The 1,144,263-nt window shown below is 38.3% G+C and overlaps 60 protein-coding genes and 3 long non-coding RNA genes across 100 annotated transcripts; 30 read left to right on the top strand and 33 right to left on the bottom strand.

Moving 5' to 3' along the window:
• The first annotated feature begins 683 nt into the window (after positions 1–683).
• On the top strand, positions 684–4,033 carry tsen15 (TSEN15 tRNA splicing endonuclease subunit). The gene is made up of 4 exons (XM_022677800.2): positions 684–1,129; positions 1,788–1,869; positions 1,969–2,104; positions 2,497–4,033. The coding sequence occupies exons 1-4, from the start codon at positions 1,076–1,078 to the stop codon at positions 2,663–2,665; spliced, it is 441 nt and encodes a 146-aa protein (XP_022533521.1). The 5' UTR covers positions 684–1,075; the 3' UTR covers positions 2,666–4,033.
• Positions 4,034–5,395: 1,362 nt separating this feature from the next.
• On the bottom strand, positions 5,396–13,692 carry zgc:55943 (DUF4612 domain-containing protein). Its single transcript, XM_007250626.4, has 6 exons — positions 13,431–13,692; positions 9,023–9,161; positions 8,570–8,655; positions 8,144–8,208; positions 8,000–8,060; positions 5,396–7,340 (listed from the first exon to the last, which is right to left on the bottom strand). Exons 2-6 carry the CDS (start codon positions 9,111–9,113, stop codon positions 7,302–7,304), a joined length of 342 nt encoding a protein of 113 aa, XP_007250688.1. The 5' UTR covers positions 9,114–9,161; positions 13,431–13,692; the 3' UTR covers positions 5,396–7,301.
• A 1,061-nt stretch (positions 13,693–14,753) lies between these two features.
• On the bottom strand, positions 14,754–17,848 carry imp3 (IMP U3 small nucleolar ribonucleoprotein 3). The gene is made up of 7 exons (XM_007250627.4): positions 17,580–17,848; positions 16,855–16,962; positions 16,666–16,740; positions 16,391–16,470; positions 15,963–16,014; positions 15,665–15,737; positions 14,754–15,181 (listed from the first exon to the last, which is right to left on the bottom strand). Exons 1-7 carry the CDS (start codon positions 17,714–17,716, stop codon positions 15,155–15,157), a joined length of 552 nt encoding a protein of 183 aa, XP_007250689.1. The 5' UTR covers positions 17,717–17,848; the 3' UTR covers positions 14,754–15,154.
• Positions 17,849–20,350: 2,502 nt separating this feature from the next.
• slc35a3b (solute carrier family 35 member A3b) lies at positions 20,351–34,661 on the top strand. 3 transcript variants are annotated; one of them, XM_049482492.1, is made up of 9 exons: positions 20,353–20,821; positions 24,274–24,382; positions 28,362–28,587; positions 29,680–29,834; positions 30,065–30,187; positions 30,924–31,110; positions 31,296–31,414; positions 31,515–31,648; positions 32,557–34,661. In XM_049482492.1, exons 2-9 carry the CDS (start codon positions 24,362–24,364, stop codon positions 32,645–32,647), a joined length of 1,056 nt encoding a protein of 351 aa, XP_049338449.1. In that variant the 5' UTR covers positions 20,353–20,821; positions 24,274–24,361; the 3' UTR covers positions 32,648–34,661. The 3 variants fall into 3 exon arrangements, with proteins under 3 accessions (XP_049338448.1, XP_049338449.1, XP_007250690.3); XM_007250628.4 differs by having other exon boundaries at positions 24,269–24,382; XM_049482491.1 differs by lacking the exon at positions 24,274–24,382 and having other exon boundaries at positions 20,351–20,821.
• Positions 34,536–46,094, bottom strand: fam78ba (family with sequence similarity 78 member Ba). The gene is made up of 2 exons (XM_007250629.4): positions 44,416–46,094; positions 34,536–41,879 (listed from the first exon to the last, which is right to left on the bottom strand). Exons 1-2 carry the CDS (start codon positions 44,751–44,753, stop codon positions 41,357–41,359), a joined length of 861 nt encoding a protein of 286 aa, XP_007250691.3. The 5' UTR covers positions 44,754–46,094; the 3' UTR covers positions 34,536–41,356.
• A 1,464-nt stretch (positions 46,095–47,558) lies between these two features.
• On the top strand, positions 47,559–55,728 carry cmpk (cytidylate kinase). Its single transcript, XM_007250631.4, has 6 exons — positions 47,559–47,841; positions 50,430–50,576; positions 51,183–51,335; positions 51,867–51,943; positions 52,844–52,940; positions 53,809–55,728. The coding sequence occupies exons 1-6, from the start codon at positions 47,698–47,700 to the stop codon at positions 53,848–53,850; spliced, it is 660 nt and encodes a 219-aa protein (XP_007250693.2). The 5' UTR covers positions 47,559–47,697; the 3' UTR covers positions 53,851–55,728.
• Positions 55,729–57,795: 2,067 nt separating this feature from the next.
• Positions 57,796–68,312, bottom strand: bcl6ab (BCL6A transcription repressor b). The gene is made up of 9 exons (XM_007250630.4): positions 68,207–68,312; positions 64,817–64,988; positions 63,782–64,003; positions 62,225–62,917; positions 61,389–61,495; positions 61,149–61,286; positions 60,855–60,985; positions 60,045–60,182; positions 57,796–58,310 (listed from the first exon to the last, which is right to left on the bottom strand). The coding sequence occupies exons 2-9, from the start codon at positions 64,975–64,977 to the stop codon at positions 58,212–58,214; spliced, it is 1,689 nt and encodes a 562-aa protein (XP_007250692.3). The 5' UTR covers positions 64,978–64,988; positions 68,207–68,312; the 3' UTR covers positions 57,796–58,211.
• Positions 68,313–87,565: 19,253 nt separating this feature from the next.
• Positions 87,566–89,643, top strand: insl5b (insulin-like 5b). Its single transcript, XM_022677802.2, has 2 exons — positions 87,566–87,994; positions 89,175–89,643. Exons 1-2 carry the CDS (start codon positions 87,829–87,831, stop codon positions 89,312–89,314), a joined length of 306 nt encoding a protein of 101 aa, XP_022533523.2. The 5' UTR covers positions 87,566–87,828; the 3' UTR covers positions 89,315–89,643.
• A 346-nt stretch (positions 89,644–89,989) lies between these two features.
• dynlt5 (dynein light chain Tctex-type family member 5) lies at positions 89,990–93,084 on the bottom strand. Of its 2 annotated transcripts, XM_049482920.1 has the most exons (5): positions 93,014–93,084; positions 92,650–92,786; positions 91,728–91,819; positions 91,320–91,444; positions 89,990–90,487 (listed from the first exon to the last, which is right to left on the bottom strand). In XM_049482920.1, the coding sequence occupies exons 2-5, from the start codon at positions 92,760–92,762 to the stop codon at positions 90,284–90,286; spliced, it is 534 nt and encodes a 177-aa protein (XP_049338877.1). In that variant the 5' UTR covers positions 92,763–92,786; positions 93,014–93,084; the 3' UTR covers positions 89,990–90,283. The 2 variants fall into 2 exon arrangements, with proteins under 2 accessions (XP_049338877.1, XP_007250694.1); XM_007250632.4 differs by having other exon boundaries at positions 92,650–93,049.
• Positions 93,085–93,549: 465 nt separating this feature from the next.
• sgip1b (SH3GL interacting endocytic adaptor 1b) lies at positions 93,550–113,392 on the bottom strand. Its single transcript, XM_022677805.2, has 21 exons — positions 113,059–113,392; positions 110,520–110,583; positions 109,525–109,549; positions 109,340–109,396; positions 108,842–108,899; positions 107,728–107,900; positions 105,663–105,687; positions 105,482–105,557; positions 105,255–105,331; positions 104,397–104,477; positions 104,243–104,317; positions 102,622–103,335; positions 101,490–101,611; positions 101,181–101,334; positions 100,535–100,646; positions 100,274–100,429; positions 99,569–99,701; positions 98,973–99,175; positions 98,516–98,580; positions 97,666–97,830; positions 93,550–97,249 (listed from the first exon to the last, which is right to left on the bottom strand). The coding sequence occupies exons 1-21, from the start codon at positions 113,066–113,068 to the stop codon at positions 97,227–97,229; spliced, it is 2,568 nt and encodes an 855-aa protein (XP_022533526.2). The 5' UTR covers positions 113,069–113,392; the 3' UTR covers positions 93,550–97,226.
• A 1,213-nt stretch (positions 113,393–114,605) lies between these two features.
• Positions 114,606–118,689, top strand: si:ch211-107p11.3 (GT1 domain-containing protein). The gene is made up of 8 exons (XM_007250633.4): positions 114,606–114,873; positions 115,672–115,867; positions 116,666–116,736; positions 116,829–117,005; positions 117,405–117,475; positions 117,573–117,629; positions 118,341–118,409; positions 118,505–118,689. Exons 2-8 carry the CDS (start codon positions 115,707–115,709, stop codon positions 118,628–118,630), a joined length of 732 nt encoding a protein of 243 aa, XP_007250695.2. The 5' UTR covers positions 114,606–114,873; positions 115,672–115,706; the 3' UTR covers positions 118,631–118,689.
• A 13,695-nt stretch (positions 118,690–132,384) lies between these two features.
• Positions 132,385–202,525, bottom strand: pde4bb (phosphodiesterase 4B, cAMP-specific b). 6 transcript variants are annotated; one of them, XM_022677808.2, is made up of 17 exons: positions 202,384–202,525; positions 192,144–192,299; positions 182,269–182,489; positions 175,922–176,110; positions 175,062–175,098; positions 174,652–174,722; positions 173,594–173,643; positions 151,212–151,324; positions 140,438–140,531; positions 137,980–138,215; positions 137,724–137,825; positions 137,418–137,582; positions 136,930–137,029; positions 136,596–136,750; positions 136,017–136,139; positions 135,715–135,897; positions 132,385–135,369 (listed from the first exon to the last, which is right to left on the bottom strand). In XM_022677808.2, exons 2-17 carry the CDS (start codon positions 192,183–192,185, stop codon positions 135,049–135,051), a joined length of 2,202 nt encoding a protein of 733 aa, XP_022533529.2. In that variant the 5' UTR covers positions 192,186–192,299; positions 202,384–202,525; the 3' UTR covers positions 132,385–135,048. The 6 variants fall into 6 exon arrangements, with proteins under 6 accessions (XP_022533529.2, XP_049338438.1, XP_022533530.2 ...); XM_049482481.1 differs by having other exon boundaries at positions 137,724–137,822; XM_022677809.2 differs by lacking the exon at positions 202,384–202,525 and adding an exon at positions 200,514–200,996.
• Positions 202,526–210,041: 7,516 nt separating this feature from the next.
• On the bottom strand, positions 210,042–217,525 carry LOC103045751 (leptin receptor gene-related protein). The gene is made up of 4 exons (XM_007250639.4): positions 217,403–217,525; positions 215,843–215,918; positions 215,571–215,757; positions 210,042–214,521 (listed from the first exon to the last, which is right to left on the bottom strand). The coding sequence occupies exons 1-4, from the start codon at positions 217,416–217,418 to the stop codon at positions 214,405–214,407; spliced, it is 396 nt and encodes a 131-aa protein (XP_007250701.3). The 5' UTR covers positions 217,419–217,525; the 3' UTR covers positions 210,042–214,404.
• A 1,638-nt stretch (positions 217,526–219,163) lies between these two features.
• LOC103044144 (tyrosine-protein kinase JAK1) lies at positions 219,164–242,770 on the top strand. The gene is made up of 24 exons (XM_022677810.2): positions 219,164–219,340; positions 221,233–221,445; positions 222,417–222,540; positions 223,312–223,441; positions 223,665–223,828; positions 225,060–225,396; positions 227,821–228,018; positions 228,461–228,618; positions 228,731–228,845; positions 229,470–229,665; positions 230,471–230,577; positions 231,727–231,879; positions 231,974–232,061; positions 233,740–233,867; positions 234,572–234,707; positions 235,192–235,343; positions 236,566–236,716; positions 236,834–236,928; positions 237,694–237,886; positions 237,981–238,105; positions 238,941–239,113; positions 239,752–239,869; positions 240,347–240,457; positions 240,691–242,770. The coding sequence occupies exons 2-24, from the start codon at positions 221,265–221,267 to the stop codon at positions 240,814–240,816; spliced, it is 3,459 nt and encodes a 1,152-aa protein (XP_022533531.2). The 5' UTR covers positions 219,164–219,340; positions 221,233–221,264; the 3' UTR covers positions 240,817–242,770.
• On the bottom strand, positions 242,606–261,982 carry LOC103046368 (phosphoglucomutase-1). Its single transcript, XM_007250640.3, has 15 exons — positions 259,302–261,982; positions 254,456–254,618; positions 253,998–254,144; positions 253,771–253,896; positions 251,373–251,563; positions 250,309–250,463; positions 249,140–249,255; positions 248,643–248,778; positions 248,321–248,504; positions 247,040–247,174; positions 246,009–246,897; positions 245,348–245,440; positions 245,073–245,240; positions 243,888–244,000; positions 242,606–243,745 (listed from the first exon to the last, which is right to left on the bottom strand). The coding sequence occupies exons 1-11, from the start codon at positions 259,782–259,784 to the stop codon at positions 246,808–246,810; spliced, it is 1,926 nt and encodes a 641-aa protein (XP_007250702.3). The 5' UTR covers positions 259,785–261,982; the 3' UTR covers positions 242,606–243,745; positions 243,888–244,000; positions 245,073–245,240; positions 245,348–245,440; positions 246,009–246,807.
• A 546-nt stretch (positions 261,983–262,528) lies between these two features.
• Positions 262,529–269,827, bottom strand: LOC103044426 (angiopoietin-related protein 3). The gene is made up of 7 exons (XM_022677812.2): positions 269,262–269,827; positions 267,710–267,820; positions 266,492–266,603; positions 266,276–266,389; positions 265,231–265,326; positions 263,886–264,149; positions 262,529–262,895 (listed from the first exon to the last, which is right to left on the bottom strand). Exons 1-7 carry the CDS (start codon positions 269,787–269,789, stop codon positions 262,756–262,758), a joined length of 1,365 nt encoding a protein of 454 aa, XP_022533533.1. The 5' UTR covers positions 269,790–269,827; the 3' UTR covers positions 262,529–262,755.
• Positions 269,828–276,394: 6,567 nt separating this feature from the next.
• Positions 276,395–292,231, top strand: LOC103044744 (KN motif and ankyrin repeat domain-containing protein 2). 2 transcript variants are annotated; one of them, XM_022677813.2, is made up of 10 exons: positions 276,395–276,518; positions 283,106–283,185; positions 283,265–284,869; positions 286,315–286,399; positions 286,531–286,848; positions 287,004–287,091; positions 288,034–288,253; positions 288,852–288,994; positions 289,979–290,179; positions 291,737–292,231. In XM_022677813.2, exons 2-10 carry the CDS (start codon positions 283,170–283,172, stop codon positions 291,845–291,847), a joined length of 2,787 nt encoding a protein of 928 aa, XP_022533534.2. In that variant the 5' UTR covers positions 276,395–276,518; positions 283,106–283,169; the 3' UTR covers positions 291,848–292,231. The 2 variants fall into 2 exon arrangements, with proteins under 2 accessions (XP_022533534.2, XP_022533535.2); XM_022677814.2 differs by lacking the exon at positions 276,395–276,518 and adding an exon at positions 276,555–276,675.
• Positions 292,232–293,866: 1,635 nt separating this feature from the next.
• LOC103046677 (low-density lipoprotein receptor-related protein 8) lies at positions 293,867–408,331 on the bottom strand. Of its 3 annotated transcripts, none has more exons than XM_022677815.2 (18): positions 408,189–408,331; positions 407,498–407,617; positions 369,886–370,008; positions 351,140–351,262; positions 338,878–339,270; positions 330,122–330,244; positions 328,783–328,905; positions 324,985–325,104; positions 323,963–324,088; positions 322,126–322,297; positions 318,878–319,105; positions 317,294–317,412; positions 317,064–317,203; positions 308,706–308,847; positions 306,538–306,690; positions 303,870–304,145; positions 301,112–301,180; positions 293,867–298,139 (listed from the first exon to the last, which is right to left on the bottom strand). In XM_022677815.2, exons 1-18 carry the CDS (start codon positions 408,253–408,255, stop codon positions 297,784–297,786), a joined length of 2,973 nt encoding a protein of 990 aa, XP_022533536.2. In that variant the 5' UTR covers positions 408,256–408,331; the 3' UTR covers positions 293,867–297,783. The 3 variants fall into 3 exon arrangements, with proteins under 3 accessions (XP_022533536.2, XP_022533537.2, XP_022533538.1); XM_022677816.2 differs by having other exon boundaries at positions 293,867–298,121; XM_022677817.2 differs by lacking the exon at positions 293,867–298,139 and adding an exon at positions 299,753–300,889.
• Positions 310,937–314,576, top strand: LOC111194892 (uncharacterized). Of its 3 annotated transcripts, XR_007440192.1 has the most exons (6): positions 310,937–311,126; positions 312,211–312,367; positions 312,839–312,905; positions 313,403–313,523; positions 313,634–313,744; positions 313,875–314,576. It is a non-coding gene; the product is annotated as an uncharacterized LOC111194892 (long non-coding RNA). The 3 variants fall into 3 exon arrangements; XR_007440193.1 differs by having other exon boundaries at positions 310,942–312,367; positions 313,384–313,523; XR_007440191.1 differs by having other exon boundaries at positions 310,945–312,367; positions 313,875–314,575.
• Positions 364,721–366,303, bottom strand: LOC125803852 (trichohyalin-like). Its single transcript, XM_049482196.1, has 2 exons — positions 365,909–366,303; positions 364,721–365,690 (listed from the first exon to the last, which is right to left on the bottom strand). Exon 2 carries the CDS (start codon positions 365,662–365,664, stop codon positions 364,807–364,809), a length of 858 nt encoding a protein of 285 aa, XP_049338153.1. The 5' UTR covers positions 365,665–365,690; positions 365,909–366,303; the 3' UTR covers positions 364,721–364,806.
• A 5,611-nt stretch (positions 408,332–413,942) lies between the features above and the next one.
• Positions 413,943–417,880, top strand: LOC111190870 (doublesex- and mab-3-related transcription factor B1-like). Its single transcript, XM_022664557.2, has 3 exons — positions 413,943–414,446; positions 416,137–416,330; positions 416,834–417,880. Exons 1-3 carry the CDS (start codon positions 414,110–414,112, stop codon positions 416,933–416,935), a joined length of 633 nt encoding a protein of 210 aa, XP_022520278.2. The 5' UTR covers positions 413,943–414,109; the 3' UTR covers positions 416,936–417,880.
• A 1,193-nt stretch (positions 417,881–419,073) lies between these two features.
• ebna1bp2 (EBNA1 binding protein 2) lies at positions 419,074–424,573 on the bottom strand. Its single transcript, XM_007250642.4, has 9 exons — positions 424,360–424,573; positions 423,354–423,437; positions 423,103–423,266; positions 422,595–422,718; positions 421,789–421,878; positions 421,636–421,711; positions 420,850–420,940; positions 420,426–420,588; positions 419,074–419,686 (listed from the first exon to the last, which is right to left on the bottom strand). The coding sequence occupies exons 1-9, from the start codon at positions 424,432–424,434 to the stop codon at positions 419,639–419,641; spliced, it is 915 nt and encodes a 304-aa protein (XP_007250704.3). The 5' UTR covers positions 424,435–424,573; the 3' UTR covers positions 419,074–419,638.
• Positions 424,574–425,536: 963 nt separating this feature from the next.
• cfap57 (cilia and flagella associated protein 57) lies at positions 425,537–443,877 on the top strand. Its single transcript, XM_049482933.1, has 23 exons — positions 425,537–425,692; positions 426,265–426,435; positions 427,219–427,529; positions 427,863–428,122; positions 428,730–428,904; positions 429,339–429,491; positions 429,988–430,127; positions 431,985–432,150; positions 432,245–432,358; positions 433,555–433,767; positions 434,629–434,802; positions 434,886–435,047; positions 436,063–436,218; positions 436,319–436,412; positions 436,661–436,851; positions 437,901–438,074; positions 438,165–438,323; positions 439,933–440,076; positions 440,841–440,957; positions 441,796–441,930; positions 442,029–442,172; positions 443,395–443,530; positions 443,624–443,877. Exons 2-23 carry the CDS (start codon positions 426,279–426,281, stop codon positions 443,785–443,787), a joined length of 3,639 nt encoding a protein of 1,212 aa, XP_049338890.1. The 5' UTR covers positions 425,537–425,692; positions 426,265–426,278; the 3' UTR covers positions 443,788–443,877.
• A 1,370-nt stretch (positions 443,878–445,247) lies between these two features.
• tmem125b (transmembrane protein 125b) lies at positions 445,248–447,631 on the top strand. Its single transcript, XM_007250643.3, has 2 exons — positions 445,248–445,936; positions 446,523–447,631. Exon 2 carries the CDS (start codon positions 446,539–446,541, stop codon positions 447,196–447,198), a length of 660 nt encoding a protein of 219 aa, XP_007250705.3. The 5' UTR covers positions 445,248–445,936; positions 446,523–446,538; the 3' UTR covers positions 447,199–447,631.
• A 255-nt stretch (positions 447,632–447,886) lies between these two features.
• LOC103047584 (type III endosome membrane protein TEMP) lies at positions 447,887–452,539 on the bottom strand. Of its 2 annotated transcripts, none has more exons than XM_007250645.4 (3): positions 452,157–452,539; positions 450,449–450,532; positions 447,887–449,287 (listed from the first exon to the last, which is right to left on the bottom strand). In XM_007250645.4, exons 2-3 carry the CDS (start codon positions 450,528–450,530, stop codon positions 448,893–448,895), a joined length of 477 nt encoding a protein of 158 aa, XP_007250707.2. In that variant the 5' UTR covers positions 450,531–450,532; positions 452,157–452,539; the 3' UTR covers positions 447,887–448,892. The 2 variants fall into 2 exon arrangements, with proteins under 2 accessions (XP_007250707.2, XP_007250706.2); XM_007250644.4 differs by having other exon boundaries at positions 450,449–450,535; positions 452,157–452,531.
• A 4,606-nt stretch (positions 452,540–457,145) lies between these two features.
• On the bottom strand, positions 457,146–462,389 carry shisal2a (shisa like 2A). The gene is made up of 3 exons (XM_007250646.3): positions 462,045–462,389; positions 460,974–461,110; positions 457,146–458,455 (listed from the first exon to the last, which is right to left on the bottom strand). The coding sequence occupies exons 1-3, from the start codon at positions 462,224–462,226 to the stop codon at positions 458,286–458,288; spliced, it is 489 nt and encodes a 162-aa protein (XP_007250708.3). The 5' UTR covers positions 462,227–462,389; the 3' UTR covers positions 457,146–458,285.
• Positions 462,390–468,698: 6,309 nt separating this feature from the next.
• Positions 468,699–500,747, top strand: slc1a7a (solute carrier family 1 member 7a). 2 transcript variants are annotated; one of them, XM_049482805.1, is made up of 11 exons: positions 468,699–469,122; positions 475,729–475,808; positions 486,969–487,184; positions 491,172–491,214; positions 492,586–492,817; positions 495,502–495,601; positions 496,763–496,996; positions 497,113–497,307; positions 498,343–498,477; positions 498,719–498,818; positions 499,865–500,747. In XM_049482805.1, exons 1-11 carry the CDS (start codon positions 468,988–468,990, stop codon positions 500,096–500,098), a joined length of 1,704 nt encoding a protein of 567 aa, XP_049338762.1. In that variant the 5' UTR covers positions 468,699–468,987; the 3' UTR covers positions 500,099–500,747. The 2 variants fall into 2 exon arrangements, with proteins under 2 accessions (XP_049338762.1, XP_022533540.1); XM_022677819.2 differs by having other exon boundaries at positions 499,841–500,747.
• A 4,346-nt stretch (positions 500,748–505,093) lies between these two features.
• On the bottom strand, positions 505,094–519,102 carry scp2a (sterol carrier protein 2a). The gene is made up of 16 exons (XM_007250647.4): positions 518,973–519,102; positions 517,260–517,314; positions 517,105–517,176; positions 516,609–516,740; positions 516,093–516,157; positions 515,886–516,012; positions 515,642–515,705; positions 514,850–514,936; positions 514,312–514,462; positions 513,826–513,973; positions 513,395–513,502; positions 512,218–512,371; positions 511,290–511,386; positions 510,102–510,231; positions 508,346–508,425; positions 505,094–506,787 (listed from the first exon to the last, which is right to left on the bottom strand). The coding sequence occupies exons 1-16, from the start codon at positions 519,021–519,023 to the stop codon at positions 506,692–506,694; spliced, it is 1,617 nt and encodes a 538-aa protein (XP_007250709.2). The 5' UTR covers positions 519,024–519,102; the 3' UTR covers positions 505,094–506,691.
• Positions 519,103–519,325: 223 nt separating this feature from the next.
• On the bottom strand, positions 519,326–522,813 carry czib (CXXC motif containing zinc binding protein). Its single transcript, XM_007250648.4, has 8 exons — positions 522,712–522,813; positions 522,541–522,624; positions 522,088–522,144; positions 521,683–521,764; positions 521,032–521,063; positions 520,545–520,622; positions 519,711–519,776; positions 519,326–519,621 (listed from the first exon to the last, which is right to left on the bottom strand). The coding sequence occupies exons 1-8, from the start codon at positions 522,715–522,717 to the stop codon at positions 519,544–519,546; spliced, it is 483 nt and encodes a 160-aa protein (XP_007250710.2). The 5' UTR covers positions 522,718–522,813; the 3' UTR covers positions 519,326–519,543.
• An 81-nt stretch (positions 522,814–522,894) lies between these two features.
• uck2b (uridine-cytidine kinase 2b) lies at positions 522,895–528,462 on the bottom strand. Its single transcript, XM_007250649.4, has 7 exons — positions 528,293–528,462; positions 526,214–526,373; positions 525,588–525,684; positions 524,943–525,085; positions 524,742–524,839; positions 524,391–524,439; positions 522,895–524,184 (listed from the first exon to the last, which is right to left on the bottom strand). The coding sequence occupies exons 1-7, from the start codon at positions 528,395–528,397 to the stop codon at positions 524,051–524,053; spliced, it is 786 nt and encodes a 261-aa protein (XP_007250711.3). The 5' UTR covers positions 528,398–528,462; the 3' UTR covers positions 522,895–524,050.
• A 2,328-nt stretch (positions 528,463–530,790) lies between these two features.
• On the top strand, positions 530,791–538,742 carry aldh9a1b (aldehyde dehydrogenase 9 family, member A1b). The gene is made up of 12 exons (XM_007250650.4): positions 530,791–530,916; positions 531,136–531,347; positions 531,556–531,701; positions 532,659–532,788; positions 533,231–533,365; positions 533,985–534,181; positions 534,701–534,841; positions 535,016–535,204; positions 535,315–535,402; positions 535,927–536,068; positions 536,495–536,607; positions 537,024–538,742. The coding sequence occupies exons 2-12, from the start codon at positions 531,167–531,169 to the stop codon at positions 537,116–537,118; spliced, it is 1,557 nt and encodes a 518-aa protein (XP_007250712.3). The 5' UTR covers positions 530,791–530,916; positions 531,136–531,166; the 3' UTR covers positions 537,119–538,742.
• zte38 (zebrafish testis-expressed 38) lies at positions 538,465–542,645 on the bottom strand. The gene is made up of 12 exons (XM_007250651.4): positions 542,154–542,645; positions 541,276–541,420; positions 541,122–541,185; positions 540,980–541,016; positions 540,843–540,863; positions 540,734–540,760; positions 540,378–540,445; positions 540,138–540,286; positions 539,420–539,658; positions 539,026–539,068; positions 538,884–538,927; positions 538,465–538,798 (listed from the first exon to the last, which is right to left on the bottom strand). Exons 1-12 carry the CDS (start codon positions 542,217–542,219, stop codon positions 538,754–538,756), a joined length of 948 nt encoding a protein of 315 aa, XP_007250713.3. The 5' UTR covers positions 542,220–542,645; the 3' UTR covers positions 538,465–538,753.
• Positions 542,646–542,984: 339 nt separating this feature from the next.
• Positions 542,985–547,277, bottom strand: prdx1 (peroxiredoxin 1). Its single transcript, XM_007250652.3, has 6 exons — positions 547,171–547,277; positions 545,691–545,809; positions 545,355–545,508; positions 545,145–545,267; positions 544,247–544,377; positions 542,985–543,428 (listed from the first exon to the last, which is right to left on the bottom strand). Exons 2-6 carry the CDS (start codon positions 545,794–545,796, stop codon positions 543,343–543,345), a joined length of 600 nt encoding a protein of 199 aa, XP_007250714.1. The 5' UTR covers positions 545,797–545,809; positions 547,171–547,277; the 3' UTR covers positions 542,985–543,342.
• Positions 547,278–551,714: 4,437 nt separating this feature from the next.
• fzr1b (fizzy/cell division cycle 20 related 1b) lies at positions 551,715–563,245 on the top strand. The gene is made up of 15 exons (XM_007250655.4): positions 551,715–551,964; positions 554,174–554,323; positions 555,342–555,434; positions 555,545–555,608; positions 556,435–556,562; positions 557,042–557,124; positions 557,462–557,567; positions 558,592–558,669; positions 559,074–559,139; positions 559,699–559,801; positions 560,285–560,466; positions 560,998–561,231; positions 561,779–561,883; positions 561,984–562,076; positions 562,766–563,245. The coding sequence occupies exons 2-15, from the start codon at positions 554,249–554,251 to the stop codon at positions 562,805–562,807; spliced, it is 1,452 nt and encodes a 483-aa protein (XP_007250717.3). The 5' UTR covers positions 551,715–551,964; positions 554,174–554,248; the 3' UTR covers positions 562,808–563,245.
• A 496-nt stretch (positions 563,246–563,741) lies between these two features.
• Positions 563,742–576,299, bottom strand: ipo13a (importin 13a). Its single transcript, XM_022677821.2, has 22 exons — positions 576,088–576,299; positions 574,790–574,915; positions 573,726–574,166; positions 573,458–573,627; positions 572,370–572,510; positions 572,124–572,265; positions 571,092–571,258; positions 570,758–570,878; positions 569,952–570,099; positions 569,218–569,399; positions 569,094–569,120; positions 568,084–568,218; positions 567,702–567,839; positions 567,469–567,549; positions 567,184–567,321; positions 566,326–566,422; positions 566,057–566,109; positions 565,903–565,969; positions 565,755–565,813; positions 565,500–565,589; positions 564,710–564,888; positions 563,742–564,267 (listed from the first exon to the last, which is right to left on the bottom strand). The coding sequence occupies exons 1-22, from the start codon at positions 576,151–576,153 to the stop codon at positions 564,171–564,173; spliced, it is 2,865 nt and encodes a 954-aa protein (XP_022533542.2). The 5' UTR covers positions 576,154–576,299; the 3' UTR covers positions 563,742–564,170.
• Positions 576,300–577,448: 1,149 nt separating this feature from the next.
• Positions 577,449–672,779, top strand: si:ch73-344o19.1 (platelet glycoprotein Ib alpha chain). Of its 3 annotated transcripts, none has more exons than XR_007440431.1 (6): positions 577,449–577,753; positions 578,988–579,239; positions 580,636–580,896; positions 581,766–581,926; positions 582,793–583,519; positions 672,751–672,779. XR_007440431.1 is itself a non-coding variant. In XM_007250654.4 (5 exons), the coding sequence occupies exons 1-5, from the start codon at positions 577,681–577,683 to the stop codon at positions 582,835–582,837; spliced, it is 792 nt and encodes a 263-aa protein (XP_007250716.3). In that variant the 5' UTR covers positions 577,449–577,680; the 3' UTR covers positions 582,838–583,793. The 3 variants fall into 3 exon arrangements, 1 of the variants encoding a protein (XP_007250716.3); XR_007440430.1 differs by lacking the exon at positions 672,751–672,779 and adding an exon at positions 649,429–652,280; XM_007250654.4 differs by lacking the exon at positions 672,751–672,779 and having other exon boundaries at positions 582,793–583,793.
• On the bottom strand, positions 584,646–595,605 carry LOC103045647 (meiotic recombination protein REC8 homolog). The gene is made up of 19 exons (XM_049483143.1): positions 595,598–595,605; positions 595,532–595,537; positions 592,976–593,044; positions 592,725–592,867; positions 591,934–592,012; positions 590,917–591,031; positions 590,285–590,357; positions 589,970–590,037; positions 589,803–589,875; positions 589,495–589,711; positions 588,927–589,116; positions 588,312–588,458; positions 587,773–587,842; positions 587,016–587,167; positions 586,730–586,778; positions 586,579–586,648; positions 586,161–586,259; positions 585,963–586,042; positions 584,646–584,979 (listed from the first exon to the last, which is right to left on the bottom strand). The coding sequence occupies exons 1-19, from the start codon at positions 595,603–595,605 to the stop codon at positions 584,891–584,893; spliced, it is 1,797 nt and encodes a 598-aa protein (XP_049339100.1). The 3' UTR covers positions 584,646–584,890.
• Positions 595,610–598,357, top strand: gng5 (guanine nucleotide binding protein (G protein), gamma 5). The gene is made up of 3 exons (XM_007250656.4): positions 595,610–595,798; positions 596,744–596,895; positions 597,852–598,357. Exons 1-2 carry the CDS (start codon positions 595,718–595,720, stop codon positions 596,867–596,869), a joined length of 207 nt encoding a protein of 68 aa, XP_007250718.1. The 5' UTR covers positions 595,610–595,717; the 3' UTR covers positions 596,870–596,895; positions 597,852–598,357.
• arl14 (ADP-ribosylation factor-like 14) lies at positions 598,362–602,247 on the bottom strand. Its single transcript, XM_015606201.3, has one exon. The coding sequence runs from the start codon at positions 599,677–599,679 to the stop codon at positions 599,077–599,079; it is 603 nt and encodes a 200-aa protein (XP_015461687.3). The 5' UTR covers positions 599,680–602,247; the 3' UTR covers positions 598,362–599,076.
• ppm1la (protein phosphatase, Mg2+/Mn2+ dependent, 1La) lies at positions 603,222–613,388 on the bottom strand. 2 transcript variants are annotated; one of them, XM_007250657.4, is made up of 4 exons: positions 612,462–613,388; positions 606,301–606,475; positions 605,620–605,781; positions 603,222–605,239 (listed from the first exon to the last, which is right to left on the bottom strand). In XM_007250657.4, the coding sequence occupies exons 1-4, from the start codon at positions 612,861–612,863 to the stop codon at positions 604,890–604,892; spliced, it is 1,089 nt and encodes a 362-aa protein (XP_007250719.3). In that variant the 5' UTR covers positions 612,864–613,388; the 3' UTR covers positions 603,222–604,889. The 2 variants fall into 2 exon arrangements, with proteins under 2 accessions (XP_007250719.3, XP_049338764.1); XM_049482807.1 differs by having other exon boundaries at positions 612,457–612,669.
• otol1a (otolin 1a) lies at positions 618,887–621,871 on the top strand. Its single transcript, XM_007250726.3, has 4 exons — positions 618,887–619,361; positions 619,464–619,553; positions 620,453–620,524; positions 620,665–621,871. The coding sequence occupies exons 1-4, from the start codon at positions 618,926–618,928 to the stop codon at positions 621,555–621,557; spliced, it is 1,491 nt and encodes a 496-aa protein (XP_007250788.1). The 5' UTR covers positions 618,887–618,925; the 3' UTR covers positions 621,558–621,871.
• Positions 623,737–627,838, bottom strand: LOC103025790 (stress-associated endoplasmic reticulum protein 1). The gene is made up of 3 exons (XM_007250659.4): positions 627,626–627,838; positions 627,156–627,231; positions 623,737–624,577 (listed from the first exon to the last, which is right to left on the bottom strand). The coding sequence occupies exons 1-3, from the start codon at positions 627,704–627,706 to the stop codon at positions 624,537–624,539; spliced, it is 198 nt and encodes a 65-aa protein (XP_007250721.1). The 5' UTR covers positions 627,707–627,838; the 3' UTR covers positions 623,737–624,536.
• On the top strand, positions 628,642–632,764 carry selenot1a (selenoprotein T, 1a). The gene is made up of 6 exons (XM_007250660.4): positions 628,642–628,843; positions 630,080–630,190; positions 630,423–630,549; positions 630,865–630,952; positions 631,090–631,255; positions 632,218–632,764. The coding sequence occupies exons 1-5, from the start codon at positions 628,713–628,715 to the stop codon at positions 631,212–631,214; spliced, it is 582 nt and encodes a 193-aa protein (XP_007250722.3). The 5' UTR covers positions 628,642–628,712; the 3' UTR covers positions 631,215–631,255; positions 632,218–632,764.
• Positions 632,650–664,673, bottom strand: LOC107197653 (glutamate-rich protein 6). 6 transcript variants are annotated; one of them, XM_022677826.2, is made up of 12 exons: positions 664,546–664,673; positions 638,993–639,093; positions 638,260–638,318; positions 637,610–637,723; positions 637,410–637,502; positions 636,629–636,804; positions 636,454–636,524; positions 636,080–636,252; positions 635,893–635,975; positions 635,058–635,210; positions 634,237–634,459; positions 632,650–633,825 (listed from the first exon to the last, which is right to left on the bottom strand). In XM_022677826.2, the coding sequence occupies exons 2-12, from the start codon at positions 639,000–639,002 to the stop codon at positions 633,562–633,564; spliced, it is 1,419 nt and encodes a 472-aa protein (XP_022533547.1). In that variant the 5' UTR covers positions 639,003–639,093; positions 664,546–664,673; the 3' UTR covers positions 632,650–633,561. The 6 variants fall into 6 exon arrangements, with proteins under 6 accessions (XP_022533547.1, XP_022533548.1, XP_022533551.1 ...); XM_022677827.2 differs by lacking the exon at positions 664,546–664,673 and adding an exon at positions 639,164–639,265; XM_022677830.2 differs by lacking the exon at positions 664,546–664,673 and having other exon boundaries at positions 637,610–637,720; positions 638,260–638,306; positions 638,993–639,239.
• On the top strand, positions 641,119–656,356 carry zgc:153615 (SCHIP-1 domain-containing protein). Its single transcript, XM_007250661.4, has 7 exons — positions 641,119–641,304; positions 644,258–644,376; positions 646,973–647,090; positions 648,572–648,772; positions 653,206–653,329; positions 653,664–653,757; positions 654,777–656,356. Exons 1-7 carry the CDS (start codon positions 641,275–641,277, stop codon positions 654,847–654,849), a joined length of 759 nt encoding a protein of 252 aa, XP_007250723.1. The 5' UTR covers positions 641,119–641,274; the 3' UTR covers positions 654,850–656,356.
• Positions 660,934–663,280, top strand: zmp:0000001127 (interleukin-12 subunit alpha). The gene is made up of 5 exons (XM_049483142.1): positions 660,934–661,146; positions 661,260–661,346; positions 661,957–662,079; positions 662,879–662,920; positions 663,023–663,280. Exons 1-5 carry the CDS (start codon positions 660,934–660,936, stop codon positions 663,155–663,157), a joined length of 600 nt encoding a protein of 199 aa, XP_049339099.1. The 3' UTR covers positions 663,158–663,280.
• txndc12 (thioredoxin domain containing 12 (endoplasmic reticulum)) lies at positions 664,705–669,797 on the top strand. Its single transcript, XM_007250662.4, has 7 exons — positions 664,705–664,843; positions 665,947–666,007; positions 666,449–666,501; positions 666,774–666,847; positions 666,973–667,042; positions 667,725–667,808; positions 668,796–669,797. The coding sequence occupies exons 1-7, from the start codon at positions 664,747–664,749 to the stop codon at positions 668,873–668,875; spliced, it is 519 nt and encodes a 172-aa protein (XP_007250724.3). The 5' UTR covers positions 664,705–664,746; the 3' UTR covers positions 668,876–669,797.
• gipc2 (GIPC PDZ domain containing family, member 2) lies at positions 670,491–688,411 on the bottom strand. The gene is made up of 6 exons (XM_007250663.4): positions 687,905–688,411; positions 675,340–675,525; positions 674,752–674,932; positions 673,740–673,852; positions 673,555–673,636; positions 670,491–672,377 (listed from the first exon to the last, which is right to left on the bottom strand). Exons 1-6 carry the CDS (start codon positions 688,166–688,168, stop codon positions 672,226–672,228), a joined length of 978 nt encoding a protein of 325 aa, XP_007250725.3. The 5' UTR covers positions 688,169–688,411; the 3' UTR covers positions 670,491–672,225.
• A 2,565-nt stretch (positions 688,412–690,976) lies between these two features.
• dnajb4 (DnaJ heat shock protein family (Hsp40) member B4) lies at positions 690,977–697,252 on the bottom strand. The gene is made up of 3 exons (XM_007250664.4): positions 696,779–697,252; positions 693,944–694,527; positions 690,977–691,458 (listed from the first exon to the last, which is right to left on the bottom strand). Exons 1-3 carry the CDS (start codon positions 696,987–696,989, stop codon positions 691,225–691,227), a joined length of 1,029 nt encoding a protein of 342 aa, XP_007250726.1. The 5' UTR covers positions 696,990–697,252; the 3' UTR covers positions 690,977–691,224.
• A 63-nt stretch (positions 697,253–697,315) lies between these two features.
• On the top strand, positions 697,316–706,741 carry slc25a24l (solute carrier family 25 member 24, like). The gene is made up of 10 exons (XM_007250727.3): positions 697,316–701,450; positions 702,255–702,381; positions 702,708–702,795; positions 703,572–703,683; positions 703,894–704,052; positions 704,472–704,609; positions 704,953–705,060; positions 705,695–705,862; positions 706,081–706,219; positions 706,527–706,741. Exons 1-10 carry the CDS (start codon positions 701,214–701,216, stop codon positions 706,709–706,711), a joined length of 1,461 nt encoding a protein of 486 aa, XP_007250789.3. The 5' UTR covers positions 697,316–701,213; the 3' UTR covers positions 706,712–706,741.
• A 1,013-nt stretch (positions 706,742–707,754) lies between these two features.
• Positions 707,755–713,517, top strand: cope (COPI coat complex subunit epsilon). Its single transcript, XM_007250665.4, has 10 exons — positions 707,755–707,896; positions 708,352–708,414; positions 709,580–709,680; positions 709,798–709,950; positions 710,036–710,089; positions 710,790–710,871; positions 711,058–711,213; positions 711,707–711,775; positions 712,981–713,055; positions 713,313–713,517. The coding sequence occupies exons 1-10, from the start codon at positions 707,795–707,797 to the stop codon at positions 713,358–713,360; spliced, it is 903 nt and encodes a 300-aa protein (XP_007250727.3). The 5' UTR covers positions 707,755–707,794; the 3' UTR covers positions 713,361–713,517.
• A 10,687-nt stretch (positions 713,518–724,204) lies between these two features.
• On the top strand, positions 724,205–809,693 carry st6galnac3 (ST6 (alpha-N-acetyl-neuraminyl-2,3-beta-galactosyl-1,3)-N-acetylgalactosaminide alpha-2,6-sialyltransferase 3). The gene is made up of 5 exons (XM_022677831.2): positions 724,205–724,387; positions 751,147–751,341; positions 770,294–770,703; positions 798,008–798,115; positions 802,168–809,693. Exons 1-5 carry the CDS (start codon positions 724,370–724,372, stop codon positions 802,355–802,357), a joined length of 921 nt encoding a protein of 306 aa, XP_022533552.1. The 5' UTR covers positions 724,205–724,369; the 3' UTR covers positions 802,358–809,693.
• A 12,652-nt stretch (positions 809,694–822,345) lies between these two features.
• Positions 822,346–875,884, top strand: st6galnac5a (ST6 (alpha-N-acetyl-neuraminyl-2,3-beta-galactosyl-1,3)-N-acetylgalactosaminide alpha-2,6-sialyltransferase 5a). The gene is made up of 5 exons (XM_022677832.2): positions 822,346–822,608; positions 824,273–824,464; positions 860,287–860,699; positions 872,337–872,444; positions 874,038–875,884. The coding sequence occupies exons 1-5, from the start codon at positions 822,594–822,596 to the stop codon at positions 874,276–874,278; spliced, it is 969 nt and encodes a 322-aa protein (XP_022533553.2). The 5' UTR covers positions 822,346–822,593; the 3' UTR covers positions 874,279–875,884.
• A 19,184-nt stretch (positions 875,885–895,068) lies between these two features.
• On the bottom strand, positions 895,069–930,645 carry pigk (phosphatidylinositol glycan anchor biosynthesis, class K). 2 transcript variants are annotated; one of them, XM_007250667.3, is made up of 11 exons: positions 930,484–930,645; positions 929,458–929,511; positions 929,280–929,371; positions 926,309–926,444; positions 925,080–925,191; positions 924,138–924,234; positions 921,415–921,532; positions 920,989–921,099; positions 915,467–915,642; positions 905,794–905,869; positions 895,069–896,447 (listed from the first exon to the last, which is right to left on the bottom strand). In XM_007250667.3, the coding sequence occupies exons 1-11, from the start codon at positions 930,568–930,570 to the stop codon at positions 896,331–896,333; spliced, it is 1,176 nt and encodes a 391-aa protein (XP_007250729.2). In that variant the 5' UTR covers positions 930,571–930,645; the 3' UTR covers positions 895,069–896,330. The 2 variants fall into 2 exon arrangements, with proteins under 2 accessions (XP_007250729.2, XP_049338857.1); XM_049482900.1 differs by lacking the exons at positions 895,069–896,447; positions 905,794–905,869 and adding an exon at positions 905,899–906,229.
• Positions 930,646–931,860: 1,215 nt separating this feature from the next.
• On the top strand, positions 931,861–996,916 carry ak5 (adenylate kinase 5). Its single transcript, XM_022677833.2, has 15 exons — positions 931,861–931,994; positions 932,184–932,249; positions 934,168–934,354; positions 936,680–936,847; positions 939,536–939,708; positions 943,039–943,152; positions 954,602–954,793; positions 968,320–968,410; positions 976,011–976,087; positions 982,502–982,541; positions 983,797–983,841; positions 987,670–987,833; positions 990,830–990,946; positions 993,418–993,612; positions 994,876–996,916. The coding sequence occupies exons 2-15, from the start codon at positions 932,190–932,192 to the stop codon at positions 994,939–994,941; spliced, it is 1,689 nt and encodes a 562-aa protein (XP_022533554.2). The 5' UTR covers positions 931,861–931,994; positions 932,184–932,189; the 3' UTR covers positions 994,942–996,916.
• A 692-nt stretch (positions 996,917–997,608) lies between these two features.
• zzz3 (zinc finger, ZZ-type containing 3) lies at positions 997,609–1,021,518 on the bottom strand. Of its 2 annotated transcripts, none has more exons than XM_007250669.4 (12): positions 1,021,414–1,021,518; positions 1,013,486–1,015,005; positions 1,009,093–1,009,231; positions 1,008,294–1,008,441; positions 1,008,003–1,008,127; positions 1,005,275–1,005,346; positions 1,004,133–1,004,234; positions 1,003,788–1,003,883; positions 1,002,758–1,002,907; positions 1,000,613–1,000,747; positions 999,941–1,000,041; positions 997,609–999,208 (listed from the first exon to the last, which is right to left on the bottom strand). In XM_007250669.4, exons 2-12 carry the CDS (start codon positions 1,014,937–1,014,939, stop codon positions 999,064–999,066), a joined length of 2,667 nt encoding a protein of 888 aa, XP_007250731.3. In that variant the 5' UTR covers positions 1,014,940–1,015,005; positions 1,021,414–1,021,518; the 3' UTR covers positions 997,609–999,063. The 2 variants fall into 2 exon arrangements, with proteins under 2 accessions (XP_007250731.3, XP_049339110.1); XM_049483153.1 differs by lacking the exon at positions 1,021,414–1,021,518 and adding an exon at positions 1,019,734–1,020,049.
• A 755-nt stretch (positions 1,021,519–1,022,273) lies between these two features.
• On the bottom strand, positions 1,022,274–1,050,872 carry usp33 (ubiquitin specific peptidase 33). Of its 4 annotated transcripts, none has more exons than XM_022677835.2 (25): positions 1,050,683–1,050,872; positions 1,047,208–1,047,441; positions 1,046,197–1,046,299; positions 1,045,275–1,045,328; positions 1,045,097–1,045,159; positions 1,041,376–1,041,528; positions 1,041,018–1,041,123; positions 1,040,481–1,040,550; positions 1,038,650–1,038,763; positions 1,038,442–1,038,520; positions 1,035,830–1,036,220; positions 1,034,398–1,034,538; positions 1,033,625–1,033,737; positions 1,033,261–1,033,433; positions 1,032,982–1,033,052; positions 1,032,821–1,032,854; positions 1,032,217–1,032,262; positions 1,031,385–1,031,565; positions 1,030,530–1,030,656; positions 1,028,337–1,028,506; positions 1,027,179–1,027,260; positions 1,026,994–1,027,102; positions 1,025,753–1,025,855; positions 1,025,410–1,025,478; positions 1,022,274–1,024,631 (listed from the first exon to the last, which is right to left on the bottom strand). In XM_022677835.2, exons 3-25 carry the CDS (start codon positions 1,046,278–1,046,280, stop codon positions 1,024,474–1,024,476), a joined length of 2,691 nt encoding a protein of 896 aa, XP_022533556.2. In that variant the 5' UTR covers positions 1,046,281–1,046,299; positions 1,047,208–1,047,441; positions 1,050,683–1,050,872; the 3' UTR covers positions 1,022,274–1,024,473. The 4 variants fall into 4 exon arrangements, with proteins under 4 accessions (XP_022533556.2, XP_022533557.2, XP_022533555.2 ...); XM_022677836.2 differs by lacking the exon at positions 1,050,683–1,050,872 and adding an exon at positions 1,050,230–1,050,402; XM_022677834.2 differs by lacking the exon at positions 1,047,208–1,047,441.
• A 1,072-nt stretch (positions 1,050,873–1,051,944) lies between these two features.
• miga1 (mitoguardin 1) lies at positions 1,051,945–1,068,133 on the top strand. The gene is made up of 16 exons (XM_022677837.2): positions 1,051,945–1,052,035; positions 1,053,647–1,053,793; positions 1,056,650–1,056,818; positions 1,057,570–1,057,694; positions 1,058,041–1,058,167; positions 1,058,843–1,058,979; positions 1,060,357–1,060,477; positions 1,061,010–1,061,110; positions 1,062,162–1,062,280; positions 1,062,652–1,062,724; positions 1,062,904–1,062,990; positions 1,063,658–1,063,756; positions 1,064,134–1,064,268; positions 1,064,361–1,064,414; positions 1,065,091–1,065,207; positions 1,066,059–1,068,133. Exons 2-16 carry the CDS (start codon positions 1,053,695–1,053,697, stop codon positions 1,066,275–1,066,277), a joined length of 1,782 nt encoding a protein of 593 aa, XP_022533558.2. The 5' UTR covers positions 1,051,945–1,052,035; positions 1,053,647–1,053,694; the 3' UTR covers positions 1,066,278–1,068,133.
• Positions 1,068,062–1,074,726, bottom strand: LOC125803901 (uncharacterized). The gene is made up of 2 exons (XR_007440322.1): positions 1,074,627–1,074,726; positions 1,068,062–1,068,724 (listed from the first exon to the last, which is right to left on the bottom strand). It is a non-coding gene; the product is annotated as an uncharacterized LOC125803901 (long non-coding RNA).
• Positions 1,070,131–1,083,864, top strand: fubp1 (far upstream element (FUSE) binding protein 1). 8 transcript variants are annotated; one of them, XM_007243175.4, is made up of 21 exons: positions 1,070,131–1,070,303; positions 1,071,490–1,071,583; positions 1,073,312–1,073,374; positions 1,074,074–1,074,109; positions 1,074,199–1,074,238; positions 1,074,347–1,074,393; positions 1,074,478–1,074,549; positions 1,074,661–1,074,718; positions 1,074,833–1,074,995; positions 1,075,629–1,075,727; positions 1,075,833–1,075,973; positions 1,076,079–1,076,181; positions 1,076,285–1,076,521; positions 1,077,102–1,077,262; positions 1,077,415–1,077,563; positions 1,077,819–1,077,895; positions 1,077,983–1,078,108; positions 1,078,397–1,078,471; positions 1,078,925–1,078,987; positions 1,079,912–1,080,066; positions 1,080,414–1,083,864. In XM_007243175.4, exons 1-21 carry the CDS (start codon positions 1,070,211–1,070,213, stop codon positions 1,080,420–1,080,422), a joined length of 2,061 nt encoding a protein of 686 aa, XP_007243237.3. In that variant the 5' UTR covers positions 1,070,131–1,070,210; the 3' UTR covers positions 1,080,423–1,083,864. The 8 variants fall into 8 exon arrangements, with proteins under 8 accessions (XP_007243237.3, XP_007243236.3, XP_049338470.1 ...); XM_007243174.4 differs by having other exon boundaries at positions 1,079,903–1,080,066; XM_049482514.1 differs by lacking the exon at positions 1,073,312–1,073,374 and having other exon boundaries at positions 1,070,132–1,070,303.
• A 2,140-nt stretch (positions 1,083,865–1,086,004) lies between these two features.
• On the top strand, positions 1,086,005–1,097,804 carry LOC103030036 (phospholipid scramblase 1). Of its 2 annotated transcripts, XM_007250672.3 has the most exons (10): positions 1,086,005–1,086,868; positions 1,090,064–1,090,121; positions 1,091,302–1,091,376; positions 1,091,467–1,091,514; positions 1,091,727–1,091,812; positions 1,094,711–1,094,753; positions 1,094,862–1,095,082; positions 1,096,269–1,096,430; positions 1,097,455–1,097,616; positions 1,097,725–1,097,804. In XM_007250672.3, the coding sequence occupies exons 2-10, from the start codon at positions 1,090,112–1,090,114 to the stop codon at positions 1,097,773–1,097,775; spliced, it is 858 nt and encodes a 285-aa protein (XP_007250734.1). In that variant the 5' UTR covers positions 1,086,005–1,086,868; positions 1,090,064–1,090,111; the 3' UTR covers positions 1,097,776–1,097,804. The 2 variants fall into 2 exon arrangements, with proteins under 2 accessions (XP_007250734.1, XP_049338478.1); XM_049482521.1 differs by lacking the exons at positions 1,086,005–1,086,868; positions 1,090,064–1,090,121; positions 1,091,302–1,091,376; positions 1,091,467–1,091,514 and having other exon boundaries at positions 1,091,767–1,091,812; positions 1,094,828–1,095,082.
• Positions 1,095,094–1,102,493, bottom strand: LOC125803900 (uncharacterized). The gene is made up of 3 exons (XR_007440321.1): positions 1,102,411–1,102,493; positions 1,099,535–1,099,647; positions 1,095,094–1,095,262 (listed from the first exon to the last, which is right to left on the bottom strand). It is a non-coding gene; the product is annotated as an uncharacterized LOC125803900 (long non-coding RNA).
• Positions 1,102,494–1,102,696: 203 nt separating this feature from the next.
• Positions 1,102,697–1,116,128, top strand: si:ch211-71m22.1 (Scramblase domain-containing protein). Of its 2 annotated transcripts, none has more exons than XM_049482522.1 (10): positions 1,102,697–1,102,763; positions 1,108,726–1,108,761; positions 1,108,873–1,108,944; positions 1,109,666–1,109,751; positions 1,110,079–1,110,121; positions 1,111,378–1,111,598; positions 1,112,144–1,112,305; positions 1,114,366–1,114,527; positions 1,115,499–1,115,556; positions 1,115,645–1,116,128. In XM_049482522.1, exons 2-9 carry the CDS (start codon positions 1,108,749–1,108,751, stop codon positions 1,115,535–1,115,537), a joined length of 798 nt encoding a protein of 265 aa, XP_049338479.1. In that variant the 5' UTR covers positions 1,102,697–1,102,763; positions 1,108,726–1,108,748; the 3' UTR covers positions 1,115,538–1,115,556; positions 1,115,645–1,116,128. The 2 variants fall into 2 exon arrangements, with proteins under 2 accessions (XP_049338479.1, XP_007250736.1); XM_007250674.4 differs by lacking the exon at positions 1,102,697–1,102,763 and adding an exon at positions 1,103,054–1,103,351.
• The last annotated feature ends 28,135 nt before the right edge of the window (positions 1,116,129–1,144,263 follow it).

Raw genomic sequence — 1,144,263 nt, 5'->3', positions numbered from 1 at the left:
GCTAAATGTCATATTTAGTTAATGTTATTCTGTGAATTGCCGCCTACTAAATATGACATTTAGCTACGGAACGTTAGACAAACACCTGAAAGATCCTGCCGATTTTTTCTGTTGTCATATCGTCTTCTTTCACTGCAACGCGTTTAGTTCCTCTGAACAAGATAAAACTCTCCATCCTCAACGGCCCTCTCCAATTCTGTGTTCGATACATGTCTTTTTCGCTTAAGGTCGTGTTGAACACAGAACCTTCTAACACTCATTGCAGAACATCGCTGGATCCCCATTTGCTGCAACGTGCACGAAATCTCTTCATGCGTCTTACCACCTTCAAAAAGATCTTTAATTAGGCCAGAATGTGGTTCCAGTCCGGCCATGCTGCCTACAGCAATACAGACTGTGTAGATAACACTGCAGTGAACTCCCGCGCAACAGAAACCCACCAAGAATAAACAAATCAGTAACTTCCGGGGCACACAAATGGGTCAAGTTCAAAATCAAAATCAAATTCGGCTCCTGGTCCGTTTTTTAAATTTCCAATTTTTGTTTGGATAACCAAATAAAAATACAAAATACAAGCCGTTATTCGTTTTTTGGTATTATATTCAAAAACGAAAAAACGAAAAAACGAATTGGTTTTTTAATTTTCCGATTTTGATTCTCAATTGAATATCAAATGAACGAATGATACACGGATTAATATACATTGTTTGAGCGATTGATTTCCTTTAATGCGGAACCTCTTGTTCAACAGCGTGTTTTTTTTTCCGGTAGGGTTTGGGAGAAGCGCAACAACAGCACGTTGGGGCGCGTTCCATATGTGGTTTAAAGAGTCTAGATAGTGCGCACTTAACATTTTAGAAGCCCGTGTTTTCCAGTGGCGAAGTGGCAAGTGTTACATGTTGGCGTTACCGGGTGCACTCCAGTCTGCTTTCAAGTAGCTAGATAACTTTAGTTTATCGTTTAGATATTCAGCTTTATGTATTAATTACCGGTTCGGTAATTAATACACAACAGTAGTTAGTCTACTTAAACGCAGGTACGCGATTTGGGACGCGCCCTCGTTCTGAATGGGAGCATGGAGGAAGAAAGCAGAGCGGCTGATTCGAGCTGGATTAAACAGCACCCAGCAGTGAGTTTCGGTGTTTTTAACCTAGTTAAGTATCTTTTCTAGCTATATTATATTGTTTCTGTATTTTTAGAGACGTTTAGTTACTTTAAGCTGCCTGTTCTTCATTCCAACCAATATACAGTAGTATAAAAAGGTTTGGGCACCCCTGATAATTTTCATGATTTTTCTTTATAAATCTTTGTTTTTTGGATCAGCAACAAAATTATGAGTTTTTTGATTTTATCAAATTGAAAACCTCTGGAATATAATCAAGAGGAAGATGGATGCTCACAAGCCATCAAACCACCAAACTGAACTGCTTGAATTTTTGCACCAGGAGTAAAGCAGCATAAAGTTATCCAAAAGCAGTGTGTAAGACTGGTGGAGGAGAACACGATGCCAAGATGCATGAAAATATGAAAACTGTGATTAAAAAACAGGGTTATTCCACCAAATATTGATTTCTGAACTCTTAACCTTTATAAATATGAACTTGTTTCCTTTGCATTATTTCAGCCATTTCTCATTTTCTGCAAATAAATGTTCTAAATGACATTTTTTTTTTCATGCAGTTTACATTACACTGATTAAATTGTAGGACCTCCAAAAACATCTTTGAGTCTTTATTCAATGACATGATTTGAGTATCTATGGTCTAAAATGTGCTTATTCTCTTTAGTACCAAGACCTGATGAATCTGGATGTTGGTGACAGCGCTCAGGTCTATGCAGCATTCCTGGTTTATCTGGACTTAACAGAAGGTAAGAGAAAACTCTAGTGTTCTCCAGTACTGTGACGATATGTTCAGTGCATGTTGGATGTTAATCAGGATGTCTTGTCATGGCTGAACTCTGTTGCAGTTCGTCGCTGGAAGGACGTGGTGGGAGTCGCGAGCTCTGAGCTGCAGGCGGTTCTGCTGGAAGGCCGTGAGAAGGAAGGTGAACCGGTACAGGTGGTTTATCCACTTCCCTCACACAGAACCGTCAGCCACAAAGAGTAAGTGGACAAGGTTTGCGTCACTACTGTAATACTTTTCAAGGGTCTAAAGCAAGAGATTGCTGGGTTGAATCTTGGTCATGCAGCTTACGGCCATCAGCTGCTGGAGCCCTGAGAGAGCACAGTTGGTCTTGCTCTGGGTGGGAACAGTAGATGGCGCTCTCTCCTCTAATCACGCTGAGGGTGATGTGGATTAGCACAATGCTGCGTCTGTGAGCTGATGTATCAGAACCGATTCGCTTTCCAGGGATTCTGGTTTCCTATCCAGAGTTTGTTTGTCTGTATCTATTTTTTTCATGTGAGCAGACATTATTATCAAGGCATTTCTCTGCCTACACCATGTATGACTCTATATATTGTATGTGGCACATTTTGATTAAATCTGTTCTCAGTTTGAGGTGTATCCTGGACCGAGGAAGCCCAATGCTGTTGTGTGCAGTGGCCTCAGACTCCACCCTGGTGTACCAGCGGCTGTGTGACGGCCTGCTAACCCCGGACCCTCCGGTGGACATTCAGGACCAGGGCCGGAGACAGCACCGCAAGAGAAGACTCCAAACATGACCATTACATGACCATGTAATGGACATAACATTGTGGAAGATTCTGACTGAAGTTGAGGGGCAGTGTTCAGCCCACTGTCTCAGATTTAGCTTTTTATAATTTATCTGATGGCTGTATTTGAAGGCAGCTTTTCATTGGTGGGCAATAAGGCTGCATGATGGGGTCAGAATATACTCACCTTTCTGTAATGACAGTATTATAAAAAAGATCAAAAGTGCTTGCACGGTTAAGAAGTGTGCAGTTCTCTTTGACCTTTATTATTTTTCATAATATTAATGGCTCCTATCCAGATGGGGTGTGGCACAGGTACCTTCAGTGGCTTGTGGTTGTAAATACAATCCTCACTCTAGTCTCTGAAGGAGTTTAGTGTTTCTTTGTGTGTGTCCTCCTAGGTTAGGTGAACTGGGCGTGCTATAGCCTGTGTAATGGGATAACATTTGACAGACATTTCCTTTGGACAGTCCTACATTTTGGACTCAAAATAAACAATAAATTATATATACACTAGTGCATCTCAAAAAAATTAAATATAATTGAAAAGTTACTTTGTTTCAGTAATTCAGTTCAAAATGTGAAACTCATATAGCGTTATAATTGTTTGTTTATTTTATTGTTGATGATTATGGCTTAGAACCAATGAAAACCCCAAAAATCAGTGTTTTAGAAAAGTAGAATATTCTATTAGACCAATTGGTACTTTTAGCAGTGTGGGCAGTGTGCCAAATCCTGCTGGAAAATGAAATCTGCATCTTCATAAAAGTTGTCAGCTCTGATTTTGAACTTGATATAACACAGTGGATCAACACCAGCAGATGACATGTCTTTTTAAACCAAAATTGATTACTCTTTGTGTAATACATCTATATAATATTTCAAATTACGTTTCACATTTTGAACTGAATTGCTAAAATAAAGTAAATATAAACTTTTCAATGATAGTCTTAATTTTTTAGATGCACTAGTATATATCATATATAAAAGACATAAGGCTCCATTCATCAATATCTTCCCAAGACAAATTTTAATCAGATTACTGATTAAATTAATAAATGCTCTTATAGTGATGGATCACTTTTGTCCTCATAAATTAAACAAATCCCGATTAAGAAAATTTAAATCTTTGCAAAAAAACTGCAAGTGGGAAAAAAAAAAGATTTTTCTTCTTAAATACAGTTGGTGAATAAAGGCCTTTGTCAGTGATTACCCAGTGAGATCAGCGCAGAGTGGAAGGAATACGCAAAACTCTTTGATATTGAATATTTCTTCATTTTGGCAATAGTTTTGAACAGACAGTATTGGGCACTTGTATCATACACATATGTATGAATTCATAAAAGGAAAGCAAATAAAGTAAAGCAGATTCTCTTGTCCAGTCATTGTTTTCTTTTGTGGTACTGGTACTTTGCCTAGAGCCTGACTGAAGTATTAAAAAACTTTAAATCTCTTAAAGTTTAACTATCCATGTTCTTTCATTTAAATGGAAATCTGTGGAACATGATTTTGGGGAAGTTTGATCAGACAAGGATTGAGCCATGTTGTAGACTAAAGCTTCAGTGTTTGGATTGGCTCACTCGTTAACTACTTTACGATTCATATACAGCTTTGGAAAAATTACGAGAAAGTTTTAAGAGTTCAGAAATCAATATTCGGTGGAATATCCCTGGTTTTTAATCTCAGTTTTTTTCATGAATCTTGGCATTATGTTCTCCTCCACCAGTCTTACACACTGCTTTTGGATAACTTTATGCTGCTTTACTCCTGGTGCATCTTCCTCTTCATTATATTCCAGAGTTTTTTAATTTGCTAAAATCAAAGACACTCTTAATTTTTAGGTGCTCTCATTTTTCAGAGCTGTAGATCACATTTGCTATATAGTGAACTGACACTGGATCAACCTAACAACAAACTTTCTTAAAATCTTTGTTTGTGCAGCTTTGAGAACATCTAATATAACACCACTTTCACTGCATTATGGTATACACTGGAAATTCTAGTGTACATCATCTATACACTACATTTTGTGATGCATTATGGGTGTTTGGTAGTGAACTATATAGGGAATAGTGCACTACTTCTTCGATGAGGAGTAAATTCTGAACACAGCTTATATTTTCCTTATGCTGGAACATCTCCATTCAAAATGCTTTAGTTTAGTCCAAGACTAGGCTCAATCCTTGTCTGAAAAACTCCCCATTTAATTTGTTATTTTGAGTAATTTTGGCGTAACATCATCTAGCAAATAAGCCCCATTCATTTATCAGCTTTAAAAAATCAGCCAGGCTCTAGGTTGGGCTAAACTAAAAGACATGAATAAATAGCTGCACGGAATAGGGGCATGTGGGTGCGTTTCTTTTTAGCCTAAAAGTCAGTTTTTTTTTATTATTATTAAATCAGATTAAAGACTGGTTTGCAAGTTAACCGACAGAAATTGTGTTCAGCAGAAGGACCTTAAAGTCAATATATATATATATATATATTTTACTAATTTATTTTAACCTCTTGAGACCCTGCATCCTTATATGGGAATATAAGGATATTTATATTATATTTCCGCTACTTTGCACTATAATCCTAATTTTTGTAAAATGTTAAATATCATTGGCCTCATTTTGAGACACTGCCTATATCATCTATTGGTCACATGACAACATTAATGTCATTTGATTGGAAATTGTTGAAAGATGTTGTGAATCACAGTCAAAAGTTTCTACAGCCAGTCCAGATAGAAATAGTTAATTTTGTGTTTAAAACTAATTTATTCACTTACTGTAGAAAGCTAACATTCTGTTTTTGGACTAATTGAGTCATTCTGATCCCAAATGTCAAGAATCATTTTTAAATGTACAAAAAAAAACAAAACTAATGTCCCCCGTATGAGGACTGTGTTCTTTTTTTTAGGTATCAGGAGGTAAAAAATTACTGTTAGATGTTTTTCCAAGCCCTGCAGACCCAGCAAGCCACAAATGGGTTGAACAAAAAGCCTCACCCTGGGTTATTGTTAGCTAATTGTTAGCTATCTAAAGCAGCTAGCAGCTAGCACTGTTGGCTCATCCAAAGAGGCAGCCGGTTAGCTATCCAGCATGAAAACCTAATAATAAATCATCTGTGTGCTGCTAAGTTGTTGTGCTACTGACTGTACTACTTTCTTCTTATCATCAGTGCTTTTTTTTTTTCTAAAAAATTGAATTAACATATTTCCCCATGTACTACAATCTAGCTATTTTCCCATAAATTAACCCAATAAATTAATTAATGTTGCTTTTACAGGTTCTCAAATCTCAAAACTAGTCAAAATACATGACCTCATTACCTCTCAATTCTACCTTTTCAACATTTTGCACATTTCACACAGTTTGTTTGCACTAACAAACGTTTGCCTACTAGAAAAATAACCCTCCTGGCCCGTATCTTATCTACCTAGGCTTGGTCTTTAGGGCTGCAGTTTAATTTTACTCAATCTGTTCGTACTTTTATGTACTTAGTGTCCTCACAGTCCTTTCTCTCTTCTGCTGGACAACAATTCTGCCAGAAAACCTGCGTTTCACCCTCTTCGATGGTGAAGCTTACATCTGTAATCCAGTCTTATTATACCAAACTGTTGGTGCACTACAGAAACACAAACATATGTATTTGAAACTACATGACGTCATAATGATGCTTTTATAACTGGTCCCACTAAACACAGTTATCCTAAATACTATTATCCATCTGTCAGTCGTTCAACTGTGTCTACAGTCCATGAGTCCATGTGTCCACGTGTCCCCTCCAATCCTGAAGAAGCTAACCAAAAGCGTCAACCCCTAACAGTCAGAAATAACAGCACTACAGTCCTGAGCAGTGTTACACTTCAAAATAAAAAAGAGAAATACCTGGAAAAAGTAATAAAGAAATGGTGTAGCACTTGTGTAACAAAATCAAAAATGAACAAAAGAAAAAATACTTTGCCAACATATAAAAAAACAAGATAAAGAGACAAGACTCCTGGAATGTTAGGAATAGTCCGTAGGTTTTGTGTCCATTCGCTCTTCGAGGTTCAGTGTCAAACCATCTGAATGGGGCTAGCACGTCACGTGACCTTTTATTAGACACACATTAGTCACCAATCTCACTAAAATCTCCATCAAATCTCCCTTAAATCTCTCTCAAATTTCTCTCTCTTTCTTATCATTCTCAAAAGACGTGATCATCTAAGATCTAAGATACGCAGCATCGGTCCCTGTGTCCTCTTTACAGAAAAAGCAGGCCGAAATGATTCCAGGCGAGTCTGTGCAATGGCTCTCTCTCCGATTCCGTTCGAGTCTGTGAGCTGGAGAAGGCTTATTTATGGGCTGGGGCAGCTGTAAGGCAGGGGCGATAAAGGACAGTCCATCAGAAATCCGCTCCGTGTCCCGGGTTCGTCCGTCCGACACGCCGAGCGTTCGCTCCTTTCCTTGCCAGACATCTTCAAAAGACTCAAACGCCAAACTGTGAACCCCAGCGGCCGAGCCGTGCTCAATGTAAACAGGGGCGAGTACGGGGTTGAATCGTGTTGAAAACGCGTGGTGCTCTGAGGGCCAGGAAGACAAGGAAAGGGGCGGCGTGAGGAACTCCGGGGTAGGACGGGTTTCTCCTCTGGGCCGAGCTGAGACGAGCCGCGCTATGTGACGTCCTCCTCTTCAGAGCAGTAGTCCCGACCCTGGAGAAGATGGAGAGATAAGACAGCTTTTAATAAATGTTTTTCCTCAATATATATTATAAATATTTTGCTCAGATGTGATGGTTTAGCTTTGACAGATTTTATTATATATAAATACTGTACTTTTTGCACTGTAAGGATGATAAGGGGCACTATTAATAAACGTCTATTTTCTGGTCTATTTTCAAACATAAGGCACATTTTTCATACACAAGGCGCATAATTTCAGCTTCCCATTACAGACGAATTAAGGAATGTTAAATAATAATTAATATCTGCACCCTCTCTAAAATCTCCCCATTTCTAAAAGCCCTAAAAGTTAAGCAACTATTTAGCCAGCAGCTAGGCTACAGAACTTCAGCTCTCCTGATGACACATCGGATGCTTGAAGGGTTGTCCCAATACTTAGGGGGTGAATTTAACCCCTTCCTCTTGTAATTCTGTTCCAAGGGGAAGGGTTACACTTGAAAAGAAGGGGTAGAGTTAAGTGGTAGGGCCAAGGGGTGATATGGGATTAGGCCTTTTATATCCATAAAACAAAGCCACTGAAAAGCACAGCTTGTGTTTACTTGTAGTTACTGTGTAAAAAAAGAAAGTGCGTAAAATTGCCAAATTTCAGATCTATTCCATGTGATCTGTGCAAACAGACATGACCTTACCTTCTCAATTTTCTCATCCAGCATCCTGAAGAACTCCTGCTGGCTCTCTGAGGAATGGATGCTGAAAGAGAAGAAAAGAAACTTAGCACTAACAGTAACAGTAACAGTGCTGTAGAGAGTAATGTGGAGCACAGCTACACCCACCTTATCTTATTAGTGTTTCCACTGACATCTTTGTGTTTGCCTTTGTGCAAAAGTGTGCTCTTCTCCTGAAACACAAAAGCGCAGTGAGTCACCAGCAGGGGGGCAAATCTCTCAATCGGAATCCAATTTATTCAGGAAAGCTTTCAACAATGTGCATAAAATCTAAAGCACTGAACCTCTGAGTTCAGTGTAATTAGATTGCACTCATTTTGATTCTTCTGATACGATTCTGTATTATTTTTGATAAGATACACTAAATTAGGAAATGTGACAGTGGGTATATGAGGCAATATAGGAGGCGCTATGCTAACATTAATAATATTAATACAATAAAAAAAATAAATAAAAAAAAATCACCCTACAGACTGATGCATTTGTAAATTAATACAGATTTATGAAAGTGTGGAGTGTGAGTGTACACATTACCAGGTTTTCCTGGTTGCGTGTGTTCATTCGCTCCTCCTCTCCATGCGCATACTTCACCTTCTCAACGCCTTTCATTTTGTACTCATCTGAATAGAAAACAGAATTTCCTCCATTTATTCACATTCATAAATCAGTAACACAGTGCTAACATTGCTAAATCACGCTTCAGGGGCTTTCAACATAGCTTTGATCTTCCATTAAGGTTAATTAGTCTTTTGTTGGCTTTTTAAAAAAATAAAACAATAAAAGTGGGGTCAAATTTATTTCTCCCGTTATATAAAACAGGAATAAACAGGATAAAATTAACCTGTAATAAACATATGAAGCCAAATCACAAAATGTGAAATTAGTTTAATTTTAGTGCAATTTTAGAGTTTTCATAAGACCTTCAGTTGAGTGGAGCTCCCGACCCGAACCCAAATCCTAATTCTAACGCTAACCCTCAGGACTGACCAGAGAAGGCATCTCCATTGCTGTATGCTTTGCTCCGCCCCTCTTCTTCTCCAGGTACAGCTGATAGCGGCTTGGCCGAGGTGCAGCCCATCGCCTCACTGCCTCGCCACCACCGCCGGCATCGTACTGCGAACAGCACCTGAGACAGAGAGAGAGAAAATTCAGTTCAAGATACTTCATAAAAAGGAACATTTCTAGGCCTTAAAAGGACCAATAAGAACTATATTTTCAGTAGTAATGATAAAATGATCTAGAGTTATTATCTGATATTAAGGAAACCTGCCGAGATAAAGCACTGGCAGCTCTTGTCAGCAGCTAATACAGCCAGTACGTTCCTATTTGGACTGTTCAGTGCATCACAGTTTCTCTGTTTTGGCCTCTGACTCCACCCCAGAGGTTGCCAATAGAGTACATAACAGCAAGCGAGCGGTGCTGCAGCATGGAAGCTAGCAAGCGGGCTGGTTCAGCTACAAAGCCTCGGCATGGCTCAAAAAAACACATTGACCAAAGAAGAAATAGTATGAGTTTCGATGGGCGGGTAAACAACTCTCTGTGATGTTGCTCTTTGCTCTCATTTTCTACTGAATGCTCCTTTAAACTAGAAAATATGATTGTTAAGGCTTCTGCATACCACTAAAAGATAAGAGTATGGAATCTATGTTTTTACATCACATCTCTAAACTACTCAAAAAATGTACTCCGTTGTTCATAGATAGAACAATGACAGATCACAGAACCGTTTGACTGCTTAAAAAAAGTGATTTACCTAGTTAAACATTTCTTCTTTTCTGCTTATGTTACAGAAAAAGATTAAGATTTTTGTATTTTTTTTTGATTTTAGGTATTTTAACAGTAGCAGAGCTGTTCTAATTTGTGTCAGTTTATGGCTGTAGTATTTTACAACATTGGAATAATGCCACACTTGGAAGAGTTGGAGTCAAAGTGTGTTAAAGAGACCAAGTACTATCTTGTATATCAATTAATAATTGTTGTTAAATTCTGTTAAACTGAAAATAAATCAATAATTCCTGGTATTTGATTATTTAGGAATATTTAATCCTCTTCAATTGCACAGATGCTGTGAAGTATCATAGAGAAATGATCTTGCAATATATGAGATTTTGCAGAATCACAGTATTATTGTTTTGGATTTCCCATTTCATATACTTTGGTCATATGGTTCTGTATGAATCTGTTCGAGGGTGTGTACCACCTAAAAATGTCTCCTGACTGAGCTGTGAAAAGATTTAGTGAGGTCATCACCTCTGCTATTGTCTAAGTGCTGGAGTCTAAATACGAGGCAGGATGTTACACAGATTTTTCTGAGCACCACTGCAAAGGACAATACGCAGCACGTCACTAAACTTCGGCCTATTTTTGGAAAAGAAGCGGCTCAGGTCTCAGAGTATTCGCTGACACACGAGGCTGATAACTGAAATCCTGCAGATGTACACAAAACTGCAGCCTAGGACTTTAGTTTCTGCTCCAATTTCACACCCTGTGCAGAAGAGTCTAGTGCTAAAAGAGGGGTTCAGCAGAAGAAAAAAAAATACAAAGCAAAACAAACCAAAAAAAACAACTTTCACACACTGGCTCCTTTAGCTAACAAGAGCTAAAAGGTAACCAATTAGCGTGGTGCTAATGGCTAACTTATCACACGCACACTCCTTAAACTGTGTAGAGGTCTATATATCTATGATAGCATAGCTTTACATTATATGCCTACTAATGTTTAGTCATCGCTGGGATTCATTTTGTATGGTTTTCTCTCACAGTTAAGTGCATGCCTGGTGTTTTATTCTGATTAAACATTTATTATACTGTGTGCTCATTTTCTTGGCCCTGAGTGACACTGGTAGATAATATTTTCATTTTTCCTTTGTACAGGATACGCTCTGCTCTGGAACCTCGTCTCCTGACCTTGGAGATAAAAGTCTCCAGGATACAACACAGATTCTTTGCAACACATCCCTACATACTCACACTCACTCACCCGAAAACACACACACACACACACACACACATTCTCTTTCTATTAGATAACGTTTTGATTCTTCCTTCATACAGGATATGTCAGGCTTCGCAACACATCCCAGATGACTTAGGCACTTGCACTTTCTGGATTTCATCCTTTCTATACTTGTATAGAAAATGTATATTTTATTCAAATTTTATTTTTCTCATAATAATAATTATAATTGCTATTTGGGTGGAACTGGGCCGTGAGATTACAATTTTGTTTCCCCTCATGTACCACATGTGATGCGAATGAAAATAAAGTCTACTTGAATCCTTAAACAGGTGCATGAATTTGGGAATCATTTTCGTTTTATTGATTTGAATACCTTTAGCACGAATTACTGGAATACAAAATTTGTTGGTATTCTCATTGACCCTTGATCTACACACACCAATCCAATTATGAGAAAGGGTTAAGGCACCAATTTTTCTCCTTTTTTCTCATCTTGTCTAAAGAGCGGCAACATGGGACCCTCAAAACAAAACTGACCAAATGACCAGAAAACAAAGATTGTTCAACATCATGGTTTAGAAGATGGTTACAAAAAGCTCAATAATCTCAGAGATTTCAGCTGCAGTTTCCTGTGTGAGGAACAGAGTGAGGAAATTGAAGAACCACAGACACAATTCTAGTTAAGGTCTGAAGTGGCAGAACAGAGAAAAAAAAATCACAGATAAGCAGAGGAGAAGGGTGATGAGAACAGTCATATTCAACCCACAGACCTCCAGAGCTCCAAACACCTACATCATCATCTTGCTGCAGATAATAGTGTCACTGTGCATTGGTCAACTATTTAGCACATACTTCAAAAGGAGAGGCTGCATGAGAGAGAAATGCAGAAGAGGCCTTTTGTGAGCACATGCCACAAACAGAGTCGCTTGAGGTACGCTAAAGCACATTTGTTTAAGCCAGCTTAATTTTGGAATAAGGTTCTGTGGACTGATGAAGCTAAAACTGAGTTATTTGGAGGGTGGTTATTAATGCATGGCTGAAAAAGAAGACAGCATATCAAGACAAACATTTTACTGATCCCCACAGTAAAACCTGGTGGTGGCTCCAATATGCTGTGGGGCTGTGGGACCAGTGCAGGAACTGTGAATCTTGTTTTTAAAATAAAATAAAAAAAAAAGTTGAGTTTCACATGTAATCCAGTCAATATCAGCGGATTCTTGAGAACAATGTTGAAGAATCAGTGAGAAAGTTTAGGTTTAAGCTCCGGGGCTGGATACTACAACAAGACAATGACCCCAAACACTAAACACTGCTCAAAATCTACTAAAGCATTTACGCAGAAGAAGTACAACGTTCTGGAATGGTCATTTCCTGAATTCCCTGAATATTATTGAAAATCTGTGGTGTGATTTAAAGCGGGGTAAACCATTAAACCTGACTAAACTGGAGATGTTTTCTGAAGAAGAATGATCCAAAATAACTTCAACCAGAACCCAGACTCTCACTGGAAGCTATAGGAAGCGTTTAGAGGCTGTTATTTCTGCAAAAGAGAAGCTACTAAATGTTGATTTTTCAATATTTTTTTCTGTTGGGGCCCAAATTTATGCATCTGCTTGCAATTATTTATAAGAAATTATTGCACACTTTCTGTAAATCCTATAAACTTCATTTCACTTCTCAAATATCACTATGTTCATCTGCTATATGATATATTTAACTAAAATTGCTGATCTGAACAACCAATGATTTACAAAGGAAAATAGTACAAATTATCATTGGTGCCCAAACTTTTCCATTCCACTGTAAGTTATATTACACCAACCATCTAGCAAGCTAAGCTTAACATTAACCTAGCTACACAGTTATTTTAACCACTACTAAATTAGCCAATAAAGGTGGCAGTGCTGGCTCATTTATCATCGTCATCACCCTGTGCTGGACCATAAAAAGCAAAAAGAAGCAGCACATGCACAGCAATGTTATTTATATGTAAGCAATTCACACATAGCTTAGCTAATTAATTATGAACACGAAACCCATTTCATATTGCTCTGTTTGTGTTTACATTGCCTCTAATACGAATCCAAGGCCTACTTCTGAAACCTAGCAAGCCAGGGGAATAGAAAACGAAAGAAAAAGACAAACGTGTACGTTTATAACCAAAAAACACTATTAAATCTTCTTTTATACACCATTAAACAACCATTTCTAGCATGCTAACCTAGCTAAGCTAAGCTAAGTGTATGATACGGATACAGCAGCAGTCTCTGCAGTGTAACAACTAGGAAAGGCGGTGCTAACCCGGACAAACAACAATGGAAACGGTTAAAAAAACAGCTAATTAAGATAATTGCGTTTATTATACTGCAGCAAGGGCACGTCTAGGATTAAACAACATGTAAAACAACCAACACACACAGCTAACTCGTCTCTTACCTTTAGTAAAAACGGGATTTTGTGGCGTGTTTGCTGGTCAGCGGTCAGCTATGGGAAGCGGGAGCTTCGTGTCCTGCATGGGAATCGCAGCCAGACATTAGCAATCGAGCGGGAGAACAAAGACCCGGGCGGTGGGTTATTTCACCCCCCGAAGCTTTGCTTAGGCTTTAAAAGCAGAGTTAGGCTTTTAGGAGTATTATAGATAATAACACATTAATTCGCGAAATAAAATGGAAAGCTTTGACCAGTTTTAACCAGTCTGAATCGGCTTCTTTTAGGTAATTACCCGTTCCACCTTAAATGGCGCAGCATGTAGCAGCATGTACGTTCTGTGTGCTGCCGTAAATGTACTGTAATTGCAGTAGGATTTAAGGTGGAACAGGATGGATGGATGGATAGGTTTTTAGACAGAAATAGACAGACAGACAGATCGATAGATATGTAGACAGACAGACATAGGGATATATAGACATGCTTATAGATATTGTTGTGTCTTCTTGTCTCTTGTGGACTCCTCTTTGGGTGTTCTTGGAAGGCTGTAGAAGTGATAAACATCCATAGTACAGAATACACCTCAATATATAGGCAGGTAGATAGATAGGTAGACAGACAGACATATAGACAGATCAATTGATAGATAGACAGCATGTACTGTGTGTGTGCTGCTGTACATGTACTGTAATTGATTTAAGACTTAAGGTGGAACAGGGATAGATAGATAGATAGATAGATAGATAGATAGATAGATAGATAGATAGATAGATAGATAGATAGATAGATTTAAAATGCTGGAGTCTGCGATGCTTAAACTTTTGCTATTGTTCTGTATTGAGAAAATTAGTACTTTTATAAACATGATTTTGTTCAATTGCTCTATAGGAATCCATTCATTTTGGTATCACCCAGGTGCTCCCTCTTGTGGTGGCACAAACCCACAAGAGATTATGAACGATAATAAAATTTGATCATTTCATTTTTTAATGATTAAACTTATCAACATGTAAAACAGCGCAAATTAATTTTTGGGAACTATATGATAATTTTATAAAGAAATTGTGGTTTAGTTGGACTATCAGCATGACTAGGGCAGCCATTCTGTTATTCAGCTAAACCATCAAACTCAACATAAACTTTCAGCTGGTCATAAACTAAGCTGACCTAGCTGTTTTCTTTTTTTTTTTAGATTCACACGTTATACCAAACTATATCATGCCAAACTTTTGCTTTTTTTCTTCACATTTATCTAGGTATGTATGTTTGCTGTAAATCTATATGATGAGACGGGGTCATACTGGTATGCAATCCATACTGAAATAAGACAGATTTTCTTTCCAGATTTATTATTTTAGCAGCCATACCTGGCTACAAGAACATTAAAGGAAAACAAAAAAATCCAACATAAAATGAAAGCTTTTTCTTCACACACTGTACAATTTTTGTTACAAAAAAATATGTTTTTGCAATTCTTAATGTACTAAAATGTCCCTCGCAGTGTATAATAAATATACAAATATTTTTATAACACATCACCAATGTGCTAATAGCCTCTCTTTGCAATCACAGGGGTTGCAATGTTTAAGCGAAATCCTTTCAGTAATAAAGTCTTCATTCAGTCCATGGTGTATCGGCCTTGACTTCACATTGCTCTGCTGACTGCGGATCCAGAGTGGCTTCTGAGGTTTCCTTTGGCTCTCATGTTCAACAACCTCTGTCCAACCTCGGCCTCAAACCACAAGATCAAAGTCATCACGCTGGAGGAAGAAAGAAAAAAAGACAAGACATTATTTATTTGCTTTTAAGAAGTAAATGCGAGGTAGTGACATTAGCACACTAGCAAGTAACATTAGATTGCAAGCTGGAAACCTTATCATACTAGGTAGCAACGTTAGTGTATTGTGTATTGTTTATTGTACACAACAGCACCCAAAAATATTGCATGTTTAACTTCATTTTCCAGCAGGACTTGTCACACTGCCCACACTGACAAAAGTACTAATCTGATTAATCCCCTGAGAGCGGAAATGGATCTTAAAATCTAATTCAGAACCAATTGACAGAAATCCAGAGTAGGTGACATGAGGCCAGACATTCAAACTATTATAAAAACAGGCAACTTTCAATTGGGAACCGTTTATATTAATTCCAGACTGTTGTGAGAACAGAAACAAGACACACAAACATTTTTCCAGCACAATAACTAGGATAAAGGACAGACATTAGCATAGCATTCATACCTCCTCATTGTAATTCATGACATGCTGTTTGATCTTGGAGGAGTCCACCCAGGTCACAAAATCCTCCATGTTCCTGTGGAGGTAATAAATAAATAATGCAAATAAACCTATGGATAAACAAGATATGTAACAGTTGGGATGCACCAACTTGGGAACTGTAAGGTTTCTGTAGATATACTATACTGACAAAAGTATTCACTGGCCTGCATTGCGTTTGATGATATCACGTGAAAGCTGGAGTTGAATATGACTAAATTAAAAAGAAAAAAAAGAGAAAAAGAATAAAAACAGAACTGACCTTGTAACAAGAAAAGCAGGGTCTGTGACGACCTCTGGCCCAACACGAATATCTGCCATTCAGTGAAGGAACTGTAATAATCATATATATATATATATATATATATATATAAGAATACTAATTAATGATCAGAATTATGTAACCTAGTTGGATTTTATAAGTTAAATATTGATATTTTTAGATTCTAAAAAGCAGAAATCAGGTTCAAATGATATAGATTCAAATTCACGCTTCTAATAACATGATTCTAATTTCATATGACAGGTAAGCCTGTGTTTTGTCCACACTGTGTTCATCCTTAAATCAAAACAAACTGAATTATTAAGAACTGGTGAAAGCGCTTTTTTGGTGCTTCATGGTTTCAATAGGACCATTTCTTCTGGTTCTAACAAACTGAACCAGCTCTTTAAAACAGTAAGTAAGGATACGTCCTTGTTCGATGAACGTGACGGCAGCTTTCAGGTTCTGAGCCATGCGCAGCTTCAGCATAATTGTTGGCAGCCGTCTCCTGCAGGTCAGACATAATAGAGAGAAATCAATCATTACTTTTACACTATTTTCAAGCACAATTCTCTATTATACTTAGAATTAATCTGTAGCATGACACTGAAATGACTTTTGCACCATAAGTAAACCTACTTATACATCATGATCTGTTTTCTCACACACAAACAAACTCATTCACTCTCTCTCACTCACTCACCTACAAAAGCAGGAAGCACTGACAGCATCTGCAAGAGCCAGGTTCTGTTTGGTGGGGATCAATCCGATACAGTAGCTGCAAAGAGAAAAAACTGAATCAGACAACACATCCTTACACATTATTTTACACTATTCCACTGTTCAGAATATCAGCTACAGATGAGGAGGTGAGGAAAGTTCCTAAACGTACAGTTTCTCCAGGAACTGTGAGGTGCTCTGAGCTCGGAAACCGTCCTTTTCATCCAAGTCGCGGATTTTCTGGGCCAGTTCTCTGATGTTGCGACTCAGTTTGTTGTACCTAAAAAAAATAATACATTAACATTATAACATTAATATTTTCTTACCCTTATTCTAGTGTATCTAAAAAAAAATAAATATTATTGTAAAGTTAGTGTAATACACTATTTTAAGAATTTATTTCTTCTTTTTTGTTGATGATTATGGCTTACAGCCAATAAAAAACTCAACAATCAGTGTCTCAGAAAATTATAATAATATTACATAAACGCAATTGGTACTTGTGGTAGTGTCGGCAGTGTGCCAAGTACTGCTGGAAAATGAAATCCGCATCTCCATACTTTGGACCAACACCAGCAGATGACATGTCTCTCCAAATCATCACTGATTGGTGGAAACTTCACACTAGACCTCAAGCAGTCTGGACTGTGTGTCTCTCCATCCACTCTTCCTCCAGACTCTGATCCCTTGATTTACTTTAAATGAAATGTAAAATTTACTGATGAACAGTGATGGTTTGGAGAGACATGTCTGTCATCTGCTGGATCTTGTTTGTTATTTTTCTTTTGGTTCAGTTTTCAGAGAACAGTTAGACAAGGTAAAACAGGCAAACTGAGATTTTAAAAAGATTTTAAAAGAGGAAAAGGCTGAATCTGTATATTCAGTATAAACACTCACTTGGTGTAGTCCTCTCTCTTCTCGATGTGGTATTTTCTCAGGATCTTCACCTCGTGCAGGTTATTATCCACCTCCCAGTTAATAAAGTCTACTTTCCTCAGGAGCTTCTGCTCGTGGAACTTCAGCTTTCGGACCATTTTACCGATTAAATCCGCTAAACTACAGAGAAACAGAGAGAGCTAATCTTAGCGGAGTCTGAGAAACACTACAGTGAGTGAGGAGAAACACATGGCCGCCTGCAGGAGAAACACAGCGGCTCTGAAACAGCGCCCCCTACAGACCGGGAGGAGCATTTAATTTCTTTATTATTCTCTCTCCATTTAGCCCCATTTCCACCTTCTACCGTCCAATTTACTCCTTTTTTAATCTTTCTATCTCCTTTTTCTCTTATTCTTTCTTTCTTTTTTAATTTTGTGTTGTTTCCTTTTTAGCTCACTTTCTTTCTTTCTTTCTTTCTTTGTTTTCCTCTTTAGTTGATCTTTCTGTCTTTTATTTTTTTCTGCATCTCTTCTTTCTTTCTTTCTTTCTTTCTTTCTTTTTTCTTCTTTATTCACATCATTCTCCCTTCTATTTGTCATTTTTAGTACTCTTTTGTCCCCCCAATTTTGTATTATTTTTATCCTCATTTGTTTTTCTATTTCTATGTCCTGTCCCTTTTCTTGTCCCCTTATTTTTTTCTTTCTTTCTTAATTTTTCTCTTATTTTTTTCTTTCTTTCTTAATTTTTCTCTTATTTTTTTCTTTCTTTCTTGTTTTCTTTCTTTATTTCTGTTGCTCTTTTCTTTCTTTCTTTCTTTCTCTTCAGTCCCATCCTTCTCCCTTCTGTCATTTTTCATACTCTTTTTTATTTTTATCTTAATTTTTTTTTTCAGTTTTACTTTTCTCTTTTTTCTTTACTATTTTTTTCTCCTATCCCCTTCCTCTGTTCCTGCTTTTTTATTTTGTATTTCTTTCTGTTTCATTTTTCTATTTTTCTGTTGTATATTTTGTTACTTTTGTACTTTTTCCTGTTTATTTTTCTCTCCTCTTGACTCGTGAGAATTGTGAATTTGCACAGTTGAGGTGTAAATATAATGTAATAACTCTCAGGTTGATACAGAATGGAGACGTTATGAATCATATGTTCAGTTTTGCATACCTGAGTAATTGCTGTAATTTATTGGTTGTTTTGTTGTTCTGAAATGAGCTTCTACTCTGTTCTTATGAAAAGAAAGAAACGTTCAGTCAAACCTGTTTCGTTTTATTTTTTTAAAGCCTCCATACCTTCACATCTGAGCTTTTCATCAAGGAGATTACCCTCACAATGGAGCTGAACTTTCTCCTCTATAGAAACTAGAAGAACTGGACCTGATGGTCCAACTGGCTTCCTGGACCTGCAGCATCCATTACAAAACTCAAAACTACACATTATCCTGTTCTATTTAACGGTTCTTCCAATCAAAGTTTAAGGACACAACATTTATACTCAACAGGGTGTAGCAAGTGTGGATTGACTGGGGACGATTCATTGCTTTCACGTGTAAAGCCAGTGTTCTGCCAGGAAACCCCCGCCAGAAAAAGCACCCCCTCTCGGCTGATTGGATTAGCTCCAATCAGTCTGGTAACTTTTAATATAGATTACTGAAACACAGACATGAAAAAATGAAAAGATGGCTTGTCTCACACTGCTGGCATCATGCATGGCTCAGGCATGTGGCTTTTTCTAATCCTGAACTGGGAAAGACCAGTGCCTTGTCCAGCGGCACCAGCCAAACCAGACCTCAGCCAGTCCACCCCACCCTCGGCTCCGTCTGACACATCTACTGTATCTGACATACAGAACTGCCCAGCACTGTGTAGACTCTGTGTGTGTGTGTGTGTGTGCATTGTTGGAATCCTAATTTTCCAGATACAGCTCTGGAAAAAAATAAGAGACCACTTAAAAAGACGAGTTTCCTTGATTCTGCAAAAATTAAAACCTCTGAAAAATAATTAAGAAGAAGATGGATGATCACAAGCCATCAAACCAAACTGAACTGCTTGAATTTTTGCACAGGGAGTGTAAATCATGAAGATATCCAAAAGCAGTGTGTAAGACTTGTTGAGGAGAACATGAAGTGAACATGAATAAAAACTGTGATTAAAAAACACCAGGGTTATTCCGCCAAATATTCTGAACTCTTAAAACTTTATGAATATGAACTTCAGAAGTTCAGAAATCAAGTTTCCATGCATCTTGGCGTGTTCTTCTCCTCCACCCCTCCTACACACTGCTTTTGGATAACTTTATGCTTTACACTCCTGGTGCAAAAATTCAAGCAGTTCAGTTTGGTTTGATGGCTTGTGATCATACATCTTCCTCTTGATCATATTCCAGAGGATTTTGGATGCATTAAAAACATTTATTTAGTGGTGTATCACCTTGATGTGCTTCATGTTCTACCAGTGGTACACGTTCCACAATTTGAGAACCACTAGTATATGTGATTAATATGAGAAGGTCCTCTTTTTTATGTGTAAACGGCAGTGTGATGAGGGCAGCTGCCCGGCATGATGTCCATGTGGCAGGATGAGAGAGGGTGGGGAAAGGGAACACCTCCTAAAGCTGGCTTGCCCCTGTAGGTCTGCACCCTCCACACAGAGAGAGGGATTGTTTGGCCTCTCGCTCCCCTTCTCCCAAATAAAAAAAGCGCTGTGTGTTGACCTTCCAGCATAAGGCAGTCAGTGTGTGCTGGGATTCTGCTGTTTCTGGAGCCCTTATAACCTCCACACAGCACCGCCACCACCACCACCATCTAACCTCTCTGACTGACGGACGGACGGACGTGTTTGATTATGGCAGTATGAACTGGGGCTATTGAACTATTGTACTATTATAAAGCACTATTTAATCACAGTGCAAACATCTTAACTGGGAGGTGTGTAAACAGCACGCTGGACTACACCAGCCTCACACCGGCTGGCTGATTGCAAAACTCCAGCATATCCTCCTCGGGGCATGTGGTGTGCTTTAGTGGGTGTGACTGGTGACAGATGATTGGGAGTTTTGCTGAATTGACAGCACATAACTGAGGGCAGGTTTTACGAACAGGTCCGCCAAGAGCTCCTACTCTTAGTTACATGAGTAGAAAGAAACTGTCTGAGGAGGTGAAGTCTGTATGAGGAGAAGAAGGAGAAGGTGTTGGGCTCTGCGGTGAAACTTCTTCTAAGACAATGATGATAACGATGATGATGATGAGGATGATGATGATGCCACTTGCAATGGTAAGTGTTTTTTACCTTTATTACATTTAGAGTCACTTACCTTTAGTGATGTGCAGATCGATACTGAAATATCGATACCTCTGATACCAGATCTTTATGCTCTAAAATTTTCTACGATTTTCAAATCAACATATCAATACATTTGATACTTCAGTCATTTGAGGCAATATATATCACTAACAGGAACACAGTGGAAAGTAAATAAACTATGGAGATCTTGCCTGGGTCAGTGCAAAATGCGTAAGCAATTAACAAATATGATAATGAAATAAGTAAATAAGGAAGTTTAGAGTAAGTTTAGAGTAAAAATATGTGTATCACTGAGATGATTTATTAAAGTAAAATGCCTTAATTCTTAAAGAATTGATTGTTTAATTGATATACTAGCTGCAATTAAATTATAGTAATTGTGATAAAACAGCCATGGTGAACTATTGTGGCATTTCTTTATTTATTTAACTAAAAATTGTACTAAAAATTTCAGTTCGATCTCCTAGTATTATAAGACAGCAAGTGTTTGTATTCCCTTATCGTAGGCTATTTGAAGAGACTACATGCATAGTTAAATCTAAATAGGATTTCATTCAATGCAATGCAATTTAAAATAAATTAATACATTATTTGGATATCTTGTATTTTTTCTGAAGCTATGATTTGAAATTCACTACATTTTAAGAATTACCAGACACATTAGGTGTATCTGCACACAGTATCGGTATCAGATTGGTATCGCCGATACCAGATTGAATTATACTCTGTATCGGATCGAAAAGGAAATCGGTGGTATCGAACATCACTGCTTACCTTTAGAGTAATTTATAATCATGCAGGATAATGGAGAGTTAGGAGTCTTGCCCAAGGGCTGTTATTTATTGCTTTTAATATCCACCTGGGGTATTGAACTCTCTAGTGGTGACCTTACTAGCCTCACTTCTCTTAATTGATAATGAGTAAATAACCCAGCTGGCATTTTAACATTAAATCATTGTTAATCAGCGTTGATGTGGTGTTGATTTTAAAAAGTATATCAACGTTAATAGGATATAGCAACGTTGATTCAACGTCATACATTCAACCTTTAATAAACCATAGCTCACTAAAATGAGAAAATCCTATGGTTAACAGAGTTTTTTTTTGTACTGTATCAAAATTTCATCATGAATGGGCCAATAGAAATGCTCCAAAACAACTTGGAATAACTTTATTTTTTTGCAACTGACATCCATTAAAAGCTAGGGTTTGTTCCTTCTGTTAAACGTATGCCGTTTTTTGCATATGCCGTGAATTTGCATAGTAGCTACAATATATTATGATATCTCTGATGCGTCATTTCCTTATTTCTACAAAACCTGTTATCCAGGATGAGAAGCAGGAGTTCAAATGTTGCCTTCCTCCACTAGCTAATCCCTGTGAGTAATGTTGGATTTTGACATTTGTACAGACTTTATCTCAGATACCTCAGACTTTTTTATGTCCTAATTTAATCGTGTTGTTGCTCATCCTCTTCCTCTTCCTCTTTTTACATCTAGCTGTTCCATGAGTAATTGTTCTTCTCATTATTTGTCCAAAACAAAAAAGAGCTTCAGTTTTGTTCTCTGGTCTTCCAGGGAGAGATGGTAATTATTTTTTTGCTACACTGTAAAAATGAAAAAGTTGAGAGAACTCAAAATGTCGAGACATTTTTACACATATGTATAAAACTTAAAACTGTTCTCCTTAATGTGATTTTTGAGTCAGCTGAACAATAACTATTGAACTGCACCCTAAAATAAAAGTTTCTAGTTAAAAGTAGGTTTAAATAAATAATCTGTGTTGGAAAAATTGTACAAATTGAAGGTAAACCCTAGTCGAGGCTAAGTCAACTACTCTGCACTAAAGGCTACTGCACATGCTCAGTTGGTGAGATTTAATATAAGCGACTCGGTTCTGATACATCAGCTGACAGATGCAGCCTTGTGCTGATCCACATCACCTTAGGAGTGATGAGGGGAAAGAGTGCCATGTACTGTACTCACCCAGAGAAAGAGCAAAGCCAATTGTGCTCTTTTAGGGCTCCGGCAGCTGATGGCAAGCTGCATAACCAGGATTCGAACTAGCGATCACCTGTTATTACAGTTAACAAAGGTCTTCACTGGCTAACATCGCCCACACTATGTTATGTTATAGAGAGAGAGGACTGTCCTAGACACTCAAAATAAAGACAGAGGACAGACAGACGGATATCTGTAGCATTACTGTGGATTGAATTCCTGATTTCAGGAGCTCAAAGGAGACGTAGTTTCTAACAGCTCGCTTCACAAGACCTGTCAACACTGAAATACGAAAGCGTGTAAAGAACACAAACACTGACTGTCTTTCTCTGTTGATTTCTGGATTGACAGGTCGGGTGCTCACCCTGTTAGTTAGCATTCCTGTAGCTGCTGCATTTTTTTAGGTATCTAAACCCCATTAACCCCTAAGGCACTATTTTTTTGTGGCCCTGCATGTATCCTTCCACTGTGAGTGAGTGAATGAATGAATTTTCTTCTGAAAACTCTGGTAAAACTGTGTCTCAAGCAACAGGCAGTGCATTCATAACCATCTGGTGTAGTTACTTTACGAAAAGGAGCTTTTAGAGGCTTTAAACTGGTACAGGTTTTCCCCACTGTGAACAATTTTGACTAGTTTAAATGGACAGTAAATGGACTGTAAATAGATGCAAATGATCATATAATTATACGTATTTTTTAATGTATGCAATTCTCAAAGATTAATATTTATCACCCAAATAAAACCATATTTCACAACATCAAACATGAGCAAGCCTTTATTATTAAATTGGAAATAGCTCATAGTTCATATGAATGTATACAATTCTAAAGAATTAATGTTTTTTTTCATGAGAAAAATTGCTGTTTTATTATATGTTTTATGGCATATGTTAATCAATTGTAAATTTGATTAATGCCCATTTCAAACATTTTAAACATGCCATGTTTTTGTTAGTCTCTATAATGACACTATATGTTTACTATATTATACTCTGTATGATATATAGATTAATTACATTAATGTTGGCTTTGTTAAAAAAAAGAATTATTTTTTTTATAACATTTAAATATTTTATATTCCATTTTTTGGCCATTATAATGCCACTGCATTATCAATAATTTAATTTAATTATTTAAAATGGTCTTAAAATGATAATAGTATCTTTGATTGCTGTTATTTCTGGAACAATGTATCTTCCAAAATTATCCTAAAAAGCCTGATTGATTCTCATTTTTATTTTATTAATATGTGTGATATACTATGTTACTTTAATAAAGTTTTAAAAAACATGCAGAGCACTTAACATTTCTAATGTTCCTCTAGGCCTAATAGAGAGCCTAGAGGAACGCCACAAATCCAATTTATAATAGAACTGACTGAACCTTTTTTTGTATTATATTTTGTTTTTATCTTCAGAGCAGATAGCCTCTGTGGAATGCTGTTATACGGGTTTTTGAGTGACACTATTTGAAGCACCCTGTAAAAAGAAAGAACAGCAGGATTTTGGAGATGTCGAACAGTCGAGAGCAGGTAGGCTTTTCACATTTCTTTTTATGGGTTATATATTATATATTATAGATATCAGATACCTGTTCTCATAATAAATTAGTAAAACAGGACCAGAAATGCAGCATAACTGTTTCTAGATTAAAATGCATTATACGTTAATTTACACCTCCAATTTGGACACATAATTTACACATTTAATCAAGTTTTGGTTAGTTTTTATTATGATTCTACATTGTAGATTAATTTTGACAACATCAAAACAAAATAAAAATAAGACAAGGACACACTAGCAGGGCTAGCAGGAAGTTCAAGCTACACCAGACTGCTCTTTTACTTTTTTACTTTACTTTCACTTCAGATACGCTGTAGCAGCAACAGCAAACGCGCTTTTCAGCGCGCTTTTTCGGACAAGGTTGGGCGATTCTCACTTGAGCGGGGCGTGGCAAACCCCCTCTTTCACACTTCTCTGTGTGCGGACCTCGGGGGCGTTATCACGGCTTTAAAAGACAGTCTGGTGGCGCTGATTTCCTATATCGCCCGCAGCTGTGCGCAATCTAGAATCCTATTTCGTCACTCACATCAGCCGAGGCGTCAGCTGTTGAGACCCTCTCGTGTGAAGACCAACGCGGGTAAAGACCTGCGAGTCTACGCGGGTAAAGACCTGCGAGTCTACCTGCGCCAGTCCACCGAGCAAGGACACCGACAAGGCAGCCCGTCCTACTGCCTCCTAAAATGTGCTCCCAACACATCTCAGTTATTTCCGGCACGCACAGAAGGCGTAAAAACACAAACAGGCGCCAGGATCATACTAACCTGCGTCCACTAAAACAAACCACGCCCACTACTACCTCATTCTCTGTTGGGCTATGGAACTGCCAGTCGGTTGTTAATAAAGCAGACTTTATCGCCTCTTATGCGAATCATCAGTCATTACAACTGCTGGCACTGACTGAAACTTGGATCAAACCTGAAAATACTGCTACTCCGGCGGCTCTTTCCAATTATTATTCCTTCTCCCACACTTCTCGTCTCTCTGGACGAGGAGGTGGAACGGGCCTATTAATCGCTAATGGCTTAAAACATACTCCACTATTACCGGCAAACACATTCAATACATTTGAGTATCATGCCACACTGGTTAATACTCCAGCAAAACTTGCCATTATTGTTCTCTACCGTCCTCCTGGACAAATGGGCGAATTCACGCATGAACTTGACATGCTACTGTCTTGTATCCCTGAGCAAGATTGTCCCATGCTCATTCTAGGGGATATGAACATCCACCATGACAGTACCAGCGTCACAGACTTCCTATCCCTCATGCAGTCTTTCGAACTGGAGCAGGTCCCCAGCCCTCCAACACATAAAGCTGGCAAACATCTAGACCTGATCTTCACTCGTAATTGTGACACCGACTCTCTAACTGTCACTCCTTTGCACGTCTCAGATCATTACTTTATGAAACTTAATGTTCATATTTCAAAAAAACCCACAGCTACTCCTACTATGGTCTTGTTCCGCCGAAATCTTCGAGATCTCTCAGCAGACCAGTACTCCTCGCTGGTGACTGACAATATGCCTCCACCAGGCTCATTTTCATCACTCAATGTAAATGATGCCACTGACACTCTCTGCTCCACACTAAGCTCCTGTTTGGACAACCTCTGTCCTCTTACATCTCGAGCCATTAGCTCAAACAAACCGCAGCCATGGCTTAAAAATGACACACTCAGGGAACTACGCTCCAAACTCCGAGCTGCCGAAAGAAAATGGCAAAAAACCCAAAAACAAGCAGACCTAAAAAATTACCAACTGCTCCTGGCTTCTTTTTCAGCCAACCTCACTACTGCTAAAGCTGAATTTTATCACAATAAATTTTGCTCTCTCCCAGACTCCCGGAAACTATTTGCTACATTTAAATCACTACTCAACCCTCCGCCTCCTCCTCCGGCTACATGCCTTACGGCTGAAACACTTGCCTCATTCTTTACTGGCAAAGTGGCGGCCATCAGCAACCAGTTTACTGATGCACAATGTAGCAGTCCTACTACATCCTCTACTGCCCGGTGTCCCTCCACCGAAGGCGTTGCTTTCTCCTCGTTCACTCCTCTCACTGAGAACGAGACACTGGCTCTCCTAACACGTAGCCGTCCTACTACGTGTCCGCTTGACCCAATTCCTTCAAACCTACTGCAAACTATCGCACCTGCAATCATTCCAGCTATCACTCACACGATCAATGCCTCTTTAACTTCTGGTGTATTCCCGACTGCTTTCAAACAAGCACATGTGACACCACTGCTTAAAAAGCCTTCTCTCAACCCCGCCCAGGTTGACAACTACAGACCGGTCTCACTGCTACCCTTTCTCTCTAAAACACTAGAAAGAGCTGTTTTAAATCAGGTCTCTGGCTTCCTCTCCCAGAATGACCTTCTGGACCAGAACCAATCTGGGTTCAAAAAAGGACACTCTACCGAGACGGCTCTGTTGTCTGTGACTGAAGTGTTGAAAACTGCCAGAGCCAGAGCTGTCCTCAGTGCTCATTCTGCTGGACCTCTCGGCCGCATTTGACACAGTCAACCATGACTTCCTCCTAACTATACTCTCAAACATGGGGATTGCAGACAATGTGCTGTCATGGTTCAGATCGTACCTCACTGGGCGCTCGTTCAAGGTGTCGTGGCAAGGACAGCTGTCCTCAGCCCGCTCCTTATCCACTGGGATTCCCCAAGGTTTGGTACTGGGACCCCTTCTCTTCTCCATATACACCACCTCTCTTGGTCAGGTTATCCGCTCACACGGATTTTCCTACCATTGCTTTGCTGATGACACCCAGCTATACCTGTCATTCTCACCTGAAGATCACTCAATCTCTGCACGGATATCGCAGTGTCTCTCTGACATCACCTTCAATTAAATCTCTCAAAGACTGAACTTCTGGTTATACCAGCAAAACCATCTTTTCAACACAACTTCTCTATAAGTATCGACTCTCTCTCTCTCTCACCGACAAAGGTTGCTAGGAACCTGGGTGTTCTGGTTGATGACCAACTCTCCTTCACGCACCATGTGGCCTTGGCCATGTTGCCCGGTCCTGCCGCTTTGCGCTCTATAACATCCGAAAAATTAGACCGTTCTTGACGCAACAGGCCACCCAACTCCTGGTGCAAGCGGTCATCATCTCACGCCTCGACTACTGCAATGCCCTGCTAACTGGCCTCCCGGCCTGTGTAGTAAAACCACTCCAGATGATCCAGAATGCAGCAGCACGTCTGGTCTTCAACCAGCCAAAACGGGCACATGTCACCCCGCTGCTCATTGAGCTCCACTGGCTACCAATTGATGCTCGCATCAAATTCAAAGCTCTTACAATCGCCTACAAGGTGATGACAGAACAGGCTCCTTCCTACCTGCACTCGCTCCTGAAGGCTTACGCTACCTCCCGGCCGCTGCGCTCCTCCAATGAACGTCGCCTCGCTTTGCCAAACATTCACACAAAGCAATCCAGACTGTTCTCATACAGAGTTCCCCAACGGTGGAACAAACTACCCTCCACTACCAGATCAGGAGAATCTCTCACTATCTTTAAAAAACTCCTGAAGACAGAGCTCTTCAAAGAGCACTTACTCTCTTAATACCTCTAACACACTAAGTACTTCTAACCTCATTTCCTTCTTCCCCTCCTTCACTCATCTATCCTATTACTCCCCTTTGACCTCCTTTTATCCCTATCCAAAGATGTTTTACCTTTAAACTTATTTTACATTGTACTTGACTATTGTAAGTCGCTTTGGACAAAAGCGTTTGCCAAATGTAATGTAATGTAAAAAAGTGCTAAGCAACCAGAATATGTTATATTCTTCAAAAGTGGCCAATTTGTTTTGATGAGTAAAAGATAAGATGGAAAAAAAGATAAAACAGTAAAAATAGTTTTTTTAAAAGATCTTAAAACAATAAATAAGTAGACAATGACTAATGATGTCCTCTCTCTGACCTCCAGATGAGTCCTGCTGAGGTGTCCAGCCAGTCCAAGGCGTCAGCAGCAGCTAAACTGAAGTATGTGTCTCTGGGGGTTCTGGTGCTCCAGACCACCTCTCTGGTGCTGACCATGCGCTACTCTCGGACGCTGCAGGAAGAGGGTCCGCGATACCTGGCCTCTACCGCTGTGGTGTTCACTGAGGTCATCAAAATCATTGCCTGTGTCATTCTGGTCTTCAGAGACCACAGTAAGTCAGGGGTTGTGTAACTGGGATATTATGGATATTGTTTGAGGCGGGTCTTCTGTGTGGGTTATAAGCGTCCAAAAGGAACATGGTGTTTCTTATACTCTAAGTCACATTAACTTACCTTAACATGCCTTTTACAATTATTTTGTCCCCCGTGGCCAATGCTAAAATCAATATTACAAACTGTACAGCGAGCAAAACTTTCACTGTGTTTTACTTTTACCAGGAAAGGATATACTTTAGAGTAGTGTGAGTTAAAATGAGTTTTAATGGGAGCCATGATGCTCCTGAATGCATCCCATCTAGGATTGGAAAGAACATTGCTCACCCACACTAAAAACTGATTGGCTGACTCATAGAATCTTTGTAGAGAACAGGCCAATCAGAACCCTTTCATATTTGCATGCACTTCATGAATATACACACGAGGGCAGTGCCTTTTTCTCCTTCTCCCTCTCTTCCCCACACTCCCTCTTTTTCCCACACTTGGGCCACTCGTTCTAGATACTTCCAAGAAACTTGGGAGGTCTGTAGACTAAACACAGATTTTTGAAGGTGATAAAACACATTTCAACGGCTTATTTAAGGTAATATAAATGTATATATTTATATGTTAGCTTGTCTGTAGCTTCTACAAACAGTAATGCTAAGATAAACATGCAGTGTAGAGGTTTAGATTGTTCATTTATTCACAAAATTGGTCTCATCCTATAGAAGTTAGCATGGTGCATTAGCATTGATTCTCTGGTTGGTTACTAATTACTGTATGATGGCAGTTGAATTGTTCCTATTCAATGAAAGAGTGACTCCACCAAAAGCTGAATCCTCACTGGACAATGTTCCATATCCTAGTTCAATAAAAGGGATTTTTTAGTAATTTTTAGTAATCAACCCAACAAAACATAAAACTATACCTTCAAAAAGAATTAAAAAACAACAAGCAGTAAACTACAGTAATGTATTGTTCATTGCCCAGAAACTATTAGAACTTTTCTGAAAACTAAGAAGGCCATGAGGGCTCTCCTCTGCTGTAAGCGTTTCCATAATTTCTGTAATTACAGTTTTTCCCATAATTTCCCATGTGCCCTTCAGACTGCAGCATGCGAGGCCTGAATCAGGTCCTGAAGGAGGAGATTGTGAACAAGCCCTTGGAGACCCTGAAGCTGGCCATCCCATCAGGCATCTACACTCTCCAGAACAATCTGCTGTATGTGGCTCTGTCCAACCTGGATGCTGCGACCTACCAGGTACATAATATTAACACTGAGTTACACTGAGTTCATGTACAAAGTAGGTGTTTTTAATAAAATGACTAGCTAATGGAATTACAAGTCACTAGGATCTAATAAAGTGTCAATTAAGTGGAAATAAAATGTAGGTGTTTCTAAAAAAGTGGCCAGTGATTATAAGCACAAGGTAGGTGTTTCTAATAAAGTGGATGGTCATTTTGATATTTTTATATATATTTTTTCTCTAGGTCACATATCAGTTGAAGATCCTGACCACAGCCCTGTTTTCCGTGTCTATGCTTGGAAAGAGACTTGGCGTTTACCAGTGGCTGTCTTTAGTCATTCTAATGATGGGCGTAGCTCTTGTGCAGGTATGAACAGTTGCTAATAATATGGTATATATGATTGCTACATACAGTTAAAGATGTCTGAGTATTATCTAATTATCTAATCACTAAGCAAACAATGCAATGTTTCTATACAGTATTGTTCTATACAACTACAGAACCCTTCATGGTGTAAAATAAAATAACCATATATATAAAAGTTTGTTCAAGCAAAAAACACTTTAAATATCCAAATGGCCAATTAAATGTTCACAGTTCTATTGCCTTTACTACAGAACCACTGCAAAACCCCAATTTTTTGAAGGTAGACTTTACTAGTGAATTTAAAAAAAAAATAGATTATCATTGAAAAGTTACTTTGGAGAGACATGTCATCTGCTGGTTTCCCACAAAATCTTACAGCATTTTATGCTTCCCTCTGCTGATAACAACTTTTATGGATATGGAGATTTCATTTTCCAGCAGGACTTGGCACACTGCCCACACTGCCAAAAGTACCATCTGGTCTCATATTATAATCTAATTTTCTGAGATACTGATTGTTGGGTTTTTACTGGCTGAAAGCCATGATAATCTTCAACAATAAAATAAAATTACCCTGTGTGTAATACATCTATATAATATATGAGTTTCACATTTTGAAATGATATTCTATTTTTTTGGGATGCACTAGTACCTACTGTACCCAGGCTTTGTTTTAAGACCTAGAACCATTAAGTTAACTCCCTATTTAAACTCTATTTCAACTCTAATTTAACAGTGGCCTTCAGATCCTCAGAAGAGTCCTGAGGAGAAGGGCATGGAGCAGGAGATGCCCACAGGCTCTCAGTTTGTAGGACTGCTGGCCGTGCTGGTGGCCTGCTTCTCCAGTGGCTTTGCCGGCGTCTACTTCGAGAAGATCCTTAAAGAGACCAAACAGAGCGTCTGGATCCGCAACATCCAGCTAGGTGAGCCTTCCTTGTGTTTGAGTTCATGTTTGTTTGTTCTTTGTTTCTTCTCACCGTTTGAGCTAATATTCACTCTAGGTGTGGAGCATGTTTGCGTTGCTCCTTCTGTGAAACAAAAGAAAGAAATAGTGCATAGTGCTTTGGTGAGGAGTTTGGCTCAGGTTTCTGTTTGGTTCTGAGTGCAGGTTTGTTTGGGCTGGTATTCGGAGTAATGGGAATGTTAGCGTACGATGGGAAGAGGATCAAGGAGAATGGAATTTTCCAAGGCTACAACAAAGTGACCTATGCTGTGGTGCTTCTACAGGTACAACCAATCACACATCTTATCAGCTTTAAATGTGATATAAAGATCATATTGATACAGTAACTCTGAGAACATTAATATACCTGTTTGTTTGGATTAGGCTTTGGGTGGGTTGGTGATTGCAGCAGTCATCAAGTACGCTGACAACATCCTGAAAGGATTCGCCACGTCTCTCTCCATCATTTTTTCCACCTTCATCTCCTACTTCTGGCTGGCAGACTTTGTCCCTACCAGGTACGTAATGCATTATTACTATCTTAAACTGGAAACTGATATAGAGACCAGCTTTACACTTTACACTACTGTTCACCACTTTTTTGAATCATAGAAAAATGGGTACCACTTTAAAATAAGAATACCTTTAGGCCATAAAGGGTTTATAAATGGCTTATAATTAGTTTATTAATGGTTACTAATTAGGTTGTAAATGCACCTGGGTTGCCAGATTTATGACACTGACTACATACAAACAAGATCAAGACAAGCTTAGGAACATTTATAATAAATAAATACATTTTACAAAATAAATACATTTCAATACATTTCTACTAAATATTCCACACAGAATTTGGATTCTTGTTAATTAGGCATGTCACAATAACCATTTATTGTTATTAATTATATTATTTTAGTTACATTTTGTGCAAATTATATACTGATAATATAGAAGCATAAAATTTGCAATTACATCCAATTAAAGAGCAATAAACCTTTAAATATTGAAAAATTTCATATGTCATAATTGGATTATGAACCTTTTTAAAAAAATGTCCTCTTCTTACTAAGTAAATACAATGGACAATATCCTGATCGGTAAAAATTATTATGTTCATGTTAATATTTTGTACGATGTAATTATCGTGACAGGCATACTATTGATTCATATTTATTAAATTGTAATTAATGATAGTACAGAATGAAGCTTTATTAAATTAATAAGATTATAGAAGTATTATATGAAGGAAGTATAGATTCTTTTTGTTGATTTAGTTGAAATATAAAATGAAACATCTAGGAATATATTTGGTGTTTAATCTTTATCCACATTTTGTATGTTAATAATTGTATATAAATTGTTTCTAGAATAAAAATGGTTGCATAAAAATGTTAATCCATATATTATTCATATATTTGTGTTGTAGCTTGTTCTTCTTGGGGGCAGTGCTGGTCATCACCGCCACTTTTCTTTACGGGTACGAAGGCAAACCGGTCACCAGCTCCAGTAAAGTATAGAGGACGGCATGAACATAAGAGCGCAGTCATGGACCTGCCTGCTGGGCCTCTGAGTCCCTGACCTTGCCCACGACCCCGGAATACACAGGACGGGCCACGGGCAGAACGTGAAGATATGACTGTCAGGAGCAGCTTGAGAAGAATGAAAGAGCAGAATGGAGGAGAGCGTGAAGAGGAGCTTACTCAGGCCTGTGTCAGCAAAGTCTCTCTGGATTTATTGCATGAATGAGCGAGACACTGGGGCGGTCATTTAGAGTGATGTGGGTTTTTTTTCTCTTTAAGTTATGGTTTTTAAGAAAGACTGAATGGGAATTACGGTTGCGGTTAAGTAAAAAGTTTTTTTTTAATTAAAGTTAAATTTTTTTTAAAAATAAATATATTTATAATTTTTTCAGCAACTCGGTTCCGATACAACAGCTCACAGACGCAGCCTTGTGCTGATCCACATCACCCTCGAAGTGATGAGGGGAAAGAGTGAGCGCCATCTGCTGTACCAACCGAGAGAGAGCAAGACCTATTGTGTGCTCTCAGGGCTCCGGCAGCTGATGGCAAGCTGCATGACTGGGATTCGAATCAGCGATCTCCCGATCATAGTGGCAGCCCAGGACGCTGATTTTCTAATGTGTGCTTCTTTAGTTTACCATAGAAGATGCTAGGCTAATGTTGCTAAAAACACTAAACTTGGATTTGTCACCGATGTCATCTTTTTAAGTACAAAAACATACAATTTTTATTTATTTACTTTCATGCTAACATGCTAACAAAAAGAGAAGTTTTGCTGTGTGGTAGCAATGCTAACAGTGTGATAGCAATAATAACATCTCATTAGCGGTGATAACAGTGTGTTAGCCACGCTAACAGTGTGATAACAGTGTGGTAGTGTTGCTAATGGTGTGCTAGCAATTATAATAGTGTGGTAGCAATGCTAGTGGTCTGATAGCAATAATTACATCTCATTAGTGAAGATATAAGTGTGGTAATGTTGCTAATGGTGTGCTAGCAACAATAACAGTGTGCTAGCAATAATTTCATCTCATTAGCGATGCTAACAGTGATGCTAAAGGTGTGGTAGCCATGCTTACAGTGTGGTAGTGATGCTAAAGGTGTGGTAGCCATGCTAAATGTGTGGTAGTGAGGCTAACATTGTGAGCACCTACACTAAATAAAAGATTAAAAAAGTCAAAAAGTGTTTTGTTGCAAACAAATAAAGATCTGAGGGTTTTAAGGAAATGCTATTAGCCTAGCTCCCCCTGTTGTGAACTAAAGAAGCACACATCAGATACCAAATATGTCTTAAGTGATTGATAGTATCTGGGGTCAATAATCAATTACGTTACTTTTATTTTTTTGCTAAAAATTCCTTAAAGGAACACTATCAGTGTTATCTATGTTTTGTATCATCTGTCTGGACAACTTTTATTTTTTACAGTTTACTGTTACAATATTTTACACTTGACAAATGCACTGGCCACTTTATCAGAAACCTTTACCCTGTGGATGTTTCTAATAAAGTGGCCAGTGAGCGGAGGTGCAAGGTAGTAGGTGTTTACAATAAAGTGGCCAGTGAGCGGAGGTGCAAGGTAGTAGGTGTTTACAATAAAGTGGCCATTGACTGAAAGCACAAAGTATGTGTTTCCAATAAAGTGGCCAGGAAGCATATATAGTAGGTTTTTACAATAAAATAAAGTGGCCAGTCAGTGGAAGAGCAAGGTACTGGGCGTTCTAATTAAGTGGGCAGTTGGTGGAAGTAAAAATGTAGGGTGTTTCCAATAAAGTGGCCAAAAAAAAAAGAATACTTTTTACAGCAAAGTACCAAAGCATTCACACTCCCTCTGGTGGTGCACACAAAAAACTGCTCAAGTCAAAAGCCAGAGATGCTCAGTGCTCTTTTTATTAGAAGCTCAGAGGGGGAAAAGTGAACAATCAGAGCTCACTGGTCTTAACTCGGGCATTCAAAAGAAAAAAAAACATATTTCACATCACAGTCTGTTTTAATTCATTTTTTTTTTTTTTTGCAAATGATCATTTGCATGCAAGAAAAAAGAAGGAAACATCTCTTCAAAGTCGCCGCTGCTCATACTGTACGTACTGTAGTGACATGCTCATTGGCCACAGCTCACTAATACTCTGCCGTTGCATAGACTTGTTTTTAATGGTAAATTAGATGGATATGAACAAGCTCTTTTATTGTTATTATTTTTATTTTTAGAATGAATCGATAGTTCATAGACAGTGGTGTCAGTGTTGGTTTTTATGCAAATCTTCATAATGTACTTTATCAAAAACTGGTAAAGTAACCATTTAAAAGTTCATTTTCTTTAATAAGAACAACAATGTCTAAATGTTACCTCATATGAGACTGAAATGCTGGAATAAAAGCCTCTCAGGTGTGTATCCAAACCACACGCTCTCTGCTGGTGTGTCTATGCCTTTGTTCTCCTGCTCAGTACGGTGCTACAGGTTCTTAACGTTCAGACATTCGTTTTTTTAAAGGCTGGTTGGGATTTGGGAAGAAAACTGAGAGATTTGTCTTTCTATTGAACTTTGGGAGTATTTTCTATATATATATACTATCTAAATCCACCTGTGAACCTAAAATAAGCCATATCTAGACGGGATTAGTTTCTCAGGGGTACGTCTGTGAAAAATAATAAAAAATATTTCAAACTTCTACTCTAGAGTGATAAAACTCCTGCTTCTGGACTGCAATCGAAAAAACTCTGTCACATGACATCGCGTTCAGTAGCTCCTCCATTTCCACTCGCTGTTGTGTTTTTACGTGGATCTCCGTGGAAATGTGGAGACGAAACTCAGAGATGTGCGTCCGGACGGGAGTTAAATTACCGGAGGAGCACGATTACAGGAGTTTAGCAAAAAACAGTAGATAATTCAGCCTGTAATTTTCTCAGAGGACGAACAAACACAGAGAAAAACACATTCTTGGTCAATCCAGACAGGAATAAAATCATAGAGGACCCCCCATAAAAAAGAAAATTACCCAAGAACCCCCTGAGAAACTAATCCTGTCCAGATAGGACTTTAGAGATATTGTACATGTACTGTGTCTCAGGCATTTATAGCCCTTTAATCACGCTGATGAGATTTGTTCATTTACGGACCTATACATTTTAATGTGAACCTCATGGAATAAATGAGAGATTTGTTATTATTTCAGACATTTATATTTCAGGTCTGAACCTTAGGGACATTTTATTATTTAATATCCAAACCCACAAAGGAACCAACTCATGTCTTCTGTGTTTTATATGGTGGCAAAATGTCAACACATTCTCTGAGGGACTATTTCTTGCCTCGCAATTCCCTGTATGTATGCCTTCACTAGTAAGTTAATAATGCGCCATTTCCAAAATCTATTTTTTAAACCCAAAATCTTTCTTATAAATATGATGCAACAGTATCTCTGGCATTTATAGCCCTTTAATCATGCTGATGAGGTTTGAGATTTTTGATATACCTCAGGGCCTTGGGTTGAGGCACATTAATTAGCTGGAGTTGGACGGGTCAGACAAAACATTCAGTGCAATCAGACACAGTTCAGTTCAGTTCAGTAGACACAACAAACTGTTGTAACATTTGTCAGTAGGCTACGTTCACATTACCAGGCTGAAACGACTCAAAGCTCCTTTTTTGCTCAATGTGGCTCAGATCTGATTTTTTCATGGCTGTGTGAACGTGCCAAATTAGATTTTTTAATATCACATTAAAGTCACTTTCATATGTGGTCCTAAATCGGATACATATATGATCCATGGACATGCGACATGAATGTGAACGGTCAAATCAAATCTGAATTCATGCGTCCTTTTGCTTTTAAGCATTAGCATTAGCATTAGCGCTACGTGCTTCTCTCTCGTACCCACAACACATCTCTTGGTGCAGCTGTGCAGCTATAGCTGCAAAAAAACAGCAAAAGCAAACCACCTGTCCTTTTTTCACCTCCTGGACCTGAGCATGAACTTCAGAGCAGCTGTTTACTCTCCACTCCAGCAAAAGATGCTCCACATATGAGCTGCTAACTCATTCATTTCCCTTTATAAAGCTACGAGTCTCTCCTCTCTCTAATATGAGGGGTTTTTTTGTTGTTGGTGAAGAAGGAGGCGTTTATGCAGGTGTCAATGTGCAGCATGTGAGATGCTTCAGGAACAGATTCGTTCACATTACACACAGATACAGATCACTTATATTTACAGTGAATGTGAACCATCAAGAGCAAAATCTGAGCAAAAAATCGGATTTGAGCAACGTGGCTTGTAATGTGAACGTAGCCGAAATGTTTGCATTTCAAATGAATCAAAGTTCAGCCCACTAGCCACTTATACAGCCATATACAGTAACTTACATTCATGACTTTGTATAAACATTACAGGCCGAAAGACTGAAAGCAACATTATCTTTGTAAAAATAGGCATAAATAAAATCACCTTGCATTCCATTAAAGGGTCAATATTCTACATTTTGAGCTCCTTTTATGAGGAATGTGTGAACCACAGCCTCTGTCTATCCACTAATTTCCCAAAAAGTCTGCAATAATTCAGTGTTTGAGATAAACACATTCAGTGTGGGTTTGGTGTGAAATTGTGATTCATTGTAGAGAAACTTCAGGGACCAGATTCACAAACGCATTGCTAAAAATGGAACTCAGGATAAAAAAAAAAACTAAGAAGGTCATAAAAATGTTCTTAAATTCTCTGAAAAAATGTGTAACAGTCTTTTGTGCTGCATTTCACCTATTCTATCACATATTTACAGCCTTTGAGTTAAATCAGAATTAAACTAAGCGCTTAAAATTAGTTTTTATTATTATTATTATTATTATTATTTAAGGTGGTGGAAATTGGCTTTCATACTGATGGGACGAAATATTGTAGAAAATGCTTTATATATATATGTATATATAAATATACAGCTCTGGAAAAAATAAGAGACCACCTAAAAGTTATGAGTTTATTTGATTTTACCAACTGAAGTAACTAAAAAAAAACCTGGAATATAATCAAGAGGAAGATGGATGATCACAAACCATTAAACCACCAAACTGAACTGCTTGAAATTTTGCACCAGGAGTAAAGCAGCATAAAGTTATCCAAAAGCAGTGTGTAAGACTGGTGGAGGAGAACATGATGCCAAGATGCATGAAAATAAATGTGATTATAAACCAGGGTTATTCCAACAAACTCTTAAAACTTTATAAATATTAACTTTAACGTTTTCTTTGCATTATTTGAGGTCTGAAAGTTCTGCATCTTTTTTGTTGTTTCAGCCATTTCTCATTTTCTGCAAATAAACACTCTAAATGACAATATTTGTATTTGGAATTTGGGAGAAATGTTGTCTGTAGTTTATAGAATAAAACAACAATGTTCATTTTACTCAAACATAAACCTATAAATAGCAAAATCTGAGAAATTGATTCAGAAACTGAAGTGCTCTCTTTATTTTTTTTCTAGAGCTGTATATGTTATTCAAATTATGGTTGTAATGGTTACAGAACTAAACCCCTCACCCCATGAAATGTAGTATATTACACCAGTAATGCAAGATGTAAAGTTCTGCCATCCTTCTGAGCTGCAGTGTAGATTTTGGTTTTGGTGAACAGTCTCATAATTAAACATATTGAACAGCACTCGGACGGAGGCAGGGCCGAAAGGATGGGACTGTTGGAACATTTGTCTCAGAAACGCAGTGAGCACCTACGGAGCCCCAGTGGGAGAGGAGAGGGCGAGACAGATTGGGAGGAGAGAGAAAGGCCGAACGGAGAGAGCGGCACAGATGGAGTTTCGTATGGCATGTGACTAATCTGGAAAATGCCTATGGTGCAGCACCCGCCGCGCGAGTGCACTCATTCAGACTTGTGTGCGAGGATAAACATACTCCTACCCGCCGTCCCCGTCAGCATGTGTGTGAGTCGAGGACGCTAACCTTCCAGACCCACAGCATCGCAACCTATGGAGCTCTCTAATTAAAGAAATCCAGAAATGTGCTCAGTCAGTCATGACAGGTTTAGTGTCAGAAGTTTGCTTTTTTATGCTGTTTGTGCTGGAATTAACACATTAGCCCAAGTTAGCATGATGCTAACAGCATGCCCAAATCATCAACCACTCACCTGAACCTACAGTAGTTCACAAATTGTGGTACGTGCACCACTGGTGGTTTGTAGGGTACACCAAGGTGGTACGCCACCAAATAAATGTTTTCAATGCAGCATCAAAAACAAATAATTACACAGGAAATGCATTTTGGTACGAGAGGATGTCCAAATCACTGGGTCTTAAGAATGTGCATGGTTTCATTTAATTGGAGACAATGTCAGTCTAATGTCATGAACTTCAAAATGAACTCCCCCTATCACTAGTGATGCTACAACACCAGGAGGGTGAAGATTAACTAGCACATGCCTCCTCCGACACATGTGAAGTCAGACTCCGCCTCTTTTTCTGAGTAGCATCACAGCGCTAACGCTTGGAGGAAAGCGCAGTGACTCGGTTCTGATACATCAGCTCACAGACGCAGCTTTGTTTTGATCCACATCACCCTAGGAGTGATGAGGGTAAAAAGAGCGCCATCTACTGTACCCACCGAGAGAGAGCGAGACCAATTGTGCTCTCTCAGGACTCTGGCAGCTGATAGCATATTGTTCACTTCTAGTCTGCTTACATATATCGTCGCTGTCCAATGAAAAACAAGTATCTCCAAAACAAGACATAATATTACTTTTAATATAGACAGTGTGAGTTAGTATTAACCTAATAGCTACAGTGCAGCACTAAAGAAGCAAACATTAAACCTGTCTTGGCTGACTGACTTGGCATCACAAACTTAGGAGCTCAGAAATAGTCTGAAAAGTCTGGCAAAAAGAATCTCAGTGTATCAGACATGTGGCTGACTGTCTGGGTAAATAGACAATTATGTATAAATGTGATTAGTTGATTAGTGCTGTTAACATTTTTAAATCTAGTTTGAGCTTTTTAATATATTTAAAAATACAAAACAGTTGTTTGTTCTTATACAATATGACTTAAGCTCCTCTCATTCAAACCCAGCTTTTAAAAAACAGATTATAAAGCAGTACCTTCAGCACGCTCAGCAAACCACTCCTGCCTGTGGGAAACCTGTGGATAAATCAACCGGCAGCAGCAGCAAATAAACAAAAGCAGCAGCAGCAGCAGTTGAGTGGAGCTATGGTTCCCCTTTAGAACCTCCACTGTAACAAGAACCCACAAACTGTATGAATGAGAGTGAGATATTGCAGTCAAGGAGGATCTAAACCAACAACTGTATATACAGCTCTAGAAAAAAAATAAGAGACCACTGAAAAATGATGAGTTTCTTTGATTTTACCAATCAAAGAATCCAAAAGCAGTGTGTAAGACTGGTGGAGGAGAACATGATGCCAAGATGCATGAAAACTGTGATTAAAAAAGGTTATTTCACCAAATATAATTTTCTGCTATAAAAAGCTAAATCAGAGAAACTGATTCAGAAACTGAAGTGGTCTCTTAATTTTTTCTAGAGCTGTATCATAGATATAATCTATACAGTCATGGAAAGAGGGGGGAAAACAAACTGCTGACTAAATATATGATGTTCTACATCATATACTGTATGATATCTACGATCTTTACAGCCACAGGGGGAGAACATGCAGCCTCTGCTTCTGCTTCACCTGCTTCGCTGGATGCTGAGGTTAAATTCTGGAACTGATCACTCTGTGGAGATCATGGGATTTTCTTTTTTTAAAGATAAGATTCTGGTAAATAAGGGTTTTAAATTGGTAAAAGTAATAAATACATTCTGATCTGCTTTTTACGTGGACAGCTGTACGCAAATAAGGGTTAAACGTGAAGAAATAACTCGACAGCCCTGGACTGTTTGCTGTTTGCTAAACCATGGATTTAGCACTCCCCTGTCCACATCACGTCAAATGAAACACCTCAACACCTTGATGAGAGTTTTCTTTGAGTGGTGCGTGAGCGTAAAAGCTTTTGTGCTGGTCATCCTAAAATGCTAAAGAGTGAATTTCCCAGATTGAGGTGATGACCATCGTTCTGATGCCACTTTAGCCCAGATTGTGTCAGAAGACAACAAAAGCAGCCTGATGTGATCCCTCTCGTGATCCCTCTCATGCAGTTTCTGGCGTTTTCCAGGAGATCCAGTTTAGATCCAGTTTAGATCCAGTTTAGATCCAGCACAAGGCTATCTTCTGAACTGGATGGACCAGATAGTGATTGTTTAGAAAAGGCAGTCAAGTGGTTTGGATCAGTTTATATCCAGGAGAAATTCTCTCCCTCTCAAGGCAGCAAAGAGGAAACCAGTAACCTGGTGGAGCCAGAAGGCCCTTGTCTCCATGCTTACAATCCAAAATGCTCCAATCCAATTGCTCCATTCCAATTGCTCCAACATAGAGGGCATACAGACAGACTTTCAATCGTGAGGGCTACCAGTATATATCACTGCTGAGTTCGAGAGCAGTCCTTATTTGGCACCACTTTTGGGTGCACCCAAAAGTTTCTCATGGTCCAGTGCTCCATCCAAGAGACCAAACAGATGTTATCTGTAAGGATCTTGCCATCTTTACGTGATTCATTTTTTGGGGCTATTGGGTGCCCTTTCCACTTTTCATTTTTCCCACTGATGAATGGGTTTTCCTTTACCATTGGTTTGTTGATCGGGAGGCACTGAGGACAGTCTTTATTTGGAGGGAATGACCACCAGAGGTGCCCCTCTCCGTGGCCTCCACATCAGCACCTGGGCATCATTGGCATTGGGCCGACCCAGAGCGTTGGGTGGGATGGGTTCATTGTTGGCCAGGATGTGTGGCTGTTCTTGGTGTGCTCGTCCAACCAGTGAAGCCCGCGAGCCCAAGGGCATGGAAGGGTCCACTGCAATGTCTACCCGCATGCGCCAGCGCACCGTCTGCAGAACGATCCGCTCCTTGGTGGCGTTGTTGAGCGCCACCAACCAAGTGATGAAGCTCTGGTCACGGGTGATCCGCGTCAGCATGGGCGCATTGCTGTTGCTGACGGGAACGGCCCACGTCACGCTGGGGTAGAAGTTGTCGTTCATGCTGACGGTCAGCCGTGACGGTTTGGACGTGGGGCCTGAGATGGTCACAGTCTCTGTAGTGTTTCCATACCATGGGTAGCTGACCCCATCCGAGTCACTGATGGCTTTTACACGGCCTTCTCTGAGCTCTGGAAGCTCCCAGCTCGACCTGCAAGGAGGGTGAGAAGGAGCGAAGCAGTGAGGAACAGGGGATTATGATACAAACAAAACCACAACATCTGATAAGATTTTATAGAATGAAATTTAATACGGAAACAAAGCAGGCATTTAGATTCTTGTGCCACTCTGTAACACAGCTCTTTGAATTTTTTGAGTTGTTGGATGTTCTAAAATCAGGCTGATCAATCAGAGCTGCAGCTATTTTACTCCTAAAAGCCTTGATCACTAAGAGATCAACAGTTATTGTTCTGTTACAATAACGATACAAAAATGTAGTAAAAATGAAATAGTGGAAATCTGAGAAGATGAGGGTCCTAGTTCATTCAACATATGATCAACAGGTTCATTATTCCAATTATTCCAACTTTTCCATGTGTGGTCTGTATGAGTAGCCCAAATGGAAACTAAAACATTTATTTGTACATGGGATCCATGTTGGCCCCAAATAATAATGAGAAATTAACACAGGCTATAATGATGGGGGCTGTTTTGGAAACCCAACTGGCACTCAATCAAATTTTAAAACCCATGACCACCTGGAACCCACCAAACCCATGTTTCACCAATGTAAGCCCCACATGACCATGTTGGTTGGGTTGTTGGTATTAAGCTATCTTTAATTTCTCTTTTCAGTCCTGATACTGTAGATGTCTGCAGTCCAGCACAGTTTGATAGTTGCTTTAACATACTGGTTCAGCTCGTCTCCTAATTGCCATTTTGCTGTGTTAAGCAGGGAGATCATCGATTGGTCCTCTAGTATCCTAAGATTCTCCTGATATTCTCCTGACTCAGCATTCTGAGCACAAACTGCACCTATTCCCTGTTAACCATGTCTAGTCCCTGATGAGGACAGAATAATGGTACATGCAGTCAGTTCTCAGCACTTGCAAACAAACACACTTGCACTCAGACGGCTATTAAAGTTAAAGGTACCAGTTTGTTCCCAGATGCAACCTCCCAGATTCAGCATGTGTCTATCCCAGTAGGCGATATATTTACCAGTGGCAACAACACACACCAAGATACAAACAACTGGAAGCTTTGATTTGCTGACCTGACAGTTTCCCCACCTTACGAGTTTGACGTCAACCATCCAAACAGACCACGATGAAGGTCCTGCAGTAATGAAGTGCTGCAGTGATGCAGCACACGGGAACGAAAACTGGACCAAATAAGGTGAGTAAATGGAGAAATTTGAGAAGGAGGAAAGTGTTTCATTCAACGTGCAAAAAAAAAAAACACTGAATGAAAAACAGCTAAGGCTGGAGCTGCTCTGTGAATAGAACGTGCCTGAAATGAGTCATATTGTCTTATTTCTTCTCTTTCATTCATTATTTCTCAGAGCTGACTCTTCTTTATCTATCTGCATCTCTCTCCAACCTTTCTTTTTTTCTCTCTCTTATCTAAACACTAACTGCATAATCAGTAACTACAGAAATCACCATTTCTGCATTTACTGAACTGAGAACAGCCCAAAAAACAAATTCTTAAATACAAATGGAAAAACAAATGGAGGTATAAAAAAAACAGTGTTGTGTGTTTATTAGACAGTGTTGGTGTTTTTATGAGAATGTTGATGAGTTTTGTGTTGGGCGGTATTTAATGTGTAACTTCTGTGTTTGGTGTAAAACGTTGATTTTTGATGTAGAATAATGGTGGTTGGTGGAGAACAACAGCGTTTGATTAAAGACAATGGTGTTTACTGGAGACTGATGGTGTTTGGTATAATGACATTTGGAGAAGAATGTTGGTGTTAGTTGAAAATGTTGATTCATGGCATACAATGTATGCATGTGGTCAAGAATGTTGGCTGTAGAATAACGATTTTTGGTGTTTAGTGGTCTAGATTGATGTTTGATGTAAAATGATGGTGTTAGGTGTAGAATGGTGGCATTTCCTGAAGAATGATGCCATTAGAAGTAGAAAGTTATTGTTAGTTTAGAATGTTGATTCTTGACCTAGCATCCGTAGCATGTTGCTTAAATGTTGATGTTAGGTGTAGAATTAGATTAAGGTGTTGGGTGAGGAATGGTTGAGTTTGGTGTAAAAGGATGATGTTCAGTGTATTTTTTGGTGTTAGGTGTAAAATGATGGTTTAGTTTGATGGTTTAGAATTAATGTGGGATAATGGTGTTTAGTGTGGATATTTGGTGTTAGGTGTAGATCGATGGTGCTTGGTGGAGAATAACAGTATTTCCTGGAGAATTATAACATTTGTTGGAGGATGAATGTTGTTGTTTGTTAAGAATATTGATGCCTGGATGAGTATGTAAGCTTTGTGGTGTAGTATCATGGTGTTTGGAGGAAATTATGTTGTTATGTGTAGAATGATGGTGCCTGAATGATGGCATTATGCATGGAATGCTGATGTTTTTGGTGTAGAATGATGGTGGTTGGTGTTTAATGGGGAAAGCTGTTTTTTTTAGTTTGGTAAACAATGCTGTTTTTAGATAAAGTGGAGAATGATGTTGTTCCTTAAGAAGGGCAACGTGTGGACACCTGTGACAATGTCCAGTTGTACTCACATGCCAATGTCCCCGTATGTGTTGTAGAACTCCATCTGTGTGCACGCCTGAATCCATCCCACCGTCCACGTCTCGTTCCTGGGTACCGGAGGCATGACGATTCCAGCCGAAGCCCTGAAGTAAGGGGTCTTGTACCTCAGCACGATGGGCGAATTTTCCTCGATGACAGTTGGGCACTGGTCGATGGAGGCGGAGACATCATAGACCACGATGTTCTCGCGCCTGACACGTGGCTTGCAAGCGATGCTCTGGATGCAACCCATGGCTCTGGCGATAAGGAGTGTCAGTAGGGTGACCAGCGATGGACAGATGAGGATGCACCTCACTAGTACGTTCATCGGAGCCTTGTGCACGCTATCAGAGGTCCAGAAGTGTCAGGCATCGCTTCCGAGGCATCGCTGAGGCCGGGCGAAAGGGTGAGGACCACTGATGGAGGTGTATGTCGATATCGAGGGGAGGGTATATCGTTGTACCGGCACTTTCCTTCGCTCTTCTGCAGAGAGCCCAGGTGCCGCACTGCCCTTGGCGCTCGTCCCCGGCTCCGAAGCGGCCTCCCTCAGCCCGGACGCCCAGGGGTCAGCCCGTGTCCCCCTGCTCCCGCTCTCCCACCGCCTCCCACGTCCCACTGCAGCTCTGAGCCCTCTGCTCCTCTTCGTCTTTGTGCTCATGTCAGTGGTGAGGGGGAGGCAGGCTCTGCGCTGGGGTTGCTGACATGCCCAACCCAACCCCGGTGGCGATGCAGCTCCAGCAGAAAACCTGGGAGACCTGGGAGGTTGAGGAGAGGCATGGGCTCCAGAGCAAAGATGCTAATGCAGAGCAGCTGGAATCAGACCAAAAAGCCAAAAAGCACCATCAGTTCAAACCACAGACAAATCAGAGGTGTTTTAAAGTGTTTTCTACCCGTTCACTCCTGTCTTTTGTGCGTTTCCATCCCTCTACACGTCCACGCCGAGGAGATCCTGCACGAAAGAAGGGTGAGACAAACAAGCACGACGGGTTATTGGACCGAGACCCTCCGAATGCTCCATACACATTCTCACCGCCTCTCTCGCGCCGCCGGCTTCTCCCGAGGAGCCGGATGAATCGGTCACGATGCGCTCGCTGACATAAACAGGAAAACGAGCGTGTTTTTTTTTATTTTTTTATCGAGGTGTGATCTCGAGCGGTGCCGTTTCCTCGCGGACGGTCGCTGTTCAGTTCCAGCAGTGCTGAAGCTGGAGAAGGAGGGGGGAGGGGCGTGCGCTGCTCCGAGCGGTGGGCGTGGCCTCCGGATGCAGAGACGCTCCCTTTGCTCACTCATTGGTCCAGCGGGCGTACAGGGGCGGGGTGACTGCGCCCAGGCAGCAGAGGCAGCGGGGATGCGCATGTCCGGTCCAAACGGCACCCGTTCGCCCTACCTAGGGCACTAGAAAGGGAGCGCCCTCGCGGCAGCCATTTTATAGTGTCGTTCCAAACCGATGCAGCTGATGGGGCAGTTCAGCCCCAACAAGGATTTCTTACAGGCTCTGCAAAAGTCTAACACACTCGGATAAGAGGGTGCACTAGCTTAGCACTAGCTAAGCAATTCTAAAACAGAACCCTGAAGAAAAAAAAACAATAAAAAAAACAGCAAAAGCAAAGTAACAAGCTAGCCTACTAGCATAGTGTATGTTTGTTTTTTTCTGAATGACCAGCTAGTCTTAAATTATTAAATTAAATTAAGTCTTAAATTTTTTTTGCAAAGAAGAATGCACTAGTTTAGCATTTTAGAACAAAAGTATAACCTATCTTAGCATACTAGAATACAAGTAGCATTCTAAAAAGCAAGTATAGCCTAGCTTAGCATCCTAGAACAAAAGTGAACCCTAGATTAGCATTCCAAAACACAAGTGTACCATATCTTAGCATTCTAGAAAGCATACACAAGTAGCATTGCAGAACACAAATGTACTCTAGCTTAGTATTTTAGAATATTAGTAGCATTCTAAAAAGCAAGAATAGAATAGCTTAGCATTTTAGAACAAAAGAGAACACTAGATTAGCATGCTATGCTATGCTTCCTAAATCAAAAGTAAAGAAAATGTTAGTAAACAACACCACAGTGATAATTTTATCATATCAATCAATATAATGTACATTAAAAAGTAATTAATTTTTTTTCTGCTTCTTTTTCTGAATCTGAGCGGTGGGCGTGGTAAGAGCAACAGAAAACACGCCCACTGATCGCTTATTGGTTGCAAACCTCACACACAGAGACTGGCTCCTTTATGAGGGGTTCTCTGTGTTCTACAGTTGCTACGGTGATGTGAACAACTCCTCAACCGTCCAATCAGAGACCTGCTTCTGAGTGTCAGCCACTAGCCAATCCTGATGCTTGGCACTGACGTCAGGATACTCTGTCCTGACGGCTTGTATGACTGAATGTATGTGATCAATAATAATCTATTTATATGTACCTTATTTATTTATTAATGATAATTTATTCTATTAATTTTACAATATGTGCTTATTTTAGTTTATAGTTTGCTTATTACTATACCGAATACTATGCCTTGGCGTTGCCTTGTGTTAAATGTTGTTGTTTTTTTTTTTTACTTTATTTATATATACTTTTAATATTTACAGGACATAAGTTAAGAAGGTTTTATCTCTCTCCAGCATTTTTTTATTAGTGTTAATACACTTAAAGGTTCTAGCGATTGTGGTCATTGTAAAGAGGGAAAACATATATCAGAGAGTAAAAGACAACAAAAAGCCCCAAAACAAGACAGAAAACTAAATGATTGTATTTAAAAATAATAATTGCTTTTTCTTTATATACATTTAATGGCCTTGCATATCCTTACATTTTTTTCTTCAAATTCCTAATAAGCATCAAAAATGTAGCCCTGAAAATTATTATTGTATATACATTTCATTCACTAAAATTTTAAGAAGATTTTAAGAGATCTTTTCCTGCTTCTTATTAATCAATACAATAATTATTTATGTATTTTTATATTTTGTCTAAGTTTTAAAATACATAAAAGACAACTAAAAAAAAAAAAAAAAAAAAATTTATTAAAATAAAAATAAAAAAATATATATTTTTTTTCCGAGGCAGCATCTTCGAGTCATGGGCGGGGCCTATCCACTCTGCGCTCGCTGATTGGCTGCGGGGCTGTGCAGCGGATGTGGAATCGTCTAGGCGGCACGTCTTCCTCGCCACGCAGCTCCCGGTGATTGAGGTGGAGGTTGCGGTTCCGGACTCCGGTATTGTCGGTATATCGCTCGCTCGCTCCCCCGCCCTCCCCGCGCCGGTGTATGATCGCCGGTCTGATCCGCAGCTCGCGTGAGAAAGTCTCGAGCGCTCTGCGTGGGATCGCGCTCGCCATGAAGCCGCAGGTCGTGTTCGTGCTGGGCGGTCCGGGCGCGGGCAAAGGGACACAGTGCGCCAGAATAGTGCAGGTAGGAGCCGGTTTACCCCCCTCTGTTTAACCGCTACTGTATCCATCCGAGCTCAGCACTAACCTTTATATTCATATTAAACTGTAATAAACACAGCACGAGCGGCTGCAGCGCGAGCTAGCATTGTTGTGTCGCGCGCACTTCCGCATACCCTATTATATGCATTCATAATTTGCATAAATATAATTTCATTCTTTTTATTTATTTGTAACCTTTAAATACAATGTTAAACCCCATATCCTTGCAGAACCTACTTACTGTATGCTAATTAGTGCCTAAAATGACCAATCACTGTTGCTGTTTCTTTGTATACAGTATATGGCCTTGATTATCCTTCAAATGATCCTTCCTAATAAGCTCAAAATTATGTTTGTATTTACTAGTGCGTCTGAGAAAAATAGAATATAATTGAAATTATGATTTCCAGTCAATGGAAACACTAAAATCAGTGTCTCTGAAAATTCTTATATTATATAAGACCAATTAATGCTTTTGGCCATGTAGGCAGTGTGGCAAGTCCTGCTGGAAAATAAATCCGCATTTCCATAGAGGGAAGCATGAATATGGTGCGCAACTTGTTACACTAGATAAGACAAGCAGAAAAACCTGTATAAGGCTGAACATAATGAAACTACAGCAACAAAGCAAGAAAGATTTAATCGACCAAGCAGTTTACTGTGATCACTTCATCTGAACACCTTTTGTTTACCTTCACACTTGTGTGCAGACGTGTACAGCTCAGCTGAACTGCATTCATAAAGCACTATTCATACATCCTGGTGATGCCTGTTTAAACAGTCCCCACCCTCAGTGAATTCACTTTTCCACTTCACCCTCCGCCTCGAGTTAAGCTCACTTATTATTAAGCAATAATAATGTGTGGGTGTGGGTGAAAGGTCCTTTTGGGTCAGAACACCCTGTACTCAGCTCATCATTCATTCCCATTCAGGAAAGCCATACATTTATTTATACTAGCTTTGTTTTCATTGACATCCATTGATTTTCTGTCCTCCAGAACATCAGTGAGGAAATTAATTTGCTGTTTATTTAGCTCACTATTAGTCGTGTCTATTCAGCTCCTGGGCTGTGTTACTGTAGATGTGGCACTGCTGTCACTGTCACAATGCTTCACTTTACACCAAAAGATCTGAACAGAAGAGGGCGTTAGTTTTGGTTTGCTCTGGTCCTAATCAGTTAACTATTTTGTAAACTTAAGAATTTACAAGTGTTTTCCCCTTTTTCCCCTTGGTTTGCTTGTTTTGTTGTTATTTACAAGAACACAAAGGGAAATCGGTGCACCAGAAATGCATTAAAATAAACTAGTAAAAATGTGCCCTCTGCTTATTGGTCAGATCTGTCTGGGGCAGAGCAGGAAAGTAAATACAGGAAGACGGTCCTGCATCGTGGACTACTGGAGTTTTCTGTACGATTTAACATGGAGCAGCTGCAGAGATGGCATTTGTTCATAGCTGCAGAAATTATCTGGGTAATATGAGGTTAAATGCTGTCCAACAGTGCTACATTGAGGAACCCTGAGTGTTCCGGTAAACCTGGGCACTGTCAGCCAGTGGTTACACGGTAAACACGCAGACTTCAGTCCGATATACTTGCCTCTGAGCGTCAAAAGAGGTAGCGCTGCTGATAGCGGCTAATGCTAATACTGCTCCAGCCTCAGTGCTGGAGAAACTTCTCTGAAACTCCTGTATAACTCTGTACTTCAGCAGAGTGCTTTTACTGCTCCTTAATACCTGTTTGGTAGTATTCATACACAAAAGCTCACTGACAATTTTTAGGAGAATTAAAAGATTTTAAGTGCTACCTTATAATCCAAAAAATAAGGTACAGATCACAACAAATATCCATTCATACTTTCATCCGTTCATGCTGGAAAGCCCTAGCACTTGATCCACGTTGGCGTCTGTCTTCTTTAGCAGCAGCATTCAGCCCACAGTGCACAGTGTTTACTTCATTTGTTCTTAACCAGTTTAACCAGTTTGACCAGTAACTGCTGTACCTGTATTGTCTCTTATTGGCCCGTGAAAGGTGTGAATTCTCCATGTAATTAAAGGGTGGGTTATACTTTAAAGCAGCACTGTCTGAGAATTGGTCATTTTTCCTCCTGCAGGTGGGGAGTGTCATTAACTTTTACACCTCTACTGTAAATACCAATCATGCTAAAGCTCTCACTTATGGACAGCTGTGCACGTGCATTTGCTGACAAGCTGAGCAATAGAAATGTGGCATCTGAAGAAAAAAAAAAAAGTCTCAAATGTAATTCATGTTACACAGTATATTTAGGGATGCATGGTTATTGGCACTCAGAGTATATTTGTTGCCAATAAATGAAAAATATAATAATATAATCAATAAGTTTTGTGTAATTTAATCTTATTGCATATTTATCAGCTTGTTTTATAAATGATTATAGACATGAATGTTTACCAAATAGTGTAAAATACATAATAATAATAATAAACCTTAATTCAGCAACTACTTTATTCAAACGATGGGTTTATGATTATGCTTTTGGCCACAAAATGTTTTTAATGTTAATTAAGTTTTTATATATTTGTCTCCATGTGTCTCAGAATTACAGCTACACTCACCTGTCTGCTGGAGATCTGCTGAGAGAGGAGCGCAGCCGCACGGGCTCCGAGTTCGGGAAGCTCATCGACAGCTACATCAAAGAGGGCAAGATCGTTCCTGTGGAGATCACCATCAACCTGCTGAGGAAGGTACGCCCCCTGCTGTACAGGAGAGCACACGTATTTAAATACACAGTACAGTATAGAATATCCTATTGACTTATTATGGTTGCAGCCACCTAGCAGCACCTTAGCAATCTCTTAGGAATAACATAGCAGCCAACAAGGACACCTTAGCAACCACTTAGCAAGCACCCTAGCAACACCTTTGTAACTATCTAACAACCACTTAAAAACAACAAAGCAATTAGCAGAGACACACCATAGCAACACCTTAGCAACCACCGGGCAACACCTTAGCAACCACTTAGCAACACCTTAGAAACAACATAGCAAGACCTTAGCAACTACCTAGCAACACCTTAGAAACAATATAGCAACCACCATGGATACCATAGCAATACCGCAGCAGCCACCTAGAAACAACATAGCAACCCCCACAGATACCATAGCTACCACTTAGCAACCGCCTAGCAACCACTAAGCAACACAATAACAACCATAGTGAACGGTGGGAGCCTTTTTAGCTGTGCAACCATCCTGCGTTTTCCTTATAGTTAAATAATATTGTTAGTAATGGGAGAATGTTCTGGTATTTTGATATTTTTATTTATTTATCAATATTTTTGTGTTCAGGCCATGGAGGAAACGATGAAGGCGGACGAGAACAAGTTCAGATTTCTTATTGACGGATTTCCTCGAAACCAAGACAACCTGCAGGGCTGGACCACAGTCATGGACGGCAAAGCCGACGTCAAATTTGTTCTCTTTTTTGACTGCAGTAATGAAGTGAGTCTCACTTTTTGGACTGTATGAAATTTTATTCTATTATAGAATTAAATTGTAACACCTTTTTAAAAAGGAATACGTTAATTAACAGTACTTATGAGCTTATAAACTTATATGTCTTATATGTCTCTGTTCATTATTATATACAACATTTTTAAGCGTTAACATTTAACCATGTTAAATAAGACATTACTTAACTATTTAACAATGTTCTGTTAATGTTAATGTCGTAAGTGCTTTTATTTGTCACTCTTACTGTAAAGTGTTACACTAATAAATAAATATTTGTAGTGTTTTGCCAAAATAGTTTAAATTATTGTACTTTTAAGGTTCTAAATATAGGAACTGTAAATATTTTGATCAATATTAAAACAATACGTAAATTAAAGAATATTAAAATTTAAATTATTTTGTAAATGTGTTAGGTAGATAATTTGGTTTAAGTATTTCCATATATTTTACAATATGAAAAATAATACATTGTAATAATAATGTGTATAATGTGTGTGTGTGTGTGTGTGTTTGCTGCAGGTGTGTATCGACAGGTGTCTGGAGAGAGGGAAGAGCAGTGGCCGCACAGACGATAACAGAGAGAGTCTGGAGAAAAGGTCAGTTCAGAGTTTGAGCAGCTGAATTATGACTGATCATAAATTTATAAGAATAGTTTAGTGAGCCGAGTCTCACCAGATTTAGTCAGACATGTTTTGTGCTGTAGTTTAGTTCTGGAGCTAAAGGCTACATGCAGTTATCTGTAGCAGATGTTTTGGCTGCTGATGAACTTTAGTCCTGGTTTATAGATTGCAGTGTGTCTTACAGTATCAGGAACCACATGTTCTGCTTTATTATGGATCACTTAACAGCTCTACACATCTCTTCATTATTTTATTATTGTATAAAGTCTGAGCACAGCTGAACAGTGTGAGTGTATTGACGCATATGCTAGAAATTTGGGAAAATTTCCACTCATACAGTGCCTTAAAAAGTATTAATACCCCTTGAACTTTTCCACATTTTTACATAAATATAAATGTATTTTACTGGGAAAAGTTCCATTATCAATACTTTATAGGATCAACTTTTACTGCAATTAAAGCTGCATTTCTCCGCAACTTAATTCCTGACCTGTCTGGTGTGTTTTATTATGGTGGTGTTTGGTCACTTATGTTTTTTAACATATCTCCAGTAAAAAATTAGCTAATAAGTGACTTCTGAAGGTGATCACACTGGATTTTATTTATATTTACTTTTGAAAAAAATTGAAAACTCATTTTCTTTTCAACACACAATTGCACATTATTTTGTGTTTGTTGATTTGATTCAATTTCCGATTCAATATTTAATAATATAGGAATGTTTAATTAACAATTACAGGTTTTGTTATATGATTTTTAGAGAATTAATGTTATACAGGAAACACTAAACAAATTGTGTTTACATGAAGACATGAAATGTAAGTTTTTTTAATTTGCATTGCAGCTGATGGTTCTGTTCTCTTGTTCTTTTCACAGGATCCAGACCTACCTGCAGTCCACTCGGCCAATCATAGAGCAGTACGAGCAGCAGGGTAAAGTGCGCTGCATCGATGCCTCGCGTGATGTGGACGAGGTGAGTTTGCTCTTTTTTTTATTGTCTGTGCTAAAAAAAATAAAAAAACACCACTGTGTTTTATTACAAAAAAACATATTAACCATATTTAGTTTAAATCTGATTTATGTGCCCTTTAAGATGTTAAAGGTTCAACTCTTGCTGCATTTGTATAATATAATATAATATAAAATAATATAATATAATATGAATCACTGTAGTAAATATAGAATAGTTTTTGTATATTTTCTTTTTTTTAATTAGTTGCTAATAGTGCATTTTATCTTTGCAATAATTATCATTTAAATATACTTCATCATATTTTTACTGAATCTCAGAACTTTTTTCTGTTTTTTCATTTTTTTTTTTCCTGTTTTGTACTTTTTTAATGTCTGTTTTGCTTTAACATTGAACAACATTGGGGAGTAGTGTAGATATTTTGCAGTAAGTTCTTTGTAACTTTCAATGCTATTTATTGTAAAAAAAAGAGTTAAATGTTCAATTTCTATTGGCCCAATTATCAAGAAATTTTGAGACAGTGTAAGGGAGTTTCTAGGTTTAAATTATGTAGTAAACAAAAAATCGACAAAAAAAGGAAATTCTTGTTTTTCATTGAACAGCGACAATATATATATACATTCAGTTCTTTTTATTTTTCAATGTATTTATTTCTAATTTATTTATTTATTATATAAATAGGCTTGAGCGCTCACACTTTCTTACTTTTTTCTGTTTTTATATATATTTTTAATTGAATTGAATTTTTTATAATATAATTTTTCTTCAGGTTTTTTTTTTTTTTACAATGTACATTTTTAGTATGCATTTTTTTTCTTAATTTTTTTAAAAATATGCACTTTGTCTAATTTTTTCTTTCTTTTCTCTGCAGGTGTTTGCTGACGTGAAGAAAGTCCTCGATAAGGAAGGCTAGAGCTCCAAAACTTCCATCTGCTGAAGTGCCATCAGCCCCAAATCTTCAAAATGTTCTTTTTATTGATGTCAGCAACACTATGCTTCATTTATTTACATGATTATCTTTTTATTCATTTAAATGTGTTTTTTGTTTTTTGTCATTGTTGTCGCGAGTGTGTGGGTATGAATGTGTGTGTATGTGTTGGGTGTGTGCATATGTATGTATGTATGTATGTATGTATGTGTGTGTGTGTGAGTGAGTGTGTGTGTGGACGGGGGCGGGGCTAGACGTTTGGTCGCCCTGCAGCCATACCTGCTTAATACAACGCTGGAGAGGAACAAAAATTAGAGCAGTAGAGTGAAAGTGTAAAGAGACTGTTTCCATTGGAATGGTGTGCGGTAGCTTCTGCGCCGTGTTTATGTGACCTAAAGTGTGTTTGAGAGTTTGATTCGTCTGTACGATGGAACCATATTATCTTTATCTACGTCTAACTAAGGCCAGAACAGCAATGAAAGGGGGCCAAGCACTGACTGCATAGAGCTGCTGCATCCAGATCACAGTAACTGTAAGCGGTATGAATTAACCAGTGTTTCTCCAGCTGCAGTCATATAGTTCATTTCTACTGTAAGGTTCTGTGTTTTTTTCCAGGTCTAGAACACCTTATCCAGTTCAAATAGGACTTCATTCCTACTAATATAAAGATTAAAGCACAACTGTGAAATGCATATTATCTGACTGGAGCTGAGGAAACACTGGCCTAGATCTTAACTTTGCAGCATTTTAGGCTGGATTTCTAGACCCAGGTTAAGCTCAAGTCTTGACTAAATGATGTTTTTAATGCAGTGACACTATTAAAGAAGAACTCTGGTGTAAAATTGACTTTTGTTGTAGTAAAACATGATAAAAAGGACTTCCCTTCAATGAATAGCACACCTCCGCTTTCCCACAGCTTTCTGAGATCTAGTAATTTTGTGCTTCTTCTTTAAGATTTACTTTAAGTTTACTCTTAGACTTCTAAGGCTGTACCTTCATCCCATTTTACCCATTTTGCCCTGATACTTACCTTACCTTTTCTTTTCGAGTGTAAAGAGGGGAAATCCTCCACCTTAAGCACCCGATAGATATGTCATCAGGAGCGCTAAAGTTTAGTTAGCTTAGCTGCTGCTGGTTAACTATTTCACTTTAGGGCTGTATTATTGTATGTCTTCATATAATAAAGGGGGTAGATGTGCAGAAATGAATTATTATAATTATTATTGTTCATTCCGCCTTAAATACTGCAGCCCCTGTGCCTTTTGTTGTACTATTTAAGGTAGAATGGGAAAGTTAGCTTTTTTTAGCTAGCCACTGAGATAAACTACTATATATATATATATATATATATATATATATATATATATATATATATATATATATGCTTGTTATGAAGAATTCAAAAACAAGTCATTAAACATTGAAACTACACATTAGACTATGGTAATATTAAAGTGCTAATCGTCAATTTTAAATAATGAAATTTGTGTTTTTTTGATGGGCAAACAAGCCCTATCCCTTCCCCTAACCTACCCCTCTAACCTAACAAGAATCGGGTAAGTGGTAAAATGGGATTTAAACAGTTAAAACAGGCTTTTCGTGTAGGATTTCTTGTTTTATTGTATCTGTAGGTACTTGTATGCATTTAGCTAAGGTCTGGGTTAGCAGTCAGTGTTAATACATCGGTGGGATCAGTCATGAATTGGTTGTCTTTGTCCTGTTGGGTCAGAAATCAGAAATACAATGTACTGTCTCCTCCTGCAGCTGCTGCAATATAAAACACTCTTAACAGACCCCACTTCAGAAAATAAACGTCCATTTAAACATAACACACACACAATAAAAACGCCGGCTGCTACCAAATCAATTTGTACTTTGTGTTACTCTTACTGTCTGTCCACTATATCAGTGAGACCTGGCATTTACTGCCTTTATCAGGTGCATAGATAGTGAATAATTCATAGTAGATAGTGAATTTATAATATTTTATCATTTATAATGGCTACCAAGTAATTTACTGAAGCAAATACTGAAAAATAAAGAAGTAAAATAAAATGTTTTGTTGCTGAAAAAATCATATTGAATACTGAATATTTTTTGAGAATTCTGAATAATAAAATAGACACTTTACTGTAGCTAATGAATAAGTAATCTACCTTAAATTCAACCATAAATGTATGTTTAAGGTTAGGTTTACAGTTACATTCAATAGATAATTATTTACTCTCATTCATACATTCAGCTGCATTAAAAAAAATATGTAGTTAAATGTTAGTTGAGAGCGTCTATGAGGCATCTATAATGGACCATACAAATAAAAAGTGATAATGAATAATTAATGGTAGATACTGGATAATTCATGGTAGATACAAAGCACATTAATCGTAAATTTGATAGAATATAGTAGATGAAAAGTTTATAGTTGATACTAAAGTAATAAAAGTGGATGCTAAACATGCCGTTATGTAGATAATGGATGATTCATGGTAGATACTTATAGAAGTTGCCAAATAATGTGCATGCAGTGAATATTAAATAATTTATAGTGCAAATGCTGGGGTTAGTAATATTCACACTGTGTGCAGGTGGCAGGTTTTTACTGTGTTTTAGGAGTTATTATGTCTGAACTGATATCGTCCCCGCTGGGCTGCAGTGTACAGGTATCAGTACCTGCATGATGTAATTATTTCATTTCTTAGTTTAGGTGTGTAATCATGTTTAGCTGGAGGAAAGTGAAGCATTGCTCAGTGATTACATCAGTACAGGTAAATCTCCTCCACAATACACAGCTGTACTGGTGGAACACAGGTCTTTGAGCTTCTCTCTCTGAAGAGGCTTCCTACTGCTGTATCTGTATCTCTGACATACAGAAGACATTTATTTTTGTATTTAAGGTCTTCAGCTCCAGTGAATAACCAAAAATTGTAAAAAAAAAAAAAAAAAAAAAAAAAAAAATTAGCTACCAAGACTTTTAAGGAAGTAAAAAACAAACCAAAAAATGGTATACTGTAATAAAAAAAATTTAATGAAAATATGTGTATTAAAGAAAACATGTACAGAAAACAAAAAAGGTATATTGTAAAAAAAACTGAAAAAAAATATATATAAAAACCTGAAAAATGTATATTGTGAACAAAACCCCACAAAATGTATATTGTAAAATAAATGGAAAAAATATATACTGTATAGATGTGTTGTAAAGTCACGAAGACCTGAAGAGGTCTGTAAATCTGAAAGTTTCTCTGCAGTGAACCACAACTTGAACTCTGAATAAGTGAGTGTTAACCTGGAATTCCCCATCACTAATCACTAAAACACTAAACACCACCACATGTGTGTCTGGTACCGGTGACCGCAGCTTTGTTGTTTAAAAGCCCTTTGCTGCAGTACCACACCCCAGCCTGAAGATGGCAGCACTTCCCTACCTTTCTCTACATTCTCTTTATAGCGTATCTACAAGTTGATAACCTTTTTCAGCCCTAAATTATGATACAGTGATGAGAAGTATAAGTATTCTTAAATTTGTAATTGTTTTTTACTAGGTATGTTATCACAGAGGATAAAAAAAAAACAGTAAAAGAGAAAATTACCCCAGAAACCCATGAGAAACTAATCCCATCTAGATAGGGCTTAAGCTATGATTCAATTGGCTTGTAAACTTTTTTATTGGCTGGTTCATGGTCTATTGTGATGGACAACAGGTCTCAATTATTGTTATGTGCAACTTAAAAAAAGAAAATACCTGATGTTCAAAGGTTCAAAGGATTAATATAAATGATTTTTTTAGCTACTCCAACTTAAAGCAACTTAAAGCAAAGTCGTCACAATGACATGAAACAATCATGAACAATCTTTGGTATCAAATATTTTATTACAAGTACCGTCGGCCCTCATTGGTATCAAAATACTGTACAGTGTTAATGAAGGACCTATAAATAAAGCTTTTTTTATTTAATTTTTTTAAAGAGTACCCTCTAACATGTACCATACTCAGCAAGTGCAAAAATAAACAGTATCTGATTTCACATTCACAAAATAATCATCTATAATATAAACATCACCACTTCCTATAATACACAGCTCTGTATTAATTGATGTTTATGGTCGGTTTTACATTATAAAAATGTACAGAAGCGCATTAAATCTGTAACAATCTAACACTGAAGGGAGGTCTGGTCCCGAGTCGTGCCTGACGTCCGCTGCCTCAGCGTACCACGTGTGGTAGTACCCAGTGATGGAGAGAGCAGCTTCAGTCCCGCACTGTGTCGGGGTACCTCTGCTATTATTGTGCATTTTGGTTCAGTCTCTGAGTTCATGTTTGTTTCAGCCGGCTGCTGCTGAGCTGGTCAGTGCTGGACCTTGCTGTTGGTCACGGCTCCGTGTTTCTGCCGAAGGTGCAGTCTTAACTGGCTTTTGTGGCGGAAGCGTAAGTCACATTTCTCACACTGAGGAGAGAGAAATTATAGAAAGATCAGTCAAAATGCAGTGTGTAAAAAACAAGCAGATTAAAACAACTGAAACAGCCTTGGCAAAAAAAAAATAATTGCTTGAATTGAAGCTAGAAGATTCAATAATTCAAGATATTTATTGTCAGATCACAGAGTAAATAAACGTTAATATGACTGGGTATAAAAATATACAATGCTATATATACATATGCTGGTTCTGAGTATGTATGTGGAAGTTTAATGCACAAAAAAGAACACTAATATTCTACTATAAAATCTACATAGCAAATAAGTCAAATTATTATTGCAAACCCTTTAATGTGTCTGAATTTTAAAAAATCTGTAAAAAAAGAGTTGTAAAAGACTCGTTGCCAGTTATCAGTAAAGCTTGATTGCATTTGTTGCCACCAATAGTCACAACCAGGTTAAGGGTTTAGGGGGCAAAACCTTTTACACACTTTTTCACACAGGGGTTTGGATAGTTATTTTTCCTTTAATAAATAAAAGTATTATTTAATTGAATTGAATTTATTAATTAAAGTGTTTTTTTTATTTATTCAGGTTATTTTTGTCTGATTTTAAAGTTTGTTTGATAATCTGAAAAATATCAGCATAACAAAAAATAAATCTGTAGGGGGCGAATACTTTTTTCTCGCCACTGTATAAAGAAAACATCAGTAAGACTTTACACACTTTAGAAAGAATCGCAGATTAAACGAGTAGTAGAAAAAAGAGGTTATCATTTGCATACAATGATTAAAAGAGTCGTTATCTTTAACACAGTCATGCATTAGATAGAAGTTCATGATTGTAATAGGGTGGCTAACAGATGTCTGATGCATATTATTGCACTATAAAATTACATTTTATTCACATTATCGTCTTCTATAAAATGCTGCATTTTTCATTCTGTGTATCATTTAGTGACTGATAAGTTAGACACAGTTCTTACCAAAAAGGACAGATCGGACAAACCTGAAGCTCTGGAATCTTAATATATATATTATAAATCATGTTTACTGGTATACTGACTAAGGCAGCTACCTGCTGTCAGGTATTTTGGTCCACTGCAGAGGAAATCTAACACTGAATCGCATTATTGCTGTGTGTAAATAAAAATATTTTTTGGTTTATATTGACCTTTCTATTTAATAAACCATTCCTAATCAGTACAAAAACATGATTTAAAATGTTCTAAATTACACTAAATTAGTAAAACATGAGCTGTTACTTTGCCTCAATGGCTCTAGCACTAATGTCTTTCCAGTGTTTTTGCAGTGGAGGGGACTTAGTTTATAAACTTCTTTTATTGGCTGGTTTGTGGTGTATTCTGATGGATAACAGCTCTCAAATAGTGTTATGTGCAACAAAATATTTAAAAATAAATAAAATACATGACGTCCATTGTAATGGATGCAAGTTCTGAAATGATTAAAGGGGCACTAAACTCCCTGAGTCCACCCTCAGCTCAAATTAAAATAAGGCTAAAAATGGGAAAATGAGAAAGGTAGTTTGGAAGGGGCACTGTGTGATGTATGGGTTTAGGGGCGGGGCAGGAGGGAGAGCTGATTGGCTGAGGACTGGAATGTTTCATTACTTCAAATAGGGAAACACACTTCAGCTATTAAAGGGAAAATATGGTTTAGGGTTTAATGTCTCTTTAAAAGTGTAAAATTAATGAAATTTGATTATAAGCCCTCAAAAGATTCACTTTTAAAGTGGAGCACTTACGTGATAGGGCTTCTCGCCGGTGTGTATGCGCAGGTGACTCTTTAGTGTCTGCAGGTGGCGGAAGCGGGTGCCGCAGACGTCACAGGAATATGGCTTCTCTCCGGTGTGAATTAGCACATGGGCCCTCAGGTGAGCCACCTGCATATAGATATGGGCAAACGGTTAGCTTCAGAGAAAATACAAAATACAGTAAAACACAGACAACCAACCACCTTTAAGGGATCTAAAGTCCTGCAGTGATTAAACTGTAAAAAAGTTGTAATTTCAGTACAGTAGGTGGCAGTATGCACTAAGAAACAGCTTCATTTTAGAAGCTGTAAGACTCTTAAACTCCAATTTAAAAGGACAATTACATATTAAACAACATTGAGACACTTTTACATGTTACTGCTATTTATTCACACTCATCTATGCTTCCCTATTATCTTAATTATGTTATATATACTATGTCTGTTTCCCCATTCTTATCTATTTTATTCTTTATTTTATATTTTATTTTTCCATCAACTTAATAATTGTTATTTGGGTGGAACTGGACTGTGAGATTTTTTCTTTTATTGAAAAAAGAAAGTCTTGAGTCTAGCCATTCACTCACTACAGAGCAGAGCAGTAAAACAGCAGCTCTGGAGCTCTGGAAATTAAATAGGGTCTTAAGTTTTGTAGGGAAATGTCTTATAAACAAGTGGAGATGGGTGGCAACAGGTCCATAGTTGTTGGTTAAAATATAGGAAAATTTAAATTGACATAATTCATACCCTCCACTATAACTGACCCTTCCTGCTAAACCTCAATTTTGACGTTTTTAACTACCTGGACGAAGCACGAGCTGCACGTTTCACACTTGTATGGCTTTTCCCCAGAGTGGATCCTCAGGTGAGTCTTTAGGTTCGCAGGTCTGTTGAACTGAGCTCCACAAACATTGCATCGGTACGGCTTTTCCACTGTTACACCAAACAATAAAACACATAAAACACACTGTCAGTGAGACTGTGCTGTTTTTTACTGCTATTAAATAGGTTTAGTATTTTTTTACTTCTTGATCTATCAAAAAAACAGTATTATTATTATTATTAACTGCAGACAGAAATGCAGTCGTTTATCTACCTGGATGGACAGCCTTGGGGCTATTTAAAGACTGGCAGCGGTCGCACTTGTATGGCTTGCCCTCCTGAAGGTGCCAATGATTCTCTGAGTTCATCTCAACTCTGGAATGACAGTCACTGCAGACCACACTGCTGTTCCCTGCAGAAAAACAAATAAAAAGTTTTTTATTTAGCGGATAATCTTTTAAAACAACCTAAAGTACATGCACATATGTTAGAGGTTTAGTACAGAAACACTAACCATGGCTCATCTCAGAGCTGTTCGAGTTGCTCTCATCCCTCTGAATGTGGGTAGATGTTGACAAAGGCATGGCATCACTTGCTCTTTGACCAAAATCCTCCACAGATCTAAAAACAAGACAAAAAACAACCATGAATTTCGGTTTCAATAATGCTCCGAGTGATTTTCTAAACAATCATAATTAATCATATTAATCATGGGTAATACTCGGTTTCAATAAAGCACTGAGTCCTTTCCTCAGAAATCATAATCAATTTGAGCTTGTTGATGAGAATCATGCTATATTTAAGCTATAATACACTCGAGGTTTGTGGTATAATGTGTAATACTGGCAACTTGGCTTAGTGCCTAAGACTGCAGCACAGCGGTGCCAATATTATAAGTTATAGCACAAACCTTGAGTGTATTATTGCGTTTATATCACACACAGTCCTATCCATTATCGCTGTTTATTAAAAGATTTAAAGAGTTCAAGAGGGGGAGAAAATAGTATCTGTTTGGTTTTAAGCACACGGCCAGTTAAAATAGTGTCTATAGTGCTCTGCTTCCTGTAGCTGTGCAGTTTGGCTTGTAAGCGCTGCATCGTTGCTAGGTTACCCGTATGTGGTGGTTACAGTGCATTACCAGCTGATAACAGCACTCTTAGAACGCCTCTCAGCCAATCACACTCACATTTCAGGTTTAGAACTAAATGTGGTATAATTTAGGCTTAATTAAGCATGTGTATGTATGATTAATGTACCAAATTACATAAGAATTTGAGATAATTACATTTTTAATGAACTGAACTGATTCATTAATCTAAACAGTAAGTCATTGTCAATTTTGCAACCCACCTGCTGTTACTATTCAAGTAGCTGATGCTTGTGTGTTCGGTACTCTTGGTCGTGGACTCTGTGCCGGTTTGAGAGAGATTCTCTGAGCCGTCGGCGGAGTTTAGCACGATGAACTTGTACTTCTTCCAGTTGTGGACCTTCGCCTCATTGGCTGAAGCTCTCTGGGAGGAAGCCGCCTCCCTGCTGCAGCCGCTGGACTCGGCTGGAGAATTGGGCTGGCAGTCCGACCTCAGTGGGCTGTGAGGTCCGATAATCTGAGAATGGCCAAAGTTCTCCATGTCTTCCGCCTCCACCTTCATACCGGCGGAGCTAGCGTTGTTGCCCTGATCCTGGCCCAGCTGGAGGACCACAGATGGACGGACGGGGTGGTAGATTTGAGAGATGCTGGAGCTGTTTACTTTATGGGAGGCTTCTCCTACTGGAGGAGAGCGCTGACCCTGGGTGATGACGCTGTTGCAGGGAACCTGCCAGGCCAGAGGTTTAACGCTGGAGGTGGCCGCCCCTGGAACAGGGAGGTGGCCGTAGAAACGCGTGGGGCTGCTGGTGGAGGTGCTGACTGCATAGTGAACGACTGGAGGCCCGAGGGACCTCCCACTGCTCCTTGTAACATTACTGAAGCTAAAGGAGACATCCTGAGGTAAACTTGTGTGGCTGGCTTGTACTTCCTCTCTAGGCTGCTTCACACTCAAACCCCTGTGAAAAGATAAACAGACCGGTTTAACTGATGACGCAAATAAAGAGATATGATCTATAACCATCTGTAAACATCACGGCTGAAAACGTAACAATGAAAACCAGCAACTTTTTTAAAAAGTTTGTGACGAGCTGGGTTGCACATGTACACACACATATATATATATATACACACAATAGTGCATTTGAAAAAAAACATTCTCAGTGAATATCATTGAAAAGTTACTTTATTTTATTAATTTAGTTGACGCAAAAGTGAAACTCATATATTATATAGATGTATTAAACACAGAGTGATCTATTTTAAGCCTTTATTTATTTTATTGTTGATGACCCTTTCCTTTTATGGCTTACAGACAATGAAAATCCAAAAATCAGTGTCTGCCCTCTGCTGATAATTTTTACATAGATGTGGCTTTTATTTTCCAGCAGGACTTGGCACACTGCCCACACTGTACCAAAAGTACCAGTTGGTCATATATAATATTCTAATTTTCTAAGACACCGATTTTTGGGTTTTCATTGGCTGTAAACCATAATCATCAACAATAAAATAAATAAACGCTTAAAATAGGTCACTCTGTGTGTAATACATCTATATAATTTAGAACTGAATTACTGAAATAAAGTTACTTTTCAATGATATTCATTATTTTGGAGATTCACTAGTACATTTACATATAGCTTCTAGCTTATATATATATAGCTTCACAGCTAAACATTGCCATTTTTGTGCCCCCAATACAGGGCAATCAATAAGATCATAGCTCATTTGTATACATAAATGCATGCAAATGTATATATACACTGTCGTATATATAAACCCATGTAAATATAACACAGAATATGGGCTTTTTTATCTACCTGGATTCCATGAACTTCTGGCAGGTTTCCACCATGTGCTCCATTTGTAGATATATGGCTGTGCTGAGGGTGGCCAGGATGTAGCGCTCTTTAAGGGTCAGGCAGGAGGTGTACATAAACTCCAGGAGTATAGCAAAGCCATTGGGGTCCACCGTTGTGTCCAAACTTATGACCATAGGGTCACTTTTTTGAGTGTTGACGAATAAGGTATAGAAGTATCCACTTTAAAAGAAAAGAAAGGGATATAAAATAAGTTACTACATGCACAAATCATTTTAACAATCTTTATAACACATATGTATAATATTTAATCTAGACATTAGTCACATTAAACTCATGAAACACATTAAGCTGACTTTCAGTTAATTTAATAACAATAATAATATTTATTATTTTTATAATAATACTACTAAAATGAGCTATTTTGTGCAGTTTTTGGTTTCCGGTCCTGTCTTTAATTTCTAGTAAAAGCAAAGGGTACTCGTGAAATTTATTTTTCAGAATAAGGGAAGTGAAATGAGAGAAGTGGTGGGTTGAGTGAAAGCAGGTCTTGTTTTAGTGATGGCAGAGAAAACCTCAGCAATCGTTTAGCTAATCTGAAAGCTATAGTTCCTCAAAAAAAAAAATCGAATGAGATGATTCATGAACGAACATGATCAGTGACATGACAGTAATGTGTACTTCTTCTTTTTAGAAGAAGAGATGATATGCTAACACCAAACTTAGACTATAACCATTCTTATCTAAGATAAATTAACTCTCAAAATATACAATTACTTGCTTAAAAAAAGTAAAAAAACACAATTAAGACATATTATTAGTATTACATTTGTGCTGCTTTCAATATTTAAGCTAAAACTGGAACATTCCTGTGGTGACACATTTCTTGTGTTAATAGGATAAACATAGCCCAGCATATTCCTCAAACATGGCTTGGCTATTCAACTGCATCTGCTGTCTCTGACCAATCATTGTTTTGGTTAACGTTTTCTTGAACATAAAAGTTTTATTGATGACTTGTTCAGCTCAGCTCACCTGCAGGCCATAAGCACTGTTTTGTGGGCGTGAAACTGCTGCCCTCCGACCACAATAGTGACGTCAGTGAGGATGTTGCGGCTCCGCAGGCGGTTGAAGTTGAAGAGCACGTCCCCCGCATGGCGAGTGAACTGGATGCAGCCGTCTGCTGCGCTATTCATGCTAGCAAACTCTGTGGGAAAGAAAAAAAAAAACAATAAAACATAATTTAACTTGTTTCCTTATGGATCTCAGTTTGTATCCATATGGATGATCACAAGCCATCAAACCAAGCTGAACTGCTTAAATTTTGTTATTTCAGCCATTTCTCATTTTCTGTAAATAAATGCTCTAAATGACAATATTTTTATTTGTAATTTGGGAGAAATGTTGTCTGTAGTTTATAGAATAAAACAACAATGTTCATTTTACTGAAATATAAACCTATAAATAGCAAAATCAGAGAAATTTATTCAGAAACTGAAGTGTTCTCCTAATTGTTTTTTTCAGAGCTGTAAATGGAAAGTAGGCCTGATTTACTAAAAAACTTTTAATTTTTGAGGGAATTATATTTTATTATTATTGTTATTATTCATGGTAAATAAACATGTTTAAACATCTTATAAAGACTACAAAAAGTTATAGAATATAGACATTTAAGCAGCGTGGACTCAATAAAATTGAGATACATTAGTAAATTAAATATTTTAATTGTATATATAACTCTACTGCATAAAATATGTCTGTAGTGAAAATTTATTTTTCTATTATTTCTGTATTAAAAGGTAAATACATTGCATATAAAATTTTAAAAAATAAATTAATTAATTAACAAGAAAAGCATGCTGTTCCATGTTGTAAATTTGTAATAAGCTTGTTTGACTTTCTAGGCCACGGGAGTTGAAGGTCTGCTGTGGCCTGTGTACACAGACTTTCTCCCACTGACCTGTTTGGGACAGCAGTGCCCACAGTGATTAACCACAGAGCATGTCTACACAGTTCCTAGGAATCGAGAGCCGTAGGGGAGGCCTGAGAGTCAGACCGAAACATCTTCTACAGCTGTCATATTCTAACAATGATTAAAACCTGTTTGGGTTGAGAACAATTACTGAAAGCTGTTCTCCAGCTGTTCCAGCTTTAAAAAAAAAAAAAAAAAAAAAAAAAAGAACTGAAATCTTTGACAGTACTGAAAGCTGTACTGTGGTACTAAGAAAGTACTGAAGTTTCCAAACTAGTCAACTGTATTGTGATACTTAACTGTATGAACACCACCCAGCACTGCATGTTATATCACATATACAGCTCTCATAAGAAATAAGAGAGCACTTTAAAATGTATGAGTTTCTTTTTCGATTTTACCAAATTGTAAACCTCTGGAATATAATCAAGAAGAAGATGGATGATCACAAGCCATCAAACCAAACTGAACTGCTTGAATTTTTGCACCAGGAGTGTAGAGCATAAGGTTATCCAAAAGCAGTGTGTAAGACTGGTGGAGGAATACATGCACAGGCCTCTGTTGTAACCTGAACAGTCCTACACAAAGACCAATATCCCAATATAAACTCTAGAGGGCGACATAAGGTACAGTGTGACAACTTAGAACAGTTCAGCAGATCACCTGTTTCATAGAGAGCAATGTGTTTCCATAAATCTGATTATTCATCGTTAACATAAATCAATCAACCAATCAATACTGTCACAAGTAGTCTAGTTTATAAATATTTAATAGGCAAAATTAATTAGCAATATTAATTTATCCAACAAGTCCACACAATGCCTCCATCTGTCCAGCCGTATTAAATAAAGATAAATCCACCTCTGAGCACCACAACAGGTGGCCATATGTCTGTTCACACCTGGCCAAGGTTAGAATTTACATTAACACTTTACTGCAGGGCTGCAGTTACACAAATAACCCTGACGTAAACCTACACAGACATTTTTAAAGGGTTTTTACAACCAGCATTTCTATTTACTAGTCATAGTAGTACTTTCTGCTGAGGTGAAATGACATCATCAGAACTGATGAAAGCAGAGCTTTACGAACATTCATGTAGGTTTGTGTCATGTGTCTTGAAAGGAATTTATTAAGATGTAGGTGTTGTGTAGCTTTTATGATCACTCCCTATTTTCGTCAATACATTAACCTAGCTGTCTTGATTTTCCATTCTGGCTAATATCATTTACATGTGCAAGTGCAAGACTTTTACAAACAACTTTTTACAACATTAAAACTATCAATCATACGTTTGGATGCATTTAGCATCTATATATATCCATTAACAGTACTCATTAACACCATTTACTCAAACAGCCAGTATCTCAATAAGTACTACATGTTTGAGCTTGCAATAATGTAATACAAGGTCCTGCTTAATAATAATAACACCACTATGACCATTATGATTAAATGTCTTATTACTTTCTAATTACATTGTCAGGTTGATTTTGGGTCTTATTACATAAATACAGTGCAGTTTTTTTTTTTTTTGCAGAAAATGTGAAATGGCTGAAATAATAAAAAAGACACAGAGCTTTCAGACCTCAAATAACGCAAAAAAAAATCAGAATTTAAAAAATCAATATTTGGTGGAATAACCCTGTTTTTTAATCACAGTTTTTTTATGCATCCATCTTCCTCTTAATTATATTTCAGAGCTTTTTTAATTTGGTAGAATAAAAAAAAACATCATTTATAAGTGGTTTGCATATATGCAGGTTATTTCCGTTCACAAATAAGCTATAATTCCCACTCCAGCCAAATAAGTGGGTCAAACCCAACCTAAACCAAGTCAGACCTATTAACTAACAGCCTGTCTAGACTATTTATATCCTAATGACAGATTTGCAGTGCACTTATACGAGAGGGATGAAGCCTTGAATGACACTTAAGCAGCGTTAAATCAAATAAAGCACGAGGAAAAAAACGTTCAATCTGATTCTGAATCAGTTTAACGCGTTTTTTAAACTTTAAATAAATACAAAAAACAGCGCAGCCTTTTTTTTTCCATCCATGTGAGAAAACAGGTCGACGCTTGTGCGCTTGTGCCGCGCATGCGCACAGCGAGTCTGACATTTCTGCTGAGTTAGGTTAACTAACGCTACATAAAAACTTACGGCGTTTTAAAACACAACAGGCAAGCGTTAAAACTGATTTAATGATTTTAGCCAAGCCATTAAAGCGTTAACAACCCAAACCAAGCGTTCAAAAGACCGTTATTAAGTTAAATAGTTTAGCTAGTTAGCTAACTAACTCCAACGGCCGCTGGCTTAGCTTAAAGGCTAACAAACAAACAAAATGTACAATAAAGTCGCCTGGAAATTATCCAAACATGTTAAAAGTGTAGTAGAAAAGGTAGAGCGCGTCTGAGCGCCGCGCTGAAGCTCTGACAGGTAGGAGAAAGTCACCTGGTGTGCGTTATTTTCCTGGAAGAGCCGTCTGGACTCGCTTCTTGGAAACAGACTTCTGCGAACATTCAGCTCTCAGTTCTCGGAATTCCACCAGCGGCGCAAACCACTCCCCGCCACAATAGGGGGAGCCTGAAATAACCCCTGTCGTTTGTAAGTGATTTTGGTCTTTTTTATCTCTTCTAAAACGTTTTAAACACGTTTAATTAATTATATAAATATTCTAAACGCTTTAAAAACTTTAATATGTTTTTTAACAGACTGACTATAACAGTGGTGAATCTGCTGTCCCTCCGCGATGGTCTGCTCCGGACTCGCTCTAGTCATGCACTACGTAGCTGAACTTGTGTGGTGTAGTTTTTTCTATTTTTTTTTTCACGGTTCAGATTCATAAAAACATGGTGGAGAATCTCTGAGGAGATTAGTTTTTTTCACTTTTTTCATTCAAGCTGAAGCTAAAAGCAGCCAGAAAGCTGAATGAAACGTGTTTAAGAAAGTCCTCCCCCCAAACGTGCTTTTTAATAGATAGATAGAAAAGTGATAGAGTAAGATTTATAAATATATATAGGAGGAAAGAAAGAAATATACAGATGTGTAGATAGATGTGGGAGAAATGTCCCTAGTTTATAGAATAAAACAACAATGTTCATTTTACTCAAACATAAACCTATAAATAGCAAAAGATAGATAGATAGATAGATAGATAGATAGATAGATAGATAGATAGATAGATAGATAGATAGATATGAAATGGAGTAAAGATATATATGGGTGGAAAAAGAGAAATATTCAGATGAGTGGACAGACAGATAGATTCATAGATACTTTATTGATCCCAGAAGGAAACTCTAATGAGCTATACTGTGCCTTATTTACACAGAAATGCAGCTTAAAAGTCACTGCTTTGCCACCCAAAGGCCTCCCTGAAGGCCAAGGGCAAAGCTAAAGTCCACATTCCCGAGCACATTCTTCACATTATCCTGCTCCTGCTTTGTTTACATGCCAGCGATTTCTCCTGTTTCTGTTTCTTGAAAGACCTTCACTTACAGTCATGGCCTAAAGTGTTAACACCCCTGATTTTTAATTTTTTTCCCAGAAAATTAAGTATGTCTCAGTGAAACTTTTGAAATAACACATTTTGTTATACACATGTTTATTACCTTGTGTGTATTGCAACACCACAAAAAAACCCAGAAAAAAATGTACACAAAACTTATTTGCATCCTCAACTTAATATTTAATTGCACACCCTGAATACTGAAATCAACAAGCTTCTAGTTCTTAGACCTCTCAACTGGAATTCTTTTGAAATTAAGTCAAAATAAGTCGACTAACGAGCACTAATGATACTACAGCTTAAAAGTCATGTAAATACTCGCATTAGTTTTGGACTCATGATGGAGTCCCTATATCCTACCTATTGTTTGTGCTCATCTGCTGTTGGAACAACCTATCACCTTTTACAAGGCTTGGATTAATGGTACGTTGACAGTATCAGTCATAACATTATAACTACCTGCCACATATTGTATAGGTCTCTTTTGTGCTGCCAAAACAGGGTTTACTCTGTAAGAGCATGGACTCTGCAGGTGGTACCATGATTTTAGCTGAAGCAGATTATTTAAGCCGTAATATGTAAGCCATAATCAACAATAAAATAAATAAAGGCTTAAGGTAGATCACTCTGTGTGTAATCCATCTATGTAATATATGACTTTCACAATTTGAACTGAATTAGTGAAATAAAGTAACTTTTCAATAATATTCTAATTTTCTGAGATGCATTAGTACATATTGCAATTATGTCAGACTGATTTATATGACTAGCATTTCTTCTGTGCTTAAGTTTGTTATAATTGGTTTAGACCAGAAAAGAGAAGGCCAACTCAGGACCTAGAGTTGGCCTCCTGAGTCCAACAGATTAGAGATTCTGCTCTCTCTCTCTTTCTCTCTCTCTCTCTCTTTCTCCCTCTCTCTCTGTCTTTCTCCCCCCCTCTCTCTCTCTCTCTCTCTCTCTCTCTCTCACACACACACACACACACACATACACACACCTGTTAAATCTGTTAATGACCTCATGAGGTGAGTCAAGCCTTGTTATAAACTGTTTCAAACATGTTAAGAAATTTCCTCGGCATTAACTGATAAATTATTTTAATTAGCATTCTATGAATAAAAGTTCTCCACCATGTTTAACACACGCTGGCTTGATCTAACAAATTACTGCATGATCACTTTTATACTCAATCTGTCCACCTCACCTCTATATTACCATCTTTAAGCTGTGAGAAAGCTTATACACAATGCTGGCCTTTAAGGTCAGTGTTGGGATCAGCTCATAGGTGGATTAACATGCTGGCTGACTTGACCTTTGTTGGAGCCAGTAAACACAAATGTGCAAAAATATGAATGAAAAGTAGATAAATGTGTTGATTTGCTTTAAAAAAAACACGCTAAACACTTCCTATAAATACACAGAACAACGGTCTATTTTGGTAGATTGTCAGATAAGCCAGCGCTCCATGTGTGAACATGTCTAATAAGATAGTATATCACCAGTAGTGAACCCTGTCTGTTAGATATGGGTCTTAACATGGTGCTATTTAAATTAATATGTCAATGACAATGGTTGTAACTTCTATTTTCTGGTCTATTTTCATGCAAGAGTAAAGCACTTCCGTTTATTTACAGTAAGCTCAGATTTCCAGATTCCGTGTAAGACTGGGCGCAGGAGCATTAGCATTAGCAGCTAAGAGCTAGCGCTACCAACGGCGCAACAGTGAGAGTAAAATATTTCACACTTCTACTCAGTGATAAAACTCCTGCATCCAGACTGTAATTAAAAAACGGTCACGTGACAACACGTTCAGTAGCTCCTCCATTTGTATCTCCACTCACTGTTGTGTTTTACATGGATCTCCGTGGAAACACCCAAGCGCTCAAAGTGTAATTACGGTGCGCGGCAGTGGACAAAATAGCTATTTTATTAAACGTGTGTGTCCGGATGGGACTAAAATTACCGGAGGAGCACGGAGTTCAGAAAAAAACTGTACATAATTCAGCCTGTAATTTTCTCAGAAGATGTCTGAAAAAAACACAGACATGGTCGTTCTGGACAGGAATAAAATCACAGAGGATAAAACCCCCCATAAAAGACAAAATTACTCCAAACAGGGCTTAGGATTGGTGCAGAGACACACACAGGGTGAGCTAACATAACCCTGACACAACACCAAGCTTCTGCTGCTTTCTCTCACTGTCTCTCTCTTTCTCTCTCTCTCTCTATGTATCTATCTCCCTCCATCTGTCTTCCCTTTAGTCTCTCTCTCAGACACATGACTGCTGAGGCTATGACCGAACGCTCGCAGTCAACAAAGCCACTATTCAGCCCCAAAATGCAGGGCACACAGGTTCGTTCCATTTACGTATCTGCAATAAGGCGGCACAGGACACTGCACACTTGAGCTCTTGTCCTTTTTGTTCAATTACTCCTTTTTGAGATCATGGGTGTGTCACGCTCTGCTTCGGAATAATTGCCTAATTTGTGTCACTAATGGTTTATGTAATCATAAACTTTGATCCATTTCAGAACCCCTTGGAAGGGCTCTGTGAGAAAGCCTGAGCCTAATGAGCGGGAGGTGGTGGGGGTGGAGGAGGTGGTGGTGGGGGTGGAGGAGGGGAGTTATCTTCAACACAAAGCTGAATGAAAACTCAAAATTAGCCGAGAATCAACTTAGATTGTTTATCATTTCTATATAAAAGCTCAAAAAATCAAAGAAGGTGAGTGTCCCTAAAAATCTTTAAAATAAGAAAAATTATCACAATGCCTACCATGTAACTTTCCATCATTTTAATGTCTAATTTTAAAAAACAGCGTCTCAGATAGTTGCAGAAAATGAGAAATGGCTGAAATAACAAAAAATATGCAGAGCTTTTCGACCTCAAATAATGCAAAGAAAACAAGTTCATATTCATAAAGTTTTATAAGTTTTTATGAAAGTTTTTTCATGCATCTTGGCATGTTCTCCTCCACCAGTCTTAAACACTGCTTTTGGATAACCTTATGCTTTACACTCCTGGTGCAAAAAATTAAAGCAGTTCAGTTTGGTGGTTTGATGGCTTGTGATCATCCATCTTCCTCTTGATTACATTCCAGAGGTTTTTGATTTGATAAAATCAAGAAAAAACATCATCATTAAGTGATCTCTTATTGTTTTCCAGAGCTGTATACTACATAAATACTCCACTCAAATCTGCAATCAGCATTTGTGTGTTGCACAGCAGTTTTGAGTTCCTTATGGCAGTATTGCCTGGACTTGTTGCACCACTCAGCTGTTAAATGCAAGAGTCACTGCGTTCTAGACAATCAGATAAGTGCTGGGGTGTGAGGAGGCTTCCTGTCGTCACTCACACGTTTTCCTGGTGCTGTGGTGTTGAGCAATTTATCACATATTTTCTGTTTAGTTTAAGAGTAAAACGAAAGGGAACAGAACAGTTAAAGCTAATTCCATCACAGCAGTCACACCTTTCACTGAAAATGAAATAGTAAACAGGTTTCTTCCCCTTTACTCCAAATGCATTCACTCTGACTTACACTGAAGTTCACTTCTTCAGTTTTAAACTGGAACTACGAGGCTAACACTGCTAGCTAACAATTAATAGAATGTAGCACACACACACACACACATGTTTACTCAGTAACAGGGTCGTAGTTGGACTGGTTCTCAGACCGGTTATGATGCATACTGCAAACCGCAAACACACACTCTAACAACAACTTCTAAAAATAAGGCAAAAAAGGAAACAGCTAATCAGCTAAACTACGCTAGTTTAGCCGTCAAGTTAACCACTATTCTCTGAGATCTGGGCAATTTTATCTTCTTAATTTCCTACATAGATAGCAACATTATTCTGACCAAAACTAGGCCCCAAATTGGGCCACATCTAGCATTTACTACTGGCCCAAAACATAATTTGTAATGATGGCCCAGATTCAAGAATATACGTCAAGAATATACAAAAAATTAATTTTAGAATTTTATTTAGTCGAAAAGTTTTAACAACACATTCAGTAGAAACAAAAAACTATGTAAAGTTAGTGTATTTTGTAAATAGTAACCTAGCAAGCATTTGATTACAGTAATAATAAGGTAATAATGTAACTATTTTGCGCATGCATGTAAATTGCACACATAAACAATTAAACAAATGCAAAATCATCCTTAAGGCTTTAGATATATAATTTATAAATATAAAAAAAACTAATACAAAAAGAATGATTTTAAGTCTGAATACATGTTAAGTCATACTGATGCAGCATTGCCGAGTAGCACCACAGCGCTAACGCTCCGAGGAAAGCGCAGCGACTTGGTTCTGATACATCAGCTCACAGACGCAGCCTTGTGCTGATCCACATCACCCTAGGAGTGATGATCCACTGTACCTGCCCAGAGAGAGCAATGCCAAGTGTGCTCTCTCGGGGCTTCGGCAGCTGATGACAAGCTGCATGACCGGGATTCAAACCAGCGATCTCCCGATCATAGTGGCAACATTAGTTACCATCCTCAGACACCAAACATGGGGGAGTTTCCTTACTGTAAAATGAAAAGTGCAGATTGTTTTTGATTTTGCTTTTATTTCTAGTATTTCCAGTTACTAAATGGCGTGCCCCGTTGAAAATGGTATTCCGGGAATTCCCTGAATGACTGTAATGCAGTCTAAAGATCAGAGAGCTACTGCAGCTTCCGAGTGCTTTTATACTCGGGCATTCCTGAGTGGCAGCTACGAACAGAGCGGCGTCGGTAAGCGAGTTAGCGCAATTATACAGTTTACAGGAAAAATCCTGCTGTGTGAAATTCACAGACGTTAGTATATAGGCCTTAATAGATTCCTTCATTCATAATCCATGCGGCCTACTACACTCCACTGAGCCCTCAGACCTTCAGAGCAGATGCACGGTGGTCTGGGAAGTTCACAGCTTACTCACAGGCTTGTGACACAGATCAACCCCCCTTCTCCCTTTAGTATCTAGGGAAGCTTTCTAAGTTATTTCTCTCTAAATTGGCAGGACGTCAATTTCTCATTTACTCTGTTGTGCAAGCTCCCCCCTCCTACACACTGTGACATACAGACACACACACACACACACACACACTTCCTCATTCTCTGGAAGCAGAAAGTATTTCACAGTCCAGTGCTGTCAGGCCTGCTGCACTCGAACGCCTCTTGGACACAAGCTGCCTGTTAGCTGGGTTGTTTGTTCTGCTCATTGGCCTGTTAGAACATCTACACTAATGACTGCAGTGCGTAGAAGTATAATTCTCAAACACACACATATACACACACACACACCATCCAGTGCTATACCATGACCTCAACTGCTGCAGTCATTTCAAAGAGCCACTAAACCATTAAAAGCTGAAATGTGTTCCTTTTAAGTAACAAAACATACCGTATTTTTAGCACTATAAGTCACTTTTTAAGACATATATACTATAAGGAACTTCTAATTCAGCAGGTCTCGCCGCTGGGTGGTTGTGGTGGGGGTAGTTGACAAAGTTAAGTAAAGCTAAGCTAAGTAAACAAAACTGTAATAATAAAAAAAAACTTTATTTTAAATTCAAACGAGATCATAAAAACTGTTTATTTAGAGTAAGTAAAGCCCTTCCATTTATTTACAGTAAGCTTAGATTCCCAAATTTCTCCAACATTAAGGCTAAAGCATTAGCGGCTAATCGCTATCCTGATAGCCCTACACTGAGGAACCCTGAGTCTTCCGTTAAGCCAGAGCGCTATCAGCTAGCGGTTTGTCACACATAGCTTGTTTTAACGCGATAAACGGGCAGACTACAGTCTAATATACTCTTCTCTGAATGCTGAAAGAGCTAGCGCTTAGTGTGGTTAGCAGCTAATGCTAATGCTGTTCCAGCAGTGCTAGTAGGGGTTAGCAGCAGGCTACAGGCCAAAAATACTCACCTCTGAATGGGAAAATAGCGGTTAGCAGCTAATGCTAATGCTGAACTAAACTGAAACTCCTGTATAACTTTGTACGTCAGCAGAGTGTCTTTACTGCTTCTTAATATCTGACTGGTAAAATTCATACATAAGGCGCACTGAAACTTTTAGGAAATATTAAAGGATTTTAATTGCATCATTTAAGGGTACCAGTCCTGCTTAAAATTTGTATCAGCATTTCTTAACCTCTCAAAAATTAATGTATTGACCTGTAATTGATAGTGTGGTAACTCTGGTAGTGGTGTTATCCACTGCACCACATCAACCAATACCATACTGATAACACTGTTTATCAATAATTTTTCTAAATGCAACTGCTAGAACTACTCACCACACACCAAGTACAGGGGGTCTCTCTCTCTCATCCTCTCTCTGTCTCTCTCTCTTTCTGTCTCTCTCTCTCTCTCTCTCTCTCTCTCTGGTCCTGATTTATGCTTTGCTAGCGGCTGCTCATTAGTAGCCTCAGTTCTGAATCCGTCGCTGCACCCATGTGCTTTGTGCTTTGACCAGTGGGATATGCAGTGTTTAGGGGGGAGTGGGGTCAGTTCAGGCTGTAATCCTTGAACCGAGTCCAAAAATGTACACGATCATGTTAAGCACCGCAGATCACAGGGTTTGTTCACCTCCTCTGCTTCAAACGACGTTACAGTAATGCTTTTTTCAACGCTGATATAGGCCGGCATAATCATTTATTAATTTACAACAGCCTACATCAGATGTCTATTGTTAGTTTAACATGAACCGTTCTGATTTAACATTGTTAAATTTGCTAACAAGGCCAAGTGGTGCAAAGTAAGCTTTATAAAGTTTTATAAATATTATTTAAAACTCCTTAAAGCTCATTCCAACAATCAGCAGGAATGAGCTCCTCTAAGCAGCTGCCTTGCACTATAAAGAACATTAAAATTATAATGTCAAATTATAAAATAAATACTGATGCCAACAAAGTAGTAAAATACTTTAGAAAGGCAGTGAAGCATTATCAGGTAGAAGTTTAATCAGTTCCTACTGTAATTACACTTAACAGGAAGTGTGGAGGTCAAGTTGAGGTCTGGAAATCCAAGAAACCTTTCAGAAGGAAGTAGCATAGCATGCTCATAGCATTGCTAAAAAGGCAAATCAATGACCCTCACAGAACAGAGTCCAGTGAATATTGTAGTTTAAAGTAAAAAAAAAAAGTATTAAGCCCATATTTAGACAGGTGTGCCTCTCAGGAGTCTCTTTTATAAGAATTTTATTTTATAGCAATATAGCCATATCTGAAACCTTTATGGTGTCTGGTGCAAGGGGTTAGTATGTCTGGAACACTGAACAACAACAGTAATCATAAAAAAGCTAAAACTGCCTCCACAAATAGGTTTATTCTTCGATAGTTTACCTTTGGCCATATAAACTGCCAAACTGCTGTGTCCTAAATGCAAGAAATGCTCACTTGATGCCTTGCTGCCCACACTATCTCACTGAGAAAAGATAGTGTTGTGACTTAGTGCCTTCCTGTCTATTGCTGCCTTCAAGTCTTGTCAGTAAAAATATCATATTTACGAGATAAGAGCACATAAACGCTACCACAAACTTATATTTTAATAACAAGAGGTCATGGTGGCTGCCAGTATAGATCCTGCTCCTATGTTAAACAGTAAAAACAGTTTTAAAACTAAAAAAAAGGATTAAACCTAAAAAAGCTGTCTGTAAAAATAATTCAAACTTCTACTCACTGATAAAACTCCTGCATGCGGACTGTAACTGAAAAAACAGGAGGACCAGTGAGTTTTTAGGCTTTCTCGGTCACATGACATCATCGAGTTCAGTAGCTCCTCCATTTCCACTGCTATTGTGTTTTTACATGGATCTCCGTGGAAACGCACGCCCAAAGTGTAAGTACGGTGTGCGGCAGTGGACAAATAGCTATTTTATTAAACACAAGGAGACGAAACTCAGAGATGTGCGTCCAGGCGGGACTAAAATTACCGGAGTACCACGAAGTTCACAGAAAAACAGTAGATAATTCAGCCTGTAATTTTCTCAGAGGACGACCGAGAAAAACAGGTACATGGTCGATCCGGACGTGAATATAATCACAGAAGATAAAAGAAAAAAATTACCCCAGAACCCCCTGAGAAATGCATGTCTTTTTTGCTTCTTTCTCTTGGAGAAGGGCAAAATTAACCTCCTATTTTTTATGATAATAGACCAAAATAGACACGGCCAAAACAGTCGAACACATGTGAAGTCATAATTACAACCTCCAATCTTGTAAGTAGGAATTTCCGAGGAAGACTTGATGGCAGCGTATGAATCCTGACTGAGTAGGCAACATTTCCTACTTTTCTGACGACATAGTCGTTAAAAACACCAAAAAGTGAAAAGTATCCTTATTGTCCACCTTTCTAGCTTTTTAGTCACACGCTTTACGCTGTAATAATGTTTTAAACTATCCAAAACTTACCCAAGTTTATTGTCAGCTGGACTTGCCCAGCACCAACCAAAAGTCAGCATTTCAGTGCCATGGTGTCTCCACAGCTTCATCCATTTGGTCTCAGAGAATTCCCAAGTCTCTTCCAAATGGAAACTGCAGTCCACTACTTGCAATTACTCAACAAAGTGAGTTACAGCTCAGGTGTGTCAAGACATGACCCTCCTCCCTTTGCTTCTCTTCTTTTATCACTACTTTTCAGGAACTGCCCTGTGCTACTGTGCCACTTACCCTTCAAGAAAAAAAAAACATACAAACACTGATTCAAGCAGGGAGTTAAAGGGGAACTGTTTCTATTGTTCAAACTGCAGCACAATTCAAAAAGTAAGTTAGGCATTGGTCACTACAACTACAACACAAATTCAATTGGCATTCTAAAGCCCTATCCGGACGGGATTAGTTTCTTAGGGGGACGTCAGTGAAAAAATATTTCACTCTTCTACTCAGTGATAAAACTCCTGCATCCAGACTGCAATTGTAAAAACAGGAGGACCAGTGAATGTTTTGTCTTTTCTTTTTACACCATTTCTGTCATTTTGATTGAGAACCTAGCTGACAGTACACAACAAGAATAGACAGCAGACTTTGTCTGAGGGAGGGATCTGTACCTACTGTCTGTTGGTCCACATGGGTCTTGACTATTCCTTTAAAAACTCCAAGCATTAAAACAGTCCATCCATCCGCTTGCTGTAAATCAGCTGAATTTTTTTGCTGTCACGTGTCATATGCTTTTATGACCTATCAACTCCCATCAGAGCCCCGCCCACTAGATCAATTGAAGAAATGCTATTTCTGTCATTTTGACTGAGAACCTAGCTGACAGTACACAGCAGGATTAGCCAGCAGACTTCGTCTGAGGGAGGGATCCATACCTACTGTTGTGGAAAATCGGCAGATGAGGGAGATGTAAGTACTTTCAAATAATGAGTTTTGGGTTTCTATCAGCGCAGTTAAGCACAAACTAGCTTGTTCATGTTGCCACTTAGCACAAGCTAACAACAACGTTAAGTGAATGTGCCAAAGATATGATGTTCTTGTTTTGAATGCTACACATTTACAGAAAATTATTACTTACAGAAAATATTTTTTTTCAGTGTAACATAATGTAAATTATTTTTCCATTACCCCTGCACAACAAAGAGGCAATGTGCAATGATTTGTAAATACAAACCTAAAATTTCCTGAGTTTTTTTATTATTTATATTGTACCTGATGCAGTTTTTACGTCCTATTTTGAAAAACACCATCTTTTTTTAATAACTGTGAAATGAAAAACAATGTAATTTCCCAGCAAGTGCAGCAAAGACAAGGGGCCTGTTATTCCAGTCCATTAGAGGGGTATTAGTGGTTAAACAACTTACACACACGATGGCAAATGACATTATGTCTGTGAAATGTATGAACACGTCCTCACATGTTCCCTGGATTGTATATCTCAAAGAAAGGTTGTAAAGCTCCAGAAGCCCCGACTGCATCTCTGATTAGTTAAGCCTCTTTTGAGAACGACCTCTGTTAGCTCTGTGTGGTTTCTCAGTTTAACATCTCAGCACATCAGTGGAGCCGCTAACCGGCCTGAGCTGAACCTGCCAGAGCTCCAGCCCTCCTCTATATATATATGAGTATAGAATATATATGTGCATAGAAGTTCAGTTAGAGCAGGATCAATTCTGCACACAGGCTCCAACATGATATAGGGACTTGCTCAACTCAATATGAGTGCATTGCTTCTGCATTGGTTCTCTCAGGTCAGGGTCAGTGCAGAGCCTCAGGCCTGTAGTGAGGTTGAGTTCATAGAGCCTGACTTGTTTGTCTGTACAGTAGAGGCGACTTTGAACTTGTCCTCAGGCAACCTGGTGTATGTGGGGTCTGCACAAACACACACACACACCTTCACTCCCAGAGAAAATTTTTTATAAAAAAAAAAAAATTATATATTGTTGTTTTATATATATGTATTGTTGTACATTTGTATCATGTTCTTCTCCACCAGTCTTACACACTGCTTTTGGATAACTTTATGCTGCTTTACTCCTGGTGCAAAAATTCAAGCAGTTCAGTTTGGTGGTTTGATGGTTTGTGATCATCCATCTTCCTCTTGATTATATTCCAGAGGTTTTTAATGTGGTAAAATCTAAGAAACTTTTAATTTTTCAGTTTTATTTTTTTCCCAGAGCTATATATATATATATATATATATATATATATATATATATATATGAAATATGCAGCAACAGTAGTGTTCGCCCTCCATTAAAGCTCTCATTTAAATCTGCCATGTCTAAACCACTCTACACTATTATGACTGTCTCCCTCCCAAATATACAGGGAAATACTAGTATTTAAAAAAAATAGTCATGATCTTAATTATGATTAATCACAGAATTGTTATAGTGTGACATGTTTTAGTTTATTTATTTATATGGTCATTTAAGATTTTAGTTTATTTTGTTCTAAAAAAATTGACTTTTTGATTCCACTGTTTCAATAATAATTAAAATGAATTGAAAAAAAAACTTAGGGGACAACATGGATGTGTTCCTTTTATTGTCTGCATCGCCAAAGTATTAGCTCGGCAATCAGAGAATCGACACATACTCAAAATCTAATGACTTGGAAGCAAAAAATGTGTTTAAAACGTAAAGGCTTTATGGGGTATTACATTTTTTTTAATGGCTCTATTCCTAGACAGGCCAGTTTCCTCCATTTCAGTGTTACACGTACTAGACTGCACTCAAAGGCAGTTAACATTTCCATTGAAAAGTTAACTTTGAAGAGTCAAAAAGTGGAAATATTTGCACAATTGAACTTTTGTGCACTTTATTCTAATTTTGTTTAAAACCCCAAAGGCAACAAACTCAAGAAGTGAGATGAAATGGATTCACTGGAATCTGCAGACCAAATCAATTCTGTGCTTTGTCAGTCAGAAGTGGGCCATGCAGTGTTATGCCTACAGGGACATCATGAGGACACACAATAGTGTTCTTACATGAAGCTGTTTGGTAATGGAGCCTTCCATGTTGCATAACAGCAGAGGCCATCTGTTATACAGCTCTGTAAAAAAATAAGAAACCACATAAATATGATGAATTTCTTTGATTTTACCAAAATTAAAATCTCTGGAATATAATCAAGAGGAAGATGGATGATCACAAACCATCAAACCACCAAACTGTACTGCTTGAATTTTTGCACCAGAAGTAAAGCAGCATAAAGTTATCCAAAAGCAGTGTGTAAGACTGGTGGAGGAGAACATGATGCCAAGATGCATAAAAAACCACCAGGGTTATTCCACCAAATATTGATTTCAGATTTTTAAAAACTTTATGAATATGAACTTGTTTTCTTTGCATTATTTAAGATATAGGTATACTCAAACATATATATATATAAATAGCACAATCAGAGAACCACTCCAGTTTACAGCTACGCTACTCGTTTGTTTCTGCATAGTTTAAAACCTCTGCCGCTGTTCACCATTGGTCAGTTTCTGACCGCAGGACTACTGTAACTCTGTACTCTCTAACACTGATCAGCCTGATCTGATGATCCACTTACCCAGACCAGTGGCCTGACTTACCGTCAAACCCCCACCACTGGCTTATTACCTGTGCCACCTTAAATGACCCTGTGGCCCACTGTGGTTAACCCAGGTCTCAATTCTTTGGTCTCAAAGCTTATCGTCAAAAAGGAAGTGTTGTTGGATTGCAGTGCTGTATGGAAGAGAAGATAAATGTTAACAGGAACAGTAAATTATAAAACATGTTGACTAATATGGGCAACACTACACTAATACAGAAGTAGTGTGTAGCAATGTGCCCAGCAATAATCCATCCCATCCAGCTTGAATTTTCACACAGCTATATAAATGCTAATAAAGCATGCCCAGTAGCATCTCAGTCTTTTTCTTCTTTTTTTTTTACCTTTTAATAGTAATAATAATAATAATACATATTTATTTATATAGAGCTTTTCAAAATTCTCAAAGACACCTTACATACAAGAGCACAAAGTAAAAAAAAGAGATAAAGTAAGTAAATTGAACGTAAAGGCAGAATATAGGCAGTTTTATCAATGACAATTTGTATAAAATGTTTTTTTTTCTTTTCCATTTTAGCTAAGCCAACTGTCCCACTCATTTAGCTGCTATTCAGCTGTATATCCCCCATAGTTGAAGACTAGCACATGCCTCCTCCGATACATGTGAAGTCAGCAACCGCCTCTTTTCGATTTTTGCTCTTTTACTGTATTTTTTGCACTATAGGGCGCACCTGATTATAATAAGCACTATCAATAAGCGTCATTTTTCTGGTTTGTTTTCATACATAAGACATACTGGATTATAAGGTGCATTTTATGCGACACCAGTAACTAGTAATGTACAACAGGGGTGGCTAAGTTAAGTAAACAAAACATTTTCGACGAGTCAGACAAGTCAAATGAGCACTGGATGTTAATCTACACAGATTTCTCTCCTGAAAATGTTTTATTAGGGTGACTAAAGTGCTTCTGTTTATTTACATTAAGCTCAGATTTCTAAAGCTGGAGCATTAGCAGTTAGCGGCTAATGCCATCAGACAGAGCTACACTGAGGAACCCTGAGTGTTCCGGTAAGCCAATGCGATATTAGCTAGTGGTTTGTCCCATGTAGCTTATTTTAACATGGTAAACGTGGAGCCTATAGTCCGATATACTCACCTTTAAACAGCAAAAGAGCTAGTGCTGTGGTTAGCGGCTAATGCTAATGCTGCTCAAGCAGTGCTATCCGGCATTAGCAGCAGGCTACAGGCTGATAATACTCACCTTTGGACGGCCAAAGAGCTAGCACTCAGCGGGTTAGCGGCTAATGCTAATACTGCTGGAGAACTAAACTGAAATGCCTGTATAAAGCTGTACTTTAGCAGAGTGTCTTTAATGCTCCTTTACTAAAACCTGAATGGTATAAATTATACATAAGAATCACTGGATTAAAAAAAGCACTGACAATGTTTGGGAAAATTAAAGGATTTTAAGTGCACCTTATAGTGCGAAAAATGCGGTAATTTAATAAAATTGTGTTTCTCACGATTGTGACTTAGAGAACAAATAAGAACACGTTTAAATAGTGATCAATACTGAAATCCCTTATTAGTTTATGTAACTCAGGATTAGCAGTCAGGATTTAATTCCACAACAACTAAAAGAATACAAAAAAAAATCTGTTTAACACAGAGATAAACTGTTGCATCCTCTGTTTGATCATCATGTTCTGGCATGTTTGACATGTCAAATGAAGACGAGCAAAGAAACATAGGAATAAATCAGCCTCTTTAAGTCTAAAGGATAAGGAGAGCTTTATGTGAAATCAGTTACGGCAGGGTCACTGGAGTTTGGGAGTTCATGAAAGTTTAAGGCATGTAATTGCGAATGGTGGCGCAATAACTCTATACATCGCAATCATGCAGACAAAACGCTGTGAACAGCATGTGAGTAGTCATTCAGGATTTCCCAGGTACTCCTGTTATTGTGCCTGAGTGCCTGAGCACAAAGCTGATGATGCACATTATTCACTGGATACGCTAAGAAACTAAGAAACCATCACACAAAGCTTATAAAGGACATTATGAAGTATGGTAATGCTGGAGAGATTACCATTACACAGTAGTGTATCTAATATGAAAAGTTTAGGCAAGGTATTGTTTAATACTTAATGCAAAAAGACAGTATTTAAGTAAATAAAATACATTAGTAATGTGCTAACATCCAGTTTATTTGTATTTTTTTATTTATTTCAAATTTTATCCTATTTTCTCTCCTATTTGGAAAGTCAATTACCCAACCCACATAATTAGGACTCCTCCTTTTAAAACCACCTCTGATGTAGCGTTCCTCGGTAGCCGGCACACCTTCAGAGGAAGCGTTGCTGTTGTAGTGTTCACTAGAGCAACAAAATATTTAAAAAAAAATAATATTTTTAAAGCTGAATAAGCAGCAAATTTTTTGGATGTGTTTCACAGCTGTCATCTTCATTTTTTCATTATTTGACCATGTTTTGATCAAAAATCGACCTAGTGGACAGCTGGTTTGAATCCCATTCATGCAGCTTGCCATCAGCTGCCGGAGCCCTGAGAGAGCACATTTGGTCTTGCTCTCTCTGGGTGGGTACAGTAGAGTAGATGGCGCTCTTTCTTTTTTTTCCCCTCATCAATCCTAGGGTGATGTTGGTCAGCACAAGGCTGCGTCTGTGAGCTGATGTATCTGAACCGAGTTGCTGTGATGCTACTCAACAATGCTGCATTAGCAGCAGTTCAAAAAGGGATATGGAAAGTCCTAATGATTGGGTTGGGTAATTGTCCTTATAAATTGGGGAGAAAATGGGATATAATTGGAAAATTAATTAATTATTCATTTAATACCGTATTTTAACATGTGTGCTTTATGAGTCTCTTGCCTTAGGCTGTGACCTCCATACAGCATTCATTCCACCCACAAGAATGTAATTACCTTCTCTTATGCGTTCCAAGGGGAAAGGTGAACTCCTGCCCTCCGGCAACTTTCTTTCTTCACAAAGTAGAACTGGAACGGTCACCTTAGCCTCAGTTGAGACTGAGCGCTCTCATGCATACATTAGCGCTGATCCCTCTCTTTGTGGACAGTTTCCATTGCCTTTTAATAACTGTAGTTCGATACTGCTACTCGCTCTATCACTAACCCAAAATACCAACCAAACCTTTCTAACCCCGGAAAGCAAAAACATTCATGTTAGATTATTATTTTTGTCAGTGAAGCTGCAGAACTTTAGAGCTAAGAATTACTTTTTCAAATGTCACAAATACTCACAAATAATGTTTATTTACTAGTTACTATTATAAAGTTTCAAAGCCTATTCAATCCACTTTCAATCCAATTTCAGTGCCATTATTTTCCGTAACTTGTAATTTATTACTTTAGAAAAAATATTAATTTCTCATCATTTTGAATTTGAAGCTTTTTAAGCTTTTTAAAATCAGATTTTTATTTCAAGGTTTTAATGCGATTCTTATAACAAACCACTAAATATATACAATCTTGCATGAGTTGGTATTTTCCAGTTCCTTGAATGCATTCCATTGAACAGCACTCTTTCCCAGTAACTCTAAAAACAGAACATGAATCTGTTCTTCTAAATCATGTAAAACATAACCCGTTCCATAACCAGTATATATATATATATATATATATATATATATATATATATATAGCTCTGTAAAAAAATAAGAGGCCAGCTCTGTAATAAGTTTCTGAATCAGTTTCTCTGATTTTGATATTTATAGGTTTATGTTTGACTAAAATGAACATTGTTGTTTTATTCTATAAACTATGGAGAACATTTCTCCCTAATAAATAAATGAAATGACAAGAAATTATAAAATAAAGGTACAAAAAACACAACTAAAACATACCAAAATTACAAAAGTTAACAAAAAATTTAACAAGACCAAAAACAACTAAAAAACATACCCGAATCATAAAAAAAAAAAAAAAAAAAAACTGTTAAAACAGTGGCAGACTGTATGGAGGTGGTTCAATCTTCCTCTAGTGAACTCCGGCTCACTGGTGCACTGTGATTTAACTTTCTCAGTTCAGTAAAAACTCTCAGTAGCTAAAGCATTAAAAAAAAACAGTGTTGAGAATGAATTATATTATATATTGTCTCTGATCAGGCCAGCTCTTACATTACAGCTTAAACTACAGTAACCCTGACTGACGGCCACACGGCCAAAGGCCACCAGTTTCCTCTTAAAGTGAATGGGATGAAAGTTCCCAGTGTTAAAAATGTCCCTAAGTTCTGGACATCCCCTCTGGATGTTTCTTACAATTTCTCCATATTTTTCTTTCATTTCTTTATTTACTGTAGAGCTTTTGGGCCATTCTGTTCCACATGAGCAGGTCAAAATCATGCCTTCTACCCCAGTAGTAGTGTTTTCTACTGCTTTATTGAATCAGAGGCTGAGCTGAACTCATATTAGCATACATGGAATAGCATCTTGCTAGTTAGGCGGTGTGGACTAGGGTGACTTTTACTGATAAAAAAAACAACACTCAAACAAGTTTTAAGAGACCAGAAATTAATATTTGGTGGAAAAACCCTGTTTTTAAATCAGTTTTTCTTCATGCATCTTGGCATCATGTTCTCCTCCACCAGTCTTACACACTGCTTTTGGATAACTTTATGCTTTACACTCCTGGTGCCAAAATTCTAGCAGTTCAGTTTGGTTTGATTATTTATCCATCTTCCTCTTGATTATATTGCAGAGGTTTTGAATTTGGTAAAATTCAAGAAACTCATCATTTTTAAGTGGCCTATTATTTTTTTCAGAGCTATACAGGCTAGTGCATTGTAGCACTGTCTATTTATGTTGAAGATATAAGATGTGTTTCAGCTAGGTACAGAGCAGCCAATCACAACAGAACTATGAGATTTTTAAGCGCAATAACTGGATAGTCATTAATAATTAAAAAAAAAAGATAAAATGGAAATAAATTAATTATGATCCAGATATCTAAATTATTTGGGTTGCTTCATTACAGAACACATGCAAAAGGAAACAGGCGTAAGGCCTTATCTCTGAACTCATCAGGATGATGATGATGATGATGAGGATGATGATGATGCAAGTGAAATGCCTTCAGTAACAGCAGCTGAAGTTTTTTGTTCCCTCTGGAGGAATTCCTTGGTGAATGAACTTTGATGAACCAGCTGTGGAGGAGGAGTGATAGGAGGAGGAGGAGTGATAGCAGGATAAGGAATGTGTGCAAAATGATGTTTCACTGTGATTTAAGGCCCTGTGCTGGAACCCTGCCTCTGAAGCCCCTCCTTATGGACAGTGAGAGGACTGCAGAAATTTCTATTAAACTCGGTTTCCAGATAAACTGGATGGGCAGCCCAATGGGAAAAAAAAACGTTTTCCTGAATTAACCTTAATTAGGCATCTGTAGCAGTCTCTGATATTGAGAGGGAGAAAGTATTTCCCACTCCTTCATGCAGAATTCTTTCAGCTGTGTAAATGTTTTGCAAGTTTCTTGCATGCACATCACACTTCAAATACCCCATAGCACCTTAATAAAGGATAATAGATCCAGGCCTTGACTTTGTGTCAGTTTGTGCTTGAACCCTATGCAAAATCCATTGTTTCAGAAGTCCTGTTCTTCATCTAGGTGTTCTCTAGCCAAATTGAGTCTTGCCCTAATGCAACTTACAAGACCTAAGGGATCTGATGGGTTTATTAAGAATATCTCCTTTTTAAGGTCTTATTGAGGGAGTTGTTTTTGTAGCGTTTGGGTTTAAAGCTATAATGTATGTTCTCTATCCATAGTAACCTCAGTAGAAGATGATGACCCAATTGTTCTGGTTTGCACCAATAGTTTCAGCAAACAGCAACCATTGCTTGTTTGTAGGTTTTCACCTGAGGAGCTTCTTCCGATATTGATTCTACTGATTTCTAGCTACGAAGAGCCACAAATAGACCTAAACAGATATAAAACTCTCTCTTGTTTATGAAGTGATGTTGGGTCATGAAACTATAGGCAACAGAGTGTTCCTGCCAAGCCTAAAGCCAATTTGTGAGAATTGGCCATCCCTTTAGGGGATATTGACAGGTTTCAGGGGAGGTAAGTGCCGCCATTATGCTAGATCGACAATAGCGCTTTCAAATGGGCTCTGATCACACACACCACACGTGTTTTTTTATTGCCTCGGACTGGAGGTCATCGTAAAAGCCTCATTACCACTCACTTTGACCATGCACGGTAATAAAATTCACCATCGTTAGAAAAATGTCACCCATCGAATTAAGGAAAATGGATCTTTCAAAGGGGCAAAAAGAGCCGCAATTTTTCAAAGAATAAACAAAGAAGGCATGGCGCTGTGGAGGAAATCCCACCCACTAGAAGTGGATCTTACACGCAGGTCGGTGGGTCATCTGTTATCAGTCTTGAGCAAAAACAGCCTCATTTAGAGAGTCATGGAAAACCATCCCGCACGTCAACAGCATGCGAATCACGCTGGATCCAGTATAAAAGAATGTATGGACGCTGTGGGTTCTAAAGACTCCCAGAAACCCCCGGACATCACAGGACAGGTGGGCAGCTCTCAGGTGCTTAAAGAAAGTCTCCAAATATGAAGACCCTGCTCTTGGCTTTGCTGTTGGTGTGTGCTCTGTGTCCAGACACCGCCCGCTCCCACAATGCCGTCCGGCTGTGTGGCCGTGAGTTTCTGCGGGCTGTGGTCTACACCTGCGGAGGGTCCAGGTGGAGGAGGGTCCTGTCCGAGTCTTCGGCAGAGGGTCAGTATACCTTACCTGAGTTATAACTACTGTATATACAGTTTCTTTGATTTTACCAAATTAAAAACCTCTGGAATATAATCAAGAGGAAGATGGATGATCACAAACCATCAAACCACCAAACTGAACTGCTTGAATTTTTGCACCAGGAGTAAAGCAGCATAAAGTTATCCAAAAGCAGTGTTTAAGACTGGTGGAGGAGCACATGCCAAAATGCATGAAAACTGATTAAAAACCAGGGTTATTCCACCAAATATTGATTTAATTTCTAAACTCTTTTTTGTTATTTCAGCCATTTCTCATTTTCTGCTAATGCAAATAAATGCTCTAAATGAAAATAATTTGATTTGGAATTTGGGAAAAATGTTCATAGTTTTAGAATAAAACAGAAACTAAAGTGGTCTCTTATTTTTTTCCAGAGCTGTATATAATAGATGCACATGGCCACTGCATGTAGAATTTTGTCATTTGTCAGCTAACCATTGCTAACATCTATTTAATCCTGAGATCAGTTAGCATCTGAAAAAGGCAAATCAGATGCTAACTGAAGTGTAATGGGCCTAAGCTAACTACCAGAAATGGTACAGACTGAAATACTACAAAATAAATCCATATTTGGACTTGATAATAAAACACAGTGGATCAACACCAGCAGATGACAGACATGTCTCTCCAAACCATCACTGATCATCAGTAAATTTTACATTTCATTTAAAGTAAATCAAGGGAGCAGAGTCTGGAGGAAGAGTGGAGAGACACACAGTCCAAACTGCTCGAGGTCTAGTGTGAAGTTTCCACCAATCAGTGATGGTTTGGAGAGACATGTCTGTCATCTGCTGGTGTTGATCCACTGTGTTTTTTATTATCAAGTCTAAAGTCAGTGCAGTTTTGTTTACCCACAAAATCTTACAGCACTTCATGCTTCCCTTTGCTGACTTTTAACTTTTATGTAGATGCGGATTTCATTTTCCAGCAGGACTTGGCACACTGCCCACACTGCCAAATTTACCAAATGGTCTTATATAATAATCAAATTTTCTGAGACACTGATATTTGGGGTTAAAGTTAAAGTCTAAAATCTACATGTAATGCTAGTTGTAGGCAATATAATACTGTAGTTAATGTGATACAACAAAAATCCAAATAAATGCATTATTCAGGTATTTTATTTTGTTCACAGACTCTGATGTGGATGGCGGACAGGATCTGGGGTTCACCACAGACACAATATCTAAGAGGCTAAGAAGGAGTCAGGACAAGCTGATACAGAAATGCTGTGATACGGGCTGCTTAAAACACGAACTGGCCCTCGTCTGCTGAGGAGGAAGATGAAGGAGATAAAGGAGGCTCATCATTTAATTGGAAAGAAGAAAAGCAGGACATTTCTCACAATGTTGCCTTTTAAAATGTATTAAAGACCTTATAACCTAAACTGCAGGTGACAGACATGTGATTAACCTCTAGAGGCCAAGACCTTTACTTGGTGTGCATTTTAAATTTTTCTGAGCTATTTGGGATTAGTTTGGAAGAGGGTTCGTCTTTTTACAGGATGTTGCTTTGCAGAAAACAAAGTCCTCATATCGAGACAGTAGTTTATTTTAACATTTAAAAATGATTCTTGCCATTTTGGATCCCAATTAGGACACAATTAGTACTAAAAGTACATGTTTCTGTCTGGACTGGCTGTAGAAACCTTTGACTGGGATTCCCATTGTCTTCTTCTCAATTTCAAGTCTAATATTGTCATTTAACTATCACTAGATGGTATGGTTATGATATGAGTGTCTACATAGAAAGCCTAAGTAAGGTAATGTTTTAATAAATAAGTATTAATTGTGCAGAGAAGCAGAAATGTAATGTCCCTGTATAAAAAAAGCAGAATCTCAAAAGGTTAAATTAATTAAAAGCTTTTTTTTTTCATCTTTAAAGTGATGTGAAACGGTGTTCCAGAGAACCTGCAGCAGCAATGAAAAAGCAAATCTTGTGAAACTGATAATTTCTCATAATTTATTTGGGAATAAATTGTTAATTGTTGCAGATTAAAACATCCAAAAGTTATGTTAAGTCCAAACTTAACAGTCTTAAAGGCACAGTTCTAAAAGCAGCTAAACTCTATGGCAATAATAAAAAGAGATTGTGATTGGGCATAAATAACAACTATTTTTATTGCTACATAAAACAGAACTTGTGGGACAATTGAAGATGGACAATTTAAAACGTTCCCTCCCCTTAAAGACGTTCTGTTCATACTGATACTCTGAATAAAAGAGAACACTCATTCATGCCCCCTCATTCGAAATAGACGGCGTAGACGTTAGCGATGGCGAACAGTGAGCTGTTTTTGAAGCTGTTGGAGCAAAAGGTGTCGCTGGTTGCGTCCCACAGACAGCGGCTCCCCACGTGCATGTTCTGTCCTGTCAGCTGGCCGATGCTGATCACCACTATGATCTTGTAGCGAGGGATCATCATGTCTTTCACGCGAGCTTTCACCACCTAAAACAACGTGAAAGAAACAAAAGATTAGCTGGAATCAAACAAAATTCACTGAATATCATTGAAAAGTTGCTTTATTTCAGTAATTCAGTTTAAAATGTAAAACTCATATATTATATAGATGTTTTAAAAACACAGAGTGATCTATTTTAAGGCTTTTCGCCTACAGCCAATAAAAAAAAAAAAAAAAATCAGTGTCTCAGAAAATTTGAATATTACATAAGACCTTATTGGTACTTTTTTCAGTGTGGGCAGTGTGCCAAATCCTGCTGGAAAATGAAAACACTGCACTGACTTTAGACTTGATAATAAAAAACAGTGGATCAACAGCAGCAGATGACAGACATGTCTCTCCAAACCATCACTGATTGGTGGAAACTTCACACTAGACCTCGAGCAGTTTGGACTGTGTGTCTCTCCACTCTTCCTCCAGACTCTGCTCCCTTGATTTACTTTAAATGAAACGTAAAATTTACTGATGATCAGTGATGGTTTAATGGAGAGACATGTCATCTGCTGGTGTTGATCCACTGTGTTTTATTATCAAGTCCACAATCAAAAGTCAGAGCAAAATCTTACTGCACTTCATATCTTACAGCTTCCCTCTGCTGATAACAACTTTTATGGAGGTGCGGATTTCATTTTCCAGCAGGACTTGGCACACTGCCCACACTGCATACAAAAAGTACCAATTGGTCTTAAATAAACGCTTAAAATAGATGAATCTGTGTGTAATACATCTATATAATATATGAGTTTCATATTTTACACATTTTGAACTGAATTACTGAAATAAAGTAACCAGACAGCCAGTGAACTTAAAGATCTGCACCTCTGATATGGTTTTGGTCATCTGTCTGCACAGCTCGGCCTCGTACTTCACCTCTAGCAGGTAGCTGGACAGCACGTCCTTCAGAATCTCCTTCACTGTTTGCACAGGAAAGCGCTTTTTAGGGCCTTCTCGAGCGTGCAGAGCGTGAAAAAGCACGAGGAGAATAAAAGAAAAAAAGATTAGTTCAATAATTCCTACATATTACAACATATAGCTTATGTCCAATATTAAACACTAAAGCGACATTGTTAGGTATTGCATCTGTTTTGAAGTAGATTAAAAAATGACAAAGAGAACTAGCCATGCTAAAATACAACTGTCAAACATGGTGGAGGTAGTTTCAAACAGGGAATTTTGAATCCCATAATTAAGAGATACACATTCCCCACTAAAAGGACAGGGTCTCACCAAGCTGATAGGTGTTCTCCATCTGCACTGCGGGTCGTGAGACATCGTCATGGTGACCAGGGTCGTCCATATAGGACACGGTACTGATTGAACTATGGAGAAAAACAAATGTTATTCTTATTATATCCTTTTTGCATTCTTTTGGATGCAGGACAAAAACAGCAAAGTAATGGCCTCTGTAGTTTAAAATGATCTTAGTAAGTATCACATATCAGTTATTATCAGTTAATAACATGTAACATTATCTAACACTCTAGATGTAATGTATATCAAATGATGATCTACATTATATCATTTACTCACATTAAAAGACAACTAAACAAACTAAACAACCAATCAGATGAAGCCTATATAAACAATTAGCTGATGAATAGCTGCACTGAGCCACTATCGGTATGGGTACCAAGTGTGTACTAATACTGAACTAGTCTTTATAAAGTACAAATATAAAGTATAAAGAGTATAAAGTACAGTACCAGTAAAATATTGTTAGATTTTTTTTTATTATTTTCTACATAGTATATTAACACTAAAAACATTAAAACTATAAAGGAATGCATATGCAATTACACTGCCTGGCCAAAAAAAAAAGTCACACACTCTAATATTTAGTTGAAATATATATATATATATATATATATATATATATATATATATATATATATATATATATATATATATATATATATATATATATCAATTTCTGGATATATATATATATATATATATATATATATATATATATATATATATATATATATATATTTATCCAGTAAGATAAGCAGATTGATCAAAAAACAAATATCTTTGTTGCAATCACTATAATAAAATAACAGATCAAACATATTTTTCAATTATACAGAATATATATATATATATATTTTTTTTTTGTGTTGAAATAATAGTTAAATTACTCACTCACTCCTTGTTTTTCAACAGCAGGTTCTTGTTCCTGACATCATGACTCCCCAGAGAGGATACACTCCCTCTCTTCTTCAGCAGCCGAGCAACTTTCTCTTTAGCCAGGTCCGACATGTTCCTCACAGTTAGATTAACTAACTAAAAAATAAAAATTAAATTAATAAAAAAAAACAATTATCAGCACTGGATGAGCTTCTACACTGAACTAAACCTTTTAGGAATTCACTGTAAAACTCGCTCCACACCTCAAACTACAACACAGCACAGAAAATCCACAATATTTCACTTTATAATGACTAATTTACTAATTTTAGCACCTAATTTTAATTATTTAGTTTAAGAGAACTGCAGCACACAAACACTACCAGCGGTCTGTGTTGTATCGTTGCGTTGCCTAGCAACTGTGGACGAGACTAGGCGGGGAGAGAACGGCAGCTATACGTCTCGCGATTGGCTACGGTGTCCGTCCCCCTGCACTGTGATTGGCTAGAAGTTAATTCAGTCCGTAATTCAAGAATGACTAAAAGCTCCGGACAGGATTTTATTTTTGTCTTAATTCTTAATCTTAAATATAATCAGGTTTACAATCATATTAACACATTAAGGTGTTCAGGTAAGCAAACAAAAAAAAAAAAAAAAAAAAAAAATATATATATATATATATATATATATATATAATCTAACGGAAAAGTTCCATTAAAAAAAAAAAAAACAGTACTTACAAAAATAAAACTATAGAATATAGGCACTTATTAACACACTACTGTATTTATATACTGTTTTTTACCGTGCATTAATAAATGTAATACTTTAATAATATATAATAATAATAATATATTAATATGCTGTGCAGGCAGATGACAAAAAATGGTGGCAAAACTCAAAAAACTCCAGGAAACTGTTTTAATTTTGGGGATTTTTTTTATTTTATTATTTTGATACATGACATTATTTTTCCACTTTTGATATACCTATCATCTTCAATCTTTATATTGTCTTAAAACCTGGGAAGGACATATCCTACACATGAAATATTTGCATATTCAGTTTTCTTGGTGATGAACACGATGCAGGTTAACCAGCTGACAAATACAAATATTAACTTTCCACACATGAAGAAAATCTCTGTGATGAAAACTTAAGTGACACAGGATGATTCAGTGAAATGGTACATACATGACTTCAGCAGCACAAATCCACCTTTCACAAGAAAAACTTGTAAAGTCCCTTTTTTTAAGATCAGATCAAGTATGGAAGTTTATTCCCGTCAGAAGGAAAAGACAGAGAAATAAAGATCTGATGTCAGTATATATAACTTTTAGCTCAGAAACATTGCTTTATTTTAATATAATTACTTATTTTTGCATTTTTAATTTATTCTTTTCAAAATTGTGATTTTCTCATCTTGTCTTGCTCTCAACATAAAGGCATTTCATCCAAAATAAATACTGGTGGTACTAGTGATCCTTACACTAGTGGCACTTACACTCAGTACAGTTACTGATGTACACGTGCGCCACTAGATGGCCACAGTGTGAAATATAAATATTATAATTCCGTAGTTGTGGAAGTGTTGTGGCTATTTTATTTTATGATAACTCAATTTTTAATACCTTAAAAAGTAAAAAAAAAAAAAAACAAACAAAAAAAAAACGTTTCAAACATATATCTTACTTTGGACACAGAACATAATATATATAATATAAAATATAAAATATATATAAACCATATAGATGGTTATATACAGCTCTGGAAAAATTAAGAGACCACTTGAGTTTCTGAATCAGTTTCTCTGATTTTGTTGTAAAATGACCATTGTTGTTTTATTCTATAAACTACAAAATAACAAAAAAGATGCAGAGCTTTCAAAGCATTTCAATTGATTGGTCAGAACGTAAAAAGAACGTCCTGCTCATACCGAAATAAACAGCATTCAGTGTTACAGCACTTATTTGAGGCCTTTCTTTTTCTTTTCCATTTCGAACTCATGCTGAAAACGTGAGAAATGAACACAGTGTCGGTGTTTTTTAACAAAATGCAGCGAATAAACAACAGCTAGCATTTAAAACGTAGTGATTCACGTAGTCTAAACAGCACTGCAACCACAAAGCAAGTTAAAGTTAAATAGAGACGACCAATTTCTTAATTTTCCAGACTAATCGAGAATCAACAGTGTCTAAAATATGCCATAGCGTTGTACAGTAATCTGTAGGAGTTCTGGGCTTTAGATATGAAAAGTGTTCAAGCAAATGAGTCATAAATAAAGTTACGTTAAAGGCGACAGGTGCGAATCACATAAAATATACAAATAAAGTGCAGTGATGAATGTTAAGAAGAAACATTTAAAAATAAAATAAAAAACATTATCTTAATAATGATAATAATACATAAAAGCTCTATACCCATTTGGATATACATATAACAATTCTTATCTTACATTTATACACATTATTCTTCAATATTGCTACAGGAAAATGTAAAAAAAATAAATTAAATTAAATAAAAAAAAAGAAAGAAATCCACATTGTGGAAAAAACAAAACGAACGCAAAAAACTCTTTTATACAGTTTGTATCTAACGATAAGGAATGCTGCATCTTTGACACGAAATCCGTCTCTCGTTTCATTTCAGAAGCGCGACAAGAAAAACGATCCAGAAGGCATTGCTTCTGGAATATTAACTCCACATCTGAACCAATGAGCATCTCTGGAGCAATATATAATACCATCATACCATCATACCATCTAACAGCTCACAGCTTTAACCACAAACACTCTAAACTCCTGTAAAATACAACAGCAAACGTCATCTGCAAAACCAACACAGGATTAAATCTCATACTTTATACAAATAAACGAGAAACGCAATACAACGCTCGAACAATCTGCAGCCATTATAATGCTTTTCTGGTTCATTTGCAGGTAATAATTCATATTTAATACATAATTTAAGTTCATGGGACCCATAACAGTGTCATAACAGAATAACTTATTATAATAATTAGTTGAAATAATTTTAAATAATTATAAAATAACATATAATGTCAGTGTAAATTTTAGCAGTTTCATTTTCTGACCAAATCAAAACTAAATTTGAAAATATATATATATTTTTTATTATTATTTAATTCTTACCATTTGGTGTAGTATAGAAGAAATGGGTTTACTAGTTTTTTTTTTTTTATGTCTGCACCTCACAATTAGAATTTCAGGAAAATAAATAAATAAATAAATAAATAAATTCAGTTTTCTGATTTTTAACAAAAGTAAACTAGTAAGTAAACATAATACCATAAGATTTGTGTTACAAGATGCAATAATGGAAAAAATGAAAAAAAAAAAAAAAAAAAAAACCTAAAAAAATAAAATAAAATAAATAAAAATAAATTTCTTCTTCATAGAAGTAAATGGGAGAAAAATGAAATAATTAAGTTTTATACCCATTTTTTATTTTCAAATTTAGCCTGAAACGGTCAGAAAACTGAACTGATGCAAATTTAAATTAAATTAAATTAAAATAAATCTCCATCTCAGAACTGAGAATCACCCAGTCAGCATTAATAGCCTCTGAATTAATAGAGAAATCACGTACATGACTGCAGTTTATACACTTAAATCAACATAAATCAGTACAAACAACTAACCATAAAGTGTGATCATAAAGACGTATTACCTGTTTAAAAGCTATTTATTTAACGGTCATCTAAACATGAGAAAATTACTGAATCGTTACTGAATCGTCATTGCTGCTTATTTATTGTATTTACCATGTTCTTTACATGTTTTAATCAAATTTGGCTTTTTAAAAAAAAAAAAAAAAAGGTTATTTTTCTATTTCCTATTTTTTTTACATTTCACTGTATTTTATAATTAACCAACTGTCAGTTAACCAACTGTATAATATAATTAACCAACAAACTTTATCATCTTTTATTTTTAACAATAATAAAGTGTATATAAAACAACAGTCATGTACAGTAATTCATCAGCTGCTGGACGTCGAATGAAAAAACTGAATCTGATCATAAAAAACCCTTAATTTCCATCCTTTTTATCATGATAAGTTTTAAAGCCTGCATGATGGGTATTGTGTGTGTTTTTATTCTGTGGAAAAATAAAAGGATTAAAATAGAACTGATAACAGAACAGAACAGAGATCTCACCATCACTTCTGCTGCTGCTGCTGCTGCTGCTGCTGCGATGCTAACCCTGGGTTTAACAGCAGCACGCCGAGCTTCACTGAGTGTGAACAGTCTGAACTCGTCTGATTCGCGGGCAGAGAGACGATGCGCACCCAACTCAGAAACAGGAGAGACTCTGCCTTCTTGCATATTGCGTTTGTCCTGAAATGTACTGTATACACATACAATATCTGCTACTACACACATACACACAAACACACGGATGATATTCTACACCAGAGAGAAACTAGTCTGGGGTTTTTCTGTCCTTCAAGGATTAAAAATGTGTTAAAAGTCTCTTTAGTGGTGAAGCGTCCTCACTTCTCCCCATCTCAGACCAATCCGCTCTGCAGACGCTTAGGTCATGTCCTTCATTTACAGCAGCAGCAGAAGCAGCGTCAGTTATCTGCTAAATATTTACCTGTGGGGAAGAAAAATAAGAGACAAAAGCATTAAAATCACAGAGCAGACGCAATACTGTTGCTTTAAACACAAAGGAGCTAATGGGCCCTATTGTACACTCTGCCTAAGATGTTTTGCGATGCTCATTGCTACCTTACACCCCAACAACAGTTTATTTTCACACCGTGACGTGTGTTCAGGTAAATTTCTGGTGTGTTTCTATATAAATATATTTTGGCAGTGGAAAACACAGGAGCTTCACTGACTGATTAAAACCCTGACAACAGTCAATCATCAGAGAACACACAGACGTGCTGCAGAGCACAAAACCAACTTTTCACTTTTAACTCAACAAAAAATAGAATAAAGAATAAAATAACATTAACATAACAACACAATTGCGGCCCCAATATGTGTTTTTTCTGAGAACCGAACCTGCAGAGAATCTTTTCTTGACCAGCGAGAGTCTATAACCCGATCCCATCAGCTGAAAATCACAGCCGGACAGAGTGCTCCCCTCACTGCTGAACTGCACGGCCAGCTGAGACGGCTTACTGGGACCTTCTGACAGCTGGAAGCGGCCCAGCAGCGCCCCCACTCCTGAAACACCGTCACAGAGAGGGAGAAATGTGATTTAAAGACTTTAAAAGAGAGTTACACTGAACTCAGCAAGTACCTTTTATACTACAGGCCCACCAGTACAGTACTAATAAAATAGTAATAAAAATAATAATTAATAAAACTACTACCACTAATATGAATACTAGACCTATTAAAACTCTTGATATCTATTTTCCTAATTTATTGTTGTGTGTTGTATTGTATTTTCTAAGAAATAAAAACAGACTGGTTATGTATCTGAGCCTTTACAATAAATTAACTGATAAAAAAAACTAACTGCTGTAGTTTAGTTCTGTTTCAGAAAATTATATCGTATATTAATGGTTCATTTTTAAACACATGAACAGTAAACTGAACATTTACAACATAAGTGCCCTCTGTGAAAAAGCAGCGCCATCTTTAGGATTAGAAGAGAAATACAAGTCTAATGTTTGATATAATTATTATTATAATACTGTACGTTAAAATATAAAGATATGAATACTTGGGCTACTATGTAGTGATACTATATTTAAAGCAACCCTAAAACCCTAAAAATATATATTTCTTAATAAGTCTCTTAATTGTTATTTACTACTTTAAGAGTTGAAGTTAAAGGCGATTAAAGATTTGGTGACGATGACCATACATCAAATATAAAAAATGCTTTTATTTGTTTCATTACCTCCGTTTTCTGATTTCTGAGACAGTTCTGATATCTTCCACAGTATCTTCTGTGTTTCCTGGTTCCTGAAGGAGTTAAAAAAAGAAAAAAAACGCTATAAAACAAGGTAGTAACATTGTTGTTACAATGGATTTACACTGTTGTTACACTTTGATTTGACAGAGCTTATTTAAAATAGCCATAAAATGATTTTAATAATGATTTTAATAAAGCACCATTATTGTAGAACGTTAAAAGGCAGAAGATCCATATTTCCATTATTTTCTGTATGTTTTCATGTTCACACAAAAGCAAAAGGAGGAATATTACTCGTGTAAAGGAGCTGTTGTACTGCCCCAGTGTTACATATGCTATCCTCTTTTAAACAGTAGAATATTTTATGAATCCTCTCTTTGGTTTTCCACCAGCGGCTCATTAAGAATAAATCAGCTCTTAATTATTGATGGCAGGTTCTCACCAGGTGGCTGGCGGCAGCATGGCCTGAACTTTCATCACGCCACCGTCGACGGGCACCATGAACTGGATGTTTGTGAGGGGCACGGGGCTCAGCATGGCCTCTGCGTTGTATTTATAGTCTATCCTGAGGTCTGTGCTGTTGGGGTCTCCTCTCCAGCTCACTGCCAGGTTTAGAGGAGTTGATTGGATGCCCTGCGTCGACACCTGGACAGAGAAGCACATGAAGCATCACACATTATGTGTAAAAGTTTTTGCTTGCTGCTATCTTACACCCCGTCAACACACCTTGCTCTATCTACATTGACGGATGCGGTGGTCTGGAAGTGAGATATGTTCAAGTAAATTTCTGGTGTGCTTCTATCCTAGCAACAGGAAATACATGTGCGCCACTGACCGATTAAAACCGATTAAAGCTGGTTGCTAAGGTGTTGCTAATTTGATCTTCGTATCTCAAAAATTATGACGTACACAGGTCTGCAAAATTCTCCCCATTCATTTTCAATGGGCAAAAAGGGGAAATTTATGAAGTTTTTACAAAAAACATATGTCCAATCAGAAAGCTGTATACACTGCGTCGCTATTCATTTAAGAGCTCACCTGGTATTTCAGCATGTCCACGTTGTAATAGGTGGCCTGAGGCCGCTGGTCAGCCACTTTCTTCAGGTGAGTCATCAGGTTGGGCATGTTTACCCAAAACTCCTTACAGTCAGAGACAGTTGGCATGGTGTCACTGCACACAAGAGGAAGTGCATTTCACTGTCGTCAGTGCACCTTATAATCCGGTGCTCCTTATGTATGAATTCTACCAGTCAGGTATTAAGGAGCAGTAAAGACACTCCGCTGAAGTACAACGTTATAGCGCTGTGGTTAGCGGCTAATGCTAATGCTGCTGCACCCAGCCTTAGTGCTGGAGAAACATCACTGAAAACTTACCCTTACACAAAATATTGGAAATCTAAGCTTACTGTAAATAAATGGAAGCGCTTTACTCACCCATATAAACAGTTTATAGGAAAAAAACAGTGTAGATTAACATCCAGCACTTGCTTAACTTTGAAGGAAAATGTTTATTTTTTTTTCAGTTTTGTTAACTTAGGCGCTTCTCCATTAGAAGGGAAACATAGTAACACCCTTGCTTACTTCGATGTAGGCATTCTTACTGGTGTAGCTTTGTGCTTATGTGCCTTATAATCCGGTGCACTTTATGTACGACAATATATACTGTATACATTTAACAATATATTTACACATCCAGGTTATTTTTGAGGTAAGAGGAGTTTAAAGTTGTGTGGTTGAATTTACCAGCAGAGCAGCTGAGGGTTGGGGAGGACCTGCTCCAGCCGGCTGTAGTGGCTGATGGTGAAGGTCAGGACTGGTGGGGTGGGATGGTTGGAGAAGTGTCTCGTTATGCCGGCTGGGAAGGACAGCACCATCTCTCCAGTTATCTTCACCACACATCTACAGCACACAGAGCAATAAGACGCTGTACCGAATGCAACATTGGTGCTTCACAATTTACAAAAAAAATTATATAGGCTTATCATTATGCAACGCTGTGCATACCTGCTGGGGTCAGCTCCTTTAAAGTAAGCGCTAATGGTCTCGGTGAAGGCGGCTGCAACAGGCAGAGTGTCCTGTGGACCCATGGTGAGAGGGCTTGGGCCTCTGGAACAAACTAAAACATAAAAACGCAGGAAAACATCAAAATCATAGACCATATTAAATGTAGAGAATTCTACGTGTCTGCTGCAGATCACAGCGCTCGGAGGAAAGCGCAGCGACTCGGTTCTGATACATCAGCTCACAGACGCAGCCTTGTGCTGATCCACATCACCCTAGGAGTGATGAGGGGAAAGAGAGAGCGCCATCTACTGTACCCACCCAGAGAGAGCAAGACCAGTCAATTGTGCTCTCTCAGGGCTCTGGCAGCTGATGGCAAGCTGCATAACCGGGATTCGATGCAGCGATCTCCTGATCATAGTGGCAGCGCTTTAGACCATTCAAAATACTGTGCACAATATGTTATATCTGCTGATGTTAAACATATTAAGTGCAAATTGCAAATACAAATAAATAAATAAAAAAACAACACTTTTTGTACCTGTTGATATCTTTTAATTATGTATTTAAAATTTTAAACAGATTTTAATTGATTGACCACCCATTCCTAGAAGTAGACAGATCCTAGATCAGATTTTGAGCAGCTCACCTGAGACGGACAGGTTGAGATCTCGGCCCAACGTGGGCGTAGAGGCGGCGCTGAGTGAGGTCACGGAGGAGATGGAGGAGGTGCTTTCTGCTCGAGCCAGAGGAGCGAAGGGTGGAGGACTCCAAGAGTGGACGGGAGGACTGAAGGACCGGGACTGTAAGAACATGCCACAAAAGATCCACAATTATATAGTTCAATTGTTGAGTAATGTACATGTAATAAACATATAATAATCCATCGCAACATGATTATTATCTATTAGTTTAATGCTGAGATGAATTAGGATCACAGAGGAGAAGGAGAACGTACCAGTTCTCCTACGTTTGGTTTGCCAGGTGGGAGTTTAGGTCGCGAGGACGGTCGTGGTGGTAGTGGTGGTATTGGACTGCCCGCTGATAGAGGTGTGCCAGGCCGAGCAGGAGAGGAAGTACCTGAGAATAACACAAAAACTGATATCATGCCGGAAATCAGCATGGAAGGATATTCTCTTTGCTAATCTGGGATGCTAAAAAGGGATGGTGACCTCTATTAGCATGAAAATAAATACTGAAGGGAACTCTGAAGGGAATTCTCCAAAAGTACAAAAAGGCAACATAAAAAGGGTTTTTTGAAACTCTAGCTATGTTCCAAAGCCTAGGCTGCAGTTAGGGTACACTGGGTGCTCTGTAGGACTGTCCTATGAAGACTCATTCTCAACATCCTATTGGTCAGACATATCGAACAGTCTAACAATGCTTTTATAAGACATCACCAGAATGATGTCATCGCATCTCTTGCAATAGAAACGCATAAATGGCTTCATTTTCCCCTATTTTTGCCTAGTTTTGTGGTGCTGTTTTCTTCCTTCACTTCACTACATGAACAGAGAATTGTGGGTAACTGAACGCTTTTTCAAATTTGATAATGCTGTGTATGTGATGAAAATGTCTTTAAATAGTGTGATATAATATTTGTACCGTATTAACCAGCAGCATGATTGCTTATATTAAGGGTGGTGACTAGATATACTATTTATGTTGAAATCGAAATTGTATTGTATTGACGGAAGTTAAGAAATATATCATCAATACATCACAGTATTGTCTTGATTACACTTTTACAATGTATCTCAATATATCAATTTATATTCCCTGTAAAGTGATACATACAGCTCTGGACAAAATAAAAGACCATTTAAAAAAAATAGTTTCTTTGATTTTACCAAATTGAAAACCTCTGGAATATAATCAAGAGGAAGATGGATGATCACAAACCATCAAACCACCAAACTGAACTGCTTGAATTTTTGCACCAGGAGTAAAGCAGCATAAAGTTATCCAAAAGCAGTGTGTAAGACTGGTGGAGAAGATGCCAAGATGCATGAAAAAACTTTATGAATGTAAACTTTTAGTTTTCTTTGCATTATTTGAGAAGCTCCAGTATGACAAATGGAAACACTCACCGCTGCCAGGTCCAGGGGAAGCTACTATACTCCTGTATGTGGGCGGGGGCAGCGGAGGGGGGGTTCCACGCAGTCCTCCTGGAGCGAGGTCTTTGGGTGAACAAGAATAAGAGAGAAGTTCTTCTCGAAGTCCTACAGAGTCCGGGGTTCTCCGGGCCTCGTCCCGCAGGAGCAGAGGGGGCGGGACCGTCCCGTACGCGGCGCGCTCGGCGGGTAGAGGGGGGAGGCTGGGGCTGGCGGGGGTGAGGGGGACGCTGGGGGAGAGGCATCTTGGGAAGGGTTCCTGGAGCTGGAAGGCGGAGGGTAGAGGAGGCGAGAGATCCTCGGGGGAGGAGTCTGGAGGACGAGAGATGGAAGGCGGAGGGGGTGGAGGAGAGTCCGGGGGTGGGATCGGGTGCAGCGGGGGCGGGGGCGAGTCTGGAGGGGGGAGGTTGATGGGTGATGCAGGGGGCGAGTCCGCGGGGGAGGAGGAGAGGGGCGGGGAGGGGGCGGGTTCGTCAGGGGGCGGGGGTCTGGAGGGGGAGCCGTCGCTGAAGCTGACCCAGCTGCACTGAACCGCCTCGGTCTCAGACCTGCAGCGCCGCGTCTCCGCCGGCCCGAACACGTTATCCAGATCCGGCATCACCGGTCCCGCGGTACTGTCCGACAACAGGACGTCCCGATACGCAGAGGTGGATCCCTCCCCTCCCACGCTGGGAACCACGCTGTAATAACCTGCAGAAAGAAATTAATGGCTTAATGATGGGACATTTTAGGACATTTTCACGACACAACACAACATTTTGAGTTCCTTCTCATACTTATATTTATATTTATTTTATTTATAATAACAAACTAAATACTGGAAACTGGAAATACTATAAAATAGTAAAAGAGCCCCTTTGACAAACATTAAAATCTGGCAGCGGTGGGTGTCACATTGTCATGATGAATTGACCAATAGAATTTTATTTTTATTTTTAGCTACTTAGTAGACTAAATTAAACAATGTAAAGCCAATAAATGAATAATTAAATAAACAAATAAATGAATAGATAAATAAAAACTGGTCTTTACAACTTTTTACAACAACTTGCAGGATTAGAACTGGACATCCTCAGAATAGATTACTGACCTTGCACTGGATGCTACTGATAAACTGTTAACAAAACAAACTTTGACTTCATACTCCCACTTACATTTTTAAAAATGTGTAAAAAACATTGAATCTTGGAAAAAATGTGAATCTGTCAATAGATGAAAAGGACAAGTGCATTTTTTTTTTACTTGTACACTAAAATGTATCACATCTACCTTTTTTTAAGATTTATTTCTTAAATTAGTTCCAATTTTTCTTAAAATTTAGCTTGGCTGATTGTCCAAGACCATCACTAGTGACGCCACAAGAAGGGTGAAGACTAGTACACGCCTCCTCCCGCCTCTTTTCGAACAGCTGCTGATCTAGACCAATTGTGCTCTCTCTGGGCTCCGGCAGCTAATGGCAAGCTGCATGACCGGGATTCGAACCAGCGGTCTTCCGATCGTAGTGGCTGCGTTTAGCCCGATGGACCACTCAGCTCCAGGTATTTCTCTGTGTAGCACACAGTGCTGTGGTGATGTATGAAATTTGATTGACTCTTACCAGAAGATTCTACAGAGCTGGAGCTGAAGACTGGTGGAGTGGGAGGAATGTTCTTGGGAGGAAGAGGAGGAGGAGCTGCAGGAACAGATCAGAGATCAGACGAAACGTCCTCAGCCCACAGCTCAGAGACAACGCTCAATCAGTGCTACTTTACCTCCTGTGGGGAAACTTCTGTTCAGTGGGGAGGCGGCCCGTGGAGTTGATTGACACCATAGCTCTGGTTCCACTATAAAAACTGAAACGTAGAAAAGGACTTTTGAGCGTGACTCAGGAGGGGGTTAATCATAAATATCATAAATATCATAAAGAGCAATCAAAGCTCAAGTGCTACAAGGAGCTCCATGTCGTGCAGCGAGTTTCTAATTCTACATATTCTAGTAATAATAATAATAATAATAATAATAATAATAATAATAATAATTTATACACGTTTTAATACTACACAATTACCGTATTTTTCACACTATAAGGCGCACTTAAAATCCTTTAATTTGCCTAAAAAAAAATCTACAGCACTGCTGGAGCAGCATTAGCTTTTTCGCCGTTCAGAGACAAGTATATACCAGACTGTAGTTCAATGTTTAATGTGTTAAAACAAGCTACATGGGACGAACCGCTAGCTAATATAGCCCTTGCTACCCGGAACACTCAGGGTTCCTCAGTGTAGCACTGTCAGTTTAGCCACTAATGCTAATGCTAATGCTGCTGCACCCAGCCTTAGTGGAAATCTAAAAATCTAAGCTTACTGCAAATAATCTAAAGCGCTTTACTGACCCAAATAAACAGCTTTTAGGAGAGAAATCTGATTTTTTTAAGCAGTAAATTAGAATTAGAAGGAAAACATGGGGCACCTATGTTCCTTACTAGTGTTTCATAATGCGCCCTATAATCGGATGTGACTTATAGTGCGAAAAATGCTATATTATATAATTAAACAGAAAACTTCCTTTAAGGAAACTGTCAGAGGTTTATGAGAAATAATAAATATTTATTTTATATGTATAAATCTTACCTTCTGCATTCTGTGCTTCAAAGTTTGTCTCAAAAGGAGGGCCGAAGAAAGACGAGGTGTTGTCCGATAACCTCTTACTACAGAAAAATAAGATTAGAATTAATTCTGGTTTGCACAACCTGCAAATTCTTGCAACAAACAAAAACTAATCACCACCTTTAATTCAGAAGTGAATAAATGATGAGATTAGCATGGTGCACATGTGGGTTAACCAGTGGTAGACTAACCTTGGCGTATCGGGACAAGGCCCTGGGGTTGGGGAGGGTGTAGGGGTTGAGCGTCTTGGCCTGGCTATCTCCTCACCTGGAATACAGGTACCAAACAGTGGCAAAGCGAAATATATTGTGAATATGGGTAAACATAGCTCTAACATGCCCTTACATACCCTCATATACAACACACACTTACTTGATATGTTCCGTTTGAGCTGGCACTGTAAAGAAGAGTAAAGAGGTGGGACATAAAACATTACATCTAATTAAATGCAGTAATTGCAATTATGATGTATGAATTATGAATTTAATGCCGGAAATAGGTCTGTGTATTGGCAAGGACCCGGTAAAACTTTATGTAATATAAGTAAGTAAGGGATATATATACTGATTTATACTGATTTGAAAATCGCAGCGACTCGGTTGTGATACATCAGCTCACAGACGCAGCCTTGAGCTGATCCACATCACCCTAGGAGTGATGAAAGAGCGCCATCTACTGTATTCACCCAGAGAGAGCAAGACTAACTGTGCTCTCTCGTGGCTCCAGTAGCCAAAGGCAAGCTGCATGACCGGGATTCAAACCAGCAATCTCCTAATCATAGTAGCAGCGCTTAGCCAGTAGGACGACACGAAGCCCCAAGAAAAGTTAATTTTTATCCACTGCTTTTCTTTAAAGATTATAGATGAAGCAATAGTGTCAATAAATGCACTTTACTGCAGGGTGTGGTTAATTCTGAACATGTAGACGAACTGGAAAGGCAAACTTACTGGACTGCGCCTCTGTGGTCAGCAAAAAGGAAGAGAGAAGAGACCTGGTCAGAGAGCGAGCGACAAATCAGTAAAACTATTGCATCCATTTCCAACCAAAAATGGATTTACCTTCAACTAAACCCCAGCTCCAAAACTATTAACTTTAAAGGCAAACAAAACCAAATGCAACAAAAAATGCATTGCGTCTCGTAGGACTTCATTCTTTTAAACAGGCGAGGCTGTGTTCTGTTACTACAATACCCAGCATGCATCATCCACACATTTCATGCATCCATAAGAAGTGTAAACAGTGTGACTACATTATTAATCAAACACAAACAACAAATCTAATCATTATCATCAGGATTGGAGGCAACATAACCTAATTGGGACGTCCCTAGCTAATACCCTAATTGTTTAAAATTGTAACCTCCTCTTTAACATTTATATTTTCCCCTTTAACACGAATGTGCAAATAAATTAACTGCAAAAAACAGTTGCAGCAAAGAGTCCAAGCAAATCGAAGAGACAAAAAATAACCACAACGAACTAAATTACAGTCCTGAAGTGCAACCTTGAAAATTTTGTACCATTAGAAGCACAGTTACCATATATTTTACAGACTATCAATATATATAAGGCACACTATCAATACACGTCTACTTTCTGATCTATTTTTTTTATACATAATGGCACCGGATTATGAAGCCTATTTTAAGAGACACTAGTAAGGAACAAGGGTGTTGCACAGTAATGCACAGATTTCTCTCCTGAAAACAGTAAGCTTACATTTCCAATATTTTCAATATGATCAGTAGAAGCATTAGACGCGGTAAGTAGCTAGTAAACGCCACCCGAAAGCGTTTGTTTTAACACAGTAAACACACAGACACACAAACTACAGTCTGTTATACTCACCTCAGTGAGTGAACAGTTAAAGAGCAAGTGCTGCGGTTAGGAGCTAATGCTACTGCTGCTGCACCTAGCCTTAGTGCTGGAGAAACTTCACTAAAACTCCTGTATATCTCCTGAATAACTTTAGCGGAGTGGCTTTACTGCTACTTAATACCTGACTGGTAAAATTCATACATAAGGAGCACCAGATTATAAGGCGCACTGTTGATTTTTAAAGAAATTTAAAGGATTTTAAGTGCTTTTAAAGCACTATAAAGGATTTTATAGTGTGAAAAATACGGTTATATCTTTCTTATTGAAAACAAACTAACGTGCACAAACACCACAACAAATTAAATGCTGAAACGACCACACTGAAAAACAAAAGCAACAAAAGCGGACGGCCAAAACCCAAAACTTTGCACTGCATGCTGCGATTCAGTGATGAAGAAGCGGAAGGCCGCCGCACTTACCGGACTTCTCCTCTGGTGTGAGTGAACATCAGAGAGAAAGCAAAAAGGGAGACTGTGAGCACACGGAAACACTAGCACGCAGACGTCCTCCTCACGGCTGTCTCGTAGCACATTTCACACATGTTAACGAGGAGTTCTTACCAGCGGTGAGGGAGAGATGGCCAGGGTGCCCACAGAGGCCTTCAGCTCATCCATGGTGGGCACAGTACCGTTGTCTGGTGCCAGGGGCTTGATCTTAATCTTAAACTTCTTTCCCTGCTCATCCTCACCCTCTGATTCGCTGGATGAGTAGAAGGTTTTGGTTTTGAGGGTCGGTGAAATTCTGTTAAGGAGCGTGCTTTCATTTCTGAAGCCTAAATTTGGATTTTTTTTTAGCTTTTTATTAAGATTAAAACAATAATCAGTCATAAAATTAGCACTAATGATAAATTAAGTGAAAAAGATTGATTAGCTCCATCTATAGTGGCATCTGCCAAAGGTGGGATGTATTAGATAGAGGTCAGAAAAGGGGTCACAAATCAGATTAATGAAAATGGCTCAGATATTATTTAAATATATGAAATGCTTCTATCGATGAAATTTGAATATCACTGAAAAGTTACTTTATTTCAGTAACTGGGTTTAAAATGTGAAAATGATGGCTTACAGCCAGTAAAAACCCAAAAATCAGTGTCTCAGAAAATTAGAATATTACATAAAACCAATTGTTACTTTTGGCAGTGTGCCAAGTCCTGCTGGAAAATGAAATCTGCATCTCCATAAAAGTTAAAAGTCAGCAGAGGGAAGCATGAGGTGCTGTGAGATTTTGCAGGAAAACAAAACTGCACTGACTTGATAGACTTGATATCTTGATAATAAAACACAGTGGATCAACACCAGCAGATGACAGACATGTCTCTCCAAACCATCACTGATCACCAGTAAATTTGACAGTTTTTTTATTTGTAAAAAGAGTCTGGAGGAAGAGTGGAGAGACACACAGTCCAAACTGCTCGAGGTCTAGTGTGAAGTATCCACCAATCAGTGATGGTTTGAAGAGACATGTCTCTCATCTGCTGGTGCAGATTTCATTTTCCAGCAGGACTTGGCAATTAGTCTTGAAAAATATTAAAATGTTCTAAGACACTGATTTTTGGGTTTTCATTGGCTGTGTGTAATACATCAACAGTTTCACATTTTGAACTGAATTACTCAAATAAAGTAGATTTCCAATGATATTCTAATTTTTTGAGACTCTCTTTATTGAAAAGGATATTCGCCCCCTGCTCTCCAGGTCTGATGCTGTATCCCTCATCATCCACATCTGGAGAGTTCTGGGATAAATAGAGAAATCACTGGGTTAAGATATATATATATATATATATATATATATATATATATATATATATACACAGATATACAGATACTTGAGCCCAGATACTGTTAATCAGCTAAGACATGTTCTGAGGGATCTGAGGAAAGCTTGTTTAGATATCAACAGGAGCTGCTAGGCTAAAGCTACAGACAAACACTGGGCTTATTGTCACTATTGTCTCTTGTTGTGCATCACAGGACTAGCTGTACATCAGAACATCACTTCAAACAAAAGCTTCCAGCTAAATCTTTTTTAGTGTGTTTATGGAGGTGGGATTAGTGACAGTCTACTGAGAGTCCAATGCTAATAATGTTAGCCTAGCATCTCCCATTATAAAATAAAGAAGCACAACTCAAACATCAAACATGTCTATTCATTTTTGAGAGAATATCTGCTTACATATCGATCCCAGTCGATCTCGCCATAGAAACCATTTGGGGCTCCATTGGCCTTTTTCTGGAAACGACAAACACAAACAAGAACACTAGATCAGTACTGACTGCTAAAGATGAAAATAAATCATTCAATACCATAAAAAAAAGCATTTATAAGCTAATAAGCTGATTGTACACTACTGCACTTACTGATTTTTCCTTGTCTGGTGATCCCCTATAAATGATAGAAGAAACACAGTTAGGACAGAATTAAGAACTTAATGCATTAATCAGGTATAAATATATAAGTAACCACTTAAAATTATGAATTTCTTTTATTTTACCAAATTGAAAACCTCTGGAATATAATCAAGAGGAAGATGGATGATCACAAACCATCAAACCACCAAACTGAACTGCTTGAATTTTTACACCAGGAGTAAAGCAGCATAAAGTTATCCAAAAGCAGTGTGTAAGACTGGTGGAGGAGAACATTTTTATTTGGAATTTGGGAGAAATGTTGTCTGTAGTTTATAGAATAAAACAACAATGTTCATTTTACTCAAACATAAACCTATAAATAGCAAAATCAGAGAAACTGATATTAATGATCCTAATTTTTTCCAGAGCTGTATTAAGTTATTAAGGAAATTATACATCCATAAACTATGAAAATATATGAACAAAGTTCTCTAAAATCTAAGGAAGATATGATAACAGTGCTTTTATATTGTACTTTGTATTCCAAATGCAATTACTGTGAATTTTAGCAAATAAATTTTAATTAACTTCTGAAACAGCTAAATCTGAATTTTTCACAGTGGTGGTGAATGGACCAAAATGCCTGAACTCCTCAAAGACTCCCTACATTAAGTTACAGCACAAAATTAACATTATTAACACACTGTTTGATGCTAGAGACACTGTTTAATCTGAGCTTTCAAAGATTTAAGATACGAAAATGTTGACTGGGAGGCTTTTGGATAGTAAATAGAATGACTGTATTTGATTACAGACAGACAGAGAGAGAGCTGTGGTCATGATGATACCTGATTCCATTCACCATCAGTGTAAAGAAATCTGAGTTGTCGCATTTATCTAAAATTTCACACCACAAAACCCCACTCTGAACGTGTTCCTCTTAAATACTAAACCGTGAGAAACTGCTGCTGCTGCTAAACTGAGAGATTACTGAAGTTACTCACGTGGAGTCAGTGTCCTTCTCTTTCTTGCGTAACCCGAACGCCTTTCGGGTACGCTTTTTCAGTCCTGTGGAAGACAGATGGAGACAGAAATGATGAAGACGCAGGGGATCAACAGAGCTGAACCATCACTACATCTCCTCTACAGAACATGATCACGTACAGGGGTTGGACAATGAAACTGAAACACCTGTCAGTATTTTAGTGTGGGATTTTAGGTTTCATGGCTAAATTGGAGCAGACTGGTGTTCAATCTTCATTAATTGCACATTGCACCAGTAAGAGCAGAGTGTGAAGGTTCAATTAGCAGGGTAAGAGCACAGTTCTGCTCTAAATATTGCAATGCACACAACATTATGGGTGACATACCAGAGTTCAAAAGAGGACAAATTGTTGGTGCACGTCTTGCTGGAGCATCTGTGACCAAGACAGCAAGTCTTTGTGATGAATCAAGAGCCACAGTATCCAGGGTAATGTCAGCATACCACCAAGAAGGACCAACCACATCCAACAGGATTAACTGTGGACGCTGTAAGAGGAAGCTGTCTGAAAGGGATGTTTAAAGGGGTGTTAACCCAGATTGTGTCCAAAAACTCCTCAACTCTCCTGTTTCCACCAGAACTGTCCGTCACCACAATACATTATTGTGCTCTAAAACCAGATGTTTCAGTTTCATTGTCCGACCCCTGTACATAAACCAACATAAAGCGACCCAAGGTGTCTCTTGTCTTGTCTTGTCTTCTGTTCTGTTTTTTTTTGCCCTGTAGACCAGAAGGTCCCAAAGGTCTACACAACCCTGCTTTCATGCTTCTTCTTCGCTCTAATCGTCTGTGCTGCTTCCCTGACAAGAAACATACCCTAAGGTCCTGGCACTGAGCAGGAACGTCCCTCAGAACGAGACACAAGAATCCACAGCCTGAAGGGTCTGGCTGGAGCTGTGGAGGAATGCAGTTTTCTACATGGCAAAACACACTAGGCCTGTGTGGGGAAAAATGTCCTGAAGATAAATATTTAGCACCTCATCAATCGATTAATCGCACCTAACTTAGTCGTTCTTAATTTGCTAAATATAAAAATCTCCGGAAGTGTTTGGAATTTCAGCATTTGAGCATTTAAATAGCCTGTAATGGCCAGTATTGCATAATATGCACACTGTCACCTTAAGTACACTGTCGCCTTATGCCGAACTTATATCTCACAACTTTCAAGCAATTTCTCTCTTGCAGACAAATTTCCAGAGTAAGGATAAAATCACAAGAGTCTTTGTTAGAGTCGAGTTGCGGTCTCGTCATCTCGATGGTTCAGTGTCAGGTGGTTTGGACTGAAGTTTTATTTAGTTCCTGGCATTTAGATAAAATTAACCGTGTTTAATACGGACAAGAGCTACGGGAAGCCGTGAGGCAAGAATATACTGTATTTTTGTTTTTACAAACCATTCGGAGAAAAAAAAAAACATTTTCCAGTTAATATGCCTTATATGGTTCTTACTTTATTATGTGCAGTATTTTAAACACAGGTAGCACTTTAAATCATTATATTTAAAGTTTATGCACTACTTTGTCTTATAGTGTTATTTTTGATAAAAGCAAGTTTAATAAATACACATTTTGCAAGAATGATTATGAATGTTTATTGCATTAATTCTATATAAAACAAGGCAAACCAAGGCAAATGTACTGCAATGAAACTGTGATTCTTTGCTATACAAAGTTGTAGCAAAACAAATGGGGGGGAAAAGAAGCTTATAGGTTTATAGAGTTGAACACAAAATGTATTCTATTTAAAGAAATATCAAGAAATAATTACAGTGTGGCAGACAAATCAGTTATATGTTAGCTGTATAACCTCTCTCCCTCTCTCTCTCTCTCTCTCTCTCTCTCTCTCTCTCTCTCTTTCTTTCTCCCTCATCTTGACATGTCTGTGTCATAAGGAAAGAATAAACTGATCCATTGATAGAAAAATAACCTGGTCTATATTCAATATATTCAGTGTATTCAGGTATATAGTCAGCTGACCTCATTATTTAAGCACACATACTGTTGCTGAACCTAAACCTGCAGACCAACTGCAGCACCATCAACTCCACATCATATATTTACTGTTTTTTATTGTATTTAATGTTTATAACTGTATAAATATTTATCTAGTTCTTCTTGTATCTGTGTTCTAACTAACTGGCCTCTGTTTCAGGGCCTGAATGATTCAGGGCCTGAAAGAGAGACTAGCAGAAACACACACACTCTCTGAGACACTGAGAGATGCTAGTTTAGCAGCACACAGACAGCATTAAATATGAATTATGGATAAAATAAGGATAATTAGGGGAAAATAACAGAGCTGAATAGCTTTCTGTCACAGAAAAGAAATAAAAAGAGAGATAGAAAGAGAGACAGACAGATGGACATAGAGACCTAGATACACACACATACACAGCAGGGCAGGCGTGCTATAAAGCTAGGTGATACTGGAACATTCAGTCAGCGTTTGGAAGGAATATTAATGGCAATTTAAGGCTGAAGCCTGAGTGTTCTGTGTGTTTTACCCTCCATCATGGTTGCAGCTTCTCATTCCGCTGTGTTCCGGCAGAGAGGAGGAGACGGGCGAAGGATACGGGGACAGAGGTCGGCGAAAGGACGGTACATAATCCTGAAATTCCGGTTCTCTTCTCCTCCTTCTTTCTCCTCGGGAAGATGCTGGAGATGCTGGAGATGCTGAGGACAGTGAGGGACACTGAGGGAGAGATAGAGCAGGTTTATCCCGCTGGAGGAAACAACACACACATACACACACTCACACACTCACACACTCCCACAAACACTCACACACACCCGGCTCCTAAAACAGAGGCATAATTGACAGCGCAGTCTAGCGGCCGGTGTTCTGTCAAGTTGCGCTACCCATCGATATGTGCTTTCTACAGGCACTGCGCATGCGCTGACTCACATTTTTATTTTACATTTTATGTTTTCACGCTTTTTGTTCATGATAATTCAGTTTATCTTCCTCTCGCGTGCTTTAAACAACCTAAAATCACCCAAGTCATTATTATTTTGCTGGGTGATACAACATTTAAAAGGAAATAAATAATAATAAAAAAATGAACAATTTAATAAAAATAATAATAATGAGCTATTATAAAAAAATAAAAATAAAATAAAAACATTGATCAGTCTGCTGCTACATCCCAGCCTTTATTTTACGTAATGACTTTTTGTGTTGTTTGTACTAAACTTTACCTACATTAAATATCTATATCCTATTTATTCTATTCTACATTCTTATAGCTTGTACAGTGGTCTTACAGTGTAGAAAGGGACATATCAATCAATAAATATTATTAATATTAATATTATTTGTTGGAAGCCCCTTTTCATCTAAAAATATTGTAGGTATAGATTCAGAGCCCAACTATTTAAAACCTTTAAACGAACGATAGATTGATTTAATGTCAACATTTCAGCAATGTAGGCAATGTTAAATAATAGTTGTTTTTTCCATCACCACCAACCTTAAAAGATGTAATGCAACCACAAAATAAAAATAAATAAATAGCGTTGGTACCACTAGTAAACACGGCCTTAGGGGGTTTATACAATAAAAAATAAACAAATTAACATTGGAAACAACTGCTCAGCTGCCTAAAACTGTGATTAAAATATACAGCAAGCAGCATTTTAATATGGTTCTTTTCAGTAAACCAAACTTTTGTTTTCAAATAATTGAATCGTTGAATAGGCGTTCTCTATAGACAATCAGTTTCATAAATTTAATTGGTAAAAGGAATAGAGCTTTCAGACCTCAAATAATTCAAAGAAAGTTTAGAAATCAATATTTGATGGAATGATCCTGTTTTTTAATCACATTTTTTATGCATGCACCTTGGCATGTTCCCCTCCCCCCCAGTCTTACACACTTCTTTTGGACAACTTTATGCCTTTTATTTCGTGTCATTTTCAAAAGTATAAAAAAATAATGAGCCAGATTTTCTAATCCAGTTAACGTGGTAGGCTTTCTGCTGACGTCACCCAAGCGCTAAACCAATGGGCGACGCGCTCTCAGGCTTTTCCATAGTCACGTGGTCCTCGCTCAGACACACTATAGACACCTTTTGGCCAGTTGGCTTTTGTGTGTTGGAACATAAATAGTATGATTTTTTGGGGATTTATACATCTAAAAACCTTCATTTAGTGCACACCAATAGACTGAAAGACTGTGGGTGGCGGGGGTGGCGCGTATTATTGGATTTAAATGAAATAAGCACGCTAAATGCACGTTAACGAGATAACAGTTAGCCTGATCTGTGAAGCTCGTCTTTTCTGAAGGATAACTCCGGTTTGGATTAGAGAGCGGCCGAGAGGTAACTGGCTTTTCTGCTCTTTCTGAAACCTAAAAATCTTTATTAACACGCTTGTTTTAGCAGTAAACGTGTATTTTGTATTACTTTAAAACAAATACTTAAAATAAGTAATATGAGTGATATTTTTTATATAAAAGTGGACTGTTAGGTTATTATACATGGTACACATGTTTTTTTTTGTTTTTGTTTTTTTAGAAACAATTCGGTAAAATAATGAAAAGACAAGAAACGACAAATAAAACCAGAACCAAACCAGATTTAACCAGATTTTTTAATCCCGTTAACACGCTTTTGCCTTTAGTGACTTCACTGCGGAGCTAAACCAATCAGCGCCGCGTTTTCAGTCACGTGGCTCTCTCAGGTTTTTTCTCCTTGTACCCCATAACCGTAATAATATAACGCTCAGATGTAAATTTATACTAAATAAACCAAACAAACGCGCTTTAAATAATTATATATGTATTATTTGTGCATCTAAAAAAATAGAATATCGTTGAGAAGTAACTTTATTATATATATATATAAAACTCAGATGTATTACACACAAAGTGATTTTATTTTTATTGTTAATGATTATGGCTTACAGCCAATGAAAACCCAAAAATCAGTCTCAGAAAATGAGAATATTACATGAGACCAAGTGCCAAGTCCTGCTGGAAAATGAAATCTGCATCTCGATAAAAGTTCTCCAAAAAGTCAGCAGAGGGAAGCATGAAGTGCTGCTAGATTTTGTGGGAAACCAAAACTGCACTGACTTTAGACTTGATATAACACTTCTCTTTTTATTTTTAAATGCAGGAGGAGGTCCGGTGAAGCGATGAGAAGCTCCAGAGATGGCGAGGGAAAGAGCAGCTTTCTTTAGCCAGTTTGAGCAGGAGATAATCCTGAAGACCTTTGAGGAGTACAAGAACATCATAACTGCTAAATGCAACACAGCAGCAGCTTCCAGGTCCAGGGTGGAAGCATGGCAGAAGATAGCAGAGAGGTTAAACGCGTAAGTTCAGTACGGATGTTCACAGGGTCATGGGCTGCAGCATGTGTACAGAGTACATGGATTTACCATATTCTGTTTTAGCTGATTCTGTGTTTAAAACACATTAAGAAGACAGATGTAGGGTTGCTTGAAGGATTGGATAGTAAATAAATGCATGATATGCATCACTGTAATAATTAAATAAATAAAATAAAACATACACAAGTTGTATATTAGTTGTGTGTTTGTCATCTTTTAAGGTCAAAAAGTAATTCAAGGTGTCAAGAAAAGTTTAATTTAAACTAAATGTATTTTATATTAAAGGTAGTTAACATAAAAATTAATCAGGAACATGTTTGTGAATACATTACAAGTTGTCTGGTGTAGGTATACAAAGTAGCCTCTAATAAAATGTAGTTTTAGATTTACTAATATTTGACTTTTTTAAAGTTATTCAAAAGCAGTGTGTAAGACTGGTGGAGGAGAACATGATGCCTAGATGCATGAAAACTGTGATTAAAACCCTAACAGGGTTATTCCACCAAATATTGATTTCTGAACTCTTAAAACTTTATAAATATGAACTTGTAAATATGTTTTCTTTGCATTATTTGAGGTCTGAAAGCTCATTTTTTGTTATTTCATCCGTTTCTCATTTTCTGTAAATAAATGCTCTAAATGAGAATATTTTTATTTGGAATTTGGGAGAAATGTTTTCTGTAGTTTATAGAATAAAACAACAATGTTCATTTTACTCAAATATAAACCTATAAATAGCTAAATCAGAGAAACTGCTTTTTACTGCTCTGTTCTTTTTAGATCCAACCCCAATAACGTGAAAAGAACCTGGCAGCAGGTCAAAGTCAAGTATAAGAACATCGTACAATGTGGTAAGTGATTTTATTTTCTTTAGCAGGATGCTGCAGATGATGCTACAGTCAATGAGAAACGTGTGCTCTAATTTATTTGTTTATATTTTTAGCGAACAGGAAAAGAGCGCAGAAGCAGATGCTTGGAGGGGGAGTATCTGCGTCCGGATTCACCCCCGCGGAGGAGCTGGCACTGTGGCAGATCAGAGGAAGACCCATGATGGATGGCATTGCCTGGGCCGGGCCTTCGGAACAGACTGGATCATGTGTTCGGAGCCCCAGTTCCACAGGTTGTATAAAGACTTTGCTTGGTAAAAGTTATTAAAGAAATTACTTTTGCAACTCTAGATCTCTGACTATTTTAAACCTTCTTAAAACAACAATATATTGTATTTTTTAACTCCAACATTACATTAGAAATAGTTTCATGTTCCCATTTTTGAGCCTACCTTGAAGGACACGCTTTATACATGCATTTCTGGACAAGCTGAGAGACTGGTATTGTGGTAGCTTTATTACATGATATTATACAAATTTGACTCTGGGTTTGCAGTGTTATGTAGTTTTTTTTTTTAACACCATAGCAACTAAACAGTGTTTTAAACAGTGTTGTAAACATGTAAATGTGATACAACAATTAAGATAATGCTGACAAAAAATGCTAAATGTTGCTTTTAAATATTCCACAGAGGCAGAAAGTTCAGGTCCGCTTTTACAGCATGGGCCCACCATTATTGACAGCGCAGAAGAACCTATCGATGTAAGGCATCGTTGCTGTTTTTGACCATACTAAGGCTTAAATTCTAAAGATATCAAAACTTCCTCCTCCTCATACCCAGTGGCAATTTTTTTAACAGCATTCTGATTCAGACCACGATGAGAAGAACATAGTAGTGTGTTCTCATTCTGACCAGGTAAGAATTTCTTAAATTACTAAACCTTGTTGAATAGCCCACCTCCACTCTCCTGCAGCTTTCTGAGATACAGCAATTTTGTGCAGTTTGTCCAAACAGGTTAGAATGGGTTTAAATGGGGCATATTTTGGCGCTACAGATAAATCACTTTTTTCTCTGTTATCCAGGCTCCAGTAGTTCCAAACCTTCTTGCTAGAATCCGGAGAGCCCTGGTATTTAAAACGAAGCATTTATAACTTTAAAAGTGCAGAAGAAGTCTATTAAAAACACTGTTTACAACCCGTAGCTTTAGCTGCATCTCCAGGCGCAGCCATCTTAAAGTAAATTCATGATTAGTAGAGTAGAGTAGAGCGTGTTATGTTGATTGAAATAAAGGCTATGCATATAAAGAAGGCGTGGCCGTCAGTTTTAAAGTTATTAATGCCTCGTTTTAATGTCAGAACTCTCCAAATTCTACCAATGAGGTGTGGAGCTGGATAACGGTGTAAAAAGCGATTTATCTGCAGGGCCAAAATATGCCCCATTAAAACCCATTCTCACCTGTTTATACAAACTGCACAACATAACTGGATATTGGAAAGCTGCAGGAGAGCGGTGGTGTGCTGTTCAACAAAGGATAGAACTCTATATCATGTTCTACTACAACAGAAGTCCATTTTACTCCAGACTTTAAAAAGCATTACAGTTAACTGAACCCATTCTCGTCCTCAGGTGAATGATACATTCATCAGCCCTGAAGAACCCGGTCCTTCTGGCCCATTTCGACATACTGATGAAGAGGTACCACCTTCATACCTGTGTGTATTTATTATTACTCCAACCTCCCATACTCCAACACTATACTAATGTGAGTAATACTGCTGTTTTCTTTCCAGAGTGACGAGGACGTGACCTCGCTCTACAAACGCTACCTCAAACAGGAGATCGCTTACCGACAGCTGAAGATGAAGAAGCTGGAGAAGGAGATCCAGTTGCTTGATAAAAAGCTGGATGTGAGTTAGAGCTCGTCAGGATGTCAGTAGCCCTATCTGGACGGGAATAAAAAATATATTATTTTTTTACACTTCTACTCCAAAAAAAAAAAACAGGAGGACCAGTGAAGTTTTTTTTTTTTTTTAGGTTTTCTCGGTCACATGACATTCAGGCGATCAGTAGCTCCTCCATTTCCACTCGCTGTTGTGTTTTTAACGTGGATCTCCATGGAAACGGAGCGCGCCCAAAGTGTAATTACGGTGTGTGGCAGTGGACAAATAGCTATTTTATTAAATGCCACTCTGAGACGAAACTCAGAGATGTGAGTCTGAATGGGACTAAAATTACCTGAGGACCACGAAGTTCAGAGAAAAACAGTAGATAATTCAGCCTGTATTTTTTTTTTTAATCTCAGAGGAGAAAAACACGTACATGATCGTTCCAGATGGGAATAAAATCACAGAGGATTAAACCCCCCATAAAAGAGAGAAAATTACACCAGAACTCCCTGAGTAACTAATCCCATCCGGATAGGGCTAGTGTCGTCTTCAAACATGTTACTACAATGCATCACCCAGTCATTTCTAGAATTTCCTCTGATGGAGAAAGCTATGCAGATGCCATATTATGTCCTGAAATGAAATGTTCTGTTAAAATAGCGCCAGAGTTGAGGAATATATCTACACTGATGGGCGTGGTGGTCTGGAAGTGGTATGTGTTCAGGTAAATTTCTGGCGTGTTTCTTTATATCTTGGTGGTGGAAAATACAGGTGCGCCACTGACCGATTAAAACCCTGACAACAGTCGACAGTCAGCAGTTACACCCAAAACACACCAATGATTAATTAAGAGAAGTAGTACTTCTTACTACTTAGTGCTTTTTATGACACACCGACACGCCCTAAATCTAGCTGCAGAATACGCATTTGACCGGTGCACTATAAATCACTAAAATAGGGCCCATAATGTTCATAATGGATGCTGCAAGCAGGTACCACACCTGTACGACCCACAATCCATAGACAGAAGAAAAGAAACCCAAATAAAATAATCATGTTCATTCATTTTTTTTATTATTATTGTTTTTAAGTTTTATTTCATTTGGAATATTAATCCATTTCACTTAAATAACTACATAATTAAGTCCCTGCAAAGTGAAAAGAATAAAGTGAAAGTGATCTGGAGAGCATTTTAGCAACTACGGAGTATTATATACACATGATGATTTATCAGTTATAGCCTGATGACTCTTCTTTCTGTACTGTATTCTCTATTATATAGACTTTGTTCATATTTTGTAAATAATGTTAAATAATTTGTAAATTTTTTGTTTTTTTTAAGAACAACATTTCAATAACTGTGCATTTGAGAGCATATAACACTAAACTAATAATGGATATGATTATAATCTGTGAATTCTTTATTCATGAACAATAAATGACTGGAATGATTCATAAATCAGTGCCAATGTAGACTTTTTCTGTGCTGGTAGTGCATTATAGGACTCTGTGGGCGTGGCCTAAGCTTCTGTTCTTTTCCCTTTGTTTTTTCCCTCCTTATGTTACTTTTATTTTTAGACTTTAAGTAAGTTTTAAGTTTTAACAGATTAATGTTGGTCTAATTTTTGTCAAAATTATAATTATTGTACTTGAATCTTTGTAACATCATGTTAAATATTATTTAGGATATTGAGAGGTGTGCAAAAGCAGAGCAGAGAAATTAAAATGTAAGATTAATCACCACCAAAACTCCAAAACTGTGGCTTATTCCTCACAGCCACAAGAGGGCCACAGCTGCCTTTATTCTACATCTCTGTGCTGCAGTTATAACTCTAAACAGAGCAGCAGTAATGTGCCCTTTACCTTTAAATTACTGTATGATGGTCTACTCTGAGACTTACAGTAAATAAATACAGTATATTTTACTGTAAATTACCACTAGAGTACAATAATTAATTCTTAATTAGGTTGAAATGTTGAATCATGGATTTTATCATGAGTGTAAGATGATACTATAAAATACTTCAACATAAATTCTGTCCAATTTCTGTTTTTTATTGTTATTACTGTTATACAGTAGCATGAATACATTTGAGAACCTCTGCTAAGGAAGTAAAAGCTTACTTAATACTTCCAGAAGTTCAAGATGAATCATTTCACTTTAATATTTTTAAGAAAATCACATATTTATTTAGTTTCAAAACAATAAAAAAGAAAAAGGCCCAAAATCAAAAGTTTGGGGATCTCTGACTAACCGTTACTGTTTCTTAATACAAGAAAATACGACCTGCTTCCCATCTGCCAGACGGTTTTCCAATCATCTCTCTCATGATCTACACAAGCCCAGAGCCTGATCCATCCGCCCCCAAGCTTAACAGTTAGAAATATGTTCTTTTCATATGTTTGTGTGTGTGTGTTGCTGCACAGTAGAACAGTGTGCCCACACTTCAGAGGAAGATATTTTACAGCCAAACTAATTTGACTTAAATTTTTGTAACTAGTAAAAGTAATTTAATTTACTTTTTTAAAAAGTTACATAATACATTGTACTTTAAGTGAACAACTGTAACAGTAAAACACTTTACTAAAAATTTACAGTTAGTTATATTTTTGGGAATAAGTATTTTAGAAGGATATTGAATTGCATTAAACTAAAAGTGTACCTCATAGTAGTCTGTTTTTTTGTACTTTTAAAAAGTATGATCAAAGTTTACTTTGACTTTTAATTTGATGAAAGCATAATAAAAATGTACTTTTAATATATTTTAAGGAAGTACATAAATCTGCATAAAGCTGTATATTTACAGCATACTTAGACTTTTTTCAATATATTTTAAGTAAAGTTAAGTATATATATTTTTTTCACCAGGGTTAGAGCTTGGTAGATTTTTTTTTTTTTTTTTTTTGCACAAGTGTTCTTTTTACTTAATTAAATTTTGCACAAAAACAAAAGTAAAGCACTTATCTTAATAAAAATGTAGAAAAGGAGTTTTTAACATTTTTAACGTTGTGCCTTTTGGAGATCAGCTGATGTTCTGATAGGTTTGTATATTTTGGACAGGAGCCCGGCGCTTATGTGTGGCTCTGGGTATTGTTTACAGTACCTGTGCGGGTCACAGAGAGATAAGAAAACAGATGAACTGATTAAGACGATGGGAAAAGGTGGACGTGAAGCCTGTCGCTGTTTTAGAAGTAAGCTACTGTCTGTACCACACGTAGGCCACCATCTGCAACACACACACACACACAGATACACACACAAATACACACACACAGATCTTTCTTTTGTCACCTTATCACTCTCTCTCTCTCTCTCAACCACCTGCAGCTATGAATGAAAAGCCACACATTCAGCCAGACTAACAATTCTCATTAACCTGCACCAGAACCTAAAACCAAGACCTGTATACCTGACTGGTTCTGCTAAATATGAAGCAACAGTCATCGAAAAGTTACTTTATTTCAGTGATTTAGTTCAAAATGTGAAACTCCTTGTTTTTTCTTTGATTTTACCTAATTAAAAACTTCTGGAATATAATCACTAGGAAGATGGATGATCACAAACCATCAAACCAAACTGTACTGCTTAAAACAAAGCAGTGTGTAAGACTGGTGGAGGAGAACATGATGCCAAGATGCATGAACAAAACTGGGATTAAAAACCAACCAGGGTTATTCCACCAAATATTGATTTTTTTTTTTTTTTGCATTATTTGAGGTCTGAAAGCTCTGCATCTTTTTTGTTATTTCAGTCATTTCTCATTTTCTGTAAATAAATGCTCTAAATGAGAATATTTTATTTGTAATTTGGGAGAAATGTTGTCTGTAGTTTATAGAATAAAACAACAATGTTCATTTTACTCAAACATAAACCTATAAATAGCAAAATCAGAGAAACTGATTCAGAAACTGAAGTGGTCTCTTATTTTTTTTCCAGAGCGATCCGAGTGATCAATTCTAAGCGTTTTTTTAAGTCGCTTGATCATTGATGATTATGAAGCTTACAGCCAATGACAACCCAAAAATCTGAAAATTAGAATATTATATAAGAACAATTGGTACTTTTGGTACAGTATGGGCAGTGTGCCAAGTCCTGCTGGAAAATAAAAGCCACATTTCCAAAAAAGTAGTTATCAGCAGAGGGAAGCATACAGTGATAGAACACAGTGGATCAACACCAGCAGATGACATGTCTCTCCAAACCATCACTGATCATCAGTACATTTTACATTTCATAGTCCAAACTGCTCAAGGTCTAGTGTGAAGTTTCCACCAATCAGTGATGATTATCATCACTATACATTGTTTTTTAAATTGCAACTGAGCTGAAAAGGTGAATCAACAGCAGGGAAACTGTGAAACTATTAAAAATCCCCTGATTCAAGTGTGACAAATGTTAGTAGTTATTATAAAACAAACATTTAGTTTATGTTCTAGATAACAGTGAGTCATACAGTGTCTGAAACCACATAATCAGGTCTACTAGAGATCCCTGAACACCTCCACACGGTTAGATGAGACTGTGTGGTGATTCAGGCCTGCAGTTAGCATGATGCTAATCACTGAGATGTAAACGTGCATTACTAGTGAACTGTATTAACCTCTGAGGAAGCAATCCCTCGCATGCTTATATGACTGTGTTTGGGGTAAGTTGGGGGAAGCTGGACTGTGTTAAAGAGACACTAAACCCTAAACCATATTTGTTTTTCATTAATAGCTGAAATGTGTTTATTATCTGCTTTTATTGTGGTAATTTCCGCCTCTGCAGCGCCCTCTCAGGTTTAACTGTGCTATAGGTGAGGATGATGTTTCCCAGTACTTTAGTATGCAGACACATCACAATATACAAATCAGTCAATCAATAATAATCAATAATACCGCCCCCCCTGCTGACATCCAAACAGCTAACATAAAAGATGGTTATCTGTGTCTCACCGTTATCAGAGGCACACTGCTGCTGCTGCAGCTCAGCCAATCAGCCCACCCTCCTGCCCCGCCCCGTCTAAACCCATACATCACCCAGTGCCCCTTCCAAACTACCCCTCCCATTTTTTTAAAAGCATTTTTTAAATCTGAGCTGAGGGTGGAGTCATCTATATATAAAAATGAAGAGAGCACTTCAGTTTCTGAATCAGTTTCTCTGATTTTGCTATTTATAGGTTTATGTTTGAGTAAAATGAACATTGTTGTTTTATTCTATAAACTACAGACAATATTTCTCCCAAATTCCAAATATTTTTTTTTTAATTTAGAGCATTTATTTATAGAAAATTGAAAAATTAGAGAAACGGCTGATATAACAAAAAAGAGAGCTTTCAGACCTCAAATAATGCAAAGAAAACAAGTTCATATTCATAAAGTTTTAAGAGTTCAGAAATAATCAATATTTGGTGGAATAATCCTGGTTGGTTTTTAATCACAGTTTTCATGCATCTTGGCATCATTTTCTCCTCCACCAGTCTTACACACTGCTTTTGGATAACTTTATGCTGCTTTACTCCTGGTGCAAAAATTCAAGCAGTTCAGTTTGGTGGTTTGATGGCTTGTGATCATCCATCTTCCTCTTGATTATATTCCAGAGGTTTTCAATTTGGTAAAATCAAAGAAACTCATCATTTTTAAGTGGCCCCTTATTTTTCTCCAGAGCTGTATATGTGTATATGTATATATATATATATATATATATATATATATATATATATATATATATATATATATATATATATATATGTGTGTGTGTGTCAGCCTGAGGGATTTCTGAGAAGTTAGCAGACTTGGCACGTCTCTCCTCTGTGCACAATACAGGACAGATTTGAATAGTAAACAGTAAAATCGGGTCAGACTTCTGCAGAAACGAGGGCGGGCGGCTTGTTAACACATTGAATATGTGGGCGTGTTTGATCTGAGTATTAGATAATGTGATTTTAATGCCACAGCATGTAAAACTGAGTCACACCACTGAGAATTAAGCATTTTACTGTTGCCATGGTAACGCCAAACCTTCTGTGAACCATATATTAAGGTACATGGAGGAAATAATCTTTTGCGTGTCTGTATTTATTATGATTAAATTAACATTTTTGGCCAAAACTGTACAAAATGAAACATTACGCAAAGAATGAATACTCAGTACCGGACACAGTTTTCGCCACTTTTTTCACAGTTGTATAAATTCAGGACTTGTATTCAAAGAAAAAGTGCTTTTAAAAATACATCAATCTCAACAATCTCAGCAGTACCATTCTAATCATGCATTTATCTCAGCAGTGCGATTCTAATCATGCATTTATCTTAGCAGTGCAATTCTAATCATACATTTATCTCAGCAGTACCATTCTAATCATGCATTTATCTCAGCAGTGCAATTCTAATCATGCATTTATCTTAGCAGTACCATTCTAATCATGCATTTATCTCAGCAGTGCGATTCTAATCATGCATTTATCTTAGCAGTACCATTCTAATCATACATTTATCTCAGCAGTGCAATTCTAATCATGCATTTATCTCAGCAGTGCAATTCTAATCATGCATTTATCTCAGCAGTGCCATTCTAATCATGCATTTATCTCAGCAGTGCAATTCTAATCATGCATTTATCTCAGCAGTGCCATTCTAATCATGCATTTATTTCAGCAGTGCTTCTCTAGCTTCTCTAGTCACACATTTATCTACCTCAGCAAAGGCAATTTTAGTCATAAATTTACCTCAGCAGGTAAATTTCCTACTTATGTCATTTGACTAATATTTACACAAATAAAATTAAAAAAATTAAACTCTCCCTCAGTCCCTCAGCTGCTGTGTAACTATATATAATTTTAAAATAAACTTAAATCAATGAAAAGTTATATGCCAATATAATAAATATAATATAATATAATATATTATATTATAAACAACATAATAAACCTAAATAAATATAAAGTCGGTGGTCAGTGAGTGTGTTTACCTGTAAAACTTGTTATAGCATTAGAATAAAGCCAAATAATCTGGTAGTTAAAGACATAGATAAGTTGGTTAGAAGAACACAGTTTGTTTTATTTTATTGTTGATTTAGAGGTAATTTACACACATTTAAAGTACTCTACCTGTTTACTGCACAGAGAAAAAGCTGTGTATGTCAGTAGGTGCCTATGACTTTTGCACAGTGTTGTTTTAATCAAATACGTAGAATTTGTGTGTAGTGTTACTTCCCGACAAAGTCTACACACATGCATAGCTGTGTGTGTGTGTGTGTGTGTGTGCATTTGTTTCCTGACTGCTTTCCTGCAGTGTCATGCATTCCAATACCCAGCACAGGTTTCCAGCTCTGCTCTGTCTGGACATGAATTTGGTGATCTCATTTTTTATTTGTTAGGCAAATTACGCCGGTATTAGAAGGCCGGGTTTCCTGCCCTGTTCCTCAGAAACAGCGTCAATTGCTCTTCTTCAGAGACGACGTCACGTCAATTACGATTCTTCAGAAACTTTAAAATGGTATCATGTTCTCCTCCACCAGTCTTACACACTGCTTTTGGATAACTTTATGCTGCTTTACTCCTGGTGCAAAAATTCAAGCAGTTCAGTTTGGTGGTTTGATGGCTTGTGATAAAATCAAAGAAACTCATCATTTTTAAGTGGTACATGTACATATGCACAGTATTCACATCACAAAACGTTTAATGTCAATAAATATAAATTAAATCAAACATGTCGGATGATTTAGAGAAAAAAACAAACAAAAAAAAAACATGTACATTCATTATGTACTTATTTTAAGTGGAATATTAAGCCAAATGCAGAAAAAAAATCTACCCTATATTATTTATATAACTCCAAAACTGCATACATAAAATATATTGTTAATAACATGAAATAGTAGGTAAATGACATTGCGCAATATGTGTTTTTAAAATCCTGCTTTTTTAAATTGCAGTTAAAAGTTAAAAATCTTTATTATTAATAAAAAAAAAACATTAAATCAAACAAACAAATAAATAATATGATAATTAATGCTGTAAAATTGTATGCATTCAACATAAAATTAATACATACAAATAAAAACAATAAAATAATAGACAACAAAGTGTTACATACACATACAATACACAGATTTAGCTTATATATTCTATGGGCCAGTTTGGGACAAAACAGCATTTTGAATGGAGATTGTCCAATAAAATATAGTCTTTGATTACATTTAATACCTCTCCAGGAAACTGCCATTTACAATTCTAATATTCTCTCTAAATTCTACTTTTGATTGTATTTCTTATTCTTCATGTGAAAAATAAACATGAAAAACTTAACCCAGATGCAGTAGGATTTTCTGAAGAGAAGTCGGTTGTGTGATCTTATCAGCAGACGCTGCAGAACAACAGATCAGACGTGTTGCAATACGACTCCATAATACCAGTTCTGAGTAACTTCTGTTAGGAGGAAAAGACGTCAGCACAGCGCTGAGAAGCAGTTATGGGTGTTTATTGTAAGCTGAGAGGGACAGGGCCTGTGTTTTTACATCAACCTTCCATCTGAGGAGTCTGAGAACTGAGTTAAAACTTGGTATACAGTGGTATGAGAAAGAAAAAGAGGAAATTAAAGGATTTCGGCTCATGCTCATGAATATTCTGATTGTCTAACAGCACTGCAAGACAGTGATAAAGATATTTTTACACTAATATCAGTCTTTACAATGTCATGTTACTTTTTACAACATGTGTAATTATGCCCTGCTAAGTGCAGTTCAGCCTATACTGACCTAGTCTTAGAGTCTCTGTAAAACACCAACTCCACCGGAGATCCTATTTAAACCTATAGTTACACACACACTTTTAACTAGTGTAAACAGAACTGTTCTAAACATCTAAACACCTACCTCAACTATCTCAATTGTACTTGGCTGGTGGTGTTGTTCCTCCATAGACTAATTCTAACCATTTGTTTCTTAGCTCTGAATTACTGGGTGAAGTATATAAACACTGATGTGTTATTCGCACAAATAACACAGGAATGAACTGCATGCTGTTAGCTTCTAGTGCTGTTAGTTATCTCCTATCTGGCGAGACGACGTCGCTGCTCGGCTTCAGCTCTGCTTGTGGGCGGACCCAAACCGAGGTGGGCGGGGCCATGAATACTAATATACTAATTCACGGGTTGATGTAGACACGGTGCTTTTTCTAATCGACTCCTGATCGTTTTTTCTGAATATTTTCTTTTACTAGCTTCTGCAGACAATGATAAAGAGGTTGAGGAAGAGTTTTATGTTCATGACCAGCATCATAAACAACTCAGAGAGACCTGCTGTATTTTACAAAGAACAAGAAAAAGAGGATTTTAATGGAAAAACACATTTAAAGCATTGTGTCCTTTTTATTGTGAGGAAGTTTCAGATGAATTTGAACGTGGGTTGAGTTGTGATTAGATTGGAACAGGTCACATTGACGTTAAAGAGGTGAATTAAAAAGTAAAATAAAGATATTATTATTATGTTTTTAAGGAACACCTGCAATTTGTGGCTTGGCCAAGCTCTCATTACTTATAACACTCATTACTTAAGACAGGTGGGAGACAGAAAAGCACATTAATAATCTGACTCAGTGTCGTGTCGATTCCAGAGCGGATCGTATTGGCCAGGCTGTGTTATAGAGAAATCAACATCAGATCCTCTGACGCAGCTTCACAGCATGCCTGGCCTGTTTCTGAGACAAATCACCACAGTTTTATGCTTCCCTTTTTTATTTTCAAGCCACAATGCGTAACTCAGGACTGCTGGCAGGAGTAAACCAAGTAAACTGAGTCCAAAAATCACCAGGGGGGCAGCATGTCCTCGTGAAAAACAGTGAGAACGGCAAAGAACCTTCGAAATGTCTTTTGGCGATGGTGCAAAGCCTTGTGTGCAAACAGAAACAGGCAACAGGGCAAATCTGTGCCAACAGGCAAGACTGGCAACAATCCGCTGGCACTGGAACGAACCAGTATTAATCATAGTGTCCATCATCGTGATACTATCAGTGGAATTTTAGTGGTATCTCTGCAGTGGTTGCATCTCTGCAGTTCCTGGTAGACAGGACCTAAAGAATCTGAACTGTTGTTGAACAAATAAAAGCGAACGAATCGTCTGCAGTAGGCAAAAGGTGTAGGAGTGGGTTTGAAATTGAGTGGGTTTGAAATTCATTTGCTAAAATGAATCAAAACCCATCCTTTAGAGACTCAAACTTGAAAAAGGCTGAAATAAAATGGGAGGGGGAGTTTCAAAGGGGCAGTGGGTGATGTATGGGTTTAGAGGAGGGGCAGAATAGAGAGCTGATTGGGAGGTCAGCAGGAGCGTGAAATGACCACAATAAAAGCATTTTTTAAAAGGTCACAAAATGTTTATATAAATTTTAAGCAGGACTGGTATGTTTTATTATTTCAAAGGAATACATTTCATCTATTAATGTAAAAAATATTGTTTATGGTTTAGTGGCTCTTCGAAGGTGGCAATTGTGTTTCATAGCCTAAAGTTTACACACTGTACACTGTACATGTTATAAAACCTGTTAAATAAATCCTGTTTGAAAACAGCTTTAGCCTGGGAAAAACAAGTGCAGTAAAAAATACTTTATTGCATTTTACTTTACTTGCATGTCATGCATGTTTTTTACATATTCAGCTCTGGAAAAAAACTTCAGTTTCTGAATCAGTTTCTCTGATTTTGTTATTTATAGGTTTATGTTTGAGTAAAATGAACATTGTTGTTTTATTCTATAAACTACAAACAAATTCCAAATCATTTAGAGCATTTATTTGCAGAAAATGAGAAATGACTGAAATAACCCTTAATCACAGTTTTCATGCAGCTTGGCATGTTCTCCTCCTCCACCAGTCTTACACACTGCTTTTGGATAACTTCATGCTGCTTTACTCCTGGTGCAAAAATTCAAGCAGTTCAGTTTGGTGGTTTGATGGCTTGTGATGAGGTTTTATATATTTTTTTTTATCAGAGCTTCGTTACGCTCTTATACAGAAGATATAAATGTAAAAAAGCAGTGTTGAGTTGGACAGGATGACAGATCTGACGGGGCATTGCACTTTGAATAAAAGTGACTTGCTGACGCTGGAGCTGAACTGGCTTCTGCTAAGCCGAGTGTCCCTCCTTGCCCTTTCAGGAATCAGGCTTTTCTTCTTGTCAGCAACCTCATTGTCTTTTTCCTCTTGAATAAATTCTGTGAACTGTCCATCTGATATGAGTCCTGGCCAGTGTCCCGCGTTCTGAGGAAGCGATAAAGAAGCTCGGCGCACAGGAAGCCTTTCTCTGAAAGTGCAGTAAACTCACTTGTTTTGGTCGGATCTTGTTTTGTTTCGTTCCCAGAGGGCTCCAGGCCCGGCTCCTCGCTCCTCCAGCATTTGGGCTTTCTGACAGGCCTATTCCCCGGACGGCCGGCGCTCTGACGTCAGCCGGCCCAGCACACCTCGGCCTCTGCTGCATTTTTCAAAAATAACTCCCCAGATTTCTTGGCACCCGCTGGAGCCCTGATGGAAAAACTTGGCCCTTGTGTCGCTGGATGTTTGGGTAAACAGTTCATTTTGCTTCTTGGGACTTAAATGACCACGGCAAAGAAAAAAGAAAAAGAAAAAAGGGCATCCCTCGAGAGGGATTTTCACTTTCACTGGAGTGAATACAGGTTCATTTAGATTACAGTTCACAGAACGCTTTTCTCTTTCACTTTACTTTCAATAATGGCATGAAAAACAGTATTTGCTCATAGTTAGTGTCTTTGAACATCTACTGAGAAATTACTGGTACTTCTTACACAAGGAAGTTTATATTTATTTGAAAGCGTTCTCTTTATGAACCTCATTAATTAATTAACCCTTGTGTGGTGTTCATATTTGTGTTACTCGTTTACTTTGTTTCTTGTATTTAATTCAGCAAAATTAAGCAATTCTACATTAAAATGCTTTACACATGCTCGCTTCACCTAAACTGCAAGCAATATAAACAGCTTACATGGTTAATATTTGCCCTTTACCTTTCTTATGTTACATTTCTTTTAAAAAGTGCTCCTCTTTTTTTTTATTCGTTTTTTTAATAAAATGGGAAAGAAAATGAATTAAACTCAAGATATGAGTAGAACATTTGTTTAGTTTCAAATTTACAAATGAAGCAATGTTTATTAACCCTTGACCAAACATACTGTATGTAATATAAATGTGTAGGGGGGGGGGGGGTGTACAGTGTGTGTTTATCAAAAATGTGTTTTGATATATGTTTTTCACAAAAAATGAGCCAATGCCAATGAGTTTGAGGTAGAAAAAATAATTTTTTTGTATCATTTGATGAAAAATGAAAACACCACACAAGGGTTAATTGGTCGTAACCTCTCGCAGGTTTGCGCTCTGTTCTGAAGGAAACCTTATCTAGAGCTGAGAGATTGTGTAGATGTTTGGCTTTGAAAGCAAACAGACGTAGAGTTTTCGTACAGAGATTTTGAAGTGGAATGACCTCATTGTTTGGTCTGACGTTCTTGTGTTTGATTTCTGCGTCTTGTGAAGCTCTGTAGGAACGTTACGTCCACGCTGTCCGGCCGCGGCCGTTGACCTGTCGCCGCGTACTTTCTGTACAGTACTTTCTTTTCATGTGTGTGTGTGTGTGTGTGTGTGTGTGTGTAATGTCACAATACTGAAAACACCCATGATTATCTGATGCTGCTCTGTGATAGTATTCTGCCATTACCAGCAACTGCTGCTTCAAATCCGGTTGAAGCCAGTCTGGCGGTGCACGGCACGCTCCACTGCCTCCCTGCCTCGGGGTGGTGGTGGGTGTCACGTCTACCTGATCTGTATCTTTTAGTGACGGCTGGCTGTGGGAGAGAGAGATCATATGGGTGGAGCCTGGCAGGGAAATCTGTGTGTGTGTGAAGATTTCAAATGTTAAGTAATACATGTTAAGTGATACTGTTCTAGTTATGCAACAGTGCTAAAACTCTAAAAGATTAAACCTAGGCCTACACTAAAATATAGTAGTGCATTCTTAAAAAAATTTAATTTTATCGAAAAGTAACTTTATTTCACTAATTCTAATTATATAGATGTATTATGGCTTACAGCCAATGAAAAAAAAAACAAGAATCAGTGTCTCAGACAATTATATATTAGAATATTATATAAGACCAATTGGCTACTTTTAGCAATGTGTGCCAACTCCTGCTGGAAAATGAAATACGCATCTCTTTATAAAAGATGACACTAGACCTCGAGCAGTTTGGACTGTGTGTCTCTCCACTCTTCCTCCAGACTCTGCTCCTTTGATTTACTTTAAATGAAATGTTTTAAAAATTTACTGATGATCAGTGATGATTTGTTTGGAGAGTCATGTCTGTCATCTGCTGGTGTTGATCCACTGTGTTTTATTATCAAGTATAAAGTCAGTGCAGTTTTGTTTTCCTGCAAAATCTTACAGCACTTCATATCTTACAGCTTCCCTCTGCTGCTGACAACTTTTTTATCTTTTATAGAGATGCAGATTTCATTTTCCAGCAGGATTTGGCACACTGCCCACACTGCCAAAAGTACCAATTTGTCTTATATAATAACTTTTTTTTTCTAATTTTCTGAGACACTGATTTTTGGGATTTCATTGTCTGTAAGCTTTATAATCATCAACAATAAAAAGTTGAGTTTCACATCACATTTTAAACTAACTTACTGGAATAAAGGAACTTTTTAATGATATTCTAATTTTAAAACCATTAGAGCTGCAGTTCCCCTTCCCCCAATATGTTACATGTACATATGCACACAAATAAATCAAATAATCAAGCAAATATTTCCAAAATGTACATATTTAATGAGTTCTTTGGGAAGTAACACACGTGTTCATCATGGCATCGCCGGCTACGACATGTAGTCAGTTTTTTTTTGTGCCATTAAAAAAATTAAAATAATAATAGCTTTAACAACTAACAAACAAACAAACAAACAAACAAACAATAATAACAGTAATGAATAAAAGACGTTATTCCACCAGGGAACTCACAGATACACACAGATACAGTGTGCGTAACCATCGCCGCTGCAATGAAAGAGTTAAAAAAAAAAAAAAAAAAAAAAAAGTTTCATGTAGTTTCACCAGTCGCTTCTTTTTCTTCTTCTTCTCACTGCAGACAAGTTGCGACGAGTTACAGAAAAAAAAAAACCCGTCGTCACTTTCAGAGAAGTGTGCTCACGGCTCCCTGCTTTCCATTTAGAATTATGTAAAAAAAAAAAAACAGACAACAGAAAACAAATTCACAAACTAAGCAGTTTTTTAAACATGTTTTTGGAAAAATTAAAAAAAAGATTTAAAGCATTATTACTGTATTTCTGTATTTAAAAATTCCTCATACAATTCCTTTTCTCACACTCGCAGAAAAAAGTAAAGCAAACTACATTTTTCAACAACAAGTTGAAGTGAGGAAGAAGTGAGCTTTAAGTGAGTTTTAAGTAAGTTTTAACTGAGCTTTAATTGAGTTTTAGGTGAGCTTTTAGTGAGCTAAGAGCGAATAAGAAGTGGCCGTACCGATAAGGCGCGAGAGCGACAGCAAACAGACAGCGCACACTAACACCAAGGCCTTAAAGGAACCTGAAAACCCTGCTGTCTTCTAACTCAGTGATTTAAGACTGAGTGTTGTGTAGGTTAGTCACCACATCCTGTGTTAGCGAGTCTGCGTTAACATACGAAGAAACAAAAGGCATTGACGTCAGTGATTGTTACACAGAGGCTCACTCATGGCATGACTCGGAAATCTACTTTTATTTTAAAAACCATTCGCACATACAGCCGTACAGCTCTGGAAAAAAATAAGAGAGCTCTTAAAAAATGATGAGTTTCTTTGATTTTATCGAATTGAAAACCTCTGGAATATAATCAAGAGGAAGATGGATGATCACAAGCCATCAAACCACCAAACTGAACTGCTTGAATTTTTGCACCAGGAGTAAAGCAGCATAAAGTTATCCAAAAGCAGTGTGTAAGACTGGTGGAGGAGGAGAACATGATGCCAAGATGCATGAAAAAAAAACTGTGATTAAAAACCAACCAGGATTATTCTACCAAATATTTCTGATTTCTGAACTCTGAACTTAAATCTTTATGAATATGAACTTGTTTATTTTATCCATTTCTCATTTTCTGCTAATAAAAATGACTTTAAATGACAATATGTTCAAAAATTTTCATTTTACTCAAACATATACATTTAGATAGCCAAATTGATTCAGATTTGTTTTTCCAGAGCTGTATTCTTTATTGGTTTGCTTGCTTTGATAAATCTGAAGCGTCTCAGCTTCTCAGGTTTATTTTAATTTTTATTTTACAGACGACACCAGAAAAAAGGGATTTTCTTTTTTCTTTCCTTCCTTTCTTTCTTTCAAGACGAGAGAGAACAGAGAACGAGAGAACTGGTTCCTACAGTCGAGAGAAAATTTTCCATTTTCCAGATCATGTTATGCTTATTTATTTATTTATTTATTTATTTTTTTTTTTTCGTTGTTGTTGAGTTTTTTTTGATTAGGGTACTCAGCCCTATTATAAAGTGGTTTCAGTGTTTCTATTAAAGTGCTTTCATCATCGGTTCTTTTTACAATCCTATTTACAATCTACAGTAGATTATGTACATGGTACCAGATTACAGTTACATATAAAATACTAAATACTGTCTCGTGTGAATCGTAGAAATATCGGAATATCTAAATAGCTGAATATTTGAATATTCGTTAATGTACAGGCTTAAAAAGAAGGGATAAACAATAAATGCTATTGCCTCAAATGGAGGAAGACCTTTGTAAAGACCTCATTTACACGTTTGTTGATGCTTTCAGCACAAAACTTCATTCCTTTTCAGTTCCTTCATGTTAAATATCTTTACACTAGAAGTGTTCGTGAGAAATCATTCAGAAGTCACAAAAAAACACATAAAAACCCCAAAATAATATATAAGCTGGTAGAAAAAAGTGTCTTTGAAGAAAAAAGAGTAATAAATCCATCCGGTTTATATTTATTCATAAGTCAGTAGTTGTCCTTCATAGCATCTCTTCGCAAGCACCGGACTCAAGCGTCAGAAAATGAGGATTTCTGCTCGGCTGTGTTTCTTTAAATCCAGTTATCACTGGATTAAAACATCATGGAACAGTCAAAACCAGTCCAAACCACCGTAAAGTGACCTTAACTCAAAACTGAATCGAGAAAACGGTCCATCTTTTGTAGGTTCTGAGTTTAGTAGAGTTCTGAATCCACACTCCAGCTCACTTTTCCTGAAGAATCCCAGCGCTACCTTCCGCTTTAGCTCTCAAAAACCAAAAAGCAGAACGCCTCACGCCACTTTTCTGGTTTTCTGGACCTCCACTTAAGCTCCTCAAACAGCTTCTCCAGCAGAAGGAGTTTCGTAGACCTCCATTCCACGGTATAAACCAATACGGCGGACCACACGCGCACACCATCCGAGCGTCTGCTACGTCTCCGCGGGTGAAGACGAAGAAGGATCTTGGCTCACTAGCTCCACACAAGCTGTCTCTGAGGGTCTTTTATGGTGAACCCTCTCGTGAAGCGTCGCGTCCTCCCCCTCATCACCATCCAGAGTCAATTCAAACTGGAACTTGTCTCCACCGTCGCCCTCGGTCTCGAAAAACGGAGGGGAGGGGCTCTGAGGGATCATGCTGTGGTACCAGTTCCTGTTTTCCTCCAGAGTGTCCAGAATGTCCTGGGCGTCAGGGTGCACCAGGTCCGCCCATGTCTCCCAGAGCGGGTGCACGATGTAGTCGATGAAGCCCACCTGGAAGGAGAATTAAGTATATATTGTTAATATGTTGTCAATTTGGCCAATATTACCAAATATCACATGCATATTTTTCATAAGTCCTGCTGGAAAAGGAAATTTCCAAACCATCACTGATCATTAGTACATTTTTAAAATAATTCATTTAAAGGAAATGAAGGGATTAGAATCTGGAGGAAGAGTGGAGAGAGAGAGACACAGAAGCTTCAACCAATCAGTGATGGTTTGGAGAGTCATGTCTCATCTGCTCTCATCTTTTATGGAGAAGCGGATTTCATTTTCCAGCAGGAGTTGGCACACTGCCCACACCAAGAAAACTGATTCCCAGTGTCTGATTCTCACCTGAGACTTCTCCACTGAGGCGGTGTGTTTGTCGCACATGGGGCTGATCTCCATGCCACGTTCTCGCTCCCGGTCACCCTGATGGAAGAACTCCTCCATGATGCGATCCGTCCACTGCCGGTACAGATCTAAGGGCTTGGTGGGGTTGCTGAGGTCGGCGCAGTGGACCATGTTGCGCAGAACCTGTGAACATCACAACGTGAGATTATGAGCTAGTGCACTCTACTAAAAATTTTAAATATTTTTTTCAATTATTTTTTTATATTTTGCAGAAATGAAGTTTAAAGCTGTTTGAGGCTCACCTGTATCCTGTCTGTGTAGTTGTCCAGCAACAACACTCCAGAACTGGTCACCTTCTTGGTCTCCACCATGGTCTTGAGGTCTGCCAGCAAGCTCATGTGCTTGGACATGTCTGTGGCTAGAACCTGTCAAAAAGAAAGTAAGGAGAACTTTAGTTAAGAGACGATAAAAAAAAAAAAATATATATATATATATATATATGCTTCTCTGGAGAGCTTTTGTTTACAATCCCCTCCCCTTTTTCTCTTTAGTTTTTCGCTCATTCTCGTTTTCCCGCCTGTTCTTGGGCTCCTATCTCTTTATAAGGGCGTTTTTTTTTTCACCAGTAGTGTAGTAGTGGACCATGACCCTGACGACATGGGTCATATTACTGCGTGAGGAGCAGTGCGTTTATATATATATATATATATTTTTTTTTATTATTTATTTCTTCTTGGGTTTACCTGCTTTGAGTTTAACTGTTCTGCAATTGGGTTCAACAACCCTCTGGGCTGGAGAGCTACTAGTCCGTAGCACTCCATCCCATTACACTTTATGCATTTTATTATAGAAAAAATGTTCTATACTGTATGCTGTCTCACCATATCAATCACCATACTCCTCAGGGTTCTCCGCTGCTTCTTCGAAAGGTTCTGGAAGATGTCGCAGTTCTCCCCTTGCAAAAGTTTGAAGCCCACAGCTAGATGATGGTTCTCGAGAACGGACTCGTCGTTGTACATGAGGGCCAGTTCTGAGTCTGTAATAAAGAGAGGCACAGAAAACACCCAGATCAGCAGAAGTACTAAAGAAGATACTAAAACACAAAAAGACAAGCAAGACAAGCAAAGACAAGCCGCTGATGGATCCCCATCTGGTACAAATGGAGCATAAATGTGAAGGGAGGGAGGGGTTGGAGGGAGGAGAAAGAGCACTCACTGGTATTAATTAGGAACTGGTTGGAAACCCCTGGGTGGTCCACATCGTGGATAGCTGCCGCAAAGATGGCTGCCAGGATCTCTAGGTCTGTGAAGACTGCCTGTGAATTCGAGAAAAAGAGGAGAAAGAAATGAGAGAGAGCTCTGAGAGCTGGAGAATTTTACTCAAAGTGACAAATCTCTAAAAATGCTAAGTAGTTGATTTAGACCAGCTTTAGATTTTCACATTTCCCGCTGAGACAAAAAAAAACACTGACAGTGAGAGGGAATGCCAGACAAACCGTGCACGGTTTATTGTCTGGGGATTAGCGGGTATTCAGTGCTGTTGGCTTGTGTACCATTAGACCAGTACGAAAGATTTAAAAACAAAAACACTATAAATAAAAAATCAACAAGCTTCATGTCTATAAAAGGAAGGGTTTCTATAATTTCTTTAGATGCTGGTCTAAAGAAAAAAGCTAAAATCATTATATGCACTGCCTCACTTACATCCAGAGCAGGGGTGGACAGCAGGCTGTGGGTGGACTGGGCGACGTCCGCAGCATGCAGGCTGTTGTGGTAGGCCACGTCCGAGTGGTAGTGGTCCTCGAGGGTCATCATGTACGTCACGAAAGTGTCCAGCGGGATTTTGAACGTCTTCATCAAGTCCCTTTCCTGCAGTTAGGATATTTATATACAGTTTTTTTTATTAAATTTAGTATATCAAGACTTGTTTAATGACTCAAATGTCTTTTTTTCAGAGTTTTTTTTAGATTTTAGTTAAAAAAACAAAAAAGAAAAGCAGAAGACACCGACCTGGAAGATGGCGTACATGACGCAGGTAAGCGGCCGTTGATGAGAATGGTCTGCGATCCTGAAGATGTTCAAACCCCACTTGTTAATGTCCTCTAAGTCCTGCTTGGAGTTGAGAAGATTAATTTATTAAGTTTCATTTAAAATAAATATATAATAAAAGCTCAAAGCAGACTTCTAAACTTCAAAACTTTAAAATGTGTAATGTACTAGTAGTTTTAGTATCGTTTGTATGAAAAGTATAGATTCAGGAACCCACCTTTGCGAGAAGGTCCTCCAGGTCCGTCTTGACGCCGAAGCGAGCCACGCTGCAGCTGCTGGAGATACCGGGTCCGTGCGTGACCTTCCGTACGCCGCTGATCTGAGTCATCAGCTGCTGCTGCTGCTGCTGCTGCTGTTGCTGATGATGCTGATGATGATGATGGCCTGGCTGCCTCCTCTTGCGTTCTCGAGACTTGTGAGTAGGCGACGGGATCTCTAGCTCGTTGTGTTTGTCTGTAGAGTGAAGAGGGGGAGGATTATATGAGGTTTCAGACTAATATGGTTTATGCTAATGTATCAACACCTTATGTCCTTCTTCCCATACTCAACCCATAACCGATACTGTGACCTGTGTGACCTTTTTTTTTTAAGTCACGGTTTTCTTTGTGTTACTTTATGTGGTTAAAAAGAGAGAGAGAGAGAAAGAGAAAGAGAGAGAATGGATAAAAAACACCTTTATCTTTTCTACTGAAGTAGCAGCAATAAAGGAATAATGAGTCACGTGACACAAAGCAAGTAAACAACACGGTTATGTGTAAAGTGCAGGATTAGTACGGGGGCTAGAAATCCTGGAAAATGCTTGAAATTCGAACTTTAATTCTTATTCTACTTTCTCGTTAAATAAAGTCGCTTAAAGAAAAAGTTGCTTTAATTTATTCTTACTTCAATTCTGTTTGTGTTTTTACATAAACATAATACCATCTTTTGCAGTGTGAAAAAAATATATATTTTATATGTATGTAAAAGTATATGTATGTATAAATGCTCTCAACAAATCCTGAATTTGACATACTACAGTAACTCAATCAGCTCAATCAAATGAATAGAGGAAACATGCGGCGAATAACATTTATATAGTATTTAATTTGTGTAAAACTATAAATATAGTTTTGCGATATATTGATTATCGCTTATTGAATCCCAGTTTTGAGATAACACTGTTATCATTCGTTTTCCACAGCCCAGAAAATGTGCTGGAAAAACGTGAAAATAAATGGTCCTTGAAAGTGCTTGAATTTTACATTGTAAAAGGTGTATGAACCCTGAACGTGTAAAGCATCTTTATGTCTCTGCTGTGAAAAAGTCATTGTCTGACGACACAGTTCAGGAAAAAACCCTTATTGCTGTGTTTCTACAAAACAAACAGCAAACAGAGAACCCAAAGCAAAACGGAGAAGCGCAGGTAATGAATTGTTTAGAGGGAATTCAGGGAACTGCTTCATTTACGTCAGTCGAGCGTAGAGAAATACAGGTGCTTACACCTTGACGGCTAGCGGCCCTCGTCGCTGTGCTAGCTGTGTTTGTGTGTGTGTTTTGCCAGCACAGGCAGAAACGTCGATTCTGGTTACCTATCGTATTTCATCTGTGATGATATAAGATATCATAAGATATTGAGTCTTTCCCTGTAATCCTTGTTTATATTGCATAAATTCCTAAAGCTCCTCCTCCATTTCTTTTCTTTGTTTTTCTCTCTGTTGGTGTGTTTTTCCAGGTAAACAGAGGGATGATTTTCCATCTGCCTGTAGACTGTGCAGACGGTGCATGCTCTGCTGCAGAAACTTCAGCCGTTAGCCTCTTTAGTGACTCAAGCAACAGTGGGCTGCAGGGCTTTGAACTAAAAGGTGAGGGGAGTACGGTGACCCCTCTGAATTAAACATGTACGACGCTGTTTCCCCCACTCCTTCCTTTTTTTTTTACTGTCTTTCTGGTCTACCCACCCCCCTTTTCTTAATCTTCTTATCCGGCTCTCCCCTCTCTCTCTCTCTTTCTTTCTCTTTCTTCCTCTCTTCCTTTTTTTCTCTCCCTCTCTCTCTCTTTCTCTCTGCGGTGCTGCAGACCAGATCAGACTGGTTTGAAAACAGCGGTGCAGGCAAACCACGAGGCACGAGGCATCCTACTGTACCCCTCCTTTCTTTCTCCTTTGCTTTGCTGTCTCCCTCTTTGTGTCTCTCTCTTTCTCTTTCTCTCTCGCTCTCTCTCTTTTTCTCGCATGCAGACACAAAGCAGGGTCACTTCTTTGTCTCCTTTTAGAGTCTTTGTCTTTGTTTCAACTTCCCTGAGCGATGCCTGAGTGAGCTGATGCACTGCATGCAAAAAACACTGCATTTTATCAGTTACAAAAGTTAGGACGACCACCACGCACTGGAGGTCCGGTCAGCTGTGTCCCAATTCAGTCGAGGCAGCGGTAGTAGTGTATTGGAGCACGACCCTGACATGACACATTAATTTTTAGTTCTTTCTTCTTGGGTTTACCTGCTTTGAGTTCTGCAATTGGGTTCAACAACTCTCTGGGCTGGAGAGCTACTAGTCTGAAGCACTCCTGTATCTCATTACACTTAATGGGTTTTTGTTCACCGAGGCTCAGATTAATCTGAGTTATGAAGCGCAGAGTGAAGTCGCAAGAAAAAAAAGAGGCTAGGAAGTACAAAATGAAATAAAAATAGAATTGGACTCACCTAAGAACGTGGTGGAGATGAACTCGGACACCTGGTTGCCGGAGCGGCTCATTTCCGACAGGTGTGTCAGCTCACGGTTCAACATCCTCTTGAACTGCAAGACACAAAGAAGGTAAATTACTGCCATTGCTCTTTTTTAATCTGTTTTACTGTTTTTTCTGTCTTTTCCTGGAAATTATAAAAATAAAATCATCTACTATGTAGTCCAGTTTAGTCGTTCTACTCAAGTAGTATGTGTTCCTTTCAGAAAGTCCAAAAACAAACCTTAATGTAGCCCCAGGAGACTGAGAGAAGGTAGTTGGCCTCAGGCATATTGGACACCCCAACAGTGGGACCCAAAACCAAAACCCGGTCAGCCCTGCTTGCTGCACTCCTCTCCTGCAGCTACTGGGCCAAACCGCTGCCCTTAAACTGATAAAATTCTCCAAAAATGCTCCAGATTTGCACGTATTCCTGCTGTATCCTGACGCAAATCCTAAAGCGTGAAGAAGAAACGAGGCGAACATATCCAGGCTGAATTCCAGGTCACGGAAGATGAAGAAGAAGAGATGCTGAGTATTGTCTCTTCGTCTCGCTCGATTCCTCTCTTCTCCTTTCCTCTTTCCTTCCTTCTGCAGTCTCTCTCTCTCGCTCTCTCTCTTTTTCTTGTTCTCACAAACTCCCTCTCTCTCGTCTCCCAGTTCTGTGCCCTACATCCATCTGCTGCAATTCGCATGACAGCGGAAAAACCCTTCACACACACACACACACACACACACACACCAAGTCCATTTCTGCTCTTTTCCCACCAAGCTAATCATTTCATACCAGATATAACCAGAGCCATGCTCAGCACACACACACACACACACACTCACTCAGGCACACACTCGTTCCTCCACACGTCAGACTGAGCACTACTCAAACTCAAACTCAAGCCATCCTTCCTTTGTCTGACACCAGAGGAAGCAGATAAGTGATTCATGGGTCGAGTCAGGAGGATCATCGCACAGCTCAGACAGCGTGTCTCTCGCTCGCTGTCTCTGTGGAAGCATGCACAACTCCACCTTTCCTCCCCATATCAATAATAACTCTCTTTTCCAGGAAAAGAATGAACTGAGGGAGGGATGGAGGGATATCACATGCAATTACAGCTCTGGAAAAAAGTGAGATACCACTTAAAAAAGCCATCAAAGCAAAAAGCTGAATGCTTGAATTTTTGCACCAGGAGTAAAGCAGCATAAAGTTATCCAAAAGCAGTGTGTAAGACTGGTGGAGGAGAACATGGAGAACGTGGTGCCAAGATGCATGAAAAAAACTGTCATTAAAAACCAACCAGGGTTATTCCAGCAAATATTGATTTCTGAACTCTTAAAACTCTCTATTTTCTGCAAATAAATGCTAGAAATGAATAATTTTTTATTTAGAATATGAGAGAAATGTTGTCCAGAGTAGCAAAATCAGAGAAACTGATTGTTTTTTCCAGAGCTGTATAAGTATAAGTAAAGTTCTATAGACGCCTGCTACTTCTAAGCACTGTAGCGCCACAATCCTTTTTTTAACCTTTAAAAAAAAGGAAGGAAAGCATTTTTTCTTTTTCACCAAGGAACACAATAAAAAGTTATTAAAAGTTAAATAAAAGAATAAATCAGAACATCAGATCTTCAACCACAGTTCCAGACAGTCAAACTCTCAAGACCAGACCTGTGACCAATTCACTTCAAACCAATGAACGACCCCCAAAAATGCAGCCAAATCTGCCAAAACTCAATATTACAAAATCACTCTGATAATAAAGTCTCTTCTGCAAAACCTTCCCAGCCGAAACTCACCTCAGCCCAGCCTTTCAGAACTCCAGACTTTCTCCTTTTCTCAGAGCAGCATAGTCCCATGGTTGCAGGCGCGATGAGAGCTCAGAGTGAGTGTCGGCCTCCTCGCCGCTTGCGCTCGCTTTGACGGGTGTCAGGAAGTGCTTTAGACAAAGACCTGGCTGATTCACTTCTTTCTCTCTCTCTCTCTAACAAGACTCGCCTCCCTCCTCCAGCTCCTCCCTCCTTTGCCCCACGGCCTCAGGTACATACACACACTCATTTCAGCCCCGGCCGCACACTCATTTCCTGCTTACACACCAGCACGCCCCACCGCCCCCCTGACTGCACCAGCGTCATTTCAGGTTTTCACTATTAAGCGCTTGTTGTTTTCAGCAGTCTTGAAAGTTTCGGCTTGACTGAAGGCTGAAATCACCAACCGCAAAGTTCACAGTTCACGCTCACATCTTGTTCTCGTCTTTTTGAGCTTTTTTTTTAGTAGAGAAAAAAGAGAAACCCTTTTTAAAGGCTGTTTGCACCCAATCACATTGCCCCAGCCCTGGCCCGGCCGTGGGGTAATGTGTGTCCAACATTACCCCATGCCAGTCTCGGATCAGTTCAGATTTCTTATCAGTGTAAACAGAGGAACGAGGTCAGGCGAAGTGAGATACACATCCCAGGCCCGGCTGTGCCTCTGCAAATCAATGGGAATGAAACTTTAAAGCGGAAGTCCGTATTTAATTTGTTTCTAAACTGAAATCAGAAGCATTTCTGAATGTTGAAGGGATAAAATATTGTGTTTTATTGGTAGCAGTGTGCTGGAACCATTAACAACCATCCCTGCTAAGCCTGGGGAGTTCTTCTTCTGGACACGCCACGCGTCTTTACGTACTTACGTCACAAGTACAGCCTCTAAAAGAGGATCTGGCTCAGTTTTAATGAACGCGAGCGGCTGGTGGAGCATTGGAGACTTCAGAAGAGGAAACTCAGAGCTCAGTAGCTCCTCCATTCACTCATAGTAAAACCAAAGAAACTTAGAAGTGAAGTTTCTGACTGAGCCCTCTAGTTGAGCCAATGTAGTGTAGTTAGGAGTCTAGCCCAAGGAATCTTACCATTGGTGTATTACAGCACTCAGATTGAACCCTAGTCTCCCTTATGATGTGCTAGCTCACTAGCAAGGGGTGGTGTTATCCACTGCGCCACACCAACCATGCATGCAATACATTGCAGCAGGTAAAACAAGTTCTTCCAGGGTATTTTGTTTAGGTAGAAAACAAGACATGGACACGTTTCTACAAATCCTCCTCTTCTGTGCTCACCTGCATTACCTGCATTACTATTATTAGAATTCAATGTGCACCTCAACTCTCCTGTTGCCACCAGAACTGTCCGTCACCACAATCAATTATTGTGCTCTAAAACCAGGTGTTTCAGTTTCAATGATTGCACTTCGGATGCTTTAAAACGTGTGTATTAAGCAGCATGAATCTGCAGTTTGTGTAAAGTGTGTAAAGCGCTGGTTTCTCTCCTACAATAGCCTGATCTTTCAATGTGAGCAAACATAACCCTGAAATCAGCAGCCTGATAACATCCTGCGGAACTCAGGAACTGCGACCACACACACACACACACCACATACACCACACACAGTCTGATAAAGACGACAGCTTCGCTCGTGAATCAGACACAATGCCACGGCTTACAGTCAGGCCGTTGAGGAAGTTATGCAGACAATATATATACAATATTTAATGCAGCAGGAATTCAGGTCATATTGTGTAATATATAATAATAATAATAAAGTGATATCACCTGTTATTCAGACTTATTCATTACCACAGAGCACCACAAGAGGGTATCGTAATAGCCTAACTCAGTGTTTCTCAAAGCAGTGTGAGCAGTTTGTGTGTCAATGGTGGTACACCACCAAATATATGTTTTTAATGCTTGAAAAAGTCAAATAAATATAAATAATAAATAGAAAAATGCATGTGGGATGTGTAGAAAATGTGTAGTCCAAATCACTGGGTCTTAAGAATTTGCCTGGTTCTATTAGAGACAATGACATATTGCCACTGTTGTATAAAAACAAAACAAAACAAAAAAAATAATAAAAAATATATATTTTCTCCAAATGCCATGAACTTCAAAACTTCAAAAGCCACCGAAGTTGATCTTCAAAAGCAACATTTATCAATCACATACAACAAACATGAATAAAACATAATAATGATATAGTGGGATGGTGTGCTAATAAGTACTTAATAAGTAAATAATAAGTGAATAAGTTTAAAGAAATAACTTATTTCTTACTATTAATTATCACTATATATAAATAATATTTTTTAATCAATTTTTATTTTTACAGTATTGTGCAAATGTTTTAGTTTTAGGCACCTTTGGGAATTTTCAGTAAAGAAAAAGCTTCTTATCTGTGCAGTAAATGTTTATTAGCTCAGTAAAACACATTAGCTCAGCATTACAATAAATACAAAATCAATAATAATTTTTACTGTTTTTCTTAAAACATCCTAATCTCTTCTCTTAATCTGAGTTTAATAGAGGTATTTATTTCTAGTTCTCATTGTCACATCTGGTGCTGTTAGCTCCTCTGTTTCTCACGCACCCAGCTCTGACAGAGGTTCTCAGTCTAACAACTACATTACCCAGAACGCACCACCCGCTGACACGCACACACCCAGTCACACGTCACCTCACCTGCTCCAACCAGGAAGCCCCGAATATTAGTCTGGCACTATTTAAGGACACCTCTCACACACTTCTGTGCCGGGTATTGTTGGATTTTCCTCATTACTAAGCGTTACTCTCTATTGTCTCTGTTATCTTCGTGTATGACCTTGTTTTGTTTTTTCTCGACGCCGATTTTTGGATTATCTCTGATTGTGGATATTTTTGTGTATGACCTGGACTGTTTCACGTTTTTTGATTTTGGATTACCTCTGATGTTGGCCTGCTTGTGTTTGAACTCTGGACTGTATCTCACTCATGGTATGGTTATCCCTACGTTGCTTCTGTTTACCGGTGCTCTAACTTTGTTTGTACGACTACCCTTTTTTCTACCTGCTATTTTAATAAACAACCCGTTTTACTGCATCTGCGAGTGTCTGTATTCTGTGCACACCATGACAGAATACCCGGCCTCTCTCGATCAGACAGCAGATGCGGATATGCTAAGATCAGGGTTGTTTAATCAAGGCAGATTGCTCGGTCAGCACCAGCAAACACTCGCCGGTGTGACCCACGCTGTTACTGAGTTAGCTAGCCAGCAAGCTAACCAGCAGCAGCAGCTCTCTAGCATTCTCGAGCACCTCAAGGGCTTAGCTGTAGCTAACGCTAGCCCTGTAGCTAACACTAGCACCATTAGCTCTCCTGTCTCCGGCTTTCAGGTGTGCAAGCCGGAGTATTTTGATGGTTCCCCGGAGAAATGCAGCGGATTTCTCTTACAATGCTCCGTATTTTTTAGTAACGCTTCTCCCGCCTCAGACAAAGCTAAGATCGGCTTTATTATTTCGAGGCTGTCTGGTAAAGCACTCGACTGGGCTACGGCGGTTTGGGACACCATTTCTGAAACCAGCTATTCGGAGTTTTTGACTTTGTTTCGAGCAGTTTTTGATCACTCACGCTACGGACAATCCTCTGGAGAGCTTCTACTGGCGTTAAAACAAGGTCAAAAAACTGTTGCTTCATATGCCATGGAGTTTCGCACTCTGGCAGCTGGCAGTGGCTGGAACAACGCTGCACTCATCTCTGTGTTCAAGAATGGACTTAACCCTGAAGTTTTGAAGGAGTTAGCATGCAAGGATGAATCCCTTACCTTGGATCAGCTGATTTCCCTCTCCATTCGGTTAGACCAGCTGCTCTCTCGCCAAACCAAGACCAACCTCCACGTACAACCCACTCCAGCAGAGCTACCTCACGCTTCATCAGACTCCACAGTGGAACCCATGGATGTTCAAAAGTCCAGATTATCTCCAGCGGAACGCCAACGCCGCATTCGGTTCCATCTTTGTCTCTACTGTGGAGAGGCTGGGCATCGCAAAGCTGCATGTGGTCTCCTGACCCGATCCGTGAAGGCTCCAGCCCTGGGAAAGCGCGTGGGGGGCTCTCCACGCGCTAACGTGGTACGTAATTCTATCTCTAATCACAAAGCTAAATGTTTTACGTTACCCGTTATTATCTCTTCACCCACTGGTATGTTCTGTGTCCCAGCGCTTGTAGATTCCGGGTCGGAGGGGAACTTCATCAGTTGGGACCTGGTCAAGGAACATGGCATCCCTACCCGTGACCTGCGCCGTCCCATTTCTATTCACGCGGTGGATGGGAAAACTGTACGCTCCAAGGCTATCACTCGTCAGACACTTCCCGTCGCTCTTCAAGCCAGCGCTCTGCATCACGAGGAACTGCCCCTGTTTGTGCTTCCCTGCTCTGAACACCCGGTGATTTTGGGCATGCCATGGCTCAAGTTTCATGATCCTGTGGTTTCCTGGACTGATGGTGATATTACGGTTTGGTCTCCCTCTTGTTATGAACATTGTTTAGCTCTTAATGAGTTAGCTTTACAGTCTACCTCGGTAGAAAGTCCTGACGCAGTAGATACTCCTGTTATCCCCTCTGAATACTCTGATTTTCTTGATGTCTTTAGCAAAGCCAATGCCACTAAATTGCCTCCACACCGTCCTTATGACTGTGCTATAGATCTAGTGGAGGGAGCTACGCTGCCCAAAGCTAGAGTCTATCCCCTCACCCTCGATGAAGAGAAGGCTATGGCAGACTATGTTGAGGAGGCACTCGCTCAGGGTTTCATCCGCCCGTCTAAATCTCCGGTTGGTTCAGGGTTCTTCTTTGTCAAGAAGAAAGACGGGGGGTTGAGACCCTGTATAGACTACCGTGGGCTTAATGACATAACTAAGAAATTTGCGTATCCGTTACCCCTCATACCCAGCGCTCTCGAGCAACTTCGTGAAGCTTCCTTTTTTACGAAATTAGACTTACGCAGCGCGTATAATTTAATTCGTATCCGTGAGGGTGACGAGTGGAAGACTGCCTTTACCACTACTAATGGGCACTACGAATATTTAGTGATGAGTTTCGGTCTCGCTAACGCCCCGGCAGTCTTCCAGTCATTCATGAATGACATATTTCGGGATATGATTGGGAAATACGTCGTCCTATTTATAGACGACATTCTGATTTATTCAGCTGATTTTGAGTCTCACGTGATCCACGTACGTTCCGTTCTCCAACGCTTACTGGAGAATAGCCTTTATGCCAAAGCAGAGAAATGCGAATTTCACCGTCAACAAGTCTCCTTTCTCGGCTATGTTATTAGCTCCCAAGGCGTCCTGATGGACGACACCAAAGTTTCAGCTGTCACTGACTGGCCCGTTCCGCAGTCTATTAAGGATCTCCAGCGCTTTTTAGGTTTCGCAAATTTCTATAGGCGATTTATCCGCAATTTCAGTGGTATAGCTGCCCCTCTTACTGCTCTGACCAAGAAAGCCACTAAGATCCTGAATTGGTCCCCCGAAGCTGAGCAAGCTTTTAATAAGCTTAAAGCTGCATTTGTGTCCGCGCCTATACTAGCTCACCCTAAGCCCGAACTCCCGTTCGTTGTCGAGGTCGACGCTTCTGATACTGGGGTAGGGGCTGTTTTGTCACAGCGTAGTGGGTTTCCGCCTAAAATGCATCCCATAGCCTTCTTTTCACGAAAAATGTCTCCTGCGGAGCGCAACTACGGCATAGGGGATAGAGAGCTTCTTGCTGTCAAACTGGCTCTCGAAGAATGGCGTCACTGGCTGGAGGGGGCCGCGCACCCATTTACTGTTATCACTGATCACAAGAATCTCGAGTATTTACGCTCTGCCAAACGTCTTAATCCTCGCCAAGCTCGTTGGTCATTATTTTTCTCTAGATTCGATTTCTCTATTTCGTTTCGCCCTGGCAACCGTAACACTAAGGCAGACGCGCTATCCCGAGTCTATACTGCTCCGGATAGCGCATCTCAGTCTTCCGAACCTGAACGCATTCTTCCTCCGGCCGTCAAAATTGCAGCTATTCGCTGGGAATTAGATGATCTCATTCAACAGAGTGTAGCGCACTCACCACCTCCTGAGGGGTGTCCCTCTCACAAAACTTTCGTTCCTGAACAATTCAGAGATCGTCTTATTAGCTGGGCTCACTCTGCTCTCACCTCGGGCCATCCCGGCGTTACGCGCACTCTGCAGCTAGTATCAGCTCGCTATTGGTGGGAAACCATGCGAGCTGACATACACGCTTTCGTCTCCTCCTGTTCCGTTTGTGCTCAATGCAAAACCCCAAAAACCCTTCCAGCCGGTAAGCTTGTTCCTCTACCTGTACCAGAAAGACCCTGGTCTCACATAGCTGTAGATTTCGTCACCGATTTACCTGTCTCCGAGGGTTACACCACAGTACTCACTGTTGTGGATAGATTTTCCAGGGGGGTTAAGTTTATTCCTTTCTCTGCCCTGCCCACTGCACTTCAAACTGCACAAGCCATTTACACACACGTGTTTAGACATTATGGTATTCCAGAGGATATTCTCTCTGATCGGGGCCCTCAGTTTACTTCCAGGGTTTGGAAAGCATTTTTTGAACATTTGGGTGTTCATGTTAGTTTAACCTCAGGGTTCCATCCCACTAGTAACGGTCAATGTGAACGTGTTAATCAAGAATTAGGCAAGTTTCTCCGTCTGTACTGTTATAAGCACCCCTCTGACTGGTCTCAGTTCCTTATATGGGCTGAGATTGCGCAGAATTCTCTCACTAACTCCACTTCTGGTCTCACACCGTTTCAGTGCGTTCTGGGTTACCAACCTCCGTTAGCTCCGTGGACAGCCGTGTCCTCTGAGGTTCCTGCGGTGGACGACTGGATGAAGCGGAGCGAGCAGGTGTGGGAGGAAACTCACCAGCAGGTTTCGGAGGCGTTACGCAAATACAAGGAGCAGTCCGACAGACACCGAGGCAGTACCCCCCAGTATCAACCCGGGGATCGAGTGTGGTTGTCCACCCGGGACTTGAGGTTTGAGGGGGAGTGCAGGAAACTTCTGCCTAAGTATATTGGGCCTTTCAAGGTTTTGTCTCAAATTAACGAAGTTACTTATAAGATTGAACTTCCAGCCCAGTATAGAGTCCATAATTCATTCCATGTATCTCTCCTGAAACCTCTTGTCCCAGGTCCACTCGCAGAGGGTCTTCCGGATGACGTACCGCCCGCGGCTGTGGAGGGGGAGGCTTCATCCACCTACGCGGTGAAAGAGGTGCTGGATTCTCGCAGGCGCGGCGGTGGGCTCCAGTATCTCATTGAGTGGGAGGGCTACGGCCCCGAGGAGCGCTCTTGGGTTGCTGCCAGTGATGTGCTGGATCCGGCTCTTTTGGCTGAATTTCATGCTAGTCATCCGGGCAAACCTGCTCCTAGACCCCGTGGGCGTCCCAAGCGCTCACTTTCCTCGTCGGTTCCGGTTCATCGGGGTTCCCAGCTCCGCAACCCCCGCCTGTCCGGCACCTCTGTGGCTACTCCTGTTCCTCCCGCCGGTACTCCCTGTCCGTCGGGTGGTCGTCGTCGTGGTCGTCCTCGTTCCGTTCCCGTTCCGACTCCCTCGGGGGGAGGTACTGTCACATCTGGTGCTGTTAGCTCCTCTGTTTCTCACGCACCCAGCTCTGACAGAGGTTCTCAGTCTAACAACTACATTACCCAGAACGCACCACCCGCTGACACGCACACACCCAGTCACACGTCACCTCACCTGCTCCAACCAGGAAGCCCCGAATATTAGTCTGGCACTATTTAAGGACACCTCTCACACACTTCTGTGCCGGGTATTGTTGGATTTTCCTCATTACTAAGCGTTACTCTCTATTGTCTCTGTTATCTTCGTGTATGACCTTGTTTTGTTTTTTCTCGACGCCGATTTTTGGATTATCTCTGATTGTGGATATTTTTGTGTATGACCTGGACTGTTTCACGTTTTTTGATTTTGGATTACCTCTGATGTTGGCCTGCTTGTGTTTGAACTCTGGACTGTATCTCACTCATGGTATGGTTATCCCTACGTTGCTTCTGTTTACCGGTGCTCTAACTTTGTTTGTACGACTACCCTTTTTTCTACCTGCTATTTTAATAAACAACCCGTTTTACTGCATCTGCGAGTGTCTGTATTCTGTGCACACCATGACACTCATCATATTAATCAACAGCTGGTTTGGTAAATTGGTTAATTGGTAAATGTGGTAAATCAGGTGAGCTGCTGACGGAACTGAACATATATATATATATACATGCTGGCTGAGGGAAATCATCCTGGAGAAATCTGGAATCTCTACACTTTGTTCTTCAGCTTGAGTCACAGGATATAACATATCTTACATATATTAGTTAAAAATGAGAATTCCTTGTGATGTTTTACTGTATTAATTAACTTTTTTTCACATCTGTTCAAAACATATGTGGTGCTTTTTTTTTTAGGTAAAAACTCTCATATTGCTTAAAAGTTGCATAAAAGTTTTGCACAGTATTTTATATATATATATATAGATATAGATTTTATACAGGATAAAAAACATTTAAACATGCGCATTGTTCATAGACTTGTCATGGTTCTATATATAGGACTCTCAATAAACCCTGTTTGTGGGCTGTGCGAAAATCTTCATACCCGTGTTACATTAATAGAAAGGCTGAGGAGGTCTGGGGCTCGACACACAAACAACCCTTAGAGCTCACCCGTATTATTCAGTCAAAATTGGATATAAATCTTCCTAAAAACAGGTGACAGGTGTATAATATTTAATTCTTGCCATCGAGAGCAAGTATTTGGGTATTTTGGTGCTTCTGAAGCCTTTTTTCCCCCCAAAAAAACGTTAACATACTCATACTCATCATGTAGACGTCATGACACTGATGTATCTGGTTAGTAGATGGATTATAAGCGTGCAGGTCGTTGCCTTACCTTGTTGGAGGCCATGTCGCTGACTGATCGGTACGTCTGGATGGTCTCCAGCTGGTCCAGGCACCAGTCCAGTTCCTCCATGGTCTCCACGGCCAGCTTCTGGTAGGACTCGTCTGGGTAAAGACACAGGGAAATGCAGTCAGGGGCCGGAGGAGGTGGTCTCGCACCACTGGGGCACCAGTGATCTTTCATGTTGGTGTAGATGAGGCTTCATTCTTCACTGGAGGAAGAGTTCAGACTACTGAGATTGAGTTGGAGATCTTCTGAATTCTGGTTAAACCATTCTTCTTCTCTTTCATTTCATTTCATTTCTTTGACTAGTCTTTGTCTTCTGCTACTGGGTGTCTGTTTATACCTGTTTATTCTTCGCCCCCATATCTCTCTCTCTCTCTCTCTATTCCCTCATTCTCTCTCTCTATTCCCTCATTCTATCTCTCTCTATTCCCTCACTCTCTCTCTCTCTATTCTCTCTATTCCCTCATACTCTCTCTCTATTCCATCTCTCTCTCTCTCTATTCCCTCTCTCTCTCGTTCTCTCTCTATTCCCTCGTTCTCTCTCTCTATTCCCTCATTCTCTCTCTCTATTCCCTCATTCTATCTCTCTCTATTTCCTCACTCTCTCTCTCTATTCTCTCTATTTCTTCATACTCTCTCTCTATTCCCTCTCTCTCTCTCTCTCTCTATTCCCTCGTTCTCTCTCTCTCTATTCCCTCGTTCTCTCTCTCTATTCCTTCATTCTCTCTCTCTCTATTCCCTCATTCTATCTCTCTCTATTCCCTCACTCTCTCTATTCTCTCTATATTCCCTCTCTCTCTCTCTCGTTCTCTCTCTATTCCCTCGTTCTCTCTCTCTATTCCCTCTCTCTCTCTCTATTCCCTCATTCTCTCTCTCTCTCTCTCTCTCTCTCTCTATTCCCTCATTCTCTCTCTCTATTCCTTCATTCTCTCTCTCTCTATTCCCTCATTCTATCTCTCTCTATTCCCTCACTCTCTCTATTCTCTCTATATTCCCTCTCTCTCTCTCTCTCGTTCTCTCTCTATTCCCTCGTTCTCTCTCTCTATTCCCTCTCTCTCTCTCTATTCCCTCATTCTCTCTCTCTCTCTCTCTATTCCCTCATTCTCTCTCTCTCTCTCTATTCCCTCGTTCTCTCTCTCTGACCAGCTTTTTTGACGGTAACGTGTGAATGATCCTCAGGCCTGGGGGAGTTTCTGAAGGGAGGTTCTCTAAAACTCCTTCATTCTCCTTCCTTCCTTTTCTCCCTCACTCACAACAACTGTGAATATGAACAATGTTACACTCAGGGGATCTGAAGGTCCTCTGGGTTTTCTCACCAAAATGAGAGGCCGTGAGAGCGAGGTCACACGAAACTGAACTGGGGAGACTTAATTAAATCTTGATATACAGTTTTATACACGATTTACAATACGATTTAAGACTGGGTCATTCATACACATGCATATCATTAGATCCAAACCATTTCACTGTAGCTCTGTAGTGCTTTTATGTTTAGGGTCATCGTCTTGCTGGAAGGTGAATCTCTTTTTCAGTCTTAAGTCTTTGTTGTTGCCTTCAACATGTTTTCTTTATCCATCTTTCTATCATTAACTCTGACCAGCTTCCTAAATCTGTCCCTGCTGAAAAAAAAGCATCTCTACAGCATGATGCTGCCACCACCATGTTTCACAGTGGGGTGTGATGGTGTGTTTAGGGTGATGAGCAGTGTTACGTTTCCTTCCCAAATAGTGCTTTGCATTTAAACCATGTATCATTTTCGTTCCACTTCACACTTATGTGCTACTTTGTGTTTTTTCTATGACTTAAAATCTTAATAAAATACATTTAAGTTTGTGGTTGTGAGATGACAAAATGTGGAAAAGCTCAAGCCACTGTATATGATTGGTTAACTTCGGTTGATCTCTCAAAACTTACTCAAAACTTACTTAAAGCTTACTCAAGCCACATCAGTGCCCCTTAGAGCAACTAAGGAGAATGTCTTAATCAATTTTAGTCAGGAAGACAAAGAAAAAAAATGAAACAAAGAAAGGAAAGTGGAAAAGAAAGATCTAGATGCCTCTAGTTCTGATTCGAGAGGTCGTACCACCCCTACGCCAGACTACACCAGACTTCTGCCGTTACTTTCGGTTGACACCACAGCTTGTGAGCCCCCCACTGTTCCCTTTGATCCGCCCCTAGAGAAATAAGGAGGTGGGGGGATGAAATCAAAGCCTGCGCTGTGTTTGCAGGAGCAACACGAGAAGCAAACTTTACCCCCCCCTCTGGCTGACGTCCAGACACAGCAGAACCAGAGCCAAGCAAATCAAACCACTTCCCCCCTGAAGGCCAGACGCTGTTAAACTGCGGAGCAGATTTCTGATTTCTGCCTGACACCAGCCGATCGAGCGGACGGCTAATCTACAGGAGCTCAGGAAAGGGAATACTATCGCACCATTACAAAATACTAAAGCAAACGCTGACGTACGCAGAGCTGAACTTCTGAAACTCCTACTGAGTCATTACTCCTGAGATGTGCCAACACAATGCTTGATGTCAAAAGGCGTGAGATAATTCCCTCCCCTGAGGGCACGCTGTGCTTCAGTGACCTTGGTGTAATGTTGCACTGACAGGTTGTCTCGGTCCACACACACACTAACACACACACACACACACACGCCATCTCACCATTTCATTGTGAAAAACAAAAATTTGCAGATATAATTGCGTACTATATGATATGGCCCACCCCTAGTGCACATATACAGGGGTTGGACAATGAAACTAAAACACCTGTCATCATTTTAGTGTGGGATTTTAGGTTTCATGGTTAAATTGGAGCAGCCTGGTGTTCAATCTTCATTAATTGCACATTATTGCACCAGTAAGAGCAGTAAGTGTGAGTGTGAAGGTTCAATTAGCAGGGTAAGAGCACAGTTCTGCTCTAACTATTGCAATGCACACTATAACATTATGGGGGACATACCAAAAGAGTTCAAAAGAGGACAAATTGTTGGTGCACGTCTTGCTGGAGCATCTGTGACCAAGACAGCAAGTCTTTGTGATGCATCAAGAGCCACGGCATCCAGGGTAATAAGTCAGCATACCACCAAGAAGCACCAACCACATCCAACAGGATTAACTGTGGATGCTGTAAGAGGAAGCTGTCTGAAAGGGATGTTCGTGTGCTAACCCGGATTGTATCCAAAAAACATAAAACCACGGCTGATCAAATCACGCAGAATTCAATGTGCACCTCAACTCTCCTGTTTCCAACAGAACTGTCCGTCGAGACAAGAAAATTATTGTGGTCTAAAACCAGGTGTTTCAGTTTCATTGTTCAACCCCTGTATGTTACAGTGTTGTTGTAATGGTAGTTGTAACAGGTAGTGGAGTTTTTCAGAAGTAATGCAGGTAATGCAGGTGAGCACAGAAGAGGAGGATTTGCAGAAACATGTAGAAACATTTCTTTTCTCCTTTTCCTTTTTTTCTACCTATACAAAATACACTGGAGGAACTTGTTTTACTTGCTGTCATGTATGTAGAGTAAACCTTTTCTAAACAGCACACTCTACTATGAACTGGATATAGCGTAATCCACATCATTATGTGATTATATAGCACTGCGAAAAAGCTTTAGTTTTAATAAAAAACGTATTATCTAAGGTAAAACACTAATATTGGAATAAATACACAATTACATAAAACATTCCAATAAAAAAGTGGTGATTTTACATCACTGTGTTCATTAAAACATCTCCAAAGCCAAAGCTCTCCTTATAGGAGTCTAGTATTATTTATATTATTTTCATCATTCATACATAACTCATACTGTTAAAGCTCGACTAAAGTTTAGAGTTTAGCGCTTAATCCAGCCAGAAGTGAAGGTAAACTGTATTAATGTTCTACAGCAGAATCAACCCAAGAGCCGTATGGAAGGTTGGAAGTATGGAAGTAGGTCTACCATGGAAGCCGATGACATATCGCCTAATTAATGACTTTAATCAACATAATCACAGACGACTAGAACCACTACACACATCTGTCTACCAACAACACATGCAGAAGATCCATAAAATCAAGGGGAAGGTTTAGATTAAGCTCACTGACGTCGGCGAGGGATATACAGAGCGTTACGACTGATGAATAACTCTCCTCTGGAGCGTCCGTTTACTCTCAGTATGCTCCACATATGGGGTCGATTTAAGCCATGTGTGTGGATCTGAGGCCTGGCGTGGATACACACGAATACTGCTGTCAATATGTCACCACCGCAGGAGTTTGAGAGGGGGCTAAGTGCGGCCACGCTCTGCCAGGGGCGTCACGCAACCCGTAAGTGTGCCGCCGAGCTGCCGACACCCAAATTACGGTTTTGAGGGATCATTCTGAATTAGAGGGCGAGCAGAACGAGCAGGATAAATGAACAAACACTGGACTACGATGAAGGATTTGAAACAGAAGGATTTGATCATTTTGAACTTTTTCTATTCGAAGTCAATTTGAAGGATTCGGTTCAGAAAAACAGAAATCGAAATGTAAAAAAGTTTCATCCTCAGACAGCAAAAATTACTTAGGGCATTTCCGCGACAAATATAGTGACAACATAGTGAGCCTGAGTTGCATCGGCCACACTCCGGTTTAAATCTATACCTGGCAACACCCCGGTTGCTGAGTATAATACAACAATCTGCACAAGACAACAATCGGTACCAACACCCTGGTTGCTGAGTATAGGACAACAATCTTCCCAAGCCACATGTATTATACTCAGCAAAAGGGGTGTTGGTACAACAATTGGCACAAGCCATTAATTGTCCTGAGCCATATGTGCCAACACCACAGTTGCTGAGTATTATACTACAATCTTCCCAAGCCACATGTATGACACTCAGCAAACTGGGTGTTGGTACAACAATTGGCACAAGCCACATGTACCAACACCCTTGTTGCTCAGTATAATACTACAATCATCCTAATACAACAATCGGCACAAGCCACATGTGTTATGCTCAGCAAACAGTGTGTTAGGGCAAACAATTGGCACAAGCCACATGTTCCAACACCCCGGTTGCTGATTATAATACAACAATCGGCACAAGCCAAATGTACCAACACCCTGTTACTGAGTATGATACAACAATCGGCACAAGCTACATGTGCCAGCACCCTAGTTGCTGACTATAACAAAACAATTGGCACAAGCCACATGAACCAACACTACGGTTGCTGAGTATAATACTACAATCTTCCTGAGCCAAATATACCAACACCCCTTTGCTGAGTATAATACAACAGCCAATGCCGCCATCCTGTCTTCTTCCATGTTGGGTTCATTTAGAAGTTGAACCCAACACATATGGGTTCACATATGGAAGATTTGTATGGAACTACAAGGAAACAGGACTCATGGAGGCCAGATAAATTTCAGAATCCCTGACGCACATCAGTCACTAGCAAGCTTTCAGGTTCCTCACCCTGTAGCAGGTTGTACTCTAAATTCTTTCTCTTTGAGGGCCAAAAAGTACATCCAGCTCTGGTGCTCTGTCTGATGGGTCCACCGTATGGGCCGACTCCACAAAAGCCCATAGTGTGGATTTACCCAGAATCCTCTTTGGGCCCACAAAACCGGCTCTGTCCGGGTGGCTGGCTGACTGGTCTGGTGTTCCAGCAGAAACCTCCCCCTCCCTCCTTCCCTCCCTCCACCGAACTCACACTACTCCTCTCTGTCTCCTCGTGTCCCCCAGACTCACTAGTGATATACGGGCCAGTAGGCTTTTCCCAGACCTGCTCATAAAGGACTAAAGAGACGGCAGCTTCTGCTGAATATGACTCACTAAGCTGTAAACACACTACAGCGGCGTGTCTCGCATCTGGTTGACGCTCAGCGCCAACTGGGTGTCCTGTTAGATTGGAGTTCGTCGGCTCACGCCTTTGAAATGGCTCAGCAGAAGCATGACTCTCAGACTGGGACCATATTACTGTTCAGAAGCTGAACAGACTGGAAAACAGTCATAGTGAATTTGTAATTCTAATTGGCCGGTCATACTGGAGAAATAACACCAGTGGGAGGTCATTCTTTGCTTGGGTTACGGTTCTCATTAGTGATTTTCCCTCATTTTGGGAAGTAAATGTTCTGACCCCTTACTGACCGCTTGATGCGGTTTCCGTAACTTTGCCCCACATTTTTCAAATCCCAGTTTAAAATTTAACAAACACTGATTCAGGAAAAAGCCATGATCTCACTAAAGGCAGAAGGAACTGGTTCTCTTCATACGGGCAGCAGGACAAACCTACATAAGCACTTCGGTCACAACCTCCTGGATTCATCCTTCAGGGCCTAGATGCCCCTTTCTAAGGACATGAATCAAATGTGGCAAAGGCATTGGAACCCTAGTGAGAAAAAAAATACTGTAGATTAAAGTATACTAAGCATTATTATGCTTTAAAGCACTAAAGTGTACTTACAGCCACATTATTAATCATTGTATCACAGTTGGTTCCGACCCTGCAATGTGATTGGCTGAGAGAGGCACCCTATGAGTGCCGTTATCAGTCGGTAATGCACTGTAACTAACCAAAGCTCTCCACGTATTACTCCGCCACATACAGGTAACATAGCAACGATGCAGCGCTTACAAACCAAATACAAACCAAATACAATGTCATTGTACACCACTGGGGGTATTGGATCCCATAGACATAGTGCAGAAATGCCATGTTTCCAATAGGCGCCGCAGGCAAAGACGTAGAGATTCAAAAATATGCATTATTACACACATTATCAGCCACCAATATCGGGTTAAGAGTTGTTATTATTAAAATAAAAGCTTAAGTGTACATATTTTTCAGTTAATATAGGGTATTTTAAGCTAAATGTAAGGTGTAAGGTCGTGTAAGCGCTTCCGTTTATTTACAGTAAGCTTAGAATTAGAGTGGGAGGTTTCATGGCTAAATTGGAGCAGCCTGGTGTTCAGTCTTCATTAATTGCACATTGCACCAGTAAGAGCAGTAAGAGTGTGAAGGTTCAATTATCAGGGTAAGATCACAGTTCTGCTCTAAATATTGCAATGCACACTATAACATTATGGGTGACATACCAGAGTTCAAAAGAGGACAAATTGTTGGTGCACGTCTTGCTGGAGCATCTGTGACCAAGACAGCAAGTCTTTGTGATGCATCAAGAGCCACGGTATCCAGGGTAATGTCAGCATACCACCAAGAAGGACCAACCACATCCAACAGGATTAACTGTGGACGCTGTAAGAGGAAGCTGTCTGAAAGGGATGTTCGGGTGCTAACCACCAGAACTGTTCGTCACCACAATAAATTATTGTCCAACGCCTGTCCTTTTTTTCATGTTTTACTACACCAAAAGTCCATTTTACACATGGGTTTCTAACAAACGTAGTGAGAAACAAACTGAAAGCTGAAAGAATTAGTCCCAATCAAGCAGAACCCCTCTTTGATGCCCTCAGTGCTCTCTCAGAGGAGGCAGCTCTATTCGTCTCGCTCGACTTAAAAAACCACTTGGCTGAAGAGCGGAAGAGGGTGAACCGGCGCGGTTTTGCCGGGGCCTCTGGGATACGTGTGGAAAAACGCCCAGGGCACACGCTTGACCCCGGCATGGCTGGCTGCCTCCCGCCCTCCCTCTTCTGTTATTGTTTGTCAGGGTTTGGCACGTGGCCGCCGGGGTAAAACCTGCCGCGGAAACTCGGCGCTGTTCTTTGACATTGTGGCATGAAAGTCACCTGCTTTCAGCTTCAGCAGCTGCTATGGTTATAACACACAGACATGACTTAACAAAATAAACCATGAGAATTTCTCCAAAATAACAATGTAATAAAAGAAAATGTTCCATAACAGTATCAGTAAAAGAGGCTTTAAAGGCTCGTGGTTTATGTACTGTACGTCTGTTTTATCGGTATAGTGGAATCTAGTATCGGATGTTAAATGACAAATTTCAGAAAAAACACTTCAGTTTCTGAATCAGTTTCTCTGATTTTGCTATTTATAGGTGTATATTTGAGTAAAATGAACATTGTTGTTTTATTATATAAACTACAGACAACATTTCTCCCAAATTCCAAATAAAAGTGATCTAAATTGTCATTTACAGCATTTATTTGCAGAAAATAAGAAACGGTTGAAATAACAACAAAAAAAAGATGCAGAGCTTCCAGACCTCAAATAATGCAAAGAAAACAACAAGTTCATATTTATAAAGTTATGAACTTTAAATCAAGTTCAGAAAACTAGGAATATTTGGTGGATTAACCCTGCTTGGTTTTTAATCACAATTTTTTTTCATGCATCTCGGCATCATGTTCTCCTCCACCAGTCTTACACACTGCTTTTGGATAACTTTATGCTGCTTTACTCCTGGTGCAAAAAATCATTCAAGCAGTTCAGTTTGGTGATTTGACGGCAAATGATAATCCATCTTCCTCATGATTATATTCTAGAGGTTTTTTAATTAGGTAAAATCAAGGAAACTCTTATTTTTTATATATTTATATAATATATATATATTTGGGGTGGGCAATATTATATTGTATACAATATATCGTGACACAGAAATATCATGATATTAAAAATCCATATTGTGGTAATAGAGATGTTCTGTCTTAAAAGTAGTCTATTATTCACTGTGAAGCTTTAGGTGTATTTATTGTATAATTGTTTTAGTTTGCAGTTTATATGCATGCACTAAATATTCTGCAATATTTTTTGCTGCATTATATTATTTTATGCTATATTATTTATTTTGCCACATTATGATTATACTGTTATACTATTATACTATATTCCTGAAATTAATTAATCTTCCATCTTCCTCTTGATTATATTCCAGAGTTTTTTTAATTTGGTCTCTTATTTTTTTACCGAGCTGTATGCTTAATTATTGCAGAAATAAGTGTTTTGCAATAATGTAATCAGTACAGTGTACAGTACAGTACTTATGTTTTTAAATGCTTTTTCATGCTTTTGTTTTGCAGCCTTAATGTTCTTGTTCACACACAACAGACTGACAGGTTTATCAGTGAAAGACAGGAGACGTCAAGACTAAAATCTAATGTACACTTCAAGTAGGGCAAAGGTTTCAGCACAGCTCACTGTAACTTAATGATGCCGAGCTGCTCGGAAGTGCACTCGCTTGTAAAATATTTCGCCACACCTTTCTGGAAATGGCCTGAGGGTTCACGCATGTCCGTGTGCACGAATTTAATCAGAGATACACGTGAAGGAAGTAAGTAAGTGAGAAGGAAGCTTCATGCAAGGTGACAAAATGCCACAAATGACAAAACGTAGCCTCACCTTTATGAAAAAGCTCACCTACTGTAGTATTTTTAATACTTTGTTTATTTATACTTATGTATTTTTACCTGCTTAATCTGTACTTCAGTATAGTACTTTGAAAGAGTATACTTTACTTGACTGTGTTTTATTGGAGATGTACTTAAAAAGGTAAAAAATGATGTAAATAATGTAAAAATAAAGGATGTAAATATGTTAAATAATATACTATTGTTTTATGAAAATGTTTTTTTTTTTTTACAAAACTATACTTTTACTAAATGTGTTCCAGAAGCCGATATTTCTGCCATAAAAATGTACTTTAGTGAAATTTGCTACCATTAATTCTGTGTTGACAAATTAAAACTGTGATGAATAAACCCTATGTTGTAAATTATGCTTAAAAAGTTTGAGTTAGTTTAGTGTAAAATAGGTTAAATAACTTTAACAGTTGATACCTAAATTAGAGAAATTAGATATCTTGTTTTTTTATTTACCAGTTTATATCTGTCCCTCCTCAAAATGTATGCAATGTTAAATATATATTTTAATCACATTTTTAATATGTTTTTTTAATGTTCAGTAAGACACAGCTTACATAAATATACTTAAATAGCATTAAATAGTGTTAAAAATAACTTGTGACTAGTATAGTCAATATACATTAAGTGAAATTTTTTTATTTTTCTATTTTTATTATTCTTCTTCCACTTTTTCTTCCAATTTATCAGGCCAATTATTTCACCTATTCAGCTGCTATTTAGCTGTACATTCCCTATCACAGGTGATGCCACAACACAATTGTGTGCTCTCTCAGGGCTCTGGCAGCTGATGATGGCAAGCTGCATAACTGGGATTCGAACCAACGATCTTGAGCGCTTAGCTCAATAGTTAGTTAGTTTAGTGCAAATTCATATAATTTAAATTGCAAACAAGTAGTAATTAAGTACAAATTAGTAGTTTTAACACAACATAACTATAAAGTACAGACCTATTTCACTGCATTTTTAATTTATTTTCTTTTGCTTTTTTTTTCAGCAACATTTTTTCTTGGAAGGTTTTTTACGCAACATTCTTAGCAGCATTTCTGATCAGACCTGAAATAAAAACCACATCCTTTACGCTCTGCGCTCCGAGCTGCTCTCATCTCACCTTACTGACATTTGTTGTCGTAACTCTTTTGACATTTCTACCAGGTTTTGTTTTGTAGTTTGCGCTCGGCGTTTTTTACGAGAACGCTTTTTTTTTTTTTTTTTAATCTGAACCCACATTAAATCAAGCGAGTCTGGTAAGCGAGCGGCATCCACACCCTCTCTCCTTTTCTTTCCTCCACTTCCTTTCTCTCGTTCGCTCCTGCCCCTCATCTCCAGCCTGTCTGACAGCCGACACAATGCAGCACAGAGCGCCGCTGGCCGGGGATTACTTTAGGGAAGGGCCGCCGGTCAGCTTTACAGCTCTGCTGACGTCAATGGCATAATTCAAATACTAACCAGCGTGCAGCTCTGAGACTCGCACTGCCGCTTTACAGCCCTGAAGATCCGGACCGGACTCTGGAGCTGAGAGGAGCGGAGCTGAAGCAGAAAGTCAAGCAAAAAATTTGAGCAAGAGAAGGCCTTGTTTTAAGAGAATTCTTATAAATAAAAAGTGCATTAAAGTATATTTATATATATTTAGAAGTGTACTTAACATGGAAAAGTACATATTTGTTAACCTTTAAATTAAATATGTACTTAAATCCATACCAAATGTACTATTTTGGAACAACTAATGCTAATTTATGTATATTTTTAATTTAAATTAATTGTAATTAAGCTATAGTTAAACACAACCTACTGTAAAAGCATTAAATTGTGTTTTTAAGTTTTTTTTCATATATAACTTCTGTGAACTCAGAAAAATAGATTCATGTGTGAACATAATTTTAATACACTTGTATGACGAATGTATGTAATATGAAATATGTATGACGTATATGTAGAAATACATTAATAATATATAGGTCCTATCTATCTTTATATATAAGTTTCTTTGATTTTACCTAATTAAAAACTCTGGAATATAATCAAAAGTAAGATAAATGCTTGACTTTTTGCACCAGGAGTGAAGCAGCATAAAGTTATCCAAAAGCAGTGTGTAAGACTGGTGGAGGAGAACATGATGCCAAGATGCATGAAAAAACTGTGATTAAAAACCAATCAGGGTTATTCCACCAAATATTGACTAATTTCTGAACTCTTAAAACTTTATGAATATGAACTTGTTTTCTTTTATTATTATTTAAGCTCTGCATCTTTTCTCATTTTTTTCAAATAAATGCTCTAAATAACAATATTTTAATTTGGAATTTGGGAAAAATGTTGTGCTTTTTCCTCTACTCTACTCAGAAACGTGCTGTCGTCCACTGATCCTTTAAACCCTGTTTATTTAAGCAGGAACACAATGCTAAAGTCATTTTAGCTGTTTAGCTTGGCTGAAGTCCGAGTGATTGTGGACAGACTGGGATCAGACTGAAATTAGCACATGATGATTTATGACAGAGTGTCCTTGAGAAAGCTGTTTTTGCTTTTTGGCCTTTTGTGCTTTTAGCTTTGGGCTGAGTTTGTACATGTAGTTTGGTTCTCTTGGTCCAGAACGAAGTGCACAATGATGTATTGTTGCGTTCAGTTCTGGTCCATTTAGCGTTCACACTGAGCATTATAAAGAACCATCTGCACTATTTGTGAAGCTTAAACTACTCCCATCATAATACTGAGCAGCACAGCAATATTTTAAGGGAGAACGAAGGTTTTAAAAAAGTGGATACCACCTTACCTTCCTTACCTCTTCCACCTACTAAATTATTTGGAACAGTGAATTTAATACCGTGTTTTTCGCACTATAAGGAGCACTTAAAATCCTTTAATTTTCCCAAAAATTATCAGAGCTCCTTATAATCCGGTGCTCTTTTTTCCTTATGTATGAATTCTACCAGTTAGGTTTTAAGGAGCAGTAAAGCCACTCCACTGAAGTACAGAGTTATACAGCAGTTTCAGTTTAGTTCTTTAGCACAGAGACTGGAGCAGTATTAGCATTAGCCGCTAACCGTGCTAAGCACTAGCTCTTTCACCATTCAGAGGTGAGTATTTTAGACTGTAGTTTGCGTGTTTACTGTGTTAAATAAAAACAAGCTATGTGGGACGAACCGCTAGCTAACAAATATCGCCCTGACTTACCGGAACACTTAGGGTTCCTCAGTGTATCACTGTCGGGCGGCATTAGCCGCTAACTGCGGCTAGCACTAGCGGTTAGCTGCTGAAGCTAATGTTGCTTCTGCACCCAGCCTTAGTGGAAATCTGGAAATCTAAGCTTACTGTAAATAAACAGAAGCATTTTACTCACCAAATAAACAGAAACATGCGTGGATTAATTAATGCGTGGATTAGCGCTGGTTAGATTTTAAAAGAAAATCATTTTTTAAGAATTACAGTTTTGTTTGCTTAGCGGCAAGACCTGCTGAATCAGAAGGAAAACATGGTGACACGCTTGTTCCTTACTAGTGTCGCATAATGCACCTTACGAATGAAAATTCAAAGTATATCTGAAGTTCAAAGTATACTTGGACTACAAAATTACATTTATATGTAAACTACTGGTGTACTAAAAGTTTACTAAATGTACAACTAAAGTAGTAAACTTAGAGTACATTACTAGTTTATTTTCCCCATGTTAGTAAAGTAAGTGTGTTTCCTTAAAGTGTACTATTGTACACCCAAAGCTTATACTTAAAAGTATACTTTTATATACTAAAATTGAGTCAATTTAATTTCAAGAAGTACATAATAATAATAATAATAATAATAATAATAATAATAATAATAGTACACTTACAATTCTACTACAAGTACATTGATCTTAGTATAATTACTGTAATATATATACTTTGGAAATACACTTCAACTTTACTTTACAGTTTACTTATTAAAGTAAACTGTAAATATATATTTCTAGTAATGGTAATACATGCTGAAAGCTCTGAAATTCCCATGAAGTTCAGAGGTTATGTTTCCTATAAATAGGCTTTAAGAGGCTGATCTGGGATCAGTGGAACGTTCTCTCTATCTCTGTTCTTCAAGGCTGCTGTTTGAGGTCAGGTCTCTGAAAGCATTGCTCATCTCTGAGATACAGCAGTGAGGTACTTACCCATCACTGAAAACAGGATCTGCACACAAAAGCCTCGTGGCCTTCTGAGCTGATACAAGTCATTACAGGCAGGATAGATCATGTTTTGCTTAAACTGAAGGTCGTCTACAATGATGGTGTATGAATGAAAACATTATGACTAATATACTTTGACTTGAAAAAGCTGATTCCGCTTTACATCAGAGCTACGTAGAAGTGATTCAGGTCAGTTTCATGTTCATACAACAAAAAGAAAAAAAATCCAGATCAGATCAAAACAACAACAACAAGAAAAAAAGTTAGAAATAGAAAAGGAATTTTCTAAATGTATTTTCTAAATATGAACAATTTTTTTTATTAGATAAAAAAAAAAATCCTTAAAAGTCTCATTCCATTGTTTTTTTTCATTCATTTTAAACAGTTTAGTTTTGCTCTCTAGTATAAATGAACAAATGCTATGTGAGCTGTTTTTGTAAAAGAAAAAAAAAATGAATTACTGGGTAAAGTATAGAATACTGCTGTGTTATTCGCACAAATAATACAGGAATGAACTGCATGCTGTTCCTAGCACTGTTAGCTCTTATCTGACGAGACGGCACCGCTGCTGCCTGGCTTAAACTCTGTCTGTAGGCGGTCCCGAGCCGAGCCGAGGTGGGCGGGCCATGAATACTAATATACTTATTCACGGGTTGATGTAGACACGGTGCTTTACCTGATCGACTCCTGATCGTTTTTCTGAATATTTTCTTTTACAAGCTGCTGCAGACAATGAAGGTTGAGGAATAGTTTCACGTGCAGCATCCATATACCTAACTACCTACTGTATTTTAGAGCTGTATATATGAAACTGTATGGCCTGTAGTTGCACTGTAGTTAGACTATTTTAATCACTATTTAACAGCTCTCACACCGTCAATAATAAAGCAGCTTTATTGCTTTTTATGTCAAAATCAGGAGCGTTCCTCGCTATCTTTAAGAAACTCCTGAAGACAGAGCTCTTCAAAGAGCACTTACTCTCCTAACACCTCTAACTAACTACCTTCTACTACCAGATCAGGAGAATCTCTCACTATCTTTAATAAACTCCTGAAGACTGAGCTCTTCAAAGAGCTCTTACTCTCCTAACACCTCTAACTAACCACCTTCTACTACCAGATCAGGAGAATCTCTCACTATCTTTAATAAACTCCTGAAGACAGAGCTCTTCAAAGAGCACTTACTCTCCTAACACCTCTAACTAACTACCTACTTCTAACCTTATTTTCTTTTTTTCCCCCGCCTTCACTCCTCTATCCTACTATTTCCCTTTGACCTCCTTTAGGCTCTATCTAAAATTTTTTTTTTGTTGAACTTTTATTACTCTATGCACATCATTATTATAAGTCACTTTAGACAAAAGCATCTGCCAAATGTAAGGTAATGTAATAAATAACAATCAATCAGGAAGTCCTGAGGTCGTGAATGCTGAGCCTCATAAGCCGCTGTCTGATTAAAGCTGCGTCTGCTGGTGGCTTTACTGAAAGCGTCTGGTTTGTTTTCAGAGGAAAAGGTCTGATTATGACCTTAATGACTCGCCGCGAGTTACCGGACCAGCCCTCCCCTGCTGTGAGCGGCTAATGCTGACGGCTAACGCTCACCACAGAGGTGCTACATTCCACAGCCAGCAAGCCGAGCCTGCACACCCAAACACATTCACAACACAAACACGCAAACACCAAAAAACACACACTCACAATATACACATACATATATACACACGCCTGTTCACCTGCATTCTTATATTCTTACATCAGCACACAGTAGAGCAGAGGTGTCCAAACTTTTTTTGTTGGGGGCCAGAAGGAGAAATATATTTGAAGTCACGGGCCACAGACTCAGTAATAAAACAAATAATAAAATATACCACTTTAAATACTTTTTCCTGATTATTTTTATTTACACACCATTTTACTTGACTTACTATATTTATCTATCTTTGAGTGTCTTTTCAGTGTTGTGTAAACTAAGATTTTTCAAATTGATGTTTCATTTTATGATGTCTCTTAATATTAAACTCCTTAATTACGGCAACTTTTAGACTCTTTTGCCCTTTTTCTGCGCTACAACTGCGCACTCTCTCCGCTTTTAGACTCTTTGGCCCATTTTCCTGCGCTAGAAATGCGCACCCTCTCCACTTTTAGACTCTTTGGCCCGTTTTTCTGCGCTAGAAATGCACACTCTCTCCGCTTTTAGACTCTTTGGCCCGCTTTTCTGCGCTAGAAATGCACACTCTCTCCGCTTTTAGACTCTTTGGCCTGTTTTTCTGCGCTAGAAATGCACACTCTCTCCACTTTTAGACTCTTTGGCCTGTTTTCCTGCGCTAGAAATGCACACTCTCTCCGCTTTTAGACTCTTTGGCCCGTTTTTCTGCGCTAGAAATGCACACCCTCTCCGCTTTTACACTCTTTGGCCCGTTTCTGACACCTAGCGTTCAAACTTTGAATCTCACATTATAAAAACCTGCTTAACAGCGGGCCAACTTTCATTCTATTTCTAAAATACCTCACGGGCCGCTCCAAAAAAGGAAATGGCCCGAGGGCCGTAGATTGGACACACCTGCATTAGTGCATTAGTGCACACTCTCAGAGAGACTAACAGAGCTGGACATACAAGGGCACAGAAAATCAAAGTCCTGACCTTCGTAATTAAACACACACACATGTTGTTTACACATGTAGCACCACCCCGCCCAAGGCTCAAACACGACTTACATATAAAAACTAACAGAAACTGCGCCAACATTCAAGCATGCAGTCATCTGTGTGTCTGACGTACACGCCGGCCTGTTTATCCACTTCACTATTCAGTGTACCAGATTCCTGCAGCCTGTAATCACCATCTCCGCTCGTCACTTACTGACACTGACGGATCTCGCTTCAACAACAACCACGATAACGCAGCAAAATGTGGCAGACCAGTCTCAGCCAGCCTTCTTTATCTCTCATATAGTATATACAGTGCTTCACAGAGGTTTAAGGCATCTAACCACGTTATGTAAAACCATTTATTTCAGTAATAAAAAAAGGTTTTACTGTGACCACTTCAGTTTCTGAACCAAGTTTCTCTGATTTTTGCTATTTATAGGTATATATTTGAGTAAAATTAACATTGTTGTTTTATTCTATCTATTTTATAAAAAATATTATCATTTAGAGCATTTATTTGCAGAAAATGAGAAATGGATGAAATCACAAAAATATGCAGAGCTTTCAGACCTCAAATAATGCAAAGAAAACAAGTTCATATTCATATTTTTAGAGATCATAGTTTTAAGAGATCAGAAATAAATATTTGGTGGAATAACCCTGGTTTTGAATCACAGTTTTCATGCATCTTGACATCATGTTTCTCCTCCACCAATCCTACACACTGCTTTTGGATACCTTTAACCATCTGTATCTGGCAGCGCTTAGAGCTGAAGCTAGTAGTGTTATAGGATGTAACCAGTGGTTTGTAAAAAGTTTATTGTGCACTTTTTTTAAGTTATTAATGCCTGGTTTTAAATGTCAGGGCTTTCTGGATTCTAGTAAGGAGGTGTGGAGCTACTTTGAGCTGGATAACGGTGTAAAAAGTGATTTATCAGGGTAAATTATGCCCCGTATCGCCCAGTCTGAAGGGTGTTTGTTGGACAAGCTGTTAAAATTTCTGGATCTCTGAACGCTGTGGGAGAACGGAGGTGTGCTATTCATCAAAGGTAGGAACTTTTTATCATGTTTTACTACACTCCTTTAAAGTGTGTTTGGGTCAATCACTCCATCAGTCTGTTAGTTTGGGGGTTATCTGCTGGTTATAAGCTGTTATATCTTGTTTACATCTTGTGTCGGCTGATTATTGGCCGCAGGGCGGCTGCAGCAGCAGTCAGATCTTCTGAGTTCTCCCGCATCGCCTCCTCCTTCTGATCTGACAGACTTCTGGCAAACGCAGGAGAACAATGTGTGTGTGTGTGTGTGTGTGTAAATGTGTGTGTGTGTGCGCACACTTTCCACACAATGGCCAGAGGACAAAAGATGAGCGTTCTCTTCTCCCCAGGAGAGTCTGGCTTCACTTTAAACCTCTCTCGCATTACTCTCGCGCTTTCCATCTCCCCACTTCTCCTCTCTCTCTGGAAGCGTTTGAAAGAAGTGTGGGTCAGGGTCAGGACGGCGGCTGCAGGCGTGATGACGCGAGCACGGTAATAAAAAGCGGCGAGTGTGAAACTAAATCTTTCTTTTCCTCCGCCGCTCGGCTTCTGCTGTTTTAAAGGCTCTAATTCAAACAACCTGCCCTGGGAGCCCAACCAAAGTGAAGCAACACACACACACACACACACATACTGTGTATATGCAGGTGTGAAAAGGCCCTGTAGGCCCAACCTGTGCAAATATTTAGAAAAACATTTATTTATATTTATGCGATTTCCGTAAACCAGTTGCATGTCATTACTGTAATTTCCCTCTAAACTCGATTTTAATATTTACTCCTCTAAACTTCAATTATCTCCTTTTACTGCATTCTTCCTCCGTCCCTATCAATACTCCAGACTGCATTGTCCACAGTATCATTCAATGTCTTTATCAGACAATCATGAACAGTACTCATGCTCACCAGAGTACTGATTTGGTTCATCTGTGTTCATTTTTTCTTTTTTTTCAAAAACAAAAAATATTTTGGCATAAATGGTGGTTTATCTGCCGACAATGCTTAAGTGAAAATCGTAATAAACTTTCGTAAAATTGCAATATCCGTACTATCCGTCACGTACAGATGACATCACATAAACTTACTCCACAGACTTACTTAGATTTTTCTCCATGACAACCATGTTTATATGATTACATAATATGATAATTTTCTAATAGTTTTTACACCAGCACTATTTGGTTCCATTAGAACAGATTCGTTTGTACACCTAGTGTGGTTCTATTTAGCAAGTGTGAAAACAATAATCGCACCTGATAGAGGAGGCAATCTCAATCCGGTTTCAAATGAACCCTGGACTGGTTCTCTTGTGGTGAAAACATGATTCGGTCTTGATCTGACTTAGCTATCAAATATACTTCTTTCTAATTAAGCTAAACTGCTTATAAAGGTGCAGTTTAATCTGATATATCAGCCAGATAACGCTAATTAATTACCACAGCTGTGAACAAACGCTGTCTCTGCTGCTCCATGCTGTTTACACACTGAGTATGCAGTATGTGCTGCATTCACTGCTTGCATTCTTTGTTAAAGCAGCTTCACACTGCACAGATATGCTCGCTTTTGTTGCGTTTAGGTTTACGCCTGTGTGAAACCAAACCAAACAGAGTGAGAAAACCAACTACAGGTGTGAAAACGCCTATAGACTCCTCCTCCTGACTGTGATTGGTCTGATTCACTACATTGTTGGGTTGGTTCTGTTTAGTTTGTTCATATTTAGTTTCTTTTACACTACTACTTTCCTTTACACTACCATCCTTTGAACTGCAGGTGGCATGATGCTAATTGCTAATTGAACATAGCTTGTTAGCAATTAGTCGCAGCTATAGAACTATAGAAGTGAAGTTTATGTACTAAACTTACTAATTTTGGTGCTTATTTTTGTTGTAATCTCTGGAAGATTGCAAATTAAACTCTAAAGCTACTAAAAAAACTCAGTGAAATAATCGTAGTGGGTGAGGAACAAGACCACGCTGCTTTCCACTGAAACATGTGAGGTGGGCTGACCCCAACATTTTAATGCGAGTGTGTGCGCAGTTATGCAGCTTTAAAAGGTGAGTGTGTGTGTGTGTGTGTGTGTTTTCCTCCCTGAGCCGTGAGGAGTGCCAATTGATGCCGACAGGAAGTGAGGGAGCTGGTGGGTGGGCGGCTGCTGACGTCAATCAGGCGTAAGAGACCACGAAACAGGAACCAAAACAACCCACAATCCCCTGCTTCCCCCCCCTCTACACACAATCCTGCCTTACTCACACACTCACACACTCCGTCACACCACCTCCACCTGGCCTGAACATCTGCATCTCACACACACACACTCTTATACACACTTATACACACACACACATGTTTGTTTGTTTTAAAACTTTGTCAGAAAAATGTGGGCACATAGAGTACCATTCACAAATGTGGACACGCTCTTCTTATTCAATTATTTTACATTGTAGATTAAATAATAAAGACTATATTAAAGCTCTACAGGAATACATGATGAATTATTCTATAAAGAAAAAGTGTTAAACAAACCAGAATCTGATTCATACCTTCAAAAAGCACCATCTACCACCCCCCCCCGAGAGAGAGAGAGAGAGAACAAGGACAATTGTGCTCTTTCAGGACTCTGGCTGCTCATGGCAAGCTGCATAAACGGGATTCGAACCAGTGACCTCATGATCTCCTGATCATAGTGGCAGTGCTTTAGACCACTTGAGCACTGGGAGCAAATTCTATTATTATTTTATACAAAAGCAGCTTCTTGGTAAAAGTTTGGAAAAAGACAAACTTTATAGATTTTTATTTTTTTTTATTGTCCGTTTATTTTCCTCAATAAATAAAATACAAGGTCTAGTACTTTTGCCCTGTTATTTAAATTGGTTCTCCTTATCTACTGTTAGGAAGTTGTGAAAGTCTGATGAAGTTTTAGGTTACATTTAAGCAGTAAAAAAATTAGAGACTGCCATCAAACCAAACTGAACTGCTTGAATTTTTGCACCAGGAGTAAAGCAGCATAAAGTTATCCAAAAGCAGTGTGTAAGACTGGAGGAGGAAGAGAACATGATGCCAAGATGCACGAACAAAAACTGTGATTAAAAACCACCAGGGTTATTCCTCCAAATATTGATTTCTGAACTCTCTCTTTGCATCATTATTTGAGGTCTGAAAGCTCTGCATCTTTTTTTTTGTTATTTCGGACATTTCTCATTTTCTGCAAATAAATGCTCTAAATGACTATATTTTTTGGAAAAATGTTGTCTGTATTTTACAGAATAAAACAACAATGTTCATTTTACTCAAACATAAACCTATAAATAGTAAAATCAGAGAAACTGATTCAGAAACTGAAGTGAACTCTCAATTTTTACAGCAATAAGTCTTTGGTTAAGACTTCAAACCTAAAACCTCACTCTAATAACTACATCAAACTTTAGAGTACGTCAAACACACACACACACACCTCATTCCACTCTCCCCCACACTCTCACAGACTAACACACACACTTAAACACACACACACTGCTTTTCTTTGTGGTTTTGCTGCGCAAATGGTCTGTCTCTGATGCATCATAATGTGGTTCACTCATACTTTCACATCCCTCCAACACACACACACACACACACACACACACACACACACACTAACACTCTCACTTCTCTCTTCTCGTAAGGTTTATGGTCTCTATTCTTTTTTAAAGTAAAATTTGGGTCAGTCTAAACTAAACCCGACAGTGAATCGAGCGGCTGAGGGAGGAAGTTCCTGTGTAAACTCTGGTGCAGAATGAGGTATTTAATAAAGCGAAAGCTTAATCCAGGCATTGTAGTGCAGACCACAAACCAGCAAACACAGAAATAACAAGCGTTTACGGTATTCATCACATGACCAGTGTATTACTGTTCACTTACAGAGGTGGAAGAAATAATGAAGCATACGTTTGTAGTTACTGTACTTGAGTAGATTATTGAAGTACTTTACTGTACTTTATTTTACTGGAATTGTAATATATATATAAAAAAAAAAAGCTCTGACAAAAATAAGATACCAACTAAAAATGATGAGTTTCTTTGATTTGACCAAATTCAAAAACTCTGGAATATAATCAAGAGCTGAACTGCTTGAATTTTTGCACCAGGAGTAAAGCAGCATAAAGTTATCCAAAAGCAGTGTGTAAGACTGGTGGAGAAAAGAGAACATGATGCCAAGATGCATGAAAAAAACTGTGATTATAAAACCAACCAGGATAATTCCACCAAATATTGATTATTTCTGAACTCTTAAAACTTTATGAATATGAACTTGTTTTCTTTGCATTATTTGAGGTCTGAAAGCTCTGCATCTTTTTTGTTATTTCAGTCATTTCTTATTTTCTGCAAATAAATGCTCTCCATTACTTCATACATAAGCAGGATTTTATTGATACATTATAACGACAGTAAAACTGTCAAAAAAAAAGAGGTGTGGTTTGAGAGGGGCACTGGGTGATGTATGGGTTTAGGGTTGGGCAAGAGTGAGAGCTGACTGGCTGAGCTGCAGCAGCAGCAGCGTGCCTCTGATAGTAAGATGTGATACCCATATGTTTGGACGTCAGCAGGGGGGAGGTATTATACGTATTACTGAATTATTGATTTGCATATTGTGAATATCCGCATACAAAATTCCACAGAAACATCATCCTTGCCTATAGCACGGTTGAACCTGAGAGGGCGCTGCAGAGGCAGAAATGACCACAATAAAAGTGTTTTTTAAAGGTTAGGAAATGCTTATATTTTTTAAAGCAGTACTGCTATGTTTTATTACTTAAAATTACTTAAAAACACATTTCAGTTATTAATGAAAAAAAAATATGGTTTAGGGTTTAGTGGCTCTTTAAATCAAGGCTAATTGTGCTCTCTCAGGGCTCCAGCAGCTGATTGAAAGCTGTATGACTGCTACTTTTATATTTTTACTGGAGGAAGAAATGACTAGGACAGGTTCACGCACTTCGCTGACACAGATAAACACTGACCTGCGTTACTTTTTAATCCTGAGCAGGATTATTTACACTCAGTGAATCACAAACGCCCACAAGCTTTCGTCTGGATCGTCGGAGGTTAGTCAGAATGTTCACGGATACGTTCACAAAAATCCCCCCCAAAAAACAAACAAACAGCACAGCAGTTCACAGACAGAAACTGCAGCTCTCAGATCAATACCCCCTCCTCCACTCTGCACACTGATACAACAGCCTTACCTGAGAGAGAAGCTCGAGTTACAGGCGGCTGAGTCGTCACCGGAGATCTCCTGAAGCAGAGCATGAAACAAAATCCAAGAATTTACATATAATTTCCATATAACTACAGTAAATAAGGCTATGTTCACATTACCAGGCTCAGATCTGATTTTTTCATGGCTGTGTGAACGTGCCAAATCTGATTTTTTCACATCAGATTTGAATCACTTTCATATGTGATCCTAAATCAGATACATGTCCGATTTATGGACATGCAACATGAATGTGAACGGTCAAATTTATGTGGAGTTCATGCATATTTTTGCTTTTACGCATTAGCATTAGCGCTACATGCTTCTCTCTCGTACACATCACACATTTCTTGGTGCAGCTGTTCAGCTATAAAAAAAACAGCAAAAGCAAACCGCCTGTCCTTTTTTCACAGATTTGTTCACATTACACACAGATACAGAACTCTTATATTTTGTGAATGTGAACTATCAAGATAGCGAACGTAGCCTATAATAATATGCAATTACATGAATATTCATATGTATTAAAATATTTTAATTATATATGATTTTTTGTGTCTGATTCCTGTTACAATTTTATAATACTGACATAATGATAAAATAAAATCATATTATAATGCAGTTATTTTCTTTTCAAGCCCTAATGAAGCTTTAATAAAGAAAATATTGATTAGTTACTGTAATTGCAATAAAATAAAATGATACACTTAAATATATAAATATCTAAAATAAATTAAACAAATATGACAAATCTACTGTTTTTAAATAAAAGCGGACATATCAAATTATTCAAGTTAATTATTCTGTTTTTTCTTGTAAATTAAACACAACAGGCAATATTGAGGTCGACATCCTATATGTCCATATGTTTTAGTATAAGTTGACTTTTGAGTGTAATTTTAAGTAGATCTCACAGTGATCCATTACAATAAAAGCAGTAAAACCTTAAAAACAAGTGCAAATTTACACCCTGATCAGCCGACAACACTGAAGTAAGTGTGCCCTCTAATGGCCGGCTGTTAAATAGAGAATAAAATCTGCACTCACTTGCTGGAGGGACACGGCACGTTGGTCAAAACGCTGAAGTTATTCCTGACTGTGCGCAGACTGGCGAGAACCTGCAGATCAGCAAGAAAAACATTAAACACAGAACTGATTCACTACAACAGTGAACTGGATAAATCGGATGCTCTCAGCAAGGGATCCACAGTTTCTCATGGTCATTATAGAATAGAAACCAAACAAATTATATATTTTTTGAATAATAGCCTTCAAAAACCCATTTAAACATACATATTTACATATTCATGCAAAGTGAATGTAAGAGCAATTGTATCTCTGCATTTAGAGCACATTATTAACTAACTCTCTCTGTCTCTTTTTTCCCCCAATATATAAAAGACGATTACAAATCAGATGAGCATGAATTATTTTTACATTTTTTATAATTCACTTACCTGAGCGAAAGGCGTGACTATCAGGTCTTCACCATGTCTGAGAAACAGAAAATGAAATAAACATCTGGAAAAACTACAAGTTACTTGATAAGTACAGGAGCATCTCATTAGGAATGGATATTAAATTATGTTTGAAATTAAAATGCAACCTGAAATACATTTAAGTATGAGTGAACTATAATTTAATACATTTAAGAACTATAACTATAAAACTAAAATGAAATGCAGAACCTGTATAATTATATACCTTTTATATAGTTTGATAACATTTAAATAATATATATTGAAATCCTCTGAAATAAATACAATATATATCCTGTCACATTGGGACAAAATAAAACATATATATTTATTTGTTCTTTTTTCCCAATGTATATAGTAGGTTGACATAATATTTTGATTAGAGAGCCAATATGTTTTGGGGTAGTTCTCATTTTGGTAAGCAGATTTCGAGTATAAACATGATAAATATGTGTGTAGTAAGTGACTCCTCAAAATTGTTTGCATGTAGGTGAAAATACAGTTGTTTTGAGTATAAAATTCCTAATATATATTGTTATATAAATAAAAGTTAATTGACATGATTTAAGAGGGATAATATAATTTTGCTTCATAACTTCAGGTATATGTGGACTGATCTGATTTTGTGTAACAGGCCTGTGATACATTTGAGTAAATGGGACAATACACATTTTTTTTAGGAAGAACTGGATTAACATAATTTTGCATCTGGCCTGAGATAAATTAGTGAAAATGGGCCATTACAATTCTGTGAAAATGTACCAATATAATTTTGCATAAATAAGCTATATATATCTAATATAAATAGGCAGATCTAAAGAAACCTGTATTTTACTCACAGTTCGCCCACGATGGAAGAGTTGCGGGAGGTAGATTTGGGCGACAGGTCGTAGTCGCTGTCGGATCGGTAGAGGAAGGACTCCCGGCGCTGGCCGGCCATGCTGGGGTGCAGCACCAGCCCCGAGCCGGGGGATAACTGCAGATCCAGCGGACTGCATCCCACCGACGGACCATTCTCCACCTCCAAACTGCAGCACAACACACACAACACAACCACAGTCTGTCTAAATACATCAGAATAACAAATTTACTGTAGAAACTCCACACTAGACCTCGAGCAGTTTGGACTGTGTGTCTCTCCACTCTTCCTCCAGACTCTGATCCCTTGATTTAAGTTTTCCCGCAAAATCTTACAGCACTTTATGCTTTAATCTGCTGACAAGTTTAACTTTTATGGAGATGTGGATTTTATTTTCCAGCAGGACTTGGCACACTGCACACACTGCCAAAAGCACCAATCGGTCTTATATCATATTCTAGTTTACTGAGACACTGATTTTTGGGTTTTCATTAGCTGTAAGTCATAAAGAAACGTTTCAATGATTTTTTTTTTTGAGATGCACTTGTTTACCATATTTTTCAGACTATAAGGTGCACTTAAAATCCTTTAATTTTCCCCAAAATCATCAGTGCTCCTTATGTATAAATTTAACCAGTCAGGTATTAAGGATTAGTAAAGCAACGCTGCTGTAGTACAGAGTTATACAGGAGATACAGTTTAGTTCTCCAGCACTGGGGCTGGAATAGCATTAGCATTAGGTGCTAACCGCACTCGCTATTTCCCTAGAGGTCAGAGGTCAGTATTATTGGCCTGTAGTCTTCTCATAACCCCAGCTAGCACTGCTCGAGTGGTTAGGTGCTAATGCTAAATCTGTGTAGAAATCGTTTGACTTTAAAAATGTTACAGTTTTGTTTACTTAGCTTAGCTTTACTTAACTTTTCCTTATTTTTATACCATTAGAAGTTCCTTATAGTGTCTCTTAAAACGTGCCTTATAATCCAGTGGCCATAAGTGCCGAAAATACGGTATTCAGTGTTCAGTGCTTATGCATGTGTTATGAAGTCTCTCTGAGTGTGGTCTACTGCTTATTTACAGTAATTCACCATCAGGTCATCTGTAACTGTAACTGCAGCCGAAATCCTGAAGGGTGATGTCCTAATACGTGTCTGAATGATTTAAAGCAGAAGCGTCCGCCCTCTCGGAGCGTCTGCGTCGGGGGGTAAAGAGGGACTGGGGCAAACGACAGTGAGCTCAGAGCCATGCAGCCCGCTGACCAATCACACCACAGCATTGAGCAAGAGCTGGAAACTGCTGCTCATCTTCAGAGCTTCACATTTCTGAAGCTACAGCCTGATATCGCTGCACCGAGAAAATGTAAGGATTTTAAGTGTTTCTTATACTGCAAAAATACGGTAAACTAGCTGAAGGTACTGTGTGTATAAACAGTGTTTTTAATAAATCTGTGGACCTTGAAAGCTATCAATGCCCAGTTTTAAATATCAGGTCTCTCTTAGGATTCTAACAATAAAGTGTGGAGATACTTTGAGCCTGTTATTTTTGGTGTAAAAATAGAGATTTCCTTTATTTTCCCCACATTATTAAACCCATGGAACAGTAAAATAAGACTCCTTTATGAAGGGGTTTAGAAATAGTCTATGATGAAGTTTATTAATGGTTAATAATTAGGTTGTAAATATTTTACAAACCATTACTAGTAGTTGCAACACATAAAACATATTCTTCTTTGTTTTTTTTTTTTTTTCAACCAGTCAGCATTAAAATATTATACAATAAAATAATACAAAATGTCAGTTTATTTAATGTTAATCTGGGTAGTTAAAAGTAATATCAGAAATTTTCATGCATATCTAACATACGTAATAATGAGTAAAATTGTATTGTATTATATTGCCATTCACAGATTTCCCTATGGGGTACGCTTCATGAAAAACAGCTAAAATCAATATTTTATAATAAATTAAATCCACAATAAGTGATATGGTATTTTAATTCAAACAGTTCTGAAATTGTGATCTTTAAAACTGAGTCTCTATCTCTCTACACTGTACATCCGTATGGAACTGTTCCATGTTTTAAAACTGATATACTGTTATTTAATGATCATTTCAGTTGACGGGTACATTGTTTAAAGGAATTCTGTGCTGGTCCACAACCTTTAGCCTCAATTGAGTTGAACAGGTTTTGCCTGGTGTTGATTAATGGTGGAATCTGACATGCCTGCTACGTCATAATTGTACCTTAGTACGAGGAAGCGGTCAGAAAAAAACATTTCCTGGAGCTCCTGCAGACTAAGAGCAATAAAACGCAAGCTGATTTCCCACAATGACACATTTAAAATATTCCTCTGAAAAAAAAATATATATATAGTAAAGTTCAAGTATATTTCTATGTATATAGTATATAGTAATAATATTAATATAAATATAGAAGAAGCATACTTGTACTGTTACAGTGCTTTCTGTGACTAATTGGCCCCAATTTTATTTATATATATATATATATATATATATATAGTTTATTTAGTACAAAAACATGGAGATCAGAAGAATTAAATACTCTACATTGATTTGTATATGTATGTATAGATATGTGTATTTTATAGTATTGTGTGTGTAAGTATAAAATGTATGTATGACTGTTCCCAGATATGGATTGGCACTCTGTCCTGGGTAAAATGCTGTAGTGCTGGATACAGTCCTCCAGGTGGACGGTTGTTGTTTCCGGTTGAGAGTACGCTGTACGCTATTGGCTGCCGCTTCTCACCAGTGTGTGGATAAGTACCAAGACTGCAAGTCTTTGTGATGCATCAAGAGCCACGGTATCCAGGGTAATATCAGCATACCACCAAGAAGAACCAACCACATCCAACAGGATTAACTGCTGTAAGAGTGTAAATGATTGTGTGCAAAAACGTGATTGTAAATTGTAAAGCGACTCAGGGTTTCTCGAAAGGCGCTTTATAAGAGTAACTTCATTTATTTATTTATGGAAAGTACACTTTGGGCGTAAGAATAATAAACTTTATAAAAAACACAATTAAACTAGTTTATAACCAATGAATTATTGTGTACTGCACCTACTATTATACTATTGGTGTAATTACAGGTGATAGGTAAATACTTTTTAATTTTCACTAAAAACGAATTCTTAAAAATATGTTATTGGTCATTACAATAAAACAAAAGTATGGAATGAGAAATAAATTAGTTTTAAATAAGTAAAGAAAATGACCACTAACTTTTAGTTAGCATAAAGCAGATCTAACAGGCTAACAGGTGAATTTAGACTAATTTTGAGCAAGAAAATCACAGAAATCCCTTCTTAACTTTTGACAGGTAGTGTATATCAAAGAAAAACAGTGTGTGTGTGTGTGTGTGTGTGTGTGTAACAATAAGTATTTCCAGGCTCTGGTTTCGGCTGAAAGTGCACGGTCATCGTAACTGGCAGGCTAAAGATATTAAGGGTCTCCCGGAGGACCAGCTGTCCGGGGAAACAGCAGCACCCACAGAATAACATTATTCTCCTCCACGTCTCCTGAATAACATCTAATGAGGTTTTACAACATCCTGACGGTCCTCCGACTTCACGACTCACAATTCTGTAAACCTCAGTCTCTCAAATCTAATGTTATTCCTCAAACACTGTAATACAAGCTTTTTATATACAGCTCTGCAGAATGAAACTGAAACACCTTGTTTTAGAGCACAGTAATTTATTGTGGTGACGGACAGTTCTGGTGGAAACAGGAGAGTTGAGGTGCACATTGAATTCTGCGTGATTTGATCAGCCGTGGTTTTATGTTTTTTTATTGGATACAATCCAGGTTAGCACCCGAACATCCCTTTCAGACAGCTTCTTCTTACAGTGTCCACAGTTAATCCTGTTGGATGTGATCGGTCCTTCTTGGTGGTATGCTGACTTATTACCCTGGATGCCGTGGCTCTTGATGCATCACAAAGATGTCTTGCTGTCTTGGTCACAGATGCTCCAGCAAGACGTGCACCAACAATCTGTCCTCTTTTGAACTCTTTTGGTATGTCCCCCATAATGTTATAGTGTGCATTGCAATATTTAGAGCAGAACTGTGCTCTTACCCTGCTAATTGAACTTTCACACTCACACTTACTGCTCTTACTGGTACAATAATATGCAATTAATGAAGAATGAACACCAGGCTGCTCCAATTTAGCCATTAAACCTAAAATCCCACACTAAAATGATAACAGGTGTTCCAGTTTCATTGTCCAACCCTTGTAGATACCAGTATTAAAAAATTATACACCTCCTTACCAAGAGTGAGAAACGGCCACAGTGAAGCGCCGTCTTTGCCGGAAGGTTTTCTTCACCAACAGCTTCCTGTACGAAGCTCCTTCCTGCTCCACCAGGTTGGACTGAGAGTCTGAATCCAGCTTCAGCTGGACTCTTTGTCTCCGGGAGCTCGGTTCTGAGTCCTGGTTTAAATCCATCCCGCTGGAACTCGGCTCCATTCGAGCTTCAGATCTCTATCCAGCAGTGGAGCTCCACACAGTGAGAAGTTCAACGCTCCTCTGCTGCCTCCAGAATGTCTTCGGCCTTCGGCTTCCTTGCCTTTGCTCTCTATCTTGCCCTCTTCCCTCGTTCCTCACTCCTCCACTCTCTACTCTCTCTTTTTCTTCTATTTCCCTGGTCTTGCCAAGTCTTCGCCCTTGTCCCTGATGACACGTGCATTTGTAGAAAGTTCAGCATCTGCCACGGAGACGACACATGAGCCCAGACGCTCTGGAAGTCCAGGCGTAAGCGATGCACGTCTCTGACGCAGAAGAACAGGTGTGCAGGAAAAACGACCCCGACTGCGCAGAAGTGGGTCACATTAATATTCCGCGCTGAGAAAGAGTGGGCTTAAACGGCCCGTTCTGAATTTGTGGGATTAAAAAAGGCTCAAAAATAGAAAAGAGGGTAATCTGAACACCGACCAGAAGCAGGAGACTTTACTGAGAACATCGCCATCGTGTGGACGCAGCTTCAGAGGTCAATCAAATCAACCTGATCTCAGTAATTACTCTAGTCCAGTTTATTAGAAATGCCTTTTCTAAAAAATGTTCTGTGTTTATAGTTATTTATTAAGGCTTATCTGTGTCTGCACATTTTTTAATCACCCTTTACAACACCCTTTTCTGACACAAATGACTATTACTGAAGTGGTGGTCCATTCCGAAGACAAGAGTAACTGGCATAATAGTGTTTTTGTTGTTTGAGAGTGGCTCCACCACCCAATATATATAATATATAGTGATTGACTGAATATTTGGCAACCAAGTTTCCTCTAAAATTAGGACTGTTTAAGCAGTAACTCTGAATACAATGACTACAATGGTATACAATACACACATTAAACAAAGTAGAGTGTTCAGCATCACTCATCATTACATAGCACTACTGAGGTAAACTTATGATTGGAATAACACTACCACAGAGAAATTTGACTAAAATACACTGCTGTGGTAAATCTATGATTGGAATAACACTACCAAAGAGAAATTTGACTAAAATAATACTGCTGAGGTAAATCTATGATTGGAAAAACACTACCAAAGAGAAATTTGACTAAAATAATACTGCTGTGGTAAATTCACAATTGGAATAACACTGCCAAAGTGATATTTGACTAAAACTACACCGCTGAGGTATATTTATGATTGGAGTAACACTATTAAAGTGCAATTTGACTAAAACTACACTGCTGGGGAAGATTTATGATTGGAATAACAGTACCAAAGGTAAATTTGACTAAAACTATACTGCTGAGGTAGATTTATGATTGGAGCAACACTATCAAAGTAAGAATTATACTGAAATTACACTGCTGAGGTAGATTTATGATTGGAATAACACTATTAAAGTTACATTTGACTAAAATGACACTAAATTATGACTAGAGGAACACGGCTAAAGTAAATATATAGTTAGAATAGCACTTTTGAGGTAAATGTTTTGCTCTTTTCTGGTTTGCTGCTGTAATTTTAAGACGGTTAGGTGCTCAATAAGTACTTAGTAAATTGTGGTTTTGTAACTGTTTTTTTCTTTTACAAGCAAGACAAATGTACATTTATTTAGTGGTAATAAGACTAAAAAAAAACAGCAAAAAAAAAACATTTTCAGTATTCAGTTTTCAGCCAAATGTTTAATTCTGCTCATTGTAGTGCATCTCTGTCCAAAATTATCCATCCAAGAGAGAATCTCTGGCCAGTCAAATTTTGTAGGAAGAGTTGGATGCCCCCATGTGGCTGAATGCAATTAAATTCTCACAGAAATGCATCCAACTCCAACACGTTAGCAGTAGCTCACCTGTCAGGAGCTACCGGGGTGATGTCGATGCGGGGAGTTGTGGTGAAGGCCAGTGAGGTGGGCCGGCTCATGCAGTCTTCATCAGGAGTCCGGCTCCTCTCGCCCTGACGCCAGGCGAGCGGCGGCAGCACCAGAGTACCGGAGTGCCGGCGGCAGCAGCGGCGGAGATCCGCGCCCAGAGTGGCCCCGGGGGACGGGCATGCCTGGAGCTCCTTACTGTCCTGAGGGATGGAGCACACGGGATAATTACAGAGCGGATAGGGAAATAAGAATGCAGCGAATTAGCAGTACGTTTCAGACTAACACATCACACCGTGCCAGGTAACTACATGCCGGTATTATCAAAATAAGAGCAATCTATACATAATACACATCTTATAGATGTGCCCCCAACCTGTCATCGACTATCAGCAAGTAATCCAGCTTGGAAAAACAGTCAGCATGGTGAATAAAAGGATGGTTAAAGAAATGGTTAAAGCTTAACCGCTCTAAAGTTTTTTTTTCACATCGCTACTGGTACACCATGCTACTTTTCGTTAATTTCTCTGATGCTGAGCATGCCTTTCTCTGTGTAAATCTCACTCACATGTGACTTGAGTAGAACTGCTGAGGTAAATATAGGATTGGAATAGCACTACCAAAGTGCAATTTGACTAAAATTACACTGCTGAGTTAAATTAATGATAGAAATAATACTACAAAAGTGAAATTTGACTAAAATAACACTGCTGAGGTAAATATATGATTGAAATAACAATATCAACATGAAATATGAGTATAATAACACTGTTGAGGTAAATTCATGATATGAATAATACTACCAAAGTGAAATATGACTATAATTACACTGCTGAGGTAAATATATGATTGCAATAACACTACCAAAGTGAAATTTGACTGAGTATTCTCTGCTGATAATAGATGGATTTTTTGAAAACAAAACAAGATAATGTAATTTATTCAAAGGTGAAAAAGTGCCAAAATGAATGCAAAAAACATGTCAAAACTTTTAAAATTTCCCCTTTTTCTAATGTTTTTTTGGTCATTTTGGTGCATCTATAACTAGAAACCCCTCCTCTCTGCTTTGTTTGACCTTGCTGGTATTCAGTGAGAGCCGGTATCTGCTGATGCACAGTTTAGAGTTACCCCAGACCTCCATTGGGGGTCAGTTTCTGACCACAGTGCCTCTCACAATATCAACTGGACATTACTGAGTGGTGGGATGAACATGAGCGTCAGTACTGACCTGAGAACAGTCCACCACCGCAATAATATCTGAACATCAGCAGCTCTGGGGTCAGTGAGTAACTCTACAGCTGCTGTATTCAGAAGATAAGATTTAAAGTAGGAGTTTCTAAGTGGACAGTGAGAGTCTGTACACTAGAGGGCGCTGTAATACTATAAAGGCAGATGAGCAGCTCTTTAGAGGAGCTCTGTTTAATGTCATGGAGAGTCAGGATGAGTGATAATAAACCAGATAGCTTGGATACTTAAGCCACTTCTGGCAAGGATATGGCACTGCTGGATTACAATCAGCACTGGAAAACCTTATATAAAACCTTATAGTGCCACAAAAAGACTTTTGCTATTTATAGGTGTATGTACATGTATAAACTACATTTCTCACAAATAAAAAGAAGGATTATCATTTAGAGCATTTATTTGCAGAAAATGAAAAATGGCTAAAATAACAAAACAGATGCAGAACTTTCAGACCTCAAGTTGTTTCAGAAAGCAAGTTCAAGTTTTTAATCAGTTTTCATGCATCTTAGCATATTCTCCTCCACCAGTCTTACACATTGCTTTTGGGTAACTTTATGCTGCTTTACTCCTGGTGTAAAAATTCAAGCAGTTCAGTTTGGTGGTTTGATGGTTTGTGATCATCCATCTTCCTCTTGATTATATTCCAGAGGTTTTCAATTTGGTAAAAACAAAGAAAATCATCATTTTTAAGTGCTCTCTTATTTTTTTATAGAGCTGTATATCATATAGTTTTGGTTGATATTAAAACAGTGATGCTCAAAACTCCCAAATTTGACAGCAGTAAACCTGCTGTAAATAATATTGGTTGTTAAATTCTGTGAAACTGACACCAATACATCCAGAATTCCTGGTATTTGATTATTAAGGGGTGTTTTATCCTCTTCAGAAACACAGAGGTATAAGCATTATTAAGCCACACTGTGAGGTAACAATTCATGATGAATTAACACACTGCTATCTCATGGCTTCAGTGAAAAGTGAACAGCGTTGTGGCGTGAGCCGTGGTATCACAGTGGTAGAGGGCTGAAGGTGTGTTTGGGCTGATGGAGCGCTCACGCCTCCACAGTGCTCTGACCCTGTGAGCTGACTGTTTTATGGACGCTGTGGTTTGCTGGGATGGCTTTCTGCTGGCTGGCTGTTGTGAATAACGCTCTACTTTAAATGCGTGACCACGTCCAGCGCACATCACCATCAACTCACTTTACTGCCCTGTCAAATTCACCCACAAAACAGACAGAGGAGGGAGCGGCGCAGTACCAGGAATCTCCCCCAACACCGCCTGAATACCAGCGCGAGAGAGAGAGAGAGAGAGAGAGAGACAAAGAGAGAGAGAGAGAGAGAGAGAAAGAGAGAGAGAGAGAGAGAGAGAGAGAGAAAGAAAGAGATAGAGAGGGAGAGAGAGAGTGTGTGTGTATGTAAATATATAGATAGCTACAAACACACAACCAGACCGACATTCAGACAGATACGAAGCATATGGATGGATAGATAGATAGATAGATAGATAGATAGATAGAACACAGACAGATCAATAAATGACAAGATAGATAGATAGATAGATAGATAGATAGATAGAGAGACAAAAAAGACAGCTAAACAAACAAACGAATTAAAACTAGAGAGAAAGATCAATAGATGAATGAGCAGACAGACAGACAGACAGACAGATAGAGAGACAGATAGATAGATAGACAAACAAATAAATGAAAAATATAAATATAAAGATAGATAGATAGATAGATAGATAGACAGATAGATAGATAGATAGATAGATAGATAGATAGATAGATAGATAGATAGATAGATAGATAGATAGATAGATAGATAGATAGAAAAAGACACCTAAATAAACAAATGAACTAAAACTAGACAGATTAATAGATGAATAGGCGGACAGACAGACAGACAGAAAGACAGACAAAGGATAGATAGATAGATAGATAGATAGATAGATAGATAGATAGATAAAGACAAATAAACAAATAAACTAAAACTAGACAGACAGATCAATAGATGAATAGGAGGACAGACAGACAGACAGACAGACAGACAGAGAACAGACAGACATAGAAAAAGACACAGATAAACAAACAAATGAATTCCAATACACAGACAGATCAATAGATGAATGGGCAGACAGACAGACAGACAGGCAGACAGACAGACAAACAGATATATAGATAGATTGGTAGATAGACAGACAGACAGTTAGATATGAAAGATATATCAGGTGTAAGCAGTAAGCTCTAACTCTCTCTCTGTGGCGCAGGACGGTCTGTTACAGAGTTCTGTCTGGATCTTTTTCCTGAATCCAGCTCAGCTCTGTTTTTTTATCCAGGCAGAGATTGATCCCACTGTGCTTTGTTTCATCTCAGACAGACAGACATATAAAACAGGCGTCTGTCTGATACAAACACCCCACAGCCTCCAGCTCTACTCCAGCTCTCGCTGCTGCTCTGTTGACTTTAAGCTGAAATAAACATGCATTAGTCCTGACAGCTCCACCAGTCCCAGATCTGAGAAAGAGCAAAGGGATTAGTACTGACCACCATCCCCCAAACCTCCCTCAAACCTCCCCCAACCCCCCTACTACCTCATTTATTAAAGGATGAAAGCTAACACTGGCCACTTTATTAGAAACCTCTACCATGTGCTTCTGTTCAATGGCCATTTTATTGGAAAAAAAACCCACCTACAACATAAGTGTACAGCTTTCCAATACCCAGTTAATCCAGGTATCCAGGGTAATGTCAGCATACGACCAATAAGAACCAACCACATCCAACAGGACTAACTGTGGACGCTGTAAGAGGAAGCTGTCTGAAAGGGATGTTCGGGTGCTAACCCGGATTGTATCCAAAAAACATAAAACCACGGCTGATCAAATCACGCAGAATTCAGTGTGCACATCAACTCTCCTGTTTCCACCAGAACTGTCCGTCACCACAATCAATTATTGTGCTCTAAAACCAGGTGTTTCAGTTTCATTGTCCAACCATTGTAGTTCTTGTATGTTGGGTTGGGTTGGGTTGGGTTGGGTAGTCGAGTTTAACGCCACATCAGCTCGTCGGCTATTTCGTGGCAGGAAAGGTACTGTCTAATCACAAGGTTCTACGATCTAAGCCATCGCAAGGCAGACAGACACAGACAGACACACAGACACATTCACTCACACACTCACACCTAAGGGGCAATTTCAATCAAGTTCCAATTAGCCTGAACGTGCCGTCTTTGGACTGTGGGAGGAAACCGGAGAACCCGGAGGAAACCCACGCAGACACGGGGAGAACGTAGTTCTTGTATGTAAAAGCAAACCAGCGCTAATGTGCCCTTTTCCCAAACATCAGTGTTAAAACACACTAAGATCCAAAAAGAATAAAATCAAGGATGATGTTGCAGCAGAAAGCCGTCTCAGCACAGCACAAACAAAACCATTTCCACAAACAAGACCATTACGCACAAACCCTAATGTCCCTTTATGTCCATCACTGAGGTGGACGTGGCAGCTTGAGTAAAATGTCAGGGTCGGGTATCGGCTAATCAGAAGGAAGTCTCGTTACCATGGCGACCACATTGGCTCCCTTTTTTTACCTTAACAAGACTTGATTGAAGGTTGAGTAATAGTGTTGGGAAGAATACACACACAAAGCCGGCGGAACCGAATCGGCGGCCTGAGAGCGCTCCGGTGACGTACCGGAGGCCGCTGACGCTTTCATCCCAACGCAATCAAATCAAAGCATGGCTTTAGAAAATTGCACATTCATCCACTTGTGTAGGTGAACAGGAAATGTGAACCGATGATTAAAAGGGAAGTTTGGCAATGAAACCCATCAGCCAATTATCTTTAGTATCTGAAGTTCAGGGCCCAGATACTCAAAAGCATCTCCGCACTAACAAAAACCTCTATACATGGAGAAAGACATGTCAGACATCAGACAAAGACGACGTTTCTACGCAAAACAACGTCTTTTACGCCAAAATGACGCAGTTTTTGACTTGTTTCTTCCAAGACTTAAACCTGACTATTTCTGGTCATACTGTAATCATCCCTAATTTGAGCTTGAAAACCACTGCCCTGTGTTTCAGTTCCTGGACACTTTATTGGAAACCTCTATCTACCTTGTGTTTCCAGTTGCTGGCAACTTTAGAAACTACTAGAAACACCTACTTTGTGATTCCACTTTCTATCCACAGTAAAAAAAAAATCTTTTTCTTCCACTTGTTTTGGACACTTTTTTAAAGAAACCTGTCTTGCTATTCCACTTTCTAGCCACAGTAGAAACAACTATTCTTGTGCAATTTCACTTTAATATACTTTCTGTGGCCACTGGTGCACCTAATCATGAAGACTGCTTCTACTGCTTCTACAAACACTATTAAAAGAATGGGTGGCTCTCAGAAGCTCGGTAAATCCGTGTTCTCTGGAGTGAAGAATCATGCTTTTCTGTATGGCAATCTGATGGTTTGGCAGTTGCCAGGATTGTGCATTGTTCTGAGTGTAAAGTTTGGAAGAGGTGGGATTATTAATTGTGGTGTGGGGTTGTTTTTCAGGAGTTGGGCTTGGCTTCTTAGTTTAAGTGAAAGGAACTGTTAATGCTTCAGCATATCAAGACATTTTGGACAATTTCATGCAACTAACTTTGTGGGAACAGTTTGGGGACGGCCCCTTCCTGTTCCAACATGATTGCTGCACCAGTGCACCAGTGCACTCAATGGATGAGTTGAGTCTGGTGTGGAAGAACTAGACTAGCCTATCTAGACTAGAGTCCTGACCTCAACCTGATAGAACACATTTTTGGGATGAATTAGAGTGGATACTTAAAGCCAGGCCTTCTTACCCAACAAATATACTTCTATAAGAATGGTCCAATATTTTTTTTTAGCTTTTTTTTTTGCTGTAAAGGGTGGGCCAACATCATATTAAACCCTATGCATTACGAATGGGAGGTCACTTAATTTCATATGCATGCCTACCTTTAGCCCTTTAGCTTAAAATCACTGTCCATTTTATTAAAAAGTGCTTTTACTAGATGTATAAGAGGATCTATGTATGTATGTATGTGTGTGTGAGAGAGAGAGAGAGAGAGAGAGAGAGAGTATGTGACCTGTTTACAGCTGAAACAACCTCCATATAATGTAAAGGTTCTATACCAAGTAAAGATTTTTCCTAGAACCTCATGCAGCCTAAGAACCGGAGTGGAGGCTCTGTAACTCAATGGTGAAAAATTGACTGTAGGACTTCAATGGTTTGAGCCTCAGGCCTCTGCTCCATATATCGCCTCGGCTAATCAATAAGATCCCCGGTGAGCAGGACGGTCTGGTATAAACACACTCACACACTCACTCACACACTCTCAGCCTCGTAGAGAGAGGAGAAACAGATGGACATAGTGCCCTCTCCAATACAACCCCCCCCCATCCAACCGCCCAGGTCCTGTGGGACGGCAGTCTGTTCTGCTGGTCATATGCTCTGACTCACTTCCGTCCACTCTACTCTCTACACTCTACACTCTACACACACTTAACACCTCAGTCCTCACACTCCTCTACCTCTCACTCCCTCAGATACAGCAGAGCAGCGACCGTACTGACCAATAAACACACAACCTCTCCAACAAACAGCTACAGCAGGACAGCACTGATAATACTGCTTCCCCTACTACTACTGCTCTTTCCCTGTGCAACTGCCACTACTTCTACTACTACTACTAGTATTGTCTCTATTACTATATCCCCTACTATTACTGTTACTTCTCCTTTTACTACTCCATCCCCTACTATAACTGTTACTACTACAATGCCCCCTGCTATTACTGGTATAACTACTCTGTCCCCTATTATTACTCCATCCCACCCATCACTGCTATTATAACTGCTATTACTACTCTGCTCCCTATTATAACTACTCTGCACCCTATTATAACTGCTATTACTACTCTGCTCCCTATTATAACTGCTATTACTACTCTGCTCCCTATTATAACTACTCTGCACCCTATTATAACTGCTATTACTACTCTGCTCCCTATTATAACTGCTATTACTACTCTGCTCCCTATTATAACTACTCTGCCCCCTATTATAACTGCTATTACTACTCTGCTCCCTATTATAACTACTCTGCCTCCTATTATAACTGCTATTACTACTCTGCTCCCTATTATAACTACTCTGCCCCCTATTATAACTGCTATTACTACTCTGCCCCCTATTATGACTGCTATTACTACTCTGCTCCCTATTATAACTACTCTGCACCCTATTAACTGCTATTACTACTCTGCCCCCTATTATAACTGCTATTACTACTCTGCTCCCTATTATAACTACTCTGCCCCCTATTATAACTGCTATTACTACTCTGCTCCCTATTATAACTACTCTGCCCCCTATTATAACTGCTATTACTACTCTGCTCCCTATTATAACTACTCTGCCTCCTATTATAACTGCTATTACTACTCTGCTCCCTATTATAACTACTCTGCCCCCTATTATAACTGCTATTACTACTCTGCCCCCTATTATGACTGCTATTACTACTCTGCTCCCTATTATAACTACTCTGCACCCTATTAACTGCTATTACTACTCTGCCCCCTATTATAACTGCTATTACTACTCTGCTCCCTATTATAACTACTCTGCCCCCTATTATAACTGCTATTACTACTCTGCTCCCTATTATAACTACTCTGCCTCCTATTATAACTGCTATTACTACTCTGCTCCCTATTATAACTACTCTGCCCCCTATTATAACTGCTATTACTACTCTGCCTCCTATTATAACTGCTATTACTACTCTGCTCCCTATTATAACTACTCTGCCCCTATTATAACTGCTATTACTACTCTGCCCCCTATTATAACTACTCTGCCCCCTATTATAACTGCTATTACTACTCTGCCCCCTATTATGACTGCTATTACTACTCTGCCCCCTATTATAACTGCTATTACTACTCTGCCCCCTATTATGACTGCTATTACTACTCTGCCCCCTATTATAACTGCTATTACTACTCTGCCCCCTATTATAACTGCTATTACTACTCTGCCCCTATTATAACTGCTATTACTACTCTGCCCCCTATTATAACTACTCTGCCCCTATTATAACTGCTATTACTACTCTGCCCCCTATTATAACTGCTATTACTGCTCTGACCCCTATTATAACTGCTATTACTACTCTGCCCCCTATTATAACTGCTATTACTACTCTGCCCCTATTATAACTGCTATTACTACTCTGCCCCCTATTATAACTACTCTGCCCCTATTATAACTGCTATTACTACTCTGCCCCCTATTATAACTGCTATTACTGCTCTGCCCCCTATTATAACTGCTATTACTACTCTGCCCCCTATTATTACTGCTATTACTACTCTGCCCCCTATTACAACTGCTCCTCCCCCTATTATAACTGCTATTACTACTCTGCCCCCTATTGTTACTGCTATTACTACTCTGCCCCCTATTACAACTACTCTGCCCCCTATTGTTACTGCTATTACTACTCTGCCCCCTATTATGACTGCTATTACTACTCTGCCCCCTATTATAACTGCTATTACTACTCTGCCCCCTATTATGACTGCTATTACTACTCTGCCCCCTATTATAACTGCTATTACTACTCTGCCCCCTATTATAACTACTCTGCCCCTATTATAACTGCTATTACTACTCTGCCCCCTATTGTTACTGCTATTACTACTCTGCCCCCTATTATTACTTCATCCACACCTATCACTGCTATTACTGCTCTGTCTACTACTATTACTGCTATTACTGCTCTGCCTCCTAGTCTTACTGTTACTACTACTATTCTGCTCCTTGCTATCATTGCTAATACTGCTCTGTCCCCTACTATTATTACTATTACTACTTTGCTCCCTATTATTACTACTACTACTACTTTGTCCTCTACTATTACTGCTGTCACTACAACTAGCATTGCTTTTTCTTCTCTGTCCCTTACTATTGCTGCTGTTATGACTCCGTCCCCACTATTATTGTTATTACTAGTCCATCTTATTTTACTACTGCTACTTCTACTACTTCATGCACTACACCTATTAATACTAATAATACTCCTTCCCTCCTACATTTACTCCTCCTCCTCCTTCTTCTACTGATACTGTTTCACTACTACTACTGCTACTCCTTCTCCTAATACTGCTGTTACTCAACTACTCACTAATACTGTTTCTTCTTCTCCTCTCATTAGAGGTACCATTAGTACTATTATTATTCTACTACTACTACTACTACTGCTTCTGTTGGTTTCTTTCCACTACTACTACAGTACTAGTAAATTACTCTTACCACTACTTCTTCTCATACTACTATTGCTATTACTTTTGTTCTGTTGTTTTTGTTATCTTTATAACAGATGCCTTCACTAAAGGAACAGTGATAAGATTGTTGAGAGCTGATTGGACGTCAGCAGCTGTTCCTGTCGGCGGCAGGACTGATGGTAAAGTACTCTGAGGTGTGTGAGGGACGGATATGTGCTGAGATCATCTGAACTATAGTTGGCTGCAGTCCCAGCGGCTCACGCCGAGATCTAAACGGGATTCGACAGCGTCAATCAAACTTACATCTTTGGGCGTCACTGTCAACACACTCCTGCTCTTCTTCATGCTCCTCCTGCAGGGGCGTCCAGCAGTGTCTCCGTCCCTGTCTCTCGCTCTCCGTCTCCGTCTCTGTCCTCGGGCGAGCGTCCTGAATGCAGATGGGGTTCTGCAAAACTACAGCTGTTTCAGGAAGAGAGCAAAGAATAGCGTCATCAGCAGAGTCGGACTCACCTTCCTCTTTCAGAAGAGCCACATCCTCAAAAACAGGGTTTCAGAAAAGGGGGAAAGGGGAAGGACGGGACTTTGTAATGAACACGGCATGTCCTCCCTGACCCCAACTTCAAAGCCTAAAAGGTTAAAGATAACAGACACCACTGGGATTCTGCTGAGCCATGTTTGTGACACCAGTTAAAAAAGGGGAATACAGAATGGAGGTCTGGCCAGAGATGGCCCGGGAGATGTCCTCTGAGAGGAAAGGTCAGGCTGACCTTTGGCGAAAAGCCACAGCGCAGGGAATCGGTCCAGACTGGTATTGAACGAATCTGGGCTCTTTTGTCATTCTTAAAAGCCATTAGTCTTCCCAAGCTCGAAGTACAACAAAGGAAGTGCGAGCAGACGCTGGAGCCCCAGGGGGAGTCCGGAAGACTCTTATTTAAGTGGTTCAAACTCTGCCTGGTGTCCTCCTGAACGTCTAAAAATGACATACTGTAATCGCTCAAGGTCCGACACATGCTGTTCATCACAATTTCACCTTTAAAACTATTCACTTCTAACTAGTGGTATCGATCGATTAAAAAAATGTATTCAATAATTTACAAAAGTATTCTGAAATTCTATGATTAACTTCAATTAATTGCACTTGTTCCTAGTTTTTATAGTGGATATTTATATATATATATATATATATATATATATATATATATATATAAATAAAAGAATCAATGTAAGAAATGTAAAATGCATGCAATTATATATTTATATTCATGGTGTCAATTAAAATACTAGTATAAACTTATACTACTTATATATGTTTGAGGGGAGGTAAAGCCGTAACATTTTGCGCTAGAATAAAGAATGAAGAATGCATGATGAATTGGATAGAGGCAACTTTTTTTACTTTATTTTAAACATCTCAGCTTGTCTGTAAGGATTTCTGATTTATAATTAAATTAGCTGAGTATAAAAGAGTGTTTTCACACCTGTAGTTGTGAAAGTTTCTATGATCCGGATCAGTTTAAGAGTTTGTTTATTTAGAGCGTTTCTCCCTCTGTTTGGTTTGGTTTCACACAGGCAAAAAGAAACCTAAACACACCAAAACGTGCACTGATAAACCACACAAGCACACTGTCTCCTCTGATTGGTCGGCAAGAAAGTAAATATAGTGAGAAGATTCTGTATTCCAGTGCGTTTCAATGGAGCGAGCAGCGAAGAGTTGCGTAGCTGTGAACAGTGAACGCTGCACGTACTGTTGTCTAAACAGCATGGAGCAGCAGAGACAGCGTTTGTTCATAGTGGCATATAATCTGGCTAATATATCAGATGAAACTATGCCTTATTAAAAAAGAAGTATATTTGATAGCTTGGTCAGATCAAGACCAGATCACGTTCTCACCACAAGTGAACCGCTCCAGAAAAAAATCTGATAATCTTTCTACTGCTAGTACTTCTATTACTACTACTGTAATAAAACATAAGCCACAGTACAGGAAATCCGTACACACTGTTTTCTACCTCAACACACCAGAAACCAGACGAAGTTCCTCCACTCACAACAGCCTAAAGGGTAACTCTTCATCGTAATTCAGTTATTCAGCGGCTGATGCAATTTCCCCCGACGTCTTTACTGCCAAAAAACGATTTATTAGGATCTCTCATTAGAGATTTCAGCAATCGGTGCCTAAAAACTCGGCAAACTCCCTGTGCCATCTTCACACTCCCAATTCCACGAACAGTGTGAAAAATGATTGCAGGGCCCCTTGAGCAGAGCCCTGATGAGGCAATTCACATTTCCAGTAATCTGGAACGCTAGTCTAGTGTTTTTCAGTTTTTTAAATGTGAATTTACATCTTCCTGGGATTCGTCTCAGACACCCGCCTCTCCGGTTCGTGTTTTAGACCAGGGAAGGAAACCAATCTGAGCCAATTAGGAACCAATCTATTTTCAATTTCCCTGTTTTTGTTTTAAATGTGGGCCAATTACATCTAGCTGAGGCAGACAGACAATCTGAAGAGGTAGTGCAGAATGACAATTTCAGGAAAAAAATTAAAACTAATCTGTTTAATCAATTTTGGCATCTTGTAACTAAAGTAAGCTTCATATTTGAGTTGCAAGATACAAAAGTGGGTTGATTTATTTTCATTTATTTAGCTGCTTCTGCTGCTCTTAGCTGTGAATGGAGGTGAGCTTTGCCCCAGAGACGCTTCAACGCCCCGCCCTTTGGCCGCACACGTAACACGTTCGCTGGTTCCAGACCAGCAAGATTGTGGGGCCAGAACAGAACCGGCTTTTCTGGCCGAGAACTTGAGATTTTGCAGTGGAAACACAAAGAACCGTTCGGAAGACTGGCACCAGCACTGGCACCATGCCGGTGGAAAAGTGCCTTCAGAGGAGATGCAAATTTGCTAACTGGGTTTATTGGTGCGCATTTTGGTGCGTTTAGGTTTTTATGCCTGTGTGAAAACAAACCAAACAGAGCGAAGGAGAAACGCTCCAAATAAACAAATTCATCAACTGATCCGGATCATAGAAACTTTCACAACTACAGGTGTGAAAACTCCCATAAATGGAAAGCAGATGTATTAGAGCAGGAATTGATTCCCAGGTCAGGAATGACCAATGCTGGATGAATCATCTCAAATATGAAACAGCTGCTGGTTCCTGATGATGATGAATCCCAGCTGGGAACTTTCTCTCTGGCTGATCTGAGCGTCTGCTCCTTATTGCAGCGCATCAGCCGGCCCTTTCAATAATTACTGCACATCCAGGAGACGAGTGTTAAAATCACCGCTGGATATCATTTTCACACTTCAATCAGTCCATCTTCCTCCCGGCGACTAAAGTGACAGCGTGAGAGACCCGAGACAGCGGCCGTTAGCTGTTCAGATGCAGAACCAGCCAAATAAAATTACAATTTTACTTTACGGCTGAAAAATAAAAAACCTAAACATCACCCTGGGGTCGATCTTAAGGGCTGCAACCATAGCAACCATGGCAACATATACTGCATCATGCATTAACCAATCTGACACGAGGAGGATTGCTTTAAGAGGATGATGTGGGTCAGTAAGCAGTGAGGTTTAGTGCAGATCTCCATTACGAATATAAAAGCTTCTTTGTCAGCGTGAAAAGCCCTAATACTTAATAAACAGAACCCGGAGTGAATCACTATTCATAAAGTCTAGACAGCAGAGGAGTCATTCACAGGAGTGACACAGAAAAGGTGTAAATAAGACTAGAAGACAAGCAACACATACTGTAATTAAGAAAAGGCAGGTAACAGGAAGAGAAAAGGTCAGTTTGAAGTCTGAAAGACCAAGTAAACTTTTCCTATAGATCTAATTGTAGGATTGCTAGAAAGTAATGCTTTCTAGTAATGATTCAATATGACCTTAATTGAACAGCATGATAAATTGAACATTTTATCACGAGGATAGGGGGATTTGTCCCTAAAATAATATCACAATGTTTCATAGTATTTTCGCGATAACTATACTCTTGGCGATATGAAAAAAAAGGCAGAATTAAAAAAAAAAAAAAAATATATATATATATATATATATATATATATATATATATATATATTTCAAGAATATACTACTGCAACAAAATGAAAATAAAAAATATTATGGAATATGGTATAATATGATATGGAACACCCCTAACTGAGATATTTAAAAAAATTACAAGAATTTTATCAGATTTGTAACAGAAGTCAATGATTCACAATGTAATAATACGACTAATAATAATGCACTCCAAATATCTCCATATATCCAGGATTAAAATTGAATAAATGATACTGGACAGATATAATCTATATAGGTCTCTAGTAGATATATAATGGGAAATGAGAACAGTGTGAATTTTACTTTTGCTAAAAACAGTAAAAGAAAAAGTAGTATCCTGGTGTGATAATTAGGGGTAGGTGATAACAGGGTATAACATCATTCACTATATTCAAAAATGTTGAAATTCAATTTAGACACAGGACAACAGTCTCAAATTTCAAATATATGTGTAGAAAAATCACTTGTGTAGTTTAGATTTTTAGTATTACAATATTAATCACAGAAAACTAAATAAATAATCATTATTTAGCTGAATGTACTGAACTGTTCATGTTCAACAATTTATTTTTTATTTATTTTTTTATCTTTTTAAGCTATCCTCAAGATACACAATGGGTTCCTACAAAAGGAGCAAACTGAAGGTTTAGCAATGGCTCTTGTGGATCGACCTCAAAAGGACAATGCAGCAAGACGCCCAAAGAGTCTCACAGAACAGGAGGCTTTTTACAGGAAGAACGAGTGAAAACCCATTAAACCAGAACTGAAAGACTCCTGTCTGCAACTAAAACTGTTTACAAGCTGTGAGACTCGCCAGAGTGCCGGTTGCTAAGTACTAAACATGCAGAGTTCCCACACTTTAGTTTCAGCCTCTTTTCCTTTTTTTTGTTTTATTGAAACTACAAAATAAATGATTAAAAGTTTCTTGCTGAAAATAATATATATTTTTTTAAATAGGTCAAATTTAAACCTATTTTGTGCCTACATTTTTGAATACCCCTGTACACTGCACAGCTGGAGAAATAATCTATGATATGTAGGAGATACTATACCAGGAAACTATATTATTTGTATTATTTTGATTTATCTGACCACAGTTTGTATTTTGTCCATCATTTTTAAATGAGCTTTGGCCCAGAAAAGACATATAGCTTCACCTAATCATGATTCAGGTTTTTAAATTATATTTGCGGTTGGCATGGTGAACTGTGATCACAGAAAGAATGGTTTCTGGAAGCATTCCTGAGGGCCTGAAGATCACCAGCATCCAATATTGATAGTCTGTCATGACGCTTGTGTACAGGTATTTCTGCAGATTCTCTAAATCTTTTGATGATATTAGTTACCGTATTTTTTACGCTATAAGGAGCACTTAAAATCCTTTAATCTTCCCAAAAAATCGTTAGTGCTCCTTATAATCCGGTGTATTTAGGGTTCTGCTCATTCCCTGCTTCTACACTGGCTGTGCCTGAAACTAAGAAAACTAAAAAATACTACATACAGCTCTGGAAAAAAACAAGAGAGCCCTTAAAAATTGAGTTTCTTTGATTTTACCAAATTGAAAACCTCTGGAATATAATCAAGAGGAAGATGGATGATCACAAACCATCAAACCACCAAACTGAACTGCTTGAATTATTTTTGCACCAGGAGTAAAGCAGCATAAAGTTATCCAAAAGCAGTGTGTAAGACTGGTGGAGGAAGAGATAATGATGCCAAGAAAAAAAACTGTGATAAAAAAAAAACAATCAGGGTTATTCCACTAAATATTATTTTTTTCTGAACTCTTAAAATTAACTCTTTATGAATATGAACTTGTTTTCTTTGCATTATTTGAGGTCTAAAAGCTCTGCATCTTTTTTTGTTATTTCAGTCATTTCTCATTTTCTGCAAATAAATGCTTTAAAATGACAATGTTTATATTTGGACTTTGGGAGAAATGTTGAAGTTAGAAGATCGTCTGACTGTAGATTAACAACTAAACGAATCTGAACCAAATCACATTGTGAACTTGACCCCCACACACATGTCTCATCGACTCAGATTCGCTCAATAATACTATATCATGCCTGGTCATGTGTCATTACTGTCCACACTGCAACGTTTCATGTACTGGAAACCCTGGAAAACTAATTACGCTACTAACCGGGTCACATGGTCCCTCTGGGCCAGGAAAAACTGTTCGGATTTTACATTTTGTTGCTTGTTTTAGCTGCTGTTGATTAGCTATTATGCAAGAGGTCAAATTCAAAAATCGATAAAAATCAATAAAGTTGAATGAGAGCTGCTTAGTTAGCGCGTTCCTCACTCAAACAAGGCAATTGAATGATAAAAGATCTTGTTAGAGTTCCTTTTTATACAGTATACAGTAATTATGTTGAGAAACCTTTAATAAATAAAATAGAACGGGGTTCCTGCACCCTTTTAAAAGTCAAATTTAATGCTTTTTAAGACCTTTTTGGTAGTAAATAATGTATTATTTTCCTATTTGTTATCTTTTTTTCAAATTTGTTCCATTGTGATGCAGAACAGAGCCAACATAACATATGTAAAGTTGCATTACGTTTTAAGACTTTTTAAGGACCTGCAGGAACCATGCAGAAAGGGAAGACATAGCCATGATATCATTGTTTTCATCTATATAAGAATAATATGAAGAATATTCAGTCAGAAAGGCATCTGAGCTGGTTGTTCTTGAAATTCTGAGATGAATGGAGCTCTCAATTTTCAATTATTTAAAATCATACTGCATTTCAGAATGTCTGCATGATATATGCAGCAGATAAATATATAAATAAACAGATAGTCCCTCCATTTTCACAGGCGTTTTTTGTTTTTTACAAGTAACAGGACACTTGACGGATAAGCAGTTTCTCAGCCAGGTAGAGCTTATTCCTTTAATATTTCATGACGAATTCAATAAATAAAAAGGTCTGGAGTTCATTCCAAGTGTTTAAGTAATAAGTAGGGTTGGGTGATACGATGGGTGAAATTGTATATCAGAACTTTTAAACAATATGCACTAAATATCTGGCAACCAAAGTGACAAAATGCCCGAAAATGGCAACCCCACATCATGTTTGTTCCGGTCTAACAGATACGAGCTGTACAGGGCTAGGATAGTAGCATTAGCTGCAGTCAATTAGCCTTAACATTTGTTTGCTTCTCTGTGTAAAATTTTACTCACAAGTGACATTGGTAGCACTGCTGAGGTGAATTTATGATGAGAATAGCACTACTGAGGTACATGTATCACTAAAATTACAGTGGTAGCACTGCTGCAGTAAATGCATGTTTAAAATTGCACTGCTAAAGTACATGATATACTGCGTGTTTATTGGTTTTATATGTATAATTTTTATATGTATAAAATCCATATTGGAATAGTTAGCAGTTTATTTATTATATGTTATTTTTTGCATATGTTTTAATGTTAACAGACATCAAGCACTGTAAAAAATATTCTGTATTGTGGTGGATTTTATTGCTAGATTGCGTTTATTTTATGTTAGATCATTTATTTTGTTAAATTTATACAAAATCAGAGTTTAGATAAGGTCTGTGATAGACGTTATAGACATAAAATTTGATTTGTGATATGTTTGTAACTGTTATACTACATAAACCTTTCACATTTTTTTAGTTGCATATTAATACAATATTTTTCAATGTTTTCTCACATCACCATGAATATCTTTATCACAAAAGTATTGAAATTATTGTGATATTATTTTAGAGTCACATATGAGGAAGATAGGAAGAGAATGGGAAGGAAAAAGCTATCGACTCTGTGAGCTGTAGAATAAAATCTATTTCATTCAGCCTGTTAGACGTCGGAATGATGTCAGTTATTGGAAATATAGATTTTTCCTGGAAAGCAAGAAATTCCCAAATTCAATTTAAAAACACTGTCCCAGCCATGTGAGCTATGGCCTTGCCCGTGACTTTATCCAGTAAATTAACCAGTCCGAGTCCGAGCAGCGGGCCAGCCTGTACAAATACTCCCAACTCTAACTCAAATCAATATCAATTTAAGTAACTAATAATGATGTTATCATAAATACTCTCCTACAGACACATTTTTTCTTGACATTGGCAACTTGTGATGAATTGACCAACATAAATGCTCTAAAATCAGCATCTATCATCTACTAAATGAGCAAAAAATCTATAAACTACGGACAACATTTCTTCCAATTTCCAATTAAAAATATTGTCATTAAGAGCATTTATTTGTAGAAAATGAGAAATGGCTGAACTAACAAAAAAGATGCAGAGCCTGTAGCCCTCAAATAATGCAAAGAAAACATGTTCTTTTAATCACAGTTTTCATGCATCTTGGCATCATGTTCTCCTCCACCAGTCTTACACACTGCTTTCAACTTGGTTTGGTGGTTTGTGATCATCCATCTCCTCTTGATTATATTCCAGAGGTTTTTACTTTTGAATTATTAACATTATTTACATATTTACATTTTAAATTATTGACTTCTGTTGTTCCCTATTGTGAACCAAAACATAAATGTAATAAATGTAAACATCACAGCAAGCAATGTATTGCTTATAGCGCTATAATGACATTTCTGAGGATAATCGTACCATATCTTACCGTATCATATCGTATCGTGGCGTAACCTAGCAACGCTCAAACCACGCCAAGAACCGAATCGCTTCGGTTTTAAGCTCCGAGTCGATTTAATGCTGCATTTGTGCGGAGAAAAAAACTGCATGGGACGGCAAATTAACCTTATCCGTGAGGTAAAGTGAGATTTATTAGCTGAGAATTATCTAGGGAACGCGATAAAACACGATAACTATCGTTAAAACACCACAGTTTAACAAAACACAAAGCGACTGCTGCTTCTTTCTCTGTGGGGCTAGACGTTACCTTCACTACTTCTTAACGTTACAGGACGACCTGTCCGCGAAATAAGTCCATAAACAGGGTTTCTGTCCTCTGCTGTGGACTTTTACACTCATTCACTCTTTATTTTAAACTCATTTAACAGCGTGAGCTTTAAACCAGCTTATATTTATTAGCGTTATTAAATGATACGCAGTGTTATCGCTACTGCTGACTGAACGGCTCCCTCTCTATTGTAGCTCTCGGTAGGTGTTCCGCCGAGTTTTGCTACCCGTCGATATGTGCTACTTCGCTGCTCTGCGCATGCGCCAAACTCTTTTTTGTACCGTTTTCATGTGTTTTTCCCTGATAATTTAGTTTTTCTTTTCCTCGGGTGCACTGTACAATCCCGGTCAGTGTAACGTCTAGCATTTTAACATTTTCTAAACGTTTCAAACTAAAGTCAAAAAATAAAAATATGGGTGTAAGACTTTTTTTTTTTTTTTAGTGCAAAAAAAGTGTATAGTGTAAAAAAAATCGTGATTTCATAGGTTTTCAAATTTATACTTTTTCATTTCAGGATTTTGCAAACAGAATTACAGAAAAAAATAAAAAAGTAAATGTTCTTTCGATTTTCTATTTTTCCCACTTTTGTATCTTGCAATTCAAATATGAAGCTTACTTTAGTTACAAGATGCCAAAATAGATTAAACAGATAAGCTTTTGATTTTTTCCTGAAATTGAAAAAATGGATGAAATGTAATTTATTCTGCACTACACTAAATTTGAAATAATGAAACATATAAAATTGTGTGTTTTCACATTCAATTTTCATTTTTTTTTCATATAACCTCAAACGGTAAGAAAACTGAACTGATAAACGTTACACTGACCAATCCCGACTCACTGTCATATTTTTTTTTGGTCCAGACCTGCATATATATATACATATATATACTACTATATTACTACATTACTATATTTTAAGGTATATGTTTTAGTAAAATTAACATTGTTGTTTTATTCTATAAACTACGTACAACAAATAAAAATATTGTCATTTAGAGCATTTATTTGCAGAAAATGAGAAATGGCTGAAATAACACAAAAAGATGCAGAGCTTTCAGACCTCAAATAATGCAAAGAAAACAACAAGTTCATATTCATAAAGTTTTAAGAGTTCAGAAATCAATATTTGGTGGAATAGCCCTGGTTGGTTTTTAATCACAGTTTTCATGCATCTTGGCATCATGTTCTCCTCCACCAGTCTTACACAATGCTTTTGGATAACTTTATGCTGCTCACTATTTTTAGTGGTCTCTTATTTTTTTTCCAGAGCTGTATATAATCAGCATGGTAGCATGTTTCGGCAGGGTAGCACAAATCGACAGAACACCGGCTACACTGGCTGAACTCCGCAGACAATGCAGTAGGAAAGTACGAAATTCAGGCTCTAATTTAGCAGAAAACTGCAGGAAACCGCCACAAAAAGTTAAACCTGAGCAGGTTAGAGCAGGACGCAGTTTGTGTTAAATCCGCAGAGCCCGTACTCCGCCTCGCGGGGATCAGAACAATGACCTCGTGCTTTTGGCTCGTGATGAAGCAGAGAGTCAGAGCTGGAGTTAAGAGGTCTTACCTCGTGTTGTTCAGCGTTCAGCCCTGTGTTCCTCAGGAGCTGCAGCAGATCCGGAGAGATGCAGCCTGAAGGAGAGATGAGAGAAAAGAGTGAGAGAGGATTTCTCTCCTCCTGTCCTCCCATCCCATTGGAAGAGGACTGACCAGCCCTTTTCTCCTCCTCTTATCTCCCTCTCTCTCTCTCTCTCTCTCTCTCTAAGCTTTGTCTCACTCCGGTAGAGTCTTTTTCTTTTCTTTTTTTGTGACACAAACATTACCATCAAACATAACCTTCATTACAAACATACAAAAGAAAAAACAGTTACATTCCTTAAATAAGAAAAATGAATATATATATATATATATATATATATATATATATATATATATATATATATATATATATATATGTAAAAAATAAATATATAATAAAAATGGTTTCTAATCACCTATATTGCCTTAACTATCATAGCAAGACTTCTACTGCCTTACAAGATTACAAGAATTAAGTCGCTATACTACAAAAATAAAGTTGTTATATTATGAGAACAAAGACGTAATAAAACAAGAAAAAGTCGTTATATTACGAGAAAAAAGACACAATATTACGAGAAAATGAAATCCGCATCTCCGTAAAAGTTGTCAGCAGAGGGAAGCATGAAGTGCTGTTAGATTTTAGACTGGGATCTCCAAACCATTACTTCATGCACTTCACGCTTCCCTCTGATGACAACTTTTATGGAGATGCGGATTTCATTTTCCAGCAGGACTTGGCACACTGCCCACACTGTACCAAAAGTACTAATTGGTCTTAATTAATAATATTCAAATTTGAGACACTTATTTTTGTGTCTTTATTTGCTGTAAGCTTCATAATCATCAACAATAAAAGATTTAAATAAATGCTTATAATAAATCACTCTGTGTGTAATACATTTACTATTTACATTATTCTTTTTCATTATATTTTATATTATAAAATGTTATAATAATAAATGTTTTGCATTGTAGATTGATACTAAAGTCATCCAAACTGTGAAGAAAACATTTTATTATTTAGTAAACAAAAAAGGGTTGAACAAACCAGAATATGTTGTACATTTTAGATTCTTCAAACTTTCTTCAAAATTCTATAGGCACCTCCTAACAGATAATGGTCATTCAGATTTACATTTATGTTTATTTTACAACTCTGAACTCTGATGTGGCTTAAGCCTTTAGTAAAGCCTACTTTAAAACTAAAAAAAAATAATAATTTCCTTCAAATGTACTTTGTAATTTGATTGTTAATTTAATTTATTTTAATTAAAACATAGAAGTACCATGTTATAACTTATAAAAACTGATTTTAGACAGATATATTAGTATATTCGAACCTGATGGAACCGTACTGCACTGGGTCTGAAATTCTCAGTGTAATTTTGCAGTAATAAATGGTGAGTAAGGTGTGAAAATCTGATTTTGGCTCGGGGCAGTATGTCACTAAAACTGTGGAGGACAAAAGAATGAGTTCCTGACATCATAAAATTTCAAATTAGCATGTCTATTTGGCGCTGGTGTCCAGAAATGAATCATCTGCTGTGACTGAGGCATTCATAACTCTCTCTCTCTTTCTCTCTCTCTCTCTCTCTCTCTCTCTCTCTCTCTCTCTCTCTCTCTCTCTCTGTCTCTCTCTCTGTCTCTCTCTCTCTGTAGCCTTGAGCTGGTTAGTATCTCTCTCCTCCCACTCCTCTCTTCAGTTAAAGTTCAGCTTCACTGAAAGCTCTAAGTTTAGTATTTAGTATAAACCTGCAGTCAGCAGGAGCAGGAGATGAATAGTGGAGCATTGTGGGATTTTTTGTGTATCTGTAAGGTTTAGTAAAAAGTACCGACCCCCTGCACGACCCACCGAGCTGTCTAACCTCCAGCACACGTCTTCTGTCCACCGTGTCCACCAGCTTCAGTCAGATATTCATAAACATTTCCTGCAGACAGACTGGTGTCTCCAAGATATGTCCTATATATGAATGATATCATTACCTGTGTAAACCTGCATACATATACTCTAAACTGCAGTGTGAACCCAGAACAGAGTTCCCTTGAGTCTTTGCTTATAGAGAGTTTCTCCTTGAGTCTTGAATCCTCTCAGTTCCTCATAATGAGTCTTGAGTCTTAGTTTTTCTTTGTTTCTTTTAGGGAGTTTCTCCTTTTGAGTCTTGAATCCTCTCAGTTCCTCATAATGAGTTTATTCTTCTGAGCCTTGGTTTCTCTCATTAGCTCATGGGGAGTTTATCTTTTTGAGTCTTGATTTAACAAAGAAAACAAAGAAAAAACAAGACTCAAGACTCATTATGAGGAACTGAGAGAAATCGAGACTCAAAAGAAGAAATTCTCTAAGAGAAACTGAAAGAATTTCTTCTTTTGAGTCTTGATTTCTCTCATTTCCTCATAATGAGTCTTGGTTTTCTTTGTTTATTTTAGGGAGTTTATCCTTTTGAGGCCTGGTTCCCTTTAGTATCTTTTAGAAAATGTATCCTTTTGAGTCTTGGTTTCTGTCAGTAGCTCATAGGGAGTTTCTCTTTTTGAGTCTTGATTTCTCTCAGTTTCTCTTAAAGAATGTCTTCTTTTGAGTCTTGATTTCTCTCAGTTTCTCACAATGAGTCTTGAGTCTTGTTTTTTCTTTGTTTCTTTTAGGTAGTTTCTCCTTTTGAGTCTTGCTTTCTCTCAATTTCTTTTAGGGAGTTTCTACTTTTGAGTCTTGCTTTCTCTCAGTTCCTCATAATCAGTTTCTCCTTTTGAGTCTTGCTTTTTCTCAGTTTCTTTTAGGGAGTTTCTCCTTTTGAGTCTTGCTTTCTCTCAGTTCTTCATAATAAGTTTATCCTTTTGAGTCTTGGTTTCTTTCAGTTCCTCTTAGGGAGTTTTTACTTTTGAGTCTTGATTTTCTCAGTTCCTCATGGGGAGTTTATTATTTGAGTCTTGGTTCCTCTCAATAGCTCATACAGATATTTCTGGGAGTCTGGGAGTCCTGGGAAAGAGGTTTTGGGATCATAAAGGTTAGAAATTGCCTAATGAAGCTGAATTTAGAAATATGTTTTTTATTTAAATAAAACCAGTGAAATTTCTTGTTCTTACAGAAGGTTTTTATGTTGAACTGACAAAACATTTTGTACAGTGTTGCTTTGAAGCAAGTTATTTTCAGATAATGAGCTCTTGTGAGAGCGGGGAAGAGCACGAGGACTAAGAACATAATCATCATTCAAGAACCATCATACTCTTCCTCCTTTGTCTCTCTCGTGTTTTTCCATCCTCTCAGGCTTGCATGAGGCCGGTATCAGTCTGAAGAGGATGCTGCGGTGCTTCTTTGAAAGCCACTGGTGAGCCAGTCAGAAGAAGCGTGAACATCATGCCTCGCGTCTCCATGGCCCATATTCAAGGCCAAATCAAAAACAAGAAAAGCCGATCGCAGGGCCGTTTCCAGGCAACGGTGGTCCTGATGCGCAGATCCATAACCACTGAAGGGTCCTTCCCTCTAACCCTCAACTTCATCTGACTCTTTCATTCACTCGCTCTGCCCTCTTCACTCCCCGGGAGCATGCTGAGTGCGCTGTATTTATCAATTGACTCTTCAATCAGTGTATCTCGACACCAATCATGAATTATACATTCACTTCATTCCCACTGAATTATGAATTACAGACTCACAGACTGGGGATCTTCTTCGAGTAGAGGTCTCAAACATGTCAATGTTCAGCGATACAGCCAAGACAAATAGATAATACAGATACAGAGTGAGGAAACTTAGAGTACGCACCATTAAGAAAAATATATCAATGATTTTCAAACATTAGAATTGCTAAAGTGCATCTCAAAAAATTGGAATATCATTGAAAAGTTACTTTATTTCAGTAACTTAGTTCAAAACTGTGTGTATTACACACAGATTGATCCATTTTAAGTGTTTGTCTTTTAATATTGTTGATTATGGCTTACAGCCAATGAAAACCCAAAAATCAGTGACTCATTTGGTACTTTTACTGTGTTGGCAGTGTTAAAGCAGATCCAAAAGCAGTGTGTAAGACTGGCGGAGGAGAGCATAGAACATGATGCCAAGATGCATGAAAACTGTGATTAAACACCAGGGTTAATTCACCAGATATTTCTGAACTCTTAAAACTTTATTAATATGATTTTTTTTTTAATTTGGAATTTGGGAGAAATGTTGGCCATAGTTTATAGAATAAAACAACAATGTTAATTCTACCATTTTACTCAAACATATACCTATAAATAGCAAAATCAGAGAAAGTGACTAAAAAACTGAAGTGGTCTCTTCATTTTTTTCTAGAGCTGTTTGAGCATCTGTCATAAAGACTTTCTTTGGGGGAGCTTTTAAATGCATTAAACTCTTATGGTAATACATCTATCTATAGATCTATATTTTAAGTACTGTAAGTAATAATGTACAGCACTGGACACACTGCAGCACATCCCAGTCAGCTTAAATATGAATCTCACAGCAGCCGAGACAGAACACATCTTTTCTACCTCTCCTATGAAAGTCTCGTCGCTGTGCTCGGAGTGAGTTGTCTTATAAATAGAGCGGTCCCCCGGGGAGGAGGTCATTACCGAGCCACACCGCCGGCTCTGCGGCCGCCGGCCGTCTGCAGGCCGCTCGTTTATTTAACTGGCGGGAGAAGAGCAGAGCAGCTCGGGCAGGAGCACAGACGCCTCTGGCCAGAAGACTGTGGGCCTCTCCTCGCCTCTTTCATTGCAGGTGCCGGTCTCCTTTTCCTCGGCAGGAGGACAGATCATTTCCAAACTTCAGATGTGTTGGGACTTTGATGTGGCACCACAGGCAGCCCAAATTAAAACACATCAGATCAAACGCCGGCGCTCCATTCGTCCAAAAGCTCAAACGCCGCGGCTGTGGAAAGCCACCAGTGATGAATACTGCTGTAAAATACTGTCATGTTCCCAGACTCACATCATTATAGCAGCCCTGTGCCTTTCCCCAGAGACGCACCAGGCCAAAGCAGCCACCACTTAGCAGTGCGGAGGTGTCTAGCCCTCTGAGAACCAGCTTCCAGTCCCAAGCGCTTTCTGTAATTTGGTGGAGTCCAAAACAGCCACCAGGTTCACTGGAAAAGCAGACCCTGTCTTCCATCTGATTGCCAGTTTTCATATAGTCTTCTCACAGTACACCAAGACACTTGAAGACACATGTGATGATAGGCTGTCGACGCATTGGAGAAAGGCCTGGATTGGCCAATGGATCTACAGTCTACATTGTGCTTCCTTATGTAAAACATCACCTTGTTCTTCCCTTGTTCACCAACAGTGTTAAAATAATGTAGATAATGTGTCCTAATAGAGGTGCATCTCATGAAATACATTATATATATTGTTTATTGTTGATGATTATGAAGCTTACAGTCAATGAAAACCCATGAATCAGTGTCTCAGAAATGGTGAATATTATATCAGATCAATTGGTACTTTTAGCAGTGTGAGCAGTGTGCCAAGTCCTGCTGGAAAATGAAATCCGCATCTCCATAAAAGTTGTTGTCAGCAGAGGGAAGAAGCATGAAGTGCAAACCATCGCTAAAAAATTAAAGTAAATTAAATGAAATACATTTCATTTATAAATCAAGGGATCAGAGTCTGGAGGAAGAGTGGAGAGACACACAGTCCAAACTGCTCGAGGTCTAGTGTGAAGTTTCCACCAATCAGTGATGGTTTGATGGAGAGACATGTCTGTCATCTGCTGGTGTTGATCCACTGTGTTTTATTATCAAGTCCTGATTTTTGGGTTTTCATTGGCTGTAAGCTAAAATAATCATCAACAATAAAATAAATAAACGCTTAAAATAGATCACTCTGTGTTATATATAAGTTTCAAATTTTGAAACTTTTCGATGATCCCTCATTGACCACCTTATTAGAAACACCAACCATATGTGCTTCCCTCATTGGTCGCTATTGTTTCTACAGGGTGGCCAGTAAAAATCGTATGCAGTATACTTTAAAAGCAGTAATTAGACATGGTCTGCTTGTTGCAGGAGTTTGTAACATGTGAAAAGCTGGAGAACGGCAAACAGCAGAAGAATCAGTCTGTGGGCGGCGGAGGAGTTTTGTATTTGGTGCCACCGTTTAGCTCGAAATAGAAGTCCTCTGCAGCGTGAGGCCAATAACAAGCACAAAAGTACACAGATGAAGAAGAGAAGGTTGGCACAACAGTGGAAGTCGACTTTTATTTATTTATTTATTTATTTTTTAAAGCTCCCTGAAGATTTGCTAAAGATGAATCTGCTGCTGCAATTACAGCGGGACACTACAGGGCAGATTTACTAAAGCTGAAGCTAATTACCCACAGTCTACCAACACAGTGCTGGCAGAGCCAATTTACTGAACTGTCTACTGAATACGTCCACACTAACTCTGTCACAATATACAACTATGCAATTAATGCTGCCTTCAAGTCGTACTTAAAAATTCCTACTTACGAGGTTGGAGGTCGTAATTACAACTTGACATTCAAGTGTTCGAGTGTTTTTAGGACGTCATTAGAAGAATTATTTTATTTATACTTTAAGTCTATTATCGTAAGAAACAGGAGTTTTTTTTTTGCCCTAATCCAACAGAACAAAAGCAAATAAGACATGCATTAGTTGAGTGATGCTTTATCCCTTCAGAATTGTGCTTTTTTCTAAATTTTTTCATGTATTGCTAGTGATTTTATTAGTTAGCTAATAACAAGTTTAATTTTCTCACGTTTAATAAAATAGCTTTTTGTCCACTGCAGCGCACCGCAATTGCACTTTGCCCACTTGGGCGTTTCTACGGAGATCCACGTTAAAAACACAACAGCGAGTGGAAATGGAGGAGCTACTGAACTCTGCAATGTCATGTGATAAAGAAAAAAAGCCTAAAAACTCACTGGTCCTCCTGTTTTTTCAGTTGCAGTCCTGATGCAGGACTTTTATCACTCTAGAGTAGAAGTGTGAAATATTATTTAACATTTTTCACAGACGTCCCCCTGAGAAACGAATCGTTTATTGTGCGAAAAATATTATTTTGAATATTACTTCTTTGCTGGTTAATGGCAATGACAAACATATTGAGGGCCAAACCAGCTCAACTGAAGCCAACTGTGGATGTGCTCCGATGCCCAGATCTGGATCTGGATAAGGTCACTGGCATCATTTCACAGCAACATGGGCTAAAACCGGGCCAGAACTAAGCCCTGACTCATTGGCTGTCTGAGTAATATTAGCCTGTGACTAATTTTAATGGTAATAAAGTCTGTTAAGGGCCAAAAGTGTTCCAACTAGAGCACTACAACTGTGATCTGGGAAATAATAATATAACATGACATGTTAAACTTAAGGTTAAACAACTTTAGTAAACCCAATGGATTCTCATTTTTTTAATATTAAAATAATAACTCCTACACATGTATTTTGCTCTTTCAGATGTCAGCTCATGTAAATGCAGATGCTATGAGTCAAAAGTGTAAATGCCGTGCCTTTCATTTTATTACGGGCACTAAAAAGGCGCTGCCGCCTACTTAATAAATCAAAACGCTCAAAAACAGGCAAGACTGTCCTTTAAATGTCACTTAATGTGTACTCACGACTGAATTTACAACCCAGAAGACCATGTGACACGACCAAGTTAATAAATGACAGCACCAAAAAGCAAAACATTTAAATACGACTGCTTTATTTTTATATTAGTATATACACACAATCAAATGAAAGCCATTTGCAAATGCTTGTACTGGATATGTGCAGGTCTGCTATGCAGTTAGTTCCAAAACTATTGTGGCGTACACAGTGGGTTAAAAAAACAAAACAAAAAGAAAACAACAACTATAGCCTCTTTTATATACCCCATATGTCAGACGGCATCAACTACTGGCGCCAACTACTACCAGTCGAATGAAGCAAATAATGTGAAATTGTAGCAGCAGCTACAAAAATATACAAGTATTTTCAGTTGCATAGACAATATACACATGAATTTCCCACAGAAAATATCTTAATATATATTCAGATAGAAAATTGTGTCAGTTTGGAAGAAAAGTGGTCAGATATGACAAATATTAAGAAGGGTTCTGTTCATAAAAACACAAAAAAATGTAGAAAAGACCATTTTGCAATGGAAACCAACACCCAATACATATTTAAAGGAGAACTCCGGTGTAAAATTTACTTTTGGTATAGTAAAACATGATGAAGTATACAAACCTAATCTTCCGTTTTCCAGCGGATTTCTACGATTTTTTACAGTTTGTCCAAACATGCAACATGTTTTAGAATGGATAATATGGGGCATATTTTGCCCCTGTAGATAAATCGCTTTTCACACCGTTATTCAGGCTCAAAGTAGCTCCACACTTCCTTGCTAGAATCCAGAGAGCTCTGACATTTAAAACGAGGCATTAAAAACTTAAAAACTGCACAAGAAGCTTTTTAAAAACACTGTTCATGGGTTGTAGCCTAATTTTCGGGTGCTGCCATCTTAAAGTAAAGGTAAAAAGAGTTTTTTAATAAGCTTTCCTGTGCTTGATTTAAATTATTTAAATGTCAGGGCTCTCCCAATGAGATAATTGATCCTACCAATGAGGTGTGGAGTTACTTTAAGCCTGGATAATAATGTAAAAAGCGATTTATCTGCAGGGGCAAAATATGCCCCATTAAAACCCATTCTTTTAAACAATCTGTAAAAAATATACTGCATTTTGAAAAGAGGTGGGCTATTCAACACAGGTTATCACACTTTACATTGTTTTACTACAAAAAAAGTCAATTTTACACCAGAGTTCTCCTTTAAGAAGGAAGGCATACCTCTGGTCTGATAAACTATGGCTTTTCACCAGCCCTGTTTGTCATTTACAGTCGAGTAAATCAGGGTTTAAAACAGCTTCACTCACAAACATTAAAGTTGGGAATGGTGGAAGAGGAAGGGCTGGAAGGGGTGTGCTTTGGTGATAAGTCATGTAAACACAGAATTAAGAATTAAGAATGTTAAGGCCTAAAATGGAGCGAGGGATCAGGTTGTTGAGATGTTGGATTTAAAAGAGGAGGGATGGAGGAGGAGGAGGGGGAGTATGGACACGGAATGAGTATATGAGTATATCTATCTTGGCTGCGTTTGTTGGCTCCGGCGTGAAAACTGTACAGATAGCTTTTATAAATGAAGATATTTCAGTTTATAGTGGCGATGCTCCAATTGGAAAGGAGGTATTGGAGGTAAGATAATAGGAACAGGGATACAGACTGAGCTGAGAGAAGAATACACAGTGTAACTTGTATTTAGGTGGAGATATAAGGTTTGGGGAATAGGCAATACAGCAGAAATATCATATCATATGATACTTGAAGACATTTGTACGTTTGTGATGATGTAATTTTTATAAACATACATAAACCAGAAGATGAGGATTGTTGCCTACTTATTTCCGACACCACTTTCTTGTTTTTAACCCTCTATGGCATGTTTTTGGATTATTACACTGTTAGTTAAATTTTTTAATCATTATTTTTCATATTTGTGACTAATTTGTTTTCATTTCCGTATTAAATTCAGTGTTTTTTTTTATGTGTTGCCTCAGGGCAACAATATGCAGCTCGACCACAAGGCAGTTACTCAGTCAGAATCAGTGCAGAGTAGCATCACAGCGCTAACGCTTGGAGGAAAGCGCAGCAACTCGGTTCTGATACAGCAGCTCACAGATGCAGCCTTGTGCTGATCCACATCACCTTAGGAGTGATGAGGGAAAAGAAGAGCACCATCTACTGTACTGTACCCACCCAGAGAGAACAAGAAGCAAGACCAATTGTGCTCTCTCAGGGCTCCAGCAGCTGATGCCAAGCTACATGATTAGATAACTGCTGTGATCCGATTATAAACAGATTTCTGAGTGTATAGTAACACACTTAATGTTGAGAATATGTCGTATCTTTAACGAAAGGATGGTGGGAAACAACTAAACACCAAAAGTTTTAATATCATTTTATTTAAAAAGGATTGACTGAAATGGCGAGTATGGAAAGAGAGGAGCGTACAAATGAATGAAACTGATTTAAACAGATGTCTGCTGAGAAGGGAAAAATTATAATATGAGAGATAAAGAACTACAAGAATTTAGGGACTTTTTTAAGGAGAACAACCAAATTAAAGCTCAAAATCTACAAAAAAAAAAAAAATTGTGGACCGAAACAAAGCTTGACCTTGAGGTCGCAAGTTTTATCAAGAGAGCCAACTTCAAGCCACACTATGGGCCCTAGTTTAAAATCACCAGAGGGCTGAAATGGAGTATTGTTGAGCGTAGAATAGGAATAATCTGCAGAAATAAGAAGGACTTTGTTATGCTAACATGTCTGATTAAAGGGCTAGAAAGAGTTCTTTATAGTGAAAGAGCGATGGTGAATCACACCAGGCAGTAGCATCATGCAGAACAAACCCATGCAGTCAGAATTCTTATTTCTGCTGACGTGTTGATATATAGCAGAAGCCTCGACTTGGCACAATGATCTCTTTTAATGCTTTTCGTCAGTAGTTAACCTTTACACTTGCAACGCTCTACACTTTCCCAGTTAAAAATCTTTGAATTTCTCTAGAACTAGGCCCAAACTCATTTCACCTCTTGGCCCAAGCCAATCCTTACTTACCCCTACTTACCCACATGCTTTTCTAGTGTAACCCTTCCTTTTGGAACAGAGTTATAAGGGGAAGGGGGGGAAGGGGTGGACATTAACATTAAATATTAATGTCCATTCCTTAATTCCTCTAAGATGGGGAACTAAAATTAGCTGTGATTAGATTTTGTTTTAATTAGTTCCACCTTAAATTTTGCAGCCCTTGCTGTTTGTTACACCTTTTAAAGGAGAACTCTGGTGTAAAATTGACTTTTGCTGTAGTAAAACATGATAAAGAGTACTTATCTTTGATGAATAGCACACCTCCGCTCTCCTGCAGCTTTCCAAGATCTAGTAATTTTGTGTGTTTTGCCCAGCACTTTTTTTTTGCAGATAAATCACTTTTTACACCGTAATCCAGCTCAAAGTAGCTCCACACCTCATTGTAAAAATCCCTGACATTTAAAATGATGCATTAAGAACTCAAAAGTTCAGAAGAAGCTTATTAAAACCACTGTTTACAACCTGTAGCATTAGCAGGTTGTAAACAGTGTTTTTTTTACAAAGAAGCACAAAATTACTGGATCTCAGAAAGCTGCAGGAGAGCGGAGGAGGGCTATTCAACAAAGGTTAGTACTCTTTATCATTAGGTTTTACTACACCAGAAGTTCATTTTATGGAGTTCTCTGTTAAGGTGGACCGGGAAAGTAAGTTAGCTGCTAGTGATCTTTATTCATATGCTTGTTATGAAGAATTCAGCCATAAAACATTGAAACTACACATTAAACGATGCTAATATAGTGCTAATCGTCACTTTTAACAAGGAAAATACTTTTTACATTTGTGGGTTTTTCTTTGGTCGCTTGTGCTGAACAATCCTACCAGTAATTCTTATACCCCTCTGTTTGAAGTGTGCATCTCTGTATGGAGGGCAAATGAGCCCTATCCCTTCCCCTAAACTACCCCTCCAGCCTAACAATAATCAGGACAAGGGGAGAAATGGGATTGGGACATACTGTAGGAGCATGACGGCATTTCTTACTATATTACTGCAAAAATCTGATTTTAGATATCTGGAATTACAGGTTACTGAAGGCAAACATATTAGTAATGCAGTGGGTTACTGTGGGAATAAATCAAGTGTAATAAACCCTGAGGAACGGGTTATGGGCTGAAAACATAGAATAAAAAGAGAAAGGAATGAACAGACGACTACTGATTTAAACTGAGGGTCCACACATCTCACTCCATGCCCATTCCCCCCTAAAGCCCAATATGTTTTATCTTATAGCAAGTAGTGAATTTTTTGGCCTTAGTGTTCCTCTATTGCACACACACCCCTCCCCCCCACCTACTTTAAACTCCAAACCAGAAGACATGAGCTTTTTTAGTCCAGTCCAGCATCACCTGCCCACAGGTCTCTACCACTGTTCCCAGCTGAAGTCGTCTCCGCCGCCGAACACCAGGAAGAAACCGAGAATAGTGAGGAAGATGACGCTGTTTCCTGCCATCACCAGCCCACAGGCTCCCCACTGGATCTATGAAGCATAGAATATTGGAATATTGGAGTCAGAGAAGGTGCATCATACTGTATCAAGCTTTCTTATAAAATCACTGCATCAAACCAGGACTGAACAGTATTGAAAAAAAATTGACATATAGACAGCAAAACAACAATAATCGAGCCTTTAAATGGCTTTTTAAAAGGTAAATAAAAGCGTTTGTTTTTCTGGGATTAAAAGCGTGAATTCAGCTGTAACTGGAAATATCTGCGCTGCAAAACTGTGCCGGACTGAGGAGCACAGCTTTTGACAGGCTGTCAGCTGCTGTGTTTACAAGCACGTGCCCAACCATGTGGATGGAGGCCATGCGGCAACCTCGTTTTTACTTTCTGGGGACATGATTAGTTTCAAAAAATGTTATTATTATTATTAGTTTTTTTTTTTATTCCATTCAACTTAACAAAATGTTGGGCAAATATCCTATCAAACAGAATCAAGCTTTTCTAGGGACGTGGATAAGAACCTGGATGGATGTTTTAGAAAAACAGAGAACGTAAAAACTGAATTTACATGTTTACTAGTAATGTGGCAGAAATTGGTCGCTAAAAATGATCAATTTTTTTTTTTTGGCCATACATTTTGACCAATCAGCCTAAAATGCAGGTTTAAATTAAGGGTTTTCACAACATTTCTGGTATTGTTTATCTTATTGCCAATTTCGACATTGGCAAAAAAGGTAGAAATGTTTGTTGTAAAAACACTTTGGATGGAAAGACAGCTGGCTAAAACTCGGCAAGGAATCATTTTAATATATAACCTTAATATATGACCTTTGGCCTACAAAACAAACGTACAAGCACTTAGCGTCACTATTTGGATGTAAAAGAAGCTGGTAAAAACTGTATATCTGTAATTTAGTCTGTAATTCTAATTAATCATTTCTTAAATTGTTTATATAAGGTTTAAAATCAAAATATCTGCCAAAAAACAAAGATCTGACTATTTTCCAGTGACTGAAATTACATATTACAATACACTGGGCACAACACAGTCATGTGACCCATCACAACAAAAGGTCCTCTCACCACCGACTTCCTGGCCAGTATGATGGGCAGCCCGAAGGCCGAGATGACGATGCCTGTGGTGAGGAAGTGTGCGAGCTCCCTGCAGGCGTTGCTGGAGGAACCGGTGTCCTCTCCACACCTAGTGGCTATGAAGTTCGGCAGCGGAGAGATGATGTAGAAGATCAGGACGAAGAGCGGCCAGTAGATCCTGTTGGAGGAGAGGAACAGGATGAATGACTGTAAATGAAACTGGGCTTAATGTTAAACAAGATGATGAAGAATGGGAAACGTACCCAAACTGCTCCAAGGCGCAGCCCAAAAGCAGAAACGTCAGTCCGAGAGCACCGGTGAACGACAAACCCACCAGAGCTGCAGGGGAGAGAGAGAAATAGGGTAACAGGTTAACCAAGGTTAACAGATAAAAAAAAAATCATTATAGTTTAATTTTATCTCGCTTTGACCTTTTCTTAAAAAAAAAAAACAGTGAGTTTTAATTAGTTTTTAGAGCATGTTAGCTAGTTTTTATTATTTTTTTAAACTAATGCTTAGTTTTAATTTAGTTATCAGTAGTTTTAGTATTAGTTTAATTTTTTTCCATACTTTGGGTTATTTGTGAGGTGCAGGATTCAAAAAGGCCTTGTGTAATAGGGGTGTGCATATCATATCCTTAAACCTGCATTTTAATCAAACTTTTAATATGTTTTAAAATTTATTTTTCATTTTGTTTAATTTTTCTTATCTTATTTTTAGATTATCTCAAACAAAGATGACTTACTATCAGAAAACAATGAGAGTATCCCAAAAATAATGACTTACTATCTCAAAATAATGAGACAGTATCCCAAAAAAATGCCTTATTATCTCAAAATTATGCGACAGTATCTTAAAAATGATATTTTTTTGAGATTGTATCTAAAATTTATGAATTAGTATTAAAAAATAATGGTTAAGTTTCAAAAAATAACAAATAACAGCTTACTATCTCAAAATAATGAGATAGTACCTAAAAATAACGACTTACTATCTCAAAATCTATATAATAATCACACTTTTAATATGGTTTTAATGTGCAGTAGTGTATTCTTAAATTATTGTTTTTAATTCAGTGTTTTTTATCATATTGCCAAAATAGCATGTAACTTTTAATTCCACCTTAAATGAGACAAATTTGCATTAAAAGATACTAAAATTACATTAAAAGATATGGAGCTGGACTTAGAGGTGGGTAACCCAGGTCCGGAAAGTAAAAATCCACCCCAGGCTTTTGTACCAACTGCCTGTTGCCTGTTGGTACAAAAGCCTGGGGTGGATTTTTACTTTCCGGACCTGGGTTACCCACTTCTAGAGCTGGTAAATAGCTCAGCACTGTTACTTTGCTGCCCTCTATAGGATATTTTAAGCTATAAATAAAAAATTAAGTTTGGAAAACTTTACAAAACATTTCTTACAACACAAAAAAACTAAAAACAAACAAACAAACAAACAAAAGAATCACCATTATTTCTCTAAAATAATATTAAAAGTAATAATCCCACTAACCCATATAATAACTTCGCTAACCTCAACAACATTTACGTTACACCACTTTATTCCACTGTGACACTTCTTTTAACACTCAAAGCTTTACAATATTACACTATAAAACATGTTAAAAACTGTATTTTATCCTAAAACATCTGTAAAAAGCTTAAAAACTAAATCTGTATCGATTTAAGCAGCGCTTGTTGTCTCCGCTACTAAACTAAACCAGCGTAACACTTCACAAATTAACTCTTAACCTCTTCCCGCGCTTTACTCACGCCTTATTCACGATAAAACCAGCAAAAAAGACAAGAATTCGCTCTTAAAATCACCTTTTATCCCCGCCATGTCTCACAAACTGCTTTCGGTTGTGTTTCTTTGTGTTAAAGTCTTCATTACAGACTTCCTATTTCCTCTCCAGTCCGCTCCACTCTCTCTTAAAGGAGCAGAAACTATAAACCCTCAAGCTGCGCAGTTTAGTTTTTTACCAGTCTGAGGTAAAAAGAGCAAAAAACAACTATATAATTTTAATTTACAAAGTACAGGACTGAGAAATGTATAAAACTGGCCTGTAAATCCTACTATTTTTCTGTTTTAGTGGAAAATAATGTTAAATAAAATGTTAAAGCTGAAGGATGGAGCTGTGATTAACAGTAAAATAATATTTAGCAACACAAAAAGTACATTTAAATGACTGTAATATGGTATGGAAGCTAATTCCAGCAGATTTTAAAAAATATTATTATGTAAACTGATATCCCATTCTTTTTGGATTATACTGTACTATACGTGACTTACTATATTAAAATAATGAGATAGTATCTCAAAGTAATGACTCACTATCTCAAAATAATGAGATAATATCTGAAAATTTAAAATTAGTATCCAAAAATGATGAGATAGTATTTTAAAATAACAACTTGCTATCTCAAAATATCAAGATATCAAGATAGTATCTGAAAATTATGAATTAGTATCTCAAAATAACATCTTACTATCTTAAAATAATGAGATTTTTAGTTTTTACCAGTTTATATACATTCCTCAAAATGTGATATTCAATCTATATTTTAATCACACTATTAATATGTTTTTATTGTTCAGTTGGGCCTAGCTCACACAAATATACTTAAATTCCATTAAATAGTGGAAAAATTACATATGACTAGAATATTCAGTCTAATTTTAGTGCAATTTTAATTACAAAAAACACATAACTGCAAAAAACATTATTAAATGGAACATATAACAAAATCATTAATAGTTGAATGAATTTGTTTTTTTGTTTATTGTCAATAATATATATATTTAAATAAATCATGAAATGCGTATTTGTTTAATTCACCCAAACACATGGTGAATTCATTGATTTATTTTGGATTTTTATAGATAAATAAACCTTTTTTATGAACTAAAGCTAACGTGTATTTTACCAATATTTGCACAGCATAGATTAAATGCTATATGTTAAAAGTACTAGTATTAAAAGAGATAGTATCTAAAAATATTATGGATTAGTATCTTACTGTACTTACTATATTAAAGTAATGACTTTCTATCACAAAATAACAACTTACTATCTCAATAATAATAATGACTCAACATAATTAAATAATATCTCAAAAAATGAGACATTTATTGCTTTTTAAAGCCTATTTTTTTAGGTTGGGAGTGATATATAACTAATATATAACTAAGGAGTATCAATATTTATACAGCATAGATTGAAATTTTAAATAGATTTTTTCCTGCTGCAAGGAGTCAATACTAAAGTAGAGTGTTTGCAGCTTCTTGCTGATCTTTTATAGTATTATAATAATATAATTATTTTGTACTTTTATAAGCAGCTTATTGGCCATGTATTGCTGTTGCAGAGCAGTTCTCTATATATATTGGTATCAGTAAAATGCGTCAGTGTTTCCCTGTAAAATGACGTTTGCAGGGAAATAAATGAGAAAAGCTCTTAAAGGCTCAGTGCTGAGTTTCAGCTGAGAGATCTGCTGGATGCTGTGGAGCAGGCGGGCAGTAAAGGGTTAAACTCAGCTCCTGACGTCACAACTCACAAAAAAAACCCTTCCAGCCGCGACCAATCAGCATCTCAGCCCTCGCACCATTTACGAGAAGAACTGCTGCCCTGAGTTAGGAGGAAGTCTAATATCTCACAGTGTTGTTATGGGTCCTGCAGTCAGAACAGCAGATACTAAAATCACTAAAATGAAGATTTAAATTTTAAGAAAGAAAAGCTCTTTGTGGAAAACAGATTCTCACTGGTAAGTTTGTTTTGAGATTTCATTACTGATACGTGTAGCATTTTACAGAATACCACCAGTATATAGAACTGCTCTATAATAGCAATACATATCCAAAATGCTGCTTATAAAAATAAAAATAATTATATTATAATGCTACAAAAGATCAGCAGGAAGCTGGAAACACTATCTATTGAATACAGTGGAATAAAGTCAAATGTTACTTTATATATAACGTATATATTTAAATGAAACTTTTAATCTATAGAATTTATATCTATGCTGTACAAATATTTGTAAAAATACTCTTTAGTTATATTTTTAAAAAATAAGCTTTAAAAAGCACTTTTTTTAGGAAAAAAACCCTGACACATGTTACATTTTACTGAATACCACCAACATATAGAAATGGTCTACAATAGCAATAAATGGCCAATAAGCTGTTTATACAAGTACATATATACTGAATATAACTTTTAATCTATAGAATTTTAATCTATGCTGTATAAATATTGGTAAAAATACTTTTTAGTTATATGTTAGTTATATATCACCGCCAAGTAAAAGAAAACAAGCTTTAAAAAGCAATACATTCATTTTTTAAGGTACTATAACATCATTTCAAGATAAGAGTTTATTATTTTGAGATATTAAGTTATTTTGAGATACTAGTTAGTTATTTTGAGATAGTAAGTTGTTACTTTGATATAGTAAATTGTTATTTTGAGATAGTAAGTTGTTACTATGAGATAGTAAGTTGTTATCTGAAGAGTAAATTGTTATTTTGAGATAGTTGTTAATTTGAGGTAGTAAGTTGTTAATTTGAGGTAGTAAGTTGTTACTTTGAGATAGTAAGTTGTTATTTTGAGATAGCAAGTTGTTACATTGAAATAGTAAGTTGTTACTTTGAGATAGTAAGTTGTTATTTTGAGGTAGTAAGTTGTTATTTTGAGATAGCAAGTAGTTACTTTAAAATAGTAAATTGTTACTTTGAAATAGTAAGTTGTTACTATGAGATAGTAAGTTGTTATCTGAAGAGTAAATTGTTATTTTGAGATAGTAAATTGTTACTTTGAGATAGTTGTTACTTTGAGGTAGTAAGTTGTTACTTTGAGATAGTAAGTTGTTATTTTGAGATAGCAAGTTGTTACATTGAAATAGTAAGTTGTTACTTTGAGATAGTAAGTTGTTATTTTGAGATAGTAAGTTGTTATTTTGAGATAGCAAGTAGTTACTTTAAAATAGTAAATTGTTTCTTTGAAATAGTAAGTTGTTACTATGAGATAGTAAGTTGTTATCTGAAGAGTAAATTGTTATTTTGAGATAGTAAATTGTTACTTTGAAATAGTAAGTTGTAATTTTGAGATAGTAAATTGTTATTTTGAGAGTAAGTTGTTACTTTGAGATAGTAATTAGTTATTTTGAGATAGTAAATTGTTACTTTGAAATAGTAAGTTGTAATTTTGAAATAGTAAGTTGTAGTTTTGAAATAGTAAGTTGTAATTTTGAGATAGTAAGTTGTTATTTTGAGATAGTAAGTTATAATTTTGAGATAGTAAGTTCAAGTTGTTTTTTGAGTTTGTTAATTGTTACTTTGAAATAGTAAGTTGTAATTTTGAGATAGTAAGTTGTTATTTTGAGATAGTAAGTTATAATTTTGAGATAGTAAGTTCAAGTTGTTTTTTTGAATTTGTTAATTGTTACTTTGAAATAGTAAGTTGTAATTTTGAGATAATAAGTCATTATTTTGTGATACTAATTCAAAATCACTTAAAACATAATATAAGAGCAAAACTGGGCTTCCAGTTTTCATTATTTGCTTTTCCTCAGAAATGAAAGTAACAATCACTGTATTATTTTAATCCCATGCTTGATATAAAAAACAGCGTCACATGTCTTTTTTTTCCTGACAGAGTGAGCAGAACTTTCCCGGTTATTTTTGGAGATGGAGTTTGGCAGGCAGGTCTTGGAGAAGCTGCAGAGAAAGAAGAAGATGTCCTCCACGATGCCGCTCACCCTGCAGGGTCTCGAGGTCCATTTTTACCTGCCAGACACGCATCAGATCATCCACCTCAAAGGCAGCTTTTCAGCAGAGGAGCTGTGCATCGATGCGGCCAAGAAGTTGGGTGAGCGCAGTGTTTCTGATCAGCTGATACCGGTTCATATGACTAATGCTGTAGTCAGATTCTCAAGAAAAGAGGAAATGATCAACAAGTCTGAGCATGGATGTTTAATTAGAGCAGATTAAAAAAAAAGTTAAACATCCTGTGAACACCTTAATAGAGTGTTTTAATACCTGTAGTTGTGAAAGTTTCTATGGTTCTATGGATCAGTTGATGAGTTTGTTTATTTGGAGCATTTCTCCCTCTGTTTGGTTTGTTTTCACACAGGCTAAATGCACCAAAATACTCACCAATAAATCACAAAAGCACATTGTCTCCTCTGATTGGTCAGAGCTGTCTGCAGAGTCACAGGGTTGTAAACTGCATGGAGCAGCAGAGACAGTGTTTGTTCTTAGCTATAGTGGTAATTAGCGTTATCTGGCTAATATATATTGGATTAAACTGCACCTTATCAGCAGTTTAGCTCAAATAAAAGGAGAATATATTTGATAGCTGGGTTTATAGCGTTTTAACCGGACCAAATAGTGCTGGTGTGAAAACACCCTTACTTATCACCACATGTACTGACCATTTTATCAGAAACAACTTTATTAACTTTATTATTCATTAACTTTATTCTCATAATATTATGACTTTAATCTCGGTTGTGGGCGGTTGTTTCCGGTTAAGAGTAGGCAGTGTGTGATTGGCTGCTGCTTCTTACCAGTGTGTGTTGAGTATGTGTAGAATGTAATTGTAAGCGTCCTTGAGTAGCAAAAATGTGCTATATAATTATTGTAAGTAAGTAACAGCCACCATTCACAAACTGGTCACATTATTGGAAACACCTACCTTGTGCTTCTCCTTGAAACTTCTAATTTTACTCACTGGACACTTTATTAGAAATAACTACCTTCTATAATATGCTCTTGCTGAGCACTTTCTTAGGGAAGTTTTTTTTCCAGTACAGATTTTCTATTTCTTATCTTTTACAGGTGTGTCTCCACTCTGCAGCACTCTGTTTGCTCTGTATAATGAAGTCAGCCTCACCTGGTTCCCTCCCAATTACTCCTTTGTGATAGACGAGTCTACGAGACTGAAGCTACATTATCGGATGAGGTACAGTGTCTGCATCTTCAGCTGGAGTGCTCTCCGTAATCCATAATCCATAATCCAGCACTTTGCAATAGACATTACACATTTTTCTTACATACAGACATTTGGCCTTTAGTTTAACAATTTTAAGAGATGGAGGCAATGCAATTAAACATATAAAACCTGCAAAATTGTCTTTTAAATGTAATACAGTTTTCTTGTTAGGAAAAGGTTCTCACACTCTCACATGTATTACTTTATTTTGTTTGCTTAATATTCTGTACATTCACGTAGAAGTATCCTAACTTTTCTATACAAGAAAATAACTTTTTTTTGGTAATAATATGCTACAAATGATGTTTAAAAGACATTTCCAGGACCTAGTTTTAGTTTTGAGTCATTCAGCATCAGTAAAAGGTTTATTTCCTTTATTCAAAATTGGAATTGACTGTATTTAAACCAAGCTAAAGGCAGCGGAACAGCTCGGTAAAGTAGGGTCTGCATAGAGGTTGCCTAGAACATCCAATAAAACTGGGTTCTCTAGAAATATGGTCCAATATTTTTTGGATGAGTGAGGGAGTTTTTTAAAAAGGCTCCAACATTCTGATCTCACTAACACTTTATTACTCTTTTACTGAATTAAATCAAATCCTCACAGAAAAGCTCCAAAATCTTGTATAAAGCATTCTTTTAACAGTAGTGAAGTTGGAAAATGACTGTTTATGCTCTGTAAATACATACAAATTTGATGAAAAATGGACAGTTAGACAGTATCATTGTTGCTGTCCTTCTCAGGTTCTACTTCAGTAACTGGCATGGCACTGATAAGGATTCTCCAGCTGTACTGAGACACGCTCTCAAACGCTCGAGCAGCCAAGAAACGGCTGTTCTGGACCTGCCCTCTCTGACCTACCTCTACGCACAGGTACACTGATAACACAGTTTTAAGGGGTTTTTGGTTTTACGTAAAAAAAATACCACCTGCCATTAAGACACCAAGATACCAATTATACCAAAGATAGCAATGAGCATGGCCTTCCGCAGGGTGTACAATAGGGCCCTAGTTCTTATCATTCTTTAGGGGATCACATGCTGCTGGAAAGTCATTCAATAAAATCTTTACACTGTATTATACGTGTTTTTTTCAGAGCCAGTACGACTTTCAGAGCGGCCTAGCTCCACTACGAAGCCCCCAGTCTGAGGAAGACACCCAGCAGATAGAGAACGAGTGTTTGGGAATGGCTGTAATGGCGATTTCCCATGATGCCATGGGCAGCCAAATGCCCACACGGGAACTTACCAGGATATTCAAGTAAACTTTCTGTTTTTTACCTGTTAGTTCTTCCAATTCGTGCATCTGAATTAACTCTATTATTACTTGTGCTTTTACTCACTGATGGCCACTTTATCCGAAACACCTACTACTACCACCTTGTGCTTTCACTCACAGATGGCCACTTTATTAGAAACATCATACAACCATGTGCTTTTACTCACTGATGGCCACTTTATTAGAAACACCTCCTCCTACCTTGTGCTTTCACTCACTGATGGCCACTTTATTAGAAACACCTACTACTACCACCTTGTACTTTCACTCACTGATGGCCACTTTATTGGAAACACCTCCTCCTACCTTGTACTTTCACTCACTGATGGCCACTTTATTGGAAACACCTCCTCCTACCTTGTACTTTCACTCACTGATGGCCACTTTATTGGAAACACCTCTTCCTACCTTGTACTTTCACTCACTGATGGCCACTTTATTGGAAACACCTCCTCCTACCTTGTACTTTCACTCACTGATGGCCACTTTATTGGAAACACCTCCTCCTACCTTGTACTTTCACTCACTGATGGCCACTTTATTGGAAACACCTCCTCCTACCTTGTACTTTCACTCACTGATGGCCACTTTATTTGAAACACCTCCTCCTACCTTGTGCTCTCATTCACTGATGGCCACTTTATTGGAAACACCTCCTCCTACCTTGTGCTCTCATTCACTGATGGCCACTTTATTGGAAACACCTCCTCCTACCTTGTACTTTCACTCACTGATGGCCACTTTATTGGAAACACCTCCTCCTACCTTGTGCTCTCATTCACTGATGGCCACTTTATTGGAAACACCTCCTCCTACCTTGTGCTCTCATTCACTGATGGCCACTTTATTGGAAACACCTCCTCCTACCTTGTACTTTCACTCACTGATGGCCACTTTATTGGAAACACCTCCTCCTACCTTGTGCTCTCATTCACTGATGGCCACTTTATTGGAAACACCTCCTCCTACCTTGTGCTCTCATTCACTGATGGCCACTTTATTGGAAACACCTCCTCCTACCTTGTGCTCTCATTCACTGATGGCCACTTTATTGGAAACACCTCCTCCTACCTTGTGCTCTCATTCACTGATGGCCACTTTATTAGGAATCCCATACACCATTGTGCTTCTATCCACTGGTTATTTTTTAGTGAAGGACAATTTTTTTAGAAAATGACCATTTCTTAACCTACGCTTTCTTCTGCCATGCCAGGTACAAGAACTACATCCCGCTCAGTTTCAGGCAGGACATCGCTCAGAGGAACATCTTTACCCGCATGCGCATCGCCAACGTCTTCAAGGCCTTCCTGGAGGAGTTTAACGACAGAACCATCCAGAACAGCAGTGTCAGCAAACACTACCTGAAGGTCAAGTACATTTCCACCCTGGAGAACCTCACCGAGCGCTTCGGATGCGAAGTGTTCGAGCCGTCCCTGCTGATCATTCACGAGAACGAGGACGGCGCCTCGGGGTTCGGGGATAAAGGTGCCAGGCATCGCGTGCTGGTGTCTGGAACGGGCGGCATTAAGTGGCAGAAAGTGCCGGTTGAGGTAAGCTAACGTTCTTCTGTGAGACATTTACTGTACGTCTAATTGATCAAACTTACAGCAATTGCTGATGTTAAGAGCAGCACTTAGACGGCTGCTCCACCCCACAGGAGCCTTATGTTCAGTTTAAATAAAAAACACTTTTGGGTGTGTTTATGGGATCTGTTCAATCAGCTCACCAAAAAACAAAGAATAAAAAACATATTTTACCTCAGAATTAAGGATTTTAGACCCTTGCTAATGAGCTACACTGTAATAGAATAGAATAATCAAAAACAAACCAAGATTCATTACAATTGTATAAAGCATACATTCAGTTAACCCTCCCGTTATATTATGAGTATTTTTCCAGTATAAAACTCCTGCTTGCTTTAATTAGTGTAATCAACATATAATCCCCTGCAATAAACAAAAACTAATACAAAATTCAATGTTATGATTTAATGTTATGTAAAGTTATTATGTGTAATGTTTTAGTCTTTCAGAAGTAGTAAATATTAAGTAGTGAAACATTAAAAAAGTTTGAACATGTATTTTTTTGGATAATTATTATTTTGGATATTAATTGAATAATTAAACATGCACCGGATCGAATTTACCAAATTAAAGACAGTGAACAGCTGGTGTGAATACTGGATACTGCTGAACATGTTCCAGTCTGGTTGTATTCCAGTGTCAGTATTATATAGTGAAAGGGGACCTCTTGAGGGGGATTCTGATAACAGTGTGGTTGTATTTTCCTGCTTTGACCGTTACAGAATATAAACCACCTCTATAAATCACAGTTTGTCGTTGCATTCATTTCATAACCAGTCATTGTCTTGGAGGCCCCAGGCAATTGCTTGGTTTGACTGTACTGTTGCAACAGGCCTGACCTGTTTAATTACTGATGCATTTAGTGAGTCATTATATTTGAACTATAATTAATGATAATAAAAAAAAAGAATATATATATATATATATATATATATATATATATATATATATATATAAATAAAATGCTTCTCTGGTGAGCTTTTGTTTACACACCTCCTCTGTCTCTCTTTCTGTTGCGCTTGGCGTGACTTTAGTTTCCGCTCGTTCTCGTTTTGTCGCCCGTTCTTGGGCTCCATATCCTGAGATCAGCTGTTCTGCTGTTGGGTTCAACAACCCTCTGAGCTGGGGAGCTACTAGTCTGTAGCAGGTGTCCCAATACTTTTGTCCATGTAGTGTTTGTTGGGTGCTAGTTATGTCCTGAATGTGTTTGTTGTAAATGGCGACTGGAGCAGGTGTTTTATTTCAGTGTGGTTTTATAGCAGGTTTTCAGTTATCTGGTGTTTCGTAATGATCTGATTACAGTTCTGCTTCAGAGCAAAAGCTAAACACCACTCTGTGGGGGAATTCCAGTTTATCTAGTTCCTTATATTACCTTTCAGTCAGTACAGCATTAGTTTTTCAATAGAAAGCAGAAATATGTCTTCCGGCCCTCAAGGTAATTGGAACTTGGCCAAAACTAATGTTTCCGTTACTCATTATCAGTGTTACTGTACTTTACTGCACATATTTTTTTTGCACTATAACTGAGGCACACTATCAATAAACGCCTATTTTCTGGTCTATTTTTATACATCACTTCACTGGATTATAAGGCGCATTATGCGACAATAGTAAGGAACAATGGTACCGTCGTTTTCCTTCTAATTTAGCAGGTCTTGCAGCTGGGAGCACCAAAGTAATCAAAATTGTAATTAAAAAACATTTATTTTTTAAGTCAAACAAGTGCTGAATGTTAATCTACACAGATTTCTCTCCTGAAAACTGTTTATTTGGGTGAGTAAAGAGCTTCTGTTTATATACAGTAAGCTTAGGTTTCCAAATTTCCACTAAGAATGGGTGGAGCAGCGTTAGCTTTAGCGTTAGCCAAAAGAGCTACACTGAGGAACCCTGAGTGTTCTGGTAAACCAGGGTGATATATATTAGCTAGTGGTTCATCCCACCTAGCTTAAACATGCAGACTACAGTCCCAATAAACTCACCTCTGAACAGCGAAAGAGGTAGCACTTAGCGTGGTTAGCAGCTAATGCTAATGCTTCTACAACAGTGCAAGCCAGGGTTAGCAGCAGGCTACAGGCCGATAATACTCAACTCTGAATGGGGAAATAGTGGTTAGCAGCTAATGCTAATACTGCTCCAGCCTTGGTGCTGGAGAAACTTCATTACGATTCCTGTATTATAATGCTGTAATTCAGTAAAGTGGCTTCACATCTACTTAATACCTGACTTGTAGAATTTATACATAAGGAACAACGGATTATAAGGTGCTCTGACAATTTTTAGGAAAATTAAATGATTTTAAGTGTGCCTTATAGTACGAAAAATACAGTTTTACTTTGACAAGTTTTATGATCTTTCATACAACTCTAGTCATGCTTTTAATTCTTTTCTCAGACCCTCCCAGATCCATGGAGCAACCCACAGAGGAGGATGTCTATGAGGAGTAGAAGACAGCAGAGTCAGCAGAGCTCCGGCCCGAAACATCCCACCAAACATGACGTCTGGACGACTTTCTCCAATTTTTCTGAGATTACGCACATCGTCATCAGAGACTCTACAGTCACAGTTTACAAACAAGACGACAAAAGAATGGTAAAAATTACTTTTACATGATTTTACTGTGCTATATTTAAACTGTAATCTACTAAGCAACCTTTGAAAAAGGTTTTTAAACTGAAAATTGTGCTAAAATATTGTATTTGAGTATTCTGTGGCTACGTTTACATTACAAGCCCCATTGCTCAATCCGATTTTTTGCTCAGATCTTGACGGTTCACATTTGCAAATGTAAAGTGACTGAAATCTGATTTGAAAAAATCTGATTTGGCACATTCACATCAAAAAATAAAAATCAGGTCTCAGCCACATTGAGCAAAAAATCAGATCTGAGTCACTTTAGCCTGGTAATGTGAACGTAGCCTAGGTTATCTTTTACAACAGTTTACCCTAAGTAATATTACCTATGAATATATATATATATATATATATATATATATATATATATATAACTGATTATTCCTCTTGTGTGGAACAGGAAGTGCACCTGGCTGCGCGTGAGGAGGCTCTCTCCTTCGCCAGTCTGATAGACGGGTACTTCAGGCTCACGGTAGATGCGCATCACTTCCTGTGCACAGATGTTGCACCAGTTTCTGTGCAGACAAATGTGAGCGAGGGATGTCACGGTCCAATCAGGTGATTGCATGCCTTCGTTAATGAACAGCGTGCGGATTTGAAGCGTGTTTATGAGAAATTAGATGAGCCTGAGGGTTTTTTGACATTTGTTTAACGTTTGTTTTATCTCCAGCACTGAATACGCCACTCACAAACTGAAGCAGGAGGGTTACGAGGAGGGCATGTACATCCTGCGCTGGAGCTGCGCCGACTTCGACCACGTCCTGCTTACGGTCATCTGCAAAGAGGTAGGTCTGCCGTGTTTCCTCCAACAAAAGTAGGTTCCTGAACTGGGAACCGAACACTCGGTTCTTTAGCTCAATATGATGAGTATGATGTGACGTTTTGACGGTTCCACTAAAACTGGTGAAAAAAATTAATAATATATATATATATATATATATATATATATATATAGTGGATTATATTATATAGTATTATATATTATATATTATTTAGGGGAAAAGTGCTTTCAGTGGCCACCCGTCACAGTGTGTATGTCTGGTTTATTAGATGATTTGGTCATCTGTTTAAATGGTTTAAATGTGTTTAAAGGTCTTTTGACTAATTTTGCTGAATACCACATTTTTTTTTACTTTTTTACTAATTTTGCCTTTTTTTTTTTTTTTGGCTAAATAATTTTGGTTGCCAAATACTTGCTGCACCTTATTGATAAGTCTATCAAGTCTATGGAAAAATGTTTACTAGTTTTTATTTAATAAATAAAGTTTCAACATGAAGCATTTTTTTTTTTAAGTAATTACTCAAAGCAAAAGGAGAAGAAGAGAATGAAAAACATTACAGCAGCTTGCGCTTTTAAAACCTGTAATCAAGATACTTCTATAGTGTAACTGTTCTTATTTAATTTCCAGAGGGACAACTCTGGAGGGATCCTGAAAACCTTTAAGAACCTACAGATCCAGAAGCTGGAGAGCGGCTATCGTCTGTGTGGGACGGATACAGAGAAGCCGACTCTCAGAGAGCTGACCGATCAGCTGTCTGGACAGCGTCTGAGTACAGAGAGCATCGTACTGACTCTAGACAGAGGCTGCCCACCTCAACCCAACGGTACTTTATTATATAAAACAGCCATAATAATAATAAATTATTATTTACATTAATTTAGCTTTACACACAAATAAAATAGTAATAGAAACACACACACCGCACGATACATAGTTTTAAGCTTTTGCACAACAATGCACATAGTTAAGTCAAAATATTCTGATCACCAGGAGAATATGCTGATAATAACCAAAATATCTCACTCTATGAGACCTACACCTTAGTTACTTAAAGAACCTAAAAAAAAAATTAAAATTAAAATTAAGTATTTAATCATTTGAGTTGAGATAAGGAATTTCATTTTAAAAAACAATGAAAATTAAATGGTAAAAGCATTAGAAAAACGAACAAACAATATAAGATTTAAATAGGAAGCAATAAATTAATTCAGAATAAAAGGATAAGTAAACAGTCTAAAATGTAAAGCAATAAAAAAAAGATATACATAAATAATAATAAATAAATATAGAACACAAATATAGAAATAGAGGACTAAAAAAGAAAGTAGCTAAAAATAACACCAAAATTATAAAGAAATAAAATGATAAAAAAAAATAATCAGGGGAAAAAAATAATAAAATGATAAAATGAATAAAATAAATAAATAAATAAATAAAATAAATAAATGGATGGATGAATCGATGGAATGGATGAATAAATAGTGATCTGAGTTTCTGAGTTTCCTGTAGTGAATTCCAGCTGGCTGGTGCTCTGTAGCTAAAAGCAGATCATGTATTTTAAAGCTATAAAACTTCACTGTTGCTACAGCAGGTCTGATGTAATCTTTAATGTTATATTTGTGCTCCAGAGGTATCTAACCTGCTGATGGTGACGCGCCCAGACACAGCTGCCCCGTCCTCTCTCAGCCAGGGGATCACAGTTTTCCACAGGATCAACAAGGAGGACATCATTCAGGTTGGTTTGATACACTAACATGTTACGTATCATTTAACAGGAGCTAGTATTGTGTCCCATGACTTTTGCCATTTCCAGTAGAAGCTAAAGGATGCTGAATTTTCCCTGTGGGATATGTGTGTGCGGCGTCCTAAGACTTCTAACAGAGTCTGTTTAACCAGAAGCTGCTGCTTACAATTATTACCACCCACTGCGCTGTCCACTTTAAAGGGTAATTCCCTTTATCATGTATTTCTGTTACACCCCTTAGACCCTGTAAAATGTATTTTCCCATATACAGGCTACAGGTTTAGGTGATACAAAACCCTTATTCTCTGCAATGAAATAACTTATTTACAAATCTTCTATAGGAAACGTCCTGTTTTCTCTCTTTACTCCAATTAATAATAATAATTCTACATCAGAAACAGAATCAACCCAAATTCTGCATGTTTAAAATTACAAATACATGTAAAAATAGGTTTGGAGGAAATTAAATGTTTGATTTGTATTCAAAAAAATATTTATTTTATTTTTGGTACCACTTTATAATAAATGGTTTAGTTTATTAATGGTTACTAATTAGGTTGTAAATGCCTTAAAAATCATTAATAATCAGTTATAACACATAGAAGAAATGTAGAAATGTACATAGACCTGTTGTTTGCCAAATAGTGAACCCACAGCCATCTATAACTGATTAGTAATGATTTTTAAGGCATTTACAACCTAATTATTAACCATTAATAAACTAATTGTAAACCATTTATTATGGTTATTATTATCTATTATTCTTTGTAAAGCTAGTCTTATTTTAAAGTGGTACCTTATTTTTTTGTACATTTTAAAAGTTCATGAAAGAGCCAATTTTATGATTATAATAAATATATATATATTTTTTTTTTTTCTATTACAATTACAATTATAATTTTTTTAATGTTCCTTATCAATCATGAAAGCCTTTTGTAATGTAATGCTTGAATAGAAATTCTTAAGATTTAGTGGTATAATATCAGGCAGACAATTGAGAAAAATCCTGATTAATAATTGCCCAATAGAACATCCCATCCGTCTGGCACTCACTTTTCCAGCCTCACTCACAAGATAACACCTCACCACCTATACAGGCCCCTCCTCTGAGGTATAGATGAGTATGTCTCTTCTCCACAGGATAAGCACCTGGGTAAAGGAACTCGCACCAACATCTACTCCGGCAGACTGAAGATCCGCAGCTACGATGACGACGGTCTCTCAGGACTCCAGAGGACTGAGGAGGTGAAGGTGGTCCTGAAGGTTCTGGGAGCAGGACACAGGGACATTTCAGTAAGAAAAACCCATTTAGATTCACAATCTTTAATATACAAGTTAGAACTTGGTTAAACTCTATATACAAATATATCTATATCCATTCCTTTAGGCCTTCCTCGAGACGGTCAGCCTGATGCGTCACATCACACACAAACACATGGCTCTGCTTTATGGCATCTGTATGCACAGCATGGACGGTAAGTGTGTCTTACATTCACTTATATACATATGTATATGTATTAAGGTTAAATAGTTTAATTCTATTTCGTTTTCACTTTTTCTCCTCCAATTCAGTTAGTTTTAATTCGTTTTTAGAGTGAGCTTGCTATTACTTTGAGTTTTTATTTAGCTATTAGACTGTGTATAGCTGGACAGAGCATCGTCTCTCAAAAGTGAAGCCACCACAGGTCGGGCGCCTCCTGCTGTTCGGTTGCAGAAAGCTGTGTAACTCCACCCATCCCCATAGGTTTCAATGGCAAAACAGAACAACTTTCAATCACATTTTTTTTTTAATATACTGTAATTCTACCTCCATTATTTAAATGTAACAGCTTGAGTAACCTTATATCCCCACAGAATTCATTTTTTAAAACGTTATTCAGCTCTATTAAAAAATGTGTGGTTATTGTAAAAGGGCTGGTTATGGGCGGGACCAATAAGCTCCACTCCGCTCGGCACCGCTCTGCAGCCTGTGACCTCGAGGCAACCCTCAGGGGCGGGGTTATTTAAATGAGAAGGCTGTCTCTCCACAGTCTTTCTCCCTCCTCTGGTCTCTACTGCGCTCTACAGACTCGGGTTTCAGGATCGCCAACATGGCAGAAGATTTTGGCTTCATTTACATTGAATGAATGGGAACGGAGACACGGCGTCCATCTTTTTTACAGTCTCTGGTTTTTATTAATTCTAGTACTAGTTTTAGTACTCGTTTTTTTCATACTTTGGATTATTTGTGAGGTGCAGGATTTAAAAAAAGGTGTTATGTAATGAAACAAAAGAACAAAAGAAACCTGAAAAGATATTCATTTTATCAGTTCATCCACCCACTTGGGGTATTCTGGTGTATAGGTTACTCTCACAGAGTCTGGCTGGTAAAGTTACTCACAGTTAGCGCTCTTATGCTGCTTCTCAAACTTATAGATGTATTGCTGTGTGGAGTTTATTTCATATACTGTATCTCCTGTTTCACTACAGGACACGTGCTTTCATCTCCCTCCCATATAGAATTTTTTACAGCTTTCTCAGGGTTTTCTGTTGTTATTTTGCGGTTAGCATGAGCACTGTAAACAGGAAGTAATGTCACTGAAGTTACCGTAAGGTGCCGCGCACTGTCGTGCCGAAATTTGACTCTCCGCAGAATCCAACTCCTCTTCACGAGCAGGATTTCGGCACAACACCCCCCGTTGTAAAACTGCTGGAGTGGAAACAGCGCTTGTAAATAAATTAACAAACACAAAAACAAAGGATATTCTGTAACTAACTTTTAATTCGTTTTAGTTAGTTTTATAAACTCTCAAATGAGTTTCTGTTAGGTACGGTTTTTATATTTATTTTAGTTAAGGAAATTTTTTTTTCATTTTCAGTTTTCGTTATTTCGTTCATTTTCATTCATTTTCTTTAACGATAATAACCTTGATATGTATGTGGATTCCACCTCAGATGATCACTCAAAGCAGTGCTAATCAGTGCACAGGCCTGTTTAAAGATAGCAGTTAGTGTTCTCCTCCAAGCGTGTTGAGCTGCATTGGTGTTTTAATAGGGGCAGTGTGAAAAGATGTGCAATTGTGTGATTGTGTGATTGAAGGAGCTCTATAGCTAAACAACAAATAGTGAGCAGTAAATGTGGATTCTTGAAGTGCTTCTCTCTGTTCCCAACAGTTATTATGGTGGAGGAGTTTGTGCAGCATGGTCCTCTGGATTTGTTCATGCGAGCTCATCGTGCTGATCTCACCCCATCCTGGAAGTTCCAAGTAGCAGAGCAGCTTGCAAGTGTCCTCAGTTACCTGGTGAGTTACCTGTAGCTTTACCTTGCTGGAGTCAGTTTGTTTTAGTTATCCTCAATTGATTAAAAATATGGAATCCAATTAATCATGACATTATTCTGTGATTAACTGTGATTAATCGCACTTGTTCTTTTGAAGACGCAAGTTTTTATAGTGGATATTTAATAAATATAAAAAAATAATTTAAGGGGAGATAAAGCTAATATGGGGCACTGGTATAAAGAATGCATGATAAATTGGATGGAGGTATTGTAAGGATTATAGGGATTTCTGAATTAGAACTAAATTAGCTGAGTATAAAAGAGCGTTTTCACACCTGTAGTTGTGAAAGTTTCTATGATCCGGATCAGTTGAAGAGTTTGTTTCATTGAGAGTGCGTTTCTCCCTCTGTTTGGTTTGGTTTCACACAGGCATAAAAACCTAAACCGTGCGCCAATAAACCAAGCGAGCACATCATTGTCTCCTCTGATTGGTCAGAGCTGTCTGGTGCAGGAGCAAGAAAGTAAATATAGCGAGAAAATGCTAAAAAAACGCTAAAAATTTGCAATGTGACATGCGAGCAGTGAACGCTGCACAGACTGCACTCAGTGTAAACAGCATGGAGCAGCAGAGACAGCGTTTGTTCATAGCATTATATGATCTGGCTACTACATCGGATGTAAAGTATAAATGGTACATAATATATTTTCTGTTGTTTTGCCCTTTAGGAGGATTCGAAGCTTGTGCATGGGTTTGTGTGCACTAAGAACATCCTGTTGGCTAAGGACGGTCTGGAAGGACAAGGAGCTCCTTTCATAAAGCTGAGTGACCCTGGCGTGCCCATCACTGTGCTCAGCAGAGAAGGTAACGCAAAACTGCTGTAAAAACAGCCTTTTTCATATAAAAACCTTGTGAGCTAGTTTTACAAACAGAGATTAATCCCTCATTGGAGAGCTGACCCTGTATGTGTCTAGAATTACTACAAAATCTGAATAATTTGGTACTGGGGTTAGTGGACTATCGGTGGCGCTGCCACTCTGATCAGGAGATCGCTTGTTTGAATCCTGGTCATGCAGCTTGCCATCAGCTGCCGGAGCCCTGAGAGAGCACAGTTGCAAGCATGTTAAGTTGCCGATTGCTGTCACATTGGCTGTAATTTAGCAGTAATTTGTCTTGCTAGAATCATTTGATTGGGGAAAGTCCAACAAGCAAGTGGGAATTGACCAAAGCTGGTCAAAATTGGGTAAAATAAAAATATACAAAGTAAGTAAATAAATTAACATTAATTTACATTGTTATATGTTCAACCATTCTGCATAGTAACACACTTTTTACTTTCTGTCATTAGAATGTATTGATAGGATTCCCTGGATTGCGCCAGAGTGTGTGAAGAACCCCAAAGCGCTCAGTGTTGCAGTGGATAAGTGGGGATTTGGAACTGCATTGTGGGAAATCTGCCACAATGGGGAGGCGCCACTCCGGGACAAGCAGCGCACTGAGGTACTGCACTGTTCTAAACTAAAACACTAGTTCTGTATGATTAATTAGAGGAATAAATATTCATTTGATGAGTCGTCATGAGAAGTCGTTGATCTTTTCAATGAAATTTGCAACGCCTAATTGTCGCAGATGTAAAACAGCCAAGTTGGGTTAACAAGCTAAGCTCAAAACCAGAGACTAACAACAACTAAAGGGAAATCCAAATGTGAAATGCCAGAAGACAACATAGAAATCATACATGAAGATGCAAGACTCAAAAAATGCTCAGCATGCAACAGAAGCAGTTGGCAATACTTTGCAAAGTAACAAACAAACAGAACAGGTGCATACAAACAGATCTAATGAGAAAACTGTGGTGTGAGTGTGATTAGTATTCAGGTGAGGAGGAATGAAAAAACAGGTCAGGATTAGTTGAGGTTGACTGTGTGACACTGACATCATTTAAAAAGTACCAATTGGTCTTATATAATATTCTAATTTTCTGAGACACTGATTTTTGGGTTTTCATTGGCTGTAAGCCATAATAATCATCAACAATAAAAGAAATAAACGCTTAAAATAGATCACTCTGTGTGTTTAATACATCTATATAATATATGGATTTCATATTTTGAACTGAATTACTAAAATAAAGTACTTTTTCAAAGATATTCAATTTTTTGAGGTCCACTAGTATGTCTGATTCCAATGTCCACCATTCTGTGAAAAATATTTTTATCAGCAATACAGATAATCCAAGTACTTCTCTTGAGTTGTAGACTAAAGCCATATCTGGACGGGATTAGTTCTACTCCTGAGAAGAAAACAAAACAGGAGGACCTGTGAGTTTTTAGGCTTTTTCTCAGTCACGTGACATCACGTTCATCGTTCAGTAGCTCCTCCATTTCCACTCGCTGTTGTGTTTACGTGGATCTCCGTGGAAACGGAGTGCGCCCAAAGTGTAATTACGGTGCACGGCAGTGGACAAATAGTTATTTTATTAAATGCAAGGAGACGAAACTCAGAGATGTGCGTCTGGACGGGACTAAAATTACCGGAGGAGCACGAAAAAGAGTTCAGAGAAAAACAGTAGATAATTCAACCTGTAATTTTTTTTTAGAGGACGTCTTGACGTACATGATCGTTCTGGACGGGAATAAAATCACAGAGGATAAAAACCCTGAGGGCTTTATCTTAACCCTATTTACCACATCTACCCCCTTGTGTGTTTTTGTGTGAGCAGAAAGAGCGCTTCTATGAAGCTGAAGGCGCGCTGGTGATTCCCAACAGTAGTGAGCTGGCCGACCTGATCACTCACTGCATGAACTATGACCCCAGGAAGAGACCTTTCTTCAGAGCTATTGTTCGAGAGCTGGACCGCATCAAAGAGCAGAGTAAGACTCTTTCAGTCCTTTAATTATTTTACAAATTAGGACAAAATGATCATTTTATTAGAAATTATTTTTGTTCCTCAACAAAAATTAAGGAATTTTCTTTATGTTGTGCCACAGACCCGTCCGTGGTGTCGGGGGTCATTCCCCTGCAGGAGACGGACCCCTCCGTGTTCGAGAGCAGATTTCTCCAGACAATACGCAAACTGGGAGAGGTACTGTGGTGAAAATTTCTATGTGTTTAATATGTTTCAGCTTACATGCTAAAACATGCTAAAAGTAATAAGAGAGCACTTAAAAACCTCTGGAATATAATCAAGAGGAAGATGAATGATTACAAGCCATCAAACCACCAAACTGAACTGAACTGCTTGAATTATTTTTTGCACCAGGAGTAAAGCAGCATAAAGTTATCCAAAAGCAGTGTGTAAGACTGGTGGAGGAGAAGAACATGATGCCAAGATGCATGAAAAGAAAACTTTGGTTTAAAACCAGGATTATTCCACCAAATATTGATTATTTCTGAACTCTTAAAACTTTATGAATATGAACTTTTTATTCTTGTTATTTCAGCTATTTCTCATTTTCTGCAAATACAAAAAATGCTCTAAATGAGAATATTTTTATTTGGAATTTGGGAGAAATGTTGTCTGTAGTTTATAGAATAAAACAACAATGTTCGTTTTACTCAAACATAAACCTATAAATAGCAAAATCAGAGAAACTGATTCAGAAACTGAAGGGGTCTCTTCATTTTTTCCACAGCTTTATGGTTGAACATCTCACAGCGAATGTAGATTATTTTTGTAGTTTTATTTCTGTAGTTTTCCACTGGAGCCAAAATCTGCCAAGTAGAATAATGCTATTTGCTCTCTTTCTGTGCTAACATATAAGTTACACAGTAGTTATTAAATCATTTTCAGACTGCTGGTAATGTTCCAGTGTTGTATGAAACTGATATATGTGGTGATGTGCTGCAGGGTCACTTCGGGAAGGTGGAGCTGTGCATGTATGATCCTCAGGGGGGTCACACAGGCCAGCTGGTGGCTGTGAAATCTCTGAAGTCAGAAAGAGACGGCCTGGAGAGCAGCAACCTCAGAAGAGAGGTCAACACCATGAGGGAGCTCTACCACCAGAACATCGTCAAATACAAAGGCATCTGTAATGAAGAAGGTCAGAGAAAACACGGGGACAGACTCAAAGTAGCAATAGTGAGTCGTGTTATATAATTACTAACGCACACACATGTGCTGATTGTCTCTTTCAGGTGGACGGACTATAAAGCTGATTATGGAATATCTACCTGCTGGAAGCCTGAAGGAATATCTGCCCAGGAACAGAGCAAATACCAGCGAGCACAGACTGCTCCTTTACGCTCTGCAGATATGTCAGGTACACCATAAAAAACACACACTCCAAAACAATATAAAGAAAGAGTTGCATCCATTTATGCTGATCATTAATTGCACATTACACCAGTAAGAGCAGTAAGTGTGAGTGTGAAGGTTCAATTAGCAGGGTAAGAGCACAGTTCTGCTCTAAATATCACAATGCACACTATAACATTATGGGTGACATACCAGAGTTTGTACCCAAAAGAGGACAAATTGTTTTTGCACGTCTTGCTGGAGCATCTGTGACCAAGACAGCAAGTCTTTGTGATGCATCAAGAGCCACGGTATCCAGGGTAACGTCAGCATACCACCAAGAAGGACCGACCACATCCAACAGGATTAACTGTGGACGCTGTAAGAGGAAGCTGTCTGAAACCTGGATTGTATCCAAAAAACATTAAACCACGGCTGATCAAAACACGTCAGAATTCAATGTGCACCTCAACTCTCCTGTTTCCACCAGAACTGTCCGTCACCACGATAAATTACTGTGCTCTAAAACCAGGTGCTTCAGTTTCATTGTCCAACCCCTGTATTTGTGCTAGAAGCAAGAATTGGCAATTTCACAATTCTGTTGAAACACACATATGCAAGAGCAACTTTCAGCCAATGGGAGAACATCTTTAGCTTAGTTTTCTCTTTTAATCACAGTTTTTTTTCATGCATCTTGTCATCATGTTCTCCTCCACCAGTCTTACACACTGCTTTTGGATACCTTTATGCCTTTAAGTGTTATAATGAAGTAGTGCAATATTTATCAAGCATCATAATAATAAAATAAAAATGAACTAAAATCAGAGATGTATTTTAAATGTAATCTGTGTATTCTACAGGGAATGGAGTACCTGGGTTCTCAGAACTACATCCACAGGGATCTGGCTGCACGGAACGTTTTGATGGAGAGCGAGACGCTGGTGAAGATTGGTGACTTTGGCCTAACCAAAAGCATCAAAGACAATGAGGAATATTACACCGTGCGGGAGGATCAGGACAGTCCTGTTTACTGGTGAGAAAATTAACTTTTACCTTGAATTTAACCCTGCCATCATTGTAGACACCGGTTAATTGCATCATACATCATACAACTTGATTTAGGGTGAGTGTCGGTGTGTCTTTGGTATCATGATGGCGCAAAAAAAGCACGCCAAATACTAATTTTATTAATTAATGATGGGTGTGGTTAATTTTGGGTGTAACATGCAATAAACCAATCAGTGTGCCAGTCATCATTTCCTTTAAGAGGCAGGTGAGCTCTGACTTTGGAACGTTCTTATCTTAACAGCGCAGCGCTTTGGTTTACCGGAACACTCAGTGTAGGTTTCTCAGTGTAGCAATGTCGAAATAGCATTAGCATTAGCGGTTAGCCACTAATGCTAATGCTCCAGCTTAAGTGGAAATCTGGAAACCTAAGCTTACTGTAAATAAACGGAAGCGCTTTACTCAATCTGTGTAGATTAACATCCAGCGCTCGTTTGACTTGTTTGACTTGTCTAAAAAAAAATTATTTTTAAGAATTACTTTTTTGTTTACCTAACTTAGCTTAGGTTTACAGGTCTCACCCCCCTCATAATTGCACCTTATAATCTGTTGTGCCTTATAATCTGAAAACTATGATATAAATACTGTATTTTATCACCTGTTCAGGTACGCCCCTGAGTGCCTGATCCACCGCAAGTTCTACAAGGCCTCAGACGTCTGGTCTTTCGGGGTCACGCTCTATGAGCTGATGACCTACTGTGAACGCAAGAGCTACCCTCCAGATGTAAGACCTGTTAGCAACACCTGTTACAAAAAAACTGCTTAGCAACACCATAGCAACCACCATGAATGCCATAGCAACGCCTTAACAGATACCATAGCAACACCTAAGCAACCACTTAGCAACACTTTAGCAACCACCATGGATACCATAGCAATGCCTTAGCAACAACCTAGCAACACTTTAGCAACAACCTAGCGACACATTAGCAACCACTTAGCCACACCATAGAAAAAACCATGGATACCACAGCAACGCCTTAGCAACCACCAAGCAACACCCTAGCAACCACTTAGCAGCTGCTAAGCAACACCGTAGCAACCACCATGGATACCACTTAGCAATGCCTTAGCAACCACCTAGGAACACCTTAGCAACCACATAGTCACACCATAGAAAAACACCACGGATACCACAGCAACGCCTTAGCAACCACTTCATCTTGTGTTAATAGCCACATTGTTGTCTCTTCTCTCCAAGATGTTCCAGAACATGATTGGTCGATCACACGGTCAGATGACCATGGCGAGGTTGGTGAAGGCTCTGGAGGAAGGCCGGAGGTTGCCATGTCCTCCATCCTGCCCGGATGTGGTAAGATAAATTCTTACTGTAATATTTCACAAACCTTTTAATACAGGCAGCAAAATAAACTGTTTTCACCTTTTTATCATTTTCTTTTAACTCAAACTGTCCTCAACCCTTATTTATAAGCAGCAGATCCTCAAAGAAACACACGTTTAGGATCATAGCCGACATGTTGAGTCACACAGGGTCACGCAGACCTGACCGCTCACGTGTGTTCTCCTCCTCTCTCTCGGGTGCAGGTGTACACGCAGATGCGGCGGTGCTGGGGCTACTCCCCCGAGGACAGGGTGGACTTCAAAAGCCTGATCGAGGTGTTCGAGCGTCTGCTGTCCACAGAGGAACTCAGCCTAGCTCGCAGCTGCTGAGGCTTTCAACCCGGAGCTGGAGAGTTTCACACTACAAAGTGAAATCTGCCCGGTCAGGAACATCTGGGTGCTCCTATTATACAGTACAGGCCAAAAGTTTGGACACACCTTCTTTTGTTTCAGTGCGTTTTCTATATTATTTTCATGACTATTTACATTGTAGATTCTCACTGAAGCATCAAAACTATGAATGAACACATGTGGAGTTTTATGTACTTAACAAAAAATGGTAAAATAACTGAAATATATATATATATTCTAGTTTCTTCAAAATAGCCCCCTTTGCTCTGATTACTGCTTTGCACACTCTTGGCATCATTCTCTCCATGAGCTTCTTTAAGAGGTGGCCACCTGAAATGAAACGTTTTTCAACAGTCTTGAAGGAAGGAAGGAGTTCCCAGAGGTGTTTATTAGCACTTGCTGCTCCTTTGTCTTCTTCACTCTGTGCTCCAGCTCACCCCAAACCTCAAATCTGGCTCATTTTTTACATAAAGTACATAAAACTCCACATGTGTTCATTCATAGTTTTGATGCTTCAGTGAGAATCTACAATGTAAATAGTCATGAAAATAAATAAAGAAAACACATTGAAAAAGAGAAGGTGTGTCCAAACCTTTGGCCTGTACTGTATCTGGTTTGAGCTTATCAAAAAATAAGTTTAATAGTTTTTATTAGTCAGTAAATGAAAGATTATGATGTGAATGGAGCTGCTGGTGATAGATATATAGATAAAAAAAATAGTTTAAAAATAATAAAGTAGCCTTTCTGAAAGTAGAAAGTAGAAACATGTAGAGAAGAGATCTAAGTCATTTTTTACACTTTACATTCGGGTTCTTTAATTCCTGATTAACAGTTTTTTAGCACAGTTTGGTGGTTTATGGTATCAGCTTTAAAACGCCTGATTTAAATCATCTGTAAATTTTCAGGTGTAAACACAAGCTATGCTATATACTGATGGTGCATCCCAACTGCTTACTAATTACTAATACTATTATACTATTATATTTTTGACTAAGAAATATGTTATAAATATGTAGATAAAAGTGTCAAACTTGAGTACTGTATTTTTTTTGCACTATAAGGTGCACTTAAAATGTTCCTTTAATTTTCCCAAAAATCGTCAGTGCACCTTAAAATAAAGCCAGTCTGCTGAAGTGCAGCGTTATACAGGGTGAGTTTCAGTTAAGTTTCTCCAGCACTAAGGCTGGGTGCAGTAGCATTAGCATTAGCCGCTAACCACAGCGCTATCTGGTGGCATTTACTAGCGCTAACCATGGCTAGCTAGCGCTGCTGGCTATCTAAGCTTACTGTAAATAAATGGAAGTGCTTTACTCACCCAAATAAACAGTTTTTAGGAGAGAAATCTGTGTAGATTAACATCCAGGTTTTTTTAATAACTACAGTTTTGTTCTCCCATTAGAAGGGAAACATGGCGACACCCCTGTTCCTTACTAGTGTCGCTTAATTCGCCTTATAATCAAGTGTGCACCTTATGTATAAAAATAGACCAGAAAATAGAGGATTATTGATTGTGTGCCTTATAATCCAGTCCTCCTTATAGTACGAAAAATACGGTACACTCAATTATCCAAGAGTGTGGTTATAATGGATACTTTTTACCCACAATGCAATGCATGTTCTCCTCCACCAGTCTTACACACTGCTTTTGGATAACTTTATGCAGTTGAGAGACAAACAGATTCTCCTGGGCTGGAATTGAAGGACTTTGCTTTTTACATGTCTTTTTGATGTAGTTTTATGTCTTATAAAAATGTCAGAATTTTGGCACTTTATACTCATAGATATATTTTCTTTATTGTTTTATATAGCCAGCCTTGATAATATATTTTAAATAAAATAAAAATATATTCATACATTTATTATCTGCACAGAAAATATGGTGAAAGGTTGTTTGAAATATAATAATAAATAATAAAAAAATAAAAAAATAAAATGCTTCTCTGGTGAGCTTTTGTTTACAGTCCTCCCCTGTCTGTCTTTGTCGCGCTCGGCGTGACTTTAGTTTCCGCCCGTTCTCGTTTTTTCGTCCGTTTTGTGTTTATTTTTTTTTTCCTTTCTTTTTGGGTTTACTTGCTTTGAGATTAACTGTTCTGTAATTGGGTTCAACAACCCTCTGGGCTGGAGAGTGTCTAGTCTGTAGCTCTCCATCCAATTACACTTCATTCTCCAAAACAGAATTTTTTTTGTGGCCGCCACATAATGGCTCGGAAAATATCCGCCTCACGGCCAAACTTAATTGTTGTAAATGCTTCCTATAGCTTCCAATGAGAGTCTGGCTTCTGGTTGAGGGTATTTTGGACCATTCTTCTTTGCAAAAACATCTCCAGTTCACAATGAAACACAAACACAGTGAAAAAAAAAAAAAACATTTTTTTCCAGAAAATGAGAAATGGCTGAAATAAAAAAAAAAAGATAAAAAGCTTTTAGACCTCAAATAATGCAAAACAAGAAAACAAGTTCATATTCATAAAGTGTTAAGAGTGTTGGTTTTTAATCACAGTTGTTTTTATTTCATGCATCTTGGCATCATGTTCTCCTCCACCAGTCTTACACACTGCTTTTGGATAACTTTATGCTGCTTTACTCCTGGTGTAAAAATTCAAGCAGTTCAGTTTGGTGGTTTGATGGCTTGTGATCATCCATCTTCCTCTTGATTATATTCCATTTGATGAAATCAAGAAAAGTATAAGTATTGGATGTTTATATTTGCATTTTGATGTGCTTTAGCTTTATCCAGAAATCCTGATACTTTAAGAAAAATGCTGACACAAAATGACCAGGTGTCAGCATCACTGTCTGTCCAGCTCTTCTAAAGACAGCGAGTGTGTCCATTCCACCAGTTTATCCACTTCACTCTCCCAGCATTCTTTCATCTCTGGGTCCCTGACTGAGTCCTTCTCTGCAGGAACTTGAGGAGACAGCGGGTTTCAAAAACGGCACAAAAAAACGGTGTGAAAATTAAAAACAGTTGTAACAGTATTAAATATGTCATAAAAGATTAGTTAATATTACCATCCAAAGTGAGCTGTAATGACTTTTCTCATTCTCACCTGGAGTTCTGCACAGCTGGTAGATCTTTCTCATCTGCTTCACTCGATCCTGTTTCCTCTCACTCTGTGTCTTCAGTCGCTTGTTTTCAGGACCAGATTTAATGCATTTAAAACTGTGATAAACAGATGAGAAACTCTATCAAACTGTGACATCAAAGAGCACGGGCTACCATTGCTATACCAGTTTTGAATAAGTAAATAAATTAATGAACAAGGTAGAAAATGAATTAATTTGGCTCATGCAGGTTATCCTCTTACTGCACAGATTATTTTACTTTCTGAGTGTAGATCTCTTTTTCAGGCTTTCAAAAATGACGAGTTTCTTTAATTTTACTAAATTGAAAACCTCTGGAATATAATCAAGAGGAAGATGGATGATCACAAACCATCAAACCACCAAACTGAACTGCTTGAATTTTTGCACCAGGAGTAAAGCAGCATAAAGTTATCCAAAAGCAGTGTGTAAGACTGGTGGAGGAGAACATGATGCCAAAATGCATGAAAAAAAAATAGGGTTATTTTACCAAATATTGATGATTTCTGATCTCTTAAAACTTTATGAATATGAACTTGTTTTCTTTGCATTATTTGAGGTCTGGAAGCTCTGCATCTTTTTTGTTATTTCAGCCATTTCTCATTTTCTGTAAATAAATGCTCTAAATGACTGATGAATAAAACAACAATGTTCATTTTACTCACACGTATACCTGTAAATAGTAAAATCAGAGAAACTGATTCAGAAACTGAAGTGTTCTCTTCATTTTTTTCCAGAGCTGTACCCACCCAGAGAGAGCAAGTCCAATTGTGCTCTCTCAGGGATCCGGCAGCTGATGGCAAGCTGCATTACTGGGATTTGAACCAGCGATATCTTGATCATAGTGGCAGCGCCTTAGAGCGCTGTACCATTCAATGTTTCGGGACCACTATGCTAGGTTTCAATAAAAATAATAAGATTTGACGCCACGTATCGATAAATGTATTGCAAATGAAAACAATATGATATATTGCAATATTGATATTTTGTACTAATTCTATTCACATTATTGTTTATTAGACAGTCTGAATATAGTTGTGAATGTTTCGGGTCATAATGAGCCAGGTCACTGATATCCTACATGGTACAGCAGTAGCTAAAAAAAACAAGATATCTGTGTTCTTTTGAAATTTTAGCTTTCTTTACCTCACCTTTGACATTTTTCTTGAATAAGGTCGTCTGGCTCACTGCTTGGGAAGCCATAATGGACAAGAACCCTCTCAGGAACTGTGATTCGCTCGTTCAGGGCTTTTGTGGAGGCTATCTTGAGCCAGGCGCTGAGATACTCCTCAAATGCAATCCTGTACACAGCTCTTCCCCTGTAGATATCAGATAAATAAATTAGTATGTGTATTATCATCTCAGGTGGCACAGATATGGATGGAGATGGTGCCATACTTAAGAGGAGGGTGAAGAGAATTTTTACCTGCTCTCTGACTCCAGTTCATCATCATCTTCATCTTCTTCGTCTACAGCTTCAATCACAGTCTCAAGGGCATCAGTGTCCTGCATACTGGAACTGTAGAGTTCTCAAGGATTGGTTAGAATTTTAGGTAAGTAATCCAATTAAAAGCTTAGTATACTAGAGCATCTCAAAAAATTAGAATAGCATTAAAAAGTTACTTTATTTTAGTATTTCAGTTGAAACTGTAAATTATATTATATTATATAGATGTATTACACAGAGAATTATCTATTTTAAGCCTTTATTTATTTTATTATTGATGATTTTGGCTTACAGCCAATGAAAAACCCCAAAAAACAGTGTCTCAGAAAATTTGAATATTATATAAGATCAATTGGTACTTTTGGCAGTGTGGGCAGTGTGCCAAATCCTGCTGGAAAATGAAATCCGCATCTCTATAAAAGTTGTCAGCAGATGGAAGCATGAAGCATGAAGAGGTGGCTTAATATTAAACAGTAATTTATTTATTTAGCATAGCAATTTCATTTAGACTAACTAACTGACATTAGTATTTAAAGTCTTTCCTTCTGTTAAATAATCATAAATATTTGTCTATAATAATATTTTACCCAAAACTGAAGGTTAAAAAACATCTAATTGATGTTCAGGTCTAAAAGCTTACCGTCAGCCAGCATGGCGTCTCAGTTCACAGCCGTTACCAGGCAACAGTAGGAAACAGACACGTCTCAAACGACTTACCTGCAGCCTGTGTAGGGAGGATGTAGTGCACACTAATTCCTACAGATACCTGAGATTTGTTTCAGGTAAACATTCACATAAACGTCCACTATTTCCAAACAGTTCAAACAGTAAGCTAAAGACTTTTTAGGCATTTTTACCTGTTTTTCAGTGAATCCAGCTAAACTAGTCTGATTTTTTAAACCTAGGACATTTGTCATTCGTTGTCATTTAGAGCATTCATTTGCAGAAAATGAGAAATTTCTGAAATAACAGAAAAGATGCAAAAAAGCTTTCAAACCTCAAATAATGCAAAGGAAACAAGTTCATATTTATAAAGTTTTAAGAGTTCAGAAATAATCAATATTTGGTGGAATAACCCTGGTTGGTTTTTAATCACAGTTTGTTTTCATGCATCTTGGCATCATGTTCTCCTCCACCAGTCTTACACACTGCTTTTGGATAACTTTATGCTGCTTTACTCCTGGTGCAAAAATAATTCAAGCAGTTCAGTTTGGTGGTTTGATGGTTTGTGATCATCCATCTTCCTCTTGATTATATTCCAGAGGTTTTTAATTTAGTAAAATCAGAGAAAGCCCTCATTTTTTGGCTGTTTTTCCTCTCTGAAATGAGTTGTTGCAGGGTGGGATGTCAAAGAAAGAATGGCAAATGATCAAGTGTCACACAGTTCTTCTAAAATCTATTTTATTACAAAGGTTGGGCACAAAAACAGTCAGGTAATATCATGTAATGACAGAAGGGCTGCTCCTCCCTGTTCTCTCCTGCAGCTGAGAGAGCTTCAGGGCGATGCTCACAAGCTCGGCCAGCTTGACCTGCGGTAATAATAAAAACATTTAAAAACATTTAAAAACATTTAAAAACATTTAAAAACATTTAAACACATTTAAACACATTTAAACACATTTAACATACACCTAGGATATTGACATCTACCAGCAGCTCCAATGAACTCACCTGAGGGTCCTGGAAGATCTGGTTTAGGTCTTTCTCATAGCTGTCGATGTAGAGCCGCACGGTGGCCCCGGAGCTTCCTGTTCCACTGAGACGGAAAACGATCCGAGATCCATCTTTAAACATGATCCTCAGACCCTGCAGAGAGCAGAGCTTATATTAGTGAACGTGTTACAGCACAGCTATTCACACTTGTGAGAGCACAGAGGGCCAGCGGGGCGCGACAGCAGGACGAGAGGGAAAGATACTGCCTTCATAATAAAAACAGCACCTGTGAAATTATTTAAATTAGTGTGGATTACATTATCTATGGCCACTTTATTAGAAACACATTAGAAATACATTTAGATGGAGACTCTTAGGTACTGTTACCAACTAGTGGCCAGAGAGTGGAAGTACAAGTTTGGTGTTTCTAATAAAGTGGCCAGTGTGTACAGTAGGTGTTTCTAATTAAGTGGCCAGAGATTGGAAGCTCGAGGAGGTTTGTGTTTCTAATAAAGTGGCCAGTACAGTAGGTGTTTCTAATAAAGTGGCCAGTACAGTGGGTGTTTCTAATAAAGTGGCCAGTACAGTGGGTGTTTCTAATAAAGTGGCCATCAGTAAGTGGGAGCACAAGGTAGAGTAGGTGTTTCTAATAAAGTGGCCATCAGTGAGTGAAAGCACAAGGAACAGTAGGTGTTTCTAATAAAGTGGCCATCAGTAAGTGGGAGCACAAGGTAGAGTAGATGTTTCTAATAAAGTGGCCAGTGTGTGGAAACACAAGGTACAATGGGTGTTTCTTATAAAGTGGCCAGTACAGTGGGTGTTTCTAATAAAGTGGCCATCAGTGAGTGTGAGCACAAGGTACAGTAGATGTTTCTAATAAAGTGGCCAGTACAGTAGATGTTTCTAATAAAGTGGCCAGTGTGTGGAAACACACGGTACAATAGGTGTTTCTTATAAAGTGGCCAGTACAGTGGGTGTTTCTAATAAAGTGGCCATCAGTGAGTGTGAGCACAAGGTACACTAGATGTTTCTTATAAAGTGGCCTGTACAGTGGGTGTTTCTAATAAAGTGGCCGTCAGTAAGTGGGAGTACAAGGTACAGTAGGTGTTTCTAATAAAGTGGCCAGTGTGTGAAAACACAAGGTACACTAGGTGTTTCTAATAAAGTGGCCTGTACAGTGGGTGTTTCTAATAAAGTGGCCATCAGTGAGTGAAAGCACAAGGTAGAGTAGGTGTTTCTAATAAAGTGGCCAGTACAGTGGATGTTTCTAATAAAGTGGCCAGTAGGTGGAAATAGTACCTGGTTTCTTGAGATACTTCCATCCACTGGGTCACTGTACTCGAAGTTGTCTGCTTTCTCCACCTCGTAGGTTTTTTCTCCTGCGTTAAACGTCTGACCAATAAACGCTTTATCTGTAATCATCACCTCCAGCTCCAGCATCATCTCCACCGCTGCATCAATGTCCACCTCCTCATAGTCATACCTGTTAAACAGTAGAAGGAATCAGACTGTACCTGATGATCATCATCATTATAATAAGGAAGAAACAAAGGAAATATTGAATGTTGGTTGCTTTAGTACATTAAATTAAATTAATGTTAAATGAATGTTAAATGCTTACCTGGTGTAGTAGTTCCTGCCGTAGGTTCTCCAGTGTTCTACCATGACCTCCTCAACACTCTGCTTTCTGGTGGCGAGAATAGAAAGCCATGCAAGCACAGCCCACAGACCGTCCTTTTCACGGATGTGATCCGAACCTAAGAAACAAAAAAGGAACACAGACTTCTTACAAGTGTGTGATCAGACAACATGGTTTATATTGAAATGCAGATACCCCCGGTTTCCAAAATAATATTTCAGGGAGGTACCACCTGGCCTGGACTTGAATTCGGACAATGTTTTTTACTTTAACCAGACATGGATATACTTTAGAGTAGTGTGAGGTGAAATGAGTTTTGATGGGAGCCATGATGCTCCTGAACGCGTCCCATCCAGGAAGGAAAAAAACCCCTCAAAACTCAAAAAAGTGAAGTATTTTAAAGCCCTATTATAACTAATAAAAAATTGAAATTACAGATCCATTAAATAATGTATAATAATAACTCACTCGTTAGCTACCTGTGCCGAAGCTCTCCTCTCCACACAGCGAAAGACGACCAGCGTCCATCAGGTTCCCAAAAAACTTCCATCCAGTCGGCGTCTCGTACAGTTGAATCTTTGTTGCTTTTGCCACACTATGAAATAATAAACACCACATTATCTTCATTATCTTACTGGGCTTATATATAATATTTCCCTCAATTGAGTTATCTCAGTCATACCTTCTACTAAGGACTCCTTCCTACCTGACATTGCTAACAGTTTTAAGAGGCTAAGAACTTGTATGTGCCTCCTCGAAGCTACACCACATCTACACCAACCATTCCATACTGGTGGAGTTCAACACGCTTGGAGGAGAGCACTGATTACCTGTTTTGCCATCAGCACAGTAAACGACACCCATTAAGAGCATGAGGCTCTGACTTTGACTGAGGCATCGTTAGGAACTGAAGTCGCAATCTCTCAAATTACAGCCTTAAGCCTCAGGGGGTTCTGGGTAATTTTCTCTTTTATGGGGGATTTTTTTCCTCTGTGATTTTATTCCTGTCCAGAACGATCATGTACGTGTTTGTTTTACTCAGACGTACTCTGATAAATAAATTACAGGCTGAATTATCTACTGTTTTTCTCTGAACTCTTTATCGTGGTCCTCCGGTAATTTTAGTCCTGTCCGGACGCACATCTCTGAGTTTCGTCTCCTCACGTTTAATAAAATAACTATTTGTCCACTGCCACGCACCATAAAGTAATTACACTTTGAGCACACACGCTTCCACGGAGATCAAAGCTGTAGTTTTGAATTGTTGCTGAAATTTGGCTTTGCCCCAAACCAAAATAGAAGTCAGTGTCTTGTCTCTTTGTGTCCTGTGTCTTTAAGAGCACTTAGATGCCGCCATCGTGCTCCATGTGCAAAACCTGATATCATGTGACAACGCCTAAAAAAAAAACTCACTGGTCCTCCTGTTTTTCCAATTGCAGTTCGGATGCAAGAGTTTTATCACTGAATAAAAGTGTGACTTTTTTTACACAGACACCCCCTGAGAAACAAATCCCATCCAGATAGGACTATATACTTTTTTTGGAAGCCAAAGTTGGGTTGCCAAACATTAATTATTTATTATTTATCCAAATTCTATACGAGACTGTTGGACGAACATTTTAAAGTAAATGATAATTCTCATGTTTACTTGTCCAGGGCTCCACTGGTGGGCATACTCCTGGCGAAGCCTCTCACCCCCATGTGCTGGAAGTAAGGGATGCAGAAGATGTTTGCTGCGATGACAGCAACCGAATCTGAGGGGCTAATGAAGAAGCCGTGTTTTCCCAGGATCATATTCCGGTCCTAGAGAGAGAGAGAGAGAGAGAGAGAGAGAGAGAGAAAGAGAGCTGGGGTCAGGTAGGGTCAATGGAGTTTTGAGAGACTGTCTGGGTCAATGAAACCTTAGAGAACTTGTAGTAATTATGAACCTAAAAGTTCTTCTCAGACAGCTACAGTTGCTTCCTCAAGCCAAGGAGTCTTAACCTGAGGGTCGCAACCCGCAACATAGTCCCAGGGGGGGTCGCGAGTGTGATGCTATACTGTGTATGTGACAGGAACTTCTTAAAACGTCCAGAATTTCTGAAGCTCGTCAGATTGCGATTTAAACTATGGTAAACAGCAAACTATAAACTTTTAACGTTACTAAACTTCACTTTTATATGATTTTTTTATATGAAAGGGTGGTGGTGGTGGTATGTGGTGTGGTCAATTTTGCTTGGGGTGCGTGGGCACAGGGATCGTACATAGCTACTGTTGTCAGGGTTTTAATCAGTCAGTGGAGCACCTGTGTTTCCCACCACCAAAATAGAAACAAGGCAGAAATTTACCTGAACACACCTCACTTCTAGATCACCACACCCATCAGTGTAGATATATTCATAAACTCCAATACTATGTTAATTTTAATGACGCGTACGCAAGGCGTAAAATGTCAAGGCGTTGAGTGATGATATATTATAAGATAGCAAAGAGCATCGCAACATGCCTTGCGCAGTTTGTACAATAGAGCCTGTAGTGTTAGGAGTCTTGCTCAAGGACTCCTTTATTGTAGCACAGCATTCAGTAGTCACCCACATGATGTGGTAGCTCTCTGGCAAGTAGTGGGGTTATCCACTGCGCTACACAGTACAAAGAAAAAGGTATGTAACAATAAAATCAGAATTCATGCTGTAGTGTAGATGTAGTGATGGTGTACTATCATAAAACACCCACACCGTCTCCATCGAAAGCAGCTCCAAAGTCATACTGGCCACTCTTCATGCTCTCCACCAGATCCACGGCGTAGGTCAGGTTGGGATCTGGATGCTGACCACCGAAGTCCTCCTGAGGGATGCAGTTAATGGCGGAGTTTGCAGGGGAGCCCAGCTCCTCACACAGGATCCTTTTCACATACGGACCGGTCACTTCAAAACCAGACACAGAGACAAAGAATATTAAAGAAGATACAGTATCCATTATGTAAAAAAGAACGTAAATGTTATCTTTTTATTGTGTTAGTAAACTAAAGCACAACAGTAAACTGGGTCATGCTTGAATTTTTGCACCAGGAGTAAAGCAGCGTAAAGTTATCCAAAAGCAGTGTGTAAGACTGGTGGAGGAGAACATGATGATGCCAAGATGCATTAAAACTGTGATTAAAAACCACCAGGGTTATTCCACCAAATATTGAAACATTGATTTCTGAACACTTATGAACTCTTTATGAATATAAACTTGATTTTTTTCTTTGCATTATTTGAATTTTCAGCTCTGCAACTTTTTTGTTATTTCAGCCATTTTTCTGCATTATTTTCTGTAAATAAATGCTCTAAATGAGAATATTTTTATTTGGAATTTGGGAGAAATGTTGTCTGTAGTTTATAGAATAAAACAACAATGTTCATTTTACTCAAACATAAACCTATAAATAGCAAAATCAGAGAAACTGATTCAGAAACTGAAGTGCTCTCTTAATTAAATTTGTTTGTTAAAATGATCAAGTTTTTTGTTGAACTGAGACAATACTTTACTAACTTAAAAAAACTGTTAAACTAATCTATTTTGTAAACTTGAATTAGGTTACCACTTTGTAAACTTTTGAAGTTCAGTAAACTGAATTATTGTATTATTTATAACATGTAATAGCATGTTATTTTATGTACAGTATGTTTAAATCTTTCAGTAGTTTTAATCTAATGATTAGAGAATGTGTCTCTGTTGGTATGCTGAGCACTCACACACTCGTACACTCATACAGTGAGCTATGTGAAGTTCTCTGCAGGGATTAAGGGCAGGATATTGGGTGTCTTGCCATGTTAAGATGCCTCTCATGCCAGGAGAGCATTCTGTGCTGCAGGACTTCCTTTCTGAAGGGGGAAATACGCTTTCAGTTTCAGGGTTATGTCAGACATCTCGACTTAATCCCTCAGAGAACAGCAGGGGGAAACTTTATCTGACCCGAACCCTGAGTTAGATTCCCGATACAGAGGATCTCAAGAAGTATTCAGCACATACAATCATTTGGAAACAATCATTGGATTTAGTTCAATAGGCTACAGTTTCACCACCACACGTTCTCTTACTGTAGAAAAGCTCTTAGAGGACACCATTACATCACCTCACTATCGCTCCGAGCTTTATTCAGTTTGTGTAGAGCTGTTTTCACATGTTATTAACAATCGGCCTTTAGAGTAATTTAACAAAACTTCTCTGGATTAAAGTTCTGGACATGTTTTGATATTAAATTCTCCTCGGTTTCTTAATAAATCGCTCTTAAATTTACTTTGCATGCATATTTATGTTTTGTTTTTTACAGGTTTTACTGCTGGCCTTTTGCTTTTTTATTTAATTATATATTTTTTAAATATATATTTTACTTATTATTAGTATTTATTTTAGTTTCATCAATTACTTTTTTTATAATTGTGGTGTTATTTTAGTCATCTTTAATTTTCTTCCCTTTATTTGTTTCTTTAATTGTGTTTTTATATATTTTTTTTATTGCTAACATTTTAGTCTCTCTGCATATCCTTTTATTCTGAATTATTTTATTTCTTCTTTAAACTTAAATTTTAGTCTCTTTAATTTTGTTTTGGCTGCAGTCCTAATGTGAATTGAATTAATTCAATTTAATTCTTAAAATGTACTCATGTTTTTATTTAGTATAATATAGAATATTATCAAGAGGAAGATGGATGATCACAAGCCATCAAATCAAACTAAACTGCTTGAATTTTTGTTTTGCACCAGGAGTAAAGCAGCATAAAGTTATCCAAAAGCAGTGTGTAAGACTGGTGGAGGAGAACATGATGCCAAACTAAGATGCATGAAAACTGTGATTAAAAACCAGGGTTATTCCACCAAATATTGATTATTTCTGAACTCTTAAAACTTTATGAATATGAACTTGTTTTCTTTGCATTATTTGAGGTCTGAAAGCTCTGCATCTTTTTTGGTTATTTCATTTCTCATTTTCTGTAAATAAATGCTCTAAATGAGAATATTTATATTTGGAATTTGGGAGAAATGTTGTCTGTAGTTTATAGAATAAAACAGCAATGTTCATTTTACTCAAACATAAACCTATAAATAGCAAAATCAGAGAAACTGATTCAGGAACTGAAGTTCTCACCTCCGTGCATGGCGTCTAAGCGTATACGTATGTGGTTCTCTCCGGACAGAAGCTCCTTCAGCAGGGCGAAGTCAAAGATGTTCCTCAGCATGTTCGCATAAGATTCCACTGAATCCATGATCTCGACTGCAGAGAAGATCAACAAACTGAGTAAACTGAGAGCATGCTGCTGATAATATAATAATATAATAATACTAGGATATTTATGGTTCTGTAAAAATCTTCACCTGTAAATGGTTTGAATTTGTTCTCCAGGTCGAAGCTCTGCTTCCCGATAGTGGTGAGATCCACCCTGAGTTCAGGGCAGATGGTGAACTCTTCGATGCTCCTGCTTATCCTGAAGATCTTCTCTGTGACCGCCTCTGGAGCAGGTCCTGTATTTGATACACGCAGGTTTACTTTACTTAGTAAATCGCAATTTGTATTTTGGAAGCTCCAATAAAAAGGACCACTGACACAAAGGAAGCCATGAAAAAGCCAACAATCACTCTGAAAGAGCTGCAGAGCTCAGCACAGCTGAGATAAGAGGGAAGATGCACCTTTTAACCATGTCAAGAGCTCATGTATAGGAAGTAACTTTTTTTAGTGATATTCAATTTTTTTGAGGTGCACATGTTAATGAGTGAATTATTGGAGTTACTGGAGTTACTGGAGTTGAATAATGAACAGCAGCAGGGTGTTTTACCTCCGTTGGCGATGTTGAACTTGATGCCGAAGTCTCCGTCTGGTCCTCCGGGGTTGTGACTGGCGGTGAGCATAATTCCACCGATGGCTTTAAACTTCCGGATCACACTGGACACGGCTGGAGTCGACATGATGCCATTCTGACCAATCACTAGATGACCTACCTGAGACAGGTGAGCACAGCTGCACAGGTGAGTTACAGAATGTGGTCGGACACAATAGTGCAGTATAATACTGAACAATACTATGAGTATTATTGGTAATGTAGTATAGTATTGCACCACTGTAATTACAGAGCCCCTAAGGTGACATCATGTTAAAGAACCTAATACTTGGCCACGCCTTAATAAGTTGTGGCCACACCTTAGAATCTTCATAAAAGCAGAGGGAAGTGCTGTAAGATTTTCATTTTGTTTCAGTGCACTTCATGCTTCCCTCTGCTGACAACTTTTATATAGATGCAGATTTCATTTTCCAGCAGGACTTTGCACACTGCCCACACTGCCAAAAGTACCAATTGGTCTGAGACACTGATTTCTGGGTTTTTATTGGCTGTAAACCATAATCATCAACAATAAAAGAAGTAAAGACTTAAAATAGATCCATCTGTGTTTAATACATCTATATAATATATAAGTTTCACATTTTCACATTTACTGAAATAAAGTAACTTTTTAATGATACCCGATTTTTTTCAAGGTGCACTAATATATGAGAAAATTTGACCTTTAGTGTTAAAAATAAATAGTCATGGCTGCATTTATACACTGATGGGAGGATTTTAAATATAGAGAGCAGTAATAATTGTGTGTCATCAGTACGACTATAGCAGCTCCACTCACTTCTCCAGCACGGCCTCTCCTCTCCACCTGTGCTGTGCCAAATTAGAATCATCATTTATAGTCGGTGTCATCGTGCATAATTTACATAATATCTCCCTTACATAAATAAACATGCTGGAGCTGACCACCTGGACCAGGAATAAATATCTTTGTGACCAGTTTAGCACTGGATCAGTGACAGCAGCACAGCAGCCTTACATCATTTACTTTATTTAAAGAGCCACTAAACCATAAATCATATCTATTTTTTTATTAATAGCTAACAGAAAACATACTAGTCCCATTTCCTAACCTTTAAAAACACTTTTATTGTGGTAATTTCTGTCTCTACAGCGCCCTCTCAGGTTCAACTGTGCTATAGACGTGGATGAGGTGTTTGTGTACTTTGGTATGTTGACACATCACAATATGCAAATCAGTCAATCAGTAATACCAATAAAACCAGCCCTTCTGCTGACATACAACCATATGTATCTCACTACCACTGTCAGAGGCACACAGCTGCTGCTGCTGCAGCTCAGCCAATCAGCTCTCCCTCCTGCCCCACCTCTAAACCCATACATCACTCAATGCCGCTCACAAACAACCCCTGCCATCGGTGCCAAAACATGCCAAAGAGAAAGAGACAAGAGAAAGAGAAAAAGAGTGAGAGAGAAGAAGAGAAAAGCACAAGAATGACTAGAGGAGGAATGCAAAAAGAGAGTGACCCTGCGTTACATACTGGAATGCGACGAGTCGTTCATGTTGCTTGTGGGCGTGTCTAAGCTCAATGCGTTCGTGTATCATGGTCCAGCTTCCGACATAATTAAAGTCACAAACATTTTTTTTTGCTTCAACTGCCCTAAGAAATGTATATTATATATTATTATATATTATTAATATTATAATTATTAATTGTGTGTTTGTTTTAAATGTGTATTTTATAACTAAATTAAGATCACTAAAATACTAATTCAATATTGTTTTTTTTTAATATAACACCCACCATCCAGTAATTTTTAGTCTCGCCTGAAAAATATACATTTTGGAGGGAAAATATAGTATAAATATAAGAAATTGCTTGGCCACTTTATTCTGCAGCTATGACCCTGAGCTTTCTAGACTCTTGGCCTTTTGTATGTGGTAGGAACGAAATTCGAAAGGAACCAAAAGTTTAGAGAGCAGAAGCTTGAGGACCTTAGACCACCTTGTATGGGATAGGTCCTAAGAAATGCTAATAGCCAATTGGGTTATGATGACGCATCAACACATTATAATTTATTTACATAAAGTTTATAATATTTCAACTTCGCTTGTTGCTCTGCCACTTTCTGCTTCTCGTGTGTCGCAACGACAAATTGCGCCCTTGCATAAGAAAACGAATGGTCGCCTGTTGCTTTGTCGCTTTCCAGTGTGAATGCAGGGTGAGAGTTAGTTATGAGATTTAATCTACCTTCTGAACTCAACAGCAGTGATGCCGTGTTTACTTAGTTAAATTTGCATTTTAAAACCTCTAATAAGTCACAAGACTCGATATAAATGATATACCACGTTAAAGTTTAAATGTATTGCATGCATTAATGCATTCATAAATGTGATTACGTTAAATCTGCACGTTTTTAAGTGTAGCAGGATAGTCATATCACTCAATCAACATTTTGAGGAATCCCAGGAACTCTTTTTTTAAGAGATTCTTCTAAGTACAGAAAAGTTTGTCCAGGGAAAGTGAACCTGATATGACGCACTAAGATAACACTGAGAGGAACTGCAAACACACTGCAGGCCTGACTGACAGGATGTTGAGTTGTGGCACCCTAACCCTAACCTCGACCACACAACATCAGAGCTGCATAGAAATGAAGCAAAACTACTTAACTACTGTACTTAAGTACTAAAATACTGTATCTGTATCTACTGGAGTATTATATTTACTTAATTACTATACTTAAGTACTAAAATACTGTATCTTTATCTACTGGAGTATTATATTTACTTAATTACTGTACTTAAGTACTAAAATACTGTATCTGTATCTACTGGAGTATTATTTTTATTAATTACTGTACTTAAGTACTAAAATACTGTATCTGTATCTACTGGAGTATTATTTTTATTAATTACTGTACTTAAATACTAAAATACTGTATCTGTATCTACTGGAGTATTATATTTACTTAATTACTGTACTTAAGTACTAAAATACTGTATCTGTATCTACTGAAGTATTATTTTTACTTAATTACTGTACTTAAGTACTAAAATACTGTATCTTTATCTACTGGAGTATTATATTTACTTAATTACTGTACTTAAGTACTAAAATGCTGTATCTGTATCTACTGGAGTATTATTTTTACTTAATTACTGTACTTAAGTACTAAAATGCTGTATCTGTATCTACTGGATTATTATTTTTACTTAACCACTGTACTTAAATACTAAAATACTGTATCTTTACTCTACTGGAGTATTATATTTACTTAACTACTGTACTTAAATACTAAAATACTGTATCTTTACTCTACTGGAGTATTATATTTACTTAACTACTGTACTTAAGTACTAAAATACTGTATGTTTACTCTACTGGAGTATTATATTTACTTAATTACTGTACTTAAGTATTAAAATACTGTATCTGTATCTACTGGAGTATTATATTTACTTAATTACTGTACTTAAGTATTAAAATACTGTATCTTTATCTACTGGAGTATTATATTTACTTAATTACTGTACTTAAGTACTAAAATACTGTATCTGTATCTACTGGAGTATTATATTTACTTAATTACTGTACTTAAGTACTAAAATGCTGTATCTGTATCTACTGGAGTATTATATTTACTTAACTACTGTACTTAAATACTAAAATACTGTATCTTTACTCTACTGGAGTATTATATTTACTTAACTACTGTACTTAAGTACTAAAATACTGTATCTGTATCTACTGGAGTATTATATTTACTTAATTACTGTACTTAAGTACTAAAATACTGTATCTGTATCTACTGGAGTATTATATTTACTTAATTACTGTACTTAAGTACTAAAATACTGTATCTGTATCTACTGGAGTATTATTTTTATTAATTACTGTACTTAAGTATTAAAATACTGTATCTGTATCTACTGGAGTATTATATTTACTTAATTACTGTACTTAAGTACTAAAATACTGTATCTGTATCTACTGGAGTATTATATTTACTTAATTACTGTACTTAAGTACTAAAATACTGTATCTGTATCTACTGGAGTATTATATTTACTTAATTACTGTACTTAAGTACTAAAATACTGTATCTACTTTTACTTCATTACATATTCTCTATGAGTTTAATACCTTTACTCATGTCAGTCAGTCAGTCATGGATATTGGGTGGTTTTTTCTAAATAAAGGTCCATATTCATGTTGCTCAGTAACTTTCCACTTCTACCTATTTAAAAAACGAAGCTTCAGGTTTTTTTTTTTTTTTCAAAATATTTTAAAATATTTTAAAATCTTTATAGCTGCTGATATTTAAAGATGTTTAAAACAATACCACACCTGTCCCCTGTACATAATAGTTTTTGTGTCTGATTTAAGTCTAAATTATTATATTTCTTCTGATATGACACACATCAAATTAATTTACAGTCCATTTTTTTATTAAAATCTTTATTTCTATCAACACAATATATAATTTAAAGGATACTGCTTAAAAATAAATGTTATTGAAATACAGAAAAAGTATACTTAATGTGTTTTTTCGTAAAGTGTTTTAAAAAGAAAATGTACGTTTAGTATTCTTTACCTAATTTGAACCGAATTTGTACTTTTAATGCTCTTTAGTATACTTCCTTTTTACAAGGGTAACTACAAAAAATGTTGAATACATTAGGACTTCTACTTAAGTATGATGCTTAAAGAACAAACACTTCAATTTTTACTCAAGTCATTTTTTGATAGTACATTTGAACTTTTACTCCAAGTACTTTATACATGTCTACAAAACTAATCATGGAAATCCAGCTACTGACCCCATTGGCTGCAGCCATCTGAACGATGACCTGGATGGCGGTGGTGTTGAAGTAACGCCCATCTCCTCCCACCACCATGGTGGATCCCTGTCGATCCCGCAGGTCGATGGAGGAGAAGATACTCTGTATGAAGTTCTGCAGGTAGTTCTGTTTAGTCTGGAAAACCAACACCTTCTTCCTCAGGCCGCTGGTGCCGGGCCTCTGGTCGGGGTACGGGGTGGTGGGGACGGTCAGAACCTGCAGGGGGCTGTCGTCCATATTGTGGAAGAAGAGAAAAGAAAAAGAAGAGAAAGAGGAAAGAAAGAAGGAGAGGAGACCTGTCACTGAACGCTCCCCTTCCCGGGGCGCTGAGAATGGGAAGGCGAGTGTAGAGGAGGGAAGCCTTATGGCAGCCCGGCACATTCCAGCGGCTGGCAGCGGAGTCGTTAAGCCTCCAAAAATAAAGAGGCGACGGAGGAGCGTAACCGAAGACGGGTTCCTCATCACACATGTGCAGGGGCATCACTGTCACACCACTTCCTGCTCACCAGCGAACCGCTGATGAGGATGCCGAAGATGTTCCACACGGCGAAGCCACATCGTCGCGCGCTAAACCGAGCCAGCGTTGAGTGATTAAGCTGAAGATGAGTCAGTGTGCCACCTTCAGATTCTGTCGTGACAAGTGGATGCTGGATGTGTCATTTAGTAGATACCTTATGTACCTTATTCTGAACATTATGAGTGACATACCAGAGTTCAAAAGAGGACAAATTGTTGGTGCACGTCTTGCTGGAGCATCTTTGACCAAGACAGCAAGTCTTTGTGATGCATCAAGAGCCACGGTATCCAGGGTAACGTCAGCATACCACCAAGAAGAACCAACCACATCCAACAGGATTAACTGTGGATGCTGTAAGAGGAAGCTGTCTGAAAGGGATGTTCGGGTGCTAACCCGGATTGTATCCAAAAAACAACAAAAGAAAACATGTAACAAAATAACATGTACATATGAATAAAGCATGATTATAATAAAACATGATTCAAACATGATTAAAACAATATATTTAAAAGAGGAAAAAATTAACAGAATGAGTTAGAATAAAAGTGCTGTTACAGAATAAAAGTGGGAGGAGCTGCAGTGTTTTTAAACTGAGCTGCTCAAGTCCTGCTCAAAAAGGAAGGTTTTCAGTCTGGATTTGAAAGTGTCTAGTGTTGGTTATAGTGAGAGAACACTCACAGACAACAACTATATAAAGAAATCACAAATTAGACCCATGTATTAGGCCAGAATTTCACTTTAGTGTTTTATTGGCTGTTTAATTTCCAGAATGTCTTAAATGCAGGCAATATATTAAAGTTTTCTCACTTTAAAGCTTTTGTATTAAGAATATTACAGCATTTAACCATGTTAAAACGCTTAAAATACTGCTTAAAACATGTAAAATGATCGTTCAACAAAGATAACAACATGCTGTACAATTACTTAAATAAAAAAAGAGATGAACAATCTCACAACCTTTTTATATAATAATGAAAAATAAGGCTTAAGATAATTTAATTATGCCAAGATAATGCTTCATATAATTTTATTTTTGACCACAGGGTGTCAGTAGAATTCCTGTAAATAAAGCAGTATGAGGACACGGTATGTAAAGCAGTATGTTTTTCTATTCTTTACTGCTATATGAAAATAATCATGTCTTTAGATTTAAGGACAGATCTGATGATTCATGCTGGATCAGTGATGACCCCTGAGCAGGATTCATGCTGGATCAGTGATGACCCCTGAGCAGGATTCATGCTGGATCAGTGATGACTCCTGATCAGGATTCATGCTGGATCAGTGATGACCCCTGATCAGGATTCATGCTGGATCAGTGATGACCCCTGAGCAGGATTCATGCTGGATCAGTGATGACCCCTGAGCAGGATTCATGCTGGATCAGTGATGACCCCTGAGCAGGATTCATGCTGGATCAGTGATGACCCCTGAGCAGGATTCATGCTGGATCAGTGATGCCCCCTGAGCTGGATTCATGCTGGATCAGTGATGACCCCTGAGCAGGATTCATGCTGGATCAGTGATGACTCCTGATCAGGATTCATGCTGGATCAGTGATGACCCCTGAGCAGGATTCATGCTGGATCAGTGATGACCCCTGAGCAGGATTCATGCTGGATCAGTGATGACCCCTGAGCAGGATTCATGCTGGATCAGTGATGACCCCTAAGCAGGATTCATGCTGGATCAGTGATGACCCCTGAGCAGGATTCATGCTGGATCAGTGATGACCCCTGAGCAGGATTCATGCTGGATCAGTGATGACCCCTGAGCAGGATTCATGCTGGATCAGTGATGACTCCTGAGCAGGATTCATGCTGGATCAGTGATGACCCCTGAGCAGGATTCATGCTGGTGGGGTGAGCAGGTTGCAGGTTATGTAAATTTGATGGATCAGGTTTAGAGCTTTGGGCCGCGTGGTGATGGTTCATACAGGTCACTCAGTTTTACACTGTTTCACCATCAACCTCCCAGACTGAGAGCTGTTGTGCAATTTTAGAGACCTGGACCGTGATTGGCTATTCATTTCTGATTGGTTGGATCTAATTCAACAGACCTGGGGCTTCAACTCATGCAGCTTTTAGACACTTTCTGAATGGAAAATTGTCTAAAATGGTCTAAACGCTTAAAATAGATCACACTAGATCACAATAGATTCACTTTTTGAACTGAATTACTGAAACAAAGTAAATTTTCAACAATATTCTATTTTTTTTTATGCACCTGTACAGTGTAAAAAAAAATTTTTTGACTTTATAAATATAATTAAGTTAATTTAAGTACTATCTACAAGAATAACCTAGTATAATTTAGTGATGTTAGAATTTTCCATAAAATGATAAGCACTACTTGGTGTTTCTTTGTAATTGTTTGTCGTCAAATACATTTGCAAATTTTAGTCTAAATTAACTCTTTGTTAATTTTTCCTTTTTGTGAGGCACAAAACTGCTTTATTAACACCTACAGAAATTGAGGCTACACTAAATAAAATATTTGGCTGGTAAGCATTACTAAATAAATCCAAAATTACTACTATTACTATTAAGTAAATTATAAAAGCCATGGGAGAAAGTGGCGCTACATGGTTGTAGTAAAATCTACTAAGATACAAGATAAGATAAAAATGTGTAGTTAAATACGCAAAGAAATATGAGTAATTATTACTAGAATATATGCTCTGTGGAAAAACTTTCCCAGTTTTTTTTTATGTATTTTTTTATTCTACTTCACATTTGTATTCAGTGTATTTCAGAACAATATATCTCAGTTCATTTCACATTTTTCTGCAGGCTGATGGGGTTTGTAGTCCGTTGTCTACTTAGGTCCAGTGCTAAAACTCTAAAACTGCCCCTATTGAATAACAGGAACTCAGATCCTGTATCATACCAGTGTCTTTTCACACTACAAGTGGAATTAAGTCTTTTTAGCATGAAATATAGAGATTTGAGAGGACTTGAATTGGACGTGTCCCTTATTGTGCTTCCTGCGGGGTCTGCTCTGGATGCATTTCCCATTCGGGTTGATGTCATCGCAAGTGCTGAACCACCAGCCTCCTAAAAAAGAGCGAGAAGAGACACAAACTGCAGTAAACTGTAGGAAATATAGGAAATTATAGGAAACATCGTTCTTATATTAAATGCAATTTTTAAATAGATTAATCATAGTCTTCTAGATTCTAGACATGTCTACTCATTGACAAAATTGACAAAAAACACTCAAAAGCTACAAAAGACCCCCTGATTTTAGCTGACTCCATCCTCAGCTAAAAATGCTAAAAAATGGGCGTTTTTTTTTAGGAGGGGCAGTAGTACTGTTTGATGGTGATGTATGGGTTTAGGGACCAGAGCAGAAAGGAGAGCTCATTGAGCAGAAATTACTGTAATAAAAGTGTTTTTAAAAACTATTATACTCTATAAAAGATATAGCAAATAAATAAAAATAACTAAAATATTTAATAGTTTTTTTTTATTTTCTATTGCATAGAAAACCTATGAAACTACCTATAAAAACCTACAAAACTATTAAAATATTTTATATTGACCTTTTCTATTTTTATTTAAACCATCCATAATCAGTAAAAACAAAACCCAATTAAAAGTTCTTATTCTAAAGCACATTAATTTATAAAAAAAAAATTGCTCTAGATCTACTATTTTTCCAGTGTTTTGCAGTGGAGGAGACCAAGTTACTGTTTCATTGGTTTATTAACTTGTTCATTGATTGGCTGATTAATGATCTGTTCTGATGGACTAGTGTCGAATAGTGTTTTGTGCAAATAAAAATAAAATAAAAATAAATAAAATATAAGATGTCCATAGTAATGAATGGAGGGTCTGAAAGGGTTAAGAGTATATATATATATATATATATATATATATATATATATATATATATATATATATATATATATATATATATATTATTTTGATTGCAGATTGAAACAAAATTATTCCAAAAAAGGTTTTTCAAGTTTGATGCACCACCATCTGTCTATTAATTATCATGCACATAGTGATGCAGATAGAGGTACAACAGTACAGTACCTGTGTAGTCGTGAGCACAGCTCCTGGAGTTATTTTCATCATGGTGGTCTTTAGTGGAGAACCTCATTCCTGTCTGGGTGTCGGTCTCAGTGCTCAGGTGGGCTGGTCGGAGGTGGATGGTGTAGTTGGAGGCAGGACCCTCCAGTCTGTACTGGAACTCCATCAGATGCTTCTCCTGCTTCCAGTCCTCCATCTGAACGTGCAGGAGAGAGCCACCATGCTGAGAGATGGAGAAGATCTTCCTCAAGCCGAGCCAGAACTCACCTACACAGTGTGACATACAGGTTTCAGTCTCCACATCCAGCACTCTCAGACACTCCAATAGCGTTATTCTGCTAATTATTAATTTTAGGCTATAAACAATAAAAAGTGGGTTTTAATCAGTCAGTGGCGCACCTGTAGTTCCCACCACCAAGATAGAAACAAGCTAGAAATTTACCTGAACACACCTCACTTCCAGACCACCACGCCCATCAGTACAAATAAGTTCATAAACTCTATAGATACTATTTTAATGACGTGGGGTCAAGGCATGAAAATAGACTCTTGCCGGGGTGTAAGATAGCAATGCACTTTGTGCAGGAAGTACGATTGGACCCATGATGTCTAATGATCTTTAAACCATTTTAGATTTAATTAAACAATCATGAGTACCACTTTAAAATTAGGCTCCTTTATAACGGGTTTAGAAATAGTCTATGAGGAAGTTTATTAATGGTTAATGAGGTTAATAATTAGGTTGCAAACACTTTATAAACCTTTAATAAATGTAGTAATTAATTGTTATTTAATGGTAACATATACATTATGATTATTGGATAAACGGTTATTAACAGATATGTAAATGCTGACTTCTGACTGATGAAACTGACAAAGTCAGATCTAAGGTTTAACAGTATAAATAAATGTGGAATCACTATTTGGCGAAAAACAGGCCACTGTTGTATTTCTTTGTACATGTTCTGACTGCTTATTAATGGGTTATAAAGTATTTACAACCTAATTAATAACATTATAAAGGAGCCTTATGCCTTATTTTAAAGTGGTACCGTGATATCATGATATATCGCCTTGTTTACAATATCACAAAACCCTGTATCATAATTCAGCCCTAATATGGAGTATTCCATTCAGTTTCTGGTGAAAAATAAAGTTGTGTCACAAGTTGTTTGAGCAGAAGAGGCCTGTGAGAGTGAAGATCAGTGAGAAGGTGCCGAAAGCTAAGCTGTCAGAAGCTCTAGGTTCTCAGAAATGTTGAGATGAAATCAGAAGGCTCTATTGTGCTCTGGCAGCTCGTGTCTCTGTGCTCAGGAGGTGGAGAGGAGATCTCATTCATGCTACTCACTCCTGAAGTCTCCGAATCCGTCCTCATAGCTCTGCCAGGGCAGGTTAAAATCCACAGAGCCGTCCTGCCTGCGCTGGATCACCGTGAACGCTCCGTCTGTGGAGAAAAGAAAGCCAATCGTCTCTGTGTAGATATTGAATTTCTTGGGTAACTCTTTATAATACAGCCCATGTTTTAGAGAATAAGTACTGTGTACTTAGAGAGTAATAACAGTAAAAATCAGGTGAGGTGTGGATGTATTAACTATTAATAAACAGGGGTTGGACAATGAAACTGAAACACCTGTCATCATTTTTGTGTGGGATTTTAGGTTTCATGGCTAAATTGGAGCAGCCTGGTGTCCAATCTTCATTAATTGCACATTATTGCACCAGTAAGAGCAGTAAGTGTGAGTGTGAAGGTTCAATTAGCAGGGTAAGAGCACAGTTCTGCTCTAAATATCACAATGCACACTATAACATTATGGGAGACATACCAGAGTTCAAAAGAGGACAAATTGTTGGTGCACGTCTTGCTGGAGCATCTGTGACCAAGACAGCAAGTCTTTGTGATGTATCAAGAGCCACGGTATCCAGGGTAATGTCAGCATACCACCAAGAAGGACCAACCACATCCAACAGGATTAACTGTGGACGCTCTAAGAGGAAGCTGTCTGAAAGGGATGTTCGGGTGCTTTCTTCCTGCTCCACCCTGACTGTTTTTAGCTGCTCCAACCTCGACAGTTTTAAACCATAAATCAAATTCTTGTCTTCCTTTTCAAACTCAGAAAATGATTAGAATAATAATTTCTCGAAGTGTGAGTGGAATAAAGCCATTATAACCGCCATATATAACCAAAGGGCAACATGGTTATATATTATTGTACCTACATTTAAGTACGAGTAGGACCCTATTAGTATTTTGAATGTACTGATTCATCCAGAGAAGTTACACCATAAGTGAAGGAAACTTACGCTCTAAAACTCCACCTGTATTATAAAGCTTTACCTTTTCTTGAACAAATGAGAAAACTACATCAGATTTGGAGAACTGTGTGAGTTCTAACCTTCAGTGAATTCACAGAGCACAAGAAAAGCTTCTGATTGGTTCGGTTTGATTGCATACAGCCCACTAGCGTTCTCCCCCATGCTGAAAGCCTCGCCGCAGTCCTTCGGGAAATCTACAATAAACACAACAATGATCAGTGATCAGTGATCCACAGTCTATCAGACTTATTTATGTGGTTTAAACCAAGAGAAGATCATCAGAGGAACTTTCTCACCACTGGAGAAACTTCCATCAGTGGAATAGTTGGTGAGATAATCCGACATGCTGTAGGTTTGTGAGTCCCATCGGAGTTTAGCTGTAGTTTCTTGATGGCTGGCAGAGTTGAGCTAGAAGATAACAAAAGAGTTTATAGTGATATGTGTCTATTTCCCTTATAGTATTCACAAGTATTTAACACAAGACCAAAGGACTCCCCCTATCACTAGTGATGCCCCAACACACCAGGACGGTGAAGACTAGCACACGCCTCCTCCGACACATGTAAAAGAAGACTCCGCCTCTTTTTGGGCTGCTGCTGATGCTGTAGCATTGTCGAACACTCAAAGGCAAGCACAGCACAGTATTCTGATACATCAGCTCACAGACGCAGCCTTGTGCTGATCCACATCACCCTAGCAGTGATGAGGGGAAAGAACGCCATCTACTGTACCCACCCAGAGAGAAAGCAAGGCCAGTCAATCATGCTCTCTCAGGGCTCCGACAGCTGATGGCAAACTACATGAACAGGATTCGAACTGGCAATCTCCTGATCATAGAAAGTCCCATAATTAAGTAAAAGTACAGTTACTCAAGTACAAAAAAAAAAAAAAAAAAAAAAAATTTTTTGATCCTCTAAAGACCCAGTGTCCTCATATTGGGACATTTGGGGACATTTCAATTTCTCTGCACCATGATAAAACGTTGACCCTTTGGCCTCATAGGAGACACTGCCCATACCATTGAATGGTCACATGAAAAAAATAGGGATTTAAAACAAAACAAGATGATGAGAATCCCAGTCAAAAGTTTCTACAGCCAGTCCAGAAAGAATAAAAGACAGAATAAAAACAGTTAAAATGTAAGATTAACACACTAAATTAAAGACTCTAAAGAGTGTTCTGAAAACGTTTGGTGTGGTGCAGTGGATAACACCACTACCTGCTAGTGAGCTACCACATCATGTGGGAGACTGGGGTTCAATTCCTGCTCTGGGTGACTACAGAATGCTGCTCTACACCAATAATAAGAGTCCCTGGGCAAGACTCCTAACACTACATTAATCCAACTCTATAACCTGGATAATAGAAACACTCTGGATAAGAGCATGAGCTAAATGCTGTAAATGTAATTGTAAATGTTAAATGTAAAAAAGTCCTTTATTTCTTGTTTGTTTTTTTTTCGCACAGGATGTTTAAATTCCAAAAAAATGAAAAAAAAAAAAACACAACTGTACCTTATTCTCCAGTCCCTTGATCTTGTTCTTCTGGAAGTTGAGATGCTCACTTTGCTCCTTCACAGCCTTCAGCAGCTCTGAGATGCTCCTCTCCTGGACCTGGATCACCTCCTGATTCAAACAGTTTAGAGACCATTTCAATTCTACGTGTTTTTTTCTCTTCATAAATAATCTAAAATATCTAAAGTTTGCCTGAGGCTGGGTTTGAAACGAATGGCAGCTGCTTTGATTCTCGCTGCTTTAGAAGTTTCTAAGCGCTCAGAGGCAGCAGAAGACCCCGATCCTACCAATACATCAACAGCTGATCACAGAAAACGTTATTTAAGAAGGTTACGATACTAAAATAAGTTCAGCAATGTTGAGTTTGAGTTAATTAATCAGTTAATCAGTCAGTAGAGCAGCTGTTTTACCGTCACCAAAATTTTAACACGTCAGACATTTACCTGAATCACATACCTCACTTCCAGACCACCACACCCATCAGTGTAGATTTATTACTAAACTCTATGGATGTTATTTTAATAGCGTTAAAGGAAAATAGAGAATTGACGGGGTGCAAGATAGCAAAGAGCATCACAACACACTTTGCACAGGGTGTACCAGTCAGTAGAATAAAAGTATATACTGTATATATATATGATTAAGAGAACACTTCAGTTTCTGAATCAGTTTCTCTGATTTTGCTATTTATAGGTTTATGTTTGAGTAAAATGAACATTGTTGTTTTATTCTATAAACTGCAGACAACATTTCTCCCAAATTCCAAATAAAAATATTCTCATTTAGAGCATTTATTTACAGAAAATGAAAAATGGCTGAAATTAATATTCATAAAGTTTTAAGAGTTCAGAAATCAATATTTGGTTTAATAACCCTGGTTGGTTTTTAATCACAGTTTTTATTTCATGCATCTTGGCATCATGTTCTCCTCCACCAGTCTTACACACTGCTTTTGGATAACTTTATGCTGCTTTACTCCTGGTGCAAATATTCAAGCAGTTCAGCTTGGTTCCAGATATAAAAAAAAAAATGATGAGTTTCTTTGATTTTATCAAGTTGAAAACCTCTGGAATATAATCAAGAGGAAGATGGATGATCACAAACCATCAAATCACCAAACTGAACTGCTTGAATTTTTGCAGCAGGAGTAAAGCAGCATAAAGTTATCCAAAAGCAGTGTGTAAGACTGGTGGAGGAGAACATGATGCCAAGATGCATGAAATAAAAACTGTGATTAAAAACCAACCAGGGTTATTCCACCAAATATTGATTATTTCTGAACTCTTAAAACTTTATGAATATGAACTTGTTTTCTTTGCATTATTTGAGGTCTGAAAGCTCTGCATCTTTTTTGTTAATTCAGCCGTTTCTCATTTGTTTGTAGTTTTTAGAATAAAACAACAATGTTCATTTTACTCAAACATAAACCTATAAATAGTAAAATCAGAAAAACTGATTCAGAAATTAAATTGGTCTATTATTTTTTTCCCAGAGCTGTATATAAAGGAGATGAATAGGAAAGTGCTTCAGGAAAATACCACAAAGTTCTTACCTTAAGTGCTGAAATTTCTGCTACCTGATCTGCTGAGAGCAGACCCTGAGAAATCCCACTCAACTTCTCCTCCAGACCCCCGACCTGGTTCCTCAGCTGGATCCTCTCCTTCATGATGTCCTCCACTTTCGAGTTTATCTCCAGCGACAGACTCTTGATCTCATCGTTACTGGCTTTGAGGACCACAGTGGTCTTCTTAAGCTCCTCCTCTTCCTCTTTGATCTCGCTGGCCAGAACCGACAGCTGGTAGAAGGACTTGTCGAATATGTTGAGTTTCTGCAGGATGTCGTTGATCTGTCCCTTTGTCTTCTGGACGAAGTCCCTCAGGTTCTTGCCGAGCTGCAGGAGACCGTTCGCTATGAGCCGAACATCGTCCAGAGCGGCGAAAGCTGAGCGATGTCCCACCTGAGAAAGACTTGTGTCCTCTGTGTCCGTGTCCTCTGTGGTTGGGAATGCATTGGTGAGAACCACAAGTACCACCAGAAGAGCCAGCTTCACCAGATTCACCGTTACCCTGTTGGCTGCCATTTGGCCCAAGATGATGTTCCTCCTCTTGATGATGAGATAATGATAGATAAAGATGAACCCAAGCCCTTTATACTCGTCCTGCTGCGGGCGGGTTGATCATTAAGCGAACGCTGGTGAACTGATGTGACTTTGTGAGCAAACAAATCACTCTATTTTAATCTACATGCTGCTTCAGATTCACTTGCCAATTTTTTTGTGATTAACTGCGATTAATCGCACTTGTTCTTCTTAATATGTTGTACGTTTTTTTATAGTGTATATTTAAATGTAAATAAAAGAATGAATGTGAGAAATCTAAAAAGCAATTATATTTATATTAGTGGTGTAAATTAAAATGCTGTTATATACTTATATATACCGTAAATAGTATAAATAATTTAATGTAGAATGCATGATAAATTATATATAGAGCAAACTTTTTTGTAAACTTTATGGTAAACTAGGTTGACCAGCAGAGTGGGGGCGGGGCATATTACAGTGGAAGTTAGGGTCAATCTTGGTGATGTAATTAATTTGCTTAAAATTTGTATTTTTTGCACTATAAGCGCTCCAGAATATGAAGCACCCTATCAATGAACGTCTGTTTTCTGGTCTATTTTCATGCATAAGGCGCATCATATTATAAGTCGCATTATGCAACACCAGTAAGGAACAGTGGTGTCGCCATGTTTCTTCTAATTCCTTCTAATTCAGCAGGTTTTGCTGCTGGGTGGCTAAGCTAAATGAATCTGTGTTGTTCTACACAGATTTCCCCTCATGAAATAGTTTATTTGGGTGAGTAGATTTGCAGATTTCCACTAAGGCTGGGTGCAGCAGCTTTAGCATTAGAATTAGCATTAGCGGCTAACTGCTAGCACTAGCTGTGGTTGGCAGCTAATGCTGCCTGATATGTTCCACGCAGCTTGTTTTAACATGGTAAACACGCAGACTACAGTCCGATATGCTCACAAGTGATCAGCGAAAGAGCTAGCGCTTAGCGTGGTTTTTAAGTGCTTTGTATAGTGCGAAAAAATGTGTAATTAGTTAATTAATGTTTGTTTCATTGATTAACGTACCCAAAACATCTGTTGAAGTTTCTGCTAATATGTTTTTAGGTTCTAAACCTGACCATAATGGTAAATTTGGATCTTTTAGGTCTTTATCTCTTTGGAGAAGACCCAATGACTTCTGGAAACTACATAGAGCTACACTGGTCCAGTGACTTTGGGTTTGTTTAGTTTTCTGAATGGTTTGGAGACAGCACAGCAGAGTGTTTTAAATGCTTCTTATGATTGAATATCTAAAAGCATCTGCAGTGAAGCTACATCACAGATTTCCTGCCCCTGCAGGCGTTTTTCATATCGTCAGACTTCTCCGCCAGGCCGGCTCTGACTTCAGAGCAGAATTATGACACATATCTGCAAAATAAGTCCAATATATATATATATATATATATATATATATATATATATATATATATATATATATATATATATATATATATATATATACTGTGCCTGAGGCAAAACACCAAGCATTAAAAAACTCACAATCATTCAGCGCTTCAGAAAATACCCTCAATTCTCCTCAACTCAAATGTATTTTCCATGAGATGATGCAACACGTCTGATTTTCTCTCTACCATGGTGACTGTGGCAGTTTGCCGTCCTAAATTGCAGGGTAGAGTGTTCTCACTCTGATGTTCTGTGGTCACTCTGACACTGTAACCCTCTGTTTGCCAGAGGTGATTCTGCTTTTATATTTTGTCAAATCTTAGTCATATTTAAGCTCTTGTGTGTCTTCTTTTCTTACTTTCTGCGTCGATCTTGATCCTGCATCCCTGGGTTTCTGTCTTCCACAGCCTTTTTGTTGTTTTCCCCAGGGTTGCCAGATCCAACAAAAATATCCAGCCTAAAATCAGTCTAAAACCCGCCTTCAGAAGCTTAAAATATCCCAAAATATACGGTATGTACAAGTTGTATGAGAGTATGACGTAGGATTTTGTTTATAAGGGATTTATTATCAGTATTGCTATTAACCTTAAAATGTCAGTCTGTAGTATTTTGTTTCTAAACTGAAAGCAGAAGCATTTCTGAGTGGAGAAGAATATGGATAAAATATTGTGTTTATTGGTACCAGTGTGCTGAAACCACCATCCCTGCTAATCCTAATACAGTATATTCATAAATATATTCTAAATACTGTTCTTCTGGCCACGTCACGTGTCTTTAGGTACTTACGTCACACGTACAGCCTCTAAAAGAGGATCTGGATCAGTTTTACTGAACGTGAGCGGCTGGTGGAGCATTGGAGACTTCAGAAGAGGAAACTCAGAGCTCATTAGCTCCTCCATTCACTCATAGTAAAACCAAAGAAATGAAGGAGTGAAGTTTCTGACTGAGCTCTCTCTCTCTCTCTCCTCTTTCTCTCTCTGACTGAACATAAGCTGGAATCGAATTCATCCGCTCTGAAAGGAGACCACATCACACCCGCCCAGTTTAAAATGATTCTTCTGCATGCTCTGTGCAATTACCCATTCTCACCAGAGAGGCACTAAATCCCCCAAAACCTATTATTTAAGAAAAAACGTACAGGCAATTACATCAATCTTCTCATCTCTTTATTCGTAACACATAATCAAATCATTTTGTTTTAACAAATTTTAATACAAGCCCAGCACACTCCCCTGTCTTGTACGCCTCCTTTCACATAAAATTAGGCTGATTAGGAATCTGTTCTGTATAATAGCCCTAAAATTACCATTGTACCAAGTAATGACCTTTAATTTGTTCAGTTGCATTACTTAAATGAGGTTTGGGTAGCTTTCCAGGGATTTATCCAATTCCTGATATTAAATTTACTATTATTTAAATGACACAAGACCATTTTATCATTTAAATGGAAGAATTATTATTGCTCATTGAAATAAAAACTTAAAAACTAAAATAAAAAATAAAAACTAAGTGCTAAGTGATTTAGCTGGCCTAAATTTAATTCTGTTTAAATCATCCCTACGAGCTTAACATACATGCTCTACAGAAAATCCCCCAGTTAAAGATTAACTCGCATTCGTTTAGATCTAACCTCATTTGGTGTACCTGGAGCTGAGCATCTGTTTGCACAAGGCCACTGGGGCATTTTCGTGGAATCTCGATTAAATCTCACTGGAAAAAAAAACACTGAAAGTTGTGAAATGCTTTTACATGTCTGCAGCAGCTGAACCTTTTGAAATTTCTCTTGCTCTTTATTTACAACACCAATTCTAAAGTAGTTGGGAATTCTACGTACAGCTCTAAAAAAATGAGAGAGCACTTAAAAATTATTTTTTTTATTTGATTTTATCAAATTGAAGACCTCTGGAATATAATCAAGAGGAAGATGGATGATCACAAACCATCAAACCAAACTGAACTGCTTGAATTTTTGCACCAGGAGTAAAGCAGCATAAAGTTATCCAAAAGCAGTGTGTAAGACTGGTGGAGGAGAACATGCCAAGAAGCATGAAAATGCAGAAGCATGGAGGAGTACATGATGCCAAGATGCATGAAAACATAACTTTTTGTTATATCAGCCATTTCTCATTTTTTGCAAATAAAGAGACACTGATTTAGAAACTTTTTTTTCCCAGAGCTGTATATAAATAAATAAATTAATTAATTAATTAAATGTAACCAGAGATTATTAACTCCTAATTGTAATATGCATAATTTGTTTTGTAACTTTATGCCATTTTCTCCCCAATTTGCAAGGCAAGTTCTGATACATCAGCACACAGATGCAGCCTTGTGCTGATCCACATCACCCTAGGAGTGCTGAGGGGAAAGAGTATCATCTACTGTACCCACCCAGAGAGAGCAAGAACAGGATTCGAACCGACAATCTCCTGATAATAGTGTCAGCTCTTAGCCTTAAATATGCATCATTTGATAGATGTAGAAATCTTACCATACATAATTTGGGTATAATCTGGCTGTAATTGGTAGATGTAAAATAATTGTAATTGGTAGATGGTAAATATTGAAAAGCGTTTGTGGTGAAGGTGGTTGGGGCTGACGATTAGAGCTCGGCTTCTCTGTTAAACGGCGTTGTGGTCGCTGCTCTCGCAGACGCTGCAGAAACGCTGTGGTCTGTTTTATTAGGATGACTTTACTGTTTTAAAGCTGTGATTGAATTTGAAGAGATGTGAACCTCTGAGAATCAACACTGATCTGAGAGGGCCTTTCTCTCAGGAGGTCTTAACACAGTAAATCTCTGTGTTTGGGTTCAGTTTAATTAGGGTATGGGTTAATAATCAACCCCTGGCGTCGGAGGCGATGGTGTTGTGACGGCTGTTGTGTTTTTCAGTGGTGAACTGTTCGTGTGGAAATGTGGGACAGGGATCCAGGGTTCAAAATCAAAACGGAACTTGAGTTTTGTTGACTGTATGATCAGTACGTGAGGGTAGCTTGTTCAGAGAAGACATACAGTATAGATACAACATTGTTTACATACCTCCTGATTGGCTCAAAACAACGTCCCTCAGGACTGACCCGAGCTGATAAACAACACATAAAGATTTCATGATTTCATCTTTTAGAGAGAAAAGGTAGCAAATTAAGCTCTATTCTTTCTTCATATCTAAAAAAAAAAACATCCACTATTGTTGTGTCAGTCCTTCTGTTTGAGAAACAACGCAATTCTGTGGGTCTGAAAAGATGTGGAGCCGATTGGAAAGCTCTTACTAAGAAAAAACTCAAAATAAATCAATTAACATAAAGCATAAATTGCCTTGAGCTTCTAAGACCAATTTTTTAGGTGTGTAAAAACCTTACTGCATATTTTAACAACACTCTCACCACCATGTTTAACAGGTATATACTAATACAGTATATTCATAAATATATTCTAAATACTGTTCTTCTGGCCACGTCACGTGTCTTTAGGTACTTACGTCACACGTACAGCCTCTAAAAGAGGATCTGGCTCAGTTTTAATGAACGCGAGCGGCTGGTGGAGCAATGGAGACTTCAGAAGGGGAAACTCAGAGCTCAGTAGCTCCTCCATTCACTCATAGTAAAACCAAAGAAATGAAGGAGTGAAGTTTCTGACTGAGCTCTCTCTCTCTCTCTCTCTCTCTCTCTCTCTCTGACTGAACATAAGCTGGAATCGAATTCATCCGCTCTGAAAGGAGACCACATCACACCCGCCCAGTTTAAAATGATTCTTCTGCATGCTCTGTGCAATTACCCATTCTCACCAGAGAGGCACTAAATCCCCCAAAACCTATTATTTAAGAAAAAACGTACAGGCAATTACATCAATAAGGTTCTATAGCAGAAACATGAAGAAGGAGAGTCTCCCAAAAAGAATTTAAGCTATAAGTTTCAAACACTGTTTGATGACAGATTTCATATTTCAAAGACAGAAAGGAAGTAGAGACGATCAAATAGATTTCATGAAGAAAGGCAAAAATATTTTTTTAAATACTCCCACCACCATGTTTAACAGATGAGGTGAGGAAAAACTTGCTTTGTTCTTCTGAAAAGAAAAGAGTGGATGCTCCAAACACCTAAACCTCAAATTTTTGGTTCAGATGTTAACTTAAGGAGGAAAATAATTGAGTGTGCAGAAAAAACAGATTATTATTTTATTAACTACAAATTATCCTGCATGATTAGCGAAGTTAAACATGATAATGACAATGAATGGAGACACAAGTAAGCAGTCATAATATTCTGATGCCTTGAGAGGAGAGTTTAACAGATACAGCTCTGGAAAAAAAAATAAGAGGCCACTTAAAATTTTTTATGAAAAGAGTTTATTTGATCTTTTGTCTTTTATCAAATTGAAAACCTCTGGAATATAATCAAGAGGAAGATGGATGATCACAAACCATCAAACCACCAAACTGAACTGCTTAAATTTTTGCACCAGGAGTAAAGCAGCATAAAGTTATCCAAAAGCAGTGTGTAAGACTGGTGGAGGAGAACATGATGCCAAGATGCATGAAAAAAACTGTGATTAAAAACCAATCAGGGTTATTCCACCAAATGTTGATTCCTGAACTCCTAAAACTTTATGAATATGAACTTGTTTTCTTTGCGTTATTTTGAATCTGAAAGAGAAGTCTGTGAGAATATTTTTATTTGGAATTTGGGAGAAATGTTGTCTGTAGTTTATAGAATAAAATAACAATGTTCATTTTACTCAAACATAAACCTATAAATAGCAAAATCAGAGAAACCTCTCGCCCCCATCTTTGGTATTTCCTGTTACGGTGTATAGGGAATCCTGCTGTGGTGTATTGAATTACACTCTTTCACACGAGTGTGTGCACACATGTGTGTGTGTGTGTGTGTGTGGTGTATGGAAGTGTAACTATAGTATCTGCGGGGCTCTTTGACCACCCTGTCAGCTGAGGGACCTCCAAAAGCTTTGCTGTGACCCCCCTCCCAACACATGGGGCTTGTTTTGAGAAATGCCTCTCCGGCCCTCCGGCACGAGACGGCCCTCCCACTCGATTCCTATTGGACCAGCAGCTACGGTTCTGCTCCTCCCTCCTGCTCTGATTGGCTGGGGTGGGCTGTGAGGGGCGAGAGAGGGCCCACGGCCGGCCTCCCTACTGTCAACCCACAATAACACTGCTTATGTTTTCAAAGAATTTTAATTCACGTCTGAAGCTCTTTCCCTCACGCTCGCTGAGATTCAGAGGTCCAGAGTCGGCCGGGGGAGGCAGGAGAAGGTCGATGCATGGTGGTGCTGCTGCTGGAGGTAATGGATAGTGATAGTGATAGTGATAATGATAGTGATAATGATAATAGTGATGATGTCTTGTTGGATTTTTTGGTTTTAGACTAGTTAAACTAAAGTAAACTGGATTAAAAAGTTTCTGCATGAAGATTCTGCAAACACTGAGCATCACATCAAGGTAGGCATTGGTTTCTATTCATGAAAAGAGGTCATTGTTCTCCACAGACAATGGAAAGATCCGCTCCAGGACAAGACAGGATGATGTCCAACGTAAATAACCTAATGTCATTTCAAGTCGTGGACTCGTGAGATGTTTATCTGGTCTTTTTTCAAGCTTTTCGAGCTCTCCTCTCTCTGTGGTTCACGATTACGATTACACGTGCCTGCACACATGTAACTGCTGTGTGTGTGTGTGTGTGTGTGTAAGTGTGTGTGTAAGTGTGTGTGTGTGTGTGTGTGTGTAAGTGTGTGTAAGTGTGTGTGCCCATAGTGCTCTTGGCAAGGAGCCTGGAAGATCTGCGTGGTCCAAGTCCTGTGGACATGGAAAAATGAGAAGGGAAGACATTGGAAAAGAATAAAAGAGAGAGAGAGAGAGAGAGAGAGAAAGTTAGGGGATAAAAGGAAAAGAAAAAAGCAGATCTAAACAAATGATGACTGTGTACAAGAATGAAAAAGAAAGAGCAAAGGGAAAAAAGTGCAAAATGTGCACTAAAAAGTTGAAACCAAGTGTAGAAACCAAATCCAGGGACTTCTCACTAGACGCCACTGGACAATATAGTAGAAAAATGGGACTACCTCAGATCCAGAGTGGTCAGAAAGAGAGACAGCAGGACCTGCCACACACTCAGGCCCCAGACTGGAGGCCTCCAGAGGATGTGAAAGTAGTTGTCAAAGTTTCTATGGTCTAAATCAGTTGATAAGTTTGTTTATTTGGAGCGTTTCTCCCTCTGCCTGGTTTGTTTCCACACAGGCACAAAAACCTAAACGAAACGCAACAACATTTGATCCCTAAACAGTAAAAAGCATGATTATAACATTAAAAGTGTTCAAAATCATGTTAAATTTGTAAAAAAAAAAAAAAGCTTTTACTTTGCCTCAATGGCTGCCTCTAGCACTACTGTTTTTTTCCAGTGTTTTTAGCAGTGGGCGGCACCAAGTTACTGTTTGATCAAGAGGAAGAAGGATGATCACAAACCATCAAACCACCAAACTGAACTGCTTGAATTTTTGCACCAGGAGTAAAGCAGCATAAAGTTATCCAAAAGCAGTGTGTAAGATTGGTGGAGGAGGCCATGCCAAGATGCCAGGGTTATGGGACTACCCCAGGTCCAGAGTGGTCAGAAAGAGAGACAGCAGGACCTGCCACACCCTCAGGGCTCAGACTTGAGGCCTCCAGAGGTCAGGGAGGGGCAGCTCCAGGCTCTGGCCTCCGTCCTGAACTCGAACTCCAAATAGAGGAGCAGGAATGAAGTCCTGTGCCGAGGAAACCACACCACTAACGGGGCCAAACAGGAAGACCGAAACGACTCTCTGACTCTTTTAGTGTAGTGCTCCATTGTGTAGAGTGTAGTGCAGGAGAGTATGAGTCTGAAAGAGCCTCAAAAGGGGCTCAAAAGAGGCTCAAAAGAGCCTTAAAAGAGCCTCAAATAGGCCTCAAAAGACCCTCAAAAGACCCATAAAAAAGCATCAAAGAGCCTTAAAAAAAGCCTCAAAGGAGCCTCAAGAGTACCTCAAAAGAGCTGCAAAAGAGCCTCAAAATAGCCTTAAAAGTGCATCAAAAGAGCCTTAAAAGAGCCTCAAATAAGCCTTAAAAGAGCCTCAAAAGAGCCTTAAAGTAGCTGCAAAAGAGCCCCAAAAGAGCCCCAATAGAGCCTCAAAAGAGCATTAAAAGAGCCTCATAAGAGCTGCAGAAAAACCTCAAGGCCCAAAAAGTGCCTTAAAAAAGCCTTAAAAAGGCTTAAAGAGCCTTAAAAGAGCCACAAAAGAGCCTCAAAAGAGACTCACAAGAGCCTCAAAAGAGACTCACAAGAGCCTCAAAAGAGCCTTAGAAGAGCCTCAAAAAAGCCTTAAAAGAGTCTCAAATAAGCCTCAAAAGAGCCTTAAAAGTGACTCAAAAAAGCCTCAAAACAGCCTTAAGCATGAAAAGAAAAGACACTACTCCCTATATTGTGATATCTCAACAGAGAAGACCAAAAACATTATCATAATCGTCATTTCGAAGCTCATCCTCAGTCTCTAGTTGTAGAGATTCAGCCGTACGAGCTCGCCTCAGCACATCATGCGGTGACATTTCTCTGAATCACTGTGGGCAGATTCGGCTAAAGCATATATTCCCCTTTCGGCGCCGTGTTACAGCAGCGCCAGGCCCAAATTTCTCTCCGCAGAGTAAAACGCTCTTCGCTCTTCTCAAGTTTCCATAGCGCGCATTAACCCCCACCTCCCGCACGCCCACCCTCCTACACCAACACAGAAAAATGTCCATTCTCCCTCTCTCTTTCTCTCTCATACAGAGCAGTGGTTTAAAAAAGGAACTAGCAGTTTTTAAGTTGTCATGGGTTCAAATCCAATTTGCGGTCTGAGCAGGAATGCAACGGAAAGAAATGTGTTTAATGAGAGCAGAAAGTTCCAGCAAAAAATAGCACCTCAAATTAGGACTGCGAGAGAAGACTGAAGACGTTTTTATAAAATCATCCAACAAAAGTGGAGATTGTCTCAGATAAACACTCTCCCGAAGCCTGTTTCAGGCTCAACCATTTAACAATGTTGGTGTTACCCGACTATCAAACTCAGGTGAAGGTTTTAATATGTATTATATGTTTTTATATGATTTCTATATGAAGTTTTTATGTGTATAATATGTTTTTATATGATTTCTATATAAGGTTTTTATATGGTTTAACAAACAGATCACTTGTGTAGCCGTCTAGCCGTGATTGCGACACCCCTCCGTTTGGAGAGTGGGTGAATTTGTGGGGTAGGTTTAAGTAGTAGGGGGCAAGGGGTGGAATGGCCCTTGAGCCTTAGTTGTTATACAATGTTTTATCCATCAGCCATAACATTAAAACCACCTGTCTAAGCTTGTGCAGGTCCCAGAACAGCTCTGAGCCACTAAAGCACAGAACCTACAAGACCTCTGAAGCTGTCCTATGTTACATCATTTAAGACGTCCTGCTGTTAGTTGTGTGAAGATGCCTCTTCCGACACATGTGACTCGGTTCTGATACATCAGCTCACAGACGCAGCCTTGTGCTGATCCACATCACCCTAGGATTCTATCTACTGTACCCACCCAGAAGGAGCAAGGCCAATTGTGCTTTCTCAGGGCTTTGGCAGCTGATGGCAAGCTGCATGACCGGGATTCGAACTCCTGATCATAGTGGCAGCGCTTTAGACTGCTGGACCACTCGGAGCCAATCTGTTAAGTGTCTTAGATTCTTATATTAGTCCAATTTTCAACTTAATCCACTTAATCAACTTAAAGAACTGACTTCTCACTTGCTGCCTAATTTATACTGTTGATCTCACTCCTTGACGGCTGCCATTGGAACCGGATAATTAATGTTTTTCACTTTTATTGATCACTTTCAGTGGTTCAATTGAGCCTGTCATGCTGGTAAGGTAAGATTGTGTGATAGGAGGAGTCCAGCTGGTGGGTGGGAAGAGTGAATGATTAAATGATTAAATTATTAAATTAGGGAGAAACTGAAAAGAGGAAAAAGAAATAATAAATAATTCATTAAATACAAAAAAATATATAAAAAAGACCTCCAGCTCAGAACAAAAAAAGAACTAGAAAGCAAGTCTGCAAACATGAAAATCTGTCAAAACTAATGCTTAAAAATTGATGTTAAGAAATGTTGCATAATTGATAGTTGGGAGCAGATGGTTTAATTCAAGTCAGATTTCCTAGAGGAATGCCAGAGTCAGCTCAATGAGTTTAGAGTTTTCACTGAAGGGCTTTTGTCTTAAATATGGAAGCACTTGTGCAAAAATTGGCAAAATAGTTAAGTATATATTTATAGATATGTATAAATGTATATATGCACTATTTATTATTATTTTAAGCTTGCGTAGGACTCGTTCCTCTCAGACGAACAGTAATAAGAAGTTAATTACAGCTTTTTTCCGTTTCCTGTCTTAACCACAGCTAATCTGTAAGAATTTTCGCTGCCGTTACTTTTCTGCTGTTGTTTTCACTCTGCTTGCACTTTTCCAGCCAAATAAGTGGAGATGTTCTCATTAGTGGAGGTGGAAACTCTGAGAGTTCCTCAAATCAGAGACCCTGCCAACTTCTTGGATGCTCGTGCTTGTTTAGTGCCAGCCCATTATTTGTATATTTGTGACCGCAGGCGAGAGTGCAAGTGCACCATATGCAGCTCTGCAGGGCACAGAACACTGTCTGAATGTGAAACAGGAGATTTTTGTGTTTTATACAGCTCTGGGAAAAAGTGAGAGAGCACTTTATGTTAGAACACATTATGTTTTTTTTTATTTTACCAAATTGAAAACCTAATCAAATATAATCAAGAGGAAGATGGATGATCACAAACCATCAAACCACCAAACTGAACTGCTTGAATTTTTTGCACCAGGAGTAAAGCAGCATAAAGTTATCCAAAAGCAGTGTGTAAGACTGGTGGAGGAGAAAATTAAAAAATGATTAAAAACCAACCAGGGTTATTCCACCAAATATTGATTTCTGAACTCTTAAAACTTTATGAATATGAACGTTTTGCTTTCTTTGCAATTATTTGAGGTCTGAAAGCTCTGCGTCTTTTTTTTGTTTTGTTATTTCAGCCATTTCTCATTTTGACAATATTTGTATTTGTATTTTATAGAAATGTTGTCTGTAGTTTATATAATAAAACAACAAAGTTCATTTTACTCAAACATAAACCTATAAATAGCAAAATCAGAAAAACTGAGGTGGACTCTTAATTGTTTTATTATACAGGACCAATTGGTACTTTTGGCAGTGTGGGCAGTGTGCCAAGTCCTGCTGGAAAATGAAATCTCTGACCCAAACTCTAACCTTAACATTTTAGAATTGGGTATTGGGTTAGGTTATGGTTATGGTTAGGTTTAGGGTTAGATTTTAGGGTTGATTAATGGTTAAGGTTAGGGTTGGGTTCTATATTGAATCGTATACATTAAACATAGGGTTAAGTTGCATTTAATAGACATTCAGTTGAATGTAAGATGATTGACAGTTGAGCATCAATTAGGGGCATAAAATGGACCATCCAAGTAAAGTGTTATCAATAATCTATACAGTTTAGATAGGGAACCCCTTGAGATGTTGCGTTTTAAGTTAAGTTAAGGTCCCTCTGTCCATTTTGTCACTTTAGCTTTTTTTTGTTTGACTTTTGATCATTCGCCAGGTGTAAAAAAGCCACCTCTCATCCTACATAAAAGAAAAAAAAGAAGAAGAAGAAGAAGAGCCCGTATTTCCGGCAGTGTGAGCTGTTCTCCCTGATCTTATCTGCAGAGCTGGACGTAGCTCGGCTCAGGGGAGATATGAGGATTACACAGGAGGAGATTCTGGATAAGATTGGATTCAGTCAGAGCAGCGTGGAGAAGTGTTGTAGGAGTGCGGCGTGCATGCCGGCGAGTCCGTGTGAGGGAGTGGAAGTGTTTGGTCTCAGCTGTTTGTGTGTTTACTGCATAGCTCACATTGTTTGGGCTGTGGCTGCCTTTGTGGTGCCTCCTCAGTGCCGCGTGGTCAGAGAGACAGAGAGAGACAGAGCGACAGCGTCGAGGTGGGGGGAGACAGTCTGAGGAGAAAGCTCTTCAAAGTCTTTCCTACTTTTGCTCAGAAAAGTTTAAATACAACTAAAGTGGAACACTCGTGAAAATCTGTGCAACCAATTAGTAAAAATAAGTTTTTAAATTTACTTTTAAAAAAAGTTTCGCAACTTTTTGCATTTGCTTTTTTTTTTAAGTAAATTTAATTTCAGATAAATTTAAGTAACTTCAACTCAGTTTCAATACTTAAATGTTACACAGAGTAAATAAGAGAACTGAACTTCAGTCAATCCTTTCTTTTATTTAGTAAACTTTACTTCATTTCTGCATACAATATTACCTAATTACAATTACTTAATTTATACAATATGACTCAAATAATTTATGATACGTATTAATATATTATAATTCCTGAAATTTAGTTTTAGTTTAGTTAAAACACACATTCAAATATTTGCATAATCTCAAAGATTTATTTTGTAAACAGACCAACTCTCACTGTCTCAACACATGAATGATATGTAATATGTATTAAACTAAAAAGAATGTATTACATGCCATTCATGTGTTGAGACAGTGTAATATGTGTGTTTTAACTTAAAATATTTAAAGGAATATTAAGAATTATAATATATTATGTATCATCATTTTTTGAGTAATATTGTATAAATTTAATTAGGTAATTACCTAATATTTAATTAGGTAGTATTGTCTTGAAACCAAGTTAAAGTTACTAAAATTGATCTGAAATTAAACTTACTTAAAAAAAAGCAAATGCAGAAAGTTGTGAAACATTTCTTCAGTGTATTTCTGAACCTTAAAATCAATAGAATTTAATTAAACTAACTTTGTTTTATTCTCAGGTGTTGAACGAGGAACGTCGCGAAGAATAAAGTTAATAAAACCAATGACTGAACCCTATAAACAATGGATGCACAAAAAGGTATTGATCTAAAGGTATGCCATTGTTTTTTCTTGCTCTTTTTTGCTCTAATTCTTTTTAACTTGTTTTTTTACCTCAGTAAATGGTGTGGCTCCAAAAGAGAATGGTCATGGAAGTCGTGGAAGACCACCCTGCTATTCTGTTGAGACTCCATACGGATTTCATTTGGATTTGGACTTTCTTAAGTACGTTGACGACATTGAAAAGGGCAACACCATCAGGAGAGTGCCAATCCAGCGTAGACAACGTGGGCGAACAACTGGTTCCCTATCCAGAAATCTCAGCCTACCTGGGTATGGGTGCAGCAGGCCCTCCCAGTGGAACTCTACTGGTATTTTATTTCCCAGACCTAGACTCGCAGACTCGCAGCAAAGTTACGGAAATACAGCGTTTCAGTCTTCCGATGGTGGTTCAACTGCTTTAGTCAGGCAGGTAGAGCCTTCCTACAGTTCCTTCACAGCCGCAGAAATGGACGCCACCATTCAGGCCTTCGACGAGCAGCCCTTAGGACTTCACGTAAGGCCGAATTTACTTCGTGCCTCGAGTTTACCACTCACAGTGTTACTGAGGAAACGTTCAGAATCCATCGAAGACCCAACCAGCCCCAACGGTTCGAGGGATTACCTCACGCAAGAAAACGGATCTTCCGAGGACGTCTTCCACAGCCCGGAGAGAAAGACGGCAGGGGCGAACGGGACTCTTCAACGGCTCACTGCAGCCTTACAGCGAACGGCAGAGCTGGAGGAGGAGATCAGGGTTATACCAGAGCTCAAAGCCCAAATATGCATCCTGCAAGAGGAGCGGGAAATGCTCTTGTACAAATTCCAAACCCAAATTTCACCAAGTACCAAAGAACCAGTGGACTTTTCTAGCGGTTCGCCACAGAGCTCAAGCCATTTCACCAGTTCAGCCGTGGTTTCAAAGACCGCGGAGATTCAAAACAAAGCAAACGACGACTGGATGAATCGAGAGTACGATCAACTGGAAGAGAACGTCAAGGCTTCTTCCGAGCAAGTGGACGCAATTGTGATTCCCTTTACCACAGGAACAGGTAGAAATCTGCAAGGAACTAAAACTTCCAGAGATAACAAAGATCTTTCAGATCACGGAGACAGATCTAAGTCTCTCACGGAGACTCTGCAGAGGAAAGTTGTCACGCTGGAGCAGAAACTCCATGAACTCGAGTCCGACCTGGACAAGACGAGAGATCAGCTGAAGCAGCAGGTGCTGGAGAGCCGAATAAAAGACGAGAGAATCAAGGAGCTGAACAAAAACGTTGAACGCAATAGTGCTGAAAACGTCTGGGTCAGAGCTGAAGGAACTGAAGAGCATTCACCTGAGAACAAAACGTCAGAGCACGCAAAAGTACGGAAACCTGAAGCTTCCGTTCAGGTTCAGCTGCAGGAATCAGGTCAGTGTGGTTTAGAAGAAGGACTCAAACCCCATCATGCGTCAAAAGCACCTGCAAAATCTCACGCAGAGATGGAGCATCACGTGAAAAGAGTGAAAGAGCTCCTGCATGAACAATGGGAATGCCTCTGCAGGAAAGAGTCGTCTGGAAGGGTCTTGTCTTCTGAACACCTGCCTCCTCGTGTCTGCTCCATCCAAGAACAGCTGGTCACTTTAGTGAGCCTACTGTCGCTTTATGTGTCTCCTGCTGGAGAGCTGCAAGCGCAACAACCAGGTAAACATCTCATTTACAGTATGAAGAAGTGGATATGCCTTCTGATTAATGTATTTCATTTCATTTATTTCATCTATTACACAAAAAGAAGTATTGCCAATGGACCAGGGCTCTATGAATGAATGAAGGTGCTCCAGCCAATACTTTGGTGTTTTAATTTATAAAGTTGAGGATTATAGGATTATGAGTTGGAGTGGTGATCAACCAATATGCTGACCTTTCTAATGCTGAATACACTGAATGCAATCAAATCCTTGCGGCAAAAAACCCTTAAATGACCAAAAAAAAAAAAAGTTTCTCCAACAAAAGTAGGAAAAACACCTTTTAATGCCCTTGATTTAGAAAGAAACAAGAAATAAACAAGCAGGTGCCTCAATACATTTGTCCATTTAGTGTTTGAACACCTGTTTACACTCATCAACAAAAATATTCAAATTCAGCCAGAAATAAGTGAGTACTGTAGGAATAGCGCATATCGGAGAATGCATTGAGGAAAGGTAGAGCCACTGGTTGGTTGCAGGACCTTCTTAACATAAAGTTAAGGGCTGTTAACACACACACATGCCTCCACACACAGATTTGTTGGATTTCTCCAGCAAGACAAAAGCAGTATGACAAAGGGTCATCTTCAGTGATGAGTCCTCCTTTTGTCTCTACAACTCTAAGACTGCTGAGACGTTAGGCATGTTGCTCTACGCATGAATTACACATTAATTACACATGCAGTACACATTAATTACACACAATATCTGAGTATGTAGCTCAAAAATTAAGAATTTGTTTGCATCATCAGATAAATACAAACCTTTAAGTATACCTACCTATTTGTTTGTGCAAATTAACTCTTCATAATATCAGCCTAATTATTGGTGATACAGTGGCTTAGTGGTTAGCACGTTTGCCTCCCAGCACTGGGGTCTTGGGTTCAAGTCCGGGGTTTCCTCCGGGGACTCTGGTTTCCACCCACAGTGAAAATCAGGTAAACTGGATACTACAAATTGGCCAGAAAAAAATGAATGCATGTATGTAAATTTGTGTGGATTGGCAGTCTGTCCTTGGTAAATGTTTTAGCGCTGTGGACTGTGGTTTCCGGTTGAGAGTATGCTGTGCGCTATTGGCTGCCGCTTCTCACTGGTGTGGATGAGTGCTGAGTACAAATGGTTGCGTGTAAAAATGTGAAAATTGTAAAGCATCCTTTCTAGGGTTTCTAGAAAGGCGCTATATAAGTTGAACTACAGTCAATCATAATTTTATAATTGGTATCCTTTATCTTCTTTCTGATAAAGTGCATTCTGACACTTCACTCTGGGTGCAACTATTTTGTTAATAATGAGCCTAATTTTACAAATGAAAACCAATCAAAGAATTTAATGCTAAGCTTCTTGATTTTCTATATCTGAATATCTGAATATGTGAATATATTTCTATTTCTATGTTCATCTCAGCACAAACGTCCAAGCTGGAGGACCCGATATCTGTGTTACATAAGTCCAGGGTGGAAAGTCCCATGCAAGTTGATGCAAGAGAGAGGTAACAAGTGTGAAACTGCGCTACACTTCCAGACATAAGAGTTTGTTTGGGTTATATAATGTTTAGTCATGTTTAGTGAGCTCATCTGAGAAATCTGAGAGACTCCCTTAAGCTTTGCTTGATCTTGGCAGGTCTGGTGATGGAAGTGATGCAGTGGAGTATAGCACACAACCAGCGGAGCTTCCTGAAGAGGAGTCTGACCTTAAGACGTTCCCACCTGATCAGATAATAGAGAGTATAGTGTTTATTAAAGAACAGAAAACCAGAGAAGAAGATCCTACAGAAGAGACGACTCGAGAAGAAGAAGAAGAAGAAGAAGCCATGAAGCAGGAACCAAGGCAAACATGTGAAGCTGAATGTCCAGATGATCCACCAGTGAAAGATGAGAGCGAGCAGGTCGAAACATGTTCAGGAGTTGAGACACAGGAGCTTTCAGAGGACGGAAGAGGGTGAGATCAAAAATCAAACTAAAATTTTTCACTTTCACAATGTTCTCGGAGTTGCTGCATCATCGTTAATCTATAATATTACATTACATTTGGCAGACGCTTTTGTCCAAAGCGACTTACAATAGATAATATTATATTTTATCTGTTGTTTTCAGGGAGACAGAGATCAACAAAGACTTCACGGCTGCGTGTTACTTCCTAGAAAACCACATGAACGAAGTGTCTGACCCAAACGATGACATGGTAATTCAGACACCTACACAATGGCCCTTATTCAAATTACCGTAAATTCTAGGCAAGCTGCACCCACTAATTTTAACAGCTCTGGAAAACAATAAGAGACCACTTAAAAATGATGAGTTTGCAAATTAAAAACCTCTGGAATGTAATCAAGAGGAAGATGGATGATCACAAACCATCAAACCACCAAACTGAACTGCTTGAATTTTTGCACCAGGAGTAAAGCAGCATAAAGTTATCCAAAAGCAGTGTGTAAGACTGGTGGAGGAGGAGAACATGATGCCAAGATGCATGACAAAAAAACTGTGATTAAAAACCAACCAGGGTTATTCCACCAAATATTGATTATTTCTGAACTCTTAAAACTTTATGAATATGAACATTTTTTCTTTGCATTGATTGAGGCCTGAAAGCTCTGTACCTTTATTGTTACTTTTCCCTTTTTCTCTAAATGACAATATTTTAATCTGGATTTTGGGAGAAATGTCTCTAAATGTAGTTTCGAATACTGGTCATGCAGCTTTCTATCAGCAGCCAGAGCCCTGAGAGAGCACAATTGGCTGGTCTTGCTCTCTCTGGGTGGGTACAGTACAGTAGATGGTGCTCTTTCTTTCCCCTCATCACTCCTAGGGTGATGTGGTTCAGCACAAGGCTGCGTCTGTGAGCTGCTGTATCAGAACCGAGTCGCTGCGCTTTCCTCCAAGCGTGCTGTGATGCTACTCAGCAATGCTGCAGCATCAGCAGCAGCTTAAAAAGAGGCGGAGTCTGACTTCACATGTTTCGGATGAGGCGTGTGCTAGTCTTCACCCTCCTTGAATAGCCTAGCTAAATTGGGGGGAAAAGCTGAGAGAAAATAAGAAATAAATCTTTAAAAATGTAAAATATTACCTCCACCCTCTTTATTACTACTGAAATGATTGTTTCTTATTGCTGGTGTGTTTCCAGAGGCAGGCTCTCACCGTGGTGTTCCAGCAGTGGTTCCACATCTCTGCTGAGGAAGACTCTTGTGCAGACACCGTTTCCCTGTATGTAAATGAGGTGTCCAAATACACTCCTGCAGTCCTTCCATTCCTGGTCAACATGGTGGATGACAATGGGAACACAGCCCTGCATTACAGCGTGTCCCACTCTAACTTCAGGATCGCCAAGATTCTGTTAGACACAGGTGAGTAAAACTGAAATTTTACTATTAATATTCAATAACCGTACTAAATACACGATACAGCCAAAAGTATTGGGACATCTGCTCATTCATTGATGAAAAGAGTTTATTATTTTTGGACATTTTAAAATTGCTTCTAAACTTGTTTTTTATGCATCCACATCCATGCGTTGTTCTCTCAGAGGTAGTTGTGGAGTCTCTTATGCTGATTTATGGCCGAAGCGCAGACAGCAAAAACACGAGCAAAGGCCAAAACTAAAAATACACATTCACCGCTCTTTTATCTGTTGCACAACTGGAGCTGTTTAAGTAGTTAAAGGCTCTGTGCAGTTACTGACCTTTGGTGGAATAGTCCTGGTTGGTTTTTAATCACATGCATCTTGGCATCATGTTCTCCTCCACCAGTCTTACACACTGCTTTTGGATAACTTTATGCTGCTTTACTCCTGGTGCAAAAATTCAAGCAGTTCAGTTTAATTATATTCCAGAGGTTTTTAATTTGGTAAAATCAAAGAAACTCATCATTTTTAAGTGTCCTCTTAATTTTTTCAGAGCTGTATATATTTAAATATTGCATATATCTGTTCTTCCTATATTTCAGGTGTGTGTGAGGTGGATAAGAGGAATAAGATCGGATACACAGCCATGATGCTGGCCTGTCTCGTACCTGTGGATTCTCCAGTGGAGATGAAGGCAGTTCAACAGCTGATGAAGCTTTCTGATGTTAATACTCGAGCGGGCCAGGTGAGAAATACAGCTCTGTAAGCATTTATAATATATATATACATACATATATATACTATTATACCACCAGAGAGGATCATTCTCAGGAGAATATATGAGAATCTCAGAGATCTATGGTCCTGTGAGGTCCTGAGTACTGAAGAACAGAGTGAAAGGATGAGAATAATAAAGGATACAGTGAAACAAATACAGAAATACAGTCTGTATAATTATACAGCTACAGATGCACCTGTATGATCAGTGGTAGCTCATAAATAGACAATGAGTGTAGAAATGAAATAAAGCAAAATGAAAGGAGGTGGTCATATGATTCAAAGATTCAAGGATTTACTTACTATTGTCATTCACATGAAGTATGGTATATATGGTAATTATTATAAATAAAGAATAGAATAAATAATAAAGATAAATAGACATAATATACAGCTCTGGAAAAAAAAATAAGAGAGAGCACTTCAGTTTCTGAATAAGTTTCTCTGATTTTGCTATTTATAGGTTTATGTTTGAGTAAAATGAACATTGTTGTTTTATTCTATAAACTACAGACAACATTTCTCCCAAATTACAAATAAAAATATTCTCATTTAGAGCATTTATTTACAGAAAAAGAAAAATGGCTGAAAAAAACTTTAAAAAGTTCAGAAATCAATATTTGGTGGAATAACCCTGGTTGGTTTTAAATCACAGTTTTTTTTTCATACATCTTGGCATCATGTTCTCCTCCACCAGTCTTACACACTGCTTTTGGATAACGTTATGCTGCTTTACTCCTGGTGCAAAAATAATTCAAGCAGTTCAGTTTGGTGGTTTGATGGTTTGTGATCATCCATCTTCCTCTTGATTATATTCATATTTTTAATATATATATATAATATATATTTAATATATAATATGTAATTGTAATGTTATAAAATTGACAGATTAGATCATTGCATGTTATTTGATCACTTTCTCTCACTTTCTTGGTGATGTCTCCGGGGTCAGGTGGGTCAGACGGCTCTTCACCTGGCGGTCAGGCACGGCCGGGTCTCCACAGTGCAGCTGCTTCTGGCACAGGGGGCTAATATTAACGCTCAGGACCGGGCGGGCACCACCGCCCTGATCAGCGCCTGCGACCGCGGGCACGCCGACATCGTCCGGATCCTGCTGGAGGACCCCGACTGTGACGTCAACCTCACAGATAAGGCCAGTCCTCTTCTCATAAATAATAATCATCAAATATCATAAAAAAATACCTGCTGGGATTATTATTATTATATAATCCACTTATACATGTATAAATATCATTGCTGTCCAATAAAAAAACAAGTATCTTTTAACACAAAAACTTTACAGGAGAGAGAAAAAAACTTCTAAACTTTTAATGGAAGTCAGTATAAAAAAAATTTATTTCAGGTCATTTTGAAGTATTTCTATTGGTTCGCTTTATATTTAGAAGTGTACACTTCACAGTACAACTACTTTGCCTAGGCCTTAAATTCTCTTTAATTTGCCATTTTTGTCCAAAATAGCAGGATTTCTACAGATTTCCCAGAATAGACGGGTCATTATCAGAATAGTGTTCATTTTAGTCCTAAAAATGTTAAATCATATAAGAATTCAGACTCCACAAAATTCATATTTTTCAGCTTTTTCACTTTTTATTTCCTGTGCTAATTATTCACGATGAATGATGACACATTTAAAGTTCCTAAAATGATTAGAACACTTTACAATAAAATTATTAATTGCATTAATTAACAATATTTACAACAGAATATTAATTTATATATATATATATATGAGACAATATTAATCATTACAACATTTTTTACTAATGTATTCATAATCATTAGGTGTAAAAACTTTCTGTAAAGGAAGTTTTTAGAGCTTCAAACGTCTAAATCCATTCAATCCAAAACGGGTCAGATTTCAGCTCTCAGTGTTGAGTTTTGTCACATTTCCTCCCTCTGGTGGACACAGTTGTATTGGTACCACTTTAACATAAGACTACCTTTATAAAGGGTTTATAAATGGTTCACAATTAGTTTATTAATGGTTACTAATTAGGTTGTAAATGCCTTAAAAATCATTAATAATCAGTTATAACACATACGTAGAAAAGGCAACAATGACCTGTTGTTTGCCAAATAGTGAACCCACAGCCATCTGTATTGTTGCTCTTCCTACGTATGTGTTATAACTGATTATTAATGATTTTTATATAAAGCAGTATGTATCTATTGTTCCTGTTTCATGAATCTACTGGACTTTTAATAAATCTACTAGTAATTTATAAAATACCATTTGTATGAATCTACTGGTCCTCTTTTAAATCTACTTGTCCTTTTTTATAAATCCTCTGGTCCTTTTTTATAAATTTAGTGGTTCTTTTTTTATAAATCCTCTGGTCCTTTTTTTATAAATTTAGTGGTCCTTTTTTTTATAAATGTGGCTTTTTTTAAAATACATTTAGTGGCCTGTTTTATAAATCTAGTTTTTTTTTCTGAAAATTAACTTATTCCTTGATAAAATGTTTTTAATAAATCTACATGATAAACACCCTGTAAATATGTTCATGTTCTGTCTATAAGAGTAATAAATAAGTAAACACTAAGAAACATCTGTTATTTAATATAAGTACATAAATAGTTTATGATGTTAATAATTGGATAGTAGTTTAAAAAAAGTTCAAATGAAGATTATTGTTATTATTATTAATAAATGTGCATGGGTAATAATGTTCTTCATGTTTGTGTGCAGGGAGGACGCAGTGCTCTCTCATTGGCCACACAGGCGTCTCACACAGAAATAGCCGACCTGCTGAGGGCCCGAGCCGGAACCCGAGGGCCCGACAGGTGCAAGATGTCCTGAGGAGAGCGTTCAGTCCGTCCTGGAGATCTGATCATCACATTTACATTAATGTATTTCTCTCTGCATGCAGAAACCCTCACTGATAACAGCTACAGTCTGAGCTTCAGCAGGTCCGGGGTCAGTTATTATAGTTATTATTGTTTATTGTTATAATTACAGGCTTTATTACAGTAATATCTGTGTTATAGAAGCTATCAGACGCCTCTTTCTGCAGACTCAGGCTGATGAAAAGCAGCACTATAATAATAACATGTAATCACATTCTGAGTCTGGAACCGAGTTCTAATGTGCTTCTGAATCAATAAGCCGGAGCTAAATTTAATCTCTTTTATGCATTATGATAATGAAGCTCATTTTGCACAATACAGGAAGTCCTTCCTCTGCTCTGTGTTGATTTGTGTTTCATTCTCGTTTAGCTCTGAAAAGCTTCCACTTATGTAATTACAGCATCCAGAGCTCAACTCACTGCAGATCCAGCAGGAATAGAATTACAGAAACAGCAGAGCATCCCTGAGGACCCACTGACCCACATCAACACACACACACACACACGAGGAAAACAAACCTTTCAAACAACTGTGTCTGATCAGAGTTCAGGGTTTAATTCTGATCCACATTTCAGCTCCCCACTAATAATTCACACCTATTACTGATTAATAAATAATTCATAATGAACAATATAAAAAGGCTGAATAGGTCATATTATATGTTGACATATTTTAATGCAGATGATGAATAATCTAAAGTGGATACTGAGTAACGGAATTAGGGGTTTATACCAAATACTGAATAGTATTTATTTGTAGTTGCCAAATAATTCCTAATAGATGCTGAACAGTTCTGAATACATATCAAATTATTCATTGTAGATACTGTAAGGTCAATACTAAGCAATTCACAGTATAGGTGCTTGATAATTCATAGAAGATAATTCCTTGAAAATGTGTCATATTACTTATTGAATAATTCCTATCATATTCTGCAGTGGATATTAATTAACTCATAGTAAAAATAATATAATTCATAGTAGGAACTGAACGATGTATATTAGATAATAAATTATGAATAGTAATTAATGAACAAATCATAGTACATACTGAATAACTTATAGTGATTCTAGTATCATTCATACTAGAAACTTAACCATGTATAATAGATAATAAATAATGAACAGTAATCATTCAACAATTCATAGTAGTTATAGAATAATTCATAGTAGATCCTAAACAAGTTATTATAGCTAATAAATAATAGTTAATCATTAAATAATTCAAAGGAGATTCTGAATGGTTCATAGTACATATTGTATCATTTATGGCAAATACTACAGAATTCATAATAGATATAGTATATTTTATATAGTGTATATTTGTTAATTCTTTTTTGACAGAATAATTAATTGTGGATATTTAATAATTTGTAGTTAATCCTAAATGATTCATTATGAATACTGAAAGAACCATAATGGAAACCAATTAATTATTCAGAATAATGTATAGAGATGCTGATACTGGATAATTTATAGTATTATTAAATACTTAATTATGGCTACTGTAATTTAAGTGGATATAATATTATAAAGGCTACTAAATACTTTACAGTAGATACTGAATAATGAACTGTAAGCTGTGCATTTTCTAGTGGACACTTAATAATATACAGTAGATATATACAGCCCGTTCACACAGAGAGATGGGACAATTAAAGATGTTTTTTTATTCTTTTTAGGTGCTACTAATCAAAAATGCAAACCAAGCAAAACTCCGGGTCTCAGGAGGTTAAAGGTTAATCTGGGCTGATCTGTGCAGTACAGATCTGAGACAGCTGTCCTCTAGGGGGCGCTGTGTGATTAATCAGAAGTCTGTCTGTTTCAGATTCACTATCACAGAAGCATCAGAATCCAGAACCTCCTCAGAGCTTCATCTCTCAGAGCTTTCATGAGCTTTACTGAGATTATAGAGAAACAGGAGACGTGTGAGAGAAAGAGAGAGAGAGAGAGAGAGAGACAGGAGACGAGACTGGTTTCAAACGCAGTTTATAACAACACACAGCGGGAGACATTTTACCAACATTTCATATAAATGCAAAGAACTCCTGCGCAGCTGCTGAGTGGAGAAACTAAAGCAAACAAGGCACAAAACAAACCGTGATAAAATAACGCAGAACGCAGTGAGATATTCAGAACACGCGGTGATGAGAACCAAAACAGAAACACTAAAAACACTTTGGCAGAAGATAAATTCTTCATTTTATTATTTTATACAAATAAATTAATCCATGATCAACAGTGTCGTCTAAAATCTTATGTACATCCTTTTTACATTGGAGTGTATCAAAAAGTATCCGTATGAAAACGTATCTACAAACTTCACAAACACACACACACACTCTCTCTCTCTTACACACACACACACACACATATACACACACTTCCTTATCCAGGTCTCACCCTCCGCTTCTCAGATGTGTGGAGGAACCCTGATTCTGATCCTCATCAGTGAGGTAATGTTATTATGGGATATACTGAAGAGGACGTGACAGAGCAAAGGGTTTTCAGGGCTTTTCAGGGCTTTTTATCTTATCTTGGGAAAAATAACTAAAGAAGAAATCCTGCAGAGTGTTCTGTAGAGTTCTAATGTAGACCAGCTACTCGCTTTACTATATTTACAACAATATTAATACTGTATTACAAACCATAAAAGGAAAAAGAAAATCCACCTATTTTTTTAAATACGTGTTTAAGGGTTTAAGGTGAACATGGTTTATGGTTGAGCCCAATCAGCTTTTCTTCCTGACCCGCCCCTAAACCCATACATCACTCAGTGCTTCTCCCAATCTACCTCTTCCATTTTTGTTTTTTGCATTGGAGTTAGCTAAAATCAGAGGGTTTATCCATCTATAGTGGACCACCCAAGAAAAGTAATACCATTTATTATGAATCAGTTTCTTTATTTAAAGTGTATTTAATTAGGTGGAATTCCTCTTTAAATAAGAAGAACGTAACATATTGCTAATATGTGGCAACTTCATTCTTCCTGTGTGTTTGAACATAAAGTAGACAGAGGTGGTAGATTATATTTTTTTACGTCAGGTTATATTTACGTCATGCTTCACAGCTGTTCTCATGCCTTCCAGTGTCACAATACACACTCTTATGCCATTAATGTACAGTCACAGCACACACACACACACTCTCTCTCATACACACACAGCGTTCCATCTCCCTGAGACAATACCGCACACTTCTCTCCACGCATGAGGTACACACGTTTGTGTTGTTATTGTTTCCCATAAACTGGGTAAATTAGTACCTGGAACTTTCCATTAACAAACGAGAAGAGTGGTTGAAGCAGAGCTGCCAACTCTGAGATTACACTGTTTCTAAAAATCACCTGACTTACACTTTCTAGTCTTCAGTATGTGTGTATCTGTGGACATTAAACCATGAAAAAGTCCCCAGAAGACGCTTTAAAAATAATTACTGTATTTTTGCACTTAAAGGTGCACTTAAAATCCTTTAATTCTCCCAAAAATCAACAGTGCATCTTATAATCCGGTGCTCCTTATGTATAAATTCTACCAGTCAGATGTTAAGGAGCAGTAAAGCATTTGCCGAAGTACAGCGTTATAAGGATAAGTTTTCAATTAAGTTTCTCCAGCAATAGCATTAGCATTAGCTGCTAACCATAGCGCTAGCTCTTTCTCTGCTATGTCGGACTGTAGTCTGCGTGTTAACCAAGTTACAACAAGCTACGTTAAATAAATCACTAGTTAATAGTGCCCTGTGGCCGAGTGGTCCAGTGGTCTAAAGCGCTGCCACTATGAGCAGGAGGTCGCAGGTTCGAACCCCAGCTCATGCAGCTTTGCTATCAAGCTGCCGGCGTTAGAGGGAGCAAAATTGGCCCTGCTCCCTCTGGGTGGGTAGATGGCGCTCTTTCCCCACATCACTCCTAAGGTGTTGTCTGCAGCACAGGGCGTCTGTGAGCTGATGTACCGGAGCCGAGCCTGTGCTTTCCTCCAAAGCACAGCGTAGTGTGGCTGCTCGGTAATGCTGCATCAGCAGCAGCTCAAAAAGAGGCGGAGTCTGACTTCACATGTATCGGAGGAAGCATGTGTTAGTCTTCACCCTCCTGGTGTGTTGAGGTATCACTAGTGGAAGTCCTAATGAATGGGTTGGGTAATTGGCTGTGTAAATTGGGGAGAAAATGGGAAAAATTAGAAATTAAATTATAAAAAAAAAAAAAAAATAGTGCCCTGTCTTACCGGTCTAGAAATATGTCTTAGAAATACGGGCCAAAAAATGGAAACACACAAGATGATTTTAAGCTACGCTGACTCGTAAGAGACAATGAAAAAGAAACGCTACCTGCATATTCTTTCCGAGAGAGGGTGCTTTTTATGGTGGGGTGCTGAGAAGAAAAGCCACCCTCTCTTAGGAGGGGGTGCAGGTGACATTTCTTTTTTTTTTTTCAGTTTATTTGGTCAAAATAAACAAACTAATCTTATCACAGATTTTGATTCAAGTGAGCTTGAGTGGTGCTTTTCCTGGCAGGGGTGAGGAATTCAGCACACATAAAATCACCGGTTTGAGGTCAGTAAGCAAAACTAGAATTCATATATAAGGTACACTGTCGATTTTTGAGAAAAAGAAAGGATTTTAGGTGCGCCTTATATTCCGAAAAATACGGTACTTACAGTCTACTTACAATATGCCAGCACATTTTTAGTAGAAGAAGAGTCATGAATTTGTGATGTTTTTTGGGGGGGACGGTTTGTCCCTTCCCTCTATCCTTCACGAAGGTTGGTGAGAGAACTGCATGTGAATGAGATTTTGAGAGTGTCAAGCTCTCAGATTGTTGGAAGAGCTGGCAACCCTGGATCAAACTCTCTTCTGTCCAAAAACCTTCACCGACTCTAACGTGAAGCTAATGAGACACAGTGCTATTCAGCTCCCCCGAACACCTTCTGCTTAGGTCTGGACGTACCACATGGCGAGAGGTGGTGAGAGAATGTGTAAAACAAAAAAAAAGAACAAAAAAAGAAGACATCCAGTTTCACCAGTGTTTCACCTTTTTCACCAGTGTTTCAAGTACACAAGTACACGTTCACAACCGATGACGTGATAGAAGGAAGGAAGGAAGGAAGTGAGTGGCTTTAGATCCAGAAACAGAGATCAGAGAATCTCACACTCACTGACACACTCAGACACTCATTAACACTGACCACGGATTGTCCCACGAACTAAGGTGCTGCTCCGAGTTCGGCTTCCCGCCTGAAGAGCCACGGCTCTGCGGACGAAGAGGGGAAGAAAAGAAAAAGGAAAGAAAGAAGATGCTGAAGACCTCGGCATACTTCATGCGGAGACGGCGTTCGCGTGGCTTCAGGGCAGAACAATGTGATGTAATTACGTACAAAAAGAACAGCCGTTGACGTTGAAAAGACGTCGAAAAAAACTTTGTCGTGCACATGAAAGCTGTGCGAACTCCATGGCCGAAGACATTACACGACAACGCCTGTGATTGGTCAATAAAAAAAGAGGCGTGCGAGAAAGCTTGTGAAAGCCCGCTCAAATTCGTGCAAAGCTCACGAACTTCGTTTCGCTGGAAGTATGCAGAGGCCTTGAGAAGATCTGAGGAGGAGGTTGGAGGAATGGCTGCAGGCGTTGCTGATGTAGACATTGTTCTTGGTGCTGATCTTTACGGCCACTACCGCTAGTTTAATCAGTGAAATGACCACAGTAATGCGACTCAACCCGGACTGAACTGGACTGAACCGGATTGAACCGGACGTCGTTCCTCATGTTTATGGTCAGACACAATAAGCGAGACGTGCCGCTAGGATCAATCCGCTCTGCCGTGTCTCAGCACTTCAGGCTAAACCGTCACTCTGCTGTTGTTTCGTAGCGTCCGTAACTCGTAACTTGTCCACTCGTGTCCTCATTTCGTACCGGTGGACATGGTGGGCTGCTCGGCGTACCAGTGCGTCGCAGGGTCCGGCATGCCGCTCCCCAGAGGCAGGGCGATGAAGGGCGCCCCCGCACTCATGCCGCCCACCCCGCCCACTCCCACCACGGGCACCGGATACGGGTGGTGGTGGTGGTGATGGTGGGGGCCAGGCAGACCCTCCGTGGTCCTCCCGATGTGGATCTCGTCCTCCTCGGCGTCGCCGGTGGTCTTGCGGTACACCGGGTTGTCGAAGTTCATGCTCTTGGTGCTCCTCCGCCTCCAGTTGCGGTAGACCAGGTAGACGGCAGTGCACAGCAGCCCCAGCACCACTGTGGCAACGATAGGAACTGCATGCGTTTAACATACAGCCACGGGGGGGAGGGGGGGCATGGGGGGAGATGTTAACGAGCGCTTAAACAGGCAGCGGAATGACTAACAGAAAGACAGAAAGACGGACAGAGAGAAAACGAGAAGAACAAGAAGAACGAGAAGAACGAGGAGGTGAGGGAATCCAAGAGAGAAAAAGGAGGGAGGGGCTATAAAAAGAACTGGGCAATAATACTAAGGATAATAATGATTATAATGATCGATAACTTGATACTGATAACAACAGGTTTAGCCTTATTCGCTTTCAATAAATGGTTATAGCATTTAATTCCTCAGAATGAAATTAGAACAAGTTAATCTTTGACTTCAAATAAATTTCATATTGTTTTATATGAATAAGATTCATAAAGTTTTAAGAGTTCAGAAATCAATATTTGGTGTAATAACCCTGTTTTTTAAATCCTCCACCAGTCTTACACACTGCTTTTGGATAACTTTATGCTGCTTTACTCCTGGTGTAAAAATTCAAGCAGTTCAGTTTGGTGGTTTGATGGCTTGTGATCATCCATCTTCCTCTTGATTATATTCCAGAGGTTTTCAATTTGGTAAAATCAAAGAAACTCATCATTTTTAAGTGATCTCTTTTTTTCCAAAGCTGTATATTTTAGAATATTGGGTTACTTTTTACTTAACTTATTTGGGAAAATGTTACTTTTTGATAAATTATTTTGTTGATAGACCAATTAAATAATATTTTTTAAAAACATGTTAAACAGAAAAATAATTATACCAATATAAATTATTAATTAAAATGGTACAATATAATAAAATATAAATATATTTAAAAATATATATATTTTTACACTATATACAGTACATTATATTTTACAGTAATTTGACTGTAGAGAAAATACGTCCACATCCATATCACAATACTGATCTGATTAAATATATAAAACTTATTTTTTAGTATATATCACCCAACCCTGAGACACAGAAAGAGAGAGAGAGAGAGAGTCAGAGGCTGATGGGTAGAGAGGGTGAAGAGAGGCGAGGAGTGAGGAGTGAACTTGACAGCTCTCGAAATGAAAAAGAAGGAGAGAAAATCATGCAGGAGGAGAGAAGAGGGAGAGGAGAGGATAGACGAGTGGATGGATGAGACTGGACAGCAGAACTGAAGCCTTTTTTTATGCAATTCAAACACAGAGCAGTAAAAACAGACAGAAACAGAAAACTTTAACTGTTTAAAGACCTTCGCTGCCCATCAAACGTCTGAGGACACCAAAGCGTCAGAATCATCTTAGGATCAGCTTTGGAGATAAAGCCAATGGAAATGCATTGTATCTACAAGCACTAAAATCAACTCATCAGCACTTATTTAGGTGTATAAAATCCCAAATCTCCAATTTAGAAGAAATTCAGGTGTCTCTAGAGCCTGTGATGGGCAGGTTTTCATTAAGGTCTTTTTCTTAAACAGATATTATGTGTGGTGTGACCAAGCTGTCATTTTGTACATCACTATCAGTCAAAAATAACTGCTTTAATTAAATATATATATATATATATATATATATATATATATATATATATATATATATATATATATACTGTCACATATATAAGTGAGTTTTATCCTCTGTGATTTTATTCCTGTCCAGGACAATCATGTACGTGTATGTTTTTCTTAGATGTCCTCTGATAAATAAATTACAAGCTGAATTATCTACTGTTTTTCTCTGAACTCCGTGGTCCTCCGGTAATTTTAGTCCCGTCCAGATTCACATCTCCGAGTTTCGTCTCCTTGCTTTTAATAAAATAGCTATTTGTCCACTGCCGCGCACCGTAATTACTGTACACTTTGGGCACACGTTTCCACGGAGATCCACGTTAAAAAAACACAACAGCGAGTGGAAATGTAGGAGCTACTGAACGCCATGAATGTCATGTGACCAAGAAAGCCTAAAAAAACTCACTGGTCCTCCTGTTTTTTAATTGCAGTCCAGATGCAGGAGTTTTATCATGAAATATTTTTCGCAGACGTCCCCCTGAGAAACTAGTCTCGTCCGGATAGGGCTAAAATCTAAGTTTATTTCTAAGTAATTTTTTTTTAAATAAAATAATGTTTTTTTTCAGAGCTAGTGCTGAATAAAAGCCTGTGTAGATCTAAGTAGGTGTAATTTAAAAGTCAAGGTATGTTAAACCTTGGGATTGCACTTCAGCAGCGCTCATGGGTGGTTTCTATGGTCTTGCTATGGCATCTGTGTTGGTTGCTATGTTGCTTGTAAGCAGTTGCTAGGTGGTTGCTAAGGTGTTCCTATGCCACGCATCGTGCAAAGACATGGCGCAAAGCAGTTGCTGGGTGGTTGCTAAGGTGTTGCTATGGCATCTGTGGTGGTTGCTCAGGTGTTGCTAAGCAGTTGCTATGGTATCTGTGTTGGTTGCTATGTTGCAAACACATGGCGCAAAGACTGAAATCAGGCTGAAAGTGGGGTTAAAACTGAAACCGAAACTTTACGTGAAGCAGGGCTGTTTAAACAGCATAAAATAAACATCAGATTTGGGTCATTTTTCACCTGCTGTGTGAATATAGACTAATACACACTCTTGTGAATCTGTCATTTTAATTCTATATTGTGCGATTAATATATTTTACAGTTATATAGCATTTCTTTTTGACTGATAGTGTATTTTATATTTTACAGTGTTATTTTAACCTCATGCACGCCAGAGCACAGAGCCTCACTTCATCATTGTCATCTATCCTGTGATCCTGCCAACAGAGTTCGAGTCTGATCAGAGCTGGACCAACACACACACACACACACACACACACACAAACACACACACACAGTGACAGACACTCTGAATTTCCATACAGCTGAGTCTGCTGCCCTGGGCTCTGTGCAGTGTGTGCAGTGAGATCAGAGGGAGACAGCTGGTCACTTAAAAAAGCCTCAGCAGCACCTGAGGGACGGAGAGCAGCAGGACGTACCTATAGGAATCACAACACCGAGCACAGCCACCGTCAGACTGTGACCCAGGAGAAGAAGATCATTACCAGCTACAGAAAACAGAGAAACAGAGAGAGAGAGATTATATACATATATTATATATACAGTAAATACCCTTAAAAATGATGAGTTTCTTTGATTTTACCAAATTGAAAACCTCTGGAATATAATCAAGAGGAAGACAGATGAATTATTTTGGCACCAGGAGTAAAGCAGCATAAAGTTATCCAAAAGCAGTGTGTAAGACTGGTGGAGGAGGAGAACATGATGCCAAGATCCATACATGAAAAAAAAAGTGATTAAAAAGCAACCAGGGTTATTCCACCAAATATTAATTTCTAAACTCTTTTAAACTTATTTGATGTCTGAAAGCTCTGAATCTTTTTCTCATTTTCTGCAAATAAATGCTCTAAATGAGAATATTTTAATTTGTAATTTGGGAGAAATGTTGTCTGTAGTTTATAGAATAAAACAACAATGTTCATTTTACTCAAACATAAACCTATAAAAAAACTGATTCAGAGACTGAAGTGGTCTCTTAATTTTGAATGAGCTTTTTTAAAGCTATTTTTACTTCCTTCCTTTATTGATCAATTAATTTTTAATCCTACTATTATTATTTTCTATCTAATCTGTGTGTTTATTTATTTATTTACTATATTTATTATATTTATATTATTTATATTGTTATATTATTATTATCTAATATCTGTTTACTTTTATTATTAAATGCTTTGGCAGTGGTGTATATAATTATTTTTATGCCAATAAAGCACCACTTAAATAAACAGAGAGAGAAAGAAATAGTGAAAAACAGAGTTTGAAACAAAATAAAATAGATTCATATTTAGGAAACCACCATTCACTGTTCTAAAATAATATTCACCAAACAACAGCATTTACTTGTTTTATGTCCATAAACTTTAAATGCCCCCAGTTAATACAGTAAATTCATGTTAGTTATACTTTATTACGAAATAAACTACTGAGATTTTAAAAAGAAAACATATGTTTTTAAAACCATTAGGAAAACAATAATGGCACGCCCCTAAACCCATACATCACCCAATTCCCAATTTCCAAAATTTCCAAAAACTTTTTTTTTGGCTTTTTTAAAATTTGAGCTGAGGATGTCAGCTAAAATCAGGGGCTAAATTTACCACATCTCCATCACTCTGGATTTGATGAGGTTGTTATTTTTGTCACATTGTAATGGACATAAAAGACAAAAATGTAAAAAATTGTAAAAAAAAAATAAAAAAATAAATATTTTTTTTGTGTCCTCATACACATTTTATCATTTTATTATTTTATTATTTTATTATTCAGCTGGTATCTGAGAGGAGGGAGTTTGATTTATCTGCAGACTGAGAGACAGAGACTGAACCGAGACTGAATTTCACTCGTCACCCTCATAACCTGATTCAGACCCTGCAGCAGAGATACAACTAAAATACTGCAGAACAGATACAAAAAACTACATCACTGCAGAACAGATACAGAGAACAAACACTGTCCAATACACAAAACTCATACTGATGCTACAGTACTGAGAGTTTCACAGTTTATAAAAGATTAAAATTCAGCATCTCACTGTAACAAACTTTATTCTGGATATTAATATTATTATTAGAGCTTTATTCTGGATATTTAATTTATTATTAGAGCTTTATTCTGGATATTAATATTATTATTAGAGCTTTATTCTGGATATTTAATTTATTATTAGAGCTTTATTCTGGATATTAATATTATTATTATTATTATTATTATTATTATTATTAAAGCTTTATTCTGGATATTAATATTATTATTAGAGCTTTATTCTGGATATTTAATTTATTATTAGAGCTTTATTCTGGATATTATTATTATTATTATTATTATTATTATTATTATTATTATTATTATTATTAAAGCTTTATTCTGGATATTAATATTATTATTAGAGCTTTATTCTGGATATTTAATTTATTATTAGAGCTTTATTCTGGATATTATTATTATTATTATTATTATTATTATTATTAAAGCTTTATTCTGGATATTATTATTATTATTATTATTATTATTATTATTATTAAAGCTTTATTCTGGATATTATTATTATTATTATTATTATTATTATCATTATTATTATTATTATTAAAGCTTTATTCTGGATATTAATATTATTAAGTTATTAAAGTTATTAGAAATTAATTATGGATTATTAGATCTTCCTTCTGGATATTAATACTGTAATTAGAGTTTTATTCTGGATACTAATATTAGTTTGTTCTGGATATTACATTAATAAAACTTCATTTAGGATATTAATGTTATTAGAAATTGTTATCAGATCTTGATTCTGGATATAGATTTAATAAAACTTTTTTTCTGGATATTAATATTATTATTATAGCTTAATTCTGGATATTATTGTTAATAAAGCATTATTTTGGATCATAATGTAAATGAAACTTCATTTTGGATAATAATATTTTATTAGAGTTTCAATTTGGATATCAATGTTAATAGAATTTTATTCTGGATACTAATATTATTAAAATCCTGGATATTATATTAAAAATTTGAAATTAATTCTGCATATTATAATGTTATTATTATAACTTTATTCTGTATATTAATGTTATTATTTGAACTGAATTCTGGATATAAATGTTTTTATTAGAGATTTTTTCTAGATATTATGTTTATAGAAGTGATTATTATGAGTGTGAGTGCTGGTGATCTCACAGTGATGGGACAGGTTGCTGAGGTCTCCTGAGGCAGTAATCAGCAGCACCGCGGGGCTCTGGGCGGTGGCTCCCGAGGTGTTGACGGGGCCGGCGGGGTCGTCGGGGGCGGGGCTTGGTGAGAGGGGGGTGGGATGGGTCGTTTCGGGCATGCTGTCTGACTGAGACGTCACTGCGCCTCGAACCTCAGGTGAGTCCGGGGGAAACAGCTCTGCACCGCCCTCTATCGCCGTCTCCATGGAAACGTTACCGGGGGGCGGGGCTGTAACGTTTTGGACTGGACACAAAGCAAAAGGGATACAGTTACTGCATTATTACACGTACAGCTACAGACAGGTAGAAAACACTGGAGGAATTTGTTTTAATACAATTAGTGAAACGGCGAAATGGACCAATGGACCACTTTACAATGAATGGACCAATGGAAATGGGTCAAAATATTTTTTTACAAACTTAAATTTAAGTTGAGCAAAAAAAAATGAGGACAACAACAATATACAAACAAGGTAGATTAGGAACAGATGAGAAAAAACAGCACTCAGGTGATGAGGAACAAGAGAACAAAATATGCATATACTGTATTTCCTATCTTTCTTTGAGGAACATAATTTTTAAACATTTGAATATTTTTTTAAAACATTTGTTGCAAACTGAAAATCCTCAGTCCATTTCTGCTTCTCAAACTCTTTTTTGTCAAGTTTATAATGATTTAAAATCACATGATTATTGGATTGTTCAGCAGATCTTAAATCCAGGAAATTATTTATATACTGTATATATATTGTATGTATACTTTGCTTTTGTAATTTTTTTCTTACTGTCCCAACTTTTTTAGGGTTTTACTTAGCTTCCTAAAACCCAGACTTTTTCTTGGTACGCATTTATCAATTTCTCTTTGAGATTAGTATGATCTATAAAGTATAAAAGCTAAACTTTGTCTTTGCTCTCGCAAAAAACACAGTGTCCTTGTTTAACATCTAAAAATGATCCTTGCCATTTGGGATCACAAGGACTGAATTATTCTAAAAACTAAATTTTTTTAACTTTTTACAGTAAGTGGATAAACTAGTTTTAAACATAAAATTTGATGAGTTTTTGAATTTTTACCCGGCCTATGTTTCTGTCTGGACTGGCTGTAGAACCTTCTGACTGGGATTCTCACTATCTTGTTTTCAGTCAATTGAGTGTATCCTTGTCATGTGATCACTAGAGGGTACAGGCAGTGTCTCCAAACGAGGCCAAAAAGTCAACAACATTTTTAAAAATTTGTTATCATGCTGCAGAGATGCAGAAATGTAATGTCTCCACATGAGGACGACACACATACTGTGTGAATGGATTCAGTGCACAGGCTGTGTAACAGAGTGGAATATGACTGGGCTGTTATCTGGCCGGCTGCAGATCACTGATCAATAACAAAAACAAGACTAAAGAATCCAATACCAGATCAATCGCTGACAACACGGATTCATTCTCTCAGAGTCTGAGACTGAATGACCTCAGTGAGTCCGAGCTGCACAATTGAAGCAGCGAAGACGACTGACTAAACACTGCGTATTGATCTGCACTGGCTTCACTCTTCTCCTCAGAGAATACGACTGGACATCCTGCCGTCACATAACAATCTCTCCACCTCATTTATATGCAGAGAGAGAGAGAACGCCATTTTGTTTTTCACTGAAGAACAATGAGCTACAATTATCAGAGATTTGAAGAACAAATAAAGAAATGCAGAAAAGCTACAGAAAATACTGCGATTCAGTGACTGAATAATAAACTGGCAGATGGAACAACAATTGAATTTTTGAAGTGACAAAAAAAAACTTCTTTGCTTTGATCTGTCATCGTTTGATGTTTGTGTCACTTTGTCATTATTCAGTCCTGCTTTTGTTGTGTATGACAAATATGCTGCTTCAGTAAATGGAGTGTACTGAACGCTACAAAAGCTACAAAGCTTTAATAATGTATCATTGTATAATTGCTGTAATATTCAAAAATATTTACTTTTTTAAATGTTTACATTTTTCTATGTAACACCACCAGCAAAGTACAATTAAGATAGGTAGGTGGTTTTTTTTTAGAACAGTTCTGTTTACATTAGTTAAAAGTAAAAATCCACCCCTGGGTCTTTATTTTAAACATTTCTAACTGTTGTTTGTCTCGCTGCCTTCTGGTGTCGCGATGCTGTTAGCCAATCAGAGGTGATATGTTTGCTTGTATGAATATTCATGAGCGAGAGCTGAAATCCTATCGTTTCTCCCGCTCCACTCTTCAATGGGACTAAAGCAACGTTATACTGGATCACTGAAGCTTTTTTTTAAATAATAAAAAAAAAAAAACTCACCACTAGACGTTTTAAAACAAACAAAAAACGATGGAATGAGAGCTTTAATTTCTGACTAAATTTGAATTTAAGTGCTTTTTTTATTATCTCACAATGTACTTTGTACATTGACTTCCATTGAAAGCAGGTTTTTCCTTCAGATATGAAGTTGTGGTAACACTTTCTTTGAATGCCATGTCATACTCATACTCATAACGCATTATACTCTGATATTTAGTTATATTTGGGACCTCAGACACATCAGAAGGTAGTTCCCAATGTGCTAGAGGGAGGTAAGTGAGGGATAGGGTGATGTAGGGGAGGTGTAGAAGAGGTGGCGGCTCACCTGGGACACACAGCCGGGTGTCTGGGCTGAGCTCCTCTCCGTCGGGACAGGCGCAGGTGTATTTGGGGGAGTGTTCGCTGATCTGAGGAGCCCGCAGGCACAGGAACGCACAGTCTCCATTACTGACACTGACCAGGTTACAGCTGTCTGGAGCTAAAAGCATAAAACACCATCAGAATTCAGATTACACCAACATTCATAACATACAACTAATAACCCATCTATAATCCAGCACAACCAGCGACCAGTCATTTCCATAATCGGTTGTCGGTTCTTGTATGCGGTTTACGTCTGTGTTGGTTGTGTGTATGTTCTGTGTGTGCTCTGAGTTGCTGTTTTTGGTTTATTGTTTGTTCGTTTTCTGTTTTAATAAAATGTTACTTGCGTTTGCGTCCTCTCTCCGCGTCCTTCCCTGCCTCGGCTGTGATGGAAGTAGAATATAGATTTATATATGCCAACTGCCAACACAGACTTAGCAGCTCAGAAAATGATGCTTGCTCTTACAGCCTACAACATAGAGACCAGACAGTCTGTCATAATGGACCCATGATTTATATTATAGTTATAGCACTAAGTCATCTAAGTTTGCCGCTGATCTCCAAATTGCGTCTACAAATCACATACTTTCATAGGAAATGACAAGTTCGGTTCGGTCTAGGAGAAGACTAGAGTCCACTAACCTAAATGAACTCTTCAGGTGCAGACCTGAACTTATCTCAGGTCTTCCAGGACAATAAAGATCGCAAGATCTCTTTCCCTAGGTCTCACGGTGCATCTGAAACTTTCTACCGCTATTAAAGTAACGTCATCCACCAGCTCAGCTTATTAAACAAACAGTGCTGAGTCTGCCTCCCCTCGTTCTGACCTTCCATTACCTGCCCCACCTCCCCTGCAGAAGCCCCAGGAGCTGACAGGTTTCAGCACAAGCTGAAGGGGTCGTGGCCCCGGTGCAGTAGGAGCTCATCCCAAGCGTCTCTTAGCCTTCATTATATACCCTCCACAACTCTATATAACCTCAGCCCAAACACAGCGCTGGCACTGCGCCAGAGTAAACTACAGCTCTTTCCTTAGACACTCGTTCCTCAGAGTGAATTATATTAGATTATATCAAATTATATCAGCAACCAGGGCTACGTTCTCTGTAAAGAGTCAATTTAATATTATGTACCCTGTTATGTAAAGATAAAAACGAATACACTGTATACTAAAGAACTATATACAGTGGAAAAATGCTAAAGGTAAGTTTTGATCAAAACGTCTGATTAAAATTATTTACAGTTAATTTTAAAACACACACTTATATTGTTTAAAATAATAAAAAGAACGTTTAAACATAATTTTATTCAGGAGATCAGTTTGTCTTCTACTTTTATGTCCATTCAAAGTAAGGGATTTTGAGGAGGGTTGCCCATTTTTTGCATTTAAAATGTACTTAAAATACTTAAAATATAATTTTCCCTAAAATCTACAGTGCGCCTTATAATGTGCAACTATAGTGCAACTTATATATGAATTCTACCAGTCAGGTATTAAGGAGCAGTAAAGACACTCCACCTAAGTACAGTGTTATAAGGGTGAGTTTTCATTGAAGTTTTTCCAGCACTAAGGCTGGGTGCAGCAGCATTAGCATTAGCCGCTAACCGATATGAGGGATGATCTGCTAGCTGACAGTGCCCTGGTTTACCGAAACACTCAGAGTTCCTCAGTCTAGCGCTATTGGGTGGCATTTACATCCCGCTAGCATTAGCCCGTTAGCGGCTAATGCTATGGCTAATGCTGCTGCACCTAGCCTTAGTGCTGGAGAAACTTTACTGAAAACTCACACCTTGACAAAATACTGGAAGTCTAAGCTTACTGTAAATAAACTGAAGAGCTCATTTACTCACCCAAATATTTTTTTTTCTTTCAGGAGAGAAATCTGTGTAGATTAGCATCCAGCACTCATTTAAGATTTACAGTTTTGTTTAATCAGGAAAACACGGCGAAACCCTTGCTCAACTTAATGTAGGCATCCTTACTAGTGTTGCTTAAAATGCGCCTTATAAACCCGAAAAATATGCTATTACAGGTGCTACCTGAGAAGACCAGTATCTCCCAGTAATGGCACTACACTATACACTCATCATTGTTTTATAGGAACAGTTTAGTATTTGTAAAGAATGACAAACCTTGAGGCTGGCTGAGCTCGTGGAACACCACTATATCATGTGGGTCATTGAGATGTTCAGCCAGGCTGGTCACGTCCAGACCGCTCAGCCTGTTAGCGCTGTAGACCGCCTCCTTCTCCCGGTCCGTCCAGTACACTCGGTCCTGAGCGGCAGAAAAACACAGACGTCTGAGGAGCTGAATCACTGAGAGCTCCAGAGCTGAGGAATAAACTCAGAGCTGCTCTGTTCAGCCTGGACAAATCTTTGATGAAGATGAAGGAAAACGGTAGGTCAGAGTCCACATGCTCGGAGACTGTGGAGATATCCTGCACTGAAAGACAGACTCCTCTTCATTTTAAATCCACATTTATAAAAAGCTGCTGTCAGAGTGGGAGGTCTGTAACCTCTTCTAAAGACTGAAAAGCATGATGGGAGTAGCAGCGCTGGAGAGAAAGCCTGAGTAATCACAGCCTCCTGATAAAACTAAGGGAGGTGTGAGTTTAGTTTCATTTTCAGATTAACAGGAGGTTACAATAAAGTAAAAAGTTAAAAACTGTCTTTACCTATTTCTCCTGGAAGTTACCATATAGGACTGGTACCTTCACTTCACAATGGCATCAAAAATAAAAACATTACGGAATATCTGTTAAAAATAAGATAATAAACTCTAAAATAGCAATTTTCTATAGGTTACCTACATAAGGAGTTCATACCACACTCATAAACTGTGAATAAGCCTGACTTTGAGTGTTCTTTGAACATGTTCTAAATAAGCCATAAAATAATATCTGGCTAAACATTACATTAAGCACCGAACTGACACTAAAATAGAGAGTAAGACTGAAATAATGTAATACGTTCAAAATAAGCACTGAAAAAGCCCAGAATAAATACAGAATAAGCACTTAAATAAATGCTGAAAAAAGAATAACATTAAAATAAGCAATAAATAAGCATTTAAAGAAGTCCTAAAAAAGACAATTAACAAAATTAATCCAATATAAGCCCTGAATATGCTGTAAATAGATGCATTGAATAAGCTTGAAATAAACAGCACTAAATCACCCTTTGAAAACGCACTAAAAACTTACTAAATTATTGATCAATAAACACTGAAAAACAAGCACTGAAATAATACCCCTTTTTCACACTATAAGGTGCACTTAAAATCCTTTACATTTTGTAATTATTACTCTATAAACTTTATAAATACTATAAATTTCTCCCAAATTCCACAGAAAAATATTGTGATTCACAGCATTTATTTGCGGAAAATGAGAAATGGCTAAAATAACAAAAACAAAAAGATGCAGAGCTTTCAGATCTCAAATAATTCAAAAAATATATATTTATATATTCAATTTTCATAAAGAACTTTTTTTAAGAGTTCAGAAGTCAATATTTGGTGGAATAATCCTGGTTGGTTTTTAATCACTTTTTTTTTTTCGTGCATCTTTCGGGCATCATGTTCTCCTCCACCAGTCTTACACACTGCTTTTGGATAACTTTTTCAGCTTGGTTTCAGCTTGGTTTGATGGCTTATGATCATCCATCTTCCTTTTGATTATATTGAAGAGGTTTTTAATTTGGTAAAATCAAAGAAACTCATCATTTTTAAGTGCTCTCTTATTTATTTATTTATTTTTCCCGAGCTGTTGCATTTCCATTGCACTGAGGATGAGTTTATTGTTCTGTATGTATAAAATCTGCTGGAGTCTGTAGTACATTTTCACCGACACCCTTTCTCTGTCTCTCTTTCTCTCTCTCTCTCTCTCTTTCTGTCTCTCTCTCGCTCCTGTGGTGGAGTTTACTGCAGTATAACCGGCTCTGAGCTCACACTGCTGTTAAACCTGCCACATGAATGAATGTTAGCTCCACAATATACAGCAGCAGCAGCAGCAAGGTGAGAGGGTTAGCACTCTCATTAAATCCACCGTGACACACACACACACACTCGCACACACACACACAGAACCAGACACACACGTGTGCACAGACAGATCGTCACCCACACACACACACACACACACACACAGCCAGACACAAACACATTTCAGACGGCTGTGCCTGTGTGTGAGCGATATGAGCAGCTGTAATCAGGGAGTGTGTGTGTGTGTGTGAAAGTGTGTGATGGTGGGGTGGTGGAACGCTGTGGACAGCCTGGAGCCGGAGCTCCGGACTCACGCGTTAAACCCACACGCGGCACACGCGCTGCTCGCAGGCTGGCGGGTGAATTCAGTGGAGAACGAGGAGCCGCTCGCTGCAGCCTGTAGGAAGGCGGAGTTGGACATCCAACCCCGCCCACATCCAACTCCGCCTTACGTCTAAAGCAACACCCACCTTACGTCCGTCACGAACGCCTACATTTACTCCAGGTAAACAGGAATTGTAGCCGAGAAAGCAGCTAAAGCATCTATCTGATTTATATCTCCGGTTATGGCGGTAAGTACAAATATTGAGTTATTTTTTAAGTTAACAGAGCTATTTTTATAATGTCCTCTTGTTTTTCTATATTATATTTTATGAGTAAACGGTGAGTCGTTGATACGCACATGAAGGTTCTACATCGGCGCGTGTACCATGTGGTTTGTTTGCTTCTAGCTAGTCATATTGCCGTTTTTTTGATGGATTCTAATGCAGAATTGCACCCAGTCTTGTCTAATTCAAACTTTAGTTATCTTACCTTCTGTTTTATGGGCTAAAATGCTACCAATTAATGGTATCACAGATAAACTCTCATAGCTAGTAGTGAGCTAGGCATCAGTTTTGTTTTTAAGGCATAGCTAGGGGTTATAGTCAGCTAACCTAAAAAACTGTTTAAACTGTCTATACAAGAAGTTAATTGGCTAACAAGATAGCAAGATAATCTAGCTAACTAAAATTGGTTCAAAGTCTTAGTCATACAAATAAATATTTGAAGATATCAATGCTTAATCCTCCTATTTAATTTGTCAGGAATAGCAATGGTATTCCCGGGTTAATTTGACCTGGTTCATTTTTAATTATCCAACATATTTCTGAAACCAAAATAATCCTAACCAGAAGAGTAAATATTTAATAACTAACTCCATTGCTGATTGTTCTATCAACATTTAGTACAATAGTGTACAATAGAGGTAATAGTTCAATTAGGATAATTCACTTGTTTTTCCATTTTAAAAAATCTTACTTTTTTTTTGTTTTACTACTTTGTTACTTTTAAACGACCAACACAATATTTTTACATATAAATGAAACATAACATTACAATTTCGTTTTAGTTTCAGTTTTTGCAGGGGGTTGTTGCAAATATGAAATTAACCATTTTCATGTTATATGTTAATTATACAAATAAAGGCAAGCTGAAGACGTTTCATACAGAAAAAATACTTTTACTATCTTACTAAATGGATCAATTTGACCCGTAACGTAACAGGAGGGTTAAGTCGATGCACATTTATTACCTTTGTACTGAATGTAGTTACAATTAATGTGCACCGATATAGTAATTGTAAGCTCATGTGTTTTGTTGCTTTCTGTTTTACAGCATACAGCACCAACACATGTCCAGGCCACTCCTGACCCTTCACGGTTTGGCCAGTGTGGTGTTTTCAAATGCCCCTGCTTCAGTTTTGACACTGACCAGCGATTTAATAACAGCCTACATCTACAAAACCATATCAAACAAGCAGTCGAGAATAACGGTATGGGGAAGTATTTCTTTAAACAGAGAGAGAGATATTGATTTCATTGGCTATAACAAATAAACATGTAAATGTAATATCTTGAATCAACAAATGCACTTACATCTTACACTCAATTGATGGGCATAATGAGTTGAAGAATATTAATATTTATAGGCTTATTTGCATGTTGTGTGCATTTTGGTCTTACAGTTTCCTTCATCTCTAAACTGCACACCTACAGCACACTTTTATTGTGTCTATTGCAGCCATACAATACTATGCAAAGACCAGTTCAGACATCATGTATCTCTGTGCAGCAGTGCAACCAAGACCACTATAGCAGAAGTGTTTAATCCACAGACTGTTGCTACTTCTGATGCACGTCCAGCTCCCCCTCTGCCAGCTACTCCTGATACACCTTCTCCCAGTTCTGGTCTTGCTTCCTCTGTGCATGGTATTAATTATATTAATTATTATATTTTCTCTCAGGAAAGTTCAGCGTGTTGAACGTGTGACTGATGAAGGAGATAGAATGGGCAACGTCTCCTTTGAACAGGTGTGAGGGTGTGGATGTGTGTTTTTTTATTTCGGGTTAATTTAACTGGGCCATTTAAAATGTTTTACTGTTGTGGTTTGTTTTCAAAAGTCTGAATTGGGCTGAAAAGATAAGTTGACATTATTTGAAATTTCGACTTGACCTAGTGTTGACTAGTCATTTCAAGGGCATTTGAAGCCCATAAGCTATTGGAGTGCTATCATTTTAAAGGGATAGAAAAGCAGAGAGCTGTTTTGTTACGTTAAGGCAGAGATTAGTCAACAGAATGACGCTGACTACAGTCTTCAGGCAAAAATGCTAGCCATTCCTACAGTAATCAGAGATTGGGGATATGATTGAAATAATAAGTGCCAACTCAGATTAATAGAATACCAAAATAGTAATTGGTTGCAGCCTTAGAATGTTATCTGGTCATTTTTTTCAATTACTATAATTTTCATGAATCAAAATCTACATGCTTCTATAATGTTTTTCACAGATGCCCCTTATTCTCATAGATACAGTTCTGGAAGAGGGGGACAAAGCTTTTTTAAAGCTGTCACTGGTTTGTCGTCTCTTCCGGGACATTGTTTGGACAACAATCATTCCGGGCCCGGGCACATTTCGAGTGGCTTGACAGTAAGCATGATATTTCAGTACAGTTAAGATGTTTGTTTTCCCTTAGAAAAGGAATTACACTCACTGATTTTAAAATCATTTTAAAATTCTTGATTTTTTTAAACCTACAGGTGTAGTGCCATGAAAACATCACAGTGCTGCATGTAAAGACGAGTTTCGCAGGATGTACGAACTGCAGTGCTGCCAGAACTGTCAAGAAACTTATAAAGACTGCATACTGGGTATGTTTGTTCTAAATAAATTTTGATAATTTTTTCCTGAGGTCAGAAATTGGTACGTCAATATATTTAAGGTATTGGGGCTTGAGAGATTGTTACTTTGTGAAAGTGTGTGCTTTTACTTATATTACAGGCTACGTTGGGCATGGGAGACGAGGGGAGCTTGTGGCATTTTACAGCGAAAACGAGCACCCTGGATTCTGCAGCCAGCTTCGTGAGTGGCTGGGTGTGTGAGTGGCTGGGTGTGTGAGTGGCTGGGTGTGTGAGTGGCTGGGTGTGTGAGTGGCTGGGTGTGTGAGTGGCTGGGTGTGTGAGTGGCTGGGTGTGTGAGTGGCTGGGTGTGTGAGTGGCTGGGTGTGTGAGTGGCTGGGTGTGTGAGTGGCTGGGTGTTGCATTTTTAAATAAAGACTTCTGTATTTGTTTGACCAAAGCATGTAACCAAACATTTTAAAGGCTAGTGTGCCAATAAATGCCAATAAAGATATTGTATTAGCTTGGACAAAGTGTTTGTAAATGGAGTTAATTTCCCTGGGAACTACTGTCAGCCATACAAAATTGGGAGAGGAGAAGCAGGAAAGGGATATTATTATTATTATTATTATTATTATTATTATTATTATTATTATTATTATTGACAAAATAGCTATGTATACATACATTTTTAATTTCTGAAACCACAGCATTTGATATATTGTACTCTATCGTTATACACTATCCAGCATACCATTATTACCACCTGCTTGTTTCTGCTTCTATTATTCTTTTTTTAGCTCCAATTAGCATCTAGGACACTTTAGTTGCATAATGGTTTACTGGTGTATAATATACAATAGGTATAAAACACTGTTCACTCTATTAGACACTTCTACCAACAGCTGCTTTACATTGTGAGTGAAAAGTCAGAGACAGAATCTTTAAATCTGTTGCTGCACAGTTTGTTGCTCATCTCTGCAAATTCTTCATCAGTGCCCATGGGATGCTGCCTACTTGATGCTGAATACAGGACGCTGCCCACATGATGCTGGTTGATGGAGCATTTCCTGTCCAGTAGTGACAATGAGGTGTTTAAATTCTCCAGAGGCACTACTTTGTCGGATCCACTCATACCAACACAGCTCTTAACACCACTATGTCAGTGTCACTGTAGTGTTGTGAATAACCAACAAGCCACATAATAGCTGCTCTGTGGTGGTCCTAAATTGTATGCTATACAGTGCAGCTGTGTCATTCTCATCTGTAATATTTTCAGCACCCTGTTGACAGTGAAGATGCAGAATTACTTCTAATATCATTATTATATATTAGCTATGACTATGACACAAATAGCCTTCCCCCTGCTGAGTGGTGATAAGAAGCACTCTGTCTATCTGTAATATGAAGTATAGAGCATTACAGTACAGAGAACAGGTGTGATCTAACAATCAAACACTTTAATAATCAGATGCACCCTTTGACCAGCCTCTACCAGTGCAAAGCCATGATTGATAGTGTGCTCTTTATTTCATATGGAACATAACCAAAAACTGTATATTGTACGTTTTAACTTTATATAATAAGTAAATAATGATTCCTATGATAGCTAATCAATAATTCTGGAGATATTTACCAGTCTAAAATAAATTTATAAAATCTACACACTCTGGCAACTAGTTTAACAAATTTAAATGTAAGGATTAATGCAGTGAAATAATGGCTTACTCTGCTGGTGAGTGGGACAGATTAATGTATAATGTATTGTGATATACAGGACAAAGGCAATTGATCTTTTGGAAACAGCAAACCGTTGTATGCAATTATTTGCTTATTGTATAAAATAAAGGAGAAATGGCACACGTGATGAAAAAGAAGAGCAAGAGTTCCCAGCCTCATAAACCACAAGTTAGCAGCATGCCATATAAGAAAAACAATAAAATCATACACTTTTAAGTTCACATGATTCCTTATGTATTACTTTATTTACAATGTTAAACCAAAAATGAATGAGAAAGTGTTTCCAAACTTTTGGCTGGTACTGTATATATAGCCTATTTTTTGTGATATCTGTGCATTACACTACAGCATGTGTAGTGCTGTAGCCAAGGCTACGTGGTGGAACTACTCACAAGATATGCGTAAATTTAGCGCAACATCGGCGTTATATGCGTATTTCACGTGGCACACAGTGCTTCTTGAACAAAAAAGTAGGGGGGTTGGCGTACAAGAGCACATGTGGGCGGGGTTGGATGTGGGCGGAGTTGGATGTCCAACTCCGCCTTCCTACAGGCTGCAGCGAGACGTACTTGGTGGAGAACAGCACTGCTGCACTCAGAGTGGGAGGAAATGCTAATGTTGGGAAAACAGCAGAAGCTGCGCACACTTAGTGACTCGTTCACTAATAAATCCATTAGGAGGTACTGTGGGAGTCATTCAGCTCAGAGAGCAGCGCCTGAAAATATTAAATATGAACACAGAAACCAACTGTAGCCTACAACTGAGGCAGAAGCAGAGAACACTTATGTTTTAAAGAGCTCTAGTTTTCTTATCTCATTTTTGGTCTCGAGACCAAAATCGAGCGGTCTCTGTCTCGTCTTGGACTCTTCCTTGTTTGGAATCGTTTTTAGTCTCGGTTTCGAGTTTACTGAACATCAACAATTCATTCAAACAGACAAAATCAGCCCTTTTTCTGTATATCTACAATCTGCACACAGGTTTTAGAGTTATACTGTTTGATTATGTGAATCATCGTGATTTTTTATCCAGGACTTCCTGATAGAAGAAACATTCATCAGAAGGTAACATTAGCAGCGAGCTAGCTAAGTTACATACTAATGTTACCTGGAAGAAAACTAAAGCTAGTGACAAGCTAACTAACCTTAGCGACAAGCTAGCTAACCTTAGCAATGAGCTAGCTAACTTTACCAATGAGCTACCTTAATTTACCAACGAGCTAGCTAACCTTAGCAACAAGCTAGCTAACTTTACCAATGAGCTAGCTAACCTTATCAATGATCTAGCTAAAATACTAATGCTACCAGGGAGAGAATTACCATTAGCGAGCTAACTTTATTAACATGCTAGCTAACCTTAGCAAGGATCTAGCTAAAATGCTAATGTTACCGAGGACAGAACTAACATTAGTGAAGAGCTAGCTAACCTTAGCGACAAGCTAGCTAACCTTACCAACGGACTAGCTAACCTTAGCAAAGATTTAGCTAAAATACTAATGTTACTGGGGAGAGAATTAGATAAAATTTAAACCGATACCCAACCATAATCAGAATTCTGTTATAATTTCTTGTTAGCAGCTACTAAAAGTAAATAGTAAAGATTTATCAGCACTTACCTCAAACACAGCTAAAGCGTAGGGATGGCCGAGTCTTTCGTTGGACGACAGGATCACTCTGCGCTGAGCTCCGTTAAAATCCACACTGGAGATCAGGTGGAGTTTGGAGTCGACCCAATACAAGCGCTTCCCCACCACGTCTAAACAAACACAGATAAACAGCCTGTACTGAATCCTGCAGCTCAGAAAATACACTTAAACCCACCCCCTCCTCTAAACTGAGCTCTTACCCAGCGTGATCCCGTTCGGCCACTCGATGCCCTCAGACACCAGAACCTGCCGGTCCACTCCGTTCATCCCTGCCTTCTCTATCTTAGGCCTCATTCCCCAGTCAGACCAGAACATAAACCTGCAGAACAGAACGTGCTTTTGAATTCTTCATTCATTTTTTCATTCATTTACTTATCTTGTTGTGTGATGATACACTTGTCGGACAGTTTATTAGAAACGCTTCTCTAAAGCCATTCTCCAGATCTTCTGTGGTCATCTTTAGTAAGAGGTAAGAAGTATAAGATGCAAGGTGTTCCTAATAAAGTGGCCTAATACTTAATACTTATTAATACTTAAATACTTAAGGTATCATTAAATATATAATTAATTTCTACACATATATACGGTACCAGTCAAAAGTTTCTTTATTTAATTTATTTTCTACACTGTGCTAGCCAACCCTGGTTAGCAAGCGCTTAGCCAGCCCTGGTTAGCAGTGCTAGCCAACCCCAGTTAGCAACTGCTTAGGCAGTCATGGTTAGCAGTGCTAGCCAACCCTGGTTAGCAAGCGCTTAGGCAGTCATGGTTAGCAGTGCTAGCCAACCCCAGTTAGCAAGTACTTAGCCAGCCCTGGTTAGCAACACTAGCCAGCCCTGGTTAGCAGTGCTAGCCAACCCCAGTTAGCAACTGCTTAGGCAGTCATGGTTAGCAGTGCTAGCCAACCCTGGTTAGCAAGCGCTTAGGCAGTCATGGTTAGCAGTGATAGCCAACCCCAGTTAGCAAGTACTTAGCCAGCCCTGGTTAGCAACACTAGCCAGCCCTGGTTAGCAGTGCTAGCCAACCCCAGTTAGCAACTGCTTAGGCAGTCATGGTTAGCAGTGCTAGCCAACACTGCTTAGCAATCGCTTAGCCAGTCATGGTTAGCAGTGCTAGCCAACCCCAGTTAGCAAGACTCCAAATAGCTTGTTTTAGCACTGTAAACACGCAGACTACAGTCCAATATACTCCCCTCTGGGTGTTCTAGCTGTAAGAGCGCTGCAGTTAGCGGCTAATAGTAATGGTAAAACATAAGGTACATAGTAAACAGTAAAAAAGTGTTTTGTGTGTATATGTTTTATTTCCCTACCTCTCCCCCCTTCTTTTTTGCCTGTTTTTTTATTATATTATTATATCTCTAATATACAGTAACCCTGTATTAACACTAATAAAGATTAATTGGGGTGGTGGTGGCGGGCCCAATGTATATATATATATTAGGAAAAAAAAAATATATATATATATACATATATATTAGAAAAAAATAAAAAAAAATAAAAAAATATATATATTTATAAATGAGAAAAGGTGTCCCCAAACTTTGACAGATACCATATGTTGAAGATTGCTTTGTGTATAAATCTTTTTTAATAGTTGTACAGGTTGGTACAGCACTCAAGTGTCAAGGCTATCTCTATTCACTACATCAGTCCTGTAATATAAAAGCTCTTTATTGATAGATTAATCAGCAGGATAATAGGAGACAGTGTGCTGCTGGCTACAGAGGAGAAAAGATTATATTTTTTTCTCTCTAAACTGAGCTTTAAAGCTTGATAAAGGAAGCTCACCCCTGCTCTGGATCCACGGCGATGGCTCTGGGTTCACTGAGTTCAGTGTCGATAAGAACTCGCCTCCTGCTGCCGTCAGCCGAGGCCACGGAGATGCTCCTGTCTCCCGAATCCGTCCAGTACAGGTTGTGCTGAACCCAGTCCAGAGCCAGACCCTCAGGAGAGTGCAGCTCCGAGTCGATCAGCGTCACGTGACGAGACGGATCACTCGCCTCGTGGATATAAGCACTGAGGAAAGACGTGCACGCAGATTAAAGACTGATTAAGTGTATGTACTTATATTCATTAAGGGTGTTCATATGCTATTGGGGTGCTTATAGAATAATATCTTCTATTCTAGTTTAAAGGAGTGTTTATTACGGGTTAGAGACTATTGAGGGTGTTTATTGCCTAATATCTACTTTTCTATTGTATAGGAGTGTTTATTGAGGTATTTATATACTAATATATCCTATTCTAGTGTATAGGGGTGTTTTTTACGGGTGTTAGAGACTATTGAGGGTGTTTATGGTCTAATATCTACTTTTCTAGTGTATAGGAGTGTTTATTGAGGATGTTTATAGACTATTGAGGGTGTTTATTGTCTAATATCTACTTTTCTATTGTATAGGAGAGTTTATTGAGGTATTTAGAGACTAATGTCTCATATTCTACTTTAAGGAAGTGTTTATTATGGGTGTTTAGAGACTATTGAGGGTGTTTATTGTCTAATATCTACTTTTCTAGTGTATAGGTGTGTTCAATAAGGGTGTTCATATGCTATTGGTGGTGTTTATAGACTAATATCTCCTATTTTAGTCTGTATGAGTGTTTATTAAAGATGTTTAGAGACTAATTTCTTCTATTCTAGTATAAAGGAGTGTTTTTTTAAGGTGTTTAGAGACTAATTTCTACTATTCTAGTGTTTAGGAGTGTTTATTGCGGTGTTTATGGACTAATATGGACTAATATCTCATATTGTAGTGTATGTGAGTCTTAACACAATAAATGACTCAACTTCCAAGGGTTAAATTTAATGAATTTAATCTTCTGACCTACATCATTTGACTTTGCTTGTTAATATCGACTCAAAACCAAAAACCTGACAAGTACCTTCAGGCTATCTTTAAACAACATTCAGCGATATAATTATTCCTGTGCTAATTATCTTCTCTCTATCAGATCCTGCAGCAAACTGCAAAGCTTAAAGTCTGTTTTATAATTGTACTACAGTCCAAGACTAAAGGCTTGAGAGTTCTCTATATTTCAGGAGGTGTTTCTTCTCGCCGGGTCTCAGAAGAGTGACATGTTCCACAGGGTTTCCCTGGAGGTTTCCCGGACGATGGCTGAAGTCCGTGCATATTTCCAGCTGATAAAGGCCAGAGTCGCTCTATAGTTCTGCAGCAAATTGGTTCCGACTCACAAAGGAGTGGCCTGGAGGCCTAATGACTTCAGCTTTTATCAGAGCGAAGGCTCAGAGTCAGGGCAGGGACGGAACAGTGCCATTTAATAAGACACCCACTGAGGTCCCTATTATTAGGCAGGAGAACGTCCCCAATTAGCCGGCGCTCGTGGGATGGCCGGCAGGTAAAGCGTAGAGAGAGAAGGAGTGGCGAGAGCGGAGAGACAGGATGAGCAGTAATGAGAACGCAACAGATTACAACACTTCTTCTTTAAAAATGAAGACGTTCTGTAACTGGGTTGGATCCAGGGTCAATAGCTCTGCGCTCATTTAGCGATTTATGCTAACAAAAGCTTCAGCTTTTCCCAGATGGATGCGAGGCTGGAACATTTCAGTTTTTACTTTCTACTAGTTTTTAACTCTATCACAGCCTCCAAGAAGAAGCTGTTGGAATTTGTTAAAAAAATTCATAGCTATAGTGTCTCTTTTTGCACTATGACTACTATGGCTATGGGTGACCGAGTGTCGTATATGATGGATGCATATGATGGAGTTTCAAGTGGTCCAAATTGTTGGTCCGAATCCCGGTCATGCTGCTGTTTGTCATCAGCTGCCGGAGCCCCGAGAGAGCACAATTGCAGATGGCGCTCTCTCTCTCCTCTCATCACTCCTAGGATGATGTGGATCAGCACAAGGCTGCATCTGTGAGCTGATGTATCAGAACCGAGTTGCTGCGCTTTCCTCCGAGCGCAAGACCTAATGTCTAATGAGACCACATATTCATAACGTTTTAAGAGTTCAAAAATCAATATTTGATGGAATAATCCTGTTTTTTAATCACAGTTTTTTTCATGCATCTTGGCATCATGTTCTCCTCCACCAGTCTTACACACTGCTTTTGGATAACTTTATGCCTTTAGTCCTGGTGCAAAAATTTAAGCAGTTCAGTTTGGTTTGATGGCTTTAATTTGGTAAAATCAAAGAAACTCATGATTTTAAAGTGGGCTCTTATTTTTTTTTCAAAGCTGTAGACTAATATCTCCTATTCTAGTGTATAGGGGTGTTTATTGAATGTTTTTATGGATTAATATCTCCTATTCTAGTGTATTGAAGTGTTTATTGAAGGTGTTAATGGACTAATATCTTCTATTCTAGTGTAAATGAGTGTTTATTGAGGTAGTTTAGAGACTAATATCTCCTATTCTAGTGTATAGAAGTGTTTATTGAGGGTGTTTACAGACTAATATCTCCTATTCTAGTGTATAGAAGTGTTTATTGAGGGTGTTTACAGACTAATATTTTCTATTCTAGTGTACTGAAGGGTTTATAGAAGGTGTTTATGGACTTATATCTTCTATTCTAGTGTATAGAAGTGTTTATTGAGGGTGTTTATAGACTAATACCTTCTATTCTAGTGTACTGACGTGTTTATAGAAGGTGTTTATGGACTTATATCTCCTATTCTAGTGTACTGATGTGTTTATTGAGGGTGTTTATAGACTAATACCTTCTATTCTAGTGTACTGACGTGTTTATTAAGGGTGTTTAGAGTCTAATATTTTATATTCTAGTGTATATGAGTGTTTATTGAGGGTGTTTATGGACAGATATCTAAGATTCTAGTGTATATGAGTAAGTTACCTTCTATTTCTCAAAATCTTGCCTTCATTTATAGCAAGATTATGAAAGTCTTACTAAAAAAACTAAAAATCTAGATTTACAGGGTTGCACCTTTAGAGTATTTGCATAATGAGCTCATGAAGCTGGTTTTAGGGATTAAATACAGCTCAGATTTGCAGTCTTTAAGACTTTAAAGAGCAATAATTTAAGCTCTTTATCGACTAATTCCAGGCAGCGGTGGGGTCACCTGTAGATCTTGCGGTGGAATCGGTCACACCAGAACATGCGGTTAGCAGCTACGTCCACGTCCATGGCCACGGCGTTCTTCTGGGTGGGGACCACCTGGGTGTAGTCCCTCTTCACCAGGTCGATGCGTCTGATCTCATGTCTGTTGGTGAACATCAAGTAGGGGCTCTTTCCTGAACGGAACAGGAGGAAAACTGATCAAATCTCCTCCCCCCTCACCAGATAACACCTCACAACCTATACAGGTCTGGGTGTTCACAAGCCGACTCCTGAGCAGTACGTACAGTGGCTTGCAAAAGTATTCATACCCCTTGAACAACCACAACTTAAAAGTATATTATTTTAAGTGAGATTTTATGTGAAAGACCAACACAAAGTAGCACAAAATGTGAAGTGGAAAAAAAACTAGAAGAAACATGTTTTTTCAAAATTTTAATCAAATGAAAGTCTCAAAAGTGAGACGTGCAAAAGTATTCAGCCCCCCTTTTGCTGTATTTTTAAGCTGCAGGTCGTTTTTTTGAAGGTTTGTTTTTACCAGCTTTGCTAATCTAAATCTAAACACTGAGATTTTTGCCCATTCTTCTTCGCAAAACAGCTGAAGCTCAGACTTGAAGTCTTGCCACAGAAGCTCAATGAAATCAATGAATTTAGGTCTGGGCCCCACCGAATGATGCTGCCACCACCACGTTTCACAGTGACCATGTATCATTTTTGTCCCACTTCACAATTCTGTGCTATTTTGTGTTATTCCACATTTTAAATCTCAATTCTCAAAAAAAAAAAACATTCAGGTTTGTGGTTATAAGCTGACAAAAAATAAAAAAGTTATTGTATGTAAAACATGTCCTTGCACCTGCCAGGCCCAATTTATTCTGAACCTAAAGCTAGAGTGTACAGTTTTCAGGCTCAGAGGACGTAGAGGAGATACAGAAAGTACAGCTGGACCCTCTGGAGAACAGTTGAGTGTCGGCTCAGCACAAAGCCATGTCCTTCCTCTACTGACTGTACCCCAGCTACTGTACTGACCTGAGATCAGATTAAAAAATACAACACTCCTCCAATGTATTATGCATTCTTTTATAGCATCTGTTGTAAAGTTAGATAAGCTACAGATTAGATTCTTGGCTTACAGAGTTGCTGCTGTATATAACACTTTAGCAAAAAATAATACATTTGGACATTTTGCTTTCCACTTCCATCCAAAATCTCTCATAATAGCAGCTGTAAATCTGTATATTCATGGATTGTTCAATTTCAGGAATCTGCATCCTGATATTTTCCACAACAAGTGGAGGGCTACAACCCTAGTGTTAAATAATGTAGAGAATAAAGAATTTAATTTGATTAGATTAGAATTTCGCTTCAACAACAGAGTTCGGAAAGTGACTTAGTGATCTACTGATGCATCTCAAAAAAGTGTGTGTGTGACGAGAGATGTGCGTCACGTAGGAACAGCTCTCGCGAGGTCACGGGTGAGACCCAACATGGCGGCATGCAGCCGCTAGAGTAAACAACTGTAAAGCTCAAAGAAAGTATTCTTTTGTAGCCAAACAAGTTATCTAATATTGACGGACAAGATTGAAATATCAGCAAGCTGGAGGAGTTTATGCAATCAACACCAGCAGATGACAGACATGACTCTCCAAACCATCACTGATCATCAGTAAATTTTACATTTCATTTGGGAATCAAGGGAGCAGAGTCTGGAGGAAGAGTGGAGAGACACACAGTCCAAACTGCTCGAGGTCTAGTGTGGATTTCATTTTCCAGCAGGACTTGGCACACTGCCCACACTGCCAAAAGTACCAATTGTACCAAACTTTGATGAAGGATCTTACCCTCTGCCTTGCAGGTCTTGCTCACTGGGTCCATCTCGTAGCCCTGGTAACACTCGCACTTGAAGTCTCCTTTAAGGTTGATGCAGATTTGACTGCAGGCGTCTGGATTCTCACACTCGTCGATGTCTGTGGAAAGACGTTCACCACAAACCCAATCAGTCCAGCAGGGCTAAATTAGAGCTGGATGGGACATCGGCATCAGGGAACCTGCTATTAATGAGAAACTGGCGCTCAGGAGAAGCTCATTACTGAAGCTCATCTGGCCGAGCAGCAGCAGTTTTCAAAAAGGCAAAAACCCGTCAGTGCTGATTAAATGCCATTTACTGTTTAAAAGTTTACTAAACTGCATACATAAATCCTACAAAAGCTTTTACAACTAATTATTTGGTAAAGTGATTAAAAATGAGAAAAAGACTGAAACTGGTTTTAATCTTAGGTAATGTGTTACTTCAAAATACCAGTTATCAAAAATATTAGCAAAAATTGCAAGAAAACGATGTAAATGTCAAGACACAAGCTCATCACAACTGTGAAGCATGGTGGAGGGAGCATTATGATTTTGGGCTGCTTTGCTTCACATTATTTGAATATAAGGTCAATGACAGGTCAATGACCCTAAGCTAAAGAGACAATTGTGGTTTAGCAAGACCAAAAACATGTGAGAAAATCAACAAAAAATGTTTAAAAAAGAAAAAAATATATATATATTTTGGAATCCTGTCTGTAGCATAATGTTATTATTTAAATCATATTGCTTAAAAATAAACTTTATAGAAATACAAAGCCTGATTTTTGGATTTTAACTCAATGTGTACAATAAAAAGAGCAGTACAGCGGTTCATGCGTTATCAGCTTAGTTATACTATCTTCGTCTACAGTTGTGACCAATGATAATGATTTTTTCAAAGCACATTTTATTTGTAATCAATGCAGTTTCAACTGAATCCAAAAGGCTCATCTACTTCTTCTTAGTCTTGCATTTTTAGGTTTTAATATACTTCATTAAACACAATAAACTTTACCTCCACACGTCCTTTTATCCAGGAGTTTATATCCAGCAGGACACTGACACTCGTAGCCAATGGGTCGGTCCACACATATATGGGAACAGCCGCCATTGTTTAACATGCATTCATTCAAACCTGTGGAAGATAAAGAAGAAACAATATGATTTATACTTTCTGGACCTGGACTACCCATCTCTGTGTGTAACTATAGGTTTAAATAGGATCTCCGGTGGATTTGCCGTTTTACAGAGACTCTAAAACGCCAAATCGCCACAGGGCATTATTACACATGTTGTAAAGTCACATATGACATTGCAAAGACTGTTATTAGTCTCAAAATGTCTTTATATTTTGTTTTCCATGTATGAATATTCATGAGCAAAAACCGAAATCCTACTTTTTCCACTTTTCCACTCCTCCACCGGACTAAAGCAGTGTTATACTGGATCACCAGAGCAATTTATTTCTCAAAAAACAGCCCACAGGGCATTCATTCATACTAGAGTGAAGTAAAATGAATGGAAAACAATGGAATGAGACTTTTAATATAATAAGTGTACATCCCAATTGTTTTCCAGGGCCAGGACGTGTTGCAATCACTAAGGAACACTGCATTTAATTCAGAGATATGTAAAAAAATATATATTTTAAAGGTCTCAAAGAAGCCAATAGAATACACATAAGGACTTTAATTATAGGCAGAGGTTTCCAGTAAAGTGTAGCTCCAGGCCTAAACAAACATGATTGATTTAATGAAGGGGTTCAGCAGCATCTGGAGCAGGTGGGTGAGATTAGGCATGGAGCTCAGCACTGCAGGAGGTCAGATATGCAGGTGGAATCGGTGCATATGCTAATTTTATAGCTGTCAATTTCCATTACAGCGGTTCTTCTGTGATCATGTGCGTTTGCAGAGGTCTGGGTCTGCTCTCGGCTAATCATCCGCTCCCTCCTGACGCTCTGAGCGAGGGGCGTGTCCTGCGTTTCTGATATGTGAGTTTACTCAGAGTGAACTGAGGCTACAGTAGAAGTTCTGCTGCTCTGAATTCTGGGTAATGTTGTCGAACTGGGCCTTGGTTTCTTGGACTCGGAAGTTCAGAAAACTGGACCCTTTTTCTGTCGTTACTGAACATCTAAAATTCATTCAAACAGACGTAATCAGTTTTTTTTTCTTCATATCTATAATCTGCACACTAAAATCTGATTGGCTAACAGCGAAAAACAAGCTAATCCCGCTTTCATTTAGTAACCAATCAATGACCCCCTTTTTTTTTAAATAGTCCGATATTAAGTTGAATGTGCTCTTTTTCACACAGGCTCACTGGAGTGAAATTGTGAATAATCTTTGTTTATGTGAATCTTTGTGATTTCGGAGGACACAACTAAGTTTTCCAGACATCTAGAAAGAAAGCACAAGGAGAAGTAAGTAGCTAGATAACTAACGTTAGCAGTGAGCTAGCTAACCGTAGCAATGAGCTAACTGAAATACTGAAATTAGGGAGAGAACTAAAGCTAGCGACAAGCTAGCTAATCTAAGCAACAAGCTAGCTAACCTTAGTGATGAGCTAGCTAACCTTAGCAACAAGCTAAATTACACACTACTGTTACCAGGAAGACAACTAAAGCTAGCTACAAGCAAGCTAACCTTAGCAACAAGCTACCTAAAATACAAAATGTTACCGGAAAGAGAACTACCGTTAGTGACGAGCTAGCTAACCTTAGCGACAAGCTAAATTACACACTAATATTACCGGGAAGACAACTAAAGATAGCAACAAACTAGCTAACCTTAGCGACAAGCTTGCTAACTTTAGCGATGAGCAAGCTAACCTTAGCGACAAGCTACCTAAAATACGAATGTTACCGGAAAGAGAACTACCATCAGTGACGAGCTAGCTAAACTTAGTGGCAAGCTAAACTACACACTAATGGTACCGAGAAGACAACTAAAGCTAGCTACAAGCAAGCTATCCTTAGCGATGAGCTAGCTAACCTTAGCGACAAGCTACCTAAAATACTAATGTTACCAGGGAGAGAACTACCATTAGTGATAAGCTAGCTAACCTTAGGGGCAAGCTTGCTAACCTTAGCGATGAGCTAGCGTACTTTAGCAACAAGCTAGCTAACCTTAGCAACGAGCTAGCTAACCTTACCTTGGTCTCAGTTTTTGACTCTAATTCTGGGTCTCTGGTCTTTGAGCTCTGTAGTTCCTGTAGGAGTTCGGCTCTCTGCCTCGGGTTTTCCAGTTTAAAATCACAGCAACACGAGGTAAACACCCCGCGGATGTGATTATAATGAGGTAAAATGGAGTCTGACGAGATGCAGAAGAGGAGAGAAGCTCTAGCTTTCTTTCTTCTTTCTTCTTGTTTCTGAGTAATCCCTCATCCTGTCTTCCTGCTCTCTCCCTCTGGTGGCGGGGGCCTGTGGGCCAGGTGTTTCTGTTGGAAGCACCGTGTTCATTAGGAGACTCTGGCAACTGGACAGCGGGCGAGGAAATGAGCAATCAGGGCCGAGGGCCGCCGGCTCCCAGCCAACAGAGTGCTGAACCAACAGCAGGGCTTCTGACTTCAGCCAGAGACCGAGAGGAGAAACAATACTGAACAGACCCGCTGCTGAAGGACAAACTGAGAATTTACACACTGCATCTGCACTGCATGTTTCCAGACATCACTTCTAAAAAAACTGCTGGAGATGTATGCAATATAATTTTCACATTAAACCGGCATTTCTCAACTTGTGAATCAGGACCAAAAGGTGAGTTCCGGACAATAAATACATAAAAAATAGATATAAAATGTAAAATGATTAAAGCTCATCCGATTTTATGTTGGGAAATGTCCTTATTTTGTGTAGTTCTGATATTTAATGTTATTGTAGTGACTTTTATTCATGTAACAAACTTTAAAAAATGTCAAAATGTATGCAATAAAAGTGTGTTGTGACTCTATAACAGCCTTATAAAGTATTTTATTGTGATACCCACGTGCTGCAATAGAGGGAGCTCTTAATGCTTTACACTGAATTTATGTAACATAACCAAAAGCTACAGTCTGATATATATGTTTCACCACTGAACGACGAAAAGAGCTAGCGCTTAGAGCAGTTATCGGCTAATGTTAATGCTGTTCCAGCAGTGATAGCCGGGGTTAGCAGCAGGCTACTGTCTGATATACTTGCCTCTGAACAGTGAAAGAGCTAGCGCTTAGCGCGGTTAGTGGGATAATGCTAATACTGCTCCAGCCTTGGTGCTGGAGAAACTTCACTGAAACTCCTGTATAACTTTGTACATTTTTGTACATAAGAAGCACTGACGAGTTTTGAGGAAAACTAAAGGAATTTTAGGTGCTAAACAAGATGACCAAAAAGAATACACTGAAACGTGATCCAGTGATGGTTGGAGTCTGTCTGATTGGTTTCTGAACTCACAGGGTCAGTTTAAGATCCATGCCCACCACCGTCACCACCTGCTGCTGTGTTTTCTTCATGAAAGTAGGAGAGAATTACGTAACACTGGCTCAAAAGCAGCAGAGCGGTCTCACCTGTATCACATTCCCTCTTCTTTTTGAAGCTAATAAACACCTCGAGACTCACCGAAGCCCTTTTTCCTGTTTGTCAGAAGAAAGCAGACGTCATTTCGCCTGACCCAGATATTACTGAGACGTTTGAGTTGGAGAATGAAAGGATTTCTCGCTCTCTTCTCATCTGGAACACTGAGCTAAGCTGGGATGCGATCTTCACTCTGATGCAGAGCTGTCTTACATAACCACCATCCCAATTATCCCTCGCTAAGCTCCAGGCAACCTCAGATCTCCTTACCACACTCTTTTTTGGGCTCATCTGATCGATCCTTGCAGTCCTTCACGTCATCACACACCTTCGCTCCGTCTATACACTCCCCGTTTCTGCAGAGGAACTTCAAGGGACCTTCACACTTTGTGGCTGTGGAACAGAAGGAGACGTACAGAGAACTTAATAAACCAACAGTGAGAATAGAATCAACAATCAGAACAGACGAAACACACAGAAAACAGACTAAACAAACAATGAGAATAGACAAAACAATCAGAACAGATGAAACAAACAGAGAACAGACTAAACCAACATAGAACAGACTAAACAAACAATGAGAATAGACTAAACAATCAGAACAGACGAAACACACAGAGAACAGACTAAACAAACAGTAAGAATAGACTAAACCAACAGTGAGAACCGAATAAACACAAAGAAAACAGACGAAACAAACAGTCAACAGACTAAACAAACAATAAGAATAGACGAAACAATCAGAACAGATGAAACACACAGAAAATAGACTAAACAAACAGTGAGAATAAAAGCACAGAACAGATTAAAACACAGACAGCATCATAAACAAACAAAAAACAAACTAAACAACCAATGAAATTAGTCTAAACAATCAGAAATAAACATAGAACTGGCTAAACAAACAGAGTATATACCCTCTAGGTGTAGTCTCGAGGGTATATACTACCTTCCTAATAGGAGCCCCTAAAAACTATGCCTTCGAGCTTCATCTCAAAGCGCGAAAAAGAATGAACTAATAATCTCTTAATTTATCATGGGTGTGTTTTGGGCCAGCTGTCATTCCCTCTCCCTTTAAGAGGCTGGTGAGTTCTGACTTTGGCGCATTAATATCTTAACAGGGCAGTGCTTTGTACTCCTCAGCAGAGGATATTGTTAATGTTATGTTATTTTATTCTTTATTCTGTTTATTGTTGATGTAAATGCTGGATTTGTCCAGCTTTCAGTCCAGGTAGCTGCACTGTTAAAATAGCAATCTGCCAAAGTCACACTAATTGGTCTAATTCACGTTACACTCAAAACCTAACAGAGTTTTTCAGTTTAGTGCTGTTAATAATGTTAATAATGTTTATTTAATTTGTATTTAGTTTGATTTAGTAGGTAAAGGGTTCACGGTGTGATATAGAGATATCTGTAGAGGCTCAGACTCTCAGTCAGGCGGATCTCTCTGAGCTCTGTGGGGTTTAGAGTGTGTATGATGGAGGCAGCAGAGCCCCTCTGTTGCACACAAATTCACCCCACTGCTTCCTGGATCAACACTGCATGAGGTCAGCCGGTCCAAGCCAGCAGGGTTAGTCAAACACACACACACACACACACACACACGCACCATTAACACAGCCGGCCTCGTCGCTCCGGTCCAGGCAGTCGAAGGCTTTGTTGCACTGCTTGATGCCGTGGATGCAGGACCCGTCTCCACACTGGAACTCATCAGGACGACACGTCAGGAGAGCTGCAGAGCGGAAACACAAATTATACGATATTATTCTAATATACCAGTCCTGCACAACATCACAGCTTTCAGATCAACTGTGTTAATCTGGAATAAAGTTCTAATAACATTAATACAAAGAATAAAGTAAAACTATAAATGTCCAGAATGCCTTAATGCTGTGAATTCATGAGTTTCTTTGATTTTACCAAATTGAAAAGCTCTGGAATATAATCAAGAGGAAGATGGATGATCACAAACCATCAAACCACCAAACTGAACTGCTTGAATTTTTGCACCAGGAGTAAAGCAGCATAAAGTTATCCAAAAGCAGTGTGTAAGACTGGTGGAGGAGAACATGATGCCAAGATGCATAAAAAATTTAATTCCACCAAATATTGATTTCTGAACTCTTTCTGAACTTGATATGAATTTGTTTTTTGTATTATTTGAGGTCTGAAAGCTCTGCATCTTTTTTGTTATTTCAGCCATTTCTCATTTTCTGTAATAATCTATAATAAATGCTCTAAATGAGAATATTTTTATTTGGAATTTGTGAGAAATATTGTCTGTAGTTTATAGAATAAAACAACAATGTTCATTTAACTCAAACATAAACCTATAAATAGCAAAATCAGAGAAACTGATTCAGAAACTGAAGTGCTCTCTTGATTAAATATATATCCCTGACATCTTGCAAATTTAATATAGTAAATGAAACGACTTCTGAAACACTAGTTATAGAATGTGGGGCTGAACTGTATTGGAAAAAAAACTGATGTTGCAATAATTTATTATAGAGTATTTTTTAAATATACAGGTATTTATGACAGATTTAACCAGGTTAATCCAAAAGCCATGATAAAACAAAGATCTCTGTGCATCCAAGATGAAGAAATATCAATATAAATCTTATATAAATAAGATATATCATGAAAAAGTACAACAGTGCAGATTTTTCCTCTTGTTTCCAGCATAACATATAAAAACAAAATATTATACAGCCTCATAGAATTAATTGATAAATAAAATAAAAAAAAACAGTAATTAATTTCTCTTTTTAATTGTAATGTAGAAGCACACTCACACACACACACACACACACAAATACACAGCTCCACAAGAGCCCACCAAAATCAAGCAGTGCTAATCAGAGAGCGCGTAAATGAAGAGGAAATCAAAGTGGCATTTTAAAGGTCTTTTTCCTCCCTAGTGAGCAAAGCAGGCAAATACGCTTCATTAACTTACACTCTAATGAATAAACACGCAGTACCTGTTTATACACTCACACACACACACACACACACACACACACACACACTATCTTTCTCCCTCTTTCCCTCTCTCTCACTATGTAGAGAAGTAGCATCAGCACTTTTGAGTCACATTATTTTCCTCACAGCTCAGAACTCTTGGACTGTGGCAGAAATCTAAAAATTGTCTCTGAGATATGGAGGTTGCCAGTTCAGTCCCCTGATGGTCTTCCTCTCTATGGGTGTGGGGTATAGGATGTGAGAAATAAAGTTCTTATTGAAGACGAGTCTGTGCATGTGAGAGAGTTGTCATTCCCTTTAGAAGCAGGTGAGCTCTGACTTTGGCGCGTTTTTATCTTAACATCGCAGAGGATACTGACCGGCTCATTCACGCTGTAAAGAAACACCAGCAGCTCATTTAAAAGTTAAAAGTCAGGTATGTGCTCTGCAGTGCGTCTATGTGTGTGTGTGTGTTTAATGTGTGGGGGTGTACAAGTGCTGGGAGCACCTATAGGAATGGGTGCACCTGAAGATTAACTGTTGTCAGGGTTTTAATCAGTCAGTGGAGCTCCTGTGCTTTCCAGCGCCTACATATACAGCAACGCTCCAGAAATGAACCTAAACACACCTCACTTCCAGACCACCACACCCATCAAAAAATGTTTTTTCAAAACTCCGACAGCTAATTTAACGGCATAGGTACATGATGTAAAAATATATTATTGACGGGGTATAAGATAGCAAAGAGCATCGCAACTTGCCTTGTGGAGGGTGTACGATAGGGCCCTGGGTGTTAGATGAGATAAGATGAGATTTAATCCACATTCAACACAAATAATAAATGTCTTAATCTATTTTCTAAACTTAATTGTTGCAACACAGTGTTTATATCGCTTAATAAAACTGTAACCCTTAAAGTTTCTGTGTATTTCCTAGCAACTAAAAATCTCTTTTTCTGAGGAGTGGAAAAATTCTCCTTTCCCGTCTGTGTGTGCGAGGGTCTCGCTCTCAGGGTGTGGGTGTGTCTCTTAATTATTCCCCCAGAAAGTCTGCACATAGGAACTAAACATCAGGGTTGTAATGTTATGCTACTAGAATTATTTTTAACACTTTTACATTGCATTCGCCTTACATTTTAACTATTATTTTTAAACTATAAAATCAACTCTGAATTATAATAAAATAAATATACAAATTATTTTCCTACTATTAATACATCACACGGCTCTGTAAAAAGAGTGAATTGCAGGAGGAAGCTGGGCAGCACTAAGCACTTGACAGCACTAAGAATTAGGACACATAATCAAATCAAATCATAAAGGCATATGGATTCCACTGAATTCATACTGAATCATTTCAATGAAGTATCGTAATCAACTTCAATCAAACTGTGAGCAATCTGTAATCTGAGATCTCCTGACTCACTGAATCATTTCCCATTTCCTACAGACTCATAATCAACCCGACCCTGAGACTGAAGACTCTCTCCTCTTTCTAAGCTCTGTTTCACGCAGCTGAATCCACAGGACGGCGCAGGACAGAAGAAGGTCAGATAAGTCCCTCAGGCTGCTTCGGCCTTATCTGCAGGTGCTGCACCGGCGGCCAGATTATATGTAATAAAAGCTCCTCAGCAGAAACGAGGCGGACTCCGCGCCGTCAGATTTTCATCCTGCATGAACAGGAAATCTCACGCCGATCTGATTACAGAGGCTGCTCAGGACCGGCCGGAGGCTGTTATCAGCAGCGTGGACAACCAGGAGTTCATTTCATTTAAAAACAGAGTGCATTGCACGAGGGACAGTCGTGTGTACAGATCAACATCACCATCCACTTCAATAAAAAACCTCCACAACATTCATTCACTGCTCAGCTTCTGACCAAAGCACCACTGTTTCTAGATATTATTGGAGTGGCAGATCAACACATCTCTCAACACAGCTTCAAAATACGTATGCTTGGTGAAAGACTCCAATTCCCAGCACCCTCACTCACACTGGACTTCTCTGACTCTGCTGATCACGTGATGCTACAGTGCTCATGCTCTCCGTGCTTCTGATTGCTCACACCTGGTCTGTTTTAGTATAAATACCCCTCTGTATCCTGTTTCTGCTTTTCGCCGAGTATTGAATCCTCTTTGAGCATCTTCTAGCTCTTGTCTTAAGCGATTCTTTTGTTAGTGTCCTATTTTATTGTGTTTTTTGACTACTTTTTTGCCTTGCCCTTCCTATTGTTTGTTTTCCGTTGCTGACCAAATTTTTGTATTTTGACTCTCCTTTTGCCTTGCTCTTTTTTTTCCTGCTAGATTTACTGTGTATGACCTAATTTTGCCCTTCTTACTCTGTTTCTGCCAATCTAGATTTTTTCCTTTTTTTTATTCATTTTCTTATTTTATTTTTAATCATTATTGTATTATTACTTTTAAACTTATTTTAATTTGTTTCTATTCTTCTTCTTCTTCTTCTTCTTCTTCTTCTTCTTCTTATTATTATTATTATTATTATTATTGTTATTATTATTATTATTATTATTAATACTAGTAGTAGTAATGGTATTCTTATTCTTATTCTTCTTAATTCTTCTTAATATTATTATTTTGTACTATAAGGCAGTTTTATCTAAAAAATTTTTTAGTTTAAAAGTATTTTTTGTTGCATTTTGTACATCAACAGATGAGCTACTAGAGATGTAGAACAACAAAGGCACTAAATGAAGTGAAAACCCACAAGAGGGGGGTTTCTGATAAAGTGCAGTCTGGACAGTAAGTGCAGATGCAGAGGATGTGTGTGTTTTCTTGGGTTTTTCAGGAGAAAATGTTTTTGATCTTGATTTTGCTCCTGTTTCTGAAGTTTCTGGCCTCACTGACCGTAATCCTCCCACTTCTGTAGTCCAGAGCTTTCTCAGCAGCCAAAGTCTTCAGTGTAGGAAGGTGATTATTACAGCGTTATTACAACAGAGCTGGGATGACCATCACATTCCAGTTTATTTATCTACCAGCCGGACGCCTGAAACCCTGAATCTGACTCAAAGTTCAAACGTGAAAACGCTGATTACGAATCTCCATATAAATGAGTTGAGGAATGAAGTGGCCGCGTCCCCTCCTGCTGAACTCCCGCTGAGCTGGATCTCTGTTCAAGGGCTCTTAGTGGTCCAAGGACACGCAGCAAGATGTTGCCTAGCAACCCCCGGCCATCCTCACATGCCTCTCCTCCGGCTCCTGTCCTGTTCCTCCGGCCGGGGTGACGCGGTAAGTGACCCGTCTCCACGACTCTCGTGTCCCTTTGAGGGAGACGGAAGGTGAGCAGCAACTCTGTAGCAGCAGCAGCAGCAACACCTTTACAGTGTTTCCTCTTACAACATCTCACCAAACCACACAAACATCCTATTTAACCCCTTAAAAACATCTCTTTAAATCCCTGACAAGAGCTGAGGAGACAAACGCAAGCTAATACACCAACTACAAGCTATCTAACTCACTAAGCACAAGATAACATGCTAAAAACAAGCTAATATACCAACTACAAGCTATCTAACTCACTAACCACAAACTACCATGCTAAAAACAAGCTAATACACCAACTACAAGCTATCTAACTCACTAACCACAAACTACCATGCTAAAAACAAGCTAATACACCAACTACAAGCTATCTAACTCACTAACCACAAACTACCATGCTAAAAACAAGCTAATATACCAACTACAAGCTATCGAACTCACTAACCACAAGCTAACATGCTAAAAACAAGCTAATATAACAACTTACAGGTATCTAACTCACTAACCACAAGCTAACATGCTAAAAACAAGCTAATACACCAACTACAAGCTATCTAACTCACTAACCACAAACTACCATGCTAAAAACAAGCTAATATACCAACTACAAGCTATCTAACTCACTAACCACAAACTACCATGCTAAAAACAAGCTTCGAGGTCAGTCGAAGGCAGACAGAGACAGAAAACCTGCAGTTTTACTGGAATTTTTACTCTGAGACACGACTGCAGAGTTCTGGCACCAAATGATGTATTCCAAACTTATTTGTATTCCAAGCTGTCTCATCCCATAATATACATGGGATTTCACAGCGCTAGGAGCTAAAATAAACTCTACAGCTAAGAATTCAGGTAAAGGTTCAATCATCAGGAGGATAAAAAAAAAACGAATAACGCATAAAATAAAAATAAACTGCAGCAAAACTTAAATATCTAGATATTCAGCAGTCAAATCTTGAGTAAGTAATGGATTTTTTTAAACTGCATGCTAATATCAATGTTTTAAAGCTTTAATGTTTAATTTATCAGTGTTTTAACATTATGCGTTCAGGTGATTTACATCAGATTAGCATATTTTAAGGGTGTAATTTACTTGATGTTAGTGTGTTTGTGTGTTTAAATCAGGTGCTCACATGACCCAGGTATGGATGGACCAAAGACCCAAGAAACCAAGGTTCCAGCAGTATTATTATTATTTTTTTGCTAGGACATTACCTGATAAGGATTACCTGATTTTGCAAATTTTTTACTGATTTTTCTGCTTCATTATAGGGTCGTCAATGGTACTTTTTTATTTTATGTGATGTTGTATGTTGTAGAATTAAAGAAGGGTTCCAAAACTTACAGTCATACAGTGAAAACCCAATGTTAGTGATGGTGTTATTTTTTTAATGTTAGTGTTCTGGGGTTAAAAACAGGCTGTACTGATTCTGTACTGAAAATCACTGCATGGGTTCAGAAGATAGCAGCATTTCTGGGCTGTGTTAACACGTATCGTTTTCTGTATGATTTAATGGTTTAAGGTTTGTAGATGATTGCATTTTTTGTGTTTCTACAGTATATTTATCTACATTTTACACAGCGTCTCAACTTTTTTGGAACTGGGATTTTTGATCAACATTACAGCCCAGATATCTGTTTTTTTACTTTTTTATACATTATTGTAAAAGTAAAACAAATTATAGTGACCATGGTTCTATTTATAAAACGATTACCTTCTCTCGGCTCAGTATAAATATCTATAATTCCCTTTTTCCCCATGGTCATCCCAATGACATGTCATTTAGATAAATTGAAAAGAGTCTTTTCACTTGAGTGTCATGCATGAGGCTAGCCGTCACTTCTTATCGCTCGGCCGGCCGCAGTCTTTATCAAAACCCGCAGAGGACCTGAAGGAGAGCTCCAATCAATCATCACAACTCTTCTGGGCAGGCGTCTCTAACGCTTCTGCTATTGTCCTTGAGAAACTCAACGAGAAGCAGAGAGCAGATGTGGCACGGCGGGAAATTCCTGCGGGCTGCATCACTGCTACAAAGCTGAATGGATTTTTATATATATTTTTATATTCAGAAATAATAAAAAAATATCTGTGCTGCAAAACTGTGCTGGACTGAGGTGCACAGCTTTCTACACATGCTCACGTTTACAATCACGTGCCCAACCATGTGAATGGAGGCCATGCCCTCCTCTTCATGCTTCTCAGGCAGCAGCAGCCTGTCACTCACACAGACACAGAGACAGCGCTGTGTATCTACTTCTTCTTGTGTCGAGAATCAAATCACTGCAACATGACGTGTTTGATTTAATTGCCTTATGTGACATCACACTTCCTGACGATGCTTAAACGATGCCTCAACGATGCTTAAACGATATATCGTGCAGCATCGTCAGAAATAATTAATATAAAACTAATTCATGGTTTTGCTACCTCCAGACCTTCAGTCTATTTTATATCAGTATAATCATGAATTATAGGATAAGTGTGCATCAGTATCGGCTCCCCTGTCGAGTGTGTTGGCCTTTACTCTATGATTTCTATGAAAAAACAGAAAAAAGCCCAGAGCTCAGACGCTGACGAGCCTCCAGCTGCACAAAGAGTGAACCAGAGTCTCTGGAGAGCTCTTACCATGGAAACACCGCCTGAGTGACGAGACTGATACACCAGCCCTTATCTCCAGCACTGCCTCGCTCACACACACACACACGGAGACAGATACACACTAATCCAAGTGTGTGTACACACCCACACCTTCACATTTACAGAGCCCAGACAAACAAAACCTCCCACAGATACAGAGAGAAGAGATGCACTCTCCTGAGTCAACAGACACCTTAATGGACTTCTGAACTCCTGAAAACCTTTAATTACAGACTGAATTAATCTGTTTTTAAGAAGCTGATCTTTAACAAACTGACCTACAGATCCACCTGTCTGTCTTCCTGTCTGCAGCTTCCTCCTAATCAGGGTCAGGGTGAGTTCAGAGCACACCTGGAATCATTCAGTAAAGGCAGGTGTATCTCTGGACAGGGTGATATTCCAGGTCAGGGTACTGCACACAAATGTTCACTCTAACCAAGGGGTAGTTTAGTGTAATTAATACACCCACCCTGCCCACCCTGACCACCATGCCCACCCTGACCACCATGCCCACCCTGCCCACCCTGACCACCCTGCCCAAAGCAAGGACCGAACCTCCAACATCATTCCTGCCTGCAAAACACTTACTACCCAGAGGCCAGTGATGTCACAGTTACATTAAAAGTAAAAAGTAACTACGTTATTTTAGGGATTACATAATTTATTTTACTTAACTTAAGTTTAAGTTACTTTCAAGTTACTTTATTAGTTATTTTGAAAAAGTTAAAAGTAACTAAGTTAAGTAAATAAGTTACTTCAGGTAATACTTGATTTTAAAAGTAACTCAGTTACATTCAAATTACTTTATTAGTTACTCTGAAAAACTAAAAAGCAACTAAGTTACTTTCAGGTTACTTTATTATATACATTGAAAAAATAAAAAGTAACTAAGTTACGTTAGAGATTACTTGATTTTAAAAGTAACTAAGTTACTTTTATGTTACTTCATTAGTTACTTTAAAAAAGTAAAAAGTAACTAAGTTACTTTAGAAATTACTCGATTTTAAAAGTAACTAAGTTACTTTAGAGATTACTTGATTTTAAAAGTAACTAAGTTATTTTAGGGATTACTTGATTTTAAAAGTAACTAAGTTACTTTTACGTTACTTCATTAGTTACTTTAAAAAAGTAAAAAGTAACTAATTTTAAAAAGTAACAAAGTTACTGATTTTAAAAGTAACAAAGTTATTTTAAGGATTACTTGATTTTAAAAGTAAATAAGTTAATTTTAAGGAACTTCGTTAGTTAGTTTGAAAAAGTAAAAAGTAACTAAGTTACTTTATGGAGTACTTGATTTTAAAACTAACAAATTCCTTTAGGTATTACTTGCTTTCAAAAGTAATTAAGTTACTTTCAAGTTACTTAAAAAAATTAAAAAGTAGCTAAGTTTCTTTAGGGATTACTTGATTTTAAAAGTAAATAAATTACTTTTTAAGTTACTTTATTAGTTACTTTAAATATATATATTACAGTCTGGTCTACTTACGACAGTCCGCCTCGTCGCTCTTGTCTTTACAGTCCGGGTCCCGGTCACACCTCCAGGCCAGTCTGATGCACTCCCCACTCCCACAGCGGAAAGCTCCAGTGCCGCACTCCGCCCTGCGGCCCGGGGGCGTGGCCGGTCTCGCGGCTCCGTCTCCGCAGCGCTCGGCCCACTCGTCTGACCCGTCAGAGCAGTCCGGGTCCCCGTCGCAGGTCCAGGGCTGGGGGACGCACTCGGAGGCGTTGCAGCGGAACTCGTGAGGACCACAGGTGGGCGGAGAGCACTTCTCCTCATCGCTGGAGTCGCCGCAGTCATCATCACCGTCACACACGTAGACCGGAGCCAGACACTTCAGATTCCTGCACTGAAACTCTCCGCTCGGGCAGGCGCGGGCATCTGCAGGACACGGGGTAAAAACAGTAACTGTGAGGAGGAGAGACAGGTCTACTGAGCCAGGTCTTACATAACCGACACTACACCCTGAGTTAGATATATATCAGAGTATTACAATGATTAGTCCTCATTTATCTTTTTCATTTACATTTGTAAGAATTTCTTCCTAAAATCCACTTAAAATGCACTATTTTTTAATATTTACGTTGACTTTTTTTTTATTCTTTATTTTAAAGGCAATTATATCTCAGCATGTATACATCATCCAAATTTTGACATTTTTTTATACATTTTTAGAAACAATTGTCAACATATTGTCAATTATAACAAGAAAACTATACTTTTATAGCATTGTAAACAGTATGAACCCAAGGTATGACATTTTCAGTATGGTCAATTACATTTTATTTTTAAACACATAGTTCTGGAAAAAATTAAAGCGATCACTTCAGTTCCTGAATCAGTTTCTCTGATTTTGCTATTTATAGGTTTATGTTGTAAAATGGATGTAAAGTCAACATTGTTGTTTTATTCTATAAACTACAGACAACATTTTTACCAAATTCCAAATAAAATATTGTCATTTAGAGCATTTATTTGCAGAAAATGAGAAATGGCTGAAAAAAATGCAGAGCTTTCAGACCTCATTTTAATCAATATTTGGTGGAATAACACTTGTTTTTAATCACAGTTTCTTTCATGCATCTTGGCATCATGTTCTCCTCCACCAGTCTTACACACTGCTTTTGGATAACTTTATGTCACTCCTGGTGCTAAAAATCATGCAGTTTAACTTCCCTATTAGAAGAGAAAGATGGCGACACCTTTGCTCATTCCATTTAGGCATCCTTAATGGTTTTGCTTAAAATGTGTCTTATGATAAGGTGAGCCTTATGCATGAAAATAGACCAGAAAACAGACTTTCATTATTTCGTCTTATAGTACGAAAAATACGGTAATTAAAAAATGACCTACACCTAAACTGAAAGCTCACTCAAGGAACTATGCAGACTCTTCAGCTGCACTCTGAGATTGATATCACGCTGACTGAAGGCAGAATGAAGAAAGAGAGAGAATGAGAGAGAGAGAGAAACAGGGGATTGATGGAGGGAATTGCTGCCAGTCGGGCACACAGGGGTGTTCGACAGCCTCGCGTCCTCACGCACAATCAAACGACATATCAGATTGAAAAAGAGAGAGGGAGAGAGAGAGAGAGAGAGAGATGGAGAGAATTGAATGACCCACAAGTCAAAATGAAGATCTGAATGCAGAACAGCAGAGAGAGCAGGAGGTACGGAGAGAGAGAGACGAGGCAGTAAAGAGCTGAGGAATGAAGAGCAGAAGATTAAAACACTAGAGGAAGCTTCAGAACTCTACACTACTCAGTATGACAGAATGACACCCTTCAATTGGCCAATCAGAGGCTGCGGTGCAGTCTGTGCAGACCGGCACTGTGTAGATTATGAGCTTAAACTGCTGCTGACTGATGATGAAAGAGAGAGAGAGAGAGAGAGAGAGAGAAAGAGAGAGAGAGAGCGTTATTCCTGCACTGCATTTAACATGCTGTCATCCCGGCCCTGCAGCCCTGCAGCTATCTCAGGATAACAGGATAACAGGGATAATAGGGTTGTTGTTTTAAACAGGGAACAACACAGGATCTTGTTTTACCTCGATAAAGAAGCGTTAACCCCCTGATAGACCGTCTACATGTGACCAAACTGTTTACAGACTATCTAATCAAATAGGTGCAAGTTTAGAATTTAAACTTTTTAAACTAAAAGAAGGGTAGATTTAGTTAAAATTAACGTTAGAATTCAAACTAGGATTAAGTTAAAGCTTATATTTAGAGAAGGTGAGTTTTAGGATTCAAACTAGAACGAAGTACATGTTTAGAGGAATAGAGTTTTAGGATTCAAATTAGAGGTTAGGGTTTCAAACTAGAATGCGGGTAAGTTTTAGGGTAGGATTTCTTTTGGAAGTTTTGGATAGAGTTAAAATGAAGTTTAGAATTGTTATAGTGGAGTTTACAGTTAGGGTTGGATTACCCTAATTTTACAATAAGAGTAAGTTTTAGGGTTAAGATTAAGATCTGAGTAAGGGTAAGACTTAGCCTAAGGACTAGAAAGACCACTAGGTTTAGGTTTTAATGAAGAATAGGATTCAAACTAGAATGAGGGTAAATTTTAGGGTTAGGATTAATTTAAAAGTTATAATGAGTTTTAAAATTTGGACTAGAATGACCATAATTTTTAGGACAGGATTAAGATTAAGTTTAGAATTTAGAGTAACAGTGAAGTGGGTAAAATATAGTACTAGGACTAAAATGACCATTAGGTTTAGATTGGGGTCAATATTAGAGTCAGGGTGAGATTTAGTGATAGGGCTAAAATTACCATTATGTTTAGGTCTGGTTAAGATTAGAGTCAGATCGAGTTTTAGTGCTAGGACTAAAATGACAGTAAGGTTTATGTTAATGCTAAGTTTAGAATTAGAGTTAGAATTCAAACTAGAATAAAGGTTAGTTTTAGATTATGGGATAAAACCTAATTATAAGACTTTAAACAGGATTTAGGGTTAGATTTAGGCTTCACATTAGAATGAGAGGAGTGAGGTTTAGGTAAGGTTAAGATTAGCTAGACAGTTTAGTATATTATTGTCTGCTGACTTCCTGAGAAAAGAGTAAAATATGGTCAATAGCCTCTAACTGAACACCAGCACAGTGGAGCTAGAAGGGAGGGGTTTCTAATAAATCGTCCAGACGGTGTATGAACCACTAACACAATAAAAAAACATGAGTAGAGGACAGGGGACGTGTGCTCAGGCTACAGCAGACTGATTATTTCAGCATGTCTCTCACAAACATCAATAATTTATAATGTAATACTACTGTAATAAAACTGTAACACAATCTGCAATACTATGTTGCAGAAATACTATAGCAACCACTTACCAACCACTTAGCAACACTATAGCAACCACATAGCAACACTGTAGAAACCGCTTAGCAACACTATAGCAACCACATTGCAACTCCGTAACAATCTGCAATACTATGTTGCAGAAATACTATAGCAACCACTTACCAACCACTTAGCAACACTATAGCAACCACATTGCAACACTGCAGAAACCGCTTAGCAACACTATAGCAACCACCCAGCAACACCTTAGCAACCAGCTAGGGTTGTGCCACACGAATCATGTGAAATAAGATCACAAGAAAATGACACACAAAAAAATATTATTTATTTTTTATTGTTTGTTTTCTGTTTATATGCATGCAATAAATATTCTGCCCTTTAGTTTTTGTTGATTTATTTATTTAATTTTGTTATATTTGCTATTATTATTTTATACAAAGCCAGGGTTTTGGAAATATACAAATATACAACAGACAATTAGGGTTTTTTTGTTTGTTTTACTGAATATATTAATATTTAGTCTGTTGCAGTAATAAATTCTTAAAAATTAAATACTATTATTACAATGTTTTTGCGAAAATAGCCTAAAATATCTTAATATTATTTTTTCAGCCATATCGCCCACATATTATCAAAAACAAAGCATCTGGGAACTTTCATCATTTTCACACATGGATTGAGAGAGAGTTCAGCACAGAGTCCAGATCTTAACCTCATTGAGAATCTTTGGGATGTGCTGGATGGAGAAGAGCTGCTTTGTGCAGTGGTTGGTCAGACTCTACCATCATCAATGCTGCTGCAAGATCTTGGTGAAAAATTAATTAATTAATGCAACACTAGATTAAAATAAATAAATCTTGAGACGTTGCTGAAGCTTATCCAAAAGAAACAATTCCACAGTGAATGCGTAAAGCTGCAATCAAAGATAAAGATGATTTAACGAAACACAAGTGCAGAGATTTCACCAGCTGAAGAACTCTTACACCAAGCACACACTGCAGCTGCTGCTGAGTTCCTCTCGCTCCTCTCGCTCCTCTCGCGCACCACAGGACACAAGCGGCTTGTTGTGATTGACCACAGCGCTGTGAGTCAGAACAGGTTCTGCTGCCCAAGAACGTAAACAGGTCTGTGCGCTGACCGGCCGTCACTGATTGGAGGAGACAGGCTGGCAGAAAACAGAAGTGAATCAGCGGAGAGGCGAGGCGGCCCGAGGCCCGAGGCTGATCTGAGATCATGTTCTCCTCGCTCTGTAGCAGAAACAGCGGGACTGAGGAGAACTGAGCTCCTGAAGAGCCTGAATCCTTCCTCTCTTATCTGTTTATGGGGTTTTGTTACTGTGGTTCAACATCTGTCAGACTTTTACACAGTTAACTATCACAACACACTTCAAATTCCACATTAAACCTGACAAGCTTTCTGTATAACCAGTGTTCTGTATAATAGGATGGATGGATGGATAAATGGATGGATGGATGGATGGATGGATGGATGAATGGATGGCTGAATGGATGGATAAATGGATATATGGATGGATGGATGAATGAATGAATGGATGGATGGATGGATGGATGGATGGATGGATAAATGGATGGATAAATGGATGGATGGATGGAATATTTATCCTCACTGCTTGGCATATTTACGATAAAAAACACAACAGCGAGTGGAAATGGAGGAGCTACTGAACGTGATGTCATGTGACCTAGAAAGCCAAAAAAACAACAAAAAAAACTCACTGGTCCTCCTGCAAATGCTTCATTTGCAGGCAAAACTGAAGGTGAAATCCTAAATCATCATTCTCTTCAATACAAGCTTCTTCTACATCAGTTTTTTTGGGGTTTGTATCTCGTGACCAGATTCATTAGCATGAACGGGGCCTGTGGCGTGAGATTAGCCCAGATTAGGATTATATTAACATGAGTGGGAGCACGCAATTATCCTCACTGTGCCTAATCTCCAATCTCACTCAATTTACACGAGCTACAGATCAAACTCACTACTGCTCACATTTATCACACTGCTACACGTCTACCCGGCGCTGAACACAAAGAGATAATGTAATATCCCATAATATTCCACACAGCCTGTGGCTATTCTAGTTCTGACCAACAAGCCTCGCATCTGCATTTCTAAACATATAGATAGATAGATAGATAGATAGATAGATAGATAGATAGATACTTTATTTATCCCGAAGGAATTTTTGTTTAATTTTATCTACAGTTATAACCGATAATAACCCTTCATAAACCTTGAAACCTTGAAGCACCTCAGAAAACAACCTTAGAAATTGTTACCAAAGTTCATACAGGCTAAAAAATAAGGTTACAAAACCATTTTAACAGTTTGGCTTTTTAAAAACGCACTTTGAGGCAGTTAAAATATTAATGGAGTAAGTTTAGCACCATTATTACAGTCCAAAAAATATTTAAAGCAATAAATAATAAGAATGCACTGAATATTTGACAACCAAATATAATTTCAATATCTAAAAGACCCTAAAGAGAGGCCCTATTTTAGTGATCTATATCGCATCGGTCAATTATAATGCATCGTGCAGATGAATTTAGGGCGTGTTGCTGTGTCTTTGGTATCGTGAGGGTGTAACCTAAAAAATAAACCAATCAGTGCTCGAATCACCATTCCCTTTAAGAGGCAGGTGAGCTCTGACTTTGGCACATTTGTATCTTAACAGTGCAGCGCTTTGTGCACTTTGTGTGTCTTTGCGCTGTGTAGGTATGCCAGCAGCTCATTTAAAGAAACAGCAATGCTATTTTATTCTTTATTCTGTTTATTGTTGAGGTAAAAGTCAAGTTTGCACGCTGCTAAGGATGCACAACGCACACAGCACTTTTGTATGTCTTAGATATGATTGGACGTCTGACTGTTGACTGTTGTCAGGGTTTTAATCAGTCAGTGGCCTTTCAGCACCTGTATTTCCCATCACCGAGATAGAAACACAGCAGAAAAATTGAAAACCTGAACACACCTCACTTCCAGACCACTACGCCTCTGCACCATCAGTGTAGATATGTTCCTAAACTCTATTTAGGATGCTATTTTATGGGCGCAGGCACAAGCCGTGAAAATAGACCATTGATGGGGTGTAAGATAGCAAAGAGCATCACCAATACATAATTTTCAATACCTAAATAACAATTGCATTCACTTCTATTCTTCTAAACTTTCTTTACAACTTCATCAATATTTCTGTAAGGAACAAAAAGTGGTTCTTCTTGGACAAGATTCCTCTCAACTGTTAAACATGGGGGTGGGAGCATCAAGCTTTGGGATCTGCTTTGCAACTTTTTGGTTTAGGAAAGGCTTGACTTTATTGGTGGCCATAGGAAATCAGAATTAAATGTCAATTTATTTATAGAATACTCTATATAGATCTGAAGATTAACAATAAGACTGACCACATGTTAATCTGAAGCCATTTACAGATATATATATATATATATATATATATATATATATATATACATATATATTTACATTGGCATTTTCTACAGAAAGATCAGATACGTTTTGAGTCGTTTGTGCTTTTGTATGTACAGTAATACAAAAATGTAATAAATCTGATAAATACATTTAAATGAATGAATTAATTACGTAATGTACTCTAAAATAAAATTATGACTTTTGACATGTTGCCTTTGGCCGGACACTCTCCTGAATGGTTAAGTTAGAGAGTAGAGTCTTTGGTAGTCGGAGGTGGGAGGAGCTAGTTTGTCCCAGTTCTCTGGACCCACGTCTCCATGATGAAGAGAGGATGTGATCAGTGGAGATAAAGCCGGGGGCTGTGGAAGACCCTGGAGGGGGTGAGTGTGGCCGAGCGGTCTGCTTACATTAGCTTCTAATAGTGCTGCAGAATTCCTGTAAATGGAGAGCCGGGGGGGGTGGGGGGGGGTCGTTAGTTGTTATATTTCTTTCTGTGTGTGTGTGAGTGTGTGTGTGTGTGTCAGGGTAAGGTCACACTTTTGAGCCTGTGGGTGTAATTCTTAAGAAGGTTGGCCAGAAGCAATTTGAGTTCAGGTACCTCCCTGTAGGAACTCACACTCACACACTCACACACTCTACATTATATAGATCCGTTTCTGAAAGCAGGTAAACCAGGTGACCTTCGCCAATGCAACCTCACACCTGACCTTTCTATTCTTTAAATAAATTAATCAGTGTGATTCAATATCATCATCATCATCATCATCATCATCATCATCATCACGGTGATGCTGTTTTCAAGCACAAAAGATGGAAATGAGTGCAGAAAAAAAATTGAAAGCACTTAAAAATGATGACTTTCTTTGATTTTACCAAATTAAAAACCTCTGAAATATAATCAAGAGGAAGATGGATGATCACAAACCATCAAACCAAGCTGGGTAAAGCATAAAGTTATCCAAAAGCAGTGTGTAAGACTGGTGGAGGAGGAGAACATGATGCCAAGATGCATGAAAACCAGGACCCAGAGATGTATGTTATTATTTCGTTTTAAATTGATTTAAACATTCTTTTTGGAAATAAAAAGACTAGTCTAGAAAATCGTGGGTTAAATATTGGGGTGAAGTGAAGACCCTCAGTCTGAGAAAGAGGGAGAGAGAGAGAAAGAAAGAGAGAGAGAGAGAGAGTGGAGTGTGCATGCTGAGCAGTTTGGGCTGTTCTCTCCTGTATGGGTGTAGCTGTAGACTGTAGACTGTAGGCACAATTCTAAAAAATCTACAAAACTTTGCTGTAACTGCGGTTGTTGGGGGGGAATTACACATCACATTGCACTGCATGCTGGGGATTGTAGTCCAGCAGATTGTGAAACATGCCAATATTGATAGAAACCTGATGAACTTTATTCTTTCTCAGGCCATTTTTTTAATATGTGGGGTCAAAAAGATGGTTAACACTTACTAGGACTAAAAAAGAGGATTTTTTACATGGTCACAGTGTATGTGACTCAATAAGGGAATATAATATCCAGATGAAAAGGCTGGTGTGTGTATATAGGCTCTACAGGATGTAAGGGAATTATAGCAGGCTGTAGTTTTAGAAGAGTGCTAAGCTTCCACAGGGCTCGCTCCAGCGCTAATCAAACTCTGCTCTGGAGAGAGTCATGCATAATTCAACATACCGGCGACTCAATTAGCTCTACGCCAAAGAGCGATTGACTTTATTAAACTACAAGTTGCGCCCGTAAGCCTCCGATTAGGAGAGAAAGAGAGCGAGGGAGAGACGCAATAGGTTACAGTCCTGATAAACGACTGGACAAGCCTCCGTCCTGAGCTGAAGTTCACACGGTCCTGACTGTTTTATAATCGTTATGAATGATAAATGGTGTGTAACGAATGAATCGTCTAGACAGTGGAGAATACAAACTTTTATTAGAGTTAAGAAGAGTTAAGAACTTCGGGAAGATCAATACAAAAACTTAATTTAAGGCGTCTTTATGCATTTCAACACCAACTTTGGCGTATTTTTGAGGTTTTGTGGAGGTTCTGAGCTACCACCACCATGCTTAATAGATGATACAGTGTTCTCTGGGTTGAATGGCTTACCTGAAGAGTGCACCTTATAGTGCAAAAAATACAGTAATTTAACTGAACTCTATGAAGAGTCCAAACATAACAGATAGCTATGCAGAATTCTTCCAAAAGCTTGTTCATGACAACCAAAAGTGTCTGGATAATTCAAATTTTACCATATTGCCAGATCCCAAAAATAACCTGTACTGATCCAGCATCCAATCAAATCCCTCCTGTAATCATTTATAGTAAAACCTGCATGCTAAGTTCAGCAGAAATACGAGTCGTTATGTTTTTTTTTTTTTTTGTGGATGTGTGTAAATCTGCATGGACACTGCATGTCTTTATCTAAAGCTCTGAAATGAAAAAAGAACCGTCGGCTGAACAGAGAGGAATTTGCTGCTCTGGTCATTTCCAGGTCTCTCACCCTCACGTTTAATCGCCTTTGTTATTTCAGAAGCTTTACATAATATCCGTTTATAAGCTGCAGTTTGAGGAGTTTCCTGCTTTCAGAAAACTATTAGAGATGAAAAGAGAGCAAATTCACGCTTATTTACTAAAACACAAAGGTAAATACGTCTCAGTGTGGAGCCGCTTCACTCGTATTCACTTTTTTTCACAGAAATTGGAGGCAATTTATGAACGTGAGGCTGAGAAAAATCTTCAAAGAAACCCCCCACGGGGTTCCTCCATCAATTTCACCAGTATAGAGAGAGAGGGGGAGGGGAGGAGAGAGAAAAGAGAGAGAGAGAGAGAGAGAGAGATAGTTGTGAAAAAAGAGAAAGAGTAGAGGAAGAAAAAAAGAGTGAGTGAGAGAGAGACGTAGGGGAGATAGAATAGAGAGAGGGAGGGAGAGAAAGAGAGAAAGTGTGAGATACAACAGGCAAGAAAAAGAGCAAAAGAGGGGGTAAGAAAGCAAGTAAGAGAAGAGAGAATCTAAAAGAGTAAGAGAGAGAGAGAGTATCTAAAAGAGAGAAAGTATAAATGAAGTAAAATAGATTAGAGAGTATAAAAGAGAGCAAGTGATTAAGAAAAGAGAGAGAGAGAGAGAGAGAGAGAGAGAGAGAGAGAGATAAGGGGCTGTAAAGGAAAAACAGAGAGAGGAAGATAGAGACGGGGAGAGTAAGAGATAAAGAGGAAAATATGAATAGATAAAAAAAGAGAGTGAGCGTGAGAACGAAGCGAGAAAGAAGAGAGAAAGAAGCGAATGAGAGAGAGAGAGAGAAAAAAGAGAAAAGGAGACAGAAAAGAGGAAAAAAAGAGAGGGAACAAGAGAATAAAAGCTGAGAGAAGAGAGGGACAGAGATGGAGAGATTGGGAGAAAGAAAGAGTAGAGCAAAAGAGAAAGAGAGTGAGAGAGAGAGAGAAAAGAGGAAAAGAAATATATATATATATAAAAAACATATATATAAAGAGAGAGAGAGATAAAGGAAAATAGAGAGATAAGAGATAAATAGGAAAATACGAGTAGATAAAAAGAGAGAGTGAGAACAAACAGAGAGAAGGAAGATTAAGAGAGAAAGAGTGGGAGAGAGGGAAAGAGAGAGAGAGAGTTGTGAAAAGAGAGAGAGAATAGAGTAAAAAAAAGAATGTGAAGATTGAATAGGAAGAGGTAGAAAAAAGAGAAGAAGAAATAGAAAGAATAGAGAGAATAAAAGCAAGAGTAAAGGGAGAAGACAACAGATACTGTAGAAAATTAAGAAAGACAAAAGAGAGAGAGGAGTGAATAAATAGAGAGAGAGAGAGAGGGAGAGAGGAAGGGTGGGATGTACAGTGTGAGAGGGGGGGAAACAGGAAATAAGAAAGCATGGAAGCGAGAGTGAGAGAGAGAGAGAGAGTGAGAGAGAGAGAGAGAGAGAGTGAGAGAGAGAGAGAGAGTGAGAGAGGAAGATATCGAGTGAGAGTGAATTTCACACTAGGTCTGAAAGTAGGGCAGGAGAGGGGGATCACGGCGGGGGTCTCAGGGAAAGCCGTGATTGGTCAGGGTACTCCACCAGTCTGTCAGAAAAGCCCGGTCTTCCTCCTCCAGCAGCTTCTGTCAATCACCTTCAGCCCAGGAGAAAGGACACCTCCACGAGATCCTCAGTCTTCTGTTAATTAGCTAATATTAATTGTCTGATATTAATTGTCTGATATTAATTGTCTGATATTAATTGCCTAATATTAATTGGCTGATATAACTGGCTGATATTAATTAGCTGATATTAATTGGCTGATATTAACTGGCTGATGTTAATTGGCTGATATTAATTGGATGATATTAATTGGATGATATTAATTGGCTGATATTAACTGGCTGATTTTAATTAGCTGATATTAATTGACTGATATTAATTGGCTGATATTAATTGGATGATCTTAACTGGCTGATATTAATTAGCTGATATTAATTGGCTGATATTAATTGGCTGATATTAACTGTCTGATATTAATTGGCTGATATTAATTAGCTGATATTAATTGGCTGATATTAATTGGCTGATATTAACTGGCTGATTTTAATTAGCTGATATTAATTGACTGATATTAATTGGCTGATATTAATTGGCTGAAATTAATTGGCTGATGGCTGATCGTCTCTTTAAATCCGATGCTGACTGCATCTGACACATCTGCTGTTTCTGAGAGATTCTGACCTCCTCTGAGTCCCTGATTGGGCGAGAATAACGTTAATATTTCACATGTGTTGGATTTTTATAGAGCGTGTAACACAGCACCATCCATCAGTCCATGTCTTATTATAGGTAGATAGACAGAGAGACAGACAGACATTTATTTTTTCGCACTATAAGGTTTCAGTTTAGTTGCTAAGGCTAAGGCTGGGTGCAGCAGCATTAGCAGTAGTAGCTAACCACAGCACTAGCTCTTTAGCTTTTTCACTTTTTCGCCGTTCAGAGGTGAGTATATTGGACTGTAGTCTGCATGTTTACAGTGCTAAAACAAGCTACGTGGGTTACCAGAACACTCAGGGTTCCTCAGTTTAGTGATATCTCCGCCCCCTTGTTACCTGTCCCCAGGTGTTTCATGTTTCCATGTTTTCTTCTACTTCCACGTGTGTATTTATAACCCTTTTGTTTTTGTGTTCACTTGGTGGTTCTTGTACGTCTTTACATCTGTTAGGTTCTTGTTTTTCTTCGTTTTTAGTCAGTAAGTTCCTGGTTTCTAGTTTATTATTGTTGGTTTATTGCACTTTATTTATGGTTCATTCTTTGTTTTCTGTTTATTGTCATTAAATACTTGCATTTATGGTTCCACAGGAACATAATTTCATTGAACCGTGTACCTGTACTAAAATGAAATGACAATAAAAGCCTTCAGATTGGGCTTGACTTGAAATAAACTGAATACTTTCACTGTAGTGTGAATGTAGAATAAAGTGAATATGGTTTTTAAATTTGAAGTCAAGTTCAATTATTAAATAACGCTAAATAAAGTCACCTGCAGCACAGTCTTCCTCATCTGCTCCGTTCTCACAGTCCCTCTCTCCGTCGCACCGCCACGACAGCGACACACACTTCCCTCCACAGTCAAACTTATCTGGGGGGCATGTCTGCTTCACTGCTGCAAGACAAAAACAGACAGATGCTAACGGTTAAACACAGGCTAGCACTGAACACAATCATTTTTTGGGTAGTTTTTTAAAATTTTCTAAACATTAAAAGTAACATTCTTCAAACGATCAATCAATCTGTGAAGTTTTCTGCATGTTCTCACAGGCTAACCTTCCTGAAACCTTTTTATGAAAACATTATTAAACGTTCTTATATCATTCTCTGCACAACACTGCATTAATACCTGTGAAATTGCTTTAAAAACACTCTGGACCATTAAAGCTGTAGGAATGGGGTTTTGAAACAGCATAAGATTATCATAAGAAATCAACACTGATCTGGCGGGAATCACTGATTAGCATTTAGCCTTTAGCTGTTTAGCTGGTATTCTTATTCAATATATTTTATTCAATCCCTTAAAAGATGAAGCACCTGAAAATGTAAGGTGTGCTTCTACTGCCATGTTAGCCTCTGAGCTGCTATAATATACTGTATAATACAGTATAATATATGGACAAAAGCATTGGGACACATATATATTAAACATACAGCAGCCCTTAAATAAAATCCATAGGCATTCATTTAAATGTTTAGGTTTACTTTGTGCAAATACAGCTCTGGAAAAAATGAAACTTCAGTTTCTAAATCAGTTTCTCTGATTTCTCTCTCTATATATATATATGTATATGTTTGAGTAAAATGAACATTAATGTTTTATATTCTATAAATTACAAAAAACATTTCTCTCAAATGCCAAACAAAAAAAGATTCATTTAGTCATTTAGAACATTTATTTTTTGCAGAACATTAGAATTTTCTAAAATAACAAAAAAAAGATGCAGAGCTTTTAGTCCTCAAATAATGCAAAGAAAACTTGTAAAATATTCATAAAGGATTTTTTAAGTTCAAAAATCAATATTTGGTGCAATAATCCTGGTTTTTAATCAGGAGTTTTCATGCATCTTGCATCATGCATGTTCTCCTCCACCAGTCTTACACAGTGCTTTTGGATAACTTTATGTGGGCCTAATTCAGCGAAACACTGACGAAGGAAGGTGCCTGCCTGATGACCCCTGAGAAGAGCTTGCACTGAAGTTTGTGTTAGAGTTTGGATGAAGGGGATTGGTGTGGTCCTGCTCTTGTAATAATTTGTCTCATGAGTTTTTGTGGATGTCTGAGTACTTGGCAGTTGAGGCACGGACCATGAACATAGTTCGCTATGCTTCTGGATTCTTGTCGAGCCAGTATCGGATGGTAGTGGTTGCTGTGTTCTGCTCACGCAACTTATAATGTGATTTATTGTGTGTGATTGTGCTTAGGTAAGTGTGTTGTTGCCATAGTTAAAGGAAGTGAGCTTAGATTAAGGAGGGATTCTGTGTGTTCATAGGTTATTTTTTGGTAGGTCTGTTACTTGGCAGTTGAGGCAATGGACCATGAACATAGTGTTAGGCTGTGCTTCTGGATTCTTGTCGAGCCAGTATCAGATTGTGGTGGTTTTGCTATTATTGTTAGTTGAGTGAGTAGTAGATCCTGGCTGAGCCCTATGCATAACCCCAGCTGTTAGGTGCAGGATTTGTCAATTTCCTGTATTATATTACTTACTTGCTGCTTTACTCCTGGTGCAAAAATTCAAGCAGTTCAGTTTGGTGGTTTGATGGTTTGTGATCATCCATCTTCCTCTTGATTATATTCCAGAGGTTTTCAATTTAGTAAAATCAAAGAAACTCATCATTAAGTTGGCTTGGAAAAGCCAACTTCTTGTTCTTCGTAATCTTCTTATTATTATTATTATTATTATTATTATTATTATTATTCTTACGCCTTTTTTTCTGTACGCTACTCCTCCTAGAGCTTTCAACGTAGAATCACGAAACTTTCACGGATCGTAGGACCTATGCCAACTTAGCGTGCTTGTGCTTTTTGGAGCGATTTATCGTACGGTTTTCGTAAAAACTTCGTAAACGTACGCATTTTTTCCCCATAGGAATGAATGGGGCGAAATTTTAAACGTCCGTAACCGCCACAATTTTTGAGATACGAAGACCAAATTTGGCGAGCTTATAGATCTTACCGAGATCTTTAAATTAATAGCAGGTTGCGAAGCGATACGACGTACGGTTTTCGTACAATTTTCGTACGAAGTTTTCCCATAGAAATGAATGGGGGGCCCAGAGTTCCATCTCGCACACGAGCAGCTCTGCGCACGGAACCCCTTCTCTCCCCTGCTCCTCCAGTACTGTGAGTGTATGGAGGAGCTGCTGTATGGAGCAGCTATCAGTCAAAAGTTTGGACACCCCGGCACCCCAGCCAGGGTTTAGCAACCACCTATTAACTGCTTAGCAACCACTCTCTCTTTCTCACTCTCTCTTTCGCTCTCTACTTCTCTAATTCCCACTCTCTCTCTATTTCTATATTTCTCACTCTTTCTTTTGCTCTCTACTTCTCACTCTCTCTTTTGCTCTCTACTTCTCTATTTCTCACTCTCTTTTGCTCTCTACTCCTCTATTTCTCACTCTCTTTCTCACTCTCTCTCTACGTCTCTATTTCTCACTCTATTTCTCACTCTCTCTCTACTTCTCTATCTCACTCTCTCTTTCTCACTCTCTCTACGTCTCTATTTCTCACTCTCTCTCTACTTCTCTATCTCACTCTCTCTTTCTCACTCTCTCTCTACTTCTCTAATTCTCACTCTATCTTTCCCACTCTCTCTCTACTTCTCTATTTCTCACTCTTTCTTTTGCTCTCTACTTCTCTCTCTCTCGTTTGCTCTCTACTTCTCTGTCTCACTCTCTCTTTTGCTCTCTACTTCTCACTCTCTCTTTTGCTCTCTACTTCTCTATTTCTCACTCTCTCTCTACGTCTCTATTTCTCACTCTCTCTCTACTTCTCTATTTCTCACTCTCTCTTTCTCACTCTTTTCTACGTCTCTATTTCTCACTCTCTCTACTTCTCTATTTCTCACTCTTTCTCACTCTCTCTCTACGTCTCTATTTCTCACTCTCTCTCTACGTCTCTATTTCTCACTCTCTCTCTCTACTTCTATATTTCTCACTCTCTCTACTTCTATATTTCTCACTCTCTTTTTCACTCTCTCTCTACGTCTCTATTTCTCTTTATTTCTCACTCTCTCTACTTCTCTATTTCTCACTCTCTTTTTCACTCTCTCTCTACGTCTCTATTTCTCACTCTCTCTCTACTTCTCTATTTCTCACTCTCTTTCTCACTCTCTCTCTACGTCTCTATTTCTCACTCTCTCTACTTCTCTATTTCTCACTCTCTCTTTCTCACTCTCTCTCTACTTCTCTATTTCTCACTCTCTCTTTCTCACTCTCTCTACTTTTCTATGTCTCTTTCTTTCTACTTTTCTATTTCTCTATTTCTCTCTTACTCTCTCTTTATTTCTCGCTCTTCTCTCTACTTCTCTTTCACTCTACTTTTCTGTCTTGCTTTCTCTTTCTATCTATCTCTCTACTACATCCTTTTTCTTTCTCTACTTCTTTATTTCTCGATCTCTCTTTTTCCCTAATTCTCTTTCTCTCGCTCAATATTTCTCTCTACTTGTCACTCTTTTTCTCACATTCTCGGGTGTTCTTTCTCTACTTCTCACGCTGATTTTCTCTCTACTTCTCTATTTCAGGCTCTCCCTTTTTCTGTACTTCTACATTTAACACTCTTTCTTTTTATCTACTACTGCCTAGGAACCAGTTAGATACACCTTAGCAACCACCTGGAAAACATTAGCAACTGCCTAGCAACCACTTAGCAACCATGTGTAATACGTTAGCAACTGCCTAGCAACCAGATAGCAACACCTTAGCAACCACCTGGAAAACGTTAGCAACTGCCTAGCAACTGCTTAGCAACCACTTTAGAAATGGTAGCAACTGCCTAGCGACCAGTTAGATACACCTAGCAACACCTTAGCAACCACCCCAGATACCATAGCAACATCTTAGCAACCACCTAGCAACACCTTAGCAACCACCCTAGACACCATAGCAACACCTTAGCAACCGCCTAGCAACACCTTAGCAACCACCTTGCAACCACCTAGCAACACCTTAGCAACCACCCCGGATACCATAGCAACACCTTAGCAACCACCTAGCAACACCTTAGCAACCACCCTGGATACCATAGCAACACCTTAGCAACCACCTAGCAACACTTTAGCAACCACCTAGCAACACCCTAGCAACCACCTAGCAACCACCTAGCAACACCTTAGCAACCACCCTGGATACCATAGCAACACCTTAGCAACCACCTAGCAACACCTTAGCAACCACCTAGAAACACCTTAGCAACCACCCAGGATACCATAGCAACACCTTAGCAACCACCTAGCAACACCTTAGCAACCACCCTGGATACCATAGCAACACCTTAGCAACCACCTAGCAACACCTTAGCAACCACCTAGCAACACCTTAGCAACCACCTAGAAACACCTTAGCAACCACCCAGGATACCATAGCAACACCTTAGCAACTGCCTAGCAACCACCTAGCAACACCTTAGCAACCACCCAGGATACCATAGCAACACCTTAGCAACCTCCTAGCAACACCTTAGCAACCACCCCGGATACCATAGCAACACCTTAGCAACCACCTAGCAACACCTTAGCAACCACCCCGGATACCATAGCAACACCTTAGCAACCACCTAGCAAAACCTTAGCAACCACCTAGCAACACCCTAGCAACCACCTAGCAACACCTTAGCAACCACCTTGCAACCACCTAGCAACACCTTAGCAACCACCCCGGATACCATAGCAACACCTTAGCAACCACCTAGCAACACCTTAGCAACCACCTAGCAATACCTTAGCAACCACCCTGGATACCAAATCAACACCTTAGCAACCACCTAGCAACACCCTAGCAACCACCTAGCAACACCTTAGCAACCACCCTGGATACCATAGCAACACCTTAGCAACCACCTAGCAACACCTTAGCAACCACCCCGGATACCATAGCAACACCATAGCAACCACCTAGCAACACCTTAGCAACCACCTAGCAACACCTTAGCAACCACCCTGGATACCATAGCAACCGCCTAGCAACACCCTAGCAACCACCTAGCAACACCTTAGCAACCACCCTGGATACCATAGCAACACCTTAGCAACCACCTAGCAACACCTTAGCAACCAACCCGGATACCATAGCAACACCTTAGCAACCACCCCGGATCCCATAGCAACACCTTAGCAACCACCTAGCAACCCTCTAGCAACCACCTAGCAACACCTTAGCAACCACCCCAGATACCATAGCAACACCTTAGCAACCACCTAGCAACACCTTAGCAACCACCCCAGATACCATAGCAACCAGTTAGCAACCACCTGGAAAATATTAGAAACTGCCTAATAACCACTTAAAAACCATTTGGAATACGTTAGGAATTGCCTAGCAACAAGTTAGCAACAGCTTAGCAACCACCTGGAATATGTTCGCAACTGCCTAGCAACCAATTAGCAAGCACTAAGCAACGATGTGGACTACATTAGCAACTGCCTAGCAACTACCTAGCAACCACTTAGCAACACTTTACTTTATAAGATAATTATAAGCTTTTCACCATGTTAGCCAAAACTTTTTGGACTTCAACATTTAGCCGAAAGTCAACAGCATAGCAACCACTCTTCACACGCTTTAGACAGAAATATCTTAGCAACCATTTTCACTATTCAACGTTATTAAACTATTTAACGTACTTTTCCAAGCCAACTTAAAGTTCGTTATCGAACTTTCCTTTTCTAGTTTTTAAGTGCTCTCTTATTTTTTACATAGCTGTATACTGTAAATATAACAGCAGATTAGGTCAGATTGCTCTGTAACTGTAAGAGATCTGACACTTCTTGGCTAAGAGGTGTTCCAATACTTCTGTCCACATAGTTTAACTATGAAAGGCTTGAAGTCCATTGAGGTCAGAGATATGAACTTATTCTCTTTTATTTTTTTCTCTCCTTCTTTCTCTTTCCCTGCCAAGGCAAACCAAGAACCCATCTCAGAAAACACTGCCAAAACCCCCCATGTTCCGTTTAGCGATTTGGACGCTGCTACTAGACTGTAGCATGTGGAGTTCAGTATCAAACACGGTATCATCAATAATGCATCTGTGTACACTGAGCTCTGGACATTCTAGCACCTAGACGGTCAGTAAATCCGGCAGGGCTGTAGGTCTTTTATGTGAAGTGGTCTAAAGTGAACACTTTAGACACTAAAAGCTGCACCCCAAATAAAGAGACAACTTAAAAATGATGAGTTTCTTTTTTATTTTGCCAAATTGAAAACCTCTGGAATATAATCAAGAGGAAGATGGATGATCACAAACCATCAAACCACCAAACTGAACTGCTTGAATTTTTGCACCGGGAGTGTAAAGCACTAAGTTATCCAAAAGCAGTGTGTAAGACTGGTGGAGGAGAACATGATGCCAAGATGCATGAATAAAAAACTGTGATTAAAAACCAACCAGGGTTATTCCACCAAATATTGATTTCAGAACTCTTAAAACTTTATTAATATGAACTTCTTTCTTCTTTCTTTGCATTATTTGAGGTCTGAAAACAAATTAAAAGCAAATAAATGCTCTATATGACCATTTTTGTATTTTTAATTTATTGGTTTTATTTGGTTTTATTTTAACTCACAACCTGTCTAAAATTTTACATACTGCAAAGAATCCCTTGATGAAAATTAACAAAAAAATTTTTACAGCATTTTTTTGGGAAGAAAATTGGACTCTGGGACAAAATAACGTGATTGGGACATTCCTATTTTTTACTGTTCTATTATTATTATCTCTACTGGGCAGCCTCTGGTTGCAAATTCGTAACAATTACAATCGTACAATACTTACAATTCCAACTTAATTTTTATCAAACGTAAGGGAATGGAACCATGATATTGATGTTAGATGTTTTATATGGTCATTCAACATTTCTTTATTGGGTATAAAATGCAAAAACGTCTTTATGCTTCTATTATCTTTATATATTTACCCTTTTTTCTTCAATTGTTCCTTTTCATATGAACTCTTCTCATTACTTCTGCTCTGCACTCTGGCTGTTTGTCATCCTAACATTTACATTAGGCTGCAACACAAACCCAGTGTCTCAATTCCAATCTGAGACACACATCAGAAACCCCAAAAGCCACTACTGCCAACCCTGGGGACGAACAACCCCTTACTAAAACAGAGAGAGAGACTCTCAGAGCAGCTGAGAGACGGTCTGAGACAGAGAGAGATGAAAAAGACATAATGAAGAAAAGAAGGAAAGAAGAAGGAAAGATCAGGACCACAGATCTTTCACTACGTCTGGGAGGAAGAGCGAGACAGAGCGAGACAGAGAGTACAGCCGGCGACCAATCAGAAGGGCCGAGAGGAAAAGCTGAAGAGTGTGTGGGTGTGTGTGACGCTAGCACGTTAGCGAGAAAGAGAGAAAGAGAGAGAGAGTGACAGAATGAGAGTGGGAGGACGAGTTCAGAAGTGCGCGAAAGCTAGAGACATCGCCAAATGACCTTTAAACCGGCATCTCCTCTCACGCACTGAATGTGTGGCTGAACGGGGGGAGGGGCCAGCGAGGAGAAAGGTCGGACCGAGCTCAGGGGGAACATCCAATCGCTGATGGCTATTTGATGAAACGCCAGCTTAATTCCACTTCACACTCACGTCAGGAGAGGCCGGATCAGTCTCTGAGCGCACATTAGAGGCTGATTAGTTCGGTTTATTCAATTATTCCAGCTGTCAGGGAGGCCAGGAGTGCGGTTACAGGTCTGTAATGACATCAACTGAAGGAGGAAGTCTGGACTGGATTAGTTTCTCAGGGGGTTCTGGGGTAATTTTCTCTTTTATGGGTTTTTTTTATCCTCTGTGATTTTATTCCCGTCCAGAACGACCATGTATGTGTTTTGTTTTTCTCAGACAGGCTGAACTATCTACTGTTTTTCTCTGAACTTTGGTCCTCCAATAATTTTAGTCCAGTCCAGACTCACATCTCTTCACGAGTTTCGCCTCGTCACGTTTAATAAAATATATGTCCATATATATCAAATATTTGTCCACTCTTTGTCCACTGCAACGCACTGTAATGACACTTTGGGCGCAGGTTTCCACAGAGATCCACGTAAAAAACACAACAGCGAGTGGAAATGGAGGAGCTACTGAACGTGATTTCATGTGACTGAGAAAGCCAAAAAACTCATCACAGGTCCTCCTGTTCTTTTTATTACAGTCTGGATGCAGGAGTTTTATCACTCTAGAGTAGAAGTGTGAAATATTTTTCTCAGACGTCCCCCTGAGAAACTAATCCTGTCCAGATAGGGCTTAAGTCTCACATAGCTTTACACTGTCCGGAAGTGGAAGTGAGGTGTGTTGAGGTAAATTTCTGGCGTGTTTCTATGTTGGTGATTAAAAACACAAGTGCTCCACTGACTGATTAAAACCCTGACAACAGTCAACAGACAACAGTCAGCCGCTCAATTCTATATTAGCCATGCAGGAGTGCTGTACACACTGCAGAGCACAAATCCAGCTTTTACATGATCAATAAAAATAATAAAAAATAAATGCTGTTCTGTTTCCTCTGCTGTGCCACGCAAAAGTGCCACGCTGTTAAGATACAAACGCGCCAAAATCAGAGCTCACCTGCTTCTTAAAGGGAATGACAACTGGCACACTGATTGTGATGGTTTATTTCATATCATGCCCAAAATACACCCATGATACACTTATGATTCACACCCGCAATTGGCCTGTGAGCTATAGATCACTAAAATAAGACCCTATATGGTGGAACTTAATGATTCCCAGTAAGAGAAAGACCAACCATGCTAGCTTTCATCCTCCCATCACTTCTTAGTCTCACGTGATAGTATAATCTCTAGCTATGGGCTAAGAACTGCTAATTACACAGAATATAGTCTAAAACTACGATTAATCCCAGTCTGACAGATCGATAGTATTAAGAAAATGAAGAAACTGGTTTATACTGGGGTTTAAAAACCCCGAGAATTAAAAGTTTACAATACTGTTTCTGTTTAGAATTGATTTCAAATCACTGGTTTGTTCAGTCCCTGCTCTCTCTTCTGGTTAGTATGCTGGTCGCATCCCAAAGCTCAACTTATTTCATTTTCTTTAAGTAATGCACTCTCCCAGCGCTGAACCAGACGGCTGGAGAATGTTCAAATTTCCTTCAGATGTCTCCTTTGGCAGAAGAGCTTTAAAGGATTCTCCAGTGAATACACTGCGGAGGAAAATGACACCTTTGGGTGACACTTGCACTTATAAAGATCAGATGTGGCATCTGCCTAGTTTCTGTAATAAGAACTGCAGCTCTGATGACAACATCGAGTCGGGAATTTTAGATTTCAATACGAAAAGATTCTGTTTTCTCCTCCGTCTTTCATCTCGAGGTTTATTTGAAGCACTGCCAGTTGTTTTAGCCCAGATTTGGTCCTGTTTCCTCTACAGTGGGAGCTCTGATTGCTCTGATAATGGCGTTTGAGTCAACGGCATAAATTGTATGGCATTAGAATGTATAGTTGCATTTATAGAATTGTTAGAAATCAGTTTAACTGATACTGTTTAAATCCCTTGCTTTGACCTAAATGTACTGTTCTTTCTCTTTTCCTTGGGAAATCTGTTACGTACCTGCTTTTTCCATGAATTTCATCATGCAATAAATGCGCATCCTGCTTGGCATCAGCATGCATGTATTCCATTGACGCACTTCGCCTTATTTGTCGCATCTTTAACAATGCAACCTTTCCAAGAAGCTTACAAGTGAGCTTTCTGAGCATCACTGAGATAGAAGTGACTTCATTTGAGACTGAACTCCAGCAAAATGAGCTTATCTGATTTTTTAAAATTTGATATCATTAATTGATATAATTAGCATTTAAAATAGTGCTTGAATGGTCTCTTTCCATCATTATGTTTTCATTCATTTTAAAATGTCTAGTGGTGGTCTCCAGTATGAATGAATTGAACATGAGCCATTTCTTGTGGGAAAAAAAGTGCTCCGGTGTTTCTGTTTAGCCCTGCTTTAGTCCACTAAACTACTGGTCTCTGAAGAAAGACAGGATTTTGGCTCTTGCTCATGAATGAAACATATGGCCTCTGATTGGCTAACAGCACAGCAGCAAACATTTCTGATAACGTTTCTTTCAGATAAACTCACTACATCGGAGCCCCAGAGTCCGCTCTATATCATACAATTTGACCGGTGTTCTGTCGAGTTGTGCTACCTTGTCAAATCATACTTCTCTAGAGTATAGTTAAGGTCCTGAGCCAAAATGGGTGAGACCATGAATTCACAGGTTGATGTAGACACTGTGCTTCTGATTGGATACAAAATTAAACCTTTTTTAACTCATTTTTAACTGATTTCATGAATCATAACATCACCATTTTCTATAAGTTAATATAAAAATCACAATATTTACTGTATTGCCTTGCTTAAAGTATATATTGCAATATGTTGCATCACTGTAATCTCTGTATCGTGATGCATATCATATTGTATCGTATCGCCAAGATCTTGCCAATACACAGCACTAATAATTGTGCACACAAACAAACACACACACACACACAAATGTAGAGTTAAATGAACAGTCGTCTTGCTCCAGGAGCTGTGAGATTAGTGATACACACGCAAACGCCCTGAAGACGCTAAACACGCCCACGTCTCACTGATTCCCACACGCAAATAGCACTCAGAACCCTCATCTCCTTTCTGCACGCTTTCACCATTACATGCTGGAGTAGCCTTCAGTTCACACATCACTGAAAGCTCTCGCACGAGGCTCACTGGGGTCTTTCCTCACCACTTAAAAATACATGATCTCTCTAACACACTGAACGTCCAGTACACCCTCATACTGGCCCACACCAGCTCCACCAGCTCCACCAGTTTCAGAGTCCTGCCATATGTGCCACGTCACCACACCACCCTTCACCATCATTCACTGCTATAATCAGCCTACTACCAACCAACAGCTCAGAAGATTTATGACCTCAATCACACCAAATATGGCAAAAGCCGGGCTTTTCACGCCCCAGTTCATTTAACTCACAGCCGTATGTTGCCCCATATGTTGTGTAATTTGTTGTAAGAGCGGTTCATGCTGTATTTATTATGTATTTTATGTCCTTTATTGAATATTATCCACCGTGGGCTCAACAAAAAAAAAACTTTTTTAATCGAAAATAGTTTATAGACTTTATTAACGCACATATTAGCCTTAAAAAAAGGACATAATAAGGAAAACTCTTTTTTTGCATGTTTTTTTCATGGTTTTGTATTGCTTTTGTGAGACGTTTGGATGCTCCTCACTTATTGTGATGTCACAATAAGAAAAACTATTGTCCACTGCGGGCTCAACAAAAAGATCGGCTCGTTTTAAACAATAATAATTTATAGACTTTATTAATTCACATAATAGCCTAAAAAAAAGGGACATAATATGGAAAACTTGTATTTTTTTTGCATGGTTTTGTATTTCCATCCAAAAATCCCTTTTTTTCGTAAATCAGCTAAAAGAGTTGAGTTTGCTTTTATGAGTCGTTTGCATGCTCCTCCCTTATTGTGATGTCCCAATAAGGAAAGCTGCACAGAAGCACCCTGGCTCCACCCCTCACAATTTAACCCCCACCAGAGCCCCGCCCACTAGATTAGTTGAGGATCCATATTTCTGTCATTTTGGTTGAGAGCCTCCGACAGTACACAGCAGCATTAGCCAGCAGACTTTATTTGAGGGAGGAATCTGTACCTACTGTACTTTTCGTAGCAAACGCCCTAACTCAAAATATTGAGCATAATGTTCAGAAATATCTAATTTTATGTAAAACAGACTTAATTTATTTGAGTCTAAACAACTTAGTTGTTTACAGTGTAGTGGTCATTTTATGACTACTGTTAAATATACTATTACTATTACAGATTTTATAGACAAAACAGTTCAAAACAAGATGTTTTCATACAGGTTGTAAGTGGTGTAATATTGTACGTGTACTGTATAATATAATATATTAGAAGTTAGAGAGAAAACAGGGATTTTTGTCCCCCGGGGCTTCATCACATAAAACACCTCTGCCTTTATTCCCTCCACAGGCCTGTGCTTTATTATCCTGCTAATAGGATTTTCCTGATCTCTGAGAGGAATCTTCAATAGAAGCGTCAGACAAAAGCGCGTCCTGATGCTCTGAGACGGGAGAGAATCCTCGCGGGACGCCGAGCCGCTCGCTGGATGCTGCGTTTGAAAAGAACCAGCAATTAAGAGCCAAATTCAGCAGTGAAGATGTTAGAGAGCGTAAACGCGTCTTAATGAAACGCAGTGAACACGCGATACTGACGCTCACAAACACCACGACCAGCGCAAACTCTCACAGCATCACTTTAATCTCAGCTGTTTAGTTTCAATGCCTCGGGCACACTCTGAAAAAAATCATGAGTAAAATTTACTTAAATAAAAGTTTCACAACTTTCTGCATTTGCTTTTTTTTTTAATAAATTTAATTTCAGATAAATTTAAGTAACTTCAACTCGGTTTCAAGACTTTTATTTATTTTATTTTGTAAACTTTACTTCATTTATGCATAAAATATTACCTAATTACAATTACTAAATTTATACAATATCACTCAAATAATTTATGACACATAATATATTATAATTCCGTAAATTGCAATATTTTTAGTTAAAACACACATATTACACTGTATAATAATACATTATTTATACTAGTAAACTAAAAATAATGTATTACATGTTATCCAGTGGTGTTGAGACAGTGAGACGTATATAAATAAATAAATCTTTGAGATTATGTAAATATTTAAATGTGTGTTTTAACGAATATTAATATTCAAGGCTACATTAATAAACACTTCTTATGAGTTTTTTGAGACATTATTAATCATTGCATTTTCTTCAACTAATGTCTCAATTCATCAAGCATTATGATGTAGTACGCTTCAATAAATGATTAATAATTGTTTGAAAAAATGCTTTTCGTTTAATTAGGGTATCTTTCTCTGATATTAAAGTTTATTTGATAATCTAAAAAAACTGCAAAAACTATTTCACGGCACTTTAAGTGCTACACTTTAAACATTGTCTGATTTCCTCATGTTAAATCACTGTATTGTACTTATGATGTGTTGTAGCTGTTTAGCTCTATATACAATCTACAATTTGTTTTACCCTTTTATATATTTATATATGTATGTTTACATAGCTTTTTATTTATTATATAATACATTTACATTTGTTACCTAGCAGTTTTTTTTACATTTATAAATGTAGTTATCATTTTTTCATTTATTTATTTATTTTATTTATTTATTTTTCATTTCTTTTTGAATTTTCTTCTAATTAACCTTTTTAAATCATTATTATATCAAGTAATAATAGATGTATGTAACCCTTGATTAATTAAATACAGCAGACTTTATTCAGTTTGAACAAAAACTGATTTATTTGAAAGATTAAAGGAAATATGTAGAGAAAGGGAAAATGCGAAAAGACTAAAAAATGGAACGGACTGCTCTTCTTCTCCTCCTCGACTTCAGTTCTCCAAGGGACAGTGCTTTCATTTTCAGCACCAGCACCTCCATCCCTCTCTCCTCCTCCTCCTCTTCCTTCTCCTTCCTCATCTTTTCCATCTCCTTCTCCTCCTTTCTCTCTTTCCTCATGGATTCCATCTCCTTCTTCTCCTTCTCTCTTTCTTTCATCATCGTCTCCATCTTTTCCTTCCATTCTTCTTTCTCCTTCATGCAGGACTCCAGGAGACGCTCCCTTTTTTCCTCCTCCAGCTTCATCTGCTGTTTCTCCTCCTTCCATTCAGAGCAGAGTTTAAGCCAGGACTCTCGGACTCTGTCTCTTCTTTCGTTATCCGTCTTTCGGAGCAGTTCTATCTCTTTCTGGTGGAGCTCTCTCATTTTCTCCAGCTCCTTCATCTCTCCCACCTGCTCTTCATCCTTCCTCTTCATCGCTCTCAGCTTCTCTCCTTCTTTCAGCTGGGCGATCTCCTGCCTCATCTTTCTTTTCTCCGAGTCCCATTTGTTACTCTCATCAGTCCAGCTCTTCAGGATTCTGTCTCTCCTGTCTTTCTCTTTCTTCTGAAGCAGATCCAGCTCTGATTGGTGGAGCTTCCTCATTTCATTGAGGTCGTTTATCTCTCCATCCTTCTTCTTCATCATCCTCAGCCTGTCTGCTTCCTGCTTCAGCAGTTCGATCTCCTGCTTCATCTTCTTCTTCTCCTCCAGCCATTCGTTACTGGCCACAGTCCAGGCCTTCAGGATTCGGTCTCTTTTTTCACTCTCAATCTTCTGGATCAGAAGAATGGTCTGCTGGACCTCGCTCTCGCTCATTAACTCCCCCATCTCTCTCTCTCCAGATCTCTGGAATACTTTGAAAAAAAAAATAACAAGTTCAGTTCACTTATTTACTCTGTGTAACATGTAATTATTGAAATCGAGTTGAAGTTACTTAAATTGATCTGAAATTAAATTTATTTAAAAAAAAGCAAATTCAGAATCTTTTTTTAAGTCAATTTTATGCATCATTTTTTTTGTGTACTGGTTCTTCAACATGGTTCCTTCTGCTGCTCTGCAGAGATTTACTTACAGTGGAGTAGATAAACTCTCAGACTCTCTCGGACCCTCTCTCGGTCTCTGTCTCGGACCCTCTCTCGGTCTCTGTCTCTCTGGATAAGTGTCTCTCTCTCAGTGCAGGTGTCTCTCTCTCTCAGTGCAGGTGTGTCTCTCTCTCTCAGTGCAGGTGTGTCTCTCTCTCTCAGTGCAGGTGTGTCTCTCTCTCAGTGCAGGTGTCTCTCTCTCTCAGTGCAGTTCAGTCGCAGGTGCAAGCAGAACTGATCACTAGAGTTCAAACTCAGGATCTTATTCACCTCCAAAGTTCCAAATGCTGTGATGTCATCACTGTGACATCACCACACTGCTGCAGCCAAGCTGTTCTGAAGCCACTGCCATGGCAACCGTCCACTCATATATATATATAAACTGGCCACAGTAATATAGATAACAGTGATATAGACACAATAACTTTTAAAATATATTTTATTATTAAACACAGTGTCTTGTACATTGACCTAATTGCAAAAGTAAGATTTATCAATAAAAAATATATTAAAACTACCGACAACACTGAAAAAACAGTATTAGCTACCTGTCCCCACTCTCTAACTATAAACTTTACCATAAAATATAATCATTTAAATCCTTCAGAGATGTATCTATGCTTTAATTTTTCTTTTTTATACTAAATCCATTATATTTAAGATGAAATACACATTTTAGTTGTGTATCAGGGTTTAAATCATTACCGTAATGTGTTACTGTAACTCATTTACCCATCTGAAACTGTATTTTGACACAAAATACATCGAAATCTGTACAAAAGTTTTTCAATTAATTAAATAAAAAAAATTGATTTGTTTTGTACAGATGAATACAGTTTTGAAGAGAAAACGTTTATATATTATTATATATTATTATATGTATAAATATATAAATAGCAAAAAAAGATGCAGAGCTTTTAGACCTCAAACAATGCAAAGAAAACAAGTTCATATCCATAAAGTTTTAAGAGTTCAGAAATCAATATTTGGTGGAATAACCCTGGTGGTTTTTAATCAGTTTTTTTCATGCATCTTGGCATCATGTTCTCCTCCTCCAGTCTTACACACTGCTTTTGGATAACTTTATGCTGCTTTACTCCTGGTGCAAAAATTCAAGCAGTTCAGTTTGGTGGTTTGATGGTTTGTGATCATCCATCTTCCTCTTGATTATATTCCAGAGGTTTTCAATTTGGTAAAATCAAAGAAACTGATCGTTGTATATACTAGCTATATCTCGTCACATTCGTGTTGAATTGGATTTATAGCATGAACAGGCCAGTCTGCAGACCCCACAGGATGACATTTTATTAACGGTCTGAGCGTTCCTCACTGAATCATTCATGAGGGGAGTCTGAATTCGGGGCCGGGTTGCCAAACACTCGGCGAATTTACTTTATCTTTGTCTCATTTAAATTACATGCACTCAGCTCACGTCTCAGGACTCTAATAACAGAGCTTTAAATATTCAGCACTATTTACTTTTTATTTAGGTGAGATACGCAGACCTGGCTGAGCCAGACACCACTGAAAGGCCTGTGAAAACTCAGGGTTTATACAAAAAGCCTTCATATACATAAAACATGATATCCCCGTCACATAAACAAACCTACATACCTATAACTATAAATAACTTAGATACAACATAAACTACAAAAGTGCTTCCAGGCCTAGCCTAGCCTAGCCTATCTGGCTAAGTGCCTGTGTGATTACGTCATCACGCTAGGGGTGGGCAATATTATATCGTATACAATATATCGTGAAACAGAAATATCATGATATTAAAAAATGTTTTCCTATATTGCCAAGTATATCGTTATCGCAAAAATACCCTTAAATATCGTGATATTATTTTAGAGCCATATCGCCCACCCCTACATCACGCACTGACGTAGCCCGGCTACGGAGGCTGATTGTGTTCAGCTCTGCAGTGAACTGACGCCGCTTAAAACGCCTGTCTGTGATAAATTCTGTAAATTATACATATCGATATGCCACAAAAACGATATCACCGTTATTGAACAATTTCTTATCGCGATAAATACCAATATTGACATATTGTCCAGGCCTACTCTCTTTCCATCTATTTTTTTTAAGAGTGTTTGTGTGTTTAAATCAGGTGCTCACATGTCTCAGGAATGGGTGGACCAAAGACCAAGTTCCCAGCAGCTTTATTTATTTTTGTTAAGACATTACCTGTTAAGGATGACCTGATTTTCCAATCATTTTTCCAAAACCTTTTTTTTTATAGGGTCATCCATGGTTCTTTTTTATTTTATTTTATGTGATTATATGTGACACATTATTAAAGTTACGTTAGTGATGGTGTTACTATTTTTTTAGGGTTAAAACTGTAAAATACAGGGGGCTCTTGTGATTATATAAGATCCCAGATTAGATCAAAATTCAGAGGCTGTTTTGTGGACGTCAGACAGTCTAACAGGATATAAAGATGTAAAGAGGTGAAGTTGTGTTTTTCAGCAGGACTGAATTCACCTTTCTGCAGCGACTGAAAGCACATCTATCAGTGTCAGGAAGATTAAAGCTTGATCTTTTAGTAGAGCACCTTTATCAGCATAATCCTTGTAGACAGACCCGCTAAGACACCAGTTAAAATTCACAATAAATCAATGCACAATCTGAAGTGATGGCAAATACTAATGCTTACCAGAGTTTAATGTGTATTTTCAATGTTTTAGGGTCAAATTCTAGCTAGCTAGCTAACGTTTCCATTCCACCTTAAATGGTGTGGGCAACAAGACAGCAGGGGCTGCAGCATTTAAGGCGGAACGGAAAAATTAAATAAATTAAAATAAAAGCTAATTAAAGGTAATTTCTGTTCCACAACAGAGAGGAATTATCAATTATCTCCTCTTTCAGAACACATACAATACCCTGAATTTTACTGAACTTTAGCTCTCCTGATGACGTATCGGGTGCTTAAAGAGTTCCCCAATTCTTAAGGTGGAAGATTTCACCCCTTCCCCTTCTAACTCTTTTTCAAAAGGCGTGTTTTTGTGTTAAAGCAGCTTCACATTGTACAGATATACAGATTTACACATTGTAAGAGCTTACAATCGCCTACAAAGTCAGATCAGGAGAATCTCTCACTATCTTTAATAAACTCCTGAAGACAGAGCTCTTCAAAGAGCACTTACTCTCCTAACACCTCTAACTAACTACCTTCTACTACCAGATCAGGAGAATCTCTCACTATCTATAATAAACTCCTGAAGACAGAGCTCTTCAAAGAGCACTTACTCTCCTAACACCTCTAACTAACTACCTTCTACTACCAGATCAGGAGAATCTCTCACTATCTTTAATAAACTCCTGAAGACAGAGCTCTTCAAAGAGCACTTACTCTCCTAACACCTCTAACTAACTACCTTCTACTACCAGATCAGGAGAATCTCTCACTATCTTTAATAAACTCCTGAAGACAGAGCTCTTCAAAGAGCACTTACTCTCCTAACACCTCTAACTAACTACCTTCTACTACCAGATCAGGAGAATCTCTCACTATCTTTAATAAACTCCTGAAGACAGAGCTCTTCAAAGAGCACTTACTCTCCTAACACCTCTAACACACTAAGTACTTCTAACCTAATTTCCTTCTTCCCCTCCTTCACTTCTCTATCCCATTATTTCCCTTCGACCTCCTTTAAGCCCTATCTAAAGATGTTTTATCTTTAACTTCTATTACTTTTGTACTTGACTATTGTAAGTCGCTTTGGTCAAAAGCGTCTGCCAAATGTAATGTAATGTAATGTAATGTAATGTAATGTAACTTCAACACAGAATCTTCTCACTATATATTTAGTTTCTTGCTCCTGCATCAGTCAGCTCTGACCAATCAGATGAGCTCACATGACATCTTTCTCTCCCAAAGTGGCTGTACAAAAATAACTTTGTTTTCCACATAAAAACACAGAGAATTACCGAGCTTAAATCTAAAGTAATTTCTTACTGCATGTGGACTCGGCCTCGTCTGATCCGTCCGGACACTCGGGTTCTCCGTCGCAGCGCCAGCGGCCGGGTACACACTGCCCGTTCTGACACGCGAACTCCGACGGTGCGCACGTCTTCCTCACTACACACAGACAAAACAACATGACCTATAGTTATAAATATATATATATATATATATACATAATAAATAACAAAACATATAATATATAAAATACATCATAAATATTAAAACATAATGTCAGTGATCAGTCAGAGTGTACACCTGTTATTAACTCTATATATAACATTAGATCAAAATGTGTCTGTGAATCTGGATTCTGTGCACTTATATGTCTGAAAAAACTAATACAGAGCCCGTCTTAACATGAAAGATGATGGTGACCACCATGATCACCATAGCAACACCTTAGCAACCACCTGGCAACACCTTAGCAACCACCACAGATACCACAGCAACACCTTACCAACCACCTAGCAACATCTAAGCAACTACCTAGCCACACCTTACCAACTACCTAGCAACTGCTTAGCAACACCTTAGCAACCACTTCAGATTTCATAGCAACACCTTAGCAACCACCTAGCAACACCTTACCAGCTACCTAGCAACCACTTAGCAACACCTTAGCAACCACCACAAACACTATAGCAACACCTCACCAACCACTTAGCAGCACTTCAGCAACCACCTATCAACCACTTATAAACTACACAGCACCCAACACAGATACCAAAGCATCACCTCACCTTAGCAACCACTTAGAAACTACATAGCAACCAACACAGATACCAAAGCATCACCTTACCTTAGCAACCACTTAGACACTACATAGCAACCAACACAGATACCAAAGCATCACCTCACCTTAGCAACCACTTAGAAACTACATAGCAACCAACACAGATACCAAAGCATCACCTTACCTTAGCAACCACTTAGACACTACATAGCAACCAACACAGATACCAAAGCATCACCTTAGCAGCCACTTAGAACCAACATACCAATCAACATGGATGCCATAGCAACACCTTAGCAACCACCTAGCAACTTCTTAGCAATCATCTTAGTAACTACTTAGCAACACCATAGAATCCACCATAATTCTACCAATGGTGGGAGCTCTCACCCAATTTTAGCATTTTTCTAGTTTTATACTTTTTTTATATAATAATGGGAGGGGGGGGGTCAAAAAAAGTGTTTTGGAGTCTATAAGGGGGTCCCACAGTTAAAAAGGTTAAATACCCCTGCATTACCATAAAATCAGTTATCACTAAAAGTGTATACCTGTAAAATTCTACATAACATTAGAATAAACTAAATAAACACAGATTCAGTGGTCATAATGTTGTATTGATCAGGTAAGTGTATATATTGATTTAATTGCACTTGTTTGTGTGAGACTCAGTCTCCCTGAACGTAACTCTGCATATCAGGAAGGAGGTTTTGAGCAGCTGTATTTATAGAAGTCATGATTTGGGCTTTTACCTCAGGCTGTAATTAGCGTGCTCTTACAGCAGCGCGAGAGCAGCTCCAGACTCAACCTGTTCCGAGCGCTTCTCGTATAATTAGAGCTCTAATGACCACAGAGTGCCGACACACACTCGTGTTTCACAAGCACTCGTCTGAACTGCAGGTGCTCCAGCCGCCAAGATCGTAAATCATGAGCTCGGTGCCAAAAACACAATACAGCTAAAACAATAGCAATCATCACCTCAGCACTGTGTAGCTCCGATCTACAGCGGCTGAAAAATTAAAGGAGAAGTCCAGTGTGAAATTGGACTTGGGTTGTAGTGAAACATGATAATGGATACAAACGTTTGTCAAACAATGCTAGTGATAGGGGCATAAAGTTTCCAATGCAAAAAAAAATAAAATAAATTGTACACCATTAACAAACTCCAAGAAAGACACTGAGAGGTCCAGAGGGATATTCGCTGCCACTATTATCAGGAGACCATCGGTTCGAATCCTGTTCATGTAGCTTACCATCGTCTACCAGATCCTTGAGAGAGCACACAATTGGCCTTGCTCTCTCTGGGTACAGTACAGTAGATGGCGCTCTCTTTTTCCCCTCATCACTCCTCCTAGGGTGATGTGGATCAGCACAAGGCTGCGCCTGTGAGCTGATGTATCAGAACCGAGTCACTGCGCTTTCCTCCGAGCTTTAGCGCTGTGATGCTACTCGGCAATGCTACAGCACATTGGTAGAATTCATTGGTAGAATTCTTTAGGTAGTTTAATAAAAACACTACTTATATACACAGTATGGGAGAGGATTTAAAAATATATAAATTAAACTAAAACTAAAACAGTGTATCAAGCTTCAGATACATTATTATATTAGTGTAAATGGTATCAAAATTAAACAAAATAACTCCATGCACACCAGAGCTTTTCAAACCAAAGCAATTCTAAAGAAGTTATTAGTTATTACATTGTGAATGTTAATTACCATATTTGTTGGACTTAAAGTTGCACTTAAAATTCTTTAATTTCCAAAAATAGACAGAGCTCCTTATAATCCGTTTTGCCTTACGTATGAATTCCACCAGTCAGGTATTAAACGTTATAGGGGAGTTTTATTGAAGTTTCCCCAGCACTAAGGCTGGGTGCAGCAGCATTAGCATTAGTCGCTAATATCGGACTGTAGTCTGCGTGTTTACAGTGTTAAAACAAGCTACATAGGACAAACCGCTAGCTGATAGCACCCTGGGTTACTCAAACACTCAGGGTTCCTCAGTCTAGCACTATCGGGCAGCATTTACGTCCTACTAGCGCTGGAGTTAGCAGCTAATGCTAATGCTAATGCTAAAGGTGCTGCACCCAGCCTTAGTGCTGGAGAAACTTCACTGAAAACTCACCCTTAGATAAAACATTGCAAATCTAGATTTACTCACCCAAATAAAATAAAGTATTTAGGAGAGAAATCTTTGTAGATTTACATCCAGTGCTCGTTTGACTTTAAAAGAAAACATTTTTATTTTAAGAATTACAGTTTTGTTAACTTAAGCGCTTCCACCAGCTTCCCCATTAGAAGAGAAACATGGCGACACCCGTGCTCACTTCGATGTAGGCATCCTTACTAGTGTCGATTAATGTGCATTTTAATACCTTAATATCCTAATGTATGAAAATAGACCATAAAATAGACGTTTTTGATAGATTTAAAAAGCCAACAACCTACAGAAGAGCATCTGTAGAGAAAACCACACATCTAGACGCTGAAACGTGTGAAATTTCTCCTGGCAGGATCAGAAAAATACGACACAAGGCCGAGAACTTTCCTCACCTGCTGCACTCTTACTGCGAGTGAACAGCACCGGAGTGGGCAGCGATCACAAAAATCTTACGTAACTCCCCCGAGGCCTGTCACCTAATGTGAAGGATGCTGAAACCGGTGCCGCACCGCTTCCTGATTCTCGCCTGCAGCTTTATGTGGATGGATGGTTTCTATTTTTCCAGCGAGCGGCTGAAGGAATCGCCCCCACTGCCTCCAATCATTCTGCAGGTTCTGCCTCCACTGAGATCCTGCTGCCGGTAGAAATACCAGATTAGCGCTTAATTTATCGCTTCAGTCTTTGCGTTAAACATCCTATTTTGAAGCTAACAAGCCAATCTTAGCTGTATCAGAACCTTCCCCCACTCAAACTCCCTCCCAAAAACCTCCCCTGGGTTCATACACCTTTTACAAGGTAAAATTCAAGCACTTTTCAAGCCCTTTAAAGGCCCATTTTCAAGTTTTCTGCCGTGATTTGATCAGCCGTGGTTTAATGTTTTTATTGGATACAATCCAATAAACACACCCGAACATCCCTTTCAGACAGCTTCCTCTTACAGCGTCCACAGTTAATCCTGTTGGATGTGCTTGGTCCTTCTTGGTGGTATGCTGATATTACCCTGGATACCGTGGCTCTTGATGCATCACAAAGACTTGCTGTCTTGGTCACAGATGCTCCAGCAAGACGTGCACCAACAATTTGTCCTCTTTTGAACTCTGGTATGTCTCCCATAATGAGAATTGCTAACCTGCCTTGATTATTAATCTCTGCCAGTTTGGCTTTTTGGTTTATTGCCCAGTTTTGACTATTTTTCTGATGTCTTTTGCTTCACGTCTCTGGTTTAGTTGCCCTTGCCCTGTTTTTTTTGCTGTGTAACATCTGTTTAACATTGTACTGCTCAGCTCACGCTGCCAAAACTGATCCAACTGCGAATGTCTTGCCAGTAATTAAAATCTGGCACGTTTGGATATACAAGTAGGGCATGTTTGTTGAGTGTGGGCACTGAGATCTCACAAAAAAAGGATCCAAAAATAAAGAGAACTCTCCAAAAATGATCTTCTGGTTTACCGATTGAATAAGACGTTACAAGATGTTGGATCTTGTGACTCTGCTCTGCTTCACCCAATGATGATTCGTTTGGCCAACTCGTGCCATCTGTTGGGGAGGCAAGGCTTGTTGTTTTAATTAGGACTGAATTAAACATGTGCGGAGATGGAGGGAGAGTCTTGCTTCAGTTCACAGATGGAGGAGGGCATGAGAAAGTCACAGAGAACGAGTGCTAAAAAAAATTAAAAAGGTCAATGTCAGAAAACTCTCTTGAGGAACGCGCTAATGAGTTCAAAATACATCCACAGAGTTTAACACTGACTCTTAACTCTCCATCGCTGGTGAAAGTTCAGCTTACTTAAGTTTCTGAACCTTACAAACAGCCAGAGAGAGCCAGCACAAAACTATCACATTAAAATATACAGGGGTTGGACAATGAAACTGAAACACTTGGTTTTAGAGCACAATAATTGATTGTGGTGACGGACAGTTCTGGTGGAAACAGGAGAGTTGAGGTGCACATTGAATTCTGCGTGATTTGATCAGCCGTGGTTTTATTTTTTTTGGATACAATCCGGGTTAGCACCCGAACATCCCTTTCAGACAGCTTCCTCTTACAGCGTCCACAGTTAATCCTGTTGGATGCGGTTGGTCCTTCTTGGTGGTATGCTGACATTACCCTGGATACCGTGGCTCTTGATGCATCACAAAGACTTGCTGTCTTGGTCACAGATGCTCCAGCAAGACGTGCACCAACAATTTGTCCTCTTTTGAACTCTGGTATGTCTCCCATAATGTTATAGTGTGCATTGCAATATTTAGAGCAGAACTGTGCTCTTACCCTGCTAATTGAACCTTCACACTCTGCTCTTACTGGTGCAATAATGTGCAATTAATGAAGATTGGCCACCAGGCTGCTCCAATTTAGCCATGAAACCTAAAATCCCACACTAAAATGATAGTTGTTTCAGTTTCACTGTCCAACCCATGTATTTTTAATTAATACATTTTTTTCCTGTGATCTATTTCTGTTTTTTGAACTCTCCCTAATTTTTTTTATCACGATTTTGCCTTGTGTTTTGGATTAATAAAATGCATCACTACCTGCATTTTAGGGCTGCAACTAATGATGATTTTGTTAGTCGACTAATCTGATGATTATTTTTCCGATTATTCGATTAGTCAACGATTATTTCTGCCATGTTCTCAATCTCTAAAAACAACAGAAACCTTTGAACATGAGATTTATAAGGCATTTAAATGTCTGGATGTTGTTTAAAGGTGATAAGTTCTGATATTTAGTGATTAAATATGTTTTATATCTGATGTGTTTGGGCACTTTTGGAGACACAGACTAAGTTGAGTGTAAACTGTGTGAGTGAGACATTTACCCCCTATTTATCTCCCATTGCGTTTTTGTCCCCAGCACTGTGTGTAATGCAGTACTGTTATAAACTAACAATTAGTCGACAATGAAATTTGTAGTCGACAAATTTAAATAATCGACATTGTCGATTATATCGACTAATCGTTGCAGCCCTACTGCATTTGCTTTCAAACTACCTTGATCGTTTTTTAAAGTACTAGATTCTTCTAAAAAAATCTAACTTTTAATAAGCTCCATCTGGCCAAATAGGGTAAAAAAACATGTTGTGTAACCCCAACTTTTTACTTCTGGTTAGTATTTGGATTTCAGTTCAGATTGAGATTCCTGCAACAGAAGCAAACGCACTTCAAATCTACACAAAATACTTTTATATCTCAGGAATCTGAAGAACATCTCCTTCAACGCTGCACATAAAGACATCAGACTGGATCACCTCAGGCGAGGCAGAGCTGTTCTCTTTAAAGCGCTCTGAGCTGAACGAGTGCGGAAAAGGCAAGAGCGCCTACATAACCTCGCCAAGGTCAACCTAACAGAACATGACAACAGAGAAGAGCAGAGCTGGAGCTGCTCTTCCTGCACCACCAACACCACCAACACCACCAACATTAAGCAAAGAAGAAGAACAGAAATCTGATTTCAGAGGGTTTCCTGAGTCAAAAAAAGGACTGCCATAGTTCACTCAGGAGCTGGCTGGGACGATTTAACCGTTTGTTTGTCTGAAACTCTACAGGCTCTTAAAAACAAGGTACTACAAATTATTCTTCTCCTTTTAACAATGAAGCAAACAAATAATTTGTAAAGAACCATTTTTTTAAAAGAGACACATTGACAAATATCATGTAATAGCAGTATGTAAACTGATTGTGTGTTCCCATAGAGGGTATAATATATACTTTGCTATAGCCCACCAGTGCACTGTACTGGATCGCACAGCTGGATTTAGGGGCGTGTCCAGTGTCTTTGGTATCATAAGGTCACAAAAAATACACCTTGCGCAGCTTAAAATGTACAAAAGGAATTAAATTATTATCATTTTTAATCATGGGTGTGGTTATTTTTGGGCGTAACGTGAAATAAACCAATCAGTGAGTCACTTGCCTTTATTTCCTTTAAGAGTCGGGTGAGCTCTGACTTTGGCACGTTCGTATCTTAACAGTGCGGTTCTTTTGCAGGTCTACGTTACATTTTTTTTTTTTACAACACTGTGACCATGCTGAAAAATAAATGCACAGTGCTAACTAAAAAAATCATATAATATAATAGTATTTCTGCAATAACAATATTCATAAAAATGCATGTTAAGTCTATTAGAAAATCTGTAGAAATTGTTATTAAACGTGATTTAAGATGTGACAGATATTATACAAATGCATAAACTGAAGCATTTAAATAATCTTCGTCTTTATCTCATATATGCTCATATTATGCCGTTTGGCTTTTTGTTTATGAGGTTTACATCACAGCGCATTTGGGGATTTATTGGCTGGTTGTGAAGCAAAATTCTGATTAGTGTCTCATTAGTGACTCATGTGAACTCACTCCCAGTTCTGCAGGATTTTTATAGTGAAATGAATGTAAACACATTATTCAAAAGAAGCGAGGCTTTATCTCTTAATCTGAATTTATGCAGTGGTTTAAATCGATGCATTGTTTTCGTAGACTCATTCACTGTAGAGTCGAGAGAGAAACAGGCTGAGTTCCCCCTGCTAGTCTAATGAGTTCAGATCCACAGAAGGCCGTTTTGGCTCCTTGTCTAATGGAAAGGGGATTTGAGAGCGAGTGCTAACAGCGGCAGGGGAAGACTCGGTATCCAAAGCAGCCCTGTCAAGCCTTTTCCTGCAGAGGGAGGAGAAGCTACAGCAGCCCATCGTTCAGGACCCAGACACCGTAATGCGATTTCCTTCCCCAAACGCACGCCCTTTAATTTCAAGGATGGGAAACGCGAACGAAACGTTAATCTTCCATTTGGATTGTCCTCGAAATACACCACGCCTCTCCGAGGGTATTGTGTTTGTTCATCTGTGTAGGTGAGTGAGCGTGAGGGAGGAAAGGCAGAGCTTGTGTTTCCTTTTTGTGGGATTAAGAAGATTTATTTGCATGCTTAAATCTTGTGTAGTATTTCTTATTGCCTCCTGCTTTTATAAAAACGTTCATTCAGGGCTTCAGAAAGTTGGTCAGGCCAGGATTTGTTGGGTTTTATCTGTTCTAATGAGTAAACTGAGGTCACCACTGTTGCTGAAGACTCAACAGAACCTTAATTTGAAGAATGAACTCTTTAGAGCTATTTGTGCAACAGTAGTTTTGTGGTTCCTCCTCTAGCTCTCAACAGATTTCTACTTTTGAGTCCTGATTCCACTTAGTGGTTCTTAAATTAATGAATGAATGACTGAATGAATGAAGTAACACTTCACTATAGCTCTTTTCTAGAAACCCAAGGATGCTTTACATTCACTAAGCAGCAGCCAATAGCGTACAGCCTACTCTCAACCGGAAACAACCGTCCACCTGAAGGACTGCATCCAGCACTACAACATTTTACCCAAGACAGAGTGCCATAGTCCATATCTGGGCACACAGTCACATAGTTCTACTCAGTGATAACATCTAAACTGCAATTAAAAAAACAGGAGGACCAGTGAATTTTTGGGCTTTCTCGGTCACATGACATCGCGGAGTTCAGTAGCTCCTCCATTTCCACTCGCAGTTGTGTTTTACTAGATCTCTGTGGAAACGCCCAAGCGCCCAATGTATAATTACGGTGCGCGGCAGTGGACAAATAGCTATTTTATTAAATGCGAGGAGACGAAACTCAGAGATGTGCGTCCGGATGGGACTAAAATTACCAGAGGAGCACGGAGTTCAGAGAAAAACAGTAGATAATTTAGCCTGTAATTTTCTCAAAGGACGTCTGAGAAAATAAAACGCATACATGGTCGTTCTGGACGGGAATAAAATCACAGAGTATCCCCATAAAAAAGAAAATTACCTCAGAAAAAAGAAAAATCCCATCCAGATAGGGCTTTAGTTCCTCTCAGCAGATTTTTTATTATTATTTATCTTAAGGAAATTCTCTTTTTTGAGTCTTGGTTCGTCTTGGTGATTCTTTCTCATGTTTCCATAATGTTTCTTCTATTGGTCCCAGTTCTTCACAATGTCCTTAAAGAGTATGTATCTTCTCATTGGTTCTATCTCAGAGAGCAACTCCTTTTGAGTCTTAGATCCTCTCAGCTCTCTCTCAGGCTGCTCAATCACATTTTAAATACGTTCATGCAGCGATCTGCAGTGATGTATCAGGATAAATCAAGATAATATTTCCACAAACAGCTCAATATTCCAACCACTGCTGTGACTGTTCACCCCTCAGAAGAGCTTAGTAACACCGAGCTAACACTGAATGATTTATAACATTGATTAAATAACTGCTTCTGCTTTATAAGCTGCTCGTTGAGCTCGCAGGAGATGTCGTTTGATTCTCAGTAACCTCTGTGTTCTTCTGCTTAGCTTTAACATCATGTACATTTAACACTCCATTGTTTTGGGGGTTTCTGGACCTCCCTGATCAACCTGCCAGCTTATTATTTACCTGTTCTACCCGGAAATAAACTTAAAAGTCTTAAACAAAGCAAAATACTCTGTGAAGAAGCATTTAAGTGCTTTTAATGATGAGTTTCTTTGATTTTACCAAATTGAAAACCTCTGGAATATAATCAAGAGGAAGATGGATGATCACAAGCCATCAAACCACCAAACTGAACTGCTTGAATTTTTACACCAGGAGTAAAGCAGCATAAAGTTACCCAAAAGCAGTGTGTAAGACTGGTGGAGGAGAAAATAAAACCAAGGTTATTGCACCAAATATTGATTATTTCTAAACTCTTAAAACTTTATGGATATGAACTTGTTGTTTTCTTTGCATTATTTGAGGTCTGAAAGCTCTGGATCTTTTTTTTTGTTATTTCAGCCATTTCTCATTTTCTGTAATAATCTGTAATAAATGCTCTAAATGACAATGATTTTCATGATAAAACGTCTGTAGTTTATATCATAAAACAGCAATGTTCATTTTACTCAAACATAAACCTATAAATAGCAAAATCAGAGAAATTGATTAAGAAACTGAAGTGATATTCTAATTTTTTTAGAGCTGTATCTGCATATTTAGCATTTTACTGTTGGACTGACATCATATGGTCATATTTTAAGGAAGTTAAATAGATTTATTCATTACTCGCTTTCTCTGGTATTTTTCCTACAGTCCCTAAAGATGACGATGGTGAGTTTGGGGGGATTTTAGATATTTTAAACACGACATTTTTTATTATTTTTCTTTTCGCCGCTGCCCTTTAAACAGCTTCAATCTGCCCCTGTGCTACTCTGGTCAAGAGCTTTATTCAGTGTTCAGACTGTGTTTTTTTCAGCAGGGCTATAACTGTGTCCAGTATTTAAGCCTTTATGTGAACCTCAGACAATTTATAGCTTGAAGCTAATCTTTGCTGACCTGCAGTCAATGCCAGGCTTTCCCTTTCTATTCTTAACGATGAAGATTTGTCTGGCAGTGAGTGGCTGCCTGACTCCAGCCTGCTGCTCCTACAGACTCTTACAGAGAAACTGATGAAAACCTGAGCGAATGTTCCGTCAAACCGCCTGAAATATCCCGCAAAACCCGTCTCTCCTCTTAAACCCACTCAATCAATATCTGGCTCAGTGGAACTAAAGCCTACACTGCATTATCCCAGCTGCTGATGAATGAAACTACACTGATTGATTTGACTGAATAAATTCCTTCGTTCTCCCTCCAGAATTTATTTCTCATACTTCTTCTCTGTTTCACTCATTCTTACAACTCTCTCTAAAGTCAATAAGAGAAAAGGGATTTTACAAATCTCAAATCTGACCTTAAGAGCATCATTTCCCAGTTTTGTACATGGATAAAGAGGAGGCATATTGTGCAAAAAATCACTTTTTACAAGCTTTTTTAATGTTCCCTCATTGTGACGTCACAATAGGGAAAAGAAAACCTGCAGAGAACCACCTTGGCTCCACCCCTCATCCATCAACTCCTGCTACAACCTCACACACGAGATCAGACAGCAGGATTAGCTAGCAGACAGACTTTGTTGGAAGGAGGGATCTGTACCTACTGAGATGTAACCTATACCTTTGCAAGCTTTTTGGATGTTCCCTTAATGTACCGTCACAATAAGGAAACCTGCAAAGAACCACCCTGGCTGCACCCCTCATCCATCAACTCCTGCTACAGCCCCACCCACTAGATCAGCTGAAGATCTGTGATTTTGGTTATTTTGGTTGAGAACCTCAGACAGTGCACAGCAGGATTAGCCAGCAGACTTTGTCGGAGGGAGGGATCTGTAACCTATAGCAGACACAATCTTACAAATGGAGGTGAGAATCACAGGGCATCTCACAGGGATTCTGCAATACTCGATATTTCACAACATAAAAGGATTAGCCAGCAGACTTTGTCGGAGGGAGGGATCTGTACCTACTGTCCGTGGCTAGTCAGCAGATGAAGGAGATGTAAGAAGAATAAATAGTATGCAGATGATAACCTACATAGCAGACACAATATTACAATTAGCGGTGTATTACAATCGTCATATCTTGCCTACGAAAACGATTAAATCACGATACTGTGATTCTGCAATACTCGATATATCACAATAAATAAATCTCTACTGTCTTACTGAAGAGGGTACAATCCTCTTAATTAATCAAATACCAGGAATTATTACCAGTATTTATTGGTAACAACCAATATTCTTCACCGCAGGTTTATTAACCCTATTCATTGTTCATTCATGATTATAGCGCCACCATGTGGAGTAATGAAGCAGTAACTTTAGTAAACCTAATTGTGAGGCGAGTCTAAGAGAGATCTTCTATGTTTTAATAAAAATATCTATATTTGACAGCCAGTATCGATAAAATACGCTATAATATGATATTGATGTTATCTCACCTCTAATTCTGATATAGTATTTGTATTATCTTGAATAAAATATTTTTCTGCAGGTTTCTAATGGTCTTTAACACGACTCTGCTTTTGAAAACGTAAAAAATACTTAAATAATAAATAATTATAAAAAATATAGAAATGTAAAAACTTCATATCTGTCTGGTCCACCCAGATGTCCACTTTTCAGCACATTTAAATTCATCTCCTCCATCACACACTAATGAGGAGAATGATGTGACCATTGCACCTTTATTCCGGCTCCAACCTCTGAGCCTCCAACCCGCTGTAGCAGCAGGAATGGAAGGAAAAGCTACGAGAGCCGCGCTGGCTCCCTGCCCGATCCATTATATTTCACTGAATAATCAATATCACATCTTGGTATTGGGGAATTTAAGACTTTCACTGAGCAAACGATTCCATTAAGTCGCTCAGGGAAATAACACAGCAACAGATGCCTAGATTACATCTCAATGCACACGTCACAATGCATGTTATATTCACAAACTATTCACAAACTTATTATATATATATATTCTATAAACTACGGACAACATTTCTCCAAAATCCCGAATAAAAATATTGTTATAGAGCAATTATTTTGCAGAAAATGAGAAATAGCTGAAATAACAAAAAAATAATGCAAAGAAAACACAAGTTCATATTCATAAAGTTTTAAATCAAGTTCAGAAATAATCAATATTTGCTGGAATAACCCTGGTTGGTTTTTAATCACAGTTTTTTTTTCATGCATCTTGGCATCATGTTCTCTTCCTCCACCAGTCTTACACACTGCTTTTGGATAACTTTATGCTGCTTTACACTCCTGGTGCTGATGGTTTGATGGTTTGTGATCATCCATCTTCCTCTTGATTATATTGCAGAGGTTTTCAATTTAGTCAAATCAAAGAAACTCATCATTTTTAAGTGGTCTCTTATTTGGTTCCAGAGCTGTAAACCCTATTTCGGTGTGTACATTAACAATAAGCTCACACTACAATTAACGATTAGAATAGCACTGCTGAGGTAAATGTATTGTGCTTTGTTGGTGTTCAATATGTATTTTTAAAGGACAGTTTTGTAATTTCCTTTAAAAGTAAAACATTGATTCAATGGAAAATATTGAATGAAAAATGTGTTCGGTTTGCGATATTAGTGAGTCTGTCTCTAGTAGAATTGTAAACATTTTCAATGATAGACATGAGAATCATGTGTCTTTTTAAAACCCTTCATTTAGGAAAGTGAAATTATAGATTTTATTGGTAATATAGTTGTTTTAATATAATATATAGAGGAGTATAAAGTTAAGCTATCATTCCGACCATCCTGAAAACAGAAATCAAACAAATTAGTTTCTTTTCTTAAAAACTGCAGTGGTGATGTGTTCAGCTGTACATGAGGGTTAAAGGAATTAATGCTTTTTCCCAAAACTTCCTGCTTCATTAGAAACTAGAAACAGACCCGAACGATTAGCTCTCAGCTCCCGGAGTCGAGGTTAGAGCAGCAGGTGAGGATGTAAAGGTAATTAAAGGGGAGGGGGTTAACTGTGCACACGAGTCAGGAGTCGAAATCTCAGCACTGACTGACACGAGTGCACAAGACCTGCATTTTAAACATAAACTGATCTGAGATCATTTTGATACTTTGCATTATTGGCACTATTATTACTGCCACCCTTTATCAAAAATACAGGGAATTATCAGCAGTAAAAAAGGAATGTAATTCTAATTCATTTTAGAAGTGATTAACACCTCTAATATAATTTTCTATATTTTTTCAATGTAATTCTGATATTTTTTTTAAAAGAACTCTTAAAACTGAAATGCATAAAGCAATTTGTGTACAAAAAATATTTGTAGTTTAAGCTCAAGCAATAATTTTTGTTCTCAATAAAGCGCCGCAAACATGCTCACATTTTCCAACGAGATGTGGTGCACAGCTTTCCACACGTGCTCACGTTTACAAGCACGTGCCCAACCATGTGGATGGAGGCCATGCTGGTTACCTCCCCCTCCCCCTTGTGCTTCTCAGGCAGCAGCAGCCTGTCACTCACACAGACACAGAGACAGCGCTGTGTATCTACTTCTTGTGTCGGGAATCAAAACATTGCAACATGAAGTGTTTGATTTAATTGCCTTAAGTGGGCATGCGAACGTTGCAATGATGATGCTTAAACGATATATATATATATATATATATATATACATATATATATCATGCAGCTCTAACTCAAAAGACAAACACTGGCTAAACACAAGATGGACCATTTCAGCCTGGTTGGACGTCACTGCATCCAAAAAAGACAAACGACACACATTCGTGATTAGTCCAAAAGAAAGGCAGTGTCCTCCAAATCAATCTCCTCTTCTATTTTAGTTTCAGAAATCAGGATTTGAGGTAAGATCACCATGGACACTCTCAGTGTCTTCTATGTAGCACACTCCGGCTCCTGATTTGAGCACAATAGGATGCTGGAAGGCATTTGGACTGCGGCCAGTAGCTGCTCAGAGTGGAGCACAGCGTATTAGTCACAGAACAACATTCACTTTCATGTGCAGCGTCTTCATGTGGCCACACAATCAGGACTTTCCACTTTTCCACTATATCCCTATTTAACCCTGTCAGATCTACAGTAAGTGTCTCACCTGAAAGTCCAGCTTTTGGTTTCGCACTGCAGTTTTAGTGTACAGATTAAAAAACTTTGCTATAATCTAGTGCTGGGCGGTATGACCAAAAATGTATATTATGGTATTTTTCAAGATTCTGACAGTTCTACAGTATTTCACAGTATTTATTTATTTATATTTTGTTTATATTTTTTTGATTTTGCATGACTGGGCTTTTATATAGGTTTGTGACTTACTCTATTGTTAAGAGGACATATAATAAAAAAAAAACATTAAGGCTTTATTTAACATTGGGTTTACTTTGTCCCACAAAATATATACACAATATATGAAAAAATCTGACTTCATTAACAGAAAAACAGCTGAAGAATACAAACAATAGACCTCAAAAAAACTATAAACTAAATATTTCCATAAACACTATAAATGGACCTAAAATACTCAAAATGTAAGTATTCAAACGAGATATTTCCCAAAAGCTCTATTGCACAAGTAAGACACAAGTTTAATATCAATTTACAATATATTATTATTGAAGCCAAAAGAGGCATTACATTATTAAATTCAGCCACAATTCCTTTCTTTCTCCAGTTCAGTGTACATTAAAATTACCCTTTGTGCAATTCCACTTGTCTTATTTCTGAGTGAATATTTGCTGTTTGCTGTTGTTTTTCTATTTTACCCAGATTAAAACACTCAAACAGTGAGAAACAGCAGCAGAAGCTCCTCAGATAAAGTGCTGTTCTCTTTCTTCTTCAGACACGATGGAACATTTGACTCCACAGTGCTGGCCTACAATCACTCCGGTGTTTTAGCTTGTTATGCTAACTGATTAGCGTCAGCTAGCGAGCTGTATCTGCCTCTTTGGTGGTTTTAATTTCCACCCATCGCAAATATGGCCTGTTATTATCTTCTTATGCTGGACACAATTTGGTTTTAAAAACGGCAGAATTCTTCCCTGTTCATCCTCTACTTAAATCCAAGCTGAGAGCTTGCCCAGAGCCGTCCTCCTACAGCAGAGCTCAGCACCATCTTTGATCACTGGGTGCTCAAAACACGGGGGGTCGGACACGACACTGCAGGGAGTCAGGAGCCATCTGCCATCTCGCCTCCTGCATTACAGCAGAATCTCTGCAGTAATAGCCTCTCTTAGCAGATAGAGCAGCTAAAGTATCTCTTAGAAGATAGAGCTGCTAAAGCATCTCTCAGAAGATAGAGCCGCTAGGGTATCTCTCAGAAGATCCAGAGTATTTCTCAGAAGATAAAGAAGCTAAAGCATATATGAGCAGATAGAGCAACTGAATATTTCAGAAGATAGAGCTACTAGAGTATCTCTCAGAAGATAGATCCGCTAGAGTATATCTCAGACGATAGAGCCAGTAGAGTCTGTCTTAGCAGATGGTCCAGTAAAATCACATCTCAGCAGCTGGGCCGTTTCTTAGCATCTAGAGCAGTTACAGTACCTCTCAATGGATAGATCCTCTCTCAGACGACAGAGCAGCTAGAGAATATCTCAGTTAACAGAGCAGCTAGAGAATACTTCATCAGCCAGAGCGGCCAGAGAATATCTCAGAAGATCGCTAGAGTATCTCTCAGCAGATAGTCCAGTTGGATCACATTTCAGCAGCTGGACCTTTTCTTAGCATCTAGAACAGTCACAGTACCTCTCGATGGATAGAGCAGATCTCGGAAGACAAATATATCAACAGACAGAGCAGCTAGAGAACATCTCAGCAAATAGAGCTTCCAGAGTATTTCTTAGCAGACGAAGAAGCTAGAGATCATTTGAGCAGATGGAGTAACTAAATAGTATCTCATTAAATAGAGCAGCTAGACAGTATCTCAGCAAACAGAGCAGCTAGAGAATATCTCAGCAAACAGAGCAGCTAGAGAATATGTCAAAATATAGAGTCAGTAGAGTATCTCTTAGCAAATAGTCCAGTTAAATCACATCTCAGCAGCTGGGTATCTAGAGCAGTTACACTACTTCTCACTGGACAGAGCATCTCTCAAAAGACAGAGCAGCTAGAGAATATTTCATCAGTCAGAGCAGCCAGAGTATTTCTTATCCGACAAAGAAACTAGAGGATATATGAGCAGATAGAACAACTAAAGAATATTTCATTAGCAAACAGAGCCATTTGAGCATATGTCATCAGCCAGAGCAGACAGAGAATTTCTCAGCAGACAAAGAAGCTAGAGAATATATGAGCAGACAGATTAGCTACAGCATCTCTCAGAAGATAGAGCCGCTAGAGTGTCTCTCAGAAGATAGTATCTAGAGCAGTTGTACAGTACCTTCTGATGAACAGAGCATCTTTCTGAAAACTAGAGAATATCTAGATAGATCTAGATCTAGCTAGAGTATTTCTCAGTCGATAGAGCAGCTATAGAGTATATATCAGCAGATTTCAGAAGATAGAGCAGCTAAAGCATGCCTTCCCCTCTCAGATACATGCAGTACAGAGACATGTAGGCGGACAGTGTATTTCACAGCTCTGAACACAGACTGTGTGTGTGTGTGTGTGTGTGTATAGTTTCTCTATTATCCAGCACCTGTTTAGCACCTTGACCTCTAAAGCAGCAGAGAGAATAAAGAACTGAGTCCACAAGACAGAAATACCCCGTCCATCTCCACGGCAGAGCTTCTCAATGTCGGAGAATCTTCACATCGTACCCCAAATTTACAGATCCGAGGGGGCGTGTCCTCTCTCCGACAGCGCCGCTCCTTAGCAACATCATACCGCTGTAACAGACATTCATTAATACCACATTAACTATTCATGGGGTCTATCGGTGGAGCCGCCCCTCGGGGTCAATCTACACGTGTCAAAACACACCAGCTGTTTTCTACACACACTCTCATTTGCATAGTTTCTGCAAAGCAATCTGTAAGCTGTAGATGAGGTAATAAGACACAACTAGGTCAGTAGATTAAAGCCCTGTCCACACAAATTCTGATGTTTTTGCTCTGTTATGGCCTTTCCGTCCACACGAAAATCACGTTTTTGTTCGTTAAGTTTAAACTAGGTAAAGAGCATTTATTTGCAGAAAATGAGAAATGGCCGAAATAACCAAAAAATGATGCCTCAAATAATGCAAAGAAAACAACAAGTTCATATTCATAAAGTTTTAAGAGTTCAGAAATAATCAATATTTGGTGGAATAATCCTGGTTGGTTTTTAATCACAGTTTTTTCATGCATCTTGACATCATGTTCTCCTCCACCAGTCTTACACACTGCTTTTGGATAACTTTATGCTGCTTTACTCCTGCTGCAAAAATTCACAAGCGGTTCAGTTTGGTTTGATGGCTTGTAATCATCTATCAAAGGTTTTCAATTTGGTAAAATCGAAGTAACTCATCGTTTTTATGTGACCAGAGTAACCAGTAACCATTTCAAAGGGTTAAAGAATGAATTATTTGGAATTTGGGAGAAATAACATCACTTGTGCTGAATAAAGGGGGATGAGAAGAACTTTTCTCAGAGCTGTGGATCGATTGTGTAATTTTATTTGTCTTTTTTCTAAATTTTCTAGTTGCTGTTTGCTGTTGGTTTCCTATTTTATTCTTATTAAAACACTCATATAGTAAGGAACAGCAGCAGGAGCTCCTCAGATAAAGTGATGTTCTCATTTTTGTTTAAGACAGGATGGAACGTTTGACTCCACAGTGCTGACCTACCATATCGTCTGTAGTTTATAGAATAAAACAAAAATGTTAATTTTACTCAAACATAAACCTATAAAGAGCAAAATTAGAGAAACTGATTCAGAAACTGAAGTGGTTTCTTAATTCTTTTCCAGATATCAATTGGGCTGCTGCTTTGTGATGCTGTGTGTTGACTGTAAAGCATCCTTAAAGCATCCTTAGGTTCTAGAAAGATTCTATATAATATAATTTCTTTCTTTCTTTAATTCATTAATTAATTCATTCGTTCAAAAGGGGTATCATCCATTGAGAAGAAAACTGTCATCCACGTTCAATCTCTGAAAACACGAGTAAACCATGAAACACGAAACTGAGGTGCAAATCCCATCTGCAGCATGCACATGTGTAATTAAACTGTGCGGCATTTGGAAAAAGAACGTTTAGTGACTAAAATAATAATAAAATAATTTAATTTAATTATATTCTCTTCAATGAACCACATTTCCAAAAAGATACTGAAAAAATTATTATTCTTTCTATGGCTGAAACTGGTTGGTTGGTTAAAACCAAGTATAAATTTAACTTCAACCGAGAACACTGGTTAAAGTTCATCTGATTGAACCAGTTCAAAGCATTCCTTCATTCTTTCATCGTTCCTTCATGTAAGGAACCAGAATGGAGCTTTTCCCACCCCCCAGCTCTCTTTTCATGAAGGGCTTGTAATCCTTTCTGTTTGTCGTGTTACAAAAGAAGCTGCCAAGATGTCAGTTTTATTAGAGCTTTTTTTTGAGAGTGCTCTCCAGTACAAATCTATCCAGCAGAAAATACAACATTCTTGGTATCTCAAAAACCGTTCTTATGAATCCTGTCGAGTACAGCAGGCTGATAACTGTGTGACGGCCCGAGGCTCAATCTGTCATCGTACACGGTCTCGTCTCTCTGCTTCACAGCCTTCTGTGAGAGAAATAAGGGTTTAATAGCAGCGTATGGGAATAGGCCAGCTGAAGGGTATAGATCAGGGGTGTCCAAACTTTTTTTGTTGGGGGCCAGAAGGAGAAATATATTTGAAGTCACGGGCCACAGACTCTATAATAAAACAAATAATGAAATATACCACTTTAAATAATACTTTTTTCCTGATTATTTCATTTACACACCATTTTACTGTGACAGTGTTGTGTAAATTAAGATTTTTCAAATTGATGTTTCATTTCATGATGTCTCTTAATATTAAACTCCTTAATTACAGCAACTTTTAGACTCTTTGGCCCGTTTTTCTGCTCTAGAAATGCACACTCTCTCCACTTTTAGACTCTTTGCCCCGTTTTTCTGCACTAGAAAAGCACACTCTCTCCGCTTTTAGACTCTTTGTCCCGTTTTTCTGCGCTAGAAAAGCACACCCTCTCCGCTTTTAGACTCTTTGGCCCGTTTTTCTACGCTAGAAATGCGCACTCTCTCCGCTTTTAGACTCTTTGGCCCGTTTTTCTACGCTAGAAATGCGCACTCTCTCCGCTTTTAGACTCTTTGGCCCGTTTTTCTACGCTAGAAATGCGCACTCTCTCCGCTTTTAGACTCTTTGGCCCGTTTTTCTACGCTAGAAACACGCACTCTCTCCGCTTTTAGACTCTTCGGCACATTTTTCTGCGCTAGAAATGCGCACTCTCTCCGCTTTTAGACTCTTTGGCCCGTTTTTCTACGCTAGAAATGCACACTCTCTCCGCTTTTAGACTCTTCGGCACATTTTTCTGCACTAGAAATGCGCACTCTCTCCGCTTTTAGACTCTTTGGCCCATTTTTCTGCGCTAGAAATGCGCTTTTAGACTCTTTGGCCCGTTTCTGACACCTAGCATTCAAACTTTGAATCTCACATTATAAAAACCTGCTTAACAGTGAGCCAACATTCATTCTATTTCTAAAAAAGGAAACTGGCCGCAAATGGCCCGCGGGCCGTAGTTTGGACACCCCTGGTATAGAGCCTCAGCCTCCCAGCATCCTTTCCCTGATTTCACTGATTGCGATGCTCTGAGTCGTGCGACTGTGTTTTATTGATCTGCCGCGAGCTGCTCTAACAGTACGCTCTAACACAGCCTCGTAATTTCAGCTGCTCTGCAATTACAGTACACACAAACTGAATAACACACAGCACAGATATTAGATTTATGATCTCTGAGAGACGTTATGAGATTGGCAGCTTCTACAAGCGATGGCTTCGACCTATTTGGCTCCCTAGGCAAAGTTTTTCTTGGCACCCAACAAATTAACAACCCAACAAACACAACAAACACAAACACACGCTGCTAATTTCCCACAGCTTCTTCCACACAGCGTTTTCTCTGATAACAACACACTCCCTGTGTGAAACCAAACCAAACAGAGGGAGAAACGCTCCAAATAAACAAACTCATCAACTGATTAAGACCATAGAAACCTAATACAGGTGTAGCTGTTTTCAAACTAAAAAATGTATACGCTCTACCACTTTCAGTAGTTATGAGCAGAAATATGTATATTATACAGCTCTTCATGTCCAGAAGCAGAAAAAAATAGCATTTCCTGCATAATATACCATTAAAAAATGGGAACTACCAGACACCCACTGCTCTTCTGTTAACAGTACAGATCTCATCTGCTGTGCATCTCGCAAAAGTTAAAAACATCTGAACTTTATATGACCCCACACGTCTGCTGCAGCAGAATCTGTTTACAGCTGCGCTTGTGCTGAGCCAATCTCTGGATCTGCAATGTGCATCTGAATCCCAACAAAGATAACGTACAAATATATTTTTTTACTTATACAGCTCTGAAAAAAAATATGAGACCATTAAAAAATGATGAGTTTCTTTGATTAGACCAAATTGAAAATCTCTGGAATATAATCAAGAGGAAGATGGGTGATCAGAAGCTGATCATCAAACCAAACTGAACTGCTTGAATTTTTGCACCAGGAGCGAGTAGCATAAAGTTATCCAAAAGCAGTGTGTAAGACTGGTGGAGGAGAACATGATGCCAAGACGCATGATTAAAAACTGTGATTAAAAACCAACCAGGGTTATTCCACCAAATATTGATTTCTGAACTCTTAAAACTTTATGAATATGAACTTGTTTTCTTTGCATTATTTAAGGTCTGAAAACTCTGCCATTTCTTATTTTCTGCTAATAAATGCTTCTGCTAATAAAAATTCTTTCCGTTCACAGTTTTCATGGGAAAAGCCCATCATTCCTACATCCCTGACAAGAGGGAGGCCGGATCCATCACTGACACCTCCTGTGTTCGCTGGTAATTGAATTCAGTTGTATTGTGATGTCTCAGAAATCCTCTGACTCATCGGGGCTCAGAAAGACTCTGGGCTCCTCGCAGGATGATTCAGAGGGTAATTTTGAGAATGTCGTAGGAGCTTTGAGAACTGGAATAGAGCAGCATTCAAGAGCCTCTTTAAAAAAGTCATACTCAAAAATATGTTACCAGAAAAAATATCTACGTATGTCTGTTTATCTATAAATCTCCCAACTCTAGTATGAAAACATGGCAAAATCCCTGTTCCTTACTAGTTTCACATAATGCGTCTTATAATCTGGTGTGATTTATGTACGAAAATAGACCAGAAAATAGACGTATAAACTACAGACAACATTTCTCCCAAATTCCAAATTAAAATATTATAATTTAGAGCATTTATTTGCAGAAAATGAGAAATGTCTGAAATAACAAAAAGATGCAGAGCTTTCAGACCTTAAATAATGCAAAGAAAACAACAAGTTCATATTCATAAAGATTTAAGAGTTCAGGTTTTTTTCCATTCATCTTGGCATCATGTTCTCCTCCACCAGTCTTACACACTGCTTTTGGATAACTTTATGCTGCTTTACTCCTGGTGCAAAAATTCAAGCAGTTCAGTTTGGTGGTTTGATGGTTTGTGATCATCCATCTTCCTCTTGATTATATTCCAGAGCTTTTTAATTTGGTCAAATCAAAGAAACTCATCATTTTTAAGTGGTCTTTTTTTTCAGAGCTGTATAGTGCAATATTGAAAAACAGGAATTTTAACCAGATTTCAACATATACAACATATACAATTAGTAATGCGAACAATGATCCACAGGCCTAAATGTCGCTAAATTAAAGTACAAGTATGATGTCTGAATGACTTTTCTCTATTCTAATATAAATTAACATGGGTTAAGAATAGAAAATACGTTCTACACAAACACAATTTAATATTGAGGTCATAGACTAAGTGTAAAAACACACAAAAAACAGCAGTACGGCTATGCACTGCACATTAAACATTAAACCCAAATAGGCCAAAAACAATAGCAAAATTTACAATGACTTTTGTGTACTTTAATAGAATAATAATAGAACAATGTTTAAGAATATTAAAAACCTTTTCTGGACAAATTTAAATTGTTTTTAACTTTTAAGCATGATTAAAACATTTGATCTTATGCAACTTTTATTTAAAACGCTGTTTAATTTGTTACTTTTCTATATTGTGATTGTCACGCCATAGCTATATATATATACATATAAATAATAAAAATAATAGCTTTAAAAAACAGACGTCTACGTCACAGATCATTTTCTTGAGCCCGACCCGACCCGGCCCGAGGAAAGTGGTGGGAAATCTCGGCCCTTAGGAAGAGGTTACAGACATGTACCCTCGACTACAGTGTTAATCTCTCTCTCTCTCTCTCTCTCTCTCTCTCGCGCTGAGCACTCGCTAATCTTCCCTAAGAGTCCCTCTCTCTAATCGCAGATAATGGCTGGATTTAAAGTGTGGAGTCCCTAATAACCACGCTAGGGGCTGCTTCAAGCTGCTAGACAAAACAGGAAGTCCCAGAGAGACAGCAGACGCATCTTATATACTGCTAATCTGCGGCGCAGGGATGCTAACCCCATGAAAGTTCAAGGATTAAGTCGTTTTGGGGTTGGAACTGCAGACTGAGCATCAAGTGTCGGATCAAGATGCCGTGGTTAGCTGTGAAATGTGTCAGGGAAAGGAGGAATTGGGTTAGAGGAGGTTCTGAAGTGGAAACTGAACATCTGGGATGATTTAGCCGACTGAGCCGAAGCACGAGGCTAAGAGCAGCAGAAGTGAGTGGCGTTAGCATGTGTTTGTTAGCATTACACGAGCTGTAAGTTCACAGGAGCGTTAAACAGGAGGGAAACTGCAGCGTTCTGTAGTTTCTGGGAATTTGGAGTTGGGAATGAGTAATGAAGGTGAAGGAGTTCGTGCGCAGATGGTCTTGTAAACTAGTGTTAGCGCTACATCCTCTTTGGCCCAGTTACGTGGAACAGGAATCCCCTCAGTGGAGGATAAGTAATGGGGCAGGATGTTAAAGTGGAGACGTGAAGATACCTCATGAATTCTTCAGCATGGTTTGGGATTCACTTCTCACCACTGTGTGGAATCAGCAGCACAAGTTAAGGCCATTCTTCAGAAAAAAGCAGAAAAAGTTTTAAAGTCCTGCGGAGAAATCAGGAAAGCAGGTCTCTCGCTTCTTGATGCCGCTCCAGTTATTTCTCCTTCTTGTTGTTTTTCTCGTTTCTCGTCTTTTTTTTTTTCCGATTCTGTCTCATCTGATATGGTTCTGTTTCGCTATTTGGCTTCCCGAGGCTGCACGATTCATCACATATTAATCACAACTCCTCAGCAATTTGACAATCATAAAAGCCTGTAATAAATGTACCGCATTGAAAGTACTTCTGCTGCATGCTAATCAGCCATTTCAAATAGTAATAAACAGCTGAATATGGGAGATAACTGAGAGGTAAAAGAGGCAAGGCATACCACTCCACTCTAAACCTTTTACCATGATCTGTAATCAATTATAGGGGTGTGCTTAATTGTCCGAACTCTACACCTACGACTTATTTAGTTGGTAGTTGCTGCTGCCCAAGTGGTGCGTCTGCTTAAAATTCTGAAATCCTTACAATCAGGCTGAGATGTTTACCATTAGGGGTCAGGCAAGGTCTAAAGTTATCCATTAGGCCTGTCACAATAATTTCATTATCGATTTATCGTTCAATAAATATACAATTTATTAATCGTGATATCGTCCATTTTGTGGACATATACTGTAAATGTGCCCCTGCGGATAGGAAGCACCGAGAGACACAGACACAGGGAGTGAATTAACTCAAAACAAACCATTATTAGGAAAAATGGCCTCCATCAACACCTAAAACTAACTTAAAGAAACATAGTAACAGCCCAGTGCGGCTCTAGTCGCTTAACTTTAGTGTTTCTTAGGTACTTTTTCCTCAACCGAATAAAGATCGAATAAAGGCTGAGGCAGGGTCTTTATACCGGTCCAATGTGGGCCAGCTGGGACAGACCCACGCTTCCTCTGCCTCCACCCTTCGCAATGTGTATATTCTGTATATTCTTTAAAAGGGTGTAATTTCTTTGTTACTATATTATATTATCATTATATAGTCTTAAAATGCCAACAATACTGTTAATCGCAATAATTTCTGGGAAACATATCGTTCGCAAAAAATTGTTATCATGACAGACCTACTATCCATGTATTACTCCGCCACATTCAGGTAACATAGCAACGATGCAGCGCTTACAAACCAAACAGCACAGCAATAAACAGAGCAGCAATGGAACTATTTTAAATGGCCAAATAAACAGCAAAAATGGAACTAAGGAATAATCTCAATAATTTGTGCTATAACGTGTATACGAGCACAGCAGTGCCAATATTACACGTTATAGCACGAACCTCAAGTGTATTATTAAGTGCTTAATTTAACCACCTTAAAAAAAGACCAGCTTTGACCATCTGAAACCAGTCACAGGATTTTTCAGCACGGTTGTGTTTCTGTTTTCTGCGCATCAGGAGAGATCAGCCTGGCTTGCTAAACCCTACGCTATGAGACTGAACGGTTCTGGACGCAATATTCCCAATTTCCCCAATTCCCTGATTTCCCCAATGTGTCGTTCAGTCCCTTTAACATTTAGCTAAACCAATTGTACCACTCATTCAGCTGCTACTCAGCTGTATATCCCATATCACTAGTAAAGGAGGGTGAAGTCTAGCACACGCCTCCTCCGATACATGTAAAGTCGGTTCAGATACACCAGCTCACAGATGCAGCCTTGTGCTGATCCACATCACCCTAGGATTAATGAGGGGAAAGAGTGTCATCTACTGTACCCACCCAGAGAGAGAGAGCAAGACCAACTGTGCTCTCTCTCAGGGCTCCAGCAGCTGATGGCAAGCTGCAAGACCAGGATTCGAACCAGTGATATTCCGATCGTAGTGGCATCGTTTTTGGAGCACTGGAACACTCTGCGCCTTCCAGTTTCATTAATAAGTAAGACATGGACTCACGATGCAACACAACACACACACATGCACACAGTGTTGATGATGTGAGAGTGATGATCATATTTTGAAACAAATATGCTGCTAAACGAGGCACATTAACTCCGGCCCTTTCGCAAATTTGTGATTTTGTTCCATCTGCGGTAAATTATGCAGACCCGCTCGTGCTGAACTGCAGAGGAAACGAAGCAATTAACATCAGCAAGGTCAGGAAGATGAGAACAGCATCACACAGGCGCTTCATTATCTGAACCTCCTCCAGACCGTTTGGACTGTGAAGTCAGTTTCAAACGCCAAATAGCTGTGATAGTGCCTAATGACTTCCACAGCCCAATCCAAAAACTTCCACTGATACAGAAATACAGAATACAGAGCTCTGAGAATGTGTATCTACTGAAAAGGACAGTAACCAATGTTATTAGGTGGAAACAATGGATAGTACAGTGTTATTGATCTGTCAGGGTTCATTACACCAAGGATTTATGGTAAAAAAATATATATTCTGATATTTAAAAACAATTTCATCATACACAATGTTTATCTCAATGTTTTGACCCACAGACAAAATGCATCAGCAGTGGCAGATACTTAAAAAAAAGGCTATTGAATTATTCACTCATGCACAGCACTGTGATTTAGATTCAGTTTTTGATGCACATCATCAAATTAAACTCGTCCTACTACAGTATTAGTCTAGAAATATTTGGACAGGGACTCAATCTTCATAATTTGGGCTCTGCATGCCCAAATCAAGCATGCTCAAAGTGGAAAGACCCACAAACCAGCAACAACTGAAGACAACTGCAATAAAGGCTTGGCAAACCAACATAAAGGAGGAAACCCAGCGTTTGGTGATGTCCATGACTTTCAGACTTCAGGCAGTCATTGCCTACAAAGGATTCTCATCAAAGTATTAAAAATTACGAATTAATTTACAGTAAAGATCATTTGTCCAATTACTAGGCCAATTACCTAACCCACTCATTAGGACTCCTCCTATCACTAGTGATGCCCCAACACCAGGAGGGTTAAGAAGACTAGCACACACCTCCTCCGATACATGTGAAGTCAGACTCCGCCTCTTTTTGAACTGCTGCTGATGCTGTAGCTCGGTTCTGATACACCAGCTCACAGACGCAGCCTTGGGCTGATCAACATCACCCTAGGAGTGATGAGGGGAAAGAGCGCCATCTACTAACTGTACCCACCCAGAGAGAGCAAGGACGATTGTGTGCTCTCTCAGGGCTCTGGCAGCTGATGGCAAGCTGCATGAATTGAATTGCAGGATTTGAACCAGCGATCTCCTGACTATAGAGGCATAAAAAAAATGATGAGGCGTTACTGATTCCAAATGATTCAAGTGCATTAATGCTTTAACACTGACAGCCCGAGTTCCTATAATAGTATTTTAAGGAGTTTACAGAAATGACAGAATTGTAGAATTATATGATGTGATATTTTTTGTTAATGTTTTTTTTTACAAGTAGTACAAAAAAGCCTATCTGCATATCGTCGCTCTCCAATGAAAAACACTTTCCTCCAAAACAGCAACTTTACAGGAGAGAGAAAAAACCTTGTAAACTTTCAATGGAAGTCAATGTAAAAAGAGTTTATTTCAGGTAATTTTGAAGAGTTCCTATTGATCCTTTCATCAAGAAATTTTGGCACAGTGTAAGAGACAGTTTGTCTGTTCAAATTATGTAGTAAACTAAAAATCGACAAAATTGGAGATAAGTGTTTTTCATAGGACATCGACGATATGCAATAAAAATGGCCTGTTTGTGTTTACATCACTATTCAAGCTTAGATCCCTCTATAGAGCTTGATCAATAGTCCACATGTGGAAAAGGAAGCATGCTGAGCGTGAGCTCTGTTTGATGGTTGGCTCATTACAGCGAGATGAAGACCAGCGACCAATCACACGGCTGCAGAAGTGCCCGGTATCTGAATGTGCGTGAGCTGCTGCTGCTGCTGCTGCCAGAGACGGTTGTTTTTTCTGATGCGGCGTGAAAAAAACAAACCAGCTCTCCCCTGCTGCCATTGTCCCACTTACGCAATATCCCAAATAACTGACATCAGCTTTGATGGCGGAATAAATAAGCTGAGCTTTCAGATAGCGCAGCGCTCCTTTGAACCCAGCGCGTACCCTGCCACATGCCAACTGTTCCGCGGGGGGGGGGGGGGGGATGTGTGAACATGGTCTCAAATATCATTTTATCTTTCTTGTACTTGGATGATGACCAAAAAGATATGCAAAAGTGAACGAGCTGAACGAGGAGTGAATGGGTGCTAATCAGGAACATGGCTAAAACAGACTAAATGCCATGGAATACCATGGACTTTGGTTTATTATTAGTAGGGATGCACCAATCTGGGACCAACATATCTGCTAATGCACAAATCAAACACAGAAAACATTTTAAATCCACTTGTTTACACACACAGTTCAATCCCATATCAGCCATTCAGTGCATGTGTAGTAGTATTAGTATTAAGTAATAATATTCTGTTAATGCTTTATACCATTATATTTTCTGAGATGATTATCATACTAAGAATCATACCATGAATCCTCTTTATTGGATAATGCAATATTCACTAATATTTTTCCTAAAACACCTACAATAAACAACCATACCTGTCAAGTTTTAGATTTAAAAATAAGGGATATTTTCCTCTGTCCGCTTAAAGCCGTCCCACCAGCCCAACGAAGGTTCAGTATCTCTTACATTTTAAAACAGGTTTACAAAAAATCTAAAATAACCACATGTGAACCTTTTACAGACTACAATTAGATTATCAGAATCTGAACATGTTGTGGACATTCCTACATATGTCATTCTTTTAATACAGCCTAATTACCCTTTTCTAGATATTTAAAAGATTTCATGTCTTTTTTGGGATAAATGCACTCTTTTATATTATATATTTTTCTATTTATTTAATGGATGTAAAATTTAACAAAGAGTGCACAAATTCTGCAAAATGACTGTAGGTGACCTAAAAATAGTATCATGAGCTTTTACTAAAAGGACATGGACCAGATATATTCCATCAGTAAAAATTAGTCCTAAGTGGCCTACACAATTAATAATTTTTAATTAATACTTCTTTCTTTTGATCACTCCACCCCTGATCAATTCAGTTAATGTCGGTCCTCTCCACATTTCTAGTTAAACTGAGTCACAAGCTGTAATTTTTTTTATTTTAAGAGGTTTAATCTGTGTGTTTTATTTCGGAGTATTTTTAAGCAGCTATCAGAAAAATCTCATCACAGTTTCCATGATTAGACTACCGTTACCTTTCTTTAAGAAAAATCGCTGTATATCCAGATCTGTTTTAACATCAGCAGCTCCGACTAGCTGCCTGAACTCACAGCGACGGGGGGCTTCACCACACTGACCCTCCTTGCAAGCTGATTGGCTGTTTCTCCTGAAAGGCGGGACTTTCTCCTTGAACCGGCTCCACGATTGGTTAAGAGACACAGCGCGGTCAGTGCCCTGTCTCCTCAATAATATACATTTTTTAATTTTAATATAATACGGGAAATTTACGGGAAAATACTAATACGGGAGGACGGCGGGAAAGAGGAGTAAAATACGGTAGTTTCCCGGCCAAAACGGGAGACTTGACAGGTATGTAAACAACATTTCTGTCATTTTAAGACAATGTTAATGCCACTAATATAATAATAATATCAATATATTTTAATAGAGAAGTTCAAAGAAATATTCAAAAACTGCAATTAGAATAAAAATATTCTAAACAAATAAAAATAGTGAACAATAGTGACTCATTCTCCTTCTTAACCCTTTCAAACCATGTCTCCTTTACAATGGACATCATATATTTAATTTTTTTTTTTAATATTGTGTCACAAATACCACTAATGGGGACCTATAATACAAGTAAATAAAACAGAAGCTTAGCTCCGCCCACTACACTGGAAAGCCAAGTTTGTGACATAAGAAGGTCTATATAAAATATAAAGTAAAAGTCTTTAACACAGGGTTCCAACAGTGAAAGTGACAATGGAGAATTAAAAATATATACTGTATATATTTTTAGTTAATTGAATTTAACTGGATTTGATTTTATGATTTTATTAGTTTCTTATTTTGTGTGCATTACATGTGGAAAAACGCATTTTTATATTATTTTAGTATTTAAATGGTTATGAAAAACATAATGGGCAATACCGTGGTCAGCAAAAGTATTGACTTCATATCCATATATTGTACGGTAAGTCAATAATGTAAATTTTGTGACAGGCCTAATTGCAATTTAGTCTTGCAATTACATTAGTAACCGTATCCCCCACTACTAACAATCACATAAAGGTTCTTTCGTTCTTCTTCAGACTCGTTTTTTTTTTTCTCTTTCCTGTGCTCTATGAGTCTATGAGTCAGCGCAGTAAACAAAGCGGAGAAATTACTCATCTCCATGCAACGGATTAGAAAGCGTGAGAGTTACTGAAGGAGCCATTTAATCTCGCTGGAATGATGCAACGCGAGAGCGCCGAATAATTTTCACGACCTCCAGCCCTCTGTACTCTCGCGCATCCGTTAGGAGAGCCATTGTTGGGGGAATAAAGAGGGTGGTGGGGGGATGGGAGGAGAAAACATCAGGGGGAATATATTACAGGGGAAGGTCAGCTGTTTGTGTACCAGCAATTGAACTGAACTGGATAGAGATCTCAGTGGAATACATTCATTAGTGAAACCAATAGATCTACAACATATCTACAATATATCTTATTTAGAAAAAACAACACTGGCAGAGCCAACACCAACCATACAATCAAACTGCCCTGCTGCCTTTTGACCGACAAAGCCGCTAGTCTTTTGGTCATCGAGTGCATCAGCAGCAGCTTAAAAACACAGCCTCTGACCTTTGCTGGGGTTTAAATATATAGCACATGGACAAAAGTATTGGGACAAATGCTTATTCACTGTTTTTCTGAATTCAATAGTACTAAAAGGTTTTATCCTGCTACATCATGTAAAAAGATCATTCTTTGTTTTTACACTAATCAGGTGCCAACTATCCCAAATAGCAAAGAGAAATAAAAAATGCATGCCATGCAAGAGTTCAGGAGGTTACAGTAGCTGAATGCATTCATTAGGGGTGTCCACAAACATTTAAACATTTAGGGTAAGTCCCTATACCAGGATTAAGCCAAGTCTATGTCTAGGATTAAGACTATTGGACCTATTGTACACCTTGCACAAGACGTGTCACAATGCTCCTTGCTATCTTACAGCTTGTCAACTGTCTATTTTCAGGCTTTTCTTTTGCCTCACGCTATTAAAGTAATGGGTGAGTTTAGGAATAAATCTACACTGGCATGGTAGTGAGGTCTGTTCAGGTTCATTTCAGTTGGCTCAGGTGCTCCAATGACTAATTTAAACCCTGACAACAGTCAACAGTCAACCACCCAATCCACAAATGCATGCACAAACTCAAGCTTTTAAGATACTTTTTAAGAGTATCTTACGTGCTGATTGGTTTATTTCAAATTACAGCGAAAACACACCCATTATTAATTAAGAGAATTAGTATTTGCACCCTTATGATACCAAAAACAAACCAACATGCCCTGCATCCAGCTGCATGATACACAACTGACCAGTACACTGTAGATCGTTAAAATAGGGCCCTTAATGTTCATTTCAATGGAAAATCTTCATGGAACATGCTGCAAAGGAAACTGACCCATAGTGTGATCGTGAATTTGGCACTATTGCACGCCTAGTGTTTAAGATCCTTCTGGACAATATATTGTCCAAGAAATAGTTGTAATAAATAATATTACCGTCATATTAAGACAATTCTGAGGCACCAATGCATTGATTAGTGTTCTTTTAATTAAAAGTCAATACTGTGTTTTAGAATTCATACAGTTTTACAAAACATAATAAATAACAATACTTTGATATATCTTGATATATATTTTTCACCTTACCCTATATAAGACCGGAAGCTGCATCAGTGTTTTAATTTCTCCTTAATTTGGGCCACCAGTGGCAGAGCACACAGCGTAAGAAATCCTCAGGCAGAGCAGTTTGGATGGCTTCCCTGTCGTAATCGTCTGCGCCCTTGCTGCTCTTTTATTGCGGGAAACTAAACAAGAGGTCACAATAACGAGCTCTACAGGCCCGTGATGTGCTCACACATAAATTATGTAAGAAAACAAACACTCCCCATGACCCGCTTTCAGCCCGTGGCCCCGGGAGCCGCGGTGATTCGCCGATGGTGTGGTCAAGCGTGTTTGGCCCAGACCTTTATCCAGCGAACGCGGTCCTCCGGAGTACAGAGCATACAGCACACGAACACAGATACAGTTTTTAACATGAGAGAAATGAAACAAAGCAAAGTGAGGTGGGATGTTTCAGTGGGAAATCTGCTGTTCTTTTGTTTGGCTTGTTTTTGTGCCAAATAAATGTAGGCCACATGCTCAGAGTAAGAGAGAAAGCGAGAGAGAGACAGAGAGAGAGAGAGAGAGAGAGAGAGAGAGAGAGAGAGAGAAACAGAAAAAAAAGAAGCTATGTTCACATTTCAATCCACATTGCTCAAGTCCGATTTTTTTCTCAGATCGGATTTAATGTAAGTGATCTGTATCTAATGTGTGTAATGTGAACGAATCTGTCCCTTATAACGTCTCACATGCTGAACATGTGATACCTGTATAAACGCCTCCTTCTTCAACCAACAACAACAAAAATCATCATATTAGAGAGACGAGAGACTCGTAGCTTTAGAAAGGGTTATAAATGGATGAGTTAGCAGCTCATATGTGGAGCATCTTTTGCTGGAGTGGAGAAACAAGAAACAGCTGCTCTGAAGTTCATGCTCAGGTCAAGGAGGTGAAAAAAGCCCAGGCGTCAGTTTGCTTTTGCTGTTTTTTTTTGCAGCTATAGCTGCACAGCTGCACCAAGAGATGTGTTGTGGGTTCGAGAGAGAAGCACGTAGCGCTAATGCTAATGCTAATTTGTAAAAACAAAAAGACGCATGAATTCCACACATGATTTGACCGTTCACATTTAAGTCACATGTCATTGGATTTGGTGCATATCTGATTTAGGACCCCATATGGATTTGCCATGTTCACACAGCCATGAAAAAATCTGATTTGAGCCACATTGACCAAAAAATTCTGATTTAAGTCACTTCAGCCTGTTTCTTATTTGGTATTGTTGGTATCAGTACACGGTATCTTAAAATATGGATGAATCCTCGTGAAAAGCAGCAGCAGAAGATGTAATACTTTCGCGCACTATCAGAACACACTCTCAACTTATTACACAGCAGTCCCGCCACACTCCACACAGTGTGTGTTCAACCCGGCCGCTCAAACAATGAAATCTGAAATGTCAGAAGTAAAAAACAATAAATGCCGAGCATTCATTTTCTCCATAATAGCCGAGTTAAACGAGTGCCGAGTGAATGTCACCTTAATCACAATGACATTTCCCCACAATGCTTCAGCACAATAAAACTCCAATTATTAAGCGAAGACTTTTACCACTGGCTTCCATACCGGCAGAAGTGAAAACTAAACTTATTACTGAGCAGAAGAAGATAAGCTCTGAGAGCTGCTATAAGTGAGACAGTCGTGACTCTGTAACATGTCGAGCTCTACAGGCCTGGCAGGACTTGGTATAAATTAACCGGATGAGTCTGATTGGCACCAATCCTGGAAAAAGGCCCGACTGAAGCCTCAGTCTTAAGCCAAAAAGTGCTGACCGACTTCTAACAACAGGGGTTTCCTTCCAACTCGCTCTTGGGGACCCCCAGCCAAGCTACACTTTATACCAGGTTCACAATATACGACTTTTTGAGTCATCACTCAAGCACTGGTTGTGCTTTAATCACGAGTCTTTAATCTTCAGTTGTTGAGACAAACTACACAATTTCTCACTGTGGGAAATCACAGACTCACCTGGCTGTTTTGTCACGAGAACACACCAGAACTAAACACACGACAACTAGCAACACCCTGCCAGAGAATCTCTATAGAGGAGAATACGCACTTAAAGTGAGTCCAAAATGAACGGGTTTATATGAATCAATAGAGCAAAATCAGGGTTTATGAATGTCTGATCAGTTTTATACTAAAATATGTACTTATGTCCTCAGACATAACTCCAGTTATAAACCTTTTAAACATGCTCTACCTGTATCTCCAGGATCAGCTTGCCAACCAATCAGCTCACAGTAGCAATAATGCTAGTGCACTTTTTACAGTGTAAAACCTTTTCTGTTTTCTGTAGATGAACTGAAATATGCTTTCTTTGCTTTTTTTTTTGGTAAAATACATTATTTTACTTTTTAAAATTAAAAAAAAAAGAATTACTCAGAACTCAGAAGTTCAATACAATTTTTTGCAATTTAAAGTTTTTAGCTTTTAGCTCCATTCACACTCATTTATAAAGGACTCACAACAGTCATTTACTGATATAACAGAAAGAGCAGAAAGTGATCAGACTCTCCATAAATGGCTCTGGTAATGGTTTATTTGTGATTCCATTTGCTGTAGGTAGCTGCTGCTCCTGACTCCCAGTCGCCGACTGGGTCAGATATCTTGCATGCCTTATATTTGCCACCAAGAGATGCCTGATTGGCCTCCGAAAACTACTGCCGACTGAAAAACTGGGCTAAAATCGTGTAGTGTGAACCTAGCCTGAGCCAGCAATCAGCCTTTTCATTACTATATTAACATATTTACACTATTAATGCAAAGGTGAAATTAGACTGGCACGTGTGCAAGGCCAGGAACTTAGCCACATAATCAACTGCAGCCATTTCTGGAATAAATTTACCTCCCTGTTCCATTTTCACACCTGAGCCAGTAATCAGCATCCTGAAACTCTTGATTGCCGGCCTCAGGTGTGTTTAGAGTGGGCTGTAGACAGGCTGGGGGTCCCTAAAGGCAGGAACGGAAACCCTAGTCTAATATCCACACATCAGAAAACCACAGACCCTATTAGAAAACTGTTCGCTTCCCAGCAGCCCTGGACCGCTCACATTTCCTGTCACCTCTATTAAACTGGATTTGTCGTGAAAAAAAAAATGCTGGTCATGTGCTGCTGCTACAGATGTTCACGAATAATTAACTAGTGATGGGCTAATGCACAATTTACAGTATTCAGTTCCAATCTAATTCCAATACACAGTGATACCAATACATATTACTATATTCTATCTTACTAGATATATAATAGCTCTTTTTAGATAAATACTCTTTATGTTCTTTACTTATTTAAAGTAACAAAAGTCTGTAAATTTTCCTTGGTTTAGCGATGAGTGATCTACCAAACTATTCTGTTATTAGAGTCAAGATATTTGGCTTTGATATTGATGCCACTTATTGGAATATTTTCTATTTATTCTTTATACATTATATTCTATTCTATTTCTACTCAAAAATACTACGGCTTAAAATTTAAAAGAAAACAATTTTAAGGACATTATTTTTTAATATTACCGTATTTTTCACACTATAAGACACATCGGATTATAAGGCGCACTATCAATAAACATCTATTTTCTTGTCTATGTTCATACATAAAGCGCACCGGATTATAAGGCACATTAGGCAACACTAGTAAAGTCTCGCACCTGAGTGACAAGACCTGTAAAGCTAAGCTAAGTTAAGTAAACACAACTGTAATTCTAAAATATATATATATATATATATATATATTTTAAATTCAACCCAGCACTGGATGTTAATCTACACAGACTTCTCTACTAAAAAAACATTTATGTTTATGTGCAGCAAGCTTAGATTTCCAAATTTCCACTAAGGCTGGGTGCAGAAGCATTAGCATTAGCAGCTAACTGCTAGCGCCAAAAATGCTACTGTGAGAAACCCTTTATGTTCCGGTAGCCAAGCCAATATTAGCTAGCGGTTTGTCTCACATAGCTTCTTTTAACAAAGCTTTACTCGCATTACAAGAGGAGTCTTGCTTTTTTTAGGTGTTTCCAGACTAAAACATCTCCAAACAAACAACATTTTACTCAAACAGCTAATACTATGCTTGTTTACTCAGAGAAAGAGGCTGTTGTAGGTTCATGGTAAGATGTGGAATGGAATATGGATCAGTAAGTGGATTGGAACTGAGTAAACAACACCAATACTGGAAACCTTCAGCAGCAAACACCTAATTCTGGTCCTGAAGCTCTCTGCCCAACACACCTGATTCAACTAATCAGCTAATTATCAGTAATGACAGAGTATCAGTGGGTGTGTTAAAGCGAGGAACCCACTAAAATATGCTCCAGCAGGGCCCTGGTGAAACAGACTGGAGGATGGAGGTCCTCTTGAAGAGGACCAATATTAATGTGTCACTCCTCATAAACCATCATCTCACAATAATTACTTATGACAGGTTTCATCATCAGCTATTACATCCAGCAGTGCTCCTAATCCGGCCATAACCTACACCACTTTCACCACTGTTAACTTCGTCATTAGCTCTTAACGAACGATTCGCTACTCATTTACCACTTCTACATCAGCTGTAGACCTGCATCTTCATCAGCTACTATTTATAACAATCTTCATTTATTATAATCTTCATTAATTTAGAGTAACTGTGGTGTTGACATGGTTTTACCAGAGCATTGAAAAGATTTGGGGCTTAAAAGACTTTTTAAAACAATGTACAGTGGAAGGATACATTTAGGGTGTTGTGCGGCAAAGAATAGTCCCCCAAGAAGGCTTCACCAGCTATTTTTCTTTGATAATGCTAATAACTATCTTCATCAAGCATTTGACGCTCTTACTCACCAGCTATTACCTTATGATAGACTTCCTTACCAGTAAGTGCCTTACAATAGACTTCCTCATCAACCTGTACCACTTAATTGGGCTTCCTCATCCTCATTACCGTACGATTGCCAGTTGTTATCAAATACAATGATTGGATAGTCTTCCTCACTAGCTATGAGTTTGTTACAGTCTTCCTAAACAAGTTAATACCCTTTGATAATCTTCCTCATCTGCTAATGACTTCCAACACTCTACTGTTTCATCAATCTTAATCGAGAATTGACTTACAATCACTATTTATTACCATTTTATACTCTTCCTCACCAACTATAACTATTTGACAGTCTTCCTCACCAGCTACAATCTTATGATAGTCTTCCTCATCATCTATTACCTTACTACAGTCTTACACTCTTATTATAGTCTACCTCGCTTCCTAATAACAACATTATACCTCATCAATCAAAACTATATGATAGTCTTCCTCACCAGCTACTGAATTACAATACTCTTCCTCATCATCTATTCCCATATTATAGCCTTACAGTCTTATTTTAGTCACTCTTTTCAACACTCTTCTTCATCTATTACCTTACGATAGTCTTTCTCACCAGCTACTGAATTACAACACTCTTCCTCATCATCAATTACCTTATTATAGCCTTACAGTCTTATTATAGTCTTCCTCGCTTCTTAATAACAACACTATCCCTCATTACTCATGACTATATGATAGTCTTCCTCACCAGCTACTAAACTACAACACTCTTCCTCATCATATATTACCTTATGATAGCCTTAATATTGTCTTCCTCACCAGCAACTGAATTACAATACTCTTCCTCATCATCTATTCCCATATTATAGCCTTACAGTCTTATTTCAGTCTTCCTCGCTTCCTAAAAACAACCCCATCCCTCATCAATCAAGACTTTATGATAGTCTTCCTCACCAGCAACTAAACTACAACACTCTTCTTTATCAATCTTAACTTTAATATAGTCTTATTATAGTCTTCCTCGCTCCCTAATAACAACACTATCCCTCATCATCTATTACCTTATGATAGTCTTCCTCATCAGCTAATGAACTACAACACTCTTCCTCATCATCTATTACCTTATGATAGTCCTCCTCACTAGTTACTACTATACTACACCAATCACTACTTTACTACAACACTCTTACTCATCATCTATTACTCTATTATAGTCTTATTATAGTCTTCCTCGCTCCCTAATAACAACACTATCCCTAGTCAATCATGGCTATACGATAGTCTTCCTCACCAATTAGCTACCTTGTGCTAGTCTTCCTCATCATCAACCACTGAATTACACCACAGTGATATATATTCCTCACAGTTAAAACCATACATACACCATCCTTCCTCATCAGCCAATGATTTACAGTGGTCTTCCTCATCCTCATTCACCATCACATAACTCTTCATCATCAGCTGTTCCTTTAATCAGCCCCTGATCAGATGTGGACTCATAACTCTTCATCAGCAGTTACTCACAGCAGTCCTCCTCGTCGCTGTTGTCTGAGCAGTCATCATCATCGTCGCACCTCCAGATGCTCATGATGCATCTCTGGTTCTTGCACTGAAACTGGCCGTCCTCACACTCTGCTTCAGTCCCTGTCATGCAAAGCGTTACAGTGCAATAATGAGCCATTAGCACCGAGCACGAGCTCCGGAAAGCCTGTATGAATGCATGCATGTGGCACGAGCTGGTATTGCCTATTATTGCTCTATTCATTCATGAGCAATAAGTGAATATACAATATGCAGTGAGCTACAACATTTACAGTATAAACAGATAGCTAATGTGCATTAATTGTTATATACCAATTATTATTATGGGTCCAGTAGAGGAGGATGAGGAGGAGGAGGAGGAAGGGGAAGATGAGGATGCTCCTGGAACAATAACTGGCAGTTTAACGTTATCAGTTTCTTCTCCATAAGTCATCCTATAATAGACCATTCACAGCACACTGCTCCTCTTTATAGCAGTGATATTATTATTAATATATTATTATTTGTTTTAATGTATATAATGGTGGATGATAGGTAGCTAGCATCTATTACAACCACATGGGCTGCAAGAAAGTAAGGTAGTGCAAATTAAGCCAAATCACACATTTCTCAGCGTCCAGCAGCATAAATATACTAATTTTCATATTTTTAAATCCTCGTTTTTGCCTCTCACCTTTCCCTGAGTGTAGCTCCGTCGTCAGCAAGTGAAAAAACAGTAATTTTCCCATTACAGTCCACATCTCGGAGACGCGGTGATGCTGCAGCTCCTCATCCACAAACAAAGCAGGTCCGGATAACAGCCGCTCTCCGCCGACGGAGCTGCTTCACCCCCACAGCCAATCAGAGAGCGCGGGAGGGCGCTGTGCAAAAATGTGGGCGGGGTTTATGCAAAAACACCAAAACGGTGAGTTTTTTTATGATTTATTTATTTTATATTAATCACAAAATACGAACATATGTAAAAAGTATATCAAGAAGCAACAAGAGAGTCACATAACCATTTAAGAGAATAAAAAAAGTAATAAAAATGGAAATAATAAAAAATAAATTAGAATAAAGCTTGAATAAAACATAATTCAAACATGATTAAAAAAAAAAAAAAAATATATATATATATATATATATATATATATATATATATATATATATATATATATATATATATATACATTTAAAATAAGGAAAATTAACAAAATGGATTAGAATAAAAGTGAAAAAGAATTTTGTAACAGAATTTAAATTAACAAAATTAGAATGTAAGAAATAAATTTAATTCTAATTTTGGAAAATAAACATTTTAAAGGCAATGACCACACATTTCTCCACATCTATCACAGTAGAGTATTCCTTAACTGGGATATCAGTTTTATATCTATTAATCTATTATTTATGCCTCGGTCGTGGAATGCGAAGCATGAGGGCGGAGTCAATGCAGACAGTAGCCAATCAGAGAGCGCAGGACGGCGTTATGCAAATACGCCTAAACGGTTAGCGTTGTGGAAAGCTGTGCTTAGACATCGCAGGGGGCGGGGTTATGCTAAAATAAAGGGCGGGGTTTATTCAAATCTAAATATCAACAGCTTTGCAGAATCAATTTTAACCTCAGTTTTCGAACAAAATAGCCTTAAATAGTGTTAAAAATATATATCTTAAATTAATTTATCGCCATAACGAATATGTCCAAGTCCAAACAATTTAAATAGGATAACTCTTAATTCTTATAAAAAATAGAAAAATAGAAAAAGTAAAATAGAATATAATGTAATATAATGTACTTATTTTAGTAAAAAATGGGAAAATGCAGAGATGTGCAAAACTGGCGTCTTAGCAAGAGGTGCTACTTTGAAGAATCTAAAACATGAAACATTATGGAGAAAACTTTTGACTGGTGCTGTACACTAATATATTAAATATAGGTTAAATATACATTCTGGCAACTTTGTCTTAGAAATAAATATGCTCTGTAGCTTAAAGAAATTTTGTTGATTGTTGCTATAAAATTAAAGTATTGAAGTAAAAAGGAAATCAGAAACTCCTAATTGGGATATATGTTCCCGAATATTCATATTGGGATGAGGTTCTTAATTAACTAAATTTCCTTTAATAACACCACTGAAGTGTTTAATAAAACCTGCTAATCCTTTCCTGACTACATTAAGGAAATGAATGTATATGTACAGTATATACATAAATAAATACAAATAAAGCCATCTCATTTTTCTTAGCTGCAGTTTTTTAAATTAATTATAGGTATAAAATCTGTTCTTTCTTTGTTTTTGTTCATTTAATTAGTATAATTTGTAATTTTGTCATTTTTTTGTGTTTGTATGCTATAGCAAATCAAAATATCCAACAAAAAACAAGCAAAACAAGTGATAAAGACATGAAACAGTCTGATATAAATGCTGTATGGAATAAGGAAAGAGTTCTTCAGCACTTAGCTGAGTACTTCTCATGCTAAAGGTGACTTTCCCAAGGGCAACATTTACAGCTCAGTAAAACAATGGGAGGCGCAGTGAGCTCTCCAACAACGCCAGAGATTCCGTCAGTCAAAACTAGGCCACGGATAATCAGTCATTTTAATAATGGTAAGCTGGAGCTGAACCCTTCCCCCAACCTTTTATTCATTTCTCCGTAAAAAAAGGACAATTTACAGCCGCAGAGGGATCCGGGTTCTGCTCCCAGTTCATGGAAAAAGGTCTCAGCGTGTAACAGGCTGAGTCTACCTTCAGCTTCTGCATTAATAATCTCTGTGGAAAGGGAAACAAACAAGTGCTACTCAAAACCTGTCTGCTCAAACAGAAGATGATACAAGAGAGAGTTTAATATTAATATTTAATTTTATTGAATTATCTTTGTATCTAATTAATTTAATGTTTTATAGTTCACTCTGATTGTGTGGATTAACTGTTTTTATATATAGAAATCAATCAACCTTTATTTTGACTCACACTAAGTACATTAAGAGCAACCCTTATTTTCAATATAGCTGATTATTTACAAAAACAGGGATTAACACGACAAAAATACTAATAACTACATTTAATCATTTTAAAATAACAGTAAATAAAAGATAAAAATAGATCAACATAAAAATAGAATATGAATAATAAAAACTTGAGCACTTAGCTGTGATTTCACAGTTTTATCTGTGTGTGCAATACAAGTATATGGTGAATATATACATATATGGCTGTCTTGTGTTTTGTAATAGGTATTCAAACTATGATGCAAATCCCTCTAGTGGTGCACATGATAATTACAGGAGGTGATTCATTTTAATTACAGGAGTTAAAAAAAAATAATATTTGGGTCTCAAAAACAGACTGAATAAGTCATTGTTGACGCTTATGTAAAATTAACAGTAAAGATAATACATAATATAAAATAAAATAACATACAATAATACAAATTGTAAAACTGTAAAAAGGGCAAATAAAATAATAATATCAGATAAAATTACAAAAGGTTGTGCCTGTGAGATATATTAAAATAAATCAATTAAAACAAATAGTAAAATCAAAAAGTGTAAATCGATACATATGTAAACAGTCTTGGGGTCAAATCCTGGGTCATGCTGCTTGACCTCAGCAGCCGGAGTCCGAGAGAGCAAAAATTGGCCATAAAAAAAGGTTAAAAAAAGGTACTGTGCAAAAGTTTTAGGCACCAAAGCAAATGACACTAATCCATTTTACCTGAAAAAACACCACATATGATTTGAACAGATGCAAATAAACATAAATACAGTAAAACATAACAAGGAATTCTCATTTTTAACTAAGATATGTAAGATATGTTTTATCCTGTGAGCCTGAAGCTAAAGAACGAAGTGTTGTTTCTCCAGATTTCTCCTGGATGCTCCTCAGCCAGAATGTGTATATTATGTCCAGTTCCGTCAGCAGCTCACCTGATTTACCAACCTTACCAATTTACCAAACCAGCTGTTGATTAATATGATGAGAACTAGAAATAAATAACTCTATTAAACTCAGATGAGCGATGAGAGGTTAGGAGATGTTGTTTTAAGGAAAACAGGGCTGTAAAAGCTGTAACTGTTTTTTGTAAAATTGCTGTTTGTATTTATTGTAATGCTGTAATGTTTTTGTGTTTTACTGAGCTGATAAACACTTACTACACAGATTAGAAGCTTTTTTATTACTGAAATTCCCACAGGTGCCAAAAACATTTGCACAATATTGTATATTTGACTGAACTATAGAAATTATAGAATGTTACATATAATAAAAACATACCAGCTTTATAAGTACCAAAGAAACAGACTTCTAAAACATAAAAATCCTAGAAGCTGGAAAACTCAACAATAGAAATGTCATGTAGTTTCTCCAGATTTGACCTGGATGATTTCCCTCAGCCAGCATGTGTATATTATGTTCAGTTCCGTCAGCAGCTCACCTGATTTACCAACCTTACCAATTAACCAAACCAGGTGTTGATTAATATGATGAGAACTAGAAATAACTCTATTAAACTCAGATTAGGAGGAGAGATTAGGAGATGTTTTAAGGAAAACAGGGCTTTAAAAGCTGCACTGCTTTTAAACATTTGCACAATATTGTATATCTGACTGAACTATAGAAACTAAAGAATGTTTCTTATAATAAAAACATACCAGTTTTATAAGTACCAAAGAAAAAGACTTCTAAAACACTAAAATCCTAGAAGCTGGAAAACCCAGCAGAAGAAATGTCATGTCGTGCCGTCCCCTCCTACACACTAACACACGAGAGTCGACAGATAATAAAAGGCCTTAGCAGATTTTCTAATAAGTCACAGCTCTCCTCTTGTCATCTTTCTAATACAATAAAGCTCATCTGAGGCAGGAACGATTCACCGCTCCCACTGCACTCAGAACACAGCTCCTGATAATGTGTTAAATTCATCATTTTCATGTACTTTAAAAGAAATATATTATAATGATTATTAAAGCATTTGTGTGCATCTACTCTGAATTGCGTCCTGAATTGCATTCTGTTCCTTCTGCGCGCAGAGATTATGCGCGTGTGACCGGACTGAATGCATAGGGCTGTGATTTATATGGACATATCTGTGTTAAATGAGCCTTGAAAGTTGGCCGGGTTGGAAATAAAAAGGAAAGCGATTTTCACCAAGCGAAGAATAAAAAAATCAGACGTTTAAAAAAAAGAGGTCAAAAGCAGACAAAAGGTCATCCAGGTCCGTGTGGCTTAGACTCAGAATGCAAAATCCACTGGGCTTCTATCCAAAGCATCCAAGAGATTGGGGTCCAGAATGTCACACATCTGGATTTTCTCATCTGTCAAAGCTATTGTGGTGTTTACGTCCTCTCACAAATGAAAAAATGCCACGGGCTGATTTGTTTTTATTACCTGCTCCAATAAAAAAACACGCCAGATGAAAGAGCCACCCAGTGCATGTGATAAAAAAAATCAAATAAGGCTGTAGTATTTTTCATTTTAAAACAAAGCCAAAACTGTGAGGAAAAAACTGTGTTTCTTGAATTTTGTGGCATTTTCTGTACATTTACAGCCATATCGGCTGAACAGTAGCACGTTTTCAGTAATTCTGTTTGTCAAATTTGGATTATCAAAGAGTTAATATCAATATAATGTGCCTTTTGTGTCCACAGTATAGCTGTTTATAAAGTCTAAAGATTTACTCATTCAACTCATTATTACAAATATACAGGACTGTGAACCTTAACTTTAAAGTACTTTTTTAAATTATTTTTGTACTTTTATATTTTATAATGTGCTGCCTGGTTAAGTTGAATATGCTTTTAATTTTTTTTTTTATAAATACAGTACCACTTAAAAGTTTTGACACCCCTTAAATTTAATGTTATTTAATTGTTTTGAAATGTTCTGCATTGTAGATTAAGACATATGGAAAAACATATGGAATTATTTAGTAAACCAAAAAGTGTTAAACAAACCAGAATATGTTTTATATTTTACATTAAAATATTTTACAAACTGAGATAGAGACATTTTTCTGAGAATTTTGCCTCATCGCAGTGTTGTTAGCCAATCAGAGGCGATATGTTTGCATGTATGAATAATAATGAGCAAGAGCCGAAATCCAGCTCCACTCCTCAACCAGACTAAAGCAGAGTTATACCAGATCACCAGAGCAAATGGCATTCATTCATGCTACAGACACAACTAGACATTTTAAAATGAATGAAAAAATGATGAAACAAGACTTTTAAGTTACTACATGATCCTGTATGTGTTCCTTCATAGTCTGGACGGGTTGGACGGGCTGGTACTGTATCTGAGAACACCTGCTGCAGATGATGACTGGTGTCTACAGACTTCAGGGGGTCTTTTTCCTAGAAAATCCCCAAAATCTGACTGATTGACCTGAGTTGACCCCAATCAGGTTAATAATGTGACCCGTGGGAAAGCGTGGCTGCAGTTTTCCCAGGTCAGAAATGTTACAGTGTTGATGAACGCGGCGCCGTCCAGACTGGCGCGTGGAATAAATTCAATGCAATAAAATAAAAAAAATCAGTTTTAACATTAGAGATACCAGTGTGAGTACGGTGCAGGTCCGGATCAGATCACCGCTAAATCCGGTTTAACGGCAGCTGATATGAACACGGGAAAAGCGTCCCGAAGCCCGAAGTGCTCGCGGTGCCGCAATCACGGTTTTACCGCAGACCGAAAAGGCCATTCCGGTAAATGTGCGTTTCTGGAGTGCACGTGCTGGAAGTGCTCGCTTATCACCGAGAGAACCCGGATTATGGCCAATCAGCGGCGGATCCGGCGGACCGCCCCCGCCCACAGCGCGGCCGCCGCTGCCCCGGTGACCGGCCACGCGGTGCCGGCACCGACTGGAGCAGAGCGGCCCGCGCGCACAGCAACAGACACCGAGCCCGCGAGACGGCCCGCGGAGCCCGCCGCCTACCGGAGCAGCGCGGGAGTTTACGGTAAAACATTTTTATTAAGAAAAAATAAATAAAAAACATATTTAACGATTCAATTATAAAAGTCTTGTTACTGTAAATAAAGAAATCACATTAAACAACATTTACGGTAGTGGGTATAGGTTAGTTAATTAAATGAACGTTAGTTAAATGTTAACGCTACCCTAATGAACACTAAACACTAATTAAAATGAAAGTCTTATTATTTATTAAATCATTTATTAAATTATTAAATATTTATCAAATGATTTATTTATACAATTAATAAATCACATTAAACAACAGTTGTAAATATAGGGTAGTTCATTAAATTAACATTAACCTAAATGTTAACGCTATCCTAAATAATGCTAAGCATTGATTAAAATGAAAGTCTTATTATTTGTTCAATATTTAATTAAATTGAATAAATATTTATTTAATTATTTATTTAAAAAATATATAAAACACATTAAACAACATTTACAGTTGTAGATATAAGTTAGTTAATTGAATTTACGTTAATTAAATGTTTATGCTACCCCAATTAATGCTAAACGTTGATTAAAATGAAAGTCTTATTATTTATTAAATCATTTATTAAATAATTAAATATTAATTGAATTATTTATTTTTAAAATAAAGAGATCACAATACACAGCATGCAGTTACAGTTATAACTGGTAGGTTAAAGTTGTATATGCAGGTTTATTAAATTAACGTTATTTTAATGTTCATGCTACCCTAATTAAGGCTGAACATTGATTAAAACGAGAGTCTTTTTTATTTTTAAATAAAGAAATATTATTAAACAGCATGTAATTACAGTTACAGTTACTATAATCTTTAGTAATTCCACATCTTCACTGTAATTCTGTCTTATAAACATTCTGTCAAAATTATATATATATATAAATATTAGCTAAGGCTAAATTTTAAATATATTTTTAAAAATCTTTATTTGTCTTAAAAAGTTTTTAAAGATCTGAATTTGTCTTAAAAGTCTAAAAGAAGATCTTAATTTGTTTTAAAAAGTCATTTAAAAATGTGTCTTAAAAAATATTTGGGGAATGCTCATGCTCTGTTAGTTTTACTGTTTTTGAGATCAGATGTTTAGTAATCAGATTGATAGTGGTGGGTTCTTTATACTCAGCTTTAAGTTTATTGTTAACACAATAATTGTTAACCAGAGAATTTTCTACTTTTAGCTACTTGTTGTAATAAAAGCTTTTATTTTGTAGTTTTATTAAGACATTCAGGATTTTTTTTCCTCTTCCATGCAATTTTGAGCATCTCGATTGTGAGCTATGGTTTATTAAATTAATATTCCATATCAATGCCATATTGATTCACTATTTAAATTAACACCAAATTCAATGTTGATTTAACCACAACATCAGGTTGGTTCAATGTTGGCACCAATACTTTCATAATTGGTTATTGACAGGTGACAGACTGTTATTTTACCATTTTATGGTGCGCTAATGTGGGCTAAATTTTCCTTCTGCTTTTGTTGCTGGGTCTTATGTAGCTAAAATTACATGTTGGCAATAATATGGATTTCAGCCATGTGTACAGTGTAATATATTAGTAAACTCTCAGGTAACAGCTCACCTTTACTGTTAGAACAGTCAGACTGTGGTGTTTTGATGCTTTAGCTGAAATATCCTGTATAACAGCACTCTCAGTGACATTAAAAGACTTTTTTTTTCAGACCCAGCCACCTATTTTACCCCAGATGCCCCTCAGCAGATCCCTTACTCATACAAGATGGTAACGATGCCGCTGCTGCTGAGTTACCAGCATCCTGGCGGCTTTGTGTACCCAGCTTTTTTTGTGAGCCTCCAACAGCCTCCTCCAGGAGAAGCCATCGGTTTCCCTCCACCTCCAACCAATGGCACCCCGCAGGTACGTTTCTGACCTGAACTGCAGCTCACATTTTAAAATCAGGCCTGAAGACTGAGGCTAATAATTGTTAATTGTAATAAAACACATTAGCCCTATTATCGGAATGAGATTAGTGTCTCAGGGGGACGTCTGTGAAAAATATTTCACACTGCTACTCAGTGATAAAACTTGTGCATTCGGACTGCAACTGAAAAACACTTGACATCATTGAGCCACAATATGTCCATTTAAATTATTTATTTTTAGTGTTTTCTGTGTTAAAACTGTCTATTTTTTTTTTACACATGAGCAGACTGAGGATGCTCCAGAACTGAGAAATTCCATTACTGAGCTAATATCTAGCGCTCTTTAGATTTCTTAATCAGATTTCTAGATCAGATCAAATCAGAGTATGCTGTTTACTTTACCACTTTCTTGCAGTAATCCAGTGATTAATGGATTTTTTTACGCAGGTAAACACACACAATGTCTTTAACATATTTCTTTCTGTTTTCTCTGTGCAGTGGTGCTTCAATGTAGCCAGGGACGAGATGCCGATGCCGATCTTGGACATTGATATTTCCAACAAGGAGCAACACACTCAAAGAAAACCTCCACCTATGTAAGCAATTAAAAACCGCTAATGTCTGTTTTCATTGGCCACCAAAAAAAAAAAAACATTTCCCAAGAAAATTTTGTAAAATGCCCTTTTAAAATGCTCAATAAAGATTTGTACGTTTGTTAAACGTCTGTCTTAGCATACATGCATTTAATCATGGAGTGGGTGGTAACAGGGAAGTGACCACTAGCATTTGGCTGGAATTTTCTATTGACCAGTGTAGACTTTTATAATGATCCCCTGGCTGCAGGACCTTGGTTTTAAGGAATATAAAACCCAGCTGTTGGATGCTGCCTTTGAGAAAGAACTTCAGAGCTCTGAGGAAATGCTCTGCTCTCAGTTCTTCACTCTCTGAAAGCTGCTCTGTCCATAACCCCAGAACAAAATGCCATTTCCAAAGTGGTGGCTATGGTAACCAGTCACCAAGAAAAGGTCAACTTTTTCCTCAGTCGTTTACTTGCATTTACTTTGATGAAAGTCGCTTCTACTGCTAAAATATTAAATGTGCAAACACCTCAAATTAACATTAGTTTCATTTTAATTTAACAGCATTTTTTAAAACCAGCAAAAAAATAAGTACTTTTTCTGTGTTTTTAGCAAAAGACAAATTCAAACTTCCCATTCTCATTTCTCAATATATATCTACTAGGGACAGATTATATATGTCCTGTATCATTTAATTTACTTCATTATTAGTATTATTGACTGGCTATTGCGGATCATTCACTTCTGTTAGATAGAATTCTGATAGATCTGATAGAATCTGATAGAATTCTTGTATTTTTCAATATCTCAGCTAGGGGTATTTTGACATATACCCAAGAGTATCGTTATCGCAAATATACCATGAAATATCGTGATGTTATTTTAGAGCCATATCGCCCACCCCTAATCTGGAAAGATTTTTAATATTCTAGACAGCCAGAAACTACATGAACTTTGGTTTGGTTTGACTTAAGAAACAAATCTGATTTACCTGCAGTTTAATGACTGAACAAATGTGCTGAACATTTAAATGAATAAAGAATCTTTACACCTTTAAAAGTGATGGTCTTTTAGAAATTCATACTAACATGTCTCTTTTTTTCACGTACAATTTGGACGTCTTAAAGTCCCAGCCTCTAAACTCCGTGGCTTTGGTGATCGGGCTTTTTCCAGACTTGCTCCTCAACTATGGAATTCTCTCCCATCTGCGGTCAAACACTCCTCCTCTCTTTCCTTGTTCAAATCTACACTCAAGACTCACCTCTTTTCTCTTGCCTACGACTTTCCCTCTGTTTAATGTGCTATACCACTTATCCCTGCTGTCCTGTTCTCATACTATGTTGATTGTCGGTCACCACTTGTTGTGTAATGTTTCTATTTGTTTCCACTAATGATGACTGTAAGCGTCTGTGGGTTTTAGAAAAGAGCAATATAAAAATAAAAGTATTATTATTATTATTATTAATTTCAAAATCAAAGTGCTGCTTCTACAGGAGCACTATTTTCCTAAACTGTATTTGTGTATAGATATGTGGTAGTATTTCATGTCAATCAAGCAATATTTCCATTTATATTTTTCTTACAGAGCTATAGAACATCCCTACAAGGCAGCAGATGTTAAGAATCAGCTCTGTGATTGGCTAAAAATCCAACCTGAGCCATGCCACTCTTTACTTCCACGCATCTACAAAACCAACTTGTTTAACCTGCATCTTCTGTCTTTAGTGAAAATGTTTAAACCTTTTCCTTCAGCTGAAAATCTGACGGTTCCTGAATTAAATTCTTGACTTGCATCTAGACTCCGCTGTCGCACAAACCGCCCTGTCGACCGACTTCAAACGGGGCAGTGGGCGGCTAAGCCAATTAGCACAGCAGTCCATTACACTGCCATGAATATTAATATCCTCCTCTGGCAGGGCTGTGCGGAGCATTTAAAGCAGATTTATGCACGTCAGTTTCAGATACGGAAATGAAGTCTACGATGGTAAGTGTTTCCTTTTTTTTTTGGGGGGGGTGAGTGGAGTGGCTGTTCCAAGCGCAAATGCTAAATTCATCCGTTTCATTGTGAAAATGCTGCTAAATTGAGACGAGGTCATTCAGAAATTTGGGTTTGTGTGTCACCGTTTGGCTCATGGAAAACAAACGCACTCTCAGAGGCACTCATTATAAAATATGTATTATAATTACAGAGGAAAACACATAATGCGTGTGACGCCTGTGTCATGAGAATGTGGGCACTCTACATTTATTTCTCCATCCAGGACTGAGCTTAACACTGTGAGAAACAGAAACAGCCCATGGGGGGGTACAGCTTTTCCTTACAAAATTATTTTTTACAGCAGTAACCAGAGAAAAAAAACTATATATCCAATTAGTTCATGTTGCAGAGTTTAGAAAAGGAGAAAGAGGGGGGAAAAAGGAAGAAAAGAACACAGCTTAGAATAAAACTGACATAAAAAGAAGGAGAAATCCAAGGGGAATCCTCGAATGGCACCGGAAAAGCCGACTAATGAAGGAGGAGCCGTTTCAAATCAAGTCCTCTCACCAGACGAGTGTCCGAGTCAACCACACGGCTGCATTAGCATGTGCAGAATCTGTGGAACGGTGGTGAGAAGCAGAGCGGTGGCCATGTGGACGCCATGGATGATCAAGTGTCTTAACAGAGAAGTCCACTTGCATAGAAACATAAGGGGAAACTAACTAACTAACTAACAGGAGTAATCCCTCACTTTCGGGACTTCATTTTCCGCCGGGTCTCCTTTCCTGGTCTTTTCTGTGAAAAGACAAACAGACAGACAATAAATAAGCATGACAAAATAGAAACTGTAACTATACCTATAAATCTACACAACAACCACAAAAAGTCCACAAAAAATAGTTTTAAAGCTGAATAAAGGCAACAATGACTTTAGAAAAATATGGTGTTGTTGATACTGGAGAGCAGCACATCTCCTCCAGACACTGATAGATTTGGGAATAATATGGACTGCTGCATAAACCAAGCCTGGTGAGTTAAATTCAGTGAGAAATTAAGAAAAAGCAGAGGGAAGTGACCCGAAAGAGGGATCTTTTCTTAGAGTGTGTTGTATGGTTTTCTCTAGAAAAAAATAAGAGACCACTGAAAAATGTTGGGTTTCTTTGATTTTAGAAAACTGAAAAACTCTAGAATATAATCAAGAGGAAGATGGATTATCACAAGCCATCAAACCACCAAACTGAACTGCTTGAAATTTTACACCAGGAGTAAAGCAGCATAAAGTTATCCAAAAGCAGTGTGTAAGACTGGTGGAGAAGAACATGATGCCAAGATGCATGATTAAAACTGTGATTAAAAACCACCAGGGTTATTCCACCAAATATTGATTTCTGAACTCTTTCTTAATTTCTTTCTTGTAATGTTTTCCTGTTGCCACTTCACAAACACAAAGCTGTGCTGTACAGTGATTTTACTAGAATCACTAATTACAACAAATAAGTAAGAAAAACGGTTAACAGAATTAAAAGGGTCTTACATTTTTTCCTCCTTTGCCAAATTTCTTTCCCCCTTTCCCGTGGGCTGCTTTAGCCCGGAATCCTGAAACGTCATCATGGCTTTCTTTCGTGTTCCTTTTGGAGCCTTTCTTCCTGCCTCCAAAGCCAAACTTCTGGTCCTTGTACTTCCTCTTAGAGCTTGGGCTAAAGAGAGAACAGATTTTAAGTAAAACAGAACACGGTCCTCCAGCAAAGATCTACAAGTACAGAACCACAGCAAATCTCATCAGCCCACAGGTATAATGTGGTATAAAAGGAAATACACAGTTTTTAACCTGTAAACGGCAAAAATCAGTTCCATTTACATTACATTACATTATATAATATAGCATTTAGAGCATGCTTTCATTCAAAATTAGGTTCCAGAACCAGGAACTGTTCAGACGCAGCTGAGATCACGCTCACCCTCCTCTTTTGCCCATCTGTTTCTTGGATGAGGCGGGTCCATTCTTTCCCTCCTTATCTCCTTCCAAGAAGTCCAACTTGTCTGTCATGCCTGAAGAACACAAACACTGATAAAACACACTCTCAAAATAAACAGGTTATTTTTAAGGTAAGACAATAAGATGTTCCACAGAGCCTCGAGTAGTGCATCTGAAAATATGAGATGAATATCAATGAAAAGTCACTGTTTTTCAGTAATTCAGTTGAAAATGTGAAACTCATATATTATATAGATGTGTTACACACAGAATGATGTATTTTAAGCGTTTATTTTGTTTTATTGTTGATGATTATGAAGCTTACAGCCAATGAAAACCCAAGAATCAGTGTCTCAGAAAATTGTAATATTATATCAGACCAATTGGTACTTTTGGCAGTGTGGGCAGTGTGCTAAGTCCTGCTGGAAAATGAAATCCACATCCCTATAACACTTGTCAGGAGAGGAAAGCATAAAGACAACTTTTATGGAGATGTGGATTTCATTTTCCAGCAGGATTTGGCACACTGCCAAAAGTATTAAGTGGTCTTGTATAATATTTTAATTTTCTGAGACACTGATTTTTGGGTTTTTATTGGCTGTAAGCCATAATCATCATAATCATCAACAATAAAAGAAATAAATGCTTAAAATAGATCACTTTGTGTTAATACATCTTTACATTTACAACTGAATTACTGAAATAAAGTAACTTTTCAATGATATTCTATTTTTTTTAGATGCACTAGTACTACAAAAAGAACCCAAACCTCTCTGATATTTCTTCACTGCCGTCATCATGTCCCTCTTCTGCTTCTGCCTCTTCTGGAGAACCTCCACTTGTACCTAGAAAGCAAAAAACCCTTAGCAACAACTCAAACTGTTTAAATACTTTAAAATAAACGTCGGTTTTGAGGTCTGACCTTTTTGCCGAACTTCCTCTGTTCTCTCAGCTTCTTGGCCTTTTCAGAATTCTCCATTGCTACTTGCTTCTGCATGAGCTTCTTCCTGATCTGAAAGAAAAAGACAAATTAATAAGGACAGTGCTGTGTTTACATTTTATTGGAATACCACAATGATAAATACATTTTCTACTAGGACATTCACTTGGACATAACTTGGATTCGCTTGTTAAGTTGAGGTGAGTTTTAGACAGAGTAGAAGACAATCAGTACTGTATGGTACATATAATACATTTTTTCAGTGAAGCTGCTGTTAATGAATGTTTTTTTTGCTAGGGGTGCTCCATATCATATGTTCATGAAAAAAAAAACAAAAAAAAAAAAACGTGTATACGTGCTAATTACTAATAAGCATTGAGGGTTTTTTTTGTATAATAATTTTTTTGCTTAACTTTACACTGTTTCTATGAAACATTATTGTCTGTCAGATTATGTTGTTACAATTTTGGAAGGATACTTTTTTTTTTAATAAAAAAAAACACTTTTTATTTGTTTGTTCTGCTGAATGTTAAAATACATAAATAAAATTACACTGTTTTTGTCTTTCACTGAAGAATATAATTATCGCAAAAATATTTTAATAGTTTGTGCATGTTATTTTTGTAATCTATATGCATTTAACAATGTTATATGTTGTTCTGTCCATTGAATATTGAACTACTATGCTAGCACAGAATGAACCAAGACTGCTACAGTGCACAGTGACAGTACGCTTGTGTTCTCACGCTCTGTTCATTTATAGAAGCTAAAATGAGGCAAGAACTTACCTTCTGCATATGCTGATCAGTCTTGGACATCTCTGCAAAGTAATCATCAGGCCTTTTAGTAAAAATATTCAGCTTCTTTAACTTTGGAAGGGCCTCAAGAACAGTTGCTTGAGCCTGTCGATAGCTGGAAACACAACAATAAAGAGAAACCTCCAGATTAATCATCCTTTAAGAGTGATTTTACTGCTCCTTAATATCTGACTGGTAATAATTCATACATAAAGTGCGCGGGATTAAAAAGCCTTCATAATACAAGGACTTCATAATAAAAGTCCTCAGTCCAGCTCATATACTTATAAAAAAAATATGCTCCATATATAATTTGGCATGTGTGACTGTCTTCTATAACAGTTTTTAAATGTTTAGGTGAATAAAGGTGAAGTTATAATAAATAGATCTAGTGTTGTAAGAGATATACATCATTTATACTATTAAAAACAACAGCAAAGGATATTTATTCTTTGGCTCCAAAGCTTTGAGATTTTTTTTAAACAGAACTCATACTTACAAATACATTTCCCTCTGAAAATCGTCCTCAGGATTGACGTCGTCGTTGCTCGGTCTTCCTTCAGCTTTGGCCAGAACGTCATCTACTGGTTTGTTGGTGAGGTCCAGCCTCTCGACCCAAGGCAGGTTCTTCTTAAAGTCAGCCAGGCACTTCTTCAGCCCCTCCTTGTAGAACAGAACAGAGGTGTGTTGGTTTTGCTAAATAGTATCTCTAGAGAAATAAAGTAATAATAAGTAAATTAGGGAACTCACTACGTTGTTGACGGCCTTCTTTGGTTCTTCTAGAGGAATATTTAAACCAGGTTTGAGAAGTCCTTTGGCAAAAGCCTCCTGGAGCTGAATGGAGATGAGAAGAAGGTTAGGTAAAGCGTAGATTTGCAGGATTTCAGTGAGTTTGCTTTGTGACATCATTAGTTGGTAAAAATAAAATGGTGAGTATTTTTTTATGGCCCAAAATTTTAAAAAGTCCTTGAAAATCACAATGGAAAATCAGAGAAATAGGATTATTCCAGGCAAGGGTATTTTTGCAATAACGATATACTTGGCAAAATAGAAAAACAGAAAAACAATTCATTAATTTCAGGAATATAGTATAATAGTATAACAGAATAATCGTAATGTGGCAAAATAAATAAAATAGCATAAAATAATATGCAGATAAAAAAAATGCAGAATATTTTCATGCATATAAAGTGCAAACTAAAACAATTATACAATAAATACACCTAAAGCTTTACAGTAAATAATAGACTACATTTAAGACAAAGCATCCCTTTTATCACGATATGGATTTTTAATATCATGATAAATATGTGTCACGATATATTGTATACGACATAATATTGCCCACCTCTAGTGTTGAGTTTCAATATCTGAGACTCTTAGGCTATCAGAAACTACATATCAAACATGTATAATGTGTGTTAAGACTCCTCTGAAGGTCGTAAAGATTTTTGTTCACACTGTTCATTATTTATTTTTGTTCATATTCGCTAGATTGCAGTTGGATCTACCAGTTCCACCTTAAATGGGTCTGCAGTCACTTACTGTAAGTTAAATGCAGCTCCAGTTAAGGTGGAACTGACAATACACAAAGTAAGCTGGTTATTATAAACAAAACTTAAATCTATACGACATCCAAAACGGTCGCAAAATACAACTCGTTCTATCGAAGTGACTTTAGACTCGTTTAAAAAACAATTACCATCGATAGAAATACAATACTACCTTAAAACATTTTAAACAACACAGTTCTCACCTCCCCATCAGATAATTCCTCATATTCCTCTTCAGACTCCAGCCCCAGCTGACTGTCCTCCTCTATATCTACCATTTTAACACTGAAAAACTTCGTTATGATGATAAAAAACACGTTATTAAAGGCTATCGTTTCTTTTCACGTGTGATTCAAGCTCTCACAGCGTGGGCAAACAACGCTGCGGCACAGATCGCGGTCCGGGTAGAACCAAGACTCTTCTGAGAACAGTTCCGACCTCGAGTGCGCTCCTCCAGTGGTTTAAAAAAAGGACTTTTATATTTTTAAATGTTTCATATCGCTTTTTTATTCAAAGTTTGAATATTGTTTCTTTTTGCTGTGGAATATTTTTTTTAAATTAAAATTGTGTCACCTTTTGAAAGGTATTTAATGTTTAGAAACATAAATAATTAATATTTTGTTAATAATTAATAAATATAACACTCTTGTATTAAACAATTCTATAAATGTATATACCATATTTTGCTTTCCATATTAATTGTAGGTCATTTTAAATATATTTAAAAAATATATAAGAAAAAAAATATATATCGCTAAACTAATAAAGACTTTTATTTTTTTATGTTTTAGATCTTTTTTTCATAAACGTTTAAATATTGTTTTTTTTGCTATGGAATATACTTTTAGAGTACTATAAAATTTAAATGTTGTATCCTTTTTAATAGCTCTATATTTAGAAACATAAATAAACTAGTAATTATTGTTATATGAATATTTTTAAACACTTGTAACGTAATTAAAAATATTTATAAATGTATAAACAGTACTATATTTTCCTTTCTATCTTAATTGTAGATGATCTTTGCTTTTTTTTTTAAATCTACGTTGTATTGAGTACTTTTTGTAGTATAAAATACTTTTATTTTGTTTACACGCAAAAAAAATGTGCGTATTTTTTTTTTTTCAAAATAATAAAATAAATGTTGATGCTGTACAGGCTGTATAATATGATATAATATGATTTAATATAATATAATATGATACAATTACTATATTTATATGTTTAAAATTAAACGTTAAATAATTATTTTTTTTTTTTAGGCAAACCTTTTATTAGTATTTTGTATGATATGTTATTATTAAAGTTATTATTTATTCGTTATTTATTTTATTTCATTTTACTTTACTTTATTGTATCACGTGTGCGTGGGGTTGCCTAGTAACGCTGCAGCTTTGCGTTAACGTGGTTACAGTAAACCGTGGCTGTTAGCTGTTAGCAGGCGATTTATCTCGCGATTTTTTTTATTTTATGTGCTTTTAAAGAGTTTATAAAAGTTCTGGTTCTGTTCACTACCGCTGGATTGGCTCTTATTCGGTAAGTTTCTCTACTAAACAAGAGGCACTGAGGCACTTTATCAGACATAACTGTGTATTAAAAAACACAGGAAACCTACCAATGCACTCCAAACATATATATATGTATATATGTATATATATAAGTAGATTGTTTATATTTTTATGTAAATATTTATTTTTATTTTATGAAACTTTTATATAACTTTTTTAAACAGTAAAAAAAATCTCATTTTTTTTTTTTTGTCCAATGCAGCAGTTGAGGCTAAGGTGCTGTTTTTGATTGGCTGATTAATGTCAATTATGTTGGACAACAGGCCTCAATCTGTATTAAATGCAAAACTACAAAAATATAAGAAAACAGATGTTGTTCATTGCAACAGATGCAGGGTCTGAAAGGGTTAAGGTGCAGAACGTGGGTACATGTGGGTTTCATGGGTCTGGATTTGCCATATTTGCTAGTCTGTCCCCGTTTTAGACTATTCTGTACACTAATATTGACTTACTAAGAACCAGCATGTGTTTTATATTATATGTATTATGATTTACTGTGTCTAAAACTGCCCTTCTCTCCATTTTCCTTGAATTCCACAGATATTTCTTGAGCCATGGCTGCAGTAGTGGCTCAGTCTCACCATATCTTTGGCCTGAGGACTGGAGTAAATAATAACCTTCTGTTTTTCGATGAACACACTGTGGTTTTTCCTTGTGGAAATAACTGTGTGCGCTATGACCTCGATCAGGCATGCCAGAGTTTCATTCCAGGTGAGTGGACTAATGCAAATAGTAATTAAGATCGAATAAGTGGTTATAAAAAATAACATAACTTAAGTACAGACCTATTTTAGCCTAATTTAACACATGGGACACAAGGGATGATGACACCCTTTAGATCTGACATTTGCTCAAACATTTTGAAAAAGCAATGTCTTAGGCATCAGTGTCTTCATAACCTTTTGCTATAGTAACCTTCTTTTAAAGAGCTTCTAGGGCAGGGGTTGGCAATAGATAAAATGCTTCTCTGGTGAGCTTTTGTTTACATACCTCCCTCGTCTCCCTCTGTTGCGCTTGGTGCGACTTTAGTTTCTGCCCGTTCATGTTTTTCCACCCGTTATCGTGCTCCCTATGACTTGGCTGTGTCCAAATTCACTAGCCGGGGTAGTGGCAGTTTATTTATTCATTTTTTAAAATCGTTTCTTCTTGGGTTTTACCTGCTTTGAGATCAACTGTTCTACAATTGGGTTCAACAACCCTCTGGGCTGGAGTGCTGCTAGTCTGTAGCACTTCATCCCATTACACTTCATTTTCCTAAACAATTTTTTTATGGCCTGCCACATAATGGCTTGGAAAATACTGTATCTGGCCCATGGCCAAACTTAATTTCCGACCCCTGCTTTAGAGCATCTTGTTCTGTTCACTACTACTACAAATATTTCTGTTAGTTTATTTAGAACAGAGCATTTCACACCAAACCCACTCTGAATTTACATTTTAACCATTTAATTATGCAGATACTTTGATCAATTCTTTCTTCATTACCTCCTACAGGTACAGAGAGGAGCCAGAGCATGCAGGCTATGGCCATCAGCGCTAACCGGCGCTACCTGGCCGTGGCAGAGCACAAGGAGAAGGCTACCATAACCATTTATGACCTGCAGCACGAGCAGAGCCGCAGGAGGAAGGTTCTGACCGGTGGAGAGCTTCCAGTGCGGGAGTTCGTCTGCATGGCCTTCTCTCCTGACTCTAAATACCTCATAGGTCAGGCTGGAGGACCGGAGTGGACCCTGTTCTACTGGGTTTGGGAGAAGCATAAAATCATGGCCACGGTGAAGACCACCAGCACTGGTCCCATCCACCAGGTAGGATTGAACTGCATTTCCTCAAAAAAAGAAACCATGTTAAGCACTGCAACTATGATCAGAAGATCGCTGCTTCGAATTCTGTTCATGCAGCTTGCCATCAGCTGCCGGAGCCCTGAGAGAGCACAATTGTCCTTGCTCTCTCTTTGGGTGGGTACAGTAGATGGCGCTCTTTCCTCTTATCACTCCTAGGGTGATGTGGATGAGCACAAGGCTGCATCTGTGAGCTGATGTATCAAAAAGAGGCATGGTGTAATATTGCTTTAAAGAAAGAATTTAGTAAAAAAAATGGATATTTGGTTTAAGCATGTCCTGCTCTTCTCTCGTTCACAGGTCAGCTTCAGCCCTCAGGACAACATGCAGATCTGTGTGAGCGGCAACGGCTTGTTCAAGATCTTCCGTTACACTGAAGGGGCCTTAAAACAGACCAACTCTGTCAAAATGGAGCAACATAACATCCTGTCTCACGCCTGGATGTCCAAAGAAAGGATCATTGCTGGAACTGAGACGGGACGGCTGCTTGTGTTTGAGTCAGGGGACCAGCGCGGGAGCCTGAGCGTCACCAGTAAACCCTCCACACAGGAGCCAGAGAGGTAAGAGGATGTTTAATATTAATAACTGTCTCAATCCAGTGCTTGTTAGCAGTGTTAGCCTAGCATCTCCCATTCTAACTTAGGCGCAGAGCTTTTAGACCTCAAATAATGCAAAGAAAACAAGTTCATAAAATTTTAAGAGTTCAGAAATCAATATTTGGTGGAATAACCCTGGTAGTTTTTAATCACAGTTTTTTTCATGCATCTTGGCATCATGTTCTCCTCCACCAGTCTTACACACTGCTTTTGAATAACTTTATGCTTTACACTCCTGCTGCAAAAATTCAAGCAGTTCAGTTTGGTGGTTTGATGGTTTGTGATCATCCATCTTCCTCTTGATTATATTCCAGAGGTTTACAATTAGGTAAAATCAAAGAAAATCATAATTTTAAGTGGTCTCTTATTTTTTCCAGAGCTGTATAATTATCATTAATGGTTAGCTATCGAATCTGTTTTCCCGCTGCTTCCTTTTATCTTTCTACTATTTCCACTATTTACACAGTTTATAGACATAAAGCCTATTCTTCTGTTATGCTACAGTACACTGACTACTCTTTCATTTTTCTCATTGCCATTCTACATTTTGCCTTGCTTTGCTGTCCGACAGAAAAACAGACAGGAGGAAGTCGGAGGACACCTCCTCTTCACCGGCCTTATTGCCAAGAGTGACGGCCATCTCACCCTACTCTAAAGGATTCGCCTGTTCAGCCGGCCCAGGAACCGTGTGCCTTTTTGAAAAAACGGAAGAGAAGGACAGTTACAAGAAAACCAGAGAAATAAAGGTGACAGAAGCTGAGTTTGTCTGTTTTTTTGCACTGATTTAAAAGTTTTCAGACCCTACTTTGGGGCCCTATTTTAGTGATGTATAGCGTACTGATTACCGTAATTCATATCAGGTGAGCTCTGACTTTGGCGCATTTGTATCATTTGTGCGTCTCAGTGTTCATGCTGTGAATGTACGCCAGCAGTTCATTTAAGGGAACAGTAATGTTATTTTATTCTTTATTCTGTTTATTGTGGAAGTAAAAGCTGCATTTGCATGCTGCATGGCTAAGACAGGATTGGGGGACTGACTGTTGACTGTTGTCAGGGTTTAAATCAGTCAGTGGCGCACCTGTTCCAATTCTTGGAATAATATTCGGATATAAATGAACATCATTATCTTGCAGGCTTCAGTTTTGCAGTGTCTTTAACCCCCCTCTGCTCAAATCTCCAGATCCCCCCGGACCCCTGCTTTAATGACCCGACTCAGGCAGAGCAGCAAGAGATCAGCACTCTGTGCATCAGCCCCTCAGAGGAGACGCTAGCAGCCAGCACTGACCGAGGACAGCTCTACCACATCACTCTGTCCTCAGTGGAGATGAGCAGGGTACTGACCGACTGACCCGTCTTCCCACATTACATTTTAATACACCTCTTCTGCATTCATTTGTTATTTAGTCATTTTAGTAATTAAAATCTCACATACAACCATGAATTTACACTTTAAAGGGTATAAAAAAAGTCCTGATTTCAGACTCCAACTTCAATTTTGAAAAATCTAAAAAATGTGAGAGGTAGTTTGGCAGGTGCATTGGGTGATGTATGGGTTTAGAGGCAGGGCTGGATTGAGAGCTGATTGGCTGAGCTGCTGCAGCAGTGTGATATTCAAAAATGTTGGAGATTATTATTGAGTATGATACGATATGGAACACCTCTAATGTGAATAAAATTTAGAGGATTAATTAGGGTTCTTGTAACTACAATTTTAATTTTTTACTAAATTAATCAATGTCACAGGGTCACTACTCTCATCTTCTGTAGCATCATGTTTGCATTTAGATCAAATTATCCAACGCCTCTTTGTTTCACTGCTGTTTTTTTAGGGTGAACAGGCCCAGTTTGAGTTCCTGTCCCACTCCTTTCACTCCGGCATCATTACTGGTCTCTCCATCTGCATGCGTAAACCTCTGATCGCCACCTGCTCACTGGACCATTCCGTTCGCATCTGGAACTTTGAAACCAAGTAAGATCCTCACATGCAGCGAGTGTGTGTGTTTTTTTATTTTTTTTATAAGCAGCTCTGGTTGAGTTTTCTTGGCACAGAATTCAGGACAGAGGTTCTGTTAGAGAGATCCTGCACTGTTTATTATCATTTCTGGTTTCTGGCCATTTTAATTTCTTCAGCTGGCTGGAAAGCATGCTGTCTCAGTTTCCTGGTGGCGCTTCATTTCTTCGGACAGCACTTAGTTCTGAGAGTTAATTCATCTCAAGGTTCAGTAAGAGAGAATTCATGTGTTTAATTCGGAGTCTGTGCTCTCTGGTCTGATGGAGCAGTTAGAGAGCTTCTGCTGCCACCAGAAACATTCTGCTCAGATATAGCTTTACAATTGAATTTCAGCTCCTCTGGGGAACACATGGGGGTGAATGTGCTGATTGAACATGGAGCCTGAAGTCTACAGTCTAGACTAAATCATTCCTTCAGCACTCAAAGGTGCAGCTAGAATATCATACAGTATTTTACGGACTATAAGGTGCATTTTATGTGACAATAGTAAGGAACAGGGGTGTTTTTCTTTCAAAGTCAAATGAGTGCTAGATGTTTATCTACACAAATTTCTCTCCTGAAAACGGTTTACTTTTGAGAGTAAAGCACTTCCGTTTAATTACAGTAAGATTAGATTTCCAGTATTTTAGCTCCATTTAGTGCTAGCCACGGTTAGCATCGCTTAGCGCTAGTAAACTGAGGAACCCTGAGTGTTCTGGTAACCCATGTTTTTTGTTTTAACACAGTAAACTCGCAGACTACAGTCCAATATACTCACCTCTGAACATCAAAAGAGCTAAAGCTGCGGTTAGCAGCTAATGCTAATACTTCTCTAGCCTTTGTGCTGGGGAAACTTTAGGAAAACTCCTTTTTTTTAGCACTGTACTTCAGCAAAGTGGCTATACTGCTCTTTTATAGCTGACTAATAGAATGTAGACATAAGGAGCACTGGATTATAAAACACACTGTTGATTTTTGGGATAATTAAAGTATTTTAAGTGCACCTTATAGTCCGAGAAATATGGTACTATGTATGGATTGGAGAATTGAATAGACTTTACACATTGTTGACACAGAACATCAAACACATACATTTAAAAAATGAACACAATTTTCCACCCAACTTAACTAACTTCCACAACCAAATTACCATTTTTGACAGAAAATGAAACTCAACCAATTAAAGGGTTTTTTTTGTCATTTTCCTTGAATTTTGCTTGTCCAAATGGAAAGGAATAGAATTGGTCAACATGTGTTTTATTGCTTAACCCTTGTGTGGTGTTCGTATTTTTGTTACTCCTTTACTTTGTTACTTGTATTTAATTCAGCAAAATTAAGCAATTCTACATGATATAAAAATAAAATGCTTTACACATGTTTGCTTCACCTAAATTGCAAGCAATATAAACAGCTTACATGGTTAATATTTGCCCTTTACCTTTCTTATGTTACATTTCTTTCAAAAAGTGCTACTCTTTTTTTATTAGTTTTTAAATAAAATGTAAAAGAAAATGAATGAAACTCAAGATATGAGTAGAAAATTTGTTTAGTTTCAAATGTACAAATGAAGCAATGTTTATTAGCCCTTGGCCAAACATACTGTATGTAATACAAATGTGTGTGGGGGGGGGGGTGTACAGTGTGTGTTTATGGAAAATGTGTTTTGATATATGTTTTTCACAAGAAATGAGCCAATGCCAATGAGTTTGAGTTAGAAAAAAAATTTTTTTGTATCATTTGATGAAAAATGAAAACGGGTCCCACAGACCCGAACACCACACAGGGGTTAAAGAGCTCAAAATATGCTGTAAGTGGAGGTGTGTTGGTTTGCTGCAGTGCTCTGGAGCTGTATAAGGAGTTTCAGGAGGAATCGTACAGTGTGGCCCTCCACCCCTCTGGGCTCTTCATACTCGTGGGCTTCTCAGACAAGATCCGGCTCATGAACCTGCTGATCGATGACATCCGGACCTTCAAGGAGTTCACAGTGCGCGGCTGCCGAGAGGTGACACTTCTTTATTTTACTTTTTGTTATTTATACAATTTAATACAGTATATTCCTGAGTGTGTGGTGGGACTAACGTTCTATCTGTCCACAGTGCGCCTTCAGCCACGGGGGACACATGTTCGCCGCCGTCAACGGAAACGTCATCCATATTTACTCCACCACTACGTTCGAAAACGTCCTGAACCTGAAGGGTCATAACGGGAAGGTCTGTAACAATGCTTCATCACTCATACACACTCGCACACAATGCTCATAAGCTTCAGCCGTTGTGTAAGGATGCGTCAGATCTGAGCAGATCTGGCTGCACTGAGGAGGACCATGTGTTTCAGGGCAGCTCAGCTGTTTTTGAGAAAGTCATCAGTGCCATATGGCTGACCCCTAACATAGCACAAGATCAACAGAGCAAATTCTGCCATCTGACATGAATCAGCTGCCATTATTAAAGCTATACAGCTCTGGAAAAAATAAATAAATAAGAGAGCACTTAAAAATGATGAGTTTCTTTGATTTTACCAAATTGAAAACCTCTGGAATATAATCGAGTAGAAGATGGATGATCACAAGCCATCAAACCACCAAACTGAACTGCTTTAAATTTTTGCACCAGGAGTAAAGCAGCATAAAGTTATCCAAAAGCAGTGTGTAAGACTGGTGGAGGAGAACATGATGCCAAGATGCATGAAAAAAAACTGTGATTAAAAACAAGGGTTATTCCACCAAATATTGATTTCTCCAACTTTCTCCTTCACCAGTACTAGTGCAAGGTCATTCTGGGTTATGGGACAGTAGGAAGTCCACACAAGTCACCTTCCATGCATCCTTGATAATGTGGGAGGAGCTAGAACACATGCGGGTATTTGTAGTGAACTTGTCAACTCGTTGACGTTGATGACGTTTCCCGAGTCCACAAGAATACAAATACAAACAAGAACGTAGATTGAGAATCGTCTCCTTAGTCGTGACGTACTTTGGACCGCAGTGAGTTTTGCTGGTCTTTAGCCTGATTTGGGACTTTCCACCATCTTAAATCAAATTGCGCTGGAGATAAAGACCAGGGGGGAGGAGTTTAAGATGGAGAATGAGTACTACAGCAAGACGTACTGATGGGCATGAAAAAAGATTACCGCTTTAAGTTGTTTCTGTTATTTTGTCCATCCGCTCTCTCTTTGATAGGCTCATTCATTATTTGACAGTATCGTAATAAAGTCTTAAAAGCACTCCTATTAAATGCAAAAAGGCAGCTAAATTAATGTCTTTAATGAATTAATGATTTACTCGCCAACACCCTTGATCTTTATCTCTTCAGCAAAAGCATCCAGACAGGCTCCTTCTAAAAAGCATAATATATCAAGACCATTAATACAGATATACAGTAAGCTCTCACTGGACTGGTCTCCTCAGGTGAGGTCGATGGCGTGGAGTGCAGACGACAGTCGGCTGGTCTCCTGTGGGATGGATGGAGCCGTGTATGAGTGGAACGCTCTCAGTGGAAAGCGGGAGTCCGAGAGTGTGCTGAAGACCTGCAGCTACACGGGCCTGACCCTTTCCCCTGACAATAAAACCATCTTTGCTGTGGGGAGTGACTGCACACTGAAGGAGATCCAGGACTGCCAGGTATGTACAGTCTGATACGCTGGGTTTTAAACCTACAGTATGACCTCCTGTTTTAATAATCAGGCAGTTAGACAGTCATGCCACCTTAGAACTGTGAAATATATACTATATAAAAATAACAGAGCACTTAAAAAATATGAGTTTCCCAGATTTTACCAAATTGAAGACATCTGGAATATAATCAAGAGAAAGATGGATGATCACAAACCATCAAACCACCAAACTGAACTGCTTGAATTTTTGCACCAGGAGTAAAGCAGCATAAAGTTATCCAAAAGCAGTGTGTAAGACTGGTGGAGGAGAACATGATGCCAAGATGCATGAAAAAAAAAATGTGATTAAAAAACAAGGTTATTCCACCAAATATTGATTATTTCTAAACTCTTTAAACTTTATGAATATGAACTTGTTTTATTTGCGTTATTTGAGCTCCTGCATCTTGTTATTTCAACCATTTCTCATTTTCTGCAAAGAATAATTGCTTTAAATGACAATATTTTGATTTCGAATTTGGGAGAAAGTGTAGTTTAGAGTGTAGTTAATAGAATAAAACTAAAATGTTCATTTCACTCAAACATAAACCTATAAATAGCAAAATCTGAGAAACTGATTCTTAAGAAACTGAAGTGATCTCTTAATTTTTTACAGAGCTGTATATATAAATTTATATATATTTATTTTTTTTTAGTCACAGAAATGCAAAGCCCGACACCAATCACTTTAAGACTATGTTTGCTGTATGTTTTAAGCAATTGTTAGCATGCAACCCTATGCAACATTTATATAAATATATATATATATATATATATATATATATATATATATATATATATATATATATATATATTTATTTATTTGCAGATTCTACGGGAAATGGCTTCGGATGATGCTGCTTACACAACCATCGCAATGACCCACTCAGGACGGGCTCTCTTCACAGGGACTGCTTTCGGCACAGTGAGGGCCATCAAATACCCTTTACCCCTGCAGAAGGACTGGACTGAGTACCAGGCTCATTCTGCACCTATCACCAAAGTGCGTATATGATGATACAATGATTAAAAATAATCTGTTTGTTCCCTCTGTACTGCCATGCTAATGATGTCATCTGTCTACAGATGGTCGTCACGTTTGATGACCAGTTTCTACTGACGGTTTCAGAGGACGGGTGTCTCCTTATCTGGAAAATAATTGACAAGGAAGGCAGAGCGCTGAAGCGAGAGAAAGAAATGAGTTACGCAGAGGAAATCCTCATCACCAAGTCTGATCTAGAGGAAAAGGTAAATATAGTAATATCTCAATGGTTCTTTGAGTCATGGTTGCTTTTTACTAAGGAACCCTTAAAGAATTCCCTGTTGTAAAGAGTGCACATGGATGTACCAAAAGTAGTTCTATTAATTCATTTATATCTCTCTCTCCAGCCATATGCCTTATATCTTATATCTTATCTATGATTTCTAGAAATAGCAGTAATTATCAGACACTCTCTACTGATTGGATCAGCTGTTCGATTCCTAGAGTTTTTACTAAACTGGGAAAATCTGCTTTTAGCTGTAAAGCAGCAGCGAACTGGAATTCACTACAAGAAACTTTAAAACTCCAAAGCTTTTTAAAAATAATTTTAAACTTTTAGTTTCTAACCATCTTCAGACAGCATTTAACTTGAGTTTAGGTTTTAGTTGAGTTTTTCTTTTACCTTTTATTTATTTTATTTATTTCGTCTTTTTTATCTACTTTTCTGTTTTACTTTGATCTTTTTTTATATAATTAATTTACTTTTTTTCATTTCATTCTTTCATTTGTTTTATCACCTATTTAAATTTTGGCCTTTTTATTTAATTAAATATATATTTTTTGTCCTTTTATTTATTCTTATATCTTCTATCTTACCTTTTAATTTATTTCCATCACTTACTTTCTTTATAATATAATCCTGGTGTTATTTTAGCTACCTCTTCATTTTTTACTTTTTATTAGTGGTTATATGTTGTTATTCTAATTATTTATCTGCTTATTTTTTTTAGCTTGTTCATTCTGAATTATTTTATTTATTCATTTATTATTTTTATTGTTTTGTTGTTTATGAAACTCCTTATTTTAGCTCACCTGATTAAATACTTGATTTTAAATTTAATATAAATTTATTTTTCAGTCCTTTTCAGTTGTAAATGCTTGGATGCATTGAAAATAAGGGGTTATCCTCAATGTATTGCCATGTGAAAATAAAGGTTGATTGATTACTGCTGGAGTTTCGTCAGCCCGCGTTAGTTTTTTGTGTGTGTGTGTGTGATCCAGAATCAATTCATGCTGGAGCTGAAGACCAGGGTGGATGAGCTAAAGATGGAGAATGAGTACCAGCTGCGTCTGAAGGACATGAACTACAACGAGAAGATCAGGGAGCTCACCGAGGAGTTCATCCAGCAGATTGAGTCGCTGAAAACAGAAAACCAGGTTAGAGCTCTGAATCCCATATTTTAATTATTCAGAAGTGTAACCACATTAAATTCAATGAATCATTAAAAAATGTGCATATCTCTTTATCTCACTGCAGGTCTTGAAAACTGAGAAGGAGAAGCAAGCCGTGACGCATAAGGAGGCTCTGAGAGAGGGCTTGAAGAAGCACGGCAAAGAGCAGCAGGACCTGGGTAGATAAGAAATTTTACTTTCACCATGTTAAAATGGGGTTTAGCTTTATTCAGTTCAGTTGTTTCTTTGGTCTGGTCTGATAAGCTCTTACATGTTTAGCATAAAAATATCAGAACTGAATCAAGTACTGAATGACAGCAAATGTAGGTCCTCAAGTGTCTAAAAAAACCCACACAAACTAGTCTTTTCTTTATATCAAATTGTGATATAAAATAACACAGGAAATAACAGGATCTCACATTTGCAGAGTCCAACAACAACCAGAAGCTGATGCTGGAGTACGATAAATACCATGAGCTGCAGCTGAAGTCGCAGCAGATGCAGGAGAGCTATGAGGAGAAGCTGCAGCAGCTGGAGGACAGTAAGGTCCACGCCCTGGAGAAGCTCACACAGTTTTACGAGGCTAAGATTCAGGAGAAAGTCAGCGCGCTGGGTCAGGTGAGGAGGAAACTCTGGTCTACACTATGGTCTTGGCCAAAGGCGTAGGAGTGGGTTTGACATTGGGGTGGGAAACATTTTTTATTGTTTCATCTACTGAAAGCACTTCTTACGATGGGGTTCTTTTACTAACCTCTTTAGACCCTGCGTCCTCATCTGGAGACATTTCATTTCTGCTTCTTTGCACCATGAGGCTTAATTTTTTTAAACTTTACACTCAACTGATTTAAAACAAGATTGCGGGAATCCCAGTCAAAAGTTTCTACAGCCAGTCCAGAAAGAAACATGGGCCAGGTTAAAATTCTCATAAATGTTTTACTTTATTTGTTTCGTTTTTGGACTATTTTAAATATTAAAATAAACTAATGTCCTAATGTGGAAATCATCTTTGCAAAAACAAAGACAGGAAGGTTTTTATACTTGCATACCAAGCAAATGTCTGGGTCTCAGGAGGCTAAAAGAATGTAACTTTACATTTTATAGAGATTTTTGGCAGCAGTTAATAAAAACTTTAGATCACCCAAACCCTCCCAGTCTGTTAGCAGAACTAGACATTACCCAGAAGCCATTTTTATTGCAGTATATTGTTTTATTGTTATTGTTGCGATTCATTGCTCTCAATCACTGACCTCGCGTGTAAAGCCGAAAAGGTGTTGTGCCGAATTCAGCACCCCCGCCAGGAAAAGCACCCCCTCTCAGGAGCATGCACGCACGCACGTCTTCTTGGCTTTAACTTTACTTACAGAAAATAATTACATAATTAAATAATTAAATAATTAAAAGTAATAAGATACTTTTTTAAGCTACACAGCCTCTCCCGAGAGGGGGTGCTTATACAGGCAGGGGTGCTGAATTTGGCACCATAGTTGTGCTGAAATCTGCACCCCTGCCATGAAAAGCACCCCTCTTTGCAGCAAGTATGCTCCGTCTTCTTAATAAAAGGGAAGGTGACACAGTCTTAGTCCCATGTTCGTCTATAAATTTCTGATTTTATCTTTGCTAAAACTGTCTACGTCTTGGTTTTGACATCCTTCACTTCCATCCTCCAGTGTCAGGACGAGACACGACAGCAGCTGAGAGAATTTGAGGAGACGATAAAGCTGACGGAGGAAGACGGCGATCGTGAGCTCCAGGACATTCGCATCAGATACGAGAACAAGCTTCGCAAAGAGAAGGAGACCAACATCAAACACGAGGATGAGATCAGGGTCATGAAGAAGAAGGTATATAGCTATAAAGCTTCACTATGTGTGTATACAGGTCTTTATCTGTATTAAGTCAAATAAATATACAGATGTTTTTGTGCTGTGCAGCACGACAGCCTGCAGAGGGAGCTGAAGAACAAGGACCTGGAGATCGATAAGCTAAAGCTGGAGCAGAACAAGCTGGAGGGGATCATCAAATCCCTGGAGAAGGACATACTGGTCCTGAAGAGGGAGGTCCAGAAGAGAGATGTGACCATCAATGACAAGGTGATGGGAGGGAACAACTAGTTAAACCAGTGGACTGTAGTGTTTGTTAGTGAAATACGAGAGAACGTTGAGGCTGAAGTTGGTAAATGCTTAATATCAATCATAAAACTTTAATCACACCTGTTAATTTGTGACATTGATTTATACAGTCATATGGTTCTCACCGTTCTTCTTCTCTGCCTTTCTGATATTTTTCTTGGCCTGCCACTTCTGGGCTTAACAAGAACTGTCCCTGTGCTCTTCCATTTCCTTACTATGTTCCTCACAGTGGAAACTGACAGGTTAAATCTCTGAGACAACTTTTTGTATCCTTCCCCTGAACAACTATGTTGAACAATCTTTGTTTTTAGATCATTTGAGAGTTGTTTTGATGAACCCATGATGCCGCTCTTCAGAGGATATTCAAATAGGAGAACAACTTGCAATTGGCCACCTTAAATACCTTTTCTCATGACTGGATACACCTGGCTATGAAGTTCAAAGCTCAATGAGGTTAACAAAACAATTTTTGTGCTTCAGTAAGTCAGTAAAAAGTAGTTAGGAGTATTCAAATCAATAAAATGATAAGGGTGCCCATACTTTTGCACCGGTCAAATTTTGGTTTAATGCATATTGCACATTTTCTGTTAGTACAATAAACCTCATTTCAATCCTGAAAGATTACTGTGTCCATCAGTTATTAGATATATCAAACTGAAATGGCTGCTACAAACACCCAAATATTTACAACTAAAAATGATTACGATTAATAGGGGTGGCCAAACTTTTTCATATGACTGTATTTAAGGGCTATATGATAACTTATGCTTTTATTGCAATATGAGCGATATTAGTTTATTTTAAATTTAGCGTTTTATAAACAACATAAGTTTTCATGATACAACACACTGAAAAAGTTGAGATAACATTGTGAATAACTGCAAATTGGTTGAAAAAAACACTTGTAAAAAAAATAATCAGCCTGCTAAGCATTAGTGTGTGAGTTTGTTGCCTAATTATTTACATCCCAGGACTATGAAGTGCTTCTAAAAATGGACGAAGATGCAATATACCATATTATACCACAGTTACTGTAGTTACAATCCTGCAATGTGATTGGCTGAGAGGCGTTCTATGAGTGCCTGTTATCAGCCGGTAATGCACTGTGGTATAATTACAATAATACACTCAAGGTTCGAGCTATAACGTGTAATAATGCCTTCGACCGCAGCACAGCAGTGCCATTATTACACATTATAGCACAAACCTCAAATGTGTATTATTGCTTAAGCATGGCTTTAACCAGTAGCAGGATCCGTTCTAAATGAACAGAAAAGCTCTCTGAACTTCTGCTCAGTGTTTGTACTGAAAGAGAACTGAAAGAGTCTGATGGTTTTCTGTTTGCTGTTTCTGCTCGTAAATCAAGAGATGGATGATATTTACAGTGTTTTTCCATATGATAAAGGTCCTCAGCATTTAGGACTTATAATAGAAAGTCTGAGGCACATATACAGCATGTAATATGCCTGTCTGTGATGAATTACTGTAGGCCGCGGCTGCTCTGCGTAGCATAACAGAATAAGCCAGCCATAAAGCATTTAAGACAGCTCTGTCTCTTCTGTCCCTGCAGGAGAAGAACATCTATGATCTAAACAGCAAGAACCAGGAGCTGGAGAAGTTCAAGTTTGTGCTGGACTACAAAATCACAGAGCTGAAGAAGCAGATCGAGCCGAGAGAGAACGTGATCAAAGAGATGAAGGAGCAGACACAAGAGGTGGGGGGTTTAGCGTGCAGAGAATAGCCTAAGAGTGTCTAATGAGAACAGGTCTATTAGGAGGCGTCTGTACAACAGCATAAGATGTGTGAGAACTAGTTTGGTTAAGTGGATAATAATTAAATCGATGAATTAATCTAAAGTAATGGCATTCATCACTTTTTGGCATAGACTTAAAATTTCACATTTCTTTACTTCAGATGTCATCTTTAAGCCGAAAAAATTTAACCTGAATAAATTAAACAATGTACTAGCATCCCTATCCACTTCCAAACTGCTTCTCAAGCAACATGCTATAATTAGCAATAATAAAATTATTGCTAATTGGGATGTTAAAATAATGACCATTATTTAACAATAATTTTACATTTGCACAATGTGAAAAAAAATTATATAAAACTTTAAAAAAGGCATTTGTGGTTAAAAAAGCAATAATTTATTCTGAACAGTGACTAATGTATTTAAACTGAGCTTCATAACTTATAAGCACTTATTAAAATAAGATACACACAACACATCGTATCAAACAGGAAGACTTTTGTGACATTAATCTATCATTAACTATCTGTGAATAATCCAGCTCAGAAAAACAGTTAGCATCACTGCGGTTAGCAACCGCTACTTTAGGCTTCCTAGCTACAATAACTCAAACATCAAGATTTATAGCATGTGCCTTTGAACTGTGGTCAAGTGTCAGCGAGTAAACCAGCTTAGAAAAGCAGCTTTTTATTCACTGCTGATCAAAAGATGCTGTTTTTTGTCAGATGGAGGGAGAACTGGCTCAGTTTCAGCAAAAGAACACTCAGCTGGAGCTGACCATCGCTGATCTGAAGCTAAAACTCAAAGCCACGGACAAAGAGATGCACAAGGAGATGCAGAGGGTTTGTTATGACTTTCTTGTGTTCTTCCCAACCTAGAATATCATGTTATAGTTTAAGACATTGACATGATACACAATTAATATGAGTAATACGCATTAAACAGGAGTAATAAATATGTAATATAAGTAATACAGGGGTTTGACAATGAAACTGAAACACCTGTCTCATTTTAGTGTGGGATTTTAGGTTAAATTGGAGCAGCCTGGTGGCCAATCTTCATTAATTGCACATTATTGCACCAGTAAGAGCAGTAAGAGTGTGAAGGTTCAATTAGCAGGGTAAGAGCACAGTTCTGCTCTAAATATTGCAATGCGCACTATAACATTATGGGGGACATACCAAAAGAGTTCAAAAGAGGACAAATTGGTGTTGGTGCACGTCTTGCTGGAGCATCTGTGACCAAGACAGTGACCAAGTCTTTGTGATGTATCAAGAGCCACGGTATCCAGGGTAATATCAGCATACCACCAAGAAGGACCAACCACATCCAACAGGATTAACTGTGGACGCTGTAAGAGGAAGCTGTCTGAAAGGGATGTTCGGGTGCTAACCCGGATTGTATCCAAAAAAATATATAAAACCACGGCTGAACAAATCACGCAGAATTCAATGTGCACCTCAACTCTCCTGTTTCCACCAGAACTGTCTGTCACCACAATCAATTATTGTGCTCTAAAACCAGGTGTTTCAGTTTCATTCTCCAACCCCTGTAGATGTGAAAAATAAGAAAATGTAATAATTCAAAATACTGCAACAATTTTTAGTTTTTCTTAAGATTAATTATTTAAATAGATTCAGAAACATCACCACAGCCTGTATAATGTTCTTGTTTTCTCAGGTGAGGAACGTGGAAGCTCTGGTACGGAGGATTAAGACTGACCTCCACAACTGTGTTGGGTTTATTCAGGAACCCAAAAAGCTAAAGGACAGCATCCGAACGCTCTACGAACGCTATGTGCAGCAATCAGATGTGGTAAAACACAGATACACATTTATATACACACAGCCGCCATGCCCAGTAACTCCAGATTAACAGATTAACAGACTGAGTGTGTGTTTTTTGGGGGGTAGGTGGAGATAGTTGGTGTGGATGCAGATATCCAGAGGGAGAACAGCAGACAGAAGGAGCATCTAGAGAGAAATGTGGCCTCTCTGAAGAGGAAACTGTCCAACGACACAAACGTCCACCAAGCTTACAAAGTCAAGACCATGAAAGTGAGGGAGCGTTTATTTCATTTATATTCATTCATTTTTATTTGGAGAACTCTTTTATAACAGAACATAGTAAAGTTGTTTTGCTCCTTTACTGTACTTTTACATTTGGCCAAAGACCAGTTACTGAAATAATATAGTTTTTTTTTTGCGTATTATTTTATTTTGCCACTTTTGTCAAGCAATTGTAAAGCAATTACAATATTACAGTGTAAAACATTTTTTATGTCCCAGCAGGCAAACTGCAAAACAAAGCACAGTACATTCACCTTGAATTTACTTAAAAACCTAAATTAATTACTTGTTACAAGAATTTTATTTGATGGTTGGATTCACAAAATGTAGAATTTGAGTCAATTCACATTTAATTCACATTATTCTACATTTTATTTTGTTGTTCAAACAAAATTAAGACACTAGTTTGACTAGTTTGTTCAATTCGCAATATTCTAAATCTGATTCAGTGGTAAAATTCCCAAAATGCAAACTCTAATTCAATAGTTGGATTCAGAAAATTCAATTTTTTCAATTCAATAAGGAATTTCATTTTATAGTTTGGTTCACAGAATTGTTTGTATTCACTAAATTTGAATTTGATTTAATGGCTTAGTTTAATGTGTTTTAGTGGTTTGATTCAGAAAGTTCAGAATTTGATTGCATTGATTGATTTACAAAATTACAAATACAAAATTATGGATTTTATTTTTTAGTTTATATCACATGACAAGCTTGAGGTCCATAGTGAACGCACACACCAAAGTGCTTCTAGGTCTGGGATGAATAAGTGCAACCAAGCCAAGTGTGGATAAACATTTAATAAGCACAAATTAAGTATCATCACAGCGTGTTCGGAGGAAAGAGCAGCGACTCGGTTCTGATCCACATCACCCTAGGAGTGATGAGGGGAAAGAGCGCCATCTACTCTACCCACCCAGAGAGAGCAAGGCCAATTGTGCTCTCTCAGGGCTCCGGTAGCTGATGGCAAGCTGCATGACTGGGATTTAAACCAGCGCTTAGCCTGCTGGACCACTCAATTTATATTTATTGATATACAACAGCCTTATAATACAGCAGATTTTTGTCCATTTCATACACCCCTAGTGCACATTCTAATTGGTTCTTTTCAGGTTAAATAGCTGAGTGTTGTGTTTTTGTTTTCTGGGCTGATTATAGAATGAATTCTGCTTGTAGTGAACTTGAACTTGTGTGTTTTGCTCCTGTGTAGGAGAATGCCTTTCTGATTAAAGAGATCAACGATTTGCGGAAGGAGCTGAGGCTGATCCGAGCTCAGCTCCACAACTACGAGACTCAAGAAGGTCTTAGTAAGAAGAACAAGTGCAAGAGCGCCACAAACATCAACAGTAAGCCAGAATCAGGAAGTATCTGGTGTTTAATGCTGTATATGTCCTCACAGGAGGTCCTCACCTTGTTTCTTGTCTCTGTTCTCACCTCAGTGACGGCCTCGGCAGGGACAGTGACAGCGCTGAAGTTTGAGGAGGAGGCTGAGCGGATTATCCAGTTCCAGCGGGTGGAGATCCAGAGGCTCAGGCAGGAGCTGCAGAATCTCGCTCTGTCCACCCCTTCATCCAGCACCAAACTGCCCACCATCATCACATAAATCACCTCGAAACACAAACTGGCATTCAAATTCTAAACTCTTATATTCCTGCTGTATTTAATAAAGAAATAAACACAGATGTATTATTTATGTATGATTTAAAATATAGAATTTAAATTCCTGACCTGTTAACTAAATTTTAATCTGGTAAGTAACTGCTGAGTTTTAGTTTATGAGTCTCTGCTTAAAGAGGCAATAAACCCCCTGATTTTTGATAGTTTTGATAGTTCAATTTCCAAAATCCTGAATCTAAATCAGTGGTACAAAAAAATCCCAAAATTATCCTCATATATATGTTAATGGTTTGATTCAGATAATTCAGATAGATTTTTTAATTTACAAAATTCACATTTAGATGTAATTTAGATGCAAAATTAAGAATTTCATTTTATAGTTTAGTTACTAAAAATTGTTTTGATTCACAATTTTAGAAAATTAAAATTTGGCTATTTATGCTGTCTATTTATTGCTGTCAACGTTAAAGCGTTAATGCATGTGATTAATCTGGAATATCCACTAGTGTGGTTAATCGAAGTTAATCACAGAATTTTGTTGTGATTAATTGTATTATTTTCATTTCATTTTTCATCAATTGACACCAGTAATTTATACGCCATACAACATCATATAATAATATATACTTTATGAATGCATCCTTTGGGATCTGTATGCCATTCAGCAAGTGTGATCATATATATATATATATATGTATATTATTTAAAGTGTCAGTCTGTATTATTTTGTTTCTTAACTGAAAGCAGAAGCATTTCTGAGTGGAGAAGAAGATAAAATATTGTGTTTATTGGTACCAGTGTGCTGGAACCACCATCCCTGCTAATCCTAATACAGTATATATATTCTAAAAACTGGGGTGTTGGGTCGCTTTTCGTGGGAGTTCTTCTTCTTCTGGCCACGTCACACGTCTTTACGTACTTACGTCATACGTACAGCCTCTAAAAGAGGATCCGGCTCAGTTTTACTGAACGCGAGCGGCTGGTGGAGCAATGGAGACTTCAGAAGAGGAAACTCAGAGCTCAGTAGCTCCTCCATTCACTCATAGTAAAACCAAAGAAATGAAGGAGTGAAGTTTCTGACTGAGCTCTCTCTCTCTCTCTCTCTCTCCTCTTTCTCTCTCTCTTTCTCTGACTGAACATAACCTGGAATCGGATTCTTCCGCTCCTAAAGGAGACCACATCGCATCACATAGAGGATAAAAATGATTCTTCCGCATGTTCTGTGCAATTACCCATTCTCACCAAAGAAGGCCCTAAATTCCCTAAATCCCACAAATCCCAAAACTTACAGACATCAGCTTTAAGCAGCCAACAATACTTAGCATGCTGGTGTTGATGCACTGTACTGTGTTTTTTTTTTTTTTCATCACATTCAGTGCATCAATGATCCAGTTGTTGCTGATGTGAACAGCTGGGTCACCCGTGTTTCTGGCGTGTTGAAGAACAGGCGCGCTCTGAGATCAGATGGCTTTTGTTGAGTAAAAGTGCTGTTTCAGGCTGAGGGATGAGGCGGTGCAGGCGTGAGGGGGTCCCGGCAGTGTCTCAGAGAGCCGGGGTTGGGTCACGTGAGTGACCGCATCCACGCGGTGACAGACCGGCCTTTATGCTCAACACAGTGACATCAGGGCTGATCTGGAGGCCGGCATGTTCCTCCACTCGGCCTATTGTGTCTCCCACAATGCCCTGAAAGATCTCACTGCTTCTGAGTGAGTGGCGTCTGCCCGCTGCCTTCCTGAGCCCCCCAGAGTGGTCTTTGGGTGGGTGTTTTATATGTGTGTGTGTGTGTGTGTGTGTGATCACTGTTTACAGGCACATTATTCACAGTGTAGGGTAATGAGAACTATAGCACTGGCACTGTGAACTGTGGGCTGTGAGACAGGAGGCCGGACCAGAGGGAGCGACACCAAGTGTGTGTGTGTGTGTGTTTGGTGTGTGTGTGTCCATCATGAGTGTCAGGCACCAGAGAAAGCAGCCAGAGTGAGAGTGAGATACAGATACAGAGAGATGTCGCTGTAGAAGGACAGTGTGACCCTGAGATACTCTGCTGTTTTATTATGAATGAGAGAGAGGAAGTTCTGGAGAGCTGCAGTATTGGACCTGAGGGATGGACAGATCTGAAGAAGGAATGACTGAAGGTGAGGAAACTTCAATCAATTTCAATTTATTTTGCTTTTTGTTTCTGCAGAAAAGCATGTTTCTGTAGGTGTTTGCCATGTCCAGACTGCTTTCTGAATACGTTTAATGACTCAAATTAATTATTATTTTTTTTTGCTCAATGTCTTTTAGATACGTTTTTTTCATGTCTGTGTGAACGTGTCAAATCAGATTTTTTTCAAAATATCTCTGCATTCAGAGTACATTAATAAGATAAATCATCAATATAATCAATATAAAAGACTAAGAGTACAAAATTAGAGGAGCAATTATATATTTTTTTAATGTTACGTTTTTTAATGTAAGTATTTTTTTACAGGCTGTAAGAGCGTGTCCCGACCCACCAGATGAAAATTTTGGGTGGCACAAAACCTGCTGATTTTATCTGACTCCATCCTCAGCTCAAATTTTAAAAAAAGGCTATAAAATGAGAGGGGTAGCTTGGGGCACTGGGTGATGTATGGGTTTAGGGGTGGAGCAAGAGGAAGAGATGAGTAAAAATAGACAGGACTTATTATCCAAAGTGCATCATAGCTCTACGCTCTAACTTTTGCTTTTTTTACGCAGAGTGAAGCAGTGTGAGATGTCTGAGTTGGAGCAGCTGCCCAGGGCGCACCTCGCGGCGACCCTGCAGCACTGGCGGCGGGATGCGGAGGACCCGGTGGAGCTGTGGTGGTTCGGTGACCCCTGCGTCTCCCTGCTCTGTTACTGCTCCTCCGTGGCGCTGGTTCTGGGCCTGGGTCTGGCCGGGGTCTTCGTGCTGTCCTCGGCCGGCTCCGTCACCGGCCCCTCGGCTCTGTGGCGGCTGGCCGTGGGCTCCACGCTCTGCCTGCTGGCGCTGGCCGTCCTGCTGAAGCAGCTGCTCAGCTCGGCCGTGCAGGACATGGGCTGCATCCGGAGCCGGAGGAGGATCCTGCAGCTGCGCAGCGGGGGCTTCATGGACCCCCTGCTCCTGCTGGCCACCGGTCTGGCCCTGATGGTCTGCGGTGCTGCACTGCTGCTGGGCCTCAGCCGCTCAGAGACGCTGATGTCCGGGACGGTGCTGCTGTCCGGCGGGGCTGCTGTGGTTCTGGCTGTGGTGATCTATGGAACAGTGGTGTTTATAAAGAAACGTAGGAACAGGAGGAGGATGAGGAGGAGAAGAGTAGTGAGGAGGAGAAGGAGGGTGAGAGTGTACACAGTCACAGGACAGAGGAGCCAACCGTGGAGAGTCTCGGCCTCCAGCCAAGCAAGTCTGATATAAGACAATGAAAAAAGTAGAAAAAGTAGAAATTAAGGAGGAGAGAACATGATGAGGCCAAGATGCATGAAAAAAAAAAACTGTGATTAAATGCCAGATACCGCAGGTCACCATCATTACCACCCACTACACCAGCTGTCCACAGCGGATGTTGATGCCTTCTATGATGCCCATACATCTTTAGAAATGAAATATCACATCCGTCTGCACCCACTAACACTGGCTCAGACTCAGACTGATTATTCACATTGCCTTGTCATGAGCACGTTGTCAAGTGTTTAGCCTCGTTCACAGGATAATAATACTTTACAAATTATACAGGTGTGGCCGTTCTCAAGACGTCCTCTGAAGAGTTTATGGTCAGTGTTCGTACTGCTCTTCTATGAGTTTTTAAAAATGTGTTTTAAAATAAAGTTCAAGATTCTTTTTTTATCAATATCTTGTGACTGTCATACGTTCTACCGCCCTCTAGTGGACATAATAGTAAAAAAAAAAGCAGTAAGATGATTGTTTTTGTTTTGTTTGTTTTTTTTGTGTGTTGATGTTTTTCTTGTGTTGCAGCACAATCTAGTGGTCAGACTGACGAACTGCAGCAAGAGCTTCATCAATCGAAAAGTATTTTCCATTAAATATTAGTGGAAGGAAATTTATTCAAAATGTGGACAGAAGAACAAATCATAAATCCCCAGTCTCTTTCTAATGTGATTTCTTTATTGAAATACATCAAAACTCTACAGAGAATCTACAGTAACAAGCGCTTTCTTTACAACAATTATTCTTTTTAATTATTCTAATTTGTTTTTTGTAAGATATGAATAAAAATTGTAAAATGTGGTTGAGAAGAAGTATTTAGTTTTGGTAAATAGTAATAGTACAAATCTTACAACAATACTGTAGTACATATAATATTAAAAATATAATATAAAAATAATATTGAATAAAATAGAACTAAAGGCTAAAAGTTAAATTATGAAAAATGTGCTCTGGTAGTCGTCACAATAGAAATATCCAATCTAGACCTATTTCTTCATTAAAAGGATCATTTGTTCATAGTTTTATTGTTTTAAATAGGTATTTTCAGTAATTACATGTTTCAGTAATTATAATAATAGTAAAGATCTTTCCAAAGATACAAAGTATACCAGTTTATCTTACAGGGGAAATTAATCGTGATTGTTCAGTTCAGTTAAACTTCAGTAACAAGTGCTTTCTTTAGAACGATACTTTGGTCATTATTTCCTATTTGAAACAGTTGTTATGAATAAGCTAAGAAGACAATTAAATAGAAAAGAGTGGGCCCTTATCCTAAAACAGCCCCCCTTGTTCCCTAGGGTTGAAAAAACCTTGCTAAAGTGCCCTTTAGAGTGGCAAAAACAAGACAAAGTACTCAATTGGCTGCGTATTGCATGGGAAAAATCACAAAGTACCATTTAGAGTGCCCTTTTTTTTGTAATAAATTATAATAAATTTGTAACGAATGTGTGTCCACTAGAGAAAAAATAATAATGTATCTTAAATTAGTGCCTATATGTAGTTATACTTTCAATAAACAAGGGGTTGACTATTAATGTGACTGATACTGGTGACTTTGTATGAAAAATAATATTAAAAAAAAAAAATTACACCTGAAGCAGTGTGAACACAAATAAACCAGATTATCTGAATGATGTATTAAGTGCTGCAGTGCTGCCGTCAGTTCATTCAATAGAGAAATGAATGTCCAGATCATCGTCGCTGTCTGTGTCTAGAACCTCCTCCTCCTCCGTGTCTGTAGCGACTTTCTGCTTCTCACCAGAGGAGATGTAATTGTCCTCGATGAATCCGTCGTCGTCTTCCTCGTGATCGATGGTGTACACCTCCCTCTCCCTCATCCCGTGGGCCGCGAGGGTCCCGGCGTGGCTGAACTGACTGGCTGTGTCCCCCTCAGGCAGGAGGGCTTCACTGTAGCCTCCAAAGAAGCGCTGGATGATGCGGTATCTAACTACCAGCATGATGACGAAGGCCACAGACAGCACTGAGAGCAGCAGACCGACGAGTATCGGCCAGGGACTCGAGCCTGCCACGTTCTCCTCCATCATCCTGGGGTTGGAGGCTGGATTAGAATATAATAGCACAGAAAAATTTATGTTAAAGAACAGGGAAACTAAATCTGAGTTTTCTTTCTAACTGGGTTCATTTGGCTTCTCTGATCCCTGGTGTAAATATATAAAGTAAATCTATCTCATAAATACTGTATCTTCCCTGTTTTAATCAGGCAGTACTCAGACATACACAGATGCGAATCAAAGTATACTTTAAAATAATTCAAATTAATTAAAGTATAAGATAAAGGGGTAATCAGAACGAGCAAGGTCAACACTGAGAAACAGCAGCAATAGGGATTAAACATACCAGGAACAAACAAAGTCCAGAGGTCATTCACAGCAAAGCAGTATCAGAGATCAGGCAAGAATCAGGGTGGGTAAATACAAACCAAGGTCAAAAAACAAGGGAGCTAATGGAATAACAGCCAATGGATTAACAGCCAATGGAATAACGCTTTGTATGAGTACGTTATGGTCTATTTGTATAAGTAAGAGCAGGTGTGTTCAATATTCTGGTGATGAGCTTCCAGTGCAGTGTCATGTGATCATGAACAAGTGTGATTTCAGTGTGTGTTGTGTTCTGGGTAGTGAAGTCTAGAGACTGGAGATCACAGTTGAGTTGAGTGTGGAAGAGTCAAGGCTAACATAGCTCCACCCCCTCTTTTCGAGTCTAAGCAATTGTGCAACTATCGTAGTGAACAAACTAGCAAAGCTATCCAAAGGAAAGGGCTAAAAATCTATAAATTATATTTTAATTTTGCTAAAGGCTTCACATAACACTCAAGTTTAGTATTGTACAAAACATATCTGAATATAAAAATCAGTTTCTTCTTGAGTTTAATGGAAATACTGAGTATTTAATGAAAATCTCTACTCTTACTAAGACATTTTAAACAGCCTCTGGCTACCCATGATTCTGTGTTGCCATGTTTTTCTTCCTGTCTTTTTTTATTTTTACCCATAAGTTAAAATGATTCATGTCTTAAAAATCCATGACTACATGTAATTTGACCAAGTCTATTCTTGCAGGTTTCAGCAATACTTTAAAAGCACATGCAATAGAGCAGAAAATGCTTTAATCATTCAGCATTATTATAAAAGAACCTGCTCTTCATTCCATAAAAGCACAGAAAAGGCAGAACAGACAGTAATAAGAGTTCCTTTTTTACCATTAAAATCGTCTTTAGAATTTTCTCCATCCTCCACCAGCAGTTTCCTCTGTAATCTTCCCAGCATGCTCTCACCCTGCATTTCTTCTGTCAGACAGGAGCAAAAAAACACTTTCTGAAATTCCAAATCATTAGCCTTTTGTGTTGTTAGTAAAAAGGGATTGGTGGAAAGATTAGAAACACATTATTTCTGACATTTTCATGCTTTAATGTCTGTTTCTAGAGGTCACAGTTCGAGATTTAATCAGTTTCTTCTGCATGCTCCAGCAGGTTAAACTGGGCCCAGAATACAAATACAAATACACTGGGCCCAGATACACAGGCCCAGAACTGCACAGGCCCATTACCTACAGTGCCCATGAGTCTCTGTTCAGACTGGAGACAAAATTCTGAGAACCTGAAGCTCATCTTCACCAGGTAGAGTCGATTAAATCACCTGCATTCAAACCTGACCGTCCCCCAACAATACCATCACACTTTAACAATACCAAAAACTATAGAAATAAAGCAGTAAAAGCTTAGAAAACCTTTTTTTAATGAAATAATGTCTTAAAATTATGAAAAGATTAATTACACTACACAAATGAAATCTTAGAAAGTAAAATCCTTCTAAATGCAATCTCTATATAAAATATTTTCCTTTTTGAACTTATATAAGATTGAAACAAAAACTTGATTCAAGTGATTTAATCTACTAAAAGTCTTGGCAGATGTTGAAATTATGCTTAAAACATGCAGACATATGTATCAGTGCAAAAAAATCTTTCAGTAGGAACAAGGAAATATTCATATAGAAATATTGCTTTTTGCTTTTTTATTTAAGATCATTTTTAACACATATTAATTTAAAATTTTAGAATAATGTTAAAAGTCTTTTTTTTAACATGAGAAAAATTATTACTTCAACATTTCCACATTATTTCATAAATATTATTGATTATTTATCCATACTAACTCAAACAAGAACATACTGTACTTATACCGACATCCTTATAACATTTTAGGATGTTTTATTATTTTAGACACGTTAAAACATATAAAATGTTATTAATACAAATAAAATGATGACAAAGAGACAAATTACTGTCAATTGTGAAAAGTCATGATTTCACTCTTTTTTGTCAGAATTTTGATAAAATGCTGCCAGAAACAGCAATTTTTGTAAAAATGGGCTTTTATAATTGTATAATGAAAGCCATGACTTGCCACTTTAGTGACATAAAATTATTATTATATGTCACATATTATTTTATACACAACAGTGTCTGTATGGCTCTAGCTACACTTTACATTTTATAACTATGAGAGTACAGTACAGCTGTTTTTAATGAAAAAGAAAACTGAAGTTCAAAGTGTTTAGTTTTAAAATGTAATCTATACAAACTTTACTTCTGAGAAAATATACTTGGACCTTCTGGTTAATTTCTATAAAATCATACAAAATATTTTGAGACTCATTACAAATTGCATTTTGATCAAGCAATGAATGCAGAATTAAAAGATATTATATAAATTCATAAGAAACATTAAACCTCAAACAAACTACACAGAGAACAAATCTGTAAAATATATCATCTGAAAACAGAAACTGAGCTCGTCACCGCAGTCATATGACCATCATGTGAACTGGACTAAATGATAGTTAACTTTCCTAAACAACATTACACTGTTTTCTTAAAATGATAAAACATAATACAATAATACATACCAGTAAACACAGCCCAGAATCAGACTTCAGACGACTTCAGCTGAATTCAGCTTTCAGATCATACAGTAAAAATCAGCTGCAGAGTTTCTCTCAGAGTGGAAAAGCAGACATGAAGCTTCTATAGAAACATCTTGATCAAAGGTTGAAGGAGGAGTAGCACGTACCAGCAGAGCTGAGTTGATAAATAACTTTTATAACTGTATAATTTGTCTGTAAGTGACTCTACTACAACTGCGATATCCACGTTTGAACAGATTTTAATGCTGATATTTGATTTGTACAGTTATAATAAGATCCTTAGTGAAAGAGATATATATGATTTATGTATGAACTTTTGATGATCACAGTTTAGGTGATTTTGGATACTGTACTAAAATATCTGCATTTTATAACGCAGTGCAAATTGAAAAGCGCTGCAAAAGCACAAAACACATCAAAATTACAACACAGGCGCAGCAAATAGAAAAACGCGCTGCAAATAGAAAAACGCGCTGCAAATAGAAAAACGCGCTGCAAATAGAACCACAACACAACGGAAGTGAGTCACAACACAACGGAATTTTCCCGGGGGACCTTAAAAGATGCTGTACCAGCTAAGCTGCGTTTTCAGTAACGTCTCGGACTTCACTATGTGTACAAAGGACAATAAGTGGCAAACAAGGCGTTTTGTGAAGCAGAACTTTTAATAATATGCACACAACCGTGGTAATCACAGGTAATAAACATAACTTACTTTTCAGAAGCTTGTTTGCCACTTATTGTCCTTTGTATACAGCTGGTACAGCATCTTTTAAGATCCCCCGGGAAAATTCCGTTGTGTTGTGACTCACTTCCGTTGTGTTGTGGTTCTATTTGCAGCGCGTTTTTCTTTTTGCAGCGCGTTTTTCTATTTGCTGCGCCTGTGTTGTAATTTTGATGGATGTGTTTTGTGCTTTTGCAGCGCTTTTCAATTTGCACTGCGTTGGGCTTTCTCGGCCACCGTAGAGGGTTTAGCTTACTAGCTTCCATGCTGCAGCACCACTCGCTCGCTCGCTCGCTCGCTGTTGTGCATTTTCTTTCTGACCAAATGAACACACACTTTGAAAATCAACTTGTTTTAACTGTGTTTGAGCTGTGCTTCAGGTTCCTCAGAGTGTAGTTCTCCTCTCTGCCCCAGAGGTGGCAGTGTTATTTCTCTTTTATTTTGTTGAAAAATAAAGATTTAGATTTTTTAGAAATCATTTTAATTACTCGATATTTTTTTTTACCTCAACAGAGTGGTAGAGAGAGCTTAAGCCTTACTCCAGCTATTAAAGACACAATATGATAAATATTAATTAATTAATTAATTCCTGAACATTCAGAAAGTGACTTCTTTACTTCAACTTTAAAGCAAAACGGTATGAAGTTGGGATGTCACTGATGGTTATCCCAGCATGATATGGTTTTTTATATATATAATAAATAAATGAATTAATTAATTAATAACTGTAGTGAAAACATTGTTAAAACTTGAACATATATATATATATATATATTTTTTTTTTTTTTAAAGTGAAGATTATATCATCACTTTCCAACGAAAAAAAAAAAACAAGTATCTCTATTTTGGTTTACCACATAATTTAAGCACAAACTGTACACTGTGTCAAAGTTTCTTTATGAATGGACCAATAGAAATTCTCTAAAATGACAAAATGACCTGAAATAAACTCTTTTTACATTGACTTCCATTGAAAGTTATGTTTATGGTTTTCATTGGACAGCGACGATATGTTATATTGATATATATATATTGACCCCCCTATACGTCACATATATATATATATATTACACATATGCCAGCCTATAACAGGGTTCATACACTTTTTAACCAATACATTTACATGATTTTTTCAAATTTTCATGACCATACGAAACCATACGATTTCTAAAACATCAGTGCAGACATGCATAATAAAACAAAAAAAAATCAACTAAAACTATAAATTGATTATAGTAAAAAAATTATACTTTATTATTTTTAATAATAAAATGTGTGTCAGAGCCTGAGTGCTCCGTTGTGTAGAGGCTAAATTACTGAATTAACTCATTAACAGATATTCCATTTTTTATGACTTTTTCAAAACTTTCTGGGTATTTTAATTTTTCCAAAACTTATCCTGGCCTGGAAATTGCTATTTTTAAATTCAATGGCTTTTCCAGGTTTTTCACGACGGCATCGAACCCTGCTAAAAGCACGTTTTAGAAAAGTGCATATGAGCTTTTCTGCCTCCATAATGGTGCACTGTGCTTGGACCCTTTTGATTATCACTTGTAAGTGTAATTTGAATATATTTTGAGATAAATGAGTGTCTACATTGTCTACTCACTTCACTCACTTCAGAATTTGAAGAGTAGATTTTATTGTTTAGAACTAATAGCTCCTCTTCTTTTATTTTATTTTTTATTTAGCCTTTATTTAACCAGGTCGGTCCCATTGAGACACAATGATCTCTTTTTCAAGGGAAGCCTGGCCAAGACAGCAGCCTAAACATCAGTTTCAACATTTAAAACAGACAGTTCACAGTTAAGCCATAAAACAAAGAATCAAACAATAAGGAATCAAACAGTAATGTACAATTTACAGTCTGGATGGGTCAATATGGTTGAATAACAGGACCTTCACACAAAACATGAACAGAAACAAGAGGCTGATTCCAGGTTTCTTACAAAATTTCTAAATGTTCTAAGGGAAATAAGTTCCTTCAGTTTCAGAGTACTCTGCAATGAATTCCAGGCAGCAGGTGCAGAATGCATAAAGGAGCGTTTGCCGAATTCAGTGCGAACTTTGGGAACATTGAGGAAATAGCAATCATTTGAGCGTAAAGAATAAGTACTCTGGACTCTCGAAATGTAACCACTTAAATATTGAGGGAGTTGCCCCAGGATGGCTTTATAAATAAAAATGTGCCAATGTGAGAGACGACGTACAGCCAGTGAGGGCCATTCGACCCTGCCATATAATGTGCAATGGTGGGTGAGAGCTTTACAACCTGTGATGAACCTCAGGGCACTATGATACACAGAGTCCAACGATTGCAGACATGTTGCAGGGGCATGCATATAAATAAAATCCCCATAATCCAATACTGGAAGAAAAGTAGCAGAAACTAACTTTTTCTTGGCAGCAAATGAGAAGCATGTCCTATGACGATAAAAAAGTGTAATTTCAGCTTTAATTTCTTGACTAGATTTTCTATATGAGATCTAAAGGAAAGTCTGTGATCAATCAAGATACCCAGATACTTATAACAAGGCACCAACTCAATTGCAGTCCCTTGTAGGGAAAACACACTAGGAGAGGGCTCAGGTATCTTCCTGCCATTTGAGAAAATCATCACTTTGGTTTTAGAAGCATTCAGAACAAGTTTTAGGTCTGTAAGCTGGTGTTCCACAAGGTTAAAAGCGGTCTGTAAATAGCCAATGGCTTTGGCAAGAGTGGAACCACAACAGTAAATAACTGTATCGTCTGCATAGAAATGGAATTTTGCATCAGGAATGTTTCTACCAAGTACGTCTACATAAATACTGAATAAAATTGGTCCTAAAACAGATCCCTGGGGCACACCTTCTATTTGTCTTCAGATCTTCTTGGAACAAACAGAGCAAAAGAATAAGAAAGGAAGATGAATATGTTATCTCCTACCTCCTACCTGCATTATAACCTATAGAGACATCATAGCGCTGCTTCTTATGCATGCTTCTTAAGCAACTTCTCTTCCTGAAGTGTGTGAGAAGAAAGGCAGGTAATTTAGTTCAGCAAAGCAAGCAATTCAATCAGAGACGCATGCAGATAAAGAATATAGGCTCGGTGCATATAGCAATCAAGCAGTGCGAGGGTGGCAGCTGATGCACCTGAACGTCCTGACACCACTGTCCCTGAATTAACACCCGTCTCAAGACATAACAATACATCTATTGTTTGTGGCCAGAAATACCAGAAATAGTGGAGAAAAACATCTGCATTTTCTTACCAGCTACAGAGATGAACTGACAAACACATAAAACATATGCAGAGTTGATAACAGTATGTTTAATTAAATACTGTTTACAAGCAGAGAAAAAATAAGACATAAGTTCATAAACCCAACCCTTGCTGTGCAGTCTGATTGCATTGTGGTTCAGCAATCTAAATACATAGAAATCTCCTTTGAGACCCAAAATCTACAGCTCTGAAAATAAAAAATGAAGAGAACACTTCAGTTTCTGAATCAGTTTCTCTGATTTTGCTATTTATAGGTTTATGTTTGAGTAAAATGAACATTGTTGTTTTATTCTATAAACTACAGACAACATTTCTCCCAAATTCCTAATAAAAATATTGTCATTTAGAGCATTTATTTATTTGCAGAAAATGAGAAATGTCTGAAATAACAACAAAAAGGATGCAGAGCTTTCAGACATCAAATAATGCAAAGAAAAATAAAAAATCATTTTCATAAAGTTTTAAGAGTTCAGAAATCAATATTTGGTGGAATAACCCTGTTTTAATGCATATTGTCATTATGTTCTCCTCCACCAGTCTTACACACTGCTTTTGGATAACTTTATCGATAACTTTATTCATAACAGCAACAACTAAAGAAAGAAACTTCATTCTGTCGCATAATAGGGGTGTTTATGCTGTAATATGGAGCGTTCTGTAGCTTATTAGCATTCACTTCGCTACACATCATCCCCAAAATACTCTTTCATATTCTGAATCTGCTGTGATGAATATTTAAAACTCTCCAACAGTGATTTGAGACTCATTCGTGTCTCAGTGCTCCACAGATGTGATCTGCACGTTTTTGAACAATAGGCATTTATGGTTTACGTGACTGACATGTTATTCTACACACTTCATCTAAATGTGAATCAAAGACAATTATACTGACAGAACAAACAGCATAACTTAAAAAAAGAAATAATTTTAAATATATTTATTTGGTGGAATAACCCTGGTTGGTTTTTAATCACAGTTTTTTATTCATGTATCTTGGCATCATGTCCTCCTCCACCAGTCTTACACACTGCTTTTGGGTAACTTTATGCTGCTTTACTCCTGGTGCAGAAATTCAAGCAGTTCAGTTTGGTGGTTTGATGGTTTGTGATCATCCATCTTCCTCTTGATTATATTCCAGAGGTTTTCAATTTGGTAAAATCAAAAACTCATCATTTTTAGGTGGTCTCTTATTTTTATTTTTATTTTTTCAGAGCTGTATCAAGTCAAGTCAAGTAGTTTTATTGTCAATACTGCATATGTACAGGACATACAGAGAATTGAAATAATGTTACTCTCCTTCCCAAAAATGACAGAAAGTACAGAAAATAGATATATAATATAAAAGAATGGAGGAGACACTATATGTACAATACAACAAGGACACAGTAGACAGAAGGACATTTGTGAGACAGAAGACAATAGTGCAATAGTGATGGGGGGTAAATGGTTATGAATAATTGGTTTAATGTTTTTTGTGGGTTCACAATTGTTTTTTAAGCAAAATACTCAAAACCAATGAAGATATACATGTTCAGATTTGCCACTTCTCTTTATAATTATTATTATAATTATATTTAAACCTCAGTAGACACATGGTGGTGGTAGGTTCAATTATGAGTTTGGATAAATCCCACACTAAACCACATCAAATTTTAGACCAAATCCTTGTTCAGTCTGTTTATCGTTCATCCCAAAGACAAAAAAATATTCAAAAACTCCATGTCAGCTGATGTTGGTTCCTAGTACCACAGTTTCAGTTTAGAATTAACTTCTTCTTAAAGAAGGTGTAGGATTCTACCTGAGCAGGCTCTGCAGAGCATGACTCATTTTTGGCTCGAAGGCCACAAAGGCAGGACACATCCTGCTAAAAATAACAGGGAACCTGATGAGTGTCTTTTCTCAAAAGCTTTAAAGCCGATAGTTCATCAACCACCGTCTGCTTCCACTGACCTTCTGGTATTTTGGTGACCAATTATCCACACATCTTTGGAATCACTTTGGAAACCCTTAATCATCTCACTCTGTATCTCAGTCCTTTCTGATGTTTCACGGTTGGTCATCCTGCTAGACATCCTTTAAAATCTCCAGAAGCTTCCTGAGGAACAGCAAGAAAGAAAGATCTCCTATGTAGGACCTTCAGCGTTCACCCGGCCGACGGTGGCCAGGAAGCAGCGCTGGAAGAGGCGCTCAGGCTCGGCCGGTTGATTGGCACAGTCCAGTTTTCTGTTGGGAAAGTTTCGGCGGAAACCCTGAGGTCCACTGGCATGGCTGGGCTCAGGACTTGGTTCTGGTCCTGCATAGAAAGACATATCAATTCAGACTGTATCAGTACATTGTTAAGTGTACAGTCATGAATAGGGGTGGGACAATATATCAGTATCATGATATATCATATAATTTCTGTAATATCGTCAGTAAATTTTATTATCATTTCACTTGCTAATCAAGGGAGCAGAGTCTGGAGGAAGAGTGGAGAGACACACAGTCCAAACTGCTCGAGGTCTAGTGTGAAGTTTCCACCATTCAGTGATGGTTTAATGGAGAGACATGTCTGTCATCTGCTGGTGTTGATCCACTGTGTTTTATTATCAAGTCTGAAGTCAGTACAGTTTTATTTTCCCACAACATCTTACAGCACTTCATATCTTACAGCTTCCCTCTTCTGACAACAACTTTTAAGGAGATTTTATTGAGGTTTTTATTTTCCAGCAGGACTTGGCACACTGCCAAAAGCACCAATTGGTCTTATATAATATTCATCATTTCTAAAACACAGATTTTTGGCTTCTGAATGACTGAATTACTGAAATAAAGTAACTTTTCAATGACATTCTATTTTTTTAAATGCACTGTTATTTTATCCTCTTCAGTAACACAGATTCACATATAAACTTCTTTTACTAGAAACTTCTCAAACTGTCTCGGCCTTCAGCTCGCAGCCAGTGAATCCCACAGCTTTTCATTGTTCTCCATTAGCATCACTGTACTCTGTACAGCCAGTCTTACAGGTTTAAATCTACTTCAGCAAAAAAATACTTTTCCAGCTGTCAGAATGTGTGAATATTGGCCAATTATTTCAATATAGCTTGATGCATCAGCCTGTAGAACATTATGTAAAGGAAACTAAGCACTTTAACAATGTTTTAACAAAAAAAAATTATAACAATACAACAAAATACAACAGATTTTTACATCTTACATTTGACTTTTTTAATTGTAGACAATATGAACTATGAACATGAAGATTTCATGTTTTGTCTGCTTAACATCATTTAATTATTATGTTAATATACATCAATTCCTGCATTCAGAGCTGAGAAAATTGGTGAAATATAAGGCTAGACATTTGTTAAAAATAAATTATGATGTGATTTTAAACAGACGATTTCAACAAGTGATTGTAATCATGATTTGAGACACTGACGTTATTGTCTTGTCAGATGTCTTGTCAACAAACATGCACATGGTCCCAGGGGGCGGAGCCATAAGACACATTTCCTTTCAACCCTGATAAAAGCCTGTGTACCAAAACATGTTGACAAAAGATTTGGAATCACTTCAATTTTTGCCACTGCTGTGCAAAAGTATGCCTAAAAATGGACCATCATTCTATCTAATAATAGCTGAGAAGTGGTGGCCCAATCTCGGATCCTCTCAATTGATTGGCAGGACACAGAGGGGCTGATAACTGTTTGTAACTGAAAAGCAAGGGCAACGATTCTCACAATAAAACCCACAAATAAAACTACATTCATTATAGTCCTTATTCAGACTCTGTTATGTCCCCTGGTGTCTTGTCAAAAAGGCGAATCAGCCTAACACAAATAATTCAGTTTTCAAAAAGGTATTCAGACTTTGGGGCTGCATTCAATTTCAACTTTTTTATTTTATTATTAAACTCAAAATCTTACACTATGATTGACTGGCTGTAAATGAGAGAAATGAAACAGTGCATGTGGGACATTCTGCCTTTCATTTAAAGAGACACTAAACCATAAACCATTTCTTTTTTCCATTAATAGCTGAAATGTGTTCATTTAAAGTAATACAGTAAAAATACCAGCCATGCTTTATTTTTGTATAGACATTTCCTAACCTTTAAAAAACACTTTTATTGTTGTAATTTCTGTCTCTGCAGCGCCCTCTCAGGTTCAACTGAGCTATAGGCGAGGATGATGTGTATATGTACTTTGGTACTTTTGCAGATACATCATATTATGCGGATCAGTCAATCAATAATAATCAATAATTTGGCCCCCTTGCTGACGTCCAACCATCTGGGTCTTATCGCTATCAGAGGCACCCTGCTGCTGCTGCTGCAGCTCAGCCAATCAGCTCTCCCTCTTGCCCCACCCCTAAACCCATACATCACCCAGTGCCCCTTCCTAACCACCCCTCCCATTTTTCAAATTTGAGCTGAGGGTGGAGTCAGCAAAAATCCGGAGGTTTAGTGCCCCTTTAAAAAAAGTAAAGAACTGTGGAAAACTGGACCTACACGATTCCAGATGAATGGAAAAATGAATGTACATAGACTATATGGATAAATGTATTATCGGGACAGATGCTCAATTACTGTTTTTATTCCAAAATCATGAGTATTTTTAAGACAAACTCTCTCTATTGTCCATGTCCACAGTGTGGGATTATTATTAAAGTGAGAACTAGAGAATCTTACAATATTGCCCACGATATCGATGATATCATGATAATGTGATTCTGCAATACTCAGTATATTACAATACAATAATCTACGATACTTCAAGCATCTGTGTTACTAAAAAGGATAAAATACTCCTAAATAATCAAATTACCGGGAGCACTGAGGGGAAGGCCACTGTCCAGCCGGCTGGGTTTGGTGGCGATGAAGAGGTAGCAGAGAACACACACCGTCACGAGGAACGCCAGCAGGACCACCGCAGCAATCGAGAGACCCACCAGAGCCCCAACACTGAGAAAGAGAGAGAGCCAGAGAGAGAGAGAGAGAGAGAGAGAGATGGAGAGAGTGATAATAGACAGTAAAGGAAACATCAAAAAAGAGATATAAGGATTGCAAGAGTAGAATAAATAGGGATAGAGAAAAAATATATAAAAAAGGAAAAAGAAGAATTAGTAGAGAACAATGAAAAAGGAAAGAAAGAGAAAGAGTGAGATACAGAAGAATGAAGATGTAAGAAAGACAGAGAAAAACAGTAAAAAGGCTGTAGATAGGAATAGAGAGAAAAAACAAAGTAAATGAAAGAGACAAGACACTAAATGAAAGAGAAAAAGAGTGAGAGAGGAAGAGAAGATAAAAAGAAAGGTAGGATGGCAGACAGCATGATGGAAGAAGAAAGAGTGAAGGACGATGGAGAAGACATAATAGAGTAAGATACAGACAAAAAGAGAGGTGGAAACGATGGCAGTAAAGAAAAGAACCAAAAATGGATAAAGAGAAAGAAAGCAAATTATTAACAAATAGTAACAAGAAAAAAATGATGAAGAGAAATAAAAATAAAGGGAGAAGACAAAGTATAAAAAAAGGAAAAACATAAAGAAAAAAACAAGAAGCAATAGCAAATAATAAAAGAAAGAAAGAAACAGAGAAGGATGGAGTGAAAAACATAAGTACAGAAGGATGGAGAAAGAGTGAGATTGAGTGATGGAATAAACACTAAGGCAAAAAAAAGTAAAGCAGAAAGAACAAAGGGAAAATATAAATAAAAACCAAGAAGCAAAAGCACATAATGAAAGAAAAAAGAAAAAGAAGGGGGTTGAGTGATGGAAAGACACTAAAGGAAATAAAAAAGGTAAAAGAGAGATGGAGATTGAGGCTTGAAAAGAGAGATGTAAAAATGTAAAAATGAAGGAGGTAGATATTGTGAAGCTGGAGCTGGTGCGCGCACCTTAGCCACCACATGTATCCATACTCGTAGGGGAAGAAGCTGTTGGGATCGTCGCAGCAGTATTTAATATCGTTAAATCCGCAGCAGAAGGCGGCCCGCTGGTCCCCGCCGGGTTTCGGGCAGGTGAAGCCGCGGACGAACGCTTTCTCCGGGGTGTAATAACCCGAGCACACCGCGCTCATCCTACCGGACAGACCCGCCTCTCCCGGCGGTTCATCTCCCTCACAGCCGCCCCTGATCCGCCGCCGGAGTTCACACTCACTTTATTAATCCGGTTCTGATCTTTATTCAGGGTTTAATCGCGTTATTCTAATGATTACTTTCACCAACGAACTTCTTACTGAGAACCAGAGAACTCCAGTGCGCCGGTTGGCGCTCAGTTTTATCTGCGCTCGTCGCCCCGCCCCTAGCAACAGAGACACGCCCCTTGACAACAACATCATTTAGGAACTTGGTACCTTGTTGCCTTCATACAGTCAACAGAAATTTGTTTTATCCCAGCTGGCACACAACCGACCTTCAACATTAAAATGTGGTTAAAATATGACTGAAGTAATGTCTGTTGTTGTTACAATGTTAAATGTTTTTGCAAACGTTAAAATTTCAACATTGAATCAACATAATGTCCTCAACCTTCTTATAATATTTATTTGCAGAAAATTAGAAAAGATGCAGTGTCGCTATCAGACCTCAAATACTGCAAAGAAAACAACACAACAATTAATTTGCAAACAACAGCCCTAATGTTTGCATCTCTCCTCCACCAGTCTTACACACTGCTTTTGGGTGACCTTATGCCACTCCTAAAATAAAAAAAGTAGGTTTTTCAAAAGTTTTTTTCTGGCCATGACAGCTTTTGATGGTTACCTGAGCATTAATGGTGCTGCTGATGGTACTGATGCAAGAGCTACTGCAAACATGGTGATGTCAGAACTGCAAATTAACTGTTTTTCTGCTCATATATGACACATATGTGTAAATTAAATAAACGCAGAGTAACTATAGAGAGCATTACTTATCATTACTATATAATATGGCACGTTGGGTTCTACAAATCCCTACCAAAAACTTTGCAGACTGTTGCTTTAAAACATGAACAGTCTGAAAAAGAAAATGAGATTAAGCTTTGACTAGACCTGATGTAATTTCACTTGCCAAGATCCTCTGAAAATACGTCAGCACATTCAAAGTAGACACAGAAATCACATCCAAACCTTTTAAATGTGGAAATCATTGTGCGGCGATTTCACAAAGCTAATGTATAAAATCACTGCACTATTATCTATTGATAATCAGTAGAACCACTACCGCTCATTAATATACAATAGTTCAGGGATTTAATTCAATCGACGTGATCATTCACCATAACCAATCTCTTTCCAAGTCACATCTAATAATACCAGCTTTCAGATGAAAGACAGCCAGTAAACAGCTCCGACAACGTCAGCCGCAACTCCATTATTGTCTCCTGATGGAATGTTTATATTGTGGAGCAAATTCAATCATCGCCACCGACTCACACAAATGAGATGCGAGCGACGAGGGCGCATCTTTCTCTTTGGCAGGTTTAAACACAGACGTGCACAAAGCTGCACACCTGTGAGAACACCAGTTACTGAATATAGGGCAAAAATACAAAAGCCTGGTAAACAGAGACCCTGGATATCTGACAGGTTCTCTCTCCGCCTCAGCCATTAGTGTCTAGAGAGCAGCGTCTGCTGAAATGTGAGGCTAATTATGTTTTCTTTCTTTAACGATAAATCAGAATGCGGCCTTGTGCTTCTGGAGCTTTCCTATTCAAGGAATATTTGGATGTCACTGTCTTTTATTCCTGCTCACATGTTCTTTCAAAACTACCCATCTGATGTCGAGCTGCCCTGGTGAAAAAAAAAAAAAAAAATTAATTTACTTAAAATATTTGTATATTTTTTAAAACTTACTTAAAATATATTAAAAGTACATTATTATTAAGCTTTCATCAAATTAAAAGTCAAAGTAAACTTTGATCATACTTTTTAATAAGTACAATATAGTGTATTGTAAAAACACTATAAACTACTATGAAGTACACTTTTAGTTTAATATAATTCAATATACTTCTAAAATACTCATTTACAAATATATTTTTGTACAGTTTTAGCAAAGTGTGTTAAAAACAGCTGTTACAGTAGTTCACCTAAAGTACAATGTATCATGTAACTTTTTTAAAAGTAAATATAAATATTACTACAATTAATAAAAAAATAAACGCAAAAAGTTGTAGTACAGTATATTAAAATATATTTTAATACTCAATCTACGTTTTTCACTAGGGTGGTCATCTTCTTTTTTTTTTTAGTTTTGTTGAATGTTTTCCACATTTTAGCAAGACCTGGCAACTGACAGCGGGTAATTTTGCTTATTTCACTGCTAAAGACGTGAACCTGACAGTGTATACAAAATCATGTGTTAACTCCTAATGCAAGTAATATTCCAATTAGGATTGCAGATGTGAACAGATGTGCTGGAGTCTACACCTCTGGCAATATATGCGCTTAATCAAGGATATTTGACTGCACTACAAAGTCAAGATGCATTCAGGTCAATGCAGCTCTATTTTAATTGAAACAAATGAGATTTCCCTAGTGATGCTCCAACACCAGGAGTGGGAAAAGACTCGCACACGCCTCCTCCGATACATGTGAAATCAGACTCCGCCTCTTTTTGAACTGCTGCTGATGCTGTAGCATTGCCGAGCAGCATCACAGCGCTAACGCTCGGAGGAAAGCGCAGCAGCGACTCGGTTCTGATACAACAGCTCACAGATGCAGCCTTGTGCTGATCCACATCACCCTTTGAAGTGATGAGGAGAAAGAGCGTCATCTACTGTACCCACCCAGAGAGAGAGTGTAAGGCCAGTTGTGCTCTCTCAGGGCTCCGGCAGCTGAGGTACAGCTTCCAAGCATGGTGTAGGTGGTTTTAACAGTGTTTCAAACTTTGACTCACAGCTGATTCCCTGTAAATAATAAGATAAGATGAATATCAGGGTGAAGAATGGTCAACTTTTGACTCTACTGCACAAACAATTCCAGCCTGTTCCCTGCTTGAGAGACATTTTACTTTGTAGTGTATTAATCTTTCTTTATTTGTGAATAAATCACAGAAAAAAGGAATTTAAATATAGTGCCTGAGTGGATCTGCCACTTGTCGTTACAACAGAGTGCTTATTGTGGTCATGATTGATGGTTTCCTACTGGTGTTCTGGATAAAATATGCACTCAACAGTGATTATCTGAGGCAGCCGTAAGAAAAGAACAGGCATTACAATCAACAATCAGACCATTACTTGCATATTGTATTCTGGGCAACGTTTATATTTATTGCAGCTTTGTGATCTGCACTAAATCTAGTAGATTGTGGACGTTGCTTCAGGAGCTACTTACTGGTTTGCAGTTAGTGCCAATTACACACTGTTGCTGAGAGTGTTAATTAGCTAAACATATGTTGTTTACAAAAAGGAAACATTTTTTTTTGTATAAAGCAATAATGAATGCTGCTTAAAACCTGCATGAATGAAAGATGACCAAGCACTGAACCTTGAGGGATCTCGTTTTCTCCAGCTTAAGTCAAACAAATTGGTTTTGCACTTCTGCTTTATTTCCCACACCATATGGCTCGCAGACTTTTTTTTTTATGTTCTTACAACTTTTAGCAGATGGCAGCCTGCCATGAATTTCATATGAAAAGCAACAATTGTGCTTAATTTGTCCATACATTTAAAAACAACATTGATATTCAAAGTTTCTGCATGTTTAGGGGTTCAGATGTCAACAATCATTCAGAGTGTGTTTGGTGTGAAATGTGTAATTGCAGCTTTTAACACTTTTTAACACTATCAACACAGAAAAAAGTTATAGCAATTTAACTTTTTTACTCATTTACTATTCAAACCCACATGTGAACCTACACATACTTTTTTATATTGAATATTTTACAGAATAGAATATTGATGATAAGGTTTTCTCTCTCCAAGTAAATGTGTAAAAACGCTCTTTTATATACAGCTAATTAAGTTCTAATTCAGAAATCCTAGGCTGAGATGTTTATTTATAATGCATTCTTTATTTCATTGCCCCACATTGGTTTTACCTCCCATCAAACATACAAGCTTAAACTAGTATTTGAACTGACACCACATCTATATGATGAAGCAGGGTTTCAAGAGGTTAATTAAATGCCAGAAAATTCTGAAAGCAAACATTAAACATCACACCTTTACGAACAATCTTCAAGAATGGTGAAAATGAAAGAAAGAAAGAAGAATGTTTTTATCTTTGCTTTGGACCCTTTTTTGTCTTTTTTTGTTATTTTAAAGTAGGTCAGCATCATTATTTAATATATTAAACACTATTATGCTTTATCTTTTTATCTTTTTATCTAAGTCTTTGTCTTTTTCTCATCAGTTCATCTTTTCCTCACTTTTATATTCACAGTAACAAAAATTTTAACCAGGGTTCCTCAAACTTCTTCATGGCGAGATGCCAAGCAGCAAAAAGGGTTCCAGTACAGTAACCATTCAAAGAACTCTATTTTCTCAGACTGCAGCACAGCTATAATCAAATGCTATTTCATTTCACCCCCAAAATTACATTTTATTCAGAATAACTGAAGCATATACCACTGCACTAAATCACACAACACCGAAATCACTCCGCTTAATTGAAACCTAATATTAGCGAACAAGCGCACTCTCGATTTCCTGAAGGCATCAGATGATCCCGATGCTATTAGGCTAATCTGACACATGAAGGACATGAAGGCATTCGGCTTTACGCTCGGCCCCTCAGCTCGGCCGTGGCTCCGTTTGATTAAAAGAAGATGAGCTTGGTGTAAATTGAATTAAAAGTTGAAGTTCCAGTGGCACGGCTGCGGTTATTTACTGCAGGCCTGGCTGATGACGCTCTCAGAACAGAGAAATTAATTTCTCCACTGCTGAAGGAACATCAGCCCACAGAGATGGCAGCAGACTCTTGATCGATGAAGTTGAAGCCGTTTAGAAGAAAAGGATGAGCAGCTTCACGGCAAGGCTCTTTGGGAGAAGACTCTCTTGCTGTGGAATGATGATTGAAGGCTCGGGACGTCAAACAAATTGAGTTGGCCGGAACGCAGGAGGGAGGGAGGGATGTCGTTCGGGGATTTATCCTGAAAACAAATGAAACACGCATCCAAACAACCAACAGAACAGACTGCTAACAGATCCTCTGCCTGGCCTGCTCGTGAAAGAGAGACAAGAAATAATTTGAGTCATTTGTAAAAGTTGAAACCAGGCCGATATAAACTCCAGCCAAGTCCTGCTGGTAATTGAAATCCGCATCTTTTTCCAATCTGTCAGCAGAGGGAAGCATGAAGTGCTACACTGCACCGACTTTAGACTTGATAAAACACAGTGGATCAACACCAGCAGATGACAGACATGTCTCTCCAAACCACCACTGATCATCAGTAAATTTTACATTTCAATTGTAAATCAAGGGAGCAGAGTCTGGAGGAAGAGTGGAGAGACACACAGTCCAAACTGCTCGAGGTCTAGTGTGAAGTTTCCACCAATCAGTGATGGTTTGGAGAGACATGTCATCTGCTGGTGTTGGTCCACCATTCTGTCATATGATACATCATCAACAGAGGGTGTTGCACAGCAATGGAGAACAGAAGCGGTCATGGTTCGCGCTAAAGAAACTGGTTACTGGTTCCATGTCATGTCCAAAGTCTGTGCAGTGTTTTCCTAAAAAAATCTTACAGCACGTCATCCTTTTCTCTGCTGACAACTTTTATGGAAATGCAGATTTCATTTTCCAGCAGGACTTGGCACACTGCCCACACTGCCAAAAGTACCAATTGATCTTATGTAAAAGTTAAATTTTCTGAGACGCTGATTTTTGGGTTTTCATTGACTGTAAGCCATTATCATCAACAATAAAAAAAACAAATGCTTAAAATAGATCACTCTGCGTGTAATACATCCATATAATATAGGAGTTTCACATTTTGAACTGAATTAATGAAATAAAGTAAGTTTTGAACTGGTAGGTCCAATGAGATTAGCCAATGCTATGCCAACATATCCAATTTTGTTGAGCCAGTGTTGAGCCAAGATCTACAGTTCATTAGTAGTGATCTGTAGGTCTCTGGGTTGATATTATTTCCCCAAACCGCCACACTGATCAGTGGGTGGAGCTGTTGCACGTCTGTCGGGGCAGATTGTCCAGTTAGCCAGCGGCTTCAAGAGTCTGTGTGCACGATCATCCAGAGCAAAGATTTCCCAGCATGCCGTGATTCTGTGATCGTACAGCTGTGTAGTATATATATAAGCTCAGGAGTTACATAAAAGCAGTGTAGTTAGTTTTTGCTCTGTTGTCTTCGCTTCACTATTCTGTTCTCATTTCTTTCTTTTTTTCATCTGTAGTTTGAAACAATCCCCTTTCCAATTGTTCAAAGATCCTTAATCCAGCTCCAGATCCCCTTAATGCAGTGCGGCCCTAATAGGATCGCTGGTATTAACCCTGGGACAATACCACCAGCTGTCGAAGAGCCCCCTATTGGCCGGTCAGTGACAGTAGAGGAAGTGGGTGTGGTGAGGTAGAGAGAGAGAGACAGGGAGTCAGAGAGACAGAGGGAAAGAAAATCAGATAGACTGCAGCTGTGCCACAGTGTAATGGGCTTTATTCTTGCCAGGAGTGACCAACAGTGGACTGTCCATAAACAGCGTCCTTCAAATAGGGCCGTGAAACCACCTTCTCCAGCAGGATCTTCTCTCAGATCATCCTTCCTGAACTTCTTCTCCATGTGCATTCTCCATGTGACCTCCTCCCTTGGACCAGTTGGACCATTGAGCCGGGTCAAGTGCATGGCTGAGTGAAGAGTGAAGAGTGAACTTGAGTGAGGTGGACCGTGGAGACTCATCACCATGGCTCTGGGTGCAGTATGGGGCCGGGTGAAGAATGTCTGCCAGCAGAATGGCCTCCTCATCATGTCTGTTATGGCCGTGGTGGTCGGCTGTCTGCTGGGATTCTTCCTGCGCTCCAAACACCTCTCCGAGCAGGTCAGTCCATGGGTTCCCCACCCTCTTCCCCAGTGGTGCTCCCCTAAATCTGGCCTTGGAGGGAAAGAGTCTAGTGTATTCCCCTGATCTGACAGACTCTGACACACAAATAACAGGTTCCATAAAGAACTTTTAGGGTTTCAAAATGAAAAAACCCTCAAATTTCCTCAAGGAACTTCTACTTTAACAGTGTAGGACTAGGTAAACTACACACACAGCTCTGGAAAAAATAAGAGACCAATTAAAAATGATGAGTTTCTTTGATTTTACCAAACAAAAAAAACTCTAGAATATAATCAAGAGGAAGATGGATGATCACAAACCATCAAACCAAACTGAACTGCTTCATTTTATTACCCAAAAGACTGGTGGAGGAGGACATGATGCCAAACTGTGATTAAAAACCAGGGTTACCCCACCAAATATTGATTTCTGAAGTATAAATATAAATTTATAGAACTATAAATAGAAAAAACAGAGAAACTGATTCAGAAACTGAAATGGTAGACTTTGTTGGAATAACTGTCTCTCCCGTCCAGGGAAGACTTTACCCTGCTCCACAGCTCAGTGCTAGCCTGCTGTCATACTCCTACCATTGGACATGGCACTATAGGTTAATGTTTGTCTGCACCAAAGAGTCCTGTTCTATTGGCAATACTTCAGGTATGTGCTATGTGTGTGCCTTTTCACATCAGTGTCAGCAATGGGTGCAATTTAAAATAGCTTAAAACACATTCAGTAGCAGTGTTGTCCTCAAATATGTGGAAATGTAAGCACTACACAGTAGTCTATTAGATGTAAACCAGTTGATTTGACTGATCTTAATGAAAAATTTAGACTGCCATTGGTCAATCAAAGGTTAGTTGACATCTTAGAACTCTTTGCTCTTGATAAAACACAGTGGATCAACACCAGCAGATGACATGTCTCTCCATCAAACCATCAATGATTGGTGGAAACTTCACACTAGACCTCGAGCAGTTTGGACTGTGTGTCTCTCCACTCTTCCTCCAGACTCTGCTCCCTTGATTTACTTTAAATGAAATGTAAAATTTACTGATGATCAGTGATGGTTTGGAGAGTCATGTCTGTCATCTGCTGGTGTTGATCCACTGTGTTTTATTATCAAGTCTAAAGTCAGTGCAGTTTTGTTTTCCCACAAAATCTTACAGCACTTCATGCTTTCCTCTGCTGATAAAAACTTTTATGAAGATGTGGATTTCATTTTCCAGCAGGACTTGACACACTGCCCACACTGCCAGAAGTACCAGTTGTTCTACAATATACAATAAAAGAAATACATTTTGAACTGAGTTACTGAAACAAAGTAACTTTTCAATGATACTCCATTTTTTTGAGATGCACCTGTACATGGAAACACCTCTCTACTGTTATATTCCCATATATTAGAAGAATAGAGGCTGTTATGATTTCAGATAAAACATTGGGTGAAAAGGTGTAGCATTGGAAGACAGGATGTATATAATTGACTTTAAAGTTCATCAAAGTAATGACTCAGTTCCCAGCACAGAATGTCACAAAACGTTTCCGCCAGACAGTATCTGAATGCATGAGAGAGTCAAGTAAATTACCTCTAAAGCAAAATACCACTGAATTGATTGCTTTGCTACAAGAGCTTTTCATAATAGCCGAGCAGAGAAATGTCGCAGGCGAGTGAATCGAGCAAGCGCTGAAACGTTAAGCTTGTATGGAGCTTTTGCTCCTGCCTCTGTTCTCTATTTTCTCTATTCAGAATCCTCTTCATAGTGACGAGGTCTGCGTTTTACAGCTCTTTGTGACTGAGAGCAGATCTTTAATGTAAAGATTTCTAAACAATCAAGGTCTTCATGACCGGTCAGCCTAGACCCATCAAAACGGAGACTCTGAAAAGATCATCTATGATTAAAGGTAGTAAACTGGGACTATTCTTAGACTTGCAATTTGTTGTGACACCGTGATAAAAACATTTGTGTCACGAAGGCACTCGTCCCAGATGATCATAACAAAGCAAGAAAGAACGTATTTGTATGGCCTAAAGGGAAAGATTGAAAAAATGATTACTGCAATGCTTTCCAAACACTTTCACTAAATAAAAGAACTGACACAGGCAATAAATTGTATATAAATATATACAGCTCTGAAGAAAATGAGGAGACCACTTCAGTTTCTGAATCAGATTCTCTGATTTTGCTATTTATAGGTTTATATTTGAATAAAATGAATAAATGACAAATATTGTCATTTAAAGCATTTATTTGCAGAAAATGAGAAATGTCTGAAATAAATAAAAAAATGCAGAGCTTTTAGACCTCAAATAATGCAAAGAAAACAAGTTCATATTCATATTCAAGTTTTATTGATTTTTTCAGAAATCAATATTTGGTGGAATAACCATGGTTTTTAATCACAGTGTTCATGCATCTTGGCATCATGTTCTCCTCCACAAGTCTTACACGCTGCTTTTGGATAACATGCTTTACTCCTGGTTCAAAGATTTAAGCAGTTCAGTTTGGTGGTTTGATGGCTTGTGATCATCCATCTTCCTCTTGATTATATTCCAGAGGTTTTTGATTTTGCTCAAAAAAGCTCATCATTTTTAAGTGATCTCTTATTTTTTTCCAGTGGTGTTACAGTCAGTTGTGTTACAGTCAGTGGTGTTACAGTCAGTGGTGTTAAGGTCAGTGGTGTTACAGTCAGTAGTGTTACAGTCAGTAGTGTTACAGTCAATGGTGTTACGGTCAGTGGTGTTACAGTCAGTGGTTTTACAGTCAGTGGTGTTACAGTTAGTGGTCTTATTGTCAGTGGTGTTACAGTTAGTGGTCTTATTGTCAGTGGTGTTACAGTCAGTGGTGTTAAGGTCAGTGGTGTTAAGATCAGTGTAGTTAGAGCCAGTGCTGTTGCAGCTAGCAATGTTGCCGTCAGTGGTGTTGCTGTCACTGGAGTTACAGTCAGTGGTGTTACAGTCAGTGGTGTTACAGTCAGTAGTGTTACAGTCAGTAGTGTTACAGTCAATGGTGTTACCGTCAGTTGTGTTACAGTCAATGGTGTTACGGTCAGTGGTGTTACAGTCAGTAGTGTTACAGTCAGTAGTGTTACAGTCAATGGTGTTACGGTCAGTGGTGTTACAGTTAGTGGTCTTATTGTCAGTGGTGTTACAGTCAGTGGTGTTTCGGTCAGTGCTGTTGTAGACAGTGGTGTAAGGGAAAGTATTTTTTACACAGGGATTTTAGGGTCAGTGGTGTAAAACAGTGGTATTGTAGGCGGGAGGTTTATAGACAGTGATGTTTGGAGTCAGCGGTGTTACAACTTTACTAATGTTTAATATTATACACCATGTTTTATATTTAAACTCAACATTTGTCGACATTTATGAGATTTGTTCCCAGTCTGCTGCTCCTGGGGAAGAACCACCCACAGAGTTTCATGATCTGAATGACTGAGCGGATCTTGGGCTGCTTATCGAGGGTATATTTATTCTAATGTAGTCAAAACTGATGAATTCCTCCACTGACTAATTTGGGTGACTGGCAGGCGGCACCACCAGTATGTTCTCGTTAACCTCGGCCAAGTGATATATTTTCCGTCTCAGTCTCTCCTGCTGATCAGAACACTGGTTTAATGTTTACCAATCAGGCGCTGGCTCCCGGCGGCCCGATCAGAACGGGCAGAGCTGAGGCCCGGAGCCCGGCCGGGTCCAGGTGTCTCAGCAGCAGATGCCGGGCTGGGCCTCAGGCCAGCTCTAAAGCATTAGGCTCTGTGTTAGCATGTAGCATTGCCATTTGTTAGCACTGATCCTGATCTAAAGCAGTGAACCTTAAGCTTTACTAGCCCCTCCCCTTTTAATACAGCACATAAAGCGCTTTAGCACCAGTAGCAGCAGCAGTTCCCTCCATCTCCACTTACACACAATATGGTCCAGCCAATCAGACGCTGACGGAAGCAGCAGTCACAGTCTGAGCATAATGAGTTCACTGATATTCATCTTTTTAAATTATACAAATCTCAGATTAATGTATGCATATTTATGTTTATTAGAACTGCTGCACATTTAGACTTTCAACAACAACACACACCAGAAGATATATCACACTGATTCTGGATTCTTTACACAGCTTTCATTCTTTTTTAAGATTTAACCCCTTAAACTCCATTAAAGTTTGTCAGTAGGTCAGTAGAACACAATATAAGTATTATATTTCATTATATAAGTTCGTTTTTGATTTATAATTCTTTTGAATTATTACAATTAATTGTCATATTATATTTTGCTATATGTTTACATTTTATTCATAATTATTTACTTACTTTAATTTATTTTATATAACATTTCCTTATGTATTGCATTTTTATAAATAATTAACACATATGTAGAATATGTAGACTTAATTCAATATTATTTTTTAAATACATGCTTATTTCTATTACTTTTTTGGTTGTGTTTAAATGTATGGTTGATTTCATTTTATATTTTACATAACATTTTATAATTTAAATATTTGTATTAATATTAATGTGTTTACATTTTTTATTTTGTATTTTAACCTTCTATAAACCATACATCTTATTTTTTGTTGTTTTTCTTTCTTTAAAGATATTTTAAGAAATTAAAATTATGCTTCCAATATGTATCTTGCTCTTATGCACTTTCTCAACAAAAAATCACTTAAAGCAAAAAATCAGATATAGATATTTTATCTATTTTAAACAATTCTCCCTTAATTTTCCTGACAATAAATAATGTTTGCAGTGTTTTATCTTCTAACCCCAGTGATGTTTTAGTCTCTTACCAGTTAGAGGTGGCTCTTAATCCTGCCATACATTTCAAATAGTGGTTGGTGTGGTGCAGTGGATAACACCACTTTCTGCCAATAAGCTACTACATTATGTGGGAGACTGTGGTTCAATTCCTGCTCTGGGTGAGTAAATGCTGTGCTACACCAATAAGAGTACCTGGGCAAGACTTCTTACTCTTCATTAGCCCGAATATTTAATAGGAATATGGTAAAATGCCTAAAATCTAATAAAATTATTATATTTACACACTTTAGTGCGAAGTCCTCCATAGTTATCTATTAGTCTGTATCTTTATACAAAGTTCTGTAGTTAAGATAAAACCCCTTAACTCAGAAATGTTCAGATTTAGGGAGTTATTTTTCTGTATATCAAAACATTTGATAACATGCCACAACACGCTCTGATAAAACAGCATCAAAACACAGCGAAACTCAATTACTGACTCATCAGTGTGTAATTGTTTGTACGCTTGTTTACAGAAGAGATCTGCTACCGTTTGTATTGTTTATCAGAGTTTCTCTGTCTGCCTCGTAATTTAATTCATTCCTTGATTTTAATGTTATTATTTATTCATGCAACACAATAGGGTTCTTGGCCTGAGATGAAGCCGGAAATGTCATTACAGAATGAATTCGTTTTAATGATGATTATATAATGAGAGCAGGCCTGTTCTGACTAGAACTACAATTCTGAGTGCCAGGGTCAAGTCTTAACTCTTTAAAATTCCTCAACAAGGAAAAAAACATATAATTGTATATATTTTTAATGCTTTTTTTATGTGCATTTCCATTTATTCCATTTATATTTTCCATTAATATACATTATTAGGAATAAGACACAATACTGAATAAAACAGGAAAAATGGATGTGATTGTGTACACCACCCCCCTACAGAAGGCACCCCTCACCAATGGTCAACCCATCAAAAACAATGTGATAATAAAAACAGTGATTTAAAATAATTAATAATCTAAAATTCAGTTAATGTGGGGGTTGCCAGTGCAGGGCTAGTAATTCTTTACATCATTCAATAAAAAAAAAATTGAGGCAACATTGGGATTGGAATCCAGTTTTCGATTTTTTGGTACAAAATGGATTGATTTATATTTTTTCAAATACACACCTCTCTCAAATGTTTAAAAAAACACATTTCTTAAAATCATAACACTAAAAATAACAGAATAAATAACAGTTATGAAAATAACATGAAAATAATGAATATCTATGTGTGTGGATAAAAAGACGACTTCTGAAAGATACCTTAAGTGGATTTTATTACCTTGAATTACTTCTACTGATTAACAACCATCAGGTTGGCTTAACATCAGCACATTGTTTGCAGTGGTCCAGCAGAATCCCGGGGGATGCAGCTTGCCATCAGCAGCCAGAGTCTGAGAGAGCGCAATTGGCCAAAAAAAAAAAAAAGCACTAAAAACACTCCCAGTGTAATGCTGCTCGGCACAGGCTTCTGTTAGCTGTTGTATCAGAGCTGTAGCGCTGTGCTTTCCTCCAAGTGCACCAAGTGCACTGGCTAATCGCTAATGCTCAGTGTTGGCAGCAGTTAAAAAAGAAAGAAGCGGTGGACGACTTTCACCTGTCTAGTGGAGTGTAGGTTAGAAGATGAGGTAATTGGTCTTCTAAATTGAGGAGAAAATGGGATACAATTTAAACATGCCCTACCAAACGGATCAGCAGAAATTAAATGGTTAAGAAACTTTTCCTTTTCACAGACTGTCAGTGTCAGTGTCCTGCTCCTGGATCATCATTCAGCTCACTCTTCTATTGTGTTCTATGTATTTTTTCTCTCTGAAGGAGGTGAAGTACTTCCAGTTCCCCGGAGAGCTGCTCATGAGGATGCTGAAAATGCTCATCCTGCCTCTTGTCGTATCCAGGTAAGAGAATGAATGTTTCTAGAATTAGAATTAGACTTTTAATGAACTATTCCTGAAGAGGAATTCTTTTCTTGAAAGTACACTAGAAAATTCCAAAATCGAATTGCACGTGCTCATGTTTTTATTTCCACATTAAATTTAAAAAGCTGTGACATTTGACATTGTCAGAGTGTTTAAACACTTATTTTTATTTTACACAGCTTTCCAGCCTTTTTTTTTTAGTTTTTTTTTTAGTTTTATCTAAAGGTTTCCATTTGAAAAGGTTAATGCAATATTGAGCTCCAACTCAACACTGTTATATCAGCTCAAGCTGAATAATAAACTTCACCTTATTTAACCAGATTTAACAGAATTGATCTGTTTGAGGACTTAGGTAAGGACCGTGTGCCGCTCCAGCAATGAAAGTGGCTCAGTTCGGTCTAAAAGCATCAATTATACAATAACCTGCCCTGACTTCATGGCTTACAACTCAGAAAATTGGATAAAATCTCTCATACCGAATGATTACATGCTAAATGCTTCGTTGGGCAAAGCTACTTACATTTCATGTGGCAGCAAAGAACAGAGTTGATCTGTGCCCTTTCAACATGCACACACACACACACACACACACATAGATACCGAACAGAAGGGCTGGGTTAGTATTCTAGTCACCCATGTTCACAGTTACTCACACACACACTCACACACTCCCATAGCAGAGTGGTTCACGCCTGGCCACAAAGAAGGCCCGAAGCCAAGTTGCAATCGGCACATGAGGGTCAAGCCATTAATTACTGCTAATCTTGGAGAACCAACTGCACACACTCTTCAGCCAAGGCCTACCGCCACCACCAGCGAGAAAACAGCAGTGCCAAGAGCAATTAATCAGAGGAATCGGCCACCTTGCAGACCAAACACAGCTCCAACATTGCAGCACCAACCCAATCACACATTGTACATATGAATCATAGGATTAGCTTGCAGAGTTTGTCCCCTGTAAGGCTTTATTTAGCACTGATTTATTTTTATCCAAACCCAAATGAAGAGTAGATTCCCTGTCCTGACCCTTAACCTCACAGTAGTAGCAGAAATATGTCCAAACTTGACTAATGCAAATAAGCTGGCCATTGCTGGCCATCTCGCCATATACATGCCGAATGCTTACCACACGTTGGTGGTAGCTTGTGCGCCATTTGGCAAAAAAAAAAAAACAATTTGAAAGTACTTACATCTCCCTCATCTGCTGACTTGCTGACATCACCGGACAGTAGGTACAGATCCCTCCATCAAAAAAAGTCTAATGTCTAATCCTGCTGTGCGCTGTCTGATGTTTTTAACCGAAATGACCGAAATGCTGTTTCTTTAGCTTATCTAGTGATTGTTGCAAGAGTGGTTCTATGCACGTTTTCTTATTGTGACATCACAATAAGGTAGCCATCCACAAAGCTCATAGAAGAATATGATTCCTGACACCACAGCAATCCTTGGGAACATCATAGCAACTGTCAGAGCAACTACCTGTAGTTCCCTAGCAACATTCATTGTGAGAGACTCGTACTATAGATGTCATGTAGCCTTTTTGAATTGTTGTAAACAGCAGTGTTTCTCAATCCTGGTCCTGTAGGCATCCTGCAATGCACATTTTATTGGTTTCCCTGCTTTAACCCAACTCTTGCATCTGTGAAAGGGCTTCTTAATGAGCTGATTAGTTAAATCAGGTGTGAAAAAAGTAAAAGAATCATTTTAAAGGGCTTTTTACGCCCTATTGTCGCAAGGTCCAGTTTTCATCAGACCACACAGGTAAACATTTACAATATTTCTTAGTTTTTGTAAATGAAAGTACAACAAACCAAATAACTAACCAACCAGGATAGTTACACATTTTTTGCAAAAATGTGTAACTATCCTGGTGGTGTGTTTGCTAGAAAAGTCGGTACCACGGTAAAATAAGACTACCTTTATAAAGGGTTTATAAATGGTTTACAATTAGTGTATTAATGGTTACTAGTTAGGTTGTAAATGCCTTAAAAATCCTTAATAATCAGTTATAACACATACGTAGAAAGGGCAACAATGACCTGTTGTTTGCCAAATAGTGAACCCACATCCATCTATATTGTTGCTCTTTCTATATATGTGTTATAACTGATTATTAATGATTTTTAAGGCATTTGCAATCTAATTAGTAACCATTAATAAACTAATTGTGAACCATTTATAAACGCTTTGTAAAGGTAGTCTTATTATAAAGTGGTACCGAAAAATACACAAACATTGTAAACTTTTACACGCTGTATATTTTTTGCAGAGAATTTGGCATATTGCTATATTTTTCCTTTTTTTTACTAGTTTCCCTAGTGTTAAACTGTACAGCAGTGTAAATGGATATTCTGTACAGTTCATATTATATAGTCTTATCAAATCCTTGGTGGGATCTGGTGGGGCTTGACGGGTGAGGGGTGGCGTATGCCTTTATATCCAAACATCACCAGTGTCATCACCAGTGCAGCTCACCCTGTTACTTTTTGAATTTTGACTTAGAACAGAAGTAGTACAGATCCCTCCCTCAGAAGAAGTCTGCTGGCTAATCCTGCTGGGTACTGTGGGAGGTTGTCAACTAAAATGACTGAGTTAAATGCCGTTTCTTCAACTTAAGCATGGTTTCAAAACTAGTGCATATATCTTTCAAAGAAAAAGCAAATACCACCCGGGCAGCTGGTCCTCACACTGTACACGACCGATTGCTGTGGAAGGGAAACTCATGAAAAGGAGCTTTGAGCAGGAATTTCCCATCTCCAGGCAGGATTACAGTAATGCTCTTGTGGAGACGTGGTGCACACAGTAAGCTCCAGATGGTTGAAAACTCCTGCTGCCTGCCCACACCACCAACGCATGCAGGGTCAGACAGCAAAGAACCTAATCCAGCCTCTGACATCACTCTGACACACTGCCTGTAGCTGGACAATCAGCATGATGTTCTGACCTTTCCACGCAGCTCTTGGGATGATGCTGAATTACTTCATGAAACCCTGAGCTTCTACAGCATGTAGAACTATCAGAATTAAATTAATTACTATCCAGAATTAAGTTTAAATAACATTCCAACTGGAATTTTTTTTACAGCAGGATAATGCTCAGACACTCACAGCAGGAGTTTCCCAGGAATGTCTTCGCCAGATTCCCACTTCATTGCTCTGCCTGAAGACCAGATTAAAAATAAAATTAATATCCAGAATTAAGTTCTAATAATATAGATTTTTAGAATTAAGTTCTAATAATATTATTATGTTATATTATTATTTACAGTACCAGTCAAAAGTTTTTAAAGTGACCTTTATTGTCTTTGACTATACAGCATAGCTGAACGAGATTATAATATGCAAATATAACTGAATAAATATTGGAGAATATGTTGGAGAAGTAAACATTTTAGTCAGAATTATCAGACATATAATGTACATAGAGAAAAATATTTAAATGTGGCCCACAAGCATTTATGTTTGAACTATAATGAAAGATAATGAAAAATAAATAAAATAAAATGCATCTCTGGTGGGCTTTAGTTTACATTCCTGAATGAATTCCTGAATGATTTCTGAACTCTTAAAACTATATGTGAATATTGTTATATAAACTTGTTTTCCTTTGCAATTTTTGAGGTCTGAAAGCTCTGCGTGTTGTTTGTTATTTCAGCCATTTCTCATTTTCTGCAAATAAACGCTGTAAATGACAATATTTTTATTTGAAACTTTGGGAGAAATGTTATCCATAGTTTATAGATTAAAACAACCATGTTCATTTTACTCAAACATAATTTAATTGATTCAGAAACTGAAGTACTCTCTTATTTCTTTCCAGAGCTGTATATATGTATATATATTGAATTTTCCAGAGCCTTGAGAACTTTTTAATGAGCTTTTTTGTTATTTTTTGTTAATCCAGGCTCATTAGCATTACTGGTTTACGTTTATTAGATGTTTCATTATAAAACATCTAATACAGAAAAGCCTCTTTGATTAGGCTCTTTAATAACACAGGCTAAGCCCTGGGTCTTTTCACAGTCCCGTCACGTCGCTGTTCAAAGGAATGTCCATTAACCCCCTGCTGACCCGCTGTTTTGGGATAAATCTGTGGTTGTTTTGAATCTCGCTGAAGATCAACTTTAAACCTCTGAAAAGCCGCCAAAAGCTGTGTTGTACTTCCAGCATCAGCAGGGGAGCCATTCATGCAAAACAGCCCCAGGGTTCAACAGGCGTGTGACACAGAGTCTTCCAGAGCCGGAGTAATCAGAGACGCATATTCAACAAGTCAATGCAGAAGATCAGAGGAAAATATAGACCATGTTCTGGTTTTAGCTTTGAAGTACTGGACTAATACCTATTTTTATTCTGCCATGTTTTCCATATAAATTAGTGCATACTGTGTTTGTCGTAAGTCAGTGTTCAGCAGCAGCCCTGTGATCCTGAACATCACATCTACAGTTCAGGTTTTATGTAATTAGATGGTCAGTCAGTTAGTGTTAAAGCTGACATCTGCTGTTGGTATACCTCTTATTATTGTTTATATCAATTACTTGTTTATTTTACATCCACAGTGCTCAATAAATCTGATGTCCGTAAGTTTTAGATTTGTGGGATTTAGAGCCCTCTCTGGTGAGAATGGGTAATTGCACCGATCATTCGGAAGAATCATTTTAAACTGGGCGGGTGTGATGCGTTCTCCTTTCAGAGCGGATGAGTCTGATTCCAGGTTATGTTCAGTTAGAGAGACAGAGAGAGAGAGAGAGAGAGAGAGAGAGAGTGCACTCAGTCAAGACTCAGCATCACTTTTAAACCCTTTCAGGTCAAAGAGCTCTCTCCACTGTTCAAACGCCAATCCGATATTAATCCTGGTTTTAGCACGGACTCTATCACGTTCCTTTTTGGCTTTGGCGCTTGCTTCACTCCTTCGTTTCTTTGTTTTTCCTATGAGTGAATAAGTTACTGATCTCTTAGTTTGCCCTTCTGAAGTCTCCATTGCTCCACCAGCCACTCGCATTGAGCCAGATCCTCTTTTAGAGGCTGTAAGTGTGACATAAAATGAGTAGGTAAAGACGCGTGACGTGGCCAGTAGAACTCGACACCCCATTTTTTAGAATGAATGAGCACACTAGTACCCACACAAACACAATATTTTATCAATTTTTTCACTCAGAAATGCTTCTGCTTTCAGTTTAGAAACAAAGTAATACGGACTAAATAATTCATCAAGAATATCAATAACACTTTACAACAAGGGTACATTAATTAAAAATACGTAGAATGTCTCGATATAATATAGAACACAGTGGATCAGCACCAGCAGATGACATGTCTCTCCAAACCATCACTGATCATCAGTAAATTTTACATTTCATTTGAAGGAAATCAAGGGAGCAGAGTCTGGAGGAAGAGTGGAGAGACACACAGTCCAAGCTGCTCGAGGTCTAGTGTGAAGTTTCCACCAATCAGTGATGGTTTGGAGAGACATGTCTGATATCTGCTGGTGTTGATCCACTGTGTTTTATTATCAAGTCTAAAGTCAGTGCAGTTTTGTTTTCCTGCAAAATCTTACAGCACTTCATATCTTACAGCTTCCCTCTGCTACTGACAACTTTTATAGAGATGCTGATTTCATTTTCCAGCAGGACTTGGCACACTGCCCACACTGCCAAAGGTACCAATCGGTCTTATATAATATTCAAATTTTCTGAGACACTGATTTGTGGCAGGGAAGTGTGCGAAGGTGTGATGGATCACAGTATGAACCAATCGGGAGTCGGAATGGAATATGTTTATACTTCTCTACATCCAATCACATTCAGATTTACTCTATCTGGATGGAGGAGAGATTTATCTGGGTGAGGGTTTTATTTAACGACGAGAAGCCAGAATGAAAACGAGCTGAAATGAAATAGGAGTAACGAGGCTGTTTTTATTAAAATGTAAGGAGTAGAAAGTTGAGATAATTGGGTGAAAATTTAAAAATAATTACTCTAACATACTAAGTATGGCACAGAAGTTTGATGCATGTGAGGAAGGTGAGGGTCAGAGGGACTTTAGTCCCAGCATTAGCTAATGATCAAGTCCATCCAGAGCTCAGTCAGTTCAGTATCAGAACAACCTCAGCACAATCCTGGGACAAAACAGGACATTAGCTGGGACATTATTACACAGAGACGTTGTTAGGGACCTGAGGCCAGCTCAGTTGACTCAGAGGTTGCTCCAGGTTGCAGAAACCAGCAGCCATTATATCAGTAGCTCATGACCTCCTTATGCATGTGGACCCCGGTGTAATGCTTGTGAGGAAGGTGAGCGACAGAAGGTCTTTGTGATTTCTACCTGCTGTGCTTTGGATCTACTTAATACATCTCTAAGCCATTGTTTCCCTACTGCTGTCCTGTAGGTCACTTACGTTTCTGTAGTCCCATCATTAGCTAATTATCAAGACTTTCTGGAGCTCAGTCAGCTGTTTTATAACAGGAACAATTGTGCTCTCAATATGGAAAATGCATCGTTCCTTAAATTCACTTTTAATTAAATAATTTTATTTAATTGCAGACAGCATTAATACATTTTTTAAAGTTTTGGATGGTCAATTTAATTTTATTTGTTAATATGCAACCATTGCTGCATTTTAAATTTGGGACTGGTAATGAGGTGCAACATAGTAATGATAAATAATGATTTTAAAAAGATGGTTTTAATCATGATTTGGCACGAAATAAGTACCTATAAAATTGTCAGAGGATCTAAAGTGTTTTTAACAAATGTGTAAAAGCAATGCTGCTCATTCCATCGTTTTTAAATTCATTTTTAAATTCAGTTCAGTTGTGGTCTGTAGTATGAATGAATGCCATGTGACCTGTTTTGTGAGCTCAGGTGTTTCTATTTAGCCCTGCTTTAGATCACTGAATAACTGGTCTTTTAAAAAAGACAATTTTTTTGTTCTTGCTCATGAATATTCATACATGCAAATTAGGCCTGTCACGATAAGAATTTTTTGTGGAAGATTTTTTGTCCTAGAAACTAATGAGATACATGATTATTTTTTGTAACTTTAAGACTATTAAATGCCACTGACATAATGACAACAGAATAGCATAAAAACGCAATTATACACTTTTTAATTATACACTTTTATTATAATTAGTTTGGGAATTATTTACTTTAACTATATAATTTCTTCACCTAGTTGAGTCCACACTGTGTGTGTGTTATGAAGTCACAGTTATTAAAGTATAACTGGCTAAAATATTGTTCACTGTTATATATGTGAAGAAAACATACAAATAAAAACAATATACAATATCACAATTATCAAAAATTATTGAGGTTATGTTCATTTACTGTAGGATAAATCGATATTGCAATTATTGTGACAGGCCTAATGCAAATATATCACCTCTGATTGGCTAACAGCACTGCAGCAACTCTGATCAACTTCTGATCAATGTTCTAATTGTTGTAATCGTTCTAATTGTTGTAATTGGCGGCTGTGGTCCAAAAAAACTAGAATTTTTACCCTTGACTGGATTTTTAAACAAACCTGGCAACGCTGGTTGTATGCAGTGCACTGTGCAGGTGGACTACAGAAACTGAGCTGAGAAAAACAATATCAAGACCACAAAGCACAGAGGTAACGTCTGGGAGATGGGGTCTACATGATTAATTAGGAGGCTGCGTCAGACTGTAGGAACCAGCAAAACAATGCATGAGGGTCCGAGACTCGAGAGGAAGAGGAGCGAGAGAGGGATTGGTGGTTTCTCTATGCTGTGCCTTGGATCTAATAACCAGAACCTCTAATGAGGTTGTTTCGTACTGCAGGGACCTTCAAATTCTTCATAATTAGTTTTTCAAATTCTAGTTTAGTTGGAAAAACATACTTTACAGCTGGGATTTACAGGTTTCAAGTCTTGAACAAGGTTCAGTCCTGTCTGTGCCAAAGAAAAATTATACTGGAAGTTCTCTTGTTTAGACTCAAAGATGCTGTTTTGCTGAGGAAGGTGTCCTCCAGCCGGCGTCTGCTCTGAGCTGTGGGACGTTCCGGTGATTATCGTTCTTCTTCAAACACGTCTCCTCGATGCTCCACAGCACCAGATTGCTGCAGAAGATGTGGTGACAGGTTTCAGTGAAAGAAGGGGAAAGCTGTCCTCCTCTTCTACTGATTAAATAAGATTAAATGTTGTTTGTTTCAGGGAGGTGGGATGTGGGGCTGCTGAGGAGGTTATGTATGAATGAGAGATCTATGTTTGCTTGTTTGGCACAACGTTTGGTCTGTCTGTCAACCATGACAGTCAGGATAATGGGGGGCATTCTAAATCTAACGTCTGACAGCCTTGTTTTTATTTTATTTCTTTTTTTTTATTTATATATTTTTTAGCCTAACTTTTTAATATGGTTTAATATGTCTAATATTGTACTTAAAGTGGCAGTTCATATTATTTTTTTTTCTAAACTAAAAGCAGAAGCATTTCTGAGTGGAGAAGAATATGGATAAAATGTTGTATTTAATGGTACCAGTGTGCTGAAACGACCATCACTGCTAATCCAAATACTGTATATTCATTCTGAAATATGGATTGAGTTCTTCTTCTTCTGGCCACATCACGCGTCTTTACGTACTTACATCACACGTACAGCCTCAAAAAGAGGATCCGGCTCAGTTTTACTGAACACGAGCGGCTGGTGGAGCAACGGGGACTTCAGAAGAGGAAACTCAGAGCTCAGTAGCTCCTGCATTCACTCATAGTAAAAACAAAGAAGCTAAAGAGTAAATTTTCTGACTGAGCGCTCTCTCTCTCTCTCTCTTTCTCTGACTGAACATAACCTGGAATCGGATTCATCTGCCTTGAAAGGAGACCGCATCACATGCTCGATGCAATTACGCATTTTCACCAGAGAGGGCCCTAAATACCCCAAATCCCTTTTGTCCCCAGTTTAATCCCTTAAATTTACGGACATCAGCTTTAATTCTAGTATAGTTCTAACTAAATTCCCTGGGACTTCCATGAGAACAGGCTGCCCTGCAAAAAACTTTTTGGAGAGCCGTCCGACACTTCCTTCTGGGTGCTGCTATTCTTTATTATTTTTATGTGTAGAGTTTTTTTTTATAAGGCTCACAGATAAAACACAATCTCCCTTAGGTCTTTTTCAGCATGCTCACAGTACGCCAGCAAACAGAGAAGCTTTGTAAGAGATTTGCCATTTCCAACCCAAAAAATTTTGTAAACAATTGGCACAATTTACCAGAATTTTAAAGTGTTTTGCTGATGGTTTGGATTGGATTTAATTTTTTCTTTATTCCTAATTATATTAGACATTTCTGCTCATAAATTCATACAATATTTTCAGCAGTGGTTTTGTTTTTTGTTTTTCCTTTTTTTAGTCTTGTGTTATCACATTGTTGTAAACAGTGCAATTAAAGCATTTGACCTTACCCTCTAAAAGCGTTTAAAAAAAGACTAACATTTTAGGCAAATAAGCTTAAAGAAGAAAGAATATGGAGCTGAAATGTTCAGGAACTGGTTGATGGGGATGTATAATGGTTAAGATTCATTGGCGCACTAGTAGGAAGTAACAAATAACAGCATCAATATCACTCCGCAGTCAGTTCACATCCCTTCCCAACATGACAGAGAATACTCCATTTCCCATGTGTAAAACGCAAGGCTGGCCACATCTGGCCTCCGGCAAAATCCAGTCTGGCCTGTCGATAAGTGATCGTGCATTTTCAGTGTATGCTCCAAGACTTCGGAATAGTCTGCCAGCCAATATGCGCCATGCTTCCTCTTTTTTCGCTTTTTAAATCAGGTCTAAAAGCTCACTTATACAAACTTGCTTCTAAACAGTGAGTGACTGAGGGTGTTTTAGTGCTCAAATTAATTTTATATCTGTTATGCATGTTAGCTTATTTGTGTTTTAGCACCTTTTATTTTTTATCTTATGTGTGTTATGTGAAGATACAGTGAAGTTTGCCTGCTGACAAAGAACAGACATGAACAGACTATAATTTTAAGGGTAGGTTAGTTTGATAGATATTGGAAAAAATTACATTGCAAATTTTCTTTTTTCAACTATATATATCGCATTATTAAACAATGCAGGGCCATGACGTCACCAGCCCCACCCCCACCCGTGCACGATCTCACTTCAAAACTGTTTAAGAGCTGAGTCAGCGCCGAGCTCAACTCAAAACCTGAGGAAAACAGCAAAACAGCAGTAATCTGCCCTTTAATCAGTAATTTAAATGTCTTTTTTAAAAGGCAAATAAGAGCGTTTTTCGATCGAACTGGGGTTCAATGCAAAATCTCAACTCGTGGGGTATCCTTGATTATGAGGAACGTGAGAGATCAGCTTAAACATACACAAGGGGAATGGGGCTGGGTCTTCCAGCACGACAATGACCCAAAACATAAAGCCAATGCAACAACCTAGACAGCAGGCCACTCTGATCCGGGTTCATTTTTCCTACGGCAGATCCACACAAAGGCATGTACGTTTTTAGATGTGGCCTGGATACAGTCTGGGTCCAGTTTGTAATAATAAGATTCCAATAATTTATCTATAATAATTTATTTTTAATATGAATAATTTTAGGAGATGCAGATCCAGGCCCGTGAGAATATGGATGCCGGATTTGACCCATGTCTGCAAACCAAATATATTGGCCCACCGTGCGATAGGACACTGGGCCAGAACATTTGGATGATTTGCACCAGATCCAGGCCAGATAATTTTTGCTAACTGGGAAAGGAAAAGCCCAAAAGAAGAAGCACATTAAGCTCATGGAGTGGCCTATCCTTCAGTCTCCAGAACTTAATCCAATGGAAAATGTATAGAGGAAGCTGACAGCCTCAAAATCTTAATGATTTAGAGATTATCTGCAAAGAAGAGTGGACCCAAATTCCTCCTGACATGTGCAAAAACCTTTTTATCGATTACAAAAAAAATGTGGAATTAAATCTCCCTCATTAGAGATGTCAGTCTGCTCAGCCCACGGCAGGTTTTACACTAAAAGCTCTTAAACAAAAGCTACTATTGAAATAATACACTTTCTATTAAACGAAATGACGTAACGAAATGTCTCTAATATGTCCTGTTTCCACTTATAATAATAATTCTCCTAATAATGCATTTTCTTAACTTTTTTTTTTTTCAGTTTGATGTCTGGTCTTGCAGCCCTGGATGCCAAGTGCTCCAGTCGGCTGGGCATCATGACCATCTCCTACTACCTGTGGACCACCTTTGTAGCCGTGGTTGTGGGTATCGTCATGGTGATCATCATCCACCCGGGCGGGGCCGCGCAGAAGGAGGACTCAGAGGACAGCGGCAAGCCCATCATGAGCTCAGCGGACGCCCTGCTGGATCTTATCCGGTAAAAAACATCTCATTTTTATCTTAATACCTTCCTTTAAGATTCACTGACAAGTCTAGACTTTCACTTTTTATTCTTCACAAAAAGTTGATTTAATCTAATAAATCAAAACAATAATCGCACTCGTTCTTCTTAACATGCACATTTTTTAGTGGATATTTAAATATAAATAAAAGAATGAATGTAAGAAATGTAAAATTAAATTATATGTATATTAGTATAGTATTTTAATAATATATTAGCTGAGTGTAAAAGAGTGTTTTCACACCTGTAGTTGTGAAAGTTTCTATGATCCGGATCAGTTGATGAGTTTGTTTATTTGAGAGAGCGTTTCTCCCTCTGTTTGGTTTGTTTTCACAGAGGCATAAAAATGTAAACACACCAAAATGCGCACCAAACAAACACATCGTAAGCACATCGTCTCCTCTGATTGGTCAGAGTTGTCTGGCATGGGAACAAGAAAATAAAAGTAAATACTGTATAGTGAGAAGATTCTGTGTTCCAGCAGGTATGTCTGTACTGTGTGAAGCTGCTTTAACACAAAACACAATTTGACACAAATTGTCGCTACACTTTCTAACAGTGTTTTCAATGGGACGTGTCCCCCTGTTTTTAAGCAGTGAACGCTGCACAATACCGCCCTCAGTGTAAACAGCATGGAGCAGCAGAGAGGCAACATTTGATCATAGCAGTATATGTATATTATCTGGCTAATACATCGGATTAAACTGCGCATGAAACTTATCAGCAGTTTATCTCAGTTTTTATCTTTATTTTATGTTTTTTTTTTGTATCCAATCTAGAGGTGGTCCAACAAAGTAGTAGAGCCTACTTTAAATATATAGTGTTAAAAATCTTGGTGCATTATTTTTGTCAATGTCTGTATTTAGCCGATGCTCTTATCCAGACCTGTTGCACAGGTAGAATACAATTTTCTGAGATTTTGGTACTTTTGGTTAAATATGATAGCTGTTTTTAAGCACAGAATTGGTCCAGGGACTTGATCTCTAGGCCTCTTTAAATCAGTGTTTTGGGGTTTTTGGTGCAGTCTGCTGTACATCTAAAATCTATCCACTCCCAGCCCCAACTGTAGGGTTGTTTGATTGCTTTAAATAGGCTAAAATTGTTCAAATTGTTCTTCTGCTTGAATGGCCCCTTGTTGGTTTGTGTTTCTATATGGCGTAATGGCACTGTTTTCCCCCTCTTGAGTGTTTTTGTCCAAGGAAAGTAATGAAAAACATGAAACAGGAGAACCTGGGCCCTACCATTTAACAAAAATGCATGCAGTAAAGTGACACTTGAAAAGGTGCAATCAATAAACGCCGTATGTGCAGCCCTTGCCGTTCACACCCACATGACTCCATTTACTACATGTGCATTAAAGCAGCTTCACACTGCAAATAATATATACGCGCTGGTCTGCAGCACAGCTGTATTTACTTTCTTTATTTAATTTACTTTCCCTCGCCAGACAGACGTTCACATTTAGGTTGGTGCCTGTGTGAAAACAAACCAAACCAAGGAAAAAACTCATCAATCGTTTTAGACCACAGAAACATACTACAGGTGTGAAAATGCCCTTAGACATTAAAAAGACATTAAAAAAATTTAATTCCAGGCTTACATTTTGAACCATTTTTTATGCACATGTGCTCAAAATACAAAGTGGTCTGGCTGGTCACCAGTTCACCCTCCAGTTTGTGTTGGGTACTCATCTCCTGATCATGAACCGCTACTACTTGTTTGAGACTTGTGGCACAAAAGACTGCTCATGCTGGCGTACAGGAGAGGGCATGTCAGAGTTCGAGTGACGCCTGGGGCTCAGGCTAAGCTAATTAGCACAGCTAGACGAGAGCAAGGGGACGAGTTTGTCCTTGAACCACTTCTACTGTCATTGTGTCAGTGTTCCAGTCGGTCAGTAGGACATGCTAACCTAATGTCCTGAAGTCCTTAAACGGAAAAAGGAAAGCTTGGGGCCACTATAATAGCAGACTCAGGACGCTTTTTAAAAGTTGTGCCATCAATTTCAGTGTGTCACATTCATCATTCTTTAAATAACCCTACCCAGCACTGAATCACATTTTCTCCACTGGAAAGGGCACCCTTTGGTTCAATGGTCAAAGGGCACTCATTAAGACACATTATCAAAATTTCTTGGGTTTTTTAGCCTGGGGTCGTGACCCAAAAGGGGGTGAGATTCACACAAAGCTGATGCTATACTGTGTACGTAACTGGAACTGGAACTTTTAAAATTCGTCATAGTGCAGTTCAAACATTCAAACGATGGTTAACAACAAACTATAACCCCCTTCTTTAATGAACCATGCTTTTATTTTACTAAGCTTAGTTTAAGTCGTTTAGGGACCGTCAAAAAATTAACACACAAAATGAACAATTAATAAATGACTTTTTCAAAATGTGACCTGGTGATGCCACAACTCAGGTGCTTATCAGGTATTCTTCTCTAATGGGTTTAGGATTGGTTGGACGGTGGGGATAGTTGATGAGTTTTTCCCATAGCAATAATTAAATGATGATTAACAAGAAACTATAACCTCTTTCTTTAATGAACTTAGCTTTGATTTTACAGAGATTAGTTTCACAGTTTATGGACCGTCAAAAAATGACCAGACAATGAATAATGAAAAAATGTGACCTGGTGATGTCAGGTGACACCAGTTAGGTAACTGTCATGTATTCCTCTCTGATGGGTTTAGGAGGGTTGGAGGGTGGGGATAGTTGATGACAGGGCAAGGAGTATAACGGCGGGGGGGTGGTGGGGTGGTGGAGTGGTGGGTAGGGTCACAGGGGCATGCATTTGATCGCTTGTAGTATTTCCTACAGCAATAATTAAACGGTAATCAACAACAAACTTTAACCACTATCTTTACTGACAGAGCTTTCATTTTACTAAGCTTAGTTTTGCAGTTAAGGGACCGTCAAAATATTACCATACAAAATGAATAAATGAAACTTGGTGATGTGACAATTCCTGTCAGGTATTCCTCTCTGATGGGTTAAGGATAGTGGATAAATCGTTTTTAGTATTTCTCACAGCCCATAGGGGCAGCCCATATGGCACTTTGTCTTATTTTTATGATGCTGTTTTAATAATAGTGCCCACCAATGCACTGCAACCCTCTTGAGAGCACTGAATGAAAGTTTTGTCAGCACACGCTGCACTTTTCGAGGCCACACAGGGTGAGGGAACCGTATGCAGCCTCAGACTCAGCGTGTTGTGCATCCTGAAGCAGGGAGGATTATGCAGCTTCCAGCTGGAGAGAGGAGGTTAAGAGTTTAAGGCACGGAGGAGACACACGAAAGGCCCTATCAGGAAAGGCGGCTTAGACGTGGCTTTGCCTTGCTTGCGGTGGTGGTGAAGAGCAGACGTGTCTTGTCCCACCTGTCGTGTGTGTGTGTGTGTGTGTGTGTGTGTTTGTGTGTGTGGTGGAGTGTGGCCCCGTGTCACAGGAGCATGTGCTCAGAATGTAAGCCAGGACCTAATTACTGCTCATCTGAAACCATATGGCCTTCATGGAAGCGATGTTTATCGAATTACTGCTGGGTTTAGCGTCGCTGTACTTCCATCAGTGGGGAAAATGTTAGCATTGTGGCTAAATTAGCTGGAGCCTGGCCTGGAGAAAACTACAAATCTCCTATAGATTCACCCTGGAATTCACACAGTGCCAAACTGTTTGTTAATATAATCATTAATATCAAACCATCGACCAATGGTGACACATATGTCCATATATACAGCTTTGAAAAAAAATAAGAGACCACTTAAAAATTATAAGTGTCGACTTTGATGTTACCAAATTAAAAACATTTGGAATATAATAAATATGTCTATATTCTACTTTTCCTTTTTACTAAGTATTATATATATTTTACTCTATATACGTACATTTACTGTGGATTTATAAATGATTAATATGTACATTCTGTTATGTGTGCATTCTAATGCTATTTTTTTCTCTCCACCAGCAACATGTTCCCTGCAAACCTGGTGCAAGCAACATTTCAGCAGGTGAGTTATTTTAAGATGATGCTACAGGTGACTAAGGAGGTCCTTAAGTGGGTTCATAGTAATTAGGGTCCTGTACTATTTTTACCATCACTAAAATGTCTCTTTTAAATGTCTCGGCTTTCTTAGTCTTTCGATAAAATGCAGTGGGTTAGCACTTTTTAAGGCACACACAAAGAATGTCATCCAAAATGTCAGGTTTTCTGATATGAACTAATTACAAACCAATTAACTAAAGTGAATTTGGGGTCATTTCTGAAGTGGTTAGGCTTGGGCGGCTGACTGTTGACTGTTGACTGTTGTCAGAGTTTTAATCAGTCAGTGGCGCACTGCCAAGATAGAAACATGCCAGAAATATACCTGAACTTACTTCTAGACCACCACATCTCTACACCAATCAGTGTAGATTTATTTATTTTAAAAAAATTATATTTTAATGCTGCAGGTGCATGGTGTGAAAATAGACAGTGGATAAGATAAGTGTAAGATAGCAATAAGCATCGCAACAGGGTGTACAATAGGACCCTGATCCTTCAGCGTGACCCACAGATTCGTGAAAGAAATGCAAAATGATGCACACAATCAAAATCAAAAATTCAGCCCAGAAAGAAACAGAAATGAAACCTTGAAAGGAACGCTAAAACTTTTCTACGGGATGCAGATTTAATGTACAGATACTTTCAGAAAAGAATGAAGGCATTTTAGCAAGTCACTCTACACGGTAAAAGCCTCCTATCGTCCCAAACAGGAAGTCCTGATTGCAGTAATGAGGTGGAAAAAATAGATGTGGAGCTCAGTTATATGGACAGAAAGCACTGTGAAGCCTGGAGGCTAACGCAAAGGAAACATTTTTTTTAAATCCATCCAAAGTACAATATGATTTTCTGAGAAAGGAGCTCGAAGTCGGCTCTTTTTCCAGCCTGTTCTTTTATCTAAGTGCACAGCGTGCCGTTAATGTAGAGACGGCAGAGTGGACTCACACTCACACTCACGTGCCTTTAGTGGAGCCGTATAGACCTCCACGCTGTGTACCATTACATACATCCAGAGTGTAAGCAATTATCTGAGGGACAGTGTGTCTCTGGATTCACTGGATAGTGCATTCCTAAAGAAAGAAAGAACATGTTTGTGAGTGAGCTTGTCAAAAACAACAAGAAGAAGAGGAAAGGGAATTTCTCTCCAATTTAGCAGAGCCAATTAACCCACCCACTCACTACCACTCCCTCTATCACTCACAATGTTCCCGACAGTGGGAGGATGAAGACAAGAACGCGGCTCAAGTTTTACTGTCGAGATAAAATCATGAGAGTCTTGTTAGAATGCAGCATTATTAATCACTGATAACGTTTCACATCCCTTCTTTCTTTTTGTTAGTACCGCACCAAGAGCATCCCCATCTTAAAGCCCAGGCCTACAGTCAGCCAGGACATAATGGAGACCACCACCAGGCGGATCTTCATCTACGGCATCCAGGATGACAACGGAACCGACATCCAGAACTTTTCTCTGGACTTAACTCCACCCCCAGACGTGGTTTTCAGATCACTCCCGGGAACCAGCGATGGCATGAACGTCTTGGGTATCGTCATCTTCTCCGCTACGATGGGTGAGTGAGAGGATCAAAATACTGAACTACAATTACTTAGTTACTTTCTAATTAATCTAGTTCATTTTAAAAATAGCCTCGTTACTCCTATTTCATTTCAGCTCGTTTTCATTCCAGCTTCTTATTGTTCAATAAAACCCCTATCCAGATAGAGTGAATCTAAATGTGATTGGATGTAGAGAAGTATAAACATATACCATTCCGACTCCCTATTGCGCAGAACTCGCCTTAAATGTCCCAGCTAAGCTTCATAAATATATTTGCATTGTACTAAAATGCATTTACTGTCAATGGGCAATTTTTGTACATTTTAATATTTTAACATAATAGTCATTATGGCTTTTTGAAAAACGTGTTTTGGGGAGCGGGGGTAGTGCACTATACGACTCTGTGGGTGTGGCCTAAGCTTTTGTTCTTAATGGCTTTATTATTATTTATTTTTCTCCTTACATTACTTTTACTTTTATGCTTTAATTAGATTTGAAACCCTGTTTTACATTTTTACTTAAATAATAAAATGCTTGTGTTGATACTTCAGCTTCTATAGAAGTATTTTAAACCCTAGTATCTATACTTCTGCCTACAGAGTAATGAATATATGAACACTTTAGACACCTTTGCTAAAATATATAAATAATATTATTAGAATTATTCAAATATATACTTTTCTTCTTTTTTTAAATAAAATTATTTTAAAAAGGGCACAAAATAATACAAGAAATTTTCTCATCTTCTATAAATGCAGAACATGCTGTTATTTAGTTTAAGACTGTTCTTGTCTACATTGATGCAGAGTCAAATTTTCGAAGTTCAAAGCTGGTACAGTAGTGCTTTCCTAATCATACATTTACCTCAGTGGTGCTACTCAAGACGTGAAGTTTACAGAGAAAGGCAGACAGTCTTTTATAACATTACTATTGTAAGTCCTATAAAACTGCTCTCCTTCAGCTGTCGAGATATTTGGTAAATTGATACTTAGCGTGAAAAGCGATTATTTATTTTGTTTAATTTATGTAAAAGAAGCATAACAGTGAACTCCTGGAAAACCTGGAAATATTGGCTCTCTTTCCATAGCTTCTATTAGAGGAAACTCTGCTATATGACAAAGTAAATTAGTCATTGTTCTGTATATTAACCTGTCTAAATAATCTTAAGCCTTTTAATTAATAATTACAAATAATAATTTCGGTTGCCAAATACCTACAGCACTCACAAGTATTCTTGAAGTGTACTTTTCTGAATTTGTGCTTCGTAGAGATAGTTTAATTTATTCTCAGTGACTAACTCATCTACATTATCTTATACTTATTCTTTGAAATGTTGGGCTGCGAAAACATGCTGGTGAGTCATTATTCACAGTGCTCCAGAGGTGTCACACTCCTGTCGTTCAGAAACAAAACATAATTTTTCATACGACACATTTCTTCACTTGCCGATGTTTCATCACAGCTGGCTATTTGTCAAACTCACCCGACGTGAGATAAAAGTGATTCACACGTTTGTGTGGAGCAGAAAATTTGAATGCACCATCAGTGCAGCATGTGTCAAACAGAGAGCACAATGTATGTGATTACTGAAGTGCTGATTCATCACTCCAGCCCCTAATCACTTTAAAAGTTCCTAACGAGCTAACGAGCACAGCTGAATGTAAAATAGATCACTGCTTTTTTAACCAGTGGGCACCTTTTACATTCTACATTACATTACATTACATGGAGTAAATAAGCTTGAGGCAACTATCGAGTTAAAGGTTAACTAAACCCCTATGTTTTTTTACTGACTCTTCCCTCAAATTTGAAAAATGCCCAAAAGAAAAAGCACTGAGTGATGTATGGGTTTAGGGGTGGGTCAGGAGGCAGAGCTGATTGGCTGGCTGAGCTGCAGCAGCAGCAGTATGCCTCTGATAGCGCAGTGAGACGCAGATGGTTGGACGTCAGTAGGGGGGAGGTCGTATTATTAGGTGGATTGATTTGCATATTATGATTGTCTATATACCAAAGAACATGAAAACATCATCCTCACCTACAGCACAGTTGAACCTGTGAGGATGCTGCACAGGGGTAAATAAATCAAAGATAAATTAAAGCATTTTTTTTTTTTCATAAGAAAATTCTTACAAAAAAATTGCAAGCAGGACTGGTATGTTTATGTATATTTTTCAGCTATTAATGGAAAAAATATATAGGATTTATGGTTTACTGCCTCTTTAATAATACAGTTATTCATCATACAGAAACTCTCTGTACAAAACTTTTTACCAAAAGCCTGTAGTCCAATGTAATATTTTGAAAAGCTTTTAGCCAGCTAGCTAATGTTTTTAATGTATTTTGTGTTCTGGTCTGTGAAGTTCATATTCATAAAGTTTTAAGAGTTCAGAAATCAATATTTGGTGGAATAACCCTGTTTTTTAATCACAGTTTAATTTCATGCATCTTGGCATCATGTTCTCCTCCACTAGTCTTACACACTGCTTTTGGATAATTTTATGCCTTTACACTCCTGGTGCAAAAATTCAAGAAGTTCAGCTTGGTTTGATGGCTTGTGATCATCCATCTTCCTCCAGATTATATTCCAGAAACTCATCTTTATTAAGTGATCTCTTATTTTTTCCAGAGCTGTAATATAGGTTGTACCTTCTGAGCATAATTGCCACAGTCATCATGCTATATGTGTCTGTTTTCTAGGCATTATGCTGGGAAGGATGGGACCCAATGGCAGTGCCCTTGTAAACTTCTGCCAGAGTCTGAACGAAGCTGTTCTGAAAATCGTAGCCATTGTTATCTGGTAAGATCTGGCTGTTCTGATGCAGAAATATTCTGCCAAAATCTGTGCTATTTCTGTCCCCAGGAAATTACATATATAAATGTGTACACAAAATTATAATTAAACATAATGTCTTGTACATTGACCTTATTGCAAAAGTAAGATATGTAATTAAAAACATTAATAAAAACTACTTAAGACACTTATTACCTGTCCCCACTCTCTAACTAAATAATAAACTTTAACATGAAATACTTTATAATTTTTTAAATCCTTCAGAGATGTATTTTTTTGCATTGTTGTGTCACACCGAATCCCATCTATGATTAAAAAATATTTTAAAAATAATAAATCCATAATATTTAAGTAAAAATACACATTTTATTTGTTTACTTGGGTTTCACTCAGTCCTGTTACTGTAACACATTACCCTGATTATCTGAAACAGCTGGAACATTCTACAACAGGAAGTCACATCTACAACAGGAAGTGACATCATCATTAGCTGGTTCTTCTGAAGATCATGGGAAGAACAAAATTCCCAAAGTTACCTCATTAGTTTTTCTGTATATTTGATCTTATTGTAACGATGACTGAGGAGCTCAATCTCAACTCTCAGTCCTGTTACCTAAGTTCATTCTTAGATTTATTCTTATTTGTTTATTTTTAAAATACAAATTTTGGTGAAAATCACTAGAATGTGCTTAGTGTTCTCATGCTATCAGCGTAGCCGTCTATTAGCTAGTTTTTATGTTTTTGCTAATTCTATACTACAAATTCAGTCTTGTTACTTTTATTACTGTTACTCAAAACATAAAAAGTAACAGGAGTGAATTCCAGTAACAGGAATGAGTGCCAGTAACAGGAGTGATTTTTTTTTGTCATAAATTATTTGAACATGCAGTCAAACATTTCTTTAAAATTAAGAGTCACTTTCTTGAGAGAAAATCTAAGAAATTAGTGGACTTGCATTTTTGGCTTAGAAAACCTTGCAAAACAATAAATTAGGTAAACCAGTACATGTTTTGAATAGTTAAGTACATGTGTTATTAGATTCAGAGTTGAACAAAGAGCAAATGGCACCCATTCGGTGGAATGAACCATATGAACCATAAAATAAAAAAGATTGGCACACTTTTCTAAGAAGAACACCAGTAACAGTGTTGTCGGTTTGATATGCAGGTATTTCCCATTTGGGATCGTCTTCCTGGTGGCTGGGAAAATCTTAGAGATGGATGATCCGTCTGCGATGGGGAAGAAACTCGGCTTCTATGCCATCACTGTTGTCATGGGACTCGTTCTCCACGGCCTCTTCATCCTGCCTTCCATGTACTTTTTCATTACCAAGAAAAGCCCTATTGTCTACATTCGAGGAATTCTACAGGCTCTGCTCATCTCACTCGCCACTTCATCCAGGTAAAAGACCAAATACCTATTACTCCACAGTTCAGATCAAACAATCTAATTTATCATAACACTTTATACAATGGTCATCCAATGGTCCTCTTTATTTATTGATTGGTTTGCTCTAGCTCTGCCACACTGCCTATCACTTTCAAGTGCCTCCTGGAGAACAACCACATCGACCGGCGCATCATCCGCTTTGTGCTGCCCGTGGGTGCCACCATAAACATGGACGGCACTGCACTCTACGAGGCTGTGGCGGCCATCTTCATCGCTCAGGTCAACAACTATGAGCTGGACTTTGGACAGATCATTACCATTAGGTATGTCCACCGTCTTCTCCATCGCCTTCACCGCCAATCGATTTTGACTGAAGACTCACCGTTTTGCTCACATTTACTGACATAAAAATAAAAAAAAGACGTTTAGGGACTTCCAGAACCTAATTTAGTCCCTGGTGGCTCGTTGCTCTGGCTGTGCTTTGTTTTGGGGACAGAAATACAGTAGTTCAGGACTGATTGTAGGCTTACTCAGCATTTAACTAAGGTTTAAAATCTATGTGGGATGCTGCAGTGCTCCTTCATCCTGTCACAGCACTTTTTGTGTTATTATGGTTTACAGAAAACACTCCTGATGGTAATTCTTTGGGCTCAAACTCATTCCCCTTGTTTTCAAGTGTCACCCTTCTCCTTGGAACTGAGATACAAGAAAAAGTAATTGAGGCAACCCTTTAAAAACCCAATACATATTCATTTGCAGCAACTAGCGTTATTCTATTGTGTACCCTGCCCTCGCATAGTGTAAAACTGCTTTAACACAGTTTTAATGGAACGTACAGCACAGAGTCACGTGGCTGTGAACAGTGAACACTGCACGTACTGCATGTGTAAACAGCATGGAGCAGCAGAGACAGCGTTTTTTTTTTCATAAGAAGATGCAGTGCATTATCTGGCTAATATATCTGATTAAACTGCGCCTTATGAGCAGTTTAGCTTAATTAAAAAGAAGAATATTTGATAGTTGGGTCAGATAAAGACTAGCTCACGTTCTCACCACAACCAAACTGCTTCAGAAAAAAAAAAATCTGCATGTTAGGCGGGGTGGGGCATATTATGAAGGAAGTTGGGGTGAAACTCGATGGCGTAATTAAGTTAAGCGTGCATTTAAGTTTTCATTTGAAAGGCCTAATTAAAACTTCAGGTTATCAGAATTTGTAACAAAAGAAATTATACATTTGTGGGTTTTTTGGTTGCTTGTGCAAAACAGAATTCCAACAAGATTTCAACAGGACTGGGATGACTGGAAGCTAAACACAGGTTTCAACACCAGCAATGACCTCTTTTACACTTTTCCTCCAGCATCACCGCCACGGCGGCCAGCATCGGCGCCGCAGGAATTCCTCAGGCAGGACTGGTAACAATGGTGATCGTTTTGACCTCGGTGGGGCTGCCCACAGATGACATCACACTCATAATCGCTGTGGACTGGGCTCTGTGAGTACCTGGAATGAGAGTAGTAGTAGCAGTGGAGTGGTTGTGGACACGCCTTTTAATAAATACTTTTAGTTACTTTACGTTTTTGCACCCATTACTCAGACAGCTTGGCTAGTCCTTGTAGGATGGAGGTGTTACCAATATATATATGTCTATATATATGTCTGGCCTCCTACACAGACACTTTTATTTTGTTCCTTGTCTTTGCATTTACCAAACAGAACATCTATCTGTGTTTCAGGGATCGCTTCAGGACGATGGTGAACGTGATGGGTGATGCTCTTGCCACGGGTATCATGGCACACATATGCAGGAAAGACTTTATAAAGGAAGGCGAAGAGGTAAGACCCCTGGAAAACACAGCCTTAGAATATCCTGTCCCCATTTTCTTTAAAAAAAAAAAACATACTCACCTTATCTCAGGAAGGCCTTTCTGATGTCATTTTTTCAAATTAGTTAATGTGTTTTTAAACCTTTACAGTGTTGATTGGGTTTGTTTTTGGTTTGTTAAAAATCCAGGTGTACAAAAATGCATCAGAACTAACTATGAAAGAATGTTCATTCTGCTGATTGGTCAACTGGAGCTGTCTAGGGCATGATCAAGAAAGTAAATACAAAAAGAAGGTTCTGTGTTCTGGACTAGTGCATATTTCTGTGCAATTTAGTCTGATTGGTGTGGCAGTGAGCTACCACATCATGTGGAATACTAGGGTTCAATTCTTGCTCTGGGTAAAAAATGCTGAACTATACCAACATCTATAATAGGAATAACCTTGTAAGTGGCTCTGGATAAGAGCATCAGCTAAATGCCTTAAATCTTAAATATCTTCGCTCAATCTTGATTTATTGGTTGGATTGAGGTTCTGCAAATAAGTGTGATTAGAGTTAAATTTATCCTAAAAGTAACTAAAAAGTGCATGTGTGGGCTCTGAGTGGTCCAGCGGGCTGAAGCGCTGCCACTCTGATAGGGAGATCGCTAGTTTGAATCCCTTTTATGCAGCTTGCCATCAGCTGCCGGAGCCCTGAGAGAGCACAGTTGGCCTTGCTCTCTCCGGGTGGGTACAGTAGATGGCACTCTTTTTTCTCATCACTCCAAAGGGTGATCAGTCGATCAGTCAGCACAAGGCAGCTGTGAGCTGCGCTTTCCTCTAAACACACTGTGATGCTATTCAGTAGTGATAGGGTGAGTCCTAATGAGTGTGTTGGGTTAATTTGCCTTGTAAAATGGGGAGAAAATGGGATGAAAATTTGAAATAACATAAAAGTGCAAGTGTGATTCTAAACCATGTGAATTGCAGTGGGATAAGTTCGGATGAGTTCATTAAGTGTACATGTTGTCATCTCCTGCCATTCTCACACATAGATCCCTCTCATTTGTGAAACCAAGCCCATGATCAGCATCCAGCAGATGATGTCCTACCAGAAAAACGGCTGCTTCCAGCCTCCTCCTCGAGGCCCCAGGATACAGGAGCCCCTCTCTCCGGACGTGGCTCGCCTCATGCAGCTAGAGGAGGGCATCCGGCCGGCCGAGAAGAAGAAATCCTCGCACCAACATAAGAAAGAAGACAAGGACCTGGACCACTGCACCATCGACATGAACGGCCTTGAGACCAACGTCTAGACTCCCTCAGACCCGACGGGCCGGAGAAGACAGTGCCTGGTGTGCAGCCTCCCCCTCCAAGTAGCGAAAAAAAAAAAAAACGATGGGATGCTGAGACTGAAGCATCTAGCTGCCCCCTGTCGTTTCTTGATGTTCGTAATTGTTTCACAATGCAATCGAGAGTGTCACCATTGCCTGGATCCCTCAGGTACGAATGTGTGCTTGTAGCTGGACTTCATAGACTTAAGAGAATTTATGAAATTGTATTAGATTGAAGGGAGGATTGAGGATTAAGGATTAAGGACTGGGGATTGCAGAAACTTGGACCTACCTCTGGGATCTTCACAGAGTATCACAGAGCAATTATTATTATCGTTACTAATATTACTATGGGCTCATACTGCAGAGCTCAGTCTGGGCCTATCCATGTGTGTGGAGCATTACAAGAGGAAAAGACTCTTATTATTGGTTTATAAGCTCATTTAACTCATATACTGTATGTCTTGGATACTCCTCCCTGGGACATGGCCAAACAAGACACTAATATGTTGGCGTTTCATATATTGGTGACTGTATGTTCTTCTTTTCCCCCCTTGTTATTGTTTTTTTTATTTTTATAAAGCCTTCCTGCTCTGCTGTTTCCCAGTTCAAAGTTTAAGGTTGAATAACCAGCACTTCTAATACTACTACTAATAGCCATCTGCAGGAACAACCGCAATATGATCTATGAAAATGATTTTGTGGGTACAAGGTAATGAGTCCAGACTATACTTTATCATGTATTAATGTTTATTTACCCTGCATTGTGTTAAACATTGGAAAATGAGATGCAAAACTGATGTATTAATCAGCATTAATCAGCCAACGACTGAGGCCTATTTTCATGATTATGCTTTATAAATAATTGGTTGTTCAGGTCAATTTCAGTTAAATATGTCATATAGCAGACAAACACTGATATTTGAGAAGTGAAATGAAGTTTTCAGGATTCACAGAAAGTTGAGGATCGCACGGATTCCAGTCAATATCAGCAGATTCTTGAGAACAATGTTGAAGAATCAGTGAAAAAGTTGAAGTTAAAGCGCTGGGGCTGGATCCTTCAACAAGACAACGACCGTAAACACCCTAAACACTGCTCACAATCTACTGAAGTATTCATGCAGAGAACTTTACAACTTTCTGAAATGATCATCTCAGATCATCTCAGTCCCCAGACCTGAATATTATTGAAAATATGTGGTGTGATTTAAAGCATAAAGGCTGTTTATGCTCATAAACCATCAAACCTGACTGAACTGGAGATGTTTTGAATGTTTTGTAAAGAAGAATGGTCCAAAATACCTTCAACCAGAAGCCAGACTCTCATTGGAAGCCCAAAACCAGGACAATTAAAAATATATATATTTTAAAAATCTGGATACGTGCAGACTGAGACCATTCTTTTTCAGTCAAATAATTCACTTCTGAAAACAAAAACAAAAAAACATATTCTTGTCAATTTAGATACTTTTCATATAAAACAGTTCTTCAGAAAGACTATTGCCTTCTCTTGATCTACGTTGCGACAAGCGTCTGTAAAAGCTCATTTAAAAATTCAGACTGCAGATCATGTTTCACTGAGAACAGCAAACACTCATATGGGTTGTTAATAATGAAAATAATCTATTAAAATTTCATATTAAATTATTAGTGTGGGTGAATCTTTTCAGACATTTTTTTTAACCCTTTTTCTACATAAAGGAAAACATTTCTGAAATTCAGATTTTGTCCTTGGGTAAAAGCTCAGAGCACAGAGGAGAGTTTAGTCATACTGAGCACATGGCCTGCATGAAGCACTGCTAAAGAACAGCAGTAAATAAATAGAATAATAAAAGGAAGAAAAGTACTGTTTTTCCACCTGCAGTGGTGCCCCTATCAGATAAATGGTGTCTTCATTTTGTAAAAATGGTCATAGACAAACCAAATTGCAGTCAGTTGTGTACATATGTAAATACTTTAGATACACAGTCATGATCTGCTCTGCAGTGTAATCACCCCAGATTACAGCCCAGAAACAGACCAACAGATACACAACAACAGATGGGTACTGTGTTAGATAGAATGCATCCTCTTAACAGAGAGAGAGAGAGAGAGAGAGAGAGAGAGAGAGAGAACAGAAATAGAGATAGAGAGGAGATGCAGAAAAGCGATAGAGGCAGAGAAAGAGAGATAGAGTGGCAGAGAGAGGCAGAGAAACAGATGGGTAGAGAGGGAGCAGAGAGAAAGAGAGAGAGAGAAATAGAGAGGCAGAGAAGTAGAGAGGTGGAAAACGAAAGAGACAAAGAGAAGCAGAGAAAGAGAGGGGTGGAAAAAGAGAGAGAGGCAGAGAAAATGAGAGACAGAGGCAGAAAGAGAGAGAGATAAACAGAAAGACAGAAAAAAAGAGATAGAGAGGGCCAGAGAAAGAGAGACAAAGAAAGTGAGACAGAGAGAGAAAAAGAGATAGATATCAAAGAAAGAGAATAAGAGAAAAGAAAGAGAATAAGAGAGAGAGAAAGAGGCAGATAAAAAGAGAGAAATTAAAAAATTAAGCGAAAAGTATGCGAATTAACAAACTGCAAAAAAAAAAAAAAAAATTCAAACAGTTTTAACGAGCCAAAACGCGTAAATAGTCTGAATACTTCAACACATAATATTTCTTTAGCAAAGGAATCCATTTGCCAAGTTTGGCGCTTTCTCTCTCTTTCTGTCTCTGTCTGAATGTGTAGATCAAGGTTGTGGGTAAAATCTTGTACTGTTCTGTGTACTAAGCTTCAAGGTGAGTAAGTCTGGGTTGCTGAGCTTCTGGAGGAGCTGTGGGCCTAATTTAGTGACGGGATGCGCGTACCTGTTGACCCCTGTGAAAAGCTGGTGGAGCAGTGTGTGATTAGTGTATTTGTGATGGGAAGATTAGGTGTTTAGAGTTTGTGTTAAATGTTGCTAATCAGATCATAAATGGCCACATCAACCTAGCTTTTGGAGGTGGAGGGGGTCACCAGTGTCATGTAGGTGAAACTAAGTGAGTGGGAGAGTAGAGTGTAGGAGAAGGGAATGGTCCCAATGTATAACCCCAGACGCAATGTGATTGGCTGAGAGGCGTCATATGAGTGCCGTTATCAGTAATGCATCGGTAATGCACTGTAGCTGAAGCTCTCTCTGTATTACTCCGCCACATACAGGTAACCTAGCAATGACGCAGCGCTTACAAGCCAAACAGCGCAGCAACAAACAGAGCAGCAATGGAACTATTTTAACTGGTGTTTAACTAAGTGTTTATAACCAGAACAGAACAGATCCTATTTTCTCCTCCTCTTTAACTCTTTAAAATCTTTCTATAAACAGTGATAATGGAACTGTAGTATCGTGCTATAACATGTAATATTGGCACTGTTGTGCTGCTCTATGGCATTCGGTTATAGCACTTCTTCTTGTGTATTATTGCTTAAATGTACATGGGCCCCGGCGGTCTAAAGCGCCACTATGCCACTATGATCAGGAGATCGCTGGTTTGAATCCCAGTCATGCAGCTTGCCATCAGCTGGCAGAGCCTTAAAACCGCACAATTGGCCTTGCTCTCTCTGAGTGAAGCTGATTCTGTCCTCCGAGTGCACTGTTATGCTACTCGGCAATGCTGCACCAACAGCAGTTCAAAAAGTGTGTCGGAGGAGGCATGTGCTAGTCTTCACCATCCTTGTGTTGTAGTATCACTAGTGATGGGGGATATACAGCTGGCCTAGCTAAATTGGGAGAAAATGGGAGAAATTAGAAATAAATGAAAATAATAATATAAACTAATAAAAACAAATAATTCCATTTTGCCATTTCTTTAAATAGATTGACAGCACTACAAGCAAGACCTGAGTAAAGCCTGAAACAGAATCAGCACTGAAGTCCAGCAGGCAGAAATAGGACCCATAAAACCAATTCAAAACTAATTTAAATCCAACTCATTCATAACTGATTACGATGGACACAAAATCCATAAAGTCCTGGTGTTCAATCTCACATTTATAGCAGCAGCCCCACCACCCCACAACCCGATCCTGCGCTACCAAATCTCCCTGTTACACAAACCCAGATCTTCTATCTGTTATTGGAGTGGACACCCGGTGGGCCAGCTGCTCGCGAGATGCCACCACCCGTCCGGCTGGCAGGCGGTGCTGGGAATGAACAGTAGGGGAATGATTAGCAGCAGAAGCTGAACATGGCAGAAGGCAGTGGGGGTATGGGGGCTGTATGAGCACATGGTCAGCTGCAGCATTATTTGCTCTTTAAATGAATATGAACTGCAAATCTGCTGGACGGCTTCCACCGTGGCCTTAATACTTCCCCATCAAATCACTCAGGAAGTTCTTCTGAACTGGAACATTAGCTATTATTAGTGTTCCAATAGAAAACAGGGTTTTAGAAATGGTAATGTGGGCATTATCTTCCAACGAAAAGATCTGTACAATAAAATGTAATCGACTAGTGCATCTAAAAAATATATAGAATATCACTGAAAAGTTACTTTATTTCAGTAATTCAGTTAAAAATGTGAAACTCATATATTATATAGATGTATTAAACACAGAGTGATCTATTTTAAGTGTTTATTATTTATTTTATTGTTCATGATTATGGCTTACAGCCAATGAAAACCCAAAAATCTGTTTTAGAAAATTCAAAATTCAGAGGGAATGCTTCCCTCTGCTCACAACTTTTATGGAGATGCAGATTTCATTTTCCAGCAGGACTTGGCACACTGCCCACACTGCCAAAAGTACCAATTGGTCTTATATAATATTTTAATTTTGATTTAATGATGTAATAAATCTATATATGAGTTTCACATTTTGAACTGAATTACTGAGTGCGTTTCTTTAGACGCACTTGTAGATATTTTATCTTTCTCATTTTGAGAATCTGAACTTTTTCAAAGACATTTATATAGAGCATGTTGGAGAATACAAAAAAAAAGGAAATTAATTAATGAAAAAATCCTTGGCATTTTGCAAATCATGTTTTTAAATATTTATTGTCTCAGTTAGGGGTGTGCCATATCATATCGTATGAAGTAATAAAATAAAATGTTAATTTTTTTGCAGTAGTGTATTCTTGAAATATTTTTTTTAAATTCAGTGTTTTGTCATATTACCAACAGTAGTATTGTTATCGTGAAAATACCATGAAATATCAGCAAATCATTTTAGGGCTCAAACTGACAAAAAATATAAATTATAACTGGCAACATTTTCTGTGGAAATTTAAAGTCTTCTTTCAGGACAGCTACAGTAGCGCTCTGTATTTCAGCGAGTAACACAGACTGTGTTCTGCATGCTGATGAGATTTCCAAATCCCCTCTGCAGCGGGTCAAGGCTTAAGAGCAGTCAGTCATTCAGCCACCGCGCTCTCCACTTAGTGTAAGTGGGCAGACCCTAATTTAAAAGCAGTATTTACAAATCCGCAGTACAGGTAGGGGGACTTGCGGCTTGTTTCTGGTGGTTTTACAGTTTTACAGCAGATTAGTGAGCACAGGTGGAGCCGTAATAACTTGTATTCCAGCACATCACCACCACTTTAACCTTAGAACAACAGTACAGTGTTGTATTTTCAAAAGGGAAACTTCGCTTTATTAGATTTTAAGCTACAATTTAGGCAAATTCTCCAAACATCAACAACATAAGGCACTGTTTACTGCAGTCCGACGCAGATTTCTTTTAGTAGGTAGTGATACAGCTTGTTTTTTTTTTAGAAAGTTTTAAAGCCTTTTAAACAAACATCATCTTTTTAGTTCATAGGAAATATATATATTTATATTTATTTATTTGTATTAGAAATCGCATCTCATCATTTTTAACACATATATCAAAACCACAATTAGACAAAATGCTTCATCAAACATCCTTACTGAGACATATTTAACAATGAAACTGATCCCATACTCAAGCTAATGTGTAAGAAACTGAACTTACAGTAGTGATTTTTTTTAGAAGAAGAAAAAAGAGATTTTTGAAATCTGAAATCTGAATTCTTATCCCACACACTGGCTCTTATTGCAGATAACTCATTAACTTTGAATTACATAAATTCTAGAGATAATGCTAATGCTAATGATTACTCTCTCTGACAGAGGCACATTATGTGGCATAATGCAAGTGCAGTTAGTAATAACCCTTAAAAAGAAATGTAAGACCACCCTACAGCAACTTCACATAATTCTAGTGGTAATCCACAGAATATGCATTTAGAGAAAAAACAATCCTTTCTGTGCTTTTAACATAACAGAACTCCTATACATGTATTATATGTTATTTGCATGCCATAATGTATACTAAAAGCTCATTTCCTATTATCTTTTGTGTCGTCATACACCATCTGCTGTTTACCATTATAATATGGTACATTTGTATTAAGTGTGTAACGCTTTAAAATGAATAACGTTTTTTTATATGTACTGTAATTTCACAGGAGTCAACAAATGATCGACGATTAAGTGCAGAAAGTTATTCCATCTTGTTGCCATGTTTGGGAATGTCACCGCTGATGGGAGTTAGATGGACGTGGTCTTGCATTCAAACTTCAGGTCTTCTGTCTTCAAACTGAGAGGTGCTGCTTTAGAGTTTGGCCTTTCCTGGAGTGAGCTGAAGGTTCTGCAGCTTCATGGCCATCCCCATATTCCCAGTGATCTTTAGCTTTCCTTGGAAGAAGGCCTTTGTATGAACAAGGAGGTAGAGAAAACAAGCATTAAACAAATAAACAACCAAACAGTAATGATGAAATTACCATATTTTACAGACTATGCGCACCAGATTATAAGATGCCCATAGCCCTATCCGAACAGGATTAGTTTCTCAGGGTGTTCTGGGGTAATTTTCTCTTTTATGGGGGTTCTCTGTGATTTTATTCCCATCCGGAACAACCATGTATGTGTTTTTCTCAGACTGTTTTTCGCTGAACTCTGTGGTCCTCTGGTAATTTTAGTCCTGTCTGGACACACATCTCTGAGTTTCATCTCCACGCGTTTAATAAAATAGCTATTTGTCCACTGGCGTGCACCGTGGTTACACTTTGGGCGCACATTTCCACAAAGATCCACGTAAAAACACAACAGCGAGTGGAAATGGAGGAGCTACTGAACGCGATGATGTCATGTGACCAAGAAAGCCTAAAAACTCACTGCTCCTCCTGTTTTTTAAATTGCAGTCCAGATGCAGGGGTTTTATCACTAAGTAGAAGTGTGCAATATTTTTTAAAGACGTCCCCCTGAGAAACTAATCCCAACCAGTAAACAAAACTTTAATTCTTAAAAAATATATATATTTTAAAGTCAAAAGTACTGGATGTTAATCTATACAGATTTCTTTCCTGAAAACAGTTTTTTAGGTGAGTAAAGCACTTCTATTTACTTACAGTAAGCTTAGATTTACAATATTGTCAATTAGCAATGCTTAGCGCTAGTAAATGCTTTCTGATAGCGCTATAGTGAGGAACCGAGGAACTGAGTTTTCCGGTAAGCCAGGGCGCTATAAGCTAGTGGTTTGTGTTACATAGCATGTTTTAGCACGGTAAACACACAGAATACAGTTCGATATACTCACCTTGAACTGCGAAAGAGCTAGCACTGCAGTAAGTGGCTAATGCTAATACTGCTCCAGACTTAGTGTTGGAGAAACTTCATTAAAACTCATTTCCTTGGCTTTACTGCTCCTTACAACCTCACTGGGAAAATTCATACATAAGGCACACCGGATTATAAGGTGCACTTACCATTTTTGGGAAAATTAAAGGATTTTAAGTGTGCTTTATACTTGAGTAAATACATTTTAGTTGGGCAGTACTGGTTAAATCAAATATTATGCTAAACTGTTTGTTGATTTATCACTTCCCAGTGTTGTTGTAAACGTGCAAAACGTTTTTCCGGAAACAAGTGCGGCATTAATGGACGCACACTTCAGCACTCCATCGAAAATGCAAATGAGCTCAACACGTGTGTGGAAAACTGGAACAATGCCATAACACGGAAAAATGAGCCCAGATGATAATTCTATGAAATTGCACTGGCAGCTTTGATGCTTACTAATGGAAGCATCTGTGGCCTTCAAACGTTTCTAGAGCTGCACAAAACTACAGCTGATGGTCTAAAGACACAAGCTATAGGGATTTATCCTGTATCCACTTCAATCTGTTCTCCATCACATTGTGCAGTAGAAGTGCTCGACGTGCAGGTTTGCCAAACAGATACGAGCAGAGTACTGGCAGAGTACTCACAGTCTGCGGGTTCAGTTTCCCCGTCATCAATTCAAGTAGATCAGCATCTGCCATAGAGATGGTGCAGTCGGCTTTCTTCCCTGAAAGATAAAAAAAAGAACAATGAATACAGACACAATAAAGAATACAGACAAAAAATTACCAACATATATATATATATGTATTATATATAGCTACAAATATCTGTTGGATAAATTTTATCTTTTACGTTTAATGTGCCATTAATTGTGACCCTGTCTGGTAAAGGATACAAGTCTTGCCCTTGGACATAAACCACATACTTAATACCAAATATAAGTTTTTGTTTTTGTTCGTTTTTTTTTTATGAAAAACCATGAACATTAAGAACATGGCTTGCTACTGGCTGTTAAACAGGTGGAGGAAATGTAGGTCAGAGCTAATAAATGTGGAAATTAAACCATAAAACAGCTTCACAATGGTAATTTCCTGTTACAAACTGAGCCTATATGGCCATGACGGTTTCTTTTTGCTCTTTTTAAAGCAAATACATACTTGCACAAGGACATGAACAGTATTAAAAGTACTAAAAGTTACTCAGTTCGAAACGTTAAACTCATATATTATATGGATGTATTACACACAGAGTGATCTGTTTTAAGTGTTTATTATAAGTCTTTTATTGTTGATGATTATGAAGCTTACAGCAAATGAAAACCCAAAAATCAGTGTCTCTGAAAATTAGAATATTATATAAGACAAATTGGTACTTTTGGCAGTGTGGGCAGTGTGCCAAGTCCTGCTGGAAAATGAAATCCGAAGTCCAAGCTGCTTGAGGTCTAGTGTGAAATTTCTTGAATTTGCCATGAAGTCCCATTGTAGTAATCATTCAAATTAGTATCTCATAATTTAATAACTTTATTTTAATATCCCCAGTGTTAATACTAACCTTGTCATTTCATTAATATTTCACAAGTTTGTTTGAGCAGCTGCAGAATAAACTACAAAACTCTCGAAGCAAATCATAACCCTGAGATTCCTTTTCAATTTTTTTTTTTTTATGTGTTTAGGTTTTACCTGAAGACTACGTTCCATTCATGTTTACAAACTCATTACAAACAAAGTGAAATACTATTACTTGGAATGCATGTCTTCCTAGAACATTACTAGAAAATTGTTTGTTTTATGAATAAGGCAGGCTATTATAACTCCACAGGAGACTGAAAACAGCAGGTCAGCAGGCAGGTTAAAAATAAGAAAATTGTGTTTGGCTATTCACGGATGCTGTATTGCCGTTTTTTTCACAAATACAATGAAACACAAATGAAATCCAACCACCAACTAAAACCCTCATATCCTAGTAAAGAAATCCCATAAAGAGTGTTTTGGTTGTTCTTTATTCCACAGAGTCTGGAGAACAAAGTCTGATAAGCTGCAGTTCCTATGTTTAAAGGTGATAGATGTGCTGAGAAAAGAGTTTCTGGCTTTTTGAGCACTTCTCTTTCTCCTGAAGTTGCTTTTTGTAATCGTATACTTTCCTTTCCTTTTCTTTTTGTGAGTAAATGCAGGTTGAAGCTATTCTCCTCTGCACACCTTCTATTAATGGGCAAAGCAGAACACCCAATAAATCAGCACACAGTTCCTAACTTTCTAGAATAACTCCCATGTCTCAGTGTCCTTAAAATGAACCAAACCGCACATTCTTTTCCACTTACTCTGTAAACATTTTAGTGGACAGTCCCCATCCTGAACCAGGAACTGTGCCCTCATTAAATCTGAAAAGAAAAATCTCACACACCTGAGTCATTGTCCACAGAGCCTTTACCGTTCTTCACATCCACGACCCACAGTGCTTCTTTTCCGCCAGGCCCATCCTTCACTTTAAAGGCAAAAATGCCACCGATTTTCTTGACGAACGCCTCTCCCTCCTGCACAAAGGAACATCAGGTAATTATGTCACGAAGCAGTGGAATTATCTCTTTATACTACCTCTTAGCCTCTATAATATCCATAACATACATAATGGTCTCCACTTTTGCCTTAAAGGTGTCCTTATATGTCCTTTCGTTAAAATCCTCTTTTTCTTGTGCTTTGTAAAATACTAAAGGTCTCTCTGAGTTGTATATGAAGCTGCACATGAAACTATTCCTCAACCTCTATTGGCTGCAGCAGCTAGTAAAAAAAAAATATTCGCACCCATGTTATGTCAACCCGTGAATTAGTATATTAGTATTCATGGCCCCGCCCACCTCGGCTTGGGACCACTCACAGACAGAGCTGAAGTCAGACAGCGACGCCGTTTCATCAGATAGGAGCTAAATAACAGCGCTAGGAACAGCATGCAGTTCATTCCTGTGTTATTTGTGCGAATAACACATCAGTGTTTATATACATTACCCAGTAATTCAGAGCTAAGAAACAAATGGTTAGAATTAGTCTATGGATGAAAAACACCACCAGCCAAGTACAATTGAGATAGGTAGGTGTTTAGATGTTTAGAACAGTTCTGTTTACACTAGTTAAAAGTAAAAATCCACCTCGGGGTGGACTTTTACTTTCTGGACTTGGACTACCCACCTCTTTGAGTAAGTAAGTATAAGTTTACATAGGATCTCCGGTGGATTTGGCGTGGATTTTACAGAGACTCTTTAAGACTAGGTCAGTAAACTAAACTTAGCAGGGCATTATTATACATGTTGCAAAGTTAGCCAATCATAGGCGATATGTTTGCATGTATGAATATTCATGAGCAAGAGCTGAAATCCTATTATTTCTCCCTGCTCACTCCTCCACGTGACTAAAGCAGTGTTATACCCGATCACCGGAGCACTTTTTTTTTTCACAAAAACCTGCTCACATGGCATTCATTCATACTAAAGACCACAATTAATAATAATAAAACTGTAGAAAGAGATCTTAAAGGCACTGGTGCAATCAATTTTACATTGCAAAAGCATACAATCAGCTGTTTTTTTTTTATACATACCTCCTTTAGTCTCTTATCGATCTCCTTGAAAACTATATGGGCTTTGAATCCCTCCAAACCACTGGCAGCACTGGTGGGCACTGCAGCTATCCGTGGGCTGAACAAACAAACAAAATAGCTATTCTATACGTGTGCTTGAGCATGCACATGAAAAAGTGGTGGGATTTCTACGAACTAAGTCCAAAGTTCAGGAGATATGGCGAGATTCTGTGATAACTGTTCAAAGATTATCAGGCAAGGGTCACATAATTTTCACTAAATTGCTTATTTGCTTCTAAGTATCTTCTAAAGGGATCTAATTTCAAGCACAACAACTAAAATTACACTTTACCGTAAGGCTACATTAATTAACAGTACTTATGAGAGAATGTCTGCACTAATTATTAATTGATAAAGTATAAGATGTTATAAATAATTATACATTTTAACTAGTGTCTCAATTTATTATAATTTACAAAATTCCAGCATTAAAATTAAGTAATGTTTAATAATGCCTGAACTATTGCCAATAATAAAAAATAGTTGAGACATTGCTTAACCAATTAACAAATGTTTATATTACATGTTATGTATTACTTGTGACTCTTATTGTAAGTTGTGTCCCAATTCTGCAATAAGAATCTTTAAAAAATATGCATTAACACAGTTTCCTGTAAAACACATATTATAACCTTTGTCCAGCATGAAACTGTATAAAACGCAATGGAGGAAATGTTATAAAGCTATACAAGCTCTACTCAACCTGTATATTTAACAAAACCAGGTTTAAGAAATATTCCACAGCATCTTAACATTAAAGAAGTGTTCAGAGTGATGCTTGGTCAGTCATTTATTTAAGAGTTGCCTTTGTGCTCAGAAGTATTTGCAATACAAATACAGACTATAACAGGTCAGGATTAAAGTGTGTTAGTAATACGAGACTGCTCACCTTGCTTCCTGAGGGAATCCCATCCTGTAAAGTGTGACCACCACAGCTCCACCGAGGCCGATATTGTGCTGCAGGGCGACCTTCGCTCCCGGTACCTGCCTTTTACCGGCCTCCCCTCTTAACTGCCAGCACAGCTCTGCACACTGGGCGAGACCTGACCAATCAAACACAGCACAGGATTTAAGGTAAAGTTCAACAACCTGAGGCCGATCAGAGTTCACTATTACCACAAGGGTCAAAGAAGAGAGAGATAGTGAGAGAGAGTGAGAGTCATCCTAGTGTAACAGGTTCAGACAACAGAGCATATTATACAGCTCTGGAAAAAATTAAGAGATCACTTCAGTTTCTTAATCAGTTTCTTCTGAATTCCATATAAAAATATTGTCATTTAGAGCATTTGTTTGGAGAAAATGAGAAATGGCTGAGCTTCCAGACCTCAAATAATGCAAAGAAAACAAGTCAAATAATGCCTTTACTCCTGGTGCAAAATTCAAACAGTTCAGTTTGGTGGTTTGATGGTTTGTGATCATCCATCTTCCTCTTGATTATATTCCAGAGGTTTCCAATTTGGAAAAAAATCAAAGAAACTTGTTTTTTTTTAATCATTTTTAGTGGTCTCTTATTTTTTTCCAGAGTTGTATATGACAATAACCACATTAAACCATTTATTTGGGTGGATAAAGCACTTCAGTTTATCTTCATCTGCTGACAACTTTTATGGAGATCCAGATTTCATTTTCCAGCAGGACTTATCGCCAAATTCAATATTAATACCCTGAAATATCATGCCATATCATCCACCCCTAATTATTACCTAATTATTACATCAGGGTACTACTTTTTTACCCTTTTTAGCAAAAGAAAAATTCTCACTGTTCTAATTACCCATTATATATCTACTAGAGACTCAGATTATATCTGTCCAGTTTCATTTATTTTACTTTAATTCTGTTCTTCCTGTTATTAGTATCGAGACATTCTGTTGACTTCTGTCATCTGAAATCTGATAAAATTATTATTATTTTTTAAATATCTCAGTTCGCCATATCATATTACATGAAAAAATAAAATTCGAAATAATTTAAATAATAATTGTCATATCGCCAAAAGTATCGTTATCGTGAAAATACCATGCAATATCGTGATATTATTTTAGAGCCATATCGCCCACCCCTACCTGTAGCTCCGAGCGGGTGTCCCTTTGAGATGAGCCCTCCACTGGGGTTAACCACCCACTTTCCTCCGTAGGTGTTATCCCCCCGGTCGATTAACTCTCCAGCTTTACCTGGAAAGAACAAAGAAGGTAAAGGCCTTGAAAGCTCTTCCAGTAACAGCTAAATATGTATATATATTATATGTATAGCATAAACAGCTTTAACACCATGTAATCATGCGTTTATATATGACTATTCAAATGTTAGGAATGACTAATATAAATACATAAAATTAAACCATACACTTCACATTTTCTGGCTGTACTAATACAATCAGATTACACCTGAAAATTAGCCAGATGGCAAAGACTCAGAGCTTAATAGTGATTAATGTGCTCTGATCTGAGATAAATCAAGGAGATGCCATAATTCCAGGTTTCTGTCCCATCCACACCTTCAGAGCAGAGGCCGAGAGCCTCGTATGTGATGAGCTCGTTGGCAGAGAAACAGTCGTGCAGCTCGATGACGTTGACGTCAGTGGGCTTCAGGCCTGCAGCTTCAAAACACTTCCTGGCTGCAAGCCGTGTCATATCGTAGCCAACCTACAGGAAAAGGAGGGAGCAGAAACGGTTTAAATGGTTAAACAATGCAGCAGGCACAGTTTTCCTGGAAAATCTTACAGTACTTCATGATTTCCTCTGTAGATTTCATTTTCCAGCAGGACTTGGCACACTGCCCACATGGCAAAACTGAAAATTGGTCTTATATTATATTCTAAATTTCTAAAACACTGATTTTTGGGTTTTCATTTCTGGGTGTAATACATTTAGATAACACATGAGTTTCACATTTTGAACTGAATTACATAAATAAAGTAACTTTTTAGGGATATACTCTAACTTTTTTAGGTGCACTAGTAAACTCCCTTTTCTTCACTCACCATCTTGATGCAGCTGTTTTCCTCAAAGGTGCTGGCGAGGTCCGTGGTCATCTCCTGAGCGATGATCTCCACAGCTTTAGCCTGAAGCCCATGCCTCCTCACAAACGCCTCACTGGCCAGCACTGCTGCTCCAGCTCCATCAGATGTAGGGCTACAAGAGTCAACATATAAAGAAGGAACTCAATGTAAAATGCCTTGATGTGCTTCTGTATTTTATATACAGGAGATGCTAGGATAACCTTTTTTTAGTATCTGGACATACGCATATATGTTTAAATTACAAGCCAATAAAAAGAGAGCCGTCAGAAGTTAATGAGCCAATGGCTGTACTTATAGGTAGAGTTTTGGTTGAGCATTGAGTGCACAGCTAGCTCCCTCTGCTGGCCAAAGCTCAAAAAAGCACAAGACAATCTAATGTTTTATTATAAAAAGTGTGATTAATCCCGTCTAATTGGATGTAGAGCAGCAAAAAAATAAATAAATAACTTGATACAATAGATTCTAAATAGATTCCAACCTGCAAACTAAGTAAACTCACCAGCACTGTAAAAGTGTGAGGAACTCAAACACCTTGCGGGAGTTGACAACCTGGTCCAGGCTGTACTCATCCTGAAATTGGGAATAGCTGAAAGTTACAAAAGAAGAGATACAAAGGGCAGTGAGGAGCCTGCACAAAACATTTTGAATAGACTTGCTATAGGGTTATTCTGGCTCAAATACAACCAAAATTCTGGGGTTGTTTAATTTTTCCAAAACTTATCCAAGAATTCAAGGATTCAAGGAGATTTTATTGTCATTCGCATCACATGTGGTACATGAGGTGGAACGAAATTGTGATCTCACTATCCAGTTAACACCCAAGAGCTGTTTTTAAAATAGAAAATATTGATAAAATAAGATAGCAAAATAAAAGAACACAATATAAATAGAACAAAACAAAATAGATAAAGATAAATACAAAAAAAAATAAATAGGGTAGAGTAGGCAGGTTGCAGCAACATGAAGTCCAGTGTGCAGTTTTGTTATAGCAGCATGATAATGTGAATTAAGAGCAGTACAAGATGAAGTGGCCTGGAAATTGCTATTTAATTTTAAATTTCAGGACTTTTCTAGGTTTTTCATGACCATACAAACCCTGTAAAATCTTTAATTAAACTAAACAGAAGTGTGTTGTTCTGGAATACAATTGTTCTGTCAGCTACGATTCGATTATGTTTTTTTTTTATTAACGTTACGCTACATATGGAAATACCTTGTAAATTACAGATGCTTCCCCTTTTATTTGCAGACCTCTTAAACTAAGTAAAAAAAAAAAGACTCTTAAACTTACGGGTTGTTGGTAGAGTGCTTGTGGTTCTTCCAGGCAATTTTGGCAAAATGTTCAGGTCTAGTGCCTAGAACAATCAGAAAATACACAACGATATATCAACGAAAATGAAATATATGAATTTTATATATTTTATTAAAAAAAAAAAAAAAAAAAAAAAAACAGGTAGATTAATGCTCCTTTAAAAACAGGTCTTATTCATATTTCTGGCTAAAGGTCTACACCAAAAGAATGCTCCAACTCTCACCATATTTCTCCATGTGTTCTCTCCCAGCGTTGCCAAACATCTGCGGTGCTGCAGGAGCTGCTGCAATTCCGTATCGATTGATCATGACTTCCATGTGTTTGTCCATAGGGTTGGTCCTGTCCATGTACTGAAGAAACAGTATTAGTTAGACACCAATAAAACTGTGGGAAAGTTTTCTCAATGAGGTTATGAGCTATGCAAATTTACCTTAGAGGACAAGGAACCTCTTTCCATCTTCTCAAAACCCAAAGCAAGCACACAGTCAGCCAATCCTGCAAGAAAACACAGAAAAAAAGAGACTAAACGTTTGTATATATAAAGAAGCTATGAATATTTCTCATGTTATTACGTGTTTTGTCATGAGCTAAGCCTAAACATAGTGGACTTGGATATTCAGCTACACAAGTAATATTAACATATAACATATCCCAGTGTTAGGTCTTGTCTAATCTATGAAAGCTGTATCAACATCCATGTATAAAAAGACAATTGAGTTCAATTAAATAATGCTGTTAACAAGTAGTGGAAGCTTATACGTCACCAATGAGCAACAGACCAATGACTCATAATGAATTAAGCATTTACATCACTAACATACAACTTAGTATTTTTAACATTTTTATAAAGTTTTTTAGCTTTTAGAGATGACCTAGCCCAAAGCAGACTGTGTGTGACGATAACTTTTCCTACAGGTTTTTAATCGCCAGAACATGACAAACGCACCTCCCCTAACCAGCTGCCGGGCCATGAAGAGTGCTGTGGAGCCAGTGGAGCAGTTGTTATTGACGTTGATAATGGGGATGCCAGACAGACCCAGGCTGTGGTAAATAGCCCTCTGTCCACAAGTGGAGTCACCTACAAAAAGACAGGCAAGAGTTACCTACTATTGAAGAGCAGAGAAATTCCACACAGGACAATAATGCATCTAGAAAGTAAGATTTTGATAGTTATATTTATATGTCAATCTCAGATGGTGCAAGCTTGTCTTATGAAGTGTTAAGAAAATGGAATGGAAAATAAAAAAATCACCATTAAATTAAAAAATAAAGTGTTTTGCCTCATCAAAAAAATGTCATAGATACACTGTCAGCATGTACTGTGGCACAAGATGTATAAAAACATAGAACACTGCTACAGCTGCATCCAAATTGATCTGATGCTAATATCTGGAGTCCTCGCCTTCTCAAAGTATTGAAAATGGCTGAAAATAATGGCATACCATAAACATAGCCCACACAGGCTTGTTCCACAGCAGAATATGGAATTCCAGCATCATTCAAGGCTTTCTCTCCTAAAGGACAAAAAAGATAATGTAAATGCATTGCTTCACAATTTCAACACATTTCACAATTTAAAATAAAAACTCAACCACACCTGCTTCTTTAGCCATATCGGGATAGTCTCCATCTCTTGCTCCTGGCTTATCAAACTACAAACAGAGAAAAAAAAAATACATTTCAGAATCAGATTTTTTTTTTTTTAATACCCGGGTCTTGTCATTCCCTCCTTAACCACCGCCACGCTGCAGTATGAATAAACAGCTATAGAAAAATCAATATTTGGTGGAATAACCCTGGTTTATAATCACAGTTTCCATGCATCTTGGCATCATGTTCTCCTCCACCAGTCTTACACACTGCTTTTGGATAACTTTATGCTGCTTTACTCCTGGTGCAAAAAATCAAGCAGTTCAGCTTGGTTTGATGGCATGTGATCATCCATCTTTCTCTTGATTTTATTACAGAGGTTTTCAATTTGGTAAAATGAAAGAAACTCATAATTTTTAAGTGGTCTGTTATTTTTTCCCAGAGCTGTGTATGAGTGGTGGACCACTGGCAACATTTAACCCTGCTAAAAAGTGTCACTGGTGTGCTGAGAGTGATCCACCACCCCAATGAAATCTCAGTGATGATTCTGTGATAAGAAACAGATGGTTTACAGGTGGCTGACAATCAGAAGAGTTTTCTGCACAGTTGATGGGGGTGTGTAATCTCTCCTAACCAACGAAAATCTAGCCTTCAACACAGATCTGTGAACTGTCACCTAGATCACATAACTACAAATAGCCTTGAACTCTGTACTGAGACAGTTGCTCAAATTTAAAGTAGGGCGTTATTACTTTATTTTTCACACATTCCAATATTATATAGGGTTATTTTGGTGTAGGAAATTGGAAAAATTCCTTTAACAACAGAAACACCCTTTATTATTTAACTAGCTATCTGGCAGATTGAAGTTGGCTTGTTTCTATATGTTTCAATTCCACCTTAAACTGATAGCAGTTCCATTGCTTGAGTGCGAATGTGCTAGCAATGTAAACGCTGCAGATTTAAGGTGGACCGGAAAATTAGAAGCCAACTCCAGGGTCGTAGCTAGCTATCTAGTTTACCTCAGCTTCAGACTGCAACTAAAACAACCTACATTTGCACTTAAAAATATAACGTTATAACGTTACAGTATTGATTAAGCATATTTTCAATAATTGTTACTTTTTTACCTAGTTATCTAACCGTTGGCTTCTTTCTAGAATGATCAATTCCACCTTAAACTGATAGCAGTTCCGTAGCTACAGTGTGCCGATGCGAATAATGCAATCGCTGCCGATTTAAGGTGGAACGGACCTTAAATCAACTTCAGGGTCGTAGCTTGCTAACTAGCTAGCTAGCTATTTATTGAGTTTACCTTAGCTTTAAACTGTTGGATTAAACTAAATATAACTTAGGTTTGCACGGAAAACTATACGATATTTGAAGAAGTATATTTCCAATAATTAACGTTAGCTATCTGCCTGGTTAAAGTTGAACTGCCGATTTAAGGTGGAACGGAAAATTACAAAACAAATACAGGGTCGTAGCTTGTTAACTAGCTAGCTGTCTAGTTAACCTCAGTTTCAAACAACTGCTAAACTAAGCTAAATACAACTTAACACTTAACATATTATTTTATTTTATTATCTAGTTAGCCAGACACGCTTGTTTAGCAAGGTTAACGTATAACTGTTTTTAATCGCCCTAGCTAACTAGCAACTTTTAAACAATAATTTAAGAGTTTAATTATTAGCTGTAATAAATGTGTAACCTTTGTTACCTTTGTCATTCCCACGCCAACAACAAAAACTCTGTTTTTCTGCGGTCCCATTTTTCCAGCTCCTTGTTTGACAGCGCTGCTCTCAGTGTGGATTGCAGGCAGGCACGCAGGGTTGCCAGATTGATAAGAATCCACCCCTTTCACCGTTTAAAACCCTCCCAGTTCAATAAACACTATTACAAAACTGCAAGACTTTGCATGTAAATGTTTGTGTGCATAAAAGCAAAATTGTCATATATTTAGTCTAATATTAAATTATATTAGACTAAAATATTTTTTATGGTATATAATTTACAGAAGTGTTTCCAAAACATTAACCAGTTTGTGTTTGTAAAATGAAATAATACTGCAGGTTTGGTCAAGGAAAAATGGTTTATTGTCTTTTTATCCAGCATCTCCAAAACTGCTGTCCGTCCTTCCTTCACAGAGTAACAGCTCTTCATCCTGCTGTTCAATGTAGCCATTCATAACTGACCAAAAATAATAATTTCAATTATTTACAACTGGTCTTGTTTCATGGTTTCTCAGGTGGAGCTCAAGCCTTTAAATCTGCGCTGCTTCAGGAGGTTCTTCAGCACTTGATGAACTGATGTGTGACTTCATAGATACCCACAGACTCACTGGCCTTCTCATCGTAGTCTGTCCAATCCTGAAGCACAAAAACCAAACAAATTAGTCTTATAGGATCTCACAGATGCCTCAAACTCTTATTTTCCCTTCAGAGATCTCATCACTCACTTTCTCCTGAAGGTTAATTTCAGGAAACTGGGTAGTGGTCTCGGCCCCTTTGGCTGCAAAGCCAGCCTGTGAGGAAGAAGTGAAAGGAATGGATTATATAAAAAACCAAAGACCATTTAAAAATAAATAACACTTTATATAGCAAAATACTAATGCAAATTAATTTAGAAATGAATCAAATGTGATGCTCAAATTAAAAAACAACTAAAAATCTATATAATTCTCTACTAAATTTCTAGCTCTAAAAAAATCATATTACAAATGTAACAAATTTGATTATTATTAATTTAATTTCAATATGTATACTTTATACATATTGTATGTATAATACCTTTAGATTGATGTCATTAACAGCCATAATGAAGTTGTATTACATTTAATTACTATGGAACTTCATTTTACACATTCACAACAAACTATCTGTAAACAAAAATTGTATTGCTTTAATGCTACATCCGTCCAGAACTATTAGCAGAATCTTAAATTATTTTAAATTTACAAAAAAAAAAAAAATACAGATCATCTAAAATGAATTCTAATAAGGTTATCATGCAGAATTAAATTATAATAAAATACAAATAATTGTAACTAAATGTATATTGATATAATATGATAATAGAATTGGCTTAAGTTCATATACGAACCTAATACTCTTTATATTATTTTATTTTGTTTGTAATAGTTCATTCTACTCAGTACAAATAAACTTGTAAAAGGTGCTATATGAACACTTCAACACAGAATTCCAATTGAGATAAAGATCTATATCCAGTACCTACTCCATAGACTTTGACACCTGGATACATAAGTGAGATAAACCTGCTGATATCTTACCTGTGGTTGGAAGTCCACTGGTTCTAAACCTCGACACTCAAACTGCACAATCGTCTTAAACCTTTCACTGTCCTCCGCCTGCAGGGAAACAACAATGTTAGAAGCAACATGACATTTAGTATTTAGAACTGAAAGTAAGTAAATATCAAACTAAACAATTCTCGGTACCTTATAATTGTTAATAAACTAAAAATATGGTGCAGATCTAACAACATTAACAGCCGTCTGAAATTGTCTCTACTTTAGTCCAAGTTTATAGATTACCTTCAGTCTGAGGAGAGTGTTTAATAATTTAGACATGCTGTTAAAACCATGCTACATGGTGGCATCTAAAATTTCATTCCTTGTTAAACTGTAGGATTAAAACTACAGAAGTAAAAGCCAAACACAACGGTGACTGATCAAACCTGTGAATTTTTTGGGATAATTGTGAGAATAGACAAAGGAAATTTAACTTGAACACAAATTAGACATTTGTTTTACTTACGTTATACGGTGTAATAGTATCCTTCAGGATATCTGTAGGGCAAAAAAGATGTTATACTTCATTTTCAAGCTTAGGATTACCCTAAGGGACAATTTCACCCTAAGCAACTATTCAAATTGTAGTCATTTCCATATTGAAATATTAGAAATATTACAAGGGTCACATTCACATTACTTTATTCCTTAACATTTGGAAACTGGATTTACTAGATTAATTTAGTTTTTTTTTAGTAATACCCACTCTTTTGCAATACCAAAATAGCTAAAAGGACAACACCAATATTAAGTTCACAGTCCCTACAGTAAGCTTGTATTAGCTTATATCAATAAGCCTATTTGAATATCAAATTAACCAAGTCTGAAAATAAAACCAGAATTATATTTATATGGTAGATGAATTTAAAACACTTTAAAACTTTTAGCTGAACAAATGTAAGTCTTTTTAAGATTTTTAAAGATCTGAAGACACTATGAATAAAGGAAAATCTCTTGTTTTTTCCCAGAATTAAAACAAGTTTTAGCTATTGTCAAATAACCCTTTTTCAATACCATACAGAATGTTTAGTGCAAAATGTGAACAAAAAATAAATTTCAGTAGTATGTGTGGGCAAACAAAACATATCTAATATCAGAGTAAGAAGTGTGTGTTTACCTATAGAGTTTTCCCGGGAACACAGTTTACACTTCTGAACCATGCTGGCACTGCCTCTTCCTCCTTTCAGCGGCATACTGTCCTGAGGAGAACTTCACATCAGAACCGAAACAGACACAAAACGGTCCAACTCATGCTACCAGTAACTGTTTAATCTTTTATTTACAAACAGTATATATTGCTAACTTGTTCACATACACTGTTGATTAATACAGTGCTCTAATTTAATATAAATTATAGAGTAGATTTGATAGAATTTAAAAAAATCATACAAGGAAAGAAAGAAAACACACTGAATGAGAAGAGATGTGCCCAAACGTTAGACTGTATATATGAAATGAGGAAATATTATATTATATTATAGTACATAATATTAAGACAGTAATTACATTGTAAAGGTCCTACCATTAGTGTGATATACTGCCATTTTTCAGAGACCTCACCACAGTTCCCACACTTCAGCTGCAGGATCATAAATAGAAAGTCAGAACATTTAAAGAAAGCATTTAAAAGACTATGCTTCCCCCAGTGTCTCGTGTAAATAGTTATGGATTAATAATCATAAAACATTATTTTTTTATAAATATAAAATGCTTTAAATTAGTTACATGTAACGTTATTTATATTGGTAAATGCTCAGCTATAAAGCTGTTAACTAAGGTTAAAACTGAATCAAACAGAGCCTTAAAGATATAGAAAGATATCATAGCAGTTACTACTTACTTACATTTAAATAACAAATGAATTCAAAACCAGTAAAAAGCTGTAGCTGACTGTTGATTATTATTATTATTAGCTTAGCTGTCAAGTTTACAGTCAGTCCGCAGGTCGTTAGCTTTAGCACAGCTCACTCTTCACCTTTAAATACCAGCGAAAGTCCTCCCCGTCCGGCCTCACATTTGTAACGTTCTCCAACGTCGCCTTAAACTGCAACCCGAACTTCTACATAAAGAAATGCGTGTAAATTAATCGAGCTGGGCTTTATTTAATGCACAAAAACACACCACAGAACCAGACTAGCACACCTACCCCCATGCTGGCGTTCTCTGCTACGTATTGTGCGTAAGAAGAAGCGGGCGTGTGAGAGACTATAGCGTAGATGCCCTATTCATTTAGGCTTACGCAAACAACGCAAGCGTATATCGTATATGGTGCCTAATACGGCCCCTAGTGGCTGGTGGTAAGAAATACATGACACGTACACTGACAGCGTTGATAGAAAAACTGATTATTTTTATTTTTCATTCCATGTATTTTTTATTATTTTAATCACTGAGAAATATCACACATTTTATGGCCAGAAAACTGACATCTAACAAAAAAAAGGATAAAAATTCAAGTATTCAGATGTAAGCAAGACGGCCAGACTAGCAAACCAATGCTAGATGGCTAAATATATGATAAAATATTATTATTTTAATATTGATTCCCTGACATTAATCTTGTTTTTCCAAGGTTATGAGAAAATATCTACATTATTTCAAGCAACTGTTGATTTGGGTGTAAAAATGAGTGGAAACAATCCCCCTCAACTGTGTAATCTTAGTGTTGTCAAGTCATTTACAGTTGCAGGCTGTATAAGCTTATGATTGCACCCGCTTTGTTATTATAACACCATAAAGCTTCTCATCCAAGATAATGCTGAATTATGATCAGACATATGGTGTATAAAAATACTGGTGTAGGAATTCAGCCTTGAAACCTAAGACATCTTAATTGGCATAGAAGGCAAGATTGAGGCATCATACATTGTGATACACATGGAAAGTGGTCTAAATCAAGAAATGTGTGTAAACATATGAAAGAATTAATCTACAGAGTACTAAAAGTAATAAAATGTGACCACAAGGATAGCACAAGTACTGCCATATACATAGCACCTAAAATGGAGAGAAAATGTAAAAGTGCAGGATTTTTATACGTCTGCAGGAGGATACCAACACACCTCTACAAAGACCCAAGCACTTTTTCCTGAGTTTTGACTTCAAGTTTTATACCTGTAACACCACCGTCCCAACCACAGCAACCACTGGCAGGACGTTAGACCATTCAGACTACTCGTTTATTATTTTTTTTTACTAATGTTGACCAAAGCACACCAGTCGAGCATGTCATACAACTTTCCAAAAAACAGAAAGCGCTTTTAGTCTTCATCCAGAAAAATAAAAACTGGTAAATGCAAACCACAAAAAAAAAAAACCCAACAATAAAATCACCATAGTAATAATGACAACATACTTAAAACGCAAGTCATATCAACCATAAAGGCCTTTCAACTCAAGCAGCTCTTCCATTCAACGAAGGGATGCTGAATTTCATTACAGTCCGGGCCCATCCTCCACAGAAGGAGCGAGGGCCACAAGTGAGGTCAGTGTGGCCGACTGGACTCAGATGTCCTCCTCTGTCGGGGCGTCCCGTGTCCGTTCACGTAGCCGTTCTGACGTTTGCTGAATCCCCCGTTGAGAATGTCCTGAATGTGCTGCACAATTAGGTTTATTGCCACTGTAAAGAGAAGACAGATATGATAAGAACTGAGACGGGACCATTTCACTGACAGTCCAAAACTAAAGACTTATGGGGCTTATGTGGTTTCTGACAGTGTGACTCACTGCTATCTAATAAGATAAACTAAAGTACAAATCACGTATTGTAAATCATAATTTAATCCTTTGTCATACAGTCCCCAGTTACTTTCTTCATAAACTCACCTAGATTGTCCGCTCCTCGTGGGATGATGACATCAGCATACTTCTTTGTCTGAAAAATAAAATACATTAGTTTTAGACAGCTTTAGGCAAAAACTAAGGATTGTAGCTTGAAAAGCATAGGATTAATTCATTTAAATTCATCTGTTTTACGACAGGAGATAATGGGTTTATGTACCACTACCACAGAATCTCTAAATGTTAGTGGCAAAAAAAATAAAATAAATGAAATTAAAAAATTAAAAAAAAAAAAACTATTCAGGATTTCAATATTGAGGCTTTTCACATGTACAGGCTCTACGTGTACTAAGGCTTAAGAAGACTCTAAAATAAATAAAAATATATAATACTTACTGGAAGACAGAATTCTTCAAATGCTGGCTTCACAAAAGTGATGTACTGAGATAAAACCTGCTCCAGCTCTCGGCCTCTTTCACTGATGTCCCGCAGAACTAAACCAAAACAAAACCAATAACGCACTTCTGTTAACACTCTGATAAGCAGGTTATTTATTGTACAGATATGAGGGTTAAACCAGGTCATTTTTGCATGTACCTCTGCGGGAGAGACGAGTGTCTGGGTCTGTATCCACAAACAGCTTCATCTGGAAAAGGTCTCGGATCTCCTGCATGTAGAACATGAGGATGCCCTCAAACAGAACCACGTCTGCGGGGTACAGAGTCACAAACTCGTCTTTTCTGTGGAGGAACCAAACAATTTAGAGTTAAAATACTTATACATGATGCTCTTACTCAGAAAGACATTAGATGTTAAAGCAAATCTGTGTACCTTTCATCTACAACTAAGCTATTTTAGAACTTCAGACTCTAAACAAACATTCAACATGAGATTAAAGTGAATTATAATTTAATTTTAATATTTAATATTTAAAAAATGTACTTAATACAGATTTCTTTTTCAAGGGTAGGAATCAAACATTATAAGACAAGAGTCACACAATAGTCACACGCTCTGAAACTCTCAAGACATTTAGCTTAACTAACCTAAGCCTGATTAAAAGGTCACAAAGTGTCACTTTTCTCTTATTGGACAGGCTTGACTTCTATTGTTTTCCAAATTAGTCTTGGTTGATTGACTACCTCTGGGATAAGCTGAAAACTATGTAAATCTGACTTTAAGCCAAAGTGTTCCTGCAACTGAAATGAAAACATGACCATGGTGGAAGGATGGGTCACGAACCTGGAATGTGTGACGAAGTCATAAACTGGAATATGAACGGTCTTCCCCTGTATGATGTCACGAAGAGTCTTCAGGATGAGCTCATTGTCAAAAGCATCTGGGTGGTGTCGTTGGTGTGGGGGTGTGGAGAGGTTGTGCAACAGAGGGGGGAAAAAATGATGAGTCAGTCATTCTGTGTGCACGGAAATCAGTCTGAGCAGAGGCAGCTGTGCCAACGCACCTAGCAATAAAACTGTTTAGTTCCGGTCAAATATACGTCATTTTCCACTTAACCCACATTTTAGAAGACAAGCTAAACATGTTCGTTTAGCTCATATTAACCTATAATGTGTCCAAAAACACTTTCACATCCTTACAAGACAACATTTTAGGATGCTTATTGTTTACTATGTAGTTTATACACTTGGTTTCACATTTAGCACCAATAGCCTTTTATTGACAAGGCCAGCAGTTTATATGGGTTAAAGGAAGTGGGTGATTGCTGATTACTTCCAGTGTTCCATTAACCTCACAGCAGCACTAATGTACCAGTAAGTGGAAATTCATGCACATTTAACTGATAATTAAAAAGAATGGCTTTTCTAATATTTTTTTAAAGCAACAAGTGAACAGAGCAGCAGTATTACCTGGGTGATCAAAGTTGAACTGGCCTTTAAGAGCTTTAGCCTTCTGTTCCGGGGTGAGCTCCCTGTAGAAGCTGTCTTGGCTGAGGGTTGCCACCTGCCGCTGGTGATGGTCAATCTTATTCTGGCCCAGGAGCTCCATAATCTTCTCACATACTGAAGACTGAGAAGGGAAAGTAAAAAAAATCCATATTTTCAGACCATCAGTAAATTTTGTATTTCATTTGTAAATCCAGGGAGCAGAGTCTGGAGGAAGAGTGGAGAGACACACAGTCCAAACTGCTTGAGGTCTAGTGTGAAGTTTCTACCAATCAGTGATGGTGTGGAGAGACATGTCTGTCATCTGCTGGTGTTGATCCACTGTGTTTTATTATCAAGTCCAAAGTCAGTGCAGTGATTTCCTGGAAAATCTCACAGCACTTCATGCTTCCCTCTGCTGACATCATTTATGGGAATGTGGATTTCATTTTCCAGCAGGACTTGGTACACTGCCCACACTGCCAAAGGTACCAACTGATATAATATTAACATTTTCTAAGACAGAGACTAGTTTTAGGTTTTCATTGGCTGTAAGCCATAATCTTCAACAATAAATAAAATCAATGCTTAAATAGATCACTCTGTGTGTAATACATTTATATGATATAATAAGCCATGATTTATACAACAATTTAAAAACTGTCCAATTTATTATTTTATAGTGAGACCTGCATAAAAAGGCTTTAAATTTGAACAACGCTGATTTAAAAACTCAGCACACTCAGAAAGTGAAGTGTGGGTAGCAGCTATCTGCATTTTAGTAGGTGCAACAGCTCATCTAGAGACATGTGGGCACTGCGATTCAACACCAAGGGGGGGGGGGGGGAAGGGTCCAGGCAATCCATGTAAGGGAATTCTTTTCTCAGACTGCAGGGCCCTCAGCCAAAAACTGACAGAGCCGTTCGAGTCTAATCTGGGTCAAACCCTAGTAAGGTCACTGCCGGCCGGCTGAGGTAAGAACGTTAGACTGGGTCACAAACACAAGAAAACAAAACACTGCAAATACAGCTCAGCATCAACTAATCCAGTGGGTGTTAAAGCAGCACTCATGGCCCTTCCACCTTCCCAGAGGGTTCTTCACAGAGATAAATACAAAAAGTGGTCCATCATCATCTTTATCATCTTCATCATCAGCATCAGCTTCATCTTTATCTTCAGAGGCTTCAGAGAGAACCAGCTGACCTATTGATAACCACTGACCTACATATTCTGCTATGTATCTCTGTATTAATAAATGGGTCAGCCAAGTTAATTGATCATCTGATATCAGGCTGATAACTTTAATATAGGATATAGATCATTATTTATTTATCAGCTTATGCTGATAACATTATTAGGTCATTTAAAGCCAAAACACTAAAAAGGAGATCAGCTGACGTCACTGCACAGCTCCTACATCACCATGTAAACAAACGCATGAAACAAGTTAGCAAAGCTATGACGCCATTTATGTTACCATTTCAGCTCAGTTTTGAGTGTGTGACTATGTTTTTTGCCCTTTTATCAAAGCAGAAAGAATATCTCAATATTTATTTATTAATTAATTGCTAAATGTGAAGATATCAGCCATAAAATATAATCAGCCACATAATGAACGGGAAGAATGGAATATAAGTTAACACATAGAAAAGACAAATGTTGAATTAACTTGCATGTTTGCTAGATTTGTATCCTTAAACTAATAATAAAAAAAAGGTTTTACATTATAAGAACATTTATTTTGGGAGTTTCCCACTCGCCACGTGGGGATAACCTAACGTTAGATGAATGACGTCCGACGCAGTTTCCCACAAAAAGCTTTAGCCTAATGTTAAATATCATTTAAAATAAATATACTTTTATATTAGTAGCTATTAAGCAACTGTATATATTTGTATAATGTAGTTTTTATCTAGTTTTGATTTAATAAAGTTCACAAACAAAAAGCCACGCGGCCAGGGTGACTCCATATGCATTACTGAGAACAATGAAAGTAGGTTAGGGGGCAAAACAAGGGAAAACACACCGGAAATAAGACACTATTTATTAGGACAAAACACCAACCTTGCCGCTGGCGGTTCCCCCCGATACACCGATGAGAAAAGGCTGCCTAACGGTGTTGCCGTTTTCCGCCTGTCCGTTCAGTCGTGTCTCGCTATCGCCAGCCATGCTTGCAGTGAGCGCGCCGAGCCAGCGGATAAACCCACACTCGCCACGGTGGAGGGTCCCATTCCAAAGTACCCGGGCTTGTGCCCTACACCCTACACCCTCGGATCCTCCACCTACCGCGGAAAAGGGGGGGAAGGGGAATAATAGAAATGATCCTCTGGTTCAGTCTCTGATAACAAAGAACATTTAATGAACGTTTAATGAACGTTTTTTGTTTTTGCATCACTTCTTTTAAGGTTGGTGATGAAAATACATAAAAAACTTATTTTTATTTATTTATTTTAGTTGCATTACTTCTTTTAAGGTTGGTGATGGAAACACATGAAAACAACATTTAAACAACCTTTATTTAACGTTGCCAAATAAGTATAGGTTCATTTTCCTTATTTACACTGTGTTTAATATAAAAATGCATTTAAAGTTGCTGAGTTGTTTAGAATTTTTTTTTTTTAAATATATATTTTTTTTATTAAATGTAAAGGAAACAATAGCTTGAACATAAAATGAACATTTATTCAAAGTCTATATGGGGTTAGAGTGTGTCCCAATTATGTACTCATGTAATGAGTAATACTAACCAGTGTTTGAGTGTATGATAAACAGTTGGCCCAGCATATAAAAGTTTAGAATCAATTTAAAATCCAAAATGAATTTAAAATCATGGGCTTCATAAATGAGCCCTATCTTTACAGTCTTTAAATTCTGTAATCACTAGGTCCTGTGTGCAGCATACAACACAGATGGGTCATGTTTAACCCCTTCTGGTCCCATCAGCGACCCTGATGTTGCCAACAATCACTGATAAAAAGTTTTGGTTTTGATGAGCTGCTTATGTCTTGAGATATTTTGGAAAAGAAGGCAGACAATAAGTCAAGTCCCAAACCTGCACTACTAAGATTACTATGTGGTCTGGACATAATAGTATTAGTGTGTAGTATGCAATTGGGACACAGCCTATGTCTTATTTTGGAATACAGACATGCTGGTGTCCAATTCCGTGATGCATTGTGGGAAGCACACAGTGTAACACCCTTAGGCATGGTTGAATTCCCAGTAAGTATGCTTATGATGTTTTAATGATTTGACATGCACCCAGCCCCTATCTATGGAAGGAATGGAATGAGAGACCACCTGATTAGGCCATGAGGGGACGAGATTTCCTGGTTTATACTCAACTCTTCCTGAAAACGTGTTACATTATACAGTACTTAAATATCATGCATAAAAAACACACTTGATTTATTTATTGAGTTATGTCAAAATCTGGAAAATGATCTTTTCTGATATAATGTAATGTTGTATTTACAAGCAGAGCTCATACATTTTGTGTTGAGGGCCTAAACAGACAAATATTTTTCTTTTAAAACATTTTAGGCATCAAAGGCATCACTAAAATGCACATGAAAGCAGTATTACCATTGGCTAACTCACCCCGGAATGAACTACCAGCTAAACAAAAGGCTGTCAGTCAGGGGTGTGTGTAATTGTAAAAGAAACTCAGGGGGATGGTGGGCTTACGTGATGCTGGGGGGTGGGCTACACAGGAAAGGGCCCTTTTAGATACCTTTTGTCCTGTATTGCCTTTTGTAAAACGAATTACGAATTATACAGTCATTAAACATATCTACGATTTTTAACAGTGCTACAAGACTGCATAAAGTGCAATTACAAAACGAACTTCCTAATGTGCAAATACAGAAAAATAAGTGAATAACAATAAATACAATATGATATTTAAAAAAATCCCTTATTCATACCACTATTCTTTAAATTATAATTTCCTTTTGAATTACAACTTTTTTAATTATTCTGATTCAGATTCAATGTTAGAATCTGAGCACTAGATGGCGCTGTTTCACATGTTTTTGTGTTTAAAAAAATACCAGCCAGATTATTTGGTTCTATTAAACAACAATGATCATTGAAACGTTCAATCAGTTAAATTTTCTGATCATTCCAGTCTAAATTTAAACATAATTTTTTTTTCAATTTACTTACTAAGAAATTGCTCTTTTACCAGTCTTTTCCAAGTTTTTCATTTCTGCCTTTTGCTAACAGAATTGAAAAAAATCTTCTCCTATTTTTTTTTTTTTTTAGATTTTTTCATTTTTGCATCTTGCAAGTTACTTTTTTCCTGTAATTCTAATTGTGAGGTACAGAAATAAAACTAGAAAATTAGAAAAAAAAATGCTAAAGACACATTTTTTCTGTACTAGACCAAATATGAAGAATTTAAAATTATTTGGTTTTACCGTCAATTTTCTATTTTCGAATTTAGCCTTAAATTGTTAGACAAATGGATTGAGAAAAGTTGCACTGACCTAAATGTCTATTTCCATATTGGCGGAAACTCTTAAAATGACGCGTCCCAGCCAGCCAATCAGAGCGCGCCGCTTCAGACGCCCCTCCCTCTGTCAGAGGACATGGCCGTGCAGTGTGTTTACTGGGGAAATTAGAAAGGGAATGAAGATTAAAGCGGGATTTTTCTGTAATCTGGAGGATTTTACTCTGTGAACAGTGTAAGTGTGTTTAATGCATTCTGTCAGAGATCTGATTTAATCTGACCGCGTGATAAATCTGTACAGTCATTCATTGCAAGCTAGTTTTTTATAGTAGAACTTTATTTATTTATTTATTAGCTATTGTTTCTGCAGGATTGCTAAATTTAGCTGATTGTTGAGTTTACACTAAAAGTAAAGATGTTTTATGTCTTAAAACCCTTTTAATGTTATTTCCAGGTGCTCTGTTTTGACCTTTGCCCCCCAAGTCATGCGTATTTTGGCCTCCTTGCTGACCCCATGCCAGAGTGGTGGTCCTGCTTTCCTCACCCTAATGAGGAGAGCATCTTCAGGAACCATGCAGATAAAAGTCCCCCTCAACTTCTGGGGTGGGCGCAGGGTTGAGCTCAGTGATGTGACAGGTTTGGAGCCAGTGTATGAGCCTGCAACAGGTAATATTTATTTTTTTTGTGGTGGTTTTAGTTGTTTAAAATGATCGAGTGATTAATGTGCTTAGCTGTCTTATTGCACGATTGGACTTTGGACTTGAAAGCACATGATCCCATGATTTATGGTCTTTACGAGTTCAGTACACAATTAATGATCAGGGACTGTCAATTATAGGAAATTTATGTTGTCATTGTTGCCTATGTGTAATAGGACGAGTACTATGCCAACTACAATCATGCAAAGCAGGCCAGGTTGATGAGGCCGTAAAGAGCGCTTGCTCTGCATATGCAGTGTGGAGGAAGACAGCGGGCATGGAAAGAGCCAGAGTCATGCTGGAAGCCGCCAGACTGATTGAGGTAAACTCTACTTTTTAAACGCATTGGTATTTTTTTAATGTCAAGTCAGTATCACTAGCTCTGGAATATAATAAAGAGAAAGATGGATGATCACAAGCTATCAAACTAAGATGAACTGCTTGAATTTTTGCAGCATAAAGTTATCCAAAAGCAGTGTGTAAGACTGGTGGAGGAGAACATGATGCCAAGATGCATGAAAAAAAAACTGTGATTTAAAAACTAGGGTTCTTTCACCAAATATTGATTTCTGAACTTACTTTGCATTATTTGAGGTCTGAAAGTTTTGCAATATTTCATTTTCTGCTAATAAATGCTCTAAATGACAAGATTTTTATTTGGAATTTGGAAGAAATGTTGTTCATAGTTTATAGAATAAAAGAACAATGTTCATTTTACTTAAACTCATACCTATAAATAGCAAAATCAGAGAAACTGAAGTGGTCTCTTAATTCTTTTCCAGAGCTGTATATACACCTGAAAATGTTCAGACTGATCTAGAATCCAGAAACCTAATATCCAAATTGACTTTTGATTGTCTAGACATGAAAAAACACATGAAATTGTACAATTGTACAGATGAGTATCAGTCTGGATACTTTGACCAATCAAAACTGATATCAGTGTCTATTGCATCAATTTCAATGTGTCAAAATCCAGAGTGATCATGATTAGACAGAGAGACTGTAGCTGTGTTCCAAAGTCTAGGCTGCAGCTAAGGTAGTCTGCACTCCTAGACAGCTAAATCACTGATTGCTGTTCCAAATTAAAGGGTTCTTCATATGCAGCCTAGAAATACAGTCTGCCTTTCTTAAACTGCTCCTGCCATTCTGGTTTATTCAGCACTTTTTCTTTACTAAATAAACCAGCATGTGTTCCTGTATAGCTTTAATGTCTTCAATATTAAACTTAAAGTTTGATAGTTGATATTCTTGCTCACTGTTCTTGTTTTGAGGACAGAAAAGAAGAGAAGAGATTGCTGAAGTTGAAGTGGTCAACAATGGCAAGTCCATCACTGAAGCTCGACTAGACGTGGACTCTGCCCGGTTGTGCATTGAGTATTTTGCAGGACTTGCCACTAATCTGTCAGGTTTGTTATCATGTTTTAATGTCCCTGTAAAGAAGTACTGCCAATAGAATAGGAGACTCTGGAGAAAATTAACATTAACTTATTGGCTAAAGGGGAATGAAGCCCCCAGCACTGAATCTGTGTTTTCTGGAAGGATGATGCTCTGTATAATAATTCTGGGATGAAAAAGTTAGGAAGTTGGGGAGTTCTAAGGTGATAAGGTGGGACGGTGGTCATCCAGCATCCTCACCTCTGAATTCAATCAGATTCTCATAGCAATGCTACAAAATCTAGTAGAAAGGCTTCCCTGGACAGTAGAGACAGTTACTCCATCAAAAGCAGAATAAACTCTTCTTACATACCATTGATTTCTGAAGAAACAAAGAAATAAGCATGTTTTCTTAAATCATTTGTAACTTTTTAAAACCTTTATAATCAGCTGTATTGTTCTTTTTTTTTTTAGGGCAGCATGTTCAGCTACCAGGAGGATCCTTCGCCTACACCCGCAGGGAGCCTCTCGGGGTGTGTGTGGGAATTGGTGCCTGGAACTATCCGTTTCAGATTGCTGCCTGGAAGTCAGCTCCGGCTATTGCCTGTGGTATGTTAACAATGTGGCCTTATGTTTCGTGTCATTGAGGGGGTACTTACACTACATACACTAGATCTGTTCTGTAGTAGCGTAAATCGATAAGAAAAAAAAAAACAGATTACAATATTATATGATTAGACACAATTTATCACCCCCGTTATTCTTCTTCTTCTTAAGACTTCAGTTTTAATAATCAAAATTTAGGGAGGGTGATATTACTCTAAAATAACATCACAATATTTTGTGATATATAAATTATATATATAAAATATTAAAAAATATATGCCTCTATGGTCGTAAGATTGCTAGTGTGAATCCTGGTCATGCAACTTGCCATCAGCTGCCGGAGCCCCGAGAGAGCAAAACTGGCCTTGCTCTCTCTGGGTGGGTACAGTAGATGGAGCACTTTCCCCTCATCACTCGTAGGGTGATGTGGATCAGTACAAGGTTGCATCTGTGAGCTGATGTATCAGAACTAAGTCGCTGGGCTTTCCTGTGATGCTACTCAGCAATGCTTCATCAGCAGTGAGTCTGACCTCACATGTATCGAAGGAAGGCTTTGTGCTAGTCTTTCCAGCTCATAGGTTTTGGCAGTTTCTCTTCATTATATTTTCTGAAATTTATTTAGGGAACTCTATGGTGTTTAAGCCGTCTCCAGTGACCCCAGTGAGTGCAGTGCTCCTGGCTGAGATCTACGCACAGGCCGGCGCTCCTGAGGGCCTGTTAAACGTCGTCCAGGGGGCTCAAGAGACTGGAACTCTGCTGTGCCATCATCCTTCTGTTGCTAAGGTCTCCTTCACAGGGAGTGTGCCCACTGGCAAGAAGGTACGTAGCTGCAATTTATTTTAATAATTCATTTGAAAAAGTAAAATTCATCAATTATATAGATTCATTACACACAGAGTAATCTATTTGAAATGTAATGAAAACCCGAAAGTCAGTATCTCAGAAGATTAGAATATTATATAAGACCAATTGGTGCTTTTGGCAGTGTGGGCAGTGTGCCAAGTACTGCTGGAAAATGAAATCCGCATATCCACTTCCAAAAGCACCAATTGGTCTTACATAATAATAACATTTTCTGGGATCATATATGATATATCAAATAAATAACTTTTTAATGATAGTAGCTCAACTAGTAGAGCATAGTGTTGGCAACATCAATCTCATGTGTTTTGCATAAATATTCCTAAGAAATGTTATGTAAATTGGACTTGGATCTATCCATCAACTGTGTTGTATTATTTTTGTATTTTATTATTTGGAATTCAGATTATTTACATAATTTAGATATCACACTGATAGAGACTGGAATAGAGAGTTTGTCTCTGGTTGTCCCCACAGATAATGGAGATGGCTTCCAAAGGAGTGAAACCAGTGACACTGGAGCTTGGAGGAAAATCTCCTCTGATCATCTTTGAGGACAGTGACCTGGAGAATGCAGTCAGAGGAGCGCTCATGGCCAACTTCCTGTCTCAGGGCCAGGTACTAAAAAGTCTGTCTGAATAACGATGAATAACTTTCAGTTTTTTTACAGTTTTTAGTGGCTAACACTTATTATGCAAAGTGCCCCAGCTCAACTAACTTTAATCATTTGCTCTGTTAAGCATTGCATGATAATATTCTTAACCATGTGCCCCTTGTTTCTCCTGCTGATAGGTGTGCAGTAATGGAACCAGAGTGTTCGTCCACAGAAAAGTTCTTCCCCAGTTTGTGACAGAGGTGGTACGGAGGACCAAAGCCATCCAGATCGGCGACCCTCTTCTGGAGGAAACACGCATGGGAGCTCTGGTCAGCCGGCCGCACCTAGACAAAGTGCTGGGATACGTGGAGCAGGCCAAGAAAGAGGTACAGCATTAATTAATTTAATTGTATGCAATTAAGGAAATACTTAATTTGGCTGGAGTTTAAATTCCAGCTTAGTTTAGCATTAATACGGTCATTGCTTTTTTTGACAGGGAGCTAGAGTGCTGTGTGGAGGGGAACTGTTCACACCAGCAGACACAAAACTCAAAAACGGATATTACATGACGCCCTGTGTGCTCGGTGAGTTAAAACGAGTTCAGACATCAGCTTTATTGCACCTTACGTCATCACAATAACGTTATCACTGTCTGCAGTGAGGTCTTCACACCAACTGAACTGATAAAGATCCAATATTGACAGGATTTGCTCAAAGGCCTGAGAGTCGTAAAAGTAGGCCTTTCTCAACAAGACCTTTACCTCTAACATGAATGCACCAACAGAACAGTCTAAAATCCTTCATGTGCATGTGCTCAGTCATATAGCAATATTATGACCACCTACTTTTTTTCTATAATCACTGTCCATTTTTCAGATCTACTGATCATATAGAAGCACTTTTGTAGTTCTATAAATGCGGCCTGTAGTTCTTCTGAACAGTGAGTGTAGAAGATATAACTGGTATCTGCTGTCATATTTGTTACATGATTTTCTTTTAATTTGGTAATTTGTTAATCCTGGATTTTAAATTATTTAATCTAAAGCAGCGTATTAATGTTGCGTGTACTGAGTGTCAGTGTCCTTATTATTATTGCCTGTTATTTTAGACAACTGCAAAGATGACATGACTTGTGTGAGAGAGGAAATCTTTGGCCCTGTGATGTCCATACTGACCTTTGACACTGAGGAGGAGGTTCTACAGAGAGCAAATGACACCACAATGGGCCTTGCTGCTGGGGTTTTCACCAAGTAAGTTTTTCTTTTTAACATTATAACAGTTAAAGTTAAAAGAACATTGTAATATCATTTTGATGCTCCATTAAGTGTTCTAGGGAGAATAGTGTTTGCTGCTACCCTGAGCAGTCTATGCTGTCTTTTATAAACAGCTATAAATGTCATTATCAGATGGTAATGGCATGGTTACTGTTCTTCTTTAGAAGAGAGATAATATAATATAATATATTATATATAATATAAGATAATATATTGTTTGTGAGATGATTATAACCTATAAACATGCACTTCTGCTCAGTTATTCTAAATCACAACAACTACAGCAGATAGAAGACTGCTGTGGAAGCAGCTCCCATCATTTTTTGTTCTAGAGCTAACAGCTAACATCATTCAACATTGATGTCAAACATGTACACACATTTTGTCCTATCTTCTAACTAGAGACATTCAGAGAGCCCACAGAGTGATAGAAAACCTACAGGCGGGATCCTGTTTCATCAACAACTATAACATCACCCCTGTGGAGGTGCCGTTTGGGGGCTTTAAAACATCAGGTACTGTAATATTGTGTTATTTAATGTCAACCTCTATATTTTGGAGAAATGAAGCAGAACTGAAGCAGTTCTGGAATCACTGGTTAACTAGACATGGTATCATACCTATCAGTGATTTCCCCAGTACAATTTAATGATCAATTGTAACTTGTAAAAGAATAAAAAAAAATTTAATATTACATCTGGTATGTTCATTCTTTTCCACAAAGAGCTGGGGGAGCTGCAGGTTTCATGACATGACCAATTTATTAAACAAGTGGGTGTGTTGACGGTTGTTTAGAATAAAGACCTACAGCTACTCTGGCCTTTTGTGAATAAGACCCCTTAATCATCTGCTCTTGTCCTGTTTTCCCCACAATGAATCTGGAGAACCTAGAGTGCAATTTCAAACATTTTTCCTTCTGTTGTCATTGCAGGTATAGGACGGGAAAATGGACAAGTTACAATTGAATTCTACTCTCAGATGAAGACTGTAGTGGTGGAGATGGGAGATGTGGACAGTCTCTTTTAAACAAGAGAGAAACACATACATACATATGGCTACATTTTCCTTAACACTGTTGGAGACCAACTATTGAAGAACACTATTTTAGGACAAACTGGAAGTTTATCTGCTGCACAGGATCAATGTGGTGTTTGATTACTGTTATTAAGTTGGAGACCAAGATTAATGTGTGTGAGTGCAAGATTTTTCTGCAATACTCAAAATACAGATAATTTCTCAAGTGCCTTATTTTGAAAAATATACAGTATTTTTTTTTTGTATGATACCAGTGCCAAGTCAACTCTGTATAGAAGGCCATGACATGAAAATGAAAAATGGACATCTGTTAGCTGATGTAACAGAACTGGTTGTGTTTGTTCTTCCTATGCGCATCAAGCTCCAATGACATTGCGTTAGCAGCAGTATTTTTATGACTCAGAGAAAGCACATTCTTGCCTTCACCCTTCCAGTGCTGGGAGCTTTGTGTAATAGGGGAAGTGGGAACCAGAAATTACTGAATTTGGGATAATTATGGGGCCTCTCCTGCTAAGGAATATAATTGGATTTCCTTTTTCTAGCTTGATAAGGTTGGAGAACCCATTAGGGTTTAACAGTGGTGGTTTGTTGTCAACACAGTCTACAGGTCATCCCAGTCAGATTTTCCAACACATAGAAGTATTAGAATGTTGCTGCAAGCTCCAGCCATTGATTTGGCTTTACTGTCAAACTAAGGGACTAAATGACTCCAATCCACAACAGACTGGTTCACTGTTTGTCTTCTTTACTACCAAGAAGTCAATTTCCTGTTTATATGTGCAAATGTTGCCGGTGGTGCCAAATTGATTTAAATATTTTTATGAATAGAGCCACAGTGGTTCAGAGAATGTTTAGCTTGTACTCTCTATCCTATACTGTATCCATTACTTAACATCTTACTATAACAATCTTTATCCAGTCCTTAAGATGGTTTTCTGAAATATGCAATATATGCAACATAAAATAATAAAATATGCAGTTTTCAAGGTTGATAGTAATTCTGACACAAACAAACACATAATATGTGTGAGCACATGTGGCAACTTGATTTTTAATAGCTTTTATGTCTAGCAATGTTGGACCTGTGCTGATAAATTTTTCAAGAAATGTTTCATTTTCTGGGACATGCAGCATTTCTTTGAAATCACTTGAGTCTTACAGCTTTCATTTGCCTGTCCTTAAAATATAAATATTTTAGACTTGAATGTATATGAATGATCTTTAATTGGAACTTGTTTAGCTAAATTCTGTACATTGTTGATGTTTTACAGAGGTAAACTCTGTATTTTATTGTTATATTGCAGATGGGAAAATGAAAAGCCTACACACTTACTATGTTTAAGTCATTAATGTACAGTTTTATTTAGGAAATGAATTATATATAATCATATATAGATTACCTGGAAAAATAACTTGAAACAGATTGAAGACCTTAGATAACATTAGTCATGAAGGGTGGTAGACTTCATAAACAATTTTGGACATATAATAAATAGAGTAAATGACAATAACTCATTAATTTACATATTTAAATTGAATGTGGAACTAATGTATAATATTATGAACAATTCTCAATAATTAAAACACAAACAAATAAATACAAAATGCCTCAAAACAGTTGTGGTTTTAAATATGCCTCCTCCTTCTCTTTGCTGGGTTTTTGCCTCTTCTCTGATAAAACAGTAAAAAACTAAAAGTTTAAATACATTATTTTAAATTAATTCCTGTTTTACATTTTTCTTAGAATCATTCCTACCTTAGCCAGAGCTTTTGTGGGTGGCTTGAACTGTGCAGCCGATTCTGTAAAAGATCATTTTCACAGATTACACAAATGTTTCCGCAAGACATGAAAGGCAATAAAGCACCCCCCAGAGAAAACTCTTACAACACAAACGTACCATCCTCCGACGGCAAGTCCTCCTCCCGGCAGGGCTCAGACACCTATTTCAGAGATCAAAATTAATGCAGCAGATAGTGGCTCATACATGTGTGTTTTTAAGTATTGAAGAAGATGCTTTATTATAATTACAATTTGACTACAAGTTGCTGTTCAGTTTGCAGTCTTATTTTTCAGTAAAGAAAAAGTACGAAAGAGTACATGTTCCTAAGTAGCTATGTTTAGTGTTTTATGTTGCACTGAAACAAATGGAAGTCAGAAAATCCAAACAGTGGAAGTGCAAAACTCAATTCTTATGTACATGTAATGATGATGTAGATATATGCAATTAATTATGTAATTATAATGTAGCTTTTAAACACCACAAGGTTGAATTTTTGATTTTTGAAGCTAACCTCCTGTGCCAGTGATAGCCTACAGACGCTTTGCTGTGCTGAATCTTGAACACACTCTCTCAGGTGATTGCCTTCCTGCAGTTTGCTCACTCTGCCTTGTTCAGCGGCCACTCCGACCTTCAGGACATGAAAGGGTGTGTGCAGATCGCCCACTCTGAAGTGCACTGCTGTCCCCTCGAACCACAGACTGTCGCACACACCCTCCTTAAAGCCTGGAGGTTCATAGTCTGGTGGAGTGACTTTTGTTTCATATAGTGTAGAGACAGAAGGAACATACATAAATATTTAATTATGGGCTTATAATATATAAAAAATAATATATATATAAAACACATTTTATTCCATAGCCTGACTTCTCAGAGGCTTCTTGCAGTTGTAAAGCCTTAATGTGATATTGATGCATCTTTTTTACACAGGTGTAAACCAAAATCTTGCCAATTAACACATTCTGAATTTGTCAGATAAAAAGTACAAAAATATGTGCTTCAGTCTCAAATATCTCCAAAATCATTATCAAATTTTTAATCACATCTCACTTCACTGTGAAACTGTGCAGCCTACCACAAAATCATTTACTACTAGGATCCAAACTAAGTACTATAACTGAAACTGTGCAAGAGTTCATAAGCCACTTCAGTGCTTATTGTTTTTGTACATTAAGCTTAAATCAAACAGACCCCTCCAGCAGCTGTGTTTACGGTGCGGATGTTTATTTTACCATCATCGTAGTAGTAGAGCTTCATAGTGAGGTAGACCTCATCAGGAAGAGCATCTAAATTCTGCATGAGGAGGAACAGTTTCCTGATTAGGAGAACCGAGGCTTTCTTTGTGTCCTCCATGGTCACAGACATCTCCATGCTGTTGTTTCTGAAAGACAACAGAAAATTTATGACCAAGCATGACATATTGTCTATACTGAATACTCTAGTGTTTTCTCTGTTGTTATAACAGGTCTTACCTGAGGATGTCCATTTGTGGCCCGTGCTCTGAGTACTTGAACTTAAACTGGTAAGACTCTATGACATGCTGCAATAATAAGTGTTGTGTTTTGTATTTGATCAGTGAATTTAAAAGCTTTTAAAGCTTAGGTCTTAAACTTTAGATTTTAAATCTAGTTTCCACTCCTGGAAAACACTGGAAATTATAGGAAAAGCTGATGTAATTGATTGGACATGTGTCACAACTACCAAAAATCAAAATCCAGGAATGGAAACTGGATTCAAGGTCTCAATTATATTAGAGTATAGAACAATGTAAATTTTAAATTGTTGAACTGTGCATGTTTTTCTTTATTTTTTTAGTATGAAAACTTACGTTGGTGTCATCTGGGTCTCTGTGCACCTGTACAGGATTGCAAACAATATATGATACAATATTCATGCAATAAATGTATTTCTTGGTCAATAAATTAATGCACACTTACCCCAATAAGCACAATCTGCAACTGTAACAGACAACATAACATTAATAAAATGATATGATTACTATTAGTGTTCTATAGTATACATTGGCTTTACATCCCAGTGATACAAAATGTTATTTGAGGGATGCCTGACTTACATATTCCTTCTCCAGAGCATCAAAGCACCCCATCATCCTTTAAAAAAGAAAAAAGACTTGTATAGTTGCGTATAGTTTACAATTGTCAAATCACTATGATTGTATCTGTATTGTTAACGTCAGTTATGAATTACACACTTACCACTTAACAGTTCTGCAAGCTGCTGGAGATGAACAGTCCTCTCTTATAACTTTGATGCATAAGTCTGTAATGCCGAGACAGAAACAGTTGTGACAAATGATTAATCTGTAGCAGGCTAATAAATAATTGGGAAAACAACATGCCAACATGTCACCTTCTAAGTAGCGAGATCGATATGCATCTTCTGGAAATATTCCTCGTAGATAGGTTATAGAGGACACTGCAAGCACCAGCATTCGTTTCACAAAGACCAAAGACTGCTCCTGTGTTCTCAGTTCTTGTTGGAATAAGCTGTCCCACTAAAAAGAACATAAATAACACATACTATACAACAAATATGGTCTAGCTACACTGGCAGCTTTTCTGCCAACATTCAGACACAATTCAGATAAACATTTTTTCATATATATTTACATATTCCAGAGCAATTTCAGGGGGCATGTTTGTAAAAATAGTAAGACTTTTAGAGCCACATTCTAGATAACTTTATGATATGACCCAATAATAAGATTTATAAATATATGCAATATTTATAGACTATAGCCTTTATTAATAAGAAGTAAACGCTATATTGGACTGGAGCTTTGATGTAATATTTAGTATTTTTCATGTGTATTAATTTACACAAAAGCAAGCTTTATTATTCTCTGGCCACGACTTAATTGTGTCATTCCCACACCCTAATAAGTTGTGACCACGCCTTACAATCACATTCCCATGCCCTAAATAAGTCCTGGCCAGCATTATGTTTTTTTTAACATTGTCATCTTAGGGCCAGTCAATAATTTTGACAAAAAATATAACCTATATATTTTAGGAAGGTGAGGATATCGGTACTAAATTGATAAAAATGAAAAAAATGTTTTTGGAATTTAGCATTAAATCAGACAGTCAGAAAATTGAAATGATAAACGTTACACAGACCCCTAATGTTTAGTTATAAAGTTTTGATAGCAGCCAATGCTAGGTATTTAGTTAGTTTACGTTTATTTAACAGTTTATTTATCATAACAAAATATGCTTGTTACTCACCTCAGCAGATTCCTGCTTTGATTTCCTTCGTTTTTGCTGTCGTGTAACTGTGTGCTCTGTGTGCATTCTAAGTTTTAGGTATTTTTTATAAGTTAAAACTTTAAATGAGCTAGTTAGCTAACTAACTAAATAGCTATGCTAGCTTAGCGTGCTAACAAGTTAACTAATTTAGCTACCTAGCTAACCTAACTAGCTTTTCACCAAGTTCTGAGTTTTATTTCCTAACGTAATTATTGACTCCAGCCGTCATCCAGATCTATTTTAGCCGAGATTACAGAAGCTATATTCAGTCAAGACTGAAAGCAGCTCGTTTTTCGCAGAGAAATTCGCTTTTCAGGACTAAAAACGCACTTCTGAGGTAAATTAGCCTGTAGCTAACCGCTCCTCGCGCACCAACCGGTTCCTGTCAATCACGTCAGGTTGCCTCACCACCAGAGGGCGCTCCCGAGGGAGCCAAAAATGAATGGGTTTTAATGACGCAACTGAGCAAAATCATACTTTATAAATGTTTGAGACATTTTATACAAAAAATACTAATTGTCTCAACACATACTAATATCAAATGAAGACTGAAGTTTTAAAGCTTTAATATATACAGCTTTTGAAAAAAAGGCAATTTAAAAATTATGAGTTTCTTTGAATGAGGAAGCTGGATGATCACAAGCCATCAAACCAACCTGAACTGCTTTAATTTTTGCACCAGGAGTAAAGCAGCATAAAGTTATCCAAAAGCAGTGTGTAAGACTGGTGGAGGAGAACATGATGCCAAGATGCATGAAAACTGAGTTAGACTCTTCACCTCAACAGGGTTGGAATGAACAGAAGACAAAATGTTAGAACAGGAATTTATTATAAAATGCATGTGAAATGTAGAGAATGGGGAGGTTATTAAAGATTCTCCTCAGAGCATAGCTGTCACAGAAACTGTTTCAAGGAGTCTGGTCCCAACTTTACAGTATACATTTTTCTAATACAGAAAATTATGAACATGTAAACGTACAAAATATGTCACAGGCCATCAATTTAGTTGTCTGATGTACCAACCCTACTGCACATAATGTTACATAACATAAATAACACTTACAAGTGCTAAACAATTCTTTTACAGGGGTAATCAGGTTACTGAGGTTCTATCTATACACAGTGCCAGTGTGGGGACAGCTAGACTATTAGGCAGAGCCGTGTGCGCTTAGTTTTGTTTGGAGAAGAAATCTTTGCTCTTCTGGACATCAGGTTTGATTGTGTCTTTTCCAGGCTTCCATCCGGCTGGGCACACTAGAAAAAAACAGAAAGGAATACAATTTCAAGAATTCACATAAGCAAGTATTTATGAGAACCTGACCAGGTTTTGGGTATGTGTTATGACTTGGGCATGAAGATTTTACAATACTTAGGCAATAATAGACGAGAGGGAGTGCAATAAACTCTAATAATGCCACTGCTTTGCTGTTTTCAATATTACATGTTATAGCATAAACTAAGTATATTATTGCTGTTTATTGAAAGATTCTGTGTTAAAGTGCTCTGTTTGTAGCTGTGCTGTTTGGCTTGTAAGCGCTGCATCGTTGCTAGGTTACCTGTATGTTACAGTGCATTACCAGGTGATAATGGCACTCATAGAACACCTCTCAGCCAATCACATTGCAGGGTCAGAACTAACTGTAGCATAATAATGAATATACACACCTTTATTACTCATTAGCTACCTTAGCCTTGTATTTCCAGTGCGCAACTACTGAAAACTGTTCTGGGCTGTTTAGGCATTAAATGTGTCTTAGTTAATTAACTGCATTTGGGACAACTAATTGCAAAATATATTTATTTATTTAGAAATATTATAGGAATGATGGTGCGTAAGTCTATAGTCTTTATAAATTTTTTAGGTATGGTCTTGGTTGTGTTTGCATAAATCTGGGCCTTTCCTAATCATGATTAAGCAACCCCATGACTACATCCTCATGCTGAAATCACACTGCGCCCAAAATAGCAGCAAAAACAGCTCACCATGACCAAACTAATTTCATTCATGCAACGATGACCAGTGAAAAACTAATGCATTCAGACTGTAAAGATAAATATGAAGACTAATTTACCTTCTCCGTGCTTGTCGGTGTACTGAAAAGCCTGGACCAGGCGCAGGGTCTCATCAATAGAGCGGCCCACTGGCAGGTCGTTGATTGTTATCTGCCTAAGGGTGCCTTTGTCGTCAATGATAAAGAGGCCTCTGAAAAAGAAAGCGTTTAAAGTGGATTTAAGAGACAATTATGCAAGAAATGTACAGAGGTAACAAAATCAGTTTTTTTTTTTAAACTGCAGCTTGTTTCTTCTTTGAGGTGAAAATAGTAATACTTTATAACAATATTATATGATATATAAGAATTTAATATTACTCTTGTTTTTTTTTTCATTTGCTTTAGAAATAGTACAGTCTTTATCCTTTTGTCAATATGATTAACATTTTGCTATTTTTGTCAAAAGCATTTTACAGTATGAATATTTTATACATATCACATATAAAATTATGATAGTATCTATAAAACAATATATACACATTTAAAATTTAACAACTATTTTTGATAACACATTTTTGAATGCAGTACAATTTTTATTTAAAAACTCATCTTTAGATATTTTATTCTGTATTTTATTTCTATTTTAAAACAAGTGTAATAAACAGTTTTCAATGTTTTATATGCCCCCATTTAAACATTCCATTTGATCACTTTCTTTACTTCTTTATGATCTTTACAGCCTTTAATTTAGAGAAATCTACAGCTTAAAGGTAATCACTGTGACTTAAATTGATTTTATTTACTACTAATTCTCCAAAAAAAACAAAATATCTATTAATATATAATTAACTCACCTCAAACCAAATGTTTTTTATTTTTAGTCTTCAAACAAATGTAGGGACATTTTAATCTGCAATGTACATACTGGAAGTCAAATGTTAACCCCATGCATAAAACATTATGTTTCCTCTTAACACACCTGAAAGCAATGCCCTCATCCTCTTTAAGCACACCATAGTCTCTGGAGATGGTTCGGAGGGTGTCTGCCACCAGAGGAACATTCATGTGTCCAAGACCACCTTGTTTCCGGGGGGTGTTTATCCTGACAGACAGAAATAATGCTTAGTATTTGTAGTCTGATGTGAAATTTTATAGATTAAGTTATTATGACTAAGTCATGAACACTCACCAGGCCAGATGACAGAAGTGCGAGTCAACAGAGGCGCCGATAACCTCGCAGTCGATCTTCCTGAACTCCTCAGCAGCATCACTGAAGGCAATAATCTCAGTGGGGCAAACAAAGGTGAAGTCCAGAGGGTAGAAGAATAGGACTACATACTTCCCTGAAGGCAAAAAGTATGTTAAACGTTAGAAAACTCAACAGCACCAAATGTTTACTGTAAACATGAAAACTATATGCAAAGGGAAGCAGAGTTGTAATGTACTGCAAAGCATATTATAACAGATGGTAATAGAGCGGTAGGGTATTCATTATATTTAAACCCCATAATTTGTGTTAACATACCTCTGTAGTCAGACAACTTGAGGTCCTTAAACTGGCCGTCTGGCATCACAGCCTTGGCTGTGAAATCAGGAGCAAGGTGGCCAATCTTTGCGTTGCCAGCTGCCATTTTATCTGTTGGACTGAAAAGAGGAACAAAGATTCCATAAAAAAAAACAGGAAACTGAAAGTGTAACGTGCAAAAACTAGTAAAATGTTAAATTATCATTTGAAAAGACTAAAAAATGAAATTGTAAGGCTGCAACGAGTCTAGAAGACACAAAAAGTACAAATACAAATGAAGGAAAGATGATTCCTCATAAAAAAAACAATATCTAACTTTCAGCCGTCACACAAAGAGCTTAGCATAAAACCTTCATTCATCAGATAAATGAAACTACAGCCTGGACTTTCTGCACTTCCTCAGTTTTGTAACATTTATGGCGGTGTTAAGGTCCAAAAATCTTCAGACGACCTCGGTTATCAAAAAGTTTAAGGTATAAAACACAGTTCCCAGTCTGACTTTGTCTGACCACTCTGGGTCAGTAGTATTAGTAGTATACTCAGCCAACTGCAATTTTATCAGGGCTTTCAGAGCAAACCACTTTTTATACACGTTTTATTAGGTTTATAGCACCAAAACATGCTGAAAGCTGTTAAAAAATATTTATTAATAATATAACTGTTGAGATATTTTAGTATTCATTCAATGCTTGAACTAACAAGAAATGAATAATTCTATGAAAAGGGCATTTTTTATGTTTAACACAATTCTAGCCACCTGCACACTCCCATGAAGACAAACTCTTTAAGGTAGTTAGATAACTTATGACGATCAGTTCCTTTTCATTCATTCATTCATTCATTCTAAAGAAGATTAAACTGTTACAGGCACACCTGTTGATAGCTGTATGAAAATGTATTGGTCCTTTTTTCGGAATTTAACTCTTATAGGGTTTATACACCCAAACATGCTGACAAAATAATATGTATTAATACTATACGTTTTTTGATAATTAGTATTTATTAAATATACATACAAAGACAAAAAGAAATAACTTATTATGACCAGATCAGTTTCTTTCACAGAAGCCCGTTTAGTAATACTAGCTAATATAGACAATACGTTGTTGAATCAACCCCTAAATCCTAGTTAACGTAAAGTTTTTATTAAATATAACTTACAACATGACAACAATTTGAGCATTCATTCATTCATTCAAAACAAGAATAAACTGTTACAGGCCACAATTGTGTCACATTATTCACTAAAAGTGATTTTTAAGTCTAAATAACGTTGAACCTTAAAAAATATAACTAGCTAACTAAACTACAAAAGCTGAAACCTGTTGATATCCGGAGGGTTTAACTCTCTAACGTAGCTGAAATTCTCACATTCGGACGTTATTCTACGCAAAGCAAGTCAGATATCTGCATGTTCTAATCCTAAACTACCGTTATATAAAGTAAATCTGCAGAATTTTAGTTTAGTTGGGGTTCTTACCCTCAGCTGCTCCTCCGGGGTCTGTGTGAACTCGAAAAGTAAACCGGACAGAGCTGTGTTTATGCTTATATACAGTCGCCCAAATCCCGCGAGACTTGCCTAAACACTTCATGCTCCTCTACGCGGTCCTGCTGAAATCTCGCGATGTTTTGATTCCAGCTCGCTGTCCGCTGGCTGAGTGCAGTAGTGAGTGGGTCTGTTCTCCCTGTGCGAGCATGACTCTGCACTTTTTCTTCTCTTTCTCTGTTAATACGCAAGAAACCCTGAATGAGACAGCGATGGGAATACTCTGAGCCAAATCTGTAACACATATTAGGTTTCGGCTGTGCTGAGTAGTGCTACAACAGCTCTTTGTGTGTAGGAGCCATTCAGTATGTTTGGTATCATAGACTTGGGGTGACTGTAGTGCACAGAAATTCTTACTGTGCCAAATAAAGTCACACTGAAGTTATTTTTGTTATTTCAAAGAAATATACTTATGTGAACATAAATAAGTTACGAAACCTTGAGTGGAAAAGATGTTTAAAAACTAGTGATGCCATTTGTTTAAAAAATGTAAAATGCAATTATATTTATATTCATGGTGTCAATTAAAATACTAACACATGTATACTGAGGAGAGATAAACTCATTGTGGGGCGCTGGAACAAAGAATGCATGATAAATTGAATAAAGGAACTTTTTTTTACTTTATTGTAAACATTTCAGCTTGGTTGTAAGGATTTCTGTATTTCAAGCATGCGTACCACACAGGCAGCAGGATCTACCAACCGAATAAGTCGTAACACATGCACAATGCTGTGGGCGCGATCCACATGGTCCAGCGCTCAAGGGTTTCATGACAACTCGTTGGAGCTCCAGGCTGATCCCCGCCACGGTGAGCAGCTGCTCGCCACAGCTCACAGAGAAGCAGGCAAGCTGAATGCTGCACAGCACGAGCCTGAGGCTGTATATAATTAAATAATTGAAACAGGCTATCTTTGCACGTCTCCTATAATTGAGGGTCAACAGTACAAGTAACACTGTTAACATTTTAAGTCAAACTTTTTTGTCTAAAAATGCAGGAAAAGTAGTTGTAGATATGATTCCTTTTAAAACAAGTAAATACTCACATCTGCTTGCTAACCACTAACTATCCAGGAATTTAGGGAAGTAACTGAGTGAACATAAGAACAGAACATTTTACCTGATTAAAAATGTTAGCTTCACCTGTGGAGGAGGACAGTTGTGGCGGAAAAAAGGTTTTACTGTTATCAGGGCCGCGCCTGTGTATCTCACACTTTCAGGAATTTTTTTATGTCTTACTTCCTTGTATTGTATCATTGATGTGACACAATTTAGGAGTTGCTCCATTGATGTGGTGTTTGCTCTCTTTTCCTCATCCACTGGAGGAAGTGGTTAGCACACGTAATTCCCTGTTTATACCTTAACACAAAATGGCATTGACAATGTATAGACCATAAAATTAAGCATACCTGGGTCATGATTTTTTTTAGATGCAGGGTGATAAAGGTTAAGTCTAAGATAAATGGAACTCTCCGTAATCAAAAATTTGATCAGATGAAAGAACAAAGCCGAGTTTGTCTCCTGCTGCTCAGATGAATATGTTGAATTAGCATTGCAAAGCTTTAGTTCTTATCTTCTAAAATCTAATCTAGTTTTTGGAAATTTTCCTAACAATTTTAGGAGAAACATTTATGACTTGAAATCATAAAATTAATTCAACAGAAACAATAAAAGATCAACATTTGAGAAACACAATTTTGCTGAACAGTCCTGGACCTGGACGTTGAAGAAGCTGTCATTTGCACACTTCACCTCTACAGCACTGATTCCATCCCCTCTCCTCCTCTCGCTCAGTCTGTCTTGTTGCTATGGGTGCAACATGAAGGGCTTGATGAGAGGGACCTGGACACAATGAGCGCATATTAAATCACAGCTGTGATCTTCAGATCAAATGAATGCCTCAAACCACCATCTCACTCAAGGGGAAATCTCTTTTAAACACACAAATATGAGCATAATTAGCGTCCATGGCATTAGCAGCAGAGCGAGTTATGCTGAGGCCTGTGTGGGCCTTTGTGGCGAATCTTCAGGGTGTTCAAAGGGTTAAGGCCAAACAAAGACTGTATGGTTGTGTGATGGCTTCAAATAAAGGTTTTATTTTTTTTCCAGAGGGCCAGACCATTAAACTGTGATGGAATATGAACATGGAATAAAATGGAAATGATTTGATGTGTCTCAGCACCACCTTTACAGCAATGTTGATGTAACTTATTATGTCACTATTGCTCGTAAAAGTAGTGTTGAGAAATGTCAAATAATGTGAAATAATATGTTGGTGTCTTACCAGAATACCACAGGATGATTTCAGACATCTTGTGCCTTAGAAGTCCATGCCTCAAATAGTCAGATCCGTTATGACTGCACAAAGCAGACCTACTCAATATTATGTAGGTGGTCTTAATGTAATGGCTAATAGGCTTATATGATTTAAATATATATATATATATATATATATATATATATATATATATATATATATATATATATATATATATATATCAGCTGCTTAGCCCCACCTATTCATGTTGATGTTATATATATGTTTTCTTATTCCAGAAATCCATTAAACTGTGATGGAATATGGAATATGTAATGAAGAGGAAATTATTTTATTTGTCTTAAACTACTAAAGGAAACAATAAAAAACAAGTTATGTTATCTCATGGTATCCAGTGAAACTTAAAAATACAGAAAACATTATTTTTTGTACTAGAATTTCCCCTACTTTTAATCCATTTCCCAACCACTGGGAAGATGGACATGTGAAGGATAGCATGTGATTTCTTTGTATCACACCACTTATGATCTCCTACTGATTATAATCTCTTACTGATTATTATCTTATTATTATATTATCTTATTATCACCATCACTTAGCAGAAGTCTATTTAGTAGAACTCAAAAAGTGAAAAAGAAAACTACAAATCTCCGATTACACCTCTATACCCTAAATGTTTTCCCTATATGTTACAATGGTTAAAGATTAAACAGGGTTATTTGCAGTCTTACACCACTCAGGGTGATCCTGCACTTCCAGCATTGTACTATCTAAGGTGTCCTAAGTTCCAGGTGGAAATTGACACCCTGCCAAAAGAAAACAGCATAGGCAGCATGAAATGTTTATCTGCTTCACCATCTGCATGCAGGTCTAGTACTTTCTGACCAGCATATCAGCATTTAAAACACAAAACATGCTGGTCTGTGCTGTTGGTTTAGCAGTGACAAAATTTGGAGAAAACCATGCTCTAAACTAAACGTGTGGCTAATGGTTATACACTACATGCACCATGCTACCTGTGTACCGAACTCTGGACTGTGTATTGCGACCCTGGTATGTTTTCTCCTGTGTGCTCCTGTTCACCAGTTTTGACCCTGTTTATTCAGACTACTTTCTTTATTACTTCTCTTGTTATTAAAGTCTTTACATATGCGCTTGATTGAGTTCAAACATGACAGAGCTGGGAAGGATACATCATTTGCGGCCTTCAAATTACTCTAAAAGCGATTTGAAGTGAAAATGCAGCCCATCTTGAATGCAGCCTCGACTTTGAGTTGTGTAGGCCATGTCCTCAATATTAATGTACCAATATATTGATAATAATTGGATGTTTTGCTTTCTCTGCAAAGATTTTCCACTGTAAGGCAGCAAGTATGATTATTCCACCCACTAGCACCAAACTAGCACCATTAAATCCCTCTAAGGCTCCTCCTAGCCCGGCCCCCTGTCATTATCTGCTGTGCTGTTTAACCTCAAATCCACTGCTGCTTCCCACGGGCCTTCAGCTCTCTGCTGGATCTGCTCACAGACAAGCCTGAACTTATATAAAACTTATTACATCCACTGAGATCAGTGGGCCTCTGTTATAAGCATCCTCTGCATGAGGATGATGCTAACAAGTTAAACAACAATAAGCCAAACACGTCTTATATAACTAAAGCCCACTGCACACTGTGTGCGAGAGGTGATTGGCTCATTGTTGTTTAGCTTATTCACATCATGCTGCGTTCCTTTTGAACTGGGAAGTTGGAATTTCCTATAGTTCCTAGTGGGACATTTTAACTGGAATGCTCCTACAGGTTGGGTTTCCTACATGTTAAGTCAGAAGAGCCTCACCAACCCAGAGTTCAGTATTCAAGAATTATTATCAAGATCTTGGTACAATAATATGGAGAGCATAACCCTTAACTTAGGCAAGTGAGACGTACAATTCTTTAAATCTTCTTCTGGGTTCTCTTGTGTGACCTCCTGGATAAGTGGCCCATGCCCTTTTGGAGTAATTTAGGTGGGGTGGTCACTCCTGGGAAGGGTCACCAGTGTTCTATGTTTTCTCCATTAGATAGATAGATAGATAGATAGATAGATAGATAGATAGATAGATAGATAGATAGATAGATAGATAGATAGATAGATAGATAGATAGTTGTAGAGGGTGTTGGGTGAGTAGTGTGAGCTGCAGCGCCCCCGCGTGGCCGCTATCTCTCTAGCGCAGCTGACTGATCGTCGCCATCTTCGGCATCAAACGTAAACATTGGAGCTGTTCAGCTGAATATCTGCGGAAACACAGCGCTGCCGGAGAAACCCGCAGCGGGAACAGGAGGACAGCAGCCGGCCTCTATCAGAGAGCCTCTCCGCGCTGAATGCTGGAGCTCACCTCAGGCTCGGAGGGGGTTTTTCGGCTGACGGTCCCAGAATGAGCCCTCAGTGCGGCTGATAACCCGCACCGACAGGTTAGCTGAGCCACTGCTGTTAGCTGGTGTTGTGTCAAATTGTGCTACCTTGTCAAACCGTGCTACCCTAGTGTATATTTAACTGTAAAAATACAAAAGAGGCAACATTTTAGATCATGTTCTCACATGTGTTTTGGCATTGTGACTTGATAAGATTTATTATTAATCATTTTGATGGTGATTTTTTTTTGTACATGGTAACTTACGTGTCTTAAAAGTGGTTTTAATAATGTTAAACATGAGATATTATTATCAATATTATATAATTAATCTAATTATAATGTTAGCTAAATTTTAAATTCGTAAATGTAATATAAATAAAAAAATCCCCCCATTTCCTATATATATGTTTATGCATGTTATGTTTTTTATTTTTATTGAATTGTTTAAGTGAATTTTTATTCATTAAAAAAGCACAAAAAAGAGCCATAATTTGAGCAATAGTTTGTTAATCACTATATCATGGTAAATTTATGGCAATGAGAGATCATTACAAACTGCTTTTTATTTTATTTTTATTTATTATTGTTTTATTATTATACATTTTAATTTACACTTTTTTGCAATGACAGTCAGCCCTGGTTGTAATAGATTTATATATAAAAAAAAAGCCACGAGAAATAATTAAAAAGTGTAGGTCAGCGCATGCGCAGTGGCTTTAGGGAGCACAGATGGATGGGTGGCATAACTTGACAGAACACCTGGCCGGCTGAAACCCTCTGTCTCTCCGCAAACCGCAGGATTTTAACCGCGATAAATAAATATTCTGTAGGTTTTGACAGCGATAAATCCGCCCGAGTCCTGCCGGACCGGAGATTTTACAGCTAAACTAAACCGCGCTGATCAGATATTACTGATCGATAAAGCTGCTGCTGCTGACTGTGTGTGTGTGTGTGTGTTGTGTGTGTGTTACCTTCCATAGCAACGCTGTAAAGAGAGAGAATATGCAAAATAAAATATTATTCTTATTCTTTATATTTCTATACTAGTAGCCATAACACACAGTTCAGCTGATCATGTGGATTTTAACTCAGTTATTTAAATACCATTAAAAGTCCTGTCATATCTAACGTTATATTCCCCTGTCTGAGAAGTGACAGCTGAAATGTGTAAAAAATTAAACTGAATTGAATAAACTAGAATGATTAGTTAAGCTGAAAGAATGTTTTAAACTAAAGGAATTATTTGTTAAATAATCATTTATTTTTTATAAAACTATTATTTAGATTTTTGAAAAATGATTTAGTTGTTCAATTAAAGAAACGATTTGTTAAATATGAATATTATACTAAATCAGAGGAACAATTTAATAAATCAGAAGAATTATGTATTAAACTAAAGGAATTATTTGTTAAATAATATTTTTTTTTTTCACAACTGTGGGAATGAATTATTAAGTTAGGAAAAATGATTTATTAATAAAAGAATTATTTATTTAGCTATGGGACTTATTTATTAAGTCAAGAAAAGTATTTAGCTAGTTATTACACTAAAGAAACAATTTGTTAAATGTGAATGATATACTATATAAAAATCATATATGAATGTTATACTGAATCAGAGGAACACATTTTTAAATCAGTAGAATTATGTAATAAATTGAAGCAATTATTTATTAAATGTTAAAAAGATTTTATACAAATATGGGAACGATTTATTGAGTCAGGAAAAATGATTTAGTTATTAAAAAAGAAATTTAATTACAGTTATGTATTAAACTAAAGGAACTATTTATTAATTAATCATTTTGTTTTAGAACTATAGGAATTATTTCAGTCAAGTCAAGAAATGTTTTAAGCTAGTTATTATGCTAAAGAGATAATCTGTTAAATATAAATAATATACTAAATCAGAGGGACAATTTATTAACTCAGTAGAATGTATTATGTATTAAACTAAAGCCTAGAGAAGTTAAACTTTCTAATAACTAGAATATAAATTAAAAGTATTAGAACAGTATGTCTGTGTTTGTGGACAGTAGATTATAAGTTGTTGGTAGATGTAATAAAAATAAATCAAGTGCACTGAAAGTGTACAGTAGAATCACAAAAAAAAACAAGACAAAAGTGATGACCCATATCATCCTTAAAGTAGAGGTTCCTCACTGTTTTTTTCTTTCACACTCATCTCCACTCGTTTAGTCAGTCACTGTTGGGACCGTGTGGCGCTGGCAGTGACACGGTTTGACTCGGTGTGTTTTTTTGCTCAGGGATGGGCGCGCTCTGGGGATCTGCGTGTGCAGACTGAGCCAGAGGCAGAGCCAGAGCGGTGGCTTCAGGAGGAGATGGACCAGGACTATGAGAGACGCCTCCTGCGGCAGATCAATCACCAGAATGTACCGGAGGGTCAACTGACCAAGGTGAGCAAAAACTGAATTCAGAACAAAGATAGGGGATAAGAAGGATATTCTATGAGATAGCAGCCAGTCAGGGTTAGAAATACCCTTGAAACAAAGGATAAAAACATTTAACCACATATTTGACATTATTTGACCTTCTAATTAGTACTTAAAAAGTACTGGTTAAAATGATTCCATACTTTATGATTAAGAGGATAACTGAATTACCATGAAGGTCAAAATAATAAAAAAACATTTTGCGCAGTGCTTTGCTCTCAGATCTTAACTTGTCGGGATGAATGGGGCAAAACCGGTGCAAATAATGACAAATAAAATAAAAATAGTTATGGGATTTGTTTAAAATTTCACAAGGATGAGCCTTTTTTTCCTGTATTTCCACTGTATTTTATACTGTTAAGAGTTAAATCCATGTTTTTTTATTATTGTATTAGATACTTTGTAAGAAATGTGATTCAGTTGCCTTTTAAAAAACGTCCTGCCTAATGAACATAGGGATGTACTCAAAGTTAGCCATACATAAATTAACAAGATAAGAATGGCATTTATATTTGTGCTTTATTTATAGTTTCAAACAACACAAGAATTTAGATATTTAGCTCATACACAACTCATACAGAAGAGGGGAGACAAATAAGATTTTTGTTTAAAGTCGAATTTTTAGGATAAACCCAAGATCTATAATTTAGGGCACAGATGGGACACAGTATTACACTCTTATAAAAGTGTTTAACATAATGTAACTACTGAATATAACTACATCCAGTTAAATATAAATGCTGTCTCTACTCTTCACTTATTGTATGTATCTGAATTATTATTATTTAACTGGTGCAGCAGTTCAGAATAATACATTTGCCCACAAAATCCACTTGTACTGTATGAGTTTAACCCTAGAATTAGAAATAGAGTGACATTGTGAATTGTAGCTTCTACCATTCTTCATCAGCAGTTTCCACCTGTAAGTCTTACAGTTTTAGTAGTGTTTTATTTGTAATGAATTCTTTTTTCTCATCTGCAGTCCGGATATGCTCCGGTCAGTGTTAAATCAGGGGACAGGTTCATACCCACTCGCGCAGGAAGCAACTGGAGCATCAACTTCCATTATGCTAATGTAAGTCGTGTTGCTTGTTTTGTTTTATGTTTTATTATGAATATATGGCTGCAAATATGAAATTATAAAAAGCATGCTGATTGTCTGTTGTTTTTTTTCTGATCGTGTAGGAAAACTGCTGGTCGCCCAACCAGAATCAAAGATCGAAAGATGCAAGTGCAGACACTGGAAAGGGTAACTTTTGCCATATTTTTATTTTAAAAAATTAACCACGGTGCATTAACACTACTAAGGAACAAGGGTGTCGCCATGTTTCCCTTCTAATTCAGCTGGTTATCCTCCATAGCTTGTTTTAGCATGCTTAACGCGCGAAAAGTGCTGTGGTTAGTGCTGTGGTTAGCGGCTAATGCTAATACTGCTCCAGCCTTAGTGCTGGAGAAACTTCACTGAAACTCCTGTATTATAACTCTGTACTTCAGTGGAGTGGCTTTACTGCTCCTTAATACCTGACTGATAGAATTCATACATAAGGAGCACCGGATTATAAGGCGCACTGACGATTTTTGTTAAAATTAAATTATTTTGAGTGCGAGTTTTATAGTGTAAAAAATACGGTATAGGCAGTTTTCTCCAATAGTTGCACAATAGTTGGAAATATAGTATTTATTACAATATGCCTAATATAAATGGACATGCCAAAAGTCATGGCATAGCAGTATGTAAGTTGAGCATGAAGTGTTACCTCAGAGTAATGTTATATTTATAACTATGTTATTGTAACTTTTTATACAGATAATGATAGCTTAACTTTTTAATCATAATTCTATGCATTCTATATATGTTTAACAGCATGATGGCAATATTTCTAATTATATGATAATCTTAGATTTATATATTTTTGGTTACTATTACATTTCTAACTGCATAATCATATTTCTAACATCCTGATTGCTGTATGATTATATTTCTAACTATATGATACTTTGAACTAACTTCATGTTGTTTTTGACCTGCTTATTTCATTGAAAAACTTAAATAAAATAAAAAATAATGTAAACAGATGCAGTGGCCTACGCTGCGCTGCTGCGTAACGAGCTGCTGGGGGCGGGGATCGAGACCGTCCCTGACCCTCACACAGACGACCGACGGCAGGCCATCCTCAGCCAGGACACACACAGCCTCTTCAGGGTGAGTAACACTGCCACAGTAAAGTCAGTTTCAACATTCTTATAGTTCACTTATAGTCAGTTCACTCTGCAGCCATCTTTGCAAATCCATCAGGCAGTCCACTGCTCTGCTCTCCTTTCTGCCCCGCCCCTAAACCCATACATCACCCAGTGCCCCTCCCAAACTACCCGTCGCATTTTTTTTTTTTTGCTTTTCCAAATATGATCTGAGGGTGGAGTCAACTAAAATCTGTTTAGCTACCCTTTAATATTGTATCTAGCATTGTTGATGTTCATTTAGCTGAGTTTTTTTTTGGACTAAAAAAAACATATTCTCTTAAGTCGGTAAAACATCTGTATTTGTAAAGTTCTCAATATGGCGTTCTGTGTGTGATTCATTTGAATTATAATATAATTAATTCCTTGCTAATAGTCCTGACTCTACATATAGCAGAAGGTAAAGGTAAAGGTAAATCCCATAATTTCATTTCTGTGTTTCAGTACACCATCCACACAAAGCGAGTGCCTTTGGACAGCGGCAATGAAATCTCCCCATATTCCCTCTCTCCTCTCAGCAACAAGAGGTAACTCACTTTTTTTTATTTTGAGGAAATTTTAACTAAAGTATTTTTCTTTATTTTACTACCAAAAATGTCATTAAAAGCTTCATTTGATGACTCTTAAAAATAATAAAATAAAAAATCTTAAAAAAACAACCAAAATCTGTAGGGAACCAAACAAGGTCCTGTATTTGACACCTTTTTCTTTAAAGTGTGGTCATTTTTTTTCTTCTTTTCCACATGATTAATTCTCACACAGTGGATGTGGCCAATGTCACCTCTGTCCCAGCACTGATAGTGTGTGTGTGCGTGTGTGTGTGTGTGTGTGTGTGTGCACCTGTGCCTGTCCATTTGTTTTCAGTCACAAGCTGTTGCGCTCGCCACGAAAGCCTGCAAGAAAAATCTCCAAAATCCCCTTCAAGGTCCTGGATGCTCCAGAGCTGCAGGACGACTTCTACCTTAACCTGGTACATTCTGCCATATCTCTCAGTGATGCTCATAGTCATGAGCGTGAGTGTGAAAGTGTATCATCTTAGCTGTGATGTCATTTACCATACTACAGACTTTCTATGGCTTTTAAAAATGAGTAAATTTGGATTAAGGGCAAAACTACAGGTGCATCCCCAAAAAATGTTACTTTATTTCAGTAATTCAGTTCAAAATGTAAAACTTATATTATATAGATGTTTTACACACAAAGTGATTTATTTTAAGTATTAATTTATTTTATTGTTGATGATTATGGCTTACAGCCAATTAACCCCCCCCCCCCCCCCCCCCCCCCAAAAAAAAAATGATTGGTGCTTTTGTCAGTGTGGGCAGTGTGCAAAGTTCTGCTGGAAAATGAAATCCACATCTCCATAAAAGTTATCAGCAGAGGGAAGCATGAAGTGCTGTAAGATTTTGGGGGAAAACAAAACTGCACTGACTTGATAATAAAACACAGTGGATCAACACCAGCAGATGACATGTCTCTCCAAACCATCACTGATCATCAGTAAGTTTTACATTTCATTTGAAAATCAGAATTATAACAATTATACAAACGTTTTATAACAATACAAAAAATGTCTTTCTAAACTCTGCATACAGTATAACAGTTTAATAATTTTAAATAATTTAAAAGTTGTGATTATTTTAAAAATGAGTACAATATTATTGTAACCATATCTGAAAAACGTCCGTGCACTCAATAGAGAACTTGCACTGAAAGCTGTTACAAACTCTAACAGCATTATTGCATGTAGCGCAGCAGCTTCACCCTCTGCAGCGTTTGTGTCCAGACTCTTTGTAAGAGTTGAATGATGCAACCTGTTAGCAATGGCTGGTGCCTTTTCTCGCTTTCTTTTACTGCAAGCGTACATAATGTGTCCTCTTCCAGTACAAAGCTACGAGCAGAGGTTTTCACAGATGATATTGGAATGATTTAAGTTGATATACTGAAACTGAACTGGTGTGTTTGGTTTTTTTTTTTTTTTGTAATGTGAACAGGTGGACTGGTCTGCTGGAAACCTCCTGAGCGTGGGTCTAGGGGCCTGTGTTTACCTGTGGAGCGCCTGTACCAGCCAGGTGGGAGAGAAAACAAGTGCTACTAGATCAGTAGATAGATTTAGAGATGAACAATGAAGACTGTATTGATTAATATGAACTTACGTAATGAACAAAACATGTGGACTGAGGTAATGTATATGAGTAATATTACAGAATTTTACACAAATATGACTTGGAATACGCAGTTTTGGAGAGTTTTCCCAACCCTGGTCATTAAGCACATTTTAGTTGATTCCCTGCTTTGACGCACCTACTGCAACTCTGAAAAGGATTTGTTAATGAGCTGATTATTTGAATCAGGTGTGTTGGTAAAATCCAGTCACAGTTTTTAGACACTATATTAAGTATAACACCTAACCCTTAACTTAAGATCACTTGCTTATGAATGTATGTATATTTTTGTTTGTTTGAATTCTCCACAGGTGACGAGGTTATGCGATTTGTCAGTAGATGGAGACTCTGTGACGTCCGTCTGCTGGAACGAACGGGTCAGTGTGTTCTTAAATATTAAAGCATCTGTATTTACCTTTTATTGCCGTTACCATTTAGACCAGGTTTCTCAACTGGTCTCAGCCCGGGACTCACATTTTTTTTACGATCATTAAGTCTTGACCCAGTTTTATAGAATACAAACCAAACTAATTTATTTTAGAAAATTAGCCTTCAAAAAACATTTAAGAGCTATTTTATTAGAAACTGAGGAGGAACATGACAACTACATGTATAAAAGTTACTACAATAAAATTTAGTATCAAAACTATACAAAATAAATTAGGCTACAAATTTGGTATTTTACTTATCTGCATATCTCTGCATTCAGAGTTCATTAGTAAGAAACTATCTCTGTCTCTTTTTTCCCCCTAATATAAAAATCGAGTACAAAATCAGATAAGCATTGATTATTTAAAACATTTTTTAAATGCATTTATGTTTTACAAGCTGTCCACGACCCGCCCAGCACATGTCCACAATCCACTTTTGGGTCCAGACCCACCAGTTGAGCATCACTGATTTAGATTTTTGTAACTGTATATTTGTTTTCCACAGGGAAGCTTGGTTGCAGTTGGAACCCATAAAGGCTTTGTGCAGATTTGGGACGCAGCCGGAGGGAGGAAGCTGACCAGCCTGGAAGGGCACTCAGCCCGTGTCGGTTGGTATCACAACATATGTGCCTAATATTGCTTAAGGCCATGAGCTACAGATCAGGCAAAGTCAGTGAAAGCAGACAGGAAAGGGTAGTTTTGAGTATTGAGTCACAGCCATAAACAGGTGAGGGTCAGGTCAGGTCATTGAGGTGATAAGCTGATAAGATGATTGAGTGTGGTCCATTTTTTTGGTCCATTTATGGAAATTAGCTGACGTTCTTATCCAGAGAAGCTTACAAGGTTATTTCTATTATAGATGTGGCCAATGTGGTGTAGTTAGGAGTCTTGCCAAAGGACTATTATTGGTGTAGTGCAGCATTCAGTCACCCAAACCAGGAATTGAACCCTACTCTTGCACATGATGTGGTAGCTCACTAGCAGGGGGTGGTGTTATCCACTGCACCACACATAACACAGTGTGTTGTAGCAAGACATCATTAAAATCTTCGGCTATTTAATAACAGTCCGGGATGTCTGCTCATCCTCAGGGGCGCTGGCGTGGAACGGAGAGCAGCTGTCCTCGGGCAGTCGGGACAGGGTGATCCTGCAGCGGGACGTGCGTACCCCTCCACCTATGGAGAGGAAGCTGCAGGGCCACCGGCAGGAAGTGTGTGGACTAAAGTGGTCCCCAGACCACCAGCATCTCGCCTCTGGAGGAAATGACAACAAGGTAAAGTAGTCGTGTGTACTGCTAAGATCCTGGTGATGCAATATGCACCACAATAATGTCAAAGTAAAGTAAGTAGAAGAGAAGTGTAGTTTTTTATAAAATAAGAACAGTGGGATCTGAAGAAGAAGGCAGCACTGCCATCTACTGATCAGGTTTAAACACCTTTAAACTAAATCCCTGTCTGTTACTAATTTCAATCGATCAATACTATAAGTGCTTTGAAGCAATTATACAGTATAGAAAAAACACAAAAGAAAAAAAAAACAAAGATTTTTAGTTCCTTTTAAAGGCTAACTAATTCAACTGATTTTAGCTGACTCCACTCTTTGCTCAAATGTTAAAAAGGCAAAAAGAATGGGAGGAGTAGTTTGGGAGGGGCACTGGGTGATGTATGGGTTTAGAGGCAGGGCAGAAGGGGGAGCTAATTGGTATGTATATATTATTATTATTATTATTATTATTATTATATTGTTTTATCTCTCTGAAGAAGCAGTATCAGAACCATAACTGCAGGGTGTTGGTGTGTTGTAGCTGCTGGTGTGGAACAGTTCCAGTCTGCAGCCTGTGCAGCAGTACAGTGAGCATCTAGCGGCAGTAAAAGCCATCGCCTGGTCGCCTCATCAGCACGGCCTGCTGGCGTCCGGTGGAGGAACCGCCGACCGCTGCCTGCGCTTCTGGAACACTCTGACCGGACAGGCCCTGCAGAGTACAGACACCGGCTCACAGGTCTGCAACCTGGCCTGGTCCAAACACGCCAATGAACTGGTGAGAGAGACTTCACACTTCATATAACACATTAAATATAGTAAAAGCCACAGTAAAGCCACTCCGCTGAAGTACAGCATTATAAAGGAATGACAGTTAGCGGAAAGTTTCTCCAGCAACGAGCCTGGAGCAGTATTAGCATTAGCCACTAACCCCGCTAAGCTCTAGCTCTTTCGCCATTTAGAGGAGAATATTATCAGTCTGTAGCCTGCTGCTGCTGCACCCAGCCTTAGTGAAAATCTGGAAATTTCAGATAAAAAAATTTCAAGAGAGAAATCTGTGTAGATTAACATCCAGTGCTCACTGGACTTTATTAATAGTGCACCTTATCATTCGGTGTCCCTTTTAGTGCATAAAATACGGTATATTTCAGTTGGGTAAAATTGAATTGATTCGTAACCCTCGCCAGCTAAATGGGACTAACAGATAAAGATGATTTTAGGTATCTGTCACTGTGTTACCCCAGCTGTTAATTAGAATTAGTGTTTTGTTTATTAGAATTATATACAGTGTTTTTACTCTGTTCATGTGTCTGTGTGTTTTTCAGGTCAGCACACACGGTTACTCACAGAATCAGATCCTGGTGTGGAAGTATCCTTCACTTACACAGGTGGCCAAGCTGACCGGACACTCTTACCGGGTTCTCTACCTGGTGAGACACTCTCATCTTCATAGAATACTGGGTCATGATATGCAGAATGTAAAATTGCAGGTAGATCAAAAACGTGTGTGTGTTGTGTGTTTTCTTGTAGGCTGTGTCTCCAGATGGTGAGGCCATCGTGACGGGAGCAGGAGACGAAACGTTGAGGTTCTGGAACGTCTTCAGCAAAACACGATGCACCAAGGTCCAACACACACACACACACACACACACACACATACATATTATAGTTTTGTCGATATCATATTATTACATTATAATTACATTTTGAATAACATTTTTATTACCTTGTTATATATATATATATATTTATATACACATCGCATATTTCATTTATTCTAAGCTCATTCTGGGCAATGTATTAATTCACCATGGATAGTGATTTAATAAAGACATAAAATATAATAAAATATATTTTTTTATTACAAATTAACACAAGATATAATTTTTTTTTCTGGTTGGTACTTTTATATACATTTTGTACAGTTTTATTCTAACTTTATTAGAACTATTCATATACAGTAATAATAATTAAATTTTAGATATAAAAGGTATTAAAATGTATTTTAATACATGCATGTTTTAAAAGGGAATTCTTTCTGGATATTAATTTATCAATACATAATTAGTCTCAAATCAGAAATTAAGAATACACTCAGTAAAGCATTTTTCCTGGTGTAAAAGTGAATAAAAGTAAATGATAAAAAAATATAATAATTATTATTATCATTATATTGATTTTTTTTTTTTTTAGATTTAAACAATATAATTTAGAAATTATACTGAATCAAGACAAGTGGCCTGGCTGAACAAACTCAGGTTATGTTTCTTTTTTCCTGATTTTTTTTTTGGTTGCTGTTGTTCCTCCCTCAGGAATCCAAGTCAGTGTTGAACTTGTTCACCAGGATACGGTAATGAAGGTGGACGCTGGAGCCCAGGGCACTGTCCCTTCAGCACATCGAACAAAACGTCCAGAACCCTCTACAGAGACAGAACCCAACTTTACTCCCTCTTTATCTCTTTTTCTTTTCTACCAGGGGTGATTCTGTCTCTCCCCACACTTCCTAAAGCAATGTCTTTCATTAAAGCCACACCCCTCGAGGGGGTCCCTGTTTACGTTACACTCCTGTCTTTAATATTACTGTAAAACATGGAAGACCAAAAGGACGCGGTGTTCTGTGAGATGGGTAGAGAGAGATGGTTTAAGCTATATGCCTGTTGTAACGGTTCTCACTCATAAGGCTGTTATGTTACACTATTTTCAGTATTTTCTATGTGCAGAGATCATGTTATGGGACAGATATCCCTATAAAATAAACACTACTGCAGGATCCCTGCGAGTAGTTTATGAGATTCATGCCTCAAAGCGGCTGTTTATTGAGTGACTGTTCTGTTTTGTTCTGTATCTGTTAATGACTTTCAACTATGGAAAAAATAAGAGACCGCTTCAGTGTCTGAATCTGTTTCTCTGACTATGTATTTTTTTTATATTCGTAAGGGTTTTAAGAGTTCAGAAAAAAAAATATTTGGTGGAATAACCCTGTTTTTTAATCAGAGATTTCAAGCATCTTGGCATCATGTTCTCCTCCACCAGTCTTACACACTGCTTTTGGATAACTTTATGCTGCTTTATTCCTGGTGCAAAAATTCAAGCAGTTCAGTTTGGTGGTTTAATGGTTTGATTCCAGAGGTTTTCAATTTGGTAAAATCAAAGAATCTTATAATTTTTAAGTGGTTTTTCATGTTTTTTTCCAGAGCTGTAAGCTGTGAGATGTCATCTTTTATAAAGTTGAGCCAGCATTTAACATACTCTGGCAAAATCACATGCATATTCAACACAAGAGATGCCTCAAATATATTTAGATTTATTTCAAAAAAATGGAAAGTAAACAGCACTATGTACCATATTTTTATAGACTATAAGGTGCACTATCATTGAAGGTCTATTTTCTGGTTCTTTTTTAATACATAAGGTGCACTGGATTATAAAGTGCACTGGATTATAAGGTGCACTGGTTATGTCTGGGAAAATTAATGGATTAGTGCACCTTATAGTGCGAAAAATACGGTAGTTGTAGTACAAAATTGGTCAAAAAACAAAACCAAAACCAACAGTTTACTAAAATCAAACATATAATAATATTTAAACTGCTCAACGTTCAGCTTCAACCAGTCCAGGCCAGCGCATCCAGGTTAATCTGAAAGTGCATCGTCACTTATCTTCTCTCCTTCGGGCCTTGTGTCCATTATAAAATGTGTATTGTTTTTACTCTGGGCTTTAATAACTGGCTGCATATTCCACTCCCGGCAGGCCCTGACACAGCAGAGAAAACTCCTTTATGACGTCCCGCATCTTCCACTTGCTCAGTTGTTCTCTAAAGAGCAAAAAAAATGTGATAAAAACATCTGCACAGCACCTTAAGCTTAGATAAAGTAATCAAAAATCAGCTGTTAATCATCACTGCTGAAACAACACTATCAGTGCTTCACTAGTCAAAATAAGTGCCATTTTTAGTAACATCTAATAGAAAGTGTGCACGGTTCTACTGCATGGCGCCATAGGATTGCGCAGCTGACTGTTGACTGTTGTCAGGGTTTAAATCAGTCAGTGGCGCAGCTGACTGACAGACAGAAACATTTGAACATTTAAAGTCTAAACTGCCCTTTAATGGGCGTGTTGCTTATCAACCATGCCAACATAAAAGACGCTTGTCATGGACATGGAGGGTTATATAGTTTAGAATGGATTTATATTTTCACTTTCATATATAAAGGGAGTATAAATGAGCCTTAAATGTATGATAAGATACTCTGTACCTGAGGACCTGCTGACAGAAGTGCTCTTTCTGCTCTGGGGTGAGGAGGGCGCTGGGGAAGCCGGGGGGCTGCAGGGCGTCTCTGAGCTGGAGTGACAGCAGGGTGGGGCAGTAACGGCTCACAGAGAACATCACCTCAGACTGGTGCTCCAACAGTCCACGGGACTGACCTCCAATAGACTGCACACACAGAGGGATATAAGGTGTTAAATTATCTTATACTGTCTTCTCTACTTGCACAGTATGTTTCATTCTTGCTACTTTATAGTAAGTTTAGAGTTCATAAAATGTTTCACTGATATGAGCAGATTTGACCTCAATAATTTATTTGTTGGTTTTCTTTATCACTATGGGTGTTTAGGGGTTGTGTACTGTACATGCGGTCTAGATACGAGATGATGGACGTGTTGGTGTGTCTTTGGTATCGTAAGCGCAAGAAATTAGGTTAATTTTGGGCGTAACATGAAATAAGCCAATCAGCGTGTCACTTGACTTTATAGAGTCAGGTGAGCTCTGACTTTGGCGTGTTCGTATCTTAACAGCACAGCACTTTTGTGCGTCTCAGCAGAGACAGATACTGACCTGCATGTTCACGCTGTGAAGATACACCAGCAGCTCATTTAAAGGAAAATTATATACATTTTATAATTTATTTATTGTTGAGTTAAATGCTAGATTTGCACAGTGGAGCTCGTCTGTGTGTGTGTGTGTGTGTGTAAGCAGCATTTTACTGAACTGGTCTACTTTGGATTATTTTCTGAGTGTGATCAGTTGCAATGATCAGGTCTGACCTCCAGCAGGGTTTGGAGCAGCAGAAGACCATCCTCCTGTAGCACTTCCCTCACCTCTGGTAGATCCTCACAGTGAGAAATCAGCTCTGTCTGAACATAACAGGAAAAACGAGTGTCATAAATAATCACTATGATGTGTGATAGGGGGAGTCCTAATGAGTGGGTTGGGTAATTGGCCTTGAAAATTGGGTAAAAAATGGGATAAAAAAGAGTTTAGATTAATTAAACCTTTGTTTTTATTAGATATTGACTTACAAATAATAAACAAGTAGACTTCACAGTAGGCGTCTCTGGAAATTTGAATGATAAAATCCCTACAGAGACAAAAAAAGGCAGATATTATATTATTATATGTAACTTTTATGAGATTTAACACTGAATTAATATTAAAAATTATGCTCACCACAATAGAAAACCACTTTTATATCCAGACCCCCTGTAAGATACACATCAGGCTTCCTTTTCATAACCTGCATCAAAGAAGATATTTTTACAGAACAAGTACAGATAAATCAGATAAATCTCCTTCAAATACAAGTGAAATCTCCATATCTAACCTGTGTGTGAAGCTGCATGAATGAGTCTGCCACATCAGGATGATCTCGAGCACCTGGAACAGTATTTACACACAACACACACTTACTGAATAAAATACAGAGAACAAATACACATGAATGATGCCACTGAAGAAAAATTTTGGTTTCATAAAGAGCCGTGTTTATAATATTAATAAATGATGAATATGACGAACCTTCACACTCGCCCACATACCTCATGCATGCATACATGCATGTTCATACCTTTTTTTTAAGTGTAGAAGTCTTACCATGCTGAAAAATTGCCATGGTGATGCTTGTGACGAGTTCTAGAAGAGCTGCGATTGGTGGGAAATGCTCCTTTTCACAGGCAAATACATGAACCAACTATGATCAAAAGAGAAGACCATAAACCATTGTTTACACAGGTACATTTTCTCACTTTTGACTAGTTTCCAGTTTCTCATTTCCTCCTAGACTGATACGTTTAGAGCGTTTTCAAACCTGTAGTTGTGAAAGTTTCTATAATCCGGATCAGTTGATGAGTTTGTTTATTTGGAGCGTTTCTCCCTCTGTTTGGTTTGGTTTCACACAGGCATAAAAAAAACCTAAACACGCCAAAATGCGCACCAACAAACCACACAAGCACATCGTCTCCTCTGATTTGTCTGATTGGAGCTGTCTGGCGCGGGAGCAAGAAAGTAAATATAGCAAATAAGGGTACAAACAAACCAGAGTACGCTTAAACCAGACCAAATCGTGCTGTGTGAAAACGCCCTTACTTTTTCAGTTAGTTACTTTCTCTCTGATTCAGCTCATTACCTGATTAGCCTGTTATTGGTGAGTTGATGGTGCTTTCCCAATGCTTGGTACCACGACCAGAGACTGCTGAAGGGATTGTGTTTCAACTCTCTGTTGGTGTTTTTTAAGTATCATGTAAAGTGACACTTCTCTCAAGCCAATCAGCACTAAGCAAGATTTTTAAAAAAGAACACAAAAAGTAGCAAATTTCAAAAATGGTAGCATGCATGGGAAAAGCACCATTGGAAAGTATGTGCCGTAAGTAAAAATATAATCTGCCAATTTAATTGAATAAGAAATATGTGATGAATACATTAATGTCTGATGTGTAATGCTTTTGATGCTACCTGTCGTGTGAGGTCCAAAGCACAGGCTTGTGGATAAGAGCTGAACAACTGACCAATCAGCTCACAGAGCTGACCAACAAGGGGGGCAAAGTCACGGATGAGGGTCTTTAGGGATTTCTCAAAAACAGCACAGGCAGCCTGTAGAAAAAAAGTACACAATATGTGTGTATATATATATATATATATATATATATATATATATATATTAGTAAATATTAGTGGTGATACTGTATTAAAGAACAGAATATTAAGTACAGTGGATAGTGCACATCTACATTATCTTACCGTCACTACCTCAGTCTCCTTAAGCCACTTACTCAGAAGAGTCTGGATAAGAGGGAAAACCTGCTGTAGCACGACTACAACCTGACAGAGAGAGAACACCGAAAGAACAGTTCACAATATTCAGTAGTCGTCCAATGATATCAATGTCGATAAACAACAAGCTTTATTAATATGGTTGTCAATAATATAAAAAACTGGAGAAGATCAGCTAAAAACTACATGTTTTGGCTTACTGGGTTGGCGTGAGGCTGAAAGTGAGAGTTCCTGCTGTCCTCCTGTCCCTCTCTTTGTGTGTTCAGGTCTAAAGTGGAGAAGATGCTGGAGATGAGGCCCAGAATGTGAAGAGTGGAGAGTTTACTAGCCGGACTGGGCTTGATATAGAAAAGAAAATCAACAAACGGACATAAAAAACACAGAGGTTAGCTTACAATTTAGATTCTATTGACTGGTGTCCTCTATAAAAACTGACCCAGCCATGAGAGATGAAAGCATGTAGCATGTTTGTAATGTAACTGATCCTACAATTTGATGTCCATATGTTTGTGGATACCCCTAAAGGTTTCTTTAGGAAAACAGTAGCAGGTAAAAATTATATAAAATCAATGCTCATCTTACTGTCTCGTTGGCTAGTCTCTCCAGCTGCTGGATGTGTGGAGAGAGCAGAGAGAGGAGCTTCCCCAGAATCTCCTCATCAGGAAGAGATGACAGCAGATAACCCAGAGCCTGCATCAGCCACATGATCTGAGTGGTCTGAAGAAAATATTACAAAAAACAAACAACGAGAGAGAAAAAGTAAAAATAATATTTTAAAACAAAAGTAAATACCAGAACCTCAACAAAGTAAAGGATAGGCACAGACAGCCATCCAATGTAATGTGCATAGGTTTCACTGTGTTTATTTATTCAGATTAATCACAACTATAATCTGTGCTTAACTGTGATTAATCGCACTTGTTCTTCTTAAGATTTTATAGTGTATATCTAAATATAAATAAAATAATGAATGTAAGAAATGTTAAATGCAGTTATATTTATATTAGTGGTGTCAATCGATTAAAATGTTTTTTTATCAGATTAATCACGACAATATTCTGTGATTAACTGCGATTAATTGCGCTTGTTCTTCTTAAGACAGAGGTTTTTTATAGTGGATATTTAAATGTAAATAAAAGAATGAATGTAAAATGCGATTATATTTATATTAGCGGTCTCAATTAAAATACAAATATTTATAAATACTAAATAAATACTAGTGTTTTCAATGAGACGTGCAGCGCAGAGTCGCACGGCTGCACATACCGCATCCTTAGTGTGTAAACAGCATGGAGCAGCAGAGACAGACAGAGTTTGTACATAGCAGTATATTATCAGGCTAATATATCAGATGAAAGCAGTTTACCCAATTAAAAAGAAGTATATTTGATAGCTTGGTCGGATAGAGACCAGATCTAGAAAAATAATCTACGTGTTGGGCGGGGCAGAAGTTGGGGTACAGCGGAAGTTGGGGCCAAAATTGGTGGTGCTTTAATGTTGACAGCCCTAATTTAGATAAACTCACTCATTTAAATAGCAGCACTTGCTGCTAGAATGAGATGCAGTGTGGATCAAAGATGCTGTGGTCTTACCTTATGGATCTGTTTAACCAGAACCTCCTGCAAGACAAAAAAAAGTCACAGGCAGGAACATCAGTTTGCAGGAAGAGTGAATGAAGTCTGACTCTTTTCTTGGGAACAGAAGTGTGATCTGTACCTGTGAAGCTGTCAGGATGTCGTTAGCGTGAGGCCGCAGGTGGTGGCGACACTCACGGCAGATCCTCTTCAGGGTGGAGACAGTGGAGACTGAGAGGTCAGCGTTGGATAGAGCCTGGAGGACCAGACGCAGAGCACCGGCCAGCATGATGGAGTGATCCGCCAGCCACTCCGCCAGCGACCCTACAGCAGTGTGTGAGAAATCACTGATGGTTAAAACAGTTACCCCACCAAACCCTTTTTTAGTTATTTAATAGTAATTAATAAGTTAAAGGTCTCATTCCATCATGTTTAACACATTTTTAAATGTTTAGTTGTGGTCTCTGGTATGAATAAATGTCCTGTGAGCTGTTTTTTGTAAAAAAAAAATAAAAGTGCTCCGGTGATCCGGTATAACACTGCTTTAGTCCTGTGGAGGAGTGGCGATGGGGCAGAAACGATGTTATATGTTACTTTCAACATGTGTAATGCCCTGCTAAGTGCAGTTCAGCCACTGACCTAGTCTTAGAGTCTCTGTAAAACGCCAAATCCACCGGAGATCCTATTTAAACCTATAGATACTTACACACAGAGGTGGGTAGTCCAGGTCCAGAAAGTAAAAATCATAGAACACTGATGTGTTATTTGCACAAATATCATAGAAATGAACTGCCATGCTGTTCCTAGCGCTGTTAGCTCCTATCTGACTGTATTTCCCAAAGAACATAAAAAAGTGGATTTTAGCAGAAGCTGTACCTATTGTGAGCATGATGGTTTCGGCCAGTTGAACGTTGGTAGCAGTGATGAGAGGGATAAGACCAATCAGACCAGGAATGACATCAGAGTAACTGACGTCCACCGTCTCAGCTATGGACTGAAACCCGTACAGCAGAGCCTCTATATCCTCCATTAGACAGAGGGAGATGGTGGGGAGGGGCAGAGATAAAGGAAAAAGGAAGCATTTTTTCTTGTCATTGTCATTAATATATTAAAATAGCGCATTCATACTATGCATACTTTCCTTTTACGCTATTCAAAAAAGACACTCACACAATTACATGCATGTAATTGCATGTGTTTATACACCATTACATAAATTACTTTAATTTGGCTGTTAAGCTAACTGTGCTACATTTACTATTAATTATATCCATAATCTGTGTATCTCCAAACCAGTTCAGAAATCAATATTTGGTGGAATAATCCTGGTTTTTAATCACAGTTTTCATGCATTTTGGCATCATGTTCTCCTCCACCAGTCTTACACACTGCTTTTGGATAACTTTTATGTTTTACACTCCTGGTGCACAAATTCAAGCAGTTCAGTTTGGTTTGATGGCTTGTGATCATCCATCTTCCTCTTGATTATATTCCTGAGCTTTTCAATTTGGTAAAATCAAAGAAACTCATCATTTTTAAATGGTCTCTTATTTTTTCCAGAGCTGTATATATGTTGTATTGTGTATAGAGTTGAATGGGTGTGAGAAGGCTCTACTGAAACAATTCGCAGCTGTTATTCAGCCTCAGCCACTGAAAAGAATGTGGGTGTGTAAAGCACTGACCTGCCACGAGGACGAGTGTGTGGTGTCCGTCAGCAGCACCCCCAGTTTATCGTAAAGGTTACGCAACAGCTCCGGGCCAAGCAGCTCATAGACGCACATCAGAGTGTCTGAGATGTCAACTCTGTAACACAATGAACATCATTCACATCTATTGAATGTATTCATGTATTGTCAAAAAATTTAAGAATGACACTTATTGGGTAGTCCATCTGCCCATCCAGAGAGAGCAAGCCCAATTGTGCTCTCTCAGGACTCCGGCAGCTGATGACAAGCTGCATGACCGGGATTCGAACCAGCGATTTATACTGTAATAACAAATATAAATATTTTTCACCTGTAGGTTCTGAACTGCTCCTTGTCATCAGATGACCATGAGGTGAATTCCTGGTCACTGGGGAAACGAGCCTTATGCAGCAACACCTCCACCAGCTGGAAGTAAACTGGTCTGTAAACCTGCAGGTACAGCGTCTGCTTCTCCGTGTCCAGAGACATGATGTCATCCTGTAACAGGAAGTTTTAGTTTGGTAGATAATTTTTTAGTGGCCCAGAAGTGTAGAAGCGAGAGTTTATATTAGGTTCATATTTGGCGTACAGCACTGCCTGGTGCACAACCGCTGTAGCTGCATTTATGTTAACATTTAAATAATTTTTGACAACAAAAAAAAGCTTTAACCCCAATAAAGGTATACAAAAACATTTCAAAAACCTGCTTTGGAAAAAAATTCTGTCCTAAGACATAGAACTACTACACTAATAAACAGACCTTAAAACGTTGCATGGATAAGATCACTCCACAATTAACAACATTTGAAAGTTCAGTAACTGTCCAAATGTTTGACGACACATGCATTGAGCTACATTATCATGCATTTTGAAAAATAGCTTTCAAAAACCCATTTAAACAAACGTATAAATGCAAAGTGAATTTAAGAGCATTTTTTAAAGAAATGTTTAGGGAAACATGTATAAAAACTATGTGTATAAAAGTTACTACAATACAATTAAATATTAAAACTGCACAAAATAAATAAGGACACAACGAGTACAAAATTAGATGAGCATTAATTATTTAAACATTTTTTTAATGGATTTATTTTTTACAAGCTGTCCGCAACCCGCCCAGAACATGTTCATCCAGGTGAATGAACAGAATAATGAATGAGCAGGTGTCTCAATATTTTTATCTATATATGGTTTTTAAATTCAATTTGTTTGGCTTTAATTGAGATAGAATAATAGAGTTCATATTATTAAATTATTAGTATGTACATTTGGATATACTCTTGTCTATTTTACACAAACAGAAACACACACAGATTTAATTGATATCTGAATAGTTTAGAATACTCTGCCGGGGTGTGTATACCTGTAACGTGTACCAGAATGTGAGTGTGAGGGAGCTGGAGGTTTCATCCACAGGGTAATGTCCAGGCATCCCAGTGCAGGACAGAATCATACTAACTAAAGCCTGGAAACCCTGCCACTGGTCTACCTGCTCCAGAAGAGTCCTGAAGGAAAGAGAGAGCTCACTTATTTACTTATTCACATGTAAAATATCTAAAAATTCGGTCCTGTTCAGTGTGGAATGTCTACATCCAGTGCTGAAACTAACCTGCAATGAGTTTCCCCAAGTGCCACAGCGATGCGGCAGATTCCATGACATGTCTCCATGTCTCTGTCCTGAACTGATTTCTTCAGAGGCTCCTGAAGAGCCAACACCTGAGGCATCATCTTCAGCAGACTGTCAACAAACCTGCACAGACACAGACCCACAAACGTTTACATTTACAAACATTTACACAAAGAAGTACAAACTAGGGGTGGACGATATGTCTTTAAATAATATCTTAATATTTCAGGGTATGATAAAAATATTCTTGACTATATGACAAATCGTTTGGTGTAAGATCGGCGTTAGTCTTTTTCATGTTTCCAAATGTCTCTTTTGTAAGTTCGCCCCCTCGTTACCCATCCCAGGTGTTTCTTGTTTCGCTGGGTATTTATAGCCCCTTTGTTTCCTTGTTACAATGTCTATGATGGTCTTGTGTGTTTTTACGTCTGTTGTGACTGCTTCCTCCTTGTTTTTTGTTCTAGTTTATTTCTTGCCTCCCTAGATATATTTCTGTAAGTTTATTGTTCATACCTTTTTGTAATAAATAACGTGCATTTACGTCTGCCTCCTCGTCCTTGCTGCAACCATGACACAAATCTGTAAATCTTTTTTGTAAAAAACAATAACTTACCATAACTCTTTTTATTGATTTAAAAACATGCAGATATTCTTGAAACTGTTTTACATGACACACCCTTAGTACAAACAGATTTTCTCCTAAATATGTTCTATTCGGTGGATAACCCTCTTCATATCAAGGTTGTATACTTTACGCCATGCCTCAGAAAGTTGTACAAAAATCTTGATAAGCTCTACAGACTGTTAAGCCATTCTCTTACAGTGTAAGGATGGAACATCTTAAACTGTTGATATTTTCAGATCTAAAGATACTGGAGATATTTTTGTCCTTTGTCTCCTTCAAAGATTAAAGCCTTAAGTTACTGTAGGTTTTCACTGTCATCAATCAGGCTTGGTGGACTACCAGGTATTGCCCGGGGGTTTGTCAGGGTTCCCATTTTTTCTCCCATTTTACAAAATACACTTAGATTTTACTGCATCACACTTTATAATACCTTGGTCCACCTCACCTCTGGCAGTCACACTGTGAAATAGCGCTGACGAGAGTCTCCACAGCCGTGTCAAAGAGCTCCCGCTCCTTTAGAAGCGTAAAGCTGTCCTGCAGAAGGCCTTCACTTTCACCCAGATCCACATCCAGAGCCAGCCAGGAGGAAAGGCACCTCAGCACACGTTCTTTCACCTGCAGGCACGGTGACAGAAATAAAATACACAAATTCTAAAGCTTTTTCTGAGTGCTTTTGCTACAGTGCTTTGCTAAGATTAGGGTGTGTCGCTAACCTGTCCTGCTGTAGTCTCTTTGCGCAGGATCTGCCGCAGTATAGGGCACAGTGAACTCCACTCCTGGGCTAAAGCTCTCTGTAGATGAGCTCGACGTTCAGCAGGCAGCTTCCTGATCTGGAGCTCCTCCGGGAGCACCACCAGAACCTCCAGCAGTGCCTGGTGCCTGACATCCACCTCCACCGACCCCTCGCCTCCCTGGAACGCTCTCAGGAGGTCCGGGACCGCAGTGGTCCAACTGTCCAGCAGATTGTGGAGAATCAGAGAAGCCAGAGCCACGCAGAGCCGCGTCAGAACCATTTTTGGCCCGCAGGAGAAACGACCCACCTCAGCGATGAGCTGGGAGCGCAGAGACTCGTGCTGCTCAGCAGGGAGGTCCGTCCAGTGGCGGGTGATTTTAGCGTGTAGAGTACTGGCCCCGAAAAACTGAATCTCAGGAACCTGAGTGAGAACATTGAACACAGACTTATACATTAAGAAAACTATTATCTAATGCAACTTTTTTGCAGCTATCTTTTTAAAATACATTGAATTTACAAATATGTTGATATACAGCTCTGGAAACGATTAAGAGACCACTTCACTTCAGTTTCTGAATCAGTTTCTCTGATTTTGCCATTTATAGGTTTATGTTTGGGTAAAATGAACATTGTTGTTTTATTCTATAAACTACGGACAAAATTTCTCCCAAATTCCAAATACAAATATTGTCATTTAGAGCATTTATTTGCAGAAAGTGAGAAATGGCTGATATAACAAAAAAGATGCAGAGTTCAGAAATCAATATTTGGTGGACTAACTTTAGTTTTTTAATCACAGTTTTTTCATGCATCTTGGCATCATGTTCTCCTCCACCAGTCTTACACACTGCTTTTGGATAACTTTATGCTGCTTTACTCCTGGTGCAAAAATTCAAGCAGTTCAGTTTGGTGGTTTGATGGTTTGTGATCATCCATCTTCCTCTTGATTATATTTCAGAGACTTTTAATTTGGTAAAATTAAAGAAACTCATAATTTTTAAGTGCTCTCTTATTTTTTTGGAATGAAACTGTCTTACTGCTCACCTTATCAGGCCTAAGCAGTGCCCAGCAGAAGAGCCAGGCTTGTGGCGATGCTTGGGCCTGGCTCAGCCACTTCTGGGCCACGTTTTTCTGGGTCATGTCTGGATCATAGTACAGCTGCTGCAGCGCCTGGGTAAAATTACACCGGTTAGTCGAGACATGAACACAGCATTTCGGTGGGACTGTGTCAACAACACTGGGCTATTCTAGAGCTCTAAAGTCCTCCATATCACTTTGAGAGGATACAATTGGGGGGTAGGGAGGTGGGGTGCCAACCAAACTGCACATGCTGGAGGTTATTATTAGTATAGCTGGGCTTACTGAGGGCATCAGGTTACTTTTACGCCCAACTATTCTGACCTCTGCTGCAAACTCTGAGCTGCAGCTTGCATCTAGAATTTAGTGTAAGTCAATTTTCCAGAGGTACTGACAATACATAGTGTAAAAGATATATATTCAATTAATTTTAGAGAAACATGCAAAAGCCCTATTACAGGGGTTCTCAACTGGTTTCAGCCCGGGACCCACATTTTCTCATAATCATTCATACAAACCAAATACAATTATTTTTCAAACAAAAGCCTTAAAAAAACAATTAAACCTATTAAACATACATATTAATCAATCAATCAATCAAACTTTATTTTCACTCGGTAAATACAGTGAGGGTAATCCTGATTTCAATGCAGCCGAGCACATACAAAATTAAAGGGAATAAAAAAATAAGTTTAAATGATAAAAACAAGCAAACAATATAAGATTTTATTAAGAAGAAATAAAATATTGCTATAATATGCATGCAAAGTACAGTTTAGAGCATTTGTAAAGAAACTGAGGAGGAACATATAAGGAACACCTAAATAAAAGCATTACTACTACAAAATTAAATATCAAAACTGCACAAAATAAAAATAAGACAACAGATATATTAGATATTTCACTTACATATCTCTGCATTCAGAGTACATTTGTAATGTTTATATTAATGTAATTTAATTTTTTTACAAGCCACTTTTGGGTCCCGACCCACAAGTTGAAAATCACTTTCCTAATACACAGTTATTAATGTGAATTTTGGAGAAATATCACTTAAATAGAGAAAAAATGTGTCTAAATAACAGAAGTATCCTGTAACAGATGCTGTCCCTCCATTTTTTTCTTAACTTTTACTTTATAATTCGTCTGTAAGTGTCAGGGTTGTAATAAGTCAGAATTTAAAGCAATTCATGACCAGAATAAGCTTAAATATCAATATATTCATTAATTTATAGTTGTTTGAATAGTAGCTGCACTCAGCCTACCCTCTCCACCGCCTCCACTGTGAACTCCGTCGAGTCTGAGGGCTGCTGTACTGGAACAGAAGACATTTTCCACCACTTTCCTTCTTTTCAGACTTTTAAAAGTATTAAATTTCTTTCAGAACCGCTTCATTTCTTAGTTGTCTCTCTCTTCTAACAGGTTATGGTTGCTGTCTATCTCTTCTCAGCTTCTGAACTCTGACAGAGACGCTGTTCTCCTGTGTTATTTCTTTTCCCGCCCACATTCAGCCAGACCACACCCCCCTGCGATAGGATTGGCTGAACAAAGTATTTATACAGTACCAGTCATTATCTTATGACTACATAATGATTTTAAATTTAATTAATAATAAAGTCATCCAAACTATGAAGAAAAAAACATATGGAATTATTTAGAAAACAAAGACCAGAATATGTTTTATATTTTAGATTCCTTAAACCAGGCACCTCTTGCCTTACACCTAAGACAGTTTTGCACATCTCTGCTGGATTTTTTCATTCAGCTTTATGAGGTAAATTGTCCTGGAATTCAGGTTTTCAGTTAACAGCTGTGCTGAACTCATCAAGAGTTAATTACTTGAATTTCTTGCCTCTTAATGTGTTTGAGAGCATCAGTTGTAAAGTTGTGAAGAGGTAGAGTTACAGGTATACAGTAAATAATGTTCCATAATCCATATTATGAGAAGCAACTAAGTAAAGAAAAAAAGAGAAATAAAGGTCAGTCTATCCTAAATATATATAAAATATTTATAAACATTTTAAGAACTTTAAAAAGCATGGGCTGGGTATCGAAATTCGATACCAAAATGGCACCGACCAAAATGTCTTGGTACTATGGAGAGTAATATAATTACATTTTATTGTATTAATAAAAAAGCATAGAAAAAGTATTGTTTGGGTATCAGTACAGAATTCTTTATTTTTAAAAAGAACCCCAGCCCTAACTACTTGGTGTGTTAGTCATTTTGTAGAGCTGATCAAGTGATCAAGCTGATCTTATAAGACCTCGCTGCTCCCGTTCTGCCTTAAGCACTGCTAACTTTAAACTGCTTTCTGTAATAACCAAATAACAGTATCAGTGTAAGTGTAATCTATATCAAAGTTCTAACACAAAGTAAAACAAGCGTGGCCGCCCCTTTTTTTCATCACGCAGAATAATACTACATACTATTTTATGTGAGTTTTTTCATATTTTACACTTTTCCTTAACTTTTCCTTTAATAACTGTCAATGACCGATTGCCGTCATACATCACGGAGGAGATATCACGCCGTTGCTAGGTAACGCTTCCCACGCCCGCATCACCTCCTCATCAACCAATGAAGAGGCGGCAAGGCGGTAAATGAACAGGATGAGAGGCGGAGGAGGAGGGATGCGACCGGCCGCTGGAGCAGAAAAAAAGCGGCTGAGAACAGCAGAGGAACAGCGGGCGGAGTGAACACAGCCTCCGGCAGCTCCGACCGGCCTCTGTCCGCGCAGCCCGGAGCCCAGCCCAGCCCCGGAGCCCGAAACCCGGCCCTCAGGATATTTATAGAAATGATCTTCACCATCATCAGCTGAAGAGCAGCTCCCTCCTGCAGCTCCACACAGAACAACATGGAGACCGGAGCGGGGGTCGCCCTGTGGACCATCCTGCTGCTGCTGCTGACCGCCGCGTCTGATCTGAACGGTGAGTGATCCACTGCGGGTTTGGGTTTATTTAGCTGTAAATAAGGTTTTACTTACTAAAATGTAGACTATAACTGGAGTTTGCTATAAAAGTCTGTTCATGTAAAGCTAAACAGTGACTGTAGGTATTTGGAACCAAGCCCAGTGATTTTACATGTAGTCAATAATAATAATAAAAAAAGGTTATTATAATAAAGAAAATCCATAATAAAATAGTGTTGTATAATAATAATAAAATGTGTGTTCACCAGGCCTGTCAAAATATTTTTTTTGATTATTTATAGTCTCAGCAATTATTGCAATGAATGAAATTCAAATCAAGTTTATTTATACAGCACATTTTATTGTCACACTAATGTTTTCGCAAAGCAGCTTTACAGAAATGTGGTAGCAGGACAGAGAATCAGACGATCACAAGCCATCAAACCAAGCTGAACTGCTTGAATTTTTGTACCAGGAGTAAAGGCATAAAGTTATCGAAAAGCAAATGTATCCACCAAATATTAATTTCTGAACTCTTAAAACTTTATGAATATGAACTTCATTTCTTTGCATTATTTGAGGTCTGACAGATCTGCATATTTTTGTTATTTCAGCCATTTCTCAATTTCTATAAATAAATGCTCTAAATGACAATATTTGATTTTGTAATTTGGGATAAATGTTGTTGGTAGTTTATAGAATAAAACAACAATGTTCATTTTACTTAAATATATACCTTAAAATAGCCAAATCAGAGAAAGTGATTCACAAACTGAAGTGGTAAACTGTATTCTGAATTTGTTCCAATGAAATCTATTTTTCTTTTAGCCTCAGTGAGCTGTCTGTCAGAGTTTTCAGACTCATTCATCTCTCAGGATTTTCCTCTAAATCTGTTAATTGGCTCCTGGAAGTGTGAACTCCAGTTTGGGCCTTGATTCACGCTGCGCTTGAGTTGGTGTTAATGAATGCAGATTGGCTCTGAATATTTATCAGATTTGTCTGTCTGTTTTTTATCGTTACTTCAGTCTTTTTATAGATGTTGCTAGCTAGCTAGCTTTTTCTTTATTCCAGGTTTTATGAATATGATAGTGTGTGCATGTCAGTTTTCCAAAACTTTGAATTGTAACCATTGTATCTTGATACATAACATAATGTCAAGTTCTTGCCAATACACATATTTACTGTGTATTATTATTGTAAATATAAAATGATTATGATGATGATAATTAATATTAATACCCTCTGCCATCTAGGTGATTCCACTGCATCTCCTCCATCCCTGACCCTTAATAATGTCATCTCCACCGCTTCTCATCTGACCCCAAAAACGGACATTGTGGAGGTCCAGTCTGGTCCAGCCCACACTGAGACTTTACACCCTGCAGAGACAACACTCCCTCCTTCATCAGAGCTGAACACACAGACTGCCAGCAGGATGGATACCTCACCTCCCCCAGCCAGTACACACACACCTGGACTAGGTCTTGAGACAGAGGCCACACAGGGTAAAGCTTGAGAAATATTTGACAAAAAATGCAATCTTTTTAACAGGCAATTTCTCCAGATAATGAGGAAATTATTAAATGCTTCACAGTCCTGAATCCCACATCATGTTTATTTTAGTATTGGTGTGGTTCCTGTTTAGGACAGAGGGTTAAATAGTATAGAGCAATAGTACAATTATAGTGTGTGTTGTTACTAGCTGTTACATCCAAAAATTGCCTTGGTGACAATAGTGGTGTCCAAGCTATACAGCCATGGAGAACACCAACAACTTAGTACAGGTCCCCTTGGTTTTTTAAGGCTCACTTCACAGTATGGTTTAAAATGCTTTAAAAAAAAAAAAAAATTAATACAAAAAAATAAGAAAGCACTTAAAAATGATGAGTTTCTTTAATTTTATCAAATTGAAAACCTCTGGAATATAATCAAGAGGAAGATGGATGATCAAAAGCCATCAAACCAAGCTGAACTGCTTGAATTTTTGCGCCAGGAGTAAAGCAGCATAAAGTTACCCAAAAGCAGTGTGTAAGACTGGTGGAGGAAAACATGCTACAAAACTGTGATTAAAAACCAACCAGGGTTATTCCACCAAATCTGTAAGACAGTGTTTTATGGTGTGTTTTGATTAATAGATGGTTAGCATTACTGCTAGAAATCATGTCTGTTAGCGTTAGCCTCTGTATTAGCAGCTACTTTTAGTTTTAGTTTTTATGTTTTACTGAGTTTTATAAAATAAGTTCTGAAAGCTGCTAGTCATTTAAACAGTCATTGAAAGAGGAGGAGTCCAGGAACATGACTATGTTGTGAAGGTTGTTTGTAAATACTGGCGTAGACTGTAGACTGTAGACTGGCAACATGGTTATATTTAGAACGGCTAAATGTGTCTCCCTCTTAGTTTACTCAGGGTCGTATATGTGATGCCTTCATGGAGCCGCTAAATCATCTTGCTTTCTAATCGAGGTGAATATGATTATTATAATAAACTAATACCCAAACTCATCTTATTACTTGTTTTGAGATTTTTCAGTATTTTTTCTCGCTTAACATTTGGAATCTTTATTTCCCTGATAAAGAATCCAGTTTAGGAACAGTTTTTAGAGCTAGCTGGTTTCAGAAGATCTAAACTGGTCTTGGCAAGGTGGAGCAGCATGACCAGCAATACTGTGCTTGTCGACCAGTATCAAATATTAAATGCAACATACGCTATACTATGCGATTACTAACTAGCTTACCAGTACACACAAGCTAAATAAAGTAGCTGTGATTGCATTCAGTCTTGAGTTCACATCTCCTTCTCTTTCTCCTAAATCTTCTTTCCTCTGCCTTTCTCTGCTTTCTCTCAGTCCTATTCTGACATTCCTGTTCGTTTTCTGTCTTTTCTTCACTTGTTGAGTCCAGCTTCTGCAGATACGAGTCCACCTCTCATCTCAGTGAGGAGCACGGCTGTTACTCCAGGATCCATGATAACTCTTTCTGCTGCAGCATCCACAACTTCTACTGCCAGTGCCTCTGAGACGATTCCAACAACTTCTTCAGGTCCTTCTTCCAGACCTGCTTCTACTCTGACTGCCCTGATAGACAGAATCCAGCCTTCAGGACCTGTTCCTCTGGAGAACCCACATCAGGATGGACCTTCTGAACTGGATGTTGGAGATGAAGGTGCGTTGTGTCTTAATCTGATGCTTTAGGCAAATATTGAACAATATTGCCCTAACCCCAGATGTTGATGAAAAGTTTATTATAAATATGAGTATTTTAGAGGTGTTTTACCATCAATGTTAAATTGTGGTCTCACTTAAGCAATTAGACATTCATAAACCAAGATTGATCGGCTATGTTAATATGTACAATTGGCCGATATTTATTTAATTGTGGAGTGCCGATCAGATCATTTTCAAGAGTTTTTCAAGGTTTACAGCAGCGCTGTATGGCTCATTGGCCACAGGAAGGTGGCCAGCTAGGAGCTGGAGGGCAGCTCATTAGCATTGTCATGACTGATGGCTCAGCTCAGCTTTGCCAGTACAGAGTTGTTGTTTTTTTTGCAGTTTCTGCAGTTTATATTTGTGAAGTGTGTAAACTTTGTGGAAAAAAGAGAATAAAAGCCCCTGACAGTCCGTCTTTCAGCCCATAATGTGAATAGCAAAGCTAACAAACATCACTAACCACACAAAACCGCAAACATTCAAAATAATAATTGTTTTAGTGCTGGATAAGTAGGTCCTTTTTTGTTTTTCTACTCATCATAGCTGGAGTTTCAAAGTGTTTGTAATGTGGTTGATTTGAGAATTTAATGTAGCATCCGACCCAAACCTTGATCTCGATCATCATTCAGCTGATCGAGTTGAAAGACGATAAGCACTGTTTGGTCATTTATTTCCTTCTTTTCTAAAGTTATAAAGTTAAACTTTATAGTATGAGCTATATTCGGGTGCTTCTACTTTGGGTAGCTGCAACATATAAGGCTTAAAATTGCATCACTTTATTTTTGTGTATATTTGCATTAAACTCAGATTTTTATTTGTATCCAGATTCATCCAAAGTGCCTCACGCCTCTCCGTGGGATCCCCTCCTCGCTGCTCTGGTCTCCATCTTCATCGTCAGCACTGCCCTGGTCTCCATCATGCTCTTCCTCAGGTTTCGGCAGCAAAGTGAGCACCCAGAGTTCCATCGACTGCAGGACCTCCCCATGGTGAGCCTCCCTTACAGTTTAACCTGTATTAGCTCTTTAACTTTATAGATATAACCATAGATTTACTGTATGTATTACAGTCCAGGAGAGACTCCAGCAGATCACAGGTTCCACCATGTCTGAAACTTTCAGAACTTTTCCATTTCCGCTTAGCTGATGGAAAAGAATTAGCAAGTAGTGTTCTCCTCCAAGCGTGTTGAGCTTCAGTGGTGTTGCATTAAGTTATGTAGTAGTTATGTTTGAATCTGACCGCTCCGCCCCATACACTGTCATTATGAGTGTATCAGAGCCTGATTTAAACCCTACATTTTTTTAGTAAGTAAAGCTTTAAAACTGCTGTTTGAGTGAAATCTGTTCAGAATGATGTTAATTAACACTGCAACACTGAAGAAGCATAGACCTATTATTTTAAAAGAATGTTTTTTAAGAACAGCTAAATGCAAAAGCGGACAAGTGGATGAGCTCATGTGTGCGTCTGTTTGCTTGGATAATTCTAACCAGATGCTGCAGGTCATGATCATTACCACTCACTGTGCTGTCCACTTTGGGGGGTAATGTCTTCTATGATGTATAACACATCTATAATGTGGACACTGTTGATTGAGGAATGTTAAATGCCCTGACAACTTTGAAAATACAATGTCCCGTCCCTCCGGTACCCACTATCAGATCTCGCTCAAACCACTCACAACCATCACAAGATAACACCTCACAACTTTTACAGGTGTGGGCCTTCTCAGGCCATCCCATTAAATAAATGTATGACTTTTTGTGACATGACGAAATAACATCTAAAAAAACATTATTATTGGAATATATCATACTATAACAAGAATATCAACTGAAAGTGTCTTATGTCCATTCAGGATGACCTCTTGGAGGACACGCCTTTGTCAAGATACTCGTATTAAGAAGATACTCAGGACCACTGTTTTCATACTGAAGACCCTCAGGCCACTGAAGCCGCTGTTAAAGGTCCTAAGAACCAAATGAGGCACTGCTTGGATCTCCTAGTTTTACAGTTTTACAGAAATAGCCATACAGTAAACACTACACAGAACACCATACTACAAGTATGCAGACACCTTTTCTAATGAAATAATTCAGCTGCACATGTTGTTAACACAGGCATACGCTTAGTTTTATAATCTAGAATAAGAAAAAGATAGATTAGAGCGTAATGGTCTGTAGTTGCCAGACATTAACCTGAAACCACCATGTTTCCAAAACGGGCATTAAGCTTAGTCTCAGACTACACAGTATTTTGAATTAAGATTTTCTATTAGAAGGAAAATATAGTCTATATGACTTTCCAGGAAACCCACCTTAAGTGAGATCCATCACATATAGAACATGTTTCTCGAGTGGGATATTCTTAAAACTGCAAAAAATGGCAAAATCTTGGCAGGTAAAGTTCTATAAATGGTCCAAATATCTTGTAACACAATATTATACATGATACAATACACTAAATAAAGTAATACTAAAAATATATAAAGCTCTGGAAAAAAATAAGAGACCACCTCAGATTCTCTGGTCTCATTTACAGCATTTATTTGCAGAAAATGAGAAATGGCTGAAATAACAAAAAAGGTGCAGAGCTTTCAGACCTCAAATAATGCAAAGAAAACAAGTTCATATTCATAAAGTTTTAAGAGTTCAGAAATAATCAATATTTTGTGGAACAGCCCTGGTTTTTAATCACAGTTTTCATGCATCTTGGCATCATGTTCTCCTCCACCAGTCTTACACACTGGTTTTGAACAACAAATTTAAAAATAAATAATTATAAATAAACTCATATTGCTTATATAAACTAGATTTCATTCCAAATAAACCTTTTATCTAAAAAGCAGAAAATGAACAACAGGACCTGAGACAAAACTGAAATCCTCAATAAGATTATTTTTGAGATTTTTTGAAGTTTATTATGATGCCGCTGAGGTGTCTGATCTTCAGCGTTTTCATTAGTAGAAAATGTTTTGAGAAGCTGCCGAGGTTTTTGTACATTTTAGTGTTTACAGTTTTTGTGATTGAGGAGCAGAACTGCTTGAATTATGATCTTTTAGACTCGAGTATCTAGAGAACTTATCTGTGTTTTCTAGTAGATAATAAAATAACTACTGTTTTTTCTATGAAATATAACAGCTTAGGTTTAAGTGTTTAATTGTTTTGAAACACATTAATAATGAGAAGATTTATTTATAAGTGTGAATGTTTTGTGTGAATATTAACTTTTAAGGTAAATTGATAATAATGGTATAATAATTTTACCAACAATTTAGGGGTGAAATGGTACAGAGAAACTGTAGAAACTGTACTGTAGTGAAAGTATGAGTTCTCTTCCACTCTATTTAACTCAAAATGAGGGGGGAAAAATGTGATTGGGACATCCCTAATAAAAACAGTATTTTTTTTCAAGTATTTTCCACCCCAGTTAAAATATAAAGTAATATATTATTGCCAGTGTCAAAACAAATAAACACTGGTGATTCTGTTGTGATAAATTGTGACTCTGGTATCTTGTGCCAAATATTTTGTGCTGTAAATGAGAACATTACAATACTGTACTGTATTATATCACTGTATTAGCTTGTGAAATAAACTTGTAAAAAAGAGTTTGGAATAACATTTCTAGTGCAATTTTATTTATACACAACTACATGTAAATAAATATTTCAGTTTAAACTAATAAATATTTATATTATGGGGTCAATATTGGGTCATCAAAATTTCATACATTTAAACTTTAAAATTGAATTTAAATACATCACATTTAAAACTGATACAGTAGATTAAAGAAACAGAGCCTTATAACAGTTAAAATAACACACATTGCTTAAACAAACAGCTGTACTTAATAGTGAATGCACAGTTCCTATTGAACATTTGAACTGTCTCTAAAATTATGGCAATAATATTGTAATAAGTGTAATTTTTGAAAATTACTCTAACACACTAAAATCACTCCTTCGGCCTCTCTGTCTGTGTGATGAAGATGTCACCGTACGGCTCGTCCTGCTGCACTGTCACTTCCTTTGTGTTCATTCTCTCTGTAAACAACAATCACCAAACCACAAATCAAACAGAATACACACACACTGTACAAACACACGGTACAATTTACAGACAAATTAATTCAGTGGATGCACAACTGTTTATAGAATATTCTAAATAATTAATAGAGGATACTTAACAATTTTTAATATAAAAATGATGAAATATACATTTATCATTTTAAATTAAAACTAACTGATTCATGAGGCAAATACATAGAAATGACATTATATTTCATTATTTCATAATAGAAATAGACAAGAAATATGCATACAAAATAATTCAGTGAATATGAAATTTATACTAGATACTGACCGATTCATAGTGGATGTTTAATCAGTTGTAGTAAATCAATATTAATCCAAAATGCATAACAATTTATAATATATACTAAATAATTTATAATATATCCTGAATATTTTATAGTAGATACTGAATCATTTGTAGTAGGTACTGAATAATTTATTGTAGATACTGAACAATTTATAGTAGATACTGCATTATTTATAGTAGATACTGAATCATTTTTAGCAGATACTAAATAATTAATAATAGATACTAAATCATTTATAGTATATACTGAATAATTTATAATAGATACTGAATAATCTATAGTAAAATTTATAGTATATACTGAATATTTGTAATAGATACTGAATAATTTACAGTAGCTATTTAGATACTGGATTCGGAAAAAAAAATGGAATCAAACTCCAACCTTGTCTATAAAATAAAATAAAATTAACAATACTGTTATCGTTTTACTGTAACGAACACATTAATCTATATTTAGTACAGTTTAATTGACTGTCTTTAATTCTGCTTCTTCAGCTATTAGTATGCACAGTTTTTTTTTAATTGTACTGATTATTTATAGGGGATATAGTGTAATATATAGTGGGTTTTCATAGTGGATATTAAATAACCCATAGTAATTACTAATATATAGAATATATATCTACTGTTTGGACAGTTTTACCGAGAAGCCTCCAGAAGGTCTGGGCGACAGTTCTGCGGTTGACCGCAGGCGGCAGCAGAGAGTGAAAAGTCGGCACCTCCCTGCAGCAGAAAAGCTTCAGTTTAAAGAGCATCAATCCATAAACCCCAAAACTATTCAACACACTGGATCACCAGGGTATTTGGTGAGTTAATTCATATTCACATAAAGTCATATTACCCTAGTTGACTCTCAGTTTCCATTGGGATTTCCTCCAGTTCTGGGACCCTCTCTTCAGCAATGTCCTCCAATCCATGCAAGGAGATGGGAATAGGTGACCTATACATAATAGAGTAGGTACAGTAAATAATAATACAACTACAGAAATGCATGTGTTGTTTTTCTATTTTAAATAGATACAACGAAACGTCTCATACGGCAAGAAACAGCAGCAGGAGCTCCTCTGAAAAAGGGCTGTTCTCATATTAGATGATTTTTCTACAGTCAGGATGGAGCGATTTGAGTGTTTAAATCCACAGAGCTGAGCTACAGCTCCCTCGGTCCAGTCCAGACTGTGTTAGCATGTTATGCCAACTGGCTAGCATGCCGGTATACTTTACCCACTTTTATCAACGACACTATCTTTCATGTCTCTCACCGTTGAGTCTCAGGAGTCTCCATTGGCGACATTTCTCTCTCTGTGGTCTCCAGCATCACCAGCGACGACACTGCAAATGCAGAGTGAGATTAAAAACTCTGCTTATACAGATAAAATCATGCGCAGATAATAAACACTACTGATATCTGACCTTGAGTTTCGTACTGAGAGATGCCTGACTCTCCCATCTCTCTGGGCACCTGCACAGGTAAGGTAAGCAAAGGGATCATGAGCAATGTGTGCTTTATTATAGATGAACACAGTAATAGAATGTTAATGATTCTGTTATAAATTTAAAGTACAGTTTGAGCGCAAAAATCAGATTTTTTGTCACAACTGAAACTAAGTAGGCTTCAGTTTAAAGTAAGCCTACTTTAATTTAAAGTAATAACATACAACACTATTCAAAACCACCTTTTACAGCCACAAACTCTGACCTCCTTGGAGGCGATCTCTGGCTCAGCCTCTTTCTCCTCTGGTTCCTCTCTTTGTTCCTCCTCCTCTCTGACCTCTTCACGCTGTGGTAACGGAGGGATGGGGCGGATGACTGCGCACTGTTTCCACAGTTCCAGGATTTCAGGAGGAAAACCTGTAAGAAAAGAGAACAAGTACTTTTAATTCATTCTTACTTCAAGTTAAGTTAGATTTGAGCCAGGCTTCGAGTAGTACAGCCTTGTAAAGTGCTGCCACTATGATCGGGAGATCGCTGTTTGTTTCGAATCCCGGTCATGCAGCTAGCCATCAGCTGCCGGAGCCCTGAGAGAGCACAATTGGTCTTGCTCTCTCTGGGTGGGTACAGTAGATGGCGCTCTTTCCCCTCATCACTCCTAGGGTGATGTGGATCAGCACAAGGCTGCGTCTGTGAGCTGATGTATCGGAACCTAGTTGCTGCGCTTTCCTCCGAGCGTGCTGTGATGCTACTCGCCAATGCTACAGCTATCATCAGCAGCAGTAAAAAAAGAGGCGGAGTCTGACTTCACATGTGTCGGAGGAGGCGTGTACTAGTATTTACCCTCCTGGTGTTGTAGCACCACTAGTGATAGGGGATATACCACTAAGTAGCAGTTGAATGGATGGACAATTAGCCAGATATATAGGGAGTTAAAAAAGTTATGTTCAATTTACATTGTGGTGGGTGTGTCTGAGTGTTAGATGTACTTGCTGTGTATTTGCATGGTTTGAATGGTTACTCACTCGTGCAGGGGTTACTGAGGAGTGTTTTAGGGTCACTCTGTTGGGAAGGAGATTTGACAAGAATATCCGCCTAACAAGAAAAAGGGGATAAAACTGATTTAATTTTGAGTTTTTGTAAAAAACAAGAGCATGACAATCTAACTGTAGGTGCTTTTAAGGTGCCTGATGAAAATACTGTGGGACTGATATGGTATCCCAGGAGGTTGCTATTACATATATGCTATTGCTGGCTAAGCATTAACTTAGGTGTTCATTAAAGGTGTTTGCAATCACTAGATTGTATACCACAACAACTCCATATCAACCACCTGGGACACTATAGCTACTGTTTAGCACAGCAACCACCTAGAATTAACTACAGAACAACTACACAGCAACCACAAGGGACACCATAGCAACAGCCTAGCAAAAGCATAACAGCCTGCTCAATAGCTTGGCAACCCCATAGCAACCACCTAGCACAACCCCCTAGCAGCACTAATTAATATATAAAACTCATTGGGTGATATGCACACATTGGAATTTTCCACATGTCATACCAGTGACTTGGTCTCCATGTTCAGGTCGTTGATCTGGGCCTGCATGGTTTCTAGGGGAATTTGCGTGAGTTCATCAATGACGAGCCGTTGCCTCCTCCTCCTTCTCCTCCTCTGTTCCACCAGAGGCTGAGGGCTGATCGGAACAGGCTGAGAAGAACAGCAGTAAAATTGTTTTATGGTTAGGCATCTGACCCCAAGAACACTGTACCAGCTGTTAAACATGGTGTCGCTAGCATCATTCTTGGGGCTTAATTAATGTTTAAATCTAAATTAATTTTATAAATTAATATAAATTAATAATTGAAATATACTTAAGTTGCCATTAGTTGTTCCAAAATAGTACATTAAGTATGTATTAAAGTACATATTTTATTTTTTAAAAGTATATACTTTTCCATGTTAAGTATACTTGAAAAAATATATACTTTTTCACAAATCTATTTCTTAATTTTGTTCTGTACGTGGAGGTATGGCGTTCCCGCTCCCCCAGTTACTGATTGGTTTCACCTGTCCTTTCTAGTATAAATACCCCTCTAAAAAATACTTTTCGAGCAAGCGAGTGAGAGATGAAAAAGAAATGAGTGTCTGCATGGTGGCATGTCTGTGTTTACTGACCTCCAGTCTGGGACTCTCTCTGGGCTCCTCTCTCCTCTCTACTGGGCTGGGTGGAGATGGTGGAATTAGTAAAGATTCAGAGATGGGTGTTAATTCTCTTTCTACCGGTTCAGGCATCTCCATCGGCAAACCCATCGCCTCCTCAGCCTCGAGCACAATGTCTCTGCTGGGAACCTCAGGGGTTTGAATTCTGGGAAAAAGAAAGAAGGGTTTTGGGTTTAGTGTAAGTTTTACCAGCACTGCAAATTTTACTGCATCCAACAGCTCAACAGTTATAACCTATAACTTAAAAAAACAAAAAAAAAAAACTATAAATTAAATATCAAAAACTAAACACAAAAAAAGATATTATAATATTTTAGAATAAAAAAGAATGTTTTTAGAACTACTTTATGGATATAAACCTTATTAAATTATTTTCTGGATATTAATGTTACTAGAACCTATTCTGAATATTAATACTATTAAAACTTTATTCAGAATATTTGTTGTAATAAAACATCATTTTTTTTTTTATTTTGTTCTAGATATTAGAAGGTGCTGCTCTCTGGTGGTCCTGAGGACGTACTGCTCCAGAGAGATGGTGGATTTAGTTATCTCTCTCAGTCTCTCTGTCTCTGCTGCTGCTCTCTCTCGCTCTCTCTGTATATCCTCCTCTCTTTCACTCTCTCGCTCTCTCTCCTGCTCTTGCTCCCTGTCTCTCTCTCTCCCTGTCTCCCTCTCTGTCTCCTGCTGCCTCTGTCTTTCTCTTTCTCTCTCTCTCTCTCGCTGTCTCTCCTCCTCGTCTGGAACAGAAGAGTTTGGAATTAGTCTATTCAATTAAAATGAAACAGGTAATGTGGAACAGTGATGTGAAATGCTGAAGCATCTCCTCACCCATAAAAAAATCATCAGGTTGCTCCATCAGCATCTCAATCATATTAAAATCCTGAAGCTCCGCCCCCTCAAACTGAACAGAAACATAAAGATAAAGAAAAAGCACTGAAGGGAGGAAGAAATTAGAATGAGGCAGTTTATTATAGTGATGCTGATTATGGTGGTACCTCAGGTTCAGGTATGGGTTCAGGTTCTCTTTCCATCAGAGTGATGGACTCCTGACTGGCTGTGATTCCTTTACAGAATAAAATTAAACAATTTTATAATTTAATAATCTTTAGCAAAATAGGAAAACACATTCATAGAACTGAACTGAATTTAACTGAACTTAACTGAGCTGAAATTAATCAAGGATTTAATGTAATTAAACTACAATGAAACTAAATTGATCTTCGGGTGTTGAGGTTGGGGTCTACAGAGGTTTTGAGCACAGGGACCCAGGATTTATGAAACTGTCCCTGTGTTTATCATCTGTTTCTCACCGTCGGGTGGTGGGGTCACTGCTCTTTCCGGCGACTGGCGCTGAGGAGACATCTTTTCTATGTCTTGAGCCAGCTGTCAATCAAACAAACAGGTACACCAGAGCAATGAGGAGTTATAGCACACCAATCAACAACCGAAAGAACCAAAATACAGCCAGAGAACACAATATATATATATATATATATATATATATGCATGACATATCTGTGTGTGTTAATGAAAGGTCACTGACTGTCAGATTAATGCATACTCTAATTTCTTAGATCAAAGTAAGATCTAGAGATCTGATTAAGAAAATTGGTAAAGAGAGCTGGATTTTTTGTTCAGTATTTTTTGGATACTGGTACACTAAATAAGTGAGCAGTCTTTTACAACACACCTGCGAGAGGGTGACAAAAAAGTTTAAAATTAATGCTAAAACTGAAGCATTTAAATAATCTTCAACGTCTAGCTGATGTATGATCATATTGCGGCTCAATGTGCTAAAAAAATCTGCAGCGTGAAGTTTTCTTATTCTGTGAGTTTACTGGCTGATTGCAATGTTAAAATCTGATTATTGCTGTGTTCAAAAGAGAAAATCACTCGAGACTGCAACAGAACATTAGCTCACTGCTAACATGATAACACTTACCTCAATGAGGCTGCTGGGACTGGGAAGGCTGAACTCCATCGACCCAAAGAACGGATCCCTCGCTCCCTCCGTCTCATTCAGGAGAGTCAGAGCGTCAGGAATGGTGTGAGGTTGCCTGGATAGAAATGAACATATTGTTCTTTTATTCCTTTTTAGGCTACTGTACAATGCGCCATATAAAACCATTATTGTAACAGATGTGTGAGATGACCAAGAAAATAGAACATATACAGAATATATCTAGAATATCTAATATAGAGTCCTTCTACAATTATTGTATTAAAGGAATTTCCTGTATGACGTTTCACTAAAATGAAAAGAATAATATCCAGTATGTTCTAATATGTTAACATTCAGTATGATATCCCATTACTATTATCATCCAAAAACATACAATACACAGTATGAAGTTTAATAAAAATGAATATCTAACAGTATAATCTAATATCTGAAATAAATATCTAGTATGAACATCTAACACCATGTATTTCCTGAAGACAGAGTAATTTTCAGTATTAAGTAATATATATATATATATTTTTTTTTTACCTATGGTTTTATGATTCTTACTAAAAAAATCGTATTTTTATCTTATTTGTTTTATATTTTAGTTTTAAAATATCTTATATATCTTAATAAATTGCTGTGTCTTGTCTTTTTATTTATTCATTTATCTTTTTTCTTTGACATTCCCTTCGTTCTTTATGTATTGGCTCGGCTACTTTGTATATGAGGGCCACCCTCGATTTACTCCTAGTTTAAATAATGGTTGATTGATTTTATTGAATAAATGCTCTCATAAATGAGATAAGTGAATAAATAAATATTCAGTATGAAGTACGAATATAATTGATGTCTAGTACAGTTTTAGTAAGTTTTTTAGTCAAATTCTGGAATAATGTTTGTGTACCTAAAGCAAATGTTTGTGTATAATACGTGCTAACACTAAATTATTTACTGAATTTTTTTTGAATGACTGAATGAAAGCTGAGAAAACTCTAGAAGAAGGACTCAGACCTGATGTCCTCCTGCGGCATGTCGATCTGGACCTGTGCGCGGAACCGCAGCAGTCTGTCTATGGCCTCCTGGATATCCTCTGAGAAAAAGCCGTCAACAAGCATTAGAACAGCAAGCTCACATTAACCCCTTCAGCTCCTATTCCCCACTCAGTATCCTTAATACTCTAGAATTTAAAAAAAGAGACACTGCCAGGCCAAAAACAAAAAAGGTCAAACACTGCTTTACACATTCTCGGTGGCTTTGTTTCGATAAGCTTCTGCAACATCACAAGATTTATTTATTTGAATCCAGTGTTGCATTAATTAATTTTTCATCAAGAGCTTGCAGCAGCATTGATGATGGTAGAGTCTGACCACTGCACAAAGCAGCTCTTCTCCATCCAGCACATCCCAAAGATTCTCAATGAGGTTAAGATCTGGACTCTGTGGTGAACTCTCTCTCAATCCATGTGTGAAAATGCTAAATGATGATCTCATGCTCCCTGAACCCTGAACTCTTTCACAATTCCAGCACCATCAATCCTGACATTTTCATCTTGGAATATGGCCGTGATCATCAGGGGAGAAAAATTGTATTCATTGATGGAATAACCTGGTCTATATTCAGTATATATTCAGGAAGTCGCCTGACCTCATTCTTTCAGCACATACTTTTGCTGAACCTAAACCTGCAGACCAACTGCAGCATCAACCAACCCCACATCATTTACTTACTTACATCCAGGTGGAGACTTTTTTTTGGCTAGGCCAGGCAAAGTATTATCTGTGTATTATCACACACATACACACCTAAGAGGAGCTGACACTGTCGATGGTAGACGATGACCACGCCGTACTGCAGCTGGGAGGAGAGATAGAGGGAGAAACGAGGGCGAGGGAGACCCACAGAGGGAGGAGGGACTCGCACCAGAACGTAGTTCATGATCCCAGTGCTGTGAAAAAAAGCAAAACAGCAAAAGTTAAAGTGTGTTTAATAAGTGGAAAGTGTCCAGGGAATGAAAACACACAACTGGCCAAAGTGGCTTCTTGGCTTGGCTTACCATGTGTGCTGCACATTAACTTTAAGGAAATCCCTCCGACTTATCTTTTTGCCCTTTGTAGCTGCCAACCTAAAGAACACACACATACCACTTCTTATTTACAAAAATATATCTACATGTACATATATACATTTATCTTTTTTTTCTAAAGCAAATAATTGATACATAACATGCAGTTGTTATTAATGATATTTTATTTTAATTATATTAATATTATTATATTATCCTGTTTATTTGTTTATTCAGTATTTTTTACCTATTTGTGTATTAATTACCTTTCTTGCAAATATTTATCATTTTATCTGTGTTTTTTAGACCATACAATTTATTATATAACTTTTACAGGGTGTGATTTCTATGGATAAACTATGTTGTAAAAATGGCATTCTAGTGTCTTTCCCAAAATGTTCTTAATTTTCTTTCCAAAACACTTGATTGTAAATGTAAGAATATTTTGACAAACTCAATCAATTGTTCTACATGAAGCTGACATGCAGTTTGACCTTAAAAACGATAGAGGTCGCTGCTGTCTCACTCTCTCACACTCACCCGTCACCTCATGCTTCTGGACAATTTCAACCTATATTACCATTTTTCTAATAGCTTATAGGTTCATATTAAGCCTCTTTGGGTATTTACTTACGTAAAATATAAAATGCATATCAATATATATATATATATATATATATATATATATATATATATATATATATATATATATATATATATATATATATATATATATATATATATAATAGCATATTTTATCAAACCAGTACTGCGTGATTTTAACAATAAATAAATAAATAATCATCAAAACATATTTTTTCTTACATTTACATTTCTTTCTTACATTTTTATGAGATATTTTAACACAAGAACTGCATTTATTTTCAGATTTATTTTTGTATTATATAATAAATATGAAAGAGAATTGAAAATGAAAATGTAGTTGTAATTATGGGCTTTTACAGTGTTAAATTATTTAATCTACGTAAAACAAATAATTTGAGTGAAGTGCATGATTAATACTGTTGGTGCACAGAACATTTCAATTATTTAAATGAAATAGTTTTTTTATATATTAGTAATTTAAACATTTGCAATTTTTTAATATTATATATTTTTCACTAGTGATACTTTTGACTACTATAAAAAGCTTTTGGGAAGGACAAGCAATACTAACAAAGCATAAAATTACACTTCATTAAAAACATTTTTATGACAACGTGAGGAGTAAGGTTGCTCTTAATCTGGCAACCTGCCGGTACGCTGTTCTGCGCCTGCAATGGTTCTGCTGTTTTAGTCAAAAATCAGACTAAAATATGTTTTTCAGACAGAAAATAGTAATAATAATGTTTTAATCGGCAAATATCTGTATAAATATTAAATGGGTATTTTTTTTTATTTTACCCTATCGCTCTTATCCAATTTAAACACAACTGAGGACAGAAATTATGAAAATTTTACCAATAAACAGAAAAAAACTCACCAGACTGTGGCGAAGCAACCTGTTCTGTAATTCAACACGTTCGGCTCGAAGAACATTTTAGATTTTAGGTAAATTAAGTGGTTTCTTCCGTACTGTTTTACTGGTTATTAGTTTGCTGTGTACAGAATTAACTTTATTAGCTATTATTTATTATTTAAAATGAGAGGGAGTCTCCTGCTGTTCGATCTGAAGCTGAATGAGGTAAATGATGCTTGTTTAGTGGAAATCAGTGATGTTTTGGAGTTTATAGAAAAGTGTTTATAATATGTTCACCAATCGGTCAGGCAGGATACGTTCCAGCCAATCAGCGCCCTGCTGGGCTTAGTGGCCTGAATCTCATTGGACAGCGGCGTTACTGTAGCAGAACTCTGAGAGTAGTAGAAACAAACTTACTTTTATAATATTTGAAGTTAAACGATACACAATAAAACTGGACAAACAGACACAGAGTGAGGAAATAGCGCCTCCAGACGACCTAAGAAATTCTACCTTAGATTAATTATCATCTGTTAACAGCACTGATAAATACTATATGTTTATAACAATCTATTTTTTTTTCTGCTGCATCCAGCCTCGTAATTTCAATATAACAGATATTATCTAATTTAAAGCACGAGTGTTTAAACCTGTAAAAACTTCTGAAACCAGGCTTTAAAACCCATAGACTTTTTCCATTTCAGGTAATAGTAATAGTAAAAGATAAGATGTATTCAAAGAAACTTGTGCTCATAGCACTGCAGAATTTACCTTGTCTTGGTGACTTACACAAAATTAAACAGCCCTTGTGCAGATAGTAAGTCATTATTCTGAGATAGTAAGTACATATTTTGAGATACTATTTCATTATTTTGAGATTGTAAATCATTACCTTGAAAGACAAAAAACGTTTTTTTCCATAAGCAAACTCACTTACTATCTCAAAATAATGACTTACTATTTTAGAATAATGACTTAATACCTAAAAAATAAAGAGTGGCTCAAAATAATTAACTTAATAATAGGAAAAATGCGCTGGATTTTTTTTTTATCTTAGGTGGCGGGAATGGGCTTCCATCATGAGTCACCTTAGTCTGGTAATGTGAACGTAGAATCAGTTTCTTGACTCCTCTTGTGCACTACATAGGGAGCACGAAGCCATTTGAGACGCCCCCTCTCTCACATGAGTCCCCTCGCTTCCCGTAGCAGCAGGAACAGCTCGTCTCTCAGGGTTTTGTACTTCTGTGCCTTTATTCCTCTCAGTATTTACCACAATGTCGGCCGCATCTAGCGTCGTTGCGATGAAGAAAGTCGTCCAACAGCTGCGTTTTGAGGCAAATATAAACAGAGTGAAGGTAAAATACGTTTTTTTTTAACTTTCTTTGTGTTTTCGCTTATGTTAGCTAGGCTAGCTAGCAAGCTAACCGGATAAGGGCGTGTCGCTCTGTTAGTTTAACGGTACTTAAGTCTATTCTTTAACTAAATATGTGTATTTTTAGATTTATATACTTTTAATTTCGTTCCATCTGTGTCTTAGTTTAGCTAAAACGTCGATAATTGTCTGTAGTTGGTACAAACTAGCTGGTTACAGTGTTAAAACAAACGTAGCTTAGCTGTTAGCATTATTTTAGCTAGCTTAGCTATCTAGCAAAATAGTTACCACATATTGTTGTTAGTTTAACAGTAAAAAGCTTGTCTACCTTAAAGTTTTGCTTACGGTTTAAACGATTAGACAAGGTTAAATAGATAGCGTTAAGTGCTTATTATAGTGTGTTGGGCAACTTTTCCCGTTCCACCTTAAAAAAAATAAAGTCGTCAGTAGCTATGTAACCGTTAACTGTTGCTCATTTTAAGGTGGAACGGAAAATTCACACTAAGAAGCTAACTTGAACCAAATAAACTGCCTCAAATCTTAATAATTGTTTCTAATTTTAAGGTGGAACGGGAAAAGTCGCCCAACACACTATAAGCACCTGATGCTAACTAAATAACGGTAACAGACTTCAGCTGTAGTGTGGAAATTTTAGCTAACTATTTAAACCTGTCTAATCGTTCAAACCTTAGGCAAAACGTTTGGCTACACATGCTTTTTACTGTTAAAATAAAAAAGTGTTAATAATTTTAACTAGCTTAAAATGAACGACTATTTCCCCGTTCCACCTTCAAAGAGTCGTCAGTAGCTATGTAACTGTTTCTCATTTTAAGGTGGAACGGAAAATTCACTCAAGCCAACTTAAACCTAATAAACTGTCTCAAATCTGCCCTTTAAAACATGTATATTTAAATGTTCATGTCTCCAGGTCTCGCAGGCTGCCGCAGAACTCCAGCAGTTCTGCATCCAGAACGCCCTTCAGGACCCCTTGCTGACTGGGGTCTCCTCAAGCACCAACCCCTTCAGGACACAGAAGCTGTGTTCTTTTGTCTGATGTCCTACAATGTGTTATTGCCATCGGTAAGAGTTATATACAGGGGAATGCACACAGAGTACACATTTGAAGCAGGTGGTTATTTTACATGGCATGTATTAGAATAAGGATGGGCAACACGGGCTCGAATGCAGCTGATTTTCCTACTCTAACTGAGCTACATGACCTGGCTGTTAATTGGGTGTGTAAAAAAATTATTATTAAAAATTAATTTTATATATAAAAATAATTTATAGCATTATTTGCAGTAAATGAGAAATAGCAAAAATAACAAAAAGGATGCAGAGCTTTCAGACCTAAAATAATGCAAAGAAAACAAGTTCATGATCATAAAGTTTTAAGAGTTCAGAAAACATTATTTGGTGGAACAACCCTGTTTTTTAATCACAGTTTTCATGCAACTTGGCATGTTCTCCTCCACCAGTTTTACATACTACTTTTGGATAATTTAATGCCACTCCTCGTGCAAAAATTCAAAAAAACTTCAGCTTGGTTTGATGACTTGTAATTATCCATCTTCCTGTTGATTATAGTCCAGAGGTTTTGGGTAAAAATAAAAGAATCACATTTTTTTCCAGAGCTGTATATAATGCACTGTTTGGATGGTGTAGGCCACTTCAGATGGAGCCAGGGTTATCCAAATTCCTTTATGGTGATTAGATTAGATTTAAATTTTGCATTTTAGTTCCTGTAGAAAGCTAAACTCTTCAGGAGATTTGACAAAAGGTTCTCAGGCACTAACGTAGAGTAATGCAGAGTAATGCTGTAAATGAAAATGGAAAAGCTGCTGCTGGAAGTAAGCAGCTATTCTGTCCTATTCCTGTCAGACTTGCTATTTCACTAATAGTCATTGAGTAGGAAAGCCAACTCTACATTTCCATAGGTGGAATTTCAAGTCATAAATGTAGTTTGATGTCTGCAAATGTCCTGTGATAGTATTAAAATAGACTTTCTTAAGAACACTTTCTTCCTTCTTTTCCAGATATATATTCCTGCTCCTGTGACATTTCTGCTGAGGAAAAGACTTGACCACTGCCATAACCTGTTTTAAATAACCAGCAACAGTACAACCAGAAACCAGTACCTCGATCTGTTGCCAAAAACACCAGGACTCAAATGGACTCCTCTTAATGGTTTCCTCTATTCGAGTGCCCTCAATGATGCATTAGTTTGAACAGAAGTACAATACGAATTGAGCCTTTTTTGTTTTTTATACCTGTAAATTAAGTCATGCGTGGATCTGGCTTGGATTAAACCAGTGTTGAATAGTGTCTTTGTGAAGACCTCTAACTACTAACAATCCTGCCTTAAGATGTGCTTAGTAATGCCTTAGTTTGGTGGATTAAAATACTTTTTTTTTTTGTAATTTTTTTGTGGCACAGCAGTGGCATCTCAGTAATTTATTGTGCCTTTTTTAAACAATGTGCTCCATTTCTATCTTGTCAGCCTTAGGCTTTTTGTAACAAATAAAACCTTCATTTGTATACATTACTGCATTCCTTCTTTTATTTACATACATGTTTTTACATGCTAGTTTGCTGTAGTAATCAGGGGAAGGAAGTGTCATCAGCAAATGTGATTTGAAAACGTTAATCAACAGTATCATACCATAACCTTAAAGGGGGTAAGAATGATGTATAATGTAGATCAGATGTGTCATTCCTGGTGGATTATCTTCATCTCCCATAAGAATTCCAGCAGATATTTTTCGCCTGTAGCATTACCATTACAAACATATTACAAGCATTTTTATCAATCAATTAAACTTTATTTTCACTTGGTAATACATTGACGGTAACCATAATTTTCAATGCAGCCAAGCATTTACAATTAAACTCAAGTGATGAGTCTGAAGATTGAAGGAGTTAAATAAATGTGACTTAATTTACATTTAGAACATTTTATTTGGATTTATGTGAAATGTCTCATAAAAGGATGTGTCCATAGTGTCCACAATGCAACAATGCAGATCCCAGTAGGCCAGTTTTGTCTTCAGCACTCGCTGTAGTTGAACATTGCATTGAAGATTCCTCTCCAATCTTTTCGCCCTTTGTTCAGCAGCAATAAACGTACAATCAGCACCTGACCAGTATTCGTGAATGAGCGTAGGTAGGCTGCATCAGTGTTCTTGGTCAAAGGTGTCAACGTTCATAGTAACTCCAATGTGCCATCCACCAACTGGAACCTTTAAGAAACCAACTACATTGTCACTTCTTTCCATGCTTCATCGATTTAGCTCGTAAATACTTGACTGTTTCTTTAATGTTTGCGTCATTGGTGGTTTTCACCAAGTGAACCATTCTCCTGAAACCGTCCTCTAGTCCTGCGCCACTCGTAGCTGAACACGGCTGGACAAACCAGTCCCTGTTGTTGCACGTTTTCCTCAGGTTGAATCTCTCTGTGATCTCCGTGGCCGTCAGGGCTCCTCCAACGTCCTGCTTATTGGCGAGGACAACCACAGGAAGACCCTGGAGATGCTCGTTTTTAAGGGTGTGCTCCAGCTCATGTTTGGCTTCTTCCAAGCGTCCATTGTCCGAACAGTCCACCACGAAAAGAAGGCCGGCCGTGTCTTGGTAGAAACTCTTCCAATGCTCCCGCATTTTCTTCTGGCCGCCCACGTCCCACACGGTCACTGTGATTTTCTTCCTGTTCTGCTTGGCGTCAATCATCTCCACGTTGAATCCGACGGTCGGAGCAGTCTGGAAACGCTCGTCGTATTTGAGCTTGTAAAGGAGAGTGGATTTACCCGATCCGTCGAGACCCAGCAGGAGAACTCTGGCGTCCGGCAGTCGAGATCCTTTTAGGCCCATTGTTAACGTTCTAAATGATCCACAGCGACTTTCAACTCCAGACTTGAACTTGCTGTTACTTCCCTGCTGTTCTGTTGACACAGTGGTTTGTATTTTACTACTAGCTGATTTATTGTGTCCTTGCCCACTTATCTCTACTCACAACTCTTAGATAAGGCATCCGGGTGGGTCAAAGTATGACAGACAGCACCTTCCAAATCACATGGTGTTGAGATATTCCATAAATAAATGAATAAATAAATAAATAAAAATACATACATGACAGTTCATTTATAAAAAATCAACTGATTGTGCACATTTTCTTCACACTGAGCAAAAACACTAGAAATAAGTGGTCATGTAACCATAAATTCAAGCAAAACACTTGAAAGCGAAACACAAAATGTCTACTGCTATATGGACATGATGAAAAAAAAAACTTGAGCATAAAATAAACTTATGGTGGATCTTTTTCACTTAATTTACAGCCATTTACTTCACTGTCTCTTTTGATTTTCTTCACTTTCCTTCGATTTTCAACATCCTTCGCCATTGCCGCCATTTTCGTTTCGTCTTGTCGATAACTTTTGACTCTAAGCTGCCCTCTAGTGGATGTACGTCTTAACAGCAATGCCACCATAGAGTACACATTAAAGTAGAATAAGTACTTTTACAGCAATTGTAACAGACACATTTGTTTTCATATGTAAAAGGAGTATAAATGAGCCTTAAACTCAACACAAGGAAATCAAATCGAATTGAATTTTCATTCATAGCATATTTATCTTGAGACAAATCCAGCATACCAGTGCCAGAGTACATGCCAATCTTAATATAGACTTGGGTCTGTTGCACAAATTGCTAAATTACATAGTAAAGCATCACTTACTTCCTAAAGTCCTGAAGTATCAAGAAATTGAAGATGCAAAGGAATTACTCATAAATAGGTAAAGTAAAGAAATGAAAGAAAGACAGAAAAAAAGAAAGAAAAAGGAAGAGGTTATAGTTGTAGCATAGCATCAACCTGAAGAGTCTCCAAATAAAATAAAGAAACCAGTTAAAGAAGAAACCAGACTTCCTAATGGTTTTCCACACTTCCAAAACAGGATTTCATCATGTTTCAAAATAGCATCTTTTCGAAACACAATTCCAGCATGTTTCATCATTTCAACCAAACTGTTGTGTGATATCAAAGCTTGGTAGATGGTCCGAAGCTTTTCCCATCAACACGTTTGTCCTCCAGGTAAACCCAATCCAGTCGATTGTTCATTCTCACGTCTTTCCACTATTTTCCGTCGGCTTTATCCAAACTCCTCCGGCCAGATCCTCCACGAAAACCAGTCCAGCGCAGTGGCAACTTCTCCTCCTGCTCTCCCAAGCGGACTGAGGTGTGGATTCTTTTCCAGAGATAACCGAAATCCTCTTCATACAGGAAAGGCCACACATCCCGTGTCCTAGGTACCGGAAAGCTGGAGACGATGTAAAGGAGTGGTTTAATTTCTCACATATTTGTCGAGGTTTCCTAGATGACGCCGAACCGCACTGACCCATTTTTCTTGGATGAGATCGTCCTGATAGTTTTACAGCAGCAGGTAGAGTAAGTCTTCTATCTTCTGTCTTGAGGTGTGTTGAGTGTTGTGCCCTTAAGCACAAGCCTTTCTATATATGTGCCACTTCGAGACACTTAAAACAAACTGGGTTAATAGTGATGTCATATGCTGTCAGTTCCAGTAACATGGTCCGTGGCGAGTGATGCGATGCCCCTTTCTGTAAGTTACTCGCTCAGGCAGTGACTCAACAGTATGTAGGGCTTCAGATCCTTGGTTTTACAATGCAGATGCTATTTTGAGAACCCGCACCTGCCACCCTCTCTGTGTAGGAATGCGTGTCACTCATGGACTGCGAAGAACGTCAACAGCAAAGCTCTGGAGTTCAAATAAGAGCGGCGACACATGGCAGGGCTGCCGCCACTTATAAACACCTAACGCTCAGCCGCACATGAGCTTCCTTCATGCACGAGACCTTCTGTCAGGCCAAGAATAAAATCAGGAGACAGATTTAGGCAGGTGAAATTGAGAGCTCAAGTTTCGCAATACCTTTTCTAAAACTGATTCCCTTGATGTTCCCGATAAATAACACCACGGTAACTTTAATATCTTTACCAGTTATTTTGTGTCTTTCTATGACTCATGTACTCGCTCTGGGCTGGGTTGGGGTAATGGTGGGGTATAGGACAGAAGATAAAGGGTATATCATACATCATGAGCATGTGGTTGAGGATAGAGTTGGAGACAGAGCTAGGGGAAAAAGTTATGGAAGTTATGGGAAGCATTGGGGATAGGGTTGAGGATATAAAACAGGCATATGACATGATCGTGTTGGAAAAATAGCTGTAGAAAGGGTTGGAGATAAATAAGACAATGATATGACATGATCAGGTTGAAAAAAAAGTTCTAAAAAGGGTTAGCGATAAATTAAAAAGGGATATGACATGGTCGAGTTGAGAAAATAGTTGTAAAAAGGCTTGGGAATGACTAGAAATTCAACATTATAACACTTAATTAATCCCCAAAGGGAAATTAGACAAACTAATAGAGAAATTAGAGTTGGGGTTGGAGATAAAGTGATTTGGTTGACAACTGAGTTAAGCTAAATTCTCACTTAATCACCAATGAAAATTAGACTAAAGCCCTATCCGGACAGGATTAGTTTCTCAGGGGGCTCAAGTGAAAAATATTTCACACTTCTACTCAGTGATAAAACTCTTTCATCCGGACTGCAATTTAAAAAACAGGATTCTCGGTCACATGACATCGCGTTCAGTAGCTCCTCCATTTCCACACTCTGTTGTGTTTTTTACGTGGATCTCCATGGAAACGTGCGTCCAAAGTGTAAGTACAGTGTGCGGCAGAGGACAAATAGCTATTTTATTAAATGAAAGGAGACAAAACTAAGAGATGTGCGGACTGGACTAAAATTACCGGAGGACCACGAAAAGAGTTCAGAGAAAAACAGTAGATAATTCAGCCTGTAATTTTCTCAGAGGACGCCTGAGAAAAACACGTACATGGTCGATCCGGAGGGGAATAAAATGACAGAGGATAAAAACCCCCATAAAAGAGAAAATTACCCCAGAACCCCCTGAGAAACTAATCCCGTCCGGATAGGACTAATATAAAATAGTATAGAGATTACAGAGGGTTGAGAATGCATTGGGATGAGATTGGAAACAGGATTGGGTATGGATAACAATTTATTAATAGTCAAAGGGAAATTAGAAAAAAATAAATAAATAAAAGTTGGAAATGGTTCAAATAGGTGTGAAATAGGTTAGGGGGTGGGGATAAAGCAGTGATACAAAATGTGTTTGGATTAGAGTTGAGAAAAGTGTTGACACAAGGGTTAAGATAACTTTATTAATTTATTCAAAATTTAGAATTGAGCGAGAGTTTGGAATAAGGTTGAGAAAAGAGTTTGAAAAAGAGGATAAAGTTTGGGAACTGCTCTAAGATTGGGAGTGCTATCAGTGCTGGAACATCAGTAGTTAAGTAGTTACTCTATCAGAGTTCTGAAAGCAAAAGGCATTTTTATTAGGCTTCTTGCTTCAAGGTTTCATACCCACAATCATACCAAGCACGCAAAGACAAACAACACAGTCAACAGGCAGCAGCTTATCGTCTTATCAAAACACTGTGCTACTGGTGCCAATACTGAGTCACGTTTCACACCATGTGAAATGCCATCCAATAGATTTAAAGAAAATAAAGAAAATCATGGAAGTGGCACTGAAAGTTATGCGTACATTATTGTAGTCTTGTGAGAGAAACAGTTCAGCAGCAAAATGTCAGTATCAGTGTCAACAGAGACGTCTAAAGCACCAATCAGGAGTCGCTGGGAATGAACAGTAATGCTACAGGCAAGTATTATATACACAACATGTAAAATGATATACTGTACATGTAAAACCATGCTGTCTAGAGCTAAACTAGAGCTAAATTAGGATGCTTTCTGCCCCTGACTGGAGCTTTCTACACTACACTGTAATGCTGGGCTAATATCTGTATTGCTGTGATAAACTAAATACAGGCGTTTGAGCTGAATACTGGACCTGTTGCTTTATAGCACCTCAATTTTGAATGGGGTCATGCAGAATGTGGTGGCAGATCTTCAGTTCAGTTCAGAGGTATCTCTATGTACCCTAGCAATACAAACTTTTATTTTATGTTCGTCATGCTAGACACATTCAGGCTGAGAAAGAAAAGAGTTAAAGTGACTAAATAAAGTAAAAAGAAAGATTTCTTTCATCAAAGATTTAGAGAAATGCTGTGAAATATGTTTAAAAGGTTTGAGCTCAAGTTATGCAAAGTCAAGTCATAACATTATGACCACCTCCTTGTCTGCACACTCCATGTGGTTGGTGTGGTGCAGTGGATAACACCACCACCTTACAAGGCGCTCTGGATAAGAGTGTCAGCTAAATGCAAAAAATGTAAATCTTGTCCCAGTATTATAGTTTTATAATACTATTTTTTAGTATTATAATTACCATACCGCAACTAGATATTTTAAATAAAGAATGAGACCATTAAAGAACTATAAAGTGCTCCCATATGCTCTGTGGGACTGATTAAAGTGCAGAAACAAGGAGGTGTTCATAATATTCTGATTTGACTGTGCAAGTTTGATTTAGCGTTGGACTGAAATCATCTGATAATGTAATTAGTTGTATTTTTAATCACTGAAAAATAAAATTTTACAGTTTTACCTCCAGCAGCACACATGCTACAGCAGCAGCAGTTTCTTTATCACTTCAGTTTAAGAGTCTTGACTATTGGAACCAATACATGGGATAAGTAAGGTATAACAAGCAGCATCAGTGTAAATTAATACAGATCCACATGGATCACTCAGGCAGGATTTGATATTTATCCATTACATTGCGTTACAAAAAACAACGTGCATTGGCCAAGGCATTGTACTTTAAATTTGCTATTACTCCTTCAAATGAGTGTTTCAAAAACTCCACTTCAACATCCGGGTTGGGTTAAGTTATAGAAAAAAGACTTGAGAAGTTTAAAAGAAGTGTCCGTTTGGCACAGTGGCAGAAATCGGAATTGATCATAGCCTCAGTAAGCATGTATTTATTCATACATGCACATGCTGAGTCCAATATTCATGTCTTCTGAGGTTTAGATTAGGTAAGGTTTACGGCAGGCAGATTCTAACAGGCTCTACTCTCCAGTCTTAGTGCTGGCACTGCTCCTGAACTTCACCACCATGACGGTGATGTTGTCAGGACAGCCACGATAGAAGGACTGCAGGACGATGCTCTTGGCGCCGAAGTGCGGCTCATCCAGTCGCTCTCGCACGAATCGCACGGCCTCCTCGTTACTGAAGGCGTCCCACAGACCGTCCGAGGCCAGGATCATAAACTCGGGCTGCAGCTTGTCCAGGTCAAACGTCAGGATGTCCGGGTCGGGGATGACCACGTTAAGGTTCTTCAGGGGGTAGTCGCCGAGGGAGCGGGACATGGCCAGGATACCCTGCACTCGCCACGAGCCGTTAAAGCTGATGAAGCCACCTGGTGGACAAAAAAAGGACATTCTCTTAAACTGAGGTTTCTATACTAGTACATCTCATTAGTATACAAAATTAGAATATCATTAAAAGGTTCCTTAATTTCATATAAAACACAGTGGATCAACACCAGCAGATGACATGTCTCTCCAAACCATCACTGATGGAAACTTCACACTAGACCTCGAGCAGTTTGGACTGTGTGTCTCTCCACTCTTCCTCCAGATTCTGATCCCTTGATTTTCTTTAAATGAAATGTAAAATTTACTGATGATCAGTGATGGCTTGGAGAGACATGTCTGTCATCTGCTGGTGTTGATCCAAACATTTGGACATGTAGTGTCCATCCAGATGAGTGCAGCCCTGAGGCAGCCTCTCTATTACCTGCTCTTTTGATCCTTTTGCGCTCCTTCAGCTGGTAAGGCTTGTGATCGTGAGACAGAGCCACAGCATTTCCATCCTTATCACAGAGGACACCTCGAGAATCTCCCACGTTAGCAACAATCAGCTCCCGGTCCGATAACAGAGCCACTAAACACGTAGTACCTGTACAGGTAAGGAGGAAAAAAGATAAGCAACTTAGTGTCTGTTTGGTGCAACTAGGAAGTCTTGATAATGTCAGTGTTTAATGTTTTATCTAAAGTATTTTAGACAGAACTAAACATGAATAGATTAAAAAATTTGCTTTTATTTGGCTGTAATGGACATGTAAATGGTATACAGGTGCATCTCATCATCATTGAAAAGTGCGGGCAGTCCTGCTGAAAAATGAAATCTGCATCTCTATAAAAGTTGTCAGCAGAGAGAAGCATGAAGTGCTTGGAGAGCCACGTCATCTGCTGGTGTTGATCCACTGTGTTTTATTATCAAGTCTAAAGTGCAGTTTTATTTTCCCGCAAAATCTTACAGCACTTCATATCTTACCGCTTCCCTCTGCTGAAAACCTCAATGGAGATGTGGATTTCATTTTCCAGCAGGACTTGGCACACTGCCCACACTATACCAAAAGCACCAATTGATCTTATATAATATTCTAATTTTCTGAGACACAGATAGTCTGGCTACCTGCTTCTTCATGTGAGGCAGAGAACCTTTCCACCATGTCTCGGTCCACAGTCAGAATGCGCTGCTCCAGGATGGAGGCATAAGAGAGCTGAGTGTCCTTCTTCTCGCGCTCGTACGCCTGCAGCTGCTGCCTCAAAGCCTCGGGCAGGTGCGCCTTTACATAGTCAGCAGCTGCCTGCAGGAACAAGGAGCATCAGGACAGAATTAATGAGATGCAGGCAGGAATTAAAGGAATTCTCCACAAGGACAAACAGAGGAAAGTTCTGCAATGTATGAGAATATGTTGTCTGAAAGAGCACTTAACAATAAGCAACCTTGTATTTATTATACTCCATGATTTTTGCTTAAATTGTGAAGCCCATTACTGATCAACAAAGCTAAGAGCCTCTCCTTCAGTCTAAAAGAGAGAGGATTTGCGTATGAATGAGAGTTGAGTGAGAGAATAAGAGAGAGGTCCTGGAAAGGAGGTCATCTCAGGTCACCCCAAGTCACCCATCTCCTCTTTGTGCTCCAGTCCCAGTCAAAAAGACCCTTTTAATTATGTATTGTGACCTAGCTGCAGAGTAATGGGTATTATTACAGACAATAGGCATTTTAAAACCCTGGTAATTACTATATAATTAGGTGTAATTACATGTACCAATACCCCTTTACTTAGAAGCTACATAATGCTGCACTTCTCTGTTAATTACCCTTTATCAAATGTACTGTATTTGTTTTACTATAAGGCGCACTATCAATGAACGTCTGTTTTTGGGTCTATTTTCATAAACAAGGCGCATTTTAAGACACACTATAAGGAACTTCTAATTTAGCAGGTCTTGCCACTGGATGGTGGTGGGGGTGGGGTGCCAGCTAAGTAAGTTAAGTAAAGCTAAGCTAAGTAAACAAAACTGTAATAATAAAAAAACAAAGACGTTCTTTTAAAGTCAAATGAGAGCTGGATTTAAACCTACACCGATTTCTCTCCTAAAAATTGTTTATTTGGGTGAGTAAAGACTGGAGCACTAAGGCTGGAGCATTAGCATTAGCGGCTAACCGCACCAGCAGTGCTAGCAGGGGTTAGGAGCAGGCTACAGGGCAATATTATTAATAATAATAATAGGAGTTTCCTGGTTTGAATCATGTTCATGTAGCTTGCTATCGGCTACTGGAGCACCATTAGAGCACAATTGGCCTTGCTCTCCCTCTCGCTCTTTCCCCTCATCACTCCTAGAGTGATGTGGATTAGCACAAGGCTGCGTCTGTGAGCTGATGTATCAGAACCGAGTCGCTGCGCTTTCCTCCGAACGTTCGCGCTGTGATGCAATTTGGCAGTGCTGCATCAGCAGCCAGTATAAACTGGCCTTTGCTCCCGTAAATAGAAAGTGCGACTGTTTAAATCTTTAGGCAACATCTTTCCAAGTAGAATAGAGACAGATTGAGCCCCTTCAGCGGTTCGCGCTGATGCTGCAGAGCTTCTGGCTGTTCTGTTCTGCTTATTCTGCAAAGCCTGCTGCATATGCAGTGTCTCATTGTAAATAATGCATAGGTTTCTCCGAAAAATGCTCCAGTCCTGCTTGCTCAAGCAGAGTAAAGGCCAAGGCTTCAGTGTCCTTTTGAGGACAGGTATTAATTATGTTCGCCGCTCTGATTTCATTATCGTCAAGGCAGCCTTGAGTCACTGTCGCGGGATCGATCGCTGAAGTGCGCTGGAAGGTTTCAGAGTGTTCTGTTACTCTGGAGATTCATTTTATGGGCAGGGTGAGAGATTAGCTAAGGAAATATATTCAGTTATTTCTATAGGTAACCTATTACAGGCTGTTTATATTATTTTTTGCATTTTATTTATATATTATATATAAGTAGGGCTGTAAGACATCATGTTTTTATCATTATTGCTATGTGCTAAGTTTTCATTGATAAGCACATTGAAAGATATGCAATAACAAGTGTAAATTTTTAATGAAATAATAGCAATGTAAGATAAAATAATGTAACGTACAATACTAACGTGCAGAATATTTAATGCAATGCACATAAACTATAAACAAAGAATTATTCAAAAATATGCATTTTTTAAAATCACAATATTATTGTGGTTGCTAGTTGTGATGTTATGACTATATTTAGCAGGAAGCCTTATGTAAAATGCAACAATTCAGACATAAATCTCAAATCCCTGCTGAGCAGCCTGCTCTAATGGCCCTCATTCATAATTCCAGTCATGAGCAGACAGACAGACAGCTCTGGGATTATTATAGCATCCTCCAGAGCCCCGTCTGTATGAACAAATGTCTTTGGTCATTAGAGAGAGCGGCCTCATCCGCAGACTACTCATTCACATCATTATAGCGGGCACTCTCTACTTCCTGCGGAGACTGAGGAAAGCACATCTCCCACCCCCCATCATCACCAAGTTCTACAGAGGGACTGTAGAAAGCATCCTGAGCACCTGCATTACCGTCTGGTTTGGGAATTGCAACACCTCAGACCGCAAGACCCTACAGCGGATAGTGAGGACAGCTGAGAAAATCATCGGAGTCTCTCTTCCCTCCATCGCCGAGATCTACACCACACGCTGCATCCGCAAAGCCAACAGCATCGTGGACGACCCCACCCATCCCTCACACGGACTCTTCGCTCTGATGCCGTCTGGCAGAAGATACAGGAGCATCCGAGCCTCCACTACTAGACTCTGCAACAGCTTCATCCACCAGGCAGTCAGACTTCTCAACGCACAGAGACAGAACTGAACCCCCACCCCACCCACCACTCACCCAACACACTCGCACAAAACTAAACTGTACACCCCCCCCCCCTTTACACTCACAAGAACTGAACTTCACCCACACACACACCCAGTCAGCACACAGAGGCTGACATGACTTTATTTGCTGCACTCTTAAAAACTATAAACTCTACCTCAGTAACTGCTGTGATTATATATGTTCTATATGTTACAGTATGTCACACATCTCTGCACCTTATCCCCACTATACACTTTATTATACCGTATCGGTACTGCACTGTCCTGTCTTTAAATTGTCTCGTCCTTTGTATTTATTGTATTTACTGTTATTTAGTGTTATAATTTTATAATTTTATGTTGCACTGTCGTCACTCCTGCACTTTATGTTGTCTATTGCTTGTTGTTCTATGTTGCACCATGGTTCCAGAGGAACGTAATTTCATCACACTGTGTACCTGTACTCAGATGTAATGACAATAAAAGCCTCTTGACTTGACTTGACTTGACCAGAGGGCCAGAATTATGTAATCAACTGTTTCATCTGCTATTTTTAATGCAGGGCTTTGTATGGATCTATCGTAATACAACTCATAAAGTCTAGATTTTCAGATGACCGAATGCGCGGAGCATGCTGAGCCAATGAAATGAAATTAGCTCTTCCATTTTTGGCCAGTGGAGGTTTTATAGCCATTGCTTGAATCTATTTCAGGATATTATTGTGTTATTAACTGAATTATTAACTAAAGTGGTCAAAACTGTGATTTCCATTAACAGCAAATAGTAAAAACAAGCAATTTTCATTAAAATGAATCCCTTCCAGCTCTCAAGCAGCGTGAAAGCATTAGTCATGTTCGTGAAAATTCTCCAGGTCATATTCAATTTCCCTTCTGAAACCAGTCCTCCCTACATGATGCTACCAGTACTGAATGGGCGAAGGCTAGGATGATTTTTCTTTGTGAACTACAGCCCTATGATTTCTGTTTTTTGTCCAAAAATATAAAAAAAATAAAAATCAGCACTTAAAAAAGATGAGTTTCTTTGATTTTACCAAATTGAAATCTGTAATATAATCAAGAGGAAGATGGATGATCACAAGCCATCAAATCAAGCTGAACTGCTTGAATTTTTGCACCAGGAGTAAAGCAGCATAAAGTTATCCAAAAGCAGTGTGTAAGACTGGTGGAGGAGAACATGATGCCAAGATGCATGAAAATTATGATTAAAAAACAGGGTTATTTCACCAAATATTGATTTCTGAACTCTTAAAACTTTATAAATTATGCATTATTTGAGGTCTGAAAGCTCTGCATCTTCTGTGTTCTTTCAGCTCTCTCTCATTTTCTGCAATTAAAATGCTCTAAATTAAATATTAGAACTTTGGTCTGTAGTTTATCGAATAAAACATCAATGTTAATTTTACTCAAACATATGTAATGACTTGTCATGATATCAAAGTTGACTAAAAATGTATAAAATGGGTTCTACAAACTTAGCTAATGGGCTGTTAATAGGGGAAGTAGTATTATAGAATTACTGTAAATTGATAGTTGTAGTGTATTATTTATAATTTATTTCAGATAAATAAAAGTGAAATAAATACAAATAACATTCACACAAAAAGTAGTTCATTAAAATATCTCCAAAGTTTTTGTATTATAGCATTATTTCTATGATTTCATCATATGAACTGCTGGTTTGGTAAAGCTGTCCTCCACTGGTCCACCAGGTGCTGGAAAATCTGGAATTTAGCTTTGTTTTTCGAACTAACTAATATATGAAATAGAATATTACATATATTCTTAACACTTTAATTTCAATTAATAGTTATACTGTCTTTATTTAGTATGTATACTGCTGGAAACCTTAATTATTATTCATTTTTAAATAATACAAAGTCTAATATTCTAGTCTAATATCTAGTTTGGATCTCTTTGGAGAATCAGTATCAGTTACCAGAAGCTACATTAAATATGCTTGTGGAGCAACAGTCAACAGGGAATTGGCTAACTTGGTTAATGGGTCACAAATATAGGGTCACACTGACATCAGAGTGTGGCGTTCTAACAGTTCTGATTGACTTACAAGATCTATTTTAATGAATAACTCTTCTTCTATGCAGAATCTCAGAGCTCAGAGGAACATTAAGGCAGTAAGAGCCACACTACCTAAAAAAATATGAACATCTGAGGTAATCCCAGGAGGATGGGGGATCAGAGGGGAAGTGACAGATGTCTCCCAGACTGGGGGAGGGAAACCACGGCCGAACACAACAGATAAGCATCTGTGGCTGTGAAATTAGCCAGCTGAAACTAAAGCCTTTGTTCTTTAAACTCTGACTTTTGGTGATAATCTGAAAGTACAAAGCTGGTACACATACAAAGAACTGGAAAATAGAACTGGTTAAGCCAGCCTCCCCCTGATCCTGGCTCTGGTATATCTTAGTGTTTTTCTCAGTTTCAATCTCATTATAAAATTAGGATACAGGTAAGAATGAAGAGTGAAGATGACGATAGAGGTAATATAACTAAACATATAAAACTAAATAAACAATCAGAGAAATTACTGTAATAAATGGATATTAGGGGTGCACTATATAAATATGGCACAATATTTTAGGGTATAATATCATTCACCATATTCAAAAATGTTGGCAATATGATTGCGTATGATATGATATGGCACACCCTTATTAGAGATTCAGTTTTTTTGTAAAGAAAAGATAATAAATCCCTACATTTATTACTACTTAAAATGGATAGACCACAAGATGTGTGAATTCCTGGTTTCTGTGCAGGTTGTTTTGTGTTTCTGAAGGGAATTTTTTCACAAGAATATAGTGCAAAGTGCAAATATTGTATGTATGTACTGATTTCTGAAATCAATATTGTTTTCATGCCAATTTTTAGTCAGAAAACGTCCTCATTATCCATATTATTCCTTTACTATTGTCACCTTTCCAACAATATCGTGAGACGCCCTGTGAATCCCATCCTTAAGGCCAATATATACTTCTGCATCAAACCTACGCTTTAGCCTACGGGTCACCATAGGCATATCGTAGGCCGTAGCCCATGCCATAGCCGATGCGCACTTCCTTGTTAATGTAACTTCCTGTCACATGACGTGAACAGCCACAGCTGTGATTGGTCCACCAGGCCTCGTGTTCCCACCCACATATTCCAGCCTTGTCGGTTTAAACTGCAGAGCGATGCAAAGCTGCTGATATGCGCACACAGAAGTATAAACGCACTCCAATGAGCAGCGCACTCTTGGATACGCAAAGACTACGGCATAGGTTTGACGCAGAAGTATAAACTGCCCTTTAGCAGTCATGCAAGCATGCAATTGCATGCACCACCTGCCACTTTTTTCCAATGTTAAAATGGGTGTGTTGAAACAAAGTAAGCATTAAAATGATGTCCTACGTCACCTCGCCGCCATGGCCGTCGAAAATGCCGAAGATGGACGGGTGGCTCCTGTTGGCCAGGTCGGTGAGCACTTCGAAGCGGTCCTCCATGTGGTCTCGTCGGCCCTGGATGGAGTACACGGCAACGTTGGCGTCCTGGAAGCCCCACGTGTTGGAGAACTCGGCGTCCAGGGCGCGGAGACCCCCGAGACCCTCGTGCGTCATCATCATCTCAGCCACTTTGCCCTTGACCATCCTGACGGCGTCGCGGCTGGACTTGACGATGGTCTTAACCTCGTCCGTGTGGAAGAAGTAGCTCCACAGGGCCAGGCTGATGCACAGGAGGAACAGGGTCTCCGGCCGGAGAAGAAAGTAACGCATGATGCGACCAAGGAGAGACAGCAGAGTCATTGTGTCTGCTATCATCACACGCACGAGGACAGCTGGAGAGACTACACAACGACGACACGACGACGACTGGGGACGACTGAGGACTGTGACTACAACTGCTTATTCAAATTACTCCATTATTATGCAAAGTAAAAGAGCAGGTTGATTTACAGTAACACTGGAGATATCTGGACAGATTACAGATACTTTTCCATCATAATTTATGAATGAAAATCTATAATATAAATAAAAATAAATCAAAAACCTGCCCACGTTCAGACTCCTCGCGCCCAGTCGCAGCACAGTCTTAAGAAAGCAGGCTAACGCTAGCCGCGGCTCGGCTATCCTCCGGGCTAGCGGCCGCACCGGCTGTGAAACCCCCTCAGCGCTGAGAAGCCGGGCTCCTCCCGGCCTGTTCAACAGCTAAAACACGGCTTTCACCATTAAACACCAGCACACACACAGCCATTCTTCACTAAACACATTAAACAGCGCTACATCTAAAGCCGCGCGCAGCCGACCTCCGCTCACTAACATCACAACAAACGCGCTCATTAGCATTCCGACTAGTCCCGCCCCTCCTGCGCTAGGATTGGTTGGCTAGTGGCGAGCGTGAAACTACTGGCCAATCCTAGTAAAGACAGCCGACACATTAGGAGCCAATCCCGGCGCACGGAAGCGTGACTTCAGTGGAATACAGGTGGGAAAAAAATTACGAACAGCATAAAAAATCCACCGTGTTTAAGAACAGCGTGCTTTAAAAAAAGCCTTAACCCTCTATAGCATGAGTTATATTTGTATATATTTGGAAAGAAAGAAAAAAGATGTTTTTATTTGGGAATGTTAAAAAATAGATTTAGAAAAATAGATGGGTAGGTAGATACTTTATTGATCACAGGGGGAAATTCTGGACACCTAGTAGCAGATACACATAGTACATATGAACTAGAAAATAAGGATGAGATATAATGATACAGATAAAAATACAAGAAAATATCAAGTATAAAAGTATAAAGCACGCAGGTAGGTAGTTAGGTTGGTAGGTAGGTTAGACAGACAGACAGACAGACAGATAAGATATAATGATACAGACAAAATACATTAAAATATAAAGTATAAAAGTAGAGTCTTTAAGTGTCTGTGTAATGAAGGTAGTGCAGTTAAACTCTGCAAAACAACAATGAACACCAGTTACTGTTTATATTGAGAATATAATAGATTTATATTGGGAACTGATGATGATCAGCCATACAGTGCAAGAACACAGGTACATCACAATTTAGCAGTGCAAATTTGCAAAGATGTAAACAGTGGACAATAAATAAACTAGTGGTGCAGAATAGGGTAAAACCATAAAAACAAAATGCAAAACTAATATTGTTTAACGTTTATCTGAAGACAAATCACTGATCTGATCTCTGTTGGGGCTCAGTTAAACAGAGAAAAAGAAAGACTTGAGTAAAGAAAGGAAAGAATTTGCATTCTGAGCAGCTGGCAATGCGGCTGTGCCATTTAGCGCCGTTTACTTGAGCCTGTTGAAGTTAATGCATGGGCTCTGTAGGGGCTGTTGAGAAGGTGGAGAAGAGTAGCTCAGGTAACAGTCTATACACCACTCCCAGCACACATATAAGCCCCCGTCTTCTCCTGCCAAATGCCACCCTTGTGTGCTGAAACTCTACAGCAGTAGAGTAAAGTAGGTGAGCTGTAAGAGGAGATTCCTCCACACTGTGTGGATTCAAATGTATGGGTCGTGCTGAGATAATCTGTTTTAACCAAAATTTGTTAGGCATAAGATTGTATACAATAACTAACCAGCGCCTATTTCTGATGCCAAAGTTTTACCTTTGGCTGTGCTTTGGAAAGGTCATTGGGTGGCACAGTGGCTTGGTGGTTAGCGCACTCGGAGGAAAGCGCAGCGACACATGATTTCTTGACACATCAGCTCACAGACGCCTTGTGCTGATCCACATCACCCTAGGAGTGATGAGAGGAAAGAGCACCATCTAACCACCCAGTGGAAGCAAGATCAATTGTGCTCTCCCGGGGCTCCGGCAACTCATGTCATGCTGCATGACTGGGATTCGAACCAGCGATCTCTTGATCATAGTGGCAGCACTTTAGACCATTGGGCCTACTAGGCACCCCAGAAGCGAAATTCTTAGACGAAGATCTCAACAATGGATTAAGAGTATTATTATAAAACATGACATGATGGTTTTACTCAATAAAATGTACAGAGATCCTAGATAGACCTTCTCCAAAGTTGCCCACAGCACAGTTTTAACTGCATCAAATAACATGCTGACAACACTCGCCAGTAAATCACACTCACCTCAATGCTATTGTTCACTTTTCATCTCACATTGGACACTGGATTCAATTCAGTAGAGTTCATGGCCTCCTGTGATCATAAATCACTGGATCATTGGAAAAACCACCAGTGCCCCAATGGACCAATTTATCAGCAGCACAATCAATGACTCAAATGTTCTGGACTATTGGCTTTGAGCTCAGTTGTAAAGCGGAATAATGGTTATCAGTCTCATTACATCCATGAGTACAGTGAACAGGGTTGTGCATGGTTGACCTCAGGACCTCCAGCTGGTCACCCTGTTGTATCATAAAAGTCACTAGTGCTAAATTTCCTTCAGCTAGGTTTCAGAAATGTTTGCCACGACTTTGTTTCATGTTCCAATTACTCTTACTCAACTTCGCTTTGAGCTTCGGCCAGACTCTGCTGGCTTTGAGAATTCTGAGAGCCTTGATTTCTTGAGCGAAGTCTTGACCCCGGGCTCAACGTAAGAAAATTTGCTTGTTGAATGTTCTGGAGGCGGATTGTGTGTGTGAAGCGCGGACGTTGTGGTGAAATGGTAGCGTTCAGTGTTAGCGTTTGAAGGGGTGTAAGGTACATGAACGTTCTCTCCCAGGTGTGGTGCGTTTACACCTTCGAGACCTCGCTGAAATCCCCCACGTTTCTGATCCTCTTTGATCCATGGGAAAACCATGACTCGTTCAGCCTCATGCTTATTGTTCTGAGGGGTTTAGACGTTCTTGATTGGGTTTTTTTGAGAACATATCAGGATTCTTTTGAAACATATTTGGAACTCGCTTATCTTTTTAGAAACGTCAGCATTACAGCCTTATATAAAAAGGTTCACAGAAGTTAAATGTTCTGAATGTACAGTTTTAGGAGAAGCTTAGCCAGAAAATGTGAAAGCTCTTAAAAATGACCCAATGCCATTGATGAACCTAAAAAAATTCAGTTTAAACCTCCACAAAATTCAAAATTTCTTGGAAGAAACCCTAAATTAATTTACACTTTTAAAAAAGGAATGTACTAAAATTGATTTTAAAAGCTTAAACAACATATGAACCACTTTTGATTCCCTAAATACTAAACAGAAATTATATTTTCCCAGCTTAATCGCCTATTATTTTCACTTTGCCTTTTATTTTTACATGCATTTGTTCACCCTGTCATGGCAAGCTGCGTGGTAGTAAAAAATTAGCATTTGACGAAGACCGAGAGTGGCAAACATTTTGAACTGTTTATTATAATTCTGTTATGTTTTAAAGATTCATGTTGATCTTCTAAAAATATTAAAATGACCTTTACATTGTACAGTGACAGGTTGGACAGCTTATTTATTGATTTATTTTTATTTAATATTTTTGAATGCTGAACATGCAGTAAGTGTCCCTTGAAAATAAAATAGTATAAAGGTTATGATGTCACTGATGTTTACTACATTCCATAAATCCATATGTGTCTCTTAATTATTTTCATGTCTTTAATGTTAATCTACAATGTAGAAAAAAAATAATATGTAAATAATTTGAAAAAAGAAAATAAAACTTTGAATGACAAGGTGTGACCAAACTTTTGACTGGTACTGTATCTCTCTATGGAAGCACATGCTAGCGTTCATCTTCCCAGCACTTGAGAAGCTTTGAACTTGTGATATTCTGGCAGAAGTGCCAACTTTTATCTGGTCCCTTTTGAAAATTAACTATGATTTCACTTTTTTAGTTTTACAGAATCACAGTATCATGATATCATTGTTAGTAATCGAGGGCACCGTATTGCGACAATGTTAACTAATATTAACCCACCGATAGTAATTATGATTAATGTGTAGTTAACCATGATTCTACCATGAACTACAGTGGTATCTTAATCTTAAAGTTTTACACAATTACTAAAAGGTTCATTATAGACCTAAAACATGGTTCTTCTGTGGCAATTTAGTTTGAATTAATTAGCATGGTATGTTAAATGCGGTGCATTTAGTGTGTGTGTGTGTGCATGCAAGGTTTACGGATGCATGAGAATGAGGCTGACTGATACGATACCCACTTAAAAACATCTCATTAGTTTCTGCTCAGGTATCACACCCTCAAACCCATGCCAAGTACACCCCACCGGACCCTGCACACCTGAACGGCCTCTTATTGGTTGGGCCCAGGGGAGCGGGGAGGCCCAGGCTGTTAAAAGGTGGCAGCAGTGATGTTGGCGAGGAAGGGCGAATGAGAAGGAGCTATTCCATCAAGAAGGTAAGTAAGTTCTGTCGTTTTGATAAACCTGAGTTTAAATTTGTAGCAATTTAGGCTCTCTGGTAGAAAACATGGCTGAACCAATGCAAATGGATTGCAATCCTGGGTAAGAGGAAGAGAATAGTTTATGTGAACTTTCACAAAGTAAGCTTTTTGTAAGGCATGCTTTTTGTAAACATGAAATATGTTTTTTAATTAAATTAATTAAATAAAATAATTTGAAAGGTTTAATTGTAAAAAATGTTGTTTGAATGGAACAAGCTTTATTTATTTTTCCGTGTCCTAATATTTATCATTCATTGAACAGTGGCACTTGTTTTTTATTATGATGTGTTTAAGAAATCTGTGCGTAAAACATCTGTTAGTTGGAAAACTACAGCTCTGTAAAAAAAATAAGAGAGCACTTAAAAATGACGAGTTTCTTTGATTTTATCAAATTGAAAACCTCTGTAATATAATCAAGAGGAAGATGGATGATCATAAACCATCAAACCACCAAACTGAACTAATTGAATTTTTGCACCAGGAGTAAAGCAGCATAAAGTTATCCAAAAGCAGTGTGTAAGACTGGTGGAGGAGAACATGATGCCAAGATGCATGAAAACTGTGATTAAAAACCAGGGCTATTCCACCAAATATTGATTTCTGAACTCTTAAAACCTTATAAATATAAACTTGATTTCTTTGCATTATTTGAGGTCTGAAAGCTCTGCATCTTTTTTGTTATTTCAGTCATTTCTCATTTTCTGTAAATAAATGCTCTAAATGACAATATTTTTATTTGGAATTTGGGAGAAATGTTGTTTCTTTTCTTCTTTTTTTTTAAAAAAAAAGAAACTTTACTGATTATTTCCAAATTCACATGAAATACACACAACAAAATTACGCATACATAGACATCATTACATGTACAAGATTATGAATTAATAATTAAAAAGACAGAAAGTCCCAAGCATTACCTATGTGATGTTAGGTGTCCAAAGTCTTTGGTCTTCTGAGTTCAGTAATAACGTTCACTTACATATAGATGCTCAATTGTCATACGACATCTTGAGTCCCTTAATTTATGTTTCACAATGCACAAAATCAATCAATTTCAAAGTCTGAGAGTGTATCTTCAAAAATACCAAATATATATATATATATTTTTTGGATTAATTTGACACAAGGTTTGGATCTTTTACATTGAAACAGAAAATGTTCCAGCGTTTGATTATTATCGATACAATATGGCATAGGACACTTTGATGTTTTGACAAAGCAACTCCATCTAACTACAGCTCTTACTGGCAGTCTTCTAATTGGGATTAACCAGGATATGTCACGTAATTTCTCAGATAAAATCCTACATTTAATTAACCAGTTCTTTGCAACGGACGGGCACTGTTATTTTTATTATTCAATAATTTTATATTTATATTTAATTATTTAAATGTAAAAGTAAGGACTCTTTATCATCCCTTATAGTGTTTTTTTTCACAATTTTCTGTCCATTTGCTAGGGTACACGGATACACACAGTTTTTTTGCACCATTGTCAACAAAATGCCCAGTTCTCTCCACCTGGTGATCTTGGTGACGGCACTAACAGTAGCAGTGGAAGAGGCTCTAGCATCTAGAAACCCATATCGACTCGGGGTGAAGCCCACCAAGAGACCTCAGGGTGGAGAAGGTTCCTCACAGCTGCCCTCCCGTGTAGGAGTTCGCCACACCACCACCATCAGCCCCATCCCCTCCAGCACTGCAGCCACTGAGGTGACCACAGAGTCCATCATGGACGCCTATTCCCTGTCTCCCACTGACAGCACCACCTACTCCAGCGATGCCTACTCCACTGACTACCACACCGAGGCCATGATGCCCCCTGGAGTTGGCCAGAGGAACTATACTCTGGACTACAACGAGTGCTTCTTCAACTTCTGCGAGTGCTGCCCACCAGAGAGGGGTCCACCGGGGCCTGCTGGAGAGAAGGGGTCACGAGGTCAGAATAAAGATTACTGAGATGTTTGATGATTTTAAGATGCTCAGTTTGAACTCAGGACCTTCTTTACCCTTTTTCTTTGTCTTTCTAACCAAATATCAGGTGTTCCAGGAGAGAAGGGAGAGATGGGACCTCAGGGACCAGCAGGGCCAACCGGATTTCTTGGAGCTCCTGGATTACAAGGAGAAAAAGGTCAGTTTTCCACACCAGACCTGTGGACTCGAGTCACATGACTTGGATTCAAGTCTGACTTGAGTAGCAAATTTGATGACTTACGACTTGATAAAAGATAAAACAAATACTTGTGTTATTTAAGCCTTTCCAGATTGAAAATAAGAATGTTATTAAAAGAAAAAAAAGAAGAAAATTGTAAATTAACATATGAATAACCTTATAATTTAAACAAGGTTCTCTTAACAATCTTTAAGTCATTCAAGATCTAAATAATCTACTGCGCATATATAATTATAATACAGTTATATAATACAGTAATATTTAATCACAAAAATGTAGCGTTTTGTATTGATTGCAGTGATTGCTGTATCACTGTAAAGCAAGCCGTAATGTACTGTACCTTACACTGTAGCACTGAAGTGAAGGTGCCATACTGAATTTGTCGCATTTCATATAAATTTTAAGTCACTTTAAGTCATTTTTAATAAGTTATACAATAATAAATATCAACCAATATTTATTGGTTATCCCGACAAATTAACTTCATACATCAGTTGGAGCACCAAATGCTCCAGCGGGCTAAGCCCTGCCACTATAATTGAGAGATCGCTGGTTCGAATCCCGGTCATGCATCTTGCCATCAGCTGCCGGAGACCAGAGAGAGCACAACTGGCCTTGATCTCTCTGGGTGGGTACAGTAGATGGCGCTTTTTCCCCTCATTACTCCAAGGTGGATGTGGATCAGCACAAGGTGTCTGTGAGCTGATGTATCAGACCTTCTTGCATTTTCTTTGGTATTTGTCTTTTTGTGTTCTTGATAATGTAACAAATAAAAGATCATCTCTGAATAAATCCAAATTAATCCATTGTAAATTGAATAGTAAGTATTATAACCTCTCACTTTTTGCTTGTTTTAGGAGATCGAGGAGATGCTGGAGATAAGGGGCTGCCGGGAATACCAGGACTTTCCGGGATACCAGGAGAGAAGGGTGGGTTTACTTATAATTAGGATCTAAAAGTTATGATTTGTCTTATTTGATCTAATTGTTGATTGTCATAAATCATGTAGTACAACTTTATTATTCCTTTGTTCAGCATTACTATTCCTTTGTAACATCTCCATCTCCAGGTGATCCAGGACTTAAAGGAGACAGAGGAGACATAGGTCTGAGTGGACTGAAAGGTGACCCGGGGGAAAGAGGGGAGCCGGGGCAAAATGGCACTAAAGGAGAGATGGGCGAGCCTGGCATGCATGGTCTGATGGGACCCGCCGGATTGGATGGAATGAAGGGGGAAAAAGGTGAAAAGGGAGGAACGGGGGAACCTGGTGGTGCAGAGAAAGGGGCGAAGGGTGACAAAGGTGAACCTGGGCCACCAGGACCAAAGGGGGACATGGGAATGCCAGGGTTCAATGGCACTGATGGGTCTCCTGGGACTGTGGGTGAGAAGGGAGATCCAGGGCTTCAAGGTCCTCCGGGAGAACCGGGCACAAAAGGACCACCTGGACCATCAGGGCAAAGGGGCATGACTGGTATGAAAGGGGTTCGAGGCTTCAAAGGGATGCGTGGTCTAAGGGGGATTAAGGGATCCAAAGGAGAACCTTTCATTCAGAAGCGTTCAGCTTTTAGCGTGGGACTCTTTCCGAGCAGGTCCTTTCCTCCCCCTGGACATCCTGTCAAATTCGACAAGGTCATCTATAACGAGGAAGGTCACTGGGACCCCAACATCAGCAAGTTCAACTGCACGTACGGAGGCGTCTACGTCTTTTCCTACTACATCACCGTGCGCAATCGTCCTTTACGCGCAGCTCTGGTGGTGAACGGAGTTCGGAAGTTGCGCACTCGTGATTCCCTCTACGGCCAGGACATTGACCAGGCGTCCAACATGCTACTTATCCGGCTGTCCTCCGGGGACCAAGTGTGGCTGGAGACGCTGAGGGACTGGAATGGAGTTTATTCCAGCAGCGAAGACGACAGCACCTTCTCTGGATTCTTACTTTTCGCTGACGCCACTAAAGACTAATTTGGTGAATCCTTGAGGGAATCTTTGCGCGGTAACTTCTCTGATCAGTGCCCATCGTCTAGGCGAGCAGTGACCCATTGTCTAGCCGGGAGCCGCCTATTCTACTTGAGCCTCATACAGAAAACATGCTTACTAACAGCAGCTGACGAGCAACTAATCACTCTGCTTTGTGTCGTATCATCTGAATCTGATGACAGAGTGCACCTTCAGGGATGGTTTTCCTAAATGGTAGTAAAGATAGTTTTAGATTTGATTTGAAGAATGTTTATTGGAGAGGAGATATGTAGCACTGCTATTATACATATTTTCCTGCTCGTATAATAATAAAAAAACAACATTGCACTTCATCATTGTGTTGCGTTTTTCTTTCCTTTTAGATAGGATAGATACACTGTGTCCAAAAACATCTAAAAAGCCCTTCAAATTGATATGGGCGTCTGTTGCTGATACTAAATTTTAATTGTGAACAGACAGCTTGACAGTAACTAGTACTACGTCCCATGGAAGGATATGAACGTACTGTATGTGAGGCTTCTTGTTCGAATGTGTAGATGTGATTTCTGCCAGCCAGTGAGTCGCTTGTCTGTTTACATGGACATTTTATGCCAGATGCTGCCGGTCACAATCATTGCCTGCTGTGGTGGCAAAAGTCAGGACGTATGTCCAGTGTATACACATATGACACTGGGAATTAAGGAATACTAAATGCCCAAAAAGCATAAATGAAATGAAATGTGGGGTTACTCTATTTACGGTCAATTTACATACTAAGGGTACAAACCAACCAGAGTCCGTTTTAACCGGACCAAATAGCGCCTTCAAAAACTCCCAATGGTCCTTATGCAGGAAGAAAAAACTTCTACAACAGTTTACTCCACCAGAGCAGCGCAGACGAGTGGTCTGACCACAATAACAACATCTGAATCTTTCTTCTGACTCATTCCCACAACCAATACTGATAATTTAGAAATAGGAATCAGGTCAAATCCTATAAATACATTGGTGTAAACATCAGGCCACAGAAGTTTAGAGTACATCACTTCTTGTTATGGCTGATTATGTGATAACAACTCCCTCAGAATGGTCTGCTCTATTGGTTGCTCTGGTTTATTTCAGAGCTCTGAAAGCCATGAAAGGCCTGCTCAGGTTAATAGCCAGTGGAAACGTTTTCTCTTCGGTGGTTTTCCTTCAGCCAGTCAGAGGTGGGTTGCATTTCTGGTCCCTTAGAAGATTGGTAGATCAGCCTCACCTGTGTTGTGATTCTTTTCAGCTGTTTTCCCATGTATTTAATACAAGCCTCTTTGTTCTGGCCTTTGTGAAGTATTTCCCTTGTTGTTTTAGCTGCATACTGAGCATTATTTCTTTGATTGTCGATTTCTGTTTATGACCTAGTTTTGACTTTTGTTTACTGTTTATCCCTTTAGGACTGCGTATTTGGCTCTGGTGTTTTGGATAGGCTTGTCTCAGGTATTTACCTGTGCTTGTTTTTTGACTACGTTTGTTGGTTCAGCCCTGTTGATTAAAGTTACTCCTAATTTTTACTGAAAGTGTCTCTCTCTAGTCTGTGGAATCACAGGCAGCAAAACAACCAATTTCCTTTGTACTGTATTTTTCGGACATTCTCAGACTTCAGTCTTTCCAAAAATTGACAATACACCTTACAATCCGGTGCACCTTATGTATGAATTCTATCAGTCAGGTTTTAAGGAAGTACAGCGTTATACAGGAGTTTCAGTGAAGTTTCTCCAGCTCTAAGGCTGGAGCAGTATTAGTAAAATACTGGAATTCTAAGCTTACAGAAGTCCATTACTCACCTAAATAAACAGTTTTCAGGAGAGAAATCTGTGTAGACTTTGGAAGAAAAGTTTTTTTTTAAGAATTTAAGTAACACAGTTTTGTTTTACTCAGGTGCCCAACCCTCCGAGGGCAAGACCTGCTGAATTAGAAGGGAACCATGGCGACCCACTTGTTCAGTTTAACTATGCACAGTTACTAGTTACACTTAATGCCTTATAATCCAGTGATTATAAGGCCTTATGTATGAAAATAGATCCAAAAATGAGGTTTATTGATATTGCGACTTACAATTTGGTGCGCCTTATAGTCCAAAAAATATGGTAAGTGTCCAGAATGTTGCAACACCACTTATTCTATTGGCCAAAAAACACGGACACGTATACTTGCTCTCCATAAAATTTATTTTCAGTTCGAACATTCAGTTCCACAGTCCATTAGAGGCATTAGTCCAAGTCTGAGAATGCTGAGATTTCAAAGCCCCTAATGGCATTCACCAAAGAGCAATATGTGCCTGAGAACCGTACATGAGACAAAACACTTGTCAGAAATGTATAGAGGCAGTGGTTTTAAATGCTGTAAGCATTAGAGAATTAGAAAGGATTAGAAATGACAAAATACTTTTGTAATCAAACAAATCAGAATGGCAGTAAATCGATCCTGCAGGACAATCTGAAACGTTAGCTCTTTCTTCTGTCTGTTTTTTTTACAGGACTGCTGCCAGTGTTTGCATGAGAAGCTCCAGCTTGTGTAAAGTCTCCAAGATTTGGTCAGTTTAATTACTGGAAAGCAAGAAATCAGGACCCCCCCCCCCTCTTTATAAAAACAACATTACAACACAATCAATCATTTCAGCATAATTCAGAGGAATGTTAAAACAAGCTGAGACAAATCACATTAAGACACATTACATTATTTCTACATTTAGCACAAATTGACTGACATTGGAATTGATCGCGGGCTGCAGTTTATAGCTCGCAGGTTTCTCCTCAGCGTAATAAGGCACAGAAGAGGAAAGACATGTTGGTTCACCTCAGAAAGAAGGAACATGATGATTACAGTAATCTACACTTAAATGAACTGAAGGATTCTGGAGATTTCTCTGCTGCAGAACTTCAGGAACAGGAAGCTAAGTGAAGGCCAGAAATGCTGAGTTGTGGTCGGACGGTGGAATCGTACGCCTTCTTACATTCCCATTCTGATGCTCTGGATGATCTGGAAGATGGCTGAGGGCAGAACAACAGAACAACAGAATGCAGTTAAAAAGAGAGCCAACACCGCAACGCTGGAAAAGTTGAGGAGACAGCTGTAAAAAACAGACCGAAACAATGTGGTTTTAGGCTCACAATAGAAAGTTTGCAAAACCTATGTTGACATCCACACTGAGACGCCACTTTCTCCTTTCTTTGACCCCTAACTTTACTAAAGAAGTCTGGAGGGAGGGAAATGAACTTCATTCCAGTGGAAACTCATGTTCCTTCTGCGCCCTATGGGAAAAAGGGTTCTCTAAATAGGGTTCTCTCTGTTGCAACAGTGAAATATGACCGTATTGTTTTTTTTATTTTTATTTATTTATTGTCTCTGTGCTACTACACATGTCTAGTGTGCATCTTATTTATACTGTAAGGATATTTGTATTGTAAATATGTGGGGCAATGAGGAATGTTGTGTTTATTCATATTTTCTGGAATTTCCCTCTGGGATCGATCAACAAACAAACAAACAAAGTAACTAACTGAGTAACTAAGCAACTAAGCAAATAACTAACTAAGTAACTCACTTATTAAGTAACTCAATAACTAAGCAACTAAGTAACTTAGAAACTAAGTAACTAACAAAGCAACTAATTAACTTAATAACTAAGTAAATAACTAACTAACTAACTAACTAAGCAACTAATTCACTCATTTTCTACTATACTATGACATTATCACGATGACAATGACATGACAATACTGTGATTCTGTGATACAAGAATATCACATTCTATCTACATTACTCCACAGCATCTGTGTTACTGAAGAGGATATAATGCTCCTAAATAATCAAATACCAGCAATTATGAGAGTTATTATTTTTTATTGCAATTATTGGTGTCAGTTGCGCAGAATTTAATAACCAATATTCTTCACCGCCGGTTTAGCCTATTTATTTGGTTATAGCGCCACCATGTGGAGTAATAAAGCAGTAACTTTAGTACGTCTAATTTGGGGGGAGTTTGGAGCTCCTATGTTTCAATAAAAATATCAATACAATATAATACGAATAAAACAACATGATATATTGTATATCAAGATTTTGTCCCACAGTAAATGTTCAAGAACCTGTTTTAGACAGAACTTCTTAGGTTCTCTCCTCCCTTCCACTTTTTCTACATGGAGTGGAGAGACAGTGTGCGTTTTTTCCTTTCTGCTTGTTTCACCACTCCGCTACAATCAGATAAACGTCTGCCAAACCGCCGGGGCAACACATGTCAGGGCAGACAAACAGAAACACGGTGCAGAAAGCATGAGCCAAAATGTCGAGCGTCCAAACGTAAACGCTGCCTGGAACTCGGAGCGGACGGAACAATGTGCTGGCTTCCCAACATGTGGCCAACCAACATATATAAATTATACATTTTAATATTATTTTAATATTAAACACATTTTAAATGTTTTGGACATATTTTAAGAATTACGTAGCTTACTTGGCGATGGATTGCAGCAAGCATCTCTGCATTTCTGCTATCAGAACAGAACCAAAACATCAGTGGGAGCGGCTACACCTGCAGCCTTGTGTGTTTGCGATCCAATAATGCTATCAGACTAACCTTGTGCAAAGAAAAACCCCTTATCTTGTAATTCAAGGTTTCACCAAAGGGCAAAAAAATGAGATATGTTTTTAAATTCACACCTGATGAAAATAAACAGACACCTACAGACAGAGACCCCAACACCAGCACAGATTTATTTCACAGTTGCTGATAGTTAGGATAGCATTGAAGAAAACTCCTCAAAAGGTTTTATACAAAAAATGTTGGTCACCCCTGGTCAAATGACACAGTTTTGATTTCTTAGTTGAACTGAAACTGACAAAACAATTCTCTACATTTTAGACACAGTTTTAACTGGGAACAAATACAAGAAATATCAGTTATAAGAATATATGTGAAATTAATAAATTAAAACAAAATTAATATTCCACTACTGCTTATTGTTGCTTTAAAATATGCAGAAATGTGTTTTTGTACTGAATGAGGCCAAGTTACGCTATAATAATGCATGTATTTTGATCAGTGGTCCCAAAATCTTTGCTAAAGCTTTGTTGAAACAACACTGAAACAACATTTTATATTAAACGGTTAAGCAAACGTTGAAATTTTAACATTGAATCAACATAATGTCCTCAACCTTCTGCCTTTTTAGCCTTTTACATTTCATCACCATACAAAAAAAAAAAAAAACGGTTAAATGCAGGGGTGATGAAGTGTTTTTATTCCATTTGCAATAATTGGTTTTCATGGCATACTGTTTCTTTTCCTCTTCTATACAATTTTGAGCATCCTGAATGTGAGCTATGGTTTAACCATAACATCAACGGTGATATATATATACACACACAGCACACTGTGTTTTTTGTGTTACAATTAGATACTGATACTTAAACATTATACTAACTTTTGTGTTTTCTTCATGTTGAATTGTGTAAATCATCCTCTTAACGTTTATATGTTTATTTAGAGTGATGTTGAGATTATAATTATATCATCCAAAAAAATCAAGCACAAAAACAAAACAAACAGAATTAGTATATTCTACTCACCTGATCCACACACCACAAAGACGAAGAGAGCCAGAAGCCAAGGTCCCACTGACACTTTATCTTCCACATTGTTTTTCTATTAAAAAAATGATACATATAATAAATTAACATTTTTAAACAATAATAAATGCTTAATTGTTTTCCTAGACAATGTTAACAAACGAACAGGAAGATTGAGCTCCAACGCATCAACCTAACTGTGTTTCACACCTTAAATATGTATTATATTGATTATATAGCTTAATTTGGCTTCAGCTTAATTGGAATTTTCCGTTCCACCTTAAATAGTGTAAGTTAGTAGTTACATTATGAACCCTTGAGCAGCAGCTTCGAACAACTGCGAAATTTAAGGTGGAACGGAAAAACTGAACACTAAAATCATTTAACACGACATTCAGGTCCTAAAATATGTGTAAATATCGTGTAAATCTGACTGATTTCAGCTATATACCGCTAATATAAACCCATACCGTCGATTTGACGTTTCCTCTCTGTGTGATGTTTTTGCTGTGCTTCTCGTTGGCCATGCGGATTCTCTGTTTTGCCACCATCTTCTCGGGACGTCTGCTGAATGTTAGGAGATTAAAACCTGTCGATAAGTTTCAGAGCTGAAAGAAACGGGAGAAAGTTATCTGGGTTTATGTCTACGTACTCAAACAGCTGAACTCCGCCCCACCGGAAACCCGTAGCTCTTCAGTCTAGAGTACTTAGAAGGGTTGCCAGGTTCATCAAAAATATCCATCCCAAAGTCCGTCTAAACCCGCCCTTCAGAAGCTTAAACTAGCCCCAAAATAAGAGACCGCTTAAAATTAGGAGTTTCTTTGATACAATCAAGAGGAAAATGGATGATCACAAGCCATCAAACCAAGCTTAACTGCTCGAATTTTTCACAAGGAGTGGCATAAAATTATCCAAAAGCAGTGTGTAAGACTGATGGAGGAGAATATGCCAAGATGCTGTGTTAAAAAACAGGGTTATTCCACCAAATATTGATTTCTGAACTCTTTAAACTATATAAATATATTTTTAAAGTTTCTTACATTTCTTTGCATTATTTAAGGTTTGAAAGCACTGCATCTTTTTTCTTTAATTTGACCATTTCTAATTTTCTGCAAATTACAATATTTTTATTTGGAATTTGGGAGAAATGTTGTCCGTAGTTTATAGAATAAAACAACAATGTTTATTTTACTCAAACATATACATATAAATTGCAAAATCAGAGAAACTGATTCAGAACCTGAAATTTTCTCTTACTTTTTTCCAGAGCTGTAAATATATACATATATTCTGATTTGTGGGAAGTTTTGTTTTTCTTACATTTATTACAAGTCCATCTATAACATTAACCTTAAATACATCCACTGTTATTTTAAATAAAACACAAAAACCTCTATTATTATTAACCTCTTAAATTAGCCGAGAATATGATAATGTTTTGTGTGCCTCACAACTTTCGTCAGTCGATAACCAATCACGTAGCGCCATTACTCAAGGCTTTAAACCTCGGCGCAGGTTCCCGGATGCTGTGCGTTAAGCGGACGGACTGCGGTAAGGATGCGTTGGTTAGCGCTGTCGGTTCTTGCGGTGTGGCTTTGCGCGTTTTCCAGCGCTGCCGGAGAGAGCACGGGAGTTAAAAAGATGAAGATGCAGTTCGCCACCGGGCCACTTCTCAAATTCCAGATCTGGTGAGAAAATACGGCGCTGTTCCTTTAGATCAGCCTGGAGATCCGGAGAGCTAACTGGCTAATGCTAACTAGCTAATGCTAACGGCAGCTTAAAAGTGACGTTAGCTTAGTGGCTAACTAGCTAACGCTAGCTAGCTAACTGCTGAAACTTCGTTTAATGAGAGGTTCAAGCTAAGATTTTAAACAACGCGGTTAAACGTTTTTGTCTTTTTATGGATAAATACAATAAGGTTAACAGTGTTATTCAGTAAAAGAAGCGCCAGTATATGAACTTCCTAAGGTTAGCTAACTAACTAACCAGCTAGTTAGCTATTTAGCTACGAGCAAGAAACTAGCTAATAGGTCCAGTCCACCTTAAAAGGCGCAGCAGCTGCGCAGGTTTTTATTGTCACCGCTGCACAGCGAATGAACGCCCATGCTGTTCAGTTTAAGGTGGAATGGAGAATTATTGTAAAAGTACTCTAAGTACCGAGTTAGCTAGGCTAGGTTAGCTGGGAGGCTGTGTAGTTAGACGCTTCCTCAGCGTTAATCAGATTAAGAGATTTTAATTTTGAGCTTTAGCAGGTTTAGCTCGGTTATCTTCTCATTCTTCACAGCAGTGGCACAGTAAAAGTGCTTAAAATGCAACATTAGCAATAATCTTACTGTATTTTTCAAAATATAACGTTAGTAATTTTATTAAGCTATAGTTTGAGATCAACACTTTATGGTGGCCTAAGAGTATATAAAAAATAGGGAAAAGGGAAAGGTTTAATGATTTGTTCAAATTTGATAAAATTCTTGTATTTTTTAATATCTCAGTTAAGAGTGTGCCATATGATATTGTATGCAAGAATAAAATTTAATTTTCATTTTGTTGCAGTAGTGTATTCTTGAAATATTTTTCAAGCATATAACTCTTGTGTTTTTTCGTATCGCCACGAAAATACCATTAAATAATGTGATATTATTTTTAGGGCTATATTGCCCACCCGTAGGTTCTGTAACAATCAATGGCTAATGAGGAAATTTAATAATTAAGGAAAATTCTGTTTAATCTAAAAATGTAATCTAATCTAATTTAACATTGCTCCTGTACTCATCTTTCTTGTTTTTGTAATTCTGGAAACTCCAGTTTCCCCAGTCTTGTTTTTCTTCTTTTGCCCAAAGAAGGCGATGACAAGATTTATTTTTTAGGGGCTTTCTGTTTTCATACTGTGTGTGTGTTTGCTAAATATCTTCTCTGTTCTTCTCCAGTATCTCCTGAGGGTACAAGCGGGTGTTTGAGGAGTACACGCAGGCTCTATACCAGCGGTACCCAGACATCCGCATTGAGGGAGAGAACTATCTTCCTCTGCCTGTTTACAGGTGAGAGAAACAGTACATTTATACATTTTATATCATGATATTTAGGTTTTCAGGACACGGTTTTAAGCATGATATTTTGACGCATAAAAAAAAAAAAGGTAAAACTTGCTAAATGCACCAAGTATTCTCCTGTTCTTAGTACAGAAGTAATCTCATTTAGTAATGAAACATGACACAGATCATTATTGCAGTAATTCTACTAAAAACATAATTCTGTCTTCCCTCCTTTCAGGTATATTGCTTCCTTTCTGTCTATTTTCAAACTGCTGCTGATTGGAGTGATTGTTGTGGGGAAGGACCCATTCGCTCTCTTCGGTATGCAAGCACCAGGACTTTGGGTTTGGAGTCAAGAAAATAAGGTGAGATGTTTAAATGTTCGTTACAAAACTTCTTGAACTACCTTGAAAAAATAATAATGACCGTTATTAACTACTTCTAAAACATGTTTTAATGTAGAGTAACTGGCAATAACTTCATTGTGATGAGTGTGGTGGTTCCCTATTAAAAACCCTAAAAATGAACTGATGCAATTAAGCTGTTATTACATTCTTCATGTGGAAAATCAGTGTATGCATTACTAGAGTCTATAAAGGGCTGGCTTTGTTTAATATACCGTAGATATTATTGAGAAAATGTTATAAAAGGAGAGGTATAAAATGTTTCTTTTTTGACAGATATATGCCTGTATGATGGTGTTCTTCTTCAGCAATATGATTGAAAACCAGTGCATGTCTACAGGTGCTTTTGAAATCACGCTCAATGGTAAGACTCATGTTCTAATTCATTTTTCAGCAACCAGTAAGGGTGGCATAAAAACAACTAAGTGATTTATCTGTTGGGTTTTAAGAATTTGAGGTCCTGTAATAATGATGTCTGTTCACTGATGTCTCTTGAAATAGATGTTCCGGTGTGGTCCAAGCTGGAGTCCGGTCACCTGCCTTCCATGCAGCAGCTGGTGCAGATCCTGGAGAATGAAATGAAGCTGAATGTGCACATGGACAGACTTCCACACCATCACTCCTAACCCTGCCTCCACCCCACCTCCTGGAGTCTTGGACCCTCCATGTATGTACAGCTTTAAGACATGCTATGTCATTTAGAACTTAGAACTCATTGTCAAAGGAATAGATGCACAAGTCTTTTTGCCTGGAAAGAGACTCATCTGATCTGGCATTGTATAAAAAAATTATGCCCCACACTGTAATACCAAGCCTCCGGCAAACCGTTGATCTTTATGCTGAACACAGTGCCTCCACAAAAACAAAAGTGGCGCTCGTCACTGAATATAAGCTGCTGCGATTCTGATTGGTTGATTCCTTCCAGCTGCAACTATCTTTTATTTTTATTTTCTGTTTTATTTTTAGAATGATTATAGACCACAGTCCTAGAACTCCATAATAGCATTATGCAAAAGTATTCATACCCCTTGAACTTTATATTTTTTTCACCTTACAACTACAAACAATTTATTCTTTTTTTTCTTTTTTTATTTATTTTATTTTCTTTTTTCGATTTTAACTGATAGACCAACACAAAGTAGCACATAATTGTAAAGTGGTCAAAAATTATTCACACTTGGAACAGAACTGGAACAAAAAAATGATGCACACCTTTCAGATTTCTTATTTGATTAAAAATTTGAAAACCTTGTACAATTGTACAATTTTTTGCTACTTTGTGTTGGTCTATCACTTAAAAATCTCAATTAAAAAAAAAGATCGGTTTGAGGTTGTAAGGTGATGAAATGTGGTCTAAGCGCTGCCACTATAATCAGGAGATCGCCGGTTCGAATCCTGTTCATGCAGCTTGCCATCAGCTACCAGGGCCCTGAGAGAGCACAATTGGCTCTCTCGGGGCTCTAGTAGCAGCTGCCATTCTGAGTCACTTCAAGACCCTCTGACATGACTACCCACCTAGTATTTTTTCCTGTCAGTTGATTCCTTCTAGCTGCAACTATTTTTTTAACTCCATAATACCGTTATGTTCCTAAATTTCTCTAATCTACTCATTGTCTTTTATTTTGGCAGGTTTGAGGTGGGGCTCTCCTTCTACGGTTGCGAGGCGACATTTATGAAGGTCTGTGCTGAAAGTAGAGGATCTACTAGCGCAGGCTGGATGTCCTGCTCGTTTCTCGCCATGCCCCTCTGGAGATGCCCCGCCCACAGATACTGGCTTGGGGTCCATGGCAACAGTGGTGGCTGTTCATTACTACTGAAGCCCATAAGCTGTGCAATAACCATTCAGTTCAGGATTAACATATGGATCAGGGGAGTCTGCACTAATGAGTGTGTTTAGGTTGTGGTGAGCTCCTTCCAGCATTGCTGCCACTGAGGGGATCCAGCAGAGTCTCTTCCTTTCTTCCTTTTAAATTCCATTACATGTCTAAAACATGGTCTTTGCATTGTTTATCAATAGATAGATGTTCTAACTTATTGCCCTAAATGACCCAATCATGGCTATTTAACGTGAGACAGAGTGCTGGTTATTTTATTGATCCTTCTGTACTTTTGTATTTGTTTCTATAGCCAACCATGTTAACTCAAAATGATAATAAAATTAACATTCTAACAAAAATGTGTGATGTCTTCGGTTCTGTAATTAAGTAGATTGGATTTGGGGTGCAAGACTAAGTAAAAGTGTTAACAAGGAGCGCCGAGTGGTTCAGCGGTCTAAAGATTGCTGGTTCGAATCCTGGTTATGCAGCTTGCCATCAGCTGCCGGAGCCCTGAGAGAGCACAATTGGACTAGCTCTCTCTGGGTGGGTACAGTACAGCAGATGCCGCTTTTTCCACTCACTGCTCCTAGGGTGATGTGGATCAGCACAAGGCTGCGTCTGTGAGCTGATTTATCAGAACCGAGTCGCTGTGCTTTCCTCTGAGCGTTAGCGATGTGATTCTACTTGCCAATGCTGCATCAGCAGCAGCTCAAAAAGAGGTGGAGTCTGGCTTCACTTGTGTTAAAAGAGGCGTGTGCTAGTCTTCACCCTCCTGGTGTTGTGCAGGTGAATGGGTGGGACAATAAGCCTAGTTAAATTTGAAGAAAAATGGGATAACGTGTTAACTAGTGTGGTTGAACTGTTTTATATGGCCAAACATATTGGGACAAAACCTTCAATCCAGAAAGAGATTATTCATTCATTAGAAGGGATGTCCACAAACATTTGGACATCTAGGGTATCACCTATTTGAATTCGGGCATAATGCAGGGGTGCAGAGTCCTGGTTTAGGTTACTTATCACCCTCAAGTTTTTAGTAAATTTAAAAACATAAAGCAGCACACCCAATCCATTTAAAGAAGGTTGTTTTAAATGTTTTTTAATGTTATTTTTGAATGCTTCAGCCTGGTATGTTAAGTGTGTAGGCCTTAATAAGTCATTGGCAGTCCTGCAGGCAGTGCTGAATGAAGGTCCTCTCAGTGTCTTTCATGGGCACGTTGTGGCTCAGACTCAGCAGCCTCTGGGCCAGAGAGAGGAGGACCGGAGGGGGTTTGATGTTGTGAACCCTGGAGCTGGAAGGGAAACGTTGGCACCACCGCAGGCGAGTGAGGGTCAGCTGAAGGTGCACCCGACATGCAAGCAGAAAGAGCTCCTCTTTGCACAGGGAAGGGCTGTGGGGAGGGGAGTTGAGGGCCTTTATCTGTGTGAAGGCAGAGACAGATGTATGTTACTGTAAAGTAAAGAGTGCTAGAGGGAAACATGGACTGTAATAGGCAAATTATACAGTCCTTAAAACTATCTGCATCTAAACCTGACTGTGTAAGTGTGGTTAGTTTATTGCCCAGCATCAGAAATAGGGAAATATGGAAAATGTGAAAGAAAAACTTGTTAATTTTATTTATTTTTTTTTTTCTGTTTTGGAATACATCACAGGGACAAATTTATATTAACAATGAAAGTTGAGCAGATAAAACCTTAAAATATATTGGACATATATAAGAAACACTGTGGTTTAATTGCATTTTCATGTTTCAAGATTGTCCTGGTTAAAAAGCATATTTTGAGATGTAAAAAAAAAAAAAGACAGCATTTGGTTAAAGACCTACAGTACCTTCACGCAGCTGCCGACGCTGAACTTGGCCTGCTGTCCCAAGGCCAGGAATGATACAAAGATGTACTGCCGTCCCAGAACCCTCACCCCCACGCTTTTATTGAGTGAGAGGAAGATGGGTCTGAGGGGAGTCGGGGTTTGGGCTCGGTCACTCCAGCTCCACTTTCTGGTCCTGGCTCCTGCTTCATCCAGACTCTGGCCTCCCCATAAATCCATGTTCAGCCTGAAGGTAATAACACACAGTATACTTTAATCAGTATTTAACACTTTAGTAAACACTCCTACCTGTTGTACACTGTTTAGAAAGCATCTAGCTTATCTGCTCATCTGTTTTGCAAAGAAAACAAGTTCAGTATTAATATTTGGTGGAATAACCCTGGTTTTTAATCAGTTTTCATGCATCTTGGCATGTTCTCCTCCACCAGTCTTGCACACTGCTTTTGGATAACTTTATGCCTTGTGATCATCCATATTACTCTTGATTATATTCCTGAGGTTTTCAATTTGGTAAAATCAAAGAAACTCATCAATTTTAAGTGGTTTCTTATTTTTTTCCAGAGCTGAATATTACATTGAAATTCCTCCAGACCATCAACAATGGTCAGAAACTGACATTATCTAAAGGGCTTTATAATGTTTCATGCAATATTCTGGAGTGCATCCATTCAGCACAGTCTGTAGACCTGTAAACGCCGGCCATTCTACTAATTAACCCTGTGTTTTAATGAAGGAGCTTCTTCCTCTCCTGTTTTACACTCGGCTTACTGATCAATAACCAATCCGCAGACAGAGCGCAGACACAGCAAACACCTTGACCTTACCAGACCCTGCCGTTGCCGTGGTAACAGGTAGCCCTGCCGCTGGACTGGAACAAGGCCCTGACTGGACAGTGGGACGTGATGTTGTCACGGACGACGCACACCCGCTCCTTCTTGTTTGTGAGGACGATGATGGCCAGATTTCCTGACGGATAGCTGCAGCACTGGGGTTAAGGAACTTAAATTCACATTAGTTTTGCTTTTTTTCTTGGTACATTCTTAGTAACCATCTACCAAATGTTTTCCACAAATGTTGAGAACCCTTAAACCAAAGAACTATTTATGCATCCAAAAGATAAGACAACTTTTGTATGAATAATATGGCAAAAAAAGGAGAACTCTGGTGTGAAATGGACTTGGGTTGTAGTAAAACACGATAACGAGTACAAACTTTTGTGGAATAGCCCATCTCCATTTACCCCCAGAATTCCCAAATACAGCACTTTTAGCCAATGCTCCCAACATGCTTACAATACAAAAAGTGATGGGGCATAGCGTTACCCATGCAAAAGAATGGCTATTTTTACCCTATTAACAAGCTCAAAGTAACTCCACACTTCATTTGTAGAATTCTGAGGGCCCTGATATTTAAAATGAGGCACTAAAAACTTTAAAAGTGCAGAGATAGTTTAATAAAAAAATGTATTCCATGGAAATGCATCAATTCCAGCTGTTGCTGAAAATATCTCTCTAATAATCCTGCATTTCCACACGATTCAGTTTGATACAGATGACACACAACATCTGTGCATACTTTAGTTGTGGATCTTTTATAGTGTGAATATTTTTAGGCCTTTTGACTTTAGCACCCTGTGATGCCAGTTTTTGAAAAAGATACAAGACTTGTGCAGATCCGTCTGAAAACCCAGTGAGAAACTTATTCCCATTAGAGTAAAACTTCTGTATGAAGCGTGCACCCTCCTGAAATACAGAAAGTCATAATCATTCCTATACTGTAGCTTTTTTACATCCACACATTAAAGCACACAATAGTTTATTATATGATTGTTCTTTCAGACAGTCACCTGAAGATGGTTCAGACCAAACCCAGCTGGTTCAGACCCAGAAGGGTCATTCCACTCCCACACTTCAGGCTTCTCCTCTTCACTAGACTCTTTCTTCACTGCTAAATTAAGTCTTTCATCCACAGGATCACAGCCAGAGAGCTGGAAACTGATGGTCTTGGTGTGGAACAAACCTGAGAAGAAGCACAATGATGGAGTGTTAAGTAAAGCTAAGCTAAGTAAACAAAACTGTAAATCTTTAAAAACATTTTATTTCAAAGTCAAACGAGCACTGAATATAAATCTGTACAGATTTCTCTCATGAAAACGGTTTATTTGGGTGAGTAACACGCTTCTGTTCATTTACAGTAAGCTGAATAAGGTTGTGTACTTACTGGTGTCTGTGGACATACTTGGTCTTGTCTGAGCCTCTCTGTAGAACCTCTCCATCTCCATCTGTTGCAGCCTTGCATTCAGACACATAAGAGAAACCAAGAGCAAATGGGTCACCATCAAACTCCATGGATTTCAGTGGAACATTGGATTTCTCAGCATTTTCCCATCACTGACCTGCTTTCCTCACTGTCCCACTCTCCAGCTCCCAGCTTCAGCTGCTCCTCAAAACCAATGCTGAGGTCTCCTGCTGTCAGGGTTCCCCTCGGTCTCTCCTCACACAGCTCCAGAACGAACCTCCTCTCTCTGGCCACCTCCTCAAACATCTCCTTATACTGCAGACAGCAGAAGTCCTGGAGGACACATTCAGATCGAAATGTTTGATAAAAGTAAGAGGCACTTGTTGGTTTTTGTTTAACAGTGAGAGAAAAAATACACCTTGCGAAGCTTGAAATGCGCCAAAGGAATGCACTAATTCTCTTAATTAATCATGGGTGTGGTTAATTTTGGGCGCAGTGTCAAATAAACCAATTAGAGTGCCAGTTGTCATTCCCTTTAAGAGTCGAAACTAAGAGAGAAACTACCTCCACCATGTTTAAAAGCAGGGGTCGGCAATAGGCATCCTGCGGGCCTGAAACATCTGGCCCGTGAGGTTGTTTGACATAAAATGTGCCTCTGGTGAGCTTTTGTTTACATTACTTCCCTGTATCCCCTCTCTGTTTTCTTCCTTCTTCTTGAGTTTACCAGCTTTGAGATCAATCAACTGTTCCGTAATTGTGTTCAACAACCCTCTGGGCTGGAGAGCTACTAGTCTGTAGCACTCCATCCCATTACACTTTATTTTCCAAACCAGATTTTTAATTTGTAATAGTGTTCTATTGCAGCAAACACGAGGGTGATTGAGTTTGGTTCTAAAGACTTAAGACTAGACCGCGTTCAAGTCCGATCTTTTACCTACCTTGAGTTCCTCTGTGTGATCTGGATCCAGAGGCGGCTTGGCTGTCATTCCACAAAATTCACACCACACTGGCTGATCTCTGGAAGGCTGAGGCTGCATAGAGCAGATACAACCAGAAGATTACCCACATCATGTAGTCACCATTTAAAAAAAAGTAAAAATTTATTTGATAGTCTGATGATTTGAAATCAGTGAAGTACCTGAAGACTGACTCTCCTCTCCTGGGATTCCCTTCTGTATCTTAAGACACCATGAAGGCCATGGCTGGGATACAGTGGAGCTTCTAGAATCTGTCTGCAGTCCTCTTCCATCTGCTGAACAACACCAACAACACCAGACATACCAGCAGCACAAAAGAACCAAAGAACCCCAACCAGTAAAAACTCAACCAGTAAAAACTCAACCAGTAAAAACTCAACTAGTAAAAACTCAACCAGTAAAAACACAACCAGTAAAAATCCAAGCAGTTAAGGTTTTGTCACACTTAGCTCTAAAGGGCAGTTTCCCTGACAAGTTAAATCTAGTTAAAATGCTGTGTGGTTCAGGACTGGGCTCATTCGTATCCAGGATGTATCTGGTGGGCACTCAATACTGCTTCTCACACTTACATCTACATGACTTACAGCTGTGTCCATCAACACAGTCTTTGGTTCGGACCACATTTTTGTCAGTGTGTTGGGGTGTGTGATTGGATCAAAGATATTAAACCATTAGGGGTGTCTGGGTTGAAAAACACTGACCTACATGTTGCTTTTCTAGTTGTTACAGAATAATAAATTAAAACAAACAGTTCAAAAGTAATGAATAAAGGCTAATTTTAAAACTAATAACTGAATGATAAAATTCTTACCATGTTCACCAAAAAGAAGTTCTGTTGAGGATCAAGAGCGCCAATTTCTGAAGAAACATCTATCACATATCACATCATAAAAAACTCAATCAAATTCATATTAAATAAAAAAATGTGTCTTACAAATAAGGGAAATGGGGTATACTGAGACATTTAGTTTTTTGCCAAATAACTAGCTATAAAAAAAACAATAGGTCAGTCACGATAGCTATTTTTATTACGACAATATACTTTCCCAAAATAATTGCTAAAAACAATATTATCATTTTAAGATAAAAAAAAGTGTTTTCCACTCATATATTGATAAAAAAAAAACATAATTATGCAGTTGTATAATTTTTAAAAGGGGTTATTGGAATAAATAATCAATTTGATTTATTAAGAATATTTATATATTTTTTATATTTATATTAGAACTGGAATAAATAATATAAACAAACAAAACACAAAAAATACACAAAAAAATATCTAACATAAATAAAACATAATCAAAGACAACAACCTGGTTCATTTACATTAATTGGCTCTCGTTAAAGAGGTCTGCAAAAATGATTTAGGTTATGCCAAAATATTGTATGATGATAAGTCCATCCCTAATACAAAAATTATTTCTAGGTGATAGACCTAGAATACAATTTTTGTGAGTATCTTCAATTTATATTAATACTTAGATTAAACAAATCTGACAAATATATTTTATTCACTAGAAAACAAAATTCGAAATATTCTTCACCCGTCTCCATTCGTCACGTCAAGAGACAGCAGAAGGAAGGAGAAGAATCCTGGTTCTCTGCGCTTCAGCCTTCCCACAGCACGCTCATCCTTTAGCCGTACCTGCAGATCAGTAGCAGACAGGTATAAAAAACCCAAAAGAAAAACGCTCCAAACTTTAACACTTGCTCACCTGCATGACCTTCAGCACAGTCTCTAAACCAGCAGCTCTGCCCTCTGCAGTGTTGATGGTATCCATGGATATTAGAGAGCTGAGTGCTGACAGGGAGGTGGTTTGGCCTGTAATATCAGTGCCTGGGGGGGTCCTGGCTACCGGCCAGATCAAAGGGCCAAAGTACAGAGGGACGTGTCGTGTGTGTGTGTGTGTGTTAAACTTAGAAAGTTTTCCAGAACACGGACAACTAGATCATCATCGCTGTTTAATGAAAAACAACATCTCCATTATTGTTGTTTTTTTATTTATTAAAAGTGTCCTTCCACTAAAATCCACCTTTTTTGTTCTTTGTGAAATACAGTAGGTCTGTCAGTTGTTTATGATGCTGCACATAAAACTCTTCCTCAACCTCCATTGTCTGCAGCAGCTAGTAAAAGAAAATATTCAGAAAAACGATCAGGAAAAGCACCGTGTCTACGTCAACCCGTGAATTAGTATAGTAGTATTCATGGCCCCGCCCACCTTGTCTCAAGACCGCTCACAGACAGAGCTGAAGCCGGGCAGCGACGACGTCTCGTCAGATAGGAGATAACTAACAGCGCTAGGAACAGCATGCAGTTCATTCCTGTGTTATTTGTGCAAATAACACATCAGTATTCTATGCATTACCCAGTAATTCAGAGCTAAAAAACAGATGGTTAGAATTTGTCTATGGAGGAACAACACCAGCCAAGAACTGAGATAGCTAGGTGTTTAGATGTTTAGAACAGTTCTGTTTACACTAGTTAAAAAGTAAAAATCCCCTAGGTTGTTTTTTTTTATTTTCTGGACCTAGACTACTCACCTCAGTGTGTAACTCTAAGTGTGACTCTAAGACTAAATCAGTGGCTGAACTGCACTAAGCAGGGCCTTATTACACATGTTGTAAAGTAATGACATTGCAAAGATTGTTATTAGTGTAAAAAAATGGACTTTTATATATATATATATATAGACTCCATAGACATATGTCTATGTAATTTTCAGTACAGTGATGGCAGCACTCGGAGCTGAAGCTAGCATTATGGGATGTACACAGTGTTTTTTAATTAGCTTCTTGTGCACTTTTTAAATGATTAATGCCTCATTTGAATATCAGGGCCCTCCGGATTCTAGCAAGGTGTGGAGCTACTCTGAGCCTGAATAACGGTGGAAAAATCGATTTATGGGGGCAAATTATGCCCCATGTCACCCAGTCTGAAGGGTGTTTGGAGAAACTGTTAAAAAGTCTTGAGCTCAGAATCCTGTGAGAGAGCGGAGGTGTGCTATTCATCAAAGGATAGTACTTTTTATCATGTTTTACTACACCAAAAGTCTACTTTAATTTTAATAACTTCAGAGAACTCAATTCTATTGCTCCACTGTGGAAAAGGGAAATGCACCTCCTTGAGGTGAAAAACTGAAATGTCTAAACCACAAATTGGGCTTAAATCTCAAATCTATTATGACACTATTATCATATTAGTGTCATGTGTTTACCAGGATGAAACTGGTGACAGTGTAGGGTCAGGGTTTGTTTGTTTCACTACAGAAGCACACATCAGATATCAGACATGTCTTGGCTGATTGAACTTGACTGAATCTGGGCTCGCGGATCGATTTAGGTCATTTGATTTTGTGTCAAACTGTTCCTTTAATTATACGTACGTTCTAGCTTGAGAACGCCCGGTGTGGAGTTACGCTGGGCTGGGTAATGATCTATGGAGCTATGGATGGATATAGCACTGTCTGACCAGGCTGACCTGTCTGAGTGTGGGACCCCCCTCCCTCCCAGCATCCCACCATCCCACCATCCTTTCTCTTAGAGCCACTTAGTCCCTCTGTCTCTTAGTCTCTCTTGCTCTCTTTCCGGAGAGCCTGGGAGGAAAATTGCTCTTGCTCTCTCTTTCTCTCTCTCTCTCTCTCTCTCTCTCTCTCTCTCTGCCCCTCCTCCCTTCACTCTGTGCGTGGTGTGTCTACGCGTGCGTGTGTGTGTGTGTACGCAGTGAAGGTAGAGCGGCTGCTCTCTGGGGAAGCGTCTCACACACTGCAGTGCTAGGCAGGGCTGTTGAGGCTGTTGATGCTGCTGCTGCACTCTGCCATGCTGAAGGATGGTGCACCAGGAGAAATGCCTTTACCAGGTGAGCAGCTTTTGTGGGATGTGTTTTGGGAAGAGTGCTGCTTGAACCTTTACCTTTATCTCTATCTACTGGCTCTAACTGGCTTGGGTGTGTTGGGAAATGCCTATATTTAGGTGCGATGATCATATTAGAACATTACAGAAGGGCTTGTGTGTGTCTGTGTATGGGTTGCTAAGGATGTACGACTTTGCGATGACATCCTGGATACTAGATACTGGATACTGGATAGTATTCCTGCATGGAATTCTGATACGTTCTAAAGGTCAGTTCCGTTTCTGTTCCTTTGAATGGAAAATGGGAGGTTTTGACATGTTGACTGATGATGTTTTAATGGTGTCTGGGTTTGATATGTGAAGCGACCAGCTGGTTCTCTTAATGCAAGTGAATTAGAAGGATCCTGAGAAACATCGTCACTATTCCACTATCCACTATTCGCCTTCTTCTCGTAATTCCCAGCTTTTATTCTTCATAGGCTTCATCCATCATTCATCAATAGATCCTGATGCTCTTCCTGCCTTTAGCAGAGAGAGTGGGTGGACTTCCTGCATCTCAGAATGTACCAGAAAGCAGCTCGTCTCCTCCACTTATGACGTTACATCACGATCTGCATCATAAAATCTGCTGGATTTGTTTTTGTCCATATTTATCCACGGCAGGCCTATCCCAAAGAGCCCACAGAGGCTCAGAAGATGCCGAATTAGGCTCAGAGACTCACACCGGGATGGAGAGAGTGGGGTGTGGCTTTGGAGCGAAGTGAGAATGATACAGATAGAGGGATAGAGGAATAGAGGGACAGAGCTGGTGTGTGTTCTCTTTTCGTCCTGCTGTGGAGAATGAGAGGGGGCTGGTTTTGTGTTTATCCACCTAAAAATAATTGCCTACACCTTCTGCCTAGTCCCAGGAGAAGAGGGGGAGGATGCAGGTAAAAAAAACAACAACAACAACAACAGAGATTTAGGTCCGGAGTCTCTGAGATGGATGATGGCTGACTCGTTCGTTCATGTTCCTCTGTGAGAGGAAACAAGTCTTGGAATATGGAGAGCAGATTGAAACCATAAATGGTTCCATGACTGATCCTACATAGCCCAAAAAGGGTTCCACAGGAGCCCCACAGGAACCCATTTTAGTACAATAAAGCATAATTTTACATAGAGAGGGTATAGGCCTCTTATAGTACCATAAAGGGAAGAACTATTTCAGAAGGCAAAAATGCATTCAAATGATTTTATAAGTTGGCCTGGCTCTACTTATATAACAGTTACTAATATTACTCCCCTACAAAAGGGATTGTAATCCTCAAAGATTATTTAATGAAGGTATTCATTCTGTAAAATTTAAAGAATTGGTTGAATGCATAAGTGGTTCTTTGCCTGGTTCTATATAGCATCAAAAAGCAGGGAGATCCACCAAATATTTGGCAACAGAACAGTTTAATCACCAAATAAGGGATCACCAAGTGAAAAGGCTGAGTACTGTTAATAATTATGAACAATGGCTAATTTATTTTAAGCTATTTTAGGTCATAACGAGTAATTTATTTAGGTCTCAATGTGTAATTTATTTTAGGCTTTATTTTACTCTATTTTAGATCATAATGACTCATCTATTTTAAGATTTCTTTCAGCAGTGATGGCACTGGATTTCAAGAAGCAAAACAGAGCAAAAATATGTCAGAGTTAGCAAAAACCAGACAGGAGGGAGTGGGACGTCTCAGCTCACAGGGAATTTAGTCTGTCATCCACTCAAGCTGGATTACTCAGATAGTTCTACAGTGAAACCCTTTTTGGTACAATACAAAAACAAGCATTACAGTAGATCTTTCCGTGTTGATGGTTAGACATTCTGTAGATCCAGTGCCTTTACTAAATAATCCTCAAAGAACATATTTTGTAGTAATGGCAGTAGTTCTTTGTATGCATTTAAGACAAGACAACCATAGACACCATACTAATGCTGGAAGCACATATGAGATTTGGTGAGAACACGTGTCCGGAGTGGTGGGCAGGTAACGCACCTGGGGATCAGTGAGGGGTAAAGCCATGCTCAAGGGCCCAACAGTAATCACCCACCAAACCCAGGTATCAAACTCACAACCTTTACTTCGATGGGCCAGTGCTCTGACCCCTGAGCCACCACTGCCCCAAATGGTCCTTCATATACAACATCTTGTAGATGCTTTTTTACACCAAAGTAAAAAAAAAAAAAAGTCTTTGGGTTGTGATTAGGTTGTGATTACATGAGCAAGCGATATATTTGACATGCAGTATATTGAATATTGACAGCAAATGATCTGTACATTCAAAATAAAATAAAATAGTTGCACACAGATAGAAGTGTCAGAGTACAATGCTATTTGAAAGGAAGATTCAAGTTATCTGGAATAATACATTATTTAAAATTTAACTTGGGCAATATATGGGCAATATTTAGTGAACCTGATCCACCTCATAAAAATAATTCTGAGCCCGAGCCCAATTTAAACCCAACATTTGTTTAAGTAAGTAGACCATTAAAACAACCTTTTCGGGCTGTTTGAATGAGCGAAATCTGTTCAGAATGATGTTAATTAACAGTGCAACACTGAAGAAGCATAGACCTATTATTTCACACCATATATCACACCATAGCTTTTTATAATATAAAAATAATAGCAATAAAAACAGAAGCCTATGTCACAGACCATTTTCTTTTGCAGAGAATCTAAACTTTACTGAGAGCAGTAATTTCCACTGGAATACTTGTTCCACCTTAAACCCACTTCCACCAACTGACCACCAGAACCTTACTGACCACTCAAACTCAGATCTTACACACTGCTGCCCTTTCGCTCTGTAGTAAACAGGCCCGTAAAGCTCAGTGCTGGCTCTTCACGGCTGAACTGGCTTCATCATTTATTTAACATTCGCGTTCTCTGTCTCTCTTTCTGTGTGTGTGTGTGTGTGTGTGTGTGTAGGCCCAGAGGAACGAGAGGGAGTCGATCAGGCAGAAGCTGGCCCTTGGCAGTTTCTATGACGACGGACCCGCTTTCTTCACTGGCTGCAGCAAGGGTGGCAAAAACTGCCTGTCCTCACGGTGGGTGGAAGTGTGTGTGTGTGTGTGTGTGTGTGTGTGTGTTTGTGTTTGTGTTGAAATGCTAGTCTGTACACACAGTGTTTCCCATGTGTAGAAATGAGTAATTAAGTAATATACCACCACACAATTCAGAGTCACTACCAAATAGAGACAAGGTCCAAACCCAAAACTACCCATCTATAAGCAGTTCAGTAGTTAGAACCGGACCATTAAACATCTAGATGATGGCCAACACACACATCACACACGAACAGATGGGCTTCAGTCTTTCCAGCAAACTGCAGACAGAAGGGAGAGGTTTCTAAGAAGGTGGTTTACTGTAGTACGGTAGTGTAGTCTCCACAAGAGGGCAGAGCATTATGAATAATGTGCAAACTAGACCATTCTGATTAATGGATAAGCAGAATAGAAAGAGCTTACAAAGCAAAAAATACAGATACATGCATATATTTTCTTTAGTTATTCCCATCAATTATTTAAAATTCGCCAAATAAGACATCCCAATGCTTCCAACTTATCCTCATTTCAACACACCAGAAAAGATTCACCAAATAAAAATACAAAAAAACAACATAGCAAACTTACTTAAATAGAGATATATGGCAACATGTTTAAGTCATGGTTTAAATAAAGTGTTTAAACAATTTCTCGTATAAAGACCTCTTCAAAAAATCTACAAAAAATAGATCTACATTTTCCATCCATCACGCTTTTCTTTGCTTTTCCCAATAATAGCACTTACAATTGGACAGGGCAGCTGTAGCTCTAGAGGTTTTACTAGTTTCACAAGATGGTATTCTACACTCTCTAAAATTAAGATGTGGAACTTTTAGTGATGCTATAGAATGGACTGTTTTTTGTATACCGGTTTTTAATCGAGATGAATGTGAATGTAATGAACCATTTAATTTCGAAATAATTAAACTATTAAACTATTTATTACATGTTACACCACAGTTAGTTCTGACACTGCAATGTGATTGGCTGAGAGGCGTTCTTTGAGTGCCGTTATCAGCCGGTAATGCACTGTAACTGAAGCTCGCAATATATTACTCCGTCTCATACAGGTAACCTAGCAACGATGCAGCGCTTACAAGTCAAACTGTGCAGCTACAAACAGAGCAGCAATGGAACTATTTTAACTGGCGGAGTTTTTAAAACCAAACAGATCCTATTTTCTCCTCCTCTTTAACTCAAAGGTTTAAAATCTCAGCTGAAGTTTTAACCGAAGATATCCATGGCCTGCAGTCTAGTTACGATGATGTAACCCCTTCATCCAGAATTACAGACGCATGCAGAATGTAACCACAGAAGCAGAAGTAGGTTAGAACATAGTATGAGCCAGAAAACGATTAGTTTGAAGGGTGACTTTTGCTTTGAGGGATTGGAGAGGCAGTTCCTAATATACAGGGATGGTGTGAGTGTAGGGTATGGTGAGGGGGTTCACCGGGGAAATCTAGACACAAACAACTGAAGCAATCTTTAATTGAATCAGTTCCCCTCTGGATAAATTCATGGTAGATGGAAGAAGGCCCACAATTAATGTAGAAAACTATTGTTTTCTATTGTTCTATTGCTTTACTACTTCGTTTAATCCATCATCCAGGTTTGGAGCTCTTTAAGTCTGCAGGTTCTGCAGCTATTAGTTAAAATCTGACTGAGGAGGTAATGGATTAGTAATTATCAGTAACCAAAACAATCAGCTAATATATTGAGTTTTTATAGTAATCTATTAACTTTCATAACCACTATAAGACCTAAGTGACTCTCTTTAATTTACACTGATCCAAGACCAAGCATTAATTCCATTATGGGCAGCATAATATAAAATATTTTGAATTTTGTCGCTGTCCAATAAGAAACAAGTATCTCAATTTTTGTCGGTTTTTAGATTACTACATAATTTCAACAATCCACCTGTCCTTTACACTTTCAATTTTTTTTGATGAATGGACCAATCAAATTTCTCCAAAATTTCCTGAAATAAATAGTTTTTATATTGACTTCCATTAAAAGTTAACAAGGTTTTATCTCTAGTTGCTGTTTTGGAGATACTTGTTTTTCATTCGAGTGCACGGATTTACATTTTCAATATGCTATCACTATACTATGCTATAAGCCAGTAAAAAACATTTCTTGAGCCAAAAATATATTATTTTTTGTATAGTTTTAGACCTTTAAATTGAAGGGTCATTGTGACAGATTGTCTTGAGCTGATATGTTAACTAAAAGACAAACAAAAAAATATTTCTTATCTCTGCAGAAGTGTGTAAGGGACACGGAGACAGCTGTTTAATCACAGCAGCATAAAAAACTAGGCTAGATTTTAAAACTTGTCACATTCTTTACACATTCTTCTCATGATTTCAAGCTAAAAGTTTCCAAGTGTGACGGCCTTTGAGTTTTGAGTTTGATGTTTTTTTATAGTGAATCTGGGAGATTAAAATAAATTTGACGCTGCTTTAGGCTTTAGGCTATTTAAATAGAAGGCATGCTAAGAATAAAGATCTAAAGATGTCGTTCTATTTCTGGATCTACTGCAGCGCTTATTTTTGGCCCTGTTTGTAAAGTGAATGTGTTTGTTGTTGGGTTTCAGGCTTCAGAATGGGGTGAATCTGCAGATGTGCTTTGTGAATGACAGCAGCAGTGATAAGGACAGCGATGCGGAGGACAGCAGGACTGAGACGAGTCTGGACACTCCCCTGTCTCCGATGGTACCGGCCTGCATTTTATCACTTGTCTCTAGTGTACAGTCTGGGACAGCTGTACAGCAAATTCTGTTTATTGGAATAAACTCCCTGAGAGTTGATATCAACTAATTTTATAGATATGCGTGACCATCGAATACACTCTATGACAAAGACAAAGAGTTAAAGTAACTCTTTTCTGGGAGTTTGCTTTTTAACTCTGTTCTGGAGTTAAATCTGAACTGTTGTGGGAGTTACAATACTTATTCCATCTAGAGTAAAATAAAGCTTTCAGCTGCTTGAGTTAATTTTAACATGAAAAAAAATCATCTTTTACAGTGTTAACAATTAACGCAAAAATGTGTGTTATTAAACTTATACATAGACTGTGTATAGCTGGACAGAGCATTGTCTCTCAAAAGTGAAGCCAACACAGGTCGGGCGCCCCCTGCTGTTCGGCTGCAGAAAGCTGTGTAACCCCACCCATCCCCATAGGTTTCAATGGCAAAACAGACAACTTTCAATCACATTTTTTTCTAATATACTGTAATTCTACCTCCTTTATTTAAATGCAACAGCTAGTGTAACCTCTGCTTATATTGTTAAATTGTTATATCCCCACAGGATTCGTTTTTAAAAACGTTATTTAGCTCTATTTAAAAAAGGTGTGGTTATTGTAAAAGGGATGGTTATGGGCGGGACCAATAACAGACCGTCAGCTCCGCTCCGCCCCGCTCTGCTCTGCAGCCTGTGACCTCGAGGCAGCGCTCAGGGGCGGGGTTATTTAAATGAGTAGGCTGTCTCTCCACTGGTCTCTACTGCGCAGACTCAGGTATCAGGATCTCCAACATGGAGAAAGATTTTGGCTTAATTTTCATTGAATGAATGGGAACGGCGACACGACGTCCATCTTTTTTTACAGTCTCTGAACTAATATTATTAAAAAACATTGTAATATTTTAAAACCCGGGATCATTTAGGAGTAAAAATTATAACCAAAAGCATTATTACTGATTACAATAACAATTTCATACTTAACAAGTGTATGTCAGTGTATTTTGTATTTAATTGCATGGCAACTTTAATCCTGCATTGCCATTTTCAGTGCATTGCCAGCACTTTGTCACACTTCACAGTGCAGAAGATGGTAACTTGCTCTTATAGCCGACAAAATATCGGCTAGGCAAACAACCATTATATAAAATATAATAAAAATACCCCATGGAAGATAGGCCTGGTGGGAAAGACTACACACTGATGGGAGCTGGGATTGGGGGACACGCCCATTAGAGAGTCATTCAGTCACGCTCCTTAACACAATGGAATAAACTCTGAAATGAACTCTACACCATCGAAGAGTTCCCCTTTGTAGTTTCAACTTGTAGTTTAAGTTGGAGAATAAACTCACACAATTTAACACTTTGACACATTTTTGTTTAACTCCAGGTTTTCGAACGTCAGAAATTTGCTGTGTTGCTCACTGTTAAACCCCTGTGTGTGTTGTTTAGAGTAAGCAGAGCTCCTCCCTGTCGGACCGGGACACGGGGGAGGAGGACTTGGAGCCGGAGGACTGTGAGTTCTGGCGGGTGCAGCGGCGGCTGCAGGAGGAGGCCCGGGGGGCTCTGGCCCTCGCTCGGCCCATGGCCCGAATGCAGGTGGAGGTGGAGAGACAGATCCAGATGCACCGGCGATCCCCCGTGGCCGACTTGGTCAGCATACCTCACCCTCACCCAGTTACATTAAAATTACATTCTAATAACATTCAGATCCAGAATGAAGTTTGGAGTTTTAATAACATTATATTAGGGCTGTTAATGTTAAAGATTTAACACACCTGATTAATTTGGAATCAGTAATGCATTATTATTATTTTTTTTATGCAATTAATAAGTTTATTATGAATTAGTTTAATCTGATATATTATTATATATTAACCAGATAACACAAGCTGTCTCTGCTGCTCCATGCTGTTTACATGCATGGTATATGCAGCGTTCACTGCTCACATCTGCGCTGCACGTTCTATTAAAATGCATTCTTTATTCCACCCCCCCCCATGTTGGTTTTTAACTCCCCTCAAACATACGAGTATATTGTAGTATTTTAATTTTAACACCACTAATATGAATATAATTGCATTTTACATTTCTTATGGTTATTGTTTTATTTACATTTAAATACCCACTATAAAAAAACTTCAATCAATTTCTCTGATGTTGCTATTAATCTCTATATGTTTGAGTAAAATGCACATTTTTGTTTTATTCTATAAACTACAGACAACATTTCTCCCAAATTCAATATAAAAATTGTCATTTAGAGCATTTTTTGCAGAAAATGAGAAATGGCTGAAATAACGAAAAAGATGCAGAGCTTTCAGACCTCAAATAATGCAAAGAAAACAAGTTCATATTCATAAAGTTTTAAGAAATCAATATTTGGTGGAAGAACTGGTGGTTTTTAATCACAGTTTTTTTTGTGCATCTTGGCATCATGTTCTCCTCCACCAGTCTTACACACTGCTTTTGGATAACTTTATGCCTTTTACACTCCTGGCGCAAAAAATCAAGCAGTTCAGTTTATTTTGGTTTGATGGCTTGTGATCATCCATCTTCCTCTGGATTCTGTTTCAGAGGTTTTCAATTTGATAAAAATCAACATTTTTTCCAGAGCTGTATATAAATATATACAATATTATTAGAACTAGCATCCAGAATTCCTCTGGAAGTTCTAATAGTGTTTTTTATCTGTACTTATACTTATATAGTGGAGCTATAAGGTATAACTAACTGTAGGCTTTTCTGTTATTTTGGGGGAGTTACCTAAAACACATTGACTGATTCTATGGATTGGAAATACCTGTGTTTGTTTTTTTGTTGTTTGGTTGATTTTTTAATTGTTTGCTTTTGTTCTTAAAGCGGCTCCTGCGTTTCTCAGAAAGTGGATAATGATTAGAAGTGTAAAACAGGGGTTTCTGGTTTTGAGTTTGAGGGCAGGTGTGTACAGTACTGAGGTATTGGGATCATTACCCAACTTAATCTTGTGTAGAAATTCATCAGAACGAGCTCGGGCAGTTTTTAAGGACTTCACCGCAATTAAGTCATGAGAATTTTTTTAACCACTAAACTGTTTCCTAGCCCCAAACCATAATTATTTTCTTCGGTTAGGTTGTTTCATATGAATTCCTGAGTTTCTTAATAAGTTTCTCCATGAATAAATGACAGAGCTCTCCTCACTTTCTCTGATGAAGAGGTGTTAATATGTTCAGAATTACAGATCTTGCCCCACAAAAACTCTGGGAATATGAAAGCAGAAGAGCAGCCCCAGAATGCTGGTTAAGCCTTTAAAGCATGGTGGTCACTGTAATAAACCACATCGTTTTTCTTATTTTTCGCTCTGCAATCTTGTTGTGTTTAAAGAGGAAATCTCTACATTTCCTGAAAACTTTAACTGTTTTCTGAGGACAGTTAAAAATGGGAAGTGACAGGAAGTGATAGTTTTCTTGCAATGCTGTGTCTGGCTCTCCTAACACTGGTGTTTTGAGCAGCATAAAGAATATTGTACGTACTTATTTAAAAAATTAATCAGAGCAAGGAAAACTTCCCAGTCTGATACTGTTATTATATAAATCACACGTGATACAATCACAATATGATCAGGAGATCACAGGTTGGAATCCCGGTAATGCAGCTTGCCATCAGCTGCCGGAGCCCTGAGAGAGCACCATTGTCCTTGCTCTCTCTGGGTGGGTACAGTAGATGGCTTTCCCCTCATCACTCCTAGGGTGATGTGGATCAGCACAAGGCTGCGTCTATGAGCTGATGTATCAGAACAGAGTTGCTGCCCTTTCCTCCGAGTGTTAGCGCTGTGATGCTACTCGGCAATGCTACAGCATCAGGAGCAGTTCAAACAGAGGCGGAGTCTGACTTCACATGTACTCTCCTTGTGTTCTGTGGAATCACTAGTAATGGGGGATATACAGCTGAGTAGCAGCTGAATGGGTTGAACAATTGGCCAGATACATCAGGCGAAAAACGGGAAAAAATTGAAATAAACAAAGCTTAATTTTGGATAAAATATAAAAAAAAGGTTGGATTGTCTCAATATTAACCCTGTTTTAATTTTCAATCTTGTCACGCTGAGTTTAAACCCATTATTTTATAGTTTTATTATTTAAATTTGAAGATAAGAAGAAATCTGATGAAATGTTTATTAAACTGTATGTTTATTAAAGAACAGTCTGAAAAAAATAATTAAAAAGTCTGATAAAATCTTAACGCTTATGAATCATTTTCATAAAATATGTAATATAATTTACTTGAATATCTTTTCAGATCGTAAATACCCAAAATATGATCCAAAAAGCACCGGTGTTAGAAAATCACCCACTTCCCAGATTAGTTAATCTGACATTTAAAGGGTTAAAATAAATCTGTATAAATTAAATAACTACTATGTGTTTCTTGTGCAATTAGAGAATTTCGTATTTTGTTGTATTGACCACAAAAACACCACTGCTGATGTCTTTCCATGAAACGCAGTAGGTCTGTGCAGCATGACGAGGCGCGGCAGATGGCTCTGAGCGCTTCTGCTTTTAAGTTTTGATTTTACACAAAGAAAAACCTCAAGCTCCCAGTGGAGGAGGAAAGCTGTGATTTCTCCATGAGACTACAGACAATTGTACCTTTTTAATAGCACATTATCTCAAAAAATGAACAACTAGCCCAACATTACAGGCCTTCAGAACATCCTTTAGATTTCCAGGCCATATTAGCTATTTTCATTATTTTTCTCATCTCTAAATTTCCATTTTTTCGTTTAAAGGTAAACTCATCAAAAATGAAGATTTGCAAGAAAAAAACTTTCACTTCTCCAGGGCATGCATTTTAGCAAATGTTTCAAATTTCCAGTCTCTACGTTTTCAGGTTTAACACCATAACTAGGAATTCAAATTTTGTTAAAAAGTGAAAATCTGCTCATTCTCTCAGGTGATTCAATAACTACCCACACGCAAATTTCCACACATGCTGGGAAACCTAGAACCCTAGAGACTACCAAAATCCCCAGGAAATGCTACGTATTTCTTGTAAAAGCGTGAAGTTAAAGTGTTTTCTCCATTTTGACATGCTGCAAATCTGGTAGTATTTATATTTATTTTGTGTCATTGTGTCAAATTCATGATGAATGAATCAAAAGAAATGTTTCAAATTACTTTAAATAAAAGACAAAAATAATAAAAAAAAAATTATAAAATATATATATATATATATATATATATATTTCCTTTACCATTTTTACTTACTTTTACTGTGAATGCCATTTTGGAGACTTCTTTGTTGATTTTTGTGCATTAACAATAATGTTTAATCACAGGTGATTAAACAGGTAGATATTAACAATAATATTTAATCTGATGAAATTAGTAATCTGGGCAAATATAAAAAAAAGATATTTTATTTCTACACAGATTTAGGTATACATATTCCCTTTTATTTTCTGTACTTTATCAAAACAACCCTATTAAGAAATAGCTAATAACTCTGTCATTAATAATCCACTTTTAACCACTGAGCCGCCAATTCTCATTTCATTTGCTCCAGATGTTTTGAGTTTGCTTTAATACAAATAGAAACTTGAATCAGTTAGACTGCAGCCCTAAAATAAAAAATAGTTTTTATTATACTTCATCATTAAACTTATTTCAACTAAGAAATGGTCATCTTAAAGTACTAATCATAATATATGTAATGCATATGTATGTGATTTTACCACTGTAAATCAGAACACACTATGGGTATATGAGTAAATGCTAAAGATGCCATATACATAATCTTTATTTATTGTTTTTTGAATTGACCAGAATTGGATTGGATAGTATTTTCCCACAAGAACAAATTCAAAGGAACAATACTGGTATTATATATTGCAATTCTTAGAATATTGACTTGTAAATTAAAAGACTATAAATTATACAATTTATTACAATGAGTAATAAACAAATTTATTACAAATTAACGTTTTTTTTTTATGCTGCACTATAGTCAATAAAATATAATTTGGATAGTCAGTAAATAAATAAATGAACAGTAATAAATAAAGAAATTAAAATGTCCTGATAGTTTCTTGTTTTTATATGTTTAAGCTGCCCCACCTGCCACACATTAGCGAAAGTCTGATGAAGAGGAGCCTGAGGCCCATGGACCTGAGGGACATGAGTCTGGGTCAGCTACAGGTCATCACCAATGACCTTCATTCACAGATTCAAGGTCAGTTGTGATGCTTTCAGTGATGCTTTTTGTGATGTATTCAAAACCACTATATTCATTTTATATTTAATTCCAGGTTAGTGCCCACACAAGTTAATTACTTATTAATTATGTAGATCATTAATCCTGCAGTTATAACATTTTATTTACTTACTACAGTCGTTTTTTTTAGGAAGTAAATTAAAAGACATTCACAGATCAATCAGATCTAGACCCTTTGGGAAATGCCTATGCTTGTTGAGTTTGGAAGTTTTGATATGTTGCCATTTCTGATTAGATCTCAGCTGTGAAAATGAGACTCAAATCCTGGACTCTAACATTGACCTTTCTGTAGGTTTGAATGAGGAACTGGTGCAGCTGCTGCTGCTGAGGGACGAGCTTCATGTGGAGCAGGATGCCATGCTTGTGGATGTGGAGGATTTGACCAGGTCAGACACGATCCCAAGATTACTCCAGAAACACAGATAAATCCATTTGTTCACACAAGGAGTTTGCTGACATTATACATGACTAGTCCTGGAAAACCCATGTCCTGATAATTTGGTGATCTCCTGGCTCAGACACACCTGATCTAACTCATTAGCTAATTAGTAAACCCCATCCTGAGTCAAGGCAGGTGATTCAGATCTGGAAAGTATTCAAATATACCAGGTAGGGGTTCTCCCCAAGAAGGAGAAAGCTAGGAGAAAACAAAATTACTTAAACGTAAACTAGCGTGAATATCACATTTTTTTTGTGGTGAGGATACCAACAATTTATTTTCCTGAAGGCTGTACTGTATTTCTGCAGAACAGTGCACTCCAGAATCTGATAATCTGATATATTAGCCAGATACTGGCTAATTACCACAGAACAAATGCCGTCGCTGCTGCTCCATGCTGTTTACACGCATGGTATGTGCAGCGTTCGCTGCTTACAGCCGCGTGAAGCAGCTTTAAACTGCACAGATATACGCGCTGGAACACAAATCTACTCACAATATTTACTTTCTTGCTCCCGTGCCAGACAGCTCTGACCACTCAGAGAAGACCATGTGCTTGCATAGTTTATCTGTGCAAATTTTGTTGCGTTTAGGTTTGTGCCTGTTTGAAACCAAACCAAACAGAGGAAGAAAACGCTCCAACTAAACAAAAATATCAATTGATTCGGATCATTTAAACCAACTACAGGTGTAAAAACTTTAACTTTTAATAATGGAACACATAGAGGTGAAGGTAGTGTTAGGAGTCTTGCCTAAGGACCTTTGGTATTGTATTCTTTCAGTCAGGAAATCTGTACTCTGCCAAGTGGGAAGAAGGTGGTGTTTTTAACTAAAGTACACCACATCACAGCTATTATTTTCTTTCATTGTCTTGTCGTTAGAAACATTATTTGTCCATTTGGACAGATGTATGTATTATGATGTCACTTAATCATTTTATCAAAACAATTTTGTATTTCTTCTCAGGCACGCGCACAGTCAGCAGAGACACGTGGCAGAGAAGGCCCTGGCTAAACGGAAAGGCGCTTGCTCCCTGTGACCCCACTGCCTCTCCACGGCCTTCACAGCACTGGATAGCGAAGGCAGAGATGTTAGCACTTAGTGTTGTGGTAGCGTACGCACCGAGGTTTACTTTCTGTCCGTTTTCACTTAGACGTGCGTGTCTCTTTTCCCCTCGTTGCAAACTTTGTGTGGATGTATGTCGGTTAAACAAACACGCCGTGAGCTTGTGCATGCCCACACCGAAGCAGAGCGACAGGCTCCGCCACGTAAAAGAACCTAACACGCCAAGCTAACGGTTTAACAGCCGCTACCGAAGTCTCTATAGGCACCTGGATCGTTAAAGTGAATGTTTTTTATTTTTATTCTTCTTCAAAATAGTTGTACCGATGACATTCTTATAATGTCCTTCGCAACATGCAGATTCCTCTCTGGCTCTTTTGCTTGCTGATGTTCACGTAGCTTAAAGCAGGGTGGAGAAAATAATAATAAAGCTAATAAAGTGAGCTAGCCATCCATCGGCGTGAGCCGTCTTTACTGAAAGGGAGGTAGTTGGATCAAACAGTAAGCACTTTCACACTTTGTTGTTAGTGAGGTTGCCAGGTGTGGTCAAATACCACTCGCTGCAGAACCACAAGTCCCACAAGTCCAGGGGGTGGGGATGTTTCTGCAGCGACGACCCACTCTCAGTGTGGTGGTAGTGACCTTTTGTGTTCATAATGAACTGTAATGACAGTATTTAAAGAATGTTTTCTTTATTTTTCACCCATTTGAGGGATATATGTGTGGGTAAATGTTAAAACGTTACTGAAATGTTGGTGTATAGAACCAGATCAATAAATGATTTAATGAACTGTCAGCTGAAGAATGTCACAATATCATAAAAAACACAGTTCTAAAAGGAAGTCACTAAAAGGAAAATTTAGTGGAAAATCAAGTGAATATGATTGATCACTGACCACAGAATCAGTTAGTCAGCTGACTAACCAAGACATGTTTAATATCTGATGTGTGCTAAGAAGGGGAGGCTAGGCTAATGTTGCTAACAGGTAAATACATGTAATAATTTGGAAGTAGTTGTTGCTAAATACAAGTGTGTTCATGCTATTTATCGTGACTGACGACAGGTGGGGAGCCATCTTTGTTTATTACAGAAATAGTCAATGTGTGTTGGAGGATGCCACAGTAATTTAAAAAAGAGCAGAATTTCATATAAACAAAGCATTATGAAAACACAGCACAAAAAGATCAGTGTTGTGGGGCTTCCATTCTCAGCTTAAATGTTTAAAAAGGTTTATTCATGCTGTTTTAAAAAAAATCCTGAATGTTTAAGGAAATGAGGACAGTCTTTGTTAGCAAGTCCAGTGTTTGCTAGCCTAGCATTAGCCTAGCATCTCCTGTTCTGTCATCTGTCATTGGTCATTAAACAATCATGCTCACTTGATTTTCTCCAAATGACCACAGTGGCCAGTGAGTGAAACCTATATATGTTTTATTATAAAGTGAGAATTGTTTATCAAATGTGCAATAAAGGCAAATGCTATGAATTACTCCTTGTGGTTTATTGGTATGTCAGGTGTGTCAGAAACTACTAGATTACAGAGTTTACACTTACAGCGATCTACAATCGTGTGCTTCCTTTTTGTGGCTAAATTACATGAAACAGGATGTCTAACTGTAGGGCACACTTTCTGTTTTACAGTAAGGCCATGCTGGCATTTCTGTAAAGAGCGTGTGATATGACGTGACCTGTTTTGCGAGCTAAAAATAAGTAGCTCTTGTATAGTGACCTAATGTAAGACGTACTTGTGTATTTGTAATTTGTTTACATATATATATATATATATATATATATATATATATATATATATATACAGCTCTGGAAAAAAATAAGAGAACACTTGAATCAGTTTCTCTGATTTAGCTATTAATAGGATTATGTTTGAAAAAAAAAAAGAACATTGTTGTTTTATTCTATAAACTATGGATAACATTTATCCCAAATTCCAAATAAAAAAATATTGTCATTTAGAGCATTTATTTGCAGAAAAAGAGGAATGGCTAAAATAACAAAAAATTTACATTTACGTAACAAATAATATGCAGAGCTTTCAAAACTCAAATAATGAAAAGAAAACAAGTTCATATTCATTAGGTTTAAGAAAAAATCAACAATATATATATTGTTGAATCCAAAATATATTTTACATTGGCTTCCATTGAAAATTGAGAATGTTTTCTTTATACTGTTAAGTTGCCCTTTTTGAGGTTTATTTTGTGTGATAACAATAAGAAAAGTACATAAACTTGTCCAATTTGTAATGGATTAATCCAAAATGTATGAATTATGATTATTATGAGGCAAAAAAAATAAAAATCTAACTTTCCAGGATGATTAATAAACTATTTTTTTTTCGACTTTTATGACAACCTTTCTAATGAATGCATTTAACTACTTTAAATTATGCCTATTAATAATGCAGATGTGCAAATGCACACACACAGCTTGCTGTGTCTCTGTAAAGAAGCACTGGCACCATGTTTAAGGCCAGGCTTGGGCTAGAGGGGTATTGAGTTATTGAGCAGTGGAACAGTGTTCTCTGAAATGATGGAGATCAATTCAATACATCCTGATCTCACTTATTGATTTCAGAACTCACAAATAATGAGCAGGTGTTCCAATACTTTTGTCTTTTTAGTATATGCTAGTATAGCTTTCAGGCATGATCTATTATCGCATATAACTTACTAATTATTTGAAAGGAACTATATATATATATATATATATATATATATATATATATATATATATATATATATATATAGCCCTAATATCTCATAATAAAAGTAAACAGAAAACCACAGCACAGAAAACAACAGAATTAGAAAGCCTGTGTCTGGAATTAACTTGAACACAGGTTGAGCAGAAGTATTAAAACAAACAAATAAAACATTTTAAAAGTTGTTATTTGTTCACATCCCTTTTACAAGAAAGAGCCTGAAATCCTGATATCAGTCTTTGTGATGCTCCTTTAGTTCTCTTTCAGTTTCAGTTTGAACTCAGTGAGATTTATAGTGTAGCTGAGCTGTGGCCAGGCAAAATTTTTCAGATTTCTCCACGACTAGATGGGCAGAAAGTTTAGGATTGCTGTCCTGATGTGTTATAAATTTCCTATGAGTGTTAAGGTGTTTTTTTATACAATGTTTCTGTGTGCTTTAGAATATGTGTGGTTTGTTTTTTTTACAATATCATTGGTAAAGCCATAAAAGTATCTTTTCTTTTCCACCACTTCTTCTCCCTGTTAACCCATTAAATCACACTGCATCTTAGTACTCTAATAAATACATCACTGTTACTTTTAGCATTAATATTCGTCTTAAATGTATGGGACTCTCCAGCAAACGTGCTAAACTAAAAGGTTACCAAATAATTTATATATTTTTTTTTTCATTATTTCATTAGGATGATTAACTGAGTAATATTTCCAGACAGTTCCTCTCTCTCTGAGCTTCTTGCAGATTCCCATCCCAAGCCTCTCTACTGATCTTGGTGCTGATGAGAGATTTGCCTTCTGAGTAGCAGCATTTTTTCTCTGAATGTTGAGTCATGAAACTTTCACTTCTTCACTCTGTAGGCTGCAGCTACTCTAGCTGTTATTTTGGAGTTTCTTTTCACAGCTTGTACAGTTACCAGTTATCAGGTGCCAATGTTTTTTTTTTTTTAATGGTCACTTTCACACCCAGCTGTTTTTTTTTTCATGTTATACAAAAAAAAACGGCAATCCAAAATGGTGCTAAAATCTTTTTTCTATTGAATCCGTTCTGTAGTTTTCTTTATTTTAAAACCACACTCACAGTGCAAAGGCTGAAACTGAAGTTTACATGATTAACTAGAAGGACATTCATCTATTTTTAATATTATGACAAATTCATACACTCTTTTTTATCTATTACATACATTTTTTTTTTTAATTTTCTCCAAACTAACCTCTGATCACTTGTAACTCACCCAAAACTAAGAGGCTAAGCACAAGACTATGCCTTTGATAATATTAAAATGGCAATCCTTATTATTTAGTTTCTAAACTAAAAGCAGAAGCATTTCTGAGCGGAGAAGAATATGGATAAAATATTGTCTTTTATGGTACCAGTGTGCTGGAACGACCATCCCTGCTAAACCTAATATATTAATTCTAAAAACTGGGGTGTGGGGTAGCTTTTCGTGGGAGTTCTTTTGGCCACATCATGCATCTTTGCATGCTTACGTCTTACCGGCTCAGTTTTATTGCAAGCACACTCTTGCCGCTTATCGACTCTTTGGCCCGTTTCAGTGCTACAACTGTACATTCTCGCCACTTATCAACCATTTGGCTCGTTTTCTGCACTACAACTGCACGCCGGCTGGTAAAGCAATGGAGACTTCAGAAGGGCTCATTCACCCATAGTAAAAACAAAGTGTGTATTTGGATTCATCCGCTCCGAAAGGAAACCACATCCCACCCCTCCAGTTTAAAATGATTCTTTCACACGCTCAGAGGAGAGGGCCCTCAATCCCCCCAATCCCAAAACTTACCAAAATCAGCTTTAATAATATGTTTTTGCATTTGACATTGTAGGGGTCAGATGTATAAACGTTCAATGATGGGAACGTAGTAGTCCCAAAAAAGGGAAGTGACGATATCAGTAAAGCATAAGGATCATAGCATGACCTTCAATCTAATGATGCTTCAAAGCTAATTCCTAAAAAGAGCTTCAAATGAAAGGCAAAATACAAACTCGTACTGAAAGTGCTTCTGAAGGACGTTTCCTAAATGAGAGAGCTCAAAAACAGGAAATGAACACCAGCCTATGCAAAAGCCTGCAAACCTTGCAAACCGAAACGTGTTAATTCCCAGTGCTGCACAACTCTGATTCAGGCTGCTGCTTCACCTTTGATAATTCTTTGGAAATTACAACAATAACCCTTTGTTTACTCTGGTTTCGTCTGTAATGACGGGCTGCTGTTGGGTGGGGAAGTCCCCTGTTGTAAGGAGCTGAAGTGTATATATATACCGAAGAGGACGAATTGTGGCATGAAGAAACTGGAACATTGCTCTCTTTGTAGCCATGCTGACCACTGTGTACCACTGTAAGTAGTAAACTTACACTTTTCTCTATTGTTCATTATCTTTGCATCTGATTGGCTAGGCCATTTTTGCAGCTTCTTGCCTTCTTGCCTGAGTTTTGGGCAGTATTTTCTGGTCTGAGGATCTGAGGGTCTGAGCATCACTTCTAAAACATCTTTGTCTGGCTTGTTAGATTTCTTACATTAACACATTTTTAATGTGGCAATTGTGTTGTTTTTACAATACTGAATAATACTGAAAGGTTAGTTCCGACCCAGCAATGTGATTGAGGTTGATATGCGCTCTGTGAGAGCCATCATCAGCCGGTAATGCACTGTAACCAATGCTCTACATGTATTACTCCACCACATACAGATAACCTAGCAACCATGCAGCGCTTTCAAGTCAAATAGCGCAGCTACAAACGGAGCAGCAATGGAACTATTTTAACTCAGAGTTCTTGATATTGACTTAATTGGCTTAATTTTGAATCAAATAACATTCTACTGTTGAGTTTCATAGTTTTGAGTTTCATAGATTACCAATTGAGTAGGAGAGAATTTTGTCTAGTCACTGTCGGATTGAAGCAGACTTTTAATGGGCTACTCAATCAACCGACAGTAGTGTAGACAAGAATCTAGATTTGCCCAAAGTCAGAGTAGGACCATTTATTCTGGATTATCATTGGATAACAACTAAATTAGGTCAGAATTAATCAGTTCAGTGGTGTATATTCCTGCTGAAACTGGGCTACTGTTGGTTTGGGACAAAATTAAGCCAGACCACTGTCAGGTTTAGAGAGGATGCTCCTGTGCTAAAGTCACGCTGGGACAGATTTACTGTATGTCAAACTACAAGCAAGGAGAACTACAGTCGAGTTATGGCAGAGTTATTACAAGTCAAGCTTTTGGCAGCCTTAGAGGGAATTTTGTGGCCCTGCAGTTGAGTTTTGACAGATTTACTGTAAGTCAGACTACTGCCAGGTTCAAAGAGGATTCTGATGGGCTACAGTAAATCAGATGAAGGTTGGTTCAGAAAAGAGTTTTGTTAGAATAATTTTTTTTTGTGGTTTATTTGCAGACTCCTTCCTTCTGCTCCTGTCTTCCTCAATATGGAGGCTGGGAGCTCCAAATCCTGTGGGATCACAAGCATCACCACTCCAGCTTGATAGAAACACTTGCAAGGGTCTTGCACGCTCTCTGCTTTGGAACGTGACAGAAACACTGGCAGACGTACATGAGGCTCAATTTAAACTCCTTAAATCTATCTAAACCTATTATAAAAATTGTTTGATTGAATGATGGAAAACCAATAAATTAAATGCTCTACTGTTGTCTCTGCGTAGGACCAACTGTTCAGGGGACTGAACTGCACAGACCAGAGTGCCGAGCTGCATAACAGGACCCAGACGGTAGCAGTGTGCATTCCACAGGTGAGAGGAGTAGAGAGGTTCTGTACTAAATTAAGTCAGGGTGGTTTAAGAACTGAATATATACAAAGATATGGATAGATAATGGGGTTCCAAGAGGGGATTGGTAGTTTTCTGCCTTATATTTGGGCAGTGCAACATTTATAATTAAAATACAGCTATCAGTGTGTAGTCTTTCCCCACAGACTCATCCTCCCTTATAAAGTTTTTTAATTTATATTATATTGCACTTGCCTGGCCTAGTTTTTCACACCTATAATAGCATGTTAGAACTCAAAAGCTGTTTAGCGTGACTGTTGGCTGAATGCTACAAAGACCACTCATGTCTTGTGAATTGTTAATTGTTAAGTCACTTATGCAAAAATATGATATTATTTAACGTAATCAATTTAAATTAAGTGTAGATGAATATACTAGATGAAGTACACTCAAGAAACTAAACAAAAACAAAATACCTTCCATTCTCTATTCAACAGCATTCAAAATGCTCAGAGGGCCAAGACTACACTTTCAATCAGGTACACTGTTTAAGTCTGATATAAATAAATAAATTACAGGTTTTCTTGACATTGCTTTTGCCATCATGCCTTGACACCCTGTTTATCTGCTGTAGGATGCATGCCTCCACAGTGTTCTGGAAGATCTCAAGCAGTTCCGAGCAACGTTTAAAGCCTACAGCGATCAAGGATATGTCCTCAAACAGACGGTGCTTAGCAGCATTGATGACCTCATGCAGGTAAGGATTGGACAGTTTGCACTGATTGGTTATTTTATTATCTAGCATACCACAAACAGTAGGTGCACTTTTAGCTTTTGTATGAGCTTATATACTTATATACGTCTTCTAGCACACATTTTGCAACCATCATGCTACCACAAAATCTGAATGGTCCAATAAAATATGCAGTGTAGAGTAGGTTAAATAAGCATTAATACACTCGAGGTTCGTGCTATAATGTGTAGTACTGTTACATATTAATACATGTTATAGCACAAACCTTGAGTGTATTATTGTGATTATACCACAGCTCCATTATCACTGTTTATTGAAAGATTTTAAAGATTTAAAGAGGAGGAAATAGGATCTGTTTGGTTATAAACACTCCGCCAGTTAAAATAGTTCCATTGCTGCTCTGTTTGTAGCTGTGCTGTTTGGCTTGTAAGCGCTGCATCATTGCTTGGTTACCTGTATTTGGGGGAGTAATATATGGAGCGCTTCAGTCACAGTGCATTACCGGTTGATAGCGGCACTATTAGAACACCTCTCAGCCAATCACATTGCAGGGTCGGAACTAACTGTGGTATAATAAATCATAATTAACACAGAGTCAGTAGACTAGACCAGAGACCAGTAGACTAGACCAGTCCAAAAGCAATAACTTCAAGTCAGTCACTCCAGGATCAGAAATAGGTATTCTTCCTTAAGGAACTCTGGTTTAAAGAACCATTTGTAGCATATTTTTAGGAGTTTACTCCAATAAAGCTAGCAGTAACACTAAATATACTAATCTTCATTCTTTGTTTTGTACAAACAGAACTGCTTCTCTGCCACACAACTGGACAGCTCTCAAACACTGGTAAGAATAATTTGAGACTTGTTTATTCAAACATTACCAAATGAACGATTTATATTCTTTAGTTTCAGTCATTCATCACAGATGTTCTGCTGTTGCTCACAGGTTTCCATGGAACATGAAAAATCCTTCAAGGGAAGACTGAAGCTCTGCAAAGTTTTGAAGGCCTTCCATATTCGTGTTATCACCATCAACCGAGTGGTGAACCATATCCTGACTTTGGACGCAGGAGCCAATTAATAATCACAAAGTTATAATTGATATGTGATATTCAGGCAAACAAAAAAAAAAATATGTTTTTGTCATTTTGACAAGCACAAGTTAGCCTCATTGTTTTAGGCTTTATGATATGCAGTACTGGTAGTGATAGTATTTAAAACTCTTATTTATTTATCATATTTATTTATAAATTATTTAACATTCTATATAATGTATTGTTAAATACAACTGTTTAAAGTTTAGAAATGTTTAAAATGGACTGCTGTACTGCTTTAATACCAAGTGCTGAGAGTTTACCAAGTGTTTTGTCTTCGAAACAATAAAACCTGCTCAATGCAAAATTACATAATTGAGATTAGTGATGATTACAGTTTTAATACTGTTTCAGTTCAATCCTGAAACAAGATGCATATATCTACCAGTGATATTGATCATTTTTTTGGGTGTGCATAAGATAGAGGAGAGAAATGAGAGAGAAATAAGAGAGAGATAAAGAGAGGAGAGAGAGAGAGAGAGAGAGAGAGAGAGAGAGAGAGAGAGAGAGAGAGAGAGAGAGAGAGAGAGAGAGACAGAGGATGTGAGTTCAGCACCCTGGAGAGCGACTGACGGTCCTGGAACAGTGATATCTTCCTTTTTAGAGAATTTAATTTCAGTCCATCTTTGAAAAGTAAATTACATTTATTAGGTTTATTTAAAAAACTTTTTATATAAAAAATATATATATATTTTAGCTTTATTTTTTATTTTAGTTTTAGTATTTACCCAAATTTGTAGCCTCTGACAGCATCTTTCATGTACACAACTAGTAATTTCTCAGTACTAGCAAAAACAAAAAGCCAAATGATTAGAGCGTTATTTTTTTTTTTTTCATCAGTTTTGTTCAGTCTTTGGTTATTTATCTTTGGTTATTTATATATGTTAGTTAAATGTTTTATGTTTAACATCTACAAATAATGATTTCATTTCAGTTTTAGTTTGACCAACTAGTCTAACTTCCCTTTTCTGCTGACAATCTGCACTGCTATTACTGAAGTGAAATCAGTGCAGGTAGGAAGTAAAAGTAATTATTAAATACTAACACAGTATATATATATATGTAAATATCTTGATATTTTTATAAAAACAGAAAAAAATAAATGCCTAAATTAATTTACTTTGACTCAAATTATACAAAATATTATTTTTTTAGCATGATGTCACCTTGCTGCATATCTTTTCAATTTCTTAATTGATTGATATAAACGGTTGCTAATGACTGATTGTGATTTGGATATTTTAGTGTCTGGAAAAAACGGGAGTAAATATAATATAATTATAATTCCATGTTGTTTCAGGGTTGTCAATGACCATTTGGTCATATAGTTAGCTATTGTATCTGATTAGAAATAAAAAATAAAAGAGGTACAGACCTGTCAGTAGACGTTTAGGAGAATGTGGGAGTTTGTTGGGGGTTGTGGGAGTTTGTTGGCGGTTGTGGGAGTTTGGTGGGAATGCGCAGATGTTCCTCATGAACCCATGAACTCCTGGACTCCGTCCCCCTCAGGCAGCTGCTGGATCCGCCGCAGTGGCTCCCTCTCTCTCTCTGTCTGCGTTAAGGCCTGAGTGAAACCATGCAGTCCTCTGTTCTCAGCGTCGCTTTGCTCTCGTTTCTACCATTTTTCATCGCCACGCATTTTAAAGGAGTTTCTGCTGACGGGAGCGGGAAAGGTAAGGCTAAGTCTGCGGGGAAAACACGTAGTTAAATACGGCTGTTTGGCTTTAGCCTGTTGGCTAACCGTCAGTTTGAGGCAGCGGTAGAGAATCCAGGTCCGTGAAATTTAAAAAATACGCTCCGGGATTTTATTCCAACTGCATAGACGGTTCTGCTGCAGTTGAACCGCCTGTGCAGTTGGAATAAAATCCTGGAGCGTCTTTTTTTAATTTACGGACCCGGATTCGTTACCATGAATTGAAACTGTATGTACAGCGATTTCAGTTTTAGTGCAAGATGTATTTGAACATCAATTAACATATCGTAGCGTAAATGAGCTAAGTAACCATTAAAACGGCTTTTTTTAAGTTTTATACGCTGTTGGGCGAAAAGGTTTTTTAGCGTTGGGAAACAGCGAGTAAAAAGAGAGCTAACCTAGCTAGCTAACCAACGCTAGCTATGCTTATTATTAAACTTATTTAAATAACTTAGCTAGCTAGGTTAATCTAGCTGTTTTTAAATAGAGAGCTATATATAAGTAAGTTATACACCACGGGCTAATTTTAATGTGTGTAGTTAGCTATGGTAACGTTAGTTTATCTTATCAGGTTTAGCTAAGCTAAGCTAGCTAGCTTAACTGTATGATTAAACATATTTAATAAACAAGCTAGGTTGGTTAGCTGTTGTTAAATAGATTAATGGCTATAAGCACACACCACATGTTCATTTTAATTTGTGTAGCTATGGTAGTTTAAGTTAAATAACTTAGCTAGCCAGCTAGCTTCTCATTGAGGCTTTTGCTAAGGTAGCTAGCTAGCTAAGCTAACTTTATTATTAAACCTATTTAATAAGCTCGCTAGATTAACTTAGTTAACTGATTTTAAATAGAGCTATAGCTATAAGTATACACCACGTGTTTATTTTAATTTGTGTAGCTATTCTAGTGGTTCTAACTTAGCTAACTGGCTAGTTAACTTCTCATTGAGGTCTTAGCTCAGGTACCTAGCTAACTAGCTAAGCTAACCTAGGTTAGCTAAGTGGCTAAGGTAGGTCTTTGTTTCTGCTTCAGACTGTTCCTGATTTTTAATCTTTCTGCACTTTAACTCGTCATTTTCTTTAGGATTTGGAGACCACATCCACTGGAGAGGTCTGGAGGATGGAAAGAAAGAGGCTGAGGCAAGGTAGGATCATGTGAAATTGTAGTTTAATCATAGCTAGGTTAGGTAACAAGCTACTTATTTACTTCCTTATAGCTGCTTATTCAAGTAGACTTCAGATGGGTCCATGCTGCTCCATAGTGATGTGTATGTATTGTGTTAAATACAGTGGTGGAAAGTAGGTCTGCATCTTATGACTATTTTAGTAGTTGACTAATGCTATCCATACACTAGATGACTACAAAAAACTCTGAAATACTTTTAATAGACTAAAACATCTAAAGACAAATCACAGACTTTTTAGTCATAGACTAAGATTTTGCAAAGACTGGGGATCTTTTAGGGTCACTATTTGCAAGACTGCAACTAGATTCTTCCTGAGATTATGTTATCGATTTTTATTATTGTTGTTATAAATGAGAAGACTTAAACTAACTGGATTTTTATCATTTCATCTCTTCACAGTGGCTTGCCTGTTATGGTCATCATCCACAAGACCTGGTGCGGTGCTTGTAAAGGTAGGTCAATATTTAATCCATGTGGTGTTACTCACGAACAGATTTTGTTGAGCAGTGTTTCTCAGCCCTGACCCTGCTCATTTTATTGTTTACCCTGCTTCCAATACATCTGTTTAGACAAATTAACATGCTGTTCCTGAGTTGAATGTTTAACAGAATGTTGGAACCTGCTGTTGTAACATCATTACTGGTCTGAAAAACACAAAGCATGTAATGATTTTGATGTGATTTAGCTGAAAAGTTAATAATGTAATTTTAACTTTGTCTTTAAGCGCTGAAACCCAAGTTTGCTGAATCTAAGGAAATCTCAGAACTGGCTCACAACTTTGTCATGGTTAACCTGGAGGTAAGAGCTTAAGGCACTGTTCACCTCTTTTAATGAATGTAGAAAACATGGACAGTGCAAATGTATCACAAAAGTGAAGTAGTAGACTGCTAGTTTTATATGGATCTGTACTTTTTTATCTAAAGGATGAAGAGGAGCCCAAAGATGATGCTTTCAGCCCAGATGGAGGTTACATTCCCAGGATACTGTTTCTAGGTAAAACACTAGTTTACATGTGGGAGACGGGTTCAATTCCTGGTCTGGGTGACTATGCTGTGCTAGACCAATAAGAATCCATGGGCAAGACTCCTAACACTACATTGGCCCACCTTTGTAATAGGAATAACCTTGTAAGTCACTCTGGATAAGAGCATCAGTAAATGCTTCCCTGAACAGTAGACAATTACTCCAAATAAACTTTCTTTTTAAATACCCTTGATTTCATATTATGTTTATTTGGCAACAAGAAATGGTTCTAAATCTAGATTTTCAGTAATTAAAGTTAAAATATTTTTTGTTTATTTATAATTTTAATCATTTGAACTATGGACTGTCATGTACAGTTTGTTATTCTGAAAAAAGTTTAGCTATTTTTATATGACTGAATTTTAATCAGTTTATTTATTTGGAGCTTATTGTTTGTAATTACATTCCAGTCCATAAAGATGAAAATGTGTAAAGGTCTAAAAAATAAATAAAATTAACTGCATTAACAAATTGAGGGTTCTTCAATAAAAAGGTCACTAACCACTTCTTATTTCACTGGTTTGACTGTGGGCTTAAGTAAATTGAGACAGGCTGCTACACTATAATGTAATTTAGGACAATATCTTGCACTATTGCAGGGTGAAGGCTGGAGTTATGAGTGGTGAAGTAATGATCATTTATTCTCTTGTAGATCCCAGCGGTAAAGTCCACCCTGAGATCACAAACAAGAACGGAAACCCAAACTACAAGTTCTTCTACAGTAATGCAGACCAAGGTAAACACGTGCAGAAACACCAACACTGTATTTAAGACCACAGCTTTTACCACTAAGGCTTGTATGTGGCAAGACTGACAGCAGTGGTTTGTCTGGAATGCAGTTCTGCTTTTGGAGCTGCTACCATGTTTAGCCATGTTTAGATGTTTTTTTCCTTCTGTCTTGTGAAAACTATCCTAAATCTCCATTTTTTTTTGTTCTGTGGATTTAGTGGACATCATTGAACTTTTATAGGATAAATCATGCAATCCGTGGATGATAATATACATCTCATATAATTGTGGAAAATAACAAACAAAAGAATAGACATTATCTTAATATTCAAAGACAGAACAGGGACATTTTATTATCCACATAACCACTGTTATCATCAACCACTTCATTGAGATGTAGAGCAGTGGAACTGTGTTGTCTGAAGTGATGGGGTTTCATCCAATACTTTTGGTGTGATTTGGAGATTTAATGTTCTTGTCATTAATTGCAGTCAAATCTTCACAGCAGTGCTCCAAAACTGAATAGAAAGGCTTCCCTGAATGATGCACATTTGCTCTTACAAAAGCAGAATAAACTTACCCATGTAGTTTGGGACATAAATATAATAAACTTAATTTCCTTTTGTGTAATATGGTATAGTAAAACATTACAATAAGTACCGTATTTTATGGACTATGATGTGCACCAGATTATGAGGCACATTTTAAGCGACACTAGTAAGGAACAAGGGTGTTGCCATATTGCCCTCTTAATGGGAAAAAAAACCCCAAAACATTATTTCAAGAAGAAAAACTTCTTGAGAAACTTCACTGAAACTCCTGTATAACTCTATACCTAAGCAGAATGGCTTTACTGCTCCTTAATACCTGACTAATAGAATTCATACATAAGGCGCACTGGTGTTTTTGGGGAAATTAAAGGATTTTAGTGTGCTTTATAGTGTGAAAAATTGGGTAATTTGTAATGATCTTCCTGTGTCTCTTTTATCTGCAGTTGTAACCAGCATGAAGGAAGCTCAGGAGAAGCTGACTGGAGATGCTTTCAGAAAGGCTCACATTGGTGATGAGCTGTGAGAAGTTCAGCCGTTACACTACATCACTTTCAAACCACTCTTTGCACTGGGGCCAGCCCAAACCCTCAATCTCCTTCAACTCCTCATTTTATTCTGTTTATGTGGTCCACTATTTCAGAACCCTTCAAAACAAGTGCAGTCACACTCCACCTCTTCCATGTTCAATGCTTTCAGTTGCTGCTGCTGTTATTATTGCCAGTTAAAAGTACCAGTTGTCCGTTAAATGGCATCAAATTGAACCAAAGCGTTAATAATTATTCGTAGTTTATATGTCCAGGATGCAAATGGGATTTGTTCACATGGTTCAGAATGGGATTTCTGCTGCGGTTCTGTTTGTTAGACCTTCTTGTATGTGTTAAGTTGACCTCAGAGCAATATGTTTGCATTGCCCTCCTATTACATTACATTTTAACAGACACTTTCGTGGAAAATGGGGAAAAAAAACTACTGAATACACTTGAGCAGATAAGACGATGAACCTGCTATCACGTGCTTCCAATCTCCATCTCATGCTGCAAACTGACTGTACGGTAGGCAGCCACATGAACTAAGGGCCTTACATCCCGCTCCCTCCACAAGTGTGATGAGCTTAAGTTTTGTATTTCTAATCATAAATTCTAAAATAATAAAAATGATGAGATTATTGTAAACAAGTATATTTCTTATCCTGCCAATTTGTGTAATTTCAACAGCATTATATGGATCTAGGATTTGCCTCTGGTTTTATAAATATTCAGATTTTTACTGTAGAAAATGCTTCGAATCGGAAACGTGAAGGGCCAGTAACACAAACTGGTTTAAAGTGTTTTCTTAGGATGGAATTATCTGTCCGAAAGTGTCTTTTTCCATACTGTATTTTTTACATGTATGTATGTAAGTATATGGCCAAGTGTACAATTAAAGTTGGTACTTGATTAAAGTTATCCAGTCTTTGGGTCAAATCTACTAAAACATATTGATACGTGAATATATATCAATACAAACATATACAAACATACCATACAAACTTATGTGATTGTGTAGTTTCCTTTGTTCAGTTACAGTGGAAACTGGGTGCCTGAAATATTAATGGTGGTAATATTAAAAAATTAAACAAAGATAATAAAAAAAATTGTGGTGATAAAAATAAACATTTAGCTATTTTTTTAACCAGCTGATAGAACCACATTGGCAAGAGGTCACTTTGGCAAACCTTTTCGCAGGGAGGAAAATTCACAAATAAAACTTTACTGTGTAGAACAGTAGCCTTTTTTTTTTACTGTGTCCAAAAGTGGTCAAATCTGAACACTGTATTATCTAACTATAAACAATAGAGCGTTAATAAGCAGTAGGTTAGAAATGTTACTAACTGATGGCAATCACAGCAGCCCTGAAATGGATCATGACTGGAAATTGCTCTTAATCTACTTTTCTCTTTTAATAATACGACTTTACTCTTGTGACTTTTTTTGGCAGGCTACTGTACTCTATTTAATTAAAAGAGTGCCTTACATTCAGGTGCGCTCAATACCCTAGATATGAAGGTATACCATGCTTCTTTTGGATCATATCAAAGATACCCCGCTTTGAGAAACATGAGTGTAGAAATTATAATATAGTTACTTCTTGACAATAAATGCTTATTTAAGAACTACATTTTATTGATAATCAAGAGTGAGTGACTAGATTTATACATCTGCTCAGAAATATAGGAGACAACCAATACAGTGTGGGATAAAAACAGTCTCACTCTGCTTAGCTTATTAACTAAGTACCTGTATTGAAGCAAAGTGAGATATATTATTAATCATACAAAACAAATTGAAACAAATGCCAATAGATCTGTGTAGACATACATACATACATACATACATACATACTTAATTTTTGAACACGAAAGGTCCCTTATGGATTGTGCAGTACATCCAGTACACGTTAAACAACTACAATTATTAAAAAAAAAAAAAAGCGCAGTCTAATCAAGTTTCTCTCTTATCCAGCAGGTGGCACACGAGGTCTGAGCCCATCAAAAGATAAGCCTCTCACACACATTATTAAAAAGCTTTCCTCAATATGCTTAAAAAGGCTCACTAGTAGAAAAACTGGCCAGATTTGAGCTAAAAGCAGAAAGTCTTCTTCAAAACTAGATTAGCAATTAAAGATGGCAGTATGATGTTTACTATGAACGTATAAAGTCGCTTCCCATGCTGAAATTTCATAAAACATTATAAAACATTGCAGATATTGAAGGCAGTTCTAGTCAAGTGTTTTTAAAAGACTGTGTACAAGAGGAACTTTATTAAACAAATAAATTAAAAGACTGAAAATATATCTATCTGTCTATAAAAGTTTAATTATTGTATATCGTACACCAAAAAAAAAAGAGGACGAGAAAAACAACGCTCTACAGGAATGTCCGATAAATCACCCTTATCTAAAACTGAGCGCTATACATTTTTAGCTGTAGATATTGTATAAAACAGATTACATGCAGGCAGTCCAGGCAGGCTTTAATGCCACATGATCTAAGAAAGAGTCCAGAGGCTAAAAAAAAAAAATCCTACAATCCTTCATAGAAACCAATTTCCTAAAAAAAAATAATAATAATAATAATAATTATACATACCTGCTTGGAAGCCAGTACAGTAAAAAGCTATTACTATACCAGCAAGGTAGAAAAACGTTTAAAAAACGTGGTCTGGTTACTGATAGACTTTACTTACGTACTTACTAATTTATTAGTGTTACTGTACATTTATTCAGTGTTTCCCCACTTTTATGCCTGAATTATTTATTATAATTATCATAGAAAACAAACAAACAAACAAACAAAAAACTATCGTACAAAATGTAAGTATAATATTGTCTGATTGGTAGATTGATAAAACATGACGTGACCATAAAACAGTAAATCAGCCTTAAAGGCACGTTTCATGCTTAGTAAGAAATGAGAGAAATACAAGTCATTCTTACATAAATCTGTTCATATCTTTTCTTTTTTTTTGTAAAAAGTGAAAAATAGAGCAAATTTTAAATTTTGAGGGCTTTTCTGGAATCACTCTGCTTCTCTGCTCTACAGAAAAGTAGACTTTTTTTGTTTTTCACAGCTAGAAAAATAACAAGGGGTCAGTTAGTGCTACCCAGGAACATTAATAAGTACACTTGGAGTGAGCTGTAGTGTGATAGTGTAATAATGTATAATATGTAATAATAATGTGTAATAATATGTGCCGTTAGATCACAGTGGTAAGAATCAGCAACACTCCCTTCCTAGCTTAACGACTGCGTGCCGTTAAGATAACAGGTTCCCAAAGACACAAGTAGTCGAGATTGACTGGGAAATAGAGGAGTGTGGGTAGCGATGGACTGGGATTAAAAGCGTCCCTGCTTCGCGTCTCCGATGGCTCCCCACACGTCAAACACAAACTCATCAGGGAAGGCGAAGTCCCCGAGTGCTTCATCCAGAGCCATGGCAAATTCATCCGGGTTCACTTTGTCCCGACCAACCTCCACCATCGTTGCCGCTGTGATACAGAGTGAGGGAGTAAAATTGGTTTATTACACTGTGTTCAGAATAAAAAACTGGAAATTTGATTATTTAATAAACTACAAGCGCTTTAAGGACATCCTATTCCCATCCCATGTTTGGAACTATAAACTATATATGACTATAAAAACTCATACGTCAATATGCTTAATGGAATACCATGCAATATGATAAAAACCTTAAAATATAATATTAAATTATATACGGTTCTGGAAAAAAACTAAGAGAGCTGATTTAGCTATGTATAGGTTTATGTTTAAGTTAAAAGAACATTGTTGTTTTATTATTATTTCTCCCAAATTCCAAATGAAAATGAGAAAATGAGAAATGGCTGAAATAACAAAAAAAAGATGCAGAGCTTTCAGACCTCAAATAATGCAAAGAAAACAAGTTCATATTCATAAAGTTTTAAGAGTTCAGAAATCAATATTTGGTGGAATAACCCTTGTTTTTTTATCACAGTTTTTTTCATGCATCTTGGCATCATGCTCTCCTCCACCAGTCTTACACACTGCTTTTGGATAACTTTATGCTGCTTTACTCCTGGTGCAAAAATTCAAGCAGTTCAGCTTGGTTTGATGATCAGCTTGTGATCATCCATCTTAATTATATTCCAGAGGTTTTCAGTTAAGTAAAATCAAAGAAACTCATAATTTTTAAGATACTTCTGTGCATTTTTTCTTTTTTCTAGGGAAATACCTACCTAAAATGACTGATTGTCTAAGAAAATAAAGGTATTTTTTATTAAGGTCTATAGTTAATAGAACTTATAACTTTATTTTTGTGAAGTGGGAAAGTAACACTTAGCAGGCAACGTTAGTTTAGCTAAGGTTTATGATAAATTAGCCAGCCCTGCTGATTTTATTGAGTCCGCAACATTTTTTTATAGCTTTTATTGAATTTATGCATATCTTATAAAGATACTGATGTGAAACTCTTTAAAACAATATCTTCTTCTGTTACTGCACATTTTGTGTGTAAGGGTGCTTTCAAACCTATCTTTTTTTTATCTAACTTTACACCTACAGAACTGAATTATAGGGTCGAATGAGTTCAAAAGAATCAGTAAGTGAAGGTACAAGATATGAGTAACAATAGGGATGGCCATTGTGTTTTGTATGTGGGAAGTACATTTAGTACATTTATCCACCTACATAATTCCGTGTCACGGATGCCCATGTAACTCTCCAGCAGGTCATCTACTTTCTTCACGGCCTTCTCCTCAAACTCTGTGGGCTGTGGAAGGAAAGGAAAGTATTTAGTGTGGAAACTGTTCGCCCAACTGCTCTGCACTGACTCTGCACACCAAGAAAAATCACTCATAATATCTGCTTCTCACCATGTCCTCCACGGTCGCTGGGCCTTTAGAGCGTAATCTCAGGGTTCCTTTGCCGGTCCCAATTTTGTTCTCTCCTCCAGGTTTGCCTCCTTTCGACCGTGGCTCGAGCATATCTGTGTGCATCCAAAGTGCATCTCAATTTCAGACATATTTTAGAAGTGACAGCATTATCAAGATCAGATCGGACATGCACAGAAAATATTTGGCAACTGAAATAATTTGTCTGGTCTTAAAATGAAAAAAAAAAGAAAAAAAAAATGTTTTTTTTTTTTTTTACATTGCAATAGTTTTCTCTTTAAAAAAGTACAAAATATATTTGGAATACTGTATTTTTCTGACTATAAGGCGCACCGGATTATAAGCCATGTTATGCGACACTAGAAAGCAACAGGGATGTCGCCATGTTTTCCATCTAATTCGGCAGATCTTGCCGCTGGGTGGTGATGGGAGGGGGTTAAATAAGTTACGTAAAGCTAAGCTAAGTAAACAAGACTGTAATTCTTCAAAAATAAAGAGAGCTGGATGTTAATCTACACAGATTTCTCCCCTGAAAACTGTTTATTTGGGTGAGTAAGCTTAATGTAAATAAACGGACCCACTAAGGCTGGGTGCAGCAGCATTAGCATTAATGGCTAACAGTAAATGCTACCCAATAGCGCTACTCTGAAGAACCCTGGGTGTTCCAGTAAGCCACGGAGACATCAACTAGCGGTTTGTCCCACCGCAGCTTGTTTTAACACGGTAACACCTCTGACCGGCAAAAGAGCTAGCGTGGTTACCTCCTTACAATCTGACTGGTAAAATTCATACACAAGGTGCACCGAATTAAAAGGCACGTTACAGTGCGAAAAATATATTTTAATTATATATGGTGAAAAGAAGTTGCTGAATGAACCTGCCAAACATGTACAGTATTCTGCTTTAATGCATTTCTAGGTCAGATAATACATTTAAAATAATCAAAAATAATAATCATCAAAAATGTATGTGCCTCAAAGGCTCAATAGCTCACCGAAGGCCTTCATGGGCTCCACCAGTTTAAGGGTAAAGGGCTTGTCTTTGGGCAGGTCCTTCAGCATGCGGGCCACTTCATAATGCCGCGTCCCCACAATGTTCTGCCCATTAATGCACTCGATATGATCTCCCACACAGATCACCTTCACGCCATCCACCACACTGCCTTCCTTTATTCGCTGCACACACACACACACACACACACACACACACACACACACAAACAAAAAGTTGATGGTTATACACGAAAGGTGGTTAAAAGGTTATAAAAGAAACACAACTATTATTATTATTATTATTATTAATATTATTATTATTATTAATATTACATTTTCTAAATGTACATAATACACAGTATGACTGACTTGAGACAGAAGATTTTTTAGACCATTTCCACCCATGATTAGCAAATAATTAAGAAATAATTAATTAATTAATTAATAATTAATATTTTTTTTTGCTGTTTGTCCATTTGAACCTGACATTTTTAATTTTTTTTATTTATAACATGGGCTTTCTTTGAAAGCACACACATGCTTTCAATTCATAGTTTTGCCAGATATCTTCAGGCTTCTTGTGATCCTACCTTTATGAAAGCATATCCGGCCCCGTTGTCCGTGATGGTAAGGCCCAGGGCATCCTCTGCCTTGAACACCTCCACCTCCTTTTTGATCCCTTTAACGTGAGCGAAAATGAAGTCTTCCAGCCCGATCTGCCCCCCGAGCAGCTTCTCCATGTCGATCTTGTGTGTGTTGAGGGTGCAAAACAAGATCTAACAGGAAGAAAAAGAAAGAAAATAAACATTTATTGACAGTGAATGTTACAATATGGTGTGCCTTATAAATATTATGAGTAAAATATGGTAATTACATTACAGAAGCAAAGAGCAGTGGGGCATGTGTAGAGCTGTCATTAGTTTCACTTTAAACAGTGGTTCAAATATCTCACCAGACTCCAGGACATTATTATGGGATGCTATTTGGGCCACTGATTTTGCCCAGGCCTTAATAAGAGGCAGTGACATTATCAACAACATTATGAAACGTAAACAGATGCCAGCAGCTGCTCCTCAGCGACAAAACCCGATATGAGCCGTCAGTTCGGTGGGTTTGTTTGAAGAACCTCTACATGGCAGACGGCTAGACATCTACACCTTGTATCCAATGACCACGCAGGCCGATAGAGTGACCTTATCGCAGGTGCCAATCACCCACAAATGTGACATGTTTTCTTTCAGTATGACCTCCTGGCAGCAATGAAGGGAAAAGTCAATGCCTGGCAACCTGAGAAATCTGTTGCCAGATTTAAGGGCAGGCGTCGAGGGACGGCAGGGAGGAAAATTCTAGCGGGGAGAGAGGAGAGATGTTTATTTCTGCTCTGCTCATGTTGGCGACACAATAGGCTTTGGATTACGATGGCATGGCAAGCGAGTACAAAGCGAGCTAATTTGTTTCAAATGCTAATTTGGCTCATTTTCAGGAGCTGAGCCGACACCGAACAGCTCTGTTAGTGAAACATCTTGCGACACACTTGGCGATGCTGGTCTGACCTTTGAACAGAACAAAAGACAAGGAATCTGTGGTCATAAAGGAAGAAAACAGTATATCGGTGTGTATCAATTAACCAGAATGCCCTTTGGACTCACAGACGCACCGACAGACGAGGACCGTTTTCTAGCACTTTCAGAGTGCTCCGGGATGAGTGTGTAGACACACACACACATCAGCTGTGACGCACACACTGAGGGACGTTGCCCCTGGTTACCAGAATGCATAAAAAGGCTTGGATTAAGAGGGAGCATGGGTAGGGGGCCTACTTACAGTGCTTCAGTGGCCAGGTTTAGCTTGTTCAAGTCGGGCTGAACAAGAAGGGAAAAAATAATAAATAAAAAGCTGTTATCTGTGGGTGGATTCACAGACGCCCACACTGCTGTTGCCAAGGCTGCAGGAGCGATCTCGCCGCCTCTCACAAGCACGTTTTCAAGTACACAGGATGTTCTTGAGATGCTACAGTTCCTAACGCTGACGCACCACCCATAGAGGGGATCACCATATGGGGCAAAGCTCCGGTCACTGTGGGGCGCCTTCAGACCATTTGCCTGTTTAGTTAATTGATGCATGCTTGGTAACTTGGGCAAAGAAAAATGCAACTGTGCATTTACAGCAAGCAGATATTGTTCATAGTAAATTATTTTAGTGCTGTGCTCCCCATAGGATAATAAGAAAGGAAGAAGGTGTTAAAAGTGTAATTAGAGGCAGTAATCCATTATAAGGATGTCCTGTATTATGCCGCCACAGCTACAGTTTTGGAAAAAAGTGTTATTGTAGTCACTTGCTGTACACTAACATTTGCCCAGATACTGGCAAATATCACGCTATCAGGTGCAATTTGCATCTAAGACCGGCAGTACTTCAAGAAATTAGAAGTAATAACTGAGAGACTGCTGTCCACAAAAAAATGGAAAACATTCAAATTCGACACTTAACCAATGGTAAAGAAGTCTTTTAGTGTACATTTTATAGTAAGAAATGGACCAAAAATTACCAGAGGATGAGTAAAAATGAGGCTTTCATTCAAAAAATCCTGTACCCAAGTTTAAGTCAACACTATAAATTCTGCCACGAGAAAATGTAAAGAAAGTCCAGGAACATTTAAAGTGAGATCTTTTCATATTTTTGACACTGGATGTAAAATCATGATGACATTAGGCATGGTGCCTTTTAGTTCATATTTATCTGCTCCAGTGAGTGTGTTCAACATTAAGGAGCTAGATGTATGCATTAGACAAGTGTCCACAAATATTTGGACAAATTTGCACTGAAAAAAAAAACAGTTTCAAGACATCACTAAAAGCCCAATATTCCCATGACCTTTATTTACAACTACAAGTATACATATATACGGATATAAAAAAAAACTAAAGAGAGTTGATGGCTGTTCAAATGCAAAAAGTAATAGCCTTTATCTGGATACAGATATGGGCTACACCCTATTTATGACATCAACTTAAAAGACTTTAGAACGCTGGGGTTTTTGTTTAGCTTGTGGTGGTCACAGTTCTTATTTTGTCTTGTATTTTTATTAATTTCAGTCTAACTTAAAATACTTTAGCTTTCTTTTAATAATTAATCTGTTGTTTTTTCCAACTCTTGTTGTATCTGAATTTAAAGCTGTATTGCCATTATTATTATTGACTTTCAAAGAACTGGTCCATTTCCAAAGAATTTAATCTATGATTTTAGCTACTACTTGAAGTTGGAAAAGAAAATGAAAACAGCCACCAGCAATAAATCTCACTCTGATAATGCCAGCGCATGACAGCATGTGCCAGGCCTCGTTCAGGCACTTCAGTGGAAAGTGAATGAGGCCTGAATCAGTGTAAGAGGGCTGTGGAGTACGCTGGTAGGCTGGACGGCTTGTTTCTGTGGTAACAGGGTACTATTCTGGGGCACCACCACCACCCCCGTGCTCCACACTAATTAAGCAAGAACGGACGTGGCAGAGCCTCAAGAGCGGCCGGACCTCAGTCTCGGTCAGAAAAAATAAAAATGCCACAAAGCCGGTGTTTACGGCGAGTTTGAGCTTTAAAGATTAACCTAGTTAAGGAGGTTAAAATGCTGATCCGGACATTGTTCAATCCACAGGGCTTCCAGCCGGGCAGCATATGCTCGATGCTCGCTGTTGGTGGAGGGGGTGGGGAGGTGGGTCATTAAATCATTCCTTAAAATGACTGACTGAGTAGCTGTCCAAGTTCAGCTGCAGGAGCCAGAAATGCTCTTTGTCAGCAGTAAATCATGAGAAATCTTTACCCAGACATGAGGCGGAAACAAAAGTGGCAAATGCAACAAGTTATAAAAGTTCAGACCAAAACAATTAGCATCATGCTAACATGCATCAAAGTACCCTGTCTTCAGGAATCTCTAACAGACTGAGTTCCATTTGAACTTGGATGTGGGAATTTCTTAGTTCCAAGTAGGAAAATTTAACTGGAATACCAGATTTAATAAAACGACAGTAGGTTGGTTTCACCGTACAGCAACAGTTGGCAGTAAGGTGAAAGGCAGTAAGTTTATTATTACTTCCATCTATTTGTGTCTAATTTAATCAGTCGTACACACAGTACTGTCCTGCTTCTATCTGTGGAGATGTTTCCATGCTGTTTAAAGCTCTCATTCCATCATTTTTAAATTTTATTTTAAAATGTCTAGTTCTCTCTCTGATCTCTAGTATGAATGAATTCCATGTGAGCCGTTTTTTGTGGAAAAAAAAAAAAAAAAGGTGCTCCGGTGCTCTATTTAGCTCTGCTTTAGTTCACTGAATTAGTGGTCTCTGAAGAAAGACAGAATTTCAGCTCATACATGCAAACATATTACCTCTGATCGGCTAAGTTTTCAGAGATACAGACTTAGGTAAAGATAAAGCACTGAGTGTTAGGTAAAGTTAACCCTTAAACTTCGCTTTACCTCAGAATCATAGCTTTGCTCAGTTAAACTCTAAACTCAGATTTGATGATTCGTTGCTTGGGGAGTTTCACCACGTCAAAGCCCCAGAGTCTGCTCTATATCATAAATCCATAAAATACAGCTTTCACCGGTGTTCTGTCGAGTTGTGCTACCTTGTCAAACTGTGCTTCCCTAGTGTGCATTTAAGGTCTTCGTAAAACACAGAATCAACCGGAGATCCAATTTAAACATATAGCTACTTACACAAGATAGCTAACATCATCTAGCTGGTGTAAACAGAGCTGTAAGCTCTTTAGCTGGCGAGACAGCATTGGCTCTGCTGCAGCCCAGGTTCAGCTGTCTGTGGGCGGTCCCGAGCCAAGTTGGGTGGGGCCATGAATACTAATTCAGGGGTTGACGTAGTCACGGTACTTTTCCTGATCTACTAATTTTTCTCATCGACTCATAAATATACAACTCAGAGAGACCAAGAAAAAGTTGATTTTAGTGGAAGGAGACCTTTAAATGCACAAAATACTGCACAATATGTTATCAACTGGTCTCACTAGCAATGCTAACATGACCCTGATAAAAGATCCAGGTCAAGACTAGCAGATATAGAAATAGAAAAACAGAGGATCTTATAAATGACTGTCCAGGTTCAGTTGCAGGAACCTGACATGCTCTCAGTCAGCAGAAAATCATTAAAAAACACAGTTATTATACGTTATTATAAGCTATGATTAACATATATGCTACATTAGGCTAATTATCTAAATTAAGCTAAAGAGTAAACAGTACTGTATCTGACCTTTAACCAAACCAACACTAAACATTGCCTGACCTGCAGTGTCTTACAAGTTCGATCACATTCCTCTGGGCTCAGGCTTGTACTTGTTAACAATTTGATCAAGACTATCTTACATAATAAAGAGTGTATGTCAGAGATAAAAGAGAATTCCATGTTCGGGATGAGCTCAGTCAGTCATGTTCGTGTTAATCATCTTCCTTATATTGAGCGGAAGGTAATGACTACAGAACATTACATAAGAAATGACTACGAAAAACTGTCTGCAGAGCGTGTACCCTGAAAATGTGTGGAGGATGGTGATATTTAGTTTTATATTTAAAGCTTAGCCTGTCTGTGACCATGGTGAGGGGTATTTTTAGCACTAGCGCTGCGCGTCAGTGCTAATTAATTCTTAGCAGGGCTGAGGCCTGGCGTGTACTCTCTCCGAAAGTGGAGTAACAGTAATGAAATATTATACACCATTCATCTCCAAGGAAAAATGCTGGTTAAGCAAAAGCACATTATGACTGTGAAACAATGCGTGATTATAACAGTCATGTGACACTGCAGTGTATTGTACAGAAATAAATGACAGGGTATAATATTGTGGCTAGACTGTTTTGGAAACTGTCTACTACTGGCGTGGACAAAAAAGCTTTTTCTTTGTTTACATTGATTGGTTTGTAGGGCAGGGCTGCAAGTAATGATTATTTTAGTATTCGAATAATCTGACGATTATTTTTCTGATTAGTCGATTAGTCAACGATTAGTTTGCGATGCCCTCCATCTCTGCTTGCTTTGGTTATGGCTCCTGTTTCTAGCTTTCTCTATCGCTTCAAAAAGATAGAAACTAATGAATATGGGATTTTTATACCCTGCAAATGTCCAAGATATTGTTCTTGGAAAATGTGTGGAAAGTGCTGATATTTAGTGTGTAGTGCTGCAAATTAAAAATGATTTGACAATGAACATTTGCAGTCGATACATTTTTATAATCGACATTGTCAATTATATCAACTAATCGCTGCAGCCCTTTTGTAGAGTGTCTTTCTTTCCAGATGTTGTATCCAATCTGAAATTGACCAAAATGATCAAAAAACATTTGTAAAGAAGAGACATACCAGCACCAAATACACTGTTAAAGCATGGTGGTGGTAGCATTGTGTTCTGGAGATGTTTTGCTACCAATGCAGAATTTGGTCAACTACCTCAAAATTATTCAGCTTAACACCAAACCCTCAAATTCAAGACTGTTTAAACATAGACACGATTAGGTGCTCCAGTGGGATAAAGCTAAATTTAATCAAGCTTTCAAACCAAATTTGTTTAGTCTGGAAATTTAGACTTTTATAATAGTCCAAATCAAAAGAATAGGTAGGCCAAAAGACAAAAATTGGATCATACCAAAAGTGGTGGTCTCAATCTGAATCAATCAAATGAGTTATATATTGCAGTGGATGGTTCTGGCTTTCGAACCAATTACAGGAAGTTTAAAGTGTTTATTTATTTTATTGTTGATGATTACGGCTTATAATCAATGAAAACCCAAAAATCAGTGTCTTAGACAGTTAGAATATTATATAAGACTAATTGGTACTTTTGGCAGTGTGGGCAGTGTGCCAAATCCTGCTGGAAAATGAATCCACATCTCAATATTGTCTCAAGTTGTCAGTAGCAGAAGGAAGCATGAAGTGCTGTAAGATTTTCCAGGAAAACACTGCACTGCACTGAAATCCTTCATGTCCCTGTGCATCATGCTACAAAGGGACTCATCGTCAGATCATGGTAGGAAAGCAGAATTAGGCAAAACACCTGGAAAAAAGAGCAAATGGGCAAATGGACAGCGTTTCCAAACTTCCAAACTTTGCTGGAATAAAAAACCTGCGCCCACACCTGCCCTTAGCAGATAAGATTGGATTGGGCCCCCCTGCCCTAAACGATCCAGATTTTAGGGCCAATCCAAATGACCATCTGGGTGGTCTCTGTAGGATCAGATTAGCATTATTTAGGCACTTTTTTAGTCACAGCTTTTTTGTGTGGAATCAAACCCTAGACATCACTGTATTGTATGAAGCTGTAAATTCTATTAATCATTTTCCTCCCTAGAAATATTACACATTTATTTTATATACTGTACAATACAATGCACTCTGCAGATCTTACAAAATGAACTGATGGTTACAATATCAAGACAGCAGAATCAGTGAGTTAAGATAAGATAAGAATACAAGAACTATGAAGTCCCTTTTAATAGCTTGTCTATTCCCCACTTGCTGCTACCATTACATGATGAGTTCAGTTTTCACACTCTACCGCCTGCTCTTCTCATGCATGAGAAGGGCACCCACTGATTCACACTTCTGTCATGGAGGAATAAAACATTTATTTCAACACAGAAGCCAAAGATCCCTTAGTTTTACAGCCTTGCATTCCTTCCCAAGACCACAGGTACACTCAACACCAAAATTTAGCTTCTAGAATGCTCTAAACATCTCAAAGTGTCTCTACATATTAAAGCGTTGCTTTCTAAAGACAGCTACTGACAGTCAAGGTTCTAGTTGGTTTCTGATGCCCACACAACAATGCAAATATAGGGAAATCATTTAGTGCCTTGGTTTTTGTCTCTGGCATATGAAGGTGAAAAGTTCAACAGGAAGCTAAAAGGCAGTTCTATATATAATTCTCAAAAGTTCAGTGCCAACACTTTATTACTTCTGAAGTCCCAGATGGTGCCATTTTTAGTGGTCCAACACCAGCAGATGACATGTCTCTTTCTCCAAACCATCACTGATCATCAGTAAATTTTACATTTCATTTGTAAATCAAGGAAGCATAGGCTGGAGGAAGAGTGGAGAGACACACAGTCCAAGCTGCTTGAGGTCTAGTGTGAAGTTTCCACCAATCAGTGATGGTTTGGAGAGACATGTCATCTGCTGGTGTTGGTCCACTGTGTTCTATCAAAATCTTACAGAACTTCATGCTTCCCTCTGCTGACAACTTTTATGGAGATGTGTATTTCATATTCCAGCAGGATTTGGCACACTACCAAAAGTACCAATTGGTCTTATATAATATTCTAATTTTCTGAGACTTTGAGATTTTTTTTTTATTACATGCAAGTCATAATCATTAACAATAAAATAAATACACATGCAGCTCTGGAAAAAAAGAGATCACTTAAAAATTATGCGTTTCTTTGATTTTACCTAATTGAAAACCTCTGGAATATAATCAAGAGGAAGATGGATGATCACAAACCATCAAACCACCAAACTGAACTGCTTGAATTTTTGCACCAGGAGTAAAGCAGCATAAAGTTATCCAAAAGCAGTGTGTAAGACTGGTGGAGGAGAACATGATGCCAATATGCATGAAAACTGTGATTAAAAAACAGGATTATTCAACCAAATATTGATTATTTCTGAACTCTTAAAACTTTATGAATATGAACTTGTTTTATTTGCATTATTTGAGGTCTGAAAGCTCTGCATCTTTTTTTTGTTATTTCAGCCATTTCTCATTTTCTGAAAATACAGTACATGCTCTAAATTACAATATTTTTATGTTAATTTTACTCAAACATATACCTATAAATAGCAAAATCAGAGAAACTGAAGTCTTACTTTTTCCAGAGCTGTATATAATATATGAGTTACTGAATTACTGAAATAAAGTAACTTTTCTAGTCATACCAAGTTGTAACACTAAGGGCCCCAGGCTATTATGTCTGAAGGAACTCTGTATAAAATCGCTTGCAGTACTAAAACAGCCTATACCCTCATTATTCAGCTTCGTCTCTTGGTTTACTGGAAAAGGCTGAAGCACTGGAGAGGCAGGCGATCAGCTCCGGCATTCAAACTGTAAGCAAATAACCCCAGGCGATGGACACCACACCATTGTTATTCATGTTCATAACCAAACAGGTGCTTTTATGTTTCAGCAGCGATGATCATAAACAGACTTTGCCCAGTGTGTTCAGAGTCCAGATGACAACTTACTCCACCAGTTAGTGAGCTCTGGCTGTGAAACACCATACCCACCCAACGCCCTCGAACAAAGTGAGCCAATTTGTTCCATTAATTTTACATCAGACTGTAGGTGTTAATGGAGTACTGGAGTTACGGAGGCGTGGACACGGTTTTCTGCTGCATTCAGCACTTTGACAGGAAGAAACAAAGATATAAACATATCAAATTCACCCACCAAAACTGCAAAATACCAAACAAAGTGAACCTCCCACATGTGGGCGGCACCTGTTTCTGATGATCTAGCAGATAGAGACAGATACTGCTATTACTGTATTCCTGCACTGTCTGGGTGCGTCCCTGTTGCGTATTGCGTACTAGACAGATGGGGTGTGCCATATATCATATCATATACACAATAATATAACATTTTTTTACATTGTGAACGATATTATACCCTGAAATATTGTGCCATATCACCCACTCATAATTATCACATCAGGGGAATACTTTATGCTGTTTTAAGCAAAAGAAAAATTCACCCTGTTCTCATTTCCTATTTTATTTATATATATATATATATATATATATATATATATATATATATATATATATATATATATATATATATATAGAGAGAGAGAGAGAGAGAGAGAGAGAGAGAGATACATTGTATTACTATATCTGTCCAGTATCATTTATTCTACTTTAATCCTGCAGTATTATTAGTATCATAAAATTCTCAATTATTGACTTCTGTTACAAATCTGATCAAATTCGTGTATTTTTTAATGTCTCAGTTATCTTAGGGATGTGCGATATCATATTGTATGCAATAATAAAATGTAAGTTTTGTTGCAATAGCGTATTTTGTCACATCGCCATGAGTACTGTTATTGTGAAAAAAATATCATGAAATATTGCGATATTCTTTTAGGGCTTAATATTCATTTCGCCCACCCGTAATTGACATTAAATCAGGAGAAATCAGTCAGAAAATGAGATAAAAATTGGTATATTAAATACTAGTCTTAGAATCAAAGATTATGTTAACTTTAGCTGAAATTAATGTAAAAAGATTTTATTCTGAGTCATTTTGGACTATTTCAGTTCTGTTTCAGATGGTCTCCCATACTTAAATTAATTATACAGCATTTTTCAGAGCAGACTATTGGCAATGCAGCTGTTAGACTGGTGGTTTTGAATCTCAGTGAAATGATATGTAGGGTTTAGGCTTTGCCATGTGATAAACTGGTGGGTTTGGTGGGTTATTGGTGGGTGTAGGGCTGGATCAGGTCCTCAGAGGAAGTCCCTCACGTCCTGTGCAATGTAGCTGCCTAAAACTCTGATACTGATAAAGCTCACAGTTAGGATTCTCCCGGGACCGGGGGGGGGGGAGGGCGGCCCACATGTTTGTCCAGCTAGCAGCCACTGGACAGGTTTAACTGGGCTGTCTCTCAGGGCTCAGAGTGAACCAGTAGATATACGGTTCCTCTGATGGGCGCTGGAAATTATGGGTTGGACTGTTTTTTTTTTGTGGAAGATATTTTGTCCCAGAAATTATTGCGGTACTCCATATTTTTGTAATTTTAAGAGTATTAAATGCCACTGACATAATGATAACAGAATAGCATAAAACTAAATAATTATATACTTATTTCTTCACCTACTTTAGTCCACACTTTGTGCATGGGGTCACCGTTATTGAAGCATGACTGGCTAAAATACTGTTAACTGTTATATATAAGTGAACAAACATACAAATAAACACAAAGTAGACAATCATAATTATCACGATTATTGTGACAGGCCTATTTGCTTTATCAGGAATTCATCATGTAAAGCATCAACACACTCTGCACTTGCACAACAGTCACAGAGCAGGACATGTTATGTCATGTAAGGCAAATTAAATTGAACATTTCAAGCTACAACCTGTTATAAAAGGAAAATTCCCACTGTTGACAGTTCCCATGAAATGTCTACAAGAGTCATATTATATTGCCTTGTTTATTTTACATCAATATTTTATACAGAGAGGGCATTACTGTATACTATGTTACAGTAGCATATGTTGTTGCAGTAGCATAATTTATAATGGAATAAAGATAATTCTTCATTCTTTTAGTTGGTAAAGTTTTTTTGGTACAAAAGAAAAATAATAAAATATATATTTTCACTTATTTAAGGGATTTAAGATGCTGAAGCCAAAAATGACCAACGACCAAATGCTGACTGACAAAGCCTAGCCTAGCCTAACATAGCGTAGAGATTAATTCAACTTCACTATTTGTTAGTAATGTGGCTTCCTCCAGCACCAATACATCAAAAGGTTTTCCTAGAAAATCTTTCCCTAGAAGCTACAACAGCCCACTGCACAAGGACAGTAGGCCCGTTTAACACTGATATATAATGATGATATCTACACTTTTCCACTTTGACAGAGTGCCAAATGTGGTTCTGTTACCACAGAAACAGTATCCAATTCACGAGAGATCAGACCTTATCGCCTAGAACAGATTTTCACAAGTAAAGCTCTACGCTGTGCTTCCTGTGATGGTTTCCTGTTAATATGTAACCAGCAGGTAACGTGTCATGCTGTTACCTGCCCGGCCAACATTCACCCAACAGCCCCACACCCAGCCCAGCGTCAGTCCAAGCCGAGAGAGAGAGACAGAGAGAGAGAGAGAGAGACAGAGAGAGAGAGAGATTACTTGTCAGACTGGTTTCTAGGAAGCACCCCTGAAAGCTAATCCTGCTCTCTATACTTTAACAAACACAGCAGCAGCAGCGTGTCAGAGGCATGAGCTGATTCTACAGGGATTTTCATTACAACCCTGAGTGTTCATCAATCAGCTTTAAACAAAAACACACACACCGTCACACCTGTTCAAAAAACGTCACCAGGATCAAACAGCATTAATTGTATTGTTATTAATTGTATCAGCATTTCATTATAATTGTACCAAAAAGTTTTAGCATCTTCCTGAAAGTTCAGTGAAAAGGACAAAATAATATATATATAAAAATAATGTGGTGAATTTGCAAAAAAAAAATCTGAAATTTAAAATAACAAAGAACTGTTATGTCAGTTGTACCTGAATTATAGATCATTTCAAACTATACTGTCAGTAAATCACGAGTCACTTTTTTTTTTCATTTTAGTGAAACACTTGTAATCTGTACAATTGTAAAATTTCATTATACAGAAAAATGTAATAATAATTTATAAAGTATATTACTGTAAATTATATTAGGAATATGTTTCATTTATTTTTTGAGTGGTTTCATGAGCAAAAAAAGAGGAAATACATATATACTATATATTATACATATAATATCTGTCCAATATAATTTATTTTGGAGATATATGGAGCGCATTATTAATATCATGACATTCTGGATCATTGACTTGTGTTACAAATCTGATAAAATTATTATTATTTTTTTAATATCTCAGTTATTAGGGATGTGCCATATTATATTGCATGCAATAATTAAATGTAATTTGTATTTTGTTGCAGTAATATATGTTTGCGTAAAATGAACATTGTTGTTTTGTTCACTTCTTATTATAAACTATGGACAACATTTCTCGCAAAGTCCAAATAAAAATATTAATTTATTCATGTAGAGTTTTTTTTTTTTTTTTTTTCAGAAAATGAGAGTTCAGAAACCAATATTTCAATATTTGGTGGAATAACCCTGGTTTTTAATCACAGTTTATTTTATTTTTTTGTTCATACATCTTGGCATCATGTTCTCCTCCACCAGTCTTACACACTGCTTTTGGATAACTTTTTATGACACACCTGGTGCACAAATTCAAGCAGTTCAGTTTGGTTTGATGGCCTGTGATCATCCATCTTCCTCTTAATTATATTCCAGAGGTTTTCAATTTGGTAAAATCAAAGAAATTCATTAAATTGATGTTCTGTGTGGGTATAAGTGTACCTCAGTGGGCTGTATGCTGAAGGCCTCTGCGATCTTGGAGTACAGCTCTTTAACGTTGCTGAATCCCTCTATCCGGCCGGTGGCGCTGCCGTGAGCGAGCTGCGTGTGGAAGACCAGCCGCGGCCTGAGCGCTGCGGGCGGGGGAGCCACCCCGCCGCTGCCGCCGTTCAGCTCCGGCTTCCCCACACCGCCCACCTCCTCATTCTCCACCAGATGGGAGCTCTCCCGCGACTTGTTCTTCTTCCTCCTCAGCCCCAGAGGCATGACTGCTCTCACACACACACTCTCACTCACACACACACACACACACTCTCTCAGAGGAACAGGTGGGGCTACGAGAAGCTCATTAGAAACCCAAACAACCTGCAGCAGCAGAAGCAGATCCTCCTCACAGCCCTTCCCCAGCCCGGAGCCCCCGAGAAAACAGGAGTAAAGTGTAGAATTTGTCAGATAAGCTCTGCAGATCCTCCTCCTCCTCCTGCTCCTAAACTCTGGGCACGAAAACAATACTAACACTGTTTCCCCACAGGGCTCAGCCTCAGTGCGCACGCGCAGTCAGCCCGCCTACGTCATACTGAAACTCATTTACCTGCCTCAGGTATTCCTGTGTTCTGTTCTACTCTCCCCCCAAAGGCTGAAATAGCTACTATAGTCGAAGTGAAGAACAGTAATGAGCAGGTTCACATGTCACCTGCTGTAGCTACTGCCTCAGGGTGGGGATGTATTATGTTTCAGAAAGTTACCAGACCCCCCGCTCAAAAAAAAAAAAAACACCAATCCTGTCAATTATTACCATTTCCTCCTATTTTCTGACCTACTAGTAATCAATTCAATCAATAAATTCATTTTAAGTGGTTTCATGAATGAATGAGTCTAATGTATATGTTTATATATTAAGAAACATGGGAGATTGTTGGTTCCAATCCCAGTCATGCAGCTTGCTATCAGCTGCCGGAGTCCTGAGAGAGTGCAACTAGCCTTGATTAGGGCAAGTCTTGGACTAGTCTAAGCTAGGAATGTTATCACACAGAGTTGATGAAATTACAGTCAAACATTCAGATAACTGTACACTATTTTAACAAAACGTTGGACAGTACTGAGTGTATGACTGTTTTGAAATAAATGAATAACATCATTGAAAAGTTACTATGGTAACTGTGGTAAAGTTGCTGGTAAAGTTACTAGGTAATAGGGTTTAGAAGCCATTAGATCTGAAGATGAAACACTCTAGGTCAAGCTATGGTCAAAAAATCAAGAACTCTGTGCATAGGATTGAAAGAATTGTAAATAAAAACAATAATTACTGCTAAGGACTTTCAGGAAGATTGGTTAGACTCTGGAGTAGTGGTGCACTATTCTACTGTGCAGTCTTACCTGCACAAATATGACATTTCAAAGAAATACCGGAACAACCCTAAATAGTTTCAGGATTTTTTGTACATCATATTTTACTTGCGTAGCTATTCACATTAACAAATATTTTTACCAGAGCTATCCTAAGAAAATATACTTTTAGGGTAATGTCCGCTGTGTTAAACACTAAACGATTTCACTGTGTACTTTAGAAGTAAAACAGTAGACATATGCCCACATGCTTTAGCTCATCCTCTTAGTCACCCTCAATTACAAGTGAATCAGACCTCCTTGTTAAATGTCAGGTGGAGGAGGACTCCTTTATGCAGTATATAAACTCTAGATCTAATGCAGAGCTTCACAGCACTGCTAGTTTTTGTAGCAGTAGCACTTGGCTCAACTCTTTGGCTCTTTCTTTTTGGGTTTTGTAAAACCTACAATTAAACTAAACACAATCTGCAGTAGCGCTAACAAATAAGGGTACAGCAAATTATGTAATTATATGTTATTTCATCATTATAAATCACAAACACACAATTTCCAGCCTGATTAGTCCAACATTTCCTTGGCAGCTGGAGACAGAAGAGCAGGAACTGTATGTACACCAGGGAGCAGCTAAACCAGTGGCGTCCCCTGGTGGATGTTTGGATTTGGTAGACTACCTTCAGCAACATCTGGATCATCCCTTTCCAGCTGTTTTACATCCATTAGGTTTAAACTAAAATCTATACTCTATATGAATATAAGTATTATAACACCATGTCATCTGGTCATCATTGGTGTTGATCCACTGTGTTTTTGTATCAAGTCTAAAGTCAGTGCAGTTTTGTTTTCCCTCAGAATCTTACAGCACTTCATGCGGATTTCATTTTCCAGCAGGATTTGGCACACTGCCCACACTGCCAAAAGTACCAATTGGTCTCAGATAATATTACAATTTTCTGAGACTTATTTTTTTATTTTTTTTATTTTCTGTAAGCCACAATCATAGACAATCAAAAATAAAATAATTAAATGCTTAAAATAGATCACTCTGTGTGTAATACATTTATATAATATATACAAATTTCACATTTTGAACTGATTCACTGAAATAAGGCAATTTTTTAAATGATATTCTAATTTTTATAAATGCACTAGTATATTGTTTTTTGGAACTGGAACAGACTTCCATGGATATCTTTATAGGTCATGTTGTAGTTCCTAAAGCCTTAGGTTGTTGTCCTCATCATATGTCAGGCTCATAAAGGCTTTTAATTCCGTTTTAATTCCATTTTAATTCCCACCAGGCAGAATCTCAAGTCATCAGTTGTTTAAAAACGGATTAATTGATTATACAAGTGGTTGTTTAGGAAGAAAACCTGCAGCCACGTCAGCCCTTTGCACATAACATCAGACAGCCCTGCTCTGGAAAATTTTCTGAAGCAAAATGTAAATTAAAATCAGCCACAACACATTTTTCACAGTTTAAATGAAGCTGTAATACCCTTCACTGTATAAACACTCTTCAGGCAGCTCCTTCCAGAAGAAAGTGTTGCCATGTGTAGAAACACACACAAATGTGTTTGCTCTGTAAAACACATACAAATGTACAAATGTATTTTTTGACCACACTCAAAAAATGTAGTCAAGAGTCTTTCAGTTCTTTCCTTCTCCAAAAGTTCCTGTCAAAATGATTCGAGAAGAGATTGAGTAAATAAAACCATGGTGGGAAACAAGTCAAATTTCCACATTTACTTCTGATACATGGAGTTAGCACTTGTAGCACTTTTATGACCTTGTTTCAGCATGCAACAGAAAACAGACAATACTAAACCCTAAATAGATAAAAAAAAAATAGAGATTGCACATTCTGTATGGGGTGTAGCAGTGATTTGTCAATAAAGTTCAAGGACAGGTGGGGGAAAAAAAATAACAACAGTTTTCGGGACTTGAATGTCATTTCAGTCCGGTCCCTTTCTTTGATTTTACGAAGTGGGCAAGTGCCGTTTCAGGACGTCCTTGGCGTTAGTCGGCAGAGTGTCTGGAAAATTCACATCAAACTCCACTATGAGGTCTCCTCTTTGATCTGGGTTTTTAGGGAAGGGCAAACCCTGTCCAGCGATTGTCTTCCTCATGCCAGGTTTGATGACGTCAGTTATCTTTATGTTGCACGTTTTCCCATCTATCGTTGACACAGTAACGGAGCAGCCACACAACGACTGAAAAGAAAATGAAAAAATTATCAGTTGATTATTGACAAAGAAACACAAATTAAAAAGACTATCCTTAAGATATAGACGTGAAATAAACCCCACTTATCATTGCCTAAACACCAAAAACCAAATCTCTTATTGAACTGCACTAGTAGAAACAGCTGTAGGATTAGAGTACTGTCACACCAGCACTATTTGGTTTGGTTAAAACTGGTTCTGATTCTGGTTCGTTTGTTCCCTTAGTGTGGTTCATTTGAGCAGGTGTAAAAACAGTAATCACACTCGGGCGTGAATCAAAACCACCGGTTTAGTCACAAAGTCTGAAGCGGTTCTCTTGTGGTGAGAACTTGATCCAATCTCGATCCAACCCAGCTATTAAATATACTCCTTTTATTTAAGCTAAACTGCTGATAAGGCTTAGTTTAATCTGATATATTAGCCAAATAATGCTAATTACTGTGAACAAATGCTGTCTCTGCTGCTCCATGCTGTTTACGGTCTGTGTTGCGTTCACTGCTCGCAGCCGCACGACTCCAATTACTATGTATACATCTGTGCTGCACATCCCATTAAAAACACTATGTTTGAAAGTGTAGCAGCAAATTTTCAGCGTTTTGTGTTAAAGCCGCTTCACACTGCACAGATATACACACTGGAACACAGAATCTTCTCAATATATTTACTTTCTCGCTCCTGCTCCAGACAGCTCTGACCAATCAGAGGATAAGACGTGTTCCCTTAGTTTACAGGTGCACATTTTGGTGTGTTAAGTGTATGCCTGTGTGAAACCAAACCAAACAGAGGTACAAAGTCCAAATAAACAAATTTATGAACAGATCCAGACCATATAAACCAACTACAGGTGTAACAAAACGCCTTTAGTCTTAAAATTTACTTCAGAGAGAAATCGAATGAACAAGCCGGTGGATCGCTGTTATTCCTGTCTGGACTACAGAGTGTTGTACAATCTTGGGCAGCAGATTTCACATCTACTCTCAAGTCAGTGCACTTCTTATGTAATGTGAAGCATAAGCAGCGAGAGACGCATGTTAGATCAGCTGTTCGGTGGCTAAAGACAAGCATCCACCCCCTTAAATCTGTTCTTGGCTTACTAGTAGCTCCTTCTATGGCAGAATCAGTGGGAAGTGAAAGGCAGCGCTGTTGTGTTGTGCCTGGATTGTAAATGGCCTCAGTCAAATCGAGCCTGAGCTAACAAAAATAACAAAAATGCTTTCATTGACTTATGAAACCAACAACTTGATCAACAGCCAATGTACTATATGCTGTAGGCCTATAGTAGGAAGTGGTCTAGTCATTCTGTTACTGAATGAATCAGAAGTTTAAAAAATATTTAATATAGAGATTTAATGGAAGGCTCTAGCAGCTCCATTACAGGCTAAAAAATAGTCGCAACTAATCTGTAAATTATTTATTCCATTAGCCGATTAGCTCTTGCTCTTTTGCATGTTTGATGTTCTTTTGTGTGAATGTCACCCTGTTTCCCAGTCTCTAACACAAGTTCCCATAGCTAATTAAAATAGTGACACACCAAGCTGAGTGGGAACTAAGTGTGAACTGAGCAGCTCTAACTTGTCCCCCACTTTATTTCTGTTCCAAGCACTTTGTCAACAATATTTTATTATCACCATTGTCGATTATGTCGACCAATCGTTGCAGTTCTTTTGGCAAAAGAAACATGGAAAAAAACTAATCATTGCGGTTTCAGGCTTTCCTGTCCTTTATGATCAATCACCGCTGATTTACAGGGAATCAGCGTAATACAGCGTGGAGAAAAGCTGCAGAGAATGTTGGGTGGGTTTAGAAAATATTAACATATAGTTTAATTGAACAATATGAACCTATATGCTGCTCACTAGAAAGTGTTACGAAGCTCATTTGTACATTTATATTTATAAATATACATTTATATACTTATTCCTTGTATAAAACCAATTTGCATATATTAAAACAATTTAATTGGACAACGCAAGTCATTCAAAGTGTTTAAGATTTTTATGGTTGCCAATTTTTTCTGCTTTCAACCCATCAAATTCACTTGCTGCCCAGTACAGGAGCCACTGAAGTGTTTTAAAATTTATAGCTGATCTATGTGTCATAATAGTTAAAGACATAGTCATGCAACTTTTTTGGCCATCTATAATATATTATTTCCATTAATCTGAAGATATATTTATAGACACTGTTCATATATCAAGTTACAAAAAAGCGATCATGCCAGACCACTCAGTCAGTCTTCCTTTAGAAGCTTCACTCCCCAAATTCATGCATTGATACTGAAAAATTAACAACACTGGGCATGAAAAACAAAAGCAATAGGGCAAAATCCAGACTGTCTGCTGGCTGTGTAGAAATTTACAATAAGCCAATAAGTAGCTTGGGCAATGTTTTGATATCATAACTAATTTTTGACATTTATTTGCACTTTTGGGACCCCCACTCTTAAACTAAAGCCAGATCTGGACATCCTCACCTGCCGCAGACTGACGCGCACTGGGTAGACAATATCCGACCCCTCTCTCCTGAAGTGGGCGTGAGGCTTGTCCTTGATGACGAACACTATGTCAGCTGGGATGGTGTTGGGTGCTTCATCACCCTCTCGGGGGAATGTGATCTTTGTGCCTTCCTTCCAGCCACGCTTAATCTCGATGGTCAAGATCTTGTCCTCTGTCCTCATGGTGCGTCCATCTGGGTTCAGCCGCTTGCGTGAGATCTTCATTCGCTTGGTGCAGCCGTGAAAGACCTCCTCCAGGGACACTCTCAGCTCATGGTGAATGGCAGGGTCCTGCTTCCTGCTCCGCGGCTGCCCACCCAAGCCCACGGGCCGCTCGCCACGGGGGAAGCCGTTGATGTTAAAGCTGGTGAAGGAGCCGAACGGGTCGCTGCCGTCCACTTCCATGTCGTCGTCGTCCCTGCCGTTCACCTTCCTGCCGAAGAACATCTCGAACGGGTTGGCGCCGCCGAAGAAGGTGGCGAAAGTTGCGTGGGGGTCTCCATGAAAGGTGTAGGTGAAGTTGCTGCCTTGTCCATCAGTGGGGCCGCCACCACCTTTAAGACCTGGAAATCAGGAGATACATTGATTTTTTGGAAATTTCCACAGAACTAGATGGTTAGAATGTGAATTAATTATTTAATGTGGTTTGGTGTTCAACCCTTAAGAAAAGGTTTACTGTCTCAAAAGGTACATCAAATTACATCAGAATTTGCTATCTATTTTGCCGCCATCAACATTGCAAACGTTTACTGGTGAGTTTGTATGGTTAAAAAAAAAAAAAGTTCAATGGTCAGTACTGAAAAGTCCTATAGTGCTTTTACACCTAATTTTGAACCATTTACCACGTTTTAACCAACAAAAGAAGGTTCCTGAACCAGAATACTAGGTTCTTCATTGCAAATCGTGTTCATCGCCACTTTGCAACATCCTCTGTTTGTGACATTTTGATGATTCCACTAAAACTAGTGGAAACGCGTGCTGGTTCGCTGAAAAGCACCACAGTTCCTATAAGCCCAAACAGAGCTGGTTCAAGAACCAGAGTTCTTTTGGTGGAAAAGTGCTATGAGAGCTTCTCTACAATAAAAAACAAATCAATTACCCATCAAATCCACTATGAATTGTTTTAGATATCAATAACAGTATTACAGAAGATTGAATTCTGCTTTAAGCCAGCACCTTCAACCTGATTACACAAAAAGTGGAACTTGTGGCTCTATGTTCTGAGACATAAATTTGTTGATGCCCCCTTCCTGTCACTTCTAGAAGGCACATAACTGTTAAGCACACAGTGTACACCTCAAGATGGAGATTTTAGGACACTGTTTCATGCAATTGCTCCTCAGTGTCTCTGGAATCCCAACAAATAATGTAGTTATAGTTGCTTTCAGTGATAGATTTAGAAGGTAGTGAGGTACATCAATACTGATGGTACTGAATGTACCATTTCAGATATCTAGCTATTTGTCTTATACTGAGAGCACAAATAGCCCAAAATAAGCTATAATATGAAACATACTGTATATACATATATATAAGACAGGCTTTATAAAATAATTCTGAATAATTCTACACAGTATGTAGGCCATTCACTAGTCTGCATTCCTTCAGTGTTCTATTTGTATTCACCACTCATTACAGACTAATGGGTTGCAATTATGTCCTAAAACACTCAAGTAAGCGCTGTGCCAGATGTGATTTGACCACACAAACCATGACCACTATAGCTTGGGTTTATGACAACGTTTTTGTCCCAATATGGCTAATTATGTGGTCTCTTAGAGACGTGCTCACTGACGTTTTAGCAAAGGCAGGCTAGGAATGCTGCTACATTAGCTAAAATAGGGATAATCGTATATATTAAAGGTTTGGAAATGATTATATTAACGTTACATAGATATGGCACATTTTACTGCATCATGTCTTTTTAAGCTTGTTCTCTGTTCTAAGAAATTGAGAATCAGGGTGATGTCCCTTGTTTTAGGAATTTGTCTGTTCCACCTTAAATGTTGCAGCAGTTAAACACTGTTTTTAAATACTGTGGTCTGACAATGATGAAATGAAACATACATGCTATGATATGTTTGTATTGCCTCATGTCATCTCTGACAATATTAAAATCAGGGTGAATTTGGCTGTTTTAGGAATTAGGTCGTTCCACCTTAAGTGGTGCAGCAGCTTCGCCAGCTAATAAAGGCCTGACAGTAATTAAGTTATATTAAACTAATGCGGCACAAATAACATCGTTGTATCTTTACCTGCTCTGTAAATGTGAGAATCAGGGAGAATTTGGCTTGTTTTATGAATTTGGGTGTTGTATGAATTTGACAGTCTACCTTAAAAGGTGCAGCAGTTAAAACACTGGATTTTAATACTTAACCAGCTAATACATATCTGACAATGTTTATATAAATTAGATTATTGCACATTATACTTATTTATATCTGTATCTGCTTTCACAATACAAGAATCAGGGTGAATTTGACTGTTTTATTAATTTCTCCGTTCCACCTTAAAAGGTACAGCGGTTAAAACACGGGATTTTAATCCTTAACCAGCTAATAAAGGACTGACACTGTTTGTATGAAGCAGATATGGCATATTGTACTTATTTATATCTGTACCTGCTTTGAAAATACTAGAATCAGGGTGAAGTTGTCTTGTTTTATGATTTTTTAAGGATTTGCCAGTCCACCTTAAACGCCGCATCAATGCCAGCGGTTACTGCTGCACCGTTAAGGTGGAACGGAGAAGTTCGTAAAAGACAAGCTGGCGAGCGAATAAGAAGCCGGAGAGGGAGAGATGTGATGTCCTTACCTTCCTCTCCGTGTTGGTCGTATATCTCTCGTTTTTTCGGGTCGCTCAGCACCTCGTAAGCCTCGGCTATCTCCTTAAATTTCTCGCTGGCGTTGGGCGCCTTGTTTTTATCGGGGTGCCATTTCAGAGCCTGTTTTCTGTACGCCTTTTTAATGTCCTCTTCTGCGGCTCCTTTCGAGATCCCCAGTATTTTGTAATAGTCTTTTCCCATGTTTTCAGCCTCCTGAGAGAAGACTGAGGCAGACTGAGACGGTTATCCTTTGGAAAAATAGGAAATAACCAGCATATGAACGTGTCAGTTATCCGCTGGAAGAGGTGGAGATGGTGGATAAGTGGAGATAGATGAGTGATGGCACGACGAAGGCAGCTCGTCCGGCTATATGGAGGCGGTTACTCGATGCTCTGGCTCGTGTTTTACTCTGTTTTTCTGCCTCTCTCCTTGGTTCCCTCTTTAAATAGCCATTCCGCCCTCCCTCGGTCCAATACTGCACCCCTAGAAACCGTGGGCTCTTTCTAGAAAAGCTAACGCCGAGCGGCACGTCATCCCCTACGTCCACACTCTCAAATTAGTGAAGATAAATGTACCAATAAATCAAGCCAGGAAACTCATATTTAGGTTATTTTTAGGATTTGTTTTGTTACAAGAAAGTGGCACGAAGAAAGTATCGGCCTAATAGTGTCTTATGTCCATTTTAAAACCATTTAATTTGGTCTTTCAGCTGTTTATTTGATGACCAAACCTAAAGAACAGGCCCGTTGCAACAGGGCAAGCAAACTAAACAGTCGCCCTATAGGGCCCTGAGCTGGCCTGGGGACCCCAATGGCTGGTTATGAACCCTAAACCATATGTTTTCCATCAATAGCTGTAATGTATTCTTTTGAAGTAATAAAACCATACTTAAATTTTTTTATAAACATTTTCTAACCTACACACATCACATCATATGGCATCATTTCTGCTGTGAACAAACATTTCGGGTTCCGTTACCTACTTTTCTTGGTGGAAACACGGCAAACAGCTTCAAAATTTGGTTTGTGAACCAGAACGGTCCTGATTCCACATCGGAGGAAAAGCACTATCAGAGGCACACTGCTGCTGCTGCAGCTCAGCCAATCAACTCTTGCTTCTGCCCCACCTCTAAACCCATACATCAGCCACTGCCTTGCCTAAACTACCCCTGTCATTTCTTTTAGACTTTTTAAAATTTGAGCTGAGGGTGGAGTCAGAAAATATCAGGGGTTTTAAAGCTTCTTTAAATTCTGTAATGGCCAATGCAGGGAAGTACAACAAGTGTGAGGGGGCCACTTCCACTAGTTGCTAGCAGTAGCCATTCAGTCAGGTTTATGATTCCTGTAGCCGGCTTAATTAAATGAACTGCCCAAAACAATTCTCAGCTCTTATACTCTCCTGGGGTGAGAGTTGTTATCATTCACCTCCTCACCCCTCCAAAAACGTCTGTTTATTTTGATTAATTGGCCATTATCTTAACTAAAAAAGCTAATTTGTCTTCACTCTGAGGGGAAAATGCTCAGTCACAAGCTTTGGAAGAACACCTCTATCAGATTCTGAAGAAAATATGTCATAATAAAAAAATTAAATGTTCTCATAGAGCTGAACATCTGGTTTTGATCTTGATAACAAAACACAAGGACAGCTTTCCCACAAGTTTCATGCTGTAATGGTCTACTAACATTCACAATTATTAACACAATTTCTTAATAATGGAAAGAACATTAAAATAGTCATGCTGTTCAACAAGCTTGTGTATAGTGGTCATGCTGGTCAGCTAGTCTGCCTGGTCATACTGCTGGTTGACTAGCTAGGTCAGGTTGGTTAAGCTGGTAGACCAGTTAAAATTGACCCTTAAATTCAAAAATAAAAATTGCCCATTGTTGATCATGAGCTAATCTAAATAACATCACCAACAAACTTGTGTTTGCAACAAATTAATCTCCAAATATTTAGTATTTAATGTATCAAAAGTATAAATATTTCACTAGTCAGTTATAGGGCTATATGTATCTATACATGACATTTTTAAACATTGATTATCCAGTTCCAATAGCACCTATAACGAATGGATATATTGGGCAGCCAGTGAATAGTCAGTTATGCAATTTTTCACACGTGCCAAATAGTGACATGTAAACAACAGAGCCAGAACATCTCTAAAACATCATGACGGATTTCAGGAGGTGTTAGTGGTACACTTTTTGAAGTTTTATGTCTCCCCAGGCAGCTTACAACCCATCGAAAACTCCAAAAAACAGTGGTTTTAGCCTGCTAGCTAGCTAACCAACGCTGTGGACCTAGGGGGCTTCTTGGCTTTCTGCGTCACTTAGCCGGAAACAAAGCTGCCACAGATGTAGGCTACTACAGATCATTCCCTATAAATAGCAAGTTAGATATCTGTGATATTAAAAGACAGAATCCCCCCACCAGCCCACCCTTCAGGGACGGAAAGTCCACTGAACTATCAGCACTATTAATACCCCTAATGGTGCTAAATAGAGCCAGTCAGTCTTTTACAGAGCTGTTCTTGGTTTGATGCTGTGGGGCTGTGTGATCAGTGCAGGTACTGGGAATCTTGTTAAAGTTGAGGGTCTCATGGATTCCAGTCAGTATAAGCAGATTCTTCAGAAAAATGTTGAAGAATCAGTGAGAAAGTTGAAGTTGAAGTTAAAGCGAAGAGCCGGGCCTGGATCCTTCAACAAGACAACGACCCTGAACACTAAACACACTGCTCAAAATCTACTAAAGCATTCATGCAGAGGAACAAGTACAATGAACTGGAGATGTTTTGAATGTTTTGTAAAGAAGAATGATCCAAAATACCTTAAACCAGAAGCCAGACTCTCATTGGAAGCTATAGGAAGCTTTTAAAGGCTGTTATATTTCTTCAAAAGGAGGATCTACTAAATATTGTAAAATATGTCACTTTTCTGTCTGGGTTCCCTAAATTATGTGCCTGCCTAATTTTGTTTAAATAATTAATAATCCTATAAACTTCATTTGAATTATCGAAATACATCACTGTGTTCATCTGCTGTATGATATATTTAACTGAAATTGCTGATCCTAACAACCAATGATTTATAAAGGAAAATCATAAAAAAGGATCAGGGGTGCCCAAACTTTTTTTAATACCACTGTACTTCCCTGCATTGACAGCTAATTGAAAGCTAATTTAAAGTTTATCTTAGCAGTAAATTCATTGGCTGGTGGGCCCCAGGCTTGCTCGGGTCACAAGCCAATTGGTTGGTTTGGTTTTCTTGTTGCAACAGGCCTGGGACATTAATTTAATAATGATATGTTTATGGGCACATATTTGGAATAGTGTTGCTTTACATGATCTATTCAGTGGGACTCTTCAGTAGGTGGAGCTGATAAAGTAAAAGTGAGTATAGGGTAGGTGTTTTTAAAGTGTATGGTGAGTCATTTTACAAGTCTCCTCCTGCCTCCTCTTAAATCTGAATTATTTACTGTCAGCATATTTATATTGATCAGCAGTTGCCTGATCTTAAAGCATTAGATTCTCATATAGGTAAAATAGTGTTTTGCTTTAACAATAATAGATCTACAAGAATCTATAAGAATCTTTTGTACTTTGTAAGCTTGATCACTATTATTTAAATAATAAAAAAAAAAATAATTAATGCAACATAAACTTACATACATTTTATTAGACTATTATAAGCTTTTTTATAAGATTTTTGGCGGCGCCTGCTGGTCAATAAGCGGAACTGCAGGAACTCCAGTGGGTGAAATCTCCCATGACTCAGCGTTTTACCTGCAGAGGCAGACAGCATCCAGCCATCCTGCTGATTATAGAAAAGAGACAAAAAAAAACTGGATTATGAAACTAATTATTCAAGAGTTTAATAAAGAGAAAGACAAAAGACAGACAACGTTTTATTTCTGCAATGCAAACCTGTTTAGTTTGCAGTCAGAATTTCGTTTTTTCATATTTTATTGGTATTAAAACAACACAAAATTTCTTAATAAAAAAAAAAAACATTTTCTTGGTTTGTTTAGCAATTTTTTGTTTCATAAATAACTTCTTTAATTATTAATAGCTTTAATATAGTTTTTTAGTATTACATTTAAATAGTAAAAAATCATAAAATAGGAAATTAGAAGAATGAGAATGAGAAGAGTTGTGTCCAAACTTTTGATTGGTAATGTATATGTGTATGTATAAGCACAAATCTAGTCATATCGAATATAATGAATATATTTTAAATATTACACTATACATACCTTATTTATAAAACACAACATTTACATAGTTTATTGTTACTCAATCCAGTTTATTAATTCAATATGTTAACTAAATAAACCAGGTCATTAATTATAAACTACACTGATTTATAAAGCTGAATGTCTCTTTCTATAATCATGTAATCCTGTGTACTGTTCCTTTTAGTTAAAGGGATGAATGGAGGCTCACGTGGGTCTGGTGCTGATGCTGGTGCTGATGCTGATGCTGCAGCTCTGTTAGCAGACTGTAGCTGTAGCTGTGAGTGTGGATCAGTGGATCAGGAGGTGATGGAGCAGTTTGAGAGCTTGTTCTGTAAGCTGGACCGGAACAGGGATGGGTTTATCTCGGTGGAGGAGCTGCAGGAGGAGATGAGGAGGGTTGGGGTGGTGTGTGGTGAAGAGAAAGCCCGGGTGAGTCTCTCTTACAGGCTAACATCCTCCTACACACACACACACACACACACACCACCAACAACAACAACAGCCTGACCTGCATCCAGATATACACAATACTGTATCGTACTATAATGCACAATACTATATTGCACTATACTGTACTTTATTATACTGTACACAACTGTACTACACTGTACTTTATGCTTTATACTATATTCTTTCTATGGATATACATATATACTATACTATACTATAAACAATACTATATACTGTACTATATATACTAGATGATATCACAGTTATCAAAATTATTGAGGTCATGTCTGTTTATTGTATGATAAGTCAGTAATGCAATTATGTTGAAAGACTATACTATAGCTTATTACTATAGCTTGTATAGCTGTTATATTTTACCTTTCAGTATTTCTAACCTCATTTCCTTCTTCCCCTCCTTCACTTCTCTATCCCTTTATTTCCCTTCGACCTCCTTTAAGCCCTATCTAAAAATGGTTTATCTTAATTCCTATTACTTGTACTTGACTATTGTAAGTTGCTTTGGACAAAAGCGTCTGCCAAATGTAATGTAATTTACCATATAATCAGCTTACCACACTTAATACTATAATTTTATTTTGAATTACTAAACTATAGCTCATAACAATACTGCATCATATCTTCCTGTAACATACTCTACAATCCTATGAAGAATATTCCTTTTACTATCACTTGTTATACTATACTTGATATACTATACTGTGCTTTACTGTTAAATGAAATGATGCTTGTAAAAATGTGAGAAATCTTGTTTTTTCTTTTCAGATCATCGTGAGCAACAGTGACCGTGATCAGGATGGACGACTTAATTACGAGGAGTTCCTGAACTATATAATGGACCAAGAAAAGAAGTGGAAGATTGACTTTCAGAACCTTGATAAGAACAACCGTGGTGTGCATTCCTCAAATATTTCGCTAAATTAGTAAATCAAGTAAAAATTGAGTTCAGAGGCAGTTAATCATTTAAGACAGGTTTTATATCTTTAGTGTGCTTCATTAGCTGCCAGACAAAGTAATACTAACAAACACTGCACTTGGACTGTCACCAGTTTTGTTAGCAAACCTGTTAGCCTAGCATCTCCAGTTATAAAGTAAAGAAGCAGACATCAGATGCATTGTTTAGCCGTGAGCTGAGCGCTTTAATAGTATATTTTTGGTTGGTTGATGCACTGTTTTTATTAAATATATTGTGTTTACATTGATTTCTCTTCTGATTAGGAGTCATTGACCAGGAGGATATCGTAAATGTGTTTAAGGAATTAGGTGTGGTCATATCAAAGCAGAGCGCAAAGAGAATCATCCAGATGTAAGACCTGCTGCTACTGGTTATGCTGAATGCATCCAAACCCCCTGATTTAATAATCGTGATGATCATGGTCTTTTCAGAGGGAATAGACCTACTGGGAATGAAACATTTTCCCACTGATATTTACTGAAGGAGGAGGAAGGAGGAAAAGCCTTATTTGCTTTAACAGAAAGGCCAGGATCATCACTGCATGCTTTATACCCACTAACTTTAGATACTGATACTCTGTATCTAAGCTGCGCTGTTTGGCTTGTAAGCGCTGCATTATTGCTAGGATACCTGTATGTGGCGGAGTCATACATGGAGTGCTTCGGTTACAGTGCATTACTGGCTGATAATGATAACTCACAGAACATCTCTCAGCCAATCACATTGCAGGGTCGGAACTAACTGTGGTAAAATATAAAGTAAAAGATATTTATATGTATATATACAGCTCTGGACAAAATAAGAGACCATTTCATTTGAAAACAATGAGTTTCTTTGATTTTACCAAGTTGAAAACCTCTTGAATTTTTTTTGCACCAGGAGTTAAGGCATAAAGTTATCCAAAATCAGTGTGTAAGACTGGTGGAGGAGAACATGCCAAGATGCATGAAATTTGCCTTTTTTTCTTTTTTACAATTGCTAATTAACATTTTAATTGGCTACATATACTTTATATATCATCATCATGTACATCATATGATCATATTGCTGTCTGTACTGCTGGGATTGGGTATAAACAGAGATGGTTCTCTGTTAACTCTGTTAATTCTTTTTCTGTTCATTATTAGGATGGATGAGGACAGCTCCATGACTGTGGATTGGGGGGAATTCCTGCAACATGTGATCATCAACCCAGCAGAAAATATCAGAGAGCTTATATCCTCATGGAAGCACACACTGGTAAAGAGCACACTTATTACTGCCTGGACTTGTAATCCAATAAAAAAGAACCCTGTCATACTATAGCATATATATGATAAATAAAATTTGTAATGCATAAAACAGTTCTACTTAAGATTTACTTATCAGTTAATTTAGTATAAATTTACTATTACTATTTAATTACAGAATTCCTAAATCATCACCTTTCCTTGCTGCTTCCATCTGCAGGTGTTTGACGTTGGTGAGAGTCGATCCATGCCTATAGAGCTCACTCAGGCGGAGACGGATCTGTCCGAGTGGAGGAACTTCATCCTGGCTGCAGGTCTGTCTGACGCTGTTTCCAGAACTGTGACGGCTCCCATTGACCGATTAAAGACTCAGCTACAGGTATTTCAGCTCAAACAAGCTGAGATGTTTACAATAAAGTAAAAAAAAGTTTCCTCTATCTATATTTATCATGCATTCTTTATTCCGGCACCCCACGTTGTTTTTTTTAATCTCCCCTCAAACATAGAAATATACACCAGTATTTTAATTGAGACCACTAAAACTAAATATAATTGCATTTTACATGTTTTACATTCATTCTTTTATTTACATTTAAATATCCACTGTAAAACTTGCCCCTTAAGAAGAACAAATGCGATTAATCACAGCTAATCACAGAATATTGTTGTGATTAATCTGATTACATTTTCTAGTTGATTGACAGATTTTTTAAATCTTTTTTTATAATATTTAAACTGTGGACAACTTTGTTCAGCTTTTATAGATGTTTTATAGATGTTCCTTCCCTTGTTTTCTAGGTTTATGGCTCCAAGGCTGTGTCTTTGGGTTTGCAAGATCTGAGAACTGGAGGCTTGAGGTCCATGTGGCAGGGAAATGCTGTTAATGTGCTTAAAGGAACACCACAGTCCACACTGCAGTGTTTCCTGTATACCCAGGTGTATAAATATAACCTTGTTTCACATGTTCCATCTTTTTATACTGAGTTAAAATCACTCTCTAGTTATTAAAATATACCTATCAATCTATACACTGTCAGACTGTAGAAACTACTGGAAATCAACACTGTAATATATTATCTCTGCAAAAGTGTCTAATAGGTAATAGATAATTATTATTGTCAAACACGCATAAAACTCATTTTTGAATTGAATCACTTAATGATCTACACTTTAAGCTGCAGATTCATACTGGAATAAAATCACAGGTCTTGTTTATAATCACATTAATTAGAGCAGTTCCCAATCAAATCCTACAAACTGCTTTCTGTCTGTTTCCCAGATGAGGAAGCAGACCCTGGGCGAGAGAGATCACCTGTCTGTGGAGCAGCGTTTCGGACTGGGCTGTGTGTCTGGAGCTGTAGCACACGCAGCATTTTACCCCCTAGAGGTATCACAGATACATCACAGGTCTGAGCACTCCCAGGAAGCTTTCTCCTTTCTGTGCAAATGATATAAAACACATTATAACCACCATCTTTACTGAAATGTTTTATCGTTGTTTGACCAAGATTGAGGCAAAATGTGCTGCGTCTCGTCTCTTTCTCAGAGTTCAGACAGATTGTGGCTACAAATATAACCATATAAAACTCAGTTCAGTTAAAAATAAAATTAAGATGAGTAAAGACATGTGAAGTTAATTAATTATTAGCAAATAGTTTGAGGTTTTGGTGTGTGAAACTAATGTCAGTTAGTCGTTAGCTCTATCCGTTCTAGTGTTAAAGACAGTGAACAGCTGGTGTGCATGGATACTGCTGAACATGTTCCAGTCTGGTTGTATACTACTGTCAGTAAATAGTGGGAGGAGCCCCCTTAAGGTGGATTCTGAAAAAAGTGTTGTTGTTCTTTCCTGTATTGACCATCACAGAATTTAAACGGCCTCTTACACAGTTCACAACTAGTTTTTGTCTGGGGGCCAGCAGAAGTCTTTGCTCATTTGAGTTAAAAGGTAGGTTTGGTTCTACTAGAAACAAAAAGTCATTAAGACCAGTAACTGGACTGTGTTTTCTGCTTCTCAATCGCAGGTTCTGAAGGTGAGGCTGAATCTGCAGCAGGCCGGTAACTACAGCGGACTCCTGGGATGTGCAAAGTCCATTTACAGCAACGAGTCTGTGACAGCTTTCTACAGAGGTTTCAGACCAAGTCTGCTCTGCATGATCCCATATGCTGGAGTGGAGTGTGCTGTTCATCAGGTAAATCAAACCAGGGGCCATATTCATAATAATATATGATCATACGTTATGCTAAGGCCTATACTGATAGCCTCAATGTGTTCACAGGGTTAATTTGTGCCTTTATTAATATATACTCTTACCATCTGCTGCCCCTACTGTACATGAACATGCTTAAACATACTTAACTACAACAGTTATAAGAAAAATAGCTCATACCTCATCGTTTGTCCTAACAGTCGATAATGAGCTGGGCCAGACGAAACCCTGCCAACCGCAGTGACATCAAACTGCTGTTCTTCAGCTTTGTGGCGTTCGCGTGTGGACAGGCCAGCAGCTACCCTCTGGCCGTCATTAGAACCCAGCATCAAGCGCAAGGTGAGGGGTATAAAACAGTGGGGCTTTTTATAATTACTGATACTGTGCTGCCGAACAAACCAGAAAAAACATTTTACCCTACTAAATTTTTTGTATGCCTAATTATTGCCTTATTAATCATTACGAAATAATATATTATATAATCATTTTTGTAAAATAAGTGATGTAATGCAGCTCTTATGAAATACAGTATGCTTCTTATTAATTACTGAATTATTACATCAGTTATTATATATAATAATATATAATATTTTAGACTATTTTATTGTCAATATAACTGTTATATTGTTACATGTCTCTCTTCCAGCTTTTACATCAAACTGCCAGAATTCCTCACATATATTTCATGGACTGGTTGGGATCTATGAGAAGAACGGGCTGAGAGGTTTCTACAGTGGGATGGGGGCTAGTTTTGTGCGGGCCGTCCCGTGTGCTCTGCTAAATTACACCCTCATCTCTAAACTGGAAGAACTGCTTTCCACACATCTATGATGAGCAATAAAATCCCTGTATAGACAAACACCTGATGTGTCTTTAGCCTGTGTTTGTGGGTCTGTGTGCTTTCAAGAGTTGTTCAGCTGAACAGAACTGATTTTTTAAACTTTTACTTTTTGCACAATTAAACAACAGGAGTGTTCATGAGAAATGGTAAGCTTATACTTACCGGTTCTGTGGTTGTAGCCCCGCCTACTGTGGGAAAAAGTGGGAAATGAATCAATGAATAGTAAATCACCAGCAGATAGCGCTAATCTTTCTTTGTATTTCCCTTTTATGTTGACACTTAAAGCGCCACTCACTCTACAAACTAAATCACAAACTGTTACTTTGCTATTGATTTTTCCATTTTGTGTTTTTATTTTAATTGTCAGACATGCAGCCTATTGCAAGGAAAAATAAATAAAAATGTTACCAGTGCATTTAGATTTTAGTTTTGCCATTTATTATGCAGTTCATCAAGAAAAGGAAAGGCCAAAGTGAAGCTTTTATTTTTCACAATAAGCTTGTAAATTAAAATTAAAAAGGCAAAATTTAATTAATAAAAGTAATTTTTATTTTATTTTTGTATTTTATTTTTTTTTCTAATATTTTCACACATGTTTGGAAAAAAAGAAAGCGCAAAACAGTATTTGCGTTTTAATTTGAGTATTTTTACTTCAGTCTTATTTTTAGCAGGATTTGCCTTCCATAACAGTTTAAGTGCACTATTATTATATATTTAAATACACTATTTATCAGAAGGGCCTGGATGAGAAAGAATCTAGTTGCAGTCTTGCAAGATTACCAGTTTTTGTAAAATCTTAGTCTGTGACTAAAATGTCTGTGACTTGTCTTTAGATGTGAAAGAGTGTCAGATTTTAGTCTATTAAAGTCTTTTTAGAGTCTTTTTAAATTCCTCTAGTGTTTGTAGTTAGCTTTAGTGTTTCTAATAAAATGAATGGATGAGTGCGAGTGAGATTGACAGACTCGTCAGCCAATGAGAAATAAGACCGTCGCTCGTCGCCCCGCCCACTCTTCCTGCAGCCGACCTGGATGATGTGGCCGCTGAAGTGACGTGTACTGGTGTTCAGAAGCATCATGGCGGCGCAGCAGGGAGAAGTGGACGAGTTATTCGACGTGAAAAACGCCTTTTATATCGGCAGCTATCAGCACTGTATTAATGAAGCTCAGAAAGTGAAGGTATGAGGAGATTCTACAGCGCTTTTACTGGGTTTACAGGGGAGCAGGGCTTCAGTTAGAGGCGGGTTTAGGGAGGCTGTCAGCCGGCTAACTGCTGTTAGCTTAGCTTAGCATAGAAAACAACACCAGTCAGCTGCTGCTGCTTTACTGTATATATTTATATATACTTTATGTATACTTTACCATATATATTTTACAGGGAACGTTATAAATGTTTCAGATATTTGAGCTGTAAATGGCCATATGGACTGTCTGTTAGCTGTTTCTAATGTTACCTTTTGAGAAGTGTTGTTTATACAGGAATTTATACTTTTGTGCTCATTGTACTCATTATTTTACAAAACTAACTTATTACTTGACCCACATCTGTTAGTGTAATTTACTCCACAGTTAGATTCTCAGGCCTCGATTCTCTGTTTATGCCCCACTGTAATGCTCATATATCGATTTTACAGGCTTCAGGACCAGACAAGGAGTTGGAGAAGGACATTTTCCTCTACAGGGCGTACATAGCACAGGTAGGTTATGTTAGTTACACGCCATGCAGCTCCACTTTTTTCTTGTCTATTGCTTTTTTTTTTATTATTTGCATCATATAGCCCAATATGTGCACCAGTAAGACCTGTCCCTGGTGAAAATAAATTAACTGCTCAGTAGGGATTGGTGTTATATTTTTTTTAAAGACTATACTACAGCAGCAAAATAAATATTAAATTGTATTAAGTTAGACCCTTAATTGATATAAAATAAAAATATTGTAAAATAATAAATAACATAAATAAACAACAAAAATATTTAACAAAATTAGTGCAGCATAAATATTTGTTGCATTAAAGGCAAGCAAACAAAAAAATAAAAGTGTGCGATACATATGACATACTCCTACTGTCCAGCTGAACTGGTTTGCTTTTGTGTGTTTTGTGTGTGATGGTTGAGCTGGTTTACCAGAAAGGCTGGCTTCACCTTGCTGGTTGTTAGCATACCTGTTGATTGACCAGTATGATAAGCTCGTTCAATTGGGTTATGCTCCATTAGACCCAATAAAAATATAAGGTATGCTTTAGTAGGCTAATCTAAACTAGTCCCTCAGTTGGTCTCACATCATATCCACTGTGAATTTTCCTCATGCCTTATTTACTTCAAAATAAACACAGTAAAACAGAGTTAGTGTTAAAGTAACAATGTGGGTGTTAAAATGTAAATTTTGTTAATTTACTACAGACAAATTTGCTTTGCAAGTGTGACTAACAAAGCCTTGAAAGTCTACCTTGACCAGCTAATCCATAAAATAAAAACATACACCATGCTGGTCAATAGCTAAGCTAGTCAACTAGCTAGTTTAATAGTATGACTGTCCTGATGAGGCTAATCATCCTGTACAGCCAAACTGGCAGACCAATATGTCTAATGAACAGACTAGTTAGCTTGGATGGTCATGCTGATGGTCCAGCTCAACCTCTTGACCTCAACTGGTCGGCGCATTTGACCAGACACACAAAAAAAAAAGACTCAAATGTATGTCATGCTGGTCAGGAGCTAAACTGTGCAACCAGATCACATTTGGAACATTTGCATGTATTTATACAGGTCGACCAACACTTCAACCACCATGACCAGTGAAAACCAGCGTAGACCATCTAAAACCAGAATATTTAAAGTGATATTTGTTGTTTTTTCCTGCAGAGAAAGTATGGAGTGGTGCTGGATGACATAAAGCAGAGTTCCTCTGAGGATCTGAAAGCTGTCCGTATGTTTGCAGACTATCTGTCTAATGAGGGCAAAAGGTCAGCACCCAGAATGTGATTTACTGAAACCCATCATAATGAATGTACATGTTAATCCCTTATTATTTATGCTTTATATTAAAACACACTTTTTCTTTGTAATAAAACTGTGTGCAGGGATTCAATCGTGGCTGAGCTGGATAAGAAGATGAGTCAAAGTGTGGACGTCTCAAACACCACCTTCCTGCTGATGGCCGCCTCCATCTACCTGCACGAGATGAACACAGACGCTGCCCTGCGAACACTTCACCAGGGAGAGAGCCTCGAGTGGTCAGTGCGGTGAAGAATCCAACATTTGATTCAGCTTTGTCTTGTTTTATTTATTTATTTAGATTTTTTTGTTTCTTTGTTTTAGCATGGCGATGACCGTCCAGGTACTTCTGAAGCTGGACAGAGTTGACATGGCAAGGTATGCTGTGATGTTTTCTTTGTGTGGTGTGTGAAAGAATGTTGGGCTGTGCAATATGGATGTGATTCATAATTAAGTTTGTTTAAAACAAATTTACATATTAATTATATGTTAAGTATCAGCTTCTGTTATTTGGCACATTGACTGTAATGAAGTAAAGCATAAGTTATATTCAGCTCCCTGACTGTAGGGGGAGCCCAGGGATAAAAATGACATATTCTTGTATAATACTGATTTAAGCAATTACAAAAATACAATATTAGGAAAAACAGGCATCTTGTTCAACACGTGAGCCAGGTTTCAACCAATCCTGCACTGTGGGTGGGACAAAGAGGCTTGTAATTAGCTGTATTTGACAAGTCATGCTTATTTTGACCAATCCTGTAAGGATATAGAATAAACATTTAACCACAAGAGTAAAAATGTTTTCATTTATATATATATATATGTCTTTTTTTATTGAAATGCCATTAAAGATTATTATTACAGATACTACATTTTGTTGTTCTTCACAAATGGTGTAAAATGGGTTTCTTATTCATTATATTGTACATCTGTTTGGGAACTCTTTACATAATGACAACACCAGTGCAATTAAGCCCAGTGTTTTTATCCCTGAATTTGATTTAGTGGTTTTTAGTGGGCAGAAGTGAAAGTTCACACCTGCTGTTGCTCATGTGTTGATTTGTTAACTGTGTAGGAAAGAGCTAAAGAAGATGCAGGAACAGGATGAAGATGCTACACTAACTCAGCTGGCCACTGCCTGGGTCAACCTTTCTGTGGTGAGTGTCTGTGTTGTTTGTATTTCTTTTAACTTCATAATAGTTTACAGTTTTTTTGTATACTGCACTGTACTGCAGAGTATGTCCGGAGAATCCGGTCATGGCTTTAGGGCAGTCTACACGAGACCGTTCTGTTAAATGCTGCTTCTTTCTCGTGTCTCTTATTGTGTTTTCCTTGTTCGACAGGGAGGAGAGAAGCTGCAGGACGCTTTCTACATCTTCCAGGAGATGTCTGATAAATACTCTCCCACTCTAATCTTGCTGAATGGTCAGGCTGCCTGCCACATGGCCCAGAACAAATGGGACGAGGCTGAGTCTGTCCTGCAGGACGCGCTGGACAAAGTGAGAAAATGCCTTTGAGCTTCAGTCTTCTAATCATTGAAGCCCATTTTAAATTAGGAGTCGTTACTGCTATACATTATTTATGCTTTAATTAAGTGTTAGTTAAGTTAATAAAGTGTTTTCTGTTCAGGCTGCACTCTTTAGTCTTTGTCCAAAAAATCTAAACCACATATGGGATTGATGTCGTAAATATTCTGATTTAATAGATGTTTTAAAATGATGTCCACATAAAACTCTGTACCAATGAAATACAGTACAGGACATTTACAAATCAGAATCAGCAGTGTGTTTCACTTTAGAATAAATCAGTAAATGAACATTATTCATGAACAGTTCTGGCTTAAAAAAAGGAATTCAGTGTCAGAATCTAGGATTACTCTTTCTTTCGCTATCTGTTTTTACAGCCTAAATAGCCCAGTTACCCAGTTATCTGTGAGAAGATCCTTATTGCCTGTTTATTCACTCTATTGTGTTCTTTTCGATTCTGTTACAGGACAGCGGCCACCCTGAGACACTCGTCAACCTGATTGTGTTGACACAACACCTGGGCAAGCCTCCCGAGGTCAGTGTGTGTGTGTGTGTGTGTGTTACTGCCATGTCCTAAACACTATTTACTATTGTATTTTTCGCATTAAAAGGCGTACTAAAATCTTTTCATTTTTCCAAAAATCATCAGCATACTTTATAATCTGGTGCGCCTTATGTATGAATTTTATTTTATTTTATTTTTCTGCTGAAGTACAGAGTTATACAGGAGTTTCAATTTAGTTCTCCAGCACCGGGGCTGAAGTAACATTAGCATTAGCCGCAAACCGCTATGTCACGTTCAGAGTTGAGTTTTATCGGCCTGTAGCCTGCTCCTAACCATGGCTAGCACTGCTGGAGCAGCATTAGCATTGCCCGCTAACCACAGCGCTAGCTCTTTTGCTGTCCTTAATGCTGAAGAAATTTGGTAATCTAATCTTACTGTAAATAAACGGAAGCGCTTTACTCACTCAAATAAACAGTTTTCAGGAGAGAAATCTTTGTAGATTAACATCGAGCACTCTTCGACTTTAAAATATATTTTTTTTTATTACAGTTTTGTTTACCTAGCTTAACTTTACTTAACTTAGTTAACTTCTAAAGCGATAAATAATATAAATAATATAAAAGTGAAAAATAAGGCATTTAGCCTTTTGTTGTTTTGAAGTGTAATATGATAGTGAATAAAACCCATCCTCTAAGATACCTTCTTAATGCAACATTACGTAGTGGTTGTGCCATGAAATATGGAAAAATAAGTTCTGCTGGAAAATGAAATCCGCATGTCCTTAAAAGCTGTCAGCAAAGGGAAGCATGAAGTGCATCACTGATAGGTGGAAACTTCACACTAGACCTCGAGCAGTTTGGACTGTGTGTCTCTCCACTCTTCCTCCAGACTCTGCTCCCTTGATTTACTTTAAATGAAATGTAAAATTTACTGATGATCAGTGATGGTTTGGAGAGACATGTCTGTCATCTGCTGGTGTTGATCCACTGTGTTCTATTAGTCTAAAGTCAGTGGACTTAATGCTTCCCTCATGTGACTCCAGCATTTAAAATAGTGATATTGATAGTAATACATACTGATAAAACATTTTCTCTACTTACATATTCTATATATTCAATTGTTGATCAGTTTGCACAGTTTGCACAGTTTGCACTTCCTGGCTAACTTTCTCTAGATCAAGACGACACCTGTAGTAAACATCTTTCCTTCTTGTTTTTCTTCTTGTGTCTCTACAGGTTACAAATCGCTACTTATCCCAGCAGAAAGATGCCCACAAATCTCATCCTTTCATTAAGGATTATCTCGTTAAGGTAAGTGTTTTAACCCCTACAGATCCCTCTAATAACTGGAGTGTGGGAGTCATTAAAAACTGATTACAGAACTGAATGAAAGCGTGAGCTGGATTTTTAATTATTGCAGTGATTAAGAGTAATGACCTCCAGTTTTACCTTCGTGATGAGCCTGATTATAATAGTATGCTAATGGTCATGATTTTGTTCCTGCTTTTGTTTTTTTCTGCTTTTTGTGCCACTATAATTGATTTTATAATAATTCTGTGTCCTTTCAGGAGAACGAATTCGACAGACTCGCCATGCAGTACGCTCCCAGTGCCTGAAAACCAGGCGTCGTTCTCTCTCTTCTGATATGGGCTGAAAGCAGTGATCACTATAACACATGGTTTGTTTTTTTTATTGTTTGCAATATGTTAAAACTCCTTCATAATTTCCATAAGCATTCCTGTACACTTGTTTAATAAATCTGTTATTATGTGATGCGTTGTGTGTCTCCCAAAAATGTGTTATTTGTCCAGTGAGCTTGAAGGAAGTGTGGTATTAAAAATAGACTTTAACCCCTTTAGACCTGATTTTCTCATAAATAATCTCATATTTAACATTAACATGCCCATTGCATTGGAAGCCTGAGTTTAACATTGTCATTTTATAACTGATATAGCCCTTTTAGTTCACAAACCATGATTAAGCCATAAAATAAACTTGCTAAAATAAAGTGTCCTAAATTACATAAAATGTATAAAAATGAATGCTTACAATTCCTTCTTAGCTAAGGTTCCTATTGGCAAGCTATTGCTTCATTGGCTGGTTAACATTTTAATTGGCATGTAAATTATCTATTGTGATGGAACATTAAAAAAAAGAAGAAAGAAGAAAAAACATGATGACTTTTGTAATGGACGCAGTGTCTGAAAGGGTAAAGAAACCGTTTATGGTGGTGAATAAATGTGTATAAGAAGTTTAATACAGTGTTAATATTAATCAACATTAGAGGGCAGTATAGTATAACACAGATATTTTATTCCAGACGTCTGAGGTCTCCTCAGCCAGCTGAACCCAACTTAGCCCAGCTATAAATAACCTGACCAGACCTTGTGCTGGAAACCACTGGCCTAGACTTCTATAGGTCTCATACAATAAGTACAGTTCAGTCATTCATAACCAATGTACATTAAAAAGAGTTTCACCTGCCTGTGATAGAGGCTTTGTCTCTACTGTCCAGGGAAATCTTTAAAGAGCCACTAAACCCCAAAGCATATATTTTTTCCATTAATAGCTGAAATGTGTTCATTTAAAGTAATGAAAAATACCAGTCCTGCTTGATATTTTTTTTAACATTTCCTAACCTTTAAAAACGCTTTTACTTGGCATTAATTTCCACATTTGTTTTTTTATTTATCTATTTATTTATATTTTATTAATTTGTGTACATTTTTGTGACCAGTAGGGGGTGCAGTTGATCCTTAAGTTGAACCAAACTTATAACATCCTTTGTTTTATTTTCTCCTGTGGATTTCTGATATCAAAAACTGCCATAGTTCTCAGTCCTCACCTGGCAAAACAATTAATAGACTGTATGGAGTTATATATGTTATATATAGTTATAAATAGTTATATATATATATATATATATATATATATATATATATATATATATATATATATGTATATATATATATATATATACATATATATATATATATGTATATATATATATATATACATATATATATATATATATATAACTTTATAAGACATATATAGCATAAATGTATGTAAGTACACACATATATATGTATGTATATGTATGCCATAGGACAAAACTTCCAAGTACAAGCCATTTCACAAGAACATAGGTGCCAAACACATACTTATAGATACACATATTACTTGTGCTTTAACTACAAATACTTTCTCTAAGCATATTGCTGGATGCATTTCAGTATTTAAAAGTTCTTTTTAAGAAATATCTGCATTAGAAATGAAAAAAATAATGATATTTATATTAATGGTGTGAATTTATATTAATGGTTTTCTTTTTAAAGAGCTGCTAGTTTCCTGTATTTTTGAGAGGAATCAGTAATAATGGTGTGGTGTGGTTTAGGTCAGGCAGACTAGAGCTTTTTACTGTCTCATATATTTATACAATATATAATATATATAAAGTATATACATAATATATCTTAGGGTAGAGAGATAAAAAGAGGGAGTGCCTGAGAGGTACTGAGACATTTCGGTCGATACCTTTTTAGTATCAAATTTTTATACCCAGCTCTTGTGAGAATCATGGTAGTTGTGGAGGAGGTGGGGTATCTAGCAAAGAAAAGTCCATAAAGACATGACTGGGTGAGTTTAGTTGAGTTGTAAAAAATTATTTGTATTTCACCCCATCAGATACAATAACTTCTGACCTCACTAATGCTCTTCTTAATGTGAATGGGCAAAACATCCCTCAGAGAGAGCAGGAAAAGAGTGGAAGAGTTCAATCTGTTCTTTCTGCAAGGAAGGGGGACCAACTACACATTAATGCCTATTGATATAGAATGAGACAAAAGCTCATATAGACTTAATTTCCCTCATACTTTAGTCCATGTAGTGTATATGTGTTTATATCAGAGACAGAAAGTAAACTGAGAGACTCGCTGCTGTTTACAGACTCGCTGCTCGATTTGGACTCTGGACTGAAGCCCTGCAGAATTTCGGCGTGGGCGGAAATAAACCCAGAAAAAACAGGATTCAAACAGGAAAGATGAACCTTGATGATGTTAATTTCTTACATTTGTGACTTTGGCATTAGCAGGGTTGCCAGTTAAGCGTATTTGGTTTGATAACACAGATGCGATTGAAAACAATATAGTGACTGTTATTTAGAGCATTTATTTGCAGAAAATGAGAAACGGCTGAAATGAAAAAGTTCGGAAGTTCAGAAATCAGAAATATTTGGTGGAATAACCCTGGTGGTTTTTAATCACGTTTTTTTCATGCATCTTTTCATCATGTTCTCCTCCACCAGTCTTACACACTGCTTTTGAATAACTTTATGCTGCTTTACTCCTGGTGCAAAAATTCAAGCAGTTCAGTTTGGTGGTTTGATGGCTTGTGATCATTCATCTTCCTCTTAATTATATTCCAGAGGTTTTCAATTTGGTCAAATCAAAGAAACTTATCATTTTTAAGTGCTCTCTTATTTTTATAGAGCTGTAGAGACATAGAGAAGTTGCTGTGTAATAGCTGTTGTTATTTGCTTGTCTACAAGAAAAAAAATAGCTATTTCTGTTTGTATGTAAATCCCTCCTTTTCCCAACATCTTGGACCCAATGTGTTTGTTTTGGTGATGCATGTCCAGACCTGGGGGTGATTGGTTTAAAAGTTTCGGATTGGAGCTTAAAGGGACAAAGTAAATTGCAGGAGCGCTACCTCTCTGCAATGCAAATCTAAAACTTCATTTGTCTGGGTAACAGGTTCTGCATTCTACCATGAAGGAGGCATTGAGCACATTTCTATTCATGGCTGCGGGTCTGAGAAATTTTGCAATGTCACTGCGGTTCAGTGCACAACAGGGCTTAGAGCCGGTAGCGCTAAAACACCACTGCCGGGCCCGAGACGAGCGAAGCCGAGGGATTTCTGAAGCAGAAGGAGAGCGAACCTCCTTCCCTGGATCTGTTTATTTTTCCTCGAGACGCTGGAGGCAAGACATCTGATTAGGAAGAACGAGTCCTCTGGGCTTCTGCAAAAACTCTCCACGTCCAGGGAAGCCTCCCGACTCTTTAAAAAATTGGGTCTGTATGTTCGGGGGAAGTAGAGCGTGGTTAACAAGGACTTGATGCATCTGGCTGATTCGCCTGGGTGGTTTGTGTCAGGTCAGGTGGTTTTAAAGTAGGAGAATTCCTCTGTTACAGACAATAATGCTCTTTGTCTGGAGGAAGCAAAGGGCGGGTCACAGATCTCTCACCCCACTTCTGAGACTCGAAACTTGATGCAGACTTCACACAGACTCAAGACTTGACTCTAACTCGTACCCCAAAGACTCAAGACTCAAAATTCTACTCAAACCTACACCCCACAGTTATAAGCATTGGTCTGCACCATAAAGACTCGAGACTCAACTCAGACTTTCACAGCCAAGACCCAAGACTGAGACTCAAGAACTAGGACTCTATTTAAACTCTATGGACTTGAGACTTGACTTGAACCTTCTCTTGAAGACTCGACTCAAACATGGACCCTGCAGACTTGAGATTTAACTCAGACTCATACACCAAGGTCTCAAGACTCCACTCAGACTCACTTGTGAGGCTTGAGACCTTCAGACTCATACACCAAGTACTCAAGACTCTACTCAGACTCACCTGTGATATTTGAGACTTAACTCACTCATACACCAAGGACTCAAGACTTGAGAGTCCTTGACTTAAGACTTAACTCACTCATACACCAAGGACTCAAGACTCCACTCAGACTTACCTGTGAGACTTGAGACTCAACTCACTTATACACCAAGGACTCAAAAGACCCCAGAGACTCAAGACTTTTATTTAGATTTACATATCAGAAGCTTGAGACGAAGCTCAGACTCAAACCCAACAAACTCAAGAATAAATTTAGACTCCACTCAGACCTCACATATTCAAGACTTGATTTGACAGGTTTAAACTCCAAGATTCCATAAATTCCATAACCTGAATTGGAAATGGATTCATACCTTTTGACACAGAGATTTGAGACTTGATTCTGGATCACACCCTAGAGGTTCAAGTCGGATTGGACTCAACTTGGACTTGTATCCTTGATACCTGAGACTCAACTCAGGTACAGACAGATTCTGGTCTTTTTTTGGCAAACCAGTCTGCTTACAACAATGCCTTATGTAAATATATGTAAATATTAAGAACTTACTTTAGCCACTTTATCTTTATATTAGGCATTACAAATTAGCGCATACTTACGGTACATTGTGAGAAAAAACAAACACTAGGCAGTCCCTGAACTGGTTAAACTATTACGCCTTAGGGCATGGCACTAAACCGAGTCTTCACACTGCAAATACAGCAAAGGGAAAACTTGACTCTGTTGAATAATTACTCTTTTTTTTCTATACCAGTACCACCAGGATTGTTTGCGGAGATTACTTTAGAGCTGCTGGAGTGCCCCAGGGCTCAATGCTAGGCCCTTTGCTGTTTTAATCAAATTTAAAATGGACGTTTTCAATCTCACGTACATTTCTCAGAGGTGTACTTTTAATTTTGTCAAGCTCTGAAAGTCAGGAATAGGAGCTCCAACCAAGACGAAGTTTTGTTTTGTTTTGTTTCATTTTCGCTTCTTGCATTTCTCTCCATATAAAAAGATCTTTCCATTACCTTGACAGCTGAAACGTTTCCAGGCTGTCAGTTTTCAGGTCCCGCCGGATAACAATTTGTGTTTCAAAGTGCATCACTGAAATGGCACAGTCATGCTTTTTCCTCGGCGAGAAATCAGGAAAAAGCTTGATGCTGAACTCCAGCGGGTCTCTGCTGTTTGATTCTGAAGATTCATACCGACAGCTGGATAGAACATCCCTCTGGGGCTCTCCTCTGAATCTACAGCTGAAAGAAAAGTCATATTTTGTAGTTCTGCAACACCTTTACACGAGTCACGGTACTAACACTATAGATACAAACATGTCTGCCCCTGCTTAACCAGTGTTAACAGGAAGTTTGCCCTACTTTACTGCAGTAAAAGAGCTACTAATATAGAAAAGAAATTATTTTCATAAGAAAATAACATTATTGTGAGGATTTGACTTGAGTTAAGCCCCAAGACCATTAGAGAGGTCAGACACTCATGGTTGATGTGATTAGTTTTACCAGAATAAATATATAAAGGTTAAGGTTAAAGGTCTCATTCAATCATTTTTCATTCACTTTAAAAACCTAGTTGTGGTCTCTAATATGAATAAATAGAATTTGTGCTCCGGTGATTCAAAATAACGCTGCTTTAGTCCGGTGGAGGAGTGGGCGAGGAGAAACGATATAATTTCGGCTTATTTTTTTTGGCTCATTTGCTCATGAATATTCATACATGCAAATATATCACCTCTGATTGGCTAACAGCGATGCACCACAAGCGAGACAGACAACAGTTACAAACCATTGCTGGGAGGAAGGATCGAAATATCCAACGTCGCATCTAGAAGCCAATGAATGAGGGTCAGTCAGGGCTTTTAAAAATCAGAAGGAAGCTGGTGATTGGTTGAGAGATAAAACTTTCACAAGGCTTAATTTTTAGATCACAATTAATGGCATTAGGCATGGTCCACATTTTGAATCCATCTTTAATCTTTAATCCATATTCAGACAGGATTAGTTTTACCTGGTGGGTTGGAGTAACATATTTTTAGTAATGTAATAATGTAATGTAATAAATGACTGAGATGGGAGTAGCTACTCAATTTACACACTGGCATTAACTCCAGTGCACAATCTGGGAAAAATGACTGATATGGAGCATTCGGACAGAACAAAAATCACTGAAGATGTTCAGTAATACGGAAATACTTTACCCTGGTTCTTTTTTTCCAAGTAAAACTAATTATATCTGGGCAGAGCTTAAGATGCTTTGGCTTGAGTTTTAATCCCACGTCAAGATGCTTCGCCTTCAGCAGTCGGAGCCTGAGAGAGCACAATCGGCCATGCTCTCTCTGGGTGGGTATAGGGGGCAAAAGTAAATTTTTTCATTGTCTTAGGCATATGAAAGCATATTTATAATCATAATCAGAACTCATTACTTTATTAAACAACCTTTTATTTGTGTTACACTTTTCAGAAACCAATTTATTTCCTTTCAAGGAAAAAAGCCTACTAACAATAAACCCAAAATGTTTCGTTTGCACTTGAATTACTTTCATATTTTCATCTTCATTCACGACAATGGATGAGAAACACCCCCTGAGCTTCTGTACGAGCTCATGAATTAATGAAATTCCTCTCCCTGAAAAAGAAGAAGAAAAGAAAATCCCCAAAAATCCGTCGGAATAGAAAACAGTCTCTGAGACTCTGTGGGTTTCACCGGGGACTCTGTCTGGCTTTGTGGTTGTCTATCAGCACGAGCCGAGTATTAGCGACCTCAGGAGAGTCCGTTTGTCAAAGCTGTGTAAAAAGCCTGGGAATCAGTGCAGGGGCTGCTATTGTGCTGTTTGAACTACCTGAACCTGATCCTTGTCGGGACTGGAGTCTCATTGCCTCGTATTACCCAGCGAGCTTAGCTCACGTCTTCCTGAAAGCCTGAGGTGTTTAATTACACCTACCGGTAAGATTCTCCTTCTCCTTTTTTACTTACAGTCGGTTTATACAGATCCTTACCTTTTTAATTTTGTGAATATCTTAAATCAAAATCTAAATGATTTGTATTTGTATTTGTAGCTTTAGAGAAACCAGTACACTCTAAAAAACAGAGGTACGATATGAGTACTTTTTTGTACTCAAGGATACACTCTTCATAATTGTACCCTCAAAGGTACAATATTGGTCTTTACAGGGTCAGATTTGTTCCCTCTGAAGTACAAAGTCATTTCTAACAGCAGTAAGTACAAAATTGTACCATTTATTCGGCCAAAAGGTACACTCAGTATTCTGTATCACTTAACTAATAAACAATATATACTTTAATTGCACATTTTTTATTTGAAAGCCAGACAATTTTGGATCATCAAGTTCTTGAGCCATATTTAGTTCATGATAATGTTTATAATCTTTATAATCTTTACTGGCACAAAAACCATGGGTACAAAAAAGGAAATGTACTTTTTTGTACCTCAATACAAGGTACAGCGACAAGCTTTGTACTCTTTTAAGTACAAATCTGTACTTACTTTTCTTAGTGTGTAATAAGTACTGCTGTCAACATTAACATGAAAACTTAACCTGGTTAATTTGTTAAAATCGCAAATAAAACAGTTTACCATTTTTTTTGCCAATTTACAAAGTGGTGTTTTTAATTGGCAATAAAACACTGCACTGTTTTTGTCACGTGGTCCCTGTCTGTTCTCATGTTTCTGTGTTTATTTACCTCTTCTGGCCCTGTCTCATGTCTGTGTGTTATCCCTACGTGACCTGTGCTCCTCTGTGTCTCCTGTCCCACTTACCTGTGTTCATTTGTAGCTCCGCCCCCAAGTCCCAGGTGTTTCCTGTTTCCCGTGTGTGTGCACCACTATTTATAGTCCGTGTTCCCTTTCTCTCATGTCGGTTCTTGTACCTTTTAAGTCTGTTATGGTTGCGTCTCTGTTTCCCGTGTTTCCTGTCTTCAGTTTAGTTTCAGTTGTTTATTTTTGTCTTTTGTTATTTGTTAAATAAATAAATTCGCATTTGCGTCCGCTCTCCTCGCCATTCCTTGCTGCATCCTGACAGTTTTTTTCTTAAATAATTTTGTGAAAGCTTATAGTACCAAAAGTGTTTCCAGCATGCATCTTTTTTAGAATCAGAGAAGCAGATTTTAAGACAATAAACTGCAAAAACACATCTAAAAGGTCATTTAACAGCGTAATGAGTTATGAATATGCTTTCTGATAGCTGCTCTGCTACTGTTAAGTGTAACTTTTTATGCTAAAATGAAAGTGAATTCAATCTCATAACTAACTCATAACTCTCATTTCTTTACACCTCACTTGTCCATGATCCTCTTCTCTTCTCAAGCAGCTTGATTGATTCCTTGATTTCCAAATTAAAAGTACAATTCACTGATGGTCAGTGATGGTTTGGAGAGACATGTTATCTGCTGGTGTTGATCCACTGTGTTTTATTATCAAGGTCAAAATCAAAAGTCAGTGCAGTTTTGTTTTCCCGCAAAATCTTACAGCACTTCTTACATGCTTCCCTCTGCTGATGACTTTTATGGAGATGCGGATTTCATTTTCCAGCAGGACTTGGCACACTGCCCACACTGCCAAAAGCACCAATTGGTCTTATATAATATTAAAAGTTTCTGAGACACTGATTTCCGGGTTTTCATTGGCTGTAAGCCAAAATCATCAACAATCAAATAAATAAATGCTTAAAATAGATCACTCTGTGTAGAATACATCTATATAATATATGAGTTTCACATTTTAAACTGAATTACTGAAATAAAGTAACTTTTTTAATCATATTATTTTTTTTAGATGCAATAGTAGATATTTAATCTTCAAACACAAACCCTATAGGTTTATGATTAATGAACTTCAGCAGTTAACAGCATGATGACTTGTCATTAAAGTACATGTGACTTTTAGCTGTGAGTCTTGGCTAAAGCAAACATAACTGTTCCTCAGTTCCTCAGACATCTAAACACTACAAACAGCTAGAAGCCCACCCCCCCTCTCCAGAGTGCCTGCGTGCTAACAGCTTAACAGCAGACTCGGATGTTGAGTGCTAACCTCTTATGTACTGTTGACTTAGCAATTATGGTCCACTTCATACTGAAGTCAATCATGCAGCCTGTCCTGAGACTCACAGTGTAGGAGCTGGAGTTTCTCTCTGAGCTGAAGGTCTGCTGTACCCTAAAGACTAAAGGCTGACCTGATATTTCTGCTCCTTTTGTTTCCTGTATTAAAACCTTTTGCTCTGACAGCTCTGAAGCTTCTGTAGTGGACTGGGTTGTGCTGTGGCTTTGTAAGAACTGCTGTCTTCTGAGGAAGAGGAGGGCAAGGATGAAGAGGGTACAGAACTGATTATTATACATTGACATTTATAGCATTTATTAGCTTTAGATTTATCTTATCCAGAGCGACTTACAAGGTTATTTCTATTACACATGTGGGCCAATGTAGTGTTTGAAGTCTTGCCCAAGGACCAGCATTCAGTCACCCAGAACAGGAATTGAACCCCAGTGTCCCATGTGATGTGGTAGCTCATGGTGTTATCCACTGTGCCACTGTATCAACCACCAGACTATAGGCTAATCAGCAAAGTAATGAATATTGATGTGAACATTGATGATCAGTTTCCAGTGGCTCCTGTCAGGCCTGTAAAGCTACCGCTCTAGAAAAAAATAAGAGACCACTTAAAAATTACAAATTGAAAACCTTTGATTTTACCAGCCATCAAACCAAGCTGAACTGCTTGAATTTTTGCACCAGGAGTAAAGGCATAAAGTTATCCAAAAGCAGTGTGTAAGACTGGTGGAGGAGAACATGATGCCAAGATACATGCAAGCTGTGATTACAAACCAGCGTTATTCCAACAAATATTGATTTCTGAACTCTTAAAACTTTATGAATATGAACTTGTGTTCTTTGCATTATTTGAGGTCTGAAAGCTCTGCATCTTTTTGTCATTTCAGCAATTTCTCATTTTCTGTAAATAAATGCTCTAAATGACAATATTTTTATTTGGAATTTGGGAGAAATGTTTTCTGTAGTTTATAGAATAAAACAACAATGTTCATTTAACCTATTCAACCTATGAATAGCAACATCAGAGAAACTGATTCAGAAACTGAAGGAATATTCTCAAAATGCGTAATATAAAAATGGTTTCCATCAAAATGTTATTAGAACGTGTCTTGCATAACATTTCCATCTAGACACATACTATATACTAACATTATAGAAATATTCGAAGTAACATTCTAAAAAACTAAAAAAATTAACATTGATACAAGTGATGTTGCAGATGTCACCAGAACATTTTAAACAGTTAAATAAAATCGTAAATAACTTTTTTTTGTTTCCCTCCACCCAAGACCCCAGCACTGGGAGGAAAACATGCTAACCACTTAGCCATTGTACTGCCCAAAATTGTTGAAATAAATGCACCAGTGGCTTAAGAAGGACAAAATAATAGAAAAAAAATGTACACGTTATGAATTTATAATTCATGTATTATTGAGCAGAAAACGATATTACTTAATTATAAGGAGTCAATTAAAAGGAATTAAAGCTGCGTTAATAATAGAAAGTTAAACACATTTTTAATCACAGCAAAAAGCAGAAAAAACACACATTAACTTTTTAATCAGAGCCTGAAAAAAATTGCGTGTATTTTTAAACGGGTTATTTTCAGCGCCCCTATTCAGGCGTGCCTTAAAACGGGCGCGAAAGTAAATAAATAAACAGGCAACGCCGACTGGAATCAGGAATCACGTGACGTAAGTCGGAGGGCGGGGCTCGTGCGGCGGTCAGCCAATCAGAGCGAACGTCAAGCGGAGCTTTTTTTTAGTAAATGGAAAGCGAGGCTGAATAACGGGAGGGAGATTATAGACCGAAAACGGAAAATGTCTCGTATTTTCGGACCTTTTGCGGTTCCGACGGAAACACGAGTGACCTTGCCGTGTTCTGTTCCCTAAACCGAGCCGCGCGGACCGAACCGCCCCGGTTAGAATGGCCTGGATGTGGAAGGTAAGCTGAGGCTGTTTTCCCGTCTCTTCTGTAAACCGTTACCGTCCTTTTATCCATCCGTCACTTCGCTGTTTTAATTCCTCCGTATTTATGGATTATACGCGTATTTTGGCTCGTTTTGTGTCTTTTCTGTGCTTTCCCGCTGTTTAAATCACTGCAGCCCGCATTTAAAGCAGTGTGTGAGTGTGTATCTGTGATACAGCTGAAGTTGGCTCCTTATTCACCAGCTTGTGTTTGGAACTGTCCGTTCCACCTTAAATAATACAGCAGATACAGTCTGGAATCTCAGGCGCCTGACTGTAACTGCAGCGCTTTTTAAGGTGGAACGGAGAGTTAGAATAAAGAAGAAAAAAAGAAGCTAGAAAATGAGCAGCTATTCAGCTGCTTCACATGTTCTCTAAGATATATAGGTTTTGACATATTTAACTTAGTCTGTCTGCTGCAGAGAATGTGCTGAATATACTGACAGTGCAGGTGAAGAGGATGATGATGATGGTGATGATGAAGATGATGGAGTGAAGCTGTGCAACACTGCTGACCCCGGAACAGCATGACCTGAGTTGAGGCCAGATCTTGCTCCAACCTACAAACTACAAACCCCACCTCCAGTTCAAGTTGTGTCAACATCCACAACTTAAAAATGACGAGTTTCTTTGATTTTACAAAATTGAAAACCTCTGGAATATAATCAAAAGAAAGATGGATGATCACAAACCATCAAACCAAACTGAACTGCTTGAATCTTTGCACCAGGAGTGAACCACTGGTGGAGGAGAACATGATACCAAGATGCATGAAAAAAACTGTGATTATGTGAAATATTAATTTCTAAACTATTAAAACTTTACTAATATAAACTTATTTTTCTTAGCATTACTTGAGGTCTGAAAGCTTTGCATTTCTTTGTTATTTTAGCTATTTTTCATGTTTGAAAATAAATGCTCTAAATGACAATATTTTTATTTGGAATTTGGGAGAAATGTTGTCTGTAGTTTATAGTATAAAATAACAATGTTCATTTTTCTCAAACATAGTTGTAAATAGAAAAATCAAAGAAACTGATTCAGAAACTGAAGTGCTCTCTTAATTTTTTCCAGAGCTCTTTACCAGTGTTACAGCTTAATTTATTTTTCAGGAAACTCAAATACATTTTTATTAATGGTGGCCTAGTGCCTTAGTGGCTTAGTCGTTAGCACATTTACCTCCCAGCACTGGGGCCTTGGGATCAGTAGCTTGATCTGTTCTTGTTTAGTTAAATTTTACTCTTATACTCTTGTAATTAACATCAGTTTAATTGATCCTGAAATAGAACCCTGTGGGACTACAAAACGTACATTAAACAGTCAAGTAATCAAATATAATACAATAATTGATAGTTGTTCTGTATTAATAACAGAATAATAAGAAGTAATAACAGAATTATAAGTTTAGGGTTCTGTCAGCCCACCGACTCCACCCTCTTCGCCCAACAGCACTCAGCATCACCAGAATTCTGATTACCTGAATGCTATTAACGTTCTATATAAAGGAGCTCCAGCCAAGAGACTCTTTGTGAAGTTTTAGCATTTCTATTGAACTCTAAGCTCTGAGCAGTATATTTATAGTGTGTATTTCGGTATTCTGACCTTTTGCTTTGTTTTTGGACTATGTGTCATTTTCGTCCTTTGATAACCCTGTTTGCTTGTGATTTCGACACTTGCCTGCCTTTTGGATTGTGTTTTTTTGTGGAATAAACTGCTGTCTGTACTTGCAGTTTTTTTACAGATTTAAAAGTGTGACAAAAGTCTGAGCTACGATATTTTTTTACTTTTTAATTCAGCAAGAAAACGGTTGCGGTTTGAGTAAATGTTGTAGAGAAAAGTGCAAGGTGAAGATGTTTTACAGTGTATTGGCACGATGCCTAATGCCAGCCGTGGGCTAAAGGAGTATAAATCCCCCGCCCAGCATTGAGCTATGGAGCAGTGAAAGGACAGTGTTCTGTAGAATGATGGTGCTGCATAAAATAAGTTTTTGGATAAGGTGGTGATCATCCTATAACACCTGACCTCACTGAGGCTGTTGTCGCTGAATGTAATCAAATCCTCACAGCAATGCCTAAGAATCTATTAAAAGGTTTGCATAGACAGTACAAGACAGTTACAACAAAAAAACAAAACAAAAGCAGGATAAACTTTTAAATAAATTTTATGTACCTTTATTTTTGGAAGAAAAGATTAATAGATGAGTGGATGTCTCAGTAGTTACAGTATATTGCCCCTACAATGAAGAAAAGGAAAACGGAAATGCACCAAAATTGACCTTGGTCTTAGTTTTTAGTCCTCTTAGTGGTTCTTTATCTGTATAGACATACAGCTCTGAAAAGAATTAAGAGACCACCTCAGTTTCTGAATCAGTTTCTCTGATTTTGCTATTTATAAGTATAAGTTTGGGTAAAATGAACATTTTTGTTTTATTCTATAAACTACGGACAACAGTTCTCCTAAATTCCAAATAAAAATATTAATTTAGTCATTTAGAGCATTTATTCAAAGAAAATGAGAAATGGCTGAAAATAACAAAAATATGCAGAGCTTTCAGACCTAAAATAATACAAAGAAAACAAAAAAAGGTGATATTTATGAAGTTTTAAGAGTTGAGAAATCAATATATGGTGGAATAACCCTGAAGGTTTTTAATCACAGTTTTTTTTCATGCATCTTGGCATCATGTTCTCCTCCTCCACCAGTCTTACACACTGCTTTTGGATAACTTTATGCTGCTTTACTCCTGGTGCAAAAATTCAAGCATATCCGCTTGGTTTGATTATATTCCAGAAGTTTTCAATTCAGTAAAATCAAAGAAACTCATGCACTGTATGTAGTGCATTTTTTATTTTCTTAACCAGCAGCACTGTAGACTCTTATAGAACATCTGGCAGGATCTTCTTCTGTAAATAAGTACAGGACTCCACGTAACCCTCCTATTGTATAATCTACGTAAACATTATCGTATGCCAAAGCCACGGGCTGCTGTTCCACGTTCTGAGCACAGACGTGACCGCCTGTGGCCTAGTTTTCTCTCAGAAACGCTCTTTAATTGGAAATAAAAAAAGTATTCCCACTCCGAACTCGGAAAGCTGATCCTTTCGCGAAATGGCATTTTAATTAGTACCAACTGACCCATGAAAGTTAGCCAGAGGAACAGGGCAGGACACAGGCAGCGGCTTGTCTGCCCACGCTAAAGTACAACTATTGGCAATTACTTACAGGCCAGCCTGGGTTGCTTAATTTAAAATGGCTTTAGCCTCAAGAGTGTGTGTTTTCCTCAAATTGGAACGCACACACACGCTGGTGGCGTGCAGGACCGGGTCAGAGGTACTGACGTCTTCTTCGTTTACCATCTTATTAAGTTTTCATCAGGGAAGCGATACAGAGAGGGCCACTTTCAGATGTGCTTTACGCAGGAAAGTAGGTGAATGACCCACTTTAGTCACCAGCAGAACGAGTGCCTACTTTATATAGAACCAAAGCACTACGCCAGCTCTGCCCAGTCATCTGTATTGACACACTGAGCTTGTTTGAATTTAAAGGGGAAGTCCACTGACTTTAGATTTTTTTATATCATTCAGTTTTAACTAGGCCTGTCACAATAATTAAAATATCGATTTATCGCACAATAAATGAACACGAACTCAATCATTTTTGATAATCATGACATTGTGTATTATGCTTATTTGTATGTTTGTTCACACATATAACATGCTTCAATAACTGTGATTCCAAAACATACACACAGTGTGGACTCAAGAAGGTAAAGAAATAAGTATATAATTCCCAAACAAAATATAATAAATGATTATATACATTTTTGCTGTCTTTAAAAAGTGTATAATTACTTTTTATGCTATTCTGTTATCATTATGTCAGTGGCATTTAATAGTTTAATAATTTAATAATAAATATTGTGTATTGCAATAATTTCTGGGACAATAAATCTTCCACAAAAAATTCTTATCATGACAGGCCTAGTTTAAACCCTAGAATTTCCACCCACACAAATTTAGATGTGATTTTTGCTGAAGTGTTGCTGCTGAAAGATACACTCACAGAAGGGGAACTGTCAAATAGTCAAATAATTCATAGGCGTTCTGCATTAATAACAGGATTAATAACAGAATCTATTGGAAGGTTTGCCCAGACAATACAAGACCAGTTGTGAGAATCAGTAAATCTCCAAAGCTACAGAACTACAGAACAATGTTGTTTTATTCTATAAACTACAGACAACATTTCTCCCAAATTTCAAATAAAAATATTGTCATTGACATTTAGAGCATTTATTTGCAGAAAATGAGAAATGGCTGAACAAAAAAAATGCAGAGCTTTCAGACCTTAAATAATGCAAAAAAAAAAAAAAAACAAGTTTATATTTATAAAGTTTTAAGAGTTCAGAAATCAATATTTGTTGGAATAACCCTGGTTGGTTTTTAATCACAGTTTTTTTCATGCATCTTGGCATCATGTTCTCCTCCACCAGTCTTACACACTGCTTTTGGATAACTTTATGCTGCTTTACTCCTGGTGCAAACATTCAAGCAGTTCAGTTTGGTGGTTTGATGGCTTGTGATCATCCATCTTCCTCTTGATTATATTCCAGAGGTTTTCAATTTGGTAAAATAAAAGAAAATCATAATTTTAAGTGGTTTCTTATTTTTTTTTCCAGAGCTGTATATATATTTATGTGTTAGAGATGGACCAATTTGTGTTTAAGATTTGCTGTACAGTTTTAGCTTAGTTTGTATAGAAGGAAATGGAATGGGAACACAGTGTTGATGTTGTGTTTGTTTCTACAGTTCATTGGTTTGGACCATGACACAGTTTTCAGTGAGAATAGCAGAAGATAAAATAGCTAAATATATTTTGCTTCCAGAAGCCTCTGGAGAAAAAGATCCAGGTCTGTGGTTATAAATATCCTGAACGGTTCACAGGCATCTCTGATTAGAAGTGGTCTCGGGTCTGAAAGGACACTCGGCCGTCAGCCTCCTCAGTAATTCAGGCCGGGGTCATCAGACACTACTGGGATGCAATCAGCCTGCAATCAGAGGAGCAGAAATTAACTATTGAACACAATTTGTGTCAGATTTATGCAGTCCGCTGCGTTAACGAGAACCATAGGGAACGAATGTGCAGACTGATAATAGTTCGGCTTGGCTGGAGTTCGTTTAATGTGCCGTATTTTAGGCTGACCGCTGTTGCTTTGCTTGGGGAAATGACCTTCAGCTGTTGGTCAGTGTTCGCCCCATGCCCATGCCTGAGGTTTTCATTCTTAAATAATACAGTATAAACCAGCCCACTAATTCACACGGTCATCATTCAGCCTCATTATCAGGGATTAATGGGCTTTGAAAGGTAGCAGCTTTGTTTTGTATGTTTTCAGGGCATCACATCAAGGACGTTCTGTAGATTTTAAGGTCTTAACCTTCTGAGGCTGTGAAATCTAAAACTGCAGCAGGTCTGACACGCGAGGTCAATGGTTTTTCCGCGTTCTTTGGGTAATCACACTGGGTTTTAGGCCTGGAGAACAAAGCTGAACAATGTGGTGAACTTGCTTAATCACTCTTCTCCCAGGTGCCTCTCTCCGGAAAACTACAGTGAGCTTTCTCTGCTCTTTTCCGTCCCTGGCAGCTCTCTGTTCCTCGTCCCCAGAGAGGATCTTCTTGGCTAGCTTCTGTCTCTCTCTCTGACGCTCTTCTGTGCCAAGCTGTCCCTGATTCTATTTTCTGCTATGGCATCTATTGTGGATTGTTTTTTTCCGTGTTTTAAGAAGCTTTCGCAGTCTGCAGTGTTGGATTCTTTGAGGACACCAGCCTGATCTATAGGAATCATGAGCTCGTGACAGTGTACAGTATTTATGTGTCCAGTATTTTCTTTTCTTTTATTATATTATGAAGCTTACAGCCAATAAAAACCCAAAAATCAGTGTCTCAGAAAATTTTAATATTATATAAGACCAATTGGTACTTTTGTTTGGCAGTGTGGGCAGTGTGCCAACTAAGTCCTGCTGGAAAATGAAATCCTCATCTCCATAAAAGTTGTCAGCAGCAGAGGGAAGCTTTAAGATATGAAGTGCTGTAAGATTTTGTGGGAAAACAAAACTGCACTGACTTTAGACTTGATAATAAAACACAGTGGATCAACACCAGCAGATATCAGACATGTCTCTCCAAACCATCACTGATTGGTGGAAACTTCAAACTAGACCTCAAGCAGTTTGGACTGTGTGTCTCTCCACTCTTCCTCCAGACTCTGATCCCTTAATTTACTTTTTTTTTTTTTTTTTTTTTCATTTTCTCCCCAATTTACACGGCCAATTACCCAACCCATTCATTAGGACTCCCCCTATCACTAGTGATACCTCAACACACCAGGAGGGTGAAGACTAACACATGCTTCCTCCGATACATGTGAAGTCAGCCACCGCTTCTTTTCGAGCTGCTGCCGATGCAGCATTGCCGAGCAGCCAGCGCGCTTGGAGGAAAGCACTGCGGCTCGGCTCTGGTACATCAGTTCACAGACGCCCTGTGCTGCAGACATCACCATAGGAGTGATGTGGGGAAGGAGCGCCATCTACCCACCCGGAGGGAGCAGGGCCAATTTTGCTCCCTCTAACGCCGGCAGCTTGATGGCAAGGCTGCATGAGCTGGGGTTCGAACCGGCGACCTCCTGCTCATAGTGGCAGCGCTTTAGACCGCTGGACCACTCGGCGCCCCCCCCTTAATTTACTTTAAATGAAATGTAAAATGTTCTGATGGTTGAAGCTTCCCACTAAAAATGAATGTCCAAAGAAAAACAGACAAAAGATTTGACCTGTCCCTTACACTGTGCCAAAATTTCTTGATGAACGGACCAATAGAAACTCTTTAAAATTACCTGAAATAAACTTTTTTTTACATTGACTTCCATTGAAAGTTTGCAAGGTTTTTTGTCTCTCCTGTAAAGTTGCTGTTTTGGAGATAAGTGTTTTTCATTGGACACGATAGCTACGATGTGCAGCGTAAGGTGTGGCACAGGCTCTGTAAGGTACTCGGCTTGTTGTGAATGAGCCTGGCTTAATAGACCACAGGCCAGCGGGATTATCACCTCCGTAAACTTCACCCATCAGGACGGAGATTAAGAAAGACACATGCCGTGAGTTGTGAACGCTCCCTCACGACAGCTTCCAGCAGTCAGCTTAGGTGATATCCTGATCCCATCATATTGTCCGGAACGCCACTCTGCATTTGTCTGTTGAAAGTGACGGGGTTCCTCTACTGCTGACTCTGCAGAGCCGGCCCTTCAGGGTGGGAACGCCATCTCATTTTCTGCGCAATCTGACATGGAGCGGTGATGGTGTGACTGCGAGTAAGTAGCTTAAGGGGAATGTGAGGAGGCCGAGGAGAGAGAGAGACCACAGGCAGCTGCTCTCGCGCCTGTCAGGGTTACGTGAGGATTTACACCTGGCACAATACTGTGCTTTTGTTTGTTTGGGTTGCCATTTCGAAAGTTGATTTGGATATTTCACCCTTAATGTGATGTTTTACACTTCCAGCCTTCTTCTAAACACTGTTATTAGACTTGAGTTAAAGGAGAACTGGAGGTGTAAAGGAGGTGTAAAATTTACTTTTGGTGTAGTAAAACATGATAAAAAGTACTTACCTTTGGTGAATAGCACACCTCCGCTCTCCCACAGCTTTCTGAGATCCAGAAATGTTATGCTTTTTTAATTTTATAGCTTTTTTACAGTTATCCAGGCTCAGAGTAGCTCCACACTCATTTGTATACAATCTGGAAAGCCGTGACTTCTAAAATAACTCATAAAGAAGTTTAAAAGTGCACAAGAAGCTTATTAAAAAAACACTGTTTACAACTCATAGCGTTGTAAACACATCTAAATCTCTGGGTGCCGCCATCTTAAAGTAAAGTCATGATCAGTACAGTGATGGCGGTGCCCAGAGCTAAAAAAAGCTAGTTCTACGAGTTGTAAACAGTGTTTTTAATAAGCTTCTTGCGCACTTTTAAAGTTAGTAATGCCTTGTTTTAAATGTCAGGGCTCTCTAGATTCTAAGAAATGAAGTGAGGAGCTACTTTGAGCCTGAATAACAGTGTAAAAAGTGATTTATCTGCAGGGGAAACTGGATGCCCCAAAGCATCCATTGTACAGAGTGCTGGGCAAAAAGCACAACATTACTGGATCTCAGAAAGCTGTGGGAGAGTGGAGGAGGGATATTTAACAAGGGGTATCACTCTTTATCATGTTTTACTACATCAAAATCAGTTGGATTCAATTGTTTCTCCAGTGGCAGAGCAGATTGGCGTTTCTACGCCCATAACCATGTCTACTGGTTCAACTTTGACTTTACAGTAAGCAGCCCCGCAGCAGAAAACACCTGATATGCTAAATGACAGAGCGGGGTCAGCGAATAATGATTGTAACTAGGCACCGGTGGAGCTGTTTTGTGTTTTGATGATGTTAAATCTGGATCTCTGCTGTGGTGGGGCTTTTCTCTGCCCTTGAACTCGCTCTCTGCCCCTGGGATACAGATCCATGTAATTGCATTAACCTTGTCCAGTGAGAGCTGCTGCAGCGTTCCTGAGCTTTTCAGGCCGCTGAACTGAGTTCCATTCATTCCTCTAGTTTTGTAGGAACCTTGAAATTTCTTCTCTATGGTTGTCCAAATGTATCTGCTTTGGTGAAATCTCAAATTAAAGGCCTCTAACTTAAAACTTGTGGACACTTTTTTGACACATTGATCAAGAATAACATTACATCCATCTCATAATCCATTATCCATACACATCCATAATGCATTGTTTTCAGCTACACTGTAGGGCTCCACTGTTTAGTTGACATAATCAATATTGTTGATTAAAAAAACTGTCGACTCTACTTTTCAGTGTTAAAAATGAAAGCCCAAACAACATATGAACCACATAAATTGTCAGATAAGACTTACACAACATAGAAATCATATTTTCCAAGCTTAATCCCTATTTATTTTCACTTAAAATTAGCATTTGATGAAATTGTGGGTGGACAGCTTTGGCTTCTAAGCTTCTTTATTTTAATCCAGTGTTGCATTAATTCATTTTTCACCAAGATCTTGCAGCAGCATTGATGATGGTAGAGTCTGACCACTGCACAAAGCAGCTCTTCTCCATCCAGCACATCCCAAAGATTCTCAATGAGGTTAAGGTCTGGACTCTGTGGTGAACTCTCTCTCAATCCATGTGTGAAAATAATGATGATCTCATGCTCCCTGAACTTTAAACCATGAACTCTTTCACAATTCCAGCACCATAAATCCTGGCATTGTATTGTCATCTTGGAATATGGCAGTGTCATCAGGGAAGAAAAAAAAATGTATCCATTGATGTATGTGATGAATAACCTGGTCTATAATCAGTATATTCAGGTAGAGTCAGCTGACCTCATTCTTTCAGCACATACTGTTGTTGAACCTAAACCTGCAGACCAACTGCAGCATCAACCAACCAACCCCACATCATTTATTTACTTAAATCCAGGTGGAGACTTTTTGTTTTGTCCAACTGTGTGTTTTAAAATAAGTAAGTGATTACCTCATATTTATTTATACGACAGTTACATCACAGATAAAATATTACAGTCGTATCCTCAGGCCGCTGATCAGGTTGTGTAAAAGAAAGCAGAAGCGTCTCTCCTCTCTTTAATTAGCGTCGGGTGAGACGGACGCTGCCGACTCTTAAGTCCTCTCTGGGGAGCGTTTGATTTTGAGTTTTCGAGGAAAGAGTTCTGAGAGCGGCGTGACGTGCTGTGAATTTTGCGGGCGGCAGCTCCTGGCGCCGGGCTGCGGAGAGCTCGGTGGGCTCGGAGGGCTTGATGGGTTCGGTGGGCCGGTTCCCTGGCTCTGAATGTGCTGCCCTGTGTTTGCTGAAGCAGCTATTATTGTCTTTGATCCCCTGAATTAAACTGATCTCTGGCCTCTCGTCAACCTCCCTCCCAGAGACCAGCTTAACCCACACAGCCCGGGCCAGACCAGGGCTTACTGCTTTTCAGTACTCACTTCCAGCCTGGGCTTGGAGTTAGCCTGGGGTGCCAGGCACACACGCTTGGTGCCAGAACCATGGGCACATTGTACCTTTAATTACAGTTTTATTAATGAGGTTACAGCACTTCATTACAAGCTACGTGATTTTAAAATGCTAATATTTTGGGTTCTCTCTAGGCCTATCCTGATAATTAGGTTCATTCTATTGTACAATACATAGCAGTGACCTTAAGAGGATTTGCTGGACTCAATATTACCAATTGACTTCACTGTTTAGAGACAGGTGTTTGTTATATCACAGTCAGTAGTGTTGAATGGTGTAATAAAACTAGACCAAAGTATCTTAATACTTCATCATATGGCTAGAAAGAGCTAGACAGACAGACAGACAGACAGATAGATAGATAGACACTTTATTGATCCCCGAGGGGAAATTTTGGACATCCAGCAGCGGGTATACACAGTACAGAAAAGTTACAAAGGATGAATAAGGTAAAACAATACTTAAAAAAAGTAAAAAGTCCTACCATTTTAAAAATTGCAGCATCATTTAAGATTTAAATGCCTTATTTTTCTATTTGCTCAGCTTTTAAATGATTGAGTAAACCAAAAAACACAGAACAATTACTTCTTTTTGGTTCTTTTCTAGAACTTTTCTAGATTCATTTGAAAATATGGTCAAATATCTCAAGTCTTAAAATATATCTAAATATTTGCATCTTATTTTTCTGTTTTAATCAGGGCTGGTATATTTTATTGTTACAGAGCAATATATTTCAGCTTTTAATGTAGTTAAAAACATATATGAGTAGCCTAGAATCTTCTAAAAAATAACCTTTGTCATATGTAAGCGTCTTCTATAATTTCTTTGTCATTTTAGCTGAATAAATCGACATCACTATATCACTACTATAAAAAATGAAAATGGTCTAGTGTTGTAAGAGATACACAGTATTTACAGCATCTCTTACTGACTGCTGTTTATTACAGGATGCTGGATTTCATTTTCCAGCAGGACTTGGCACACTACACACACTGCCAAAAGTATCAATTGGTCTTATATAATAGTCATATTTTTTTTTGAGACGCTGATTTTTGGGTTTTCATTGGCTGTAAGCTACATAATCATCAACGATAATAAAAGAAATAAACACTTATAATAGATCTCTCTGTGTGTAATATATCTATAATATATATATATATATATATATATATATATATATATATATATATATATATATATATATATATATATATATATATTTGAATCTATATTTGAATTTGTCATCCAATGAACAATAGCACCAATAACATTAAATCTCCAGCTAAGGCCAGCTAAGGGACACTTGTGGAGCGCTAGGCTACATAATGAAGGGCAGGTAGCGCTACGTAATGAAAATGTAGTCATAATAAATCTGTGCCTTTTAACTACTGTTGATATTTATCATGTCAGAGATTAATCTCCCCCCCCCCCCCCCCCGCTGCGACTGACTCATCCTCCTTCCTCACACACAGAGCCAAATGTCCAGGAGCGTATCTGTAAAAACAAGCAGACTGTTCCAGCAGTCCCATGGCAGTCTTTCAGATCTTTCTCCACCACCACCACAGGAGATTTACCTAATGCTCTTTCTCATCCAAAATAAGCAGCCGAGCCGAAGGACAAGATACCTTATCAGCAAGCCCCTCTCGCTTCCGCCGTCCAATCCCACGCCGGCCCACCGCTCTCACTGGACATATGGCAGCGGGGACACTTTGCCAAAACAGGGCTGAAACTCGCAGCGTTTTAATCCTGGTGTGGGATTACTCTTATGCTTGACATTGGACACGAGTCAGGAGCCCTCTGACTGGCCGGCGCAGGGGTCACACATGACCCGCCTCCAGCTGTGTGTTTGCAGTCAGGTGCTTTAACTGGAACGGCCTGAATAGCGAGTCCTCATCGCTCTGAATGTGTGACCAGGATTACATCTGCAGTGACCTGTTTTTAACAGAGCTTTTAGAATGAGCAGTGGTGCACAACAGTCACAGCAAACAGAGCAAACTGTGTTTTACTCTGCCTGCAGGGGGAAAGTGCATTAAGAAGAACTTGGAATAAAGCTGTTCACTGCTGGAGGACGAGCTTCACCGAGCAGCAGGACCCTGCAGTACATTCGGAGCAGTCTGTGGTCTGATGACCACAGAAGTATGTATGAAATTCTTAAGGTATTAAGTGGGGCTTTGTCTGCCCTGTTGCTGCTGCAGAAACATTCTTCTGGGAAAGCTGGAAACACTGCTGTACGGAATTGGCTGGATTTAGAGACGAGAAGTGTGGTGTAGTGAGGTCATCATTTATAGCGCTTTTCCACCGCCGTAGAAACAATTCACAATTCACAAAAGTTTCCGAACCAGGAACGTTCAATTGCAGCTGGAACTGATGAATACTAGGTTCTTCAGTGCAAACTGTGATGGCATCTGTGGGCGTGTCCACTTTTTCTTGTTAGGTCTCTCTGAGTTGTTTATGATGCTGCACATGAAACTCTTCCTCCATTGTCTGCAGCAGCTAGTAAAAAAAATATTCAGAAAAACGATCAGGAGTCGATCAGGAAAAGCATCGTGTCTACGTCAACCCGTGAATTAGTATATTAGTATTCATAGCCCCGCCCACCTTGGCTCGCGACCGCCCACAGACAGAGCTGAATAGGAGCAGATAGAAGAAAACTAACAGCGTTAGGAGCAGCATGGCAGTTCATTCCTGTGTTATTTGTGCGAATATCACATCAGTGTGTTATATAATGCTTTACCCAGTAATTCAGAGCTAAGGAACAAATGGTTAGAATTTGTCTATGGAGGATAAACAACACCAGCCAAGTACAACTGAGATAGGTAGGTGTACAGTATGTTTAGAACAGTTCTGTTTACACTAGTTAAAAGTAAAAATCAACCCTGGGCGTGGATTTTTTTCTATCTGAACCTGGACTACCTACCTCTGTATGTAAGTATCTATAGGTTTAAATAGGATCTCCGGTGGATTTGTTGAGTTTTACAGAGGCTCTAAGACTCTAGGTCAGTGGCTGAACTGCACTTATCAGGGCATTATTACACATGTTGTAAAGTAATATATGACATTGCAAAGACTGTTATTAGTGTAAAAATGTCTTTATTTTACTTTTAACTTTATTTAACTGTTGTCCGTCTCTTTGTTTCACAGTGCTGTTTGCCAATCAGAGGTGATATGTTTGCATGTATGAATATTCATGAGCAAGAGCCGAAATCCTATCTTTTTTCCCCGCCCACTCTTCCACAAGACTAAAGCAGCGTTATACCGGATCACCGGAGCACTTTTTTTCCCCACAAAAAACAGCTCACATGGCATTCATTCATAATAGAGACAACTAGACATTTTAAAATAAATAAAAAAACGATGGAATAAAATCTGTAAGGACTTTAGCAGTGACAATGCAGATCTTCCATAGATCTCTGATTCCTATTTCAGACCCACCCTTAATCTCAGAGTCTCAGAGTCTTACACTCCAGCCATTACTGATAAATCACACTCTCCTGCTTCCTCTCGCTCAGGAGTGCTAAAAATGCCGCACTCTCCACGAGGAGTGATGAGTGTTTAATGGGCCATTTCAAGACTGCACTTCTCTATCTATAAAAAAGAAAGAGAGAAAAAGAGAGAGCACAGCCCTCTGCTGGCCACTGCTGATTTAACACCCGGGCCTTCATACAGCAGACGAGACCTTTATTACATACAGCGAGACATTACACTAGTAGTGCTGAGGGGTATGACCAAAATATACAGCTCTGGAAAAAAATGAGAGAGCACTTAAAAATGGTGAGTTTTATTAATTTTACCAAATTGAAAACCTCTGGAATATAATCAAGAGGAAGATGGATGATCACAAACCATCAAACCACCAAAATGAACTGCTTGAATTTTTGCACCAGGAGTAAAGCAGCATAAAGTTACCCAAAAGCAGTGTGTAAGACTGGTGGAGGAGAACATGTTGCCAAGATGCATAAAACTAGCGCCTCTAGTGGTAGTGTGAAAAATGCATGAACTGGATGAACCTAGCATTACGCACAGTCATTTTAATTTTAATGTGGAATTAAATTTTGTACATTTATACTGCATAAAGGTGATTTAAACAGCTTTTATTTGAATGGACATTATATTTTATTATTGAAAATATAATATGTAATAAATAAATAATAAAAACGGATAAACTGGCTCTTACCACATGAGGTAAACACATTTTTTACTGTGTATAAAACTGAAGATGCTGTTTCTGCACTTTGGCAGAAAAACAACAGAATTGTCAGCATCTCCAGTCATTCCTGACCTCAGACCTGTATGGTTTTCAGCGGTGGTCAGAAATCAGCTGCATTATCAATAATAAAACTGCAGGAGGACGCAGCTGAGCCTGCAGACTAGTCCCACAATGTCAAACTGAGGCTGAACATCAGAAAAGCAAAGCAGCTCATTGCTGAATATATGAGGCACTGAGAGGCGATCAGCTTTAAGTAAAGCATTAAAAAAGCTGTATATTCATTTCTTTACCCAAACCCCTCAGTGTGTAAAACAGGGACTGTAATATACTAAAGCTGAGATTACACCCAATGCTAAAAAAACATTTAAAGGCCCTATTAATTAGTTTCATTTTATCACATTTTTTTTTAGATTTTATTTACCATTAACTACAGTGGCAAAGACAACCACAAACAAGCGTGTATAGAATAAAAACCCAGTGGAGTCCATAAAAGTTCAAAAGTGCTGTTAAGAATCACCAAAAAAGTTTAAATAAGCTCTTTATTCTGGAAATAAGGTGTGATCAGGTAAATTTCTGGTGTATTGCTATCTTTGCAATGGAAAACACAGGTGCTCCACTGGCTGAATACAACCTAGACAGACTTCAACAATCTGATGTCCATTGCTATCTTGTCAGTGAATTGTCAACACAGGCACATGACCAATACAGGCACACCCCAGCTTGTTATGCGCACATTGACATGCAGCAGTGCACAAACCCAACTTGTACATCAACAATAAACAGAATGACGAGCAGGTCTGTAGCTGCACAGTTAAAATAGCAACTTGCCAAAGTCAGAGCTCACCAGACTCTTAAAGGAAATGGCAAGCGACACGCTAATTGGTTTATTTCATGTTATGCACAAAAAAACACCCATGATTAATTTAAAGTATTAGTTAATGCCTTTTCTGCATGTAAGGTGTACTTTTCCTGTTGATACGATAGCAAAGACACACCAACACACCTTAAATCATCATTAGCATGTTTGTTTTTTTTTATTTTCAGGTTGCCTGATGTTGCTTTGGCTTCTTTTAGAAACTGCAGACTCCAGGGTAGAGCAGCAGATTCTCAGTGGGTTTAAGGTTCTGGTTGCTGGACTTGTCAGGGATACTTTGGCCGTGTTTTGGAAACTGTTGGCCTAAGATAAATGTCTACCCTAGTCTCTGTGTTCCTGCTGTGCTGCCCATACCTCGCTCTGTCCTTTTTAATCCTGAGCAAATCCTCAGTTCCTGCTGATGACAGGCAGCCAGTGACCCTGGACTCACATCACCTCCTTCTATCATTGCTGGCTCTTTGGAAAGCTTTGGATTTGTGAAGAATTCGCTGGTGGAAGGGAAATATCCTCTAATCTTCTTCACATCTTGAGCTCTGCTGTGTATCTCAAGGACATTATGATAATAAGTATCAGTGAGTTCTTACGGTGGTTGCTGTTGTCAAGTCTGCTGTTGGTGTAACTGTCATAATTGTAGATATAACATATGACACAATTGTCTTTTCATGGGTCAAGATCTATTAAACACAATTCACTGTAATGGAGCTTATAGTGCTCAGAAGGGAAGAAGATGCCCAGATCACTAAGTGTGTGGAACAGAGCCTAGTATCATGTTCAGTGCTATTTGCCATGCACCATGTCACTTACGGCAACTAAGATACACAGTGCTGTCTCTGTGTCTGTGTGAGTGACAGGCTGCTGCTGCCTGAGAAGCACGAGAGGGAGGTGGAGCGCAAAGGGGGAGGGCAGGAATAAACACGAGGTAACCGCATGCATGCATGGCCTCCATTAACATTGTTGGGCACGTGCTTGTAAACGTGAGCACGTGTTGAAAGCTGTGCTCCTCAAGTGCAGAAACTTGCAGTTTCTGAGGCTGGTAACTCTGATGGACTTATCCTGTACAACAGAGAAAACTCATGCACTTCCTTTCCTCATGTGGTCCTGATGAGAGCCAGTTTCATCATAACATTTTTTATGGTCTTTATGGTGACTGCACTTGAGGAAACCTTTAAAACTCTTGATTTTTTTCTTTATTTAGTTGAGTAGTTTTTTGCTATAACATGGATTATAGCATTACTCTAATAGGGCTATTTACTGTATACCAACTCTACCTACAGTACAGTGCAACAGATGTTACTCTTGCTCTTTCTTTCCTGCGGTGGTCCTGATGAGAGCCAGTTTCATCATTAAGTTTTTCACAGTCTTTGCAACTGCACTTGAGGAGACTTTCAAAGTTCTTGAAATGTATTCACTATACAGTATACCAACTCTACCTACCATACGGTTACCATTCAAAATCAATGTTACGCTATTTTAAATGGAAAGCATGGATCAAGCACACATTAAACTGGTCTGGATATGGGTTTTCAGGGTGTGTAAACACCCTTATGTACTCCTTCTTGACCAGCATTTTCATCAAAGACAGATATTGTTGCCTGAAATTCCATTTTTTTCAAGTCATCATCTAAACATCAACAACATTACATGCTCTGTAAGCTGCATTAAATCAGCAGAACTAGTTTAATAATGAGAGAATTTGGCACTAGAGGTTCTAGAGTTTTTATAAATTGGCGTTCGGCACGTAATCCATTCTCCGAAAGTTTGCGAGGCCTTGACTTTTCAGAATCGAGGTACTTCAGGAACATATGAGCTGCTGAATGCAGTAACGTGACTGAACCTGTTCCATCACAAGAGCATTTTGTTTATGTTTTCGACCGACCTCATTTTCTCGCCGCGCTAACGAGTCCGTACGTGCAGAAATTAGCAGGAGACGTGGGGCGAGGAGAGCACAGGAGAGCTCTGTAAATATTTCTCGAATCCCTGATTAATTGAAATTGGATTTTAACGGCTCATTCGACCATGAGTGCGGGAGGCGTGCGCTGAGGAGCGGGAGCTTTTGCATTGCTAATGTAATTTTCATTCTTGCCGGAGCATCGGAGGGGCTTGCTAGTCCGTGGTTCCATGCGTGTTCGAGGCATGACATTATTTTTCAACCATCCCAGTGCTGAGCTTTTAAATGAGCTGTCTGTAGTGTTTATTGTACAGATATAATACAAATCTTATTCCTAATCAGAATCCTTTCCCTGAGATTTGAGTCGCGACGCACTCGGCATGACATTACAGGAAGCTGAGAAAATTCACAAAAAATACAGGCTGAGGATCACTAGTTTTCACGACTAGCGTGCTGCGCTGCGTGCAGATCGTTCAAACATTTGCTTTAGTTCAGTTTGTCTGTCACAAACACTGCAACTCAGCTCACGAGTGCGTTAGGCACCAAGTAACTGGAGACGCACCAATGTATCAGGCTAGAGTTCATATACAGGAAGTCCAAAACAGAGCAAGAGGGCAAGACAAAGAGATAATCAATAAAAAAAGCAGGGCTGTGCTGACAATTCACTGACAAGATAGCAATGAACGTGAGATTGATGATGTCTGTCTAGGTTGTATTCAGTCAGTGGAGCACCATTTTCCATTGCCAAGATAGCAATACACCAGACATTTACCTGATCACACCTTATTTCCAGAATAAAGAGCTTATTTAAACTTTTTTTGTAATTCTTTATAGCACTTTTAGCTAGGCTAAAAAGTGTTAAAAGGCAAAAAGGGTAGGCAACAAAAGGAACAAAAACACAAAGAAAACGTTGGGTAGAAGAGCTATGAACCTAAGATAGGATTAATACTCTGCAACGGGAAACAGAAACAGAGGGGTATTTATACAAAGGGAGACAGGAAATGACAATTGGAATAGTCAGGTGAGCTGGAGCACCGAAGCATCTCGTGATCGGGCATATCTGGGAGGTTAGAGACTGGTGCATTCTGGGAAGTGCAGTTTTAGAGTGAGAACTAGTCTAGTCCAGGACAGGATGTGTATTTGTATATTTGTGATTTTTCTCTGATTTTGTAAGTGAATTTAAATGAACTTTTTTTTTAAAACAAGAATTTGACCTTCACTCTAGAGAATTTTGGTTTCTCCGCATTCTCAGAGATTGGAACATGGTCCTGTCAGTGGGAATAGCTGTCCTGCGGCGCTGTGTGAATAGAGCAGAGAGAACAGGCTTTCCTATAAGAGCTTTTGGTACATGCCCACTTCAAGCACTGCCAGTATGCCATTAGCTTACCTAGCCTATAACTCAGACTTACCTCTTTCCTGGATGTCACTAATATCCTCCATATATCTGAGAGAAATGGAATCACACACACTCTGAACTGGCAGACAGGAAGCTGGCAGCGGGCTGTGCAGGATCTCAGTGATAGCTTGCTCTCGGGCTGCGAGCGGGGGATCGATAACTGCTCAAATGAGGTTGAGAGAAGGTCCAGATATAGCCTGAACCTTTTCCAACCCTTTGCTTTAACAGAGAGCGACGCGAGCGAGAGGACTGTGTTAGCGCTACAGCGGCAGCGCGGCTCTACAGCGCTACAGTAAAACTCTCCGTCCGATTCGCTCGTTAAAAAAGAAAAGCTTCTATTAAAGCAGAGAAGAGGCCTGTAGAGAGGACTGTAGCCTTGGGAGGAAACCTCACAGTTTACAGGAGCTGTAAAGCCATGAAAAGAGCGAATGAACTCCTCGCTGAATGTGTGGGTTACAGCCATGACGGCCTGCACAAAAAAGCAGATTTACACTGTTAATAAACCCATTTATTAACAATTACACTACAGTTCCATTATCTCTGTTTATTGAAAGATTTTGCGTTAAAGAGGAGAAAATAATACGATCTTTTTCATTATAAAAACTCAAACTCAGCGAGTTAAAATAGTTCCATTGCTGCTCTGTTTGTAGCTGCGCTGTTTGGCTTGTAAGCGCTGCATCATTGCTAGGTTACCTGGCTGTATGTGACGAAGTAATAATACATGGAGAGCTTTGGTTAGTTACAGTGCATTACCGGCTGATAACGGCACTTATAGAACACCTCTCAACCAATCATATTGCAGGGTTGGAACTAACTGTGGTATAATTCCAAATAAGATAAATGCAGTATATTTTATTACAGTGGTCCTAGCATCATCTAATCACTTTAAGCTGCTCTTCTGGTGTTCAGTAAATACTAGTGCATCTCAAAAAAATTTAATATCATTAAAAAGTTACTTTATTTTAGTAATTCAGTTCAAAATGTGAAACTTCTATATTATCTAGATGTATTACACACAGACTGATCTATTTTAAGTGTTTTTTTTTTTTTATTATTGATGATGATTATAGTTTGCAGTCAATGAAAACCCAATCAGAAATCAGTGTCTCAGAAAATGTGTTGAATATTATATTATATTATAAGACCAATTGGTGCTTTTGGCAGTGTGGGCAGTGTGCCAATTCCTGCTGGAAAATGAAATAGGCATCTCCATAAAAGTTATCAGCAGAGGGAAGCATGAAGTGCTGTAAGATTTTCAAGGAAAAATGACCAAACCATCACTGATCATCAGTAAATTTTACATTTCATTTGATTTGTAAATCAAGGGATCAGAGTCTGGAGGAAGAGTGGAGAGACACACAGTCCAAACTGCTCGAGGTCTAGTGTGAAGTTCCCACCAATCAGTGATGGTTTGGAGAGACACGTCCTCTGCTTCATGCTTCCCTCTGCTGATAACAACTTTTATAGAAATGCGGATTTCATTTTCCAGCAGGACTTGGCACACTGCCCACACTGCCAAAAGTACCAATTGTTATTATATAATATTCTACAATAAAATCAACAATAAAATAGAAATAAACACTGAAAATAGATCACTCTGTGAGTTTAATACATCTATATAATAAATGAGTTTCACATTTTGAACCGAATTACTGAAATAAAGTAACTTTTCAATGATATTCTAATTTTTTGAGATGCTCTAGTATATCATCAAATAGCAGCTTTTTGGCATCACAAGGTTTTTTTTATTATAAGCAGTAACTGTCTGTGAGCTTTAAGGGTTAATGCCATGGTCTAGACCAGTGAGGGCGCTGTTGTCCTCTTTCTGTCTCTCTCTCTCTTCCTCTGTCTCTAATCCGTCTCTCTCTCTCTCTCTCTCTCTCTCTCTGTCCCTGTGTGAAAGGGTGGTAATGGGTGAAATTGTGCAGAACGCAGAGCCTGTGTGATGATTATCCTGATGGATAGCAGGATGATGAGGCGAGTCATATGTCGGCCATCCGTGGAAGTTCATCGACTTTTCCCATCTACACCAACCCCTGAAACACCCCCCCACCCCCGGCCTCACGCTGCCCCCCGATTTGACACACCATTTTACTGTGATTTGTGGCCTCAGATTGAAATCGAAGGTGAAGGATTTTTTCTGTTTGTTTTTTTTCCTCCGCCCCCGTGTCACCAGAACAGACGAGAATGACAAGTGCGGCCAGATGGATGCTCTCTTTCTCTCTTATTCTCTCTCTCTTTTTTTTCTCTCATGCTTTCTCTCTTTCAGATCTTATAACTTTTAGAGCAGTGTGGTGTTCTGGGAGGCAGTGTGCTCAGCTGTAGAAGACGAGCCCTGCTTTTCACCTCAGTTTAAATATACTACAAAAAAGATTTACTCTTATTAATTTTATTATTTATTTATTTAGCCATATGCTGATGTGATTCTCTGTTTTTAAATGATGATTCTAATGGCTGAAATGGCCTAAAACTAACTTTTAAAATATTATCACATGATTTGGTTATAATAAAGTCCCTGTCTCTCTCTCATTTTCTCTTTCATTCTCTCTCATTCTCTAATTTTCTCTCTCTATCTCTTTCTTTCTGTATCTCTCTCTCATTCTCTCTTTCGTTCTCTCTCTTATTCTCTCTCATTCTCTAATTTTCTCTCTCTATCTCTTTCTTTCTGTATCTCTCTCTCATTCTCTCTTTCGTTCTCTCTCTTATTCTCTCTCATTCTCTAATTTTCTCTCTCTATCTCTTTCTTTCTGTCTCTCTCTCTCATTCTCTCTTTCGTTCTCTCTCTTATTCTCTCTCATTCTCTCATTTTCTCTCTCTATCTCTTTCTTTCTGTATCTCTCTCTCTCTGATAATATTTGCTGACTCCACCCTCAGCTCAAATTTGAAAGATACTTACAAATAGGAGGGGCCCTGGGTGATTTAGAGGTTTAGAGGCGGGGCAGGAGGGAAGGAGAGCTGATTGGCTGAGCTGCAGCAGCAGCAGTGTGCCTCTGATAGAGTTGAGATGCAGATGGTTGGGTTGGATGTTGTCAGACTGATCTGCATATTGTGATGATTTGTCTGCAAAAGTAACAAAGTACACGGGCACATCATCCTCGCCTATAGCACAGCTGAACCTGAGAGGGCGCTGCAGAGGCAGACATTAAAATAAAAATACCACAATTTAAGCAGGGGGACTGGTATGTTTTATTACTTTAAAGGAACACATTTCAGCTGTTATTGGAAAAGAAAATTTGGTTTAGGGTTTAGTGGCTCTTTAATAACAACAATAATCCAGGCGTATTGCTCTTATTCAGCTGAAGTCATTGGATTTTATTGCATCATTAAGGAGATGCCTGATTTACACCCTGTTCTTGTTTATGAAATAATGAAGTGGGATATTTTTTCAGAACCGCAGGCCGGCCCGTACACTCCAGCTCTTATACGGTGAGAGATAACGACCATCTTCGTCGGCGGCGTCTCTTTTGTGCCAGAAGTTTCTTTGGTGGAGTGGCGGCGGCGGAGGAGGTGGAGGAGGAGATAGTGATGATGTAACGCGGTGCAAAAACGCTGGAGCTGGAACTCTAAATGGCCGTTTTTTTGTGTCATCACGGCGTGTTTGATGTGCTCGCCGAGAAGCTCAGCCTCCGAGACTCGCCGACACGTTTGATGTAAGAGATCTGAGCCCGCCGGCTTCACTGACAGACACCCCCATTATATTATGCTGCGCATGAGCCGAGTATCAGACAGGCCATCAAAGAAGTTCAAAGACGTCTCTCACGTTCGCACCTTCAGCCCAGAGAAAGACTTTTGTTTCTGAACCCAGAACTGTTGTTCTCTGGTGGCTCAGGGACGCTACCTCTCCTCTCTGTCTCGGTCTTCGACACTGAAGAGTTATTCACTGCTCCCAAAACACCAGGTGAAGTTATTGAGGGGAATAAAAAAGACCAGTTTCTCCAAACTCCTAATAAAGTGGTTCAGTTTAGATAAAATTTACAGTGTTGTAGGACTTCAACTAATGATTATTTTGGTCGTCGACTAATCTGATGATTATTTTTTCGATTAGTCAATTATTCAACGATTATTTCTGCCATGTTTCCATCTCTAAAAACCATAGACACAGCTAAACATGAGATTTAAAAAGGCGTTTAAATATCTAGATGTTGTTTAAATGTGGAAAGTACTGATATTAAGTGAGTAAGTATGTAATCTGATGAGTTGAGTTTTATATCTACTAGAGACCTATATAGATTATATCAGTCCAGTATCATTTATTTTACTTTAATCCTCAAAATATGGAGTGGCTAGCCCTCACTGACAATTTGATTAAAATTGCTACGGTATTACAGTCACTAAAACTACTTTTAACTACTCTTTGCAGCATTCCGTGGGCCGTGTCCTGCGGGTAGTTTCCTGCGGTGGTGTCCTGTGGGCACTGAGTGTTTAAAAACTCATCGCTCGTTTGTCATTTCATCCAGTAAAAATTTAAAGTGACGAATGGATTTGCGCAATCGATCTGCGGTTTGAAAAAAGTTCTTGTGTGTGAAAACAAATCCAGCTAATATGCAGTAATCTACTGTTTTTTATGATTTAGTGTAAAACGAAAGGGAAAGCTGTTTGACTCTTGTTTTGTTTGTTTAAGGTTAGCGAAGGTTTTCCTGAAGAGTTCTCTCGTTTTCTACAGAATGAAATCATCGTTTAAACCAGTTAAGAGCTTGGAGGCTGAGGCGTTTTCACCGAGACTTCAGCGTGAAATCTGCGGGTTTATTGCCCAATGAGGAATTGAAGCTCAGCTGACAGCGATCCCCCGGCGTGATGTTTCTAAGCCCCTGTCTGTGCTGCGACTCGTGTTATCAGTAATTGAAAATGTCTGTCATCTGCAAAGTCCTCGAATTGGATCTTGTCTTACGGCATTATTTTCATATCCGCTACATTTAAAGAGTTTAATGCAGATGCATGGGGAGGAGGATTCTGTGCTGATGGGTTTTGAGAGTTGGAAGTCTTCATTTCCTCGTCTGGGGAAGGGAAAGAATTGCTTTCTTAACAAAAACACTCTTATTAGGAAAGCAGCTTCTTCTGGAGCTCAGAGCGGCTCAGCAGACTAAAGCTGCGTTCACACAGCAGGTAACTGTGTCCCGAATCCGATCTTCTGTCTCAGGGGTCCTAATTCTCATGATCATTAAATTACAGCCCACTCTTATAGAATAATAGCCTTCAAAAACATACGGTACCACTTTAAAATAAGGCTCCTTTTATAAAGGGTTTATAAATAAAATAGTTCATAAAGGAGTTTACTAATGGTTATAAATTAATACAATACAATCACTTAATTAACACATAAAAAGAAAGAACAACAGTGACAATTACTTTTTTTAGCTTATCTAATAAAATAATATAGACAATCAATTTAGTCTTTTAATATGTTATAAAAAATTAATAAAGTTATTAACAGAAATTAAGTTAATGCTGAGTTAACAGTACTATAAAATAATGTGGAATCACTATTACTGGTACACAGCAGGCCACTGTCACTCTTGCCCTTCCTATTTATGTATATATTTATGTAACTGCTTATTAATGGTTTATAACCTAATTAATAACCATTAATAAGCCCCTTTAAAAAATGTATTTTTAAAAATCCTTTATATAATAAGGAGGCTTATTTTCAAAGTGGTATCAAACATACATATGCATGCAAAGTGAATTTTAGACCTTTTTTTATTTTAAGAAACTGAGGAGGAACATTTGCAACTACATGTATAAAAGTTACTACAATAAAATTAAATATCAAAACTGCACAAAATAAATAAGACCATATAATTAGATATTTCACTTCTTCTCTGCATATTTCTGTATTCAGTGTACATAATAGTGAGAAACTCTCTTTGTCTCTTTTTTCCCTCTAATATAAAAGACGAGTACAAAATCAGATGAGCATCAATTTTATTTATTTTTTATTCTTTTTAAATATTTATTTTTTACAAGCTGTCCGTGACTCACTCACCAGTTTAGAAAGGCTGTTCATGTCATTTGTGATACAGGTGTGTGGTTTGTGTGGAGGTGTGAACAGCAAAAACAGTCGAGTGTTTAAACACACTTAAAAAAAACACTTTACAAAAAACTGTACTGATTTTTTAGGTGCAGAAATATCTCATTAGTTGCTGTCAAAATCCTGAGATGTTGTAACACCCGGATAAATGTAGATGTATGATAATTGACAGTCCTTTCTGTTAGTCATCTCTGATCTTAGGTCAGCCATTAGGTTTCACATCCCCGGGCAGCTCATTACCTGGATATAAATAACACGTATCTCCAGTGATAGGAAAAACGGTGTTGAAATACTCCATACTTTTTTTCAGTAAGGAGTAATGTAACTAATTACTCCGAGTGTCACTATAACGCCATTACCATTTCCCCATTACACCCCGTTACTGCACGTTACTTTAGCCGCTCAATTAACTTTTTTATTTAACTTCGCGCATACAGACAAAGGCGCAAGTGTGTGTGTGTGTGCGTTGTGTGTGTGAGTCATAAGGGAGGGGAGGATGAGATAACCGCCTAAGCAATGATTGGCTAAGGTATAGTAAGATTACGTCTTCAGCCAATCAGAGAAAATAGGTTTACAGCGCATTGCGAGAGATGGTGAGTGAGGAGGATATTCGCTGTCGTGCACTCTATTCATCTGGCTTATGAAACTCGCTCTGAGAAGGTGGGGGCCGGGGGGTGGAGGGGTGGGTGGTTACGGGGGTGAGTAACACAAAAGTAACGCAATAGTTACTTTTACTGGTAACTAGTTACTTTTATAGTGGAGTAACTCAGTTAGTAACTCAGTTACTTTTTTACAGAAGTAACTATAACTAATTACTTCTTCAAAGTAACGAGCCCAACACTGCTCATCTCCACCTAAAGTCTGATGGTAAAAATATAAAGAGTTGAATTTTGGTGGAACTGCACAGCTCTGACACGTCTTGGAATGGACTAGAGTAGTTGGTGGGCGCAGTGCGTGTCGTATCAGATGAAGCTGAAGGGGAGGAAGGCTGAGGCTTTAGGGAGGGAGATGAAGTATTCATCGGGCCGAGCTGTTTTCCACCTCGCCGCCTGGTGCTCTCGCTCCGGAGCGGAGCGTGCAGGAGGCGGGCCGGAAAGCCGCCTTATTCATATTTAACGTCTCGCTCCTCGCGGCCTGGATGAGAGCGGGAGCGCTACACTAGAGATGCTGGTGTGTAATTTGGCTTCCGAATGCAATCATACACACTTCCCTCTTGGCAGGTGCTAGACCGAGGCAATAACTCGCTGGGCAAATTGACTCCAGCACCTGGTTCGCATTTTACTCTATTCTCAACGGATGAAAAAAGACATCATTCGCCGCGTCCAGACTTACTGGAATGTAAATACACTAGCCGGACACTTTAGTAAGAAAAACATAGATATTAAAATAAATTTATTACAAAACCTCTATCTTTACTGTGCTTCACTGTGCTTTACTGTGCTTTACTGTGCTGGCCTAGACTTGAGACTGTAGCCCATCTATTTGTTGATGCACAGTTTGTTAACCATCCTCTAGACCAGGGATTGACAATAGGTGGGATAAAACATCTGGCCCGTGAGGTTGTTTAATATACTATAATTAACGATAATGAAAATAAATAAATAAATAAAAAGCTTCTCTGGTGAGCTTTTGTTTACATTCCTCTCTCCTGTCTCTCTCTGTTGCGCTGCGCGTGACTTTAGTTTCCGCCCGTTCTCGTTTTTCCGCCCGCTCTCCGCCGATCTATTTTCTGATTGGCTCAACGAGAGTACATTATAATATGCAGCCAAATGCATTGGCAAGCGTGAGAAATACCATGTGTGGCGTGTGAACGTGTGAACTCACTGAGGTGCGTGAGTCACGCGCTCAAAGCGTGACCTTATAGTGTGGAAAATAAGGTATTTCATATTTTCACAGAAATAGCTTCTGGAAATATGGAAAATAATAAGTTGTTCTTTTGCTTTTTGGCTGTTTTACAGGAAATGTAATAAATGAAGTGAGCAGACTGCTGATATAGGGGCCTGAGAGGAAATATGAAGCACTAATTCTAATAAAGTAGATGCGGATTGTTCTTCTGAGAATAATCACTGAGATCTTCGCTGCCATTTATTTTGCTGTTTGGTTGGTTGTCTGTTCTTTTCGGTGGTATTTTCCTGCAGTATATTAAAGTTGTCTGTCATTTTCAGAGAATGTAAATATTTGGGTGTTGACATTTGATTGAATATGAGTACCGGAGCACGGAGCTGTGCGGCGAGGAGACGAGATGATCCTGATTTTTCTGTCTCCTGTTCTTTTATAGAAGAAGTCTGTGATTTTGACCGGCCTGGTGGTGGCCCTGTCTCTCTTCGTGGTGGTGGTGAATTACTCAGAGAAGCCCTACTTCCTCCTGCAGCCCGTGCTGGGGCAGAGCTTCAGCAGCCGCTGGATGTTCTCCAGGCAGCCTCACAAGACCTTCCGACCCCACCCCGGCTACATCAGCATCCCCAAACAGGAGGTGAGAGCAGCTCTACACCCACACTTACACCACCAGAGCCAATAAATCTCTCAGCCGTATCCTTTCTGCTGGGGTAAAAGAGTTTTTTTATTGTTAATCAGTGTATAGCTTTGGGAACAATTAAGAGAACACTTGAGTTTCTGAATCAGTTTTTCTGATTTAGCTATTTACAGTTTATGTTTGAGTAAAATGAACATTGTTGTTTTATTCTATAAACTACAGACAACATTTCTCCCAAATTCCAAATAAAAATATTGTTATTTAAAACATTTATTTGCAGAAAATGAAAAAAATGGCTGAAATAACAAAAACAAAAAAAGATGCAGAGCTTTCAGAACTCAAATAATGCAAAGAAAACAAGTTCATATTCATATCTGGTCTTTTTTTATGCATCTTGGCATCATGTTCTCCTCCACCAGTCTTACACACTGCTTTTGGATAACTTTATGCTGCTTTACTCCTGGTGCAAAAATACAAGCAGTTCAGTTTGGTGGTTTGATGGTTTGTGATCATCCATCTTCCTCTTGATTATATTCCAGAGGTTTTTAATTTGGTAAAATCAAAGAAACTGTAACTTTTTAGGTGATCTCTTATCTCTTTATTAGCTTGTGTTATATTAGCTTTATCTAATGTTGGGTTATAAATCTTTATCATAGTCTTTCACAAGTATTTACAGATCTTTTATATATATATATATATATATATGTATGGGATATACTTTAACTTTCCTTAATTTTACTTATTAACCTCTTTAAAGGCCAGGTTTTTTGTCAATAGTCTGCCTGACATTACACCAATAAAACTAGAGGATTTCCATTCAAGTATTACATAAAAAGCTTTCATGTTTGATAAGGAACGGTACTGCAAATCATAATTGTAATTGTAATAGAAAATATCAAAAAATATTTAAGTATCTGCTAATGTCAAAATATAATGAATAAAATCATACAATTGGCTCTTTTCTAAACTTTATTTTAAAATTTATATTTTCCTGAATACAAATCAAACCGTTCATGTCCTTCAAAACTTTAGTTTCGTTATGTTTGTCTAGTTTTTAAGTCTATTTTCAAACATGCAGAATTTGGGTTGATTCCTGTTTTTGATCTGGAATTATTATTAATTATTAAGTGGAGTAAAGAGAGAAAACAGGCAGCTTCTCCAAGTGTCCTGTAGAAAACCCTCAAATTTTCTGAGTGTAAATAAGTTATTTTACTGCAGAAAAAAGAGTGTTGTATCAACTAAACCTGTAGCCTGTACACGGGACAAAGCATTTTAAGGGGTTAAATTAAGTTTACTAGAATATACTGTAAGGGGAATCACATAAAATCAATATAAAGCGTATTAAATTGCAGAATCGTATGTTTTTTCATACTGTGTGGCTTTAGAAATCACCAGCGATAAGGACATGCTATTAAAGAATATTAACATTATTCTGCTGGTGCTGCGATGAATCAGACGTCTGCCTCCCACAACCTCCACACTGACCTTGGTCATGTGAGAGCGCCCGGCCTGGCAGCCCTCCACTGCGAGATGTTTTCACCTATAACTTACCGTCAGTGCTTCCTCTCTCCTGTGAATAATGCAGCAGATATGAGGTCAGGCCGTAAAAATGATGGGCATGCTGTTATTAACACGAGCAGCAGACGGGTCTGGCCGTGGAGATTAGTGAAACACCACTTACTACAGCCCGTTCATCTACTGCAGGCCTTTACTGCTGATAAGAGGACAATTTCCCTCCATCAAAAACACTGTGTTTTAAAGTTGCAGTAATGAGTTCAGAGGGGAAATCACCAGACTGTGATGCGAGAGCAGAGAGCGAGAGAGAGCGCGAGAGAGTTGAGGAGTGAAGCAGCCAGAATATACGATTGAGATGAGATTCCACAATTAAAACTGACTCTGAGCCAGAGCATACGGAAACCCAATCCATAATTAAAACCAATCTGAAGCCAATTTTCAACTTTTATAAACAGAGTTTTCTCATTTAAAATTCATTGCAAGACCAGAAATGTGGACAAAACACAACATTTTACAACTGAGAATGTAGATGGTCTTATCCAGCCAGGGATACCATGTCAGTCACTTTAACAACTTATAATATATCGCAGAAAAACTGACTTCTGAGGGAAATAAAACAAGGAAAAATAACTGTTTGAATTAGACACTGAAGATGTGCTGTTATGACGCAAATATAATGCATGTTGGTCAATACGGACCAAAAAGTGATTTTAAAAAATGTTACTCTATAAAGCCAGTGATAAAACTCTTGTATCTGGACTGAAATCAAAGAAAAAACAGGAGGATCAGGAGTTTTTCCTTGGCTTTCTCGGTCACGTGACATCCCATTCAGTAGCTCCTCCATTTCCACTTGCTGTTGCGTTCTTAACATGGATCACTGTGGAAACGCGAGGAGACGAAACTCAGAGATGTGGAAACTCAGAGATGTGGTTTGATGATTTTGGTATTGAGCTGATTTAACAGCTTTAGAAACATTTTTCCTAATGGAATTTTTTGTTGACCTATTTCATGGCATGACCCAATGGCAAATTAGAATATTGGGATATTGATTCAAAAAGGTTTATTTCAGGACAGTCAGATTTTTCAGATTAATAAGAAGGATGATGATAATGATGATGATGATGATGATGATGATAAAGAGGAATTAGACCACAAAGAGCTTAGACAATTCATTTATTGAAACAAGAGAACATTTCCTAAATTGTTTTTTTTTTTTTTCAGAAAATGCACCTGTATAAAAAAACGACTCACACTAGACTGAACCCAGATAGACAGACAGATAGACAGGGGTATTTATACAGTGATCACAAACTCCATCAGAAAGCTTTCCGTCCCATAAGACTGAGAATCTTCCAGACTTTATATTCTTACTTTCTGTGATTTTCCTTTTTTTTACATTTTTGGAAATCCGTCAACATCAATAACACCCATCATATGACAGCCGGCCCTTTCGCCTCAAACCTCGATTCCCAATAAAGCAGGTCAGACTGATGTGAGCCGCAATAAAGGACATCATCCTGCAGCTTTCAGCTCACACGCCCCGGTCCTACAAGGTTAGCTGTCAGATCAGGAGAGTGTGTTTGACAGGCCGTCGTGAGATGAATGCTTCCCTCCTCCTCATGTTGATGTGCTTGTCAGAAAGTTGTGTTTTGATGGTCTTCGGGGCTGAGTTATATTTCCATGTCTGACTGCTGGTTTATTTTTAAAAATTCCTCTTAAACTGAGAGGCAGTGTTGTAGTACTCAAGTCCGGTCTCTAAAATGAGAGGTCTTGATCTCGTCTCGGACTCCACCTTGTTCAGAATCGGAGTCCGGGTCCTCTGTCTGTGGTAAAGTTTTTCTATTGTTACTGAACATCAACAATTCATTCAAACAGACTTTCTCTGTGTGCCTAAAACCTTAGCGACAAGCTAGCTAACACATTAATGTTACCAGGGAGAGAACTAAAGCTGTCGAGAAGCAAGCTAACCTTAGCGGTGAGCTAGCTAACACATTAATGTTACCAGGGAGACGACTAAAGTTATCGAGATGCTCTCTAACCTTAGCGGCGAGCTAGCTAACATAGTAATGTTACCAGGGAGAGAACTAAAGCTATCGAGAAACTAGCTAACCTTAGTGGTGAGCTAGCTAACACATTAATGTTACCAGGGAGAGAACTAAAGCTATCGAGAAGCTAGCTAACTTTAGTGGCGAGCTAGCTAACACAATAATGTTACCAGGGAGAGAACTAAAGCTATCGAGAAGCTAGCTAACTTTAGTGGTGAGCTAGCTAACATATTAATGTTACCAGGGAGAGAACTAAAGCTATTGAGAAGCTAGCTAACCTTAGCAGAGAGCTAGCTAACACACTAATGTTACCAGGGAGAGAACTAAAGTTATCGAGATGCTAGCTAACTTTAGCGGCGAGCTAGCTAACACATTAATGTTACCAGGGAGAGAACTAAAGTTATCGAGATGCTAGCTAACTTAAGTGGCGAGCTAGCTAACACAGTAATGTTACCAGGGAGAGAACTAAAACTAGCAACAAGCCAGCTAACCTTAGTAACGAGCTAACTAACACTCTAATGTTAACAGGCAGAGAACTAAAACAAACGACAAGCCAGCTAACCTTAGCGACAAGCAAACTAACACACTAATGTTACCAGGGAGAAACTAACCTTAGTGGCGAGCTAACTAACACTCTAATGTTCCAATGGAGAGAAATAGCGTTAGCAGTGAAATAGCTAACCTAAAGGACGAGCTAGCTACCACACTAATGTTACCTCAAAGGGTTGAAAAACAAGTGTGATTGATAACAAGTGACAATGATCAGTACTCAGGTGAGGAGGAACTGGATAGCAGTTCAGGATTGGTTTAGGTGGATATGTGACTGTATTATTATGAGTAGTTTGAGGATTAAATAGAGGTAGAGGTATAAGTGATAAGCGTTACATAGTTGCAATGATTGAATGTATAAATCTAAATGTTTAGATGAAACACTTATCTGATTAGCATTTGTCCAACCTTTGCTTCTGACTCTCCGGTCTCTGGTTTGATGGTAATCATTGTGTCTGCTGTTGGAAATAGTTGGAATTTGTCTGCAGGTCCTCTCTAAGCGTCGTGGGAAAGATAAATGTTTTTGTAACTGGCGGCTCATCGCTAGCTTTCACTTCTCATTATTCCGTACACACATCCCAGCGTGCTTTATCCTGTTTTAATGGGGCGCACACTCGAGGTGCCTTTAAATTTCTCATTGGTTGCGAGTGCTGACAGGGATCTGAGATACTGTTTGAGTTGGGTTGGGTTGGGTTGGGACTGTTTGTACTTCATCACTTCATCATGTCCACGGTGTTACGCTTTGGACATCAAACAGCTTTGAACTCTCCACGCTCCCGGGGGCATTAATGGAAAACGCGATATCAAAACGGTGGAACTGCAGGGGGGATATAATCAATATAAAAAGACAAAAGAAAAATAAAAGAATCTTCTATTGGACGCCGAGAAAAATTTCATTATTCGCGCTCAAGTGTGAACCTTCTCTTCCTAAATTTGCAGGATATTGTATTTTTGTTGTTTTCCATTTAGATGATTTTTTTCTTTGTCATTTGTATGCATTGCCTCAAACAGTATATCAGGAGACCCCCACATACAATACACCTACAGCCCCTCTCATCTCACCTCAGATGAAAAGAGCCCTGTGTTGTTTTCCCTGGTGTGTGTGTAAGTGTACTGGCGTGTAGATTTTCCAGGGTTCAACTGCAGTAGCACTAACACTAGTGTTACTGGGGAGAGAACTAAAGCTAGCATAGAGCTAGCTAACCTTAGCAACGAACCTGTTAACCTTAGTGGCAAGCTAGCTAAAATACTAATGTTACTGTGGAAGAAACTAAAGCTAGCGACAAGCTAGCTAATGTTAGTGACCAGCAAGCTAACCTTAGCAACAAGCTAGCTAGAATACTAAAGTTACTGGGGAAGAACCTAAAGCTAGCGTTGAGCTAGCTAACCTTAGCGACGAGCCTGCTATCCTTAGTGGCAGGCTAGCTAAAATACTAATGTTACTGGGGAAGAAATTAAAGTTAGTGACGAGCTAGCTAATGTTAGAGACCAGCAAGCTAACCTTAGCAACAAGCTAGCTAAAATACTAATGTTACCGGGGAGAAAACTAAAGGTAGAGATAAGCTAGCTAATCTTTGCAAAGAGCTCATAAATTTGTTTGCTGATGGTTCTAAATCAAAATATCCCTTTTCATAACTGTTCATAACCCTACCCCCAAGAAACGACTACTCACATTTCTCTCCTCATAAGCTTTTATTTGGTTTATTTGGTGTTTATAAGCTTAGATTTCCAATGTGTTGCTGTAATGCTATGACAATACATCAAGGTCTACATCAAGTGTGAACCTTCCCTTCCTAAATTTGCAGGATATTGTATTTTTGTTGTTTTCCATTTAGATGATTTTTTTCTTTGTCATTTGTATGCATTTCCTCAAACAGTATATCAGGAGACCCCCACATACAATACACCTACAGCCCCTCTCATCTCACCTCAGATGAAAAGAGCCCTGTGTTGTTTTCCCTGGTGTGTTTGGAAGTGTACTGGCGTGTAGATTTTCCAGGGTTCAACTGCAGTAGCACCTGAGCCACAGAGAGCCCGTCTCAAAATCACATTTCTTCTTGGCGAGTTTGTATGAATTGTATGAATTGAATGTAATTTGCTTGCAGGACTCGAGTCTCTTATCTTCTGCATGCCGGCTGATTGACCCGGTCACAGAAACAGTGCTGTTTTTAAATCAAGGTTTACTAAGCTCCTTATTAAAAGCTGCAGGGAATATGTGAGTCCTTTGGCCTCTAGTGTGTCAGTATTAGGGCTGCACGATATTGGAAAAAAATGGAATCGCAAATGATCCTTTTTTTGACAAAATATGTATAGCGATATAAAACAATGCAGAGCCCATGACATCACCAGCCCCGCCCCCACCCGTGTGATGTCTCGCGTCCGGACCGATCAAGCGTATGTGTATCCCACATAATAGCAGGTGTAAAATGTGCAGCAAACTACATTCCGGACCTTAAGAGGTGGCTGAAGTCCTGATTAGTCCCGATCAACTGAACCATGATCTGTTCTCATGATTTACTGTGTGAAATCACTTTTCTAGGTGGTCCAGGCTTTCAGACCAATTACAGGAGGTTGAGGCAGGCAGTTTTCACCAATAAAACAACAGACGAATACTCTTTTCTGAGTTGGCCTGATCAAGATGTTTTTCCAGGTCGTGAAAGGGGAGGAGCCCTAAACATCTCTCATGGTCAGGCTTAGCCTAACACTTTTTATAAAGTTTCCCTAGACTCCAACAATGGTTTTAGGAACAAGAAAACATAAGAAAGCAGCAGAAGATATAAACCAAAGAATATTTAGAAGCATCAGAGAGTTTGTCTGCTTTATGTTTTGCACTATAAAGCGAACTTTAAATTCTTAAATTTTCCCCAAAATAATCAGTGCAGTCAGGTATTAAGGAGCAGTAAAGCCACTCCGCTGAAATACAGAGTTATAAGGGTGAGTTTTCAGTAAAGTTTCCCCATCACTAAGGCTGGGAGCAGCAGCATTAGCATTAGCCGCTAACAGCATCTCTTTCTCCGCTCAGAGGTGAGTATATTGGACTGTAGTCTGCGTGTTTGCCGGGTTAAAACAAGCTACGTGGAACCAACCGCTAGCTGATAGCGCTCCTCAGTGTAGCGCTATGGGGTGGCATTTACTAACGCTAAGTGCTGCTAACTGCGCTAAAATATTGGAAATCTAAGCTTCTAATTTACTTCTAATTATTCTTCACCTAGCTTCCCCATTAATAGGAAAACATGGCGACACCCTTGTTCCTTATTATTGTTGCTTAAAATGCGCCTTATAATCTGGTGCGCCTTATGTATAAAAAAATAGACCAGAAAATAGACATTCATTGATACTTAAATACTTACGATACTTACAGTATGTAAATAAAGTAATTTGCAAATAATACAAATTAAAGTAAGATTTACACAGTTTTAACTGTAGCTGTAAAGTTAACTGTTAACTGTGGTAACTGTGCAACATTTAAACAGGTAACATCATGGTTCTTGACACATTAAATAAGTGATTTTTCTAAATGTCTCGCACTGTTCCTGGGCGGTATTCGGGAACGTCAGTGCGGTGGCCGTCTGTCAGCTGCCAGGAGAGGCTGTGCTGGTGAATGACAGCAGCAGTGTAAGCCATCAGCCTGTTTGTAAGCCTGTTTCTGAGCACTCAAGCAGCTCTTAAGCACTGTTTACAGGTCAGTGAAGAACCTCAGCCTCATGTTTCATTCATAGCTGCCAACCGAGTTCGTCCAATTAGGCCTGGTGTTGAACAGAGGCTGCACTTGTTCCACTCGCTGGGTGGAGGAATTAGGCGGAGTAATTGGTCTCTTCGAGAGCGGGAGCATAGTCTATTAATTGATTTATCAGTATCAGTAGTGACTGTTGATTTGATGCTGATATGACAACCTGATCAGAATTTGGGATTGATACCCTGTAAAAAACAGAAATGTTAATTGTAGATTTCCTTTTTAATGGGATTTTTAAGTAAAAAAAAGATTGCACCATAAACTATATCAACATAATTGCCTCAACTATCTTTATTATCTTTATTAATTTAAATTAAATATTAATTAATATAGTCTAAATGTACAGGCTATATAATCAACAAGGCCAACCCAACAACTTTGCACATGCTCACTTTGCAGATTCAAAGTCTGTAACATAATTTAACAAAAATATTTAGTTTGATTAAAATTAAATATTAATTATTGGAACATTTTTCATTTTTAAGCTATCAGCAGATCTTAGAATACAAATATCACACTTAAACTTAAATTAGGCCAATTAAAACCATACATTTCCTTGGGTGATAAGCTGGTAAGACCGTTTTTTTACAGTGATGAATAAGTATCGTATTTTTTCAGACTATAAGACGCACTGGATTATAAGGCACACTATCAGTGAATGTCTATTTTCTGATCTATTTTCATACACAAGGTGCACTGTCGATGTTTGGGAAAATATAAAGGATTTTAAGTGTGCCTTATAGTCCAAAAAATATGGTAATATAATTTATCTGAACACATAATCTATTTGCCAAAACTTTTTGTATAACTTAATATTTCCCTTAATATATAAAAGTATATAAATAATTTTTGACATTCATTGTAGATGGTGAAGAATAGCACACACCTCCTCCTTCACATGTGAAGTCGGACTCTTTGAAGTAGCATCACAGCGCTAACGCTCGGAGGAAAGCGCAGCGACTCGGTTCCGATACATCAGCTCACAGATGCAGCCTTGTACTGATAGATCGACATCGTCCTAGGAGTGATGAGGGGAAAGAGCGTCATCTACTGTACTGTACCCACCCAGAGAGAGCAAGGACAATTGTACTCTCTCTGGGGCTCTGGCTGCTGATGGCAAGCTGCATGAGTAGGATTCGACTCCCTGATCTCCCGATCATAGTGGCAGTGCTTTAGGTCTGTGGACCACTCAGTAGACCTTTAAGAAAAAGATAATAATCTGACCTGATGTAAGATTACACCCCTTATCAAATATGAAAACAAGATGAATAACAAAGAGATGAGGTTTGTCTGGAAAAAAAGTCACAGTGGTTTGGAGCGAGACTGAAATAAAGGAACAGGGAACGAATGAGGCACACAGGAATCCAAGCAGAGGCCACTGCTGAGGTACGTCCGGGATTAAAGTAAGCAGTGCAAAACACAGGACCTGGGAGAGAGCAAGGTTATCAGATATCGGCAAAGGACAGAAAAATAGATCGAGGAACACCGGCAAAGGCAAACTAAGATGGAGAGAATGAAGAGAGAGAGAGAGAGATGAGGAATAGTGACAGAAGCAGGACGCAGAAGAGAAAACAGGGTGATCTCATCAGGCAGTGTGGGTCACAAGGGAAATTACAGCCAATTGTGTTCTTCTCCTGTCCCTGGATGACAGCAGCATCGCTGGGAATTAGTCTGAAGTGCTGAAGAAAGGATGCAACCCTCTTACGCCTGTTTAATACATGACTTTTAATGCTTTAGTTTTCCTTTCGACTCTGACAGTAACTGGTTAAAATCTGGTTCGTGCAGCGTGAGAGCGGTGCAGCAGCACGTCCCCGATGCATCCCAGAAAACTGCAGGGAATTTAGCGACGGAGTTAAATAGAGTTAAATAAATCATGAAAAACAATAAAAGCAATCACCCAGCCAAAAGTGAGTTCTGTGACTTCTATAATTCATGGCTATTCTCAAGACAAAGCAATTAAGCAGCATATAAAGCAACCAATTGGACTTTTTTTTTATCAATTTAGAAAAAATAGAGTATCATTGAAAAGTTACTTTATTTCAGTACCTCAGTTCAAGAGCGCCATCTACTGTACCCACCCAGAGAGAGCAAGGCCAGTTGTGCTCTCTCGGGGATCTGGCTGCTGATGGCAAGCTGCATGAGTAGGATTCGACCCCCTGATCTCCCGATCATAGTGGCAGCGCTTTAGGTCACATTAGAACATTAGAACAAAAAGATAATAATCTGACCTGATGTAGGATTACACTGCTTATCTAATATGTAAACAAGATGAATAACAAAGAGATGAGATTTTTTTGAGAAAAGTCACAGTGAAACACAGTTATATTGTTTAATAGCTTGATGGCAAACCCTTATAAACCATTTATAAAGCCTTTATAAAGGTAGTTTTATTTTAAAGTGGTACCGAATCATCTGTGTTAATCTCTAATGTTTCCCGAACAGTAGTTTCTTTTATTTCTTGAGCTTTTCTGTCCTGAAGATGTCTTGACGACGGCGGTATAGAACGATGTTATACCTCATTACTTTACGCTGTCAGCACAGAATTACATTCCCCATTGTGTCGTGAACTTACAGCATGGCATGCTCTAGTCCTCGGAGTCGTGTGCTGCGTTTTGACAGCAATGTGTTCATTACCCTCTAAAAGCAAGCAATACATCTTTTCTGGTTCCCACAGTATCTGAATGCGACAGTAGAGACCGCGGTACCTGAGCGTAAAAAACGTGCCCACGCTTCACAAGAGATATATTACATATGACCTTTAAGACGAGGTTTATTTGGTGCTCAAACAGCCCCGAGTCATCAGCATAATGGAACATCACAGTGGGAGAGATGCTGCAGAGATGGAATAGATAGAGTTAGAGTTTTGCACCATTGTGCCAAATGCTCACAAGTAGGACCCCCCATGCAGGGACCTGTGTACCACACTGGACACAAATATACTAATTACTCCAGTTAATGGATAAATGTTTTTCAGCTCTATAATGAATCTCAAGGTTAAGTGTAACCCCCCCGGAAGGCGTAAATTAATGATGCTCATGTTGGCTGCATTGAGAATGACTTCGTGATGTACTATGCTCTTTTATCTAAGAGGGGTAAGGGGTTATTCTCTCTCTCTCTTTCTCTCTATCTCACTCTCTCTATTTTTTCTTTCTTTCTCTTTCCTACTCTGCATGGGTGTTGGTTACAGAACAGAGATGAATGAAATGAAATGGGAAAAAAAAAAGGACCCAAGGTTTTTAGTTTTGCACCAACTTCAAATTCTAGTGACTTTTTTCTGCAGAGATCACTTTAGTTTCTCAATCAGTTTCTTTAATTTTGATATTTATAGGTTTATGTTTGAGTAAAAAGAATATTATTGTTGTATTCTATAAACTACAGACAACATTTCTCTCAAATTCCAAATAAAAAAACTGTTTTTAAAGCATTTATGTGCAGAAAATGAGAAATGGCTGAAATAACAACTAAAAAAGGCAGAGCTTTCAGACCTCGGACCTTAAATAATGCAAAGAAGAAAAAAAACGAGTTTATATTCATATGCAAGTTTTAATAGATCAGAAGTCGATATTTCAAGTAATAACCCTGGTTGGTTTTTAATCACAGTTTCTTTTTATGCATCTTGGCATCATGTTCTCCTCCACCAGTCTTACACACTGCTTTTGGATAACTTTATGCTGCTTTACTCCTGGTGCAAAAATTCAATCAGTTCAGTTTGATGGTTTGATGGCTTGTGATCATCCATCTTCCTCTTGATTATATTTTAGAGATTTTCAATTTTAGTAAAATCATAGAAATCAAAGAAATCATTATTTTTAAATGGTCTCTCCTTTGCCTTCGCAGTATAAGAACTGCAGAGTGCTACAGACACACCAACGCACAAATATAAACGCTCACAATAGCTCAAAATGGCTCACAATGGTCTTGACAAGAAGCAGAACTATAAATCAAGTTTAAATCAAGACTTAAGGTCTGGAACCCAAGCCTAAACCAGCCGTCTTCATCTTCTTCGATCTCCAGATCAAGCTCTTTATAAACCTTTATAAACCCGTCTCTGTCAGATGAGTTACTGTATATCGATTTCTCACAAATCTCACAAGTCTCCATCTGAACACCTAAAAAAAAAAAGCCCAGATCACCGGTTTCTTCTGTACTTTTCGTACTTTTCTTTGTGAGCTGTTTGAGAATGTGCGTTGAGTAAAGGATGGAGACAAATTGAAACATGAAGGACTTGGGGTACTTGGCTGAGCCAGTGTTGCTTTCAGTTTGATTAAATACGACCCAGAGGGGAGGATGAACACTGTAAAGCCTCGGCCAGAAAGAGGCAGTAGAGATGTGAGAAACAGCGAGCTCTGCGCTGCGCCTTCGGCCGCCGGGATTTATATAAGAGATTAACTGTCCTGTCAGAGCGTTTTGCTGTAAGTCTCGGCCAGCTCCGTCTCTATTCACGCTCTGTTTGAGGACAGGACAATAGGTGACTTGTGGGGCTTCGGTAGATTGCAGAAAATCCTTATATGCCCCCGACAAAAGTGTTAAAGCTGCTTTGGGATTGGCCTGGATGCCCCAGTGTATGGATACACCAACCGAAGCTACAATAGAAGAGCTTACAACAATGTTTCAGAAGCATTAAACTGTTTAAACCCTTACAGTGTTTCTCAGTTTCTTTCCTCCATTGTTTGCTCACACTTTGTAATCTCTGGTGAAAACATGCTGCCAGCCTTTTCCTCCTTGTGTTCCTTTGTTTGTAAAAAAAAACTCAGAGCTGGAGAAACTACTGCTTCATATCAGTCGCCAACCTTGAATTGGGGTATATTAGATTTCATTTACAGTTGCTGTCCTGCTGCAGTGTACAGTGTAGTGTCTTCATCCTCATTGCTGTTACATCAATATATTACAATAGTGTTACAATGGAATAATATATATAGGTCAGATACATAAACAATATTTACAAATCAAGTCAGTATACATGATTTATCCACGTTTTTATGGTCACAATCACTGGACACAAGGCAGAAATCCTCCCTAGCAGTATAAAGCTGAGGTAAATTATAAGATATTATTATAGAGCACAATGTAGAAAATAAATATAATAAATAAAAAAGAAAGAAAATAAGAAAAATATTGAATGAGAAGGTATATACAAACTTTGGACTGGTAATGTTTTATAACAGACTCCACCCCCGTAATTTATACCCTGGTATTACAGAGTCAATTAATATCAATTAATCAATCAACCTTTATTTTCACTCTGGATTACATTGATGACTTTCATTGACATTTACACATTATGGAAATAAATAAAAGAAATACAGATTTTAAATAAACATTTTAACAGCTCTGAAAAAAAAAACAGTTTCTGAATTAGTTTCTCAGATTTTGCTATTTATAGGTTCATGTTTTAGTAATTTGAACATTGTTGTTTTATTCTATAAACTACAGACAGCATTTCTCCCACATTCCATATAACATATAATCATTTAGAGCATTTATTTACAGAAAATGAGAAATGACTGAAATAACAAAAAAAGAAACCATTTTTTAAATAGTTTTTTTAAATTATAAGAGTTCAGAAATCAATATTTGGTGGAATAACCCTGGTTTTTAATCACAGTTTGTTTCATGCATCTTGGCATCATGTTCTCCTCCACCAGTCTTACACACTGCTTTATGCAGGATAACTTTATGCTGCTTTACTCCTGGTGCAAAAATTCAAGTAGTTCAGTTTGATGGCTTGTGATCATCCATCTTCCTCTTGATTATATTCCAGAGGTTTTCAATTTGGTAAAATCAAAGAAACTCATCATTTTTAAGTGCTCTCTTATTTATTTATGATATGAATGATAAGAAATGACAACATTTTTGGACTGGCAGAGTAAACAAGAAGGAAGTTTTAAGAAGGAAGACTTGCTTAAGCTTAAGAGTATTTTACAGGTGGATTCACCTGAAGAAACTTGTAGATTTCTTTTGTAATGATTTAGAAATGATAGTTACAGCCATTAACTCAGCTCAAACATGCAGTTTGTGATGTATTGAGACTGAAAAGCTATTATTATTCTCAGGTCTTCAGGTCTTATCTTGTCACTGTTTGTGTAAATGTGGATTGATCAACACCGGTACATCGATTCCGCCGCGCTGACTTTATGAGAAGGGCTTAATTACCGTGCTGCACTTTCTGCATGGAACAGCAAGTTTTCTCTGAGTTTTTTGATGAATCTGACCCGCCGAGTCTCAGTGATGATATAGAAGACGAGGAGGTTCTCAGCTAGGCTCCGGACGATCGATATGCGCAGAGAGCTGTGAAGATTGGTGGAGCATGGCGGGCAGGGACACACTGCGTGTTAATGCAGGGACCAGCGACAGTCCAAGGCTACAGCGGCGTGTGTGTCCATCCGTTTGTCCTTCCCTCTCCCTCTCTCTCTCTCTCTCTCTCTTTCTCTCTCTTTCTCTCTCTTACTCTCTCTCTCCTGGAGGCTAAATTAGAAAAGCAGGAAAAGCGATCTACAACTTTCAGGTCAAGCTTTTGCTGTTCAGTGGCAGCACTAGCCAGTTAACATAACAATCTAACACACTGGAGTGACGGTAGCTCAGCTCTGTGGAGTCAAATGCTCGCCTTTCTGCATCCTGCCTGGGGATGGCCTGAAGACACTTTATCTGAGGAGCTCCTGCTGCTGTTCCTCACTGTATAAGTGTTTTTTTTTTTCAAGTAAAATAGAAAAAACAACAGCAAACAGCAATTATTCACTCAGAAAAGAGATTAACTTATATTTATGCTATTGATACACGGCTTGGAGAAAAAAGTTCCTCTCGTCCCCCAGACGAACCCAGAATTGGTCCTGGGTACTGAATCATGTATTCAGCACAAGAGATAAAACTACCTTAAACTCTGGATATGAGGTGCCAAAAAAGCTTCAAGAGCAGCAACTATAGCTTTTGCTTCTAAGAATCTAGAAGAATAAAACAATGCTGAAGAACACAGAACTCAGACTCGTTACAGGATCAGAAAAAAAAACTTTACAAACTTTTAAAAAAGGAAATAGTTTAAGAGTAAATCTTTGTGGTAGTTGAGCGTCACTTGAGTTATTATTCACTTTTATATCTCTGGAACAAGATGGGCATTTCTGTCAGGTTTACCACTTTCCTCATACCGTCATACCACTAGAGGCACTGTGGCTCACCGTGTAGAACAGCACCACCAAAGAAGCACATGCAACTCGCTACCTAACGCTAACCGGTTAGCATAACAAGCTAACACATTGGAGTGACGGTAACTCAGCTCTGTGCAGTCAAATGCTTGAGAAAAACGAGTACATTACTTTATATGAAAAGCTCCTGCTGCTGTTCCTCACTGTATGAGTGCTTTTATTCAAGTAAAATAGAACAACAACAGCACGCAGCAATTATTATCTCAGGAAAGAGATATATATTGTCGAAAGAAGAACATTTAAAAATGTATTTTTTTTCCAATATCGTGCAGCTCTATCATGAACTCACAGTACCATTATCTGATGGTAATAACTATAGATTGACTCTGTGGCTCATGCTTTTGTGTGACTAAGCCCATTCTAAAATGCTATTTGTGGTCAAAACATACGCGTCAAATAAACTGGTATTATCACCGAGGCAGAAGAGCATTGGTTCCATGCGGAGAGGAGCGACGGAGATGACTTCCTGTCTGTTCTCAGGCAGCTGGTCAGTCATACAGTATCGATCGTCTCTATTATTCCAGCTGATGGCAGTTTGTCACCCCATTCTGCTGATCAGCCAAGCTGCACCAAACAGGCTGTAATTTGTTGGGAGGGGCGCTCTGATAACATTCATCACCCTTTCGCTACATTAGCCATCTGAAGTGAGAGAGTGGCGTGACGGATATGATACTGTGACTCGGACTCAGGCTGCGGTCGCCTCGTTTAGCATAGCGGAGTGCTTTGTTGGCGCGAGACGTCCTACAAATAGCTCCCCTGCTTCCCTGTTTGGATGAAGAGGCTTGTGTACTTTAACAGGATGGATTTTCTGTGCTCAGCAGGCTAATTATTTAAGGTTCGAGCTGAATCCACTTGTTGAAGCCTAAACTGATGAAACAGCACCTTAAACCTTAAACCTACAGGAGATCCTCAATTAGTGGGTCAGGTTCAGCTTGTGAGGAAACTTCCAGCACATATTTTCAGTTAAAATATAGTTAAGTAAAATGCAAAGTCTGTAAAAACGACACACGGCTGCTCAAAGGCTTAAAAGCACGCTGCTCTCCTGCACTCTTCGCCGAGTAATGGTCACTATCATGGTCTGTGTTTCCCTGCGGTTCCAGCCTGTTAGCTGTCTTACAAAGCGTTCTCTCAGACGATCCTGTCTTCCCGTTTTCCCGGAGTATTTTCTGTTATATTTTCTTATTTTGTTTCTTTGCCCAGTTTGAGTTTTTTAGTCTAGCCGTTTTCCCTAAGCTCTGCTTAGTAGTTTTTCGTTCTAGTTTTTAGCCTAGTTGTCCCGTTTTCCCCGTTGTACCGCGCTACGCGCTGGTCTTATTGTTTTGGCCACTTCCTGGTTTTATTGTTTTGGCCGTTTTCCGTTTCTCCCGTTTTTCAGCTTTTTCTTTACTTTGCCCAGTCCCATTTTATTTGTCAGTTTCTGAGTTTGTTTCTAGTTTTCCCCGGGTAGTTATTGCTGCATGTTCATTGTATTTTCATTTGTTTTCCATTTTGAGTTTTATATTATTCCTGTGTTTCTTAATAAACACAACTGCTTTGTATTCCATCCCAGCAGTGTCTCCCTTTTCTCTCTCTCTCTGCCTGATCCCAGTCAGGTATGACATACAGCAAGCAGAGCACACACCGCTAATTTCTGGAGTTACACCAAAATGTGTGAAAGTGTTAAATTGTGTGAGTTTATTCTCCATAATATTCTTTAAGATTAATGCATTTAGATGTGCTGTATTTTTAAAGCCATTCCTCAGCAAAATGACAATGAGCATCAGTTACTGTAGTTAAGAATTTGGATGGCATGCATTTTTCCAGATGACTTGATTTGAGTTAGCTTGAGTTCGCTCTGAGAAGCTTAGTGAGCTTCAGTGTGGTACCTGTGCAACTTTTAGGAAGATAAGGATTTCATTTTCCAGCAGAACTTGGTCAGTGATTGTTTGGAGAGACATGTCTGTCATCTGCTGGTGTTGATCCACTGTGTTTTATTATCAAGTCTAAAGTCAGTACAGTGTTTTTCCACAAAATCTTACAGCACTTCATGCTTCCCTCTGCTGACAACTTTAATGGAGATGCAGATTTCATTTTCCAGCAGGACTTGGCACACTGCCAACATTGTACCAAAAGTGACCAATTGGTCTTATATAATATTCTAATTTTCTGAGACACTGATTTTTGGGTTTTCATTGGCTGTAAACCATAATCAATAATCAACAATAAAAGAAATAAAGGCTTTTAATAGATCACTCTGTATGTAATACATCTATATAATATATGATTTTTTAACATTTTGAACTGAGTTACTGTAACTTGATATTCTAATTATTTGTGATGCACTGATACAGTTTTCTGTACTGTTCATTTATCGCTTTAAACATATATATATATATATATATATATATATATATATATATATATATATATATTATTAAGAAACTTCGTTCACTTTCTGAACGATGCTCTATAATTTGTCAGATTGTATTTTATTCAGCTCTCCTGAAAGCTCACTCAGCCGTATTTACATGATGATATAAGTGGTTCTTATACATAATTCACAGCTCATTTATGCATTATTAATACACCACTGTTCAGATGTTTAAAACAGGGTTTTCAACAATAGAAATCCTGTTTGGCTGCAGATTAACACACACAACGTTTTCACAGCTTTTAATTAATTAATAGGAAGCCATCAGACTCCTCAACTGCAGAGACTGAACTGATGGTTTTTCTGTACATGCACACACACTCTTACCCCACTTACCCCAGAAAATGGAAAGCACTAAAAACCCTACTACCTCACTGGACTCTATTGCACACTGTGTAATAGAGGTAATTACTACCTCACTGGTCTTTTTTGCACACTGCAAAATTTGCACACTGTCTTGTTATTTATTATTCTTTGTCTGTATGGTGTTGTATTGTCTGTCTGCACTTTTGTACTGTTGCACTATTGTTCTGTCTACACTGTGTTTATGTGCACCATGGTCCCTGGAGGAACGTTGTTTCGTTTCACTGTGTACTCTGTATATAGCTGAAATGACAATAAAAACCACTTTGACTTTGACTTTGACTTTGAAACTAAAAAGATCGTGAAAAATGTATTTCGTCCAGAGTGTAGACGGTTCTAAAATTAACCTAGAGGAAGTTCTGGCTGCCTGTAGAGGTCTGCAATATTGTCCTATTAAAATGTAATAGTTGTTTGATTAAAACATATCTTTGTCATCATTCTGATGAACAAATATGTAGCTTTCTAGTAATTTGTTAAACTATCTAGGTTGTAGATTTCCAATAATTTTTTACATTAATTTAAAAAAATGAACTTAAATTGTGATTCCAGCCATTTAAATGGTACTGTAAATATTTGTACTATATATAAATATAGGGACCACTTTAAATGATGAGTTTATTTGATTTTACCAAATTGAAAACCTCTGGAATATAATCAAGAGGAAGATGGATGATCACAAACCATCAAACCACCAAACTGAACTGCTTGAATTTTTGCACCAGGAGTAAAGCAGCATAAAGTTATCCAAAAGCAGTGTGTAAGACTGGTGGAGGAGAACATGATGCCAAGATGCATGAAAAAAAAAACTGTGATTTAAAACCAGGATTATTCCAGCAAATACTGATTTCTGAACTTGTTTTTATGAACTTTGCATTATTTGAGGTCTGAAAGTTCTGCATCTTTTTTTTTTGTTATTTTATTTTTTATTTTGCAAATAAATGCTCTAAATGACAATATGTTTATTATATGTAATTTGGGAGAAATGTTGTCTGTAGTTTATAGAAATGTTCATTTTACTCAAACATAAACCTATAAATAGCAAAATCAGAGAAACTGATTCAAAAATTGAAGTGCTCTCTTTTCTCGTTTTTCTCAGAGCTGTATATATATGTTATATGATGTGTTGCTGTGTGTGTTGCAGCCGCTGAAGCTGCACTGTGATGTGTGCAGCGTGGTGTCCAGTTCGGGGCAGATGCTGAGCCGGCAGGCGGGGCGTGAGATCGAGCGCTCGTCCTGCGTGTGGCGGATGAACAACGCCCCCACCCGCGGCTTCGAGACGGACGTGGGCCGCCGCACCGACCTGCGGGTGGTGTCTCACACCAGCGTCCCGCTGCTGCTCCAGAAGCCCCAGCACTTCTTCGGGGAGGGGAACGAGACGGTGTACGTGGTGTGGGGGCCGCTGCGCAACATGAGGGAGGACGGCAAGGGCATCGTCTACAACATGCTGCGCCAGGCCACCGAAAACTACCCCCACGCCCGCATCTACGTCACCACGGAGGAGCGCATGAACTACTGCGACACAGTCTTCAAGAAGGAGACGGGGAAAGACAGGTGAGAAAAAGAGACAGAGAGAGAGACCAGTGAGACAGGTTTACTGGTGTACAGCAGTGCTGGATGGTATACCAGAGGGGGCATTAAAACTGGAAACTGGTATGAAGTTTTCACATACCGCCATACCACTAGAGGTGCTGCGGAGCTTTGCGTAGAACAACACCACCAAAGAAGCAGACACAGCTCGTTAACTAACGCTAGCCAGTTAGCATAAAAAGCTAATACAGTGAAATGAAGGTAGCTTAGCTCTTCCTTTTAGATCTAGGGTTCTATTATACACCCTGTGCAAGGTGAGCCGTGATACTCGTCATCACTATTTAAGAATAAATCTACACTGATGGGCGTGGTGTTCTGGAAATGAGGTTTGTTCAGGTAAATTTTTGGTGTGTTTTTATACATATATATAATATTTCTAAAATAAATTTTATAATATAAATATATATATATATATATATTTTTTGTTTTTTTTTGGTGGTGGTGGAAAACACAGGAACTCCACTGACTGACTAAAACCCTGACAACAGTCAGAGTCCATTCCTATAGGCTCTCCCAGCGCTCTGTGTACACCCTTGCTCATTACACACACACACAATAAACAGAATAAAGAATAAAATATCAGTACTGTTCCCTTAAATGAGCTTCTGGCGTATCTTCACGGCATAAAAACACGCAAGTCAGTTTCCTCTGCTGAGACGCACAAAAGCGTTGCACTGTTAAGATACAAATGCGCCAAAGTCAGAGCTCACCTGACTCTTAAAGGGAAAGTGAGGCAAGTGACACACTGATTGGTTTATTTTATGTTACACACAAAATTAAGCACATTAGCTATGATTAATTTAGAGAATTTAGAGAGTTTAGGTTCATTTCTTGTGTAATTTTTTGAGCTCTCACGATACCAAAGACCAAAGACACATCCTAAATTTAGCTGGTCACTAAAAAAAGGGGCCTAAAATAGGGCCCACAGTCTTGATTTAGTTTAAAACATATGCATTAAGATCTGTTAATTCATGTTCAGTAAACTCAAAGGTTTTGCCTCTTTATGACGAGCTGACCACTCAGGTACTGTTCATCCTCTACTGGACAAATAAAAAAAAAATTAAAAGTCCCTGAAGTCACAAAATCAGCTTTCTGAGGAGATTAAATTTAAAACTTTCCATCTGATCTCCTCCAGCTACAGCACGCCGCTGGGCATGGTGAACTTGTTAGCATTTCTTATTCTGAAGCGTCGCCGCCCGTATCTGAGCCCGACTCCCAGCCGCTCGCTCCGCTTTGTAGTGGAGAGCGTTTCAATCTCCTGCTTACCGTTCAGAAATCTCTCCTACTCTAAGTCACATCCAGCCAGATGAAATCAATGGGAGCTCAAGGTTACCTGTGCTCTGAAGAGCGCTAGCTGTGTGCTAATGAGCCTCGTGCACAGAGAGAGGCGTCGAGCGCAGAGATGACATTAATAAGGTGTGGATATTGTTCCTCTACCACATGTTGGAGCGTGCCGTGCCGTCGTGGCTTTGTGCGTGTGCCGGTCCGCATGCGGCGTTTATAAAAAATCTGTTAAAGAAATTCTTGCCAGTGTGGATCTTTTCCAGGCCCAGCTTGTGGATTTTAAAACAGAGCAGCAAAGTTAGCTTTAATTTGCCAAGAAAATTTGCATAATGTTCTTGCTTATCAAAAAGAGCCATCAAGCATCAAAAGAGTTCTATAGTTTTATACTGGAGTTATGAAGATGATTTTACTGACAGGTACTGAAAGCTTATACATCACCAGGATCAATATATTAATTCATCAATTAATCAATTAATAGTACACTGAATTATAGCCAAAAATGCATACCACGGTATTTTATATTTAATATAGGTTTCAGAGTTACTGTACTGTTAGGAATACATATAATATAAAAAAATTAAAGCTTAAATTAAGGCTTTGATTAGTATTGGGTTTACTCACCCACAAAATATATACACAATATATAAAGAAATCAGACTTTATTATCAGAAAAACAGCTGAAGAATGTAAATAATAGACCTTAAAACGTTAACACTTCTTCCTTTACCAAATATTACAAATATTTTAAATAGTTCCTAAAAGAAAACACCATAAACAGACCTAAAATACTCAATGTTTAAGTGTGTTTAAGAGAAAAGATATATTTCTCAAAAGCTCTTTTGCAACAGTAAGACACAAGTTCAATATAATTTTACTAAAGTTATATGTTATTCCTAAAGCCATTAGAGGCATTGCAGTATTTAAATCAGCCACAATTCCCTTCTTTCTCCAGTCAAAAATTACATTTAAATCATCCTTCAAGCTACAGTATTAATATATTTAAAAGGTCTGTAGTTACTGCTCTATTTTTTTATTTGGGTAAGAACTCTCATACAGTAGATACGGCAGTAGGTGATATGTTTGCATGTATGAATATTCATGAGCGAGAGCTGAAATTCTATCGTTTCTCCCAGTCCACTCCTCCACAGGACTAAAGCAGTGTTATACCGGATCACCGGAGCAATTATTTATTTTATTTTATTTATTTATTTATTTATTTATTTATTTATTTTTTACAAAAAATAGCTCAAAGGCGTTTATTCATTTACACTACAAACCACAAATAGGAAAAAAATGATAGAATGAGACTTTTAAGGCTAGACTTAGACTTTCTTCCAAAAGACTCAATTCTATAATTCCATAACTCCATAGACTTTAAATTAGACTTGGACTTATATGCAGAGACTTGAGATTAGATGGAGAATTGTTCTCAAGAGTCTCTATATTGGCTCAGACTTATACTCTAAGTCTAAAGAATTTAACATATATTTTTGTTGCTGATTTATATTTATCGGTACCACTTTAAAATAAGACTACCTTTATAAAGGGTTAATAAATGGTTTACAATTAGTTTATTAATGTTACTAATTAGGTTGTAAACGCCTTAAAATTCATTAATAATCAGTTATAACACATAATTAGAAAGGGCAACGATATAGACGGCTGTGGGTTCACTATTTGGCAAACTACAGGTCATTGTTGCCCTTTCTACGTATGTGTTATAACTGATTATTAAGGATTTTTAAGGCATTTACAACCTAATTAATAACTATTAATAAACTAACTGTAAAGTAAACCATTATAAACCCTTTATAAAGGTAGTCTTATTTTAAAGTGGTACCTTTATTTATCTCTAGTTAGAAATGAAATCATGCATTGGAAAGAAAGCAGAAAGCAGAATTCACTTTAGTATATAGAAGTGTGTTGTGGCAGAACATACCAGACAGGCTTCTGCTGCAGAGTGTGTGTGTGCGTGTGTGTGTCCCTGTCTGCTTGGCCGTGAGCAGATGTGTGTGTAATGTGAGTGATAAATCAGCTTTAATAGAGCAGGGTGTGTGTCGGGGAACAGTTGGCGGTAAAGCCTCTGCTTTGAATCACATTTAAGAAGAAGCTGCATTTAAAGTCACCGTCTGTGACTGAAACACTCAGCCAGGAGTCATCAGCCGTGCAGACACCTAACATATAACCCTGACCATGCCCTCTACTGTAGCTGTAAATATATCCAACATACCTGAAGATGTGTGTGTAGGTGGTGGGGGTGTAACGGTTCACACCTCGGTTAGAAATGAGAAATTCCACTTTTAATTTTTTTAACCTTCATTTAAAGAGGTCAATCACACTTGCAACTAAGATATATTTCATGGGAATAAATAAATAAATCAATAAATCAATATGGAATGCAAAACATATTTTAAACAGGTAGGTTTTATTGTATATACTTGTGCATCTCAAAACAAGTATCATTGAAAAGTTACTTTATTTCAGTAATTCAGTTCAAAATTTGATGATTATGGCTTACAGCCAATGAAAACCCAAAAATCAGTGTCTCGAAAAATTAGTTTATTATAAAATACCAATTGGTACTTTTGGCAGTGTGGGCAGTGTGCCAAGTCCTGCTGGAAAATGAAATCCATCTTCATAAAAGCTGTCAGTAGCAGAGGGAAGCTGTAAGATATGAAGTGCTGTAAGATTTTGTGGGAAAACACTCACTGCACTTTAGACTTTAGACTTGATAATAAAACACAGTGGATCAACACCAGCAGATGACAGACATGTCTCTCCATTAAATCATCCCTGATCATCAGTAAATTTAGCATGTTTTATTTGTAAATCAAGGCAGAAGAGAATTCTGGAGGAAGAGTGGAGAGACACACAGTCCAAACTGCTCGAGGTCTAGTGTGAAGTTTCCACCAATCACTGATGTGGATTTCATTCTCCAGCAGGACTTGGCACACTGCCTACACTTTCAAAAGTACCAATTGGTCTTAATATATAATATCTAATTTTCTGAGACACTGATTTTTGGGTTGTAAGCTTCATAATCATAATCAACAATAAAAGAAATAAATGCTTAAAATAGATACTCACTCTGTGTTTAATACATCTATATAATTTATGAGTTTCACATTTTTCAACTGAATTACTGAAATAAAGTCACTTTTCTATATTTTTTGAGATGCACTGGTAGGTATAAAGTTTTTATCTCAGTATCAGAGACTACATTTTTAGCTTTGGTCAGTCGGTAATCCTGATTCGCCCGTCCACTTCTACTCCTCTCCAGAAGATTTCAGCTCGGGGAGGAAGTGGTGCTGTAAACAGGGCTGTTCGTCCAGAGGTGCTCTTTTAGCAGAGCTGTCTGAAAAGATGCTGCAATCAGGGGAAAACTCCTGCGCTTTTCAAGTTGCATCAAATTGCAGCTATCAGCTGACCGGCAGGTTCACCGGGAGCAGTGTGTGAGAGATAAGATGTGGCAGGAGCCTTTTTGGCTCAAACCATTAGGCAATTTGTGATGATCCCAGAACATGAGCTGATTGGTTGTGGTGCTGAAGGCGGCAGTGAGAGAGTAAAAAACTCGGCTTTAGAAATTTTTCTTATTTTCTTATTTCTTTGTCTGTTTATTGTTTGGCTGGTTGCACTTTAGTGCGCTCAGGCTTTATAATTATTACTTGATTGATTTCAAATTGCTTTTAAATCTATTTTTTGATGGTTCTTGATTCTTGATTACCGTATTTTTTGCTGTAATTGCTTTAAAATGTATTTTTTGCTTTAAAATGCTTTAATTATAAATGAATTTTACCAGTAAAGCCACTGCGCTAAAGTGAAGCGTTATAGTGTAGTTCTCCAGGACTGAGACTCGAGATTAAAGCAGCATTAGCATTAGCCTCTAACCGCACTAAGCACTAGCTCTTTTGTCGCTCAGAGGTGAGTATAATTGGCCTGTAGCCTGCTGCTAACCCTAGCTAGCACTGCTGGAGCAGCATTAACATTTATCGCTAACTGCGTTAAGTTCTAGCTCTTTTGCCATTCAGAGGCGAGTATTATTGGCCTGTAGCCTGTTGCTAACTCTGGCTAGCCCTGCTAAAGTAGTATAAGCATTACCCGCTAACTGCTCTAAGCACTGACTTTTTTACTGTTCAGAGCTATCCAGAGTATCAGAGTATTATCGGCCTGTAGCCTGCTGCTAACTTTGGCTAGCACTGCTGGAGCAGTATTAGTATTAACTCTTAACCACAGCTGTAGCTCTTTTGCTGTTCAGTGAGTATTATCGGCCTGTAGCCTGCTGCTAACCCCAGCTAGCACTGCTGGAGCAGCATTAGCATTACCCACTAACTGTGCTAAGCGCTAGCTCTTTCGCCGTTCAGTGGCAAAACATATATATCAGACTGTAGTCTGCATGTTTACTGTGTTAAAACAAGCTACGTGGGACGAACAGCTAGCTAATATTGCCCTGGCTTACCGGAACACTCAGAGTTCTTCAGTTTAGTGCTGTCGGGTGGCTTTAGCCGCTAACCGTGGCTAGCATTTGTTGAAATCTTTAAACCTAAGCTTGCAATAAATAAACAGAAGTGATTTACTCCTTCAAATAAACACATTCACATTTTTTTAACTTAGCTTAGCTTTACAGGTCTCGCCACCAAGCGGCGAGAGCTGCTGAATTAGAAAGAAAACATGGCGACACCCCTGTTCCTTACTAGTATTGCATAATAAAGTAGTCTTATAATTCGATGCACCTTATAGTGCGAAAAATACAGTAATCAAATCTTGTTTTCCATGGTTTAAATGGTTCAACATTTTAATGGGACTTTTTATGGGTCTTAGAAATTTCTATTTGTCCTTATTAATAAACATGATTAAAGATCTTTAATTCATTTATCAGTTAGATATAGCTACACTGTGAGCTAATGTGGTGAAGCTAATGCATCGACTGTGGGAACGATGCGTTTTTTACCTGCTTATCACTTTAAAATAATTCATCCTGATCAGCCGATGCCTTCGAGAGAAAGCCGAGAGACAGGAAACTAGAGGTCTGCACTCCCGCGGGAGTCCCGCGGGACCCGCGGGACCCGTCAGAATATGTTGCGGCGCGGGACAAAACTGCATTGTTATTGGCGGGAGCGGTAATTTAATCAATACAGGCCATGCGGGAGCGGGACCACATTAACATGTGGTCCCGCTCCCGCAAATTGATAAATAGTTAAGAAAATTATAATAATCACGCTATGATTCCCATGCAAGCAACAAAAAAACACAAGAAAAATCTCTCGGAGGATGGACACACACATACACATTTTCAGCATCTCCAGCAGGCGTGTGCAGAGGAGGGGGGGGGGGGAGGGGGGTGTGTAATTTAAAGGACGACATTTACTATACTGGTGCAAAATAATAATAATAATAATAATAACAATAATAATAATAACAATAACATTGTTATTGTTATTATTATTATTGTTATTATTATTATTATTATTATTATTATTATTATTATTAATAATAATACAAATATTAATTAAACTAATTGAATTTAATTTTATATATTTTTACATTTATTATTTTATATAATATAGATCCACTTCTAATCCACTTCTAGGATTCTTGATGCACCTGATGGCATGTGTTTGGACTGCGAACTGAATTGCTGTTTTAATAAATACATATGTAAATTTGAAGCACTAAATGTAATTAATTCAATTCATATTAGGACTGCGGGACGGGGGCGGCGGAAATGTGTATGTGGCGGGCGGGAGCGGGATTAAAAGAAGTGATTTTTTTGCGGGAGCGGGCGGGAGCGGGACAAAAAGACGCGGGAGCGGGCGGGAGCGGGTTTAAAAAAACAGTCCCGCGCAGACCTCTACAGGAAACATCCCAGCGCAGTTTTTAGGTCTGATTTCAGCTTGGTTAAATCATCCACAGTGCTCGATCCAACCACCCCGGAGGGGCATGTAAACAACGTTTGATTTGATAATCAGCTGCTCTGGAGGTGGAGAGGGAGGGAGGAGAACTGATTGAATCGGCCTTCAAGGCAGCTCACAAAGTCCAGCTATACTCCCACAATTCAATAAACCAGTCAGATGATGGAGTTCATCCTATTGGAAATGATATAGCACAAATATTTTATTTCTTAAATGGCTTTATTAATAGGGATGTTGATTGAATATTTTCAGTTCTCCAGTAATGTCCACGGCTGATTTCAGTTCATTTGCACCTTCACAGCTACATTTTATTAACACGGGGTTGCCATTTCAGACAAAAACACGGACAACATCTGTTTACTGATGTAACAGCATTAGGAAGTAAACTCAATTCTCACATTATCACTTCCTGGATATACTTTTAACTGTATTAATAAACATACTTTGCATTGGTAATTATAAAAAAATGAAAATGCACTAGGGACTCACTATACCATTTTTTTCCAATACTGAACCTGATACTAATACCAGATACTCAAGTATTTGTTGATACCGATAGAGATACCAACTATAACTCACCCTTTTAGCTGCTACTCAACACAAGGAGGGTGAAGACTAGCACATGCCTCCTCCGATACATGTGAGCTCTTTATGAGCTGCTGCTGATTAAGCATTACCGAGTAGCATCACAGCGCTAACGCTCGGAGAAAAGCGCAGCAACTCGGTTCTGATACATCAGCTCACAGATGCAGCCTTGTGCCGATCCACATCACCCTTTAGAGTGATGAGGGTAAAGAACGACATCTACTGTACCCACCCAGAGAGAGCAAGGCCAATTGTGCTCTCTCAGGGCTCCGGCAGCTGATGGCAAGCTGCATGACCAGGATTCGAACCAGCGATCTCCCGATCAAAGCGGCAGTGCTTAGCCCACTGGAAAACTCAGCGTCCCCTCCGTCACTAATAACATAAAATAAGAAAAAATAAACAAATAAATTACTGGTTGAGTAACTGCACATTAAAAAAAAGCTGAGCTTGTAAAAATATATATGACAAATAATCTGAATTAACTGATTGAACGTCTGACTGTTGATGTTTGTCTAGGTTGTTTTCAGTCAGTGGAGCTATTGTGTTTTCCGTTGACAAGATAGAGATAGCAATACGCCAGAAACATAACTCATAACCTAAACATAACTCATTTCCAGACCACCACGCCCATAGGTGTAGATTTATTTACACGCACTGTTGCTCTCCACCTGTCCATATTACACACTTGGTTTGCAGTGCACTGCATAGTCTTATTACTGTTGTTTGTGTTTTTGCACATAGACTATATAAGCTCAATATAAAAAAATTAGTTTGTTTAGAAATTATTTTCTATTCTTTAACCATGTTAAATTATATTAAACTAGAGGAAAGTCATTTAGACATCATTCTTTCCTGATTTAGTTTAGGTTGTGGATCATTGTTTGCAGTGTTGCTGTTTTAATCTTTGGGAGATCTGTTCTTAGTAAACACATTGCTTAAATAACAGGTCTATGCTTCTTCAGTGTTGCACTGTTAATTACCATTAAACGGATTTCGCGTATTCAAACAGCCCAGAAATGTTTTTAAAAGCTCAGTTTTAGCTCTACTTACTAAACAAATGTTGGGTTTAATTCGGGCTCAGGCTGGTAAAGACAGGTTCTGGTAATGGGGCATCGATAGCATTGATATTACTTTCCAAATTGGAATAGGTAAAGAACATCATTTCTCAGAGTATTAAATCACTCCAAGCACTGGTACATTAAGTCTTCCCTCAGGCTGTGTTTAAAGTGCTGTGGTTTTAAAAGGCTAATTGTCTTGATTGCAAGATCTCTGATACCTTCAACCCCTAAAGTAAAAATATATATAAGACTTTTCAGACTCTAGCATTGCTCTAGTATTGCTCCAGCATTGCTCACCTTTTTAGTTCCCCTACTTAGCTGATCTGAGTTTCTGAGGCTTGTCAAAAAGAAGATGAACTAGCGAGCTCAATAAAGAATATCCATTTCCATCTGCGGGGCTTTGTGTGATCCATCAGCGAGGGTCTGCAGGGGAAATGATGGAGAGACAGCCCATTATTCTTAGTATGGCGCATCCATATCCTGATTGGGAGCGGTGTGTTATGGATATGTGTGATGACAGGCCTAACGAAGCGCATGATGAATGGGATTATCTAAACTCAGAAGAGATGCTGGAGCTCCTCTTCAGCCCGAGTCTGACGAGAGTTTCTGTTCCTGAGTAAAAACTGTGTGATTCTGAGATCAGTCTAACCTTATCTAGAGCTTGGGCTGAATTTTACATTTGAATTAAAAGGAAACAGAAGCTTAAAGCTAATCGTCAGGAAACTAAAACTGTGGAACTGTTAGTATTGGCAGAGCGAGAAGTGAAAAAAGGAAATGAAAAATTTATGCTACAGTGTTTATGAAATGTTGGATCGTTATTTTTGTTGGATTTGTTATTGGATTTCTGATTAAAGCCCCTGTAAAAGCTGGCAGCTAAACACAGGCCTGGGCGTACACTATTAAATATAAATGCACTACAAAGGGTTCTTTAAGTGATGCCATAGAATAACCATTTTCAGTTTGATAAATAACTTCTAATAACAACTTTTTGTTTTTAAATAGTTATTAATGGAATAAACAACAGTTCTTCTATATCTTCTAAATTTGTGTGATTTGTTTCTTTACTATATTGTGATTAGGGCTGCAACTAATGATTATTTTGATAATCGATTAATCTGGTAATTGTTTTTAATTGGTAGATTACCAATCGGATGGAAAAGCAACTGGCTAAATTTGAATTCCAGCATTTCATTTAATAAACTAAACTGTCTTTGTGCTAATGTTGTAATTGTATAAGAAACACACAACCTACCATAAGGTGTTGCTATGGTATCCATGTTTGTTGCTATGGTGTGGCTAAGTAGTTGCTAACTTGTTGCTATGTTATCCATGTTGACTGCTATGGTGTTGCTGCGTGGTTGCTAAGGTTTTGCTATGGTGCCCATGGTGGTTGCAATGTTGTTTCTAGGTGGTTGCTAAGGTGTTGCTAAGTGGTTGCTGTGGTGTTGCTTAGTGGTTGCTAGGAGTTGCTATTATGTACATGGTAATTACTAAGGGGTTGCTGAGATGTTGCTTGGTGGTTGCTAAGGTGTTGTTATGGTATTCGTGGTGGTGGCTATGGTGGTTGCTATGGCATCCGTGGTGGTTGCGAAGGTGTTGGTAAGTGGTTGCTATGGTTTTGCTATAGAATCCATGGTGGTTGCTATGGGGCAATTTCGTACACCGATTGTATGAAAACTGTGCATCATATTGTTTTAGAAAGGACGCAAAAAGTTCTACAGGCCTAGGCGTGCAAACTTTACCCATATTCATTTTTAATGGGCAAAAAGGCGCACGTTAACGAAATTTTAAGGGAATCCGTCTGTCCAATCAAAAAGCTGTATACAATCCCACTATTCCCGATAAGGATGTACATTTTATCATTGGAACGGAATCACAATCTCGAAAATGTATGTATTTCACTTCCATGTACCCAACTCTCATTATTCAACTGTACCCAGATAAACACAGTTTAACACAGTTTAAGACCACAGTTAAAGCTAGCCATGCTAACAGACTTTAGCCTTTCATTTTCTCAATGTGTTTGATAACTGCTTGAATGAATGAGTGATTGTGATTGTGACTTCTCTATTATATGGTAGAACTATAAGAAGGAAAGTACTATGATTCATGCCACATGGTGCACTGGATTATAAGGTGTATTAAGTGACACTAGTAAGGATGCCTACATCGAAGTGAGCAAGGGTGTCGCCATGTTTCTCTTCTAATGAAAAGATGGGAGAAGCACCAACAAAGTAAACAAAACTGTAATTCTTAAAAAATAAAAAAAATATTTCAAAGTCAAATGAGTAAAACGAGTCCTGGATGTTAATCTACACAGATTTCTCTGCTGAAAACTGTTTATTTAGGTGAGTAAAGCGCTTTCGTTTATTTACAGTAAGCTTAGATTTCTGTGAATTTTCAGTGAAGTTTCTCCAGCACTAAGGCTGGGTGCAGCAGCATTAGCATTTGCTGCCTGTAAATGAGGAACCCTGAGTGTTCCGTTAACCCAGGGCACTATCAGCTAGCGGTTCGTCCCATGTAGCTTGTTTTAATACTGTAAACACACAGACTACAGTCTAATATACTCACCTCTAAACGGCAAGAGAGTTAGCGCTGTGGTTAGCAGCTAATGCTAATGCTGCTGCACCCAGCCTTATAGTGCTGGAGAAGCTTTACTAAAAACTCACCCTTATAACTCTGTACTTCTGCATTCAGAGTGGCTTTACTGCTCCTTAATATGTGACTGGTAGTATTCATACATAAGGCACACAAGAAGCCACCAGACTTTGTCTGAGGGAGGGATCTGTACATACTCTCTGTGGTACAGTCAGCAAATGAGGGAGACATTTTTTTCTATATACTTGTGCTTTTATCGCAGTTATGTATGAACTAGCATCCCCATGTTTTTTTTTGCCATTTTGCACAACATGTGAACACTAGCATGTGCTAAACGCTTAATGTAAACACGGTGTGGCCATCAACAGCTTAGCTTATTTGCATAAAAGTGACAGAGCCCTTAAATGGCTCATTCTGGAAAAAAGGGCCTGAAACTGGTATAGAGTATAGATCTGGTGAGATAACAGGTATAATATGTCCCCTTTAATTTCAGAGCATTTAAAATTTGAACGGTTATTTAATGTGCATTTAAATGCGAAATTGCATATTTTTCTGCTGTTTTCAAGTGATAGTGAAATTTAGGAAGTGTCTGCAGTAATGCCTGGTTAAGTAGAATAATAGAAGTGGTTCAATAATGAACTTTTTATCTAGTTTCAATATTCAATATTTTTTAAAGTGTTTTTACAGATGCTTTTTTTAAGTTGACCTAAATGGTTATTTGAATATTTTTATAACATTAAAATGTATCTTAGAAACAGAAAAAGGTCACTATAAATAATTTCAAATGCTTTCATCTGTAGGTCAACCAGATGTCAGTTATAATGGTCATTTAATGTGCATTTAAATGCCAAATTGCATCTTTTTCTGCAGTTTTTAAGTGAAATTTGTTCTAAGTGAAATTTTGGAAGGGGTATCGCTCCCACAGGAAGTAGAAATAGAGGATGTTGGAGACATAATCGCTAACAAATAAAAAAAAAAACTGATATAATCGACTATATGTCAAAAATAATCACTAGTCGCAACCCTACTTTTGAGATAATGTTCTTTATCAGAGATCTGTGTAAAATCGTCATGCTTTCTCTGTTTCTTTAGTCTTCACTCACTCCTTCATTCCATCCATTCCTGATTTCTTCTTCTTCTCCTTTCTTTCCTCTTCCCTTCCCTCAGCCTCTCTTTCTCTGCAGATTTTGGCACCATTCAGTGTTTTAATATGGATCCACATGTCCAGAGTGTTCCTGCTTGTGCGTGTCAGGGAGGATAGGTCCTCATGTCCGGGTTTCTGTTATCAGAATATAGCTGTTTGATGTCAGATGTGTCTGTGTGTAAGTGTGTGTAAGTGTGTGTGTGGGCTGCCTCGTAAACTGTGTGTAGATAACAGTGGACAGCACTCTTAAATCATGCTGTCACATTACCATGCGGCTCCAGCAGCCCGGCTGACCCCTCGGCTGCCACCGCCTGGCGAGGCACTAAGTCACTGTAGATATTGTAGCTGATAGCCTGGAGCACAGCTCACTGACAGGTGACTGGCCCTCTGTACCACAGAGCAGCACAGAGATTTATTACATCTTCATAACAGGCCAGAAGAAATGTATGTGATTAATAATAAAAAAATAGCACAACTGATGTGTTTCTGTACTGGCCTTGAGATCTGTGCTCTCAGACATGAGCTGTCTACCAGAGAGTCACCTGTCCACTATCAGAGTCATTTAAGTTGCAGTTTTTAAAAATAAAATGAAAAAAATAAAAATATGTGGGCAGTGTGCCAAGTCCTGCTGGAAAATGAAATCCGCATCTCCATTAAAAAGTCATCAGCAGAGGGAAGCATGGTTTGGAGAGACATGTCTGTCATCTGCTGGTGTTGATCCACTGTGTTTTATTATCAAGTCTAAAGTCAGTGCAGTTTTGTTTTCCCACAAAATCTTACAGCACTTCATATCTTACAGCTTCCCTCTGCTACTGACAACTTTTATGGAGATGCAGATTTCATTTTCCAGCAGGACTTGGCACACTGCCCACACTGTTGGTCTTATACACTCTGGCTGTAAGCCATAATCATCAACAATAAAAGTAATAAACAATTAAAATAGATCACTCTGTGTGTAATACATCTATAAAATATAATAGTTTAAACTGAATTACTGAAATAAAGAAACTTTTCAATTATATATATATATATATATATATATATATATATATATATTTTTTTTTTTTTTTTTTTGAGACGTTATTTTTTTCTGTAAATCAATGCATCTGGGTTAATATAAGTATAACTTGTCTTTTATGTCCACAGCATAGTTATTTAAATACAAACACATTATATATACCAACACATTTCAAATTCTGCTGTAAAAAATGCCAATTTTTGCTAAAAATGTCCGCTGTGTTATTATCCATATTTAAGTTAAAAAAAATGCAAACTATGATGGCAAAAAAGAACATAATTTTAATAATGAGCAATGATGCTTTTTTTTGCACCCAATTGTTATGAAATTTAATACAGATATGAAACAACTCCATATAAAATCTATAAAGTATGTTACTTTTTAATAAATATTATTTTCTCATATATCATGTTACAACTAAAGCAGCTAAACTAATATCATCTAGCTTTAGAAACACTTCAACACATTTTGATCTCAGTCATCCTGACACACAGTCCATAATAAAGATTTGTTGCTTTATGATCAGATTTATTCAGCAGTAAGACCTTTGTGGTAAATCTGAATTTGTCTCAGGACGTATCTGGTTAAGAGCATCACAGGCTTGGCAGCTCTCCACAGCAGATGATATTAAGATAAAAGCACGTTTGTTGCTCTGCGTGAGAAACAGAAATGATGTTAATTTTTCATGCAGTCAGCAGATGCAGGAGCAGGACTCTGCACGGGTAACGCTGCTGTTCTGCGTCTGCACGCATCTCCTCCTCATGAAGCACAGAGCTGAGTAATGAAGCATGATGCTATCAGAACATTTAGTATAATATGATGTAGTGCATGCTTTACTGCGTGCAGACACTAGTAAATACTAGACTCTAGTATTTAAGGAATAGCATAATCACTACATGCTGGGTTAGTGATAGCGTTTCAGTTACAGATAGATGTAGAGTTGGGATTTGAGTTATGGTGGGGGTGGAGCTCGGGGTGAATAAGGCTGGGGAGGTATGGTTAAAGACCAAGGCTGGAAGTGTATGTGGTTTGTGGTTGGGGTTGTGTGGTTGGGATTTGGGATTTGAGTTTGGGTTGGGGTTTTATTTACTGTTTTTGATTTGGGGTTAATTTATGGTTTTAGTTGGGGTTGTGTGGTTGAGTTTGGGATTTGAGTTTGGATTAGGGTTGTGTGGTTGGGTTTGGGATTAGAGTTTGGGTTGGGGTTGTGTGGTTTGAGTTTGTGATTTGAGTTTGGGTTGTGTGGTTGGGTTTGGTTTTTTTGGTTTTGGGTTGGGGTTTTAGTTACTGTTTTTGATTTGGGATTAATTTATGATTTGGTTGGGGTTGGGTTGGTCTTTAAGTAGCAGTTTGGGTTGATACTGGGGTTTAAATTATGAGTAGGGTTGAGATTTAGAGGTCAGCTTGGTTTGGGTTTGGGTTTAGAAAACAGTTGAGGTTGGGTTTGAGATAGACTTAAGATTTTACCCAAACCCAAATGATGTTGGGTTTGGAGGTTAGGTAGCAGTTGTGGTGAGTAAGAGTGGGGTTAAGGTTATAGGGGATGTTTAGGTCAAATATTGGAATTAGATTGAGATTTGGGTTCAGGTTAAAAGTTGAGGTTGAAGTTTGCATTAGGTTTAAGATTTTACAGTATAGATAGGATTGGGGGTTTGGTTACAGTCAATGTTGAAGTTGGGATTTGGGATAAGGTTGAGTTTTAGGGTAAAGGTAGGGTTGGGGTTTAAATTACATTTGGAGTGGTGTTTAGGTTACTGTTGAGGTTGGGACTGGGGATCAGGTCATAGTTGAGGTTCAGGTTGAGATTGAAGTTGAAAATTTGAGTTTAGATTACAGTTGATGTTGAAGTTGGGTTTGGAGTTTTGGTTTGAGTTTGCTGGTATAGGTAAGGTTGGGTTTGGGTTACATTGGGTTTAGGTCAGTTGAGGTTAAGGTAGAGATTGGGATTTATCTTAAAGTTAGGTTGGGGCTGTGGTTTAGGTTACAGTTGAGTTTGGGGTTTATGTCAGTTGAAGTTAAGGTAGAGATTGTGATTGATCTCAAAGTTAGGTTGGGGTTGGGGGTTACGTTTTAGTTGAGTTTGGGGTTTAGGTCAGTTGAGGTTAAAGTAGAGATTGGGATTTATTTTAAATGATGTTATGTAATAACAAAAGTTTGGGAGAAGGACCACGCCCGAACTCTACGTTCTAACTCCACCCCGTATCAATCAACCGTCCTATAAATACCTCCCCTAACTAACTATCTCTCGTGACGAAAGTTCGCAACCCACCTCCTCCCCAACAACCCCCTTTTTCTACTCTTCCACTTCTCATTAAATAAAAAGGGGGGGATATAACTGCACGCTTCTTCAAGCACACAGTTCAGAACTCCAGCCCAAATTTCCCTGAGTTCCCTCCCCTTTTTCCTTCTTCTTTCTCTACTTCTTTAGGCGTGGTCCGCACTTAGCAAAAGTTAGCTTCAGGGTTTAGGTTACAGTTGAGTTTGGGATTGGATAAGTAATGGAACGGCTCTACTTAACAGATTTAACTTTGCCTACATTTAAAAAGGAAAAAGATCATTTTCAGAGATCACTTCAAAAGACTCCTCTTCAAATGTTTGAGGCTCACGTGTATTTTTTGGTTGTATATTCGTGGCGTGGGGCCGAAGGGAGTGCAGATCCGGAGTGCTCTCCTCCGTGCCTAATTGAATCAGCCCCGTCGCCCGACGCGGTAAAGAGTGCACCTGCATGTCATATAATATAATGTGACAAATGTGATTAGGTATAATTAGATCAGCTGACTGTTTGGCTGGAATTAATCTGCCTAAACACACAGTGTGTGCAGACAGGAAGAGCTCCAAACGGAGCCCTGCTGAACACCATTAGGAGGCGGCATAAAGAAGAGAAGACAAACAGGCTGTGGAGACGGCATGGTTCCACGGGCCCACACACACTCACACTGAGTAATGGCTTCTCAGTGACTAATGGATTCCCTTTTTCACTGCTTGCTTACAGACTCGCTGCTTGACTTTGCAGTAGTTGTTCTAAAACAAAGAGCCCTTTTTCAAGGCGAGGTTCAGAATGTTGGAGAAGAGCCGCACTAATTACAGCAATCCCACACCAAAGCCACTGTAATCTATCAGACTGTAAACTCATTTTTTACAAAGTTTCCTGCAGACAATGGCTTAAATCAAACAAATGGAAAAAATAAATAAAACTAACAGCGTTTTTAGTGTGAAAGTACTGAATATTCAAAATTCAAATAAGTAGCATCCTTGTTGGGACGGCAAGTGCCAAGTCCAGTGGTCTAACATGCTGCCATTATGATTGGGAGATTGCTGGTTCGAATCTCCTTTAAGCAGCTTGCTATCAGCTGCCAGAGCCCTGAGAGAGCACAATAAGCCTTGCTCTCTCTGGGTGGGTACAGTAGATGGCGCTCTTTCTTTCCCCTCATCACTCTTAGGGTGATGTGGATCAGCACAAGGCTGCGTCTGTGAGCTGATGTATCAGAACCGAGTCGCTGGGCTTTCCTCCGAGCATTAGCGCTGTGCTGTGATGCTACTCGGCAATGCTGCATCAGCATCAGCAGCAGCAGTTCAAACAGAGGCGCAGTCTGACGTCACATGTGTCGGAGAAGACATGTGCTAGACTTTACATTGTCTAATTAATCATTGACTACAGAAGTAAACATCTAGTAAACATCTTTTACAGTACTTAACATCTAGAAAACTAGTTAACATCTAGCAAATATAAACTCATTGTTAACATCTAGTAAACAGCATTTGCAATGGTTAAAACCTAGCAAACATTGTCTAAAAGAGTTCATATCTAGCAAATAGCAGGTAGAGTTGTAAATATCAAGTAAACATCAGTTACAATAGTTAATGTCTATCAAACTTCATTTAAAGGGTTAGCATCTAGAAAATTATCACTACTCATAAACATCTATTAAACATCACTTACTCTAGTTGATTGTCTAGCAAACTTCATCTAAAATAACTAACATCTTGGAAATATCAACTAGAGTTATTAACATCTAGTAAACATTACTTACAGTTGGTAACATCTAGTAAACTTCATCTAAAAGAATGAACACCTAGCAAATATCAACTAGAGTTGTAAACATTAAGTTAAAAATTAGCTACGGTTGTAAGCATTTAGCAAACATTGTATATGAGTTAACATCTAGCAGATATCAACTAGAGTTGTAAACATCAAGTAAACATCAGTTACAGGCATTAGCATCTAGCAAACATGATCTAAGACACTGATCACTTACAGTTGGTACCATCTAGTAAACTTCTAAAACATCTAAAAGAGTTAAGGTCTAGCAAATATTAACTGCTTGTTAACATCTAGTAAACATCACTTACAGTAGCTAACATCTTGCAAACTTCATCTAATACTTAACATCAGGTATATCTTTAACGTTAATGTGTCCTCTGCACTTTAATATTCCTCCTGCAGAGGGGCTGAATCAACAGCATGTGCAGATAGAGGACCTACATAATGTTACCACTACATAAGTAAAATTGATGCATGATAGAAAGGGCATACAGAACTGGACTGGGGTTGGGATTGGAGTTTAGGTTGGAGTTAAATATTAGATTACTATTGGAATTAGAGTTTGGGTTTAGATTACAACTGAGGTAGTAATTGCGATTCAAATCATATTTGGGGTTCAGATTCAGAGATTTAGATTGTATTTGGGAGTGGAATTATGGTTGTAGGTTGTCTTTGGGGTCAAGGTTAGGGGTTTGATTGAAGTTGGGATTAAGGCTGAGATTGGATTGTAGGTCGTCTTTGGGGTTGAGTTTTAGACTAGGGTGTAGATTTTCTTTTGGGTTTAGGTTGGGATTGGGATTTAGTCTGTCTTTGGGGTTGAGTTTTGGGATTTATTTTTATTTGTGGTTGAGGTTGAGTTTGGGGTTGAGGTTGAGGTTGGGGATTTGATTATATTTGCGGTTGAGTTCAAAATTGGGGTGTAGATTGTCTTTGGGGTTAAGGTTGAGATTGGGGTGTAGGTTTTCTTTGGGGTTGAGATTGGGGGTTTGATTGTATTTGGGGTTAAGGTTGAGATTGAGATTGAGATTTAGATTGTATTTGGGGTAAAATTGGGTGTAATGATTGTCTTTGGGGTTGAGGTTGGGGGTTTGATAATCTTTGAGTTTGAGGTTGGGGGTTTGATTGTTTTTGGGGTTGAGGGTGAGATTGGGGGTTTGATTGTATTTGCGATTGTGGTTGGGGGTTTAGATTGTATTATGTGGTTGAGTGGTTGAGTGTAGGTTGTCTTTGGGGTTGAGGTTGGGGGTTGATTGTATTTGGAATTGAGAATGTGGTGTAGGTTGTCTTTAAGGATGATGTTGGGGTTTTAGATTGTATTATGTGGCTGAGTTTGTGGTTTGATTGTATTTGGGGTTGAGTTTGAGATTGGGGTGTATGTTGTCTTTGGGATTGAGATTGGGGTGTAGGTTATCGTTGGGTTGAGGTTGGGGTGTAGGTTGACTTTGGGGTTTGAGGTTGGGGAATTGATTGTATTTGGGGTTGAGTTTAAGATTGGTGTGTAGGAAGTCTTTGAGTTTGAGGTTGGGGGTTTAATAATCTTTGAGTTTGAGGTTGGGGGTTTGATTATATTTGGTATTGAGATTGGGGTGTCGTTGTGTTATCGTTGGGTTGAGTTTGAGACTGAGGCTTTAGGTCTGCTCATGACTCTATTCTATGTCAGAGTACATGTCTGACACAAAATTGGATGTTTTGACCGCTATCAAACTCTTTCTCTCTTTTTTGCCCCAGAATAATTATGCGGAGATGAGTGTAAAGCCGGCTCAGTAATGGGCAGCTGTGACACCTCATTAACCCCGGAGCGCCTGTTCAGAATGTTCAGCAGTTCTGTATTCTTCATGCAGATGTGTTGAATCAACAGTGCTGGTAAAAGGAAGTCCTATAGCGTGCAAATGTCGCGCGGGGGGAGAATAGCGGGAGAGAAAGGGCACATGCAGCCTGACTCTAATGCATTCAAAAGGCTTCATCATTTATACGCTATTGTTATTTGCATTAACTCTGGACCCTTTGAAGGAGGCATTACCCAGAAGATATGTGAGCAGAATTTTGAGGGCCGAAATTATTCCATTCTCCCTCCGACACGTTCACATTTCCCCTTCGGCAGTCCCCAACAATATCCAACATCCAATTTACCACTTGCACATTGATCTTGGACCTCTGAATATTAAATATTAGTTTTTGGTGCAGTGTCCTTTTCTCCCAGGCTATAAGAACCTCCGCCGCTCAGCCAGGCTTTCGCAGCACAGCTGAAGGATCCTGCTGCCACTGTCGAATACAGGGGGGGTATTTTCATGTCAAGAATCAAATAGGTACCACTTTATAATGGCATAGTTCATCTCTTACCCATTACTTTTTAATAAACTAGGCTGAATTATTGAGGTGTACAGAGTTATTCATTAGTAATGAATAATTTCACCCATCACTTAGTGCTTGTTTGAAGCTCTTTCGCCAGCAGTGACAGCCTGCAGTGTTCTTGAAAATATTCCTAAAAGCTTGGCACACCTTGACTTCAGATTTTTTTTTCTCGTTCTTCTTCTGAATCCTTGAATCTGGGTTCATATCTATTGGGAGAAACCTAATTTCCATTTCTTCCGTTTTGCACATTCACACCTAGAGATAGGGGTTCTCAATTCTTGTTGGCATAGAGGGATGGGCATGATGACATCTCTCCAAACCATCACTGATTGGTGGAAAAACTTCACACTAGACCTCGAGCAGTTTGGACTGTGTGTCTCTCCACTCTTCCTCCAGACTCTGCTCCCTTGATTTACAAATGAAATGTAAAATGGAGAGACATGTCATCTGCTGGTGTTGGTCCACTGTGTTTTTCCACAAAATCTTACAGCATTTTATGCTTCCCTCTGCTGACAACTTATATCTTATAGAGATGAGGATTTCATTTTCCAGCAGGATTGGCACACTGCCCACACTGCCAAAAGTACCAATTGGTCTTACGTAAAATTCAAATTTTCTGAGACACTGATTTTTGGGTTTTCATTAGCTGTAGGCCATAAATGCGTAAAATACATCACTCAGTTTGAAATCAAAGTACCAGCCCAAATCCAGCCCAAATTACTGACACCAATCTCGTTACCACAGCAACCCAAGTAAATTTGATCTGATAAGGAAAATGGCATGGTCATAGTCTTCACTTATCATTCTGCTCTCATAATATGCTTTTCCATCATAAGTTTATACATATGATCAGTTTTTACCTTTTTGTTTTTCGACAGATTCAGAGTTCCTTTGAACTATCTTTGTTTTCTTGCGCTTGATTTGTGTTTTCTGTGCTGTGCTTGTTTTTCCCTGACATTTACTCAAACTATTCAGAGATGTTCAGTTTGTAAATGTCTTTGGATGGAATGGCATTTAGACTCCACTGTAAATACGTTCTTTTGGCTGACGGTGTATTTTTACTCCACGTTTGAAGAGCTGCAGTCACTAAACCTGCCCTTAACCTTGACCCCAAGCCATTAGTAATGTTTTTCTGCGGCGGGTTTGTGGCCGTCGCTGCGGATCTGTGAATCATCGCAGAATCCTCCCTCTTTAAATTCACGGAACCGAGCTCTTCGCATTCCTGTTCATTAATTTTAATAGCGCATGTGAAGATATTAAAATAACAAATAGGAGAAAATTTCCCCGGCCCTGAAAAATTAGTCCTGCATAATGATGAAATAAACATTTTTGCAGCCCCATTTATCATATTCAAACGTTCATTCAGATGCTGAAAAATGAACTTAATTGGAGAAATGCGGCGAGAGAATAATGCAGAAGCTGATAACTCGGACATAATTAGGCTTCTTTCTTAGTATTCCAGGCTTTTCTGAAATGAAGAACATTCATTTCAAGCGTCGGAATAAGCAGCTCGGTTTCTGAAAACCGAAAAGCCTCGGCCGCGGGAGGGTAAGCGGCGGTGTTAAGGCCGCCGTATGCATTACACTCAGTGTAAAATCTCGATATCTGTCAAAATCACAATCTCTGCGTGATACAGATCTTGGCGAATCCATCTCCAGGCATTAAGGCGTATAAGCCCATCTTGGATGAAATAAAGACCACGCCGGCGTCGGGAACTTTATTTCCAGCCATGAAAGGACGAGCGAAATCCGCTAGACGCTGGCGGTCTGAGTAGATAAAGATCAGGCCATAAGGCTTTGGCTCTTCACGGATTAATGAATATTTCTGCCCAGGTAGCGAGCTGCGAGGAATCCAAAGTAGAAGGAGATTGGGGAGAGATATCCATCTCTGCCTGAGCTTTTTTTTTTTTTTTTTTTTTACTTTTTCGTGTTGGGCATTTCAATTCCACCCCTTCCTTCAGTGCAGGCCTGAACAAATGGGTGGCGCCCGGTCAACTCTGCAAGAGTTGTCAGAATAGGACATTAGCCGTAAGAATGGAGAAGCAAGCCCTTTCTTTGTGGCTGAATGTCATTTGTTCAATCGTGGAAGTTGGGAAGAAGGGATTTCACACTCGTATTGCAAGGAAAATATCATAATTTCAGCAAAGATGTCATTGAATACAATATGAGTACATTAAGATATGAACCATATACCTTTAACAGGGGATTCTACCAATGCTGTGCAGTTTCTGCAGCATTATTCTACTGCATATCTGTATATTCAAGTCTTAGCGACATTAATACGTCTTTTTCTTTGATTGTGGCTTTAAGCATTCACTGTGGCATTGTTTCAGTACGCTTCTGCACTGAAATCTCTGAAATCTTGTGTATTTTAATTGTTTTTCTGAGATTAAAAGCGTGAATTCAGCTGTAACTGGAAATATCTGCACCGCAAAACTGTGCTGGACTGAGGTGCACAGCTTTCAGCACAACCATGTGGATGGAGGCCATGCGGCAGTTACCTCGTGTTTACTCCTGCCTCCCCTTCTCGCACTACACCCTCCCCATCACGCTTCTCAGGCAGCAGCAGCCTGTTACTCACACAGACACAGAGACAGCGCTGTGTATCTATTTCTTGTGTCAGGAATCAAAGTGTTGCAACATGACGTGTTTGATTTAATTGCCAAAAGTGACAATAGATGTGACTACTGCACATGCATACATCATGATGACGGTGATTTAACAATATATATCGAGCAGCCCTACTGCATGAATGCATTTTCCACTGGCTGGTTGATTGTATTATGGTCTGTTGAGTTCACAGCTGAGAGACACCATGCTGCTCCACACCTGTACTGTGCTGACAGATAGAAAAAGAACAGAATAGTGCCATTAGCTGTTAGCTGATAGACTTCAGAGTACAGGCGTCTGCTGACCTGGCTGAACGTCTCCTGAAGAATGGAGCTGCTACAGTAATAAATGGTCCGGCTTTGACCGGCGTCCGCCGATGGCCTCGGAGGTTATTAATAGATTTCAGTGAAATGAAAGTAAACACAACTGTAGCTCGGAGGAGCACTCCGCCCGCTCTAACGTGTCAGGTAATAATGATCCTACTTTGCGGCATCATTAAAATAAATTGGTTTGGCCCGCTTAAGAGCAGCGGCAAACAGCAGCGTCTCCCTCAGGCTGTGAGCCGAATGTTGTGGCGGATTCGTCCCTGAGGAAAGCGGGGTTATAGCCCCACTTTCAGAGAGGAGTCATTAAGCTTCTGTTAGGTGCTCCTGTTATGAAGCTCATCAGAGCTAAAATCATCAGACCATCAGACTTTTTTTCGCCTGGGTTTCTGTTAGAAGTTTGCTAATTGGCGAGTGCACAGGTGAACTGTACTACTGGAGTTCAGATTTGAATCTTAGCTGCTTTGTGATTTAAATCTGAACCCATTTCTGAATCTTTTTTAAGCGCAGTGTAGCTTAAAGCAGCAGACTGACTTTGATGACTGACTAGGATGAATGCAATGATCCTCCCTTTAAAGGGGCACTAAACCTATTGAGTTTAGCTGACTCCACCCTCAAATTTGAAAAAGGCTAAAAAAATGGGAGTGGAAGTTTGCGAGGGGCACTGGGTGATGTATGGGTTTAGGGGCAGGGCATGGTTTGTATCATTTTCAATGTTTGCTCCAGCTCTTATCTTCCAACCCACAATTTTACATGTTACACCAACAACAACATGGTGCGTGTGGTCAAGAATCTGGTGATGTTGTGTTTCATGCACAAGACTGAGTTTTTAAACCCGCTCCCGCTTGTTTTAGTCCCGTTACAGCCCGCTCCCACCAAAAATCGCTTGTTTTAATCCACCTGCCACATACACATTTCTCCTGCTCCCGTCTGCAGTTGTAATATGAATCAAACTAAATACATTTAGTGCTTGAAATGTATTAGAAAGAAGGTTTATTTTTAGTTTTATTTTAGTTTTAGATATGTTTTTTTTGACTCGTTCAGTCACTTGCCGTATATACCAAAATCCCCAAACTTCAGCAGGTGTGATTGTAATCAGACAATCAATGTTATTCACTTCTTAATGGTTTTAATGTATTGTCTATGTTGTGACTGATTGTTCTGTATAAATATTAAGTCTCAGCCAGACAAGGATAAGAATAATGAGAATTATTTGCAGAGATGTGGCCGGGTCAAGGTTCAGCGTCTCTGGAATCGATGCATTTAAACTGCTGCAGCTGCTGGATGATCGGTCATTAAAAGAGCATTGTGTTTCCCCAGGCAAATCATGCCACACTTAAGGCTGAACAATGCTGTGGCGACTCGGCCCAGATAGCAATTTAGCGAGCCGGAGTGGCATTAGGTGGGAGGAGAGCCGGAATTAATGTCTGCACTTTAAAGCCAGACTGCTCCGTTCCACACAAAGCTGCTGCCAAATGGATTTCGCCATAGGTTCCCATCGCTTCTCCAAACGGCCGCCTAACCGTCGTTTCCGTCTACGTGATTGGCGGTTCACGACAGGGACGCGGAGCACAGCTCATATCCCCAAGGTTGCGGTGAATATGAATGTGTGGTCAGAAGAGGAGTGATGCCAGAGAGCGCGGCAGGTAAAGCACGGTGTACGGCGAGAGCCGCGGTACATTATTTACTTTGAGCGCCGTTCCAACTGTCAGACTTCATTTCTCAGCCACTGTTTATTTCCTGGCCGAGAGATGTGGAGGCTGCTGTGCCAGAGTCCATCTCCATCACTCCTGCTCACTCTCAGACCTGCGGACTCGTCAGACAGGACCACTGCAGGGGCTGCTACCTTATTTTACCAACTATGCATATTATGCAACTAGGCATATTATCAATGAACGTCTATTTTCTGCTCTATTTTCTTACATTAGGCGCATTAGTTTATAAAGCCCTATCCAGACTGGATTCGTTTCTCCGTTTCCACAGAAACACAACAGTGAGTGGAAATGGAGGAGCTACTGAATGCGATGACTCACTGGTCCTCCTGTTTTTTTGTTTTTTTTTTTCAATTGCAGTCCGGATGCAAGATTTATATCACTAGTAGAAAGTTAGAAGTGTGAAATATTTTTTTTACAGACATCTTCCAGAGAAACTAATCCCGTCCAGATACAGTAGGGCTTAAGGCGCATTAAGTGACTCTAGTAAGGATGCCTACATCGAAGAATCGCCATGTTCCCCTTCTGATGGGGAAGCTGAGGGAAGTGCCTAGGTAAACAAAACTGTAATTCTTAAACATAAAAAACAAAAGTCATATGAGTAAAACGAGCACTGGATGTTAATCTGCACAGAAAATCTGAACTGAAAAACATTTATCTACGTGAGTAAAGAGCTTCCGTTTATGTACAGTAAGCTTAGATGTCCAACATTTTCTCTGAGGGGGAGATTTCAGATAAATTTCTCCAGCACTAAGGCTAGGTGCAGCAGCATTAGCCGCTAACCGCAGCGCTATCGGGCGGCATTTTCATCCCTGAGGATCCCTGATTGTTCCCGTAAGCCAGGGCACTATTAGCTAGCAGTTCATCCCACGTAGCTTGTTTTAACACAGTAAACATGCAGACTGCAGTGCAATATACTCGCCTCTGAATGGCAAAAGAGCTAGCACTGCGGTTACCGGCTAATGCTAATGCTGCTGCACCCAGCCTTAGTGTTGGAGAAACTTCACTAAAACTCCTGTATAACTCTGTACTTTAGCAGAGTGGCTTTACTGCTCTATAATAACTGATTGGTAAAATTCATATATAAGAAGCAGCAGATTATAATGCACACAGTCGAATTTATAGGATTTTAAGTGCTCCTCAACCCAGGCTCTCTGATCTTTGATAGAGATCTAATAGAGAGTTTGGTTTCAGACTTTCTGTGAAACTTTCATGTTCTAAACTCTTTATTTCCGTGTGCTCTTCTTATGAAAGATGTTTCTGTAATAACAGCAGGAGCAGGATGGGATGTGATTGCTACACTGCAGCTGTGTCTATTTGCAGGAAGATATTAAGCCTCGCAGGTTCTCTGTGGGAGGGGCTATAAAAGGTGTTTTGAGTTGGGGAACTGAATGAGGTTTGCAAAAAGAAAAGATTCTTCATTTCAGTTTAATCGTCTGATCATTTGTTTATTTACACACTATTAAAATAGTGTGCAATGATTAAAAAATCTTACAAACCTGTTTTTTTATTAAAAGTAGAACAAAGAAAACAAATCATATGTTGAAAACGAGACATTTCATATTTTCTTTTAATGAAAAAAGGTTTAGCTTTAACTGTAGCTTTCCCAGGTTTAACTTTAACTGTATCTCTTCAGGTTTAGTTTTAACTTTAGCTCTCAATGTTTAGCTTTAATTGTAACTCTCCATGTTTAAGTTTAACTGTATCTCTCCAGGTTTAGTTTTAACTTTACCTCTCCAGCTTTACCTTTAACCTTAGCTCTCCAGGTTTAGCTTTAACTGTATCTCTCCAGGTGTAGTTTTGACTTTAGATCTCTATGTTTAACTTTAACTTTATCTCTTCAGGTTTTTCTTTAACTGTAACTCTCCGGGTTAAGCTTTAATTTTAGCTCTCCAGGTTTAGTTTTAACAGTAACTCTCAGGTTTTAGCTTTAACTTTAGCTCTCTGGGTTTAGCTTTAATTTAAGCTCTCTTCATTACTCAGATTTGAAAAGACCCATTAAAGACCCACCCAGTGGTTCTGGTAAATGCAGCAAATATTTAAGACTTTGGAAAGAAAATTCACAAAACTAGACAGTAAAATCACACCTACGTTTTCAAGAGCTTTAAAAAGACTGCTCAGTTCTTGTGTTTGTATGGATTATATGAAGGGTACATTTGTTACAGGTGAGGAACATGTGCTTTTTTATGATATGAGCAAAATGCAAAACGGAAGCAAAGCAGGCTGTTGTGAGGAAACAGTGCTGTCGAGGTGTGATAACCTGTGCACACTGATATATGAAAGCAGTATGGGTGGTATTGTGGCTCAGTCTCCGTTTCTCCCGGGTTCTTCAGTCTGACAGGTCGTGTTTACTGCAGTTGTGTCAGTGCAGAGCGGCGGCGGCTCGCGCTGCCATTAACCCCCGGCACAGACGTCTAGCCTGGCAGCAGTGAGCTGTCACTCTGCGTGACGCGTATCCCAGCGACAGCGACATGACGATACTCACACCTGAGACCGACGGAGCGGGGGGTAGAGCGGGGGGCAGAGCGGGGAACAGTCGCTAGCTGAGTTTAACATCTGTCAAATGAAGCTCTTTCTTTGAACGTGTTCGTGAGGCAGACGTTTGACATGGATCTTCTTCTTTTATATTGACAGGATCCAGTCTGGGTCGTACCTGAGCACCGGTTGGTTCACGCTTATCCTGGCGATGGACATGTGCAAGGAGATCCGGGTGTACGGGATGATCAACGACACGTACTGCAAGTATGGGGTTCTTATATGTTCACTAATAATTTTCTTCTTCCTTTTAAAAAAGAAAAATCAGTCCTGTAAGCACAAATACCTGTTTTTAATTCTTGTTTCTACACTCATTGTACATTTTATCAGCTCCACTGAGCGTATGGGACTTTCTGTAGATTTAATTTGTAGTAATTATTAATAGAAGACTATAGTCCTGTATCTGTTTCTCTGCATACTGTATTTTTCGCACTATAAGGTGCACTTAAAATCTTTTAATTTTTCCAAAAATCAACAGTGCGCTTCATAATCCAGTTCACCTTATGTATGAATTCTATCAGTCAGGTATTAAGGATCAGTAAAGCCACTTTACTAAAGTACAGAGTTATACAGGAGTTTCAGTTTAGTTCTCCAGTAGCATTAGCATTAACCACTAACCGCACTAAGCACTAGCTCTTTCGCCATTCCGAGGTGACTATTATCAGCCTGCAGCCTCCTGCTAACCCCGGGCTAGCACTGCTGGAGCAGCATTAGCATCAGCCACTAACCACACTAATCTCTAGCTCTTCCGCCATTCAGAGACAAGTAAATCTGCTCACAGGCTGGACTGTTATTTCCCAGCCTGATATTTCTGATTGGTGCGCTTTTGATGAAGATTTCATTTTCCAGCAGGACTTGGAACACTGCCCACATTGCAAAAAAGGACCAATTGGTCTTATATAATATTCTAATTTTTGGGGTTTTCATTGGCTGTAAGCTTCATAATCATCAACAATAAAATAAATAAACACATAAAATAGATCACTCTGTGTTTAATACATCTGTATAATATATGAGTTTTTAACTCATGTTTTGAACTGAATTACTGAAATAAAGTACTTTTTCAATGAAATTTACTAGTAGAAACAAGACAAGACAAGTGATCATAATATTAAGATATAAGATTTGACTGTGTATACAGGGTTAAATTCAGCGGCACCTTATTTTTTTCTGAATGAATGTGCAGAAACGACAGTAGAGTTGATATGAGAACAGTTTAACACCACTGGACTCTTTTATTTTTAGTTTTAGGCCCAGTTTCAGACCCACAGGCGCCCCATAGAGCTGACATTTTCCGCTGTTTACTCACTGTTTAATTGGGATGTCAGTACAGTTCCTCTGAGCGCTCGACGACTTCATTTGGGAACGTAATAAGGCAATAACGAGTAACAATCCCCAACAAGCCGGCCAGATCCAGGGCTTCAACATATTCTGGCCGTAATATGCTTTTAATGTTTCCCCCTCGTGACCCTCCTTAAGGGGTTATTTCTTCTGGTCTTGTTCTCCTCCTGTGTGAGCATCTGTTCTCCGCTTTTTAATGGAACTTAAAATCCTTTAATTTTCCCAAAAATCAACAGTGTTCATTATGTATGAATTCTATCAGTCAGGAATTAAGGATCAGTAAAGCAACTCTGCTGAAGTACAGAGTTATACAGGAGTTTTAGTGAAGTTTCTCCAGCACTGAGACTGGAGCAGCATTAGCATTATCAGCTATCCGCTATTTCTCTATTCAGAGGTGAGTATTAGCTATCGGCCTATACTCTGCTGCTAACTCTGGCTAGCAATTCTGGAGCAGCATTAATTAGCATTACGTGCTAACCGCATTAAGCGCTAGCTCTTTCATAGCCGTTCAGAGGTGAGTATAATCTAATCGGACTGTAGCCTGCAAGTTTACCATATTTAAAAACAAGCTACGTGGGATGAACCGCTAGCTAATATCGCCCTGGTTTACCGGAACACTCAGGGTTCCTCACTGTTAGCCGCTAATGCTAATGATCCAGCTTTAGTTCTAGAGAAATTCAGAAATCTAAGCTTACTGAAACTAAACGGTGCTTTACTCACCCAAATATACAGTTTTCAGACGAGAAATCTGTGTAGATTTACAGCCAGCACTTATTTAACTTTAAAATAAATTGTTATTTTTGTTTTATAACAGTTTTATTTTCTTTAGCTTTGCTTTAATTAACTTAGTTACCCCTCCCCCCCACCACCACCACCCAGAACTGCTGAATGCACCTAATAATACAGTGCACCTTATAGTATGAAAAATGCAGTATTTTACCACCTTCTTACCCGTGTATTAATGAGCCGAGTTCATCTGCAGATTGTGTCTCGTACTTCACCTGAAGTTATTTCAGCCTCAGAAAAAGGCTCGTGAGAGTTTTCATTTTCCAGCAGGACTTGGAATTCTGCCCACTCTGCCAAAAGTACCAATTTTTGAGATGCACTATAGTAGAAAAAAGACATTGATCATCATCAATATTCTGACTGGACTGTATATTTCAGGTTTAAAGGTTTTAAGTCCGACCTTAAACCTTAAGTGACCTTGATTTTAGAGAAAAATAACCCAGAAAAAAGCTCATAAGAATGAATTAGCAAATCCCACTACAGTCTGTTTGCTGCAGTTTGGGGGAAAAAAAGCTTCTACATTTCTGCGATAAGCAAAGCATGAGATGGTGTGATTAGTATATTTGTAAGCAGCCATTATCCTCTCTGCTGTTGAGTTCATTATGTATTCTGCACTCACTCCAAAACAATGGCCCATTTTCATTTAATGCTGAATCTCAGCCGCCAGCGCCGGCTGGAGCGTGGGGGGGGGCGAGCGATGGCCACTACAGAGTCATTTTCACGGCAGCTGCTGCAGCGGGGAAGTATCTATTTTAACATGATGTGTGGAGCTGGTGTAGCAGTTGACCCCGATGATTTAGCTATAATTGAGATTCAACAGGTGCAGTAGTAGGTGGGGCAGGGGAGTGAAATTGAATTCATTTGTAATTTTGCAGGACTGTGTGTGGAGTTTCTGAGGGGAGGACGGTCGCTCTTCAGGAGAACAGTTTGACACGAATCAGTGATTCAGAACAGTCAGGGTTGAGCTTTTGAGGTTGAATTTGTTCAGAACTAATATAAAATACAAAAGTGTGACATTTTTGGATTTTAGGATGAGAGAGTGCTAGAACAGGAATAAAAATTTGATATATGTGTCTGTAACAGCTTCTTTTGTTTGATGCCCTAAAACTAAATTTTCGATATTGATCTCAATACGATCCTTCTTTCAATACCTTTTTTTTAAGAAAGGCTCCATCTTGATTGGATCTTGTTGGAATGAAAACAATGAGCATTTTGTTTATGGCGCTTTATTAAGAGCAAAAGCAATAGAGCAATAGAGCATACTGCTGGATGCAAAATTGGGGCTCCAAGTGGTTCAGCTGGCTAAAGTGCTGCCATTATAATCAGGAGATCGTCGGGTCGAATCTTGAGAGAGCACAGTTGGTCTTGCTCTCTCTGGGTGGGTACAGTAGATGGCACTCTTTCCCCTCATCACTCCTAGGGTGATGTGGATTAGCACAAGGCTGCGTCTGTGAGCTGATGTATCAGAACCGAATCGCTGCGCTTTCCTCCGAGTGTTAGCGCTGTGATGCTACTCTGCAACGCTGCATCAGCAGCGGTTCAAAAAGAGGTGAAGTCTGACTTCACATGTGTCAGAGGAGGCATCACTAATGATAGGAGTCCTAATGTGTGGGTTGGGTAGTTGGCAATTGGAATTTGAAGCACTTTGATGTGTTTCATGCAAAGTATCAGAAATAAAAGTAGGTTCAGAAACCAGACACGTTTTCTAGGTTCTTCAGTGCGAACCTTGTTCACCGCCAATATGAAACACCCTCAGTTAATGACATATGATGTGATGATTTGACGTTTTCACTAAAACTTGGGGAAATGTGGTCTGGTTTGTTGAAAAACACCACAGTTCTTATAAGCCTGAACAGAACTGGTTCCACTGGGTGGTGGAAAAGTGCTCTAATGGGAAAAGAAGGAGCTCATGCTAAAGGTGACAAGTTCTCAGTAGTAGCATCTTAGTAACGTCCAATAAAATAATCTGAATTCTCTGATTTGATAGAAGCTCTTAAGTGCTTGTGACCCTCTAAAGGTTGCCTTTTATGTTCCCAAAACAAAACCCAAAACACTCAACTTCCCTTCTGAACGTCACAATTTTCTAAAAATGTTTTTTTCTCTCTTTTCTCTTTTTTCTGCTTCACTCTCAGAACTGAAGGCTACAGGAAGGTGCCGTACCACTACTACGAAGCCGGGAGCAGAGACGAGTGCGCTGAGTACCTCCTGCACGAGAGCGCCCCCTACGGTGGCCACCGCTTCATAACGGAGAAGGCTGTTTTCGCCAAGTGGGCCAAGACCCACCCCATCAAGTTCTTCTACCCAGAGTGGCAGCTGTCGTGACCGGTGGAGGGCGGTGGCTTCTCCTGGTCATCGGACCCGTACACTCCCTCTGTCTTAATGAATGCACAGAAAAAAAAACACGTAGTAACCAAGCAGATGATCTGTGATCTGTAGACGATGATCTATATGATATCTGTTTATCTGCCCTCTGTTTAAAGAGAGACTCGCTGTATTTTCTCTGGTGTTGATTGAATAACTAATCACGATGAGATTTATCATCACGTGTTCTTAGTGACATTCATTTCAGGACAATCGAGTAGCGAAAACAGAAAACAGGAAAAACAGAAAAAACAGATCGGTATCTACGAGGGTGCCTATGCTTCATAGACCACCATTGGGAAGTTTCTCGTTCCTAGTCTTTCGTTCTCTGTTATCTGTGGTTCTAGACAGGAGATGATGTCATCTAACATTTGTAGAAACCAAGAAAGGACACAGTGTTGAAGAAAACAGATCTGACAGTGATGAAGTGTAGTATGAGCTGCTGATTACCTTCCATCAGATTGATCACACCTCGAGCAGCAGATGAAGGTTGGAAGGGGACTTTATTCATTTAGCCTAAATGGGTCTGAACACAGTTTATCTTGGGAAAGTGGGTTGGAGTCAACCTTGCGCATGAATCTAATCTTAAGCAGCTCAGGATCCGGATCCCCTTCAACCTGACTTACAAACTGTTTAAACTGCAGAAACTATACAAAAGCTTCCCGTTCACACATGACCTTTTCATCGGAGTTTGTCTATCGGTAATCAAACAGGAAGAAGTTACGCTTGAGGAGCCAAAATCCTGTTAGATCAGACTTCCTCACATTCTGTATTCTGTACTTGACTCAGAAATGAATGATCATTTTTGCCTTTCCTTTAATTTTCCATGTGAGGATGTCACATAATTGCATAGTTGCATTCAGTACAGGCCAAAAGTTCTCTTTTTCAATGCGATTTCTTTATTTTCATGACTGTTTCATGAATTTTTACATTGTAGATTCTCTCTGAAGGCATCAAAACTATGAATTAGTTAATACATGTGGAGTTTTATGTACTTAACAAAAAAAAATAGTTTGTTTTTTGTTAAGTACATAAAACTCAACATGTGTTCATTCATAGTTTTGATGCTTCAGTGAGAATCTACAATGTAAATAGTCATGGAAATAAAGAAACGCATTGAAAAAGAGAAAGTGCGTCCAAAATTTCGGCCTGTACTGTAGTGAGAGGATATCTGCATCCAGGTAAACTTCCAAAAATATGGCTCCATGCAGAAATGGTGCTTCAAAGCCCCAAATCCTTTGTTTTGAGCACAAAATCACAAACAGAAGAATGAAGAATGAAGAATCGCATGGGTGGCAAACAATGTCGTAAAAAGATTGTCATCCATAGTCTTATGCATTTATTTTGTATTCCCCTCACTAGAGCATGAATGTTACAAAAAAAAAAACAGTACTGATTCTGATCCTGATCTCTCCAAACCAAGAAACCCAAGATTATTCGCCAAACATGCCAGATTCCAGATAGTATTAGATAGTATTAGCATTAGCATTGAGAAAAGTGTTACGTTTTTGTGTTACTGTTCTGATATTCTGTTATTCTGTCTACCTATGATGTGAAAAAAACATAGAGAACGACAAGCAAATGCAGGCGTTTGTTAGTTGACCTCAAGCACTCAAGTCCGTTAAAGATGTGCTCAAAATGTGCTCAAGTCTACAGATGAAGAGTTAAGAAGTCGGGACTCATTTTCACGTCGTGTCATGTGCCACAGCTTTTGCAAGCAAGAACCCTACTGTCTAAAGAGTGCAATAACGTGACTAACGTGAACTGAAGTGTCGCCGCATGTACTGCAAACGGCAGTGTGCAGGATATGGACGTCTACATGGGAAGCCCTTTTTTTATTTTGTGCCTGTTTGAACTTGTAGCCAACGTAATAGACTGTGTGCAATGCGTTCAACCCCCCTGTCTGCCTTTACCCCGCTTGCTTAGGCCTTATCTGCCTAAAACGAAGAAAAGACCACTGTGGACTGTGTAATCTTTTGGCTTCTTTCTGAGCCTGCTAGCTTCTCGTAAGGAGGAAGAGGAGGCGAGCCAGTTGTTTGGCTACCGTAGCTAAATGTTACTACTGTAGCAGCACGTTAACCAGTTAACCAGCAGACGATGCAGCGCCTGTGAGGTTTTCACGGATAGACTTCTACGGATGGTCTCTGTAGAAGCATGCTCAGCATGCTTGTTTTTTTTTTTTTACTTTCTTCTAGTTTTATATAGCATATTTTTACATTTTATTTCTCGAGTCGCGTATTGTTCGGCTTGTGATTGTCACGTTCTCCAGCAGCCTTCATTGCGCTTCTTCTGCTAACAGTATTTAGCGCCCTTATTCAGCATTACTGAACTCTGTCTCAGCCTACGCACTCAGTCGCCACACTGCAGGAAAAAAAATAGAACTAAAAGGGCAAAGGCACCATGGGACTAATGGACCTCGCTAACTGAAGCTTTTTGGACTCAAACCAAACCTGCAAACCTGCTCGCATCAAGCAACAAGACACAAGACACATCGGACAGCTCTGAAATGGAGGACAGCTTCTGTCTCCTGGAGGACACAAAAAGGAGGGACTCTGATTGTTGCTTTTCTTCTGGCACAAGCTGGAGGTCGCCCTGGGACATGTATTCATAACCAGACTGGATCCGTTTAGGATTGATTTCCGTTGGGTTTATACTTGCTAAAAAAAAAAAAACTGAGCTAATCCAGCAACAGTGCTTTTTTCTTTCTCAGCGAATTCGCCGTCGCACCGAGCTTCAGGTCGCAGTAAGTTTCTCAGGCTCTGTTCATACCTGGCATTTACTCCAGTATCTCGGGTCTCGGGTGAATAAAAGTGGATAGATGGACGTGTAGCTGTTTAACCCCTTAACAGGCTTTAATGATATATGGGCTATAAATGTCTCTGCAGTAAAATGGGTCATTTACATTATGAAAACGTTGAGGGGTTTGGAAAGTTCTACAGGACACATCAAAATTAGACCCCAATTCACCATTTGACCCTGTTCTAAAACCACTGTCCACATGGAATTCACTCCGTTCACCCAGGCTGTGGGTCAATGCCAGGCGTGGACAAGACCTGACTGTCCTTCTTTACTGTCCTGCACTAAGCTGATGCCTTCTCACAGTTCTGTGGCAGCGTTACTTATTGTAAATAAGCCAAGAGCGTCAATCTGTGAATGTTCACTTACTTCTCTCAGATGTTTTTTTTTTTTTTTAGACCTTCAGCTCCATTTGAAATGTATTTTTTTTGTTGTTTTCTTTTGTTAAACGTCTCAAGTGCTTTTTTTAACCTTGTAAAAAAGGTGCATGTTTTAAGTGTGTCGTGTTCAAATTTCATCAAGTGTCCTTTCTTCAAATTCCACTTACATATCGATGTTGCGTTCGTCCGCGCAGTTTTTTAAAGTAAGATTGAATCTCTGTCTGTGGACCCTCACAAAACATAACTGTAAGAAAACGTACCTATTTCTGCTAACGAGTGCTTTCGTCCCTCTAGTGTTGGTGCAATTTCGCGAAGGGTCAAGTGTTCATCATCCTGCGTCGTGGAGTGTTTTGGATGTGTTTATGCAAATTGCCTCAGAAACCTTTCAGAAAATGAGTTTCTTTTTGGCTGCTCGTGTGTTTTGACATTTTGTTTTTTTTTTTAATATGAAAAAATGTGCTCCAGCGCAGACAGAAAGAAACATTTCAGTTCATTGACAGACGACTCTACTCGAGCTTGTTCTTCACTCTGGTGCGCTTTAATGAGCTGTCGTGTAAAAGAAACGCTGAGGTAAATTAACATTTCCTCCCCATCAATAATATCTTTGACTGTAACTCAGCTGGGAATCTAGTAGAAGCTTAAAATTAATATTGTGACAACTCGCCCTGTATTAAAACAACCAGGAATAATTTCCCTCATGAATACGATGTCAGGATTATTAGAACGTTACTACTACCAATTTATGTCAGAGACGTGTGAGGTATTTATTTGCACTTGTTAAGTGTTGTATTAACCCTTAGAAGCCTCAATCATAACCTGTGACAGAGAAAACAGAAACAGAAAAAAACTGGTGTAATAAAGAATCCAACATACTGCCATACAGAATCCAACCTGCTTAAATAAATCAATTAAAACTGTGTTGGTGCCCCAAATGTTTCTAATATTTCAAAAACAAAAGCATAGTTGTCTTCACTGTAAAGCTACCAAAATGGCAGCTTTACAGGAGGAGGAAGTTCATCTAAAAAGATTTTGAAGCATTTCTATTGGTCTATTCACTATTCAATTCTAATACAATAAGAAAGAACATCTGTGTGGCTGAATGCAATCAAATTCTAAAAGTTAAAAGGAGAGCTAGCTAACATTAGCGGTAAGCTTGCTAACATTGTCAGTGAGAACACTAAGGGTTATGGAGAGCTAGCTAACATTTACTAGGGAGAGAACTAAGGTTAATGGAGAGCTAGCTAACATTTACTGGGGGGAGACTTAAGGTTAACGGAGAGCTAGCTTACATTTACTGGGGAGAACACTAAGGTTAGCGGAGAGGTAGCTAACATTAGCGTAAGCTTGCTAACATTACCAGGGAGAACACTAAGGTTAGCGGAGAGCTAGCTAACATTTACTGGGGAGAGACTTAAGGTTAACGGAGAGCTAGCTTACATTTACTGGGGAGAACACTAAGGTTAGCGGAGAGCTAGCTAACATTAGCGTAAGCTTGCTAACATTACCAGGGAGAACACTAAGGTTAGCGGAGAGCTAGCTAACATTTACTGGGGAGAACACTAAGGTTAGCGGAGAGCTAGCTAACATTAGCGTAAGCTTGCTAACATTACCAGGGAGAACACTAAGGTTAGCGGAGAGCTAGCGAACATTAGCATAAGCTTGCTAACATTACCAGGGAGAACACTAAGGTTAAAGGAGAGCTAGCTAACATTACAGGGGAGAGAAGTAATGTTAGCAGAGAGCTAGCTAATGTTAGAAATTATGAATATATTTCTGGGTCTTATATTATATTTATTGAGGTCTTAAAAAGCATTAAATTTGGCTTTTAAAATGGTGCAAGAACCCTGATACAGTCTTTTCAGGAGAATAGAGGCTGCTATACCAGTCTTAACTCCAGGGGACAGGATTAGTGGACTAAACATGAGGATTAGTGGGTGTCTACCAGCCCCTGGCTATTAAAAATGTAATGTACTGTACTGTATTATATTATATCATACAGTATATCAAACCCAGTACATCCAGGAGGGACTGAATGGTTGAAAAAGTAAAGCTAGTATAGAGTATAGAGTTCTCCCCCCTCTCACTCCCCAGAGCAGCATTTGCATAGCAGTGATCAATAGCCTCACGTCTGAAATTAAGAGACCTCAGCATGATCAAGAGTTTCCATTAGGCACTACTCACCACTTCCTTACTATAAAGGCATGATGGAACCCAATCACAGCTCCAGGGTGCTCTGCTGGAGGGTCCTGGTGCTCCAGACCTGCAGTAAACGCCGGTTCCGTGCTTTAGAGAAGTTTCTGCTGTATTATGGGAAGACGGCTGTGGTGAGCTGTCGTTTTTAGTGAACGCAGTGAGAGGGTGATCGATGGAGAAGTGGCATATTCATTTATGTGTAAATGAAGCGTGGAGAAGTGGAGGAGCGTTAGCTTTGTCAAAATGTGTTCATGCATTTGTCAGGAAATACCAACATCTTCCACTTCTACACTTGCATTAAATAAAAAAAAAATTAAAAATGGGTGGTCAATTAAATATCGCCATCAGCCAGCAGATTTCAGTCCATTTGCCCTTTTATTTGTATATGATATGTGCTATATAATAATACACTTATTTGCATTTATTTTAATTTACAGCTATAAAAAAAACAAGAGACCACTTAAAAATTAGATGTGTTTCTTAGATTTTACCAAATTGAAAACCTCTGGAATATAATCAAGAGGAAGATGGATGATCACAAGCCATCAAACCAAGCCAGGAGTAAAGCAGCATAAAGTTATCCAAAAGCAGTGTGTAAGACTGGTGGAGGAGAACATGAGGCCAAGAAAGTGCAAATAACAAATCAAACTGTGTTTAAAAAATAAAAAAAAGTTGCACAAGTTTAAAATGTTATAGACATGCAGCTCTGGAGCTTACGCACACTTTTCCAAATTACGCACTTGACTTGCAGCGCAGTGTGTGTAGCTGTGTAGTTCTTAATAAACATTGTTCTTAAATAATAGGTCTATGCTTCTTCAGTGTTGCAATGTAAATTGACATGAATTATCTTTGCTCTTTGAAACAGCCCGAAAATGTTTTTAAAAAGCGCAGTTTTAATGCGAGTTAAAGTCGGGTTTAAATCAGGCTCGGGCTCCTAATAAGACGTGCAGAGAGTGCACGGGCTCTGGCCGGGTCGAGTCAAGTTTTTTGGGCCTTATCTAAGCTCTACTTTGAATTCCCTTCAAGAAAAAGAAGCACCTTAAGCTTCTATAAAGTTTCCCCCACAGTTTTAAATGGACAAACCCAAAAAAGCTGATTTTTTTCAGGTATTTAAGACGTTTTCACTGGTTAAAAACGCGTTTACTGCATTTTTTTTTTTTTATGGTTGACGTCATTGAAAACAGCGTCTGCAGTTTCCACCCGAAGCGCTCGCTTATGTGAAGTGTGTGGATGCACTCGGCCGAACAGATGGCGCTACCATATGCACCGCGCCACCACCTATGCCTCAGCGCTGAACTCCATCACATTATCACAGCACTGCTTTTCTGGGCCAATCTAAACGACATAAACACACACTTTCCCTCAAAACACCGTCAGGGGACTTCTGTCTATATTACCCTTTCAGCTCAGGGTAATTAAACTGGGAAACTTTCTCCAACAGTTGACATTTCTGACAGCCTGTGCACTCAGCGGCCACTTTATTGGAAACCCTTGCCTTCTGCACTGTTGGTAAATGCATTAGAGACTGTGGCACTTGTGAATAGGGTTGATGGGGTACAGGGAAAAAAAAACAAAAAAAAAAACATAGTACACAGCAGCAGATGGGCTACAGTCAGTAATGAGACGCTCAATGAGACCGATAAAGTGGGCGGAGCTGAAGTGGACGCTGAGTGGAACTGAAGGACGGTGAGTCACTTGTTTGCCAAACAGGTAAATGCAGGATACTGAAGTCCTGCAGTTTCTCTGGTTATTAACTTTAGCTGGTTATCCTCTGTGCTGTTCAGTAACACCATGTTTGTCCTCTGTATTTAACTGTGTGCTGCTTGTGTTGTCATTTACACGATGAAGGAAATCTTCATGTTCTGTTCATCACGTTCAATTTTGTACACTGTGTTGCTGTTTCTATTAAATGAAGGATGAAAACTGAATACATGTGAATCTTTCATTGTCTCTGCTACTAAGAAGAAATGAGAGCAAATGGTACCATTTACACCATACTGCAGGTGAGGTTATCGAAGTGTCTACACTCTTAAAAATAAGTGATGTCATTATGGTGGTTCCCATTGGTTCTAAGTGTAAGTTCCTAATTTCAAAAAAACGTTAAAGTACTATAGCTAGCTTCAAGTCCTGTCGGAAATATCATATTTATGAGAGGAGAGCACATGAACGCCACCACAAACTCAAACAACATTTACCAGTGGGAAACAAATTTTTAGATAAGCCCAAATTTTCCCAGTTGGGGGCATGTCAGTAACAAGAGGTCTAGTCCAGTATGGATTCTGCTCCTGCAGTAAAAGGTCAAATTTTAAGCTGTACAGGTTGTTCTTCAGTTTAGTTTTGAGGGTAAGTTGCACTAATGTTATTAAGAAATAGCAACAAAGCTAATTAGAAGGAGCCAAAAAGTGTTGCCTTGTGCACTTATATTATATAATATATAATATATTACATAAGCATATCAAATTTGTTTATATAATATAATATATAAATAAAATAATTTTCCTATTGGTGTCCATTTCCACCCCACCAAAAAACACTCAAACGCATGTGAAGTTTTAATAATGTTTTAATTAAAAATTTTGAGGAGCATTTGAAGGCAGCATATGTAAAATGTAAATAAATGTACATAAAAAAAACAAAACGCAATGATTTGCAAATCTAATAGACCCATATTTAATCCACAATAGAACATTGGGTCGTAAAATAACACTTCTGGATAAGAACATCTGTATATAAAAAAGATTCAATCTCTTAAATGTAAAAAAAAAAACAAACATGTACATGCCAAAAGTCATGGGATAGCAAAAAGTAATTTAATCGTGAAATATTAGCTCAGGGGATTAGTTTAGGAAACCCATACTAGTGCATAAAAAAAATCAGTAATTCAGTTTAAAATGTGAAACTCATATATTATACAGATGTATTAAACACAGAGTGATCTATTTTAAGTGTTTTTTATTTATTGTATTGTTGATGATTATGGTTTACAGCCTATTAAAACCCAAAAATCAGAGTCTCAGAAAATTAAAATATTATATAAGACCAATTGGTACTTTTGGCAATCCGCATCTCCATTGAAGTTGTGGACTCTGGTCCCTTGATTTACAAATGAAATTTACTAATAATCAGTGATGGTTTGGAGAGACATGTCATCTGCTGGTGTTGATCCACTGTGTTTTATTATCAAGTCTAAAGTCAGTGCAGACACAAAATCTTACAGCAGTTCATGCTTGCTAGCACACTGCCCACACTGCCCACACTGCCAAAAGTACCAAATGGTCTTTTATAATATTCTAATTTTCTAAAACACAGATTTTTGGGTTTTCATTGGCTGTAAGACAAGAATTACTGAAATAAAGTAACTTTTTAATGACTAGACTAGTATATGTATAAGTTGTGAGGTGTTGTCTTTTAATTTTGAGGTTAAACATTGGAAAAAGAAATAAATTATTGGAGCTGGATGGGATATTCAATTTCTTTGGAAGCAAAAAAGAAGAGTTTAAAAAATAAAGTAAATTAAGGACTAAATTAAGGTTTTACTCTATATAAATGCTGCATGCTCTCTCCTGTGAATCTAAGAAATGTGTTGTAAGAAATGTTTGTGTTAATGAGATGATGCCTCCCGTCGCTCGTACCGTAGCCTTCATTAGCAGCATTAGCATTTTGGATGAAGTGTCACACAGAGAGATTGTGAAGAGCAGCACTTTCATCCAAACTTTCTTGGACTCTGTATCCCGTTTTTCTGCCGTGGCCCAATTAAGAGTGGCTCTCTGCTCCACTGCAACAGATTGCTTCAAAGATGCAGCCATGTGCCTCCGCTCTGTTAGCATATTCTCCTCCGCGCTGTTAGAATCAACGCGCCTCTTTATTTTGTCATCGGGTCGAGCCGATGATGAACAGCCTCTTTTGTTTCCCCTCTCGTTCCAGAGCGCGGTCCTGCAGCCAAACCTCGATAACAGGAGTGAAAAATAAGGCCGGTGTCTGGGATCTTCCTGTTTCTGCTTAAGGCTGATAAAAGGTGAGGTTTAACTGGGCCAGAACACGCCGGGAGAAATGAACCCGGACTGGAGAAGATGACCACACATGCAACAAGAAACTGTACTATAGTGAAAGTATGGGTACTATATTACAATATAACTCAACTAAAAATAAAAAAGAGGAGAAACTATACTATAGTGAAAGTATGGGTACTGTATCACAATATAACTCAACTAAAAAAAAAGAGCAGAAACTGTGCAACTTCACTGTTTAGTATTTCCTTGGTGCATTTGATACAACCTTCTATTGGTGTTCTGATGGGATTATGAGTTGCTTATGAGATATGAACACAGGCAAAGAGCAGATTTGATCAATTTGACCCCTCATCATATAGGAAATGTACTCCACAAGACCTATTTCTATAAAATAATCCAAGCGTTCCTCCCCTTAATAAATAATGAATAACTCATTAACCTTCACATGACCTTGACTACAATATTTTAGAGTTGGTAATTGAACCTTTTTAAGGTGTTCTTATCTCACAGAAGTGTTCTGAAATCTCAATCAGAGCAGAAGCTTATGAAGTCAAAGACCGTGAGGCTGCGGTATGAATTTTAATCAGAGCCGTGCTGAGTTTGGACCAACAACAACATCAACATGGACTACGTTTCAAACATATTCCAAACATCTATCACTGCTTTGGTAAGAGTGCCACTTTTCATTAGCGTGATGCTAATGGAACCAGCGCACTGGTCTGAAAGCTGATGAAGAATCAGAAGGATCTGTCGGGGGAGTTGATATCTTGATCTTGTTTTTCGGAATATATTCATCAGTATGTTGCTCTTGAGTTCTTGAGTGTCAGGAGATGTTATCAAGTCACCCTGGTGATACTAGTTATTTTTATACTGGTCATATTTATAATAGTATTTATAATAGGTGTGCTTGTTTAGAGATTTGTTCTGTAAGTAATGGATATTAGAGTCTGCATAGACTTTAAATTAATGTGATTGTGGTTAGCATGTTCGCTTCTCAGCGCTGGAGTCTTCGGTTCAAGTCCCCACCTGGGTGTGGTTTCCATGTTCTCTCAGTGTCTGCGTATGTTTCCTCACACAGTCAACTTGGAGATCATGTGAATTGCTCACCCTAAAGCCCTATCAGTAGGGCATTAGAGTAAGCAAAAAACAGGAGGATTAGTGAGTTTTATAGGGTTTTCTCAGTCGCATGACATTGCGTTCAGTAGCTCCTCCACTTCCACGAGCAGTTGTGTTTACGTGGATCTCCGTGGAAACAAGCACCCAAAGTGTAATTACAGACAAATTGTCAAGTCCGTGCCCTGTTTCCCTGTCTTTTCCCTTCTCAAATAATAGATAAATTGGTGGTTTAAACTTTCATGTTTCTCTCTAAAATACTGCCCTTGTGTATCGCACCCTTTTGATGGCGTATGTTATAACGTTTTGACAGTTCCACTTAAACTGGTGGAAACGTGGGCCGCTTCGCTGAAAAGCACCATCATTCCTTATAAACCCAAACAGAACTGGTTCAAGAACCAGAGTTCTCTTGGTGAAAAAGCTCTAATTGTGGAAAGCTAGGAAAAATATCTGTTTTAAGCACTGAAAGAGGGACAGAGGGCGCTATGTTAGAACATAATGGTAAAAACAAAGAATTCCCAATACCCGAGCCATTTAAATTTGTTATTAAAAAGGTTTATCCTGCTTTTGTTGAAGTAACTGTCTCTACTGGCCAGGTAAGAATTGAGGAGAATTTGAGCGCATTCAAAACAAGGGCAACATTGAGTTCCTGAGCGATCTATTGTGCTGCCACTTTCAATAGGAGGTTGCAGGTTCGAATCCCATTTATGTAGCTTGCCATCAGCTGCCGGCTCCCAGATGGAAACAAAATTGGCCTCGGGTGGGTAGAAGGTGGTCTCTCCCCATCCTGCTCAGAGGTGCGACAATTGGATAGCCAAATTGGGAAAAAATGGGAAAGTAGTGAGGATGTTTGCAGGGTGTGATAACAATGCTGAGATAACAGATTTATAACTGACTTTATTTTTCAGAGGTAAAATCGCACTAATCATCACTGGAACAGCTGTGAGACGCTCTTATTAGAATCTAAAGCAAGATCCTGGGGTAGGTGGGTACGATGCCACATGGTTAGCAGGAGATAAAGGTTTCATCATCATCATCATCTCTGTCTCATCAAGCAGAAGAAACAGAAACGAGTACAAAATGTTCCTCCACTAATGAACCAAATTTGACAAGCAGATGAATAACTAACCTCCCCACAGAGGGTACGTATTTGCATGGCGGCTCCCTCGCGTCTCAGGGGGGATCTGCACCTGTCTCTCATTTTAAAATGAGAGACAATAAAAACCTGTGTCCCCGGCGTCTACCTCAAGCTGAGGACTCGTCTGCATTTAAAAGGAAAAGAACTCTTTCTTATTGCTTTTGAGTCTCAGAGATCAGGCGGGAAAGATGTTGTGTGTTCAGGCTCTGCGGTACAGAAATCGGCCAGGCGTGCGGAGCCGGGACTCCCTCGGCCCTGTTGGCGTAAAGCTGCCCCGAAACTTGATTCCAGCTCCATCATGCCTCAGGGAGCAATTTAATTAACGCTCTGCTCCAAGAGCAGGACAATCATCGGCTCCGCGCAAACTCAGATAATAACGCCGGAGCAGCGACGGCGGGACGCTGTTCTGGCTTCAGCGAATCAATGTGTAACAACTTGGGGCTGAAACGATCCAATGGAAATGTGAGCTAAGCTTGCTCCACTGATCTTTTGAAAGAATTGAAACCAAGCTGGACTGTGTCCAATTGGTCAGCAGTGAAATAAAAGTAAGCAAAGCTAAACTAAGCTAAGAAGGGAGTGAGTGAACACTTTGAATACTCAACTTAGACTCAGCTTCTCAACTGGAACTCGGCTTAACTTGGATTCATACACTCCTGGATTTAAAAATTTAACTTGACCAGGTTATTCCATCAATGGATTTTCCCCTCTGATGGCACAGGCATTTTTTCTAGATGATAATACAATCTAGGATTCATCGAGCTCGAATTGTGTAAGAGTGAGAGATTTTTCCAAAGACTTAAGACTTTGAGAAAAGATTTTATATTTGAAGACTTGAAACTCACACCTTAGATACATGAGACTCATCTCAGACTCTTTTTCCAGAAACTTAACTCAAACTCTAGAGTCCTGAGATGTGAGTCTCTTCCCAACAGACTCAAGATTAAACTCAGACTTGAGACTCAACTCAGACTCGAATTCCCCAGACTTAAGACTTACTTCAAACTTGAGACTCAACTCAGACTCTTATCTCAGTTGCTCACAACTCAGCTCAGACTCTCATTTCCCAGACTTAAGACTAACTTCAAACTTGAGACTCAACTCAGACTCGAATTCCCCAGACTTAAGACTTACTTCAAACTTGAGACTCAACTCAGACTCTTATCACAGTTGCTCACAACTCAGCTCAGACTCGAATTCCCCAGACTTAAGACTAACTTCAGACTTAAGACTCAACTCAGACTCGAATTCCCCAGACTTAAGACTTACTTCAAACTTGAGACACAACTCAGACTCTCATCCCAGTTGCTCACAACTCAGCTCAGAATCTTATTCCCCAGACTTAGACTTTTACCCTCAGAGACTTGACTCAGATTCTAATTCCAACAGACTTAAGATTCGGCTCAGACTCTCATCCCAGAAACTTAGGAATTGACTCAGACTTCCACCTTTAGAAACATGAGACTCAACTCAATCTTACACCCCAGAGATTCAAGACTTTACTCAGACTCGAGACTCTCATTGCTGCAAGAACTCTATTTAGCTGCAAGAACTCTAAAACAGCTAAAATCTCACCTTTGTTGCCTTTCATTTGTGTGACATTTCTGTGATTTAGGGGTATATTTCCTGTCTCTGGTTCTGAGAACTTCTGTCTTGCACATTTTAGTAAACTCCCAGCTCAAATACATGCACTTAATGTTAGGAAGGAATGATTTGGAAATCAGCTGATCGGTCAGATCTGGTGTGGGACTGTACAGGGTGGAGGGGTACAGGGTACTCCAGAAAGAGTAGTTGGCAAGTATAGACCTAGATTACACAAACCCAAGCCAAGCCAAGAATCTTTACAGAAAAAGACAAAATAACTTTTTCATCAGGTCAGGAACAGTTTGCTGACACCAGTAAGAAATTCACATCGCCTGTAAATCCCAGGGTCGCTGCAGAGCAGAACCTCCTGAGGTTCTAACGAGCCCCGTCCTACATTTCTCTTTTGTGCCACAGCTAATTTGAGATGGCGCCGCTAATTCATGAGCTGGTGTTCAGTGCTAGCGCTTGACTGGGGATTTGGCCAGCTCTTCGTCCTCTACATAATTAGCGAGTACATCCAATCCTCCTCGTTCATTACTCAGATGCTGGTGACAAATGGCAGGGAGGCCTGTTTTCGCGCTGGAATATCTGCTCCCCTCAGAAATATGGCCCCGGCTAAGGCGAGGCGCATTACAGTGATGGACGACGGCGTGTCTTATCATAAATTGGAAAGGGAGCATAAGAACCAGTAAGGACGAGATTTTTTAAGATATGTCGCTCATACTGTAATGAAAAAAATACTGCAGCATGCTGTGCTGCATGATTCTACAACATCCCAGCCTCGTTTTTTGGACCATGCTCCAGTTTATGAGGTTTATTTCTTCTCTTTTAAGTCCATTTCTGTGGGGTTTTATGAACCAAAATCATCCATATTATACTGTATGTTTTTGTAAAAAAAATCTCAAAAATCTCTTTATGCCTTTAAATCAAACTGATTGAAAATAAAAATGAATTATTACTGTATAATAGTACAGTCATAATAACTTCAGTGTGAATATTGTCAAAAATAGCTTTGTATATCTGAACAGGCTGTTTTTTGTTATTTAAAAATATTACAATAACTGTACACACCAATTTACAGCATGGTAAACATGTTTTTATATATTTTTTATACATTTCAATAATATTTACCATCTACATAGTAGTGGCAAACTCCTAGCTCTGCTAGCTTCACAATGGACATAATGTTCTACCACAATCCACCGGGAGAGAGCCTGATCAATTCTACTCTCTCAGACTTCGGCTGCTGATGTTGATGAAATTTAAACTTGCTATTCTTAGATAAAAAACACTTTTATAGTAAAATCACTATAAAACTGCACTGTAATTAACTGTAGTGAGAAAGTAATTATCTGGAATATTATGTTCAGTCTTGTATTTTGATGTAAGCTAGAATGCTAATCACTATGTTAGCTTTTAGTACATGAACAAAGCTAAATACATAAATGAACTTTTAATCACCCATGACTCTTATACAAAGATTTATACTAAAACTCTAAGTTTAGTACTGCGCTTTGGTGAGCAATAAATGACATGGTATAGTTAAAGTAAATGCTAAAAGTTCTGTAGCTGCAAGTTAAGCACTGCTCTATATAGAAACTCAATTTTATCCCACTTTTTTTCCCCAATTTAAACACATTACAGAGTAGCATCACAGCGCTAACGCTTGGATACATCAGCTCACAGATGCAGCCTTGTGCTAAACGATTGACATCACCCATCACCATCACACATGAGAGAAAAGAGCGCCATCTACTGTGCCCACCCACAGAGAGCAAGGCCAATTGTGCTCTCTCAGGGCTCCGGCAGCTGATGGCAAGGACTGGGATTCGAACAATCTGATATCAAGTTGTTATTATATACACTGTAATTATTTAGAATTTGTTTAGTTTAGTTTAGTTTAGTGGTTACTCACTCTTTAAGGTAAATTCAGAACCACACAAATGTTATCAGAATTAAAAAAGTTTAGTATTCTGAATGCTCTCTTTAAAGAAAGAATCCTGTGACAGGGCACTAATGAGACGCTCTTCTTTACATTTAGCTTTAATGAGATTTCCTAATTGTTGCATTAAAGACCTCATTAAAGTTAATATTCATTAGTGATTCCTTGAGCCTAATAACCGCAGTTTCAGGTGAAATCAAGCGTCTAGAGAAAACGCTCTGAAGGTATTATAGAAAAAAAACCACCACTGCAGCACTTTCTTCTCGCGCTGCTGATAAACACGGTTTTATAAGTCTGTCTCTGCGCTGCGCTTTTCCAGAGCTTACACTGGAACGTCTTCCTCCAGTGATTCCTTAATGACACAAATCTGGGTTATAAGTCAGAGCGTTTTTCTTTGATGGAGAGATTACATAATACAAACATACAGCCGCCTCGCTTTCCACCATATAGCTGAGCACAGCTCTTTATTTATTTATTTATTTGTTTACGTATTATTGGATCAAAAACTGAAATCTTACACTGTTTATGACATCTAATTTTATATTAATAGACTTTATTTTAAAAGAAAGGCCATTTTGTTTTTCATTTAGCGCTGCTACAGGGTTTGATAAGAGAGCTAAACAATGTGCTTCCAGTAGTAAAAATCACATTTACAAACTTCTTATCACACAGGCAAGACAAGACGTATGATGTATTCATATAGCCAAAACGTGTGGCTCAAATGCGTCTCAGATCCAATCCTGATTTAAATTGGATTGAGTGATCAGATTTGCATCTGTCTGTTTTAAATGCACATTAGGCTCATTTACACTTTCCTTTTTATGTGGATTGGTTTTATCCAGATTAATTAGGTTTTTACAGCCCTGAACTCACAAAACATACACTTCCAGGCCAAAAAAAATAAAAGTCTCCACTTTTTCCACCTGAATGTAAGTAAGTAAATGATGTGGGTTTGGTTGATGCTGCAGTTGGTCTGCAGGTTTAGGTTCAGCAACAGTATGTGCTGAAAGAATGAGGTCAGCTGACTACCTGAATATACTGAATATAGACCAGGTTATTCCATCAATGGATCAATTTGTTCTTCCCTGATGGAAGAAAGGCCATATTCCAAGATACCAATGTCAGGACTCATGGTGCTGGAATTGTAAAAGAGTTCAGAGTTCAGGGAGCATGAGATCATCATTTTCACGTCTTAACCTCATTGAGAATCTTTGGGATGTGCTGGACGGAGAAGTGCTGCTTTGTGCAGTGGTCAGACTCTACCATCATCAATGCTGCTGCAAGATCTTGGTGAAAAATTAATTAATGCAACACTGGATTGAAATAAATAAATCTTGTGACATGCAGAAGCTTATCGAAACAAGAACTGGTGTTAGAGACACGATTCTGCACAAACCACACCCAATTTCCCATTAGAAAAACATTCTGGCTTCATACTGTATTGCACGTATCATGTTTACACGTTCCCGCTCTTCCTATTCTTCCTGCTCTTCCTCAGGCTTGCGATGGTGCGATCTGTCACTCCCAGATTTAATATCCTCTTACTCACTCGCACTTCACTTGTGAGCAGCATGGAGGAGACGTGCGATAGCTGGGAGATGACACGTGTGCGACTCCGGTGAGAAATCCTGTTTCTTAATATCGAGACTCAATTTGCTTTGGGCTTTGGCTGTTGGGGATTTTTCTTTTTTCTTTTTTTATTTTTTTTTCCTACTGTTTTATCTGCAAAGCCTATGTTGACCCTGAATATTGATTCTCATCCAAAATTGCTTCGCATTATCTCCAAAGAAACAACTGAGTCATCTAGGGCTTTATTCAGATCCAAAAAAAGGCCAGTGCCGTCTAGTCAGCTGGAATCACCAATGAGATGGAGGGATTGAAAGGATAAACAGCGAATATACTCCAAATCTAATATTGTTTCCCTCTTTTCCACTTCATCATCTGAATTCTAATGACTTATATCCCAGGGAATCTGCAGGCGGAGAGCACGCCGGAGCCTATTAGGCACGGTAGGACTTCGACGGAAGCATAGGCTCCTCGTATTCTCGTAGAGAGCCAAAAAGACTTCTAAAAAAATAATTCTACACACAACGGGGATTGTTTCTATGAAGGTTTTCCATCATCAGTGACATCAAGGTTATTGCACTTGCGGTAGAATCATGAAAACCCTCATCTAGAGCCGTTAGATAAAGACAGAGCGTCTTCAAGGTTACGCTACAAGGCCAGTCGACTTGATTTACTACCGTTAAATGAATGTTAGCTTTGGTTCGTGTTGTTTAACTTTCATCATTATTGCTCAGCCCAATATTATTGCTCAACATTCAGAGAGCGCCTGTGAAAAACAGGCCCTTATTCCACATTTCAGGCTCTTGACTGAAGGCAAATGTGAAAGAAACATGAAATATACATGAAATAAGGCAGCCAGAACATATGGTGCATCTACAAATCAGTGGCCAGCCCCCTACCTCCCCTCCAACCAATCCTCCCCTCCAACCCCATCCTCCTTGCCCCTCATGGCTGTCATAGCAACATCCACACATGTGTCTGCTGGCGGGAGATGTAATGAGATGAGTACACACAAGCCGTCGGCCCGACGCTCAGGAAGGCATAGGCCTCATATTAATGATGCAGCTTCTGAAGCCGATTCCATCAGCGATACCTTTACAGCGTGTCGGACATCAAGCCAGCGCTCTGCGCTCTGAGGCTGCAAACACATTTTACACATTTTAGCAGCACAGCCTCAGATGTGCTAATAACATGCAAACGCTTGAAGATTAAAGCGCTCTGGAATGATAAGGAGTTGAAGAAGTTGTAGCTCACTGAAGGCTTAAAGCGATAGTTCAGACAGAAGCGAGGTGTAAATAGACGGAATTACATACAAACTTCAGGCTGTAGCTACTGATTTAGCTACGCTAATGTATTTAGCATGTATACGTATAGACGACAGTTCAGTGGGATGTTCAACCACATGTGGGTTTTAGTTTATTTTAATCATTTTGTTTTTTTAATTTTTTTAAACAAAAACACTGGCCGTATCCATTAAGATAATCACGATCATCATCTCCAACAAAACAGCGAAATTACCGCTCTCCTCAGTAATCTCCCATTAATCTCAGTTAGAGCCTGACGAAGCCCAGCCCGTAAAATCATATTTAATCTGTAGGAGGTTTTTACTACAGTATGAACTGCAGACCTGCTGAACATCTCATATGAATTTCCTTCATGTTCCATCTAGATTTGGATGCAGCCGCTGCGTTCCCCCTGTTGGCGAGACGCCTGACTCAGCTCATCAGCTCATTACTGAGCCCTTCATGTGGGTGAAATGAATGTGGCGCAGCAGGAAAACACTCAGGACTTCTGCTTTATATAGCCGGCCAGAAATACGAGCGCAGCGGAAACAGTGACCAAAATTCATAAAAGCAGCTCAAGTAAGCAAAGTTTAGAATAAAATCTGTATTAATTTACTACAATAAAGGAGTTTATACTTCTTATTTATTCTTTTACTTTTGCCTCTGGCTCATTCTTTTTTTTTAAATCAGAGAATTAGATGAGACAGTGATAGGTGAGTCTTGACTCGAGTTAAGTCCAAGTCCAGTCATGAGTCAGTTCAGCTTGAGTCTGAGTCAATGAATTGCTAGTCAATTATGAGCCAGTTAAAGTCACGTGAGTCTGAGTTGAGTCATGATTCAATTAAGCCAAATTCTAAGTTAACTAATTTAATTATGAGTCAAATAAAGGTGAATCTAAGTCATAAGTAAGTTGAGCATGAGTCTTAATTAATCATGAGTCAGTTAAGGGTGAATCTGAGTCAAGTCTTAAATCGATTAAGCAAAATTCTAAGTTAAGTCATGAGTGAGTTAAGTGTGAGTCTCAGTCAATCATGAGTTAGTTTGGGGTGAGTCTGAGTCGAGTCATGAGTCAATTAAGTACAACTCTACATTAAGTCAGACCTTTGTGTGCTTAGATATTATTCCAAATTCATTGTTTCATCAATGAAGGCATGTCATCTTGGCCCAGACGCAACAGAACAGGCCCAAACCATGACCCTACCACCACCATGTTTCACAGAGGGTATAAGGTTCTTATGCTGGAATGCAGTGTTTTCTTTTCTCCAAACATAACGCTTTTCAATTAAACCAGAAATTTCTATTTAGCAGCACTGTTTCCTCAGTGGGCGGGTTTTGGTCTGGAACCAGAAATATGACGGTGCTTAAGACCATGGAGCCAAACAGCGGCAACATCTGCTCACTGCTCCACTATAAGAATGTGTTTTACCCAGTGTTCACTATCTCTCTCTCTCTCTCTCTCTCTCTCTCTCTATTTCTCTATCTCTCTCACTCTTACAAACACACTGTCTCTCTCTTTCTCTCTCTCTTTCTTTCTCTCTCTCTCTCTCTCACACACACACTTTCAATCTCTCTCTCTCTCTTACACACTCTCAATCTCTCTCTCTTACTCTCTCTCACACACACACTCAATCTCTCTCTCTCTCACACACACACACTCAATCTCTCTCTCTCTCTCTTACACACTCTCAATCTCTCTCTCTTACTCTCTCTCACACACACACACTCAATCTCTCTCTCTCTCTCTCACACACACACACACTCAATCTCTCTCTCTCATACACACACACACACACACACTCAATCTCTCTCTCTCTTACTCTCTCTCTCTCTCACACACACACACACACTCAAACTCTCTCTCTCTCTTTTACTCTCTCTCACACACACACACACTCAATCTCTCTCACACACGCTCTCTCTCTCTCTCTCTCTCTTACACACACACTCAATCTCTCTCACACACACACACACTCAGTATCTCTCACATACACGTTCGCTCTCTCTCGCGCTCTCTCTCTCACACACACACACACGCGCGCGCTCACGCTTTAATCTGGCGGAGGAGAGGGAGCAGGCGAGTGGAGCGCGCGCTGCAGACGAGGATGGGAGCCCTTCTGTCCACATAATCTCATGCAGCGCTCGAGCGTCGAGGACAAGAAGTGTAACCTGCACGCGCCGACCTGCAGCTGTGCACCATGAGGACAGCCATGGTAACACTTCCTCTCTCTATCAGAGTTAAAACAGCTATAATGATCATCGTACTGATAATTATACTCTTTTACTGGCGCGCGGTCGCGTGCACTGCAGGGGGGCTGCAGGGGGCTTTAAATGCTTTGCACAACAGCGCGTGCGACACTGTCTCAGATTAAAGCTTAAAACAATAGGGAGCAGACTGGCTGGAGCGCGAGCGAGCGCTAGGGCGCGCGTGCTGCGGGATTTGAGTTTGTTGTTGCAGGATGGAGATGCAGGGATGCACTGTAGTATATGCTGTAGTATATGCTGTATGCACGCGCTTTGGGGATGAATAGTTATGTGGAGAAAATAGTTGCAGCATCGTTTACAGCTGTATTCACTCTAATGCACGCTGGCTGCTATTGTGAACTCGTAGCGTGCACAGGTCGCGCGCTGGCTCGTGCAGCGGTGCAACCGGTACGCTACCTGTAATGGAGTTTAATAAATGCGTGCACACGCACAGAGTGTATTTAGTGTATTCTAATGCAAATAATTGTTTTTAAACAGAGTTTAAAAACATGCATGAAGAAGTTTGCAGATGTCTGTTATCTCTATATACTGTAATATATATATATATATATTTGATTTTACCAAACCTCTGGAATATAATCAAGGGAAAGATGGACGTATCCAGATTTCTGCACCAGGAGTAGCATAAAGTTATCCACAAGCAGTGTGTAAGACTGGTGGAGGAGAACAGAACTCTTAAAACTTTATTGTTTTCTTTGCATTATATTTGAGGTCTGAAAGCTCTGCATCTTTTTTATCATTTCAGCCATTTCTCATTTTCTGCAAATAAATACAGTATTTACATTTAGAATTTACAATATTTTTATTTGGAATTTGGGAGAAATGTTGTCTGTAGTTTATAGAATAAAACAACAATGTTCATTTTACTCAAACATAAACCTATAAATAGCAAAATCAGAGAAACTGATTCAGAAACTGAAGTGCTCTCTTCATTTTTTCCAGAGCTGTAAATATTCTACTGTCATAATGTCTCTAAAAAATAAACTAAAGATGTTTTATAACATTAAATAAACATGCCTTGCATCTTTTAATGTAATGAAAAAACAACCTTAAACCTTAAAGGAACACTGGGTGATGTATAGGTTTAGGGGCGGGGCAGGAGGGAGAGCTGATTGGCTGAGCTGCAGCAGCAGCAGTGTGCCTCTGATAGCAGTGTTGTTATTTTAGTAATATAGCAAAATTAACTTAAGATGAGAGAGATTTTTATTATGCCTAACAGTGAGTTGCTGTTTGGTGAAAAAGTTTGATTTTGCTAAGGTTTGCTAAATATTCTGCAGGATATATGAGGTATTCTGCAGTTTGGGTGTTGGGGTGATTTTGTGAATTGTGTTGAGTATTTTGATAAAAACGGCCTAGTGTGTTTTAGCAACTAGAAAATCACAAAAAAATAAATAATTATAATTCTGTATACATCAACAGATGAGTTGAATATCATCATGTGTGTGATATAACCTGTACCTGCAGTTCTATAATAGACGCTGTACAGGTATATAAGCAGTGTTAGGTTGCTGGTTTCCAGCATGCGCTGCACTCTATGCGCTGTTGGCTCTTTGTAAACTGTTATTTTTGCAGCGTGTGACACTGTTGACTCTCTGTCTCTCTGTCTCTCCAGCGCCATGGAGCTGCTGTGTTTCTGGCCATCACCATGTGCACCAGCTTATTCTTCGTCTACAACGTGAATAACAGCGACGGGGGGAGATCCAGCGACGGGTCGGCCCAGACGGTGAAGCCCACCAAAGCTCCAGCCAGACCCCGGCCGGCTCCTCCAGCCCTGCAGGGATACACCAGCATCATCGACCACAGCGTGAGTACTCAGGTCCCTCACCTGCCTTAAAAAAGAGGGATTTCTGCTGGGTATAATGCGCTGCTGGGTGTGAGGTAGACAGAAATTAAAGTGTTTAAAGTTTGAGTTTGGTGTGAAATGTGTTTAGAGAAATAAATAGATTTAATTTCTTTACAGTGATGGTTATACATTATAACATTTTTTATAGGAAAACACAGAAATTACAATTATTAAGCAAAATTCGACTACTGAATACAGAAAACATCCTACAGTTTTCACACATTTTCCACTCTATTCACCATTTTATAAGCGATTAACTGTATTTTATACAGGTTTATACAGGTTCAAATTCGTATTTTTCTCTTACTTATTAAAGAATACATTTATTTAAGTAGATTTATTAATCACTGAAAATGTTAATATCACAGCAGATTAATATAATAAATTATACGTATAAAATCAAAGTCATGGTGGTGGTGATTATTTAAATAATATTATTTATTATAGGACTGAAAATTAATTTCCTGTTGTTCAGTATTACTTACTACTATTTACAGGATAAAAGCACATTCATTCACATTCACTCTAAAAAAAATAAATAAATCACTGGTTTGAATCCAGGTCATGCAGCTTGCCGTCAGCTGCCGGAGCCCTGAGACAGCACAATTGGTCTTGCTCTGTCTCTGGGTGGGTACAGTACAGTAGATGGTGCTCTTTCTTTCCCCTCATCATTCCTAGGGTGATGTGGATCAGCACAAGGCTGCATCTGTGAGCTGATGTATCAGAACCGAGTCGCTGCGTTTTCCTCCGAGCGCAATGTGATGCTACTCTGCAATGCTACATTAACAGCAGTTCCTTGTTCACTTTTCTTGTTTTGTAGCATCACTATTGATAGGGGATATACAGCTGAATAGGAGCTTTTTAACATGAACTACTTTTTATTTTTCAGACATAAAAACTGTTAAAAATGAATTTAAACATAAAAAAATAGTTTCAGAATTAAAAAAAAATAAATCACATTTTAACCTATAAAAATCACTTTTTGCAATAATTTGTTTTATTAAACTTAAATGCACACTTTGAATAAAAGCATGCAAAGGCAATTTAGTATGCATGAAAATGGAAAAATAAATGGTAAAAAAAAACATATTTCACTTATATAATAGAAAGCAACGGACAGCTGCTTCCACGGTAAGAGACAGTGTGTACTCTCCAGCAAAAAATGCTTTAACAAGCACACATCACTTCACCTGTTCTAAATGCTTCCTCAGGGACATTTATAACAGCCCAGCGGATCTCAGCGCTCGTACTGAAGCACCACTCGCTCCCGCTCTAATATTACACTCAAAAACCCAACCGGGGAATGTTCAGCTGGAAGCATGTTGACTTTAATTGGTAACAAAGGTTTTATGTGCTGGTTCTGCTGTATTTCAATGGATATAATGCATGTGGATCGTGCTGGATAAAAATATAGGTTTCCAGGGACTGGATATGTTGTGAATTGTGCTCTGCAAGCATGCATTAACCTCCTGAACTGCAGCTTTATTATTCAGAAATAATTAATTAGTTATAATGATTAGGATTCAGCAGTATAGGATTAGTCATCAGCAGTAAGGGAAAATATGATTAAGGAAAAAAGACTGAATACAGGTTGAATATGAGCATTATTATAGCAATATTACAATTATAAATAGCATCAAAAGAAAAAGCAATAAAAAGCCAATTTTTTCTTTACTTTTGTCAATATATATATTTTTTCTGTATTTCAACTCTATATCTCTTCACAACTTTCCAACTGATGCTCTCAAACACATTAAGAAGCAAGAAATTCAATTTTACGTAACTCTTGATGAGTTCAGCACAGCTGTTAACTGAAAGCCTGAATTCCAGGTGACTCTTCCTCATAAAACTGACTGAGAAAATGAGAAAAATCCAAGATGTGTAAAGCTGTCTAATATAAGCAAGAGCTGCAACTTTGAAGAATGTAAAATATAAAACTTATTCTTTTGTTTGCTAAATAATTTCATATGTTTTTCTTCATAGTTCGGATGACTTTAGTATTAATCTACAATTCAGAACATTTTAAAATGTAATAAAAATAAAAAAACTCAGAATTTAAGGTTTGTCCAAACTGTTTTATTTCTGTAGGATATTTAATCATTTTTATATTTCACATCAAACATCTAATTAGTTTCAAAACCATCTAAAAGTTCATAGCTCTTATAAAAAAAGAGTATTAGGATCATTATGCTCTTAAATTATCCATATTTTTTGTGGTGTTAGACTGCCTAAAAAGTCAGAAATGTTGTTTGTTGTTTGTTTATGATTTGTTGTTTTATTCTTTAAACTATGGACAACATTTCTTCCAAATTCCAAATACAAATATTGTCATTTAGAGCATTTATTTACAGAAAATGAGAAATGGCTGAAATAACAAAAAATATGCAGAGCTTTCAGACCTCAAATAATGCGAAGAAAACAGAAAAGTTTTTATTCATGCATCTTGGCATCATGTTCTCCTCCACCAGTCTTACACACTGCTTTTGGATAACTTTATGCTGCTTTACTCCTGGTGCAAAAACTCAAGCAGTTCAGTTTGGTTTGATGGCTTGTCGTCATCTCATCTTCCAATTTGGTAAAATCAAAGAAATTCATCATTTTTAAGTGGTCTCTTATTTTTTGTATTTTTTTTTCCAGGGCTGTATATTGTACCTCTGTTTTTTTAGTGTGCATCATCAAAAAACTTGACTTGAAAACTGACAGGTCTGGCAGGATTAGGAGAAACTGCACTGTAAATAAAAGCACCAGGAGACCCAGCAGCCTTCCCTGAACCTCAGTCTGTTTCTGGTATGATTGTTTTTTATGAGTTGATTCTCAGCAGTGCGGTCACCCATTACTTAAATGACACTTAAATGAAAGAGGGCAGACATGCTGCCATCTGTTCAGCGTGAGATCTGAAATACATTCTTTTCCACTGTGCTGAAATGTAATCTGTGCGCTGGTGATGAATACGGAGCAGAGTTTTAGTGATGAATGCGCTGGCGTTCATAATTCACTTTTCGTTTGTGATGCATTAATGAATGAAAGGCATGAATAATGAGGAAGGAATTGTGTGGCTAAAAATTAATCGGTGGCATTTAAGAACAGGGCTGACATTTGGCTGCTGTTTATGCGGGTGGAGGCTAGTTTAAATGTCTTGTTTTGCTTCCCGGCAGCTCAAGCGCACCAGATTGCTCTTCTCCCACTTTAGGCTAAAGTCACCGGGCTTATAGCCTGGAACTGGCTGCGGAGTTTCAGCTGAAAGTGGAAAAGTTAACTTTCTCTCGCAGGGAAATGGAAAATGGGCTTTTTGGCACGAAATGGCAAGTGTTTACATTTCATTACAGTTATTATTTGCAGTTCTGAAGGGTGTGCTGGGCTGGAGGAGGGAGGGAGGAGCTGTCGGGAAGACTTATCCACATTGGTCATATTTGTGCAGGTGTAGCTAATATACATAGTAAATTTCCCTCTAGGTTTTTATCAGTCAGATGTGGTTAGTGGGTGGAGGAAGCTGATTTATATATTTATAGGAGTAGCAGCATTCCTGATACTGGAGATCCACCACCCTGGAGATTACACATCTTAACACGATGGATGGATAGATGGATGGATGGATGGATGGATGGATGGATGAATGGATGGATGAATGGATGGAAATAGGCCTCCACTGGGAAGAATTGGCTTTTCCTACCAATCTACCTACCTAACTACCTACCTACCTACCTACCTACCTACCCACCTACCAACTTACTTACCTACCTACTTACCTATCTACCTGCCTACCCACCTACCAACTTACCTACTTACCTACTTACCTATCTACCTGCCTACCCACCTACCAACTTACCTACCTACCTACTTACCTATCTACCTACCTACCCACCTACCAACCTAACTACTTAACTGCCTACCATCATACCTACCTACATACCAAACTTCCCACCTACCTACCAACCTACCAAACTACCTACCTACCTACCTACCTTTCTACCTACCAAACTACCTGCCTACCTCCCTTCTTACCTACCAACCTACCTGCCTACTTACCTACCTTCTTATTTACCTACCTTCCTACCTACCTACGTACCTACATACCAAACTACCCACCTACCCAACTATCTACCTATATACCTAGTTATAAAACTACCGTATAACTACCGCCACCATGTTTATACCAAGCTGCACATTAACATGGCTAGCTCTAAGATTTGTTGGTCTGATTGTTGCACGAATTCACAGGTGGTTTTGCTACAGGAACTCTAGAACATGACCAAAAGCACCTTCACCTTCATGTTTTACTGCATGATATTTCCATGTTGCTTGTTTCTGTTGGGTTGTGCCCCAAGTTCTCTCTGGTCAAACACTGGAATTTAGCGGCTAACAGAAACCCTGCCCACAAAAAAACGCCTCCCTGCCCCTCTCATTAATCACTGTTTACCCCGGCACATGCAGGCCGGCCGCTCAATAGCCACCTGCCGTTAGCGGTATCAGCCTCCGCTCAAACCAAATCCTTTCTCTCCGTCTGCTATTGATAAATCCGGAGTGTTTTCTCCTCGGCGGCAGTGCTCTCGCGCTCCTCTGGGTGATGGGGGGGGGGCAGTCTTTGATGAGGTGCTGAAAACCTGAACAGCGATGTGGTTTCGATCGGGGGTTATCTGGGATTGGTTATCGATGGAACCCCCTCACACCCCGGATCAATAGAGGGCTTTCTGCTGACCGGATTGGCTTTGGCCGTGATGAATTACCTCGACCCTGAGACGAGTCCACTGTCTGTCTTGATGAGATTTGAGCGGCAAAGAAGGCCAGAGTGCAGCTGATTAGCCAGAAGTTTGATTCTGAAGCTACGAGGCTAATGATGCTAACATGTAATAAGAACTTAAGTCCCTCTATTTGATTAATTACAGCAAATAACATTCTGTTTTGAAAGTATTGTTTCTCTGATATCTAGAGAATCAAATATTTAACACTTTCCTGCGTAAGGATGGGACAAAATATCTATATTGTGATATATTTAATAGTTTTTGTTTGTGTTACATTATTAATACATAAGCAGGGCCGTTGCAACAAGGCAAGCAAACCAATCAATTGCCTAGCATGGGGCCCCCAGACAACGATTAGTCAATGCAGGAAATTACAACGACACTGTTATCAGAATCCCCCTTTACGGAGGCTCCTCCCACTAGTTGGTAACAGTAGCCAGCCAATCAGGTTTGTGATTCAGAAAATTAAAATTTTATATAAGACCAATTAGTAGTTTTGGCAGCATGGGCAATGTACCAAGTCCTGCTGGAAAATGAAATCCTCATCTCCAATAAAGTTTTTTTTTCCTAATTAAAATCCAGCATTTACTATTTACTATGTTTTATTATCAAGTCTAAAGTCAGCGCAGCTTTATTTTCCCATAAAATCTTACAGCACTTCATGCTTCACTTTTATGGAGATGCTGAAGATTTCATTTTCCAGCAGGACTTGGCACACTGCCAAATACATCTAAATAATATATGAGTTTCACATTTTAAACTGATTTACTGAAATAAAGCAACTTTTCATTTATATTCACATTTTTTGAGATTAGCAGTAGAGCACTAGTATACTGTATATGTCTTATATTCCATTTCTGTAGGGGTGAATTTGGGGTAAGGGGGAAAATTCGTGGAAATGTTGAATGTTTAATCTGTGAAGGGGATCTGGAACGCAGCTCTGAGTCTCAGGAGGTTTCTTAAAAGCTTCATAGACGGTTGTGTTATTTTCTGTTATTTCTGGAGCTGTAGCGCTGTAGAGCTGTAGCGCTTTGCATCACTCTAATAACAAACACGTCCTCTCTGACACTTAAAGACCCTAAAACAGGCCGGGCGTAATCTGCTGAATGGACGGCGGGTGGGGCGGGCATTGTTTTGTGTGTGACGGGATTATTTTGGTGGATTAGAGAATCGCGCCCGCTGGCGTTAATGTCAAATGTACGTCTAAGTGCTCTTTTTTTCTCTGCACTTATAGAAAATTTAACTCCTACGGTCCTACGGAGAGCACGTGTGAGCATGTGTCAGCTTAAAAGGTTTTTCTAGATGTTTTTTTTTTCTTTTTTTTTCTCAGTGTTTGCTTTGAAAGGATTGGAGGAACAAAAATTCATATGAAAAGCCCTGAAAGCTGAACGCAAACTTGTGTGTTTCAGCGTTGCTCTGGTGTTTAGTTACTGGTTTGTTTTAGTGTTGCTCTGATGTTTAAGGTCATGATTCCTAGTCTCTCTCCTATGTTTTTAAGATTCTAGTGGTTTTATGGTGTATAATGGTATTTTTATTATTTTATTTATATATATATATATATATTTTTTGACTGGCTTTAATATAGGTTTGTGCTTTACGCTACTGTTAAAAGTACATATAATGTAAAACACTAAGGCCTCAAATTAAAGCTTCGATTAGTATTGTGTTTTCTTTTGTCCTACAAAATATATACTGTATACAATATATGAAGAAATCAGACTTTATTACTGAAAAACAGCTGAAGAATTTAAACAATAGACCTTAAAAAAAGAGATTCGGCAACAACTTTAACACGACTAAACTAAAAAAACTACTTTATAAAACACAATGGACGCTATTTTAGCAATCTATAGAGCACTGGTTAATTTCGGATCACACAGCTAGATTTAGGTTGTGTTAGTAATACAGAAATATGTACCAATGTACTAAATGTACTAATTCTCTTAATTAATCAGTGTGCCAGTAGTTATTCCCTTTTAAGAGCCGGGTGAGCTCTGACTTTGGCGCATTCGTATCTTAACAGCGTGGTGATTTTGTGCGTCTCAGCAGAGACAGATACTGAGCTGCTCATTCACCTGCCCATCAGCTAGGTGTAAATATGGACCGTTGACGGGGTGTAAGATAGCAATGAGAATCACAACAGGCGTTGCACAGGGTGTACAATAGGACCCCTATAGATCATAAACTTTTTTTCAAACTCCCAATAAATCTATAGTTGCATGTTTACATCAGATATTTCGATGATTACACTTTTCTATTCTTGCCTGAGTGCCCCTTTAAGGATTAAAAATGAGGAAAGCATACTAATATCACGCTGCTCTGTGGATTTGACCCACTTGCCCTTATACTTGACGGGTTGAGGAATGAATCACTGTCAATTGTGAGGACATGGAACGATGGCCGGCGTGTATCATTACCATATCGTATTCATTGACCTCTGTGTGTCTTTATTTTTAATGTAAGAAGTGTCCGGTATTTAACATGCTTTTCACTCAGTCTCGCCACGTCCTGACCTACAAGAACCATCAAGATCTTAATGGTCTTATTTCAGGGACAGTGCTGAACGATATGGGGGAGAAAAACACTTTTAGAGACATTTAGAATGTGTCACACAGCAATCATGAATACGCTGCCTGATATCTGAGACCATGTTTATACCTGATCCCTTCTTTGTGTGTCTCAGAATTATACGTGGATAATGCCAAATAACCACCAAATACTAGTGTAAACGCTCCCAAAACACATTTAAAACTGATCCAAATTTGATCAACAAAACCACTTTAGGAAGTGGATTAAGATGCATTTAAAACTGATCCAAATCTGATCACTCAAACCACTTCAGTAACAGTTGTTCTTTAATGTAAAACTATGAAAAATATTCAGTTTTTTACTTTAAGAGAGGACTGGTTAAAAAATAGCAAAAAAAAAGATAGCAAGCTGAAGAAATTGTAGCTGGACAAATGTTACCTTTTAGAATTTTTGCAATCAATCACATATTCTCAAAAAGTAGCTGTTGCATTTAGCTTTTAAAAAAATCTTTAGTGGGCGGGGTTTACATGAATTTTGGGGTTGGAAATATGACAATATTAGAACAGAACCGTTTTTGGGTATTGAATTGGCCATATTTCATGTTGCAATGTTTTGATGCTTGACACATGAAGTAGATACACAGCGCTGTCTCTGAGTCTGTGTGAGTGACAGGCTGCTGCTGCCTGAGAAGCATGAGGGGGAGGGGGAGCACGAGGGAGAGGGGCAGGAGTAAACACGAGGTAACGGCAGCATGGGTTGGGCACGTGCTTGTAAACGTGAGCATGTGTGGAAAGCTGTGCTCCTCAGTCCAGCACAGTTTTGCGGCACAGTTATTTCCAGTTACAGCTGAATTCACACTTTTAATCCCAGAAAAACAAATGCTCTTATTTAAAAAAATGAAATGCCTGATTAAAGGGCAGATTACTGTTGTTTTGCTGTTTTCCTCGTGTTTTAAGTGCTCGGCACTGACTCAGCTCTTGATTGGTCCAAACGTGAGACGGTGCCCGGGTGGGGGCGGGGCTAGTGATGTCATGAACCCTGCATTGTTTAATATAATTCGCAATATATATCGTTGAAAAAAGGACATTTGCAATGTAAAATTTGTACAATATCATGCAGCCCTACTGTGGACCCTGAGGTCACTCACAAGGACGTCTGAGGTTAGTCAGCAGTTCAAGGCCTGAATGTTTGTGATATGAGTTTGATGAAGGGAACATCATGCAGCTCTGTGATCTCAGCCATTCTGTCTGTGTGTCTGATCTTTTATCTTCGTGTGTTTGATTGGTGCAGTGGTCCTGCAGGGTGGTCAGCGAGGGGCTTTGGTCAGTTTCAGTTCTTTCTGCTTTGCTCTCTTCTGTTCGCTGGCTGTTTTGCTCCTTTGAATCGTCTCAGTGCTGAGCATCTGTGCAGGTCTGAGTGATGGAGAGAGAGATAGAGCGAGGGATCAAGAGACGGAGGGTCGGGGGGGGGGGAGAGAGAGAGAGAGCAGTGGATGGGGGTCCCAGGGGCTTCTCTCTACACACGGTAGCAGCCTGATGTCTCCAGCGGTGGCAGATTTGCTCTCAGGCTGGAGCTGCAGTCTGCTCGGTGCTGTGGTTCAGGGCTGGGCGAGGAGGACGGTGGTGGGGTGGAGTGAAGGTACACTGCTACAGCTGTCTGATCACACCCAGCACATGTTCTGATATAATCTGATATAATCTGATATACAGCTCTGGGAAAAAATAAGAGACCACATAAAAATTATTGAAAACCTCTGGAATATAATCAAGAGGAAGATGGATGATCACAAGCCATCAAACCACCAAACTGAACTGCTTGAATTTTTGCACCAGGAGTAAAGCAGCATAAAGTTATCCAAAAGCAGTGTGTAAGACTGGTGGAGGAGAACATGATGCCAAGATGCATGAAAAAACATGATTAAAATGATTAAAAAACAGGTTTATTCCACCAAATATTGATTTCTGAACTCTTAAAACTTTATAAATATGATCTTGTTTTCTTTGCATTATCTGACATCTGAAAGCTCCGCATCTTTCTTGTTATTTCAGCCATTTCTCATTTTCTGCACAAAAAAAATGAATGCTTTAAACGACTAAATGAATATTTGTATCTATAATTTGGGAGAAATGTTGTCTGTAGTTTATAGAATAAATCAACAATGTTCATTTTACTCAAACATAAACCTATAAATAGCAAAATCAGAGAAACTGATTCAGAAACTGAAGTGGTCTTGTAATTTTTTTACAGAGCTGTATTAGCCAGACAATATACTGCTATGAACAATTGCTGAATCCTGTTCTAGGGTGTCTTTGTTTTTGGGGATTAAATCATGCCCTACAAAATACACAGTCATTCTCAACTACTGTTGTTCTCTGTCAGTTACCAGAAAAAGGCTTCAGACTGGAAACCCTATTCACTCTTCCGGTATCTCTGAGAGCCGTCCACATTAAACAAACAGACACTAATCAGCGCTGAAAGCTCTGGGTCATTAGTCTGATATTTGAGCTGACCATTTCCATTTTCTAACCAGACCCTGAAAGAGCAGATCCATAAGCTTCAGCATGGAGGATGAGAGCATCAGGAATTTGAGTAGAAAATATCCTTTTAAAACTGGAAATGTTCATTTTCATCCAATTTATACTACATACTTCTTCATGTGGGGTTGGGCGATATGTTGAAAATATAATAATATGAAATATAAAGACATTTTCTTGTGAAATGTGATCACAGTCAAAATTGATCAAATTTTGTAATTAAATATACAGTTGAGTCAGTATTCCTTAAGCACTGATGGAGGTCCTGGAAGTCAGACTTCCACTCTTCACAGATCAGCTGCCTTATGTCCAGGTTTTGCCACCTTCCTCGTAATAGTTAATTGAGTTAAGTAAAGCTAAGACATGTAAATAAATTATTTAAAAAATCTTCTAAAGGCAAATGAGCACTGGATGTTAATCTACACAAATATCTTTCCTGAAAACTGTTTATTTGGGTAAATACAGCGCCTTCGTTTATTTACAGTAAGCTTAGATATCCAGATTTCCATTAAGGCTGGGTGCAGCAGCATTAGCAATAGAGGCTATCCACTAGTGCTAACCGTGGTTAGCGCTACTAAATGCTACCTGACAACACTACACTGAGGAACCCTGAGTTTTCTGGTAAGCCATTAGCTAGCAGTTCGTTCCACGTAGCTTGTTTTAACACAGTATACACGCAGACTACAGTCTTATATACTCACCTCTGAACAGTGAAAGAGCTAGTGCTTAGGGCAGTTAGCTGCTAATGCTAACACTTAAACTGAAACTCCTGTATACCTCTGTACTTGTTGTTTTACTGCTCCTTAATACCTGATTGGTAGAATTCTTACATAAGGAGCACCATGAATATAAGACGCATTGATGATTTTTGGGAAAATTAAAGGATTTTAAGTGTGAAAAACACAATATAGGCGAGTCTTGGTTCCTCCTAAGGTTTTTTTCCCCCTCCTGCTCTGCTGTTATGTACAAAAAAACCTTTAGAATAGCCCTAGAAGTGGCTTCTAGCAAGTTATATAGTTTCAGCAGTTTGTTAAGGCTGTTGTAGGACAGGTCTCCATTTACCTGTTTACCTGCACGACAGCAAAGATACATAAGAGACATAGGCGATAAAGAATTAATATTTTTGTTTAATCCACTGTAGCTCAGCATGAACTGTGCTAATTCTGTAGATCAGCACGTTTGAAGTTATTCTTAGCGAACCCCCTGAAATACTGGTGCGCTCTGGTGAACCGCCCCCTGTAGAGCCGGTAGCAGCAGGTCCAGAGACAGCACGGCAGCACAAACATCAGAGAGGGCCCGAGCAAAGACGGCCCGAGGGCATCTGGCATGAGGGAGGCAATTCCAGACACAGCTGCATTCTCTTTCGATAAGCGTTACCTCGTCAGAATAATCGCTCTCTCTGCCCAGCCGGCTCGCGCCGAACCCATCCACTTCCGCCTGAAGCGCGGCGTGGGACCGTTTTAAACGATCTCTGTGTGCAGAATAGCGATTTTTCATGCGTTCCTTTGGTGAAAGCACTGGCGCACCGCGAGCCGTTTAGCCTTAGGGCTGGAGGAACCCTGCCAGACAAGTGACATAAATGGTTAAACTGTCAGAGCTCTTCATAGGAAATGTTGAAGAACACAGAGATGGAGCTTAAGTCAATGTGAGTGAATGTTTTATATACTAGTGCGTCTAAAAAAAAATGAAAATCATTGATTAAAGATACTTTATTTCAGTCATTCAATTCATTCAGATTGTTTGTTCTATTACTGTTGAGGATTATGGCTTACAACCAATGGAAACCCAAAAATCAGTGTCTTAGAACATTTTAATATTATGTACAATATTAATACCAAGTCCTGCTGGAAAATGAAATCTGCTGTAAGATTTTCCGGGAAAACACTGCACTGACTGCACTGGAGTTGATATAACACATTGGACCAACACCAGCAGATGACATGTCTCTCCAAACCATCACTTTTCATTGTGGAAACTTCACACTAGACCTCAAAACTGATGGTTTTCTAGATCCATGTCATCTGCTGTTGTTGGTCCACTGTGTTATATCAAGTTATTTCATTTTCCAGCAGGACTTGGCACACTTCCCCCCTACTGCCGAAAGTACCAATTGGTCTTATATAATATTGGTATGGATAACAAGTCTTTTTCTCATTAAGTCTCTTGTAAATTGTGATGTGGACATTGTGAAGAACCAGTAGATGAGCTCTCCCCATCACCAACCAGCTCTTACAGTGTTGGGTGCAACTGGAACTGTATTGAACTACAAACCCAGCACTGGGGTCTTGGGTTCAAGTCCCTGTCTTGTAGAGTCTCCATGTTTTCCTTTTTCCTTAAGTAATTTGTATATTCTAAAATATCCCAGAAAAATGTAGTACTCTAAATTGATCTGGTGTGTATGTGTAGGTGTGTGGTATGTATGTTGTAAGTGTGTGTGTATGTGTGTGTATAACTATATGCCCAGATATGGATTGGAACTCAGTCTTGGGTAAAATGCTGTAGTGCCTGATGCGATCCTCCAGGTGCACGGGGGGTTGTTTCCGGTTGAGAGTACGCTGTGTGCTATTGGCTGCTTTGTCTCACAGGTGTGTGGATGAGTGTTGTGTGGAAAAAAACGTGATTGTAAAGCGTGCTTGAGTTTCTAGAAAGGCGCTTTATGATGAGTGTAACTTCATTTATTCATTCATTGCTCTCCTATTCTTCTATTCTATTCTTCCGTCTTTTTCTGACTGATGCGATACATGTATTTTAATTCCTTAAGTCTGTTAGAAATTCTTCTCTTTTGACTCTTTGTAAAGCTACCTAAGCAAACAAGTAGAGTGTTTACACCTGAAACAGAAATGTGGGTTTGAAACTAATATGGGTTTTGCTTGTAAATGAATATACAGTAGGTGAGGTATTGTAGAGATTGAGTTATCCGTTGAATGGTTGGTACAATACACAAAAACTGCAGTGGCACAGATTTTACGCAAGAAGAACCCAAAGAATCCAAGAACCCAAAATAGAGGAAAACCCCTTCCATAAGTAGATGTTCCCAAACTTTTGAGTGCCGCGGAAGATATATAGAGCAGATAAATGGAGCAGACTGCAGGGGGTTTTCTTTAATGAGAAATGGTGAGGGAAAAGCTACAGATGAGTGCTGTTCAGTAATGCTTTTCTTTACCCTCGGTGCGTTTCCAGGGCCGGCGGCATTATTCAGCTGTTTAGGTGTGATTGATGAGGCCGTCATCGGCGCTGAAAAAGGGAATGATCAAGCTATTATTTGTGTTTTCTATGTAATTTGGCTGTGATAAGTTTGTATGCCGATTGCATTTCCCCGGAGATTAGCGGCATATTGCATGTAGAGGCTATTAATTAAAGCTCTGCCGAAGCTGTATTGCGCTGGAGCCGCTCCAAATCCCTTTTTTTAGGATGAGTTAAAGCTACTGTGAAGCGATAAGTTACAGCCACTGGGAGACCTCCACTATTTCCAGCCTTGCAGTTTTAATCACGCCTCCTTGCTTTGTTGGCTGGAGGATCATTTTTATATCTGTTTATCCTGCTTTATTCCCTTTGGGTTCAACAAGTGGTGCTCCCAGAACAGCTTGATATCTTTCTCGTTTTCCAAGCGGAGCAAACACGAATTAAAACAAGAAAAATAGCGATGCTCTCGAAGGCAAGGCAAGGCGTTCACGCTGTACGCTCACTACTCCTCGCTCCCTCTAATGAGCGCCCGGGTGGTGCCGGGGTGGTAGGTGCCATGCTGTCAGTGGCTCTCGGTGGCGCATACAACATGCCAATATAAAGCGTCTTAACATTGTTTCTGTCTAAAACACCCTTGACAGCCTATTGTCTGGGACTTCATGAGCGCCATTGTACAAACTGAGCATTATCTCCCATTCTTATGCATATTCCGAGCCCCGCCGGGAGCTGACAGTAATTCAGGATCAGTGTTGTCGCTGACGGCTGTCTCTGGGATGAGGGAGGCGAGACAGAAATGGCAAGTGTTCTGATTATGCAGCTTAAATGACTGGTGCCTTGGACAGACCGTAATATCTCATCCGTTACAGCAATATCCCAATCCCAGGGCCAGCGACGGCTGGCTAGCAGTATCTCACCTCCTGTGCTAATATTGGCTACTAGAGCCAATCCAATTAGTGGACTTCATGTGAATGTGAACTGTTGGGTACCTGGGTAACTAGGGACGTAGCTGATGCATGGTATACATCCTGAGCTGTCACAGCAAGGAAATTATGGCTCATCGTCTGCAGCTGTACCAGGCAGTTACAGGGGTTGGACAATGAAACTGAATTACCTGGTTTTAGAGCACAATAATTGATTGTGGTGACGGACAGTTCTGGTGGAAACAGGAGAGTTGAGGTGCACATTGAATTCTGCCGTGATTTGATCAGCCGTGGTTTTATGTTTTTTATTGGATACAATCCAGGTTAGCACCCGAACATCCCTTTCGTGCAGCTTCCTCTTACAGCATCCACAGTTAATCCTGTTGGATGTGGTTGGTCCTTCTTGGTGGTATGCTGACGTTACCCTGGATCCCGTGGCTCTTGATGCATCACAAAGACTTGCTGTCTTGGTCACAGATGCTTCAGAAAGACGTGCACCAACAATTTGTCCTCTTTTGAACTCTGGTATGTCACACATAATGTTGTGTACATTGCAGTATTTAGAGCAAAACTCTCTGCTCTTACCGGTGCAATGTGCAATTAATGAAGATTGGCCACCAGGCTGCTCCAATTGAGCCATTTAGTGCGTTCTATCAGTTTGTGATATGACAATTTTTTCAGTAGTGTTTCAGTAGTGTAATCTAACGCAACTATCTCAGAGGCAGGTTCAGCTGAGAGAATAAGGTGAAAATAAATTACGGGATTCAATACCCAGCAGAGGCAGGTGCCCTGAAAACGTTTTTGACGGGATTCGTTGGGTCCTCATCATTCTTAAAACTTCTAGAATCGTAGATCCTAGAATGGCCTCTGGTCTACATTTCACAAAAATCTGCTGTAAGACTGTGTCTCCGGCATCAGGCAGTTTATAACATTCATAACCATTTGTTGTTAAAACTTAATATGAGGAAGCTTTTAGAGCCAATAAATTATTGAGGTGTCTGCTGCATATCAAAACCACTGTGAGTTCTGACAATTCTGACTCAAAAAAAGGGGTTCATTCATTTTTATTCTTTTATTAGTAATGCATATATGAAATATGTATATATAGTATACTAGTGCATGTTAAAAAATATCTATTTTAAGCTTTTATTTCTTTTATTGTTAAAGATTATGGCTGAGAGCCAATAAAAATCCCCAAAATCAGTGTGTCAGAAAATTTTAATATTTTATATAAGACCAGTTGGTACTTTTGGCAGTGTGGGCAGTGTGCCAAGTCCTGCTGGAAAATGAAATCCGCATCTCCATAAAAGTAGTTGTCAGCAGAGGGAAGCTTTGGACTTGATAATAAAACACAGTGGATCAACGCCAGCAGATGACATGGCTTTTCTTTCATTTTCCAGCAGGACTTGGCACACTGCCCACACTGCCAAAAAATTTAATTGGTCTAATATAATAGGTATTGTAATTTTTTGAGACACTGATTTGTTTGGGTTTTATTGGCTGTAAGCCATAATCATCAATCAATATTGTGTAATACAATACTGTATATATTTGTAAATAAAGTTTAAAGCTATATGTTGTTATACATTGTCAGGGTAGGACTGATACAGGAAATGATGAAAAAGGTTTTTAAGCTGTGTATTCTTGGTTATGTAAATGTAGCATGCAATGATAATTAACATCTAGAACCCATTAATAATCCAACCCAGTGTAGATTATTCATGTTACTCTTCTTGTTCCATCCATACAAATGCTGTTTGCCTCAGACTGCCATCATTATCAGTTACACCCAGATCACAGGAGAGCCTGCTGTTAATGCTAACGCTGTTTGTTAGCAGGCCGCAGCGGGGGTGTGGTGGAAAATGTCGGGGGTGTTCCTGGTGGAGAAAAAGTGAGAAATCGATGGAAGAGAGGTGTCGATACGTCCAGGATGGAAAGTGCTGTGGACCGTCAGGCCATTATCACCGCGAGATCCGCTCTCGAGCATACGGCGTCACAGGAGCCAGGATCATTATCATTATCAGATAAAGAGTTGTGAAGTAAATGACTGGCACAGCATGTGTATAGTTCTCTGTGTGTGTGTGTGTGTGTGTGTGGGTACACATTTCTTCAGAGGAGAGGGCAGGCAGAATGCATCTAATGGATGCAATTGCTGTGTGTGTATGTGGTTGTGTGTATGTGGGTGTGTGTGTGTGTCTAATCATTGGAGTTAAAGCCATTTGCCTTGAGGCTTGTGTGTCTGTCATGCTCTTCTCCACAGCATCATCATCATCATCATCATCATCAACAACAACATGGTTCTACTGTGTTTCTCTTCTGCTCCAATACGAGTCTTAGAGCCAGACTTCTAATACTGCATTATTATACCTGAGTAAAATGAAATCAATATTTCACTTAATAACCAAGTCAATAAAATGCTTCTCTGGTGAGCTTTTGTTTATATCCCTCCCCTGTCTCTCCATCTGTCATGCTTGGCGTGACCCTTTTAGGCTCCCTATCTCCTTATAAGGGCGTTTTTTCCTGGCTGTGTCCTAATTCACTAGCGCAGTTAGGGTAGTGTATTGAAACGTGACCCTGATGACACAGGTTTGATCCCACGTGAGGAGCAGTGTGTGTTTATTTATTTATTTATTTTATTTATTTCTTCTTGGGTTTACCTGCTTTGAATTCAACTGTCCTGCAATTGGGTTCAACAACCCTCTGGGCTGGAGAGCTACCAGTCTGTAGCACTCCATCCCATTACACTTTATTACACTTCATTTTCCATTTTTTTTTGTGGCCCACCATGTAATAGCTTGGAAAATATCTGGCTCACGGACAAAACTTAATTGCCGACCCCCGTTATAATAAAAATGGTACCACTTTAAAATAAGACTACCTTCATAAAGGGTTTATAAATTGTTAACAATTAATTTATTAATAGTTACTTATTAGGTTGTAAATGCCTTAAAAATCATTAATAATCAGTTATAACACATACAGAAAGAGCAACAATACAGATTGCTGTGTGTTCACTATCTGGCAAACAACAGGTCATTGTTGCCCTTTTTACGTATGTGTTATAACTGATTATTAATGATTTTTAAGGCGTTTACAAACTAATTAGTAACCGTTAATAAACTAATTATAAACCATTTATAAACCCTTTATAAAGGTAGTCTTATTTTAAAGTGGTACGGAAAAAATAAATAATGATTTAAACTATTTAACTTTCACAAATTTTGACCTCGTGATTTTAAATCAATGGTAAAATACAGTTATACAGTTACTCTCTGTAAAAGTGGTACTGTGCATATAATACTCTTAATAAAACAACATCAAATGAACTTGGGTTTAACCATAACGTGATGGATCTGATTAGCAAAAGGCTAGTTTTGGGTGTATTTTGTGTTTCCAGAAAATAAAAAATGATCCATATTCTTGTTACAAAATTTAGATTTGCCAAAAAACGTAGCCCTAGTAGAAGTAAATTGCCCTTTTAGTAGTTTTCTTGTAAACTCTAGCAGATATTTTCCAGAAGATTAGTGTACGGAGGTGTCAGAAATTGGCGTTTAGATGCGTCCTTGTTCTTCTTCTCTTTTTATTATTTCTGTGCAGTGAATCATACGGAAGTTCTCAGTTTGTTCCCCTGCTGGTGAGCAGTATAGATATGCCGTACGCATGAAAGCAGCTGGATGGTGAAAAAACTCTGATAGATTTCTGCAAAGCTCACTTCAGAAGAAACGCGGAGCCCCCTAACATTTTTTAGTAGCGTGGAGTAATAAGGCACGCTCTCTTCTTCACTTTCATCCTTTTCACTCCTTCTGCCTAAATTGCCAGTAAGAGGAAGTGCCATTCAAACCTCTCCAAAGAATCCTTCTAAAACAGGGGTGTCAAACTCATTTTGGCCGAGGGCCACATTGGCATATTGGCTGTCCTCCGAGGGCCAGATGTAACCTATAAATGTAATAAAATGTAACCAAATGTAATATATGTAATTACTCCTTAATGTTAAATAACTCTCAATATATTATTTATTCAATCAAATATTACAGTTGCATGGAAAAAATGTTTGCGTGTTGCTCTATTAACATAAATCCTTTTAATTTGTCATGTCATGAAATCCAAAAACTCCATCAATCAAGAACCAAACTATTCAAGTGAATAGAAATGACATCAAGTTATATTAACTTTGATATTAATAAATATAAAATCAAAAATTGTGAGCTGTTAAGAACATAGCATTTCCTCAGATTTAGCAGTTCCTCATCCAACCACTAGTGGGAGCTGCAGCAGCAGCAACACAAGTCCGCAGTCTTCACTGAGTCAGAGCTACAGCCCAGCCACGGGCTACAGGGCTCAGCCCAGCCAGTCTGGAGCGATTTTAACATTTTAAGTTCTTCTGTGTATGAAATAAAGACTTTTCTAACCGGATAATACAGCTCTCTACAGTTCATCTTTCAGCCCAACCAGCTAACAGCAGCAGTTTAGAGCAGAGTCACGGAGGCACTGCTAGGATTACATTAAAAACAGGTCAGTTATCGCGCTGCTAACCTCAGGATGTTTATAACTACGGAGTTTAGTGGACACACCATGGCTGCAAGGTTAGACTGTTGAAGGCTACTGAAGACTATTAAAGGCTATTGGAGGTTATTGAAAGGGTTATTGGGGCAGAAATCAGTAAAGGCTGGTTAGATAAGTGATTCACGTGCTCCTCCTTTGCTTCGGTGAAACTGTGAATAGCGCTGTCACAGTGATGTTTATTAACGTCATTAAAACAGATTTTGTCAGCTATTGTCGTATAAATATTTACACAGAACTTATATCTCTCCTAAAAAGCGTTTATTTTGGTCAGTAACACTCTTCGTAACACAAAAGGCATACCGGTCTTTCGCCTTGAAGCACAGCCGTCCGTCAGCATCAGCTTCTCTTTTTCTGGACATTATGGGATAAACATTTATATGTCTCAATTCCACCCGCGAAGTTACGCCTTCCCTCCGGCAGGGTTTCCACATCAATGACTACACTGCCGTGTAGTGGCAGTAAGCCGTAACTTTGCGGGTAATACAATCGACAAGCATTGTGGGAAATGTATTGTTTGGCCAAAGAACGCTTCCTACCTATTTATTATAGACACTAAGATCTTACAAGCTCTCGCGGGCCACATAAAAAGACGTGGCGGGCCACATTTGGCCCGCGGGCCTTGTGTTTGACACATGTGTTCTAAAACCTTCTCCTCCCGTCCTGCCCTATTTTCTGCCGCACCCTAGTCGATACACACACACACACACACATACAAACTCACACACACACTTTCTGATCCCCTCGCTCCTCTCTCATTTTGCTGCGATCGCCACCCCCCTGCTCCCCTGTCTTCTTCTCCGTCTCACTTCTCCTGATACTGCTGCTCCCTGAGGACAGCTTGTTATCACTGTGGCCCACTGCAGCTTTCTAAAGCTGGGCTGGGATGTGGATTCGTTCTCGAGGACTGGGTTTAATTGTTTAGCCCTGTTCACAATCGTCCACTGAAACAAGACAAAAGGGTTTTAGAATGATTAGAATCACTGCAGGATAGTGGATTTACTCAAACACTTTAAACCACCTCAGTGTAATGTACAGATTATAATCATCCAGCTAACAATTATTGCTTAGTATAAAGTTTTTGGATCATTCATAAACATTCAATCTGCGAATGAATCCTGTTCATTCAGCTTGACATCAGCTACCGGAGCCCTGAGAGAGCACAATTGGCCTCGCTCTCTCTGGGTGGGTAGATGGTTCTTAGTGTGGGCGGGCAGTGTTTTTTTGTTTCCCTCCTGGACGAGATGCGTTCAGGAGCATCATGGCCCCCATCAAAAATGTCTAGTAAAAATAAAAAACACTAAAAGTCTTGCCCACTGTACAGTTTGTAATAGTGCTTTCAGCATTGCCTACAAGGGATTAAATGATTGCCAAAGGCATGTTGAGGTGAGTAAATGTGACTATATACAGATCTGGGAAAAATGAAGAGACCACTTTAGTTTCCATGATTTTCCTGTTTATAGATATTATGTTTGAGTAAAATGAATTAAGAGTGTTAAGAGTTCAGAAATCAATATTTGGTGGAGTAACTCTGGTTTTTAATCACAGTTTTTTTCATGCATCTTGGCATCATGTTCTCCTCCACCAGTCTTACACACTGCTTTTGGATAACTTTATGCTGCTTTACTCCTGGTGCAAAAAAATTCAAGCAGTTTAGCTTGGTTTGATGACTTGTGATCATCCATCTTCCTCTTCATTATTGATTAAGTAAAAAAAACTTTTTTTTAAGTGGTAAAACATTTTTAAGTGGTCTCTCATTTTTTCCCAGAGCTGTATATTCTCTTTAGACCCAGCGTCCTCATATGAGGACCATCCATTTCTGCTTCTCTACACCATTATTCTTAATTTTTTTTAATGTTGACCCTTTAGCCTTATATGGAGACACTACCCGTACTATTTAGTGGTCACATGACAACTTATATACTTAAGTGATTAAAAACAAGATGGCGAGAATCCCAGTCAAAAGTTTCTACAGCCAGTCCAGAGAGAAACATGGGACAGGTAAAAAATATCATTGAAATTTATGTTTGAAACTAGGTAATTTACTTTCTGTAGAAAGCTAAAATTTAGTTTTTGGACTAATTGGGTCCTTTTGGTCCCAAATGGCAAGAATACATGTTAATACAATGTTAATATGAGTACTCATATTAAGATATAAATGTTTTTTTGTTTTTTTTGCAAAAACGCTTCGAATACAAATAGAAAGTAAAGTTTCTATATATTTTTATACTTGTTAGGTGCTCCCGAATAGATAAAAGAAATTAAATATGCACACCAATCTAAAGTCCAGGTCTCAGGATGAATCAGTGCACCCCTCCTGAAAACTGTCCCATCCTCACCCACTCATATCTGGTTTTCTCCACAAAAATATGAGCGTCTGCTGCTCACACCTTTGGGTTTGTGGTTTCTCAGACAGTGTCTTTATCTCTCAGTCTGTCCTCGTCGCTCTCTCCTCCCGCTGTGGAGAAAATAAGCCTGCCGCATGAGGTAGAGGAGAGTCCATGCACCTCATAGATTGAGCTGGAGAGGAGGAGGCTGCCGGTGCTGCCACTCGCAGCTGAACAGACGGGGTGCTCCTGGCAAGGTCACTCCCAGACCAGGCACACTGTACTGTCTCTCACAAACATGATGAATTTGGGTCATCTCCAAAAATACACAGAAACTCCCAGCCATCTTTAGCTTATTGGAAGAGAAATTTGCTTTTTTATTATATTATACACTGCCTGCCAAAAAAAAGAAGTCTTCATTTGTTTTAAGTAAGTATGGTCTGCAGGTTTGGGTTCAGCAACAGTATGTGCTGAAAGAATGAGTTCAGCTGACTACCTGAATATACTGAATATAGACCAGATTATTCCATCAGTGGATCCATGGGAAGAAATGGGAATATTCCAAGATGACAATGCCAGGATTGATGGGGCTGGAATTGTGAAAGAGTTCAGGGTTCAGGGAGCATGAGATCATCATCATTTTCACACACGGATTGAGAGAGAGTTCACCACAGAGTCCAGATCTTAACCTCATTGAGAATCTTTGGGATGTGCTGGATGGAGAAGAGCTGCTTTGTGCAGTGGTCAGACTCTACCTTCATCAATGCTGCTGCAAGATCTTGGTGAAAAATGAATAAATTAATTTAACACTAGATTAAAATAAATAAATCTTGTTCTTCATTGCAGAAGCTTATCCAAAAGAAACAATGCCAGAGCAAATGCGTAAAGCTGCAATCAAAGATAAAGACGATCCAACCAAATATTAATAGAGTTTGTGACCTTTTTTTGGGGTCAGGCAGTGTACTATTGTATTTTCTGCATATCATAAGAGAAAGAAAGAACTGCATGATCATATTCTTTGCTGTTGTTCACAGTTATTATCTCCATTCATTCAGAATCATGTTTGGTCATGTTCAGTTTGATTGCATGCTGTTTGACGGGCTGCATAATTGGTTATGTTCCTAAACAATTAAATAATCCATTGAAGGCAGTCCAGATCTTATCTCTGTGTGCTCTCTTGTGTTTAATCCATTAATCCCAATATTTTATTAGTTTATTAAAGTGTGTATTTGGAGCCATAATAGTCTAATAGTCCAAATGCCTTTTTGCTCTGTTTTTACATAATAATACAGTCGGATTCTTCTGCTGTTGTGATGCAAGGCATTATCCGATGGTACAGCATGAGCTCAAATATGTTATTTTGATTAAACCTCAGTTCTAGATTATATATTTTCAGATGCTAAAACTGATTGAAAAGAACGTTTTAAGAAAAACAGCTCAGGACCCTATTTTTGTGATCTATAGCTCACCGTTCAACAGTGGATCAATGTGTGTTTGATATTGTGAGGGTGCAAAAATACACTTTGCACAGTTTGAAAAGCGCAAAAGGCATGAACTAATTCTCTTAATTAATCATGGGTGTGGTTTATTGTGGGGGTAATGTGAAATAAACCAATCAGTGTGCCAATATTCATTCCCTTTAAGAGCCAGGTGAGCTCTGACTTTGGCACTTTCTTATCTTAACAGCACAGTGCTTTTTTGAGTCTCAGCAGAGACAGATACTGTACTGCAAGTTCACACTGTGAAGATACACCACTAGCTCATTTAAAGGAAAGGCCATTTTTATTTTATTCTTTATAAAGCAATAGAGTAATATTACAGGATTTTACACTTACTATGACTAAAAAAAGGCCTTCCAACCAAGTATGTTTTGATTTCCACTTGAAAAAAAACATCTGTGAAACTTGTGGAAAAAGCCCTTAACACAAATCATTTGATTTTTAACACGATGAAAACTTCACACAAATGCAGACACAATTTTAGCCTTCTGTGTTCTGTAAACAGAGATAAAAACTCCACAGCTCTCATATTTTTCCCTTCTACTTTTTCTCTGCTTCCTGTCTGCTATCTGCCTGCTCTCTTTACTTTCCTTTTTCTACACAAGTGTTTATTAGCAAATTAATTTCTTTAATTTCCCCTTAATAACCTCTACATTTTTAAAGTGAGCTTATTGTTTGTTATGTAATTTTTTTTTCTGTTTTGCTGTAATTTTGATGCTTATTTGTTTGGTCTGCAACCTGTTCTGAGTTCTGATTGGTCAGTCGGATTTTTAGTGAACTCACTGGTACAACACAGAACCAATAGAGCAGAGTCCTACTGAAAAATGTACACAGCACACAGCATCAGTCTGTCTATTATAATCACTGGAGCATCAACATGATTCTGTATCAGATATTTTAAGTTGTAAAGTGCTGGTGGTGGGAGTTTTGCTTTTCAGAAATAGTTATTTATATAGAGCCAAAAATGCAACTTCTGTGGCATTGCACAAAGAACATTTTGCATCAGCTTTATTGTTGAGAGTGTAGTCACATAAACAGCCACTCTAAACTTGGCTGGTTAAATTGCTAGGTTATAGACTGACTAAGTTGATTGACACTTCAAGAGAAGTTTGCACCAATAGAATGGCTCTTAGCCAATCACATTCTGAGTTTGGAACTAACTGTGGTATAATATTTTAGCAGGGACATCCCTAGCCTTTATTAGCCTTTATTATGGGGATTTTATTATTTATAATTAGCTTACATCTAACTAATGAAAAAATGTTCTAATTAATGTTCATATTTAAATACGGAGTGGTGTATATGTGTGGCGTATTAATTTAACTATTATAAAGTAACATCAGCAGACAACTAGTAACTTATCCTGTAACTAACTAGTCTAATCTGAGATGTATTTTGAGAATATCAGGACACTAGGCTAACAACAAAACACGGCATTTTATTCAATGGAGGAAAAAAATAATAGTACAAATTTTATTTACTGTATTTTTTTGCACTATAATGTGGCAGTTAGAAGGCATTAGCGGTTAGCCGCTAATGCTAATGCTCCAGCCTTAGTGGAAATCTGGAAATCTAAGCTTACTGTAAATAAACGAAAGCACTTTATCACCTAAATGAACAGCTTTCAGGAGAGAAATCTGTGTAGATTAACATTCAGAGCTGGTTTGACTTTAAGAAAATTACAGTTTTGTTTACTTAATTTAGCTTAGCTTACCTTAGCTTAGCGGTCTAGCCCCCAGAAAATAGACATTTATTGATAGTGCGCTTTATAGTGTTAGCCTCATAGTGTTAGAAATAGGGTAAATAATTTAAAATCACTTCTAACTATACCTTTAACAAATTAAAAATTAAAATCATGAGATCATGGTGCTCTTGGGGGGCCCCCTTGTGGCGTGGTGGGCATAAGCGACCCCGTAATTTAAGCATGCCTTGGGCTGACCCTGTATTTTTGCTGTCTGTTGCATAAATGCTTAAATATACAGGCTTGTATACTCTAGTGTTTCTTATATTTCTTCATGTTTGCTGTCTGTTGGTTTGATTCTCATTTATTTACTCCAGTTGTCTCCAGCAGACTGCAGATCCAGCCCTAATCCACCCACCTGATCCAAATCATTACTGCCCTCAGAATGTCTCGGCTGGCTGGATGCGGCGTGGTGATTAGATTTGGGTTGGGTTGTTTTTCAGGAGGGTGTGGGAGATGGAGGGTTGGAGACACTGATTTAGTCTCTGTCTGTTTTTCTGTGTAATGAGGGCATGGGGTTAGAATTGTAAAAATATTAGATTTTTTTTAAGTGAAATTGTGGTGTGAGTGTATTATTCTCAGTGTCCCTGAAGAGATCGGCTACATGTAGGAATGCACTGAAATTAATTTTTTTGCCTCATGTGTATAAAGGCCAAACACCTAATACCGAACATTTTTTAACAGGTTTTTATTAATTTAGCTATTTTTTCTCCATCAAATAATTGAAACAGCTTGAGTGTATTTTTGTGTACCTTTTAAAAATATGAAGCAAATACAAAACTACAAAAACTACAATTTTATTTTTTTTTTCGAACAAAGCATAATACTTCAGCATTTACCTCAGTAGTGCATTTTTTATTATGAATTTACTGTATTTCAGCAGTGCTATTGTAATATTTGGACCAGGTAGTTGGATGCAAATGCAGAAAATGTTTAATAGAAAATTGCACTGCAAAATCAGAGTCCACAAAACAGACAAAGAGTCAAAAATCTAGTGAATACAAAACACAGGGTAAATAACACTTAATAATAAAACAGAGTGGCAGTATCTCGCTGGAAATTGGAGACATGCATGTCCAGGTATATATAGAGCCATAAATTAGCAAATTAGACCTCAAATAAAGTGCATTGAAATAAAGAAAATCTAAATCTTCTATAATATATTATAGTATATTTTATCAGAATGGAATTAAATATGTAAGATATTATACACATGTTCCACACTTAGGTTTAGTTCAGAGGTTCAGAAACAAACTGTAATGAACTGAAGTTCAAGAAATGTGACATTTAACATAATATGAATGGTTTATTTAATTACATGTATGCAGATAGCGCATAAAATGAACTTAAACCTGCCGTTTGTCCAGAGTTCGTTGGCTCTTTTTTCCTCCCTCCACCAGTCTTACACACTGCTTTTGGATAACTTTATGCTGCTTTACTCCTGGTGAAAAAATTCAAGCAGTTCAGTTTGGTGGTTTGATGGTTTGTGATCATCCATCTTCCTCTTGATTATATTCCAGAGGTTTTCAAGAACAGTGTATGAGAAATATGGTTATGATACATGGTTAAGATTTTTTCCACTGGTGTTAAAGGGTTAAAGCTGGACCTGCTGCAGATGGTCTGATGTGTAATTGGATAGTGTTAGTGTGTTGTTCAGCACTGCAGCACTCTTGGATAGGACTGCTGTTCTCATGAGACATGCTGCTGCAGCGCGTCGTGTTTGATGCAGCTCCTGAGCAGGAGGGAGACGAGGTGAGCGTTAGACCTGCCAGACAAATTGAAATCAAATTCGGCTCCTTTTGCTCATTTTAGTTCACAGTCAGGAGGAAGTGACCCTAACCTCTTTCTGTGTGAAGAATCACTTGAGGGAGACTTTTACCTTTTCGAGCTTTAAGCCCTTTCTTTTCCAGTTGCCTCAGCATGAATTCTCAGTGGTCCACAGGTCTTTATTCAGATGCAACCCAGAACTCTCCTGACCTACACAAACCAGCCCTACTTCTTCTTCCTGATTCTTTCATTTCTGGTTTCTTTAGTTGCCTAAAAAAAGAGTAAACACAGAAACCATTATTATCCTCTTTTTTTGGTGACCCATTTTGATTAAAAAAAAAACATCGCTCAATTGACCTACACAAAACCAAAAGCCATTCCTACTACCAATTTCCAACTCTACTTCTTATTGGTCCACGTGTTTTTACACTGCAAAAAAAACTCAACCTTAGCAAGTGAAATTGTCTAATTTTAAGGCAATAAATCTCAAGTTGTAGTTAAGTTGTAGATTATTTTACTTATTTAAATCAATCTTTGGAGCCATTTGAACTCAAAATTAGCCCAAAAAGTCAGAAATCAAGGTATTCTTAATTCTTGAAACTAGGTCTGCATCGATTAGTTGATATAATCGACATTGTCGATTATAAAAATTTGTCAACCCCAACTGTTAATTGTCGACTAATCACTAATTTGTAGCTAGGCCTACGTCTCCAAAATGTTCAATGACTGAACACAACAGTTTACATATTTTTTCTAAATATCTGAATATCACGCATTTTCCAAGGGCAATATTTTAGACATTTGCAGGTTATTAAAACCCTATATTCAGCTGTTTCTATCTTTTTGAAGCGATAGAGAAAGCTAGAAATAGAAGCCATAACCACAGCAAGCAGAGTTGGAGGGCATCACAAATTAATCGCCGACTAATCGGAAAAATAATCGCCAGATTAGTTGACTACCACAATAATCATTAGTTGCAGCCCTACTTGATTTTTTGCACTGTATTTGAATGCAACCCAATGCTTTTTTGACCTAGAAGACATTCTTCTTAAACCTAGATTCATACGTATTTCATTTGAATCCAACTCATCGTTTACTACTTGACCTACGCAAACCAGCCTTTCCTGCTCTGAAGCTTCTCTGAACATCTTTCTTGCCAGACAAATTGAAATCAAAGTCTGCTCCTTTGCTCATTTTTAGTTCGCAGTCAAGAGGAACTGACCTTAACCTCTTTCTGTGTGAAGAATCCCTTTCTTTTTCCAATTCCCTCTGCAGAAACTCAGACCTAGATCCAGCATGAATTCTCAGTGGTCCACAAGTCTTTATTCAAATGCAACCCAGCGCTCACCTGACCTACACAAACCAGTCTTTCTCTGATTGCTCAAGCCCCATCCTCTTCAGTACCCTCTGCGTAAACTCAGTCCCCATTTCCAACCCTGCTTCTTGGTGGCCTACGAAGAGTCTCTATTTAAATGCAACTCAGCACTCACATGACCTATTTAAAACAATCTTTCCTTCTTTGAATCTTTAAGTCCCATCTTACTCAGTTCCCACTGGGTAATCTTAGAACTCTTTCAACCCTCCTTCCTGGTGGTCTACGACTCGCTTTTTAATTGCAAACCATCACTTACATGAACTATATAAGCCAGTCTTTCTACTCTTAAAGTTTCCAACCATTTTCATTGGTGGTCCATTAGTCTCAATTTGAATGCAACCCATTTCTCGATACTCACTTCAAGCCCCAACCTCTTCAACCACCCTTCATGGTGGTCTACGAGTCTTCATTTGAATGCAACCCAGCGCTCAGATGACCTAGGTTTCAAGCCCCAAGTCCTTTTTATTTACCTTTGCTTAAAATTTAACCCCATTCCAACTGCTCTTTTGGTGGTCTTCCAGTCTGTATATAAGAATGCAACCCAACAGTCACTTGACCAATGCACCAGTCTTTTCTTCTAAGTCTCCATTTCCAAACCTCCTTCTAGGTGGTCTGTGAATCTCCATCTGAATGCAACCCATTGCTTTTCTGACCTACATGTACCCGTCTTACTTTCTTTAAAAGTTTAAGCCACATCCTACTTTTCTACTGCACAAATTCAGACCCAATTTTCAACCTTCCGTCTTGGTGGACTATGATTCTTTATCTGAATGCAAGCCAGTACTCATCTGATCTACTCAAGATAATATTTATTTCTCTTAATTTTAAGCCCAATCCTCTCCAATTTCCATTGTTCAAGCTCACATCCAATTTCCTTCCCACATTATCTGTGATCCATTGCTTCTCTTACACTTGAGCTTCAAGCTCCATCTTCTGCATAACCCCCCTTCTGGCTTTCGTTTTTGATGGCTCACAAGTATCTGTATCAATGCAACCCATTGCTTGGTTTATAAAATCCAAACATCCTTCTTGATTGCCGTTGAGTCTCCATTTGAATGCAGCCTAGCCCACCTGATCAACATGAGGATTTTCTTACTTTCTTTAGAACTACAAGCTTCTTCCTCTACAATTCCCTTGTTGTAAACCTAGTGTAGACGCTTTTCCATTTTTTTCCAACTTCCAACTTTCCTTTGTTTAAATACAAGCCAGCACTCACCTAACTTACACCAACTTGCTTGGCTTTCTTTAGAACTTAAAGCTTTTTCTTCTCCACTTCCCTTGGCATCAATTCAGACCCCTTTCCAGCATTCCCCTTTGCAATGCCAGCCCTCACCTAACTTTTACACCAACCAGCCTTTCCTTCTCTTAATCTTCAAGCCACATTCTCCCCAGTTTCCCTTCATATACTGTAAGCTCAGATCCCATTTCTATCCCTCATTCTCAGTGATCCGAAGCAAGCCAGCGCTCACCTGATTTACACAAACCTTTCAAATTCTTTTTCTTAAACTTCAATCACTCTTCTTTTTCTATTTCCTTCTGCATAAACTTAGACCCAGATCAAACCCTACTTCTCAGTGGTCTCCCAGTTTCCGTTTGAATGTAGCCCATCACTTCCATGGCCTTCCATACACAAGCCAGTCTTGCTTTCATTTAAGTTTCAAGGCCCTTCCTTTTCAATTCCCTCTGCATAAACCCCTGAACTCCTTTTGGTGGTCCACAAATCTCTGTTTGAATAGGAGCCCACTGCTTACTTGACCTACACAAGTGGACTTCTTTTAATCAAGCTACTGCAGGTCACTCACCCGTGCTTTCCGGTCCGGGATAATTGGGCCCAGCTTCTTTTTATTTTTGGAAAGATCTCGGGCAAGACACGGTTGATAAAAGAAGGTTTTTGTCTAATTAAGAGCTTACGGTAAGAACGTGCTCCGGCTGCCATCAGAGAGGGATGATGGGAGGCCGAAGGGATTTGGCTAATTGGCGCTCGGTTTTTGGTAAGGTTGGCACGCCCGATCGGTTCACCTTCATTAGCTTGCTGTATCTCTCCGCTACAGGCATCTCTGATCAGTAGGCTGGTGTGTGCGGATAGAGAGATAGAGAGAGTAAAAGAGAGAGAGAGAGAGAGAGATACACACTGAGTGTGATCTCCCAGCAGGGCTCTTAATCGACTGTGCCCCCGAGCCCCTCTCCTCCCATAATGAAAATGCAATTTGATTTGCCCTCAATAGCACATTTTAAAACGATATTTGCCTCTTTATTCTCTGCTCTTCTCAGCGACGCCTCCGAGCATTTACATCCGAGCATAGCTGCCTGCGAGCTCTTTGTGTTTCATAGCATGTGTTACAGGACGTTCTCGTAATAATGTGCCAGAATAATTAAGAAGTGTAAACGACTGGTAGACTATGGGCGAACCCTTCTGGATTACTCTACTGTGAGGCCTTTCTTATGCTCATTTCCTCCCCCAGAACGAGGACTAGCAATGAAGGGTACGAGCCAAATGCTGCTTTTGTGTTTATTCAACTTTTCACTCTATTCAGTAGCGAGAATTATTCAGCGTAATTATACATGCGAGGGGAAATTTCAAATGATTGCGTTTTTATGGCCTCAAACCATCACAGAATGCTTCGTGATATTAGTATCGACATTCATAATTGTCTTTTTAAAGCTTTAGAATCAGATTAGTCTCAAATTAGTCAGTTCTATTGGAGTTTTTTTTAGGAATTCGTTTTGCAATCTTCACATCTTCTCTGTATTGTTAGAAATCTGCCTTTGCCAGAGATGAACCACGAACAACCATGAAAAATGTGTCATCAGATGTGTACCAAAACCTTGCCTTAAATGTTGCCTTGTGCCATGCCATTGCTATATTGCTAACATTTTATTTAGACATGATAAACTGCAATAAATGCATTTGGGATGAGGATCCTGCAGGTCACCAAGTGGATCACCATCGTAACGACAGGAAAAGCACACCTTGCTTGGCTTGAAACGCATAAAAGACATGTACTAATTCTCTTAATTATCTCTTAATCATGGCTGTGGTTAATTTTGGGCGTAACCTGAAATAAACCACCAATCAGTGCGTCACTTGCCATTCCTATTCAAAGACAGGTGTGCTCTGACTTTGGTGGATTGGTATTTTAATGGTGCAGCACTTCAGGCAATTCCCAGCAGAAGAAACTTACCTGCTCGTTTATGCTGTAAATGTGTTTAAGCAGCTCATTTACGAGAACAGCAATAGTATTTTATTTAGTATTCTGTTTTTAATGTTGATGTAAAAGTTGGGTTTATGCACTGCTGTGTGTCCATATGTCTCTACGTCGCCAAGATAGCAATAAACATTTGACTGTAGTTTTCAGTTTTCTGTAGTTGGAGCACCTGTGGTTTCTGTTGCCAAGACAGATGCAAGATAGATATCAAATCACACCTAATTTTCAGACCACCACGTCTATTGATGTAGATATATTTTTAAGCTCCGTCACTATTTAAACGATGCAGGAGGAGGAAGGCGTTAAAATAGACTGTTGGCGGGGTGTAAGATAGCAATGAGCAAGATAGGGCTCTTATTGTTCCTGGTAAACTTCTTCTGGATCTTCCTTCTCGATTCAACTCCAGAGTGTAGAACAGCGAATGGTAGACCTCATACAGACTCGAATGCTCGTCTCATTTTAGGTCAAGCCCTAAGCAGGGTTGAGCTGATATGTTGTTTGATAAGGTTACACCCCCCCCCCCCCCCCCCCAACGCACTGGGAGCCCCCAGCTCACCCGCCCCGTGGTTAGCCCCCGCTGCTCTTGTGCCCTTTCCCCAAGGTTAATCTGTTTGTTAGGCCAGAGATGATGTTTTCTCAAGCTCGCTGCCAGCATCTCCACTCGTCTCTGCAGCAGCGTGTTTCTCAGTGCGTGAAGGACGAGCCCTTGCGCCGGTGGCTCTGACTCCGCTGGGAGGAAGAGGTGAACACAGACTGGGCTGATTTGCTGTTTGCTGTCTCCCGTCGAGACGCTGGAAATGTGGAAATGCTGTCGTGCTGTTAAAGCATATCCCTGAGCTGTTCCGTCCGTGGCCGGCGCAAACGTGGAAGGCGATGAACGACCGTGTCCTTTGATTGGTGCACTGTAAAAAACAAAAAAGTTGAGAAAACTCTTTAAAAAAAAAATTCAAGGCAACTTACTGCACTAGATTTTTCGAGTTTGGAGGCCAACTCAAACTCAAAAGTTTTGAAGAAAACTAATATATTTAATTTTTTATATGTATTGAAACTTCAGATATTAACTCTCACCAACTTAAACATTTAAATTGTGTTTTTATTTGGCCTGATTTAAGTTTTACGAAAGTTTTGCTGATTATCCTTTAGGATCAACTAAAAAAATTAAGTTCCATTAAGTGCAAATGAAAAGGTGTACATTAATTTATCCATCATCTAGTGGGTGCAACACTATATTTAGGTTAATTTAACAAAGCAACTGGGGAATTTATTTCATACCTGCTGTATGGTCAATAATATAAGATTTAAAATAATGCAAATGTTACCAGCTGGACTAGGCCAGGCTATTAATAGTATGAGAAGGCATGCTGTGGGGAATGACTACACAGGGGGGGTAGCATGACCAACATCAGGTGAAAACCCCTGCTGAATTGCTCCGTAGACCAATTTTTAACAAGAAGCTTAATGATGTTAGTTGAGACAAAAAGTAATGTCAGCATACCACCAAGAAGGACCAACCACATCCAACAGGACTAACTGTGGACGCTGTAAGAGGAAGCTGTCTGAAAGGGATGTTCGGGTGCTAACCCGGATTGTATTAAAAATATACAAAACCACGGCTGATCAAATCACGGCAGAATTCAATGTGCACCTCAACTCTCCTGTTTCCACCAGAACTGTCCGTCACCACAATCAATTATTGTGCTCTAAAACTAGGTGTTTCAGTTTCATTGTCCAACCACTGTATATATTAGTTGTAAGTTTAGTTTTTTACAGTGTGTCCTCATTTAAGTGCCTCTAATGCTCTGCACACCTGGACAAAACGGCTCTTCGGAGCTCAGCCGCTCTGCTTCCTCTGCTTGCACTTTTTTCTGCTGTGTCTGTCTGCAAAGTTAAAAGAAGTGCCAGAAGAGACGTGGGGAGTGCACGTGGGGCCACCAGGACCTCATTAACTCCTGGCTTCATTAAACATTATGTCAGTGGAGCAGCATCCGGGCCTCCGGTGACCCGGGGAGGTGGGGGCCGGCAGATTCCATTAACAAGAGAAACAGAGGCTCGGGTGCCAAGACCGGCGAACGCATGCAAATGTCGCTCCGGCGCCCGCGGGCCACTGAGTGCACCGGCGCCATTTGTTATTATTATTTCTCTCAGAGCAGATGCCGCCATCCAGGACAAATTACACAGCTTTGTATGGGCTCTTTGCATATCATTGATTTAAACAGCGGAACGGGGGGAGGGGGTCGGGAAGAGAAGAAAATTTCGCAATAAACGAATAAACGAAACACTTCCTTGAGCGCCGGATACAGGCTTTTATCCCCGAAAACACCCTCCTCCCCTCTTTATCTGTATTACTAGGCAGGGTGAAAGGGAACTGCCCTTGTCGCCAGCTGAATACCAATCGTGCGTTTACGTCGGCTCGGAATAATTCATGGAGAGCCGTAAAGAATGGAGAGAGGCTTACGGTGAAACAGTGCTCGGTATGAAGGTGAAGGTGTGAGGAAAAGGGCAGTGTCTCTTGTTAAATCCCCTCGGTGTCAGGGATTTGCGAAAACAGGGTCTCGGAAGGACGCCCCAGGACCGTGTCTGAGTTTAGAAACAGAAAGCCTTAAAGAATTAAAAACAAGAAAATAAAAAACCTGTTGTCTGGATGATGCAGTGTGTTTTATGGTGTGGTTCATCCATAAGGCAGCTGCCTGGTTAGTCAGTGACTTTGACAGGTGAGTCTGTTAAGAGGAACCTTGGTAGGAATCACATTTGGGAAACAATTCAGAGCTTAAAAGCTTAAAACTACCCCAAAAAGTTATAGGATAACAGTATGTGAAGTATATTGATCACCTCAGGGGATGACTTGTGAATACAACCCACAGCTGTAAACATTTTAGGGATTATTTAGGTATATCTTATATCTTGAGTGAGGATGAACACTGGCGAATGTGCTCATGGATTTTGGGCGAGGTCCGATACTGGCTTCCAGATGGATGATGGATTCCATTACCAAAGGAAGGCATTACTACCGACAGTACAAAGCTCAGAATGTGGTAATGATGGTGATCGGTGGCTTCTGGCTAGAATTGTCCATGCAAACAGACAAAGCATCTTACGTATTACATATACAGCTCTGGAATAAAAATAAGAGACCACCTAAAAATGATTCATTATAATCAAGAGGAAGTTGGATGATCACAAACCATCAAACCACCAAGCTGAACTGCTTGAATTTTTGCACCAGGAGTAAAGCAGCATAAAGTTATCCAAAAGCAGTGTGTAAGACTGGTGGAGGAGAAAAACATGATGCCAAGATGCATGAAAAAAAAACTGTGATTAAAAACCACCAGGGTTATTCCACCAAATATTGATTTCTGAACTCTTAAAATTTTATGAATATGAACTTGTTTTCTTTGCATTATTTGAATAATTTGGGAGAAATATTGTCTGTAGTTTATGGAATAAAACAACAATGTTCATTTTAATCAAACATAAACATATAAATAGCAAAATCAGAGAAACTGATTCAGAAACTGAAGTGATTTCTTATTTTTTTCCAGAGCTGTATATTTTACACCCTGTATCCCTCTATATGAAGACTGTCTCTTCTTTAGTCCACGTCTTTATAAAGTGCATCAGTGGAACTCTCAGCTATTGAACAGTATTATAAAACTGCCTTTGTTGAAACAGATTCAAATTTGCTTGAAATAACACCTTAGAAGACACAGTGAATCACAGTGACGCCGCTTCACAACGGGACAGTCTTTGTCCTTTCCCAAATCAATTGAACAAATGGGATATCACTGTCTGTTTGCTGGAGTTTCTTTCACTTCAGGTTTTGAATTGCCACTAGCAGCAATTCAGGTTTAGATGGTAATGATAGGCCAATGAAGCTCTGAATTGTTGTCTTCTGTTTGGGTACGTTTATATTCCTCCCTCACGAGATGAGGTGAGCCTGAGATATTGATGCTGTACTGTTGTTAGACAATTTGGAAAAGCTGTAGTTTCTTCACTCGTTGCTCTTGTTCTAATAATGGCAGCCGCCTCAGCGGGCAGGGACCCCGCTGGGTTGAAAAAGGTTAGCTCAGGTGCTTTCTGTTCTGCAAACAAAGAGAAGGCAGAAAGTTTTTGACTCATTGCTCCATAGTTATGTATAGTTCAGATATACTTGCATTTGTCTCAGAGATTGCGGAGGTTATCCTTTTTTGTGGAGTAACCATGTGAACTAAGTGGTCTCAGTGCAAATGAGGTCTCAGTGCACAGTCAGGAGTGAGAACCATGTCTTAATACAGAGTTTGCTAAGTTTGACCTAGTGTACCATATGTTTTGCTCAATAAGGGGCACTTAAAATCCTTTAATTTTCTCAAAAATCATCAGCGCGCTTTATAATCCGGTGCATCTTATGTATTATGAATTTTACCAGTCAGGTATTAAGGAGCAGTAAAGCCACTCTGCTGAAGTACAGCGTTATAAGGGTTATAAGTTTTCAGTAAAGTTTCTCCAGCATTAAGGCTTGGTGCAGCAGCATTAGCATTAGCTGCTAACCGCAGCGCTAGCTATTTCACCTCATTCAGAGGTGAGTATATTGGACTGTAGTTTGCATGTTTACCATGTTAAAACAAGCTGCGTGGGAAGAACCGCTAGCGCAATAGGTTACCGTGGCTAACTGCCGCTAGAGCTGCTGCTGCTAACCGTGCTAAAATACTGGAAATCTAAGCTTACTGTAAATAAATGGAAGCACTTTACAGACCCAAATAAACTGTTTTAAGGAGAGAAATCTGTGTAGATTAAAATCCAGCGCTTAGTTGATTTTGAAAGAAAAGTTTTTTTCTTTACAGTTTTGTTTAAAATGTGCTTCATAATCTGATGTACCTTATGTATGGAAATATAACAGAAAATAGACGTTCATTGATGGTGCGTCTTAATATGGTGTGCCCTATAGTCTGTAAATTTGATGAAATACGACGTGTACATTGTAATACTTTTTGTTTTTTTTTTTTTTGAAAAATGGCATACTTTTTCTCTAGGATTGTTTTTAGTTAGTACTTTTCCTGAAATATGTCATCCTAAAAAACATTCTGCATCATAGTTGACCATAAAATTACCTTTATTAAATGTGTTTGTTACTGCCATTCAAAATACAACAATTAGGTAGCAGAACTAAAATAACCAGTATTAAAGATTTTAGTGTGACACTAACACACTGGATATATTGTGTCCAAGAGTTTCTTAGATAAAGAACCATACTATACTTAGTGACCATATAAAAGAGTATTTTTTTACAATTTCATCATATAATAATGTAAAATTAGGGGTTTCTTTGACATCATAGCTCTTTCAGCTATGACTTGAATTTATGATGTATTAAACCATGAATTGAATTGTATTAAACTAATGTATGTATTTTGTCTTTTCTCTTCACAGCCTCTGAAGATGCACTGTGGAAGTTGTGCGCTGGTCACCAGCTCTGGTCACCTGACAGGTGGAGGGCGGGGCCAGGAAATCGACCAGGCGGAGTGCGTCATCCGAATGAACGATGCTCCCACCGGCCGAGGCTTTGGGCTGGATGTGGGTCACCGCACCAGCCTGCGGGTGATCGCTCACTCCAGCATGCAGCGGGTCCTGCGCAGCCGTCATGAGCTTCTCAACTCCAGCCAGGACACTGTCTTCATATTCTGGGGTCCCAGCAACTACATGCGGCGAGACGGGAAGGGACTGGTCTACAACAACCTGCGGCTGATGAACCAGGTGCTGCCCAAGCTCAAGGTCTACATTATCTCCTGGCAGAAGATGCTGCAGTTCGACGACCTCTTTAAGAGAGAGACGGGCAAAGACAGGTAGGAGGTCTAGATATTTTGACTGTAAGACTACAGAACATCTACATAACCCTACATGTTTATTGTGGTGACTGAGAGTTCTGGTGGAAACAGGAGAGTTGAGGTGCACATTGAATTCTGCGTGATTTGATCAGCCGTGGTTTTATGTTTTTTGGATACAATCCGGGTTATCACCCTAACATCCCTTTCAGACAGCTTCCTCTTACAGCGTCCACAGTTAATCCTGTTGGATGTGGTTGGTCCTTCTTGGTGGTATGCTGACATTACCCTGGATACCGTGGCTCTTGATGCATCACAAAGACTTGCTGTCTTGGTCACAGATGCTCCAGCAAGACGTGCACCAACAATTTGTCCTCTTTTGAACTCTGGTATGTCACCCATTATGTTGTGTGCATTTAAATTTAGAAGATTTAAATTTTTGACTGAATTTAACCCCAGTTCAGGTATTAGCATTGGCACTACATTAATAGTCATAGAATCTCATGGTCAGAAGTTACAAAAATTGCATCTAGACTCCTGAATACCCAAGCAATTCTAAATTTCTAGTTTCTACATTTCACCAACTCACTCAAACTGTAGCGCTAATGCTCACTGACCCGTTTTATTTGAGAAAAGAGAAAAGGGGGGAATATGAGGAAGAGAATATGTAGATTGGGGCCCTAGAGTGAAGTATGCTGAGGTCATTATCATTTCTAAGTTATGAGCTTGTGCTTATTTGAAGTGAGGCACTGGGGCTATCACAAGGGAAATCAATTTCTGAGGGATTTAAGACTCTGACATTAAGCTGAAAGTTACTGGTGCATCAAGCCAAGATAATGCTGAATTATTGCGGCTGGGTTATTTATTTAGGTCTGAGAGGGAGGCGCTTTCTGGCTGCTTTGGATTATTCAGGACTTCATAACCAGAAATATAGAGGCTGCATTGCAATAAGCAACTTGTTAGGATGGGCAGATTATATTATGCTAATGTAGAGGCTGGAGAGTTCTAAAAATAAAGGGTCTTGTGGACGTAGGAGACCAAGATTAACCTGGTTTTAAAGAAAATAACTATTTTTTTCTAATTTTCTCCCGTTTTTTTTTTCCCCCCAATGTATCTGGCCAGTTGTCCCACTCTTTTAGCTACTACTCAGCTGTATATCCCCCCCATCACTAGTGATGCCTCAACACACACCAGGAGGATAAAGACTAGCACACGCCTCCTCCGATACATACATGTAAAGTCAGACTCCGCCTCTTTTTGAACTGCTGATGATGCAGCATTACCCAGTAGCATCACAGCGCTAACGCTCGGAGGAAAGCGCAGCGACTCAGTTTCAGTATTAAAGCACCAGTTGTCTCTTAATCCTGTGTTTTGTTTGACGTCTTTCACTGTTTGTAGCTCCTCCCCCTTGTTAAGTGGTCTCAGGTGTTTCCTGTTTGTCCATGTGTATATAGTCGTTCCTTTGTTTCAGTCTCTTAGTGTTTGTTTGATTATATTTTTGTATTTCAATAAATCCTCGCATTAGCGTCTTCTCCTTGCTCCTGCTGCTAAAATGACACTGACACTTATTATTATTATATTTATGTTTTTAATGTCTATCACACAAGCTCCTCCCCCCTCTCTGCCCTCTTCCTCTGCCTATATATATGCTGTATGCTGTGTATATACAGCAATACATGTTTTTATTCTGCTGTTTCAAACTTGAATTTCCTATTTCTTGATGCAAACTTCAAATTCAGAGCCTACCTGGCTCTTATTAAAGTGAATGGCAAATGATGACGCGCTGATTGGTTTATTTCAAATTAAGCTGTGATTAATTAAGAGAATTAGTTCATGCCTTTTGCACGTTTGGAGCTGCGTAAGGCGTATTTTTTGTGACTTTACGATACTAAAGGCGCACCGACACGCCCCTAAATCCAGCAACACGATACACAATTGAATGGTGCAGAATATAGATCTCTTAAATAGGGCACTGTAACTTTTATATTAATGCTCTTGGTTTCAAAAGAACTGTGAACCAGCATGTTTTTATACTTATGCCCCAAAAGTCTTCTGGCACACTGGCTAGGGAGTGTTCCTGCCTTGTCTTGTGCCGAGACCCTGACCAAGAAGAAGCAGATAATAAAATAAGATGGATTGATATTTGGATTAGTATAGAAATTGTTTTCTCCTCAGTGCTGAATGTTATCATGTAGTCGTATAATTAGATGTTAGATGTTACAGTGTGTGAGCGTGTATGTCATCAAGGCGATATGGCGTTGTCGGCACAGTGTAAGTGTGTGTGTGTGTGAGTGTGTGTATGAGTGTGTAAGTCAGTATGGCATTTGGAATTGCAAAACCAACATGGGATATCAGCTAATCAGCCTAATTTAATGATGCACTGCTTTCTCTCAAACTCTGTGGAGACTAATTACAAAAGCAATACAAATATTGCCGCTGATTAATTAGCCTGAGTGACGAACTGGAATTAGCCTGTTGCTCAAAATCTCCTGCTCCTTATTACGCGGTATTAACAGCGCGAGGTTACACCACACTGTTTAAGTTGGAAGGTAATCAGTCGTGCCTTTTCCCAGCGTTTTATGTGTTATTTACTGGCAGCGATTCTCCGGAGTGCGCGGAAAGAAAAGAGCAGATGCCGGGATGAAAGAGTGAAGATGGCTACGAGGAACTCTCCGATACTGTTTTGCCGAGGCGCCGCTGTAAGATGTCAGCGTTAGATGCGCCGCTGTGTTATCTTTGTTTTCTTGACACATTCGGAATTTCATCAGAGCGAAGTTGGCCTGTCAGAAAGTTGCTGGAAGAATCTCTGACAAGCCCTTTTGCTTATTTAACAGGCTGTCATCGCTCTGTGTTTTCTGATTGAGAGCGTTCTTTAATCAGGAGGAAGAAAACGCTTCATCTCACCCGGATGAATGAGCATCCCCGATTGTTTAAGCATGATTAGCGTCTACGAGTCTCACGCACAGACAAAACTTCAATTGACTTTTTTGTTTTAACGTCATTTTTACATTTCTTATGAACTTATGAAAGAACTTATGAAAAACAGACTGGTTTGTTCTACAGTGAAGATTTTGTCTTGGTTTAGAAGGAAAACTTGCTGTAACACTAAAATGAGGACGAAGAAATGCAATGACTGTCTGTCAATTAAACTGTTTTTACAGCTAGTTTTATTCATTTGATCAATTATTTTCTTCAGCTGCTGCTAATCTTCTACTGTAGCTGATTAATTAGATGTTAACTAATGTGGACATTAGCTAATTTTGAGCTAATTTAATGTTAGCTACATGTTAGCTAATTGTTAATAAGGTTAGCTAATACATATATATTAATCGCTCTAGCTTCTGTAAGCTAAATGCAAAATACTCTCGCTGATGTTGACAAGATGTTAAACATTTTAGATACTCTTAACTAAATTATAACTACTCCAATGTACCTAGATGATAAATACTGTAGCCGATCTTGGGTAGATGTTAACTAATCCAGATTATGTTAGCTAAATGATAACTACTATAACGTTAGCTTGATGTTCAGAGCTCTAGCTAATGTTGGGAAGATGTTAAAAACTCTTGCTAATGTTAGCTAGATTTTCTTACATACTATAGATATAAGCTAAATGTCAAGTACTCTGACGTTAGCTTGATGTTCAGCGCTCTAGCTAATGTTGGGAAGATGTTAAAAACTCTAGCTAATGTTAGCTAGGTGTTCTTATATAGTATAGATATAAGCTAAATGTCAAGTACTCTGACGTTAGCTAGATGTTCAGCACTCTAGCTAATGTTAGGAAGATGTTAAAAACTCTAGCTAATGTTAGCTAGGTGTTCTTATATAGTATAGATATAAGCTAAATGTTAAGTACTCTGACGTTAGCTAGATGTTCAGCACTCTAGCTAATGTTAGGAAGATGTTAAAAACTCTAGCTAATGTTAGCTAGGTGTTCTTATATAGTATAGATATAAGCTAAATGTCAAGTACTCTGACGTTAGCTAGATGTTCAGCACTCTAGCTAATGTTAGAAAGATGTTAAAAACTCTAGCTAATGTTAGCTAGGTGTTCTTATATAGTATAGATATAAGCTAAATGTCAAGTACTCTGACGTTAGCTTGATGTCAAATACTCCAGTTGATGTTAAATATTAGAATTAGCAGATAAATATATATATATCAGTTACTGTAGATCATGTTAGCTACTGTTAACCAGTCAAGATGTGATTAATTAAATGATAAGTACTTCAGTGTTAACTAAATGCTAACTACACTAGCTGACATTAGTTAGATGTGAAATACTCTAGCCAATGTTAGGAAGTCTTAACTAGTCTAGATGTTTTTTTGATCTAAATGATAACTACTCTGATGTTAGGTGGATGTTACATATTCATTTAGGTGGATGTGAATGCGTCTGCATGTTGTTAGCTTAATGTTAGCTAAGTTTTAAATAATCTAGATTTTAGCTAAATGTTAAAAGGTGTATATGTTAAAATATGAAATATTTAGGACTCTGATGTTACCTAGATGTTGAGTTCACTAGATGATGTTAACCAGATATTACTTTTTATATCATAACTTTTTAGCCAAATCTAGTTATAAAACAAGGAAAAAACTAAAGTGCCCCACTACACTCAGGAGTTCATCACTTACTCCACTATACTGAGTAAAGGTACTAATCTGAAAAATGGCCAGAACTGTGATTCAGTACTTGAATTATTTAGTTTTTTGATTTGTTACACTACTTTAACCCTTGTATGGTGTTCATATTTTTGTTACTCGTTTACTTTGTTACTTGTATTTAATTCAGCAAAATTAAGCAATTTTACATTAAAATGCTTTACACATGCTTGCTTCACCTGAACTGCAAGCAATATAAACAGCTTACATGGTTAATATTTACCCTTTACCTTTCTTATGTTACATTTCTTTTAAAAAGTGCTACTCTTTTTTTTTATTAGTTTTTTAATAAAATGTAAAAGAAAATGAATTAAACTCAAGATATGAGTAGAAAATTTGTTTAGTTTCAAATGTACAAATGAAGCAATGTTTATTAGCCCTTGGCCAAACATACTGTATGTAATATAAATGTGTGTGTGTGGGGGGGGGTGGGTGTACAGTGTGTGTTTATCGAAAATGTGTTTTGATATATGTTTTTCACAAAAAAATGAGCCAATGCCAATGAGTTTGAGTTGGAAAAAATATTTTTTAGTATCATTTGATAAAATATGAAAACGGGTCCCACAGACCCGAACACCACACAAGGGTTAACTCGCAATTTGCTCAGCGCTAATCTCTGAAACTTTGCACACTGAACATGTCCTGCTAACTGATGAAATGAGACTTTTCTTTGTCAAACTTTCGCTTTAATGAAACAAATCAGCGATCAAACGTTCCGGCCGCTGCCTCTAACGCAGGAACAAGCAGATCGAAGCGTGACATGATGAAAATTCAGCCGGAATCCCGCAGGATTAGTGCTCTTTGTTTTCGGTGTGTATCACGCTTGTCGTGTTGAATTGGCAGCGCTCTCGTAAGCGTTCTGCGGTTTTGAGTCCGCGAACAACAGATTGGCTCGTTGCATATCAGGGCCTTCATTTGGCTCGGCGTGGAAAAACAGGCGCGCAACAATCCAGCCTTGACTGAGAGCGTTTGTGACGATTCCGACTGCGGCGCTGAAGCGGAGCGAGACGCTGGAAGGAAGAAAGCCCTTGACGATGGCAGAGCGCTGCCTTCGGGTTTGGCTGAGGCAGCGGGAGCGAGAGAATGAGCCCAGCACGACACACACCAAACAGACACTTCATGCAACTTAGCTCTGTGTGTGTGTTTCTACCCCTCTTCTCCATGCCCTCAGACTGATTTGTGCCTTTGTGAGCAGACTGGAGAGGAATATAAACAGCCTTCGCTCTGGAGGATCTGCTGTGTGTTCTGCTTAACCAGGAGGAAAAAGCAGAAACCAGCAAGAGCTGCTTGAGATTAATGGGAGTCTGTGTGGGTTTCTTCTTCTGTGCAGCTAAAGAAAGTTCCTCAGGAGTTCTAATAGTCTTTTTCCTTCTATACACTGGTAACCAGTGAGTCAGTAATGCGTTCCTTAGTAAAGTGTTTCTATAAGTTGACTTGGAAAAGCGGGATTAGTTTCTCAGGGGGATAAAACTCTTAAAAAACTAGAGGACCAGTGAGTTTTTACGTTTTTTTTTAGCTTTCTCGGTCACATGACATTGCAGCGTTCAGTAGCTCCTCCATTTCCACTCGCTGTTGTTTTTACAGTACATGTATCTCCGTGGAAACGGAGTACGCCCAAAGTGTAATATCCGTGAGTGCAAGTGGACAAATAGCTATTTTATTAAACACGTGGAGACGGACAGGACTAAAATTACCGGAGGACCACGAAAAAGTTCAGAGTTCAGAGAATAACAGTAGATAATAATTCAGCCAGTAATTTATTTATCAGAGGACGTCTGAGAAAAACACATACATGGAGGATAAAACCTCACCATGAAAGAGAAAATTAACTCAGAACTAATCCCCTGAGAAACGAATTCCATACAGTTAGTGCTTTACTGTTCTTTGTAATCTTCTTAATATTATTCTATTTAATTTTTTTTTTTAAACCACTCCTCTTAGAGCTTTCTACATGGAAAAACTGAATTTTGCAGGATCGTATGACCTGTACTAAATTATGATTATGCTTGCTTGTGCTTTTTGGAACGATACATGGTACAGTTTTCATCCAACATCCTTTTTATTTTTAGTAGTTTTTAGGACCATTTTTAAGGAGTGGGGTTGGATTGCCCCTGGAAAGCAGGAACAGATATTTTTTCTTCCTTAATCTGACTATTTTTTCAGTAATGAGTAATCAAATGCACTAATATTTCCAATCCAGTAATTAATCTGATTAAAGTTACTTATCCAAATCATGTGCTCTTTAGCACATGGCTCTGATTTGTTTCTGTCTTGTCTCCCCTAGCTCCACCCAGTCACTAGAGTTCCCACCTGTCTCGTTTGTTACCCCGCCCCCTCATTTCCTTCCCCAGGTGCTTCCAGTTTTTTTGTTGTTTTTAAAATCAGTAATGCGTTATTTTTGTAACACTTTTTTCATTACTGAATACTGCCTGTTACATATTTTCCCATAGACCATTTAAATGCTAAACCCCCCCCCCAAACACCCCCCCCCATTGTAAGCATGTGTGCAATTAAAAAACACTTCCTGACATTTTTATATTATATTGTATATATATATACAGTATATACAACCAATCTGAGCTGTTTATAATAAAGTAAAATTTTTTTATCATGAATTCTATATTCCATTCTTTATTCGTAGATTTTTAAGTCTTAGTGTTTGTTCTTTTTTGTCATTTAAAAAAAACGACTTGCCAAAATGTGTGGGATTCATAACAAATTATTAATGTTTGTTTTGCTCGGAAAAAATATTGCCAGCATCAGTCTAAAGTTAGAATTGTTTGTTATTTCTGGTAACCTTTTGTCACGTCTGGTGCTGTTAGCTCCTCTGTCCCTTCCACACCAAGCTCTAACGGAGGTTCTCAGGTCAACAACTACACTACCCAGAATGCACCACCCGCTGACATCACGCACTCACCTGATCACGTGACACCTCACCTGCTTCCTCCAGGAAGTCCCGAATACTGATTACTGGCACTATAAAGGTGCACGCCAAACAGACTACCACGCCGCGTATTGTAGGTTCTCCTCTTTACAAAGCGTTACTTTATCTATTGTCTCAGTTTATCTTGTGTATGACCTTGCTTTTGTTTTCTCAACGCCGATTATTGCCTTTGCCTCTGATACTGGATTGTTTGTGTATGACTTGGACTGTGTTTTCACCACTGCCTCTTGGATTACCTCTGATACTGGATTGCTCGTGTATGAACTCTGGACTGTTTCTCGTTTCTGGTATGGTTTTGCCTTCATTGCTCTGTTTACTGGTGATCACCCATTTCTCTGTATCGACTCTGATTACATCTGTTTATTCTTATAATAAACACATTTTGATTTTATCAGTATCTGCACGTGTCTGCCATTCTGTACATACCATGACACCTTTCTTCTTCCTTCTAAACAGCACAGCAGTCTCACACTTATTTCTGCAACCATTTCTGTGACAAATGAGTATAAATATATAACTATAATTAATAATGCATTCTGAATAAATATTTAAATCATGTCGTAATGTGATTCTGATATGCATAAAAAACAAAAGCAGTAACCAGATTTCTAAGGATTTAAGTAACGGCTAAAACATTATCTCTCATTTCTCTAGAGTGCGGAACTTGATCAGCAGTAATCATCATCTATGATGACAACGACGGGAGCTATGACTGTCCGCACAGAGTACATTATACACATATACACACACACACACACACACACAAACAAACTCACCCGCTCAAATGAATGCACGCGCCCAGACGCAAGCACACACCCCATTTTCCAAAGTGCTGTAGTCGCGCTAAACTCTGTCAAGCACGATTATCCTCAAATAAAAGGCTTACAGGCTTTGCCTCTGTGATGCGCGCTGGTCGTGTGTTCCACTGAGCTTTCCACTTCCTTCCAAAGACACCCTGAGAACAGCTGTAGCATCAGTGTCAAACCCAAACGCTGCTCATCTCCCCAAACACATCACACAGACGGAGCAGAGAGCGCTTTTAAAGGGGCAGTTCGGGATAAAACCAGCGTTTGATTTGTTGTTTTTTGTGTTGTGTAAAAATCTGAAGCGCAGCGTCGCATCCCTTAGCTTAGATTCATTTTTTTATTGCATCACTTTACACAGATTATGTACAGGGGTTGGACAATATTTTAGTGTGTGAGGTTTAATGGCTAAATTGGAGCAGCCTGGTGGCCAATCTTCATTAATTGCACATTGCACCAGTAAGAGCAGAGTGTGAAGGTTCAATTAGCAGGGTAAGAGCACTCAACACAGTTTTGCTTAAAATATTGCAATGCACACAACATTATGGGCGACATACCAGAGTTCAAAAGAGGACAAATTGTTGGTGCACATCTTGCTGGAGCATCTGTGACCAAGACAGCAAGTCTTTGTGATGCATCAAGATGCATCAAGCCACGGTATCCAGGGTAATGTCAGCATACCATCAAGAAGGACCAACCACATCCAACAGGATTAACTGTGGATGCTGTAAGAGGAAGCTGTCTGAAAGGGATGTTCGGGTGCTAACCCGGATTGTATCCAAAAAACAGGACAATAAATGATTGTGGTTTAAAACCAGGTATTTCAGTTTCATTGTCCAACCCCTGTATAGTACCAGTCAAAGTTTTGGAAATACCATCTTAGTCATTGTTTTTCTTTATTTGCATTTTTGTTAACAGCTAAAAAGGGACAGAGCTCTCAGCATCCTCAACAGTCGTTTGTGCTAACTTTAATCTATTTTAGGTCAAATTTGCCCAAACTGGACTATAATCTGACCTCATCACTCAATGATTACTCCACCACTCAACAGTATTATTTTCTATATTGTAGATTAATTTCATAGATATCAGAGCTAAAAAAGGACCACATATGGTCCACATTAAGAATGTGTCTTCCCACATGGTTGTTTAACAAATAAGAAGCTACTCACTGCATCAGTTAAATAACGTGTTGCCTGAACTGAAACATAATCACGCATGAAGTGATTATCCATTATCCATTATCCACCGATCAGTCAGAGCCGAGCTCTCAAAACCAGAGGAAAACAGCGAAACAACAGTAATCGGCCTTTAAATCAGGCATTTAAATGACTTTTTTAAAGGTAAATAAGAAGAGCACTATTTCCTGGGATTAAAAGCTGTAATGCTGTGAATTCAGCTGTAACTGGAAATATCTGTGTGCAAAACTGTGCTGGACTCGCGCATCTCAGGCAGCAGCAGCCTGTCACTCACACAGACACAGAGACAGCGCTGTGTATCTACTTCTTGTGTTTAATTGCCTTAAGTGACCTGGCATTATGATGACGATGCATTAACAGCCCTATCATATATCTTCCATTGTTTTTACCAATTGTTTTTCGCCCCTTTTTAGCTGCATATTTAAAGGACTGCAATCAGCGCTCCACCGAGAGCTCAGCGGGTTTGATATATTATAGGTCAGCTCTGGTACAGCCAGCGGCGAGACCTTCTCATCCTCCCGCGTGAACCGCCCAACATCTCCCTATCTAATGATCTGCCCTTACAAAGCAGGCAGAGTAACCTTTATTAAACCTCCCTCAGGCCGAACCAGAGGCTAATTACCAGTGTCTTCAATCCGAACCCCGGCGAAAAGGGAGACCCCTAAAGAAAAGAACGAACGAGGTGGTAAAGCTGAACGAACAGCGAACAGCGCGCCACCTTGGCACATATGTACAGGAGATTATGGATGTGACAGCCGCCAGATGGGCAGCTCTGTGTTGGCGGAGGTAATTTAGCAGCAGTTGCGGCACCTAATCAATCACGCTCCGCGCTGTTCTTCCCTAATGGTGTTTGTTTCTCCTCTGTTATTATGTTATTTGTCAGAAAATCATTAGGGCTTCCGTATCAGATGGCAGGACAGCGGAGTTGATGAGCAGTTGATAATAACGCTCTGTTATAGGAATGATTGTGTCAGGTGGGCACTGCTCCTAAATGGCGCCGGGAGTTGGGTGCCTGTGCTTCTGACTTAGCCAGAATTAGCACCCCCTGAATTATTTCATTATTCTCTTTTGTAGCAGAGACACAGCATATGTGCATACATAGCATTTCTCCGTATATTCAATCCAAAAAGACCTAAGATCCTCAAATCAGCTGCTCTTGGAGATGCTGGATTCTAATCTGAAGTCAACGGGTGACAGAGCTTTTTCTGTTGCAGTTTCGAAAACTGTGGAATTGTCTTCCTGTTTGTATTAGGGCATTATCCAGACTTAAACAGTACTCTCAGGCCTTTCAGTGTTTTTAGTTCTAGTTCTAATGACTTATCTGTATGTCCGGGATTAATCTGAATCTTGTTTGCTGATACTACTTTCATTTACTTGTCTTATATCTTATTTGTTGTTTAGTCTTATTCATTTATTTGTTCAAACTTTTGTGTTTTTTTAAATGTGCTTTTTTATTTTATTTATTTACTTGTTTTTTCTTTGTTTCTCCCAATATATCTGGCCAATTGTCCCACCCACTCAGCTGCTACTTAGCTGTTACTCAGCTATATATCCCTATCACTAGTGATGCCTCAACACTTAAGGAGGGTGAAGACTAGCACACGCCTCCTCCGACACATGTAAAGTCAGACTCCGCCTCTTTTTGAACTGCTGCCCACCCAGAGAGAGCCAGGCCAATTGTTCTCTCTCTCACAAATGTAATGTAATGTAATGTAACCGATCTTGATGTTTTTTCAGCTGCCTTATATAGTGTGGTGAGTGAACACAGTGTTTAAAAACTCCAGCAGCACTGCTGCAGCTGGTAGAATCAAATGACTGTGGATGGATATGAATAACTGGGGTTGAATTTGTTAGACCAGATCAATTGCAGTTGCTTCCTGCAACAAGGGATTGATTGGCTTTTAAACTTGTCAGCTTTTTTTTTTACTACTTATGGTTTTAAAGTGTGATTTGATTGATGTGATGCAATTGAATGCAATTTAATGAGCGCATCTTGATCAATCATCTCGATTATTTATCAATCAACCAACATCTGTTTTTTCTCTGTCCCTCAGGAAGATATCTAACTCCTGGTTGAGCACGGGATGGTTCACCATGACCATAGCGCTGGAGCTGTGTGACCGAATCAATGTTTACGGCATGGTGCCTCCAGACTTCTGCAAGTAGGTCCAGTTGCGCAACAACAAATGTAATCATTTCTGCATAATGAATACTTTATAGGAGTAAAATCTATTTTGTTTGCTTGAAGCATTTAACTGAACCACCCACCCCGTGTCATTGCTGCCCTGCTGCGCACCGGCTCGGCTCCAACAACAACCAGGAGCAGAAAATGAGATGATTTATTACGCTTATTTCCCGCGGAGGCGTGACCTCTCTCTCCCAGGCCATTCTGAAGCCTTATTGTGTTACACGGAATCAATTTATTCCACTTATTGCTACTTATTCCCCGGACCACTTAAGGTTAATTGCCTCGGACGTGGATATTTGGCTCAAGATTTATTCAAGAATCTGGGAAGTTGGCTTTGTTTAGCTTTGTTTAGCTTTTTTATACTCAACATACTCTGTTCTAGGGGCGGGTATCATCACTGATTTCTCAGTTTGATTCGATTCTGATTCACAAGATTTAAAATCGATTCTTTTAGGTAAATTTACCATAAAAAATGTAGTTTAAATATGAAATTATATATATAAGGAACACTTTAACTTCCATTATTGAAATATTAGTGTGTAAAATATATAGACTTATATAGAACACAACAGTTACATCTTTTTTTTATGTCATTTAATGTAGTTAATTGCTACATCGTGCTTCACATCTCTATACAGGTTTGAAACGGCCACTTTACTCAAATGTTTACATGTGGGCTGAAACATAACATTACTGAGGCTTCGGACAACAGCCAGTGATGGTATAGTTACTTTGAAAAAGTAATCCGATACTGATTACTTCTTTAAAAAGTAACTTAGTTAACTTACTTTATGGATTACTTGATTTTAAAAGTAACTAAGTTACTTTTAAAATCAGTAACTAAGTAACTAAATAATAGTAAAAAAAAATAGTAACTAAGTAACTAACTATTTCCTGAAAAAAGAAGTTTTTATAAAAATAAAAGACCATTTCTCTTGAATTAACTTAAAAAATAAAATGTTTTTTCTTGATTTCCCTTAACATAAATACTTGTTTTTATAAAAAATATAAAATAAAGAAAGTATTTTCTGACCTGAAATATTTAAAATCTGAATATTTAACCTGTTGTTCTCAGCAGGGCAGCAAGGAGTGGTTTTACAGAACAAAACCGTGTATATGGTCAAGCCAGACATTATGTGTACTTTTGTCATTTTGGCCTAGTTTTATTTTATAATTAAGAGTGATACAGTGGATTGGGGTGTCGCTGCGTGGTGTGTGTCACAAAAACAGAAGTCAAACTTAAAAAAAACTTAAAACAGTGTTAAATGTAAGAGTTTGATAAACAAGGGCAGCATTGAGTGGAAATACAGAAGAAAATTACTTTTTACATTTTTTTTACAGAAACTGTAAGCAACAGTGCCGACTCCTGTGCTCCATCTTAACTGATCACCCCAGTCAGAGAGCGATGCTCGCGAGATTAAACGTGAGAAGTTAAAACTGTACGCATATACGAGAAAAAAGGAGCTATTTCTAAAGATCGATTCGGGATTATATGTTTATATCGGACCATTCAAATGAGGAATCGATTTTTTTAAACACACCCCTACTCTGTTCTTCTTTTCCGCAGGGAAGCGCAACGTCCCTCCGTTCCGTATCACTACTACGAGCCTCTGGGACCAGACGAATGTGCCATGTACATCTCCCATGAGCGCGGGAGGCGGGGCAGCCATCACCGCTTCATCACTGAGAAACGTGTCTTTGCTAACTGGGCGAGGACTTACAACATCCATTTCTACCAGCCGGACTGGAGTCCGCCACCCCTGCCCAAAAACACCACTGGAACTACAGCTCAGTCACGGAGAACGTGACTCTAAAGAGGACGTCTTATTAAAAGGAGCACGGAGAACACTGGCTGAAGTTAAAGTGGCTGAAAAGTGCTCTGCTCAGAAACTGGTAGGTCCTGGGAAGCAATTCTCGCGCTGTGCCTCGGACAGCCCTGAGCCGGACGCCTTTCCCTTTTCGGCACTTTTTTTTCATATTGGAATAAATGGGATGATCAGAGAATCACATGCTCAAAAGGAGATAAAAAAGCATGTGATTGTCCGCTCTGCGCTATTAAAGAACATAAACAGTAAGAGAAGCAATTACTGATACCTTAAAGTAAGGTCAGTTATGGTCAGCACTTCCTTACATGCTTATACAGTATACTGTACACTTAACTGATGGAGTTCCACAGGGTTCTGTCTGAGGACCACTGCAGGTTTGGCCAAACACAGATACCCACAGATACCCAGCATGTGTAGAAGACTGTGTAGAAGCAAAGCCCAGGACAGAATATGTCAAAAGCCAAAATCTGGATGGGATTAGTTTCTCAGGGGGTCTTGGAGTCATTTTCTCTGTGATTTTATTCCTGTCCAGAACGACCATTTAGGTGATGTTTTTTTTTTTCTCAGACGTCTTCTGAGAAAATTACAGGCTGAATTATCTACTGTTTTTCTTTGAACTCCGTGGTCCTCTAGTAATTTTAGTCCTGTCCTGATGGACATTTCTGAGTTTTATCACCTCATGTTTAATAAAACAGCTATTTGTCCACTGCCGCGCACCGTAATTACACTTTGGGCGTGCTCTGTTTCCATGGAGATCCACGTTAAAACTCAATAGAGAGTGGAAATGGAGGAGCTACTGATGGAGAGATGTGTTTCCATACGGACTCCCACAAAGTAGTTCATAGTATTTCATTGAGAGGCTTAACACATATTTTTTTTTTTTACATTTTAGGGGGACTTTTATTTTGACAATGACAATTAAAAATTAGTTTTGGATTTGTTTTGGCCAAGAGTTGCTAGAATCACAATGCTAAATCACTGGTCCTCCAGTTTTTCAATTGCAGTCCGGATGCTAGAGTTTTATCACAGAGTAGTACCCACTGTTTTTCTCTAAACTCTGTGGTCCTCTGGTGATTTTAGTCCTGTCTGGAGTCACATCTCCAAGTTTCACCACCTCCCATTTAAAAAATAGCTATTTGTCCACTGCCATGCACCGTAATTACACTTTGGGTGTGCTCCGTTTCCATGGAAATCCATGTAAACACAACAGCGAGTGGAAATGGAGGAGCTACTGTACTCCGCGATGTCATGTGACCGAGAAAGACGACAAAAAACACACTGGTCCTCTTGTTTTTTCATTTGCAGTCCAGATGCAGGAGTTTTATCACTGAGTAAAAGTGTAAAATATTTTTCACACCAAACGTCCCCCTGAGAAACTAATCCCATCCGGATAGGGTTAAAGTATTGGCCTTGAGAATCGTGTGGAAACAAGCTGAATAACCACCATCACTGCCTGGATGATATCTGCAAAAGTGCACTAAACAGAGGCATGAATGTCATATGAACAAAAACATGAAGGAAATTTAGTTAAGAGTTATGAGTCATGAGAAGGTTACCTCTGCTAGACAACCTGTGATATGGTTTAAAACGTTGCTTTTAGTATAACTGAATTGAAACCGAACATTCTCATAGAAATTGAGTCTTATTTATTCTGTCTTATTAATTTATTACTGTTTGTTGTTATGTCTAATTATGCTTTGGATTATGTTCGGAGCAGAGGTTTGTCGGCCTCTCTGTTATTTATCCTATTTCTCAGGATCTGTTGTGTCTTTTCTAAGAACGAATCGTACATAGTAGACAATAATTCAACACGGACGTATAGAAGGTATTCTATTGTATTCACAGTTTTAATGAAACCGTGCAATCAGTGCAATGTTTTTAGCTCCATATTTGTGTTGGCTTCAGAACGTCATGGTTGTTAAAACTGTTATTGTTTTAAGTTTGGAATGCCCAGATTAAACACTGCAACTGAATTTCAAATGCATTTTCTAATAAGAGCAAATTTATTCATTCTTCTCTTTATCTTCCCATCACTTTCTGTGACTTCCTATGGATTCAGTTAAAGTATCTTGAACATAATCTATTGGAGTTCATTAAAGATTGTTCAAGTTAAAAGGGATATCTTGATTAGAATCCAAGGATCACTATAGAAAAAGGGTTTCTTGATCAGATTTCATTGACATTCAGTATGAAACGGGCAGGGAGGGGCAACTGCCCCCCTTGGTGGCTCCTTGTTTGAAACATTGTCACAAATTTCCCCAACAAATGTTGGCCAATCGAGTTCCCACTATGGTGGTCACGTCAACACTACTACCCCCACCATGTTTGACATATGGTATTCTATGTTTCAGATGTTGGGTAAAGATCTAATTTGTATCTTTCTTCTTTTCTTCAAATTTCTATTTTCTGATTACTTGTGGTGAATTTCATATCATACCTCGTTTTACACAGGTTAGAATAGTAGAATAGGCCTATGGTCTACAAAACATGTTCATAAAGTTCTTTGCACAAATTTACTCTCACATAAAGATAAAGGCTTTGAGAGCTTTGTCACTTGAATGCAAATAAAAGATAGATTTTGCTGGCCACACTATGTTTATGCTGGGCATTAGTGTGCTAAATGGCAAAAAAAACAAGAACAAGCTAATTCATGCTTAACTGTGATAGAAAAACAAAATCACGGACTGTAGGTACAGATCCCTCCCTCAGGTGAAGTCTGCTGGGTAATCATGCTGTGTGCTGTCTGAAGTTCTCAACAAAAATGACCAAAATTGCTGATTTTCAACTAATCTAGTGGGTGGGGCTCTGGTGTGGGTTTGACAGGTGAGGGATGGAGCTAGGGTGCAGATTTTTTTATTGTAGTGCCACAATAAGGGAGGAACATCCAAACAGCCCATAGAAGCACAAGATTCCTGATATCAAACTCTTTCAGCTGATTCACAGAAATTTTTTTTTCACACTTGGAGTGTGTTTTGTATAATTTGTCACCTTTAATACTGTTTTTTTTTTTGTCTTGGTAGCCATAAAACATAACATTAAAAGTAGTATAAAAATCATTAAAAGCATTGAAAAAGCCCATATTTGCTTTCCTGCTAACATCATGGTGTTCATGTACTCACTAGGCTTCACTAATGGAAATATGTGTTCCTGTTAAGAACAGCATGCTGTCAACCTGAGATTTATTTATGTGAAAAACAACACCACATGTGCCAACTGCTGGGCCTTTATCACTTACAGAAGCGTCTGAACTAGCAGATGTTCTCAGCTCAAGAAAACATTATTACATACAGTAAAATATGCCAGAGTCGTTGTCACTGATCTGTTATTAATGAGGTAGAAAACAGATGCATTAGATGCATGTGTAGACTATATATCATAAAAAAATGAAAATTAATTAATGTACATCTGTAACACATTTTGTGTTTTTTTTTCTATTTTTTCTAATTTATTTTTGACTAATAGAAATGCTCCAAAATGACACTGACTTCAGTTTAATATTCAATAAATAAGGAGATATAATATATTTGCGTTATGGCTGAAAGGTCAGCAACGATAAGTCAATATAATTGACATTGTCAATGTCTGGCTGGTTAATAATTATATAATTGCTACATGCTAAATTACTTATCAACCCAAAAACAATAAATATCTTGATATATATATATATATATATATATATATATATATATATATATATATATATATATATATATATATATATATATATATATATATACACTCATTAAGGATAGTTAGTCAATTATTCATTGTGTTATTTCACACTCATAAATCCTAGCTAATAAATAATAAATGTATAATATACTGTGTGCTTAATGTGTGTCCTTGACATCCCAGTTCTACTCGGGTTTGGTTTGGAGCTCCAGCTCCTCATATTCAACATTTTAAACATTAATGTGCTGCATGGTGGGCAGAGGTTTTATATTAACAAATATTTGCATGTGAGCGTGAAGTCATGAATACAAATAATGCTGTTAGTCATTCTCTAAGAGAATGTGTTTAAAGACTATATACAGACCGGCCATAACATTAAAACCAACTCCCTAATTCATCTGAGGGTGTTCTGTGGTATTAGGAACACACTAGGGGCGCTATTGTACCCTGTGTAAGGTGTGTCACGATGCCCTTTGCTACCTTACACCCCGTCAACAGTCCATTTTCACGCCTAAATAGGAATTAATCTACACTGATGGGTGTGATGGACTGGAAGTGAGGTGTGTTCAGGTAAATTTCTGGCTTGTTTATATATAAATACATTTTTTGGTGGTGGAAAACACAGGAGCTTCACTGACTGATTAAAACCCTGACAACAGTCGATCTTTAAAGTCTGGCAGGGCACAAACTCGACTTTTATCTCAACAGTAAACAGAATAAAGAATAAAATAATATTACTGTTCCTTTAAATGAGCTACTGTCATGCCGCCAAAGTCAGAGCTCACCTGCCTCTTAAAGGGAATGGCAGGTGTCACTCTAACTGGTTTATTTCTGTTTCATATACTGTACATTTAAACCCAAAACACACTTGTTATTAATAAAAAAAAATACATGCCCTTTGTGCAATTTGAGTAGTGCAAGGCGTACCTTTTGCACCCTAAGGATACCAAAGACACTATCTACATAAAGCTGCGCAATCCGCAATTGACCAGTGTGCTATAGATCGTTAAAGTAGGGCCCTAAAACAGTACATGAATTGCTAAGTTGCTAGATAGAAACACAAAGCTTGCTAATTGGTAAGTAAATCTCCTTCATCTGCTGACTTTCCATTAACAGTAGGTACAGATCCCTCACTGCTGGTTAATAATACTACTGTGTACTGTCTGAGGTTCTACAACCAAAATGACCAAAATGGAAATTTTTCAACTGATCTAGTGGGTGGGGCTCTGGTTGGGGTTGACAGGTGTTGGGTGGAGTCAGGGTGGTTCTATGCAGGTTTCCTTATTGTGACATCAGAATAAGGAAGGAGCATTGAAGCTGCTCATAGAAGCAAATGCTGATTCCTGACACCAAACTCTTTTAGCTGATTCACAGAAAACAGATGGATGGACGGATGGATGTTTTTGGTGTTTGGGGAGTTTATTATAGGGACATTTGAGACCCAAGTTAAAATACAAAAGCACACAAAAAGTTTTGCATAATGTGTTGCATTTAAAATGTAAAATCAGGAAAAATGTGCATTCAAAATATATCTTTCAAATACACAAATTAATTACATTATATGAGGATCTTAAAGAAAAATACCTAAGGTATTTTTCTTTTATTAAAAAGTATTTTCTGAATTTGAGTGCAGTTCCCTGTGTGTATTCGTGGGGGTTGTGTTAACATGCTCAGCAGCACATCGGGCAAAACAAAATCGCTGTGCCCATAAACAACAAGACGCCATCAGAATGAAGTGTTTGGATTTATGTTAAAAAAAACAAACAAATCAAACGCCAAATGCGCCAACTGCTGGGCCTTCATTACTCACACAAACGTTTCAGCAAACAGATGTTCTCAGCTCACCAAAACATCATTACATATAGTGAAATGAGCTTCATGTTCATTTCTAATTAATCTGATTTTAATGAAGTAGAAGATGGGTGGAACGTGCACAGATGAATCAGACCTGAGTGAGAACCGCTTGGCAGAAGCAGGTGGACGTCTGGGCCACTCTACTGAAAACGAGCTTCAGTGGATTCTTCAAGTACTGCCACGGAAAATCCATATTTGGCTAAATTGAGAATAACATTTTAAAGTTACCACTAAAAGGTTTTCTTCACATTCATTGGCAGATAAGCACAGGTGCATCTCCAAAAGTAAAAAAAACATTGAAAAGTTACTTTATTTCAGTAATTCATATAGATGTATAGATGTATCACACACAGAGTGATCTATTTTAAGCATTTATTTATTTTATTGTTGATAATTATGGCTTACCTCCAATGAAAACTCAAAAATCAGTGTCTCAGAAAATTGTAATATTATATAAGACCAATTGGTAACTTTTGGCAGTGTGGGCAGTGTGCCAAATCCTGCTGGAAAATGAAATCCGCATCTCCATTTGAATAGCTAAATAGTTTGTCATTTGGCCTTAGACTTTGGACTATTTTTGACATTTAGAGTCTAAAAAAGAGGGAAGTTTTAGTATATTTTAACATGCGCCAAGACTCTTTCTTCAATGTTGGTTCATAAAACAAACATCTTTTCCATTGGCCATCATATATATTTGCAAATTGGCTTAACGTCAGTATGTTGTCTTTCCCCCAATGCTACCGTCTTTTGGGTGTGCATTTTTATTTTATACATTGGACATCTGCCAGGCTCAGTGTTGTAAGCTGTAAGAGCAGGTTACCTTTACTCTGTGTTGCCAAGGGTGTCTGTTTGTTGGCTATGTGATACAGGATTGTCATGTCAGTGTTGGCAGAGGGCAAGGCAAAAAGGGGTAGTCAGAACTATCAAACTAGATTTAATACCTGGCAAGGGAACAAAGGAAACAGGGGGGTTTTATACAAGGCAGTCCAATCAGAGCAATCAGAAGCTCGGCGAGCATGCACATTGTAGCGTCTTGTGGTTAGAAGAGTCAGGGAAGTCCAGTCATTGAGCACGCTCGGAAATGGGAGTCTTTGTTGTGAAATTTAGTGTCCTGAGGAAGCAGACTGACAGTCCAACCAAAAGTGTGACCTCAATATTATTTAACAAATATGTGTATAAAATATTGATGTTTCTCATGTTTAATACAGCAAAAAAAAAAAGCCTGGGGTAAAATGGAAAAAAAAATTAAATTGAAAACTTCTTATGTATTTTTGTTAGTTTATTCAACTCAATTCAATGTAAACTGATTTGATTAGAAGTTTTAGTTTAAATAAAGTTTTTAAAGGTCTAAATTATCTTCACCTGATGAAAGTTCTTTATATGCTCTATACACACATCTCAACAAACACAACAAACGTGGTGCTTTATGTTTAATGGTACCAAATGTGTTTCTTTTATGGCCTCCCTCAAAGACCTTTTGAAGCCCCTTTATTTTAAAGAGCGTGGGTGTAAATGTCACCCAACCGTCTAATAGCGTTACCATGTGCAAATCTCCCCGGCAACTCTAAAGCAGGAGAACAAAGCATTACCTGAGATGTGAGGAACACAGAGGTGGAGCTGCACAGCATGAACCACATACACTGGTATGCGATATGATTTGTCATATGACAAGGCGCATCAGCGACTGACCGCGTTTCCATGAGACGTGGTTAAAAATAGCAAGGTTTCAACAAAAATATTCAACAATGAGAATGCCAGTGATTCATCAGACCACTCATACTCTGAGCATCGGCTGGATCATCTGAGCTCGGACGCTATTCATGCAGCACAAACAGGACATTTCAGTGTTTGTTAAGAGGTCTTGAGGTGATACACTGCTGCCTTTTACAGTGGCGCACCAACCAATGTCTTCAGAAATGCTGTGCAATATACTGTGCATTTAAACTGTCTAATACTAAAAATACAGCCAATATTACCCTTGATCACCATTACCAACCATGCAAAGAAGACTGTTGAGAAACATGCATTTCACTAGCATGAATAAAAAAACTCTTTTACAAAAAAATACAGCCCATATTACCCTTGATCACCAATACCAACCATGCAAACAACTGTTAAGGAACATGCATTTCACTAGCATTAATAAAAAAAAAACTATTTTACCAAAAATACTATTAATAATATTACCACTGATCACCATTACCAACCATGCAAACAACTGTTGAGGAACATGCATTTCACTAGCATGTATAAAATAACTCTTTTACTAAAAATACAGCCCATCTTACCCTTGATCACCATTACCAACCATGTAAAGAAGACTGTTGAGAAACATGCACTTCACTAGCATTAATAAAAAAAACTCTTTTACTAAAAATACAGTCCATATTACCATTGATCACCATTACCAACCATGCAAAGAAGACTGTTGAGAAACATGCATTTCACTAGCATGAATAAAAAAAACTCTTTTACAAAAAAAATACAGCCCATATTACCCTTGATCACCAATACCAACCATGCAAACAACTGTTAAGGAACATGCATTTCACTAGCACATATAAAATAACTCTTTTACTAAAAATACAGCCCATCTTACCCTTGATCACCATTACCAACCATGTAAAGAAGACTGTTGAGAAACATGCACTTCACTAGCATTAATAAAAAAAACTCTTTTACTAAAAATACAGTCCATATTACCATTGATCACCAATACCAACCATGCAAAAAACTGTTAAGAAACATTAATTTCACTAGCATGTATAAAATAACTCTTTTACTAAAAAACAGCCCATATTACCATTGATCACCATTACCAACCATGCAAACAAGACTGTTAAAAAACATGCACTTCACTAGCATGTATAAAATAACTATTTTACTAAAAATACAGCCCATATTACCATTGATCACCAATACCAACCATGCAAACAGCTGTTGAGAAACATGCATTTCACTAGCATGAATAAAAAAAACTATTTTACTAAACATACAGCCCATATTACCATTGATCACCATTACCAACCATGCAAACAAGACTGTTGAGAAACATGCACATCAGTAGCCTGCTGAAGGTCATTTTGTAGGGCTCTGTTATTTGTGTGTTATTCCAGCTCTGTCTTGCACAAAGAAGCAGATACCAGTCCTGCTACTGTCCTGCTGTCTTTCTACAGTCCTGTCCTGCTCTGTTAATGTTACAGCCTATGTCCTGGTTTCTCCTCGAAGATACAGCACCAGTGTTGGGCATGTTACATTGAAAAAGTAATTAGTTATAGCTACTAGTTACTACTTCTCCAAAAAAGTAACTGAGTTACTAATTACTCCACTATAAAAGTAACTATTTACCAGTAAAAGTAACTATTGTGTTACTTTTCTGTTACTCACCCCTACACTCTATTTGGATGGTCCATTGGAGATGCCTCATAGATGCTTCATTAGAACTTTCATTCAACTGCATGCCTATTACAATAAATGCAACAGAAGTCTAAAGTGAAAGTAAATGATTCCCTATTGAATGTAACTCTACACTCAACTCCAACCCAAACACGAATTTTATCATTTCAGGTTTGGGTTAAGATTTTTGGTTTGATTCATAAATGAATGAAGTTACACTTATTCAGTGCCTTTCTAGAAGCCCAAGGACGATTTACAATCATTTTTTTTACGCACAACCTTTTATACTCCACACTCATCCACACATCGGTAGCCAATAGCATACTCTCAACCGGAAACAACCGTCCACTTGGAAGACTGCATCAGACACTATAGCATTTTACCAAGAACAGTGGATCATACCTACCACAAACACCAGATCAATTTAGAGTATTGAATTTATCTGGGTAAATTAGCATATTCAATTGATCTCCAATTTTTTGACTGTGGGAGGAAAGCAGAGTCCCTGGAAGAAACCCACACCGACACAGGAAAAACATAATAGTCCACTCAGATAGGGACTTGAACCCAAGACCGCCCACCATTTATGGTGGTTGAGGTTAGGCAGCTTAAGGTTAAGTTGTATTTAATAGAAATACAGTTTACTGCTTTGTTGTCTCTTGCACCAAAGCAGATGAACCTGGTTCGCAATTGCTTTTATTAAGAGGTCTTAAGGTGGCACACTGCAGCCTTTTACAGTGGCTCACCAACCAATGAATCCAATAATGTTGTGCAATATACTGTGCATTCCTACTAGTATTCCTGCTGAATGGCAATCTATTACATAAAACACAGCCCATCTCACCCTCGATCACCATTACCGCCCCAGTAAATTACACTGGAATGTGGCATTCTATCTAAAATGTATGGACTGAGCATTTCACGTTATCAGGGTCTTTTTTCTTTATTGCTAAAATAAAAAATGAGGACTCAAGAGCTGTTCCCAATCCTCTAAACTAAAGCTGAATAAGATTCAATTAAACTCAATTGCATTTGTATGGAGCTTATTACAACAGATACTGTCCCAAAGCAGCTTCCAGAAATCCCGGACGAGCCCCCTAATGAGCATCGCCAAGGGAGGAGGTGGGAGGAAGAATTCCTCAATGCCATACAGACACACACTATGCAATAATTAGCCAGATTTCAGACCTGATTTGTCCTTTTTCCACATATGTTCTCTCTATGAAGTGATATATCTTAATTGCTATTTTTCCTTTTTAATCTTTTATTAAAATATTTTATTAAAATCTTAATTCTTAGTTCTTTTTTATGGGTTTTTAGCTTGTTGGTTTTCCTTTAGTGTTTTCCTTTACTGTGATTAAATATATCTTATCTTTCAGTTCTCTTTCTGTTTATTGTAAATGCTCAGCTACACTGAAAATCCGAAATCAGTTCCAGTGATGTGAGAGAAGAAACATGTCAATCTTCAGCCCATCATTCTCATTCAAAACCCAGGACTTCATAATGTACTTCACACACCAGAAACTGTGCATGTCTTCACTAAATTGGGGTAAAAGGAGCTTTCTATTTTAGGGCCCTAAACATGGAGCCACTATCATCAGATCAGTTAAATCATAGTGTTTAATCTCATTTAATCAGTTCAAGGCACCGGTGCACACACAGCTCTTTAGCAGATTAGCTTGAAGGAACATGAAGAACTGAACCCAATTTCAGCACGGATTCATGTTGCTTATTATAAATGGGGAGGAACAGTGAGAAGAAATGAGCGTACCCTGTAAGCTTAGCGTATTGAAAGGAGGGTGAGTAAGAGTCCAACTTGGAATTTGGAATAAAAAAACAATACGTAGCCTTTATAATGGATTTTTCTGAAATTGTAAGTAGCTTCCCAACGAACAGAGAACATTATATAAATGCTTAGTAAAGTAAAGCTAAAAAATAATGTTCTAAGTAAACTACAAATTGAAATATTGACACAAATGATGTTGCAGCAATGTTTAAAAATGTTAAATAAAAATGCTTCTACACATGAACATCCAGAAAACTTGACAGATTAAACATCGTAAGAAACTTTTACACTCCACAACCCAATTAACCAATCACAAAACGTTCTGCATCCCATATGGAAATTGAATGAATCATTTAAAATCTAAATAAATGTAGAGCAACAATCTATGTAGCACACCAAATTAATTAATATGCTTAAATTGTCTCAGGTCTTTTGTTGAGAGACCCTGTTTTTAACTATTTAAGCATAATGGGTTAAAATTATACTATAACACAGAAATATTTTTGCTTCGATTCATAATAATGTTCATGTTCCGCAATTAAAATCCTTAGTTTTCCCAAAAATTGACAGTGCACCTTATGTATGAATTCTATCAGTCAGGTAATAAGAAGCCACTCTGCTGAAGTACAACGTTATACAGGAGTTTCTCCAGTAAAGTTTCTCCAGCATCGAGGCTGGAGCAGTATTAGCATTAGCCGCTAACCACAGCGATAGCTCTTTCGTTGTTCAGAGGTGAGTATATAAAACTGTAATATGCATGTTGCTTACCAGAACACTTACAGTTCCTCGGTCTAGCATTGTCAGGCAGCATTTACTAGCGCTTAGCGCTGCTAAGTGCTGCTAACGACCGCTAACCGCAGCAAGGGCTGCTGCTAACCGCGCTGTTGAAAATATTGGTGATTTAAAATTTCTCTAAGTAAACAGAAGTGCTTTACTTACCCAAATAAACAGTTTTCTGCTGAATTAAAAGGAAAACATAGTGACACCCTTGTTCCTTACTATTGTCACTTAAAATGCTCTTTATAATCCAGTGTGCTTTATAACATATACATTATAATAATGTATAATGTATAATAATATACATTAACTAGGTGCTTGCTAAAGTACTAGCTGGCACTGTTGTCATATAACTGTACTCAACAAGCGAAAAAGTGGGCAAAATCACTGTTTTTTATCCTAAAAAATAATAGTATTTCAAATGTTTATGAACTGGGCTATAGAAGAATCAGTTTTGACTTCATAAAGCATATCTGTAATAGGCAAGATGGGAGTTCAAAGATTTTTAGACCTTTAAAAGAACTTTTATAAGAAGGAAGGATTGCAGGGATTTGATCCATCAGTTAATCTTAGTCAGAAATTGAACTTTTGATTTGTACAGAATGTGGTGCAGCCCAGGCAGTCGTAGGTAGAGCCAGTACATTTTTATTGCATAATGTTCCTTTTCTAATGTTGTCAAGGATGTTTTTTCTGCAAAAAGAATCTCAAAAAGCAGAAAGAGAATTGATCTACATCAGTTCAAAGAATGTGCTCTCATTCAAAAGCATCAATGAAGAAGAATTTTGTACACTTTAAAAAATGATTCAAAGGAATATAAAACATGTCTATTCAACACAAAACATAAGTATGTCCAATAATACACTGCGATCTGTTTCTTCTTTGATTAAGACTTATGTCCTTTGTACTTTTGTCCTGGCCTCAAGTCCTGTATTACCCTACACTAGTGCTCAAAAAATCTCAATATCATTGGAAAGTTCAGCAATTGTGTTCAAAATTTGCAAATCATATATTAAATATCTATTTTAAGCCTTAATTTCTTTATTGTTGATGATTATTATGTAGCTTACAGCCAATGAAAACCAAAAAATCAGTGTCTCAGAAAATGTGATTATTATATAAGACCATTTGGTACTTTTGGTACAGTGTGGGCAGTGTGCCAAGTCCTGCTGGAAAATGAAATCCGCATCTCCATAAAAGTTGTCAGCAGAGGGCAGCATGATATATAATATAACACAGTGGATCAACACCAGCAGATGCCAATAGGTTTTAAATAATAATCTAATTTTCTGAGACAATGATTTGGGAGTTTTCATTGGCTGTATGCAAAAATCAGCAACAATAAAATACATACTTGCTTATGAGTTTCATATTTTAAACTGAATTAATGAAGTAAAAAGAACCTTTTTAATGAAATCATTTTTTTTGTTGCAGGTGAGTCTCTTGGACCAATGAAAGTGATAATTGTGATAATTATTATAAAACTGTAGTTTTGAGAGTGAAGGTCTGGCGTGTAGCTTGTGTACAGGTTCTAACAGGTAAAAAACACTAAAGAAAAACTAATGTAATGTTAGGAAAATTACAGGTACAGGAAATTTCTGAGGTTATCTAGTTAGTGTACCACCTTGGGATGCCTCGAGAACCACCAGTGGATCCATCCATCCATCCATCCATCCATCCATCCATCCATTCACCTATCCATCCATCCATCCATCCATCCATCCATCCATCCATCCATTCACCTATCCATCCATCCATCCATCCATCCATCCATTCATCCATCCATCCATCCATCCATCCATCCATCCATCCATCCATCCATCCATCCATCCATCCATTCATCTATCCATCCATCCCACAGTTTGAGAACCATTGTTTTAGTCAATAAGGCTTGTAGCTTTACCTTAAAAATTACCTTAAAAATATAGATATGTAGCAATTATGCATGCACTGATGTGTAATTCCATCTGTCAGGGCAGAAAAGCCATGCATTATTTACTGTGGCCATGTCCCACCTGTCTGACGTACATGTGCAACCCTGAGTCAGGCGGTCCGAGCGCTTCCTGACTCATTACCATCCGGCTCCAGAGCAGCTGCGTTAGATCACTGTCAGATCTGCAAACGCTGCCCGACACATTAATACCACTCAGCCCCGAAAGATATGTCCGTCGCTAATGGCGTGATTTATTCCAAGAGACGAGGCGCTGTCATGTAAATGTGGACGCATGTCAGTCCAGCTTAAGCCCAAGATTAAGATCAGGCGTACGTGAGGTTCCCGGTAGGAGGGGCAGGACGGGGACAGAGTGGTCGTAAGAAAGGACTTCCGTCCTACAAAACAGGGTCATTATTTTATTGGATTGGCCTGCCACTGCTTTATCGATTTTGGACTCGTCCGCTTTGAGGTGAGTTATGTGAACTTCACCGCCATTGGTCAGGGGCCTCGGCAGCTCGCTGCGCATGCGGTTCATCTCGGATTCCAATTCCAAGCCGGTTAAATGGTCTCCCGTAGGCTATTGATCACGATGTGTCTCCAACACCTTTCTAACAGAAAGCAATACGCTGTCCCTGCGCTGCAGAATATGTTCCTGGAAACATGTGGCTCAGTAATTCATACTGGATGCGAGAAATCAAAGCTACGTCATGTAAAGATCTCTGCATCTTTAGTAAGCTTTAACAGTTTTAATCTGTTTTAATCTGGGAAAATAAATGTCACCTGTTTGGATATTAAAGACTGTACAAAGGTTAAAGCTGATGTCCGTAAGTTTTGGGATTTTGGGGATTTAGAGCCCTCTCTGGAGAGAATGGGTAATTGCACCGAGCATGCAGAAGAATCATTTTAAACCGGGCGGGTGTGATGCGGTCTCCTTTCAGAGCGGATGAATCCGATTACAGGTTATGTTCAGTCAGAGAGAGAAAGAGAGAGAGAGAGAGAGAGAGAGAGGGAGAACGCTCAGATAGAAACTTCACTCCGTCGTTTCTTTGTTTTTACTATGAGTGAATGATCTAGTTCTGAGCTCTGAGTTATCTCTTCTGAAGTCTCCATTGTTCCACCAGCCGCTCGCGTTCAGTAAAACTGAGCCGGATCCTCTTTTAGAGGCTTAAATGTGACTTAAGTACGTAAAGATGCGTGACGTAGACAAAAGAACTCCAACTAAAAGCGAGCCGACACCCCAGTTTTTAGAATTAATATATTATTAGGATTAGCAGGGATGGTGGTTTCAGCACACTGGTACCATTAAAACATAATATTTTAGCCATTCTTCTCTCAGAAATGCTTCAGCTTTCAGTTTAGAAACAAAATAATATAGTTGTTAAGTTTTCACACAAACACTGGGTGACTCTGAATGAACACATTGTTACAAATATAGAGGGATGTTAAAGGTCTCATTTTTATGTTTTTTTATGAATTAATTGTGATGGTCTCAAGGATGAATAAAGGCTTTTTTCTATCTAATCTATCTAATCTAAAACTTTTATTTTTATTTTTATGATGATGATAATGATGATGACGAACGTAATGATACAGTGTATACACTGCATATTGTCCGAACTCACAATGAAAGAGTTTTAGTGCAGCACTCTAGTGACGTTTTTATGCCTTTGCTGAAACAAAAGAACCGGCGCGAGAGCAGAGAGAGAAAGTAAGCGGTAGAGGAGGACACGGAGAGTGTGATTGCTACAGCAGGGGGGCTTTGTCCTGCTGCAGTATCGAACGCAGGAGCCAGAGCCATTTTTCAGCCATGAATCTCTGTCTGAAAGACAAGGCTCCCCTGCCTACTGAGATAATGGTGACGGAGGGGAGCGCCAGGCTCGTCCGGCCTGAGCCGGGCCAGAGATAACGCTGGAGCTCTGGTCATTCATATTAGATGAATCTGCGTATAATGGATGAACAGTGTCCCGCTAGTGCTACCTGCCCTGCAGCTCTGGACCTTTATGAGTTATGGGAAGACTGTGTTTGCTCTTTTGTGCTGGAGGATACAGAGATTCCCGGCTGGGTCAGGCACGCGTTCCAGAGCAAACGATTAAAGTCCTAATTCAGTTATACAGTGGAGAAAAAGCTCCAATGACCTCTTTCTGGTATCGGGCAGAAGCAGAGGTTGGCATCTCTTATTCCAACCACACTTCACATACTGGCCACTACATTTTTTCTATTATTTTTTTTTCCATCTTCAAACAAACCACTGTACCAAATGAACCACTGTTAAAGTGTCAAAGTCCATAAGTTTGGGGATTTAGAGAGCTCTCTTTTGAGCAAGTGGAAAAGTACTTTTAAAACATGCTTTGTCTTATATTCTCCTTTCAGAGTGATGATGGATAAATCTGCCTTTTTAGCACTCTCTCTTTTAACTTGCCTTTTAACTCCTTTTAACATCATATTAAAAAAAAAAAATAATAATGCATAGCTACTACTTATTAAAGCATAGGAATGAAATATTTAGGCGTGGCCATGATTTATTAAGGCATAGGAATGATAACCTAATGAATTCAAAGGAGATAATTAAGGCATGGCCACGACTTATTAAGCATGGGAACAAGAACCTAATGCAGGGGAAATCAAAGCGTGGGAACTGATGTATTGGTTAAACAAGCAAAACTGGACCTAAAGACTCAATGAAAAACATACCACACCTCTCTGTTTTTAAAATGAAATATTTGGCTTTACAGGGATGATTACCGCCGTTGGAATGGACATTTGGAATAATTGTAAATAAATATATATATATATTTTTTTTATTTTCAGTTTTTTTTAACATTATTAAACTATATAATCAATAAGAGGTTACTTTACCAATTTTCCAAACTTTGAAAATCAATGGACCCATTTTTGGGGCCCGAGTATCTGTTTACAAATAAGCCAATAACCACCAGGGTACAGTGTGCTTTTAAATAAATATTCTAAGCTGAACAGAGGGACCCTCAAAATTGCATATGAATCAAAATTGCATTTTTTTTTAACACTGGGAAAAGGGGTTAACAAAATGTGGATTAACTGGCAGTGACAGTGTTGAAAAAATAAATAATAGTCAAAAGTTGGTTTATCTGGTTCACCATAATGAAGTTGGTCAACCAGCACAACCTGTGTTACTAAGCTGGTCATCAATCATCACCCATATAACCAACAAGTTCAGATTTTGTTGCCAGATTTTTAACCACCATCAAAGATCATGCAGTAAATACCATTTAAAACCCGGTTACCAGCTGCATTTTTCAGTAGAGAACTGGTTGTACACATTTCTCTCATTTTTGCAGCAATTTTCTTTATAGCCTGAGTGACCAGCGCAAGCCTTTTCCATCTGCTGTCCCCTGGACTGAAGGTTGGAGTTGAACTGAACATTCATTTCGTGCCAAGAAAGAGTTCCAGTGAATCTTTTTCATCGTTTGCTCAAAAGACATTGGCGGCCCATTTAAATTAGTGCTGAAGCAAAAGTATCTTCCAATTACAATCGCAGTCCTGCAGGACCTTGAACGCTTTCTTTTGGTTTCAGAGCACCGAGTCCCGCAGAACAAAGCTCACTGTGGTGCAATCCTCTGGTGTTAGAGCCTTAATGAAATGCCTTTATTTAGTCTGCATGACTGAAATTACAGACCGTGACTTGGGTAATGGCAAAACCGTCGCAATTAGCGGTTATCACAGCCCGGGGGCCGGCGTCCCATTATAAGAATAATTAGGGTGAATCTAATATCTGAGCCGGATGGCTCGACGTGAAGTTTCTCTAAGCTGCGAGAAACAAAGAGGTGAACTCATTTCCCAACCTTTTTAGGGCTTCTTGCATCTGCATTGTGTCACGTAATCTAATATAGACAATATATTATCGTTACTCAGCAACCGAAGTTGTATTTTTTGTCTTTAGTCACTCGGTTGTGCCGCAGAGTGAGGAGCTCTCAGAGCTGTTTAACATTCAGTTTCATTACTTTGTTGGTGGACCCTTTTATGCCAGTTTTAGAGACTTTGGGTTGAGTTTTTTTTCCTTTATTAAAAGAAATCATTGTTTAAGAGCCACTAAACCCTAAACCAGGGGTCGGCAATTAAGTTTGGCCGTGGGCCAGATATTTTCCAAGCCATTTCCAAAAAAAAAAAAAAATTAAATCTATTTTGGAAAATTAATTGTAATGGGATGGAGTGCTACAGACTAGTATAGCTCTCCAGCCCAGAGGGTTGTTGAAACCAATTGCAAAACTGTTGATCTTAAAAAGCAGGTAAACCCAAGAAGCATTTTATTTATATATTTTTTTCCATTATCGTTCATTATAGTTTAAACAACCTATGTCCGACCCTTGATCCAAACCATATTTTTTCTAGAAATATCTGTAATATGTTTTTTTTTGAAGTAATGAAACATACCAGCGCTGTTTAAAATTTTTATAAACATTTCCTAACCATTAAAAACACTTTTATTGAGGTCATTGTAATTTCTGCCTCTGCAGCGCCCCCTCAGGTTCAGCTGTGCTATAGACGTGAAGGATGTTTTCATGTACTTTGGTACTTTTGCAGACACATCATCACAATATGCAAATCAGTCAATCAATAATACCAATAAAACTGCCCCCCTGCTAACGTCCAATCATCTGTGTCTCACCGCTATTAGAGGCACACTGCTGCTGCTGCAGCTCAGCCAATCAGCTCTCTCTCCTGCCCTGCCTCTAAACCCATACATCACCCAGTTCCTCTCCCAAAATATCCCTCCCATTTTTTAGCCTTTTTTTTTTTTTTTTTTTACATTTCCTTGTTATCTTTTAAGATAATCTGAAAAAATGTAAGTATAATAAAAAAGCAAAAACTAAAGAAAAAGGTGCAAATACATATTTTTTTTAAATGGCACTGTGTTCAAATGCTCTCAACTGATTCAGACGCCCCCAATGGAAAGTTGCATTTTTTCGTCCTTGGTCACTCGGTTCTGCCGCAGAGTGAGGAGCTCTCAGAGCTGTTTAACATTCAGTTTCATTACTTTGTTGGTATACCCTTTTATGTGAGTTTTCAAGCCTTGAAAGATGAGCAAAAAGCTCTTCCAGCCTCGTCTTTGTCAACTTGATTCAAAACAGCCCCTGAAAAAGCTCACTTTCACAAACTGTCAAACCTAGAGCGGGAAAGGAACAGAATAAAGAGGAAGGAGGCAGAAAGAGGAAAACACTCCTTTCATAATGCATCATAGAGCTCTAGTCGCTGACACAGCAGTGCGGGGTTTTGTACTTATTCCAGTGCGGCTGGTTTTATGCACCCGGTCTCCAGACGCTATACGCAGCTGTCAAACCTGTACACAGACTTAAACAGTCAGATATGAGATACTCTCATCAGCTGAAGTCCCTCAATTTGTCAATCTTTCATTTGCACAACTGGTCCTACACACCAGCAGAACAAATGGAAGCAGAGAGCTAAATGCTTCTACATGCTCATTCTTCAATGGTCAACACTGTTTTATACAGATGCATCTCAAAAAAAGACCAATTGGTGCTTTTGGCATCAGTGTGGGCAGTGTGCCAAGTCCTGCTGGAAAATGAAATCCACATCTCCCTAAAAGTTAAAAATCAACAGAGGGAAACATGAAGTGCTGTAAGATTTTGTGGGAGAACAAAACTGCACTGACTTTAGACTTGATATTAAATAAAACACAGTGGATCAACACCAGCAGATGACAGACATGTCTCTCCAAACCATCACTGATTGGTGGAAACTTCACACTAGACCTCGAGCAGTTTGGACTGTGTGTCTCTCCACTCTTCCTCCAGACTCTGCTCCCTTGATTTACTTTAAATGAAATGTAAAATTTACTGATGATCAGTGATGGTTTGGAGAGACATAACAACTTCTATGGAGATGCAGATTTCATTTTCCAGCAGGACTTGGCACACTGCCAAAAGTACCAACTGGTCTTATATTAAATATTCTAATTTTCTGAGACACTGATTTTTGGGTTTTGATTGGCTGTAAGCTTCATAATAATCAACAATAAAAGAAATAAACGCTTAAAATAGATCACTCGATGTGTGCAATATATCTATCTACTTGCCCTATTTTACATGCCCTTTATAATGCAGAAAATCAGTACTCCAGAAAATCAAAGTTTGTCAGTAATCCAATCAATCAAACACAGATTACAAAAACTTGGGTAATCAGATCAAAAAATCAAGACTTTTGCTTTGCAATCAGCCAATAAATTTACAGAATAAGACATAAAAAATGGCGTAAAATGTAGATTATTTCAAACCCTATGTTTATTGCAGGTGGTGTGTTAAACGCTGTTCACTTATTTCTGGTACCAGGGTCTGTTTTTACTTATGCACAGATTAAGAAATCTGAAAATACTTCGATTCAGAGCCTTAATGTACTGAGAAATACAATTTCTGAGCTAAAATTCAGATCTCCTTAAATCAGATTACAAGACTACTTGCATATATAATGACATAATTGCAGTAATCCAACTATGAACAGATTTTGTTCTGATGAGATTAGATACAATATATACATTATATCCTTAGAAGGAGACATTTCAAAGAAACAGACATGGAAAAAGAAACCTTACCAACCTCATGTAACACCTAGTAGATCACCCCACCTGCTCCCATCAGATAAACATCACTTTTATCTTCCAGAGCTAGCTCCACTCTCACTTCAGATCTGAAAACATCTGCAGATCTATGAAACGTTTCATCCTTCCACAGTGAGCACACAACTCAGTGCTGCGTGTCTGAAAGGATGTGGAGCTGATCAAGAAGATCTTACTGAGGAAAAAGAAAACGTACAAGCTGCTGCTGCTGTTCTCAGAACTACCGGCGGACCTCAACATCACTGAACGAACGTGCTCGAGATGATCAGGGGGGTGAGGAGCAGAACATGTTCTGAACTGAAAATCTGCAGAAGATTTTTTTCCACTCTTACAAAACTCCTAATACTCCCACCACCATGTTTAACAGGTGAGGTGGTCTGAAAGTGAGGGTCTTTAAAAGAGAGCAGTGATAAAGGTCAGGAATGGATGTACTAAATACTCAAACATCTGATATTAAGTTCAGTTGTTGAGGCTTTTCTCTGTTAAATATGAGTTTTTTCTTTTTATTTTTTATTGGTAATTGATGCCTGTTTTGACTAGAAATATTTTGTAAATAATTAAGATGTGTCACAAGTTTAAATGTATAATTTTAGGCCCTATAAAAAGGACTGATTAAAATAAGTATTAAACATATTAAACATGTTGAACTGTCTGCCCTATATGGATACATGCAGAAATAAAAAAAAAAATCAGCCTACAGCAGTTTAGCTCCGCCCTTAAGGTCATTAAATTTTTTCACAAACAAACGTGATTTAATTCATTTATTCATTTATTCTGTTGTTGGAACATGAACCATTACAAAGGCAATATGTGGACAAAAAACGCCAATTAATTTTCAGTGAATGAGAATTTTTTGAATGGATACTTTAAGTTTTATTTAAATTATATTATTAGATATTTAGCTGAAGACAAGCTGAAGGTGTGCATCTACTGTGGACAAATAATGCATTGTTATTATAATGTTACATTATACAAAAAAAAAAAAAAAACTATTTGCAGCTTGCCATCAGCTGCCAGAGCCCTGAGAGAGCACAATTGGTCTTTTTTATTTTTATTTTTTATTTTTTTTTGCAGTGTTACTGATTCATACGCATTCCTTCAAGCATACAGTAAAATGTACATTCAAGCAAACCTAATAAACACACTTATAAACCTTAATTCAGTGCATTAGAGTTAAACTCAGTAGCTTTGAATACAAAATTCATTCAAAAATCATTAGAGTAAATGATTTAAAGTAGAATGAACCATATTTACAAAAGATAAAGAATAGATTTGGTTAGAACTGAGGACTGAGGGATAAAAGGGAGATGGTACAGTGGGGCACACCCAATGATTGGGAGAGATTGCTGGTTCAAATCCCAGTCATGCAGCTTGCCACCATCTGCTGGAGCCCTGAGAGAGCACAATTGGTCTTGCTCTCTCTGTGTGGGTAGATGGCGCTCTTTCCCCCTCATTGCTTCTAGGGTGATGTGGATCACCACAAGTCTGCATCTGTGAGCCGATGTATCAGAACCGCTCGAGGCTCGAGTTCCCGATTCAACTGAACATTTCTTGTTCCGGAACCTACTTTTGTTGGTGGAAACACAGCGAACAGTTCAAAATTAGGTTTTGAACAAGAGCGATGCTGGTTTCACATCCACGAAAAGTGCTGTGAGAGACAACAGGAGAGTTTTGCAGTTTTGAGTCTAATCGTAGCGATTGGGATTCGTCCTTGGCTGCTGTATATAAAAAGAGTAGAATAACCGGAGGAGAAAAAAGAAATAAGAAAAAGAAAATGCCCAGATCACAGCCTGTGAGCACAGGGTCAACAAAGCAGCTCTGAAAGCCAGCAGTCAGTGGTGCCGCTTTTCAGCGCCGGCCTTCAGTCTAGGTCACTTTCTGAAAAGAACGAGCGCTGACGATGAAACTTTCACCAGGCAGGCAAATAGAAATAATAATTTATGAGCACCAAGCAGAGAGAGAGAGAGCTGCTCGAGCATTCCAGGAAGGTGGTCCGGCTGCTGAGCCCCTCAGAAGATGTGTTTGAGGTGTTTGATGCCGTAGGTTTTGAAGAACACCAGCAGGATGAGGGTCCACAGGCCCAGGATAAAGCCGTCCGGAGGGTGCCAGTCCTTCTGCTTGGGTTTCTGAGGTGCGACAGAAGAGAAGAATGAAGAAGAAAGAGAGAGCAGGATTTAGTAAATATCATACAGAGTGATGAACACCAATTTAAAGACATGAGGTAAAAGAGAGTGGCGCTAAAGGAGGAATTTGAAAAAGGAAAAAAAAGAAAAAGGAAAAAATAAGGGAAGATGAAGGTGGAGGAGAAGAAGGAAAGAAAAGATAAAAAAAAGAAAAAAAAAAAGAAAAAAAAAATACAATCCCAATAACAAAAAAATTGGGTAAAATGCTATGTAATACTGCGTTAAATATAAATACATTCTATGTTTTTTTTTTACATTTGCATTGCTTACATACAGTTTAAAAAATACATATTTTTAAATCTACATATATGTAAATAAATAGAAATGGTAAAAAACATAAAAAATAAAGAGAAAAAGGGGGGATAAATCTAAATATTTGATACTAAATATAAAAAGGAATTAAAAATTGTAAAAGGAACATTAGTGCATTAGGATAGTGTAAGCAAGTGTAAAATTGTTGTATTAAAATATAGTACAACAAAAATGAAGAGTAAATACATTTCAAAATTTAAAATAAATAAATGAAATTATTTTAAATAAAATATTTGAAGTGAAAATCATAAAAGAAAGGAATTACAATAGAGGGAAAACCAAATAAGGGTCAACAAAAGCTGTAGTAGGAATAAAATACATAATATCAATATAAAAACAGAATTCCATAAGAATGAAGGGAAAAGAAATCAGGGAGGGATGCAGCGACGGACGGATGAATGAATAAATAATGAAAGAAATAAAGAGACACTTTCCCCAGCCGGTGTTTGCCCATTTACAGCCACATCATCACTTTGTGTACGGATATTATACTTTTAAATTGTCCTCTATTAAACATGCATCACCAGAAGTGCATTTATATGCTAATGCGGTCCGAATATTCTACAGAGATGGGTTTAACCTCTAAAAAGGAAAAGTCCCCATAACTTTTCCAATTACATTACAGCGAGGACGCTTTAAAAGGCACGGGTATAGACTGCAGGTGACCGGCAGCATCCTTTAAAGAGCAAGATCTTCATTATCCCAAAACAGCAAAGCAACGTTTCGGGGGGCATAGCTGTTAGTCGACGTGGGGACACGTGCAGAATGCTGTATAAAAATGGTTTTAGATACAAAAATTTAATATGAAAAAGTCTCTGGACTCTGTTTGAGGAGTTGAGAGGCAAAAAAAAAAGAACTGGCCGTAAAGGCAACCTGTTGACAGGCTGACCAATAAGCTATATTTGCATAATTTTTGGGTGCAAAAAACAGTGATTAAAAAAAAGCTACATAAGGAAATAGGGCTGAACAATGATTCCATATTAAATATAGATTCTGTCAGAAAATTACGGGGTGCATTACATTGCATTTGCAATTTGCACTTGTACATTAATTTTGTTAATTTGTTGGGATAGATTTTTTTTGTAAACATGTCTGAAAGTAATTACTTCAATAAAATTAGTCGAACAAAATTTGGACATAACCTCAAACATTTTTACTTTTATCTTAACATTATAATATGTTACAGTTTTTAAATTATTTTTATAATTACTTTAAATATATATATATTTTAAACATTTATATTCATAACTGTAGGCATAATTGTTTTATTACACTATAATTTTATCTTTATATCAGTAGCGTAATATAGTCTTATGGCTAGAACTGTCTATGCTTAGCTTAGCTTAGCTTCCATAGGCTTCTGATGAGAGTGGTGGTCTGGAAATATCTTGGCAATAGAAACACAGGTGCACCACTGACTGAATACAACCTAGACAGACATCAACAGTCAGACGTTCATTGCGATCTTGCAAGTAAATGATCAACAAATGCTTCAACCACAGCCATGATTTATTAAGAGAATTAGCACATGCCATTTTGTACATTTTGATCTGTGCATGTTATATTTTTCTATCATTACAGGATTCGTCACCCTCCTCGAAGTTTGTTTTTGCTGCCTTGTGATGCTGCAATGATGGCAGATTAAAAAGCGGTGCCTGGATAGTGTTGGCTGACTTTAAAAGTATGGGAGGAGGCCTGCACTTGTCCACACCCTCCTGGTGTCTGGAGCATTGTGAGTGATAGGGTGAGACCTCGTCAGTGGTTGGACTAATTTGCTTAATTAAACTAAATAAAACTTGTAAAAAGAAACAAAAAAGAGCATCTGCCCATCAGATTTTTAACTAAACCGCTTTTAACAATGTTTTCTGTCGACTGAGATGAAGATTTCAAATCCTCACTTCACCTCCAGGGATTAGCTGAAGAGCAGAGCTGAACTTGTGACCCGCTGCCAGGCACACCTGACATTTGGGTAAGCTGCGAGTAGACCTGGTGATCACGGTCACGCTCACTCCAGCAGCTCAAGACAGCAGCAGCAGCCATTATAATGGGAAGAGGATCTCTCATCACCATGGAAACCACATCACGCAGCGCTGGAGGTCCATGCACACTGCTGTCAGACAGGGCTTTGATCTGGGCGAGATTGCGGATAGGGAAATTACATACGAGAGATAATTACTGACTGAACCCACCTACAGCTTCCAGCCGTCTTCCTCCCAGCCTTCACCGGACATGAGCAGCAGAGCGACGGGCCAAAGACAATCACCAGACTCCAGATGGTTCAAAAAGGAGAACTCTGCTATCTCTCAGCATCTCTCAAGACTTAAGACTCCAGATTTGATTTATTATACTGCTGTTCCAGAGACACAAGAACTTATTCAGACTTGATCTCTAGACTTAAGACTCAACTCTAGAGTCAGACTGAAGCTCCAGATCCTTATGACTGGAGACTTGACCAAAACTTGAATCTCTGGGAGTAAAGACTTGACTCCAACTTGCTATTGAATAAAAAGAGATTCAAGACTCATTGCTGCATCTTTAAGATTGAAAATGAAGAGTCTTGGACTGGAGTTATAAGGACTATAAACTTAACTCAACATAGACTAAAGGCCAAGACTTGACACAGACTCTTGTACTATAGACTCAAAGCTTGACTCGCATCTCAGAAATGTTTAGGTTTTCCTCTTGTTCACTGTATTTTACACAACAGGTTTATTTTTGCTGTGCTGAACTTTTAAAAATCACACCACCCACTAACCCAAAACACAACCAACCCACCCACTCAACACACACCCACTCAAGAGACGCCCATTTAACACACGTCCAAGCCACCCACTCTACCCAATCACCCATCCTACTGAGAGCTGAGTCAGAACTTTAGAGTCAGCTGATCACTCAAAATCCGAGGACAACAGCAAAACAACTATAATCGGCCCTTTAATTGGGCATTTAAACAGCATTTTAAAAGGTAAATAAGAGCATTTTTCTGGGATTAAAAGCGTGAATTCTACTGAAACTGGAAATATCTGCCACTGTTTTACAAGCACGTGCCCAGCCATGTGGCGGCCATGTGGTTACCTTGTGTTTACGTCCACAAACACACACACCCAACACACAAACACAATCACTCAACAAACCCAACACACACCCAAAAACACACCCACTCACCCAACATACACTCACAGAACCATCCACCAAACACACACAATCACCCATTCACCCAGACAACACACAAACACACCCTGACACAACACACACCCACCCGAGATATACACCCACCCAACACACAACCAACCAACCACCAACACACAACCATCCACTCAACACACACACCAAACCAACACACAAAAACCCACCAACATACACACCCACCCAATACACAAAAACCCACCCGACATATACACCCACCCAACACACAACCATCCACCCAACACACAACCATCCACCCAACACACAACCATCCACCCAACACACATCAAACTAACACACAAAAACCCACCAACATACACACCCAACACACGCCCACCTAATCTAAACACACATCGGCAATGCCACGTGTGTAATATTCCACACATCCACACACACTACTACACTACTTTCTCTTCAAATTCACAGAGGCACGTTTTACAATGCCTGTTTAAAATCAAATAAGATGCTGGAAAAAGTGCAAGACGCTGTACGTGTGCCAGCTGTGTGTGAGTGGGTGTAAGGTTCAGATAAACATTTCAAAGTAAAATTCAGCATTCTCTCTGGCACGCTGAAGCTGGACCAAACAAACCAGCAGCACTCCACACGTAGATACAGTCGGAGGTCTTGGTTTTAGGACTAAATTGAACATTTTGATGTATAAAGTGGTGATTTGTACATCATGAGGAAAATATATTACCCCTGAGGAGTGGGTTGGTGTTGGTGATGTATGGGATGTTAAAACCATAAAACCAACAATTTTTTATCTGTTTGCTTTTTGCAATCTTATTGGCCGCACTCTATCCATTCCATTTTATCCAGCTTTCATTTTCAAGCATTAACCAGAGGAGGTGTTTTCTGAATATACGGAAAGTGATAAATTGTCCAGTCATTTATTTGACACACTTTATATGCAAATACACAATAGTTTCCTTTCAAAATAAAATGTTTTAACTTTTAATAAATGTAAAAAAAAAGTTAAATATTAACTACATTAAATATTATATACAGGGCATTTTTTGCACTGGTTGTGCAGGAGACTTTTATGTTGACAGGTAGCAGAGTGGATTAGCTGCTATAGCTAATACCGGCTGACTTTACATGTACTCGCCCGATACCCGATTCATCGAATTACATCAATATCGGCCCTGATACCGATATTGTATCGGATCGGTCCCATCTCTAACTTTGATGATAAACATATGGAACTCAAATTGTATCACCCGTGTGCACCAACAGAGGGAGCTCTTCCCGCTGCAGACTGTGCTTACGTAATATAACGAGGCTGGAGGCGAAGCGAGGCAGAGGTCCATATTGAATGCACATGCCAAACATCTTAGTACATAGCCTGGGGGAAAAATAATGCAGCCAAGCCAAGTGTTGAGTAATCTTTAAGGAGATTAAACTAATACATTAATTTTTTTATGTACATTTGGTCCAAAGAGAAATGCTTCTCTCTTCTGACAACTTTTATGGAGAGGCGGATTTCATTTTCCAGCAGGATTTGGCACACTGCCCACACTGCCAGAAGTACCAATTGGTCTTATATAATATTCTAATTTTCTGAGACCCTGATTTTTGGGGTTTTCATTGGCTGTAATAGATAAAGTAACTAAAATAAAATAACTTTTCAATGATATTCTTATTTTTTGAGATGCACTAGTACATACTCAAGTGCTCTCGCCATGAATAAAAGCCTACATTTTTTGGTACATTTGGCTGCTTACAATGTGTCAAGCTACGAGACGTTCAGATCTCGAGTACTCTCACGAGTCTACAAATCTGCCTGGATGTAAACGGCTGCATGTTGAAGGCGAAACGCCAGCAGAGAAAAAAGCCCAACATTCTGATGAATAATTCAGAGAAAGCTGCGCTTTGCCGGAGAAAACAGTAGGCGAAAAGTCGTACCCTGCGTAAAAAGGCCGTCTGCAAAACAAACGTCTTTCCTTTTTCTTCCTTTATCTTCGAGCCGAGCGCCGCCGACGTTACAAATGACTGGGTGTCTGGAGACGGGATTTGGGTTAGAAAAGTGATCCCAAGGAGCGAGAAAGTAATCAAGTAGAGTGTTGAGGGGAAAAATAAAACAAAAAACAAAACAAGCCCACATCTTAGAGGGGGTGTAGTAGTATGATTAGTCTTCAGCAGGGGGATAACCTCGTCTCCCACAGCGAGAGAGCCTTTCTGAGACGAGAGGCTCTGTATTTGTCAAGCTATCTCTACACAAAACGGATGCAGAGACTATTTCTCAGCGCCGTCTTTTGATTATCTGCTAATAATGTGCCTTTAAAAAAAAAAAAAAGCAAGAAAAGAAAAAAGGAATATAAGCTTTAGACAGCGATCCCGGCTCCCTCAGCTGCTTACCTCTGGGTTGTGGAGTCAGACAAAGGGCTTTCTTTCAGCTGTATATACACAACACTAGAATTTATATCGAGTGCAAAGAGAGAATTCAATTTAGCAGAGAATGGCTCCCTCAGTGAGTCTATGGGGAGCAGAATTCTCCAGTATGACAGCATTTTATTCTGCGGGCAGCAGACTGCGAATACAGCAACTGGAACGTTACTTCAGACCACTGGCTGAAAGGAGAAGCCCCGCGGGACTGAGAAACTTATAGTTTAGCCATGCTTTAAATTCCATCTGCCAACGAAAAGTAGAAGTTTAAACTCTGAAATGTACTTTTTTTCCCTTTTGTGTAATAGTTACACATAGTTAGTAATGTAGCAAACAAAAAACAGAAGCTAATCAGTAATTACTGTATTTTTCACACGATAAGATGCAATTTAAATCCTTTAATTTTCCCAAAAATCATCAGTACATCTTATATTCCAGTGCGCCTTATGTTTAAACTTTACCAGTCAGGTATTCAGGAGCAGTAAAGTTTACTTCCCGAGCAGTATAAGCATTAGCCGCCAAATACGCTAAGCGCTAGCTCTTTCGGCATTTAGAGGTGAGTATATCGGACTGTAGCAGGCTGCTAACTCTAGCTAGCACTGCTGGAGGAGCGTTAGCATTAGCCGCCAACCGTGCTAAGCAGTAGCTCGTTTGCGTGTTTGTTCTGAAGTGAGTATATAGGACTGTAGTCTGTGTGTTTGCCCTGTTAAAACAAGCGGGACGAACAGCTAACTAATATCTCCCTGTCTTACTGGAACACTGAGTGTAGTGCTGACGGGCGGCATTAGCGATAGCGCAAGTGGTTAGCTACTAGCGCTAATGCCACTGCACCCACCCTTAGTGGAAATCTGGAAATGTAAGCTTACTGTAAATAAACAGAAGCACTTTACTCACCCAAATAAACCATTTTCAGAAGAAAAATCTGTGTAGATTAACATTCAGCACTCGTATGACTTTTAAAGAAAATCCTCCCACCCAGCAGCTAGACCAGCTGAATTAGAAGGGAATTATGGCAGCACCCCTTTTCCTTACTAGTGTCGCATAATGTGGCTTATAATGCGAAAAATACGGTAGCTTTACACAAACTGCTTCAAAGCATGTCAAGTTATTATGTGAGCTCAAACTGCCTCTAAATTTGGATTAGGCCTGGATAAGCTAAAATGAAATTTTGGTCATACTTTAAATTCCTATTTTATTTACTACTTTATTGTTGCACAGAACCTACGAAAAGCTAACAAGAAGCATAAAGAGAATCATGCAAATCTGACCCCACCGACTATCACTTTAAACCCGTTCAAAGCGCTCCTGTAACATGTGAACAGCTGTGACGGCTTAGTCAAAAGAAGAGGGAGGGAAAGGGCAGTGTCTCGTCTCGAGCATCTCGAGCATCTCGAGCTTCTCTCCTGCGGGATGCACCGGGTGCAGGGCTTTCTGAACACACTGCTGTAATGAGAAGGAATGGATGGGAGGGTAAGAGAGCAGGAGGCTGAGGGAGATGAATAGAAAGAAAGATATATAGAGAAGGAGGAAAAAAACAAAAAGAAGACAGAGAGAGAGAGAGAATGTGCCATTAACCCTCTTCTTCTTCCTCAGGTGATGGTGGGGGTGATCAAAGGCTTTGATGGCATCGGTGTGGGGTCAGTAATAGAGTCCTGAGCTCAGTGGGAGGGAGGACCAATCAGCAGCGGCTCTGTGAAGAACTGCTGGGGGGGCTGGGGGAGAGTAGTGGTGGTGGAGTTGCTGGTTTTGATGGGGATCTATCAGCTGAATCTCTGAAGCTTTCACACCACACAGCTCCATGAATCACGCCCTGCAGAACCATCTATCTGAGCATTTCAATTAAGTACTAGCTGTGAGGAATTAGCTGTATTTGTTCTCCTATTTAAAGTAGGGCTGTCAATCTTAAAGCATTAATGCATACAATTAATTTAAATAAAAAATAAAATAAAATAAAAATCAGTTATGTTTTTTGTTTTAAACCTAAATTAATTACGCCACTAAGTTTGACCCCAACCTTTTACCACAATCTGCCCCGCCCAATGTGCAGATTATTTTTTTTTTGGTGTGGCGAGAACATGATCTGGACTCGATCAGACCCAGATATCAATTGTACTTCTTTTTAATTAAGCTAAATTGCTGATAAGGCACAGTTTCATCTGATATATTAGCAGAGAAGCACGTAATATACTGCTATGAACAAACGCTGTCTCTGCTGCTCCATGCTGTTTACACACTAATGTGCAGTACGTGCAGCGTTCACTGCTCACAGCCACGCTCCTCTGTTTTTATTCCTATTGTGCATATCATACATCCTTTATTCCAGCAACGCATGTTGGCTTTATCTCCCCCCAAACATAGAAATATATTTTAGTATTTTAACTGACATCACTAATATAAATATAATAGCTGCAATTATTTACATTATCTGCCATATTTGACAATGTGTGTGTGTGTGTGTGTATATGTGTGAATTTGTGAATGTGTGAGTTCTTCACATTCTGACGAAGTTTCATGATAAACAGACCAACATAATTGCTGTGCTCAATATTTTCTCATTTATTAGCTAAATTATGATTTTTTTTCCCCTATTTTCGTAAATTTGGCATTTTGAAGATTTTTTGGCATAGTAACAAATCCTGCTAGGTAGTAGTGTGCCATATCATATCGTACGCGATAATATCGCCAACATTTTTGAACATCGTGAACGATATTAAACCCTAAAATATCGTGCCACATCACCCACCCCTAATTATCACATCAGGGTGAGACTTTTTTTTGCTGTTTTTAGCAAAAGAAAAAAAATCACACTGTTCTTATTTCCCTTTATATATCTACAAGAGATTATATATCTGTCCAGTATCATTTGTTTTACTGCAGCACTGAAAATATGGAAATATATTTGGAGTGTGTTATTAGTATTGTGTAGTAGTGTATTCTTGAAAAAAAAAAAAAAAAAGTAGTGTTTTGTTATATCATCAAGAGTATCGTTATCACAAAAATACCACGAAATATTGTGATATTATTTTAGGGCCATATCGCCCACCCCTACTGCTAGGAATGTTTACATACAACAATCATGTCTGGAGACATAAAGCCTGCCAATATTGATATAAATGTCTAGATACAGCAAACTTTTCCAGATATGGTAGGAAGTGTCCCATTCTTTATCATTAATGCAGACCATCAGCAGACCAACTGAGGGACGGGTCACGGCACCACTGAGGTTTACACTCCCAAAAGCAGGTTCAATCAACCAGGGTATATCATCTACTGCCTTTTCCAGCAGCCTCAGCCGTAGCTTTCACAAATCACTGCACCTCAAACCTGTGGCTTTTCTAGGATCTGTTTCTGAATGATGGACAACGTTTTATTCACACGTTGTGGTGGATTTAAACTGAAAACACACCTGATGAATGATTTCAGCCACAGGTAATTGGTCCACATAAGACAGGGCTTCACTCTTCACTTCCCTTCTGACAGACCTGCGGAGAAACAAAAGAGAAATCCATTACATTCTGTTGTTGCAGACACAACAAATCTCCTCCTGAACGTGGGCTGCGCAGATTCCAGGCTTTCAGACAGAGAAACTTAAACAAAACAACACGACAACAAAGAGCTAAATTACAGCCTTACTCTAAACTAACTGCATACACCCTTAACCAAATGCAGCTTTAACTGCAGCTACTGCAGGAAGAGGACAATCTCTGGCACTTTAGAGCACTGCTCTCTTCTTCCTCCTCCTCTATCCGCTCTTCCTCTTCTTCCTACTCCTCTTCCTCTTCCTTTCACAGGCTTTTCACTTCGATGGCATGTTTTCAATCCTGCTTGACACCAGTCAACCTCTGTGAGGTCCAGAACAACAGAGAGAGAGAGAAAGACAGACAGATACAGACTAAGACAAAGAGAACAAAAAGGCCAGAGGGTGTTTTCACACCTTCCTTGTTTGGTCTAGACCTTTAGACTTTTCAATTTGGTTCAATTTGTTCAGATATTCAGAGTGCGTTAAGCAGCATTATGGGTAAAACCCATAGATTCCGCTGGTGATTTCTGTATCTACTCTAACTGTAGATTAGCCCTGTTGTATGATCAGAAAAAGGGGATTCTGAGGGTAATCTGTTATGCTCACACTACGGGGACTCAAATACTGGTATGGAGAAAGAAATCGGCACAACACCTGGAAAAGTAACTCACCAAACTGACAACATTATACAAACCAAGTGGTGCCAAGTATAGAGAAAAATATAGAGAACAGAGAGCGAGAGAAAGAGAGAGAGACAGAGATAAACACAGTCATTCTCAGAGAAGAAGCAGAGACCATAACACTATCAGCCAAATACGTCTCAGCTCTACATTATCACAGAAATCAGCTTAAACAGTCTAATCACAATATCTTGTTCATTTATCTTTTTTTCTTAATTTATTTGTTTATCTATATGAATACATTTTATATGTAAGGTATGTTCATGTATGTTTTCTATATTTATTGTTATTTTTTTTTACTTTTCTTTATTAACTTTCAATGCTTTGGCAAAGGGGTGAGAAAGTGAGAAAGAAAAAGAGAACAATAAAGAAATTGAGATACAGATAGGATGTAAAAGAGAGAAAAAGAGAGAGTGAGAGAGAGGGGATGCTAGAGAGAAGGCCAGAGGATGCAAAAGAGAGAGAGAGAGAGGATGTGAGAGAGAGAGACAAAGACAGAGAGGATGTGAGAGATACAGACTTAGAGGATGCGAGAGAGAGATAGATAGGATGCGAGAGAGCGAGTTGTTGAGAGAATGAAAGAGAAACAGGGCAGGGTGGTAGGGGGTGGTAGTGTTGTTGGGGGGGTGGGGTGATGGACAGTGTGCTGTAGTGCGAGACCCTCAGACAGTGGAATCCCCCCGGTATAGATGAGCTTATTTTACTGAGCTCTGAGGCTCTGCTGCGTTTCAATGGGGTTCTGTTTCAGGGTGATACACATCTGCAGACGCTGGAGGAACACTATTACACACGGGGGCAATCAAGTGACGTGTGTGTGTGTGTGTGTGTGTGTGTGTGTGTGTGTGCGTGCGCACAGAGTAGAGAAGGTGAGTGGCAGGTAATTTCAGAGGCGTCTTTTCCATGTGAGCTGAACAAACAGCAGCAGATGTAAGAGCATTTCCATGAAGAATGGCAGTGTGTGTGTGTGTGTGCTTGTGGAAAGTGTGTGTGTGTGTGTTTGTGTGTGTGTTGCTACATGTGTGTAAGGGGGGGTGGGGAATAAAGCGGGGGCACAGACTCGAACAGTTCGCTAGGAAAGAGGTTTTCTTATAACAAAACTGGACAATAATGTCCAGAGTTCACAGAGTGAAAGCACAAGAGTAGGTGTTTCTAATAAACCGTCCATGGAGTGTAAGTGTAAGATTAGACGTTTCTAATAAAGTGGCCAGTGAGTAGAAGCACATGGTAGGCGTTTCTAATAATCTGACCAACAAAAAGATATTTAGAGCAAAGGTTTCTAATAAAGTGGCCAGTGAGTAAAATCACATGGTAGGTGTTTCTAATAAAGTGGCCAGAGAATGGAAGCACATGATAGGGGTTTCTAATAATCTGACCAGTAAAAAGATGTTTAAAGCAAGGGTTTCTAATAAAGTGGCCAGAGAGTGGAAGCACATGGTAGGCGTTTCTAATAAAGTGGCCAGTGAGTGAAAGCACATGGTAGGTGTTTCTAATAAAGTGGCCAGAGAGCGGAAGCACATAGGTAGGGGTTTCTAATAAAGTGGCCAGTGAGTAAAATCACATGGTAGGTGTTTCTAATAAAGTGGCCAGAGAATGGAAGCACATGATAGGGGTTTCTAATAATCTGACCAGTAAAAAGATGTTTAAAGCAAGGGTTTCTAATAAAGTGGCCAGAGAGTGGAAGCACATGGTAGGCGTTTCTAATAAAGTGGCCAGTGAGTAAAATCACATGGTAGGTGTTTCTAATAAAGTGGCCAGAGAGCGGAAGCACATAGGTAGGGGTTTCTAATAAAGTGGCCAGTGAGTGAAAGCACATGGTAGGTGTTTCTAATAATCTGACCAGTAAAAAGATGTTTAAAGCAAGGGTTTCTAATAAAGTGGCCAGTGAGTGAAAGCACATGGTAGGTGTTTCTAATAATCTGACCAGTAAAAATATGTTTAAAGCAAGGGTTTCTAATAAAGTGGACACAGAGAAATATAAGGTAGGTTTTTCTATTAAAGTGGGCTGCCTACACACTCGGTCTGAAACATGCAGAAGTGTGTGTGTGTGTGTGTGTGTGTCTGAAATGTATTATCTGCATTGATTTGGCTGTAAATAAATAATTTAAGTAATAACTACAGGTTGCCATCAAATTGCAAGGTTGTGTCTGCTGTTTCTGTTGTGTCTGAGGCGCGGTGTATCTGAACAATTCAATAACATCCTTGGAAGTTTTGGCAATTACGCTTCTCTGTGAACTTTCAACCGACGGGCTTTAGAAAATTTATATCTGCCGGCTCCCCCTAGAGGACCCTCCCCGTGTAATGAGAGAGTGCTCTCATTTTCTTATTACTCCTCCTGATTTATTTTTCATTTGGTAACATCACCTGACATTTAATTACTCGGAGGCTCGAGGCCTGCGCGGCGCAGCTGACGCACTCACCCCCCCGGGCCAAGCTGAATTACAATACAATCTCATAAAAGAGTGGGCCCACATCATAAAGAGGACGGGAGAGTCTATTAAAGCGTCGCTCTGCACGGAAACGCAATTTTCTTAATGGAGAGGGCTTAGATACAGTGCTGAGGTGGAAGCAGCAAAGAAAGAGAAACATAGATTTAGTGTTGTCAGCTCATCCCCACCACAGAGAGAAAGAGAGAGAGACAGAGAGAGAGAGAGATAAAGAGTTCAGTTATAAATACACCAAAAACACCAGAATCACCAGATTCTAATACAGAGATAATCATATAAATTATATAATTTAAAAAATAATCTAAAATGTCCAAAAAATCAATTACAATGATAATTAATTATCATTGTTTATCAATTATTTATGTATATGTGAATTGTTTATGTATATGTTATAACTGATCAATCGTTTTTGTTTTCTTTTTTTTCTTTAATTAATCATTTAATTAATGAATGCTTTGGCAATACTGTAATTAACAATGGAGAGAGAGAGAGAGAGAGAGAGAGAGAGACGCACACTCTTGTAGGTCTAAGCAATAAAACCATAGCACTAATAATTTATCATCTGAAACTCACCATTAGTGTGTAGTCACTCCCCCAGGCTACTTTAGGTAAACTTGTAGCTCATAGATAATGAATAACTACTTGGCCTCTGTGTTGTTTTAGGCTGTAAGAACAAGCATCATTCTCAGATCTGCAGTAACTCTCTATTGGCTGTGCTCTCAATACTGTTCACTCTGTAGGTAATTTATGTTAATGAATAATTGAGAATGAATGTTTGTTCAACTCCACACAGTATTAAAATTAATAAAAAAAAAATTTTTAAAAAAAAACTTGTTAATTTTAATTTGAGGCAATAAATTACCTAAAAAATGATTTCAGTAGACTTAACTTATTAGGGTTTACACAGTGCACACGAGTCTAAAATACTTAAATAAACTAACAATTACACTGTGAACATGGTCAGCACAAGTCACTTGATTTACTCAATTCTATATAACGATTATGTGCATTATTCACGCTCATTTAAAAAAAAAAAAATATGCTCAAATTGTTTGAGTTATTAAAATTTAAATGGTTTAAGGCAATCCTTTCTTCAAATCATTTGAGTTTATTTAACTTGCCATGTTTTACAATGCAGATACTCTGGTCCATCCCTAGATACAACCCAGCAAAAAATATGCTTTTTTTTATCATCATCATCATCAAAAAAAAAAAAAAAAAAAAAAAAAAAAAAATCTCAAGCTTTGGACTGCTTGCTGCCTGGCGTGCCTTTTTTTAATGCTAGTCGAAGTGCTTTGGACATTGAGGTGCAAGGTCCAGCCCCTGCTCCAGCAAGGTCCAGCATTAATGAGCGGAGATGCTTTAGCACAGCTGCACATCAGGAGAGGTCACTCCATCTCTCATTTCCTCACAGCTGTGAGCCTCGCCTAGCTTTTCTAATATTCTTCTCTGTCTTCTCATTTCCCCTCTTTCTGTCCGTCTCTCTCTTTATCCTTTTCTCTCCATTTTCAGTCTCGCTCTCTCTCTCCTATGTCTCTTTTTCTTTCCTCTACACAGTGAAGACAGCTTGTCTGCTGCTCAGTTTCTGACTGCAGGTAAACGGTCACCTTGTACCTCGTCTGGACCATAACAGCCCTGGCTATTTCTGTCACATCTGGAGCAGAACGGCTCCGCACGACCTCATGTTCTGTCCCACATAGCAAAAAATGTGGCTTTTCTGTCTCTCAGACCTGAAACTAGTCCTGAATTCCTACAGAACACAGACCAGAACCAAACCACTGTATTTTTTTCCATTGCATTCATTAGCAGTAATTAATAAAGGCAAGGACTGGTAACTTACAATTAAACAATTGGATATTTGACTTGCACTCACTACACCCATACAGCTCTGGAAAAAATAGGAGACCACTTAAAAAAATTGAGTTTCAAGAGTGACAAAGTTATCCAAAAGCAGTGTGTAAGACTGGTGGAGGAGAACATGATGCCAAGATGCATGAAAACTGTGAATAAAAACCAGGGTTTTACCTCCAAATATTGATTTCTGAACTCTTAAAACTTTATGAATATGAACTTGTTTTCTTTGCATTATTTAAGGTCTGAAAGCTCAGCATCTTTTTTGTTATTTCAGCCACTAATTATTTTCTGCAAATAAAATATTTTTGTTTGGAATTTGGGAGAAATGTCCTTGTTTTATAGAATAAAAAACAAAAAAAAAACTTCATTTTACTTAAACATATACCTATACATAGCAAAATCAGACAAACTGATTCAGAAACTGAAGTTGTCTTGGAAGTGCTGCCACTATTATCGGGAGATTGCCGAATTCGAATCCTTTTTATGTAGCTTGCCATCAGCTACCAGAGCCCCGAAAGAACACAGTTGGCCTTGCTCTCTCTGGGTGAGTACAGTAGATGGCGCTCTTTCTTTTCCCTCATCAGTCTTAGGGTGATGTGGATCAGCACAAGGCTGCGTCTGTGAGCTGATGTATCAGAACCGAGTCGTTGCGCTTTCCTCAGAGTGTGCTGTGATGCTACTAGTTCAAAAAGAGGTGGAGTCTGACTTCACATGTGTCGGAGGAGGCATGTGTTAGTCTTCACCCTCCTAGTGTTGGGGCATCACTAGTGATAGGGAGAGTCCTAATGAGTGGGTTGGGTAATTGTCCGTGTAAATTGTGGAGAAAATGGGAAAGAAATTAGAAATATAATAAAATATATATATAAAAAAGATTCAGGAAGAAACTTGTTAAGATCTTGCTGATCACCATAAAACACATTTACTCTATAAACAAACACAAAAACTGCCTTCCTGAAGAAACGTGAAGCTCGGCGCTCGGAGGAAACTCGCTAACAGCCATCTTTATTACCGGCCGAGTCTAAGTGACAGCTTGTCCAATTAATGGAAGAGCTTCTTCATTTTGCTCGTTTTAATTCGAGGCTTTGGAGAGACAGCGTGCTGCGTCAGAGCTAATCAGTGGGGCGGTAATAGAACAGGGAATGGAAGGAGGAGTGAGGGAACAAGAGAGAGAGAGAGAGAGAAGCTTTTTTTGTATAAAAAAAAGAAACTGGTCGCAGGCTGCCCGAGGCGGGAGTTGAAACCATACGACTAAATCCTCATTTCACATGCTAATTGGTTGTAAAGCATCTTTGATGATTCGATTAGGGCATAATGCTATTTATTTGAGCCAGCAAACAGTGATTTAACAACATCTGCAGGCCTCGCAACACCCCTTATTTATCGACAGGAACTACTACAGCTCTGATTAAACAGGGGACGTCCAAACACACTGATTTTTATAGCATTTTCTATTAAGGTGAATCAAATTTCTTAAATCGACTAATTGTTATGAATGGGCTTGTCAGCATTACGCTGTGCGTTTACCACATGCTAGTGTTAGCTTGTGCTAAACTGCAAAACACGAACAAGTTAGTTTATGCTTAACTTCGATAGAAGCACAAAACTCCTTATTTTAATGTTTTTATTTCTCAGTCATCTGCTAGCTTGCCACAGAGAGTAGGTACAGATCCCTCCCTCAGAGGAAGTCTGCTGGTGTTTTGTAGTGTTTATACAGGCAGTCAAGACCCAAGTGGAAATACAAAAGCATACAAAAAGTAAGTTTTTCACAATATATGACCTTTAAACTAAGAATACATTTTTATTCTATTTATATCAGTTTGGTCCAAACCAAATCAGCAAGTGTGAAAGATGCTACAAAATTGGTCAAGATGAGCAAAATGTGGTCTGATCAAAAGAGGTTATCTTGGTCTAGATCAATTGAACCGTGTTCTGGTTTGTTTGCAGCCTGACGACACTTTTTGTCAAGAAATGTTGACATTTTCATTAATTTAAAACAGGCTGTTTTGCAGAATTTTCCCTCACTTATTGCAGAAACTAAATAGGAAAAAATAGGAAAAAGAGTGTAATGTCTGGCTTTGTTAGAGCCTTGAGTCTTAACTTCTAATTACAGTCTTACCAGAAGCAGTTCTACTTTAATTGTATTTGATCACAGATTAATTGGGATTTCACTTTAACTGAGACATTACATTGGAGTTTAACAGCAGGGAGAAGCCTAAAGTAAACATTAGGCACCACAGATGGAGGAAGGAAATCATGGCACGGTGCACTACTGCCACCTTGTGATGCTCTCCTCACAGCACCACAGCGCAGTGGCTGGGGCTCTCAGCTTTTTGGATGATGGAACACAAAATATATCTAGTGTAAACAGTGATAAAGCTTTCTTTGGCTAATCCAAGTATATGTGGTGAATTTTGTGCCAAAAAAAATAGAATCCACAATCAAAATTTTAAGTATCAAAAGTAAAATGTGTATGTTGCAAATTGAACAGAGAAAAAAAAAAGCAAATATATGTTTTTAAAAAAAGATTGGCGGCTTAATTATTCTTTGCAGTTATTTTTTAATAATTATATTTTGGATTTTGCCAGTCTTTGCTTTCATTGTTGTGTTTTTTAGGGTACCCGTCAATCCACAATCAGGTGACCAATTGAGATTCAAGGAGAACGCCTTTTTCTAAGCCCCACCCACCTGTGACAACTGTGCAAACCTCAGAAGCAAACAAGAGATTCCAGAAGCAAAAGTAGTCTTTAACAGCAAAAAAATCTATAAACAAACCACAAAAAGACAAAAATAAAAGCAAAGACTGGAAAAATGCAAACTGAAATAGATTAAAAAAAATCAAAGAATAATAAAGAAACAAAATATATTTAAAAATAAATATTTGCTATATTTTTTTCTGTTTTGAATCTGCCCCACCTATAAACCCATACATCACCCAATGCCCCTCCCAAACTACCCTTCCCATTTTTTTGCCTTTTTTCAAATATGAGCTGAGGGTGGAGTCACCCCTTAATCTGAGCAGTAAACTATTAGAAACAGGACCAGCTCTCGTTCATCCATCATTCCATTAACAATTAAAACAAAAATGGACCTTAATGCTACAACGTTACGTAGTCAGGAACGTCAGGAACGTACTGTGCACGGGTGATACCATATCACTTAGAGTGAGAAGCAGGACTTAGGTGCTAAATCCTGCAGCTGTGCAGAACGCAGCAGCTCAGCGGAACAGCTGGAGCTAGCGTAGCTTTAAAACGCAGTAATGGCCTCCTCTAGGAGGAAATGAGCTGGGAGGAACGTCACCTCCCTTAGAGCCTATTCAGCTCTGGACAAACTGGATGGTGTCCTGATTTGTCCTGTGCTGCAGTGGCCATAGCAACAGTTGCACGGCGGTTATTAACAGGTCATTAGAGGGAGCCTATATCCCAAATAAGGGCTTTTATTTGATCGGTGTCCTGGGGAGCCAAGCCAAAGCAAACTGCAGTCTTTCAGAAGAGTCTTTTAGACAATAAAAAGCAGGTAATTGGACCATCCTGTGGCTCGTGGTCTGAGGTGTGTTTATTCACTCGTTTTACGATCCGGGCCTCAGCTGTAAGCGCACGTTCCCCATAGACGGAAACCGTCTCGCGTGTGGAACCTCCGTAAGTGAAGTTAGCAAATGTGTCAATCAGCGCATTACGCCCAACAAAACAAAGAGTCATCCATAATTGACACGGAACAAAACAGAGAGTCATGCATAAATTTAGCCATAATTGCCTCCGTAATTACATTCAAATATGACGCTTTCGTGAGCCACTATCTCTCTTTGCCGCTCATTACCATTTTCTCATTCAATACAATCATATTTAGAGCCCTGATGTGTTTGAAGTGACTGTGCAGGACATTCTATTGTCTAGAAAAATGAACAAAATTACACTGATCAGCCAGAACACTGCACTGACAGACGATGTGAATAACACTGATTGTACATCTAGTTCCAGTGGCACTTGTCAGGGGGTGGATATGGCTGCAACTAACGACTATTTTAGTAGTCAATTAATCTGACGATTATTTTTCGATTAGTCGCGATTATTTTTTGACACGCCTCTTTTTGCACTTCCTACTGGTGATTAACATTTATAGAATAGATATATAGAAACAAATAGATATAGATATTATAGATCAACTAGAATTTATTTCTAGCAAAATAATATATGCTTTCTCCCACTGCGTGTTCGTGTTGAAAGTGCTGGAACAGTGCTGGAACTTTTTTTCAGTATGAGCTCAGTCCTCAGAGCGGAAGTTTAGAAAATATGCGCGGGTTAGTCTGTGGGAGGTGCTGGTAACCAAGGTAAGATGGATAAACACTTCAGAAATGAGTGGCATTTTCAGATCTTTTAGATTAAAAAGAAAAAATGTCTGTATGCAAAAATCACAATTACTCTGGAATTGTGATTTTATTTACTGAAAAGTGCATTAAAACTGTAATTTGAATTAACCAAATTAATCGTGAAAATCGCCCAGCACCAACACTGAGCATGTGCACATCACCTTCTCACACTTGCAACCTCTAACCTTAGCTATAGCCCAGAGACGCACTATACTTACGTTATTTCCACAGGCTGTTCAGCAGTAGTGGTTAAGTTGATGGCTTCTCTGGTTATCTCCACTTTGCGGACGCTTCCAAAGAAATCGGTGATGAGGACGCTTCCAGGGTCCCGCAGGAACAGGTCAGTGCGGTGGCCAGGAGTGGAGACACACTGGCTTTTCGGGCACACCTTGAACTGGAACACAACACAAAGAAAATTCAATGAAAGTTAATTCACAAAGCAAATCGCCCGACAGGAAATAAGAGCGAAATTATTCATGAAATCTTCTTGTGCTTCATAGTTTAACTCATAAATCATTAGCATTGTAATAGCATTCGCCTATCGGGAACAAATACTGGTTTGCATATATAAATTCGATTTGTTTGAGATTGCTGGGGGATTTATATGGGAGATGTCAGGGTGAGAGTGAAGAAGGCCTCTGAGATTACAGTTAATTACAGGTGGTTCAAACAAACCCAACGCACAGCAGCCAGCGTGTCTAGAACTCATTTCTATAAATGCCAGCGTGAGAAGAGCTGCTGAAACAGTTCACAACTTACAGCCTCATTCGTATTCGGACGGTGGACTCAGTTTAGTAATAGTGCTCATTTTCATATACATAATGTGAATTTACAATGAGTTTAGGTGAACAGACAGGCAGAAGCTCTTAACAGATCAGTGGTCAAAAAAATGTAAAAATTATCTAAATTAATCACATTTCCCTGGATAAATTTCAGAGTCATCTAGGGTCAGGTATTACACAGTAAGTATTACAGTACTAGTTCTATTTCAATGTATAAATAAAGCACCATCTCTTTCACAATCAAATTAAAAATAAAAGCTTTTCACCTCTTTCTACATGCTGTTTAAGGTACACTTGAGATTCACCTCATGTTTATTTACAGCACTGCAGGTTTACTTCAGATATATAAACAATGTATCTTTAATTTACCTCAGGTATACTTTATTTAAAAAAGTTACTTTATTTCAGTAATTCAGTTAAAATGTGAAACTCATATCATATAGATGTATTACACACAGAGTGATCCATTGAAGCGTTTATTTCTTTTATTGTTGAAACCCAGAAATCAGTGTCTCTGAAAGTTAAGATTATTATATAGGACTAATAGTGCAGGCAGTGTGCCAAGTCCTGCTGGAAAATGAAAAGTTGTCAGCAGAGGAAAGCGTGAAGTGCTGTAATATTGTGTGGGGAAACAAAACTGCACTGACTTTAGACTTGATAATAAAACACAGTGGATCAACACCAGCAGATGACATGTCTCTCCAAACCATCACTGATTGGTGGAAACATCACACTAGACCTCAAGCTGTTTGGACTGTGTGTCTCTCCACTCTTCCTCCAGACTCCGCTCCCTCGATTTACAAAAGTATCAATTGGTCTTATATAATACTCTAATACTTTTCTGAGACACTGATTTTTGGGTTTTTATTGTGTGTAATACATCTAAATAATATAGGAGTTCCACATTTTGAACTGAATTACTGAAATAAAGTAACTTTTCTTTTTTTAGATGCACTACTATATACTGTACCTTGGGTTCACATAATATTGAAACAAATAAAGCTAAACCTGATTTTCATACCTCAGTAGGTAAACCTAATATTAGCATTGCAAATGCAAACAATATAAACCGTTTATTCTACATGAAATTATAGTGTGTAAAATTTTTAATTCAGTTCATACTAAAGAAAGCAAAATGTGTTGCTCAACCAGCGTAAAAGATCAATTGAATAGCTTACCACCACCACCCCCCCCCCCACACACACACTACTGCAGCATCTGTACTGTACTATACAGCAAAACAATACCCTTCAACTGCTGCAGCGTACAACTATAATACATACATTTCAGACTGTCTCTCAAATTAAATGGAAGGCTTTTAACCTGTAATGTAGCGCTGATTAGCGTAAAAATAGGAAATTGGAGCTTGCCACATTCAGCAGCCCAACATATTTCCAGATGTCAGTTCCTCAGGCTGAAATTGAGTTACTTCAAAGCACTGTGCGTTCAGCAAATTGGAGGCAAGGTGAAATTTCCTTGAGTGCATACTTGACGCCTGCTGAACTATTCCAAACGGAGCTAAATGAACCCGCAGCATTGTGACGGATTCTGCAGCTCAGCAACAGAACCAGCAGCACCACCGAGGTGAGAGACTGTGAGAGGGGGTGATGCTGAGCGGTGAGCTATCATTGTAATTTCATCCGAGAGCGGCTCTTTCTTTCAGGATTAAACAAATGTCTCGTCCGGGAGGAAATCCATAACGCTAATCCTGAAGAACGGTCTGGAAAAAAGGGAAGACCCAGACGGCAAAAAGGATCAGCGCTGAATAAAGGCCCATTTACTGGACCTGTTAGATCTGGGTCAGAGTCAAGCAACAGTAAACGCAATACTGTAGATGCTGAGTATCTGAGATTCATACTGTAGAAGCAAAGCTAAGATTCATACTGTAAAAAAACAATTAAAAACATTAAAGAAGCTTAACCTTAAATTCATACCGTAGAAAGTGTGTTTGCTACTCATAATGTACAAAGCTAAATATACAGAAGACAAACCTAAGATTCATACCGTAGAAGATAAACCTGAGATTCATACTGTAGAAGCAAATCTAAGATTCATACTGTACAAAAAAACTAAACCAGAGACTCATATTAAAGAAGCTTAACCTCAAATCCATACTGTAGAAAGTATGTTTCCTATTCATAATGTATAAAGCTAAATATATAGAAGATAAACCTAAGATTCATACTGTATACTGAACCTGAGGTTCAGAATGTAGTAGATAAACCTGAGATTTATATTGCAGAAGATAAACCTGAAATAAACCTAATATTCATACTGTAGAAGTTAACCTGAGATTCATACTGTAGAATATAAACCCAAAATAAACCTTAAAATTCATACTGTAGAAGCTAAACCTGAAATAAACCTAAAATTCATACTGTAGAAGTTAACCTGAGATTCATACTGTAGAATATAAACCCAAAATAAACCTAAAATTCATACTGCAGAAGCAAAACCTGAGATAAACCTGAGATTTATACTGTAGAAGATTAACCCGAAACAAACCTGAAATTCATACTGTAGACGCTAAACCTGAGATAAACCTAAAATTCATACTGTAGACGCTAAACCTGAGATAAACCTAAAATTCATACTGTAGAATATAAAGCTGAGATTCAAACTGTAGAATATAAACCAGAAGAAAACCTAAAATTCATACTGTAGAATATAAACCTGAGATTCATACTGTAGACGCTAAACCTGAGATAAACCTAAAATTCATACTGTAGAATATAAACCTGAGATTCATACTGTAGACGCTAAACCTGAGATAAACCTAAAATTCATACTGTAGAAGTTCACCAAGGATTCATACTGTAGAATATAAACCCGAAATAAACCGGAGATTCATACTGTAGAAGCTAAACCTGAGATAAACCTAAAATTCATACTGTAGAATATAAACCCTAAATAAACCTACAATTCATACTGTAGAAGCTAATCCTGAGATAAACCTAAAATTCATACTGGAGAATATAAACCTGAGATTCAAACTGTAAAATATAAACCAGAAAAAAAACAAAATTCCTACTCTAGGAGATAAACCTACAATTCATACTGCAGAAGCTAATCAACTTAAGTCTGCTATTCAAAACTGTATAAAAAAATGAGATTCATACTGTAGCATTTCCAGTAGGAATCTATAAATTCATACTGTACAACTACACTAGTGATTCACACGGTAGAAGCTAAATCTGAGGAGGAAATCAATAATATTGACATCCTAAAGAATGTTGTGGAAAAGGGATGACAAAAAGCATGAGTGCAGAGTAAAAGCCCATTTGTTAGCCTGTTTGATCTGGGTAGGTTTGAGAGTGTGGAGGAGGACAGCATTTTAAAAGACACACAAAAAAAGGCAGATCAAAATCGATTCAGCTGGAGTGGGCGGTATATGCCCGACCAAGTCAGATGAGTGGATAACGAAGCACGGGTTGGTGAGGCCTTCAGAGAAAAGGTCTACCTCCTGTCTGTTTCAAAGCACCTTGACCCACGCCGTAGATTAGCCATTCTTTTTAAAGTGGGGGGACTGCGTTCACCACCGCCACGCTGTTTCATCTGCCGCTGCAGGGGGCACTCAGAGAGGCAGCTGCTCAACCAGACCCTACACATACACACAAGATCTTATCTCTGTACATAATGGTATAGGAAAACGCACAATGGCCTTTGGACCCTGTTAAAAGAAACAGGAATGGGAGTTACTTAACCTATCCTTTCAAGCAGTCATCTGCCAAGTGTGCTGTAGTGTTCCTGTAGTCGTCAGTAATGGAGTAGATGAGATTGATAAATTAGGCAGAAAAATCTAAATAGAGAAATTTACGAGACTTTAGAGACTGTAAGAGTTTTTATTAAATTTGCAGTGAGTTGAAGAAGGTTGATATTTCTGCTAAAGAGGGAAGAAAGTAAGAATTTCAAGGTAGGAGTTTTAATCGGACAGTAAGAAGAAGCTCAAAATCTGTGTTTAGCACATTTGTAGACATTGTTAACTAGCTTAAAGCATTGTTACCGTATTTTTCGGACTATAATGCACACTTAAAATCTGTCAGTGTACCTTATAATTCGGTGTACATTATGTATAAATTCTACCAGTCAGGTATTAAGGAGCAGTAAAGCCACTTCACTGAAGTTCAGCGTTAACGAAGCTGGATCAGCATTAGCATTAGCCGCTAACCTAGCTAATCTCAAGCTCTTTCGCCATTCAGAGGTGAATATTATCGGCCTGTAGCCCGCTGCTAACTCCGGCTAGCACTGCTGGAGCAGCATTAGCATTAACTGTTCTAAGCGCTAGCTCTTTTGCCATTCAGAGGTGAGTATTTCAAACTGTAGTCTGCGAGTTTACCATGTTAAAACAAGCTATGTGGGATCAACCACTAGCTAATATCGCCCTAATATTGGCTTACCAGAACCCTCAGGGTTCCTCAGTGTAGCGCTGTCTGGTAGCATTTACATCCCGCTAATGCTGCAGTTAGCTGCTAATGCTAATATTGCTGCTGCTGCTGTTGCTGCACCCAGCCTTAGTTGAAATCTGGAAATTTAAGCTTACTATATAAATGGAGGTGCTTTACTCACCCAAATAAATAGTTTTTAGGAGAGAAATCTCTGTAGATTAAGATTCATCTCTGGTCTGACTTTAAAAGGAAATGATTTTCTTAAGAAATACAGTTTTGTTTACTTAGCTTAGCTCTGCACTCTATAAATACATATTTAGAACTAATCCCATCTCTTTAGCTCTTTAAGTTGCTCATAGATGTCATAATTCTGATCAGAGGAGTATTGGTCCTCCCTTCTGCAGGTTGCTTCTTCCTTCAGCTTTGAGTTAGTTTGCTCATTTGTGGGTTTTATGTTTTGTTTCTTGTTTTTTGTCTGTTGTCTCATTGCTGATTTATGTACAGCTGCTTTGAGACAATATTTGCTGCAAAATATAGAACATTTGATTTGATTTGATTTAAAGGTGCACTTACCAGATCGTTCATGTTGGCCTGGCTAGCAGGATGAATGTCCTCCAGGAACTCCAGCAGGTAGAAGGTATATCTGTCCATCAGATGAACCCCGATGGCAAGGTCTGGCTGATGCTATAGATCAGACAAAAACACAGATTGCTGCAGTAACAGCATCGACTCAAATGGAAAGGCTTTCTACTAAAAGGCAAAACCTTGCTGAATTGACTGCACTCAGCCCCATGAGAGCATTAATGAGAACAGGTATTGACGCTGGATGATTGGTTTTAGCGCTCCAACTCATCCTAAAGGTACTGGATGAAGCTTGTTTTTACTCCAGAGAATCCAGATTGACTGCTCTACAGCCCTTTGCCTGGGGGTTTACTGGGTAAGCTGCAGCCTTTACTCAAACAAACTCACACTGGGTGCTTCTGCGTTTGGTATACTTACCGAAAGAGAGTCCTCGCCCACCTGGCTACTAGCCAGAGCCATGATGTTGGGCGAGTAGAAGCGCTCGTACATGGAAGCTCCCTGGCAGGTGTCAATGATGAACAGCAACTCGTTGTACCTATAAAATAATAAAAACATTTAAATAAAAAAAAACAAAGCTCTGGGGCAATGGGGATGTCAACTTGGACTACATGAACAAAACATTGGAACATCTGCTCATAATTTCTTTAAATATATTGGAAAAAGAGTACAGTTTATCTTGCTTTTGTTGAAGGAACTTTCTTTTCTGTCTAGGGAATCTTGAGCCGTTTCTCAATCAGCGTTCTTGTCTTGTCTTGACTCAAGAAACGTCATCAGTCGCAGCCCAAGTACTGTTCCATTTAGCCAAGTTCACTACAAAACAGAATGCACCTCGCAACAATAGCGTCAGAGAAAAAAATAGTTTTGAAGTTATCTTTAGGTGAGAATGTAGTGCTTTACACTTCAGATATGTTTATTATTTGTTAAGGAAGCGGCTATGTAAAATTGTGCTCCAATTTTCTCGAAACAAAGCAGCTGTTTCAATTACAGAATAAAAGTCCTGCGTCCTCTCATCCTCAGGAGTGTGCACTCGTGAGTCGAACTTACCAAGTCCATACTGTCCGGAAGTACAAACTTGTGTACTTTGTATTAAGTAACGGCCTGGGATCATTGCTGTGAGGACTTTGAGGACTCACTCAGTGATAAGCTTCTTAACGAGGACAAGATATTAGATGATCATCACCCACCTCATCCCCACCCTAGAACATGTTGGCTGCTTAAAAAAAAAAAAAAAAAAACCTTAACAGCGCAATATGACTTAGTATACTAATAAAGGCCTGAATCAGGGCCTAAATTTTTCAGTGCAGGATTATGGGTACTGTGAAATCTACTCATCCTATTAAGTTGCCATGGCTACTTAAGAAAAATATCTACACATTTAAGGTACAGTTTTTTATATTATTGATATTATTATTATAAAATTATAATATATTTACAAAACTTAAATTAATGATCATTAAGGTCACAGACCTTTTAAAATGGACAACGTAACAGAAAAAAAATTATGAACAACACAAGGACACGAGAGCCAAAGAACAGCAACTAATCCTCCTGCTCTGTCAGCCTGTTGCCACGGCAACCGCGGACCCGGTGCCCATTCATAAAATGCAAAACTTGCAAGATATTTGATTTATTTTTTATATTTTTAGTTCTGTAAGGAGGCCTAACCATGCGACCTCCATTCCCAGAAAACAGGAAGACGAGGAGTGGAAAGAGAAGAAAGGAGCTCTTGTTGTGAAAGAAGTGCGGATGTAATTGTGGAGTCACAGAGCGAAGCTGTGGACAAAAGGAGCTTCGGCTGCAGCAATTTGGTACATCAACCCTCCAATTACCACATCAGCGGGCAGCCGAAGAGTGACGGGCTGAGCTGGCACCGCGTGGCCCTCGGGGCTTAGAGCCATAATGGTGGGATGGAATCTTTTACTGCCCATCACATTTACCTCTCTGCTAATTACACAGCGCCGGACCCTAAACGTGCAATTAGCATGGTTAAAAAACACACCATTAATAGATTAGACTGATTCAATAGAGGAGCGCTCTGCCTCCGGAGGTTCGGATGGGTCGAAGGGCGTGCCGTAGGCAGAGTGGCAGCGTAAAAGGTTTGGCTGTTGTTGACTCCAAACCATTCAGAGTCAATGGCAACATTTCAAGGACATATCAACCAAAAACAAATGGCAGCATTCATACGGCTTTATCAGTGACTGGGCTTTGTCCACTACACAAAGAGTGCTGGCCAAAAACTGGCAAACAGTAGCGAAACCAAATAAAACTCAATGATTTTCAACAGTTTTGCCAATTTGTTTTTTTTTTACAATCACTTAAATTAGGTAGTATAAAGTTATGTTTGTCTTGCTTTAAAAAGAAAATGTAATTGCATAACTACAAATAAAAAAAAATTTAAACTATGTATTTATATAATACAATTATATAATCCCAGCACAACATGACAGGAAGGACACTTAAACTTCAAGGGTTGGTTTCCCAGACAGAAATTAAACCTAGTCTTGGATCAGGAGATTGCTGATTCGAATCCCGGTCATGCAGCTTGCCATCAGCTGCCGAAGCCCAGAGAGAAAACAGTTGGTTGGACTTGTTCTCTCTGGGTGGGTACAGTAGATGACGCTCACTCTTTCCCCTCATCACTCCTAAGGTGATGTGGATCAGCACAATGCTGCGTCTGTGAGCTGATGCATCAGAACCGAGTTGCTGCGTTTTCCTCCGAGAGCGCTGTGATGCTACTTTGCAAAGAAGCGAAGTCTGACTTTGCATGTATCGGAGGAGGCATGTGCTAGTCTTCAACCTCCTGGTGTGTTGTGGCATCACTAGTGATGGGGGATATACAGATGACTAGCAGCTGAATTGGTTGGACAATTGGCCAGATGAATTTGGAGAAAAAGGAGAAAATTAGACTAGGATTAATCCCAGCCTTAATCTTGTCTGGAGAACTAACCCTTTATTTGATAATAGTTGTGAGTATATCATGTGTTGTGTTTACGCACTTTGAGACACGGACACGGTAAGTAGACTCTTAACTGTCTCTGAATCACTTTTATTTGGCAGAGCACCGAAAGTTTGATGCATCCCTTGTAAACAATTCCATACTAGTGTTCTTTCCTCCTGCAAATTCCTCAAAACAGCTTTACCTTCTCTTCTGCCACATCTGCTCAAACGCATCAGCGAGCTCCACGTTGCTGATCTCCTCCGAGTCCTGGAATTTCAGAAAGCCGTTGCCGCCGTGACCTGTGTGCATGAGCAGTGTTGTAATTACTGTAATTATTAAAGAGAAATTATATGGAAAGATATTCTGTTTACAAGCAGGCTTCTCACGGTTGTTTCATAAACCCCAATTACTTAAGCTGATCACAGTTATTATCTAGAATAGTGAACTTCATGAGGGAAACTCACACCGGTTGCACAGTTTCAGTGGTTTTCTAGGTTGTTGCACACACACTTCAGCGTGTGAAGATTTTGCCATGTCTTTATGAACAGTTTCTGTTATGATGCATGACAAGGTTGTTGCTATAGTGATATATATCCTTTGGTTGCTATGGGGTTGCAAGTTGTTTGCTTTGGTTATTGCTACGGTGTGGATACATGGTTGCTAGGGGGTTAATAAGGTCTTACTAGAGGATGCTATTGTGACGCTTAGTGGTCCAAATCTAATTTCTGAACAAAAATAAAGTAAAAAAAAAAAAAAAAATTAGAAGAAGATAAGTCAATTGATATGACTATTTATTACTGAATTATTATTCAGAAGAGGTTAGCTTGTGTTTTTACTTCCGAATACAGGATAAAAAAAAAATCTATTTTTCCATTGTATGTACAGTAAAATCCACAGTGTTAAAAATACAGTGTAAACATGTTTAAAATCATGTTTAAAAGTTTTGGCTGTGTAGTGGTATTACATCATACTACAACATCCACTGAAATTATTCAATAATTCAACCTGAAACACATTGATACTTTAGCACTATAAATCTTCACTACACAGTTGTACAGGATTTGTTAAAGAGGCATAAGATTAAAGCTTTCAGATAAAATGTCATTACTATGACAGGTCTATTTGGGAGAAGTGGATTCTGTACCTGTCAGGTAGATGAGGATGTTGCTGCGGTCGTCAGACAGTAGCCGTTTGGAGCGAGGGGTGCTCTGCGGGAGCCGTCCAGTCAGGACTCGCAAAAAGTTCTCTACAGTCACCTAAAAACAGCAGATCAAAAGATATCAACTTATCAAAGTTTCTATCCCTTTTTACCCAGTTTAACATTCAATTTCTGTATCACTGAGCTTAATATTAAGTTATTTACGTGAAAATCCAGTTATTTTAGTGTTAAACTATAAACAAATTTTTTAAACATTATTTTGGAGAAAGGAAATATTGCAATATTTGGTTTTGCAACCAGAGTAGCTCAAATCTGTCTGTCCTTACTAAATAAAACGTAAACTTTTCTTTTATTCAAGTTTATATACAGCTCTGGAAAAAAATTAACAGACCACTATTTTATATGTATAAGTTTAAGTAAAATGAACATTGTTGTTTTATTCTATAAACATTGTCATTATAAATATTGTCATTTAAAGCATTTATTTGGTGAAATAACAATAAAGATGCAGAGCTTTCAGACCTCAAATAATGCAACAAAAAAGAAGTTCATTTTCATAAAGTTGTAAGAGTTCAGAAATCAATATTTGGTGGAATAGCCCTGGTTTTTAATCACAGTTTTCATGCATCATTGCATCATGTTCTCCTCCACCAGTCTTACACACTGATTTTAGACTTTATGCTGCTTTACACCTGGTGCAAAAATTCTAACAGTTCAGTTTGGTGGTTTGATGGCTTGATATGATCATCCATCTTCCTCTTGATTATATTCCTGAGGTTTTCAATTTGGTAAAATCAAGAAAAAAGGATGATTATGATTCAAGTTCTTGCCAAAACACAGCCTTAATATATTGTCGGAATTAAATGTTTATTTTATGTTTACGTTAAAAAATATATTTTTTGTAAATTACACTAATAAATCATAGTCTTGTTCTTTGAAATCTCCCTTTCTCAGAAACTGAGATGGTCTCATTAGTAAAAAATATAATTTGATGATATTTCTGTCACAAACCACAGATTTACAGAAACATAACTCGAAAATAAGTGTGACCAAAAAAACAGATAACTGCACCACAGCTATGCTCAAACTTTATCACCAGCATCAGCATTTTTGTTTAGTTGTTTTGACAGGAAGTGGGTTAGACAGAAGCAGCCTTTGCTTCAGGCAAAAAGGTACAGTGAAGGTCTAAACGTGATCTGTTTATCGCTACCCACCTCATAGCCGCGGTAATCCACCTCCACATCGTCTCCGTAAACATTCAGCTCCATGTTCTTGTGGCTGAACACTGTGGCCGGCTTGGGGTTTCTGTGGTTGCAGGCCATGTCATCAGCCAGCATCAGCACGATGTGACTGGAGGAGGTAAAAGAGAAAACATGTCCAATTAGAAAGAAACCTGGAAAGGAACCAGGAGAAGGACGAAGAGAGGAACCGAGCGCATCCAATTAGAAAAGCACCTGAGAGCAAAACACAGCAGATTTCACTGGGACTTCATTAAAATGTTCAAGTTCACTGATCTCACTTTTCTAAAGTTAAACACACAACTGCAAGTACGGAACAGTCAATACATATTATTAGGTTATAGTTAGGCCCAATCCCATTTCATCCCTTGGCCCTACCACTTACCTGATTCTTATTAGTCTGGAGGTGTAGTTTAGGGGAAGGGATAGGGCTTATTAGCTCTTCATACAGAGATTTTTCAGATGCACACTTTAAACCGAGGGGTATGAGAACCACTGGTAAGATAGCACTGGCACAAGAGACCAAAGAAAAAAAATCACAAATGTAAGTATTTACATGTTCCTTGTTAAAAGCGAAGATTAGCATTATATTACCATGATTTAATGTGTAGTTTTAAATGTTTTATGGACGAGTTCTTCATAACGATCTCTAGTAGTTTGTATCAGTTTCTAGTTAGCTAGCTAACTGTCCCGTTACACCTTAAATGGAAAAATAGAATAGAATAAAATAAAATAAAATAAAATAAGAGCTAATCAAAGCTAATTTCAGCTTCCCATCACAGAGAAATTAAGGAATGGACAGTAAAAATTAATTTCTGCACCATCTCTGAAGACAGAAATAAAAAAGCCCTAAAGTTAACTAGCTAACCAGCAGCAGCTATGTTAGTGAACTTTAGCGCTCCTGAGTGATAACATATCGGGTGCTTAAAGGGCTGTCCCAGTTTTTAAGGTGGAGGATTTTACCCCTAACTATATATCTAAGTGTTAGAAAAATCCAATTCCACCTTAAATCATGCAGCAGCCTCAAGTGCCAGAATGTGACTGCTGCATCATTAAAGGTGGAATGGACATTTTGGCTGGCTAACTTGCTAGCTAATGAGACTTACTACAAGCATTTTAAGTATGTTAAAAAGAAAAGGGCCATAACATATAAACAACCATGTTAAACAATCAAAGAAAATCAAAGACAATACTACATCTGTGGGTTTACCTAGTCACTTTTCTGATAACTCTCCATTTAGAATCTTAAAAATCTCAGTTCAAAGCCCTAACACTCCCCTACACCCCTACCCCTCTATTCCAATTAGAAACAGGGCTACCTACCCCTAGTGTACACACAAAACAGAGAAATAAGCCTAAAGGTATGTGCAGGGTAGTGCTAGCATTTTTTTAACTAAATGCAAAAAAGGAACAACATAATATGTTGTCCTGCTTTGCCTGAAGGACAAAACAAAGTTTTGCCAAATCTCCTCTTGTCTCTTGACTGAGCTGACAGGCAGTAAATATGCTGGTGATAAAGTGCTTGTGGAGTGAAAGGACCTTTCAATGAGAGTTCAGTAAAGCAGAATTTGTCCCCAGCCGTTTGCAGCAGCAGCAGAGGAAGCTGAAGCTCCGTTATAAATCACAGCACATAAAAAGAAGCCTAAATCTCCCAGGTGGGGCCATCGATACACACTCCACTGCTCAGAGACCATAAGCTGATCTGGATCAATTTCTGCCATTCTGAAATAATGGTTAAGATTATGATTCTCTAGTGCTACTTACTGCCCCTTAAGAGCGACTTCTGTCTGAAAAAATGTCTACGTACAGCTTCTGTCTGACAGCTAACAGAAATCATTAGCGGCTGTGTAAATTTCACTAGCCACAACCAGGCCTGATTACTGCCAGACCTGTTGAAATTTAAGAACAGATGAGGAAAACAAAGTCATTGACATCTATCAGTCTGAAAAAGCTTACAAAGACTAATTTTTTTAAAGCTTTGGGTCTCCAGCAAACCACAGTTATTATTCACAAATGGAGTAAACATGGAACACTGGTTAACCTTCCCAGTGACTGCCCTACTGGAATTACCTCAAAAGGGCATGGACAGCTCATCCAGGAGGTCAAAGAAGAACCCAGAACAACATCACACACACAGAACATATGTGCATAGTACATTTTATAACTAATTACACATATATCTACAAATATAATTACATATCTACAGCTATAATTAAACATATATCTACAAATAATCGCAACAAAAATCTCCAATATATTTGCCAAATATACACATTCAAATATACAGTAACAATCCTTGTTTAAAATCTGATTCTTTAAAATCTGCATCATGTCTACTGTCTTCAAGATGAGCCATTAAGACATTCTGTTTTTTATATTATTATTACTTGTTATTATTTATCACTCAGACATTTTACGAAATAAATTTGTCCTAATTAACTTTTTTATAAACATTTAAATCCTTTTACTGTGGTAATTACTGCCTCTGCAGCGCCCTCTCAGGTTCAACTGTGCTATAGGTGTGGATGATGTGTCCGTGTACTTTGGTACCCAGAGACATCACAATATGCAAATGAGTCTATTAATAATACTACCTTCTCTTGAGGTCCAACCATCTGCGTCTCACCACTATCATAGGCACACTGCTGCTGCAGCTCCGCCAATCAGCTCTCTCTCCTGCTCCGCTCCTAAACCCATACATCACCCAGTGCTCCGCCCAAACAACCCCTCCCATTTTTTGTAGCCGTTTTCAAATTTGAGCTGAGGGTGGAGTCAGCAAAAACCAGGGGGGTCAGTACCTTCTTAAAGGGTCCTAGAAAACAACCTACTTTTATTTGTAGACTCTTAAACCAGGAAATGAACCACATAAGCATTTAAAGTTGTAATTGTGTTTTTTAAAGACTGTAGCTGAACAGCACAAGCTTTGCTGTGTTTTGTTAACAGATACCTGTCTGGAATGCCCAGCCTCTTCACGCTCCTGTACACAGACAGCACGTTGGCAACATGTCGATAGTTAAACCAGAACCTGGATGTGCAAACCTGGAGATAAACAGAAACACACACTGTTAGGTGAAGATCAGCATTTTGTTCTTAGACAAAAACTAACTAAAGCAAATACAGCTTACCAGCACTGCCCAGTTGTTGGTGTGACCGCTGCTGAAGAACTGAGAGGCTTTAGTCTAAAAACACAAGGAAACACAAGAAACAGACTGCTGTCAGCAAGGAGAATGAAAAGTAGGTAGCCCAGGTAGGTTTCTAAAAAAGATTATTGAATCGATTTGATATAATATAATTTCCTCTCATATAAATTTAATACACAGTACTCAGTGTATCATTTAGAATGTCTCCTAATAGTAAACTAGCTGTTGTCCATAGCTATTATTTTAGCTCATATTTATGCAGTTTAATGCTATGATATCAGAGACAGTAAAAGAGACACACCTAGCAAATAGCTAGCTAAACTAACCTACACAACTCAGTTAGATACAGGGGTGAAAATGTCTAAAATAGCTTTCTATCAACATAAACACTTTACTAAACTTATTATTAAGCTTCTCTCTGTTGAAAAAATAAACAGAATAATACTATAAAACACACATTATTGACTATATAATACTAGCAGAGTAACAATGCTAAGCTAGCTTTACTGTATTAGCGTTAGCTACGCTGTTGTGTCGAATTGAGATACCCATTCATATATGCTTCTTTCCACTAGTGCGCATGCGCGGACCTAATTTTTTATAATATAATGTGTTTTTATGCTAATTCAGATGTACTTGGGTACATGTGGAAATGACAGCTACTAAGAAAAGTAATATTAGAATAAATACAATAAAGAAACATACAAAAACGGGGTCAAATCACACCTATGTCCTTAACTGTAAAAAAAACAGTATCAAATCACCCTTTTCCTCCTAACTGTACCCTAATGTATTCATTCAGGCTTTCCAAATATCTTACCCAACATTTCAGTAGGAAGCATTTTCATATATTGCGCTTTTTCTGGTCTTTTTACGTTAAAATACACGTTAGAGTAGCACGGTTTGACAGTGTAGCACAAATCGACAAACCACCCCGGCACTGAGCTCAGCTCTTTCAGAGAAGAAATCCCCGCTTTAACCGCCGAGAAAAGCTACAAACAGCACACTCACCTCAAAGCTATTGCCGTGTATCACTGGCAGAAAAACGAGCACATTAATAAAAGCAAATATTGACAGAAATGTGAAATAATTTGCCATGATGAAATTTCATCTGGGAGCAGCTGCAGCTTCGCCCTCTGTTCTAGGAAATCGAAATCTCCCTTTCAACATAAAAGTCCTGAATTCAAAATAAAAGTGCAGTATGTCGTAGGGAACAGCTGGCACTGAGATTAACCCAGATCCCACAGCCCAACTGAAAATAGTGCGTCAAAAATAGAATATATATATATATACACTGTGATTTTCTTTATTTGTTTATTTGATTTATTTTCTAAATTGTAGGTTAATATTAAAAACACAAAAACAATTAGGGACACATATGGAATTTGCTTAGTACACAAAAAAGTGTTAGTCCTCCACAATGCCCAATACTGGTCGTGTACTTTAAAAGAAATTAATTTACACTCATTTGTATTTATTTTAAAGTTAACGGGGTGTCTGTAAGGTGTATCAATACAAGGTAAAAATTATGATAAATATGCTAGTGAAAAGTACAAAATTGGGGTTTCTTAATAACTGACCAGAGAGTGGAGTCACAAAGAAGATGTTTGTAACATTTTTTTTCAGGATTAACCAGATTGTAGATTGTAGACACCCACCAGCTGTGAACATGAATATAAAATGAGCAGCCAGGGCATAATTTGGGTACGTTGATCAATAGGGAGATTTATTTATTTATATGTATTATTTATTTATTTATTTTGCATGTGCAGACATACTTGGAAATGGCTGAAATAACAATTAAGATGCAGAGTTTTCAGAAAATGCAAAGTTTATATTCATTTTCACATTTTTTACATTCTTTCTACACCACCAGTCTTACACACTGCTTTTGGACAATCAGTTCAGCTTGGCTTGATTAGATTCCTGAGGTTTGCAATTTGGTCAAATCAAAGAAAATCAGCGTTTTTAAGTGGTCCCTTATATATAAATGTATATATATATATATATATATATATATATATATATATATATATATATATATATATATATATATATATATATATATATATATATATATATATATTTATTTATTTATATGCATGCCCTGTTTGTGTGCCCCTGATAAGGGAAGCTGAGTCTGAATACCTGTCACATGTATTCAGAGCGCTCAGCTCGACGCTTTAATCGTGCTGCGCTCGCGTTATTTTGTTTTCCAGCCGTATTGAGGGAAAAGACCCGCCTCCTGGGCTGCGATTGGTCAGCGCTATCCCGCCGAACGTCAGATTTTTCCTGTATGAATCGCAAGCCAATCACAGCGCCGGAGGTGCGCCGTGGCTGGCCAATCACATCGCTGGTGGTGGGATTTGCCCGAATGTGGGTGGTAAAAGAAGGAACGCTGTGGACGGCTGTCAACTTGCCGCTGAGTGGAGGGGCTGGAGGGGAGTAGGATGTCACTGCACGGTTTTCTCTCTGAGAGGATATAATCTTCTGTTTGTGGGGCTGCAGATCGCCAGTTTAAGGTTAATTGTTTTATCATAATTTGGAGAATGCGCTAGAACTGGAGTTTAAATCGTATGTTTTATTATTTTAGGATAAAACTAGTGTCGTCGTCGCCACAGAAGCCGGGGACGAACTGATTGACTAAAGCGGCGTTTCTGTGATTAATAATAATATTATTAATATTTTAACGGCGTTTTCTTCTTCTCAAGACCACAATGAACACCAACGACGCCAAGGAGTATCTCTCCCGGAGGGAAATACCACAGCTGTTTGAGGTGAGATGATTGGAGTCATGCTTTAGCTCTTATTTTCTGCTAATAGGTTAAATACCTCAACACAGTCCAGCGGTAACGTTAGTGAAGTTGGGCACGCGCGGTTACCGTTAATTTAGCTGCTAACTAGTTTAGTTTAGCTTCTCGCTCAGTTACCTCAGACAAGAAATTATAGATATTTGACTTTTCTTAACGTTAAAAGTCCATAAAATGTTATTAACATAGAACCCATTGGTTATTTAGACTCTAAAACGCAAAAATTACATTTAAATCCTGTAATTTTTGTTCATTTTAGCGTGTATTCAGGTGAGGTAAGGCGTCAAGTTAGCTAACGCTAGTTGATACACTCTACAATAGCTTTAGTTTTTCCTTTAAAAAGTCTTAAGATGTATCTAGCTAAACTTTTCTGTGGATCCCCTAAATTTTCTCGGTAGAAAATAAGATTTAAAAAATAAATATTAGCTAGTTAAGTTATGTGCCTAATATTAGTTAAATAGCTAGTAATTTTCTAATTTTCTTAGGACAACAATTCATTCCCACAATTTGACAATACGTTCCTTTCATTTAATAAATCGTTCTCACTATTTATCAATCTGTTCTCACAATTTAATAAATCGTTCTCCCAATTTATCAATCTGTTCCCTCATTTTATTAAATCGTTCTCACGATTTAATACATTATTCTCGCAAATTAACAATCTCTTTCCTCAATTTATCAATCTGTTCTCACAATTTAACAATCTCTTTCCTTAATTGAATAAATTGTTCCCTTATTGTAATAAATAGTCCTCACAATTTGACAATCAGTTTCTTCAATTTAGTAAATCATTTTCATAATTCAACAATCTGTTCCTATAATGTAAACAAATATCAGTCAATTATTTCAGTTTATTAAGTCCTTTCCAAAATTTTCCAAAAATCTGTTCTCTCAGTTTAATAAATCCTTTCCACAATTTAACAATCTGGGCTCAGTTTCCCAGAAGCATTGCTTGACCATCTAGGTATTATCTTAGTGCTAAGAACCTTTTGGGAAACTCACCACTGTTTCTACACCTTAAGGGCTCTTTAGGGCTTTAGGGCGCTGTACTTTTCAGGCACAACCAGAAGCATATTACTAGAGTTAGTGCCTTCAATAAGCCTGGGTGAAGCAAAATCTGCCTTTACAGCAATAACTGCACCTAAACATTTCCTGTACCTGTTGATCAGTCTTGCACGCATATGTTGGTGGGTTTCCTTATATTAACTGCTCGCTTCAGATCTTTCCACAACATTTCTATTGTATTAAGGTCAGGATTTTGATCTTCCCAGTCCAATACTTTAACTTTATTCTTCTTAAACCATTCTTTGCTGCATGACCCACCTTCTCTTGAGATTTAGTTCATGGACAGATGTCCAGACATTTTCCTTTAAAATTCTCTAATATAATTCAGAAAAGATTGTTTCATCATAATGGCCCAGATGAAGCAAAACAGGCCCAAACCATGATACTACCACCACCATGTTTTACAGGTGGGATAAGGTTCTTATGCTGGAATGGAATGTTTGTCTTTCTTTTAGGTCATATTTATGCAGATATATAGAAAAACGTTTTTAAGAAACACTGTATTTTTGCAGGTGTCACAGTAGAATAGTGTAGCAACAAATTGACTGCTGTCTGTGCAGTTTGGGGCAGTGATTAATGAATCACTTAAAAAATGATAATGTTTTCATCTTTAACTGTATGCTTTTGGGAGCTCATGTACTTTCATAACTATTTACAAGAACAGACATTTTGACCAGGGATGCTGTAACCTTGGCATGCCACTATAATTGTACGTTAGTGCAGATGATGTAAAGCCCAGAACAAATGTATTTGGGCAACATTGGTACAGATGATGAAGTCAGATTGCTAAAGCTATTAATTTTTCCTCCTTTGTCCCCAGAGTTTGCTGACAGGTTTGATGTACTACCGTCCAGATGATCCTATAGACTACCTGGAATGCTGTTTGAAGAAGGTCAGGGAACTGGGAGGGACAGAAAAAGTCCGGTGGGACACCTTTGTGGGACAGGAGAAGAAGTCCTTGCCCCCACTCAATGGTGGTCAATCTCGACGGTCTTTTTTCAGAAACGGTATGTCCAGTAAGAAGAGCTTACAATAACAATGACAACAATAACATCTTTTTTTATATGCAGAAATGAAACAACGAACCTTATTATCATTAAATACATAAAGCACAAAATAAGGAACAAAATAAAAAAAAATAAGCTATGGAAGTGTTTTAAAGAAACCATTAATGTAAGCCTGTTTAAAAAAATATAGGTTATCTAATTGGAAACACCCCACTGTCTACATTCAGCACTTCTTTCAAAACCACTCCCCAAAACACAGGAGTGTGCACAGCCAATCATACAGAGAGCTTAGGAACGAGATACAAACACAGTGGGGGAGGAAGTCTCATAAATTTACCCCAATTGCAAATAATCCCATTTAGCAATTATATACTACCTCATCACTGTGTTGTTCAAACAGCAGATCTCAAAAACTTCTCTATTTGAAATCCTCACAATGTTCTCTCTGGTTTGAATTCACCTTTTTTCTACCTCTTTGGGTCAGAGTTTTTCTTACTTCTGTATTTCTTTTTTTTTGTCATTAGCAAGCCTGTGAAGCTAGTTTTTTTATATTGCTTTTAGATATGCCTGCCATATGCCTGCCATGTTTTTCCAGTTACGAATGCAGACCAGAAGGATGCAATATGCAAACTAAAAACGTACAGGTTTGCTTGACGTCTTTATTTGACTTTCAAATTGCAACATTAATTGCATCATATTGAGGTAGGTCCATTCTGTCTGCACTCATTTTGAGGGAATGGAAATATGTTGTAGTAAGTGTTCAAACAACACTTTTTTGTTCAACATTTGAATGTTAATTATTCATATTCTGAGATAATGTTGTGTAGTGAATGTTACACGGATAGTGTGGTGTCACAATACAATCATATCTGACATATGGGTTGTGTTGTATTTCAGCAGCAGACAGGTCTCCCGGTTATAAATGTATTTTTGCTGCAGGCTGTGCAGATAGGAAAATTAATGCCAAGCATCCCGACCGGTTGAGTTTGCTTTGCAAAACAAATATGTCATCTAACCTGTGGGTAGCCAAGCACTGAGTATATTGCGTTGTGATCTCCAGATTGGCTGCAATGCAACATTTACTAGTCTTTGTTTGACAACGTTTGTATTTACACCAAGTATCTCTGTCACTAAGCACCTGCCACAATTACTATTACTACACCATTTAGCCATTTAAATGTGTATCTCAGTGATAAAAACTCTTTTCCTTTTCTCCATCAGGTCTGTTTTTCCCCATTTGGTAACAAAATACCAGCACTATTAAAGAAATTGTTGCAGAAATCTTTTTATCATTAAAAAAGTAACAGAAAATATTCTCAGATGCCACTTTCAACAAGCAATCATACTGTTTAAAGAGCTGTAATGTTTCCAACCACTCAGTACACAAGTGAAGTTTCTCACCCTACAGTACAAAAAGATGTTACATCACGCCTCACACTTCTATTGGCAGTTGCTTAACACTGTTGTTACTACTTGTTGTAGAGGTGATCACACTATCAGGACATCTGCAGCAGTAGGCAAACGTGTAAATTGTGTCTGTGAGTGTGTGTCCCTAAACTGTTGTATTTTGTATGTGAGAGTGTGAAGATCATTGGAGATTTGCTGTCATCCTTGGGGGAATGGATGAGAAAATCAAGTACTGTGCACTGAATTAGTTGTGAATTGGGCTGTGCCCAATGACTGCTGCTAAACAGCCCACAGTGATGGTAAAAAGTGTTTATTACTGGTTGAAAAAAAAAAAAAAAACATTTTCTGAGAGATGATTCTGTACTACACCCACAACTTTATTACTGAGCTGCTGTTTATCATATTATTTTAATTGACTGCAAGCTTTAACTAAATCACCAACAATAAGTCACACAGACTAATTGTTTGATTAAAAATATTAAAAGCATCTCTATTATTATTAACCAGTGTCTGAAACAATCACAAACTGAAACTGACATATATTTGTTTTAAAATGAAAAGAAAAGCAAAGGAATTGCCGCTGCAATACAGTTTAAAAGTGTTTTCCACACGGTTATTCTAATAGGTGCCTGTTACTAGTGCAAGCCTAGTTCTGATGAGTGAAATATAAAACAATATATCAAATGTGTTTTTAATGTTGTAATGTTGTTTATTTCAGTATTGTGTTTTGACAGTTTTACACCGTCTTGACACTTTTTATGCATCTCATTGCTTTGGATGTAGCAGAAGTAGGTCATCCTGCGTTGAGTGTTATGCCTATACCTTTCATGTCAGTACATGCTGAGAAGCCTGTCAGATTTGCAGTTGCAGTTTTTCTTGATATATTCTAATGCACATGTTTGTGTTTCCTCTTCATAGTTTTGCCAGACAGTCCCAACTTCCCCTACCGAAGGTATGACCGCCTTCCGCCCATCCATCAGTTCTCCATAGAGAGTGACTCAGACCTGTCTGAAACAGCTGAGCTGATCGAGGAGTACGAAGTTTTCGACCCCTCCAGACCACGGCCCAAAGTCATCCTCATCATTGGTAAGTGTAGAACCAGCAACAATGTCAGATGACAACACACCTCTACATAAATAGCTGCATAAAACTTACATATGCCACTTCAACATAAACTAATATGTTTAAACAATAACTGTGAAATACTAAAATATAGTGTTTGTAAGAATTTTCAGTTTACACAAGATGCTAAAACACTACATTCAAGTACCTCCGTGTGAATGGTTAAAAATAGGCATCTCAGAATGAAATATTTACATATATCTGCCAAATCCTGTCTAGTTTCCTTGACTGACAAGCTGTATAAAGTTCTGATTTCATTTGGAAAGGAAATACATAATACAGCTTCCATGCAAATGAGATTCACAGTGGTTCATACATCTTTCTCTCTTATCCAGTGCCTCAGTTGAAATCTCCTGCAGTTATGAGTTAAATACTATACTAATATTGAAATAATTGTAAACTTTTTTAGATTATTATGCATTATCTGCACTAATTATATGAAACATTCATGTCACAACTATAACTAATTGCAGGGTAAGGGTGTGGTGGTGGTAGGTAATCATTCTTAATGCTGTTCATGTACACTGAAAACTTGTGAAAAATGTTCTTTTTGGTAAATTATAAGAGAAGTACTGATTAGGGTTGCAAAGGTATGAGATTTTCACAGTATGATAACCACGTCCATGTGAGCGTGGGAGAGGAGAGAGCGAGAGAAAGAGGGAGAGATTATTATTAGAGTGGAAAGTGCTGTGTAAAAATGAGGGGCAAGCAGAGGTGTTTTACAGATCTGAGAGATGAGGACATAAATTGTGGTATGATACCGATAGAGACTGAGCAGGTAACAGCCTGATAAATGGAGCAAAAGGTAAATTTTCCCCAGGGTTGAGCATTCTACACCACTCACATCTGTTAACGGTTAGCAAGCTGCAAGTACCTCATATTTTACGCATACAAACATATGAATTTGGTCTGTGTTAGATTTGCATCACCTAATACGCCTAGTATTAAAGCAGTCATTGCACAATACTTTATGCATACTGAATACCCAAATCATTGTTCTCAGCTCTCAAAATACACCGTGCATACACTGCCACATTATTGAAATTCAAAATGCTCTGTTACATGCATGTATTTAGTATCAAAATCCAAGAAGAAAAAGCATTTAAGCATTTTAACCTTTTCTTATAAATTTCTTATACGTTTCTTATAGAGGTGTGCCAAAAAATCGATTCACATAAGAATCTTGATTCTCATTTACTACGATTCAGAATCGATTTAAAATGTCCCAAAATCGATTCTGAGGGGCGGGTTTTAGACTGATTTTGGGCTGGGTATTTTTGTTGGACCTGGCAACCCTGGGGATAGCGCTTGTCCCTTCAAACGGAGATCTTCCAGACCCACACAGAGCGTAGGTGTTTGAGAATCACCGGTAAGATGGCAGAACAAGCACTATATTACCTTAGATTAACGTGTAGTTTCAATGTTTTATTGCAGAATGCTTCATAACAAGCATAAAAAAGATCGCTAGTAGTTAGTTTCAGTAACTGTTAGCTAGCTAATTAGCTAACTTTCCAGTTCCACCTTAAATAACGCTACAGGTGGCAGCGGGCTGCAGCATTTAAGGCGGAACGGAAAAATAACAATAAGCTAATCAGAGCTAATTTCAGCTCCTCATCACAGAGGAATTAAGGAATGGACAATATGAATTAATTTCTCCACCTCCTGCCCCCTTTCTGAAGAAATACAACGGCCTAGAATTAACTAGTTAATCAGCAGCTGCTTCTGAACTTTAGCGCTCCACTGCTATCGTCACATCAGCCCAGCAGAGTCACCTACACACCACCGCTAGTAGCCTGGTAATAAAGCAGTGTTATTTATTATTGATTTATTGTTCATTAACGTCATTGTGATATCCCAGTGATTCCTCTGTCACTGAGGACCCAAATTTCTGCACATTTTATTGTTTTTGTAACACATTACTTGCTCCAGGACCAGTGTATATTATGGAGGGGTTTTTTTCAATAAGATTCATAAGCCAGAAGCAGAAATTTTTATAATTCAAATCGTTTTGAATCAAAAATCGATTTTGAATCGAATCGTGGCCCCCAAAATCGGAATCGAATCGAATCGTGAGATAGTAAACGATTCCCACCCCTAGTTTCTTATAAATATAACCATTTCATTCATTGCATTGTTTTTGGGACATAACAGATTCAATCTTCATTGGTGCCAAAACTATTCATGGCTGTGTGTACCAAAGATTCAACCTTACTTTTTTCACACCTTCCAAATGAACTTAGCATAAACCATAGCACAAAACTAGCATAAAACTAGCACACCGGCTAGTGTTAAGCCTCAGTCACAAGATAACACTTCGCAGCCTATACCCTAAGGTAACATTGCATAATCAATTTACATACTGCAATTCCATGACTTTTGGCACTGTTGTAATATTATTTATCATGGTATTAGGATTTGTAGTATGGCTAGATAGTTTAACAGTTTTTTTCCATATGAGTAAATAATCAGTATATATTTACATAATCCAGCAAGTACAAATAAGGAAAGCAAAAAGTAAGTTCTCAAAATAATCCAGGTCAGTGTTTTACAGTGTGATATCCAGTGTTTTGTCACACTGTCAGGTACAGTTTATTGCAGTCATTATATGGATCAGTATGACAGTTATTCTGCACAATGCTATTTCTTCAACAGGTGGCCCAGGCAGCGGAAAAGGAACGCAAAGCCTGAAGATTGCAGAGCGCTATGGCTTTGAGTACGTCTCAGTAGGGGAACTACTAAGAAAAAAGATGATCCACAATGCCACCAGCAACAGGAAATGGAGTCTGATCGCCAAGATCATCACTAATGGGGAGCTGGCTCCACAGGTAATGCCTTCACCATTAGCAAATGGAGGATAAAATGTATCTATAAGTAAAGGTCAAGCACACAGCTTGCTTATAAGGATAATTACAGTATTTAATTTACTATTGAGTCAGTGAAAGAAGTAGGCATTATTTGTACATTTTTTCCTTGAGCATGTGAGAGTGGGGGTTGGTTTAGAAAAAGATGATTATGCCCTTTGACCTGATGTAAAATAAGCTTTACATTTTTTTTTTTGATGGGGACAATCTTGTTTTCCTGGTCGTTTTGTTGTGATTTTCACCATGGTTTAAACTGAAAGCAATAACCTTTGAATATTGTTTTTTTGTTTCCAAATTATGAGAAACCATGTTCCTTTATATGCAGAGCAAGTTGAAATAAAAAAAAAATAGAGATTTTGAATTAGGTGAAATAAAATCAAATTGAAAAAATGTTGTACTTACCCTAAACCCTAAATACATGCTCATGTGGCCATGACATGTTTTTGCACTGAAGCTGCAAGACTGATGTAGTCAGCATGAACTCGAAATCAGTAATCAACCAAATCTTTTCGGTAAATACCTGCCCACACATTTCTGTCAACCTGCATAACCTGCAACCAGGTCTTCACTAAAATGGTGCGGATTTGCGGATGTAGTATAATATGGTTTACTGTGATCTATATATAAAAAATATATATTAAACATTTCTAGAAGGCCCTCATGATTTCCCAATATTAAATTATTGTTCTGTTACATCATCTAACAGACACTTGTATTGTTTACTATAATGCTTTCTATTGAGGAGAAAAGAGATAATGTTACCAAAATAATATCAGAAATAAGGACTGGGCGATTTTACTAAAAACTCAATATGCAATATACAGTATATAGATAAGATAAGATTCTTGATGGTATTTCACTTCACTGGATTATGTTACAAATTATGAAAAATTATGAAAAAAAGTTACTTAATAGGTTGAAAAAAAATGTTATTAACCTCATGTAAACTGAGGTCAGAAAAGGACAGTTGTTTCTCCCACCTTGTTATGTTACTATACTAAACTACAGTTAATGCTGTAGTCGAGGTAAGGCTGGTTAGGGCGTTTCAAAGGACAGTAATCGAGACATTATTTAGCTTTAATATAGTTGCAGTGAAGCATAGATATGGGTTAATCCTGGAGATTTAGGGACAGATTTTAGAGGTTTAGCATGCTCCTATGAATGCTTAATACTGCTCCACTTTCAAGGAATTCTCTTTGTGGCAGAATGTGTCTTGAGAGCATTATTGGTTGCTGGTGTTCAGCTGGCATCTCTGTTTGGCTCCTCGTTTAAATATTCTCATTTTCTTTTCTCGTCTGGCTATGTCGGCTGTGACTCATTTTTCGAAACCCAGATCCTCATCATACATTCCCTTTGTGAACACCTTTCAGATGCAGAAACTCAACGCTTACCTTCTCTAGAGGCGACAGGAAATAGCCCGAAATAGATTCTGTGTGCATGTGTGTGTACCTACTGTATGGGTGTCTCTGCAGTATTAAAGGAAAAGAGAGTTTGACGGCTCCCCTCCAGTTGAAATCTACTTGTTCTGTGCACTATTCATATATCTGTATCACCACCAGTGTGTGTTTCCAAATCCAACAATAACACGTCCTTGATTCTACCAGCCCCACAATCAGGTAATGTAGCTCCCGCACCCTTTCCTGTAGAACGTTTTGAAGGAAGACCAGCACAAAGGCTTGGCTTTGTGTGAAAGTGATTTGTAGTGCAGGGCTTAAAAGATAAACAAATCTTAAAAACCCTGCACCTGGATTTATATTCCCAGAAGTACTTGCCTCATACAGAGGACCCCTGTGTAAGCACATAGAAGGGAAGGAATCAATCCATAAAGCTTATTCCTGATAGGATGAAATGGCCAACCTGAGCCACTAATCCAAAGCTGCCTCAAATACATACGACCAGGATTGGACAGGCGATGAGTCTTGCTTTCCTTTCCCTGTCTGAGAGATGAAGCGCCAGTCTAGCAAAGATTACTGGATTAGGTCAAATAGAAACATCTGCCATACACGTTAACGTCATAGTCTATGATATTGTGACAGGATCATTTTGTTAAAATTTGCGGATGGCGATAACTATGCAGTATTGGAATGAAAATGCTCAGTGTAAGATTAGGGGGGGAAGTAAACTCTGCAGGGGGGTAGATCTCCAAGACCAGGAAAGAGAACCCTAGTATTAAAGATTTATGTTGCAACTCGTTCTGCCCCAAAAGAATAGCAAGAGAAATCACTAAAAAAGCCAGTATTGCCGTAATCGTAAAATTGTAAATTCATGGTAAGCGTATGTAAACTTATGAACACAGCCATATGTTTTACTAAATAATTATTTAATACTTGTTTACAAAATCGTACAGCACAGCCTGAAAATCATAATACACTCCAAGAAACTATTTTTGGATGCTGCAGTTTTGTATGTAGAGCAGTCAGGATGTCACCGCTTGTGTGACAGCAGCCTCTACACAGCAGTGATGTCCTAGAGTCAGAAAAGGGCCCAATTCCGCCTGGATGCCCTTGGGGAAAAATGTGCTTTAGGCTTTACAGATTCCATTGCTGCATTTCTTCCTAACTCCAGGGCAAACAAGGAGTGAAGTTGTGCATATTTTTAGAGCTATCCCACACTAAGTATGCATCTGCATCCTAAATAAGTTCCTCTTCCTCATTAGATATGCTCTGTTTATCCATTGCCCTCTGGCTTACACTAAAGTGATATCAATCTACTCCACAACAAGTTGAGAAATTACACTAAACGCTAAATTACTTGGTGCCAGTCACAAATACTGTTCTTTTACTGCTCTTTTTTTGTCTTTTAAATGAACAATTCAGGTCTGTTTTTTTCTTGAGAGGAAAGCTGACAGTATTAGCTGGGGAAAACCTGTCAACTAAAGATCAGAGAGACTGAAATGTAGAGAGGAAGAACTGTATCCATGATTGGCAGTGATCTAGAAAAGGACATTTGAAACAGTGATGCCGTCCTCGTCGGAAATATCACGTGGCAGCGGTTCAACTATGGAGGTTGTGTGCATTCAGATTTGCTCAAGGATTTCTTTTTTCTTTTTACATGGTTTAAGCTGGCAGTAGCCCTTAAAATGATTATGGATTATGCTTTAAATCACAGCTTAAAGTATATAAAGCACATTCCATACTTTGTTGCTTTAAATGTATCTGACTCAGCTGTTGCTAATGTGGATCAGGGAAAACAAGAAAGAGACTGTTCTCTAATGCTAAAATTATGCTTTACTTGCCTCTAATGTTGGATAAAAATTCTCCTGTGTGACTGAACTTCATTATTATTTTCAAACAGGAGACAACCATCACTGAGATCAAGCAGAAGATCATGAAGATACCAGATGCGAATGGGATAGTCATAGACGGCTTCCCGCGGGATGTGGGCCAGGCGCTTTCATTTGAAGATCAGGTGAGTGCTTTTAAAAATAGCTTGGTTGTCTTGCAATATTAAAGAGTTAGTCTCTTAGGGCCGTGTTCCCGATGTCACCGAGTGATGCACATGAGTTTAACTTCCAGCAGTGTTCCTGTTGGTAATTTAGCCTCAGCTGTCAGTTTTAAGTAACATCCAAAAGTTATTTCAGGAGGAATGATTTTGTCAGCTCTTTCCTCTGCTCACAGTCAGCTTAATCATGGGTGGGCAATATGTTGCAATGTTAATGCAATCATGATATATTGCTTAACCGTACGTTTTCTGATTAGTAACTATTAAAATGTACTAATTAAAATTTGATTTCTACTTTTCTTTTCACATTTTGTCCATTTCAGTATATTCCACAAAATGCCTTATCATAATTGCAGCATCTTTACAATCTTTTCCTGGCATTAGGCATGGTGGCAAAAGGTGGATTTATATCTTTTCCGAGTCCTGTCTATCTCAGCAATGGGTGCAACTTAAAGTAGGGTGTACAGTATATAATGATGATTATGGTTGTCTTTTACCTGTAGCTCTTCTCATCTGAAGTGCTATATCGAATTCACAGTAGCATTCAAACTGTCTCTGATTCATGCAGGGCAGTGATGCAGACAATGTGTTACATGTCAGCTTCCAAACTATATGAACTAGAGTCTATTCTCTCACAGCTGAGTGCGTCATTGCTGGGTGATGGAGTAGGGTGATGGAGTTGGAAAGGCAGAAGCTATCAATTATTGTGCTTGTGTTTATAAGTTCCTTAACGACTAGTGCTGATGGTGGGTCAAAAAGAATTGGACAAATGGCTTGTTTGGCTCTGTGGAGCTTTTCCATTAGCAGTTTTCTTTATCTCTGCTTTAACACGTCTTGCTTGTGGGGTGAATTTACTTATACAAGATTTCTGATACACATTCACTCAGCCCTGTCTGTCACAAACAATGGTTGGACGGTGCTAGTAGCTTGCTGGCTGGCTCAATAAGTGCTGTGCATGGTTCACACTCACACTTTTCAAATTCACACTTAGTCAGACTTACACTTTCTTGCTAAAAGAACTCAAAAAATCGTTTTTATGTAAGCTTAAAATTATGTAAGCAAAGTACTTTTTTTTACGTTTTTAAATACAATACATACATAAATGATATACACAATTGTCCAGAATACCCATGTGAGGACTGTATATGTGGATTGTATGGGTGGACTGTATGGTTTGGGCGTTTGGAAACAAAGTTTTGTCCACAGGTTTCATGTTGGCCCCCCAGGTTTCATGTTGGAAGTCAGTTTGTGATGGGACTAGAAAGGGCTAAGCATGGGCTCAATCTGGGTTGCATACTGTACACAGGACCTAAATGGGACCCATGTAAGATTAGGGTGGGCTATAATGAGGAGGCCTGTTCGAGAAGATCTAGTACGAGTTCTCAAAGAACCATTTAAGGCATCATTATTGGTAAAACATTGTGCTGTTTAGTTTATTCAGTTCATTTTGGCCTTACTTACAGTTTATTGAAGGTTCTCTAGTTATATACAACTTCCTCTTATAAGTAGGAAGCTGGAAAACGTGTAGGAAAAAAAGTGTAGGAATGTCAAAATAAAAGCTGTAGATTTTATGTCATTTTTAAAAAAGGTTTTAACCTCATTACAGAGATTTTAAGGAACATTTAAAATGTTCCTGCAGATATTATATTATTTAGACTTCAATAACTTGTTGGTGATTTTAATAAACAACTAATTAAAAATACTACAATACCTTCAGCCTTTGATATTTTAATACACTGTATTAGAAAAAATATATAAAAGGTTGGACGTTTCCTGTTGCCCAATGCTTCTAGCCTTAATGGGTCATTTTCAATCTATAAGAGGCTCATGTTGACCTAACGCAGCTGCTTTTGGTTTCATATCTTCATGTGTGCTCATATCTAAATTACAATCTATCCCCAGCCCATTTTTCTGCGTAGTTAATTAGCTTTGTGTGACGCACACTCGTATGCTCCCTGACAGCAGAGTGAGCGGATCATTCCATATTACGTCTGAATCAGTGACCTTCCCCAGCACGCAGCGGCTCCGCTTCTAAAGGCTTATTCTTCACCGTTCCTCAATGCTGTGGATTTGGCCAGCGAAGCATTATCGCACGCCTTAACCTTTAAACGCAGGCGAGACAGTTTGCTGGAATTCGTCACCTGGAAATGTCACAATTCGTGTTGATGCCTGCCTCCACCAGCCGTAAGACTAAACAATCAAGAGACAATCATACTCTTCCCTCTCGCTCTTCTGTTTCTCTACATTCTTTATCACTCGCTCATCCTTCCTCATTTCACACCAATTATCGGCGAGGTCAGTCCGCGCAGGCTGACAGCTGTGCGCTGTGCACTTGTTGCGTCTGGGAGGAAATTGCTTGTCATGTGGCCTCTGAGGATGTCACGTCATCTGAAAGAGCGCGCCATGTCTGCCCCTTGTTGGTTATAGAAAATCCTGATTGTAATAAAGAGTATGTTCTTTCTAAACAGTAAATTCGCCAGTGTTAAACTTTTAGTGTTAAATTAGCTCTGTGAGTGCTAAATTGCAAGAATCACAGTTTGAATGCCTTTGATTATGTAATACTAAATAAAACTTGCACCAGCAAGGTCTTAACATGCATGTATTTTCTTTAGACTTTTTGGAAAAGCATCTAGAGAGAATGACATGAGTGTTTAAATCTTATGAGAATCTGAAACATAGAATGATTTGCGTAATTTTGTATGTTGTAATGCATTCAAAAATTATTTCAAAGGGAGGAAATGATTGGAAAAAGATGCCTACTGTATGATAATAAAGGAAAGCAGCATCTTGTGTGTCTCCTTGTTCTCCTCTCTTCAGATCCTGCAGCAATGGACTGACAGAAGATGTAACTGGAAAAGAAGACAGGCAGATTTAATACAGTGGGAGACACTGTTCTTTATGAGACCTAGTTCAAACCTTAGGTTTATAATTAATTGGCAACCTGAATTTATTTGGCAACATCAATTATCAAAATGGTTAAAATGAAAAATGTGAAATGGTTTAGAAGTTTTTCATTCAAACCACTCTATACTGCTGTAATGTCTATATTTAGAGTGATACATGATCACTCCCAACACTTTGGTTGTTTTGTTGCAGCGTGAAAGGTTAAATCTCTTTGCTGAAGTGACCTTGATTTGTAGTTGCAGTAAAAGAAAAAGCAACCAAATAAACAAGTTGCAGGATATTTAAAGTACACTGAGATTACATATATTTTACACTGACTTGTGGGATAAGCATGTAGGAATTTTTGTATTGAATGTGGACGTGATTTCTGCCAGAATTGCCTGTGTATTCACAATGACATTTCTACCCAGACAACACCTGCTTGTCACCATCATTATCAGTATTCATAGTTATGTGATACTCACACAATAATTTACACTGCCTTGTCATTAAATGCTGGTGTTTATCCTCACTTACAAGATAATACTTAACAACTTATACAGCTGTGGTCATTCCCAAGCCGTCATCTGAGGTAACACCTCATGATAATTTTACATACTGCTATAGAATTATACATTTTAAAATTAAGATTCACCTTATAAATGAGATCTGTGCTGTTTTTTGTGCTCTTGATTTGACCCTGTGTTACACATCCTCTGTGCTTAAAGATTATTTAAAAACTTTATTAATTTATGACAGAATCTTGTAGAATCTTCTTTAGAAATTATTATTTGCTGCCACTCTTGTGATGGCCTAATTCCTCCCAGCCTCCAGACCACGAAAGCGGCCATCTCAGAATTCTTCCATATCATATCAACCGAATTTGACGTGGCTGAATTCCCTGGTCGCCCCCACATCGTGGCAACCCGGAGTTGAGACTATTTTTCCCAGTTGCAAGAAGGATTAAGCAATCCCCGCCAGGCTAATGCCAGACATCTGCCTCTGCACACCCAGCCCGTTAGAAATTAGAAGAAAACAGAGTGGAGGAGGGTGAAATTTCATTCAACCAGAAAAGAGAAATGGAGCAGAGTAACAGGAGAGAAGGATAACAGCTTCAGTGGCAGGTTTTTAAATTGCACCATCCCAAGGTACTAACTAACCAGATATTTCTCCAGTTGACGCTGCTATGGTTTTTATTTACCCAGTTACACATACAGAAACATCCAACACCTCAGTTTATTGTCAGGCCGCAATCAACCCAGTTACAGAAAAACAAGCATCAAATTTAGCTAAGATTATGAAGTAATAAACTGATGTGCTCAACCTATCATTTAAATAAATTCAGACCAGTCTTGGAGGTCTGAGGTCCCCAGCTTCTGCTGTCTGACCTGTGGGTTCTTACCAACTTTTTGGGGTTTATTTATTTATCTTTTTTTCAGTTTCATTGAAATAAAAATCGCTCTTGTGAGTGACAAGGTCAGAACCCTCCTGGGGTGTTTTTAGCATGTACATTTGATAGGAGCAATTCGAGACTAACAATACGACCATTGTTAGTAGCAATAATGAAATTAGGAAATGGGTAGCTGCTCGAAATTGGAAGCTGTTGACAGATGTGGGCAATAAACCGAAGATTCTACATTGGGTTGCTGTGCATGGGTATTACACTTGGAAAGAAAACAGATTTATTTGAAAGAGAGAGCAGTTCTATTTAAAAATGAAATTATGCTTATAAAAGCTTATGAAAAGAAGAAGTTGAATGCAGATCTAGTGACTGAGGTGAGAGCATGGGTGGAAAGCATATATAAGACCAGTAGATAGAAGTGTTAGAGGTGTTGTAGTGAAGTCTGCTATGTCTTTGCTGGTTCATTTGGATTCTAGGCGCTAGTGTGGTTAGGGCAGCCGTGAATGATGTGTCAGATGCAGCTGAAAGATTGAGTCAATAGTAGGGCTGGGGCGACGCGTCGACATAATCGACGTCATCGATTACAAAAATACATCGATTTGCATAACGTGCGTCGGCGCGTCGTAAACATGGCGGCGCCTGTGGAGCGCATTAGAGGTTAGATCGGGCCCAAAAATTCCAACTGGCTGTTTTCGGGCTGTTTTAATGAGCGAAATATGATCAGAATTATGTTAATTAACACGGTAACATAGAAGCATAGAACTATTATTTAATTAAAATGATTTTTAAGAACAGCTAAACACAGTTCTGCAAGTCAAACGCGGAGGAGTTCACGTGCGAGAGACACAGAGAGAGAGAGAGAGAGAGAGAGAGAGATTTGCTTTTTCTGGTGAGAGCTCCATTCATAATTCTGCAGCTCCCTCAGTGTTTTCTGCCGTATTTTGCGGCTAGCGCGAGCGCTTACAACTGACACCGCGGACCGCGGGGTGCCGCCGCGTTTGTGCCGAATCCGACTCTCTGCTGAATCTGACTCCCGCTTCGCGGACAGAATCGGCACAACACCCCCGCTGTAGAACTGCGGTAGTGAAAACAGCGCTTATAAATAAATTAGTTTAGTTTCACTTTCAGTTTTCGTTATTTTTTTTTTAAATAAAAATATAATTAAAAAACAGACGCCTACATCTCGGACTATTTTCTGGAGCCCGGGTCGGATTTACGGGCGGGCCTCGGGTCATGTCGGGTTCGGGCAGAGAATCTAAGCTCTAGAGAGCTTGGACTCCGGAGAGCAATCTCCAGCTACAAAAAAACGCCAGCGGGCATCTAAAGTTTGGGAGCATTTCACGCAAAAGGGCAACAATGTGGTCCTCTGCCATACGTGCAAAAGGAGCACTTGAAGCGCAAACATCTAGGAGCACTATGTCAACAGGGTCACACAGTAAGTTACCGTTTACATCAGGGTCTCCGCGGGTGTCCTTAAAAAGACTTAAGGCTGTCTACCAAAGGTTTTAAACCTGCCACAGGCAGAAATTATACAGTTTTGGTTTATATTTGTGCATGGCATTTCGCAGTTTCCAGAAACAGTAGCATTATTCATAAGTTCAGGTGTTTAGCTAAGCTAGCTGCCTTAAGTTATTTTAGCTAGCGCCGTCGGCGCTGCGGTGTTACACCGTTTTCTGTCACCGTCGGAATTTTGTGACCAGTGCTCACGGTTATGAGCGTTCATTGGCAAAACGGAAGCTTTCTATACCTACACCTTACCCTCAGCCCTAAACTGAACCGTTTTGGCCAGTCGGGGTAAACATTAGAAACGAACACGTTTCGAATCGGCCAGTGCACCGGTCTGCTGAGAACTACTTGCCAGTGGTCACAAAATCTAGCGGTCACAGAAAACAGTGCAACACACGGTTGTGGTGTATGGGAGCTTATCCATTTTTAGCGTTATAGATCTAAACAACGTGCTGTACATGTAAGTGATTATAAGTGTGGGGTTTGGTTTAGTAGGCTTGTGTTGTTGTTGTTGTTGTTATTATATATAAATATAGTAATTTATCGTTTGCTTTAAAACGTAAAATAATTATTTAAATATGTTTCTCAATGAATAGATTAGTCGACTAATCGAAAAAAATAATCGTTAGAATAATCGTTTAAAAAATAATCGTTAGGGACAGCCCTAGTCAATAGTTGTGAATAAAAAGGGCTGAGGTCCAGTGGAGAGAGGCAGTATGTGATTGTGTGTGCTGGTATAATATGGTAGCAGATGTGGATATTTTTATTTTTATTTTTTGCAGATGTTAATATGTGCAAATGATGTTAATGCATGAAGTTGGTTAAGTGATAGGTCTGATAAGTTTGAAGTCTGCAGAGGAGCCTACCTGAAGTCTTATGTGCTTAATTTAGTGAATAGGGAACTAGGGAAGAGTTTGTGATTTAGAGGATGGTTAATAGTGCACTTCTTTCAAATTCATTCAAATTGTTGCATCTGCTCAATATTTCATATTGTTGGCAAACTCAAACAGTACCAAATTACAGTGAGTAAAGAGCTGGATTCTTACTGCAACAGTCATCTCTGGTCTTTTCGGTAGAGTATAAATTTCAGTGGAGGTCTTTGGGGATTTCACAGTACTGTTCACAGTTCTGTGCAAACGTGAAATTGCTCCACAAAGTATAAATGCATCCAACCTTCAAGGAGGAGAAGGACAAATCAGAGTTATATAAGAGAGATTAAGCCCATACAATGCTGAATCATATTGCCAGCGGTTGACCAGTAACAGACCAATATGTGCTGAGTAATAGGCTGACCACACGACAATGACGATTGACAAAAGCCTTCTTTACTAAATTATCTTTGACTCTATAAGAAACTTAATTAGGAGTCAATCGTAGAGACAAGGAGGTGGATTTAAGGAGGTGGATCTGAAACCTCTCCTTTGGACAGAAAGACGCCAGGACAGAGACAGCGACGACAGACTCAACCTCGCACATCCACACAAATGTCAGCCAAATATTATCCCAAAATGTCAGCAGGCGGGTAGAGCGCTCAGTTAGTCTGATGTTTTAATGTGCTGAAAAAAGAAGGAGATGATGTGGAGGCAGTTTGTCTGTCACTAGTAAATGCCAGATGAACTGTGAAACAGATGAGCCTGTTTTTTCACATTGGCTTGCAGAATGACTGTACTAAAATGCTTTGAAGAGATTAAAGGAAGGCAGAAGATAATTTTACTGGTAAACAGTTTGTAAAAAAAAACTGTTCTATGCAAATAGGTTCAAAAACGGAGAATGCAATGAAGCTCATTCTTGCTAAAAGTGATGGAAAAAAGCATATATTTAGCATTTTTCATAAATCCATTTTTATTGTTAGCTGTAAATTATTTTCAATTCATAATGTGCATTGCTGATTAAGATTCTCTGCATGTTTCACTCCTAGTATAATAAACTGAAAAGTCAGAAGTTCTGAACCAAACAAAGATTGAGTTTGTTCCATTCCATTTGTATATAATAATTTGGGAGTTTGGGAGTGTAAGTAAAAATTATAATTCTTAGGGGAGTTCAGGTGGTTCTTTCTTATGACGTTAAACTGAGGAGACATGGTGATGGTGGGTTAGAAAAACTTGTTGTGAACTTGTGAAGGTATCTTTTCTTCTACTTATAAACCTGTGTGGTTTAGAGTCTGCACTTTCAATACAATTTCCCTGTCTTTTTCAATAAGAAATGATTGACATTGAATCACATTATGCTTTTCTATCACAGTGATAACTTTGGAGGCTTAACACAGGTTCAGTGGTGGCACCACTGAGACAGATAGAGCAAGAGACTGTCAGTTATTTTGAACAGAAATAATAAAAAGAATAGAGAGTGGAGAGAAAGGGGAATTCACACAAGGATAATATCTGGAGAACAGAAGATTGGAAAGATAGCATGGAGAGAGAGAGAGAGAGAGAGAAAGAAAGAGCCAATGACCAGAGAAGAAAGAAGATGAAAGAGATTATAGTAAAAAAAGCCTAAGCAATGCACAAGAGACGTTCTACTTTAACTAGACTGAATTTTTTTAGCTGTAGAGAAAGGAGAGCAGAATGCAAGAACATCCACTTAACTAGCACTTTAATAGAAATCCTATACTATTGCTTGTAGGTTTGCCCTTCTTATGCTTTTAAGACAGCCTCAGTTTTTCGTGCCATGGATTTTACAAGATTTTAAAAACATTATTATGAAATTCTGGTCCATGTTGATGTGATTTCATCATGCTGTTTCTGCAGAGTTTTCAGATACTTGTTCTACCACATCTCAAATTAATCCAATGTAATCCAATCTAATCTAATGTATTCAGTGACTGAAAAGAATACTGAAAAACACTAATTTTAACTCATTTTAACATTTTAACTGTACTGTTTATGAAATCAGTTTAAGGTGGCTTTACTTTTGAAATGTTTGAAGAATTTGCTAAAAGACAGTAAATTGTGATTGTAAAGAGATACATATGCTCATATTTGAGTATTTACAAAAAATACTTAAATATATGGTAAGAATCAAGCAGTGATTGACCCAAAGGGTGTCTACATCTATCTAGTTTTGGTGAGCTTGTGCACACTGCAGCCTCAGCTTTATGTTCTTGACTGAGAGAAGTGGAACCTGGCGTGGTCTGTAGCATATACTCCTTAAAGTTGTCATGTTTTTCTGTTCAAGACAAATGTATGCTGTGGTTATTCGAATTACTGTAGCCTTTCTATCACCCAAGCAGTCTTTTCCATTGACTTTTCACATCAACCAGGTGTGTTTTTTATACTGCATCATTCTGAGTAAACAGTGAGTAAACTCTAGTGTGCTGAAAATCTCAAAAGGCCAGCATTTCTAGAAATACAAATACTAAAACATTTAACACCAACAATCAGGAAACATTTAATGGTTGATGTGAACATTTAACTAAAGCTGTTGTCTTGTGTCTACATGGTATTACGCATTGCACATTTGGCACATGATTTGCTGATTAGATACTTGCAAGTGTGTGTTTACAGACAATTGTTCCACATATTGTAGTCAGTTAGTGCATAATGCACCAGTTTGACCACTCCTACACATGATACGTTATTCGAGTAGAAGTGAAAACATCAAAACAACTAAAATAGCACACAAGAAATTATGCAATAGCCAACAGAGAGATGAACAATTTGAAACGAGTTCCTGTGTAGATTTGTCCCTGCTTGCCTTGCTTGAATAAGCTTTGAACTCTGAATTCTGGCATTCTGTCAAGCAGCTTTGTGCCAAGTTTGAATAAACACCACAACTGCAGCTTTCTTAATATCTTGATATTTTTTTTTTATTTGGCTCAACTGAACAAAAAAAAACCATGAAATTTAGTATACCATAAATTTAGACCAAAATGCCTTTATAGTTTTAAAACACATCAATTAAATCAGGTGTGCGAATAATTCCTGTCTGAAATCTGAAAAGTGCGTTTCCCACCAGGAGGCTTGAGTGGCAGCATTTCTCCAGGGGCTTGGAGACCTCTGGCTACAGCGCCCTTTAAAATGTCACGTCAGACATTTTTCTAAGCATAGCTTTCTCACTCTCTTTTTATCTAACCTCATGGCACTCCTCCGGGACTGGTTTCACTCTATCCTCGCATGCCACCTGGAAAACAATTTCCACTGTCCAGAGGAAGCTTTGTGCTGTTTTATGAACGTTTTTAATTAGGATTTGATATTCCCCTAAATGTTTAATATTCCCTTACATCAGCACATACCGCAAATAGTGTAAATTAATCTCCATGTAAATATTGGACTTGCGATTGTTTGATGTACTGCCATAAACCTGTCACAGACACAAAGCTGGGGGTTAGAGCTTTTGACATTTTCTGACAGCTTCTGTGCGAGGTCAAACAAAGGTCCTTGTGATATTTTCCACACTTCACATCCTGTTATCTACTAAGCACATCTACCTTTTAATTAACAGAGAAGACCTGCACACCACTGCTGTCAGAAGAAAGTGAAAGGGCTAGTGTTGCTAAGTGGTTTGCAGGCTTGCATAACTGCTCCTACATTACCTTTTTGCCTTAGATATAGAGAATTATGAAGAAAATAGTTGTTGTTTTTTTTTTTTGCTAAAATTTCAGGCATTGTCAAAGCTCTGTTTCAGACATCTGCAGAAATTATTAGTGTAATTTTCCTGTTGCATAAAAGTAATTTGGACTGTTTTCTTCTGCTCAGTTGTTTTTTCCAGAGAATGATTCATTAAGTGCACCAAGGGATTTGTTGAGAGGGCGATGCTACTTTTTAGGTGAAATGCTGATGACGCAGAAAGTTATTCTGCAAAAAATATCTCATTTGAAAGGTTTCTAATATGCTATACGGAAACTGAGAGATATCCTGAGTTCCTCAATACCTAACAATTATGTGATCTGATTTGTAACACACTGAAACAAATGTCTATATGTGTCTCATTTGTATTCCTTTCTCAGTGTTGACTTGTTTAAAGTAGAACAGGAGCTTTGGTTTAAAAAAAAAGCACACTCGATATGCCTGTCTCATTTTGTGGGAATGTTCTTGTTATGCTGAGTTTTCAGTTGAAGCTTTATCCGAATGCTATTTTTACACACCCTTAAGCACACTCGCTGCCGTCTGGCAAAGAACAAAGGAAGGAATTGGTCTGCTTGTATATCTCTCAACTTCTGTGACAGCAGGAGGGAGAAATATATCTACTTATTTTTCAGAAGGCAAAGGGAGAGATATTCCTATCAGGGTGTCTCACACTGTGACATTTCAGAAGGCCAGGATAACTATTATGCTGTAGCACTTCATACAGTACAGGCCAGTAACCCTTCAGCACTTAAACCAAAAGTCTCAGACTCAGATTTTCAGGTCTGAACTGAACAAACTCTCTTGCTCTTTAAAAATGTATTTTTTTTATTCTTAGATTTCTTAAAACAAGCAAACACAAAAAAAAGTGAATTAAGGCCTAAATCAAGCAAAAATAAATTTTTGTTTCACACTTGGCTGTGATGTACAGTGAAATACTGACACTGATTGTACCCCCCTCTTGTGTATTATTGCTTAAATAATGCTAAAACAATGTGTAAAGTATCTTATCTGTGTCAGCTATCTTTAATACAGGATCTACTGTTATGCTCTGATTCTGCAGATTTGTACTCCAGATCTGGTGGTCTTTCTTGCGTGTTCCAATCAACGCCTAAAGGAGCGTCTAGAGAAGCGAGCAGAACAGCAGGGTCGCCCTGACGACAACCCCAAGGCAACAGAGCGACGGCTCGCCAACTTCAAGCAGAACGCTGTGCCACTGGTGAAATACTTCCAGGAGAAGGGGCTAATCGTCACAGTAAGATCCAGATTCGAGTTCCTAGTTTTTCATCACATTTTTCCAGGCCTTGGTATTAGGCATACAATGCTAGCCATCACTGCACAACAAAGAGGTCATGTCATTTGATAATGATAAGAAGCGTTTCATAGTAATGAGTGGGCAATTTTAATTAGTGGGTAATGGTAATAAGTGGGTAAAGGAAATGAGTGGGTAGTAGTAACAACTGTAATTAAATAATAATAATAATAATAATAAACAAATGGTCAACATTAGTGAATAAATAATAGTAATCATGGAGTAAAGTTAATGATTTATCAATCATAATGAGCAGTAATTGATATAATAGTATTAATAGCAATTAGTGATTAATAGTAATGTGTGAGCAATGTAATGAGTGGGTAATGGTAATAAGTGGTTAATAGTAACAGTTGAATAATTAAAGACTTTAAGACATTAGTAGGGGGTGAGTTTTGGGGATGAAAATGAGTGGTTAATGGTTATCAATGAGTAAATGTAATGAGCAGGTCATATTACTGAGTGGTTAATACTAAGATATGAGTGATGGTAATGATTAGGCACGTGGTAGATGACACATCACTGTAGTTTCTAGAACATAATGCTTGCTGGCTCGTCTCCCAACCTGGTAACCAACTGGCTACCCCATATATTCTCGTAATTTAGTGGCTGTTTAGTTACAGATAGAGAATCTCGTAATTGGTTCTTGTAAGAGACATACTCTTGTCTTTACTCTTTGTATTGTTACACCTTCATGACTGTAATTCGCAAGCCACAAAAACCATCAGTAACGTAACTGTCAGGAAACAGAGGCAGTCTGCCTCAGCGTGTGTAACGGTGTCCCGGCGGAGCTTGAGCTGTAACTAGAACCAACTCATTTCAGTTAATTAAGCCCAAGTAACATGGGAGCAACGTATAAATTCAGCCCATTTCCTCCGATCCCTCGGGTGTCTGTTAGGTAGCCATGGAAACGGAAAAGACTGAAATTCTTGCGAACAATGGTGTGCCGAGGGGTCTTGAAAAAACAGAACGCCATCTATGCTGAATGTCAAATCTGTGTAGCATTCTGTACAGCACGGCCAAGTGCTCATATGACTAATGCCCAGCTAGTGCGACTCTTTCCAGCTGAGCCCATTCCTTCTCCCTGGAAACTGTTCATTTCTTGACGAAGGCTGGAGGGCAAATGCTGCAGCGCTTAGTCCAAATTAGACTCAAGCTGAATGTCTCTGTTCAGCCAAAGTTGAATGCCAGGGGAATCAAGTTCGTATCTACAGAAGAAAGGCACATAAAAGGGACATATTGGCTGGTAAAAGTGAATACCATCGCACAACTGTGATTGTGAAATGTTAGCATTAAACCAAATACGGTCAATCCGCCAGTACATGGCCAGGGTTTCACAGTGCAGGTCTTTTGAATGCGTAAATAAGACAATTGTCAAACAATTACATTTTATGATAGTTTTGATTTTTAAAATAATAATTTAGAGATTTAAGTTTTTAGAGTATCTTTGTCCACCATGTCATCTTGATATGCACACCCCTTTAAAATTTTGGTATCAATAACATCACAAGTTTTATACTGTTTTCATAATATTTTATCTTTGAGGGACCAAAGACTTTTGCTGCATGCTAATTTCACTTAATATTTTTCATATTACCCCCATATTTAGCTGAGGTAAAGCTTAATCTCTCCTCCCTGCAGTGATAAAATCAGGAATCAATAACACAAGCTACCTGTGGCACCACTGTAGACACGACTGATAATCTCTAGGGTGTAATTAAAGTCTGGAAGCATAAATGGTTAATTCAGACACTGGAGTGCTTTAAAGCATGACCTGCCTGTTTCAGTTTGTACCACAGCATCTCAGTAGGCTAACTAGATCATTTTAAAACCTTCTTGGATACTTTTGCATTTTCTTAGGCTCTTAGATGAGGACTTTCATTACATATTATAAACTGATAAGCATACATACGCATCTCCAGCATTATTTTTTAGTTGCTCAGGTTCTGATATAGCTAGATGTCAAGTCTGACTAAAAGTAGTATCTTAGCATCACAATGCACAATTGGATAATACAGAATTTTGGCTTATAATATCGGATAAGCAAAGAAAATCATCTCTCGTGCAATTCGCATTTTAATAGTCCTCATTGTTAATCTGCCACTCTTTTCTGCTGTCACCACCAACAGACACAGACAGACACATCATAGCAACAGAAGGTGGGTTTATAAAAGAGTGAGAGCTCCATGTCCATTTAAATGCAGGGGAGTCCTTTCACTGCTGCATGGAGACTAATGACTTTGCCATGCTGTTTTGTGTTGAGTGGTGCAGATGTGTTGGTTCGTGCCAAAGCTTTTTGACCACAGTCAAAAGAGAGAAGCACCTCTTGCTTTGCATCCATCACAAAAAGAGACAGCAGTTTATATATTCACGCTGTGTAACCTGCTGGGGTCCAAACAACAAATACATACTAGGCAGAACAGCAGTGAGCTCCACATATCCCTGATGGATATACATATTATGCTAATGAAAGGTCTAATCAATAACAGCACAGGTAGCTGCTGTTCAAGTGCAGTACTTCAATCCAAACAATAGGATTTACATTTCCTTTAAGATTTATGGAATTTAGCAGACTCTCTTATCCAGAGCATCTTACAAAAGTTTGTAATCATTCACTCAGAATATCCAAGGTTAGTATTGATAGACCCCTAATGTAAGATACTATTGAAAAGGAGCCACACAATAATCCCATTGCTAACAATAAAATTCTAGTATCTGAAAGTATTGTTTACTTAACTATGCAAGAACCTGTGGAGAAGATAAAGATAGCTCAAAAGAAGCTCTAATATATATTAGTACTTTCTTAAGTGCTCTCTTAATTATTGTGTTTATCCAATACTGCATCGATTCTCAAAGTTCTGAGTGCTAGATCCCAGTATTCTGAGCGCATTAAAATGTTTATTTTACGCAGATTTCATGGACATGATGATGTTTTTATATACAGGATAAATGTAAAGCTTTAAAAACATATTAAAGTCTTAATTTGAGTTAAAAAACAAGCCTTAATTTGTTTTGAAAAGGCTTAAATTTCGTATGCAAGTTAGCTTACTTTTCTTTAGCTAGCGTAGAGATTACTTTAGCAATGGGGGTTACATAGGAGCTGAGTTGCATTGGAGCCGAGTTTTAGTGTACAGACAGTTTCTATTTTTTTGTTTGTGCAAAACTATTAATTATGTTTTTTTGAAAGATCTTTTTTATTTCCCAATGCCTGCAGTTTTGACAGTTGATCCTACAGTTTTCCTACAATTTTATATATATATAAAAAATAATAATTGCAATCAATTTGCTTACTGCATTGCTTAAAGAACAGCCAGATTCTTGTCAATACACAGCCCTTCTGTGAGATTATTTGAAAAAATGTTGTGTAAGTTTGATGTTTGAATCATGATATATATTTTATCAAGTTGCTGTCAGTCTTCAGCTTTAGCTAAACCCCAAAAAGCACAGTAGGGGAGGCCGTGAGGATCTACTGTACGTTTTAAATGGACTCCTTCTTCATCCACGTACGCTGTGTATGACAACATGGCTTGACAATGTGTGGAATCTTTTGCTGCTCCTGACAGGAGTGCAGCCTCCTTCAGAGCGAGTCTTTCTCAACAGAGCGTAAATAAACCAGAGCACAGCTGTCTGTTTCAGCAGCTTCTCATTCCCACCTGCTTCTCTACACTGCTGCTGATTGCTGTAGTAGCGTAAACGCACTTGAAATTCAATCCTGATTGTGCATCGCTTGTAAGATATTTGGTGTGCTAGATAAAGCATGATTCAGGATTTTTTTTTGCATTGTGTTCCAGTAATGTTTGCCTTGCATTTTTCAGTAAGAAAAATTGACTGAAAAGGGAGCTGTGACGGTGTATTTCTTTTAATCAATAATGTATTGATTTTAAGACAACTACAGGCAGTGAGAAAGTCATTTCTAGCTGTTATTTGTATCAAAATGACAACTAAAAAATGCTGATATTAGAAATGTTTTCTGAACTTGAAATCTCAAAACTGATTGACAAATGTAGATAAAATGTACAAAAAAGCCTTACAGAGAAGTAATGCAACAAAGGTTTCTTTGATATACACATATATAAAGATTAATTCATATGTAGAGAGATTATATATACATATATATTAGGAAAGTTCATAATTTGTATTTGTAATTTTGACAAGGATATTCATAATAAGTTCTTTAAAATACTGGATATTAGTCTCAAAACATAAATATATACAAATAACTGTTTTTAATCATTAGTTTGTTGATATTGTTGTAGTTAGTTGTTATTTACTTGCTAGTATTATTAAGGCTGTTACTGAACTCTAGATAAGTAAAGATGTGTATATTAGGCAGCAAGTACACAGTCAAAATACCTTTTACACCCTCAGAATTATTTAATGAATACAATCAAAAAAATTTAATCAGACAGACATGCCAACATGATGGGAGCTCTTCTTCAGTTGCGTGTTAAAATTGTTCATATTTCTACGTTTCGAGGATGTTTAGACATATTGTATTTTCAGCTACTGTCACTTTTTTTTACCAAAAGTAAACTTGATGAATCTTGATTGTAACTTACATACATTTATAAAAAGACTTGATATAGAAGCTGTCCACTCCAGATGCTGTTCGTGCAAGCCATTTGATTTGCAGTATAATTTTAGTGTAGTCTCAAACTTGCTGTGGTGGCATCTGCAATCAACAGCTCAAACAACTGGGATACAAAATCTTGGATGTAGAATAAAAAAATGCACAATGGAAAAAATGCTGGAGACTACTGAGGGAGCAGAAGGTGCGGTCAATGTAATTTCACCCATTTGCATTTCCTATTTGCACCCCCATCAGATGCATCAGTTTGTAATCCCCAGGCCTACAAATAAGCATTAGTGAAAGCTTAAAAGCCATTGATTGCTCTCCACAGTAAAATGCAGTTTAGGTGCCCCCTCTAGACTTTCTCCTAGTGCACAACCAAGGTTAATTCAAACTAAAAAAAAAAAACAACACTCCATTTGCAGTGTTCAATTCGGTCAATAGCCTATAAAGAGGTTAATGTTCACTGGAGATTGTTACCTAGTTATATAGTGTGGGGAGAGTGCTGAAAAGTTTTTTAAAGCTGTAAAATATTTTACAAGTATTGCATCACTAGAAAGATTTCTGCAGAGTGAAAAGTCTGCTCACTTAGGATACAGCATATACCCATGATCTAGTAGGACTGGCCAATTAATGGAAAATTGGTCTTTATTATGTTATTCTATTTTAAAATTCTGTTAGTTAGCATGTTCTATTTAGATGACACCCTATGTTCTGCTTCGTTACATACCATAATAATGTTGTGCAATTTAGATTCATCATCACTTAGCCCTGTGTTGCTAGCAATGACAGACTAGAACACAGACATTCCCCAAAGACCCTGATTGGTTTTGGCACCTGTCTGATTTAAAATAAACCTGCCACTAAAATAAACTCATGATTGACTACCACATATCTAGTGTGGAGCAGAACTAATGTGGAGCAGAACTCAAACAGTGAGCCAACTGATCAATTTGAGCAGCTTATACCAAAAAAAAATTCTGTCTCAAGTCATTAACTAAAAATATTAGTTTATTTAGTTACGTCTTTCAATAATGTTCAGTTAATCTGCATTACGTTCCCCTGAAGCCAGGCTAGCCATCTATTTTCACATGCAAGGCAAATCACAGTTCAAGTGTATGCTGACAGGAGAAAATGACACTGCCAGATTTTGCTGTACATTTTTATGCAAGGCTATTAACCTAGTGTCAGTTAGACCTGTCAGATCGCCTTTCCTCACTGGAAAATATCATTTCATTTGCTGTCAATTGAAAAACTGTGGTGATAAAGAAGTTGAAAGTGTCATATTCTTAGTTTGGCAGCAGCTTTGTTAAAGCTGATAGGACTAAATCTGGGTTGGTAGATGACATTTACAATTATCTAATGCCACAGTATTTTGTCATTTAAATAAACTGAAACAGGCAGCTGGGTAAACTCAAGGCAGATTCTAGAATGGGATCAAAGAAGACCAAACCAAAACCAGACCAAAAGATCAGACCAGAAGAGGTGGTTTCGGTTCAGATGGGAGAAAAAAATAAGTACCATACTGGCTTTAATAAATGTCTGCAACCATCTAAAAGCTATGTAGATCCATCTAACACACAATCCTGGAGCATTATGTGACAGAGGAGCATCTATAGTGAGACTCACACAGAGCTGCTGTAATCCTTAACTCCCTAAACTAATTTTGATCTGGTTGTTTCTCAGCATAAATTAAGTAGAGAAATATCATCTGATAACAAATTTTAATATAGAAAATATTTTTCCCGTCTCTATTAGGAAAGCTTCCTTCCCTTTATTCCTGCATGATAAACACAGGGAGATTGAGGACACTGTCCTTTGATCAAGTCCATTTATCTCTGGATGGTTGTGTTTTCTGTGATAATCTCTCAGGTCTAAGCATGTGGCTGTTATGCTTAATGAGGAATATTTCTCATATCGAGCAGTGGAGCAGCTGAATGCTCTGTCGTAATGAATGTGGGTTTTTTCTGAGCTTCAGTTAAACTGATGCAATTTCTTTCCCCAAGGCACAAAATAGGCCTCTCCAGTCTACGACGAGTCTGCACAAATCCAATTCTCCCTGCATCCTGAATTTATTGCTTTGCATTTGTGTGTTGCACCAGTATCAGGCAATACAATTTAAGAGAATGACTGTTTCCGATTTGTTTCTGCGTCTAGTATTATTGGAAGGAAAGGTCTGAATGGCTTATTGCAAAGTCTGAAAATTAAGCATAAAATGTGCCCATATTGACTTTCTGACTCATGACTTTGAAAAAAAAAAATCTAAATAGGAAACATAATGTGCTGGGATGAACAATTTACATAATACTGTCATACAACACAATACTGCCAAAAAGAGCTGTTTTTATAAGCAGCGAAACATTGATGCAAATCATTGCGCAGTGTAAGATGTTTTGACAAATGAAGAGATTGTGTTTTTTAAAGAAAGATTAGAGATGACCATTTCCATACAGTTTCTGTGTCAACCCTTTTTGGGCCTTAATTACAATACCTTTGAGACTGAAATATATATATATATATATATATATATATATATATATATATATATATATATATATATATATATATATATAATATGTAAATGATGTTAAACAGTGGTAAATGTTTAAAAAGGACAGGATGTTCATAAAGGCCCTACTTTAGAACCTATAAGACCTGTAGGATCTGCTGCTGAAGTCTTTGTGTTGCAGATACCACAAGCTTCCGTGGGTCAGAGCAGTTTTGTTGGCACATGAGATCCTGACAGCTCTCAGTTCTTAGGACAATCTAAGACAGGTGATCTTAATGTTATGGCTAATTAATTTAGTGTATATTAATATGACTAATGGCTCAAAACACGTCACGTAAACCTAAATATTATTTTAAATCTGTATTTTATTGCCCTCCAGAAACAGCTAGAATTCTCATAAATGTATTAAATTGATTGGATGTCATTATCATGTATTACCACTGAAACAGCTTCCATTTCAATTAATTAAAATCTGTCCCTCGTTATCTGATTTTCTGAGAGAGCGAGTCCTAATTGACGTGGGAGGTGAAGCACGTAATGTTTGTGCCAAATGACGGTGATTTAAAAGTGGATGCCAAGCCTCAGAGAAAAAGGATAATATTTACATTTGAGCTATGTATTTGCACCGATAGGTATATTGAATATTACCTCATATATTTCAAACGGTTTCTGTTAGAAGAAACCATTTAATGTAATCGCATGGAAATCAGTGTACTTTTGCAGTTTAGGAGCTCTTCTTGGATGTATGTGATTACATAGACACAACCCTAAATCAAAAAAATGGCACAGTATAGAATATCTCTTTGCTCTTATGTGCACAAGTGAATGGACAAATATTCTGGTTATACTGCTTGAACAGTTGACTGCTACTATATAACATTGTTTAATACCAGATGTCAGGAGCTGTCATGACAGATTATGCCCATGAATATAACTGTGCTATGTTTCTTGTCATGTATCTGTCATGATAGATGCTACATCAATAGACGTAATCTGTCATGGCAGTGTTTGTAAGCATATGACATGATTACATCAGTGTTTTGCCAAGACATTAATAGATTAAGTTGTTTTAATAGCTTTTGTGCTTAAGGGCCCTCAAAATATTGTAATGAATAAAATTAAAATTACATTTGAACAGGTATGAAATCTGTTTTCGTCACCGCTGGGAGAGAAGAGCAGCGTGGCCTTTTACGGAATCATGCGGAAATTAAAATGTCAGCTGTTTTAGTGTAATCAGGAGTCATCAATGCATATTTCTAATGAAGTGATAATTGCACCACATGTGTGATACCACCCCTCACCTTCCTTAAAGAAAGATGCTGAGAAATGCTCCCTATGGTACAATGAACCAGATCTATCACAATGTATAGCAAAAGTTTAACAGCTTATCTTGCTATTAAACTGTATATGCTGTTGGTGTAGACAACCAACGTCCAATGTGCGGAGGCACTGTGGACAGCACCAAGATGAAGGATTTATATTATGCACCACACATTACAGGCACTTTGACAGACCAATGTGATGTTTAAAAAGGTCCTACAGCTAGTTACTTTACCTTTTCTGAAGGCAGAGTGTGGTAGCCAAGAATTGTGAGTGTTTGTGGCACCTATATCAGGATGGCAGATGGGGCTCTCATACAACTAAAATTATGATTTCAACCGGATTGTACTTTAAAAGCTGAAGTGTTATCATTTAAATATGATTGAATTTCCTTCCAACATTCATATGTGGGGCTTACATGGGTGGACTGTGGACTAGTTAGGTTTCAGGAGGGCAAGAGTTTTGACTAGGTAGGTTTCAGGAGGGCAAGAGCTAGGGCTAAGAGAAGTAGGTTTGTAAATGTGGTGTTACTGAAGACCAGTTGGTCTTAATCTCGCATCTAGATCCATGGAACCAAATGGATGAAAAAAAAAATATCTGCATGTAATATCTTTAGAACTGACCTCTGTGCTTACCATGAACAATCCACAGAAATGTTAACAAGCTACACAAAGATGGGAGCCTCAAGGACAAGGCAAGGCTCGGGTGGAGATAAAAGAACTAAAAGAAAAGCGTAGAACTACGAATGGCTTTGTAGAATGTAAACAAGGAGGAAAAACAGACAAATATTTGGCAGACTGACTATCATATGGCTTTTTGGAATAGTTCAACAACTTATCAATATTAGTATCTGTGCATTCATCTTTGCTACATTGATTACTTTGTTTTTTGTGTTTTCGTTTTTGTCTTTTAGTTAATGTCTTTGACATGCGACTACAACATGTCTTTGTAAAAATGGCAGGTGTTTTTAGTATGTTGGAAGTTTTTTCTTTTTTTAATGGCTGCTTTGCACTCATACCGAACAGAACTGTCCTGGGAGTATCTGAGAATTCGGCAGTGACTCAGTGTCGGTCTCGCTGAGCTGTGAGGCTGGCTCTGATCTGCCTCTTTACCGAGGCTCTGGCAAAAACTCTGAGCCACACGCTGTGCCAGAAAGGAGGATGCTGAATGTCCCAAAATGCCATGCAGGGAGCTCGGCTTATTTCGGTTCTTAATTAAATGCATTTAACAAGCTGCAATAAATGGCCAGGGTTGCTGTGGCAGTTACCTCTTGCCCAGGAGGAACCTCTCTGTAAATTGTCTGCAGTAAAGAGAGGGAGCAGAAGAAAAGTGTTTACCGTGAAAACGCTTCAGAAGCGTAATGACTTTTGGGGATATTTAAGCCATGCATGACTTTCTTTGATAATTATTCTTGTTTGTGTTGTCATGGTGATGCTGTAAGCATGATTACCTGAGGAAGAATCAATAATAAAAAACAGAAAAGTCTCTCTAGTTTATACTATTATATTTTTCTCCAAAAATGCTTTAGATTGTTTGGGGTAATTTGGTTTACAACTTTAAGATTGAATGTATTGCTTATGTGAGGCTTGGATGGAGCTGCTTGGCTATGGAAACGCAATAAATGAAGCTCTCTACACTTTACTGTTCTTGATGTAATCTGAAGCTACATGAAGTTTGGAGGTGTGTAGTGATGTAGTGACTCTGCAGAAAGTTGGTTCCTCTGTGCACTATGCTCCTCAGCATCTGCTGACCCTGCTCACCATTTAGCCAAATGTTTCTGTACTTGAATACCAGTGGTGTTGAGCGTTAAAGAATAGCAAGCTCAAATATATTTTAAGAGGAGGAAAATGCCTGTACATTCTGTGAATTCCAAATGTTTTTTTTTTCGTGACAGTGTTGCAGCACCTTCATCTTCTCCCTTTAATTCAGTTCCCAGTTAAGTCAGTTCTCTCAGACCTAGCTCCACTTATCAGATGGGGACTGACCTTTCAGCTCAAAGCAGACTCCCTCCACCACCCCCACCTTATGTTGTTCTCCCACATTCTAATATGCTGATGTCAGTCATGGCATGGTTCCGACTGCAGAAAAGAGGTGTTGTAAAGTCTGGGAGTATGCGCACATTAAATACATCAACTCAACAACTAATTTAAACACTTTGAAATGGTTCTGCTGATGCAGCCACTGCTTAGTCAAAGGCAGTTCTGTGTTCTGATCCAAAGCTCTGTGAAGATTAGACTTGCTCTAAACCTTTTAATGGACACATGAGGTTTACACAGACACACACACATACAGATGTGTTTGTTTTGCTTTGATTGAAGTTCCCTGTTCATTCTAGGAAAGCAGATCAATTTAATTAAGAATCTCAGGGGCTAAGGTTCTCTATCCCTTTACTGTCACCACGGGGGACGTGATGTCAGCCCCTGGAAAAGCTTAGGTCTCTTTAATGAGTACCGAACTGACCTCTTTAATGAAAACATTACTCCGCTGCACATGGACGCGCTGCTCTGTTCCCAACAGATGCTGCTGTAGCTCTCCACCGAGTCTCCTCAACTTAATGAGCGTTAATTAGGTAACAATGCTAATACGGTGCATTTGCCACTGGATCTCCTCTGTAACAGATGTGGGAATAGATGTGTTCCTTTACTGCAGCTGTTATTGTGCATACAGTGGTCAGTTTGTTGTGGTTAACATGAATTCTGTCTGCACATTCAGATTGTGGCAGGCCTTACATTCATTAAAAACTCATGAGTGACCTTTGATGCAAGTGTTTATTGATTGCTTATGTGTATAGTGCACATCTGGCTGCAAAGTTGGCTGTAGAATACCATTGAACAGTTTTCTTTCTGTAACTCTAGTGTGGAATACGCTTACTACTTTAATCCATCTTTTTTCCCAGTCATTGCTGCTAATCCCTTAAATCCATATTTCTATTCAATTCACTAGAGAAAGCCTTGCAATGCTACATAGCTGAATATAAGCTGAATATAAACGTGTGTGCCTTGTCAACATTTGTGTATATTTTATAGAAAAATACCCTAAAATATTGTGATATTAGAACCAACTCTGACAGCCACAGACACAGAACAACAGCTCCCCACCTATAACACAACCATTATGCCTGATTAAGCTCCAAAAACCCATAGTTAACATTTTTACACAAAGAGCACGCTTAGTCCCATAAGCCTCAGCAGTTGACCCACAGGCCACTGTGGCTCATGAAAGCAAAAAACATAATCAGGATGGCCTGAGCCACAATGTCAGTGGATTGTAGTGTATTTTGAGTTTATATTGGCTTTTAAATGAATTTTTTTAGAGTTGAGGTGATTATTTGTGAGCTCTGAGAGTCTAAGACTGTTTAAAAGATGAATTTATAAGACACTTCCCCGCTGTGTTCTGCTCTTCTTTCCTTCGCTCTGTGTGACTAGCCAAACTGTGCTTGTTTCTGTGTTTTATGGAGCTTTAGCTTTGGAAAAAAGGTTGGTTTCTTTATTACCTGAATTATCAGTCATATCTCTTGCACTGATTGGGAATGAACTGGTAATAGTAGACCACAGGCAACTGTGGTTACATCAGTCTTGTCAAAGCTGACATCGCCAAAACGCCAAAAATGGATGCTGAACTTCAGTGTATTCTCTTTGTTTAGGGGTTTTATCAGGTACACAAGACCTTTACGACGATGATAATAAAAGTACTTGAGACCAAAACGTCTTTAAAAGTTGATCTGTGGTCGCAAGACCCTCATTGCAGCACTCCATAATAGTCCCAAGTAGCAGCTTGGCAGCCTCCTGAGGTTTGAGGGACACTCCCACGCATCGCATGCTATGCTGTGGCTCCTTTTAGTCTGTTGTCATGGAAACAGTGACGAGGTTTGTGTGTGGGGGGGTGCTGTTCCTGTGCCTCCCCATATCTTGAGATTTTTTTGTCTTGATTTCCAGCAGTTACAGTATGATGGGCTCAGGCAGCAACCTTGTAAAGTGCTTTGTTGAAGGCTTTCCAAACTACTAGTGGAGTGCTAGTAATTATCACAGGCCTGTGGGCAATCTATCCTTGTTTCAAGGAGCGATCGAGGGGGGGTGAATGAAATTCCCCCAGCAATGGAAGCCTGTCCCCATTCATAAATCTCTCTACCTTTATCTCCACTATGTTTTACTGCTATAGTCTATAGTTCTATAAGCTGTTGTAAGATATATTGACCTCTATTCAAAGCATCAGAAGCATTTTACAAATAAGGCTGCAGCTAATGACTATTTTATTAGTCAAATAATCTTCCAATTATTTGTTCGATTAGTCGATTAGTCACAATTTTTTTTAGTCATGACCTTCATTAGTACTTTTTACAGGTGAGGACAGCTAATACACACAGGCTGGATGTTTTTAGGAGATTCTAGAATACTTGTTATGTGTTTTACTTGTTTTGCTTTTTTTCAGAGAGATACCTCCCTTTGATTGTTTGAAAAACTATAACATATAACATCATTTAAATTGAGTGGACAGAGTACAGTATCTCCCTAACATTTATCTTCATATTAAATCATATTCAGGCATAACCATTCTGTTTTTTATTAAATATTACTTCTATTACTTTTTGAGAAATCCACTGTTTGTGGATTAGCTTGTCTTAAACATTCAGCATGTCTCAGGCACTCAACATTGCTCATGAATATGTATAAGCTCATCAGCAACTGTCAGAATTTTATCATGTGAAAACATTACAGCGTTGAGGAAACACTGGCATGCTGACTAGAGTTTAATACATTTATAATGCTTTAAAATGTAATAAAATATTAATCCAAAAAGTTATTTTTTGCTCTAATTGTACTGTATCATTTTAGTGTAGAAAATTTAAACCTCTTATATTTGTTTTAAGAAGAAAACAGCAACTACCTACAAACAAACAAATGTTGCTGTTTAAAAATAATAGTTAATAAATAGACTAAATAATAATTATAACATGTTTATGTTGCTGGCAACAGGCAGGATTTAAGTAGAATTTACAAATATGTGCAGTTTGTTTATTTAACATAGACAGACGGATGAAGCTGAAGCATGTTCTACCTCTTTTATTCACAGCTTGATGCCGATCGAGACGAGGAAGAAGTTTTCTATGACATCAGCATGACGGTTGACAACAAACTGTTCCCCACCAAAGAACCTGTTGCAGGTAAGAACATTGTCACTGACACAGCTTGACTGTTAAGAATCAAAATTTCAGCCCCAGCTCAAACACTGGTTTATCAGTATTACACTGGAGTCACTGAATTCATATGAACAAGAAAAAAAAACGCAGATGTAGAAGAACAGGCAGGCCATTGAGGACGGTATGACCTAAGCAGCTATTTTATCATTTATTTCTGGTAACTGCACGTCAACTGCTGTGAATATTTTCCATGCACTTAACAAGCACATATTTTGCATCTCCCACTTTAATCAGGCTAAATATAATCTTCAGTTATGAGGAACTATGAGTGTTCATCAGATTTTCCATGGAAAGAAGTTGAGATCAGGATTTTTGAGATTAGCTAAAAACAGTGCTGATGCAAATCAGTAAAAAGGGGGGAAATGCTTTGTTTTTACAGTGATGTCTCAGTGCCCTTCTTTCCAGATCCATTATTTTCTGCACGGTACAAACATTTTTGGCTCTGCTATTAATTAAATGGAATATGTTTTTGTGCATGTCTGATGTTATTAAAGATAATGGAGCCTTAAAGGTGTTAAAGTTTTATTTTTATAAAGTCCTTCAAAATGTCTTTATAACAAAGTTGCCTTTTCTAAAATAAGAAGTTCATGGATTATTTGGCTCTGGAAGATGGTCTCTATCTTTTGCACAGTATTGTGTATGTGTGTGAATCACAGTGTGGAATTGAAAGTGGATGTGATTTTAGTGTGTGTATGTGAATGAAGGTGTGTGCGTATGTGGTATATGTGTGTGATCTGCGCTGTGTACTGGAGCGGATGCTGACGGGAACAGAGCCGAAGCTGAAGCAGCAGTGGGTTGGACACTTCCTTACTCCTGCAGGGCAGCGTGACGCAGCATAGCGAGGTCAGGTCAACTCTAAGCCTTGGCTTTAATCACGTAGACATTATTCCATTTCATTCCCCACAGTTACACAGTTATACAGTATCTCTCATTCTGCTTTAGAGATGCAGATCTCAAATTTCTATTTCCAAGTGAGCCATAATTGGAGCAAAAGCTACATTAGAGCATTTTTTTTTACCTTTTTTTACCAACCTGTATGAAAATACAACCATATTTACAGACATATTTACTGAACATGCCTCTGCTTGTAAAAAAGCAAAGAAACAGAGGCTCTGAATAACACAGTAAAATTACTAGTAATAAATATATGCTAGTCTGTGTAGACTCTTACTCATTACACTACATACATTTTTTATTGGATGTTAATTTTACATGAAGAAGATATAATGGTTTGACATATGAATTAGATTTGATTATGAAGATTATTGACAATTGTAGAAGAGTATTGGCTAGGTATGACCTCTTGCTTATGAACATCGTATAAAAGCATACACGTCTAAGAATTTTACTGTATATAAACACTAGGCTATATGATCTGTATGATATTTTTTTATTTATTGAGTCACGTGATTGCTGGCAATTTGGACGTATCTGAAATAAGGCTCGCCCGAACTTCCTCACCTTGCCATGAGAAACCTGGCCAGTGAGGAGTGTCACAAGATAACACCTCTCAACTAATATAGGTTTCTCTTCTCAAGGTAGCTTCTTAGGTTACATGTCAGTGTGTATATATACAGTCTGGAAAAAAATAAGAGAGCACTTACAAATGATGAGTTTCTTTGATTTTACCAAATAAAAAACCTCTGGAATATAATCAAGAGGAAGATGGATGATCACAAGCCATCAAACCACCAAACTGAACTGCTTTAATTTTTTGCACCAGGAGTAAAGCAGCATAGAGTTATCCAAAAGCAGTGTGTAAGACTGGTGGAGGAGAACATGATGCCAAGATGCATGAAAACTGTGATTAAAAACCAGGGTTATTCCACCAAATACTGATTTCTTAAAATTTTATGAATATGAACTTGTTTTCTTTGCTTAAACGAGAGCCTAGAACGAAGCATCAGTTGAATTTCCCTGAATTGCTCTGAATGCTAGCTGCATGTGTGGGCTAAATACAAACTTTGGAACAGCCTGCTATGACTTAGCTTTATAAGCTTAAGCCCACCTCGGCTGCTGCCTTGGATTTGGAATGCAGATATAGTGTGTGCTGTCGTGGGTAGGCTTCAGAACAAACATTCTTATTTTCTGCACTGGACTGAATTGTGAAGAGTTCTCAGAACAAACAGGTAGTTAGTGTGTACTAATTCAAGTCAGGGGTTGGGCTCTTAGAACAAATTGGTGATATTGACCAATCATAGTTAGGGGTAGGTCTCAAAGAGAATACACATCATGCCTTATCACCATTAATTTTTTCCCCCAGATACGAGTAGAACAATTAGATATCCTTGTATACAGAATTTCTGGAGTTTTTTTTAATCTTAGAAACAATTCAGACAAATCGACTGCATTGTTTTAGAGCTGCATGTTTATCTGTCAGTAATTACTTTTGTGCAGCGTCTGTGGCTGAATGACTGTGGAGGTTGAAATCTGGGGCATCTTCTCATCAATATTTCAGCACATGAGAGACAGATATAAGGCCATCCAGCAACAGCCTTTGGCTTTATGAAGTGGGCTTGTAGTGTCAGTCAAGTAGAATACAAGTTAATTAAACATCACCTCCTCCCTCCTCCTCTGTCTGCAGAATAATGAATCCATTCTTTTACTTTTACTGCTTCATGCCAGTAGATAAGAGGGCTCATGATTGAAACTTTATATACATTGTACCTTGAGGTAGTTTTCCATCTTTTCTCTTATCTTACCTATTTGTTCGTTCTCGTCGACTTATCATGACTTAATTTGAAGTTGGCTGCGCCAGAGATCTACCTGAAGGTACTGCTTGTATAAACAGTGTTTTTTAATAGACAACCTGTTGGCCCTTAGAATTTTACCAATGTAGAAGTATGGAGTTACTTCAACCTTCTTAATGGTGTAGTAATAGTCATTCCTTTGCATGAGCAAAGCTATGCCCCTATCGCTAGCATTGTAAGCCTGTTGGGAACAATGTCTAAAAGTGCTCTATTTCGAAATGCTGGGGTCTAACAGAGGTGGGCTATTCAACAAAAGTTCATACTCTTTTTCATGTTTCACTTCTACACATCAAGTGCATTTCACACCATATTTCTTCTTTAATTTGTTTAGATCTATATATCCTCCTGAGGCACATAAAATATGTTTTAGATTTTTAAAGATAGTTTAAGCATTGTATTTAAAAAAAGAAACAATAGAACAAACTGGGTAAAAATGGGAGACAGTAAGTCCTGCATAAAAGCTGTGGTGTGAAAGGGTTAAAATGACTGTACATTTCTAAAAGCTCACAAGTTTAAGTATCAAGTTTTAAGTATCAACAGAAACATTGTTGCAGTAACATGTGAAAGTTGCAATGCCCAGCATTTTAAAAAGAAAGTACAACAGAATTCAACAGATTTCATATTGGGTATGTCTACTACAGAGGACAAAAATGAATTGCGAGGTTTCAGGAGAAAATAATGTATGATAGTAATTGTAGCCATTTTTTCTGAAACTAATGAAAAATTATTGTATAAGTATACGTGTAAGAAGAAGGTCATTTTTATACCATTGAATGTCTGGAGAAAGTAAAGGCCCTCAAGCTGAAACCTTACCCAATATGACTGAATGAAACGACTCTTAAATGAGGGTTCTTCCTCCCACTATATTCATCTCACAAGTTATTTTTGACAGAGCCACATGGTCACTACTAAATCAATTCCTTTGACATGAAATTGGATTCTAGAGGGAAAAATCTCTTCTATTACTCCTCATGGTTTTATTCACCCAGACATTTGCAAGCCAATGGCATTGGAACATTGAGTCAAAGTGCTGTTCCTCAATCAAGAGTCAATAAAATCTCAGCTTTGGAAAGAAAGAGGGCTGAGTGGAGGAGGGCAAGAATCATTTGATGGTCTACCACTTTTAGAGATTGCCTTCTCACAGATGTGTGCGATACATTGGATTTTAAAGCAGTACTTTCAGTAGTAGATGAAGTGGATGACATTGTCCTATATCTCCCGTCACTTTCGATTTAGAGCATGTACGGCGACAGCGCTGCAGAGTATGACCACCGCAGCCGTGTTAGAACCTGTCAAATTTTGACGGTGCATATTAGATGGAAGTAGATTGGTGTAGTTTTAGTGATCTGTAGCTTTATCCAGGAAAAAAATGTAACAAGGTTTGACATCCTGACTCGAAAAGATTGTAATGTCGACGCGATTACCTCAAAATACAGCCTTATACAGACAACTAAAAGAAATGCTTTCACAATTAGAATTAAAGGTAGCATTAATATAGCATTAGCACTGGGCTAATGTGCATGTGTATGGCTGTAGGCTTTATCACTGTATCTGTTTGAAGAAAATTGTAAAGCAATAAAAATGGCAAAACAGCAACCAGTGAAAATCTTTTTCTATCTGTTTTCACCTCCTGATAAAAGGCAGTGCAGACGTGGCACCAGACAATGTCCATAATCCTCCAGACCTCACCTTGACATTCCCAGCAGGTCAAATATCGACAGACATTAAACATTAAGGTTTTCTGGCTTTGTGAGTGAGTTACCTCTCAGCAGAGGTCAGTCTCCAGATACGAGTGCCCGTGTGTTCCCGCGTTCGCCTCGAAGCCTGTCAGAATCATTGAGACACGTTATTTGCAGCTCTGGCCTGGTCAGTGTGGTTCATTCAGCAGACCTTCTGAGGGTTGTTCTGTGAGCTTTATATTGAAGATTCAAGAAAGACCTCATGCTTAGGCTCAGTATATCTCATAACTAAAATTATATATTGATGGATTGTTTTTGAGATTTCCTGGAAAATGCTTTCTATTTGTGTGGTCATAATGATTAGGATATGAGATGTCTTAAAGCAGGAAACTGAATATTTTAGCAAAATGTGGATCTGTGTGCATATTTTGTATGGACAGTAAATGCTATAGAGGCACTTTTATTAGCACTTCACAGTGATGTAGATTCTTTGCACCCTGTTACCAAAATACAGCAGATAATTTACATATTTTTCACCCCGTGGAATACTCAGATCCACCGAGTCCATAAACACTGAGTATAATCTTTTTTGGAATCTTTTTTTTTCCAAATGAGGCTGTTTTGATGGAATATGAGCTGTATAATCACTGTACTACATATTTATGGCACTCTGAATCTCCAGCAGGCCTGAAGGTTTTCTGACCTGACAGGGAGATTAATCTGCCGAGCCGCAGTAGATTGAATGCAGCAATAAACAGAAGCATCCTATTCGCTCACATCCAACCCAAAGCTCCAGAACTTGGTGGATTGCATATATTGATTAGAGATGGCATATATATGAAAGTTTTTTATTATACTCTATAGAGGAGTGAATCTTTCACAGACAGGAAGCCCTCGTGATGTTTATACTCTCTTACAAACTGTGGCCATAAAGCAAGGATCAAAGCCATCTAAGATTGCCCCAGGGTTTCCTCTCGCAATTTACTTGTACAAATCATAACCAATTCTTTTACAGTGCACAATAGAGCTGCGAGAATTACCAGGATGCAATTTTAAAGCAGAGTAATACATGTGTTCTCCTTCACAACAAAGACTTACAGAGTACAGAGGGTTTTGCTTGTCCATGCCCAGCTTGGAGTAGCGGACTACACCAAATGACTCACAGTAGAGATATTGTATCACGGCAATAGCAGTGCTAAGAACCACCACTGTGAGATCAGACGTCCTTCTTGAAGCATGGCGGTCGTTTTACCTAGCAGTCACAGGAGGAGCAATCAGAAAACAAGGCAGGGGTTCAAAAATGTGCTCAAATGGCTCCCCGGTGTCCAACTAATTGGTCGTTACACAACCAGTGCACCGGCAGAACCTGTCAGATCAAGGTCTGAAGGTCGACAACAGTCGCTGAAGTCGACTACATTGATCACAAAAAATATATATAAAATGTAGAGTTTTTATTGTCAAAGTGTCACTTATTGAAGAAAAAAATAAGATGTGCTTTCTTTGTGCCATGTCAACACCATAGGCTTTAAACAAGGCTTTAAACAACTCAAGTAAACTCGAGTATATCTGAAAGAAAGCATGTCCAGTAAAATAGCAGTGAACCACAAACGAAAAGAAAGCAAAAACAAAACCAAAGTGACCAGTCCAACATATGAAAACTTTTCATTCCATAAAACTATGCTGGAGTTCACTGAGCTCCTGAGAGATGCATTCTTTCATTAATGTTTGTAGAAGCAGTTTGCATGACTAGGTGGTTTTAAACAACATTTTAACAAAGGTTTCCATTGAGTGTTGATACAGTAGTCTAAATATCTTGTATAGCCATAATGCAATAAGAGAGAAGAAGAAGAGCTAATCAAGAGTAACTATAGAGTGTAATCTCTAAAACAAATCAAGTGTTTCATTTGTCCTCTCTGCTGATCAACATGTTCTGTAGACTGTGCTTAAAACTGAAAGTGTCACCTCCAGTGCTAAAACATGCTCAGAGGGTATGCAAGTACCTGCAATGCAGATGTATGTCTCGGCAAGATCTGCCAGGAGAGGAAACTCAGACTGAGGGGATTTCACAACTGTAACACCTTGCCACCTTGGTTCAAATAGGCAGTCTCTCTGTACTTTACAATTTCAGATTGGGCTAGCTCTCTGGAGGTTTTGATCATCCGAATTGGATCCACAGTACAGAATGCATCACAAAAAAGACCTGTAGCATCTTTGACTTTTTGGAAACGGGAACATATTCCATATATAAAAATGGTTAGAAAAAGTTAGAAATAGAAACAGTTATCCTGGATTTAATAACTATGTTTGAATCAATCTTATGATTATCTTATTGTCATCTTGGAATATGCCCGTGCCATCAGGTAGGAAAATACTGGTCTATATTCAGTATATTCAGGTAGTCAGCACATAATGTTGCTGAACCCAGACCTGACCAGCATGAACCCATTTTGGCCAGGCAGTGTAGTATCAAATACAAAACTAAATATAGACAAAAAGCTCTGTACTTTCTGGTCCATACACTGTGAAGCCTTTTAGAAAAAGGACTGGAAAGTTGCTTAGCTCTCTAGTTCTTACTTTAAAAAGACAGCTTTTTGAATTTGCGGTCTTAGACAGATGCCAAAGTGTAGGAATTGCCACACATCCACATACTGCTGTTTAAGCTTCCTTGTCATTGTTTGTTTAATTTCTATGATTAATGTGCAGTCTTCTTTGGCTGCGCTAAAATGACGGATTTAGTGCTAACTTTAGCAAACTTAACAACATTGTGCCGCTGTTTTAGGTGAACAGACAAGTTCATGGTATTAACCAAGTTCTTTAATTTACACTTGCATTCTTTGCAATTGCCAAATGTCTCATCTATCTGTCTACAGTTGACTATTTGTCTACAGCTGTATGAATTTGATATATCTCAACATGGATTTGCATTAATGTTTAGAAATAGACTTCTTTTTCAACAGGACTGTGTGATAACACCTATGTGATACTAAATATGGCAACTAACAGAACTATCCAGTTTTCCAGTTGTTGGTGTGGACTGATTGCATCTTTCCCCATTGTTTTCTCCAAAGGTATCTACTGGTGTGTTGTTGAAGAAACACTGATGCTCTGGGTGATTTTGTCTTGTTTCTTTTCCAGGTCCCAGTGAGCTGGATCTGAGTCTGCTAGGAGACAACACTAGTGTGGCAGATGTTCCCTGTAAATTCGAAGAGCAGGTATGCTAGCTGATATCTGTTACACTTTCTGTGTGTTTCATCTGTAAGGAGTTGTTTTTGGACTGTTATCCTTTCTCATTACCTCCCTGCTCCACATTAATGTGAGCCCTTTTTTATCTGCTGAAATAGGACGGCTCTAGGCATCTTTTGCAGGCGTTATTATAACGGTACATTAACGTTCGGCAGAGTACTTGGGTCATCCCTTCTCCTTAATTAATCGCAAAGCAATTGAAACATGTTAAAATGAAATCTTAAATTGGCTCGGAACGAGGCTCGCTAAATTGCCGTTTGGAAAGCGGGATGAGTCAGCTAGTGTTAGTGTGTGTCTTTAATGGAAGTCAGCCAGTGAAAGGTGGCCTTGCGTTAGCAGATGGACATTCCTTTTGCATGACATTTTATCTAATGCAGCAATAATCTTCCATTTGTTCAGGACTCTCCTTATGTTATTGCTGTTTTATTTGTCCCTGTCATAAACTGTGTGCTGAGAAACTGGTCTCCTGTTGCCTTCAGTGAAATATATTAATATTGTATTATTTTAGTAAAGTGCATATTGTGTGTGCGCTAAGTTCAGCCCATCCCAACCTAACATTAAGATGTCTTAATGAAGTCTGTCTTACATTTGCTTTAACTTTATTTTTAAATGCAGACAGTATAAACCCAAGATGTGGTAGACCGCAGATGCACATATGATGGAGTCAATCACTACAGACCTCCAAACTTCATGTAGCTTCAGATTAGCTCAAGAATAGTGCGCGTAGAGAGCTTCATGGAATGGTTTCCATGGCCGAGCAGCTCCATCCAAACCTTACATCACCAAAGGATTACTTTGGGGCAAACAAGGTCAAACTTTGTCAAGCACTGAAATACAGAGGTTCAAGATAACAACGTCAGCAGCATGAAGGTATTGGTTGACTGTGTTGTTGATAAATAGCATTTTTTTTTTGCATATCAACCCTGAAAAATAATCTGTGTTTAATATCTTGAAGATGTATGATTCATAGACATCAGATACCCACAGATAATATTCATTGATGCCCAGGACTAGGTATAATCATGGTTATGAAAGCTCTCACACAGCTGTAAAAAAATAAAAAGTGTTAATCAGATGACCTTTTGTTCCCACCGAAGCTATTTTTCTTGGTACCTCCTGTTCGGTCTGACAGTCTCTGCCTGTCTAATTTTCTCCCTCTCTTCCTCTCTCCCTCTTTATTTTCTCTCACTCTCATATTTTTCTCAAGCATTCTGATGGGTGCTTGTTTTTTATTCTTACATATTAGGTCACGTTACATAAGACCAGCATGCAAATTATCACTTTAACGCTGTCTGTACACTCTGACACCGAAATCTTCCATTCTGCTCACGTCCTGCTTTCAGAAACACGACTCTGCCTTCCCAAACAAGCCTTGTTTATTCATTCTATTGACGGAAGCATTTCGGTGTTTGTTCGTGGTGGGCGACAACACTAAGAGGAGGTTGCGAATATCTCGAGAGTGGTGTGAACTGGTGGTGGGCAGCACCCAGGCAGGCCACTGTTTTTTTTTTTTTTTTTTTTCCTTTTTTTCTCTGTGCCACCCTCAGCACCCACACTCACACCGAGAACTGGATCGAGTGCACTTGTCAGCAGAGAAGCAGTCCTCTCGAGAAAACCTCCATTATCCTCCACAGATAACCAACCAGTCTTCAGCCCAGCATGAGGCTTCTTTGAAAGCAGTTATAGGGGCTTTATCAAGTTCTTTCATTGTTGTGTGCTGAAGGAATGTGTCAGGCATTCAGGACAGGATGCCTATATGTGGAAGGCAAGTTTATTAATGAGGTCAATGATGCGTATTTAAATTTTAAAAGCTTGATTTACATTATTACATGGAGCTCTACAAAACTAGAAATTATACTTTTCTTAAATTTCTCCAAACATAGTCAATTAAATACGTTTTTTTTTCTTAATTATGCACAAGTACATGCCACTTGTCATAGAATATGGGACTAGTGTTTTATTACTTGTGTATAAATGTGCATTGAAAATGGGTGTGATTTCTTCCAGAGTTGTTTGTCTGTTGTTCATATATGGACAACTATAGACAGAAGCTACCGGTCAAGATTATTTCCACCCAGTGCTTTGGCCATTGTGGGTGGAAAAGCCTTCTCTTCCCTGTATAAAATTGACATTGTGAATCAAGGAATAGTCAAGCTGTTCGGTCTCAGCAACAAGATAACATAGTTAGATGTAGATGTTCCCAAACCATCCCCTAAAGAAACAACTTTTGATTAATGCACGTCCTGCTATCCCATGACTTTTGTCATGTCAGTGTAATTACAAGCATTCGCAGTTTACTAACTGTGCTGCTGACTGTGCATGAAGCCAAAGCACATGCATGAAATGCTGCCATACTGGCTGAACTACTAGAGGAACGACCGACTAAGAGTGAGGGTGAAGCTTATGCAAATTTCGTCTAGTATTAATAGCATTATTTATAGTGTATTCTTTGTACGTCTAAACTGTAAGCCAACAAGAGCATTAGTAACCTAATTAGAACAAAATCACAGGTGCCCTGGGGGTGTAATCGTGCATCTAATAATATACCAAAGGAAAAAAACTGAAAGGCTATTACTTGCTTACTTGCTGAAAATTTTTTTGTTTTAAATTATCTGTCAATAAATTCTTAAATTTACTTCATCATTCAATCATTTTTGCAGATAAACCCTGCTTACAGCCATTCAGCTTGAAAACATAAAGAAATATACTTTATTTTTTATACTATATTATATTATATTTACTTTTATTTAACCTGCATAGAGAGGATGTTTGTACAGTGTATGAACAAGGTTTCTGTCACCAATAGCTAAGAATGATCCACTACTGGATAGGACTACACAAGCCCACTGTAAAGTGATCCCTCAGAAGCTGTACTTCAGCACTTCCTGTAGCGCCCGCAGCTCCTCAAGAACAAGTGTTGCTCCTCTCCTCCGTGTCAGACCAACCTTTCACCTTCTTCCCTCCACAGCTAATGAGCTGGGGGCTGGCTGAAGTTGATTCAGTGATTCAGCGAGGGAGTATAGAAGAAGAGGGGAAGCAAGACAGACAGACAGACAGACAGAAGGAGAGAGAGAGAGTAGGAAATGGGGTCAAAAAGGGCTGTTTAAATCTCTTGTTGATATGAAAGCCTTATTTTTTGTTCTTCAGCTCCAGCTGTTCAGTATCCACTCAATCAGTTAATCCTCATTCATCACCTTCTTTCCTATTCGTGGAGCTGATTATAGGGACGGGTCTGCGAGACGTAGCTCTTTATTGTAGTGATTAGTGAAATTGTAAACCTCCCGTTGTTTTCACACCCTCAAACAGGTGACTCATCAGACTTAATTTACAGGTCTCTTATGTGAGTCACAGTGAACTGATTGAGTGAGTTTACTGGGCTCCGTTCATCTGTAACAGCACGTCAGACATACATGCGACTTCTGTGTGGTGCTTGCGATACATAGTTGTATTAGCGTCCCTGTCAAGTGCCCAAAAGAAAGTTACCCATAATCCACCCCTTCACCTATTGGGTTTATATACTTTAACTATATACTGTATGACATACTCTTATTTTCCTTTTAATATTATATTTGTAAAGCATTTTCTCCCTCTTAGTGCAATGTCTTTTGGCATCATTTTGTCTCAGGATTTTTGGCATCCCTCGATTAGAGTGTTCACACAGCCTACACAAACAGAAAGGCACTGCATGCAAGATGCATGCTAAAAATGATAAAGTTTGTAGCGGATAAATCAAGCATTTTTTTTTACACAAAATATCTCTAATGAAAACTATTAATACAAAAACTTTAAGTTTCTGGTAGATACACATTGCCAATCCTGTGTTCACACTAACAGGCATCCAGTCATATTCAATGATACTGCACAATTTGTAGCCGTGGTTAATGACCAGCAGCAAGTAATGCAGCAAAAAAAACTGAGAGGGTAAAGCAGAATTGTACACTGCAAAAACTAAATCTCAGCAAGTGAAGTCGTCCAATTTTAAGGCATTCAATCTTATTTTCTTCTCTGATCTTTGTGCAAGCATTGTGTAAGTGCTTATTTTGGGAATAATGATCTTAATCAGTCCTAAATAAATATAACATAAGAGGTCATATCTCTACACAATGCAATGAGGCATACAAGGGATTCATGAGTATAAATATTATACAGCTCTGGAAAAAAATAAGAGACCACTTAAAATGATGTTTTTCCTTGATTTTACCAAATTGAAAACCACTGGAATGTAATCAAGAGAAAGATGGATGATCATAAGCCATCAAACCAAACTGAACTGCTTGAAAATTTGCACCAGGAGTAAAGCAGCATAAAGTTATCCAAAAGCAGTGTGTAAGACTGGTGGAGGAGAACATGATGCCAAGATGCATAAAAACTGTGATTAAAAAACAGGGTTATTCCACCAAATATTGATTTCTGATTTCTTAAAACTTTATGCACTTGTTTTCTTTGGATTATTATATCTGCATCTTTTTTGTTTTTTTTTTCAGCCATTTCTCATTTTATTTGTAATTTGGGAGAAATGTTGTCCGTAGTGTATAGAATAAAACAACAATGTTCATTTCACTCAAACATAAACCTAGAAGTGTGTGTGTGTGCAGTTACGTGTGTGGGAATGTGTGTGTTCCCCTCGCTCTCCTGTTCTCTCCAGCAGTGAGTCATCGGACCGTCTGGCCCACCCACATTACAATTTGGCTCATCAGTGACACCCAGCCTCCCCAGCGTGCACACGCACACACACACACACACACAGCGCAACTCTCCCATCACACACACCTCCTCACACTCCCACCTCTGCCTCACACACAGCAGCCCACAGGTCACTTACTTTCACAACATCCCCCATGTAATCATAATCTGCACATGCATTATCGTGCACCTTTTGGACAGCTGGAGCAAAGGCTGCAAATCAGCTTAAGATTGTTCCTCTCAAGCCTCTCCATCTTTGGCCCTCATTAACCCTCAGAGGTCTGGAGCAGTCTTGTGAAACAGAGGGGTGTCATTTTAATATGAACAGTTTTCATGTGCATTTCATTAAAATGATCTGAGAAATTACGTTTTAATCAATAAAAATATATATATATATATATATATATATATATTTGTGTGTTTATTCAATTTGATCTCCATTAGTGAAATTTAAATATGCACTTAAATGACTTGATTTGTGGTGAATTTTTTACATTTGTGAAATGTGAAATTTATGTGTGTGCCTTATCGCAACGTACAGAATTAAATCATCAACATCAATTTTTAATATCATGAACGATATTATACCCTGAAATATGGTGCCATATCACTCACCCCTAATTATCACATCATGGTTCTACTTTTTTGCGGTTTTCAGCAAAAGAAAAAAATCACACTGTTCTCATTTCCCAATATATATTTACTATAGAAAGATCATATATGTTCAGTATCATTTATTTTACCTGAGTGTGTGCATTATTAGTATCATGACATTCTGGATCATTGACTCCTGTTACAATCTAATGAAAATTCTTGTATTTTTTAATATCTCAGTTAGGGGTGTGCAATATCATATTGTGTATATATATATGTATTGTAATAGTATAATTAATTTTTTTTGTTCACTAGTATTTTTTCAATGTTTTCAATGTTTTGTCATATCGCCAAGACTATTGTTGTCGCAATATTATGAAATATCATGATATTATTTTAGGTCCATATTACCCACCCCTATTCTGAATTATTTTTCAGTGGATTTGTAACAGTGTGCAAGAAAAGGTCAATATGTATAAATAAGCATTATTAGCAACAAAGACATCCAGCTTATGTGTAACGTTTGTCTAAAAGTAACTGCTGCTGAAAGAATACAGCAGTTTTCTTCAAATTACATTGCAATTATAATTGCTGGGATCAAGCACTGGGGATCATTATGTAGTTAATAGAGCTTAAATGATGGGCAATAAATGAGGGGTCTCCACAGGAGATTTCATTAAACACAATGAAATAAATAATTTTGCCCTAATTATTACTATAATGTATGTCTCATGTGTACATACAATTTATTCCTTAATTATACACTCATGCAATCACTTTATGTAAATATTACATAAATATTTTGACACTTCTCATCTAATATAGTGTGTACCTACATTCATCTTTTGGAAAAACTAAACAGTAAAAGCACCACTTTCACATTAGTTATCACAAATATTTTTCCAGCAGAGCAGAAGTGATTTAGAGATACAGAAGACCATTCAGCGCAGCAGATCAGGATGTATATGGTTCATTGTGTTGTACTGTATAGAGCTCAGTGACTCGCATGGGTCAGTTGTTGCTGCAGGTGTGTGTGTTTACCCAAGTGAGACTGAAATTCATTTTAACTGAACTGAACTTATTTCTGCCTTTTCTCACCTGAACAGGCAGCTGAAGAAGTGGGATTCACAGAGCAGAGTGAAGAAAGTGAGTTCAGCTTTTCTTGGATTGAAACACATGAAAAGGTTTAATGTGAAGTTCAAACCTTATTGATACAGAGTTTAGTAAACAAAGGCTGTAATTTTAATATCTGTATGTATTCCCTCACCCAGCTTAGTTTCAGAACTGTGGAAAACCTTGAAATGCATTCATTGCATTGTAAAATATTTTAAAAAGCAGGACTAATAAATACAATACTGTAGTGGCCAACCCATCTAGTACATGCATGTCCCCTTTTTGTCTCCTATGCTTAGTCAGTAGAATTTTTTGGTTATTAAGATAGTTGTGGTTTAGCGGTATAAAGTGCTGCCACTATGATCAGGAGATTGCTGGTTCGAATCCTGATTATGCAGCTTGCCATCATCTGCCAGAGCCCTGAGAGAACACAATTGGCCTTGCTCTCTGTGGGTGAATATATGGTGCTTTTTCCCCTTATCACTTCTAGCTGCATCTGTGAGCTGATGTATCAGAACCGAGTTGCTGCGCTTTCAAAAGCAGTTCAAAGCAGTTCAAAAAGAGGCAGTGACTGACTTCACATGTATCGGTGGAGGCATGTGCTAGTCTTCACCCTCTTTGTGTTGTGGTATCACCAGTGATGGTAGATATACAGCTGTGTAGCTGCTGAATTGGTGGAACAATTGGGAGAAAATGTAAAAAATTAGAAAAAAAAATCTGTTATCACTTTTTTGTCCATTATAAATGCTTTGTAGAAGCTCACCTACCATTTAACTTAATGTCTAGTTACTCCTGTATTTTATACATGTGTATAAGTAAATTTAAAACCAGACTATTTAAGGCAGATGTATGTGCATCAGCTGAAGTCAGACACAGTGTAGTCACTTGTCGCACTATAACAGACATTAGCATTGCCTGAAAACTGAATCCTAAAATAAACTGGTTCAGGCAGGGTGAAAGCACGGATAAGCAGTTCTATTTCTGATCCTAATAATGACAGTGCAGTCGTTCCTCTGAACTGTTCATTGATCAGAGGGGAAGTAAGGTATTCAGTTCATTCTCTGCCCTGCAAGTAAAAGATATTTAAAGATATTTAATGTTGTCTGGGCCAGATCAGCATCGCACTCTGTGTCGTCCCAGCGGTATTAAACAGGAGATAATGAACATTAAAGCTCAGAGCTCCAGTAGCGAGAACTAGTTTACACCTCTGCATATTAATTGGCACACCTAACACGACGTGCCAGTTTGTGCTGTTTGGTGTTGATGTGTTATATATCTCTGCTTCCAGGTTTTTCCGTGGAGAAGAAGAAACCAAAGGTCATCTTTGTGATTGGTATGTTCAGTGCTCATGCCATTAAAACCACCTCACTGCCTGGTTATTACTTCCTCACTTTTAGACACATCCTAGGAGATGCTATTTATCCTGATGAATGCGACTCTCCATACGAGACAGTGAGCTCCCACAGCGTTTTTAATTATACCCTGTCTGAAGGTGCAGCGAGGTACCTGAAAAAAACTCTAAATGGGCTGTGATCTATTTTTAAATCCCCACATTGTAAGTTTTCTTTTCTTACCGGTCAATTAAGCAGAACGTAAAAAGCCGCACTCCACATCTCAGAGGATAGAAAGGGTAAAGAGAGGGAAATCAATTAGTCTGCTTTTCAGCTCGCTGCCGGCCAGCACCACCCGTCGTCCGCTAATTGGCTCAGTGATAAAGGTTAACGAAGGAGGAGGTCCGGCTTTAGCATAGTAGCCGTTCGCTGAGGAAGAGTCCATGGTGTCACACAGTTGGCTACATAATAGCTGAATCTAACCGTGGTAAAGGACAGGGACATGCTGTGGTGAGAGTTATTGCTATAATTCAAAGGGTAGAGCCTCGGTGAGTAGATAAATCATCTCTCCTTCAGCATGAAGGTACCTGTCAGAGTGATATGGGTAGTACTGGCCATCACTGTCCGCCTGCCAAGCTCCCTTGGGAAAAAGATGGTGGTTGGACTTATTGGGTTCTTTCTGGACAGAATGAGAAACAGAAAATTGGATTTTATTTTTCACTATGGCTAAATTGACTGTGGTTTACACTGGCAGTATCAAAAGCATTTAATTTTAATTTTTTTCTAAATCGTAGTTCACTTAAACAAGAGGAGATACAGATTCTAAAACTTAAAACTCCATACTTATTACATATTTGTTTGAGGACGTATTTTTATTTAAATTTACTGAAATAAATTGGGTTAATTGGCTCAGATAAATTGGGGAGACAATTAGAAAAAAGTGCAGAGAAATACTATATTTAAGTCTATACTATATTTTTTTTATAATTTAAAAAAATATATTCTTTAGTTTTTTTGCTTTAAGTCAGCAGAAACACACAAAAATGTTACTTGAACAAAGGTGCTTAAACTTTTACATAAACCTCTTGAAAAAAATAAGAGAGCATTTAAAAATGATGAGTTTCTTTGATTTTACCAAATTGAAAACCTCTGGAATATAATCAAGAGGAAGCTGGATGATCCAAAAGTAGTGTGTAAAACTGGTGGAAGAGAACATGCTAAGATGCCTGAAAACTGTGATTAAAAAGCAGGGTTATTCCACGAAATATTGATTTCTGAAAGCTGTTTATAGAATAAAACAACAATGTTCATTTTACTCAAACATAAACCTATAAATAGCAAAATCTGAGAAACTGATTCAGAAACTGAAGTGCTCTCTTATTTTTTCCAGAGCTGTACATTGGAAACATAAATCTTTGTACTGGTTGGTACGCATGTCGGTATGGAAAGTATGAACATGCATTTAGGCACCATGCAATGCATCTTAATTAAGTAATCAATGCATAACTATTGTAGAATTAAGCCCCTCCTTAGATTTTAGCCCTCCATCTGCAGTGATTTCCCTGCCAAGCTTTCAGTTCTTTACTACTGTCATTTCCATGAAAGAGTTTTGAATTTGAAGCTTCAGATATGATGCCTGGACAGACGCTTCAGAGATAGATTTTTTTTAAGCAAAGCAAAAGTTTGGAAGCAAAATAAAACGGATCTAAATTTAAATACAGCAGCTACTCATTATAATCACTAATGAAATGTTTTTAAATATGTTTTTTGCAATTTCTAAAAACTGTTTCTCTTCGTTAAGAAGAATTCTCATTATTAAGCTGCATCTGTTAATCAAAGGAAAGAAAAATAAATGTCAGTGTTTTCATCACAAGCTTGTAATTACAGATAAGATCAGCAGCTTTTACTTATATAACCTGACTGCCTGACTCCAACCACATCTAAAAATTCTCATGTTTGGTCCCAGATAGGTTGAGCAACACACTCACAGGTTTCAGCTTGTTTTGAGGTTACCTTCAGGAGATGTGAGTCACATGTAGTTTCATGCTTTCTGATGCAAACAAATAATTTCTTCAGCTTGAGGTAACTAATACTGTTTCTTTAATTACAGCTTAAATAAATGTAGCATTACAGGACCCACTAACAATGGTGTCCTATGATTAACCCACACAGCACATTTCTGTTAAATAAACACTGTTAAAAATACATAAATAATCTTGTTCTAAATGGTTTTTAGTAGGGGTTGGAATCACAGGGCATCTCACATTTCGAGATTATCACAATACTTAACAGCGCCTGTGTTACTGAAGAGGATAAATTACTCCTTAATAAGAAAATACCAGTTTCAGTTTCACAGAATTTAACAACCAATATTCTTCACCCAGGTTTTGATTATAGCATCACCACATGGAATAATGAATTCAATTGTGTAAAATGTTAAAGGATAAATTTACTGCTGAATCTAATTTTCACCAAGATATCTGAAGGTGTCTGAAGTTTAGGTTTAGTTTTACCTCGGAGCTACAAGACTTATCTTACAACATTTGTTGTTGAAGTTGTTCAATATAGACTTGAATAGACATTTGAATGTATTTCAACCTGTTCTGTAATGGCCAGGTCTACCACAGAGCATGTAATATTTGGGTTGTGGGTCAATCTCAGTACCGCAGTGGATCATATATGGCAGTGCTACTGGAAAAACACAATACTTTCTATTAAACACTCCTGCCTATAGCTGCTACACCTTGTAGATAACATATGCTGTACAGTTGTGTTGGTCATCATCTAGTTCTTCATTAGAGGTCATAGGATGCAGACATTTTTAGTTTTAAAGGAGAGTTACAGATAAATATTTGTACCTGGATCAAATCCAGCTAGTTAGAGTTGACAAAAAGGGTACAGTAGCTCAGAGAACCAGATACAATTAAAGTAGGATACAACAGCAAAAAAAACACTTCAGGTTCCTATTCTGTCAGCCAAGAGCCGAAAGCTGAAGTGGCTGCAGTGGGCTCAGGAACACAATAGCTGGACAGCTGAAGACTATAGAAAAATAGCCTGGTGTAATAAATCTTGATTTCTGCAGAGGCACACAGATGGTAGGGTCAGAATTGGCAGCAGCATGGACCCATTAGGCTTTTATCAGATTTTTAAAGAAAAAAAAAAAAACACTCCAAACGTAAGGCTTCCCATGCAAGTAATCAACTAATGGACTGTATCTGTTGGCTGGGGAGATGCCTTTACTCTTTGGTTCCTGCTATGGGCTGTATGACGAGATAACGCCAGATCTACTCGTGTTGGGAATGCTAATCATGGGAAGTGGGGAATAAGTGGATACCTGGATCAGCAAGGTTTATTTAGATAATGTAGAGGTGCAGGTAATGGGGTCCGTGATAGCATATCAGTTCTGCTCTTTAGAGCACTCAAGAGTTTACATGGTTGTCTTTTTTTGTTTGTATTGGTTTTCCCTCTGCTGACAACTTTTATGTAGATGCAGATTTCATTTTCCAGCAGGACTTGGCACACTGCCCACACTGACAAAAGTACCAATCGGTCTTATATATAATATTCTAATTTTCTGATGCACTGATTTTATCAACAATAAAAGAAATAAAAGCTTAAAATAGATCACTCTGTGTGTAATACATCTTACATTTTAAACTGATATTCTATTTTTTTAAGATGCACTAGTTTATCCAGGTACCACGTAAAATACTAAAAAAAAACATTTGCAGTTCTGAACAAAACATGCCTTTATAATTCCTAATATTGCATTATATTGTACCAGCTGGTACCCGTTAATGATAAGGGTGGTGTGTTTGTGTGTATGGTAGGTGGTCCCGGCTCAGGGAAGGCCCTGCAGTGTGAGAAGATCGAGGAGCAGTACGGATTAAAGCGCCTGTGTCCCGGAGACATCCTGTGCAGTGAGCTGCAGTCCCACAGTGAGAGGGGACGCTTCTTCAGAGACGTCCTCGAGAGGGGAGAACAGCTTCCTGAGGTTAGGACACCAATTAAACATCATTAGAAAAGAGAGAACAATTGTTCGTTCTTCACCGGATTTACCGCTTATATAAGGCAAGTGCCTGCCGGCTGTGTGTGTGTTTTTTAATAGACTGTGAAGTTCCAGAAGCTGTGCACACAAAGCCAAAAAAAACACAAATCACAAAAAAAAAACAGAATAGATAGATATATCTGATTAGACGCCAAACTTCAACTGCTTTAAAAACTGCACTAAGCTGATTTAAATTTCAGAAAAGAAAAAGTCAGCTTTAAGCTCCTTAAAAAACATCCCAAAACGAACCAGTGCACAAAAGCACAAAATTCAATAGTAAATCTACAGTGCTCATTTATTTTTTTTTTAGAGAGAAGGGATTGGGGGGTTTTCCAACTCCCAGCCACTAGCTAGAATCTCTCTCTTATCACACAATACCTCCATTGCTCGAAGGCTGAAGGCTAGCATGTAGGTCCTCCAAGTCAGATTAAACTCTAATGCTTTTTCTCAAACTGCAACGATCTGAGGCAAATGCTAACTGCCAATTCTAGTAGCTAACAGACGCTCACACTGGCTGGCTTTATGCTGAGTGATAGGAGGAGAGGGAGAGCCATCCTGCTCACTCAGAGATAGCAAGGTCAGTCAGGCTCTCTGGGACTCCCAGTCACAGATGGCCACGGCAATACCAGGGCAGACCCATAAACACCTCAATAATAGGGCCAATGTCTGCAAATGTCCACGGTGCTCCGGGGGTCTACAGCAGTGCCTAAAAGTTGGTGAACCTTTTTAAAACTGTCTATATTTCTGCAGTATTTGACTTAAAACTTCATCAGATTTTCTCACAATTCCTTAAAGTAGATAAGAAGAACCAAATCAAACAAATGAGATAAACATGTTCATGTGTATTACATGAAAAGTATGTGAATCTTTAGGATTAGCAGATCATTTGCCCAAGAATTGGTCTTATAACCAAAATCACGGCAACAGAAAGGGCAAAAGGGAACTTCTAAGAAATTAAAGGCCTTTCTCACATTGGCTAATAATGACGTTCAAAAGAGTTGTAATATTGGAATATTTGTCTCTATAAAAAATAATACAAGATGTGAATTAAAGAGTTAAAAAGACCCCAGCATTGACCTGTGCAGCAGAAGAACTTTGTCTTCAATAAAGCCCTTATTCTCATAACAATGCTTTAAAATATAGTGGACGCCTTCATTGGACAATAGAGACAGTTACTTGAACAAACAAAGGATAATCTCTTTTTAGGAAACTTGATTTATATATTTCATATTTTTTGCCCTTTACTTTTTTATTCTATAGTGTCGTGTCTTCTGTTTTACCTTTATTATTTCCATAATTTACTTTCTTTATAATCTTGGGTTATTTTTTTTGCTACTTATTTAATTATTTATCTACACATCTTTACATGTATTGCTTTACATTTTAACCAGTCCACTTATTCTTTTATTTTGAATTATTTGATTTCTTCTTAATTTAATCTTATATTGTTTGTTTGTTTGTAACCCTCAGGGTAACCTTTAATGTATTATTGAGTGAAAATAAAAAGGTTGATTAATTGATTTCAAAAGAAACAATGAATAAGAAGGTGTCCTAAAACCTTTTGTTACCTATTGTAAAGTAGACATATTTATAACCTTCGAATTGAATATTTTTATGTGGTGTAGGTTTTGGAGTCATTAAAACTATACCAGACTGCTCTAATTGAGATTATTCACACATTAAACATTTTTTAAATATATGCAACTTTGAACCATTTAGGGATTTATCAGTATAAAGAGTCTATTTCCAGCTCTTTACACCCTATAGACCACACAGGAGCGCTAAGGTAAACATTTGTATTGTTGAACAGAAGGTAAATCGGGGACGTGCCTGCGTCTCAGAGGTTGGAATTGCATGCCGTCAGGCTGTTGTCTGAGGGATTAGAGCTGAACCCTCTGGTCAGAGACTTTCTTTGCTCTGAGCGTTTGGTGTGAGCTCAGTGAGATTTTGAGGTAATCAGATGATTTATGTTACAGTGGAGTTGCCTAGCAACGTGAGCATCATTAACATTTGCTGTGAACTACTTTCTTGCATGCTTGGTGTCTGACTTCACAGCCTTTGTGTGTGTGTGTGTGTGTGTGTGTGTGTGTTTGCACTATATATGCATAACAAGTCTGTGTCATGATTAAATGCATGAACACCAGTTCACACATGCTAACACGTGTGTGTGTGCATACATATTCATACATAAGTCAAATTTTTTTCCAGTTGACCTAAACTGTGTGTAATAAAATGTTTATTGGTGTGTGTGTGTATGTGTGTATTTCTCCCTTTAATCAGCAGTGTAGGTCATGTTGAGGACATCCCATGAAAACCTTTAATCTATTTAACTATACAGACATTTGATCTTCATTTTAACAATATAAGGAGATTGAGGTAATATAGATGGCCTATAAACAGCATTCACCCCTTGGTTATTTGGATATTTTCCCTTTTATTGCCTTCATAAATAGAATCATTGGCAATATAGTTAGGCTTTTTTATGAGTGGGATCACCATGGTTAGATCCAAAAAGCTCTCAGAGGCAAAGGAGTCAGGAAAACACTTTAAAAAGATCTTAAAACAAATAGAAATCAGCTATTCCACTGTCTGCTAAATCATTTACAAGTGAAAGAACTGCCAACATAGTCAGGTCAAACTGTTCTAGCAAGTTTAACCCCATAGCAGAACACAATATGTGTATAGATAAGTCTCAGCAATCTTAAAAAATTATTAAGGGATCTACACCCACTATTAGACCTCACTTTAACTCCAATAGCTTCCAGTGACTTACAATGAGCATGCTGGCCAGTTTTCAACCTCACTCACAAGATAACACCACACAGCCTATACAAGCCATGTCCTAAGGTAACACTGCTATCCCATCTCACAGTATTGTGTAAATAAAGAGATCAAATGATGAAATGTGTTTAAATATTTTTTCTCTGTATGTGTGTGTGTAGGATACACTGTTGGATCTCCTGTGCGAGTCTATGGAGTCTACAGTGCGGCATGGAAAAGGCTTCCTGGTCAGCGGATTCCCACGGGACCTGAGGCAGGCAGAGGAGTACGAGGCCAAGGTCAGTGTGTGTTTGTGTTCGTCAGAGAGAGAAAAATACCATCACTGTCAAGGCCACCTTTCCTTTTCAAGGCATGTCACAGCAGGTCTGCTGTATCACATCAGAAACACAGTGGTCCAGTCATATCGAGCGTTGGAGCTTCTACTTTTTGTTTCATGGAATTGAGAGAGAGAGAATGGCTCCTTAGCTTTTAAACCAAATATCTAGTGGCATATCGGGTTGTTGTGGGCTCAGTGCCAAAGTACATCTAGTCATGCATGTTAGCCCCTATGTAGGGGTTATTTTTGTCTTCTTCCAAATAATACCAGGAAGCTCCAGACCTTTCATAACCCAGGCTAGAAAAATTGTTTAAACACTGAGCGCAGTATACCACTCTGCTCTCCGCTCTACCCATCGCTCTGCTGGACACTGGCCAGTTGTGGTTGCATTGTGCTGATGCTGACGCCAAACATTGCCTGCTGATAACAGGCGAAGATTTCAAAGACTCATCACCTCTGCGACCAGTGTTTTGTAGTTTTGAGTCGCTACTGCCTCTGTAGACCTGTATCTTTCTCTCAACATCAGAATAAAGCTCTGGTCCTGTTCTTCCTCCTGTTATCTCTCTATGAGTGAGATGAACAGCTGCGGATGTTCACTAATTGTTAATATTAGTTGCTGATCCGTTTTTTTTTTTTTTTTGGTTGGTCTACATTTTTTCCCTAGTTGTGTGAGTTTACGCCATGTGTTTTCTGCTGCGGTACCGCTTGCCACGAGGTCAAAGTTGAATCATAATGAACTTTGACCGCGGGGGGTTGTGGTTATGGGCGTGGGAATGCACCGCTTTCTGCACCACTCTACCGTTGGAGATACAATTGAATCCAATGGGGGCAGCGTACTGTGCCATGCCTACTGCGTGCAGTGTATAAGCACCCTAAGAGTTGAAGATGATGGATGTAAAAAAAATCCCTATAAATCTTGTGGTTCCCAGAAACAAAATTGTCTAAACGTTGGCCTCTGGAGCAAAATAAAAACCCTGGTTATGTACAGCCAACTGATGCCTGAAATAAAAGGTGACATAGCTGTCCCTGCTTTCAGCTGCACGCCAGATTCCACTGGTTTAATCAATCAGTCAGTCTTCAAACAACTGATGACATTTGCTTCTGCTTGGTTGGAAAGAAAACCTGCAGTCACTCTGGCCCTTTGCAGATCAGATTAGACACCCTTGTTCTAGGGATTCACTGAATTGAAAATTATTGGCTGACGACAAAGGTTTTGTAGGTTTTCATTTATTGTATCTCCTTTTTCGCCAGTACAAGTAAGTAGCCTAATTGTATTTTTCTTGATTTTTAAAGAATAAGCAATTTAAAATAACTATATTTCTAATACCGAGTGTTTTTAATATTTCAGCAGACATACCAACAAAACAGTGTTTGAATGCAATGTTAACCTGCGGCTGCAAAATTATTGCTGTCCCTGCTTCCAATTTCCAATAAAAGGTCAACAAACCAAATACTGCAGAGGACTTTCATTTGTAAAAGAAAAGTTCATTTAAGTATATTTTAAAAATGTATACTTGAAGTATATTGTATTAGAAATGTTGTAAATGTGCTACTTTGCGTATTAATGCACATATTGCGTACACCTTAATGACACTGAAAAAAAACTACATTAAAGTTTAGTATTTAATGCCACTATATATGTTTCCTATCAGCACAAGATATTTAAAGCATACTGCTTAAAAATACATTTGATGGAAATACAAAGTATATTAAATAGAAAATGCACTTTTCTCTATACCTAATTTGATTTGATCTTAAGTATACAGGATGAAGTTATTGAGTAAGTTGAGAAAAGAGAGAATGGTAGTATAAACAAATGATAATGAAGTTAGATTTTACTATCCTGTGCCAGAGCATCTTAAAAATAAGCTTCCTCCCTGCCAGCATTGTATATAATGTGCTCTGATACGCAACACTACACCCAGTCCTCCTAAAGGAAATACTGCAGTATGATTTAAAATGAAAAAGTCTTTGTTTATTGTAACATGTTTATTAAAAGGTGCTTTTTTTCCAATTTCAAATTGACAAAACTATATACAATGCATCCCTAGTTTCTTTCATATCTCAGTATGATGCTACTAAGTGAAGACTTCTGTTAGCTATACACTCCTTAGAAAACTGTACAGGAGAATGAAAAAACGTCTTAACCTTCAAGGAATATCGGTGTAAAATGATTTTATTCCAAGTTATTTTGGAGCATTTCTATTGGTCATTTATCCTGCATGTTCATGGGTCAAATTAGATGAATCAGCTGCATGTTTTAACAGCTGTTCAGCCAACATTAACAGATGTTAGAGTAGACTGGCAGTGTGACCCGCACAGCTTTGCCACTTGCAGCACCTGCATGTCCTCTGCACCTGTTAACATCATCAGCATGTCCTCAGAAGGTTGTTGTTGGATCACACATGACTGAGAGTGTGTGTGTGTGTTCAGATGGGAAAGCCATGCGTGGTTCTGCTATTGGAGTGCTGTTCAGACACTATGAGCCGACGTCTTCAGCAGAGGACCTGCTCCAGCCTGCGCTCGAGAGAGGCACGGGACAGAGACGCCCACCGCAGAGTCGACAGCTTCTGCAGCACCATCACACCCGTCATCCATCACTATGAACACAAAGGCGTCCTGCACAAGGTGGGTTCTGTGTACTAAAGCCCAGCACTCACCTGCCCATGCTCTGTTTACAAATACATCAATCAGTCTGTAGCAACTGCTGGGTAACTAGAAAATCTGTAAGAAATAATTCACAATATATATATACACAATCAGAACTTTGTACATTTTAAACAATTTAAAATGTATGCAGATATGCTAGGATAAAAATATCGACCTAATGCTGAGCCTCTTTCATTATTCATATTAAATCAGTGTCTGAACTTTAACCAAAATAAAGAAATAGAGGACTAAAAATAGCCTAGCTAAAATATTTTAGATTATACCACTATATATGTAATCAAGAGGAAGATGGATGATCACAAACCATCAAACCAAACTGAAGTGCTTGAATTTTTTGCACCAGGAGTAAAGCAGCATAAAGTTATCCAAAAGCAGTGTGTAAGACTGGTGGAGGAGAACATGATGCCAAGATGCATGAAAAAAACTGTGATTAAAAACCAGGTTTATTCCACCAAATATTGATTTCTGAACTCTTTATTAATATTAACTTGTTTTCTTTGCATTATTTAAGATCTAAAAGCTTTGCCTCTTTTTTTGTTATTTCAGCCATTTCTCATTTTCTGCAATTAAACACTCTAAATTGCGATATTTTTATTTGAAATTTGGAAGAAATGTTGTTTGTAGTTTATAGAATAAAACTGTTCATTTTACTAAAAAATTTTCATTTTACTAAAACATATACCTATAAATAGCAAAATCAGAAACTGAAGTACTCTATTATTATTTTACATGCTGTCTGAAAGTGGTTAGAAACTAAAAGTTTAAAATGATTTAATGACACCAGTGAGCTGAGTTTTAAGGTTCCTGTAGTAAATTCCAACTTGCTGGTGCAGTTTACTACAAAGTGCATATAGATAAATTAAAGATTGATTCTAGATACTGGGTCACATTATTAAATGATAATTTAATATGAATATAATAAAATAAACAGACCTAAGCCCCAGTTATAGGGGTTGTTTTCGTTCCTGAGGACTAAAACTCACATTTATTTAAAAGAAAAAACAACTCTGTATTTAAATGTGTTCTTTTGTGATGAGGCACTCGCTACACGTTTCCCACCCACTGCCTGTAATCTTGTCTACTCAGCATAGCGATGAGACACTTTCTCCATCAAACCAGCAAAAAGAAGCCATGCTGTGAGGCCATCCTTCATGCCCTAATTCTAAGTGTCAGAATTCAGACATTCTTAACGTGTGTGTGTGTGTGTGTGTGTGTGCACAGATTGATGCGGAACAGCCCCCTGACGAGGTGTTTGAACAGATCTGCCTGGCCCTGGACTCTTGCTAAGGACTGGAACCACACAACTGCCCCCTGCTGGATCAATCCATCATTATACAGACATCATTACAGATCACACACACACACACTTAACACACACACCACACCAGCCATCGTCCACTGCCATCCAGAGCCGTCTGCAAAGGCAGGACGGGGACACCTGCCAGCAGCTTGTGACTTCTCTCAATGTGTGCCACTCTTCTTCCCTGCTGTACATAGCAGCTCAACAAAGACCGCCTGCAGAGACACGTACCACACACACACATATGCACAAACACACACACACCTGCCTGCTTGTTGTTTAAAGAACACACTCGCCTCGCTTCAACAAAGTGCTTCAGCTCCATCCAGTGTGGAGACTCATCCTACTGTTCTGCTGATCTCTGACTGCACGGCCCCAACCCAGCGCTGCATTTACATTATAGCTGAGCAGAGGTTCTCATTGTTTTTACTTTCTATTAATATTGTTTTATGGAGACAGGTGGCAGGCGGGCAGAGAGACAGGCAGGCAGGGAGACAGGAAGGACAGTGCAAATAATTGGGAACATCTGGGAATATCTGAAAGATGCAGAGAGTCAAGAAATCTCCTAAAATAAAAAAACTAAATAATTGTTCAAACAGTGGAAATGGTAGTAAGAGCTTGAAAAATTTTTGCCATTTTTTTTTTACATTACAGAGTAACATGCCACAAGTCATGGGATAGCAGGGTGTATGATTTCATACGCTGTCATTAGGAGTCTTGCCCAAGGACTCTTAGGCTACGTTCCCATGACACGCCACATTGCTTAAATCCGGATTTGGCCATCTTGATGGCCAACTTGATGGTAGACTCATATGTGGAGCATCTTTTGCTGGAGTGGAGAGTAAACAGCTGCTCTGAAGTTCATGCTCAGGTCGAGGAGGTGAAAAAAGGCCAGGCTTTGGTTTGCTTTTGCTGTTTTTGCAGCTACAGCTGCACCAAGAGATGTGTGGGTACGAGAGAGAAGCACGTACATTCTGATTTTATCTTTTACATTCATGTTATATGTCCATGGATTGGATACGTATCCAATTTAGGTCCACATATGAAAGTGACTCAGATCTGATTTGAAAAAAGGTTTGGCACGTTCACACAGCCATGAAAAAATCAGATCTGAGCTACCTTGAGCAAAAAAAAAAAAAAAATCAGATTTAAGTCACTTCAGCCTGGTAATGTGAACATAGCCATTATTGGTGTAGCACAGCATAGTCACTCAGACCTGGAATTGAACCCCAGCCTCCCACGCAATGTGGTAGCTCACTGGCAGGCAGTGGTGTTATCCACTGCACCACACCAAAGTAGGCTAATATTACCACCCACAGTGTACTGTAATGATCCTGACCAATGGCATCAGACTAAAACTGCCTGGGCAGACAAGCAAGTGTCCACAAGTAATGCATGAGACGTGCCCACAGGCATACACACATACATCCAATAGATCTTTAGCTTCCATAGAATGTGGGAAGTCCCATGACTTGTGGCATGTCAGTAACCAGACAATTTATACTGAAAGGCTTTTATCATGCTGGTTGTGTATTTGTACATTATCATGTATGAAAGTCATAGAAAACCTGTAAGAAGAGAAGCAGCGCAAGCAGATGGCCACCGCCTGTCACGCCTCCCCACGCATCTTAGTGCACTAACGCATGCCAGAATAGCAGTACGATCAATATGCCAAACGCTTTTGTGTATTTACTGAAAAGACAGGAAAAAGGTCAAAACCAGGCTTTACTGTATTTACTGTCGCCGGACTACAGCGTCGAGGAACGGGTAAGTTTATTAAAGTGTGTTTGTTTAAACTTTTGGATGAAGTAAAACAGTTTCATATGGATCTGGTTTTACAAGCGATTTGAAGATGAAGGAATATTTGACTGTACATAACGGACTGATGCAAAAGAAAGATGAATGATGTATGTAAGCGATGATTCTCAATAAATAAACGTTACCTTGGTCCTTTTGCATGTACAGATATTTCAGGCCTTTTTGGGTTTTGCAGCTGAACTTTACTTCATCCTAAAAAATAAAAAAAAAAAAAAAAAGAGGACGCACTCCACACACACACACACACACACACACACACACACACACACACACACACACACACACACACACACCCCTTTATAAGCCATTCAGACAATTAATTTCTATATAAAGATATTAAGATTTTAAACAATATTATAAAGATTTTAAACAAAGGTTAAAAAAAGGTTTCTTAATTCATCATTGTACCTAAATGGGTTAAAAACAGCACATCTGTGTATTGGTGCTCATAAGGCACCATCTAGTGGTTAAAAAGCTTCAGTACATTGAGAGTAATCTACATTGAAAATGAACTGATGGAAATGCTCATTCATAAAGGTACAGCACAAAACACAATCCAGAATACACCAAATATAGTCAACAAAACAGGATAACGATAATGAGTGTTTGATACTTTATACAGAAATAAATCCCATAAAATGCAGCAGCAACACATTAAATGATATAAAGAATTATACTAAGTATAAAAAAAACTTGCCCATGTAATATTTTTATATTAAAATTGCACAAATTAAAATGTTAGTAATTCTAGTAACCTTTAAATCTGCACATAATTAACTGGAATAAAAATATATAAACACACACAGTGTTTAAAAGGATGACACCTCAGTCCGGTATAGAAAGACTTTTCACATACTTTTATTTCCACAGTTCTCCTCTAACAATTTTAACATTATTTAAGAACAGACTTTTATACACTGATATTGAAGCGGGGCAAAGGGTGAGTCTGGGGTGTGTGAACGAAACAGAATCCATACAAAAATGGTCTACTTGAAGCACAACAAAATCTATGTGTATAAAATAACGTGGGTGTACCACTTTGGGTGGCAGCCGCCACCTTGATATCTTCTTTTCCTCGGCATCACTGCTGTTTAAATAGAATAATAAAAATACAAATTTTGTCGTGGACCACAAGGAAACTGCAAAACTGAAAAATAAAATAAAAAAGAAAGAATTACACAGATCTAAGGGCATGATGATCGGGTTGTTGCTTCATCGAGAGCAAAAAGTGCCACAAGCTCTTCACTTTTTTTTTTCTATAAAGTTCTTCTTCTAAAACGTGGCCAAGGTTCAGACGTGGAATTATCTGGACAATAAAAATAAAGGAAGGAAGGAAAGAAAGAAAGAAAGATGGCACAGCACCTACCACTGGCTAGTTTCACCATACATCTGTATACTCCACATGATCGACGACGGTACACACAGAGAAAGAAAAATGAGAAACGACACCCTTTTTGTTTCCCCCCACGTTCATAAGCTATTAGTCACCTAGCAAGTGCGTCTCAGCTGGTCTTGTCCGTGCTGTAGTGCTTCGTAGTTGAGAACCTAGCGGGCTTTAAGTGGAGTGGGCTCATAACATTTAAAACAAACAAGAAAAAACAGGAAAAATAATAATAATAGTAACATGATGTAAGAGTTGGGTGGGATAAAGAAAAAAAAAAAAATCAAGCAGCTTCTAGTAAAAGTGGTAGCCCACTGTGTGAGACGTGTTCTCTGGATACGTCGACTTAAGTTTTTCTTTTTTCTTACCGTTAAGAACGTCCGAGTTATTAGCAAATCCCCCTCAACTGGTTAAAAACCTGACATGAATCGGAAAGACAGCGGCTTCAGCACTGAGACCCTCCCTGTCCAGCCCAAACATGGAAAAGCTTCACACTTAGAAAGAGCACACTACAGAAACACCTTCACACCTTCTCAGCGTTGACCTTCTGAACACTTCTGATCTGCCAACAGTCTGAGATTCCACTGCTCTTTCAGCTCAAATCAATTTCTAAACACGCTCTCCGTCTCGTTCTCGCTCTCTCCTACCAAGACCCTCTGGACGTTGGAGGGGGTTTGGGTCAGAGATGCTTCTTCTCTTTTCCTGTCTCAGCATCTTCACTTCTTCACCGTGGCGTTTTAACTGGAGGAGGCCGGTTCAGGGTGTGGCGGCCGTGGTGCGAGCGGTTGATTGTTTGGGTGGAGGTGCGGTCTGGTCTGCGGATCCCTCCTCCTGCTGTAAGCGGTTCTGCCTCTCGGGTGGATGAGCCATGCGTGGAATACCCCGGGGGCTGCGGCCCACCGCGCTCGTGTCATCTGTTGGCCGGGAAGTAGTTGGGGTCCAGGTAGTTGTAGCCCGCGCTGGGCGGCAGGCAGTAGTCTCTGTCCAGGAAGGTCTCGGCCTGGTACACCGGCTCCAGACGGTGGCTGGGCTTGTGGGTCTCCGTCTTGAACAAACTGGAGGAGAAAAGTGAGAGAAAAAGAGCTGGTCAGTCTGGAACTGATACTACTGTCAGCAGAACAGCACAGCAAAACACTTATAAACTAATAAACTACAGCAAATATTATGTGGTTGGTGTGGTGCAGTGGATAACACCACTCCCTGCTAGAGAGTTGGAGACTGGGTTCCAGTCCTGGTCTGGGTGACTATATCAGACTATAAAATTGAAAACCTGTGGATCACAACAAGCCATAAAACCCAGCCGAACTGCTTGGATAGAGTAAAGGCATAAAGTTATCCAAAATCAGTGTGTAAGACTGGTGGAGGAGAACATACCAAGATGCATGAAAACTGTGATAAAAAAAAAAAGGTTGCATTATTTGTGGTCTGAAAGCTCTGCATCTTTTTTTGTTATTTCAGACATTTCTCATTTTCTGTAAATAAATGCTCTAAATGACAATATTTTTTATTTGAAATTTGGGAGAAATGTTGTCTGTAGTTTATTAAAAAAAAACAACAACGTTCATTTTACTTAAACATAAACCTATAAATAGCAAAATCAGAGAAACTGAATCAGAAACTGCTTTATACACAGTTATAGTTAAGCCATATGACCCAGTATGTTTGGGGTGAATGTACAGTGAGGTCACACACAGAGCAAGCTACTATTATTTAGTGACTATCTTGCTGCAGTTCCTTTTTACACAGTGGGAGCTGGCAGAGCAGAACAGGAACAGAACAGTTCTGACCAGTCGGAGCAGTTTCCACAGAAGTCTACGGCGTTGTCCTGCGGGCAATCCTGGCAGTGCCACCGCACACCCTGGATCGGCTCCATGCCACACGCATCGCACTGAGGGAGAGAGAGGGAGAGAGAGAGAGAGCATGAGAGAGACATATATTAAAGATTAAAACATTCAGTGCATTCAGGGATGAGCATGCCAATCAGATTTGGAACGCTCAAATAAAAATTAAGATGTAATATTTCCCTTTGTGCATAATTATTGAGTTAAGCCCATTAATATGAAAGAGCCAGTATGTTGGCTTTGTTTTATCAAAGGGTTTTATATTGTCATATATGTCATGTATACACACGGCATATCTTCAGTGCAATACCATGTGTCTATAGTGTAAGCTACTGTGTTTATTGTTTATCATTGTAATTGTTCTACTATGTTCTCTATGTTGTTTTTATTGTTCTCTGCATACTTGTGGAAACTTAAAGGCAAGTTTTTCTCCATTCACCAGTACACCGGTACTCTGTGACGTGACAATAAATCTCATTTAAATAGAATAATATTCTTATTCATTAAAAAAAAAAAAAAAATCAATGCTGTAAAAAAAGTTTACTTGTGCCCTAATAGTAAAACTTGGTAATTAATTGTAATTAAAAGAGTTCCTCCAGTTCAGGCTGTGTGTTGTACCTTGTAGCCCATGTGTTGGGCTAGAGCACTTTCACTGTGGATCTCCTGGATCTTCTGCTTCCTGAGTCTTTTCAGCTCCTGCAGTTCTTTGTACTCCGGCAAGTGCCTCAACTCCACCGGCACGCTGTCCTCATCCTGAGAAGAGCACAGTCATTAATATTACTGCCACTCCAGTTCAAAAGAAGACCTGACGGGTGTCCTCAAGCAGAACCCAGATCACCTCATTAAACCACACTTCAAAACGCAGCTTCTCCCTCCACACAGAGACTCTAAAAGCAGCAAAGCCACATCATCACTGCTCTATAACCTGATTTTTACCCCTAAACTACCTTTGTGATGATAGATCTTATTATCAGGTTCTTGCTGATTTGTAGCCCTAATGAATGGATTGTAATATGACGCACATTATAATAAAGGTTACAAATAAATAACAGATTTATATATTGATACATTCTGATGGCAATATACTTTTTTTATAGCCACAAAGTTTTTAAGCCACAACGACACAGCGGGCTCAGCGGATAATGGGGCGCATAATGCACAAGACTTCCAAACTGAGAGAAACTGCAAAACAACAGTTCTGTTTTCAGACTAAGCTCCAGAAACAGTCGCTGCGTTCAGTCGGTTCGGTTTGCTGAAGTCGTTCTGACACAAAGCAACCTGCGCTGCCCACGTTCTCACCGGGGACCACCGACCCATCAGCGCATAAAGGTTATACAGAGAGCGGGAAGAGAAACGTCAAAACCTGTTGCACCACAAACCCAAATAACCCTCACAGGTCAGCTGGAAAGAGGGGAATGCCAGAGAGAGAGAGAGAGAGAGAGAGAGAGAGAGAGAGAGAGCATGAAAAAGAGAGACAAATAGCGTGAGAGGGACAAAGCATAAGAGAATATGAGAGAGAAAGCAATAAAAGAGACAGAGAGAGAGCATGAGAGAAAGAGAAAATGAGAGAGAGCGCAAAGAAAGAGAGACAGTGAATGAGAGAGTGCAACAAAAGAGAGAGAGGGAGAGCAAAAAAGATACAGGGAGAGCATGAGAGAAAGAAGAAAGAAAGAGCAAGAGAGAGTGAGAAAATTAAAGAGCACAACGAAAGAGAGACAGCAGGAGCGTGAGAGAGATAGAGGAAAGACAGTGTGAGAGGGAGTGCAAGGAAGATGGCACAAGAGAGAAAGAGCAAGAGAGAGCGCAATGAAAGAAAGAGAACAAAAAAGAGAAAGAGGGACATGAAAAAAGTGAGAGGGAGAGCAGGAGAGAGCAAAAAAAAGAGAAAGACAGAAAGAGGAAGAGCAGGAGGGAGAGCACGAGAGATAGAGCGCGAGAGAAAGAGAGAGACACACCGGTCAGTTGTATTGCTCCTGCCTCTATTGTAAGTCTAAAGACAGGAGGAGAATCATCAGGGGAAAAGACCTTAAGAACTTAATAAGCAGCTCCTGAACGGCAGAGCGGAGCAGACTAGCTGAGATACAGTCAGCGCTTTTGTTCTGTTGTTTTTGCACAGTTACTCCGGCTAAAAATAGACCCTTCCAGAAAAACCACCGACTCCACTGAGATTTTAGAAGAATACCAATGAATTCTGCTAAAACGCCTTTAAAACAAAAGCAAACTGAGAATCCCAGGCCAAACAAACACCAGGATAACTTCAACACAAAGACAAAAATGGACCCATTATCAAAATCTTATATTAGTTGAAGAGAAATGTTGACTTTTTCCTACTACTGATTTATTGTCTGCTATATGCAAAAAAAAAGGGGAGGATTTGAGACTCGCGTTTTTGATTGATCGGTCTTTCCATGCAAGCATAAACTAATGTTTACACATTTATTTTAAAAGTTTTCCCCATTTTCTCCCAATTTAGCAAGGCCAATTGTCCTACTCTTCAGCTGCTTCTCTTTTTGAACTGCTTCTGATGCAGTATTACAGAGTAGCGTCAAACGCTAACGCTCCCCAGAGAGAGCAAGACCAATTGTGCTCTTTCAGGGCTCTGGCAGCTGATGGCAAGCTGCATGACTGGGATTCAAACCAGCGATCTCTTGATCATAGTCGCAGTGCTTTATGTTGCTGGATCACTCAGTGCCCAGCATAAACCAATGTGGAAATTTTGGTCTGAAATAACTTTAATTTTGTTTGTTGAGGCAGGGCACTGACCGAGTCATCTGCAGCGTTATCCTGCAGGCTGCTGAAGAAGCCGGGGCGGTCGTCCTCGTCGTCCATGTAGACCGGCGGCTCGTAGGAGGTGAGGAAGGTGGATGGTCTGTACAGGTGCTTGTTGAGGTGGTGGTGTCTCTTCCCGGACGCCTGTGAAGTGAAAGTAAATGCAGCTGAAGTCAAAAAAACAGAACTTCATTTTACATAAACACACATTTTACACCCCAGAACAAAGCGGAATAAAACACACACACTTCAAACAATCCAAACAACTATTTTATAATGTATTAAAAGTGTGAAATACTGTGTAGTATGTCGTATGTTTTCTCTCAAGTGGTCTATTTTGTATTTCTTTTAAATTAATTATAACAATTTGAAGGAAATCTATGTATTTATTGTTAATATTAACATTTTATATTTGTGAACTGAATATTCGGCATTTGAATATTATGGAACATTTTCTTATATTATATTATAATTATTTATTTGTTTTATTTTATTTTGTTGCATAATTATTATACTATTATTATACTAGTGCATGTTAAAAAATTTACTATCATTGAAAAGTTATTTTAAGTAATTTATTTCAGCAATTTAGTTTTGGCAGTGTGCCAAGTCCTGCTGGAAAATGAAATCTGCATCTCCATAAAAGTTGTCAGTAGCAGAGAGAAGCATGAAGTGCTTTTTTTATGGAGACCTTTATGAAGATGCTGATTTTATTTTTCAGCAGGACTTGGCACACTGCCCACACTTTACCAAAAGCACTAATTGGTCTTATAATATAATATTCAAATTTTCTAAAACACTGATTTTTTTTATTTATTTTATTATTGGCTGTAAACAATAATCAATCATCAACAATAAAAGTAATAAACACTTAAAATAGATCACTCTGTGTGTAATACATCTATATAATGTATGATTTTAACATTTTTAACTGAATTACTAAAATAATGTAACTTTTTAATGATATATACTAGTGAAAGTTTGCTGTACAGAGAGATGCTCAGTAAGAACAGAGGGTTTGTACCTTTTTGCTGTACATGCACAGGTTCGGAGTTCTTCCCGGTACTGGAATTCCAGCCTTTGTCAGTTTGATAAAATACTTCTGCACTCGGCTGGCCACCTATAGACAGAAACAGAGATGCTGAGGTACACAACATCTGCTGCTGCAGAGCCTCAGCTTAGAGATGATGCCAGATTACCAGCAAGGGACCTTGGGAACGCTGCAGAATGAGAATACTCACAACTAACAAAAAAACAGTGACTAAAGCAACAATAGAGAAATTATTTTGGCACAGCAAAACAGACAAAACTAACTTAAAAAAAACAACAGCAGCAGAAGGAAGAGGTATAGAAAGTGCAGAGGAGGAACCTGTTTGGCCGTCCTGTTCCCCAGTTCATCTGCAATCTTCTGCCAGCGTTTCGACTCCACCTCCTCAGGTGGAAACTTCAGAAGCAGCTGCTCCAGCTTTTTCTACATAAACAGGAACAGAACAATGTTAACCCTTGTGTGGTGTTCGGGTCTGTGGGACCCGTTTTCATTTTTCATCAAATGATACTAAAAAACTCATTGGCATTGGCTCATTTTTTGTGAAAAACATATATCAAAACATTTTCAATAAACACACACTGTACACCCCCCCCCCCCACACCCCCCCCCCCCCCACACACACACACACATTTCTATTACATCCAGTATGTTTGGCCAAGGGCTAATAAACATTGCTTCATTTGTAAATTTGAAACTAAACAAATTTTCTACTCATATCTTGAGTTTAATTCATTTTCTTTTACATTTTATTAAAAAACTAATAAAAAAAGAGTAGCACTTTTTGAAAGAAATGTAACATAAGAAAGGTAAAGGGCAAATATTAACCATGTAAGCTGTTTATATTGCTTGCAATTTAGGTGAAGCAAGCATGTGTAAAGCATTTTAATGTAGAAATGCTTAATTTTGCTGAATTAAATACAAGAAACAAAGTAAACAAGTAACAAAAATATGAACACCACACAAGGGTTAACTTAACTTATGCAGAGACAACTGCCAAACCACTTTCATCATACTGCATTTCACTCAGTGCGCAAACTACAGATATACGGATATTAGCTTAAAAAAAAACAATTCATCGTTACATACACTGAAAAATTTACAGCAGTTCCTAAATAGTTCATAGTAAATACTAAATAATTCACACCACGTTCTGAGAAATTAATATTTAATATTTACACTATAAGGCGCACCTAAAATCCTTTAATTTTCCCAAAAATGGTTATTGCTCCTTATAATTTGTTGCACCTTATTTATGAATTAGCAACAAACCGCGCTAAGTGCTAGTTCTTTCGCCATTCAGAGGTGAGCATTATCAGCCTGTAGCCTGCTGCTAACCCCGGCTAGCACTGCTGGAGCAGCATTAGCATTACCAGCTATTGGTTAGCCGCTAATGTTAGGCTATTTTAATTTTTCAATATTCAGTGATTTGAATGATTTGACAGTTACTTCAACAAAAATTTTACCTGTTCCTCCACCGTCCACAGCTGGTTGAAAGTGTCTGGCTTGCTCTGGTGATACGGTCGCCCTCGGATCATCTGCAGGAGCAGAATCACGACTGATTAGGAAATTTTATCAGATACTGATTTTTAAAACGAGGTTATAGACAAGCAAATAAAAATTTAGGTATTAGAAACACCTCTTAATCATTTAATTAAAAAATATCAATGTGTAAGTGTATGTTTTTTTCTGTTCACACACACACACACACAAGCTTCTGTTTATACAATATGTGGGCAAATCATCATAATCATCATCATCATAATCATCAAAAATAAATAAATAAATGTTGACCACAAGCTTCCAGAGAATGAGCAGTGGCCTCCGTGACTTTATTTCACATGAAAAACAGTGAAACTTAGATACTCTGGAAATAAGTGTTTAAGAAAACCCTGGAATGATAAACCTTCTGCAAGCTCTGGAAGTTGTAAACAATTCTAAAAGCTGCTCTGACTTTCCTGTAATGCTTGAGTTTGATTCCAGGATTTATCAGGAAACAGAATCATTAGAAGAAAACATGTCCATTTACAGTATTATATTATAACTGCTAAAACCACACTGTAAAGATGTGACAACTGCGTTTTTGTGTGTTTGAGAGGAACAAATAATGTCTGGAAGCAAAGTCCAAACATGCAGTCTATCTCAGAACTGAGGGCTGTGGAGACTGTGTGTGTCCTGTCTCTTGTTCTCTAATAGAAATGTTTAAAAATGTCTTCAATGATATGAACAATCTGCCAGCACACAAACATTTCTTCTGAAAAGAACCACAGTCTGCGCTCTTCTAAAGAAAAACTCAAAACTTCTTGTCTCAGAATGAAAACAGATCAACTGCTGATCAATTTATGTATTCTGAATTCTCTTATATTTAAAACTACTTCGGCCTAAAATATACTTTTCACAGGGTGCAAATCCAGACGTTTTGAAATATGGAGTCATGCTTTACTTCTATTCAACTGTCATGAAAACCCAAAGGTCAGTATCTCAGAAAATTTATAAAGACCAATCAGTGATGGTTTGGAGAGACATGTCATCTGCTGGTGTTGATCCACTGTGTTTTATTATCAAGTATAAAGTCAGTGCAGCTTTGTTTTCCCGCAAAATCTTAAAGCACTTCATGCTTCTCTCTGCTGATAACTTTTATGGATGAACTTTTATTAAGGAAAATTAGAATATAAGACCAATAGGTACTTTTGGCAGTGTCGGCAGTGTGCCAAGTCCTGCTGGAAAATAAAATCCACATCTCCGTAAAAGTCTCCATAAAAAAAAGCACTTCATGCTTCTTTGCTGACAACTTTTGTAGAGATGTGGATTTCATTTTCCAGCAGGACTTGGCACACCAATTGGTCTTATATAATATTCTAATTTTCCTAATCTGATCCAGTAACTTTGGTGACCCCCTAAAAAGAGACAAATAATAGAAAAATCAGTCTGTATAATATAAAAAAAAAAAGGTCTTTGATCTCAAACAGAACAGACTAGAAACTAAGCCTAATACTATGGCTGTGGGTTATGATTAAAACCTCAACACACAGACTTGATTTGAACCTTTGCTCATTTTCAAACAAAACAACAGCAGCAGCAGCCATCAACACATCACCAGCTTCAGCTGTGTTTTTAAACGACACTGGTGACGCAGGTCTTCTCCACTAGCCAACCACCAAATACAAAGACAAGCCCGCTCTGACCTTGGAGCCCTGGAAGCAATGTGATCGACACATAAATCAGAGAGAAATCAGAAAGTATTATTATCCTCATCATCATTGCTCAAACCCTACAAAACACAGCAGCTGAGGACACAGCATTCTAGGGAGGGAGGAGGAGGACTCCTCCTGTTCCTCCAAGAGCCCAGAGGCTCTACTTCAATCACAGAACGGTCATCTCCTCCCGCTCCCGCCCTCCCTCCCCCACCTCTCACACAGAGAGTGAAGTGATCATTCATTAAACTCCAGTTCACTGAGGACAAAATTACACGTTTGGACCAGAGAGCTTCATCTGTTGCACCACAGGGAGCCAAACACACTCAGAAACGTTTGGAAGAATGCGCCTTCAGCTACTAGTGCAGTTCTAAGCATAGATGTATGATTTATATAGAAGTTTGATTACTATGAATAAATATTTATACTTTATTTAGACTTCGTGCCATATAAACAGTGTTTATTGCCATTATATGGTGTATATTATTGATATTATTGTGTATTACACTGCCTGGCCACAAAAAAAAGTCTCCACCTGGATTTAAGTAAGTAAATGATGTGTTGGTTGGTTGGTTGGTTGATGCTGCAGTTGGTCTGCAGGTTTAGGTTCAGCAACAGTATGTGCTGAAAGAATGAGGTCAGCTGACTACCTGAATATACTGAATATAGACCAGGTTATTCCATCAATAAATCAATTTTTTCTTCCCTGATGGAAGAAATGGCCATATTCCAATATAACAATACAACGTCAGGATTCATGGGTCTGGAATAGCAAAAGAGTTCAGGGTTCAGGGAGCATGAGATCATCATTTATCATTTTCTCACATGGATTGAGAGAGAGTTCACCACAGAGTCCAGATCTTAAGTATATTTGGTCCAACCAAATATTAAGAGTGTGTCTAAGCTAAGTCTAGGCTAAAATTCACTTGTTTAGTTTTGCTGTTAGTAATTAAAAGAATGAAACTAATACCATCATATAAAGGCAGCAAAAGAGACTCACCTGTGTTCTGTTGCTGGCCATGCTGTGTTCTGGAGCGTCGCTAGAAGGCAAAGAGGAGTAGAGAGTAGAACTGTCACTCTCCTTCTTGGAATCCACTGGACTTTTTGGTCTTGCTGGTAACCCCACTGTAAGTACATTATATATCCATGTGTTTGGTTGGTGTACCTTACCATAGTCATCTTACATGTTTATTACCGCTGACAATAGTCTATTTTAAGCATTTTTATCGTTTCATTAATCATGAAACGACAATATTCATTATTTTAATGTGTTGCAAAAATCAACGCATACCTTTGTCAAAGATCAACTTTAACCGCCTTGTTTTGCGCTTTTTGTCACAGAACTCCCTTTCAAATTCACTGCGGCCTGAGGTGTATTGGTCCCACGCGATTTCAGGGAGCTGGACCACTCTCTGAGGACACGGCAAACCCAACTCAACCTGCAGAACACAGACAGGAACTTCCATCACCACTGATCTGATTGGTCCACTACACAACATTCACAGATGTTTATTACTTTGTAATAAAGAACTGTGTACATACAACTCTGGAAAAAATGAAGAGAGCACTTCAGTTTCGGAATCAGTTTCTCTGATTTTGCTATTTATAGGTTTATGTTTGAGTAAAATAAACATTGTTGTTTTATTCTATAAACTACAGACAACATTTCTTCCAAATTCCAAATAAAAATATTGTCATTTAGAGAATTTATTTGCAGAAAATGAGAAATGGCGGAAATAACAAAAAAGATGCAGAGCTTTCAGACCTCAAATAATGCAAAGAAAACAAGTTCATATTCATAAAGTTTTTTTAAAGTTTAGAAATCAATATTTGGTGGAATAACCCTGGTTTTTAATCACAGTTTTTTTCATGCACCTTGGCATCACGTTCTCCTCCACCAGTCTTACACACTGCTTTTGGATAACTTTATGCTACTCACTCCTGGTGCAAAAATTCAAGCAGTTCAGTTTGGTTTGATGGCTTCTGATCATCCATTTACCTTTTGATTATATTCTAGGGGTTTTCAATTTGGTGAAATCAAAGAAACTCATCATTTTATAATCGAGAGCTGTATTGTATTGCAGCATTACCCGTTTCTGAAGCTGGTCCACAAAGGAGATGGGGTCAGTCAGGGCCTGCTTCTGGTGGAAGGCCAACGTCTCCAGGTCCAGGATGGCTTGGGTTCGCTGGGCCTCCAGCACACCGATGGTTTGGAGTAGTCTCTGATAACTTGGGGGTGGGGGTGAGGAAGGAAGTGGACAATGATGTAGAAGTACACCATGCATTATTAACAGAAGACACCTGCTGGCCATCAGGACATCAAACTTTCAACAGCTGGTGCATACATACATACATACATTCAGGTGTAGAGCACACACAAACTCGAGCTGAAGAAAGAATCAGTAAACAGCTCACGTGAAATCACGCCGTATTAGTCACCGTGTGGGTGACTGGCAAATCACCGAGAGCTGCTGCCGCACAATCTAAAAACAATACAAAAGTGTTCTCTGCATAATAGCATGAGCGAAAACGTGACTCACGATCCGGCAAAGTGGCGGAGTCACCGGCTGAGATAGTAAAATTATTTACTTAAACCAAAACACAAGTAATTGTTCCATAATGCACCACTCATCAATTCTGATATTTTGAGCTTTTAAAACATTTGTTTTTTGTTTTCTTCTGATTATTAGGTTTTTTTTCTGCACTTTTTATTCGTTGGTTATGGGAGATTTCTCATTAATTTACCACAAAATTAGCTTTCTAACGCAACATGCAAAACTACAACCATCACCTGCACCAAACCAACTATCTCTTAAGACTTGATAATAAAACACAGTGGATCAACACCAGCAGATGACATGTCTCTCCAAACCATCACTGATTGGTGTAAACTTCACACTAGACCTCAAGCAGCTTGATGGATCCCTTGATTTACTTTAAATGAAATGTAAAATTTACTGATGGTCAGTGATGGTTTGGAGAGACATGTCATCTGCTGGTGTTGATCCACTTCATGCTTCCCTCTGCTGACAACTTTTATGGAGATGTGGATTTCATTTTCCAGCAGGACTTGGCACACTGCCCACACTGCCAAAAGTACCAATTTGCCTTATATTATATTCAAATTTCTTAGAGAGACTGATTTTTGGGTTTTCGCTTGAGTTAAACACTTGAAGTAGATCACTCTGTGTGTAATACATTATATAAAATATGAGTAACAATTTGAACTGAAATAAAAGTAATTTTACAATGACATTCTATTTTTTTGAGATGCACCTGTATGTAACATTTATGCCTAAAAACATGATATTTTTAATTGCACTTATGAAGTGATTAAACTCCCATTAAAAACATTAAACAAGAATCTGGAACTTGACGTTTTAGCAATTTAAGGAGTATTTAATTAGAGAACGAACTATCCATCATTTGTACATTTGAACATAGAACATTTATATTTTAGCCTATTCGCCTGCAGTGTTTTGCTTTTGCTTTAAGAATACTACTTAGTTTTAGAAGCATTCATCCAAACAACAGAGCCATCAATAGCTGTGCAGATTATGAAAACAACAAGGACTGAACAAAGACACTGTGCTCAGAAAATAGCAAAATTAAACAGCGAGGCATTGGCCTCCTGCCTCGAACTAATCTTATTCAGAAACTCAGTGGGCCTTAGAATCAATCTACATCTAACAGGTCACAGAAGAAAATCAATCCAAGTCCAAAAGCACTCAATTTCAATAAGTACTTATTTAGAAACTTCATCTGACGCTGCCAAAGTCGATTCAATGCCCTCACTCTGAACAATCGGCAGCAGTACAATGCATGTATTCATTCTGTTTAGACGTGTAATGAGAACAGACATTTAGAACACTGTTGTAAATATGGTGCATTATATACACTGAGTTTTAGTCCTGGCACATGGGCGATACTGCATTGCCACCTAGGGACCAGATATTTACACTGCGATCAGAAAGTTCTCCGGAGGAAAAAAAGAAGAAAAATAGGGTGACATTCTGAGGAGAATTACTAACTGATGAAAACCCTGTTAACGCGATTTGCCACCTAATGAGTCATCTGTAATTATCACCTCCTCAGTTAGTGCACATTAAGAGATTGTGAAAGAGAGATAGAGTAGACACTGGAACCTCAGGGTTCACAGAGTCCCTCTTACAGTGAGCCCACGCGTGCAATTAGGGCTGGACCATACTTCAATAATATACAACAGAAAATATACAATAGAAAATGTTTCAATATCTAATATCTAATGACTAATATCACTCTACCGCCTCAATAAACTTTGTTAGTCTTTTATTTAACTCTCCTGTTATGATAAGGGTTCAAATTGACCCGTTTTAAAAGTTTGAAGATCTTGGATAAACAGTTAAAAGTATTATTTCAGTATGAAACTTCGTCTGCTTGCCTGTAACATATAATATGAAACTGGTGCATCTAACTTATTTGCAACCAACTCCTGCAAAAACTAAAACTAAAAACAAAATTACAGTGTTATGTTTCAGTATTATGTAAAAAAATTTAAAGTAATAAAGTAAAAAAGAGGTAAAACATAAAAAAAAGTTTGAACATTTGAACTTATTTTTTTTTTTTATGAAAAATGAGTGATTAATAATTGTAATTGAACCATTACCTGTTAGAGGTAAGGAACACTATTGTATACTAAATATTGATAGAATAATTAGCAATGGATTTAGTAATGAAATACTCGCCGTGCTTTTTCATTTTTGGATAATTAAACATGCAAAAGGTCAAATTGACCCGGGAACACCATTATTGTACCTTACAAATTAACATAACAGGAGAGTTAAAATACTAAAGATTCTGGATCGCTCAGCTTTATTTTTTTTCTCAGATGACAAGAAATAGCTAGAACTTGCCAAGATCATGCTAGCCATTTACATTTGTCTATTGGTCGATTTTTTTTTTTTAAGTATTCACATATACAACTAAATATAATTAATTTAACTCCAATTATGTCATTTTAGTAAAACTCTACCTATTATATTATATGCATTTATATTATATGAAGATTTTTTCTTCGGCCCGGCTCACAGCAGAGTCTATATAGGCCCCAGTCTCTAATTTTGCACTTTTCAGAACTAACTTATATTATTATATAATATAAGCATGAGCTTTCTGAGAGTTTTTAAAATCAGAGTTGATTTTTATTCCCCCATTTCTTCCCATTCTCCCAGCACACAAAACCAGGGCAGTTGGCAGCTCTGAGCCCTGCTGGGCTGATAGATGAATCAGCTGGGCTCCCGCATGGAGAGACCGGCACGGCCTGAACGAGAGCAACCCAGCGCAACCTGTCTACCAGTAGCAGCCTCCGCCAACTGCCGTACCAACCGCCAGCAGCATGATTACCCAGGACAACGGCTAGCATAAATACCGCAGCGTATACATGCAGACGATTTGGATCCAGCAGCGAGAGCACGTTCTGTATGCGGGCAGCTTTAAGCAACAAACACGCTCAGCTGTACTTACCTCACCACAATGTGCCGCAAAGCTTTTAAATCCTTAAAGCGCCACGAGCCAAAACACAAAGCAAATAGCAGGTGCAGCACAGACAAAACAAAAGCCTCAGCAGGCCTGTCCTACACTTCAAGTGAAAGTACAGCCTTATTTAGGCACAGAAGACTGAGTGTTCTAAAAACTCTTATGCAAAAACCTTGTACCAACAAAATATCAACTTGACAGGAGAAAGTTAAACCTTAACTTTCTTTTAGAACATTTATTTCTAATTTGTATCCCATAGTTTCTTTCCAATTTACAAGGCGTGAGGTATGAAGACTAGCACATGCCTCCTCCAATACTTCTCTAACTGCTGCTGATGCAGCATTGCCGAGTAGCATTACAGCGCACTCAGAGAAAAGCGCAGCAACTCAGTTTTGATACTTTAGCTCACAGACGCAGCATTGTGCTGATCTACATCACCCTAGGAGTGATGTGGGGAAAGAGCACCATCTACTGTACCCACCCAGAGAGAGCAAGGCCAATTGTGATGGCAGCTGATGGCAAGCTACATGAACAGGATTCAAACCAGCGATCACCCGATCATAGTGGCAGCACTTTAGACCACTGGACCACTCAGAGCCCACAAAAACCTTAACTTTCAATGAAAACCAAGTAACTTTTGGAGATTTTTTACTGATTGATTAATTACTGAAATTCTAGCAGGTTTCCATTATCAAGATCTGATAAAAAAATTGAGACAAGGTTTTTGCAAGAACAACATACACAATATACTAGAAAAATCTATAAAGACAGTTCAAAAGAGGAACAAAAAATAATAATCAACCCACAAAAATAATTTAAAATACAATCCTGAGTTGAATTCAGCCATAAAATACTGTATAAAAGGATCTAGCACACATAAATAAACAAATAAATAAATAAAGTAATTAGAGCCCAAAAATACAAACAAACAGAACAAAGTAAATATGGACAACAGGAGACTACACATACTCTTTGTTGTGTTTGAGCGCCAAGTGATCAGACTCGAAATAGTAGACATCAGGATCCTCCTCCTCATCCTCAGTCAGGCTGACTGATGGTTCTTTGGTGGATCTGGACATTCTACCATCCAACACAGCAGCCTCTTCACTAGCCTTGGCCTCTACCTGCTCAGAAACTTCACTGTCAGCCTCAACCGTGAGACTTGGTCCATCGACTGGAGGTTCTTTGTGACAGGCCTCATCAGAGTTCAGAGGAACTGTTGTGGCCTCCACTTCCTCCTCCTCCACCTCCTCCTCCTCTTTAGGTAAGCCATTGTCTGTGTGTGAGGAGTCAGGCTTTGGAGAACTGGATTGAGCGCATCCATCAAGAGGCGGAGTCCGCAAGGTGTATCTGTGTTCTTGAGGCTCCGTGAAGGAGGGAGGTTCTGCCGGTAGCCTGAAGGAGGCCAAGCCTGTCGTTTCTCCTGAGATATTTGAGCAGTCGTCTGAAGGGTCTTGCGGTTCCACCGGTGTGCAGCCATTGGCGTTTTCCTCAACCGTGCGCTCGTCCTGGGCCTGAATGGAATCCCCCACCACATCTACATCCACCTCGACCTCAACTTCTGGGTCCAGAGACAGCACGGCTTCAGCTGCTTCCTCCGCTGAGCAGTTCCTTTCGCCGTCAAGCTGGGGGCCGTCTGACTCGTCAACCTGCTGAATTAGCGGGGATTTACAAGGCACAATGGGGTCAGGGGTCGAGGGAGCTGCCTGGCTGCCGTTGGGCAGCGAGGGACTGTTCGTGAGTGTCTGTGTGGTGGGGGAGGCACAAGGCTCTTCAGGCAAGGCTGCAGGTTCTAAGTCCTCCTTAAGCAGCTCCTTATGGAGCTCCGCCAGGCCATTGGTCGCCTTGTGGGACTCATCTGCCTGTGAGGGAGAGGTGCTCTCCTCCAATGATTCAGACTTGTCCTTTTTCTCCTCTGGGTCTTTCTCAAGACCGAGAGATGGAGAAGCTGATGATGTGTCCAATTTTGAGTCCTCATCGTTCTCCTTGGCTGCAGCAGGTTCAGGGCTTTCTGATTTTGGAGAATGTTCCTCCTCGGTTCCCTGGGATTCCCCTGAGCGAGAGCAGCGCTTGGCTCTCTTCAGGACAGGGGAGGTTTCTTGGCCTCCTCCGGCCCGACCTCTCTCCGAGCCTTCCGACCTCTCTGGCTCTTCTTTCTCAGAGACGGATAGGCCTCGTTTTCTGTGGCCAGTTGCAGGTTCGCCCTCCGGCTTCCCGTCGGCTACCTTTCCCGAGTTAGTCCCGGCCTGCTGGTGCTGCTGGTTGTCCTGCTTCTTTTTGGGCGATCGAGCTCTGGGAGGCGGCGATGTCTCCTCCGGCTGGGCGATGCTACGGTTCCTGAGGGTTCGGCCACAAAAGTTCTCGTCCAATCCATTTAACCCCACTGATGATCTTGTGACGCGCGAAGAGCGGGACGCGGCCATACTATGGAGGGTGCCTACTGATTTCTCCTCATCGTGGTGCTCTCCTCTGCGGCAGAATGTGGGCACCTGAGAGAGGGAGGAGGGAGAAACAGAGAGAGAATGAAAGAGAGAAAGAGAGAGAGGGGACAGGGCTCAGTATATGATGACATTGGTTATTGATAGCAGCCGTCAACAAACAGGACAACTTGGGCCAATGTCAAGATGACACGCTACTCTCAGTAAACTCCTCACTGCAGACAACAAAAAAGCAAAGAAAATGGGTAATATAGCTATTATTACTGTGATCTTCTCCAGAGTGTCTAACGTAATTAATCTGCATCTAAATAACTTGTTTTTTTGTAGCTTTAATTGTCTTGTGGAAGCAGTGAGTCATCCTGCTACACAGGAATAAATAGGAATTAGAATTAGGTTACTACATGCTGATTCTGAACCTGAAGCAAGGCAGGTTTCATACTATGTTTCAAACACAATTCCTGTTTCACTTTTCAGCACTCTACACTGCTAGTAACATGGTGGTTTCCTTCAGCTCAAGGGCTTCTTAAACTAATGAGCTGGATCAGATGAGTTGGGAGCAGGGTAAGCACTAAAATGTGCAGGGCAGGGAACCTAGGTTCATGACCAGGGTTGGGAACCACTTTTGGAAACCATTGGTGTTATCTAGCATGTTTTCGCAGAGCTGATATCATTTACACTGTACTACTGCATCTGTAGACGCTTGACCTTTCCCTCAACTCTTCCATTTCCCCTAAACACAGTACATACTGCTATACCAGGAAGAACTTTAGGTGCCGACTTTCTACTTTAAGTAAAATCAACCTGCCTAATCATCATCTATGATTCTAAAAGCATTAATGCAAACAGTGAGAAGATATACATAGAACATCTCCTTTTAAACACAGAACCAGCATACAAGACTCAAGTCTGTCAGCAAGTATCTTCAGATAACAGTCGAATTTAACTGCTTTTCTCATTCTCAGCTCTTATCTGTCTGAAAACGCTAAAGCACATCATGCTCTAGTGTTACTAAGACTCCAAATGGGCTGTTATCAGAGCCTCTCAGGTGCTCTTTTTAGTACCAGCTTACTAGCTCTGAAAATCAAACAGTCCATCAGAGAAACACTGCTGACTCAACAGAAAATAAAAATGTTTATGAAGTTAGGCTACCATTAGATACATGTTAAAAACAGATTTTAAAACTACAGCAGCAGCAGCAGCACAATTATATTAACTGGCTAATCATTGTTTCAGAAATAACACTTCAGGAGTTAAAGTATACACTAGTGGAGCTAAACTGCAACTAAAGCACACTTAAACACTATACATTTATTTGATGAACCAAGCAGTAGCACAAACTTCATCTAAATCTCTATCTGGACGGGATTAGTTTCTTATATATTTAGAAAATATTTCACAGTGATAAAACTCCTAAATCCTGGACTGCAATTAAAAAAAAAGGAGGAATAACAAGATTTTTGGCTTTCTCCGTCACATGACATCACGTTCAGTAGCTCCTCCAGTTTTTTTATTAAACGCAAGCTGATGAAATGCAGAGATGTGGATCCGGACAGGAATAAAATTACCGGAGGACCACAGAGTTCAGAGAAAAACAGTAGATAATTCAGCATGTAATTTTCTCAGAGGACGTCTGGAAAAAAAAAAAACACGTACATGGCCGTTCCAAAATGGAATAAAAAGAAAATTACCCAGGACCCCCTGAGAAACTAGTCTCATCCGGATATGGCTATAGTCCTCCATTTACAAGTTTGTTTAGAAATATTTGGCCTACGTTGAAAAATCTAGCAGAGTAATTTTTTTTTTTTTGACACAGTTAAACAGTTCTGTTTAAGAACTACAGATGTAAAGCTACTCAGTTACTCTGTGCTGCATGACTTGCTACAAAGACTTAACACTAAATCCGCATAAAATCCGCAAACTCCAGCCTAATTGTCACTCAGCCTACATGATTTAATATTTCGCACTGATTAACGTCTATCGGAGAGATCCGCTGTGCCCTTTGCGCTTGTCAGAACACATCAAATATCCGCCTGTTCATTCATACCAGCCTCTGCTTATTCAGCCACGAGGAGCAGACATATTCATCTTGCTTCACGGCCTTGAAAAAGGAGGCACCTGGACAGAACTGTATATGTATTCCTTTCACACTCGGCTGAAGACTCCTGCAGAGAAGCTAATGTGATTTGACCATGCATAAGAAAGACAGAAGCCAGCGGGAGCAGCAGTGTCAAGCGCGGGTTTAAAGACTCTCTTGTGGGTTTGATGAAGCTAATTTTCAATTACTACGTATGTAAAGTTAAACACCACACTCTGTTTTGCCCTTTCAGTAAAGAGTGTGTTCACTTAACACGTCTTTGGGTTCTACTCAACCCATCCATTTATCCATTCATCCAGTGGGATTACAGGTTCACGCATGAGCGTCCCATTAGCAGTGATTTAAGTTTTGACACGTGCATCAGGTGTAATGCACAGATTAAAAGCAATGGTGCACAAGGTACAATGTAATCCGTTGTGAACTCCAGCCCTCATCACAGATACAACAGCTGTTACTTACTAAAATTTCCAGAAGCAACAATTAACATCATCAAAGACATGATCATCCGAACGTTATTTTCACTTGTGCTTCTTGAAGATCTGCTTTAATGTATAATAATTCAGGCGTTTTATAATTATATATATTGAACCTCATGTTATTACACATATTTATTTAACTATTTATTTAATCACAATACAGAGGTTATGATTCGTTATACTGAAAAAAAAGAAAAAAACTAAAGAAACAGTAAAGTAAGAGTTTAAAGTGTTATACTGTGATACTCAATGTACTGATAATTATTTTACTATTATTAATATGGCACCATCACATTCACACAACACGTGACAAAGCAGATTGCTTTTAGGTTACATTCACATTGCCAGACGGAAGTGACTCATATCTGATTTTTAGCTCAATGTGGCTCAAATCAGATTTTTTAATGGCTGTGTGAACATGCCAAATCATATTTTTCCCAAATCAGATCTGAGCCGCTTTCTTATGTGGTTCTAAATTGGAAACGTATCTTAAGTATGTCTGGTCCAGGATGACATTTTACAGTCATTTGGTTTCTCTGGTCTAAATCAGTTAATAAGCATGTTTCCCCTTGGTTTGGTTTCACACTAGAATAATAGTTCTGTCTGCTTTTTGGTTAGACCAAATTATCAAAACTCAAACTTGTAAAGTACATTTGATAGTTGGGTTGGATCGAAGTTGGAGCCTCTTTCACCACAAACAAACTGTTCCAAGGTTTATTTGGGACCAGACTGAGACCACCTCTTTTTAAGGGAATAGGTGTGGTTATTTTGGTCTGCAGCTGAATGTGATTATCGTATTCACACCTGCCTAAACAAATTGCACCAAGGGTGAAAACAAACCAGAGTACAGTTTAACTAAGAATCGCTGGTGTTAAAATGCCCTCAGTTTCAGCAGTGAAGTGAAAACTTCTGACAGGAGATGCAGCTATATTAGGTAGCATGAAAGTAAACGCTATATTGGCTAATGTAATTTTAACAAAATGGCAAAATAAGAAAGACTGCTGCCAGTGGACTACAGAGAACACTGGAGGTGTTCTAAAACTTTTGACTTGTGGTATACATACGGTATACATAAAATACCTTCCTCTAAGTTAAGTTGCAAAAATAAGTCTGACACCACCAAACAGCAACACCTTTACATATATTCAGCCTACAGCAGATTCAAATCAGTATATGGGTCGTTAGTCACTTATCAGCACTGATGTAAGGTAACGTAATTATTTTTGGTCATGTTTTTTTTTTAATCGTTGTTTTTTAATGAGCTGAACCACTATTGGATGACAAGTACATGAGATCAAGAGGTAGGGTTTCATTAACATGCAAAATTGTTTTAATGCATCAAGACATTTACAATGCTATACTTTCACCCCCTCCCCAACATCATTTAAAAGGAATGACAAGGCCGCCAGTTCCAATTAGCATAGTTGTGCCTAACCTAGCCATATTTTTATAGCATTGATTATATTAAAATCTAGTTTGAAAAAAAAGGGTGCAGAAAGAGTAACTACATTCCCCATTTTAAAATAAGACCTGATGATAATCAATTTTTATTGCTAGTTTTATGTCCAATTTCAATGTGCATTTTTAAATTGATTGGACTGTGGGTCTGAAGAACTTACGTAAGCATTCTGCTTGTATTCCTAATCAAGTCACTTTCATTTATAGCCCTAGTTCAAGGTGGTTCTGTTTTGGAGGCGAAAAACTGCTCTAACACACAAACAGGAGAACAACCAGTGTAACAAAATTTAGCAGGTGTCATCACAGCTCTCTAGATTATTTAATCATATGATAGCATAATTTTGCAAGCGCACATTGTGCGTCAGATAAAAAACAAACATAACTGCAACAGTAGCTTGAGTTATATGTCTGCACTGCGTTGTGCAGTGACTATTCTCTCTGGTCAGTCAGTGCTGTGCTGTGTTTACACATCACTCTTTGAAACAAACAGATAACGTTACTAAAATATATTAAATACTTAAACAAAAATTAAAGAAGAAATGTGAAAGAGAAGTACGATAAAATTAAACAGGTGTAAGTATCCAAAATAAGCCCTATCCAAACGAGATTAGTTTCTCAGGGGGTCCCTATAATAAATGTACAAAATATAAATTAAGTTTTACACAATATTGTGCATCTTATATGATCGAAATTAGCCTCAATTTAGCCCTAAAGAGTCCCAAAACTGAACTGATACACATCCCAACTCACCTTTTTCAACACTGTTTACGATTAATGTAACGTTAAATCAGCCGCACTGTTGGCACTTTTTCCCCGCCGCCTCCTGGCCTGGCCTGCGCTGTACTGGAGCCGCGGGTTTGCGTGGTAACCGCTCGCCGGCTCCGGAGCTTATACTTTGGTGTACTCGTGGTTGCTACCAGGAGAACTCGAATTCGTGATTTAGCGAAAAGATTTAAGATTTGGTATTAGACAAACAGATTAAAAAACGCTTTATCATGTAGTTTGATAGATAACTAGATAACTAACGAACCTAGCCCAAGAAACGTGCCCCTTTTAGTTATCCGCTCCTCTAACTAGCTAACATCAGCTAGCTACAGCGGCTCACACACAACCCCTCAAGCCGACAGAGCGGCGCTATCCGTGGGCCGCGGGTCTCTGAGCCGCTCCTTGGTAGGTAGCCGGGCAACCGTGCTAGCACGCTAGCTTGAATTAAAGACCTGGTGTTCTGTCGAGTTGTGCTACCTTGTCACACAGTGCTACCCTAGTAGTATTTCATGTTTAAAAAGGTAAAACACCATATCAGAAAACATATTAGAAAATACTCCCAGCAGAAGCCTAGGTATGATATGCAGATCAATCACTTCATCAGGTAAAGTTAAAACTTTTAGTTCAAATCATTTTTCATAGTTTTCTAGTTAATTATTTATTCTTAACCTTTCCATTGCTATTTTCTAACTGCTATTTACAGGTTATTATTATTGTTTTTTACAATCATTCAATCATGTTGTTTAATGCTACTAATAAAAACTTAAGGAATTGACATGAAAACATTATAAAAAAAAATTTTGTTTAACGCATGCGCAGTGCCGTAAAGAAGCACGTATCGATAGGTAGCATAACTCGACAGAACACCAGGGCTTGGAAGGTTTTCTAGCTAACTCGCTAAGCACAAATTTGACTTACGTGCCCGAACATTTTGGGGGACGGTTTCAATGGTGCAAGGGAAAACTGAGCCAAGTTAATGTTAAATAATAATAAAATAATAAATAAAATAAAAACAGAAGAAAAGCCACTAACTTACTTTGGTGTTAGTTAGCGTTAGCTAAAGCTAGCTAAGATAGCATAACACCGCAAAGCAAGCGGTTACACGGGTTGCTAAATTAGCTAACATAGCTAGTTAGCTAAGCTAACTGTATTTTTTAGATAACGTTAGCTACATAATTTATATAGCCTACTAACGTTTAAAAGAGGTGTTTGTTATAAAGTATAGTTTAATTAGTGTTAAATTATATGAATACGTTGATATAAATGTGTGTATTTAGGTTTGTTTTTTTAAACATAAGGGCCTACGTGTTGTACATAGCCTTACCGTCGCTTAGCTTAGCTAAAGTTGGAATAGCGCCGTTCCACCTTAAATGGTGCAGCAGTTAATATTACAGCGCACGGGTGCCTCAATCGAACTGCTGCACCATTTAAGGTGGAACTACTAAATTCCAACTTCAGCTAAGCTAAAGCGCCCGATTCGATGGTTTTAACTTTCTCTCCTCTCCTGTTCAAACCATCATTCTGCTTTTCATACTATGCTCACTTATTTTATAGAATGTAAGCTTTTAAAAGACGCACACGAAAAGCTTGGGAACACTTTTGAAAGCGAATTATTTGGAAAACAAATCGGTTTCTCAAGCAGGAGAATTGTAGCTAGCTACTTACCTCACTTCCGCAAAGCGTCTGCTGCACAGTCGGCAGCTGCCATGTTTTTCTCCACTGAACTGAAGTGTGTGTATGAGTGTGTGTGGGGGAGAGAGAGGGAGGGAGAGAAAGCGTGTGTGTGTGTGGGGGAAAGACAGAGAGAATGGTACATCCATCCCACAAAAACCCAGATTGTCTTTGTAGATACAGTAGTTAGATGGTTTTAGATGTTCCCAAAAATGTAAATATTATTAAAAAGTTACTTACTTATTTAAGTAATTCAGTTCAAAATGTGAAACACATATATTATATAGACGTATTACATATAGAGTGATCTATTTTATTGGTTTATTTATTTTATTGTTAATGATTGTGGCTTACAGCCAAATAAAAACCCAAAGATCAGTGTCTCAGAAAAGTCTGGGTGGTGTTCCAAGTCCTGCTGGAAAATGAAATCCACATCTTCATAAAAGTTGTCAGTAGAGGGAAGCATGAAGTGCTGTAAGATTTACTTGTAGAAATGGATTGTAGAAATTTAATTTAATGTAGGACAATAACTTTACAGGAGTTACTACATCTTCTTAACCTTCAATGGAAGTCAATGTGAAAAGAATTTTCAAGTAATTTTTGATAATTTCTATTGGTCCATTTATTAAGAAATTTTGACACAGTGTAAAGGACACTTTGTGTTCAAATTAGGTAGTAATCTAAAAATCTACCACATATACTCAGAGATATCTACTACCAGAGATACTTGTTTTAAATGGGAAAAAATTACCTAAATGCCTTTTAAAAGTGTAGCATTATTCGATCAGTTAAACAGACTAGAATTGTGAATATTTAATTGAAAAAAATTAAATAAGTGAAACCACAAATCCACGTTCACTGAATAATTTTGGGTTTAATTTGTTTCGGCCAACCAAAACAAAAAGTGACAGACGTAGGACTCATTCTTCCCATACAGCTTTCATAAATGACAGATATGTCAGTCCTCTATTCCAGTCAATGAGCATCAAAAAAATAATAAAAAGAAAAAATAAATCATGCCATTATATACATAAATTAATGCCTCAATCTTTAATCAGTTGTAGTAGATTCATGTCTATTTTTCTTTATTTTATACATACAATTAAATGTGTGCCTTGTTCTTCTAGAGCAGCTCTGCATCTACATGCAAGTCAAGTGGAGTTTCAGCCTACAGATCATATCTTTCGTTCCAGCATGCATTTCATATCAGGTTTGGCTCGCTGAATAAAAAAAGAAAAAAAAGAAAAAGAAAAAAAAAAGTATAAACATTATAGTAAATCACGTTACCCCTTCTGGAATAAATAACATAGAATGCAAGAAACTCTGTGTTCATTAAGTACGAGTACATTCAGATAGAAATCGGACATCAGTATTGGAGCATGCAGAGCTGGAGGCCTACGGAAACAGTGCAAAACAGAAAAAAAAAATTACACAGTCCTTTCCTGAGACTATTTAGCGCTTCGGATCCCTTCACAATCTCAGGCGGAGCAGTGAAACGTCCGCTCCCTAGGACGGACATTTTCCTTTTAAAACCGGACAACGAGTACAGTACTACGCATTTTAATTCTTCACCAAGTTCAGCTAAGCAACTCACAGATTATTCTCTATTTGGTCACAAAAAACGGTACATTTGTTTTGCTCCCAAAAGGCGCCTTTTCAAGGATCTACCTCAAAGGAGCGATAAGCGATATTTTCGCTAGCCTACTGGCTGAACCCGTGGGTCTTTTTTTTTGTACAGAGGAAAGATTAGTGCTTTTCATTGAAAAAGTAGGAAAGGAATGCATATTTCCAGCGATATTCTAGCTTACACACATTTTCTATACGTGTCTGAGGAAAGTTTCACTTGTCGCTCCTTTAAAGAAACGGTTTGGTGTAAAATTTTACATTTTCCACTTTGTGGAATGATGGTTGATGTGGATCAACCAAGACATTTAGCAGTTTTGCTTCTTTAGCTTACACTAAAAGCCAAGTCATCCAAAAATCACTCAAACTGCAAACTGCTGAGTAGACATGTCTGTGTTGTTGTTTAGGGTGAAATAAGACAAAAAGTGAACTATAAATATGAACAAAACCTCACTGTGAAACTGAACGTTTGTGATTTCTGTTGTTCCTTTTTTTAAAAGAACCATTACTTTTGAATTCCATTTTAAACTTTTTAAAATACTTTACATGTATATAAATAGTAATACAAATAGCAAACATAATCTGTGGGATTGTGTGAGGTTGTGGGGCATGTAGAATTTCTCCTAGCTTTAGCTACGTGCTAGTTATTAATATGTTTATCATTTACAGTATGTCATACTGTATCCTGAACCACATTAACAAGCCTGTGCCATTTTAAGGATGACATTAATATGGTTTAAGTGAGTTCAGACATGTGCAGGCTGTATCTGCAGTAATAACTAATTGGATAACTATTAACATTCACTGTTTGTATCAACAATAGCTTTCAAGCTCTAGCTCTAACCATTTTATTTAATTTAATTTAATTTTATTTTATAAGGGTTAAGCTTGAGCACACTGCATCAGTGCCAACAATAAGCAATTCACCAACATATGGATACAATATTAAAAAACAAAAGCAATCAGTAATGATGATTTGGATGACTAGTGACTTCCAGTGTTCGTTAGCCTCATAACTCCAGCGCTAAACTAAAGAAGCAAAGTCTGTGAACCTCAGCTGCCTTGGTCGATCAACTACCTTACCTAAGGTAAGTGTGAACATGTGCAAATGTGATTTTTCACCAATCCATTCCTCTAAAGCCTAACCTAGTCACCAGTGCCAATAGAATGTGGACAGACAGTGCTGTATATACAAATACGAAGCCTATTCTGAGACATATTCCACTTCTCTGCAGCAGGGAATGGTTCACATATGGAATGGAGACTGTGGTGGAGGTGTGTGTGTGAAGGAGGTGTGTGTGTGAAGGAGGGAGGAGACAAGGCATGGTCAGATCTTTTGCTCAAATGCTTTAGAGATGAAAAGAAAGAGTCAAGTGCAAAATAACAGATTGTTTTCCAGTCCCCTGTTAAAAGGGCAGCAGGTTGAAGCTGCTACACACTGCGTGTCTCCATTTCGATCTTCTCCTCGGCCTGGGAGCTGTCCACCTCCTGGTGGCTGACGCTGGGCCGCACTGTCACCACTGGTCCGCCTCCGTGGATGGAGTGGAGGAAGTTCCAGGTCTCCTCAGATATCTGGCCTGAATCTGCACCTGTTGGGGGCAGCGGAGGAGAAATAAACCAACGTTTAGAGTGAAAAGAAGAAGCAAATCTGGTCCCTTTAAATTATTAGCTCATTAAACTCTACTGTTGCTGAAATAAATGCCGTGGCAGCTGAAGCTGATCACGCTGATTAAGTTTGGTTGTGAACATCTTAACTCTTTACTAACATATGCAATGTTTTAATTTGTGTATGATGGTTTAGCTGGTCTAACAGCATAATCAAAATTACCATGCTGCTCGACTGTCAAGACAGAACTGGTCCAGAACCACTAATCAGCTTAGTATCAACAACAAGTTTAAACGAAACTGGTCTCCCAGCATGACCTTTAGAACAATCAGTTTTAAAGGGTTTAAAAGGTTGAGCTCGGGGTTATAAACTAAGTAAAAGGCAAGTGGGAGGATTTTCAACTTTATGCAAACAAGGTTCTACATAATATCACCTTCAAGAGGCTTTTCAACTAGCCAAAGAACTGATTAAATACTGATTAATTTTTTGTGATGAAACCTTTAAAGAACTCCTTTATACAAGGAAGACATAAATTCTTAAATAGGTTCTATAAGATGCTTTGTATCATAGTGAAGAACAGTGTAACCAGGCAAAGACCATTTAAAGCAGCCTAACAGTGCTTTGATTAGTCAGGACTCAGTATAGAACCATTTAGACACATAGCATAATCTGATTAGGAATGAGAACTACAATGGTGGTAATATCGAATGCTATTATTATTTTATAATAATGACAAAGTAAATTCTGATAAAGAACATTACCTTGCTTGAGGGTGATGTGCCCGTTCTTATTCACAGCGATCTTAGAGTTGTCAATTGGTCCTGGCGGATCTGGAAAAACAACGTGATTAGATTATTATATTAGCAAAATGCTATGCTAATCTTAGCTGAAGATGATTAGCATCTGACTATAGAGAGTGCAAATGACTCAGATGCTAGAAGCATCTATAAAGTAATTGTAAAGTATGTACTGTATTAGTAAAATATTGCTTTCTCCATATGTTTTGGCCTGTAGAAGAAATATTTAGGGCATTTTATAAGCTTATAAGAATAAGCTTTTGATACAGTTGATGGGGGGAGGTGTGCTGCCGTGTTCATTACTTACCATTGTCTTTGCCTTTGACAAAAGCCTCCCATTCTCTGAACCAGTGCATGCTGATGCAGTAAATAACCACCGGAGACTCCTCCTCCTGGAAGGCCTTATTCAGCTACACACAATACAGAGAAACACAAACAAAGAAATAAATCGTCAGTCAGCTGGAGAGTCAGTCAGTGAAGGAGAGAAAAGGAAAGCACACGTCTCTCAGAACACCTCTAAGATTTACTGGCTCTTGTAAAGAACGCCCAGCTTTCAGCCTGAGAGAAAGGAACGCAGCAGCTGAAAGAAGGCGTAATGAAGAAAGACAGAAATTCATTTCCTCTGCCTGCGCTCTCTTTTCCCTTCAGCTGCTCTGAGACGCTGTAGCTGAAAGTGCATCTGTTCTCATGAATTAATAATGACACCCAGTTTTGGGGACTCGGGCTTCTGATCTTTGCTTGTGAAAATGGTGTTATTGAGGGTGGAGGAAATGTTTGTTTATGTGTGTGTGTGTGTGCACAAGCTCGTGCAATCACACCAATTCTTAGAAAACACTCAGCACCACACATTTGTACAGTATACCATTTGTATAACTGATGTCACAAAGGATTAAACACCTAAAAACATGAAATATAAAACTCCCACTAATCAAGCTAAAGGTGACAGTGATAATAAAAAGCGCTCCTAAAGCTGGAGGAAGAAACCCAAGGAAAAGTCACAACCCCTTTTTACACGGGTAAGGATTACTATTACGGGAAAAGGTCTTACTGTGTTCGTTGGATATATAAAAAGACTGGAGTATAATAACTGGAGGTGCCAAGTGGTTCAGCAAGCTAAATCGCAGCCACTATGATCAGAAGCTTGCATGTTCGAAACCTGGTTATGCAGCTTGACATCCGCTGGCAGAGCCCTGAGAGAGCACAAACGGCCTCCCCCTCCCCACATCACACCTAGTGGATCAGCATGCGGCGTCTGTGAGCTGATGTATAGCACTGTGATGCTACTCGGCAATGCTGCATAAGCAGCAGTTCAAAAATAGGCGGAGTCTGACTTCACATGTTCACACGCAACTCCTTGTGCTGTGGCATCACTAGTGATGAGGTATATACAGCTGTCGACATGGAAGTGATTGAACCTGAGAGTTCAATAATTAAGATGGGCCAGCATATACTTTTGATAATAGAATGTATATTATGGGTGATATAAAGTTTGCATTGAATTGAATTCTGCATTTGCTTTATTTATTTTGACTGTAAAACTCCAGTTACCCGGACGAACATGTCCAGCTCGTTCTTCCGCCGCTTCTCCAGCTTCTCGATCTCCGTCTGACAGGTGTGGCAGACGTACAAGTGGTTAACAGCAGGGCCTCCTCCATACCTAAAGCAGAGAACCAACGGTTAGACCTCCCTCCAGCCAAACACACCAACATCCACAACCAGATATTTGGACTTACTTGCTGTACAGGTGGTCCCAGACGTTTTGCGGGAGCATTAAAACAAGATCATCGATGTATGCAGCCTTATGTGGTGGTACACCTGTGTAGGTACAGAGTAAAATATGCTTCGACAAGTTCCATATATGTCGTTTTTTTTTTTAGATTTTGTACAGCAAAGTGGCTTGGTGGTTAGCATTGTACATAAATACAACGTCATTTACTCATTCATTATTATATATTTTATGTATTCTTTCCTCTATTATCTTATTATTTGATGTGCCCAATCAAATGTCAAAGTATTTCACTGCTATTTGTACTGTGTATAACTGGGTATGAAACAAAATAGACTAAGAACTCGAGGCCTAAAAGAACTAAGACATGCATGTACGGTCATGCTCTAGCTGTTAGCCTCTTTTCCTCTTTTTTATCTCAGACTCAAATCCCTGTAGGATTCAGAGCAGGCGGAGCTGAAAGCCACTGAAACGTCCTTTAAAAGACGCACCGCCTTCTGCAATCACTGCTCAGCTGCCTCGACAAGAAAAGAGGAAGAGATGGAAAGTAAACACAATCAGCAGAGAGGAAGCGAATAGGCCTTGCCCTCCTGGCCCTCACACAGTTGGCAGAAAGCGACGTTCTGCAATGTGGAACTGTGAATGGCTCGGCTAAAGTCAAGGTTAGGGTTGTAGCCAGGGAAACCGGGAATACTCCAATACTTGGACACTCAGCAGGGCTGAACAAATATTATATATATATATATATATATATATATATATATATATATATATATATATATATATATATATATATATATATATATTTCACTTATTAATCAGAACATATTCATAGCTATTACAGGCCTTCTGGATTTTGTCCTAATCACAGCTTGACCACAATTTTCAAGTTTTCAAATTCTTAAGTTTCATGAAGCGACTCGGTTCTGATACATCAGCTCACAGACGCCTTGTGCTGATCCACATCACCCTAGGAGTGATGAGCTGAAAGAGCGCCAGAAAGAGCAAGACCAATTTTGCTCTCTCATGAATCCAGCAGCTGAAGGCAAGTTGCATGACCGGGATTCAAAACCAGCAATCTCCCGATCATAGTGGCAGCATTTTAGCCCACTGGACCACTCTGCCTACACCCTACACATACATATTCTACAACCTTCTCCCTCACCTCCATGAGCACACAGGAAGTCGTGGTTGGAGATGGGACCAGGCTCTGCGAAAGTCCTGAACTTGTTGAGCCACTGGCGCGAGATGTAGAACTGCAACAGGCTGGGCTCCATCATGTTGAGCAGCGCCGTCACCCTCCGCCTCTCCTTCTGAGCATCCTCGTTGCTCTTCCTGTGGCAAAAAAATAAAATAAAATACAGGGTCAGAAAATTTAACACGCTTGCATATCTTCAAGACGTATCATGTGAGGGCTCTAGAGCTCCCCCTACAGACAGGAAGCTTAAGTCACTTTTACACAACTTCTGTAAATGTACAGCTTTACACATGCATTTCTTGACAAGCTGAGAGATACAGAAGCAGCATCTGAAGTGAAAAAGCAAAAATACAGGATTTTAAACAAACATGTCAAATGTAGTCAATCACACAAGAGGGACATTTGGGGAATGGAATTTGAGTTAAGAGGCTAATGCAGACCACAAGCAATAAGTTCGTGTAGTTCAAGTATGGACACTAAGCAGAAAAAACAGCCAGTTTACAATATGTTGCTTTTTATTTCACTTAATGAGCATACAGCAGTTTAGCTAGCTTGGCTAACTTGGCTAACAGTTTGGCTAACTTGCATATATTAGTCGGAAACTGTCCTAAACAGTAACAAATGCAACCTGTTAAAAAAGAAAAAAAAAGTTTAGAAAATGACGATTAGATAAATATTGTGATATCCAACAGTTTAAGAAACAAACCACATTTTTTGACAATATTGGACACAGCTAATTCTCCACTGTTCTCATTTCCCATGACATATCTACTCAAGATAGATTAGAGCTGCTCAATTTAATTAATGTTACTTAAATCTTGATGAAACAAAGTGAATTATAAATATCATTATATTTCTTCTGGCTTCTGTAAATCTGCAATAAATATCATGTATTGTCAATTTGTCCCCAATACTGTACAGCTCTATTTAGTAGATAGCTCCAAAAAGGGATTTCATTTCTATTATGAATGAAAGATTCCTGTTTCAGTACTATACAGAGCTTTTTAACCAACAGCGTGACCCTGAAATGCATTCCCAGATAAAGGACTGAACTCCCCACTGCTGGCCAGGGTTAGTAAATAGGCAGATTTGGAGTTTCAGGTTCACTGCTGTAATTACAACCTTGAGTATTATCCTTCCAGCAACAGCTGGGCCATTAGCCGTCCTTGAGAAACCAGCAATCATAGAGAGCATGGCCACAGTATTTTCTTTTTTGTATTTCTACTAATTATTAGCTGCAATCAACAGTGGTTGTGAGTCACTGCTCTACACAAAAGCACATTTGTCAGCCTGCAGTTTGCCATTCTGAGTAAAAAACTTCACACACCATCTAACAGCATTATATAATACAGTCACTGGTAATGCCAAGTTCTCTGATTTAATCTAATAGACATAGATGAATAAAATCTATTGTGAAGAAAATATGATTTTGATGCATTGAGCACTATACTAAATTAAATAAGGCTGAGATGGGGAGGTTAGTCTTAATGGAAACACCCATTTAATAGTTATTTTTATTAAATATCATAAATCATCATAAATTAAATGGCTGCATAAAGGGTCCTGCATTAAAAAAATTGAATATGTAATACATAAAAGTGCAAACACAGTCAAAACACACAGTTGCTAAAGTTGAGGCATTTAAGACTAAGACTACTGTAATTACTTTTAAGCATGGTGGTGGTAGTATCATAAGCCATTTCACTGTTAAAACATAGGTAAAATGGGTTGGAATAACAGACAGGGAGGACCAGAGAATTGACAGTTTTTCTCCTGGGCTCCCCCTACAGGCCATACCTTATATATCATTCGCACAGTTTTTTCTAGTTACCAGAACAACCCTCAAACTGTTAACAGCACTCATACATAAGCTACTGTGAGTATAGAGATATTAGCATGACCAACTCCTTGTACTTGCACTCAAGAAACACAGCATTAAAACTTAAGATGACAAAATACCAAAGAGAATATCAGTGAGAGAACGAGTCTGTGCTAAAATCACCAGATTAATTTGCTCTAAAAGGAGACTGCACCACAATGCACGTTTTAAAAGTACTTTTTCACATGCATGATGCAACATTACACATTCTTACCAAATGCTCAAAAGTTACAGACTATGATAAACACCTTTAATATAAAAATATTTTTTGTGGGTCTTACTTGTAGAAGAGCACGTAGGCTTCAGCGTTCTGAACGCAGGACTCCGAGACCTCAGTCACGCTCTGGTCATCAAATTCATACCACAGCTGGTTCAGATCATTCCGGCAGTAGGCAATGTAGTGGCCGCCTGCACACAGAAACCATCAAATTAGAAACCATTCATGTTTGCTAATGCTATAAGGATACTTATTATTTACTTAGTATTTTTTGGACTAAGTATAAGGCACCTTAAGCAACACTAGTAAGGATGCCTACATCGAAGTGAGCAAGGTTGTCTCCATGTTTCCCTTCTAATGGGGAAGCTGGGGGAAGAGCCTAAATAAACAAAACTGTAATTCAAAAAAAAAGCCAAACAAGCTCTGGATGTTAATCTACACGTTTATTTGGGTGAGTAAAGTGCTTCTGTTTATTAACAGTAAGCTTAGATTTCCAATATTTTGTCTAAGGGTGAGTTTTCAGTGAAGTTTCTCCATCACTAAGGCTGGGTGCAGCATCTTTAGCATTAGCCGCTAAGTGAAGCGCTAGCAGGATGTAAATGTAAAATCAGCTAGCGGTTCGTCTCACGTAACTTGTTTTAAAACGGCAAACATGCAGACAACAGTCCAATATACAGTCCAATACACCTCTGAATGGTGGAAGAGCCAGCCGTGCGGTTAGCAGCTAATGCTAATGCTGCTGCACCCAGTCTTAGTGCAGGAGAAACTTCACTAAAACTCACCCTTAGCACGCTGTACTTAAGTGGAGTGGCTTTACTGCTCTTTATAATACCTGACTGGTAAACTTCATACAAAATGCACACCAGATTATAAGGAGCACTGATGATTTTGGGGTAAATTAAAGGAAATAAATACTCACTGCTGGCCGTGCCATGGTGGCAGATGACGGACAACAGGTCGTAGGTGGTGATCTGGGCCGAGCTGTCCTTGGCCAGGAAAGGCTGCAGGTCCAGACCGTCCAGTGGGAAGGAGACGTGAGTGCTGATCTTAGTGGAGAACATCAGCTCGTGTCGGAAGCGCTTCAGGTGAATGCACAAGATCTGGAACAAAAGCACAGGAGTAAAAGATGCTGTCAAATATAGCACACTTTAATGGAGCAATAATTAAGATAATTAAGACTTTTCTAAGAGTCTATTCTAGAGTCTGTTAGCAACATTAGCCTAGCATCTCCACTCTAGTCTACAGAAGCACACGAAGCACATATAGCAAACCTATCAAAACTACCATCTTAGTTGATTGACTGATTGGTTTGACGTTTATTTGAGGTCTCACCAAACTACTACTTTAAAATTCAATCAACTTACTGCTGCAAGAACAAAAACGTAGCAAATGCTGCCCTGCTCCATTTATTCTCCATTCTCCATTTATAATCACCACCAAAAAAAAGATAAAAGTAAAGATAAAAGGATTTTAAATGAACTATGTTTCTGTCAATGCCCTTCCACTAATGGGTGCATTAAAACGCATCGCTAATGGAGGCACAGTGAAGCCTTTTCTTCCACAAAGCCCATTTGGAGCTAATATAAGACCTTTAATGATCATAATGACCAAATTTCAGACATTTTTGAGACTTTTTAAGGTCATCCAGAATATCTATGTAGCTAAATGTGTCCTGAATAAGACTTACAGCGAGAGAATAACATAAAACCGAGCTGAAACCTCAGAGAAACAGAGATTTGGGCAGAACTTACCTCTGGCAAACTCTGGACTTTGCAGAACTTCACTCCGTTTCGTAATCTGGAAAAACAAAACAAGACAACAGCTGTTAAATTTATATAGGAGTCATTTCAGCACCTCAAGAAAACCACCAGCACCATACACGAGCACCTTTGGTGCTATACAATAACAAAGAGACTTAATTACTGTCTTATTACCAATTATAGTGCTATTTAGAACTAAAATATGTTCCACTAGAAGTCAGTTTTCTTTTAAGCACCACAAAAAGCATGTTTTACTAATTACACAAGCCAAAAAAAACATTAAGATGCCCTATATTATCGGAGGTTGGTCCCTAACAGTCCCGAAACAAGATCCACTACCCCTTTAATTGATATGTAGCACCAAAAGGGTCTCCTCTATTCTCACAGACCAACGTTTGATGCTATTTAGCTCCGGAAATGTTCTTATATTGAAAAAGAACCATTTTCATTTTTTTATATTTCAATAATGCCTTTTTAACTACAGCTAGTTAGTAGAAAATTGAGTATAATGTATTTTTTTTACAGAATTATTACTGAAAAATCTGGATCTCCTTCATTTCCTTAAGCATATACCAGTAAAAACGTTGGTACTCACTTCTTGCACTTTTCACAGCTGTACATGTTATCCCCTGGAGAAGCAAAGACCAAGCTGAGGTTAGATTTCAGACTGACACACACACACAAACACACACATAGCAAATTCTGTCATTGCATCTACATTTTTCATTCCAGGGCATAGAGAGGTTGTTTACTTACCCTTCAGCTCGTCTCGTGCAAAGAAGGCAGCCAAACAGTCCTGAAGGGTGACCACAGGACCCCAGAACCAGCTAAAGAGGGCACAAAAAGAGAGGAGAGCGGCAGCATTAGAAATGTTCTGTTCAAGTTCAGTTACCTCTGCGGCAGTAATGCTAATTTCTGCTAGCCAGTCTATAAGGACTTAAGCTAAGAAATGAAAAAGACTCCAAGCATGTAGGTGTTTCTTTTAAAGTGGTCAATGGGTGGAATTTTAGTAAAGTGTGACCTGCATGTAATTACCTCTTAATGTACTCCATGACGAAGGCAATCCAGCCCTGAGGGGCGTAGGCCTCGCCACAGGACCCCGCCTTCACCAGGGCAGTCTGATGGGAAGCTGAGTGCAGCTTGGCCAGGTCCTCTTTCCCTGGGATGGGCAGTGAGATGTCCTGAAAGTTCTCCAGGGTCACAGACACCTGAGAAGGACAGAAAAGATCAATCTGGGTTCATATTACAGACTCAATAGGCTTCAAAAAAAAATGTATTCAGCTAACAACATCAGGACACTGAAAATGTTACATCCCTAATGCTTAGCTGTTGCTAGAGCATCTGTAAAAAGCAGATCTATGATGTTGGAATGATGGAATTGGATAAATGGTCCTCTCACCCTGTCGCAGGTCAGGCACTGCACGGAACTGACGATGGTGCCGTCAAACACGTCAGAGATGACGCTGCGATGCTTCCTCTGGCGCTTGCTCTTTGGAGGTGCAAACGAGGTCACTGAGAGAAACAGACAGGAGAACATAAACTGGGTGATGTATGGGTTTAGAGGCAAGGCAGAAAAGAGAGTTGATTGGCTGAGAGTGTACTTCACACGGTTCTCATTCCCATTAAGTATCTTCTAGAGAGAGAGGTTATATCTGTCCAGTTTCATTTATTTTACTTTAATCCTGGATATATGGAGATATTTGGTGTGCATTATTATTAGTATCATCACATTCTGGATCATTGACTTCTGTTACAAATCGGATAAAATTATTGTATTTTTTTATATTTCAGTTAGGGGTGTGCCATATCATATCATATGCAATAATTTTCATTTTGTTGCAGAAGTGTATTCTTGAAATATACATATTTTTTAATTCACCATTTAGTCAAATTTAATTCATTTGTCATAAAAGTATTGTTATTGTGAAAATACCATGAAATATTGTGATATAATTTTATTATATCTGCATATTGTGATGTGTCTGTGTACCAAAGTACACAGCAACATCATGCTAGCCTTCAGCACAGTTATACATTTTAGCAGGACTGGTATGGTTTTATTATTTCAAAGAAACACATTTCAGCTCTGAAAAAAATACATGACTTAGTGTTTAGTGGCTCTTTAAAGGACATGGCATTTCTTTTGGGTTGACGTGCATTGTGAGAAGTTACCTTTCTTGTGAGCTGAGCTCAAGCTAGGCCACATGGGGGTGGATTTTGGGGGACTGCTGGACAGTTTGAGAGCGATTACCTCGTTGGCACTCGGGCTCTGGGGACGGGCATTGTTGCTGACCTGGATCTCAGGGTTGGAATCTGGAAGAACAGGGGAGAAACATTGTTGGCACCTTGCAACAGGGCTTTAGACTTTGAGTAATGGGCTGCAGACAGACTATGTTGCCAGGCATCACAACAATCCCATTGTTAAGTCTGCTAATGACATTGACAGTTATAAGGCCATTAGTTATGAGGCTCCTTTCCAACAACATTGAAGAGACAACCTTCAGTAAGGAGGTGAATCAGCCTGCATTCTTATAAACTCTCTATGAATGTAAGCGAGACATAAGAGATTCAGAGGGACACAAGAACCTCACGCAAATTCCTGGGAAGTGTGAAGTGGACAGTAGGGGTGGGCAATATTTTATCGTATACAATATATCGTGATACAGAAATATTGTGATATTAAAAATCCATATCATGATAATAGGGCTGTTCTGTCTTAAAAGTGGTCTATTATTTACTGTGAAGCTTTAAGTGTATTTATTGTATAATTGTTTTAGTTTGCAGTTTATATACATGCACTAAATTTTCTGCAATATTATTTGCTGCATTATATTATTTTATGCTATATTATTTATTTTGCCACATTATGATTATGCTGTTATACTATTATACTATATTCCTGAAATTAATTAATTATGTTTCTGTTTTCCTATATCGCCAAGTATATCGTTATCGCAAAAATACCCTGAAATATTGTGATATTATTTTAGAGCCATATCGCCCACCCCTAGTGGGCAGGCAATTGCTTCAACAAAAGCATCCTCCAGCATCTCTGATATGGAAACCATTCCTAGCTCAGGTTTCTCAGTCATTAACACTAGCAGACTGGACTTTTTTTAAACTGAGGTCATTAACACTCCTTGCCAACCATCAGAGCGCCATCAGTCAACTTTTGTTAAGTGAATAAATGACAGAGAGGCAACTGGAAAAGTACCAATTCCCTTCCCCTAGCTTTCTCTTTCTCAATAATAATCAATCCTAACATTTTGACCAACTCTTTTCTGCATTTGTTCTCTCTGTTCTCGTTAACCTTTTTTTTTTTTTTTAGCTCCACTGAGGACATAGGAGCACTTGGAAGTTCTAGAATTACTACCTGAAGTCCTGTATTTCTTTCTCTTCGATCTTTATTATTATTATTATTCTACTTTCACCCCTGTTCGACAGAGGTCAGGACCCCAAAGGGCTGCATCTATAATTTGGGTCTCCTACCTGGACCTATTACCTTTAGCAAGTAATCCAGATTCATGCACAGTTTCTTCCCGCAGGCAGTCAGGCTACTAAACAGGTCTACCTATGGTCATCCACAACATCTGTCTACACTTACCTGCAGTCTTGCCCTGCTTGATGGCCCCCTGGCTGCTAATTATGGTCCTGCTTTCATTAGTTGTGTCAACGTCCTTGTCCAGGTCACCGTGGGATCCAGCACGGTACAGATTGTTAATGAGGTTCTTTTCTTTCTGCCACTCTCTGTTAGCCTTCTCCTCGTCCGGAATCAACATCTCTGCCTCATCCGGTTCCTCTGGAGCTCGGGGACCCTCGCTGTCGGCGCTGCAAGACTCGCAGGACTGGAAATCGCTTTCTGAGCGACTGCGTTCGTCTTCGTCCGGGCTGTCGTCCACGCTCACTGTTGGACTTTGGTCCTCGGGCTCCACTACTGGCTCCTTCAGCTCCTCATGCAGCTGATCCATCAGACATCGGAGGAACTCCTGAGAGTCCTGAGGAAGAGAGAGCACACAACATAGCAGGGATTAGGCACATGGTTAACCCAAGTTTAAGTTAAGATACTATATAAATATGGCAAAAGCTACGTTTAGAGAAATAATAAAACATCTTGCCATCTGTGAAGCATGGGGGTGGATGTATCATGTTTAGAGATGTGCTGCCTCTGCATAACTGGCCATGCTTTCTTAAGGGTGGACAGTTAGCACAGGTGTCTGAAGTATTGGCTGGATTATTGGAGCCAATTTGAGAGTTTTCAGACCTCAAATAATGCAAAGAAAACAAGTTCATATTCATAAAGCTTTAAGAGTTCAGAAATCAATATTTGGTGGAATAACCTTAGTTTTAATCACAGTTTTTTTTCATGCATCTTGGCATCATGTTCTCCTCCACCAGTCTTACACACTGCTTTTGGATAACTTTATGCTGCTTTACTCCTGGTGCAAAAATTCAAGCAGTTCAGTTTGGTGGTTTGATGGCTTGTGATCATCCATCTTCCTCTTGATTATATTCCAGAGGTTTTAATTGGTAAAATCAAGGAAAAACATCATCGTTAAGTGGTCTCTTAGTTTTGTTCAGAGCTGTATATATCAAAATCAAAATGAAATACCTGGATATGCACAAACTGAAGGTTTTGGAATGGCTCTCACAGTCTTTAAAATTCTTTTTGTTACATAGCAGACATAAAACCCTGCGTGCCTATGAGCCAATACACTGCAGCTTAATACACACACATATATATAACACTTTCCCCCACTCTCTCTCATTCTCCAGTCTCCATGAATGTGACTCTGTAAAAGAGATTACTGCTGCTAGAGCCTTTACACAGTTCCATTCTGGTCCCGGCCGGCGACGGCCCACGCATGCTAATGCTAATTCTAAAAATGGCTCTTCCTCTCTGGCCAGCCGTGACAAATGAACCCATAGCCTGTGTGGGTTTATGGCGCGACTATGAGGGCACTGTGGCCTGAAAAAAAAAAGAGAAGGACAAGCTGGCTCACAAAAGAAAGAACTTCTCTTGGAACTAATCCCTCTGAAACTCAGAAGTCAGCCCAGGTGAAGAGGATGTGATCTGAATAAAGTGTGTGTTAGTGTGTGTGTGTGTGTGTGTGTGCCTTGCATTAATAATTCCCTCTTGAAGTACCTTCTGTAGATAGAATAAGTAAGACTGACTCAAGGCCCTGTTACACCAGCAGAACACTATATAGATCAACAGCTACTTCTACTTCTTTAGAAGTACTGAAATGGACTGGTTCTGAAGACCCAAAATAATGCTTTTTATTCTTTTTTTTTATTTGCTGATCACTTTATATATCACATTATATATTTTCTCTATATTTAAATTAGCAACTTCTTTGGAGTTGCTGTATTAAAAATCCTTTTGCAACAGTATATTTGAAGAAGAGGTATACTCTAAACCTCAAAAATATGAATAAATGGATTATTCTGAAATGTACAATAAAAAGACCAATGTATCTTCTGTTCTTTGCATTTTCAGTTCTGATCTTGGATCTGTTCCTTTCAGTAAGGACATGGTAGCTAGCCAACTTAAATAAGAAAGGAATCTTATCCCAGATCAGCACTATTACATTAAGAAGCTTTGTGAATATGGGTCACAAATAATATCCTAGGTGTAATTCACAAAATAAGGCTTGTTTGTTAAGAAAATCATGTCAAGATATCTTGTCATGATCCCTTATTACATTATAAGCCTAAATAATTGACATTTCATGAACTGATAGATAGAAAGCTAGCTACCAGGCCAATATTAAAAAGTGGCACTGATCACAACATGTAATAAACTGTGTGATGATTGTAGGAACTGCCAATAGAGATCTCTGATTGGCTGAAGTTTTTGGAACAAATGCACCAGTGTTTTACATTAAGATACACTTTTTTGTCATTTACTCTTCATCTTTAGCACATCACTGCTTCTGTTAAAGTGATTGCTTACAATTAATCTGCATTGATTCAATATACAAAATTAATATCAATTAATAGTAAATTATTTGCTATTCTGTGCTGTATCTTTAGTACTAAAATTTAAAATAATAATAATAATTTATTTTCTGTATATTATTTATTGTGTTTAATTCTAAACGGCAGATAGCAATGTTGCACTCCTACATATTGAATTGTAACCCCTGTGTTATGGTGTTTAAATGTCTGGCCCTTTAAAACGCAATAAACATAATACATTAAAACTAGATACAATACCTGCTGGGAGTATCCGCGAAACATGGGATTGACAGCTTTGATGCCCTGGAACAGATTTGTGGGGACGACAAAGGAAGGCCTGCAAAACACAAAAAAAAAAAAAAAAAAAAAAAAAAAAAAACAGTTCGCAAATTAACAACCCCAGAGTTTTTGTTTGTGTCTATGAAAAAAAAAATGTGGATAAAAAAAAAAAGCAAAGTGAATGCACCTGTTTTTGTGCCACAGGTCTGTGATCAGTTTCTGATAGCTTTTACACAGAGCCGGCTTCTTATCCGTCCGGACCAGACCATTACACTCCAGGAAGAACTGCGTCAGGGGAGGACTGAGAGAGAGAGAGAGAGAGAGAGAGAGAGAGAATTGGATAAAATATTAAATTACGCTATTCTGGGCATTGAGTGGTTCGAATCCCGGTTATGCAGCTTGCCATCAGCTGCTAGAGCTCCGAGAGAGCAGAGAGCATCTATTATGTCTTTCCGGTCAATGCTGAATGAGACGGCCTAAAACTAAGTCTGATTTACATCAGCATTACCCTGACCAATCACAAGGGTACTGTGGCCCCAAGTGCTTTTTTTAAGGCAGAAGAACTAAACCTGGAAAGCTAAAGAGCTAAAGATAGAGATAAAAGTAAAGGTAAAGCTAAATCTGGAGAGCAAATAACCCAAATTTAGCATTATACCAAAAAAAAAAAATAATAATAATATATAGCACAATGTGCAGCCAATGTTAAACCTATTAAAAAGTGATAAAGTCTAGCGCTGCGACTAATCACGCTTAAAAAATATGGGCATTCTAAGCTTACTGTAAATAAATGGAAGAGATTTATACTCCTAAATAAACAGTTTCCAGGAAAGAAATCTGTTTAGCTTAACATCCAGCGCTCGTTGACTTTGCTGAATAAGAAGGAAAACATGGCGACACCCATGTTCCTTACTAGTGTTGCTTAAAATGCACCTGGTTAGCCTTATGTATGAAAATAGACTAGAAAATAGATGCTCACTGTTTTATAATATGGTGCACCTTATAGTCCGAAAAATATACTTGATAAATGGACCAATAGAGATGCTCCAAACGACCTGGAAAGTCTTTTTAACACTGCCTTCCATTCAAAGCTAAGACGTATTTTTCCTTCTCCTGTAAAGTTGGCTTTTTAGAAATGCAAGGTTTTTGTGTGACAGCAACAACATATATTTAGTGCATGCGAAAGCTACAATTTATAACAAATAAACTGAACAGAATGTTCACAGCTGTTCTGTAAAGTGTGTCCAAAGTTAGCCACCAGAACCACATTATTGGACCCAGCCTGAACAGACCAGCTAACCTCCAATGGGAACATTCTAAAAAATAAGACTCAAAATATGGAGAGAAAAGAGCAAAAAAAGCTGATATACCCAGAAAAAAAAACATCTCCAAGACAGACACAGACACAGGCACAGACACACACACATTATAACTAATTTTTCTGCAGTAATTAACAGGGTTTTTTAGGATTGCAAATTCTGACCCAGTTCCATTTTTTCCAGCTCTGTTTTTTTCCAGCCAGGCTTTTACTACAAACGTCCTAAAAAACGCTGCAGAGCTTGTAAGCGTGTTCTGTGCTCACAGCTACATTACCAGTTTGCATTTTAATCAAGCTAATGCTAATCTCCACACAAAAAAAAAAAAAAACGCCTGAATGAGGCAGAGTCAGGCTGATTACATCTAAAAGCCGAGTTTGTAATGGAGTCGTTTTCTTGCTTCTGCTTCCAGCTCTCAGCGAGAGGCTCAGTCGTACCTGCTGAGTAAGGAGGAGCGTAGCTATCCCAGGATACCAAGATACGGATATCCAAACTAATTAGCTGTTCTGTCCAGGCTGTGCTCAGAAATGTGCTTCTAGAAGAGGATTCTAGAACAGACACACTGTACAGGAAATGGGTAAAAACCTGACCTGATAAGAAATTGTAATTTTACATTTACATATAACATATTACACATTAAACTTCAGTACTCTAAAACCGTGACTTTTCAAATAGCAGTACTGTGGGCTTTAGATATTAACTTACCAGTTGGAGAGGGCCTGTAGGGCAGCATTCATGTAGCAGGTGTTGCCAATGTTTTTTAGCCCAGTCAGACCTGTAGAAGTTTAGTATAGGGAGAGTCAGTAATGCACACATGGCTAAAAGGAATAGTTTTCTCCAAACTTTTGGAATAATTTTATGTTTCTATTTTGGCAGCAGAAAACACGGGTGCGCCACTGACCAGTTTAAACCCTGACAACAGTCAAAAGTCACCCATCCATTTTTGTCTAAGCTACACAGGTGCGCTGTGCGCTCAGCAAATCCAGCTTTTACATCAACAATAAACAGAATAAAGAATAAAATAACTTTGTTGTTCCCTTAAATGAGCTGCTGATGTCTCTTCACAGTGTATACGCACAGGTCAGTATGGTAGATATTTGGTAGCAAGGAGGTAACAAGGACATCATTTTGGTATCTTTGATGATCTTTCATGAGTAACAGTGATTTCCTATGGAGTTACATTGTGTTATATAGAACCAGAGTGTATTCTGTAGACTTAATGGAAAAAGGAAGGTTCCTCACCTCTGGTCCTCAAGTCATCCTCCTCCTCAGTCTCCATATCCAGGTCCTCGCAGGCTCCAGCTGGGGGAACCCTCAGAGATGTTGGGCTGCCTGGAGCTGCAGGTTCCTGAAAAACATGGTTTTATGTTATGTTTTCAGTCAATAAGCAGTATACTGACTTGCATTATCCTTACCTTATATCTTCACCTTGCTGGTGTACAGCTAGAGACTATAATTTCTGGATCTTTATCAATGGTCTTGCCCTTAATCAATGGCCATTTTCTCACCCCAGGGTTGCTCTGTAGTTCATGAGGAATGGGGTACAGGGTAGGCAGCAACACATACTGTTATAGAGCTACATAAAGAGGTGGAGGATTACCTGGCTGGGGGTCTGCAGAGGGGAGATGGGTTTGACAGCACTGGGCAGCAGGTTGGGAGGCCCAAGCTTCCTGTCCAGGAAGACCTCTTTGGCGCAGGCATAGCACCACACCCTCAGCGTAGTCAGATTTACAGTCAGGTTGTGCCGCGTCTCCTGCAGGGAGTCACACAGAGGGGTAATATGGTGGACAAAAATATCACTCCTCTCTGAAGCAACCATGATGATTTTTTAACTCAGCAAAGTGCCCAGAGGACTCTGTGAAAGAGGACACGACACGTCTCATATTGTGCAACAACACAGTTTATTTCAGTTTTCAGAAATTATTAAATATTAACTACTTTCTAAAAGCTGAAGTGAACAGTGACTCATTTTAGAGATCCAGAATATGAAATATGCTGTAATGTGAAGTTCCAAAGTCCAACCTGAACTATTTTTGCTACATTATAACTAGGGAAGTTTGGATTTTGTGCTCCCTGATGCAATCAAAGTAACTGAATGGGCAGTATTTGATATTTTAAATCAGATCCAGCAGTGTTCTAGTGTTGAGTACCCTTTTGACCTTCTAAATACCTTTAACAGACATGATTTTTGTAACGAGGCATATTTTAGGGTGTACTGACAATAGGCACGGTTCAGTTAAATGGTGCTGGAGCACGGTTCTGGCCCTTTCCCACTCCCCCACTGGCCTGTACTCACACTGCGTTTAAACAATCCGTGCCCGAGCACGCTTACGCCATTATTCACTGCTCACTGAGCTTGCCAGTGTTGTGCCGAATTCAACACCCTCTCTCGGAAATACGTCTTCTTGATAAAAGTGGAGATAATCTGCTTTAATTTACTAAAGCACTATACAGACGGGATTAGTTTGTCAGGGGGACGTCTGTGAAAAATATTCCACAATTCTACTCAGAGATAAAACTCTTGCATTCGGACTGCAATTGAAACAACAGGAGGACCAGTGAGTTTTTTTAGGGCTTTCTCGGTCACATGACATTGTGTTCAGTAGCTCCTCCATTTCCACTCGCTGTTGTGTTGTTTACGTGGATCTCTGTGGAAATGCACGCCTTAAGTGTTATTACGGTGCACGGCAGTGGACAAATAGCTATTTTATTAACTGCGAAAAAACGAAACTCAGAGATGTGCATCTGGACGGGACTAAAATTAACGGAGGACCACAGACTTCAGCGAAAAACAGTAGGTAAAAACAGAGGACGTCTGAGAAACACACACACATGGTCGTTTCGGATGGAAACAAAATCACAGAAATCCCCGTCTACTATTCTGGTTTCTTTTACCAGGCTTGCACTTTGAATATGAATCAATGCAGCAGACTGTGAACTCTTGTCTCACAGAGGAATCTAAGAATATTCCACGAAAATGCAGTTGTGCAAAACGGCAGCCGCAGAAAAAAGAAATCATTAAAAGAATGAGAAACAGCAGCATCTCATCTTCTCACATCTTCTCACACAGTGAGAATCAGCTGTGAACAAAGTGAAGGCAAAACTCTGCACCACAGAGGAGCTAAGGAGCATATGGCAGGTGTGTGTGTGTGTGTGTGTGTGTTTGTGTGTACGTGTGTGTAAACCTGAGTGTGTTTGTGTGTCACAGGGTGATGGGTGGTGTGTAGGGGAGATGGGGAGTGGCAGGGCGAGGTCTGCTCTCATACACACACACACACACACACAGCTGTGGTTCAGGGGTGACTACATTATTCATCAGCGGTAGATTAGCTTCCACTCTGGCCAGCAGATGTGCTTTTACAGACTGTGCCATGCAGCCTCCTCCATCATTTATGGGCTGCACTGCCCTGCCCAAGCCGGGCACAGTCTGGTCAGCAGGCCGGCTGCTTTTGAACGGGGCATGAAATATTTACAGGCTGACTGATTGGAGCTGCCCAGAGTGAGCAGAGTGTGAACCTTGCCGTGACTTTGCACAATGCAGGCCAAACTGCAGGAACTGAGACAGTTTTTTTTTTTATGGCATCCATAATATACTGATATATATAGATATTCATGCCATGGGCTCCTGGGTGGGGTAACTGTCTTATTGCTGGGTACTTTTAATTGAAGACTGAGGTTTTATACTTTAAAAAATTAAGCTGATAGGATTCTTCTTAAAGCATACTCGACTGCCCAATGATGTGCTTGCCATCACCCTCCTGGGTGGCGCAACAGTCTAAGCGTTGGTGTACTTTCAATAGGAGATTGAGTGTTCAATTCCCTTTTGATCCCACATGCTTTACTGCACAGTCCTTCCATTATTAAGCAAGATGTTTGGGGTTCAGAGTGGTCAAGAAGGCGAAGTGCTTTCGAATCCCGTTCATGCAGCTTGCTATCAGATGCCAGAGCCCTGAGAGAGGACAATTGGCCTTGCTCTCTCTCTGGGTGGGTAGATGGTGCTATCTCCCCACATCACTTCTAGTGTGATGTGGATCAGCACAAGGCTGCATCTGTGAGCTGATGTATCAAAACTGAGTCTCTGCACTTTCCTCTGAGTGCACTGTGATGCTACTCGTCAATGCTGCATCAGCAGCAGCAGTTCAAAAACAGGCGGAGTCTGACTTCACATGTGTCGGAGGAGGTGTGTGTTAGTCTTCATCCTCCTGGTGTGTTGGGGCATCACTAGTGATAGGAGTGATGGAGTCCTAATGAGTGGGTTGGGTAAGTGGCCGTGTAAATTAGGGAGAGAATTAGCTAAAAATGTATATATAAAATAAATGTATAAAATAAAAAAGAAAACAATTACTTATTTTTTATTTATGCTCTTGTACAGTATATTAAACTTGCTCACAGGCCCAACAGTGGCAACTTAGTGAACCTGGCCATTGAAACCACAAACCTGTAATCAATAATCCAACTTATTCCTGAGGAGGTTTTTTTTTCTTTCTATCTTGGCTTTGATTTAATTTTCACTCAGAAGGATAACTCTAATAATTAATCCCCGCCTTTTGTTCGTGAGGTTAACATAATGTTCTTTACACTGGCATTAAAAAGAGGCTCACAGAGCCAGGTGGGGCTTAATAAGGGGTGCAGCTTTCATTTATTAAGCACCTCCAAGAAACGCAACACTCTGAAAATAATGTAGGTCAGTGGGACAGACACTCTCCACCGAACTCACTCACTCGTTACAGAGCCCTGAGTGCAAATACCCACTGCAGATACACACACACACACACACACACACACAGCAGACATGAGGAGGTGGTCTGATCAGTGAATTCTGATTAATAATGCATGATCTTACCGCAGCAAGAAACAGAGCACTGCAGAATTGTCTTTTTTTGATGACAGTTTTGCCCAGTCACTGAGAGTGCATGCTAAAAATGCATAACATGTATTCATACAGTATAGTTCTGGGAGATTGATCATATTAATGTTTAAATACGAATTTTAAAATTTAATAATTGAGATGTACATCTTTATATACAATATATATATAACCTGTCAGTGGGAATCTCAGTGGATAGGATTGTGTATCTGTCCCGGAATATAAGGCGCACCATCAATAAATGTCTATTTTCTGTTCTATTTTCATACATAACGTGCACTTGATTATAACGAAGATTAAGAAGATGTTCTTTCTTTTTTTCTCCATTCCCAAAGTATCGGATCAGGGCCTGGTATCGGCAGATACTCGAAATCAAATGACTCTGACTCAAGGGCAAAACATGTGTTTAGTACATCTCTACAAATAAAGAAATAAAATCAGCAGGTACACCAACCTGAGAGTGGACGGTGCTGTGGTCAGCATGAGATTCTCCACAGCCAACATATGAACAGCCATTCTAGAAAGAAAAAAGAAAAATTGTAAATAAATAAATACATAAACAAAAATATCTGCCACCCCTAAATGGTATCACATTACAAAGAATTAAATAATGCTAATATGAGTTCACTTACTTCCAGACAGGCCCAGAGGTTTGGTCCCCCGACTTTGCAGTCCTGGCACTGGCCCTGAAACCACAACACATTCATTGTATTAGTCATTTCATGAGTTTTGCAGACCATTTGTACTGCACATTAGGGGTGGGCGATATGGCTCTAAAATAATATCACGATATTTCATGGTATTTTCACAATAACGATACTTTTGCCGATATGACAAAACACAAAATTCTAAATATTTTTTTCTAATTTAATTATTGCATGCAATATTATATGGCTAACTGAGATATAAAAAAATAATTATTTTATCAGATTTGTAACAGAAGTCAATAATCCAGAATGTCATGAAACTCCAATGTAATGCACTCCAAATATCTCCATATATCCAGGATTAAAGTAAAATAAATGATACTGGACAGATATAATCTGTCTCTAGTAGATATATAATGGGAAATAATGAGAACATTGTGAATTATTTTTTTGATATTTCAGGGTACATTTTTGGCGATATTACTGCGTATGATACGATATGGCACACCCCTACTGCACAACAATACTAAAATTATTTTTTTTCTTTTTTTGTTTTTTACAAAAAGGAAAAATTAAAGGAAACATTTAGTAAAAGCACTGACCCAGATGCAGGCAATATTGATATGTCTAAAGGCATGTTTGATATCAGACTTTTGCGTCAGTGTTTGTCCAGTATTTCCTGTTGTAAACTAAAGAAGCACATGCCAGATACTAAATATGACTTGGCTGCATCTGAGGTCAGTTATCAATCATGTTCATTTGACTTTGATTTGAACTTTTCCTTTAAGTATAAACAGAAGAATCACACAGCTGTGAAACAGAGAGTGATAATGGAAAGATAAAGATAATGATAATGATAAGATAAGATAATGACTGCAGGAATGTTGAGGACTGAGAGTGGACTCACATGAGATTTCTGGATGAGTTCCTCTTTAGTGATCTCTCCGACGCACTCCAGGTGCGGACAGTCGCAGCTTGTGCCGGGTGGCATCACTTTTATATTAGTTTAACTGTGAAAGTGTGAGAGAGAGAGAGAGAGAGAGGGGTTTCAAATGACATTAGTGCAAGTAGAAACAGTTCTATAGAAGACATATATTTATTCCAGCTCATACAGTGAGTAGCTATTAGCACAGCAACACAACAGAGCTAACAGCTCTACCCACATGTAACAGTAATCGATTTCAGACCACATTTAACCACAAATAAGAGAAGAGCAGCAGCAGGAGGAAAGCTTAAAAAAAATCACATTTAAAATAAGGATTTATTATTATTATTATTTTTTTTTTTTTTTAGAACTGTTCCACATTTAATACAAGTTTCACACTGTATTTAATGTGGTTGCTTTTAATAAGTTTAGAATATTTACTCAAGAGACACTGCATTGACTGCAGAGCATGTTACAGAAGCCCTGCATGATTTCACATCACAAAGTTGCCTGGAATAATTAAGTGTTGCATTTAGCAACACCTATATCTGGTATCGGTAATCAGCCGATCAAGATCAAACACAACTGGCAATCATTAATCTGCAATCTGCTCCAAAAATCACTGACTGGTTTATCTTTTTTTTTTAAAAAAGAGCATCAGGATGAAACTCTGAGAGCAACCAAAACTTACATTACATTATCTGGACAGTGCATTTAGAGTACAGTTGGGCCAGTTTATGTTGAAAATTAGTTTTATTACAGCAATGATCATACAAGTAAATTAATTGGTATAAACCAGTGACTGACGTTTCTGATTTATCTTTAATTTCAAATAAAGACCCAGAAGATCTATGTATGTGTAAGACACATAAAGAAAGGTAGATACAGAACCTAAAGGAAGTAAAAGACAAGGCAAAGACAACAGGAGAACAGCAGACTATGGTACTCTATACAGACGTAGTCCTATTCCTGGCATATCTTGTCTTGTCTTGCCTGCAACGGAACTGTTGGCGTTTCATCCTCTGCCAACATCTTTATATAGTCACATCTCCTCTCTGCTGCAACAGGACACTGCTGTCCAGGGACTGGTTTATCTGCCTTCTGCCTTTACTAATCTGCTGCATGTAGGACATCATCACACACTGCAATGCTGAAGCTCTGCAGGGCTGAAGATGGAGAACCACATGCTGGAGTCGTCCAAATAACCAATCCGAAACGTCAGTGGGACTATGAATTCCAAGAAGCACAGAAGATTGATAAAATGAGGCAGGCGAGTCTTGAAATTTAGCTATAAAAATTTAAATAAAACCCAGTATTTTCTAAAAACATAAATGTATTAATTTAATACCAGTGCTCAATTCACATCCCTACATACATCCCTCTTTATTAACACACATCACAGTGTGTTGCACGGGAATAATGCTGAACAAAAAAGCTTTTTAGATTTCAATAAATACAATAAATGAGGTATTGACTGTATAAAGAACCAAGCATTACATTTCTTAATTGGGGTCAGTGACCAATCATGTTAATTAAATGTCTACTTACTTCAATATCTACTTATTCAGACTCTTTCTTTCAGATGATATACAAATAAACTGTCTACTTTTTTTTTTTTTTTTAAGAATTGCCTACCCATTTTTTTTAGAGTTTAGCTGAAGAGTAGGACCTGTTCTTCTAGAAGATTCTTTACACAAGTACATCTTCCTGTTCTCAGTGTTAAACAGTGTTTCTGCTGCATTCTTCACTGTTAACAACCTCAACTATACAACAAAACAACTACCTCTTTAAGAGACAAAGTTCATCCCACCTAAAAAATGTAAAAACATCACAGAGTGCTTTTGAAGAGGAAGTAAACTGTAAGCACACTTACAGAAAGTGTGATAAGTGATGCTAAAGTATTTATTTTATTTGTATATGTGAGTAAGTGTAAAAATGAACTTAAACTTGCCGTTTTTCAGCTCTTTCTTGTGGCATACAACAGAACACATTAGAGACTGGATTTGAGATTTGGTCTAACCTAGGGCAGGCTATAATTCCACATTTATTACATACTAATATCATAATAGAGAGTGACGATTTTTGATTTGATGATTGATGATTTTTAAATCCAATAAGAATATTTACATAAAAATTCTTTACAGTGTCTTTCACTGACTGACCTTTTATTACAGGGTGCTTACTCATGTAATGAGGTTTGTAAGCACAGACATCTATTCACATTTTTCTGTGGCTTTTTTAATGTTTAGATCGATATGGGGATTATATCACATTATTGACTAAAATCAAGATATATGTTGTGATATAAATCTTCAATCCAGATCTAGTCAGAACTGATCTGTGAGTCGGGTTGTTTTCAAATTCCAGTGAGGGATATCAATAGCTGTAGCTCAGCAGTTATCAAGTGTCAAGAGCGATGCTTTTATCTGTTCAGTGAGGTTCTGCTAAAAGCAGTAAAAGCGATAAGGGCATGCCTTATCACTCAATAACAAAGCGTGAGATTGCAGAAGGCCTGGCTGCAGAAATACAACAAGCTCAGCCCTCAGCACCACCCTGAGAATGTGCTGCTGTCCAATAAATAATAGGGTGAGAATCTACTTCTCCATTTCTGAGATTCACTTTACAGCCTGACCTGGGTTTCAGTGAAGGCAGAATGTTTGTATTTAAAGCGCTACTGAGTTATTAATAAGTGTATAAGTGGATGAGCAGCACATGTGCACTTATACTGTAGAAAAATACTGCAAAAAGACTTGGACTATCTGTCACAGATAAACGCCAACCAATTGGCACCATGTCTAATGTCAGGTGTGGGGTAGAGGGGCATGAAGACAGTATATTTTTATGGGGGCTGAGTAAATTATGGTGATGGCAGCAACAACTAATCAATTAAATTGATTAAAATCTATTAATATTAATGGATCAGTTGGGTCGATGTTATTACACACATAAGTTAAGTTGCTACCCCATAATTTGGGCAATACGCCAACCAAAGCCATGGCAATAAAGCACCTTAAAGCTGGATGCATATTGGATCCATGGGTAGAGGAGATTCACATAAGTTCATTCTATTCTTTTTTTCTCTCACTCTCATTTTCATAGAGCCTGCTAGTTATTAAACAACATTTTTTGTCTTATTTTTGTAAATGGATAACTCACTCACTCATCTACTGAATAAGTTAGCTTTAGCAGTGAAGTGTTTGAGAGTCACAGCCAAGTATATATTTGCATTACAGACCCTGTTCTTGTGTTATTCAACAATTATACTAATAAAATGAATGTAAATGTCAGGTTATTTCCTCATGTGAACACTAGCATTTTTTAAAAATGGTGGGTTTTGTGTTTTGTGTCTAATTACAAAATTAGCACAAAGCGAGTTTGGTTTATTTTCCCCTTTTTATCTGGGTAATAATCTATTAACGTTACTAAAAAAAGACAGATTAAATGATTATCAAAATAATCATTAGTTGCAGCCCTAGTTGTGGGAACTGAGTAAAGTGGAGATACTCCAGTCTGCTTTAAAAACAAAACTAAAGCTCAGGAGAAACCAAGGCTTACTCAATTTACCCTATAAGCAACAATCACACATTTCCATTAAAAAAAATACAATTTTAGTTATTGGCCAAAGAAAAATGTGCATCATTAATTACACTATAGTATTTTATAGTAGAGGGCTTCCATTCTAAACCCACTGCACAGTCACAGGGTGGTATCTGGGAATGAGCAAACTGGGTTAATCCTGAGGGGAAAATGCAAATCAAGAAAGCTGCCTTCATCTACGGGTTAGATAGCTTTACTTCATAAAATTTATACAGCAAATAAAACTAATTAATTCAAATATTTGATAGTTTTTTTTTTCCATTCCACTAAAAGGGTTAATATTTAAAGGTTAAGAGAAGACTTGGTGCGGGTAAACTAGCTAACTAGATAGTGACCAGAGACAGATTGCTAGCACGCTAAGCTAACGTTAGTCGCTAGCTATATAAAACATAAGAAAATCCAACATATATGCACTTACTTGCACAAAAAGAGTGTCTTAAATGTTGTATCACACACTATGCAGATAGCAAGGTTAGCTAACTAACCTATTTTTATGTTTAAAAGTGTAAAAGGAAGTTTCTTCCACACGACCGTTACAGTAGAGCACTACGAAGGGGGCGTACAGCAGTTTGGAGCACGCCCGAAGTGAAAGCTGAGTAGGCCATAAGGGCATTTGACAGCTGGCTAAGCTAACCGCGCTAACGACACAGAACAAGCGCGTTTAACTGAAGTTCACGTTCAGATTTTCACTCAGCGAGAAGCTCAAGCACAAACCAAAAGCAGCAGCCTGATAAACTCACATATTAACACATAATATACCAGCTCTACAGCCTGTAACACCGGCTAACGCAGCAGTTAGGTTAGCTAACCTATAGCGCTAGCTGAGCTAATAACGCAGCCCCGCCGCCGCCGCTGACTCCAGGCTTTTTACCTCCAGACAGACTGCTCCGGTTTACACGCAGATTAATCCGCTCCTGCGCCGGTTAAAGATCCACAATCTCGCGTTTTATCCTGTATTTACATCCTGCTCGTCCTCCAGGCTGAGCTTCGCTAGCTGTGACACATTAGAGCGGCGCTTTCCTGCTCCGTAACGCCAGTAATCAGCGGCGGAGCGGCGACGGCGCCGCCTATCGGCGAGAAAAGGAGCCGGGGCTGAATCACGTACGCAGCGTTTACTCACAACCCCAGCCCAAGCGCCCCCTGCCGGACTGCAGAGGCATGGAGCTCAGTGTAACGTCCATCAGTTCAATTTTCTGACTGTTTCAGGCTAAAATGTAAACAGACATTAAAAAAAAAGTTATTTTTTTATATTTTAACATTTTAAATAAAATATCTTCTCTCATTTTTTTTATATTTATTTGCATCTTGTAACAAAAGCGCAGAAACAAAAAAAAAATAAAAAATAGAAAAATGGATGAAACCACATTTATTTTATACTACACCAAATGGTTAGAGTTAAATAATAAAGAGGTTTTAGGTCAGTGTCACGTTTAACAGTTAACGTAAGTAAAACAAGGGCAATTTTCATTTTTACTTAATTTGTTAGGCAGCACATAACCTGTAGGTGTCACTGGTGTTATGTGATTTAATTGTTATTAGGTAATTAAAATTGTGTCAGAATTATGGCACTGTTTTTTTCTGTGTAGTTTTACAAGGTCCCCATACTGTATGCCAAACAATCATAACAGTATGACCACCTCCTGTTTTTTTAACACACATAATCTTTTTCAGCTCCACTGGAAAGACAGACAGACAGGCATAGATAGATAGATAGATAGATTAGTATTTATAGTATATTTATAGTTTTTTAAATGTGAACACAGATCAGTTGTTAGTGATAAAAAACATATATATATATATATATATATATATATATATATATATATATATATATATATATATATATATATATATATATATATATATATATATACACACATATGAAGAAAAAAAATATGAAAAAAACACCCTAAACCCTATCTGATTGGGTTATTGATCCTATCTGATCAATAACCCACTGCTCTAACCACTGGGGTTGTTTTTGTGTTAAAAGCTGCTGAACTAACCTTCAAAATAATAGTAAATGATAAATAACATTTGTCTTTTTCTTGGTAATAACACTTGGGAACTTTAAAATGAGCTTATTAGGACTTTTATTTTGAAGGTGCTTTTATTCTATCTATGGAAGTGTTACATAAGCAGCCCAGTCTCCGTCCTCCCCACGTTCTGCTCGTGTCTGAGCTCAGACCGGAGAGATGGATCACGAAGCGCATAAACGCTGACAGTAAGCTGATTATTCCTCTGATTATTCCATTAATGTGCTGATCTAGTGCCCCATGTGATAAATCTGCTCATATTAAATACATGTGGTGTATTAATATGAATATAATGTTAGGAATCTTTCTGTTTAGCTAATCTACCTGCTGTAGTTCTGTAGTCCTCACCTTACAGCCTAGAGTCAGGTGTACACATAAAACATAAATAAATGCATAGATGTGCATATATATATATATATGTGTGTGTGTGTGTGTGTGTGTGTGTGTGTGTGTGTGTATACAGTACCAGTCTAAAATTTGGACACCTTCAATTCAGTTTTTTTAATTATTTAAAAAATGTATTTCATTGTAGATTAATACTAAAGTCATCCAAATTGTGATTAAATATGTTATAGATTCTGCAAACTAGGCACCTCTTGCTTAGATGACAGTTTTGCACATCTTGGCTGGATTTTCTCAGTCAGCTTTATGAGGTAGAGTCACCTGGAATTCAGGCTTTCAGTTAACAGCTGTGCTGAACTCATCAAGAGTTAATTACTTGAATTTCTTGATTCTTAATGTTAATGTGTTCATGTGAGAATCAGGTGATAATGTTAACGTTAAAGCGTTTGAGAGCATCAGTTGTGAAGAGGTAGAGTTACAGGTATACAGTGAATAGTGAATATTTGAGTAATGTTCTTATACATATTATGGAAAGCAAGAACTACTCAACTAGGTAAAGAAAAAAATACTTTAAGAAATTAAGGTCTGTCAGTTTAACACATTTTAAAAACTTTAAAAGTATCTTAAAGTGCAGTCACGGCAAGACCATCAGAAACAATGATGATGAAACTGGCTCTCATCGGGACTGCTTTAGAAAAGGATGTGGCTAATATAAGTGGCTATAAACTCTGAATGAGGATTGGCTAATGTTTGTCTAGACACAGCTCTGAAAAAAATAAGAGGCCATAAAAATTATGAGTTTCTTTGATTTTACCAATTTGAAAACCTCTGGAATATAATCAGGAGTGGCATAAAGTTATCCAAAAGCAGTGTGTAAGACTGGTGGAGGAGAACATGCCAAGAAAAAAAACAGGGTTAATACACCAAATATTGTTTTTTTAACTTTTAAAACTTTATGAATATGAACTTATTTTCTTTGCATTATTTGAGGTCTGAAAGCTCTGCATTTTTTTTTTTTTTTGTTATTTCAGCCATTTCTCATTTTCTGCAAATAAAGGCTCTGAATGACAATATTTTTATTTGGAATTTGGGAGAAAAGTTGTCTGTTTATAGAATATAAACTGTAGTTTATAGAATAAAACAACAATTATTTTTACACAAACATAAACCTATAAATAACGAAATCAGAGCTATTTCAGAGCTGATTCAGAAACTGAAGTGGTCTCTTATTTTGTTTTATTTTATTTTATTTTTTACATGGCAACAGCGCCTTTAGCTCAGCTTAATATTGAAGTCTCAGTTTCAGCAGTGCAGAAAATAATTAGAAGTCTAGTAGGTGAGGTGTAGTAATAAAGTAATTGCTTAGAAAATGGAAAAGCTTGTTCAGCACTGCTACTGGACTACTACTGAAACGTTTGACTGGTAGTTTATATTGTTGTGTTTGACATTTTCTTCAGCCTATGAATGAAAATGGGCCCTAGCTGAGGTGATGTGATTATGGCACAATGGCAGAAGACGTGCTCCGAAACTCCCAGCTGTCCTTGAAGCTGGCTGCCCTGCGTGTGGTGGACCTGCCTCTGGCTGTCTTTTCCTCACTCCCACGGGTAAGCTGCCTCACGCAGGATGTTCGTGTTTTAAAGAGTTTGGAATTTTATAAAATAAAGCAATCAATACAGAAGTATAAGAAATGTTGCATAGCTATAAGTCAATCGAGTTTAAATACTCTGCTGCCTTGTCCCACGTTCCATAGTATAGTTTATATTTTGGGTTAAAAGAATAGGACACCCGTTCCATCAAAATGTTTTCCATTAAAAAGTTTTTCCATATAGTTAAAGAAGGTGGCTGTGTCTCTTTCCATGAAAGTAAAATAGTTTTTTTGTCTATTAATGCAGAAGATAAAATCATTTTAGCTACTACTTTGCTAAAATGATTTTATCTTCTGCATTAGTGCTTATAACACTGGTGCTTATTCTTTTTTTGTGTGCTATTAGCAAATCTTTTCGTTTGTTTGTTTGTTAGTTTGTTTGTTGTTTGTTGAGATTGATTAATGTGCTATTTTCCTGTACATTGTAATTACTTTAAAACCAATAAAACATTAAATAACAGAAAAAAAAAAAAAAAAAAAAAGTTGTTTGGAATTTTAAAGCGCCACTTAAACCCTAAACCATATGTTTTTCATTAATGGCTGAAATGTGTTCCTTTAAAGATGGTTAGATGGAAGGGTTAGGAAATGTTTTATAAACATTTCCTAACCCTTAAAAAAACGTTTTTATTGTGGTAATGTTAATGTCTGCCTCTGCAGCGCCCTCACAGGTTTAACTGTGCTATAGGCGTGGATGATGTGTCTGTGTACTTTGATACTTGGATGCTCACAATATGCAAATGAGTTAAATAAACAATAAGCTGTTGAACAAAATTTCCTACTTATTATGCTTTACTACACCCAAAGTCCATTTCACACCAGATTTCTAAATTTTAAAGTTGAGCAAAAATTTGCCTTTGGTGGAATTTTTAAAAAATCCATTATGCTTTTAATTGACCAAACATTTATGTGTTTAACCACAGTACTGTTGGGTCAGTGTCTGTCACCAGTCTTTGTGTGTGAACTATTATTAGAAATTCTAGCTCTTAATAGCTTTAATTATATTCATTGTATTAGTTTTAAACTTAAAATATTTTTTTACTTTTTATGGTATCATAGATTGAATTATTTTAAATAGCATCCGAAAAAAATCTAGCGCAGCCACATCACTAGTTGTCCGTGTTGTCTGGATTATGTAACTGTCTAAAGCATTATTGATTAGGACGGGCCTGTAACCTGATTATATCATTTGTCTCGATTCCCCATTGACTTCCATTCAGTTCTTTAGCTTCTTATGACCGTGGTGCCGTCACAGTGTTGTGACCTTTTGACGGGTATCCTGTGTTAATGGTGTCTCAGGACACAGGTCTCGGCCTTCTTTGATGTTAAGCCATACGCACTAGAATGTTCCCTGCAGACGCGGGAGGATTGAGCGCTGGCTGTTTGACAGAGCGTGCTCCGTGCCGCATTCTCACTTTCTCTGGTTGCTAAGTTAAGTCCTGCTATTAATGGCAGTGTGTTGATCGGGTGTCGTCCACAGCCACAGGCTTTTGTCACAGTAGAGGCAGTGTCAGTAAAAAGATCTATAACACATGCGTGACAGTGAAGATATGGTGTATTTAATGTTTTAGGGAGAAGCCTCTGCAGTAGGAGTTACCACAGAGTGAATGTTGTACATGTTAAAGGATTTGAGGTCTATTTTTGGATCTGCTTGGTGTTTATATGTATTATTTTTAGAGATCTGTAAACAACACTGGGCAAATGTTACTGGCTTGGGACACTATATATTACGACAAAGATACTTGTGTTTTTATACAGAAGAAGAGATAAATAATTATCTATAAATGTAAGATTCAAAAGTATAGCATTTATATTAAAACAAGCCATGCATTTAATCATAAAAATAATACATGAAATATTAAGTAGGGCTTAATTAATGGCTTCATTAGCCACCTTAACCCCACGTTTTTTTGATACATCAAAAGCCTATATTAAAAACTCTATGCAGATTTTTTTAAATTTTTTTTTTACCTGCATTTTTTTAGAATTTAATTTTTTATTTTTTATCTTTACAAGGCCAATTACCGAACCCTCCATCACTAGTGATGGCCCAACACCAGAAGGGTGAAAAGTAGCACATGCCTTCTCCGATACATGTTAAGTCAGCCTCTTGTTGAAATACATTTCCGTGTAGCATCAAAGCGCTAACGCTTGGAGGAAAGCGCAGCCACTCGGTTCTGATACATCAGCTCACAGATCAGCCTTGTGCTGATCCACATCACCCTAGGAGTGATGAGGGAAAAGAGCGCCATCTACTGTACCCACCCAGAGAGAGAGAGAGAGCAAGGCCAATTGTGCTCTCTCCTGGCTCTGGCAGCTTAATTTTAAACCAGTGGTCTCCCACTGCCCCTACCTGCAGTTTACTTAAATAAAAAAACAAAACAAATACTGCTGCAGAGCCCAACTGTTGGTATTGCCAATAGATTTGCCCTTATAATTGTTTTTGCATTTATTTGGACTTGACAAGCCATAAAGTCATTAATATCATGTTTGCTATCTGACATTGCACAAAAAGATTTGTATGTGAGAGAGAGAGAGAGAGAGAGAGAGAGAGAGAGAGAGATATCAGTCTTGTAGGATATCTGAGCTCAAATCACAGCTGACCAGTCATCGCTCTCCAAACACTGAAAAACACTCCTATCATCATTCGTCTCTTCGTCCCTCCCTCTCTCTCTCTCTCTCTCACTCTCACTCTCTCCCTCACACTCGCTCTTTCTCTCTGTGTCCGTCACTCTACTGGGGGTATGGTGAGAGCCGGACGGCTGAGTGGAGTCCTGAGCGTGACCCGGGCTTCATGTCTCTCTCCTCTGTTGACCAGGTAAGCCTGAGCTCCGGCACCAAGAAGCTGGTTGCCGCCACAGCCTTCGGCGCCGTCTCGCTCGCCCTCCTCGCCCGACACTTCAAGAGGAGAAAAGGCAGGAAGAAAAGCCAGTCGCCCAGAGAGCAGGAGGCCTTCGATTTCCTCTCCACACTTCCCAAACCAAAAGGTAAAAACCCAGCGCTCTCAACTGGAGTGATTGCAAATTATCCAAGGACACGCCCAACTTTAAAAATAACGGTATTTCTTCGGGTTCTTTGGGAAATGTCATTAAAGGACTACCTTTGTTTTCATAAAGAAGCTTGTTTAATTGTTAAGAATTGATATATTGTTGAGAAACCTTTTGAATTCAAAAACTTAATTCAACTCATCTTTTTTATGGCATCAGATCAAATCAGATCTACTGATTTTGCTATTTATAGATATATGTTTGAGTAAAATTAACATTATTTTATTCTATAAACTACAGACATTTCTCTTAAATTCCAAATAGAAATATTGTCATTTAGGGAGAGCATTGCAGAAAATGAGAACTGGCAAAAAAAAAAAATGCAGAGCTTTCAGACCTCAAATAATGCAAAAAAACAAAAAAACAAGTTCATATTCATAAAGTTTTAAGAGTTTAGACATCAACATTTTTTTTTCATGCATCTAGGCATCATGTTCTCCTCCACCAGTCTTACACACTGCTTTTGGATAACTTTATGCTGCTTTACTCCTGATGCAAAAATTGAAGCAGTTCAGTTTGGTGGTTTGATGGCTTGTGATCATCCATCTTCCTCTTGAATAAATTCCAGAGTTTTTCAGTTTGTTAAAATAAAAAACTCTTTATTTTTAAGTGCTCTCATTTTATTATATTACCGATATAGTGAGATCTATTTGTAGTGAATAATAATGACCGTGCTCTTGTCTTCCTCCAGATGTCTACGGCAGTCGGCAGAACCTGACTTTGTCTCTGAATACGAAGAACAGCTTCTCCAGCCTTGCGGTGCCTAATGGCAGCTTGTACAGCAAGCTCTCCGGCTCCCTGCAGAGTCTGGCCTCGGTAAACATGTAGCTTTAATTACAGTTCTCACTAACAATTTATGTGGCTTATATATGTGTTACTTGTTAGCTATGTTTCAAGTTATCTACATCATTTTTTAGCTTTGCTACTCACTAACAGGTTGTGCAACTTGTATATGTTAGTGTTACTTGGTAGCCATGTTACTTGTTGGCTGTGTTACAAATTATATATATCGTTTGTTAGCTTTTGGGCTGTGCTGTTATATATTTTAGTCATCTCCATAAGTCTCAGAGCCTTCAGTGAAAAACTAAATTAGTAAAAGTCAGACCCTGAACACAACTTAAATTTGTTTCAGTGCTGTTTACTGTACTCTCTTATCTCTCAGGTGAAGAGCATGAACTCCTGCAGTAGCTGCACGTGTCCTAATGGATCCAGCTGCTGGGACAGAGCAGAGGACGGCGAGCTCCGGAGCATCATCCCTGTCAGCACTCCAGAGAACCTCTACCTGATGGGTAACAGCAGCACATCTCACATAAACAGACTTTTAAAGGGAATATAGGACGTTTGCTATTATTTCAAAAGGTAAAATTGTGATTCAAAATAGAGATATTTACCTCTAATTTACTCACCATTTCTTAAAACGATGGTAAATGGATGCAGGAGTTGATATGACACAAATAGAGCTAAACAACCATGGGTTCAATATCTAAAGTTGATGAAGGTGAAATGGTCAAATGCATGGAGTTAATTGGGAATTTTGCCTTACAACACCATGTTTCTGTTGTAAATGTAAAAATATTTTCAAGCCAAAACTTTGTCCGAAATATTACCGGGTACCACTAAGGCTGTGTTCACATAACCAGGCATGTATGGACATTGTGAGCATAATGTAAGTTTTTGTTTGTTTGTTTGTTTGGATGGACTTTTCCAATATAAAAAGAAAATAATAAATAAAAATATATAAATAAAATTGGAAAATCTAAATAAAATGACGCTAAAAATAATAGAACATAATAAAGAAATAGAATATAATATGCTAGTCTTCACCCTTTTGGTGTTGCAGAAACACTAGTGAAAGGGGGAGTCATAATGAGTGGGTTGGGTAATTTGAGGAGAAAAAAAGGATGATAAATAATATAGACCTAAGATTATATGTAAAAATAAATTAAGCTAACATGTTTTTCCAGGCGTGGAGCTGTTTGAGGAGGCTCTGCGTCGTTGGGAGCAGGCGCTCACGTTTCGTGGCCGGCTGGCGGAGGACGAGACCAGCTGCGCTTCAGTTAAACTGGGGGCTGGAGATGCCATAGCAGAGGAAAGTGTTGAGGTACGGGACTTTGCTGTAAATCAGCTCATCAGATCTCATTACCAGCTTCATCCTCACGGGGAACACATGACACTTTACAGTCAATACTCATCGATTAGATCTGTGTTCCCCTGCAGACTGTGGACTGATGGTGTGTGATGTTTCTGTTCTGTCTTCTGCTGCGGGGGGGGGATGTTATTATTGATATTATTGGACATTTGCTTTTTGGCCAGAAATGCCTTGGAAATGCTTTAGATCCATACGTGTCTACAGCAGTAGCAGCACTGAGGTGTTGTTCTTGAGCTTCCTTCACGCCTACAGACGCTGCTGAAGGTGGCGGATGCGGCCAAACGTGAGGATTAACCGTGATTCACTTTCACCCAAACCCGCCGAGCTTTCTCTTAAGCTGCTGCTTTATTTTAAAATAGTAGCTAAGCGTCCCGCGGTGAGCTCGGCTCCGCGAAGGATGTAGAGAGCTTATGGAAGCTTAGACACGGCGTACATGTGCCCTGCTGCTGCTGGACAAAGTTCAAGTTGTTTAGTTGTGAGAGTTAAAAGTGCATACATTAGAAGTCAAGTTCATTATTATTATATTGAGTTCTACCAGTTGTAATGTAAATTGGACACATCTTTAAATGTTTTTATTTAATTTTTCAGATCAATTAGGAGCAGTTTCCCAGACAATAACTTAAGCTTGGTCTTGGACTAAAAAGCATTTTGAATAAAAAAAAATGAATAAATATTGATATTTTGTTAATGTATTATTGATTTGAAATGACAATTTTGACTCTTTTTAGTTCATATAGTTTTATTTGATTTTGTAGATGTTCTAAAATAGATACAAACAGCACCAATTATTACTATGAAATATGCAAACTTTTATTTATTGTCATTTTTTTTTTCTTCAAATAATGAACAATAATGGATTCAAATAAAATGCTTCTTTCTCTGGGGAGCTTTAGTTTACATTCCTCCCCTGTCTCTCTCTGTCACGCTTGGCGTGACTTTAGTTTCCGCCCGTTCTTGGGCTCCCTATCTCCTTATAAGGTTTTTTTTTTCCTAGCTGTGTCCCAAATCACTAGCCGGGGCACCGGTAGTGTACTGGACCACGACCCTGCTACACAGGTTCGATTCTGCGTGCGGATTTATTTATTTATTTATTCATTTTTTTTCTTCCTGGTTTTACCTGCTTTGAGATCAACTGTTCTGTAATTGGGTTCAACAACCCTCTGGGCTGGAGAGCTACTAGTCTGTAGCGCTCCATCTCATTACACTTCATTTTCCAAAACAGATAATTTTGCATGGCTGAGACACAGTCTGAAATCAGCACTTGCTTTGATGATGATGATCTAAAACTGAATTGACTCACTAAATGTCTGGATTCCTCTATGTACTCAGGATATCATCAGTGCAGAATTCATCCACAAGCTGGAGTCTCTGCTGCAGAGGGCCTATCGCCTCCAGGAGGAGTTTGAGGGAGCGCTGGGGATGTCCGACCATTCCTCACATCCCAGCAACGGTGAGTTCACATCCCACTCTGTGAAAAGACTGGGTTCCATTGGGATTACTGAAATTTCATTATTCTTATTCTTTATAGAAAAACATGAGCTGTTGCTGCAAGGTTTTGCTCAATCAGCTCAGTGTATGTGACTGAAGCCACCTCTTACATTTCTCACAACTCTAGTCTAAATAAAGCTCCTAGACTCAGTCCAAAGTCATCGAGTTACAGGAGACGACAAGATGTTTTGTACAGGACACACTTTTACATTGTTGTGTATCGTCAGCATAGAAACCACGTGCAGTTCAGCACGTCTTGTTCAGAGTTTTACGTTGTCTGGACATTTCCTGGTGAATTGAGTACATCTATTACTTACAAAATTGTACTGTACATATTCAACACTACAGGATATGTAATTTAGGACTTTTAACTCCTTAAAAGTCAGAGGGAAAGTCTTGGCCCGGCTCTTTTTGCAGTGCAGGCGCCAGGTCAGTGATCTGCTCCACGTGAGCTGGTTGTGGTAATTGATTAATCTTTGCTGTCTGTCTGGCAGAGAAACACACTGACGTCTCGGCGAGGGAGGATTTGGACGACTCGTGTTTGAGGGACTCTGTCAGCATCGCCTCCACCGACTCCTTTGTGTCTGCAGCAGAGGTGAGGATGCGGGCTGAATCACACGGTCTCCATGGTAACGCTGCCTCACACTGCTCTCGAACAACACTCAAATAAACCACTTTAAAAGGTTATTTCAGTTCGTGACTATGTTTCTGATAACAGACGTATTTTGTTATAAGTTATCCGACGCCAAAATGTTGGCAGCAGATCCCTTTCAGGCACATTATGAACAGTGCAAAAAGTATTGCAAAAGTATTCGGCCCCCTTGAACTTTTCAACCTTCTGCCACATTTCAGGCTTCAAACATAAAGATATGAGATTGTAATTTTTTTTCAAGAAGAATCAACAAGTAGGACTCAATCGTTTTTTTTTTTTTTTTTTTTTTTTTTTTTTTTTTTTTTTTTAGAAATAAAAAACTGAAAAGTGGGCTGTGCAGTATTATTCAGCACCCTTGCGTTAATACTTTGAAGCACCACTTTTTTTTTTTTTTTAATATAAAGTTTAAAATATCCAATAAATTTCATTCCACTTCATGATTGTGTCCCACTTGTTGTTGATTATTCACAATAAATTACAATTTCATATCTTAATGTTTGAAGCCTGAAATGTGGCAGAAGGTTGAAAAGTTTAAGGGGGTATATACTTTTGCAAGGCACTGTATGATTTAGGACTTCTGTTGGTGCTACTCCAGGCTTGGCATGCTACTAACTGCACGGTGCAACTTTGGTGAGGTCAGGCAGGACAGCACTCAGGAAAAATGCATTATGCTGTGTAACTAGAGTCATATGAGGGGAAAGAGCACCATCTATTCACCCAGAGAGAGTAAGACCAATTGTGCTCTCTCAGGGCTTTGGCAGCTGATGGCAAGCTGCATAACCGGGATTTGAACCTCCATTCTCAGCGCTCTCCCAATCATATTGGCAGTGCTTTAGACTACTGGATCACTCAGTGCACCACCTCGTTGCTCTGCTTTAGGAAGTAAATGGCACTCAGCGCCAATTGGAGTACTAAAGAAAAAACTGTTTTATAGTTCAAGCCTGAATTTCTTCTATTGGATCTAGATGTGCTGACGGCTCTCTCTGCTTTGCAGCTGTCTGAACACAGGGATATGAGGAATGCCTTTGGTCTCGGCTCGCTCTGCCACTACCCCTTCTATGAAGAAGCTCTGCAGATGGCCGAGGATGGCAAGATCTCCTGTAGAGTCCTCCGGTAAGACCGTGTTTAGTTCAAAATGTGAAACTCGTATATTATATAAATGTATTCCACACAGAGTGAACTATTTTAAGTGTTATTTTTGATAATTATAGCTTACAGCCAATTAAAACTAAAAAATCAGTGTCTCAGAAAATTTTATTATTATATAAGACCAGTTGGTACTTTGTGGCAGTGTGGGCAGTGTGCCAAGTCCTGCTGGAAAATGAAATCCACATCTTCATAAAAGTTGTCAATAGAGGGAAGCATGAAGCACTTTGGACTTGATAAAACACAGTGGTTTAATTTTATTTATGATAAAAGAACAGTAATCATAATTTTATATCATTTATTACAGTACATTTACCTGCTGCTTTTCTCCCGTACAGAACGGAGATGCTCGAATGTCTTGGGGACACTGATTTCCTGGCGAAGCTGCACTGCATTCGCCAGGCCTGTCAGGTATAGCAGTTTTTTCTCCCGACCATTGTTCTGTAATCAGGAGCTTTTTGTCCAGAAATCCTAAAAAATCAGCTTCAGTTCTGCCTTTTGAGAGGCTCCGAGTCTCAAATAACGCTGCCCACTGCTTCTCTCTCTCTCTCTCTCGCTCTCTCTCTCTCTCGCTCTCTCGCTCTCTCTAGGTCATTCTATGTGAAAGAGCAACTAGGATGTTTCTGGCTGACACAGGAAAGAAGATCTTGTCCTCTATAATCGTTAAAGCGAGGAAGGTGAGTGTAGATCAGCACACTTCTGTAGATCAGCACTCCTGACACTGCTGCATCTGAGGGTTTTTGGCACAAAACAAGACTTACTCAAACTCGTACCATCAATTCTACACATCTATTCAGGATTAAATGCTGTCACAGTATAATAATCGACTTATCGTACAGGATATTGATCTCAATAGTTTGCGAGAAGAGCCCATTAATGTAAATGAGCCAGTATTTTTGTTTTATTTATTTTACATATTTCATCATTTTTAATCATTCCAGTGTCTGGATATTTGTAATACTATATTTTTCGCACTATAAGGTGCACTTAAAATCCTTTCATTTTTCCAAAAATCGTGAGTGTGCCTTATAATCTGGTGCACTTTATGTATGAATTTTACCAGTCAGTTATTAAGGAGCAGTAAAGACACTGCTGAAGTACAGCATTATATAGTTTAATTCTCCAGCACAGGGACTTGGACAGTATTAGCATTAGCTGCTAGGTGAGTATTATCAGCCTGTAGCCCGCTGCTAACCCTGCTGGAGCAGCATTAGCATTAGCCGCTAACTGCTGCTAGCAGTTAGTTTCTAAAAAATAGAGTGCATTTAATTTAACCGTAACTGCAATCGTCACCAACAGATTCAACTTGTTCTGAAACTAACAGGACATTTTTTGGGTTTGCAGAGCCCCAAGAGGTTCGAGGAGGTTTTTGAGGACATGATCTGTTTCCTGGAGCAGACGGATCACTGGGAGAACACGGAGGCAGAACTGGCAACCAGAGGGGTGAGGGAGCTCTCACGTTCTCACATGCGTGAACCTGCTGGCGCCAAAGTACAAGCCATCTGAGTGCAGAGCTTTCAGTCCAGCTTTAATGAGCTTTATTCAAAAGGGGAAAACGTGCTTGGAAAATAGCTGAGCGTGTTTAAAGTAGTAGCACACAAATTTACCCTCTATTCCAGAATGAGCTGATCAACCAAGAATGTTTAGTGTCTGAGGGGCTTCACACCTACCTAGTTTATTATTATTTTTGCCCCAGAGATACAAAGCTATCGTATTTAACAGGAAAGCTCATAGTTGCTGATGTCAATGTTAACCATGCAGCGTTTTGCTAGAGGTGGATTCTTAAGTTATCTGATTTTAGTGTTATTTTTCATCATTAGGTTAAGCATTTGAATTTCTATGACATTGTTTTGGACTTCATCCTGATGGATTCCTTCGAAGATTTGGAGAATCCTCCTATCTCCATCCAGAATGTGGTTAATAATCGCTGGCTCAACGCCTCTTTCAAAGAGACAGTAAGTGGGAAACACCTCATCACGTCCAATTTTAACCACACTGAAGTAAATGTATTACTCTGCTTTAATATTACTGTTTTGTTTTCTCATAGGCTGTCGCATCAAGTTGCTGGTCTGTTCTGAAGCAGAAAAGACAACATATGAAGGTACCATTTAATGATTAGCCTGTCTTTATTTCCTATAATTAAATAGCTGTAATATTTATTAGATTATTTAGACAATTATTTTACCTAATTCTAGGCCTGAAATTTCTTCCCAAAACAAGAAAACAATAAAAAAAAAAATTAAAAAAACATTGAATATTGTGCAACTAAAAATATTCTGACAAAAACTGTACACTTGTGTACTTGTGACATGAAACTAAATTTAAAAAAGGGCTTATTATTAATTGTGCTTAGTACGAGTTCATTAAATCTTTACTAACTGAAAGTTTTCCAAGTTTTCAACTAGGAGATATGAGCTGTACAGAACTAGGATAGTAACGATAGCTGAGCTCACTAAGGCTTAGACTCACTTTGGCTGACTTTCTCTGTGTAAATTTCCCTCACATGTGACTTGAGTAGCACTGCTGAGGTAAATTTATTACTAAAATTGCACTTCTGGCATTCATGAAATATTAGAAAGTGAGATTTATAGTTTTGTAAATGCCTTTTCTTTGGAAAAGAAAAACATATAGACTACTTAAATTATTTAATGGTGAAATGGCAAAACAAACGTAAAAAAAAAAGTACAGAAACCGTATAATAGTCACATGACAATTTTGTGTAACAGTGGTAATGCTAACTAAGTGCTTTAGTTAACTCATGATTGTGTGGCGTTCAGGTGCAGGATGGCTTCATCGCTCACTTCTACACGGTGTGTGAACACATCAGCCCTGTGTTGGCGTGGGGATTTCTGGGTCCTAAGAGTCCCCTGCATGACTTCTGCTGTTTCTTTAAGGTATAGTATAATTATAGTATAATCATTATAGAATTTAAATGGCAAACAATGGACATTTAACATTTCATTATGGTGATATTTCTGGAAAACAAATCTCATGTAGGTTCATGAGTGGTGTGTAATATAGACAGATTTTGTAACTCACATAGTTACAACTTAAAACTTACACCTAAAGCGCTGTCACTGTAATCGGGAGATCGCTGGTTCGAATCCCAGTCATGCAGCTTGCAATCAGCGGCTGGAGCCCTGAGAGAGCACACAAAAAAGAGAGTGGGTAGATGGTGCTTTCTCTGCACATAACTTCTAGGGTGATGTCAATCAGTGCAAGGCATCTGTGAGCTGATGTATGGAACCTACACTGTTTATTTGGGTAAAGCGCTTGGGTTTACTTACAGCAAGCTTAGATTTTTAGTATTTTTAGCGTGGTTAGCTGTGGTTAGCCATGCTTAGCGCTCGTAAATGCAGCTCGACAGTGCTAGACTGAGAAACCCTTAGCAATATTAGCTAGCGGTTTGTCCTGCGGAGCTTGTTTTAACATGGTGAACATGCAGACTACAGTCCGATATATATATATACTCACCTCTAAATCTCGAAAGAGCTAGCACTGCGGTTAGCAGCTAATGCTACTACTGCTCTGTCTTAGTGCTGGAGAAACTTCACTAAAACTCACTTTTAAAACGCTGTACTTCAGCGGAGTGGCTTCACTGCTTCTTATAGTCTGAAAAATATGGTAACTTAAATCAAATAAATACGTAGTAGGACAGCACCAACGAAAGTGTGTGTATATATATATATATATATATGTGTATATTTACCCAGAATCTTTGTTTGTGTTTGTCCTGATCCTGCAGGACCAGGTCCTGTTCTTCCTGAAGGACATATTTGACCTGGAAAACGTGCGCTACTCCAGTGTAGAAACCCTGGCTGAGGATATCCTCCACCTGCTGCACCGTCGCTCCGAGCTGCTGCTGGCCTACCTGGGGGCTGATTCTCTTCGGCACGTCAGTGGCTGCGTAGGATCCCCGCTTCACCTGGTGTCCACCGCCATGCTGGAGACCCGGGTTCAATAAGCTCACGCCCGTGTCTTTACGCTCGTGATGTCCTGCAGTGCAGTCTTGCTTGTGACAGAGTCGTATCGGCTCACGTGTCTGGGTAACTCGCGCGCCCGTGTCCGTCCGTGTGAAGTTGATGTATGAGTTCTGCTGTACCAAGCAGTAGCAGGATGTTGATAATGTCCTTGTTTTCAGGACATTTTCAGGATAGTGGTAAATGATTGAGAGCAATAGGCTGGACGATTATGGATGATAATGAAATTAGCATTGACATGCACTTCACACACAATTTACTGTACAAGTTATTTATTTAATTGGTCTGTTTTACTATTTTAAGTATTAAAACCTTTTTGTTGTTTTTTTTTTTTTTTTTTTTTTTTTTGCTTTCTGCTTAGTGAATGTTAAAATGGTTTCAATTTGTCTTAAACCTTTGGCTTGAAAAAGTTTTTACCTGTATTATGAATTGTTCTCATTTTATACAGTACAGTGTGCTGTAGTATGTAAAATGTGCTTCACATTCTTTATAACTTGCTGTCAAATGTTCAACTGGAAACTGACGCCATGGTAAATTGTTCAATCTATTGTTTTTGTGATGTGGGAAAAAAATTCATTTGCACATATAAGCCCATTCACAATAATAATTCTAAAGCCCTTTCCAGATGGGATTAGTTTCTCAGGGGGTCCTGAGGTCATTTTATCTTTTATGGGGGTCCTCATATATGTGTTTTTCTCAGACGTCCTCTGAGAAGATTACAGGTTAAATTATCTACTGTTTTTCTCTAAACTCCGTGGTCCTCCAGTAATTTTAGTCCCGTCCAGACGCACATCTGAGTTTCGGTTCCTCGTGTTTAATAAAATAGCTATTTGTCCACGGCCGTGCACCATAATTACACGTTGGGCACACGTTTCCACAGAGATCCACGTAAAAACACACAAAAGCGAGTGGAAATGGAGGAGCTACTGAACGCTGTGATGTCATGTGACTGAGAAAGCCAAAAACTCACTGGTCCTCCTGTTTTTTCAATTGCAGTCCGGATGCAGGACTTTTATTACTGAGTAGAAGGTCCCCCCTGAGAAACTAATCTTGTACTGGGATTAAAATAAAAAGAAAAGGTTGGGAAAAGATTATGTAAACCCACCTGTATGGTTATGAAGTAATATCGGGTAAAAAATTAAAATAGGAAAATTTAAGATAAAATGTGGATATGGATCATTTAAAATGATTGCTAAATCACATAAAAGACACATAAGGGCAGAATGAGATTAGATCTGGGTTACTATTATAATTTTTTTTTTCTCATTTTTTCATTTTTAACACTAAGTTTAACTCTAAACTTAAGATTTATCATGTAAAATCCAACTCATAACAGAAAGCAGCTTACTGATAAGCCTTCACACACAAGCCCAAAGCTGCAGACGTTCACAAGACATAAGCTGATCATCTTCTTTATTACTGTAAACTCTTAAGCCATATACTGTATGGAACTCTTCTCTCATTTGCTACACAGTGGCATTACCACCCAGCTAGCATTAGCATATGTTTGTACAAGGCTGTTGTTAATGTTCCATATTGATCATTTAACAGATTGTATGAGCCTTAATGTTAGTGCATGTGTGGTGGCCCAAATGCGCAAAAGTAACCAGTGGGTTTTCTTTTACTTGGATTTTTTTTTTGTGGTCCATTTGTGTTAATATGTACACAGCAGAGTGGCTGTAGCAGCCTGTGTGTTAGCAAAATGCTAAAGCTAAATATTTGTACTAGAAAAATGGACTTGTTTTTGTCAAGTTCTTAAAGAAAACTGTTTTTCTGTACTGTGTTTAATTGTGAGCTGTACAAATAAATGAGCAAATAAAAAAATGTGAAAACTACAAAAGGTTTTTTTTCCCCACAAAATACAAGCTAACCTTGCCAAACTGCACAATGCTCATGACTGTTGATTAAGGCTGCCACTAACAATAACATACATTTATCCAAAAGCAGTGTGTAAGACTGGTGGAGGAGAATATGCCAAGTTGCATGAAAACTGTGATTAAAATCCAACCAGGGTTATTCCACCAAATAGGTCTAAAAGCTCTGCATCTTTTTGTTATTTCAGCCATTTTTCATTTTCTGCAAGTAAATGATTTAAATGACAATATTTATTTGGAATTTGGGAGAAATGTTGTCTGTAGTTTATAGAATAAAACAACAATGTTTATTTTACTCAAACATAAACCTATAAATAGCAAAATCACGAGAAACTGCTTCAAAACCTGAAGGGCTCTCTTACTTTTTCCCCTGAGCTGTATATATGTTTAGCTTCTATGTCTGCTGTAAAATATCACATTTCTGTAACCTATAACATATTTATTTATCTATTTATTTATTTGCTTTATAGAATAGAGTATACATACCTGATGTTGCCATTTCCCAGCCAAAAACTATTGGGTATAAAGAATGATATCTCAGTCTAGACCTTCATATCCTGAAAGGAAAGTGAGAAAATGCAGATTTTTTTTTATTGAGATGCTGATTCCCTCTATAGACTGACCTGTTCAGAGCAATGCTTTGATAAATAGGTGCTAATCAGAGGATGATGTTCTCTCTATCTCTCTCTCTTTATCTGAGCAAATGTGTGTCATTTGCATTTTTATTTAAGGGTGGGGTGGAGGGGTGTCATACAATGCCAGTGAATCTCTCTCTCAATTTATCTATCTCTTTGTCTACTATACATAGAGATTCTGTTATAGTAATAAATGGGATGTTACTGGGTGATACTGATCTGTGGACACAGTTCTGATCAGATTTATATGGATGCTGTTTAAAGAAAAAGAGAGAAAACGTAAAAACTGTTAGTTATATCTTTTTACTCTCTTTTTGAGACCTTTTTATATTATATTAAATTATTTATTTATTTTTTTAAATAATCATCATTGCATACAACGCTGTAAAATTCAGCTGTAGTACTTTTGAACAAAAATAACATATAACATTTATATTTTATTTTAATTGTATTATGAAACAATTATTTTAAATTATTGTTTTGGTCGCCAGACAACTTTTTACAAACGAGGACAGACTTTTATCTTGTTAAGGAAGTTTATCAAACGGGAAAAAGCACCGTTTTATGCAGACGTCCTCTTCTGGTGCAACACCTCACTAGCGTACATTTTCTCAGCTTTTAAGTTAATTTATTGAATATTTTAAAATTTTACAAACGTCAAAACGTTAGTTTTTCACAAATTAAATGAAAAGGTGTTATTGTACAGGCTTTTGCTAATGTTTTGGCACCCTTCATAAAATAACACCAGAAAAATTTGAGGACAAATTCTCGCTCTGCAGGAAACAAAATGATGATAGCGAGTGTTGAACGTGTTTTTAACAGCATAAATAAAAAAAATAATAATTTAAACGATCTATAATAGAAATGTATTTTTGGGCACATTAAAAATTTTATATTGGAGGTAAAAAAAATTAAATAAAATTCAGACACAGCCTTTTAGACTCCTTAGATCAATAGAGACAGATCTGTTAACAGTAAGAACTAGACATAACTAAACATAGTAAAGCAGCTTTTAGACATTATGCTACAGTTAGTTGGAATAAACTTTTAGAAGCTAAAAGACTTAAGCTAATAAAGCAGTGGGAATAGTTTCTAATAAACGTTTCATAAGAAAGAATATATCCATTATCGCTAAATTAAATGTAAAATGAATGGACAACAAAGCCAATATTAATATCCATATTAAATAAGTTAATTAGGATACTGGGGGCTGTCCCTGTGCCCCTCTATTGTTTTGAGTCTGATGACGCGGGACTCTTAATTTGTAGGTCATCCCCTTTATGCGGAAGGAACAGCACGTTTTGGCAGCAGTCGGTTTTCGGCGGTACACTACAGTCTGCAGCGCGTCCGCTCGGCGGTTCTTCTTGCTCTCCGCCATCTTCACTGCGCGGCACTCACTCCCTGGGACATGGCCGATTACAGCAGCGTGGCGCCTCCGAGCTCCGGATCCGGCGCGGGGATGAACGACGCGTTTAAAGACGCGCTCCAGCGGGCGAGACAGGTCAGAAACCGCGGTACAACCGCACACATTTCATCGGTATCATTTTAACGCGCTTTAGTTAGTTAATTTCCTCTTAAAATGGTCGAGCTAGATTAGCTTAGCATAGTTTAGCTTAGCGGAGCAACAAAGGGTGAGCTTTGGGCGGCCTGAGCCTTTTCTAGCGTTTTAAATAAGTTTAACTCGAGAAATGTCGATTTTATACACTTAATACCTTTCTTTAAATATCAAACGTTTATCATATATTTACCGTTATATATAATTTTAGCTTGTTAATTAGGTTAACGTGGCAGTAAAATACCAGAAGCTAGTTCGGGCTACGTTGCTCTGCCTAGGTAACGCAATGCTAGCTAGCTAACTTTTTGTATTTTTATTATTATAATTGATTTAAAGTTATATATTTTTTTTAGTTTTTTTTTTAACATACAATCCAAACCACATAAAACAAACATCATTAAAAAATACAAAAGTAAAAAAAAACAAGTCTAAAAAAAAATCTAACATTCAAAATATCTATGGATTTATTTTTAATTGGTCGAAAATTAGTCAATACGTGTATATAATTATCTTATTAATTGTGATGAAACAAATGCTTGGAATAAGCGCATTTTCAAGCCAATTTCTTCAAAAATATAAGTTACAATATATATTGGACTTTGAGTGGAACTTTCTTACCTAGCCTCCTCTTTTAAGTCTTAAAAAAGTCAATCCAAAAAGAGAGAAAATACACACCAAAAAATAAGTTTTCTATGGATTCTGTGGCTCCTTTACAGTGAACACACGCGTCACTTGTATAGAAAATACAAATATCAGTTCTTTTATTTAATTTTTTATTGAGAGCATGCTTGCTAACTAGGTTAACTAACTTAATAAGTCCTTAATTTTACACAATTACCCCCTATTAAACTGCAAAATAAGAATAATAATTTTGGCAACACATCTCATTCATTAACCAGCACATTTAATCTATGTACTTTATAGTGAACACTGCTTTTTTGTTGCTAATGCAGTTAAGAAATACATTAATAAAGGGTTTATCTTTACCAAATTTTAATTAGTGCTGATAGTGTTTTTCAAAGCTACACGGGTTGACTAACAGTGGTAGATCTGTGGTATATTAAATAGGTAATTAACAGCTTATTTGGGTTTTAACTTTGTTAACTAACTGCTGTATTTTCTTCTCTTTCAGATTGCAGCGAAAATCGGTGGGGATGGCGTCTCCCCTGCCCCTCCAACCAATGAATTTGGATATGGTGGACAGAAAAGGCCTTTAGAAGATGCTGGTGAGTGTTAAGACATGTTTTATTCCTTCCTGCCTAATCCAGGGGTGTTCCTGGGGGGCTGGTGTTCAGCATTTCTTCTCTTAAACCACACAGTTTAGACCAGAGCTGGTAGTTAAACAAACAGTTAAAATAAACCACGATCCTGTTTACTAATCTCTGTAGGTAAGTAGGTCTGAGCTTTTTAAAAAGACTATCAAGTTAAAGGCTTAGATAATTTTATTGTCTATAGTTAGAAATACTATTTACTGCTTGTACTGTATCACTATTGAAAGGTGTATCCGTCCACGATCAGTGTTTAATTGAAAATCTTTACTCAGTCGTAGTATTTTCAACAGTAGTAGGCTCTGCATTCACAAGTGGTGAGATTTTAAATGTAAAAATTGTAAATTAGTCTGTTATGAATATTTTAATTAATTTACTCATGTTATCTATCATAGTATATGTGGTGAAGCATGGTTTGTAAAAATCATATGTGCATAGTTTTGAAAACCTTATTTAAAAAATATAAATTTACTGTAGTTTTAGGTGTGTTTGCTCAAATAAAAACCCTTTTACTGCCACATTGTAAAAAAACAAATCCTTTCTCTGTTGGTAGATTATGGTAATTAACTTAAATTAGAGTTTGTTTTTAATGATGTCTATTTAGTTTGAATTTTTTGCACGTTAAAGACTTGAAATGTGTTTTTTTTTTTTTTTTTTTTTACGGTTGGAAATGTTTTGTATTTAATGTCAGTGTTTAAAACCCTAATTGTTATATCTGTTCTTAAGACATGCACCTAAAAGTAGGATATTTATATAGATCACTTGTAGTTTGTAAGTGCATTTACGCAGGCACCCCTCTGCATATTTGGTTAAATATGCACACAGTCTGAATGGTACTCTGTGAAGTAGCTGCTAAGTATGTGGCAGCGACTGTATCTCCCATCTCTTTTTCAGTATTAAAGCTTTGAGGATCTGCCAGTATTTCTTTTATACAATAATAAGCTGTTTCTAATAAAAGCTCTTTAGAAGTAGGTTATGCTAAAAAAAAAAAAAAACGGGTATGGTAGGAGATTTTACTGTTGGTAGTCTTCTTCAAGGTCATTTATTGGTGTAGAGTGGTGTCTGTTAAACAATATTTTTTTGGATCAAGACCAAATTATGGCATATATATATGTATATATATATGTGTAATTTTTTTTAAGACTAAATAAATTGCGTACATATCATCTTATTCATTCCAATGATTTCTTCGTGCTACGTAAACACAGAAGGTAATACTGAAGTCAGAAAATGGAACTATGTCTACATAGTGTATGATAAGTAGATAACAGATGCAGTGTTGTTAACCGCTAGACCACACCCACTGTAAATTACTCACTCTTTATGTCCACCAGAGGAAACATTCAGCTAGCCTATCTCACAGTGAGAGTGCATGCTGTTTCACTGTTTCAGCATCGCAGTGGTTTTATATTTTCCATTGATAGCACACCTACTCTTTTCTGCTGGTACTGGCCCCCAAACGACCGCACTGATACCGATATAAAAATATAATCGAGTATAAAATGGTACGAATATCATTTGTTTCATTGCCCACCTCCTATAAAATATGCTTTTTGGAGATTTTTATTTTAAAAACGATTTGGATATGACACAGTGAAAGTAGCCTGTTTTAAATTCCACTTCTTTGTGCTGTTGCAGACATGTATTTCAGGCCCACCTCTTCACTTTTAATGTTTTTGTTTTTAGTGTTTTTCAGTGCGGACTACTTTTTGAACAAGACACAAAACAGGACAGCCAATCAGGACAGAGGTTAATTTACATTTAGTTAATAATAACAGAGATAGTAACACAACAGTCTGTTTTTAACTCAGAGTATTTTGTCTGTTTTCAGTACAAAAGATTCCTGGCTGTTGGTACAATTCCTGTGCATGTGTGGTACACAATCCATAAACACAACTTGAGTATTAATATAAATAATATAGCAGAAAAAACTAGTGGAAGTGTTTATAATCTAAAATCTAATCTGTAGATTGCTTGAAAAACCTGGATTATATAAAAAATTTAACTGTGCATTGGTCTGTTCTTAAATAACTTAAACACAGAAATTTAGTAATTTTGTTTAGTTAATTCTCTCGTTTTATTCAAAATACCTTTGTTGGTCACAGCTAATAATGAACATTAGAGTTTGTAGACAGTTTAACAGCATTCTTTTCACACGTTTATTTTGTAACATTATTCAAATATCCAGAGCATATGTAGTTGCCTAGATTATAAAGGTTTTATATCACATACCCGTTCCCGACTGCATATATGGCTATAATAAACACAAGGTCTGATTGGTGTTGAATAACTGCTAAGCATGTGGCATATATGTGTGTCATTTATGGTAGCCTATGTATTTATGTAACACCGTAACATTATTTATATATATATATTACTCGTGTAGAGTGCACTTTAAAGTATGACGCACTATAAAATATGGCCTTGTTTTCTCTTTTGTATTCATAGATCAGCCAGAAACAAAGAAAGTTGCCCCAAGTGACCGTAAGCATTTGCAAATTAATTTGCTTACATTGTTCTTGTTCCTTTTATCTTTTTGTGTGTTTTAACGCTGTGCTCTTTTTATTTTCCAGCTTTTGCTGCAGTGATGGGTGGAATGGGTGGTCTTCCAAGGTATTTAAATTTAGCTGAAATTCTAAAATCTTGTTTCTTTGTATAGAAAAATATTTCTTACCTTATTTATTTGGCCAAATCTCATTTATTTTTTATTTTTTCTATTAGGCCTACATCAGAGGAGTTCAAGGTTCCAGATGGCATGGTTGGATTTAGTAAGTAAAACAAAAAATTCGTCTTTTTTTTTTTTTTTTGACTATTATTCTGCAGAACTTGTCTAATTTAGATGTTGTCTGCAGTTATCGGTAGAGGAGGAGAGCAGATATCGAGAATACAGCAGGATTCAGGGTGTAAAATACAGATTGCTCCAGGTGAGTGACTCCTAAAAATCAAGCCATGTTCTGAGTTGTAATTTTTTTTTCTTTTAAGCCACATAAAATTACATTACCTAGAAATAAACCTGTTTGTTCTTCTCCCTACAGACAGTGGTGGTATGCCTGAACGATCCGTGACGTTAACAGGCTCTCCAGATTCAATCCAGTGAGTTTCTGCAAACACAGTTTACACACAATAATAAATAAAGCTGTTTAATGTAGACTCTCACTGTGTTAAAGTTTTTAAAAAGTAAAACATACTGTTCATTGTGCTCATCAGGGCGGCGAAGAGGTTACTGTCTGAAATTGTGGAGAAAGGCAGACCCTCCCCATCATTTCATCATAATGATGGTCCCGGGGGATCAGTTCAGGAGATAATGGTTCCTGCATCCAAAGCAGGCCTGGTCATTGGCAAGGGTGGAGAAACAATCAAGCAGTTACAGGTTAGTACAAAAAAGGGAGTGCACTGTGTATTCTGTATGATAACTTTTTTTGGACACTAGTGGTGGTCAATATGGCCCTAAAATGAGTTAAAAAAAACATACTCATTCAATAATACACTACTGCAACTAAACTAAAATTTCATTATTGCATACGATATAATTTGGCACACCCCTAACTGAGATAAAAAATAAAATAAATAAAAAATATTAGATTTATGATCTAGAATGTCATGATACTAATAATAAAACGTACACTATCTCCATATATTCAGGATTAAAGTAAAATAATTTATACTGGAATGATATAATCTGTATATAGTAGATATATAATAGAAAATGAGAACAGTGTGATTTTTTTTTTTTTTTTTTCCTTTGCTAAAAACAGCAAATAATAGTACCCTGATGTGATAATTAGGGGTGGTTGTTATGCCACCATATTTCAGGGTATGATATAATAAAAACAATTAAACAATATTATAAGTGTCATTGTATGACACCACCATTCTGAGATATTAATATAATGATGATAAAATAGCAAAAAGCTATTTTTAACTTGTAGATGCAAAGTTTGTAAAGTGATTTTAAAAAGGTGATGAACTAGCACTAATATAAAATGTGTTCTCTAAATGACAGGAGCGTGCCGGAGTCAAGATGGTCATGATTCAGGATGGGCCACAAAACACAGGAGCAGACAAACCTCTCAGGATTTCTGGCGATCCTTTTAAAGTTCAGGTCAGTTACCAGAAAGGATTAAAATACCCTGTTAAACAGTGTGTCTTGACTTCATTTTCGGCATATGTCTCAAAGTTGCTAAAATAAATTAACATGTCCTTGTAGCAAGCCAAAGAGATGGTGATGGAGCTGATCAGAGACCAGGGATTCCGAGAGCAGAGAGGAGAATATGGATCCAGGATGGGTGGAGGTGGAGGTGGAGGAGGTGGTGGTGGCGGCGGCGCAGGAGGAGGAGAGGGACTGGATGTAAGTCAGCAATGTAGCTTGAGTGATGAATATGAATTATAAATGTCTATTCTTTTGTTTTCACTTGCTTTGATTTTAATTGTCTTATCGTTGCTTCTCTCTTAGGTGCCTGTGCCACGTTTTGCTGTGGGCATTGTGATTGGCCGGAATGGAGAAATGATTAAAAAAATTCAAAACGACACTGGAGTTCGAATTCAGTTTAAACCAGGTGTGTAACTGTGGCATTCACACCTGTTGATTGGATACTGCTGAATATTACACAGCTTTGTACTGTCTCTCATTGACTTTGTCTGTTTCTGTTTGATCTGCAGATGATGGCAGCACACCAGAGAGGATAGCTCAGATCATGGGTCCTCCTGATCGGGCGCAGCATGCAGCCGAGATCATCTCGGACCTTCTGCGGAGCGTCCAGGCCGGTGGTCCTCCTGGACATGGAGGAAGGGGCCGGGGCCGTGGTCAAGGCAACTGGAACATGGGTCCTCCTGGAGGCCTGCAGGAGTTTTCTTTCACAGTTCCTACCATGAAGACAGGCCTCATTATTGGCAAAGGTCAGTCCTGGTGCTGTATTTTTTGCACTATAAGGTGCACTTAAAATATTTAATTTTCCCAAAAATCCAGTGCGCCTTATGTATGAATTTACCAGTCAGGTTTTAAGGAGCAGTAAAGCCACTCCACTGAAGTACAGCTTCATACAAGAGTTTCCGTTTAGTTTGCCAGCACTGCTCCTGAAGCAGTATTAGCATTAGCTGCTAACTGTGCTAAGCGCAAGCTTGGTGAAAATCTAAGCTTACTGTAAATAAACGGAAATGCTTTAATCACCCAGATAAACAGTTTTCAGGAGAGAAAACTGTGTAGATTAACATCCAGCGCCGAGACCTGCTGAATTGGAAGGAAAACATGGCGACACCCCTGTTCCTTACCCGTGTTACTTCATGTGCCTCCATAATTATGTTTGAAAATGGATTAAAAAAAAGACATTCATTGATAGTGCGCCTTATAGTCTGAAAAATACAGTATATTGTTTCTGGTTAAAAATCTATAGAAATCTTTTACTGCTGATATATTTTTTAGACACATTAAACAATATAAACTGCAAAGCTAAAAAAAACAATCTATGATCTTTTACAGGGGGTGAAACAATTAAGGGCATAAGCCAGCAGTCCGGTGCCAGGATAGAGCTGCAGAGGAATCCTCCACCCAACGCAGACCCCAACATAAAGATGTTCACAGTACGGGGAACACCGCAGCAGATCGACTACGCCAGGCAGCTGGTTGAGGAGAAGATCGGGGTAAGTGACTTCATGAAATGTTAAGTTTTGGGTTAAAATATAATATTTAATTTTGGATTAGGTGTACTACTTCTTAAACTTCTACTTCTTCTTATAATTGGATGCAGGTGGTTCCTTAGCTTACATGTTTGCTTTTTTGTTTCCCTGTTTAGGGTCCAGTCAGCCCTATGGGTGGTCCTCATGGCCCACCTGGCCCCCATGGTGGCCCTGCTCCTCATGGTCCACCTGGTCCACCAGGACCTCCTGCACCTATGGGACCTTACAATCCTGGTCCTTACAACCAGGGACCTCCTGGACCACAGTAAGAAGATCTTTTTGAATGTTTGAAATGTCAAGTAGCATTATGTGTGCATAATATAAAGTACGGTTTTCAAAACCCAGTTAAAGGGGTCCCTGTGGGAACTCATGTAATCAAACCACATTAATTCATTAGTCATTTATGACTTCCTTACATGCTCATTGGGCATCTTACTTACTAAAGTCTAATGAATTTAAGAGATCTGTCCATCTGAGACAAAATAAGACGATGTCTAATACACGATTTTGTCGTTTACAGTGGTCCTCCTGGGCCGTACCAACCTCAGGGCTGGGGCAACGGCTACCCACACTGGCAGCAAGGTCAGCCAGATCCCAGTAAGTGCTCTGTTCTATTTATGCTCTGTTCTGTCCTCTTTATTTTGATGGCTGGAATGATGCTAAGTTGAGGTTTGTGTTTGGCAGATAAAGCAGCAGCTGATGCTAATGCAGCAGCATGGGCAGCCTATTACGCTCAGTATCAGCAGCAGCCTCAGGCCCCCATGACGCCCACCACTGCTGCTCCAGGAACCACACAGACTAATGGACAAGGTTGGTGTTGCTGTTATTACTTTGGGTGTCAGTGCTTGTGTGTCTGAGAGAGAGAGAGAGAGAGCACTTTTAGATATCAGGCCTTCACTGAACAGTAGCTGATGCCTCGTAGTGTAGCCCTTTGCTTAGTGTTGTGCTTGTGTATATTTGAGTTATTTAGTTTTAGCTTTTTTTTGCCTTTACACAGGGAAAGGATAGGTTCTGAGATACCTTAGACCTTTATTTTTTTGGGTCAGATGCAGGCTTTCTGCAGGATGGTTCTCAATCATATTGTACCATTTTTAACAGGTGACCCGCAGACTCCAGGTGAGACTGGACAGGCAGATTACACCAAGGCCTGGGAGGAATATTACAAGAAATTGGGTATAAATATTTTGCCAAACTTAGCTTCAGATTTTTATGCTAGGGCCCAGCCTAAACAGCAATGGGGAATTGAATGGCCTCAATGCTTCTTACCATGCAGAGCTTTTACCTAAGTGGCCTAAATTAGTGACTTGGGTTGGGTTGGTTTTGCAGGTTAGTTCAAGCCCTGCTGTTTAGACTGCGGAACTGGTGGAATCTTTCCTCAGGCAGGGTTAGAGTCATGAAGGTAGAAAGAAAAGCAAACCATACATGCTGGCACTTCACTTGTATCTGGCTTTTGAATGTTCATGCTGATGATTTGAATGATCAGTGTGTAAATACTGTAAAAAAAAAAAAAAAAAATTCAGTAGTTTGATCTGAGTAGCTAACTTGATTTGCTTTTAACTTGAAATTTCCAGCACGTTAAATTATATAACACGATTAAATGCTATTCTGTCTCATTTTCTGTCACAGGTCAACAAGGACAGCAGCCGCAGGATTACACGAAGGCATGGGAGGAGTACTACAAGAAACAAGGTATAAAGAGATTTAGAGAGGCGTATTCCTATTTCATTGCTGATGGTATATGTAGTGGACGTGGGTGGCCGGCTTGTCTTACGGCCCTCTACAGTAGAGCTGCGGTAAATACGGCTGCCCTAGAACAACCCAGTGGGTTTCTGTCCCGCCACACGGAGGCAGCGTGGCGGGGTCGTTCCCCCACTTACAACCAACTGTTTCTAGTTAGAGCTGCACGATTTATCATTTAAGCATCGTCATCGCGATATGCGCATGCGCAATAGTCACATTTCAGGACGTGCGAGGCCACTTAATGCCATTAAATCAAACGTGTCATGTTGCAATGTTTTGATTCATGACACAAGAAGTAGATACACAGCGCTGTCTCTGTGTCTGTGTGAGTGACAGGCTGCTGCTGCCTGAGAAGTGTGAGGGGGGGAGGTAGGAGTAAACACAAGGTAATCGAGTGACCTCCATATGGTTGGGCACGTGCTTGTAAACGTGAGCACGTGTGGAAAGCTGTGCACCTGAGTCCAGCACAGTTTTACAGCGCAGATATTTCCAGTTAAAGCTAAATTCACGCTTTTAATCCCAGAAAAACTCTTATTTACCTTTTTAAAAAGCCATTTAAATACTTGATTAAAGGGCAGATTACTGTTGGTTTGCTGTTTTCCTTAGGTTTTGAGTGCTCGGCACTGACTCAGCTCTTGTTTGGTCCGGACGAGAGACAGCATTTAAAAATATTCGCAATGTAAATTTTTTCCAATATCGTGCAGCCCTATTTCTAGTAGTGTTCAGTTCTTACAGTTTTTTTTTATAGCTTTTTAATATCTTTTTTTTTGTTAATATCAAAATATATCAGCTCTGGTGAGGGCAATGTTTCAAGAAAATCATGAAATTTTACTTATGTTGTTTCTATTTCTTTGTGTATTATGGATGTTGCAGGTCAAGCTGCCCCACAGGCAGCCGCAGCAGGTGCCTCTCAGGCCGGAGGCCAGCCGGACTACAGCGCAGCCTGGGCAGAATATTACCGCCAGCAAGCGGCCTACTATGGACAGAGTGGCTCTCAGCCAATGGGAGCAGCACCGCAGGCCCAGCAGGTACACTAGTCCTGACATTCACCCCGCCCTCTGTCTTCATGTTGAAAATTTTGAGTTTTGAAGCGTTTAGTATGAATGTCTCCTCTTTTTTATGTGTGTTTCCCCTCCACTCCCTCCCCCTCTTCCCTTGTCTTGTTCGTCCCCTTTTTTCATAACTTTTTCCTCCACAGCTTCAGCTGGCCTCTAGGCAACGAAGTGCCAAGACTTTAACCAAACTCTTCCCTCCCTAAACAGGCCTCTTTATTTCTTATTTTGGGTGTGGGAGGGGGGCAAGTTGGTGTTGGGAGCTGGGTCGCTGTTTCTGCTCTTAACATGTTGTGTATTTCTTATGTATTTCTTCTGCACAGGGCCAGTAATGCGAAGTGGACATAAAGTAAATGCTACATTGTCGAAAAAATCCTTTATTAAATGTTCGGATGCAGACGCCTTGATGAAGATCTTAAAATTTCCTTGGTTTGTGTTTAAAGTAGATCGCAACACACGGCTCCGGAAGTTCTTTTCCTTTTGTTCTTTGTTTTTTTTTCCCTCTCTTGTACAAATGAACGGTTTGTTTTTAGTGGGATAATATTGGTCATTCCAGCTCCTTGTATCTCATTATGTAGTTAGAGCTCATGTCTATGAACAATAGTCCTTTTTTTCCATGTAAATCATCTCAGTTTTAAAATGATATACCTGTTGTGTTTTGCAATAAAACAAAATGAAACCTCCTGTGTTGGTAAGTGGGGACAGCAAAAGCGGGGAGAAAAAAAAAAACTTGTGTAAGAATGTTTCTTTTCATTTATTGCTCATTTGTTTTGTGGGGGTGGGAGGAAGTGGGAGGGGTTAAAAACTCAGTTGCCGTGGATTTCAGATCGTTTTTCTGTTTTGTCCAAATTTTTACTGACTGAATGACACTGCTGTCACTCCTGTTTCTCTCCAACTGTTCACACAGCTCGTTATTTTTAGTTTTTATTTCGATTCCTGGTCTTGTTTTAGATATGACGTACATACATACGACGGATCTAGTCCTTTTATACTGCCTTTTTGATTTCTTTTTAAACTGGTAATTGGTGGTAGGAATAGGCGGGTGTGTCTGAGAGAAGGTAACTTGCCGTTGATGACTGCTTGCTCAGTGCTAAGGTCGTGATGTTTGCTATTTGTACTGTATTGTTGCCAGTCGTGCTGACACATGGTAGCGTGCACTGTTTATAATGTGAGACAATTTCCCCCCTCACAGGCAAGTTTAGGACAGCGGTAAGCAAGTTTGTTTGTTTTTTTTTTTTTTTTTACTAAAACCAAACAAAAATGTTCCTTTATAATATATAATGTGACTGTAGAAGTGTTGCAAGCTTTTTAGTTGCTCTCTTTCTCAGTATGCTGTTTTTTACAGGGCAGGTGAAGTGTGCTCAATTAACAATTATGTATTATAAAATTCCATGTGCTCCCTTTCCATAATTTTGTAATGTCCCAAAATACATACATACCTTTTTTTAAAAAACTAAAGCAAATTCAAGTGCATATACGTATATATATATCTATATATCTGCTGGCATTTCTTAACCTTTAAAGCGATTAAACAGATCAAATGCAAAGGTGCCCTGTTCTGCCCGTTGTGTGTTGGCATTCCTCCAGTGTAGGCCTGTAAGAAGTGCGTTTTTTAAGGGCTGAGGAGTGTATGCTGTGTGCTGTACCCCACCAGTGAAATGAGAGCCCTCTGCTGTAAGTACCAACATGTACAAAATGGCCCAAATTTTTTTTGTTCTGTCAATGCATTGTCTTTGACCAATTAAAGTACTTGCTTAGTGCATAAGATGCGATGCAATGTTTACCCTGAAACTGCCTTTTTTATTATTATTAAAAATGTTTTTGGGTAAGTATGTCTCTAGGCTGCGGTTTGGTTTGATATGAAAAATATTGATGTCTCTCTTGAGCCTGTGACCTTGCCCTGTTCATGATTTGGACTGTTCATATTCTCGTGTTGATAGAATTGACACTTAGCAATATTTCCACTGTCTTAGTCCCTGTAGGAGAATCCTATTTCAAATAATGAACTGTGAATGACATTTACATTTTTTAAAATAAGTGCAAATGTTCCAGTCAGGTCAGTTAGGAAATGTCAGTTTAGTTCTTTATTTTTAAGTGCCATCAGACATGATGTTTTGCCAAGTTTTCTTCCATTGCATTCTGTGATTTCAGTGGTAATTTAGGCAGTTCTCACCGTATCAATGTATATTGTTGAGATGTTGATGTTGGCTGACATGCGACTACCACTTTTCAGGCTGTCTGATTTTTGCCTATGAATGGTTTTTTTTAATTGCAATTTGCCATTGCTTCTTAAGTCATTGAAGGCTGTCAAATTGATGCAAGTGATTCATTTGACTATGTTGATTAGTGGCGCAGTGAGCGGTGCAATGTCTAATCTTGCAGCGTCATCCCAGACCTTAGGTTCTGCTGCAATAACACAGGTAAGCTTAACCTAAGAAACCAAGTGTTTGAACCTGTGACTCAAAAGTCTTGATGATGTATTTTACCTGACTCTATTTTACCTTTTTTTGTTAAAAATGTCAATCTAGAATATCTAGGCTCATGTCTTTATAAAATGTTGACATTAGCTCTGAAAGCCACAGCCCTATAAAAGTAGCTATAGGATGATCTATACTGATATTAATGATTTGCATGTCACTGGCTGACGTGTAGCTCAATGTGAATTTAACTCCACACATGCAAAGTAGAAGTTCTGTCTTTTTTTTTTTTCCTGTCTGATTTGAAATGCCGTTCTTGTTCATTCGATGCCAATATGTCCAATGCTTGTTCATTCTGATGTTAGTTTTAGGTGTTTCACGTTAGGATGGCTCATTCATTATCACTGTAGACATTTTCCCTGCCTTACCAATGCTGCATGCAGTTGGAATATTGTTTAACCAGGGATCTGTCTTAGCTGTTAATTCATTGATGCTGAAGTGTACACATGTATGTATGCTCACATGTCACTGGTTTAAACGCTGTGCTATTGCCCTTCTGTAGTTCTAATTCAAATTGCTGCCTTCATTCTCACTCACAGTGTTGAAGATGCTGCAGGCATAGGTCGTAGAATCAGGTCCTGAGCTAGGTTTGTCCCTAAGGAGGAGTCTGAGTCTGTCCCTCCGCTGAACATAGACCGTTCGAGGGCTCCAGTTATAAGGTAAAGAAAATGTATCCTGAGGAATCTGTGATTTTTGCAAATTTTAATGTTATTCGTTTAGGGCAATTCTTTGTTGATGCTATATTCTGATAAGCTAGCATTGTCTTAAGATCAGTAACAACAATGCTTTTTGAATTGTCGGTTGATGAAATGGCCTGTCTGAACTGAATTTGAAATGAAATTTTCGTACATGCTTTGCCCTTTTGATAATATGATCTGAGTTAGGGATTGTAATGTGCACCAATGCTATAGAGTTGGATCATGACCAGGAACTTTTTTTGTTTGATAATTTTGCGTAGCAACTGTTACAGACATGATTTAGCTTTTTGGCAGTAAATTGGAGAGTTTTTGAATTTTTGCTGTGCATTGCTGCATATGTTTTGGTATGCATGCAATCTGCTCTTTCCTTCTGAGCAAATTGTTCACAACAGAATTCGTGGGGGTGTAGAAAAGAAGACTTAATCGGAGGCTATCTGAGAAATGGGGAGCATGCCTTAGAGGTAAACACAAATGGTTTCCTGTACTGTTGAAACTCTCGAATGTACATTATTATTTTTGTTTGTTTTTGCTGGTTATTGTTGGATTTTTGACTGTTGAGAGTTGTTGACCTGTCCATCAATAAAATTGTAATGATTGGATGTCTGGCTTCAGTTATGTCAATGGGACTTTGGTGTTTTGACATTTGTAAGTGGCAGCAGTGTGGCATAGTTAGCAGGGTTTAGCAGGACCCAAATAAAGGGGGGGAAATTGCAACCGTTTTAAGTTTGGACAGAACTTGAGTTTGGTCACCTTTTAATTTCCACAGCAAATCTTATTTTTATTGTTATCGCAATGAGTTTTCACAGTTAAAGCACCAAGCTTCAAATTTTAAACATTTGTGTGCTCAGCAAATGGGGAAGCTCTTCTGAAACTCATGACGTAACCAGATTCAAGACAGATCACGTTAAAGGTCCATAATGAACACACACACACACACACACACACACACACACACACACACACACACACACACACACACACACACACACACACACACACACACACACACACACACACACACACACACACACACACACACACACACACACACACACTGAACTCTGGACATTTTTTAATAAGTTGGGATTCTTGGCCAAAATGTACTTGGGGGAATTTTGTCCTGCAAGCGCATACACCCAAGGACGGAAGAACATGGGACTTTTATTCTGTACTTGGAACAGCTGCGTACTTAATAAAGAAAACCTATAAGTCTAGATAACTAAATTCTCACCTAAAAAAACTTAAAATTTTTTCACACAGCAGTAGTATTTTCAAAATGTATAACTCAGCAGATTCTGGTGCAAAGTGCATTCTGGGATATCTGACTTCATGAAGTCCACACAAGTCACCATCCAAGCATCCTCGATAATGAGGGAGGAGCAAGAACTCATCCGGGTATTTGTAGTGAACTTGGTTAACTGCAAACTTGTACAGACGAGAAAAATAAATAAATGGACCCATGAAAAAAAATCTTGGCAACTTTAAATATTTTTTTAATCGATATATGGTGGCAAGTATTGATTAGGACACTGTTTAAAGCCACTAAAAGTGCTTTTTTTTCCTCCTTCCTTTTTGGTCCACAAGGAGGCAGCAGAATCGTTCTGGGATAAAATAATGTAACGATTGTATCTCAATTAATTAAATCAGTTTTTTTATTATGAGAAATGGCTGAAATAACAAAGATGCAGAGCTTTCAGACCTCAAATAATGTAAAGAAAACAAGTTCATATTCATAAAGTTTTAAGAGTTCAGAAACCAATATTTGGTGGAAGAACCCTGGTTTTTAATCAGTTTTCATGCCTCTTGCGGTCATGTTCTCCTCCACCAGTCTTACACACTGCTTTTGAATAACTTTATGCTTATACTTTGGTGCAAAATTTAAATAAACTTATAATTTTTAAGTGGTCTCTTTTTTTTTTTTTTTTTTTTTCTCAGAGATGTAAGAAAAATATGATCTGCTCCTTATTTTTACACAGAATGATCCACCACCCAATCACCAACCCAATAATCATAATAATAGCAGATCTGTGGTGTTTTTTTTTTGTTTTGTTTTTTTTTTCTCCTGTGAAGGTCCTGAGCATTAAAGAACAGAGTGAATATAGTAATAATAAAGTATACCGAGAAACAGGAATATAGCTGTAACTATTATAAAACTAACACAGTGCTCCTGTATGATCAGTGGAGCAGATATAATGGACAGTGATCATAATATTCAGATACATCTGTATTAATGTGTGACTTACATTCTGTCATCTTATGGGCTCTGTATAAATAAGTACACTACAGGTTTAAAAACCATGTACCAGAAAACCATTTGAGTGCAACACACACACTTAACACTTTTCACACTGTCAAAAACCAAAGGAAACAAGTAAACCAGTGTCCTCTCACCCAGCTCCTTCACACGCAACCACCCACACATTCTCTCCTCTTTGACATGGCCACACTAGTTCACAGTGCACGTTCTAGCTTCTATAGTGCCTCTGTGTATATGCATTTCAAAGTATGATATATGGCTGCATCTCAAAAAAATAGTATAATTTAAAAAAAGTGTTTTGTAGTAATTCAATTCAAAATGTGAAGCTTACAGCCAATAAAAAAAAAAAAACAGAAAACCAGTGTATCAGTACATTAAAATATTAAAAATAAGACCTATTGGTACTTTTGGCAGTGTTGACAGGGTGCCAAGTCCTGCTGGAAAATGAAATCTGCATCTCTATAAAAGTTGTCAGCAGAGGAAAACGAAGTGCTGTAAGATTTTGCGGGAAAACAAAACTGCCCTGACTTTAGACTTGATAAAAATAAAAACCAGCAGATGACATGTCTGTCTATTAAATCATCACTGATTGGTGGAAACTTCACACTAGACCTCGAGCAGTTTGGACTGGGTGTGTCTCCACTCTTCCTCCAGAATTCTCTTCTGCCTTGATTTACTTTAAATGAAATGTAAAATTTACTGATGATCAGTGATGGTTTGGAGAGACATGTCATCTGCTGGTGTTGATCCACTGTGTTCTATCTAGTAAATAAAGTCAGTGTAGTGTTTTCCCGGAAAAAAAAAACTCTTACAGCACTTAATACTATTTCATTTTCTAGCAGGACTTGGCACACTGCCCACAAAAGTACCAATTGTTCTTATATATAAAGCTTAAAATAGATCACTCTGTGGGTAATACAGCTATATAATGTAATCTGTGTATTACATGTGCACAGCAGCCTGTCTCGCTTCAGACTTGGCTACAGGTACGCTCAGTGTCACGTTCAGTAAGGCTCATTAAAAATGAACAAGGAAACCGTGCCCTCAACTAGTGTGGATTCTGTTTTTGGAGTTACCTGGCAACCTCAGTCAGCTAGACCGTGGGATCATACATTACTCTAGAGATCCATATGAAACACAATGCATTCTTTCAGGAGGGTTATAGCGAGGGGTCGTCGGTGGATAGGGGGACAAGCTGGACGAGTATTGGTTTCTTTCACAGATACAGGTGGTTTACAGTACATCGGCAACGTCCTGAACGCTGGAGACACATTGAAGTTGAAAGCATCATCTTTAGCTTACTGAGCATCATCTGCTGAACATCATCTGCAGGACCAGGAGATCTTGTAAGTATTCCACTACACATAGTACAAGACAGTTATGTATAATTTTATAGGCTGTACAAAAGGCAAATATATGATTTACATTAGGAAAGGGAATCAAAAAACTTGTGAACTCATCATAATTTTGTTAATTCTCTATTTGTGGAATTATATGGCTGGCTGTCATGGTGCTTTTCCAGAAACTGTACACCGTCTTTGACACTGTTGTAAACACTGCTGAATGAAAATGAATAATTGAACAAAGCTGTTTGGACCGTAGCCAAGAGCAAGAGGCATGACATTGTCTTCACACCATCAGCCTCTAAAGGATTCAACAAACAGGGTCTCACACTGTCTTAATGTCATGTCTTAAAAAACAGAAAGGCTGCCTGCTATTACCAACTACAAAGATTTTAAAATGTATATAGCAGTTTATTCTGAAAAAATACGTCAAAATAAGGTTTATATCTCTTTATCCTCCTGAAACCCAGACAATCTGTAGCTTGGTGTGCATTATTTTTTTTTTATTTGGTCAGATAAGCTGTCTTGATAATATGTTTTAAGCCTAGGTTAAAATATTATATATCAATCATTAATAATCTAGTCCCATAATGAAAGTATGTCACTTTACATGGAACATACAAAGACATTTTAATATAAAACAGCTGACTGTTATCTTGAAGAATATTAAAAATTAAAAGTACTAATGCATGGAAGGATCTACCGGGGTGGCATAGGGTGGCAACTGCCACCCAAACAATTAACAATTTTCCTCCTACAAAAAGATATTGTAGTGTCTGGTTGGACACGTTGTAAGGATGGACGAGAAAGACGTTTATAATTATAATATTGTGCTTGAATAGTATAAAGCATATTATGAACAAAATATTCATTATATGTATACCGTAATACACAATGTGCTTTAATATGTTACATATAGTAAATTGTTAGACGTTTATGGAAAAAATTAGAAGTTTAAACTGAACTTGAAAAGCGCTAAACGCTGGTAAAGTGCTAAATACCAGAACTATGGTCGACAAGACTCGGGTAAAGAGGAAAACCACAGAGAAATAAAGGGATTAGCATTTTTGAAACTGCCAATTACAGTGGATGTGAGAATACATAGTAAATCTCAGCGAGTTAGTCTGGGACAAAAGTAGATCCACAGTGTTGTAATCTCTTTAGTGGGGGTATTAGGAAATAGCCCACCAGTTGCATAAACACAAAGCCACAACCACAGATTTCAACACCAAAAGCGTTTCACAAATTTTCCACTAAAGTAAAGAAAATTTTGAGGCCCTCTTCAAAGAATATTTCAGGAATGTGCAGTGCAGTATTTCTAAATCACTGCTGGCATTGTGAAAACAATCAGAGGTCGGCACTGAATGCGTTCATTTGATATTCAATTGAGAATCAAAATCGGAAAATTAAAAAACCAATTCGTTTTTTCGTTTTTTCGTTTTTGAATATAATACCAAAAAACGAATAACGGCTTGTATTTTGTATTTTTATTTGGTTATCCAAACAAAAATTGGAAATTTAAAAAACGGACCAGGAGCCGAAATTGATTTTGATTTTGAACTTGACCCATTTGTGTGCCCCGGAAGTTACTGATTTGTTTATTCTTGGTGGGTTTCTGTTGCGCGGGAGTTCACTGCAGTGTTATCTACACAGTCTGTATTGCTGTAGGCAGCATGGCCGGACTGGAACCACATTCTGGCCTAATTAAAGATCTTTTTGAAGGTGGTAAGACGCATGAAGAGATTTCGTGCACGTTGCAGCAAATGGGGATCCAGCGATGTTCTGCAATGAGTGTTAGAAGGTTCTGTGTTCAACACGACCTTAAGCGAAAAAGACATGTATTTTCTGTTGTCATATCGTCTTCTTTCACTGCAACGCGTTTAGTTCCTCTGAACAAGATAAAACTCTCCATCCTCAACTCCATCCAAAGCCTACAGCAATACAGACTGTGTAGATAACACTGCAGTGAACTCCCGCGCAACAGAAACCCACCAAGAATAAACAAATCAGTAACTTCCGGGGCACACAAATGGGTCAAGTTCAAAATCAAAATCAAATTCGGCTCCTGGTCCGTTTTTTAAATTTCCAATTTTTGTTTGGATAACCAAATAAAAATACAAAATACAAGCCGTTATTCGTTTTTTGGTATTATATTCAAAAACGAAAAAACGAATTGGTTTTTTAATTTTCCGATTTTGATTCTCAATTGAATATCAAATGAACGAATGATACACGGATTGCACTGCTTGAGTAATTTTGCTTTGTTGGCTTTTTATAAGAATTCCATGTTCTCCCAATATAGCTAGGCTAGGTTATTACACATGGGACACAATGCCATCAACTGATAACATAATAAGGAACATATTTTACTAATACAAATATGCATATATGCTTGAATATGCAAATTATTAGAATGAACAATTTTTAAATAAATATTTTTACATTTTTATTTTCTCACCAAAGCAATTATTTTTCAGTGCAACATTATGCATTATTATTATTTTTTTAAGGCAATAATGCTAAAGCGGCAGTTAAAAATTTCCTCAGAATAAAATATATAGATGATTAAACCAAGTCTATAATTTTAATTGATAAAACTGTCGTTTAACCCTTTGGTGTCCCCAAACACCGGCTCAGGTTTTGCTTCTCACTGGTGAATTTGTGTGTTTCCATCATCTACCTCCTCTGTAGTCTGTAATTGGTTGATTTGTGTGTTTATTAATGTTCTGTGTGAAACTGACCACTGAACCTATATAGATTCAATACATAATTAAATATAAAAATATATATATATTTGTGCATCTAGACAGCTGGACGTTTGTGGACACCAGAGGGTTAAAAAATGTTCAATAGGTTTTTGAAGCAATACATTATGATTAATGCATATATTTACATATATGTGATTACTGATAATTTAAGCCTATTGTTTGTTAGCAGCCTTAGCATAAATCATGTGTTCTAAACAAGTAACAAGCAAGTAATCATGAGACATTTTCTATTTTTATCTAATTTCATTCAATGAAATTCTGTATTTTAAAATCTATATATTATAGCACTGTTATTTTTCTTTAGTTTTCTTTTTCTTATTTATTTATATATTATATAAGCTTTCATTACAAAATTTGGACAAAAATTGCATTACAGCAAAATAAAAAAATATATATAATCATTTTATTTATTGACATTTGCTTAATCTAGCAGACGTGCTAGGACCTACAGGCAGTGAGTGACCTTCTCAAAGCACCTATGACTCCTGGTGAGTAAACCACTGATACACTGATCTTCCTAGGCTATATACTGTAATATATATTTTAGGTTGGTGCATTGAGAGGACTCATTGAAACTTTCACACACATTTAGCAGCAGGACCAGGTTAAACATTTTAGCTAAATGAGCAGAGCTTTGATCATTTGCATTGTAGGAAAATGCAAATTGTTTGTTTTCAAGCTCTTTAAAACTCTTATGGAATGTAAGGGTGTAGATCTGTTTTTCTTTCTTTGACTGCAGTGTGGTTTTCCTCTCAACGTGATTCTGTAAAATTCCATGCGGACTTCCTTGTTTAATCAAACCTTTGCTTTTATCAGCTAATCATAACATCCGTGATACAAAAGCAGCCAGCAGTGCTGCTGTAACACCAAAGCACAACTATGACCTATTTCCTTAATCTTTGACCTGATGAAGTTTAAGTAGTTTAGAAGTCTTTATGGTAGAATTAGGGGACAAAAAACGTGATGTGCGACAATACTCTACGACAGGGGTCGTCAATAGGCAGCCCGTGGCCCAGATGTGGCCCACAAGCATGAAACATCTGGCCCGTGAGGTTGTTTGAACTATAATTTAATTCAATAATTAAAAAGCTTCCCAGGCGAGCTTTTGTTTACATTACTTCCCTGGTTCTCTCTTTAGACTTTAGTTTCCGCCCATTCTTGAGCTACATATGTCAATTGGGACATCTACGTGTCCCAATTCAAGCAATAGTGGGGAAGCGATAGTGTATTGGACCGCGGCCCTTTCGACGCGGTTTCGATCCCGTGTGAGGAGCAGTGTGTTTATTTATTTATTCATTTATTTCTTTCTTCTTGGATTTACCTGCTTTGAGATCAACTGTTCTGTAATTGGGTTCAACAACCCTCTGGGCTGGAGAGCTACTAGTCTGTAGCACTCCATCCCATTACACTTAATTTTCCAAAACAGAATTTTAAAACATCTGGCCTGCACCTAAACTTAATTGCTAACCTCTGCTCTATGATAATGATGTAAAATGCAATACGTTAAAATGTTATATTAGTATTTTAGTTTAAGCTCCTCAAATGTTTTGAGATTTTGGCTTGGCTGCAGTTATTTTTAAGTGAACTATACAATGAACTATACAATATGACACACTACATGTTCACTAGAATTCTATCTAATGCCTGTTACTTATATCTGTACCACAGTTTATACCACTGGCTTACCTTCTGACAGTGTCTACCCACCACCCGTATATGGACAGCAATATGGACTACCACCAGGTGCACTTACTTTAAAATATGTATCTAACAGTTTTATATAATAAACTGTAAGAAAATCCATGTTTACACTTGTGTATTCCCTCATCACAGGTTACGTGACCACGCAGGTACCTGCAGCGATGCCACCTCCTCCTCCAGGCAAGTGTTAACCCTCAGCTTTTTAGTCTTTTGCACTTAAAATCTTACATTTCCACCAAAAGTAGTGTTCCATACAATACTATTTATGTGTAACTCCAGTACTTGTCCTAGGATTTAAATAGTTAAATATCATTATGTAACTGCATTTACATTCTGTAAAAAGTTTTCTTTTTTATCTCACAGTATGCCTCTGTATGCCTCTTATGTCTCAGGCTACGTGCCACCTCAGGCACCTGTAATGATGCCTGCCCCCCAGTGCCCACCCGGCTGCCCCCCAGGACTCGAGTACTTGACCCAGGTGAGTAAAGGAACAATCCACTGGTCTTAGTGGAAAGAACATGCGTCAGTAAGCACAGTCTCCTTATTACAGCACTAATCTCTGGCTAGAGGTGGGCGATATGGTAAAAACATAATAGCACAAAAGTTAAGGGTGACATATGTGACACTGAAACTCATTTATATGAAAAGATTTAGTAAAGTAAATGCCCTAAGCAGCAAATTAAGTCACAAACTCGTTTGTGTTTGTTTACAGCCAGTCTGGCTGCACGTGCATGTTAGTCACACACTGTGGAAACTTGAGCCCTCCCAAAGAGACAAGACAGTGTTCACCCACACAGCACAAAAGAAGGCAGTACAAAAATACAAAGTACAAAAAAAAGCAAAAAAATCTACAAATCAGTTTTCTAACAAGATGTTGATATACAGTTGTGGTCAAAAGTTTACATACACTTGTAAAAAAACATAATGTTATGGCTGTCTTGAGTTTTCAATAAGTTCTACAACTCTTATTTTTCTGTGATAGAGTGATCGGAACACATACATGTTTGTCACAAAAAACAGTCATAAAATTTGGTTCTTTCATAATTTTATTATGGGTCTGCTGAAAATGTCACCAAATCTGCTGGGTCAAAAATATACATACAGCAACAAAATTTGTCAATTTTGGTGATGTAGCGAGTTGTGTCAATCAAATTAGCTTCATGTCATGGCCTCTTCACTTCTTGTAAGTGATTCTGATTGACTACAGCTGTTGACTTCTCATGAGCCCATTTAAATAGGGCTCATTTGACCCAGTGATTAGACTCAGCTACAAAAGCTACAATGGGAAAGTCAAAGGAACTCAGTGTGGATCTGAAAAAGCGAATTATTGACTTGAACAAGTCAGGGAAGTCACTTGGAGCCATTTCAAAGCAGCTACAGGTCCCAAGAGCAACTGTGCAGACAATTATACGCAAGTATAAAGTGCATGGAACAGTTGTGTCACTGCCACGATCAGGAAGAAAACGCAAGCTATCACATGCTGCCGAGAGGAGATTGGTCAGGATGGTCAAGAGTCAACCAAGAATCACCAAGAAGCAGGTCTGCAAGGATTTGGAAGCTGATGGAACACAGGTGTCAGTCTCCACAGTCAAGCGTGTTTTACATCGCCATGGACTGAGAGGCTGCCGTGCAAGAAAGAAGCCCTTGCTCCAGAAAAGGCACCTTAAGACTCGGCTGAAGTTTGCTGCTGATCACATGGACAAAGATAAAACCTTCTGGAGGAAAGTTCTCTGGTCAGACGAAACAAAAATTGAGCTGTTTGGCCACAACACCCAGCAATATGTTTGGAGGAGAAAAGGTGAGGCCTTTAATCCCAGGAACACCATGCCTACTGTCAAGCATGGTGGTGGTAGTATTATGCTCTGGGGATGTTTTGCTGCCAGTGGAACTGGTTCTTTGCAGAAAGTAAATGGGATAATGAAGAAGGAGGATTACCTCCAAATTCTGCAGGAAAACTTAAAACCATCAGCCCGAAGGTTGGGTCTTGGGCGCAGTTGGGTGTTCCAATAAGACAATGACCCAAAACACACATCAAAAGTGGTAAAGGAATGGCTAAACCAGGCTAGAATTAAGGTTTTAGAATGGCCTTCCCAAAGTCCTGACTTAAACCCCATTGAGAACATGTGGACAGTGCTAAAGAAACGGGTTCATGCAAGAAAACCATCACATTTAGCTGAACTGCACCAATTCTGTCAAGAAGAGTGGTCAAACATTCGACCTGAAGCTTGCCAGGAGCTTGTGGATGGCTACCAAAAGCGCCTAGATGCCGTGAAAATGGCCAAGGGACATGTAACCAAATACTAATGTTGCTGTATGTATATTTTTGACCCAGCAGATTTGGTGACATTTTCAGCAGACCCATAATAAATTTATGAAAGAACCAAATTTTATGACTGTTTTTTGTGACAAACATGTATGTGTTCCGATCACTCCATCACAGAAAAATAAGAGTTGTAGAACTTATTGAAAACTCAAGACAGCCATAACATTATGTTTTTTTACAAGTGTATGTAAACTTTTGACCACAACTGTAATACACCATTTTACATGTGTCGCCTCTTCCGACACATGTGAAGTCAGACTCCGCCTCTTTTTGAACTGATGCTGATGCAGCATTGCCGAGTAGCATCACAGCGCTAACGCTCGGAGCTGATGGCAAGCTGCAAGACTGGGATTCAAACCTGCGATCTTCCAATCATTGTGGCAGCTCTTTAAAGCGCTGGACCACTCAACACCCCATAATACATACACCATTTAAGGATTTGGATAGCCAAAATGCTAATAGCCAAGCTCAGCAGGGTTGAAGTTGAAATGCTACCAGTAATCAGTAAATCAGTCCCAGAATACTCATAGATTAGAGGCAATGCTGATAGCTGAGTTCAGTAGGGTTGGAAAGGGTTAGCCACGACATGCTACTAGGAACAGAAGCTGGTTAGTTACAGTGCTATTAGGTACAGCAGCTAGTATCTGCATGATTAAAGCAGGTTAGTCATGATGCTAGCAGCCAGACTCAGCAATTCTGGAGTGGGAAAGCTAAAATTGTAACAGCCAGTCTCAGCAGGGTTGGAGCTGTGATGCTAACAGGTACAACAAGCAGGCAAAGCAGGGTTGGAACAGGTTGGTTGCTTTTCTAACTGCCAGACTTGGCAGGACTGGAGCTGCAATGCTTAGCAAGGCTTAATGGAAAATGGTGGAGTCGTAGTGCTAACAGACACATCAGCTGGGATCAGCAGCATTGGTGCAGGTTAGCTGCATCGCTAACAGCTGAGCTCAGCAGAGTTAGAACAGGAAATTTGCCATAGCACAGCAGTCAGGTAAAGACAGGAATTAAACCAAACATATATATTTTTTTTCATTTCCACTCTTTCTCACACAGATCGACCAAATCCTTATCCATCAGAAGGTGGAACTAATGGAAGGTAGGTAACTGTCCTTAAATATCTTGTGTTGAACAAGTGATAACCAATATAAAGCCACATTCATCTTACATTAGAGAGAATTTCTCTCTCTGTCTTTGTCTTTGACAGCTATGTTGGGTTGGGAGACCAACAACCAGTATGTAGTTAAAAACAGTCTAGGGCAGCAGGTGTTCCTCGCAGCTGAGGAGAACGACTTTTGTACGAGAACGATGTGCGGACCCATGCGCTCTTTCGTTCTTCACCTCCAGGACAACACAGGACGGGAAGTGCTCACTCTCACTCGCCCACTAAACTGCAGCAGCTGCTGCTTTCCATGCTGTCTGCAAGAGGTATGCTTTAAGCCAGTGGCCCCAACCTTTTATGAATACTAGTTTTAAATAGAAATAAATACAAAAGAGACTAGACTTACAAGAGTTCTGAGGGACAGGCAAGGTCAGTAACAAAATGGCAGCAAATGTAAACACCATGCCAGAGAGTAGTCAAGCAAAGCAGTGTCATTCATGGTAAATCTAGAAAAAACAATGAGAAGGCAAAAAAGGAGTTAAAAATACAACAGGTAATCAGTAAAATGGGCAAGGCAATTATCTACAAACAGAGATACAAAAAAGGGTCGCTAACAAATAGTGTTACTTAAACAAAAACAGTAGAACGCATCATAGAAGTGCTAGGAAACCTCTCTCAATACTAGGATAGGATTGAGCTATATAGGATTCAATGCTCAGCAATGAACTGAGCAAATAGAGGGGTATATATACAAGAAAGGACAGGTGGAGCCAATTAGTAACTCGGAGAGCAGGAACGCCATAGCATCATGTGATTAGTGGAGTCAGGGAAGTCTGGTGTCGGTGCATGCTGGGAAGTGGAGTCTTTAGAGAACAGTTCAGAGTTCTGAGCAGGCAGACAGACAGCATCATGCCTAACACATCTGCAGTACAATATCTAATGCCTTCAAGCTAAATTGAAGGCAAAACTGATGGAATATACAGAATGAATAGCACTTAATTCAATAAACTTATGGCATAATGAATTATAAACGATTTCACATTTCAGAACATTTCCTCAAAACATGAAAATTAACACAGTGCTGGCTACTGTACTGCTCTATGCCACAGAAAGAAGGAAAATGTGGTTTAAAGGATTTCCATAGCCGTGCCCATTTTGTTTACTGAAGAAATGAATATTTGCATCTTATCATGACAAGTGGCTAAATGTGTATAAGGTTGTCTAGTTTAAACAAGGAACTTTTCTTTTTAACTTCTGCTTTGCTCTAAGTGAGAAACTGTGCTGAATCAATAACAATAAACTATTAATGCTTTCTTTTTAGAAATAACCTTTGTATTCTAAGGCCTCTGAATTGTGCCAATACAGTGTATGAAATAAATAATCCCATTAGTCAGAGAAGACATAATCAATTGAAAGGTTTTGGGTTCAAATCCCAATGATTTTAGCTGGTTATGGCAGTCCTAGAGCAGTAATGGTTCTTTACTACTCAATCTCTTGTGGTTCTTCTTTCAGCTTGAGGTCCAGTCCCCTCCAGGACAACCTATTGGATATGTAATCCAGAAATGGCACCCTTACCTCCCCAAGTTCACTATTAAGGATGAAAGAAAACAATCAGTGATGCAGATAGTGGGACCTTTCTGCGACTGTAACTGCTGTTCTGATGTGAATTTTGAGGTACTGCTTTAGCAGCTTTTCAGGTGCATCGAGATGATCTTTGCTGTCTCACGCCCAATCAACAGTCATTTTCACGCCTTGCCCCACAGCGTTAAATAGCGCCAGTACCTAAAATAGCTGGTGTATCTTTTCTGCTGAGAGGCACAAAAGCACTGCGCTGTTTAGATACAAACACGCCAAAGGGAATTTGAAATGACACACGTTAGTACATGCCTTTTGTGTGTTTTGAGCCATTTTGATCTATTTTTATACATAAGGCACATTAAGTAACACTAGTAAGGATGCCTACATCGAAGTGAGCAAGGGTGTCACCATGTTTCCCTTCTAATGGGGAAGCTGAGGGGAAGCGCCTAAGCAAACAAAACTGTAATTCTTTAAAAAAAAACATTTTCTTTCAAAGTCAAACGAGTGCTGGATGTTAATCTACACAGATTTCTCTCCTAAAAAGCATTTATTTGGGTGAGTAAAGCACATTCGTTTATTTACAGTAAGCTTAAGGTTCGTCCCACATAGCTTGTTTCAACACAGCAAACATGCAGAATACAGTCCAATATTATATAATGCTAATGCTGCTGCACCTAGCCTTAGTGCTGGAGAAACTTCACTGAAAACTCACACGTATAACGCTGTATTTTAGGGGAGTGGCTTTGCTGCTCCTTAATACCTGACTAGTAGAATTCATACATAAGGTGCAACGGATTATAAGGTGCACCTTAAGTGAGCCTTATAGGCTGAATAATGCTAATTTTGGAGATGTGCTAGCAGTGATCATGAGATTGCTTGGTTAATAGGTGTATAAACACAGGACGGAAACCTCTTTATGGTTTTACAATGCCACCACTAGGACAGGTGTTATTTTAATAGCGCTAGAATTATTGTTATGCTTCCTTACTGTGGCCCAAAACCACAAGCATAGTTTGCCTTAGGCAGCTTCGCATTAAGTGACTCACAAAACTTACTGTGACAAAATGACATATGACTGGAGGCTATTAATCTTAATAATTATGGTCTTTTGTGGTGTTAGGTGATGTCCCTGGATGGAGCCTCTGTAATTGGCAGGATAAGCAAACAGTGGACAGGCATGGAGGCAGAAATGCTCACAGATGCAGACAATTTCGGTGTGCAGTTTCCCATGGATCTGGATGTCAAAATCAAGGCAGTTATTTTAAGCGCCTGTTTCCTCATTGTAAGTTTAATTGTACATTTAGAGAGTTGGTGTGTGTGTGTGTGTGTGTGTGTGTGTGCGTGTGTGTATAAATGAACAAAACTAATGTTCTGTTTTGGATTTTTACAGGATTTCATGTATTTTGAAAATTCACCAAAGCAAGATTCCCATCATTATTAAACGCTGTTCTGCAATATATATTTTAAAAACATATGATTTTGCTTTTTTTATGTGCCTTTATCCAACAAGCAGAGTGGAGTTCATGCTCTTATCAGTAAGGAACTGAAAAGTATAATATGTTCGAAAGTAAAATAAGGAAGTTCTATTTTTTTTTGTGACAAAAGAGGCCAGGGCATGTTGTGACATTACATATTCCACCTACATTCAACAAATTTAACACTAGCAAAACAAAATAAAAAATCTTATTCTCAATTTTGGAAAACTTCTCACCACCAATTATCAATTACGTAATTAATTTTGTGGCTAATCTTGATGTGTAATACTGTAGAACTAGGCCTTCTCATCCAACATCAGTGTCTGACCTCACACATGCGCTTCTGGAAGCTTGGTCATATTAGTCACGTTCCCATAAACACACTCCTAAACCTTGTGCAAAGCCTTCCCAGAAGAGTTGAAGATGTTGTAGCTGCATAATCATATTAAACCCTATGTATTTAGAATGGGGGTGTCACTTAAGAGTGCTAGTGCTAGTGACAGCATGGCGTGTGCGAATCCTTTATTTAATATAGTGCTCCTTTATTTCAGCTCAGCCCTCAGCACCGTCCTGAGAATATGCTGCTGTGAGAATCTACTTCTCCATTTCTGTGGTTCCCTGACTGAATAAAGTCTAGGCTGTGTTTCACTCAGGGCAGAACACTATCATTCAAAATTTAACTGAATTACCTATAAGTGCATGAGTGGACAGGCAGCACAGCTGCAACTGATACTAATGGGCTTACAGGTCTAAATGGCTTTCTTGTCATGGATCTCTCGAACTGCGTCCATATGTTCTGAAACACAGGAAGAAGAGTCCGATAAGGATTGCTATCTTTTACTGGCAGCACAGTTCTGTCTTTACAGTGCTTCATCATGGAAGGACATATCTTCATTAACTGCTCACGTGATGCACAGATAGTGATAAAATCCTCCACAAACCCACACCTTGCTTCCAGTGAGTTTGGTATTTTGAAGAGACGACCTGCAGAACTTAATTTTGCCCTACTATTAAGGTGAGTTTTTATTTTAACATGGTCGTTTAAAATTTTTTTGGCAATCCACACATTTAAGTGGTGTATTTATGGGGCATCCAGTGGTCCAGCGCTCTAAAGTGCTGCCACTATAATCAGGAGGACGCCGGTTCGAATCCTGTTCATGTAGCTTGCCATCGGATACCGGAGCTCTGTGAGAGCACAATTGGCTCTCACAAATTTTATATGGCGATATTATTGCACACCTTATGATAAGAAACAGAAGTGAAAGATCCAACAAGTCATGATACTAATATTGCACTATATATCCAGGACGGAAGTAAAATAAATAATACTGGACAGATTCAATCTGTCTTTAGTAGATATTTAATGGGAAATGAGAACAGTATGAATTTCCCCTTTGCAACTATAATAGCTCATATAGCCTTAAAATTATATCAGGGTATTTAAGAATAATTTTCTGATAATGATAAAAACAATATTATTGTGTCTTTATTAAGATATGGCACACCCCTAGTGCTTGCAACTATATTTTTAATGACAAGTATTAAATGTAAAAATACAACCTGCTTCTGTTTTAAATGTAGTTTGAGTTCTCACTATGAGTCATCTCCCAGAGCTGCTCTTATTTCTTAGTACCGCTAATCCGGGAAGACATATGCCTTCCATACATTAAACTATAAACTGCTCTCTCTCAGGAATTAATTAGATTTCATGTGGTGTTCACTGACCTCTTGGGATATCCGGCAAGAGCATGGTCACCTTGGCACCCTGCTGCACATTCATCATTGTTCCAATGGGTGTGATTCCGTCTCAAAGGGGCATGGCGCCAACCAGAGCGTCTCTAAGAAGAAGATAGATGAGGTATGGTAGAATGTAAGAATCAACTGACCACGTGCCTTTCAGAGTTCTGATCATAAAAACCTGTTCATAAGAGCACAGGAACTACTAAGCTGAAAAGAAAAAATTATAAATTTACTGTACTGTTCAAATCCTAGCAACACCTCAGTGCAGAAGTGTGGAAAACTGTCTAACACAGCACCATCATTAGAAATGCCCACGATCAGCCATAACATTAAAACCACTGGGTACAACTGGGTAGTTCCACTTGTACTAGAGAAACAGCTCTTACTAGTCAAAGCATAGCCTCTCACAGCAGCACATCTTGTCCTGTAAGTTGGATGTCCTTTCTTGTAGCATTTTTGGTGAGTTTGGACCACTGCACACAGTAAAGTCCCCCCAAGAGCTGCTTAATATTTAGCAGATGTTCTGAACAATACTGTTGTAGCCACCACATTTTGGGTCTTCTCAATGTGGCTCATATCCTTTTTGTCTTAGGCCTGATATATCCTTCACGCAAGGCTCAAACACAGATGTTTAAAACTACACTTATTGGGTTATTTACATAGAAGCTTAAAAAAATGCCGGTCTTCTATGGGTATTATGTATTTTAACCATCACAGTAACGTAAGAATGCACATTGAGTTTGTAGAGCAGGACCAGTCATTTGCAGAGAGTTAGCCAGGCATTGCAATTTGCATTCACATCAGTTTACATAAAAGTAGTGTGTATTATAGTAGTGTTTATCACTATAGATTGTATACAGGTGTAGATTATATACACTATGAAGCCACCTGTGCAACAAATCCAGTAGTGAAATGTCCTTCATACTACATACTAAATATACTAAAAAGTGGCAATATAGTAAAGCCGAAGCATTTGAAAACGACACCAACGCTAGCATTACATGACACAACTTATCCACCCCTTGACAGGTGCCAGTGGAACAACATAACAGTATTCACTTCACATTTTCTGGTTTGATCAATGTAGAAGTGTGAGATTTGATTTACAGTGGTAGATCAGATACTCACAGCTGTGAGAAGCAAACTAAAAATAAATATTCTGTGGTTTAAGTCTTGCCATGTGTTGGAAATAAACAGGCCGTTGTAAAGATATTTCGCAACATACTTTAAGGGGGCCCAGTGACCATGACCCCCATATTTTTTGGCTACATGGCTATGCCTCTGTTTTCTATGCTTTACTAATGCTGCATTCATGTGATGTCAGAGTTCCTGACTGGGAAAAGTTGAACAACCTACCAAGTCATAATTTCTTGGGGTGATTTCTCTCAGGTCATTATAATACATGAGTTCCAGTAACATTTAGGTCCTTATTTAAGCGATCAGAAAAGCACAAAAGGCATTAACTAATTCTCTTAATTAATTATGGGTTTGTTTTGGATGTAGTGTGAACATAAATATTATTTTATTCTTTATTCTTTGTGACATGCCTTGCCCAAGGTGTAAGGTATGGATTTTATCTTTTTAACATTGTGTAAAACATCACAGTTTAAATCAGTACTGGTTTGTTTTAATTCTCAAAACCATATTCCAGTACTAGGCTTAATCTCTGCCCTGTACACTGCCTCTATACATTACCGAGAACAAACAGTGTTAGAGTTTGTACTGTTGGTGTCATTTTAAGCAAAAACAGCTCATAATTACCTACCTAAAGTTCCCCAAAGAAGGACAAGTAAAAACATGTGATTTGGGCAATTTTAATAGCTTTCTTCAATGGGGCTATCATAACTAAACTAATTTCCACCATTTATGGCTCATCCCCAATCTGTAGGCCTATAGCCTAAGGCTATAAATATTGCATAGTTGTTTAGTCTTACTAGTGGATCTCAAAAAAGTTGAATCTAATTGAAAAGTTTCTTTATTTTAGTAATTCAGTTCAAAATGTAAAAATCATATATTATATACATGAATTATACACAGCCAATGAAAACCCAAAAATCAGTGTCTCAAGAAATTAGAATATTATATAGGACTAAGACCAGTTGGTACTTTTGGAAGTGTGGGCATTGTGCCAAGTCCTGCTGGAAAATGAAATCTAATTCATATATATCCATACCTGTCAAGTTTTGGACTTAAAAATAAGGGATTTTTTCCGCCGCCCCAACAGCCCAAACGAGGAAAAAAAAAAAAAAAAAAAAAAAAAAAAAAAAAAAAAAAAAATATATATATATATATATATATATATATATATATATATTTAAAATTGAAATTGAAGGGTGCACAAATTTACAAAAAGGACATGGATCAGATATATTCCATAAGTAAATAATAGTCCTAAGGGGCCTACACAATTAATAATCTTTCATTAATACTTCTTTCTATCGTTCAGTCCACTCCTGATCAGTTCAGTTAATTTCAGCCCTCTCCACATTTTCTCTCTCTCCAGCTCAACCATCTCTTCTACCCCTTCTAAATAATACATTACATTACATTATAATACATTACCACAATACTTGAGATTTAAACAAATTCTAACAAACCCTAAAACTAGCCCTGAACTAATAGAGTTTGGAAATGATAGTTATTGGCTGATCAGGCACATCAGGGCAGGGCATTATTTATATATATGTAGATTTTTCTCAAACCCTGAATATCTATCTAGCTAATTCTAAAGTTAAGCTAACTGAGTCACAAGCTGTATTTTATTAAACACACAGTGGGTTTAATTTATGTTTTGATTCAGAGAAGAGTCTTTTTAACCAGCTATCAGAAACAATCTCATCACAGTTTACATGGTTAATTACCTTTCTTTTAGAAAAATCTCCGTATATCCAGATTAGTTTTAACGACAGCTGCTCCGACTAGCTGCCTGAACTCACAGCGAGGGGAGGGGCGGGGCTTCCCGCACACTAAAATGCGCTCCGCAAAACCAGCTAGCTGATTGGCTGTTTCTCCTGAAAGGCGGGACTTTCTACTTGAACCGGCACCACGATTGGTTAAGAGACACACAGCGGTCAGTGCATTGTCGCCTGTGGCCTATATATTTTTTTTATGTAGTATAATACTGGAAATTTACGGGAAAATACTAATACGGGAGGACGGCGGGAAAGAGGAGTAAAATACGGTAGTTTCCCGGCCAAAACGGGAGACTTGACAGGTATGTATATATCGAATCTCCATAAAAGTTGGAGGAAAACAGAGAGAAGCATGAAGTTCTTTAATATTTTTTGAATTACTAGTTTTTAAATAGCCATAACAACTTTTATATATTTTTCATGTTTCTTGAAAAACTTTAGTTAAAAAAAATTAGTTATGCGATTATTTTAGGAGGTATGGAGTTTAGGTTTCTCTGAAAACTCTAAGCTAGCTAGGTAAATAACAGGAAGAGGGGTTTCTTCCCATCAACAGTGGGCGGGACGCGCGCGTGTGTGTGTGTGTGTGTGCTAGGAGAAAAAGCAGAGCTCAGTGTTGAGGGAAGATCAGTATGAGCTTAGTTAGCTGTACGTAGGGAGATCATACGAGCTGTCTCTTAATATATAACGTTAACATTATTTTACATAAATAGCTACAACTAGTTAACTAGATTAACTATATATTTTGGGTAGCATTAACGTTAAGCTTCTACCTGTTCTGATTTAACTATTTAAGTTACCTAATTAACGCTAACTCGACGTTTAGAGACGTTTTGTGTAACTTACTCTTACCTGGATACTCTGGGCATTGTCGTCGCGGTCACATCGCTGAGGTAAGTTAACGTTATAATGCTTTTTCTTTCTATAGTTACGTGAGGAGAACTGATGTTGCTTCATTTGCCGTGGTAAAAACGTGGCTAAGTTAGATAGGAACGTTTATTTCCTTCATTTGTGGATAAACTAACTTTGTTGAGCGTTTTGTTGAAATTATACGAAGGTTCTGCTCCTACATCGAAAAATACTGTAACTTACAACTCTGAGGTTTTTTTTAAAGAAAAGCGTTGTAACCACTAACGTTAACTTAGTTAACGTTAGCTAAGGTAGCTAACTTAACTATGCTAGGTTAACTAGCGGAAAAGTTCGTAAACCCGTGGTTTCCTAGCAACCGCCCCTTCTCAGTGTTTAATATTTATATTAATATAATAAAAAAAATATATATATATATATATTTTAATTATTATAATTAAGTGGATAACTAAACTATTACGTTACATATTCAAAAACATTTACATAACCTTAAATAAGTGAAAAGGCTGAGATTGACTTATTTTTATCATTTTGTTTTGAATTTCCTGTTCCACCTTAAAAGCTGCAGTACTTAAAGCGTAATGGCTGTGCGGGCGCCACAATGAAACTACTGCACGATTTAAGGTGGAACGGAAAATTCCTCCAGAACATTTTAGAAGTAGAAATTTGTAGACTACCTAACTTTTTGTTGAGCAAATATGTTGAAAATATACGAAAGTCCTGCTCCTGCATCGACAAAATACTGAACAACACTGTTTTTGAGGGGAAAACGGCTGGAACCACTAACTTAGACAGCTTTACTAAGCTAGGTTAACTAACTTAACAGTCAGATAATTATCAGTTAGTTAGCTAGTTAGCTTGGCTTTTTTTTCGAATTCTACGTTTACACTAAAATAAATAACGTTACATAAAATTATATATATATATATATATATATATATATATATATATATATATATATATAATTTAATATATATAATTTTAAATGGATAGCTTTTCTCTATGTGCTCCAGAACATCTTAGAAGTAGAAACCTTCAAAATATGCATTTGGCTAGCATGAAATAGCTGAAGTAGAAGCCACTGAGATGCCAACAACTTTTAAACATTTCTCTACTACACTATCAGGCTACAGATTGAACTAGGTCATGACATGGTGCCAGCCATGTTTGAAATGGATTGAGACAGGAACAAAAAAAATAAACAATATAATAAGGCCCAGTTTTAAAGGTAAATTACCTCAAAATTTAGTCTTTGTACACTTATTTTAGTGCCACATACAGTACCAGTCAACACACCATCTTATTCAATGTGATTTCTTTCTATTTGTGAGTTTGAACATTGTAAAATTTAACAGTGAAGACTATATTAAAGCTGATATTATTCTATGTTTTATAATTTAGATTCTTTTAAGTAGCACATTTATCTTTAAGGACAGATCTGCACACTCTTGGTATTTTTTAATCTCAGTGTCTTCCTGAGGAAGAGTCACCTGAAATATTTTTCTCAGCATCTTGAAGGAAGGAGTTCCTGGAGGTGCTGAACAATAGTTGCTGCTTTTCCTTCAGGCTGTGAAGCTCCAGCTCATCCCAATTAAATCACATCAAATCTCCATCTCAGTTCATCAGGTTTAGATCAGGGGATTGTGTGTTGAGGACAAACACTTTTTATTTCTTGTTTACTATGTAATTCCATATGTGTACATTAATTGTTTTCATGTCTTTATTAATTTACAATCTAGAAAACAAATTAAGGAAACAAAATAAAGAAAAATATTGAAAAAGGAGGTGTGTTCAGAATGTTGACTGGTACTGTTCTGGTTTCCAACACACTGGTCATGATTAGTTACAGATTTGCCTATAGCACAAGTTAACATGGGGTGAAGTGTGATGATATGAATAAATTTAATTCAAACTGGACATATTTTCTTCACATTCTCACTGAAATCTGTTTTTAAGTACAACCTCCACATAGGAGGGTTGATTTAACACACTTCTTCAAAGCATACTTCTTAATATATAGCAAAATAAATAGAGTTAAGGTTGTACAAACAGAAAGGTCATGAACATGTAATAGTTATTATATTGAGTTAAGTGCGTTTACATTGATTTTAGCGAGTTTAAAAGAACAACAGAACAAAATGTCAATGTCCTATGAGGCTTTACTTTGAAAAGTGTCTGGAAAATGCAGATAAATCCCGAAGGATTCAAGAATATGCTGAGATATTCTTTTTTTAGGCCAGCACTAGTGTCAAGTTACATCAGGGCCAGTGCTGATTCCCATGCTTATCTTGTGTCATTGGTGGCTCTGGTGAATATCCCTATCCACTCTGGTCTAAAGAGGGCTGGGTCATTAATTTAGATCACGCCATCTGAAACAGGTTATTCAGAAATTAACCATTAAAAGTTGTTTAGGTATCACATTTCAGCAACTTCTCACCAACCATGTGAAGCAGTGATGGTTGGTGTTTGGTGCCTACAAAAGAATCTCCAAAACTTAAACCAGTGTTAATTTTTTTGGGGAAACAGGTTACAAACTTGTTGTAAAGTGCAGCAACACCTCATTCAGTAAATAAGGAAATGTAACTATAAGAATAAGAATAGCATGTTTTTATTTCCCTTAAAATCTGTGCTTTGAGACTACACAAAAAATCATTTCATTGACTGATATGATGTTTCTATAAGCAACACCAACACTTTTAATGCCAAGCTAAATGTTTTAAATTATGTTTTAGGGCACCTAAATCTTTTGCACAATATTGCATCTATCAAGAATGCTATTCCAGATCACAGTCTTCTTACATAACCCACCCAAAGCTAGCAGAACCGACGTTCCATTGTTTGTCTATCAAGACTTAAAACGGAAGTTTGGGGCAATTCCTAGCAAATGTGGAATACTGCCCTGCCCTTAGACAAACAACATTCCCAAAGGAAGCAGTGCTTTCATGGACTTGACTTGCCAGGAAGGCACATGTGATAGAATCCAGATGTGTTGGCTGAGAGGCTTTCTGAGGGTGATTCTTTTTTTAAATGGCTTTTATGAGCGTTCTTGACCCCCTGCTAGAAAACTTGGATCATAAGCTTAACTTCCATTTTTGTTGTTGGGAAATTAAAGGAATGGGTCAATTACAACAGTTAAATGTAGTCAAATGTGTTTAATTACTCATGACATGTGTGTTGTCCTGATGTTCATTCTTTAGTTTCTTGCTCATGTAGCTAGAGGGTAACCTGGTGAATAAATAAAGTTTCCATTACAGGAGAGTGTGGTAGTGTTAGGTGTGTTTGATTAGTCGTGAAGCAGACAAACAAAAAAAAACGGGCGGAAACTAAAGACACGCCGAGCGCGCGAGAGAGAGACAGGGGAGAAAGCGAGACGCGTGTGATTGGGGAAGAGCGGAGGGGGAATGGGGTAAGGGAGCGGTGTGTGTGTGTGTGTGTGTGTGTGTGTGTGTGGAGGAGATGAGGTGGAGAGAGAGAGTAACGCACAGTGACTTAAATAAGTAACTTTAATCTGATTACTGGATTGGAAATAGTAACGCGTTAGATTACTCGTTACTGAAAAAAAGGGTCAGATTAGAGTAACGCGTTACTAAGTATCAGCAGTAAGGCTACTTCACAAGAAGGCAGAAGTAACGTTAGCTCTCACAGCGAAGTCAGTAAAATACAATGTTTACAGCCACTAAAATAATGTATTAACTACCGAAAATAAATGGTGTGCTGGGGCACTATTACATGGTTTTTGCTCTTGTGAACCCATTATATTTGGATTTGCGTGTTTGCATTATATCGCGTTCAGTAGCTCCTCCATTTCCACTCGCTGTTGTGTTTTTAACATGGATCTCTGTGGAAACGCAGCGCCCAAAATGTAAATACGGTGCACGGCAGTGGACAAACAGCTATTTTATTAAACGCGAGGAGACGAAACTTAGAGATGTGCATCCAGACGGGACTGAATTGACCAGAGAATCACAGTTCAGCAAAAAACAGTAGATAATTCAGCCTATAGTTTTCTCAGAGGACATCTGAGAAAAACACATACATGGTCGTTCCGGACAGGAATAAAATCACAGAGGACCCCCACATAAAAGAGAAAATTACCCCAGAACCCCCTGAGAATCTAATCCCCTCCGGATTGGATTTATGAAGGTGAATTTGGCGTGTAAGCTTCAGGTGTTGATTCACTAAAAGTTTACTGAGAGCTTGATGCACAAATCCAGACGAATTATGTCTTATCAAAAAGCAGCAACAAAGCCCCTCAAATAATCACTAACATACTGACATAACCATGCCATAATTCATGACTGATTATTTACGCCAATATAACAGTGTCTTTCTGCAATTACAGGTTATTGTCATGACCAGTAATATTGATGCAACATATTATCTATCTGCCGTAAACATTACTAGCTGTGTCTATAAACATTACATATGTTTATGGCACTGTTATGTCAATGTTATATAGAAGAGCTCTAGGACTCTAGTGTTATTAGGCTCGGAAATACGTGCAGGACTGAAAGGGCTCTTTCTGAAAGCCTCCTATATCACTAACTCCAATCACTGACCTCACCCAGGCTTTAAGTTTACAGAGCAGCTCTCATGCAAACCTCCACAAATGTGCTTATTTACCTTTTTCCAGGAAGGGAGTGCACATGTGCTTCAGAGGCCCACTGGAAACAAGATCCCACAAGCTCCATCAGAACAGAGCTAAACATATTTAAGGCGTTTAGATGTTTCGCTAATTGCCTTGAGTAGGGGTGGGCGATTTGGCTCTAAAGTAATATCACAATATGTAATTGTATTTAGTATTTTTGCGATAACTATACTCTTGGCGATGTGACAAAACCCTGAATTTAAAAATATATATTTTAAGAATACACTACTGCAACAAAATAAAAATGACATTTTATTATTGTATGCGATATGATATTTCACACCCCTAACTGAGATATTAAAAAATACAAGAATTTTATCAGATTTGTAACAGAAGTCAATGATCCAGAATGTCATGATACTAATAATAATGCACTCCAAATATCTCCATATATCCATGATTAAAGTGAAATAAATGATAATGGACATATATAATCTGTCTCTAGTAGATATATAATGGAAAATGAGAATAGTGTGAATTTTTATTTAAAAAATAAATAAATAACCGGAACCCAAGAGGCAGAAATTACCACAATAAAAGCATTTTTTAAAGGTTAAAAATGTTTGTATTAACTGGTATGTTTCATTGCATCAAAATAACACATTTCAGCCAATAATGAAAAAAACATGGTTTAAGATTTAGTGGCTATTTCACAAACTATTCCTTTAACAGTGCACTGTACATTTGATCAGATTTAGCCTACTTCTGAATTAACCTGTTTTTCTTGTCTGTTTTCACATTTCCCACCCCAGGAAGTGAACTGTAGTTGTACACCATGGCTTCAGCTGGTAAGAGCAATAACAGTTTCTTTAAAAAATACATACATGTCTGTAATTGTAATTGATGCTTATGTAGTTTGGCCTGTTTTAACCCATTCAAATGTGTGTTTAATTTCACAGTTACCTCCATCGATCTCCAAACAAAAAATGCCTTTCCTAATCCCAATTACGGTCAAACACCAACTCCACCAGGTACGTGCTAGACTGAACACACCTGTACAAATACATATGGCTCTAAAATGGAGCCAAATCCCTGCCATAGAGGAACTTCTGCTATCTTCCTAAGTAGCCTTTAAAAAAAAAAGAAAAAAATGGTATATTGTCACTGTTACGCAACAAAACTGGTATCTACAAAGATATAACTTTACATGAGAAAGGTAAAAACGTCCGTAACTTCTTTTAATCAATTTTAAAAGATTTTTTCCATGCATCTTTAAAATCTGATATAGAATAGAATATAAGGAACAACTGCCAGATTAAAAAAGTAAAAAAATATGCAATATACAAGGTTTTGTTGGTGTGAAACCAACATTATGATAAATTATAATGTTATATGTAGTATTATATATAATTATAATAAATGTAAGAAACCTTTTTACGATATACAATATTTATTGCATATTATCTTTTGACATGCAGACAAAACACATTTCACATTTGAAATTTTATATTTCTAAAAACTGCTCACATTCCTATAGTATATTATATATATTTTTTTATGCATAGTACAGTATATATATTTTTGCAGATCATGCAATTAAACAGAACTTATTGCACCGTCTGTAATGAAATGTACAGATGCTTATTTTGATACAATTAGAAAATGTGTCGAATTACGATAAAATATAATATAATATAATATAACCTTGCTTACATCACATTAATTTCTATCTTTTTTTTCTTTTTTTTTCAGGCTATGTACCGCCCCAGGCTCCTGCAATGATGCCTGTCCCTCAGAGGCCAGTCGGCTGCCCCCCAGGACTGGAGTACCTGACCCAGGTGAGCTTGAGTGTCATCATACCAGCATGAGAGCTGGGTATGTTCCTCTCGGTTGGAAAATAAAGCGCAGAGATACTATCAGTGAGTGATCACTAAGTGAATGTCAACACCACCAGCTCAGATACGGGTTTTGCCGCCTTTGTCGTCTTTCTATAGTGCCCAAGAGTCTCGATCTATAGGGAGCTTGTGGATATCTGAGTCACGCTCTCTTTAAATGTCATAGAGTCTGTTTATTCCTGTTTATTATAAATCAGTGTGCACGTCTGGACGTGTGTAAATCGTGTTGACGTTGACCTTTCCTTGTCTTCTTCTTTTTGTGTGGAACAGATCGACCAGCTCCTCGTCCATCAGAAAATAGAGTTGGCTGAGGGTAAGCACTGTTGCGTTTGTTGGTATTAAACACACACATGGAAACCTATTGTCAAGCCTTATTAACACTATATGGTACAAAGGTTAATGCCAAGAGCAAATAGGAAAGTCAGTGATGTAGGCAAAGACACGCCTCTTCCAGCAAGGAAGCCTTTTAATATAGTATTTACTTACTTATTTCACATTTACAGCTAGGGAAGGGCAAGCCTTTGTTAATTTATTTGCCAGAATGTACATAAAGAACCCGCTATTCTACGTTTAAAGCTATAAGCTGATCCTTCTTTAACAACACCATCAGCCTGCTGGATGGGTTTTATGAGCTGCTACATTCTTCCTGCTCTTTCTCAACAGTTCACATTATACATTATTTATCTAACAGCGAGTGCAAGCAGCAGGAAGTGATGCAGCTGCTGCTTTGGGTCAGAAAAATGCTTTTTGTGTTGAGTTTATATCTGACATTTGTCTTCCTAAACTGATGTTACACCCACCCTCCCCTCCCCCCACCCCTTCTTCCAGTCTGCTAATGTATATTTAACCCTTTCCTCATGTCCATTTATCCTTCTTATCATGGCCTTTTATTCCTCATCACAATTTCAGTACCACATATTTAAGTGCCATTAAAAATATCAGATTAAAAGTGTTTTTCCTGTTAACACTTCACTACACTAAAGATTTGGGCCACTTACCTGCTTTGTGGTTGCTGGCACTATGGCGCAAGTTTGAATCCCGATTTATTGCGCTTGCTATCAGCAGCCAGAGTCTGAGAGAGCACAATTGGAGAGCTGAACTGCTTGAATGTTTGCACCAAGAGTGGCATGAAGTTATCCAAAAGCACTGTGTAAGACTGGTGGAGGAGAACATGCTGCCAAGATGCATGAAAACTGTGATTAAAAACCAGGGTTATTGCACCAAATATTGATTTCTGAACTCCTTAAAATTGAATATGAATATGAACTTGCTTTCTATGCATTATTTGAGGTCTTTTTTGTTATTTCAGCCATTTCTCATTTTCTGCAAATAAATGCTCTAAATGACAATATTTGATGGCAAGCTGCATAACTAGGATTCAAACAGCAATCTCCCTATCATAGTGGCAGTGCTTTAGACCACCTCTTGTGATATACTGAGTATCGCAGAATAAAATCTGAATTAATATTGCGGAAAAAAACATATATTCATACATTTTGAATAGTTACTGTGTATTATATATTTTGTCCAGTAACTGAAATTAGTATCTCTTTTTTTGTTGTGTAACAGTTATTTTAGGCTGGGAGACCAATAATAAGTATCTGGTGAAGAACACACTGGGGCAGCAGGTGTTTTATGTGGCGGAGGAGAACGACTGCTGTACCAGACAGTGCTGTGGACCCATGCGCTCCTTCGTCCTCCATGTGCAGGACAACATGGGCCAGGAGGTGATGACCCTCACACGACCTCTGAGATGCGCTAGCTGCTGTTGCCCCTGCTGCCTGCAAGAGGTACTTTACTGCAAAACATCAGAATTACTCCATTTTCTAACCTCAATACAAAAGAGTTCAGTGTAGCAATAGTTTTATTTCTGATATTAAGACAAAAGAAACTCCATTGATGATGCTGAAGGGATTTTACTGCATTTTTTTATGCAAAACCTGTTCAAGGAAATGTTTCACTATATTTGTATTTTTGGTCAATTAAGTCAAGACGTGTGAAATATTGGGGCATCTGATTGAGTGGCATTGCATGCTAAACTTGTATGCCATTTTAATACATAGTAAAACAAATGATTTAAACAATCCTTAATAAAGTATTAAAACAATAACTACATTAAAAGTACAAAAAACAAATTAAATAGTATCTAAAATATGTCAGTGACCTTATTTAGACTTCTAAGCTTCATTCTAGCTTAAAGTGCCTCCGATTTCTGGATCAGAGGAGTGGATAAACTTTTAAACAGTTTTAAAAAGTATTACAATATCAAGTGCCTTTCTGTTGGTTTGTGATTAATCAGCTTTTGTTTGTTTCTGTTTGTTTGTTTTTTTCGTAGCTTGAAGTTCAGGCTCCTCCAGGAAACCCGATTGGATATGTGATTCAGAAGTGGCACCCGTTCTTACCCAAATTCATCGTACAGAACGAGAAGAGAGAGGATGTTCTGAGGATCCAGGGTCCGTTCTGTGCTTGTAACTGCTGTTCAGATGTGAATTTTGAGGTACTGAACAGAGAAAGTGCATATCACTTCTCTTTTTTTATTTTCATATTTATATTTTTATTGTCTTTTGATATGTGTAGATATTTGTACAAGTTATACTATTTCCAGAGGTGTTTCTTTTATACTAGTGCATCTAAAAAAATTATAATATCATTTAAAAGTTACTTTATTTCAGTAATTCAGTTCAAAATGTGAAACTATTATATAGATGTTTTACACACAGAGTGATTTATTTTAAGTGTTTATTATTTTTATTGTTGATGATTATGGCTTACAGCCAATAAAAACCCAAAAGTTGTCTCAAATTGTCTCAATTGTCTCAAAAAAAAAAGAAGAATATTATGTAAGAACAACTGGTACTTTTGGCAGTGTGCCAAGTCCTGCTGGAAAATGAAATCCGCATCTCCATAAAAGTTGTCAGTAGCAGAGGGAAGCATGAAGTGCTGTAAGTTTTCATGGGAAAACAAAACTGCACTGACTTTAGACTTGATAATAAAACACAGTGGATCAACACCAGCAGATGACAGACATGTCTCTCCAAACCATCACTGATTGGTGGAAACTTCACACTAGACCTCGAGCAGTTTGGACTGTGTCTCTCTCCACTCTTCCTCCAGACTCTGCTCCCTTGATTTACAAATGAAATGTAAAAATTGTGTAGATGGAGATGTGGATTTCATTTTCCAGCAGGACTTGGCACACTACCCACACTGCCCAAAGTACCAATTGGTCTTATATAATATTCACGTTTTCTAAAATACTGATTTTTGGGTTTTTGCATTGTCTGTAAGCCATAATCATCAACAATAAACCAAATAAACGCTTAAAATAGATCACTCTGTGTGTAATACATCTATATAATATATGACTTTCACATTTTGAACTGAATTACTGAAATAAAGCAACTTTTCAATGATATTCTTATTTTTTGAAATGCACTGGTGTGTCGAGTATTACAAAAAAGTAAATTGCAACAGTTTTACAAAATGTTCTTATTTTTAATAATAATTTCTCTTGTAATTCACTTGTTTAGTTTATAATACGGTACATTTAATATAGTGCCGGAAGCAGAGTTTTTATTTTTATTTTTTTTGCAATTTAGATTTTATTTGCACACAGTCAGGTTCACAAGTAAAGAACATTTTTGGTTACACACTTTTATGGTACATGATATACATGTAAAGCAGGAAGCAGAGCTGTTTAAGTCATTCAGGTTTTACATGTTTTTTTTTTTGGTGTGTGAAAGAAACAGAGGATGTCTGTTGCCAGCTCTTCTGACCTCAAGCATTCTTCCTTCTTCTGGGGTGACATGAAGTGCCATTTCCTGCTGAGTCCTCTGAGTTTTATGTGGAGTATTTTATAGTGGTAAAATCCATGAATATATACCTTACATTGATTATATATTCCTCCACTGGGTATAGATTAAAAAGGGTTTAGGGACTTTACTCTCTTTATTTCTTTATTTGTTGTATGTTGATATAATTCGTCATTTAGTCTTCCTCTGGGGTGGGATGAGATATGGTGTAGAAACATAAAATATCACGTTTCAGGCTTTTATATGTATATTTTATATTTCTGTGACGCTTAAATAGTGATAAATCTGAAAATAAAAATGTGTTTAGGGACTGTTTTGTCTCTGAACTCCCTGCATGTAATTTCCCATGAGCAATGTGTCTTTTTTTAAAGTGGCATTTTCAAATCACCATAGATCAGGCACCAGGCAGCCATATTCATATCCATGTAATTTAATAATCGTTTGTAAAGTGGGCTTTTAGAGGCATTAAACTCTTAATACGCTTCATCGTTAATCGTTCATCACCACTGTGAACAATTCAAGACTGCTTTAACACTTTGTTTGCATCTTAACTGTTTAATTATTGTGAAATAATGGGTGATGTCATCATGCAGATCCTGTTTCCTCAGTGCTTATCTTTTACAATAGAAATGCATAACACTGCAGTGAATGGCAGGAGTCATTGTTAATTGTGTTTACAAGATTAAGAGCATTAACTCTCTGTTTGTTGATATCAAAGCTGCGTTTCTTCTGCGTCTCTCCTCAGGTAATGTCCATGGATGAGAGCACACAGGTGGGCAGGATCTGTAAGCAGTGGACTGGAATGCTACAGGAAGCCTTCACAGATGCTGACAACTTCGGCATTAAGTTCCCCATGGACCTGGACGTGAAGATCAAGGCTGTTCTTTTCGGGGCCTTATTTCTCATTGTAAGTAAAGATGTAGAGTCTTATCATACACCCTGTGCAAGGCGTGTCATGATGCTCTTTGCTATCTTACACCCCGTCAACAGTCTGTTTTCACACCTTGCACCCAATATAAAACATTTGGACAAAAATTGACGTTGTGCCTTATAATCCGATGCACCTTTTGTATGAATTTTACCAGTTAGGTTGTAAGGAACCTGTCAAAGACACTCTGCTGAAGTACAGCGTTATAGTTTAGTTCTCTAGCACAGAGACTTGAAGAGAATGAAGCAGTATTAGCATTAGCTGCTAACTGCACTAGGCACTAATTCTTTTGCCGTTCAGAGCTGAGTATTATTGGCCTGTAGCCTGCTGCTAACCCCGGCTAGCACAGCTGGAGCAGCATTAGCATTACTCGCTTAACGTGCTAAGCGCTAGTTAGCTTTCGCCGCTCAGAGGTGAGTATATTGGAGTGTAGTCTGCGTGTTTACCTTGTTAAAACAAGCTACACTGGACGAACCGCTATCTGATAGTGCCCTGGCTTACTGGAACACTCAGGGTTCCTCAGTGTAGCGCTGTCTGGCTAGCCTGGAAATCTAATCTAACTGTTAATAAACAGAAGCACTTTACTCACCCAAATAAACAGTTTTCAGGAGAGAAATCTGTGTAAATTTACATCCAGCACTCATTTGACTAAAAATAGTGCACATTATAATCTGGAGAACCCTGTGAAAAATATGGTAGGCTCCATTTGGACGTTTCATGTTGCTGTTTGTTCGTTTTTTTCCATTTGTGTTCCCTTAGTTTAGATTTAATTGTATATGAATATAATATTTCATTTTATTCCAGGGATTAAATTATATGACGCAAAATGTTACTGAGGCAATTTGCATTATTATTATATTGTATTATATTAGAGATCTATCCGAGGACATGTTTTGCCATTTCACAAGTATTCACCCAGTTCAACTCCTGGTTCTGTTTCCCCTTTTTAGGACTTCATGTTCTTTGAGAACAGTAACAACAAACACTGAGTTAAAGCGGCTTTTATCAGTAAGTAGATCAACCTGAAATTAAAGCTCTTGTGTTTATATATTGTTTTTCTCTTGCTTAATTGGATCTATGTTGTTGTTTTTTCCAGGTTCACCGCTCTGAAAAGAAAGGGAAGAGGAATCCACCAGGTTTCAGGATTTGCTGAAACGTTTTTGTAGTTTAATATTCACCATCACTCAATACTGATTGATTTTCTCAATCCTGGTCCTGGTGACCCCCGCTGCCCTGCACATTTTAGAGGTTTCCCTGCTTTATCTTATCCACTAACACTCTGAAAGTGCTTGTTTTAATGAGCTGATTTGTTAAGATCAAGGAAGAGGAGGTAACCAGAACCAGGACTGAGAAGCACTGTTACACACCAAAGACTGATTTTAAAAATAGTTTTTTGTACGTTTAATACAAATATTCAATTTATATATTTTATACATATTTACATAGCTTATTGAATCTTTATTTTTGGTTATATTTTACTTTCTTCTTTTCCACTTTAAATGTAGATGTATTTTATTATAATTAGTACCTGTAGGTGGCACCAGAGTGCGACTTATTACCCAGCAGTCCAACTGCCCGCCATACCTCATATCTCCATAAGTAAAAACAGGTGAAGTAGCCTCTCTGAATCCATACCTGTCAAGTCTCCCGTTTTGGCCGGGAAACTACCGTATTTTACTCCTCTTTCCCGCCGTCCTCCCGTATTAGTATTTTCCCGTAAATTTCCCGTATTATACTAAATAAAAAAATATATAGGCCACAGGCAACAATGCACTGTGTGTCTCTTAACCAATCGTGTTGCCGGTCCAAGGAGAAAGTCCCGCCTTTCAGGAGAAACAGCCAATCAGCTTGCTGGTTTAGTGTGGGGGAAGCCCCGCCCCTCCCCTCGCTGTGAGTTCAGGCAGCTAGTCGGAGCAGCTGTCGTTAAAACTTATCTGGATATACGGAGATTTTTCTAAAAGAAAGGTAACTAACGATAGCTGGTTAAAAAGACTCTTATCTGAATCAAAACATAAATTAAACCCATTGTGTGTTTAATAAAATACAGCTTGTGACTCAGTTAGCTTAACTTTAGAATTAGCTAGATAGATATTCAGGGTTTGAGAAAAATCTACATACATATAATGCCCTGCCCTGATGTGTCTGATCAGCCAAAACCTATAATTTCCAAACTCTATTAGTTCAGGGCTAGTTTTAGGGTTTGTTAGAATTTGTTTAAATCTCAAGTATTGTGGTAATGTATTATAATGTAATGTAATGTATTATTTAGAAGGGGTAGAAGAGATGGTTGAGCTGGAGAGAGAGAAAATGTGGAGAGGGCTGAAATTAACTGAATTGATCAGGAGTGGACTGAACGATAGAAAGAAGTATTAATGAAAGATTATTAATTGTGTAGGCCCCTTAGGACTATTATTTACTTATGGAATATATCTGATCCATGTCCTTTTTGTAAATTTGTGCACCCTTCAATTTCAATTTTAAATCTATTAAATAAAAAAAAAAAAAAAAAAATATTTTATATATAAAAAAAATATATAAATAATATATATTTATATATAAAAAAAAATTATATATATATATATATATATATATATATAAATTTTTAGGCCTCGGTTGGGCTGTTGGGGCGGCGGAAAAAATCCCTTATTTTTAAGTCCAAAACTTGACAGGTATGTCTGAATCAGAGGTACAGCTGTGATTATTTCTGGTTTTAGAAAGCCTGAAAGTGCACTGCAGACCATATGTGTATTGGCTATATGACTGGATGTGCTTAAAATTGTTCTGTTATAGCAAGTAAATGTGTAACACTTCAGAGCCTTCTGTGGTTTTATTTTATACAATTTTGCCAGCTAAAATTCAACATTGTAGATCACTAACCATCACTGAGTGGGAGGATAAACTGTATATGTGTCAGAGGAGCATGTATGGCTTTTTTGTCTGTTTTTCTTCTCTTCTTACTTTATTTTCTACAGGATGTGTCAGAGTACAGAACACTACACATGGCTGGCAAATAATTTGATTTACCTGCATGTCTGTTGATTTTGGCTCATACTTTAACGATGTTCAGACTGCAGGCAAATTAGATTTTCTTTCTCAAATCAGATTTGTTGAGATGATTGTCTACACTGTAATTTGCAGATGAGCAGATCGGATGTGCCTGTCTGGAAATCACAAACACATCTGCACGAGTTGCCGTAGCAGCAAGGTCAGTGTCAGTAACTAAGCTATAGCGCTAGTAAAGCACTGACATTTTTTATTAAGTAGAGTGTTAAAACTAAATTTTTTTTAAAACATTTTTGGGCTGTTTGAATGAGCGAAATCTGTTCAGAATGATGATAATTAACATTGCAACACAAAAAAAAGCATATATATGTATGCTATGTCTATAGTATGTCTATAGACCTATATATATATATATATATATATATATATATATATATATATATATATATATATATATATATATATATATATATATATATATAGGGCATCCTCACACAGAAGGTGGAAGAGTGCAAGGTCTTTAACAGGTAACAGGTGCTCATAACATAGTTTCTGGTGCTCACCACTCAGCTGCTTACCACTTACAATGTTTGGGTTTTGTGTATATATATATATATATATATATATATATATATATATATATATATATACACTACCGTTCAAAAGTTTGGGGTCACTCAAACAATTTTGTGTTTTCCATGAAAAGTCACACTTATTCACCACCATACGTTGTGAAATGAATAGAAAATAGAGTCAAGACATTGACAAGGTTAGAAATAATGATTTGTATTTGAAATAACATTGTTTTTACATCAAACTTTGCTTTCATCAAAGAATCCTCCATTTGCAGCAATTACAGCATTGCACACCTTTGGCATTCTAGCTGCTAATTTGTTGAGGTAAGCTGGAGAAATTGCACCCCACGCTTCTAGAAGCAGCTCCCACAAGTTGGATTGGTTGGATGGGCACTTCTGGCGTACCATACGGTCAAGCCGCTCCCACAACAGCTCAATGGGGTTCAGATCTGGTGACTGCGCTGGCCACTCCATTACCAATAGAATACCAGCTGCCTGCTTCTGCTGTAAATAGTTCTTGCACAATTTGGAGGTGTGTTTAGGGTCATTGTCCTGTTGTAGGACGAAATTGGCTCCGATCAGGTGCTGTCCACTGGGTATGGCATGGCGTTGCAAAATGGAGTGATAGCCTTCCTTATTCAGAATCCCTTTTACCCTGTACAAATCTCCCACCTTACCAGCACCAAAGCAACCCCAGACCATCACATTACCTCCACCATGCTTAACAGATGGCGTCAGGCATTCTTCCAGCATCTTTTCATTTGTTCTGCGTCTCACAAACGTCCTTCTTTGTGATCCAAACACCTCAAACTTGGATTCATCCGTCCACAACACTTTTTTCCAGTCTTCCTCTGTCCAATGTCTGTGTTCTTTTGCCCATCTTAATCTTTTTCTTTTATTAGCCAGTCTCAGATATGGCTTTTTCTTTGCCACTCTGCCCTGAAGCCCAAAATCCCGCAGCCGCCTCTTCACTGTAGATGTTGACTGGTGTTTTGCGGGTACTATTTAATGAAGATGCCAGTTGGGGACCTGTGAGGCGTCTGTTTCTCAAATTAGAGACTCTAATGTACTTATCTTCTTGCTTAGTTGTGCAACGCGGCCTCCCACTTCTTTTTCTACTCTGGTTAGAGCCTGTTTGTGCTGTCCTCTGAAGGGAGTAGTACACACCGTTGTAGGAAATCTTCAATTTCTTAGCAATTTCTTGCATGGAATAGCCTTCATTTCTAAGAACAAGAACAGACTGTCGAGTTTCAGATGAAAGTTCTCTTTTTCTGGCCATTTTGAGCGTTTAATTGACCCCACAAATGTGATGCTCCAGAAACTCAATCTGCTCAAAGGAAGGTCAGTAGCTTCTGTAATGAGCTAGACTGTTTTCAGGTGTGTGAACATGATTGCACAAGGGTTTTCTAATCATCAATTAGCCTTCTGAGCCAATGAGCAAACACATTGTACCATTAGAACACTGGAGTGATAGTTGCTGGAAATGGGACTCTATACACCTACGTAGATATTGCACCAAAACCAGACATTTGCAGCTAGAATAGTCATTTACCACATTAGCAATGTACAGAGTGTATTTGTTTAAAGTTAGGACTAGTTTAAAGTTATCTTCATTGAAAAGTACAGTGCTTTTCCTTCAAAAATAAGGACGTTTCAATGTGATCCCAAACTTTTGAACGGTAGTGTATATGTATATGTATATGTATATGTATATGTATATGTATATGTATATGTATATGTATACTGTGATGATGAGTATCAAATTGCAAGAAGGTCCCAGCAAATATAGACATATGACATACAAATTTATTCTCAGAGAGATAAAATTGGAAAAAGTAATCAAACATAAAACACAACAATGTATGATATGAAACTGATTAAAGAAACGTTTTTTATAACTAGAATTTTATATATGTTTTTTTTCTCCTTCTTCACTGTAAATGTAATGCTGAAATATCACCTGTAGATGGCGCCAGAGTTCAAGATACTTCTTATACACTGTATGTCCAAATGTTTGTGGACCCCCCTAAAATTTACGTGTTCAGTAAGCGTTGAGCACTAGATACTATGTAGTGAGCACCACATACTAAGTGGTGAGCAGCAGATATTAAGTGTTGAGCAGCAGATATTAAGTGTTGAGCACTAGAACTAATGTAATGAGCACCAGGTACAATTAATTGAGTGCCACATTGTAAGTGGTAAGCAGCAAATACATGCTGTTCAATAAGATCCAGGTACTATGTGGTAAGCACCAGAAACTATGTTATGAGCACCTGATACCTGTTAAAGACCTTGCACTCTTTCACCTTCTGTGTGAGGATGCCCTATATATAAATATAGGTCTATATACATACTTGGCCAGCCAATCACCTTCATACTATGTAGTGGGCACCATATACTAAGTGGTGAGCAGCAGATATTAAGTGTTGAGCACTAGAACTACTGTAATGAGCACCAGATACAATGAATTGAGGGCCACATGGTGGTAAGCAGCAAATACTAAGTGGTGAGCACCACAAACTATTTAATAAGTTCCAGGTACTATGTGGTGAGCACCAGAAACTATGTTATGAGCACCTGATACCTGTTAAAGACCTTGCACTCTTCCACCTTCTGTGTGAGGATGCCCTATATATATATATATATATATATACATATATATATATATATATATATATAGGTCTATAGACATACTTGGCCAGCCAATCACCTTCATACTATTTAGTGAGCACCATATACTAAGTGGTGAGCAGCAGATATTAAGTGTTGAGCACTAGAACTATGTAATGAGCACCAGATACAATGAATTGTGTGCCACATTGTAAGTGGTAAGCAGCAAATACTAAGTGGTGAGCACCAGAAACTATGTTGTGAGCACCTGATACCTGTTAAAGACCTTGCACTCTTCCACCTTCTGTGCAGGGATGCTCTCTCTATATATAGATATAGGTCTATAGACATACTTGGCCAGCCAATCACCTTTATACTATATGGGGAGCACCAGATACTAAGTATTTGGAAGTATAGTATAAAGGTATGAGCCCTATACCCTATTGAGAACTTATGAAGCTCTAGTGAACTCCATGCACAAGTATTGGAAAATAATGGTGACCATGCAATATATTAACACATACTAAAATATTGACACATGTATACAGTAAGCACCATGATGACAGGATTTCCATTGAATGATGATGCAATAGTGTATAAAAAATGCACACCAATGTCTGCTGTGCTCTTATTTAATTTCTCCTGCTAAAATTTCACATTTCACATCACTGTCACTGTGTGGGAGCTTTAACTGTATAAAAATACTGCGTGCCACCTGTTTTTTTTACCCAGCTAACCTTGATCCACACAGCAGATTCATCACTAACTGAGCCAGTTAGCGTAGGATGTTTTCTTTTGGCCCAGGCTATTAGTGTTGTAATTTTAGAAGCTTTTATCAATAAAATGTCATAAAATGATCAAGAGCAGAACTTCTGTGCAGCTAATGAACTACAGACACAGACAGTTGCTTCATTGTAAACATGTTGACGCATCTATAAGCTTCCTCATAGCATATGCTAGTGCTAGCAGACTAGCGCTGAGCGTTTTTAGCAGTGTTTTCTGTCACAGTGCAACACGCAAGCCCAAGAACCCTGCTGTGGAAGTCCTGGGTGAGGAATGCTCCTGGGGTGTGGCTGCTGGATGAGCTGGTTTGATCAATAATGGAAGACTCATCTGCTGATGGAGTTGCTGAGAGAGGCAGGCGGCATCTAATGAAAGGCCTGATTGATGCAGCGCTCTGATGTTCCTATGACGAACTCCACACAGCGACACGGCTCACTTAACCTGACTCACACCAACAATATCGCTTCTGCGCACCATTAACACATGAACTACGCAATCAACTGCACAGGGCCCCAAGCAAAATGGACCCCAACACATTTCATTGGACTGTCTCTGTCTTGTCTGAGCAAGCAAAGCAATGGTATAAAACCACCATCTTTACTGAAACTGTATATTGTAATATACAAACATAACCATGTAAAACTCAGTTCAGTTAAAAATAAACTTAAGATGATTAAGGACATGTAACGTTAATAAAATATTGTCAAATATAAAAGATTAGTTCTGAAAGTTAGTCAGTATCGTTGTCCATTCTAGTGTTAAAGACAATGAACAGCTAGCTGGTGTGCATGGATACTGCTGAACATGTTCCAGTCTGGTTGTACTTTCCTGCATTGACCGTCACAGAATTTAAACGACCTCTCACACAGCAAGGTTACAAACATAACCATGTAAAATTTAGTTCAGTTAAAAATAAACGTAAGATGAGTAAGAACATGTAAATTGAATCAAATATTATCAAATACAAAAGATTAGTTTAAGTTTTGGTGTGTTGTTTTCATGATTTGAAAGTTAAACTAATGTCAGTCAGTCAGTAGCTTTGACCATTCTAGTGTTAAAGACATTACACAGCTGGTGTGCATGGATACTGCTGAACATGTTCCAGTCTGGTTATATTCTACTGTCAGCAAGTAGTGGAAGGGACCCCCAGGCCAGCTCGGGGCCCAGACAATTGCTTGGTTTGCCTGCTCTGTTGAAACGGGCCTTGAACTGCATCACAGAGTCACAGTTTGGGGTGAAATATCAAATTCATACTTACAGTTTTGAATGCAGGCATTCACTAATTGTACACATAAAGTCTGCTAGCTGCTCTTAAAAAAAAAAACTGTTTTGAAATAAGAACACATGACAACTAAAGACTAAAGACATGTAGATGATACATTGGATGGGCATGTGGCTCTCTCCATGTGATTCCATTGACTGTAGGTAGTCGCTGATCTTGACTGACAGTTGCCGATTGGTCTAGATATTAAACCAGCTTGATGTTTGCTGATGAGCACCGAGTAGTCTGTATTATTTTGTTTCTAAACTGAAAGCAGACACATTTCTGACTGGAGACGGGACAAAATATTGTGTTTATAATATTGGGTAACAGTGTGCTGAAACGACCATCCCTGCTAAGCCTAATATATTCATTCTTAAAACTGGGGTGTCGGCTCGCTTTTCACAGGAGTTCTTCTCTTTTTCTGGGCTTGTCACGCCAAGTCTTTACGTACTTACGTCACACATACAGCCTCTAAAAGAGGATCCGGCTCAGTTTTACTGAAAGCAAGAAGCTGGTGGAGCAATGGGGACTTCAGAAGGGGAAACTCAGAGCTCAGATGCTTATTCACTCATAGTAAAACCAAAGAAACGAAGGAGTGAAGTTTCTGACTGTGCATGCTCTCTCTCTCTTACCCCACTTACCCCAGAAAATGGAAAGCACTAAAAACCCTACTACCTCACTGGACTCTATTGCACACTGTGTAATAGAGTAATTACTACCTCACCTGGTCTTTTTTGCACACTGCAAAATTTGCACACTGTCTTGTTATTTATTATTCTTTGTCTGTATGATGTTGTATTGTCTGTCTGCACTTTTGTACTGTTGCACTATTGTTCTGTCTACACTGTGTTTATGTGCACCATGGTCCTTGGAGGAACGTTGTTTCGTTTCACTGTGTACTCTGTATATAGCTGAAATGACAATAAAAACCACTTTGACTTTGACTTTGACTCTCTCTCTGACTGAACATAACCTGGAATTGTATTCATCCACTCTAAAAAGGAGACCGCATCACACCCACCCAGTTTAAAATAATTCTTCCACATGCTCTGCGCAATTACCCATTCTCACCAGAGAGGGCCCTAAACCCCTAAATCCCAAAACTTACAGACATCAATTTTAACGTGTACTGACTGTATATAAGCAATGCAATGCAGGAAGCAGGTCTATATAAAAAAACACTCGTCTGAAACACTGTGGAGGTGTTCAGTTACCAGTTACCATTAATAAACTGGATAATATGTTTTCTGACACTGTATGACTCACTGTTATCTAACATATATAAGAAGATGGCTGCTGCTGTTTTCAGCTACATGAAGTACTTTTGTCCATTTTTATGGATAACAGTGTGTCTGAAATTAAGTCATACAGAAAACAAGTCTATTTGAGATCACACTCTCACTCTTTCTCAACTGTTGCTTATGTTTGACGTGTGTGAGCGAGCGCAATGTCCTGATTTACAGGATACTGCATCAGGGAGCCACTATAAATATGTGTGAGAATCACAGAAATCACTGGAGGAGCAAAATCTCTAAATAACAACATTTTATGTTTTGTCAAAATACAGCTTAAAGGTTTGCTCAGTACTTTTGCTCAGGTGAGTAAAACCAACTGCACACATGCACAAATCCATGCACCATGCTAAAGGGTCCTATTTTACTGGGAGCCGTACATTTTGCACCATGCAGCTTGATTTAGAATGTGACATTGTGTCTTTGCTATCATAACTATGGGAAAAGTACAGTTTGTGGAGCTCAAAACTAGCAAAAGGCAATTACTATTTTTCTTTATTTATGATGTGTGCTTTTCGGTGTAACATGAAGCAAACCAATCAGTGTGTCACATTTCTCCCAAATTCCAAATAAAAATATTGCCATTTAGAGCATTTATTAGCAGAAAATGAGAAATGGGTGAAATAACAACAAAAAAGTCGCAGAGCTTTTAGACCTCAAATAATGCAAAGAAATCAAGTTCATATTCATAAAGTTTTAATCGTTTAGAAATCAATATTTGGTGGAATAACCCCGGTGGTTTTTAATCACAGTTTTTTTTCATGCATCTTGACATCATGTTCTCCTCCACCAGTCTTACACACTGCTTTTGGATAACGTTATGCTGTTTTACTCCTGGTGCAAAAATTCAAGCCGTTCAGTTTGGTGGTTTGATGGCTTGTGATCATCCATCTTCCTCTTGATTATATTCCAGAGGTTTTTAATTTGGTAAAATCAAAGAAACTCATCATTTTTAAGTGGTGTCTTATTTTTTTCCAGCGCTGTTATATGAAGACCTCTAGTTCCAGTAAGATAGCGAAAGCCTGCCTCGCCGGTTGTTAGTGACTCCTGATTGGGGCTTTACTTAATTATTTATGGAAACTGTCTATAAATATTTGAGCATAGTTATGTTTGAGTGTCTGCCTCGCGGTGCATGAAGGTACACGGGGAAAAAGAACAAATGATGAATGTAGTTGTCCAAAATGGCTGTTAGGCAGAATGCGAGGTCAGCTTTGGCTCCCAGTGTGGAGTGTATTCCCCTTGTGGCTGTCCTCTGAAGGAGTTAGGAGGAAGAGAAAAGCCATTTTTAGAGCTGGAACAGGGCTGCTGGTGTCACAGCGTATGACATGAGAGCTATTAATCTCTTTTAGAAGCACTTGCATAAACATATAGCAGACAAGAACTCAACAAAGGCCCTTTTACACATGCACGGTAACCCAGAAGAGCTGTACATGTGTGTGTACATACTGATCTGTACAAATGTATGCTGGTTTAGGGCGTGTCATGTATTTTTGGTACCGTGAGGGCGCAAAACATACGTATTGTGCGTCTTAAAATGTGCAAAAGGCATGAACTAATTCTCTTAATTAATCATGGTGTGGTTAATTTTGGGTGTAACGTAAAATAAATAAACTAAACAGTGTGTCAGTTGCCATTCCCTTTAAGAGTCAGATGTGCTCTGACTTTGGCGCATTCGTATCTTAACAGCGCAACGCTTTTGTACGTCTTAGCAGAGGATAACACATCAGTGTTATAAATATATAGTTATATATGCTGTACCCAGTAATCCAGAGCTAAGGAACAAATGGTTAGAATTAGTCTATGGAGGAAAAACACCACCAGCAAGGTACAATTGAGAAAGGTAGGTGTATATTTAGAACAGTTCTGTTTACACTAGTTAAAAGTAAAAATCCACCCCAGGTTTTTGTTTCAACTGCCTGGGCAGCTCTGCTGTGGCTCAGCCAACAAAACCCTGGGGTGGATTTTTACTGTCTGGACCTGGACTACCCACCTCTGTGTGTAAGTAACTATAGGTTTAAATAGGATCTCCGGTGGATTTTGTGTTTTACAGAGACTCTAAGACTAGGTCAGTGGCTGAACTGCATTAAGCAGGGCATTATTACACATGTTGTAAAGTAACATATGACATTGTAAATACTGTTATTAGTGTAAAAACATCTTTATTTTAAAACGTTTCTAACTGTTGTCCGTCTCAGTTGTCTGTCACAGTGCTGTTAGCCAATAAGAGGCGATGTGTTTGAATGTATGAATATATTTATAAGCAAGAGCCAAAATCCTATCGTTTCTCCCCGTCCACTCCTCCACAGGACTAAAGCAGTGTTATAACAGATCACCGGAGCACTTTTTTTCACAAACAACAGCTCACATGGCATTCATTCATACTAGAGACCACAACTAGATAACTAGATATTCCATAAACAAATGGAATGAGACTATTAAGACAAATTTTCAGGCTTTATTCCAGACATGTTTAGAAGTTTACTGCCACAAAATGCAGAAAACCCAATTGAAACATTTAAGAAATCTCATTATTAATGAATACTGTAGTTTTTTTTTTTTTTTATGCTGCTCTGGATAAAAAAAAAGTCCAAGTCCGAATTCAGGTCCCATTCCAGCCCTGCCTGATAGAGTCTTCAGAGTCTTCAGAGTCGTGAGTGTGCGCCAACTGGCTGGACCAGTGAGTCAATAGGAGAAGCTCATAAAGATCTATACACTGTGACAGGGGTGTTAGGCTGGTACTGGAGTTGCTGTGAGGGTGGAAGTGGATACAGGATGTGGATTAAAGCAGCTTTATACAGTCTGTTTTCTTATAGAACTATAAAAAGTGATGAAATGAAAGAAGATGTTGCGTCAGATCCACTGTGTGAGTGAGAGGAACATGGTTTTAGGATTCCCACACAAATCCCTGCTGCTCAGATTGGGATTTTATCTTTGGCTGCTGGGATGAAGCCAGATTTACAAAGTTTAAGAAAGGAAGGATCAATTTTACACAGTTTTCCCCAAACATAGTTGCCTGTTTGGAAATGCTTGGTGCGGGAATATATGTTTTATACTGTGTACATTTTTCACCTTAACATTACTGGATTCTCTGAATTACGAGCTTTTTTTTGATAATTAAGTTAAGTAAAGCTAAGCTAAGTAAACAAAACCTTAATAAAAAAAATACTTTCTTTTATAGTCAAATGAGTGCTGAATGTTAATCTACACAGATTTCTATCCTAAAAGCTGTTCATTTGGGAGAGTAAAGCACTTCCATTTATTTACAGTAAGCTTAGATTCCCCAATTTCTCCAGCACTTTAGCTTACCGCTAGCTAATGATATTAGCTAGCGGTTCGTCCCTTGTAGCTTGTTTTAACATGGTAAACACACAGACTACAGCCCAATGTACTCCCCTCTTAACGGCAAAAGAGCTAGTACGGTTAGCGGGTAATGCTAATGCTGCTCCAGCAGTGCAAGCCGGGGTTAGCAGCAGGCTACAGGCCGATAATACTCACCTGTAAAGGGGGAAATAGCGGTTAGCAGCTAACGCTAATGCTACTCCAGCCCCGGTGCTGGTGAACTAAACTGAAACTCCTGTATTATAACTCTGTACTTCAGCGGAGTGGCTTTACTGCTCCTTAATACCTGACTGGTAAAATTCATACATATGGCGCACTGATGATTTTTGGGAAATTAAAGGATTTCAGATGCGCCTTATAGTGTGGAAAATGTGGTGCTCAATTAGGCAAAAAAAAAATTAACTAGACGTAACAAAATGAAGGTCAGTCAATCTGGAAAATTTTTAGAACCATAAAAAAGTATCCTTAAGTGCAGTGAGCAGAAACGACCATCAGAAATGTTATAGTGATGATGTTTCGTAGGATAATACGATCGTTTCAAGCGATCGTGACTGAGCTGATATTACAGTCCGGCTGAAACCCCAACAGCCTTATTTACACAGCTCCCCTCCACCACACACCCCTTTCCAATTTTCAGCAGCAATTGCCCAGATGAGTTTCGCCTCTCTGCCGCTGGAACAACACAGGACTCGTCTCGCATGCCGTCCACGTTCCTGACGAGCGCTCAGACCCGAGATACGGAGGAGGGAAAAGTTGCCTGGTTTTTATTTATTAATCACATTACACTAATACAAAGCGCTCGGCCTGCCCCGGGCCGCTGCCTATTGCAGACATGCCTACGGCATGGATCCAAGCCATATCAAATATGTATCGCTATTCAAAGTGAGACCTGCTCTGGCAATGCTCCATCTGACTGCAGGCCCACACCTCACCCACACACAGCTGTCAGTCAAAGGAAGGAAGCTTGTCGGAGGCCCCGTGGACACATAATCCAAATCAATACGTGGAATAAGAAAAGCCTGAACCAGGATTCAAGGTCTGTTTTTTTTTCTGTGTGGAACCGGTGCAAAGAAAACACTCACCTAAACCTCCAAAGCCTCACCTAACAATGCAGTTCAACACAGTACAGCTTATAGTCTATAATACATTAAACGTGTTTGAGCATACAGCGGCGATAAACAATACATTTAGACAGAATACCAGATAAAAAACAGAAGAGCGCATACCCAACACCAAAGAACACATTCCCAAAGTCATGTAAACATTACAGTCTGGGTTACAACCAGGCTACGAATTACAAAACTTCTCCAAGAGTTTGCTTTTCCCCCAACAACATCAAAAAATAAATAAACAAATAAATAAAAAATCTACAGGTAGTATGCACTGTCTGTAGGTATAAAGGACACATAAATGTAGAAAGATATTTATGATTGCACTACAAAAGACTACAAAACATATGGAATTACTTAGTAAACCAAAAAGGTGTTACAAACCAAACAAACCAGAATATGTTTTTTATACTCTATACTTGTGAAGAAATGAAGGTCACTCGAAACATACGAAACATTTCAAAAACTTTCCTTAAAAGCATCCTCAAGTGCAGTCACCGCAAAGACCAACAAAAATGCTGAAATGGTGAAACTGGCACTCATCAGCAGAGGAAGAGCAAGAGTTAATTAGAGTTACCAGCCTCAAAAACAGCAAGTTAACACCAGTATTTTGGTTTGTTTAACACTGTCAAGTGACTACATGATTCCTTATGTGTTCCTTTATAGTCTGAATGACTTCAATATTCACTTACAATATGATAAAAATAAAAATAAATATAATAATAAATAAAACATTAAATGAGAATGTGTGTCCAAACTGTGGACTGGTACTTAAAAATAAAACTTGAAAACAATAAATAAATAAAAAAAAACGAAGGTTTATTGAATCATAATATAATATTCCACCTCGCTGGGTGTCCTGTGGGCAGCGTCTTGTAGGCAGTATCTTGTGGGCAACATCGTGTAGGCAGTGTTTTGTGGACACTGTCCTGTGGGCAGCATCCTGTGTGCAGTACCTTGTGGACAGTGTCCTGAGGGCAGTACCTTGTGGACAGTGTCCTGAGGGCAGTACCTTATGGACAGTGTCCTGTGAGCGGCGTCCTCAGGGCAGTACCTTGTGGACAGTGTCCTGAGGGCAGTACCTTGTGGATAGTGTCCTCAGGGCAGTACCTTGTGGACAGTGTCCTGAGGGCAGTACCTTGTGGACAGTGTCCTGTGGGCAGAATCCTGTGGGCAGTACCTTGTGGACAGTGTCCTGTGGGCAGCATCCTGTGGGCAGTACCTTGTGGACAGTGTCCTGTGAGCGGCGTCCTCAGGGCAGTACCTTGTGGACAGTGTCCTGAGGGCAGTACCTTGTGGATAGTGTCCTGTGGGCAGAATCCTGTGGGCAGTACCTTGTGGACAGTGTCCTGTGGGCAGCATCCTGTGGGCAGTACCTTGTGGACAGTGTCCTGTGGGTAGCATCCTGTGTGCAGTACCTTGTGGACAGTGTCCTGAGGGCAGTACCTTGTGGACAGTGTCCTGAGGGCAGTACCTTGTGGACAGTGTCCTGTGAGCGGCGTCCTCAGGGCAGTACCTTGTGGACAGTGTCCTGAGGGCAGTACCTTGTGGATAGTGTCCTCAGGGCAGTACCTTGTGGATAGTGTCCTGAGGGCAGTACCTTGTGGACAGTGTCCTGTGGGCAGAATCCTGTGGGCAGTACCTTGTGGACAGCGTCCTGTGGGCAGCATCCTGTGGGCAGTACCTTGTGGACAGTGTCCTGTGGGCAGCATCCTCAGGGCAGTACCTTGTGGACAGTGTCCTGAGGGCAGTACCTTGTGGACAGTGTCCTGAGGGCAGTACCTTGTGGACAGTGTCCTGTGAGCGGCGTCCTCAGGGCAGTACCTTGTGGACAGTGTCCTGAGGGCAGTACCTTGTGGATAGTGTCCTCAGGGCAGTACCTTGTGGATAGTGTCCTGAGGGCAGTACCTTGTGGACAGTGTCCTGTGGGCAGAATCCTGTGGGCAGTACCTTGTGGACAGCGTCCTGTGGGCAACATCCTGTGGGCAGTACCTTGCGGACAGTGTCCTGTGGGCAGCATCCTCAGGGCAGTACCTTGTGGACAGTGTCCTGAGGGCAGTACCTTGTGGACAGTGTCCTGAGGGCAGTACCTTGTGGACAGTGTCCTGTGAGCAGCGTCCTCAGGGCAGTAACTTGTGGGCAGTGTCTTGAGGGGAGTACCTTGTGGACAGTGTCCTGTGGGCACTGATAAAGGACTAGAGGACCAAGACAAACAGATTCAGAGCTTCTTTCTCCGACTAGATAATAAACTATAATAAACATAATAATAATAATAATAAACTATGCAGATAAACAGATACAGAACTACCTGAAATATATTTTAATGCAAAATACACAACAAGATGTGCAAGTAAAACATAAAGAACTATACTGCACATTGCACACAGTGGTGGTGTTATTGCACAGTATAACAGGCAGTGTAAACTGGTCATTTTATGGTGCAGACTGTACATAAATGAGTACAAATAATCACTAATAATCAGCCTAAAATAACTGCACAGAAATTGCTGTGTAGAATAAGAAAACATATTATTGCAGCTGTTGAAAGATGTTGAAAGAACAGCATGAAAAAAAGCACAGAAAATTATAGCTGCAGGTCCTTTTGAGATGTTATTAATTAGAGAATAACTTGTTCAGTAGATCATAATTACTAACAATTATGATAATTACGGCCTACTGGAGGCTCAAGCATGAAAGCATTACACAGGAATTTGGAGAAAGAGGAGGTGTGTTCCTGTTCTTAAGTACAGGGCAAATAAAAACATGAAAACATTCACAAAATCTGCTTTTTCCTTTTCATGTTACATTACATTTACATTTACATTTAGGGCATTTAACTGACACTCTTATCTATAGTGACTTAATGGTTCCTCCTAAAAGCACAGTTCTGCTCAAAATATTGCGATGCACACAACATTATGGGGGACATACCAGATTTCAAAAGAGGACAAATTGTTGGTGCACGTCTTGCTGGCGCATCTGTGACCAAGACAGCAAGTCTTTGTGATGCATCAAGAGCCACGGTATCCAGGGTAATGTCAGCATACCACCAAGAAGGATCAAGCACATCCAACAGGATTAACTGTGGAGGCTGTAAGAGGAAGCTGTCTGAAAGGGATGTTCGGGTGCTAACCCGGATTGTATCCAAAAAACATAAAACCACGGCTGATCAAATCACGCAGAATTCAATGTGCACCTCAACTCTCCTGTTTCCATCAGAACTGTGCATTGCCACAGTAATTACTGTTCTCTAAAACCAGGTGTTTCAGAAATCAGCCAATAACTAATACAAAGGTTAAAAAAATGATTTCTCCTTTAAGTAAATGAAGTGAAGCAGCCTGAAGCTCTCTCTCTCTCTCTCTCTCTTTCTGTATGGGGTGTTTTATGTAGAGTAGCTGTATGTGTTAACAGACTGTATTAGCATCCCAATTAGCTCCATATGTAGCTCTCACATGATTCAAACACACCAAAAAAAGACGCCACCGCTCACAGTATCAGAGCGTGTTTGCAGAAAGTGGTGAGGTGAGTGTAATCTCGATCGCGAGTCTGAGCGCACTGTTGTTGCCCCGAGAAGCGGTTTTCAGTTGGAGTCTGCCCTGATGAATTAGAAAGAGGCGTCTGATCCATTTTTCACAGCTCGTCGCCGCTCACTCGATGCAGCAGCAGCAGCTTTTTCGGTCTATAATTGACGAGCGCTGGTGCAAATGAAGAACTATCTGCCTCATTTCCATGAAAGCTGGCGCCTCGATTTAGCGCACAGCTGTCTGTGTTTTTAACCAGAGGTTTCTGAAGGACAAAAACCTTCACGCCAACTTTGTCTGTGTCGTCCTGAAACTTCAGCAAACCCAGAAACTGAGAAACAAAGCGGTCAGACCGGTCTTTAGGATAAAAGATAAACTGATCCCTAAACTGCAAAAGATTGAAGAATTTTCTCCCCATTCAGCTGCTACTCAGCTGTATATCCACCATCACTAGTGATGCCCCAAAAAAAGGAGGGTAAAGACTAGAACATGCCTCCTACGATACATAAGAAAAGTCAGCCTCTGCCTCTTTTTTCTTTTTTGAACTGCCACTGTTGCAGCATTACTGAGTAGCATCACAGCGCTAACACAGCTCGGAGGAAAGCGCAGCGACTAGGTTCCGATACATCAGCTCACAGACGCAGCCTTCTGCTGATCCACATCACCCTGAGAATGATGAGGGAAAAGAAAGAGTGCCATCTGCTGTACTGTACCCACCCAGAGAGAGAGAGAGAGAGAGAGAGAGAGAGAGAGAGAGACCAATTGTGCTCTCTCAGGGCTCTGGCAGCTGATGGCAAGCTGCATGACCAGGATTTGAACCAGCGATCTCCCACATATAGTGGTAGCACTTTAGAACGCTGGTCCACTTTTAGTTTGGTCCATATTATGGCAGACAAGACTTACTTATTTATCATCTACAATGAAACCAAAATCAGGCCAAAACTGCATCTCAAATGTATCATAAAACACTGTTTTTAGCTAAAAACGAGCTTCCAGTAGAAACTACTTCAGTGCCACAGTTGTTGCTGGGGTAACTCTGTTCTCTAAGGGTTAATCATACGAGCTTTTGACTCGCATGTTCATTTATTCATTTCTATATTTCTGTAGAGTTGGTTAATTAGCGAAGTCTCTTTATAGACGTCAGGGCTGGCAGGGGTTCTCCTGAGCTTTCCTTCTCAGCGGGAGCAAAAATAAACTTCCCACGAGAGCCACCACAGGTGATGTACTGTAGCTCTTTTGATTTCCGTGAATCTGAAGGACCAGGGAGAAATCTATAAAGGGTTCAGAGCTGGAGTTTAAAACACCAGCCTGGAAACAGGTATGACTAACGACGAGCCCTTAACTGCAGCAGAGTCAATTAAACCTGGTTAAAAATAGCCTTGAGTCTTTAAAATCTGCAGTATTTCTTAATAAATCCACAAGAATTCATACAGAACATTTAATTAAAGCCAGATCTGGAGCAGATGAGTGTGTTTACTGTATTCAGCCGTTAAATAAGATGGACTTTTCTGATATTTTTGTCAAAAATAGCCTAATATCTAATTATGCTACTGCTAGCTGATCTCAATTAGTAACTAAAAAGGAGTTTATTCAAAAGACCAGGATTGTAAAACAAACCATTTTTATATAAAATAAACTGTGCTGAAAAAAAAAAACATCTGAATTGTGAATATTTATATACAGCTCTGGAAGAAAAAAAATAAAAGGACCACTTATTGATGATGTTTTTTCTTGATTTTACCAAATTAAAAAACTCTGGATTATAATCAGTAGGAAGATGGATGATCACAAGCCATCAACCCAAGCTAAACTGCTTGAATATTTGCACCAGGACTGGCATCCAAAAGTTATCCAAAAGCAGTGTGTAAGACTGGTGGAGGAGAACATGCCAAGATGCACGAAGACTGTGATAAAAAAAAAAAAAACAGGGTAATTTAATCGAATTTTAAGTTCTGAGCTCTTTATGAACTTTATTCTTGTTTAATGTTTTCCTTATCGTAGATATGTCAACAAAAATGTTAGCATGTGCCAGAGATTTCTGTAAGCCTTTAAGCTGACACTCTAGGATTCTTCCTCACCTCATTGATCATTCTGCGCAGTGCTCTTGCAGTCATCTTTACAGGACTTTACCACGCTTAGTGAGAGTAGCAGTGCTTAGTAACAGTGCTGAACTTTCTCCATTTGTATAGCGTCTGTCTTACCGTGGACACATGAACATCAAGGCTTTTAGAGATACTTCAAACATACCATTCAATTTCATCACTTTCTGGCTCCAATTAGCTCTTAATAAAGTCATTAGCTTAGAGGCATCCTCTTTATATGTATAGCAGAGTAATAGTAAGGTGAGAAGTTAGAGTTTCTTCAGTATATATATATATTTTATTTTTTTCTTCTGTATATATATATATATATATATACATACAGAAATGGAAATCATCTGAATCCCCACCACTGCCTTACAAGAGTCCGTCCCTCTGATCTGAGATACTGGACAACAAGGACACTTCCTTCCTGGATTTCTGCCAGAACAACTGTGAGTCAGTGAGTTATGGGAGGCAGTGGCTGTGATTAAAGACACTTCATGGATCAGCAAATCTCAAAGACATTTAGCAAAAAAAAAAAAAGGGCTTTTAAGGGAGAGGCAAGGAATTCGCTAAATGTCACTGAGACACTGGAGAATATCTGTGGATGATAAGCCAGTAATAAAATGTCACCATAGCTAAATACATTTTCATGATATGTAGTATGTATCGCAGTGATTGGTCTGGATTACATTTATGTTGATTCTTCTAAACAGTGATTCCTCCTAAACACCTACTGATTTGTTCTAAGACCTCTCAATTAGTCCTAATTAAGTATTAAGGAAAGTGCAGCGACTCGCCTTGTGCTGATCCACATCACCCTAGAAGTGATGAGAGGAAAGAAAGAGCGCCATCTACTGTACCCACCCAGAGAGAGCAAGGCCAACTGTGCTATCTCGGGGCACTGGTAGCTGAAGGCAAGCTGCATGACTGGGATTCGAACCAGCAATCTCCTGATCATAGTGGCAGCGCTTCAGGCCTACACTGTGTTTTAATAATATTTGATATTTACAGGCTCTCAAATTGGTCTTAACAATATTTTGCATAATCCATGCTTTTATTAAATGTTTTGCAATGTTTTTGCCTATAAAAATAGGATTCCAAATGTCCATACCAAAGTTTAATTCTTCTCATTCAACCCTTACGCTTTTGTTTAGGACACTTTTTTTTGTTTAATGCCATGTCTCTTCATCTAAATCAGCCTTAGGAAGCTTCTTGAAGAAGTTTTCAGAGGGCAAAACGTTTTATTTAGAAGAGACTCTTCCAAAATGTCACCAGAAACTCGTAAGAACCTCTTTATTTCTGGTGTCGAGCAGCAACAGCAAGGCTGCCACAAAGGGCTGAGTGTCCTTTTGATTCGGCCGCTCCTTGTTCAGAGTGTGTGTATTAATAATACATCTGCGGTGGTCGTGAAGAGAAAGCCACATCCTGTCACCCACTTGTGAAAATGCAGCGATGACCTTTATTCGGAGCAGCGGGCCTTCCTCGGCTGGGCGGCCCAACAAACGGACACGGAATACCTTAACGTCCACCATCAAACAGCTCTCACAATACATTAGCATTCGCCTTTGAATGGCAGGACTTACCTTCCTGCTTTAGGTCCTTAACAGATATTAAAGGACTGTATTTGTATTTGGCTTCTTATAATCTTATATACATTAATAATATGCTCATTTTGTCTTTATGATTTCTTTTTTTTTTATTTTTTTTATCATTTTTCCCATTTTCTCCCCAGTTTACACGGCCAATTACCCAACCCACTCATTAGGACACCCACCTATCACTAGTGATGCCCCAACACACCAGGAGGGTGAAGACTAACACATGTTTCCTCTGATACATGTGAAGTCAGCCACCACTTCTTTTCCAGCTGCTGCTGATGCAGCATTGCCGAGCAGCATCACAGCGCTAACGCTCAGAGGAAAGCGCAGTGGCTCGGTTCTGATACATCAGCTCACAGACGCCCTGTGCTGCGGACATCACCCTAGGAGTGATATGGGGAGAGAGCGCCATCTACCCACCTGGAAGAAGCAGGGCCAATTTTGCTCCCTCTGAGCGCCGGCAGCTTGATGGTAAAGCTGCATGAGCGGGGGTTCGAACCTGCGACCTCCTGCTCATAGTGGCAGCGCTTGGCGCCCCGTCTTTATGTTTTCTAGGATCTCTACTAGAAATAACTCTATTAAACTCAATTAAACTCAGACGAGGAGAGATTAGGAGATGTTTTCAAGAAAACTGTGATGTAAAAGTTGCACCGCTAATGTTTTACTGAGCTAATAATCACTTACTGCACAGATAAGAAGCTTTTTCTTTACTGAAATTCCCACAGGTGCTTAAAACATTTGCACAGTACTCTATATTCATTAGCCTGGAGTGGACATGTGATGTAAGGCATCTAAAAAGAGTCTATCATTAATCCTGGTTAGGGATGAAATATGGCTTTTGCAAATCCTATCAAAAATAAAGCTGCACTGGCGTTATATTTAATGCATATGCTTGTACAGTACAGCAAAGAGTGATCTCTTCGCATATCCTAATTTAGAGAGCTGTGAGCAGAGCCCAGTAGCCCTGCACAGCAACTTTCAAAAGTTCTCATTTTATTTGGGTTAGAGTTCTTCCTATATTTTAGTAAATATTTTCTGTGAAGATACTGGCCGCTTAAAAGTGATGAGTTTCTTTGATTTTACCAAATTGAGAACCTCTGGAATATAATCAAGAGGAAGATGGATGATCACAAACCATCAAACCACCAAACTGAACTGCTTGAATTTTTGCACCAGGAGTAAAGCAGCATAAAGTTATCCAAAAGCAGTGTGTAAGACTGGTGGAGGAGAACATTATTTGAGATCTGAAAGCTCTGCATCTTTTTTTGTTATTTCAGCCATTTCTCATTTTCTGCAAATAAATGCTTTAAATGACAATATTTTAATTAGGAATTTGGGAGAAATATTGTCTGTAGTTTATAGGATAAAACATCATGTAATGTAAATGTTCATTTTACTCAAACATATAGTTATAAATAGCAAAATCAGAGAAACTGATTCAGAAACTGAAGTGGTCTCTTAATTTTTTCTGTAGAGCTGTTGATGCACAAAGCACCGTACTGTTAAGATACCAACATGCCAAAGTCAGAGCACACCTGGCTCTTAAAGGGAATGACAACTGGCCCACTGATTCAGAATTAGTTCATGCCTTTTGCGTGTTTTGAGCTGGACAAGGCGTAATTTTTGAGCCCTCACGATGACAAAGACACACCGACACGCCCTAAATCCAGATGCACAATACATAATTGATGTAAGGACTGATGTTTACATCCTAAGGTCTGCACGCTTTGAAAGGCAAATCATGTCGCCGCCCTGACCCACAGTGGCAAAGCTAATTTCCTCTATGGATGCTCAGTGTTTTCCAGCTTGCACACACACACACACACACACACACACACACACACACACACACACACACACACATAAACGCAAAGCTCATTTTAAGAGGGAACCAACTGTTTTGACCCTGGCGTGTTCCTGTCCCCACGAGAAGGTCAACGCGAGTCCCGCAGCAGAAGAAGAGAAACGCTGCGTTCAGGAAATCAGTCATGAATTACAACGGACAGGATGTCTCCCGACACGTCAATAGCCATTAGAATGCTGTTTATATGCAAATGGCCAATAAAGCGCGGGACGACGGTGGCGCGCCGTCCTTTGACTCCTTCGACAAAAAGCCGAAGGACAAAACAAACAGCCGCCGCCACCGAGATCTGATAAATGCTTTTGTGGGCCGGCGTTCGGAGGCCGGCGCGGTCAAACCTCCTGTGCTTATCAAGCGGCCCTCTACATTAATCAGCCCATTTACTGAACGACGTGAGAGAGAGAGAGAGCAAAAAGCCAAAAACAACAGAGAGTGCAACATTGCCATCGGCTCTGATTAATCAGAGAGCACCGAAGACGTGCAGTGTCTAAAATCATGACCATTTAATATAATTTTTATTTTTTCCTTTTTTATTTCTAATTTGCTTCATGTTTTTCTCCCAATTTAGCCGAGTAGCATCACAGCGCTAACACTCGGAGGAAAGCGCAGCAGCTTGGTTCCGATACAACAGCTCACAGATGCAGCCATGTGCTGATCAACATCACCCTTTGGAGTGGTGTGGCGAGAAAGTGCAATCTACTGTACCCAGAGAGAAAAAGAGAGCAAGACCAATTGTGCTCTCTCTGGGCTCCGGCAGCTGATGGCAAGCTGCATGACCAGGAGTCCAACCAGCTACATGTCTCCCTATCATAGTGGCAGCGCTTTAGACCACTGGACCACTCAGAGCCCTTCAAATTACCCTGGTTTTGAATCACAGTTTTCATGCATCTTGGCATGTTCTCCTCCACCAGTCTTACACATTGTTTTCTCAGGGCTTCGGCAGCTGATGGCAAGCTGCATGACCAGAATTCGAACCAGCTACGTATCTCACAATCATAGTTGCAGCACTTTAGACCGCTGAACCACTGGGAGCTCTGTTAATTCATTTTTATGCTACTCTTGAATGCATATAAAGTATTTTAAGCTGTTTATTAAGCAGTTATTTGTTATTTTCCATAAATAATAAATATGTGACTTGTGGTTGGAATTAGAATAAAATAATATAACAAAAATATATGTTCATATAAGTATATTCTTTCATGTTTATTTCATGTTTGCGGCTACAACCCATAAACAAGCCCCATCTGACCTCAAATTAAAATCTGATACGCTCCTGCCATTGATAGGAATTATCCCTTGAGCCGCATTACATGGTGTTATCAGTTGGCCGGTGACAATGTTATTATCAGAAAATCCCACAGTCCAGCCAGATTAGGATTAGCTGAAGACTTTGCGTGCAGTAAAATTGCACTGTATTGGTATAAAAATGGGCTTTTACTGAATAGATACAACAAATAAATCTGTTAGCTCAGATTTAATGGAGAAACGCCCATCAGTGATCTGTGGGGATTAGTGTGATCAATAAGAGATATAAGGTTTAAGAGCTCTGTTCTTGGCTTCAGTTATAATTATAGGATATACTGATGGAAATCAGTATTATTTGATTGATCCTCTCTAAATATATATATATATATATATATATATATTTTGGATTGTGAATTTATTTGTGATTTAATACATTTATATTAATATCTCCAGATTATTCACAATATTGATTCCACCAACAGATACATACAGTAGTTTCTTAAAGATTTACAAACAAAACAATAATTTATTTTAGGTGCTGAATAGTTTACAGCAGTTACTCATTAGTTATTCCTAATAGTTAGAGAATAAGTTGTAGAAGACGTCCAATAATTTCATGTTGGAAAGGTAAGGAAATAATACATATTCCATAGTATAATTTAAAACAAAGACTCAATCATTTCAAGTATTTTTTTCATTAGAAATAATAATGAAAATCAAAAATCTAAATAAATAATGAATAAATTGTAGTAGGTAATGTAAATATTTTAATCACTGAATACGTCGTAGTAGATACTAAATATATAAAATTGTTTAGAAAATAATTTATAGTTGATCTTAAAAAAATCCTAATATTTCTTAATAATTATTAATTGATGCTCAATATTGTGAAGTGTGTGTGGTTAATACTTGTGGTAGATATTTTATAGCAGTTACTAAACAATTCAAATAATGAATAATTTATAGTGAATATTAGATCTTCTACAATAATCCCTAAATTGAATATAGTATGATCTAAATAAGTGATAATAAATATTACATAATAAAATTGTAATAAAAATAAAAAAATAAAATCACAGAATATATACATTTTACATTTTAAATATTATATAATCATTTCTGAATGATTTATAGTTGCTAGCATACATAAAATAATTTACAGTAGATCCTGAATAATTTATTGTAGAATTTACATATTGCATCCTAGTTTATAAAGCATTTATAACTACTGATAAAAAAACACACACAGAATAACTTCTAGTACGTTTTTATCATTACAAATTAGTTAGTAAATAGTTATAGTAATTACAAAACAATTTATAGAGGTACTGACTAATTTCCAATAGAGCTCAAATAATTTATATTGTATTTTAGATTGAATCCTAGTTTATTAATAATTTATAACAGCTTTAAAAACATATATAATGGATATAGAATAATTCATAGTAGATTTTAAAAATTCTATATTAGTTACTAAATAAAATATTATGAATAAGTAGTCAATTATAGTAGAAACTAAATAATTATTGTACATATAGTGTAATGTATATGTTATTAATAGTAGTTAATGAATAATTTATAGTAGTTTCAGAACAGTTTGTTGTAGATACCTGTAGAGACCTGCTCCACCTTAATAAATGTAATTTTTCAGCTTGTATTTGCTAATAAATAATAAGAATAATACATTTTCTTATCAGTAATCAGAAATATATACATTATATGCATTAATGACTAAAAGGATGTAATTTTCTGTTAAAATGGAAGTGAACTGTAATATTCAGTTTCCACTGAATGTCTGGTGGAGAATAATAAATCTGAATTTTACAGTATATTCACTGAGAATGAACGGCTGATAATCGGTTCAGCTGGACCCGAGAGCAGTAAGCTGCTAGGCCTGCAGGAACGAATGCTAAAATTAGCTTAATTCTAATACCCCCCCCCCCCCTCCCCCCCCGACACTGGAGTTTGGTCCGTTTTATGTGTAAGACTTCTTAAGGCACAACATAAAGCATCCTTAGGGACCGCTGAGGCGTGAAATAGAGTTTGCTCAGAGAAGGATTTAGCAGCGATTGAACAGGAATTCAATTGGACTGTCAAGATGGGGCGTAGTATAGATTTCATGCTGGTTCACCTCCATTTAAGTGCTTTAACTGCAGAAAAAAAGCAGGCCCGAATGTAATCGCCGAGCAAATCTACTTTGCCGGCACTTCTCGCTGTATCTAATTTCACAGTTCTGAACGCCGACTGTACGAATGCACTTTCATCAGTTCTCACCCATGAGTGGCGTGTAATTCCCGCGCTTTTATTTATTTATTTATTTATTTGCTTTTCAAATCGCGTGCGGAACAGACATCGGTTTTACATTTTCTTTTTTTCTTCATCTGCAGACGTATCGATTGCAAAGCCGCTACTTAGAGAAGCTTTGCCGAGGCACGTCACAGAAGAGTGACAGGTGCAGCTCATTACAGCGGAGAATGTGTGAAGAGAAATGCTCTTTTAAGAAGCGTTCTCCAGGAAGCTTCAGACTGTCATCTGTGTTTCTTCCCTTTGTGGCTTTTAAACAAAGCGAACTGCTGGAGCGGAGGATTAGCAGACATGGCTTCTCGCTGATTTTTTTCGTTTGCTGGTGTTAAAACACGACATTGGAAACAGTTGGAAACAGTTGAAAACTGGCCAAAGATGTGCTTTTTTAAAATTATTTTATTTCTAATTTTTCCCATTTTCTCCCCAATTTAGCACAGCCAATTACCCAACCTACTTATTAGGATTCCCCCTATCACTAGTAATGCCCCAACACACCAGGAGGGTGAAGACTAGCACATACTTCCTGCAATTGGGTTCAACAACCCTCTGGGCTGGAGAGCTACTAGTCTGTAGCACTCCCTCCCATTACACTTCATTTTCCAAAACTGAATTTTTTCAGTATATAGGTTTAGTAGGTGCAATCTCTAATGTTTATCCTGATTGTGTGGGTTCTGGTGATACATATATATAGGGCAGACTTCTCTTTCAGCCCTTCTATTGGGCAGCATTTTTCAGGGCAATGATTTAATACCCTTCTGTTGTGGATCTCACGCTGGGCGCAGTTCCAGACACAGATTAAAGTCTAGTCCTTGAAAGAGAACTTTGTGAAGTTGTGCCGTAGTGATGATACTGCCATGATCACAGGGTCCTTTTTGATCAGTTTGTTGTGGGGCTGCATTCATCACAATTTTTTTTTTTTTTTTTTAGCATTTTCAACCTTGGTTTAAAATTTAAATTAGACGTGATGGTTGTAGGGTGAATATGTGTTCACAGACAGCCATGAATGCAGCATCAACTACTACTAAGATATAGGGGAAGCTGAATTGGGAAGTGCTGTGGGAAGTGTTCGAATCCCAATCATGCAGCTTCCCATCAGCTGCTGGAGCCCTGAGAGAACGCAATTGGCCTTGCTCTCTCTGGGTGGGTACAGTAGATGGTGTTTTTTCCTCTCATCACTCCTAGGGTGATGTAGATCAGCACAAGGCTGCGTCTGTGAGCTGATGTATTAAAACCGAGTCCCTGTGCTTTCCTCCAAATGTTAGCGCTGTGATGCTACTCGGTACACTTGTGACATCACTAGCAGCTGATTGGTTGGGACATTTGACCTGGCTAAATTAGGAGAAAAATGAAAATATATGGTTTAAAATTGCCTAAATTCCCAAATCACTTCTCAGCTCTTGGTCTATAACAAAAAAAAGATTCTATTTCTGATGTGATCAGTTCTGGACAGTAGCTCCTGCCCTCTGGAGCTCTTTCAGCATGTATCCTGCTGCTATAAAAGCTTTACCAGGATTCTCCTGAGATTTTGATGAATAATCAACCATCACATCCTGTCTGAACTCCTGTCATGAGCTTTATGACAGCTGACCTCCGCATGAACTCCTGAACTCTTTCTGGAAGCCATAAACCTGCTTCAAGTTTACACTGGACATCTTTCCCACATCTACATTTATAAAAAATATGTATCTTATATTAGGTTGAAATACAAATTATGATTTATGTAATTGAATAGATACATATACAAATAATATAGCATAATAAATAAGATACAATCTGATATTTGTAACTTCTTACATTTTACAGCTGCAGGAACTTTTCTTATTTAATTGGGATCCTTGGCTCTTCTCATTGGTTAATTGGAATTTTGATTTTTTTTTTAGTTCTTCCTGATGTTCTTAATGACTTTCTCTATTTTGAGTATTGGTTCCTCTCAGTGGTTCTTCTTTAGGCTGTTTGAGAGGTTCTTCATATGAGTTTTGGCTCCTTTTAGTGGTTCTTCCTGATGTTCTTAGGGACTTTCTACTTTTGTTTTCTCTCAGTGGTTTCTCTTCCTGTTCTTGTGAGGTCCACTTTTGAGTTTTGGTTTCTCTCAATGTTTTTTCCTTATGCTCTTGAGACTTTCTCCTTTTATGTATTGGTTCCTCTCAGTGGCTCTTCTTTAGGCTGTTTGAGAGGTTCTTCTTTTGAGTTTTGGCTCCTTTTAGTAGTTCTTCCTGATGTCCTTAGGGACTTTCTCATTTTGAGTCTTGGTTCCTCTCAGTGGTTTTCTTCATGCTCTTGGGAGGTTCTCTTTTTGAGTTTTGTTTCCTTTTAATACTTCTGCCTGATGTTCTTAGGGACTTTCTACTTTTGAGTCTTGGTTCCTCTCAATGGTTCTTCCTTATGCTATTGGGAGGTTCTCTTTTGAGTCTTGGTTCTTCTTTATGCTCTTGTGCTCTTTATGCCAGGTGAGCTCTGACTTTGGCGGATTGCTATTTTAACAGCGCAGCTCTTCTGCACTTTTCTCAGTGAAGGACACTGATCTGCTCGTTCACGCAGTAAAGGGGCATGAGCATCTTATTTAAAGGAAGAGCAATGTTATTTTATTTTGTATTCTGTTTATTGTTGGTGTAAAAGTTGGGTTTGTGCACTGTTGCATGTTGATGTGTGTGTAACAGCAGTAATTATTCATCAGTCGCCCAAGGAAGAAGCATTACTTGCGATACAGTTCTCATGAGAAATACGGGATAACCCGGAAAGCTCCCAAAGGAAATCAAAGGTGTACAATAAAATACAGGAGGAGATGGTTAAAGCTCGAGTACAGGGACTACTAAAACACACTGTCTAAACGTAGTGCTGGACACAGCAGAATTAAAACATTGTGTGAATGACGTTGTGTTGGACTCTTGCTCTTATTAAGTTGTGCTAAATATCAATACTGTATGTGCTACTTGGTGTTTTTTCAGCTGTTTTTCCTGATAATACATTCATTACATTACACAAGCTTGGCTTATTGTTTTTATTAAAGAAATGTCCTGATTATACTTCTGCTTGGAGCCTTTTCTCCTTGAAATATCTCATTTAATGATGTATTTAGGCAGCTCTATCAATAGAAATATAAATATACCATATAAAGCATGCTTTATCA

The sequence above is a fragment of the Astyanax mexicanus genome, chromosome 8 (genome assembly GCF_023375975.1).
Source record: "Astyanax mexicanus isolate ESR-SI-001 chromosome 8, AstMex3_surface, whole genome shotgun sequence".
Lineage (NCBI taxonomy): Eukaryota > Metazoa > Chordata > Actinopteri > Characiformes > Acestrorhamphidae > Astyanax > Astyanax mexicanus.
The sequence above is the reverse complement of the archived record's forward strand: the minus strand, read 5'-3'. Positions and strand labels throughout refer to the sequence as shown.

Excerpts from the sequence above, each read along its gene's own strand:
- dynlt5 (XM_049482920.1), bottom strand. The coding sequence starts at position 92,762 with ATGTCGGACCTGGCTAAAGAGAAAGTTGCTCGGCTGCTGAAGAAGAGA. Across the intron at positions 91,445-91,727 it reads GGAGAACACCTATCAGCTTG|GCCCTAAAAAGCGCTTTCCT; the intron begins GTGAGACCCTGT and ends ACGCTCGAGAAG. Across the intron at positions 90,488-91,319 it reads TGACCAAAACCATATCAGAG|GTGGTGAAAGCTCGCGTGAA; the intron begins GTGCAGATCTTT and ends ACGTTGTTTTAG.
- st6galnac3 (XM_022677831.2), top strand. Across the intron at positions 751,342-770,293 it reads TCAGCATCCCCAAACAGGAG|CCGCTGAAGCTGCACTGTGA; the intron begins GTGAGAGCAGCT and ends TGTGTGTTGCAG. Across the intron at positions 798,116-802,167 it reads ATCAACGACACGTACTGCAA|AACTGAAGGCTACAGGAAGG; the intron begins GTATGGGGTTCT and ends CTTCACTCTCAG.
- LOC103045751 (XM_007250639.4), bottom strand. Across the intron at positions 215,758-215,842 it reads TGCGCCTTGGAGCAGTTTGG|GATCTACTGGCCGCTCTTCG; the intron begins GTACGTTTCCCA and ends CTCCTCCAACAG. Across the intron at positions 214,522-215,570 it reads TACTGGCCAGGAAGTCGGTG|ATCCAGTGGGGAGCCTGTGG; the intron begins GTGAGAGGACCT and ends TATGCTTCATAG.
- fam78ba (XM_007250629.4), bottom strand. The coding sequence starts at position 44,753 with ATGAACGTACTAGTGAGGTGCATCCTCATCTGTCCATCGCTGGTCACC. Across the intron at positions 41,880-44,415 it reads ACATACGGGGACATTGGCAT|GTCGAGCTGGGAGCTTCCAG; the intron begins GTGAGTACAACT and ends CCCTCCTTGCAG.
- zmp:0000001127 (XM_049483142.1), top strand. The coding sequence starts at position 660,934 with ATGAAGGTTGGTTCAGAAAAGAGTTTTGTTAGAATAATTTTTTTTTGT. Across the intron at positions 661,147-661,259 it reads TGACAGAAACACTGGCAGAC|GACCAACTGTTCAGGGGACT; the intron begins GTACATGAGGCT and ends GTCTCTGCGTAG. Across the intron at positions 662,921-663,022 it reads TGGACAGCTCTCAAACACTG|GTTTCCATGGAACATGAAAA; the intron begins GTAAGAATAATT and ends TGTTGCTCACAG.
- slc35a3b (XM_049482491.1), top strand. The coding sequence starts at position 20,771 with ATGATGATAACGATGATGATGATGAGGATGATGATGATGCCACTTGCA. Across the intron at positions 28,588-29,679 it reads TCTGGTCTTCAGAGACCACA|ACTGCAGCATGCGAGGCCTG; the intron begins GTAAGTCAGGGG and ends TGTGCCCTTCAG. Across the intron at positions 31,415-31,514 it reads ATGCTGTGGTGCTTCTACAG|GCTTTGGGTGGGTTGGTGAT; the intron begins GTACAACCAATC and ends TGTTTGGATTAG.
- miga1 (XM_022677837.2), top strand. The coding sequence starts at position 1,053,695 with ATGGCAGAAGACGTGCTCCGAAACTCCCAGCTGTCCTTGAAGCTGGCT. Across the intron at positions 1,053,794-1,056,649 it reads TCTTTTCCTCACTCCCACGG|GTAAGCCTGAGCTCCGGCAC; the intron begins GTAAGCTGCCTC and ends TCTGTTGACCAG. Across the intron at positions 1,060,478-1,061,009 it reads TTCCTCACATCCCAGCAACG|AGAAACACACTGACGTCTCG; the intron begins GTGAGTTCACAT and ends TCTGTCTGGCAG.
- si:ch73-344o19.1 (XM_007250654.4), top strand. The coding sequence starts at position 577,681 with ATGGAGACCGGAGCGGGGGTCGCCCTGTGGACCATCCTGCTGCTGCTG. Across the intron at positions 579,240-580,635 it reads TGAGACAGAGGCCACACAGG|CTTCTGCAGATACGAGTCCA; the intron begins GTAAAGCTTGAG and ends TGTTGAGTCCAG. Across the intron at positions 580,897-581,765 it reads ACTGGATGTTGGAGATGAAG|ATTCATCCAAAGTGCCTCAC; the intron begins GTGCGTTGTGTC and ends ATTTGTATCCAG.
- aldh9a1b (XM_007250650.4), top strand. The coding sequence starts at position 531,167 with ATGCGTATTTTGGCCTCCTTGCTGACCCCATGCCAGAGTGGTGGTCCT. Across the intron at positions 531,702-532,658 it reads AAGCCGCCAGACTGATTGAG|AAAAGAAGAGAAGAGATTGC; the intron begins GTAAACTCTACT and ends TTTTGAGGACAG. Across the intron at positions 536,069-536,494 it reads GCTGCTGGGGTTTTCACCAA|AGACATTCAGAGAGCCCACA; the intron begins GTAAGTTTTTCT and ends TCTTCTAACTAG.
- gipc2 (XM_007250663.4), bottom strand. The coding sequence starts at position 688,168 with ATGCCTCTGGGGCTGAGGAGGAAGAAGAACAAGTCGCGGGAGAGCTCC. Across the intron at positions 674,933-675,339 it reads CCGGATATGCTTTCATAAAG|CGAATAAAGGAAGGCAGTGT; the intron begins GTAGGATCACAA and ends GTGTGTGTGCAG. Across the intron at positions 672,378-673,554 it reads CATCCGTGACACGGAATTAT|CGGCAACGATGGTGGAGGTT; the intron begins GTAGGTGGATAA and ends TCTGTATCACAG.
- zgc:153615 (XM_007250661.4), top strand. The coding sequence starts at position 641,275 with ATGGTGCACCAGGAGAAATGCCTTTACCAG. Across the intron at positions 647,091-648,571 it reads ACACTCCCCTGTCTCCGATG|AGTAAGCAGAGCTCCTCCCT; the intron begins GTACCGGCCTGC and ends TGTGTTGTTTAG. Across the intron at positions 653,758-654,776 it reads GATGTGGAGGATTTGACCAG|GCACGCGCACAGTCAGCAGA; the intron begins GTCAGACACGAT and ends ATTTCTTCTCAG.
- usp33 (XM_022677835.2), bottom strand. The coding sequence starts at position 1,046,280 with ATGCCACCCGGCACAAGCTGCGACTGTCCGCACCTGGAGTGCGTCGGA. Across the intron at positions 1,038,764-1,040,480 it reads CTACAGGCCCTCTCCAACTG|TCCTCCCCTGACGCAGTTCT; the intron begins GTAAGTTAATAT and ends TCTCTCTCTCAG. Across the intron at positions 1,036,221-1,038,441 it reads TTCGCGGATACTCCCAGCAG|GACTCTCAGGAGTTCCTCCG; the intron begins GTATTGTATCTA and ends TCTCTTCCTCAG.
- slc1a7a (XM_022677819.2), top strand. The coding sequence starts at position 468,988 with ATGGCTCTGGGTGCAGTATGGGGCCGGGTGAAGAATGTCTGCCAGCAG. Across the intron at positions 492,818-495,501 it reads CATCTTCTCCGCTACGATGG|GCATTATGCTGGGAAGGATG; the intron begins GTGAGTGAGAGG and ends TCTGTTTTCTAG. Across the intron at positions 497,308-498,342 it reads GGACAGATCATTACCATTAG|CATCACCGCCACGGCGGCCA; the intron begins GTATGTCCACCG and ends CTTTTCCTCCAG.
- LOC103045647 (XM_049483143.1), bottom strand. Across the intron at positions 589,712-589,802 it reads ACCTGATGATTTTTTTATGG|ACGAGGAGGAGAGACAGCGA; the intron begins GTGAGGAGATGC and ends CTTCTGTTCCAG. Across the intron at positions 586,260-586,578 it reads GAGACTCCTGAGACTCAACG|GTCACCTATTCCCATCTCCT; the intron begins GTGAGAGACATG and ends TATTATGTATAG.
- prdx1 (XM_007250652.3), bottom strand. The coding sequence starts at position 545,796 with ATGGCAGCTGGCAACGCAAAGATTGGCCACCTTGCTCCTGATTTCACA. Across the intron at positions 545,509-545,690 it reads CAAGTTGTCTGACTACAGAG|GGAAGTATGTAGTCCTATTC; the intron begins GTATGTTAACAC and ends TTTTGCCTTCAG. Across the intron at positions 543,429-544,246 it reads CACCGACAAGCACGGAGAAG|TGTGCCCAGCCGGATGGAAG; the intron begins GTAAATTAGTCT and ends GTTTTTTTCTAG.
- imp3 (XM_007250627.4), bottom strand. The coding sequence starts at position 17,716 with ATGGTCCGAAAGCTGAAGTTCCACGAGCAGAAGCTCCTGAGGAAAGTA. Across the intron at positions 16,741-16,854 it reads TCACAGTTCCTGGAGAAACT|CTACTGTATCGGATTGATCC; the intron begins GTACGTTTAGGA and ends TTCTCTTTGCAG. Across the intron at positions 16,471-16,665 it reads AGTGCTTCCTGCTTTTGTAG|GAGACGGCTGCCAACAATTA; the intron begins GTGAGTGAGTGA and ends TCTGACCTGCAG.
- ppm1la (XM_007250657.4), bottom strand. The coding sequence starts at position 612,863 with ATGATAGCAGACACAATGACTCTGCTGTCTCTCCTTGGTCGCATCATG. Across the intron at positions 605,782-606,300 it reads TGCCTCACATGAAGAAGCAG|GTACTACGTGTTTAGTGGCT; the intron begins GTAGCCAGACTA and ends TTACCTGTACAG. Across the intron at positions 605,240-605,619 it reads CAAAAGGATCAAAAGAGCAG|GTGGCTTCATCAGCTTTAAC; the intron begins GTAATAGAGAGG and ends TTTGTCCACCAG.
- LOC103044426 (XM_022677812.2), bottom strand. The coding sequence starts at position 269,789 with ATGGCAGCCAACAGGGTAACGGTGAATCTGGTGAAGCTGGCTCTTCTG. Across the intron at positions 267,821-269,261 it reads CAGAAATTTCAGCACTTAAG|GAGGTGATCCAGGTCCAGGA; the intron begins GTAAGAACTTTG and ends TGTTTGAATCAG. Across the intron at positions 265,327-266,275 it reads GCTCTGTGAATTCACTGAAG|ACGGAGCGTTCACGGTGATC; the intron begins GTTAGAACTCAC and ends TTTTCTCCACAG.
- tsen15 (XM_022677800.2), top strand. The coding sequence starts at position 1,076 with ATGGAGGAAGAAAGCAGAGCGGCTGATTCGAGCTGGATTAAACAGCAC. Across the intron at positions 1,130-1,787 it reads GGATTAAACAGCACCCAGCA|TACCAAGACCTGATGAATCT; the intron begins GTGAGTTTCGGT and ends TATTCTCTTTAG. Across the intron at positions 2,105-2,496 it reads AGAACCGTCAGCCACAAAGA|TTTGAGGTGTATCCTGGACC; the intron begins GTAAGTGGACAA and ends ATCTGTTCTCAG.
- insl5b (XM_022677802.2), top strand. The coding sequence starts at position 87,829 with ATGAAGACCCTGCTCTTGGCTTTGCTGTTGGTGTGTGCTCTGTGTCCA. Across the intron at positions 87,995-89,174 it reads GTCCGAGTCTTCGGCAGAGG|ACTCTGATGTGGATGGCGGA; the intron begins GTCAGTATACCT and ends TTTTGTTCACAG.
- si:ch211-107p11.3 (XM_007250633.4), top strand. The coding sequence starts at position 115,707 with ATGGCGAGGGAAAGAGCAGCTTTCTTTAGCCAGTTTGAGCAGGAGATA. Across the intron at positions 117,630-118,340 it reads TGTGTTCTCATTCTGACCAG|GTGAATGATACATTCATCAG; the intron begins GTAAGAATTTCT and ends TCTCGTCCTCAG. Across the intron at positions 118,410-118,504 it reads TTCGACATACTGATGAAGAG|AGTGACGAGGACGTGACCTC; the intron begins GTACCACCTTCA and ends TTTTCTTTCCAG.
- LOC103046677 (XM_022677815.2), bottom strand. The coding sequence starts at position 408,255 with ATGTGGACTGTAATGGGAAAATTACTGTTTTTTCACTTGCTGACGACG. Across the intron at positions 319,106-322,125 it reads TTCCACCGCAAGATCTACAG|TGCTTATATCCACGAGGCGA; the intron begins GTGACCCCACCG and ends GTCTTTCCTCAG. Across the intron at positions 306,691-308,705 it reads CGAGCTCAGCCAGCCTCAAG|CTCCAGACAGCTGTAACCTG; the intron begins GTTTGTCATTCT and ends TTATGCTTTTAG.
- arl14 (XM_015606201.3), bottom strand. The coding sequence starts at position 599,679 with ATGGGCCTAAAAGGATCTCGACTGCCGGACGCCAGAGTTCTCCTGCTG.
- otol1a (XM_007250726.3), top strand. The coding sequence starts at position 618,926 with ATGCCCAGTTCTCTCCACCTGGTGATCTTGGTGACGGCACTAACAGTA. Across the intron at positions 619,554-620,452 it reads TGGATTACAAGGAGAAAAAG|GAGATCGAGGAGATGCTGGA; the intron begins GTCAGTTTTCCA and ends TGCTTGTTTTAG. Across the intron at positions 620,525-620,664 it reads CGGGATACCAGGAGAGAAGG|GTGATCCAGGACTTAAAGGA; the intron begins GTGGGTTTACTT and ends CTCCATCTCCAG.
- sgip1b (XM_022677805.2), bottom strand. Across the intron at positions 105,332-105,481 it reads CCTTGTCCCGATACGCCAAG|TAAGAGGTTATCGGACAACA; the intron begins GTTAGTCTACCA and ends ATTTTTCTGTAG. Across the intron at positions 99,702-100,273 it reads AACCCTCAGCTGCTCTGCTG|TGACACCATGCCAACTGTCT; the intron begins GTAAATTCAACC and ends TCTTGTGTGCAG.
- LOC103046368 (XM_007250640.3), bottom strand. The coding sequence starts at position 259,784 with ATGAGGAACCCGTCTTCGGTTACGCTCCTCCGTCGCCTCTTTATTTTT. Across the intron at positions 249,256-250,308 it reads ACCAGTGGAGCCCTGGACAA|TGTGGCAAAAGCAACAAAGA; the intron begins GTAAACATGAGA and ends ATTATTTCATAG. Across the intron at positions 248,779-249,139 it reads AGAGGAGAGCTTCGGCACAG|GTTCGGATCACATCCGTGAA; the intron begins GTAGCTAACGAG and ends TTTGTTTCTTAG.
- pigk (XM_007250667.3), bottom strand. The coding sequence starts at position 930,570 with ATGGCAAATTATTTCACATTTCTGTCAATATTTGCTTTTATTAATGTG. Across the intron at positions 929,512-930,483 it reads TACACGGCAATAGCTTTGAG|ACTAAAGCCTCTCAGTTCTT; the intron begins GTGAGTGTGCTG and ends TTGTGTTTTTAG. Across the intron at positions 896,448-905,793 it reads TGGCTGAAATCATTCATCAG|AAACCCAAGCAGAAGGACTG; the intron begins GTGTGTTTTCAG and ends GTCGCACCTCAG.
- LOC103044744 (XM_022677813.2), top strand. Across the intron at positions 284,870-286,314 it reads GCTGCAAGCGCAACAACCAG|CACAAACGTCCAAGCTGGAG; the intron begins GTAAACATCTCA and ends TGTTCATCTCAG. Across the intron at positions 287,092-288,033 it reads CTGACCCAAACGATGACATG|AGGCAGGCTCTCACCGTGGT; the intron begins GTAATTCAGACA and ends GTGTGTTTCCAG.
- dnajb4 (XM_007250664.4), bottom strand. The coding sequence starts at position 696,989 with ATGGGAAAAGACTATTACAAAATACTGGGGATCTCGAAAGGAGCCGCA. Across the intron at positions 694,528-696,778 it reads CGACCAACACGGAGAGGAAG|GTCTTAAAGGTGGTGGCGGC; the intron begins GTAAGGACATCA and ends CCTGATTTCCAG. Across the intron at positions 691,459-693,943 it reads TGCGCGTCAGTCTGCGGCAG|TCGTTGTGTGGCTGCTCCGT; the intron begins GTGAGGATGTCC and ends TTTTCTTTTCAG.
- LOC103030036 (XM_007250672.3), top strand. Across the intron at positions 1,091,813-1,094,710 it reads GACTCGAGTACTTGACCCAG|ATCGACCAAATCCTTATCCA; the intron begins GTGAGTAAAGGA and ends TTTCTCACACAG. Across the intron at positions 1,096,431-1,097,454 it reads GTTCTGATGTGAATTTTGAG|GTGATGTCCCTGGATGGAGC; the intron begins GTACTGCTTTAG and ends TTGTGGTGTTAG.
- slc25a24l (XM_007250727.3), top strand. The coding sequence starts at position 701,214 with ATGAATGGAGGCTCACGTGGGTCTGGTGCTGATGCTGGTGCTGATGCT. Across the intron at positions 705,061-705,694 it reads CAGCATTTTACCCCCTAGAG|GTTCTGAAGGTGAGGCTGAA; the intron begins GTATCACAGATA and ends TCTCAATCGCAG. Across the intron at positions 705,863-706,080 it reads TGGAGTGTGCTGTTCATCAG|TCGATAATGAGCTGGGCCAG; the intron begins GTAAATCAAACC and ends TTGTCCTAACAG.
- tmem125b (XM_007250643.3), top strand. The coding sequence starts at position 446,539 with ATGTCTGAGTTGGAGCAGCTGCCCAGGGCGCACCTCGCGGCGACCCTG.
- pde4bb (XM_022677808.2), bottom strand. The coding sequence starts at position 192,185 with ATGAAGAAGAGCAGGAGTGTGTTGACAGTGACGCCCAAAGAT. Across the intron at positions 136,140-136,595 it reads GGAGTATGGTGATTGATATG|GTTCTAGCCACAGACATGTC; the intron begins GTGAGACAGCAT and ends TCTTTTTGACAG. Across the intron at positions 135,370-135,714 it reads CCTCAGTGGAGAAGTCTCAG|GTGGGCTTCATCGACTACAT; the intron begins GTGAGAATCAGA and ends TTCTCCTTCCAG.
- st6galnac5a (XM_022677832.2), top strand. Across the intron at positions 824,465-860,286 it reads CCAGCATCATCGACCACAGC|CCTCTGAAGATGCACTGTGG; the intron begins GTGAGTACTCAG and ends TTCTCTTCACAG. Across the intron at positions 860,700-872,336 it reads AGAGAGACGGGCAAAGACAG|GAAGATATCTAACTCCTGGT; the intron begins GTAGGAGGTCTA and ends TCTGTCCCTCAG.
- ipo13a (XM_022677821.2), bottom strand. The coding sequence starts at position 576,153 with ATGTCTTCTGTTCCAGTACAGCAGCCCTCAGACTCGACGGAGTTCACA. Across the intron at positions 574,167-574,789 it reads CACTGCTTAGGCCTGATAAG|GTTCCTGAGATTCAGTTTTT; the intron begins GTGAGCAGTAAG and ends GTTCTCACTCAG. Across the intron at positions 567,840-568,083 it reads AGAGACTAGCCAACGAGACA|CCCAGTCCGGCTAGTAAACT; the intron begins GTAAGATGAGCA and ends TTCTATATCAAG.
- zzz3 (XM_007250669.4), bottom strand. The coding sequence starts at position 1,014,939 with ATGGCCGCGTCCCGCTCTTCGCGCGTCACAAGATCATCAGTGGGGTTA. Across the intron at positions 1,003,884-1,004,132 it reads GGAACAGGACGGCCAAACAG|GTGGCCAGCCGAGTGCAGAA; the intron begins GTTCCTCCTCTG and ends TTCTGTCTATAG. Across the intron at positions 1,000,748-1,002,757 it reads ATAACGCTGCAGATGACTCG|GATGAGGACAGCGTGCCGGT; the intron begins GTCAGTGCCCTG and ends TGCTCTTCTCAG.
- cfap57 (XM_049482933.1), top strand. The coding sequence starts at position 426,279 with ATGGCTGCAGTAGTGGCTCAGTCTCACCATATCTTTGGCCTGAGGACT. Across the intron at positions 438,075-438,164 it reads TCAGGGTCATGAAGAAGAAG|CACGACAGCCTGCAGAGGGA; the intron begins GTATATAGCTAT and ends TGTGCTGTGCAG. Across the intron at positions 442,173-443,394 it reads ACAAAGTCAAGACCATGAAA|GAGAATGCCTTTCTGATTAA; the intron begins GTGAGGGAGCGT and ends GCTCCTGTGTAG.
- txndc12 (XM_007250662.4), top strand. The coding sequence starts at position 664,747 with ATGCAGTCCTCTGTTCTCAGCGTCGCTTTGCTCTCGTTTCTACCATTT. Across the intron at positions 664,844-665,946 it reads TGCTGACGGGAGCGGGAAAG|GATTTGGAGACCACATCCAC; the intron begins GTAAGGCTAAGT and ends CATTTTCTTTAG. Across the intron at positions 667,043-667,724 it reads TCCCAGGATACTGTTTCTAG|ATCCCAGCGGTAAAGTCCAC; the intron begins GTAAAACACTAG and ends ATTCTCTTGTAG.
- shisal2a (XM_007250646.3), bottom strand. The coding sequence starts at position 462,226 with ATGAGCGCGGTGTGCTCGGGTTATTACACCCCGGAGAAAGCGTTCGTC. Across the intron at positions 461,111-462,044 it reads GGATACATGTGGTGGCTAAG|TGTTGGGGCTCTGGTGGGTC; the intron begins GTGCGCGCACCA and ends TCTCTTTCTCAG. Across the intron at positions 458,456-460,973 it reads CCTTCCCCTCAGTGCTCCCG|GACCAGAACCAAGTCCTGAG; the intron begins GTAATTTGATTA and ends CTTTCTATGCAG.
- LOC111190870 (XM_022664557.2), top strand. The coding sequence starts at position 414,110 with ATGAACACGGGAAAAGCGTCCCGAAGCCCGAAGTGCTCGCGGTGCCGC. Across the intron at positions 414,447-416,136 it reads GAGCAGCGCGGGAGTTTACG|ACCCAGCCACCTATTTTACC; the intron begins GTAAAACATTTT and ends TTTTTTTTTCAG. Across the intron at positions 416,331-416,833 it reads CAACCAATGGCACCCCGCAG|TGGTGCTTCAATGTAGCCAG; the intron begins GTACGTTTCTGA and ends TTCTCTGTGCAG.
- gng5 (XM_007250656.4), top strand. The coding sequence starts at position 595,718 with ATGTCGGCCGCATCTAGCGTCGTTGCGATGAAGAAAGTCGTCCAACAG. Across the intron at positions 595,799-596,743 it reads CAAATATAAACAGAGTGAAG|GTCTCGCAGGCTGCCGCAGA; the intron begins GTAAAATACGTT and ends TCATGTCTCCAG.
- ak5 (XM_022677833.2), top strand. The coding sequence starts at position 932,190 with ATGAACACCAACGACGCCAAGGAGTATCTCTCCCGGAGGGAAATACCA. Across the intron at positions 936,848-939,535 it reads CAAAGTCATCCTCATCATTG|GTGGCCCAGGCAGCGGAAAA; the intron begins GTAAGTGTAGAA and ends TTTCTTCAACAG. Across the intron at positions 990,947-993,417 it reads CAGAGGAGTACGAGGCCAAG|ATGGGAAAGCCATGCGTGGT; the intron begins GTCAGTGTGTGT and ends GTGTGTGTTCAG.
- czib (XM_007250648.4), bottom strand. Across the intron at positions 520,623-521,031 it reads ATACTATTACACCGTATAAC|GCGGAGGACAGTGAAAGGTT; the intron begins GTAAGTAAAACA and ends GTTTCCCTGCAG. Across the intron at positions 519,777-520,544 it reads CAGTGGACTTCCAACCACAG|GCTGGCTTTGCAGCCAAAGG; the intron begins GTAAGATATCAG and ends TCTTCCTCACAG.
- uck2b (XM_007250649.4), bottom strand. The coding sequence starts at position 528,397 with ATGGCTGGCGATAGCGAGACACGACTGAACGGACAGGCGGAAAACGGC. Across the intron at positions 525,685-526,213 it reads GTTCAACTTTGATCACCCAG|ATGCTTTTGACAATGAGCTC; the intron begins GTAATACTGCTG and ends GACACCACCCAG. Across the intron at positions 524,185-524,390 it reads ACGAGGAGCGGACAATCTAG|TGGCAATAAACCTAATTGTG; the intron begins GTGAGTTTATGA and ends TTCTCTTTACAG.
- LOC107197653 (XM_022677826.2), bottom strand. Across the intron at positions 637,503-637,609 it reads AGAGGAGAGTCAGTCTTCAG|CCTCAGCCTTCCAGAGATCA; the intron begins GTACTTCACTGA and ends TGCTCTATGCAG. Across the intron at positions 635,211-635,892 it reads GACGGATCTGCACAAGTCTT|CTATCCGTCAGGAAATCTGG; the intron begins GTATCTTTTTCA and ends CCAGTGCTGCAG.
- LOC125803852 (XM_049482196.1), bottom strand. The coding sequence starts at position 365,664 with ATGGGGGAGTTAATGAGCGAGAGCGAGGTCCAGCAGACCATTCTTCTG.
- cmpk (XM_007250631.4), top strand. The coding sequence starts at position 47,698 with ATGATCGCCGGTCTGATCCGCAGCTCGCGTGAGAAAGTCTCGAGCGCT. Across the intron at positions 47,842-50,429 it reads AGTGCGCCAGAATAGTGCAG|AATTACAGCTACACTCACCT; the intron begins GTAGGAGCCGGT and ends CATGTGTCTCAG. Across the intron at positions 50,577-51,182 it reads CCATCAACCTGCTGAGGAAG|GCCATGGAGGAAACGATGAA; the intron begins GTACGCCCCCTG and ends TTTTGTGTTCAG.
- scp2a (XM_007250647.4), bottom strand. The coding sequence starts at position 519,023 with ATGGGACCGCAGAAAAACAGAGTTTTTGTTGTTGGCGTGGGAATGACA. Across the intron at positions 517,177-517,259 it reads CGATATGGCTAAAGAAGCAG|GAGAGAAAGCCTTGAATGAT; the intron begins GTGTGGTTGAGT and ends TTTGTCCTTTAG. Across the intron at positions 513,503-513,825 it reads TCTCGGCCTCTGCTCTGAAG|GTAAAGCTGGAGAGTTAATC; the intron begins GTGTGGATGGGA and ends TGTTCTTTCCAG.
- LOC103044144 (XM_022677810.2), top strand. The coding sequence starts at position 221,265 with ATGGAGTTTGGCAGGCAGGTCTTGGAGAAGCTGCAGAGAAAGAAGAAG. Across the intron at positions 222,541-223,311 it reads AAGCTACATTATCGGATGAG|GTTCTACTTCAGTAACTGGC; the intron begins GTACAGTGTCTG and ends TGTCCTTCTCAG. Across the intron at positions 232,062-233,739 it reads CTGTATGCACAGCATGGACG|TTATTATGGTGGAGGAGTTT; the intron begins GTAAGTGTGTCT and ends TGTTCCCAACAG.
- cope (XM_007250665.4), top strand. The coding sequence starts at position 707,795 with ATGGCGGCGCAGCAGGGAGAAGTGGACGAGTTATTCGACGTGAAAAAC. Across the intron at positions 708,415-709,579 it reads ACAGGGCGTACATAGCACAG|AGAAAGTATGGAGTGGTGCT; the intron begins GTAGGTTATGTT and ends TTTTTCCTGCAG. Across the intron at positions 711,776-712,980 it reads ACCTGGGCAAGCCTCCCGAG|GTTACAAATCGCTACTTATC; the intron begins GTCAGTGTGTGT and ends GTGTCTCTACAG.
- fzr1b (XM_007250655.4), top strand. The coding sequence starts at position 554,249 with ATGGACCAGGACTATGAGAGACGCCTCCTGCGGCAGATCAATCACCAG. Across the intron at positions 555,435-555,544 it reads TCAACTTCCATTATGCTAAT|GAAAACTGCTGGTCGCCCAA; the intron begins GTAAGTCGTGTT and ends CTGATCGTGTAG. Across the intron at positions 556,563-557,041 it reads ACACACACAGCCTCTTCAGG|TACACCATCCACACAAAGCG; the intron begins GTGAGTAACACT and ends TCTGTGTTTCAG.
- LOC103025790 (XM_007250659.4), bottom strand. The coding sequence starts at position 627,706 with ATGGTGGCAAAACAGAGAATCCGCATGGCCAACGAGAAGCACAGCAAA. Across the intron at positions 627,232-627,625 it reads GAGGAAACGTCAAATCGACG|AAAAACAATGTGGAAGATAA; the intron begins GTATGGGTTTAT and ends TTTTTTTAATAG. Across the intron at positions 624,578-627,155 it reads CTTTGTGGTGTGTGGATCAG|CCATCTTCCAGATCATCCAG; the intron begins GTGAGTAGAATA and ends TTCTGCCCTCAG.
- bcl6ab (XM_007250630.4), bottom strand. The coding sequence starts at position 64,977 with ATGAATAGCGCAGCAGACGGCTGCATCCAGTTCACTCGCCATGCGGGG. Across the intron at positions 61,287-61,388 it reads CAGCTCTGAGATGAGCCATG|GGAACAGCAGTGTGGTCTGC; the intron begins GTTAGTGTTTCT and ends GTTTTTCTGCAG. Across the intron at positions 58,311-60,044 it reads CCGGCGAGAAGCCCTATCAC|TGTGAGAAATGTGACTTACG; the intron begins GTAAGTGCTCCA and ends CTCTCTCCTCAG.
- si:ch211-71m22.1 (XM_049482522.1), top strand. Across the intron at positions 1,108,945-1,109,665 it reads TCAAACACCAACTCCACCAG|GCTATGTACCGCCCCAGGCT; the intron begins GTACGTGCTAGA and ends TTTTTTTTTCAG. Across the intron at positions 1,112,306-1,114,365 it reads GTTCAGATGTGAATTTTGAG|GTAATGTCCATGGATGAGAG; the intron begins GTACTGAACAGA and ends GTCTCTCCTCAG.
- zgc:55943 (XM_007250626.4), bottom strand. The coding sequence starts at position 9,113 with ATGGGCTGCACCTCGGCCAAGCCGCTATCAGCTGTACCTGGAGAAGAA. Across the intron at positions 8,209-8,569 it reads CACGCAACCAGGAAAACCTG|GAGAAGAGCACACTTTTGCA; the intron begins GTAATGTGTACA and ends TTTGTGTTTCAG. Across the intron at positions 7,341-7,999 it reads TGGATGAGAAAATTGAGAAG|GGTCGGGACTACTGCTCTGA; the intron begins GTAAGGTCATGT and ends CATCTTCTCCAG.
- fubp1 (XM_007243174.4), top strand. The coding sequence starts at position 1,070,211 with ATGGCCGATTACAGCAGCGTGGCGCCTCCGAGCTCCGGATCCGGCGCG. Across the intron at positions 1,074,719-1,074,832 it reads GGCTCTCCAGATTCAATCCA|GGCGGCGAAGAGGTTACTGT; the intron begins GTGAGTTTCTGC and ends TGTGCTCATCAG. Across the intron at positions 1,075,974-1,076,078 it reads GAGGAGGAGAGGGACTGGAT|GTGCCTGTGCCACGTTTTGC; the intron begins GTAAGTCAGCAA and ends CTTCTCTCTTAG.
- ebna1bp2 (XM_007250642.4), bottom strand. The coding sequence starts at position 424,434 with ATGGTAGATATAGAGGAGGACAGTCAGCTGGGGCTGGAGTCTGAAGAG. Across the intron at positions 423,438-424,359 it reads AGGAATTATCTGATGGGGAG|CTCCAGGAGGCTTTTGCCAA; the intron begins GTGAGAACTGTG and ends ATCTCCATTCAG. Across the intron at positions 421,712-421,788 it reads AGAGGAAGTTCGGCAAAAAG|GTACAAGTGGAGGTTCTCCA; the intron begins GTCAGACCTCAA and ends TTTGCTTTCTAG.
- LOC103047584 (XM_007250645.4), bottom strand. The coding sequence starts at position 450,530 with ATGCAGGGTGAGAGCATGCTGGGAAGATTACAGAGGAAACTGCTGGTG. Across the intron at positions 449,288-450,448 it reads TTCTAAAGACGATTTTAATG|CCTCCAACCCCAGGATGATG; the intron begins GTAAAAAAGGAA and ends ATTCTAATCCAG.
- zte38 (XM_007250651.4), bottom strand. The coding sequence starts at position 542,219 with ATGCACACAGAGCACACAGTTACACGACAGCAAAAACGAAGGAAATCA. Across the intron at positions 539,659-540,137 it reads GCTCTACTACTACGATGATG|TCACTCCACCAGACTATGAA; the intron begins GTAAAATAAACA and ends ATGAAACAAAAG. Across the intron at positions 538,928-539,025 it reads GGACTTGCCGTCGGAGGATG|AATCGGCTGCACAGTTCAAG; the intron begins GTACGTTTGTGT and ends GATCTTTTACAG.